General features: G+C 40.1%; 51 protein-coding genes and 1 long non-coding RNA gene across 84 annotated transcripts; 28 read left to right on the forward strand and 24 right to left on the reverse strand.

Annotated features, from left to right (window-relative positions):
• Positions 1-68,529: 68,529 nt before the first annotated feature.
• On the reverse strand, positions 68,530-70,553 carry fam181b (family with sequence similarity 181 member B; the record flags this gene model as incomplete). The annotated part of the gene is given in 3 exon segments (XM_079353276.1): positions 68,530-70,447; positions 70,450-70,520; positions 70,522-70,553. Coding segments are annotated over 3 exon segments (1,227 nt in total). The 3' UTR covers positions 68,530-69,323.
• Positions 70,554-73,640: 3,087 nt separating this feature from the next.
• prcp (prolylcarboxypeptidase (angiotensinase C)) lies at positions 73,641-83,414 on the reverse strand. 2 transcript variants are annotated; one of them, XM_079353301.1, is made up of 9 exons: positions 82,861-83,414; positions 79,474-79,614; positions 79,289-79,390; positions 78,873-79,054; positions 78,602-78,759; positions 77,427-77,599; positions 75,355-75,522; positions 75,052-75,239; positions 73,641-74,667 (listed from the first exon to the last, which is right to left on the reverse strand). In XM_079353301.1, exons 1-9 carry the CDS (start codon positions 83,014-83,016, stop codon positions 74,463-74,465), a joined length of 1,473 nt encoding a protein of 490 aa, XP_079209427.1. In that variant the 5' UTR covers positions 83,017-83,414; the 3' UTR covers positions 73,641-74,462. The 2 variants fall into 2 exon arrangements, with proteins under 2 accessions (XP_079209427.1, XP_079209428.1); XM_079353302.1 differs by lacking the exon at positions 82,861-83,414 and adding an exon at positions 81,538-81,611.
• Positions 83,415-84,515: 1,101 nt separating this feature from the next.
• rab30 (RAB30, member RAS oncogene family) lies at positions 84,516-88,698 on the reverse strand. 2 transcript variants are annotated; one of them, XM_079353364.1, is made up of 5 exons: positions 88,336-88,698; positions 86,932-87,025; positions 86,759-86,842; positions 86,476-86,659; positions 84,516-86,107 (listed from the first exon to the last, which is right to left on the reverse strand). In XM_079353364.1, the coding sequence occupies exons 2-5, from the start codon at positions 87,022-87,024 to the stop codon at positions 85,857-85,859; spliced, it is 612 nt and encodes a 203-aa protein (XP_079209490.1). In that variant the 5' UTR covers position 87,025; positions 88,336-88,698; the 3' UTR covers positions 84,516-85,856. The 2 variants fall into 2 exon arrangements, with proteins under 2 accessions (XP_079209490.1, XP_079209489.1); XM_079353363.1 differs by having other exon boundaries at positions 86,932-87,030.
• A 137-nt stretch (positions 88,699-88,835) lies between these two features.
• On the forward strand, positions 88,836-90,264 carry ndufc2 (NADH:ubiquinone oxidoreductase subunit C2). The gene is made up of 3 exons (XM_079353368.1): positions 88,836-89,080; positions 89,490-89,633; positions 90,092-90,264. The coding sequence occupies exons 1-3, from the start codon at positions 88,942-88,944 to the stop codon at positions 90,139-90,141; spliced, it is 333 nt and encodes a 110-aa protein (XP_079209494.1). The 5' UTR covers positions 88,836-88,941; the 3' UTR covers positions 90,142-90,264.
• A 170-nt stretch (positions 90,265-90,434) lies between these two features.
• Positions 90,435-91,060, reverse strand: thrsp (thyroid hormone responsive). Its single transcript, XM_079353367.1, has one exon. The coding sequence runs from the start codon at positions 90,996-90,998 to the stop codon at positions 90,579-90,581; it is 420 nt and encodes a 139-aa protein (XP_079209493.1). The 5' UTR covers positions 90,999-91,060; the 3' UTR covers positions 90,435-90,578.
• A 1,460-nt stretch (positions 91,061-92,520) lies between these two features.
• Positions 92,521-94,988, reverse strand: LOC306830110 (guanylyl cyclase-activating protein 3-like). The gene is made up of 4 exons (XM_079353366.1): positions 94,717-94,988; positions 94,032-94,181; positions 93,464-93,551; positions 92,521-93,369 (listed from the first exon to the last, which is right to left on the reverse strand). Exons 1-4 carry the CDS (start codon positions 94,909-94,911, stop codon positions 93,230-93,232), a joined length of 573 nt encoding a protein of 190 aa, XP_079209492.1. The 5' UTR covers positions 94,912-94,988; the 3' UTR covers positions 92,521-93,229.
• A 2,088-nt stretch (positions 94,989-97,076) lies between these two features.
• Positions 97,077-102,337, reverse strand: c15h3orf52 (chromosome 15 C3orf52 homolog). Its single transcript, XM_079353563.1, has 8 exons — positions 101,815-102,337; positions 101,158-101,235; positions 100,808-100,888; positions 100,537-100,611; positions 100,083-100,206; positions 99,694-99,854; positions 98,799-98,869; positions 97,077-98,693 (listed from the first exon to the last, which is right to left on the reverse strand). Exons 1-8 carry the CDS (start codon positions 101,881-101,883, stop codon positions 98,498-98,500), a joined length of 855 nt encoding a protein of 284 aa, XP_079209689.1. The 5' UTR covers positions 101,884-102,337; the 3' UTR covers positions 97,077-98,497.
• An 830-nt stretch (positions 102,338-103,167) lies between these two features.
• Positions 103,168-116,940, reverse strand: LOC306830801 (capZ-interacting protein). 2 transcript variants are annotated; one of them, XM_079354484.1, is made up of 6 exons: positions 116,800-116,940; positions 106,911-106,994; positions 106,674-106,739; positions 106,243-106,311; positions 105,151-105,357; positions 103,168-104,538 (listed from the first exon to the last, which is right to left on the reverse strand). In XM_079354484.1, exons 1-6 carry the CDS (start codon positions 116,803-116,805, stop codon positions 104,098-104,100), a joined length of 873 nt encoding a protein of 290 aa, XP_079210610.1. In that variant the 5' UTR covers positions 116,806-116,940; the 3' UTR covers positions 103,168-104,097. The 2 variants fall into 2 exon arrangements, with proteins under 2 accessions (XP_079210610.1, XP_079210609.1); XM_079354483.1 differs by having other exon boundaries at positions 106,911-106,997.
• Positions 116,941-117,682: 742 nt separating this feature from the next.
• Positions 117,683-120,209, reverse strand: LOC306830264 (post-GPI attachment to proteins factor 2-like). Its single transcript, XM_079353639.1, has 6 exons — positions 119,808-120,209; positions 119,461-119,628; positions 118,896-119,145; positions 118,502-118,608; positions 118,283-118,391; positions 117,683-118,161 (listed from the first exon to the last, which is right to left on the reverse strand). The coding sequence occupies exons 2-6, from the start codon at positions 119,626-119,628 to the stop codon at positions 118,031-118,033; spliced, it is 765 nt and encodes a 254-aa protein (XP_079209765.1). The 5' UTR covers positions 119,808-120,209; the 3' UTR covers positions 117,683-118,030.
• Positions 120,210-120,488: 279 nt separating this feature from the next.
• On the forward strand, positions 120,489-125,255 carry chrna10a (cholinergic receptor, nicotinic, alpha 10a). The gene is made up of 5 exons (XM_079354482.1): positions 120,489-120,683; positions 121,622-121,767; positions 122,335-122,489; positions 123,272-123,804; positions 124,289-125,255. The coding sequence occupies exons 1-5, from the start codon at positions 120,623-120,625 to the stop codon at positions 124,960-124,962; spliced, it is 1,569 nt and encodes a 522-aa protein (XP_079210608.1). The 5' UTR covers positions 120,489-120,622; the 3' UTR covers positions 124,963-125,255.
• Positions 125,256-126,663: 1,408 nt separating this feature from the next.
• On the reverse strand, positions 126,664-127,587 carry LOC306829945 (olfactory receptor 52N4-like; the record flags this gene model as incomplete). The annotated part of the gene is made up of 1 exon (XM_079353164.1): positions 126,664-127,587. The coding sequence occupies one exon, from the start codon at positions 127,585-127,587 to the stop codon at positions 126,664-126,666; it is 924 nt and encodes a 307-aa protein (XP_079209290.1).
• A 3,187-nt stretch (positions 127,588-130,774) lies between these two features.
• On the forward strand, positions 130,775-131,722 carry LOC306829946 (olfactory receptor 52J3-like; the record flags this gene model as incomplete). The annotated part of the gene is made up of 1 exon (XM_079353165.1): positions 130,775-131,722. One exon carries the CDS (start codon positions 130,775-130,777, stop codon positions 131,720-131,722), a length of 948 nt encoding a protein of 315 aa, XP_079209291.1.
• Positions 131,723-134,294: 2,572 nt separating this feature from the next.
• On the forward strand, positions 134,295-135,227 carry LOC306829947 (olfactory receptor 51I1-like; the record flags this gene model as incomplete). Its single annotated transcript, XM_079353166.1, has 1 exon — positions 134,295-135,227. One exon carries the CDS (start codon positions 134,295-134,297, stop codon positions 135,225-135,227), a length of 933 nt encoding a protein of 310 aa, XP_079209292.1.
• Positions 135,228-137,192: 1,965 nt separating this feature from the next.
• Positions 137,193-138,140, forward strand: LOC306829948 (olfactory receptor 4E2-like; the record flags this gene model as incomplete). Its single annotated transcript, XM_079353167.1, has 1 exon — positions 137,193-138,140. The coding sequence occupies one exon, from the start codon at positions 137,193-137,195 to the stop codon at positions 138,138-138,140; it is 948 nt and encodes a 315-aa protein (XP_079209293.1).
• Positions 138,141-144,454: 6,314 nt separating this feature from the next.
• On the forward strand, positions 144,455-145,408 carry LOC306829949 (olfactory receptor 2AT4-like; the record flags this gene model as incomplete). Its single annotated transcript, XM_079353168.1, has 1 exon — positions 144,455-145,408. The coding sequence occupies one exon, from the start codon at positions 144,455-144,457 to the stop codon at positions 145,406-145,408; it is 954 nt and encodes a 317-aa protein (XP_079209294.1).
• A 3,092-nt stretch (positions 145,409-148,500) lies between these two features.
• Positions 148,501-152,636, forward strand: LOC306829950 (olfactory receptor 52E8-like; the record flags this gene model as incomplete). The annotated part of the gene is made up of 3 exons (XM_079353169.1): positions 148,501-149,035; positions 151,463-151,747; positions 152,578-152,636. 3 exons carry the CDS (start codon positions 148,501-148,503, stop codon positions 152,634-152,636), a joined length of 879 nt encoding a protein of 292 aa, XP_079209295.1.
• A 290-nt stretch (positions 152,637-152,926) lies between these two features.
• LOC306829951 (olfactory receptor 51E2-like) lies at positions 152,927-154,392 on the forward strand (the record flags this gene model as incomplete). Its single annotated transcript, XM_079353170.1, has 1 exon — positions 152,927-154,392. Exon 1 carries the CDS (start codon positions 153,400-153,402, stop codon positions 154,390-154,392), a length of 993 nt encoding a protein of 330 aa, XP_079209296.1. The 5' UTR covers positions 152,927-153,399.
• A 395-nt stretch (positions 154,393-154,787) lies between these two features.
• On the reverse strand, positions 154,788-167,307 carry LOC306829952 (protocadherin Fat 4). The gene is made up of 16 exons (XM_079353171.1): positions 167,166-167,307; positions 166,719-166,959; positions 166,207-166,548; positions 164,491-165,404; positions 164,230-164,404; positions 163,953-164,133; positions 163,562-163,812; positions 159,126-163,457; positions 158,939-159,040; positions 158,144-158,448; positions 157,954-157,976; positions 157,688-157,864; positions 157,358-157,485; positions 157,048-157,265; positions 156,700-156,958; positions 154,788-156,229 (listed from the first exon to the last, which is right to left on the reverse strand). The coding sequence occupies exons 1-16, from the start codon at positions 167,226-167,228 to the stop codon at positions 154,836-154,838; spliced, it is 9,105 nt and encodes a 3,034-aa protein (XP_079209297.1). The 5' UTR covers positions 167,229-167,307; the 3' UTR covers positions 154,788-154,835.
• Positions 167,308-169,014: 1,707 nt separating this feature from the next.
• hmgb1b (high mobility group box 1b) lies at positions 169,015-171,610 on the reverse strand. The gene is made up of 5 exons (XM_079353564.1): positions 171,460-171,610; positions 170,201-170,356; positions 169,963-170,105; positions 169,693-169,867; positions 169,015-169,577 (listed from the first exon to the last, which is right to left on the reverse strand). The coding sequence occupies exons 2-5, from the start codon at positions 170,345-170,347 to the stop codon at positions 169,449-169,451; spliced, it is 594 nt and encodes a 197-aa protein (XP_079209690.1). The 5' UTR covers positions 170,348-170,356; positions 171,460-171,610; the 3' UTR covers positions 169,015-169,448.
• A 1,146-nt stretch (positions 171,611-172,756) lies between these two features.
• tex26 (testis expressed 26) lies at positions 172,757-175,571 on the forward strand. Its single transcript, XM_079353172.1, has 7 exons — positions 172,757-172,827; positions 173,560-173,644; positions 173,735-173,897; positions 173,996-174,152; positions 174,314-174,490; positions 175,041-175,205; positions 175,308-175,571. Exons 1-7 carry the CDS (start codon positions 172,815-172,817, stop codon positions 175,439-175,441), a joined length of 894 nt encoding a protein of 297 aa, XP_079209298.1. The 5' UTR covers positions 172,757-172,814; the 3' UTR covers positions 175,442-175,571.
• Positions 175,572-176,224: 653 nt separating this feature from the next.
• On the forward strand, positions 176,225-191,764 carry wdr95 (WD40 repeat domain 95; the record flags this gene model as incomplete). The annotated part of the gene is made up of 29 exons (XM_079354230.1): positions 176,225-176,292; positions 176,671-176,929; positions 178,133-178,186; positions 178,264-178,347; positions 178,518-178,583; positions 179,110-179,337; positions 179,852-179,937; positions 180,074-180,166; positions 180,249-180,294; positions 180,400-180,446; positions 181,212-181,329; positions 181,505-181,574; positions 182,056-182,296; positions 182,383-182,488; positions 182,880-183,031; positions 183,304-183,406; positions 183,592-183,698; positions 183,793-183,872; positions 183,971-184,025; positions 184,110-184,155; positions 184,542-184,601; positions 187,923-188,085; positions 188,178-188,258; positions 188,358-188,416; positions 188,958-189,090; positions 189,201-189,240; positions 189,996-190,084; positions 191,213-191,391; positions 191,509-191,764. The coding sequence occupies 29 exons, from the start codon at positions 176,225-176,227 to the stop codon at positions 191,575-191,577; spliced, it is 2,982 nt and encodes a 993-aa protein (XP_079210356.1). The 3' UTR covers positions 191,578-191,764.
• Positions 191,765-195,187: 3,423 nt separating this feature from the next.
• On the forward strand, positions 195,188-247,228 carry b3glcta (beta 3-glucosyltransferase a). Its single transcript, XM_079353958.1, has 15 exons — positions 195,188-195,487; positions 203,135-203,178; positions 212,281-212,320; positions 222,473-222,582; positions 227,397-227,473; positions 228,154-228,265; positions 230,242-230,378; positions 230,520-230,583; positions 231,545-231,673; positions 235,539-235,608; positions 236,967-237,080; positions 243,321-243,420; positions 244,266-244,385; positions 245,240-245,384; positions 246,636-247,228. Exons 1-15 carry the CDS (start codon positions 195,421-195,423, stop codon positions 246,801-246,803), a joined length of 1,497 nt encoding a protein of 498 aa, XP_079210084.1. The 5' UTR covers positions 195,188-195,420; the 3' UTR covers positions 246,804-247,228.
• An 18,551-nt stretch (positions 247,229-265,779) lies between these two features.
• frya (furry homolog a) lies at positions 265,780-314,325 on the forward strand. Of its 3 annotated transcripts, none has more exons than XM_079353957.1 (61): positions 265,780-265,903; positions 280,382-280,581; positions 283,266-283,319; positions 284,077-284,216; positions 284,350-284,440; positions 285,558-285,637; positions 285,727-285,807; positions 286,709-286,877; positions 287,401-287,493; positions 287,604-287,702; positions 288,334-288,435; positions 288,542-288,645; positions 289,251-289,359; positions 289,549-289,635; positions 290,195-290,366; positions 290,486-290,618; positions 290,798-290,905; positions 291,250-291,505; positions 291,731-291,913; positions 291,993-292,079; positions 292,776-293,035; positions 293,194-293,383; positions 293,631-293,755; positions 294,225-294,282; positions 294,444-294,535; positions 294,701-294,873; positions 294,974-295,134; positions 295,821-295,931; positions 296,351-296,505; positions 297,068-297,170; positions 297,267-297,438; positions 297,780-298,036; positions 298,131-298,277; positions 298,376-298,544; positions 298,739-298,829; positions 298,920-299,002; positions 299,695-299,845; positions 300,130-300,233; positions 300,789-300,974; positions 301,643-301,844; positions 302,194-302,315; positions 302,394-302,581; positions 302,694-302,788; positions 302,880-303,460; positions 303,626-303,723; positions 303,811-303,981; positions 304,097-304,237; positions 304,720-304,899; positions 305,519-305,683; positions 306,149-306,223; positions 306,310-306,480; positions 307,701-307,901; positions 308,743-308,883; positions 309,738-309,895; positions 309,974-310,181; positions 310,541-310,690; positions 310,895-310,993; positions 311,077-311,160; positions 312,458-312,568; positions 312,669-312,871; positions 312,970-314,325. In XM_079353957.1, the coding sequence occupies exons 2-61, from the start codon at positions 280,462-280,464 to the stop codon at positions 313,226-313,228; spliced, it is 8,859 nt and encodes a 2,952-aa protein (XP_079210083.1). In that variant the 5' UTR covers positions 265,780-265,903; positions 280,382-280,461; the 3' UTR covers positions 313,229-314,325. The 3 variants fall into 3 exon arrangements, with proteins under 3 accessions (XP_079210083.1, XP_079210081.1, XP_079210082.1); XM_079353955.1 differs by lacking the exon at positions 265,780-265,903 and adding an exon at positions 275,156-275,493; XM_079353956.1 differs by lacking the exon at positions 265,780-265,903 and adding an exon at positions 278,389-278,979.
• A 557-nt stretch (positions 314,326-314,882) lies between these two features.
• On the forward strand, positions 314,883-328,181 carry brca2 (BRCA2 DNA repair associated). The gene is made up of 27 exons (XM_079354216.1): positions 314,883-315,073; positions 315,409-315,507; positions 315,795-316,028; positions 316,187-316,244; positions 316,481-316,533; positions 316,635-316,663; positions 316,750-316,861; positions 316,944-316,999; positions 317,214-317,304; positions 317,459-318,124; positions 318,239-322,549; positions 322,711-322,806; positions 322,901-322,970; positions 323,061-323,554; positions 323,638-323,828; positions 323,920-324,107; positions 324,228-324,398; positions 324,801-325,173; positions 325,257-325,412; positions 325,485-325,632; positions 325,708-325,820; positions 325,916-326,114; positions 326,240-326,406; positions 326,500-326,638; positions 326,712-326,968; positions 327,442-327,576; positions 327,679-328,181. Exons 2-27 carry the CDS (start codon positions 315,453-315,455, stop codon positions 328,021-328,023), a joined length of 8,907 nt encoding a protein of 2,968 aa, XP_079210342.1. The 5' UTR covers positions 314,883-315,073; positions 315,409-315,452; the 3' UTR covers positions 328,024-328,181.
• Positions 328,182-328,774: 593 nt separating this feature from the next.
• On the forward strand, positions 328,775-332,207 carry n4bp2l2 (NEDD4 binding protein 2-like 2). The gene is made up of 6 exons (XM_079354468.1): positions 328,775-328,932; positions 329,263-330,302; positions 330,403-330,527; positions 331,051-331,139; positions 331,230-331,306; positions 331,396-332,207. The coding sequence occupies exons 2-6, from the start codon at positions 329,263-329,265 to the stop codon at positions 331,562-331,564; spliced, it is 1,500 nt and encodes a 499-aa protein (XP_079210594.1). The 5' UTR covers positions 328,775-328,932; the 3' UTR covers positions 331,565-332,207.
• A 5,744-nt stretch (positions 332,208-337,951) lies between these two features.
• On the forward strand, positions 337,952-344,177 carry trmt9b (tRNA methyltransferase 9B). 2 transcript variants are annotated; one of them, XM_079353378.1, is made up of 4 exons: positions 337,952-338,234; positions 341,249-341,447; positions 341,644-341,817; positions 342,152-344,177. In XM_079353378.1, the coding sequence occupies exons 2-4, from the start codon at positions 341,291-341,293 to the stop codon at positions 343,078-343,080; spliced, it is 1,260 nt and encodes a 419-aa protein (XP_079209504.1). In that variant the 5' UTR covers positions 337,952-338,234; positions 341,249-341,290; the 3' UTR covers positions 343,081-344,177. The 2 variants fall into 2 exon arrangements, with proteins under 2 accessions (XP_079209504.1, XP_079209505.1); XM_079353379.1 differs by lacking the exon at positions 337,952-338,234 and adding an exon at positions 338,890-339,227.
• Positions 344,178-344,465: 288 nt separating this feature from the next.
• Positions 344,466-346,826, reverse strand: hdac12 (histone deacetylase 12). Its single transcript, XM_079353380.1, has 8 exons — positions 346,593-346,826; positions 346,380-346,523; positions 345,972-346,131; positions 345,682-345,878; positions 345,412-345,562; positions 345,035-345,151; positions 344,812-344,954; positions 344,466-344,703 (listed from the first exon to the last, which is right to left on the reverse strand). The coding sequence occupies exons 1-8, from the start codon at positions 346,713-346,715 to the stop codon at positions 344,680-344,682; spliced, it is 1,059 nt and encodes a 352-aa protein (XP_079209506.1). The 5' UTR covers positions 346,716-346,826; the 3' UTR covers positions 344,466-344,679.
• Positions 346,477-411,081, forward strand: stard13b (StAR related lipid transfer domain containing 13b). Of its 5 annotated transcripts, none has more exons than XM_079353370.1 (18): positions 346,477-346,549; positions 356,895-357,918; positions 363,359-363,502; positions 364,580-364,735; positions 369,032-369,065; positions 401,779-401,850; positions 402,980-403,061; positions 404,529-404,592; positions 405,544-406,913; positions 407,022-407,192; positions 407,519-407,678; positions 407,878-408,076; positions 408,295-408,508; positions 408,924-409,038; positions 409,156-409,377; positions 409,548-409,765; positions 409,850-410,026; positions 410,211-411,081. In XM_079353370.1, exons 2-18 carry the CDS (start codon positions 357,019-357,021, stop codon positions 410,326-410,328), a joined length of 4,416 nt encoding a protein of 1,471 aa, XP_079209496.1. In that variant the 5' UTR covers positions 346,477-346,549; positions 356,895-357,018; the 3' UTR covers positions 410,329-411,081. The 5 variants fall into 5 exon arrangements, with proteins under 5 accessions (XP_079209496.1, XP_079209495.1, XP_079209498.1 ...); XM_079353369.1 differs by lacking the exon at positions 346,477-346,549 and adding an exon at positions 355,095-355,325; XM_079353372.1 differs by lacking the exons at positions 346,477-346,549; positions 356,895-357,918; positions 363,359-363,502; positions 364,580-364,735; positions 369,032-369,065 and adding an exon at positions 380,952-381,359.
• Positions 411,082-413,128: 2,047 nt separating this feature from the next.
• nbeab (neurobeachin b) lies at positions 413,129-583,838 on the forward strand. Of its 6 annotated transcripts, XM_079354490.1 has the most exons (57): positions 413,129-413,816; positions 450,140-450,371; positions 451,316-451,416; positions 451,623-451,718; positions 452,667-452,788; positions 454,540-454,666; positions 457,119-457,238; positions 458,911-459,057; positions 464,070-464,267; positions 464,382-464,515; positions 466,320-466,428; positions 468,138-468,290; positions 469,556-469,724; positions 475,170-475,249; positions 476,181-476,243; positions 476,619-476,716; positions 477,170-477,262; positions 479,027-479,135; positions 479,237-479,318; positions 479,416-479,539; positions 480,141-480,333; positions 480,821-481,828; positions 482,730-482,947; positions 483,106-483,259; positions 484,593-484,773; positions 485,800-485,927; positions 486,188-486,295; positions 486,539-486,707; positions 488,555-488,993; positions 494,098-494,255; positions 495,455-495,578; positions 497,126-497,253; positions 501,088-501,149; positions 504,887-504,951; positions 506,794-506,902; positions 509,011-509,177; positions 517,237-517,361; positions 524,141-524,287; positions 524,586-524,618; positions 529,397-529,533; positions 549,385-549,502; positions 549,576-549,678; positions 550,498-550,613; positions 554,056-554,168; positions 561,369-561,509; positions 562,525-562,641; positions 565,983-566,135; positions 568,766-568,933; positions 573,412-573,501; positions 574,550-574,742; positions 575,477-575,548; positions 575,717-575,872; positions 576,432-576,602; positions 579,068-579,169; positions 579,437-579,633; positions 579,945-580,096; positions 582,210-583,838. In XM_079354490.1, the coding sequence occupies exons 1-57, from the start codon at positions 413,562-413,564 to the stop codon at positions 582,298-582,300; spliced, it is 8,718 nt and encodes a 2,905-aa protein (XP_079210616.1). In that variant the 5' UTR covers positions 413,129-413,561; the 3' UTR covers positions 582,301-583,838. The 6 variants fall into 6 exon arrangements, with proteins under 6 accessions (XP_079210616.1, XP_079210611.1, XP_079210612.1 ...); XM_079354485.1 differs by lacking the exon at positions 524,586-524,618; XM_079354486.1 differs by lacking the exon at positions 524,586-524,618 and having other exon boundaries at positions 574,565-574,742.
• Positions 529,951-532,416, reverse strand: mab21l1 (mab-21-like 1). The gene has a single exon (XM_079354501.1). The coding sequence runs from the start codon at positions 532,011-532,013 to the stop codon at positions 530,934-530,936; it is 1,080 nt and encodes a 359-aa protein (XP_079210627.1). The 5' UTR covers positions 532,014-532,416; the 3' UTR covers positions 529,951-530,933.
• Positions 583,839-583,858: 20 nt separating the features above from the next.
• dclk1b (doublecortin-like kinase 1b) lies at positions 583,859-598,935 on the reverse strand. 4 transcript variants are annotated; one of them, XM_079354492.1, is made up of 16 exons: positions 598,838-598,935; positions 598,088-598,470; positions 597,377-597,723; positions 591,216-591,315; positions 590,792-590,908; positions 590,521-590,615; positions 590,011-590,098; positions 589,753-589,922; positions 589,268-589,387; positions 588,990-589,136; positions 588,294-588,427; positions 588,115-588,192; positions 587,912-588,005; positions 587,696-587,776; positions 587,459-587,572; positions 583,859-586,168 (listed from the first exon to the last, which is right to left on the reverse strand). In XM_079354492.1, exons 2-16 carry the CDS (start codon positions 598,446-598,448, stop codon positions 585,968-585,970), a joined length of 2,247 nt encoding a protein of 748 aa, XP_079210618.1. In that variant the 5' UTR covers positions 598,449-598,470; positions 598,838-598,935; the 3' UTR covers positions 583,859-585,967. The 4 variants fall into 4 exon arrangements, with proteins under 4 accessions (XP_079210618.1, XP_079210617.1, XP_079210620.1 ...); XM_079354491.1 differs by having other exon boundaries at positions 587,912-588,008; XM_079354493.1 differs by lacking the exon at positions 583,859-586,168 and adding an exon at positions 586,566-586,846 and having other exon boundaries at positions 587,912-588,008.
• Positions 598,849-602,527, forward strand: LOC306830806 (uncharacterized protein). 2 transcript variants are annotated; one of them, XM_079354500.1, is made up of 7 exons: positions 598,849-599,101; positions 599,432-599,757; positions 600,497-600,592; positions 600,774-600,918; positions 601,004-601,071; positions 601,166-601,233; positions 601,347-602,527. In XM_079354500.1, the coding sequence occupies exons 2-7, from the start codon at positions 599,735-599,737 to the stop codon at positions 602,123-602,125; spliced, it is 1,179 nt and encodes a 392-aa protein (XP_079210626.1). In that variant the 5' UTR covers positions 598,849-599,101; positions 599,432-599,734; the 3' UTR covers positions 602,126-602,527. The 2 variants fall into 2 exon arrangements, 1 of the variants encoding a protein (XP_079210626.1); XR_013780013.1 differs by having other exon boundaries at positions 598,851-599,101; positions 600,774-600,869.
• Positions 602,528-603,071: 544 nt separating this feature from the next.
• Positions 603,072-611,516, reverse strand: spartb (spartin b). Of its 2 annotated transcripts, none has more exons than XM_079354498.1 (8): positions 611,133-611,509; positions 609,807-610,648; positions 607,420-607,617; positions 605,873-606,038; positions 605,576-605,770; positions 605,323-605,481; positions 605,148-605,238; positions 603,072-604,243 (listed from the first exon to the last, which is right to left on the reverse strand). In XM_079354498.1, exons 2-8 carry the CDS (start codon positions 610,641-610,643, stop codon positions 604,039-604,041), a joined length of 1,851 nt encoding a protein of 616 aa, XP_079210624.1. In that variant the 5' UTR covers positions 610,644-610,648; positions 611,133-611,509; the 3' UTR covers positions 603,072-604,038. The 2 variants fall into 2 exon arrangements, with proteins under 2 accessions (XP_079210624.1, XP_079210625.1); XM_079354499.1 differs by having other exon boundaries at positions 604,216-604,997; positions 611,133-611,516.
• A 13,542-nt stretch (positions 611,517-625,058) lies between these two features.
• postnb (periostin, osteoblast specific factor b) lies at positions 625,059-636,948 on the reverse strand. Of its 2 annotated transcripts, XM_079353674.1 has the most exons (22): positions 636,804-636,948; positions 636,238-636,336; positions 633,758-633,825; positions 633,404-633,561; positions 633,165-633,329; positions 632,921-633,067; positions 632,630-632,771; positions 631,278-631,490; positions 631,046-631,180; positions 630,235-630,383; positions 629,941-630,077; positions 629,619-629,749; positions 629,395-629,525; positions 628,984-629,086; positions 628,761-628,828; positions 628,386-628,431; positions 628,271-628,297; positions 627,636-627,749; positions 627,502-627,549; positions 627,151-627,228; positions 627,032-627,067; positions 625,059-626,013 (listed from the first exon to the last, which is right to left on the reverse strand). In XM_079353674.1, exons 1-22 carry the CDS (start codon positions 636,920-636,922, stop codon positions 625,985-625,987), a joined length of 2,343 nt encoding a protein of 780 aa, XP_079209800.1. In that variant the 5' UTR covers positions 636,923-636,948; the 3' UTR covers positions 625,059-625,984. The 2 variants fall into 2 exon arrangements, with proteins under 2 accessions (XP_079209800.1, XP_079209801.1); XM_079353675.1 differs by lacking the exon at positions 627,032-627,067.
• A 3,449-nt stretch (positions 636,949-640,397) lies between these two features.
• Positions 640,398-648,695, reverse strand: trpc4b (transient receptor potential cation channel, subfamily C, member 4b). Its single transcript, XM_079354765.1, has 11 exons — positions 648,445-648,695; positions 647,458-647,862; positions 646,658-647,176; positions 643,214-643,550; positions 642,956-643,095; positions 642,459-642,772; positions 642,157-642,352; positions 641,856-642,050; positions 641,538-641,579; positions 641,353-641,442; positions 640,398-641,270 (listed from the first exon to the last, which is right to left on the reverse strand). Exons 1-11 carry the CDS (start codon positions 648,592-648,594, stop codon positions 640,719-640,721), a joined length of 2,940 nt encoding a protein of 979 aa, XP_079210891.1. The 5' UTR covers positions 648,595-648,695; the 3' UTR covers positions 640,398-640,718.
• An 11,403-nt stretch (positions 648,696-660,098) lies between these two features.
• Positions 660,099-706,699, forward strand: frem2b (FRAS1 related extracellular matrix 2b). The gene is made up of 24 exons (XM_079354922.1): positions 660,099-665,287; positions 666,216-666,305; positions 682,635-682,781; positions 685,608-685,838; positions 687,892-688,017; positions 688,478-688,729; positions 696,111-696,260; positions 697,164-697,373; positions 697,474-697,671; positions 697,796-697,960; positions 698,246-698,428; positions 698,524-698,654; positions 698,786-698,941; positions 699,198-699,501; positions 699,707-699,838; positions 700,038-700,369; positions 702,074-702,266; positions 702,381-702,485; positions 702,594-702,721; positions 702,814-702,948; positions 703,466-703,592; positions 703,933-704,120; positions 704,213-704,359; positions 704,972-706,699. The coding sequence occupies exons 1-24, from the start codon at positions 660,277-660,279 to the stop codon at positions 705,476-705,478; spliced, it is 9,348 nt and encodes a 3,115-aa protein (XP_079211048.1). The 5' UTR covers positions 660,099-660,276; the 3' UTR covers positions 705,479-706,699.
• A 936-nt stretch (positions 706,700-707,635) lies between these two features.
• LOC306830339 (tripartite motif-containing protein 2-like) lies at positions 707,636-722,648 on the reverse strand. Its single transcript, XM_079353749.1, has 13 exons — positions 722,498-722,648; positions 714,069-714,241; positions 713,416-713,656; positions 713,112-713,263; positions 712,811-712,991; positions 711,965-712,694; positions 711,637-711,740; positions 711,390-711,557; positions 711,129-711,297; positions 710,558-710,617; positions 710,268-710,338; positions 709,872-710,012; positions 707,636-709,716 (listed from the first exon to the last, which is right to left on the reverse strand). The coding sequence occupies exons 2-13, from the start codon at positions 714,212-714,214 to the stop codon at positions 709,564-709,566; spliced, it is 2,316 nt and encodes a 771-aa protein (XP_079209875.1). The 5' UTR covers positions 714,215-714,241; positions 722,498-722,648; the 3' UTR covers positions 707,636-709,563.
• A 1,809-nt stretch (positions 722,649-724,457) lies between these two features.
• On the reverse strand, positions 724,458-730,745 carry LOC306830629 (uncharacterized protein). 2 transcript variants are annotated; one of them, XM_079354218.1, is made up of 12 exons: positions 730,720-730,745; positions 729,659-730,111; positions 728,748-728,809; positions 728,081-728,183; positions 727,849-727,934; positions 727,664-727,764; positions 727,509-727,579; positions 727,311-727,418; positions 727,144-727,214; positions 726,936-727,053; positions 726,679-726,843; positions 724,458-726,590 (listed from the first exon to the last, which is right to left on the reverse strand). In XM_079354218.1, the coding sequence occupies exons 2-12, from the start codon at positions 730,025-730,027 to the stop codon at positions 725,337-725,339; spliced, it is 2,508 nt and encodes an 835-aa protein (XP_079210344.1). In that variant the 5' UTR covers positions 730,028-730,111; positions 730,720-730,745; the 3' UTR covers positions 724,458-725,336. The 2 variants fall into 2 exon arrangements, with proteins under 2 accessions (XP_079210344.1, XP_079210343.1); XM_079354217.1 differs by having other exon boundaries at positions 727,144-727,210; positions 727,307-727,418.
• Positions 730,742-733,373, forward strand: LOC306830631. Its single transcript, XR_013779995.1, has 2 exons — positions 730,742-730,875; positions 732,882-733,373. It is a non-coding gene; the product is annotated as an uncharacterized lncRNA (long non-coding RNA).
• LOC306830630 (arfaptin-2-like) lies at positions 733,130-738,542 on the reverse strand. Of its 3 annotated transcripts, none has more exons than XM_079354220.1 (9): positions 738,314-738,542; positions 738,045-738,151; positions 737,204-737,312; positions 736,146-736,232; positions 735,902-736,005; positions 735,548-735,769; positions 735,300-735,457; positions 735,026-735,200; positions 733,130-734,484 (listed from the first exon to the last, which is right to left on the reverse strand). In XM_079354220.1, the coding sequence occupies exons 2-9, from the start codon at positions 738,141-738,143 to the stop codon at positions 734,329-734,331; spliced, it is 1,110 nt and encodes a 369-aa protein (XP_079210346.1). In that variant the 5' UTR covers positions 738,144-738,151; positions 738,314-738,542; the 3' UTR covers positions 733,130-734,328. The 3 variants fall into 3 exon arrangements, with proteins under 3 accessions (XP_079210346.1, XP_079210345.1, XP_079210347.1); XM_079354219.1 differs by having other exon boundaries at positions 738,245-738,542; XM_079354221.1 differs by lacking the exon at positions 736,146-736,232 and having other exon boundaries at positions 738,245-738,542.
• Positions 738,543-757,134: 18,592 nt separating this feature from the next.
• LOC306831058 (protocadherin-16-like) lies at positions 757,135-832,323 on the reverse strand. Its single transcript, XM_079354923.1, has 21 exons — positions 831,834-832,323; positions 824,505-826,316; positions 776,363-776,551; positions 775,440-775,671; positions 775,074-775,310; positions 773,615-774,643; positions 772,491-772,678; positions 772,299-772,395; positions 771,763-771,920; positions 769,474-770,320; positions 766,790-767,029; positions 765,935-766,060; positions 765,571-765,780; positions 764,580-765,446; positions 764,357-764,470; positions 764,062-764,273; positions 763,643-763,794; positions 763,094-763,224; positions 762,524-762,810; positions 762,258-762,399; positions 757,135-761,880 (listed from the first exon to the last, which is right to left on the reverse strand). The coding sequence occupies exons 2-21, from the start codon at positions 826,293-826,295 to the stop codon at positions 759,290-759,292; spliced, it is 9,840 nt and encodes a 3,279-aa protein (XP_079211049.1). The 5' UTR covers positions 826,296-826,316; positions 831,834-832,323; the 3' UTR covers positions 757,135-759,289.
• Positions 832,324-845,709: 13,386 nt separating this feature from the next.
• On the forward strand, positions 845,710-858,913 carry urb1 (URB1 ribosome biogenesis homolog). Its single transcript, XM_079353381.1, has 39 exons — positions 845,710-845,960; positions 846,095-846,234; positions 846,314-846,465; positions 846,553-846,682; positions 846,787-846,883; positions 846,966-847,051; positions 847,138-847,263; positions 847,397-847,527; positions 847,617-847,812; positions 847,911-848,048; positions 848,154-848,327; positions 848,417-848,549; positions 848,638-848,760; positions 848,881-848,993; positions 849,078-849,197; positions 849,582-849,698; positions 849,798-849,936; positions 850,036-850,194; positions 850,708-850,907; positions 851,004-851,222; positions 851,301-851,486; positions 851,587-852,424; positions 852,540-852,744; positions 852,821-853,007; positions 853,086-853,144; positions 853,236-853,423; positions 853,523-853,633; positions 853,712-853,775; positions 853,862-854,030; positions 854,160-854,256; positions 854,346-854,506; positions 854,598-854,709; positions 854,911-855,017; positions 855,229-855,372; positions 855,541-855,650; positions 855,749-855,955; positions 856,180-856,421; positions 857,240-857,812; positions 858,575-858,913. Exons 1-39 carry the CDS (start codon positions 845,834-845,836, stop codon positions 858,763-858,765), a joined length of 6,771 nt encoding a protein of 2,256 aa, XP_079209507.1. The 5' UTR covers positions 845,710-845,833; the 3' UTR covers positions 858,766-858,913.
• A 1,930-nt stretch (positions 858,914-860,843) lies between these two features.
• On the forward strand, positions 860,844-879,612 carry LOC306830445 (SR-related and CTD-associated factor 4-like). The gene is made up of 18 exons (XM_079353959.1): positions 860,844-861,072; positions 862,045-862,128; positions 862,839-862,883; positions 863,000-863,161; positions 863,279-863,396; positions 863,516-863,646; positions 863,745-863,888; positions 863,987-864,060; positions 864,631-864,727; positions 865,419-865,502; positions 865,658-865,737; positions 865,892-866,079; positions 866,467-866,567; positions 866,659-866,772; positions 866,865-867,021; positions 867,128-867,224; positions 878,328-878,461; positions 878,539-879,612. Exons 1-18 carry the CDS (start codon positions 861,043-861,045, stop codon positions 878,970-878,972), a joined length of 2,274 nt encoding a protein of 757 aa, XP_079210085.1. The 5' UTR covers positions 860,844-861,042; the 3' UTR covers positions 878,973-879,612.
• An 8,715-nt stretch (positions 879,613-888,327) lies between these two features.
• Positions 888,328-918,682, forward strand: LOC306830875 (rho guanine nucleotide exchange factor TIAM1-like). 3 transcript variants are annotated; one of them, XM_079354596.1, is made up of 27 exons: positions 888,328-888,535; positions 897,965-898,052; positions 898,191-899,112; positions 900,066-900,522; positions 900,943-901,115; positions 901,320-901,544; positions 902,914-903,099; positions 904,050-904,196; positions 904,285-904,359; positions 904,754-904,924; positions 905,223-905,327; positions 905,768-905,849; positions 906,169-906,255; positions 906,877-907,089; positions 907,949-908,049; positions 912,037-912,222; positions 913,449-913,517; positions 913,857-913,982; positions 914,086-914,194; positions 914,788-914,967; positions 915,083-915,201; positions 915,282-915,390; positions 915,499-915,557; positions 915,765-915,870; positions 915,974-916,061; positions 916,183-916,355; positions 917,074-918,682. In XM_079354596.1, exons 3-27 carry the CDS (start codon positions 898,201-898,203, stop codon positions 917,553-917,555), a joined length of 4,740 nt encoding a protein of 1,579 aa, XP_079210722.1. In that variant the 5' UTR covers positions 888,328-888,535; positions 897,965-898,052; positions 898,191-898,200; the 3' UTR covers positions 917,556-918,682. The 3 variants fall into 3 exon arrangements, with proteins under 3 accessions (XP_079210722.1, XP_079210723.1, XP_079210724.1); XM_079354597.1 differs by lacking the exons at positions 888,328-888,535; positions 897,965-898,052; positions 898,191-899,112; ... (10 more) ...; positions 906,877-907,089; positions 907,949-908,049 and adding an exon at positions 909,196-909,600; XM_079354598.1 differs by lacking the exons at positions 888,328-888,535; positions 897,965-898,052; positions 898,191-899,112; ... (10 more) ...; positions 906,877-907,089; positions 907,949-908,049 and adding an exon at positions 911,883-911,927.
• Positions 918,683-920,227: 1,545 nt separating this feature from the next.
• On the forward strand, positions 920,228-924,826 carry cldn8.2 (claudin 8.2). The gene is made up of 2 exons (XM_079353175.1): positions 920,228-922,148; positions 923,469-924,826. Exons 1-2 carry the CDS (start codon positions 921,474-921,476, stop codon positions 924,378-924,380), a joined length of 1,587 nt encoding a protein of 528 aa, XP_079209301.1. The 5' UTR covers positions 920,228-921,473; the 3' UTR covers positions 924,381-924,826.
• A 1,262-nt stretch (positions 924,827-926,088) lies between these two features.
• cldn8.1 (claudin 8.1) lies at positions 926,089-928,396 on the forward strand. Its single transcript, XM_079353751.1, has one exon. The coding sequence runs from the start codon at positions 926,148-926,150 to the stop codon at positions 926,934-926,936; it is 789 nt and encodes a 262-aa protein (XP_079209877.1). The 5' UTR covers positions 926,089-926,147; the 3' UTR covers positions 926,937-928,396.
• A 364-nt stretch (positions 928,397-928,760) lies between these two features.
• On the forward strand, positions 928,761-929,972 carry LOC306830583 (claudin-8-like). Its single transcript, XM_079354156.1, has one exon. The coding sequence runs from the start codon at positions 928,796-928,798 to the stop codon at positions 929,846-929,848; it is 1,053 nt and encodes a 350-aa protein (XP_079210282.1). The 5' UTR covers positions 928,761-928,795; the 3' UTR covers positions 929,849-929,972.
• A 1,839-nt stretch (positions 929,973-931,811) lies between these two features.
• LOC306830878 (glutamate receptor ionotropic, kainate 1) lies at positions 931,812-950,623 on the forward strand. Of its 2 annotated transcripts, XM_079354604.1 has the most exons (16): positions 931,812-932,274; positions 939,162-939,329; positions 939,424-939,681; positions 940,728-940,909; positions 941,325-941,378; positions 941,761-941,934; positions 942,496-942,639; positions 945,493-945,600; positions 946,032-946,073; positions 946,437-946,550; positions 946,634-946,837; positions 947,387-947,610; positions 948,103-948,221; positions 948,436-948,653; positions 949,217-949,442; positions 949,559-950,623. In XM_079354604.1, exons 1-16 carry the CDS (start codon positions 932,190-932,192, stop codon positions 949,846-949,848), a joined length of 2,610 nt encoding a protein of 869 aa, XP_079210730.1. In that variant the 5' UTR covers positions 931,812-932,189; the 3' UTR covers positions 949,849-950,623. The 2 variants fall into 2 exon arrangements, with proteins under 2 accessions (XP_079210730.1, XP_079210731.1); XM_079354605.1 differs by lacking the exon at positions 946,032-946,073.
• Positions 942,975-961,099, reverse strand: bach1a (BTB and CNC homology 1, basic leucine zipper transcription factor 1 a). 3 transcript variants are annotated; one of them, XM_079354611.1, is made up of 6 exons: positions 961,011-961,099; positions 960,005-960,262; positions 958,171-959,337; positions 957,877-958,083; positions 956,907-957,149; positions 942,975-943,022 (listed from the first exon to the last, which is right to left on the reverse strand). In XM_079354611.1, the coding sequence occupies exons 2-6, from the start codon at positions 960,242-960,244 to the stop codon at positions 942,990-942,992; spliced, it is 1,890 nt and encodes a 629-aa protein (XP_079210737.1). In that variant the 5' UTR covers positions 960,245-960,262; positions 961,011-961,099; the 3' UTR covers positions 942,975-942,989. The 3 variants fall into 3 exon arrangements, with proteins under 3 accessions (XP_079210737.1, XP_079210736.1, XP_079210735.1); XM_079354610.1 differs by lacking the exon at positions 942,975-943,022 and adding an exon at positions 951,500-953,788; XM_079354609.1 differs by lacking the exon at positions 942,975-943,022 and having other exon boundaries at positions 954,656-957,149.
• A 74-nt stretch (positions 961,100-961,173) lies between these two features.
• On the reverse strand, positions 961,174-966,442 carry usp16 (ubiquitin specific peptidase 16). 2 transcript variants are annotated; one of them, XM_079354602.1, is made up of 19 exons: positions 966,172-966,442; positions 965,917-965,983; positions 965,630-965,826; positions 965,430-965,533; positions 965,240-965,352; positions 964,915-965,135; positions 964,722-964,817; positions 964,481-964,611; positions 964,303-964,390; positions 963,860-963,941; positions 963,683-963,774; positions 963,544-963,597; positions 963,284-963,451; positions 962,505-963,174; positions 962,270-962,364; positions 962,055-962,141; positions 961,815-961,944; positions 961,630-961,688; positions 961,174-961,543 (listed from the first exon to the last, which is right to left on the reverse strand). In XM_079354602.1, exons 2-19 carry the CDS (start codon positions 965,975-965,977, stop codon positions 961,313-961,315), a joined length of 2,679 nt encoding a protein of 892 aa, XP_079210728.1. In that variant the 5' UTR covers positions 965,978-965,983; positions 966,172-966,442; the 3' UTR covers positions 961,174-961,312. The 2 variants fall into 2 exon arrangements, with proteins under 2 accessions (XP_079210728.1, XP_079210729.1); XM_079354603.1 differs by having other exon boundaries at positions 961,306-961,688; positions 966,172-966,440.
• A 184-nt stretch (positions 966,443-966,626) lies between these two features.
• Positions 966,627-969,943, forward strand: rwdd2b (RWD domain containing 2B). Its single transcript, XM_079354614.1, has 4 exons — positions 966,627-967,019; positions 967,098-967,165; positions 968,572-968,940; positions 969,039-969,943. Exons 1-4 carry the CDS (start codon positions 966,804-966,806, stop codon positions 969,289-969,291), a joined length of 906 nt encoding a protein of 301 aa, XP_079210740.1. The 5' UTR covers positions 966,627-966,803; the 3' UTR covers positions 969,292-969,943.
• An 11,662-nt stretch (positions 969,944-981,605) lies between these two features.
• On the reverse strand, positions 981,606-1,107,068 carry LOC306830182 (cell adhesion molecule 2-like). 3 transcript variants are annotated; one of them, XM_079353471.1, is made up of 11 exons: positions 1,106,717-1,107,068; positions 1,020,390-1,020,416; positions 1,006,824-1,006,973; positions 997,265-997,417; positions 996,695-996,832; positions 989,997-990,155; positions 989,606-989,696; positions 989,247-989,425; positions 985,407-985,433; positions 983,562-983,684; positions 981,606-983,453 (listed from the first exon to the last, which is right to left on the reverse strand). In XM_079353471.1, the coding sequence occupies exons 1-11, from the start codon at positions 1,106,775-1,106,777 to the stop codon at positions 983,335-983,337; spliced, it is 1,227 nt and encodes a 408-aa protein (XP_079209597.1). In that variant the 5' UTR covers positions 1,106,778-1,107,068; the 3' UTR covers positions 981,606-983,334. The 3 variants fall into 3 exon arrangements, with proteins under 3 accessions (XP_079209597.1, XP_079209599.1, XP_079209598.1); XM_079353473.1 differs by lacking the exon at positions 1,020,390-1,020,416; XM_079353472.1 differs by lacking the exon at positions 985,407-985,433.
• Positions 1,107,069-1,121,766: the final 14,698 nt, after the last annotated feature.

A 1,121,766-nucleotide genomic window follows, 5' to 3' on the forward strand; every position in this document is an offset into this window, starting at 1 on the left:
TCTAGTGGAGGTCTACACCAGGACCTGATTGCCCTGTTGGCAGTAAGAACTGCAGATACTCACAGAGTTGAAAGAACTGAGGCAGCAGAAACTAAGAACAAAGATAAAAGAAATGTGTACATTGTACTTTCAATAATCTGAAAAAAGGTGCTCCATCAAATATGCTTCTAAATAAAGTTAATTAACAAAATGAAGAACAATGAAGAAGTGTATACGTCAACAGATGTCTTCATACCACAGCGACCGCTGTTTTCGCATCAAACCTCCAGATGGAAGTACTGTACCTGTGTCATGTGACGTGCATGGTTGTCTGCTTTCATAATCACTGTTATAATTAGAACATGCTGTCGATATGAATAAGACAGGAAAAAATGTGAGCTTAGCATAAGTCTTATATCTCTGCACTTAATCATGAGATAGTAAATATCAAATGTCTGATCTAGAACATTCAAACTGTTGGCACGATTATGTGATGTCTGGGAAGAAAATACATTTTTCACTTATCAAAAGCCGATAACACGTAGTTAAATCAATAGCATGCTGATGATTTCAGTCTGTTCGTGAATTTTTTCTCAATAACGAACTTGTGAGTTTGCAGCTCTGTACTTTTGTATTATCCAAAGAAAAAAGAGTGTTTGCTTTTGAATCAAGGCTTAGTGCTGTAACTCAAATTATATGCCCCATAAAACTCCTAATTAGGGAATGCTTGGCTATGCTGTATCTCCCTGCGTCTTTTTTTCTTTAAAATTCATATTCCTTTGTTACTGAACTGAGGGAATCATTAGAAACAGCAGCATGGTTTGTGGGGGGTTCTCTACAATGGTATGTGTGACATTATGTTGCTTTGCATGTTATCTGGAAAAGCAGCAGAAAGAGAGACTATATGTTCATTTATATCCGACAGTAGAGATATTTTTGTTTAAAAAAGCAGTGTAAGCCGGGCATACACTGCGCGATTGTATGGGTCATGGTGGAATGTCATCTCACACTGTATGTTTACATCACACAACCAAAGCTCATAAATTAATTTGCTCACATTGTTTGCGTTTAATCTTGACTGAGCATTGACAATCGCATGACATTGCATACACCCTTTATAAACTAGCACAGATGGAAGTTGAAGTCAGATCAATGTGTATTTCAGTTTCTCACAGTTGTCTCAGGCTAACTAGCAAAGCTGTATCATAAATAAATTCCATGGCATCTGGACGGCCATCGCCGTTTGTTTCCCTCGTACATATCTTTCACGATAAGGGAGGGGGACGCATTGAACAGGCATGCCTGTCGTTGCCATGGTGCTTTCAGGCGTAGTCTGACATTTGCACAGGTGCAATCAAGAAAAGAGCCCTGGAGTTTGGGAATACGTTTGTGGCTTTGGTTTCCTTGTGCAAGTGAAGTTGTACAACAACAATTTCAAACGTCTGAAGTTAATAAGGGAGCAGCAAAACAAGCTGATTGGTCCTTGCCTTTTTTTTTTTTTTTTTTTACTTTTTGCTATTGATGCTGTTCATATTCCTGCTTTTGAGCTCTTGTACAACTACATTTCCCCTATAGGGGGATCAATGAAGTTTATCCTTATCCTGCGTACTGCAAGACATCAAAATCATTGGTCCGAAATGTTGCCCCACCTCAAAATCAGTCATGCAATTAAAATATTGGGTCTGAATTAGCCTGAAATGACAGTGTATGCCCTACCTAACAAATGTCTCAGCGGCCTGAATGAAAATGTTGCTTTACAAAGAGACTCCTATTACCATTAATTGATGTTGTGAAGATTTAAATATTATACTACTTTAATCAGCAAAGCAATCAAAAATGAAGAGCACCAAATAACAATAACATAACAACACTTCCTTCCTGGTCCACTATTGCCTTTTCTAAACTTTTAAGGACTCGATCTTTTTAACATTCATCACCTAGTATCCAGCAATAATTTTGGTCTGCACATTAGCTGCATTTCAACATGGAGCACGCCTTTAAAGATGCATGACTGATTTCTTTTTTTAACTTTATGAATAAATATCCAAATCAATGACAATCTCATCTTCATGATATGTATTTAGTACATCAGTGTCACACAATGATGACCGCATCACTGTTTGTGGATAATAGTGCTAATTACAGTGTTAGGCAAGCAATTACCAAATGATGTAATAACCGCAACATTTAAAAATATTTATAGTGCATATTTTTTTAATTCGACTCAGCAATTACATTTGACTTCTGCATTTTCAGACGGTGCTCTGGATACCTAAATATTAATCAGTTAAATGGGTTCAATTAATGTAATAAAATAAGACACCCATAAATGTACTGTTGTGGCTAAAACTGAACAAAAGGGGCACTGGTGGCCTAGAGGTTAGTTTCACAGGCTGTAGTTGGAGATGTGGGCTTCTCAGGTTTAAATCTGAAAGGCTCAAAAGGCCAACAATCTTGAAGAAAACTGCACAAAACCTCCAAAATTAGGGAGACAAGAATAATTAATCACAATGCCCAGCATTAGTCTCAAAACTGAAGCCAAATTGGAGTAATCAGTTTTATTTGTTACAAACAGTTCCCTCGAAAGTGAAACTAAACTTCATCACATTCTCCTCATGAAAGGACAAAACTATCAGTGTGTGACCACTTGGCACTCAGGAATAATTAAAAAATGATTCTTGTCAAATGTTTCACAATTTCCTCTTGAGACAGATGACATCAGGCATTCGTAAAATCTTCTATTATTATTATACGTTAATGTTTCTTTTCTATGTATCCTGTAATAACCGTGTGCATGTTGTGTTTTTATTGTTTGTCTTTACACTCAAAAGACAAGTTTCTTCCCTTTGCACGCATATGATATACAATAAAGTATTTCTATTCGAAATGAAAGGATCAATAAGAACCAGTCAACAATTTCTAAAACCTGATTACAGTCTACAAACCTGAAACAACAAGTACAATGTAGTGCTGATTGTAGAGCTCCTCCATCTCTGATATTAAGCTACCTTATTTACTTTGAATCACCATTCGAGCTCATTGGTCTTTATCTGAGAGCTTTGACCGCCAATGTTTGGTAAATTACAAAAGGGAACTTTAACTGGAATAAAGAGCTCATTTTTCTTCAGATTTATTTCTAAATTGGCCACTTAAGATCAACTTGGCCTGATCAAACTTTTCTAAACTCAGAGCCTGTTTAGGGCTCGCTTTCCATTTGGCCTCGCTGTCTTGGTGATTGCCTCTTTCAGTGCAGCTGAAGAAAAACAATTTTTAGAACCCTCTCCATTTTTCTATGTTCTCTCAAAATCCTGGAGTCGACAGCAATTGAAATACCACTTCCAATTGTTTGTTTGCTTTCAATTTTAGCAATCCAGTTTTAGGATTTTCTCATCATATTGCCAAGCCGAACTAGGCTTCTATCACAAGTTTCTTGCATGGCAAACTTTCGCTGCAGTTCTCATGCTTGTCAATTCTAAACTATTCCCCTCTAAGTGTAATAGGATCATGGCTCCGAGCTGCTTCCACATGATTGATGAAAGATTAAAAGGATTGTTGAGACTGAAGGCACATTTAGCTCCCTGCTGAGGTCCAATTTCTTGTCCTTGTGCTTGCAGAGGGGTTACCACCATGCAGATGAGAAGACCACTGCAGTGAATGACAACAATGTGAAATGGTTGTGAGCAAGTCTGAGACACGACAACCAGGACAAGGTAATCATTTTAAATCCAACTATTCTCTGTCCCTGAGGAGAACTATTGCCGATAATGCGTGTGGAGATGAGTGGAGTAGAGGACCTCTTGTAAGAAAAGACGAGCAGAAAAAATTGAACTGTCCAACCATTATGAATTAATGTTATAATGCTGTGTTCATGTTCTTGTTCAACCTCTCATGTAACATATCTGGTTTTTGATTAGAGGCCAAAATCCTTACACAACCCTACATGTACACTTCTTCTAGAAGCTATAACACTAAAACGCATTCAAGAGCTCTGTCCTTTATGCATGACATTTAGGTTTCATTTATATGATGTAATGTGCAATAATCCTGTATATTCTGTATAAGTCTTGTACATACAATTACAAAATATATTTAATTGTATGTGCAAGGATCGTTCTTTGTTAATACAAAGGGAATGGAATGGAAGGTACATAACCACTTCTGCACTCATTTTGATGATCCAAGACTTTTTTCAACTTGTTGACTTTATAAAGCTGCAGCACCTTTTCATAATGTAGGCACATGCTTTGTATGAAGGGAAGCACACTAGTCGACTTATTTGTCCGCAAACACAAAAGCTAGCCGAGACATAACCTTGAAAAATCTGTCACCTTTGTGACCCGAGCCATTACTCTGTGAAGGCATATGATTAGTAGCAACCAGCAGAGATAACGACTGCATGTCCGTCAGATGAGGCTGCAGCTCAGCACCCTGGCTGCGTTGTCTTAATATCAGCTGACATGTGGTGTCAGGGTCAAAGGTCAATTCAGCAGTGCATACAGCAGTGCACAAGTCAGTGCCGAAGCCAGCTCCACATTACTGACACTTCACCAAAGACACCTTTAGAAGCAAAGTATTGGAACAGTACAGTAACTTATGCACTAATGCATGGAAATGTGTATGTTGAATGCTATTCAGATTAGGGTTGTCGCAATATCATCTTTTTGAACTTTAAAGTATTTAAATTGCACAACATTGCAGTACCAAAAGAAGTGAAATATATACAGTTAACATACAGGCGTATTAGACAGCACTCCTCATCCAATTTCAATCAAATGTAGGAGATGGACTGGATGCTTGTTGAGTCATCAGCAATTGATGGAGACAATTATAAATGACAATCTTCAAGCAGAGTGCTGCCTCATTCAGACGTAGAGAGAAAGCCCTTGATCAGTTGCTGCTGTATTGTCTGAATTCTAATGTAATCAGGTATTTTTTATTTTACCCGGATCCCACTCCAATGACCACTCAAAGCCATCAGCTATTATCAGCCTGCTAGTAGCGTCTGTGGTCTGACCTCTTCCACGGCACCGTCCCTCACAAAATGGCTGAGTTATGACGGGCAAAGAGGGGAGCTGAGCTGCCCGCTTGTAAATGAGTGTGGCACATAACAGTCTTCATGCGTGTCACGAACTGCCTATCTTTATTTTTACAGGGGTTGATTCGAGTCACAGCCTAACATATGGGTGATGATGCCTCTGACTGTGGACACAGTATGTATTATAAGGACAGAAGTAGTGGAGAAATACAATACTCATACCAGTTTGTAAAGCATGCATGAAGAAAAGCTGATAAACAGAGTCTTAGTCAGCCTCGTTCTGGGGAAGTAATACAGATAAGCTTTCTTTGTGTTCCCAAACAATAAATGTCCCCTTTAATTTTGTTGCGTCTGAGATGATGTCATGAAACATTTTTCACATTCCTGTGAGGTTTTTTTTTTTTTTTTTGCCTGAAGCTTTAATTGCAAAATCAGCATGTTTCATTTGATGAGGCAAAACAGTGCATGGCATATTGCTAGAGGCTATAACATTTTTATTTCTACTGAAGGTGAACGCTCTTTGTTAATGGTCCATATTATTATGTTATACTTTGTCACTATAAAAAAAGTGTTACTCTTTAAAGCACCAGAAGTAACAAGTAATTTTGATCATCTCAAATTATGCACTACCAAAAATCCTGTCCATCTATTTTACCAGTTGTTTTCATACGATAAACGTGGACACAACTTACCCACAACTTAGTAAATTGAGATTTGTTCATATCTGCTACAAGAGCTTCATTTAGGCATCCACAGCAGCTCAGATCTGTCTCAGTCAGAAGAGGTGGGATGCTTAGCTCTAATTCAGCTCTACTTGGTGGCTTAGGCTGGCGAGACAGTGTTATTCCTTCCACAAGCAGCTTGAACATAGCCCCACAGAGCCTGCATAAATCTCACAGGTTCAGTTCTTCTCGTGAAAAATTTGCACAGAAACAACCCCTGAGAATCAGCTGAGAATGGAAGCCGGGCAGTCCAATCAGTGAGCTGGTTATAGTTGGTTGATTACGGTGACAAATACTGGATTGCATTTTAAATCAAAACTAAACACCAACTCCTCAATTCAAACACTGCAAACACATGAGCAACTACATCAAATATGTACTGTGGGTGCATAGTTTTTCAAAGTTTCCAGTTACATTTTTTCTTCAAACACAATGTAAGAGACACATTTCCAGTTTAAATAAAAGAACATAATATTTTAACAGCAGGAAAATAGTTTAAAAAACCTGAGTTTTCACCCACAGGGCTCCCGAAGGCATCAGCAAGTCTGGTGGAGCAGGTTGTAATGTGACAGTTTGGCCGACAGGAGTACCACTCAGTCATTAGAAACAGATCCAGTCGCCTGTATAATGCTCTAACAAGCCATGCCTATCATCCTTGGCATGGTTTTAGTCACCTGATTCTGTCTGTATTTGCTGTTGACGTACTAGCTCTGATATTAGCTTCACAATTGACGTCACGATAAGAGTAATGCAGTATAAGGGAGGTTTTTAGTGGAATTAAAGGTTGCCTCCTGAGTTCTCCTCCTGTAATATATATATATATATATATATATATATATATATGTGTGTGTGTGTGTGTGTGTGTGTGTGTGTGTGTGAGAGTCAGGTTTAGTGTGAATCAGGTTACATTTAGTGCCACTAAAGGAGCCTCAAAGCAATTGTCTTCTTACATACCCCTATACTTTGAAACTGTGAAGGGTTACTGCTAATTGTCTGCCTGTCAGTCATTCCTTATATTACAGCTAAATTACTCATATAGGAGCGCTGTCCTCTCTGTCGGCTACTGAGTGGTTCTTTATTGCGAGAGTTTGAAATACGAGGACAATCAATGTAAGACATGTAAGTAAAACAAGTAGGTTAAAATAATTTAAATTTTCAGTTTAGTTCAACAAGATATGTGTTGCCTTTTAGTGAGAATAAAAAACTGTAAAGATTATTATTTTGTTGTCCATTAATCCATAAATCTTCCATTAATTTTTAATCATCCAAGAAAAGTATTTTTTTCTGTACCAGCTAATTCCAGCATTCAGTGGTGTGATGTGATTATTGACAGTGTCAATATCCAATGTTCAGCCATTCTCACTACTTCAATTTAGCACAATAGATTTTCCTGTATACAGTTCAGTTGATCACATTTTTTAATTAAGAGATTGAAGGTTTTAAGATACAGTTACACCTAACTGTTTTTAACTGTTTTTAGTGAATTTTAAAGACGACATGCAATTTGAAATAAACTAAAGCTTTTCTTTATTGTCCTCTGTTTGATACATTTGTTACAACTACATTTTTGTTCTGTTTTCTCCTTTAAATTTAAAATCTTAGTCTGCTTCTCCCAGACGGGTTCATGGAGCCGATCCCAGCTGTAACTGGGCGAGAGGCAGAGTACACCGGATTGGTAGCCAGTAAATTACAGGGCTGACGCATAGAGACAGACTAGAAATCATGGTTCTTTTACATTTATCTTTCAAAGTACAGTCTTCTGCAAAAAAAAAATGTCCTCATATGTACTTAGAAAAGACTGGTAGATTGACAGAAAGAGAAATGACTTTTCCCTCTTCAATCACTACCCCTGCATCAAGTTCAAATTCTTGAACAACTGAAAGGTCTTTGTATTAACAACTAGTCAGGGACTGGCAGAAACGACTATTTTCAACCACACAGCAAAGCTTCTCCCATCGTTTTGTAGCAGATTAGCACCGATGCAGAAGAGCTCTATCCTATTAAGTATTGATCAGTGAAGACGCCCACTTGCTTATTGCCCACAGCAAAGATCGTGTGAGATGACCTGACATGTCATACAACCCCCATCCAGGTCAGCACCTGTGAGCTTCCGCAGAGAGTGGCGTGTCTGATAAATGAGTCTGCAGTGACCAGCAGCTGATGGAGTGGCCAGCAAAGGTCATGATGCTTGGGGAAGCTCCATTCTCTGCTCTCATTTCAGTTTGGACCAACACCACCTTTTGCAGATGCTTGATAACCTCGGCCAAAGGTCAGCCTGGTGGAACCAAAATCCATCACTTGCTTCCCACTCTAGCTTGCCTATTTGCCGAAGCTCAAATGCAACATGTTGGAAGAAGCAACACTGCTTAAAGAAGAAAACACTTCTGATTTAGTGCACTGTTTGCCTGCGAAATTAGGATGCATGCTGCTTGTACTAAGGTGTAGCTACTGACTAACAAGGCCCAACAGGGTGTTTGATAGTAAGAGATGCTGGAAGTATGCAGAGCATTTGTGTTTGTAGACACATATTGCTTTTTCACTTTCATGAGCCCCTTAAGTTTACCCACTTCAACACAGTTGTACAGCATTCATTAAAAGACTGCTGTATGGAAACGCCTTAATTATCTAAATAGAGGATAGTTCTTTAGCAAAAAAGAGGGTGCTGTGTATAATGTAGAATAGCTTTTTTTTCCCCACTTAGACCAACAGAGATATTTGTTAGCCTCTCTGTATATTGTTTGTAAATATGTGTATACATGAGAGAGAGTAAGAAAGAAAAATACAGGACATAGAGAGGGGGAATGCAATTTGTATGGCAGTGCTGACACCTTGCAGCACATATGGACACGGGGGACGATTGACCTGAACGCTGCCTGCACTCACCCAAACTCACAACTGAAGATGGCCTTGATAAAATGTCATCTTTCAAATGGTCATGTGGCAAGCTATGGCCCCGTGGCTCCCTGGCTCTGTAGATGGAGGAGAAAGGTGTGAATACTTTGAAAATAATGCCCTTTGCCATCTCCTGCAGTTAAAATTTGCATCACAGGGAACAACTGCAAAATGTCAGTGGTCAATCAATTCAAACAATCTTGGCTGCAGAATATAAAACACAGCATATCCATGGTGTCAATAGAAAATGTAATGGAATGACCCTTTGTCCTGAAGAAATAAAAGTGAAAACTCATTTGCTTCAGCAAGTCAGTTTTAGGGAGGGAAAATATGATGGGGCAATTCACCCATGGAAATTAAACATATCCCTGAGGTAACATGTTTAAATATGCAGGGAAATTGTTTTTCTTTTTGCTTTCAGTGTTTTCTAGTGTTGCAAGTGGAACACCATGTAGTTAGGGGTGGGCTGTTCTATTTTCATTTGTTTGCATTTAAAAATAAAATCCGACTTGGGGCAGTTGAACATTATTCACAGGATTTAGAAAATCACCATAAGCTATACATGATAACAGTACAGAGCTGTTGAACAAAGCCATTTTACAACGGCCTATTGAATTCTGCCCAAGTTCAGATCCTCAGGTCATTAGGGAGCCCCGCGTGTGGCTGGCTGTGCATTCCAAAGCTAGCTGGGTACGATTGTTTGGCTCAGTTCTTTACTTCATTAATGCACATGAACTGCTCCCAGGCACCCTCGTCAATGCTAATGAGCATATTAGTCTGCTCCAAGGCCAGCCACTGTCTTTTGATCAAGTTAATATTGGTTGAAGATGCAGGGAACCTAGCACCAGAAGGACAGAGGGGAGATGAAGATTTTGCATCGTAGTCTTTAAGTCAAAGGGTTAGATTCCCCCGCAATGTTTTTGTAACATCTACCTAACTACACCAGGTGATTAAAAACCAGGCAGCCCTGGGGAATATGCTTTGTGCTGTTAAGTACTATTTCGGGTATTTTTTCCTGAAAGTGAATTAAACAAAACACACTTTTTCTATATGCCCTTTCGTAAAACAAATAAATAAATAAAAGAAGAAGCAATCTCGTCTGTGTTTAATGGTGCAACAGTTCATTAACATATTGGTCTTAAGCTTTTGCAGTCATATATCCCAATGCTTGAGTTCACAGCCTCAGATGTGTTATTTTAATGCCTTAAAGTTATATTCCCCACAGAACGCATTAAGTCAGGAGGAAACACTCACCAACTGATCTGCTGTCCAATGGAAGAGTAGACCCTCTAACATGCTGCAACCAAAACATGCGTCTCCTCAAAAGCTTGACAGGGTTGTGCCTGAGGATTAAGAGACAAACTTTTGGCGTTGTTGTCGGCTTGTGTTTTCACAATGATCACGTGCAGTTATGATAAGTTTAATTCCATGATCAAAACAAATTATTCTGTTTGATTGGATAAACAGATGTGAATATGGTGATCATAATTATTCCGATATGACAGAATGTGTTGACCCTTTCGAGGACTTAGTATTTCTCTTACATCTGTCTCATTTAAGTAGTATTGTGCATTACCAGTTTACACAGATTGACTACAACTATGTTAAGAGGAAAGAGTCATTTCAGAGGGTGCGAAACACTCAATTTTTTTACACTCAGCCCACACACTGTGGGTCTCATAAGAGCAAATACTGTCATAGATGGGAGAGAAAAAGCACCCTGAACAGTGAGCAGAGCACTGAGCCACAAAATGACAGATCCATCTGCGCTACTTAAAAACACATCTCATTAATAAAGCAAAAATGACTGATTACTCGCATGGCACTTGATTTACTTTATACACCCACACATTCACAGTTGCATGCACACAGGAGCACCCCCCCCACACACACACACACATACACACACAGCACACAACACAACACATACACACACACAACACAAGTGTGCTTACATTGATGACCACAAACTAAAACAGATTGTCCGCTTCATACTGTCAGGTTCAGAACTTATATACTGTGGTAGTTCTCTCAGCTTGCTACAATCCGTCTCCCACACAGCTTAACAGTGAAGCAGGTAAGGACACTGACAACATATGGAGCATATTAGCATAGAGTGTTTTGTGAGAAGCTGCAAAGTCATATACTTTGATTTCTTGTGAGTCTTATACAAGTTTAAGATGGTTTAGGCTTGAAAAAAATACAAAAGATTTTAAAGAGCACACGTAAACGCAGCAAACTGAAAAAAAATGGAAAGTATCTATGGACAAGAAAGTTCCTGAGTTAATTTGTTCTTGTGCTAAAAGTATTGTTATCAAATCATGTCCTGAGAGTAAACAGTCTGTAACAGATATGGAGTGGTGAAGGAGCAAGTTCGAGACAAAGGGAGCCGTGGGTGATGATAGATGGGGGTGAAAAAGTCTATGAATCTGGCCAGGATCACAGGCATCCATCCACACCTGTCAGAGAGTGACTAATTCCCAAGTGGGAGCTGGGCACAGGCAAGCCGAGTGCCTCAGGTCAAAAGAGCCGCTTGGGTTACAGCGAGGTCCTCTGTACTGGCCGGGAGATAATGGCTGTGAGCTTACATGACACACCATGCACACCTCCTTGTTACAGAGTCCCGGCAATGGAATCACACTTCTGATCAATCACACCATGAGTTGACAGTGCTGGATACTGCTTTGCCATTGTATGTCAAACCTATGGTGCACAATCCCCTGAAAGTGGTGACTGAAACTCAGTATCCATCTGTAAAGGAGACCATGATGTGGATGTTCTTGACAGATTCTTGGAGATGGTATGTAGGGAATGTGTGGTTCAGAAAACAGATTATACCAACAGCCTTCAGAGTAATTTATTGACACAAAAGATGCATCAAAGGAACGCCAAGCGATGATGAAAATAACAACAACAAAGACAGATTTGGACTATTTTGTCCTGCAGTTCTCCTTTGGCAAATATTACTTGACATTTTCTAAAACCATTTCCCACGTACAAAGACTAAACTAGATAAATTAATTAGTTTGTATTAGATCACCTTTGGCAGGTTGTTCTAAAGCCTGAGTGTTGAAATACAAATGAAAGCTCTATTAAACGCATAATGAAGAGCCTCCCAATAGTTCCCTCTTTTATTGGCTCACCCTGCTATAATGACACAAAAATAATTATCAGTGCGACCAGAATAAAACGTGGTAATGATCCCTCAGTGCCTTGTCCTGAGACCGCAGCAGTTATAAAGTGGAGTGCTGGTTTAAAGGTTAGGTTGACCTCTGAACTGCACCACATTAACATCCTCCCTCCACCTCTCCAAAGTCCTGTACTTTGCCCTAACAGAAAAAATGATGTATCTAACCTCTGCCTTCCTTATGAAGGTGTAGTTCGAAATCATTATCATCCCAGCAGTTACTGTAGATATCTGTGTAAACACTCCGGATATAAATCCAACAAAATAAAAACACGTGTTCGCATGAGCAAACATGTATTGATTTTGGATTACCTTTCTTACTGTGACATTTTATACATCGTGCCATGTTCTTATTTTTAGTGCTGAAATTACAGATTAATTTAGACATCACCACATGAAGCAAAAAAAGATGCTTTAATTGCATTTTAGCCTCAAGGTTCATCAAGAGCATTGAATAAAAGGTTGATGCTTTACTGCCAGCAAAGCAATTTGTTAAAGTTAAAGGTAATTTTTACAATACAATAAGTGGAACATCATTATTGCAAGTTATCTTTCTTTCTCACATCTGAAACGAAAGTGTCAGTGACTGAAAATAGAAATGTAAAAGAGGTAATTCATTAGGATTGAATTATTATCATTAGTATCATTAAATTAGACAAGCTTGTTGTGAGGTGCATGTGTGAACAACCAGATCAGGAGGATTTCAGGGGCAGTCAAAGGCAGTTTAAGGAGTGCATAGGAGGAACTCCAAAAGAAAGAAAAACAATCTTGATCCATGACACAGCCATGTTGGCTGGGGTGATTATGCCTAAAAAAACCCAGCAGTGTTACAAACACATCTCATTCTTCAAAAAGAAGGGTGAAAGAAGTGTGATAAGGTCAAACTCTCAGTAGAAGGGTTGTCAAACAAGCTGTGTCAATTGCAAAGCTACAAATTACACAAGGGGAGTATCTGACTATTTTAGCCTGAGGGAGAAAATACAGCGTCCTTTAAAGTAGTTTAATAAGCCTCCTGAATCCATTGCGTTCCTCTGAGAGGAAGCTGGGGGCTCGTCCTGACAAAGGGGGGAGGTCCTGGTTCTTGTCTACTGCCTGGGGAGGCGTGTATAATGCAGCCAGAGCAGCTGAGACAACATTTCAGAGGAGACAAGCAGTACCAACCAACCTTTTTCCAACAGCTGGAATAATAAATGCTCTGATTTAAAATGGCTTTAATCTACCTCTGAGAAATAAATATTCTTAGTCTACGGGGAAAATGTCAGTCGATGTTGTGTTTCAGCTATCTAAATCATGCAATATACCACGGGCAGTTTTATATGCAACATTAAAACAAAAACAAAACAAACACTCTTCAACCTAAAGATGAAATGTATAAAAATGGACTTGTTAACATCCTTGATCATAAATTATAACTGCTGTTGACATATTTCCTTTTAGTTCAGATTATGTAAGGTGTGGATTGCTGTCTCATGATAACCGCTCTTTATTCAGCAGAGTATTTATTTAAAACAAGAAAAGCCAGCAGCTGTTAGGAAGCAAGGACACTGTGTGCTTGTTTTTAAGGATCAAAATGTCAGACGTTTTCTTGTGGTGAAAGAAAACTTAACTGGCCCCAAGTAAAAATCTCACAGAGGAGGGCAGTTACTGTCAATGTAATTTTGCATAGATTGACATGATTATCTTTCAACTTAGAGTTTGGGTAAAATCAACAGATAAACGTTCTTTTCTGGCATTTGTAAAATAAAAACACTGACATTTTAAATGAAAGATTTAATAAAGCAAACATCATAAAATCTTAAGGTGAAAAAGGCAGAGCAATGTGTGTCATGGACTTGACCCTTGAAAGGATTATCCATAAAAGATTTTTTAAAAATCCCCCCATGCAGAGACAAAGCATTGATAGAAAGTCACCAAGTAACACTCTGTGTATTCCTTTATCATTCAACACAACAAGCCTTCCAAAGTGATCAGTTGTCAGTGGACTATTTCTGTATCCAGAAACTAAAGGCCACGTTAGCCAGCTGGAAAATGGACATGGAAAACAGACCAACAGCCCAGAGGGAGAGCAACTGTCACTGGGTCCCCTGATACAGAAAATTACTCACACATCAAGTTCATCTTCATCAAGATGTTCATATCAAGTGCTGAAAACATTTTCAATCTCTTCTGATCAACAGAGACGGCAAAACACTACACTTTGTCTGTGAAAATCAAAGAATTACGTGCTCTCTGAGTGTGTTACAGAACACTTCAGAGAGTTGAGAAGCAAATGAAATGTGAAAAAATCAGAGCAGTTGTTTTTAATTATTTTCTATGCAAAGTAGATCGTTAGGAATTTATTCAGCGCTTGGTGCTCTTGCAGGTCAGGGAGAGTCCATGGTTATTAAACTGACCAAACAGACACGCACAGAGCAAAGAGGGAGAAATAAATATATGAGACTAGAGGCAAAATGTAATTAAGGGACAGAAAATGGATTTTTCAACCTTTGTCTTGATGATCTACTGTTTGCCCATATTTAAGGATTTCCATTCACACGGCATATTAAAGGGCCAGGAGCAAAAGGGGATGTCCATGAAAATACGTGACTGAAGGTGAAAAACAGATCATTGTGTCAAATGTGGTTGTAAGACAAAAGTTTTTAAAAGGCCGTTCTGGCTCAAGGGAACAAAGGTTAAGGATAGTCAAACAACAAAGGTTTTTATAGGATGAGATGTCTTAAAATTATTATTCTCCTTGCCGATTCCATCTTTGAATCCCTGTATTATCCTCTCTTCATGCATTTCTGCTTTGTCTTCATTTAGACAGAACAACAAAGCGTGACACGTAATACAATTATGTGTTTAGAATTGTGTTTATCTGAGAGTTATGTTGTTGTTGTTGCAGTGCTGGCTACTGGGTAGGATTTCCTTAGGCCTGGGCCCATGTAAAGCTTAATCTTATGTGAAACAAAAATCCATTTTAGGATTTTCTGTTTCCAGTGGTTTAGGATAATCAGCAGCCCTGTGTTTCATTGGTTGTACGCAAATCAGTGATTACCAAAGATCCAAAATAAGAAGGAAAGGGGGATGGTGAGACAGAGGGAGAGAAGTACAGAGAAAACGGTGACCATGAGGAAGGGAAGAGGAATTGCCTTTTTTTTTTTACTCACAGCGCTCAAGGCTGGGAAACAGATGGCAGCAAAAGCCCTCCAACCTTTAGAAAAATCTGAAAGGTATCTTCAATCCATGGTGAAATGTCTTAGGTAAAAGCAGAGTCAGGCTTTGTTTACAAAACAGCACCTCTTCTTTGAAACTTTACTCCCCTTTGATTGAGTCACTGTCATTGTGTGAGACTCAAAAGCCAGTGGATATGTGTAATTTAGCATTACCTTTGGTTTCAAGGAGTTGTCATTTTCCAGTCACTTGAATTGTGTGGGGTACGAACCTAAAACATTTGCCTTAAAAGCCACAAGTTAGACAAATCAAATGACTGAGTGCTCAATAGACTACATTTAAGACCGTCCAACATCTCAAGGCAGCATTGTAATGAGCACATCTTGTTTTTGGCACGAGTCAGTTATCTATTGTCTGTGCATGTGGCATTTTTTAACTCCACAGTCAGGTGATCTCAGTGTGTTGAGGCGAAAAGAAAACCATCAGAATACATATTACACTTGTATCTTTTTGTGCTACTCTCATGAGATTAATCTGCAAGTTATGGCACATTTTAAATGTGTTCACACATTACCGTCTGTTCAGACAGGCTGGCTGTCTGTCGCATGGAAAGTAGGCTTCCTCCTGCTACAAAAGGTTAAAACCTGTCGAGATCTGGGCCAGGCCAACTGTCCCTCATTCTGCACACCGATCCGCCCAATGAGCTGTCCTTGATCAGTTTGTTCCGTTAGTGTTACTGTAACTTTGAGGAAAGTAATATCCTAAAAACTTATGCCACACATGCTGGTCACTGTGGGTGTACAGCAGAGTTTAAAATGACACATCTATGCAGGGCTTACAAACTATCCTGAATTGCATTACACTGAGTAAACACAAGAAAACAGCATTCCTCTTTATGTTGTTAAACATTTTGTGGAATTCGTTATTTTTAGGTGCAAAGAAACAAAGAACAAAAAATGAGAATGTAAAAGTAGAATATAAAAGTAGAACGCGAATGACCAGCGGTTCTACTACTGCTGTCTGGGAACTAAAATAAGATTAATAGATGCTACAAAATAAAATATATCAAGCAACATAAAGCAGTGGAAAAAATGTGGAGTTGTGCCGTAAGGTGCTGGATGACGTTTAGTGCAAATATCTTTCTCTCAGGGTTTAGAATCAAAGACAGGCGTTTCTTCAGAAATCTCCAATATTACCAGAAGTTGCTGGTCACATGTAATGGTAGGGTTACTGTGTTGAAAGAGACACTCTGCGCAGCCACTGCAGTGAAGTGGTGCGTGGCTGGTGTGAGTGTGAAAGACAAAATGAGTGTGGTACTATTAATGGGAGTCCCTCTGCCAGGGAGCCTTGCTGACCTTGGCGTTATCTCTGCGACCTCATGCATGATTGATAAATAAAAATGAAACTCAAGATGTCTTCCGAAGCCGAGGTATCTAATCTCATTATGAGCTGGGTCTTCCGACCAAAAAGGAGAATAGACCTGGTTGGTCCTGGCTGACGGGGCATTTAATTTTGCAGCACTTCTACTGTTTACGCACTGTCAGACAGGGACTGGAGATACGAAACAATATCTCGGCGACTTCTCTTCACCTCAAAGACAATTGAATTCACTGATGGGTCAATAAATATTCCATCATCCTTTAATAAAAGCCATGTATTAGCTCGAAGCTCCCCCTGTCCTTCATGTACAATACAAAGTGAAAAATGTACTTCAGTGGGGAATTTAAACATGCATAACCACTTTGCCATGAGCGGTTTGTTTACAGTGATGCTCATGAATTATTAAAATAGAAAATACAGTGTTTACCCTTGATATCGCACGGCCTTCTGATGCTAAAATTCTGCATTCAATGTTGTCAACATCAGTGCCATAGTTGTGTCACCACAGTAATGTGATTTTCACCTGGACCAGCTCTAGTATTTGTGGCTGCTCAGAATAAAATAAAAAAGGGGACTTTACTTGAGCTAATTGGTTTTATTTTTCAAGTTCAAAATTAAACGGCCACTGCAGATAGTTTCGACTCATCATCGTAACGTGAAGCCACAACACACTAGACCTTTTTCTTTTCTTTCATGGCAGGGAACATTGTTTAGAACTGTTAATCAATAATTCTTCCAGCCAATGGGACTGTCTGGAAATGTTTATTCAAAGATTCTCAAGTTTCTTTTCAAGCTAACTCATATTGCTGATAACTTCAAGATGGATTACACTGCAAGAGTCTATATGGCTATTAGAAGTCTATTCATATGACCAACCAGAGAGTTTTAGCTGGCAGTGTAACATAAAACCAGAAGAATTGTTTTCATGTCGCTGCCTTCGGCCTGCCTGTGAGTGATGATTACCTGTGTAATTACTTCCATGAACATATCCACTAACAGAAAAACCATGTGCGGTATATTATTTCACAAAAGCCCACTGAGGTAAACACTATTGCACTGTTGAATAACATTTTTGGCAGTACTGTGTAAAAGGCTGCTTACTATTAGTTGACACAGTTAACTGAATGCTTTTTATTTTCACTAAAGACAAAAGAGTATTTTTTGCTCTCTTGCTGTGTTCACATGATGGTTTCAGCAATTTATTTAATCTCTGAATCCTTTCATTCAGTTTTGTGTATTCATTTACAAGCCCAGACGTCCTTTATGTTAACTGGTTGGCCAGGAAAAGGATCATAACCCGACCAAACAACAGCAACCCATGGTTATAAAAAAAGGAAAATGAGTTTTTAAGTGGTTAAGGAAAGAGGAGGAGTCTTGGCAAAAGTAACAGGAACGTTTGCCTGCTACACAGATCAATGGACACAGTCTCAGTGATGTCACCCATTAGTTACTGAAAGGGAGCTTTGAAGCCAAATGATGGACATCGCCGTATTGAAACGCTGTCACATCCAAAGTTTTGGTCAGCCTCATAGCAGACAAAAGAGGTGGAGCTGGGGTGAGTTGAAGCATCCTGGCAAACAGCTACTGTTACGGAGGGTGTTGAGGCTCAAGCGCAGAACAGAGAACACGTAGAACCAAGTACAAAATAAATTTATTTATAAACACAAAATAAATTCCACAACAGAGGACGCTCAACCCTAAACAAACAGGCGAGGAAAAAACAGGCTAACTGCTGAAAAACAAAAGAGCGACTAACAGCCGGAGATAAAATTAAAGCGTCGTGCTAACACGAGTTAAACTAAGCTACCCACAAAGCAGAGGCAAAGCCACGGACTGAAAACACGAGTCGAGTTGACGGACTAAAAACTAACACTAGCTGAGGTATACTCAAGGAGGGGGAAGCAAGGCTGGTGGTGATCCGAACTGCCGATGATCCGTCGTGCCAAATCAGGGGTGTAAGCAGAGTAGCTCCGTGCTGTAGTGAAGTCGAGCTCCGTGGCTGCAGGGGATCCAATGTGACTAAACACGGTCCGGCACTGGACAGCAGGCTGGAGGCTCCTTAAATGCAGACTGCTGCAGCCACTAACTCTGCTCAGCTGCGTCTCATCTGCTGATCAGTGATTAGCCACACCTGATTGTCAACACACCACCAGCCGAGTGCACGCCCTCCTAAGAGCAAAGAGAGAGACAAGAGAAAGAGGAAGAGAACTGCCACTAACCACTGGCAGAGGTGGAGGGCGTGACAGTACCCCCCCCTCTACGTGCACCTCCTGGAGCACGTGCGCAGCGACCAGGATTCTCCCGATTGAAATCCCGGATGAGTGTAGCATCGACGATGTGGCGTCTTGGAACCCACATCCTCTCCTCTGGGCCATAACCCTCCCAGTCCACCAGATACTGGAATCCCCGCCCACGGCGCCGAGCATCCAGAATGCGACGGACGGTGTAAACAGGCCCGTTATCCACCATCCTAGGTGGAGGTGGGGGACGGACCGGGGGGGCTAGGTTACTCTCCTTCACAGGTCTTAGCTGCGAGACGTGAAAGGTAGGGTGAATTCTCATGGTCGCTGGTAGCTTCAAACGCACCGCACTGGGATTGATGATCCGATCTACTTCGAAAGGTCCGACAAACCGTGGTGCCAATTTCCTTGACTCCACCCTTAAGGGTAAATCCTTGGCCTTGAGCCAGACCTTCTGACCTGGGATGTAGGCAGGGGCGGGAATCCGACGACGATCTGCCTGTCTCTTCATCCTCAGAGAGGCTTTCGATAAAGATGCCCTGGCCCGCCTCCAAATCCGTTCACACCTCTTCATGAAGGAATTGAGCGAAGGAATGTTGATCTCCCGCTCCTGGGCAGGGAACATGGGTGGTTGGTATCCCAGGGAACACTGGAAAGGAGATAATCCCGAAGATGAGTTAGGCAGAGAATTGTGCGCATACTCAACCCAAGGAAGCAGGCTACTCCAGGTGGTCTGGTTCTCCGCCGTCATGCACCGGAGGAATGTTTCTAACGACTGGTTAGTCCGTTCAGTCTGACCATTTGATTGCGGATGAAACCCAGACGAGAGACTGACGGTGGCCCCCAAGGCTGTGCAAAACCCCTTCCAGACTGCCGAAGTGAACTGTGGTCCACGGTCCGAAACGATGTCCGTAGGGATGCCGTGGAGACGAAACACATGATTAGTTAATAATTCCGACGTTTCATGAGCAGAGGGCAGTTTGGTTAATGCCACAAAGTGTGCAGCCTTGGAAAACCGGTCCACAATGGTGAGTATAGTGGTTTTACCCTGAGATTTTGGAAGTCCGGTGACGAAATCCACAGCAATGTGTGACCAAGGGCGATGAGGTACCGGCAGGGGTTGCAGGAGTCCGGAACTGGGCTGAGAAGAGTTCTTGTTCCTGGCGCAGATGGTACATGCAGCCACAAACTCCCTAGTGTCTTTCTCCAACGATGGCCACCAAAACCTCTGACGGATAACCTCCACCGTGCGTGCCACCCCAGGGTGACAGAAAACCTTGGAGGCATGGCCCCATGACAACACCTGAGGACGGACAGAGTCATGAACAAACAGATGATTTGGGGGCACGTTACCTGGAGCAGGATGTTGCTGCAGGGCCCGGATGACTTTGGCCTCAATGTCCCAAGTCACGGCAGCCACAACACGGTCCCTGGGAAGAATGGGCTCCAGTTCACCTGAGTCCTCCTGGACTGAAAACTGACGAGAGAGCGCGTCAGGCTTGACATTGCGGGACCCAGGGCGGTAAGTGAGGGCGAAGTTGAATCGACCAAAGAATAATGTCCACCGAGCTTGGCGAGCGTTGAGTCTCCTGGCTGAACGAACATATTCCAGGTTGCGATGATCGGTCCAAACAATAAACGGCTTCTCCGTGCCCTCCAACCAATGTCGCCACTCTTCCAAAGCAAGTTTAACTGCCAATAACTCCCGGTTTCCGACATCATAATTCCTCTCTGCTGGTGACAGACGTCGAGAAAAGAAGGCACACGGATGTATCTTCTGGTCGGAGGTGGAACGCTGGGAGAGGACCGCTCCTACGCCAGAATCAGAGGCATCAACCTCAACGATGAACTGTAGGGCAGGGTCGGGCTGGACCAGGATAGGAGCAGACACAAACCTCCGCTTGAGGTCCTGGAAGGCACGATCAGCTTCAGGGGTCCACTGGAAAACTAGTTTGATGGAGGTGAGTGATGTCAAGGGTGCCGCAACCTTGCTGTAGTTCCTGATGAAGCGTCTGTAGAAGTTAGCAAACCCGAGGAACCGTTGGAGCTGCTTGCGGTTCACAGGCACTGGCCAGTCCTGTACAGCAGATACCTTCTGGGGATCCATGCTCACCTCCCCAGCAGAGATGATGTAGCCCAGGAATCCCACAGTAGCAGCATGGAACTCGCATTTCTCCGCTTTAACGAAGAGGCGATTCTTCAAAAGGCGTTCCAGCACCTGATGCACATGACGGGTATGTTCCACTGCATTCCGTGAGTAGATGAGGATGTCATCGAGGTAGACAAAGACGAACCGCCCAATCATGTCTCTGAGAACGTCATTTATGAGGTTCTGGAAAACAGCGGGTGCATTGGTGAGCCCGAATGGCATCACCAGATACTCGAAGTGACCCAGGGGGGTGTTAAACGCCGTCTTCCATTCGTCCCCTTGTCGGATGCGTATGAGGTGGTAGGCGTTGCGCAGGTCCAGTTTGGTGAAGATGGATGCACCGTGAAGGGGAGTGAAGGCGGAGTTAATGAGCGGCAGAGGATAAGAATTCTTCACCGTGATGTCATTAAGACCCCGGAAGTCAATGCAGGGGCGAAGAGTCTTGTCCTTCTTGGCCACGAAAAAGAAACCTGCCCCCACTGGAGAAGATGATGGACGAATGATCCCAGCAGCGAGGGAGGTCCGGATGTACTCCTCCATAGCTGTGTGTTCTGGCTTAGACAGGTTATACAAGCGGCTGGTGGGCATTGTGGACCCAGGAATGAGATTGATGGCACAGTCATATGGTCGATGAGGGGGGAGTGAGAGAGCATCCTCTTTGCTAAACACTGGTGCCAAGTCGTGGTACTCACGGGGAACCAAATCCAATTTGATGGTAGGTAAAACAGCGGTTGCAGATGGCGTGGCAGGGGTTAGAGCTGACTGGAGACAGGAAGCGTGGCAGGCAGGATCCCAGGAGATGATTCTTCTTCTCTTCCAGTCAATGTGGGGGTTGTGACACTGGAGCCAAGGAAATCCCAAAACCAACGGAGGGCAGGAATGCTCAATCACAAAAAATGAAATGGTTTCACAGTGATTTCCGGCCAGCAGGAGAGAAACAGGACTGGTTTTCAGAGAAATTTCAGAGAAGGGGAGGTCATTAAGGGCTCGAACCTTGAAAGGTCTCTCCAGGCGTTCCAGAGGAATCTTCAACCGAAGAGCGGTCTGATGGTCCATAAGGTTCTCCTCAGCCCCGGAATCAATCAAGGCCAGAATCTCAGATGTGCAGGATTGTTGACAAATGGATGCGGTTACCTGGAGACGTTGTGGGGAAGGAGCAGAATATGCGACTTGGCTCAACCGTACCTCCCCGCTTACGGATGAGCCCGTTCTTTTCCCAGCCGCTGGGTGCAGGTGGCCAGGACATGACCGCTCTTCCCGCAGTAAAGACAAGCATTAGTCTCCCGGCGGTGCTGTCTTTCCTGTGCCGATAACGATGCTCGTCCCAGCTGCATGGGTTCAGAGTCGGCCGGTAGAGAGTGCGACGAGGCCTGGAACATACGAGGGGAGAAGACTGCTGGATTGGTTTCAGCTCGTGACCCTCGTTCACGGCGTCTCTCTCGTATCCGGTTATCGATGTCGATCGCCAGGGTCACAAACTGATTAAAGCTGGAGCTCTCCTCCAACGTGGCCAGTTTGTCCTTTAATTCGTCGGAGAGTCCAATGTAGAACATGCTTTGGAGGGCTTTATCATTCCAACCACTTCCTGCGGCTAAGGTCCGGAACTCCACAGCGTAGGCAGCAACACTCCGTCCTCCTTGTTTTAGGCCTGCTAACCTGTGGCTAGCCTCCCGTCCCTTCACTGGATGATCAAACACTCGCTTCATTTCTGTGATGAAGGATGGGTAGGAGTTGCAGATGGGATCTTGTTGCTCCCAGACCGAGGTTCCCCACTCCCTAGCCTCTCCAGACAATAACCCGATTAAAAAGGCGATTTTAGCACTATCGGAAAAGTAGGACTGTGGCTGAAGTGTAAAGACTAACGACACCTGGGTTAGAAACGCCTTGCAGGTACCTAAATCTCCACTATAACGTTCAGGTAACGACGCTTTAGGTTCACGAGATGACGCATTAACCGGAACATTACCCAACAAACTGCCCGAGCTAGACGGAGCTAACTGAGCTAGTGCATTGGTCAGTTGTGCTACCTGTGCAGATAACTGATTGCACTGCGTGGTTAACAGTGTGACCTGGTTATTAAGTGTAGCATTATGTTCAATTAGTCTGCGAATATCGGTGTCATGCTGACCTAAAAGCGTACCTTGATTCGACAATGCGTGTTGAATAGCGCTACTCTCACGGGCTGTGTCCGACCCAGAGTCTCTGTCTGCTGAGCTCATCTTGGCCGGACCGTACTGTTACGGAGGGTGTTGAGGCTCAAGCGCAGAACAGAGAACACGTAGAACCAAGTACAAAATAATAAATTTATTTATAAACACAAAATAAATTCCACAACAGAGGACGCTCAACCCTAAACAAACAGGCGAGGAAAAAACAGGCTAACTGCTGAAAAACAAAAGAGCGACTAACAGCCGGAGATAAAATTAAAGCGTCGTGCTAACACGAGTTAAACTAAGCTACCCACAAAGCAGAGGCAAAGCCACGGACTGAAAACACGAGTCGAGTTGACGGACTAAAAACTAACACTAGCTGAGGTATACTCAAGGAGGGGGAAGCAAGGCTGGTGGTGATCCGAACTGCCGATGATCCGTCGTGCCAAATCAGGGGTGTAAGCAGAGTAGCTCCGTGCTGTAGTGAAGTCGAGCTCCGTGGCTGCAGGGGATCCAATGTGACTAAACACGGTCCGGCACTGGACAGCAGGCTGGAGGCTCCTTAAATGCAGACTGCTGCAGCCACTAACTCTGCTCAGCTGCGTCTCATCTGCTGATCAGTGATTAGCCACACCTGATTGTCAACACACCACCAGCCGAGTGCACGCCCTCCTAAGAGCAAAGAGAGAGACAAGAGAAAGAGGAAGAGAACTGCCACTAACCACTGGCAGAGGTGGAGGGCGTGACAGCTACAACATGCTTTCTTTCAGTCATAGTCAGTCAGTCTCTTCCCTAATTATGCATAACTCCTATCATTCATGAAATCAAAATGGAAATTTCATTTTTAAAAATTACCCCCCTAAAGCGTGTGCCGATCAAGACGTGAGTGGGTTTTTTTTAAGCCTACCTGTGAACATGTACACTTCTTTTGTCAAAATGGGCGTGTATGTGACTTCTGAGGCTTCAGTAGTCAGCCCCTAGTGACCACTTGAGTAACTGCAGATTATTCAACTTCTGCATTGGATTTATTTTTCAACACCTGAGGTCTCCACTGGCTTCCAACTAAAATCCATTTGTTGACACTTCTTTTAAATGATGTATAACACTACCACTGAACATTCCAATCAAACATTGAACAGTGTACTTGACCTTTTAAATAACAAACACGCTTTCATTCTTGTATCCTCGTTTCTGGAACTCTCAAGGATATCTGTAAGTGGAATCCAAAAGATATAGCTTGGCATGTAAATAATAGATTCAAATATCAGGACAACAAGAGCATGGTGTTTATATCTTTTCTCTTCTGGCAGTGCTCGGCATCTGTTCAGGATTGAGTGTGACAGCATGGCCGTAAATGGTTCAGTAGCACCAGGCGTGAACGTACTATGGATGACGACAAAGTTCCCCTCTATATTTGTGGCTCTGACCTTGCTGGTGCTTATGTTTACATGGTGGTTTATCCTGACCCGTTGCAGATAAAGCGGCTGAACTCATCATCAAATCAAGAAAAGCAGCAAGCCTGTTCAAGGGCATTCAAGACTCCAAGAATACAAAAGGTTGTTACTTCCAACAATAAATGATCCCTGAGTCTGGATCGAGGATATTCCAAGCACGAGACTCATGCAGAGACAGGTGTGCGTACGGTGTAAACTGCATAGCTTATCCATGCAGGGACCAGCAGAGTCATTTGATACTGACACTATTTTTTATGCAATGTTATGTTAACAGGGTTATAAAATGACTGTATTAACAGATGGAAAACATGCCTCAACCCTTTCCCATTGTACAAAGATAAAGTCAAATTACCTCTATGAGGGGCACCAGTATATTGCTCATTTTGAGCCAGTCTTTCTCAAAAGAGCCATGATATTGACGTCACACTGCTTCAACAAAAATGTACTCAAGTCGGTACAGTCTGGTGGCACAACGTCTTGTGTAAGTCTGAAGCAGACACTCACTGGTCATGAAGCTTAAGTGACTTTTGTTCGTCCTTTCGTTTTGTCTCTCTGACATCTGCTTAGAAACAGCACACATTTCTGCATTAACCTCCACACATCCCCGGTACAAGGACTGCAACACATCTCAAATATGCAACACCCAAGTGTCTCGCAAGATATATGCTCGGGTTCAGCTCATTCTGCAATTATAAATCCAATATTCAATCCCGAGCGCTCTCAGGTAGAATGACATACACCATGACTGCAACAGTAGTGAGCGTCCAGCAGTGCACTTGATACATGACTCATGAGGTAGTTATAGAGAATAGAAAATGACACATGATATAAATTATGAGTATTGTGGACATAGTTCTTGGGTCTGAAAGCAGTGTGGGAGGAATGAGTCCCTCAGGGTTGCAGATGATGCGAGTAGTGACAGATTGTGCACAAGAAGCTTTGATAATAATATCCAAGCAGACGAAGAGAAGGCTAACAACCTGCATTTTATTCCTCTCCGATTCTTAAGATTATAAACCAAATACAAATTGACACAATAGTTATGAGTGCCCTGAGAGATTCCTGGTAAACTATAACCTGACCGAAAGGAATATGAATTGATAGGATGCATGTCTCAAATATCTTACTTGAAAATTGTCTCAAAAAAACCACAAAACAAAACAAGAACAATTCATAACAAATAAAAGGAATAATTTGCTTACATGTCATTTTTGGGATGTTATGATTTACTGAGGTTACAGTTTAGTTGGTACTTTTGGAAAACAAAAGCAGTGTGCTGTTAAAATTGACTGCCTTCATGCGAAGCCCTTGTCTTATGCAAGTGCTTGTTGGACCACTACTAAAGAGAACAGGGCCAATTGAAAGAACTTAAAAGTAACTTTCTGATAAGAATTGAGCTCCAGCTAGCTTACCTTCTACCACCAGTTGGACTCTGCCTACAAAACACATCATTACTTTGTACAAAAAGTTACATACCCCTGTGTGGTGCAAAGGGGAAGACTGTCCTTGATTTGACTTTAAATTCCTGTTTGTTATTTCATTTTAATTTTTAGATTCTTTAAGCACCCTAATGACAATCCCATTCAACTTTTAGTTCACAGGTGGCCAAACATGGATTTTTTAAACTTTAAAATACTAAGTTATGCAATGTTGTTTTTTCTGTAGAGCAAAAAAATATGGTTTCATCTTAAAAACGCTTAACCAGCCATATTGTGACTTCCAGTTCACAGCAGCTCAACACGAAGTTACTGTCTTTGTGGTGTAACCTGTAATTACCTAATGTGTCAAAAACGCTTCACATTACATTTTGATCTTCCATCTTTACACCAAGAGGGAGTATTTATCTTTCAATGTAAAAATAGAAACCTCTCTACACTTCACAGAAAAATCGCAACCAATCTTGTAAGAAATCTTCTGCTTCCAGTACATGAAAACAAATGGCAGTTTCATAATTTTGCCTTTTATTAATAGCTAACATTTGTGAAAATGCTTTAACAAAAGGAATAAATAAAAAAATCTTAAAAACATGAAAATCAACTTTTTTGTCTAAATCAACTTTTTTTCAATAAAGGAAAAGATTTAATTTGCGACTTTGTTTAATGTTGATTGTTGTTTTTAAAGTGTCTGTCCCTTATTTTGTACCAATACTTGCTGTGACATGTTTTATCACTCTGCTCTCTGTACTTTGAGTGCCTGTGAAGGGGGTCAAACGTTTTAACGCCTTATAATTGCAGATTCGTCACATCCTCAATTTGCACTCCAACACTTGCGTGAGTCTTTAGAGAGCCTGTCATGTTGCCATCGCTAATTAAGCTAAAAGGCAATGCTTCATGAGCAATTTACACTGTATCTGCACGGTGTGCCACTGTACATTTTACAAACTCAAGGAAAAAGGCAAAAAAACATGATTGAAAACCATGATTTGCCTTTATTTATTTATTTGAAACAAAAGTGTTTCTTGTTTGCTTCTTGTTCTGTGTAAACATGCTCCCACTGTAAAAGAGCAACTTAAGTACTAATTTACTTTTGGAGTTAATAACTGTTGCACATTATCTGATTCACCAAATAGGAGACAGCACACCAGAGAAGGCAGCGGCACCTACACTTTCATATGACCAATATGAAAAATAATATATGACTATAATACAACCAACACCCTCCTGTGCATAATCATCTACTCGTTTGTTCACCTAGATTATGGCATGGATGCTGATTGGAGAACTTAACATTGAATTCAAAATTAAAAAAAAAAAGCTAAGCACAAAAACCAAGGGGAACTTGTAGGTAATTTGTTCTTGACATTATGTTACATTAATAATTGCTTTCCATGAATGATCTACAAACAGCAAATATAACACGTAATGTGGGAAAATAGTGCTCTTTGCATGGTAAACAGGAAGTGCTTCCTCGATAGTAGACACCTTCAAACATTACGAACACTAATCTAAATACTATTATTTTTTAATTCCTCACAGTTACATTGTAAAGCATAAAAAAACACCCCAACACCTCCCAATAACACAATGTATCTGATTTTTTGGAACGCAAGAAAAGCTCAGACTACATTGTGTCTGCTGTGTGTGGCCTCTCTGCCCTGCCCTCGGTCACACCTACAGCTCTTTGTGCATCCAAGACCCAGCAGCTCTTTTCTGATTCCTGGGTGTCTTCCATACCAATGCTTTGTCTCGGCTCACGAACGACTCAAACAGATGCACAAGCAGCTGTTGCCGATAACCACAAATCACAAATAGAGATGATAGTAATGTAAGCTGGTTGCAACTTTTTTTTTTTTTTTTTTTTTACGGTTGGCTTGGCGTTTCACAGCTACACCTTAGGGCTAATGCCCGGAAGAAATGAAAAACATCCAGGTATAGTGGGTTGGGGTATGAGTTCAGTGACTTTCCTGTATCAGCACTGGTTGCAGGTAATAAAAAGAAAAGTCTAAAGGTCCTAAAGGTTCAAAAAGGACGCTGGTAGCATGTTGGTTAGTGAGCACACCCCACGTATGGAGGCTAGTCCTCAAAGGGGCACCCCAGGTTTAAATCCGACCTGTGGCTCCTTTTCTGCACGTCATTCCCCACTCTCGCTTTCTCCCATTTCCAACTCTATCCACTGTTAAATGTCTGAACAAAAACATAAAAAGCCCCAAAAATAAATGCTCTAAAATGTATGCACAAAGACAAGTTTGTACATTGTAGTTGTTGATTTCTGTCAATGATCAGAAGTTCAGTCCTCTCTGAACAAAGGTATCTTTTAACATGAGTGGTGAAAAAGAAATAAAATTCTAAATGGCTTGAACATTTGTTGACTTGTACATTCATCAAATGCTTTTTCAGCCTCCTCCATTCTGTAAGTGGAAATGTGCATGATGTGCTACGATGGCTTGTTTTTTTTTTTTAGCTCTTTCAATGTGCTTTTTTGTGCTTCTTATTGCTGGAAATGTGAAGTACATTACAGACGCCATTTATAATAGAAGCTGTTAGTCTTTGTAGAAGTGTGCTTGTCGGTGTTTGACTTGAGAAAGTCATATTTTTGAGTCAGTGTACAATATGTCTTTGTGTAGGCGTTCTTGAGTGAGATCATGTTTTCTAGATGCAGTGATTTCTTTGCTGTTTTAGTTGAGAGAGTACCCAGTAGTTTCTGTATAAGGTTAGGACACACATTTACTAAAATGATAAATTTTCTCGTTATATTAGGTTTGTTTTCTTACACACAATACTTCAGAGTAAACTGACAAGTCTGCAAGTGCTGATGTTTCAGGTTTAAGGATCAAGACAGTACAGCCAAAAAGACAGTTGACGGTCTGAATCGACATTTTGGTAAAACTACTTTTAATAGGTCAAATCTTTACAGTGACAGCTGTTACTGATAAGTTTTTTATTGCAACATAATACCTCATGGTGCTCTTCAACACATTAAAACAGACTACGATCCAACCTTCTTTATGAAACACTCAAAGACACTTCTTTGTATATGGGACACCACCTTTGGGAAGGTAGGTGGATATCACTGATCCTGCTATCAGGAAATGATAATTACATTCAGGGTCCTTCTTTTCCTCCGTTAAATATGTTTACATGCATAGCAATGTCACAAGGGAAATGGCGTGCTATATTCTTCTGTGTATCTAACATGATAAATAATTAGACTTAATTAATCCCCTGTTGTTTGTTTTCTTTCCCATCTGTTGCAAGGGGCCACACAGCGAGGAGACCAATGGGAAAACACTTGAATAATAATCATCACTCACATATTGTAAAAACTGTTCACTGCTGGTCACTTTCCCTCATGATAATCCTTCTTACCATTTACTGATTTCAGAGCTATGTATCCAATTAGACCAGAGAAAGACGTTTGCACAATTTGATATCGTAGCTTATGTAAGCTCTTGTGAAATTATAGAAGATTTTTCTGATGTGCATATCGTCAAATTTGTCATTATAACATTTTCACAATGTCGCTCACGTTGGAAAAACTAAAAATATTACTCAGAGGTATTTTTGAATGAGAACCAGTCAGACTATTCAGTCAATAAGGTCAGAGAATAGAAGGCTGCAAAGACAATGTTCACATTATAGTTTAATGGTTCCCATCCTGGGGTCTGCCCCTGGTCTCTCCCCCCGGGCTCATGCGCAGATCTGTCAGCTCTGAGATTGTCAAATTTAGATCTGAAAAATATTTACTAAAATCCTGAAACAAACACTTTGCAGGAAGTTTATACAATGCTCTTAAAAATATTGTTTTTATTAATTATTATTTTATCAATGAAAACTAAAATGTTATTTTTTTACAGCACTCTTTCACCTTTTTTTACATGGGTCCTGGGTGGTTTCAGCTTTTCACAAATACTGCATCATTCTTAGAATATAAGATTATGTTTAACTTAGCTGAAATTATAATTGAAAGGTAAACCAATTGATTATCAATTCAAAACACCATATACACAAAATCCTTAATGCTTATTCCATCCTCTTCTGTTTGTTAAGTTGTAAACAAACACTTCACATTTTCTGGGACAGTTTACATGCAGAATGCTTTTTCCCTCTCTTGGCATGAGTTGCAATATTGATCTTTTCATCTTGATGGCAGGAGTCAGCTGTAACCGATCCACATCAATTAGTTCACCAAGTTTCCTGACAGCCATCAGGAAATTTCAGTGTGTGAAAGCCAATAGTATCTGAGAATGCAATTATTTAGCTGTGTACACAAAGACAAAACTATTAGTGGATACCAAATTCCCAAAATGGAGAAGATAACTTAAGGATTTGATTTCTGCAAACTATCCAAATATGGTGTAGTAGATCAAAGACTACAGACAAAAGTTTTTTGTTTTTTTTAAATATTGGATTTAGTCTCAGTGGTCTCTCAGTGATGTCAATACAAAATGTACAATATCATTTCATAATAGACATTGCAAGCTGTAAAGATGCAGTACATTTAGAAACTCAGAGACCCCTTAATCGGAAAAGTCCATCAGTTTCCTGAACATACAAAACAGTTTTCTCTTGTGCTCAAAAGCTAAACCAAATGAAACTAAATCGATAAACATTATGTCCTTTACAGAGAAAACGCTCGAGTAAACAGAGGGTTTGTTTCCCCTAAAAACACTACAAAAACTTACCACAATTCAATTAGATTGTATTTTTTGGTAATCATCACAAAGATATTTTTTATTAGAATTTAACACAACCATGTAGAGTATGCCTTTTTAATGGGTTGGATCTGCAATAATGCACTTTATAGAAAAATATAGTATGAAAACAAACTGTGCTTTAAAAATAAGAAAGTGCAAACAAAACCTTGAAATTCATTGCCAGAAGAGACATGGTTTATCCTTGCCGCAGATGATGATGCTGATTCATCCTCACCATATGTTGATAATGTCCGCCTGCACAAACATTTTCACACTAACTAAAATTATAATTCTCCGAGCTCATACTTGAGCTCTGCGGAGAAACAAGGTACTCCGTGTGTTTAAGATTCATGATTGACTATTAGGTCCTAGAAAAATCTTGCTCTCATCACAACACAAGTGTCGATCATAGAAGCATCAGGGACAGAGGCAGACCTCTCCAGGCTGTCCATTTTCATTGTTTTTGGCTGGTTTCACACATCCTCTGCAACAAAATATGTTTACAGGGTCAATCACCTGCCACCTACTCAGTCTGAGTAATTGGAAATGACAACTGTTACATATTTCATTCCCAGCAGAGAGCAGATTTAGTTAGTGTTTCCGTGCTTCAGTAAATACCTTATTGCATCAGCAGGGTTCTTTATGCTGTACATAAACATCTGTTCCAACAACCTCGAGAGGTGGTTGTAATGAATTTATATTAGATAGTCTGTCTCATGATACAGTATAAGAAAACCTTCTCAAGTCCAAAATTACAATATAAATAAATAAGAGTAGCCAACCAAACAAAAAAAACCCACTTAAAATCAAGAGGCAACAAAATGTCATGACATCACATCAAGATTACTGAAGGTCGAAAAAGAAGACGGCGAAATCAATATCCAACACCGTCCACATTTCACTTTTTGTTGACAACATGAAATAAATCATCAATTTTTTATAATGTACTGAATGCAAGTAAATGTTTTCAGGGTGTTTAATTAAAACAAAGAATGAGGAGTAAACAGAACGTAAAATCATGGAGCCATTTGCTAAAACTTAATTTGAGGAAGGCGTTCATCACAGCATTAACGTAAGCTTTGGTGCACGCCAGTCTAGCATTTAGAGTAATGAAAGATAATCCCAAAGACTGTGTTCATCCTTCACATTACTCCCCTCAAATAACGGCACTCTCTTTCATTTTGGTCCTAATGTAATGGAGGGTGGGAATGAAAATGTAACTTACGTTTTTTACAAGATAATTTATTGAATTCAATAAGCAAGTTAACACTCTCGGAGTTGATCCGTAAACAGAATAAGATGTTCATGCTCACTGTTCATTAAAATTATGTCGTCTGAATCTATTATTTTCTTTTCTTAAATAAGAGCCTTGCTTAGTAGAACATCCTGCCAGCAGTAGTGGGCGTGTATGGGGTGAAGAAACATGGCTTAAACTGCATCAATCATTTTATGTACTTTAAGTAAACAAGCTGAGACACTAGAATAATACCATATTGATTAAGGCTATCTTTATGTTGCAGGATAGTTTATACAACTGAACTGTATAGTGTGAAAAAAAGCGTGTAAATGGACATGACTAAATATGAACATGATGTACTCAGATGTATTTATACTCGAGCTTTCCTCTGTTGGAAAACGGTAAGTGTCAGTCATCTCAACAAAGGTTTGCTGAAACCTTAAAGGCTAGGTTGGTAGTTTTCGAAAACTAGCATGATTTTGAAGCATTTGTTATATTCCCTCCATGCTCCATCATCACCTACCCCCTCCACTCCGTGCTCCCTCAATGCCACGTCCCTCATTAACATTCACTAGCAGCATTGGTCCACTGGAGGACCTAAGCTCATGCTTTGAGTGTCGGCTCGGGCATGCGTGGTGCAGAGAACGAGCAGGGAGACAGGGAGGTGTGAAAGGTTCATAACACTCATACCGAGTGCAGACAGTGGTCAAAGTTTTTACCTGATTACAACAGATGATGGTTTTCTTCATTTGTTATTCATTCCTGTCAGGACCTAAAGACAGTTTCAACCAAAATCTTACTTACACTTACTATAATAATTGTCTCTACAAGGAAAATCAGTTTCCACTAAGAGGTTTATACCAGATTTAACTAAATTAACTCTGGGCACTACTCATTCAAGAGCGTTGGACTTAGACTTGCAGATGTGCCGACAGGAGGCTCACTGAATAATCTGAATCATCATACCTAATGCTGTGGACTGCACAGACATTGTAAAACTGTATCTGTAAAGAATCCTAGATGTAAATACAGTGTTTAAAGACATACTATATAATAGAGTCAGTGCTAAAACACTAGAATCAAAAAAATTGTAACCAGGTTAGTTACACTGAGATTAAGATACTCTTTTTCAAGGGAGACCGGGCCATGACAGGCAGCAGCAAAAACAGTTAAAAACAATTGATAACAAATACACAAAGGGACAAAAAACATCTGCATTCTATAGAATCTGCTTCCAGGTCTGTCATTTTAGATTTAAAAACATTTAAGGACACCAGCTCTCTTAGTGGAGTCACATGTGGAAAGATGTCTTACAGATATTGGAGAATTAATATCTTTCCTAATCTTAATATCAGCACTAGACTAATAACATTAATACAACAGGTCACAGCCACCTTTTCAGCTGAATCCATGCATATCGACTTTTTACAACCAAGGACGCAGAGCTGGGTCAAAGACTAATGTGCAGTTTTAACATGCAGTGTCAATGGGCTACCTCCCCGATAACATTTGGCTATATACTAACAGAACTGTAATGAGACATGTGCCAACAGTTTTGTGCTTTACCCAGACCTGCACATTTCTAGTTTGTTTGTTTCTTATTTACAAGGTTTACTCAACTCATCAACCACAATCCTCCCACTTCCTCCACCAAGCAGCTCCTTCCTATCCGCCCTGTATCCAGCTGAGGAGCAGTTTGTTGGAACAAAACTAAACTTAATATCAGATTTAAATTGTTTGTTATCCTCAATATTAATGGCCTGTAACCACCAGCCTACTAAAGCAACAATACATTGGGGTCATACCTTATAGTCTTAACTTTAATAAATCTATGAAATATGGTTTTCATATTACAAAAGGTGTTTTTTGTCTTTATGACAAAGGACCACTAGCCTGCAGCACATATTATGTGGTGCATCCTAAAACTGAAATGCAAACATTCTCAGCTTCACTCTCACATTCCTACAAGCACTGCTGGTCAAACATAAATGAAGAGAAAGCAACTAATTTATGCAAATGTCCACGTTGTTAGCAGTCTAATGAATTTTAATGCAGGTTATCAATTCTGGAGCAAGCAATTCACAGGAAAATAAGAGGCTTTGCCTTACTAAGCTGTTGTCTGCTGTGCAAGCCATCAGTCAAAGAAGATATTAACAAAGCATGGGGTACCTCTTTAATCAAATGTTGTCCTGCAAAACAACTCAGATCATCTGCTATCTCTCTTTCAGCTTTATCTGTCCTCAAACATTTTTTCTGATGCATTTTGCATGGAAATCTGAGGAGCGCATTTATGAAATAATGAACAGATCACTGTGACAATCAGACAAAAACAAATTATTAGGCACCAGGAAATGTGGTGAAAGATTCAAAGATTGTTCGTCAACTGAAAAAGATGAAATCACCATTAATTAGATGAAAGACATTTAGAGATATACTCCTCATATTTTGGTTTTGGTGCATTTGTAGATTTTTAACACGTGATTTTCCTAACAGATCTTACCGACTACCAACACTAATTAACTTCATTTCATAAAAGTCACAAGGGGAATCAAAGACTTTGTTGTTTACCTAGTAAGACCAACACAGCTAGTAAAGCTGTGGTGCAATGGACTGAATATTTAATGTAAATAAAAATGCAACCACTTAATCCCAGAGGAAAAGAAAATGGACTTTACTACTGAGGATAAGTGAAAATGAACCCCCAAGTTGTGACTATGCATAATTATTACAAAGATGATGAACAACATGACAACATGAGATGAACATGGCTATAAATGTTTTTATTGTATTTCGTATTTTTTGTATTGAGTATGCAGGCTTGTTCCCCTTTCTTGCTTCAAACTTTTCTATTGTCAGCTGCATGTGTGATTGATAAATCCAGACAAAAAGACACTTTAAATGTAAATATTAATCAACATTAGTACGAGCACCTGATGCAGAGAGATGGTTTAAAGTTGTGTTGTGACAGTGCTATCAGGAAGCCCCGTTGTAAAATAGACTCGAATGATGGTTAAATCTCGTCCTTTTATCTGACCCTGCAAATAAAAGACCTAATCAGTATAATGACTTAATACATACAACAGGCTCAATCAACTGGCAGTGATAAATGCATAGTGACATACATGTTGCGGTGAATAACGAATCTACACATAGTGAAAGAACAATCTGAACTTTGTTCGATCTGTAACAGCTCTTTTCCTTGATCACAGTAATTATGACTTTGTTTCATACAATTCCCTCTGAAATGATTTCCATGACAACAGCAGGCATGAACACACATTGTTGACTAATTGGTTGGACTACTCTGCATAACACAAGGCAGCAACACCCTGGGGTTAAATTTCCGACTGTGGTCAGACATATCTCAAGCTGTGATCTAACGGCGGAGTTACCACACCAATGAGTCAAGAGTTCACGGTGTGATCTATCACTCTCCCTTTGTTTGGAGGCTACTCTGCTGCAGCGCAGATTAAAAAATAATAATGTATGGAGTGACTGAGATCCGTCCCTGCACTTACATTCATCATGCAGCATCTCCTGCTCACCTCTGAAAACATGATTTCAGTTTTACGTATTTGAATAGACCAGTGGGTGTGTGCAGCATTTTTATCTTGGACTCAAAGTAAAGTGACCAAGACAGCTGATTGTGCTGATATAATAAAAAGCCATAACCTTTCTCTTCACTTGATTAATACTGGATACATTATTCATCTCCACAACTTATGGTCAACAAAGATTTCTTCCTGTATTTGGCAAGTGTGACTAAGCTAAAAATTGTACTGTTCTTTTATTGAAAGTGCAGTTTGCCTGGTACTGTCCTATCCCTTTTGCTGTATGTAAAGCCATTCATCTGTAGCACTGCTCCAGCATGAGGACAGAATGATAATTTGCAGCGATGTTGTCAAGCAGAACTTTTAATTTTATGACTGAACCACAATGCAGTGATGATTTAAAGGTTCAAGGTTTTTACAAGATACCCAAATGAGAATGCAAATACTGTATGATGCTTTTGACAACGTTACCTAGTTTTTGCATAGAAATATTCCAGCAGTAAGTGCCAAATATGGTAATATTAGAAGCCTATTGAAAAAGCTTAAAGGCATAATATGCGACACTCTGAGTCCATGTGGAGTAGATTTTGAAGTTTAATCAGTTTGTATGTCTTTGAAGGTTTTTACATCAAAAAAGTACCATCTTCAGTTTAGAAAGGCTGTTCCTGAACTGTACTTTTCGGCGTCCCTGAGTGGCAAGGCTGTGTCTCTTCCCCTAACTGTTAGGATGGCTAAGGATAGGAAAGGGTTTATGGGAATGAAACATGTCTGAGACTCAGAACAAAACAAACTTAAAAGAAGCCGTCCCCTCCTGTATTCACATCGAGCTGAAACAACAAGCCCAGAGGGAGTTTGAATAAACTCCAGTTTAAAAAGACACAACATATATATTTAGTTAGGATGTATTAGAATACTGCTATATGTGCATAGTAGTCCTTTGACGTCTGTTTATGAATGCAAAATTAAAATATAAAATGCCTGTTGACACTAGCTGCACTGTGTGGTATAGTGTGACAGAGAGAAGGTGCTAGCTAGCTGCAGACTGGTGCTTGTAGCTCCAGTGCAAGCCAACGAACAAAAAAAGTACTCACTATATTCATCTTTTGCAGTCGGTGGTCAGTAGATTATCTTAAAATAATTTCAAACCGTCTTTTATTTGACAAAGATTTTCCAGACATGAACGAATTGGGCCACGTATATCCCTGAATATCTTGAAATACTTTGGATGTTCAAAAAGTCAAGAAAGTCAAGCGCTTTGTGCCTTTTAAAAACTATTCTTAATAAGGACACAGAAGGTGCCATTATTGCTCAATCTGATGGATGAGTTGCTGACTGGAATGTGAAACCCACCTGGGCCTCTGCTTTGGTTCAAGAAAGTACTAGTCCTCCAGGGGAAACATGCTGTGATTGAAGTATTTACGACAAGACAGAAATGTGATGGCACAGAGAATGTGTGTGACAGTGACGCATGACTGAACAGATTACTGTGTACAGACTGTAGAGCGGCCCTTTGAATTGTGATGCCTCACTTTGTTGTGCTGAGGTTAAAAGGCTCACCTGTGAGGGAGATGCATTACTCAACCCCCCTGCTCATTTTGATATCGGAGTCCACAGAACAAAGACCACGATGTCAGCAAAGTCAAAAGAACTCCAACAGACAGGGTAGGCAAGACTAAAAATGAACTGTGACAAGACATCGACCAGACTAATAGAAAGACCATTTTTCTAACTTCTCCTCGGATTTCTGCTAGCACATGATAAAAAAAAATGCACGCTTCATAATACAGTATTTTGCACCAACCACCCAAAGTCTGTTTAATGTCTCCAGGGGGAGAAGCTGTTTTAGAGGAAGGAAATACTGCTTAATACAAGACAGTGCTTTCAGCAAATGCAGATGACTGCCTGAATAAGTGCAGTTTCTCCATCTCTATGGTTAATGTTAATCATGCTAGTAGCGCCTCTGTTCTTGGTTAAAGCAAACTGAAAAAAAAAAAAAAGACAATCGTACTCCCTCGGCCTCAACATGCTAAAATCTGCATATTCCTCCTCCAAAGTTGTGTGCTCCTAGAATGATAAAAGGATTTTATTTAAACATTCATGTTACATCAATATCAGGAAGGCTTTTAAAAACCCATTACTTTAACAGTAAACGGTGTAGGAGCTAATCGAGGGATACGGCTTACATCTCTTGGCTTTCTAATCTTTGATTCGGTTGAAAAGATGCAGGACTCATGCAGGCGTGTTTTCCTGATCTGCAACATCCTACTGGTAATTATTATCTTTCAGTTGTTTTCATTTGTTCTGTTCTAATCAGTGAAATGTTCTAAAGTTTGAACAATCTTCGCGTGAACCATGTAGGAGTCATTTTCCTTCTGTGTCTTTGGATGTTAGCTAAATACAACGCTGCTTTAGTCTTGGTTATCAAAAAAAAGAGGGAAAAAGAAGAACTTCAGTGTAAGACAAAGTTACATGTAGCGTTAAAGAAGATTTCACAGGAATAATTGAATACTGCTTGAAATATATCTATAAATGCAAGTTTAAACATCTTCAAAATGCAGAGCTGATAACATTTCTTAGAAGTTATGTGCAAAGACAAAGGAGGCAAAAGCACAAGATTAAAAAAGGGACAAGAGGTCCATCCACTGACTGCCACATCAGACAGAATATTTCAAGACAGCTTGTCACACCACCTTGCTTTGACTTCACTCCTACTCCAGGATGTATTATTCAGATTTATGTATTAAAGCAGACTTCTTGTGTGTTTTGACCTTGTGACAAAAAAAGTCATATCTTAAGAAAAAAGATGCCCCCCAATCTTTATCCGCTTTAACTGCTGGCTGCCGTTCCAGAGATTTATTTTCTTACTTGTATTTAAAATGCAAGACAATACACCGACTACTCTCTGACGTAACATTAGTTTCATAATTACACTGTTATTAAGACAAGAGAGAGGATCCTTTCTGCCTGACTGACTTTGTGGTCTGTCACAACAAAAATTGATGGATCAGGTATTGTCATGTCTACATTTCAATGTCTCTTCAGTCCATAAGACCCCTATCATTTTGCTTCATCTCATGTTCCAAAAAGATGTGGACTATAAAATGTTACTGCCTTTCAAAAGAGTACAATTCTCTGTTCAAGAATACAAGAGCCCCTCTCGTGGATTTCCACAGCTGCGGACACATGTCCGTCTGTGTGTTTTCAAAAGAAGCTGATATAGAATGATGTTCATATCAGTGTCAGGATATAAATCCGGCTGTCAGTCTCAGCTGTTGCTATCAGTTTATGTCCTGCGAAAATGAAATGGTTACCTGAGCAGATCGCCAGTGCTTACACTGATTGTGCACACTGTTAAGCAGCTGTGAAGCCATTTCTATCCCTTACTGCAGGGCATTTTTTAAATACACTGACAGAAATAAAAGATGGCCGGCGGGACTCGCTGGCATTTTCGGTATTCTCCAAGGCCACACAGGCTCTTGACTTTATAGCTTTTACCTGCTGCACAGAATAAACCTGTTATTGACATTGCTCTATGGTTTCCATAGAGAAATGTTGCTGTTATTTTATTTTCAAATATCTTAGTGTTTCTTTCTTATAAAATATAGATACATCATACATAGATTCAGCAAGAAGAATTCACAGATTATATGGTAACTGATTTATCAAATGGACAACCATTTCTTCCACTCATGTTACGACCAGCCATTTTTTAGTTCTCAGACAAGGAAGTTATGCTTCTACATGAGAATAATCATTCAGTGCTCAACCATTCATACTATTGTCCTCTATGCTTATGGGCCATATTGTCAGTTCTATTAAATCTGTAGAGGAAAGTAAAAGATAACGCGAGCTGTCATGTTACCTTCTAAATCGTCACAATTCTCCCCCCCCCCCCCCTTATTTCTCACAATGTGACAAGCTGACAATGATATTTTTGGCCCCCCGAGACATATGTCGAGGTAATTGGTTCTGCGCCTCTCACCTAATAGAAGGTGTGAGATCAGCTCTTCTGCTCCCAAATCTGAGGTGAGCTGCTTTGGGTCAGGGGTACCGAGTGTGCAGAGAATTAAAACAGCTTTTTATGTGTTGACTGAAACCTAAAGTAAGTCATGTATATCATCAAAAATCTTGGAACTTGTGCTCTGTGTGCATTTTGTAATCTTCCAAAAACTAATACCAATACTCGTGCTAAGAAAATTTGAGAAAATAATAATAATGAGAAGCGCTGTCAAACGATAGTTTTTTTTAAATTTTCATTAATCGCAAAATTCCAATGGTTGATTGCAATTAAAAAATATGTAAACATGTTTAGGCTTTTATTTTCATTTAATAGATGAGAATACTTGCTGTTTGGATTCAACCCGTATTGAAATAAAATAAGGAACCACTTGTAGATCAAAGGCTATGACATGCGGGGAAAAGGAACTTGTTACGATCAATAACTGAATGAAAACAGCTGAAAGGAACATAAATAAGTAAAAGGGGGATTTTACTTTAGACTTCTCATTTAAGCTGTCTGAGAGATTTTAAAGAGTTATCCACAGAACACCTAAAGGGAATAAATAGTGTGTCATTGCTTGTATTGATGAAGAAAATAATACATTAATTTTAGACCTTAAGTAATAGAAATTAATTTGTAAATACTGACAGGGAATTATATCTAAAATCTGTCCTGACAGGAAATTATATCTAAAATCTGTCCTGCTATAGAACTATTTAAATAAGAACATCAACATCATCAAATCAAGTAGAATTCAGCACACAAAGCAAAAGTATACCTATTGATGTGATCATCTTCAATGGGTTTACCTCCACTGATTTAAAAAGAGAATTCACTCACAGTTCTGCAGTTGAATAAGTTCAAACTGCAGTTCAGTCTTATCTCTATAGCTGGGATTGGTTTTGATTCAGAGGCTGTTGAATTTCAACATATGTTTTTCCTTTCCTTTTTCATTAGATTGCTTTTTTGCAAGAGCAGAGACAGGGGGTGAGACGGGGGAAATGCAATACCACTGCAAGATGAGTCTTCAAAATATATCCAGTGAGTGCTTCCAGGGAGAAATACCTAGTCACGTTCTGTCTGCTGAAAATTCGAGGTAGGCAGTAGGATCAGTTGCTTTGTCGAATGGGTATGAATGGGTGTTGTACTCTTATTCTGGCTCTCAAGCAATGCAAGTATTGAATAATGCATTGGCTCTCAACAGGACAAAGTGATAGAAACCACATTCTACAAAACTCACGTCTGGTAGGGCTCCTGTCCAATTCAGCCTTTGTTAATTTCAGTGGTTGCCAACACATATGTCCAAGAAGTTACACCATTTCAAGACATTTAATCAAATGTTTGCAACAGGTAATGTTACACAATAACTTCAAACCACAACGTTCTCTAAAATGTATTTATATTGCATACAGGAGAGGGGCAGCATATCTGAAACACACCGTCATGCACTTCAAAACCATAAACATCTGAAACCTGCAAAATAAATAAATACAATTATTACTGCTGCAACCGTGTCAAAAATGACTAAAAAAGAAGCATTAATGGCGGAGAGAGAGCTCTACACAATCCACATTTAACATCAGACCAAACGCTTCCACAGACTGAGAATGAAATACCAGTACAGTAGATAGAAATGTTCAGGAAGTGTTCTTGACACAAAAGCAGTTGCCAACAAAACAATTATACTATGAGTATATTCAGGAATTTTAACTAGCTGTTGTCCAGCTGTGATAACAGATAGGGAAAAAAACTCTGGCTGAAGGCATTTTGTCTTCCCGAGCATCCTGCCAGTTTTGTTCGACTGCCCATTTGTCAAGAGTGATGTCCAATCGCTCAGTGCCAGGCAGGCAAATCTGCACCTTGTCACTTTCAAAATGACAATTTGAGTCTCAGTCAAGTCTGCAACCAGTTTGTGCCTTACAGCCACTCGCTACCTCAAAACAAGTGCTAAAAATAAAGCCAGCCAATCTGAAAGCCCAGCCTTCCGTGCAATCTACAGAACTGACCATATTAGAGCTCAGAGATGACTCTGAAATCGAGGAAATTTCTTTTTCATTCATCAGAAGCAGGAACGCAAAGTTAAATCAAAAAAATCTGTGTGGAAGTTTATTGGATAGTGTGACAAAATGTGAGCTTCATCTCAAAGCGAACTAATCTAAAAGCCAGAGGATCTGTCATGGTCAGTCAACCATGAAATATAAGCAATCTAAGATGAATAAAAAACCCCGGCAGTGTTAATGCACAAATTGCAGACAAACAGTATTTAAGAGATGCAAACCCAGTCACAAGGCAGGTCTCATTGTGACAATTACTGTTGAAGCCATCCTATGATTACCATATCAATCATGCCTGAAAGTCATTTTCCCACTAAACTTTCCATGCTGTTATCATAACTTGTAAATATCCCCCACATGAATGTAAGCATGCACAGTTAGCACTATACATGGATGGCATCACAGTGAGAAGGACAGACTTAAACATATTGTAGATGCTAGCATTTCCCTTTGAAGCATGTGTTTAGTAGCCAATGTTTACCAGGAAAGATAGAATCCTTTCATAGCTTTTTTAAATTCAATTATACAAAAAATAGGATCTGATTGCAGGTTTCCCCGTTGCCTCCCTTTAACCTATACATTTAACCCTGCCCCCCCTGCATGTGATATTTCTGAAGGAGCTGATTCTCATATTGCACAAAGTTTTTTAGATTTAGATTTATTGTCCTTTGCAGGAAATTTCCTTTCACCCTCGTACGAGGAAAACAGTGAAAGTTAAGTAGTGAGAATAGCGTAGGTGTCATTATTACCACCTACGACGGCCCTGCACTTTAATTTATGAATGTTTTTCTTTTTGTTAACATGCTTCAGCTCCCACTCTACATCAAGTCTGACTGTCTTTTTTAAGTTTCATCCATTAACTAAAAGTTGGAGTCATGTTTCTCAAAACTGTCTACATTATTGTTAAGCTCTAAAAATGTCAGTGTCAACAGATTAACTCCAGCTAACCTGAGAGCCTCATTTGCTGAAATACTTCTGTCAAAATGGCTTTAATTATCCATGTCTATTATATTTCAGTCAAAACATTTACTCACTTCAACAAATGTGCCTCTAGATTTAATATTAGAAATATGGTGACTATTTATCTATCTAAATTAAGTTGAATTGTAGTCACACTATCCTTTTCCTGGAAGTATTTCCCTTGTATTACTGTAAAAAGCTAAACATCGAGGCCTTTATGATCATTTAAAAGCTGTTTTTAAAACGCACAAATTCTACATTGTTCAGAAAATGATGGCACAAGTGCTGAATGTAAATGATGCAAATCACTGGAAATGCGATCAAAAATGCTTCTCAGATCTTGACTGTCGTTTTGACATTCTTTGTTGAACCAATTAATATTATACCTTGAAAATAGAGGCATATATGTGAGGGATCAACTCAAGCCTGCCAGCCTGCCTTAACAGTAGATCAAATCCCAACACAAGGAATAAAGACTGTCTCAGGGTAAAGGTGAGCTTTCAGTATTTCACCTGAAATTAGATTTATGTAAATGCCAAAAGAGTGCAAAACACTCAGCTCGCCTGTTTATTCATCAAATGAATTGGCTGAAAATGGCTGACGACAAGTGCTCTGCCTGTCCACGTGGGCTTTGAAAGGGACCAGATGATTGATATGTTCAATCCCACTTTATTTAATTTGCTTCTGTTCCCAGTTGAGAGACAAACAGTTGAGATCTCCCCAAATATGCAAAAAGGACACTTGGTTGAGTCTGTGATGTGTTGAAATGACCAGACACATCTCATAATGTTGTTTAATTTATTGTGTCATATTCATGTGAGAGATAACAGCATCCAAATCAGAGTAGCAGACAAGCAGTCATGCTTTGTCAATTTCTTCCGCCTTCGTTTGATAGCTGAGATTGAGAAATTTGATTGTTTTTATTTTTGTGAGATTTCAATTATATGGACCTACAGTACAGTCAGGGTGTTAGAGTAACATAAATATTTAGCTTTAAGAGCACAAATGAACTACCGATAACTCGTCATTCTATTTGTTACAAAATGTCTTTCTTATATAATTTCATGATAAAAATCTCCTCACAGGCCCTTCTTTCTATTAATATTGTTTTGGTATTTATTTGTTAGTTACAGGTCAAGACCTCTTCCACAAGAGTGACCTGGCCAAGAGAGTACCCGTCATAATAAATAAACATTACATGATGAGGAAATAGTTCACAAACAATAAGTTAACCACAAACAATAAACTGTGCAAATTGTTTTGTAAGTACAGTGCAGAAGTTGTGAATCAGGATAAATATTCACAAACACATGGCACTATCCAATGGTGTCGCGTTTTTGTTATATCAGTACAGAAACAATAGACAAATAAGATGATTGCATTAGTATTTCAATCATATTTGACAAAATAATTCAAACAGTGCAGTCTTGAAAACAAGCAAATTTGATTCATGAAATGGGTTTACAAAGCTGAATAAATATACTGGAAAAATTTAGCTTGAGTTCATAAAGTAGTGTGACAGTGTTGAAGGCAGATATAATAGATGCTATAAATATAATGACCTATGCAGAAAAGAGGAGATGAGAAAATACGGTGAGGGGAAGGAAACTTTTTATAATTTCCCTCAGGAAATAAAATAGAGGTATTTAAAAAATAAAAATAAACATCAGTGAGGGAAAAGGTTGGAAGAAACTCACCTCATTTCATGATGATTGTTTCCCCAACTCAAGAGTCGCACATCCTCTGCCAGCTTGACCTAGAGTGCAAAACCAGGAAGAAAAAACATGCACCCACTTAGCTAAACAAGCCTTATTATTGTGTTTGTGAATGACATCCATATTACAGATAAGCAAGCCACTCTTCGTGCCTTGCGTGTGCAGTATATGGACCATACGTGCCACGTTTGTGGGTAGGAAACAGGGAGGGAGGACCCAAGTGCAGGAACAAAAATATTTATTAAACAAAAGGCAAAACAAAACTTACTCAAAAATCTAAATCCAGAACGAGTGTGAAAAAACAAAGTAAATCCAGGGAACCCGGAACAGACAGGCAACGATGGACACTCATCACAGACTACACTGGGAAAGACAAAGGACAATGAACCAACAGGAGACTCAGGGAAAACAGAGACTAAATAGACATGGGGTAATCAGACGCAGGTGAGACTAACGAGACAGGTGAGGACGATCAGGGTAATCAGACAGGAGGGAAACACAAGAAACAAGTAGGCACAGGAAATAAACTAACAGGCAACATAGGAGGACACAGGGAAACACACTCAAGACTAAAGTAAACACAAGACTATGAAACATTAAAGCACACAAGGGAAACAATCAACACTAGGACACAAATAGAACACAGAACCAAACCATGACAATACGGACAGCTAACGTTCACTGACGTCACCACGACTCACCTGGAAATATCTTTATATTCAACAGCAAAAGCCGAGAAGGTCGTCAATAAACAACGCTCAGTTTACTGCTGCTCTGGAGATAATTTGTTTCAGACTTTTCAGCTTCAATTATTCAAATTTATTCCATGAAAATGACGTAGCTCCATAACGTGTGACTTCTTTTGTCTGAGTTTTATACATAGTTGCATAGTGTAAAGCTGGAAGCCAGAAACCTGCACAGTTTTTATAATTTGGATTAAATAAAAGTTGAATATGAATAATACAGTATTATTATTTGATTGAGACCTATTGTGAAAAAAACAACATGGTCACAATATTTGCAGAAATTCTCCACAATAAGTTTAATTTGAAAGTGTTGTAAAACTAGCCTAAGTAGGGACAGCTAGAAAAGTTTTGTCTACATGACAGTGTGTGCTGATACACGTCCTTTTCAGGTATAGGCTGTATGGACTAGAACTGGCTACAATACTTGTTTTTATTTTTGTTCATTTCTGATTGCAGACAAATACAACACCTTGAGTAAACCACAAGTTAACACAGACATGCACAATTCAATGAGCGATGATTTAAATGTCTTTGAAGTACAATGTCCGACGCGTACTTTATGATGGAAGCGTGGCTCATTTTCTCAGTCACAAAACACCTCTGACTTTGATTTTAAAAGGGTTGTGTTTTTCAGGAAAGGATTCATGGACCCTTTGCAGCAGGGATAAAGTCTCGAAACTACAACTTTCAGACCTTAATGAGGCCAGACTCACAGCATGTATCTGTAAGAGGCCTTGATCTCTGAACACATCACACTCCTGTGTGATCGAGCACATCAGAGTGGAGAGATACTCTAAGAGGAGGCAAAGCACTAGAGGCAAGTCGCCTGCATGACATGCTTGTTACGACTGTGGTAAGAAGGTAATCCTCATCACCCAGGGGAATTGTTGCTCAACTTTAAGTTGCATAATATAGATCTATAATCTATATTCATATAATAACTCTTATTTTGATTGCAACTGGAAATGTCTATATGTTGACATTATTACAGTTAACACAGTGGTTAAATTAAATTGCAAAAAGTTTCATTTAACAAACTGAGAGATAACAAGATGATTTTTTTGTGTCAGCAGGCCATAGTGCGAGTTGCCATTACTGTGCATTTATGCAGTACCAGGTGTTCTGGATCTTTTTTTTTTCCACCTGGAACTCAAATGAGAATAGTGTTTCTGTCCCTCAGAGCTAGGCTCATTAAAACATCACTTTGTTAAATTGGAAAGCCACCAGACAGACTCACAGCCTGGTGAAAGCCAACGTGGCCTGCCATGTGTAGGCTGTTCATGGCTAGCTGAAGTGCTTTATATCCTTTTAAAACTGAGCTTTGATTCTCATCGCCACAGCAAAGTGATTCAGCCTAACGCCCACAAGAGGACAATACCTATAAAGAATTAGAACCCATTTTTGGAGTTATCTGTCATCAAGCACAACAGGGTCAGAAATGATTATCTCAATTTAACAGAAAGTACTGTTCTGATACATTTAACAATTCTCTTTGTAGTTCTTATAAAATACCACAAAAAATGATGAATTCAAGACATTTTATTATATTTCCTGATTAACCTTTTTTTTAAAACCTGCAAATAATTTCTACAGTCAAAATTGAAATCGTAAGTACAGGGACTGAATTGACAATCAACACATGCTGCATACTATAATAAATGAATGCAACTTGCACAGATGGAACGACAGGGAAGAAAATAGGCTTGTCAAGGTGAATGACACCTCATATTTCTGTATATAATTTACTAGAAATAAGCACCTGCGCGTTATTGAAAATGAAGACAAAATTCCTCGTTTTTTTTCATTTGAAATGTACAAATATTATTTTTGCACATGGGCCAAATATATATTATTGAAGGAGTGAGCTTTATTATTACATCAACATAAAACTTCACATTTGTGTTTTCTACTTTGTGCTGTTTTCAAAAAAATTTAATTTGGTGTTGTATACAAAATATTCAATAAGCAGAGAGCTTTATTATGCTTGATAGCGCTACTATATTGATTGTTTAATTGCTATTCCAGAGCCCCAGCTTTTCAGCAAATGCACAGATCTTGAGTGACACCACAATCTGTGCTTCATGACTGGTACATCACTGTGCTGTCAGTCAGCCTGTCAGCAGTGCAACAGTGCCATCTATGGTGGTGTAGCAAATGAGTCTGGTCATCAATGACACAGTGATGGCTTGATTGGCCTGCACACAGTTCCCTAATCATTACCATGCCAATGAAGAATGGTTTGTCCATATTAGTAAAACGAGTGTTTTTATGCCTGACAAAACCTAATGACATGGAGAGGTGTATGTAATGTGCTGGAACCCCATTATGTCTTGGCAACACAGCTTAATAATTTTTGGACGTTGACCCTTTCTTTGCAAAGAGGACGTTCACCCTCACCACCCTTTATGAAAGCCTGCTATTAACCCCAAGATTACAGACACTGTGAGCTCTTTCATACCTTAACATAGTACAGGAAATGTGTAATGCTGTTAGGAGATTGGAACCAACTATACAAGCAGTAATGGAGCATACAATTTTGCAATTTGCATGCTGCGATAGTTATAGAGACAAGACCATGACCATCGCCATTTACTTCTTTTCAAGGTCACAGAGTACTTCCTGAAATCGGTTCTGTTGAACTTTCGAATATTAAAGGCTTGTTCAACCTAAGAAATTGCTTTTACAGCCTTGCACACAAACACAAGTCAAACTTTGCTCCCATTCGGAGAAGGGTATTTTTAATTAAAATAAAGTATCTTAGTTGTGTAATTAAAGTCGGAATAATAACACATTCTTTAATTATGAAGTTCATTCAGTAAGGTGTCACTGATTAGATGCTCAAATATGGATAAGAATATCATGCTGCAACAGAGGAAAAAAAGGCACAGGAGGTGCTGCAACTCTATCAGGAAATATTCGTTCTCTGGGCTTATAGGCTTACACGGATTTGAATGGATATTACTCATTCAATTTTAGAAGAGTGTGAAATCCCTCTTCATGTAAATGAAACAATCAATATCAAATTAACAAAACCTTTTTAAAGCATACTTCTAAATGATTTCCTCTAATTGGGTAGAAAGAACAGAATTTAAAATCCATATGAAACACATTGTGAAAAGTCCCTCTTCACACATCCAATCCCAATTTTCAAATCCAATTTGGAGGTTTTAATCACAAATTGCTTTGCCTTCATAACCTAGTTATCACCAGGGAAGAACAAAAAGCCATTTTCAGCCATTCACCCATGCTACCTTTTAAAAAGATTTTTTTTTTTTTTTACACAATAAGTTAATTCAACATCCTTCATTACCAGATTCCAAATGTAAGGCTTTGGACGAACATACTGTAAATAAACAAGTAGGAGGGGTGGATGCGTTTAACACGTGGGTTCACATCATAGCCTGTAGGTTCACATGTACAATTTATGATAGCCATGAGACTAAAAATCATTTTAGTTTTGCTCTCGTAATGTAATTCCAGGACCATGGAGGCAGAGTGCTGCCCACCTCAGCACAGCATGAAATAAATCCTTGACCAAAGCATGAGATTGCTTTAATTCAGTCCCATAACACACAGAAATCCAACCCAGCTATCGCTTCCTGTAGGTAAAGAAGTCCATTAGGCTGCAGCAGACGTATTTCAGCAGCTTAAAAAAACTACACCAAAGACGTCTTTATAAGGATACATTTTTGCCGTGTGTGCTTTCTACCAAATGACCTTCCGCTCACACTGAGTCCATACTGAGCAGCAGCTTTTACAATCATATTCATGAGGCCTGCTTTATGGGACTCATAAGGCTACCTACATCCAGGAGCATAATATGTTTGTGTGAGGGGTATAAAGCATATAATGCGCAATAAAATATGTCCTTTAATGAACTTATTGAAAGATTTAGGCGTCTAAAGTGCTTTAAGTATGGGGCACATAAAAATGGCTAATGGCAACTTCCGCTTTAACTGCTTTTAAGAAAAGTGAACTGTCTGGTCGTCACCTCTGTTCCACATTTCTAACAAACATAAACACGATGCTGGTCGAGAATGATGCAACCAAAACTCTCATGCATTTTTTTGGTCTATACTATAGGGGCCTTTTTTTTTTTTACTTTTTTTTTTTTTACCTCTGCAACATTTGTGGGTTTGTTTGCATATGTTTGCCATCAAGGCTTTGAAAAGTGATGTTTAAAAATGTTTCGTTTTTTCAGTCACTGAAGAATACTGATCTTAAAAAAATAATAACCTAAAATATTTAGATTGGAACTCCAAAAATGGTTTGTAGTGAGTTTGAGTGAAGTATCAAATCTAACCTTTTGAAATCTGTTGCATGCCATGATTCTGGCCTGCGCATGATGGATGATAGCTGTGAAGGAGCTGAGAGGACTGGTGGACAGGGCACACCCTTACACCTGAGCAGCCAGGGATGGCTTGGCCACATGCTGTTCGCATCATTACACAGCCTCAGCGTGGACCTCTGGTGCAGCCCTGATTGATGGGCTCCACCAGGCCAAATAGCCCAATGGAGGCGTTCCATCCCAACTATAGCCCAGCCCATCCATCTTGGGTCCCTAGTAGAGAGTCACGTTACTGTACGTCTTGTCTGGGGCTGGGCTGCTCAGCCTTAATCCAACTCCCTGATTAAATGGGCCGCTGCGTGCAGAGACAGCAGGATTCAATACTGAACGCTAAATTGCCAATGACAAAAACTCTAAATGCATGGGAAGAATGCGATACAAAATGAACAAAACTCAAAATGTAGTTTTATTGTGATCACCAAATGTAGCATGAAATTCATTAGACCAGAGAGGATGAAAAAAAAAAAAGATGAAAACACTTTGGGAAAAAACAAAAACTGTGTCTTGGGGTTACCATGAATGGACATTGGTGTCCATATAGTGTAGGCTATTAAGAACAGTGATCCAAAGTTCTCTCAGATAATTCAACTGATCATTTAAAATAATTTCTTGGCTAAAATACTGCATGAAATAGTATTCAATACAGCCTAATGATGTCACAAATGAGAGTGCATCTTTGAGTGATAAAAAACAAAGGGAGGTTTGATAAAAAAGAGGGAGGATTTTAATAATATCTGATGTTTAGCGCAAAAGCCCTTTTCCAGTCCAATTTTAATTTAAATCCATTATGCTAATCAGTTTTATTCTTATTGTTCAACTGTTTTCCACTGCACGTTTGAGGGAAAAGAGGCTGGCTGTTCACCATGATTGAGTGCCATTAGGCCAAGAATGAAAACATAAAAATACAGTGTTTTTAACATGCTTTTAAGATTTTATTTTTCCATTCTGTCTTTTTTTTTCCCATGACACATGCCATACATGTTGCGGATTTTTGGCAAGACAGAGAATCACCCTGATAAAAAAGGGTTATGGTATTAAGCATAAGCTGTTTAAATCCACTTTGCCAAGTGTAGTGGATGGCATAATCCCAGTAATGGTTTTGCAGCAGCGTGCACCAAATCAAGTTAGATTGCATTAAGTTTCTAAGAAGAGGTCAGCATTAGTTTATTGCAGAGAAAAGTTTTGGCTGCTTTCTGTGCTTTTTTTTTTTTTTTTTTGGCAAAAATGAAAGATGAAGACTTGAGTCCCCTCAGCGGTGGATAATATTCATTTTGTGCTCATCTCTTATCACCAAGGGAGGGACATGAATTGTCCACTGAAAGCCATTCCCTGAATTCACCCGAAATGACATGACTTTAACGTTTCTGACAGCGCATTAGGTATCCATAGCAGAGCAAGCATCAACATGAGATCACTTTTAGTACAGGACAATTACTGACATGCCATTTCTCCATCCACAGGGAAGGAATGGCTATAACAAATGAATGCCTTCTCGCCTACCCTTTTGGATGTTACTTCTGCAGCCAGATGCAGCAGCCAGATGCACACAGCTTGTCTGCTACCTTGCCGCTTCAATAACTCTCATTACGGTAATTGTTGCTTAATGTTTTCATAATCTGCTGCTTACAGGAAACTGTTTTCCTTTCTCTAATAGCATAGTTGCCTCCCCACGGTCCTACTCTCTGTGCTATTTTTAAAAATTCCCTATTTCTTTTAACTTTTTTCCTCGTGCCTATAATGAATCGGGAACTGTCCCAGCTGGCTACCTTCCCTGATCGAAGGAAGTCTCTGGCAGAGAAGCTGCTGTTTTGAATGAGCGACAGAGCCATCAGAGAAAGGCCAATGGATTCCTCTCTTCTGATTTAATGAGTCACTCACATGCCATGTTGGCACCAGCTCCCAGCATCTGGCACTTGGGTGGCCATGCACATTCACAGAGTTTACTTACATTTCACCTCTGCCGTTACTCAGAATGAGTGATTGCCTACTTAGCCCTGCTCTACGGGGCGTTTCCATCCAAAAACACATATACTCACTTTGGTTGTAGAGATAATCTCAGCGTCACAAGGCAGAAATAAACTCTATTACAGCATGCATTTAGGGCCAGGAAATGCTTTATTTCACATGCTAAAACCCAGGCTCTCCCTGTTGGGGTAATTAGTGGGCAATTTATCTTGAAGACTATTTCAAGTTTACTGAAATAGCCAATTATCAGCTTCATAATCTGTATTTCTGAGAAGAAAGTGTCAACATCATACAATTCCAAAAAGACAGTCCTACCTCACAAACTTCATAATCAACAATGACAAACACATGCCTTGTGTGGAATTAAACACTTCTGGTCAGTTTTTGATTAATGTAATTATAGTAATGAACGTTTTTGCCTCACATTGTTTGACTAATAAGAAATAAGGTAAATGTCTAGTTCCATAACACATAAGGCAACACTGCTACGTGACAAAGTTTCCTTTCTAAACGTGTCAGAGCTCTGCGGTGTTATCTGAGTTGTGGATTTAAAGCCACAGGTAGAACACTGGGATATATGGATATCAAGGTATGTTTCCAAGACAGCCCTGAGTTTGACGTCAGCAATAATGATGAGTGACTAATCCATCAGTGGATTAATCATTTCTCTCTAATTATCTCACTTGTGCATTCTGCTTGGCCGTGACATTTAGCAAGGGCTTTTTCAGTAAGTCAAAGGGTGGGCCAAGATGCCATTAGGTGATAAGGTTCATTTATTGTGGGGCTCTCATCAGCACATTTTCTTGCCTTAAGGCATAAAATACAATCCAACTGATTAGCATCAGGCCCATACCAGGAGAGCATAATAGCCGCAGTCTGAAGGTGAACCTTTTGAGGGCGAAAATCTTTACTCAGAGCAGACAAATGCCACAGATTTTTTTGCTGTTAGTGGATTATCTTTCTGGCTTTGTGTCCTGAGAGGTGATCACAGGGGGGGTGCAGTTGTTTTGTATTCACATAATGTCAGAGCAAAATTCAACCATTAAGTAAAGGCATGTCCTTCATACTTATAGTTTGTACCTTGATGTAATTTTGCTGTCAAGGTTTATTAATTGATATAAAGACAAATTACAATAGAGGCAGCCAAGTGTTTCACCGGTCTCAGTAATTGAAATGAACCTGCCTGTGTTTGCCCTTGAGAATGAGTGCCTCAAAGAAAACACTGTACGTTTGTTTCACCTGGAGCAGAGCTGATATGCTCCCTGTATCTGTGTCCCATTCAAATATGGCATTGAAGAGGAATGAAGATTAAATACGCTTTTTCTTCTGCGATGCTTTGCTGGCTTGCTATCAGATGCGATCCATTACAAGCTGCAGTGACAACATTTAATAATGAAGTTGATTATGTAAGAGAAACCACCTCCAGCGGTTGTTAGTGGATGTAATGGTTAGGATAGCTAATTAGTTGGGTTGGTTGTCTTTGATTTATATAGTCTTTCCTATCATTCTTTAATCAGCTGAAAGCAATGATCCATGAGCAGACAAAACCCATTTAATTACAAAGCGTGTGATCGTGACAGAAATGCCAAGCTCTGAGAAGGGTGTTTAAAGCTTACATAAGATTGTCACATATTTTTACATTGATAATTCGGATAATTGAGTTGTAATTTGACTCATCACATTGTTTAGGGAGCATCAGGACAACATGCATGAATCATTTACTTAGAGCGGAAAATTTAAGGGCTCGACAATAAAACAGTTATGTAAGAAAGTGTCTGCTTCAGATGCAGGTTTGTTCGCAAGTCTTCTATAAGCCACCTAATGCAGGCCACTGCTAAACAAGCCCAACACAATTTTTTGGTTTAAACAACTCATTTTGTGTGCGACAACATGATTTTATACAGTTTAAGAGTAAATGTCATTTCAGCATTCAAGGCAGGCTTGGTTATTCTAGCCGGCATATGCTATTAGTCATGTTCGTTTAAGCAGTCTTTACAACCTGACAGCAATCTATAAATCATGTGCTCTGAAAAAGAACTGTAAAAGACCTGTCATCTCTATGTGCTGTAATCCACAAAAAAAAAACTCTCACCTATCACAGCCATGAGGTCCAGATAGCAAGGACCAATCAAATGCTTCCCTTTCCCTCTTTGCTTTCTCGACACCATCCTGCACTCAAAACCCCTCAGTGCCGCCAGAGTTAGTCCACATCTGGATGGCAGAGAACACTCAGCTCGAATAACCACTGCCACGGATACTTTTCATTACTCGCCCTGCTAAATAGAGCAAGACGAGAAAGGATAGAGACAACTGAAAAGTGAAGCCATTGTTGCTGTCTGTCTCTTGCCATTGTTGGGTTTTTTTCACGTTCAGAATGGTGTTAGGTGTTTTCATACTGTGGAAAGAGACATGAGCTAGTGTAGTTGAATGTTTTAGCAGTGTGCAGTTACATATCAGTTGTGGTCCAATGCTTGTGCATGTTTTTGGAGGGCGTGGCATTTGAAGGGTTCCTGGGGGAGGATACTTAAAGAGATTACTAAAAGAGATTCTTGCGAGCTGTCCAGAGTACCAACCCTGCCTTTAAATTCTTTTTTTTTTTTCAGACAGTCAACACTGGCATAGAGGCATAAAAGTGATTGTTTTGTTATACCATATAATAGAACTGAGATGAATTTGCATCTACAAACTACAGATTACTGCTACAAACTAAGGAGCAGCATCCTGTTAGTGTCCCAAAAGAGCAGCTGAGGAGAGGTCAGCAGGGCCGTCAGTTCGATCAGAGGCAGGGGAGTCGAAAAGAGAGAACACTCAAGAAATATGCTGAAAAAATCAATAAGCAAAAGAGCTGCTATGAACAAGTTATGACAGAAGGACACACACATGAACACTCTCTCACCCAGACTGTGCAAACTTCACTCACACTAGTTTGTTGTTCAGCCAAGTTACGTTTGCTGTTATCCTTTTGAAAATCACAACCATATGAGTACAATATGATGAATTAAAGACAACTTTTGTCTTTTTGGAAGGAAAACAGATCATTTGGAATGAAAGCTAGATGTTTGAAAAGGGCAAATTTAAATATCTTAGCTGACAATACAGCTTAGTGACATCGTTTGATCACACCAGGCTGCTCCCAATAATTTTGCTAATTGGGACACAGCATGAACATGATTTGTGTGGGATTACACACATTTGGGCTGAGCCGAAGTAAAACAAGCATTTGTGTACCGTGTGTGTGTAATTAAAGTACAACAAAGACAAATGCACATTATAAAAATGTAGTGCTACAGTTCAGTTAAGGGCAAGAGTATTAGCATTTTGCTACGTCTGTTGGCATAGGTTGAACTCGTGGTTCATACCAGAAATGCAGACAAAATGTAATCTGAGCAGCAGCGATGATCAATCTAGATTCATCTAATCATTTTACATCATTACCAGGGTAAACTTTGTCTGCTTCATCATTTGCAATAAACAGCAACATCACCCAAGTTGATATTCTTGGATGTGTAAAGATCATTCACTGCACCTATGCAGGTGACTTGAAGGCAGGGTAGGTCAATAACTTTTGAAAGTAGCATCCTCTCTGTTCTCTATTTTCACCCACCCCGTCCCCTCTGTGCTCCCTTAAAAGCCACGCCCCTAAATTACATGCATTAGCGCCATTGGTCCAGAAGCAGATTTTCGCTCATGCTTTGAGTGTGGGCTCGTGCATGCATGGGATTGAGAGGCTTGATTGGTTTATAAAACGTGTACTGAAACGTGAAAATAAATAATGTGATTGGCCCTTCCAGCCTTCTGCAATGACCAAATTATTTGCCATTAACGTATTCTTTAAAACCAGTGTTTTCTCAGTAAGTAGGGATGGACGTAAAAAAATAAAATATATAAAAAAAAGAGTCGATTTTTTTCTCAACCAGTCTGTTACCACAGTGGAGACATCATCATCCCAGAGTATCTTTCATTCCCTGCAGCAGGAAGCAGCAGGAAGCAGCAGGGCACGTGAAGATCAGCAGACCACGATTCCTCCCACTGTCTCGCTGCTGTTCACAATACAAGGGCACCTCTGACCAGAGGACGCACAGCCAGAAAAAAAAACAGAAATAAAAACTCTACACTAAATAACTGCTCACAACACAGCTATTGGCAGTTTTTCTAACACACTAAATTATGATGGTGCTGAAAATGCAACACATCATCCCTTTACTTTTTAAATGATTAAAATTACTTGTTTTGTGGTTAAAGATGAATGCGAACATATGGTTTGCATACACATGCACCTTAACAGGGAGGTATTCATTTTAAAGGAGGCTAAAATACCAATTTAACCACTAGCATCAGCAGAGCAGAATGCAGTGCAGCCACAAGACCCAGTATCTTGAGAGGGGGTGTGCCTGCAATCACACACTGGCTCACTTGGTTTATTTATACTCCAAGGCAATGCAAACACATTTGATTGAATGTTACAAGTTCCCCTTAGAGGTTGTTTCAAGTTCTGCAAGGAACATAAATTACGAGCTGAGGCAGGCATTAAGGAGAAATATTGAAGGAATGTTGGTTCACTAAAAATAGATAGCTCAAACACTTTATCTCAAACTCATTTATAGCAAATAATAAACTGGACTTCACGAAATGCTCATATCAAACAATGCAAACGTATCTGTGGATTTATTCCATGCTCACAGGCTCTTCCCTTGATCATTCAGTTTCATGGGCTGAGTTGATTAAGCATTATTTTCTTCATGCTATTATTAGTTCAAGCTTTCACTTTCATCAGAAACTCCAAAGCTATTTCATGATAATCTCTGGGATGACATTGAGATGATATTACAGTGTGTTCCATGCCTGCACATTGCCAACGCCTCTACATGAAGCAGCACAGCGCCCACTGCATTACAGAGCATCTAATATAGCTGCACAGCATGAGTATCACTGAGAGATATGTGCCTCATTAAATTGTAATTTCATATGTATTTGGAATACTCTTTGAAGGGAAAGTGTCGACCTTTGGTATTGTGTTCACCTCCTGGAGCCGAGGTTTGTGCGAGGAACACTAATGATCCGTTACCCTGATTTAAATCTGTGTGACAAAAGCACCTTTCCTGTTATTACCTTTTCCAGAAATATGCAGTTGAATTGTCGTCTGTCGACTTTGACTGCATAATTTCTATCAATCATGAGAGTGGCGGTGTCAAGCGAGGCACACTGATATGAGAGGACGGATCAGGTAAAATCATGGGAGAACAAAGACATGTTTATTGCTTTATAGCTTGCTTCTTGAACCCACAACATGTCAAACATCACCTGCAATGAAATACATCACAGGAATACAGTCTGTGATAATGAGCTTCTTTTTGAGAGTTCATAGCCTACTTCACACATTATTAATGGAGGATGTGGTGATTTTCATTTAAGGGAAGGCATGTTCATTTGCCCTGCCCCCTTCATTCATCAGACAGAGAGTGCATCCCATTAAAGTTTTAAAATAGCTCTTAATTAAAATCAACGCAATTCAATTAAGATGAGCTTAAGATTCATGTACATTAATTACTAAATTAAAGGGTAGGTAAGAAAACTTGCAAAAAAAGAAAGCCTTGTGTGCTGTTGCGTTATCAGAGACTGTGCTTTGTTCGCAGAGATGTTAAATGTCATGATAACACCGACACAAAAGACAAATAGTATGCAAATATCACATTATCACATTTTAAAGAGCATGACAAGCCACAACAATGACTTGTGATCAATAAGAAATTATTTCTTTTATGAAGTTGACATTTTACCAAAATGATGTAATTTATGTACAAATTGTTCTATAAATTGTTGCATTGTTAACATTAGTCTAAAGCTCAGGCAAAAGTGCTCAAAATATAATTAATAGCGGTGTAACATTTACCCATAACACCTTGACTGTGCTGCCAGGATGCAGCCATCAAAGTTAATCCTTTTTGTCATTAATGTCAGCAACTCAATGTGCTTTCCTGCAAGTTCATTAATTGAATGCTACATGAATGTAACATTTTACATCTTGGTGTTAGGTCTGAATATTCCACAAAAACGCAAGTATCACATTTACACCCAGAGGATGATGACATAAAAAGTGACTCACGCTGTCCTGAAAGGAATTGCAGGTGTTGTGAATGTGACAAACCCGTGAGGATGCCAATAGATGGCGTTCAATAGGATTGGAAATGTATTGCTGAGAAGGAAAGAGTAGATCTTAAAAATGTGGTCTTAAAAGTAGTAAAAATGTAATTTCATGATAAAATTATACTGTAACGAGTGTATTTGTTGATCTAAATATTTATTCTGCGGTCATACTATCGAAACAAAATAGGCTATTGATTCAGGGAACTGTTTGGTGGGAGTTTTTAACATTGCTCAGTGGGGACTAGAGACAGAAGGTAAGATGGGAATAACTTAATGAATAACAAGACAAAAACAAAAGGCTTACTGTTATCCAAGGTTTAAAGTGAAGAATGGATTATAACAAAGTGACAAAGCTCAGAAAACATAGAGGTTTTCCTCGCGTTTTCATCATAATGAAACCCCATCCAAGAGTGGGAGATGTTCTCACACAGAAACAAGAGAAGATTCTGGCCTGATCCCAATCTTTACCCTGAAGCACTGAACACTCATGGACTAAAAGGTGTGCAGTGAAAAAACAAGATGAACCATTTAATAAACCCCCAAAACACTCCCAGTATGCATGTGTTTGTATTTCTTTTATTACAGTGTTTTGCCCTTAATGATAACATAAAAAGTAAGACTTTTGATAAAACACAAACAACGCTTCAAACTTTTTATAGGCTAAATAACCACAAAAAGTCTTCTGCCACTTTAACTCAACCTTATTTAATTTCCCCATCGCATCCATACCTGCTTTGATTTTATTTTTTAAACATGATTGAATACTACTTCCAAATACTGGGATTTGTTCAGGCTACAGTTACAGTTCTGTCCTGCACGCCAACAAGTCCTACAGAGAGTCTGCAGATATGTGGAGTAGCAGAAAGTGTGTAAGTTGCCGCTGAGTCCGCATCACACACTTAATTTCCTAATTGGAACAGCACTTAGCTCTCACACTTGCCGGGAATGCAAGTCCAGAGTCCAACCTGTTAAGTACTGAATGCCTTGAGAGGGAGTCTTCATGTGGCCTCTCCTCGTGAACATGGTCATGTGACACCATTTGAAGGCAACATAATATTAATGGGAAGATGAAGGTAATCAGGGACAGGTGAGACAGTCAAAGCAGAGGAGAAAGCTAAAGGTGGGGCACACTGTCAAAGAAGCAGGAACGTACAGTACAGTTGATGAATGTACTGCAACAGGCTACACAAGAGGGAGGGGTGAAGGAACAAGAAAAGGAAAGAAAATATTTAAACAGGGAAAAAACACATTCTGCAAAAATATAAGAATACCAAATCTCCGAACAAAAACCTGGAATCGATAAAGCTTTAAAAAAAAGTGTATGACAACAAGCTCTAACTCAAACAAACAAACATTTTGTTTCTCCCCAAGCTTATTACTAAAAGACAGGAAAATTCAAATCCAGTCCATCAGCCCCAGGCTCTCTTTCCATATTTCTGTTATATTTGCCCGGATGTAAAGCAGAAGCCTCTTCAGACGCTGTTTTGAAATCAATGTAAAGCCCCAAAGAAATTAATTATAAGGTCAGTGCTGGAGTTATGAGTTCAGCCTTACCTGACCAGAATGTGATGAGTCAGAGCTCTCAGTCTGACGGAGCTGCTGCAGGACAATGCAAAGGTGTTTTTTTTTTTTTTTTAATGGGGTGAAACAAGGTGACAGTCTTGTGTCGGAAGCTTAGACGATGAGTCACATTAAGTTTTTAGCCCTCTAATGAGTTGTATAAGCTTACATTTTCCAAACAGGAAAAAAAACAACAACAGCAGGAAAACAAACTCTCATTACGATAATTTGTGTTGTGCAATTTTGGTGCTCATTTTTAAGAAGATTCCTGCTGAACCATGGGATTAGAGATTTTTAAATGTAATGTTCATCAACATGTTTCTTAACCTGTCCTGTAATATCTAAATCAGAGCAGCTCAAATTGGGCCGTTTTTTGCCTGGTGCTGAGCAGACACTGGTTGACCTTCTCACTGTGGTTCCTATCATAATACGATCTGAAAAGGTCACAGAAGACTACACTCATATTAATCACATTTGTTCTGATTGATAGGACTGGATTTCTAGTTACACGTGAAGATAAAATGTTCTCCACAGTGATGCCTGCTGCTCTTGTTAAAATCTTTTTTTTTTGTAATTGTTTTTGACATGTTGTGTTTTCCATGTAAATAATTCATTTGCAGGCTGCAGAACGGCCTTGACTGAAGCAGCTTTAATTTGGCATCATTTGTATGCAGATTAGCAGGTCTGTGTTAATGTCAATAGAACACATTAATGCACCATCATGTTTTGGATCAGACGCTGCTGGTTTGAGGTTTCATTTGATTAAGCCTTTGACAGATTTACTGGTTTGAGATAAAGATTAATTGATTAGTCAATAATCATCTTGCTGTGCTTGTGAATAAGCCCCGTTATTTTGCTCCCTATATCCCTCACTGCTTGAACCCTTTGCACAGGCATGTGGTCTTTGGATGATACTGTAAATTATGACACGCTCTTCAGCGTGTCATAAACAATTGCACATTTCAGAAATATAAGTAAAATATGATGCAAGACAATTTGAAGTGTGGGCTTGCCTGCAACACAATTTGAAAGCATCATGTTTGAATTGTAGGAGTGATCATAAAGAACAATACAGAGAATGGATACAGTAAGAGAATGAAATGCACCTCCTGAGAATGGGATCTTTGCTTGTAACACAGCTGTTTGTCATTTGTCTTTGTATGGTCAATGAACCAGTATCGAATGCAGCTGCTCCAGACGATTTCACCTATTACACACATCTGCTTTGGAGTTGGTCTTTTGCTCAGTTCCACACTTTTGTGGATAAGTTTGAGGTATTTGCAGACTCTTGAGAGGATGTACCTTCATGCACAGGGATTTCTACTTAAGGAAGTTCTTTTTGCAAATCTGCAGTTGGAAAGAGAAATGAAATAAATAAAGTTGATTTCCCTTTTTTTCATGCACATTGGGAAAATAGATTCTTTTGCAAACTGTATTCCACAGTACTGCACACTTATGAGGCATATCTTTCCAACATGTAATTGTGTTGTCGGAAACTAGTAATAATTATTGACATCGCAGGAGAATAGGCTGTCTGGTTATTTGGAAAGCCTAGAATTATTTTCCGGAGGAAAGCTAATGGAACAATTTACCAGACGGGGAAAAAACTTGGCTGGGCTTTATGAATTTTTTTTGGCCCCAGAAATACAATCAGTACATGCAGACATCTCCTGGGACAAAGATGCTAATGGACCCTTAATCTGCATACATTAGCATATCAGAAAAACGAACAAGGACATAAAGAGGTACTGTGTCTTCATAACTTCACGCTTCAACTCTGGGCGGAAGCAATGATTGGATAAATGTGACTGAACATTTTGAAAGACCTTTTTTATTGTTAAATGGCACATGTGATTACTTCAACTAATATTGATCAGGTGTGTGTCAAAAATCTATACTGTCTTTTATTTTGTCTTGATATTTTACTGACACCAGAAATAAAGCTCAAATCTTGTTGTAGGCATTCAAGAGTACAAATATGTTGTGTATCAGTGAACTGTTAGCATGCTGTTGCTGCTATATTACATCTGCTATCTGCTGCTGCAATGACCCACTTTCTCCCTAACAATCAGTCAACTTTACTATCTGGAGGAAATATTTGGTTTCATACTGAGAGATGACCCCACCTGCAGGCAAGGTCACTGAAGAGTCTCAGATACATCTAGACACCCTTAAGGTCGATGAGCTACATAGTCAGATTCCTGTGAAGTATTACATATTTAAGAAATGGTTCTACTTTTGTCATTTAGTTTTGTGTTGCTCTTTTAAACATGCAAATAAATCTGTTTATTTCCAAAAGTTTCTTTCTCACTCTGTGTCTCTATCTTCACATCAGCAAACATCAAACATGACCAGCATCCAGACAAAAAATACACAGTTCATTAAAAAACGGGGGCATGCCATCAGTCACAGAATGGCACCACTAGACCTATACTGTGATGCAGAAGAATGAAAAAAGGTAAACAAACAAAATCTCATCCGTGGTAGACCAAGACAGAATTATTTCTTGAACGTTAGACAGATCGTCAAACAGATTTATTTAAGGAAAACATTCAACAGAAATGAGCTGCAGCAAAGGACAAAAAAAATATCTCTGCTACTGCCACATTTGACATGCTAGCAGCTTGATTACCGGTAAGTACATTGTATGAATTTGAATTTGTATGAAGAGAATGTTTTTTGATATAATAGCTGCATCATTTGTTACTTATGAGTATACAGAATTTACAGATTATTAGATTTTATTTTCACAGTAATAAAAACAGAGAATTTAGCTTTTTTTTTGTCATGTCAGGAAAACAAAAAGGCAGTTATTTTGGGGAAAAGAAGACCACACATTTTATGGAACATGTGTAATTGGGTTGCCTAAGATCTAAAGCTGCAGAAATGGAGCCAGCGAATCCAAACAAACACACTGTGTGGACTGTGTGATCTTTAAAGACAGAGAGTTTGACATTAAGTCTCTGATGTCTCACGAAGTCTCACGGTTTACGCTGCTCCTGAGCTTCAGTGGGTAACTGATAAATTTGGGTCGTCTGCTCCTTCTGAAGATTTTAATGTCTTTTTGTTCAAGGTGCTACCTCCAACTTTCATCAGGAGAATTTGATTGTATACGATACATGAAGAAAAAAAGGATGGATCATGGATGACTAGTGTTAAATGGATTAAAGGATCGTAGAACTGACCTCCACCTGTGAAAAATAAAGACCTATAAAATAAAACTTCACAAAAAGGAATTTCATCTCCATCTTACATTATTTTACAATCAGCATTTTTTTAATTAAAGCAGGATTTAAAAAAACAATAACATGTAATTCAGCTTTAGAAATGGATGGATTTGCTCCAAAATACATATATAAATAAAATATATATAATAAAATATATTTTTTTGTTGTTCTATGGTATCACTTTTCCTTATATTTCCCTAAAATCGCTCAACAAACTGTGGAGAAATCTAAATTAATATCCCAAAGGCAAAAATATTCAGACAAGCAAAAAACAAAAGTCTCAATCAAGATAATTGAATCTGACTTATTTTTAATTTTGTCAAGTTTTATTTTATGATATGCTGTATGTTTTTTATTTATTATTATTATTATTTTTACTTTTTTACACTGTTAAGCACTTTGGTCGAACTTGGTCATATTAAATAAAGTTGGTTTTGCTTGACTTGTAAACTCCACATTGCAGAAAGATATTTGCAAACCAAGATTCTGTCTAACCCTAAAAACATGCAAACGTGTGTCTATCATTTATCTTCAAATGATGGTGCTGTGGTTTCATTTCGGCCACATTTTTATATCCATACTCTTTTTCAAGGGGTTGAAAAAGGCCAAACCTTGCAACTGGAAAGACAAGATGAAAATAGATGTCCCCTAGATTTTTACTGAAGATAGTCTGATAGCAGCATGTGTGGCGTCCTTCACCCCCCCCCCCCCCCCCCCCCCCCGCCCCCCAATCCCTCCCAAAGGAGAGGCTCTAGCAATTATGAGACAAGAAATCTGTGACAGGTAATGGGATTTTCTGTGCTTCTAAAGATTATTATGCTTCTCAAGGGATTTACAGGTGGTATAATATAACTTCCTCTCCTTTAGATGATGGGCACATCATTTATGTCTTTAGATCAGATCCTGCTCTCTTTTTGAAGACAATGCATACTGTATGGTTCTAACAGCCTTAACACCTGTGTATCTAAAAGCAGCTGTAGATGTTTTTACTAAATCAAGACCCCATGAGGAGATAATTTCAGCAACATATTGAACAGGAGCTACGTGGAACTTGTTTCAAGGTATAAAATGTTACTCATGTCCCCACTTTGCATAAAGACAAGAACTGACAAAAAGAAAGCAGTATCATGCATTAAGTGAAAGGCAGGCTTTAACTTACAGATACAGTACATATCCAGTCCTCAGCTTATGCGTTTTACAATAATGCTGTTTTCACAGTCTGTCGCTGCTTAGAGCCAGTAAATTGAATAAAATGCTTTCTGTTGTTGTTTTGTTGTGTCCTTTAAGTTATTGGACACAGCCACAAATGGACTGTATATCAGATTAAAAATGGAAAACGCCTGCAGGGTCCGTATGAACACTTGCTGAGTAAGTGTCACCGCTAATTTTGTTAGCCGTTGCAAATTATAATGTTGTTCTTTTATTGCTCAGGAACTTAGAAATGTTTAACAAGGTCAGTTAGGAAAAGTACAATATCAGTTTTCACAATGGATTAACACTTTCATCATCTGTACTACATGCTGCTTTTTGAAGGTTTTTTTTTGTAATACTCTGGTTTTCCTTTAATGGACTGTAGCTGTGGCTAGTTGGACATGCAGAGAATGTCAAGCAAACATTATTGTCCATTCATGTCAGTGTTGGAAATATGTGGATGGAGTCAGCTCAACAAGCCTCTTTACTTCAACTGCGGCCTAAATTCATTTTCATACAGTTAACAACAGCTACTGCTGGAATACAGCAGACAAGACAAACAAAAAGACAAGAAAACAAATAACCAGTCATGATTTGTTACATCTGGAAGCATTCAGGTGAGACATCAGGCAGCAAACGTTGCCTGGACTGAACTATATTAAACAAGATGTTATTAAGAAAACAGTAATTCTGGGTAATTAAAGATGACAAATTTGGATATTTCTAATGCAAGAGATCACACGTTATCTTTTTTATTTAAAAACACAAGAGGCGCTCACCGTCCAAAATAAAGAAAAAGGCTAATGCCAGAATGAGAGAAAAGAGACTATTTCTACCAGCAATTATTTAACCTCACATTTCTGCATGCATGTTTTTCAGCCTCATATGGACTCTGCAGGCTTATGGGTCCATATGTATTTGGATTTTGAAAAAGTTAATGACCATGCTCCCAGTGGTATTACATGAGAAAGGCTACTGAGATCCCAGTTAGGGTTAGGGAAATCACCGCTCAGCTGTTTATGATCAAAGGATGCGATTCTGCTGTTAATGACAATCTTCTTTCCAATTTTAACTCAAAAATTAAGCCAAGGGTAATCAAGATGATTATTTTGTTTTCAAGCTGTAGCCATCTCCTACATACGGTAAAGGTCAGTTCCCAGGTTAGAGACCCTGACAAAGCTGATAAGGTTAGGAGGTCTGACTGACAGCAAAATTAACTGCAATAAGACAGGCACCATGTTAGGAAAATACTAAAGATGCACAACAAAAAGCTTTTGATAGCAGCTGTGTTTTTCTGACCTTCAACTGTGGTCACGCACTTTCGATAATGACCCAATGGCAGTGACAAATGGTTGAAATTGACAGGATGAGAGGGTCATCAACAAGAGTCGACCTCAGTAGGAAGGCAGAGTCGCCTGTCTTTTGAGATGCACAGAGGACAGACGCACTATTTGATGGGGGGGGACTTCGAATTATTCAGGGTCACCATTGCTGGACAGGGGTCTCGGGTGATTAGGTATTCAGTATGTTAAAGGTTCTGTTTAGCTGTTGTCGGGGTACCCGACATTTCTATCTGTGGCTCTGATGGAGCATGACCAGCCATGAGGAGAGGAAGCTGCCTGGGTAAAATACGCTTTGGATTCCCAGCCCATCCGAGCATAACCCTGACTCAGATAAGCAGCACAAAGGTGGAAGGGTGAGTTTCTCATCGTGAAAAAGACTCAACAGAACACATCTCAGAAAACATCTATATGTATATATTATATTTTTCAAGTTTTACTTTTTTCCTTTTCTAACTCAATCATCAATTCTGAGCTTAATCTAATTTAACAAGATCACGTACAACTCGAGACCTCTGTCACTATTTTTTAGTTGAGAAAACACTGTTTCCTTAACAACAGACCTGGAGTTTGTTATAAGTTGTCCTACAAATAAGAACAAATCAAATCAGATTACATTTCCTACAGTGACATTTTCATTTAGTTTTTTCTATCGCTGCTTCTTATAGTTCAGGTTTGTTCATTCAACCATGCTGAGGTAAAAGGAGGCGACTTTGTCATCACAGAAGCAACTGCAACCTAAAAATTGTGTCATCTGAGTTTGGTAATGGCTTTTAGGAACGGTATTTGTTTTTAATTCGATTTGCATGAGAGAGTTGTGTCTGTCAATGTGGAGTTCATTTACTGGGGATGAAAAATCTCCTGTAGTATTGTCTTTAATCTAACCAGGACTTTTGTCAGCTGCACAGCTTGCAATTGTCATCACACACTGACAAAAAAAAAACACACACAGATGTAAGCAAGCACACCCATAACACCCCGAGGAGGAAAACAGTGCATCATAGCTGCTTAAAATGAGTGCATACTTAAATGGAAAGCGGTGAGACATGAAATACATACAGAGAGGAACATACTCTGTAAGCAAATAGTCTTTTTGGCTTATCTCAGTAACACAGGCTGAAAAATAAACAGTTATAAATGTTGAATTAATGTTCACTGATGCTCAGTGCAATCACTTGTTGAAATCTTACAATTAATGCTGTGGAGAAATGTAGGTTGTACTTTAAGTTCAGATCTCTACACTGACTTTAATCACAGTCCTTACAGATGGTCCCTGATAGGTGGAAAGCAGCCAACAATATCTCCCATGATGAATATTGTTTCAAAAGTACAGGATTTAGTCTAGTCTAGTGTAGTTTGGTGATGATAGAGGACCAATGGGAAGACTTGAAAAGGAAATGACCCAAAGGAATATTTTAATTACTGTGTGGGCTGATAAAAGAAAGGCAATGCGTGGATGTTGAAATAGAGAGTATACCAGCCAATAAGATGTTGATGGATACATTGCATTGGCTTGTTTGTTGGCAAAAAAAAGGTTGACTTTCAAAGATTTAAAAAGTCTCTCTTCAATTATCTGTTGTTATCCAATTATTTCAAGAAAATTATTTAAAAAAAAACATGCTTCAACAGCCCACCTGTGAATTATTTAGACTTTATGTTCAATAATAAGAAAATAAATACAACTTCTGGACTCTAATTTGAAGAAAAGTTGCATGCCACTGAGAGAGGTCACAAAGGTCTTGTGAATATCATCTGGAAATGTGCTTCTGCCGCGGTGGTGTTAACAAGACACAGGGACTAGCTGTGAAAGGTCAAAGAGAGGGCATGTGTGGATGGATATCACATTTCCAGTGCTGCACAATGATGTCAACTACTCTAAAATGTTCAAATGTTCTGTATTAAAGTTTGATTCAGTGTACTGGCTGTATGTTATGCTCGTGTTTGCATTCAATACATGTAGGTGCATATACAACACATTTTGTTGCCTATGGGTACACTTTTTGTTGTTGTTGCCTCATAGGACATCACATACCATGCCAGAGCAAATCTGGTGTATATTATCTAGTTTACCTAGATGTCTGTCCATTGTTATTCAGGTCTGCTCCAACACAGATCTTGTTAATCGCTTTGACAAACATCACATCTCCTGTGTGCCATAAATCAAAGCAGCATAGAGTTGTGGCTCCATCAGTAGGGCCTAATCTGAATGTATCAGCTGGTATCAACTCAGGGACAGAAAATCCATATGGCTTCTGTGTGTATAGTTTGCTGTACAGCAAATTGACAGCTTCTGTTTTGTCCTGTGGATGACATGTAGTGTTGGCCATTGTGCACACGAAGCCAGCTGGGAGAAGGTTAGGGAAAAAATCCTGGCAGAGAATAAAAGATCAAAATAGAGCATTTATGTACACCATTACATTATACGCTTAAAGGAGTAAGCATCTTAACACCAGTGAGCAGAAATATACTTAAAACCAGCTCTGAAAAAGAGAGGAAGATTGAAAATCACACTTTCCAAGCATTCCTTCCTCTAACTTCAGGACATATTTATTTTATGTAGAAGCTTCTGAAAACAGCTCACTTGCCACCAAACGAGGCTACGATTTCATGCATAATCTTATACATCAGATTTAAGTGTCTCTCTGTCTGAATGGGAGTGGTGGATACTGGGCCTTCTGTGGAACATTACTGCCATCTAGTGGGCTTGTAAAGCAACTGCTTTCAGACCTGCGGATACAGCAGTCAACAGCATGTTTGATGAGATATTGACAGTGTTTCTTCATTAAGAATTAAGGAAAGGTGTAAACTGTGTGATAATCTATTTTAAATTCAGACGAAAAAGAATTGATGTGCCTACCTTACAACACACAAAGGTTCTGCAGAAAAGTGTATCTGAGACTCTGAACAGCTTCAAACTTTTGCTTGTATCTCAATACCAATCATAGTATGATGATCATGCATCCTTATCCAACTGTAGAAAAAATATATTTAAGGTATACAGAAGAGCTGCTGTAGAGGTAGTTTGAAACACTGTGTGGATATGGTTGTAAATACACTGGGATTGTTTTTTTGTGACAAACAACCTGGGGATACATTTGTATATGAAGTGTAAATATATGTGAGCAATTGTTGGAAAGGTATGTCAACTCATAAAAAGAAAAAACTGAGAGAGGGTTAGGGATACAAGTTTTACCTTCTACCTGCTTCTTTTCGGACACTGTTACTTTTTATCACTCTTATGTGAAATCAAAAAGGAGTGAGGCCTCCTCATAAATTGAACAGTCGTGTAATAACTGGCAAACTCGGAAACAATTAAAGGAAAAGTCCCTTAATGTTATGATTGCCTGCTGTCCTCTCAACATACTGTTTTATTATTTGTACCTGAGGAAGATTCTGCAACAGGTTGACGTTCGCCTCCATGTTAGAAGATGAATAAACCTCTGACAGCCAGCAGAGGGAGATAACGTGTATCGTAATTTCTGTGAGAACTTCAACATCATAAGGATGAAGGTTTAAATCTTCGGCCAGTTTCTCTTGAAAACTGCAGGACATGAATCATCTTTAAAAAATATGGAGTACAGGCTCTTTATTGGACATTTAGCAGAACATGGACCAGGGAAGTGTTGTGAGAGCCAAAAGTGTGAACTTGATTTTAATTAATGTCACACTTCCTTCATCTTGCTCATTAGTGGAAATAAGAACACGTTGTTGAAAGCTCGAGGAGTTAATCAAGGCTAATGATGTTGAGAGGTTTAACATGAACTATTATTATTGTCATCATCAGTTCATCTCAAATCACTGTGTGGGATTTGAGATGAACTGATGATTATTTAGTAGTCTTTACTCACTGTTTCACTGTCACTGATGAAACAGGAAATGGATCAATCAGCGTTTAATTATTTTTCCAACGTGTCAAACTGATTAAATACTTTCAACTTTCAAAATAAAGATGTGAAATGTCACGCCTCAAAAATCAATATCTCCTCAATGAACACAACACAGAGACTGTTTTTACGGTAATAAAGGCCAGCTTTATTTTGTCTTCTCACAATATATAGATGCTTTTCAATTAAATGGCTACACGTGGGAAATGTGACGGCTAAAAGTCCTTTCTGAGCTTTAAAAAGTTGTGAAAAAAAAAACATGGCGTCACACATTACAATCTTCATTTCAGCAGAATGAGTTTTCCCCTCTAAGTCTCTACACTGAGCTCGTTCTAACAGGAACAAAAAGTGCCTTGCTGAGAGATTGTTGCAGCATATTTTGTCGAACAGATGTGAAAAATCAGTCTAAAATCATTTCTAACAATAGGTGATGTGTAGTGATAATATCCAAACAACTATCTGTGCAACTTGTGTGCTTCCATGTTGTAACAACATAAAAATGATGAAATGAAATGTCTGCATTAACAACTTAATGAACACATCCTCACATAGTCTAATATCTAGAGCTCTGTATCAGAGCTGAAGCTTGACAAACATTTTCATTAAAAATGACTTATGAAGCTGCCTGAGATAAAGACAATCTTATCCACGTGTTAAACAATCAAACATGAAACAGATCAGTGTTGTAAATGAAACTGGGAAGTTACACAAGATCCAGCTACTTAAAAAGCTTTGGACATTTCTTTTGAATAAAAACATCTGATCTTCCCACTTCCTCTTGGGAATGTGACACAGTGTTGTTGGGGTGTTGTTTCAGTCCGGTTGCAATTTTTCAGTGCAGAACAAAAATAATTCTACAGGAATATCAAACTCTTAGACTCTAGTGTTAAATTTGTCACAGTAACTTTCTCTTCCATCACCTCCTTCTCATAGAGATGAATAATTAGCCCTGTTATAACCACCACTTAAATCATAAGAGACCTGAGGTATAGAGCAGTCTGTGAAGAAGTTGGGGAAAGCCAAAGTGCACAGTGTGTTATCGTCGATGGCTCCTGCAGCCTCAGAGGGACAGTACACAGGAGGCTGGGCTGGGCCTGTACGCAGGCTGCCCCCTGCTTTCTTAGAAAGTCCTGAGCAGCTAGTCCAGGGCTCGGAGTACAGGACGCCACCAACCAAATGGTGAGCATCATACGAAGCAGGATCTAGGCCTCCCATCTCTGGCTGCACCCGCAGAGGCATGCTTTGATAAAGGTCCTGGTCACTGACCATGTTGCTGTAATCAGGCCCCAGGAGCTCGAAGAACTCTGCAGCCTCAGGATTTCCTCGTTCCAAATCCTTCAGTGTCATCCCAGATGTGGAGCTGACTTTGGAGCAGTTGGCAGGCTCTGTGAAGAAAGAGGGGGGCAGATTGCGATGCCTCAAGGGTGGTTTCTTGGCTTTCTCCCCCCTTACATCCTTCACAGGGCTGAAGAGAGCTGCCAAGCTCTTGCTCTGTAAGTTGGCCTGCACTCCGTCCCGTTTAGGCAGAGTTTTGCTCTGCAAAGGACTGGGCTGAGCCAAGGGGGAACCTTGTCTTTTAACTGGGGCCTCTGCTACGTTTCCTGGTGTTATAATGCCAGTGCACCTTTTGATCTGCTTCTGGAGATACTTCCTGTGGTTGACTTTCCTCTTGGATTTCACTGGCTTGTCCAGAGCCAGCTTGATGTTGCTGGAGGCTGAGTCTATGAAGCTCAGCAGGTCCCGGGTGGTTTCTTTGTAGTACTCGTCATTTTCTGCCTCTCCGAGGAGACTCCCATCCAGACTTTTCTCCACATCGTACTCCATCACAGAACCAGGGAAGCAGAAATTCATGAACTGAGGGTTCATGATTGCAGTCTGAACAGCCATTACTCTGTTGAGCCCAGCGGCAACACCTGTGGCATCCGCTGTGATCCCCGAACCAAAAGTTTCCTCAGAGCATTTCTTTTTATCTCTGATAAACACTCGGTCCTGATGTTGCTCATGAAGTTCCTGTAAACATTCCCGAGTTGAAGTGACGGGCTCTGAGGAAAGCAAGGAGATCTTTCAGGGGGCCGGACTAATGATGTCAGAACATCAAAGAGGAGGGGCAAGGGGACCGCAGGACTTAACTCTTTGCTTGTGCCCGACCACCTGCATCTAAGAGGGATTTGTCTGAAATTCCCTGCTGAGTTGAAGACAATAACCTCCGTCAGAACTCTCCCCCTCAGTTTAACTGTTAGTGTGTGCTCTGAACCAAGAAAAGCTTTCATGAAACTGGAGGGTGTTACTGTAACAGTGAGCTGAAAGCCTTTGATGAGTAGAGCAATTCTGCTGGGCAGAGTTCGATTAGAAAATCTTTCTAATAAAATTCAAACAGGAGAAAAAAGCTTCATCATAAACGGGGTTTTTTTTTAAACTGAATATTTAAATCTTGAATTAAACAATCCCACAAAACCCTTATTTAATCTTTTATTGTCTAAACAGAGGAACCACTTTTTCAACCACTTTGTCTTATTATGTTTCATTTATATTTGATCAAATAGAAGCCAACTACTGATCTAATTAAAGTTCTATAATCCACTAAAACATACCCAGTGATCAAATCCTGGCCTTACAGTAGAGAGAAAGGCGTCTTTTCTGTGGGAAAATCTGTGTGCCCAAACAGATGCCACTATTTAGGAGAATCTTCCCAACTGCTTGCTTGTGTCTTAATCTGCTCATGGCAAAAGTTGATTTCTAGCACATTCCCAGGCCAGTGGGAATTTCTGCCCTGGCCTGACAACTATTATGGGCTGCCTTTGACATAAAGCCCTACAGGGTCTAAATAGCCTCTATTCTTCGCCCGGCAGTGAAAGGGAGCTTTGTGCCAGAGATTCATTAAATTGCACCTCACAGCCCCTTCGTAAAATGGGTCTCAATAATGAACAGTCGATTTAACTAGAAAAGCTGCCGGAGCTGTTAAATTAAAGGGGAATAAAGTGCAGTTCAGGCTCAGTGTGCTAGAAGAAATGTTGACCTTAAGAAATCAGGGTATGAAACTTCAGAGGTAAACAATAACGTATTTACAGGAAGTTTCTCGGACTGTAGTGAACACAATGAAGGATGTGTCCCAGAGCCAGATTGTTGTCGCCAGCACTTATCCCTTTTAAAGGGGAGTTTCAAGTGATTGTTTACTGAATGGACATGGTTTAAATTTGAAAAAGTGACACTTGATGTTACACTCTTCATATGTTCTATTTGTTAACCAGGGAATGAAGAAGTCTCATCTTCTATTTTTTTAATTTTACATTTGATGATGTAGCTGAATAACTTAAAGAAGGACACTCCTCTTACAGAAGTGCAAGCTCAAGAGTTTCAGGGGAATTTAAAAAAAAAAAGGTTTGGAGCAGCGAGGAAGTGAGGCCATTAAATAATTCTTTTTTATGTTAATTCTTGCAGTGGAAAAGGGACAGTGAAACCGATAGTACTGGTCTAATTATCTGTGGCCCAAAATAGGTCTGTAATACAAAAAGTCATATGATCTTATATGGTTCTAAAAAAGAATATATTTATCTTTCTGTCAATGCATCTGACCATAAACGTATTCTATTATTGAACAAACAAACTGGACTGATCACATTTCACTGTCTGTAGTGAAATGCAGGTTTCTCTGCACAAGTATCACAACATCTTGAGAATTCAGTCGATGAGTTTAGAGTTTAACGCCTGCCTGAAGGGATTCTGCCTCCCTCTCTTTGCTAGTGGCACAGTTTTGGCAGTGTGACATCATCACAGTCATGGCAGCCATATCCCCCCTTTTTCAGTGAAGGAGCTTTGGCTTTTGTGCTGGTGGGTCATTCACATCACAGAGCCTGACGCACGGACCCCGGAAACAAGTTTCTATTGTTGCATAAAGGCTGAGAGGGTGAGAGGCGACGAGCTGTGCCAGAGCAGATCGGAAAAAATATAAAACTTGAGAGCCCAACTGAGACGCTATTGACTTGTTTCTGCTTTCAAGATACTAATGTGAAGTTAATTAATATGGAGTTATTGTATATAATGGAACAGTGTTAATCACAGAGGTCAAACAATTTATTGAATTTTGAAAAACGTATTATCTTTGGACCTTTGGGACATTTTAGTTGTAGAAAATAATTAGTAACGCACTGTGCCTTTTAATTGCATGTTGTCAAGCACATAGATCCATGTTGTTCAGTTAAACATTACCTCCACGCCCTCTGTCCCTGAGAATTTAATTATTCAGCAGTAACCAACCCCGAGGGATCGGGGTGCTAAGTGCAGCGTGATGTGACACACACAGGCTTAATCTCTTCCTTTTAGTGTGTGGTCCCTGTCTGAGCAGGGACATACTCAGAGTTTGGGGTCGAGCGAATACTAATAACACCTTTGATTGATTGCCAGTGTCAGAGACTTAGAAAAGGCTGGCTAAATTAATGACCTCTCAAAGTCCTGAGAAAAGTTTAGGGATGGCATTTAGTCCCCGTCCTCCCCCATGTTTAGCTGTGTTTCTTTCTACGAGGGTGCCTGAAACCAGTCAGGCCTGTAACAGAATGTGGAGAAGTCAGGCTTTGTGTCGCTTGGTAGAAAATCAACCCACATACCAGTGTAGGACATGTTCCCCATCGGCTTCACAAAGTCAAGTCATGTCAGGAATTTCACTTTCAAAAAGGGGGGGGGGGGAATGATTGTCCAAACAGTTCAAAGACAATTACAAAGTAAGAAGAGTTGCTGCCATTGCCAGTCAAAGAGTCAGTATTTTCTTAACGTTTGGATGTTTTACCTTGACATTAAAAGAAACAGATAAAAAGTGACTTCATGATGATGAACTACAAAAGCCTCTTGGCTCCTGTGGATTCCTGCGTTCCCTCATCAACTGGTCTCAACCTCTCTGGCACCCCAGGAGTTGTATTAATAATATTACTAGCAGGGGGGGAACAAACCAGGGTCTATAGTCTGCCTTGGTACCACAATTTAAAGCATTAATGGCAGCCAGTAAATGAATGTGTGTCAAGGGGACTCCCACAGGTTGGTCCACAGGGGCGAGGTCAGCAGGCGTAGCAGCAATAACCTCCCACCACTCGCTTTATTGGCCTCCTCCGATTGGGTTTTTATTAAATCTCAAGCACATGCGATTGCTCCTGCAAGATGAAAGTCAATGAAAAGCTCTCTCTGAAACGTGACAAAAAGAGCGCCCTTAAAGCTTCAAAAGGTGTTTAAAACAATTTAAAAGATGACATGACGATATATTTTGTAACTTTTTAATCAAAGGTTTTCTTTGGAATCACAAAAAATTAAATGAAGGCGGTGTGTTGTAAAAAAAAAAAAAAGAAAACCTTAAAAAGTGATGAAGGTACTGTTGTTCTGTGAACAATAAAACAAATCAAGTTTATTATTACACTGTGAGCATTTTCAATAAGTGTGATTTTTTTATTATTAGGTGTCAAACCCTTTTCCTGAGTGTCTAGAAGTGTAGAAAAACAAATACTCCTGATGACAGACCAATGAGACCGACAGCAGAAACACAAGAAATATCTCTCTGATGAAAGTAAACAACAACAATGAAATAGAAAGAAGTGAATGAATCGGAGTTACAATGTTTCCCTGATTTGAACATTGACTTGGAGGAAGACAGGTCCTGATTGTGTCTGAATTAAAACAAAAATAAAATTAAGAAAATTAAGAGGCACTCCCTCCTTTTGACACCAAAAATGTGATTACATGAAAAAACATTTCCCACTTCAACACTGTAATCAACAGCTTTGGCACAACAACAAATCTTCTGTAACCTTCTGTCTGTAAGCCTTTGGAAAAATGTACATTAGCAAAAAGAAAAGGAGTGTGTATCTGCACTGAATATGGCTAAACAATTTAGATTTATACGTAAAATCAAGCATGAAGTGACATTCAAAACCATTTCAACCATTAATTTTAAGAAGGGATGCACTTTGGCATAAGGACTCTTTCACCCTGTGCATTATCATGTCTCATTGGTTAACGTTGGACAGCGCTGTGTATCGTGGGTGTCCTGATCGTGTAACACTGTCCTGCTGTTAGAGACTAGTGGGTTCATGCAGCATTTTTAGCCTGCTTGATCCACTGTCGAAAATACTTCACCTCTAACGCCCGAGCTTGGCGGACTGAAGGCGGGTCATGGTCATTACTGTAGCGGAGGTCCAGGTGATGCGCTCCATCAGGAATCATAATAGAAACCAGAGAGTCTGTTATGTTGTGAGTCACTCCTCCAGCTGACCATGGGTCAAGTCCTCCATTACTGAAAAACAACAGCAGAGACGTTGGGCAGTGATTATGTGGTCAGACACGTAATCATATATGGAGACTTGTGGTGTTATCAGTTTAATAATGTGCTAAAACATAAATCAACTGTTTCTTGTTATGTATGTCTTCACAAATAGAAGTGCAAGTATATATTTCAAAACAAACAAGAGAGGTCCAAAGATACACTAAAAACATGTATTCAGGTACTTTTTCCACATACTTAGCAGACGATAACTGTTTTGTTGTGTCACACATACACAAATCTTTCTGTGTCACTCCTGAGGCTGGAAATCCACCAGGCTGCTCTGAATGTGACTGTGTTAGACAATCCAAGAAAAAACAAAACAGGAACCTTCTGTTTTAGTCTATCCATGTTTACCTGAAGATGATGTTGCTGTGAGAGGCGATGTTCTTCCCACCATAGACGATATCTGCCCAATCTGCTCGTGGCCTGACACCAAACATGGCGTTACACTCGTCGGAGAAGGCCTGGAAGTTCCACTCCTGGGGTTCAAACATGTCCTGGACGCCATCTGTGCACATTGGCATCACCATCTCTGTGCAGGACTGCGGATGACAGATTGAACGGGTATTCACTGTGACAGGTAAATCTGCCCACTGACACATCTGGTCTGTTTATTCAGCATGAGCACGACAACACTTGCACTCCGTGCATACACACCTGGTAAAACCAGCCGAGGAGGCCGAGGCTGCTGGTGGCTGTCTGAGATGTGTTGAGACAGGAAGAGCTGCCGGTGAAGTTGTAGTACACCTTTGCTGCTTGGGATAAACCTTGCAGCAGCTGGTGGTCGGATACAGTGGAATCAAAAGCCAGATGTTTGCACACCACCTTGAAAACATAAACAATTAAGAAACACTAAAATTAAACGAGTGTGTCTGTGATTACTTTAAAGTTTAGGCAAACTTTTAAAGCTTGAATTTCTTTGAAACAACCTTAAAGACAACAATCTAAACTCTCTTTCTTATACCCGTGATGTATCCAACAATCTCCAAGACTAAACGTGTTTTTTTTGTTGCCCATAAAGTCTTTCCACATAAAAAGTAGTGGCGCCTGATTTGCATATGAAATTCCCTGGAATGAACTTGAATTTATAGCCCTTATCTTGGCATGGGAGGAAGAACTTCTATTACCGAAAGTCAGTGATCTAAATGAATTAAATTGGAAAGTGCTTACTTCTGTTTTGTTTGAGCACGGTTGATTTCTCAGAATTAATAGTGTGGATGATAAATATTTGAGTTGGAGCTTCTGTTTAACTCTGCTGCGTGTTGTTATGGTTGCAGCAGCAGAGTTGGCCGCGGCTGTTGTTCTGCGCTCTTTGTGAGGCAGAGAAACTGGGCTTTCTTGTTTAGAGGTTGGAGGGGAGCTGCGCTAGTGTGGAGTCTGTTACTAAGGCTTTTGTCTGCAGGCCGGGGAGGAGTTGGTGGTCGATGGATGAGGAGGGCCACAGACATGTCCAACCAAAGATTTATACTGTGAAAAAAACACTGCAATTGCTCCAAAGCATCTTCTCCTTACTTTTCAGATAGGATTAGGCTTATACATTCATCTCTGCCAACAGATTTCCCTCCTCTAAGCCCTCAATACCCCGTTCTCACACTCACTCAGATAATCACATTAGCTTTGTCATTAAAAAAACTCCTCTTTGCACCCACTGCCTAAACCGCTTAAACCACCCATAGGGGTCGCATACATTAGAGGCAAGGAGCCAAAAAAAACAACAACACTAAATGACCATTTAGTGTTTATTTCACCTTACACAGTGCTGCTGCATCTATTCAGTGGTTAAAAGACTAACAAATAGGCAAATCAAAAATGGATCACACGACTTAAAGTTTTGTTACGAGGTGTGGTTAGGGACGCTCGGAAGGAGGCAGCAAACTGAAAGTTGGAGGTCAAAAGCAGGGCTCGGTTTATGCACGTGACATGCCAAGGTGACTAGTGGAATATATACTACACCCGAGTCCACCGGCCCCCCTTTGGAAAAACAGCCGCAACACTGTCTTGAGCTTTTTTTCAGGACAGATACCTTTTTTTTTTTTTACATTTTAAAACTTGAAGCTTTCACCATCAATGATGAAAGGTTCTATTCAATGTTGGCAAATTATGCCAATTCTTTTTTTTTCCCATGAAGTGTGCAGTGAAGTATTTGTTACAGTCTCATTCAAAGGAGAGCGGTGGAGCTTTGTTTTAATGGCCTCATGAGCTGCTCTGGGCAAATGTCCTCTTTCTGTGGTGCCATGTGAGCGTCCTAAGAGGAACACCTCAGAGATCTGACGGAGTGTGCAAATGAAAGGCCCGTTGGTACCACCGAAGAAAAGAATGGTGGCTTACTTGTAGCTTCTCATCTAAAGAATACTTAAAATCTAAAAGCAACTAGATCCTTATGAATATTAATGAAGCTAATTGGCAGCTGTTGTAAACAAAAGCTAAGCAGACCACAACAAACACTTGTAACACAATCGGCTAAATCACACATTCGTTTTAATTAAGGACAAGCTGTCAGGACAAACCAGCTGCTTAACTAAAGGCAAACAAAAATTAAAGTTACATTAAACTAAAATCCTTTGAGTGTTAATCAATTTGAAGTTTAACTTGAACATCATTTTGATTGGATACCTTGTTTTCGGCTGTGAAACAACCTGTGTAAAAGCTATTTTCTTAGGCTTGATTTGCACCTTAGAGACAGTTGATTTTCTTTTTCTTTCATAGTTTGGTTCAGGGGCTGGATGTACCTGAATCGGCCAGCGAGGGAGTGGCTGAAGGAAATTAGCTTCGTAGGGATAATCCACCATGGCCAGATTTACCCAGGTCTCCTGAAGCCAGTTCTTGAAGCTGACAGCCTCGATCTTGTTTTTGAGAGGGGCACATAAACTGAATTCCTCTGACAGCCACTGAAGACCAGACGCTAGCCAAGACAGAACAACAATGAGTAATCACAAACTTACTTATTCACAGAAAAAGTGTCATTTTAACTGCTCTAGTAAATCTGGGTAATAAAATAGGACATTGCTGTTTTAAACATGATACACCGATGTGTATTTAATGACTACAGCTCCCATGAGACTTAACAGGAGTGATGTTACAACCTAATGACAGATTTAGATGCCAAAGATTGATAAAGAAACATCTGTTTTTTTTATGGTCGGCTTGAAAAGGTGCTTAAAACTTAAATGTGTAATTCAGGAACAAATGTTCATTTACAGTTTAGACTATAAAGAGAAAAACCTTAGCACCATGCGTCATGTTGTCATGAAAGCATGGAGACAGAAACCCCTCATGACATGAAGTAGTTTAACCTTTGAAGTTTAAATCAAGTTGAAAATTTATTTTTAAAGTGCTTTTTCTGTATTGTGAATCCGTCAGCTCCACACCGGCCCTCACTGAGGTAAATTACAGTTCACTCAGGTTAACTTAACTTATTGAGCAGAAGCAAAAAATAAATCATCGATTTGAGGGTTTAAGGTCACTGGGATCTGCATTAAATACCATGAATCAAAGACAGAGCAAAGAAAGTGTTCTTTTTAAACAGGTGCTTTAAAACCAGTGCTGATAGAGATGAAAAGTGCTACTGGATTCATCAAAGCTTGATCTTATAGTTAAAGATTATGTTCTTACTCCGATCTCAGCAGAATACTAAAGAAGTAAAGTAATCTAAGTTATGCTGGTTTTATCTGACAGTCTGTCATCAGTGGAGAAGCTTCAGACTTTAAACCCCACATCACTAGGTTTGAGCATCAGCTGTCTGCGTTCAGGCTTTAATGGACTGTTGATGAATATGAACCACATGGACAAACATGAGGACATTCTGAAAATGTACAAGACTTTCTGAGAGAAGGGGAAAAGAGTCCGTCTCACTGTGAGAAATTCAAGCCTCACAGATAAGATAAACCATGAGTGTATCACTCACCAGAGGAGGAGACATTATTGATGGCATCCCATGACTTTCTGATGTTTGCGTCACAGTTGTGCCCACTTCTGGCAAAGTCCTGTGTCACTACTTTGTAGAAGTCTCCGCATGGTACCATACCAGGGAACTGCCATATTGGTGCGGAGGCTGCCAGAGCTCTGAAATACACCATTCACTATCCTGAGTAATCTTAGAATTGTGGAGCAGGTGTGCAGCACGAAGCTTTGAGGAAATCAATGGATCACTGATTAATGCTGGCCTCATGCCTTACCCAACAACTATATTGGGATATTTCATCCTGAACCAGGCAGAGAGCATCCCTCCGTAGGACCCTCCCACAGCGATGACGGGGCTGTGCTGGGCTCCAGGTAAAGTCTGCTTCAGGCTCTGAATCAGCACTGCAAAATCTGCCAGGGCCTGCTCCGAGCTCAGGTAGTTCAGGTGTTTGCTGTCCTGCAAGCAGAAGAGCAATACTGTGGTAAAGCGAAAAACAAGAATAAGAAATGTGAATAGTACAAACATTTTAAATGATTAACTGCCCCTGAGATCATTTAAATGACTTTATATTCAAAAAGGTTTTGTTTGGTTTTTTGATGCAGTTTTCCTCCAGAGCAAATCACACAAACATCAGCACGTTTGAATCAAATCACAGATGTGCTTCAAGTGTATGACTGTATCTTTACTTACACTGTAAGAGTCCTGTCCAAATGGTAGAGACTCTCCATAGTAACGATGTTCTGCAAAAACCAGCATGGCGCCCAGCTCCTCTGCAATGTCCCACATGAAGCCCTGCAGCGAATCAATGACAGGTGTTGAATCAGACGGAGGATTATGTGCAGTGGAAATACAAGGTAAGAGATAGGGGTGTTTACAGTATTGTTGCAGAACCAGGTTATGTCGCCTTCATTGCCGGTGTAGAACAGAATGGGTCCTCCAGGCTGCTGCCAGTGTTTGGAAGCCACGAGGTATCTGTGTTTGAAGGTACCATCCTCAAGGAATCCAAAGTGATCGATCTGGAAAAATAAAGATAAAAACCTCAATCTCAAAAAAAATAAAGGTTATCACTTCATTTTCAGATATCTGAGCTGCAAATCAGGACCTAAGTCCCATATCTCAAATAGCACTTTGGTGTGCTATTCGACATTAATTTTAAATGCAATTCAACGAAGTTTAAAACATTTCAAATAAATAACTGATCTATAAGATCTGACAAACTCTTGTGTATCAGACACTCTGGCACAGTGCCATCTATGGCAGTGTGAGGTGACAGTCCCAAGGTTTGATTTTAGAGTAATTAGCCCCAATTTGTATTAAAATATGTTGGAGCCTGTTTAAGGGATGCCACATTAGTTCCACTTTCGATGAGCTCTGAGACGTCCTTTCATTAAACGCCGGGGACTCTATGTGCATCTTCCCCTTTCAACTATTTCCCCACGTATTCTTTAATGTACAAAAGCGGAGAGAAAACCAACAACCTCACAGAGAGGACGACCCCGTGAGGGGGCTTGGTTGTCTGATCCTTGAAACAGTCCCAACACTTAATACAAAATCATTTTGTTTCTGTTTTTTTTATCCCCTCCCTCATCGCCCACTTCCCCTTCAATGGAGACAAAGGAGGCAGCAATTTTATGAGCCAATGACAGCAAAAAGATTCTGGGGCCTCAATGTGTTTATTCAAGCCTCTACTCGTAAGATTTGGCAGTGTTTTTAAGTGTGAGTGAACCATGAGAGCGTTTATTGGGAAAAATCTGCAGCTCAGCTGTACAATAAGTGACAAGGGGTGATGGTCATGCAAAGTGCAAAGTAACTCTTGTTAACACAAAACACGTTAGCATTATTTCAAACTGAATCTTTAATGTGTGTGTTTTTAGTTTTTTGTCAGACCAGGGCTTTAAAATAGAAGAATCTGGATCCTAACATTTTACCATATCAACTTACCCCCACACTCTAGAACCCAAACGGTCAAAATAAAGTGGCTGAATATATAAAGTGCTTCACCAGAAGGACCACCAGTGAGTACTGTATCACTTGCACACGCTCAGTATGCACATCACACAGTCTACCAGTAGATTGGTTTCATAACAAATCCACGCACTGATCAGTGATGCCACCTTGTGGCTGTTGCAGGCAGTGCTGGAGAGAGACCGTCTCATGTGTTACAGAGCAGTAAACACACACATGGGGGGGACACACACACCAATAAGTGTCAGCAGTAAATTTAGAGGACGCTAACAACAGACACTTCCATTCATTGTCTGGAAACAAAAAGCAGTCCAGAGGATTTCCTCAGGGCGGCTGGAACATCACTTGGTGCTCTTCGCACGGCCGCTCGTCCCACAGAGAGACACAAACGCACGCTGCATGATTAATCAACAAGTTAAAAACTCAAACTGATGACTTCTTGGTAAAGAGAAGTGGGTGACAAGGATTATATTTGCTATAGTTTTAAGAGGAACAGTGTAGCTTTTTTTTTGATCAGATAAAAAAAAACACATCAGACAAGACAATGGGCATCAGAAAGGAGGAAGTGCTCTTTATCTTGATGTCAGTGTAGCTGATTAGACAGGAAACCGTGGGCTGAACCAGGTGTGGAGCAACGGCCCCTCATCCAAACACAGTTAAGAGCATACACAACATTAACATAGTACGTCTAGAGGAGTTTAAAGAAGGGGGGCGGGGATTTTTATTCCATGATTAGATTGACTAAACTTTATTCTATAAAACAACAGGAAACAGTGAGAATTACTTGAGATTGAGCTCTCTTACACTCTTCAACAAAACATCTATGATTTAAAACTTGCTTTAAACGCAGACTAAACCAAAGTCACGATGTTTTCCAATGCTAAATCTAAACTCTCTCCTCGGTCTCCACCTCTCGTAGTACACAGAGAGAGTCTGATTGGAGCTTCAGATATCTTGGTATTTTAAAAGATTACCCGCTCTCTTTTACTCCTCACGTTCAGCAGCTGGTGAAAAGATTCAAGCTGAAACTGGGATTCTTCTTTACAATCAAATCCTGACTCTCTGGTTGCTGCCACTTTTATGTCTGTGCTGGACTACAGTGATGTTTCATACATGCTTCTGTGCGTCTCGGTCAGGACTCACCTGAAAAAGAGATTTTTAACTTAACTTGTTTTCTTTCCTGGTTAATAATACAGTATACACTTCATTATAATTGGTTTAGCTAAGTTGAACAAAGTTGAACACGTGGACTGTCTAATTCAGAGGAAACAAGCTTTATAGTTTGACAGAGTTTAAAGTTAAACACAGATTTAGGTTGTAATGCTCAGATGTACAAACTGTAAAGTCAAACTAAACATGTTAAAATAAACTTCTGCTGTATGTGAAGCAAATCAAGAGGCAATACTATGAAAACAAAAAGCAGACTGTAGCACTACCTACTTGAGACAAGCATGTGATCACATGACACCATCATGAGCGTTGTTCAGAGACTATCATTACTGTGTCCAGTCATTGTGGGAGGAGTGAATTAATGAAGTGAAACTGCTCAGGAAATGTTCAGTAAATGAAAAGGCCCATAGTAACTTACTCTCTGCAAGTAGAAGCCTGAATTATTACACTTTGCAATGTTTACCTTTCACACCAATCTGTAACATCACTAACAGGAGAGTAATAAAGACACACAAGCTCCGTCTTATGACTGTATGAGTCAGCTTCACAAGTCAGCGAGCGTGATGCAGTGGTGCAAAACACTGCACACATTCAAAGTGCAATGTGATGCTTTACGAAGTAATGGAAAATATACAGGAAATATAAAGGCTGAATGAAGATCTCTCAAACCCCGCTGAGTGTCTCACATTCACTGGGCCCTGGAGGCCCTTTAAGGATGAGAGCCAGGAGGGACAGTTCCACTTCTGGGGGTAGGAACAGAGCCAACTGTGATGGTTTCCCCTTCACTACAGGAAGGGGGGGGGGGGGGACTATTGTCTGCAGACACAACACAGTAGCAACTTCTACAGAGTTAACTGCAAGGAACATTTTAGAGAGTGTATAATAAAAACCAAAATTCGTCAGGAATTCTCTCAAATTATAGTTTCAGAAAAGATGACTTTACAGGGGGTTTTTTGGAAAGATCCTCGTGCAATACCTGCCAGATAACACTAACTGTAATTTCAAATTATAGCTCAAATGATTTAGGCCATTGCTTTGAATTGTAGGCCAACAACAGAATTCAAACATTTCAAATGTAAGAGAAAGAGAACAACAAACGTGTTATCATCTTAAAAAAGCAAACTCACCCTCTGATCCAAATAAAATGTCTCATAACTGATGGGGGGATCCGTGGAGAGAGGTAACCCACCACGCCTGGTGAAAAGTTGGGATTTGAGGGCAATCCCGTTCAGAAAGCCGAAACACAACGTCAGGATGCACGCAGCTGTCGTTCTGTTCATCATCCTGACTGCAGCCTTCACTGACACTACTGTCAAACACAGCTCAGGGCACACTGCTCTTCACCTCCAAATAATGAGGTCGCATGATCTCTCCTGCAAGCACCGGGAAGAAGAACCTGTCCCGTCAGAGGAAGGAAGTGAGAGTCGCCTGTCAGCAGTTCCACAGAGGTGTTGTGTCAGACAGCGCGTGAGCTACATGTAGCAGCAGAGAGGGTGCAGCCCGCTGCTGCAAATAAAACACTAAAAACAACTTTAGTTTCACCCTCACACACTCACAACCAGCAGAGAACAGATGGTTCCATCTGTAAATAAGCTCGCAATGGTCGATGGGAGTCTGAGTCTCACGTGTTGAAATCAAATGAATTGTAGGCTGCAAAAAAAAATAATCAGTCTCTTAAAGGAGCAGTACACAGCAGCCTATAAAGACATAAATGATACCCAGACCGATGAGAACCTACGCTGTCTACCCTTCAATAACAAGTTTACACTAATGCTTGAACAAAAGTGACCGCTAGATGGCAACAAATACTTTTTTTTATTATTAGGGCAACTATCATAACTGCTGCCAAACTTCTACTTTTCACTCAGTGGTCTTTATATTTGGCTTCTTTTCAAACAGATAGTAAACCTAAAAGGGTTATTCACTAAAAGTTATCATCGTGTTCTTTTAATGGGTTATTTTGATCGGGGAGAGAGAACAGGTCATTTTCACTTTCGCTTGAATCGGAGTTTGATCAGCTGCACTGTTCTGCCGTCTAGTGGTCACAACAAGGAACTACAGTTTAAGATTTGTAAATCCACGGCAATATCGGTATGGACATACTTTCGGCACAGCCGTCGCTATCGGTGGGCCATAGGGGGCCACAGGGGGCCATAGGGGGCCGGGCCCAAAAAAAAACAAATTTTCTTCAGAAATAAATAAAGTATACACGTTGTCCTGTGCTGCTATTGTGACACAGTTACTAAAACAGATGTGTAAGAGGGACATTGTAATTGTTTGATTAACAATGTTTTAATTAAATACACATTTTTATGCATACACAGAAAAAAATGTTGCTTGTTGTGAAGTCTTATTGTTTATACTATACCTATTTAAGAATATTGTTAAAGCCCAGATAGATGAAAGATAGATAGTCAGTCAGTCAGTGAAATATATTTTATCAGATATATGAACTTTTTGATGATTAGGTTCTTCATGTTCGTACTGGCTGATAATAATTGTGCCCCCTCATGCATTTCATAAGCCCCCCCTAAGACTAAGGTCTGGTGACGGGTCTGACTTTTATTTCATAATAAAACTACAAATGGTCTAAGATAGTTTCCCATGGTGACCTATTCACTATTTAAATGAACATTTGCTATAATGCTGCAGCATATTTGCAGATTTTTACATTTATGAAATCAAAAGACAAAAACAAGACTTTTAGTGTTGTTATTTAATGTTATACAGAGTCATTATCAGGAATTATTTTGTACACATAAAGGAAAAGAAGCACAAAATTGTTTCGTTTGTTTTTTTATATATTGCGCCGACAAGAACATGAAAATAATTAAAAATAAATGCTGTTAAATCTAAGGTTAAAGGCAAAACAAAATCCTCCCCAGCCATACAAAGAGATTACTGCAAATTAAATGTATAAAAGCAAAGTGCCAGGATGTACTACATGTACAACAAAGGAAAACATGTTACAATAAAATAAGTGTGCAGTAAATGGCATTGTGCAATACAGTACATTACAGTTATGGCAAATATAAGAAAACAAAAGTTAGACTCTACAAATTAAAACAAAACATGCTGGACAATCAAAACTTTCACGATAAAAGCATATGAAGAACAACAAGTACGAAACTACATGAGCGTACTCCTTTGAACAAATGAAAAGTGATAACTATGCATGGCTAGGCAGTAACAACAAAGGCAGAAATACTCACATTTATGAATATAAAATAAAAAACTAACAGTCAAAAACAAATAAGTCAACTGATGAAACTGTTTAGCATTTCTACTGATGATTGACGATAACTTAACCTTACCAGCTTCTTCACACTACATCAACTGACTAGTCACACTGCAGGAATGTTATGGAGCCACAGAATACTGTCTGAATGTAGCGTTTACAATTGTGTTATTTAAAGTAAAACATATTTTAGCAGCAATTAAAATAATTCCAATGGGAACACATATTTCACAGTTTGCAATGAACAGGTGCATAAAAAACAACCCAGAATGAGATCACCAAAACTATTTTAAATATATGCAATAATCAGAGCAAAAGAAACCAGTGGGAAAAAAGTGATTGTGCAACAGATTTCAGGCAATTTTTGCAAAACTATTTTGCAAATTGATCAGAATTGTTGTTTCTCCAAAACCTACTGTATGTAAACATTGTTATCATTTACAGATAATCTCCTCATCATGACACCTGATGTTAGTTATGTGGACTCTGTAACAAAATACCTGGTTGACCTTTTACTCACGTAACACTGCTGGTGAACATTGGTGTTTAATGAAAATGGGAAACCCAAACAAAAAAAACTATCATTCCACCATGAAGATGATGAAATGGAGCCCTACTCAGATTCCAGGATGTATTTTCAGACATACTTTTTATGTTGTAGCATTAAGAACAATTTTCGCCATGATGGCAGAATCTTAAAAAGCTTTTCCTGGAAGGCCAAACTAAAGTTGACTAACTCCCTTGTACAGCTTAAAAAGGCATGGATCTAGAAATGACTAAAAGTGGCTTTCTGCCATCTTAGAGGGACGGAGGCTTTGTGATCAGCCATCTGCCCTCTTCAGTCAATGGCTATTGAGTTACCACGGCCACAAGGCTCATCTCATTTTAATTGATGCTGCAGCAAGTCAAATAACTGATGGTTTTACCCTCACCGGGCATCGGGGCAGTGTCATTGTTATCCAGCTTGTTCTGCTTGGCTTCTCGGATGAGTTCGCAGGCCAGGTCAAGAAAAAGTTTCTCGACATTGTCGGATTCTTTCGCTGAGGTCTCCAGGTACAACATGCTCTGAGCCTCGGCAAAGTCTTCAGCCCTCTGTCGGAGAACCTCCCTCTTTTCTGCCAGATCTATTTTATTACCTGGAACAAATATAACATTGATTCAGCAAAAGTATGTGTAGCTGTATGTGTGACACAGATGTAAACAAAAACTGTATTTCAGATTTCTATTCCACCCCCCCAAAAAAAACATTTTAAAAATCCTACAATAAAATGCTTCAATGAGACAAGAGGAGCTTTGTCTTTTGTAAATCGGTTCACTTCAAACTGTTATCTGTCATCATCTTGTTTTTCATGCTCACACTTCATTGGGCTTGGAAAAAGAAGCCAGTTCCAGTAAAATGTTGTGCAGACTATTATTCACATTTTTTTCCCACAATGAACAATAAGCCTCATGACAAAAGTTAATTACTCCACCAGTAATTAAAGGACAAAGTAAGGCGTCTTACCGACTAATATAGTCACCACCTGGTTGTTGGCATACTGCTCGATCTCCCTCAGCCACTCTGGAAGGCACCTGAAGGAGTCCTCACAGGTAATGTCATAGGTAAGAATGAGGGCATTGGCACTGCGGTAATAACTCTGAGTAATGGAGCGAAATCTCTCCTGTCCAGCTGTGTCCCATATCTGCAGCTGGAAAACACAATAAAACCAACAATTTAAAACCAGCAGCTACTGCAAAATAAGAAGCCATTGTTTGTCATTTAGAAAGTATTTTCAATCATTGCTTACCTTGACCTTCTCCCCTTTGATTTCCACTGTTTTAATCATGAAATCTACTCCGATAGTTGCCCCTTGTCCTGGAGGGAAAAGGCCCTAAAACAACAACAGAAATATAACTCAGACAATATTCCAACACTGTGATCCAAGGACTCAAAATGTACGTATTTAAATGTTAGTCTAACCTGAGTAAAGCGCCGGACCAGACATGTCTTCCCAACTCCGGCATTTCCTATCAGTACTATTTTGAACAGGTAGTCATAATCTTCCATGCTCATGCTAAACTGTGAATAAGAAAAGAGTGTTGAGTACATGCAGGGGAAAAAAAGGCAGCAGCAATCACAGCTGACATAAACCTAAATAAACGTCCCTTTCAATATGATCTGGTTTCTATGTTTATTGGCATTTGGATGTGTCTCATTTGTGTAAAAACACTGACAGCCCTTAAAACTGTTGAATAGTGTGTTTATTAATGTTGTGTAACAGGATGTCCATATTTTGTGTACCGATGATACAGATATTATGAAATTGATTTAGTCCCCCATGCTTCATGGCTGTCTTTTACACTGAGTGCAGTTTGAACTCTGAAAACAACTAAATGAAGTTACACAGTCAGTGTTTATGTATTATTTCATCTTAATTAGAGGCACTAATTGTCAACAAGGCAAGACAGGCAGGGAGCCCAAGGCCACTAGGGGGGCCTCGAGGGCTGACTTTACACCACAGCAGTGGCTCAAAAATGTGCATATTACCCAATGACTATAGGAAACCTCCCTAAGGGGGGCCCCATCTGACAGCACCTGCTCTTGTTGCCCTGCAAAGCATGCGTTGCTGTTTTAAAAACTGGGACCAAAGAACGAAGGGTAACAAAAAGGAAGAGGAGTAAGTGTTTGTACTCTGAGCTGCCCCCCCCCCCCCCCCAATGATTTATTGTTTTGCCTAGGGCCTCACTAGACTGTAGCATCACCACTGGGCTTAGTGCAGTTTGAAGGGGCCATGCATCCTTTTTGAGGGGTAATTTAATCATGGTGGAGAGAATCGACATGAACCATGGGGTGTAAACAGAGATGTGATTTTAGTATTCTCTGCAGTCTGCAGTTACATCTGCTCCCATTACAGATCTGTGATTGAGGCCTCATGCATGCAGGAAAAAAAAACAATTATCTCAAACATTTTATAGAATTCCATCTGTTGCATTACAAGACAACGGTATAGTCTTTGGATTCAATCCTGGATACACTGAAACATGTTAAAGGGTTTTATTCTGCAGAAATCGATGATAAGACTATAAATGAAATCCTCCCTGTGTCGCATTTCCTTCGCCGTCATCTTAATCCTGAACCGCAACTCAACATTTTCGCATCTTGCACAGATTTTAATCACAGTTTGTGGTGTATTTTAATATTCTTCTCGTTTTTTTGACAATGCTTCTTCTAGTCTAAGGTGTGAAAGCCATTGGGCGAAGCAGCTAGCAGCAGTAGCAGTCAGCAGCTACCGTGTGACTCTGGCCATTTTGCCACTAAATCTGCAAATGAGAGAGAAATCAAAGTCAGCTGTGCGCGTCGGTCATGAAAGTAGTTTGCACTTACCAAAAAACACGGGGACGTCCCCGGGATTTACAACCACTTGGTATGCATAGGTCACCTCATCAAACAGGCAAAGCCACCGATGGGCAAGGTTCGATTCCTCACACTGTGTATCCTCAGCAGCAGCAGCAGCCTGTCTGATAGAAGAGGAGGAGGAGGAGGAGCAGGACTGCTTTCAATGATGTCATCAATTCACATGCAAAGTAACTCCGTGTAAACAATCGAGTAGATGTAACTTCAGTCTTGAATAGACACTAGAATGAATTACACACGGACTAACCAGTACTAGCTACCTGGCTAACTAAAACATAGCTAGTGATTTTTTTTTTTTTTATTTATCTTTTCCTAAATATGTTTACATGAGAATGTTGTATATTTATACATTCATACATTTATTAAATGAATCTTATCTCGCCAAAAAATAACAGTATTTATCGTGTTGCAGTTTATATGCGGGCGAAAAGCGGAACTGGTCGCTGTTATCGTCTGTAGTACCCGGACCGTTTCCTCGGTTGTGCACGCGCCCGCCCTTGACTTCCTCTGAGAGGTGATCACTGGCGGCTAGGAGGTCACTAAAATTTCTACATTAAAGGGGTGAATTTCGTCGCCATGGGATTCGTACCAGACGAGGGGAAGGCTCTCCCTCCTCCGACTATCATCAACAGGAACTCTTTGTGGCTGGCCGCTGTAGGCTGGAGCTCCGCCATGTTTCACAACGCCATCAACCACAGGCCGCCTCTAAAAGCAGGTGAGCAGGTTTACTAAAACTGAACCCTGTCTACCTATTCAAACTCTCTACCGAAGAATATGTAACATTTAATCTGAGAAGCAATGACACACACACATGATACGAGCAATTAATATGCTCTTTTATGTCTCAAATATTTAAAAAAGAAATCTAGAGTAGCTGACTGTGTGATTGAGTTAGGAGCAGCTTCCCCTCACATAACACTGTAAACAAACCTTTCTGCTGTATTACTTGTTTCAGATGGTTTTGGGATGCTTTGTTATATACATCGTACATGTATTTAAATATCAAGCATGTTGTTTCAGTACAAGAAAAATGAGAGATTTTATTTGAACTTGCATAAAGAGGGGAGTTCATTATATATAGAATTGTCATTCTCTCACATCACCTTTTGTTCTCTTTTCTTTAGGCCTCCATCGACAGTTCCTGCTGGCAACAATTGGTTGGTTCATCGGTTACCACATCACAAAAAAAGAAAATTATACCTATGCCAAACTTGATCGGGACATGCATGAGTATATGAGACTGCATCCAGAGGAGTTTGCAGCAAAGGGTAAGTGATTTTTTTTTTTTGCAATAAAATGACACAATGAACTGAGCTACAGTAGTGTATGAAGTTCAAATGTTAAGTATTGATTTGTTGTTAAGTGGTCAGGTGGATTTTCATTTCTTTCAAGTAACACATGTTTGAAAGAGGACCTGAACTGTGCGGTTATTTGTTCTACAAAAACATGTAATCTATTTCATTAAAATGCTTAATTATAATACATTTACGTATTTTCATGTATGTTACTTTATTGAATAAAAATGAATGACTGATAACAAACCAGAATCTGAAATCATGTTCAATATGAGGGTGTTTAACTCCTCTCTGCTGAGTTGTTGATGATTTCATCTCATTGTGTTTAATCTACAAAAAAAAACCTGAAGTCTCGCAGAGAAATCAAAAACATGTTGATTGTTGTATGTACTCAAAAATCTAACACTCTGTCTCTCTTCTGATCTCACCAGAAAAAATGACCTTTGCAGAGATTGTTGAACCTTTCCATCCTGTGCGCTAAATGTCAGTGGGAGAAGGACATCATCTGCAGACTGCCGTCGGTCTTAAGTTGTCTTTTTGTCAAATCTTCTGTCATCAATTGTGTGGAATACATCTATGTAAATAAAAATACTAAATTCAACATGTTCTTACTGTATTTTCCTTAATAATTAAAACCTGGTACTGCACAAAATCACTCAATAAGACTGCATGAGTTGATATATCATGTGTTGCATAACTTTTATTCAGTCAGTATTTTAACCAATAGTTTCCATGAATACATTACTATATTGAAATGAAGAAACAGTTTGAGAATCAGTTGTGGCATTGCTTGTTTATTCTTCAGTCCTTAAGTTAAGAGCATTGGGTTACCAAATGTAAGACATTTGAGATGTTGCAGAGGACTTTGTTACAATAACATCAGAGATTTTGCTTGATGTCCAAATACTTATTCTGTTTTCAATTTGCAACTCCTATAATGTCCATATATTTATCAGTGAGGCTCTGAGACTTCTTGGTGAGGTCACTCATCACAGAAAACAGTCCTCTCAGGTGGAAGCAGAAGAGAGCTTCAGGGTCTGTGTCCAAGAGCGGCTCCAGCGTCTTGTTGAGTGTCATGTTTTTCTTAGCCTTGTGGTCATCCATGGCAATCAAGCCGCTCTCCACTGTGGTTCTGACTGCCTTGAACATCAGGTAGTATTCATACAAGTCTCTGCAGGACTCCTCTGCTGCATCGCAGTCCCACACCTCATCAGAGGGCACGTCTCGCAGCAGGCTTGGCAGGAGGATGGTCTGCTCCATGTTCCTGATGGCCGAGCTGTATCTTCTCAGAGCCAGGAAAAGGCTGTTTTTGTTCAGTTTGGCTTCGGCAGACTGCATGGTTCCGGCTGGATGAGGAGGTTGCTGTGCTGTGGTGGTTAACTGTGGACAGCAGTATGCAGTGCAGAGGCATGAGAGCAGATTCTGGTGAATTTATAGGACGAACATGAGTGGGTTGGTCAGTGCAATTGCGTCATTGTATCATCCGATACATTTAGGAAACATATGAGTGTTATTTGAAGTCAAATCCTTATCTTTATTTGATTTGCACAACCTCCAGCAACAATGTCATAATAATGTTTGACCAGTTTGCACCTCATTGAACCTCAGTTCAATTATTACTCAAGCAGACTGATGTTAGAATGAACTCGGTATGAAGAAACAATTCAGTATGAGTTATTAAAGTCATAAAATTAGATAAGAATCTGAGATTTTAATCTTTCAAGACTTTCACATCTTAGTGTTTAATCTGTTTTTCTGCTGTTTAGATCAACTCTTCTGCTGAGACGGGAGGAACCTGTATTATAAATCTGACGGGGAATTTAATCATAGATAATCATAAAATAAAGGCAGTCACAGTGGATTGATAGATTGGCTGAAGAGGAGGGCGGGGGGTTCAGTCTGGTTGGTCTCAGCTGATCACAGCGTTTTCTTGTGTGTTTGACAAGTTCTGGTATTTTCTGCACAAATTAAGAAACTCTGTAGAAACTGTCCTTTGGCACATGAGCTCAGAAGAGGAGCCAAGTACCACAATTTTTCATGTCATTTAAAAAGAAAAAAAAAGTGTCTATTTGTATAGCGGATTTTGAGTTCAGTTTAATCAAAATTAAAAGGCAGGTAATTTGCAGGTTGAAACATCATGGTTGTTTTTAAGACCATGAATTGGCTTTGACTTTATGTTTTAAAGCATTTTCCAGATTTAAATTAAACGAGTATTGTCAAACTAATGACCAAGTCATGAGTTTTATAAACTAATATTTATGATCCCTTTATCCTTTACAATAGAACAGAAAAGAGTTTATTGAATAGACCCCTGATTTGACAATAGATTTATAACAAAAATAATATCTCAGGTGTCCTTGAACACAGGGTGAGATCATATGAGCTGTTGTGCTCACAAGATGGCACTCTTGAGCTCTTAGCTGTCAGTGGTCTTTAATGTGCGTTCATCAGCTGTTGTGACACCCATAGATAACAAAACCCTTAAACGCAATTTGTGACTTTTTGTTCTATAAACACAGTAAAATAACTTTTCAATTCATCATCTGACACAGACTCGACTATTCTTCTTCATTATGCTGGGCAAAACCATTAGTAAACATGATCACAGAGAAAACATAAAGCCAAAAAGTAGTCCAACATCCAGAACCTGTTGTACTTGTGCAATCTGATTAAAAAAATCGGAAGAATGACTACGTGATATATCATGAAGGTTATTTAAAAAAAAAAGAAAGAATAATGGAAATTTAGAAAAACAACAACTTTGTATTCAATTTGAAGGCAACTTTGTAACCTCAATTATTGCAACATAAAATGAAACATTTCAAGTCCAAAATGTGTTCTCTCAGTCACTACATGGCTATTCATTTACATACTGGTTTATATGCAAGCAACAGTGATTTTATCATTGAGATCTTACAAGAGCAACAACACAAAACAAAGAACAAACAATCTCAGTGCTACTGTAACAAAGTTGTTAATGGCAGAGGAAGTTATCAAAATGCTCGCGTTTTGTAAGAAATTAGGAATCAGTAGGAATTATAAGAATGAAATAGTGAATTTAATGAATGAATATTTTCATTTACCAATAAAAGACAAACTTGAAGCTGTCGATGCCTTGGGCAGAGGTTACCCACTCTGCTTTTCATTGTCCTTGACAGCTCTGCCAAACAAATCAATATCCGGCTCAATAAGCTCTTAATTAAGTAAATCAAAGTAATTTATCCACCTTGCTGTACAATCTACTCAAAGCTTGATGGGTACTTGAACACAGACCGACCTCCTTTCTACACATGTCACCTGTTAATTGGAACATCGAAAGGCCATCGTTCTAGAAAGTGACAGCACAAGCAGAGGGAAAAGGGTGAAGTCTTTGCTTCCCTCAGGTGACATACAAAGAGATCATATCTGCGTGGGGCTGTAGTCAGTTCATTCAGCTCAGTTTGTGGCGTCTGAGATGGGACTCGGCTCTTCATCAGTCAATCACATACAGTTCATTATTTCCCCATTCTTTGCTGCCTTCTGAAATCCACCACAATTTGTTTGAATTGTCTGCTTAAGTCCTTTGTTGATCACGGTTTATCAGGTTTTTTTTGTTGACCTCTGATAATTATTTCCAGGACAGTGGTAAGATCCATCATCTTAGCAAGCATATCCATGATGTCTGGATGATCCCTTGCTCCGCTGATGAACTCCTCCAATGTCAACTCACCTGAGTAGAAAAGCAAAACAAAGATGAAAATGGCATCTGTAATTATTCAACAATGACACATTCTTGATATTATTTACTACAAAATATTCCTTACCTTCTCCGTTGACATCAATCTTCTCGTATACAATAGTCACAATCTCCTCTGGTGGGATTTCATAACTTCTGGTGATATCTTGAATAGCCTGAAAGAAGAGTTTACACAATTAATTAAGAGTTTTATAAAAAAAAAAAAAAACTTGCCAAGGCCAACTAATTGCTTTTACCCATTCTGCTGCTAGAGGAAGGTCTGATTATATGTAAGTTATATGTAAACTGTGACCTTTTGAAAATACTGATGCAGGATCTTCTACACCTATTGCTGACAGGATTTGTGAAAAACCTAAAGGTCATAATATAATGGGGACAACTTGTGTCATGTAATCTGAAGGGTGATTATTGTGTTTCTCCTTTAGTGAGTGAAAAAGGTTAGCAGCAAGGCCAATTTTAGAGTGGTGCTTAGGTAAGAAGCCCCCTGGATTAGCTGTCGTGCAGTTCATGTCCAGCTAAACCCACTTCTACACATTCAGGGCAGAGGAGCTAAGCTTTGTGTAACGGTGAGCTGCTCAGCTTCTCTGCTCTGTGAAACTCTAATTTTGAAACATCTGAAGGATTTTTCACTGTACCTTAAATATGGTCTCCATTTCCTCCTTGTCGATTTTCCCATTTCCATCTTGATCAAAAAGCTTGAAGTACCACTTTAGTTTCTGGTTAATTTCTCCTTTCAGTAATAAACTTATGCCTGCAATGTATTCCACAAAGTCTATGTAGCCATCCTGCAAAAGAAACACAAAAAAAACATGGTCAGTTAAAGTGATACTGAAAGAATTGCTTGCCTGCCAACTCCTTATCTTACGACCAATTTGATCTAAAAAAAAAGAAAAAAAGAAATTGTATCTTTTAGAATTTCATCGTTTAATGTGAAGGCTCAGAGGTAATGCAGTTCTTGTATAACTATGGTAGATTTTGTAAACATGTTCTGGTATCTGAGATTTGTGAAAGAGTTAAAGACTCACATAGCAGAGAAGAGTTTAACCTGAGTTGATCCCTATTAAAATGCCACAGATCTGTTTAATCTCTCAGCAGTTAGAAATGTTTTTTTTTACATTTTAAATGTTACTCTCTCCGTGATAAACCTTTTCACACAATGCAATTTCAATCGCACCAATGCAAAGTTTGGTGTGAGACACTGCAGGTCTGATCTGATGTATTCAAACGTACGGTTGTGCAGAAATTCACAAAAGTTTTCAGAATCACACTTTTAAGGTGACAAAATCTTGGGCAGCAAATGCAACATCTGCGTTTTCTTACCCCATCCATGTCAAAGGTGAAGAAGACTTGATCCACATAGCTGTGGGCCTCCTCTGTCATACCGTTCATTTCCAGCATGGTCTTGAGCTCAAAGAGCGTGATGAGCCCTGATGGAGACTCCCGCATGAATTTAGTGTACCAGTGGTGCATATCCTCCTCCAGGATATCATCCAGGCTGGAGCAGTTGGCGCCCATTGTTCCTCCACAGAAATGATTTTGTCCAGAATCCTACAGCGAGCCAGTTATATGGACTAGATGAAAGAAGACTGTGTCCGTACGGATCACCTGCAGCACTGAGTTCTGGCTGAAACCTCAGGCAACGACTGCCTTAATCTTTAAGTCGTGGGACAGCCAAAAGGAGAGATAACCCTTTAATGGGATAACTGCAGAAGTCTTCCTGGAACCTCAGGGCATAGCATGCTCAATGACTGAAGCCCACTGCAGTCATAAAGCATGCAATGTTAGAATCAAGTTTCCAGGAAAACAAGGTTGATTTAAGATGTTAATGATCCAGTTCTGCCACAGGGCTGATGGACAAAGTTGCATATGATTTTTTTCTTTCTAATTTAAGATACTCCTATTCCTGAATTATTTTGATTTTTTTCTCTTTTTTGTTTTCTTTTAGTTTTTCTGTTTTTCTGTTTCTGTTTTCTGTTTTTCTGAGGTATTCACTACGGTCACTTTACTTAATGTATTTAGTGAAATATTTCTTAAACTGACCAAAATCTTACATTCACTTTGCAGTGCAATAACTTACACATAGTCTCTTGTTTCCCAAACAAATATACAGGACAAAAATGTACATTTTGCTCAGACCATATGACGACCCCTTAAAGAAAACGTAAGTCTTACCATTTGCATGGCAATCATCTCTTCCTACTTTTTTTTTTATCAGGCTCTGTCTGAACAGTTCATACAAAGGTCTTTTGGCAAGAAAAAGTGTTTGTAGACCTCTTCTGTTTGGAAGTTTATCACTTCAGTGATAAGTTTTATCACTGAAAGTAAATAGAAGTTTTGAAAGTTGTATTTAATTATTTAGTGTATCTTTGTTTGTGTCTGAGTCCTGGTTGGGGGGGGGTGGAGTGGCTCGGCTTTTCTAGATACAAGCAGAGGGGCCCTGCAAGGAAAAAAGGATGGGAACCTTGAGATTAGCTGTAGCTGTCAATGCTGTCAGACTGCCAAGTTCATCAAGGAATGTGTCCTTAACTGTGCAGAAGAATAAGAACCAGATTTGGTTTGTGTATGAAAGATGTTGGCTGGATTTTTTGTTCTTTTTTTTTTACCTTTTTATTTTTTTTCTTGGTTGAAGTTTTGTTCTTCTGGGTTTCTTTTGTCTTACTATCTCGTATTGCTGTAAGTATTCCCAACTTTTGCACAGAGCAAAACAACCTTCTTTCCAAATGAACCATACATTCCAAAACCAGGTAATAAAATGCTCAAACATCTTCATTTAGGTATCAACATGCAGGGATGTATGCTTAATTTATGTTTTCTTTTTTTCCTTTAACCTGAAAAATTGCACAAACACACCTGGATGAATGCATGCTTAATCAGCACTGCTGAACCCATGACTGACCTTAGAGGATTATGTTTACGATCGTGGCTTGACAGGAGTGAAGTTCGTTCAAACCACACGAGCAATCAAAGCTCCGAGAGCCAGGTATAGTAAATCTGGCTTCAAAAGATTAACAATTCTCGAAATAGGACGCAGGAGATGGACCACCGGTGACAGGCAGCAGCCATAGTATGTGTCTATAAGGCACACATAACCGGGATTTATGCTGCTGCCCTGTGCCATGGCACCTTATCTCTCACTGCTGTCAACAGATTAAGAAAAGTGTTTACGCTCACAGATCAGACATAAACTACCTGCACGAAAAATACACTGACACTTAACATAGTAAGTCTGGTGTTAGTCAATAAATCCACTCTTAACAGAAACAATCAGGTTAATTCTTGTTCATCCAAACATTTATAGTAACAGAAAGCAGGTTGTTTGATTTAGCTTTATGTACAGTAATCAAATCTCAACTGCTATGTAGTGCTGGTGTGTTCCTCTTTAAACTTCAACCTTTGGCAGGCACCTGGCTGTCACCAGGGAGGTGCATGCAAAACATTTATTTCTACTTCAGAAAAAAACAGAAAGTTTGTCCAGGAGAAATGTTGGGTTCACAAACCTCTTCAGTTTTGTCCCCAACAGAAAACCTAAAACATTCTAAATTTGGGCACCAAATCATGATTACTGAGTCCAAAAAAAGATGATGATAAGCACAGTCTGAGGTTAAAGTGTATCATGCAGGGAGAGTAACTCTTACATAATAGGCTTGAAATAAAGCAAACAATATCAGCTGACACAGCGGTTCATTTTCCATAAAAAAAGGATTTATTTTTTTTGCGTATAAATGCATCTTACATGATTATACCTTGCACACCATTACCAAAAGATTATTATTATTTATTTTATTTTTTTACAATAAAATGAACTGTTGGAAAAGGCTTTACAGGCTCAGACATAGAACATTTGAATGGGGTCTTTTGCCACCAGCACCAGTCTGGACTAACAACCATCTGCAGGAACAATTAGTCTTTGTTACCAGACAATTGGTATAAACTTTAATCACAGCTGTAATCGTATTAGAGGACAAACCTTTGGGCATTATCACTGACAGGAAACAGACTTTAGCTGATGTACTGACACACTTCCTGTTGATTAGCATGTCAGTGCTACTAAATACAACACGCTTCCATAAACACATCATAAGACTGAAGTAGAGTCAATATCAGGCTTGATGGTTGACAGCAGAGATACAGAGAAGGCAGGAGAAACAAAACCGTAGTAGACAGAGAGTGACTTGTATGTGGAAAGTACTCCCTCTAGTGTTCAACCATGAGGAGTATTTCACTATAGGTTTACAATGTTTAAATGTAGCACTGCTTTATTTTCCAAACATTGAGACACTTGCATAATACAGAATGTATTAAGTGGCATACTTAACAAAGTGTTGATCTTTTTTTCAAAGAATATTTTTAAAGGCATGTAGCTTTCACTTAAAGTTTATTTCCCTGCACAGTTCTTGAGGCTGATTTTACTATTGGGTGTTTGTTACTCTCAAGGCAAATCTCTTAAGAGCGTAACACAGTTTTGGTGTGCAAATCGTGTCTGGTGACAGGAGTCATTGGCACAGTTATGCAAATATAAAACACATGTTTCATAAAAATACTTGTCTCCAGCCACAGTTTCTCATGCAACTGGTTAAACATGGATCACAGTGATAGGGTATCATATAAATAATTAACAGCAGTAATTATAAACGACACTCTTACATTCAATAAACTTGCAATTTAAAAGGCACAGTAATACTCAGTAAAATCTCAAATACAACTTGAATTATTATCTTTTATAAATGGAGAAAGTTCAGATTTTCGGAGACCTTCTCCTGTTAATTTAATCAATCAGCCAATGCAGTAGACAGCTGTCTGTTATCTCTGACAGTTCCTTTACTGTGGAGTGAATTAAATTAAGACCAGTCTTTAAAAGTCTATTAAGCAGATCTTTAGATCATCCGTATGACCTAGAGCCATAATGGACTTACGTGACGGCAGTCATGTAGTTTCCTGTGGTCAAGCTGTATCACATGCAATGTTTCTACAGACTCATGGGAGAATACCACAGGAGTCTGACAGACCATACGCTATAAAACAACCACCCACACACCTTACTGAATGTGGTTTAGTGGTTGCAAAGTGTCTCACTTGAAGTATAGTCGGTGAACTTTTAACACTACTGTCTCAAAAACATAATGAGGGACACTGGGTCAATATACATGGGCTCTGACTCATCAGACTCCTGGTCATACAGAAACTGTCTGAACACGTTGTAAACCATTTCCCTGCTCAGAATAAAGTTCCTTAGCTGATCCTGTTGTTCTTCAGGCATGAGAAATTTCAACTGGTAGTCAGCTATGACTGATCCGTTCCTGTGGGACAGTAATACAGAAACACTCAAGCTTAGTATATTTAAACACACAAATGACAGGAAGTATGCTTTGGGTTCATGTGAGGGTGAGGTTAGCAGTATTTACCTGAAAGCATATATCTCAGCTCCTGAGAAGTACCGTCCCAGAGCAGGGGAGGATCGGTAGAGGTCAGCAAGCTGGGTGGGGCAGGATGAGGCATGCAAAAACAAAGAATGGGTGTGAAATGTTTCTGCTTGATACTAACCTACTTCACATCAGCTTTTCTCTATTCTACTGCTAAAGGAATCCACTATAAGAGAACAAACCCGCTACAGACGGTTTAAAGCTACTGAAAACAGATATTACTTTCTTAATGAGCTGAAATGTTTTATTCTGGAAGTAAAGCATTTACTGTCAGTTGTGGCTCAGGTGTCTACTGGTCCCATAGCAAAAAAAGCAAATCACTCAATACACATTTTGGAATTTCTGTAATTACTTAATTAAATGTGTCATGTTAATACACTGGTCCTAATGTCAGTCAGACCTGATACAGTTCAGCTTTGACTAGAAATCAAGGACAGATTAGAGAGTCTCAATGGCTCTTCCTGATATCTGCAAGGATGTTTGGGAGAACTTGTTGTTGTTCACTCCAAGCTCTTAGACGTCATAGATTATTTGAGGTGGGTCAATGTGACACGACCCTGATAATGATAATATCTTCTGAAATATATGCAGAGCCTTTGGAAGTGTCCAGCAGTTGTGTTTGAGCAGCACACTGAACCACAAGTGCTATGTTGAATAATGTCTCCAGCAGTATTCATCTGATGTACAAATGTTCATCAACGTGAGCCATCTGAGTCTAAGGAGTCTTATTGTGTGGAGTCAAGTCTTGATAATTCCCTCGACACACATAACAAACTAGGGTGTTGTTATATTTGCTTATATATACTGAGTTTCAAATGCAACTTCATTGATCGAATACATCATGTGAATTTAAAAAAAAGGTTGTGAATGGACAAACCTTTTCTTGAAGGTCAGCAGCGAGTGTATGGCTCTCGTTGAAAGACAGAGCGAGAAGTTCTTCTTTGAAGACTTGGTTGGGCAGCTGGAAGCTCCCATTATAATACAAAGGAAACTTAAATAATGATGGGTCGAATTTCTCATCCACGTCCTCATGGATCACTGTTCAAAAAGGAAATTGCATCATTTTATTCTGTGAAAGATTCAGGCTCATTGTTGACATTGTATCTGGCCTTGAGCTGTCCTTTTAACATTGTCAACTTTTCTGATAAAAAAAAAGGATTCAGGCACATTTAAAATGTTTAACTGACTGATATTCTGTTTGTGCATGTAATGTACAGTATTGATAGCATCATTTTAAACTGCTAAATATCAAACACATAAACTCACATGAGCATAGCAGCAGTGAAACTATAATTACAGCAAAGATGAGGAGAAAGATGAAGATGATGACCATCCATAGTCTGACTTTCCAGAAGATGAACTCATTCAGCTCTTTCTTTATTCTTCCAACCTAAAAACAAAATACATTTGCGTTTTCAAGACGTGGATACAGTTCATTGAGGTTCTTGTCAGATCTTGTATATAGACGTTTACATTTTGTTTATTATGTAATGTTAGAGAAGGAAAAACACTGGTTAGAGTTGCAAAAAAGCCACAGCATAAAAAACAAGAAATATATTCTGTATAAAAAGGCTAGGCACTGATATCATTTTCAGCTGCACAAATGGAAGAACAGGAAATGACCTCATTGAGTTATCACATATTACCAGGAAAGTTACACTTCCTGTATTAAAAGAACAGGATGAAACTGCTATTCTTTTTTTAAAAAACGCCATCATACCTCTCTAGAAGCATTTCCCGGATTCCTTTGAGATTCTGCTGCATCACAAGAGGTTATAAAGCCCCCATTACAACCCTGACAAAACAAGAGACAAACAGTCGGTCGCTTTCATCATGCATCTACAATAATTGGATAAATATCTTGGGACAGTGTGCTGGTTTGTTCACTTCTAAGAGAGCTGAACAGGAGACAGGAGACTGTTTTTATGCAAAATGACAAAACAAATTATGGTTTTTTTTGTTTTAATTGATTAAATAAAACGCCTTCATACCTCTACAGAGGCATGTCCCAGGTTCCCTTGGGGCTCTGCTGCTGGGTCAGAGGGTTTGTTCTCACCATTACAACTGTCAACCTGATCAAAACACACAAGAAAAAAGGATTTCACTGTGACTTTCCTCATGAAGCCTACAATAAATGAATAACTGTTTTTGGATGTTTTTTTTCTTTTCTTTTTTAGTTTCACGAGTGCTGCCTTTTTTTCAGCACTCAGATGTTGACACAAAGACAACAACTCTTTTGTTTTGCCTTAAAACAACAAATGACTATTCATATCTCTCGAAAAGACAGTGAACCAAAACTAAATACAAGATACATAAAAGCATGACTTTAGTAGAAGCTCACCTGTACAGAAAGCAAAACATCAGTTTCTTTGGCATCAGGGTCCATACAGGCCACATGCTCTCCATTACCTGATGTCACCTATAGAGACAGGTAAATATTGGAGAGGATGAATACACTTTTCAATAAAACATGTAAAATGACAAACTGTGTAGCATGGAGCAAACACTTTTCTCTATTTAAAAATCAAGCTTTTGTTAGTTGTCTTGACTGATAGATAACATGTGTCAACAAAACACCCTACTTGTTTCATCGACCAACACCAGTCATTATTTAATTCAGAACTCAAAAACACTATGGTTCAGTTTCAATTCAGGCAAAGCTCAACCTAACATTTAATCGCCCAAAATAATGAGTTTCTAAAAATTGTTCTTAACAATTATTAAACAATAAATTAAGTTAATAATGATAATAATAATAATAATAATAATAATAATAACATTTGCAATCCAGATAATTTGATTTATGTTTACACCTTCATATCATCTGGAAATCTGCAAATACATTATAGACATTAATATCTAGAATAGTATGCTTCTGGTTAAAATTCATAATAAGTCTAAAGAATATATTATTATCAAATACACCTACAATTATTGATTTTACGGTTATTATAAGGTAAAGGTAAATAAATAGGTCAAATTGCATGTACGGACTCACCCGTTCATTTGATAAATGTACAGTTCCATGGTCCCCATTCGTCCGAATATTCTGCATTTCAATGTCCATGCTGGGTAACCTACAAGTCCAAGTCTCTATTTTTTTAAGCCTGGAGTCCAAACCCGGAAGTCCTGGCTTTAATGGGATATCTAAACCGCACTGTCCGCATGGGACAGGTCCAAAAGGCAACGAATCCTCAAAAACAACAGGTCACTCGGCGAGTTCACATTGTTGCACTTGACAGCTCCTTGAAATCTATTTTTTTAATATATAAAGACGAGTCGTGTGTGTCTGTTCCCTAACTCGCCAGTCGTCCCGTTTCTCCTCCTGCAGCCAGGTAAATTCCTGGGAAGTTTCGGTGCTCTGACGTCATGAGGCGTTGTCAAGTGCAAGACAGTGAAGGGAGGGCGACTGAGACATGACACAAGTCTGTCTGCAACTCCTAAACGAAACCTCGTTGACAGTCTGACTGTGAAGATAATTCATAAAGTTATATTCAAGGAAAACGGAATGCCTTACACTCAACATTCCTTAATGCGTATTTCGACGCTTAAGCGACACTTTATGTTTACACAGGTGGAGAGTCGGGGATTTCAAATATTTGTTTACCAAATAAGGACATCCGTTATAGATCAAGTGGCCCTTTTTTGAGGCTGTTATCTTCAGTGTATTTGTCAAATGTGAGGACTTCTTCAGAAAAGATGCCTTGTAAACTCACGTTGTTTTAACATGAGTCTAATTGGATGAAGATTAACAGAATCTGCCACAGGATAGCAGATTACTTAAACAAGTAGGAACTTTAAAGGAAGTTTAATTTTTATACTGAAACGTATATTCACTGTGCTCACCTCTAAAAATGTAACACCTGCTTCGTTTACTTACTTTGCCTCTTAAAATTGTTTAATTTATTGTCGAGTAGATGTGCCTATTTTAACAGGGACTTCTGAATTAAGTAACTAAGGCAGTCGTCTGGCATGTGAGCCAATCTGAGTTATGTTACAATTTAAGAGTAAATTAACAACTTGGGTTTCTATTGTAAAAGCATTGAAATAAATGCAGTTATACATGGTTACCAGCAGGGGTCGACAAAGGCCACAAAGTGAAAACCTTTGTAGTGAACGTGAATGAGTACTATTTTTAATTTCTTCTATTAATTTTTTTAAGGGCCATACATGCACATAGAGCTTTCAGTCGTTGACATTTGCCTCTGAGGAGATAAAGGCAGTCAAGGGGCAACACTATGTAACTCCATTAAGGAACTAATCAAGCTGGTGATGAAGTCCACTATGTGTTATGTTTTTTTTGTGAAACATGGAAATTCAACATCTCAGCCACAGACTTCAACCAAATACCAAGGTTTCAACACAATTTTATTTACATTTGTAAAAACATTAAAATATCTACATTTTCAGCTCTTCAGGTGCCTTTTGAAAGTTTTGTGCTCCTTTTTGAGCACATTTTGCCACACACAGATGCTCTTCATTCAGACAAAGTATGAATAATAATAGTCATTGTTATGATCTAATAGCACACAGCCTTTTCTAGGGCCCTGTTAAAACAAATCTGTTTTAAGGAGTAATTGATGGCAGCGGTATCAACTGAAAATAGCCAGTAATAGTCAAACCTACCATTTTGGCTTCAGTGATTGAAGACTATAGATCATAGAGCACTGAACTTTGCAAATAATTAGCTTAGGAGAGACACACAACTCACAGTATCAAACAGGCAATCCAGATTTAAAGTATAACCCAGTATTAATAATTTTGACTTCTGTCAATGTTTCAAATAAAAATTTGACCACGTACAAAAAAGTAAAGTTGTGTCTTACATGCAAATGAGGCTGTATATGTTCTGGCCACCAAACAGTAGCTCTATACTTTAAACATGTTGTATTATACAAAAAAGCCAAGCACAGAAGTACATAAACGTGGTCATCAAATACTCCCAAAAATATAATAAAAAATTCCATCTTGAGTTATCCTGATCAGAACCTTTGTCTGTCGTTTTCAAATCACAGCAGAAAGAAATAAAATGTTACCCCGTCAGATATCCTTACAGTATAAACTGTAATGCTTGTTTTCAGGTGCAGAGAAAAGCTGCTTCTCACAACCCTCCAGTGTTTATTGACCTGTTCTACTGACAACTGAAAGAGGTCAACAGTAGAACTTAAACAAAGCCAGTACCAAGACCTTTTAAAACTTTTCTGAAATGTATTTTTCATAGAGTGATTATTGTCAACGAACTGAATGACTTTTTACATGCATCTCTTTTATTGATAAAGAATCACATCTCACAGCCCATCGTTTGCTTCTTGGGTTCCTCCTCCATTTCCTCCTGCCCGTCTTCTGCCATAACAGTGCCCTCTATCTGCTCGGCTGTGTAAGGCTCTAAGGGCTGCTCTCCCTCAGAAGTCCCCGATTTCTGGGCTTGTTTAGTTTTGTGCTCCTCCCCCAGCTCTTCACTGTCGATGGCATCACTCTTTACAACCCCCTCCTCCACTTTTTCACAGTCTCTGTCTTCTTCAGCTTCTATTAGACTGGCTGGTTGCTTGCATTTGTCTTCCTCTGCTGGGCTGTTGAAAACCTGCTCTCGGTCCTCCCCATTCTCTTTAGAGCTCAGTTCACATGGGGACAGAGCACTTCCGAAGACCCCTGCCTCCTCTCCAGCTGACCTCCTGTGCTGCCTCGTGGGTGGACGTCTCTTGAATGATAGTCGTGCACGAGTCTGTGAGGAGACAACGAGTAAAAATGAGATTTTGATGATATTTTATCCAAAAAAAACACAGAAACCTTTTCTTGAGACATTCATGTAGAGGTTGAAAATAGATCATTTTCAAATACCTGTCCTCGTCTAATCAGCATATGGGTGAGAGCAGTGCACAAATGTTAACTAGGGACTCTTAACTAGGTTAAGGGGATTACGCTTTCAATCCCTACTGCAGCAGCATCCATGCACTACAGGGGCATCTTGCTACAGCTTATCTGTGGCTTATCTATAGAGAAGACTCAGGACACCGACTGAGAAACACGTCACTGAGGATGGTGCCATGTGTCCGGCTAATACGTCACTTCTCAATTAGCATATAGCGTGGGAAACCCTGTGCGGCCCTTTTAGTGACGACAGCTGATACTTGTTGTTTTGTGCTTCAGAGCTTGCGCAATAATGCAATCCTTAAGGGATGTACTAAAACACAAATGATGTACGACTGCAATAATTAAATATAGAACACATTGTTTTCAAACTGGAAGCTTGCACCAATTTGTGTTGACAAATACATCTAATTGTTCATAAAGACTGTCAAGCTAATGTGTAGAACGCATGAGTCCATATGTGTACCTTGTTAAAGCTTGGCAGTGGGTTGCCCTCAGGAGGGTTGTTGAAGGCGACAGGATCTTCCTCTTCGCTGGACTGATGTGAAGGCCTCAGGGTGGGGCTCAGCGGGCAACAGGATATGGTAGTCGGGGATGACGCTGCAGGTTGAAGCTTCACTTCAGGACTTTTGGGTGAAGGCAGCAGCGAGGTTGGTGACAGAGCGAGATTGGCCTGGGGGGGAAGGAAGATCCTGACCATTGTAATCTCTTAAAGACATTGTGATCAAATAAGATCTGTAAAATAATGCTCAACATTTACAGCACTTTAAAAAATATGTAAGATAAAATACGACAGTTTAACTTCTGAATTTTCAGGAAACATAGCCCGAGAAAGAAAGATTCAACAAGTCAATACTACAGTAATCATTTGTAAGTCATTTTAAACCATGTAAAGGTTATGTTAACACTATAAACTCACACTATGTTAAGATAACTACCCTGTAAATGTTTGAAATATGTCCTGTAAATACCATACCATGGCTACTGCACAGGTAAACATACTTTGCCTTGTTGTACAGGTCATCTCCCTGTTTTGAAAACTCACTGCTAGAGGAACATCTTACGTTCCCCAAACAAGAACCTTCACAACCTGAGCAAGGCTTGGGTTTATCCCTACAAATTGGTCACTGCCCTAATGGTAGATAAATGTAGATTAATCTCTCAACACCTCATGAAGTTCAGAGGGAAGAACCCTACCTGCACAGGTGAGAAGAGGAAAAGAGAGAAGCGGCAGCCCTTTTGTCCCATTGCTGCCCACCGTGTGAAATGCTAACTAAAGGTACGTTGGTGGCGAGTTAGAGCCTCACCAGAGGCTGAGCAGCCCTTGATCCAATTAGATCATTAATCTGAGCCAATTGTGGCATCAGGACAAGCCCTGCCTCTTTCTCTCTGCATGCAAGCAGCTCAAGCACCAGTATCACATGAACACTAGGGGGCAGAAAAGCTTTAAACACACACAGACTTTACACTCCTGATGACTTCTGACTGTAAACAGCAATCTTCCACAGATATTGGAAAGGCTGACATTTATCTACAAAAAAATTAAATATTAATTTACCTGAAGTTTCTCAATGATGGCAGAGTTCTTCATCTTTATCTTAAAGGGATTTGGGGAAACAATAGTTTTCTGCAACAGAACAGAACAAAGTTAATGAGTACACAATTCCCAAAGTTACCACAATTCTCATCTGAAACACAGAAAACTATTGTTTTTGATTGACTTTTTTTCTATTTACTTAGCGTCTTTGTACATTAGCAGGCGATACATAATAATTAGTTAATAATCACAAAATCTATTTGAAAGCTTTTGGATAAATACACAACTTGTATTGTAATGTGTGATGTGCAATCCAACTCATTAGAAAGAAAACAAAATGAATATAATTTCTTTCTCAGTTTGAGTCTAAAATCAAAGTCTTTCATCTGAAGTCCAACGAGATCTGTTCGTAACACATGGTTAAGTACAGAAAGAAAAAAAAAAACACCTACGTCTGATTCCTCACAGTCTTCTTTTGGATTGTGCAACTTTAGGGAACAAGGGGGTCTTCTTCGAAACTAAAAAACAACAGAGAAAAAAATGTTAAGAAAACATGGAATTATAAGCAGCACATGTTTATCCACACAAAATATACTAAACAGACTATGGAGTACTGTTCCTCGAGGAAACTAAAAATACTTTTGTGTATATTTTTTTTTACAGATTTGTAACTAAGATAGACAAAGTACCTCATCGTTTGAGGTAGGCATCGGTAAAATATGGCCTTTGAATCTTCCAGCCAGCTCAGCCACAGATGGCTTGGATGGAGACTCCTTCTGGAAAAAGAAAAACCTTCAGTCAAACAACTGGAAAATACTTTAAATTAACGACAGTCGTGGTATGCTGTTTGTCACATATAGAATTATTATAGATAGAATTATAACATATTACATGATGCCTCACTCAAGTCAAGGGCTAAAATATAAAAGTCAAAGAGGTATGAACTTTTAATGTTATGGATGTCTTGAGTGACCTTGCAATTCTCACTTCCTTCATACAAATTGCTAAATCAATCCTTTCACAGTGACGCTAAAGGGAAACAGTCTGAGGTCTGAGGCCTCAGCTCATGTAGGATGAGAAAAAGGAATGAGGCCCATTGTTTTATCCAAAGTTTTAAATCTCTTTCAAATAAGTAGGACGTTTAAGTTTAGAGAATTTGATGGAAAGCACAAGAAATATACATTGATGCATTAGGTAGGGACTTGCATGGACAAAGACAGCTAAAATGACAAAACTTGATCATTAAGCATCGCTTGTGCATGGAGGCATTTCACAGCTTAACTAGAACTTGTACTACTATATAGCATGTTTCACTTCCCTCTTCTCAGCAAGAAATTGCAGACTGTTTCAGAAACACGTCAGGAAAGGATAAGAAGCTAACATAAAAAAAAAATGAATCCACCAGTGTGCTGGTTCAATGCAGACCTTGGAGGAACTCGTCTTTGCTTATTGAGTGTTTTGTGGAACAGGAAATGAGCCGTGCTCCCTCCACAGCTGTTTAACATCACGCTGCAGCCTGTGACATGAGGGACCTGTCCTTGCAGCCCCACACTCTTATCACTTCTGGGCCCCTCTTCTTTCAGTCTCTCCCACTATTCCCAGGCTGATTGCTACACTTCCCTCCGTAGCGGTACTCTTTCATGACCATTTACTCTCTTCACATATCTGTGGCCTAAGTGATAAGTTGGCTAATGGCTGCTGGCTGGAATGTGCATGAACGAAAGTCTTCAAGACAACACCCTGGACGATCTTACCCAGTTTTTACCTTCTTGTTATTTCAGTGCAAATTATTTGGACTTTTACTGGGTTGTTGTGCAATGAACATATTCAAACGTTTTGCATTGTACATTCACTGCTTGTAGTGCTCCTCCTTGTCTCTTTCTCGTTCTCGTGTACAATCTCATTTCCATCCGGTTTTTATGACCCCTAAAAACTCCTGCATCTCCTCAAAGCTGCCACATCTGTCACATTTTCTGGGTGTGCACTCTCAGTTCCCCTCCCTGTCTGCACTGTTTGAGCTGTAACCCATAGAAACACCGATCCTACAGGCTTCACAGATAGACACATTCCACATTTTAATCACACTGTATTTTCTTTTTTCCCTTTGTTCTCACATGACCTCACCACCTTGCTCCCTCCACCCAAAAGTATTACAGCATCAGCGAGCCCCACAGTATCTCCAGGAATACAGCTCTGTGTCCAAACCCTTTTCCTGAGCTCTCTTTTCTCATCCATGATAGATGGTAATCATCTGGGACCACCCACTCTCCATACCATTATTTTGTAACCGCCATTTGTTTAACACTTTCCTGTCCTTCAAAAACAATAGCTTCCTTCTGAGCACAAAATCTAGTCACAACAGCAGTGGCAAAGGAAGTTGGGGCTTTGTTCATTTTTAAATGGCTGCTCAGATGTTTTGGTTTAAAAAAAAAAATCAAGGCTTCAGGTTTTCTATTGTCCATCTTTATTTTTACGACACACACGTGGAATGTCTACTAGATTCCTTGAAATATACACTAGAATATACAAAGAGTTTTTTAAGCTTGTAATGTGGTTCAATAGTTTGAAAGTGCATAGTTAATCTCATTTTAATTATTGGTTAGACATAAAGTAATTGATTCATTTATTCAAAATGTTTGTTGGGAATAGTTTGTTCTCGGAGTTTCATTTGTTAGGATTTATCTGCCATGGGAACTTTTTACAGAGCCAATGTAAGCTTCCTTACACATGATATACTGTACTTTATGTTAAGGTTGTCTTACACAAACCTTTTGTTAACCGTTTTCCTGTTTGTTATTAAGTTAAAGCAAAATTGTATTTTATGATTTCCCTTACTGTTCCACTGAATAAACATTCAGAGACATTCATTGAGCCATAAAAGGCCTTCACTCAGTTATCAGTGGTGTGCATAGTTAACTCAGCTGGGACCCCAAGCTCTTTGGAAGAGTGGGAAACTTTGGTTCACTGCAGGAGAGAGGAGGGAAAACTCTATTTCTGGGGCTCTAGGCCTGGGAAAAATCCCCAGAGCTGCATGAGTAGCCAGGATCACAGATTTGCTCGTAACCCCTCGGCTCCTCCGAGAGAGTGTCCCTGGAAATACTAGACCACATCTGAAACATAGTCTAATCTCACATACAGTGCAATCTAGCATGTCTAAACAAAGAAACAAACAAAAAAAAACATCTAAAAGCAGTGCCTTACCCATGTGATTAACCTTTTTTTTTTCATTACAAAAACAGGCCTGGGCTGATTATAAAAATAAGTTGGCTATTTCTGAACTCAGATTTCCCTGGAAAGTTTTACAGTAAAAAATACAGGTCAGAATTTATGGTGTTTTATCTTAAATATTTTCCACTAGAAAATCTTTATTAAAATGGTCAATTAGCGCTTGTGAATAAACTGCCATGTAAGGATGAGTGGTACAGTGAGGTAAACAGGGTGTGGTAAAATACACCAATCTGACAAACTGTGCCAAGGACTCAAAAGACCTTACAAGACCTCTGAAGGTATTTGATGGTTTCTGGCACCGAGACATGAGCAGTAGAGCCTTTAAGTTGCAAGGTGGGGCCCTGTTGTTCCAGCAAATCTCATCTCATGCCTGGTCAGAATCAGATCTGGGTGATCAGCATGCTCCTCAAACCATTCCTTAACTGTTTTTGAGAACTGTGACTGCATTATTCTGCTGATAACAGTTACGGTGTTTGGTTTGACCTCTTACTTTCATGATCAAAATGAACCTTTTCAGCATTTGGACAACATGCTTTTAATAATCTAACACAGACAAGCCTCCCAAACAATGAGCACAAATCAATTGAACCGTTAACACCCAACAGTTTCTATCTCAGTTGCACAAGTTGTTTTACTTGGACAACTTTTGGTGGGTAACCACTCCATTCTGAACTCATTTTTCTATTTTTCAGCACTCGAAAAGTACACATTGTAAATTCTGACATCCATGCAGTTTTGGTATTAGAAATTAAACAGTGGCAGAGATCAGTGCCTCTTTCCTACATTTGCTTCTACAACAACAACTGAAATGTTTGCTTGCATTAAAAGTGTCTTTAAATACCTGGCTTCTGGTACTTTATACCATTTGACAATTCTGCAACAAAATACTAAAAATAGCATCTGTGATCTTAACTTGGAAATACATACTTTCACTGTATACAGTATGAGTGGTTTACTTGTAATTAGCCAGTGTTTCTGAAAAAAATAAACATAAAGACAACATGTGTGGAGTACCTCAATAAAAAAGACCGCATTTTCTGGTCTGCATGTGAAGTACAGTGTTGTAGGAAAAGTGTAGTATCTATGTTAAGCTGTGAATGGATAAGTAAAGGTTAATCCTAACCAGTGTCTTAATTTCCAGGCTATGGATGGAAACACGAGGTTTACTGTATGACCAGCAGATGTAGAGAGAGAACACAGAGATAAAGTGATCACACAAAGCCTGCTATTGTATGTTCCTGTGATTCCTATTCCCAGAGGCTGTGGAAAAGAAGCACATGATATCAGTCTTAGTGAATTCAACATATCTGCTTCACATAACAGTGGTGGTCAGAGAGAAACAAGCTTTGTAATCTACCACTGAACTGATGAAGATGATGTCTGGTTCAGGATCTTTAACCCCTCTCTGGGAATAGCTGTGCCTTAAACGCTCAATCTCCATAAGCTCTCACTGGTGAGCCCACCACAGAAGAGAACTTTGATGAATAAAATACACGAAAGCACAGCTGTTCAGACAGATTGTGTTTAAAAAGCTCTGTCTGCAGATTTTGTTTTCATAAGTCAGCATGTTATGCGACGGGAAAAACCACCTCTGCGAATACTCACTTCTGCCTATTCTTGTTAAAAGGTACAAGAGCAGACAGGCACCTTATTACCAGATGCAGTTCCAGGAAAATATGATGTAAATTTGGACCTAACCTCATCTGAATATGTCACTTTTCCAATGCCTTCACTGTGTTTTTGTGTTTTTATATGCAACGTGTACATGAACAAGTCATAAGAACGGCCCTAAATCAGAGGGATGAGGTAAACGGACTCACTCCTATAGAAGTCATTGCTGCCCTGCATCAGGGAAAAAAAGGAGGTGCTGCAGCAGGCAATGGTCGGAAGGGGAAACAGGGGGAGGGTAGGGAGGGGACCTAAGAACAGAAAACTGCTCATTCACATACATTTCCAAGAAATATAACAAGCCTGAAAAGTTTCTTATTTTTAAATGTGCTAAAAGAAATACGAATCAGAAGCCCCCATCAAGCTCTTGATACATGCTATAAATCATATTTTTCATGGAACCGCCATAGGGACATGTGAACAGCAGCCATGTTAACAGAATGCACCCAGATATTTTAATTTGATGACCACAGTTGGACTGCTTTTAGGCTACATTTTAAATGTTGTGAAACCTGAACTAAAGCAACAGAGGGTGAATAGTGAGTTAAGAAGATATCAAAAAAGGAAACAGCTCAAAGCAGACGGTATCTGTTGGGGATTTTACGACGTGTTCTTGTATACTCATCCACTCGGACCCAGCAATCAGGTCGACAAAAACCATATGCACATTGGATGAGATAGTTAACACTGAGGTTAAGCAGTTTAGACATGACTTCATTTAGTGACGCATTGCACATTTCCCACGAATACTGTGTGCAGAGCCAGAACCCCAGTACTTTGCTTTTATGTACACATTGGTAAGTGGACTGGAGCTGTTATAGTCTCTCTACTCAAAGTGCTTTTAAAACTGCAGGTCACACCTAGTACACACCCACACCACATTCACTCACTGATGGCACAGGCTGCTATGTAAAGTGTCCATCATTAACTAATCTGTATATCTGACACAGCAGCGAGAGCAATTCCGGGTTCAGCCCAAGTCTTAACATGTGACTGCAGGAGCTGGGAATTTAACCCCTGACCTTTCTGTTGAGAGACTAATGACGAATGATTAATAGGTTTTTATGTTTTGAAAAGTGTCGCTCTTAAGCTAGAAACAGAAATGATCTTTGACTACACAAGGTTAAAAATCATGAAATCAACTGCCTTGCTTAAACATTCTAGATGTGACTTGTGCAAGCAGCGAGTAGCACTTATTTTGTTTGCACTCCTTTCTGCCAAAAAAGGACATAAAGAGCATGGATGTATGCCAATTTGAGAGAGGGGGTTAAGGGGGGTGCAGGCAGTATGGGTTAACAATGCTGGAGGGAGAATTGGAAGAAATGTGTCTTTACCGATCTCAGCTTTCTCAGATTTCTCTCCCAGTGTGCATCGCTAACATGCACAACCCAGACATCAACAACTAATATTGCATAACGTTAATTCTGTCTTGACAATTTGGTCTTGGATCTAAAAAAAATAAAAAACAGTCTGGTGCCAATAAACTGGAACACTGCAGGTAGTGCAGACTGTAAACTGAAGTTCACTGTCTGCAGGAATTCATTTGTTGCAACTTCCTTTGAAGTCATCGTCATTTTTTTAGATCATAGTGTCCTTCTTACTATCTTCTCTGTGGTTCCCACCCCAGCTATCTCTGTGCCCCATGCGCTGCTTTTGACGGAAAGGGGTGGGTCCTGTTGAAACCTTACCCCTGATAGGATTCAGAACAGGAAAACAAAAAAATGCTAAAGAAAATGACACCTATGCAGGAACAAAATAAAACAACTAAAGCAATAAAGTGATTCCTACGTTTTATGAACCAGGTGATTGGTAATAGTGCAAAGATAGCCAAAGATTAAAGCCTTCTCACACAAACAACCAAACTACATACTGTTCAAGATGATGCAAAACATTTACATCAATGCAGACAAACTTTGAAAATGTTTCAGTTAAAAAATGTGCACACACAGAATACAGTAAGCCAATATATGTCAGATCCTGTCAGAACTGGTTCTAATTGTTTTCCCCTTCAATACTGCATGACTCTTTCAAAGTCTGCATTTGAAATCTGAAACACAGGTGAAAAACTGCAGGAATTGTGTGGACTTCATATTTCTGCTTGTCTCCAAATTTTGTAGTAATTTGTTCATCTGTTTTTAAAGATTGCAGAATGAAGATGTGTTGGTGTATGTAGGAAGACAACATGCTAAAAAACTATCAGTAACAGCATGAAGATCAGCTGATGTCTTGTATTATAAACACAACAATCACTATCAGTGAAATCTGAGGTTTTACACTCACATGAGACGCTTGTGACATCATAACTATGTTGTCTTCATCCTGCAGCTCATCTTATCTTGACTCAGAGCTCTGCAAGTCAGAGGACTGAACGGAACATTTTAGAAACTGTAAAATCAGCTTACACACCTTGCAGTGTGATCTGAATATGGATCCAACCATAACATCACCGTGACTTAGAGGGCTAAAGTTTCTGAGGCTTTCCTTGATGCTGAGGTTTCACATTCCACTGAGCTTCATGGTCAGTTTGGTGTCTGTTTTATGTTCAGGAAAGAGTGAAACGTTCATCATGTGCTGTGCAGTAGCTCATACAGCCTCCAGAAAACACCTCCAACTGCATAAAACCAGTGATGCCTTTCCCTGTAATCGTTGTCATTATCAAGTGTCAATGGATCCTTGCCAATGTACTCTATTTTTTCACAACACACCAAATAGTGGTTCATGTGGCTGGGACTGTAGTGCAAGTATTAGTTGTAGTGCAATAAGTAGGAGTGTAAGTATTGGATCATTCTAATAACATTGTGACACTATTTAAATGACATAATGTGGTAAAGCAAATGGGGAAAAACACTGATTCTTTGGCACAGGTCTGGCTGCTTCAGACTAAGATCTAGTGTTATTGGTCTCTTAACTTTACATGATTACATAATAAATGTGTGCACCATATGGTTGGCAAGGCAATCCCAAATACTCACTCTAGCTGTGGTGTTGTTTTTCCATCAATGGAAACCCCACCCCCACCCCACAACCCTGCATACACACACACACACCTACACACACACACACACACACACACACATACAAATACACAAACATCACAAAAAAAAAGCCCTAAGGTGTATGCACACAAACACGTAAGACACTGAAGTGCAGAGCATTTCCAGTTTGTCTACATGAGCTAGCTGTTTCCAACAAGGGAAACACAACATTCAAAAATTTCCATGTGCTAATCTCCTCTCAAGGCTTGCTTGAGGCTGCTGATGTAAGTCAATGTTTGAAAACATTAAACGCTTTTTCCAAAAGCTGGAAACAAACAAATTCAAGTACCAAACTCAAGCACTTTGGAGAGCACACCTTATCCAAAATGTTACCTTTTTCATCATTAATCTGTTAACGAAGATGTAACTTCAATAGAAGTTAATCAGTGAAGTCTGTTCATAGTTGGTGTAAACCTTAATTTATATTATCAACAACAACAAAAATCATTAGCTTGTTATGTCAATAGATACAAGCTTTTGAGAGACCTTGAAGAGTGCACAGGTGTTGGGGATATAGTCTAACAGCTATGTTATGCACCACATGTGCACAGTCTGTGGTCCTAGTTGCAGCAGCCTTGGGTTCTTGGGTTCAAATCCTGCCTTGAGCCTTTGTTGCATGCCATTACCCTCTCTCTCCTTCCAACATTAGCAGTCTGCCTTTAGCTGTTCAATCCTAAAAATATGACTACCAAAAAAGTTACACACGTCTTTAAAAGAAATCCATAATAAAATTGTTGATACAGCACTACTGTATTGATGTACCTCCACTAAAGGTAGGTACAGTACTTTATTTTTTCAATAAGATGGCCTGGGGCAGAGGCAGGCATCTTGCCTTGTCATTCAATAAACTCTATGAAATACAGGATGCTTTAGTTCAGGTTGTTTGCAATCCATAATAGTGGGATTTGGAAGTTAACAGAAACCAAATGTATTGGAGGTTAAAGGTTTCGATAATCATTCTTCAAAAGAACTTCGGTGTTAAAATGTAATAAATAATGCTTGAATGTTAAAACAATTCACAGGTCATTAAACACTGGTTCACTTGTTTAAGTTCATCTTTCTAACTAAATCTTATCAGTTAAAGTTTCCCATCTTTCACAGCTGATATCTGGGAGAAAGATGCTATGTTTACTTTTTGAAAACAAAACTTGAAGTTTACCATCAACAGCAGGAACATACTCTTCAAAATATCTTCTTCTATCGATGTGGCAGTACTCATTTTGTCGGGAGTCATTAATGTTCCTTTGAAGGAAACTTCTGACATATGACAGTCTGAAAGGACTGAGAAGCCTGACACATCAAACACATGAACTCGGCTCAGTCAGAAGTCTTCACCTCAGGTTTGAAATTGGAAAATCTTGGGATGAAAGTGCAAAAGTTCACATAAACTATTAAAAGAAAAAAGAACATGTGCCTGAACAGGTTTGAGCCCAACCACTTCAGAGCAGTGCTTTAATTTAACAATTAAAAAAGTAAACTAGATTGTGATTCTTTACTGTCAAATTTGAATATGTTTCTAATAATCCTTAAATGTAAAGCTTTTCAGGGCAAAGTGCATCAGATTCCTAAAGTTGGTTTCATGTGAGAGTAGCTCAGTAGATGTAATGCTGTCCCTCACGTGCTGTGGGGCAAGAATGGGCGTTTCTCTTCCTATTCCCCACATGACATAAAATCCTTTAAACTGATGTTAACAGTCTGAGGGAACAGCTTGTTGTGCAGGGAGGAGACCTGCAAGCAAATCCTGGTAAAAAAAAAAACGTGTGAACGGACTTAGAAAGGCCTCATATATCGTAGAGAAGTGCACTTTTAATTTTTAGCTTCAGAGCATGTGAGTTAAGGAGAGTTTGGTCTTTTAGAAGAGAAACCATGGCTCCTCAGCTGAGGTTGAGATGGCTAGGATGTTACTGTAGTTTGAAAAAATGATTTTAAACAAAATATATACATCGTAAATAGAGAAAAAAGTAGTAGCAGCATACTTCATGCATTTATCAGACACATGAGCGTCAGCCCTGTTTCCTTCCTCTTACACTGTGGTAACTTGTTATGAAGTCCTTCCACCAAATCCACTGTAAGTAGAACAGCCTGGCAGAAAGTCACAAATACTGAGCCAATGTTGGTCCCTTTTGCTTTTGGAGTATCTATGTGTTATTTTTTTGTGTGCATATTTAAGTTAATGAAGGATCAACACCCTTGGGAAAGAGAAGAATATTAGAAAATCAAATGCATCTAGTCTACTATAGTTCACATAAAACGTGTGAAAAAAAGCATATCATTGGTCACACATGTTTTTGTGTTTTGTAAGATTTAAAAGTTGGTAAATACTTCAAAGAGCTTAGGAATTTGTATTGTGGTGAGTAGCAATCAACTTTCAAAGCGTATAAGTATTTGCAGTGATAGAAATGCAATACTCAATGTTAATTTGGTTACATAAGAAAGCCATATCCCCCTCCACAAACCTAAGAGTAACGACTTAGACGTTAAAATAAGCCTACTCTAATAGTCATTTAATGAGTTTCTATGATGTAATGTTGCAATTTCAACCACACATGACTGCAGAAGACCGCATTTCATTAAAAAAAAAACATCTGCTAAAGCAGCCTAAAAGTACTCCGACAGAAACCCACGCTCAGAGTCACATATCTGTTACCTCCATCCTGGGGAATGTGCCAGAGATCGTCCCCTCTTGCTTTTTTCTCTTACGGCCTCTTGGAGCAGACTGCCTGCTAGTTTGGAGGAGTCTGAGGATCGCAGCAGGCACAGAGAGAAGCACTGTGTTTATATCTGGAGCCAAGTCAGCCTCTTGGACGAGAGGGAGGAGTGAGCAACTTTTACGCGCTTCCAACGCGCTGTCAAGTCAGTAAGTAAAAAAAGAGAAAGGCTGCTTCTGCCAAGACTTTCAAAATAAAGTCCACTGCGAAGTCCACTGTTTGGAGATGCCTCGAGAGATGCCAGTGAATCGTTTCGAACATTTATACATGTCTATATGTATATATATATATATATAGGCGAACTGCGTGGAAGAATGATTCAAAGGCGGGCTTTAGTCTCAGTCAATGCATACTACCTTCAACAAGTGCTTATGTGTAGACAGAACATAATCAACAACAATACATCACAGTGCCAACAGCAGGATGTGATTCACATCAATACCCCAAACACTCATGGTTCACACCAAAGTCCCGAACACCCATAATGCTTTGCAGCATCCAGCCCCTGCGATTGGCTGATCGCTACAATATATATATATATACCCTCTTTGTGTTGTTGTTGAAAAACAACAACATAAATAACCTAACTACATACATTAATTATAATAATAATAATATATCTTAAGTAAAGGAATCAAAGTAAGCAAAAAGAGATCATGAATCCAAGTCTCCCCTTCTCATTGGATTAATTACTCTCAGGTATTAGTTTACTTTTCTCCTTTTAACACAGAGTGGGCCTCTTCTTTCATTGAGGCCCACTTTCCCCGCCACATGTTGTACAATGAATTCACATTTGAAAAAACATGAAAAATAAAACAAGCATACCATAAATACAATCACTTTAATTTGGCACAATTACAATATTACCACATATTTTATGTGTACTGTACAAAAGTTAAAATTGCACATAACATAGCAAAGGCATCCATGAATGAGACACTAAGGCAATAAGTGCACCAATAGTAACTGAATAGACCTCACAGTAGCACATGTGCGTGTATAGTATACTGTATATGTTTTTCAAACTAGTCTGATTACACTGGTTACACCCTGTCTTCATGAAAATATATGGAAAAGGCCGTCCCAATCCTCCTCCTGTGCAGAGTGAAGACTGTTATCATCAGTGGGTTCAGCGGTTGTACTTTTAGCACCAAGTCCTGATGTTTCTAGTCAGAAGTCTTTATCTTCAGAGGATGAAATGACCATCACCTCCCGAGTCTTAAAGTCCCACACTGCTGTGAGATGGAAGGCCATATTGGAGAAGACCACCAGATACTCAAACAGAGCGAAAAACGTGTAACCTGTTGGAAGATGAATCAGAAGTGTGTAATAGGCAAAGTTTTGCAAGCATTTTGTAGCTCTTATTTTACTTAATTAGTTAATAAGACATACATCTTTTCCTCCAACTTATTGCATACTTACTCCCTGATTCACAGTACATGTTATGTTTCCAATAAAAGAATCCAGCAAAAGCGCAGCAAGATACATTGAGAAGTAAGAAGCGCACTTTCCAGTGGTGAGACTTGGCATCCTATGAGGGGCGAAGAGAAAATGTACTGAACAGACAGATGTAAACTGACATATTGCAAACACCATTAGGAATTTGCAGTGCCCTCTGCCATATTGTATACTGTTTCTTACCTCAGGATTTAATGAATACTTCTTAATAGCTTTCCATAAACGGCAGGTTATCAGCATGTAGATGATGGAGCTGACAATGAAGAGGACAAAACCTTCTTTATGTACAACTACAAAAATATTCAAAGAGAGGAGAAAATGTGGTCAATAAAGGACAGTAATGAAACTGATTTATCACCAAATGAGAGTTGAACTATGGACATGTGAATCAGTATTCCATGTAATAGTTCCAGTTATAGTGACTCTACTCTGTATTATATTACAAACAACTGAAAATTAGTTTACACATAAGCATCTAATCAAAACCTCAGTTAACTTGGCAGCTCCATGCATGTGCAGTGATTTAAAAGTAAAACAAAGGTTTAAAACCTCTCCATTAAAAGAAAAGATTACTCACAGTAGGTTTCGCTTGATGATACATATGTGAGCAGCAGGAGGCCAAGGTTCTCAAAAATAGAAAAGGTCAGGCTCAGGCATGAGAGTGAACTCTCAGGAAACTTTGAGGCGAAACGTGTCCTGTAAAATTTGAAGTATGTAAATGCCACAAGGAATCTCGGTGCTGAGTGCAGTCCGATGCAGAACCGCCATATGTGGCACTCAGGACTCAGGCTTATCGAGGCACTGATAGACGGCAGGTAATTTGGAACCTAAAACGAACACAGCAAGGATTTAGTATAGTTTGACAAGTGGAGCATCCACTGGCAAAAGAACAATAGACCATATGCGCCAGGACAATGCATGGTCCACCTAATCTTATGGATTTTTAAAGCCCTATATATAGACTCACAAAGAAACATTGATTACATTTATCTGAAAAGTTGTATGCAGAGGAGCAAAAGCTTTTGGCGTACAAGTATTTTAAAATTGATTCAAGTCATTCTTGATTATATGCTCAAAGTCATGTTATATCAGCATCAAAGATTTAATTGTGTTGGTTCAGTCTGACAAAATGCAGAAATTACCTGGCAATGTGTACCAGTAGAGTCCTCGTAGTGAAAGGTGGAGGATATGAGGACACAAGTTATCAGTCCCAGCAATGGCAGACATACAGTAGCTAGAACACAGGTGCTGAATGACACCCTGATGACAAGGGGCCTCTCATACCCAAAGATAGACGAGCCTTGTAGCATCTTGGTACAACTAAAAAAAAGAAAGAAAGGAAAACAAAAGATTTGAACAATATCCTATTTATGACACATGGAGAAAAAAAAAGAATGGAATGCCTTTACTTAATTATTTAAGATTTTTAGGATATTTTCGTATGCATGCATTCACAGCATTTTAAGTATGAAAGATAACATGTTCCTACCTTTAACAGGTTTACAGTTTACCAGGCGTGGCAGTAACTAGCTATCATAACATTCATTATACCAGGCTGCAGGGTTTTTTTCCAGTTACAGAACAATACAGTGTACTGCTTAAGAGCAGGGAGGGAGATCAATGAAGCAGCCTCAATTGCAGTGATATTTTGTATTTATTTAATACGCCTTAAATATGACAATACGCTCAAGAATGAAACATCCTTCTTCTGCGACTGCAAGAGAAATCCTCATCAGCACCCGGAAGAGAAAACAAGCGGAGGAGGAGGAGAGTGATGCTTGCTACGTTTAGACGGTGCAGCCTATAGCAGAAGCTCTTCACAGACAGCACGCTCAATAATCCTAAACAATGTACATTTAACGAAATTAAAGCCCTACAATTAGAGAAAAGAGAAGAAAAAAAAAATAGGTGCAAATAAATGAAGTGGACTCGATTTCTGGATTGTTTAGCGATGCGAGGAGCTGTCCGTGGTGCTGCACCGGAACAAAGCATAGAGCTTTCTAATCATTATTCAAAATGTTTTATTTGTCTTTAAATATAGCCTATATGCTGTCTCCTGACAACAGACAGTGTAAGAGTATGTTTCCAACTGTGCGAGTCTGATGGCATTTTCGTACTTGGATAACGTCACTGTTGCCCCGCCCCTCTTATATTCTGTAGTTTAGCACTTGATGTGCAGTTTAAAAAGCTGCATCGGTTACCTGTCAGGTTTTCTTTCTTTCTTTGTTTCTATTTGTAGTGAGTGAAATTTGTGAACAGAACAGATCGTATGGCCTTTGGATCGAAGTCATTTGTTTCAGCAAGATGAAACGATGGGGAATCCAAACTTTATTGTGCATGATTCTGAGTGTATGTCTTTTGCCAAGTAAGTCGGATTTCTTTTTTTGTTTGTTTGTTGTGGTGTAGAGAAAATATCAGTTAGTTATAGTCTAAGGTAATTCGGCAAAGAAAATTACAAAAACACAGTGGCAGGACAATTGTCAAGGTATGTATGTATCCCCTGTCAGTTGTACTATTTTATTGTTGTAATCTAAGTTTATTGCAAACATTTATTTTTTTAAATAGTTTTTTCCCCTCAGTATTCTAGTCTACCTCCATGCTATTGCCCAGAACCTGTATCTTGTAGCCAGTTGTTAAGGGATAATCCCCCAGACTTTGTATTGAGCTCAGAGGCTTTACAACATTTCAGAGTCAACATCTGGCTGGACCATATTCATAGATGAAACTGGAAAAGGGAATTATATTATAAATGAGAGTTTCCACATTCAAAGCATGTAGGGAAAGTGGAATAGAGAAGTTGCACGTCTAATTTCTGAAAAGAAAAAAAACAAAAACATTATAATCAAAGACTCCATTTAAGTTGTTTTTTTTATTGCATAAGCGTCCACATCACATGAATCTTTAACCTCCTTGTGCATGCTCATTTTGATTCATATGTTATGTCTTCGTGGATTAAATGTTCAATAGACACATGCTTAATATTATGTACACAGTCTGAACACAGAGTTCAGATTTGCATGATCTCTTTCTAAAGCTTTACAGAAGGGAAAATCTAGCTTGATATCCTCTTTGTCCCCTCACACCATCTGTCATGCATCACAGTTTCTCTTACATTTTCTTTCTGTTCATCCTTTCTTATTACGTCAAAATCCATTGTTGTGGGGTTTTTTTTCTTTTTCGTTTTTTTGTTTTAAATTCATAATCTTCTCTGATAGTCACATGGAAAATAAAACATTTTAACTGACGCACCAAAAATGTCTCATGCCGATTGGATTTTTACATTTTTTTCTCTCACTGTTTTAGCTTGTCGGTGTGCTAATGGGAAATACGCTCAGAAGCTCCTGAATGACCTGTTCATCAACTACAGCAGTGCTTTGAGGCCAGTGGAGGACACAAATTTCATACTGAATGTGACCCTGCAGGTTACACTGTCACAAATTATTGACATGGTAAAGTGCGCACACGTCACAACAGGATTATGTGTGAGAAAAATAATCTGTGCAGACATCAACAAAACTCACCAATTCACCGTTGTCACACAGCAGCAATATATCTCTGTAAAACCAAAGGTGGGAAGCTCATAAAAGCACAGTTGGTAATCTGGGAATCAGTGACCAAACACGAATTTGAGCTGTTTTCTTACAGTAGCTAATGAGCTGCAAAATGTTGTATTACCTTAAAATATGTCACTTGGGTTTTTCGTGAGACATAATCATTTTAATTGTGTATGGATCGGTAGGTTGTGAAATTGAATAGTCACATGAATATGGACCAGGACATTATGTCCTGAATTTCCCTCGGGATCCCTGAATTTCCCCCGGGATCAATAAAGTATCTATCTATCTATCTATCTATCTATCTATCTATCTATCTATCTATCTATCTATCTATCTATCTATCTATCTATCTATCTATCTATCTATCTATGTCTTTTTCATTTGAGACAATATTCTGTTTTTTATTAGATGGCCCATTATTGTTGTCTGATATTTTCTGAATTGCTCAATATGTTACAGGATGAGCGAAACCAAATTTTGACTGCATATTTATGGATACGGCAAGTATGGGTTGATGCACACCTCAAATGGAATAAAGATGATTACGATGGACTTGATACCATCCGCATACCTAGTAGTTATGTATGGAGACCTGATATAGTCCTATATAACAAGTAGGTCGGACTGGTATTGGGTTTATCTTTCTTGTTTGGCTTATGTTGGTCAGTAGAGGGCATAAGCTTTACATTCCTTCAAAGCATTATTTATAGGAATGTACAGGCCTGCGTCTGCTTTTATACACGAGTGTTATCACTGATAATAACACAGCTAACAGTATATAGATATTATAACATTAAAATCAGAAGTATTTCCTATAGTAAGAGAAATAAAAAGAAGAAAAGAAGTGCCACATTAAAGAGGCCTCTCATGTTCATGCATTGATTGTGATCATTTGCTGCAGCTCCTATGATGAATGTTAATCATAAGTAAGTGACAATGTCAACGTCAGCCTCCAAAATAACCTAACTGACTTCATCGTGTGCTGGCAAGAATGCCAGTAGCACAGATCTGATACCATAATTTATGAGATAACAAAGAGGCAGAGATGTTTCAGGAAAATGGTCATGTAAGTGTGGAGTGTAATTTCACTCAAACCCTTTTGGTGTCAGGACCTATTTTAGGAAGGGACAATTGGTACTGGAACATCAAAACGCATAAACACAAACACTAAGCATTCCTGAAGAGTTATAAAATGCAGACACAACACTGAAGAACGAGTTCAGCTCCACACAATGTGTTGACTCTTTCTCCAGTTGGCGTACTTGTGCCTTTACGTCCTGATCAACTTTAATTTTGTAATCATACTCCAGTCACATAAATCCCAGCTTCTTTTTTTTAATCTGAAAACACTGGGGAGATGATTTTCCTGTCTTAACAAGTTTCTTTTGTATTTCAGCGCTGATGACCATTTCACCGGCCCCATGGACACGAATGTGGTCATCCGTCATGATGGACAGATAACGTGGGATTCTCCTGCTATCACTAAGAGCTCCTGCAAAGTGGACGTGTCTTTCTTCCCTTTTGATGCTCAGCAGTGCAAGTTTACGTATGGATCCTGGACCTATAATGGAAACCAGCTTGACATCCTGAACGCCATGGAGAGCGCCGACCTGGCTGACCTGGTGGACAATGTGGAGTGGGAGGTGCTGGGTATGATAGCTAAGAAGAATGTTATTCAGTATGGCTGCTGCGCTGACCCTTACCCTGATGTGACATACACGCTGAAACTGAAAAGGAGAGCCTCATTTTACATCTTCAATTTGCTCATACCGTGTGTGATGATCTCTTTTCTGGCTCCGCTTGGCTTCTACCTGCCTGCTGATTCTGGAGAGAAAGTGTCATTGGGTGTCACCGTAATGCTGGCGCTGACTGTCTTTCAGCTTCTGGTTGCAGAAATAATGCCTCCATCTGAGAATGTGCCGCTTATTGGTAAGACTAGAGGTGGCAAACATGCACACAATAAAGTAGAAAAGTGAACACACTCTGGGTTTGGTATAAGTAGAAACATATTTCAACTCTTCTGAGGTATCATTAAAAGTTTCTGCATATTACGATATATTTGCCATATTTAAGAGACAAACCTAAATGTAGACTAAATGTAAAAAAAACATACATTCACTTTTTTATTTTACATATCACCCGGAAAATTGTGTACATCATAGCATAGCATGTTAGCCAATTGAAACAAAGTATATAACATATTTCTCTAAGGGCAGGATCTGCAAAAGTCAAAATTGACAGAAGAAGTAAAGTATGAAAATCATAAAACTCTATTTAGGTATAGGGGGAAATTATTTGAACTTAGTTACCTTCCATTTCTGGTTAAAGCCACAAAAATGGCTTCAAACCGCCACATTGGTGAAATCTGTGTTACAAGTCTTTGTATATTTCCTTGTCTTGTTTGCTTTCACAGGAAAATATTACATTGCAACCATGACCATGATCACAGCCTCCACAGCTCTGACCATCTTCATCATGAACGTTCACCACTGCGGGCCTGACGCCAAACCTGTTCCCAAGTGGGCCAAGACGTTCATCCTCCAGCACATGGCCAGAATGTGTTTTGTTTATGAAGTCGGGGAGAACTGCTTGTCGCCACAGGTGGAGAGACAAGAGCCTCCACCTGTGAAGAACAACAACTGCACCATGAACGGGCAGGTGGGACCCGGCAGAGACGACTGCGTTTTCAGAATGGAGGGAGGACAAGAGACAGCAGAAGAGAGCGAAGACAGAGACCAGATGATGAGTCCGCTCGGCTCAATAGGAAGGAACCCAACCAACAACTACAGCTCTTGGAAGAATGGCGTCTACATAAGTATGGACTGTGGAGAGTCGGGAGCTAAGAGGAGATGCAGGAAAGGAGGAGTGAGTGATGGAGAAAAAAAAGACAGAGAAGTTTCCTGTAACGAGAAGCAGCTGCTAAGAAACATTGAGTACATAGCAAACTGTTACAGAGATCAGAGGGCGACACAGAAACGAACAGGGGAGTGGAAGAAAGTCGCCAAAGTGTTAGACCGCTTCTTCATGTGGTTATTTTTCATTATGGTGTTTTTAATGAGCCTTCTAATCATGGGAAAAGCCATCTGACTGCAGATTGGAGGAGGGGGCTTAATGGCAGTGTTACACAGTGTACATAAGAGAGAATATTATATGTAATGGTTATTCAGATTGCATTTATTCCAAACCTTTTAGAAATGATCCTTTAGGGAGACAGTGTCTGTTCTTTCGTCTTCACTGTAAGTAGAATTAGACCCTATGGTTTATGGGTTGTGTTGTTACTAACTTCAGTCCCTGAATTTGAGTACAATTTGTGAACATTAAAACATTCTATTAAGAAATCGCTTATGGAAATAAATAACTTTATTAATCCCTGTGGGAAATTCTGGTTTACACTCATTATCGAGAGACGTGCTTCTCACTTATGCTTGAATGTATTTCTACAACAGAAACCAACAATAACACAACAAACAACTCACACAAAAAGAGTGCGTGAGGCCTCAGTGTCCCAGGAATGTTATCAGGGTTTTAGATAATGAAAGTCAGGAGATGGATCGATGTAGACAAGTTATTTTTTATTTAAAAAAAATACATCAATAAACAAACTAGTACCATGACATCAATCGGTGAAAGGAGTCACAGGAGAGTTAGTGTAATAGTAAATACAAACAGAAAACAAGAGAATTACATCTCAATACATCTCACATGGATTATCTCTTAAATCTCCTGCGTCATCACTAACATCGTTTGTGATGTATACATTATTATCCTTGGACTTTATGTTAACCTTTTATCTAAATCACTGGGGTAATGACATGCAAACTCAGCCAGGTTGTGTACTGATGCGTTTACGAAAAAGTGAATTGCCCGTCAGTTCAGGGACGAGGAGTGCTATATAAAAATTATCATTGCTTAGCTTTTCTTTTTAAATCAAGAGGTCATCCATGTGCCCGAGACCTACACCACTAAAACACAGTCTCAGTACAACACACATGAAGGGAAGACATGAACCGTGTTTCCGGGAATATTTATTGCATTTCTGCTTTTGAAGAAAACATCATTAATCTGATCTTGCAGGATTCACTGCTTCATATATAGTGAAGGCAATCATTTGTTTTTACGTGGCCAGGCTTTCTTTCAAAACAGATAACAAGTCCTCATGTTGCCAATAAAGACAGAAAAAAAGAAGATACACACTAGGCATATATCCAAAATGATTACATAAAAATAAATAGCATTCTATTCATTTGGGTTAGGTTTAAGATATATTATGCATCCTTTAGCATTTTAGGATCAAAGAATTGCTCTATGTAACTTCATTATTCCATATCACGTAAATAGTTCAGGAAAGGGGAAGATCTTTTTTCTGTCATTTATCACTGTACATTTTATACAATAAACATGAATGAACACAAATGAAACACATACTTTAAGCATGAAGACAACATATTTTGGTTATTGCTTGTTACTGGGATATAGCACAGAGGAACTGGTAAAAATATTGTCTGCACACATTATGCTTCATGAACTTCTGCCAACACAGCATTAGCATAAATATAGCAAGGATTTTGTTTCTTGATGTTGTGTTGTTCTTTTCTCTTTATGAGGATGGTTTTACGTGTTTATAAAAAATCAGCTTCACGAACTGAAACAAAGATTTCTATTTCAACTTAATCAGGCATCACTGTTTTAAATTTCTTTCTATGGTAAAGTTGAAAATAGGTTTTAGAACAGACATAAGACAAGAGACTAATTACATGTGTATCCTAATGTTCAAGAGGACATAAGGAGTTACGTTGAAGTCACTTTTCTCTGAAGTATTTGAATTATTTTATCTCTTAATAACCTTGTATGCATCCCATAAATGATTGGGTTTAAGTTTGCCGGGACCACGTGAAATAAAATGTATGCAATCTTCCTTAAATCTGGGTGATCTGGGAAACGATGCAATATGATTGTTAAAAAGCCTGACCACAGCATGATCAGATAAAGAACCAAGTGGCTGGCACACGTTTGCAGCGCTTTGTTGTTCAACTCTTTGTTTTTCTTGATCCAGCAAATGAGAGCTATCCTGATGTAGGTGATAGCTATCCCTCCCAGTGAGCAGCTGAACAGCAGCACGGTGAAAAAGAGTCCATAGATGTTATTGATTGATACATCATCACAGGAAAGTTTGAACAGAGATGCATTGTCACAGTAAGCATTTTGAATAAGTGATCTACAGCGAGACAGCCTCACTGTGAGACCAATCAGAACAGAAACAAGCAGCAGAGAAACCCCCCATGCTGTTGCAGACAGCCCGATCACAGTTTTGGTGGTCATAATTGAGCTGTATCTTAAAGGGTGACATATTGCAACATATCTGTCTATGGCCATAACGACGAGGATCATATGTGAAGCAGATCCAAACGTGTGGCTGCAAAATGCCTGAAGTGCACACTGTTTGAATGTAACAAAGCGTTTTGTTGAAATGATGTGAGCCATCAGCTGAGGCAGCAGGACTGTGTTACCTATCAGATCATTGACAGACAGGTTACAGAAAAGTATATACATCGGCTGGTGCAAAGTCTTCTCAGTGATGATAAGCGTAAGGACTCCAATGTTAGAAAAAAGCAGCGTGAAGTAAACAACTATGAGCAAGAAAAAGACAGGATACGTGAACTCTGGCGATATGTCAAAGCCTTGGATCTCAAGGATTTCACCTAAAGCTGACATGTTGCTTTTCATTCTGTTTGATGATACGAAAACCTTAAAGAGATAACAAGATGAACACTTCACACAATACTTCTAGGATAAAAGCGTCAATGAATAAAAAGAATAAAGAAAATAAAAAATACTTGGGAGTCTAAAACCAAAACCTATTTATTCTTTCTCAGTCTCCTCATACACAAATACTGAAAATATAGGTGAGCTATCTTGTAAACCTAGAATTAGGCATTGAGATCCTTCATGTAGATTGAAGTGAGAACAATCTTAAACCACAATGATTCAGACTGTTATCATGTACATTCATACAATGAATGCTAAAATGAAAAGACACGTTCAGCTACAGCACATTCACAGTATTTCAACTCCCTCTCCAAAATCACCTGCTCACCTGTGGAGATAGACATCCCGACTCGACAGGTAGATCTTCATCTCTTTTATGTTCAGTGTGGAGAACATTTGACATTTGACCCCCCCCACCCACACACACACACACACACACACCGTTTTTTCCTAATGATAGAAATTAGTGAGATTAAATTATTTTGGGGTTTGAGAAAGGAGGAAATAGACTTCATGGTGTTCTTTAATTTCCAATGTTATGCCTCCATTGTTCAAATAAAAACATTTGATCACAAAAAAAGAAATTATTTAGATTAACTAAATTAAGTTGTTCAAGTAAATTAATGAAATTTGCAGACAATGCAGTTTTTAAGCATGTAGAACTTTTTTAAGCGTGTTTTTCAATGATGTACTCAATTTGTTATTCTCTTTTTTTTTTGTTTGTAGATGTTGCAATGCCCTGACATACACTGTGTGACTATAAAAATCTCTATTGCTGTATTTAAAATGCTAACCTTAAATAATAAATATCATTATTATTAAGTATTTAAAGTTTGCTCAGCTGCCTGCCTGTTTTTTGTATTGATTTAATTGTTTTTATGTTTAACTCTGTAAATCATTATTATTATCATTATTATTATTATTATTATTATTGTCGTCAGAGAGTGTTTGGCACTCTCTAAGGAGGTAGTGAAGGGTGAGTTGAAGTGTTGTCTGCCCTAGGTGGCAGCAAAACCTTGGAGACCTGGAGTTGGCCAAAAAAAATTGAACTGTGTCCCAACAACTTTAGGCACCAGGCGATTCTTTTATGACATGCAGAGGGTTTTTTTTCACTGAATTTTAATGGTCACTAGCTAATAACTGGACTTATTTGTAGAAGCAGTCACATGAAGTAGGTTTGCTTGGCTTGAAAAAAGAAAAAAAAACCCACCCAATTAACAATTAAACTAATAAAAAAAAGCCCCTGAAGTTTGGAGAGGGTCAAATCAATTATCAGATTGTCTAAAAGTCCATTGTGTCCAAATCTCCTGGGTGAGATGATTAGTTTTTCTGTTGTCCGAGTGTCCTAACAAATTGCTTGTGTATCCTTTGTGTATCCTTGATCCCAAAGGCCTGATGTGACCACTTTAGTGCTTAGTTTTAATTACAGTTTTTTTTCTTTTTTCAGGTTATACAAACCATATGAGAAAAAAGGCTGAACTGCTTAAACATAATATGTAATTCACTTATAATCGATCAAGCCGTTCGATAGGAGGCTTACAGCTGGATTGCTTTAAAGATAATACAGGTAATGGGTAAAAAAATAAATAAAAGACTAAGGAAACCAATGATTGAATGATAAGGTGTTGATGTTTTGTATCATCAGGAATATATTTATTCTATGAAAAACTTTCACATATAAAAAGTTAAAGAATGAAATGTTTACAAGTTGGCGCCTACACCTTCACATGTCACTTCCTCTCTGGGGTTTTATTAAACAAACAATCTCATTATGTAGCGAATGTCTGGGGATTAATTACAAAGTGAAACAGTTAATAACACAATGTTTACCCGTATCTCACAGGGCCTCATTAATGAAAGTGTTTTGACAAAGTAATGAGACTTCAAGCTGATGTAACTCTGACAGTTTGACGTCTATGTAGTTACATAATCGGCTTTGGATTAAACCAGAATTGGAAGGAATCACCTTTAATTGCTCTTTTGTATGTCAATTTATTCTTTTCAAAGTACAAAGAAACTCAAAAGGAAACTTCATATACCTATGTAATGTTTTTTTTATTACTCAAACCCGGCTGTAGGCATACTCAGGACAAAAGTGTGGCTCCTAAATCAGCCAAATATAATATTATTTGATGAATTAAAATTGAAGTCTCAGTCAAACATACTGTGGTTTAGGAAGGGTAAGGAGACTACAAAACTTTTAAAATATTAAAGGTTAAATCTCATGTATGTACTGAAACTTTATTTATTTATTTATTTTTTGTTTTTGTTATTTTTTAGGAAAAGTGAATGTTGATTAAAAGTCGAAAAATTGCTTTTATTAGCGTCTGTAAACACTGCCACATTTGTAACAGCACTCTTTATAATTAAAGATGAAACCTCGCCTCACCGTCTTTTTTACTTTGGTTGACAGATGTGTGTAAATGTTGTGTTAAATGTACAGAACTTACGTATTGAACCTTATATTGCAGCTTAAAACATTAGCATCTTCTTCATCTGAATGGAGTCCATATTTCTCTTTGAGGCCTCTTCTTTTTTTTAAGAGTCTCTTTAGCAGAAACAGTTCTGCAGCAACACAAACTGAGTCACCTTTTATTATTTCATTTTTTTTTTCACCACATATCATTAAAAATTGTCCAGCTCACTATATCACATCTTAAGCCGGTTTCTACGCCGTCGTCACTGATATGCATCATCCCATTTCAGCTTTTTAGTACATCTGGAATAAATGTAGCGACCATAATAAGTCCACTTTGAGTTATTCAAAACAACCAATAACTTCTGGTACTTCTGCATGCAATAAAGTTTTGGACAGAAAACAGTTTTGTCAGAGCTAAACATTTCCTGGGGAACCGTCTAACATTTAAAGTTTTTATTACAAGGAGGGCTCAGATCTTAATGCTAACAATTTATTCCTGAAATATTTAAATTTCATTGTCTGTTGATGCTCCCCGAAGCAAAAGGTGACGTAACCAACTATGGTTTCTGTTAATGGTGCCAATAAATAAAGCAGAGACGATTGACTTCTCTAACATTTCATCACGGCTTCTGTATCCATAACTTCTTGAGACACTGATTTCATCTCATTTAATGTATTATTGCACTGTTGTTGTTCTTATTTATTATTGTAAAGATGGTAAATGAATCTCTTGAATCTCTCTCATTTAGAGCTGAATTAACTCTGGATCCTTTCGTTATCCCACTTGGAGGGAGGTATCCTATATTTTTTTTTGGCATTGCAATTTATCTTTTTGCTGTTTTTTGCAACCTGACCTTGTTAACTCTGATCATTGTGAAGAGGAACCTTCACAAGCCCATGTATTTCATCCTGTTTAGTCTCCCCCTCAATGATCTGATAGGAATAACTGCAATGCTACCGAAGGTCCTGTCAGACATTGTAACTGAGACAAACAAGGTGTACTATCCTCTCTGTGTCTTACAGGCTTTTCTGCTGCACATGTACGGTGGAGGAATTCTGTTTATTCTTGCAGCCATGTCATTTGACCGTTATGCAGCCATCTGCATGCCGTTACGCTACAGCTCCATCATGACCCCCAGAGTTGTCGTCTGTATTATGTCTCTAGTTTGGGGTCTTGATTTTATCCTGATAGTTCTGTTGTTTTCTCTGCAGGCAAGACTTCCCAGGTGCAAATCTGTCATCATGAATGTATTCTGTGATAACCCCTCTTTGCTTAAGCTCACATGTGGAAATACAACCATCAATAACATCATAGGATTGTTTAACACAGCTGTCATGCAGGCTGTTAGTGTTTCTGTGCAGATGTTTTCCTACGTAAAGATTCTGATCACATGCGTGGTTTCACAGAGATCTGAAGCAAAGACCAAAGCTATTAACACGTGTGTGGCTCAGCTGGTCATAATCATCATATTTCAGATTGTGGCAACCTTTACTATTTTATCTCACAGGTTCAAAAATGTCTCAGCTGACCTGCAAAAGATAATGGGCATGTTGATATTTCTTGTACCTCCTCTTCTGAATCCACTTGTTTACGGGTTGTATACAAGAGAAATACGAAACACTTTGCTGGCTGTCTTAGAAAAGAGAAGAGTATCAGTATGAATTTTAAGAAAAGGGGGTTCGACTCAAGTCTTTTTTTAACTCTCCTTGCTGTAATCACAGTGTGCCATGCCAGGAGAACACCTGTTAGCAATATTGTTGAAAGAATAGTGATGAATAAGCAATTCATGAGCGTGTTTGAAATTCAGTTTTTAACAGCCTTTTAGGATCACTGACTGATATCTTTGTTGGGAGTAACAAGGCTCAAAACAAACCTCTAATAAAGAGGTATGAAAAACCTACAACCTATGATGATGATAAATACTGCAGACATTAAAGTGAGCTTAGTGTCTGAATATTATTTAGAACTTATAAAAATATATTGAAAATGTCACCTCTTGTTTTGTGTGCATTTTCGTGTGCAGAGTTCTTTGTAAAATTCATGTTGATTGATGCACATTTTACAAAGCCTCTGACTGAGCAGTAACAGGCTCAATTATTCGATTTTCATTGTGTCAACAGAGAAGTGAAGCCTGCAGTGATATTTTGTCTTCTCATTTGACTTTTAGCTCATCACTTGAGGTATTCCCATTTTTGCTTTACCCCCTGTGAGCGACGTTTACATTCATGAGTCACAGTGCATTAATTACAGCATCAAAATCGAGCTAAAATATTTATGTCTTGAAGCACCATTCACATTGTGTTTTGTAGCTGTTTTAATCAAATCGTTTTTTTAAATCATACATTACTGATGAACTGTGATTAAATACTTTTTAGTTACATCCTCGTGTCTGGTATGTTTTGTCTTGTCTAAAGTTTTGAAGCTGTAACTCAACATGTTCAGAAATAAGAATAAGCACAAATGTTAATTTGAGGTTTGGATAAAGACAATTGTGACAATATAGAAGCAATGCTGATGTTGGCATTGTGGTTTATAACTAAATATCAAAATCTTAATATCCAAGTACTTTTTTTTTTTTTTACAAGTGATTAAATAAAACATCTTCAAAGGTTAATAATCTTATTGTATCACATGTTGATCTCAGTCAAATGAATACTGTTGACATACTGTCGGGCAAAGTTAAAGAGAGGGAGAGAAAATAAAAAAGAAAGAAAGGGCTAAAGAAAATGTTACTTATATATATTTATTTTATTTATTTTAACTTTACTGTGTACTTTTTACTTACTCATCTCTTTTTCAAGAGCTCAAGGTACACAACAAGTCATCATATTATTGGATATAACTTGTTTGACTCATGTTGCTTTTAACATCCCTTCAACCAGCAGAGTTGTAGAGTTGATTAGATGTAATCGTAAGGAATATTTTCATTTTCTAACAACCAAACTGAATCAACAAAACAAGGAGTGTGTAAGGATTGGACAAGGTGATTGTGCCAAATAAATAAACTTATCAAAACAAATCAGGACCTAAAAATGGACCTACAAATCAAAACAAAAACTTAAAGTTATTTATCTAAAAACTTTTGAGAGATAAATACGGCACAAACCACACTTCCATGTCCATAACGTTTTTTTTTTTATGTTAGGATGTACTCTGAGGCACTGGAAGATAATTTGAACATCTGAATGGACCAAAGACTGTATATAGATGTGGACAATGCAACTCGACCTTCTAGTAAGATAAAGTTTATACCCCTGTGATGGGAACAAACACATTAAGAGATTTAAGTCAGAGTGGTGATTGGTTGAAAGAGACACAGTATTGCTGTCATGCTGTTTCCCCTCAGATCTTAGAAGTCCACAGCAGAACTCACTCTTGTGTCAGTATAAGATACGTACTTATGAAAGTTCTTTGGCTCCGGTATTAGTGTTTGTTAGATTTTCTAATGTAAGTCTGCACTGTGTGCTCTACATCATAATAAAACTCATAATTTGCTGTTTATGTTTAAAATCAGGTTAGAAGCATCATACCAATGCTACATGTAGCTTTCTTCATGGAAATGTGCTATATGGATGCTTGTGTGATGTTATTTATTGGTATTGTTTAATTGTGTTTAATGTATAATAAGCCTGTTGCAAAAGTGCACTTCTCTTTGGAAGCATAAGGGAAGGTGCCTTAAACTGTATATATGATGCTTAATGGCTGTATGGCTGATTATGAATGTCTGTTATTCTCAGGTCTCTGTTGGAAAAAAAAAATCTGATTATTTTTAATTAGATAAACTGTCTGAATATTGATGCTAATGTATGTTTGTTTGTGTATGTCTGATTGATAAAAGGGAAAGAAATAAGTTGAGGAGTAAATCAACTGACTCTCTTATTCGGTCAATTTAAACACTAAACTCAAAGCAGCTATTTAAAATAACCGTATTACATCATTCTTATTTTACATCTACTACGTACTGTCCTCCTGGGTTATATCACGTCTTACTCTCGTGCTTTAATGCTAATAAAAGGCAGAGTCTTCTTCATCACATCTTCTGACACGTTCCTCTTGAGTGGAGGTGAGAACAGGAAAGTGTCGCAGGTAAGAAACAGGCAGAGTTCATTTGTCCAGATCGTTTGTGATGAGGGGATGAATTATTTATGATGCTTCTTTTCTTTTCTTTTTTACAGGTGGAAATTGTTCCTTTATAAGTTGACAAAAGAATCTAGTGAAAAGGGTTGTACAATCATGTCCACGAATGCATCTTCAATAGTTTTGCTCACAGTGCAAACACTTGGTTTATCCAATGCATCAATTTACCCAGCTTTTTTGTTTGGTACTTTAACGTATCTGTGTATTATATTCTGTAACATGTTGGTATTAGTGACCATCATCTGGAGTAAAACGCTTAAAAAGCCCATGTATATCCTGCTCATGAACCTGCCCATCAGTGACATGGTGGGGGCCACAGCTTTTTTCCCTCACCTCATTTACAGCATTTTGACACAGAACAGACTGATTTCATACCCTGCATGTGTCGCTCAGACTTTTTTCATTCATGTTTATGGAACAGCAAACCTTTTGATCCTGAGTGCCATGGCGTATGACAGATATATTGCTATATGTTGTCCTTTGAGGTATAATTCCATCATGAGTACGCATACCTTGCTAAAACTGATTGTCTTAATTTGGTTCATAAATTTTTCTATGATGATCACTTTGGTGTTGTTGTTGGTACGTTTTAAAATATGTAGGACTCATATAATAGATCTGTATTGTAACAATCCATCTTTAATGAAACTGGTCTGTGAAGACACCAGCGTGAATAACTACTATGGATTAGCAGGTTTAGTGTTTCTCCAGGGCGGAACGCTATTAATCATATTGTTCACTTATGCACAGATTCTGCGTACATGTGTTATGAACAATCAGTCTGACGCCAGGAGAAAAGCCATTCAGACGTGTGGCTCACATTTGGTTGTTTTTTTTATCCTAGAAATCAATACTTTAGTCACACTCATGTCTCACCGCATAGAGGGCGTGCCGCCTGTTGTCAGAAGGGCCCTTGGCGTGTCTGTTTTAATTTTCCCACCTTTTTTGGACCCGATTATATATGGACTGAAAACCTCAGAACTCAAGCAGAGCATTAAACTGTTCCTAAAGAGAAAGAGAAACTCTTGAAGAGTTTCACATTTTTTGTGGGGAATGAAATGATCTATTTTGTTAAGTGAATGAAAATGTGATGTCTGACAAATCCAGTGTGATTTAATCACTGGAGGAGCACATGTTTGTCTGTAAAGACAATGAATACAGCATGTTGCACATTTCTTTTTCTCTTGAAAATATGTGTTGGGATTATTGCAAATCATCATGTTCACATTTAAGTTCACGCCATTGTTTCTAACCTTGTTAAAAAAAAATCATCCCATGAAACAGCTGAGGTTTCTTTCCTCAGCAGGTCTTTGATAAGTCATTTAAATAAATATTGAGCAAAATATCTGTTGGAATATCAAATGATGACTGAGAATAACTGTGAGTCCTTTTTGAGAATAAATTCGGTTGCACATATATAATCTGATGCAGTGAACGCTAAGATTTTGTTTTCTTTCTGCTCAATAAAAGTTTTAAAATGTAGTTTTATGTGATAAATGTTAATGATGAAAATAAGTTCTTTCATTTCAGCTGCAAATTTGGTCAATGTGATCTTAGATATGACTATTTGTGCAATTTAAAGAAAGTTTCTGAGAATGTTTATTTTTATTTTGGTTAATTAAGAATATTTTCTTATAAACACAATCATACACACTCAAACACAAATATAATAAGTATAACAAGTATGCTTACTATATTAAATGAAAAATACATGTATATATGAACATTCTGTGTGTGCATATGCACACAAGTATATTCAGATAAAAAAGCCCCCATCCCTTCCCTCCCAGCAATCCAATAAATCAGAAAAAAATGCATGCATTTAAAAACATATTCACCTTTTGTCCTTTTTACAACATTGACATTTATTTTTATTTTTTTGGAAGTCATCCACTATTTAGTTTGTGGCTTGCGACACCCCGGGGCTCCTGACCTCTACTTTGTGAACCACTGTCATAAAAAAATTTTCATTTAAAGGACATAATGGATTATTTTCAATCATAAGAAGGTTTTAAAAGTTTATTGTTGGTGTGAGAGTGTTTTTTTACCCCATCAAATGATGTTTCACTGACAATCCTAATGTAATAATAAAGAGCTGAAACATTTTGCTGCTACAAAATTAAATGATCTGCGTCTGATTTTTTTCAAATTAATTACAATTTTATTTTCTATATATTTTTATTTCTGGAAAATATTTACCATTACATATTTGTTCTCAAATTACAGCATTAAGTGAAACAGGTACAGCATATGATCCATCATAGCTCCTCCAAACAAGCTGGAGCTCCAGGCTAAACCATATCAGAATAATTTGCATTTAACCCAAATAAATTAATAGCTTTTCATCTATGAAAAAAAAATATTTTTATTGTATTTCTGTAAGAGTGTGGGTGTTTTACTACATTCATATTCTTTCAAACCTCACAGGCTCCAGAAGTCATTGTCAAAACAAACTCATGATCAACTTTGAAGTGAAGCAATTAATCTCCAAGGATTTGCTTCATGACGCTCTCTCGTATAAAGCTTCAGATTCTTCTGATCATCCTCCCAGTTAGTCATACAAAGTAATGCTGGGTTTTTTCTTAAACTAATGCTTATTGAGCTTGTTTGTGAATGCATTTTGTCTATTTTTCCTCAAAGTTCCTCAAAGTTTAGTCCTGGTGAAAAACTGTGAATTCAAAATACTATAATGTGATATTAATGTTTATATAGTCTGTAATATACAGCCTGCAAAATTTAACTGAAATATATGTGAACACAAAATGCAGAAGCTTTAATTTTCTTTCATCATGATATCGATCATAAGTTTTGTCTGAAGTAAGAATTTACTATTTAAATGTAGAAGTCTGATTAGATTGTGTTACTGTTTTTGTGTGTTATTGTTGTAATTTTTCCTTACAGGTCCTTCTTGAATTGATGTTGTACATGAGAAGTTGGACTATTTTATAAACGTATATTTCCTCTACATTTTTCTTGGAGGAAGGAGCAAACAAAATGAACAATCCTTACAACGCATCCTCTGTTTTGGTGCTACCTGGCTTTAATCTCTCCACCGAGGTCATCTTTCCTGCATTTCTTTTTGCGACTCTGAACTACATGATCATCTTTTTCTGTAACCTCATCCTGATCCTCACCATCATACTGAACAAATCTCTGCATCACCCTATGTATCTGATCCTGCTAAACCTTCCTCTCTATGACCTTATAGGGGCCTCAGCTTTCTTCCCACAGCTCATTAAGGAAATCCTGACAGACAGACGGATGATACAATACTCCACCTGTGTGGCCCAGGCATTTTTTATCCACATCTATGCAGGAGGGACAGTGTTCACTCTGACTGCAATGGCCTACGATCGATACATTGCCATATGCTGTCCTCTGAAATACAACACAGTAATGACTAATGCTCACGTTATGAGACTGATCACAGCTGTGTGGGTGAGTAGTATAGTCACTATCGGTTTGCTTTTCATTTTACTTTTGCGTTTACCGCGCTGTCGCTCTCAACTCACAAATTCCTACTGTGACAATCCCAGTCTGCTTTCTCTGGTCTGTGCTGACACTACCATCAACCACATCTATGGGCTGTTTTTAGTGGCTATCTCACAGGTGATAGCTATTGGGATGATTTTGTACACATATCTGCAAATTGTTGTTGCATGCTTCAGATCCAAAGGTAAAGACACAAAAACCAAAGCAATGCAGACTTGTGCAACACACCTGGCTGTGTTTCTCCTGCTGGAATGTCTGGGTCTTTTTACAATCATATCGTACAGAATAAAGACAATTTCACCTCAACTCAGGAAGTTTTTAGGGATGTCTACTCTAATTTTCCCACCAACATTGAATCCAATGATCTATGGACTGAGAACTCGTGAAATTAGAGAAAAAATCGTGCACTTCATGAAAAACAAAATCCTTCCATCACAAGCTCAAACCTAAATCTCTCTAAATGCATGTGAATCTCTTTACTTTGTCTTTGACTCTCACTTTCAAATTATGCAGTGTGAAACTACAGTGCAGTAGTATCCTCAAAGTAATAAGGCAAATTGTTGTAGAAGGACTTATTGAATATTTACTGTTACATCTTTAGCAAACAAGTTATTCTAACCTTCCTGTCCCTCCTTCCTGTTTGCCCGTTTTCCTCCCAGCAAAGCACAATCAAAGTGTTTTACAGCTACATGATTCAGAGTCCTAATAAAGAGCTCTGTTAATATCTAAACCTTCACAAACAAGATATTTATTTGTTCATTCACTACAAAATGGGGTCAAAAATAACTGAAATTTAAACTCAAAACCCACAACTTCCTTTGGCCACTGACATACTTTATGTTTTTGTTATAAAACATGCAAAATACTGACATGTCAATCCATTGTCTCATAGTTTGCAATCCTGTAAATATATATGTTGATATCTACATGTAAAGTTCATAATATACTGCACATAGAAATATATTTCAATAGTTTAAAGTGAGGTCTAGACCTGCCTGAATGAAAATGGTCCAGTGATGATCTCTGCGGTGATTTGGCACAATATGAATTAAACAGACTTGTCTTGATATCATGCTTTATAACTGTGTGTGTTTAAATGGGGAAAAAGTGTATTTATGACATAAGCAATGACAATACTTCCCAAAGCCAGAGTTTTACATGTTGCTCATCATTTGATGTGTGAAGGTCGAAACAGAAAAAAATTAAATCTTCTTTTAGGACTTATAAGTAACATTTAGTCCCTAGATGGTTTGATATGTTGTTGCAGAGACAAATATTCATTCTGTGTGTAGTCACAAATTTAGAACAGCAGAGGGTGCCATCAGAACAGCAACATGGAAAATAAAGTCTGCACTTTCACAGTGCATGAATCTTTGGCTTCTTGTAAGATATTATGCCCTAGTGTATTGTGAGGTTGTTTTAAGGGGATGTGGAAGGTAATTTATGATTACAAGGCGCTAGTTTCATTACCATCAGTCAAACTAAAGGGGGACCAGTATAAAAAAACAGCATAAAACACAATTTAATATGTTGACTTTAATATGATGATGTTAATATGTTGCTTCTATACATTTCTTGGCAGGCCAGAAACTGCCAGTTTATTATGAATCTTTTTAGATGTGGAAGATGGTCGATGTGTTTTTGTGTTGTGTAAAAATACTGTTTTCATTGAACCTCTACTTGTCCAAAACACACAGATTGAAAACGTTTCCTTCAATTAACCCTAAAGGTGCACAATGATACAGTGGCCTTGAAGGTCAAATATATTTCACTTGCTAAAATGATACGGAAAGAGAACTAAAATATTCGACGCAGTGAAGTTTGGACACTCAAGTGAGACGAAAGTGAGGGTCACTCATACACACATGTATACATACTCATACACTGTTTTTTCTCTCTCTCTCTCTCTCTCTCTCTCTCTCTCTCTCTCTCTCTCTCTCTCTCTCTCTCTCTCTCTCTCTCTCTCTCTCTCTCTGGTGGGGAGGTTTGGACAGTTCGCAAATCTAACTCAGTTAGAGGAGCTGCCCCCTTGTCTGAAAAAAGGGTTCTTTCAAATGTAACCCCCATAAATTTAGCCATCTGTCAAAATGTACCGTTTGTTACCTGTCCACTAGGTGTCACAAAACTCCTCTTCGAAAGGGAGAGTGAGCTATAATTAATGATTGATTGATTGATTGATTGATTGATTGATTGATTGATTGATTGATTTACTGTTGACTGTAGAGTTTTAGTTTTGGAAGACAGGATGCCTTAGAGTAGATTTTAAAAATAATTGGATACTTGTTGTGCAGCCAAAATTGTGTACACTGTAAGCAATTGCTGTTAATTTATGGCAAATGTTCAACACTAAAATACTGTTTTGATCTAAACAGTTAAGAACTGTAATTAGCAATGCACTGTGATGCTCACCTTGAGGCAAAGAGACAAAAGCCCTAAGCAGCATAATGATGTTTTAAATTACAGGTCACAACAGTATTTTTTTAAAAAGAGGGTGTTGCCTTGAGAACTTGGCCTTGTCACTTGTGTGGTATGTTAGGCTGTTTGTCTTTTTGTTTCTGAAAATATGCGACTGCTTATTTTTCTTATTTTCTGCTTATTTTTCTCAGTTAGCCATCAACTCCTGAATAGAGAATTATTGGAGGGTCATCTGTATTGTGTTGATGCTTTGGGATTATTGTTTAAGTAACATTCATACCATAAAAAGTACATTTTTTAATTTTTATTTTTTTTCTCCTCTTTCTTTCCATTCTTCCTTTTGCATGCGACCTTGCGTGAACCCGACTGCCTCCCACACTCATGCCGGAGAGCATGGTGGGGAGCGAGAGGAATCTCTGGGTCACCTTAGAGGTGTTGTTGTTGTTGTTTCAATGGTAGCAGCCTTCATGTTGACATTGCCCTTAGAAATAAAATGTACATGATGTCAACCCTTATAAGTTTGTATTGCTTATTTTGTGTTACAGTATTACTCATCTTAGGCAGTTGTTTGTAGTCCACAGAAAAATGCAGTTGTTTTCTTGGCTGCACTGATATTGTGAATAATCTTTAAAATACTAAATTGAGTTATAAAGTCATTTTACAGTATTCAAACTGTAAATTGATACTAAAGAGCTGGCATCTCTGCTGTTTACTGTGCATTGTTTTTCTACTTAGAGGATTGACTATTATCATTTTCCATTTTAAACCAACAAACGTGACATTTATGAATTTGTTTAAATGTCCTTGAATTGATGTTTCATGCAATAAGTACTTCAATCAAAACACTTTTTTATTTCAAGTTAAAAAAACACATGGGTCAATTCTCTTCTTAAAAAATGAACCAGCAGCTGATTAGTTTCTGGTGAGCATGTTGTCACCCATCATAAGATCTCCCCTCCCTCTGAACTTTGTTATTGAGTGAGGCACAACAATCCCTGTGTCGTGGTTACCTCCACCTGGTTACTGTTTCTCTCTTTAACATTTGCTCATTAGATTAATGACTCCTATGTTTATGCAGTGTTGACAGGAAAGATGTTCTCATAATGAACCTCAGAGGGTTTGGTGACACAAGGTGGTAAACAGCCACTGTTTTGTTTTTGCAACATTTCAAACTGTGACAGACAGGAGAGTGAGACAAACACAATCGATCAATTCACTTACATTTTAGGAAGGCTAAACAGTGATCTTTTATTTTTAAAAAGAGTCTTGAGAAGTTTTACATAAAAACAAAGTTGTGAACTTTACAATATTAAATGGGCCAAATTAAAGCACAAGAAGGTTGTTTGATCAAATTTGGCAAAGCGATGGACTTGCACAGGAATGATAAATATAACATGACAGCTGAAAAGACAAAAGATGACGACAAGCAAAAACAAAGAAGCAAATGAAAAACAACCACACAAATAAAAAAACAATGAACTTCATAATCACAATCAGAATTTTAATGTCAAGTACATTTACATGTACAAGGAATTTGTCTTGGTGTCAAAAAGAAAAAATAGGCCTAAAAGAAATGACAGTTGTTAGAGTTGCATATTATATTCACTTTGAAGTATTTTTGGACCTAATTAATCAGAACCTGATCTTTCTTTATTCATTAGGTTCTGATCCAACATTCACAACAAGGCCCAAAGTGTCTAAACTCAACTCTTCTCCTCTGTCACCTCCAGGGTGCAATGAACTACCAAACTCAATTGGATCTGCAGAATCCATCTGCATCTTTAAGAAAAAGCTCAAAACCCAGCTCTAAATTAACACCTAACTTATTTATACTATGATGATTGTAACGATGACGGCTTTGTTGATAAAGACGATAGCGATACTTAGGATGGTTTTGATGCTGATTAAAACTCTAAAGAACAGCTGTCTCTGTGCACTGCCTGTCAGCACCTGTGTCAGATGGGACTTAACGCTGTTTGTGTGCACTTACTAATGTTCCGTCCACTCTAGATCCTTGCTTGTATTGATTACTCTGATGTACATCGCTTTAGATAAACTTGCTAAATCACTTGTGGAATTGAAGAAGACAATTGACTTGACTTGACATATGACCATATTTTTCTCTAGCACTTGGTTTATATTTGTAGGTTTCAGTGAAAGGTCTTAACAACACATTTGAAACAGTTTACATTCTCTTAAAGGATGACTTGTGATCCACAGATTCTGCCTTCAGTGCTGACAATATTAATGGAAATTACATTCCCTGTCTTGCCCTTCAATATTTAAACTTGAATCCTCAGCACACATGCAGTTAAATGGTTTAAGAATGATCACATAAACCCTGACAACAAATCATATTAACTCTTTCTGCACATCTGTGAAGAGTTTACCATCATAAAGTTTGTTCTTGGTGACGTGTTTGTTTGAAGACCATGACATTTAGAAGCATAAACACAAATTAGATACAAGAGGAAGCTCATTACTGTCACATGTCTGTAACTGTCTCTAGTGTGTGATTAAAGTGTTTACGTATGGAGACCTCTCTGTGTGTCGATGTTCCTTAGCGAATTCTCATTTCAAAACAGCCTTGTGTTGTTTCCTAAGTATGACATTCTTTTCTGGGCAAAAAGTTTCTTCTTACTCTTTATGATAACATCATCTCCCTTATATGATATTTGCAAACAGTGAAGTTCAATACCTTTGAGATCTTGATACAACTTTTTGAAGGACTGGACATTTATTAGCAGAAGTACACTTTTGTTAAAACGCGACAAAAAACACAATTACTTAAAAGACTGTTGTTTAGCTGTGATGTTTCAATAAATGAAAAGGAATGGGCCACAAAGCGTCACTGGACCATGGTTCATGTTTAATCCTTGGGAAAAGATAACAAGAAGGCTGGTCAAAGAAAAAGTACTGTAGTTAATCATTCAGGCCAAAAGCCTCATAACACTGCCTAGGAGTAATCTTCGTTACAAATAAAACAGGCCTAGATTTAATACTCTTATCATCAAATATATTACAAATATGTAACAGAAATGAATATGTCCCACCACACAAAAAAGATAAAGCGTGTCGTGGCCGATCTGACTGGCAGATGAGTGCGTTGTAACTGCTTGTCAGGAGGCTTAAGGCCCACCTCAGCTCCAGCTCTTTACCTGTAACTGGGTTGACTGGAAATAAAGTTGAGACAGAATTTCTAATATGGTGACTGCCGCCATCTGAGAAGACCGGCGGTGTGAGAAGCCCACCCATGGGTGATGTTTTATACAGCCTAAAATGTATGTAAGGCTCCGAAACTATTCTCTAAGCTAAATGTGCGCTGAGAGACCTCCATTAAACACTGGGGATGTTGACACTCCTTCCCCAGTTTTAATTTAGACACACACTGAGGTGTTGTGTGAGTGCAGTTAACTCCTCTGGGATTTACTATTAGTGTTATTAAATTAATGGCTCTTTTAATTAGGCATCATGAGGTGAGAGTTATGTGCAATGGGATAGCCACCACAACCTCAATGACTAATAAACAATTACTCAATTCTTGTTCAAAAAAGGCTATAAACGCCTACTTACAAAAAAAACATCAATTAAAAGTACCTTTATAAACCAAACTTAAAATGTGTAATCCAGAAATGTGTTTCAAAGTTAACTAAACAAATGGTAAATGTTAAATACTTGTGAAATGGTTTAGCTTTTTAGAAGAAAAATTCTCTCATTAGTAACGCAATTTCCTTAAAACTTAAATAACACCAGGAAGTGAGAACAAAGAAGTGTGCTTGGGTGTGTGTGTGTGTGTGTGTGTGTGTGTGTGTGTGTGTGTGTGTGTGTGTGCATCCAGAGCACTTAGGGGTTCAGTGCCTTGCTCAAGGGCACCCTGGCAGTACTTGGGAAGTGCCCTGGCACCTCCCCAACTACCAGAACAACTTCCATATTATGGTCCGCATCTGACTTGAACCGACGACCATCCTTTTGCCCAAGATCAAATTGTCATTGTTGTGGATTGGAGAGATTAAGTGAGTGACAATAAATAAATTACCGAATGAAAAAAAAGCTCTTTCCATAACAAGCACAGGGCAGGCTGTAGAAGTGTTTTTAAAAGGGGAGTCAGAAGATGAGCTGCCATACTGCTTAAGGACTGTCAGTGTAAACCTCCTAGACTCCTAGGCATTCATCTGGTCAGAAACTTATAAGGAGATAACTATATTTTTTTCTGTATAGTGCTATAAGAAACAGAGACAAAAAATGACACGTGAAACATGTTGCGTTGTAAGTATCACCATTGTTTGAAAATTTAAGATGTTGTCAAAGTGATTTCTCTGCTGTGTTGTTTCGATAGTTTCTACTCCATCATGTCAGAGGGAAATCTGAGCTTTGTGACCGAGTTCATCCTCACTGGATTCCCCGGACTTCTTCCAGAGTATGAAGGCATTGTCTCAGCTGCACTGTTCTTTGTTTATTTCTTAACTTTGACAGGCAATGCTACAATTATTTGTTTATTTGCAACAGATCGCAGCCTTCATAAGCCAGTGTATTACATCATTCTTAATCTGACTGTGAGTGATATTCTCTTGAGCACTACCGTTTTACCTAAGATTATAAGTAAATACTGGTTTCATTCAGGGTCTATCTCCTTCAATGCTTGCTTTGTTCAAATGTACTTTGTACACTATCTTGGCACAGTGAATTCATGTATTTTTTTCCTGATGGCCTTTGATAGATACTTGGCTATCTGTCATCCTCTCAGATATCCATCTCTTCTTAAACCCTCCACCGTCCACATTCTCAGTATTAGTGCTTGGGTTATTGCCAAGGCAGGCCCTTTAATGTTAGTGATTCGTGCTTACCCTCTGCCTTACTGTGCCTCAAACATAATCAATCACTGCTTGTGTGATCACATCGGAATAACAATACTTGCATGCACTGACAGAGGCCCCTATGGTCTTCCTGCTTTTGGGCTCGCGATGGTTGCACTTCTAGGACCTCTGGCGTTTATTATTTTCTCATATTGCTGTATAATTACAACAGTTCTGAAGATAGCTGACGCACAAGGCCGTCTAAAATCCATGTACACTTGTAGCACTCAACTGATTGTAATATCACTCTATTACCTACCCAGATGTTTTGTATATTTAGCCAGCAATGTCGGAATTAAATTTAGTGCTGATGTGCGAATAGTTATTATTATGGTGTATAGCCTTTGCCCTCCCATGATTAATCCACTAATATACTGCCTAAGGGCTAAAGACATGAGAGAAAGCTTGTGGAAGCGACTCCACAAAAACACTGTTACACAGAAATCTTAGATCTCAGCAGTAAGTCACTCATAAATCAAGAGTTCAATGTTTTTATGGACGAGCTGGTTTCATAAAAAAGTATTGATGATGTAAAGGTTAAAGACTTTAAACTGTTAAACATGTCATTATAAAATATGTATATTTCAAGAGGGAGGCTAACTTCTTGTTTATCTGATATATAGAAATATATTGAGGTACATTTTGTAAAATCGCAAGATGCCCAGTATGATCATTGAAGGGAACAAAAGAAAACTATTTGAACGTGTCTGCAAACCAGCCTGTGACCTGAATGTCAACACACTGAGACCTAAGCAGTTACTGTGCAAGTTGTCTTAAACTGTCTTTGTCTGAAAAATGTAAGTCATATTTTATGACTAAATTAATTCAATAAAAGATGTGTTGTCATTGATTTGTGTCATTCTTTTGTATCAGCTCAGACCAAAACTGTTTATGAATAATCTAATCTGTATAGAGTTGTTGCCAGGAAGAGGTGAGATGTGTGGAAGTCTGAGCAGACAATTAGTTATGCAATGCTGAATGCCCACTGATCCCTGTCTGTTCATTCTTTATGGCTTATACAGAAATGTGTCGTTTGCAAGAAAAGCCAAAGTTGCAAAACTGTCTCAATAGACTAAGACATAGTAATTATATATTGTTTAGTATAATAATCCCTATTTCTTAATCAATTCAGGATATTCTCAAACCTTGTCAGTAGTCCATGGTAGAGGTTCCCAACTTTTTACTCCTTGGAGTCTGTCAATGAATAGGTTAATCCCCTCCAATAAAAAATAAGTGATACATTGCTGCCAACAATTAAAATGATGTTTTATCGTTTTAATTAATAAAAGCCAATCAGCAATTTCATTTTACATTTTTCTACTGGAAGAGCAATATACAGTGTTGCCTCTGTTACTCACATTTAATGGGCTATATCGGAAAACTCACAGCGCGATACAAACCCACTGAAGCAATGAAAAAGAAAAGTCAGCTTCTCAGTGACATTCTTTGAGCTTGAAACCTGTGTGACACAGGACTTCAGTCCGTGTGAATTTAAACCCAACATTATGCCCCTAACCTGCTGTCCAAAGACAAACTCTTCTCAAATTATTCACCTTGATGGGTTGGCTTCTATGCTATACTTAATATTTTGTAAAACTCCTTTATATTTTAGTTATATTCTATTATATTATTGTGAAACTGTGTGTTTATTGTTATTATTGTTATTGCATGGCCTGCGGAAAAGTCCTTACATTTCACTGCACATCTGTATGAGCACGTGACAAATAACATCTTGAATGGTTAGTCTGCCGAAAACTTCAATTCTTCTTTTTCTGCCACCTCTGAAAAGTCTGCACTTACACATTTATTGGTATCAGGTCACTTCCCTAGCCCTGCCCAGGCACCCTTAAGCAAGACATCGGACCTCCAACAGCTTTGTAGCACTCCCTCTAAAGCAGCCTGATTCTGATATCTCTCCAATAATGCATGTTCATAGTCCTGTTTGAAAAGGTATGTTTTTCATGCCTATTTCTATGAGAAGCAGGTCAAGTCTCGTTCTCTATATTATCATTCATATAAAGTACACAATAAGATGAAATGTTGTCCCTCTATAGGATTTGATGCTACAATATATCTCTAAATAACAGAGTGTAAAAGCAGAATTTCCCCTCAAGGATTAATAAAGTATATAAACAAAACGTTCAAAAAATAGATTCGAAGTCCCGGGAGATCTCTATTACACTGAGGAGACATTAAAGCATGCTCCTTGGGGTTTAATTGTTTCATTTGTTTAGTTGTTTACTCTTGTGGGATTTACAACACTTTAGCGTTATTAATTAAATGATCTTTCAATACCCAAATAAACAAGTGGACTGTGCAAGTTTGGTGATTTTTTGGCCTTAAAAGTCTAAAAAAAAAGGCTATTTTGATGATATCATGCATGACATCCATAAACCCTGATCAGATTTCTTCATAGTTCATCACTCCTCATACAACATCCTCTGAATTACTTTCTGACTTTCATGTTTAAAGTGAGAAACGTTTTCATAGGATACATTTTAAAGACAGCGTCTGGGAACATGCATGTTCTGTAACTCAAATGCTCAACGCTACTGTGTGGATAGTTTCTATAACAAGTCAGGCCTACGGTGACCTTGTTGAAATTGTCGCAGTAACATCTTTGTGTGTGTCAACGTTTTGTCTTCTGCTTGCGTTTGAACTAAATGTTTCTGTCAAGGTTGCATTTTCTAAGGGGTTTAGATGTGCAAAAGTAAAAAGGTGCACAGTTATTTTGAGACTACAGTGACAGCCTTTTTGTCAGAAATACCTGATTTATTTATAGTTATAAGGATAAAAGGGCTCTCTTGGTTTTCGTTCACCTTCAAATCAGCCTTTACACTCTGTTTGTTTTTGTCTATCGTAGTGTTCAAGTAAACCACTGATATATTTGGAGTTATGTCAGCAAGGGGTCAATCTGAAGGTAAAAATAACAATCCTATTTGTTATGGTGTTTTAGGGATTGTGTTTGGAAAACTCAGTAACTAGACTGAAAATATAGCTTAAGAGTGCCTTTAACAAAATCTGAGTAATTCATTCTGATGTTGATGTTTGAAGTAACAGATTCATTTGAGAATAAGACCCTATGAGAATAAGCATGACCAGGCATCACATGAAGCAAATAATAACCCCCGCCACAGCACCCAGCTTTCAGTTGTTGGCCTGCATCTGAGAGGTAATAATGTTGTCTTGATTCTGGATGGTAAATACAACAACTAAAATGATATAGCTGCCTTTGGCACTGCTTTATATTAAGTGTTTGATGGATAGCTGTTTTGAAATAGCAAATTTTATTCATTTCAATATTTCAAATATTAACATTGGGGAACTTTCATACATGTTTTAAAGTGTTTGTCAAGACTTAAAAGTAAAGGTCTTATAAGTTCACTTTTTTCATTATTAGGAGATTTCAAATATATGCATTTTTATCATTGTTTTTTTTTTTACGGCATACTGGTATATGATGTGATTTGTGATGTTCATGAATTTTTTTTGTCTTGTTGTTGATTGAAAAGGTGATGATGACCTACTCTAATGTCACAAGAATGAGAAGCTTCTTAATCCTTGGATTCCCTGGACTGTCACCACGGTATTATGGTCCTGTGTCAGTGCTCTTTTTTTTCATCTACCTTGTTATTGCACTGGGAAACATGTTCATTTTAGTCTTTGTTGTTTATGAGAAAACCCTGCAAAAACCGACATACCTGGTCTTTTGTCACCTGGCACTGATTGACTTAACATTTGGCACTGTGACTCTCCCTAAGATCATATCTAAATATTGGTTTGGTGACAGCGTTATTTCATTTCATGGATGCTTTCTTCAGATGTTCTTTCTTCATTATTTGGGATCAGTGACCTCTTTCATGTTGTTAGTGATGGCTCTTGATCGATTTGTTGCTATCTGTATTCCTCTGCGTTATCCCAACCTGATCACAAACAACATCATATCAGTGCTTTGTGGGTTTGCTTGGTTCATACCTGTGTCTTTGATGGTGACCACTGTTTACCAGGCCCTTTCTTTACATTACTGTAAATCAAATGTCATTGCTCAGTGCTTTTGTGACCACATTTCTATCACAAGTCAGGCATGTGGTGATGATGTGAAAACTGTTCAGGTCACTACTCTCTGTATGGCCATGTTTTGTCTTTTGCTTCCTCTGGCTTTCATCGTGTTTTCTTATGTTTCAATAATTGTGGTTATTATGAAAATGTCTAACGTTGCAGGGCGCAAAAAAACCTTATCAACATGTACCCCCCAAATATTCCTGACATGTCTCTTTTATCTTCCAAGGTGTTTTGTTTATGTAGCGAATACTGTTGGCTTTACTTTCAGTTTGGATCTTCGTATTTTACTGATATTGTTTTACAGTCTGCTTCCTCCTGCTGTGAATCCAATTATATATTGTTTCAAGACTCAAGACATTAAGCAGACTTTGATGAGGAAGCTTAAAACAGTGAGGATCGGAGTAGAGATAAAGCTTTCAGTCTAACAATGAGCTGAAGATAAATTCAATCTGCTAAAGAAAAAGTTTATGTTCATGTTTGTTTTGCAAAAAGTTGTTAATTGTTCATGTGTTTCAGTACTGAGAAGCACACATTCAACATAAGTTTATGAACATGAGTATTTTCAGTGGCAATATCAAGTGTCATTTCTTCAGTAATAAAATGAAAAAAGAGAAGAATGATGATGTAAGGCAATAGCTGTATTGTGAAAAAAGTAAATAAATAAACTACTACTGTAAAGCTAAGTTGTTGTTTTTCTCCACACAAACAGGGTTGTCATTCATTCCTTATCAGGGGACTAAATATAAAGGGAAATACACAAATCACTATAGTTATATTCTTTACCAACAACAGCACCATATTTGTATAGAAGCATTAATGGGCCTAACACTCATTTCAGTTTGATGTGTCAAATAGAGAAAATAAACTCATTTTAAGAATGCCTTAATGTCTTACAGGGAAGCTATAACTTTACAAAATCTATTTGAGTGTTTTTACAAGACAAAAATACTGTTCATGTGCTGTTCCCCTGAAAACTATATCAACAAACAAAGTTTGTGTCTTACGGTTTAGACAAAATTAAAGAGTTCTTGATGTAGATTTAAAAATTCAACACAGAAACTCATATTTCACATTACTTATTTGTAAGACTTGGTTCACTTAACCTTCAACCTAATCCTAGTCCCTTGGCAGGTTACATTTTATATGAGCATGAAAACAAAAGCCATGTAGTCAATGTAACCAGCGGCATGGGTTACAAAGACTTTGATGTGGCCAGAGAGAAAAGGGTTCACGTTCTGGTAATGTGTATTCACTTTCTACCTGGGACCCTGAGATTACACCGTTAGATTGTCATTATATACAAGCGTTAAAAAAAAATGAAGGCAATGTGGAAGTGCAAAAAACTGAAATCCTCAAGTGTCCACTAGAGGGTGGCTCCAAAAGCCAAGGAATCCCAGGTAACACCAATGTTCAATGCATTGTTTCTTATTTTGATAGCTCACAAACACTGAAAATATTTTGATACAATCTGTGTCTCAGTATACTGTAGCTATAGTGATCATGGCTGTATGCCTCTGATTTTAAGCACATATTATTTGACTACACATTTCATGTGGCCACTTACACTGATCCGAGAGCTCGTTACACTCAATTGGAAATGTGTACCTTTGAGATTTAGCTATTGGCACATTGAGATGCTTAAATGGTGGCTCTAATGAGAGATGTTGCAGTGAGTTCATGAAAGCAGAGCTACTGTAAGTGTAACATGCTCGTATTTTATCTTGACATTGTCAAAAAAAAAAGCCTTTAACTAAAATACTGTTTGTTTGTTGACTTGTAAAACTTAAATTAGTTTGGTCTTTATACATTTTTATGTATTTTTATTCTAACTTGTTCCATCTGATAATTGCTGGAATAGGCTGTTATTGTGACTTTAAAGGATTATGTTGTATACTAATGTCACTAGCATAACTCATTTCTTCATTATTGGATTTCCTGGACTTTCACTGGAGCACTTTGGACTTGTTTCGTTCCTGCTTTTTGTAATCTTCTTGGCAATAGCGGTTGGAAATGTGTTTCTTTTAATATATGTTAAATATGACAGGTCTCTTCACAAACCAACATATCTAATCTTTTGCCACTTGGCGTTAACCGACTTAGCATTTGGAACTGTTGTTTTGCCAAAAATTATCTCTAAATACTGGTTTGATGACAGCATTATTTCATTTTATGGCTGCTTTGCACAGATGTATTTTGTTCATTTTTTAGGTGCAGCTCATTCTTTTATTCTGATGGTGATGGCTCTTGATCGCTCTATCGCAATCTGTGCTCCTCTGCGTTACACTGTTCTTTTCACAAACAACACTGTGTCTGTGCTTTGTGTTATATCCTGGTTACTGCCAATATCATGGATGGTGGGAGTTGTGCTAGATGCTCTTTCACTACCTTTCTGTAACTCAAACATCATTGTACAGTGCTATTGCGATCATATCGCAATAACAGCATTGGGATGTGAGAACGTACGAGAGGTTCAGATAGTTGCATTCGGTCTTGCTATGTTCAGTCTGTTGGTGCCTCTTGGTTTTATCATTTTCTCATATTTTGTCATCATTGTGGCTGTGATGAGAATCTCAAGTGCTGATGGCCGCATCAAGACTCTGTCGACCTGCACGCCGCAGCTTCTCATCACATTCTTGTATTATATGCCCAGGTGCTTTGTGTACCTTGCTAATAATGTGGGATTCACTTTCAGTGTTCCTGTTCGCATTGTTGTTGTGATGCTTTACAGTGTGTTACCTGCTGCCATCAACCCCATTATATACTGTTTCAAAACAAAGGATATCAAAGAGAGCTTGAGAAGGACATTTTTAGTGAGGAAGGTTAACATCAGCAAAAAAACATGATGAGCTCAAAGTTTGAAAGAGCAGCGATTAAGTAAAAATACAGTGTAGCAACGTGCAACCAAGCCAAGTAATATACAGAATGCTTTGTTTGCTGTTTCGAAGGTTTCACAGTCCACGGATTTTAGAGTCAGTCTTGTTTTTACCTAAGTAAAATAAATCAAACCCTCTATTACCACACAACAGAAAACCCCACAAGCAGCCTCTCCTGATTGGCATCGCTTTTTGATTCTAGTTGTTCAGCTCTGCATGCCCAATCCCTCATACTGGAAGGTCTCCCTTTCACCAGCCTCTTTTTTGTCCGACCAATTAGTTTCTTTTTAAGTCTTTGTTTTTAATATGTATAACTGAACCTTGAAGCTTTGTTTTAAAACTGTATAAATAAAATTATGTTTCTGATTATAGTTAATTTCTTCATTTCACATTATTACATAAATTCAACACAAACACTGACTGTTGCTTATGGAGTGGCATTATTACACTGGCATGGTTCCACTCTGTGGGGTTTTGATTAGTGGGACTTTATGCTTGCTGAATCCAAGTTGTTCAACAAAGGTATGATAGTAGAGTGTCAAGGACTTAAGTGCATGAGTATTGAGGAAAGGAATGATACATTTCATTAGCTTTAGACAAATGAAAACTGCTGCATCCCATCCTGCTTGGCACTGAAACATAGGAGCACTTCTGAGCCCATGTTCCATGTGCCTTGTTTGTCAGCTCTGATGTTTACTACAAGCTCAAAAACCCCAGAAGACACAGTCTCCCACAGCAGGTAGCTTGTAAAGTTATACACATAATTAAATGTTCAATGACAAAAAGTTGCCTTTTCTTATGAGGATTCAAAGCTTAAGGTCTGTAGATTTATCAGCCTAACAAATGAACTTGTTGTTTCGATAAAGTTTGCAGTTTATAATCAAGTCATGCATGGATTTAATTTTTTTCTACATAGCAACAGAAATCGATGGAACAAATGTTGTGACAGAAAACAAGTAGAGCAAAAAGCTAAATAGCTAAAGGGTGCAGTTTAATTTCAAGCCATTCCTTTATTTATTTTTTCTCATCACAAAAGAAATTAATGAAAAATTAAAGTGGCACAAGAGAGGGGAAAAAATCTGGTGTGTGTTTTTCAAACACTTTGACATGATTGGATTGCCTTTTACTGCCTGTTTACCTACCTACACTGTAAGATGAGGCAAAGGGAAAAACTAAAACTCTTTGAGTCAATTGTGGACCTGTGAGTACTGAATTTTTTTTTTTTTTTTTTTTTTTGTCAGACTATTTGCATTCAGAAACGATGCCACACCCATCATTAGAACAGACTCTGCTGAAAGCCTTTACAATATAAAGTGTCAAACACATCCAGCCTGTTAGAACAGACCTCTGGGGTAGCATGTGTTAGATCCTCTGAGGTACATAAATGTTGGGTCCTGTTTTTAACATTATAATTATTGACCCTGAAATGTAATTTATCTGTTACTGTTTCTGAATTGTGGTTTGTTTCATTTTTGTTCAAAACCTGGCTTCTGCGTACATGTGAGTATGACAAACAACAATTTTTCCTCTATAGATCATTTTATCATTGATGGATTCCCTGGACTTCAGCCTGAGTATTTTGGAACAGTGTCTTTTCTTCTTCTTCTCTTGTTCTTATCAATTGTGCTTGGAAATGGTTTCATTTCAGCTGTTATTTGGTACGAGAGGACTCTTCACAAACCAACATATTTAATCTTTTTTCACCTTGCAATGACAGACATTATTTTAAGTGTTGTTACTCTTCCAAAGGTTATTGCCAGATATTGGTGGGATGATGTAATATCTTCATTCATAGCCTGCTTTACACAAATGTATTGTGTCCATTCTTTAGGAGCTATTCACTCTTTAATTTTACTCATGTTGGCTTTGGATCGCTTTGTTGCCATAGGGTTTCCTTTTCAATATTCCTCTGTGTTTACAAACAAAGCTGTTTCTATTGCATGTAGCCTGTGCTGGATTCTAACAATGATTCGCATGTTGGGGATTGTATTGCATGCTTTAACTTTACCTTACTGCGATCGTAACGTCATCTCACAGTGCTATTGTGATCATTTATCAGTAACTCTGCTAGGATGTGGAGATCAAGTTGCATATGTAAAAGCTGTTGCACTTGTAAATGCCATGTTCACTCTCTTGGTTCCTTTAATATTTATAATATTTTCTTACTTTTCTGTAATCATAGCTGTGCTGAAAATGCCTCACACTGAGAAGCGGTACAAAGTGCTGTCCACCTGTGTACCTCAGATCTTTATTACCTGTGTGTATTATGTGCCCAGATGTTTTGTGTATATTGCTCATAATTTGGGCTTCAACTTCGGTGGCACCCGTACTATTATAACTATGATGTATAGCCTCATGCCTGCTGTAGTGAATCCCATCATATACTGTTTCAAGACTAAGAACATTAAAGAAGCCTTAATTCACAGATTTAAAAGCAGAAACGTGAGCGTTGCAACAACCGCTAAACAAAATCAAATGGATAAAAACACCTTGCATTAGCTATGAGAAAATATACTGTAAGTGTTTGTTAGTTTTCATATAAGACATTTTTTATTCCAAAACAAGTGATTTCCCTGAGTTTCTTTTTATTTTATTTTTTAATTCAATCATATCTGTCTGTGGCTAATTGAGTTTAACTTTGATCTGCAGATACTGAGAATGTTGAACCCATGAACTGCACACATATTTGCAAGCTGTATAAAAAAATACAAAAGTTGAGAGCTAATATTTCTCTTTATCTCAGATTGATAATGTTTGACATTTAACTTAAGCATGTGCTCAGAAGATACAAAAAATAAAACCATGTTCAGTTAATTCTTTAATGAAAAACCAGAAAATGTAATTAACTTACATTTTAATGAGTTTGGACAGATCAAACTCATTTCAATGGGTTAGTAAAAGAATGCATACACGTTTTCCAATCTTACCTACAAGTTTAAACTTCAGATAATTTCCTCTATGTCACTTTGCATGTCATAGTTATGACTGTGCTCAGTCTGTAGACATGCAATATCCTCAAACACAGGAGCATAGCTGTTAAAAGGTAAGTGCATATTAAAAATATTGCTCCATTGCTCAAATGTAGTGTAGGGACTGCTGTCAGTGTTGTGCTGAGCAGCAGTAGAGTGAGAGTCAATATTTAAATGTGAATCTAGAGTTAAGATGCCTTGTTTCCTGAAGCTGTGCGTTGTCAGTGATGACTGATCATGTGCTAATTTCCTGTCGCTGATGACCGAAAACAGTCCACAGTCAAACTCTGCACCGGTGAATGTGCTTTCTGTGTCACTTTCAGATGAAACCTCCATCATCATGCTGGATCTCAGAGAGGCTTGATGTACAATTCTTTGCTCCAGTGGATTGTTTAGTTTACTGATTTCTTCCAATGTGAGTCGTTGTGCAGGTTCCAGGAACTCTGGTTGTATAAAACTCTTGTTACAAGGTGGTGTAAGCTTGGAATTTTCCGTATCAATCTTAACCAACATCTGCTTGTTTAGGGACAACGAATTGTGATGCTTTAAAGCCTTTTTTGCCCAAACCTCATGGGAGCGTTCATAGCTAAATTCAGCTAACAGCATCCTCAAATCTCCCCCATGATGAGAATCATTTGTCACTCCCTCTTTACTGGCTAAATGCTCATGAAAGTTGCGTTTCAGTGAAGCAGTTTTTGAATTACTTGCAGTAGAGATGCTGCCAATCTCATAATACTCTGGCTCACTATGTGGCAGCGAATGAATACTTGACAAACTGGCTTCACAGTTAAACTCTGCAACACATTGTTTCTGCTGATCTGCATTCATCGGGTCATGGCTTTTCTCATGTCCTGTGTGGGCACTTCTGTTGTCGTTGAGGCAAAAGGCTGCATTGTCTGTTCCTTGCTCTGTTTTCTGCTGCGTCCCATCACTAGTACATTTTGCATTTTGCCCCCTTGCTTTATACTGAACGACAAGTATTCCTATAATCACAAGGACAGAGAAAAGAGGGAGAATCACAGCTAGGAGCCACAGAGGCCCGCTGCCCTGAGTCTCTGAGCATCTATCAAGGCTCTCTGCTGCAGAGATGCAGACATCACAGGTGTGGTTAGAAACACTATGAAAACAGATGCAGGACCTGTTCTGCGCATCTGGTCGGCACCTCCACCTGTTTTTACAGTGGGCCGTCAGACAACTGCTCCTGGCTGTGTCCTCTTCAGAGCAGGGCGACGGGAAGCAGATACCTGATGAGCTGCAGTTAGACCGGAGAAGAGACGGGCTTGGCCAGACATCCGCCATCATACTGTGTCCACTGACAGGCAGGGAGTGACCATGCATATTGAAATACTGCACACAGCCAATGAACCCTGTGATAGACAAATGAAGACAACTTAAATTGACAAAATATCCTTGATGTTTGATTGAAATGTAAAGCTTGTATTTTGTTATATCTACTTCAGAGGCAAGGGAAATGTAGTTGGCTTCACTTATTGGTAAAACTGCAACAAAAAACTGTGGGCCTCTCCTATACCTTTATTTATGATAATATATACATCTAAACACATATTTCAAAGGCAACCTTTAAAATGATTTTACTTGGATAATCTTTTCATTCAAATACATAATACATCTGCATAAAAATGTTGTGCATTCTACATTTTGATTTGCCTTAATTAAAGCATCGAGAGGAGTTCTGCCAGAGATAAAATTATGTTGGAATTTTTGTAGGGCCCTAATCTAAACTTTTACCCAAATACAGCGGCCTGAAAACAAATCTTTTTTTTTTTATAATACTAAGTAATTATTTATAAGTCATCAAAAGTTTCTGTATATTTACCTGACACTTTGAGACTTGAATCGCCTGTCATGGTTGCACCAAGTACAATCTTCTCCACAGTGACAGGAGTGAGATCCAATCTTTGATCAGTGAAGTTCAAAACTTCAATACTATCCAAGAGCACGAATATCTTCTGTCCATTTCTGAACAAAGAGAGGACATGCCAAACCCCGTCAGCTACAGGAGGATCCACCGTGAACTCAGAGAGGTGTCCTGATAATGTGTCTTTAGAAATAAACAGAAGATTTCTGTCTTTTATCTGAAATTGTCAGAAGAAGTAAAGAGTTTATTACTTATAACATGAATAGAGATGATTAAATATGTTTGAAATTTTTTTTTGATAATTACCTTTAACAGAAGAAATCCTGTCTGATGAACAACACACATTAACACTCCATCATCTTGAGTCTTGAACCTGATGTTGAACACATTTTGGTTCATGGTGTCTTCGTTTTCATCAGTATCTTGTAGTTTTTTCAACAGGAAGTCTCTCTTGAATCTCTCCTTGATCACATACTGAATGTAGTCAATCCCACTAAATCGAAAAACAAGCTCCTCTGACATGTCTTATCAAGAAAGAAAAAAAAATGAAAAAAGAGAAGATAAATAATGATAAAATAAATCAATAAAAATATTGTACTGTAAAAAGCACATTTACCTGTGGCACAGTTGCTTCCAGTAAAAGGACTTTTACATTCACAAAGAAAGTGTGACCAAAGGTCATGGCAGGTGCCACCGTTCTTACAAGGGTTGCTATGACACGGTGATGGTGATGACCGAGGACACCTTTAGAGATAATTATAGAACAAATCAAAACATGTAAAGATACACAGTTAGAGTTTGGAGGTGGCTTGATGCAAAATAAGACATGTCAGTTCAGCCTACACCACAAAGGTGCCCTGATTATATATTTTAACTCAGAGATCTTAACAGTTTTTGATTATAATTTATAGGTAATCATGATTTTTGTGTATATATATATATTTACCTATCAAGGATATTATATGTCGAAAGGGCCATTGAAGGTCTTAGCAGAATGCCGTTCACATACATTTTATTAATGCACCCAACAAAGTCATGGGTCTTTATCTGGGAGGGATACAGTAAAATAGATTCAACAGTCCTCAATCCTCCAAATGTCAAATTACTGCCAACATCTAGAGTCCTGGTTGTGGGTAAAGACAGACAAAGAAAAAAATGGTTTAGATAAGAAAATCATTAATTTTTGTACAATAGTGAATATTTCATAGCTACCTCTCCAAGCTGCTGCTGTCACTCTGTGAAAAACAAAATCCCCTGTTGTCAGCGTCAGTGCAGTTGTCCACATTTACAGAACCTATCTGTTGAAGGTAAATAGTATGAAGTATTTTAAGATTCAGTTATCTGAACTTCCAATTTTTAACAGGATGTTTATTTAATTGTGTCTGACATATTTTAAACTCACACTGCCGATCCTCCTGACAGTGACGCTGTGAAAATATCCATCTGCTACTTGCTTATTTGTCTGCAGCCTCACCGGTCCTGAGCCAAGGTCGTATGAGAGGTGTATAGACCCATCAAGAATCTCCAGGGCAAAGAAATCCCTGCTTGATGATGATCCTCCAGGGTTGTACAGGAGCAGTGAGTCCCTCTGCATTGTTGCAAAGTCTAGAGAGATTAAATTAATCCTACGATCCAATGGGGGAAACGTCATAAAGGACAGTTCCTCAAAGCCATAACAGTGCTCCTCACAGTTGTCTCCACTGACTCCTTAAAAAACATGAAAATAAATGCACTGTTAGTAAATGAAATTACCTTTTTCATAATTTAGTAAAATGTGCACATCTGCTTCCTTGTTGTAGGGAGAGTATCATGCGACAGTTAGCTTAGCTTGGCACAGAGACTGAAATTGGAGGGAAATAATAAATCTGACTTTACAAAATTAAAACATAAACCACCTAAAAGCCACTGTTTCCGGATTTTTCTTTTTATGTCACTATTTCTTGCTGGTTTCCTGACAAAGGCTCCCCTCTTAGAAATGGTTGGAAGACATAACAACTTAAAAATATGACCAAAACATGTTAAATGCTGAGATAAATTATGTGTTTGATTTGTTTTTGTGTGACAGATTGTGGACTGATGTTGGTACCTGCTTGTGCTGTCTTTGTGCTTAGCTTGCCTAACTCTGTTCTAGTTGTAGCTATATTTAATAGACAGATATTAGAGTATTATTGCCATAAATCTTTTCCAATGTTCTTACCGAAAGGACAGTGGCAGGAGAATCCCGTCTGTGCATTGGTACAGTTGCCCTGAACACACGGGGTCGATCTGCAATGGTCCGTCACCTGCTCACACATTTCACCTAAAAAAAAGCAATAAAGAGATTGAAGAGATTCAGAAATTTGTTAAAGAAGACATTTTTAAATTTTTTATAAATCAATATCTACCTTCAAACCCTGGCAAACATTGACACTGATATCCATCCTGAGTGGGACTACAGGTGGCTCCGTTTTGACACTTCACCCTCAGGCATTCATCGACATCAGCAGAGCAGACAGAGCCAGAGAAACCACTCTGACAGCGACAGTAAAAACTTCCTGGAGTATTCACACATGTTCCTTTGTTCTCACAGGGATTTACCTTACATTCATCAATGTCATCCTCACATAGTATCCCAGTAAATCCTACTGGGCATGTGCAATTAAATACCTCCTTCTGAGGTGACACAAAGATGACATCCTTGCTTTCCAGAACAGCAACTTCCTGGCTGAAGTAGATGTTTTTGTTGCATTTTGCTCGATTTTGACATGGGCCGTTGAGACAAGGATCACTGGTGATGTGAGATATTGTCACATTGCTCTGTACCTCCAGTAACCTCTTATGTCCTGTGGAGATACCACTGGCTACTTCTTTACTAAGATATCGACCATTGTAGTTTTTAACCGCAGCCAATAAAAGGATTTCACCACCAATTTGTTTAATTCCAAACACATGAGTCTTCGAGGCCTGAAGGTTAAAAAGACTGTCCAACGCTTTCACAAATCGCAAATAGTTACTGGACACAAATTCTTCTATTGAGGATGTTGACACATAGAATAATATGCAGCTGTCTATAGAGGCATTCGTGAATCCCTTGTAGTTTACATAGATGCTGTTGTTGACTGGGAAGTGAAGCTGGTCTGTAGCTTCAACTGTGATGTTAAAGGTAGCCTCTCCTTGAAAAGAAGATGACCAAAGCTCACAAGTACCATTAGTTATTGTAAACATATTATGTGATCCACTTTTGATGGCACAGTTGAATGTATCAGACTCATCCAGATCCTCAGGATGGACGTTACCAATGATGCCTCCTTGGAATGAACTGCCAAAATATTTAACCTCAATGAAGATATTTCTTGGCATTGAAGGATTATCATTTTCATCAAGGACCTTGATGTGGAACATCTCTGTTGAGGACTGCTGAGGGATCCCTGAATCCATTACTGCCACCAGGCCTTGATACAATGAGATTTCTTCCCGATCAATAGTCCGTGTTGTGACTAGGACTCCATCAGGAGTAAGTGAAAATGCACTGTCAGTTGAAGGATTAACCAACGAGTAAGTGAACGGTCCTTGGTTTGGCATCAAATCGGAGTCAGATGCAGTTAATCTGGCAACAACAGTGCCTTGAGGCTGATTTTCTTTTACACTAGCCTCAGTGAATGTCAGTTTAGGAGCATTGTCATTAACGTCATTAATAGTTATAATGACATTAGTAGTCCCAGTGGCTGGAGGGGAGCCATTATCAGTAGCTGTTAGGGTCAGATTATAATATGACCAGAGCTCTCTGTCAAGTACAGAGATGACCGAAACTACGCCACTAGATGGATTAATGGCAAATGAGGAGTTTCTGTTTCCATTTTCAATGTTGAAGAAGAAGCGATTCCAGTCCAGAATGGAATCCTCATCCAAAGCGCTCACAGTTATCACAGAAGTCCCAATGGGACTGTCTTCTGACACATTTGCCACATAAAGTACAGAAGTGAACACAGGCGCTTCATTTGTGTCAATCACAGTGACTCTGACCAAAGTCTCATCTACATTTGTGCCAGTGATAACACCACGGTTCTTCGCCAGAACTTTAAAATCTATATGACTGTTGCCTTGACTCCTCAAACTACGAGTAGTGAATATTTCTCCAGAGATTTTGTTGATATTAAAGCTCTTATATTTCTTTTGACCAAACATAAGGTAGAAGACTTGACCTTCCAGGCCCTGGTCATCATCAGTAGCTGTTACTTTCCCAATCACAGTCCCAGCAGGAACGTTTTTTAAAACAGAAAAGTTACATTCTTTTTTACTGAACATAGGTTTGAACTCATTGACATCTGAGATTTGAATGACAACATGTAACAAGCTAAATAAAGTAGGGCCACCAATGTTTGTAGCCTTGATTGTTAAATGAAAGTTCTGCTCTTGCTCATAATCAAATACAACCAAAGTTGTTAATGTACCATTTCTTGAATCAATTGTGAACTTATCCACATGGCCAGCAATTATAGAGTAAACAATTTGTGCATTTACACCTGAATCAGCATCAGCGGCCTTTAAATCAAAGACATTTAAGCCAATATCGGAGTTCTCTGGCAGTGAAATTATGTACTCTGAGGATGGAAATATGGGCGGATTGTCATTCACATCCATAACAACCACTGTCACATTTACCATGCCAGTTTTAGAGACCCATCCACTATCCATGGCTTTTATCTGGAGATAATAAATACCTTCTTTTTCAAAGTCAAGCTCTCTGGTCAGTATTAGCAGCCCAGATGTTTCTCCTACAGAGAATGGAAAATAAAGATATTCTTGGGTAATGCTATACATGATGGCACCATTGGAACCATAATCCTTATCTTCAGCTTGAATTTTTCCAATTACTGATCCTATAGACAAGTCCTCAGGGGTAGAAAATGTGACATTTGGCTCTCTAAAGCTTGGTGAAAACTGATTTATATCTGTCACTTCAAAAGATATTTCAATCTGCGATGATAAAGAGGGAACGCCATGATCTTTTGCCATGACTACTAAAGTAAAAAATGAATTCACACTTGCAGCTATGCTTTGTTTTAACATCAGTTTCCCATTGTCAGCATGGATCAAGAAGAAAACGGATGCATTCCCTCCATTCAAGACATATTCAATGCCACCACTGTTGTTATTGACATCTGGATCTATTGCTGTAAACTGGACAACCTCAGTACCAACAACTAAGTCAAATGGGACAGCAATCAGAGGCTTTAGATTTAGAAACAGTGGTGGGTGGTAGTTAAATGGTTCTAGTCTCACTGTGACAGTGGCATTACTGTACAAAGGAGAACTCCCACCATCAAATACAAAGACTGTAAATTGATATATTTCCAAATCAGATTTGTTTAACATCAGTGGTTGCTTCGTATAGATTTCACCAGAAGAAGCGTTCACCCAAAACTTCTCATTTGGAGGCTCAATGACATACACAATTTCACTGTTTTGCCCGAGGTCTGCATCTTGAGCAAGGACCTGCATGACAAACACTTCATTATCTTTTGTTTCAGGAAGGACATGAGTGTAAAATTGATCAGTTAATTTTGGTCTGTTATCATTTACATCTGCAATGACTACTGTGACGTCAGTGCTAATGCTCCATGCTGAATCATTTGCATTTACTTTCAAGATATAATGATCCTGAGTCTCCCTGTCCAGGGGTCTTTTAACAGTGATGTAGCCATTAGTTAAGTCGATATTAAATGGAGCATCATCACTTTGGCCAATTATGGAGTAACTTATTAAGGCATTGGAACCAGTGTCTTTATCAGTGGAGGTTACTTGAATAATTGTATGTCCAACAGGGGCATCTTCTGATACCACTGTAAGAAATATATGTGAAAAACGAGGTGCATTGTCATTTCTGTCTAAAACAACCACAATAACAGTTGCTTTGTCTTTATGGAGAGGGTTATGTATCTCTTCAGCCTCAACTGTTACATTAAAATCGGCTATTGTTTCTCTGTCTAAACTTGTAGTAGTGCTCAGTAGACCAGTTTCAGGGTCAATTGTGAAAATGTTTTCTGTGTTACCTTCTGTAATTTTGTACTGCACTGAGCCATAAGTGCCTGAATCAGCATCCAGAGCAAGAACATCACAAACTCCGGTTGGTGGGGAGTTCTCAAACACCTCACATCTGTACTCAGCTTGGGTGAACTGAGGAAAGTTATCATTAACATCACTGATGTTTATGTGAACTTCCTCAAATGATGAGAAAGGGGCTGAGCCAGAGTCTCTTGCTTCAACCAATAAAGTAAACTCCTTCTTGCTCTCATAATCCAAGGGGTTCTCTATTGTCAGTACTCCACTTAATTGTCCCACATGAAACATGTATTCAAAGTTTCCAGAAGCAAGATAAAAAGAGACTGGGTCAGCTCTGGTGCTCACTGCAGACACTACTGCCACTTGTGTTCCCACTGGCTCATCCTCTGAGAGAACATAACTCAGAACATCCACTTTCATTTCTGGAAACTCTGAGATGTTCTGAAATCTGATGCTGAGAGTAGTGATATCAAATTTTGGATTTTCTCCAGCATCTTCCACATGCACATTAACAATGATGTCCTCTGTTCTCTGGAGTGAATTGGAAGTATACACAGTCCCACTATATGGATGGATGGAAAACAGATCTGAACTTTGTCCATACAGTGAATAATGTAGCTCTGCATTCATATCAGTGTCTCCATCTGTTGCTTTTACTGCACAAACAACCGAACCTGTTGGACAAAGCATTCAAGATATTAGCAAAATTAAACTCTCAATCCTATCATATTATCTAGTATTTAATATGAAACTTGTTAGTGGAAGTGAAAATGCTTACCTGGAGCCATCTCAGTTGTGACATAAGTCACATAGGGGCGGTTCATGAACTGGGGCCAGTGGTCATTAACATCTCCAATGAGCACAGTGACGAGCACAGAACTTGACAGAGGTTCAGTAGGATGCTTATCACTGCAAATAACCCCCAATACGTAAACAGAAACTGTCTCTCTGTCCAGGACATTGGTTGTAAACAGCTCTCCAGATGTTTCATCAATGGCAAATGGCACATGAAGGTTCTCCAGGGAATACCTGAAAAAATAACAAATACATAAATGTACAGAACTGCAATAAACAGTTGACTCAAAAAACCATGAATCAACATAAGTAAAAATAGTTGAATAGAATGTATAAACATAATAGGGAGAAATAATTTAAAAAACCCATTTCACCTTATCTCTCCATTGATACCCTCATCAATGTCTGATGCTATAATCATAGCAAACACGATGCCTGCAGGACTGTCCTCAGAGACTATGGTGTGGTACATCTGTTCATGAAATTCTGGTCGATTATCATTTATATCATCCACTATGATATTTATGGTAAGTGCTCCTGTTAGAGGTGGCAATCCTACAGTTGATAAAGTTAAAAAATCATTCATCAAACTTTGAAAGTTTTTTAGATATCCCTGGCAATTTAACATGTTTTAGATTTAACCTGAAGCACCTGAATCTACAGCCATGATGGTAACTTGGTACAATGGCTCCCTCTCTCTGTCCAGACCTTGTAGAATTTGAAAAGTGCCACTGGGAGTAATGGCAAACAAACCATCACTATTCCCTTTCTGTATGAAGTATGTTAACTGGCTGTTTACACCCAAATCCTCATCGGCAGCTGAAACCTGTTTAAGAAAGACATAAAAAAGACTAAAAAACAGTGGAAATTTTTTTTTTAATGAACACTTTGACTAACCAGAGGCAGTAGTACCTGGTGAATTAGTTGTGAAGGGTCCTCTTCATTTTCCAGAACATTTATGGTCAGCGTATCTGGAGTAAAGCGGGGCACATAGTCGTTGACGTCCAACACTGTGACATTAATAGCAGCCGTAGCAGATCTGGGTGTACTCCCCAGATCTACAACTGTTATAATTAAGTTGTAGTTTGAATTCATCTCTCTGTCTAGTTTATCCATTACCATGACAACACCACGAACTGAGTCGACCACAAAAGGACTTGTCTGGCTTAGTCTATATCGCACTTGCCCATTTATCCCGTTGTCTCTATCAAGTGCATGAACTTGAAACAGACTTGTTCCTCTGCGGATATCCTCTCTGACTGAAACACTGTAGGTGCTCTGTAAGAACTCAGGGTCATTGTCATTTACATCCTCAATGTGCACTGTAAGATTCATAGTGCTTTCCATCCTCGGTGTGCCTTTGTCTGTGGCTATAACAGTGATAGTCAGAGTATCAACCTGTTCTCTGTCTAATTCTTCCTCCAGGTAGATTTGACCACTTCTATTGTCAATTCTAAACAAGCCTTCTGAAGTCTTGTTTAAATAATATAACACTTCCCCATTGGATCCAATGTCTTTATCCTCAGCTTGTACAGTCATCACAACAGAATGGAGAGAAGCATCCTCTGGTATATTGAACATTTTGGCTGACACAAACAGTGGAGCATTGTCGTTGATATCATTGACCAACACAGCAACACGTGCTGAGCTGGTGAGCTGTAAAGACACAGGCTGGACACAGTCATTGGCTATAACAGTCAGGTTGTAGGAGGCCTGTCTCTCCCTGTCTAACGCTGTTTTCAGGCATAAACTCCCAGCAGAGTTTATGAAGAACACATCCTCTTCACCTCCATCGACCACTCGCAGTTTAAGCTCTCCATTTTCACCTGAAGAGGGGAAAAAGATAATACATGCATACAATGTTATCACAAATGATTAATCTCAATATGTTTTCAATATGAATCAAGAGGAAAAAAAAATAGTTGTACTTTGCACGAATCCCACTGATGCTGCTAATATTATTTTGCTAATCATAGAATTATCAGAGTATCAGTTGAATGACATAGTTGAATGATATATAGATAAATAAGATTTATGTTTGTATTTGACTCACTGATTGTTGCCTATGTGGCCAACAAATGTGTTAATATTAACCATGCTACTTTACATTTATAATTACTTGGCAGGCGTCATTCTTTTCTTTACACAGCACAGGCAAACTGTGATCAATAAGTACAGGTCAGTACAATTATTGGGGTGCTGTTATTCCTAGGAATCATTTGTATTTCTACGATAAACTAATGTATATGCCAATTGTAGAGAAGTGTATATCTGTAAGGGGGAAAAAACCCCTCCCAATACATGGTTACAGAAACTCATTAGCTTTCGGTGAACTGTGCACTGCAATGAGAATTGTCAATTTGACCATCCTTAATTGCTTGGACCCATAAATCCCCATGTGCTATTGAAAAAAAGAAGTTACACAGTGGTGCAAACAGACTGTATTTGCAGTATAAGAGCCATAATCACAAAGAATGATTAGACTGTGAAAAATCCATTTAAACCTTTTCCTTTATACTTTATGCTTAAAGAACATGATTAAATTAATTTTTGCATAGCAAAAGTACATTTTATTATATGATAACCGCTGGAGGAATGTTAAATTGCATCTGTTACTGATGCACTTACCATCATCTTTATCAGACACCTTTAAGGACAAAAAGCAAGCACCAACCCTTGTGTCCTCCAGCAATGACGCAGAAAAAGTCTCCTGGCTGAAAATAGGGGGGTTGTCGTTCACATCCAACACATTGAAGTAAACCCTGACACTGGAAACCTGAGCGTCCCCCTGCTGCATGGCCACAGTGAGTATGTAAAAACTCTTTTCTTCATAGTCCAGACTACGGGACAAAAGGAACTCCCCTGAGAGGGGACTGAGGAGGAGCAGGTTCTCTCCGTCATCCTCCTGCACTGAGTATGTGATATGCGTGAGACCCTTAAACACTGTTTCCACCTTTCCCACCACTGTTCCTGTCAACACAACACAAAACAAACCTTCATGGATATAATATGATCTTGAGTAACAACAATATTTAACATTATTAAAAGCTCTATGTTTTACTTCAGTACTTTATAAATGAACTATCTGAAAACATTATGCATTAGTGTCTTATTTTAGGCCTGCTGCACAGATGACTGACCTGGTGCTGTGTCTTCTTTCATTTCAAATGAATAAACAGTTTTGGAAAAAGCCATCTGTGTTTGCCATCTGTTTTGAGATTGTAAGCTGGTGGTGCCATGCTTTGGCATGGCTTTAATGGCTGTAAAATACAATGAGGGGGGCATGAACTGCCCAGAGACAATATCTGCTAACTGTCTCCCACTGCTTACATTCACTGTATTGTCTGATGAAGGCTCATGACAGGAGGAAGGGTTAAACACCTGAGAAGCAAAATATTTTTTGTAATCATTTTAATTATGAATAGATTGTTTTAGGAATGCCAAAGTTATGTTATCACAGCTTAAACATATTTCTGACCTTAACATACTCTTAAAAAGTATACAGTAAAATTCTTTACACATACATTGCAATACGTTGTATCGGAAACAAGCTTGCCTGCAACAAATAAACTCAAAGACTAACTTACCAGGAAATTAAACAATAAAATGGTGTATTTGCTCCATTGTCCAGTAGACTCCATTGTCCACATTCTTCTTACTTTGTCAGTATTGAAAATTATCTAAAGGAAAAAAGATTCTCAACATGAGAAAACAAAGTAAAAAGTGAGGTCCTGGAAACTACACGGCATTAACTTCATGCTGGACCAGCAAGTGGAAAACTATAAAAGCTGTATCCATAGTGATTACTCAATCTTCTCAGCGTGTAATCCTGACTGACACGCCCCTTTGACATCGTTCCATTCAAATCCTGCAACAGAGAAAATGTTCTTTTGGGCTTCCAAAATGCTGCAGATTAAAAAGTTAGCTGTTGTTATAAGTATGCAAAAAGAAAAATGCCTTGAAATCTGAAAATTAAAAAGTCGTTTTTCTTTCTTGACTCTAAGTTCTTGCTGCTGAAAGAAAAATGTGCAGTAACATACAGACTCAGTCTGTTTTATATTCTCCGCATGGATTTTGCTTTTGAGGTTTCTGTGTGTAGAGATGAAATGGACTCTTTTAACCTCCAGTAAGGTGGCCTAGAGGGAGCCTTTCTTGCTGGGTGTCAGGTGGCTGATTCATTCAGAATCTGCACAGCATTCATTCATTGGTTGAAAGGAAAGAAAAGGAACAAAATTGCTGCTCTGAATCATTGGCTTCAAAAGAGAGCTGACATGACATTAACACACAGTCAAAACTGAAACTTAAAATGACAAGTATTGCCACAATATTATATTACAGTCAAAATTGGGTTACTGCTTTAATGCCTCAGTTACTGTGAACTGTATCACACAGTACACAAGGAAACTGGGCTGCCAATGCTGCAGCTTTTTCACAACAAATCAAAATCCTTATAACATGCAGGAACACTAAGGATAGAAGCATGTGCCCGTGTTGAACCCAAAAAAGGAAGACACTGTGTGGCGTTATTCACTATTATCTACTAACACTTTTCACTTTGCATGACAGGAGAAGCAGCTGGGAGTCTAAAAAATGGTCATGTGAACCCTTCTAAAGGGGCTCAGGCCACCCTGACTGTGAGACTGTCTCCAATTACACGCAGAGTAACACAGCAAACCTTTATAAAAGGTCCATCCATGCCTGGGCTAACTGGGAAAGTCCACACAAACACTCAAGGCTCTTTTCAAAAGAAAAAAGATGCGATAACAGAAAACAAATTCTTGCAAATGAGTTTTGTTGGAAAGCATCTCTTTTGCACGGAATAGTTTAGTCGATTTTATAATGTAACATTGAACCATCAGCAACATACAAGTGTATGAATGGGATGAGTTACTTCTGATGGACACTTCACACTGTGACATGTGGTGTAGAAGAGCTTTGAGTAGTCAGTAAACAAAACAATGGCTATACAAGCTTAAGTGAATTTACTTTGTGAAGTTACATTTTTTACTGCAACTTTAAGACTATTAACTATGTGACATGGCCATACCATGTTAATGATTTAATCTGTCAACCTTTTTTCCCTTTAAGTGTATGGGGACGTAACTCTACATCACAATATTTATTGAAAATTACATTGTCGAGTCATCACGAATAGTAACGTGCAGATTTAGTTCTTTTTTTATTTGTGTGCAATTTATGTAGATGAATTTATGTGACAGGCTTTAATGAGAAAAGCTAAATAGAAGCGATACACAAACAGGACCAGGTGCTGTTCTTCTTTCTTGCACTTTTGCAGCCATCAGAGATACTGGTTTATGATTGTTATGCAAAACTGTAGATCCCCATGTGTAATTATTTGTTTTACACATTATGTTCAGGATAAATGACCGTTTACCTGAGAGCTGTTGAGAAGTGAAAAAACAACAAGGAAACAACTTGTTTAAAAAAAAAAAACGACCTTTATTGAAGACATTCTTAAATGTCAACAGCTGCATTTGATATTAGAGTGGTATTCAAAGAATAAAAAGACATTGGGACATCACATAAAAAAATATTTTTCAAAGTAAAGAAAAATACACTACCAACTCAGAAATCTCATTTTTGAGTCGTAACACCTAAAGACTACATACTTATATACCGATCTGAAGTCCTCCTAAATTGGTACATAGTATGGTAGGGATGAAGAGCTACCACTAGAAAATCCCAAACTTAAGTTATGTAGTGTTAACTTTACAAAGAAGGAGAATAACACTGTACATCTTAAAAACATTAAATATACACATTGTTCAATTTGATTTGTTTCAAGATGGTGAATTGAGTACATTAGGGTTATATGGCAAACAAAATTTCAGGTTCCAACCCTGTGCAATCTACTCATCATCCTCATCATCATCGTCGTCTTCGTCATCGTCTCCCTCCTCCTCATCCTCATCGTCGTCATCGGCTGCAGCCGCTGGTGCGGACTCCACTTTGCCCTTTGTACGGTAGGCAACAACATCCTAACATGGATAGAAGGAAAGAAGTTAATTTACATTTATCGAAGCAAAAATAATCATTTTCAGTCTCCTAAACTACAGATAACAAAATATTTCAAGTCTTGCTTTCTACACTGACCTTGTCGTATTTCTCCTTCAACTTGGATGCCTTCTTCTCATAAGGCTGCTTTTCCTCTGGAGTAGATTCATTCCACATCTGTCCCAACTTCTTTGCCGTGTCCCCAATGGAAAGTCCAGGAGTCTCACCCTTTACCTTGGAGCGAAAGTCGGCACAGAAGAGGAAGAATGCAGACCTGTAGAACAGCAAAATAACAACATGGATTCAGATCTGACAATGCACTTTGCATAGGATGTAAAACAAAGGTTACAAGTTCATAAGCACACATACGGTGGTCTCTTGGGGGCATTGGGGTCCTTGAATCGCTTCTTTGTGCCCATGGGGGGAATGTAAGTCCTCATTTCTCTGTCATATCGAACCTTGTCCTGCTTGGCCTTGTCTTCAAACTTGCCTTTCTCTTTTGAAGACATTGTCTTTTGGGAAAAGAAAAGAAAAAGAAGCTCAAACCACCAAAAAATAAAAAAACTGATAAAAATCTAAAATTGACAATAAATTTGAATGGTTTTACCTTCCACCGCTCGGAGCATTTCTTGGAGAACTCAGAAAAGTTGACTGAGGCTTCAGGATGTTTTTTCTTATGCTCCTCTCTGCATGTTTGCACAAAGTAGGCATATGAGGACATTTTGCCCTTCGGTTTACTTGGATCCTTAACCATCTTGAATTACTAAAGGGGAAAGAAAGTAGGAAATAAAAATAGTGATTGAGACAAAAAAAAAACATTTAGGTCTGCATACACAATGCCAAATGTTAAATTCTCAGTAAATGCATCTTGCTTTGTCACATCCATCTATTGTTTAAATGGGATGGTGGGGGGAGGGGTCTGGGATGATGAGTAATAATCCATTGTATGGAGAGGCAAATTTAATTAAAAACATGTATATACACTCTTCTTAATATCATGCATCTTGTTCTTGTGGGATAGTGCGAATCTTGCAACAAAAAAAAAAAAAGATTTTTAATTGTATTTAATCTAGCATCCCATCCATTTATAAAACGCGTAACAGTATGAACAAACATACACACTCCTTTGATGTAACTGTGAGCCTGCACGCCTCCGGCAATGCTTTGTGTACTCTCGCTTTCTGCATTAGCTTCATGCTAGGCTAGCCAGCGAGGTGGCGTCCAGCAGAGCTCATTTCATGGGACGATTATTAAAATGGCTGATTTGATTGCTAACAAAGGCTAGCAGGCGGTTTTCAAAAACGCACGCGCTCCTGCGGCCTAATTTACGGCTCCGCGTGTTCGCGTGACTGCGCGTTCGTAGAAATGATGCGGAGAATTTCACATATATCAGTGAACGTGTTGATAATGTTCCCATCTTGCATCTACTACACCGGGTTTCCGTTACCAGCAGACCGTCGTATTAACCTACGTTCACCCTCTAGCAGCAGACAGACCAACAAGCTAACCCAGGAGGCTACGACTTAGCACGTCGCTGATCGCTTTTTTCACAAAACCGCAAATCAGTGCGTGATAGTAGATCGTCCATCGGATGAGTCTTTTGTGTTTTTACCTACATCGAATTTAGTGTTGATCATAATTCAAGCCGCCTTCAAATCTTTAAATGCCTGTTTAAGATGAGTACGTAGCTATGTTAGCGTCCCGTTACAGCCCAGTCATGCAACCAAACACGTTCAACCCATATGCACACTGTGCCAACCATAACGGAGCACACGCTTGTATTTATACTCATAACGGGAAGAAGCAGGTGTATCTTTTTATTATTATTTTAAGTGGAAAAAAACCCACATATAACATATCGCTTACCCCTACAGAGCTACAGAAGAAGGCCAGTGGTACGTCTGCTCTCCTCCTCAAACAATGGGACGGAAAGCAAAGCAGCGTCAGTGCGCGGTCTTTTGGCTGCGAGGATCCCTCCGTGTGTTTACCCTGTTTGCGTGTTTGGACTCCGGCTGTCGGACATTGGCTGCCGTCGACTCTGCGAGGGATCTCATTGGACAGTCGCTGCGGAGCGGTGGCGCTAAAACTTGAATAACAAAAACAGTGAACGCCCTACTTTCAGTGGAGTGAATAGGTCTGTGTGGGTTATGCAGTCATCCGCTTGTCATGGTAAATACAAACAACGGTCTACTCAAAGGCAACTGGATTTGTTGAAGATATTGAACCAAATCGTAAACTTTGAGTGAAGGGAAGATGTATTCAGCAAGAGTGAGATTAAGATAACATATATAGATTATAGATAGATAGATTATAATAAAAGTTTACTCAAATCTTCACTTCAACAAAGCAAAAACTCTGACTTTAATTTTAGAATTCTGCATTAAAGTCAGACAAATTAAGTCAGAACCAATATTATTATTTTTCAGTGGCCCTAATCCTAATCCTCTTCCGTAATAGTAGCAGTATCTTTTAAAAAATACATATAGGCCAATTTTATTTCCTGCCAGGCCATCCACATTTCTTTATATTAGTATGAATCTATTTTAAATTGCACAGGTTTCATTTGTAATTTCTTTATTCTTAGTCATAAAGGGGGCCTTCTAAATCTTGTTCTGATTTATTATGGGGGGGAGGGGCAGTGGTTGTTGATTGTTTACTGTTTACTGTTTATTATAACTAATAAATGTGTCCTGCATGTCTTGTATACACCTTGTATACATCCTTGGATGCCTTGAATTTCTCTCAGGATCAATAAAGTCTATCTATAGATAGATAGACAGACTTTTATATATATATACACACACACACACACACACACACACACACACACATTGCAAGGCTATGTGTCTGTGTTTTATTTACGTTCAAATCAAATTGACCTATCTGTCTATATCTGTGTGCAATACACAGACACTGTGAAAAAGAAAGCATCCTTTCATCCTTTCAATAGTTAAATGTGTAATGCAGTATGTCCCCTACTGAGCAGCTCACAGTGGATATTCAGATGTTGTATGTCTCCATAACCACAGCACCCAGCAACCTCCTGTTCAGCTCTCTGACTCGGTTCAGACAGAGCACATAGTCTACCTTGAAACTTTGTTAAAGTCACATTTGGTAGTCAGTTCAGCAAGACACACAAGAAAAGAACTTTTATCTGGAAGAGGAAATGATAGGTTTTTGTTAAATTGTACTAAAGATAGCCTGCCAAAACACTGGCCACCATGGCAACAAAAGGTAATATAATTTCTTGCATTTCATACATTGTGTTTCATTGGTTTGTGTCTGAGTGATGATTATTAGGATTTATGCTGTAAATGTTTTTTTTTCCCAAAATCAACAAGTCTTATCTACATTTTATTATTAATTCATTCACTTTAAATGTAATTTCTCTCACAGTTACTGTCATTTTTCATAACAGTAATGAAAGTGTGATTGCGTCTTACTCAATTCCCTTACAATTAACTCTTGGTAAATTTGCTTAAGGGTTCACTTCTGTTTAGTCTGGTTAATTTTCACAAAGGCAACAAAAGCAAATTTGAGGTTACACAATTGTCTCAAACTTTCATGACAGTTTTATACTAAGATAACAAGAAAATGTATATTTTGCATGTACAAATCACATAGGCAGGTTTTCTTACCTCAAGTTGAATCATAAATGATAGCTGCCTTTTGAGGAAACCCTGACATATCTGAATTGTACAGTTCGAATGGGCTTATATAAAACTGAGCAAAACAATTATACATGTAGAACTCATTTTCAGGTTTTTTAATTGGTCTTAACTCAACATGTGGAATATTGATGCAAGGTGTGTTTGTTGGTGTATTTACTGTCTCAGCTTGTTTGCATTTACTAAAAAATGCTTGTTAACTGTAGCTGTATTTTAGGTGTAAAGAATTGGTGTAAAAGGTGTAAAAAGGTGTAAAAGTCAAGATTTCTGTAAGAATTGTGTTTGGGTATTTTTTTAGAGGGCAAACAGTGGTGGAATCCATATGAAACATCCAATAAAAGACATTTTGTCTACCAACCAAGCTCAGCTGCAGAGATGCTACTGTGAGTTCAATTAGCATTTTATCAAATTTGAGAATAGCAATAATTAGTTTGCTTTTTGTGTGTAATTATATGTCTTCATTGAAGCTGCAGGAATCCAACGTCCACTTTATTTATAGACACCTTTTCCCAGTCTGGACCCCTTGGTTCAACTGTTTATAAAAATGATTTTTGCTGGAAGCCAGTCCACAACGCTGAAAGTTATCGCACAGGAACAGCCTCTGGGCAGAGGAGAAACAACCCACATCCCAGTCAGGTTGGTATTTGGGCCGTATTAGCCTTAATTTTCAGATTCACAATTGAGTGCCTCCCATGGTGTATTACAACGTTTAAACAATTTTATTTTTCCCAAAGTCTTTTATGATTCGAAGGCTTCCCAGGGAGGCTGCACGAAGCATAGACTATGTCAGCTTCTCTTGGAAATGTCCCCGGTCTGAAGCGGTGATCCGTAAGGCCTTGACAGCACAGTACTGCTCTACTTACAGATGTGACTTCAAGGGAACGCCCCAAGGTATGTCTAATGGTTCAGGCTAAAATGTGTCTAAACTGCATAACTAATGATACTCAAGCATGCAGACTTGCATAAATCAAACCATCACTGTATTATATGTATTATATACTATTATTTTCATTGCATCTTGTTGTCATTTGACTGTGGAACTTGTTTGACAGGTTATGATCATGCTTATTATGAAGGAAGAAGGATTGCACCTTTGTACAACATGCATAAAGTGCTACACTCTGTTGACACAGAGATGAGGGACAATTGCTGCAAGCCTAAACGAAAAACAGGACTCTTTTGCAATCACAGTGTCAACACAGATCTCAAAGGGCCATGCCATGGTATCGGTACGGCATAATAATATAATATCTTTAACCCATAAGTGAAACATTGTCTTTGAGCCACACGTGAGACTGTGTGGAAAATATTTGACGTGTATTTTTGATTCTTATAGTTTGGCCTGTGTTCTGTCTGTTAACATACAGTAAAGGAGGCAGAGGCTATGAACTATACTGCTACCAGTCAGCAGGGGGAGCTCTAAGTATTTTGCTTTAACTCCCTGTTGGTTGTTGTTCTGTTCATTGTAATCTAAAGTCTATGGTTGTAACATTAGCTGTTGTCCCACAGCTGTTCATTGACGATAAGACAACATGAGATGTTTTCTCTTCAGAGACTTTTTTTTGTCATCAAATTTCTTTTCAGTTGCTGATCAAGTGAGATGCAATGAAATGAAAACAGTTGATCAGATACCCTGCACCTAAATGATTTACAAACAGCAGTCAAATAGCATTAGACTTTTAATTCTTCTGTGTGATTTCAGAGAAAAACATCTCACTGTGTATATATGGTAGATTCACTGAGCCTAATAATGTTTGATATGTTGTCCTCTGTGCATAGTAGTTCCAACTGTTGTGAAGAGGCCCGTCCACACTCAGCAAAAAGGATCTGATTTAACAAACTATGACATGTTTTATGGAAAGAGAGTGGCTGATGTCTCTGGTGTCCTAAAGTCTGTGCTGCCACATGAGCTGCAGCAGTTACAAAATGTTTTATCTGAGGAGGGTTAGTATCAAGTTGTGCCTCTGAGTGAAGTGAATTTTAGCATTACAGAACATTATTTTTTTTGGGACAGATAACCATGTTTTGTGTTTTTTGGTTTTGCAGAAAAGAAGGCTGTGACAACAGTTTTAAGTAAAGGTGCTCAACCAAACAACATGGAAGGAGTAAATAAACTTCCAGCCGTTGTGTCTGATTCCTGCACACCAAAGTGGATATCAAGCTGGCCAGGACCACATTGAACCTCAATGCCCATGTTAGTACATTTGGTGTGTGTGTGCGTTTGTGTTTCATGGAGGGAGGGAAATTGCATTAATAACATGATACAATGTATTGTGAGTTTCTTGAAAGTATTTATTGTTTTATTTTTTGTGAATTGTCCTTCATCACAATTAAACAGTTCTGCCTGGTGAGAAGATATTTGTCTGCCTTTAGCTTCATTGCATAATCTTTGCACAGTATTGGACATGCAGGCTGCATGTGTTTGCTTGATGAAACAGAATGATTTGGGTTTCTTTAACCGACCTTTTAGTTTTATCGACATAAAATATAATCAGTTGCAATACTTTTGAGCTCTTGGAATTTGACATCACTTTCAAAAATAGTTTTTGTGATTTCTTTTTTCTTTTTTTGCCAATTCCCTGTGTTGGAGATTAAACCGAGATGTCCTGAATAAATCTACTAATGGGATAAATCAATCAAAGATTGTCCACAAACAATCAAACATTATTTACTTGAGCAAACACAACAAGGCTCTTTGGTGTCAAAACGGAGTTTGGATGTTGATAAAATTCTTTTTCTTGTGAGTGCTTGCTCTTCTGTTCTTTTGGTCGTTGTCTCAGTTGTCACTCTTTGGTTTCTTAGTTACCGAAGGGCCACCTGTTCCGCCCAGGTGTAACATAAGAGTTAGTGTCAGGTACACTTGTGCAAGATCTGCCTGATTAATCTGGGAGATCTGACTGAGAAAATAGGACGCATGAAGTCTGATTTTGCATCATTTTAACCTTTTACAAACACCAACCAGGATGCCTCTGCAGGAAAAAAAGCGCTCCTCTTCAGCTTCGGGAAGATTAGAAACTCAACGTGTGACCAGGTATTCTACTATTTTAATACTCTTCTAAATTATGTTATTTCATTCCTCATACTAATTTTAAGAACATACATACATAACAAATGATTGGTCATAATTGAGGACATGCCTTGCTTCTCTGTCATGTTAAGGAAATGTTTACTGTTGTCATGGAGATGTAGTTGCGGCAGCACTGAGCTGTTCACGTGTAATACAGGAGGTCTGATCACCTGGAACTTAATTCTTTGGATTATATTTTGGGGTATTGACAATGCTTAAATGGCTGCCCTGAGTCAATCTAAAAAAATACATCTAGGGTGAGAAACGTATGCTTTTACAAAAAAAAAAAAAAGGTATGAAAACAGCAATGCAGATTTTGTCCTAATTTCTTAAATCCTCTAGTATCCTCTTTGAACTGAAGAGGAAAGAGGAAAGAAGAAGAAACACTTCGGGGCCAGGATGTCTGGGTGAAAAAGTCACAGGTGACTTTCCAGCACTAGTGGGTGTCAGTGAGGAAAGATGTGAGCAGCCTGAATGGCTGATTCGAGAGCTGCTGAAACAGAACAGGAGACGACACTCTGTCACACTTGGAGATAAAGCAGACATCCTGAGACAACAACACCACAGTGTTGACTCAACTCGCACTCTCTGCTGCCTCCAGGTACAGTTTACAGAAGCATCTATCTGAGAGTCAAATAACAAAAGTTAAAGGGACCTTATTGATTTTTTTTTACCGTTAGATTATTTCAGTGAAAAATCTAGATCCATCTTCACGCTTTCTGAACGTCTTCTCTCTTAAAGCTGCCGCTTTCATCCTCAAGGTGTCACTAGAGTGTTGCAATGGTTAGTTTTCAGCCTCTTTCCAAAGAGCTTAAAGTTAACAACAGCTGAGGCATATCTCAGCAGCAGCAGCAGAATGAATGTGAGGTAATGTCAAAAACGCCATTTTAAATCAAGTTGATGCTCAATTTACTCACAGCCTGACAGCACATCGTGCAGAACAATCTGTCCCAGAACCTGGGTAGGCCATGTTTCAGTCCAAAGTAACACAAACACGGTAGCTAAGCCAACTTTACTCAAAATAACTTACTCATATCCAAGCTTTCAAGCTGACAGCAATGATGGAAAGATGTAAGAGTTACTGTGCAAATGCTGTGGCTGAAGTATGTGTAGTTGCAGATGTCAGTCACACTCATGCTTTATGTAATGAGCAATGTGCCATGACAGATTAGACAGAACAGGCTCGGGAGTTCAAAGTTATGCAGCTCTAATAAAGGGATTTGGAAAACAGTCAGGGTTGTGTGAAGAGTTTCAGCCCTTCTATCACTTTGACTGATTAAACAATTATCTTTGCAGTTCAGGAGATACCGTAGGGAAACCTCGACCCTTGTTATAGCCATAAGGAATTAGAGCTGTTTATCCCCGTTATTTATTAATGACAGATCAAAGAGTGTCACGGATCAAGGACCCCATTGCGAGGAAACCAAATTGAAGAGAGGCCATTAACCCAGAGAGCATGGCTCATCATTTGGCCTTGTAAAAGCATCTCAGAGGCTAGACTTAGCAGGTGGTGGCTTTTGTGACCATTATAGAAAGTCATTTCCTCAGAGGTTGAGCCCTTATCATGTTTATTGATAATTAAACTGTGTCAAAATGCACCCTCCTTAACCTTGATTTGTATTTTTTAGCACTCAGACTTAATGAACTTCCTGGTGAGTGCATTTGAGTTGACTGGAAGGAGTTTTTTTCCCCCACTGAACATACGTTATTGTGTGTATCTTTTCTTCTATAATTCTCAGTCAACCTGCATGATAGAAAGTAAAGCATGTCATAACATGTCACCTTTCTTTACCTTTTCTATAAGATTGATGATGCAGTATCACTCGACAACCTCCAGAAACTAAAACTGGCATTTGAGGTATACTTTTACAAACAAGACTGACACTTTGTTTTTTAATCTCTGCAAGATTTGACTGTGTTTTTTTCTTTCTGTAGGAATATGAAACGGGTGGCTTGAGGTCCATTGATGCGAAGAGTTTTGGACGCATAGTGGCAAAATGTTTGGGTTTGCATAAGACAGTAAGACAGTGTGACCTTTCTTTTTATATCTCTCACTCTTAGATTCTTTCATCTCTGTGTTCACTGCTTTTCTTTCTTTGCAATTAAGTCCCAGCCTTTGCAATCACTGCATTATTTCAGAAAAAAAAAGTCTTATTGTACTCTGTTCTTTTGTTCCTTTAATTTCACAGAGCAACGCACAAATTCAAGGGCTGTTCAAGAAGATTGATTATTCAGGCCGAGGAAGGATTTCATGGGTGAGATGAAATTGATATTTGTTTCTTACGGAGCATGCAGCCTTTTTATTGAGTGCCTGGCCTCAGTTATAAAACATTTCCATGCATGCTAACACCGCAAACCTGCAGTAAAACAGTTAGGCCCCTATAAAATATAACAGGGGTATTCCTGCAGCCGTAAGTGGTGGAACAAGTGTAACTGAACTGATGATTTGGCTTTAATAAGCTTCTCTGTTGCCAAGTGTACTGTATACTAACATATTTGCTCAGCTCTGAATCCCAAAAAAATCGCAAGAACCTTTCCACATCCCTTTTTATTATGTCTCCAAAGGGCTTCTGCATGTGTTCTTGTCTTCAAAAAATGAGGCTTCACATTGTATCCTGTGCTATCAGTGTGCGAAGTTGGTGTGAATGGGTGAATGTGAGATGTAGTGTACACGAGGCCTTGCGGTCAGAAGACTATAAAGGCTCTGACAGGTACAAGTACAGGACCATTTGTTTATGTGAGGAAAACATTACCAGTTGTAACTCGAACAATATTTTGTAGGGGGATTTCTGCACGCACTTGCTGCAGGAGTACAAAGAGAAGCAGGAAACCTTCAGACGCAGTAAGCAAGTGGCGTTTTCTCTGCCAGCTACAATGAGGACATGTCAGGGCGTTGACATCGTAAACATCCACTCCACCCATGATGGCACCATCGTCACAGTGACAGAAGAAGGGATAATAGGCTTCTGGAGCCTTGACCTCAAACCCATGAAGACCAAACGCATGTTTGTATGTAAATAGTTTTACGCTCAACAAAAAATTGGATACAATCGTTTAGATTGTATCAGAACACTTTCCATCTTTCACTGTTTTATGATTTCCCTGTTGTGTTTGTGGAAGCAGTTCCTTTTGTTTAAAAGAAAAGAGCATCATTAATGGCCTAAACAACATTGAGCGCTTTAGGCACAGACTGGTGTGCTTATAGCAGCAGTGTGTGGGCGTGTGCGCGTGTGCACGTGTGTGTGTGTGTGTATGACTTACAATGCAATGTTACATACAACACTATATTGATTTTAATGAAGGATCATGTTACCTCTAGCAACATGATGTGAACAATCACTGAGGAAAATGTGGGCACAGGATGTACGATCAGTTCTTTAGAGGAACTTTGGTGAAGAGAGAATGCAGAAAACTTGATTGTATCCATAATGCAAAAAGTGCACACATTTATGTTTGTCTGCCATCATAAGAAATTTGAATGTGATTTTAATCTATTGATTCATGCTTTTTATGTAATTTACAGAAAGAAGGCCCTGCAAACAGAAAGTCAAAGTGGGCCAGTGATTTTTGCTTGATGACAGAGTACAACAAGCTGATGATTGCTACGGGGTAATGAGAGAAAAAAAGGCTTCAGGAGATGACTTAAAGAGCAAAAGACTTATTGAGCACATTGACTATCTTTGTTTACTGCAGGCGCTGGGCTCCTCAGGCTTTGTTTATCATGCCCAACTTTGTTATCTTGCAGGGACAGAGAGATCCAACTTTATGACCTTTCCTCTCTGGAGCCTTACTGTCAGATCAACGCACTCGACACCTTCCCTTTAACGATAGATTACAGGTGAGCTTCAACACTGCATGTAATCAAATCTTCAAGGTGTCACAATAACAGCCACTAATGCTGTTTGTGTTTTTTCTTTTAGCTATGCAGGCTCTGATAAATGTTATGTTGTGTATGGAGACACTGAGGTATTGCTTTAATTAAAAACATAACTGATTTCTAAACATCAATCTTTCATGATATATTAAGCGTAATTATTGCTGCAGAGGTTGATTAAAGTGTTTATGTTACAGGGATGTGTGACCATTATTTTAATATCCTCAGTTGAAGACACCCTCAGGTAATTTTGCATTTTTGAAGACCTACACATATTTACTTATATTTATTATTGTAAAACACTAAATTGAGGTGAGAAAGTCAGGGATTAGACTATTTGGTTTTCTACACAGCTGGGTGACAAAATAACTACTTGGAGACATCCAATCAGAACCATGTTGACTTGTTTCTCCCCCAGTTTGTTTTCTTAAGTCATAGGGATTTGTAAGGGGGTAATAGACTTGCGACTGCGTCCTGTGAGTGAGAGAAATATTGCAGAGCATTTGGGTAATTCCTGGGCAAACAAACACTTGTGCATGAGATGAAAGATCGGTCTCTCCTCGGAGTAACAGCATGGGAGTCTATTTTATTTTGAACCCCATTTATAACTGGTATGTAGTGTCTATATAACAGTAGAAGTAAGTTTTGCATTCATTAAAATGCATCAGGTTTTATACATTTACAGTCTAAAATACTCCTGGATCTCCTGAATAGCCAGATGTGGCGCCTATCACTCTTTGGAGGATGAAAACACAGATATTTGAGTGTCTCTCACAGGAGTAATCCTGCGCTTATTTTGTTTTGCTTACAAAAGTACACTGCAGTGTTTGAACCCATGAATATAAAGCTCTCTTGTGAATCCTGTTTGAAAGGCTACTTTTAAAGTGTGCTGGAAAGTGCTACCTTCGCTCGCTATAGCTTTCCTGCCAATCAAAACAATTACAGGTTCTGTATGTGAGGCTGCGACTCTCATTCCTGACAGCAAATCTTAACTTCTGTGTTTTTATAGATTGTGGCATAAACTACCAAAAGTTGAAAATATACCCAACATAGCGATAGACAATGCAGTGCTTTCTCCGAATGTGACTTTTGTCAGATGGAGGGTTCATCAGGACTGGGTGACACAGGTGATTTTTTATTTTTTTTACCTTTATTCAACTCGAGCTAAGCCCAGTGACAATTTATTATCTGCAAAAAATGTTTTGTTTTACAGCAAATATTGTCTAGTTGCATTACATTAAGCCAACATTATATGAACAGAAAAGGCTGCAAAAACTCAATAACTCTGCTGTCTTATTTTAGGCAAAATATGTTCAAAGTTTTCAAGCTGTTGTCTCCTCATCGAATGACGAATCTTCCTCTCTTGTCATAGGTAATTTTTGTTGAGCTTGTTTTTTCAGCTTGTTTAGTTTTTTGGCATCTTCTGCAACCGTTAGGATAAGCTACACTACTTTTAACAATGTGATGTGTTTCTAAAACACATAACTGTATGTCCATTCAAAATGCACGTTCTCTTTGATTTAAGATCCAGAAGAAAAACTGAAGAATGCTTGTAGTGGTAGTCGAAGTGTTTTTAATCTACAATGTGCAGTAATTAAAGTCGGAGTTGAACATTAAGCATCCTGATGATAGCAGAGTTATGAGGGATGACTGTTGATGACTCATCCATCACAAATGCAGCAATCAATGCCAGGATGTGTATAGTGTGTTTGTGTGTGTGTGCCTGGTTGATCGCCCATGTCCACTAGCCAGCTCAGTCATTTATTCTAATAATGACTTACCCTCGCCCCAAAAGCATATTTTGATTGATGCATGTGGCCTTGTAATAAAATCTCTTTTTTTTTCTCCTGAAGGCAGCATGCTGCCTCTAACAGATGCCGAGCAGCAGCTGATTGAGATCAGAGAGGCCTGTTATGAAGGGAAGATTAAGAAGATCCAACTGAGCTGGACTCCACAGCTACGGGCATCATGTGACCAGACAGTTTTCAGCGTCTACAAAGGGGTTAAGACATTTGACCTCTGCCAGAAGCACAGCCTGCTGGTCACAGGAGGCATGGACAGACTCATACGCATGTGGAACCCTCATTTTTCTGGGTGAAAAACCAGAGCTCAGTGGGATTCATTAAAGATAGTAGCATTAATTTCAAAAACACACCTCATATTATTTGTTTTCCTTTCAGGAAACCGACTGGTATCTTGAAAGGTCACTCTGCCCCCATCGTCTACCTCTTTATCCTGTCAAAAGACGGTCACATCCTTTCTGTCTCAACAGACAACACTGTGAAGGTGATTCATGTTAGCTTTTAATGTTGAAATTGAGAAGTATTTATTAGGTGTTTCTTAATTATTGATTTCCTTCAAACCTATGCACATATTGAGATAAAGTTAGCTTCACTCAAGTTTTGTACAAAGAAACTTTTAGTTTTATTTTAACTTAAGGAACATTTTTATTTTTCCCCAAAGGAAAATATTACAGCCTTCTCCTCTATAGAAACTATCCTTTGCAGATTAAAAATGATAAAATGTAACTCACATCCAGCGGTGAAGTGCTGCATATACAGTAACAAAAAAAAAGTAAAACTTTAAACTTATTACTTTCACTTGTAACTTATTGGGTCTGGCAATGCTTTACCTTTACCAAATGATGCAAAGTCTTCCTTGTTAATGTCTTCCTCAGATCTGGGGTATCCAGGATCAGTGTTGCCTGTTTACAGCAGACCCAAAATCCAGCGGGATTCGTGGTGACATAGCTGCATGCTCGTATTCCTCTGCTCTGAAATCTCTATACATTGCTGCAGACTGCATGGCCGTGCTCTCCCTGAAGAGAAGGTTGGCTTTCAGGCCCTTGTGTTTAATTCATCATAGATTCAATATACTCCGGAGGTAATCTGAAAATATTCCCCCCACTGAACTCATTTAAGAATGACTGTGTTGGGGAGGTTCTAAAACAAAAAGACATCTGATGATTTTGAAGATTTTCTTTTAAAGGCTCAAAAAGTCCTACTTTCACTCAAGATATACATAATTTACGATTTCTTTTCAGCCCACTCATTTATAATAATCTCCCCGTTATTCATTTTGTTATCTTTTCGCTCTGCTAGGTCGCAGCTTCACAGACGCCTGACTGTTTCACATAATGAGCCTGTAACGTGTTGCGGCTACAGTGAGGAGTTTCGTCAAGTCGTGAGCTGCACGGAGGGCTCAGTGAGTAAAAGAATATCTTACAAAAATGATGAAACAGATGGCCATCTTCAAATATCACTCTTTTTAAACCAAGAATATGTCATTTGTGTTTCTCTCTCTTTTAAAATGCAGCGGAGGTAGTATAGTAGTAGTAGTAGCCGCGGTTGTCAGTGATAACGATAATCTCCAAACATTCCTGGTTTCAGGTGGTGAAGGTCTGGGATTTTGACACAGGGAGGCAGCTTTTTGAGTTTGGCGGAACACATGACCTGTCCGCCATCACATGTATGACCTTTGACCCCAAAGGGAGACGGTACAGTGAAAAAAAATGAGCTTGTGATTTTTATTTTTTATTTTTATTTTTTTATGAAATAAAATCAACCACAAGCACATTCTTGTGCTTGCAGACTTGTCACAGGTGGAAGAGATGGCTGTTTGAAGATCTGGAACTTCAACAACGGCCAGTGCCTGAAGACACTGAAAAAGGGTTTATCATCTACATTTTTTTTTAATCAATTACATGAACAGTTTGAAATGAAGTACAAACAATTCATTGTAAGTAATTCATTTGAATCTTTCCCACAGATGCCGTTTGTAATGAGGTGTGCGACTGCATCTCTCTGCAAGTTCGCAAGAATTTGTGAGTAAAGGTTTGACATTTGGAAAGCTTTCTTGGCAGTGTGAGTTCTAATCCATGTTGAGTTTGTGCTATTGATATTTGCAGCTATGTGATATCTGTCGGCCGGGACTGGAAGATTGACATTTATTCAGTGAGTACAAAAGAAAAGGTATTATTTGTCAGTTGTGTTTCATGAATCCCTTTCCAATTATTTCTCCAATTCCTCCTTCCCACCATCATATTGCTTCCCATTTCCATTTGTTTACATTGTAATAATAACCTGAAATCCAATATGAAACAGCAATAATAAAAACTCCTGATAGGTCTTTTCACACATATAGCCTGTTTGGATTTCATTATAAAACCAGACAATAGAGAAACCAAACTCCCTGTTTATGCTTCATGGTCCATGACACTTTCTTTGATTGTCTGGTTAATGTGATTTTTAATGTCAACAGTCTTCCAGCAGCTATTTTCATAATCCAAACCTACCATTGTGGTGTAAAAAGTTCTGACTGTGGATCTGTATTTCATCAGGACGTACCTGAGGATCTCCATCATATCCAGAGGCCACAACCTTCCTGGCAGGATGATCTGGTGATTCACAGCAAACTATCTTGACAATGCCTCTGAGGAAAGCTGTTTATGAAGACCTAATTTCAGAAGCGCTTCAATATGTTCTTACTGTGCGTTTGCATGCCTCTGTGACATTCAATCAGGCAGGCTACAATAGAGGCAGAAAAACAAATTATTTCTACATTTATAGAAACAGTGGCAAAACAGACAAAGGTTTTAGTTGCTTGAGAGTATTTTTGTGTTTAAAAAACATACAAAGAAGAGTCAAAGTTTCAAGTTCTGGGACGATCAGAAGCACATTAACATTTTTTTAGATATTTCCAATCTATTCTTACTTCTATGTTTCAGCATTCCTGAGATAATGTTGTGCTTTCTACTCCATTTTAGAGCCACAAGGTAAGTGCAGAAAGGGTTTGAGATTTAGGCAATTTAGGTATCTATTAGCACATTGAATAGTAAAATGATCCCCACTTTGTGCATTACAAAGAAGGGTTTCTTGTCCAGTTGTATCCTTACCTGGCCATGAACATGAGTGCATCTAAAGAACCGTGAAGATAAAGCTTCCCTGCAGGTTCTGTTTTTATATTAGTCAGACATGCAGAGGAAACTTCATTCTTTGGTCCCAAGAATAATTTTTTGCTGACTAGCAAAAGTAACCCTCAGAGGGAGGGAGCGAGAGATGGGTAACAAAGCCTCCCTGATCTCTGCCCTACTGTGCAGTATCGCCTGCAGACACATTTTAAACTCGAGCAACCAGTTTTATAGTCCTCCACCTTCGAATTTGTCCTTCACCTTGTTAAGTAGCCTTTGCTTTCAGAATTTCTGTTCATTATCTTCATTCAGTTTCTTTTTGTAAATGTCCTTCTGTACCCATATTGTTCTTTACATATTTTATTATGAATCCTTTTCCCCCACATCTCTGTTGATGTCCTAACATCACACAGCTTCGCTCTGTGTCTGAGGCTCTGTGCAGCCCAGCTTTGACCTGTCACTACCTGTAGTGTGTGACAGGCTCTGCTTCATGCTGTCACTGAACTGAAAAGATGATTTTTATCACTGACTCATTTCAGATCAGAAGGTGTGCACCAAGTGCCCTATGTGCGCTCTCGTCACAGTGTCTCAAAGGGGAACGTCAGTTTTTATATCCCCTGTGTTTTTTCCTTTTTGTTTGTTGAAGAAAAATATTTCAGGATTACTTTGTAAAGAAAAGTCATGTTGCATATTTATTTAGCAATTTTAAAGTTACAGAGATATTTCATGAATAATCCCCTTTAGAAAGATGGATGATTCAATCCTCTAAAATGTCACAATATTATAATGCAAAGCACGTCAGAAAACTGCCAATACTGCTGATGTTCTGTTCTTTTCCTCTTCATTGATTATTGAGTCAGATTATAAATATGTATTTAAATAGAAAATCCATCCTTCGGACAACATTTTTTTCCAAAGGTAAATATCATGCAAATTTGATACAATTCAATAATAACTACGATTGGGGCAAATGCAAGGGCAATCCAGAGGCTACCCTGATTCAAACTTCTCTATCCATCTATGAAATTTAAATTGTCATTGCCCAAAAGTGAGTCATATCTGCTGCTGTTTGTGAGTCAGAAACAGGTCTCAAATCGAGGGTTCCTTCTTTGTCAATGCTACACCTATCACACAGTTTTCTGAAAACACTGCATCCTGACACAAACAGGCAACCCATACTGAGACACAGCAGTGCGAATGCTAAAATGCTAAGAGTCTTGCTAACGCACTGATGCTGAGCTTTATTCTCTGTCCTACTTTAACATATTAGCATGTTAACAATGGCTATAGCTATAAGCACATGATCCAATGGATGACACATTGGTAGTCTTGGCATTTTTTTATAACCAACAAAGCATTTAAAAGTAATACAAGGATCTCCAAAGTCATTGGCACTTATCTGTAGCTATACCTCCGATATCTGTTCCAAGCATGCCAAAAGATGTTGACATTTTTCACAGTTATCTGACGTTGTCTTTCAAACACATTTTAAGTCTGGTTCAGGATTAATATTCATATAAAACTAGATTTTTAAATCATAATTAAAACATATCTACTAATATTGACACAAAGCTGTACAAAGAGTTCACTATAAAAACATTAAATATTACAGCTACTTTGTTGAATTTAGTGTGTATAACATGGTCAGGTTACCTCTGACAGCGGGGCACTGCTCTCTCTGTTGGTGGATAATTGATTCTCACTGCATGATCCATGGAGGTGACGCAGACTTCCCCTCCATCTTTTTCATTATGGCTGCTGGTTACACTCACCCTCAAAGAGGTCCATTAACAGAGCCGAAAGATTGCATTTACAGAGGCCAGTAAGAAAAGAGACCCCTTTGATTATCTACAGAGCCCTCTCTTGAAATAGTTTTTCATTAATGGCCTGCAGGAGGAAGATCAATGGCTTGCTCTTTATAGGTCACTCTATTTCCCTTATCCACAAAGCCTCGGTTTCATAGTGGATTTTTCTGTCCCTCCAGATGGCCAGTGTTGTCATGCATCTCATTAAAAACTAAAACATTGGCTCAGTTCATCTAAATATTTCAATTTGATGTGGAGGACAATTTAGAGCAACTTAACTTTGCCAGTGCTGAAGTCATAACTGTCATCTGCTTTTCCTGAAATCTGTTCCTTGTTGGCATCATTGCACCGAGCAGAATATTCCTTTTATGTCCGTGCACTCAGGGTTTGACATCAAGTCAGTTCTTGATCCACAATGTGTGTCACACTTGGCCAGAGTACCATAAGCCAAAACAAAAACTCAGTGACAACTCTTTGACATTTTTATGGGACTTGAAGAGAGTCAAAACATATTTCATTCATTTCTTTGCCCTTCAAGGAGATTTTTGCTGAAGTTTTTTGGCTGATAGACTGGTGAACTTTATGAAATTTACTTGTTCTTTGAGGCATGCAATGTCTATAATCGTGGCTAAACTGACATTTTGGCATTTAAGCTTGGTTGCTTTCTTGGCAAGAGTTGAATAGGAAGATTGATGCCACCATCATGTCTTTAAAATGTCAGTAAGTTACCAGACTGTCAGTTTAGTTTAGCTGAATATAAAATCTGGAAAATGCTTCCCTGTGTCCAAAGGTAAAATGTGTTTTGGCTCTTTGAGAAGCAAAGGCGCAAATAAAGCTTGTAAGAAAGATAGCTTTAGCAGTTTTCAAGTGACAGACAAACTCTCCAAACACGCTAACCTGCTGCTAGCTGGTTAGCAAACAAAAAAAAGCTTTTGCCCCAAAATGAGAGAGGATCATGGGAAAGGGGTGACATTTCTTTAAACACTCAAATCTTTCCTTTCCTCAGAAAAACGGCCATAAGGACGACATCCTATGCGTGACACAGTGCCCTCCGTCTCTCCTCGCCACCAGCAGCTATGATGGAGAGATTATAGTGTGGAATGTCGTCTCTGGACGTATACAGTGTCGTTTTGTCAGCCCTCATCTGAATGATCCAAAAAAGTCTGGAAGTAATTTGGGTACATCACTATAATATATTAAAAACTCGGGTTATAGCATTTATTTATTTATCTATTTTATGGTTTTTTTTTCTGTCAAACAGGTTTGGATACAAGCGTTCCAAGCATCATTTTCCTAAAGCAGTTTTCCTCGACTACAGCTCTCCTCTCATCTGGGGCTTTAGGTCAGTGTTATAAACCACAAATTCATTGCATGATTGCACTTTATATCCTTCCATAATACTTGTCAATACACTTTTACAATGTATCCTCTCTTTTTAAAGGTGATATAAATCTCTGGGACGTGCTCAGTGGAGGAAAATGTCTCGGCACCTTCAAAGCTGTAAGATAATTGATTCAACCTCATTTCTTGGTTTCACTTTCTGTTATCAAGAGAAATAGGAGTCTTCTTCCAATGCTAAACTGCTGATCAAACAGAAAGATCACAGGTTCCTTGCTTCGCTCTTGTTTTTAAATAACTTGCAGGTACAGTCATTAGAGCTCTGTAATGCGAAGCAGGGTCCCTTCATATCCAAAACAGGGAGAACTACACTAAGTCTCTCATAAAGCAGAAAAAGCATTTCTTTGTTTTTGTGTGGCATTGCATGCTTACATTTTACAAAAGCTCTTACTTTATGCTCTTTCATTTCTACATGATAAGTGGTATTGTATTTTATTTCAATTTTTTATTTCGATTTTTTACCTGGGGGATGTATTTAGACTGCCTTCAAGAGTTTAGTCACCACAGGGGGAAAAACTGTCTGATACTAATGTTTGATTGTGTCTTTTTTTTGCTTTTAGTTTGAATAGAAGAAAGCCAATAAATAGTGTCGGTGCTATAATTGCAAATTACTTAATAAGTCTAATGTCTTGTGTTTTTGCAGTCAAGATTAAAAAAAAAAATTACTAAAATGGCAAAAACAGAAAAGGAAATGTTGCTGTATGCTGCGGATCTAATTGGTTACATCTATGTTTACAACATAGAGAACTTTGATCCTGAACAGAAAACTCTTAGAGGTAAGCACACTTTCTTTTTTGACTTTGATTTGACATGCAAGGAGAATAAAATGTGATTCTTTTACAAGCACATATTTGAGATTTCTGTTTCTGTTTTTGTTTTCTTTCAGCTGAAAACTTCTGGAGAGCTCACACCAGCAGAATCACTGGGTAGGAATGGTGGAGTGGGGGGGGAGATTAAGTCCATCTAACCTTCACTGCTCTCAGCAGGAGTTCATTCACTTTAACCTCAGATTAAGCTATAGTGTCCCATGTGAATCCAGAGATTAGCCAGAGAAAAGTCTCCTAGCAGCATTTTTCTACTCAGCCATCCCGATAGTGCATTGATCAATCATTTTTTTGCTGTGACCACTAGAAGGTTCAGTGTGCTATAACAAACTGCACCAATGTATCAAGTGAAGAACACAACAAGATGGTTTGAGTGAAACATCAGCTATGCAAGATAGAATTTAAGTCCCTGGCGTTTTTACAAGATCCCTGATCTGTTAGGTGAAAGTCCCAGCCAATTTAAGCATTTAAGTCAACTTGCCCTATTACAGGTTGACCTTTGATCTGACTTCTTACAGGCCTTTTATAGTCTCATCCTCTCACTATAACTAAAGTCATTGAGCAACAGTCAGATATCAGTTTGAACGTAGTTTGAATCCAACACTTAACTAGCTTTATACGTACTTCAAGCTTCTTGTAAAAGCATCCTTAGTGCGGTCCATCATTCTCAGGGCCGTCATGGCAACAGAAACATTAACTTTCCCTCTTCTACAGTGTAGAAGTGTGTGTGTCTGTGTGTGTCTGTGTAAGTGAGGTGCTGCCCACAATGCAGATCACCCAACAGAGCGTTTGATTTAGAGTGTTCTGCCAGAAACGCCGTCTCTCATTTCATCTAGTGTCTCTTTACTCTGGTCCAGCCTGCAGATTGTTGACAGTGATCAAGTGGTGCTTACCTCATCTACAGACTACACAGTGCGCCTGTGGAGTGCACATGGAGAATTCATAGGTGGGTGTCATTTAGCATCCGTCAATCCGCTCCGTCTGGACTATATTAATGTTCATGTAAATAGTATTAATCTTAAGCATGGTGCCACAGTTAAGGTGGAAATGCTGTAATTGATGTGCATGTTTATTCCAGAGTGACGTTAAGTAGCTGGATTGAACCATGAGGGGGATTTTAGGAAAAATTAACTATGAGACCCTCCATCCTCCTCCTCCTCTTCCTCTTCTCTGTGTAGACGCCTTGTAAACTTCTAGTACAATGTGCACAAAACAAATTGCATGTAGGCTTCATTGTTCTTTGCCTTGAAGGTAATCTTTAGGTGTACAGTATGTCAAAAAGTTCAACAATGTGTTTGCCATGTGAACATATAGGACAGCTGTTTGACCTTTCTTTGTAGCCAACGATAAGGGACATGGCTAATAGCTTTACATTTGATGAGGTTTTATTTTATATTTGCAAACAAAGAGGAAGTGTAGCTCTGCTTTTAATCTTCACAAACACACGTGAACAGTTTGGTAAATGTACATTTGAACAAAAGTCAGATAAGACTTTAGTCGGAGATGCTGGTAGATAAGGGTAGGTAAACTCGGTTTACAGGCTGCTGGCTGAAGCTTCATAAGAAGAGCAGAGCTATGAGAGGGGTGTATTTTTCCTACTTAACTTTTCTTTTTCCCAAAAGGTCAAACTGTTCCTTTAAAGCTTTTAAACTTAAAGCACATGGGAACTCTCATCTCAACATCCCACTGTGTTTCTTTAAATGCTCCTGGTCAGACATGGGAAGAGTATTTTGCTTCTTTGAGCAAATACAGAGGAAATGCAACCATAGCTCCTTCAAGATAACAAGCAAAAACATTAAGGCCATAAATATCAGTTTTTCACTGTTTGAAGTTTACAATCTTCAGTTTTGTCTGACAAACAACCTATAGCCAGCCCTGTTATACCTTATTTATCAAATGGTCTGTAGGAGGTGTGCTGCACAGTAGGGCACTGCTGCAGCCAAATGATCTCGAATGGCTTCAGACATTGTGACATTTTAGGAAGACACAGTTTTGACAGTGTTACATTCCTTCAGCGGCATGCTGTGCAATATGTCAAAACATTAAAGCCGAGACCTTTGCTCTTCATCCACAGGGACCTTTGGGCAGTATGAGAGCTGGAGCATCCACATCCCCTCTTCCTGGAAGCATCCTGCGGTCCCCTATGAGGTTCTGACTGATCCTCTGAGTATGCCAGACCATGAAATTTTGAAAACACATCTTTCTGATGCCATCAATCCTGACAACACTGGTACATTTAGAGGGGAACTTAAGGTTAGCTACTTTAGTTCACAAATGATTATCTGAGTTCTGCCTTTTTTTTACCCACTGTCTCTTTTCCTCGAATTGTTAAACTGAACTGAACCTGCTCTTCTTGCGACATAATTGCAGTCAGAGATTCACAGTAAGCCGAGACTTCCTCCAACATCCATCAGTGACACAGACACTGAGGAAGATTAAAAGCCAGCTGAACCCAGAGGAACACAAGAGTGGGTGTGTTATAACCATTACAACAGCAAAAAATACTGTACATACGCAATGCAAGTCTTATGCCAGACTCGGCTCGAAAAGTGACAGATTTATATTTAGATTCAGTGTGGCTTCGTTTGCATTTCAGGCTGTGTTGTGAAACTGTCAGGCATACTAACAAGCTATCGAACCACAGTGCTCTGAAAGGCTTTGATACAGGGGAGCCACCAAACCCCAGAGTAAGACCTGACCTCTCCCCCGCTGCTATCGATCCTTTCATAAGCAGTACTGAGGAACAGGAGTCAACTGAATAAAGGGAAACTGTATCGATCACAATTTGGAAAGTGGGGCATTGCAGTACTTGCTTTCTATAAGGACAAGGAACAGTTTAACGAGTGAATGAGAACTTGTACTGAATATGATCAAACCTTTATATATTTTCTGAGGTAAAATATTGGATGGATTTAAGCCTTGAAAAACTATTTTAATAATGCAAATAGATTCTCGTAAAAGGTTTCTTAATTTTTTGCAAGATCTATTTGTTTACGTTGATGCTGCTTAACAAAATTCAGGCTGCTCTTATTAGTAGACTCTTGATAGGTGTAAAGTGTGACATTCATGACATCAGCCTGTGAGGGTAGGCACATTTTCTTGGTGTTCCTTTGGAATTATTTAGACCACTATACTGAGTGATTTTCTCCTAAATAATTCTACAGAATATTTACCAAAAGAATACAAAATTAAGAGAGTGCTCGTATGTATACCTTACAGTAGTATGTTGACGTACTGCACAGGTTTGGTTTACAAACCCCAAAAGGCCCTGCTTTAGTTCATTCTCCATGCATTGTCAGTGTTTACAGGTGCTGCTGGCGGATGTATTTGGTAAGAAGGCTCCAAAGTCAGCAGCTTCATGGTAAACATTTTCAAATTGCTAATTAGTCATGAAATTATGATTTCATTAATTTTCTTTTTTTTTTTAAATCAACCATTTAAAAAGTTCCCTTAACTCGTTTGTTTTAATAACTGTGTCACAATAGTGGTACAGAGGATGTATACAAATCCACTTAATTAAAATCTTAACTATGTTTTGCCAGATTGCTGTTGGAGTTTTACAAACTCTCAACTTTGAAGTGTCAGCCTTGTCCTCTCAAAGCGGAGTTTAGTCTAAATTCACATCACGTGCATTTGCATGTTCTACAGATCAGAAGGTGTTTTCAAAGAAGACGGGGAAGCTTGTCCACAAAAAGGCAACAACGCTGAATCGCCATTTAGCCAATCTCCCTTTTTTTATGGATACTGAAAATGCTCAGCTTTAATAAATGTCTAATGATGTAAGACCATCTTTTGTCAGATAATTTTTTGTGCTAGCAATTTTCAGGTTTCATTTTTAAATGTAAAACTTCATTAAATATTACATTCTACATTATTTAACAGAATATTGTTTTTATGGAGAATGCTGCAGGAGCTGTAAAATGATAGTATAATGGCAACCAAAAAGCTTACAGTATAATACTGTTATGTTACTTTTCCATACAGCACAGTACTGTTATATTTTTACAGTAATAAACTGTAGTTGTAGATTACAGTAAGTAAAATTTAGAATAACAGTCTCAACCTGGCAGATGGAGCTGCCAGTAGTTTTCTGTATTTAACAGGAAATTTAGTTACAGTGTAGGTTTCTATGTGTCAGAGCAGTGTTATGTAGTATCAGATGAAAAGTAAAACAACCACTGTCTCAATAACAAAGGCTTTAGTTTGTATGAGTAATTATTTAAGCTTTCAGATATGATGTATTATCAATGTTTGAAAATGTATCATCTTGGCTCTGCTGAAGTTTCTTCTGCATTTCATGTTTTATTAATGTAAGCATGTATACCTTTTTAATTTATCAACGTTATATTTTATAGATTGATTCTCTGAAATAGAACCTTTTAAGTCTTTCCCAGCCCAGTCATATTTAATAACTGTGTGACTTTGGAGAATAGAGAGCTTTCAGCTCTGACTTAGCGGAAGGGGAGATCAGGGTATATAAGTTCATACACTCAGTCAATTATTCTTTATTTGTTTTGCACCAATTCATAAAAACTGTTATCTCAAAACACTTATTATAAATAGCAGGTAAAAGAGCTGTGTTCCTTTAGTGTCTGCAAAGACATAACATACAGTGGGTACCTGTAATTACCTGCAGAATACCCTTATTATTTGGTGCAAGTGCGATGTAATGTTAACACACAAAAGAACTACGAGTAACTGAGGGCATGTTATACACCATTTTTATTTTGATTGGGCTCAATATTAACACTCGGCCCTACCATGTAGCTATAATTACACACACAGATCCAAATCAGGGGGGGCTCTGGGTGACTCACACATTCTCAGTGAATATAGGGATGGAGTCATTTTAACCCACAAAGCCAGAATTAGTCTGGGTGGGATACATTGTAATTATAGGTCACAACATTCTCCAATCCACATGCTTCAGTTACACCCAGGCTGGAGAAAAAAAGTGTGATGTTGACATGAAATTCTCATGAAGACTAGATCAAAGATCAAGACGACAGAGCCAAGAATTCATCAAACAAATCATGTAGCTGCTTTAGTGACAGTGAGCTGTTTCTTTTGCCAGCACTCATGAAACCAGAAAATCTGACATGTCTCTGTAAAGTCAAGTAACCATCAGTGTCCACAAATGTGCTCTTTCATTTCTTGTCACAGGAGGGAAAATTCAGGGAGACATGTCTTGTTTTTTTTTTTGTTTCAAGCTGTGGTGGAGACTTGTTCATAGCTCCAACTCTGGACTGATCTGTCAAAACTCATCAGCAAGAATGATGCCTTCAAAGGATGTCTGACATATTGTTTCTACATCTGCACATCAAGGACAACACATCATACAGCTATCAAAGTAGACATGATTTAAACTGTATCATCATGTTGTCAGCTTCACTATAGCCCTCAGTAAAGCATTCCCTTAGACTATGCTGGTTCTCATAAATGAGCTTTTTTCCCCCTTTTTTTTCTTCAAATGAACCATATTATTAATACCAAATAAAAATCTATTTTTATCTTTTGAAGCATGAAACTCACAGGTATACATAACAACATGTATGGTTTTCCTACATGATACATGCTATTGGCAATATCTTAATGCAAAGTGGTCATTATTAACATCTAGTTTTAGGTGTGTTTGACATGTGAAATTGTATGTTGTGTTTTAGTTTATTGTAAATAAAGCCAAGCTGTGTTTTGACTCACCAAAACTGAAAGGGCCTACAGAACTTTGAAACATTTTCACAGTTCACAGATCAAACCTGTTGAAATAAGCAAAGTAGCATAGCAAATTCACTAGTAGCATTTGAGTAGCATTTTCTGTGTTTTAACCACCATCGATCATCTTAATGACATGTGTAAAGGTATATTTATATTTAAATATCCTACTTCTATAGGCTGTTGGCTGAGTCTAAAGCTGCTTTTCTCGAAAAAGGCAGAACATCACTTTAGTCAATTCATTTTTGAAAAGGTCGATTCCACATCTGCTGCTCATATGGCGGAATTTCCCGGAGGCACTTGAACGCAACATCTGTAAACTCCCATCTGCACGCGCTTGCCAGCCTGTCAGCTGAGCTCAGTGTACTCATCCGGCCAGCAGAGCGCGTCCCTGCGCCTCGCGCTGAAAACGGGGGATGCCTCCTTCCTCTAAAGCTCAAACCCACTCCCCGTTTTCCGTAAAACTGTGACAAGGAAAAAGCCCTGTTGTGTTTCTTTGTAACACTGTCACAAAGCTCATGCTCTGCGAGCTTTCTCCACCTCCTCCGCCGCTCACAGGACTCCTCCAGGATGCTGAAAAACAAGCCTTATATCGGGCACAAAGTGGCAGGCTGCTGCTGGATTTTCCTCTCGCTCTGTAAGTGCTCACTTTACTTTCTAATCTCCAAGTCGTGGCAGCTGCGTGTCAGAGACAACCCAAACAGTAAACAGTTTGTGTCGTTTGTCAAATGAGAAGCTTGTGTGGCGAAAGAAGCGATGGAGCAGCGCCGAAAAAACAGTGTTAGTAGAAGCGGCGAGGAGAGATGAACTGCGAGTGTAAATTTTCAAGTGTTTGAGAAGTGCGGAGCCATGATTCCTCTCAACTTCCTGAGGAGTTGGAAGGCGATTTGTAATTACAGCCTGCCATGTGAGTTTATGCAGACCGGTGATTGTAAGTTTGCAAGAAAGTCAGTCACGTTAAAAAATGTATTAAAGCTTCTATTTAGTGTTGAGATGTGTTGTGGCGGCGTTCAGTCGTTTCATTCTGACGCACGAGCTTAAAACGACAGAAGCAAGCGTGATGACAAACGCATGTAAAGCAGACGCTGCTGTACGCAGGAAGACACTCCTATTTACTTCCATGTCTTTATGTGCACCGTGAATGTACACACAGAGGGTTAAAAGCCAAAGCTATTTGATAGGTTATTACTTGTAACAACAATAATAATAATTTTCACACTTTTACATGGCAGTTGAAAGAGTGTTATTGCACTTTAAATATCAATTTGACAAAATTAACATTGAGTTAAACTTCAATCAATAAAGGCGAATTGAATTTCCCCCCAATAAGAGCATGTTTTAACCACCACAGGATTATTCTTTAACTGTTATTAACATTAATATGTAGGCTATACAGTGGGCTGTGGTCATGATTATGCTCTGCACAGTGCAAACACAGATTCTATTTAGTGGTGTGTCATTTGTCCATGAACTGGTGTGCAGCACACTATGTGGACAGAAACACGCCAGTAATGCACAATCGCAGTGAAGCATGTGGATGTCCTCCAGAGCAGAATGAGAACAATTCACACAGCACAGGACACTCCGCCTGCCCTGTCAGGACTGGAAATTGTTCATAACTGAAAAAAAAAGAGTACACAAGGATTTCAAATATGTTAGTATTGCTGGAAAGAGCCTGGGCAAATTAAAATAAATAATGAAACACGGTTGGGTTTAAGAACACGTGTAAAACTGTTAGAGGCAAAATCTACAAATCTCAGTGCTGCAAGAAATAGCTTCTCTTCACATTTATTTATTTTTCATTAGACTAGACTTCGATAATGAGCTTGTCACTTATTCTCTGCTTATTTACATGTATTCGCTGCTTACCTCCGCTCATGCTTACTGCCTGTAGAAAACAGCTGTAATCATTTTAGACATCTTCTGCAATTAAACAAATAGTCACAATTTGTATACGGTCAGTCTCTTCTCTCATGGTTGCAGGTTAACAAAGTGTTTGTCTTGGATTGAATGAGCTTGAGGTGTTTTGTTTAAATTAACCTGAAGAGGCAGCAAACTTGACATACGTCACTCAAGCTGTCTGGGTAGGTTTTTGGAGCCAGGGTCACTGCAGTAATCCAGTGGTAGATTCTGAGCATGGGCGAGAGCTTTGTCTGTGTTTGGCTCAGAGTCAAGAACATTTAGTCAGGCTTCAGACTCTGACAAGGCTGCCTGTCTGCTCCCCCTGTATGTAATATTCATGGACCTAACATCAAGGCTCAGCTGAGGTCTGGAGAGTGTCCAGTCTGGTGACATTAGGGAGCCACCTCTGCTGTTTTTCAATGATGTCGTCCATGAGGCTTCAACAGACTGTCACTGGTGCTGTTTGCAGTTCAGTCAGGGTGAGGAGCTTCACCTCCCAGTTTGAGGCTGTACAGCTCTCTGTCTCTGTCCACACGGGCTGCATTTCAATTGTGGCAGGTGTTTAAGCTCCACACAGTATGCATTTGATTGTGGAGAAAGACATACTACAATGAAGTGAAACGTTCTGGAGGGAGAAAGAGAAGGAATTCTCTCAGGAAATGTGGAATAAATTTGAACACAGTTAAAAAAAAAAATGGTGTACTGTTATGTGGGCTTGAGGTGAATGTCTGACACACTCTGCCAGAAATGACATTTCAATGACATTTATATTTTAACAAAAAAAAAAAAAAAGAAAGAAACATCTCAAAGGGTTATTTCTGCTTTGGATTATTGGATTATCTTTTTCGACTTGTGCCTTTATTTGAATGTGATAGAGTGACAGGGGGAGAGCGAGAGGGAATGACATGCACTAAACACCTGCGACCAGTGTGAAGAGGACTGTGGTCTCTGTACGTGCACCGCCTGCTCCACCAACAGAGCCAAAACATGGCCCCTTGAAATGTTAATTTGAGCTAAAAAAAAATAAGAAAGCAAAAAAAAAAGGCTCTCCCATCCCCCTCACTATGGTACTTGAATTCAGGTGACTGTGGTTATATTCTGTCTGTGGCTGTAAAAAAAGTCTTTGAGATTGATGTCGGGGATGATAAGAAGAGAGCTCAGTCTTTTTTTTTCTTCTGACTCTCAGCTGTGGTCTCGATTGGATGACCACTGGAGGAATGAGATCTCCACATGGAGTTTTTTTTCTCTGCAGGCTGCTCTGCTCTCGCCGCGGGTGAGAGTGCGAAAAGGTCTGTGATCCGAGAGGATTTCAGGGTCCAGCTGCTGCTTCGGAGGATCCCACACACTGAGATGAGTGGGCTGCAGTGGACCAGTCACTTGATAAAAATGCCATCATAAGAGGCCAAACCCCTTCAGATCCAGGATCTGCTGCAGAGATTACTGAACATGTGTGGCTGCTCGGGGAGTTCTTGAAGGAAAGATGAGAAGAGCTGCAGGGGATAAATTGCCCTTTATCTTCGTGTACTGGATGAGCAGCTGATGGATTAATGGATGAATGCAGGTCTTAGTCATGATGACTCAGAATCAAAACTTTATACAAATACAACAAACCCAATTGGCTTAAAGTAACCAAAGTTAAATCAGTCAGTGTAAAAAACTTTCCAAATAATGTTTTCCTCATTCATCTAATAGTCTTTGTGTCTATGAAGTGTCAACAGTTAATGAAAATACCTTTTCTAAGTTTTCAAAAGCCAAGGTCCTTCCTTTATTTAATAATAATCACACGTTTCTGTAATTCCATTTATCGTCATATAAGACAGAGAAAAACAGCAAATCACTTCAGCGCAGCTGAAGAAAATCTTTATATATTCTTTATATAGAGGAAGATAGAAGGAAACTTTCCAATCCGAGCTAAGTCTCACTGGTTTGTCCAAAGTAGCCAAACCCTGATTAAACAACATCAAGGGTGTTTATTAATATTTTATAAAACGACACCTTTCCAAGCATCGGAGGGGGTTTCACATTAAGCCTCCTAAATTAAAGATAAGATGTTAGACATGTTCAATTAAAAAAATAGCAACAAGAGATTTTATCCGGAGGCTTCAACGAGGCTCAGCATTTCCAGTTTGGGTTATGGCTGCTGGCTGTGCATGAGTCGGAACAGAACGTTTGAATTTATTGTGACCTAACGTCTGATGAAACCTGAGATTCTTGCACGTCAATAACTTCGAATCATTTTTCTGCAGACAGTTGTGTCTGAGCTTAAGCTGCTTCCTTCCTCTCCTTCCTCCACCGTTCTAAATGTGTGTTCACAGTGATCTGATCAAAAGAGCGTTCCTCAAAGGAGGAGTTCCTCATGGGAAGAAGCAAATGGCATGGCAACACAAATTGATGTCAGAGCAGGTCTGCAATGGGTTCAAAATGTCTCTCTTTGAGCCGTATGACTTCCACTCTTTAATGCACTGTACCAGACAAAACCTGCGAGGGGTCATAACTGAAGAAATTGAAGCTCTTGGTCAGCTTTTCTAGTTTCTGAGTCTGAGCCATCGTCCTCTCAATAAACCACACTGCCTGGTAAAAATGTCTTCATGAAGCAATTTTAAATAACCCGGATACGTTTTTTGACATTTTGTTTTTTATTTAATACCCAAGTTTAAAAAAAAAAAAGTTCAATGACTGATCTACTGAAAAGACAAACATGCAATATTTAAACTCTTTGGCAGGCGAGGGAGCATCCGTCTGCAGCACGAAAATCATAACACAAACACCAAGATTACACCCAGATTCTGTGACGTGTAATGACATTGTTTGGTAACGTCACGATGAGCTAAATGAAAACCTGTAAATGATGCATACAAACTACAAACACATATGTTTCCCAGGTCATCTTGCTGACTGCTGTGTTTTTACACAGTACTTGTGTTTGTAACATATTGTTTCCAAATGAATTACAAAAGGCAGAAGTCCTGTCCGCTACCACAAGGTCTTCAACAGAAACATTGCAAGCTAACCTCTAAACAATGTAAACCAATGAACCAATTAATCTTACGCAGAGCTGATGCTTTGTGTGATTGGCCGGATGGTTTGTATGGATGGTCCGTTTATTCAGGGTTGATCTGAATGTCACATCGATTTTTCACGAGCCTCTGTCTTTTATTCTATGTTTCAAGGACATATTCATTATCGTTGACAAAGAATATAATTCATCTCACACTTTTGATACTTTTTTTCTATAACATACACAAAATAAATCATTCTCAGTTTGCTCGTTGGCTGCAGGCACAATCTAAGGCACACATGGTCCCTAAGCTAAAAGTGTTAACCTCAGTATTTTTCCTGCACCCAATTTATGTAAATTCAAACATTTGAGAAGGCTTTTTTTTCTTGACATGATGTGAGAGCAGCAGGAAGAGAGAAAACATGACAAACCCATGGCGTACCGCTTGAGTGGAAGTCCATTTTAACTTACCTTTGATCTCTAGTTTGATTTGCCAACTCTAGAGAAAACTTTCAAGTGTTTTTGGCCTGCCGAACGTTTGACGAGCTCTTACCTGCCCTGCTCACCAAAGTGCCATGCAGGCTGCTCTGCTTTTTTGAACTGGAGTGCTGGGATTTTCCGTCGGTGGCTTGTGAAGAGGTTGATGAGAGGTGAATGCGGGTTTAATGGCCCTCAGTGAGGGGATGTTTTTGTATTGGTCTCAGAAGAGTTTCCTGGATGGCAGCCCAGATATAAATATCAGCAGTGTAAAGCTAATGTGATTTCAGATTTGATTGTTTTTGCCAGAGTGGATAACTTTGTTTTTGGGGACCAGCTGCAGTTTAAACTCGTCTCTATTCAGCCTCTGTGGAGCCTTTTGCAGACTCATTTTACTTTGAGCGCTCCTGATTACACGTGATGATTATCAAAACTCTTTAGAGCTGACACAGACAGCTAATTAGCATTCAATTAGCCTTCAAGTTAATAATACAAAGCTGCCTTTGTTAATGTGATTTAGGAACTTCATAGTACCTTTTTGTTTTTCTCTAGTTTCCTCTCGCTCCCTATGCAGCCATTGAAGGGAGATTGACATAGAGCGTAAGGACGGATATCTTCTAGCTGTCAAACAACAGAACTGTGCTTCATTACTTTGAATCCATTAATATGGTTTTAATTATACACAAGCAGTAAGAAAAGAGTCTTTTTGCAGTTCTGGTGAAGTTTCTTCTTTGTAGTCTGCTTCTTTGATTTCAGATAAGACACCGTCCTGATTCCCTTCTGTTGTTGCACAGTGTTTCCTGGCTAATTGGATTGGATGTCTCCTTTGATTACTATGACAATGTACATTTAGATGCTTGCTGAAAAGCTTTCAGCATGAAGAGTGATTTCCTTAGCCGCTGAAAATCAAAGAAAGCAAGTTCCCCTCGGTGCGGCTCAATTGAAAACATGGTTGGAAACAACAGACTTGATTATGCAGACTGAAGAAGTGATGAGATGAAGGTGCTCCCATCAGCACTCCTGACATATTGGAGGGAGTGTCCCCCCCCCAACCACACACACACACACACACACACACACACACACACACACACACACACACACACACACACACACATCACTCCATATGCTGCTGCCTTACCCTCTCCAGGGTGAGCCATGAAAGGATGGTGGAGGTTTGAGCAGATGTAGCAGGAAGTATCTTGAATTTGAATTTATTCCTGAAGGAAGCTTGTTTCCAGCCAAATGTTGCATTTTTAATAAAGACAGAAGCTAAGATGCCAGATGACAATGCAGTCACTCTGCTCGCTCCATGGAGCTCATGATTTGCTGGATGAGGAAACGTTGAGTGTTTGAACTTCACATGGCATTCAGGATCCAAAGAAGTGGGTTGTTTGATCCAAAAGGCTTTGGGTTCCTCTCATTCCCCACATTGTGCAGTTGAAGATTCCTCTTTTCTCGATCACCCAGCACATGCTTTTCTTTGGTGTCATGTTGTTCTGCCGAATAGTCGGCAGCTCTTTTCTATTTAATTACTTTGTGTTACTGGAAGGCTATTCTGGGCTGTCCCCATCATATGAAAGGTTCAAAAACTGAAAATGACATTCAATAATGTCTTCTTGCAGCCAGAAGCAACCAACACTTGGAATGCAATAAAACAAAGCAATGACATCTGCCACTCAGGCAGCTACGTTCAAGGTCAGCTGAATAAAAGATAAAATGTTGTCACCCTCGCTTGTCTGGAAAAAAATTAAAAAATAATAATTTTGAAGTTCAAACACATTATTCTTATTTTGGATTTAAAATGCAGCCACCGCTAGCTGGGCTGTAGCCACAGACTGTCCGGGCCCCAGCTGTTTTTTTTTCTGGCTCTATACCCAGATGTTAATGTGCACAGTGAACAGATAAAATCTTGTTGCAGCAGTGTGGTTGGGGTTAGCATTTTGTTTATGAAAGTGGAGCTAAAGTTGCGTGAAAGCTGTCAGGTTCAAATGGTAAAACGTAGCAGAGCGATGTGAAACCAGCACAGACGTGAGCTCGGACAGCTTTAACAGACAGTGACAAAGAATTTGAATCCTCATTTTGAGCTGCATGATTGTACACACGGCCTACAATTTTGAGGCAGTGGCTTGAAAACTGGCTTGCATTTTGTATTTCGTTGCTTTTATGATCAAATAATGAGCGTCATTATGTTGTTCTTTTTTGCTCAGTTGAGGGCTTCACTCCAGGCTTTAGACACTGAAATGTGTTAATGTTGGCTCAGATCTTTGAATAATTTAAGAAGAGACTTCCCCTCGAATGGATGGAATTCATATCTGACTATAACTGCAGTTCAGCCATGAAAAGAAAAACCCAGAGATGGGTTGAACTATGTACCTGTTATATCGGACTTTGCTGGTTCTTCTGCTGCTTTGAGATTTAATCAACACTGTCAGCGGCCATTTAATGCTTTCTTGCTTCGTTCTCCGTAACACGTTTAGCTTTTTGAGCTGACTGATGCAGGAGGGCAGGTGGCCTCATTCAAAATGAATTATACATTTATTCTCAGTGACACTGCTGTTTTGATGTATCGATTTGAATTCCAGGGAATCTCTGTGTGAACATTTTCTTGTCTCTGAATCGATGGCAAAGTAATTGGATAGAAGCTCTTCTGGCTCTAATTACAAACTCCAGCAGATGAGTCATGCTCTCAAAGATGAAATATAGACTCGGCCCCATGGATAAAGGCTCCATACTAGAATATATATTTTTATTTCAAATAAGGTTGTGTGTTTGTTGTGTCAAATGTGTGACAGCTCGAAGAGTTGACCCAGCCAGAAGAAAAAGGTTGATGTTTCATTTGAACAGCATTAATTTCTGTTTGTAATGGTCATTATCTAAATCACTTTTCTTTGTCTTTTCTTACAGTCCATATAAACTTCTCTGCTGGCAGCTCAGGAAAAGGCTCCCAGGTAAGAGCACAGTTCACACATAAGGCTCTGTATGTTGGGCCCCTGCACCCTTGCACTGCTGCTAACTGTTAATTTCCCGGTCTCCTCACCTCCTTTAATTAGCTGTCCAGCTGAAAACAACAATCATGTTTTCTGTGTTTATTGATTGTTGGCCTCCAGGTTGAAAAAGTTTAATTTGCTCCACAGGACAAATCCATTAAGCGTTTGCTCAAGTACAGTAAAGATTTTCTTGTCGTTGCGTTTTGCGAGCGTGCAGTTGCTGTGTGATAAATAATTAACATGTTGGGTTGCTCCACTTTTTGCTGGTGTGAGGAGATGTTGACAGTAAGCCTCCTGGCAGAGGTGCTTAGCATCACAGAAACTGGAAATTACTGTCACACTTGATCCTTATGTCAACAGCTTTTTAGCCTGCAGGGGAAGTTTTACACCCTTCGCTTTGACACTTTTTTTATTTTCCTCTTCATTTTAGGCAGAAATTGTCATCAGATAAACCTCAAAAGGGAAAATAAATTAGTCACATTTATCTTGAACCAATTGGTCCCCTGAGGCGTACAAAGACACCGGCCTCTATTGAATGAAAGAAGTTTGCCTGAGTCTGTTTTCTTTCGCTTAAATGAATTGTTCCACACTCAGTGACCCTTTTAAGAAAAGACACTCAGCCAAAGCCTTTTTAACTGTTAAACAACCATCAGGGACAGCTGCCTGTCGGAGTGATAAAGGACACATTTAAATGAACTCCGCTGAGGGGAGAACATTTCCCCACAACAATGGAAAAATAATCAAGAGGAAAAAGTCATGTTTAATGTGCCGGGGAAAAAAAGACATTGTAAAAGCTTGGAAAGTGCTTTATGGAGTCTTTGTTTGTGGGAAATGTTACAATACATCTATGCTTAGACTTTAGAGTTTTAAGTCTAGACTGTCTCTCTTTCTGTCCTCTCCTTATTCTTGACCTCAACATGTGGCCACTTTTGAGCGCTCGTCATGCGGCTGCGTCTCTGTTATGAGGGATGTTTGCAATGTTTCTCTAAATGCAAAAAGACAGCAACTAAATTGAGTAATATTTACAAATGTTGACTGGTGTCAAAGCCAGGGAGCACATAGGAATGGGTTTTACACCTCATACCTTTTGTTGTTTTTCAGTAATCTTTGTGGTGTGTTGTTGCCATAAAGCACACCTGCTCAGTGAAACCAGGTTGTTGCCTCCTTTTTCGACCTCCTGAGCAGAAGAAGAACATTAACAAATGGGAAAAGAATACAAATATGTAGGTCATGGAGTCACTATAGTTTAGTTATGAAAAGCCATGGAAGTTATATATAGGCTGTGACAGAAGGGCAAGCAGACATTTAGATACTGAATACAATCGATTCAACACATGCTTATGAATTAGTAAATGATAAAGTGAACACTGATGATTCCTTCCCAAAAAAATCCTCATCAAAAACTGAACCAGAACAAGGAAATACTGGCTGTCTGCAGATGATTTCTGAAAAGTTGTGGTTTATATGTGGTATTTTACTTCATGTAACCTAATAATTCTAAGATCATAGCAACACAGGACAATTTTAAAGCTGCCAGTTCTGACAATATCAAACATTTTTTCCATGATGTAATGGTGCAAAATGTTTGTAAGATCTCCTTCTTAAACGAAAACAGCTTTGGTTAAAGGAAAATGTTCAATAAAGGTTATTTTGAATGAAAGGGCTGAACGTTTGGCATTAAAGCCAGTGAAAGCACTATTTTAGATCCCTGTTTGATCAGAGCTTGTTCACTAGAGACTTTTGGGCTGTGGTCCGACTGAAAATAATCTAAGGATTTCCTTTCAATCCAAATCTGGTTTAATCTGTAGAAGCTTCCATTGTGTGTGAAATATATGGTAACACATGTATCTGAAATTAACACCTGCAGAAGACAAATAGCATTACATTTACGGCAGCATGTATACAATAGAATAGATGAATACATTAATTGTGACTCTGCAGCCGCACATGACTTACATTGGAAGAAAGGTGTTTTTCTCTTTTAATGTTTCGGCTTGATTTAAGAACCTATGACTCTGCTTTGATCAATACTGCAGCATGAAGCATTGCTGCAAAGGCTTATAATATGTAAAGTAGGAAACATTGTAGGAGTAAACATTAAAGGCTAATTTTCAGTGCTTGGGTTTGCTGGTGAAACTAGTCTTAGTATCTCCCTCCTCGTTTGAAGACGGCCTGAAGCCTCCGTTGACTGGCGTTGATTTGAACTTAGAATGACTTTGAGAAGTTGGCGAAGGCAAGCACGGGAGCCGTGATTATGTGCCGCTTCAGGGCTTCATAAACAGCCCAAACAACAAGTGTAGTACAAGTTTGCTAATGTAAACAGAAGCGCTGTGATCGCATGCACTCAGTGGACTCAGAAGAGCGAGAGGATGTACGAGGAAAACATTGTGAGGCACTTTTTACTGCCTGCTCAGGGTCTTCTAAAGTCAGTGAACAACTTCTTAGGTTCTGACAATTCCTGCCACTTTCCACCAACCAACCAGTCTGAAAATACAGCTTCACCTTGAATAGATGCTGCTGAAACCTACAAGTCAAAGGACATTCATGATTACACCTCATCGTTTCAGCAGAAGTAATCTAAAGTTCTGATCTGTGTGAATCTTTGACTTCTTTTATGTGGCTGAATCATGTTTCACAATGTTACTTATGTTGTGTTTGTAAGTAGATATAATCCAAATATGCCAAAGTTTGTCTACAGTGTGTCCTTGTCACTAAGAGACAAACACCTTTTGAATACATCCAAACCCACTTGGTTTCTTTGTAATGATTTGCAAGAGTATCTTCATCTCAGTTACGGTATATTTCTCTTCATCTGAAGTTCAGTTCTTTACACCACCACCAGTCCTAAAGAGACATGTGCTGCAGTGGTCGTCACATTGTGGTTCTTTCTTTCACACATCATTTTGTTATTCCTCCACCATGACAGTTGTCTGTACTATGATTATGCATTGTCTATCTGTCCAGTTTTCTAAGTCTCCATCGCTGCTGTTGAACGGCTGTATGATCAGTGACACAGGGCGTCAGAGTGCAATCAATAGGTTATTTTTTCTGCAGTTTATGAATCAATAACTTAAATGATGTGTGTGGGGCTGTGAAAATAGTATCCTGTGAGAAATTTCAAAACAGTTGGGGCTCTCATGAAGGTCCCATTCTTGTCGTACAAAATCTCATCTCTGCTTAGGAACTTTATCAAATCTGTTTTCTTTCACGCCATGTGTTAGGAGCTCATCTCCTCACGTTCCCCTGTCACTTCTGCTCTTGGGATGAGGTTCTTTTTGGACTCACATGCTCTGCAGAGAAAACCTTAGAGAGAAAGAACAAGAGATTAACATAATGTCTCTCCTGTAAAAGAATGTGATGCGATCGCTCCTGTTAATTGTAGGCCTTCTAATGCCAGTGTACAGACTTGAATATAACGTGATCTTAATTTAAACACTCATCTGTACTGCATATGTGTTTTACAGTACGGCCAAAAAGATCTTTTATTTACCTCTCGTAGCTTCTCACTTCAGTCAGTTTGAAAATCTCAAAAGTAGATATGTGAGTGTGAGTGATGATGAAGGTCACTGCTTGACCTTCTCTGCAACATGCACCTGAAGGCCACATCACAGTGGGACTGAAATAGAACTGTCTTAGCACATGGATCTGCATTCCTCCAAGCATTGAGTGCATGACAAAAAAAGATGTCTGTCAACATCACTACCAGTATATCATGCAATTTCATTGGGTATTTAAAATTTAACTTTTTTCTTTATAAACTGTTTTTAAGCAATTACTTCTATTACCACCTATCACTAATCACACAATAGACACTGGTTTGGGCTGCCCCTAACACTTTGCATAAAAAGAGCAATTCCTTGACTCTACATTCAGATTAGAAAGAAGCCATTTTTATAGAGAGAAACTGTCCAGAAAGCAAGTGTCAGAGCAAGTGCTATAGAGGGAGGTGTTTTCTTGGTGTGACGAGTCCTTTCTTTTCAATGTGTCATGCCTGAAAGCCATCTCATGTACGTAAAAGCCAGAGCTCTCTGTGACCCTAAATAACTTGCACAGTGGTGCTTGACAACAATGATGGCCCTGTTGCCAGGGGCGACCAGATTTGGACCCCAGTCAACAATTTTGTTTGGTCTGGTCGCTGTGGTTGGCAAACGTTTTCGCTGTTGCTTAAAACAACTGAGTCTGATTGGCTGCCGTCTGAGCGAGCGTGCCCCTGATGAACTGTTCACTGTGTGTGAAACGATAAAACTCATGATGGAAGATGTGAGAGAGTCACTCAAACTTTGATATTAACTTAGCAAACGGGGCAAAGGTAACAAAAACAAGACATGAAAGTTGACCTGGGAGATGAGATGATAAGTTTCAGTGTTTTCTTTAAGCATGATTTAAAAGGTGTTTAGACTCTCAGGCAAACAGGAGCACTTTAGAAATCAAAGAAAGAAATGCAGCAGGTGAAACCAAACAAAAATGAACCGCCACTGATAGAGGGCTCTGGAGTTCAAAGCGGCTGTGATCCGACTGAAATGTTAAGCTGTAGATGAAAACAGGCTTGTAGGAGTTAATTATACAGCCTATTGTGATTTACCCTGCTAATTATATTACCTCGCAAATGCGAAATGTAAATGCAGCAACATTAGTTGCTTTCTCTTATTTACAGTCTGCATCGTTAATGAAGCTGAGCCACTTGTTCTTAATCAAACCCTTTGAATAAATCTTCCTCTTTGTGAGACTGTGACACAAACAAGAAGAAGAAGAAGAAGGCCACAGGAGGATGTCAGCTGAACACGGGGCACGCAACATAACCGCTATAGGCTCTCCGGCGCCCCATTCTGACAGCAGTTTTATGGTTGATGCTTCCAGTTAGAGCGCCCGTTAAACTAACATTTACTGTCATATGTTGTTGTGTTGCCTCATTACATTTCATTTTCATTTTGAAGACCTTTTTTTTCGAGATTTCAGGCCGACTCAGACAGAATTTTCCGATTTGAAGAAATTGTCGATATTCCTCTGCCAATGTCCGTTTACAGACGTATTACTTCCAAAGGTCTTTTAACTAGTAAACATCGTGATGTTTGCATGGAACATGAGAAACATCGTTATTCATATCACTCAAGTGACCAGGTTTTTGGTCATCTGTGGTAGTTTTTTTTTTACATTCGTATTTTACATAAACTAGGTCCTGATTCATATGAAAACTGATTAAATGTTGGACTCGGTTTCATCGTACGTAGCAGTGTATGAGAGAAGCAGCAGATAAACTATATATGCATGTTGTTGATATTCACCTGGTTTTTGTTCACCTGCATCTTAAATCAAAGAAGAATTGTTCCATAGTCACCAAAGAAAATGTGCCACATGAATCTTTGAAAATGGAATATGTGAATACACAGCAGCTTGACAACCAGTTATTTATATGGACATGGCTTATGATCAGATACAGAGGTCCACAGGTAAACAATATCTGAGGGGTAATATGTTTTGGAAAGGTAACTAATTAGTTTAACTAGTCTGTTTTCAGTCTTGATAAACCTGCAGGCTGCCTGCTACCAACAGGTTTTCTTCTTCTAACTTTTAATTAAAGTCAACAAAACCTGACACGAGCAGCCTGCTGATGTTCTTCGGCGGCAGACGTTTGAAGTCATGAAGTCATATTCTCGAAGAGTTCTTGTTTGTGGGAGGAAAATGACTAAGAATGACATGTTAATCTGTCACTACACCTTTGGATTGCAAAAGCACACAATAAATCTGAAAGCAGTATCAATGTGAGACTCACAATTTGCACTTATCCAAGAAACGATTGTTTTCTTTAGTCAAAGTGAATTAAAAGTGAACACAGGCGTAATAGTGATCTCATTCTCAGGTGTTTAAGGTGCAGCATCCTTGTAGTCAGACATTTCCTGCAAACATCACACTTTTAAAAAGCCACAAAATCTGCAACCTTGAATCACTCTTTCCATCAGTGGACAGACGGCTAATGTGAGCAGACGGGTCACACACGTCAGTGGAGCATCTGTGCCCTCGGGGATGCAGAGCTGTAACAGGGGCCAGGAGCTCTGCGGTGGATTTATGTGAAGCTCCTCCAAATCAAGAAGGGCAGGGATCACGGAGTTGTGTTTGCGGGTGTCCTGCATTACATAACGATCGCATTTAGATGGTTGAGCATAGTTTTCAGAGAGTTTTAACCTCAGCCAGCTGTGGTTTCTGCTACTGTTCGGAGGTTAAACTACACAAGATACACTCTTCCTGTCCTCCTGCATCAGTGCTGTGCTGCTGCAGATCAAAAGCATTTGTGGGTTTCCGAAATGAAGCCATTCAGATGGAAAGTGCGCTCTCGTAGCTTTCCTTTTTAACACCTATGGGTGCATGATTTCAGCTCCAAATGGCTGACAGCCTGCTGTCAGTTGGGATTAAGATCGTTACCTGTCTGCAGAAGCCTAGAAGGCCAAAATCCAGCCGGGTTCTGTGAGCTGAGAATAATTCATCTCTCCATAACGACGAACACCATTTTAGAACTGATCTGAGTTCAGTCTACCGGAGAGTATGAGATCATTTACGAGAGAAAGATTTGCAGCCCTGGTGCCAATCAACAGCAGGTTCATGTTTTTGAAAGATAAGAAACTTTTACTTATTGAATCTTCGTCTCATTTTGTCACCATGGAGTATTTTTGGGTCAAAGATTTTTCATTCCAAAGCAAAAAACGTTTTTATAGAATATCCACCCTAAAACAAGTCACGCTTGGCATACCTTTTTTCTGTTTACAAATGGAAATAGGTTGAGGATTTTTTTTGTTTGCCTCCTACCAACAAATTTTTGCATTTATTGCACTGTCATCAATTAAAATCAAGCCAGAAAAATCTCTTCTTCCTTACATTAAAGGTTGTCTTCAGATTTCTCATGGCAAATTGATTATTTCCTAACTACCTTAAAAACAGTAAAGCAAGAATAATTCAATCACCAGAACAAGGTAGCTGAAAGATTGGTAACAATTAGAAAAGAAAGTTGCATTAGAGCTATGTGGGCTTTGTTTTCAGGTGCAGGGCGTGATGCTCAGGAGCAGCTAAGTCCAGGTTGAGTTAAACATTGACAAACTTCAGGGTTCAAAAGGCAACAAACTCAAGCATTTATTTTGTATTATGCTGTCCTTAACATGAAGAAGTTGTCTACAGTACAAAAGAACGTGCACCTGTATGTGATATTAGAGGATGTTGTTGAACTATTAAATCCTGCTGTTACACCTGCAGTGCAAACCAGTAGTCGAATTAAAATGAATGATGGGAGTCTGTACAACAACAACTCTTACAGGAGAACTCATGAAATACACACAACATTACCAATTGATGCCTTACAGTGCTGGAGTATCTCCACTTAAAGTGTATTTATAGATTTGTCATCAGAGCTTCACTAAGTTGTCAAGCATGAGGTCTATTTTGAGGTCATGTAAAATCATGTAGCAGACACGCATGCACACATTTACAAACAGTTCTCTCACACAATCAATTTAATGAGCAACATTTCACCGTCCATTTAGCTCATTACACTGGAGGTTTTGATTTATTTAGTTTGACAGTGTCAGTGCAGTGATTTTCTGTTTCCTGTCTGCTGAGACTTGAGTTGTGCCGGAGGAGACGGAGCGAAAAACTTTGCACCTGCCAATCGTCCTACCCGCAGTGCCTGTTTTCATCTGCGGTCGCTCCTACAGATGATTATTTGTGTTCTCCTTTTTGACGACTTTCCCCTTTATACTAACCTATTTTAGAAAAATGTACCTTTTCAAAGATTCCATATGAGTAATTATCTGATACCAAGTCAGATTCTCCTGGATTGAGAGGTGCATTTTCCTTCTGGAGGTGCTTTCTCTCTTCTGCTGCGGAAATGATTTCAGAGGAGTCGTGTGTGATAAGATGAGACAGAAACCTTTTGGGCATGACTAATGCTACTGAGTCCAATTAAGCTGATGTCTTGTACCCACTGAATTAAATCACCCTGATATGATCTTGTCTGCCTGTGCATATATTTGCCTCCAACTCTCCTCACCTGAAAAATAGAAGAAGACAGAGAGCTTCACATATCCAGAAGCGAACGCTCTGCATCTCGTTATGATCGTGGAACTGTCTGCTATTATTTCTGCATCTGAACACGTGTTGTCAGAATGCTGGAATCAGGATTTGATGAATAAAATAAGAAAGATCGAAAAAGCAGGAAATGTGCCCTACAAAAAAACTAACTGACGTGTAGTTGTGACAGAAGCAGGAAACTGTTTGCCAGCTGGCATTGTACCAAATTAATAGTCTGTTCTCTTGTATGGAAATCCCTCTAATTGTGCAGATATGGAGGCTTACATAGAGACCAGTTCAAACAGACTGACGCCAAACTACGGCGAGTCCCTGTCACCACTGTACCACACCCACTGAGACTGAATTTATGACTTAGTTAAGCTCTCTGAAGGCAGCAACAGCTTGCCAGTGAAATGATTGTTACTCTTTGTGGAAGTCATAAATCAAAACAGGCCTGTCTTTGTCATTATCTATTAATACTCTGCTGCTCCGGAGCTCTAGAAACAGCCACAACTTGCACATCCTTGCCTTCTCCCGAGACTGAAAGATTCCCCGTGAAAGATGGAGGTAAAAGGCAGCTCTTCAAAGTTTGCTCAGCTTGCGATTGATTTACTCATCCCTCCGTGGTCTGCCGCGCGCTCTGACAGCTCCGGAGGTGGAAACAGTGTTGAACGCCTTAATTGAGCCGAATGTGCTGAGCTTTAGATGCTGCGGGCTCAAAACCCACACAATTAGAAAGGACTAATGACGTGGGGTATCGCCCATTATTTCTCCAAATACCCAGCAGGGCTTTCCATATTTAGCATCACTAATTCTTAATTAGTAATAAAGAAGAGGAAATGGAGTATTTGACAGGAACTGGGCACCTTCACGCATGCCATTCTTTGACAGATTCTACCTCCTCTGTTGAGACACAAAGAGTGGATGTAGAGTATGTAGGTCATATTTAAAGATGTGATTGAAGATTTACTTTGTTTCTGAAATAATTCAAACTTTTCTCTGTCTTTCCAGAGCCAAGATGATATGCACGTCATGCACAACAATCAACTGGGTAAGTTATATTTTCTTACGTTTAATCATAAGTAAGAAAAGAATAAGCAAAACGCCTGCATGAGAAAATAAAGAGATGGTACTCATGGAAGAGAAGCGTTCTCATCAGGGACGTAAAGATTAATCATGAGGCCGTTTGAAAGCGAGTCAAAGGTTTCATGGTTCACATCGGTACTCTCAAAAATGAATCGCAGTAATATGGTTAGCATCAGCAGCTGTAGAACAGAGGTGGCTGGTCGTAACAAGCAGCCGTTACCATGGCAGCTGCAAAGCCAAACCAAACTAACAACATCTCTTCATTCTCATTTTGTAAAATAAATCGGAAGAGAATCGGATCGTGAACCCAGTATCGTGAATCGTATCATACCCACATATAACCCACTGTCATAGTATCAATTAATCCATTCATCTTTAATTTTTTGTACAAATCTTTTCCCCCCGGGGACAAATAAAGTTTTTCTTTATTGAATTTTTTATTGAATCTCTCTCGTTGGGTTGGGTTTTTCTGGGACAATCGAAAAGACTCGTCTGCCCTCTTTGACTACTGTATTAATTTTATCTGTCTTCATTCTGCTGTATGTTTTGTACTCATGTGTCTTGTTGTTTAAGTCTTCATCGTCTGGTTCAGTGGAGCGAGTTAGTAATGTTGGCCGACATTAAAACTGCTGAACTATTACTGAGTATTTTACAGTTAAGACGAAGTGTAGGCTCGAGGGATTGAGATCCATTATCACTCGATGTAAGTACATTTAAAAAAAGAAACTATGTGATATGGTGACAATAATAAAAGGGATTTAGTGTGAGGTCTACCTTGGAAATTGAATCTTCAGAGTGGCTTGGAGCTTTTCATAAATAACGTATCATCTCTTTATCTATTTGACACCAAACAGGAATTTCATAAGTGGAGCAAATAAGAGGATCTCGTGCATGCCTTTCATGCTTCAGGGGGCTCACACAATCATCAACCGAGTGTTTTTTTTTTTTTTTTTTGGGAGCCTGCAGAGGAGTTTGGAGCCTGTTTTCTGGACCTCTGCCTGTTGTTCATTCAACTGGGTCACCACGGACACAAAGACACACAAAAGCGACTTCATAATGCTCTCATTTGGCACCTCAGCACAGACAGGAAATACAAACAGACAGCTATCTGAAAAATGGAGCCTCGCTATCTGGCACCAACACAGTGTTTCCCTTTGTGACACTAGAGAAGCGGCTCCCTCCTGCAGAGAGTGTTGTTTATGGGCACAAACTCAAAAGATGAACAGAGAAAAGTCAGACTTATATTGTTTTAACAATGCAGCGGACATGAAACAGTGTTACTTGTTTATTTTTAAAGTGCTAGTGGCCTTTGAGGAACTATTTCTAGTGATCCCCACTGTGTCTCTTTAGAGGGAATAAAGAGAGCAAAGTCTAAATACAATGACGTTTCATTGAATTCTGAATGAAATTAGACATTTAATATGGATGTGTGAGTGTAATAAACATACACTCATGATGAATTTCACAAATATGTGCAGATGAAAATATTCTTCTTCAATGTCCAGGGCCACATTTTTCTTGGAATAAAAGAACCCAACATAAAATTGCACTTACATAAATAGAAAATGAAAATCACAATATTAAGCTTGTAAGATATTTTGTTTTGTGGTTCAGTCTGTTCGTTTGGTTGGTTCACTTTATTTTCAGACTGTCTAAAGTATAAAAATGATTAGTAACCCTAATGAATGATAATGCACATAAAGACATTTTTTTAATCCAGAAAAGTTTTGAAATAAAAAAGGATTCATGTCAGAGCTCGAGCTCTCTTCTCCTGTTTCAGCTCCCACTGACATGCATGTACAATATATATCCAAGTGATGCATCTGGAAAAGAATAGCTCTTAATAAACTGAAAACTGTCGATAAAGTATCATGCTCAATGACACTTTATGATGTCTTCTCTGCCAAGCTCAGCTTTTTTACATCCAGAATGTTCTTATGTAATGTTTGAAAGAGGCAGGTTAAGGTCAAGTCCAGCTGGCCGCTTACCCCGAGCTCACTAATGAATTACTTATTTTATGATTATGCAGGTTTTATATAGTATGTACCTGTGAAATCAGACTCATTTCATTCTAGTCCAGCTGCCGGTGCAGGCATTTTTTTCTCTGACGGGAACAGTCAGCTGCTTCTTTAGCACCGAGCCTGAGTTTTGTTAGAATGGTTTTAGGTTGCAAAGTGTTTGTTAAGGATTTAACACCGAGCCAGAAAATCACATCATCCTGCATCAAAAAAGTCTGATAATATTCACGTTGTGAACGAGGTAAACCAAAGGTTGAAATCTAATGAGACTAATGATATGTCATTCCAGTGATCTCCAAGCGACTGCAACTCATTCATTCATGTGAACTGCTGCTACCTGCATGTATGAGTGAACATCAGAGGTTTAGAAGAAGTATTTTAACACAGTCGTGTCTGGATAATCAAAGTTTAATGAGAAAAACACCTTTTACTGCATTACATCGTTCTGCTACATGTTGTAGAAAACTTGTATTTTGTCTCTGTTTTTCCTGCAGTTTCTGTTCGTCAGTGCTTTACCTTCCTTCATTTTTTAGTTTGACTATTGATTTTTTTTGCTAAAATGGAAAAGTTAAAAACCTTTGCTCTTTAATGTCAGGAGAAAACAGATCAGATGTGTATCTTTGATGTCGTGGAAAAATAAATAACCTGTAAGTTTCGCTCTTTTCTGAGGAAGAAGAAACATGTTCCAGCTCAGAGCAGAAAACCTGTTTTTGTTATAAAGTTGAATTTTTTTCTTTTTCATGGATAATGTTTAAATGTGGGGGGTCAAGTGCAACTGTGAAACAAAACACTACAAAAATGCTTGAGAGCAGGAAAGTTAAATCAGCCTATCTGAATTTTGAAGCACAGCAGCTCCACTGTCTCCTCTGCAGATGTATTATATTCATGCAGTGGCTCCGAGCCAGTGTCTTCAGACCAGAGGGGACATGCTTTGTTTCTTCAAGGAGGAACATTGTTCAGGAGTAATGCCTGACCCTTTCTAACATCCCTGTGTGTTTACTTTCCTCTTTTTATTTTTATTTTACCCTTTCACGTGCTTGGCTGCGTGCCGGCTCCATTGTCTGTGCTTTTCTTCTTCTTCTTCTTCTCCTGTTTATTATTCTGCACAGGGCGGATGACTTTACAGCGCACATCAATCCTCCAAAATGTCATAAATGTAGATTGGGTTTATTGCTGTATGGGGTGTGGAATCATGCATATTTTCTCAAAAGTTCTGCTTTTCAGAAATTATGGAGAAAAAAAGTGATTATCAAATGCGGTGTCTCGTTCATTTTTTGGAGTACTATTATGGATAATGAATGGGTTTCATAAGCAAAACTAGGACTACATCCTGCGTTAATTGCCTTAGCTTCCTGAATTATTGATGCTAAGTGAGCTTTAAGAGTTGAGTTGGGCACTCATTAGTCCTCAGCGGAGTGTCCGCAGAGTCGTGAACTCCAGAGAACCTTTAATAAGTGTGATTATTGCAGGTTGGAGCCCCATTTTTTCCAACCTTTAGGCCGTAGGATTGTTTTGTAAGAGGGTTTTTTCTTCACTACTTAGAGAGAAGTCTAATTAACAAAATTTAACAGAACAGAAGGGTTACCTTCTTTCCAGTGGCTATTCTTTCTGTTCCCACCTCTCTTACTCACACTCACTTTTTCTTTTTATGCAGCTATAGTGCATCTACCTTCTCTCAGTTTGTGTTTTCTTCCTATTTTTCTCTCTTACCTTTTCACTTTGTGTTTTACTAAGAGATATTTAAGACACTGACCTTTTCAGCCGTTAGCTGAAAGTTAAATACACCATGCTTTTGACTGATTCTTGTGCAAGGCAATTAAAAGTTTGCATTAATAATGAAAAGAAGGCAGAAAATCGTTTCACCTTCTGCATGACACATAGGCCTGTGATGATTGCCTAGGGAAGGTAGATTATTTTTATACGGCTAAATCGAACTCTCAACAGCCTAAAAAGTTGGCTATATATATTGAATTTTGTCACCGAGATTGAATATCTCCAGCTGTCTGTGGATTGGCTATTAAATCCTGGTGCTGCGTGCTGTGACGGTCATGGTTAGTTTGGTTGGGAAACTGTAACCAATTCTCTCTGGTGCAGTGTGTCTCTCCGATGCTCAGATTTGGATGCAAGGAAGAGAGAGATGGAGGGGAATTTTTAGGAGACGGGTGATTCTGTGTATCTCGTCTCGGGGACTTTAATGATGCGAGTCACTGGAGTGTGGAAGGTTTTACACGAGCACAATCAGCTGCTGGATGGGGAGTTAGGCAGCCCGACCATGGAAATGAGCTATTGACATCCTCTGTCATCTCTGAATATGTGCTGGCAATGAAGAACTTGGGATCTGTGGTGACAGTTTCCTTGTTTCCGCTGCCGCCCCTGAATGGTTGCTCTTGCAGAATCTCTTCCCTCCTGGCCTTTGCAGACATTTGTCATTTAAATTGGATTATTGATCCAATCCTTAAGCTTCTTATTTTTCTGTTTAGAATTTTGAGCTCGATTTTAAGCCCTGCTCTCCACAATCTTTCCAAGCCTGCAGTTGCGATCTGTCCTTTACTTTGCTATGGATGTGTTTATTTATAACTTAGGGGCAGTAGGTACTCTGGACGTAAGTGAAGCGTTCCTGTGACAGCTCTGGTGAAGACGCACACCTGCTCTGTGACACTGATGGAGATGACAGAGCTGCAGGAGTGCCTACAGGTCAGTGTGCTCTCAGAGCCTCTGCCACTTGGCAACATCTGCCTGCCTGCTCTAAGGAAGTGTCACTATTGATTTGTGTCAATGAGCTGACAAGCCTGCCGGGCACAGCCACTACAAGAGAGCACACAATCATTATTCAAGAGCAGATATTTAATTCATCCTGTTGTATCCATGCACTCACCTAGAAATAAAAATGTTGTGTTACAGTTTTCTCAAAATTCCAAATAAGGATTCTGAGATCAAGACTGACTTTTAAGTACATACATTGTACCCCTAAGACCAGCAGAAACAGTTTCATATTTATATATATATATATAGATATAGATATATAGATATATAGATATATAGATATGACTGACTCAGTCCTCTGACGTTCAGTTTGCTTTCACACTACACGTTTTCAAGATGGCCAAAGTCTGTCAAATGTTGTGTACTGTAGCCACACGCCACTAGTTGGGGCTTCAGCTTAGGTCAGTGGCTGCTGCCATCCTGGCATTTTGATGGAAGCAATAAGTAACCACATTTAGTGCAGGCATGTGAACGTTAACCTGTCATGAGGACTGAAGGCTGATGTTGCTCATGTAGCCAAGTTTGGCAAACCTATTTAAAAATCATTTCAGACAGCCAAATTCAACCCACAATGCACTGCTTTTGGTTTATCTCCCTTTTTTTTTTTTAGTTCTAATCCCGTTCTCAATTACGATGAATTGAACCTTCAGGCGGACCAGAGTTGGATTCTTTGGTGGTTGGCCGTTACAGTCTCAAACATCTTTAAAGCAAACAAACTATACAAGATTTTACTGAAGTTCTTGTGTGCGCCTAAAAACCATGATTTTTAATATGGAACTACTTCTTATTTCTAAAACTGCCAACAGCACAGCCAACCTATGTACCTGTTGAACGCTTCAACTGAATGGAAAAGAAAACCCCAAGTGGAGGAGATGGTGGATAAATGCTTTTAGACGCTCCGCTGTCCTTTGAGGGAACAAAAGAACGGACATCTCTTTATCCGGCCATAAAATAATTCTGTTAACTTAAGCAGAATAATAATATGTATTACAGCCTTTTAACTTCCATTAGTGCCCAAGAACACTGACTGAAAGTGACAGCTGATTCTGAAGCTCTTCATCCTCTATTCTTTAATCAGACTGATCCTCTGATCTTTTCATGCAGAGAGAAAGAGGAAGTGAGTTCACACAACACTCAAAGTCTTCGTAAAGAGTTTGCTCTTAGACCAGATGGGGTTATCCTTTTAAAGAGTTTCTCCATGCATTGAGGAGAGCATCAGATCAGAGAAAAAAGCAGACGCAATTCTCCTGTGTCTCATTTCATCCAATATCTTTCAAGGCAGATACAGTCTTCTTCTGTTGTGGTGGTCTCTGTGGAATACTGAAAGAGTGAAAAGAGATAAACGGATACCAGTCTCATGCTTTCTAGTTGTTCCTTCAGCCCGGCGAAATAAAATCATCTGCTCCGAGGTGACCCTGGTCTTTGCCTTCATCTCCCCGCAACTTTTAATCTATTTCATTGAAGACTTATTATTATGGGCAGAGGGGCCTCCTTGGATGATTTCACTTAACCACTGGAAAAAAAAGTGCTTTCTGCCATCTTTGGCACCAGGGTGCTGCTTCACATCTTTGGCCTGCTATTAAATAGATAAAGTGATTACACACTTTCACCTCTGGGACAAATGGTAATAAGTTGAGTTACTACTGCTGGCACTTACAAGCCCTATTCAGACTGCTGTTTCAAGGTGTGATGTTTCCTTCAATCTGAATGTGACTGAGACGGAGCAGGGAGAAGAAGTGATCCCACTGCTGTAACATCTTCGGAGGTGTTACTGAGGCGAGACGGTAACGTTATCAACGGAGCCAGCGGGGGAATGCTGTGTGTGTGTGTGTGTGTGTGTGTGTGTGTGTGTGTGTGTGTGTGTGTGTGTGTGTGTGTGTGTGTGTGTGTGTGTGTGTGTGTGTGTGTGTGTGTGTGTGTGTGTGTGTGTGTGTGTGTGTGTGTGTGTGTGTGTGTGTGTGTGTGTGTGTGTGTGTGTGTGTGTGTGTGTGTGTGTGTGTGTGTGTGTGTGTGTGTGTGTGTGTGTGTGTGAGCATGTCTGAATTTGTATGCGGAGGTCCAGCTGTGTAATGCTTCCACAATGCTGAAATGAAATGTGAATTCACAGATAAATATGAATGTACAAAGAGGTAATGAATGCTGAGCTTGGTTACTGCACTTTTAGAGTAGTTTCAGGTGCTATTTGAATAGTCTCAATTTAAAACGGATGTCTCAGTGTTACCTACAAAAGTAAACAGAAGTTAGAGTGTGTGCCACATGTACAGAGGATATAGTTGTCATCGCAGCAGTTGTAGGTTTCAAATCCAACCATGGCCCTTTGCTGCATGTCACCTCCCTCTCCTGCCAGTATTTCCTATCTCTCTTCAGCTGTCCTATTCAATAAAGACACAAATGACCCCAACAAAACACAAGTAAGAGGTCAACGGAACCAGAAAATGCAAACTTCAGGTTGACAAAAAGGAAACTTTCCGTGACATAAGACAATAAAAATGTACACTTTGTTTTGGCTCTTGGTCAGATGACATTAACAAATTCACTTAACGGGAGTTATGCCTCAGCAGCACTTAGAAAGTATACCGACTAAGAAGCAATCATCTTTACCTCTTGGAACATTCCTTCACCCACATAATCTTTAATGTCCAAGCAAAGTAAGTATGAGCTGGAGCTCTTAATTCCTATTTTTAGTTAGTTTGCCCGAACCCATCAACTAAAAACACTATAACTAAAAACACATACCCGCAGTATGACGTACAGCTAAAGCAGATGAGTTGATTATCATCCAGATGTTGGCAGCCTTTGTTGTCATTTGAGTGCACAAAGGTGATTTTAACGTGAAAGGAGAAGGACACAGGAATGGTAGTGGTGAAGAAGGGCGCTATAACAAGACTTCCCCTTCTCTCCCCGTTGTTTGATGATTAATCGAAACCCATTAGCGCGGAGCCTAGGCCAGTGAATGCAGTCTTAATTAGTTTCTTTTTTTACCCCTCATTCTCCTCTGCTTTGACATAGGGTACACATTATCTACACAATGAGGGATTGGCAAACTGCTTATCTGAATGTGCTGTTCGTCTCATGCAGCTGCTATTATTGCTGCACTTTGCAGTATCAGGAGAATGTTACCTCACCTGGGGCTTTAAAGTACACTGCTTAATGTGAAACCAGATGCACAAACACGCACTTGTTCATTTAGCAAACTCAGCAGAAGGACATTTAGAGGTGGTGTAGTGGTATTTGTGCTCGGAGCTTAGCTCAGCTGAGGTTGGATCTGCTGGGAGGAGGGCACGCTGATATTTTTCAAGTTAATCCCCCCTCACCAGTCCTCCTCCACGATCAATGGGATCTTTGTTATGAGCCAAAAAGAGCGACACACCCACCTACACTTAATTAAAAAGACTTGACAGAGACACTGTTCGAGGAAATCGTGTCTACCCCTGACCCCTCTGCTGATATCTGAACCCCGAGGGGGGAAAGATCAAGTCGTGTAATCGAGGAGGAGGCAATCCATCTAATCCTGCCATTGTCAGCACTCGCCCAGCCCGTCTTTTTGCTGTATTGCTTCTGCACAACTAGTCCAATGGGAAGATTATGGACCTGTCAGCAGAGGCTCGTTCTTATTTATGTTTTGAAACACGAAAACATTCTGAGTCAGCAAAGCTTCATGGGGAAAAACTCCTCCTGGTAATCATAATTTATGACATGGTACACCCCTTTATGACTATATTCCCTGCAAATACTTGAGGAGCTAATTAAAGTGTCTAAGGCAAGTGCGAGTTATTGGCACCAAGCCTGTTAGGTTTGTTTCTCCTCAAATTAGGAGGAAAAACGTCCCCCACTCCTGATCACTGTTAACTGTCTGAGCAGCCTGGCGGCAGGAAAAACTCAGGCATGTCCACTGCTTTTCTTTTTACGTCACACCTTCTGTACACAGCTGTTCCCAACTCTCAACTCTAAATCCTTGAAAAACCTTTTTTTGTTGTCTCAGTGGTTCGAGCCAAGTGCTACAAAGCTTGATTTTGATGCGAGGGTTCAGCTTACAGGATTTAGGGGATGTCAAATGTAATTGTTCAGAGGCAAAGACAAAATGACAAGAGGTTGTTTTTTTTTTCACTCCCTTCCCCTTTGGTCCTTTGGTCGAGTGTTGATTGTGCTGGTCGTGAGAGCCACAGGCTTTATGTGGACTTGTTTGTGCAGCCAATGTCATTCTTCACTGAGCTGTGTCACTACTGCTGCCCTGTAAATGGATTTCACATGAAGAATCACTGCAGCTGGCTGGTTCAATAGCAAAATTTGGTATCCAGACCTTAGACTGTACAAATGATGGATGCAGACATTTTGACTTCACCTGGATTGGTTTACTGCCTTCAGCTTTGAGGTTACTGGGACCCACCATGATGGTTTTACTGGAGCTGGAATTGGAACATATTTGGATATGAGTGTTGTGCTGGAGAGGAGGACCAAGTTATCCAAACCTTTCAATGTACAAACGTATGGCTAATTCCTGAGCTAATGAAGAAGCAAGTTTACCATCTCACTTCCCACAGAATGACCTTCTACTGCAGTGGTTTAATTATCACACAGTTAGAAATGTGGCTCTGAGTCTCTGACAGGTTGGTCGACCCTGACGTAGACGTTAGATCGCTTCTGATGATCATGCTGGTGTGATCGTCGGTTTCTAAGGGTTAACACCACTCCACACTCTTCATATTAATCGAAACCAGTTATTAGTTTATTTCTGATATCAAGTTTGACATTTAAATTGCCTCATCAAGTTGAGCTGTCTTTGCAGCCAGCCTCGAGTGGACACTCAAGGAACTGCCGTTTATGGCTCTTGTCAGGTGACTTAATTTCACAGCCCCATGTTCCAGCCATGGCAGCATTAAAGTGGGGACATTATCTGGTTGTAAACTGACTTTTTGAAGCAAGTCGCTCCAGTTTAACCTTGGCCTTAATAAGCAGTGACATTACTGCGTTTTACTGACAATGCAGCTCAGGCAGAAGTGAACAGCTGGTTTGTGTCAACCTTTCTGCAGATTTTCACCTGAGAGGGCGACTTCTCTGACTGCTAATCTTTTATTAAGTAACACAGTCTAGGCTCTGACATTTACATACTCTCTCCCCGACTATATTAAGCTCTTCATGCGCTGATTATTATCACCAGGCCAATAATGGAGATGAGGAAAAAACACCTCAGTTATTCTGACTGTGTCTCTTATCTCATCATGGTCTTAGAAGGTCATCGATTGCTATGATCCCTTTTCTCTACCACACACACATACACACTCAAACACACGCATACACGCACTCTTCTACACTCTGTCCTTTGTGTATTCCACCAGACCTGAGGGAGATAGTGTTCGTCCTCCAGAGTCAACGCAACTCCTTCCATGAGAGGCAGGCAGAGAGACGGAGAGCTGATCTACTGAAGCAGGCTCACAGTCTCACGGAGGTAAGATAATTAGCACCTTTCACTCATGAACACATGCTCTACTTTTGGCATTAACAGTGCACTTTGATTCATTTTGTAGTCAGAGAGAGATTTTTCATTTTTTCATGGCATTTTTTGTTCTTGCTCTTTTCTCTTTTCCTGAAAGGACCTTACACTTTCTTAAAACACAAAAACAAAGAAGACAATCCTTCATGTTTCTCGGGGGCATTGAGCTTGTTTTGATAATCGTTAGTGGAAAATGTTTCAAATTACAGTTGGTGTTAGCTGTGTGTGTTGCCGAATGGGGTCCGCTCTGAGGCTTTTCAGTTCCCACCAACCCACAACTTTAACAGGTTTTAATTTGGACATACTGTACATTCAGAAGGAAGTAGACGTTAGAAGATTTGAAAACACCAAAGACATCATTTCGACATATTTGCCATTTGTTCCTCTATTACTCAGGTCTCATCATTTTAAATATTGAATGATGCTGGGAAGAATTATTTATGTTACCCTCCAGATTCAACCTTTCCAGCACACTAAAGTCTATCGATATAAAAGTGAAGTTTAAAATATGCAACATGCTCAGCTCCTTCTGACAGCCAATCATGCTCTCACAGAAAAATGTGTTTTCAGGAAATGTGTACAGCTTTGATGCTTTTACATATGACTCCTCTCTCCAGATCATCCTGCATTTGGCCTCTTGTTGTTACATTTTTCATCAAATCATCCAAAGGCATTTTATAATATTCATGGTCTGTTTATCACAGAAATCTTTCAGATACTCCAAAAGGCTGCAGGAAAGAAGGATATGTGTTTTCTGCAGGGACATAAGCTCAGTGCTTTCAGTTAGAATTTGTTCATATTGTTAGGGTGAGAAAAAGAAAAAACATTTGAACATGTTGTCTGCGTCATGTTCATTAAATGTCTACAGTGCCTGATGTTATGTAGTGTAATGCATGAGCAATATTTGTTTTCGTTTAAAATGTAAAAGTAGATTCACTCCTAAAAAATGTTCCTGTTCAGACGAAGACGGTGTGCTCTGTGTTTTCAGTCTAAAGAGGCCAATGTGGATCTCTTATGTTGCCTTACATATCTAGATGATTGAACCAGTCATTGGACGATGTTTGCGTCATCGGAGGCTGTTTTTGGTTAGCAGCTGGGCTCAAACTACATCTCTAGTTCCTCATGATTTCGACCTACTGAAGCTACAGACCTATGAAGGATCAGTGGGCGGGACCTCATTGCCAGAGCTGGGGTGGACTGGTGGTGTCTGTGCTCTCACTAAGATGCCAATTCCTTCTGGAAGAAATCTTTGTTGAAATCAGTTGAGGGAAACGGCCGTATAGACGGCTGTAAATAGAGCACAGTGTCTTCAGCGGGAGTGGCCTGCACCAACTTTAAAATGTATTTCACATTTATACTACATATATGACTCAATTTTAATACAGATTCATGTTTCAACAGGTGAAGTATCCCTTTAAGAACTCAGACATGTTCAACGTATTAATATCTCAAGCATGCAATGACATAAACTGAATAATTTAAGACTTTTCATTCTCTTTCTAAAGAGCAAGTAAAGGTTTGAAAATTTTCAAAAAGACGTACGACCCCAAAAAACTCTTAATCAAACTCGAGATGCTGATAGAGTCTGAGTGAAAGTGCTTTTAGCCTAAGATGTTCTCACTGAGTGCAATTTGTTCACCCAACCAGAGTCCTTACATCTTTTTTTGTGTACTTTGTAATTTGACTTTTGATTTCAATTTCATTAAATCAGAGGGAAAAAAAACAATTTCACTTCAAACTGAAATAAAATAGAATAAATAGTGACATTATATCTGTGCATGTTGAAAGGCCATTTGCATAATATAGAAAAGGAAAAATGCAAAACAGAGGGAAGAAAATAGATTATTTATGTTTGACATTTCTGTTGCCCAATATACTTGGAGGTAAAACGTTTATACCTTTCGTTTTTGCTTTTAGAGCCAAGGCTTTTTTTTGCTTGTTATTTTTAAGAACCTTCAATGTCACTTTTCATTTATTTATTTATTGTTATATCCAGTCTCCTTTCCAGTTCTCTTTTTTTTCTCAGCTTTTTTGTTATTTGTTACCAGCCTCTGTAAAAACAGCAGGATTTAGGGCACACTAGAAAAAAAACATGCAACAACAAATAGAACACAAACTCCTATCCTTTATTAAAATTAGAGAGTAAAGCTAAAATTAAAACTCTCCAACTGGTCAGCCACCCACTCCCTCCTCTTGTGAACATGAGTTAGGACCAGCCGTCCATCGCTTCACTCCCACCTCCAAGGCACAACACCCGCAGGCGCACATTCAGCTGTTTCAAAGGAGGGTGATTGTGAGAAAGGAAAGATCAAAGACGTATCATGCAGAGATTTGCTTAGTTTGTAGCTGTACAACACGTTTGATGTACGGTTTGTTAGGCTATATAAAAGTAGAAAGCTTTGCAGAAAGCCATTTAATATCTGGAAGTCTTTTCAAACAGTTCAAAACCAAAAAACAGCAGAAACATGAGAGAAAGGACGTAACGTTGGCTATCTCGTCAGGTTCAGGTTTGGTTTAACCCTCTTTCTCTGGTTGTGTCTGGTTGGCCTTTTTTTGCAAGTCTGAAAGGAAATAACCAGATCTGTGCTCAGTGTTGTAAATGAAGGTTGATGATTTATAATCTGATCCAAACTCATGTATGATCCCTATTGATCTCTGTGGTCATTATCCACAGACATCCTGTGTATCCCTTCTGCCAGGAATCAAGTTTCACATTTGGATGGTCTTTATGTAAGATTATGCTCATATCTACTGCGATGCATATTTACAACATATTTAAGGGGACGCAAAACAAACAAACGTCATCATCATGGAGATATGAGCGTTTGCAATCAATTTGAACTTATCACATTAAATAAGAAAACAGATTTAATGTGAACCGGCACCACTCTATCTGTCTCAGTTTGTTTACATTTTGAAGAGGGTGTCATGACCATTCTGCCACGCCACTTTGATGCAGTCAGACAAGCTGAAGCTAGTTTTCTGACTGATCAGTGATTGATTTTGGATTCAGGAGAGGCTTTTTGTAAACGTGTGTGTTGTGTTATACGTGAAGAATAAAACTGTGAGATATTGCAAAGAATGCACTCAAGTTTTATCACTTCAAAAATCCTATGACACATTTTTTATATCCTGCAGGCCTATTTCAAATCTACAACCCCTGTATTGACAATTCTTACACTTGAGGAGCCTGTGTGATGAACATATATTATTGGCCATATAAGAAAAGGTCATTTTTGTCTGCTGCTCATCACTGGAGGTAGATCAGCCGCCTGTCAAAACCACTCTAGCCTCCCCTCAGGCTCCTCCTACATTTCCTGTTCCTCCACTGCAGCCAGGTCTCAGTGACCCCCATCTTCCTCCAAGTCACCAAGCAATCAGGATCCGGTTTGCTGCAAGCGTGTGCATGTAAGAAGCTGCTCTCTTCTGTTGATTATAGGTCTACAGCTTCGACACAATTGCCATAAAAGATTTCGCCTTCTTCTTGAATGCCTCCTTCATCACAAGAATTTCAATAGCTGCTCGAAGCAAAAATGTAGTTTTTCAGATTGTATTTTTGTCCGAAGAGTATGCTCCTTTGTTCAGCAAGTGATGGTCTTCTGACTGCAGCCATGGAATAAATGTCGAGAATAAAGTCAGAATATTCTAGGTGTTATTATGCTGTTAGATACAGCACAGATACGATGAGAGCTAACAAACCTCAGTGACTAATAGGGTTAAATTAGTGTAAACAGTGTCAGACATGTCACTGAAAGTTAACAGGCTGCTGGTAGAGCCAAAGCCTGGGAGCAGGCTGTTCCCCCTGACTTCCTGCATGATGAGTGGACCGTGCAGTAATGAACCACAGGCTCACACGCACTGCTGCTTTGTTTTTCTCTCGGTGTGTAGCTTTGGCTCGCTCAAACACTCCTCACACACCTTCTACTCGCTGCCTGCACTACGGAGAATTCAGATGAAGCAGAGCTCTCTTATTGAGAAAGGGATTGTGTGCACTGTGCATGTGCTGAAATATCCTGAGCTCCTTTCCACCAATATATCTGCTCTGCTATCAGTTTATTTCCTGATGTCAGGATGAACAAGAGCAGGAACCCCAAGGGCAATATTGGTTTTGAAGGATAACACCAGTGTATAAAAAATATATTGAAGGAAAAAGGCTTGTATCATCGATCTCTCTCATTAATTATCCAGACAGACAGACAGACAGACAGCATGTACTGTTTGTTCTGTGACATCAGCACATAAATAAAGAATAAAGGACTTACAGTTTTTTCATTTATACAAAATTAATCATTGAGGAGCTGGCCTTCATGCAGTACCAGCTTGTCACCCACTGAAAATGTTTTTTTTAGTGCAGTCTGAAATGTAAAACACAAAAGAGGAAACATTTTCCTTTGTACATGCATGAAAAGAGAGCAGCATGGCTCTGTTGAGTGCAGGAGATGGTTACATGTTGAATGAAATGCAGCAGCCAGGGCAGCAAAGGGGTTATTTCTAAGGCAGGGTTTTATGTGATAAATATTTAAAAGGCTTAACGTGCAGGACCATGAGTCCTGTAAGTAAAGCTATGAGACGGGCTAAATCCAAGAAGTGGCTCATTAGCATTGATCAAACCATTGACCTTCCATTGAGAGGACAGCCTCTGTAAACACCAGGCCACCCTGGGGTCTTTTGTTTCAGAAAAGTTCTTTTGATTGTCTTCCACTATGTTCAGCCATTGTAAGGTAATTAAAGTTCACTGTCTTAGTGTTTTGTTTTGTTGTTTCTTTCAGAAACCGCCGGTGCTTTTGCCTCTTCACACTTTATCAGATAATGAGGGAGATTGGAGTATGCTCCCTCTGCTGCCTTAGTAAGTATCCCTGAGCTCACTCCATTCAATGAGCATGTGATAAACCAATGATTTATGTTTTGGAATGGCGATAACGTTTGAGAAACACGTCGTCTTCCTGCTGTTGAGACTCTATAGGTTATATTTTGGTTTAAGGACATTTAGTCAGCCTCATTTGAAGGCGTCACATTGCTTGGACGCTGTTTCTCAGACAATTACTGTGATTGATTGCTTCACATTATGATAAATACCCTCCTAATGTGTCCGTAACTGTGACAATAAGCCAATTACTGCAGTTATGCTGTCGTCTGAATGGCACTATAATGACGCGATAGCTTCAGTCATCTACATGATGAGCCTTTTTGAAGCTACGTGTTCGATAAATTGTTTTGTAAAAACGCAAAATACGTTTAACACTTTTCTTCCTCCATCATAAAGATTTAGGACACAGATCAGGAAAAGAAGCCAGAGTCATTACCGTTTGAAGGCCTGTGTGCTTGTGATGTTTTTTTTTTGTCTTTTGCCCTCAGGGGAAAAACTGTGTGTAGTTGATCTGACTGGGTCAGAAGCCTCAGTGAGAGAGTTCCTCAGACAACTGAAATGGGGGGGGGGGAAAGGCTCTTTATAGAGTTTGTCTGTGTATGGTGATGTTCCACTTATTCGTATTCTATTATTTAAGTGTAGTTTCGATGTGTCCTCAGCTTATCACACTCTTTTGGGAAAAACTCAACCTGGATCGTGTTTCTTGAGGAGGAAACAAATGTGAAGATGACTAAACTTGTTCAAGTTCTTGCAAAATATGACAAAAATAAAGTAAGTATGTGACCTTTATTTGAAATCACCCCTCTCTATCTTTCTATCTGTCTTTTTTCTCTCTCTCTTTTTCTCTTCTCTCAGAGCCAAATTCTTCAGTGGTACTGGAGCTTCCTGTTTGGAGCTCCGGTTTAGTCACTTACCGGTTCAGTCAGGAGATGTAGGATATCATTTTGGCTCCGGCACTTCTGCTGCTGCTGCCAGCTCTCAAAGTAGCCTGTCACACCTGACACTCTCTTCTGTAGACATTTTTTTAAGGCCTGTTTCTTCTCTCATAATATGATAAATATTTTTCTTGTTTCAGAGTTAGTACATCAGGTCGAATACAAACATATGATAAACTCAGTAGTCGCAGGATCTTATTCTGGAGGCGGTACATTTTTTTTCATTAAAAATGTGTTTCTACGTCGTAGTCTGAATATTCGGCACAGTCTGATGCATTATATGGCAGTCATTGCTCTCTGTCCTTGTTGACAAGCCTCCACAACATGACTTAAAGCTGGTTTTTATGTGCCAAAGGGCCATTAGCTAAACGGTATGAGACAAAGCTGACAGGGTTATCTGAAGAAAAATGTAAGTTGTTTGTTTAACAGTAAACACTAAAGTTAGCTTTGGTCTGCGTCACAAAATCTCTCCAGAATAACTAAAGTAATGGAAACCTTTTCACTTTCATTTCAGACTGCGTAGACCCTGCAGCCTGATAATTCATTTCCAAGTCAGAAATTGAAATTCATTTTTGTGTGAATGACTTATGAACCTTATCCTGAGGAGGAGGAGGAGGACGAGACAATGGATACATCACTTTCTGATTTGATTCATTACAGCATGCCCTGAAGCAAAACGTTCTTTCTCAGGTGTTGTCAGTGTGGCTGGCTGTGTTTTGTTATTACTGAGAAAAAATAGTGTTCAAAGTGACTGCTATTTACAAAACCACCTTACACTTTAAAATTACCTTTCCTTAATTGCCCACTGGCAGCAGTTACATAAAGTTGTATTACTTTCCTCCATTTGAAAGTTGTTAAACGGCTTTACACAAACATAAAGTAACACTTAGTGAGAACTCTACACAGCAGTATTCTCAGAGGGGAATTCACAATGAATCATGCATTTCTCACATTCACTATCTGGCCAGTCGCATCCATGAAAGCTGTGGACAGTAAAATCATGCTCAAAAGTGAAGCAGTTAATTTTCCCTGTTTAATGATTGTTTTACCCTGTGTTACAATGGCAGCTTAATCAAATCATAATGTGTATCTTAGAACTATTCATTCGAGAGCGCTCCTGTCTGTTGATTCATTCCCTTGGCGACATGATTGCTGCCATCATCTTTGGCAAGTGCATGTGTTAAAATGCACTTCAGTTAACCCAGCTCTCTAAAAGACAACAGCTTTTACTGTAAGCATCGCTATGTGTGCCTTTTTTTTTTTGTGGGGAAAGAAATGTGTGAAATTTGCACTCGAAGTTTAAATATGACTTTATTTTATGGTGAATTGAGATGTCAATAACCTGGCAGAACATAAAGTTATTGTTCATGTTGTTAAAGACAGTCCATTTACTTATTGCTATTGAGTTGTTGCAGATTTATTTGGCAGTAATCTAGGTAGAGACAATACAACCTGACAGCGCCAGATGTATTAAAAAGAAAAATGGCAACATTTGGGGGAAACACAGTGAAACATGCTTCCAGTTGTCTTCTCTTTACTGTTCACACATTAGAGCGGTATTAGTCTATTAATCCAAGTCAAGCTATTAAGAAATCTCATTATTTTCTCAGCGGGTGAAAAACTCAGTCACCAGAAAGAGTTTCAAAGGTTTTCTGACAAGTGCTTTGTACATTTTACCAAATGACACCAGATGACAGAGTGTTTCCTTTTACAAACTTCACAGTGATACGGTCATGTTAAATTGTGTAAATGTGAAGAGATGTGTACCGTGTACTCATGCTGACATCCTGTCATATACTCCTCATTTGTCAGGAGTGGTTTCTTGGTAAGCCCCTCCACGACGCAGAGTCGACCATCATCCATCACTACGCCTTCGCAGAGAATCCCTCTGTCTTTAAATATCCAGACTTTGCTGCTGCCTGGGCCTTGAGCATCCCGCTTGTTGTTCGGTGAGAATATGCACTAAATCTGCTGGTGTCTGTAAAATTGAGCCCTTTGTTCATAACACAGCAGTGTTTCCTGTTTTTTAAGGCTTCATTTTGTCTTGATTGCATGCTTTGACAAAGACGCTCTTTCATTTTCTTTAACAGGCTTGCAAAAAAAGTGAAAGATGAACCACTGAAATCTGACTTCACCATTGACCTGAAACATGAGGTAAGATAACATCAAGCCAGTCCGTTTAGAAAGTGATGATGAGGATCCCGTTTTTTCTTCCAATTTTACGACAATTTTCTTATTTGTCACACTTTATTCAACAAGGACCAACCATCATATATTTTCACAAGAACTGGAGGCAGGGAATCCATCTAACCTGGAAGCTAAATCTCATTACTTTAGAGAATTGTCGTGGCCCGGCATTGAGGCTCTTATTTTTATCACTGAAATCCAGTCTGGGAGGCATCAAGGGGTTTTGGGTAAACACAGCAGCAGCAGCGTTATCAGAATCAGCCTGGAAAAGGTGCTTCTGTTCGAATTGGCATGAGCTGAGTCCGAGAGAATCTATTTTTAATCTGTATAAAATTTGCATGTATAAAACATTGATGAGGTACTTATGAGGTTTAAATGGAATTATGTTTTTTTTTTTTTTTTTTTTTTTTGCAAATTCTTTTGCATCAAAACACCACATTACAAACATAATTCTTAATTTAACACAACAAGGATATTTCAAGTGCACATTGCTATTTGGTTAATCCTAATTTTTCTCCAAGGGGACAACCTTATTCTTCAAGTCAATAAAACATCACATCCACAGTTTCTGTTGTGCCTAACTCTGAGACAGTTTCCAGTATTCAGAAGGCACTGATTGTACCATCCTCATTACTTATTCTACTGTTACTTCTGGCTCTTCCCCCGAAGAATACTTAAACTTATCCTAGATTTTATTTTGCTATGCTCAAAGAGTCGCGCACCAGCTCTAAAGGACTCCCTCTTCACCTCCCCTGTTTATCTTCTATGTTCTTTTTTTATTGTGAATGTGTTGTGCTCTGAGAGCTAGTAGTCGCATTGTCGACGTTTCACCTCTCCTCTTTTATGTTTACAATAAAGCAGTAATGTCTGACGGATCGTACCTCGTCTTTGCTTGTACACTTGAAAAGATCTGACTGTGTTATTGTAGGTTGCCTTGTATATCTGGGACAATGGGAACGGTCCACATCTCACTGCTGTCCCTGAGCTGTGCACCGAGCCAGAGGACTCCCCTCAGACCAGCCACTGTGCTACCGCACTGAGTGGGCCTCCATTGTGTGTGAGTATCTGTTCTGTCTGCACATCAGTTTGTTGTCAGCTGTCTTCGTAATATTAGGCCTTGCAGCAACAAATGCAAAGCATCCTTGAATGTTGCAATTTCTCTCACTCCATTTAATTGACCATCATGCATTTAGCAAAAATAAGACGTCTTAAAGTGTAAACAAAGGAAGAATAGGGTTAATCCTTTTCTCTGACTAAACGTATGTAAATGTATGTCCTCCACAGCTGATGACGAACCAGCTCTCTTTGCATCCTCGTTATCTCCTTCGTGAGCCACCTTACACGCTCGCTCATCCACATATATTTTTTTCAGGGTTTAAATTAAAGCGTATGTTGCTTAAGGATATGTGTTGCATGTGAATGAGTTTGTTTGTTGTCAAGTCAACAGTTTTTGTACAGCACTATTACATACGACAGGCATCGACTCGATGCTTCAGGCAGAGATCCTACACGACAAAGAAGTATGAGAAAGAACGTATTCACAACACTTTTTCACACCTTCTCTGGGTATGTTTTTTTTTACTTTTCTTTAAAGTTTCATATCGTACAAGGTCAAATACAGTAAGTTATAACAAGTTGATTCAAATATAAAAACGTGTGGTAAGATAGAGAAGATAAGGTACTACATGTTTCAAATGTAAGCAAGCAACAAAAAAATAATTAGATTCTACAAATTTAAAAATACGTACGACATTAATGACTTTAAGCACCACAAGCTGATCTATATGAGTTCGATGGAAGAGACCTTTTTAGTACTGGATCTTTGAAGTGACATTAAACTAAGAGGGGTAATACCACTCAGACAGAGGGCAGCTAATGCTACAGTGATGTGTAACAATTCATTGAATATCTCTCGTCTCTCATATCGGATTAAAGGCTTTATAACAAAATGAGTATTGATCTTTCATAAATGATCCCACCTGTCATTTCATATTTACTAGGTAATCCAGAGAAACGATACGACTCTAGCTTTTATATGCAGGGGAGAAATGTCCAGGAGCCGGGTGGTTTCTTAGAATAGTCTCGATAGAAATAATTGGCAGTTTTCTGAAGGCTACACTGGAGCAGCGTTTATCTGAGTGGGAGAAACGCATCATGAAAAAGTCACAAAGTACGTAAGAGTCAGAGTGTAGTCTTCTAGTGTACATCCTGTCCTCCACCATCTTCAGTAGATATATTGAATGAACAGAAGCTCTGCTGCAGAATAATTGACAGATTTAGTGTTATATATGCTCTCTGTTTGTGAACGGATCTTCACATAGCCTTTAGCTAGTAGCCACTGACCTAACATGCAACTCACAACCATCAATAACGTTGGGAAGAAATTAGACTGGATCAGTTTTTGCTCGCAGGCGAAGCAAGATGAGTTTGAGATGCCAGAGCTGAAGCTGAAAGTGTCCCAATTCTGATTGTTCTTCCCTCCCTTCTTAGATTTAGTAAAGAGAATCCAGTCGGATGTTTTTATTTGTGATTCACGTACTGCCTTTTCCTGTTGTGTTGATGAAGATACGTGTCTGATATAGTCAGATATATTCTTGTACTTTCCCTCTCAATGAAAACGCCTCTCAGAAAACAGCAAGAAACAGGACAAACACTGTAGCAACCAGTGTAGAGGCATGAAGGTCACAGTTTAGTAAGTATTCAGGGAGAGGCTCCCATTCACACAAAACAAGAGGGGACGTATCGTAATCAGCAAGAGAGGGAAACAGTCACACCACAAATTGCCCAGTGGGCCACCACAGCCCAAAGGCTGCAAAGAATGAGGAGCCTCGAGGGACAGATTGAAGGAGGTGAAGGCGGACAATATACAAAGTAGTCAAAGCAGCAAAACATGCCCAATGGCAACACACTGTTGTTCCGCTTTGTACGCTGCACATTTCAACATTTCAGGATTCTTCAGTTTGTATCAGACACGAGTCTGTGTTTTTAAAAATGTAAAGAGTTTTTTTTAACTATATAGACAAGAAGAGAGATGACAACAAGAAGCAACATGATGCAAATGTCTTTTAGCTTTATTGTACAGTCAGTATTTCAGTGCAGTCAGATGTCCTGGATGTTTCCATTTTTAAGGGACGACTGGTGCTGACAGATATTGAACACTTAACTTTAAAATATAATTAGTTATGGTATTGGTTTTTTTTGGTGAGAATAGCTAACAAGCTAACCTACCGTAACTAAGTGTGATGAATCATTTTTGTGTTTATTCACTAATCTTTAGTCTGTGTGGCTGTGAACTCATTTTTTTCTCGTTTCTCCATTGTTTTCTACTTTATGATTTCATGGACAACTAATTAATATTATGATCACCTGAATTTATCAAATGACTATGAAACAAAAGGATTATCGCCTCATCAGCAGCAGCTTGACCTTTTTAAACGTTGCACAGTAAATTTCGGGTCATTGTTTCGCTGTGTGCCTGCAACCTTAACTCTTTTTATTCTCTCTCACTGCTCACAAAGTTGTTGTTTTTTTGGCCTCATCAGGCAGATTGTTTTCAGCTAAGAAGCTCACAAAATCACACAATTTGCTTCACACCAAACAGTAGACATTCACAGGAAGCATTAGCAGCTAAAGAACTGACATTTCCCTCAGTCATTTTTTGGAGACCAGGTGTTATAACAGTTTAGATTTAGGGGCACCGAGCTTACCTGCCTTATTGTGTCCCCATGTGAATAGCCTGAAGTTTCTCAAAGTGAGTGGCCCAGGTTCGATTTTGAAAGATAATGTTGCTGTGTAACTGTTGGATGTTAAACTTTGCACTTTTTTATGTTTAGTGCAACATTTAAACTTCAATCATCTATAACAATGTCAAGCACCAAAACAGGCAAAACATTGATTAAAAATTCTGATCATTATTCAAAGATAAATTAAATAATGAAAATAACTCTCAGCTACATCAGTCAATGTAATGTTAATGTCTGTGATGTTCAGGCTTGATCATTATGCCAGGAAATTGTGACTTTACCGCTCATTTATCATACGTGTTTTTTTTTTTTTATAGAAAATTAATGGTTTGCTCAGCAGCTGATGACATTTTGATGTAGCATCTATCTTTAATGCATTCTGTCTGAAATCTTTTTTTGTGACTGTTTTGGCCAAAGAGAAGGAAACCTCTTTGTCTGAATTTGGAAACAAAAGACACGAGATGAGCAGTTCCATTTTGTTTATTTCATTATATAAAAAAAGAAAAAAGCCGATTTATTAAGAACAGTAACAGCAAGCTGGACTTTGGGCGTGTCTAACAAGAAGACAAACATGTACAGCCACACTTTTAGAGTAGGAGAGGAGCATCGGATCACGTCGTAGTCCATGTTGACTCTTTCATCCTAATACAAGAAGGAAACTATCTTTAGTTTGTTGAAGACTGCAGTCAGATTGTGTGCGGGTAGGAATGTTGCAAACAATCGCTCACTGAGCAATACGTCTGTCCAGTCCATTATTTCATTCGATTGAATGGACTCATTATAGTTCTGTAACATCAAAAAAAATAATAATAATTTTATTTGTACTTTTATTGATCGCATTTGTTGTTTAATCAAAAATGTCACTGAAATTAATATTCATAATCCATCTTTATAATTTTGTTTATCTCTCTCAGTGTCAATGAGTTTTTTTACATTTAGAAAATGTGTTTTAATTGTGCTTCAGAGTAATCAGCGGTCTTTAATAAGAAGAGCCAAAGACAACCAGAGGGCAAAATGACGTCAGCCCATCAACAAAAATATTCAGTTCTAGCTTCATGTCTGCGTAAACTAACCTTTCTGCTACATGTAATATTGATCCTGCTGTAATTAAATATGATTTGTTCTGTTTATTCTTGCAAGTGCTTCACTGATTTATGTCCCCTATTTTATTCATCAAAGGGGGAGCCTGTAAATAAAGAAGATCTATTTGTTGCTGTGAAAACGTGTAGGAAGTTTCACAGTGAACGAGGTGAGTCATGCGCCCACATTTCCAGAATCAAAAACAGATGCACATTTGCTCTTAAATCAGCATGTTTGTGTACTTTGTTTTCTTTTAATGGATTTGTTTTACCTTTGACACCAGTGACCGATGAAGAGGTTTATCTCATTACCATCATAAAACCTGCCACTGCATAATTTCACATCTGAAAAGACTGAACAGTATTAAAGCTACAAAAACAAATCTTGACCTGTTAAATTATATCCTCTTCTTAATGCCTGAGACATAACAGCCAACCAACCTGCAGCTGTTTCGCAAAGACTTATGGGTGTTTAGCCGTTAATTTGCTAGCTCCACCTGGCACCAGGCCGCTTCTCTTTGAACCGTATAAAAAGGTAGTGGGTTCATTTTCAAAAAGATCAGACAAATTGTTCACTGCTCTCAAAGGATATCCCGCAAAGTGATCACACTAATTACCTTAATTACCATTTCCTCTGCCAAGCTGCCATTGTCGGTTTCAAAGGTAGACAAGATGAAAATGAATATTAGATTGATGTATCAAAGGTTAGCTTAGATCAATACCCATTAGACATGACAGAGCATCACATTTCATTTACAATGGCACTCAGTCTAAAGCTGTTTTAATCTCCTAATCTGGAGTGATTAGAGAGAACAAAACGCTCATTCATCCAGTAAGAGATTGTCGTTGATACAGAAACAAGTTAAACACTCTTAAGCTGCTACAGCTGGATTTCTCAGGATTCAATTTGCCACCATGGCTCTGTTTTGTTGATCTTTGAGGGTTGAAAACAGCCTGGATCTTCTGCTGCTGCACATTTCTTGTTCTCTACATTTCTCGATGTCTTGTTTTGTCTGAAAGAAAACCTTAAAGGTTGATGGCTGGAATTAAATCAGAGACAGATGCTTAAAATGTATTTTAAGAAAGAGTGTGTATAAAGAGAAGAAAACACACAGACAGATACAGTGGTCTGCTGTGTTCCTGTTTGTTTCTTTTGTTAAAAAAGAAAAGGTCAGAAGGCTGCAGGTCCCTTGTGTTAGACTGCATCAAGTAGAAGCTGACAGAAACTGGAAGTTACATATTTATTTATTTATTTTCTGAAAACGCTCACAGTGTAAAATGTAAGTGCTCAAACTATAAAGAGTGTTTCTGGTAAAACTCTGTTTATTATTTTCTTTCATATATGGTTGATTTAACAAACTCTGACACATATGGGTCCATGCCTTGTGTCACCACAGAATACCTGAAAGATCTAGATATATTTCTCACTCAGTTCTGTATGAAAACTATTTGTCTGTCCACCCTCCATGTTTGCATGTATATAAAACTCAGTGAACAAGGTTTTTTTTTTTTCTCTCCTTTGCTTCAGTTCCAGTGATAAAGAAGACCTGGGAAAAAGATGCCTTACATCTAGCGTACTACAGTGACCATGCAGATCCTTTGATACCAACCATTGATTTAGGGGTGCCAAATACTGAGAGGGGTAAGTGCTTCTTTTGCAGCCTCAACTCCTTCAGCCTTAGTTTCAACTGCAGTTCCTCGGGTAATGGTGCAGGGTTCGCTGCATATCTGGAACTACATGAAAAATGAAATGACAAACTAAAGGTGAGCTGTCCCCAATCTAACTCCTTGTGAGAGGGTGAGAACAATAAATCAACACCCCCATTGCAGGAGAATAGAAACTAAAGCGAGTCATAGTAGCTGAGTCAGCAGTGAAATCCAACTTTTTGTCTTAAAGTTTGTTTATTCCACAAAATGGCACTATGGCAAGGCAATGTGTGTCATTCAATCCTCTGCGTAAGGAGACATTTTTTATCATATCTGTTTCAAGTTTGCAGGTAATTGTGCAGATAGTTTATCTCTAAAACCTCCAGGGTAAATGATCCTGCACTTTTTCTGGGTCTTGAATTTGAGGCACTTTTCTCTGACCGAGAACCAAAAACTTCATCTTTACTCACCTGGAGCTCAGCCAACCTCATCTGCTGAGCTGCAAGGACTGCAGGTCTGTCTGCATTCAGTCAATAAAATGTTTTCCCCAGAGTTGAACATAATCTGGCACAAGTTCAGCCAACACTTGTTTGAAGTTTGTTCATAACCACCAGACACCTTAACCTAACATTTTTGGCAAAAGTTGTACATGAAGACCGATACCAACCTATCAATGAGCGTCAAAGATGAAGTAACAGTCTGAAGCAGGAGCAGCTCTATTTCAAGAACTAAAACAGGTAGAAACTGTTGGCACTGACCTGTCGAAAGGTAACACAGTGTGCCTGAGGCCTCTAAGATTGACTGGTTTTATATGGGAGGAATGTTCTGAACCGTTTCTTGACCAGGTCCAGTATCCTCCTGTCCAGGAAATCATTGCTCCTGCACAAAGAATGTTAGATAAAGCAATCCTCACATACTTCACTTTATTTCTTTTTCTTTCTACCAGACACAAAGTTCAGAATCAGTATCCATACTAAACCATAAATTATCATTCATATTGTATACTTGGACAGAGCCAGGCTAGGCTAACGTATTCCAAGTTTCTACAAAAAAGCCAATGAGTGTAAACCCTGAAATTTTTCATCCCCACTTTTTTTTTGTTGGTCTGTTTTTCTCCCTTAATGTATTAAACCTGTATATTACCGTCGTCCATGTTGTAAAAAGACAGAAAAACAATGGCTGTTTGTCTGCCATCATTGTACATTTAATGCCGTGCGTATATTTTTCATTAAAGTATATTGAGAACAAAAGAGTTATCAGGGTCACATTTCGAGGAGATATGCACAGCATGGCTGAGATAAGGATATAAAGACTGTCTGAGCATGTCCATCGATGAGTGTTTAAAGCAATCCCTGTTCTTTTGTGAAGACAGTAGCAGCTCTCTGCTTCAGCCTCCTGGTTACCTGAGCAAGAGGCCATTTGGGCGAAAATTATTTTACAGTCTGATGGCTGTTGGCACAAAACTGCACCTTAAACCTTTTTTGTAGCAGCTTAATAGGATGATGTATGGGCTGTAGCCACTATCTGCCCACTGTAAGAGTGCTTAGGGTTGTTGTTGAACAGATTTTTGAACAAGGTTGGCTCTCAAGCCGCCTTTCACTAGCTGTCTCCAGGCGCTTTGTTGTTTAACAAGGACGTCTTCTGTGACCTCTTTGCATTTAGGCAGTGATGGATGCAAACTGCCACCAGCTACATGCCCGAACATGTGGGATCTTCCCGTCAACAATAAAAGTCGACCTTACTCTGTTATCAGTCCAGTTTGTTGTTGATATGCAAGCCTCGTTCTTGAATGCAGCGTCCCTGTTGTTGATAGCGCCACAACTTATTGCCCCTCTCTGTCTCTCTCTCTTTCCCCCCTCTTTCTCTCTCTAACATATCCACAACAAGCTCATTTCCCTCCTGACACTTAAGTACATGTACGGTTTTTTTTCACCAACTTTCAATGCTGTATTATTATTTTAGAGGAATTTTCCTAGAAGGAAACATACAATTTTAAATCTAATATTTAGCATAGAAAATCCATCAGGAAGCTGATGTTTATTTGTTTGTTAATTTTTTGATTCAAAGCTGATGTGAAAATGATAATAGTATCAAGCTCAATCTCACTCAGGAGGAATCATGTCACATAGAAAACCTTAAGCTGTGACTAAGACTGCTGGTTTGTCAAGGGCTGCACATAGATCCTTTGCTGAAGGTTAATTGGCACCAACAGCTGCAAATATCCGTAATCACAACAACCACGCATCTATTTATACATCCTGAAGTCGTTGATGCATTTCACGAAGATTAAGTCATTACTGCAGAACTCCCTGAGATGCCATAGCTGATGTAAAATTGGTGTTCTGGTGTGTGACGAGTAAGGCGGCGGTACAATCCCCCAGGTCACCTCAGTGCTCTGCAACTTATAATGCATCTTTAATTTGTCGAACCCTGTTTGACTCAAACCAGACTTGTCTGTACATTGATATCTTAAAAAGCCCCTAACTTGTAGTCAGTGTGAAATCTCTAAACTGTTTCTCGTATTGCGGTGACTGATTGTCTGATTGTCTTCTCATTAGTGGTTCAGTCCACCTGCGTGTACTGAATATAGGTTTTTTAATATTTCATATACAACCTAAACAATATCCATAAATGCAACTGTGACAAAGTTTACAAAGGGAATTTCCCTTAGGGAAATATAGAACCATGACTATTTCTATTGCAAAGTATGTAGTGTTTTCATTATATGCCTTGTACGTTCTGAACTTTTTGATTAATGATCACTGAAATGCCGGACATCTTTAATTTTTTCATGGGAATTCATTGATGATTTTTTTTTTTTTTCTACCTGATCAACTGTAAACCTGTGACCTTTCCATTGATATGTTTTGAGGGCAAACATCAAATCTTCCCATCTGCTGGTCGAACAGTTAATAAAAGGTTTTCCCTTATTGCATCTCTAACAGGTCGGTAAAGAGAATTGTTAAATGTTTTCCTGTTGTGACCTTACAGCCTGTTAAACGGTTTCAGAGCAGGCATTTTAAGCTGATATTTGTGATGAGACTTGCCCCTCCACACAGACCTTGGTGTCAGAGCAGGAGATGATGTGCACTTATGTTCCCATTTAGCACATCACCAAGCTGACAGTTACAGTATGGCATGACACTCTGTATAGCGTGGTACCCAGAGCTGGTGTGGCTGTGGTCTAAGTTTGATGTCTTACTCTGAAAAAAACACTCAGACAATAAATTCTGTGTATGTTTTGATGCCAGAGTTGTCTGATTTGTTTCTTGTAGATCATCCAGAAAATGTCTCGTTCTCTTTTATTCTCTTCTCTTCCACTGCATGTCAGAATTTGTAACTTTCTGCAGAGAGCTAACAAGAGTTGGATCCACAGTCCGTCATTAAGACAGCAGGAGTTTGTCTCGTTTGAAGCAGCTCAACATCAAATCTTCTCTCAGTTTAGTTACACTGCAAACTGTCAATAGAACAGATCCCTGATGATGCCTCTAACAGCCTACAGAAGATTGGATTCGCATGACTAGAGCTGATTGGATTGCATGATTAGTGTAATCAATAACACCATGGCAACAGAACAGAAAATGAGTATTATACTATATCTTTAAACTGAAGTCCAGTCATTTAGGTTCCCACAATAAAGAACAGGCACTGCATAAATCAGATAGGTGTGCACTGCAATGATTGAGGTCAAATGAAAATAAGTATTTTATCTTTTCCCCAGTGCCTTAAACCCACAAGCTGAATAAGTTATCGGATTAAAATTGAGCAAAATCGGCACAGACTTTTTTTTTTTTCTTTGGTTAATCTCTCCCTGCTTCTTTCCAAGAACTCGAGGTTTACGCTGATGACGTCTGAGTACGACCTCAGAGTTCATTAACAGTCAGGCAGCATCCGTATGTGAGGAATATATCACCACCATTAGACTTCACTCTTTCACCTTCGACTGACTTCATTGATTCATGTACTGCTATTCAAAGCTTTGAGAACCATCTGTATAAACAACATACATGACTTACATACACTTTTACATGTTCCTTTCTAAAGAGCAACAACTGTTAGTGAGGGACTGTTTCTAACACTGCTATTAACTAGCTGTAAGTTGGTATTTTTTTGGGAAGTATGATATGAAGGTCTGGTGGATAGATGTCAGATAGATAAATGGTTTCAGACTGGAGTTTTTTTAAAGCAGTGTTGGACAGATCGAAGAAGGTGATCTTTAAAAACATGAAATGGCGTTGAGAGGCTTTGTTCCCTTTAAGAATCTGCCCGGTTTTTATGCTGCTCGTCACAAAGTATGAGAAACCTTGTAAAAGCTAGCCAGTGTTAGCTGTAATATTGTTATAAAATAAAAGTAGGAAGTTATACATATTGGATTCCTGAGTAAGTTAGGGGAAAGTTGATGCAAGTCCCTGAAATGGAAATAATGTCTCGTATTAAAGCACTCAAACTATTCATGGTCAAGTGTTACACTCCTCCAAGGTTTCACAGAATGAAGACCTGATGATAGAAAACCCTTCGGAGGCTATTTGTGTCGAGATCTCTTTTTTTCTGTCTGCACAAAAAATGAAAATTACTAACTCTTTCTGGGCCCCTGAACATCACTCGTTTGCCTCCTCCTACTAGGCTTCTACAAAAAATGTGTTGTTGGATTTTATTCTGTCAGTGGTTCAAGGTGTCCTTACTTATTCTATATTCAGATACCAAGAAAAAACACCCTGGGTTCCTTATAAATAAAACAGCAGGGCCTCAGTATTCTTTGAGACGCTTGCCACCTGGGATTTCTGCGTCTCAGCTTTCAGCCTCGACGCTGTGCAGATATTTGGATTCTGATGAGTATATATCCTTGGGTTCCTCTTGTTTGTTCTGTACTAAAGCGTCACTGTTTTTGTTTTCGGGTGGTGGCAGAACATTTTGTTCCATCTGGCAGTCATGTCAAACACGCCGCAGTAAAAGTTTGATCTCCCTGGCCGTCATGCCAAACATACCTTATTATTTGTTTGAGATGTCAGAATTTTAGACACCTGCCTGTCTGCTCACAAAACTCAAGAGGACACATTCTGCCATCGAAAATACTTCACTTAATTCTGTGCACTGCAAAACAATTCAGGGTCATTTGGTGGGACATCTTTTCACTTTAAGGTCTTTGCAGATGGTATCCTTATATTTCAGTTATTATACATTTTAAAGAGATGTGTTGCCACAGCCTTGTGATTTGTGACTGTGTTGAAAAGATGAGAAGCAAACATTTGTTTTTTTTCCGTTACCCTTTTTTCAGTCATGTTTTTGCCTCCAGCTCAGATGTGCTACCTTCATTGTAACTTTAGAGGCTTATTATGCTGAAATCTAAATGCCTTTATGTGATGGGATATGTAGGGCTGGATACATGGAGCGAGACCTAACAGCTAGGTGATAAGAACCCTGTTTTTTAAGTTCATCTAACAGGCTCCTATCAAGAGATTGTCATGGATAGAAGATTGGAGAAATAATAGTTTTTTTTCTTTTTATTTAACCTTTATTTATCCGGAAAAGGTTAAAAAACCTCTTTTTAAAGAGAGTCCTGCTGAAGTTACACTCACAAGATACAGACAGCAATTAAAATGATAAAAAAAAAACAGGTAAAAGCAATTAAAGTTAAAAATAACTGTTACAAGTACATGTGATCTCAGCCTGGATTCAAAGGCATTCAAAGATATCGGTTAAGTTATTTTCACGTCTTTTTGCAGCAGGTGGAAGGTGCAGAGTGAACGAAGGCCCTTTTTCCCAGTTCTCTGCGGGCAAAACAGAAAGCAACAGCTGATCGTCTGAACGCGGCGTGTGTTTAGTTTGCAGATGTAGGAGGGGAGTATCCCGATCATGGCCTTGTCGGTAAAAGTACACCAGTGTCCCATCCTGGTGGACAAAGAAGGCCATCCCACAGTTCACAATGATGGGTCCGGGCTCCACAGTTAGTAATAAACCACAGAGAAGCATGACAAACAGCGTCAACTGTATGTGGTGTATTTTAGAAAATAAAGGTCTGTTTTAATGTTCTGTTCTCTTTTAGGCACACAGCTGTTGTCCTGTTTATGCATGTGTGTATCCAGACGTGTGTGCGCATGGAAAAACCTGCTAATGCCAAGTGTGTTTTTCTTCCTGTAACGGGGTCATCTGTCTTTGTCAACTAGAAAACTGCATAAAGTCAATATGTGATCAAGTCAAACAGACCCATCTAATGATAGCATGGCTCTATTTGCAGGACACTGTGGGAAAACATTCGCCATACTAAAAAGATTTCTGAGCAGCTCTATCCCAAACACCAAGTGGCTCCTTGTTGTGGACGACGACACACTGATCAGGTACGTTATCATCATCAGTGTCTCCATATCTACTATTTAAAATGTATTCTTTCATGTAAGCGGTGAGCTTGTGTGTGGTGTTTGTTAAAGAGGACGGTCTCTCTAACATCAGGATCTCTCTTTGTTTGAACACCTTCTCTTCTCACAAACGCAGAGTGCCATTCAAAATGACCGCTACAGCTCCTCTGAAAATAGAACAATTATACACAATCAGTCAGCTTTGTTTTATGAAACTTTAAGCTAGCAGCAATCACTTTGAGATTGTTATTCTGTAAAATCACAATGCTGAGAGATGAGGGGATAGATTAGGATGACAAATGAGCAAGAGGGAGAAAAAAACGTGTCGCACCTGGGTATCGTAAAAAAAAAGGAGGGGAGGAAATTATAGAAATACCCACAGAGGAAAAACGATTGAAGGTGGGCTGTATGAACTGAAGTTCTACTGTGTGCTCATCCTAGTTTACTAACAGCTGTAAGAGTTGTTTGTAATTGTAACAAATGTGTGAGAAATTAAACTCCATATGACCCTGTTACACTTCCAGTGTTCCTTTAGTTTGACTTGCATTTATTCACAACTTTAAGCCCAGAGATTCTATCAGCCTTACAACTATTCAGGGAAAAGGAGTTTTAGAGATATTACCATCCTCTTGAACATCTAAGAAGCCCGGTACATACATTAAAGTCTAGCTGGCTTCACTTTATAAATGTGAGGTTGAAGTGCCGCAGGGAGAGCAGTTTTCCCAGCCTCTAAATGGACAGTTTCTTATGTTTAGTGTGCAGGCATGTGTGTGTGAAGATGATGGTGATGATGAGAGTGTGATGAGTTTGATCTTTTCTCTCTGCAGCCTTCCCAGACTGCAGATGCTGCTGAGCTGTTACGACCCCTCTGAACCCGTGTGTTTAGGAGAGAGGTACGGATACGGCCTCAGCCAAGGCGGTTACAGCTACATCACAGGAGGCGGAGGGTGAGATTCAGCTCTCAGATGCTTGGGGAATAATGAAAAAAGATAGAGACACAGCAGTGGGAGTAAGAAATCTGTAATGGAAAACCTGTAATCTGTCATTTACAGATAAACTATTTCCATTTAGCTTAAAAATGTGTGTCCCCTCTGAGGGGAAACGTTGGTTTGTAGACTACGTAACGGTGAAGATAGTCCATAAATATGGAATAAAAAAACAGGAAATGCAGCAGACAGACAGCATCAGCTGATAAAAAAAAAGAGGAGAGTCCTTAATACTTACTCTGCATTTTGTTTAACTGCATGAAAACATTTATAAAAGTAATTGCCCAGCCACGAGATACATATTTGGAAAGCTCTCTTATTGAATGTGATTACAGGTGGGCAGAAAGCAAAATGTCAGCTGTCATTGCAGGAGGAAAGCTGCACTAAAGATAAATCTGTGACTGAGCCATGTGTGAAAAACTATTTAGGGACCCTTCAGTTGCTGTGACACTTAACAGCACTGCATCTGTCAGTTTCCTCAAAAGGGATATCTTCTAAAAACTGTTCTGAGTGGCAATAAACGATTTCTTTTGGCAGCTTTGGTTTTTTTCAAGTGTAATTGCGTCCCTTTCAAAGAGTTGTCACATCATTGTTGTTTGTTGCTGATCACAGAAAACAACATCTCCCTCTCGGCGTTATTTGCAGTCGCACTCTCCTCCGAGTTAATGAGATGAGCATGAACTTAAAGATGACAGACGGAAGAAGAACATTCAATTTTCTGGTCACTTCTCACATTTGCTTCTGAGTTTCATCTAAATCAGCAGTGCCATGTCTCTCGTCAGAGGGTTTGTGATGCGTCTGTGTTGTTGCTGCAGGATGGTGTTCAGCAGGGAGGCAGTGGTTCGTCTTCTTGACAGCGGCTGTAAGTGCTACAGCGATGATGCTCCGGATGACATGGTGCTGGGAATGTGCCTCAATGCTCTGGGACTCCCTGTCACACACAGTCCGCTCTTCCACCAGGTTCGATTCACACTACGTCCCTTTTGTGTCCTCTCTCTGTGAACATATTTTTCTCTGATTATTTACCTTCCAAATTCTTTGCTGACGAAACTCAAGCCATCATCAGTCACTCAGACACATTTTTTTGCAACTTATGTTATGTTGGAATCAGGAGAAACATGTTTCAAACAGTCATTGTGTTAAATATACAGAGCAGCAGATCGACTGTGAGTTATAAGTCCTTTGTGCTCAAGGTTCGTTTTTATCTAGCTTCCTATCCTGATGTGGAGAATGTTATCTCATATTGCATGTGCATGTGCAGGCCGCAAAACCACACATGTACAGTCAGCTTCGAACGTTAGAGTTCATAGTATGAAGCTGCTGAGTTGGAAAAGGCAATTATATCTGAGCATGTATTCAGTCAGAGGTAATTGTCATTTCTGACAGTCACGTAATGTCTCCTATATCGAAAAAGGACCCACACAGGGAAAAAGGAGTGTAACAGGAGGTATTTTCTGCTGACATGATGTAATGCACCATCATGTCACATTCACGTCATATTGAACGGATCAGCATGGTTTTATAGTAACTGATGGTAACGACTATTCCCATTGGTGTAACAGTCTGATGTTCATGACATTAAACAACCGTAGACGGTAACAGAGCTGGTTTCCTGAAGGTCAGAAATGCTCTATGATGACATCATAGCCCCTAATCAATCAAACATGGCTTTAATCACCCTGAACAGTGAATTTGTCATCCATGTTTGTCTTTTTTCTAATGAGGAAAAATTGCATTTCAAAGTCAACAGATTGACATTTTTCAATAGACAGAAACTGAAGGAGCAGTTATTTACAACTGAGCTTCTCGTCCTCGTATATGTCACAATGACTCCTGTGAAAGAGGCTTAAATGTATTCTATCAGACAGAAGATTGGGCTGAATGTCAATCATACATGGGTCAAACAAGGAGAAGTGAAATCCCCTCAGTGAGAGAGAGCAACAGGAGCTTTAATCAGACGCTCATTTTACAGCCATTTGACAAATAAGCCGATGTGTTAAAACTGTTACTGAAAACAAAGTGTTGTGACATATCAGTGACTGTGGTGTGGATGAAGATGATTTCTCAAACATAATAGATTCAGCTGTGCCATATCGAAGGCAATGTAAACACAAGTTTTCAAACCTTCACTTTCACTCTTTGCAACACTTACACGCAGTCTACTGTGACTGCTTCTAAATGTAAATGACTGTACTTCATCTTACCTTTCAGGCCCGCCCTGAGGACTATTCCAAAGACTTCTTAGCTCACCAGGTGCCCATTTCTTTCCACAAACACTGGAACATCGACCCGGTGGCTGTTTTCAACAAGTGGCTGAAGATTGACTCAGTGGCAAAAACTTCAGATGGACTCAATAAGAGCGTTAAAACGGAGTTATAGGACTTTTAAGCACATAAAAGCCTGTGTGTGTGTGTGTGTTTGTAAGTGTAGGTGTGTGTGTGTGTGTGTGTGTGTGTATTATGGAGTCATGGAACTGACAAACTGTCTTTCACAGCTGTAAATGTGTTTTTGTTCATGTTCAACTGTTAAAACAAACGTGTGTGTGTGTGTGTGTGTGTGTGTGTGTGTGTGTGTGTGTGTGTGTAAGCCCATGACTTACAATGTGACAGATTTCATGACTGAATTGCATGTGGAGGTTGTGTTTCTTTAGACATGCAGGATGTAATATATGTATATTTATATCGTGTGAATAATGTTAACTTTGGAGGAGAGCGGTCCTCTTAGGGAGGTACTGTGTCTTTCAAAAAGCATCACTTATGCTGTACGATGTGCTCTTTTTTTGACATAAAAGGATCAGTATCTGAGAATGCCTTGCTTTTCTTCTTCATCGGGGGCCTATTAATGGGGTTTAGCTTGAATCAGTCATGTATAAATTATGAATTAGTTAAAGGTTAATTGAGGCTGAAACTACAGTATGAACACAGAGTGCTTGGAGGAGCTAACAGGCAGCGATAGAGCTCTCTAGAGGCTGCTGGAGGTTTGCACTAAAATGAAACCAATATGGAGTCTTTTATAACATCCACAGCTGCTCAAGCTATTAAAAGGCCTACATCTATTTTATATCATTTCATTCTGGCTATCTGTCTTTAAGGCTCCCTTTGACTTCAGCCGGACAAATCGATCTCATTTCATGGACTCGTTTCCTGTCAAACATTAGCTGATATTCTGAGGTATAGTACCAGATCTCATTTTTCATTTTCACATTTTTTTTCCTTAGATAATTAAATGTCAGACTTGATGATGCTCTGACCATTACTATCAGAGGTCTTAAAAGGACCTTGAGTCATGCTGGAGAATTAGACCTTTCTCTTGGCTGTGTGCCTTACTCAAAAAAAGAATTCGCAGTAATGCTTTAGTATGCTTCATTCCTGCAGACCGGACAAAACCCAAACGTAGTGGTTGCAAAGATTTAGAAAACCAGTGTATTTGCAAAGCTGTATTACTAAGATGAAAAAGGGGAAATGTTAATGTGGGAAAGTCATTACAGATTGTCTGAAATGCACAAGTCGTAAAGTAATACAAAAGATGTTCCTCCTCTCCTGCATAGTGTTGTAGTGTTAGAGTTACACTTTTTTTAGAAGCACGCAGGGCCAGCTCTTGTTCATGAAAAGTGTATCAGCCTGAGGCATTAGAAGCAGTGCAATAAGTCAAGTAGACGTCTAACATACACCTATGAATTGTAACCTATTTGCAGGAAATACTTTGAGTTCCTGCTGGGATTCACCCACAAACGGAATGATGAGTGATGGCAAGATGGCTCTCTGCGCTCAGGGAAACCCTCAGAGTAAATCAAAGTAAGTCCAAAAAACATGATTGCTCAGCCAATATTTTGCAGCATCATCATCATCCCAGTCGGGTTTTGTCTGGTGTTGCAATTTACTCTTTAATCCTTGTCCAAATCAGTGAAAGAAGGACGTCTTTTTTTTTTCATCCAAAAAAACGTAAGATTTCAGAAACACTGAGGTTATGCTGTCAAGTCCAGAAGGATATAAAAGAAACATGTACCTTCAAGAAAGTGCACCTGGAGGAGGATGAACCTGCAGGTCCTTAAGTGTCCACTTCAGGCTGGCTATAAAAACCCAGAAGACAAAATATGCATGTGTAGGGATGTGACTGACATGAGTGTAAGCAGGCACAATCACACCTTATTGCCAGGAGGGTAAAGGCTGCCTCCAACCTTTTGCTATTGTTGAATTAGAGTCCGGTAGCATTTTAAATATGGCGACCACCACCTTTGAGCGTCAAATATTCCCTTCAGTAACCAATGGCAGTTACTGAATCTACGTCCACAATGTATACAGTCTATGAGCCAAACTACAAAAATCTGTTTTGTAGTTACACTCTGTGCTTGGTCTTGTTTTAGTTAGCATTCTTTCCTTAGTGTTCTGTGTTTATGTTTCCTAGTGTTGATTGTTTCCCTTGTGTGTTTTAATGTCTCCTAGTATTGTGTTTACTTTAGTCTTTAGTGTGTTTTCCTGTGTCCTCCTATGTTGCCTGTGAGTTTATTTCCTGTGTTGTGTTTAAGGTTCCGAATTTAGTGTTTTAAGTCAAGTCTTTAGTGTTTCCTGTTTTATTTTGTAACATCTTCTTCAGGTTGTGTTTTCAGTGTCAGGTTTTACTCTCTGGTCTTGTGTTTTGTGTTCCTTGTGTTTCCCACCTTGTTGATTACCCTGATTAGTCTCACCTGTGTCTAATTACCCCATGTCTGTTTAGTCTCTGTCTCTGTTACCCTCTGTGTCAGGTTCCCATAGTGATAGTTTCAGTTTGTATGTTGTCCACAGAGATCTGAGATTTGCTAGCAGCACGTTTTCTTTCTGAAGTAGCCCTTTAAATTTCAGAGGGTCAAGTTCAAGGCAGAAGCAGCGGGCGAGATTCCCCCTCTACACCTGATACCTTTAAACCTCCCTTTGATGCAGTTAATTACAGATGACTTGTACAGAAAGTTCTGCTTTTCATCTTTTTTTATGTCTGTCTTTTAGCTTTTTAACTGAAGAGTCGCATGGTCAGTTAAATATTCATAGAGCTTAAATTAAAGCATGTCGGAGCTGTGGCAGAGCTGGGGAACATTTGGAGGGTAGATTTTTCCAGTTAGAGCTTTTTGAACACGAGTGTGTTTCCCTCAGAGATTCGCTGTGATCAGTGGGGCCTTCAAAATGAGGCAGAAGATAAGAGCGCAGAAGTCAGTCAGAGCCATCTGAAGTCTCTGTCACTGTTTACTCTGCTGATAGTTTATCATCACTCAGATTTCGCACTTGTTGCCTCTGAGAGAAAACAGACACTGCAAAGATTTCCACAGCAAAACAATTGACTTACGGGGCACAGGGAAGCCTAGTGGATATTACGCAAACCACAAAGGCTCCCATGGTCATCGGGACCGTGGGTTCAGACTCCTCTATGGAGCAGCCATTTGCTGCATGTCATCCCTCACTTTCTCTTTCCAACATTTCTTCTCTTTGTCTTCAGATTTTTTAATCTCATGAAGATAAAAATGTAGAAAAGAAAGAAGACTGGAAAGACGGTCCCAGAGCTTTCCAAACCACATTCTTCTTTTGCATGGCCATTTTGTTTTACGCTCGGAACTCCTGCGTGCGCAGAGTGCTCTGTGCTTGTCTAGCAACATCCCAGATGTGGCCGTGGTTGTCGTTGACTATGAAACAATGCACAAGATAAAACAATCGATACATCAGCCGGCACAGATTTATTCATAAGTCATTTTAATTTGAGACCTCTAAATGCCTCACCCCCTGCTCTAAAACACAGTGGGTTAGGTTTGATGAATCCAAAGAGTAAAACTGCTTTGACAGTTTGATATCTTGTTGACACTGAGGCCTTAAAGGTGTTTAAAACCCAGTTTTGCCCCTGGGAAATTTCATAGACACTATCCAATAAGCTTGTGCTGATTTTGAACATTGTGCATTCAGAAAGTGTTCCTCATCTCTTTGTGTGTCCATTAGGAGCACGCAAATCCTGATAATGAAAGCTGACATGGATGCAACATTAATTATTTTTTCATATAGATGGATAATTCAGCTGGGTCCTGTAGGGGTTACATGATTTTGCCTGCACATTTAGCCCTGCAGAGTAAACTGGGTGTCATATAGGCATAAGCAGGTACTCTTTTATCAGATGGAGGGGATGATACAGAAGGTGTTAAACTGTTCACATGTTCTTGTCAATTTGCAGGTTGCATTCAAGCTACACCAAGGACAAGTGCTCGAGCTCTTAACCACCGGTTACACGACACTGGTTTTATGACTGGTTTAGCAAAATAAATAGTGTGCTGTCATAGTGTCATGCTTCTGATAGTGATTAAAATATTTTGAATACATACCCTCTGCCAGCTGCTCATTTCAGGAGAAGATTAGATTATAGATCAAACAAACCTTATTGCCCCTGCAGTGAAATTTGTCATGGACGTGGATGTCAAAACAAGGACACAACTACAGGCAAAGAAAACACAACGGAACAACACAATGTATGACACAAAATACATTTATGAGACCCTCGACAGGAAAGAATCTCACCCATTACTCTACATGTTCAGCCAGTCGCTCTAAATAAGTAATAGGAACTGGGAAAAGGAAGGACAGAATAGAAGCAGTGTGTGTTTATGCAGTGGAGACTCAGACTATCATTCTGAGTTAATCAGTTTTATTGGCAGGGGAACAACAGGCTGCTTGTGTCTGTTCAGCATGGAGCACTGTATCATCTGTCTGATGGGAATAGATAGTTTGAGCAGACTAAGATGGGAATGAAGTCCACACTTATAGAGGCCCTTTTTCGTTTTCGTTTACTTTTCGTGCGATTAACTTTTTTGCAATATTAATAAATCATAACATTGAAAAACTTGCCAATCACAATTTGTGAATAAAAAAAACACAGCAGTGGAGTGGCTGAAACAAAAGAGCTGCAGTAGGCCTACAGATGATGCATGACAAGGCAGAAACAGTAATCAAGGAGGTAATGGTTAAAACCGGGAAATAAGACAAAAGCAATCAAACAAATCTCTCCAACGACAGGCAGAGTCCAGGAGAACAAAATGACCAGAAACAATGGGAATCAGGCTTAGAAAATAACATGATGAAGACCAAACACACAGAGAAAGCAAGGCTAATCAGAAACAAATGGAAACAGTAGAGGCAGGGCGCACAGTCACATAGTGGCAATACCCCAATTTAGGGGCTGCAGCCTTTAGAGGGGGCATTGAAAGACCGCTATTACACAGTGGCATGTCGAAGGCTGTCCCATTCCAAAGGCTTAATCTAATATGAACGACAAATGTGTGTGTGTCCTTCTCTCCCTGCAAAAATAATCTGTCTGCTGCATCCTTTGTGGCCAAAAAAACCTCTGATTCATTGTGTGCTTATTCAAACAGGCAGGCTGACTCTGAAGCAGCTGAATAATCCCCTTTTAAATGTAGGCTAAGTGGTGTTAACTCAGTCAAAAAAAAAGGGGTGAAGTTAAACTCCAATTATCTTTAAAATAATTGGTTAAAATCACATGTATGTTATGTTAGCTAATTCTGGTGCAGCTGTTGAGGTTTAGTGACAGAGTTGGAGTTACAGAAAGTAATGAAAGGGGACGACTGAGGATGTAAACGGGAATCCTTCATAAACTAGACCATCTCTTCCCAGTTTGGTCTGAGCAGTCCACGCAGGCTACGAAAGCTGGGTCCTTTAAAGGCTACTACCAATGAACTGAGACAATAGACATAGCTGCTGCTTTTATCGTAGCTGATCATCTTATGGAATATGCCTCCTGTAATAATTCAACTTGAATTAAGTCTGCAGACCTTTAAGCAGGTAGTTTAATGGTCAAAGTGCAGTTGCAGAGGTTGAGATGTATTGTGACTTCTTGTCCCATAAATTGGTCTAAGTCAGCGGATCATACATTGGTCATGTATATGTATCTATCAAGTACACCGCCTGGATGCCCTCTCATCTTTAAAACATCACGTTAACATTTATTATGCAGTTCTTCATTCAAACATATTGAAATTGTAACCCAGTAATATCAATTTAAACACCATTAGAGTTAGAGTTTTTTTTTCATGAGTGACACTTTCTTTCTCTAAAAAGCAATGTTCATACATTGCACACAATAACTCACACATGGTCAGTTTATAACTTATGGCTTTTATAGCATAGATAATGGGGTTGTTGTATTTCACGGGCATTAGTCTCAAAGTAACAGGAGGAGGGTGAGAGTCTTACAGCAGCTCTGGGGATATCCATGAGCTCCGGGTATTCAGTATTAAGTTTAACTAGCATAGTGAGTTAAGTAAGAGAGGTGTGGGAGTGCTTGATTATGTGAGCCTTCACCTCCTCTTGCTCAGGCTGTATGAGCTGCACGTCTGGAGGTGTGATGCAGCTGCAGGATTAGGAGAGAAGCTAATTCGGTCAAAGAAGTGTGCACCAGTCTGTGGTGGCCAGCACACTTCTCTTTGCTGTGGTGTGCTGGTGGGGTGGCATCAAGACTGGTGAGTCAAACAAGATCAATAAACTGGTTAAGAATGCCCGCTCGGTCGCTGGACACTCACACAATCATATCCATCTTGGATAACTCCTCTCACCCTCTTCATGACGAGCTGTGGCAGATTTAGCAGCTCCTTCAGGCAACGCCTCATCCCCCCAGGAGCAAAACAGAAAGCTTCAGGCGCTCCTTTGACCCCACAGCCATCAGGCTGTACAACAGCAGGAGCTAGTCTGTTTTTCAACTTTCTTCATCATGAACATCGACCCCATCATGCCAGACCACGTTATTTACTAATACTATCTAAGACTGATTTTATATATATATATATATATATATATATATATATATATATATATATATATATATATATATATATCATATTATTGCTACTACTGTACTTATATTTTTCTGCTATTGCCTGACTGTAATTTCTGTTATTTTACAAAAAAGTACACGATTGGGTTGAAACTGATATATGGTTTAAGAGCAGTGTGTCTCTGTGAGTTCATTGGTACTTTGTCCATGCCTGCAGGTGATTTGTCCTCCAAACTGACCCAATCCTACTTTCCTGGAGCAGTGTGCATAGTCTCTGCTGCACCCTGGGACTAACTCCACTTCTGTGGCCACCGTCCTTGACCGACGCAGATATTATATTCATGCAGTGTGCCGTACAAGACCACTGTTCAACACTTGTCTGCTTTCAGGTGGTGCAGGCCGAAGCCTGGTGAACAGGAACTCTCCTTGATTCAGTACAATGAAAGAACACGGTATGATGAAACTAGTATGAATTCCTTCCAAACATGTTAACCCTCATTTATCTTTGAGACACAGAAAGCAGAGAAAAATGGTCACCTGCTCACTTTCATCTCGGCATAAAATGTAATTATTTTGAGAGGTGCGGGAAAGTCGGAGCGGCGTAAGCTCTGTGAGTTGCAGCTTTTGGTCTCTGATATGCAGAGAAAAGTCGAGAAACTCTGCTTCATTTTACAGTTTGGAAAATGAGGGGCTTTGAACTTTGCCTGGAAATGTTTCATTATTTCTAGGCCGTAATAAAGTCAACCAAACTTTCTTTTTCATTATAAGTTAGGTAACAAGGGTGAAAAAATAAAATGTCTTTGACAGCCAGCTCTCACAAGAGAAGGAGCTTATCCAGACATGTTTATTGATGCTCTGTTTTATTTGATGAGGTTACCTTTAGTCTTTTATGTACTTCACCTATGACCAAGGTTTCCTATTTCTAAATAGGTCAAGCTACACTGCTCCATTTCCTAAATAGATCCAAAGCACCTTCTTTATAGGGTGTTGTTAAAGGATCTGCAGAGACCAGTCATTAAACAACACTGTGTCCATTGGGTCGTCTGGCTGAAATATTTAGGCACTAATTAAATTTTTGCCTAAATAATTGCAAATGATGAGCAATAATGGTCAAATTATCTACGCTCCATCTATGCCAATTTATTCACGCTTTAATCATAATTCTAATTAGGACTGTTTATTTGAATCCTCTTGCTTAATTCCAACATCAAAGTTTCCTGCTTTAACATGGACTTGAAAATTAGAATTTAAAATAATTCCAGAAAAGCTCATAATCCTCTTATGACGACTTGTTGTTGGTGTTTTCTGTGATGTGCAGAAGAGAAGATAAAACGAAGGCAGTTTTGTGGATTTGCTGCGAACCTGAGCGATAACATAAACAGACAAACCTGACCTATATAAAACCCTTTACATATACAGTATGTAAAGATCTTAAAGCCGAGAGCCACTCATATTGTCTATGATGTTAGCGCTGAAGTCATTTACTCTAACCAACGTCTACTCAAACTCTCCCTGTCACTGATAATGAATCACTGATATTTCTGTGGATCTGGAGGGAATATTTCTGACCAGCTGAATAACAACACTTTGAACTTTGAACTTACAGGAGTTTTACTGGTGAGTAGGAGGAGGGGACAGCCCATTTGAAAGAAGGTGAGATATGAATTTGAATAATGAGCAGAATACAAACTGAGCCGCCTGAGCACTCGGGAAGAATTCAAAAAATTATGAAACATACTTCTCTTTGTTTTAGGTTAAGATAAGCTACCGGTATGGGTTTATTGTTGATTAATTATCTCACTCAGACACTTCAGCTTTCACAAAGCTCACCATGCTGCTCTTCAAGTAGTTTTTAATTAGTGAATCTGCTCTGTGATTGAGGCAACAAACCCTCTTTCCTGTGATGTATGTTAACAGCTGTTGGCAAACATCAAGCAGCATGAAAGCTGCTACTGACTTTCTGATCTGGATTTCCATGCTGTGTTTTGCTCCTTTTTAAATCTCTACGCCAGTTTAAATGTAATGACCCAATGTGAAGATTGTTGTGACGTGTTGTCTGCATTTTCTATTGGTAATTATTTATTTTACAAAAAGGTCCATGAAGAAGTGATATGGCCAATTTCATGTCATTTTACAGGCATTTACAAGCATACAAAATCTCACGTCTGATGCGATTTTTTCTTTTTTTATGATAAAAAATAATCATGCAAAAATTTATAATCTGTGAGTACTTGAGCACTCTTTTATTAGGTAATTAGAGTAATCGAGTACAGAGATTACAGGGCTGTCATGGTTGACACGTCTCTGTAACATTGCGTGGAGGTAGGGGACAGTGCCTCTGGACTGGCAGACCGGGCTGGTGGTCCCTCTTTTAAAGAAGGGGGATCGGAGGGTGTGTTCCAACTACCGGGTAATCACACTCCTCAGCCTCCCTGGGAAAGTCTATTCCAGGGTACTGGGGAGGAGGATCCGGCCATTAGTCAAACCTCGGATCCAAGAGGAACAATGCGGTTTTCGTCCTGGCCGCGGAACACTGGACCAGCTCTACACTCTCCATTGGATGCTTGAGGGTTCATGGGAGTTCGCCAACCGCTCGTTGGCCTCCGACAGGGCTGCCCTTTGTCACCAGTTCTGTTCATTACTTTTATGGACAGAATTTCTAAGTGCAGCCAGGGGCCGGAGGGGGTCCGCTTTGGGGACCACAGGATCTCGTCTCTGCTTTTTGCGGATGATGTGGTCTTGTTGGCTCCATCGAGGCCATGGTTCTCGACCGGAAAAAGGTGGCTTGCCCTCTCGGTCGGTGGGGAGTCTTTGCCCCAGGTGGAGGAGTTCAAGTATCTCAGGTTCTTGTTCACGATTGGGGGGAAGATGGAGGATGAGATCGACAGACGGATCGGTGCGGCGTCCGCAGTCATGCGGTCGCTGTATCAGTCCGTCGTGGTGAAGAAGGAGCTAATTTTCAGGGGTTTTCATTTTTAAATGTAAAACCTCATTAGCTTATATCAAGATCACATAAGTGTTTAACATTCTTTTACAGAATTATTGTTTTAATGGAGAATATTGTAGGAGCTGTAAAATAATGGCAAACAAAAAGCTGACAGTATAATACTGTAATGTTTATTCTCCATACAGCACAGTACTGTTATATTTTTACAGTAATAAACTGTAGTTGTAGATTACAGCAGGTACACCGTAGAATAACAGGTTCAAGCTGGCAACTGTAGCTGCCAGTAGTTTACTGTAATTTAACAGGAAAATGTGTTACAGTGTACATCACACTTTAAAATGACAACAAAGTTCAAATGAACAGATGTATTTGTGATAAGGAACGCAAACACCCTTAATCTTTCTTTAAGCATCAGTGAGAATATTTGTACCTGTAGGTAGATTTGGCTTACAGATATGAGTCGGCCTCCTTTTGTATACAAGTGACTTCACAGGACAAAACATGATAAAATGACAAGAGTGCTCAATTCTAAAGTAAGGAGCTCGTAGTAAGAGTGAGAACAAACCTTAACAGGCCATTTCGTAAAAGCGCTTTCCTGTAAAATGAAAGCAAACACACGTGAATAATCAAGCTTAATATAGCAAGAAAAAAACATTAGTGCCCACTCAGCGAAGCTAAAATAATACGAATATACAAGTGTGGATTCATTATATCTTAAAGCAGCTTCTCATGTGATTCTAAAATAAGAAACAGCAATTACAAGCTGGTCCAGTTTTCTACCATATTTATTGCCTCCATGATTCTACACATAGTGAGTGTTCGGGCTGTATTTGTGCTTGTTCAGTTAAAGCTATAAGATCAAAAACAGAATTTCTTTTCAAAGAGATTCGCCCTTCAGCAGCTGAGATGTTGGACCTGTTTCTTTGAGCCCAGGTCAGCTTTCAGTCTCTTTGTAGTTCCAAGGATCATAATTCTCTTATACTTGAATCATTGAGAGTAACAAATGTTTGAAACCAATTTCAGTAAAAAAAAAAAGTGTTTGCATCTCGAGTTTCACAGTATTATGAATGTGAGTTATAATTATGGTAAATCCTTGAGCGAGGGGGTGAAACTGTCCCTGTGTCAGTTTAGGCTGAATGCCAAACATGAGGGTAGACAAACACACAATGTCCCTTACCTCTGTTTGAATAACCCTGTGTGCTCAGGGATACATGATCTGTCTCTAAATGTAAAGCAGCTTACAGTATATTAGCTGACTATTTCTACAATAATGTATCCCAGTTGTGATTAATTTAATTCAAATTGCTATCAGTATTATATCATCTTTAACGTCTAGACTCCTGATATGCAGAGACAGTCTGTTGAGAATTCATACAGCAGCAAAGTTCAGACACATTGAATAGATCAAAGCAATGTTCGAAAAAATGTGATCATGACAGCGCGACATAACGCAAGAAAACAAGCTTGTGTTGTGCTTCTGTTTCTGCACATCTTTAAAGTGGGCCATATACTTTCTATGTGCATATGTCTATTATATACTCATCTCACTGTGCTCCCTAATACTTTCTGTATAAAGAATCTACTTTATCCAGAAAGCGGCAGTCTCCAGAGTTGTAAAATCAAGATGTGTAAGTGCAAAAAAACTGTAGTTCCTTAAATGTCCACTTGGGGCTGGGCCCGTCCGTTTTCACAAACATTTAGAGAAGCCTCTCAAAGAGCTCCCAACAAACTTAGCATACAAAATTCAAGTAAAGATTTTTAAGCAGGTAGTAATTCTGAACTCTAAGGAAGAGACAGAAACGTTTATCTTGGTTGCTACTGTCTGTATGACACATTTTTTCAGAAGCTGTGATCGGTTGATCCAAAAAAATGGAGACAAAAAGTCAACATATAGAATTTAGTCAGACATTGTGTAATTATAAACACTATGAAATGTTGGACTTTCTTCAAAAAAAATACTGCCACAAAAATGTTTGAAATCACATGCCGACTGGTGCGGCAGCATCTTCACACGCTGAGAATTATATCAGCAGGTGAAGAGCCTTAATTAGTGATTGGATACACCTGTGGAGGTAACCGCATTAGAGAAACTCAACATCTCACTTTGCACAGAAAAAAAAAACAACATTGTTGGCTTGAAATGTTTGCATGAATCATGTTTTAGTCTATAATAATATTTTTCATGTAATGTTTGCAAAGCTTTTCTTCATTTTCTTCTCAGCTTGACAAACTCTTAAGTCCTCCTCACAATTTTACACCTTAGGCGCTCTGTTCAGGGCTAAGATGCTTTGTGAATAACTTTCATCTTTACAAGGATCTTTACAAAGATACAAGCTTTAACTTTGAGGGGAAATGCAGAGAAAAATGTCTGTATTCTCAGAATTGTCTTAGAATTGTGTCACTAGGAGCAGCTCTTAGGAGGCTTTGTGAATACTGCCCCTGGAGTCCTGTTAACAACCATGTTCAAATGCCCAGTAGATGTCATACTCTATCAGCAGTCTCTCAAAAAAAACAACAACAGACAATCTAGTGCACATCTTAAGATATATGCAACAAAGTCATGTATCCAGCTATAGAGTTTCATCCCTAAAAATCTTCCACCTTCTTGATTGAACACTTTCCTCAGCCAGTCTGTTGTGCTCACAGAGGAGTGAAAGGCAAACAAAGTTCAGATGCAAGTAAGCATGTCCTTATTGCTTGTGTTAACCTTCTCACCCAGACATGATTGCTTTGCCGGGGTTGTAATGGACTTTTATTGTATTGTAGTCACCTCTGGCCTGAAGGCGTTGTGGATTGCTGAGAGTTTACACTACTTATCTACAGCATTAGTAGAAAACATCACAGAGGCAATTAGCAGTACATTTGATTGTGTTAATGGTAGAGGATATTGTACAGTTAAAAATATGGGACCACAAACTGAATATGATATGTGAAGATTAGAAATATTGTTCATCTCTGTTTGGCTTCTTGAAAGAGATTTACACATGATGTTTATGAGTGATGGTTGCATTATAAGCATTGTGAGAACATTAGGAATATATTGTATGTGATATGGTGAAATTTGTCTGCATCTGTGTCCATGCAAATGTACTCTGAGTGGGTGAGTGTCTCTCTTAATATCATTACTGTGGGAGATTTATTGTCACAGATAGAGGCTCAGATTGAAGTTGTCAAATCCAGTTATGTGGGGCAAATTGGTGTAAAACACAAAAAGGGTGATACATTTTCCTGCAGTTAATGATTTGATATCTCTGCCCTTTATCTTCCAAATCTCGTCACACTAATCAAATTAGGAGACGACCGGAAGACAAATTCTAGCCTCGGACTGAAAATTCTGCAGAGAGCAGCTGACTCGAGGCAATATTCACAGATTGAGACAGATGTTTGTGCTTTTTCTACAGCCTGTCAATCATCAGAGTGAAAGGAGTGATAAGAGATTTAGTGTGACATTATCAAAGGACCCTCTGAATAATATCGTGAATTTTCAGACATTTCTCACATTTTTGACTTTTTTCATCTGTAAAGCCTTTCAGAGTGTCAGTCCTTTATGATTTTTACTGTAAGTGAATGCAAGCAGATTTCATTATGTGACCACCACAGAGTTATTATGTGTTATAACATTACCCAAAAAAAAGCCTTCCAATGATTTAATGATCCCATCTGGCCACCCTCTTGTTTTTTTTTATTTTTAATCTGAAAGGTATTTCTTACAGCAGTTTAATAACTTGAAGCCTTGTTTTCTCCTGCTGTCTTATATTTCCAGTGAAAGCAGATTGTTGATCAAATCAAAGATAAACAAGCTGCCTCCCTGCGTGCTTTTGTGCCTGGCCCTGGCCTGCAATTCCTCCCGGGGGAGATTAGCAGGTAGAAGACAGATTGAACCACACGGAGAGGGGATGATGAATTGGAGCATCATTTCCTGGAAAATGATACACAGTATACTCACCTCTGCTTTTTCTTTTGAGTCCAAACAGTGAGGCGAAGGCTGGCCATACAAACACACACAGATGTTACGGCTGCTTCCCAGCTTTCATGTCTACTTTCCAACGAACCTCATATTCATTTAGTTTAATCAAATCATTTGCTCAGCCTCCCATGTGGAGCAGTCAATAAGAATTTAAGGGCCACCATAACAACAGGACCATCAAGGTCAAAAGAATAGATGCAATAAGACAGAACTGGACAAAAAGATGAGAAGGACATTATGTTTACAACACATAGAGATGATGATCCAAACAGCAATGATGTGGCAACACAAAATCACCCCTAAAGACGAAGTTAGAGTCAGGGTTGGAGGACAATATCATACTTGCCTGTTATTTTCATAATCATTCAAAACGGAGCCCAAACACTGACATGTCCAACGGTGTCACCAATGACACAGAAACACGCTAAATGCCCTGATTCACCATATTAACTAAAGTGATGGTCATGTATCCATCTCTGGGGGCCTACATAATAGCACTGTCTTCTAAATATTGAAAGCGGCAGATCATTATTTACACCAATGTATGCACTCTGAAATCTGAAGAAGACTTTCCATTCTTTTGGAAACAAACATCTCTCATGTAAATGATGTTCCTAAGTTGGCTTTATATAGGAATCTAGACATTTTGTTTGCATATTGCCAGGTTATGTTATGATATTTTTCTTTGACATTGCAGGTCGTGCCCAATGTCTAGATGCTAGTTCTTCAAGTGGGCAGCTTGGATTCGAGTCCAGCCAGCAGCTTCTTTTCCACATGCTACTGTATAACTCCCTCTCTCTCCCTGGTTTCTTATTCTATTCAATGTTTTATCACATAAAGACAAAAACATGTTTTTTAAAGATAGCAATTATCTGCAAAGACCAATCCATCACTCAGCAGCTATATTGAATACTCCCATTCTAAATGTATTTGTGTCCGTTTTAATTACTTCCTTTGTTCAAAACATTGTGTGCAATCATGGATTCATCCTATATTTTTCATTTGACCATTTTATCAGCATCCTATGTTGCCTGTAGATGTAGACATTTAGCTCCTTAATGAATTAAAATAGCTTGTGCTACAAGGCTTTCATTGATTATTACATTCATTGCTTTGAAACTAAATATGAGCAGCACATGTACCATTGGACGTGAATGCTCACTTCCAGTAAACAAACATTTTGCAACTAACCAATCAGTGGACAGTTTTTCTTTTCAATGTGCCTCCTCCTTTGATTAAGGCTCAGAGGACTCATGCAAACGTACACGAACATAACACCAAGTCTCTCGTGCAATTATGGTTTGCAGAGCAAGACAGATGTCAATCAAAGCCAATCTACAAAATGAGACTCCTAACTTTGATATTGTGTCATGCTTTTTTTTTCTTTTAAACCCTGAATGACTTGTGAGAATGAGACAAGTAGTTACTGCAGTAGAACAACTGTTGGCCAGGTAATTACTACCTGTTAATGGTAATGGTCAGAGTGTATGCTGCAGAAGAAAGTTCTTAACAAGTCTACACTGTTGTGTGTAAACGGCTGACCACTCAAAATGTACTCAAACGAGAAAAGTGAGTGGCAGTAAGTTTTGTTACTAAATCTGAGGTGGAAAGAAAAAACCATTAAATCCTCTAAACTGTGCAGTGCATTGAGCTGTAGCTTGTCGTGCACAGTGTGCTAAGAGACTTGCTGTGCATAAAAGGAAATCCTATCTGAAGCTGCCACCTCCTAAGTCATTTGTAGTGGGTTTATCAGGATAATTTCATTCTCTTTATTCTTGTATCATTCCTTGACCTCTGCATGTAAATTTACAGCCCTTCATTGAAGGAGAATTTGTCTCTGATTTGTCTGATCATAGGGGGCGAGCGTTACTTGATTTCAGGTACTGCATGCATTATAATTTCACTATTTGTGCATTGATCATCTCTGCTCATGAGCAAATAGCCTCGATATGCACATTAAGCTTGGCTTTTCTGTGGAGGCATTTGGGCCTATAATGAGAGTAGCTTTAATGGCACACTAGGCAAGATATTAATGGGGGTAAAACACCTGCTTTAGCAGCCAGACTAAAAAGTCAGGCTTCTGTGAAGAGGAGCCGCTCATTTCTGCAACATGAGACCCTGAATACCGGTAGGCTCAACAAAAATTTCAAGAATTCCAAACCAAAATACAAAACAGGAAGCATATGACTTCTTTATTCAGGGAAGGTTGGTCTCATTGAATCATTCTTCGTCTTTTAATCTCTAAAAAGAGCCTTGCTAGGTTAACATGAATGTCCGTGACTTACTGATCATACATGAATTACAGGTTTCAACTGTTACTTCTCTCTGATATTTGGAACTGTCAGATTTCCAAATGAGGCTGAGGAGATGGCTTAATAATCAGTGATTAAAAGGCATGCCAGAGAATTCTGCCTCAAGATGTTTTTGGTGTTGAAAAAGCAGCAGTGTAAGTGGCTGTCTTTATGCCTCCCAAGGTCCTGTATGCATATTGTGCTGAATCTCAAGACTCGTTTCTTCTGCCTCAGAACCATTAGTGGTATGGAACAGCTGTTTGTCAGTGTTAAAACCACACATAAATCTCTTGCAGTTCTTGCTCAAATTTTTTAAGTGTCCACTTTCACCTCATTTTACTTTTCTCCATTAACAACATCACCTGCTGCTTTCAAGCTTCTCTCCAAGAAGCCATTGTTAATCGTGCCAAAATTGTTCTCCTCTTCAGGAATTACAGTCGACTCCAATTATCTCAACAATTTTAATGATGTTTTTTTGTTACTTGCTGCTGATGGGAAAATGTGTGACTCTGCAGCTTTAAAAATCAAGACTATTTTCCTAAAATCCAAACCGGACATAATCCATGAAATAGAACATCGAACATCCATTACAGGCCTGTGGCATCAAAACGGCACAGTGTGTCCTTGTTGAGGTACTTTGCAGAGCTCACTGAAGAGACCTTGTCGATATTGTTTGTTGACTCATCCAGTGAAGCCTCATCCATGCGGTCAAAGCATCCCTGCAAGACACAGGAGCTTTGATCTGCACTCCTGACCTGCCGCTCCAGTGCCCTCCCCCCTCTGCAGCCGCCTCTCCGCTCTGCTCTCTCATCTCTTGTGCTGTAACTCAAAGATTTCAAGGCAAACCTGTATACTCCTTTAGAAGAGCCAAAGCATGAATCAAGGGTCACTATGCCTTCAACCTTAAGCTGCTGGGCCCATTTTAAGCTGAGTCCTTTCATAAAAATAGCAGTGAAATCCTCCAATATAGAGCTTTTGCAGCAGCATCAGCAGACACCGAATGCCCCCGAAAATGTCAAGCTGGCATTGAAACTCCAACCCCCAGGTGGGAAATAAAGACAGCTCTCTTTGAAGAGGATGTGGCTAATGTGATTTAATGCATGTCTGTGTGGGTCACGGCTTTCTCAAGCAGTTTACAGAATCTCTTTTTAATTGGTTCGCAGACTTTCATCTGAGCTGAAAACTACCTGCATGTGCATGAAGCTCGGCTGCACTGTGACAGACATCCTCATCCTCCTTTATTCCGGGTTTTCTCTGCTCCTTGAAGAAGCCAGAAAGGAGCACTGGGATCAGGTCAGAACTGCTGTGCTGAGTGCTGCGACTGTCTTTCTTTTTTTTACTGTGGCACTGATGTGTTATTTCATTGAAGGGATGCCGAGAAGAATCATCAGAGAAGCCAATATGCTGCAGCCAAGAACACCTGGCTCACTTTAGAGAAAAAAAACAAAGGAAACATGTTCTGAAGCTTAATTATAAATTTGCATAGCAAGAGTGCTACTTTTTAGTCCAGCTGATTCCATGCTGGTTTAACATAGCACAATGTTGTTCCATTGTGGATATCTGTTTATTGCATGCCTATTTCAATGATTCAAAAATATGTTTTTTTAATGCTCTGGTTTGCGGTGCACCTGGTGCTCTATATAACTCACCAGCCTCGTCGGTCTGTGCTGTCAGCGTGACAGGCCCCTGTGGGTGCAGACAGTTGACAAAGCAATTCAGTTGTTCTCGTCTGGACGGGGCTCTTGGGCGGGCTATCATCTTGAATCAGCAGCATGCTCTCCCTGAGTACTAAAACAGAGACGTCTGAGAGGTTGATGTCCAACCATTGAACTCTGTCCGTCCTTGTCAGGGAATCAACTCTCATCTCCCACAGCTGTATCTCTCTGAAGCTTTGACTTCACATACAACAGACCTTTGAAACAGCAACACATAGCTGACATTTTTTTAACCTTTCTATCAAAGCCAAACAAGTTTTTTTGGTGGAATATTTTTTTCTGTCATGAAGTATGTGTACTGTAAGAGACCATCATAAATAATCAAACTGTGATATTCATCTGTTTTTCTCGACACATCTCTTTGAAAATGTCTTTTGTGTTTCACTTCTACAACTTTATCTATTCTAAACTTATACTATATACTGTATATCAGCCAATACTGATATCGGTAATCATTTTCTTTTCACAGCTTCTTCCACTTTTATCATGTTCTTTGACGCCATCTGCTGGATTCTCATTCAAAACATTCACAGGAGCTTCAGGGAAACGTTCCTTCTCCCAGTACACAATACACTAATACTGCATGTGTTTGCTTTTATTGCATCAATAAAACTCCAATGTTCTTAGAGGTGAATTAAAAAAAGTAGTGAGTTTTTCCAGATGTGTTTGTTAACCTCCTTATTTGCCTCTATGAAGGTAAATAAGATGCTTCCAAAATTGGAGCAGCTTCTGTTGTGTGAAATCAGTACTTTTTTCTATCTTTTGATTTTTTTTGTCCAGCACCCAGGACTTAAACTTTCCCGGATGTGCGTGTTTTTTGGCTTTTTTGTTTAAACTCTTAGAGGTAAACTCTAAAACCCTGTCTGACTTGCAATGTTTCAGCACTATAGACCTTCATCAAGCAGAGTCAGGCATTGCAGAATCAAAGTTACTTTCTCATTAGGTAAAGTGTTGGAGTAAATCTACTGAATTCTGTCAAAGATATGTTTAGTTTTTCCAAATTATGTCATGTTGTGCAGCAATTTTTAAAAAAAAAATGAAAAAAGCAATAGAGTGCAGATGAAAATGTCATGTTCATCTCTATGTACACCAGTAGTTTTTATTAACTAATAAAGTAGAAGGATACTGCACTAAAAATACTAACATATGTGAGGAGTCAGGTGTTTTCAAGCCTTTGAGGTGTCTTTATTGCAACATTGTCAACAGAGTTTTGTTTTGTGTAGCAGCCTGTCAAGGGAAAGGTAGTGAAAAGAAGCCTATTGGCTATAAAGGCTGCAGTATTGAGCCGTGCTATGCTATCCTACCCATAGAGACAAAATCATCATTATTAAATAGGCTAAACACACATATTTAGTAAAACAATTTAAGACACTGGCCTTTAAATAAGCTGTTTTCATGTCATGTAATAATTTGTTGTTGATACTTATTGTGACTCAACTGCGTTTGTAAAACTCTCAAACTAAACGCAGTGTATTTATGACGTGTCCATGAACCAGCTGCTCCTCCAGCAGGAGAAGAAGGCAAACTTAGCATGTGTTTCATTATTGAGGACCTGAGGAGCAGGGGGCGGGGCCTGTGTGTGCTAAACTGATGGAGAGGGAGAGAGAGAGAGTGTGTGTGAGAGAGAGAGAGAGAGAGAGAGAGAGAGAGAGAGTGCGAGCGTGTGTGTCCAATGTCCATCTGAAAAAGTGTGGCAGACACCCTGAGGCTCAAAGTTAAACGAGTGCAAGATGGAGTAAGCAAAGGAAACGCACCTGCAGTATCTTGAGGTATTTATCAGCGTGTTTCAGGAATGTTCCTGAAGTTTCTGCTCTTTCATTCAGTCTATCTTACGACGCAGTTTGTATTTTATCTCCCAGGCTTCCGAACAGAAAACTGTGAGCCGAACATATATTTCTTTTCCTCGCTGTGTTCCAATAATCACCTGTTTTCCCTTCACAGCCGCGAAATGAAAGTCATCTCGCTTTAGCCTGAAACAAGCCGTGAGAGAGCGGGTGGTTGGGAATGAAAAAGATGAATAAAGTGCGATGAAACTATCGTCAAAGACGACACTTTAACCGTCCATCGTGTGACACTTGAGTTCTAAAGACCACAGTGCGCTCCTGTCTTTAAAAAGAGAAAGTTAGACCGCATTGAGATTCAACTTGAAAAGTTTGACATGCTGTACAGAACGACTGAGCTTAATGTCCCTCATTAATTCCTCCCCTTAGAGACTCCGTTGCCTTGGATGAGAAGAATCCAAATGAAATCAAATGTGTTTGGGAGTTTCTGTGGATCCAAAGAGTCGTTGTACAGCACTATAATGGGTCCCTTTAGTGTTTTATTAATGTAGCTAATGGACTGGAAAGGCACTTTTTTTTTAAACTGAAACTTCCTTGATGATCAAATCCGGAGTGCCTGTGTTGGAAAAACAGCTTTGAAACTGTACAAGTAGTTACAGAAAGTAGCCCTACACGTTTTATGTATGTAATAAAGGTTATCTTGGTTCAGCAGAATGAAAACAAATAAAATACACGTTTTTTCTGGCAGTTTAAAGAATGTACAGAAGGTTGTGGGTTCAAACCCTGGCATGCAGCTTTTCTGTGTGGAGTTGACTTGTTGTCCAGGTGACAGTGTTTTCTCAAGGTGTTGCACTTTCTCTAGCCTGATGCATGCTGGGATAGACTGGAATAGTGGAATCCAAAAAGTCCCACAGTGCTCTTCCTTGCACGTGTTGCATTAGTCTGTCAGAGTTTTGACGAAGTGTCTTTTTGTTTGTCTGCTGATGCATCATCATACGAATGTCGCTGAGCCGGGTGTTTGTGGATAAAAGGGATTTTGAGTAGCAGATGTATAAATCAGCCTCCTCACTCTGCACACAGATGTAAAATTTGATACTGTGATGTTGTTTGGTCATATTGCTGCAAAACAAACACAACACTTGTGTTTGTGCAGCAGCGAGCTCTCCATAAATAACGATGACTTGAACTGAAGTTACATCACTCCTGAGAAACTAATACTCACTGCATGTTTAATGTGAACTAAAAACGTCTCTCACATAAGATCTCTGTCAAGCCAGCTGCGAAAATGAAACAGTGCCATCTATTCTGAAATCTCTAATACTGCCAAATCAGAAAGAAAATGAAAATAATTTAAAATGAAGTGTGGCAGTACTTCCTGAACAGTTTTATGCAGTCAGAGATATATATATTTTTACACTAGGTCCTGTGCCATAAAGACTTCCAAAGACATTTTCAAATTGAATCACATCCAAAAAGTTCTGGCCAGAGATTTTCAGCCCTCTTGCACGAGGGAGTCTTTGCATGGCTGCAAGCAGGAGATTTAATGAGGGCTATATCTTGTCTTTGCGTTTTGATATTTATGTTTTCCTCTGAGCAGCTCTGAACCCCTTTAGGCTTTTTCACCTGGCAAAAACACGTCATCAATCTTGAGCATTTTAGAGTTAGTACTATGCTGACTTGGGGCAAACACAAATCTCCCATTGTAAATATATGTTTTTATTTCCCCATTAAAAGTGAGTTCCATGGAGTCAGATAGCAGTCCTATTGATGCATGATGAAAAGAAGAACGTAATCACCTCTGTAATTGGATACGCACGCTCTTCACCTCACCTGGTGGATTTTTTTTGGTGAGGCTACAGTGGCTGCATGTGTTGAGCGTGAAGCTCCGCCCTCCACAGGTAGATAACAGGCGAGCAGAGCAGGGAACAGGTGCAGGAGCTCACCCGCTTGCAGGTCTTGAATGGTTCGTATGTGTTTTTTAAAAGCAGTGTGGAGAACAGGTGACCTATTGTATAATGGTCCCATGTGGATTCTTGCTTTCTGTAGGTTTTGTGTTGTGATAACTAGACGCGGGGTGGGTGACATGTTAGTTAGTTAGTTAGTTAGTTAGTTAGTTACTTTATTGTCCCTGCGGGGAAATTCATTTTCAAAGCTGTACAGGCAGGGAGACACCATACTCACACATATAACACACATATAACACACATGTAACACACATACAACACACATGTGTTGGAACTCTAAGAGTTGTTGTAACAATTAGAAAGGTGTGCAGCCATGTTAGTTGTGAACTTGTAAAGTTGTTCCTCTTGGTATTTGAGAGATTTGTAAATGCTTCAGCATCACTCGGACTGTTTCTCCTGTGTGCATGAAGAGGCAGTTCAGTGAAATACACTTCAGCTACACATACATACACCAGTACTTCAAAGCTTTTAGGGCATGTTATGTAGCACTGGTTTGTATCCAGCAGCAGCTCCCACAGTGCAGTCTGAGTTTGTCTACTTGTTGAGAGAGCGTATTCAAGAGACTGTGAGCATCGGTGGAATTAACCTTGAGCTGGTTTGTGCTAACATTAGGACCTGATATCTATCTATTATTCATCACGCTCTGCCCAGCCTGTGTGAATCTAAATGTGTCTCACCATGGAAACAGCCTTCTGTCTCTGCTGGAGGGTGTTAGTTTCAGCAGCCTGCTCGACTCCAACTAGCCCTGCTCTGATCCACATTCTGACACATGCCATGAAACACACATCGGGCCTTTTCTGTGTGGAGTACATTTGATCACAACCTACACAAAGTTGACTTACCATTGGTTTGTTTCAGACAAAGTTCCTTAAGACGTATTTATCCTGATGAAGACTTAATAATTCACATATTTTATGTTCTATTGTCAAGCATCAGTTATGTCAAATAGAAAAGTCTATATAATATATTCACTTTGCATCACCTAATTTACAAAAGACATCAGGGATAGGAGGGATTTCTTGTTTTTTTTTCTTGTTTATTTGTTTTTTTAAAGAATTTGCTTTCAAAATGTTTTTTTTCATTCATGTGCTTCGTCACATTGTCCACAACGTTCGGTCAGTATGAAACACTTCTCGACTCTCACAGTCAGGAGCTTTTGTGTTTGTTTTTGTGTCAGGATTCTTTTCCTGGTTTGAGTTGGTATCCAGATCTTATCGTTAAATTGAGAAAGTTGTGTCAGCTCCAGTTTCATCAATCAAGAGGCAGAACGTTTGATTTGTGAAGGTAAAGGACAAAAACACGTTAACACGTATCACTCAATAGAGACCATTGCTCTTGACGCCTGGCTGACCCACTTTCGACTTTTTTTCTTCTTCTTCTTTTGCTGCATTCAAGCCGTAAATTGACTCTTTAAAAAAGTGACTGTGCATGTAAAATAATTTGTTTGAATTTGCGAAGCTGATTTCAGCTGCAAGCAGAAAAACAACCACAACGAAACGTGTTTTCATTTTAGCTTTGATTAACAACAGAACCTTTTATTAAGCACACAGTAAACTGTCAATGTATTACTCTTCAACACTAGAGGGCGCACTATTACTACAACATCCCCTGCTCATTTATATCATGGACAGTGATATATCACTACAGTAGTTAGTGTCTGTGTCGGGTATTTTTAATGTTTGTCTTCAGCTTCCTCATGATGTGAAATTATTTCTGTTGTTGGAAAAACTCGATATAATTAGTAAATAACAAGAATAACAATCCTGATAAAAGAAAAAAACTGAATTGTTTGAAAAAATAAAACCTTTGAATTCAAAAAACTTTATTTGTCCCCGGGGGCAATTCAAGGGAAAAAAAATCAATTAAGCACAAAGTAAAATAAGTGAGCTGCCTTGTTTTTTAATTGAGGCAAAGCTTGACGCATGTGATCCTCCAAATGTGCATGTCCGACTTGTTGTGTTACTGTGTGTGTGTCAATAGTGTTTTTGTCTGAATGTAACTGTTGGTCTGTTGACTTGGTATCATGTCCTTCACACTAAACACAGCCTGCATTTAGACACCTGTCTTTGCTGTGCTGGTTGTTTATAATGACAACATGATCATTCTGGTCCTGGAGGTAGTTTTAAGGTAGGTCAGGACCGGGATCACTCGTAATTGTAAATGTCTTCATGACTTTGCAGCAGTAGTAAAAACATGCTGGATGCACTCTGTTGACTTTGGCGCGCTGCCGCAGAAGTACTCCTCTGAAACAGTTTTCTTAAGGCTACCTTTTTCTCTGACAGGTGGATGAATAATGAAAGTACTGGAGGACTTGTTAGATCGAAGGAGAACATGATGGGGGGGGGGGCTGCAGCTATTCTCTTTGACGTACTTCTCAGCTATATGTTCAGGCAGCCATGAAGCTATTAGAGGTCAGGTGTGATGTCTCGCTCATATTGTTCTGTCGCTCCTGAAAGAAAACACGCTCATGAGGTTAATGAAGAAGTGTATGGGCTCGTTGTTCCAGCTTCTGTCCTGACTGAGGTTTCTTTGATAAACAGAAGGCGCCTTCACTTCACGTCACTTCACCTACATACACAGGCTGTTTGTGTTGCTGATGTAGGTCAGAGAAGGAAAAACTGGTTCATGTGGTAGGTGTGTCTAGTTTGTGTTCTTTTTTTAAGGGGTGGAATAAGACTGAACCGAGTCAAAATGCTGCGTGAATGTTTCCCTGAATTGACTTCTTACTTTGTTTTCACACTTTCTCTGAATGAAGCCAGCCATTAAGACCGGGAACTAACGCAAAGAGAAGAAGAAACTGCTGGACTCCATGTAGAATAAGAAGCTCTTTTCATGTGCAGGGACTGATGGAAGCAGGAGAAGGATTTCAGGTGTGCATGTGGAGGATGTTCTTCATTGTCAAACTTGGAGGAGTCATTTAAAGCTTCTCGTTCATGATGCTAATGACTAGCTGATTATTTAAGGACTGCCTGTGCGTCTCATTAACGCTGCAGAGGCAGTGTGTCTGTTTAAACTTTGATGTGCAGACTCCAAGACAGGATATTTATTCAGGAATCCCTCGTGGGCATAGAGTAGGCGGGGATGTTGTAGCTGTCAGAGCAGCACCTCTTCCCCCCCTCCCGCCCTCGTTGGTTATGACTTTGCCCCTCTCTTCTCTGCCTCCTGCCTTTTTACTGAAAAGAGGAGGGACTGTCCAAGTAATCTAATACCTACCCAATTCATGAATGTTACTGTAACTTGCTGAACTGCCCTGACAAGTGCACAGGTTAATACACATTAGAGGCTGCCAGCTCAGGCTGCACCTCTGCTGTAGGAGAGAAAGTTATTACGGAAGGGAAAGGAGGAGGAAAACGACTTAGAAACAAGAGAGGGGAAGACCCTGGCACAAGTTCAGATGACTCTTCTGGAAGAATGATAGAAGTAGCTGCGGGCTCCCTGTCACCCAACATGTCTGCAGAGGAGAGCGCCGTCAGAGACAGGACTCAGAGTGAGACGGACTGCTCTGAAGGAATGGATGACGATGTCCTGGGGCGCATTGCCAGCTTACCTCTGGATCCATTCCCACCCAGGGACTTCAGAGGGAAGTTTAAAAAGATGCGCCACAAGAAGAGGCCCACCATTCTGGAAAGTAGGTGCTGCTTTGACTCTGAAGCCGTGGTAATCACCCCAACAACTCTCTGGTTTTAATCAGAAAGCTAATACTGGCTACTACTGCCATCACTTTGTGAAATACCTCACGTCCTCTTTGTATTCGTCATAGTTACAGAGGAATCTGTGGGCTTGTTAAGAACGGACTCAAGTCACAGAAGGGAGTAGAGCTCACAGTTTTTGGTATTGTGTCTGTAAGCTCATCATCTCAAACATGTTTTGTATTTGGCTTAAATATCCAAAATTAAACTGGGAAAAATAATAGTGGAGGAAATAAAGAAGGCCATTAAGGACCAGAATATGTGAGCAAAGAGAAAAACGGGGCCCCAGTAGGAGAGAGTGAAAGTAAGAGGGAGTCAAGTGTTTGAGTTTGATAACCGCAGAGATGGCTGAGCTGAACAGGACAGGCATACCTCACATTCCTTACCTTCATTAGAGCCTGATAATGCTTTTAATAAGTTCTAAATGTGTCGGACTCCTCGCCAGCCTAAAGCCCAATCAAGCAAAAATGTTTAGTCAGCGATGCATTCCTGATCTCTTTCTCTTTTACACACGTTGCTTTGATTGTAGTGATGCAAGGAACCTGCAGATCATGAAAGTATTAATGAAGACTTTGTCCTTCTAAAGGAGCAACAATGATTCTACCAGGCAGCAGACTCATTCCGAGGCGTCCAGATAAGATGTTAACTAACACCTTAAACACATATTAACATTCCTTCAGGGTGGCCCGGGTCTTGATACTCACTCTTTGCTGTTTTCATGTTGTGGCATTTTCACAACAGATTCTCCGGATGTGTTTTGACAGTTGTGATATCTGTAAAAATGAACTGTCTGCTTAATGCTCTCGAGTACACTCGGCTCAAATCTCTCTGACAGACGGCTCCATTATACAAGTTAGAACTGCTCCTCAGAAAAAGGTCAGCGCAGGAGAGACCAGACAGCTGTAACTTGTTTTCCTGAGTCTTTGACTTTCCGCAGTGCCTTACATGTTGTTCGTGTCGCTGCTGTGAATAAGGCCATCAGTCACAGATGTTGTGATGCAAAAAAGCAAAAGCGCAAGTAGTTACAGGTTTGAAGTTTTGTTCTGACTTGTAATGTGTACTTTAGCATCCTAAACTATCAGGCATCCTTATTGAAAAAGGAAAATATCTCCATTTATTCTGCGAGGACATTACATAACTGTTCGCCCTTCAGTGGGCCTCTTGCTGGACTTCTCAGGCTGACCAGATGATTACTGATGCATAAGTCATGGAAGTAAACTGTGTTTTGCCGTGATGCAGCCACTGCCAACATAAGTCACGATTGCAATTTCCTTTTCCATCATAGGACCAGTTATTGCTTTGTATGTAACCTCTACCAACAGAGACGCGTAAAGTCTGTCAACATGATCACATCTAAGAGCAGAGTCTCAGCTTCTGATCCTGAATAAACGAGTACTGCAAAGTCACAGAGAGGGCTAAACCTCAGAATGATGACACACAGCGTAGTAAAGATACTGATGATGTTTTTCTGAGCTTTCTTTTTTTTAATGTTATAAAGATATGAGATTTATGTGAATTTATGAGTTGATGTGACTTTATGTTGTATTTTAATTCACTGACAATAAACATGCAAACTATCGAAAGAACGCCGGATTAAATGGGCTAGCAGCCTCACTGTGCGGATTTGTGACATGCAGCACGCCCCACTCAGCCCATTTCTGGAGCGTGAGTGTAGTGGAGTGTAGTGTACACATGGCCATCAGTCATCTGTATGTACACATCACAGGAGAACTGCTCCGTGATGTGGGAATAAACTGTGCAAACTACATGTTGATTTGTCTTTCTGAGGAGGATTTGTTGTTTGTTCGGTGTCTGTTTGGACTTAATGTTGATAAAGTGATGGAGCTTACCATCAGGATACTGTATGTTGTGTTTTATTTTGAAATTGATCTGATGCTCTGTACGTTTCCTTGTCTGACTTCCTGCCCAGGTCTAAATTATTCTCCAAATAATTTACAACAGATTATTTAAAATTTTGTTGGAAGCTAGATTAGCTTGAATTCAAATGAATTGAATTGTCCAAATTTGTATTGATCTTTAATTGTATGGTGAGGTATTGCTGCAAGATTGGCATATTGGTTTAAGCAATAATATAGAAGGGAACAAATATAACATTAAAATAAAGACATGTTTTCACAATCAGATTCCCTGACCTTCTACACTTCTACATTAGAAAACACAAAATGTTCAAGCACTTATCTCCCTTACATGCATCATCTTTATTAGCATAGCTGCTCTGCACAGTGCTCACATGATCAATAGTCATCATGGTACTCACAGAGAATGCAGCTCTCTGACTCAGATGCTTCTGTTGTCGAGTTGTTAAGGCGTGATCAAGAGGACAAGGTTGTCACAAAGCATAATGAAGGATGTTAAGAGAGCATGTTTCTCTGGGTTGGTTTGTTTGGTGTTCCCAAAGTAAAAACAAAGTCGCTGCTGTGGGAAGAGGAGGGCAGGATTACACACACAAAACATACTGTACACTACGATCCACAGCTCAAACTATACAGAGAGCTGTCCGAACACCTGAGCCTCTGAATGTGTTTACCCTGCACACACTGCAGCCAGCCATGGCTTCTCCATCAGAGTGTGTTACATAACAAAGGGCAAGTGTCTGTGCTTGATGGACGGACAGAGTTATGGTGGGATTATACTGAGAGTGAGAGGGATTGGAGGATGTGTTTTATGGGCCATATGGTAGATGACATGCGTCTGCTCTGAACACTGAAGAATCTTGTTATACTGGATCTGTTGATGCATGTCCAAGAAAGACAATGAGGCTAATTGTTTGGATGTAGTCATAGTGTGGTGTGATTGTTTTAATGCCACTGTTAAAAGGTGGAATTCTAATTGTTTGTCATCACATTAGTCATCTTTTCAAGCTTTGGTGTTTCAGGCTTTTATATTTAAAAAGAACACAAATGTACTGTGACACTTTCAGCCAGCTGCATTTTGGATGTTTTAAGAGTCCATAAAGATTAAAAAAATGAGTCTAAAACTCAACAGACTGATTCTATCATTTTGTAAATTACTCATTGATTTTTTTTTTTTTCGCTTTTTGAGATGAAAACTTTTTTTTTTTACTACATTTCATACAAAATTAACCATTTAAATTCTGACTTTATAACAGTTTATTACGAGCCCTTCTCTCTTACATTTTATCCGTTAAGATAAACTGATTCATCACATAATGGACGGATGATGTAACTGGTTAAAGACGGGGCAGTTTAGCAGTAGAAGGGTTAAAAGCCAACAGTCAGATCCCCGACGTGCACATAATCCCGTCTGCCTGCTGATCACTTTAGTGTCATCTTCTCCCTGCTGCTCTTACAGAGCTTCTCTGTAATGTGTCATTTTTCCGGGTTACTCCATCTCCTGCGACATATGTGGCCTGTTTGAGGCTCCTAGTTCCACTGAAAGACGCACAAGCCCGGCACTGTCATCATTATCAGGCCCTGCGCGCACGCAGACAAACAGTAGTTATTATTAACTGTGCTCCGCTAAGAGGATTGCTTCCTGCACTCTCAGCCTCCGCGCAGTTATTTAAAGGGCGCTTGCTTTGCCGCCCACTGCTTGTCACAGCTTTAGAGAGAGAGAGAGAGAGAGAGAGAGATGTTCACTGAGTGAGTGAGAGAGAGAGAGAGGGTTGATAGCCACGGGACGGGACACAAGAGGAGGGTTAAACAGGGCTCGTGTGTTTTCTCACTGTCTCGTCAGTGCAGCATTGTGTGTGCGTCACAGTGAGGTGACAGCAGGCACGCGTTACCTGCTGGTCCACGATCAGCCGCGCTGCTGCTTCTTGTGGAGGGAAACCAGAACTAGAGGGGGGGGGACACTCAACAGGAAGCCGCAGCCATGGCCAGCCAGCAGGACTCAGGCTTCTTTGAGATCAGCATCAAATCCTTGCTGAAATCATGGAGTGGCAGTGAGTAGCAGTTTGTCTTTTGTTGTTGTTTTTACGCTCAGCTGATGCTGCAGATCCCCTGGGAGCCTGACTTTATAGCATCTCTTTCCTGTTATTGCTTGCTGCAGATTTAGCTGGTGTTACTGCTCTGAATGACAGATGCTACAAACTTGGAAGCGTCACAATTTTAGCAACAGCCTGCTACACTTTTCAAGGTTTTCAGTTGTATCTTAGCAACAGCAGGGACATAACTCCTGCTGGAGTTATCAGCTAAGAAGAAGTTGCTCATCACGTCATACTCCTTTTATATTTGAAGCTCTGCTTCTGGTGATTCAGCATCTTATTTCTGGTACTTCACTTTAAAGTCCATCCTGATTTTACTTTTGTCTGAGAGTGCCTGAGAGACGCTAAATTGCTCTTATTAAGTGCAAGGACGCAGTAATAGGATTAGTGGAGGTTCAGCTCGGTAGCATATTCTGTCCAGAGCTCTCTCAGCTTCGCTGCCTCCATGAGGCCCCTGAGGAAAGGGAGGGAAAGGAGGCCTCCTGCATCTTATATTTACATATTTCTGTTTTATGTTAGAAATGTGATTGGAGCATAAATATGGATTCTCTTTGGAAGAAAAACAAACAAGAAAAGCAGAAAATGATGTGAAGCCAAGCCAGGAAGCAACACAGTAGCCACAAGAACACATGCTGCACAGACTCCTGATTACCGGTAATACGGAGACACTCTGGCTGTTTCACTTGAGGCAGGTGCTGCTAGCTTGTTTGTATCTCCTGACACAGAATGTATAGAGATACTGCAGGACATGCTGTCCCTGTATACACACTCAACATTGAGCCACCTCCTGATGATGTTGCATAATCCTCATAGTAGGTCCCTTTGCTGATAAATCACAGCCAGTCTTTGTGCTGTTTCAGGAGAACTCATCCGCAGTAATGCATTTAATGTTTTCATAAAAAAAATGATCTTGTAATCTCATCTCCCTGCTTTCTTTCGTACCAGCTGTTATGTAATGAATCACAAGATGACAACAGACAGTGCCGTTCACATAAACTAAAATCACAAGGATTCCAGAAATACTGGATATGGACATGAAGAGATGATATATCCTGATTTGTATTCATTTTTCTAATCTATAGGAATAGTTGAGGTACCAAACAGTGCATGCTCTTCTGCTGTGTTCATGTTTGCACACAATGTAAACAAAGTCAAGGTCCTTTTAGACTCTGATGGCTCAAAAGTCAGAGTGTCCAGTGCTAATAAAACAGTGACAGCCTGCAGCAGCACAGACCTGGCATTGTTCAGCCGCAGCGTCAGTGACAGGCTGGTGTTCAAACAGAATGAAGGCTGGTCCAGCGTCAGCCAATCAGAGGTGGAGATGGGCCGCAGCCAGCCACAGAGCCATGTACTGCTCCTCTGATCACAACACAAATATGATGTTGTTTAATTTATCTCCAGTAATGAAAGGAAATGATGTGCACTTTCTGCTTCTCAAGCAGATTTTTCTCACACTTGACACGCTTTGAAATAATTCCTCTGTGCTCCGTGTGTGCTCTGCTTCCTGAGAATACGGTCTTTAAGTAGGGACTTAAATAAGCTGATGGTCTTTTATTTTGAGAGTTACATTTTAATTGGCACTGCACAGAGTTCTGTAAATCACTCCCTCTCTGAACCTTTGATAATGTCATTCTCTTTGTGCAGTGTTTCTGTCGCTCTGTGAGCTCCAGCTGTTGCTTCCTTTCTTGAAGAACTGGACAATTCAGCTTCAACTTGTCAGAGTTCAAGGAGATGTGCTGCGATTATTGTTGACATATTACAGGTGTTGCTTTTCACTAAGGTTTAAAAACCAAGTCTGAGTGACTTTTTGGTTTAATTTTATTATGGAAATAAAGTCAGTCACATATATAACAGTACATGCAGTCAATGCATTAAGCCCTGGAAGTTAACGGGACCCTTTTTTCCTTTTGATCTAAAAACGTATGCTCTAAACTTGGCAACACATTTCCTGCTTATTACATCTCATGACGCAAGCAGTCACCTTTAGCCAAGCAGTGAAGAACAGTGTGCCTTTATTCACATCCAGGAAGTATACAATAAAATACTTTAGTGCTGGGGGAATGATTTACTGTTTATAAGCACATGTTCGGGCGGCTGTAGCTCAGTCTGTAGGGACTTGGGTTGGTAAGCAGAGGGTTGCTGGTTCAAGTCCCGACGTGGACCAAATATGGAACTTTGTTTGCACGTTTGTCTTTGTCAGTGCATGTCCATAGGATCCTACTTGTGTTGCACGTTCACCAGAGTGAAAAAAAACCTGATTTCCTCTTGGGGATCGATACAGTAAAAGAACCAAAAATAAAATAAAAAAATATTTGCAACATGTTTGCAGAAATGCACAGTCATTGTTTCTCACTGCAGCTGCATGAAGAGATCCCAAAGGTCCATGCTGACACTGGAATTTCTGCTCCAGTGAAGGAGGTCAGTGGTATCTAAATATCCTCCCACTCTGTTCACAAACGACTGCTGAAGTGGTTGTTTACACAGCGGGACAGTCTCTGTGGACTCTTGTAGGGAGCTGCATTCTTTCTATATGTGTGTCACTGTGTGTGTGTGTGTGTGTGCCTTGTAGAGACACTTGTTGGCCTGTTTGCATTGTCCTCCTGGGAGCACCACCATGCTCAGCGTGTTTCCAGCATGGCGATGATGTAATGCACACTGTGTCTGAGCTCCTTGTTTTCAGGGTCACATGTCGCGTCTGGGTCTTCCTACAGAGACAAAAAGGGTCTGAGTGGACACTGGTAGCTTTCTTTAGTGCCCATCTCCATATCGAGTAATTAACATGGGATTTATTGTATAAAAATAACATGTCCATTTCAACAAATCGAGCATGTTATACCTTGAAAAATGGAGGAATTGAAGTCGGGTAGCAACCCAAAAGATGTGTCAAAGAAGTCAAAAAGTCTCCGAAAAGTGACTGAATGGTGTTTGTGGGTATGCTGTGCTTGATGATCACAGAGGTGGAGGAAAGGGGAGGGTTCTGCTCTGTCAGTATGTGTACCCCGGGATAAATATAGACGCATAACTATGCCACCATAGCATGTAGGCTCTCGTCACTGTGCAGTGGCTCAGCTAAAAATTCCTGCCTGACCTTCACTCTTGGAAGGCACTGCTTGGTCACAAGGCGAGAGGAAACCATAGCAGAGGGCAGTTCAGAGAAAGAGAGAGAGAGTGAGAGAGAGTGAGAGAGAGAGAGTGAAATCTCCCGTACCAAACACTACTCCCACTTTTCAAACACACCCGCCGTTGGCTCTGTGCGCCATGGAAACTATGCCCAGCAGGACAGAGCCAGCTGACGCACAAGACATGGACGTTAGTGGATTTTACTAGCAAGGATTTGTTTTTAATTCAGGACAACCCTGGACACCGTATCCTCCTTCCCCACTATGGACGGGACATCCGTATGCTGGAGTAAGGCCAGCGTCATCAGCTTCATCAAAGGGCTGGGTAGGTGCTGAGGAAGCATGTTCTGAAAGCTGTACGAGATGGCCCCACGTGCAAGACCTTACTTGACAGATATCCAGACACTGCATGTCCTGGAAAGACCTCGAGAAGTCGAAGACTGCAAGCAGAGTGTCTGATTGTTCGGTGCATCTTTCTGACATCTGCATACTCTTACGATACACCTCCTTAAAAATGTTTGAATATCAATCACATAGACACTCTGTTGCGTGCGTTTGTGACTTGACAGGTTATCTGATTTCTCTGTACATACCGTTAGCTTTTGTCATGGCACGTGTATTCCTGATCATGATTGACTGAATTTCAGGCTCACTACACACTGACTGACAGAAAAAAAAACAAAAAAACTTTGACAAGTTTTAAAGTGACATTTTATGAAATAATAATCTTTAAACAGGATTCCTTACTTCAGGTTGTCTCCTCTTGTAGTAAATTGTCTCATACAAACATGCAGGAGGGCCGAGGTCATTTCATAAAAATCGTATTAAGTGCTAAACAAACCATTTAAAAATATCTTCTTTTTTTTCATTCTTATTAAAAGAGGAAAGAAACTAAAGTCCAGCTTACTCCCATGGTGTCCCGTCAACAGATGGAGTACATCAACAGGTTTAATGTGTTCCTGGCACTCTGCACGCTGTACATCACTGCTGCTAATGTGCTTTTTGTCCAGTAGCATTTATTTATTACTAACACACACACACATGCATTAGCACACAGTCAAACACAGTACTGTAGAAAAAGTGGTTCTCGTATTGAGGCAGTAAGTCTTCTCTGTTCGGCCTGAACCTCTGAATATTTTACACTTCAGATTTATGGCTGTCTGTGAGACGTTGTAGACTTTCAGGCTCACGCTTGTAATGAGGTGTTTCTATGCACTTCTCTACTATTTTTAGCACGTTTGTGTCTGGACACAGCAGAGCGTGACACAGAGGTACATTTTTATCTTTTGTTACTTTGCACATATTTTATGGCCCAAGTAAAGCCCCTTTGTCTGTGGTCGAACGTGTGCCACATCATAACACTGACTGAAGAATGGTCACATGCACACAAGGTTTGTGCTTCCCTCAAAGGGCAATGACATCTTTGGTACGAAATGAAAACACCAGCTGCTGGCCATGGTGCTTTCATTTCCATATGTGCTGTGTTCACTGTAGCAGGAGGAAAGAAGGAGCAGAGTCGGGGCAGGCCGGTGCCCTCTGGACAGTCTCTCTCAGGAATGTTCAACATGTCGGGAACTTCATGTCCATGTTTGGAAACTTCTCAGTAAAACTCTGTTCGCTGGTCTCTCTTTGTGGCTGATCCTGTCCCACTCATTTGGGCTTGAATTAGCAAAGTTTTACTTCACATAATTGATTGCCATCTTTTTATTTTTGTGTCGTTTCCACAGCCTCACCCGTTGGGAACGGATACAGTAAACCCCCCCTCCCTCCAGTCTGCTGTCCCCAGGGAGAGAAGGGTCCACCAGCCATGATGCCCATCAGCATCGACCCGGAGAGCAAGCCGGGCGAGTACGTCCTCAAGAGCCTGTTCGCCAACTTCACCACCGTGTCAGAGCGCAAGATCCGCATCATCATGGCCGAGCCACTGGTGAGTGGGAAGACGGTGATGGACTGATACCTGTCCTTACTCTGTTTCTCTTTATCATTATAACGTGCAGTCTGTTTCTGGATTTTAAGGGGGAAAAGTGAGGTCATTAAATCAGTGGTAATTAAAGATGCAGTTGAATCACAGATTGACAGTTTGTCATCACACATAGAAAAGGTAGAGATATGAGAAACGGCTCCATATTTAACCTCATTTCCTGCAGCACGAGTCACTTTTTCCTTCCTTTGCTTCTCCGTTAATCAGCTTGTGACCCCACGTGGGTGTCCCGACCTGGAGGTTGTAAACCACCAAAACAAGGTTAGACGAGAAGTCTAGACAGTTAGGCCCACAAATAACTTGTCGGCAGGAATAAGTTACAGACAGAGAAGATAAAGTATCAATACAACAATTTAAAAATACTCGAGTACAAGTAAGTGTAATCGAAAGACAACTCAAGTAAATAAAAAGGCATCTCTATCAAAATGTATCTCAGCATTAAAAGTGAACTAAAAGTGACTGATACAGTTTAATGGCCAACGATGTATAGTGGAGCATCTAACATTTATCACACCTGAGCGATGACACAAGGCCTTGGCTCGACTTTGTTTTTGTGAACGTAAACAAGCCAAAATGACTTTAACTACTTGTTTACATTTTATTAAACAAAATGACTTGTTATATAATCTTGTTATATGTTCTACACACTCATTTAGTGAGCTTTTTAAAATCTAATCTGAAAAGGTTCTAACTTCACGGAGTGAAACATATATTAAAGTTCACTGAGTTACAGTGAAGAACCTCAATGCAGACCTTGATGCAGTAGATAGAAGACAGAACATGACTCAGCATTATTACTGACACAGCTGTGGGCATGCAGGTCGCACTTACATTTCATTTCAGTATCACCACTGTGTTTCTTAATGCTTTAATCATCCAGAAAAAAGTGACTAAAGAAATGCCCACGACAACTTTGAATGTTGTTTTTGGTTTAAAAGACTTCCAACCTTAAAAAATGCAGAAAACAAGGCCAGAAGATAGCGATAAGCAGAAAGCTTCATGATGCCGTAAGCAGGTATGAGAGCTGTCTGGCCTTGTTTTAATATTTCTGTTTGACAATGAAAATGAATGTGTACATTTCTCTCAGCATATGTTAAAATGTTATAAAATGTAACATATGAATGATGATTTCTTTCACACAATTTGCAACACAGACTCTTTATCTGGAGGGGAGCTAAACACTGTTAAAGTGAAATTCCTGACTTTACCCTTTAAACTTTAACAAACTGGAGGAGCTGATCCCAGTGTTGGTGGTGATGCTCATTTAGATTCTAAGCTGTGGCTGCTGTGGACGTGCAGTCACCAGTTTTAGGGCCTGTGATTTATAGGAAGCTGTTAGTCATGGGCCTTGGTCTGCAGGGAAGTGTTAATGACCGAAGGGAAAGTGTGCAAGCCCTTCGTTTTGGTGTAACTCCCTCCAGAGAATGGCAGGGCGGATGTGTCTCTGTTTGTTTTTCCTCTCAGTGGAGAACAGGATGAGTAATTTGTTTTCGCTCTGTCTCGTAGTGATGGTGTGTATATGCTGGCTTCATCATTCAGGTGAATTGTTCAACTAAATTGTATTCATTGACGTGTAGTGAATATCAATTAATCAAATATAGTGGAGACTCCAAAAGGTCTGCTCTAATAGGCTTCTTTTTTTTAGATATTTTTAAATGCAGTGCTGTAATTCTGCAAGATGATTAAATGTGAGCCACTGAGGGCGGTAACATCCTTTAAAGGCTGGGAGGAAAAAAGTCAGCATCTTTTCTGTTGCTCTGTCATAGGCCGACTCTCAGGCTCAAACTTATGTCCAAAAACAAAAAGATTCATCAGAACATGTGGAGCTCCTGACTGCGAGAGGGAGAGCGACCCAACCATCGGCCCACGCCGCGTCACTGTCAGACCACTCAGACAGATCGCTACGTATTTTGTATTAATCGCAAATGAAGTGGTGTTCTGTGATGTGCTGTCTGGATAACAAGACTGGCAGAATACCAGAGGAGCAGGGAAGTGCAGTGGAGGCTTTTGTTTGTGTGAGATTCGATTTCGTGAGGATGTATGAAACTCTGGGAGTGCGTCGGGGATGCATCACTGTCACAACACATCAAGCAAATGCATCTCAATTTTTTGTCTGTTACGGGATAATCTAATTACCGCCTCAAAAATATCTCAAACTACACGGTGGCCAGAAAAATAACAGAATAAGAAAGAATCACAAAGTTCACAAGTTCATATAGTTTTTATATCTTACAAATTTGTTGTCATCATTTCAAATTCATCCTTATTTCCTGATATATACAACATGTTTCTACAGTTAGTATTAAATGAGCTACAGAATCAGGAAACCCTCTACAGGACCGTCCTTAGCAGGAGGATAAATCCCCCATGAAGGTCTTTATCTCAGATGATAGAAGACTGTAATAATGGGAGCTGTCATGGAGCTTCTGTCTCTGATATCTGACCCTGCCTGCTCATAGCTGGCATCAGCCTGAGTGATGGCTCGCTCATTAGCTGGACTGTAATGAGTCCCTGTTTCTAAAATACACACACACACACACACACACACACACACAGCAGGGTCAGTGGAGTTATGTGCTTGAGAACAAACCTAAAAGTCAACCATGACTCTTTCATTCCTTTGTTTTCAGGAGAAGCCATTAACAAAGTCACTGCAGAGGGGGGAGGATCCTCAGTTTGACCAAGTAAGTTCTGCAATAATTTCACGAGTACATCTTAGGGTCTTGTTTGGTAGATAAAACAACCTGCTGTTTAATAGTTTGGTTAAACGTATGAGCATCGTACACACGCTGTTTCTCTTCTCTGGTACGATGTGCCGTAATAAAAGGGCTAATGTGTGAAAAAGCAGCTCACATCCAAAAAGCTCTTTCAGATCCGGTGAAGGGCAAGCATGTTTACCTTGCGAGCTGGCACCGGCTCTGCGCTAGGTGTGTCCAGCAGGTCTGCGGCTCTGCAGAGAAGGCTCTTTCACTGCCACAGGGGTGTGTTTGTGCTGCTGCGTGAGGCCATTCAGCAGCCGCACAGAGCCGGGATTCTTCTCCAGCCCCGTGCTGAATGAAGGGCTCGCTGTGTTCCCCGGCCCGTCCAGGCTCTCCTCCCTTCCTGTGTGCCCGGCCCATCCCACCCGTTCCTTCCTCTTCCCAGTCTCTCCCCCGGGACTGAGGGAGGCTGCCTCATGCTGCACCTTGTCTCTGCGTAGTCTTAACACAGACTGACTCACTCTTTAATCTGGAGCCTTGGACTTCACTATAAAAGCCTCCTAACTTCATTTCATTCTCCTTTAATGTCTCAAACGAGAGAAAATGTAATGCACCCACTTTATTTTCAATCTAAATGACTGTACATATAAACAAAGGAAACCCTGATTGTTATCTCTAACTTTGGTATGTTAACTGCCAAACACAAAGATGCATTAACACCATGTACTTCCTTCTCTTTTAGTTGATAAGCACTATGAGCTCACTGGCTGAGTACTGTCTCCCCTCCATCCTGCGCACTCTCTTTGACTGGTACAAAAGACAAAATGGACTCGAGGAGGAGCTGCATGAATACAGGCCTCGAGCCAACACCAAGTCCAAAAAGTGAGACTCATTGACTTGATTCCTCTACAAACAATGAATTACCTGTATAAAAACAAAGGTGGAGGTCACATTAAATCTATTTATCAATCTATTTAAAGCAAACCTGTTGCTCTTGTTTTTTTCTCTGTCACAGTGATGAACAGCAGAGAGATTATCTACTTGAAAGGAGGGATTTGGCCATTGACTTCATCTTCTCTCTTGTACTTATAGAGGTTTTGAAACAGGTGACTTGTCTTAACTCCCTTGTATGTGTTTTTTAAAGCTTCTATTAGGAAAACTCAGGTCTGTGTCGATTTTGGCAACCCTTATGGACCAAGTGGTTCTTCTTCTCTCTTTGATTTTTGATTTTTTTTTGTATTAAATAAGTTGTATAAAATCTCTCCTTGCCTTATAACAACAGCTGTGAAGAGAGGGGTTTTCTGCGGGGTACAGTTGATCATTTTGACTGACACCTGCCCTCAGCATTACAATAACTACATAAAGATGAATCAACGTTTGTTTCATAACCAGCTACAAACTCACAGTAGTTTGAAGTGTATTCTTTTATTATAAACAGGGTTCATAGAGAGCACATCAAGTTTCAAAGTGCTCAGATTTATTCTCAAATTTTGTAGAATAAAAATAAGATTTGAATCTAAATTTGTTGTCTTACAGATAACTCAACACTGTAAACCAAAATCTTTTAATATTAAAAAAACAACAACAATCCTGTTCTCAAACCACTTTAGAGTGGAAATAAATCTCGTAGCTAGATTGAATTTATTTGATGCTATAATGAAAAGGTGGAATTATCTAATTTCCTTTGTTTCCCACTCTACAACCTGAGTGCATTGGTAGAACCTCAATGAACCCCTCTGACCTTTCATTATTTTTATGCATTCATTTTGAAGGCATTGTGCCATCTACTTATCGGGTACATGTAGGCTGTCAGTTTAGTGATAACCTGCTGGCTAAGGATGAATATAAAAACATGGCTTTGGAGAGCTGCAGACTTTAAGATTCCCCTTTTAAAATGCTAAGAAGCTTCATGTCTGGATTAGATTACTCTCATTGTGCTTTAAAGAGCTGTACAAGCTCTGTAAAAAAAAAAACCTCTCATATGCTCCAATTCAATCCAACTTTATTTGATTAAGTATTTTAAAACAACTACAGCTGACCAAAGTGCTGTACAGTAAAATAAAATAACAAAATAAGACATAAGGCATAAAACATACAAATACACAATACATTAAAAGGAATGAAATATGTTACACTTTCATGACGTACTTTGATTGATTTGTTCTCCTGCACTGTTGTCTCCTGTTTGTTTCTGATTCTTTCTGTTTGGTCTGTCTTCTCTAGATGCCTCTCCATCCAGTCCTTGATAATTTGGTCAATGAAGTCATTCATTTAGCCTTTAAGCACTTTAGATACAAAGAGGGGTAAGATCGCACCTTCGTCCTCCAGTGTACCATCTATAATATTTTTACACATATCTAATGTTTTTCTTTCCTCGTCTAATGTCCTGAAGGTATCATGGTCCAAACACTGGCAACATGCACACTGTAGCAGACCTCTATGCAGAAATCATCGGAGTATTAGCACAGTCTAAGTAAGTGCAGAACAAGAACTATGTGTATTTCATTCAAAATCATTGTTTTTTCTCTTTTCTTCTCTCTTAAGGCTTTGCTCTGTTGGGCTTTGGTCCCGTGCCACATCATTATAGCCTGTAACCATTCTTAAAGCCTCTCTGCAAACATTTCCCCGCTTCAAGAGACTGGAACGTGCTCAGGGAAGGTCGCACTTTTGGATAGGTCCCCTTCACACCAAACTAGGACTGGAAATGGACATCTTTCTATTTGAAGTTTTCAGCTGACTGCAGCTAAGAAACATACCTTAAAATAGAGATTTAGTTGGTGAGGGCATTACATACCTCCTGAGCAAAGTTTGAAACCCTGAGGGGGACACTTTGCAGAGAACATTTAAAAATATCTTAACTAATCTCTGAGGTCAAGACAGAAGAGACAACTCAAGAATATACTGGATATCAAGTATTTCCTTAAGAGTGTGATGCTGTTTCAAATCAGTTTAAATGCAGTTCCTGTTTCACATTTCGTTAACGTCTCTCACATAACTCTGTTCAGTAGCTGGAGTTCACCACTGAGAGATGCGTACACGAGCTCCCATGATGAATTATCTTCTAAATTTAGACCAGCTGAAGAATCTCATCACTGGTTCAATTTGGGCCGGGGATCAGGTGCCAGATGAGGAGTTCATCTGAGGTCACAGACTCACAGTCTGCATTTTGAGGCAAAGACGAGGGGCATGATTATTTTTGCAAGGCGTGCTCCCTGATTATTGTCACCGTATTCTAACAGTGTCACGGCTCCAAGCAGAGGAAGTTTTTTGAGGAAGTGCTGATTTGGGATTTGTCTGACTGAGCTATGCGGACATTTCTTTTTATAGAATCTAATTTAGTTTCTTTTCTTTCTTTTTTTTCCCTTCTGTCTCAGGTTTCCTGCTGTAAAGAAGAAGTTTATGACAGAGCTGAAGGAGCTTCGACAGAAGGAGCAGAGTCCATATGTAGTGCAGAGCACCATCAGCCTCATCATGGGGGTCAAGTTCTTTCGAATTAAGATGTACCCTGTGGAGGATTTTGAGGCCTCTTTTCAGTTCATGCAGGTACAATGAGGCTTTTGTGACCGAATGATCTAATGTTTCACATATTGGATTTAATCACCAATATAGACGTCAGTGTCAGAAATCTAAGAAGATCCAGTTATGTTTTTTATTGCACATTTTTACACCTCGTACGTTTTGATTTAAAAGCCTCGATGATTTAAATAAAGAAAAGAAACAATAAAGCACAGTGTAATGGTTAAAACATGGATTTCAAACATATCGTCCTTGTTTGTCTTCTCTTAAGATCCTTCAATGTACTGAGTAACGCTTTCATATCATTTGTACAAAACATTTTGTTTGAATCACACTGGTATCAGATGGGTACACAGTATTGGCCTATACCCAATTCAAAGGTTATCCAGAAGAGAAAGTATAAGGCTTGTTGGTATTTCCTGCCCGATGACATTGACTGTGTTTCACATCAGCAGTCAGTTTTGACCGTACAGTATTTTTATTTCCAGGATAAAAAAGTCAATTTAAAGTCCCATCACTTTCAATAAACTGTGGTCTTTGTTCTCCACAGGAGTGTGCCCAATATTTCCTGGAGGTGAAGGACAAGGACATAAAGCATGCTTTGGCTGGTCTCTTTGTTGAAATTTTGGTTCCTGTTGCAGCAGTAAGTGTTTTTAATTGTCCTGCGTGTGGTTTATTACACACTATTTATAAGATGCAAGAACGGGCGCTTGTGTGTGTCTCATGATGGGACTGTGTTTGATGTAATGCCAGGCCGTGAAGAACGAGGTGAATGTTCCCTGCCTGAGGAACTTCGTGGACAGCTTGTACGACACAACCCTGGACCTGTCCTCCAGGAAGAAGCACTCACTGGTTGGTTGCTTAGCAGGAAACAAACCGACTCTGATTCTTGTTTGCTTCTGTGTGGCCTTGTTTGTTTTTGTGACCCACTGTTTTTACACTGACACCCTCTGCTGCGTGCTTAGATTGTCCGGATGCCTGTGCTCTCTGTGAATCCTCAAGCATTTCAAGGTCACTCTTGTGTAATGTTCTCTTGCATTGTCTTGTCCACTCCAGAAATGATTTATAAGGGAAACTGGCTGCCTTTTGAGAGTCATGAGAAATGACCATTGAAGCCATGCAGTGTTTAACAAAGTTGTATGTCACCTCCCTGTAATGTGGCTTCAATAAAGCACTCACCACAGCAGTTCAAATCAAAGGACAACTGCCCTTATGGAGCAACACATACAGCTCCTTATTCCCCTGAGGCAGCTATTAGTGCTGAAAGTGTCTTTTATGAGCAACATTGCTGTCAGCAGAAAGCCTAACAAAAGACTGAAACCTCAATAAAACCTGTTTTAATTTTAAATAGTACGCATGCAGGTATTTTTCCAAAGATAAAACATATTTCTTCAACCAAAGGACAGACTTAAATGTTAAATTAGTTGTTGGTTTAAGAAGTTTGAATCTATTAGAGCTATGAATGAAACTGTTCTGTGCACAGGCATTTTACCCGTTGGTGACGTGTCTGCTGTGTGTCAGCCAGAAGCAGTTCTTCCTCAACAGATGGCACATCTTCCTCAACAACTGCCTCTCCAATCTGAAGGTAATATCACTTGCAAAGCTGCAGCTTTGGATTAGAGTGGTCTTTTTATTAAGAACAAGTTGCAGCAACTCATTGACTTTCCTCTATACTTGAACTTTGATTACAGAGTAGAGACCCTAAAATGGCTCGTGTTGCATTGGAGTCCCTGTATCGGCTGTTGTGGGTCTACATGATCAGAATCAAGTGTGAGAGCAACACTACAACACAGGGGTAAATATCTTCAACCTTTATGTTCCTTGTTAATGTGGTGACTGGTGAGTCAGCCAAAGAGGAAGAAAGTATGGCTTGCAATTGCTCACTTTTAGTAGACTTGAAAACAACATTTCTCACATAGCCTGAGCATTATGCAGTCTTTCTGTAACGTCTTTATGTGCCAGTTAAAACCTGAGGAGCTAATGAAAGTCACAGACTGAAACACATTTGTTTGCACTAAAGTAAAATGTAAAAACAAGAACATAAAAAAGGTTTATTAAAGCAGCAGTTGAACACCAACCCCTCCGTCCTTGTTTCTGATTTTATTAGTATTTAAAGAAAGAGGTATTGTTGATGCAAGGCAGAGCTGACCTGGGTTCAGGTCTACACCAGACTGGTTTCAGTAGCTGCTATTATGAGCCTGATCCTATCTGAGAGATCCTACATGTGTCAAGCCAGACTTTTAAAACGTGTTAGTTACATCCAAAGTAAACCTGTCTGTAAACAAAGCTCCTTTCAGTCAGTTAAAGTATTGTCTGAAAACAGTCTGCAAATCCTTTCACAGCTGTGCAATGATTGTCAGAGGCTTCCTGTTAATGGTTTGTTGTCTTTTTTATTCACAGTCGCCTCAACACAGTAGTAACAACACTTTTCCCCAAAGGATCCCGCAGTGTGGTACCCAGAGACATGCCTCTCAACATCTTTGTCAAGATCATCCAGTTTATTGCACAGGTGAACACACCCATGTGTTGTAATGCTCTACAGACACACACACACACACACACACACACACACACACACACACACACACACACACACACAGTGTACTGTATGTTGTTTTTACAAAATGTGAAATCTCATAGTCACATAAGATGATGTGTTGTCTCCACATAATTAGCTCCTTTAATCTTCTTACCGCAGGAGAGACTGGATTTTGCCATGAGAGAGATTATCTTCGACCTGCTTTGTGTTGGGAAACCTGCAAAAGCCTTTAGTCTTAACCCAGAGGTAGGAACTCTACGTTTATTTACATGCTTGCTCAATTTTTGATCAATATACCAGAGAAAAAACTTTTTTTACCTACAGAAATGTGATAGTCCTTCACACTATACCCTTTTCTAAACTTATTTTGGAGATCCTTTCCTGATTTACTTGAGTTTTTGTCTTCGGTTGTCTGTCAATGATTCATACTTGTCTTTGAATTTTTTTATTATTTTTTTTTTGTTTGCTTACATTGTGTCCATGTTCATATTCCTTAAAAACATGACAATTTTATCACTTATGTTTATTTTTTGCTACTAAATGCAGTGTAAAAAAATAACTACATTTGAGAAATCATTTGAATTCCCTTCAGTCGTATAAAGAGTACTTTATATTTATCCCAGAAACAGTTTTATTGCAGCCAAAGGTTTAAATGATACCAAGTAAAGCCCAACTGTAACTCTAGTATCTGCTTGTACAATAGATTTTTTTTCTGCTGACCTCGTGTTTCAGTATCCCTTTCCAAGCATCATATTGCAGTGTCAGACATCAATAGCAAACAGCTAAAAATGTCCTTTTTGTGCAGAGAATGAATATTGGTCTGAGAGCATTCCTGGTTATAGCTGATAAACTGCAGCAAAAGGACGGCGAGCCCCCCATGCCTAACACTGGTTGCACTTTACCCTCTGGGCACACGCTCCGAGTGAAGAAGACATACCTGAGCAAAATGCTGACGGAGGATGAGGCCAAAGTCATTGGTGAGTGACAGTGCTCATACTATTGCATACTCACATTGCAGTGACAGATTTAGCATCAGATCAGTTTGATGTTTGCAGAAAACAAAGGTCAGTAATACCTCTTCTTTCATCTTCTCCAGGGATGTCTCAGTATTATTATCATGTGAGAAAGGCTATTGACAACATCCTCAGACACCTGGATAAAGAGGTGGGACGCTGCATGATGATGACTAACGCTCAGATGTTAAACAAGGAGCCTGAGGATATGATCACGTAAGTGCACGTGTAGCTCTGTCATCCCACCTGCCAAATCATTTACAAACTCCAGAGTGGCTCAGCAAAGAGTGTTTCAAAACCCATCATTCACTCTTACCTGACTTAATTAACGCTGGTTATGTATCATTATGCCTGATTAGTTTCATAGTAACAGTCTTTAAATCGGATCTTTTCAGAGGTGAAAGGAAGCCCAAGATTGACTTGTTCAGGACATGTGTCGCAGCTGTTCCTCGAATCCTGCCTGATGGGATGTCAAAGCCTGAACTCATAGATCTGCTCTCTCGGTGAGTCGCCTCTTTCTCTCAACATAGTACCTGCAGATCAAATCAAATGTTATTAATGTCTATGTGGAGTTACACACCTGGCTCATGAAGAGAACAAACTTGAATTACCTGCTACACCAGCTTGTTGTTTCTCATCTTAGAGAACATGTTTGAACCCATTTATAATGTCCTTCTTAAGCCACCCATTACTGTATGCAAATCATGGCTATTGCTACTTTGTCAAAAGAGAATCATTTCTTTCACTTTGCAGAAGTATGCCAAATATGAAGCTTACATGGATACAACTTTTGTAATGTAGGGACATTTTCTCATTATTTCATTTTGTCTTCTTCATCTTTAATCAGGTTGACGATCCACATGGATGATGAGCTGCGACTCATTGCTCAGAATTCCTTACAGAGTCTACTGGTAGATTTCACCGAATGGCGTGACGACGTCCTCTTTGGATTCACAAACTTCCTGTTACGTGAGGTCCAAGACACTCACCAGGGTCTGTTAGACACATCCCTTAAATTACTGCTGCAACTGCTCACACAGTGGAAGCTAATGCTGGCAGCCCCAGGGAAGAGCTATGAGATGGCTAAAATACACACTGCAGAGGTACACACCTTTATAAAGTCTTTTTGTGCTTTAACAAGCTGGAAAAACAAATTAGTGCTGTCTAATTAGTCTTAATTATTCTGCTTTTCCCTTTCTCTTCATTACTATTAATCCTTCCTCAAATGCTTTTGTTGTTGGATAACTAGAAATTGAATGCCTTGAATCACCTATTTAGTCATGGAACAGTCGAATCATCTCTGTTTTGTCTTGATTTATATTTCACAGCTGCTGCAGTCCAGCTCAAACCTGAAGATCCCTGCAGAGCGAGGTCCCCACTCCGCCGTGCTGCATGCTGTGGAGGGTCTGGCGCTTGTACTTCTCTGCTCCTGTCAGCTGAGCACCCGCAGGCTCGCTATCGCCATCCTTAAAGAGATACGGAGTCTCTTCATCACCATCGGACAGACTGAGGTAAAATAAAGCGAAGTTTGTCTCATGTAGTAGAACTCAAGAACATTTGCAGATTGTGATTTCATGCTGTCTCCTGCAGGACGACGATAAACCGATGATCGAGATCATGGACCAGCTCAGCCCTGTAATCCTGGAAAGTTTTGTCAACGTTGCAGTGTCGGACACTGTAAGTCAATTGTGACATAACTATGACTCTGGAAAAAAAAAGAAGAAACTTTTAGCATAGCTGCTATTTTTTTTTAGCTTATCTGATTACTGTCCTGTAATTTTTTTCAATCAAATGTATTGATATGTATTCATTTCACCTGATAGAAACACAAGATGCTCACCCGATGTGTCTGATATTTAAACTAGCTTCATTAAAAGGTCACATACTGTAACAGCAATGCTTGATGCGTTGACAGAATCTTCATGTACTAATCCAACAAAACAGAATGAACAGCTGGAAGTGAGCAGCTGTTGACCTTTTGACCTATTACGCAATCGTCATGATGTCATCAGGATGCAGTGAGAGCAGGATAAAAAAAATTAATGTGCTTAAATGCTTTATCATATTGTGTTTCTAATTATACTGTGTGATTATCTGATATGAGTTCTTAATAGCTTCATCTTTTACAGTTGTGCAATAATTCTTAAGCAAAAGGATGAAAGGGGAGAGAGCGGATGTGTTAATTAAAATGTATGATTGATTGCTTTTATATAAAGGTGTCTAAATATGAAACAATGCACTTTATTGTTTCTGCAAAAAAATGTCTTGTACTTTTGTTGTGCACAGGATTAGCTACCTCTATAGTGGTAATAATAAATGAATAAAAACTATATAAAGCACTTATGACCTAACATTTCTGTCGCTTGTTTGCAGGCCCCCCTGCCTGCTGGCCACCATGTAGATCTCCAGTGGCTTGTGGAGTGGAACGCACTGCTCGTCAACAGTCACTATGACATCAGGAGCCCATCACATGTGTGGATCTTTGCCCAGTCTGTAAAGGACCCTTGGGTGCTGTGTGTTTACAGCCTCCTCCGACAGGACCACCTTCCCAAGCACTGCCCCACTGCTCTCAGCTACGCGTGGCCCTACGCCTTTACACGGATGCAGACGTTAATGCCCCTGGTAGACCCAAAGTATGTGTCTGATGGATGAACATTTCTTCTCTTTTCTATTTCTGTGAATCTGTACTTCCTATTTTGAATAAGATCCCTTAATACAAGTTCTGCATTTGATCTAAAAAACTAAAAGGTTAGATAATAATATGACTCTGTTTCTTCTTAATGATCACCAGTAATCCTGTGTATGCAAAGAAGACCAACACATCTGTCAGTGGCGATAACTACGTCACCCTTTGGAGAAACTATCTGATCCTTTGCTTCGGGGTAGCCAAGCCCAGTATCATGAGTCCCGGCCATCTGAGAGCATCGACACCTGAGATCACGGCTGCTACATCTGACAGCAGTGTCAGCTTGGATAACAAGGTATCTGCCTCCTCAGGCCACCTGGTCTCATTAAATCCCTAATGCTTTGTCTCTCAAGAGTCCAATGTTCAAAAGGAGCTTGTTGACATTCGAACAGGAGGCATCAAATGACACCTCAGCTACCCTACAGGAAGCAGATATGCTCTGTACAGACTCTTACCTCAATGCAGCCCTGTGTGTTTAGTAGTGTTCAAACAGCGTCAGTAGTTTTTGTGTCTGACTGAGCAGTCGTCTTCTGATGTTTCAGGTTATCGGGAGCCCGTCGGTGGCCTGGCTTCTGAAGCAGTTGGTTCCACTGATGAGGGCAGAGAGCATCGAGTTGACAGAGTCATTAGTTCTGGGCTTTGGTCGCACTAATTCCCTCGTTTTCAGGTAAATCAGAGAACAACCCAAAGTTTAAATATCAGAGTTTCCTTTTTTTACATCAGTTTTGACTGAACTAAGGAGGCGGCGCAGCTTTGATCTTTTTTAAGCTGCTGAGCTGTGTTGATTTTTTTTGTCTTTTTTAATAAATAAGGAACACTCGAATAAAAATTGGGGAGCACTAACAGCATTATTATCTCAACAGTTACCTGTACAGTACATGTTGATCTGTGTGGGTTTAACGTGAAGATAAAGAGAGGATTACAAATGAGTACTCTCTTGTTGCCATTTGCTGCTGCATCCAAACAGTTTCCTACAAAAATGATTTTTTTTAAGCTTAAATTTCTGTCTTTGAAAACATAATAAATACTTCCACTGCATTTTGATTTCATTTTATGCAACTGATGCTCTATGCTTATTGCTTTGTTTGAATTTTTAATTATTGCCTCATTAAATCTTGTTTATTGTCTGCATGCAGGGAGCTTGTGGAAGAGCTACATCCCCTGATGAAAGAAGCTTTAGAAAGAAGACCAGAGGTTGGTTTGTTGTAATGACAACATATTTTATTGAAAACAAATTCTTCTTTTTAAGTTTCACTTAGACTGTCGGCTTTATGTAAAAGTTGTAGTCACTAAATAAGGATGCATCATTTAATAACTGGGACTTCTGGCATTAAGGATTTCTTTTCCTTCTGCAGAACAAGAAGCGGCGTGAACGACGAGACCTGCTGAGATTGCAGCTTCTGCGGATATTTGAGCTGTTGGCAGATGCAGGTGTCATCAGTGACAGGTCTGTATGGTTTAAGAGCCCTACACAAACTCACAGACTTTGACATCTGGCTTTATATCTCCCAATAATCAAGGACTGTGCTACAGTTTGTTTAGTGATTAGGCTCGTATTGTTTGGTTTGTGATTTTCATTGGGCGTCTCCGTGTTTTCTCTTCATTTCCAAAGTACAAATGGAGCTCTGGAACGTGACACCCTCGCCCTTGGCGCTCTGTTCCTGGAGTATGTTGATCTGACCCGGATGCTGCTGGAAGCTGAGAATGACAAAGATGCTGAGATCCTTAAAGACATCCGAGCGCACTTCAGCGCCATGGTGGCAAACCTCATCCAATGTGTTCCAGGTACAAAGAGTAGCTACTTCAATGTTTCATTTTTTATTTGTTTTTTTGCTTTATTCCCAACAAGCAGACCGATAACATTCTTTGTATTTTCCCTCCTCAGTACACCACCGGCGCTTCCTGTTTCCACAGCAAAGCCTTCGACATCACCTCTTTATACTGTTCAGTCAGTGGGCGGGGCCTTTCAGCATCATGTTCACCCCTCTGGACCGCTACAGTGACAGGAACCATCAGATCACAAGATACCAATATTGTTCCCTGAAGGTAAACAAACTGTCTTCAGATCTATTAACCTTTTTGGTTTAATTAAATTGTTCTGCAGTGTTGCAATAAAGAAAGTCCTCTGATAAAATCTAGGGCCTGATACGTCATGTGATGATACATTTTATTAAATATGAATTGAAGCTGCTGCTGATGTGCAGACTCAGTCTTCCTTTTGCCTTGATTAAAGTAAATCCTCACATCCAAGCTCTGCAAGCCAAGATGTCTCTTTAAATGTAATTCTTGTATTTGAACTTTTCTCCCCCCACAAGACAGATACAACGTTCAGTAAAATGCCCTTTCTTCTAAAATGCACTGAATAAACATGTGCTCATCCAGATTTTTATATTGCTCAGCCCTCTTCTATTTTTAGGACTGGAGAAGCAACAGACGTAGTAGGTTGAAAAACACAAGCACCTCAGTTAAGAGTCACACATTCTTGCTTCACTTACTTCCTGATGCCATACTGAGCCGAGCAGCAGTAAACAACACGGCTGCTGAGTTATATAATCAAGAACACTAAAAGAAACAGTCACCCTTTCTTGTCAAGCCTTGTGTTCAGTGACAAGCTAAAGATAAAATCTGTCTTTAATTTTCTATTATTCCAATTTAGGATGTAGAGAAAACTACAGCTATGAATGAGTTACACCATATTACATGTTGGTAATGTTGACGGTTTGTTTTTGTAGGCCATGTCTGCTGTGCTGTGCTGTGGGCCTGTGTTTGATAACGTTGGCCTCTCTCCAGACGGATACCTCTATAAGTGGCTGGATAATATACTAGCCTGCCAGGATCAGCGGGTATGTGGCTAATACTTCACTAAAGCAGTGCATTTAAACAAAGAGCTGACCTAGAAATCCCCTCCGATAGTTTGCTGGAGCTTGCTTGTAAGAAGCCCAACACGAGACCCTGCCAAGTTCGAACCATTATCTCATAGTAGGGCTGGCATGTGGTGAAGGAGAGTGTTGTTTGAAAGTAATAGATCTCATATTGCCTTTGTTCTAATCTACTGTGATAGAAGAAAAAGCAAACGTGTATACATTTCCTTTGGACTCAGAGGTTTTCAATAAATGGTTTGAATTGATGTAGAATTTAAAGATCCTTGGATCTTTTCAAAACACACATAACCTGGCAGATTTGTGGTGAAAAAAACTCAAAGGAATCTTTAAAAAGGGATGAAAATGAGCAGAGTCTGTGTTGGTTTTAACTCCTGGCTCAGGTCCACCAGCTTGGCTGTGAAGTTGTCATCCTGCTCCTGGAGCTCAATGCTGATCAGGTCAACCTTTTCAATTGGGCTGTGGATCGCTGTTACACAGGCTCCTACCAGCTCGCCTCAGGGTGCTTCAAAGCCATCGCTACAGTCTGTGGCAGCAGGTACAGAGTCACACCTGTTCCACTTGTAAAGATAACCTACCATGTGTCTCATCTTCATTTCAATATGTGGAGTTTAAATTGTTCCATTTTATGTTCTGTATGCCACCTTTAGGGGGGATTTGTTAATAATCAATTTGCTGACTCTGTTTAGGAACTACATTCTCTGATTCATCCATCTTTCATATCAAAATATAAAAAACACTGGCGAATAAGAGGGGTTAACGAAGCAAATCTTCTTCAAGAGCTCACTATTTATCTGGTCCTCCATCCTAAAACGTGGACATAAACGCAGTGTGGAACACTAAACATCCTTTTTTTATTATAATTAAATTATAATTATTACATTATATAAATAATAATTAGATTCATACAGTGCCTTTCAAAGGACCAAATGACGCTCTACATGGTGGAGGGACCAGACAAAAATAAAACTGAGACAAGTAGCAAATGATTGGAGAGTGATGGGGAGGCAGAGTTACAGTAAGGGAGGTTGTAGGCTGTGGGGAACAGATATCTGAGGGACATCAAGTCAACATGACCTCCTTTTATTCTTTCTTTCCAGCAAAAACTATCCAAGTGATATTGTAACATTGCTCAATCTGGTCCTCTTCAAGGCGTCTGATGCCAACAGAGAAATCTATGAGATTTCAATGCAGCTGATGCAGGTGAGAAACACAAACAACTTTCTGCACAGATTCCGTTTGTGCTTATTATCTGTGGTTTATTGAATAACCACTTTGTACTGCTCTCTGTTTGAACAGATTCTTGAAGCTAAGTTGTTTGTGTACTCTAAGAAGATTGCGGACCAGAAGCCAAACAGTATCCTCTACAGCACCCACGGCCCTCTGCCACCTCTTTACAGCATCTCACTACCCCAGCTGTCAAGCCAGCTGGCCAGGATGTACCCTGAGCTCACACTTCCTTTATTCTCAGGTAGTTGTTCACGTCACATGGGTTATGTGGCCATAGTAGGGTTATCCACGCTATTTGAGCCTGCATACTCTCGCAAGCTTTTCATCTTCTTACGGTTTCCCACTAAATGCTGCACGCTCGTCTTCCACAACCAAGATTGTCACAGCACCAAAGACACTCCCTCTAACCACATAAACACTGAGAGCTTAACTCGATTAAGAAACTCCCTAATCTTTTGCGGATCAGGATTAAACTGGCAATTATAGTGAAACTCAATTACAGTATTAACTTGACTTCTGTGTCGAATATAAACACCACAGTCCCAAAGATGTTCCGGTGTAAGTGTTTCCTTTCCTTTGCAGAGGTCAGCCAGAGGTTCCCCACCACTCATCCCAACGCGAGGCAAATAATGCTAACCTACCTCCTGCCCTGGCTCAGTAATATTGAGCTGGTTGATAGCGGCCTGCTGCTCCCGGTTTTTACCCCGTGCACGACAGATATTGATGCTGCCTGTCGCACAACCAGCACAGCTTCATCCCACCAACTAAAGGGCAGCGGCTGGGGCTCCTTACAGGCCACATCCATGGTGCTCAATAACCTCATGTTCATGACTGCCAAGGTAATATCATGTTAGAGGAATTTAAGGACATACAGTATTGGTATCAATGCAGCTCATTTGAGAATTTGTTCTTTTGCATCCTTCCTCTGGTCAGTATGGAGATGATCTGCCTGGAGCAGAGATGGAAAACGCCTGGAACGCTTTAGTCAACAATGACAAGTGGAGCAATAATCTGAGAACCACACTGCAGTTTCTCATCAGCTTATGCGGCGTCAGCAGTGACACCACCCTCCTTCCATATGTAAGATATATCATTAAGGCCACAGTGAGAGAGGTCGCGGTGTTTTGTTTTTAGCTCTTTGCAGTTTCTCACTGATACGCTGTGCTGTGTTTGTTCAGATCAAGAAGGTGGTGATCTATCTGTGCCGGAACAACACCATGCAGACCATGGAGGAGTTAATATTTGAGTTGCAACAAACAGATCCAGTCAACCCTGTAGTGCAGCACTGCGATAGTCCTCCTTTTTATCGCTTCACTGCCACAAGCAAGACCTCCACAGCAGCTTCAGGTACATCAAAAAACAAAAAGACAGGTTTTTGCCTGGTGTCAGGAAATCCACATCGGCTAACCTTGGCAAATTGTGTGTGCTCTAGGGCCGATTCCAGTTGTTGCAGAGAGTAAAGTTTGCTGTTAAAACGTGTTTTCTGTAAGCTGTCTGTGAATTGAATGTAAATGTGAATCCAATTCATGCTTTAATTCTAGGTACCACATCGAGCAGCAACACTGTTGTTGCAGGCCAGGAGAGCTTTCCTGACACAGACGATTCAAAGACTGTTAAGGAGAGTGAAGAGAGGTGATGAATTATCTTAAAGCTTATCATTAGAGTAATTAACCTTCCTAAACAGATCCATTACCATGACAGGTTTTTTTCTCTTGACCTCAGGCTGAGCCACATGATGAGAGCTCACAACCGCCTGGAGTCACGCTACAGCAACAGCTCTGGAGGATCTTATGATGAAGATAAGAGTGAGTGTGTTTTTGTTTCAGGCACATTGTGAAATAAATGTGATTATATGGTCTAGTGAGTTCAGGATAACACAGGCTAGCTTGGAGGGTAAGATGGGGACCGGCAAGTGTCATTGATAATGCATGAGCAATGTGGAGTGGCCTGGGGTTCTAAAAAGGCTTGTGTGAGAACTGGCGCTGAAATAAAAAGTAGTTGAGCCAAGGGCCTCCATCCTGCTGCCAGTGACCCAGAAACTGCTTTGTTATACTGTCTGGGTCTGAATTAGTCCTGCTGAGTAGAGTAGAGTGAGTAAGAAACATTTCACAATGAAGAGCCTCTTCGAAAAGATATGTCTTTATCCAGCTTTGGAAAATCCTCAACCTTTGTTTGGCCAATTGGGGTGTGTGTGTGTGTGTGTGTGTGTGTGTGTGTGTGTGTGTGTGTGTGTGTGTGTGTGTGTGTGTGTGTGTGTGTGTGTGTGTGTGTGTGTGTGTGTGTGTGTGTGTGTGTGTGTGTGTGTGTGTGTGTGTGTGTGTGTGTGTGTGTGTGTGTGTGTGTGTGTGTGTGTGTGTGTGTGTGTGTGTGTGTGTGTGTGTGTGTGTGTGTGTGTGTGTGTGTGTGTGTGTGTGTGTGTGTGTGTGTGTGTGTGTGTGTGTGTGTGTGTGTGTGTGTACACTCAAATGTCAGCTGTGTAATTTCTGTAACCTTTCAGGTGAACCTCTGCCGCCCTACGCTGATTGGCTGATGGTTGTCTGTGAGAGTAACCAGCCGCATCCTCTGCCCATGCCTGTAAATGGAGGGTGTTGGGCCCCGCTGGTTGACTTCCTGCCGGAGACCATTACTCCCAGAGGACCACTGCACAGGTGAGACTGTGGCTTAACAGGAATGCAAAATACGCTCTTCCTAGTGTAAAAACAAAAACATCTGCCTTACTTTAAATTCCTGTGGCTGTATAGCGTGGGAACATCAAACTTTTCATTGACCCTTGATAGCCTGCAGCAGTTGACCTACACATTTCTCCACCAACCCGTAACTGTGATGAAGCTGCACATTTCTTTTAGGGATTTAATTTTTTCTAAAATAAGCCTCTGCGTTTGCTTAGATGAATTACCAGTTTGATGAAATAATGTGTTTTTGTGTGTTATAGGTGTAATATAGCAGTCATCTTCATGACAGAGATGGTGGTGGACCACAGTGTGAGGGAGGACTGGGCCATGCACTTGCCTTTACTGCTACATGCCTTGTTTCTGGGTAAATACTCATTATAATCTTGTATCCCTGTTAAAAGAACAAATCTAGTAATAACAGTATGTTAGGCTATGACTGTAAATGGTTGTTTAGAAATCAGAAAAAAGAGTTTGTCAAAAAAAGAAACTTTTTTTTTTTTTTCTTTTTCTTTTTAAGCTTTTTGGGACTTTACTTAGAGCTGGGAAAGTGGTTAGAGTCAAACATCAGGGAGCAAGAAAGCAGTGATCGACATTGAAGCCATGTTATATTCGAACCCGGGCCGCACCCTTGGAAGACCACAGCCTCCGTATGAGGGGCGCGCACAAACCGCTAGGCTACCAGCAACCCAAATGTTAAGATTTTAATTGAAGATATCATCATTGTTCTTTCAGAACAAATAATTTGTTTTTGTTTTTTAACTGTCAATATCAGATGAAGGAATTATTTTATAATCTTTAAGGCGAGGGCTTTGAAACCAGGAGAAGTGAACATAAAGAAACTCTTGTTTCTTTAAGAAACCTCTTGACTGAGTGTTTCCTGTTTGCTGATACAAACTGACGGGTGTGTTCCTTCCTTCAGGCATGGATCACTACCGTCCAGAAGTGTTTGAGAACAGCAAACGTCTCCTCCTTCACCTGCTCATCACTTTATCCTGTAACAACAACTTCCAGTCCATCGCCTCAGTCTTACTGCAGACACGTGATATCAACAGCACAAAGACCCTCACCAGCAAGTCAAGCCTTCAGCCCGAGTATTTACCTTCAGGTAAAAAAATACAGGCCTTTTGTAATACTCTCTGTAATACTAAGGCTGGAAGAAGGCCGGGGTCCAGTTGGCAGAGCAGGTTGGCATTTGACATGTTGTTCTCTCTCTCTGGTTAATATACACTGAACATCAGGAGGGAATGGTTGACATTCCTTTCAGAGGATAGATGCGTTGCTTATCTGGGAAGAAAATATTTGGAGACTGAGCCAAAAGCAATATTGAACACAGAGGACATCAAAGGTCTTGATTAAAGCATTCCTTCCTGCTATTTTTAGCCACTTGTCCAAATTGGGGCCATCTGCAGAGGCTTGAGTAGACTCCCTTTGTTTCCCACCCCACAGGCTGATAGTTTGTTTAGCAAATGTCTGGACATTTAAAGATGTCCAGATTATTATTTTTAGCATTTGACTATTTTAATAGAACTTCTGCTCCAAACATGATATTTATTTTCCACTGAAACCAAACAATAATGAAACTGTAATTAGGCTTATTAATTCTACCACAATAAATAAATAGTTGCTGTAGCAAAGTCTAATTGGAGTACAATCCCAGACATTTCAAAATGCAGACAATGTTTTCGAATTGCCCAAACTTGTGCTGCATCAAACATCCAAATGAACTACAGTAACCAGTGTGTCATCACACACCTGCTCCTCTGTTGTGTTCAGGGGGAGGGTTCGACTTTCTGCGGGAGTGTCAGGCGTCTCCTGTGCCAGACTCTGGCCTGAGTTCCTCCGCCACATCGTCCAGCCTCAGTCTGGGAGGCAGCAGCAACAACCTGCCTGAAATCTCACACGAGGTGGAGGAGCTGGTGGGCTCCAGTAAAGTGGATGAGAAAAATAACAAGCTCATCGAGTTTTTAACCACAAGGTATATAATGGTATTATATCATCATACTATCATTTCCAGCTGTTTCAGGAGTTTCACTTGTGAAATTAATTTATTGTTACTATTTCAAAAAAAGTCTGGAAGTTTCCTTTTCAGTGAATACATATTGTCCAGCTGAAGCGTCCCTCTGAAATGCTGAAGTGAAATAATATATAAAGCTTGGTTGAGATTTCCACCTAGTGGTGCTGGATGCATGGTGCACTAGATTCTAGAAATAGATTGCATTGTTGTTCAGATGATATTACTCATTGTACAGATTGGACTCCACTTGAAACATTCCCATTACCAGCCTGTTTGTCTTGTGATTAAATAATAAATTGTTGTTTTACAGATCGTATGGACCATTGTGGTGCCACGAAGACATTTCACCGAAGAATCAAATTTCAAAAAGCACCGAGCAGCTGACCAACTTTCTTCGACATGTAGTTTCAGTGTTCAGAGAGTCCAAGTCAAGTAAGCAGTTTCTACCCTCAGCAGTTTGAATGAGCACATAGCAGCTCTATTGTTCATTCTTTGGTCTGTCCTCTTTAGATTTCCATTTGGAGCGGCAGCTCAGTGACATAGCCCTGCAGACCGCTCTGTGTAGCTCATCCCGTCACTACGCTGGACGTTCCTTTCAGGTGTTCCGAGCCCTCCGTCAGCCCATCTCTGCCCACGCCGTGTCCGACCTGCTTTCCAGGCTGGTGGAGGTTGTGGGTGAACACGGAGAAGAAGTGCAGGTCAGTTATCACTGTGTGTACATGTTGATAAACTAACGCACGTCTTCTCTGTAATCTTGTGACAAAAAAACTCCTCTGCAGAACCGACTTTCTGTCTTCGTCTCACCTGCAGGGCTATGTGATGGAAGTATTACTCACACTGGAGTCTGTGGTAGATAACTTGGCTGAATGTCTGAAGAACAATGATTTCATGGCGATCTTAACAAGGTTGGTGTCTCTACAAACGTGTTTTGAAGAAAAAAGCATTATTTCAAAAAGTTCGGTGAGTTTCATTGTTGTTTGTTTTTCTTATTTTTAGAGCTTCCTCTCCAGATTTCATCACCAGTTTTAAGCTACTGTCCAACAGAAAGAGCACAGGACAACTCAACCTTCGAAGAGAAGAGAGGAGCAGACACCAGAGGAGCTCTTCTGTCCCTAAAAAGTTTGGAGAGGCTGACAGGTGGTCAGATCCACCTCGCAGTGCTACACTGGACCGTATCCAAGCTTGTGAACAGCAGGCTCTGTTAGTGAAGACCTGCAGCCCGTCCTCATCTAAAGACAACATCAACGACCCAACAAATATCAACCACCCCAGCAACCTGCTTGCCACCATCTTCTGGGTGGCAGTGTCCCTGATGGAGTCCGACTTTGAGTTTGAGTATCAGATGTCTCTTAGGCTCTTGAACAAGCTGCTGGGACACATGTCGCTGGACAAACAGGAGAACAGAGAGAAGCTGGAGAAACTGCAGAGCCAGCTGAACTGGAGCAGCTTCACCGGGCTCCAACAGCTGCTGCTGAAGGGCTTCACCTCTCTGTCCACCACTGACCTCACGCTGCAGCTCTTTTGCCAGCTTACTCCTGTGTCAAGGGTGCCTGTAGTGGACACATCACAAGCAATAGGTTTGTTAAATTGAATAACATTTCAAATTAATAAAAAAAAAACACAAAAAGGGCTTTTATCCATGAACTTATATGGCAGTGAACATCCTCAAAATAATTATCAATGATGATTTAAAAAAACAAAAAAAACAAACATTGAAATCATGTGTTTGTTTTATCCATTAGGATTTCCCTTGAATGTCCTCTGTCTGCTCCCACACCTCGTCCAGAACTTCGATGGACCAACGCAGTTCTGTCAAGATGTTGCAGAGAGGATAGCCCAGGTGTGGCTCTGTTGCCTGTTTTTTTTTTTTTTTGCTATCTTTTGTTTGGGAAAAAAAAGTGTAAGCTAATGTATCTTTGCAATGCAGGTTTGTCTTGAAGAGAAGAACTCCAAGCTGTCCAACCTCGCTCATGTCATGACTCTGTACAAAACACACTCCTACACACGAGACTGCTTCTCCTGGGTGAACGTGGTGTGTCGATATCTTCACGAGGCTTTCTCAGACATCACACTCAACCTGGTCACTTACATGGCAGAGGTTCGTAGAGCCTTTGCTCAGTGTGTATATCAACTGAATACCATTAGAAGTGACCTTGTAGTAATCATTCAAATGCTGCTGGATTAATGAATGATTTGTACTTTGGTTGAAACAGCTGTTGGAGAAGGGTCTCCCCAGTATGCAGCAGACCCTTTTACAGATCATCTACAGCCTCCTGAGTCACATGGACCTCAGTGTCATTCAAGCCAAACCCTTCAACATGGAGGTGCTGAAGACAATTGAGAAATTTGTCCATGTGAGTTGAATAAATATTTACCTGCATGTTTGTTCATATCTGGTAATGCGTTTAAAAATGCATTGACTTTATGCCTTATATCAATTTTTGAGTTAACAGCTGGTTCTATTTTTAGGATCTTTGTTTTTCTTTCTGTTCTTGTCAGATTTGATCACAGGAAATCTTTAGGCTTCCTTGTGTTCCTTTTGTAAGTGGAAAGAAATGGAAAAAAAGAGCAGTGTTATGTCAGAAGAGTCAATCTGTAGACACACCCAAACTATAAACAGTTTGCCACAGGCTCGAGCTCTGCTTATCCTCACACTGAATCTATTTTCCTTTAGCTTGCTACTGTGAGCCGAATGCCAAAACGTTTCTCTCTAAAAATAGAAGAACAATAAAACACACAGAGACATTTGAAGTGCTTCTTCCTAAACACGTGGCTGTGTTGCTTTTTGTCTGTGTGTGTGGGTGAATTGGCGTGTGCATGTCTGTGTTGACTTTAGACGGCCCATTGGGGGGAAGCGCTGAATATCCTGAAGCTGGTTGTTTCTCGATCAGCCAGTTTGGTGCAACCCTCGTTCCCACAGAGTGACCTCTCCTACGAGGACATCAGCCGTGTCTGGGACCGCTCGTCCAAGGCCCTGCCTGGGAAAACACTGGATTTCCACTTTGATATATCTGAGGTTTGAAACTCTTTATCTGTCGTTTGTGAGAAATCTTAAGTGTAACGCTTGTTTGTATTTTTGTGCTGTATTTCCAGGGTGTGGTGCTTGTTGAGGTTTTGTGGAATCTTGTTGAGCTTTTGCAAAGGAAACAGTTCTTCTTTTTCTTTTTTAACCAAACCCCCTTGAGATAAGCTTGAAACCCCAAAAGGTGAACACAATTAGCCAAGCAGTGCAGAGCTGGAAAGAGATTTCAAAGATACAGACAGAGTGGTGTATGTGTGGGAACTTGACAGGGAGCTATTTGTGTAGTTCATGAATGGAAGGAAATGATGTCAGCTCTTGGCTGCCTCTCTTTGCAAGTGAATCCATTTGGATAGTCTGCAGTGTGAGTGTTTAAACATCAGACACACTGGACAAACCAATATTTTTCTTTTGAAACATCAACGATTTTTAAACTTGGGGATAAGTCAGAGATCAGGTAGGTTTATTTTTCTTGAAATGTGTCACTCATTTAGTATGTCAAAGAGCCAGCCAGCTCTTGCTGAAACATGGATGACTTCCCAGTCATCCTAAAGCTTCCCCTGAGTCATTATGTTTTATTTCTGCACATCTGTTTGTTCCCTGTTCCTGCTGTTAGACACCTGTGATTGGTCGACGCTTTGATGACCTGCAGCACTCTCCATGTCAAGATGTAAAGAGCAGGACAACAGCAGTGACCCGCAGCACCTCCTCCACATCATCAGGATCCACCACCAACAACGTCCTGGTACCGGTCAGCTGGAAAAGGCCTCAGTCTTCACAGGTGAACACATCCCCACCTAGACTTATGTTTATCATTTGAAATCCTCCAAGGTGTCATTGGATGCTAATAAAGAAGGAGAAAAACACATGTTGGTGCCACTTCTAAATGAGGCCTCCTAAGAAGGATGAAGGTCATTTAACTCCACCTCAGCTTCTGAGATTAACGAAACAAAAGTTGGAAGTGAAAGCAGTTGTTCTGCTCCCACACATCTTGTCCCACAAACAGTGATTTGGAAATCAACAGTGTCTGTTTGAGCCATTTCTTTTTTGACTTGGGATGTCATATGTCTGCTACTTATTTCTATTACTACTTATTGAAAGCAGATTTTATTACCAGATGTAAATGTACGAGCTTTCGAGCATGTCAATCAAGGTTCAAGGGTCTTAAAAGAGTGTATGCTTGAAGTACAGTGAAAGTGTTTTATACACATTTGGTTAAAATTTCATATGTCCTTGCCTCCTGCAGAAAAGAACGCGAGAAAAACTGGTGAACGTTTTGTCTTTGTGTGGACAAGAAGTAGGACTTACAAAAAATCCTTCGGTAAGATTGGCTTGCTATGAATCTGGACAGTTTCTGTGATCCTTCATTCAAAAACAACCTGTAAGCACTTTTTACTGTTTGTGTAGGTGATCTTCTCTAGCAGTGGGGAGCTGGACCTCATGGATCACCAGCCCAGCCTGGTGTCCTCTGACGATGGGACCCGAGAACCAGAAAACATGGACGACAACACCTCAGAGCAGCAGTTCAGAGTGTTCAGAGACTTTGACTTCCTGGATGTGGAGCTTGAAGACGGAGAGGTGAGACAGAGGAAGTCCAGACTTTCCTTAAACAAAATGTTTGTCCTCCTCCTTACCTTACTTCAATGGAGACTATCAACAACCGTTAGAAAGACACAGCTGGCTTTAGCACAAAGACATATAAGTATTTTCTCAGTGCATTCTCTTTTGCTGTGTTGGGTCAGGTGTGTCTGCTCTGTGTAATGGGGTTTCTTTTCTCTGTTTCTCTGTCTGTGCTACCTAGGAGCTACAGGTAAGTTTAGTCATGTTTCATCTTTACATGATGTGTTTTCTCAAGAGTGTTTGTCTGTGCAGATTATATAGTGTGCGCCCAATAGGGAGGAAAAGAGTGGCAAATGAGTGTGCATGCTCAGACAAAGTCATGTGAGACAGATGTTGCCTCCGTCTCAAAGTATTGGAAACAAAGTTATTTCTCACATTCTCTAAGAATGAGTAGTGTTAAACTCACAGCGTGTTGGTCACCCATGGAGTGCATGCCATCATAGGATATGTTTTATCCAGGGTTTTGTTTGTTTTTTAACTATAGTGTGTGTCTCCAGTGTTTGGTCACTTTTTCTGGTTGATATAAAACCATTATTAGATGTGATGTTTCTGAATAAGCTCCTCTTGAACAGGATAATTATGCACTCATAGCTTCTAATCATACTGAAATGATTGGTTTGATTTTCAGCGATGTATATTCAAACAAAGTTACACATTGGGATGATTGTAGTCTGGTAGTTTAAATTTAGCATCAGGGATATTTGACCTCTATTGGAGGTGACAGTTTTGTCCCCCCTCTGAAATCTTTCCATCATCTTTCTATTTCGGCACGCAATATAAGTATCTGTGCACAGTTTCAGCTATTTTCACCACTATCTGTTGATGTGGAGATTATGGGGGATGTGGAAGTTGGCGGACACCTCCAGAGTAACATCCAGTCCAAAAGTCTATCAGCATGTTAAACAAGTTTCAGTCAGACTCAGAGGGGTTAAGGTTTAAAGTCTTATTATATAAGCTTACACTTGAACACAAACTCTTTATGGGTACACTGGGATCATAACACTATGTATAGGTTCAGTCTTCTTCTCCATATTTATCTATGAGGTGAAAACTCTCAGATACCAGAACCTGCACAGCATGGTTGTTTTAATGTGTGTTTACAGAATGTGTGCATGTGTTTGTGTTAGAGAAGAGATTTCGCTGGACTTCTTGGTATTTAAGAGCATTCCTCTTTGCAGGGAGAGACTACGGATAACTTTAACTGGGGAGTGCGCAGACGATCCATGGACAGTCTGGAGCGCAGTGACCTGCAGCCTCTGGAGGAGAGTCAGCTGTCCAACAGCATGCCCAGCCTCAGCAAGATCACCCATGAAGATTCAGACGAGTCGTCTGAGGAAGATTCCCTCACTGCCAGCCAGATCCTCTCCCACTCACAGCTTGTAAGTTCACCTTTGTCTGCTCATTAATCTGTCTGAATAAAGGGAAAGTCAAGCTGCTGACATAGAAGCATCAGATTGGATCTATTAACCTTGGGGATACAGTGTGTGAACTGTTTTTTTTGTTTGAATTTCTCTCAAAGTACAAGATTCGAAATCCGATGTGGAAATTGGAGTTTGTTATTACCCGTTTGAAAATCAATAAAAAATGTTGAATATATACATATAAAAAAGAAGCATGAGAAAACTATTAGTACTATCCACGGGATATCTGTAGTCCTCGAAAATCCTCCAAAAATAGTGAGTCAAGTTTCCTCCACAAAGCCTTTAGGCTAGGAGTTTTCAAAATGTTGTCATTGTAATAAACATCTTCAAAGTGATCTTTACAATGAGTAGTAGGTCAACTGATTGTTAATCGTACTTATTTAGTATCATCAGTTGGATCACAAACAATTATTTAATTGCATTGCAGGGTTTCAAAAAAGTCTGAAATGTAACTGTGTAATCTTTTTTTAGAGGTTTATCATCGGTCTTTATCCCCTTTATTTGGATATAAGACTGTAAATAAAGTCAGAAATCAGAGAGAGCTTGGGCAGTGACGTTGGTAAGGAACCGCAGGTCAGATTCGAAAGTAGGCCGTCCACTTGGAGGACGAGCCTTCTACATGAGGCGTGCGCACTAACCACTGGACTACCAGCCTGCAATCTTTAAGTGTTGAAGGTTTTTCAGTCCTGTGACTAACCTCTGCTTTTCAGTGTTTCCTAATACTGTTTTGTTTTTTTCAAAAAATGACGTGTGCTTCTTGAAGAAGATAACCAACAACATTCACTTTGTGTCTTTGCAGACTGTCGACCTTTCTCCGACAGCAGAGAGCAGAATGGACTCTCCCTCTGCTTTTTTTGATTCAAGCTCAGCTCCTTCAACTCCTCTGAACACCAAAAATCCTAGCTTCGAGGTCCAACTTCCCCAGGACTCGAAGCAGCGGGTGAATAAGGGCTTCAGGGTGTCTGAAATTCTGGGAACTACTAATTCTTATCGCAACTCCGTGCTCGAATTCTTTACTAATTTTGCCAAATAGGAACCTTTCCATTGCATCTCTTTTTGAATAATGTCTTAGATGCTTTATGTGCTTTGGGGTGCAGTCTATGTTAAGTGTTATTTTGTGGTTCTGTAACTTTTCTCCAGTGTTTCTCTTCAGAATAGAATAAGAGACGTCCTCTTTATGATATTTTTGCAGTTGCATGCTCAAAGAGAATGAACTAAAACCTGCAAGAGGGCAAATGATAACGCTTTGGGCTTGTGTTATGCCTTTCCTTTATCGTGGCAGAGTTTATCTTGGGATGTAAAGGGGTGGTAGCCAGCTGTAGAGAAACAATACTTTCTTTCTGTCTGTTTGTAAGGCAATGTGTATACCTATAAGGCTTCTGTGTGGGTGGCTCTAAGCAATAACTAAAATCTCTTGGCATGTTGGAGGTCAAGAAAGGTTTACACATTGCCTGACCGTTAAAAAAAAAAAAGTGTGCAAAGCCACAAACTGGCTGAATTCAATTATATCACAACTTTGATTCACCTCTTAACCTTTTTAATTCGCACAATTTATGCACACAAATTTAACGTAATAAAAGAAAACACCCCAAGGAGTATCCATAGGGTCCACTGCCAAGGTTAGTGAATATATGTTACCCACAAAAATGATCTGTTTCATAATTCAAAATAATAAAAGGGAACCCAATTCATTAAATGTTATCCCTCACTGCATGCTGCTTTATTCATTGTCATAGCTCTGCTTTAATTCTGACATTCAGTGAGGAAGCATGTGGCCTTAATTCTGTTTTTTAGCATGATTCGTCCCTAGAAGAAGAAGACGTCCACGAGGAAGAGCTCTCTCTCTGCATTACCGAGCTGCCTCTTGAATCCAACCGTGGGGACAGTTTAACCATGGACATGATACACATTGATTACAAAGGAAATCTGGACCTCGAGGGTTACTTACCCAGGTATCTTCTGAAGAGTGTTCTCAATAGTGAAGTGTCTTAGAATCACATTGTTAAGAACAGGTCTTTATGTCTCCTCAGCCTTGTCGAGGAGGAGAGAGACGACATGCTGGAGTCCCGCGCTTCACCGCCACCTTCACCCTTCTTCTCAGCCATCCTCGCTGCTTTCCAACCCACCGTGTGCGACAATGCAGAAGAGGCTTGGCGAAGTCACATCAACCAGCTGGTGTCTGACTCAGATGGATCCTGCGCAGTCTACACTTTTCATGTTTTTTCATCATTATTTCAGGTATCTTAGCCTGGCCTGATAGCAAACATACACTTGAATCTATTTAGCAGAGAGCCTAGTCAAAGTAGGACTTTCACTGAAAGGGTAACAGGATTAGTCATTCCCCTGATTAACCTTTTAAAGAAAGAGGCTTCCTATCAGAAGTCATCTGATTAATTACAAGTAGAGGGTACTGTGTAGATACCTTCAGCTTGAAATACCTCCAACATTCGTTAACCAGATGTTATTCACTTCACTGACCAAAGCTGACAGGGATGATTAGAGGGGAAAAGGTAGTAATGACAGAATGTAATTATCTTAATGATGTAGGAATGATTTTGACAGTATCGCAGCAGGCCTAATATTTCTTTGCTTTTCAGAATATTCAGACTAAATTTTGCTCCCTGACCTTTGACACTGTGAGTTACCTTGGTGATGGCCTAAGAGGATTAGGATCAAAGCTTTTGAGGTCGTCTCAGATGCTGACATCGTGCTCAGAGTGTCCAACAATATTCATTGATGCAGACACTGTAAGTAACTTGACATATATGTTTTGTTATCCTTTTTCAACAGAATCAGAAATTATTTATTGTTATACAGTTGCTCTCATACACTATATAGCTGTTGGGATTATAGAATATGAATACAATAAGAATTATAAATAAGCAATAGGTTTATTAAGTGCAGATTATATGTCATTTAAGACATTCAGCATCTTTTTTTTTTCTTTACAGATTATGTCTTACGGGCTCCTGGAAAAAATGAAATTCAGCGTGTTGGAACTTCAAGAGTATCTTGATACATACAACAACAGAAAGGAGGCAACGCTCACTGTAAGCAGATTTAATGTTTTAATGCTGAGTTTTACCCGTATGAGGAGATCTGAACATTAAAATGTCATCTCCATTTCCAACAGTGGTTAAGCAACTGTAAGGCAACCTTCCCCAGGAGTGCTGAGGGCAAAGTGATAACATGTCAACCAGCAGAGCATGAGGACAAGGTACATCTTTTTATTTAAACCTTTACAATTAATCAATTCTTTATTTTTGTGGATTTGTTAACATTGACTCTGTCATGTTAAAATACTAGTTTGGTATTTGTTTACTTCAACTTGAGTATCATGTAAATACAGAAGAAGGTGAGATGTTAATATTTACAGTGTTACAAAAGGAGTTACAGAATGAATGAAGACTTGAACTGACCTTTCCTACTGTATTCTCTGCATTACGATTACTGTGTGATACTGTAGCTCTGTGAGTGTTTCCTCTTATTTCCTCACACTATATAAATATCAAGTTTATGACAACTTGGAGTTGCCGCACGTCACGATTATTTTATTTTAGTGTATTTTGTGATTATTTTAAGCTCTGCTGAGCATGGGAGCAAGTTCTCTTCAGTTGCATTTACAGTAATTAAGTTGTTAACCGCTGTGCTAACTTTATAAGGGGTGGGGGGGGGGGGGGTGGATTACATATTTAATAATATGTCAAAGACTTTTACCAAAGTGAGTGCATTCCCGCAAATTAACAGGCAAAATAATTTGCTTTGCTTTTTTTCCAAGATTTTTAATTAAAGGGATCCTGTGGATTTTTTTTGCAACCACACAAAAGTTATGATTACAATCAATTTTAAAACATGTCTGCATTAACACTCTTTGAAATTCATTATAATTTAAATCAACCATATTGCACTATATCTGGCTGTTTCAGCATCCCTTTTTTCTTGAGGGAGAATAAAGTGACACCATTGGTAGAAATGTGTATTGCCTCAGCCATGTGTGCCTATTTGCATGTGCTGCCTCCTTTTCCAAAACAGGCACATGTGTGTAAAAAAAAACAAAACAAGTGTGGGGCTGACAAAGATTTATTCTCCACAGGGAACCTTTAATTAATGGCAACTCCTATGAGTTCTTATTTACACATACATTTACCTAATCTGTTCTTCCTTTGCATGTTTGTACTATAACCTGTGCTTTACTTACTTTTAAAAAGAAAAATTGCATGCCCTTCTTTTGATTCTGTTTTCCTTACTTCTTTTCTGTCCAATAACATGCTTGCTTTGTAGCAAATGGAATCCATGGCTGTAAGTGAGAAAGGCTTGTTCCTATTTGTTCTTTAAAATGTTTGTTTAATACCCAATAAGCAAAACTTAATTGAAGTGAAGTAGTTCTTCAGAATTTATTACAAGAGTGTATTTCCCTGGTATTACCCGACAAAACAAAAAGTCATTCAACAGAAAGAGAGAGCCGACGCAATAAAACGGCCTTTTACTTACCGGCACTTTTCTTTGACTTTTAGCAACTGGAGCTCTGTCAAAGACTCTACAAACTCCACTTTCAGCTGTTGCTGCTTTTTCAGTCCTACTGTAAGCTGATTGAACAAGTCCATGCAATATGCTCTATACCTGAGGTAGGTTCATCATGCCTTTTTTTCCCCTCGCCCTTTCATTTGTGTAACCATGCCACCCACAATCTAATCCATTCCCCGTTCTAAAAATATCATCCTTTAGCTGACAAACATGTCCAGAGAGCTCAATGAGTTGAAGGGCAGCCTGAGGGTAGCAGCAGCCTCAGTGACAGATAATGAGATTGCTGCCTGTAAGAGCTGCTCTGAGCCCACCTTCAGCACCTCTGAGACTGCTGTGCAGGCCATCCTGGAGAGTCTGAAGAACAATGAGTTTCAGACAGCTATCCGCAACATTCGTGAGTGCAGGTAAGAGAAGAACAACACCTTAATATTCTGTATTTGAGTAAAGTAGTCTTCAAGAAACACCCCAGTCAAACAAATGTATACTTCTCTTTTGATTGCAGAACAATGTGGCCTAATGACATCTTTGGCAGCCCATCTGAGGATGAGGTCCAGACCTTACTAAACATCTACTTCAGACATCAAACCTTGGGTCAGACAGGAACTTTTGCTCTGGTGGGCTCAAAACAGGACCTAACAGAAATCTCCGTCAAGCTGATGGAACTTAATGGAGAGATACGGGACATGATCCGACGAACTCAAGGCTACCGAGCTATCACAGCTTTTCTCCCTGACTCCAGTGTTTCAGGCTCAACTCTCTGATATCTGCCTGTCCCTGTGAGAGACATTCCTGCTCAGCTGTCCTATACCATGCCTCTGGTCCAATCTGCTGGGCTGCTACCATGTCAAACAAGCACGCTGCTCTCTCACAGAACTAACCCAACGCTAGTCCTTGCTTCTTCCTCAGAGCACACGAGGATGTCATAAGGTTGGATCGTAGGATCTGCAGCAATACGGTTGTTTTTTTTTAAGAAAGATGAAAGACTTTTCTTTTGCAAAATAACAGAGCCTTTTATTGCACTAATAACAGAAAATGTCACAAAGCAGACAACATGTCACTGAGGTCAACAACTTTCACTTTTAACAAACGACAAACCAAAGCTAAGTGGTTCTCTCTCAGTTATGTTGTTTTGATTGTCAAGGGAAATGTGCAATCCTTCACTGAAGTGGAAAACTTTTACTGTATCCTGAAAGAATGTATTTGAATATCACATCATTGAAAAACAGCATTGTCTGCCTGGAAAAGGGAGGTTTCATTAGAGTGGTGGGCCTGTGTTGTGTGGGTGTGTTGTGTGTGAGTGCTTGAGTGTGTGCAGTAATAATAACCTGACGACCATCACAGATGGAATTATGGATACTGATTTACATTTAACTACTTCAACATACTGCAAGACTACTGTCTCCCATACCTACACACCATTCTGCTGTGTGGGTTATCTGTTACTTAAAACAACTTACTGTACCTTTAACTGTGCAGCTTTTAGGAACTAGGTAAATTATTTATGTTATTTGCAAGATAAAACGTGTTTTTATCTGAAAAGTTTTATAGGAAACAAGTATTTTGTTTCAACTGTTAAGCCTGCCAAGCTTGCAAAATACAATGTACTATAAAGTGTAATAGTAATGTGTATGAACAAAAAAAGATATTTTAACTGAATTATTGTACATAGTACATTGGGGGTTCAGAGTCATGAGATTGTATTTTTATGAAAATATAATATGAGTTGCTTGTAGATTAAAAGAGAGCTTTTTGGTGTAGCCTCTCGCCTTGTAAATAATACTGCCTTTGCATTGTGCTGTCATTGATGTTCTGTACACTCCTGTAACAAGAAGAATAAAACTCACAATTGTTAACTATGGATTGCTTTATGATATTCTTGCCTCTTTTTTTTGTTGTTGTTGTTTTTGCTTCCTTGATACTATTTCACCATTTGTGGCTTTACAGTCTATGGTGTGGCCCCTCACATGAATTATCTATGCGCCTGGCTTCAGCTTGAGGGGGGACATGCTGTTCAGCCTTAGGACTGCCTGAAATGTTACATTTAGGGAATTGCAAAACAACGGCAGTCTTTGAATATAAAATATTTACATCTCTGGCAATATCCAACAAAGCTATAACATTAAGAAATCACAGTTGTAAAAGGTAAACCACAGATATACTGTAGGAACAGAATGTGTACTCGAGCTAAGAAAATGTATATTTATATAAAAATAGAACAAGGTTATGTAAAAAAGTGTCACATGTGTGGAACATGTGTGACACTTTAAGGCAGAAAATTCAGTGTCCTTCATTTGCTCTTTTAATGCCCGAAAAAAAAAGTAATTCATTCGTGTGTGTGTAGGCCTATATATATATAGAGAGAGAGAGAGAGAGAGAGAGAGAGAGAGACTGAGACTGAAAGGAAATGACTCTTATTGTGAAGGCGGTCTTCCGGTACTTGGCGCGCGGCGCGAGGTTTGTTTTCATATAGATGTTCTCATGGCAGGGGTAAAGTAGCACGACGCCTTAATGTTATTTAATTTGTTGGTCTTGAGGGTTTGTAGCTTTGGTTTGAAGTCAAATATTCAGTCGCAACATGACAGTCGGTCCTCTCGTCCACCGTCATGGTGAGTTTGAGTCACCTTAGCTGTGTGCTTTCTGTTTGAGGCTGAGTTCATAAGTGAACCCGATTTTACCTACTTTACAAAAACTGTCAGCTGCTAAAACGTCTATGATGACTCTGCCCGAGATGTTAGTTTAAAAAACCTGTGTCTGTCCTTACTTAGGTTTGTTGTCAAGCTTTCTGACTTTTAGACTAAACTTAAGGAGTTATTAGCATCTAGCTAAATGACGAATAGCCGCAGGCTACCAATGTCCAACATCACTTAGTCTTCATCGCATCTTCTAGATTTTAAGATTTCCCAACATCAGATGTCTTCTGATAAAACTGTTGACTTCCCAGGTGTGCCACGTTACATACTACAAATCTCCTCCAAGTGACCTGCCATGGATCTACCCTCCAAAAACATGTACGACACATTCAGAGATCAGATCTGGACAGGTAAGACACCAGCTTTCACTCTCTGCTTTTATTAATTTATTATTAACACAAGCTGCATACGATAAATCATGACACAGACCAGAGCGCATGTCATTGATCACCATATTTATTTAGATGCATGATAATTACACTAAATAAAGTGTGCAACAACAAAAGAAAACAAACGTGCTAATTATAAAAGAAAATACAATTATTAATGTCAAATGATTAAGCATGTAATGATTCACTAAACCGGGGACGATATGATTCACAATATGATTCTCTCTGATTTCTCTTCTCTTTTGCAGAGCTGGGACCGCTGGACCCGGACTGGTTTGAAACTCTGACAGCTCAAACCTCCACTACGGAGGAACATGTGTGCGATCAAGATGAACTTTGTGCTAACCAAGAGGGACATTTTAAAACCCCTTTTGACAAAACTGCAGTTGACAGTCAGCTGTTTTCTACCCCAAAAGTTTTCAGACACAGACGAGTTGTGTCACCTGTAATAGAGAGTGATCCGTTGTTCACCGCTGAACAAGGTAAATGTTGTAGTGTATAATGCAGCTCATGCTAAAATGGAATAGAAATGCAGCTGCAGCGCATTTAAGATCAATTCTGTATGTTGCAGTAATGAAGTAGCGTTGCTCAGCTTTCTTTACATTGCATCTAAAAAAAGTTTCCTTTTGACGTTCTTCAGAAACGCACAAGTTGACAGCAACACAAAGTCCATGTTTGTTCCAGACGTCTAAAGACGGGTGAGTGCAAAAAGTGTAACACTTCATGCCTGTGCTGTTTAAAATGTGAAGATTCATGTTTGAATTTCATCAGGGGAAACTGTGTTGATCCTTTTTTATGTTCATGGAGCAAATATATATTTGGAAGAAATGCACAAGTTAAGATGTAAAATGAAACATTTGTAGTGTCACTGGAGCTTGTTAAGACAAATGTGTTGTTGACTGATCAGTTTTGGATGTCCGTCTTCTTATTTTAGGGTCCCAGGTGCAGAGTATGACGGTGTCCAGCCTCAAAGTCTGGACAGTTTTGGTAAACTGCTGATCTATCTTCCTCACGTCTGTTATTAATCACGTTTGAAATGCGATTGAATGATCCCTTTAATTTCTTTGTTTGCCTTATTATCTCGACAGACCTGCTCCACAGCCCACAGGAATCCCTTGTAAGTATATGAAATATAAACATGGTATGCCTGAGGTTATGTCTAACATTAAATTTCTCACTTTTGTTTTGTTTTATGTAATTCAGAAGAGCTGTGCAAAGCGGATATCTGAGAGTCTTGGTGCACAGATTCATCCTGATATTTCATGGACCAGTTCTCTAAATACCCCACCAGCAGTGCCCTCCACTCTGATTTTAAGTAAGCACATTTTTTTTTTTAAATCTCTCCATGCCAATACGTGCATTTTGTAAAAGATTTGGTCCGTCCTCTTTTGTTAAAGCTAAACCAGATGAGAGTCCCTGCAGGGAGACTGTCTTTGCTGGCAATGATGTTGTTGTGAGTATTCTGTCATACCAAACAGACACACTAAATATAATGTGTAGCTGGAAACAAATCAGATGTTACACATACCTATTTATTCTCTCATAAAGGGACTTTGGTAAATGAAGACATTTAGAAGTTGTATGAGCTCATCATGAGTTCTGATCATGTACACATTGATTCCTTTTCTGCTTCTGAAACTCTTTTTTTATCATCTTATTTTCCTCAGCTTGTGCGGAAACTTTTCCCTTCTCTTTCAAACGCAGCCAGGCTGGGAGGGATTTCACCAGAAAAAGCGTGCAAGCCTTCTGTTCACCAAGGTGCCATGTTTGAGTCTTTATACTTGTGTCCAGGATAGTGTTGTCGCTTTGAAGTTGAATAATGAAACTACACATCACAGATTTTCTTATTTTGCATTGCCCAGGCTTTTGGTTGCATAGTGTAAAATTCTGATGATTGGTTATCTATCATCAGCAGGAGTTTGTTCACCCGATGCTGTGCAGAAACCAGAGTCCCATGACGTCCCCTCGAGTTCGGTGGATCAGAGTGACGGTGTTTGGAGACAGAAGCTACCAGATGCCATTGAGGACGGAGAAATTCGCAGCACTGTTGCAAATGTCCTGGAAGGAGCTGAAAATGTCCTCTCTATATTTTTTACTAACAGTAGTTCAGCACTGAGGAAAGTCAAAACTGACAGAATCAAAAGAAAACAAATCCTTTTAACCGAAGAGCCCGGCTGCAGCTCCACTGACGTCTCAGCTACAACCAATGCTGCGTCCAGACAACAGGGAACCGCTGATCAGGAACCTGAAAGACCTCCGCCCACCCCACCTGTGAAAACTGTGGATGATGGAATCACACAGTGGTCTCCTTTGAGTTTATCTGAAATCCCAGCATGCACTGCTTCCAGCTTTGAAAAAAGCACTGCTACAAAAGTCAGGAATGGTATTTCAACAAAGCATCTGCGAAAAGAGCCTGAGTCTGCCACACAAGTCAGGAGACCTTTAAATGTTACAGACTCTGGCTTAAACAAGAAAAAGAGAACATTTATTTACCCTGTTAAAAGTTCCAAACAACCAGACGAAGGTGCTGAAACAACATCTCACAGGAAGCTCTCCTCACAAAGGATTCCTGATTCTGGTAAAACATTTCTTGTACAGGGTGGAAATGCTTTAACACATTTTGTATTGGGGTGGAGGATAAAAAGGCCATTATTCTGCAATGACTAATTGTGTTCTTTATCTTTGCTTCCAGAACAAGAGTTGAATATGAAGCAGCTGGAAAAAGGCCCAGGTGAAGCAGAATGCTGCAGTATGGAGAGAAATGAGAAGCAAAGTCAAGCTAAGGAAAACCTGCCTTTATCTGTACAAGCTGAAGTCCAGGATCTCGACATGTCACAGATTTGCAGAGATTTCGCCCAAGACACCAATGAAATGTCAGACCCTGGTCAACTGAGGAAGGAAGCTGAGGATATCCCGGGAAGTGTCTTCTCTCCATCAGCTTGTCTGTCGGCTATGAAACAAGCTAAACAAAAAGCAAGGCCGACAAACCATATTGACTGTGATGGCATCAGTAACAGAAAACATATTTGTAGTGCAATCCAAAATAACCATATCAGTGAGGTCACAATAAGTGACAGTGGATTTCAGTCTGCTGTAACAGATCTCACCCACACAACTGCAGAGTCATTTATTCTCCCCAGCTCAGAGAAAAAGAGTCAACAGTGGTCTGTCTTTAAAACCGACGTCCACAGGACTACGCCTCCTCTGTCTTCAAACAAAGAACATGGAAAAGTACATTTGGATAACATTTTACAAGAAGCTGAAAATGATGCCACCATAACCTGTGAAATCAAGAAAGGAGAGACTGTGGGTCCGAGCAGAGAGAGTGAGCAGAACACGGAAAGCCCATCAACACAACTATCTACCGGGGCAACGAGTAGGATCAGTATTATTGACAGCCTTCCACTTAATGGTCCTATTCATGGCCAGCCAAACACAAAGCTTTCTCTTCCATCTGTTCATCAATCAGGATTTAAAACCGCTTCAAATAAAGGAATACAGATTTCTTCAGCCAACCTGCAGAAAGCCAAGCGACTGTTCGAAGAAACTCAAAGTGACGAGACTTTAAGTGATCGGACAACAAACTGTGCACACGACTCTAAGCAGGAAAGTCTTATGAGTCACAGTTCAGTCGAAAAAAACTCAGACCTGCGCTCTTCTTCAAAAGAGAAATTAGCAGAAACAAGTTTTCAGTTAACAGCTTCCCAGAGGGCCGATGTGACTGAGCTGTGCACTCTCTTAGAAGAAGCAGACAGCCAGTTTGAATTCACGCAGTTCAAAACTGCAAAGCTGAAACAACAGTGTGCCGATAAAAACCCCTCTCCTTTAAAAGTTGACAAAGACCATGACCCTGATTTTCTTGCAGGTATAGATTTTGATGACAGTTTTAGTTTGGGGGCTGAAACGCACCAGGCAGTAACTGTGATGCATGACAGAAGGGCCTCAGTTTCAGCTGGTAGAACAAATTGTGAAACATCCAACATTTCAAGTAAATCCACAGGTTTGTCATTGTCGAGGCCGCTGACAGAAGAAAAGTCGTCTACTGAAAATCTGTCGTTTTCAGGTGGCAGCAGAAGTTTTATATCCGCTAAATTCAAAACGCTCGACAGAGCAAGGCTCCCTGAAACAAGCCTGCCAGAGAACAAAAGTCCCCAAATGCTCAGTGTAGGATTTAAGAGTGCAGGAGGAAATGTTTTGCGAGTTTCCAAAAAATGTCTGAGCAAAGCCAAAGCTTTGTTTGCAGATTTAGAGGGGAGTCTTGTGACGAGTCAAAATTCACCCGACAGTTTAAGAAGAGAAGCTGATGCTCAGGAGCAGCATGGGCAGAGTGCAGATCATCACACAGGTGATCATTTAAATCATAGAGACGATAACGCAAAGCTCGCATCTCCTGGAGATGAACCTGCGAAGAGGATTGAGGAGTGTGTTCTCAACATGAAGAAGTCTGTGTGTTCTGAAAAACCGGTCACGGGCATCAGAGATGAAGAAGCAACAAAAAGTTTCAAAAACGGCAAAATGGACGGTAACTCATGTGGAGGTGGGTTCCAGATGGCCAGTGGGAAAGGAATTTCTATTTCAGCCGAAGCGATACAAGCGGCTGGTGCGTTCTTCAAAGACTGTGACATTACAGACGGTAAAGCTGGCATGTCTGCACAATTTAAAAAGAACATTGAACCCTTGTCGAAAAGTGTACAAAGTTTAGGTCCTAAGGATACGCCGGCTTTAAAAAATACATCAGCTCCCCATGCAAACCTGTCCTCGTCTGCAAAGACTCTTTCATCTCTCTCATGCACGGCACCAAAGGATATTGGCTCCTCTGATATTGATAACCTGAGCGGTGGATTCTGTACAGCGAGAGGGAAGAAAGTATTTGTGTCAGCTGAAGCTATGAAAAAAGCAGAGTGCCTTTTGACCGAAGATCACACCGCTGAAGAAACGGACAAAGAACGGAAAGAAAACAGAGATCAGGTAAGAGCAGGATTTCTCAACAATCAGGGGACAACACCTAGTGACGGTGGATTTCAGACAGCCAGCGGCAAAGGTGTTTGCATCTCAGCCGCTGCTCTCAAGAAAGCAAAATCATTGTTCAATGAATGTGCTGAAATCGAATCGCCATCATCTAACATCGCCGTCAAAACAACACATTCCAAGATGCCTTTACCCAGGAGTAGTGGATTCCTTGCAGCCAGTGGGAAATCTGTGGCTCTTTCAGCAGAGGCCCTAAAAAAGGCAAAAGCTCTCTTCAGTGATATCCCTTTGCATGAGGAGATTCCAGACATGAGGAAACATGACAAGGAACAAACCAAAATCCCAAATACTGAGAAAATATATTTGGGTTTCTCAACTGCAGGGGAAACGAGAGTTCATGTGTCGTCGAAAAATCTGTCCAACGCCAATAACCTTTTGAAAGATTTCGATGATGATCTTATTTCAGCAACGGCAATGCAAGATGCAGATGAGTTTTTCAAGGCCCATGACATTATGGAGAGTAAGGATGCCATTTTAGTTCAGCATCAATGTACAGCGCCTCTGAGAGGGAGTGGCAACGAGCAGAAAAGCCTTTCAACATGTGCAGAAAATCAAAGGGTGTCAGACTTTTCTGAAAAATCTGGATGTGGACGCACTGAGTTTGAACATGTGACTGAAAGAGCATCTACAGCCCGTGAAAAGAAGAGTTCTGTGGGTGGTGTGGAGCTTGAAAAAGGGTTTTATGAAATCAGTATGGATTCAGCAAGTGAAGCTTCTTTACACAGAAACCCAGCTGTGATGACTAAGCCCCGCTCTTCTTCATTTTGCACAACATCAAACAACGTCGGTCCCTGCACCATTAGTGGACTGAGTACTGGTGGCGGATTCTCCAAAGCCAGTGGGAAGAAAGTATCCGTGTCTGAAGAGGCAATGACAAAAGCATGGTCTCTATTAAATCAAAGTGCTACATTTCAGGAAACAGGAAACCAACAAATATGTCAAGAGGAAGGCAAAATGCCACCACTTAATGGGGGATTTCAGACAGCCAATGGCAAAAGAGTTTCCATTTCATCTGCGGCCCTAAAGAAAGCAAAAACTCTGCTAAGTGATTGTGCTGAAGTTAAGGATGGAGTAAAGACACTGGATCCTGGTCAAGCACCCAGGAGTGGACACTTTTTATCAGCTGCTGGTAAAAAAGTGCCCTTTTCATCTGAGGCCTTACAGAAGGCAAACGCTCTCTTCAGTGACATCAGTTTTCGTGCAGAGAACCCAGCTGTGTCAGATACACAGAGCAGCAACGAGAAGCAAGAAAATGCTGAAAGCCTAGAGAGAATGCATTGTGGTTTCATGACTGCAGGGGGAGCAAAAGTGCATGTTTCACAGAACAATTTGTTGAAAGCAAAAACCCTTTTGAAAGAATTTGCAGATGGGGAGTATCGTGATTCAAACTCCGAGTCATCAAACCAACATGACGCCTCTGAGAGGGATCAATCAAGAGCTAAAGACGTGAAGAGAACTTCACATTCTGATCTCACCACAGCCCGATACAAGGTTGTGTCTACTGAGGAAAGCGACCCTCAGGAAGTTACATCTTTAACTACTGTGAAACGGACTGACCATGAAAAGGAAATCCTTCAAAATGTGAGTTTACCTGGGTGCATTATTATGAAAAACGAGACACTTGTGGATACTAGTAAATCCAAAGAAGGAAAAATGACTCCCCCTGAGGTGAGCAACCTCCATGATGGCCCAAGAGAGGAAATGTCCTCTGTGTTTGACACTGAAATGAACCAGACTCCCAGCAGTGAGGGCTGTAAGGTGCAGAGGTTTGACGAGCCTTCAGTTCTATGCTTACAGTCAGTAAATCTCAGTGGCTGCACTGATACGCAGCAGAAGCTTCTTGCACAGGAAGCTCTTGACTGCACTAAAGCTTTGTTAGAGGATGAAGGTGTGGCTGATCCAAAACCTACGAACAGAGCAGCAGAGGAACACAGAGGAAAGGGGAAACGTTCTGTCGAGGACCCAGGAATGAGCGGTAAGGGTTTGTGGAATTGCAAACATTTAAGTACAAAATGTGTTTGCTGATGTTTCAGAGATTTCAGTGTCAGTGTTTTCAGATTGAGCTGCACCCAAATTGTTGCAGTCTGTAACTCCAAGTACTACTACTTGTCAAAGATGGGTTTTTTTATATTGCAGGTCAGCCTCCACCAAAGAGGCGATTACTGGAGGAATTTGACAGAACTGTGGATTCAAGAGCGTCAACACTGAATCCAGAAATAAGCAGTCCAAATGGTAAATCAGCAGCACTGCTGAAAATATTCAGAAGAATATATTTTTTTCCCCTATATGTGAAGTAACTGTTGAACTTGATTCTCTTTTCATAAAGTATTAATGAAAGACAGGAGAGTTTTTAAGTACAGCGTCTCTCTTCATCCAAATGTCACAAGACCACACAGGTAAGTTTTCTGTAAGTTGTTGGTGATGTTTGATTTTTTTACAGAAGGTGAAAATCAGAGCCTCTTTGTGATATGTATTTTGTTTTGCAGCAGGGGAAACCAGTATGTGGAAAGCAAATTCCAGAAGACGGCACCAACACAGCACTCGATCCCAGGAGGCAGCAGGTCAGCACAATCCAGGATGCCGGCATTTGTTCCTCCATTTCTCAAGAATGCAAAGACGCAGAGCTGCAAGAATGCAGGGCTCAAGGACAGCATGAGAACACCTCCTGCGTTTGTTCCTCCTTTCAAAAAGCAAAGAACTATTCTTCAAGAGAGCTCCTCTAAACCACAGGAGGAGGATAAACACTGCAATGTCTCTGTAATGCCCGCCAACAACAACACTTATGTTCCACCCACTCAAAAAGCACAAAGCACTGCGGACATAACTGGTCATGAAAGCATAGAAGACAATCAGATGATGACCTTGGAGGAAACAACATGTAACAATCAGATAAATAAACAACAAGTAGCTGCTGGTTGTGGAGTGGAGGACTCTGCTGCAGATAAATCACATGCAGAGGGCCTGTTGTCTGGAAGCCAAGGTGAAGTTACCTTTCTGATCAACCATACACTGAACATGCATGCACAACAAAGGTCAAAAGACTAACATGTTTATGTTCTGCAGAAATGTTACAGAATCTTCACAACATCGAGCTGGCACGAGATATGCAAGACATGAGGATCAGGAAGAAGAAGCGTCAGAACATTCGACCTTTGCCGGGCAGTTTGTTTCTAACCAAAACCTCAGGAGTGCAGAGGTTAAAATTAAAAGCTGCAGTAAATGGAAAACCTCCAGCAAGATACACAAGAAAGCAGGCAAGGGCAGGGCTGTTGTTGTAATCAGTGAAAATCTGATCTACTTTCATGTGAAGACGATTTGATTTTGTTCATGTTTTTTGTTTTTCAGCTGTATGAATGTGGAGTTCATCAGCACGTGTGTGAGATCACCAGTGAGACTGCAGAATCCTTTCGCTTCAGGTTACAGCTGTTCATCAGACAGGAAACATTTACAGATGGAGGCGGGGTACAGCTTGCTGACGGAGGATGGCTGATCCCCAGCAATGATGGGACTGCAGGGAAACAAGAGTTTTATAGGTATTCAATTCTGCTTTTATTATTTCTTCATGTCTGAGGAACACTGACGTCTTTGCTCTGTGGAAAAGCAGACTGATATCACTAAGTATGTTTTGTTTTTTTGTTTGTTTTTGTCCATAGAGCATTGTGCGACTCCCCTGGTGTGGATCCTAAACTGATCAGTGAGGAGTGGGTGTACAACCACTACAGATGGATTGTGTGGAAGCAGGCCTCCATGGAGAGATCATTCCCTGAAACAATGGGCAGCCTCTGTCTCACCCCAGAGCAGCTTCTCCTCCAACTGAAGTACAGGTACTCAGGAATATTAGACTGTTTTCATTAGGTGGCTTACTCTAGTTTAGGTCATTGTGCAGCTAACAAAACATTCACCCATATTTCACCCACGTTTTAAAATGTTAGCATGAGCTAACATTTGGAGTGCAGTTCTCTACTTCCATTTTTTTAACAGTACTGCGATACAAGATGACGAAACGTTTGCACTGATAAGCCTCACATAAATTTACCAAGTTGAAATAGATTTACAAAGCACTCAATGTATTTTTTTTGTTTTAAATGAGCAGTAAAAGGGGGGGTTGTCTTGTAGGACTTATATTTGGATCAGTATGTTTTATCATAAAAGGAGCCCCAGTAGATAATGAAGATATATGCTTTTCTGTTTATTGAATAACGTATTTATTTGACACCTTTCTTTAGATATGATGTCGAGGTGGACCACAGCCGCAGGCCCGCTCTGAGAAAGATCATGGAAAAGGACGACACAGCAGCCAAAACGCTGGTCCTCTGTGTGTGCGGGGTCATCTCCAGGGGTCACTCTCACAAAAGGCAGCGTTCCAGTGACACAAAGACTCCACAAGATGGTGATGCCAAGCCTGAAAACACTTCTGCAGTTGTTTGGCTGACAGATGGATGGTACTCCATTAAAGCACAGCTGGACGAGCCTCTGACGGCCATGCTCCAGAAAGGTCGGCTGTTTGTGGGGGGGAAGTTGATCGTCCATGGGGCTCAGCTGGTGGGATCACAGGACGCCTGCTCCCCTCTGGAGGCTCCTGAGTCTCTCATGTTAAAGGTAAGAGTGAGCCCAGGAGTTTCTGTATATTTGTTAATAAGATGTCAGGATAACAAGTTTGCTTGTTGGCTGTTTATCTTTAGATTTGTGCCAATAGCAGCAGACCCACACGATGGGCCATGAAGCTCGGGTTTCACAGAGATCCGCGGCCGTTCCTGCTTCCTGTTTCTTCCTTGTACAGCAATGGAGGGCCAGTAGGGTGTGCAGACATCATCATACTGAGAAGCTACCCCATACAGGCACGTATAGCCTCATGTTGTTACTTATTCATTTTCTTATTCATGTCTAACTGTGTTTATAACATGTTACAGTGGATGGAGAGGAAAACGGATGGAGGCGTGGTGTTTCGTTCTGTCCGTGCAGAAGAGAAGGAAGCGAGACGATACAACAGCAACAAACAAAAAGCCATGGAGATCCTATTTGCAAAGATTCAAGCTGAATTTGAAAAAGAGGAGAAAGGTAGGACATTTGTTTATCGTACAATATATTAAAAGCAGGTGGAAATTGAATGTTTTAACAAACTGTCATCTTCAGGGAAAAGCAAAACTCAACGTAGAAGACGGACAATCAGTCGTCAGGATGTTGCAAGTCTTCAAGATGGAGAGGAGCTCTATGAAGCCGTGGAGGAAGACCCAGTTTATCTAGAAGTGATGAAAACATTCTAAAACTGAAAACATTGTTGATGTACTTCATCTCATAAGTACAGTTTTAATTGCAGACCTATTTCATTGTCATGATCCAGGCTGATTTGAGTGAACGGCAGCTGGAGGCTCTTGCTACCTACAGGCGTTCTGTGATGGAGAAGAAGCAGACCGAACTACAGGATCGCTACAGACGAGCTTTAGAAAGTGCAGAGAACAGTGAAGGTAGTTGTCCCAAGAGAGATGTTACTCCTGTCTGGAGGCTCTGCTTTGCTGACTCCATGGGACAACCTGGCAGTAGTGAGTGTATTCTTTGATTATTATTGTGGATGGACTGCAGTTGCTTTGTCTGTTTTTAAAACTGCTGTGTAGTGAAATCCTAGTTGAAAACCTTTGTGTCTGACTTTTTATTTTTATTATTGCAGTTTATCAGTTGAATCTTTGGCGACCTACCGATGATCTCCAGTCTTCACTGAAGGAAGGCTGCCGATACAAAGTCTACAACCTCACCGCCTCAGATGGAAAGAAAGTTAGTGGGAGCACAAGTGTTCAGCTGACAGCCACAAAGAAAACACAGTTTGAGGACCTACAGGTAACGCTGAGACGAACTTAAGACGCAGTTTATACACATTCAGATAGATGATGGAAATGATTCTTGATCTTCATCTTTTGTTGATTCACTCAGGCTTCCCCAGAATGGCTGTCAACACATTTTCAACCAAGAGTCTCCACCCACTTTGTGGAGCTCAGGAACCAGGAATACCAGCCACTGTGTGGAGAGGTGGATCTGGCAGGATATGTCATCCGTGTCATAGACGGACAGGGTGTGTGATGTTTCTGTCTCATCTCTTTGTTTCATGAATATATTCTTTACTCAATGATTGTTCTTAAACACAGGTTCCTCTCCTGCGTTTTATTTGGCCGATGGGAAGCTGGACTTTGTGAAGGTGCGATGTTTCAGTAGCTTGGTTCACTCTGGATTGGAAGATTTGATAAAACCTCGTGTCCTTTTGGCTCTGAGCAACCTGCAGCTGAGAGGTCAGTCCACACATCCTACTCCTGTTGTGTACGCCGGAGATCTGACCTCCTTCTCAACAAACCCCAAAGAGGTTCATCTTCAGGAATCCTGCAGCCAGCTCAGAAGCCTGATGCAGGTACAGTGCTGAAATCCCAATCCTGTATTTGGGCTTAGATGCTAAAAACAGTGTATTCTGGAAGCCATTTAAAGGTGGGTAGTTAGTTAAAGGTTGATACCTTTTTTATTCAAAAGGTATCATTATTTTTATTTGTTCTGAGAAAATCTGTGTATAAAAGGAACTGACAATTCTACAAACTTCCAGGTTCAGATTTTGATGAGACTTTCAATTAAAAATAGAAAATACAAACAATGAGGAAGAAGTTAAAGAACTGTCTTTTAAAGAACCAACACTGAAATGTATTTTTATAATTTAATCCAATGAAACACAAAGTTTTACTTGTGTGGTCTATCAAATGTATTTTTGTTTTTAAATGAGCTGAAGTTGATCTTTGTCATATTTTGTTTGAATATCTCCTTGGTGTGGATCAAACAAAAGAGAAATAACTATTAACAATAAGAACAAAGATTATTTTTGTCATGTGTTTTCAGGGCCAGGAAAACTTCTTCCTATCTGCAGAGGAGAAGCTCTCACATTTAGTCAGATCTGAAGTCCTCTCCTCTCCAGCCCTGCACACCCGAACATCATCCTCTACAGCTGACAGAAGTCAAAACACAAAGAGTAGTGTAAGTGAACTTTCTGTGGCCTCTGGGGGTTGTTCGATTCATTTTCTCTGAAACAAACTTCATTCAAACAAACGTGTCAGAGTTGACTTTTTTTTAATGCAGGTGACCGCTCAGCATCAAGTCAGAAGTCTTGGATCCTTTACACCTGTCGGCAGGAACCCTCCTACAACAAACTGTTCAACAGAGAAGGACCCCAGCAGTCTGAAGAGGAGGAGAGCTCTGGAATATCTGTCTCGTATCCCATCTCCTCCTCCTCTCACCATGATGGGCTCAGTGTCCTCTCCGTGTGTAAATAAAACATTCAACCCCCCTCGGAGGTCTGGGACACCTGGCACATTTAAAACTGTGCAGGCTCCGGCTCGCAAACCTGTTAATCCACCAGCAGAGGATGACTGGGTGAATGACGAGGAGCTGGCTATGATTGACACTCAGGCGTTGCTTGTTTGAGTCTTACTGCAGGTTCATGTGACTGTGTAAGGACAAGCACAGCTTTGTAAAAAACTGTATAAATAAGTGGATGTAAGTATTTAAATGTGGCTGCTGTGGCTCATATTCTGAGTGTCGTAGTCTCATTAGACTCATTAAAAGATGAAAATAATTCACGACAGACTTGTAACTTTTTACTTGAGTCACAACAAACATGTTCACCTCATAGTTATTTACATTATTCTCTTCATGAGGCTTTTTGAAAAAAAGTTAGGTATTTAACACGTTTTGACCTGGATACATTGTGTTCTGTCTTTCACAATCTGACATCCTAAATATACAGATTTCTTTAAACTATTTTCTGATGATACTTTTGCGTAGCTTAATTTAAGAATATCTAGGGGAATAAGAATTGTACTAATCTAAATATTTTCAATAGTTGATTCATAGAGCTACTTAAACAAGTGTTCAACCCATGAACACATTATATTGAAGACATATTGGACTTTCTGTAATGACTTTACAAATCTTGAAAAATGTTTTTTATCCTTATCCAAATCAGTTGAAAAACACAGTTTCAATTCTTTAATAATAATTCAAAAAAAAACATGTTACACATTTCTCTTTAGCACAAGCTAAACTAATTTAAAGTTGTAAAAAAATAACTGAGTACATCTGGTTACCTAACAATCAAGGCTCTATCTCGTGTTTAATTAAAAAATGAAAGCAAAATGAGATGAAGTAGAATTTAAGACGACATCTATGTCAAAGCCCAGTCCAGCAGGTGGCGCTGACGAGCACCAGGAAGACAAAAGAAGAGTAGAAGAAGAAATACGTCACTTCCCTAAACAAGACGACTGCAATGTGGAAGTTGTGTGCCGGGTGTTTTATGTTGATGTGTCCATCATTTATGTTTCCATATTTTTTACGGTAAGCCACAGAATGCGACATTTTACACCTATTACAATAAAAGAGTAAAACATAATTGAATTTAAAAGTTTTATATTTTTAAATTAGCGGTTTATTTCACGTGGAGCACGAGATAGCTAACATCATGCTTGTTTCACTGGTTTCAACTATGACCGAGAAAACTGAAGAAGCCAATTCATTTATTATTTTATTTTTACAATATTCATATTATAACGTCTTTTAAATGTGCATTTGAAGGTATCAACGTACTGATATTAGGTGTTCATTTAATATCAAGTTTTAAAGTAAATAGTCCAAGATTTTGAGATTGTGCCTTGTTTGTTTTTGCAGATGTCTAATATTAAATCATCCTGTACGACCTCTAATGGCAAAGAAAAGCCTTCCATAGTTGTTGGTGAAAGAAGCGAAGATAAATCTGTGAGAAATGACCAAAGCAGTCCAGATAAAAGTGAGAGGGAGCGAGTGTTGAAGGAGGTCGGACTCACCAGCACCACCTTCATTGGTCCAGCATTTCCACCAGAAAGAAACACAGCCAGGTCTGACATAGAAGACACACTGAGTGAGTTTTACAAAGAGCTGGAGCAGATCAAGACACTTGATGGTGCTGATGATAATAACCCAGAGAAACACGATGAAGGTTTTGTACAACCAACCGTATCTTCAAACGCACCTCACAGCAAAGAGAGGCGTGATGTCAGAGAGGAGCAAAGTGTAAAGAACGCAGAAAGAGACGGCCGCCAGAGAAGTAGTGGACAGACACAGTCAACCTGGCCACACTGGTATCGTAATGAGCCATACCATCCGAGAAGACTGAGGCCAGACCTGGACCACAGCTCCGGTGGAAATGCTTCTCCTCACAATCAATGGCAGTATCCTCAAACACCAACCGGACCACCAAATCCAAGATTTCATAGACCCCCATTTCATCCCCCACCACCTCTACCTACATTCCCAAAGGCACAAAATCCATCATTGCACGTGAATCTAAACCAGACTGGTTCAGGATTCACCAACCAGCATCCAGAGGATTCTCGTGCTCCACCATTTTCCAGCTACCCACCTCTGAATGTTTACAGTCACTCCTCTCCGGGCTTCCACAGAGATTCTTCACAATATCTTGACAAGGATGAACGGATTTGTAGCTATGATGCTCACTCAGGAAGAAATGCAAGCTTTGAATGGTCTACTGATACAAAAGAAGAATGGTGTCAGTTTGGAGAGGATTATGACTGGCGCCAGAGAAATTCTTCAGAAACTCAACAGTGGGAGCATCACAGCCAACAGCCTGACTACACCAGTGCACATTATTCCTCCTTGGTGCTGATCTTGATGAGGGGTTTACCAGGATCTGGGAAATCAACTTTGGCCAGGTACATCTATATGTGATCTTGAGTCTTGTAAATAAGTGCGATGTCTCTTTAAAAGTTTTGCGTTTGTGGCCTGAATAAATCAAATCCGTCCTGCTCACAGGGAGCTGCTCTCCACCGGGCCCAGCGGCCTGATCCTGAGCACTGATGACTACTTTGCTCACAGAAACGGATATCACTATGAAGCAGGCCTTCTTGGGGCGGCACATGAGTGGAACCAAAGACGAGGTATTGACTGGTTTAGAAATGTATCGTTAATTTTTAATGAAAAAGTTGTCCCTGTGTCATGACAACAGCATTTTTATCAAAGCTCCGTCTGTTTATTCTGATGATCAATTTATGAGTTAAGGCTCCCCTGAGGTGTTTTTTGCTGGTTATAAAACAGACTCAAATTCATTTTGATGCATGGATGTGACCTACGAACTTAAATAATACCATCAGTAAACTGTATGGAAATGTTCTTTATAACAGTTTTTATAATGCTTGTCTCGCACATTATCTTGGGATTGATTCCAAGTAAAACAATTAGTTGCAGTCCTCAGATCAAATCTGCCTTTGATAAAGAACTGTGTAATTGAATTATCTCACTCAGCCATGAAACTGTTTTTTTTTAAGGGGGGGGGGGCTTTACGAGTGAAGAACAATAAGATCCCTGTACGGTTGTTGACAGAACAATAATGTTTATGATTTTATTTAATTTTTATTCTCTTGCCAGTTCTTTTTTCATAGAATCTTCTTTTTTCTCTTTTAGCTGCAGACGCTATGCATGATGGCCGAACTCCCATTATTATTGATAACACAAACATCCAAGCCTGGGAAATGAAGCCATATGTCAAACTGGTAGGTAGATGATATTTACGAATCACTTTTTAATGTGTAACTTCCCCTTTTTAATGATCCTTGTCAAAACAAATCCAACATTTTCAACAGGCCATGGACAGAGGATACAAAGTTGACTTTTGTGAACCTGACACCAGCTGGAAGTTTGATCCTTATGAGCTGGAGAAGTATGCTTTAATAATCATCGTACCACATTCAAACAAGTGCAGAGTTTAAAAACACCGACACTTCTCACGCTTGACTTTTTTTCCTTCAGGAGGAACAAGCACGGCGTCCCGCATGAGAAGATCGCACAGATGATGGATCGTTTTTCTTTCCCAATATCCATTGACATCGTCATGAGTTCACGAGAGCCGCAACACGTCAACCAGAGACATCAGCCGGAGCAGCCTCCGACGATGAGGAGGCACAGAGATTTCAGTTAGCGTTCACAGACAACCAGCTGAATATCTGCCTCCAAAGAACACTTTTGTAATGATGTACATTTTGGTACTTCCTGCATAATTTCTAATAAATTATTTTGTCGAATGTAATTTTTCTACAAAGAGAAGAAATATATTTTTTCTAAAGTTTTCTTAATCGTGGTGACTTTTGATCTAAAAATAAATCTTCCTAATTTTTGCATTTTGTACAAAATGATTGATTTTTGCAGACTTGTTCATTTGTAATGTGTGTTTTATACAAAGTTCAACAACATAGAAATCCCCTCAGGCTCTCCTTGTTTACCTCGTGTTAGTATTCTGTGATGATCCATTACCACCTGGTTGTTAAATGTAAAAGTCAGAAGAGCAAATGCCACAATTGTCAATTCTGGTAAACAACAAGTTTCACGCTTATAAAGCTCTTTGGTCATTCCAGCCCTTTTGTTCCTTTTTTTTCAAAGATATTGAGTTTATTCATCTGAAGCTTGTTTGAGGTTCAAGCAGGCTGGGTTAGATGAACCAAGTCTCAATCTTATAAATTCACTGTTTTTGTATAAAATGTGTCATTTGTTTATCGGCAACGTTTCCCCTGTTCAGCTGATCTAAAAAAAGTAACTAAACAAATAAAGCCTTTCTGATATGACTGTATCTTGATGTGATTTGTGACTAAGACCAACTTCAGGTAAACACATCACTAACATTTGAGGTGTTTAGAGAAATCCTGGAGAATCTTGCACCCCACTACACTGGGACTGAACTACTGATATGATGAGAGACACTGTGTAAAGAGACTGTACTGCATGACACTGAAAGACTGTAGTTTCAGCAATGGTAAGTGTAAAGACGACTGTTTTGAATAAATGTACTACTCTGCTAGTCTCACAGGAAAAAAACATTTTGCCTTTGTATTCCCTGTAGAGTTAATTAAAGCTGCACACGGATGGGCCTTTGTGTTGACTTTTCAAAGCAGTGAGAACTACGGAGAGCTGGGACTTATTCATCTCTGGACCCCAGATTGTTTTTACTGTTGCTGCATTAACATTCAGTCGGGTTATTGATTTATTCCACTCATAGAAAATGCAGTCGTCTTAAATCTTTGTTATTCTTTAAAGAAATAAAACCACTGCAGACACCAGTGTTTCAGTGCTCCCTGTGGGAACTACACATTCTCCGATGGAGCTTTATGTGACAGATCTGGGTTACCTTTCCTGCTCGCTGCTTTGAAAAATGCAAACTGTACCATTCCATGTTTAAAAATAGCAAAATAGAAGGGGAATAACAAGTAGTGCACATGCAGTGTGATGCCCCTTCTGTTAGGCTGATTGTGTTTCAATAACCCAGGAGCTAAAATGTTCCAGCTCTAAGATAATAATGACTACACTACTGTATTATAATTTATACAATAAAGATTAACATGAAAAAACGGGACATGATTTTCTGACTCAGACTGCAGTTTACATTGTATGCTCATCCACAACTTCCTGTCTTTCCTCTTGGGGTTTATTAACAGCACTGACCTTGATCTACAGCATCCATGGCTGTTAAAATAGAAATGTGAATCATTGTGTTCTGCAGTACAGGAAGAAAGCAAACACGTGTGTGCCAAGGTAACAGTGTTGTTAAGTGAGTTAGGGCCTGAAGAATGGGGAGAGATGCAGACACACTGTGACCTGCATGGTTTGAGACTGTAAGCGACGATCCGAAACCTCAAACCTTAGCAAGTGCATGTGTCAACATATCTCATTATTATCAACATCTTGTAGGCTAATACTAAATAAACTAGTGCTCACATCCTATTTCAAGACACTCCAGTAAAATAAGCTTTCCCCGTTGTGAGATATATTTGTAGTTATTGCAAGTGAGTTTTTGAAGTGGAATCTTTAATAGTTACAAGGAAGGAAACATTTCTCATAAAGGTATCAGAAACAAATTAACGTTTGAATTGGAACACATCAATAAATAACTATATTGACATTTAGAAATACACACATGCTTCCTGATGGTCCTGCATGAAATGTCACAAGTGTAATTTGTGTGACTGATTACAATCATTCGCAGGGAAATTACTGTAAATAACTTGTTTGTTGACAGAGGCACTTCATTGCAAAGTACTGTAGTGGCTTTGGTAAATTAAACAAGAGATTAAAAGGAGACGTCAAAAAGCAGTGTTGAATCCCTTCATGGAGGATTTTTCAAATGATGTGTTTGAATCTCATCATAAAGGGAAAAAAACTGATGTTTACGAGAAATAAAGGCAGAGCTGTTTTCCTGAAGCTATCTGAGAGAGCAATGACCTTGTGTGAGAGAATCAATGTGGAGGCTGTTTGGAAAGCTCTCACACGACTTCAGCTGACATCGTGTGGACGGTGGTGGTGTCGTCCTTCCTACAGCGTGACACATCCCTTTGAGTATTACAGATCACAGAATATATACTCTTTATTCTCTTTTTATTTTTAGAATTTGTTCATGATTAAGCGTATATTTGTGTACATGTGCCCATCTTGTCAGAATGTTGTAAGTGGAATTAAATGATCTCTTTGCAAAATTTACAATTGCATTCTCGTTAAGGAGCAGGTTGGTAGCTGTGGTCTTTGTCGTTAATGGAAAAGCTTTGACCTTTAAAATCCTGCAGCTGTTCGACATCCTTCACCTGGATAAAACCAAGGTCTGTACCCGACAGCTGGAAATGAACCTCTGTAGGAAAGGAACAGGATCACATTGCTTTATTCAAACCTGAGCTGAACAAACTCCTCAAACCTAAAACAGACGAGCTGGTGTTTAACTGAGATTGAACTTCCAGGAAGCTACAGAGCGTTGCTCAGGATTCTGTCCTTGTGCTGATTCATTACTTAATTCTTGAAGCATGCATTCAGTCAGTGACCTTCTACAAGCTTTCTGAGAAATTATGTTTCTTTTATTAGAAAGGAGAAGATGTTCTCTCGAACTCTACATTCAGTTACTGCTACAGCTCTTCAATAAATCTTTATCTAATTCATCAAACGTTTAAGTGTGGTTTACATTTCGGTAGGAAATGTTTTTACTCTTAATTTTACAATCAATTATTGGCAATCTTTGCCATCTCTTAATGCAGGGCTTTCTAAGGACTCACATATGGCATTAGCTTCAGGCAGGGACCCTTCCTCTCTTGCAACATGCTTAAAATTCCTGGTACATTACTATGGCGATCTCAAATTAAAGATGCAACTTCCTTACATGTTGTCTAATAATTGTTAGTGTTGTTATTCATTCATCTCATTCAATGTCTTTTTTTGCAATCATTCATGATATCTGTCTTTTTTAATAATCAACAGTCGGTGTCATGTTTTTGTAGGATTCTTGTGAGCAAGCCATCTACAGTAATCGGTGCCACAGTGACACAACATCCTGCAGGTTTCAACAACAGGAAGTCAGACACAGGAAGAGTCATAAATCTGGACCTCTGCAGGAACTAATTTTCCCATGCTTTCTGCATGAACATGTTAGAAATCATTGCCCATGTTCTCAGTACACAAGAATGTGCATCTGTGCTATTAACTGTAGTCAAACTCAAAGTGCATAAAATATAGATCAGGAACTCTTTCTGATATGACTTGTCTTGTCTCAGAGTAAACTGTTAAAGCACACAAACAAATTAACCAAATGTAAACAAAAATATTAAGTAGATGTCACGGTAAAACGCTGGCAGCAGAGACGCCACAAATATATCATGCATTTGTCTTGATCTGGATAAAAGATGTCAACCAGTCGAGGGATGATAGAGGCAATAATGATGATACCCCTCTGATTTTTTCGGGCGACCTTCGTCGAACCCGCCTGCCTCCCACACCCACGATGGAGGGCTGGCAGGGAGGTCGGAGGTCGCAGCAACTGTAAAGAACTTTGATGTTACTTCAACTTATCACAGTTTACAATAGATGGGCACTATAGATAATAAAATAACTACATTTAGCATTTTAAAGATTTAAAATGTCAGTGCAACTAAGAATACAAATTTCTTATTCTGTAGGCTACACACAACTGCCTAAAATATGCTTTAATTTGATATAAAAAAATAGGCAATACAAGCTTATAAAGGAATGAAATATAGTTAGTGTTATTTGTAAGGGCAATGTCAACATGAATGCTGCTGCTGTCAAATTGAAACAACAACAAATAAACTGTAAGGTGACCCAAAGATTCCAGCTCAAAAGGTTTTGAGTAGTAAACATAGCTTAGAGTCTGCTTTAAAATATGTAAAGTATGCAATACATGTAATCTCTTAAATTTCTTTTGAGTAACTGACCCTGACCAAACATTAAAACATCTGAGATGGTAGAGACGGACTAGCTTTGTCGCTGTCAATATCAGAACATATGGGCGAATATCAACAGTTTTTGCAATAATACTGCAAATGTAGTTATCAAAAACAAAGATGTAATAAAGGCAGACATTTTCGAAACAACACATGGGGAGAGAAATGAAAGAGAGCTGACTGACCTGTATGAAGTCCCATTCAGAGTCAGGAGGTTTCTTCAGTAGCATGGAGACATGTTGACTGCAGGAGACTTCTTCTGGACGATAACATCTGCCTTCTTGGTAAACCTTTGAACCAAATCAACAAGACATGTCAGTTCAGATACAACAGCCAAAGTGGTCAAACTACACTTTGAGAGGACAAGGATGATACTTGTTGAGCGTTTGTAAAACTCCTGTGCAAAACATAGTTAAACTTTAAATAGTGTATTTTTAAACATTCTCCTGTGCCACTAGTTATTGATGCAGACATGTTAGAGGAAAAGTTATGTATACATACATTTTTCAAACGACCTCACGCGAGCCCCGTCTGCCTCCTTTGCCTGCTCTTCCTTGAATTCATAAATGTTGTAATACAATAGAAACCGTCATTAAAAGCAATATGGAGATTTCCAAAGCCAGTGTTGTTTATCATCTTTTTAAACCTCACTCTGAGGGGACATGTGTTTCATGTGTTTCTTTCAGTGTATGTGACTGTCTGCAGCCTGTTTTAACAAGGTTTGATTGTGTGTACTCGTAATGTGAGGCAGGGACAGCAAAAGAGCATGCATGTGTGCTCTGAATGATGATGATGTGACGGAGATGTGATCAGTGCTTTGTGCTCCCTGAATGGCAGTGATGAGCCACAATTAAGAGACTGCCATTTAAGCATCTCAGAGAGGAAAAAGGGCAGATGAAAACAGAGCTGACACCCACATGAGAGGCAGAGAGCACCAACAACTGCCTCCGACAGGCTAATGTGTGCTAATTACAACCCTAACAAGCAACGCTTAATGGTGCACAACTCTAAGCAATCCTTTGATTTCATTATTTGAAGAGGTGGTGCATTCATATTAGCTCATTTTTATTTGTCTCTGCAGGATGCAGATCAGGATGAATGAACAGGAAACACTGATGGACTCTCTATATTATGGTGATATATGTTGACGTAAAAAAACATACAAAGCATACATCTTAATGAGCCCCTTCTAATGTTGACATTAAACTGATGTGTGGCAGATAGACATTTACTCGAGGTAAACAAGCATTTAGTCATCAGAACTATATGGTGAGACTGTGGTGTTTTTTATTTCAATACTTTTTTGATTTATTACTAACGGATAAATATTGATCATATACCAAATGTTCTCTGTCAGACTCGTTTAGTAAGGGGGGATGTGATATTTCTTTTTCACGTTGTTGATTGTGGTTGTCACGTGAGACTGGCAGCCAATGACAAGCCCTGTTCTGCCACTGCACAGCGTGTCATCTTTTTTACACACCATCAACCAATCAGCGGAGTCAAGCGTGCTATAATAAGACGAGAAACCAAGTCACATTTTATTCAAAATAAAAGCTTGATGCGTTATTTTCGATTGTAGACTCTGAAGTCTTCAACTGCTTTTCGTGTGGATTCATTTGTCCAGAGACAGAATAACCCTTTACTCTCGATCAACCAAAAATAATTTTAAAAAAGTGTCGAATGAAATGTTTTGAAGGTTGAAAGCCAAAGAGCATTCATTTATTAGCCTCGCCATTGAAGATTTGAATTTCTCATATCTTTAAAATGATGAGAATAATTGCAGTAGCCTAAGAACATTTTTTTAATGCATTACCATCAGCCAGTTTTCTTGCGTTGCTGCATTCCCTTTACGATAAGATCTTATTTTTATGACCATAACTTATTATTTTATCATTTAATGTAACTTGTCACCCATGTGTTTTAGTGTAGCCTAACATTAAAAAAAGAAATAATTGCCATGGTACCATGTGCATTTTGTACAATGCGAATTGTTAACATATTGCGGTGAAGAAAGAAAATCAAAACCTGCATAGCATACAACATGATGCAGGGCTTTAATTTTGAAAGAAATCGCCGGAAGCCCTGCTGTAATTACTAGTCACCTTGACCGATGTGGAGCTCAACATGCTATTTATTTGTTGCTGTCCCGGCGGCCGGTACGCTGCTGTCTGTCACTCACGGCAGGTGTTACTGTCGCTTCACGTTATCCGCCCTCGCGACGATCATGCGCCCGGTGCCGCCTTGTCGAGCGCGTGCATCCGGTCACTACGGCAGATCGATCATGTAGATCAATCTGATGTGTGGAGAGGGAAGTTACCTCCAGCGATCTGAGTGAGGAGAGAGGCGGATAATTGTTCGGCGGATTACGCGCTGCCTCCGGTAAGTGGCTTTACCTATTGGACCGGTTCATTAAGATGAAGGGAGAACACTAAAATAAATAAAAAGTCACTGCAATCACAGAATATCCAGATCTTCTGTGGGGCTGCAATATTATCTGTGTTTTGATTTGTATCTTGATTTAAAGTATTTGACTTTGGAAACTTTGCAAGGTAATAGAGTAAGTATTATGCTGTTCTCAAAAGAAAAAAAGGATGACGCATGGATAGCATCAATTTCTATATAGAATAAAAAATGAATATCTAAGACTGACCTCGCATAGTGAGAACAATGGGCTTTCTGTAGTATGGGGTGTCTAAGTTGAATAGACTTTTCTCGCCACATGTTGGTTTTGTTGACTCATTCTCTGCTGGCACACTTGTAGGCTTAACCTGTTCTCTCTGTGGTTCGTTGGTTCCATGCAGCGGTCTGCTCAGACAAACACCACTAATCTCATCAAAGCAGTGCTCGGTTCTAACCTTCCTTCAGGAACATTTAATGGTCTGGAGTAAGATGTTTGCAGAATTGCACACCTCTAGAGGGCAACATGATGCTCATATAAGCTGTGTTGTCATTAGAGAGAAACTGCTTACTTGAGAGTCCGAAGTGATGGATGCTTTTATCTGTCCTATACCTTAGTGAAATCGGTGTGCAGACCTCGCCTCTGCTGGCTTATTTAATTTAACTTCCCATTGTCAGTCAGAGGCAGTGCTCTGAGCCTCCCCAGGCAGCTGCCAGTTACATAATGTCAGCCCAGGACTGCCACAGTTTAGTGAGCGAGGAGGGACTCTGGCCAAACTGAGCACAGACAATACTGAAGGAGGCCAGCTTACCAACACGTTACATAAGGGATGTTTTCTTTCCACTTGGCTTGGATGATGCGGTTGATGGTGGTCCAGAAATAGGTCTGAGCAAAGGAGGAAGGGATGCTGCACAGCACACGCTATTCGTACCAGCAGAGGAGGAAGAGTACACAGACAAGTCTGGTAATGCACGGTGAGGGGGGATAACAGTCTTTGTTTACAGTGTCGGGACAGAATGAGCACAAGACAATATTTACACGAGGACATGCAAGTGTCCTGTTCTTTTAAAGAGGTGGAGGGGACATTTCTGATTGCTTTCCGTCTGTTTCACTCACAGAGGCGTTACATGGTTCATTAGCTTGCATCGCTCAGATTCAGGTCTAAATGTCATATTTCATGACAGCGAGGCGTACTTCCAACAGGCTATACAGACTGGCTCCGAAAGTAGAGGTGGTGAAGAAGAAGCCCAATCTAACATGATTCTTTCCAAAAAAAAACAGATGGACACACTGTGTGAAGTGGACTGAATTTAATCAAACACAATAAAATTAGTAAAAGGTTAACTTTCTCTGTAGTGCATTGGCCAAAGTTGTTTTGTATTTACAATGCAAAGTCGGCAAACAGATTTTGGCAAAATATGACAGCAGCATGATGGCAGAGACTTATGATGCCTGCCGTTAAGAGTGGCACTGATGACGTTCATCCATCACTTGTGTTTTAAAAAAAAAAAAAAAAAAGACTGGGTAAAAGGAGCAAAGGTGTGTTTAAGTCCTGCTCAGATCATTGTCAGTGATTTGAGAGTGGATGTGTCACAGCTAACTGAGCAGACTTAATGTTTTATCGCTTGTGAAAATAAGATTTCACAGTTTGACCCATCAGCTTTGTACGCGTTTACAATCACACATCTCCTCCTCTGACTCTCCCAGTGGTCAGCATGTGATGAGATTCCTCTTTGTTTTTCTTTACTTTGCAGAAAGTTAACTTAATCACATGATTTACATGACATGAAAGTTAACCACATACGAACTCTGAATATAAAGATGATCTTCATCTACGATACATTTTGGAACCTGGGGAACGCTTTGCACATGTAGTGCTGGAGGGAGCCGCAGCAGCAGCACTGCAGGAGCTGTGGGCCGCATCCTAATAAACAGAGACGACTGCAGTGGGAGCTGTGACACACATAACAAAGATATCACCATTACATAATCCCCAAATCTGTTTTTCACTGTTATAACGCATCAAAATTAGAAGCCAAAAAAACTCTCATTTATGTGCTAGTCTACCCTCATGAGGTTTTTAGTGAACAATGTTTCCGACTTCGACGCTGCAGGGAGACGAACAAAAACAGCTTAGACTCCAGAAACGATTTTATGAATAACGAGGAATGATCTGACTGTTGCCCTGATGGACGCTTTTTTTTAATCAAGCACTATTTTTAAAATGCTTCCAACGACCACCAAAGTACACTGACTTTCATATCACAGCAACGGACATTTTTTTTGTTTCATGATTAAAGTAACACCACACCACCACAACCTAAGCTGTGATACTGTGATGTGATGTTCAGTTGTGCCGTGCCATCAGGTGACTGAAAAGAAAGGAATGTGTCCCTATGTGTACACATTGGCCCTAATTAGCCTCAGGACGTCCTCAGTCAGTGAGTGTCATCTTAGGTAAAAGAGATCACCTAGAAAGGCCCTTAATCTTCGATTACAGACAAAAAGGATGTATGTGTTTATCCTCTGACTGTGTAACTGAAAAATAAAACAGTGAAAGACATTTGCAGAATTTTCTGGAAAACAATTTATGTTCCCCATACTCTGATTGTCTCATCGTGACAGACGACCGGTGACAAATCAAACCTGATGGCTTGTATTCATGGTGCCTAACATCAATGTCCTCCTGGAGGGCTGCCGGGTGGATATGAAAGGGTCGGCTGATTGGGAGCACAGCAGGTTTTCAGTACAAAGCAGAGGGTTTGCCCTCATATGGACGCCGTTGTCTGACAGATGTTTGAGTGCGTCTGCTGATTAAGGCTTCCAGCTGACCCTGCTGGACTCTTAACGAACACGAAGAGAGGGACAGCGCTGTGCCCTGCTCCTCAGGGGATTTCTCTTTCATTTTCCTTTTACATTTCCTCTTGAAATAGAGCAACTATTTGATGAGAGTTGTCGTATGGTATTAAGCAGTGAGATTTGTGCGTTCCTGCAGACATGAAACTGTGAGGTCGTGCATGCGGCAGTCTGGACAGGCATGATGGAGGAGGCTGCCAGCCAGCTGGAGAGAGACCACGTGCACAGCGTCTATGACAAGATTGCACCGTATTTCAACGACAGCCGCTATAAAGCCTGGCCCAAGGTACGACAGTTCCTGCTGGACCTGCAGCCGGGGAGCATCGTCGCTGACATTGGTGGGTTTCACCTACAGGGGGGATGTAACCTTGGTATCCCATGACACTTCATTATCCAAACATTATTGGTGCTCCTCTCTATTTACAGATTATTCATTTGTTTCCATTTAAGGAGAGGGAATAATTATTTGATATCTTATCCCAGATCTTAACATCCATTTTCACTAACCTTGGCTGACTGTCTTGACCTTGACAGGTTGTGGGAATGGCAAGTATCTCCACATCAACCAGGAGGTGTTCAAGCTGGGGTGCGATGTTTGTCGCCCCCTGGTGGACTTTGCCTGGAGCCAAGGACACGAGGTCCAGATGTGTGACAGCTTGCACTTGCCTTACAGAGACGGCTGCTTTGACGCTGTCGTCTCTATTGCAGGTAATATTTGAACACACGAGTAAAGGGTAATGCAGTATTCATGAAGCTGAGCGTCTGCAGCTGTTTGCCTCAAAATAACGAACTCACAATGATGATAAACATCAGTTTTACGATGTGTCCGTGTTGCCTGGCCAACAATGTGAAAAAAATGTTTTTGCCTCCAACAATGGTGAGTTATTATGACAAAAGACAACAGCAGACAGCCACTCTCTTAATTTATGCTGTGTGCCTACCAGAGTACATAATGTGCCTTGTTCTCTGTCGGTGTGAAGTGTGTCACATCATAATTAAATAAGTGCCTTTTTAATCCTGACAAATGACGTTTTATTTACAGTCATCCATCATTTGTCCACCAAAGAACGGCGTATTCGAGCAATAAAGGAGATGGCTCGCACCCTGCGAGTGGGCGGACGCATCATGATCTACGTGTGGGCCATGGAGCAGAAACGTCGTAAATTTGAGAAACAGGACATCTTTGTTCCGTGGAACCCGAACCCTCAGTCACCCTCCGTCAAACCCAGGCGGAGGGCCACGGCTCAGAGTGTGAGTGAAGCCATAGACAACGGTGACAAGCACAGGAAAGTTAGAAGCACATCCTCGGTGGCAGACGAAGAAGACCTAAGCTGCACCACACCTCAGCAGAGCACCCAGAGACTGTGGTTCTTCTCCAGGTCTCTGGATTCTGTGTTTGACTTTGGAAGCTTAGCCATTTCTCGCTCCTCCTCCAGAGACCTGAGCACTTTATCATCCCCCGTGGGTGAAAACGAGGGGAACAAGGCCCGCCAGCGAGGGAGAGGGCGGGGCCTCATCAAACAGGTTTCAAACTTTTTCTCCCCGCCTTCTGTGATCGGATCAGAGGAAGACGTTTTTGACTCGGTCACAGACTTGCACAAGGGACACGGTGATCCTGAAAGAAACAACAACTGCATGGGAAACCAGAGTGTGTCTGTATCTTTAGCCAAGGAGTGTGGCTCTCTGGCCCTTCCAGATCTGGTTTCTTTCCAGAAGGAGCACCTGAAGCAGTGCGAAGAGGAACGTGAAGGAGCGCCACGAAGAAAAGAGCAGTCGGAAAGTACAAGGAGCCCCGAGGGGAGCGTGGAGCAGGTGCAGGGCTCCTGCCTGAGGTACTATCATGTCTTCAGGGAGGGAGAGCTCGCAGAGCTGATAGAGAACCATGTGGAAGAGCTTCACGTCAAACACACTTACTTTGATCACGCCAACTGGTGCGTGGTGGCAGAGAAAGTGCAGTTATGGAAGATATGATTTTAACTTGTTTGGTTTTATTTTGCTTCGACTCTGCCTCAAGTTTTAGCACTGAATGACACATTTTACGACGAGTACACTCTCAAACTAACAAGTATAGAAATACACCCACAGAGCAAGTGGTAAATAATCCCTCAGCTAAACCACTCCACTGCTACAATTCTCTACTTGACTGGAAATTCAAAGTTTTATTCTTTTTTTAGGTGGTGCAACCTCTTGTATGAAAGACATGTCTGTTTTAGAAGTAATAATGTTTCACATGGTATGACTAAAAGTTTTGCAGCCGCAGTGGAGGAATGGTGTGCTGAACAGTGGCTACCGCTGTATAATGCTCCACATTTTCAAGTATTTAATTCATTTCAATACAGGCAGTATACAGCTAGTGTGTGTTCTATTTTAATGTCAATAACTTGTTTTGTTTTTTTAACCACAGCAAGCACTCATGCAGCTAATAATGGGATATATTTTAAAAGAGCAAGGGAATGTTAAGTTAGTGTTGAATGCACTGTCTGTTTAGACTTGAATATTGGTTTAAGAGTTATTCATGACACTACAGTATGCTCTTCCATCTGCTCTTGTTTTATTACAGCAGAACATTTTGACTTTGTTCGTTACAAAAGCACGTTCATTTTGGAGCCTAACTTTGATGAGCTTGTTTTAGTGGTGGACTTCGTGTGACCTTCTCTTGTGAAACACTATCATCCGAAAAGTTTGAGCAGAATATCTTCCAAAAACATTTGTACGTTTCAAGTGCTACAAAGAACATGTTACAAGTGTGCGTTTTGTTCTTTGTGAAAGCCGTGTACCGTCTTGTGTTCAAGCAACAAGCTGAACTTCACTGCTGGTATGTTTCAGCCAATCAACTGCCTCATTGCACTGTATCATACAGTATGTCGCTGCTTGATGTCTATAAATGACATGAAATGTGTGAAACTTTGAGCTTACTGATATTCTGTACCCATCATGCCAAGGACGCTACATATATATTTATCTGTACAGTAAGTGTTTATTCTAAAGTGACACTGGTACCTTCATGTTTTATGTGACCTTATGTCAATTCTTTACTTTATTTTTCTGAATAAATATTTTTTATAGTGGTTGTTCTGCTGTATTTATTGTCAGGAATGATGACTTATGGATTCGTGTGAATTCTGCAACAACCTGTTCAGTATTTCATAATGTTGATACTTGAGTGCTGCTGCAGTATCTACATGAGGAAAACCACACATCTGTTGTCTATGAATGACTGTGAAAGTGCAGGACAGTATTTTATGATGTGGATTTGCTCTGGTTTTGTTTTGTCGTCTCAGTAGAATTGACTCATCTGTGCGGATTCTGGTTGCGTGCAGCAAAAAAAATGTGGAGAGACAAAGAGGCAGCATGCATTTGCTAAAATGCGACTCAACTGCATTTTATTGGAGATGCCAAAAGTGAACATTTTCAGCTATAAATATACAGCTCACAAATATAAATACATAAAAACAAGTATTGATTTATTCAGGATTACCTTCTTGCTCTAAAATGTCCTTATCGACATCGGCTCCTGAAGATCAACTATTAGTCACTTGACTTGGTCTACTTGATTAATACATAAAGGTTTTATATTGCACACTCCCTCCAAACCTGCAGACAGAAGAACATTAAATCAATATCCAAACATGTTATCAGTTATGCAGTGTATTGGAAAAGCTTATCTGACAACATGCAGTAAAGCAGGCCATCGTTCAGGACCTGGGTTGCCGCTCTGTGGACGATGGAATGTCTTGCCGCCAGTGTGTCGATGTCCCTCGAGTAACCACCTCCTATGACGGCAGCCACAGGAATACCTCGCCTCACCGCAGTCTTCAACACGTACAGGTCTCTCTGATACAGCCCTGTGAGACGCTTACAAGTCAGTAAGACGAGAGCCTACATGTGCGGGTGCTAATACTGAAGAGTCGAATCTTTCACTTACCTTGGTCAGTCAGACGGAGCCTCCCGAGTTCATCTTCACAATGAGGGTCGACACCTGCGTCATACAGGACCAGGTCTGGACGGAAAGTCTCCAGCAACCAGGGGAGGTGACCTTCAACTGTGAGAACATCATCAGATATGATTCAAGGTTCACCAAAGACATTCTTCATTCAAAGACCTGTGTGTAAGCTGACTATAGATGCACTAATTCATAGTTCTGTGATATTTTTTATTTTGTTTGTTTGGGCTCAGCAACAAGGAAACAGAGCAAAACATCTAAAACACAAACATTTAAAGAGTTGAGACTTCCCTGCATCGTAATTTGAATCTTAGAATTAAACATGACAAAACATCTCTTGACAGCAGATGATGGCTTGCCTGTGGACAGGTACTCCTCGTCTTCCACTCCATCCTCTAAGCTCACATCGAGGTCACTCTGTTGTTTGCGCAGGGGGAAGTTTTTCCCACAGTGCATTGAGAACGTGAACACACACGGCTCCTCTTTAAAAATGAAAGCAGTGCCGTCACCCTGTTGGATGTAAAAGATGGAAGCTTTACAAATCAAAAGAACATAAAAAATGCTGCGTCGTGTTGCTGTAAAGTGTTGAAACAAATTTACAGCATTAATAGTAATAAAGCTAAAGCAACCTGATGCACATCTAGATCCACAATGAGAACCTTCCTTTTGGACGGGGAGGTTCCCATCAAGTGTTTGGCTGCAACTGCTAAATCATTGAGGAGACAGAAGCCTGAGCCAAAGCTTGGAAAAGCATGATGGGTTCCTCCTGCAGTGCTGCACGCCATTCCTCTCTGCAGAGCCACTTCAGCCGCAAGAACAGTCCCACCTGTCAGCGAGGAGAGGAGGCGGAGTTAATGTGATCCTTTCCAGCTCTGTCAGCTGTGAAATCATCAAGAGACCCGGGAACGTGTCTTCTCACCTGTTTCATATCGACAGCGGCTCACGATGCCTTCGCTCCAGGGGAAACCTGTCCTCCTCTGTTCCTGCTCATTTATTTTCCCATTTATAAAGTTGTTCAAGTATGCCTCTGTGTGCACACGGCTGAGTAATTCTTGAGAGGCTATTTCAGGGACCCACACCTACTATGAAAAAGGAAAGGTGCATTCATAGGAAAGGTCTGGGTACAGTATAGGGCTTTCAGTAAGACAAAAATGCCAAACACATAATACAAAAACGTACAATTTAAAAAGATTTCAACATTAATTTCCCATTGACTATTAGATGGCAAGATGTTAAACATTATCAATGATATTATTTATATATATATATATATATATATATATATATATATATATTATTAATTTCAACTAATCAAATAATGCCTCACCTGATTCTCATCAATGACCTGATCTCTGAGTAAACACTGTAAAACTCGGGGAAACTTTCCCATGGGGAACCTGTGGGTCGGCGGGAGGTCACACACATACTTCCTGTGATGAATTATGGGAAGTCCCTTGGATTCAAGTCTTACCTGCAAGGTGAAAAGATCCCTATGAGGTCAGTTCTAATCCAACATGTGTGTTATTTCTGGAGACATTACCTTTTCAGTGTGCACACTTCTGCAGGAGGTGAAAGCTGTACCAAGCAGCCAGCCGACCTGAATGCTGAATCTTTTAGACAATGTGTGTTTCGTGCAGGTCATTTCTCTGACTGAAGTGGGCATGAAATGAATCACCTCTAGGATACTGTGGAGGAAACGACAAGTGTCATGATGTTATGAAACTGCACGAGCACGAAGTGCAGGAGGAGGCGTGGCCTACTGGACGTGTTGACGGAAGTTTGACAGTTTTTACCCACACTGACACTGCCATCTGCTGTCATGGAGTGAAATAACACAATTAGTGACAGTTGGGCTATGGTTAAATATCACCATCTTCAGGAAATGCTCATAACTTTCATTCCTTTTTTTTAATTGTACACTGTTTTTTACAGTCTTCAGTTTCATGTTAATAGCTGCATTTAAATTAGAAGGTTAAATCATCTCCTGAAAGTGATTGAATCATTCAGATGTAAAACAACATTGTAGGCCTAACAAAAAAAAAAAAAATGAAATGACTAAATATATGTATTGGGTTTTTTTAATGTTTTTTTTTTTCCAAAATTATTCCTCTAAACCGGTACCCCGAAGAGAGGAAGAGAGGAAGAGCCCAGGGGCGTGATGCGAGGTCAGGAGAGGTCGAGCAAAAAAAAAATTCTACATTTCATTTCATTTTTTTTTTGTTATCAAACAATTACAATTTCCCTCCTACACATCTGTTTTAGCAACTGTCACAACCGCAGCACAGGACAATGTGACAGGAGAAGGAAAATAAACATAATTAAAATTTTAAGCATCATCCCTCCCTGCTCTCCGACGGTGGGAGTAGGAGGCAGTCAGGACTCACCTGTGTGTACATATAAATGTTTTTTTTTTTAACTCAGTACTGTTAAGAGTAATGCTCCTAACTGTATATGATCTAGAAATGGAAATATCTTACAAATCTTTATTTGATGAGGTAAAATCTTTTCAGCATCCAACCCATCTTATCCTAATATATCCAATCCTCGGACATTATTTCATATCCTATCATATTGGACTTCATATCCTGTCAGAAATGATCATATCCCATGAAAATCTGCACACATTTTCTACATTATTCTTGAGAGCAGGGACAGGATGGGCCTCTTTCAAATTTGGTGAATTGTGATTCAAGAGGCTTCTTCGCAGATTGATTTTTCCAACTCTGAACCCAAGACAAATTTTTCATCCTCTCGGTATTTACCAAAACAATGTTAGTATTTGTTTTTCTTCGTTTACCCAACTTCTCTGGTTGTCTGTATTTTGACCATCTTTCTCTTCACACTCCTCTTTTCTGTCCTCCTCTCCAGACTCTACAGTCACCTCCCCTCCTGTCAGGCCAGAGTGTGATGCTGCCATGCTGGTTATGTGGCAAAGCTTCATTCATGATGTCACACTGACATCATGTCAAAGGAGGAGGACATTGTGGTAGGGTACGCAATGTCTTGCAAATTATGCAGTTATGATTTAAATGATTTTAAATGACCCAGGAAGCTCTCAATACAATTTCACATTTAGGTATTTTTCATATAAGAAATGCTCCTTTTATAAATTGAGGGTTTTTCTCTTAGATTGAAAATGCCTTTCTCTTTTCTCACAGTACCAAACTTGTCTTTGATTAGCTACTTTTCTGTCTCCATCTGTCTCTGTTTTACATTGCTGGCAGGCAGCTCAAGGCGCTGTCTGGCGTACTGTCGGCTATGGGGTACTCCCATGAGAGTATGTACGTGTGTCTGCGGTACGGGGATTAAAGCAGCCACCACTGTTAGGGGCTGGTTTACTCGAGGGCTGATAACACTACAGAGGAGTGTGTTTGCTCCAGGTGCAGGGGACAGGTCTGCTCATAATAGAGAGAATCAATTATGGACTTCAGCCTTGTTGAAGGCATTCATAAAGAGAGAGAGGGCAGAGGAAAAATGAGTCTCTGTCTTTATAAAAAAATGTTTGTCTTAATGATGGCTGTCTATGTTTAGCAGATAAAGGTTAGATTAACACAGAGCTTGAAAGACACACATTCGATTTTACTTTCATTCAGAAGTGAAATGACAAACAATGGTTGTAGGACACTGCAGTGAAAAAATATGATAAAATCCAAAGAGGAAAAACTGATCGAAAAACGGTGAACAAAAAACATAGTGTACATGTTATGCCACAACCTGCAAACATCGTGGCTTATTTATTGTGACCCTTAGCACAGTGAAAGAGAAAGCACAGCTGACAGTCCACAGTGAGGCAGTAGCAGCTGGCTGCAGGGCAGCTGTTTGTAAAGCCTCACAGCTCTGCCCCTCATTCCTGAAAAGACAAAGGAGAGGCTGACAGCTGCTCAGCTTTGATCTGATTTTCTCCTCCATTATGCAGAAAAATAATGGCATGCTGACTTTAAGCAGGTCTGTATTTTTTGCTTCACTATTTTGATGTCATGATTTATAGACAAATTATTTCATGGGTCACCAAGTTGTTTACTTTTTTTTTTGATTTAGCATCTACGTGAACCAGATTAATCACATGAACACTCAGCTTTGGAAACATCTTGGATCATGTGGTCTTCACTTCACACATGCACGTTATCAATGATTTTCTGCATGCAATGTGCGTTTAGGTCAAAGAATAACCCTGTCATGTCTGACGGGCCCTGTCATCTTGGCATGTTTTTCACGTTCCTCGAAGTAAACATGCTTGTTGTCTTTGGATTGAAACCTATACCTGTCAATTACACAACATCACAATCACAACAATGAGCCCACAAACCCTCCATCCCTCACCACCAGCTCACTGCTCCGAGCGGAAGGAATTCACTGGTGGATTGTGAGTGCTGGCAGAGCATGTTGCAGCAGGCGAGGACAGGGGTTGTTGTTGGAGCAAATTAATTTGTAGCTGCTCTCTGAGTGTGTGTGTGTGTGTGTGTGTGTGTGTGTGTGTGTGTGTGTGTTATTGAAACAGCCTGCTGCGAGGCAATCCCTCCGGTCACATAAAAGGCTGAGCTGATTCATCCCTCATGCATCCTATAGTCCTCCTATAATCACAAACAAGCAGGGAAAGAGGCTGTGAAATCCTCACAGAAAGGTATAATTCTCTGTCATTTCAAACATTGTTTACTTCACAGCTCAGTATCACTGGAAATAATGTCTTTTTTTCTATGTAGTATCACTCATTGTATGATGCTGACATAATTGTGTAGCTGTCTGGTGAACATTGGGGGCAGCCTGCCTCGTGCGTTTTCAGAAAGCAGTCATGAGCAAACTGGTCCTTCAGATAACATGAGAGGAGCAAGGCCAAGAATATACACTCTTACTAAAACATTTGGCACGACCCAAGGTCTTTATATTTCAGACATTTCTTGACTTGTGAATAAATTGCTAATTGCTCTCAAGGCATTTGACACAGCAATGCACTGCATTTGTGTTTAAAATGAAGTGAAAAAACAGCATTTTTTTTATTGAAAACGTCATGGACAAGATCAACACAAAATTTTAAGCTGGTGATTTAATTTCACAAATACATACATTTATTTTATCCCCCCAAAGAAAATAGAGTTGGGACAGTTCATTAATGAAAGAAAGTTCTTCTTTTTTTTTACAATTACATTCCTATCTTTTTTTTATTTTTTACCTCAAGGCTGAATTGTATTAATCTGAAACAAGCTTTTTCTTTCCTTTTTTTGCCTTTAATTAATTTTTGGCTTGTGTATATCTAGATATCTAGTCATTCAGTTTAGAAATTGAAAATTGAGTTGACTAAACTTCTTCTTTTTTTATTTTATTTTTATCCTCATGAGGCTTTCAGCCTCTTGGGGAGAAATATGTGGGAGCACTCTTCTTCTTCACTCTCCAGCTAAATTGTGAGATCCTTTCAGTAGGTTTGTGATCGAGGAAAAAAACCCACTAACTTAATGTACATACTGGGGAGATAAAGGCTATTACCTTTGCACCCTCAACAACCTTGTGAGGATTGGATCAGTGTTTGGGACAGAGACTGCAGAGAGATGTGATAATGCAGAACATCTGCCCATGGGTCTGTGGTATGCAGGGAATCTGTAGGAGAGTTGAAAAGCTGCAGAGATATTGAGTCAGTCTGTGGTATTACTGGAATGTTTTCTAATGATGTTTACGTTTGGTATTGTTCTTGTCTCTTTTACACAGCTGGGTTTGGTTCATGTTACATTAGAGCGCCACATGCAGTATATAAAAAACTCTACCACACATGTTCATGCTCACTTTGCTCAGATATCATTCCTCTACGATGGAAATGTTATCAGTGTAGCAGAGGAACAGATGTAGTGTCATCGTCTCCCATACTGCAGATGTAATTGAACCGCGTCAGTCTGTGCTGTTTTCACAGACTCATGCTTGTTTCTTCATAGTAATAACATAACTTTGCTAGCAGGCAAACATGTAAGCATACAGCCACATGTTTCGGCAAAGCAGCTGGCTCCATTTTCCCCCCACCTCACTTTAATCTCAGTGTGCCATGTGAAGACCACAGGCACTTCACTGTGTCTGCCTCGTCTTGACAGCCGCGTTGATACTGCTGATAAGGAGAAGAGGTGGAGGAGAGACAGCAAGAGAAATGACAGAGCAGCGTGCGTATCTCAAACACTGTAAAAGATTCTCATGTGGCAGCATGTACAGCAGTACTCGGTTTCAACTTTTTCGTTTTCTTTGGGCTACTTTTGATTCAATTTATTGTTTCAAAGATTTGCACATTATTACATTCTGTTGTTATTCACATTTTATTCAACATACATATTGTACGAATTGGGCTTAAAATGGGGGTAAAATGGGGCTGTGTGATTATTTTGGATCAGCCTCCAGAAGTTAAGCTGATATCATCAACCTTTTTTTAAATATTTGACTGTGTACTATGACTTAGTACTCATTCAGCTTAGATTCTTGGTGGGGACCATTTTTAAAAAGAAATGGTCAAATGTGTTGCTGAGATACCGTAACCTTTTTTTTTGTATTGGATCTTGTTAATACTACAAAAAATGTTCTTCTTCTGCTGTCGCAAAGCTTTGTCTTTAAATCAACCACAAATTATAACTTAAATGTACATGTCTTAAAGCTAAACAAGAGAGTTTAAGTTTAGTAAAGCCAGCTCACTTACTGTCACCGATTTGCAGCTCTAAGGTTATTTTAGAGCTTCTTTGTTTTTTTTTTTTGTTTTTTTACAGTGCTCAGACAACTGGGTGGACTCACTGACAGTTCTTGTCTGCCGATGTTTCTTTCACAACTTTGAGTCAAGATGTTTCATGTTTAATGGCAAACTGTTATATTATACAAAGGAACGTAAAAACAGACCAGAGCAGATTCCGAAAAAAGAATCAAATGTGTCCAACTGACTATAATGATCTGTTCATAAGTTTCTCCTCCTCCTGGTGTGGTTTGACATCTCTAATTCCTTGAAAGAGTAATCTTCACCCTCAGGTGTTGCAATTCTTCAGTGAATGGTTCATGAACTCTGTCAGTTTAAATCCCCTGTACTCTTCCAGCTCAATTGAAATGTGAACAGACTGGGAAATTATCATTCTTATCACTCTGTAAATCAGCCAAAAAACAAACAGTAATATCCTCTTACTTTACATTACTTCTTTCTGGAGGGGTTGGCACCAGGTTTTACTTCAGTTGAAGATTTGTGTCCTGACCTTGGTATGCGTGCCGTCTCTGGCAGTGTGCTTTGGCAGTCTGTCCACGTCCCCCCGGTCTTTTCTTGACATAGTTGTCATAGTGGTGATCTGCAGCAGGGAGCCATGTTGCCATTTCATTTAATTCAATACAGCTCAACACATGATAGCATCGGAGGAAATTTAATTCCAGCCTCTAGAATAGAGGGAAAAGCTCAGAAAGCCCCAGAAATGTTCAGGGTACTAAACTCTCTTAAATCTAAATATGCTTTAGTTGAAAATTGCACAGAGCCCCAGCTGTAGACTGCTTTTTGTCAGTTGTGTATAAGCTAATGTTGCATTCCTTAAACTGTTGAACATGAAAAAATCATACTTTTTTAACAACATGCTTGGTCTGTTCACTGGATGTTTCCATGTGAAGAGTCCACATCAATGCTTTGTGCCTCCTGCCGAGAACTACTGCGAGCAGAAAAAACGAATTTAGCTGCTGCATTACAAACACGACAATCACACCTGTCAAGCATTAGCTGTGTCATATAAGTTAGCCTGCGAGGAATTTTTCAGACTTCTGACTGCTGCATTCACACATTAGTGTGTGTGTGTGTGTGTGTGTGTGTGTGTGTGTGTGTGTGTGTGTGTGTGGGGGGGGGGGGGGGGTTAGGGTTAGGGTTCTTTTAAACCTTGCTCTTTTAAATTCCTCCGTCTCGTCCAGGTGTTTTATCTTCCTTCTGTTCCCCCATGGAAGCAAAGTCACGGTTTTTAATGCCGGGACACAAGAATGGCTATTTTTCAGGCAGGTCCTCCCAGCTTAGCTTGTGTGAACATCCAGCTGTGTTTAAGCCAAGCTGTTCTCACTCCCACTGGCCTTGGACTGTTCACCTCCACAGCTCAGACAGAACAAACACAGAAAAGGCTGTTTTCATAAAGTGCAGCCAAATGTTCAAGTCTTTTTTAAAATTACATGTAAATTCTGACACAGTGAGCAACACTTTTTACATTTGCTGTTACATGTTTTATCTTTTTTGTCTATTCTTTATCTATCATTTGTGCACTTGCACCTTGCTCAGACAGAGTAAACATGACAACAGCACATTGTCTTCTTGTTGCTGAGTTACAACAATTTACTGTCAGGTTAATGAAGCCGACTACTTTCACGCCTCCAGGAACCTTTCCATGTAACCATGCAGGCAGTAGGAGAAATGTAAACACTGATATATCCAACAAGGACATCAGGAATGTCACTCAATAAGAACAAAAGATCAGCAAACTTTAAGGTTTGCACACCTTATCTCATGGGTCAAACAGCGGCCTATTGCTGCAACATGACTGCTGTGTCAAGTATGGATTTCCTTTTTATATCCCTAAAAACAACAACAACAAATGATTTCCACATTGCACTGAATTGCATTTTATTGTGTTTCATAACCTTTAGCTGAATTCGTCGCGCCAACTCCTCTTATTTTTCCTCATATTGTAGCTGAAAGCACAGTCACAGCTGATGTAAAACGAGTTTTATCATTAGAGAAAAGTATTTAACACAAAGGACACATAGAACATGACTGTGTGACAAACTAATGTGATGAGAGGATGACCAATAACTTAATCTAAAGCAGCAAAGACACCAATACCAATGAGAAAAAAGGCAAACTAAAGAACATAAAAAAGACCTTTTAAATGGCAATTCATATTGTGTTGATGAAGTTGATGATTGATCAGAAGGAGGCACCTGTGCATGAAAGAGTTAAATTGATTTGGGAAAAAAACTGCTCTTTCTGTCTCTTATTAATCACAGCCTCCATCAGGAGCACCTGTTTCTGTGGCGCACAACATAAAGGGTCAAAAATGACCTTTAAAGAAAAAACAGGAAGAAGGTTTGAAGCATTACTGAGAGAATGACAGCCACAGGCAAATTGTAAAGTATTTTATGAATGAGTGAAGTCAGTCAGTGCTGCTTTTCTCCTCCGGGCCAGAGGTCACCCTGAGTCCAAGAGTTGATTTGTGGCCGTCGCTTCACCAGCTCTCTCCTGGTGAGGAGTCTGAAAGAAGAATGAGTGAACAAACGGGTGAAAGAAAGCACGAATGAAAGAACCCCCGGTGCTATAAAGTCAAGCCCAACGTACAGACTGTGAGCTCAGTCCTGCCCTATAGGAGCAGCAGAAACAACAAGTCCTCAGCCAATGAGCAAGCTAACGCTTTGACAAGCCCCGCTCATCTTAACGCTGAAGGCACATCCCTCACTTTTACCCACAGTTCCTATATTTCCTACACATTGCTCTTACAGATTTCTTACTCATGCAAAATCACAAAAGAACTATTGTTTTGCTCAAAATGCTTTGGCTCAAGTTTAGATATTTTTGCATCCCACCACAGAGTTGGCTCGCTTTCTGATAGAGACTCTAATTTTCTAAGTAGATAACGTCACATAAAAATCTGAGTAAACGTGCTCTTGGTTTCATTTAAGCATCAAATCCCCTCATGGAGATACCATCTTCATGTAATATGCTCCAGTAAATCATCACGGAGCTTCACAGCTTTCCCCTTTGACTTGAAAGCATTCCTCAGCTCTCTGTTTTTCAGCCACAGGTCACTGCTGCGGTTCATCTCGCCCCCGCACAGCACAGCTCGGCCCGCTGAAGTTAGACGTTCCTCTCTGGCAGCCTGTTTGTGAGCTGGGCTGGGAACCCATTTCACCTTGTTCTTTTGCAGTGCCAACCACTGCTGCTTAAACCTCCCCCCCACCTCCCTCGTCAACACCACTCCCCCCCCCCCCACCCCCCTCCTCCTCTGCCTCTTTTCTCCTCCCCTTTCCATCTCCCAACAAGTACACATTCTCCCAGCTCTTACGCATACTCTGAATGGTTTAGTCCTTGCTATCTGACTTCTCCTGCAGCCCCCAGAGGGAAACCCAAGAGGAAGTGAGGAGATGTGATGACAGGCTTGCCTTTAGCTGAATAGGCCTTTGGGGACATAAGTGTGGCTCTGCGAGTGGTTCAGACTCTCCCTGATCTTTCAGGTACAAACCTCACTGACTGTGTTTTGCCCTGATCTCAGTGACACTGTTTGGATAACACAGACAACTTCTGTCCTCTCAGCAGGTGAGTCTTTCTCCTGATGTGACTGGCAACTCTTTATTGTAGAACTTTAAATATTTCTACCCTGATCTCTTCCACTCCTTGGCTTGGAGTTGAGAGATGTATACTATAGGTTGTTTCTACGTGAGGGGACTTGTTCACGACCTTTCTGTAGGAAATTCTCCAGCGCTGGATGCTTTCTCCCTCCCTCTCTCCTAAATAAGATGTGTTCTTGCCTCGCCTGTCAGCGCTGCCAGTTCATTTTCACTCTGTGACTTCTTCCCTTCATTTGAATCTGCTCTGCATTCATTGCAGAATAATGAGCGCCTCTTTGCATAGTGTTCTTTAAATGAGTGGTTTCTTGAAAGGAACTCTAATCTCGTGTTCTCTCACTTCACATTCACCATATAGGGACAGGTTTTACAGGAGGCACTGTACGATATTCCATTAGCTCAGGACTCAAGGCTTCTGTATTGAATATGTGCAGACTGAGTTGTTCCTCAGCTGTAAAAAAAGTAACTTGAGAGTTAGATGTTGCCCTTGTCTGAGGTTTCTTTTTTATCAACCTGCGAGTTGATAAAACACATGCGAGTGTGTGTGTGTGTGTGTGTGTGTGTGTGTGTGTGTGTGTGTGTGTGTCTCAAGGCCATGGTAAAGGCGCTGGCAACTGCAGCTTTCTCACAGAAACTGCAACGACCCGTGTGCATAAATAAACTTTCTGCAGATTCTTTTCATGTTTTAAGAAAGTCTTCTTTAATAACTTATTAGATTCCGGAAAACATATGAAGTCAAGTAATAATAATAATCCCTTTGACTTTTAAACCCCTTAATGAGTGTTCAGACAAAGTATATCAAGCAAAACAGTGATAAACAACAGAACAAAGAAACAGTCCGAGAGAAGGATGAAAACAGAGTTTGGTCGAGGTTGTAGACGATGTTGGAGAGGTGAGCTTTCATGTTATTTTTTTCTAAATAAAAACGGCAGGTAGAAATAATGCTGACTGCATTCAGCATGTGTTTTTTTTTTAACTTGCCTGGTTGCACTGTTATCATCTGTCTCCTGAGGAAAGTCTTTGTGGTTGATGGAGTTGATAATCATCTGCTTGAACACAGAAGTGCCATTCTTTATTTCTCCGTGTGGATGTCGGATGTCTCGGACCTGTCCGAGGTGTGTTTTGAAGAGAGGCTTAATGAAGGGGTGAGTGGGATGTTAACCACAGTCGCACAGGGACATCTTCAGCTCTGATGAATGGTGCAGTGAGTTGTAAATCACCGAGCTGGGAAGAGCAGTCAGATTCCTCTGCTCAGTGATGTCACCACCACCGTGTGTGAAACAGATCCAGACTTGAACGGCTCAGCCTGAGCCAGATGTTGAATTTCACAGCACGGAGAGCTGTTCAGAGTTGCATTTAGAAGCTTTACGTTACACTCGCTACACTGGTTGTGAATACTGTGAATTTGATCGTCACTGGAAACAGAAAGACATGGAAACTCTAAGAACAACACTGTAAGAAGTATGTACAATCCACCTGCTTGTACCTGTGCTGTCTCTGTTACATTCCATTAACACATTTTTGTTCCTCTTCATTTCAGGATATTTGTTACGTCGTTCCAACTGAGCATCTTAACGTAGCTCATAATGGCCATCTTTTATATAAAGCACAAGCACCTGTGGATTTACGTTTTGAATTATGAGAAACTGTAAAATAAAAGAATAATGGAGATTCCATCTGTGGGGAATTTGGAGGGACATCAGTGTTGGAAAGCTTCAGGATTTCAAAAGTTCTCACCACAGGATTTCAACACGGAAGGCTCCGCTCTCTCGTCTGTCAACACATCAGACCACAGAGAGGATGATTGTCTCCATGAAGCCGAAAGTTTGCTGTTGGAGCCAGATCAGGACATAAACAATGTGAAGAACACTTGCGTTGCTGTCAGTCAAAACAATGTCGAATTTCCGGAAAGTGTGTGCGTTCAGCAGCCTGAACAAGTGTCAGTCATTCCTGGTGAAACATCTCCGGGAAGGAGTGCACTGGCCTCAGCTCATGCAGGTATTGTGTCCACATTGCCTGAGTTAAATAACAACATTGTTGGGGACTTTTCACTTTGTGATGCTGCTGCAGAAAACCAGTCTGACCCAGCGGTTAAGGGGACAAAAACAGACTTTGAAAAGTTGGAGCTGATCCCAAATGGACATGTCTTTAAACCTCAAGAGGATCTCAATCTGGAATCTTCTCCTGCCGTCATGCCTCCTTTGTCCGATCCAGATCTCGGCTGTCGAGCCATGGATCTCCCTCGCATCATAAAGCACAAGCCCAGCTCCATCTCTTTCTCAAACTATACCTGCTCCTCCACAGTCAATGTACCCACGTTTGTCCATGAGAGTTCTGAAGATGGAGAATCTTCATCAGAGGAGAGTGACCACGATGATGGTGATAATGATGAGGATGATGATGTGTTCCTCGAGCTGCCTCGAAGCAGAGCGCTGCCTGTCAATCACAGGAAAAGAAGTAAAGACAAACAAAAGAAGGGAGGCGCTGCATGTGCACGTGCGGGAATCGATCAGATGTCCAGAAACGGTGGATATGAAGCAGAGGAGGAGTGCAGAAACAAGAAGGTATGCTGAGCTGGCATCACTTTATAAGAATCACACATTCACTTATGTTCATTAACAGTGGAGATGTTCTTCATTGCAGGCTGAACTTGGTTTGTTTAGTTTAAACATAGACTCATACAATATATAAGCATAATAAAAGTAGTTCCGTGAACATCCATCTAGAAGCAATACCACAGACTAAAACATAGGCAACTGTGAGGTGTCTGATGACATAAACATTTCTTTAACATATCATTCATTAATACTTAAATGTAACATTTCCCAAATTCTAAAAGCATGGAAATTAGTTCATTACATTTCTTTCATTAACAAAGGCAAAGAGCACATAACTTGAAACTAATGAAAAAGCATTCCATTATTTGAATGTATCACGGTATAAGAGGTGTTTGAGTGCAACAGTTCATGTAGAAATTAGATCTTTGTTACTCTTAAGACTTTTATCATTTTTTTATAGCTTTTTTTTTTTTTAAGCTGAATTTTGTTTTATTTGAAGAAAACCCAGAGTCAAGTCCTTATTTGCCAGCTCCAAACAGCTGGCATCCCTACACTGTGATATAATGCATACTGTAGTAGTTGAGTGAGTACTAGTAGAAAGAATTCACGTTTATTGTTGAAACAAAGACTCAGAGGGAGTGCAAACAACTTCTGCTTTCTCTGCGATCACTCTGCAGACTCTTTGTTTCAGGCTGTATTAGTGCTGAACTTAACCTTCTATTACTGAAGGCTCCTTATATTATATGGAGTCTCTTTTTCACACAACCTCAACTCTTACCGTGGTTGATACATCCTGTAACCTCTCAGTGCTGTTCTTTCATTGCCTTTTAAATGCTTCATATGAACAGTCATAAATATATTCAAATCTGTTAGTCATATTTTCCCATTACAGCTGGAGCGAACATATCCAGTGGCACATTACATACCTGTCATCCTTCTCTAAACAGTCTGCAGATAATAGCTTCTGTGTCTGATTGTCAGGCATGTTTAAGTAACGCAAGCTCTATGTGCAGATCAAACATTCACAGAGTGAAAGAATCCAGATAACTGTGGTTTAACTTTATCAAAGGACAGGAGGTCAATGGTTTGAATGATATCACACTACAAGCTCTGCTGACATTGATTGGCTGCGATGCAGGTATCACAACAGGAAAAGTCTTTTATTTCTTATCAAATACTGAGAAAGAGGAAAAAAAACTGGTTTCGATTGTCTGTAAAATACAAGTGAAGGTAATCTTTACATTCTGATGCATCATATACTGCTGAAATGGCGTGCAGCAAAAGACACCCGCACAACATATGCTCAGAGAGTGAAATGAGATTGACCATACGTCTTATTTACAGTCAGTTATATAAAAAAATAGATCCAATTAACAACCCCTGAAGTCAAAATATGCAATAAGACAAGATGATGACAGCGCCACTTTTACATTCATATGTTGTTAGTGCATACATGTTTAATTCTGATCTGAAATACTTCAAGTCAGAATAAATAAAAAATCTAATTAAGAATGAATTTAAGTGGATGTTATAATTGTTATAAAATTGAAAAAGAGACATTTTTGTGTTACATTTTTGAAACAATAGAAGTAGGGTGATTTGCTGGAATATCCCATACTGTAGGTGCAGTGGTTATTATTAACCATATGAGGGCACTGTATGCACAGTGTTTCCTCTCTGTGTGACTTTTCATGACACCCCTCTGCTTGCATCATTTAACTCAACTTTGACCAAAAAACCTCTAAAATCCACATTTCTCCACTAATCCTTTTCTGCAGACATGGCTGCCACTGTGTTCAGTTGGTGTTTTGCATGGCAGGATATTAAGAGTGTAATTTATTCCTCCATGTAGCCAGGTAGCCGTTGCCCTTTCGCATGACCGGCTGCTACATTTGGATACCTCCATGGTGATCTGTGGCACTCTCAGTGGGTGGCGCGGACTAGGCACCAAGCCCAGAGCTCACACACTTAACTCCTCATTTCCATGTCAAAGCCGCAGTGTTGAGGTTCACAATGTGGCCAATTTGCGCTGATAAAGTTATAGTCAGCTCACATTTTGTGTCCCCAGAAGATAACATTAATGCATTTATCCAAAGGACTGACTCATACCAGCTCAGTTGCCATGGTGTAAGGACTTAACACAATCGCCGGGGCCGAATCGAGGGGGAAAGGCACGGAGATGAATCAAGGGTAGTGTCTCACTTGAGCGTCAGACCATCTCTGGAATTTGTCTCATTCTTTGCAGAAGTGTCCACATTCCTGAGCAGCACCTTGTGGGGATGTCACTGAAAAGAGACAGTGAGAATGTGTTCCAGATTTGGCTCCAGCATGTGCTAGGACAGGGCATCTGTTTCTCCCATTTGTGTTTGTCTGACTCCAGGGGTTAATTAGGAGCCCCAAAGATCCTCAGCCTTTCATTTCCTTTTCTCTTTCTCTTGCTTTCACCCAGAATAAAAAAGATTTTCTCCTGCAAAAATCTTATAAGATTCCACTAGATCAGGTTTTATCTCCTGATGATAAAATATAAATGATGTTTTTACTCACAATCCTACACCGAGGATAAGTAAAAAAAAAAAGTTCTTCAACATTGTTGCAGGATTGGTCCTTGCTCGCAACTCTACATTTTAAAGCCCCTGTGAGGCGTTTTGAAATGGTTCGGAAAAATAATGAAATTAAAAGTGAAGCCTCTTCATGGTCTCAAAGGGAAACCCATCAGCAATAAGATTTCTTAATTGTTTTTTGTATTGCCGGAACTCTCTGCCTTGGGGCTAGGTGTCAGATGAGATGAGTCACTCTGGAAGAACAGCCTTTATGAATTTTTATCAATATACCTCATGAGTGATTAATTTGATTGTTAAAAGAAAGCGGCACGAGATTAGGCAAAGTGATTCCTTGCTTCATTATGAGCACAATACTTAGTTTGTTGTATTTGTATGTGCCATTTTGTTTAGGTGTGGTTTTCTATTGTTGCTCACTTCTGATTCGAGTGGAAGCGGCTGAATGTTTCGCAGCACTGTGAGTCCAAGACAAAACTCTCCAAGGGGAATATGAAGTGTATCGTATTTTATCGTCAGTTTACCCTTTTATAAAGCTTATAGCAGGTTTGAGCAGAGATTCGACAAGATTATTATTTCCTCCATAATGTGAGGATAACTTCAAATATATCAGTGAGTGTCTGGTTTCTGTTTTTTGAAGTGCATACTCTCAATCAGTCTTAAGTCCAGACATCAACATATATAAAGTCTAAAAGCCTTTGTATTTGTTAGCAGACACAGAGGATTGAGCTATCCAAACATACTTCTCTCATGTCATACCTTTTATATTCACTGCTGAGTATTCGCTTGAAGGACAGACACTGCAGAAGATGGCAGCTTTATTTTTTCCTCTCGCTGACCTTAGGGGATCCCTCAGGCCTCAGAGGTCAGCAGGGGATTGGCCAGATTTCGGTCATTCTTCGGGGATTGAGTGGGAAAAGGCACTTTCTCTCAGTGCGGGTCAGTCAGCTGACACTTGCTGGTCAGCAGGGCGAACGGACTGTCTGGTGTCTGCTCCTTTAATTCTGCTCTTCAGAAAGAATGTGCATGATATCATTCTGTCCGTATATCTTAAAATGTTGGGACATTGTGTAAAATGTCAATAAAAAAAACTAAATGTAAATATTTGTAAAACAATTCAGCCCCAAATGTAACTGAAAACAGCACAAAGACAACATAAGAAATGATGAAACTGAAACTGACTTTTTATTGGTTTAAAAAAAAAAAAAAATGCCTATTTTGAATTTGATGTCAGCAAATGTTGTGGCAAATCGTTATTATTCAACTTGTATGTAATATCCTAACTTTAAGGAATGTGGGTTATATGTATTTAAAGTCATGGAAATTGATTTGTCTCAGAATATATGGGACAAATTAAAATAAAGTGACAGCATATTCCTAAAGCACATTGTGATCCTGTAACTGGACGACCTTGCTTCTTCTACTACAAGAAAAATCTAATGGTTGCAGGGTTTTTATATAACTACTTTTAACTTGCATTTGAAAATCTTTCTCAGGATATTAACGTGTTAAAGTCAAACCAACAATGAATCACTTTAAATACTTCAACAAGTGTCATCCCCACTTCCAAAATGGAAAAAATGTTGCGATAACCCTAAAGCCCTGAGGGTTCCCATCAGGACTTTCTTCAAACTAAAGTGCAGAGAGACTCAGTGTTATAAATAGAAATGTAACCTAGGAGTAGTCATAGCTCAGGAGAATTTTTAGTTCCCAGACTTTCCTCTTTCAACAATCAAATCCCAGGAGGGAGTTTCCTTTCGAAACATATGATGTTTTGTAGGTTTGTTGGATCTGAACTGTGGTTCCTGAAAAGGGTCGTATTCAGAGATCCCGTAGCATGTGACCCTCTCCATGACTGCACTGACATGTCTCCTCTCTGTCAGATCACAGAACAACTATGTTAATTTATGTGTTGGTGACTGAGGTGAATCCTGATGATTTATGAGGCTGGACCTGGACCTGCAGATCCTCACACGTCGCTCTTGTCTATGTGACGATGGTCTATTTATATACACGGTGTGTCTCGGGAGCAGTGAAAGCTGGTGCAGGGAATTCCATCATGCTGTGTATGGCACACATGTCTGCTGCCCTGATCCTCTGCTCTTTCACCCCCAGACACAGCGGAGGAGATCACATGTCCATGTGTGGTAGCAGAATCGTCCCCTGAAGGAGCATCTGCAATTTACAAGATGCTTTTTTGGGTTTGCCTGTAACTCTTTGGGCTTTAGGTCAGTGTATTAAACTGACAGAGGCTCTCACCTTACAGGGGATCTGTAATGTGTAAATTAGAAACATTTTTTTGAGCTCAATAGTAATCCTGGTCTACTTTTGATTTTGAATTTTTCTCCTTGTTTTTATGTCAGATGATTTTTTATTTCATTTCCATCATCAGACTGATATATTGTCAGTAGCTAAACTTGACCTATGACTAAAATGATAAAATATTTATGTGTATATAACGAGCGCATGTAGTTAATATTATCAATTACTAGAGTTTACATGTTTTGCCAAATTGAGAAAAATTGAAAAAATATCTAAAAGTATGGTTAAAACAGCACCTCAATAGAGGTAAATTATCTAAATGTTCCCCCTGAATTAAATCCAGATATAATAAGACCAAACTGCAAAACTTATTTATTACTTTTTTTGGAGAATAAATCTGAATTGTTGTAAAAAAATAAATAAATGGCAAAACGCTTGTTGAAATCTTTCAAATCGAGATTAAGAAAAAAATATATATTTAAAAAGTAGATCTATTAAGTACAAATATGGTACATTTTAAAGACCCTTGAAAAGCGGTTATATCAAAAGACCCAAAACATCTATCAGTATATTAATATAGATGGTTTGACTTCAATCCAATAACTTCTGAGTTTCCCTGTTTCTCACAGGAGTTTCCACAGGTGACATGTCCCTGGTCGGAGTCGATGAGCCAGCTGATGATGAAACTGGACCAGCTTCATCTGGACATAGAGGAGGCTTTAAGTGCAAGCTCCTCGCCCTCCAACACACCCTGCACCACCCGCAAAAAACAGGTGAGAGTGTATTCAAACAGGTAATTTATTAATATAAAGAACAAACTGCATGTGCTCTGTTATAAAGCCGCATGTGATCAGCAGACCTTCATGGTATGTGCTCTGTCACGGTTGGTACTGTACACATTCCTGCGCGTTTGCTGCATACTTGGTCATGCCTGTAAACTTCACTTAATCAATTTAGTTTGCTTTGTGGAGAGAAAATCCCATCAGATTCTTTGACCTGTAAGTAACAACAGGTGTTCAAAAGAATTGAATGTCCTGAAGGTTTTTAAAAAAAAAAGGTTTTCCACATTGGTAGTGTATTTTTAAATGCTTGCTTTGGTGGGCTAGTCCCACTATGTGAAGAGAATATTTTGATCTCATAAAAGTCATAACTGTGTCTCTGCCACACTGTGGGCTTTGTAAGGCCTTCTCAAAGTGACTTTCTGACTTGACTAAGTTTTATGATGTAGGTCTGCAGCCTTCAGATGTGATACTGCAGTGTACAGTGCCTAAGCAGGGTCAGAATAGTGTGGCAGGAACAGAAAGCTATTGTGCCCTGCAGTTTCTGACTGAGAGCATGCGACTGTTCTTAAAAAGGGCTCTTCTCATGGTGGCATGTTTCATGAAATATCCCACTAGAGTTAGCATTTAGGAACAAAAGTGCTCTTTTGGGCTCAATATGTATGAGCAACACAGAGGCGCTATTGTGTTGAGAGGAGTTTGTATGATTTGGTCCATTAGGAATGGTAGAGAGAGGCTCACATGCCTCCCAGGCATCTGCATAACCATCCCAGGCATTCACTATTACTTGCTTTAAGTAATGACGGGCGACTGGGCAAGACAAGCCATCTTTACTGGGATGTTTGACAAGGTCATAATCTCTGTCCTCTCCAAAGAAGATCCACTCATACAGGCTCCTTTGTGTGCGTCCGTCAGGCTGAATTGAGAGTGGAGATTTCACTTCCCCAGCAGTTGACCTCAGCCTCTTGTTTTCTTTTCTCTTGGCCACCGTTGAGACCATCCTGTCCCAGTCTGTCCGGCAAGAAACAAGCCTTCCCAGTCCTGATTGTTGTTATTGTGATGTTGTTGCAGTGGAGTGCTGTTTCCAAGTCCACGTCAAACCAAACCTCGACCCAGAGTGACCAAGTCTTCCAAACGGGACCAGAGAGAGGGGGATGTCTGAGCCTGGACAGGTCCTCAGCTCCTTGCAGTGCCTCGAAGGGAACGAGAGCAACAAACAAGAAGACAGTAAGTTTCTCTAAGAATCAAAGCTTCCTGCAAGCATTTCATACAGATAGTATGTAGTGCAGTATGTGCAAACTTGTAGTAAGCTGTCCAGTGCTTATCTTTAAGGATTTAGATACTAGATGTCTTTGGTTTTAACTCCACAGCGCGTTGCAAATGTTTTCTGTTTTTAAGCTGAAATCTGGCTGTAGCATTTTTGGGGTGACTTGCTTGACCTTCTAACTTCCTCCGATGGGAAAACTCCTCTCTGTAGCTTAGACATTTTTACAATTGCGTAAGCCTTAAAAAAGATCTTTCAATCTAAAAACAAATTATTTCAGAGGATTTGAATAACTGTTTTCAGTAAACTGACCACTCTTGTTTGAATGCTTCTGTTCTGCTTACAAAACAGGTTTATAAGCTTTCTTATTTTCTTCATGCAGAAAATCAAACTTTGTGACATTTCAGAATCACATAATTGACCGCCCATGTGAAAGAAAACTGAAGAGAAGATTGCAAAAGTGGATGATTTTTAGGATAAATCTCTCACCAGTCATTGGAAATTCTAACCTTCCCCTCCGTGCAGCTGCTCTCCCCTCTACATCTGTAAATATTTGAGGTTTGCATTGGGAATAAGGTCAGCTTAGGCATTCTTAAACAAGCGGGACTCAATTCTGCTGGACAAAGTATATAAATGTCACTATTGAATGGCCCTAAGAGAAACAGACAACTGAGAGATTTTCAGAATGCAGGGCGGGTTTAAACTCAAAGCCTTTCAGCATGTGCTTTGTGCTGTCCTGATGGCTCTGCTGCATCATGGATGGAAAACAACCTGCCTAGAGGAGAAAACGGTGGTTAACCGCTCTGATTCATGCTTAGTATCCACTTTGAAACATGTTATCTTGTGCCATTTGTCTTGTTTTTGATGCACTGCATCTGGTGTGTCTTTTAGACCGAGAGAGAGAGAGAGAGAGAGGGGTGATACGGAGTTGAACAAAGTAGAAGATTATTTTGTCTGGGAGCTAAGAGTACTTCAAATGAAGTTTACTTTAGTTTCCACCTGTCTTTTTATTGAACCCATAACCACCTCTTGAAAATGACGGCAGCTTGAACTAGAACTTGGCTCAAGGACAGCTGGGAATGTTAACATCTGTTAAAGATAAGAGTATTTTGGCGGTGTAACCTTGAATATGATGAGCTGATGATATTCAGAGGATTCTTGTCTAATGGTGTTAGATGACTGCATATTTTTCAAATTGTAACATAAGGAATTTCACACCACTCATGTGGAAAATCTTTTAAGTCGTAACGCAAATACAATAATGACGCAAATACAGAAACCATCAGCAGCCATCCAACAATGATTTAAGGTAGTTTTGATGAATGTTAATAAGCTGTGTAAAAGTGCATAAGAATTGTCTATATAACTGTATTAGAGTCCTTTATTCCTGAGTCATGCCAACACCAGTAGCTCAGACACACTGTGTATCTAGAGGTTGTGCTTTGACCTGTCTAAATCCTACACTGGGTCAGTGATATCCTGTGATGAATATTACTTAAATATTTTTGATGTCTTGAACAGTGAGTGAAACCAGGTAGATGACGCAATGGCTCAGATATGAAGTAATATTATAACATTTTATAAAAGAGCAGACATGTTGTATAGCATTTTATTTACTTCTGCATGCAGACATTGGAGGGTGGAGGATTACTGCCTTTAATTGGTGTTGACAAAGACGGGCAGAACAGAGGATCTGCTGTCATCCAGACTGACCAGTCCTCTCACTGCCCTGTTGACTCTAAGGCAGGGTGTCATTTGTGCTGGGACAGCAGCCATCATTCACCCACACAGACCTGTCACTCCTTATAAACATTGTTGTTGGTTTAAGCAAAAGCCTGAAAGAGAATGGGTGCTGTTCTTGCAAGGTGGATGTCACTTTACCTGACCTACAACCATTGACATGTGTCCACTATCTGACTGGGCTGGACCAGGGTGATGTCTTAAGTGGGTCAGCATCGAGAAATACTTTCTGTTTGCTGTTAAACGAGAGGGAGAGTAATGCATTCAAGTCTTTGAAGCCTGGTAAAATCGACACATCTCCACCGGGATCCAGCTTCAGGTTTTTAGAGCAACAGTATATTTCTGAAACTGGGTCTCGAGCTGGTCCTCTGAGGCCAACGTATCTTTTTTACAGAAGACAGTCCCATCTTTTTACCCCTGAAACACGTTATGAATCAGCACATGGGTAGTAAACCTCCATGTTTCTGCACCTTAAAAACAGCTTTTGAACTCTGTTATACAAGTGTTTCGATATGTGATGAAATTCTGCCCGACTGTGCCAAATCTCACAGTCAATAATGAGGGATACATCATTGGCTGCGCCTCATAGTTTAGAGGCCCCACTCCCTTACTCCATGTTTAAACAGAGGTAAAAATACACACATAAGGTTATGAGTCATGTTTTCCTGTTTTCTTGTTTCTATGTTGAGTAAGAGTCAGAGTTTGGATTTTGTGCCGTTGTTATACCAGTGGTTGAGCCGGCTGCAAGGAAACCCCTTGTGGTTCAAGATTCTGCTAGAAATGTCTTGGCTGTGACCAGTGGTATAATAAAGTGGATCTATTATACATGGGCAAAGTACTCCCAATTATATTTCAGTCTCCACTGGGTATACCCACTTCTAAAACCAATCTGATTCACAAGATGCAGCAATCTTTTTTCCTAGGATGGCCGAGGGATGACCAGCCTTGTCCGCATTGTTGGCTTTGGTGGTTGGTTTGGGAAGAACATCAAAATATCACACTAAGCCAATCAGAGGCAGAGTAGGTGGGTCATACTTTACCTTTGCCGTCCTCTAGAATAGCTAGCAACGGGAACAGAGCTGCATCAGCATTTCTCCTTTAATGTGAACATGATCCAATCAAAGTAAACTGTGACGTACTGTTGAATGTAACCTTGTAGGGTCCTGGTGTGGTAGAAAATAGACCAAGATTAAAGAGAACAAGTGACCAGCAGAGATGGGCGGTGTGACTCTAGCCAAATTGGTAGCTTTCAGCATGCACTGCAAGTGAAAAAAAGACAATCTACCTGCACACACACTATCACAGTGTAATATATCATAGTATTCAAACTGTGTACATGTGTCAGAGATTTTCTCTTTTTTATAGGGCAACAAGAGGAACAGGAAATACATCACTACACAACCTCTGAAACCTCTGACTCTATGTTTGAATCTTCAGCCTCATCTGAAGAAAGTAAAGACAGACTGCTGAGATGTCCTGTGACCTCGTTTGTCGTGTTTCTTGAAAGAGTCAAAGACAGAGCAACAATGGCAGATGAAACACAAACAGAACAACCTGTCCTGGTAAATGCAGCCGCCAGGTCTGTTTTGTTGCCACAGCAAAGTGGCAACCATATAGGTCGCTCATGCAGCCAAGGCTGTTCCTGCTGCCATGACAACACCAGGGGGCCGCAGCCCTCATGAAACATGCAGGACACAGCTCATTTATTTATCGTGTTGAGTCCAACTTAACAACAAAACTTTTAATAAAAGTTGGAATCAGCAACATGTGGGCTGATGACCATTTCATTGTCACATCAGAGTTTCACAAACAGGCATGCTTGTGGTTTTCGCAGCTTTTGGTCTCTGTTGGAGGAGACATTTGGAAACAGGGCAAGCAAACAAGAGCGTAAATCAGACCAGTGGGGCACAGAGGGGATATTAGAAGAAAGAGTTTGGCAAGAGAGGAGAAGCAACATGAGGAGTCCAGATCAGCAGGAAACGTTCAGTCCTCCTATTTCTGCATGACCATGTGAAACAGAACACCTATCACCTGATGTGTTTTATATCAAGGTAAACGTAGCAGCAGTTCTTTCCATTTTCATAATATCACCATTTCCAAAACGAACAACAGTTTCCAGACAAAGAAAACATGGTTCAATGAAATGTCCTTTAATCTTCAGCTGGAAGTTCAAAGCGTGGAGTGTTTCCTTCCTTTTTTTTGTCTCTTGACCTTCTAGCCTGGCACTAAAGATTGTTTTGGATGACATGCTGACGCTCAATCATGCCATTGTTTTCTGCTGTGGATTCATTGACTTTGTCATTAATGCAGTGAATGCACAACTTAAAAATCAAGGGTGAAATCCTATCCATGAATTCAGTTTTGAAAAGAAACAAATGAAATCAAAATCTGACTTTGTGAGTTTATGACAGCATCCATCGTTCATCCGGTGTCAGCCCACTCTACAACATAAATGAAGTAATGAAATGACTCATTGTGCCACAATTACTAACTATTTTCTCTCTCTCTCTGCATTTCAGCTGTTCAACAACATGACCAGCGCAGCAGGAGCAGGTAAGAGATCGTCAGTTTTCTTTTCAGGCTGATCTTTTTGATGCGCTGACATCACTTACACTTTTTCTCTATAAGAACTCGTCCATGGTCTGGTCCTGGTCCATGGTTCAATTTCACTTTCCACAAGCCTGTTTATCTGGTAGAATGGACACTCCGACTTATATTTAACTACTTTAGACACAATCCTTTAGTTTATGTTGAGAAGGCATTTTTAATATAGCAAGAGAAGGAGACTCTATATAGATCAAGTTAACCCCAGATCTTACTTGAATATTAATGATGATCATCATAAAGTCAGAAATCTAACAATTAAAGTACACATTTCTTTTACACACCCTGAGTCTCAGAAACCGTAAATCACATTTTTTTTTGCTTATTAAGAATCTGTTCAGTCTTATTCTTCTGGCTATATTAGTCCAATTGAATTATCATGTAAATCGACTTGTCAGTGACTGCTGCACTGTGACCTGGTGGTGGCTTTGCTTAGGCTTCAAACAATGTTAACCAGACTGACGGCCACAGGTGTGTGTGAGTCTGAAGAATGTCCATCCGTCTCTTATTTAAAGGCCTTGTATATATTGGTCACTTGGCAGGATGCAGTTAAAATTAGGCAACGTGCCAGATCATTGTTTCTGTTTTGCTGAGGGGAAATATTTGGCCCGTGTGATGTGGCCCTTGGGGGGCAGCTGTGGGATTTGGGTAGATGCCAATTTAGGCTCAGGTTGCACTCTCACATGACCTCTTATGTGCACCATGGTACCGCACAAGTGGATATTATGGTCTGGAAAAATTCCATGTCACTTTTATGCAGCAGTTACCTAATGTGTGGTCTGCGGTATGCACTGTGACAGATCACTGGTCATTCCTTACTGTAATGCCTGGAAACCCGAGCGAGAGACCACCGAGGAGAACATCAACAAGTTTGTCAACACGGCTTTGAAAATCCCGTTAAATACATTTATCATCATAGTCCTCCATATAAAGATTTCCATAGTTACCCACATGCCTTCTGTGTTTGTTGGTTATCTATGCTAAAAAAAAATCAGAGTCCCTGTCATCTTTATGAAGTCATCAAGCAAGTCAACATTTATTTCAGTGAGAATGTAATAATAAAATCACTCGTAGGATTATCATAAAAATCAGGCTGGGATACAATAGGTGTTAGGTCTTTATTGTTTTTTTTTTATTATTCTAAAAAATGGACTGATGAGACCTCTTTTATGACATGTAGGTCATGAGGCCTCTTTTAAGACACAAGGCAAAATGTGCTATAAATGTCTTTCATTGCTCACATATGGACATTGTCTACATATTCACTGTGTCTGCAAGTTTACAACATCCCCATCAACAGCTGCATGAAGAAAATGTGTCAGTGTGTAAATTAACCCAAAATAAATGATCAGAAAACAGACATTGAAATTTGCAGCAACCTTTTTTCATTGTCTTTGCCACGATCCATGAGGACTGTAGAAGGGCTTGTGGTGATAATTAGGTTTCATATTTTTTTTATAGCAAAAGTTTAAATTAGCCACATTGTATAATACTGCTGTGAAAACTAGCATGAGTGTATTAATCAGGGAGGTGATTCTTTTCGGCTGATCGTCTCAAGCGTCTGCATGCTCTGCAGGCTATCAGAGTTAGAGAGAGACATCTGCTGTCATATTCCTCGAGATGCAAACACAGAGTTTCGATGTCACAGCTTCCATATGAACCTTCTCACTTTTTTGTTGACATTGTTTTGTGCAGAAAAAAAGCTGCAGCTGTTTTTCTTCACTCTCTTAGTTATGGTTCTAAATATTCAAGTAACAAGCCTCCTCAAGCCGCCCTGAAAGCTCCAGGAATCGAAGCCAAGATTGAAGTAAAACGAAAAGGAATTTACTTAATTGCGTGACCAAGTGACACATGCGTGTATTTCACTCAGGATTGTGTTTAATGTTTGATATTTTTTGCCAATATAGAAGTGCATAAACAAACCGATAGTAAATCCCGTCATGTCATACATTCAAAACTAAACATAGACTACATATCTACATGTACAGCTGTAGAGAACAATGGGCCGCTTGTTTGTCTATTTTAGTCCTCCAAGAAGTTCAGACCCTTCCAAATCTCTCCCTACTTGTTTTTATTTGTTTAATATTATGCAAGGAATTTATGGAAATAAACATCAGGCCCTTAAACCCTCTTATAGATGTTTTGTTTGTCCTGAGGCAAAAAATAAATCCCAGATTTCCATCCTAAAACCACATATGGATATGCTCAGAGAAGATTTGTTCAATAGAAGGGGTAAAACAAACCCCATCACCCCTCTCGAATGTTTATTCTCTGACTGCATTGCTCAACATTTATGAAGTATTTCTCGAGTCATGAGTCGATGATGAGCCAAAAGTGCTTCATTCCCCCTCACACAGCATCATTTGTATGGAAATCTCAATTCCCTGCAGTCTCTTTAATTGTTCTGGAAATAAATGGTTTCCCCTACTGAGAGGAGGCAGCTATGTTCATCCCAAAAACCCTGCTGCCTGATCTGAGATTAATCATGGAATTAATTTACACTGCAAGGATGAAAGCTCCATTTCCAGCCAGGTTTCTGTCACTGATAAAGCACTGATAAAGATCAAGCATTTGTCTGTCTGCCTTGAAACGTGTATTCAGTAGGTGGGAGACATTTAATTATGAATTGGATTTGGTTCTGCTTTTGTACACGTGTTGTGTATATTTCACAAATGTGTTTATGTTTAACGTAAAAATAAAGATTCAAGTGGAGATAGCCGATGAACCAGACTCCAAGTAGAAACAGAACTCAGTGACTTTTCACTTGCATCAACAAATAGATGTTCCTGTTCTTTGTTATGATAAACATCACCTTCCCAAATGTCAGTCAGAGGGAAAATGACACAAGTGAGGCTTAAACGGCGCTCTGTGGCCCAGAACTGTCAGGCCGAAGATTCCCACTCTGCCTCTGTGCTTTCAGACACGCAGACTGTTTGCATTTACACAGATCCTCTCTCCCTCTCTCTGAAAGAATATGCTAATCTACTTTCAACTTGGAAATCTCCTGCTACTGATTAAGAAAAAACAAAGGAGAAACTCTGAGTCCCTTGGAGACTTTTCTCTGTTTGGAAGGAAAGTCATGTAAAGCCTCATGTCTCCCTCGCATGTTGGTGCGAATGACTTCCAGGGACAAGCTGCAGGAAGCAGGAATGTTAGGACAGTTTTCATGTGGTAAGTTTTTGTGCTGAACGACACTAGCTGTGTTGTTTGGATGATTCTGATTTCAGGGTTGTCTTACTGTACTGAGACAGATATTAGAAGTGTGTCTATGCTGTGTAAGTGAGACCGTGTTAAAGGAAATGTGTACGTTTAGCACCCCTCAGAGGTCATTGCTTTTAATTAAATAAAAAAGGTCATTGTTGGGATTATATTCTTGTGTGCTGCCGTTTTTTATATGATAAGAGGTAATAGTAGTGATGTTTTGTATGCCTTTGTGGAGGTCTGTTGAATGGTGTTGACTTTGCCAGATGTTTTTTTTTTACCATGAATTATCTGTTGAAGTGAAGTTGCTGTATTTCTTCATATTTTAGTTTGTTCAGTTACTATGTCAACTGTCTCAAAACGTGAAAGTACCAGCATGAATTTGAGCTCTGGTGTTTTGCTTTGTTTATGATGAAGAGTAAAGGCTGAAAAGAAAAACATCAAGTCCTCTGGAGAGCCTCCCTTAGCGCAATGAAAACAGGCCCTTTTGATTTTGATGAAGTAGATTCAGAAACATTCACCAGCCCCAGTCTCTGGACTCCCACTGTGGGAGACTGTCCAGTCCCAGTGATCAGACTACTCTGCGTCCCAATAGTGATCAAACACTGCTGTATAGATCACCAGTGCATCTTAAGATGACGTACCGGTGGGGATTATATAACGTCTATAGCTGTAATGCTACGGGGTTGTCTGATCTGTCCTGGACTCCTGCATGTTCCCCAGCTGCTCTCAGAGACCCATCGTTCAGTGTAAGCTGGGGAGGGCTGCTGGGGGGGGGGGGGCTGAGTGTGACCAAGGACAGCTGCAGTCTCTTTTGAGGCCTGTTACAGATCTTATGTACACATCCCAAGAGCTCCATGGTAACAAATGAGGGAATATGAAACAACCATGACACCATGTTGTAATCAGTACATCATGTACAACAACAGATCGAGCGTCCAGGCACGATAATGAAATTATCTATACATTTGGATGTTTTTAGTAGAAAGAAAGAATATTAAATCTGTTGTTCTTTACATAATGACATCAGTGTGGTTGCCTTTCGAAATCTTTTCTGTTACGACAGAAAATTACTCCAATGCGTAACAAAGTTCCCAAGCAGTGACCATCAGGGGGATTTGAAATAACTAGTTTATTTTATTAGAATTTTACTGATTATTCTATTTATCTAAAATAACTAAAACTTCACTTACACCATAAAATTCATAAAAAAGGGCTATAAAGTCTGTCAGGTCAAAGCCTGAACTTTTATGAGAACCAATGTAACAACTGAAGCACCCATGTGTTTATTAGCTTAGGTGTAGATTGTGAAGACTGCCTAATCTTTTTTGAAGCGATAATATGTGAAGAGTCACGATGGCCGATTCATCACATAAACGTTATACTTTGTTTTAATGGAGTTGTATGAATGAAGCAGTTGTACCACTGTGTTACCACACAGAAAATGTGGCCACATTCGAAGTGACTTTGGTATTGAGCAGAAAAGGCAACGTAGCACTTTTTTTTCTCCACAGCGTTGTTTGAATAAGGCCAGGATTTTCTTTGCTCTGTGTCTATTTAAAGACAGACCTGGACATTGTGAATTGTTTTCATTTGAAACACATGCAGACTTTAAACGAGGCAGGAAAATCCATTTTCATAAGATTGTACCGTTATTTCTGCTCCCCGTCTTTGTTGCCTCACAGGTGCCAGATCAGTGACATCATGCGCTAAATTTATAACCGAGTCGTCATTTGTAGAGGCAGTTCAGACTATAAAGGGTGCTGCTGGCATGACGAGAGCATGAAAGATTCCACACGTGGAAAGATGGAAAATGACTTGTGGTTTCCTTAAAGCAGAGGCCAGCGCGGCTGTTTGACAGGGAAAGAAGCCTTTGAACACACAGTCATTTGTCAAGGTTGTGAAAACATTAGAGAAACTATTTGGTTAAGCCGCTCCAAAATTGAAACGTTTTTATTGCAATTTCAACATTTTCATTGCAATTAAACATAGAATAGCACATAATGTAATTTAATAATGCTTATAAGGCCCTTAAGCTGAATGATATCACCACACTCAGCACTATTATGTTACTAAGTATTAATCATCATTTTTAATCCTGTCATTGTGTGCAGTGTGTGTTTAAGCAGTTGGAAACAGGTTTATGTTTTGATGATTCCTAATTATACCCACACTGCAAATTAGAAAAGAAGCAGCCAATAAATCCTGAAGGTATTAAAAGGTCAGCGGAACTACCAAGGTTAAAGTGTCTTATGTGTGTGTATGTCCTGAGGAATTTAGGCCTGGGCTTTGTAAACAAAGTGGAAGGAGACATGGGCAGTCGAGTCAGGATACAAGCCAGTCACAGAACAGGAGAACAGGTCAGTTTGTATGTGTGAGTGTGGGAAGGAACACAAAAGCTAACAGGTTGGTCCAGCACTCAGCTGCCAACTGGGAAGAAAGGTAGAAACAAGATTTCGGAAGTAATGAGGCAGGAAGGCCACACTTTACTTCAGGTCCCTGCTGCACCCGGATGTGGAGGCTAAACTGTCAACAAGCTCCAGTCCTGTTATCTCCCTTTAGTGTGTGTGTGTGTGTGTGTGTGTGTGTGTGTGTGTGTGTGTGTGTGTGTGTGTGTTTTTATACCTTTCCTATGAATACTTACAACTATGCTGGAAAAGAATCCAACTATAACTCCTTTCTCATCCAAAGTTTTAACTTTGGTAGTTCCTCAGCGCTCCTTTGACACACACACACTTTTTCTAAGCCAAGAACATTTCCGCAGGGTCGGTTTAGATAAAGTAACCACATTGGCTCTGTCACTGGCCTCCCAAATTTCCCACATAAACCACAGAGATTCCAGATGTTGCAAGGGAGGCAGAGAGTCTGCAGCACTCGCCTCCTCATGCTCGACTCGGCCAAACACGTGGCCCTGCTCGCACCAAACACTGTCTGTCCTTCTGCATGGTGGCTAGCCATACTACCGGAGATTTACATAGCTGTGCACTTCCACTTGCACCCTGATAACAAAAAACACAGCACTTGGTTATAAAGAGGCTCTGTCCCGGGGCAGTGTAGCACTGCAGCTTTCTTGTGGTTTTAGACCTGATTAAACAATTTGGCTCAGTAATCAAAGAGCAATAGCGAGCAGAGGCAGAGCAGACTTCCTGCATCCTCTCAGGCTCACCGGCTTTAAAAGTTAAGGGTCCAGCAGGAGCTGTTTGTGTCTCAGTGTGAAAACAATACCTGCACTGTGCTTACAGCTTATCATGGCTGATGAGCTGAGCAGAATAGTTGGATGGGGAGATTACAGTGAGTCCACATACGCGTCATCGATAAAGCTGAATAATAAAACTGAACTCTTAGTAGAAAATGGAGGAATACAAATATTCAATTTAATCTTACAGTAGGAGAATAATTCCTTCTGTTTTGTAAGCGTGTTGAATGCTTTACATTTCATTCAGATGTTGATGCTACCGTTTGGTTGTCTATGTCATGCTAACCTTCTTCACACATGAACACAATTCCTGAAACACTTGCTGAAGTTGTTTTAGTTGAGTTGCATGTGTGAATGCAAAAAGCTGATTTTTTCACTCTGACTTTTCCCAGAATTTATCCTGCCTGTTCTATTATTTCCTGGTAAAAGGTGCGAGCCGATGTGAGAGCACAGCACTAAATCATTCAGGAAAATTCACAGCGAATGGGAGGAAGAGGGCGATGATGTTTATATCCTGTGTCCGGCACTTTACATGCGCACAACCGCTGTGATCTCTGTGCAGGTAATGAAGCTATGTTACATGTTTCTTTTCATCTGTACATTATTCTCCGCTCTTTTGTTAATACATTCACGAGCTACACATGCAGTAGCATTGATACAAAAGCAAAAATGGTCATCATAGCATAGGGCTCTTTTCTCCCATCTGAACTGGAAAGACTCCAGCTGTGAGGCACATGTGTGAACAAGCCACTCAGCAAGATATCATTGGTGGCCTGACATCTTTTTTTGTTTTTAAATCCTCAGGAGTGGGTGTTTCTCTTTCTTTCTTTGTCTTTTTTTCATTTTTTTTCAGGTTTTTTTTTTTTTTTGGGGGGGGGGGGGGGGGGGAATTTGTAGAAGCAAAACTGTGATGCCTCTGTGTGTGAGAGATTTGTCATAAGAGCAGAAACAACAGGCCAAACTGTAGGTCTAATTTTAACCAGCTGTCTTTGTCTCCTTTGGTCCTCGTCAGAACTCCAGTTTCTCCGGGGAGACGGCGCTCATCCTGAAATATAAACATCGACTTCCTGTTTGAATTTGTTTCAAGGAGGCTAATGTCATGCTACAGTATATCATGTGATGTAATTTAATGAGAGTTATCCTGTCAGTTTTACTTCAATGTGATTGCTGTTAAGAGGCCTGGGAGCAAAACTTCCCTGATGTGCATTTTTCATCAACAGAGAGTTAAGGGGAATTCTCACAGTGAAAACAGAGACTGACAAACAGCTTGAAACGAAGTAAAACTCGATAAAACATTAGCTTATTTTACATGAGAGCGAGAAAGAGTGAGGTGGAGGAAGTGAGAGTGATTGAGGGAGAAATGTACCTCTGCGATTAGATCCTCATTGCTCTAATAGAAACCAGGTGCTGGATACTGGTGTAAATGTTTTCCCAGGCATTTTTGTGGCACAGCCTTTAACAGATCCAGACCTGACAGCATTACATGCTTTGTCATTCAATGAAACAATGGCCACGTACGCCTGTCATGCCAGTTTTACATTCTTCGGGCCTCTTTATAAACTCTGACCCCTGTGAGCTCTCACTTCTATAGACACCTCATCATATTGAAACAAACCTTTGTGTTGATGTTTCATACAAAAAGTCAAGTTATGTAACCAAATGCTGCATGGGGAAGATTTTCAGTTGGTGATTCATATTGAAAATCTGTACTTTTCTATTTTGAAAACAGGTTTGATGTAATGGATCATCTGTTTGGGAATAAATGGTTCTATAAAGAGCAGCCTTCATTCAGTGAAGAAACCATGACGTTACCTCTAAGAAAACAGAATTAGTGGCCACTTTAATGGATTGGGACCAGAGTCCGCTCCTCCTTCCCCAACCCCATAATCTAAACCCAGATACACACCACATGTGTGGCTCCTCTGGAAAAATGAACTCGACTTGGGAATATATGGTCAGGAAATTTATAGCACATGCCTGGGACGAGGCCTCGGGGGCCGGGGGGTTGGAGGTGGAGGCGAGATCTCCCTGCTCCCCCTGCTCCCCGAGCCTTGTTTCCATTAGGCTGGGAAGAGCAATCTCCCAGACTATTGGAGGAGGAGGATGGGGGGGGGTGTAAGACCTCCTGGCCAACAACACGACCCAGTGTAGAGAAATCAGTTTCCTCACATCTGGGATTTTCCCACTGTACCTTTGGGGAAGCAACATTCCACATCAGGCACTATACACACACACACACACACACACACACACACACACACACACACACACACACAGTCAATTCAGATAGCTTGTGTGCAGATTAAAGTGAGCGTGTGTTTGTGAAAGAGTAGGAGGGAGACGGTTAAAAAGAATGGACATGAACTACTCAAGAAAATGCAGGGGGAAAAAAAGTGAAAATGAGGGCTTTCTAAAAAAACTGCTGGGCCAAAATAAACATGTGTGTGAGTCAGCAGAGAGAAAACATTCTCAGGCTGATTGATGTTTCCTCTCTTCTCATCTGCTAATACTTCCAACCGCTCCACGAGCTCAGTCATTGTCCCACCACAGTGATACTTGCTGCAATAATGCCTATCCTCATTGTTGGAGAGAGGAGAGGCAGAGCGGGGGGGGGGACTGTGTTTACCTCTCTGGTGATTCATGTTGAAAGAGGTCAGAAGCTTGTTGCTGCGCTTCCTCCATCACTTTTACTGACGGGTGGGATTGTGTCTGTCCTGTTCTTCCCTGTCAGTCACAGGGACTAGAGATTGATCCCTTGTTTACAACTCTGACAGCGCGTACATACATTCATTAACCCGCGTTCTACTTTGTCAACTTATATATCAGGTTTGTGATTATAAGGATCACTTTAAAGATGACGTTTCAAAGATGGTTCTATGTGAGGCAATATCTGAATCTGGTTTTTTTTTGCAAGTTAATGCCTTTACTTTTTTTGAATGCCTTTACTTTTTTGTGAAATAGAATTGTATCTTGAGTTTAGGAAGAACTGAATCTGTTTTGTGTCAGATTTGAAGGATTTGTGGGTTGACTTTCAGCCTTTTTATCTGTAAGCTCTCTGGTTCACGCGCCCAGCAGAAAATGAGCCGCTTGACTCGGCCTAACCCTGACCTCTCCTGCAAAGTGACACTATAAAATGAAGCAGGTTCTCCATACCAGTGTGTGCGCTTGTGTATGTGTGTAAAATGGTGCCCTCCAAGCTGCATTGCAGCCTGGGGTCTGTTGGGGCTGAAAATAGTAACACTGCGGTCACTGCTGGACAGATTCTTCTTTCTGCTGTACACTGAAACGAAGAGAAATCTACTTTTCCCCAGATGTTTTCTGTTCTTGTGACCTGCTAATGCCTAACATAACAGAGACAAATTGAGTAAGATCCAAAAACAGGTGAAAAACTGACCAACTTCAATACAGAAAGATTTGCTGGTTGACTTCTCTTTAAGAATTTATCTTACGTTACGTTTCTTAAATGTGTTATTGTGTGTGTGTTCTCTACATGCAGGTTTTTTTTCTTTCGTGTGCAGATCATTTCAGTTTCAGACAGAACAAATGGAAAACCGAGCCAATCATTAATTGTCTCCTGGCACTCAGATGTCTCAGTATGTGACCTTGTTATAATCTGTGAATCAGCCGCTTGCCTGGTGGCAAATAGGCTCTGTCTCCTTATTGAAATGAAGTAATGTTAGCTCAGCTTCATGCCGAGGGGGCAACCTGAGGTCAGAGGAGATTTGTTCATTTAAGAAACTGTCAATCTTCAGCCGCTCACTCTGGCTCTGTGTGTGTATAATGGTATTAAAGCTGTTATAATAGTAATCCCAGCTGGTGAACCAGAAGTGATACAGCTGACATGATATCATCGCTCTCAGCTCGTGCTCTGTCTGAGTGGACGCAATTTAATAGGAAGAAATTCCTTACAATAAGTCTGGTTAAAGATTGCTGAAGTGGCTTAACATGTTTATTATTCAGGCATGAACTGAGGTTTTCTTTTTAGTCTTTTCGCAGAGGAAGATGTTGTGACAACAGAAGTAAATGTTAAACTGGAAGGCTTGACCAACAAGAACTTGCTGAACTTTCAATGAGATTATAACAGACATACTACTAATTGTAGTTTAAATATAGGTCTCTGTGCATCAACTCTTTAAGATAGACTCATTAAAACATTAAGTGTTCTTGGAGAGATTTATCATCAAAGAAAATCGGACATTTTCCGATGTTTAAAGCCCTTGTGAGGAACTGAAACCCTGTGGACAGAGAGGCACATTTTTATCCCTTTGCTGATCTTGTCCTGTTCATGCCTAAATTGTGCTGACAAAGACAGATCTCACCTTTCTTTGTTTTAAATGTGTTACTCACATCGAATCTTCGGTTTGGAAAACATGCAAGACCCTTTCAGCATTCTGGTGTTAATAGCTTTGAAAGCAAATAAAGTGAGTACATGAATGAGTGACTCCCTCATGGCCTTTGTTGTTTTAGTTCATATATTAGCATTAATGTGCATTTTGTTTCATAAACAAGCTAAAAACTCCTCACTGGAACTTTAATGAAACGTTGTTCTATGTTAATTGATCAAATGTTTGGGGATATTATTGCTGAAAGACACGTGACACACTTTAATTGAACCTATCTGTAGTGTTCTCTCAGCTGATAAATCTTTAGTCGATGATTATGAAGTGCGATATTTGACTGGAGAAAGTAATTGCTGAGTCTGGAGCTGTGTCATCTGAGAGCCTCACTGTGTTTGTAGTGGTGGTGGTGGGGTGTTGAGTGGTTTGCAGCTTGTGGTGCCTTCAGGTGCTCTATGTAGAGCTCTGTATTTTATACGTTATTTAAATGGTATTTCCTCCATTATTAAGTTTCTCTTTAAATAATAATGTGTGCAGCAGGAGGAAAGCCGAAACTGTCCCATGAGATAAATAATATTTAGGCCTGTGTCCTTCAAACTTATACCGGGACTTTGTAGAGTTATGGACACCTGTGAGGAATGTTATCTTAATGTTCTTTTGATAAATCATTATATCTTTGAATTAACATAAACATAACATAACATTATACACAGGATGTTCTTTGAATATTAGAAGACACATTGCCATGTAAGAGTCTTCATGGAACATGAAAAAATATGTATATTTGCTAGGACACAAATATGTCACATTAAATTTTAAACCGACCAAAAACTTGATACACCATTTTTAATTTCATAACTTGAAAAAAAAACGTGCAAAATAGCACTACACAATGGGTTAATTTCACTTTCCGCGTTACCATCCTTCCTCACTACTCTCTTTTGCCCCTTTTCGTTTTAAAAAAATTTTTTAAGTGGCCCCAATATGCTCAGTCTGGCAATCCCCACATTCTCCACAGCACCTGAAGGTACCACGGCTGAGAAGCGCTCGTTGTGCGTGGATTCCTTCATACACACATACAGACGCACGTACACGCACATCTGGTGTGAGGTGTGTAAGCTTCATCATATTGTAACTTTTCATTAGTTTTTTGTAAAGTTTTGTTTAGTTTTTAGAGGATCATTTGAGGTGTTTTCCCCCTCAACATGTTGACAGCTTTGTTTAGAGAGCGGATATCAAAGACAGGTTTACTGCAGTAGACTAAAAGAGAAAAAAGTTGATAACTGGAAAAAGCAAAGGTGTTTTTTTTCTGACTTATAGGAACACAGTTTGTTTTGTGAGGCACGCGGAGGATTTGGTTATTATGTCCTCGAGGAGGATTTGCGATGACATCTAGAAGAAAGTCAGCGAAACTGAAGCTCCGGAGGTCTTTCAGCGAGCAGCTGCGGAGCTCCACGTCCAAAGCCTGGGACTTACTGTGGAGGAATGTCAGGGAGCGGAGACTGGCAGGTCAGTAACCCGCTGAACGAAACCTGCTCAATCTTCTGATAAATGCAAAGTCGCTTTAATTGTTAGGATCATGCTGATGAGTCCAATTTAAAGGGGAACGGGACTTTTAGAACACGGTTTAAATTTGCCTTGGTTTTGGTCTCTTTTCTCTAATAGGCCTAGTTGAGTTATTCGTGATACACCATATATATATATATATATATATATATATATATATATACCATGAAACACATTTAAGCCTATTCTAAATGTACTTTATAAGTAAATCTAAATGTGCTTACAAAGGTCTGAATTTGACATTAAAGTTAATCAGAACTGCTAAAAAAGACTCAAATAGGCCTAACTGATTAAGACTAGTTTGAACGTGTACTAAATGACATGATGAAGCTTTTTTTTCTGCTCAGGTGAAGTGACATATTTTCTTATTTAATGTGGTACATTTTGGCACGGAGTGAATCCGTTATGAATGACAACGGGCACAGTTATACCACAGGGTGGCGCTAATGGGTCATTTTTGAACTGCGATGGAAAATCTGACTTAATTAATGAATTGTCTTATGTTTTATTATTTATTTATTGTTTTTATTTAGGTTTGTTTCTGCCTGCTTGTTAGACTACATCTATGAATAAACCTGGACTCAAACAGTTTCCTTTACAGTATGACTCCAGTGAAATGATCTGAGCATCATTTCTCTAACCTTTAAAACTCATCTCTCTATGAGACGTCTCTCTACGTGTTGCCTTGTTATTTAAGCCCGTTTCACCTGTGCACCTGGAACTATGCACAACAATAGGACATATATTGCTTTAAAGAGTCTCAGATGGTAAAAAGGAAAAGGGATACAGTTTAAAGAACGGTTTTTCTTTTTTTTTACTTTAAAGATACTTTGGGATTCATTTTTGAAAAAAAAAAAAAAAAACATTCAAAATTGATAAATGATATCCTGCTGCAGTGATTCTGTGCATGGGGAGTGTACCTCAGTAGTTTGTGAAGTTACCTGAGTCTAGGCGCAGTTAACTGACCACAATAGCTCCACATGGAAAGTTTGAGATTGAGATATATGACAAATAAAAAAGTATAAAAGGCTTCCGCTGAATTTTCTCCACAAGTAGTTATATTTGGATCTTGAAGTTGAATCCATCCTTGTATCAACTGTGTAGTGTTAGTTGCAGCAGCTGAGTTTTGCATTGTCTGGATATCTTTATTGTTGCTGTCTTTTCACAATACATAGAGTGTATTGATTTGTGCCATGCAGCTTTCAAGCTCTGCACTGTTGGAACTTGAAATTATCTTTATAATACTATAAGATGTAAGTCATATAAGATAGTTCCATTGAAGTTGCTATAGGCGACAGAGGCCGTTGTTAGAAACAAATGCTTAAAGACGGGGCCAGGTGGTGATGAAAATGGGGGATCCTCCATAGACCAGACCATCTCATTCCAGTTTGCCCTAAGCGCTCCACACAGCCTATAAGAGTCCTTTGAAGGCTACCCCTAAAATGATAGACATTGCATGGTGTGACTGTCATTATAATTATTTTTAAACATTGTATCTGAAAAATGTACCGCTCGGAGCCTGTACATGTTAGGAACCACCTCTTGAAGGGCTGATTTATTGAACAATTCATACCATGTTGAGTCACACTTGCAGTAGGTTACATACATTGCAGCAGAGCACCCATTACCTCATCCTCTGGACTATTACAACCTACAGAGCAGCTCTACTTAAAGCGTGATTTACTCCCAGACCTGAACTCAGAATTTAAAGATTTGGTGGCTCATGAGACGGAAATCTCTCATCATACTGGTGCTATTCTTAATCCTGTGCTCCAGGAAATGTAGCCACAGCAGAGCCAGGACTGGCCAGAGCAGAAACATGTGACTGCTGAGGAATCAAACCACATCAGAGAAGCGTCTAAACCCAAATCATCTTCCTCCACACTCATCATCTGTGTGGGCCTGAGCTTCCACTGCGTGACTCAGAATATAAGTTTCCCTTTTGTCATCCCACCTGACTGAGGCTGAGTGCTGCAGCAGAGAATGAATGAAGGTTGGACAGTCACTAAAAGCCAGATGAACCGTTACGTTTCAGCAGGGCTCAATTTGTCATCACACGCCTCCTTTGTGGTGAACAATGAAATACAGCTTCTCCGTGAGCCACAATATGCTTTTCATACGTGTGTAATGCGGGTGTCGTATTCCACTTGCCTTATTGTATAGCATTTGAGGTCTGAAACCCAGACAGAGGCGAGTTGGAACACGTTTGTTAAGGGCTTGAGTCCCTGTGGCTGACACACACCTCTCCTGCGAGGGACACACGGCAGCCGGTTCTTCACGGCATGCAGCACAAAGTTGAACCTCCAAAGAGAACTCTGGAGATCTCGTAGCTCGTTTAAAACCCTCGCTGAGGTATTCGAGCGCCGTCACAGACAAAAACACCCATTAATCTCCTTCATTATGATGTTGCATAGCAGCGGGTGATTGATTCCGTCATGTGATATGTGTGATGCACTCTGTGACTTTCTTCGTCTAGACGGGGAGGGAAGAAGCAAAAAAAACAAAAAACGGGTTCAGGGAGATCACGCTGTTACCAACCCGCTGCCAATCATTCTCCAGCACCTGACACCTGAAGCGATGTTTCTACAGTATGAATGAACACAGGTGTTTGTGTGTGTAAAAAAGTGAGTCAGAGCCCAATGAAATCATCTGAATAGTGTCACACTACCACCTTGTACCTTTAAAAAAAACACTTACACATTGAAAAAGCTCCACCTGAGGGTGTGGAGAGGGTCATTAAACTCAAGAGAAGTTTATGAAAAAAAAAATGTGAGCGCAGCTCTGAAGTGTGCTGCTGAATTGTGCTCTTTGTGAGCTGAAGCTGAGCTGGATGTTGCCAGCCAGGGAGAGAAACAGACAGGGGTTGTGTTTGACTTGGTCTCCTGCCCATTTGTGCTTAATTCACATGTATGGCGCCATGCTCATAGGACACAGACAGGCCTGTATGCAGAGGTCTGAAGGAGAGTGGCAGGGGCCATGATGGTGCTGGGCGGGTCGGCCTCTGCAGGTAGGGACTTTAGTTCAGGTGGAGGAAAGTGTGGGTATATGAAAGCATATTGAATGAATTCAGAATATAAAAATGATTAAAGAGTTACTGAAGAAGTGTAGCTGCAAAGCACAACATTATTAAAGTTATACAAAATAACTTGTGGAGCATCATGAAACCTGTCCTGGAATATCTCAAAGTGGAAATGGTTGCAAAACAAATGTAATTGTAATTTTTTTACAAAGTCATGCACATTTTTTCATGTCTTCAAATCAATATATTTAAATTAGATATTTTTATTCCTTTAAAAATTCCAGTTACCAGTTCAAAGTGTATCAAAGTGTTACACCCTGTTGGGTATCTTTCTGCCCCTGATTCCCCATCTGGGGATTTAACTGAAGCAGTGTGGCGGGAAGACAGTAGGGATGTGTGAGGTTGTGCACTTGTACAAGAGCTGCATGAGCACGAAGATGGATGGATTGTTCGTTCTGACGTGAAGCAGTTTGTCCTGCCAGGCTCCAAGTTATTTTTCCAGGTGAAGTCCGCAGCAGGATATAATCAGGAGGATTGACCTTAAGCGATTGGGAGGGTGTGCTGAGGTTCATTCCCTGCAATCAGTGCACGACCATAGACTGTCTGCATACAACCGGTGTGATCCCCACGCATGTAATTAAACAGCTTCCTTATGCTCTCTGTTGGCCAGTATGTTCTTCTCTGCTCTTTTGTTGGTAATGGGATCCTGTCAAATTAAAAACAGGATTTAAGAAACCCCTAGCCCTGCTCCTGTCTGACAGGTAGTGTGACCAACCAGATCAGGAGGGTTTCAGGGTCTGTCCTTCTGAGATTCTTTGAAAACGTTCAGGAGTGCATTTGGGACACGACTGATGCGAAGCTCCTGTTGTGTTTTCACACGTTGTGCTGCGTCCACAGCAACGCAACACGATGTGAAACCACACACCGGTATAACGCTGTTGTGGTGGATGCAAAGTGTATGCACAGCCTCTATAAACCTTTAACATGAGAACATGCTGAGAAATAGATGTACAGACTACTGACCACAGAAGAAGTGTTATTCCTGTCAGTGAAGAACCATCAGAGCTGACCTGATGACACGTCTGAGTCTGATCTGTCCCTTTGTCTTGACTAAAGGGTATCCAGGTCACCCATATGTATTCAAGCCAAAATTTCTTCCCCCCTGAGAGGCTGACACTTGGAGGAGACCTGCTGAGAGGCCTTCCTGTGGCTGGAGCTGGGGGGGGGGTTATACGTGGGGGTGGGGGAGCAGAAATTAGCATTCTCCAACCAGGAAAACAACTTCTCCCTCTCTTTCTCTTTTCTCTCTTAAAAAGGCCCGCACTCACTTTCCCCCAGTAAACTTGGCACCTGTGTGAGCAGCAACAGCGGAGGAGTTGTTCCAGTGCAGGGCGGCTCCAAAACCACTATTTTTGTAAGCCCTCCCACACCCCTCTGCTCTCCTCGCTCACTTCATCGGCATTCCAATGGTATTTATATTTCCCTCCAGAGCAGGGGGAAGTTGACGAGCATTCACACAGACGCTGGATTCAACTCAGCAAGGTGGGCAGTACTCCCTCTGAACCCTTCCTATTGGCCCCACTGTTGTCACATGACCCACAGAGTCTGACTGAAGTGTTGGCACTCCTCCCCCTTGGCTCTGCTCTGCCGTCCCTCTCAGCTCCCTTCAGACTTTTTGAGCGTGGATGTGAAGTTTTCTACTGCTGGGACAGTGTGTGGAGTTAGTTTGTATCAGCCAGCAGTCAGGGGCTTGTATTGGGGGGAAAGAAAAGCTGTAGTTATGTTTCGGGAGCTCCCAGAGTCTGAGGGCAGCGAGTGTCTTGGGAGTATGACCCCAGAGACTCAGGATATCTACCTGAGGATGGACCATCACCGCAGACGCTCTGGGTACAGGCTGGGCAGGATCATCGCTAGGCAGCAGCTGCTAAAGAGGATCGCTGGAGGTAGGAAAGATACAAGTGACAGTTCAGATTACTTTAGATTTTTGTTGAACCTTTTTTTTGTTGGGCTTCCAGGAATGCTGGGAATTGTGGCTAAACAAGCAAGCACACAGTGACTAAGATATGTTTGATTATGAGAGTATGAATCCAGGGTGACTTAGTGGGCAATGAACAAGGACATTATTGTGAATGTTTGGGATCAGCTGGTTGTCTCAGTGAAAGGTCCAGTCTTATCTCTTAAGTCTGTGTCTACTTATTTTCCAGATAATTCACTCGAAACTATCTGTGGAAAACAAATAGAAGTGTATTAAGTCTGTGTTTGTTTGTGTGTGTGTGTGTGTGTGTGTGTGTGTGTGTGTGTATGTGCACCACTGCAGACAAACCCACACTTGACCTTCAGTCAATCACGCAGTCTAGGGTGCAGTGTTGGTAAATAATTAGTATTGACTGACTCTGACGAACAGTGTGAGGTGATAGCTGAAGGATCTGTTATGCACCATGAGCTGAGCTCACAGTGTAAATAAGAGATATCAATGAATGTCCAGTCTGACAGTTTTACAAGCCAGCTTCTTTTTTTTTTTTTCTTTTTTTTTACCACAACATGACCTGACCTCTCATTCATTCTGTTAGAGGGCGGCAACCTCTTGGCCCTCCGTTTACCTGCTGATTTAAGGTCAGTCCCGAGAAGGGGGGGGGGGGGGGGGGGGGCAGGGCAGAAAAACAAAAGGAGGACAAAGAACTACTGCTGCTCCTCCTGCAGGTGTGAGCACACTGGATCAAAGGGCGGCAGCATTTCATAACACAAGTAACTTCATCAGTGAGATGAAATCACACAGCATACTTCTCCTCTCAGTCACCGTACCACGAGCATGAGTGGGATAATGCAGCCTCTTGTGTGGGCAGTGTTTCCCGGATGACCACAGCCGCTGTGGCGACACACGAGGTTTGTGATGGTGGTGACGTGAGGCACTCACAGAGGACACTGTTATGAGGACTTCTTGGACTCTTTTCAAGGGGAAATCTTTATGATCTGATGTTTTCTGGCGTGTACAGTCATGTTTCCAGACATGTGTTTTCAGATTACAGATGGCTGCCTTCACAGCAAACTAACAATTTAGGTCGACTGTGACAAGGACCCGGAATATGTTCATGTGTCAAGGATTTGTGTATATAAGCTAAGGTCATTCAAACAGCTTTTACCTGCTTATTTATTGTCTGGTTAGAAGTTGCAATGACTTATAACTTAATATATCTTTATTGCACAGATTCTTGGATGAATACGACCTCCTGATTCATTTGATGTGACAGCTTTCTAGCTCAATTCTGCTTTTAATGTTGATGTGTGTTGCACCTTTAACTCATCCCCACATACCGCATCAATACTCTACTATCTTCCATGAAAATCCCTTTATTTTTTCATCAGGGTTCCCAGGCATCCTTAAGTTTTCAGTGTGTGGGTCTATAAGTGTTTTTAAACGTCTTTAAAAATTAAAAAAATTGTGCATCATCCCTCAAAAACAAAAATGACAACATAAAGACGCCACAAATGCAGGACATTAAAGCAAATAAAAAAAAAATCTTTAAAATGAAAAGAAGAAGGTTGTAATTAAGGGATGTCTATAAAGTGATTCATTTTAGGATAAAGGTTTTTATCTACTCGTAAAAAAATCCGAGCCCATGATCTCCTCCTCCACACCTTGTCTAGGAATAGAAATGACCTGGTGTTTATGTTTTACAATGTTCAGCATTCTAAAAGAGAAAGGGTTGATAAAGCTCAAACTATGGGAGACTTAAGGTGATCCACATCTGTTTTCATCAGCTTTCTGAAGTGCTGTGAATGATTATGCCTAATCTGTGTAATTCTACATGTTTTTAAATCAGACTGCTATAAATGCCTTAATTGAGCAATTTACTTGCAATGTGGCAGCATTTCTTCATTTTCCTCAGGAGAGACGCGTTGAAGCTCTTCATGAATCATACTTCGAGACCTAATGCCTCCTCTCATGTGAAACATACCTGTGAATGCAGAGAGGTAGTTTTTTTTTATTTTTTTAAGAGACTTACTAAATCTCCATGTGCCGCAGTGGCTCCTGCATTCCAGCTGGCCCTCATGTTGACATAGCAGTTTGAAAGTGAGAGGGGGCCATGGCGAAGGCCAGAGTTACTCAGTATTGTTTCACCCCGAATTCCAGGGAAGCCTGCAGGGTCTTAGTCATGTTTCCGATCTGATGGCATTTCAAAGCCACCAATGCTACGTATGAGTGCAGGGTCTCACTCCACCAATCGTGATTGGACACTGTGACACCTTCAAATTCCTGCAGTCCAACATTTCTGCCCAGTATATCTGCTCGGCTCAGAGAGATGATGGATGTGGATGCACAGCTGTGTGATTCAGGATGGAAAGAAACAGGCGTTTGAGAGCTGCACAGTAGGATTGTTGTGCAGGAGAAAGGCCCTGTTTTTATTGCGGAGGAATGTGTCTCCTTCCCTGAAATATTCCTCAGATTTCAGAGGAGTACGCCATACTTTAGCAATCTGGAAGGACTGCTGTTTTCTTGATTTTTTTTTTCCTGCTATGTGCTGCTTGGTACATCTGGAGTGCAGATTTTTAAAATATCTGTACTTTCTCCCCTCTTCTCCTACATTTGGCCCATTGTATTTGTTCAATATGCTCTAACTTTACACATGTATGTATCATACTTAATTCATCACTCTCAAGTCACAGAGTACTCGTGCCATCATCTGGAATGTAGTTATGATCTGGTTTCAGTAGCGCTCCGATAGTATTCATTCATTGTGTGTTGTATTTTGTATCGTCTGTGTCTGACAAACCAAATAATAAACTCAACAGGGGAAAAGAGGAGAAACTCTTGATGAGATTACCCAAAAACTATTTACATTTTTTGATTTCCATTGTGTAACCTTGTTCACTTTGTTCATATAAAGTAAAAGCATTTATGTCATTATTGACATATGGGAGAGCTCTTATGCACTGCTTATTTTGGTTTGGCCATTGACTCTCTGAAGATTTCTCGATAGGCTATAGCTACATTTTTGGAAGATCAGGAAATGTTGGCAAGGTGTGCTTGACTGGAAAAAAAAACTGCTCATAAATGAATATAAACAAATCACCCCACTATATTATATCTATTGTTTTCCAAGCTGGACTTTTGTGAAAACCAGATCATTTATAGATTGTTCACAGAACATTTATGGTCCCTGAAAGTGTTACTGTTAAGTGCCGTAACTTTTCTTGGCCCTTTTGTGGAAACCCTGAGCAGCTGAACGCTGCACCGTGACTAAACGCGCACTCGCTGACTGAGGCCGTTTGCTTCTTCCTCTCTTTAGGAGGAACAAGAAGCTCTGTCCTGTCTGACCTCTCTATGGCTCTTCTTCTTGGCTTTTTGACCTCAGGGCAGCCTGCGGGCTCCGGTCTGTGCTCTGGAAAGACCATTAATGCATTCTGCCATGGTGGACCATGTTGTGTGACTCTTGTCAAATGACACAAGTTAGTGCATAGCAGCTGTTTGTCTATCATGAGTCTGTCTGTGTCCTGAGCTTACAAAGCTGGTCTTTAATTCCGATGTCATGGGCAACATGCTCGTGTGTTTCTGTCTTTGCATACTATCTTCTATCTCAGTACAAGTTTGTTCTTAGTTAAACAATATTTGACCTACAGTGGCTTTAATATGACACCTATTGATTCCTATTGAGGTAAAAAGAAGTTCAGTGAACAAACCTTCAGTTAAATAAACTGTCAAGCGAAAACTTGCCTGAAGAGAAGGCAAACATTTGTGAACAGGGTAGTTGTGAGTAAAACGTACACACTTTGAGATTGTGAATGCTTTCCAGAGAGAAGACAGGAACACTCGAGCTTGTCAAGAGGAGAAGCTCAGCCCCTCTTCCTCTTTCCAGTAAAAAGGATAATTGTCAGAAACCCGCTGTGAGAAGGCCTCGGTTTTGTTCCGTCTGTGGAACATTTGTGAGGGTAAAAAAAAAAGCCTCTTCAAGGTGAGGAATCCAGTCGGACTCTGTCCTCTCCCACTCAAGACTCCTCTCAGAGCTCTGCATTATTCATCTATGGTCTGCTCCAACATGTGGCACATTAGATCATGTGTGTGTGTGAAACAAACATAACTGCTCCTTCATTCAGACGGAGGTTTGATGATAAGTGGAGATGTAGCCGTTTGCATTGTCTACTAAGTACACACAGACCTGGTTTATCTTTTATTCATGAAGCGCTCTGTTGTGTGGATCTGATTGTTATGCTGATTTTGTTTGCTGCCTTCAGTGGGCAGCAAATAACACAGGCAAGAAGTGGAAGGCTACTTAGACCATGTGATTAACTGCATGTGTACTTCAAACCCCACCATCACAACCACACTTCAACAAATTCAATGACATGATGATTCCTTCAGCATAATCTGAGTGTGTCCTTAAGGAATACTTAAAGGTGAAACAGCTACATTATAATAGTCACATCCTGGTCACGTCATTGCTGCTACATTCTTGCTTCATACTAAATCAAATCAACTTTGATCACAGCAGGTGAATTTAGCACAACAGGAGGTTATATCAAACCAGACAGCACATGATCAGACTCTGTGAAAGTACGATAAATCTGCCTGTCAGTTTACCTGAGTCAGAGTTCATTGTCAGCTGACTTTGCCTGTAATGTCGACGTCCCGGTTTGTTCAAAATGAAACACATTCTGTTCACTAATTGATACAAAAGATATCCATGACATACCATGTCACCCATGCAGAAAACACAGATGGAAATATTAATGTAACTAATGAAAAGATTCAATATGCTTATCTAAAATGAATATAAATACTCTTTCTCATGCTAAGTGTATGTATGTGTATATAAATGTGTGTATATGCCAAGACCTTGTTTTTATTTTCGGGATTTTTGGTTTGGATTTGTCAAGCGTGCAAAGACAAATAAGGATATCTATAACTCTAAAAGATACCTTTGAAAACAAACTGCTGTGAACATTTAATTTCAAATAAATGTTGTTAATATAACACATAGATAAGTGAGATCTTTGGCCTGACAGCTCTGAGCTCTGAGAGCTCCTCAACAACCAAATGTCTCAACAGTTGGTTTGCAGCCGTTGGTATTTCCAGCTGTGTGACCGAATAATTCAGGAATCTCCTAACGGACAGGAACAAACTGACTCAATCCAGCCAACCTCTGCTGAATAAAGGTCACATTGATAAAGCTCTTACTTATTTTGGCCTGTAGGTGGCAGGCTGATCTCACGTCCTTCCTGTCGTTTTCCCTCCTGTGCTTGAATCAGTGTCCTTCCTTCAAAGTCAGAGAGGCTGACAGCTGCCACATGTGCACAGTTAATCATTGACTGAGAGCAGATTTCAGAAATGCCTCGGCTGCACTGTAACAGGAACACAAAGTCACATATTAACAGAGCCATGAAGGGAAGCTGATCCAGTTCTCCGGACCTTTACATGCCAATGATTAGAACAAAGTTAATTACTGAAAAGCACAGCTAACGTGCTACGTGCTGCAAACTTTAAAAATCAATACGCTTCGACCCAAATGATCACTTCCTATAAGACAGCAAGTTAAAAAAAGATGGTCTTGAAAAGATACAAAAAGAAGGTAGATAATAGAAAAAACAAATATCTAACAGATCATTTAAATTCCTGAATTTAATGATCTAAAATCACGTTTTTATTCATATTAATAAAAAAAATAAAGATAATTGTCAGGTAATATTCTCCTTACTGATTTGCATTGATTCATAAATGACATTTTTCAGACAGTGATTGTTGCCCAGTTGTCATCTCCTTCTGTATTGAAGCCATGTTAGAGTTCATCACTTGGCTGCCCCCCTGTGGTTGTAAACAAGATGTGTTATTGAAGACTGAGAGACCACAGACACTCAGCTGGGGTCTTATTTTATTGGTCTTTCATCTCAGCAGTGACCTTATGTACACTTTGATGGCCATGCATGACAAACAGTCCTCCCTTTTCTATTAAATCTGTGTGTGTGTGTGTGTGTGTGTGTGTGTGTGTGTATTCTCTAATAAAGCAGAATACTCACTTCGCTCTTGATAAGCTATATCCACCTCCTCATACACACATTCACTGTCTCACTGTCTTTGCTGCGACACATGCGCGTGTCTTGTGTGTGTGCTGAGAGACTCTTGAGGCCTCCTGGTAGCCGTTCTCTTTGATTTTGTTAATTAGGAGCAGCGTCCCTCAGGATGGCTCCATCCTTTTTTACTGCGGAGGACTGTCTCACGGTAGGGGTCCTTGTTGTGACAGTGGTCCCCTCTCTACTCTCTGAACCCTGCAGAGTCCCCTCTGGGATCTGGTCCAAATGAGCTTGAGGTGGGCCTTATGGAGCTCTGCAGGACTTGACTTCAGAGGAGTTTCTTCTTGGTGTTTTTTTTTTTTTTCTCTTTTATGCATATCCTGTACGTCATAGCTGTTGGCACACCTTTGTCACTTTACACATTTCTTCGGCCCTTATTAGCATTCTTTAATGAAGTGCCCCTTCATCTTGAGACGTTTGATTTGTGTGGGTGCCAGAGCTTATGAAACATGTTGATTACTTTCCAGTCCGTCTTTTTCCATGTTCCACTCGGGATTTTGGGTTGTCTGGCTGAGTGTTTACTGTCATCCTGCTTTAAGTTGTGTTATAGGGCGCTCTCGGAAAAACCAAATTACAGTGTTTATATAGGCTATCAAAGGGAAGGAAGAATTACAGCCACACAACCGTATATTACAAGTGAGAAAAACAGCATGACATGGTGAGGCATGCAGCCTTGACTGTTCTTTACATAAAACCAGACATGTATGCGCTTCAGATCAGATGGCACACATACACACACCTCTGGTGGTATATGTTGGTATGAATAAAGTTAACCACATGAGCACACAGGGATCAGAAGGAGATGACTGTTAAGAAGATGGCTTTAGCACAGGAACGAGCTCATGTGAAAAACTCTAAAACCATTTTTTTTTTCATGGTATCTTACATTCAAAGCCCCCCCCCCCCACCAATTTGACAGCAAAAGTCTCCTGCTGAATATGTCAGCGCAAAACAGCTGACTCTTTCATACAGCTACACCCAGAAAGCTTGAGTTAGTTTCTGTGTGATTTTGGGGTTGAGTTTGTGGAGTTTCTCAGCGAGTCAGAGGTGTAGTCAAGAAGTTAAATGCTTCTGGAGGACGTAAGTGGACAGAAAAAGTCTTCCAGGCCCCGAGGTTTAACTTTCATTTTGAAGTTCTTTTTCCAAGCCTTAAGTCTACAACCGTGGCCTGAACATCCCCATGGGTTCCTCTCATGATCACTTACATCCCTCTACTTTGTTGTTTTTATGCTTCCTGGGAAGATTTGTCATGGGGTTATGAAGTCTAAGGAGCTCAATTGAATAGAAACAATAACTTTGAATAAAAAAACAACATCGAGATAAGACAGGCGATTTCTGGTAGAGTAATGCTTTTGAATTCATAGAGGGCTCACCCTTGATGTGTGTTTTCACTGAACAGCCTGCATAATTCATCCTGCACCAGGTTGTTTATTTTTCTGTGCACAGTAAAAAAAAAACAAAAAACAACTTTATCCCTACAACTTGCACGATAACAACTCTGCAATAGTCAATAGTCCCGGGTTTTAGGGAGGTATGCCTGGATGATATGAGAAAGGAAATCTCTAAAGTTGATGTGTTTTTATCACCAGAAAGCAAATCTTTCAGAAAGGCCTTGCCAAAACACTTGAACATGCGTGGGAACATGGCTACAGTCCAGCATCTGGAAGTGTTTAGCAGAAGTGAGTGCAGTATGTATTTCACAGAAAGCTGGGCTGATTGATTTCTGCTCTGTTCCGAGCTGTTGCCCGTAAAGCGGAGGTACTTAAGGATGGGGAGATTTCTGAGGTGTCTCCTCCTTCCTGGTGGTTTCAGGTCAGACGTCCCGTTTCTAGTAAAGGACGTTTTCTCTTGAAGTGTTTGCTTGAAGTCACGTGCCGAAGGATCCTACAGTGTGACCGAAAGGGGAAGAAGAAAAAGAGGAACACCTGTCTGTGAAGCTGGAACACGCTCCCCTCGGTTTGCTAAATGACTGTGAGGAATCAACATGTGGTTGTTAGAACATTTTCTCAAAACGGAGCGAATATGAGCCGCTGCTCTGAGTTGGATGAACCCTGCAGAGCTGACAGTTTGAACATTGAACACTTGGTTTATTTTGAGAGCATGCGGCCCATCTTAACCCATTATTTGACCAGACAGGCTCAGTGTGTTGGTTTGGGAGGAATTCTTTGTAAACTCTTCAGTAAGAGGCCGTTAGTGGTCACATCCCTGATAATATTTCCTATTTCTATCCACGGATGTCGTCGAGTGGCTCGGAACACATGGATTGTTTATTTTTGGAAACACTTGAACCAAGTTTTTCCCAGATTTTAAATGCAATACCCCTCCTCGAGGCACGATGAGTTGATGTTCTCAAGAGGGCAGACAGACATGAGCCAGCTCTTTGCTTTTACTATGTGACTTCTGGTAACCAGCACTGCACAGGAGTCGGAGAAGTGAATGATAGTCTGGGTATTTAAGTGCCGTCACTGTTTTATCATGAGTAGAATGGAAATGCCGAAAGAGCTGCCACCGGTATTTCCAGACTTTACAAAGAGCAACAGGCAGAAAAAGAAAGAGAGAGTTGAGGGGTTGTTGCCCCTGAAGATGAAAGCTGTTTCTCTCTGGGTGTCCTTCAGAGGTGAAGGAGAGTGTTACCACAGCTGTGCTGCTCTTGTTTGAATTCAATACAGGACCTCAAGAGAAAAACACAGCTCACATGACTTTTGACCCAGCAGGCTTTGGCAACGGTCAACAACAGCAGCTCTCCGGCTCACAGAGTCGTGTTATTTACTCTCAGAATCAATAAGCTCATGCTGTGTGTGTGTGTGTGTGTGTGTGTGTGTGTGTGTGTGTGTGCTGTGGAGGAAAGGGGCACCTCAGTCTTTTATCAGCCGATAAATAAAATATTCCTGAAACAGTTTTTTTTTTTTTTACTAAAGCAAAAATCATAAACGTCATCAGTCTTTAAACAAGATAATTAAAACATATGTATAGCGGGTAACACTGCTAATGCCTCATTGGCTAGAGCTGTGCAAAAAAATCAGTGCAGCTAACAATTGTGATTTTCTCATCCCCCACATCGATACGTTGAAGTAATTTCATTCTCCTTTCATTTCCCTTAAATTCCTGTAATCACAGAAATCAGATGGTTAGTATACTGGCTTCTAGACGCTGAAGCTGCTGCAAACAAGAGAGAGCAGCGGTGGTCGAGTGGCATACAGATGAAGTGAAGGGAGTGAGAGAGTGTCACGTAAACAAAGCGATTGATTCACAGAGTTTACACTCTGACAATCTAATAAGTCTGTCTACAACTCATCACAGGCCAACAAGGAGCCTTTTGTTTGTTTACAGATCTCTCTGTTTGTCCGGCCACACCTGCAGCTCTTCACAGCCATGACACGCTAACCCATCAAACTCATAGGTTGAAACGTTTGTAAAGTGCTTTTGTCGTCTCATTAAAAGCTACAAAGTGTCTGTTACAGAAGGGCAGAGAACACACGAGAGAAACAGCAACCTCATCTCTACGTCTCTATTTATTGACCTGCAGAGTGTAATGACAGGCGCAAAAGAAATGTCCTGAACACAGGAACATGATGAGTAAACTTCACCATACATACAGATGCCATGGGTCTGTGCAGACACAGACATCACCACAGCCCAGCCCTATCCTTGGCTCTGGCTCTTCGTGGTCTGGCTGGTTAGCACTGTGTTTGTCCTGAGCTCCACATCCTGCAGGAGGCATTGATGTCTGCTTTGTAAATCCACTTGTAACTGGAGACCTGCGGCCCACTGAATGCAGCTCTCCACAGGTCACACGGGACCACAGGGCAAACGCCGGCCCGGGATTTGCTGCCTCATTTGTATTTGAGGACATTTTCCTTTGTTGTCTTAGCAACGCAGCCCGGAGCTGATCATTTAAAACCTGCATCCCATGTAGAGTACGGGATAACAGGTCCCCTGTGTGTCAAATGAGGGGGCTGGAAGCCAGTGAATGATTCAACAGCAGCTCTCTCTGTAATTACTCGGCCTGTGGAGCCCAACAGCTCATGTGCCAATCACTGCATCAGGACAAAAGTCACATCAACAAAGGATCTGTGTTGTTAGTCAGCTCTGCGGACAGATATCTCTTAGGTCGGGCTTTTGTCCTTTGTCTGCATTACAGGTGATGACGAGAACGGTGAAAAACTGAAGACGGGTTTTTGATATTTGCGAGTGGAACCTCCTGTTAGGCTGATGATTATGTCCTATTGTGTGGAGGATGTTGGAGTCTGAGGGACATGTCGAGCGTTGTTAATTAAAAACCTGCTCTTGAAAAAAGGCAGCCTTTATTCCCACGACATCAGGGGCAGCATTAATCCACCTTGTGCATTTCCAACATTCCCCTTTGATTACCTGAACTCTCACAAATACACGACAAGTCTCCTGTGCTACATCCTCCATCAACAACGAGTCTTTTTTTTCTTTTTTCTTCTTCTTCTCACTCATCATTATTTGTGCTTCCTGTTTGCTCCCCTGTGAATGATTCCACTCTGCGAGACAGGAGGAAATGTGAGGCTATTTTGGGCATGAGACATCAGATGTTGTGGTTTTTTTGGGCAGACTTTCAGAGAGGGCAGTGTGTTTCCCCCTGGCTGTCTGTCTCGTCTTACTATTACAGTAAGGCTGACTGCTCACTGTCTGTATGCAATTAGCATCATAAAGGGGGAGAGAGGCCCCTGCTTCATGCCTCCCAGCGTGACGACACCTCTCCCAGCCAGCCCACTTCTGGACTTTTTTTTTTTCTTCTCCCATATAGCTGGCTGTCTCCGTCTTTCCCCAGGTGTTTTTGATACAGACAGTCTCAGCTCTCAGTAATGGTCCGTGTTTTTTTTTGACTGACATATTTGGCTGGCTTGTCTGGCTGATTCATGCAGGACTGTACAGTGCGGGGGAGGAGTGGACTCACATTTTGTGCGGGCTGCCCAGTAAATTAAAGCAGATTGTTTAAGTGTGCCTTTAAAGCTCTGATATGTCCGGTGTGTATTTATTGTTATAAGGTTTGTTAAGGTGACTAAAGTGCTCTGCCTACGTCAGTGTGTCTGCGCTTGCTGCTTTGTACCCACTCCTGGCTCCAGAGATGGGTTTTACAAGAGGAAACGGCTTAAACGTCACAAAAGAAACAGTCGCAGGAGGAAAAGGCCGCACATGGAATTCTACTTAAGCTTCAGGAAATGATGGATAGCTGTGATGTCCTTATGTAATCATGGTGCCATGGAGCATTCCCAGCCAATTAAAGAGCCTCTCATTTTATACACACACATTTGAAAAAATGGATTTTCCTGATGCATCATAGACTTCTGTCATCATTGATTCTATAATAACAATGTCAAACAGGGCGGTTAATTAAGGAAACAGTTAAAATCCAGCAGCATTAAAAAACAGATTTTAATTTGATGGTCAAAAAACATTGATATTTCCTTATTTGCAAATAAGGGAGGCATACACTGGGGGAATATAAAACTGAAGTTCTCAACTTTCATGTATTCACTTGGCAAACCCACTGTGTGCTCCTGGGTTTGGTTTCATCCGTTCTCCTCTTGGAGGTCATTAAGAAAGTTGTAATTAGTCATTATTTCTTTTTTGTACTGTTCTTTTACTTTTGAACATGTGAGCTTTGGATATCTGCAGCGAGGGTAAATATAATATGAGATTTGTTCAGAATATGTTTCTATATAATCTGTATGAACTACAGCTCTCCATAAGTTCTCCTATTGTTAGATGCATATAAGTTGTTGTCTTTTTTGTGTCCAAGAAACAGGAAATCTTTTCACACATCGTTACAACAAATGACTCTTTGTTTACTGGACACACCACAACAGTGTGAGGTGCCACAGATCACACAGCTCCTCTCATTCATTGACTTCCCTTCAGACAAAGAGGCAGAGACGGAGGTGAAACAGACCAATTCATCACTGTGATGATGTTAGCGCTGAGTCTTGTGAGCCATGTGCCTCAGCATGATTCACTGCTGCTGATTGCTGACAGTTTATGTCATGGTTTTCCCCCCCAACTTCAGCTGCCTACGCTTTTTTCCATTTCGTCGAACTGCTGGAACAACATCTGGACTCTGCGAAACCCTCGCTGCTTCCCCTTTGTTTGTTTTAATGGAACTTTTCTCACAGTTTTCACACTTAAGGAATGATATTTTTGAAAGACTGTGAAAGCTGACTTCATGTTATCTGAGCCAAGATAACTGAAAACAAAGAAAAATATCAGTAATGGTAGCCATTTTAAAACATGGCCTTGAATTACAAGACGATTCCCAGAATTCAGAGGCAGCTTAGATCTTTGCCAAAAATGTGCTGAGTGGGGTATAAAAGAGTTGTCGTGGGCAGAGCTGGGTAGGAGGGCTGGGCACAAGGAGCCGAGGGAGGGAGGGAAGGAGGGAGAGGGGGAGAACATGCCACAGAAAGGGGGAGGATTGAAGGAGAGATTTAGTGTTGGGACAGACACATGGTGGTTGGGGGTAGATGGAAAGAGAAAGGGGAAAGAAGGAGCTGAGGATCTGAGCTCAAACTGCGAGCTGCGTTCAGAGAGGAGGGCAGGAATGTGTCTCAGTGTGGGAATGAAGATGCTCCGTCATGCTCCGAGACAATCTGAAGTCTTAACGGATTTATGAAGTACTCCGGCTGAATGATGAAAATATCCCGTAAGTACAGATGAGTTTGTGACAGCATGTAAACTGCAAGATAACATAGAGAGGCCTGAACTTTATAGATGATTGTGGCATGTTTAAGTAGAGAATAAGACTTAAACAATGAACGTTATTGTTTATGAAAGTGTATGAAAGGCAGAGGATCATCAAAGTCACGAAGCCTCACTCTCAGACAAATGCATCTCCGGGCGATCAAAGCACATCATAAAGTGCTGGAAAGTTTTTCAGCCACATGTGGTCGGCTGTAAATATTTTTGTGAAAGACAAGAATGTGAACAAGCCTTTAAAACTGTCATCCTTTTGGCAGCGTTCGTGTCTGCTCTGCCCGATCACTGTCCAAGTGTGCCATATCGTTCCCTGCAGCTCTTCAAAACATGTCATATCTCAGCGATGAATTGCATAACCCCTGTTCGTGATAGTGAATGTTGCATAAAAGTGAACTGTAAAAGAAAGGAGTTGCCCTTTAGCGGTACACAGCCTTTGACAGTCTGGGCTTTTGTGTAACAGCCAAACTGGGTTTCATCCCTTTGTGAAACCGTAATTTTATACTGTACACAGTTTTAAAGCTTGTGGAGAGCAAACACAAGTTCTCGTTCATTGGCACCATGCCCGCCCAGCCTTTTATCCACAGGAGATTTCCTTAGAGAGAGGATGAGAGGACAGAATGTCTCGGTTTCGAGTTACTGGATGCCAAACAGAGAGGAATTCCCAGCTCAGGTTACGTGCTCTCAGGGGTCCAACCTGCGGCTGTGGGACACAAGAGGACCAGGCAGCGCTCTGACTGAGGAGCTGAATAATACTGGCCTGATATTATCCACCTGGGAAGGAAGGTCAGCTGAACAGAAAGCCTTTAGCTCCTGGTGATACAGGTGGGAACAGAGCAGAGCGGAGCAGCAGACTCATGTTGACTCCTCTGTTGCTAAAGGGGGAAACAGTAGACCGCTTTTGTCATCCAAGGACGCGAGGCGCCGTTCATATTTATTCAGTTGCTGCTCGGACTAAAGACCAAAGTCACTTTTCATTGATTTTTGGGTGACACACATGTGAATCAGCCCAGGTGAGTCCCAGAGCAGCCGTTGTTTTTTGAGAAGTGGGCGATAGCAGTATCTCTTTGCAAGGTTACAGTGGCAGTAATTACACAGTATTGTGTGGTGAATGAGCCCGGTTCATGTTTCAGCTGCAGTGTGACAGACACAGACCCAGAGAGGAGCTGAGACCTCAGATGTGTGATGGGAGAGCTGGTTTGTTACCCATGGGTGCAGATTATGGGAAGCCTTACATGGATGTGATGTTTGAGCCGATGGCTTTCATGACAAAGTCGGAGAAACCTCATGCATGAGGAGAGACGAGTTTTATTACCTGTGTGGTTTAAAGAACTGAAGCTGGTAAGAATATCTTCACCTTGTATTTCAAGTCTGCACTTAGTTTTTATTATTTCAAATGATTTATAATTTATAATTTATTTTAAACAATTACATAGTTAGTGTTTATTACTTAGTTTTTATTATTTCAAATGATTTATAATATATTTTAAACAATTACATTTTCTAATAACAGAGATTTACAATACAAAAACTGTGTGGATACAAAATGTATTCTACAGAAATGTCTGATGTTCTGATCTTAGAAATAGGATTAGGGAGATTCTGTTGTTTGATGTCTGGACCTGTATTTACATGTATTCATAGTCAACAAATGACTAAATACTTTCTAGATTATTCACTACATTGTTCATGGTTAAAGACAAAAAATAATATGAAACATGTTCAAGAAAACCACCTCTGAAGTGTTTCTTAACCAATAGTCCCCAGTTCTTTGTGGAAACTAGTAAATATTTAGATTTGTAAAAAATACTAACACAGATATGTAAAATGAATACATGCTGATTTAAAGTAAATCTGGTAGTCTCGTTATGCTTTCGAGAGATATTGGATGAAACATGTTTATGTAATTTCTCTCTGAGTGCAGAGCAAACTGTGTGTGTCGCACTGGTGCGTCAGAGAGAGCGTCTCACTCAGGCGGCAAATGACACCAAACTCTATTAGCATTAATGGAAAGGTGCCAACGGTCTGTTTCCTCTGCTTGTCATCAGCAGCTCTGTAGGCTGCAGACGGCAGAGGGACCTGCATGCGATCCTGACTGCTTTGTTTATCTGAAATGTATTTTATTATGATCTTTTACTTTTTATCATTCTTTCATTTTTTTTTTTTTTTGTTTGTGTTTTTTTTTAAACTACCTCTGGCTCTGTGTGGTAAAAGGTGCTGCTGTCTTTTCACCCTTTTTGCCTTCTTTAAAGTCCTCAGTTTGATCTTCTATCACACATATTTTACTTACGTCAAACAGAAAGTGATGTAAGATCCCATGTTGTTTCACGTGAGTGAGCCGGAATACCTCCAAGCAGACAGACTGACCCCTCAGGTCATCACCGCCGTGTCATCTCCAACATATCAAACAGACTTTCAGTTTTAGAATCACCAAAGTCTGTGTGTCCTACAGGGGATTCTTGGCTGCTGTTATTGATGCTCCAGTGATTTTGACCTTATGTGATGGCGTTTCACTTTCAGTCCCTCTTTTCAAAACAAAACATGTCTTGTGTTTTCCTGCAGAGATCGAGGCAAAGGAGGCGTGTGACTGGCTGCGGGCAGCAGGATTTCCCCAGTATGCTCAGCTCTTTGAAGGTAATAAAAGCCCCCTTTCACCTCCCACATATATATCACACAAGGGGAGGAAATGTTGTTTGGATAAAAGACAGAGATGAATGTGGTAGCACACTAATAGAAGGACTCTGTAATAAACTAAAGAAGACGTTTTTAGTGTGACTGGCTCATCTGACGTGAAACCAAACTCTTAATTGGCATTAAAAGGACTTCTCTAAAAGAGGATGAGTAGAATAATGCTACACACTGTCATCTAGTCTTTTAACCAGTGTACACAAAACCGTGCATTCACAGGCTGCACACAGTGAACCTCATTTACACAACTGTCCTCAGGAAGCCTCGGAGCAAGGGCTCCAGACGGATCCCCAGACACCGCAAAACGAGCGGAACATCAGCCGCTTTTAAAGTCTAATCTTTTCCAAGCTACAGTTACTTTATAAACATGTCCTCTGCGCTTAAAGACTGAAGTCATGGGAAGAAATGGGTTTTATCAGAGCTTAAAGTAGCTCGACTCCCTCAGATCTTTGTGTACAGGCCAGACTTTTAATGTGCTTTGGTGCAGTGCATTTGTTTGCTGACAGTTTGTAGATTGTTGTAACAGAGCTCAAGCAATGTGCACTGATAACGGCTGTAGGCGCACAAAGCAGATAACTTGAGTTTTCCCTCCTGATGCAAGGCATTACGTATCAGAAATGACATTAATGATGCAATCTGTTATTTCGATGTAATCTGCATTTAAAGCCAGCAGCGTACCCGAGTGTCTGCACAACAGGCCGAGCCTTGTCGAGTTTTTTTTTGTAGCTGCTTCTGCTTTTCATAAAAAGTTAATGACTTCTCATGAATGTGGAGGAATGTCAGATTCAGAAGGTCTGGATTCAGTCTCTTATGTTACATAAGAGGGGGCCCATACTCCGAGCAAGACGTAATGCCTGCACAAGCCCGAGCGCTGCTGTTTGGGCAAATTCTGACTCTTCTCATTAGCATCACATACAAAACAAGTTCTGGTGGTTTCCAAGACCTCAATGTACTGCTGGAAAGAATGTGGTTTCTCTCCATTTATCCCATTCATGAACACTGCAGCATCAGATCTACTGTATTTTTAATACTGACATTTTCTCTCATTTGAATGTGTTTTTTTTTTACCCATCAGATTCCCAGTTCCCCATTGACATTTCTCCAGTGAAAAGAGATCATGACTTTCTGGACAAAGACCTCGTGGAACCTCTGTGCAGGTAATCAAACATGGCTCATCCATGACTCAAAGCCACAAATATTTCATTCATTAAGGAAAGCAGAACTTGTGACAATCCCTGAATAAACACGATTGTCACATCTGTTGACGACATACCTTATTTATCTCAGCGACCTTATTTATTCTTATTCAGAATCTCATAAAGAAATGATTCATTCATCTGTCAGTACTGAATCCACTGATAGAAACCCTTCTACTCTTCTAACTGAGTGATACTTGATTTGACTTTTTTCCAAGTTTGCCTCAAAGAACATTAAACTCACACGAAGCCAACAACTGGTGGCTCCACACCACTCCCTTGTAGGGCCAGACAGCTCATGTACTTTTTTCAAGCGCAGATGAAAACAGCGCTTTAGTTATCCCAGTAACCACGGCAACCGTCCCGCAAGACAAGCCTAGGGATCGTGAGGGTTGCCACGCACAGCTCAACATACTGCAAACTCTAAACAACTCTGAAGCGACTCTGAATCGGAATTCCAAAGTAGCCACGGGATAAATAGAAGACAATTGGAAACAGTCCCACCACCAACGTGACTTTGCCCATACATCCAAGTGTCTCTATGGCAACATAAGGTTGGTTTTGTTGTCAGTTACGCCTCCCTCCACACCATGAGTGCTTTGATAGCGCTGAAAGTGGAAGGATATTTCATGTATGTGAGTGCTCTCTCTCTGATCCCAGGCTGAGCACGCTCCTATTTTAGAAACCACATTCAAAGCTCTTCAGGCCTGTGGAATAAACGGCCCCCAAGTTTCAAATCTTCTCCTCAGTCAGGTCCCACTATCTACGCTAACAATCGTGAGAACTCTTTGTTTGTCTAACCCCTGTCATCTTCAGCACCCGTGTGAGCCTTTTGACTGTCGCAGAACAATACAGTCAATCTGTAAAAAGACTGTGAGCAGTATGAGGAGCAGTTAAAGCTTGTTATTATCACACCACAAAGGAGTGCCATTGAGCTGGTGTGCACTGTCATGCCGTCATCTTTTCCCCGCGCTATTGTTGGTTCATGTGAGGTTATTTGTGCTGTTACTTTAAATATTCCAGTTTGCACACCCATGAAACCTCTAATCACCGAGCACATGTTCCAGGACAGCATGGTGGAGGACAAATACTGAAAACCTTACATTATTTTTTTTCTGATATGTACACAATGTGTTTCCAATGTCATACTGCTGGAAACCACCTTTAATGCCCTGATCACTAAGAGCCAGCGCTTAAAGAGAGAGAACAGAGCAAGTCTAAATTACCGTTGTTCATTTGGTTTGGGATACTTTACCACGGACTAACTGAATTTCCCTCTGGGCCTGGTTGTACATCCCGACCTGAAGCTGATTCAGTTAACACTCAAATAGCATAAACAGAACAGGATGTATTTCTGGAGTAGTCATTAGGAAACACTTGTGGTTTGTTCAGAACATTTTTCATCCCCTTGACATTATTTTCTTTCAGGCGACTCAACACCTTGAACAAGTGTGCCTCTATGAAACTTGACGTAAACCTTCCGAAGAAGAAAGTAAGTGTCAGCTCTAGATTACAGGCTTCATCGTCAAACTAAAGGCTTTTGTAGTGTTTGACTTTGAAGGTGAATAATTACACAACAAGTGTGACTCTAAGCTTGAAGAAGGATAACATGCTGGTGATTGTTTACCTTTTTCTCCGGCAAAGAGTGAAGGGATAAGTGGGTGTCAAGGTTTCACTCTGTTTTGTAATATAACGCTGTGTAACATGCAGTGCCTCTGAGAGTTTGCTGTCTGTTTGTACACCTCTAAAAGCTTTATTTCTCAACTCGAATATCACGTTTGAAATATGTAAGTAGAAGAGAAACATTCGTAGCGCTGTAGAAAGTGATGTTTTCTTACAAAGACTGCCTGGAGTTATGCATCTCCTCCCTGCACTGACACAAATACAATCTGGCTTCATCCCTCTACCCCAGATTCTGTGATATTTGAGCCATACTATTGTTGTATTCATGTTGTTGAGTAGGACAGCTTTTTATCTGTCCCCACTTTGGAATGCAGCCCGCTGGCTCATATTGAGGATTTTTCCCTGTTTGGTCTATTTATGGAAAAGTCTTCAAGTCAAAGCAATCATTTGTCCGGTGTTATATCACTGTTGGCTGGTTGTATAATGTTTATAATTCAGCGCAGATCCCTTAGCTGTTTCCTACGCTTCCTCTTTAAATGTTTCTTAAAGCATAGATGACACGATGCTGCACAGGATTTACCTTGGAAGTCAGAGGATTTTTTTCGGTTTTCATTTTTGAACAGAGACAAATTTTCTTGAATTCGTTTTTGAGGCGGGGGAAAGCTTTAAAAATATGTCACGCCCTTATTCTATTTCCACATCGTACAGAGGAATGAATGCACCCAAAATAGAAACATGCATTTCCACAAGGAGTATTAAGACAGCTAATTAAATCATGTGGGCTGGAGTTAGTGATATAACATAATCTCTGTTTCCTCAGAGTGAAGACTCTGATGAAGAAGACTTGTTTGCTATCAGCGACAAATGGACATTTGAGTGGAGCAGCCGACGCTGGTCCAGATTACAAGATATTGATTGTCTGCTGGAAAACCAGGGAGAGGGTCATCCTTCCAGGGGCGGCGTTCCTCTAAGAACCACCACCAGCAGCGAGAGCGTTCTGACTGACCTCAGTGAGCCAGAGGTCTCTTCTCTGCACAGCGAGAGCAGCGGCGGCAGCGGTCACAGGGGCCTCAGCGCAGAGGACTCTGACTGCTCAAACCGCACCTGCTCGGACTCCGCTGCAATGCCAGACTCTACTTGCCTCACAATGCCTCACATCCCCAAAGAAATCGCTCACTTCGGCTCTATAACTGACAAACACGGCAAGACTAGCCGAACCCGTGCCAAAGACTTCCTGAAACGTATGGATACTCTGCGTTCCAGGGGAACTTTGGGAAGAGGTCGTAAGTCATTAGTGATCAGTGCTCCAGTTCTGCAGGAGGAGACCCAGGCACTGAAGACGCTGCGTTGTGTGGAGATAGTCAATGGAGAAGTAGAGACTTCAGAAACACCGTCCAACAAAGTTGCTCCATCCCAGTCCAGCAGTGAGGGCAGCAGCCATTCTAGCGGCAGTGCTGTCAGCACACCCAGTCTGAAGGAGCGTAAGCCACACCGAGCCGACTACAAACGCAGTGGGATGTATTTGGAGGACATAGACATCTTCTCAGGCAACCAAGGGAATAAAGTTGCAGAACAAAATCGCAGGAATGAATTCTGCTCCCATGAAGACCTTGTGGTCCACATTCCCAAAGACCACAAGCCAGGAACCTTCCCCAAAGCACTGTCCATAGAGAGCCTGTCCCCAACCAACGGGGCTTCTATCAACTGGCACACAGGCAGCATGCACCTGGAATCTGCACCACTCATTTCATGCAGGAAGGAATCTAGACCTGTCACCCAGTGCTGCTCCAGAGGCAGCCGCATCAGCGTGTATGATAATGTTCCTGGCTCCCATCTGTATGCCAGCACAGGAGACCTGATAGACCTGGAGAAAGAGGACCTGTTCCCCCACCTGGATGATATCTTGCTGCATGTCAATGGCTTACAGCAGATTGTGGACCACTGGTCTCAGAATGTGTTGCCTGTCGCAGAAGGATTAACACAGATGGACAGGGAGAGGAGAGAGGACACAGTAGGTCTCCAGTGTTCTAGCCAGATCACATTGGACTTTGAGGGAAATTCTGTCACAGGAAGTCAGACCACACCAAGTTACGGGGATGGAGATAGAGTTTCGTTAGTGGAGACAGAATCTACACAACTCAGGGAAAGAAGGGACTCAGGAGTAGGCGCTTCACTCACAAGACCTAATCGGTAAGACACATGCAACTGGAAGTCCCAAATGTGTATTTCATTCCAATAGCTCAAAGCGTAAGTGAAGACAAAATATATGTTTAAATGTCTTTGCATTTATTTTTACAGATTACGATGGCCCAGCTTTCAGATATCTAATCGCATTAGTCACTCAGTCGCATCCCTGCAGATAACCAACCAGTCAGCAGGCCAGCTGAGTTTGTTGCAGAAGTTTTCTCTTCTGCGCCTAACTGCGATCATGGAGAAGTACTCCATGTCTAACAAACATGGCTGGACTTGGTAAGTTTCATTTAACATAACAGATCCACTCTGTCATTTATCTCTTAAAAAAATAATGATAACATTTTTTCTTCTTCAAATCATTACATTTGTGCTGTTAATTCTAATAATAATAATAATAATAATAGATGTTCTTTTAGCTTAAATATTTTAAATACTGTATCCCCTTAAAGCTTCTTTAGGAAGTTTTTAGCTGGTTGTGAAACAAATATTGTCATATTATATTTAACTTCTGTAACGTGGATGCATTTTTTTTGTTTCTTTCAACATCATAGACCCTGTGTATATACTCCTAACATGTAAACAAATACATCTGTCGCTCACAGGTCTGTGCCAAAGTTCATGAAGAGAATGAAGGTACCCGACTATAAGGATAAGAACGTGTTTGGAGTGCCTCTTATCGTGCATGTGCAACGTTCTGGACAACCGTTGCCGCTGGGCCTGCAGCAGGCGCTGCGCTACCTGAGGAGCCAGTGTCTTGACCAGGTCAGCCACAGTAAACACACTCTTAGGTTACAGGTTACATGGCTTATCTAATGTGAATACTGTGGTGTAAAGTTTCAGATTGTACTTACACAGGTTGTAGGGAAATACAATAGTAGTATATTAACAATACAGTGAGAGGTGGAGTTAAATGTTGCTGTCATCCGTCAGGTTAACCTACAATCTTCTCTTTTACCTAAAGGTGGGTCTCTTTCGTAAGTCAGGGGTGAAGTCTCGTATTCAAGCTCTCAGGCAAATGAATGAGAACTCTCCAGACAATGTGAACTACGAGGACCAGTCTGCGTATGACGTGGCCGACATGGTGAAGCAGTTCTTCAGAGATCTACCCGAGCCTCTGCTTACGAGCAAACTGGGAGAGACTTTTCTTCACATCTACCAATGTAAGGACTTCATTCTTTCTTTGGCATTTTTGTGTCAACAGATTTTATTTCTATTTAGAATCACTTTTAAACTGCACCTGAACTCCGAGCAAAAGGCATTTGGCTGAGTGAGAATGCAATTTCAAATCCAACAAATGACCTCGGACCGTTCATTCTCTCTTCTATCGGTCTGTCTGTTAAACAGAAATAACAAAAAATCCTTTCTCTCAAACTTGCAGATGTGCCAAAGGACCAAAGGTTGCAAGCCGTCCAGGCAGCCATCATGTTGATGTCAGATGAAAACAGAGAGGTGCTGCAGACTCTGCTCTGTTTCCTCAGTGATGTAACTTCCTCTGTGGAGGAGAACCAGATGACACCCATGAATATTGCTGTTTGCCTGGCTCCGTCTCTCTTTCATCTTAACATACTCAAGAAAGACAATCTCTCACCAAGGTACTGTTTTATGAAGTCTTCTAGTTTCCAGCCACTCTGTGCTTTTAACAAATCTAATGAAAGACGCATGCATGCATGCATTCTATTAACTCCTGCATGATTATCTTCACATATGACTCCATAAAAATAGACGTAAAATATGTGACAGAGCTTGCTCAGCCCTCAGGAGTACAGTAGAATGTTCTCTTTCCGGGACAGTTTTTAAAGGAAATGGCCCCCTTTTTTTTTAAAGCTCAAGTTTTATGAGATCATGCTGTGTACCAACAAAGCACAGCTCTCTAATTTACCGTGTTGAAATTGTTGCTGAAGAGATCAAAGGGGTTTCCTGCAGAGCTGAGGAAGGCTTTATATACTGTGTTTCAGAGGGAAGTTGACTTAGGGACATGACTGGCCTAATAAGTGTTTCTCTCCCCAGGGCCATGCAGAAGAAGTACGCTACTGGCAGACCAGACCAGAAGGACCTGAATGAAAACTTAGCTGCGACTCAAGGCCTTGCTCATATGATCATAGAATGTAATCGTCTCTTTGAGGTGAGAGAAGAACCTGTCGTTAAAATGACTCAATCATTTCAAGCCTGGATGCAATCCACAGGAATGTCTTTCCGTATGATGCCTTGAGTCTTACCTCACACTTTATACACCCATTAGATCCCTCATGAGATGGTTACTCAGTCGCGTAATTCATATGTGGAGGCTGACTTGCATGCGCCAACAATCAACGAGCTGTGCAAGCAGCTGGAAGATGATGATGGAACGTACCAAACTCATATGGAGGGGAGGCTTCAGAATCTGCTGAAAGAGGCCCGGGAAAAGTCAAAGTATTGGGTGTCCTGCAGCAGTTCTGATAACACAGAGCTGTACTATAAGAAGGTTAGTGTTAGTGTACTTTGTAATTGTTTCAAAAAAACATACCAGAATATTTCCAATATCCATGTCAGTTACCAAAAACATAGCACAAAAATGCTTCATACATCAGGCATGGATTTGTCTTTCTGATCTACAAGTTAAGACCAAAGTATGTGTCGATGTGTCTCCTCCAGGTGGGAGATGGGAACCCTTTGAGACGTTGGAGAGTCTCTGTGGAGGTAGAAGCGCCACCATCTGTGGTGTTGAACCGTGTGCTGAGAGAGCGCCACCTGTGGGACGTGGACCTGCTGCAGTGGAAAGTCTGTGAGACACTGGACAAGCACACAGAAGTGTTCCAGTATGTCCTCAATCGCATGCCTCCTCACCCTAGCAGGGACTTTGTAGTGATCAGGTAAGATTATAAAATGTTCAAAAGAAAGAAAAAAATCTGGAAGGGGGTCATTGTGCATACTCAATCTCTTTCTGTTTCTTTAAGGTCATGGAGAACAGACTTGCCAAAAGGTGCCTGCTCCCTGGTCTCTGTGTCTATAGAGCATGAGGACTGTCCCTCTGTCGGAGGGGTCCGCGCAATAGTCCTGGAGTCCAACTACCTGCTGGAGCCCTGCGGCTCAGGAAAGTCCAGACTTACTCACATCTGCAGAGTGGACTTGAAGTAAGACCCCATAGCATTTTCTTAACATCTCATACTGTACATATCCCCCCCCCCCCACACACACACGCACACATAAATCAATTCCTTTTTATATGCAACTTCCCTTTTCCTTTCAAATATTTATTTAAAGCTCCTTGTTCTTGCTTAAATGCTCTTTTGACTTACTATACTGTTTTGATTTCAGGGGAAGGACTCCAGATTGGTACAACAAAGCCTTTGGTCATCTGTGTGCGGCCGAAGCTGCCCGGATTCGTAACTCCTTCCAGCCTTTAATCACTGATGGCCCAGAGACCAAAATCTGAAACTTTGTCTGCTCAGCGATGAGATCAAGATTGAGCCTTTGAGTCATTGCTAACAGGCAGATAAAGCATTGACAGAACCCCCAGAACTAAAGCACAGTTTCTTTCAGCCCTACAAAAATAAATGGATCTCCTCTGTACTTGCACAATGACAAAAGAGGAAACCTTATCAGTGCTGAGCTTAAATACTCAATGGGAAATTAATCCTCCTGCCAATGTCCACCGAGTTAGGATTTTATGTACCTTTATGTTGCTAAATCTCTCTGTCATAATGACTATCTTTAATAATATTATATTACTGTTACTTTAATCTACAATGTCTAGGACATTCAAGCTCTTAAATGCTTCTGGGAAGCATGTTTATGTTATTCTCTTCAGATTTAAGCTATAATTATGATACAGACTCAAGTGTCTTTGTAAATATGTGAGTGAATATACTGTACATGCAAACACAATGTAAATAATGTATATATGTAAAGGGTTTAATAGTGAATATGTTAATATCCTATATATTGATTTTTTTCAGTGTCAATCTTCTGGTAATACACATGGTACAAAAGTATAAGCTGGTTTTACTTTGCTTCAGTATTGCCATTTCTCAATGGTTGTAATTTTATTCAACTTTGACCTCCTGTGGTTGTAAAATGATTGACTTAAGGTTTGACTCGATCATACCTGCTTAAGGGTACTGGATTGTGAAGTCAATTACAAGACACATCCTTTTTTAATAAAACTATCAAAAACAAAAAAAGACAAGCTTTCATTCACTCATTCTTTGCAAGCAAACAGTGTTAGGTCACACAGGTGCAGACAGGCAGTGCAGAGCACTTCAATTTAACATCAGTTAATGGTCATCAATAGTTGTTCTTGAGAATTCTAATCAGCATACAAACAATCCTAAATGTCATCATCTTCATCATCAGTATCAAATATGATCAATATGCTTCTCATGAGCACTTAACGTTTACTGTCACTGATGATAGTTCTTCTTGATGTGGGATGAGAGCGACCTCTACTGGCCACATAAAGTAAATACTTTACTGCAGGCAATTACAAAAAACAAGATTTATATGGACAACTTATCTGTGCTTTTCACTTTCTAATAATGTCAATATTGCAGTGTTAATTGCAGGGTGGGGGGGATGTGTGTGACATGTTTGCCCACTAGATGGCCCTTTTTAATCAGTACAACATTCATCTACTAGTAACATTTTATTTTGCCTTGACACAATGAAGATTAAATGAAGTCTGAAGTTTTCAGTTTAAAGAAACCAACAATAGATAGTCACATTGAGAAGATGGCATTGCCAAGAATTCCAAATAAGTCTCAATACAAGTGTAAGCAAAACTTGTGTCTGTTGACTTAAACAATTATACATTTGGTATCTATTCAAAATAAACATAATCAACCCACATAAATGTAAAGGATCATTGACTGTAAGCAGTACAGAATCAGGCTGCTGTGGCAGGTTTGAATGAAACAAGTATTACATGAACATCGCTGCAGCTGACTGAGTTTGAGTCTGTGCTTCCTATATGGATCCTATATGCTCTTGGTGTGTGATCTGCAAAGTCAAACCTCCTCTATTGACCTCTATTCAGCACTGGCAGCATTTATGGATCTCACAGGAATAGGGAACAGCAAGATTAACATCAGGTGGAAGGATTGGAAGGATGAATTCATGGCAGAGACTTTAAAAGGACACTATTGTAAGAGCTGAAGTAAAAAATGCTTTGGGGCGAGACTAAGAACATGACAAAACAATAATGCCTGATTAAAATAAGCATGTAGATAAAGTTGCCATTTATTAGCCCAAAGATATGACATTCTGAAAAAAAAACCCAAGACATTTAAATTTGCACACAAGCCTTTTTAAAACAAAACATCACAGGACAAAAGACATTTCATGAACTCTTTGGATAGCAGGCCAATTAATCAGATTGACATTGTTCAGCATAAAATAACATCAAATTTGACTTGAACCAAAATCCCTCCTTTTCCCAACCCAAGTCCCTACAAATTAAGCGATTGCGGTCCCAATTAAGACATTTATTTCTTCTTTTGTTATTCTCATAACAATTAGATCTGTTTCCAAAGGGCCCAGAGATAAATGTTTGTAGGATTCACAAACACTTTCAGAGTTCCTTTGGATACATCAGCTATTAATCCAGTTGCTGCCAAACAGTATGTTTGCTTATTGTAGACTCACAACAGGGACCCCTGAACAAAAACTTCAAACAATTTATATGGTAGCCTATAAGTTGCATGTCTTACCATGATAAAATATGTCTCCATAAGCCTACAGAGCCAGAGTAATACAATACAAGTTTCTGAAAACATTTGTCCTTCTCTTCATTACTTTTGCTTTAATTCCATAGGATTTTTAACTTTTCGTTTATGTTATGACATTTGGTTAAGTTATATTTTGAATGCATTTTTGGGGTTCTCTATTGTATTTGAACATTTACTTATGTTCCTGTAGTCTATTTTTTGAGAGGATTATTATTGTCTCCTAATTTATTAATTTAGTTTCCTAGTTTAGTCTTTAGTAGCCTATTTCCTGTTTCATTTTGGAGTTCTTGCCTTAATATTTAAAGTCTATGGTTCTTGCCCTTTGTGTGTCATGTCTTGTTTTACTTTATTACCTTATAACTTACTACTGGGTGTAGCTTTGCACATTCATGTGCATTGGGATTCTGGTTTAAGTGTAATTCAACCAAGACTGCCTTTATTGGCCAAATAAAGGCAGGGGCCATCAATGACGCACTGTGCGCTAAATCAGTGCACCTGGCCGGTAGTCAGCCTGCGGGGAGCGTTGGTGCTTGTTAGCGGCCAGTCTATGGCTCTTCATCATTGAACCAGCGCAGGCGTGTTGAGAGCGCACAGCAAGCAGGGGGCGACAACACGGCGGGGACAGCAACAGCACAGGCACGGAGACGCTCCTCCAAGAGAGCGGCGGTGCGCACACACATCTCTGTGTACACAGCACAGGTCAGTCAGCTCAGTTAACCGACTGGCACCGACAACACACCGGACTCCCTCGCTGGAACTCCCTGCAGTGGATTTTTATTGACAGAGAGTGGGTGTCCTGGTTCTCTTTTTTGTTTTTTCGGGGGGTTCCCGAGTGCTCATCTCTTTTATTTTCTTGCTGATGCTTCAGAGCAGAGAGACAGTTTATTTCAAGGGGAAAGCATATATAACCAGTCTGTGAAGAGCCTCCCGGTTTGGAGGGCTGATGACAAGCGAAAGAGCGACCATGCCGGGCTCTGTGTCGCTGTCGGACCGACAACCGCCTCCAGGACACAAACAAGCGGCTGCCGCCTGTGAGACCATGATGATGTCCTGCTCAGGTTCTGTGCTCCTCCCGGCCGGGGTTATCAATCCATCGCTTCCAATCCGGAATATCAAAATGAAATTTGCTGTTCTCATCGGACTGATGCAAGTTGGAGAGGTCAGCAACCGGGATATTGTTGAGACTGTGCTGAATTTGGTAAGTAAACCTGTGACTGAGCCGGGATGTCTGCACAGCTGTGAGCGTTCAAAAGTCCCACTGAGCTCAGAGAGGACACTAATCAAAGCCAGTGGTCAAGTTTTAAAGTTAAACAAAGTCCAAACTATTCAAATGAAGCAGGCCAGTTTAGATGAGGATTTTCAGTGAAGATGACGTGATTTTCTTCTGGGATTAAAGTAAAATGAGAGAATATAATGGCTTCACATTGTAGACTACATTGATGGTAAGTGAAACGATGCAGGGGGGATCTGCTGTTCACTGTGTGGGAGGATGATTCAGGGAGCCAGACTTGAGCATCAAAGTAAAGTAGTATTAGAATTGCTTTCTGGTTCAAGACTTGGTGTGTGGTGATGATTTGGCATGTACAGTTTGTAAAGATGACAAATACCTATTCTATGCTGGTTCTACTCTAAAGTTCTTGTTGGAGGATAATGGTCACTGCTGTCTCTTTTAGATTTAAAGGCTTTTACGTGTTGTCTTGATTTCCCTCCACACTGTAAACAGGCATGGGGAGTCTGTTTTCAAAACACGTTATGATTTTTATCATTTTTACCAGCAGCAAAATTTAAGAAAACTGATGACTGTCAGCTCAAGGTGGGAGGAAATGTATGACCATGAATAGCATATGAATCCTGATTCACTTTGGTAAAAATGTTATGACTTAAACAGCCTTAAATTCAGCCCTCAAAGAACCTTTGCAGGAGTACTACAGCCGAGCCTGTTTGCAGGACTTGGCTGCTGCTTGTTAGCACACTAGAGATTAATTACGACCTGCATTGCTTCAACACAAATCCACTTTACGGAGCAGGACAAATTGTAGCCTTTGGCATGTTCAAACACGAGGAGTTCTGCAAGGGCTGTCGTCTGTGACACCATGGTCCTTTCACACTTTGCAGTGTTATTTTCACAGGAAATGTGCTCAAAGAACAACACGCTGCAGTCTACAATTAACTTTTCACTATCTGATTTGAAATGCGATCGATGACCAGTTCAAGTTAATGTGCAGGCTCTTCTCTTGACCGTCATTCTCTCAATTTGTTTTTCTGTTATCAATCATGTCAAAGAGGCCTTCTTCTTCCCTGTTCAATTTTGCAGTTCAGAGTGTTTATGCTCGTCCTCATGTACCAGAGCACACCTAATCAAAACACTTATCAGTCACTCACTGGTTTCAAACTCTTGAATAACGCATTTCATTAACACATTTCCTGAGTGCTTCACTGTGGTTGAGTATTTAGCAGTTTGGTTGTAGCCTACTTGACTTGTTTCTAAACAGAAAAAAAAACCTCCATTTAAATTATGTGCATATAAATGAACCAGATATAATGCAGCTCTATTGGGACAAGATGACAGTCATTGTTAAATTTCATCTAAATTGCATCACAAAGAGTACACAACCCAAGCCAGGGCAGAGGGTGCAGAGAGCTATCTTGCAAACAACCCTGTAAGCAATGACCGTAAGAACTTTTCTGCTTGTAAGTTCAGGTTGTTTTGGAGAATATGGGGGATCTGGAGATCCCCGACTATATCTCAGGAGGTCTCATTTGTGCAGCGATGAAATGGTAATGTTTTCTGCAACCACGAAGGAGTATCTCTGAGAAATGTAGTGGGATGATCCTGGTCTGAACATCTTCTGTGAAAAAAAGTATCGACATGTTTTATTTTCTGAAGTTTCATTGAGCTGCTGTCTTTTTGAAGTGCAAAGAATACATCACTGACGATAAGATATATGATACATAATGGGTTTTTTTTTAAATCAGAATAACAGCTTAAGATGTAACTAACCTTTTGATGTGACGTTAGGCATGTCATAGGATTTAAACGGTATATTTTTTAACTGAATTAGTCACGAATCACATTCAGAGTGTAAAGTATTGAATTATGCTCTGTATCTACCTACATGCTTCACTCTGTGCCAGGAATTTTTCCCATTAGAACGACATTATCATATTAATTCTCTGAATGGGTCTGTTCTCCAAACATCTGAGTGGATATAAACACACTGGTCTGTTAGTGACCTAAAACAAGAAGAAAGAGTGAATAATGGTGTCCTCTTTGGCCTGAATGAGTACATGAAATAGTTGGCAACAACTACAGTGTGTAAGACAGCTCTTTTATTCTTCTTTTCTTATCAGATGATTGGATCAAATGTTGCAGCAAAGACTTTAAAGCCAATACGCTGTGATCATAAAGGTCAGACCCCGAATCAAATTTAGTATAAACAAAACAATCGTGCTTGTTGTTGGCCGACCACGAGGATGGAAACAAGGGTGGCTCCCCGCTTCCTTCAGAGGAGAAAACAGTGTGTATATTTCTATCTGACTAATTGTGACTTGGTATGACTCATTCAATGTGCAGATCTCTGACAAAGGAGAAGTGTGAAATTCTCTCAAGCACGATCACGTGCATGATTTGGAATGGTGCGACTCGGGGAATGAAGAACAAGCTTTCGAAGCACATCTTGATCTTGACTCCTCTTGTGTTGTTGCTATGAGAGCGAAATAGTGTGAAACATAACTTCACTTTATTTAGGTCAGAGCCATTACAACATATATTTGGCTTTTGGCAGCAAAAATAGAAAGCGTGCTGAGATGAATTGAATCAGAAAATTGTCAGATTTTGTGATTTTACTCGCCTAATGAATTGTTATGATCAGTAGATGCCAAATGAAACTATTTTAATTATTGAAATGATAATACACATGCTCCCCAATTATCCTTTAACAGGCAAAATGATGATGCACACATGAATAAAGAATTAGTAATCATTGATCCCTGCTCTTTCTCATTACAAGAAGCTTTTAAGATTCTTAGAACTGAATCCAACCAAATAAAAAGAAAACAATAACACACATTTGAATTAGTGCTGCCAGTGAATCACAAAATCAAATGGTGATTAATCACAGTAGAGGCTTTGATAAAACACGTTTTATTTAATATGTAAAACATGCCATGGTAAAAAGGAAAGCAGCCTGTTGCATCACAGCCAAGTAGTTGATTTAGGATCTTGGGTGGCACTTATAAACCTCTGCTGTCCAGGAAAAATCACATGAGCCCACCCAGCTCCTCACACTCACTATACCCATGGAGGCCCCTGTAATGCAACATGGATACAGACACAAGACCCCTCAGACAACCACATTTACACTTTGCACAACTTTAGGTTTCCAAACTCAGAGTGTGCATATTTAAAAGAATGAATGGCCTCCTAATGCAACAGAAGGCATCTGTTGTCATGGCTCTTCACTTTCTTCTCGAGTGGAAGTTGTAATAATAATGCATGAACATCTCCACATGCTGTGAATGACTCCATCAGGAGATGTTACCCCTGAAGTCATGCTAATGCAGTGCGATACAGATACCTTTCATTACTGAGATCTGTGAGTTAATGATGCTTATTGTTTGTCTGTTTTTCACAGTAGAACGAGACTTGAGTCATCAGTGCACTTTTTATACTTCACTGGTTGTCCACAGAATTTTAAAGGAACATCAGGCTCCATGATCAAAGTTTCACATCACGTCATTCCTTCAGTCGGTAAGATCTTCAGGTCATGCAGGAATCTCAGCTGTGTCCGCATCACAGATTTATCATCAGTTCATTTTTTTTCAAGCGATAATTAAGCTGAATAAGGCTCCCTGTTAGTTTGCACAGAGAATAATCAGGTGTTAATGCTGACAGTCGGCTGGGATTTTATGAGATGTAATGAAAAGTCAAAGTAGTGAGGATGCTGGCCTTGACTATGAGCACTGAAAAAAGTGAAAAAAAGAGTGCACTGGAGCTCAGCCTGCTCCAGACAGGACTCGACCACGCAGCCCTTCCTTAGTCAGAGTCAGCCAGTTAAACCTGCAGATATCTTAAAGTAACAGCATCGACTTAATACAACACATTGAAAACATGTTGACATCCTGAAAGTATAATGACACTACAGCATCTCATAAAACCAACTCAGCATTATGAATTCCTCTCAATTACGTGAACATAAAATACAAAAAACGAAAGTCACTATTGTATCCAGACATCCCATCATTGTTCATTACGATCAATGAAGTTTTACGAAAACAAACTGAGCCGTTGTTCTAGAAGCTTCTTCTGGCTGCAGCGCTGCATGTGTGGCGTTCACTCGAAGTGATTGCTCTGTAAAGCAGCAGTGCGGCACATCACCTAACAGTGTTTCACTGTAAACATCAACAGGTTAATTAAATAGGAATTGAACATCGTTGCCCCGCATGACCTTGGGACTTTTGTTTTGTGTGACAGAGTAATTAAATCTCTTTCACATCCACTTGCTCGGGTTTATGTGCTACCATCCCTTATTAAAGCTAATTGAATGTGGATTTCATTAATCTGTCTTGTATGGCAGCCTGATATGACAGCTGTAATTATAATGAGGCTTTATGAGACAGGTTGATGTTATTCCAAACAAATGTTACAGAAGAACAGAAGAATCTGTTTAATGTTTCTCTATTCTACATCAATATACCAGTCTCTCCTTTACACACTCAATGTGATCACTAGTAATCTGCTGAATACGGGGATACGTTGCCATAGTAACTTTAATTATTTTATATTTATAGGCAAGTCACAGTGTGGGAATAAGAAATGGGGAGTCATGGTAAAAACGGCTGGTTCACGCTGCATCGCACGTGGCCAGATGGACACTCTGAGAGGAAACAATAGAATATAGCTGACTTTGATGATGTCTGAGGAAAGGCTGTTAGTCATACAACCTATTTGACTTGAAGTTTTAAGGAGGTAATCAAGGCTGTAATACCCATGGCTCTGTTGGAATAAGTAACTGGATTACTGATGATCTAAGAGGGCACGTCAGGTTTTTTTAAACTTCTGTTCTGTCCCATATACAAATAATGCTTCACTTTGCACCAGCAGCTTTTTTACATAATGGAGCAGCATACCTGGAACCACAGAACCCACAGAACGAAGGAGCATCTCATCAACCCTTTCTCTAACTCTACAGATTTGGTCTTTGTCATATTTGTCCTTTTTTAGTGCTTTGGTACGTTTCTCGTGGTCGTTTTAATTAATCTGACAGGGCCTTCAGATGAACAGTGTTTACAAGTTCGACACATAGACTCATGCTCATCATTAAGAGAACATAAGCATTAGAGGAGTACACACTTTTCATCTGCTTCAGAATTGAAACAACTGTAGTCAGAGTTTATGGGATAAGTTCTGCAAATGTGTGATTTCATAGAAAGTTTATCGGAATGAAATCGAGTCAAAGTTAGGCCGTAACTAAATACATTTTGATTCATTGTGTTGAGAGAATTGACTCAACTGTACCAACGTAAAACATTCACAAAGGCTGTTTTCTTAAGAAAGAAAAAAATAGCAATATAAAAGAGTCCCACTACTTCAGTGAGCAGCCCAGCGGTCCAGAGACGGTTAATGTGGAAATGAATAATAGATGAAAGATGAGGACTGAGCCTGGTGTGTGGCCCAGGCTGCATTCAGTTCTGGTTAGCCATCGCTTTAAGCATCCCTCTGCTGCTGTTAAGTCTATTGCGCTCTTGATCAATCCTGGATCAATATCCCCTCTGGGTACTGCTTCAATTTCGAAAATGTCACATTTTCTCCCCCCCTACAATTGTTTTCAATGTTGCTGATGACAACAACAACCTGAGGATGACTTTGGTTTGTTTAACTGCATGCTGACCCCACCGTGTGTGCATGCATGTATGACCTTCGCCTTGCATGCGTAAAAACAGCAGACAAAAAACAAACCAAGGTTTTCAATGACATCTGGTAACTGACTTTTCCATCTGCTTCTGGATTTGTTGGACATCTGAACGAGACGTGAAACGAAACTTATTGATCTGAAACCTATTTTTAATTTATATAACTCTTAGCTCTACTCAAGAAATAAAGTTCGGAGCATACATTCGTGGTGGGCGATACAACCTGAAGTTTTTATCACTACTTTAATTTAAATGGCTCATGCATTTGAAAGCATTTAACATACGAAGACAAAAGAATCGTCTTTTGGCTATGATTTTAAACATCTGTATCAGTCCTGATTTTCTCTCAGCTGTGCATCTGGATTCGCAGAGATCTTTCTCGGTGTGTGTGCTGTCAGACCTCTGTCGAGGGTCTTTGGAAGCGAGCTCACCTCCAGGGATCAGTGAACTCTCACATTACTGCTGTTAATCTACCTGAGATAGTTCCCACCACACTATTGACTCTTCTACATGCATCAAGAAGAGCTGCGTTCACCTTCACAAAGTCTTTTATAAGCCTGTCATATTTCCCTGTTTGAACCACACACACACACACATCATGGGGGGCTGCAGTATGCTAAAATAGTGCTTCCTCAGTAACTTTATTCTCTACTAAGCCATCCAATTTCTACCAAGTGCAGCTTCCTGTGATCTACTTGATGATAATCGTCTTAGGATTTGTGGGGGAAATTGAAATTCTGTTTCTTCACAAATTTGTTTGCTTGAAAGTGATTTACCTGAACTGTTGATTTATTCAGGGGAGCGTGCTGATATGGGTTTTTTTTTTTTTGTCCTCAACCAAGGACGAAGTGAAGGACTGCATTGTTAACATTATTGGTGCGCTTCCACATGTGCAAAGGTTTTCTTTGGCTCTCATATTAAAGCACTGTGCTAATGTTTCCCACTGTCATGAGGACTCTGCAGGATCTTTAAAGTGCCTTTCTCCATCTTATCCTGACGGTTAAGTCTTTTATAACTGACACAGTTTGAATACAGAAATCTATATAATAGTTCCTCATGTCGTTCAGATAGCCTCATACAAGTGATGCTACTTCTATTTGATCTTATTTTTATTGTTTACTGCTGGACATTCTACAATTCATATCGCAGATGTTTTTGTCCAAAGTCACATAAATCAGAAATGTTGCCAAAATGTCAGTCTCATCTGCAAACAGAGATGCTGTTGGACATAGGTCCTTTGTGGTTTCATTGATAACAGCAGGAGTCTTAAAGGAATGCTATGGAGCTACAGGCCAAAGGACTGTGGAAAAATGGATCCATGGATGTGTTTTCTTTCTTTTCTCCCCTGAGCCTTACCCCTGTCTTGCTGTGCTCATCCCTCATACTCGCTCTCTCAGTTTTACCCTGAAGAGATGCTGATGGTGTATCATTTAGCTGCTGCTTACATTTGTGCCAGGATGCATTCTGGGATGCGTCTCCCTGCACAGTGGGGTTGTTTACCTCTGGCACAACTGACTCCTGGTTGGGGAGACTTTTCCTGACCCTGTCTTTTTTTGGTCTAAATGTTTTCTGTGCCGCAGTATGATGTGGGAAAGTGGTGAAAAAGACTGATGGAAGGGGAGGATAAAAAAAGGTATGATAGAGTAGAAACTTTTTTTTTCTCTGATGCTTCACTCCAGGCTCCGGAGTTACACCTTTATATATATGATTGACACTTAACTTAGAAACGTCAGTGCAAAAGCAAACAAGGAAAGAAAGTCCTGTTTCACATTTGATTATGTTTCTGGTTGAGTTACTTCACATACCTTCCAAAAGAACAACAGTCTGTTTCAATCAAACAATGTCTGATTGTTGTTTTGCTTTTTGGTATTTGTACACATGCTGCTGAAAACTCCACAGACCTTGTCTGAAAATGATGAAAAACCACAAACTTACCGTGTTTGAGAAAGATTGGAAGGAGCAGCACTGTGACGCTGGATATATTGAGGGGGGAAGGGTGACTCCAGTCTGTTGGCGGCGCCTCCTCACAGTCCTCTGGTGATGATTCTGTCATTGAAGTCAGCCAAACCACTTCAGATTTGTTTACAACACAGATTGCCAAGATGTCACTAAAGCGGGAATAACAGGTTAAAGAAAAGGCTCTGTAGAATTCTTCGGAGTGTTTCAGACTTCTTGAACGACTTCAAAGACGAATCCCCTCACTGAAGTGCAGCAGAGGGACACGTTCTTTTTAATCGTTTTCTTTAACGCTCATTGAATCTGCGTTTTGACTCTGTAGAATTTTCAGAGTTAGGGGGCACGAAAGAGGGAAATCTCCCTGTTTTCTACCTTTTCAAGCAGTCCACTGTGGTCTAAATGAAACATCTGTGCTTTGGTCCAAATATAACGTGGATCGAGCATCAGAGGAGGTTTGTGACCCTGTAGAAACCAGCTCTCTCTGAACACCACGTCATGAAACCTCGAACGACTGAATCTGGGTTTGGCAAAAGTGCTACATTTATTTTAACTGAACAGTTTGAGCCATGCTTAAAGGGTTAGTGAGCTACGCTGCAGCGCGTCAGCAGGGGAAGCTTCAATGCTTTGGCTTCCCTCCCATGTGGCTGTCGCTCCGTCCTTCGTCATCATCACCGAAGATTCCTTCTCCTGCATGCTGCACCCAGCTCATCAGCCACACAAAGAATTTGAAGTTATAAGAGCAATTATAACCACACTGACTGCTCCCTGTGTGTGGGACATGTGATAAAGGAGATTAAAGATAGTGTAAGGATCTTAAACCTGAGATTATGGAGAAAGACTGAAGAGTACTCGTTGAACCTAGAGCAACAAGCTGCTGAAAGAACAACACTAATGGAACCTCAGGAGTAGCATGCTACATACTCCACATTTTTGATTCACTTCTGAGCCATTGTTAACCACACCTGTTAAAATCCAGGGACCGCAGTGTGTTGGATGATCAGCAGCAGCAACAATGTGAATATTGAGGCTTCCTCCTGGGTGGAGCGTGTTTTGGCAGTCAACCAAATCCCAGCCTAGGTGTTAATACATTGTGCCCCCCATAGGAACAAAGCCTGGCACGCACATGCTCATTTCTATGGAGATGAGCTGCATCTCTTATCAGGCAAACATGCAAAGTCGTATTGCTGGCTGCAGCAGGGAGACAGTCAGTTACAGTGGCAGGCAGAGTCCGTCGTTGCTGCAGATGCAGCAAATCAAATCTCCACTCTGTTCCTAACAGCGTCCTGCTTTGAGATGGAGCTCTATTTAATTTGTAACTAACCAAAGTACGACAAAGAAATGTGTTCATGATGTCGACAATTAGACAACAGCCTGCCTCATATGTGGCCTATAAAGAAGTGGGTTTGAGCAAATGAACCAGAAGCCGTTATCAGTCTAATGGCATGTTAAGAGAGAATTAAAGGTTTGATCTGTCTCTGTGTAGGGAGGAATCATGTGCACTCCTTTAAGTCACTAAATATAACAGAATTAGGTGGATAACAAGTCAAAGAGGTCCAATATTGACTTTGATTAGCAGCAGCTATCTCACATTGACACCAGGTGGCCTCATCTTTTGCACCGCTTTAAGCTATAATTGGGGAAAAAAAGGGATTAATTCAAATGTATTTAAATGATGTGTGCGGGAAAGTTTCATCAAGACGTTTTCTTCTGTCTGAAGATTTAGGTAGATAGACTAGTGGACAAGTCATTTGTCCTACAAACGTAGCTTGAAATATTTGATCAGCTTTTTTTTTGGAGCCATTTCAGGAATGCCTTCATATAAAAGACAAGTTGCTCATAGTGTTTGTATCTCGGCTGAATGGTAACACTGTTAGTCTGTCATTGAAGTCCTGAAAGGAACTGATATCTAAGCTCGAGCTGTCATGCTTTCCCAAAGAAATGAATAAAAGTAGTCCTGTCGGTATAAAAAGCTATAAACTGCAGGTCTAAGCACATCAACACGTACAGTTACTTCAATCCAGGTTTTGTGCTAGACAACAGGAGCTTCCCAAAAGAGAGCGGCTCTTTGTACAAGCGATTTCTCTTTCCTCCTCTGCCCGTGGCAGAACACATACAACAGAGAGTAACCCACTTTATTGGTGTAGCAGGAGGCATACGAGGTCCGTATTACAGGAAGTGACAGATTTATAATTCTCTGTTGCACACGAGCCACTAGGCAGTTAATGACGTGTGCTGTGAATACAAATTTCTACATTATTCCCGACAAGACTGGTGTTGTTAATGTGATGGTTCTGTTTGAAATATATGATGTATTCATTTACACTTGATTCCCTTTTGGTTTGAAAGTGTTGCAGCGCTGCAGCCCGCTGTGTGGTGCAGTTAGACAACTGAGGCCAGGACGCTTTTTTGCAATCCTGTGAAATCTCTGCGTTTTGATAAAGCTTGGTGTAATCAATCTCTTGGATGTTTATATCTATTGCTTCAGTCCAGCTGGGTTGTTTCCATTTCCTGCCGATATTGAAGCATGAATTGCTCTGTAAGAGCTCGATCACACGCTGATTTAATGTAGCTGAAGTAAAGGGGGAAATAATGGAGGGCTTAGTGAGCGTTAGGGTTTGGATTACAATTAATACTAAGGGATCACCGTAATGAAGGAAGACACCATCCATTTTTATGGCTCATTATCCCTCCTTGCAGATTCTAACTATAATTAGCCACTTGGCTGTACTTTGTCTGCTGTCTGCTTGTTTTTTCATCTTGTTCAGGACACTAACTTTTCAAAAACAGTGTGATGGACTCTCACCAGTCTGCTCTTGAATATTTAGCCATGAAACCTCAGAGCATACGATTTCTGAATCAAATACCGCTTAACAGATTTCTTTGGCACAAAAGTTTTGCTCATAAATAAATTCACAAGAGACTAATGTCTAGATGTCCTTGAACTCTTTTTTCTAATTGTAAAAGATGGTTGCTTGACATCTATGAAGTAAGTCAGTTTAGAAATACTAGTTTTTTTTCTGTGTTTATTTCAGAAATACCACTGAAATACCAGTGTGATTTATATTCTGATGAATCTGTAGTCTACAAGCAGAACATGCTGTAATGACTGTAGAACAACTGGATAAACTGCATCATGCCTCACATAACACATCTTTTCCATTCGACACACAATACAGCCTCTCTACGTTATAAGTATGGGCAGTGCATATTGAAGCACAATTTCAAGAAAAGGCCAGATGCTAAACGTGTGTCTCTTGCTAATGCTATTAGTTGTGAGAGCTGGACTGCTTTAAAGGGAACATCTGGCTTGAGAGCCTCGCTGTCGCTCCGGAGTCTCAAGCAGAGGGGGATTACTGCCGTGGCATTTGGTTGAAGATGATTCAGCGTGGAATTAGATGGCCTATATGAAAACCAGCGTGGGACATTGTGCCAGTCTTCCTCTTCTTGTTCAAATAAATAGGAGTGTGGAAAGGCTGTGGCGATTGCTGACTCCCAGCATCATGCATCTGACTGATAATACATGCTTTGATTAATGTTGGAGGACTTTATCTCATATTTCCTGGCTCCAAGTAGAAAATCCCCACACTGGACACAGCTTAAATTTTCTATCAATCGTGTGTTGACCATATTTTATTTCTCAGTTGGATGATCATACTGTATGTGGCTTTTTCAAGGATGCTGGCTGTTTTTTTCTTTTTTTTTATCTGTTCGCATTATCTGTATCCCATCCCTAAATCTCATCTCTCCCTGTAAGTAAAATCCAAAATGCTCAGTGTAGGAGGGAAAAACCTGAAAAGGACAAAGTGAAGTAATCCCAAAAACTGAAGGGGGGGGAAGAGTTCTCAGAGGGAAGAAATAGTGTTAAAAGAGAAATGTGTAAATAGTGAAATGTTAGTGCTATATTGACATTTTTCCCTCTATATCAATGTTAGAAGTAGTTCAATAAAGTCACCTTATCAACAAAAAAACAGAAGAACATACTGGCCAACAGAAGACATAATAAAGCAGTTGAATGGGGATTGCACTGGTCATGCGCCGATCACATGACACAAAGGTTGTCTGCTCCTCCCACTCGCTTGATGGGAATTTTCCTGAATGTTTCCCCCTGCCTTTTCCCGTCAGCTTTCACCAACTTCATGTGTAAGATCTAACGGGGTGCTGGCATGAAGAATTCAGCTCTTTGCCTTCTAGTCAGTTTTAGGATGTTTTGTGCAGATTTGAAAACCCTTAATATTTAACCACCCACCTCACTGATGCTCAGGCTATAGGAAAAAAACCCAAAACAAAACAAAACATAGACATGGACATGTTAGCCATCTTTTTAAAAAAGGGTCAATTGTTAGAAGTTGTTTCCTTCAAATGCACCAAGCGAGTAAAGTATGTTATTCAATGGTTCAATCCAGACAAGCATCACAGATACAACACTTCAGAGAAGATAAAGTGCAGGCTAAAAAGTGGCTCTGTACGCTGCTTATACGTTTGCAACGGTGGAATATTTTTCCCTCTTGAAAGCGCACTGTTGTCATTACACTGATGGGAACCTTGCCTCCGCACAGTTCAGAAATGGAGCGGTTTATTTCAGGAGAGAATCGAGGTGTACTATTAAGTTGTGAGTCCATGGATATGTCATCATCACCAAGCTTAAGTGTTGCTGCTGGTTTCTTTCTCACCACAGGGCCATAATTGCTTTCACCAGGTGTCCCTGGTTTGAATCAATACATCCAGTCTGGACGGCAGGAATGGAAAACCAACAATTTTGTTTGGCAATCACTCGCACAGTGTGACAGGTAGAGCTTTGTAGTTATTCATCTGCATATATATTGCAGAGGTCTCTCTACCCAGAATGACACACTATCTCTGTTGCCTTATCTCTCATTGTAATCATGACATGGCCACGTTTCAAGACATGCTTCTCCTCTCTTTGAATATCTGTCTGGACTTCAGTTTTATTCGGCTCGTTTGCCTTTTTACAGCTTGAATTTTCACAGAGACTTGTTTTCTGTTTCACTTTTTGAAGTGTCTTCTTCTTCAGTGACACATTGTATCTGGCCTTTGAAGCCGCCTGTTAACTTTGGAGAGACTGCTGTTCCACCGCACATGGTGTCAGACGGAGGATGGTGAACAGGGGGAGGACAAGTTCAGGACAGCCCCATGGCTACTCCGGTGCAGGGGAGGACAGCCAAGTTAAATCCATGTGGCAGCTGGGCCTGCTCTTTACCGCACTGTGTTCACTGTGTAGGCCTCACAATGATTAGATGGTTCCAAGTTGATCTTCACCGTTAATAATAGGCAGTGTCCGCATGGCCATGAAGTCCGTGGCCTTTGTTCATAACCAGAATTGTGTTGTGCAAGTAACTGTCCTACTATTTTTTTTCCTGTTTAAAAAGTCTCCAGAGTTAGCATTTCACAGTTCTTCCAACTTTGAAAAAAAAAAAAAATCTGATGATTAGGTTTTTAAAAAATCTGCTTATGTTGACGATTTCCCCAAATGTCTCTTGACAGATGACCCAGCATGACATGTTGGTCTGCTTTCCTTTCTCACTTTCTGACTGCTCCATGCAGTCAGATCGGCTTATCTGGAACACATTCATCTGCCGGACTTTATTAAAGTGCTGAACAAATTAGTGAGCAACCACTGGCCTAGAAATGTCCTTGAGGCTTAAAGTAAATGTTCACTGCCAAGATGTACATCAAATCTCCATCGCTCCAACAATGCTCAGATCCCCAGTGATACCCGGTCACTGCTGACTCGCCTGTTCTGTCGAACAACCGTCTGTGGAACCAGTTTTTAAATTATCTTGTATTTAAGGGTCACTTTTTTGTTGGAGAAGCCATAGCTGTGGGAGAATAAGAACGTAAAGGTGGAACTTGCTGGCTTGCAGAGACGGCTTTACAGTCTACACTGAGCACTAGTTTCTTCAGTTTGTACTGAGCAGGTACTAAAAGGCTGATTTGGAGGATCAACAGAACTCTATTGTCCGTTTGGCCTCAACCTTGAAACCTGCTCTCATATATTTATCATCTGTGAGCTTTTTTGTGAGAAGAGGGTTCAGATCAGGTATTTGAACCAGAGACTGAACATTGGATTAAAAAGGCTGATTAGTTAGTATTTAAAGAACGCTGATACAAGGCTTTCAGAGATACACTTTCAGAGGTTGAGTAGTACAATACGTAATCTCCTGTTTTTGTTCCATTTTACAAAATCCAGGTTTCTTTCTTGTTAACTAATAATTGTAAGCTTTCTTATTCCTTACATGCTGCTTAACTATCATCTAGACGTTGCTGTATGCCTGATTGGACGCAGCTTTGTACTGAAAAGCACACATGATTAATGATTTGTTCCATCACTCACTGTGTGTGAACCTCGATCGGATGGAAATGGTTGCTGTGTTGTCTCAAACTGCAGTGACAAAAATACATATGTGGTAAGTCGACTGCATATTTGAAGCTCCTGGTTATGGCAGAGGTCTTTTCATTCATTCCCTCTGACAGCTGTCATTTCCGTCAGAGAGTGGGAATGATTTGGCTGTACCGTCGGCAGTCGAGCGTGTTTCAGGTTCGGACCGGTGTTCTGCCGCTGCTTTGAGAGATTGAGTGTGTGACCTGTTATATGAAGGGTCATTGTGAGCTTGGCAGGGGGAAAAGACGGGCGTAGCAGCAGAACGGCCGAATGAAAAAGAAAAAGGTAAACGTGGAGAAAATATTTCCATCACAGTAAATCAATCAGACATCTTTACCCTCAAGCTTGTAGTATAGAAATAACCCAGAAATAACTTGAATTTCCCTCGGGATCAATAAAGTATCTATCTATCTATCTATCTATCATCGTTAAGTACACACATTAAGTCATGCACAAAGAGACTACCAACACATACCAAAGGTAAAGAGCTGAACATTTCCCAATCATTAATTTCACCTTTTAAAGGCAAACACTATGAAAAGCCTCTTTGACTTTAACAAGGACTGCTGTAGAAGGCTTCTTAACATTCAACATTAAAATGAATATTACCGTTTATGTAAAATGTCAAAGATTTTTTTCAACTTCCAACTAGTCTGTTGGACTTGTGTTAAAAAGCTTGATCGTGTTCACCTTTATGAATCTGAAGCTCTGAATTTGTTTTTATCCTTTCATCAGACTGTCGTCTTTTGAAAGGCCGCGGCTTGACCCCAGTGTCGTGTTCTGTTGTGTTGTCATGTAAAACTATAAATTAATCCCAATTTGGATCATTGATCTGTGCTGCATATTCCAGGAGACTATGACTTGTCTTCTGTGTGATATGAAAGGATTTGATCATATTTAGCATCATAAAAATGTATCAATGAACAACACTGTAGTCATTTACAAACTCTTACAATTCTTAAGAGTTGGTCAATGAACCAGCTTGTTCGAACGAATGAACTTTTTCTCTCGACCGTCTTCAGCCAAAAGAGTTCCAACAACAGAATGGTTTTTAAAGTGTCCATTTCTTCCACACGTTCACAATCAAATGACGCAGTTCTGAAGAGAAATGCTTCGGCCTCAAGTAATGTAATCTTCTGTTTGTCTGGTTCATCGTGTGCACGTGTATGGAGGGGCTCTCTGAGCCTTTGTCAGACAGAACAGATGAGAGGACAGCTCTTTATGTGGCAGGAGAACAAAACTGACTTTAAGTTTGATAATGATAAGATGAAAAATCCTGCACTTAATTTTGATCACATTTTTGCTAAAATGTTGTCTCGCATGTGAAAAACACAAATGTTAAAACAACTGGCAATAAAGAGGCCAGCAGAAACGATTTAGGTAGAGTCCATAAATGTTGTTCCTTTGTCCCTGCTAACATGAGAATCTTAATGGGGCTAAAAAAAGAGAAAACATCTGCAACAACATTTCCCCATATTTGAAGCATTAAGATGTTTGCAGTTCATGCTGCAGTAACTTAATCCTCATGACAGCAGTCGAAGCTAAACCAGGATCTTCTGAACAAGTTATGACATTTACATGCACTGCACAAAAACTGGATTACCTGGGGAACCAGATTAAGAATTATATCCTTCCCCTGTTTGTGTGGCCACTGATTGAATCAAATGCTTGCTCCCAACACCGTCTTGTGTCTCTGATGCCTGTGGAGCCTGCAGAATGACACTTGAAGGGGGGGGGGGGGGGGTTGACAGTCGGTCCCTGTCAGTCCATTCAGCCTCAGTCAGGGCAGCTGGTGCTTCCAGGTCTGTCTCGCAGTCCGTGGTGTTGTGGACCATGTGCCTGTGTTTCTGCACTGAACCGTATGATTGCCATGTGTCAGAGAGCACGGCCAAGTGTCACTCAGGGCGTCTGCACATTAGTGAGCAAGTGTTGCCTGAGTGACCGTGTTTCCTGTCTGTCCTGCCCTCTCCTCTCCAGACCTTTCCTCTGAGTCTTGAGATGCTACCTGCTACTCTGGACACACTCCATCATGTCCTGCCAGTTTTTAATTCTCATCAAGCTCGCACCAAGGTATAGCGCACAACACTTCTCTGGTTAAGAATTCATATGGCGAAACAACTGCAATTAATTATCAATGCAAAATCAAACTCAGTTTTATTGAAGACATAAAGCAGGCAGAGACCACATAGATCACGAGTTGTCTTATCACAGGTAACCCAGTGTGTGTGTGTGTGTGTGTGTGTGTGCTTATCTTGAGCTAATTTGTGCTTGTTTTCTGTACAACACACTGTGGGCCCTTTTGTACTAATTAGATAATTATTCAACTTTGAATCCTTTAGAATCTCTGCAGTGCAGTTTTTTAAAACTAAATGTTTTTATTCATGAATGTTGGAATGATAACGGTACACCTGCTGCATTGTTTGCATAAACGTTCTCATTAGGAAGAAGGGCCACACTGCTGTGTTGAGCTTGCTTTTACTTCTCTAATCGGTGGTCCGGGGCTCAGTGTGATAACAGAAGGATTCAAAGTTGGCTGTTTTAGTCCCTTTCCGGGGTTAATTGCTGTGTGTTTGAGGACAGATGATGTGGGGGGGGGGGGGGCTCATGCTGTGGACAACTTCCACTGTTGGAACCGAAGGGTGACTGCTGTTTCACAGCCATCTGGCTCCTCTGTCTGTCTAGACTCGGGTTACTCCATCACAGCCTGTTGGTCTATTTATGTCAGTGTGAGTGTGCCCATAAACTCAGATAGAAAGTGGATGCAGTAACTCTTCTATTGCTGGAGCTTCAGCACCATGTAGACGTCGTCGACCAATCTCCAGTATTCTCCTCATCAGGTCAAAAGTGCCTCGCTGTTACCAAATTATATTACAGGAATATTAAGTGAAAGAAACACACATAGAAACAATGCAGACGTACGACTCCACCGTGGGCAGAGAGGTGAGCAAGTGTAGGGAATACCTGTGTCTTTATTCCAAGTAAGTTCAAACTTTGTCTCTCCTGCTGAGGGGCACCTCACGTCTACACTGCGGAGATGTTAGCTTGTTGTGTGCGTGGCCGTCTGTTCGGGTTTGTGTCGCTGTGCTGCGCACGGCATGACCAGCTCGTGTACTGTATGTGCCAGATCGGCCCAAAGTCAGGGAGGAGCGGATGGTCAATGGTCAGGACAGAGCGAGCTGCAAATCGGCAGATGCAGATCTATCTGTGCGCCCTTATTTGCTCCAATCTTTTTCTGTTAATGCTCTTTAGGGCTACTTATCCACACACTTCTAAATTTATTCTCCAACCCCCCCCCCCACCCTCCAAAAATGTAGCCAAGTAAATAGTGAAACTGGTCTGATATTCCTGCAGAAGCCTGGTCAGCATCGGTCTGTCTGCAGCACTGTCTGGAATTGATCGGTGCATGTGAATGAGGAGGATGCACTGTTGACGTTGACTCCATCTTTCAGTGAGCTACAATCTGCTCTGCAGCCCGACGAAGTGAGGCAGATTGAGGCTGACAGGTTGTGTTGATGCGAGTAATTACGCAGGAGATCAAATAAGACCATAATAGAGCAATCAATCACTGGGCTGAGACCATAGCACCCTCGTACACACACCCACATAAACACACACACACAGTTTAGTGCAACGACTGTATTCTTTTTACTTTGACAACATTTCAAGAAGTTGCAAGTTTATGCCTCTGATACACTCTTTTAAGGCTACATCTTTATTTATCACATATTTCCAAGCAGCTGTTTACTCGGTCTAAAATTCCATTTCTGGATTGATTTTCTCAAGTTGTTCTTCTACACTTCAGTGTCAAGAGGCTGTCAATAACAACTTTCCATGCAAATGTATCCAGCTTGTTTGGGCTGTTTTTTTGGTGTGTTTGATAACCTGTTTGACATTCAGCTGGAGGGAGACGTGAGAAGCACTTTGTCTGTCTGTCTAATATAAACTGAGCATGGCACTCGGCTGTGTTGTTTTATGTTGCTTGGTTCACAGGAGCTTTCAGGGCTTGTAAAAATCTCTGCAGTGAGAGGGGGGGAAGGATTGGCTCCCTCTCACTCAGTCACACAGAGTCCACTGATTGTGGATGGGGGTAAAAGTATGGTATCAGTGAATATCACTCGTCGTTGTAAATCACTGTGGCTGGCTTCAAGATGAGACCGACTTTTCTCTGTGTTTGTGAGGTGTACATATTCACATTCTTTAATGTATAATTTGTATGTATCCCTACTCTGCCTTTCTCCATGGAGCACCCAGGCTGAGCTTGAATTATTCATTCCCCTTTTTCATTTTCTTCCAGCGTGAACATGACAGTGTGGGTTGAGGTAGAGGCTGAAGTAACTGAGAAAAAAAGCTCTTGCTGTCCTGACTGGCTGTCCCGTTTGTTTTTATTGAATGAAACCGTTTAGATTCCACATCTGTTACCAAACTCTTTAAATATTTGGTCAACAGTGGTTTGGCTCTCCTCCTGTTGCTGGAAGTGAAGGGAGGACTCAGTCACAGAGGTCAGAATGTGGACTTTGAGCTTGACTGGAGGATGTTTTTCCCCACTTTATTGAGTTAGTTTAATGGTTGCTGTTGCTGTCGGACACAGACACCAGGCTAATTAGCTGCATCTATACTTAGCTCATAGGTGGATCAAACCCAAAGTACTTTAGTGATTTTAGTGATTTAGCACCTCCATTTCACCCAATGAGTATTCTATAAAGTGAAATGAGCCATTCAAAGGTGCTGTGATGGTATTTCACATCACTGCAGCTGCAGGTAGACAATATAGAGGCTTATCTACGGTGTGCCAAGTGTGACAAAATAACCAGCTATTAATGCAATACGATTTGCAATTGACACGTCACGACTGACAGCCCTGTTGAAAAATATTGTTTCCTTACTTAACAGCAAGGCTCCACAAAAGTCAAGCATTACAAAAAACCTTTCGTGGAAAATGGTGTCTGAGTCACAGAGGTGTTCATTAGCATTAAGTGTGTTTATTTCAACTTATCACACAGTACATGCAGGGCTTTTAAGACAAATTAGCATTATGTTACATATTTCCTTCATTTTGCTGTAAATACTGACCTTGAATACAGAATTATTTTATTATTATTCTTATTTTTAAACTCTACTCAAGAATAGTTACTTTACATAACTGTATGCCACTTTGGATGTCCATTCCTCTGTAATTAAGAGCAAGTGTGTTCCTGTTTCCATCAAAAGCATCAAGTGGAGCATATGGGGTCCAGCATGGGGTCCTTTTGTCCCTGGGTGAAGACTATACATTTTCTAGAAATGACAGGCCAGGCGTGGGGGGGGGGGGGGGGGGGGGGGGGGCTGGCTGAAGGAGGTGGGTGGGGAGAAGGACAGCTGCTGCTTCAAGGACCGCTGTAGGTGGAAATGTAGCGTTTTGGCAGCAGGGAAGATTGCATTGTGCAGACATCTACATGGGAGAGAAGAAACCTTCTGCTTTTCCCCACAGTTTAGGTAGTAAGCTAAAAGCTGTTTTGACACCCTGTTGAACAAACCGCTTTACCGTTTACTCGAAGCTTCCATGAGACTGAGAATACACAGTTCTCTAAAGCGTTCAAAACCACACGATTATCATTGCAGGAAGTTAGAAGTCAGTGGCATTAAAGTCAGCAGGACCTCCATCCAACTCCCACTCGCATGCCTTTGAAGTCCTCATGAAGCTGTTAATGTACCTGCACAGAGACATCAGGCTCTCCTACTTGACCCCTGCCTCACCATGACGATGAATATGCAGAGCTCTGGGTTCATTGCTTCTACAAAGGCATTCATAATGAGCCTGAACATCTGATTAACTGTGCTCATCCTCTGGCTATTAGAGGATGTTCAAACTGGTCGCTTGCAGATAATGATGGCTGAACAACCAGTGTCCTCATTCGTTTAATCATCACCTGCCAACCCTATCATTTTTGTGTAACCCTTGACTGAAACCACAAAAGCTGGTGTATACTAACGACTAAAAGGCCCTTTAAACTAAAAACGGATTACAGTTTCCCCGTTATTAAAAATCAACGCTTCATTCTCACCGAGTTTTGTCCTTTTAACTGTGATAATTTTATTCCTGCAACTAAAAATAAGCGGTATCTAAAAACTGATTTCAGTCATGCTCCCACTTCTCTTAATCCTGTTAAACTATAAACTCTCAATTTAGTAATTCTGCTATTGCATCCCCAAGCTCAGGAGGAGGGGGGGATCTTCTTTCAAATGTCGACATTATTTTTGCTTTTCATCTGGAAGAGGAGCAGTGCGATCAGGTACCTTCTGCATTCAAAGTATAGCCACTGGTTTCCTGTCTGCGCATGTAAATACAAATTGCATTAAAGGAGAGAAAGATTAAGGGGGGATTTAAATGTAAACACCCCAGGCGAGAATGTGTGAGCGTGGGAATCAGAGAAATGGAGTCCAAAAAAAAAAAAGAGAGAGAGAAAACAGGGGGATGTTTGATGATGCTTATGCTTGTATTAGGTGATGAAAGTGAGAGTGTGACGTCGTCATGTATGCGCTCTGGTTTTGTTCAGGGCTTAGCAATTTACATTTTCCCTTATGAATTTTAAAAAGGAAAATATATGCTTTTTTATTTACTGCGCTGAAAGGGCATATTACCCAAAATACGTCTAAAAAAAGGGGAGTCATTATAAGACAGTAAACAGCTTCATGTTGATTATGGTGACCTTCTCTGTAAGGAAGGACTTGCACTTTACAGGCGTGAGCCCTGACCAGACTGCACACGTTCTCTGTTGCTTATTATGGTTAGAAAGAAGAACAACAGAGTGTTTTGCAGCAGACTGTTAATGGTGTGTAATCAGCTTAAAGTTGGCATCACTCCTCCACAATAACCTGAATTTTCCTCTCTAATTAGCTGCGTTATATCTGCCCTGACTCAAAAGAAGAGTAAATAGACTTGATGGTGTAATTATTTAGCCTGTTTTTGGTTTTTTTTATGTCAAGCTCTGTTTTCATGTGGATGCAAAGTCTACATGTAAACATGTGCTTTGGCTGCATCATAAGACCTGTGAGAGGAGGCAGCACGGCTCAGTGTCAGACTGTTGATAAATGATCTGAGTGGAAACAGTGTCATTAGTGTTGTGGGCAGACTGAGGAAGTGGGGAATTGCTGCAGTAAACACTGTGGACTCTCTCCACCACTTTCTTCCTCTCCCCCCCCTCCTCCATTCTGTGACCTGAATACTGATCCCTGTTTCTAACCTGGAGGACATCTTGTCCCAGTGCTAGCCTCGTAACAGAAGTGACACTCGGGTGATCCGGAGAGGACCGAGTCAAGAGCTCTCTCCGCTGTCATCTCCTTTTCATCTTCTGCCTTTCATTCCATCTAAAACCTCAGAGTTTTCCCCTCTCCACTTTCTGTCGCTCCCTCGGCTGTCTGCAGTGCACCCTCTACTTTTCTGTCTTCCATCGAACAAGAGATGTTTATATCAGCAGGGCCCTTCATCTCTCCTCACCATATCTTTGTAGTTGGCTGCACCTTCCTTTTCTCTTTACAGTATAGACTGTAAGACAACAGCAGCGGCGTTCAGCAGGAGGAAACCGTGCTCGCTAATCACAGCCGCCCCTCTGTTAGTTCTATCACCAGCTGTCAGATTCATCCTGCTGAGATGCAGCATCATGTTTGGTTCGAGAGCTCGACTCTGCCCACTTTATATCTCAAGGTCAGTGGGGTTAATACCAGCTCACAACTGTTGCTCTGTATCTAATGTGTTTAATTAGTTGGGAATTAGAGAGGCTGGGAGTGGGTTCATACTGGTGTTCCCAGATGGAGAGGAAAGCGCTTTTGTTTCAGTTGTCTTGTATTATGGGATTATGTATCACATGGCTCGTCTGCGTCAACAAAGGTGAAAGCAGGAGAATGCTGCAGTGCAGAGAACTGTCAAGGTGACTGTCTACCTTGGGTCAAATTTGTAACTAAGTTATGGTTGCTGCCAGTTTACAACTTACAGTTCTTGTTTTTTTAGACAGCAGCAGTTTGTCCCTGCGAGCTGGCTTTGGATCAACAACCTGTTATTGGGCACATCATGGACAAAGTGTTAGTTTTTGTTTTGCGCTGTCTGATGCCTGAGCTGTCCATCAAATGTGCTATTCTTTGTTGACAAGGGCGTTTTTAAATTGGACTGTATCTTTTCGTCCCTTTGTCACATGGAACTGAATTGTTTTCAGATTATGTGTTTTCTTCTCTCTGACTAGAACTATCACTACCTGCTCGAAGTGTTCACACAGTGCACCGTCTTTCCTTTTGCAAGATATATTTCCTGCAAGATTGCCTTTTAATTTTCTTCCTCGCCCCCTCTGGAGAGGTGAGCACTTCTCCTGTTTGACAATTCCAAGCATTTCAAGGGATTAGAGGAACGGCCACATGATACAAACCCACCAGAATAGTAAACAGGCCTGGGTTGCCACACAGTAAGCTGTGAATATGAGATAGGAAGTGCAGGGTGGAGTTGAGGTGTTTTCCTCTTAGACATGGACCTTGGTCCCACTAACTGCTCCTGTGAGTGTGGCCGGCTGAAAGGTGAGATTAGTTAGTAGAGTGGAACAAAGGCGAAGTGCTCTCATACTCGTTCGTGAATTAAGAATCGAAAGCACACAGAGCAGCATTATTGGGCTTTGATCCACATTGAATTTGTATCAGTCTGGCTGTTTAAAGCTCCACACTGGCCACTGATGAAACGCCTCACCTCTCCGACCGTAAACTGCTCCAGATCAAAAGATTTGGCACTAAAACCAAGAGCTAAAAAAAAGTAGACTGCGTTGACACTGCATAAAAAAACCATTTAACAGCACCGAAAGTTGGAACTGCATGTCACAAAGCCAAACCTGTCAGATCCACTTCAAGCAGACCCTCCAGTTTGACGCGTCAGAAGTCTGGGGCTGACTCTCCCTGGGTTCCACAAGAAGGGAGCTGTCCTTGGTGCTGAAATCAAGACAGGCAGCTGCTGTGACGCGTAGGAGCCAAGGGACTCTTAATGTTCAATTGCCTCTTTATCATCACTTTAGAGCGTCCCACATGGGAGGGAATCTTACAGGACCCTCCTTACTCTGTTGTTGTTTTCGTCAAACTTACTGTGAAACTGGCCAACTTGTTGATTGTTTTCCATGGCAAGTCGATATAGGACTAATTTGACGCTCTTTTCTCAAAACAAGACCCCAATATTTCATTGTTCTACAGTTTCACCTTCAAACTTTTCAATGTATTCAGCCCTCTGGCTTATGGGATCTGAATAATATCCAGATCCAATAACTCACCAGGAACGCTGCCTTCTCTAAATGCACCTCGCTGTGAAACTCTGCCCTCAAGACCCCTTTGGCTCACAATGCAGCTGTGTGCTGTTTCCTGTTTGTGTATTTGTTTCACATATCCGGATCAGCAGGGAGGTGAAAGGTTGTATTTCTATTATCTATGTTTCAATACAATAACACTGACTATTCGAATAATAGGACTCATGGTGTTTCTAACACATTCAGCTTCAAATTAAACAACCTCAGCGATGAGGACGTTTCACAAGGGACTGGACTAAATGATTCCACTAACCCTGACATGTATTTCCCTTCATTTCATTTTCCTGCAGATGGAAATTGCCGTCATGCTATTACTGCTAATTTAGGCATAAGAAGGAGCAAACATCCTGAACAATTTATCTAAAGTCAAGGCAGCTAGACAAATTGAACTTTCTGTGCGCTGTTTGAGATTTGCTACACCTCATTTTCCTCCTAAGTTATTGGCAGAAGGATGAAAATAGACAGAGTAGGTCACACCTTTCTCAAGGTAAAGCCTTTTAAACTTGACAGTGGAAGGAGCCTTTAATATTCAGGTCAGGTTTCTATGCTTTTGTGCGATCACCCTTCCTCTTAAGTAAACCGCTAACAGCTTTTGAGTGTTTGCTTTTGGTCTCCTGATTTGATGCATTCCTCTCTGTGATGAAAATCCTTGTTGCAGTGGTGTAAGTTCAGGGACACATTTCAGAACCTTTAAGTCTGGAGGAAAAAGGCCAGTAAATTAATTCAGATATTAATCAAGTAACATTGTCTGTGTCTAATAATAATAATAATAATAATAATAATAATAATAATAGTGTTCTAGCTGTACCAAGCCCTGTTTCCTCCAAGCAGTCCGGTTTGGTTCAGTACAGTTTGATACAGTTTGCTAAGTTAAGCTCTGATCTGCCTTGTGTTGGATTGTACCCATATGTAGTAAGCTGGGTGTTAGAAAGATGGAGATAGCCACGTCAGCTATGTAATATTGTGACATCAGCCCAACACATACAGCTATCATGTAAGTTAAACGTTCAAGATGATCCGGGACACAGAAAACAAAAGACGCTTCAGGGTCCAATGGGCACCTTCAGTACATTTGGAGCAGGATGTTAAGAGTGCAGGAGTATACATGGTATAATTGCTGTAGCAAGTGACTATATTGACTTCAAAGAGTTGGGTTTGACACATCGTAAAGTGTATGTAGTATGTGTAGTATGGTAGAGAGCAGAGGCCAAGATATCTAATACAGCTATGTCCTGCCTGAGTCAAGATGAGAGAAAATATATGATGTTGCTGTGATGCCTGCTTGGACTCAGCCGAAAGACAGCAAAATATATGAAATGAAGTGATACTCTGGCCTCTGTCCTCAGTGGAATCATATTCACCTCCATAAGAAAACATTTTAAGATTACTTTGTCTCACAGCCTATTATAGAGCAGAATCCATCTGTCTTTGTACAAAGGGAGGATTCACATTAGGAACCTGGGCCCAGATCCAAAAACCCTTAACCCCCATGTCTGCTTGATTTGATCAGTATGAACACGTACCAGATTCGGGTACTGAGTGAAGAATTTGTGTGCTCAAGCACAGTCTGTGTGAGATGTGAACCCTCCCCTGTTAAAACAAGGAAGTGGGCTGCTTTATGACGCAATACTAAACGTCTTCTGTCTCTTCCAAAACCATCATTTCTTCACCACTGGTTCATTTCATCTTCATGGTCTGATTTTCTTGCTTAGAAAAAAATCCATACAATTGGTGGCATAAATATACAAGCATTGATTAATTTCTTGACTCTGCATGCAGTAAATCTCTCCTTTCTTTGTGTTTTTTTTTCTGCCTTGAATCTCTCCTTTCCTCACAGTTTGTCTCCTCGCTCTGCCTTTAAGTCTGAACGCTGCTTAAGGCTTAGTCTGCAGGGCTCAACAGTTCCAAGTCTGAGCTACAGTGAGCTCTGTACGCATGCTGTTGATCTGCCCTCTCTGCCCTCAGCTGCACTTTTAATGATAACCTCAATCCACTCAGTAAACATATTGACTCGAGGCGCTCTCTGCCTGTCTGAGTTCTACTTCACTCACAAACACTCACATATTGTGGCTGTCTTCAGCTCATCTCTTTATCTTAGAGGAGATTTCATAGCTGCTTAAACCTGCATCTTGATCTTCAAGCAAACTCAACATTGTTTTTTAGTACAGTAAATGGGGGGGGGGTGTTGGTGCCTTGCTCAATGGCACCTCGGCAGTGCTCAAGAAGTGGTCTAGCATCTCTCCAACTACCAGACCAACTTCCATGAAAGTTTCTATGTATTTTATCCTAAGTTTCAAATTAATAATACAAAGCTTTAACTTGCAAGAGAATTAAAGGGACATGACTCATTAAAGCAGCAACTCAGTGGCAATTACAACTTTGAAATGTTGTTTGCATAAAGTGAATGTAACCTCCAAGACTAGTTTATTAGAAATGTAGGTTTAATTAGATAAAAAAAGCCAATAAAGACTGCATATTTCTAAAACTTTATCTTCAGTCAAACGTTTGTGTTCATTCAGAGACAGTTATCTTCACTCATGTTCCTCTTTGTAAGGAGCCACAAAGACAACAAATGAAGCTTTAAGTGGTTCCATGTTCACTTGACTGATCATCTATGACTGAAGCTCAGCTGATTATCCGAAGGTGGATAACACAGCTTTTACTAAACTGACAAACCGATGTTTACAGACAGATGATGAATCTGTGCTCATCTTAATGAAATGATCCACAGCATGGCTCCATTAGCTGTAAAGATGTTCCTCAGTGCTGGACTCCCCAGCAGCCTGAATTATTGTCAAAAACATTTCCTCTTCAGTTTCTATGAGGCTTGTTAACCACATCTGTATGCTGTAGTCATCCGCTTCAGTGAAGCATAAACACCATAATCTTTAAATCTTTAGCAGTGTTTCTACAAAACAATAGTGCAGCTCTCCCCCTGAGGTCTCAATCACAGACTGGTCACATGCAGGGAGTTAGCCCTTCATTCAGGTCACATTCTTTCCAGGCCTGCCTTTTAGCTGCTTTAAAGCTAATCTCTATGTAAATGCAGTCAAACAGTCAACAGTCCTGTTTAGGTTCTGTAAATAAAAGCTTCTGTGATTCTCACCTCATAATGCAGCCACAGGCACTGAAATGATGGGGATAATGTAGGCATTTATCATGTTGGACTCACGGATCGTTGCACAAACTGTAATTTTACATATTTTTGAACCAATTACTGCTACTTCTTTTCTTTAATTAAAACACTTTTCTCATCACATTTAAGTACTGAATTAATAAATACGATCTCAGGGCTACAAGCAAACAAGTCTCTGCTACATTTCTTGCACTGCTCAAACCGTCTCAGACATACTGGGTGTCGGATCCAGACTTACAGCACATGGTTTCACACTCTGTGCCTGGTAAAGAGAGTCGCTCAGACAGTCGGACACACCAGCAGTAGTTGGACTGAGTCTAATTGTTAGTGAAGCAGAGGAGAGTCTTCAGGAGTCACACAGAAGGTAGTGGGAATTCTTTGGTTTTGTCCTCTCACTTGTCCTGGTAGAGCGGATCAGTCATGCACCAACCTCTCTGCTGTAATGTACAAATGTGCTTCACAGTGAAATAAGGGGAATGAATGTCCAAACGTTTGGCTGATGCTGCCTCATGTTTACATTTGAAAAAAAGATCATTTGGTATTCTTTCTTTGTATTATTGAAGCATAAGGTTAGTGATGGGTGAGGGCAAAATCACTTTGCTTATGTTATTAAAAATGCAAAATGGGCAGTCAGACGCGTCCGGCCTTTGTTAAATCGATGCAATTTTCACACAGTTGCATGGCGGGGGCAATGCAAATATGAAGACAGGTTAAGCAGAAAACGAGGAAGTGTTCCACTCACTCAAGCATGTCAGAACAAGATGTGGTCCTGAACTGCAGAGCACTTCATTTCTATTGCAAGCCCTGCTGTCTCTCTCCATTTCTCTTTTCACCAGTTCAAGGTGGGATACTTTCACCCCCGTTACATCTCGCCTGCAATGTGTAATACATGGCGGGGGTTTGCTGAGGTCATTGATCTGCTATCCAAAGGATTCAAATAATGTGTCCATAACAAGTATTTATTAAAGCCCTGCACGCAAGAAAAAGGAACAGTTTTACAGTGATCTTGCTGATAATGAAGCATCTGTTCCCGACAGTTTCTGAGAATATACTCGTCTCATTTTGAAAAACAGGAAAGCCTGAAAAGCACTTTTTTTTTTTTTTTTTACTACACATGAAGTTGGGCAAGTTCATGTATAAAAACAATTTGCAGCAGCTACATTTCTTTACCTGGAATGATTGTCTGAGATCATTTTTGTTACTTTTTATCATCCAACAACTTCTTTGTAAGATGGGATGATTGTTTTGTTGCACAAGGAGCTCAGTATTTTTAAATCTGAAGGGTCTGGTTGTCTTACATGAATTTTCATTATACACTGAGGACTGAACAAAAAACAAATATTCAAGAGAGACTAACAACTTGTCTGTTTCTCTGTGCGTCGTCAGATGATGATTATCTTTTAAGGATCCTTATTGTCTCTCTTTGGCTCTGTGGTGTGGGTAACTCATCAGAGCAGCAGAGTGGTTACAGAGAGGGCAGTTTAAGTGTAGTCATTAGCATGGCTCAGCATTGATGCGAAGGCCATTCATCAAACTAAATGAAACCACAGGAGCATTAAGCTTACTTCTTATACATTTAGCTCTCCCTCTTCAATTTTCTTCACCCCTGTCCCTTTAATGGCTTGACCTTTATTTTGGTGACATTTTTAAGTAAAGAAAGGCCCAGAAGGTAGTCTTCTGTTTCTACTCTATGGAGTCATTTCACAGAGTTACAGGGCAGCTGTTTGCATAACAACTTCCAATATGACTTTGTAGTCATTATTTCCTCGCATGTAGATGTTGAACAAATCACACGAGAAGTGAAGTGACTTTTCACTTTATGCATATGAATATTCTATCATCATTAACTCCTCCACAGAAAGAGTGACAGTCAGTTTGATGTCTTAGCGGATGTTGTTTCATTTTCCACGTCTTTACATTTCTACATCAGTAGATGGTTTCTTATAATAGTGCAGTTTGCATGTCAGATGTTGAAACACAATCCAGACCTTTTCTGTGGTTCTTCTATGCAGCTGTTTCCCACTTCAACAGAAACGTTAAGGAATAGTTACTAAAGGAGGGAGTCAGATATACTGAACCAGATAAAAGACACAAACCAACAACATCACTATGACACGTTTGTGTTGGTGTTGTATTGATGGTTTTATTGACATTGACTCCCTTTGACTGTTCTCTTCCTTTAATGTTTAAACTTTCTCTTCACTTTGTCTTTGTTGGGGGTCGGGGGGATATATGTAATATATTATGAGATATAATGTAAGCTGTAATTGAAAACACAAGAGTTTTGATTTTTCATTAATGAGACATATGACCTGAGGTATACTTGTGAAAATCTAAATGCTTTTAAAAAAAAAAAAATCATTGTGTAAGAGTTGCATAACCTCCCTTTTACATCTATGCCTTTTTAAAAGTTCAGACACATTCATCTGCCTTCGCCCCATTGTGGCTGAAAAATAGCTTTTTTCGAGTGTCTGTGAAGTGAATGGCTTGTTGGAAAATCCAAGTATTCTATATGGATATTGTGTTTTGTGTCAAAGTCCCTCTGGTGCTGCTAAGCACTTGGCTGCAAAATGGCCCATTCATTGTTCGCTCTCTTTACTTCTGCACACATTTTTGCATCACACTTGATCCCTTTGAATGCTTTTGGTTTTAAAAGTGTGCTGCAGGCTGTTCTCATTCGGAGGCTGAATGTTGTTATTGAGCTGCTGCTCAGGTTTTCTCTTGGACTTTTGCCTCCAAGTACTGACAAACAATGCTTTCACAATGAGAAGTTAGATTGTTTATTTTATTACCTCTATGGGTTTTTCTTTATATAAATGCAGTGTTGTTTTTCGCAATACCTAGCTTTAGAGGTTGGAGCTTTACCAGTGGCGCCATCACACTTTCTATGCAGTTAACAGAGAGCAAGGGAGACGTAACAGATGACAGAGCAGAGGACGTGTAGACTTAGACTTACTTTATTGTCAAACTTGGACTTTACAGTGCACATAAGAACAAGTTGTAAGATCTTACGCGGCTTAATAGGATGTTTAACAAATACATATATTATACATATATATTTTTTTTTACTTTGGATTCTTTTTAGCTGATCACAACGGGAAATAAAGTAATGCAGGTGTACTGCATTACCAAGGCTAAAGCATCGACTTTAAAGCTTCAACATAAACTGGGAGACTTACTCCCTTCCAAAAATTGTGAGAAATCGTATCGAGAACCCAGAATCCTGAATAGTATCGTCAGTTACATTTCTTAAATGTTTTTTTTTTTAATTTTCTATGGAACTTTATACAATAAAAGATGAAAAGGTCCATTTTAATTCCTCAAAGATTCAATATTTGCTCTGCCATACCTATATTATATCTAGGGTGGATACACCCTCTGCTGAATATGATGTCTTTGGATCCTGAACCTCTTTGTTTTCATTTAGAGACACATGAGAGGACTCCCTGTCTCTGCACCTGAAAGACTCCTTTACTGCGACACTCGCACTCCACCAGCTTTCTTGGTAAATAGGACATCAGCTCTATTTATTTTCAACCAATTTAGTGGCCACTGTAGGCTTCCTGTGGAAACTGTCTGAAGTTCAATCTTTGCCGCCTGTCACCATGGCGACGGCGAGCCTTCAGCCTAATCAGAAGCAGTTGAAAGTGGAGGGCTCAGATGTAACTCTCTTAATTCTCCGCCTGATAGCAATGACGCACAAATGAATTCTCTCTAAGGGGAAAAGAAATGTAGTGGGTCGAGGCTCATAACCCTATCACAATAAAAGAGAGGAGCCACATGGGTGAAGAATTAAGGATACACTGTAATCGCCTACACACAAACACATTTTTATTTTTCTACATAGAATAAGAAATGGCAGCTTGGTGGAACCAAATTCCCAACATGGGGAGAAACTCACTGTAACGCCTCTCATTTTTCATTTCCTCAGACACAACAAGCTGTGCTCGGGATTATCTGCAGCATCACGGGATGTCTTTCTCTCCAGGGCAGACCGGTGAGAGTGACAATATGCCTGTGAGCAGTTCAGTGAACCTAAGGGCAGATGCACAAGGGTGACCGAAAGACATTATTGCTAATCTCACCTCTGCTTTGTCACCGGCATGACCTTCTCTCAAAGTCTGTGTGCAATTATAGCACAAGGAGCCAGCTGCCCTTCACTCCTCCTGTGGAAGCAAACCCTGACAGGTCTGCCAGTTTGGTCTGCATACATACCAGTGAGAGCCTAATTAAAGCCGAATTACCCCCTCGCCTCACATTGTAGTGTTGTTGCTATAACCCTCCACTGTGCAGTGCAAATCATCAACCTGCAGCTCCTCTGAGCTTCTGAACGGCTTAATAATCCAGAGGATGTCCTTAATTGAAATTATATGATTAGCTGTAGCTGAAGGAGGCAGGTTTGCTGCTCTCTCTTGGGAACAGGGAAATGAGCTTTACTTCGCTCTGAAAAACCCTGATTTGAACCAGCACAGGTATTTGCATCATACTGCATGGATTCTTGGCTGCTGAATTTACTCCTCTTCATTACTCTGGGACTCAACATGGCTGAGAATTTCTGGAAGTCTGTGTGTGTGACTGTGTCAGGACAGGAGACTCTGCACTTACAAGCATTCACACGTTGAACTTCCAGTGCTGCTTTGATGTTGAATTACGGCACTTTCAAAGAAATGTCAGAAAACGTAGTTCCGTTTGTGTCTCAGAGGAAACAATGTGAATACAAATTGGCTGGGTGGGTGTGCCAAGATAAAAGCTAAGCTGACACTTGACATTCTGACTGACAGGTTGTCTTATACTTTGACTGCAGCACAGAACTCAAACACGAGTATGCCTAAAAAAAACTTCAGTCAGAGCCTATCATTTTTCAATATCCACCCTTTATTGAAACACAGAGACAGAAAAGAGAATCTGATGCGGTATGATGAGCTGTGTGACTTCTCATGTACTAAGCTCAAACTGTCAGTCATCATATACTCTATTTATTATTAGAAAAATCAAAAGTTGACCCATCAAAATAAAAGGCAGACGTTTTAAGATTTATAAAACAAGTCATGAACTCGGCAACAAATGAAGCTAAAAGGCTTTTTAAATGTGTCAATGGATGTAAGTTCGTCATTGTCATAGTTTGCTCTGTTACACATCTTGCTCTGCAGTCTTTACTTCTGCAAATGAAGCAAGGCTTGCTATCATTGCATCATGTGGCAAGTGTGAACAGCAGAGGAACAACACCGAGCGACTGGCAGACTCAAAGTAACATGGTGTCCAAATGGCAAGAGAAAACCTGCTATGATGAATTGCAAGTGAATTTACATATTTCTCAATTTTGTTTTCCAAAGTGAAAATCTCCAAGGGCCTGCAGATTTAACAAAGAGTTTTTCTTTGTTACCCTGTTCTTATTTATGCGTTGGATAAACTTTGACACTGACATGAAATGGCTGATTGAGATTCTTTTGGTTTTATTTGTTGTATAACCCAAGTGGAACGTAGGTGTACAGAGAGTTAAACAAATCACAGGAAAACTTAAGAGTAAGTGAGCAGAGAGCGTACTGCGGTATTGTTAAATGAACATTTAGTGCCTCATGTGCATCAGAAGTTATGACACGTTTGTCTTGCAGGGATTTCTTGTGCGCGCAGATTACTGATAGCGCTATCATCTCTGAGTCTCAGTGAGAAAGGATTTAGCACAGGAGCTCAGTCTCAGCAGCACACTGAGCTGTGGCTGGGTTTAACTGTGGTAAACAGACCAAGTCTAGCAGAATCTATCATTGAAAAGCATCTGGGGTAGAAGTCGGAGATAGGCGTAAAATAAATGAGAACAGTGTCCCATTCTTTCGCTGTCAGTGTTTCCTGCTGTTTGCAGTGTTTCGATAAGTCCTGGAGAGCGACGGGGAGTCACAGAAACACAATCATTTAATTCTGATGGTAAAGTTCTGGATGTTAAAGTTCTGTATCTACAGACCAAATGACACGCATGTCAACGCCTCAACAATATGAGCACATCTGACTCTTTTTTTTACTGTTTTAAATTAAACTGTACTTGATGCTCATTAATCATGCACAGAGTCAGAGAGTCTGATTTACATTCAACATGAGTTGGTGAAGGAGAGAGTTCAAAGGAATGCCTTGGGACATGTCACATACATGAAATACAGCCTCTTTGTGCGATGAATAAAGTTACACAGCACACAAATAAATTTAACACAGAGATGTCTTTATTTAGACAGTCACAACCTTGCTTTCTGATGGACACATTTTCAACAGTTACATCATCCAGTCCTGGAAGCTTTCAAAGCATCAGAACACCTTGTGTTTTTCTCCAACATGTGAAGATCCTCTGCAGAGATGCCAAGTACAGTCATGAGTCTTCACGCTTTCAAACAGGATCCAACCTCAACTAGCGCTCTTCAGCCCAACCTGAAGGCATTCGAAGATATCTACCTGAAGTTCTTCATCACCGTCGTCATTATCAGAACAGTGTTGTTAAGGAGATGAGTCGTAGCTGCTTACTGCCGCTTGGTTTGCCACACAGCACTCAGGCCATCATTCCCCAGTTTTTCACCAGACAACTTCTCTTTCCCTTTGCGTGTTTACTGCCATCAAGTCAACTCCAGACAGGCTGCCATATGTCTTTAATTTCAAGTGCAGTGGCCTAATTAATGGGCTGTTACAAAGGTTGTTGTTTCTTTGACACATTCTCATAACTGCAGATGAACTGCACTCGACAAACAGTTCCATTTCATCCAAACATGATTTTAAACTGGTTCCTACATTTCTGCCTTCACGTGATTACCTGAGAAGTTATTCGTAGGGTTCCTTGGACCTTCACAAGTTTTGGTTTTGCTGATTTTTGCATTTCAAGTTGATTCGTATTTTTGTGTTTGGTTCAGCCAAATTTTTAAAATCCTATAGAAAACAAAATCAAGTTATTAAAATATATAATCCCACCTAATTTCATGTGTCACTTTTACAGCAAAGATGATAAAGTCTAGTACGTCACTCTGTAATAAACTCAAATGTTTGATTTACACATTTTTGATAAATCACCAAACACCTAAAAGTTCTGGGGTTTGTGTGTTTATGGAAAAGCATTTTACTGGTTTATTGCAATGGATAAGAGGTTTCAAGTGTGCACTGAGTTCACACTGTGTGTATCCATTCTCTAAAATACTGTATTTGGCTTTTTTTAATCAGAAAATGAAGGCGAGAGTGGTTTGATATGCATCATGGAGTGTTTACTTTGACATGTTAGGAGTAGCTGTGTTTTACTGTTGTTAAACTTGTGAGCAGCCTTCAGCATTTCCCCATGTCTAAAAAGAATTTGGTCATTTACTTCTTCACATGATTAAGGGGTTTTACTTCTCTCAGCTTAAGTGTTCTCAGGCTCTGCATTGATTTCTGAATTTGGTTCAAAGAAACTGCTTCACATTTTGAAGTGTGTAATCACTGATTCCACGTCTTTATTTTTCTCTTGTGCCATAATGGCTGAAAATTATTCTGAGCATCTGAATCTGCAATTATGCCACTTCTCAGGATCCTTCCACGTCTGTGGATAGTTTGATTAATGGCAACAGGAGTGAAGAATTAAAAGGTTGAGTCGAGACCTCGCGACTCCGTCCCTCTTCTGAGAATGTGTCACGATGGCTGCAACACGAGAGCAGGATGATTATAACTTTCAAACAAACGACCTTTGACAGGCACCGGGTCGATCAAGTCTCTTCTTCATTATCAGTTGAGGTATTGGTATGATTTACGCCACAAAAATAAGACCCAGCCAAACAGACGGTGAGAACGTGGGAAACACGAGACAGCAGCACGCTCTCTGTGTGTCTACAACATCTCCTTCAGGATCGTGACATTAAACTCGACACAAGAAACCTTTTGTCTTCTTGCTTTTCATTGTTGTGCTGACGTGGCAGAAGTAATTCATCTTAGCACCTTCAGTTCACGAGGGATCTGAAAGCAGACGGAAACCTTCCACGTGGTGAATAGACTGTTGTAACAAACTTCAAGCTGTGTTTGACTGTTCATGTCATCCCTGAACGCCTCCCGTCATAAACATGCAATGCATGTGTTATTTTATAAAGCCTCACATTATTTAGTTGCTTCTCGTATGATTTTCCTGATTTGAATGTGTTTGCAAATACAGCTATGTTTAGCTGACTGGAGGAGTTTTTGTCCTGTACTACTCACTACCTAATTAGTCACGGCCAAATGCAGCATGTTTGAGCAGACAGCAGAATGTAGCTGTATTGTATTTGGGTTGGGTGTTTGGCTCTGCAGCAGCGTGCTCAGTGGCGTTAGGCAGAGGTGGGAAGAGTGGGCTGTTTAGCACCGAGGATTTTCTGCGTCCCCATGACGAGCTTTCCACTGGTTTCACAAGTGTTCCACCAGTAAACATTGTGACTATATTTGGAGAGCAGACATGTGACAGCTTGTTCAGCTCAATGCTGTAGGCGTCTGCACATTCAGGCCACTGAGACTAAGCACTAACCCCAACCTGTGGGTTTTCAAGTTGTGACTTCCCTTTTATTGTTGATGCTTTCAGGATGAATATCGATAATGTCTTCCGAAATGAATATCCCCTTAGGTTGCTGAAATTCATTCAGTCACTTATACTAGGAATATAAACACTTTTAAGCACTATTCTAAGACACATTGTTGTGTGTTACTTCATAATAAGTGCACTATGTTCTTTGTGAAAGTCCACATCGGTACAGGGAACACGTCAGTGTAATGTCTCTGAGCTCTGATCATGAGTGAAGTGAGGCTCACTTTATACCTCCTCCATGCACTCTTCTTTTTCTCCTACTTTACTGTTTCTCATCTCACTGAGCTAATACCTGTCAATCACAATAATGTACGGTGGGTATCAAGGCCCATTTTCCACCTGCTTGCTTTGATGCCCGCCACTAAGTTGTCAGTGCTTCACCTACACCCTGCACTGCTTTAAAGGGCTAATTTCATGCTTGGTGAACTCTAAGAACTGCATTATTGATTGTTGTTTTCTACTTTCGTAATAGTGATTATCATTCGTGTCTCAAAGGGGGCAGCTGGGCGATGGGGACTCTTAGCCCCTCCCCTTTTCATTAAATGCCAGGCCATTTTATTTTCATGGGTGCTTAAATTCTGATCAAAACCTTTTCAAGGGAAATAGAGCTCCACTTTCTTCTTCCACTGCTGGCCAGCCCTCTACCATCAGAGTAGTGACCCAGAAAATGTGTGAAGGGTCTTGGTTAATTTTGCCTCAGAGGAAAGACCTGATCAAGAGCAGGGTTGAGAGCTGGGTCAGCAATTCTCAGTGTGAAAGTCGAGTTGAATTGATGTTACTCCGTGCTGGAGCACTGCATCAACAGCACACAACATTTCAACAGCCTTTAAAAAGCATAAAAAAGCAATCATGTTCCTTTCGGGATGTAAAGATTAATCGTGAGGCAGTTAAAAATCGATTTAAAGGTGCAATGGTTCAAATCGGTTCTCTGAGAAATGAATGGCAGTAATATCGTGAGGGTCAGCAGCTGTAGAGCAGACGAGTTTGAGCCGGCGTGATCACGGCAGTCGAAGCATTTTTGCTTCCCAAGACAGAAAATGAACGAGGTGAGAAGATAACAGACGAGACAAAAACCAGTATTACAACAAGGCAGAGAACTTCTCAAAGAGCACAACCAACATGATGCAGCATTGACTCGACATCACAATGAGAAGCTCCAATCACCTCCCGATTCTCTCGAATACATTGTGTATCATATTGTGAGTTGAGTGAATCGTTACATCCCTATTTTTCTTACTTTCTCTCTCTGCCCTCTTCTTTTCTGCAGTTGGTGGGCGGTGAGTTTGATCTCGAGACCAACTTCATCATCCAAGATGCTGAAAGCATGGGCTGCATGGTGGAGCTTCTGGAGCACTGTGACGTCACCTGCCAGGCTGAAATCTGGAGCATGTTTACCGCCATCCTTCGAAAAAGTGTACGAAACCTGCAAACCAGCACTGAGGTGGGCCTCATCCGGCAGGTGCTGCTCAAAATGAGCTCAGTGGAGGACATGATCGCAGGTGGGTGTTTTTCTCACTACTGTTCAGTCAGGCATCTGTCTCTATCTTTTAATAGATCTGAATTTTTAGTTACAGTAGAGTGACAAAGTTCAAGAGACTGAAGATGAGAAAACACGTTTTTTAAAGGCAAGAACCACTCTACAGGGAATTAGCATAGAGGCATGCTAAAAAAGGGTCAAATATAACATGATTTAGTCAAATATATTTTCAGAAGTTCATATCTTTATTTTCTTTAATTTCTCTGGAATTACATGTCATAATAATGAAACATATGTGACTATAATAATATAAAGTAAAAACTAAAGACACAGTCAGAGAGTTTCAGGTTCTCCTCTCTGTGTCGCTTAAAGTAAAATGAAAAAGGGAATAATAAAAGTCCTGTGCAGCACATTTAAGCTACACTCCATTTAGAAAAGTTTAACATTTTTCAGACTACATGTGAAGAGTGGGAGACTTCTTAAAAGAAAAGGCAGTTAGACAGCGTCATAAAGCTTTGAATCACTGTTAACTTGTGACCTGCTTTAGTGGTGATCGTGTAAATATTTTTCTCATGAAGTAAGAGTTGATTCATCATCTTTACAAGGGTGCACGTTATTAATAAAGGAATACCCAGAATAAGCCCCTCAAATCCAAATTCATGATGCTTTGCGGTTGTAGAAAATGTCACTCTGCCACGTGTAAAATGACATCCATACCTCGCACATCTTAAATATAGATAATGATTCAGCTGATGAAATCCAAAAACATTTTCCCAGCTGTGTCTGTCTGCCTCTTCATTAAACGAGTAGCTCTGATTCAGTTACTCCAACTAAAGTATTTCATTGTCTCATGAAACGTTTATCCATCAGATGAAATGCTGATGAGGATTGTCTTGTCTATCTCTCCTCTTTCTCCTCTGTGTTTGTGTTTGCTGGGTGATGCCTGCATTCTGCCTGTCTTTAAAGACTTGCTCGTGGACATGTTGGGCGTGCTGGCCAGCTACAGCATCACAGTGAAGGAGCTGAAGTTGCTCTTCAGCATGCTGCGGGGGGAAGGAGGTCTGTGGGTAAGTGATAACAGGGGCAGCAGTGTGGGTTTTGTGGGTTTCTGTCACAGAGGTTGCCCTCAGGGAGCCGTCTCACCGATCTGTCTGTGGCTTGTTGTGTAGTTGATTAAGTGCAGAATGAGATAACTGACAGCGTAATGACTGTAGTCCAAACAGTCGGGGAGAAAACCTTGACTCTTACTACTCTTCTTTTATCACCTGTGCAGCCGAGGCATGCGGTCAAAATGTTGTCTGTGCTGAATCAGATGCCCCAGAGACACGGTCCTGATGCCTTCTTCAACTTTCCTGGTCGCAGTGCAGCAGTAAGATTTCACCTGTTCATCGACTGTATGTTTTAAAATGGAATAGGTTTGAATACTCCCACTGTTTCTCAATTCTTCTGGAGTTTACAAAGTCATTTACCTTCAATTAGTCCAAATGTGATTGTAATGGTGCAATGTGATTTTCCTTTTAATGAATCCATTCAAAGCCAACATGCTTCATTAGTCCTTAGTTCATGGTCTTTAAGAAAACAGGTGTGAGCGGGCCCTCACAAACAGCTCCACTAATACTGTATAGAAATATAACGTGTATAATGTAGGTAACAAACAACAGATTGAGACCTCACTGGGGCTGAAGAAGATGCATCATTTAGATATGCCGGTACATTAATATTGGAGCTGACATATAGGAGCAGTGGAGGTTGCAGTCTGTTACCTTTGCATATTTTTTGCCTCACACCAAAGGGACATTAGTTAGAGTCATGAGTCACCACAGTAATTTAACTCAAGATAATTTTTCACAGATGGTTTAAGTTGTTTTCGAAGACTCTCCAGAATCTCTGAGATTAATAGCACATTTCCCCACATGCAAACAGCAGTTTAAATCGTGACTGGGTTTATTTCCATCTTAAATATTCAGCATGAGTAAGGCTTTTGATGCGATCAGTTGGCCCGACACGTTGCTGATGTAACCTTTAGTTGCAATTTCCTGAGTCTTATTAATTAGATCTAAATGATCTCACGATTAGGACATGCTCATTAGTGAGGCCTAAGCAAAGGTGATATTAATCCTCATGAACGTAAACAGTAAGGATGAGGTCCACAGGTTGCATGAAAAAGTTTGGGATTTCAGATAAGAATAAAGATAGTTCCCTTATTGCAGCCAAAACTTGAGCTCAGTGTAGTCGAGGCATTGAAACAGAATGTAAAACAAAGGCTTCTCTTTCTGCCTCATGATCTCTAATATCTGTTTTTTTGTTGGTTTGCCAGGCCATTGCTTTACCTCCTATTGCCAAGTGGCCTTATCAGAATGGGTTTACATTCAACACCTGGTTCAGAATGGATCCTTTGAATAACATCAACGTTGACAAGGACAAACCATATCTGTATTGGTGAGTACACGGCTACTTTTTGAAAGTGGAGAGAAGAAAATGTGCTGCTCCTTGTTTTCATCTATCTAATTCCTTTAGCTTTGTGTTTGAAATCACTCTCACTCTGCAGGGACCTGAAAAGCTAGCAGCGGCTTTCTTGACAGAACAGTACGCTGTTGATTCTCGGTGACCTGCACTGATTTTCTTTTTGAAGCAGATTATGACCGCAACTTGTTTTTCAAGGTTAAACTAGTTTTACACACTTCCATCACAGAGTTTAAGTGGCTCTCATTTGTTCCAGATATTTTTCATGGATTATAAGAGATTATAAGAGAGAAGCCATGAAAGCACGAAACACAGTGACTGGTACCGAGTGCTACACTGTAGTCTTTTTCTTTTGGATTTGCCACATACCAGCTCTTGCTGAGGCTTGTGGGTAATTAGTACTCAAATCAATAACCCAAAAGAGCAGTGAGGTTCTGCTGCCTTTTTCTTTTGTTTATCTGATTTGCTTTTGGAGCAAAATCACTGATGGACACAATGGAACATACAGTATAAAGGATTGTATTAAAGAATGAAAGAGAAAGTGGATTACACAGATAACACAGTAGAGCTGGCTGATGAGAAAAGACTGTTCACTCTATTCGGCCAGAGATAACAGTCCTTTCACTACACCGTCTGCTGCTGCCATTCCTCTTCCTGGATCACACAGTTTGAATGAAAGAACCCTCTCACTTTGGAAGGACTTGTTCTGTGTTTCTCTGATGTGCAACATCAAAAACAGAAAAAGAAGAAATATTGGCTTAGCTGAGTTGTTGGTATTCATGTGGCAGTGATTCCTCTCTGACAGAGTCACAGAAAGGCTGAGATGTGCCAAGCTAATCCTGTTTATGTGTCGCTCTGAGGGCCTCATAGCTCTGTGGCAGGGCATGTAGACAACAAAAAGGATTGTGTCTTCAGAAGGCGACCAAGGTTGCTGCTTTCCTGATGTGTAATCTCAAGCAGACCTGTCCACTGGAGCGTCTTGGCTCACTCAGAGGTCGCTCGGTGTGGGGCTCCATATCTCTCTGTCCCTGCGTGCACTCCACAGTATGAAATCCCAGGCTATCTTTATCTGCCTTGACAAAGAGATCTGTCAGATGGTCTCAGTGGGAAGGGTTGGTAAGGGGTTTTAAAGATGGTCGACTGCTACAGACCTGAAGACAATTAATATAGTGAGAACGTGTCAGCGGTGTAAAAGATGTGCAGCTCAAGCAGAGACAGACTAAAAGGAGTAGCGTTACACTGAAAGGTGTTTTGTGTAGAGGCTGCTCATAATGTATGGAGGTGGCGTTTCATACAGTGCTGACATTATATACGGTGTAAGTGTGGAGTCAGAAGAGTCTGAGAGGAGGGATTAGACCCTGGGAGTTGTTACCATTCCTGCAAAATCTGGGCTGAATGGATAAGCATTATATCACAAGTCTCATAAGAATTTTGAGAATTACCTGTCAATTACGTCTGCAACTTGCTTTGTGTCTGCTTCTTTTAAAAAATAGGTTGACCCCAATCTGACTATACCGCAGGAAGCCAGTGCCACTTAATTGACTGGTGTGTATGAGCGGGGCCGCTAAGGAGGAACTCTCCTAATGATAACTTGAAGTCACAAATGAAACAGCAGGAAGCCTTCAGCTCTGCTGGTTTGAAATGTGTTTTCTTCATGCTTGTTGTTACGAGTTTACTCTTCCATGTTTGCAGCTCAGGATATACCATGTGCATGTTTTTGTTGACAGCTTTCGTACCAGCAAGGGCATCGGCTACTCTGCACATTTTGTCGGTAACTGTTTAATCGTGACGTCCCTCAAGTCCAAAGGGAAAGGATTCCAGCACTGTGTGAAGTATGACTTCCAACCAAGGAAGGTAAGCTTTGATTATTTCTTTCATCATATATTTCAAACTTGATGTGATTATTATATGTTCAACGTCTGCGGGTTATTTCTGTGGAAAGCAACGTTTTCAGACATTGACAACAGATTTTAATTTCAGATATAACAAACAACCTGCCTGGCTTTATACCAACCATCACATAGATCTAAAGTGCACTTTGGTGCTTAAGCCAAGACAACAGTCTAGGCTTTTGTTGTGACTGAATCGATGAATATGGTCTTCATAACACTCTGTGGTTTGGTTTTATTTACCCCAGATTCCCCAACCACCTGTTCTTTTATTGACATTTTAGAGTTGTATGTCTACATTTAGACCTGGAGTGTTTAAGACCCTCAAGTCCTACAGGTGTAATTAGAAGTAAATGTAGATGAGAAGATGAAACCTAATTTCCTGTGAAATGTCAGTGTAGCGTTGCTGTCCCTGCAGTGACTAAAAAACCCGTCTCAAAGCATGTGTCAAACAATTAGAGTTTTCAAGTAACACCTGGGAACAGCAATTCATCCCGGTCCTTCTGCCGCAGCGCAGAGATTGTTCTCTCGAAGCTCTTAGAAGATAAAACAAGTTGAATTAAGTTTTTAATTGATTTTGGGTCCAGACATCTGCGGATAAGTGCCGCTTTAAATTATGTGTGGACGGCTTGCACTTTTCCCCTCAGCCATGAATCCTCTCTGAAGTGTCCTTACCTGTGTGTGTGGAGACGGCTGTAATTCCATTAGACTGCTCACTGTGCCCTTCACGGGTCAAACTAATAAACAGTAGGCACACTGTCACAAAGAGATGGACAACCTATTGCCTACTGCTGCGTGTGGTAGGTCTGAACATGACCTCCCCTAATATGACATTGTTTTCACAAGTTTGCATAGGAGGCATTAATATTAATGCATTGATGAAAAATAGAGGGAATAATTTCATTACTTAAGAATAAAAGGAACTGTTGAATTCAGATTTAGTTTTGGGCTTTTATTGTAGTGATAGGACAGATCAGGAATAATGGACAGAGTGGGGAATGACACGTGGGGAAGGAGCCACAGGTCGGGGTGGAACCCGTGCTGCCCGCTCTGAGGACTGTCGCCTTGGAACATGAGACATGCACACTAACTACTGAGCCACCGGCGGACACGCTGAGAAACTTGAACTTATAGAACCCTATGTGTATTTATTAGTAATATCAAGCAGTTCAAAAAGACTTGAATTTAATACAGGCTTGATGATTAATGAATTGAGATTAACATGATTCCAATAATGTGTTAAATATTTCTTCTCAGGTAGACTCGCTGCGTTAGCTTACATTTGTTATTCTAACACCTTCATTTAAGTTGTCCTCCATTTTTCACCTCATTAAGTGTTCGTACACACTGCTTTAATGTGATCAGGTGTCTTCACACACTGACTCGTTCCCATGCCTGCTGTAATCTCTCCTTTTATTTGAATAAGAATAAATACTTAATATTCAGTTGTATCTCTTATTTTAAATGGCACGTATGCATAGGCCATTTAAAACACAAACAGGATCCTATGGACAAGCATTAATATAAGGATTTTCGAGTAAGGGGCTTCAGCAGTTGGGGGTTTGTGGCCTTGCTTAAGGGCACCTAGGCAGTTCTCAGGAGGTCAACTGAATTGCTTATTTAGTTCTAACCTAAAACAAGCTCAACGTTGTGATTGTTTATGGAAACTTTAAGGAAATATCAAACCACAATAAATTTGACTTGGGTTTGTAAAAGCGCTTTTCAAAGCGCTTTTACACTGCACATCACACCTACCCATTCACACACTGATGGCAGAGGCTGCTATGTATACTGACCATCAGAAGTGACTGATTCCATTCATACATAATCTGACACAGCAGGGGGAGCAATTGGGGGTTAATGTCCCAAGTGTTCAAGGTCACATACAACATGTTCCTCGCAGGAGCTGGGGATCGAACCCTCAACCTTCCGTTTGAGAGACTATGACAAGTCTACCAACTGAGCCACAGCCGCCCCAATAACATGCATATTTCTTTTTTCCTTCACATACATGTGTTATACTGTAAGGGTCTGTGTTTTGTCTTGATTTGATTTGCATTTCTGCAGTACATGTAAGTGTTTGTGTACAGAAGACATGAAGATACTGCTGCTCTGGTTTGTGCAGAAAAAAATAAATAAAAATGTGACTCCTTTTAGCCTTTTCTCTAATTTGTTATTTACCATTCTCCACTGGGGTTTAAAAGTACAATGTGGTGTAGTGTCATGGCTGTGGCTTTCTAGTCACTTTCAGGTCGACCTTACTTTAAGGACTGTAAAGAAAAAAAGTCGAGAGCTTTAACGCCACTCAATAAACCAAACTCCATTGTATTTTTAGTCAACTTTAGCAAACCTGTAGTAAGCGTTATCTGTATCTCACTTATTGAGGCTTGCTAATCTGACTCTCTTCTCTCCTGCAGTGGTACATGATCAGTATCGTTCACATCTACAGTCGCTGGAGGAACAGTGAAATCAGATGCTACGTGAACGGACAACTTGTGTCATATGGCGACATGGCATGGCACGTCAACACGAATGATGTAAGCCCTCTTCCTTTTACTCCTCCTCCTCACCACTGTCACCATTTCCCCTGACTTTGATGTTCATTGGCACAGAAATGACTGAGGCCGACACGTCCATGTTTTGCATGGCTGGAAATAGACAGAAAGGAGAAAAGAAAAAAAAAAAAAAAACGTACATCTTGAGTTGTGCTTATTGAGCAAAATGAGTTTTACCCTCTCATCATCGATCTCTCTCAGAAATCTGACATGGCATTTCAGTCTTTATTTAAATAGCAGTTTGTCACAGAGCTGTGCTGCAGCAGAGGGTGGAAGATGGAGTATCAAACACTTTGAGATCAGATTTATGCATTCAGTGAAAGATTACTGAATCTCTGTAGCTGCTGCATTTGTATTTACACAGAGTGTTCGTATTATAAAAGTGAAACACTCTAGTTTAAAATATATGCAAACAGAGTGATCGTGAGTTATTTGCATGTTTGAATGACTGTCAAATGGAACTAAGAGTCACACATGGCTCTAAATGACAGATTTAAAAAGCAATTTGCATCGTTGAGACACATTTCCGAGGTGTGTTTACTTTGTTCCTGTAGCTGTGAAATGAAGGGAAGATTAGACAAATGACAGGCCTAGATATCAGTGCCTTTCATGAAATATTCCAGAACATTAGCCTAAGATGCCTTAATTGTGATGGATCGTTTTTGTGGAGGATGTTTCCACCACTTTAAATGAAGGCAGTTAGTTATTTTGATGGGGATGCTGCATCAACAAGACACTGACAATCATACCGCGGACAGTTTAGAATAGTAAAGCTTCTTTTTAAATAAGAGGAGAACCATGATACTGTATTCTACCGAACACCCCTGCAGCTTTACATTCCCCTGGATCGAGATTATCTCAACAACTACTGCAGCTGCCTTCTTACACACGTTTGCATTACAGAACTATGATTACAGAGCTGATGCACTTCACAGAAAATATTTTGAGCTGACGGCTGAGTTGTCTTAAATTATAAACGTGCAAAATAAAAAGTTGCAGATAAACAGGATTTTAAACCATCTGCATCGTCACCATCTGCATCGTCTACATCATGTGCTGATTCTCTTCACACTCTCTCCTTCTGCTGTTAAGGCTTTCATGAAAAAATAGAAATGTTTCTGTTTCTGGTGCTTTTTCAATCAAAATGAGTTTCAATTCAAAATGTTTTGCTACATTTAATCCATTTAAATTAGCATATTTTAATGAATTGCTAAAGCTGAATATACAATATAATAATAAATAGGATCAGTAAAGCACAAGCTTCGTCAACATTCTGATTATCCTAAACAAATAAGAAATGATACCAACACTTTTCTCTGAGTGGTTTTTTTAATCTTCTGCTGTTGTTAGTTTAATTTCATCCTGAATTCAGTCACAGCACACATCATCTTCATCTCAAAAGGATTTTCTTTACCGCATATCAGGCCTATTGTTCTCCCCCTTTTGGTAATTATCAAAGTGGATTTTGAAACGGCACAGAAGGTGATCATGTTTTTGATAGTTGCACCAAAAATACGATTCTCTGACAAAACAAAACAAACAAACTGATCCGTGCAGCACGTTGTTTGTCTTCCTTCTTGCTCTTTGTGAGTGTAGAGCTGTCTCACCAGTTTGGAAATATAAAATGATGTATCTTTTTCTCCCTGTCTTGCAGAGTTATGATAAATGCTTCCTCGGCTCCTCTGAGACGGCCGATGCAAACCGAGTATTCTGTGGGCAGCTCGGAGGTGTCTACGTGTTCAGTGAAGCCCTCAATCCAGCACAGATATTTGCAATTCATCAGCTAGGGCCGGGCTATAAGGTATGTACTTGGATTGTAAATAGATTACATGTGAGCAGTGTGTCTCACATATCCATCTGTGAGACCAATGCCCACTGCTGTCCTGCCACACTTTCTTTTCCGTCTCTGTCCAGGGAGCGGCACTTTTCCTCCCAGATAAACGGCTGCATAAATTACCTTCCTCTTTCAAATAATGTCACAATACAGTGAGGGAAGCAGCAGGCGCTCTGAGAGGAAAGAGTCCTGAGCAGACTTATATCAGCTGCAGCAGGTGGAGCACTCCCCTGCTCACTGACAAAGACCAGAAGATAGTGAATTTTAAAAGATGCTGACCTTCCCTGAGGGAGATTAAACCTTGAATTTTAATCATATTTTTGACAAAATATTTGGCTTTTACATTATTATTCAAATTATATTTACTTTACTCGAGACTCACTCTTTTTCCCACTCGTCTTGAATGAGATCAAGGGCGGTCTCCTCAGTTTATTCTCACTTTGAAAGACTGCTCTCTCGCTCCTTCTCACTGTCTCATTTTTGCTCCTGATTCTCACCAGCGCTGCTGCTTCTTCACAGTTTTAAGCCCTACACTCTGTCACAAATGGAGGAATGACACGCACTGCCAAATCAGCTTTGAACACAGGATGTGTCGCAGACACATTACAATATCTGTCCATTTTACACTAGCTCTGTTTGCTCTCCATCTGCTTTGAAGATTAAATTAGAAAGAGATTTTATCACAGAAAGGAAAGGCATCTTTTGCTTTGTCATTGTCAAACACTCTCTGCTAAAGGTTGTTGCATGAGTGTTTGTGATTTTAATCAGGTCCATGGGTGTCTGGAGATTCCCAAGAGAGCTCATTGTTTGGTCTTTTCACTAATAGCTGGTGACTTGTCGTTTGCCTCTTTAATTGCGGTTCTAGACCTTCAATTAGAGAGGAAACACACAGACGAGCAGTCCTCCAGGTTTCTCAAAATAATGAAGAGCAGGTCCCAGGGAGACAATTAACACAAACAGATGAAGCTATGCAGGCTGCTGCTGATGGGATAGAGTGTAATAGAGACAGCCAGGTGAGCTGAGGATGAAGGTCAGAGTGCTGTCAGACTCACTGATTGGTTGTTGTGATGGGAGTGTGTCCAGGGGAGTAGAGGCCTGAATGTGGAGCAAATCACTGCGCACACCTGCTGCAGTATGTATGTTACACCATTACATAAATGTATTTCAGCTTAGCTGCACAGCCACAGGAAAAAAAAAAACTCAAAAAACTTCTGAGCCGATGTATGATTTATTTTCTGATCGCTGGTCTTCTCATCCATGTTTGATGTTTGACACACTCACACGCTGTATCTGATAGAACTGTAACGTTTGCGTCTAGTTGAAATGCAGAGATCATTGCTGCCTAGGGTTACTATTCCTTCTGCATTTTATGATTAATGGCTTTAAATCCGACAGACATGTAGGTAGAATCCCTTGGCTCTTTTTGATCTGCACTCTGAAACTGAGCTGGACTCAACAACGTCTGCTCTATATTTCTGTTTCTATGACTGACTTGAAATGTTCCCAGTTATTCTGAGATAACATCAAGGGACAGTGTTGTCTTTGCAGACACTGTGCTTGACACAAGCTGGCTGTCTCATCACATTGTCTCTCCTCGCCTCTGTTTTTGCGAAGTTCATAAGCTTTGGAGAAAGTCGAGGAAATTGTGGACGGAAGGATTCCTATGAGAGAATTAATTGCCTCACGGCGGTGTGAGATGTAGCTCAGCATAAAGACTATAATCCCCAATGGACTCTAGTGAACACAGTTATCACAAGGCCTCTTAGTGTGTTTATTCTGGATAACTGCTTATCCCTCTCCAGCTCTGGGAAATAGCATGGTCTGGAGTCATAAAGCAATATCCATCACAGCCATATCCAGTGACAGTTTCACTGAACACAGAGTGCTCCTCATCGAGACGACTCGTCAGAACAGTGAAGCCATGACTTCTCCAGCGATGCACCCACTTATCTGTTTGCCCTTCTATTATCTCTACCATAAGAAGTGCGCTACATGACACAGATGTGCCTCTTGTGACACGGCCAACACGGCTCTGCAGTGTGCGCCACAGAGTTCTGTAGAGGAGACCGAGGAGAGGCAGAGTCTTGGTCCGCCAATGTTTAATAAGACGGGCCGTTAAATACATCAATGTCTGATGTAGAACAGTTCATGACATGTCATTGGACGTCTAAAATACTGGAGGCTTTTTGAAATGAACCAACCTGCCTTTATATTTGAAGCAGCTGAATGAGGTGACTAATTTGGTCTCTTCACAGTAAATAACAATATCAAGGCTGCAGACTCTTTCACTTTGTTGGATGAAGTTTAAAGTACTCATTTTGGCAGACAGACATTTTTTTTATATAAGGAGGATTATCGCACACAAAAAACGTCAGTAGTAGGACTAAAGCAACACTGTTAAATGTTCTTTTACTTATTTAATGAGACAAACATCCTGGATATAAAAAAAGATATACTGCACTGACACATAATCATCCAGTAACATAAAACACTATAAATGGATGTTAAACTTTTCTTTTTTTTTTCTATTAGGCAAATTATTGAGAAATTATTGAGTAGACTTTGCAGTCTGTGTACACCATGCTGTGTCATTGTGTAGTCAGATTAGGGCTGTCCCGAGTCCTTTCTGGTATTCCGAGGGAGTTGTGGGGAAGCCCCCGGTCAGTGGCAGCCATCAGCAATGTGAGAGGAAGAAGGCAGCTGTGCTCTAATTCTCTTACATGACGGGCCTGCCTGTGGACTGATGCTGGCATGCTACAGAGTTTGTCACTGTGGTCACAACCCATGAGATCATTATTTTCACACTGCGGCGAGACTCAAGCTAAAGCACAGGGCACTGAAGCTTGTTATTTCCTCTCACTTGGGTTTCACAAGTAGGAACTTTTGAAGGATGTTAGAGAATACATGATGAGATGCATGCTGGCTTCTTGTAGACTGGATCAGAGCAGATGAGCAGAATACCTCTCATGCCTTTTTTATCATCTGACTGGAAGGAGATAGGCCATTAAATGTGGCTCAACCCTCTCAGTTTCACAAGCTCGCCTGTAAAACTCTTGCCAGAATAATGCTGCCAGGCTACAGATACAGCAGCAGTAAATATACGTAAACTGTAATCACTATTCTTCTCAGGGTAAAATCTTAAAACACAGGATACAGTTTCCAAATCAGACAGGAAATACATTTAAAAAAATGTAGTTGCTTAATACAGGCTGATTTCAATGTACTTTATTTGTGCACAGGTATACAATAAAACACTTCTCACACACAGTACAGAATAAAATGTACAGTCATTGTACCGTTTACAGCCTGACTCGTTTCTTTTTTCATCCATTTACTCCCTTACTGCCCAGAATCAAACCCAGATTACGCTGCCTGTTAAACTGACGCATGAGCTCTGTTTGCTTGTGTTGCATAACATACTGTATTTATCCACAGCCTCTTTAGGGCCAGATGGTTGTTTCCTTGCTGGTGCTTGAGCTCTTTCAGTCTCTCTTTATCTCTTCACCATCTGCTCGCTGTCCATGAGTCAGAGAGGGGAGGAAAAGCATTTCTCTCATTCATTAATAATTCAAGCCTGCTGATTAGACGACTTGATTTCCTTATTAAGCGGATTCAATTCACACTGCATTGACAAATTAATTCAGCTCGTCGGTCAAAAGCCAATTGATTGAGTAAATGAACAGTAGCCTGTTATTGATCGACTGTTTGTTATGTAAGTCATAATGGATGTTACTGAAGGACGCTCTGTTTCTTTTTACACAGACATCAAATGGGCTCAGATGTCTTCATGCAAAATGAGATTTCAAGTTAGACTTCAAACACTGAAAACACAAGAAAAGTGCCTCGAAATATGTCTTTACTGTAATCAGTAAGACACTGTTGTTAAATAGTGCTGACAATTCAAAATGAAATACTTTCCATTCAATGTCTTAGTTTTCCTCTCTCTCACTCTGTCTCTCTCATATTAAATTGGAGGACTTAAATTCATCAAATAAATCCAATAAATAAGCACTGAGCCTGTGTTGTTTTCTCAACAACTATTTGCACAATGTTCTGCCTAAGTCTGATTACTTTGGATATGAAGTGACACAGTAACGCAAAGCTAAATTGCAGACTGCCAGCTGTAATTTGTCTGTGTTTTCAGCCAGACGGGAAAAACTCTTGTCATACTGGCTCGCTTTTCAAGAATGCAAAGTTTATTTCATAGAAAAAAACACTTTTATTCAGTGGAGAAACCTGTGTATTTGCCAAAATGTTAAAGTGAGCTGGGTAACATTGTGCAGTCATAATACACTCTCCTTGTTCTCTCTCGTAGTTTTTGTATATAATACCTGTTTGAGTTCAGCAGTGACTGTGCTCGGTTTAGATTTCTCAGGAACATGCAAGAGTGTGAGTTTATGGGTAAATGAATGTATGGTCCTGTTCTTTTGTAATGCTTGCACTCTGCAAGAGAAACTTGAAGATCCTTTTCAAAAAAATGTGCTTTTGTCATTTATACCCGATGTAAGATGAATACAAATAAAAAAATAATCTAAAATCAAATCAATAGAGTGTACATTTGAAATGAAAACATATCCTGTGTCTCGGTAATAAGAAATATGTGATACTCCCTTGATTTCATTTTTCGACACCTTGTAGTTTTTTCTGAAGCGGGCATGTCTGATTGATTAAACAGTTTGCGTCATGAAAAGTATTGATTTGTAGTTTTGTATCTGTAGAAAAGTGATTTATTTGTTGATGCATATTTAGCATTGAACTGGATGCAAAGAAAGACTGGACCTTTGGAAAAATGTGATGATTGCTCATACAAAAACATCTTGTCATTTGTCCATGCGTTGATGGATATTTTTTAATCAAGTTCTCATTAAAAGATAAGACCTAACAGGCAGTGATGAGCACTATTTGCAGGACGGAGCAACTCAGTCTCTCCCTCTAACCCTCCCAATCTCTTGTTCTTTCTCTCTCATCTTTTTTTCTAGAGCACATTTAAATTCAAGTCAGAGAGCGACATTCATTTAGCGGAGCATCACAAGCAGGTGTTGTATGACGGCAAGTTGGCCAGCTCCATCGCCTTCACCTATAATGCTAAGGCCACCGATGCTCAGCTGTGCCTGGAGTCCTCGCCCAAAGAAAACGCCTCCATCTTCGTGCACTCGCCACATGCCCTTATGCTCCAGGTCAGCTGCATTACTAAAAGTGAATGTGTACACTTCACCAAAAGGATTCATTGAGTTCTTTTACACTCGTATTATAAAGTTATGACAAAAGTTTGTTTTCTGATTTTCTCCCAGGATGTAAAAGCCACTGTGACTCACTCCATCCACAGTGCCATACACTCCATCGGAGGGATCCAGGTGCTGTTCCCTCTCTTTGCTCAGCTGGATTACCAACAGCTGAATGACAGCCAGGTGGAACCTACTGTGTGGTAAGATATAGAAATGCTAATGTGCTTTGTCTCCCTTTGTGTCTCTGTCTGTAACTTTGTATTTTTGCTGCTGACTGTGTGCCAGGTCTCCTTTGGAAAAGAGGTTCTTTATATCAATGAGACCCACGTGATTAAATACAATGATATGAAAGAAATTCACCTTTTAGAAATAGAGGTTGTTACTGTATGGGTAAGAGTGATTTTGGGTTTCCATAAATTTGATTGCTCTTTGATCCTTTTATCCTGGACCACTTGCCTATGAGGCTGATTATGACTGCTTGAGAGTAAAAGAGCTTCAGTAGAATACTAATTCCTTTTTTTCTGTGGAAATGAACACTTGTCATATAAACATGCACTGCATGTCTTCTCATTCAGATGTTGTAGACTTGTTAATCATTTTTTTAATGTTTTGGTCGAGTAAAGGTTGCTAACTAAAGGAGAACAAACATGTTGCTCAATAAGATGTAATCTTGTTGGATTGAGCTTTACTCAGTTTGCTAATGTAATACTTGAAGTGTGTTTTTTTCTACAGTATTTTCTGCACTTTTTCTTGTTCATGGAAATTAACATGGACATTGATATACACTGTATCTTTAATGAATAACTCCATGCTTATAACATCTGCCTTGGTCAAGCCGTGGCCTCGTCTCTCTCTCTTTGAGTCTGCGCTCCTCTCCACCGTCCTGATGTGGTCAGTCCAAAGCTACCATGCTGTCCCCTGGATGGAGTCTGAGCTCTGCTCTAATCCCATGTCACTTCAACGACGGCAGTACGACTCAATAGGCGCTCGAATAGCCACACAGCAGAACACAAACCCCTGAGGCCTAAATCTTTCTGCCTGTGTAGTTCCTCTCCTCTCAGCTCAGTGTCCCTCGTTCTCTCTGGCTTGAGCATCGCCAGCCTGCCCCATCACTTGCTTTGTCCTTGCATTGGGGCTTTGGATCGAGTTGCTCTAAATCCATTTGAGCCTGGGAGTTCAAAGCTTTTTCAACAATTAACTCTCTCAAAGTCCTCTGGACCTGCTGTGGCTGTGCTAAGCATCCTTCTCAATTAAGTATTCAAACAAATATATATACTGATACATCTAATCTCATGTTTCTTTCTGTCACGTATGACATTTCACACAGCTGTGATATATTACCAGTCACTTCTGCGCTGCAATGTTGGTGGAAGCTGTGCTTTCTGTAAAGGATCTGAGGTGAAGCTGGAGAGGTGAAGATGTGAAAGCCGACAGACTTAAACAGTTTCAAACTAGCAGCAGGAGTTCCTCATTTAATTGTACACATTTCTGTGCGTCTGTGCAGTATACATTGGCAAGCCCTGCAGAGGAGCGGTTGTGTCCTTGTGGTTGTTGCACTAGAGTGAAGGCCACTAGAGGATGTTGGGGAAAAGCCGATTAAAAAGCGTCACCAAGCACCCTGTCGCTCAGCCAAAGACTTCAACTGAAAAGCCCTGCAACAAGAAAAGAAAAAAATCATATTCAGTGCAGAGCTTTGGCCCCTTGGAGCCTTTTCCCCCTGAACAACAAACACAGCCTGTTACAACCTGCCCCCAGACCACTCTCCATTCCTGAAGAGCCCAACAAGCCGACCCTTTCTTCTCAGCCGAAGAGGTTTGAAAGCAGCGAGCTGCAGTTCCCAGCTGATTGCTCCTTTGAAAATGACCTTGTTTTTTTTTTTATCTCTCTGGCCACTGTCTCCTCGTGCTGCTGTAGATTATAGAAGAACTCCTTCAGCCCTCCATGCCACTGTAGAGATGCAGTTTGTTATTCCCCAGTGAGACGTTATGTCTTCTTGTTTTGCAGTGCCACCCTGTTGACCTTTCTGGTTGAGCTGCTCAAGAGCTCTGTGGCCATGCAGGAGCAGATGCTGGGAGGGAAGGGTTTTCTGGTGATCGGGTACCTACTTGAGAAGGTACGGTAGAGCTGCTGGACTTTCATAATCTTGCACTTATAAGAACTTAAATGAATTAAATATAGATTAATAGTGTCAGATCAGATGGACTCATCACTACAACAGTATTTCTCATGTTGAGCACTAATTTGAATTATTTAAACATCAATATCTTTATTTCTTACCTTAGTGAGTAGATGAAAAGATGTTGGTCGAGTTGGCCTTTTCTCACTGAGAGATCAGCTGTTGGAATTGATTAGTTCATACTGATATACATTTTACAAAGCACATGGGACACATGCATGTTATGAATCAGTGTGAATGGGTAGGTGTGACCTGTGGGGTAAAAACACACTTTGAGTCGTCAGGAGAGTAGAACACAGAGTTATACAAGTCAAGTCCATTTACCATGAATAGGAATTGATATACTGAATTACACACTTCAGACACTTATTTTGCTTTACCTTTGGAGTCCTTGATTTAACTTTGAAGTTAACAGAATAAGAAAAAAGACACCCAGAGTCTCTCCCCTTTGTTTTCTTCTTTTTACACATCAATCTCTATTTAGCCATTTTGTGATGCAGATCTGGCAGCTTGCCGGCCTCCCCCGAGTGCCGGCTCTTTCGGAGCCCTGAGAAATGACTCCACTTTGTCACTCAGTGTCTTGCCTGCCTGCTGGCTTCAGCTGCTGTTAACTAACAGCCAGGCATAAGCATCTGAGAGCTGCTGTTTTTTTTTTTTTTTTTCATGCTTCCTTCCCGCTGCCAGATTTCACACTTTCACATATCGCACCATCTGTTTGTGATCTGTTTACACCACACCTTCCCTTCTCGGTGTGCCTTCATTTTTTCCTCTCTCCTGCCCTCACTGAGTCCCCAATCCCCCTCCTGGGCAGAGAACAGGTGCCAGACAGGAGCGCTAAAGATATGTGTCAGAGGAATTCTCTACAAAGTCATGCCTCTGCAACTTGCTCATTTTATTTTGTTTAAACTTTTTTTAAGATCCATTTATAACTTCTGTCAACACAGCGGCCTGCTGCTAAGCACATTAACGTCATAAAAAAATACACACAGGGCAGTTTACAACATATGACAATGACATTTATGAAACAAATATTTTTAATAATAACTTTGAAGCTATAAATAGCATGTGTGCAACAATTGAGCAGTGCACAAAGAAAAATCTTTCCACTTGCCTTAAAGGTCAAACTATCCATTCAGGCAGGCGCTGGTGGCTTAGTGTTTTATGTGCGCACCCCATGTGAGGAGGCTACAATCCTCTAAACGGGGGGCCGAGGTTCGAATTTGACCTGTGGCTCCTTTCCTGCATGTCATTCCCCTCTCTCCCTTGCCCTAATTTCTGACTCTATCCACTTTCCTATATCTAAATAAAGTCATACAGTAAAAGCCCCAAAACAATCTTCCTATATTATCCATTCCACTTACAGTCCAAAAATGATGAGTCATGATCCAGGCTGCGTGCAAACAACCCACTTCTACAGCTTTCAGGATGTAGTTTAACAAACAAAAAGGCCTACTTGCTATCATTCAGCGTAAAATGAACTTTGTTCTTCTTCTTGTGATTCATTTCTGTTGGTAGACATTTCACGCACACGTTGCTCATTGTGTTGCCAACCATGAGGCAATTACTAACGAAAGATATACACAATGTTTCATAGTGGCATAGTGAAGTGTTTACTGTTTAACACAACTCTGTGATCTTTCCCACAGTCATCCCGTGTGCACATTACCAGGGCCGTATTAGAGCAATTCCTCTCCTTTGCAAAGTACCTGGACAGCCTGTCACATGGGGCACCACTACTGAAGCAGCTTTGTGACCACATCCTCTTCAATGCCGCTATCTGGATCCACACCCCTGCTAAGGTGAGCTCCTGCAGGTAACCGGGACAGTGAAGGGACAGTGGATCAAATTCTTGTAAAATGTGAATCCTTCTGAAACATGCGAGTGTGTGTGTTCACGCGTGAATAAATGTGGAAACTAAATCTGTTCCACACTGGATTCAGTTTTGGTGACTTGCCTCATGGCAGCAGTTGTTTGCGTGGGTGAAGAAAAATGAAAACATGGCATTGGCTTAATCTAAAGCTAAGCTGATCTGAGTGGATCACAAACTGCATTCATTCTTACATGTATGCAGTTTGACATTGATGCAGGCTTACTTCCGTCCTGTCCTCAAACTAACCAAAGTTTTTAAATGTTCCAGAGTTTATTTCTCCACCCTCGTTTTAAATTATGACCCATGGAAAAAATGGGATGAGGTATATCAAAGAAGCTGAGTTTGTGTCGCAAATACATTTGCCTTAGGAATGCTGCTGGTGGGCCAAGCCATGAATAAATAAAAAAAAAAGAAAATAAATATAAAAGTGTCTGGAGGCTTGCCTGCGACACCCCTCCAAAACGGAGCATAACGAAAGAGGGAGAAAAATGAGACACGGCGAGGTAATGAAGTGGGTAACTCACTTTTAGCTTCAGCTGCACAAAGAGCTGCGCTGGCTCCGTCCCCTAGGACATACCTCAAAGTCCACTTTCCCCCCGTCCCTGTTTGCTGTTTGTGACTACAGAGAGAAGCTGAGTGGAAGATGGGGTGTGCTTTATGCCTTAATTACTCACTGACCTTGTCCTAGTAGACAAAAAAGATTGTGTGAGCACATTTCACTTCCCTGTTCTTCCTGAAAATTATGTAACCAACAACAAGCTGCTCACTTATCTCCTGTGTGTAATTTCAGTAGCCTCAGACCATATCACATCATGCTTGCATCGTAAGCACACTGCAGCCTGTCATCACGACTCACATTTGAGTCGTTAATATCCCATAATTTATGACACATGGGAAAAGCTCTCCGTATTTATAGCTTCTACGACTTGTGGGATTAAGGATTCTTGTCAGCTCTGTTGCTAATTACAGAGGACATGCTAATCATCACTGAGCAGAGAGTAACTGGGACATTTATGAAATTGAGTAATATAGGGTCAGCCAGCATCCCTACCAAACACCTGTCAGGATAATAAGCTCATGTATTGCAATCCTCAACCGCAGAAAGTCTTGGTCAGACTTAAAAGGTTTCCACTTGAAGAGATTAATGAAAATGTGAAGTTAATGACAGTTTGTATGCGTCTTCTCCCACCTCAGGTACAGCTCTCTCTGTACACCTATCTCTCCGCTGAGTTTATTGGCACGGCAACCATCTACAACACGATTCGTCGAGTGGGCACGGTGCTTCAGCTCATGCATATGCTAAAGTACTACTACTGGGCCGTCAACCCTGCCGACAACAGTGGCATCACGCCAAAGGGTCTAGGTGAGCATATTTAGCACAGATTTTTTTCTTTGCATAATCCAAGCGTAGTTAATTTTGTTGTTGTGGGATCTGATCTGATTCTGGTTACTGATTTATATAAACTGTTCAGCGTCACTCGGAAGCTCACCCAAGTGAAGCTCTGTGATCTGGGAAAGTAAAGATTGGGAGGGAACCAATCACAATCACAAACCTGCTACCAAAGTGTCTTCCTGAAATGGCAGCAGCTCCCCCACATTTAAAATGATTCATCCCCCACATGGAAGCGCTTGCCTGTCAGCTGTTAGGATCGTGGCCATCACAGGAGATGACAGAGAGGCAGACGCGCCACATCAATACTGTTGTCCCCCCAGGGTGCTCGGTGTGGGCGTAAGGCCTCTGAAACCTGGGCCAGTCGTATGACAAGATACTTTCTCTATGAAACAGCAGGCCAACACCAAGCAGGCTGTGCTGAAAGTGGAAGTGTCCTTGAACTGTCATTTCCCTTTTGCTCTCATTATTCTTTTCCCAAACTCACTGTCTTGTAGTATAGAAGCTGTTTTGTAGTTGTATTGCGAGCTCAGTTACACTGCACTAAGGTCTGATGAAATCCACCTCCTGAAGGTTAAAGTGTTCTTTTAAAATTGATGTTAGTCTTGTCTTCACACAGTATTAACATTATACTTAGGCTTCCCATTGACATTGAATATCGGACAGATTACACATTTTCACAAGCAGTTGCCAAAGGAAGCAACATTTTAGATTATATGAGGCACTCGCCTCATCTGTTACACCTCTGTGTGGTTCAAATAGAGTTCTTACTCGTGTGCCATGTCCACATGATAAACTCCTGAATTTTTCGAGAACCAGTTTCTCCTAAAAAAAATTCCTGAGTTGCCTGTTTAATTCAATTAAAAAAAACTTTATTTGTCCCCAGGGGGGCAATTCAAGGTTTACACAAGCACCTCACAGCTGTAGACTTTCCCTGGCAGAACATGACGCAAAAAGGACAACAAAGAAAAAAGTGTGGCCAGTGCAACTGAGTATGACGCTACAATGACAATGTTTACCTACAGTATTTATCGAGGCTGCGCGTGTTTGAACATATGCACTGTGTCAGCTTAAATAAGGGGAGAAGAACTTTGTGGTTAACAGAAAACAATGAAGCGTTTTAATTTTATCTGGAGAGTCTCGTGGGACTGAATGAGAAAATGTTGGGTAAAATAGTAGTAACAGATGTTGCTGTTTTTTCATTCACACATTCAGCACATGTAAAAAAAAATTAGGACATTTTCAGGGTTTTTTTTGAACGTGTGATTTCTTTTTAGTATTGGTGACATCTGAGTTTAGACAATATAATAACACCATCACAAAGTAAAGTCAGTCACAGGCCCTTCACACATACATTTCATTATTTTGATATCTCCTTTCCTTGGCCACTTACTCAGTGGGGTGTCCCTGTTCACTTCTTATGTGTGAGGGAACTTAACATGACTTAATAAGTGATGAAAGCTCAATGTTCCTGGAAGACGAGCTATATTCAGCTTGTACATGACTGGAAAAAGCAACAGTACTTCATTTACATCCCTTCCTCTACGTCAGACACTTTTTGCTGTGCTTTTTGTATCTTTCCCTCCTGCTGAATAATAGATCTTGATGTCAAAACACGTGTTTGGGAAATCTGTCTCTGTGTTGCTTCAGGCAGTGCAGTACAGTATTGCTTTTTAGAGAAGCATCAGAAAACAGTGGAGTGTTCTGAACACAAAAATAATGCAAATGGTGCCCCATAGTCTTTTTACTGAAGTCAGTCACTCTTTGAGACATCACGTCTTACTACATAAACAAACAAAAAAAAAGTCCATTTAACTATGTCTGTGTGCGAATTGGCCTAATCATCTGCAAAGATGGCCCCTCCCACCTTTGTAACTTTGCCTCTACAGACACCTGAGTGGGTCGCTCAGATTGTTTCTGTAATTATGTGTGTGTGTGTGTGTGTGTGTGTGTGTGTGTGTGGGGGGGGGGGGGGGTATATACTGCATATTTATCATTCACCTTTCTTTAAAAGACTCTACAGTGAAGGCTTAGGCTCTCCTCTTACACTCTCTAACACATCTTTAAATATAGTGCTCACTGTGGGAGATTGTGATGGCAAAATAGCTGAGATTCTGGAGAAGACTCATCAAGGAATACATTGTCTTCCTGTTGTTGGTCATTTTCAAAGTGGTCCACTTTCATTGATCCATGCGTGATTTGGCAGGTCAAGTTTTTCCCCTCTGTTCTTCTGAACTGAGGAATAACCGAGCAAAGACAAGAACAAAGGAGAGAGAAAAGCACATAATGAAGTGTTCAATTATAGCGACACAGAGAACATATTTAAAACAAAGCTCCTCCAGTGACTCGTGTTTCTGGAAGTGCCTCCTCTGTTTTCTTTTTTGTTTTTTTTCCTCAGGTCTTAATACTGAGTGTGATCAAATTAAAGCCATGTATCATTCAGAGATGCACAGAAACGCTGCAGGCCGAGCAGACGATGCCCCATTGCTCAACTTGTTTCAGTTAGTGATATGTACCCACAAGCCAACATATAATCTGTCTCAATCTTGATCACTCTCCTCTGTCTCTGTCTCTGCCCTGCCTCCCTTTTACTGAATAATGAGTCATGAACGAGCGGCAACCTCTGGTGTTGAAAAATGAAGCCAACTTGGCTGCAGTTCCTTGAGTGTTGACTTGAGACTGGCTCCAAAAGAAGTCCCATACACAGCGGATCGTGAATTAGATTATTGCATAAAAATAATCTGATAATCTGGTAACATTTCATTGACTGATAACAGCAACATATTGGGACTTACAGACGTATGTAATGATGGTGATTTGTTACACATGTGCGTATGATGTATGGTCTTCTTTCTCTGCTTTTATCAGGACTTTTTCTTTATTAATATCTTATTTCAATAAGCTTTGATTTAGCACAGATGGCACTTGGGACTGTGGTTTCTTGTTGAAGAGATTTGAACATTTATGGGACTTCTGGGTAAAATAACATCATTAAGTACACATATAAACCTGGGAAATCCACTCGAGCAATTAGAGGTGAGGTCGTGCATTAGAAGAGACAGAGTGTGATGGGGAGCCTTAACTTGTCATTTTTTATAGATTTCACCTTTATGTTTGCTCCTGTATTATGAAATGCTTAGTCAGTGCGGTTTTTTGTTGACACACTCCGCATGCTTTAAACAGAGAACAGACGAAGCAGACGTTTGCGATAACTTCAGAAGAACTTTACAAAGTCATTATTTCTGCTGCTATTAACACTATTCGCCACATTTAAGTGTTTTGTCATCCTTTATTCATCCTTTATTTAAAAGCTTCTGGACACAAAGCTCTATTTATTCCTGTGCCCTATTTAAAGGTTGGCATGGTTATACGGATCTAATTCTATTGTGTATGCAGTGACTTTATTATCGTCAGTCATAAGCAGAATAAGTATTCCTGCATTAATCAAATGGACATAAATTGCTTTCCAATAAACGCTTTCTCCTGGTGCCCTTGGGATGCAGGAAGTAAAGCAATATGTGACTGAGAAACAAGAGCTGTGCAGAGCTGCTGAGCATAATTGGTTGTGAATAACTTGGATGCATTGGCTGCCGTAATAATGTTCTTATCATCCCTTCCATGTCAGGCTCAGTCCCTGCTCTGGGTTTTCCTCTCTCTCTCTATTAATCAGTGTCACGATGCAGAAGCACTTGCCATCCTCCTGCAACCTCAGGGAGCCTCATCATTGATTACATTGACTGGCTGTTGTAGCAGCAGGATGGTCAGGTGTCTGCTGCCATTGTATCTGTCATCAAGGCACTGTCCCCGCTTCAAAGGAACATGTGTCCAGCCGAGGTGGAGGTTGAAGTTTATCAGCTCTGAGAAGAGAAGAAAAGCATTTGGCAAAGTGACAAACTCCCTTTGAAAGGCTGTTGTGTTTGGCCCTGTTACTTTCATTAAATACCTCTGCAAACATAAGAGATTGTGTCTCTGTGTTTCTACCTGGCTGCACAGGATGAATAAGAAATGAATGAAGGTATGCCTGGTCTCACAGCCAAAATGGAGCTTGTGTGCTACATTGAAAGTGCTACTAATCGAATGTGGATTCATGTCTGCATTGTTGTAAGCGGTAATGTATGCCATATGTAATATCCTGTATTTTCTGATGTGTTTGATTAAATAGCTCTGTACTGTATTGATCTGCCTGTTACTGAAGCCCATCAATGTGTACTCAGTGTATGTGTCAACACTTTCTGCTTAAAAACAAAAGAGCTCAGTTTATTGAAAAGGGTCCAACCGAGTCACAAATAATCCTTGCAGCAGCAGCAGCGCTATAATCTGACACTTAATCAATATCAACTGTCATTTTCTGTCATTCTTCTTTATTTGCACGACATACATTCACCGGCTGACAGTGTTAAGACCCGTCACGTAGTGAATAAGGTTCATGACAGGGATGGATTGCAATATTAGGCTTCCTTGTGTGCCAAAGTGACCTCAAATTGGCAGAGGCATTCTGGGTAGTTTTAATGAGATGTTGGCTGGAGTTATGAGACGTGAGGCTCTGCTGACCTTAGGCTGGCTGCCTGGGAACTATGTTGTGACCAAGACCTGGGATGCACACAGACTTTGGATTCAGCATGAATTATGAATACCTTTAGGTTGAACACACAGAATTGAGAATATGCAATGTTTATACAATATATCCTAATATATATACAATATATATACAATATATATATATATATATATATATATATATATATACCTATTGAATTCTGTATGAACTGTTGGATTTCATTGATAATTTGCAGAAGATATTGCTGGTGTATTCCAGCTCTGCTTAGTACCAGGTAGGATCCTCTGATTTGTTTTGCTTTACTGTATCCCAAGCTTTGACAGCTCTTTTCTGCAATGCACCTAGGGCATTGAATAATCTTCGTAAGGAGATCGATTTAGACACACTGACGTCTCTTAACAAAGTTAAGATCACAGTCACATGGTGACGGATGCATATGGTTGTTTTTGTCTTGAAAGACCACCATGTATTTGAATATGTTTCAAAGTGGTTTCCTTGTATTTGTGTTTTTAAGATATTTATAATTTGGCATGGCAGCTAGCTTTGCCAAGGCTTTCTTGTAAAAGAGTTTTAATCTTGATGGGATTTACAGGTAGAATGAAGGTAAATTAATAACAAAGATTAACAGTCAGTTAAATCATTAATATAGAAAAGAGAGAGAGAGAGAGAGAAAAACAAGGATTTTAAATTCTAATTTATTATTTCTGAAGTGAGTGGCTTATCTCTCCCTCTCTCTCTCTCTCTCTCTCTCTCTCTCTCTCTCTCTCTCTGTCTGTCTCTCTCTCTCTCTCTCTCTCTCTCTCTCTCTCTCTCTCTCTCTCTCTCTCTCTCTCTCTCTCTCTCTCCCTCTCCAAATACAGATGGTCCAAGGCCGACCCAGAAAGAAATAATTTCTCTGCGGGCGTTCATGCTTCTCTTCCTCAAGCAACTCATCCTGAAGGTATCTCCCACCTGTCTTCATGCCTCACAGCCCCCTCACACAGCTTGATTTTGAGCTGCGCTGAGGAAATCTGGAGATTGTCAATTCTCGCTGTGATATCCTTTAAAACGTTCTGCCAGTCTGCACCTTAATAGATTCAGAGCTGTTTACTTCAATTCTTCTTCGTGTGTGTGCTGGGAAGAAACCAGTCGTGCTCCAACTAATTCAATGAATTCATTAGTCGAGAGAAGATTAATAAACTACAGTCTTGGTGATTTTTTTAAAACATTTGAGTCATTTGTCTATCTAGCCACCAAACATTTTTCAGTTCCAGCTTTACAAATGAGACTGAAAAATTGATACTTTTCGTTGCCTTAATTAGTTCTAATTACCTCCCTCTGGGTTTGCTGAATATTTATCAGACTGTTTGTTCTGGCACTTTGTCACAGGTATTTCTTGGTATTTGGCTGCGGTTCTGATTATGTGAAGGATTTCACTTGTGGTAGCCTAATCAATAATTAGTGTGTTACAGTACTAGACTAAGAAAAAAACAAAACATCAATAAAGTATTTATTGTTTTCAGACGGGGTATTTGCTGCTTATCTCTTCACGATAATAGTGCCATGTTCAGTCTCTTCAGGGGATAGCAGGAAAAAGAGGACGTCTACATGCAGTGAGGAGACAGGCCTGATGTCTAAATGTTATCACCAGGATGTAGTCAAACAAGTGCTATCTGATCAGTCTGTTTTGTTGTAGAGTCCTTAATTCTTCTGACAGCTGCATTCATTTCTTCCCCCCAAGGTGTGAACGTCAAAACACTTAGTGATCTTCTTATAGTAATCTCCTCTATCGACTGTGCTCCGATGTTTGTTTTGTAATGACCCTTATCTAAGTATCTTCCTGGAACATGATTTTATTTATTTTCTGTTTTCCTCTTTTTGCATGCTTTTAGGACCGTGGTGTGAAGGAGGATGAGCTGCAGAGCATCCTGAACTATTTGTTAACCATACATGAGGTACACAAGAGTCTGTTTCTGCTCTTTGGTGAATTCCCTCTGTTGTTGTGTTAGTGTGCCACAATTCTGCTCTTCACTTCAAGGTCACATTTAATCACTCGTCTTGAGATTGAGAGCAGGTGATTTACTTCAAGTGTATAAACTAATCAGCATTGGCTGAATGCTTCCAGTGTGTCATCTGTAACAGTGAACCAGGTGTATTTTGCGATTGCAGTACATACAATAGCAGGCCACTTGCAGAATGGCTTTGCTGCACTTGCAGTTCCAGAGTCTTAGAGAGAACAAAGAGTGCATCCCTTCTCTTCACTCCCTGGTTCCCTGGTTTGATTGTTTGTTTTTTTGTTGTTGTCTCATTGTCTTTCTCTGCTGGGGCAGGATGAGAATCTGCATGATGTGTTGCAGTTGGTGGTAGCGCTCATGTCTGAGCATCCAGCCTCCATGATCCCTGCTTTTGACCAGAGAAATGGAATACGGTAAGCCCCTCAGGGAAAGACACAATCCCTCTGCTGTTCAGGCACAAAATGAAGAGGTGATTTCGCAAAATAAACCCTAAGCAACCAACACTTCAGCTGTTACTGTGTGCTTTTGGGCTGTATGAATAATTCATATGTTCAGTTGGGGGAAAACAAACCTATGCATGGAAAAGTAACAACATTAACATATTGATTTCACATTATGACACGGATGATCAAGCCTACCTTATGTGATCCTATAAAATATAAATGCACTTCTTGTGAGTTCCAAGGAATTCATTGTGGAAAGACTGCTGCTTTCATTAGGACCTTTATTTAATCCTAAAGTAAATCCTCCCTGAAGGAAAGTGGTTGTCAGCTAACCAGTGCCGGGCCTTTTCATCAACGGGGATATATGTTATTCTGTCAAGACAGTGTGCTGTTGCCAGCTCTCGCTGCTTGTGTCTATTCCAGGGTAATCTACAAGCTGATGGCCTCTAGGAGTGAAAGCATACGAGTGCAATCCCTCAAAGTCCTCGGGTACTTCCTCAAGCATTTGGGCCACAAGTAAGTGTCACACTCCAATAACTGGGTCGTTGGTTTCAGTACTGTGTTTTTATAACGAATAGTCAGATGTTCTAAAATAAATTTACATACGTTTATTAAAAATCATTTCGATTTGTGTTGCAGCTGATAACTGCAGAATCATGAATCAGTCTTAAAATGCATAGAGATGATTCAGCTGCACTTCCATCCTTTTTTAAAGAAAAAGTACAATTGCAAGAGCCAAAAAACTTTTGACTGGATTCCAGCTTTGTAAAAAGAAAGACAGAAAAAGCTTCTCTCATTTCCAGAACACCTGAATTCCTGGCTTTGTGCCCTAAAACCATTACTTCACCTGAAAGAAAGGAGAGAGGTCCAAGTTACTGTCCCTCAGAAACAACTCAATAATAAATGACCCAGTAGGATGTCAGAATATCGTCCATGTGCTGCACAGTGGAGAGGAGAGAGAGACTGCCTTTAATTCAAAATGCAGGATGCCGGGATGGATGGAGGAGATATGAGGCTTTTGCTGTGCTCACAATGGCTTGGCACCAGGTGCTGTGGTGTTAACTGGTGCCTGCTGAGTGCAAAGCCGGACTGCCCCAGGTGCAAGCAAAAGGCCTAAATACTCAAGAGACATGAGGGTTTCATTAAAGGCTGCCTTCCACCCCTCTGTTTCATACAAAGCTTTCATAGATTTGAAAGCATCTTCCTGGTTCACTCTGGCCTTTGCTATTACTCAAAAAGAATTAAACATGTTTCTTCCTTTGTTGTTGTTATTCATTCATTTTTCATTTTACTCTCATTGCCCCAGCGATGCTGGATAATGTGAATTTTGCTTGAGTTGAAATTGACATGTAAACTTCAGATTTTTTTTTCTCCTAGTTAAGATGTGTTTGGTACCATGCAGGACAAAACAAGTTAAGTGTTGAGGATAAAAGATAAGTGCCTTATACCATGCAGAAACATTCGTTTTGTATCTGCAAGAATCTTCTCAGAAACAAAAAAAATAAGCAATTGGACATTTAATGTCCATTTTTTAGTCGTAGAACCAAATGTTCTCCCTGCCTTATGAACACCTAATCCATTTAACCGTAGCACACTTAACCTCTTCTCACTGAAGAGCACAAATCCCGTTTTACGGTTTCAAAAAGAGTGCTTTCAAATCCAAACTGTCTAAACAGATTATTTAATCTATATTCAGGGAAAATGAGAGCGTCTTCATCTGCGTTTGCACACATGAAAACTTTCAAAAATAGGTAGTCCTCCCACTTTTGTGTCGAGCAGATTTGCACAAGTTCCACCTCAGCTGGCTATGTATCATCAGTCTGCCCTTTTCTCCCATATTTCCATATTTATACAGTTGAGAGAAATGCTTCTCCTCTCCTATGTGTCCAATTTGCCAGCCTCAGCAAAACCACTAAAAAACACGGACTTATTAGGAAACTGGTCTCGAGGCCGTGGAAGCATCTTTGGCTTAGCACTGTGACAGCAGTTCTTGTGCTCTTTGCACAAGTAGTTTGTCTGTGTTGAACCTGCTCACCTGTGGTACTCTGCCTTTGCTTCTTGGAGCCATGCCTAGTGACAGAGTAACTTCGTTATGCTGCACTTCTCCTACAAAATTCCCCCAATTTATGACAGCAGGCACTTTCTGACACTTGTCTCCAGAGCAGTGCTCCCTGTAGGTGAGAATATGGAAGCAAGCAGACGGCACTCGCTGATCCTTTCAGTGGCTTCGGCAGCTCTAAACAAAGCACTTTACCAATATGTATGTGTGTTTATCCACAGGAGGAAGGTGGAGATCATGCACACGCACAGTCTCTTCACTCTCATGGGAGAGAGGCTCATGCTGTACACCAACACTGTGACGGTGACGACCTACAACACTCTGTATGAGGTAACAAAATACTTTCCTGTCAAATGTCACGATGTAGCTGCCTTTTTGGTCTCTGTGTAGACAACCTGTAACCGATGTCTGCTCACCATTTCTCACCACAGATTCTGACAGAGCAGGTGTGCACACAGGTAGTTCACAAACCCCACCCTGAGCCCGACTCCACTGTCAAGATTCAGAACCCAAGTGAGTTCAGTTTTTATTCTTTTCAAAAATTACTCTGTCCTCAGGAAAATGTAACTCAGTGAGATTGTATTTGTTTTTTGCTTGCTTGATGTTTCAGTGATTCTTAAAGTGGTAGCTACCTTGTTGAAGAACTCAACGCCCAGCACAGAGCTTATGGAGGTCCGGCGACTCTTCCTCTCCGACATGATCAAACTGTTCAGCAGCAGCCGAGAAAACAGGCGGTGAGCACAACTTTTACCTTACCTGCTCCTTCAATTATCATGCTGATTAATACATCACAACAAGAGTATGAAGGCACATGGTCTAATGTGCTATTACTGATGCTAAATCATCCTCACACATGCACATGGTCTCCAGCAGATGTTTCTTTTCCACTTTTTGTCAGTGCCTTATTCCAACATTGTTTTTTTAAACTTTAACTCCTCAACCGTCCTCCTGATACAATCACACAAAGTACAATTAAATCTAAATTCTCTAAACCACTGTCCCAAATCAACAACATGATTAACCTAAGATTAATTAGAAGAATGTCCTTGTTTGTGTTTTATAAAAAAATACCTTAATTTGTTTTCACTTTATGACCTTTTTTGATCAGTCATTTTTTTGTAAGATATTGCTTGAATCAAATGACATCTGCATTGCTTTATTGGCATAGTAAAGGTTTTGAAGACATTTTCCTAATGATCTTTAAAATAACAAAAATAAAAAAATCCATGGACTTAATGTTATACACCTGCTTCAAGATTAAGTTAACCTTAATCATTGGCCAACACAAGGTGGATTCTGCATGTTGATTGTGTGATAATAATGTGCACTCTGCAGGTGTCTGCTTCAGTGCTCTGTGTGGCAGGACTGGATGTTTTCTCTGGGCTACATCAACCCCAAAACCTCAGACGAGCAGAAGATCTCTGAAATGGTCTACAACATTTTCCGTATTTTGCTCTATCATGCCATCAAGTATGAGTGGGGAGGATGGCGGGTGTGGGTGGACACACTCTCTATAGCCCACTCAAAGGTGAGTGATGTACATGGACTTAAGAGCAGAAGTGGATGTACAGTAAGCCCCTGTTTTTCAAGCCTGAAATTGAGAATTTTGTCTATAGCCTCTGGTTATTAATTTATTAACCACAAGACAGCCTTTAAGCTGACTGTGGCTCCATCATTTAACATTGAACATGGAGCTGTATTGAAAACCTTAAAACTAGTTATTGAGACCAAACTGTCATGAAGTAAATCATTTTTGAAGAAACATCATCTGACTTTTTTCTTTGCAAAAGAGGCATTGCCCCCTGCTGGCCAGTAGAAAAATGCAGGCATAAGGCACTTTGCTTTTCTCACTCCAATGCAATCTTTATGTTTTCTTGTATTTAACTGAAGTGTACTAAACAACACATTGTTTTATCTTAGTTTGCCTTATCTTAGTGGTTATGCATCACCTTATTTTTACAGTTGCATCATATTTAGATTGATAACATTTTCTTTATTGTGGCCCCTTTTTATAGGTGACGTACGAGGCACACAAAGAGTATTTGGCTAAAATGTATGAAGAGTATCAGCGTCAGGACGAGGAGAATATTAAGAAAGGGAAGAAGGGTTTTGTCAGTACTATCTCTGGTCTGTCAGCACCGTCCTCTGGCATCACGGGAACTGTTGAGATAAGAGAAATGGACGATAACTCCCAGACACCGGAGAGTGAAAAGGACTATGAGAGCGCAGATCCACACAACCTGCTGGCTGAAGTGAAGGGGCCAGAGGGGGGTCTCAGTGGAAAGAACAGTACCATAGGTGGAGTCAGGGTGGATGTTCATGACCTTCTGGTGGACATCAAAGCTGAGAAGGTGGAGGCTACAGAGGTTAAGATAGACGATATGGACTTGTCCTTGGAAACTCTGGGACTATCTCAGAATGGGGCACTAGTGGAGGTGGATTCTCTGTTGGATAATGTTTATTGTGCTGCTGTAAAAAACCTCCACAGTAATGCCAACAGTGTGTTGCTGCCAAAGAGCAGCATGGATGACCACAATGCACCACCTCTCATTACTCTGGACGATGACAAGGACAGCATTTCTAACAGCAACAACTTCCTGCTCAACAAGGTGGCAGCCAGCCTGGAGGACAAGCTGCTGCCTGATCTTCGTCCGGCTGAGCCTCTAGTCCTGCCCAGCCCAGAGCCTCAAGTACACACCAACACCAAGGATGATCTGGGCCTTCTTGCTCATCTGACCAGCAGCTCTGAGCTCGGCTCGTTACCCAGCATTCTAGAGAAAGATGAGTTTGAACTAGAGGCAGCATTGGAGGGTATCAGCTCTGTGGCTGGTACTGAGACAGAGGACTCCTCTGGAAGCCCACAGGTCACTGATGCCACAGCTGCCTCTGCTTCTGAAGGGGACTTCCTGAATGTCAGGACTGGCAGAGGAGCAGAGTCAGAAGGCAAAAGTGTCGACACAGACAGACCAGATGACAGCAAAGACAAGGAGACGAGGAGGATTCAGACAACAGCCACCACACAGGTTGGTCTGAAGCGGACTTCTGTTGCTAGATATTGCTTGATAGTGCTATATAAACTGTGCTTTACAAATAAATTTGACTTGACCTTTTAATATTTCTTCTGAAAGATATGGTAGAGGCTCTCTGACTTCACTAGCTTCAAAATAACAGGAAAGCTTAGCCAGAGGGAAATACAAGAGAGAAGACGAGCATGACTGTTGAAACATTGCTGCCTCAGGGTCAAATACAGGGGAGCAGGGAGGAAGACCATTTGCTACTGTCAGGGTGTGTTGGCCTTTGGTGAACATTTCTTTATTAACGGATCCATAGGGATCACTGCGTGTCCCAACTCTGGTTGTAATGGGGCCAAGAAGGCCTGGTGTACGGGTAACGTCCCTGTGAGACTCAGAAAAGTGGGCTACTGGAAGAGTGGAAGGAACCATCAGGAGGGCAGAAATAGACCAAGCATTATTCTGCAGCAACCGCCTGGGATTAGTTCATTGCTGCTCTCCTCTATTATCAGCTGGGCTCTTTCTCAGAGGCCGGGTCCTCTGCCTAGACTGGGTCACTGATAGAGGGCCAGTGGGAGGCAAGGTTTAATTTTAAACCTCTCACTGCTTGTGCATAATTGCTCATGTTCAAGTCATCGCTGCTGCTTTCTTAAACAGGCTTTTTTTACAGCACCTTGCCAACTCATTTATCATATGTTTAGAGGTTGCATTGAGCTTGTTGTGTTTTTTCCTTACCCGCAGCCAGCAAAGGCTATTCAAGGACTGGCAATTCATCATTCAGAGCCAATCGAATGATAGTAGCATTATGTCTCCTTAGGGTGCACCATCAATTTTAGCAGAATAATAGGATTAGCAAGCTTGTTTACAGTATCTCATGATGTAGTTTCTCATTCATTTATTGGTCTCATGACAGGGTCAACATGGCCGCTCAGCTACTCAGATGGAGAGGGACACACGTGTGGATTTGGGCTTGAGGGTAATGCCCATGACAGAGGAACAGCGACATCAGTTCAGCCCGGGCCCACGGACCACCATGTTCCGCATCCCAGAGTTCAAATGGTCAGCCATGCACCAGAGACTGCTCACTGACCTGCTGTTTGCACTTGAGAGTGACGTCCATGTATGGAGAAGGTGTGTTGTTGTAGTTTACGATATCAGAGCTAACATGTCATGTTTAGCTGTTAGATTTTCAATGCTGCTTTAATCATTTTTTTTTCGTTTAAAACAAATCAAAAGTTAATTCTCATGAAAGGAAAAAGTTCAAATGTTTTTTCCTTTTTTCCCTTTAGCCACTCCTCCAAATCTGTCATGGACTTTGTAAACAGTAACGAGAACATCATTTTTGTCCACAACACCATCCACCTTATCTCACAAATGGTGGACAACATCATTATAGCTTGTGGAGGGATCCTGCCTCTTCTATCAGCGGCCACCTCTCCTTCTGTAAGTGAACCTCCCTGTCTTTACTGCTGGGGAACACTGCCATCTAGTGGCAGTCTATTATAACTGTTTGTTTTTGTGAGGGATATTGTATTGTTAACTACACAGCCGTGTGACTTGAGAGAAACTACATGACTTTGTTACACTTTAATGTCTGTTGTTAATCCTCCTGTTGATCATTCATGTTAGCTTTTATGTATTTTCAAATCCTGAACTGAAATTAATCTGGACTAATTTCTGATTATTCTTTTCAGTGCATAACTGAGTGGCAAGATCAGGATGATTGCAATATTCATTTTTCTAACTTAACTTGACACTGTATTCACGAGTCATTCTCATATTTGGTATTCAGTTATTCCTTTTCTTCTGGTCTAGTCCAATTAGTGTAAATCTAAACGATTTTCAAATTAAACCTCTGCATATTTGAAACAAAGAAGAGGACAGCTGGCACAAAAGATGAATCTGTTTGATTGTGGGGGGTTTTTTTGGGTTGGGGGGATTGTGTGACTGTGTTTTTGCAGCTCGCTGGTAATCTTCCTGTCTGACACTTATAGCTGTTTTGAATGTTTTGAAATGTGACTTTGTGACATGGTTCTGAACTAAATATACGTGCATAAGAACACAAAAGATGTCAGCACAGTGCTGCCTGCTTCTGAGATTAAGACGACTTGTCTGAGTTACATTTGGAAATCTGGTCTTTAATCAGCTGAGAGGCAGCTTCAAATGCATTATTGTGGTTGCTAGATGAACTGAGCCTGCTCCTCTGAGTTTCAGACTCCTCTTCACCTTTATTGACAGAGACTATCAAGCAGCTCTTTTCAGATTTAGACTGCTTTATTCATCCCAGAAGGGCAATTCAGTTTCACAGCCTACCGAGCTCTAACTGCTGAGTTATAGGCTCAAGCTCATTGTAAAACAGGCCAGCTGATGAGACCAAGATCACAAAGTTGGTTTGGTCCTTAGCTTCTGTTAACCTTCAGGGCTTGTTAAAACTGCAACCATGTTCATTTCTGTCAAAGAAAACTCAGGATGATATGAGCCACAAGTTTTGCTGTTCTAGAAGTGTCAGCCCGAAGCTTTATCTCATTTAGGAGCAGATATGGATGTGGCCCAGATCTGATTTTAAGAAATAAAAAGAGCAAATTGTGATCCTTTTCAAACTGTCAAAAAAAATATGAATTGAGTCAAAAGTGCAGAACAACCACTTGTATTTGGGTCACTTTGCCTGCAGTGTGGATGTAGCCTTTGAACCACTTAAAAAAAGTGTCATACATTATACATGTGCGCTTATGTTGCAAAGTTGAACTCTCCTTCTGTCTTTTGTCGCTTCTATAAGACGGAGTTGGACAACATCGAGGCCACACAGGGCATGTCCTCCGAGACCGCCATCACTTTCCTGTCCCGTCTCATGGTCATGGTCGATGTGTTGGTGTTCTCCAGCTCACTCAACTTCAGTGAGATCGAGGCTGAGAAGAACATGTCCTCCGGTGGCCTGATGCGTCAGTGCCTCAGACTTGGTAAAGTCATGATTGTGTGAATGTCACATTTGAATGTCACTCAGCGCAGTGTGTAGGAGAAACAATTACAGCATCTTTATGTGCGCTTTTTTAAGAGTTGCTTGAAAATTGATGAGCTGGAAAATGCCATGACAGTATTCTCCTCACAGAGACTAATAATTCTTCTAATCCCTGAAAATCCTCTGTTTGATCAGCTAAGCTAATTAATTTGAGAGTCTTTTGCTAATTGTTTACTAAATTGGAAAATGTGCAGGGTTTTGCCGCAGTTTTAAGATGAATAAAAGACTGAATTCTCGTTTTGGAATTCATAACGACAAGAGAGAATAATTTGCAGTATAGTAGTGTACACTTTGCAAATAGTAGCCTTTTGTGTCTGTCATTGGTGTGTCTCTACGGACTCCTCTAGGTCCTCTGTACCCTTGTGTGTGTGTTTGATTTTGTATGTGTACATAATAGAGATATAATGAATAACATTTTAATGAAATGCAGATTACTGCTTAGTCCAGAATGTAATGAAACGCTAATTGAAGCTACTTTAAAATCATGTTTTATCATGTCCTAGTAAAAATATATAATATTTAAAGCCAACCAAGGAAATGTGTATTTGTGCCTTTTTAGTAGGAGACTCTGAGATTGTGTCGATGTCTGTATCCGTTTGCTTCTGTGTGTGTGTGTGTGTGTGTATACAAGCCTGTGTTTGCTACATTGTTGACTTCAAGTTGTTCTCTGGGGGATCGGAAAAAGCCTTCAGTCTTCACTGTCCTTTTTGCAATCATACAATTTCCCATCACTGCCTCAGTGTGAAATCAGTCTGGCTTCTGATTTGACTCCCGCTCTGTGCCGCGGTAAACAGTCATCAGAGAGAAGTGATTAGTTTAAAGGAGGTCATGCATGTTATAGACATTTAATTTCCATTTAACTCTGAAATGAGAGCCTTTTGTATGCTGTTTGTGTTTGTTTGTGTGTGTGTGTGTGTGTGTGTGTGTGTGTGTGTGTGCGCACGCGCGCGCGTGTGTGTGTGCGCAGTGTGCTGTGTGGCTGTTAGAAGCTGTCTTGAGTGCAGGCAGAGACACAGAGACAGGGGAAATAAGTCTTCCTTTACCAACAACAACAAGACTCAGGAAATCCTGCTTAATGCTGTGACTTCTAGCAAGGTAGGATGTGATGTCACAACTTTGGTTCCAGTGTCCCTTTGTCCCATGCTTATGGAGTAACCTGTGTACCTTGTATTTTCTCCTTCCATTCTTAATTTTCTCAGTTTTTTATTAAAAAAGGTGGCAGATATTTTTTTTTGTTTCAGTTAAATTGGTTGTTGGTGCATCAAATTAATATAAAAAGTAATAGCAGGAAATGGTTTCATGGATCTTTCACTGAGCAGAGTAGCATGTCATATTGTGTTATCTCTCTGCTTTAGACAGCCATAGAGACTGTCCCTAGTAACCTGTCTCCCATCAAGGACCCAGATCGCCTTCTGCAGGATGTGGACATCAATCGACTGCGTGCTGTGGTGTTTCGTGATGTGGTAAGTCCATGTCACTAAGATTCTGTGGGTAGAGATGAAAACAGGATTATTCTTTTGCCAGATGAACTGATGTGCAATACAGACAACAGATGACACAGCAACTATACATCTTTTTTTCTGGACAAATATCTTCATGGTTATATTTTTAAAGTAGAATTTTTCAGTGACTCATTTCAGCACTTTAGATGTGTTTGGATGAAATTGGCTGAATAGAGTTAACTGTGTTTTGACTTCTCTGCGCAGGATGACAGCAAGCAGGCCCAGTTCTTGGCCTTGGCCGTGGTGTACTTCATCTCCGTGCTTATGGTCTCCAAGTACCGTGACATCCTGGAGCCTCAACGTGAGACTGCAAGGATAACCAACCAATCGGGTCGCGGTGTGCGTCCAGGGATCAATTCACCAACGAGCAAAGGTGTTCACGACTGTGCTCTGCATTTCTTCCATCCATTCCTCCAGCCCTCTCGTCTGAGTTGTGCCGAGTGTGATATGAATGAATGTGAGGTGTCCCTGCTCCTTTGTGATATACTGCTGCCAGCTCAGATGAGAGCTCATTCAGAAAAAAGGAGGGATACCCTGCATTCCACCAGCTCGCACACTGTTTATTTATGAGCTCGGCTAATTGCACCTTGAAGAATGTAAATGTGGAAGCACATTTAAATGTGGAAGCAAATGGGGACTGGGGCTTGAGATGGTTGTTATCAACTTGAATAGCATCATCCTTCTCTCTGAAATGAAAGGTAGTCTGAGCCTCTAGTCATAAATCATGCATTAAGTCCCTTGAAAGGAAATCAGTGGGTGCATACAAAGGTTTAACATAATGCCTGCTGCACTGCCAACTTCCTATTATGAGACAAAAGAGTGAGCATAATTCATCAACTTTTATTCAGACAAAAGCTAAAGTGAATAAAAGAAACAAGAGGAAGAGGGGAGAGACTGACGGAAATATAAAGGTGTTTTTTGATTGGCCCGGAACACAAACAAAAAACAGAAGATAAGCAGTGAGAAGTTGAGAAATGAGAAGGTAGAAGCATGCTGACCAACTACTGTGGGTTTTTGGGGCAATGTATCCAGCCTGGCTATTTTCAGCCCATCTGTCAGTGCCCATTAGGCAAGCAATCCACCAGAGGAGAATGGGATCATAGAGGTTGCTGGGAGGAGAAAGGCGCACTGCCGCCTTCATAAATTTCACCAGAAAATAGGGGATTTTTCCAGACGGCATGTGGCAGGGGATTGTCTGATGAACCAGGAAGCTAGGCGAGTTGCTGGCTAAATCAGGCCCTGCTGACCTCGTTAGGGGGCATGTGATGAATATTAATATCTATCGGGCCTTGCGTCTCGGTAAACACTGGGCCAAGATGAACCAAAATTGGATCAAAAAAAGCACCCCAGAGGATTTTTTGTCTATTCACTGTGATAAAATGCAGATTTTCAAAAAACAAGCAGAGTATTGCAGATTTCTAGAGCACATTAAGCCTTTTATGTAGATAGAATTTAAACAGAATATAATGTAATATATAGTAGACAGTAGCTCAGTGTATAATATACCATGCACTGGAATAATAGAGCAGCTTTCTGACTCTTGTCGCTGTTTCTAATCAGTTAAATAGATTTTCCTCCCAAGGCTTTAGGCAGGGGGAAGCTGAAGAAAGGGATTCATGTTTTATTAGCATAGAGGGAGAATAACAGAGATAATCTCAGCAGAGGAACAGAGCTTCTGGAGGGAGATCTAAGACACTACCTTACCACATGGCTCATTCTTCACAAGCTAAATTTGCTCTGTGACTATGAATGTTAAGTGAGCTCTGGAATGCATTTTTCTCATTAAGATTGGCTTCAGATGAATCCGTTTGAAATCTCCATTTCTTTGTTCTCCGGACGCATGTTGTTTTAAATAAGTAAACATCAGGGAAAGGCTAAATATGGTCAAAGTGCTTGATATGTTAAATAACATAGTGGAGGGATTTACAAGGCTCATTGCAATAAGCTCATTTATTATTATTCTATTATATGTTGGAACTTTTCTGATGAAAACTTGCTTTTTTTTATATTGTATGAAAAGATTTGAAGAACTCGATTTCTGCTCGAGCTTTTAAAATACATATTTTTTGGTCTAAATCATTGCCCATGAATGATAATAAGAGGAATATTTAAATCAATATTTCTGAAAAATAGAATCAAATACAACACAAGTGTAATTTATTCAATTAATGCTGTTAGTTCTGTTTATATTTGTGTAATCATGAAACTTTGTGTTTACAGAAACACCTCTAGTATTTAACAGCAGTAAGGACCATCCTGTGCCGTCAGAAAACCTCAGCATGGATAGCTCCCTTCCCCACACAGACTCTGGTATTGGAGAGGAGTACTGTCCCAGCATCCGTAACGGGTCAGACCTGAACCACAGTGCGGCGAGACCTGATGCCATGAGTGAGCTCATATCAACTCTGTCCTCCGAGATGAAGAAGTCCCAGGAGCGTTTGTCTGAATCACCCAGCGTAGAGGTCTTGAAATCATCCTCCTCCATCATCAGCATCAGCCAGCCCAAGAGGGGCATCAACGTGAAGGAGATCCTGAAGAGCTTGGTGGCAGCTCCAGTGGAGGGCCTGGAGGCTGGGTTGGAGGCCGTGACCTACCAAGACCCTGCTGCCAAGGCCCAGGCCCAGGCCATGCTGCCCATGCAGTTTCACTCCTTTGACAGGTGAGGAAGTGACTTCAGTAGACGACCTGTTGTACCGAGAATCACTAAAAATAATAAACAGACAAATCACTGCACTAAACACTAGCCAACAAATCACGAATACATAACGTCAAAATGATAAGTGTTGCAAACCATGCTGCTGCTCTCAGCTTGTGTTTTGCAGATCGTAGTTTAGTCTTTGCATTATTAAAGTACATGTCTTGCATTATCCATCAGCTACTATGTAAGATTGAATGACATTTAATTTAGACTTCACTGTTACCTACTACAGAAGTCAAGAGTCTGCTGATCGATATAAAACCTTAAAGAAACAGATGAAGACTATCTGTTCTGTTCTCAATGGATAGAAGAAAGCCTTGTTGTTATTGTAGTAAGTACAGGTGCTGGAAGGATGCAAAAAACAAGATCAACTTTATTAAAACAAAAACATGTATTTAACCATACAGCAAGAATTATATGAGATGTTTGACGGTCATTTTCTGAGAATAGCTTTATTAAAAAAAAAAGTTTTTGTTTTGTGTCTGATTTCTGCCAAGTCAGTGTAAAATGCTGGTCTGTGAACACTCTGGGGTTATCCTAGTTCTCCAGTATACCACTACTGGTTTCTAAGGAGCATGTAACACATCATTCATATTCCTCCTCCTCTGCGGCAAGGAATTCCTCTGTTTGAAAAAGGTCTCTGAAGCAGTGTGGCCCTGCTGTGGTGTATTTACATTCCTGGATTAGATTGAACTACACAGTAATCTTTCTGGATTCAGGAGTTTACAAACCTGTTCCTACAGGGATGTAAAGCTTCAGCTCCCCCTGACCCTCCCCTGGTCTCCTATGGTTGGGAAATCATTATTTTTGTCAAAGTAATTTGACTTGGATTAGCACAAACAAAATCCCCCCCATATTCTCTGAACACCACAGTTTGGAAATTTTTGTGCGTCTGTGTAACCACTGCCAGGCCTCAGAGGGACAGCAGAGGACACACTGAGTCACGAGGAACAATGACGCCTCCCTTCTTTTTAACGCACTCTGCTGCTGCTGATCTGGGCTGAGGTGGGCCTGATGAATAGGAGAGGAGATGAAGGAGTATGTGGCGAGAGGACAGCTGTGAGGGGTCGGGGTCTCCAGGGTGTTGATGACAGATTAAACAGACGCGGCCTCACGCCACACCACGGCCAGCCCTGTCGCCCTCACCGCTCACAGCCGTAATGGGAGCTGGCAGCCTGAAATGAGTCGCCACACCAAAGTGTATTATTTTTGAAATGCTTTCACACAAACCCTCCTGCCCACATATACAACTTTGTCTCATGCTTTTCATGTCACTCCCCCTCCTGCCTGTATTTGCTGTGTCTAATTGTTTGCCGCCTGCCAGCGAAATGAGCTGCCAGACATGGACAGGCCTTTCATTTGTCTGTCAGGGTGGGAATAGATTGGGAGTGACAACATCAAAAAAGAAAAAAAAAATGGCTCAAAGTGGAGTGCACAGGAACCCTCATCCAGGCGCCCTCCTGCCCGAGACCCTCACTGAAGAGAGGTTTGAATAGCTTTACATCCTGATTTCTGTTTGAGGTAATGGGTTAACTGTTTCTTATTTTCTTTTTGCTTTACTCCCTTCTCTTTTCAAGAACATTTTAATGTAGAAATAATATAGAATGAAACCCACTCTATAATAGATGTCTCTTAGATTATTCCCACATTAGACGATGATTATAGGTTTAAATTGAATTTGGGGGATTTTAAGCAAATGTCAGCAGTATCTTTCACTTATTAGTGCATAACGCTCTTTAAAATTAGATTCCATACAATATGTCGGCTTCATAAAGGAAACGTTTCTTTGGCTGTACTTTCACACTGCAGTCATCTTCCACAGCCAGAGAACTCATTAATGTTAATTCTAAGATTAATCCTCATTTTATTCTCTGCAACTCAATTAAGACAATCCTATTAATAAGATATGCGCTAGATAATCTATACATGATTCATGAGCACTCGGGATGAATTATTCATTAAAAGAGGTTCATGTTTTATCAGCATCCTGTCGATGTAATGTAAGGTCCCAGCTTTACTTGCTGTGCAGCAACAGACGGCCTTCTGCCGGAAGATGCAAGCAAAGGAGGATTTTTGGAAAGCAAGATAAAATTCATGCCCAGTGCCAACAATCAAAACACACTTGTGATGTTCTGATATCTGCCAAAGAGATTTCATAGAGGAGAGCCGATCTCCTGAATAAATTAGATTGCTATCAGGGAGCAAAGCTTTTCCTCAAGAGATAATGCCATTTGGTTTGCTTCCAAATCTGAACTGATACTCCCTTTTTTCGAACCTGTGTGATTAAGTTTATCTGATCTGATACTTTTCACTCCCAAAAATAGAAGTGCTACTTTTTTTATATCGAGGCATTACACTGTATACCTACGCGGTGGTTGTCATGAAGCAGTGGTGCGTCACTGACCAATAATGCACTTTGTACATTTTATCCATAAAGTGAGATTACAGAGATCTTTTATAATACTACATAAATGATCATCAGCTTTGTTCATTTTTGAAAATGATTTTTAAAGTATAAAATTAGGAATGAATTCCCCAAAAGACTGAACTCCTTCTAGGGAAAGCTCAGCTAATTTCTTCAGGAGTCCAGCATGTTTAACCCCAGATATAGAGATGGACTGTGGATATAAAAGCAACATAAAACAGTGAAAGTCTGTGTTGTTTTTGTCGAGGGATAGGGATTTGCTCCAGATGACAGCAGGCTTAGCTTGTGACAGAGCAGAGGCCTGGCCTGTGTCACCTAGAGTAACGGCCGGAGATTGGACAGGACATTATCTGGCACCCTCACAAACCCAAAGGCCAACTGCAGACCTGATAAGGACAAGCTCTCCCTCTTTCCTGTCAGGGAGCTCTTACTGGGCCAAGTTCACTGCATCATCTCTAATCCTCGGCCAGTCAGATTGCAGACAGGTCTGGTGGTGCGTGTGTGTGCTTCCATGCACTGTTACAAGAGGTCACAAGTGTATCTTTCATCTCGAGACTCAACAATCTTTCCTTTGCATGTTTCATTCATGAGCTCTTAGCCTTTCTGTATTTCAAGTGTGTGATGTTTTTTTTTGTATCCTCCTTGAAAAAAGGAAGGCTTCTCTTTAAACATTATAGGTCTTTACATACGTATGTCCTGTACAGCTTGTAACACACAGCTATCAGTGTTGGTGAATCTTTGTCCGAGGGCATACAAGAATATTATCTTCTTATTTTGAATCATGATCTCATTGATCTGGAATTTCAAGTCCCAATCCCCAAAAGTGATTTTGTTATTAAATTCCTGATGAATGAAAAACTGTATAAACTAGATATGGCTTACATGAGTATACCGAAACATAAACAAACGAGTAATTGTAAATACTTTTTATGTAACTGAACACTGAAGAGGATTACGAGAAGGACCGTAAGAAGAGGGCCGTCTGAACATGCTGCATCATAGATTTTAGCTGATATGCTTCTTCTGATGTTAAGCACTTCCAGCCATGACCTCCTTTTTTAGTGCACTGCATAGTTAATAGTCCAAGTAGCAACTGTATGAGCCACTGTGTGTTCAGGTCAAATGCAAAGTTATAACATGTTTTAATTTTGACACCATTACAACTTCATGGTGCAGATTTGTAAAAAGTAAGAATGCAAGTTTTGTCAGGGCTGAAGACAGGAAAACAACTGTCAAACATTTGTTAGTTGAATGGAGACTGGGATAGATCCATTTTGATGCATTGCAGCAAGTTGAGAAACCTCAGCAACTGGAGGTGTCATAATACCACCATGGATTGTTTCCCGCCTGTTTTTGTCTCTCTCCATACGGACGGTTTTCATTCATGCACCGAAGCCTGCTGATCACAGTTGGTCAATAATACTCCCACTACAAACATACTAAAAACAGAAAGTAGACAACTTAACATACCAAAGTTTAAACCTGCATGTCGACGTTCTACATTTTCATTTAGAATCTGTGAATTTAGACGATAGCACATCAAACAAAAGAGAGTATGAACCCAGTGTAGGCTTCTCTTTCTCAAAATCAAACATTAGAACCTTCTTGTATAAATAATAGGGTGAGCAACAGAAGCAATATAGAGCTACATTTCCACCTTCCACTGAGTTGTGAACGCATGCAGTGGGCTTGTATTATTCAATAACATTAGAGTGTGGCTTTGTAAAAACAAGTTGGTTACATCTGTAAAATGTGCTCCTTGAGAGCCTCTCATTAAGATCATGAGTGTTCTGAGTTGCAGAGGGCTACCAGTGCTGAAGGCTTATGTAAGGAGAAGTGGAATAGCTGGCCGGCCTCCTGCTCTTAGTTTATTTACCTAAGCCTCTCCTGTGCTTGTCTTTACTGTATATGTGTATTGCATGTGCTATGCCAAAAGTTGGAGTTACAGGTCTGGATGTTTATGTTTCCAATGTCCTGACTAATGTCTGGGCATGCTCATGTTGGCAGTGGCTTGCAGCGAAAGGAGACTGATGATCATTAAAACTTCCTCCTTTCTTCAAATCAATACATTTTAATTGTCTGCTCTGCTCTTGGCGTATTTAAGAAAAATAATAAGAAATTTAAACTTTAAATAGAAAGTCCAGAATATCATTGATATTCAGTCCAAAAGCATGAGTGGAAAGCGTCTGTTTCAAGGTGAGGGCTATCAAAAAATCTGATTAAATAGGACTACGGTACTTGGGTTAACCTGTCATACTGCTATCTTATTTGATCTTAACCCCAGGCACAGGGCTGGATCCCGAATTCCAGAATTTAGAAAGCTCATAATTTAGAGTAACTGAATAATTCTATGAGGTCGTCACAGTTCATGTCTACAGTCTGCACTCCATGGGATGAATTGTTTCTTAAGGGCACTTGGGCAGGGAAGATATTAGCAAAGCAAAACCCCAAACCTCCAGCAGTTCCTCTTCTCCCTGCAAATTCTGTGCTGCATTCGCATCCATTTTGCAGTTACTTTTCTTAATTCTCATTAACTTTTACTTATGTTGTCAACTCTATTGTATGTCTCTGTAATTTATAAGAAGAATTTCTTTGCATGCATTTGTTCATGAGGCGTGTTGTGTTATGTGTTTCCTGTAGGAGTGTGGTTGTGCCTGTGAAGAAAACCTCCCCTGGCAGCCTGGCAGTTCACACAGTGGGAAGCAGCAGCAGCACCTCTGCTGGGCTGACAGCTGGCAGCACCACCAACATCTTTGCTGCTGCCTCTGCAACCCCAAAAAGCATGATCAATACAACGGGTAAGTTATGCTCAAGGTCATTGGAATACACATGGCCAATGAAAATGCAACATTAATGTTGTCAGTAATGGTTCAAAATGTTAATACTTTGAAGCTATTTTAGAGTGTTTGATTTGGTTTTATTTCTGTGGCACAGTCTGTTTTTGTTGATTCCCAGAATAGAAACAAAGCCCTCTCTCTACTGGGTGGTGTGATCATGTATGCCTATGCAGTGGCCCATTGTCTCCACTAGATGGCCCTCTTTACCTTTTGACTTACTTGCAGCAGATGTGTAAGCTGCAAAATGAAACCAGGGCCCTTCAGGATTGTTGCTGACACAAACAACTCTATTGGGATATCTCTAAATTATACGATTAAATGTGAATGCATTAACACAAGTGAAAGGAATATGCAACATGGCTTTGCTGAATTTGCACCGTTCTGATTCACCGCGACTGTACATGGACTCTGCTGTGTTGAGCCAGTTCCACCTCAGGGCTCATGTAGCCTGGGCCTCTGAAATGACCCAACCATTACAAGATCCAACCCCTTTTTAATGTGCACCATTTAAAACAAAACTCTTCATGTCCTCTCTGAGCCCTTGAGTAGGAATGTGAGAAATGTTTCTCAAAGTGTGTTTTCAGCTAAAGCCACTGTCACCCAAACCCATGATCTCACACACCATGGGTGCTTTTAGCGACTCTCATGATACTAATGTTATATTTGGTTATATTTGTATGCTGTGTCACCTTTAAAAATGTTTTCATAATGCCATAATTTTGCCTTTAGAACCAAATCGAAGAGCATGTTTAAACATTTAATTCAGGTGGTTTGCTTAGTCTGCTAATTTTTACACTTTGTTATAGTCAGCCATATTGCATCTGGTTTCATAACTCTTAATTCTTTAAATGTTTTAGTCAGTGTGATTAAACACAATTTGACCACCTGGAGATGACACTGAAAATGTATCTCAGTTACCATATTTCATTTTTTTAATGACAACATAAGATTTAATGTTTGACAAAGTTACAGAGTTGATTTTATTTTCTTTCTTTCTTTCTTTTTTTTTTTTTACACTTACACTTAAATTCTTATCCCACTGAAAACAAATTATTATGTTATTAGAATTTAAGTTTATTATTTAAGGTTATTACAGGAAGACATGTCTGTTATAATTGCATTACTTTTATGTCACATCCTTCTTTTTATCATACCTACAGGAGCCACTGATGCAGCCCCCTCTACCTCCTCTTCCTCTAGTTTTGTCAACGGAGCCACCAGTAAGAATCTGCCGGCCGTACAGACGGTGGCCCCCATGCCTGAGGACACAGTCGAAAACATGAGGTGAAAAAAACGCTTTTTGTTCATACAGGCCTGCTTGTATTTTCCTCTATTAATAAAAACACATTTGAACATAATGGCTGCTCAGTTGAATGAATGTGAAACTTTCATGTCATCGTTTTTCTTTTCTTTTCAAACAAATGGGACTTTTTTTTTAACCACAGCTCATATTTACTATATTTACATGTTGGCCTTTTATCACATGTTTAAGTAGATACTAAAAATAAAACAGTTACTCTTTAATACAATCCTCTTTTCTCATTGTAAACTTCTTTTGACCTTGACTCTTCTTTCTGAATTGCTCTGATGGTTTGTGACAGAGGTCCTTAGTCCTGCTCTCCCCTGACTGCTGAGAGCCCAGATCTTTCTCCACTGTCTCTCTACCCCGCTCAGTCTACCTATCTCTCCCCCTCTTTCTCTTTGCCCTGCTGTATCCTGCTCGAAGAGTAGATATGCAGTTGCCATGGCAGCAGGTTACCGACATCACTTAGCGTTACTGTGAAGTCGATGATAGGACTATCTCAGTGCAAAGCCTGCAGATGCCTAACTTATATTTTGGAGGAGGGGAAGAGTGTTGACTGAAAATGTGAACAAAATAAATACAATTTTAATTTATATAATAAAAATCAAGTTTCCCCATCGGTTCTGGAGAAAGAAACAAAGTGAATGAAGTGCTGCCTTTTGTACCTTTTTCCATTTTTCTCGGTTTCAACCCACCAGGAGCTGATACCCCCGGAGTTAAAACCCTTTAGCCCCTTGACAGGATTACAGGCAGACTTCAGAGGTGCAGGCCAGTGTCTTAGGCATGGACATTTATGTTAGCCAACTATGTATGCCCCCTGCTTTTTATGCTACTGTGTCTTCCATCTGCTGTGTTTTCCCAGGGCGCTGGAAGGCAGATCACACTACACACACAAATCCTAACCCAGACCTTTCCTCTCCTCTCTTCGTGTGTCTTATTATCTTGCTGCTTTCTCCCCATTTTAGCTCGAAAAAACCAGCCTCTCCTGTCCTTATTTTGCCTAGTTTCTGTTTGTGTACACAGAGGAACACAGATATGTTGCAGCCCGAGTCCTATCTCTGTGCGTATGCAGTCTGAGCTGTATGGTTGCATGACTCCAGTTCACAGTGTCTCTGAGGTGCTTAGATAATGTCAGGTAGCAGCATGTAGTGAGTCTGGAGAAGATAAGGAACTTCTCTCTGCAGTGTTGGACAACTGTGAACCCTGTGTTCAAGCCTAGTAACATGTCACAACAAAGAAGGCAACACGTGGGGAGAGGTCCTCTTTATATGTAGACAAAATGTGTTAACATGGCTTTTAACAAAGTTCATCTTTCTGCCATTGACTTGTGACAGTGATAGCAGCCACACTCTCATGGACATGCAGCTTTGCATCTTATGAAATGTGTTGGTTAACCTCTCCTCCTGCACCAGGAGTCTGTCAGCTGTGTTCTCTTTAGCTTGTTGAAAAGACACAACACTACCTCTCTTATATTTATGCCATTATTCAGCTGTCTAATTTCCATGTCTTGATATATTTTCTTTGACAGCATTACGACAAAGCTGGAGAGGGCCTTGGAAAAGGTGGCACCCCTGCTGAGAGAGACCTTTGTGGACTTTGCACCATTTCTGTCTCGTACCCTGCTAGGCAGCCACGGACAGGAACTGCTTATAGAAGGTAAAGATGTTAATGAATGTATTATATTACTTAAACTGTGGGTGGAGTCCTGCCCCAACACCCTGTCAGTGTAGGTTCTCCTCTAGCTGCCTTATTGACGGATGCCTACGCAGTGGTAGGTGTTGACAGGAGTCACTATTTGCACACAAGCCAGGCGTTCTGTCACAGTCTGATTAAATCAGCTTTCCCTTTCATTCATCTTGTGATGTCTGTATGTTTTGTCTTCCTTCGTGATTCATTCCACATATCGAGGATTATTCCTCGATGTGGTATTTTTAAACATCGGGCTTTCACAGTCACAACAAATGTCACAATGAAATGAATGTTGAAATAAAGCATGGCCTTTGCCTCGTGCTGTTGCTATTTTTAGTGTCAAAAGCGAGACTGCATCTCACCCTGTTACCTGACGTAAGAAAGGATTTTGTTTTGTTTTGTTGTGAAACATGTTTATGTAGCTGTAAACTTTAGGGAAGTGGCTTTTACTAGATAATTTCTTTCTGAAACCTTATCCTTTATTTACTCAGCTTGTTGTCTCTAAAGACCAATCCAAGTCTGTCGGTATGTACCAAGTTATATATGTTTCTACCCACACCTTGTTGAGTATCAGTAACGATGTTTAAGTGATAGAGCACGAATAAAAGTCTTTCATCACTGACTTGGTAGCCTTTTTACCGCAACAAAATAAAAAACAGAAAACAATGAGTTTTTATAATACAGCCTGAACATTTGTTCAACACTGCTGTGGCAGTCACATGGCATATATTTAAAGTCCTGCTCTGACTGACTCAGTTGTACTCAGTGTTTGCAGAAGTGTGTGATCCTTCTGCTGCACTCTCCTCTGCTCTTATTTCCTGGTGGCTGCGTGAAGGCTTCCTGTGCCTTCGCCAGGCCTCAAGTTGGCAGTTGCTCACAGTGCTACTTCTGCCTCACCTCGGGGACTGTCTGCCTGCACGTGTGTGTACTGCCACTCTCGTATTGGCTTAAATTCACAAGAACACACTGCCACCACAACCAACACATGCACATGTGTATTGCTGTGAGTGTGTTTGCAGACGTATGCCTGTGGGTGCACAGTGCAGAGTGTGTGTGTAACCTGCAGTCTCCTGGCTTTCAGTTTGCACAAAGTGAAATGATATCTCTTCCTCTTTTAACTGTAACATACACTGTTATTAGTTTCAGAAGTCTCTGCAGTGAATGACAGCAGACTGAAGGAATGCACTCCTGTGACTTTATTAAAGCCAGTTCCTGAAAAAAAGGTGTCTGACTAACATCCATTTGCTAGAGTTGTGTGTGTGTGTGTGTGTGTGTGTGTGTGTGTGTGTGTGTGTGTCTTTATATCTTTAAATGTGATCAGATTATTTTGGGTATTAATCTGATAAATCCGATCTTTGAAAAAAAGAGATTTTAAAAATTACTTTAATTTCTTTACTGCTTTATTAAGTCTTAAAATTGTCGAACGTTGTTGGCTTATACATTTGCAGGACATCATTCATTTGACTTTCAAAAAAAGTGGGAAGAAATTTTGAGTGAAAACATTTTCTACTGTCATTAAAAGAACATGACTGCTTTTTAAAATGTTTCCCTTCCAGCCAGTAAACTTCCACGGATGGTTTTCCCTCCTCACATCATGCATGTGCCATACACGTATGTAAATAGCCAGCTGGGTATGTGATGCACATGTGGCTAAGGCTACTGACTCAAGCCCAGGGGAAAGGAATGGAAAATCAGGTAGCAAAGCCTTGACAAGTGTGAATATGTCTGTTACCCTTTCACTCAAAGTCTGTCAGCAGACTGACCAAGCTGACAAACCAGAGCTGAGCCGAGAGTCTAACCCCACAAACAAGGTCGTAGATAGACAGCTCGGGCCCCAGTGCTTTTCACCAGGCATGTTTAACCCTGCCTTGGTCTTTTAAAGTGCACCAAGGCAAGGATTGGAGAAGGTTTATCCAACAAAACAAACACACAGATTTACCACTTTAAATCTTTAACTTTATCGTCCTTGTTGCAGATTGTTTGTCAAAATGGCTGACATGATTTCCTCCCTCTCTTTCCCCTTTTTAACGCCAACCATTCCCAGGCTCACAGTTGAAATACTGTGCTGTAGTGCAAAGGCGCTCCATTTACCAGTAATTACCAGCCATCCATCACTCCTTAGATTGCCTGGGGTCATGCCCCCATGTGCCCTGTGTGCCCCTTCGGCTCACCCTACTCCTTCAACCCCCCTTAAGACATGTGGTCACTGCGGCAATTATGTTGAGTGCACCCTGAGCTGTACACTTGGAGTTGGTTGGTAAGGCTTGTGTGTGAACACTGCGGCTGTTGTGATGCCTGCCGCCTGCTCCTTGCTGTCCTCTGAGTGGCCCAGTCTGCCGGCACATCGCCCCACAATGCCACATTCACCCGTGCCTTAACCCTGCCCTGTTTACAGGAAAGGACTGGCAGGCCATGTTTAAATAGAATACATTTAGTTTGTCTACCAGCACAAGGCCAGGGTCAGTCGGCCACCTGACTTGTGTGTCAGGCGGGACTGACTTATGGCTCAGCGTGTCACAGCTATAACAAGAGGTCAGCCCTGGACTGTGTGTACAAGAGAAGGGTCACATCCTCTCCCAGTATTTACAATATGCTCCTTCCAACAGTCTGGACTGTTGGATATAGATGGTGTAAATTCAGTGAGAAAAACATCCGTCCATCCACTTTTCTGAATATTATCTGAGGGAATATTTCCCGCGGACATTGAACCCGATTGACACAAGCTGGAGCGTTGAAGCTTTACTTTGTTGTGGTCTAGCATGAAAGACACAGCGCCATCTTATTTAATCCTCTGTGTTTAGGTGTTGGCTCTTTATTCATATTATTTATTTTATGTTGGTGTGGTCAAAGATTTGTTCAAACTGCACTTTGAACAGATCATTTCATTTGTATCTCATATGATGAATACATTTTTTAAATGTAAATTAAAGTTGAACAACAACTTCTCATTGGTTTTTAGAAGAGAGGATCCGTCCCTGAGTGTCATTTAAAACACTCCACGGTACACAGCCTTTACAACAACATTAACTTAAATGTTGCATTAAGAATATCTGGTTCTCTTCTTGTCTCACTGATTGACAACCTGCAGTCCATGAAACAAAGGCAGCTGTGTGGCGCAGACTTTCCCTCCTGCCAGCCTGTAATGAGTCCTGGAGAGTTGCATTCTTTCCTTTCCTAATGACTGCACCTTTAATGGTTCCCGCCAAGTGCAAACGAAAGGAGCTGGAGGTGCAGAATACGAGACCAGTTGCAGCCATTGTTTCTGCAAATGAGCTTTTCACACCTTCCCCTCGTTTCATTAGAGAGTTGTCTGCTTGTGCAGCTCACTGTCCACGGAACGGAGATGAGGAGAAGCTGTGAATGTCTGTGTTCACTTCTCTTGTGTGTGTGTGTGCGTGTGTGTGTGTGTGTGTGTGTGTGTGTGTGTGTGTGTGTGTGCACATGTGTGAAGAAAGATGTGTGTGGAGGAGGTGCTGGTACGAGTCTGTGCTTCTGTTGAGTACACATCTATTCTGTGCAGATTTGAAAGAACATTATATATACAAATTGTTGTTACTTAGCTTAAAATATGCTCATATATATATATATATATATATATATATATATATATATATATATATATATATATATATATTCTCAATATTCTCATCAAACATATCCAGACAAAAATCATTGTGACTTTGTCCAAGGTTGATACTCTGAATATTCAGTACATCAGTATTGTCTTGGACTGCCACGTTGATGATGATATCCACCGATAGTCTTAAAATGTAATCAAATAAAATGGTTTTGTCTTCACAGGTCTAGTGTGTATGAAGTCGAGCACCTCGGTGGTGGAGCTTGTTATGCTGCTTTGTTCTCAGGTGAGCTTTTTTCTTTCCCCTCCTCTTCTCAACCTCTCTTCCTGCTTCTCTTTGTCTTTCCCTCTTTTTTACCCTGCGTAAATGCTTTTCTCCACTATCGCTCTCTCCATGGTCACTACTTAGTGGAGATCTGTCAGGAGATGGTATCACGTCCTACTTAATATTAATTGACAATCTGACAAAGCGAAGAAACATATTAAATGCAAAGTGTTCGAAAAAGCCAATGGTTCAAACCGGTGACAACATATAGAAACGTGCAGCTTTCAGAGGATCCCACAACTTTCTCTTTACACCCCAGAGCTTCAGTCCTGATCCCCACCTCATGCAACGCTGCGAGTGACTGATCACCTCTTTGCTGACCCTCTGAATCTCTTGTTAAGCCCTTGTTCTAGGGAAGGTCAAAGCCCCGATGTAGCAGTTAGAACAGGAGATATTTAACATACCTTCTGTCAGCCCATCAGTCTTGTGTCGGGAGCCCATAAGGAAGCCATTACTTTGGTGCCTCTTTGTGGATCCAGACTGCCGGGCCCGATCCTCGAGGAAGTGGATTGCCTCTATGTGTGCTCCGTAGTATTTGCAATCCAAAGCCCTCTTCTGCTGGGAGTTCAGCCTCCGTTATATGGAGGCCATTATTCAAGAGCTCTCCTCCAAAAAAACATACATAAACGGGGCGTCCACCTTGAGTTATTGTTACTCTTCTGAGGGTTTTTGACTCGCTGCTTTTCCGTCTGTAGACTATCTGTGGGAAGTTGCTTTGTCCTTCTCTGGGATTTATTGTAGCTGAGAGCTTCAGCATACTGTTTAGGGTCTGAGTCCTCCCTCCTTTACACAGATAGCATTACCTCGGCTCCAGAGGTTCCTGCCATTAGGGGCTCTGGGGATGAAACCCAGGATTAGATATTGATCAGACAGTAAGGCCTTGAAACTGGACCGTATAGCTCAGTGTCCTTCCACAACCTCTCATGTAGGGATGATCTATTGTGTTATGTCCTGTATAATACTGTAATATCAGTAATGCATCCTGCTATGTGGCAAGCTAATATGATCTCAGCAGCATGATTTATTAATAATGGTTTTTCAACATCATATTGTTTAAGGTGACAGAGCCAATTTATGCAGAGTACATTTCATCATGAGCAAATAAAATGTTTAAACCGTCTGATTAACACATTGCATTGGACTCCTGATGAATGTCTTGTGTGTCATATACTCTCTCTGTCTGTGAGCCTTCATAAAGCACAGCACATATTCTGAGCTGCAGGGTGAGCTTTGGCTGACACCCTATAAAATGCCAACCCTCACACATTTCAACATTAATGTTTTAAGACAGCAAGGAGGGCACTTAGCTGACCTTTAGTCGCTCTCTGTTTTGTGACCTGTCAGCTTTATGAAAGAATTAGTGCTAATGATCTTATTTATGCATACTAATCGCAGCAATCATCATGTGGCTGGCCGTGGCTGCAGACACTGTGTGTCTCTCCTCAGCCTGGGCAGCTGAATGAAAAGGTCAAGCAGCTCTGTTTCTTGTAACAGCTTAAACATACAGGGGGGATCTAGAGCGGAGCCACAGAGATTTAGTGATGGAAGGCCTCCAGATGTGGAGAATATAACAGAGCAATGCAGAGCAGATAAAAGCAAAGTCTGCCGTTCACTGACAGGTCGGATTGAAACACCACAAATACTTAGTGCCCTGCTGAATTCCAGGATGATGAAAGTGGGAAGAGGATATTTTCTCAAGGCCAGAAAGATGTCTTCTTCTGTTGCTGGAACCACAGAAAAGTTTGATAATAACTCACCAAATCTTCATTTTTATTATTATTATTTTAAGCACTTATGCTGGTTTTAATTTATGATTGTATTCAAGTCCTCAGTGTCATTCTTGTGTCTAACAGCAGGCATCTGTTTGTAGCAGAATGAGCTCAGATAAATGTTCTGTTAAACAAGACGTTCAACATCCAACAGCTAATTATTTTCCCTCAGGAGTTTTTGAAAACTTTGTTTATATAATGAATTTGGTCACTTTTGAACTTACATTTATTTATTTTTCTGAAGGAATTGAATTCTATAGCTGGCCATTAATGTTTGACATCTTACCCTAATTGAACAAAACAACATTCACAAATTGTTTATTGTGAAGATCTTTTGCCCTCAAATGTCGAATGTCAAATGTCTGCATTTTATCATCAGTTTTATGTGAAACTCCTCCGTCATAGCTTTGTATCTATAGTCTTCCAGCGGCCGGGGTGCTGCTCTCTGATCATGGTCTGTATTTTCATCAAGGATTACATCTCTGTTTTTAAGCAGCTGCATGTCAGGCCTAATTCCTTTCAAATGGGCTGCAGAACACTTTTTAAAATCTGTGCAATCAAAGGCAGCCTCCTCTGGGAGTTCTGTTCTGCAGTAAAAAAAGAAAAAGGAAAAAAGAGCCTCTGAAGTGTTATCTCAGCTGTCAACAAGCGTACCTCAGACAAGATAGCAAACTTGACTAGTTCATGCTATACCTCCACTGACCCGCTGCCATTTTACTGGAAACACCGGAGTGCCACATCTGCCTTGATTTCCGTATTTCTTTTTGTCACGTGAGCTTGGAGCAGACAGAACCTCAGAAGACTGTACGTGATCCCTGTCCAAATCAAGAACAGCATATTCCAAGCAGATACTGTAGCAGAGGATGGGGGTCACGGGGAACATTTGGAGACCAGATGCTCAGCAGTTTGTCAGCACCATCTCTCTGATTTAACGCATCGTAGGGTCAGACTGTGCACTCTTGCGTGAACTGGTATGTGTCAGGCACGACAATTGTGTACAAAAACACATGCCCGTACATAATAATGTTAATGTCAGGTGTTCTTGTACTATACACAACAACTGTTGCTTACCTTGTCCAGACGCAACACTGACACAACAGATTGTATATACCCATGTAGTCTTTCAGATTGAATGTGCTCGTTTCTTTATATTTTTCCCCCCGTCATAGTCTCCTTTTGTGTTTGAGTAACATGACTTCACACGCATACATTAGAACAAGTGAAATAAAAACCTCTTTTCCTTGAACTTTCCTCTCCTTCCCTCCTCTTTTGAACTGAGGCCTCCTCTGTTTTCTCTTCCATTTGCACCTCAGTGAGGGCACAGGAGAGCTGAATTTCCCACAGTGGAAGGCGCGCTCTCAAACTGCTTTTTAATCATTTCCAGAGAATGTTGTGAGACAGCAAGTGCTGAAACTCTGGCCCGAGGCTGGGCTCCCTTCCAGGGAGTACTGTGGGGCTGAAGGAGCCTGCTCAGTAATCTGTCACTGTAAGGGACAGGGGAAATGGCTGCATTTAACGCAGAGGATACTGTTTCATCCCACAATTACATCCCTCTTGTGTTTACAGATCTTTTCACAGAGGAAGCACGGATGGTCACACATGCTGTGCAGGATTTCAGCTTTCTTAGCCAAATCTTTTTTTTCAAAGGATACATAAACTAGATGCTTTCTTTACCTACTTGAATTACAAGCTATGAATTACAAATCATGAAAAACTGCATTTTGTATTTTGAGATGGGATTCTTGTGTGCTAACGTCATACGTATTCTGATCTTGTTACAATTCTTTAAGGGGAGTTTTCATACTTGTTGTATTAGTGTGTCAGCGTTTAGCTTTACTGCCAAAGGTGTCTGAAGAGTAATGGAGTTATTCACATCACTAAAACTAAACAGCTTGTGTGGGTTACAAATCTCCATTTCTTTTCTTTCAGGAATGGCAGAACTCCATTCAGAAGAATGCTGGCCTGGCCTTTATTGAGCTAATCAATGAGGGAAGGTAATGTATCGGTTCACTTTGATACATAAGATAAAAGATCTAAAAAATCTGAAGTGAGGTCATCCTGCTGTTATCATATTTTTAAAATATACATTTTCCTTCCCGGTGAGCATAAAGGAATGTAGTAATAAGAAGAAGGCCTGTGGGCTGCTCTGTAGGGGGCGCGCTGTATAGAACATTACAGGAGAACCAACATCAATCGAGTCAATCAAGTGTGGTCATCCTCTCTTATTGTCTGCCTTCTTTTCTCTTCTTCCTTTCCTGTACATCTCAGTGCCCATATTTCTCTTTGCCTCCCTCCCTTCTTTTTGGGTGTGGCCAGACTCAGAGTTTTCCTTGAAAAGATCAGGGACGGCTCAGCCTCCTCGTCCATCTGCTGACCCATCTGGCCAGGCCCTCTCTGTGCCCTGTCTCTTGCCACAGCCCAGTCAGGTCTCTCTGAGTACCCCGCTGGCCCTGGAACAAAGAGCTTGAGTCAGTAGGGCCACACGGCGCTGTCCAGGGTGCTGCTGACAGATACACAATTTCCCTGCCTCACTCAAGCCTCTGCACACCTGCTCTGCTTAACTAGACAGATCTGGATCTGGCTACAGTCTGCTAAATCTGGTCGCCTTATAAGGTCTTGTTGACAAAGTGAAATCTTGCTGTGTGTACAATATACTGGAGCACTTCTTTTTGTTTTACATTCCTCCAGCTGTTGGAACACCAATCCACTGAAAGCCGACTGATCAGTTGAATTTGTAATTATCACTCTATCTCTTTGGCATTATTTTCAGCTAAAGGCCACCATCCATGTGAGCTCACTGCCTCGGGATTCCACGTTGATACCGTTAATTCAGTTCTATGAAGCGAAGCTCAAAAGTAGATCTAAAAGGATCGCAATGTAAAGTACATCGTGCTTCGAGGCTTGTCTTGAAAAAAATTACCTTTGTATCACAATCCAAGAATCTTTATGGTCAGTGGTTTTATGTGACTGTAACATTCAGGCTTACTGTGAATGTAAACTGATTAGTGTTTTCTGTCTATGAAATACATTTGCAAAATAGTGTTAGAGAGCCTGCATGCCTTTGCTTTTATCTCCAAATATTTTTTGTCAACTTACCGTCTCATCTATTCTGGGTCTCAAAACCAAGCTTGTCGTTGTGAGCCTCTGTCTTTAAACAGTCAGTGTCTGTCGATTAATGAGTGCTTGTCAACAGTTAAAGAGGCCATAGCAGCTGATGAATGCAGCCTCGGGATTACTGCCTCTCCTCGGGACAGAAGGGAAATTACAATCTGCATCAAGCACCAGAGAGGAACAGGGGATGCTTTAATTAAAACAAAGCTAGCCTAATGGTGTGTAAAATGGCACATAATCTACACACAATAGCTAGGGTGTTTTTCAATTATTAAAGAAAGTGGAATCTAAATGTGAATGTGGGTGGAGACCGCTGACCCTACTAAGTCAGCCATGTGAGACGTTGTTCACGGCAAGACTTGTCAGCAATCCAGGCAGTAGGGTTGATGTTCTGGTCAGTGGGAAGGGATGCTCGGTCAATCAGGAGTGTGCCGGACAGGCTCCAACGCTCTAATGACACTCCATTCCCTCCTTAATGCTACAGAGGAATCTGTCACTGACCTGCAGCGTTGCAACATAACACAGACAAATGATGCTGCTAACTCACTTCTTCAACGTGCAGAATGCCACACGATCCTGATAAGCTGGACTGTACTTCATTAAGCTGGCTCCTTTCTTAGCAGTGTCACTGCAACAAATTCAGCCATTGAATTCATATATGTCCTCATTTATAATAATGTGTTGCTGAAAATGCTGCATGAATATTTCTTTCTGCAATGTTAAAGGTTGCTCTGCCATGCCATGAAGGACCACATAGTTCGTGTTGCCAATGAGGCTGAGTTCATCCTGAACAGACAGCGAGCCGAGGACGTCCACAAACATGCAGATTTTGAGGTATTTGTGTACCTTCGTGTCTGAAATGATATGAATCAGTCGCAGCACAGAGGCAACTGACTGAAAAATAATGTGTAATGTACTGCATATAGCACAGTTAATCAGTCGACTTGGGAACAACTTCTTCCACCAGGTTATGAGACTTCAAATGAATAACTCATATGTTTTTACATTTCAGTTGCTACATTTATTTATTGTTTTGATTTGACTTTATTGTTACTGAAATGTATTTTCAAATTTCAAACACAGCCTATACCTTCAAACGATATGTCACACATTCAGAGTGACAGACATCTTGAATGTCTGGCTGTTCAATGCTCCTCTAAAGTCAAAAGTTGCAATCATTGGAGGAAATGTAATAGCTTTCAGCCTTCTAATGAGCTCGAAACAAATCCTATTAGAATAAAAACGGCATTGAACTGCTCAGTAATCGTGTCCCTCTGAGGATTAACTCCTCGACCTTACAACTTCTATGAAAAAAATAATTATTGGTAAGAAAGGGGAAAAAAGGAGCTAAATTAATTTAGAGAGACTGTTCAGCCCATCCACATCAAACCATGACTATTTCTAACATGAAAGGAATGGCTGATATGGTTTAAGACATTTCTGAATATCATTTTTCTGCTTTTCTTTTTTTCTTAGACACAAAAGGTTGTGGCTCTTGTCAATTAAAAAGCAAACAGAATATTTTTTAAAGCTAAAGAGTTTCAAAGCAAGCAGAAGAGTTATTATAAACCTCAGAAGACCTACAGTGTGTGTTTGTGTCTGTTATCACAATAACCTACCCTCAGACACACACTCGACTTCCACCACCTCTGTTAGCAGCTTGTACATGTGAGGAGTGATGAGTTTCTTATCTGGAAAAAGCAGCCATCCTCAAACAGCTGCTTGATATACAGTTCTTGAGGATCCTTGACCCGCTAGATAAACTGGAAGAGACGGCTAGATACGCAATGTCAGGAGAAGGGGGAAGTGTACCTGGCCCCATCCGTTCTGTCTGCCAACTCCAGACAGCGTACACTTTTCATCCAGCTCTGACGTTACTTTATTACCCACTCTCCAAGATTGAAGATTCAGGACGCAGATAAGACATTTTTACAATTAAGTTGGTGTCAGGGCGACGCTTCATATGCTTTAAAGTGATAAATAACGTTTGATATTTGTCACAGCATCACGTGGAAATGTGAGCTGACAAGCAGAGATTGAGTTATCTGCCTTATGAAGAATATGTTGAAGTATAATATCTGACAGAATTTAAATTTGAAGCAGCAAATTCAATTAACTCCTAGCTCTTCTGTTAGCAAATTAGATTTTGAATATTAGCAAGAGTTCCCCTGGGGTGGCAGAGTAAGACAATCTTGTTTTAGAGGCACAGATAGAGTCAGATGTGCTCCGATTACTTTAGTCACCTGAAACCCTTAGATAGTTTCACTATACAAATTAGGTAAACTGATTGTTTATATGGTTTATATGATGGCTTTTTTTTTACATCGGAGAAAAAGTGTATTTTATTTGGACACTTGAATAACAAGCATGAATAATGTCTGTATCTTTTCTTTAAGTTACAGTGGTTTCTGTTTATTTGTGGTGTACAGTATTTAGTTTTGGAACATTTCTGCCTGTCAACATTTTATGTCCTTTTATTCCTGGGGACAATAACAAATCCTTTGATTTAATGACAGTGTAGCTTTGTTAACCTTGGCAGTTTATGGTTTTTTTGTGGATCTGTTAGAGTATTTTCCCCTGCTCCTCTAATAGCACCATCCAAGGCTACCTAGCAGGGAGCCTCATCTGTCCGCAGTTAGGGAATGGACTGCCTTTATGTTCTCGCCATGATTTACTACACTGCTCTGAGGGAGCAGGAATATATCTCTCAGCTGTCCACTAATATCTTTATGCACTCAAGTGTGTTGAATGAAGCCATAACATTCTTCAGTGTGACAAATGCCCCATTAAAAGGTATATATTATTCCGGCTTTAGTCAAGTCAAACACCCTCACATGCTATTAGCTGAATGTCAGACATCATATTTGGCAGTGGATACTGTATAGAAAGCAATAAATAAACAATAAGATTGACCTTGTTTTTTTTTTCCTCTTTTAAATTAGTCCAACTGTGCCCAATATGGCGCTGACAGAAAAGAGGAAGAGAAGATGTGCGACCACCTGATAAGTGCTGCTAAACACAGAGACCATGTGACGGCTAACCAGCTCAGGCAGAAAATCGTCAACATCCTCACCAACAAGCACGGAGCCTGGGGGACACTGGCCCAGAGGTAAGCCCTCTCACAAGTTCACCTTCAGACTGACATGGGCCATGTTAAGAATTCAACATCAACCGTAGCTGCTCTACCTTAGGTTCAACCTAAAGTTACCTGTACACAAACTCTGCAGTGATGGGATTGGACCACCAGCTAATGTGATTTTCCCAGGATCCGATAGGGTCAGCTATCGGGTCAGCAAACGCAATTACAGTGTGGAGCGGCTGAAACCCCTGGGGACAGCTGATTGGCCAGTCGTCCAACAGACTGAACAGAGGAATGGGAAGAAGGGGGTTGGGGTGTTTCTGTGGTGTTGTCCAGGCATTCATTGACCCTCTCAGAAACACAGTCCAGCACCTGGTGGTAGTTGCAGACTTCCCCATGGGCCCTGTTAAAATAACCGCCAGTTCTCCCGCTCTGCCTCCAACCACATGCTCCCACAGGTACTGACTGGAGTGGCAAGATCAAGAGCTAGTTCTATCAAACAAAAAGAGGTGTTACAATCTACTGTTTTTTTTATTTTGTACTCGGCTAGGGTTTAAAAAATATGACGATATATCTTTGGGAACAGCCGACATACATTTTTTATAAAGATGGTTTTGGGAAGATTTAGTTGCTGCCTGCAGGTTAGCTGTATTATGTTGACTCTCACAATGGTTTGTGAGAGTCTTGGGGGGGGGGGGGGGTAACACCACAGGATACAGGTCAGATGCAGAATATCAAATATTTACCCAACCACATACCACATTAAATTGTGCGCAATCTTTAAAGTAGAAATCACTTGTTTTAACCTTCATAAAATTGGATTTGTTTAAAGATGTCCATTAAAATATTTTTTTTTTTTATGTGACATTATAAACTGTCTATTTACTCTGTGATATCAAAAGTACTTTGCTGTTTGTTTTCTAATTTTCCAAGAGATAATTAAGTCGTTGTGACCCCAAAAACTGAACATTTACAAATGGTGTTGGAGATCTGGTCAAATGAATATTTTGGCAGTGACTGAAAAGGTTAGTGTTGAAGTACAGATTTTCATTTAACTGACTGAACCTCAGAAGAAGTACCCATGACAAAATCTATTGGATGAATTCTGGGCTCTTGTTCAAATATTTATGGAGCCCCTCTCAGAGGCAAAGCATTAGCTTTGAAACAAAAGGTTATTGGGCGTGGGGCGCATTGTAAATGATACGGCAAAACTTCCAACAAATTCAAATTTAATGGTAACCTGCTGGTGAAGAAAAATGATGCAATATGCTCAGCAGCTCAAGGCAGTGTTGCAGTTCAGCAGCTTAGTCTTATTCAATGCTACATTAACTTTCCCATTTATGCTGCTCTTGTAAAATATAAAGCCCTCAAGCATTTGGAGGTGGCTGTCTATTGTGTGTGTGTGTGTGTGTGTGTGTGTGTGTGTGTGTGTGTGTGTGTGTGTGTGTGTGTGTGTGTGTGTGTGTGTGTGTGTGTGTGTGTGTGTGTGTGTGTGTGTGTGTGTGTGTGTGTGTGTGTGTGTGTGTGTGTGTGTGTGTGTGTGTGTGTGTGTGTGTGTGTGTGTGTGTGTGATGTTAATGTTTGTTTTTCACCCTTGTGCTCAGAAATTGCTTTGCCTTTTTTTACTCCTAAATTGTGCCTGGAGACATGCCAAAGGATATTGATCATATGAGCAGAATATTTTATCAACAAAAAATGGTCCTTAGCATACAGCAGACAGAGAAACAAGTTCAACTTATATGTTGTATTTTCCTCTAACAGTGTGTTTTCCAACTGATATGTCCATCTGGCCTTTCTTTAAATGCAGATTATCCATTTCTCCATTTTTAACTTTTGTTCTCTTTGTGGCAAATAAATAAAATATTGTGTTGCAGCATATATACGACAAGGAAATAATCTGTGCAAGGCTTTCAGACAGCTGCTCTGCACTCATGTGATCTGAGTATGGAATAGGCAGATCAGAGCCTACGTTGCCCTATTAGATCATATGCTTGCTTGATGATGAATGTCCCCCCGTATAGAGTCGGCATAGGAAAATCAATAATCCTCAAATTGAAACAGTATAGGGTCGTATTGATCCGCCGTTCTAAATCAAAATGAGGAGGCTTTGATACATCTCTCCAAGACAGCTCCCTGCCCAGTAATGACACACTATCAATTTTAGCTTTACACTGATAAATCAAGTTGAAAATTGGATGTCAGACTTTTTTCCAGGGGGAGAGTGATTTTCCCTGCCCTCTGGTCCCCTCTGCTGTTGACCTCTGATCCCTGCCAGTGGATTATAAAGTTCAGTCTCATCTAAAGTGAAAGTAGATGTCAAGGCAAGGCTGATGAATTCATTGAGGAATAATGTCTGCTACATTTTCAGCACAGGGCTGGTGGCAGCTAATGGTAAATAAAGCAGCAATCCTTTATGGGCATCAGTGAACCATATTTGTCCTCATTCGACACAGAAAATCTGCTGATCTTCCCCAGTATGATTGGTCAAAGATGTAACATGAGCTGAAGGACACAAACTTTCTTTTGTTCCCATGCTGGTGTATATGTTCACATCATCCGCAGCATCACTGACAGGTGACAGAGGAGCCTCCCCTGGCCTCCACAGCAGACCTTAACCTCACCTGACTGGTCTATTGATTGTCAACATTTCTTCTGTATAATTACTTTTTTGTAGCAGAGAAGAGAAAGGAAAATGGCGGCGTGTATTGATCTGTGGTAAGGTGGTGAAACAGCCGTTTCCCTTGACTAACAGTGAGTTTCATCTCTCACACTTGATGAATGGTAACAATCTCCCTGTGGATAATAACTTTGTGATGGAATGAACCTTTTTACTCACGATGTGCCTGGAGTATTTTGGTCTCGCCTGAAAGGGTTATCAATTCTAATAGAAGTCTGCTAACACAAAGGAGGGAGGACCTTCAGGAGGTCCGCACAGCCTCAGAGGGTTCAAGATTTCATGACCCCCGTGGAGCAGAAAGAGCAAGGTCTCAGTTTGAGCCTGACAGTGTAAACGAAATCAGGCCAACAACGTACATTATGAAAAAAAAGTATATTAAAATCTTCTCCTTTATGTTGTGTTTTCTTAAAGACTAATGTCATTTTGTGAGGAAAGAGAATCCACACCTCAAAAAACCGCAGAATTCAGGGTTATTTTATTTTATCAGGTCATCAAAACCTTATTTGGTCTGGACCAGTCCTCTGCATACAATGTTTTCCTATCAAACCAGTGTCTTGACAGCGTTAAAAAGCTGCTAATTTTTAAAACAGCTTGCAAATGAAAATATTTTTATTATCAATAATGACATTTTATTGAAAACATGATGCGGCTTTGTTCTTGAAAGCTGATACACTCAACATTGACTTTTGTTTTTGACCTTCATTGGGTTCTCTTCCCGTGGGGAACTCTTAACCTTGCACACTGTGCTAATTATCTCTGGAAAGAGGCCCATTCGCACAATCATCAATTTCATCGGGTGTTGAAATTGAGCTGGGCATCGCCTGGCTGTGCCCCATTTCCGATGAAAGATGGGGATCCACAAAGCTGGCGATCCAAGGGAGTTCACCTACAGTACAGTTCAGCTCCTCATCCTTCGTCTGAGCGTGTATACGTCTGTCTTCATTACAACAGATGACCTAGAGTTAATCTTGTTGCTGCTATGTTGTTTCCCTTTCGTCTTTGTCCAATACTCTTTGTGCAATCTGTCTTTTCTCTAGCTCTTAATCTACAAAAGAAAAGTCATCCCCAATAACTGGAAGCATGCTGATCTTAGCTTGGTGTCCTCGTGCCTGCATCACTGTTGAGTGTTGTGATGATAAGAAATGGCGGCATGAAAGAGATGAAAGTCTTGTGTAACGTTTGCAGCCGTCTGTGATAATCTGATCATGATGGTGACCGTTCAGTTTGCATGAGCAAACTTGATGTTTTTTAATAGAGGAAATCATTGTGATGATTTTTTTCTTAGTTTATAGGTTACTTTGAAATCAGTGGGCTGAGAAATGCTCATCACCATATGGCTGCCAGTCACCGCTTCTTCTCTCTCTCTTTCTTTTTTTCAGCCCAGAAGCAGCATGTAAAGAAATGATGCAGATAAACGCTTAAAACGTTACACTGATTTAAAAACAACATTGTTGCATTATTTATTTTTTTTACATTATTTTATTTGTACCACAGTATAGTTTTCATCCAAATCCAAATAATGACAGCTCTCAGACCAGATTTTGTTTACATGTCTGGACTGAATGAGGTACCCCATTCTGCTCAATCACAATTTTAGCTGAAATATAATCTGTACGTGACCAGTGACTTACAGAACATCTATTTTTTACAACTGATTTTACTTTCATCCTTACTTTAAATCCAGCAACTCAAATTAATTCCTCATGGACTTGGTAATTCCTTGACAGAGCCTCATGAAACGAGTGGGGAAAAAAGAAAGAAAAGACCACTTGTCCTCAAAGTTTCGCGAAAAACTGACATGTGTTCAGTGTCCCTGTGTGTGATGGGAACCAGTCACTGCGCCTCTGAATAGAATTGTCACTGATTACTGGCATTTATTATAATTACCCCCAACTCATGTCACCAAGAGAAGCGTTTAAAAAGAGAATAATGGTGTTTTATTGAATCAGCATGCTCATGTCCTTCCTCCGGTGCCTCACACGCGCATATTCTCTGAGCATAAATGGAATAAAAAAATCAATCTTGAACCATGAGATTCTTATCTGTCTGCAGTCTGGCCCTTTTGTGTTGTACTGATTCTGTTTAGAGGGAGTTGTTTAACTGATCATAAAGGTTTTTTTTTTAGTTTTTTGTCTATCTGCAGGTTGATATAAGGCACTTGCAGGAATTTGACTGTGTATGGTGGACTCCTACAGGGTATCTGTATCATAATGTGCGGAGTTGTTTTCTTGTGATTGATGTGGTGTAAGTGGTGTCTCTTTTAACCCAATTCCCCCATAATCTGTAAATAGTGCGTTTTTAAGTTATTTCTTTTACTCAAACACCCCCACTGTTTTCTGAATTATGAGACACAATATGAGAAAACAGACAATATGGTCTGTGCTGCCATAATATGACAGAAGCACTAAGAATACATCACCCTGTAATCCAGTATGAGCCTGTCAGCTGACTTTTCTAGAATGATGTTATGGTTTCCTATTAAACTGTTATCAATCCATTTGTTTTTATTTTCTCTCCCATCTTCTCTTGAATCAGGGCTGCCAGATTTCCCTTCCCTTTTATAAAACACAACACATTCCTCGAGGAAAGGTGTGTTTTAAATACCTATTCAAGAGAGAGAGGAACAGACGAGAGTCGTCCACTCATTTATCCTCTTGCACTTAGCAAGTCTGGAGGCATCCATAAATAATGGTGCTCCTGCTTCCTGTAGGTTATCAGTGCAGGAAAATTAGCTTTTAAAATGCGGTTTGAAATCCATTTGGGTGATTGATGGGTGACACAACTAATACATTTTGCCAGTTTCTAGGAGGCCGGCTCACAGTCATTCTTCATGGCTGTCATGACGCCAGACACATTTGATGTGGAAAATAAGTAGGTCTGGTGTGAACTCTGCTTAATAAAGAAAGCTATTGAATTGACAATTTGTTGTTGTTACTCAGACAATTCAGACGTTCAGCTTTATTTGTAATAATTATTCGGGTTTTTTAAGGCTGCATCTTTAAGAACAGTAGGGATTTGGTTATGGTCAATGCAATATACAAAATGGTTAAAACGTGTGCATTTTACAACCTGGTCCGCTTAACCACATGGGTGTGAGTGAGTAAGGAAAATACAGATTTTAACAAAAAATATATTTTATGGTTTTTCCTTATTTGCTTTGTGCTGTTTGGTGGCTGAGTGCCACCTCAGAAATCCCTTACGTAAGAGCTCTGCAGTACCCAGCAGTAGATCTCTATCAGGAGAACTCTGGACCACCCTGGGAGACGAGGTTCCTCAGCACAGAGCTTTGGCAAGGCCTGAATCCAGTCTCCCATTGTCCATGTAGTCTAGAATATCACGGATCCTAATAAAACAACAATCCTACATTCAAACTAGAACCATCTGCACAGTACAGAACTAGGGGAAATGCTGGAATCGGACTCATTAATGAGTCATAATAACTTGAGCTTTTGGTTTGTTGTTCTTTTGATTGCTGTTACGAGTAATGAAGGTATTTTGGCTTCCACTGAGGATTTACTCAGTTTAAGGAGCGGCGTTGAGCAGACCAATAAAATGCATCACATGCAGCTAATACTGTTGTAAGGAAATCTTCAAAGTGGTGGATTTATCCCCCACTGGCATCTGCTGTCTATTTGCACGAAGAATTAGGGGGCATAATCTTCAACAGTAATCTCCCAGTTCCCTACAGTGGATTTACATTTTTCACACTGTGTAATCTTGCATTTACAATATCATTTACGTGGGTTTCTCCTTTCAACCCCCTGACATCTCTCTTTTACTCAGTTAAGCTTTGAGGAAGATTGACAGGGGACAAGCTCAAGGCGTTCAGTCTTGCTTTGCATACAGCGGTGCATGATTCTTTGTCCATACAACGTGTGCATAGTTGCATAAACACACACACACACACACACACACACACACACACACACACACACACACACACACACACACACACACACACACACACACACATTCGATTTTGATTGATACTTAACTGAAACTGAGCTCGTGTTGCTGTCAGAGCTCAGCTAAGTCTCCTGAGCCTCTTGATTTTCTGACATTTGTAGATATTATATTCGTGGTGCAGTATTTTGTGATGTGATCCCGTGTAACACTTTAATCTGTTTAGACTGCTTCAGTACTGTGGCAGTGAAGAGGCAGAAATCATACAATGTTATAGGCGGCTGCATGCCAAGGTCTGATTGTGTCTTCATGCACTGACAAACCTCTTCTTTGAATTTGAACACACAGTATCAGGTACTGTGGTAGTGTTTTACATGAAGAAGAAAACTGTTTTACTGCATGCATCTTTTTCAGTGAGTAATAGGAATGACACTTCATATGATTTAAAACTGTTTGTAATGGAGAGTTATCTTACAATGCATGCATTAAGCTTCTGAAATTGAATAAAATGCTAGCTTTTCTTACGTTTAATTACAAAAAAAAAGGCAGGCTAATTTCAATACTTAAAAGTGTATTTATCGTCTTTTAAGGGACAGATGCTTTTGTGTTGCTGATGAGGGGAGGACAGTATATTTTATAAAGTGTCAGGTGTCATCAATTCGTCAATCAATTCCTGAATCTTTACTGGTTTTGTTTGTATCTTTCCATACATTCTTTACCTACAGTTAAACTGAAGCCCCTTTGGCTGCACTTCCCTCTGAAGGAAACACAATGCTTTGAAATAGCTCCAGCTAGTGCACAGTTGGAACAGCATCACTTAGTAACCCAATGCTAGCTCTGGTGCTTAATGGTTTGCATTAGCTGCAAGCAATAAAATTATCCCAGGTCCTCACTAATGTTAGTATAATCATTTACAAAGATGGTTACCACATGCTGGAACTGTTTTCTTCTCTCTCTTTTTTTACGACCCTAATTCACTGTTATTAATAATGAATAAAAATGCAATTTCTGTCGGGTTGCTCGAGGGCTCTGGGAATCATTTCAATGAATATTTCAGCACATTATTTTAATCACGGCTCCACATGCAGGGAGGGGGCTTGTTTTATAGGCTCATGCTTCAACCGCCCCAAGACCCCGATCATTAAACCCCACGCTGTCTGCGTTGAGGTTCCTACCTTTGATTTACAAGTCTTGTTAAAAAACATTGTAAAGAAGGAGGCAAGCTGTGCCATTTATACTTGTAATTTGATGCTGTATTTGTTAATGGGAGTGCCTGTGATTTATGTGTGCAGCGGCTGCTGCTGCTGCTCCCTGCTGTTCTGATGCTATAAGCTTTGGCTATGCTAACATTAGTGGACCTCTGCAGAGCATGCCACGAGTCCGCCTCATAAAACTGCTATCTGTAGCCTGACTTTTATCCTCGGATAAGGAACTGGCTTCTGTAATCAGGCCATGACTGAGAGGCATTGCCTCCATCTAACCTACCTTGCCCATTTGTCTCTCCCACAGTCAGCTGCACGACTTCTGGCGTCTTGACTACTGGGAAGATGACCTGCGTCGGAGGCGGAGATTTGTCAGAAATCCATATGGCTCCACCCACTTAGATGTCACATGCAAATCTCTGCAGGAGTATGGTGAGTTTAGCATTTCGTTGTTCACTTAAGGTATTGTAAATGAAGTGCACAATAGTCAGAAGAGACTTGTCCGGAAAGTTTAACACATTAATTAGGAGCAGTTAAGTTTCATTTTTATAGTCAACATGTTTATGAGTCATGAAGTTGAACATGACATCCATTTTATTGCACTTTTTACTTCTGTTACAACTCATACTCAAGAACAAATTGAATCTCCACCTTTTTTCTTTCCTCTCTCTTCCTGGAACTTTTCTAGTTGACTCAGGCAGTCTTGTAGAGTTTTAGTCTTGTGCCAAATTTGTCTTACTGTATCTCAGTAAGACAAGAGCAACTTTTAAAGGAGGCAGCTCAGAACTTATAAAACCCTTTGGGCTTTCTGTCCCGCGTGTAATTGAATAGCAGAGGAAACGTTTTACCAGCACAAAGGTCTTTCTAATGATTCTGAAATTAGTGGAACATTAGAAATCAGGCAACGCATTATAGTCAGGGTAACCTTTTAAACTAACTGCAGAGAGCCAGTCATGTATGATGACCACAGTTTTCAATGACCTCTTGCTAACTCAGTGTTGAAGCACTGTAGCCAAACTATTGGCAGGGTTTAGCATGTCATCTGGCTGCTTTCAGCTCTGGCTCTGCCCCGGCTGCTGCATGAGGACCATGGCTGCTCTGTAGATAAACACATGCCAGCTGCTGCCTCAGCTGCAGGTGGCCTACATGAGACACGCATGCTATAATTGCACCGTCTGCTTTAGAGTTTGTGTGAGTTCCATTATTTTAGTCATGAGCTAATTTATATTTTTTAACTACTTTGAAATGCATCAACACTCCGTACTAGTACAGTGCTTTTTGCGAAGGGGTGCTTTGGGTGGGGGTGGGCAGGGACTTTGAGGGAACGGGTGGGTACATTGAACATAGATAAAAAATCAGCTAACAACTTTAACTACATTTTATTACTTCTTATTAGATGTTAGAAATTGCTGCATATCAAAATCTTTTTTTTTTTCATTCCAATCTCTCAATTAAATAACAAAAACATGGCACTCATCTTAAAATAATTAAAATGAATAAATAACAAGATTGCTTGTTTTTGATTAATAAATAAATAAATGTCACAGTTGTATGTTTAAATTTTGATTTGCCATTGTAATGTAAGGAATGTAAAACAAATAGCAAGGGGGGAGTCGCTGTCAGAGGATAATTCCATCTGGAAGTGTTTGGGACCAAACAAAGATCCATTCAATTCACGTGAATAAAAAAAACACCACGTTGACCGTGACACCCTAAAATAACTAGTTTATGAACTTTTTTCTTGTTGTTAAAGCTTGTAAGTTGTTGCTGCTTATTCATCGTTGGAGAATGTCCTTTGAAACATTGTAATACTGTATTTCCTGCACATAAACACAGGAGAGTTGTGCAGTTAAAAGAAAATTCATCATTACCCATTAGTCTGTCAACTTCTTTATTGACTGATGTCCTCACAACAAACATACAATTACATTTCCCTGATCACTAGATTATAGTTTAAAACCATTTTTTATTTGACATTAATACCCATGTGTAGCTGAGTGAAGACTTGCTGAAGTCCTGCTGGCATGTGGTGGTTTTAATGAGCAGAATAATGTATAAACTTGTCAAGTGAAAGGGATCGCCTGCGGTCGGATGGCCCTCGTACTCTCCTCGAGAGGTGAGCTGCACTTTCAGGCTTTTTCCAGCAGGCTTTGATGTGGTTGCACAGCGGAGGCCAGGTTTTGTTTTGAGTTAAAATGAAAAGGATCTTTTGTTCTTTTGCAGAGCTTCAATAGCTTTCGTTGGCAGTGAGGGTTGGCAGTTTTTGTTTTAAATGTGCAATGACAGTTTTTCTTTCTGTAATGAATATTCTCATCTAATTAGCATGGAATTAAAGATAGGACCTTTAGAAGAAACTCACCGGCTCTTTAGCAGATTACCCCAACGCACAGCCACAGAGGTTAGAAATCTATTAGAAATAACATCCAGACTTGAGGTGTGACAGGAACTCTATAGAACTTGTGTTGTTGAACTGCATAGGCTCCAGTGTATGAGACTTGTTTGAGTTGGCCTTGGAGAGTCATGATTAAAGCTTTAAAATCTACGTCTGTGTCGGAGTTTTGACAGCAAGATATATGACGATTTATGCTTAGCAACCATCCTGAGTTTGATGAGGGCAAAGTTACACAGTTGTGTTCACAGTAAGTGTCAGTCTGAGGAGCTCACTGGGAAGATATGAAAGTGAAAAGTGTTTTTTTTCTTCTTCTCAGGAAACCTTTTAGTGAGTGAGTGGCCTGTGTCGTTCTTGACAGCATCGAACAGTCTCGCAATTTTCTTCTGTGAAATACATAAACACACACACACACACACACACATATATATATCCTTCTCAAATGTTTAAAGTGTTTATATTCGACCTATAAAAAAGACATAATTCAATGATTTCCCAACAATGATAATTTGCACAGTTGAAACAGTTCCCTTACATCATACTCAGAAAAACGGCACCTAACTTTCTCACTATAAGACTGCATTTCTAAGGGAAACTCTTGGAAGTTGATGTATTGGCAAAAGCAGTGCATTATGTGTTTTACCTTTTTAATCACTTTTTTTTTGCAGTGTGTGTGTGTGTGTGAGAGTGAACACAGTCATGAAGGTGTGTGATGGGAGGTTAAACTCTGCTTCATTGTCTATTAGCAGCATTGACAGCTTAGCCAGCACATTGTGTCTCTGCCCTGTGCCTGTAATAACCTGCCCTGTTACAGCCAGCCACGGCCCAGCATCAGAGTATATTGTTAGGTGATTGGAATTGGGCAAGCATGAAATGGAAGTCACGTTAATATTGATCCAAGTGTTTAACGGGGTGTTTTACCTCCGGGTGTCCTTGCTGTCTCATTTTCAGGTGAGCAGCTTCTCTCTGAGCTGATTGCCCCCAGCCCAGATCTTTACAGCTCTTTACTGCAGCAGAGGCTTCATGATGGGAATTTAACCCTCTCTTGGTTTGAAGCACAAATAAAAGGACATTAGTGCATTTACTAATGTGCAAATCCTCAGGTCCAGATGTGAGGAATACCAGACAGTGGTGTTAAAGTTGATCTCCAGAATGTGAGGTTGTTTGTAACCTCTGGCAACACAGTAGACACTCACCACGTATCCCAGGATATTGAATAAAGATCATACAAAGAGGAAGCATCTGCAGCGTATAAACTCCCAGACAACAAAGTGATAATATTTACTTTTACAGTCTCAAAACACATACACTGCAGAAAGGATGGCTTGCATCACAGGAAGTATGAAGCTGTCGTTTTTACCCCTCATTTCATCTGTCAGTGCAGAGTAAATAAAAGTGAAGAGGCAAAGGACAGAATTGCTTTGCCATAGAAGTAATGCAATCCTATGGACTGCACTTTTTCTCTGCATGTGGAATGTGGAGTCCTTGGAGAGGGAGTGTAAGAGGCCAGGATCTGACATAGATAGAGTCTGGGGAACGGAAGAGATATATTTACAACATTCTATAGCGCTTATGTTATACAGTACGGACGTTTGAATGACTGCACAAAACACAGGATAGTAAAGTAAATAAGCTATGCAACTGAGGCTTATACTTGTGCGAATTATCTTCAAAGATCTGACAGAATGGGACATAAAACAGAATAATTTCTGCAAAGGCTCAGGAGTTAGAGTCTTTGTTTATGAAGGATTTGAGATAGCCTTGTGTCTTAAGCTGTTTTCAAAATGTTGCCTGTTTTGTTGAATTTCACTGATGTTGAAAAAAGGACTCTGCATTTATCCTTTCCGAGTATTACACACATCTTTCTTTGCTGTTCGAACATTTCATACAAATCTCTAAAAACGACTAACTAGAGGTATTTTGTGTTTTATTTACGGTCGTATATATATATTGAATTACCTAAAACATTTGTGAAACTGCTTTTTTTCTCTTTCTATGGAGAAGTACCCATACAGATTGGTATAAACGTTAAGTGAAACATGATGTTCTGGAGTTCTTTTTGAGGAGTGGCAGTGAAGCATGTTTGAGCCAGCGTGTATAATACATAAGAGAGGCAGAAAAACTCATGCTCACAGGCTCTACTCGGGCCATAAACATTATAAGCTGCTGCCACTAACCTCTCGGGCCTTGTGTAAATGTTCAACTCCTATCTATTCCAAACTGAATTGTAAAACTACTGTTCAATGACATTTTCCAAATTGGGACCTTGTATGTAAGTTAGTTTACACAGTAAATGTTTCTTCATATGTGTTTTTCAAGAACATTTCACGATACAAGAAGAACACGATGTCACCTTGCATGTTTTTCTTCCCAATGTAGGGAATTGGTAGAAACTTTTTGAACTCAGGAGTACGGATACTTGACTGTGTTCAGGTTTTGGTTAAAGGGATACTTCACCCATTTACATGAAGCTTTGTATCATTGGAAACATGGTAGCACATTTTTCTTGTCTCAGGGCAAAATGAGGGTTGGATTCACAACCATTCAACACTACTACCATGTTTCTAATGATACAAAGCTTCATGTAAATGGGTGAAGTATCCCTTTAAAGTGGGCAGGTCTCTTTAGCCTTCATCCAACAGGGTCACAGTAACTTTGCATGCTTCCCCTGGCTCTGTATCTGAATAAATCAAACTGCTGTGAGACCAAACAAGTCAGTGACCATAAAGTTCAGCTCACAGCAAAGAGCAAACTCATTTCTTATATACTGATGTCATTTGTATTTAACATTATTTATGTATAAATATTTTATTGGATTACAAATAATATTTCTCGTTTTACATTTTAAATAAAAAGATTATTTGATATGATGCATTGCATTTGTATTGCTTTATTTTATTTGTTTGTATTTCTGTGCATGCTAGACAACAATCTAAGTCTTGACAGTGAATGATCCTATTGATTATGTTACTAGAAAAAACTGCTGTTAATAACAAGAATAAAAACTTATTTAATGTAGAAAAATGTGAGCCTCTTAAACCTTCAAATGAAATGTTTAAATATTTAGTTTGACGCTGGTTGGAGATACTTGTTTATGAGTCTTTCGCAGACTCTCTTTATTCATTTTTACAAGTTTGATCATAAAGTCAAAGGGTCATTTTTTATTGGTCAAGGGTGAACCAATGACAATGTTCCTAATGAGTCTGCATAGACAAGAGTGCACAGTAAGTCCTTTTATAGTGACAAATGGAGACCGCTCTTCACATGTAGTAATGTCTCCAAGTCATCACTCTTCTTATGGCAGCACATTTTCTCCTCATAGCTCTTAATTTCCTACATATTTATTCCCATATTAATTTTCTGTGTGGACCAAATTGCATTATGGGTAAAGTAGATCTCCCCCCCCCCCCAGAAGTTGATGTTGGTCGTTTGCGTGTAGAAATCAGCATGGTTTATTTGGTCTACTCAACCCAGTACAGTCCTGCCAGTCAGAACATCGGCCTCTCTTCCCTCATTTACTCTGAGCATAATGACGGTTTACAGAATTACAGTTTTAAGTTTCACTCGCTCTGCTTTGATCTCTGACCGCTGGCTGGCTTTTGCCTTTAACATTACACAGAATCCATTTCCGAAAGGCACAGACTTCTTCCCTCCCTCTGATGAAAGCACTCCAGATATGAGACAGAGCAGGAAGCAGACTTTTTCCTCAGTAGCAGTGTTGACAACAGTCAAATGTGACCTCTCCAAGACAAGGTACATGTTCCTCAGGGGAGGGAGCGGCAAATTAAGAACGGTGCTGAAAGGAAACATGTCAGACGGGTGTCAGCCACCTCCCATTTCTTGATAAGTGTTCTTCCTTTCACACACGCAACTTCTTCCTCTGGTTATTTCTTACATTGGACTTTAGACAAATTCCTGTAAACGTTGTGAGCAGCCGTGTGTCAGGCACATGTTGGAGATGGGCTGATTCAAGCTGAAAAATGTGTTGTGAGACTTCTTTGTTTTGTAGGATGTATGAACACGTCTTTGTCAATGTGCGTGCTCCTCTATAGCCATATGATGAAATCCTGGTGTAAGCAGTCTCCTAATTGTGCTGTCTGTTCAGTCTCACTCTTGTCAAGCCTCCAAAAGCTCCAAAGATATATCTAATCGAGTATGAGCTTGAGATGTATCCCCCGACTCAGCTGTTGGTCTTTCAAGATACAGATAAGTGTTTCATTGTTGACCTTGTCTGAAAATAAAAGCTGAAACCTCTGATGTTCAACCACGCGAAATGTATTCAGTGAACGAACGTGTACTCTGACATTCTTTCATATGCTATGGCATCTACATTAGTGAGCATCTCAGATCAGGTTCATCCTGCATGTATTGTGTACTTCATGCAGACAAACTCCTCGTTTTATGCTTTTTAACTATTTGACTTGATGTTTCTCATTTTAATATCCTATAAAGATCTGATTCTTTGTTGAACATGAGGACAATATGCACACCCCGGATTCAAATGATCCTGTAAGCCTTTGCTCCAATAACAAAAATGTGTTCATTACGCCTGGTTTGATCAGTTCTAAAAAAAATTTGACGTTCAAATTTAACATTTGTTTTTTTATTTAAAATAACATTAATAATGTTTCTTGATTTTGTTATGATTATGATGATATTTTCTTGAACTCTATTTTCTCATTGATTGAATTCCCCCCACCCCCCGGGACAAATAAAGTTTTTGGAATTGAATTGAGTACTCAAATGATTGATTTTTCCTGATCTGTACTATAATCAGAAAACTATATTACGTGTATTTTCTTCCACATGTGACTCTTTCTAGGCACTGAGGAGGACAAAGGGGTGAAGTCTAAGACGGTCTTCCGCAGTCAGACTGTGGCCAGCCAGAACCCTGAGACAGAGCTGATTCTGGACGGAGACGATGATGCCGTCAGCCTGCTGCAGGAGAAGGAGATGGACAACCTGGGTGGTAAGTCAGCTCACCAGCATCTCCATTAACCCCAAGTCAACATTACCTCTGCCGGGGCATCAGTCTTTTATCTGATTTCCTTCTAATAGCTTGTATAGTAACAGTGTACATGATGAAAATCAAATAAGGATTTAGACCAAAGTAAGGTGACATTTGGATTACTCAGTATTAAATTCATATTCATGTTCAGTATTTGAGATATTAGAGGTTTCTTTGCTGTTATCTGGATAGCTTTGATAGCTAGGTTTCATTTTGGTCTGATAAGTGTCCCTCTCTGTTGTGTTTTGAATCTCTTCAGCCCCCTTCCTTCCTTGTGTCTTTACCTCCAGAGGCAAGTCTTCTTTAGTTAAACTAACACTGGAAAGATGATCAATCCAGATACTCAAATTAAAGATTTTCCCACAAATCCGTGACGACATTGATATGAAACACTGCCTTCGAACGCTCAACTTCTCAGTGACCCAATTTAACCTGACATCTTACCCAGCATTATACCCGAATAACTTTAGTGTTGTCATTAAAAATGAGTGTAAACTGAGACACTGTGTTCAAGTCATTAACTTGATGTTACAGTCACTCACAGACTAACAGGCAGGCATTGTTTCATGACTGCTCTCCATTGGTTAATAAGTTGTTTGGTAATCTTTAAAAAGCCTTCGGAGTATAATGGATTGTTACTAGTGGTCTTTGCTAGGATCTTGTGACGGTAGAAAAATTAAAGACATGAACAAACATCTCAATCAATAATGTAACTTCATCAACCAACGATTTCTTTGGTGGTGAGAAATTATCATGCTCACTCTATTGTTAGGTTTTCTTGTAAATACAATGTTTTTTTATGTGAAATCTGAAATTACAGACAGGAAGTTCCCTTTCCTTTTTGTTTTATGAATAAAAAAATGTCTGACCACTAATATTGCATATAAACAACTTCATGATCCTGTGTTCAAACTAACCCTAATGCTCCAAACCACTGGTCATTTACACCAGCTGAGTAAAGACGAATCAAACATTTAATCTGAAATCTTCTTTTTAATTCTGCATCTTACACATTTTTAACATGTTGTGTGACACAATTTAGTCTATAGTGCAATTTACTGCTAAGCTGGAGGTTGGCCCATGAGCCTGTAATTTAACCAGCTTCACGCTGTGTGTGTGAGCCAAACTCTCAAGCCAACCCCTGTCTGCTTTTCAAGTAACTGGCATGGCTCTGAAAGGTAAGTTATCCAGAGTTCACTTGAGTTTTGACTGGAGATCAAGTATGCTGCACTACGTTCTACGTTGGATTTGTTGAGCCAAATCTTCACTTAACACCTCATACAGTACTTTCTGGCTAAAATAAGCAGATTATGTTACAGGTTTTATGCCTAATTGATGCGTGCTTTTGAGTCGCATATAAAGTAAATACTTAGCCCTGGCAGCTATTATCAATTACATAAACATTTCTTATATTCCAACGATAATAAAGCAAATGAAAGTTTCTCCTCTATTGGTGAGAAGTCTGAGCCGTTGGTACTGAGTCTTGCTTCACGGCTGACATGTTGTGCATTTGAAAACGTTTCAGGGATGTAAGATGTTAAAAAATAATCTAAATTTCATATAATTGAATTATTCAAGTGGGGTTTTACTAAAGTGAAACAAAACGGATCATGATCGTATTAGGCTTTTCTCATTTTGTTAAAGACGTCACATCAATAATCTCATATTGTGGATTATTGGGACAACACTGCAAATAAAAATGAATCACACTGTCCTGCTGTCCTATATAAACCTGTAATGTATTTAGAAACATGTGTGCTCTGGGCTGCCATAGAAGCTAACACTAGCAAATTTGAGTGCATATGCATATTGGAACCAAAGTGCCACCGAAATAAAAAGTCCATAGCCCTGTGTGTATTCACTAGTTATCACAGTTTGGAGTATGAGGCTCAAGCAGGGTACTGCTGAGCGGTGAAATCCCCTCTACAATCCCACAGATGCATCTCAGAGGAGGAGGAAAACCCCTCCTCTTTGTCCTGAGGCCAGCAGGCAGCCAAACACTCATGTCTGTCAGATGAACCCCACGCTGTACGATCAAAAGGGAATGGAGCGGTCTGAAACACAATCAGAACGTATTCTCCTGAGAAAACTGATAACAAAAATGCTCAGATTGAATATGTGGATACATTTGTGACAATGTGTTTGAAATTAAAAAACAAACTTTGAAAAAAGGCATTGATTTAAAAAAAAAAAAAAAAAGGATAGGGATTGTTCAGTATTTATTTATGTAAATGTAAAACTGAGTTCATGTATTTGCCAGAAGGGGAGCTCCCTCACTCACAACACTGGGCTAAAAACACATACTTTCACCAGCATGTACTGTCTGTGTTTGGCCACTATCTAATCTCAGGCATGAACAGCCCTAATGAGAGATCTGGGACCATCTCCTTGTCAACAACTGCGCTCCTACTGCCAGCCGTTGGGTCAGTGCCGGCTGCCAAAGGGGTGGCGCCTGTACTCAAAGGCCCAGGGAGTTGTGGTTACGGGACCTATGCTCAGTTTTGCTCCCCCACAAACATTTGAAATGCTGCCTTTGCTTGCACCGACATTAAATTAGCCTTTCTCATATTGAAACCATAAGATCTTACAGCAACATAAGATAAGCATGTGAGAGGGAAACAGAGAAGCCAGAGCCTCAAAAGGCCTTTCACATGTCAGGCCAGACTCTGTTGATGTGACTGTTCGGCTGGCACAGAGGAACTAGGTTAGTTATTCCCAGAGTGTGGTTTAGCAGGCGCAATCGTTTAGTTTTGCCTTAAAATAGCTTTTGTGATTCTACTTAGGCCCGACTCACAAGACTGATCCCCGACTGTGTGGGGACACATATGTAAAAGAGCCTGGATGTGTAATCCAAGATAGAAAATAAGAGGAATATGAGTTGCTTTGTTTTTTTGTTTTTTTTTGTTTTTTCATGTTTCACACTTATTTGATTCCTTTTTTTAAAGGATTTTAATTTCTCCCTTGATTTAGACGCAGTAGTTGAAATAGTCTAGAAATAACTCCAATAACTACCTGGGAAATTGTATTATGTATGTTTAACATTTAAGTCTTTCTCAGCTTAACTATTGCATGCAGAGGTCTAAAAAGGGAATCTATATCGCAATCCAGGCTGTCAGGTTTAAAACTGAAACAACCAAATCTAAATTCAAGCTTGTAAAAAGGTGGCATAAATTAGATTCCTTTCAGGAGTCAAACAAAAGAGGCGCTTTGCTCAGAGACTCGGCATACAGAACGTCACGGCTACAGCTGTGCACGTGTATGTACTTGTGTGTAACTAAGTCAGTATACGGGCTTGCAAGTGAATAATAGTGATCAGGTGTGTTTGTAACCAACTACCACTTGTATTTGTCTTCAACTGATTTAAAGCATAACAACACGAGACCTCATCAAACACCACAGTCCAGCTGATAAATAGCAGGTAATAATAATATGCCATCTTCTCAGCACTGCTCTGTAACTCCCGCTGCAATGAGAATCTGTGATCCCTACATTAAAGTGACCTATCATTTGACTAATATTTGCATTTTTATTCAAAGGAAGAGGTGCTTATTCTAAGCTTTAGACTGCATATACACCACTCATCCTGTGTAACTTGCCCTTAATTTCATTATTCTCCTGTAAACATTTTAATGCCATATAGCCTAATTATGGAAGCATCCCTGAGGGGATTACAGCCTAATCCTCTTCCTCCACATGAGCAATGGGTGCTGTGGCTTAATGCTGCAGGCATTGTGTCTTTCTCCCTCTGTAACCCTTGAGGGCCGAAGCACAATACATGAGCCTGAAAAGTGTTGATTTTAGTGAGAGTGGAAAGAGCTTGGACTTTAAATAAAAACAATGTATGAATTGTTACTGATATGTCTTCGAGCCAAGGTCAACTGGCATACATTTTAATTATGATAATATATTTCCATACTATCACTTCCTTGTGAAATGCAATGCTGTTTATGTTTTTTTATGAATGAATCCACTAAACGTTATCTAACATGCAGTAAAACAGGCTAAGCTTACTGCGAGTGTTTACTCTTCAGATGAAGCTTGTAAACAACGTGTAGCCTGTATGCTGATAGCATCAGCAGATAGTATCACCGTTAATGGAGCCGAGCAGCGCGGAGAAAAGATCCGGAGAGGCGTTTTGACTGTGCAGCCTGCAAGAGCGATGAAGGGGCGCTCTGGGAGTTGAGACCGAAATCCACTTGTATTCCTGTAACACTATCGGCCATAATTGGCTCAGGAACGCAGATTAAGATTGATGAGACATTAAAGTGGCTCTTTGGAGTTTAAGGGATCGATAAATATCCTGATTTGGAGAGCTTTGGTACAAGAGAGCGCAGACAAATGAGAGTAAGGGTACTCCACAGCGACACTGATCTGAGAACATGGAGGATGTAGAGGAAGAGAAGGAGGGAGGAGGAGACTGAAATAAAGATGTGATCTCTATCAGCTGGCACACTCACAAATTTAACTTCAGAATATGAGCAGTTATTTGGACTTGAGACAAAATGTAGCTTGATTGTTTTACATATTTGTATGTTTTTCGAGTTTTTTGTTTTATTTGTGAATTATTAGCTGCACTTTTAAGGACGCATTCATCATTTACACACGTGCGTAACGTAAACTATGTTATGTGTTTTTGAAAAAAAATGTAGGCCTATGTATTGCTGTCCTCATAATAACCCTTTTTTTACCTTTATGGCGTATGTTATGTAATGATCCACTCTGATTAGATTATCTGTACATTTCTGGTTTACAAGTACACTCACTTACTCACAAAATGTGGTAATAACACTTATCCTCATGTTTTACATCCAATGAATGGACTATTTTGCTTATATTGTCACGACTGTAATATATGGCTGCTTGTATTAAACATTTTCAATTCTCTGATTTTTATGAACACGTGAATGCACGCTGTTTAGTAATAATGGGCTCGGAGAATATATTCCATACAAGCAGGCCTCTTAATCACATCGATCGTTTAACAGAGCGCGTTGTATTCAAATAAATCTGTTTGGTTTTTTTTTGCATGTTACTGAGTATGTGTGACTGCCCCCCCTCTGCACTTTGCAGGCCCAGTGGTCCTAAGCAGCCCGGCACAGCTTGTGGCCCCGGTCCTGGTGGCACGCGGCACTCTGTCCATCACAACCACAGAGATCTACTTCGAGGTGGACGAGGATGACCCTGCCTTCAAAAGGGTCGACCCAAAGGTAACCTGCACGCAAGTGTGCAGCCCGAGTTCAAGGCAAAATGTTGACTTCAGGCATGTCTTTGTTTTGTTTTGTCGTTTTCTTCCTTTTAACGTCACACGTTAATCAGGCATTTAAATTGTCTATACGCAATTGTTGAAAGAAAAAGGGCGATGATGTTTTTCGAGATGAGCGCTTCTCTTGTTTTACTTGGGTGTTATTTAAAGCCTTATAACGCACATTTCTTATTTAAATTCGTCTTTGATTCTAGTGTGTTTTAACTACATGAAAAATGTACAAGTAATGCCCATCAAGCAGATATAATTCATCCACAATCGTATACCAAGTGAAATATAGTCTCAATTGCATAAAACATAGAGACTATAGGTAAATGCGGTTTCAATTAAAAAATATATATATATTTAAAAAAGTATCAAAATATCCTCTCATAAATCCCCATTTAGCTTTTTTTCTTAGCATCAGACTCCTTTAGACTATGGAGTCAGAGACCAATTAAAATGCCTTTGTATGACTATTGCATGGCATTAGGCCTTCCTCACAACTGTTAAAATCACATTTAATAAAAGCATAATGGGACACAAATATAAAACAGCTCGTTTTATTAGCTCTTTAAATTAGATCAAAGACAGAAATAAAAAAAAATCAGATCACAGATGTTATAATCCAGTGTATTTCAAGTGCATTTTTTTTTCATTTAAACTGTAATATATATACTATATATAGGTTATTTTCATTTTTTTATCATGTAGGCCTAAACATGGTAAAGAAACAACAACCCAAAAATGTTCGAGTTCTTTAAATAAAAATTCAAGTAATTTAATGGAATGTTTTCAAATGTCCTGTATGACATACCATCAAATGTAAACTTTAAAAAATGAGACAAAGTCCATTGAAACAGATGAATCATACCACGGATGCATGTATAAATTAAAAACGTTTCTACCAGATAAAGAAAAAGTTCAGAAGTAGATTTAAACAGGTGGATCCTATTTACGTGTCACAGAACAACATTCACAATTTCAGACCACTTGAATCACAATCTATGAATGTATTTACAGTATAAAATGTACAGATGTGTGTGTTTTTTTAAGTTAGTGTCGGGGCTTTATCTTGAAGCATTTAAGAAAATGTAGGATTTTGTGGCACGGAGAGATGTGGCCTCCTGGATTAATGGGGGCCAATAATTTATATATATATATTTTCCTGAATTTTACACCGTCAAAGGGCGCACGGGGATAATGGCAAGCTGAACGCTGTAATCAAAATAATTTTAAAACAGGCTAGGCCAAAACAGAGGACAGTCACATTTCAACAGATTTTGAAAATTGTTTGGCAATATCTCTTTGTCCGCTTATGAGCTCTTTAGGCCTCGTTACCACAAATGAGAACATATTTTTACCTCAGAGTTTCTCCAAGCTTTTAGGGTTGGTCAGTATTTCTCTTGCCAGTCGCCAAGTCTGTTTGGCTGCGTTCTCTAGAGAAGAGTGAGGTTTTCCTTGAAACAGGTCTAAATTTGGAAGGAAATAATGCGGGCACCTTCTGCACTGCAAACATGAAATAAGCTGCAATAGTATCCCGTTCAGCCGGTCTCCGAGGCAGTTCTCATCCCAGTCTGACTCCCTTGGATGCTTCTCACACTCGTAGGAAACCAAACTTTTCATGTGGTAGTTGTTCAGGGGCTGACCGGGCAGTTCGAGGTGCCGGTCGCGTAAGGCTTTGAGGACTGACAAGCATTTTTTCCTGCATCCGCCAAGCAGGAGCCGATTCTCGGCCTCGGCGAATTGCAAGACCCAGGCGTCGCTCTCTGCTGAGCTCTGCTTGCCGTTCAGGGAGTAGCACTCTTTGGATAAAAGATTGAAACCTTCCGCTTTGACTTCAGCCACTCGGTTAGGTCCCGGCCAGGGGATGTGAGGGAGAGGCCAGTGCGCAGCGCTGCGTGGCCAGATCCCAGTGCACTTGAAAGCCGGCGTAATTTGCACCACATATCTGTCTCTAATGCGCAACTTCACCTCACTTGTGTCAGCGACCATTTTGACAACATCTCTGTAGCTGCATTTATCCACTGCCTGTGCCACTAGTGTCTGAAATCTCGAGCGAATCTTGCGTGCCGAGAGGTAACCAGAGGCTGTGATGAATTCAACCCAGAGAGACATGCTTCTTTTGCGGCCGTCACTGAGCTTGAGCACGGCGCAGCCCGGGAGAGAGCCGTCATCCACAAAGTTGAATACTCCCATCTGATTCAGATAGAGCACAACCTCGAACTCGGTGGGCGAAATGACCTCCAGTCCCTCGAAACGATTATCCATCTCGCTGAGAGAGCTGATGAAGCGCGGCTCCTGCACTTCGACCTCCTTCAGGACATCCGATACAACCTTGCACACCTCCCGGATGGTCTTGGAGATGGCGGCTTTTCGAGACTGACATTTCTCGTTGTAATATTTGTTTAGGTGATACACCAGTTTTGCCTGGGCGGCTATCATATTAGGGCAGAGATCCGGGTTGTATACCGGAGTCTCGCAATAAGCCGAGGGATCCAACGCGGCTGTTTGTACGGGAGCCAATTTTAGAGAAGAAGGAAGCTATTTAAAAAGAAAAAAAATGTCTATTTATAAGACAACTATTAAAATATGTGCTCAGAGCACATGCGTAAAAATCAGATCATAACATTCACAGCTGTTGTACCGTAAACTGTATTGAAGTGCCCGAACAAAGTCCTCAATCAGGGCGACCTGATTAAAAGTCCATGTCAGCCTTGTGAGGTTCAGTAGCCTTTTAGTTTTTATCTGATCACCGTGCCCAGTTAGAAGTCCGCGTAATTGTGCAGCGTGGAATGTGCTCTCCTGACGCAGCCGCCCGGTGTTGCTGTGTTTTACAACAGAGACACACACACACTCTTTATTATAAGGGAGGAGTTGAAACCAAGGTGTCCAATCGCTGTCTGATGCGTCACCGCTTCTCAGTTTATCGAAAACAAATTCATCCCCGGCTGGTATATACAAGTAAAAAGTACAGGTAGTAGTAGTATATCGAGGAGCAGAAGTACACCTACGCATTTGGACAGAAGAAAAAAAAACAGCATTTTTTTCGGCGTAACGTTGCTTTTTATTGGACTCTATCTGCAACCTTTTTTAAATATGCCATATTGAATCTTAAACTTAGATTAATAATGAATCGATAATTTACGTTTGCCGTCGATTAAGAAACCATGTAATTATTAACACATTAAAAGTTTTCTTTTCTTTTGTGGACTAGAACAAGATATGTATAGATTAATTTCTGGAGATTTTTTGTTACTAACTCTTGTATTTTTTAATGAGGTGTAGCAATTATTCTCAGTTTTAGTAAACCCATGTAGCCTATTACAAGAACACGGATTCGTTTATGGGAGTCTCTCGGCTTAGTTAAATATATTAAAACGCTCTGTAAGATAGCTTTTTTTTGGATGAAGACGGAAACATTGTGGCATTATTTGTCATTAGCAATAGGCCAAACGGGAATTATTCCGGCCGTGATGCAGAAGCTTGTTTTATGTTTAGGCTTTTAAGCTTTTGTTTGAGCATGCAGGACACATCCGTTAATCTCCTTTGCTTTGCATGAACAACCTGTAATGTGCAGACTTTCTTAATTCTGTAATTAATAGATTTGAACGAATAACAATTAGATCAATTGACTGTTATGATCGATTTGTACATTGTTTTAAACTTTTTTTTAATTAAAATTGAGATGTATTTAATTTTTCAAATGTTAGTATTTAAAATTCACTACTGTATTGTAGAGAAAAATAATAATTGGCTTTCCACAACCAGATTTATTTTTTCACAAATGCACATTTTCTTTAGCATCAAGATCATTATATCAGCAATATAAAATAGCTTGTTTGAATGTTAAATAAAATAAATAGTGTTAAGAAGATTGTCTCTTTTATTCTAAGTCAATGCAGCATTAACACATTGTATTTATGAATATGTTTCTGATACTCAGTGTTTTAGAAGGAAGAGTGATTTCATCCACACTTAACCCTCTCTGGCTCTCATCATTGCATGGCACTCTGTCTCCTGAGGTACAGTGCATGCTTTGAAGAGGACTTCAAAAAGATCATGCTGCATGGATCAGATAAGGAACACAAAGGCGTTTACACTCATCTCTGCTCGAGTCAGAACTGCATAAGACCAGACATTATGGGGGCAAACCGTCGCACGTCAGTGCTTACTCTCACTACATGGATGCGGCAGAGTGGGAGGCAGTGTGTGCAGGAAGCACCATGATAGATGGTGACTCCAGTTATCATCAGAGCCTGTCCTGGACACACTGCCTGTGGCTTATTGAAAAGCTCTTGTTTAATGTCTTTTTTTGCCATTCAGAAATTACAGATATGGGTAGATCTAATTGTTGGACATGTAATAAGGTTGATTCTGTAATTGTGTGTATGATAACCTCTTTATTAGTTTTTGTAATTTTTTGGTTTAATTATACGTTGACATATTTCTGGAGGACATTATTGAAGTTTTTCAGGTGTTGACGGGTATCGTAAAGCCTCTTGCACTCTTTGAAAGTTTTTTTTACCCTTGCTCACTCCAACTGTCTGTGGCCCAGCAGGTATACTTGCCTTTTATTGAAACCAGACGAGGCTTACTTTCCAGGCTATCTTGCTCCAAGTGAGATACCTCTGAATCTAGTTGCCCCTCTTGAGTTTGTGCTCCTGCCCTTAGCCATGCGTGATAGAAGTGGGGATTTTCATTGAGATTATCACCTCTTAATCTAAAGCATGTGGCTGCACAGATCTCACAGTAACTCAACCTGCTCGACAGTCCCAAGACTCCAGTAGTTGACAGGTCTAGCCTGAGACAACCCAATCTTCTTAGCCATATCTTTACCCTTACAACATTGCAAGCTTTGTTGCTTCATTCAACATCCCGCTAGGCTATTGGAGGCTTTCAGTGTGATATATGGGGCTCTGATTCCAACAAGGCCTATTTCTGACCCAGCAAAATGCATGCATGATTGTGTAAATCAATACAATGACTTCTACTTCCCCTAATTTTGCATGAGCATGTGACCCTGCTTTGAAGGCCTCTTTGTTTCCAGAGCATGCCTCTACACTTATTCATTTTTTTTCTCCTCCAATTTTCTTTCATCCTCTTTAGTAAGACTGATCGTCCTGTTAATATGGTTGGGCGTTAGGTCAATGGTGCTTGTCTGATGGCTGAAATTGCTCTTTGATGACACCACTCGTGCTTTGAGTGACTTAAAATGATATTTCACTGATTGTAGCCAAAGTCATTAAAGTTGTTTTGCTTTTTTATTTTTCATCCTCAAGGTTTCATTTAGTATTTATACACATACATAAGTAATATACATATTAAAACAGAATGTATTTGTTCATATACGATGTGCATATCCTTTGAATGAACATGATTATTTGTATTGTCGGTACAACAAAGTATGTAGCCTCGAGCATTTGATAAGAACATAATCATACTAAAAAAATAAGAGTCTCCGGGAGAAAATGAAAAATCCATTTTCCACTATCACAAATGTTTATAGACTACCAACATAATCCTCTGGCTTCAAACTTGACTTTTTAAACTAAAAGTAAAGTATAATTTATTTGATTACAATTGTCTGTATCCTAATAAATAAGAGTTTATAAATAATGGCATAGTCTGCCGTATTAGCACTGTTCACATTTAGAAGACTCAAAGCTAGTCCAAACCTTCATGACCAGCACTACTCTGACTGGCACCATAATTATGGATTTTCATTAATTATTTTAATAATCCCATTACAGAAGAACAAAATACAGTCAGCCATTTGCCTCTTCGTTACATTTTAAGTATTTGGGGATGGGGGGTGTTGTGTTTCTGGCCATTTCCCATACAACAGGATTTTAAAAACTATCTCCTAAGCTAATATGCAGATTAGCCAAAGTGGACTTAATAGGATGACATATTTGTCTATAAATCAGATTAAATGCAGACACTTCAGAGAAGTGACATCAACACCAGCTCTCAAACTGTGAGTAATAATACGTTAATCTCATGGGATAGCTGCTCACGTTGACACATATTCTATAAATTTGTCACAAAATGAAATTGTCATTGGGATTTTTAATAAAGGTACATTATTATTCCAAGCAATATGGTGTCTCTGTTGGTGGCCAGTTAATTTTTTGGCCTGGAGCTGCACTGAGGACCCCCTTTGGATTGTGTCCATTCATTTGTTTTATTCTCGGCTGTGTATAAGAAGTCTCCTTTGGAGAAGTCAGAAAGCTGGACCACATAGCCAGAGGCTCTGAGAAACCCTATAGTGATGTGCTCAACAGGCTCTGTTCACTTGAACCATACCAGTATATAGTCACTCAAAAACCACCCAACTTCTCAGCATGATCAACATTTTGAGGAAAGAGCCAACGAAAAGAGTCAATTATAAAACTTAATTGATTGTCTCAGCTTCATGTGGCCCTTCACCCCTCCCTTCTGCAATATGGTACGCTTGTCAGCCTTTGTGATAAATTACATGCATGTATTTGCATGAATTTAGCATGAATACAATTCAGGTTTGTTTGCCAAATAACGATCCAGAAAATGTCTGGTTTGCGTTACAAAAGAAAAATAGTCTTCTGTCGTACTAAGTGCACTTTTTTTTCCCTGCGCAGGTAATGCATTTGGGAGCAGCGTGCAGTGAAAGTGCTGTGGCAGGACTTCTGCTCATTTATTATCACACATTTTAGAATGCTATTTTGTAATGCATGATGATGCTAAACACAGTTGTTTTAGTGACTGTAACAGAGCTGTTTTCTACATGGAGAACATCACTGATATTCTGCAGTAAAGATTGATTAGTTGGTTCGCTAAATTCAAGTTTGTTTTCTTTTAGTTCTGGTATATGTCTGACTTCCATCTTGTGTTGTCTAAAAGGAAGCCATTCAGCAGCAGTGTGATTAATCTTAATGTCTGTGAGATGTCTACCAGCAAAAGGTGGGCGCTGTAATCATCTACCAACTGACCCCATGATGCTCATCTCCAGTCCTCTTTGTTCTCTGAGATTTAAAATGACTCTGAAGACTGAAAAGCTGAAAAGTTTTCTTTCACTTGTAACCTTGTATGATCTCAGAGTAGGAGTACATAAAAGCACAAACATAGGGCATAGTGCATTATAGGTTTAAGGCTGTTGGTAATCAAATGCTGCTGCAAAGGCCCTTGATGAAATTAGGCAATGTTGCCTAAATAAGGGATGAAGGGTTCATAATTGCCAGTCCTAGAGATCTGAGGTGCCGGGTGCCAACTGTCAGAGCAAGGCTAATGATGACAAATGTCTCTCTATGCAGATTGCTGCAGCAGCACGGGTGAGCAGCTGAAAAAGAACAAGAAAAGAAAAATGCAGCGGGTCTAATAAGAGAAAGCTTGTGTGCACATATTTAACAAGCTACATGGAAACAAACCTCCGAAACTGATGGACTGCAATTCAAAGTACTGCAGCTTGATGCGTTTTAATGCTCTCATAAAACGGAGGAGTTCTCCACAGTGGCTGTGACTGATATTAATACTCATTAATCTCTGAGACTAAGAAGAATTATTACACAGCAGTGAACAGAAAATAAAAACGATAATAACTTACATTTGTGTTCAATCCTGTCAAGATGATTTCATAATAAAAAAGTATCATGTTAGTGCTATATATAGAAGAACAATTCATCAACATTATAAGATATAGGACATATAAACACAGAGCAACATTGACATTGCCTGTAATTCCCATCATTAGATTAAGTGGACACTTTATTATGTGAGAGGTCAAAGTAAGAGAAGTAGCCAGTTAGTCTGCAGCTCATACAAAATAACAGGCCAGTCCTGGTTAACGTAGCTGGACTGTTGTTGCTTAACATGCTGCTTAAAAAAGTTTTTGTGTCTAAAAAGTGAGCTGGATTTTAACTACCTTTGTAGCAGAGAGCTATAAATCTGATTTCACTTACTGTGACGTAAGGCTCACGCTAATAAAAGAGCAAACGCAGAGTGTTGCATGGCCAGATTTCCCCAATTTGTTGCATGAATAGCTTTTGAAAGGGGTCCCCCTTTGTACAAAGAGGAGTCTCGTCTTTGTTTGGTTTCGCCCCATCTGTGTCATCTGGTGGTCTGTGCAAGAGGGTGGTGTCTCGGGGTGCTCCCCAGCGGCGATGCCAGTTGTTTTATGGACTCGCTGAAGTGGTGCTGGGAGTTCATAAGTTGGCTGGCCCATTGTGTGCTGAGCCCAGCTGACACGTGTGAATTGACTCCAGCATATTGACAGATCATTTCCATTAATGAATCGGAGGAGTCTGCCTTGTTTCACTCTGAGATTTATGACCCTTTTTCATCATCCTCTGTGCTCGGGGTTAACTAACAACCCCCTGAAAGACTCAACCACAGAATGCCTGATGGAGGGAGTTGGCTTTCTTTGGTAGTTTTAAGCTCAATGGATATATTTCAAGTGATTTTAAAGATGTTTATTATGTTGTGTTTTCAAACAAATATGCTTTTTGTTTTCGTTTGTTTGTATATTTAGCAACATAACATGTTCATTTTAGTTTTTACAATTTATTTAGTATGAGACATCTTATTCCTCTCATACATACTGTAGATAGACATGTATCAAGATAGGTTTAAGTTTTCACAGAAAAATAGTGAAACTTTCCAGACAACAAAGTTTACAGAGTTCTGTTCTGTTCGGAGATGAGTAGCCTGTTTTTTTATTTTTATTTATTTGCATTAAAGCTACTTTTGTTTGTAAGCACTTGTGCCTCATCAGCTCTTCCCTGATCCTCCATGGCGACCATCCAGTTTGTTCAAAGCCACAGCCACAGTGCTGATAGCGCTGGCCTCAGTCTGCCCTGTCACCCCCACCGCTGCCACATGGAAGGCACATTTGCTCGCCACCATTTTATGCCGCTGTCACCCTCCCTTCAAGAGTAAGGGGAAAGAGGGGAGGTGAAAAGGAAAGGAGGGAACGAGGGAGGCTCTCCCTGAGCGGATGCTAGACAAAGATGGCAGCAGAGACATTTTGTCTACTTTCATTAGTTCTGGTGGTGGTGAGCCGTGCTGAATATTAGCCTGTTACTGGCAAAGCCACATATTGTGGAGCACAGACGGAGAGCATGTCACAATCAAATCTACCCTGCCTCATTTCCATCTTCCTCACCAAAAAAGTGGAACATATGGGGCTGAATGCCAATTGCTTATTTTATACGGTAATTAACAGCCCTCAAACCGTGTTACGTGGTAGGTGTGTCTCAACCGTGACAAAGTTTATCTTGCAAATTTACATTTATATGCCCAGAAAAGCAAGATATTTAAAAATCCTAACAGACTACAAAGGCGTATATGCTGAAGGTCATGAAGAAGAGAGAGAGAACTTTTGTAGCCTTTACTTCCAAATGTAATGTTATATTTTTGTTGTTGGAGTTACATGCAGATGAATCATCCTTAATCATCTTTTAATCAGCATTACAATATAGCCAAAAACTATTAAATTACAGATACTTTTATTCTGATGTCCAACTCTCCAGACTGTCTGTTTTTTTGTTTACCAACATAAACACATTCATACCTACATTCAAGTACCTAATAGCTGCTTACCTCAGTGTGTGTGTGTGTGTGTGTGTGTGTGTGTGTGTGTGTGTGTGTGTGTGTGTGTGTGTGTGTGTATACAGATGTATCTGGATGTTGTGTTGTCCTGCTGAGCTTTCATCTGTTGGACTCATTAGAGTAGTCATCTCACTGGGCGTTGGTAGAGGAGCTCAGGAGACGGCTCCCCATGAAAGAGTCATGATGGACAGAGAAGTGCTGATGTGCAGGTTCCTGCCTCCAGGCTTTCACCTGCTCGGGAACAGCCCCAAGGCAAATAGAAGCAGGCTGCTCCGACCAGCCAATGAAGGCTGAAGTCAGACTTTCTAAGTGTTGTTTACAGTGGACTCAGGGCTTGGAATTGAGGGCATGATAGAAAGAAAAAGTTTGCTAATTGCAGACCCAATGTTCTCTTCTAATGTTTCAAAAATCTAAGGTGGAAGCGAGCATCAAACAGATGGATGAAGTTGCGCGGTTCCACCTTGTTACATTTCAAACGATTTTATTAGTGTGACAGTTCTGCGGTCTTGGCAAGGCTTGGGAGGTGTCTGAGCTGGGAGTGCAGCAGCAGGGTGAGAGCATGTCGGCTGTTGACACCATCTAACGAATGGAGGATTAGGAGTTTACAGAGGCAGTAATATGATAGGTCAAAAAGAGGAGGCACTCCTCCACCGCACTTGGCTCTGTAATGAATGATTGACTGGAAAAGGAGAGGCTGCCACTCGCTGGCTGAGTGCTCATCTTGACGCCTGCCGCACCGCTCCACGGCTCCCCTTGATCACGTTTCGCTGCTCCCTTCTCATCTAAGGCACCAGTCTGCAGGGAAAAGCTGCTTTTCCCTCTTATTTTTCTCCCTAATTTACACATTTAAGACATTTTTGTTTGCTTATTTGCAATTCCTTTTTTGTCAGTGAGCCACTCTCTATCAGTCCCACTCCTAACCCTGAAACCAGCCCCCACCCACTCTCTCTCTCTCTCTCTCACACACACACACACACACACACACACACACACACACACACACACACCCTCAGTTACAAGCTTCCCTTTCTCTTCTGTTTGCCTTGAGGCAATGAACTAATTTCAGGTTCCATAATTGCGGTGTGTTGTACACCTGTCTGCTATTAATTCTCCCCTGCCTCTCATTCTCTTCCTTAATGAGATATTATTGTAATTATTGTCATTATGCTATTTTCCATAATGAACTTGATTGATGTTGTTGTTATGGGACTATTATTTCTCTATAATTAGTGTAAATGTGTTCAGAACTTCTCGTCATAGACTGTGCTTATGAGTGAACTCAGTCCTTCTTTCGCTCATCAGCTGACCTCAGAGTTCCCGCTTGGTGCACAGTTTGTCTTGGATATGGAGAGGAGAGCTGGGCAGCCTGGTCACAATGAATAGAGCCCTGCTTGTAGCCATTTTAAGACCATTACAACAGTGAAAGGCTACACAATGGCCAGCACTGGGCTTTGTTTCAGCCTGTCACTTGCACCCTGTGAAAATCAAATAGTGCTTTGCCTTAAAAGGGAAGGTGAAAAAGGTTTTCCCTATACTCCCATTTTTGGAAAATGTGGTGGTGTTTTGAAAAGGCAAAAAAGATTTCAGTGACTTGATTTTGAATGTTTTTGTTGAAGAGGCAAACTACTGGAAGGAATGCTAAAGAAAATCTCAGCTGAATGAAGGATGTTGAATTTTTTTTCTTAGCGACTCTCAATCCAATTAGGGGTTTAATAAGGGTCATGCATAGGGACTTCACGCTGCAGGCCAGTTTCTTTTGGGTGCTTTTGGGGAGTAGGATGGGGCTGAAGTTGGAGAGGGCCTGACTGAAGGCTGGACTCTTTAATGTGTGTTGAGAGGTCTTGTGCCCCGGTGAGTCATTGAAACTGTCTGGGGTGCACAGATGATCTTTTCCATTATTTTGAAGGTGAGGTGGGGAGATAATCTGACGCTGTGGTTAGATGGTTTCTCAGGTGGTACCAATTACCTGAGCCCTCTCAAGTCTTTGCTTCCCTCTGAAACGGTTTCCTGGCATTGTTCCGTTTACCAATCATTTTTGTGATTATTTATATTTATTTTTTTTACACAGCATCTTTTTACTGATCAAATACTTCCAGTCAGCAATATTTTTTTTTTAACTGGAAAGCTGTAAAATGTCTCAAAACTTAAATATGGAAGAAGTGCAGAGAGGCATCATGGTTCTTTAAAGGGGCCTTAGTTGATCCCTAATCTCTTGCTATGAGAGGGAAAGTGGGTAGGAGGGCCCTAGAAGAGGACACGTCCAGCCTTTGTGGGTTTGTTCACATGCTGGGGAGCTTTGAGTGTCTGACAGCCGTTTAACTCCACACGACCTGTTTCTCAAGTGCCGTCGTTTGGGTGCTCTTGAATCCTGTTAGGAGCCATAATTACAATTCATGCACTCCCTGCGCTCCTTTGAAGAGGCATTGAGAAAGCAAAGAGAGGTACGGAAGCCTGAGAGCCCAAACAGTTCTGACACTTCAACAGTGTGGACCTACTCTCAGAGGCTTCGAGTGAACTACCTAGATACTGCGGACTGATCGTCAATATAAGCCACTACAAAATGTTATGTAAACTACAGATGCAAAATACTTCTGATTATCCTTTTTTCAGAATAAAATTTTATGAAGTTTGTTATAGACTAATACTTTATTTCATCTACACAGAAATGTTTGTTATAGTGCAAGATGAAATATACATTTTACATGACAGAGTTTTCTAAATGTTCTTCCTTCAAGTTTGCAAACAAGTCATGCATTGAAGTGAAGCACATTCAATGACTTTCAAAGGGAACAGAAGAGAAAGGGTGAGCATAATGCCTAATAGGTGCTTTAGTAATTTCTGAGTTTTCATAGCTTAATCCGTTCTGAAAAGCTCAGGAGAAGAAAGGCTGCAAATGGCCCTCAGTATTAATTTGATGTGACTTCTGTACAATAAGGGCTGTGGATCCCAGAAGCCCATTTTCAAGCTTACCTTCTTTCATCATCCTCAGCCCTTGGAACTTTTGCCTAAATGTTTCATGAAACCAAGGCTGTAAGCCTCTTTGGTATTCAGTCTGTATAACGCCTGGTTTAAGACTATTATTACACCATGTTCAAGGCAGAGGGGCACATACAAACAGTGAAGCTGCCTCTCCATTGTGTGGAACTCAAATTGATTTGGTACAATTGGGAGAGTACTTTTATTAAAACACACATATTCTATGGCTCATTTCCCCCCTTTCACTTTGGAGCATGGAAATGCAAATGAAGATTGCTTTCCCTCCTTCTTTAGACAAATATCTATTCTTCTGATTTTCTGACTATATGAGCTCGTTTTGGATCAGAAAAAGTAAAGTGTGCTTTGTTATTTATGTTTATCTGTTATTTTCAGCTGTTAGTTCTTCAGAACAAAAACAGTGCCTCATTACTCTGATTTCATTCTGATATTTAGCTAAGATAAAAGTACAATTAAAATGAAATGTTACACTTTTATTGTCAGTATCTGGAGACCCTCCTGAGTCACCCTACTCCATCTCTGAGTAAAAAAAATAGTCTTGTGACCTCTGAGACTTTTATGAGATTCATAAAAATCCTTCTTTTGTGTTTGTTTTCCTGCGTAGAGATGAAGCTGGCAAAGCGCTCGGTTTGTAATCAAAGAATCCTGTGATGATGTGCCTCAGGAAAGTTCAGGCTGCGTCTCACAGCTTTCTCTTCTCTAGATGCTTTTTTACACAAACACTCTCATTACAAAAATGTTGTCAGGGATACAGACAAGTGTCTGTGTTTTTATTATTTAAAAAAAATAAAGAAACTTCTTTTTTTTACTTTTTTTTGGTGAATGATTTGTTTACACAGAAAGGGGGAGACTAGCAGGGGACACAGTGGGTGGGTCAGTGACCCTGGAGAAAACAGCTTGCATTAATATGGTCTAATCCAATGTAATTAGTTAAATTACAGCATGCCAAGCAGCTTGTCAGGGGCTGACGGCTTTGGCAGGCTCACAGGATAGCCTAGAGTCGCCCTGGGCAGCAGAAGACCCTAAAAGCCACCCTATCGCCCTTGCTTTTACTCCTTTCTCTCCTTTTCCCTGGTCTCCTCCATCTTTCTTTCCGAACAAAAATCGGGAGGGCTCTTTCAGCTGGGCTACAATGTTTTCACCTTCTCTTGAGTTGTCTCCCATACCCCCAGGCTGCTAGCTTGGCTTTCTGCCTGCCTGCTAAGGTGGATCAAAATGATATGAGGATTCGTTGCACGGGCTACAGAAAGTCAGAGTAATTACATCAGTGCGGCTCTCCTCCTACGTGATTTTATGAGAGAGGGAGAGAGTCAGATGCACACTAACTAGTGCTGCTAAGAACCATAGACACGGTTAAGACACTTCCTCATGTCGTAGGATTAGCATTGCTGAAAAGATTTAAACTATATAATTACATGAGGATAAAGTACAAATTATCTAGAGCACTCAACAGCCAGATTATCATCCCCTTCAAGCCCCGTGCAGCCCCAAGGGGTGAGCCTGGATGACAAAAGACCCTCATTAGCATAAATTTACAAGCGCTCTCGTTCAAAGGAGCCGATAAGAACCTGTTCCACCTTTGCTTTGGCCCTGAATGGCTTGTTGTGCTTTTGGCAATGACAGATAAGTCAGGGTAATTCCACTTTATGCCTGAAAAAATGATGCTCTAGATTCTGGCTGCATCCCGAAGGTGTCACCCACGATAATCCTCAAAGAGCGTCCAGCAGAAAGGGAGCTGTGTGTTTTCTAGATGATATACTACGAATGACAGAAAGAATTATATGAAGGAGGACAAATCTGTAACATATTATTAAGCAATTCCCAGTGAATAACAGGGATAAAAGGATAATGGATGGGGGTGTTGTTATTACCTTGGTGTTGAGGGAAGCGCCAAAGCAAAGGTGGAGAGACAAGATTAATTGAGGACGAGTGAAGCGCTCATTGCTCATCAGGCCCTCTTGTCTAACCACTTGCTCTTTCTGTCCCTCTCCTCCTCTGTCTCTCCGCCTCTCCATCCTTGTCTCGTTCTTTCTCTTCTTCTCTGTCTTGCTCTGAGCTGTCCCTCCCACACACCACCATTTAAAAAGAGGATAAGAAAAGTTGGATTTAAAGCGATCAGCTTGGCACTCTCAGTGGCAGCCAGGGGAAGCTGGTACTCAGGCCAGGAAGATTTCAGTCATCTTAAGGCTGACAAGTCCCTGAAAAAGTCCCATTAGGAAAAGCTTGCTGAAAAGACCCCATACCAAATGACTGCATCCCTTCTCTCAAGCTCCTTAGCAAAGACATAGTCAAGCTGTTTATCTGGATGATGGGCTCGCAAGTGTGTTTATGCATGTGTGAACGTGGCTATGGGTGGGTCAACTCTGGAACATGTTCATATTTGTGAGTACATGTTTGTTGTTTCCCCTTCTTTTTTCTTTTTTTTCAAAGTATATTTAGTCACCACAGGTAACCAAAATGCACAGAGCTACTCATTATTAGCTTAAATGTTGAGGTGCTGCATTTGAAGCTGCAGAAAAACAGTGAAATCTGTCCTTGTGTTTCCAAAGTCATTAAAACATAAACATGTTTGGAGAAATGGAGAAATAATCTGTTGTTAGACTCACAGTGGATGGCCTATTGAAAGGAAAACCTATTCAACACATTTCTAATCAACAAAAAATGCCATTGAAAAATACAACTTTTCTATCAACATCAGTCAAAATAAATCTACAGGGCTATGAGTCACCTTTCAATAAGATTTAACATGACTTATTATTCTGCATTTTACTACTTAGTCAAAGGTTACTGCATGTTTGGTGTGAACATGGAATTTGAATCGTCAAAGGCATCCAGCTTGGAGTCAGTGGGCAGGCAACAAAGTAGGGCATGATGTTCTGACAGCCTTTCAGTATTTTATGTTACTCATAAGCTTAAATTGTTGAATATTTATTGTAGTCTACACTCGTATAAACATGAACACTACTCTGAGTAGGGTTGTTTCTCAGACCTCTCAGAAACCTTCTGCAGGCATCATGTGGTTTGATGCCAAACTTTGTGTATCATCACTGCAGGGAACCACAGTCCTAAGTAACTCTTTGGATTTTTTTTTTACTTTGCATTTTGTCAGGCTTTATAATTTAACACAAACTGATACAGAATGTTGAAGGATCCTTGACTCTTTAAGAAGAGATGATATACCAAGGATACAGCTCCTCCCACCTGTCCTACCGTGGCAGTGTTGAAGACAGCACTGCAGGGCCTGCTAATGTGCGTGAAATACCATTCCTGACATAAATGTTATTGACAAACTTGGCTGGACATTTGGGGCAGTGAACTGCCAACATATTTAATGCATATTCATCTCCTTTATCCCACTGGTCTTGCCAGAGCACCCAAGCTGTGTCATCTTGCCACACTCCAGCTACCACCCAAATGTATAGTGACACTGATTATGCAAATCTGTGTCTTGTTTTTCCCCAATACCTGCATTAGGAGCTTGCTACTTTATTGAGGTTGAGATACGGGTCTCTCAGAGGGGAACCAAGTGGAATGCAGATTTTTTTTTTTTTTTATAATCTGTGGGAATCTTTTACAGTTTTGAATTTCTGCACTTCATAACAGTTGTCACATTAAGGGGGATAAGGCAAGAAGCATACTTTGATGCTAAGGCATGTGTTTTAAATCTAAGCAGGATGGATTTGAGCAGAAATGAAAGTTTGGGTTTGAGCTAATCATGGATGCTGTGTGCCCTGCTTTACTAAGTTTGTTGTGGTATGTTTTTTTTTTTTTTTTTTTTTTTACAGTGTTTAGAATATGTGTTATTATTAGAAAGAAGAATACCAATATGTACGTATGTACGTATGTATGTCTGTATATAGGCAATATGGTAGACTGGGTCATGAAAAGATATTGATATACTTTAAGTAAATTAAAGAAAAAAAATGACATTTCATGGAGATTTTAATATACATGAAATGTCACTTTTTTTCTTTAATTTACTTCAAGTATATCAATATCTTTTCATGACCCAGTCTACCATATTGTCTGTGGCTGACAATGCTCTCCCACTTAGCTGATCATTGCTCTCTTACTGTTACTAGGTTTTATTCTTCCTCCTAGCCTTCTCCGACTGCTCAACCTGCTCACAGATTTGGTCCCTGTATTGCCTGGGGTCAGCCATTGAATACAGTATACGCAGTGTGTGCTGATCCCCCAAATTGCCATGTGTGAAATCCATCCCACTCGCTCCTGGGGGAGTAGTCATATCACTCAAAATGAAACTGCCTCTCGTATCCTCCCCTTAGTCTTCTGCTTGCCCGTTCTCTCTGGCCGCCTGGGATCTTTGCTGTTGAGGCTTTATAGTGGAAGCCTATTAGACAAATCTTAGAAGAATGCAGTCTAGGTGCTGTGTTACCGGGATGTCACAGTGCTCTGCGGTCTTCTATAAATATATCAGTCATGCAAGCCTGGAGGTCTCGCTGAATTATATTACTTTCCTGTTTTTCTATAAATGCAGTGGAGGGGGTTTTATTTCATATAGAGGAAAATTGCATCAGGTTTAAGAGAAAATGCTTCGTTAGATTTATTAATAACTTCTGTCATAGTGTCTTCGCCAATGTGGGGTTAAAGCTATTGGGACGTCAGAAATGGTTAGGATCTGTTTTCATGCATGAAGTCGCTTTCTATCTCTTTTAAGGATGATGTTCTCTATTTGAGCATCTGCACATTATTATATATGAGTTCCAGCCTAAACACCGCCGTCACCTGTGCCTCTCCTCGTCTCATCTGTCACAACATTTTTCTGTTTTCCACCTTTGAGGATCTACAGGCACGGTGCAGCCTGCCCCCTGTCAAACCATGGAGAGATGCGAGCGGATGTAAGGGAAAGATAGGACAGAGACGTTATATTGCATTATAGCTATTATGTTGTTGAGATATATCTCCCTGCAGTTGGCAGAGGAGCGCATGCGCCTGTGGCTCCTAATGAGCCTGCGTGGAGGGACCTGTGTGGAAACAAAAGGCTTTGCTTCTCGGCCGTACTAGACCCCTCCACCCGTCCCCTTGCTGCTCCCCCAGCCCTGAGCGTGACAGACCAAGAGCAGAGTGCCGGTCCCTTCCTGGTGGCGTGATTAGATTGGGGCCGAAGTCTCCAGCTGGCAGGCCTGTCTGTGACTGGAGGCGGCAGTCCCCAGCGCTTGTCACTGGCTGACACCTCTGACAGGCAGGGGACAGCTTCAGCAGACAGGTTCATTAAATGGCATTTTTTACAGCTGGGCCTCCAAAAATGAGGGCTGGGCTTTGTCAAAGCTCGAAGTCTACAGGGGCCCCTGCGTGTTGGTTTAGACCAAAGCTTTGTTGTTATGACAAATTTTTTGATCTGGGCTGTTTGAAATCAGCTCTTTTTTCTCCTCTTTAGCCTCTCTTTTGTTGACAGCCAGCCCTTTGGCCTGTACTTTGTCATGGCAAGAGAAATTCTCCCTGGGCAACAAAAAAGAGCCAGTACTAAAATATTATTGTATTGACGGTCAGTTAAGAGAACTGTATTATGTCCATTTAAAATATTGTTTTCAATTCTTAACAGCCTGAATTTGAGTGTCTGGATAAACCTGTTTTTTAATACTTGCTGTTTGTCACAGTTTGAATCCAACAAAAGGAAAATTCAGGAATCTAATTTATTACACTGTTGAAATAGAATATTGACATGCAGATACAATGGAGACTTCAGTGAAAAATTAAAGCTATGTTAAGTCTCTAGACATCCAAATAACTTAATATGTATTCTAATTGAAGCTTCTATGTCCCTGATGGGGTGAGCTGCTGGAGCCTTCCCATGATGCATATTTGCATGAGTTGCCTTTCAGCATTGCACTCACAACACTACTTCCAGAACATCTGGCTGCAGAGCAGGAGGGAGGGGGGATGAAAGCTAGCCTACCTCCAAGTGAGCTGCTGCTGGCCTTCAACAGTCTGCCTTCAGCTCCACAGCCATCCCTCCATCCCACCTCCCTTCCTCTCCAGTCCTCCTCCAGTCAGCACGCTTCCTCCTTTGGGCCTTGCTGTCTCTATGACAACTGTTTGAGTTGGGGGTTGCAGAGGTGTCAGGCAGGGGCATTACAGGGAGGAGAGTACCAGAGATGCTGTGCTGCACATCCAGCATCTACACCTAATCCAATTTTAATTGAGCTCCAGAGATTTTGGATGTGGCACGGAGGTCGGGCATGCGCTATTCCAGGGAGAAATTAAGGCAGCCCAGCTCGCGCTGCACTCTTCCAGCCTGTCACTATTTTAAATGAGCATTAGCATTAGACCTAACCCAGCTGAACATCTCACTCTGCCTTTGCTCCCTCCCTGCCTTCCTACTCCACCTCAGTCACCCCCACAAACACACACACACACATACACACACATACACACACACACACACACACACACACACACACACACACACACACACACACACACACACACACACACACACACACACACTTTATTGTACTTTAAGGCCTCGCCCCCTTGCTGCCCTGTTATAGCTCTATTCTCTCACACTCTCTGAACTCAACACATGTGTGATTATGACCTGGGGAGTTGATAAGGTTGCTCCCTAGCTCATTCTGTTGGACTAAATTGTTCAGTCAGTGGAAGGTGGGAAGGAAGGAGGTGGAAAAGGTGTGTGAAACCATTCTCACCTGTCAGAACAACTGTCTGGCTTTTCTCTGTGTTGACCTGTCTGCCGCCACAGCAGTGCTACATACACTAATGATCCGTTGTCTAACTCGGCACCATGGCAGGGTGTTTTGTATTGATTATTTACATGTCACTGAGCCAGGGGGTCCATCTTTGATCTTGATGAGTTTCATGGATCAACTGAAAGGCTGTAAACTTTTGAGAGAGCTTCATATTGTGTAGAAAAAGGGCCTTGGGAGATGGAGTGTTGAGTCCATGAGTCTTTAAAATAGCCTACTTTTAAATCAATATTGTATGAAGTGTGACATTGCCGTGGAATGATTATGAATGTTAAATTAGTTAGTTAGTAGAGGAGACCATGATATAACCAACTATTGTTGTGGTGGCCCCAAACAAGACAAAACAAATGCAACAGTATAATGTTATGTTTAGCAGTGAGGAAGTCACTTATATTAAACAGGGATCTCTTTTTCAGAATTTTAATCGGGGCACATTAACTCCTGGTCTCCCACCTGTGATGGTATCTGATTAGATTCAGAAAAAAAGCGTCCTCTGCTTCTGCCCGCTTTAGGTCTTGGCATACACCGAGGGTTTACATGGGAAGTGGATGTTCAGTGAGATTCGAGCAGTATTCACCAGACGCCACCTTCTGCAGAACACAGCAATGGAGGTCTTCATGGCAAACAGAAGTAAGTCAACATGAACAATAAACCATGGTTCTTCAGATTTCCAGCACTAATGTGATATCTCACTTTTCCACAGCATCGGTCATGTTCAACTTCCCTGACCAGGCCACAGTAAAGAAAGTGGTCTACAGTCTTCCTCGAGTGGGAGTGGGCACCAGCTATGGTCTCCCACAAGCCAGGTGGGTCACATTCAAACAGGACAAAAAGTGAACCAAATCTAAAATGTTTCTAATAATATGAAGTCACTCCTGGCTGAGGTTAAGTCCGCTGAGTTTTGTGTTGGGGCCTCCATGCAGCCTGCAGCGGAGTCATTTGAAGTCTCATTGGTCCAGTCATTGCAGTGGATGTGCACTGACCCTGACTGAACTGACCTAATTCCCTGACAGAAGACTCTATGCAGCAGGGCTACAGCCAGGCCACTGACCACAGAGAAAACCACTGATTCCCTTTAGACTCTCTCAGTGCTAACAGGCCTATTATACACTCTAAACAAGTACACTTCCTCTAATCAAGCATGCATTTATTGATTGTTTAAGTCATGCTAAAAAATCAAAAGTATATAAAAAATTAGCAAATTATGTTAACTTCGGACTTTCAGTTATCAGCTATCTTTTATTTACTCTACTGCTGCCAATGCAACACAATCAGCATTCTTATTATATTTTTCTTATTCTTATACTATTCACTTACAGATGGGAATTTGTGCCAGTATCTTGATTTAAACTCTCATTCGAGTCATAAAGACGGAGGTCAGCTGTTAAACTATTTGCAGTAAAAGATCCTTTAGCCTATGTGATCATTTAAAGTCATTCTTCTTTTTGCTTCAAAATGTTGTCATTCTTGAAATATGTTTCTGTGATGTGGCCTGCCCTTTGAATTCAAGCAGTTATACTGAATAATGAATGTACATTTATTTTATTGTTATATATGTTTGTCTTTATCTAACAATAACACCCGTTTTCTATTGTCAAATTTGTTGATGAACTATTTGTTTTCAGGCGCATCTCTATGGCCACCCCTCGGCAGCTTTTCAAATCATCCAACATGACCCAGCGCTGGCAGAGGAGAGAGATTTCCAACTTTGAATACCTCATGTTTCTCAACACTATAGCAGGTAAAGTTGAAACTCTGTGATTTAATTCTCTGAAAGTATCCAGAAGGTATGGATATTTTTTTTTTATGTATTCTTTTCTGTAAAGTCATCAGTGAAATTGATTCTGATTTGTTTTCTTCCTTATCAGGGAGGAAAAAGTTGTTACTAGTGAAACTTTGAATCTCTTATCTGTGTGACTCTCTTCACCATTAGTGTATTGTGACTGAAAGTTTACCTATCATGATCAATAAAGTGTGGCTGTGTCAGTGGTGCTACACGCATGCTTAAAGTGGCCTCAGGGATGTCGTATTTGTTTAAGAATCCGTGGTAACCTTAAGCGTTGCTCAACATGGTAGACTTCAGAGTTCATAGGAGCGCTCGGTTTCAAGCAAAAAGCCGGCACAGCAGATTTTACCCGATAATTAGCACCAAGCCTCGTGAAAGCGAACATGTGTGTGTCTGTGGAGTTGAGAGGTTCTGTTGTCGGCTCTCTGATCTGAACTGCAACTAACAGGGAAGGCGAGAGCGAATGCACACTACTCCTCACTGAGAGGTGTCATCCTCGCTTTCACTGCATATTCATGCATATTTATATTTAGCGCGAGCTTGAGTTCGATACATTATTGTCAGCTAATTAGATGTAAGGCAGACAGAAAAACATGCCTAAAATTCATTAAAAATCCTTGGTAATGACCTGGGCTGACAGGCATGTCAGAGCAGTGCGGAGCAGCAGACAGGCGGGGGGTGAAATGCTGGGAAGAGGTGCGAATGGGAAGTGGTCTTCTAATTAAACACTATTCCACTATTATTAACATCCTGCCATCCTAACTCAGGGCTCAGAACCACACTAACACCCCCTACTCTTCTTCTCACTCTGTCTGCTGCTTCTTTTACTGTACAGCAATAACCTGGATAATTATGCTCCCGAGCTTCCCCCAGACCCCGGACACTCTGCAGAAACCTTCCTATTCTCTATCCTGTCACAGATAAGCGCTCACTCAGCTCGATTTAGATAACCTGATGTTAACCTGCTGCCATTCAGGAGTGAGAGGAGACATGCAAGCTTGCTTATTTTTAAGTCATCATTAAAAACTGGAGTATTTCTATTGAACGTTCTTATTATATTGCATTGAATGATATTGTAAGCAAATAAATATTATCATTTGGATTAATTAATTAACTTTAATTTTTCTGACTTTTGCTTCCAGCTGTTAATGTGTTTGGCCCTTACCTATAATAATGAATCTTTAAAGAAGACAATAAACATCAATGATCTGACTTATTCTTGAAATGTCCCCATAAACATCAACCAAACTTAAGAAAGTATATTTATTTTCTCCTTCACTGATCTGCCGGAGTGTTTATAATATCCTCTAATGGTGTCTGTTAAAGCTCCCTTTAACACTTGAATAAACAGTAACAAACAATGAGAATCGTACTTCTAAAAGAGTCAATGTCAATCATAAACGGTGCTTTTAAAATCTAGGTCTAGAAAATGTTACACAAATTAAGTGTATAAAACAATGAGGAAGTCAACAACATGGCATGACAGTTTATTCTGTAAAGTCACAGCAACATTTTAATGAGCTTGAGAGCTCAACAGTCTCGTGGCTTGAGGGATGACTCTGTCCTGAGCCTGGTGGGAGCTGAAGCTGTGGCACCTTATTCTCCACAGCAGCAGGCAGATCAGTATGTGGCTCTGGTGACTGGGGTCTTTGATGAACCTGTTAACCTCTTCATGGTGCTCCTGTAAAAGTTTTAGAGTGTCCTGGAGTCCATATTCAGCCTGTGCAAGAACCTGAAGCTGCTGAATCTCAGCTGTAGTCTCATGGATGGAGTTGCAGTAAGGGTGTGGTCTTCATCCAGTTGCTTCCTGTAGTTCACAGTCAGATCCTCCTTTGCCTCCTCTCTGGATAGTCAGTAATCAGCATTTTAACATATGTTATGTTATGTGGCGGTCTATGTCTATAGCTGTGTTTCTTAATCTGTTTGCTTTGTTTGTAACCTGAAATGGTTCCAGTGAGCCAAGGAAAGAGGAGATGATGACTAGCCTTTTAAAGCACTACAGGAAGTCCGTATTGGAATGATTGAAGTCAGTGCTACCCAAACTTTTTTTCTGGGGACGTATGTTCTTTCTCAAACATGATAGGATTACTGGATAGAGCAGTTAGAGATTCATGATATCTTAGAGAACATTCACCAACTGATTTGCAAACAACTGTAGAGCTTTTTTAGTGGGGCCATCATGTCCTGGAATCTTGGATGGATTGATCCCTTTGAAGGATCTTTGCACACATGGCTTTTACTAGTGTGCAAGGGATTATGGGCCTTGTGTAAACCCCTTGAACTCTAAAATGTTTCCAGTATTTAAATTAATCAATAAATGAAATGCTGACTCTAAAGCATACATTGATGTAATGCATTCATCTGACACTTACTTTCCTATTGGTCTTAACACTTTCAAATTCTTTGTGTTTTTTTTTGGGAACTGTTGAACAGCATTTTGGTCAAAGTTTGTTGGGTTTTAAATGTGTTTCATGAATACATTTGAAAAAGATTAGATAATCTGGAATGGATGGAAATACAGTGTTTATCAGCACTGTTGGTTTTAGGGTTAGGGATCGTAGACAGTTTTAGATCTCAGCCCACGTGTTTCTTGTGCTGGAGCCCTTGTATTTAGCCCCCACATTATCCCTGTATTGTTTAAGCTGAGGCCTCTGCGGAGCTGGTGGATGAAATCAAATAGTTGAATTGCTATGAGCCTTTTATTTTAAGCATGATTTATAACCAGTTGTAAAAAATCCAACAAAACCATCCAAAAACAGCCCTGTCCCAATCCTGGATTATGACTGGCCACCACCTGACCTCACAGCTGCATCAGTGTCATCTTCAAAAGAAAAGCATTATTGACAGCATGGTACATGTTCTTGGCTTTCCCATGAATTTCCTTTGACACATGTTACCATCTGAAAACCATATTACCACTGCAAGAACATAGAGGGAATTTACATCTGGCCAATCAGAGCATCAGCCTTTTGGTGACATTTGAGGTGTTTGAAGTCATGGCACTGGGAGGAATCTACATCCCTGAAAATGATATCAACACCTCAAAGCTGAGATATACCGGTGCCCTCTGTATACTTAAAGACGGACTCCTCTGGCTTCCTGTAGGCTTTCCATAGCCTGTTGACAAAGTACACTCAACAGGAAAAGGCATGGGGAGCACAGAAAAAAAATATCTCTTAGCAAAAATCCTGCCATTAGTGTACATGTTTTACTAGACTCTGTAGGAGACAGGAAGTGCGTCTGATTGAGGGCTCTGAGAATGGGGGCTTGTTGGAATGTTGCATGCTGATCCCCGAAAGTAACTGAAGCCTTGAGTGTACCCTGCCCTGCTTTCAACCCCTCTCTTCCCTTCCAACCCTTCATCACTCACAGATTTCTGTCTACTTTGTGTGTCTAGGGAGGACATACAATGACTTGAATCAGTACCCGGTCTTTCCATGGGTCCTCACCAACTATGACACAGAGGAGCTTGACCTGACCTTACCGGGGAACTTCAGAGATCTCTCTAAGGTATGTTTGACCATAGGCCATTAACCACAGTACAATAGAGAGAGAGGAGGAGCAAGGAGGGGCCACTGGTTTAGTTTTGGATGTCCATATAAAGGCAAATACTGTGAAAGAAAATCATATTTATTTGGTTATGAAACCTTTTCATATTTTAAACTCATGAGTAAAGGAAGTCTAAAAAGCTGATTTAAAACACTTGAAAAGCACTCAAAGGCGATATGTAAGATTTCTACCATATTACTTTATCTTCTGAGCTTTTGGTGAGGACCGTTTGCTCAAAGCCCCCTATTTTTAATTAAACAGGGGATCACATCCCTACTTGTAGGTGAAAAGGATGACTCAAAGTAAGGACCCATTCAAATAATTGGCAATCACTACAGTTTTCCTCACTTCTTTGTAGAGTTATTGTGTCCAGCAGCTCATTGTTTTGATTTTCTGCTGACTGACTTTTATGATTTGGCTTGTTACCATCAGTCTTTAAGTGATGTAAGACCAAGTTAACGACAAGCTGGTGAATGCAAAAGAACATTCAGAGTCTGAAATGTATCAAAAGGAAAACAAAAACGTCAATAGAGAAAGTATTTGATTTACATTTCCAAATGGCCAAAGACTCTTTCCGAAATGAATGCTCAAGAAGTTAAGTTGCTCACATAATAACATTAAAGAGGTGTTGACCTGACTTGTCTTTAAAACATATTTTTACAAAAAACATATACTCTCATTACGACCAAAATAAAGGGCCACATTTATACATAGAACCTTTAACTTGACAACTCAGTTATTAAGTTTCAGTTTGGATTTGACTTTCAAGGTGATGATGAATTTCAAACAGGTCATTAGCACAGTGTTGCAGTGAAAGTCATTCTAAATATGGCAGGTCCAAAATGCATCAAGCTGTGTTGTACTCAGAAGTCTTCTAGCGCTGCCAAATCAAAACGGCTCAGATACAATGATTCTAATGCCCCTGAACTAAATTTTAACTGAAGAGGCACAGGCAGTAGATCACTCTACTTCTCACTGTGCCCTGGTTTACTTGTTTATCACCCCCTCCCTTCTTTTTCTGTCTCTCTTGTTCCCTTGCACATGCAAACTTCAGCTCACTGACCTGAAAACAGTCACATTCCTGCCTGAGCTCTCTCTCTCTCTCTTTCGCTCCTTTTTATCATTCCCTCATTCCCCCTTATTCTCCTCATGGAGCCACTTTGCAAATCTCACTTCTTTGCAGTTTCTTACAATTTTCTGTAATTTTTTTCAGGCATGTGCGCTGTTTTTTGGTAGATGGTGAGGTGAGGAGGAGTAGTATGAAAGTTAGAAGAAGATAATTAGTGTGAAACATTCAGCGAATCATGGACAAGTTGTGGGATTGAGCTCTGATTCTATCCCACTTTCATTTCATTTTACTGTACCTGAACCTTTTGGAAAAACAACATCAGTTGTGAAAAAAAATTCAAAATCACCCAAGCACTTGTCTGCTTTTCGGTGGATCAGGTCTGTTGGGCATCCAGGTGGGCTGAGAGAGCCACTGTATGGGTGGGTGGGGTGGTGGGGGGGTGATCAGGGCTGAGCCATGTGCGCCTGTCCTGCCCTGGGGAGACAGTTATGTATTGTAATGTATTCCAGTGACATCCTCTCATGCTGTTTACAGGGCTGAGCTGCCTTCATTAGCATGAGTTCACAGCCCGAGCCTCCTGACAGTTGTCCTTGGAACCCCGGGGCTCTTACCTCCAAAAGTTCACTGCTAGTGTAGCGGGGAGGGACAGAGGCCCCCACACATCTCCCCCTTGCTTGGCCTGCCCTTTTGTTCAATTATGGATCAGAGGTAGCAGCACTGTCTCTAGAGTCTTGTCCATTGCATATTACACTGTGAGTTTGTCTCTGAGATGTATGCTCAGGCTGTGTGTGTGGTGACTACAGTAAGACTGGTTCATTTCAAATGTTGAAATACCAAATACATGTTTTGGCAACCAGCGCAAATAGCATACTGTTGCTGTTTCTCTTTCATCTAACATAAAAGCCAAAAATCACAAAATGCAGTGCTGCACAAGCCTGCGTAACAACCTTGTTTGGATAAATTAGCTTTAAGTATGCAAATTGAAACAAAGGTCTTTCTGAGACTATAAGCTGTAATGGTACCAACAAGCAATCAATGCTGGTTTTGACATTATTTCCCTTTTGACATTGTTTTCTTTTCATAGATATATCTTTCTGTTCCCAAAAGTTGTACTTGCCGTTAGCTTTTTCATTTCTTGTTTAATTTGTGTTGTTTTTTCTACAGTTAAAATATCAAGTCTCCTCATGTAATATCATGCGTCACTCCAGTGCTCGGTGAGCTGCAGTGTTATGAGGTTATATTGTCATGTTGTTACTGAGGGTACACTTGATCAAGCTAAACTTTAATTGCAGATCAATTATATGAACCGAAGCGTGAGTAATAGTCCAAAAATTCTCTCAGATTATCCCACATTGGCATTCCGTGATTTTGTTTCCCACAAGTTGGAGTCATATCCGAGACCTGTTAGTCAACTACAAGTAACCGCCACTTGGATTGACAGCATCGTTGAATCAGCTGGAGCTCATCCACCCAAACCTTCTGCACACACCTACAATTACCTGCTGGTTGGGCATTCAGTCAGCTGTGAACAGTGCAATGAACAGTGCATTGCTTTGCCCTCAGGGCCAAAGATCTGCATATTTGGATGTCAGATACATCCGTTCAGTGAAGGGTTTCATTAGATTCTAATGATTATATTGTAATGAATTGACATGGGGATGATAGATAGGCAGAAGCTTATTTTCCTCATAGCTGTTAAATGATGCGATTGAAATGCATTTATTTGCATGAGAAGTTCAAGGAAGCAGATGTGGTAGACTTCTGTTTCTCGACCCATCGACAAAAATGTATCACGTGTCTTTTGTGAATGATTAAACATGTATTGGACTTCTCTCAACCCAATAAATTTAAAGAGTTCTCACTTATTTCTCTTTACAGAATTATTTGAATAACAATGATCATTTCAACTTTTACCCTTAAACATCACATTCTGAACAAGATCTGTCCATCTGGAAGCTTCTGCTGAGGCACTTAGTAAAAACTGAGAATCTCTTCTGGACAGACTCTGAGTTAAGCAGACTGAACTCTGCTGCTAGAAAAAAAAAACTGTATCCTACTTTCTTCCCATTATGTAGCCTTCTTTACCTTCACTTCCTCTCCAGTCAGGCTGTTTGTGAGCCCATCTGCTTTATCTTCAGTTTGAGCATTTGATTGCATTAGACTGGAGCTGCATGCAGCCCGACAACGGAAGCAAAAACAGCTCTGACTTCTACTGACAAAGCACCAGAGCTACACACTGTAATGTTATTTATTGTGAAATATAAAATGCAATATGCGTCTCTTTGGAAGCCAGCCTATATACACACAAACAAAGGGAGGCACAGAGGCTATGTTTACTTCCTGCATCTTTGGAGTGCAACGCCACAAATGATCCTGATAGTCTGAGAAAACAAAACTTAGTTTGATCACACTTTGTTCAGTTGTGGTGATATGTTTCACCGGGTCAGGTGAGGAAGAAAGAAATGAACACTGATGAGAGCATCAGTGAAAATATAGTTTGAACCTACTGTTTTCATTGTCCCTCTGTAAGAGGACATGATTATTGATGAATAAAATTCCTTATAATTTTGATTACGTAAACAAGACAAGGTTTTTCAGGACCCATGAAGTGCTAATGCTATCCTATAAGTGGGATTTTTTGGCTTCTTGTCATCAAGACAGAAGCATTTTGTGTATATGGCACATTCTGTCCAAAATGCTTATTCACTATTTTCATACAGAATATTTTGTTTTGTTGGTGTACAATTTATGTGTAACAGTTTCAGATTTCACAACCTTAAAAATTAAATTAAAAAACCTCTCTGTACATTTTTCTTCATGGTGACCGTACCGTGACAAAACATATTCTGTCATGTAGCTGCAGTGTCACAATCAGTGATGCTAGCACGATAATTATTCTTGCTCTCCAACCACTATAGTTTCTAAGAAAACAATTTTAATTGTAACCACAAATCACAGAGATACCATGTTATTATTTTTGCTTCTACAGCTGAGTGAAATTGGAACTGAGTGAGAACATTTTTGCTTCATGCTGTGTTGGATAAGAAATTAAAAAGGAATAACTTGTCAGTTTATCTTAGTATAGATGAACTGTACCTCAGTACATCTTTGTGGTTAATGTAAAGGCACTGATGAAAGTGTAGTTTTGTTTGTTTGTTTTTCTGGATTTACCTAAGTTTCAGATTTGAAATCAGTTGGCGGAATAATATTTTGTCTTGGCAAAAACCTGACTAAGTTTTTCCCATCTTCTCCTGATTTTACTAAATGAAAATGGGTAAGTAAAAATGTAATAGCCTATTTTGAGCTCTGGTTATGATACCTATTGTGTGAGCTGTTGACTTCTCTAACACTCATTGTTATTATCTGCTGCTGTCTTTTACATATTTTTTTCCCTTCTGTCACAGGGATGTTTTATACTCGTTCAGAATCTTTAACCTCTTGCATTAGTTACTTTAGCCGCAGTTTTACGGAGTGCGAGACGTCTTGTGGCTTGCACCCTGAGCCAGCTGGGCCAAGACGTCACATGCAGCACTATTATCACCCCATAAATCTATGCAGATCTCAATAAACTTCTCTTTCAGTCAATGCAATTGTGCTAACACTGATGTGGACTGCCATTAAATTTTAAGGAAGACCAAAAAAAAGGCCTGGTCACATTTAATTTTGACTCAGGCATGTGTACTGTTCCACACACACACACATACACACACACACACACACACACACACACACACACACTATAACTATAATCTTCAAAATGATTAAACCAGTCTGTCTGTCTCACCATGGTTGCTTACAAATACCCAGAGAATTATAGTGTTATTTTAATAAAGTAAAAATGTTACGTTTTAGGAAGCACACTAAGTCATGTTTGAACTGAGTGATTTTATTTCATTTTGCCCGACTTGTGAGCTACAGCTTTCAGTAAAAAAAAAAAAAAGCTGCTATTGATTGCATTACCAGTCTCCCTTCCCCCTTTGTAACCGATTCAGTGGGACTGAGTATATTAATATTGACTGCCAATATGCCTTTAAGGCTCTTATATTGGACAAGATGATTGAAAGGGCAAAGAGAGCAATTTATTCACCTCTAAATTCATGTTTAATGGGAGTAATTTTGTTGCCTTAAAAAACACATAAAAACAGAAAAAGTCCCCAAAAGTCAATAAAATATTGGAATTATTTCTGGGGGTGTAGTTAAAAAGTGAATAACACTATCCAGATGTTTTTTTTGTGTTTGTTTTCTGTGAAGTATGTAAATTCAACATACAGTCCGGATAAACATTCAAGCGTCATTTTCCATAAATTTGCATGTACCTCTGGAGATGTTAGGAGCGCCGATATTGTCATAGGCACAAAGTTTAAGGTTAACAAAAATAAAATAAAGTGCCACAATATCCGATATAAAGAACAGAAAAGCACAAAAAGCAATGAAATATAAAACCTACCCACTCATCTCCTACCTTCCCTCTGCTCTCTAGACCTTCACTTTTCAACTATCACTATCCAAACGTTGCTTCACTCTGTAATGACATGATTGATTTCAAATGACCCACTAATATTATTTACTTCCAGACGTTAATTAAGCATCAGCCTTTTTACATGCAGAGTATAAAAGTATGAATTATAAATACATTTTATGATTTACATTTCAAGTCATGACTCAACAATATGACTCTACAACAACAGTGTTTCTCTCTACTTTTATTTCATTATGTAAAATGTTAGCCAAATGTTCAGTATTGAGTTCATCCATGTTTTTGATTTTTGAACGTATAAATGAATATACTTTATTCAAGTTCAAGTAACATAGTGCCCAGTAGCACAGAAGGGCTATTAGCACATACTGCAATAGCTGTTCTGAGTAACGTATGGCCTGGTGGGTGTGTTGGGTGTAAATCAGGTCAGCCAGGGTTAATCCACATGGATTAGCCACAACATTTAGAAGCAGACACTCATATCTCCTTCTATTCTCAGAGCGCCATCCTGCTCCCCCATGCCACTAGACCCCTGTAAACTTTAGACAGAACCTTTTTTTTGGGGTTCAGGAGAATAATGGGCTCTGACAGACAAATCCCAGAGTAAAGCTCCTTGTCTGCCCCAGCCTCTCTACTAGCTTCACCACATGTAGCCTAGTAGGGAACTACTAAAACTCTGCAAGTCTATCTTTCTCAATTATGATCAATTATGCTGTCCAAATCCATGGGGTTACCTAACACAAGGAACTGAACTTTGAGACTTCGAGGAAGTTCTGTAGCTTCATTTACGGCCTTTTATAAATTCCCACCTGGTCGCGAGTTAGAACATTAGTGTCCATACAGTCTACATGTTCTTGCTACTGCACACATATATGAATTACAATGTTGAAGCCAATTGTTAGCACTTCCAAAGACTAGTACAAGAAAAAACAATCTTTCACTAACCATGGGCATGTCAAATAGGGGTTTTCTATTATTTGTTCTGTAATCTAATTACATCTCTGTCCAAAAATAGAACATGGAAAAAAAAACATGTTTTTGTTTTATTCAAAATAAAGAGGTCTATTTAAAGTTCCTGTTACGTTCTCACAGTGTCCTGCAGTTATTTATCGTATAGATTTTGCAATGTTCAAACTTGACCATGAAGTCTTTCACTGACGTATCCTTTAACATATTGTTGAAATGCTGCCCAGACCTGTGCCTGTTACAGTCCTCAGATCTTCACACTTCTATGTTTGCAGTTTACTGGGAGCTTTGGACACATTTCATTTTTTGGTTTTCTCACCGAAGTATTCTTTTAAAGGGTTCATACGCAAAGATTCATTACTGAGTTTTATGCCAGTACGACAACTGTGATCGATGCATCAAAAGCATCTATGGTTTATTAAAATATACAGATAATTATTATTTAGTAATAAATAAAGATACAATGACCTAAAAGTAAGGCCTTAAAGGACAGCTCATTTCTCAAATATATTGACAATTTAAATTATGTATTTATTTCTGCTTTGAGTGTTATCATTTTATTCTCAAAGTAAACCTTTCTGGAACAAACATTTGCAGAGTAACAACAACTGCATGAACTCAACTTCTTATTTCCTCTTTTTCTCTCCAGCCTGTTGGTGCTCTGAATCCGAAGCGTGCAGCTTTCTTCAATGAACACTATGAGAATTGGGAAGACGACCAGACACCAGCTTGTCATTACATCTCCCACTACTCCACAGCAGCTTCCACCCTGCACTGGCTTGTCAGAATAGTGAGTGAAATCACATCCTCAGCTGCCTTCAACGCCAAATCTTCATATTAGCATCAAACATCTGAATAGGAATGAAGTCAAGCCACATCCTCAGACAGCGTTTTATTTTGGACTCTGCATTAGTTGATTGTCACTTGTCAGACTTGATGATGCTGTTACTTTGAGGTCTGTCGGCTTCTGCACAGGAAGCAGCTCAACATCTCAATTTGATTGGGCCTGAGTTAGACCAATGGCGCTCAGAAAACACATTTCACAGGCCAGTAAACCAGCATATGTGAACTAAATAAAGAGTGGCTGGGTAATGATTTACAGAGGCTGCCGTGACAGGTTTATGTGTTTCAGGCAACCCAGTGAGCGCTGGAGACATGTCCATCAAGGTTACTGAGCACTGTCCTCATTTACTCTAAAAGAGAAGGAGGAAACACGCAAGCTCTGTCCCAATTGGTTTCCCACAAACCAGTCCCTTGTAGCCCGCACAGCTTTTTCTGAGTTGGTGTCCATTTGATTTTGTGGTAAGCTTATTAATTTGAGAGAGTTTTCTCTCGAGCATGTACTGTATTTCTCCTCCTCCCCCATCATTAGTAGAAAGGGGGTGATGAACTAAGGGAGTTCTCTTGACAGCAGTTGAATTGTCCTCTGTAGGTTTGTTCCCACAATCCCTTTCTTCCGCTGGTGAGTGATCCATCCGCTCCAACCGGCAATAGTCGCCATCTCAGGCTGAGAAAACCAAATTTTAGCCAATTATCATTATGGCTTTCTGTTCTCAGGAAGAACACTAATTAATTCCCCCTCAGGCTTGGGTACATTGAATGACTGATCTCCACAGAGTTCACCATGTCTGCAGCAGAAAATAACAATGGAAAGAACAGATTATTCAGACTATTCATAATCTTTTAATTTCAGAAGTGTAATGGAATTGTCAATACTTTGAGTAGTATTTTTGCAATTAAAAAATCAGATAAGTCAAGCAATGAGGTCTTTAAATGTTGTGATATCTTATTTGCTTTCTTTGCAGGAGCCCTTCACTACCTTTTTCCTGTCTGCCAATAAAAAATTTGACCATCCTGACCGCACGTTTTCAGGCATTGCCCGCTCCTGGAGAAACTGTCAGAGAGACACATCTGAGGTCAAGGTGAGAATCGTTGATATAGATAATAGTTAATTTAACTGAAAACTTTGCATTTAAATATATGAGCATGATTTGTTTTATTCTATAAACGTGCATGCAGCCAGGATACCTTAAACACGTTATTTACTTTGGTTACATGTTCGGTATCTTTTCCGAGTATTGTAAATCTTAAAATATACTCACAGCATATCTCACAGACAAACTTAACAGTGTAACCATAGTACTAAGCCTCTAACTCGCTAAATCCCCCTCCCCTACCATTAACCTCAACAGTTCTGGAAAATATATACCATTAATAATAAATGTCTCATTCAAACAGACTCACAAAGACACAGTGTTCAGTTATATCCCAAGCCTTCAAAAATGCACTTTATTATATTTTATATATTTCATAGAGAAAAACTATCTCATAGGTAGACTGATGTTTCTCTGCATGCAAGCACTCGTGAGTTTGAACAAAGGCTGTGTCTGAGAGAAAGACAAAGCCCTCCCTCTGCAAGTCCACAGAGCAGTTACTGAAAACGCTGAACCCTGCTGATTCGCCTCCATTTTGCCCGGTGCGTAACACGCAGCAGGAATATGCACTGACCTCAAAGTGTCATATATTTCTAGCACACCCTGCATCGGGTAGTGTTGCCCAAGGCAATTAATAAAGCATTAATGACAAAAGCTATTTAAAATGTAGTCTTTTATGTACGGACAGGGTTTTTACTCGCCAGGATCTGAGGGAGAGCAGCCAACAATCTATGAGAGGCAGAGGCAGAAAGCAGCCAGCCAGGGAACAGCTGAATAGTCAAATGCCACCCTGTTAACAAATACGGTCTACTTTCAACTACTTGTATGTCTGCATGCATTTGTTTTTACACACATAAGATGGCCAATGATCTATTAAGGGAGGCACTGTTCTGTGCAGGACAATGCTGGATTACTAAAAGTATTTCATTATGTATTAGCAGCAATAAATATTATGCAAGGGCTCGTTTGGTTTACACATGGTACAATATGGGTAAACTATGACACAGTGTCACTATAATAACAGGCAGATTATTCAAATTTACAGTGGTCTTTTTTTCAGTTACATCTATTTCAACCCCGTTTTCAATTTTAATCTGTGACTATAAAAATGAAAACATAGGCATTTGTGGATGCTAGAATGAAGCCAAACATATTGACACACAGAAACACATTGCAGAGACACCACGTAGAAGCTGAGACTGAGCGGAGAGTCAAGGGTTAAGGTCAGCTTTGGACCAGTACACCGAGCGAGCCATCATGCCGCTGATTAAAGGCCAGCTTGTTTTTACCAGGGTCTCTCCTTCATTAACCCCGGCCCCCTCCAGCAGTAATGACGACAAGTCCGAAGGAGGCTGAACCCCTGATGGGGATGACCTCCTAAAAGAGCAAGTCAAATGGAAACAATCCTGCGCCGACCAAGCCCTCACCTTGTCGACCACCCCATCATTATTGTGAATCTATACTTCAGTTATGAAGAGCTGGCATAGCCAAAATTTGCACACTGAAGCTGACTATTTGTGAACGTAGTGGGCACACACACACACATGCACTCATGAACACACACACACACAGGAACTGCCACCATGCTGTCTGAAGAAATCCAGCAGCACTCCACTGGTGACAGATTTTGACGAACATGTCATTAAGGTGACACAGTGTAAAGCAATGGAGGTTTGTGTGATTGACTTGTTAGCCCATTACGATGCTGTTGCAGAATTAATGGCTGCCATGGGAGGGTGGCTTGAAAACAGAGCTGGCAGTTTTAACGGCTTGGCGGTGAGTTACGGCAGGAAGTTTACAGACAGAAAAGTGGAGGGAAGTGTGTGTGTGAGAGACAGAGACCGAGGAAAACAGAGAGGAATGTCTACTTTACTCGCTTCCTTGTCGTGTGCTTAGGGTGAAATGTGACCAACAGCAGACTAGCAGTGTTATTGGCCTGTACCGCGTCATGCTAACTGGCTTTCTCAAAAGCCAGTGATTTATAGGTGCCTAAAAGCTCTGCACGTAATGTATCCCACAGGCAATATAAAAGTCCATATTACCTCTGAATCTGACAAACACTGCATTCATAAAACAAGCCCAATACAAGGAGTTAAATCTCAGGCTAAGAGGCAGACAGCCACATTTAACCCGTCTAGGTATATGTTTTCTAATGAGGACAGAGCAGAGGATCGACATTCCTTGTGTGCATATGCTTCATTGTGCAGAGGCTTTGCTCACTCATCCTATCTTAGCTGCATAATCAGGAAGTTCAGGGTAGGCGCAGCAAAATTATACTTCACACTTGAGCTATTTAAGCATGCCAATTCTTTTTGTTTTTATAATTGAGTACTTTCCATGCAGACAGCCAATACTGAAACTTATGAAAGTTATGAGACTATTCAGTGCACATTTTCTCCTTTCTTTGTCCTATATATTCTTATATATATATATATATATATATATATATATATATATATATATATATATATATATATATATATATATATATTCTTTTTTAGAGGACATTTTTTCCAGAATAGAATTTTACACTGATCTTGCTTTTAAAAGATGTATCTTTATTTTCGAGTCAGTTTTTTCGCTTAACCTCTGTTTTTGAAAGAAAAAACACAAATAATGAATCAGACATGAAGGATTCAAGATTTTTTTTAAAACAGTGTTAAGGGTCAACTTCGCTGTGGTGGACTTCGTGTTTAGCAAGTTATTAAAGTTAATGTTCGAGTTATGTAAATGATAACTTGGTAGGTTAAAGTCATAGTTAAATCATATATTAAGCTTTGGGAAATACTATGCAGCAATGTAGAGAATGCATTTGCTTCAAAAATAACAGGACGGTCTTTCAGCAACGAGAACTGTCTTTCGGACAAGCTTTTCTCACCCTGGGGTAAATATTTGCTCTCTTCTTGGATGTATGGACTACACCAGTCTTTATGTAAGGGCTTCTTTTACAGTGCTGACTTCCCCTGCACTGCGAGGTCCTGACCTCATCACAAGAGCCCAGAGACCATGCAGAAAAACCCAACACAGTTCCAGTTTCATTTAACACACCTAACACTTCTGCCTGGAATAACTGGACTAGCACCTCTTACCGCCTTCACGGGGCCTGCTGTGTACTTTGTTTGTGTTACCTTTCCCCCTGGACTCCCACTTCATTTCAGTGGGATTCAGAACCTTTTTTTCTTGTGTGTGTTGCTTTGTCCTCACGTTTTATTTCTTGCTTTGTACTAAATTGCTTGGCGATGATATTGTAAAAAAACGTTCCTATCAGATGCAGTCTTGTCAGTGATTCTATAAACATGAACATCTCTCCGTCCTCCTTCAAAACACAGGAACTGATTCCCGAGTTCTACTACCTCCCAGAGATGTTCGTCAACAGTAATGGATACCATCTGGGCATGAGGGAGGACAGGACCATGGTCTGTGACGTGGACCTGCCAGCCTGGGCCAAAAAACCTGAAGACCTTGTCAGGATCAACAGGATGGTAAGGTTTGGGTTTTTGTAACAGTACGAAATTATGACATTATTTTAGCTAAATAGAAGATAAGCAGATACCCTCCCTCTCTACTGGACCATGTGTGCAAGAGCCAAAGACCGTTTGATTACTTTAAAATGGTGTTGTTGTGATTCCTTGTCATTTGAATTTAGAGCACTGACACATATTCAACATTTCTAATAATTAGTCAGACAGCTGCAAAAGTATATTAATTATTTTTCCTTTTATAGACTTCTTTACATTTTAAATTCCTACATTTTAAATTCCTACTGTTAGCAGCAAAGACATCCATTTCCTGCTCCACTCGTAACCTTCACATGCATCTGATTCTCCTTGTCTTATTCATGAAGCATCTAATAAAGTGCACTGCTTAATACTGTACCCGTGACCCCAGTGATGTCACTGTAGGACAGGACCGAGGGCAAGCCCTATAGTGTTACCCTCTCTAATGCCAGGCCTCATCACTCTGGCAGCGCACGGCGAGTCCTCTCCGTCTGTGTGTGAACATATTATGTGTGCGTGTTTAATACAGACAGTATGTGTGTGTGTGTGTGTGTGTGTGTTGTACTGTATACAGACAGTATGCATGCGTGTTTTATACAGACAGTCTATCAACATGTGGTCTATAAGTCCCAGCAGGTTTTTTAGGTGTAGCACTGAGGCAGAAATTGAGATCTAAACCGTCTCTTGCTGAAAATGAGCTCTGTTCTCTGTTTAATCTGGAATCACTTACTGTAGAAACTCAACGTCTCTGCTCCCCGCTGAAGCTAATGAAAGAGAAGACTAGCATTTCATACGATTGCTTCGTGATGAATGGCCATGGTATGTGCACACAATGCTGAAAGCTGAAAAAGCATCTCTATGGCTAGAGAAATGTTGACCATATGCTAATTATTTGGAAAAGTATGTTCACTTCCCAGAACCCCAATACTGTAATATCAGTATATTGTACACAACATAATGCTAGCCTACCTGGTCCAACAGCTTCAATGTAGCACTAAATGAGAGAATAGATTTAGAGTGCAGTTTCTATGTTGCTGTTAATGTTTTGATCAATATTTGATTATTATTATTAAGTTAAAACAAAATAGTCCATTTGACACGAGCAAGAAGATTTCACATTGACCTAAAAACGATTATGTGAAGAATGAGAGATGTGTAAATAATTCAAGCTTGTTGCATAGAATGTGTATATTCTAAATGCTTTATAATTTGGCAAGTGTTGTTCTTATTTCAAATCCATACGATACATTATTATTTTCAGTTTTACACATGAATAAAAACAGTCCTTCTGTCCTAGCAGAAATGTACTAAGTTATAGGAACAATAATACTGCTAGTAAGAGAGTGTGGTGCATGTTATGTATTCTGAGGTTAGGGGCCACAATATTTTTGAACCAGAGGTAAAAAGAGGCTGTGGGAACACGCTTGACCTTTTCAGCCAGAGTGACAGAGCTGGGCTGGTCGTATGGAGGTGACCTTTCCCGTACTCTACCAATGCTGCATGGTCGACCTCCATCAGACTTGTGTACCGGCAGAGTGGGGAGGAGAAGGAGAGAGAGAGAGGAGAGAGTTTAGGAGCTGTTAAAGGCATGTCTGCATCTCCAAAACAAGGAGAGAGGATGACAAAAGGATTATAGAGGATATTTTCTAACTGCTGAAGGATACATGTGTGATGTAGCCTGGCATTGTTACATTCAAAGACCCGCGTATTCACATGCTCAGAAAATCATAGTCTTCTCCTGCCTCCATTTTTTGTCTTCCTTTTGTTCTGTTCCCGAGCTAGCCCACACTCTTGCTTCCTCTATTATTTCATTTCTGTCAGTGAACCTTTCTTCCTGCCTTCCCCCTCTGTCTTTCTCTTCCTCCTTTTTTTTCTTCTCTCCTTCTCCCTCCTTCCCTCCCTCCCTCATCCTCCCACTTCCCATCTTTGCATGTGCCACTTTCAATTGTAGTGATATGCCCTGTGGCAAACTCTCTGTGTGCTCGAGCAGGCTTTGTTGGTAATGGCTGTTATCCTTGACGCGAGGGGAGGAGTGTAAATTCCTCCAGCAAAGCCTTACACCAGCATGTATGGGAATAATATGGTACTATATTGTGGAACAATACATCAAACCCCCACTGCATAGTTTCCATAAGTGTATTTATAATAATTATCAGCCTCAAATCGTATTCCATATTTCTTACCAACAAACCCACAAGAAATCAAGTCAGCTTTTCAGGCTCACTTGCAATTTATCCATGCTGCTCCTGCAGATGGGTTTACAGTAAATTGGATCCCTGTTAGTGTGAATCCGTTTCTTTGTCTCCATGCAAAGATAGCAGGGTCGGTGTTTTAGGTTGACATGTGAAAATGGGTTTTGCCTGGAATACGATAATTCATAGTACATTACATTACAGTTGTTTTTTTTTTCTTCCATTGTTCTTTATTACATTTAATGTGGGTCATTTTCCCCACACAGTACTCTTAGTTCTGTCTTATCTGAAGGGATGTTAAGCCCTGGTAGGTCATTTGTGTAGGCTGGGTTTTGCTGTATCAACTATAATTTGTGTTCCATCTTCACCCCTTGTGCTGCTGGTGTGCCTCTCACCTCTACTTGCCCCATTCTCCTCTGACAGGCCCTGGAAAGCGAGTTTGTGTCATGTCAGCTGCATCAGTGGATTGACCTTATTTTCGGCTACAAGCAGCGGGGCCCGGAGGCGGTGCGTGCCCTCAACGTCTTTCACTACCTGACTTACGAGGGCTCCGCCAAGCTGGACAGTATCACTGACCCTGCGTTAAGAGAGGTAAGGCACACTCACACATATTGCCTTAAATACAACCCCCACCTCCATATCTAGCATCAACACAACTTCCTGTCTTTGGATTCTGCCATGTGCCAATTCTCACGAGCTTCCATATCACACACCTGTCAATCAATTCATGCGTCATGCACATGTAAGCAATAAAAAAATGTAGAGTTTCTTACTCATCAAGAATGTATTTTTATCAACATTATTTCTAGATCACCTGGGTTATTGCATCTTTCATGGAAAAAACTTTTTTTAAACATTTGGCCACATTATTCATAGATCCAAACATCATCTTCTGTTCTCTTGTATGCTTTGGCTGAATAGAATGTGACTTCTTTAATCAGATCAATGAATCTGACTGGACTCTTTGATCAATTAAAAGAGGTCAATCAATCAATAGATGAAGGAGTGAATCTTCTTGTTCTGAGCTAACTAATTGAATATCTATGAGCTCGCCTGTACTACTCGTGAATAGCTTAATTGCATAAAGGGGAAAGGGGACCAGAGACTGCAGCAGCTGGCATGCATTGTGGTTCTTTCCAGTGTGAGCTTGTCTCTCTCTGTGATATCCACCATCTGCTGTCTGCAAAACAAGTCATTTATATACTGTCACTTCCAGGAGCGCCTTTATTTATCAAGTGACCACTATGCAAATCACCTGCAGAAGATTTTCTAATTACACAGCCGTATTGTGAAAGGTTTAGTTTTCATCATTTAGAGAATGTTTGGTGAAGAGGATTTTTTTTTTCTTGCTTTGCATCAGGTTTAGGGATTTTTAATCATTTTTACACCCTTCCTACTGATACCCTGAGAGATGACAGCACTGTTCGTTAGTTTCGGATTAGGAAGCCTGCAATTCAGAATCTCTAATTGTGCCCATTTGATGCTGATGTTGCGATTGTGACATTTGAACATATTTGTGCTGGAGAGAGAAATAGGTTCTTCTAATTGCAACTGATGTAATGCTGATATGATAAGCACTAATTAAGACAAGCCTTCACACCTTCAGTCACATTTCTTATTCCTGTTGATTTTTTCCTCAGCCTGTAATACAAAGAGAACATTTTTTTCTTTAACCCATTTACCAATACCTAGCCTATCATGAACACGTGTTCTGAACTGGCCAGTCAAACAGGTGAGTTAAGGTAATATAAATTGTATATTATACCGGCCATTGCAAGACAGAATACTTTTCAACCCTAAAAAGACATGGATTGTCGAAAACAAACAAAAAGATCACTTCTCTTCCTGGATCTGATAATATAGTTTACTCAACTCTGACTGTCTGATGTGAAGTACTGTACTTTAAATCAAGTTTTCTTTACAGTCCATATGATATGATCATTTTGAAGGGGATTCTCTTCAGGGTTTTTTTTTAAATAATCCTTACTTCTGTTTACTTTTCCTCTTGCCTCACTAAAGTAGTCTGAGAAACTGCCTGGCGGAGTCAAAGAGGTGGAGCATGGAAAAGTGCCCAATGCATGTCTCGCTAAGACCTGCTGAAATCAACGATTGACTCCGGGGTATTGATTCACCCTAAGCCTGACAGGTGAAACTGCAGATCTGGCATTAGTCACAATAATTAAGGCTTTTGAAATGTCAAGAAATTAGAGGTCATGAAAGATAATTTCCGTCAGTGTGTCAGTTTAAAATGATGACACCTTCTGACATGCTGCTGGGCCGCTTGTTGAGGACACGGTGACAGCTCTACTGGGCACACTGCCGGAACAGCAGTCCTTTCCCCACGACACTCCTCCTGACAGCCTTCTCTTATGGAAAACATGACAGCAACCCCTTGATTCAGACCCTGCAGTGTCACTCAGAAGTAAACAGACAAATTATTCATCAGTGGGACTCTATTTCTCCTCGGCTGCCAGAGCCCCTCCCGGCCCCTCGTAGTTGACAAAGACAACAAAGTGTGCTGTGGCTAGCCGATGAAGTGCTTTGAAGCAGCTGACTCACTTTAAATTGACTTCACCTTGATTTTGTCATAGTGATGTCACCCAAGTGTTTAAATGTTTGACCCTAATGATAAGACACTCCCTTCATATGTGTTACAGATCATATAGGATTCGGTGTTCACTGTCTTTGATGATAACTATTTGAGGCATTAGAGACAATCACCTACTGGTGGACACATTGTTTGAAACATCTCTGCTCCCACATACAGTAGTGCACATGCCTAATTCTAAGCTGCCACTCAAGAAACATCCAGAGGGCAATTCTTTGTGAGCACTTAAGGATTAGAATAAGTCCAAATTAGTGTACCTTGAGCAAATTTGCATTGGTATGTTCAGAATGGGCAGCAGTGTCTTTGCAATGCAATAATAACACAACAACTACATTAATCATTTGTTTGTCTTTGCAGAAGCCTTTGTGGTTTTGTGCTGACTTGATTTTAAAAAATAGGAAGACTACTTAATGCCTGAAGTGCTCAATGTAAGCAATTTGTTTCTATAATCTACCAAACTTGCCAAAAGGCAAAAGGTTTACAGCTCCATATTTGTAATGGCCACAGCTGATCTCAGGTGTCGTGACTCAGCATGATCCCACGCTGCTTAGCGGGTCACTGCAAGGCCGAGTTTGTGTTCTGACTGACAGAGCTGTTGTGTTGCTGCATTGCATGAGTGCACCAGAGGATGCTGTTGGGAGATCAGAGTCAATAGTTTGGGACCAAGCTAGCAGATAAAGAGAGAGAGCTGCAGCCATTACAGATGCAAACAAAGTCAGAAAGACAGACAGACAAGCAGACATAGTGTGTTATGATGGATGTTAGGTGCTCACCCAAGCAAGGCTGTTGTTGCTGGGAGGGAAGATCATCCAGATGGCTTTGGCAATAAGTGTCACTTATCAGCCAAAAAGCAGAGCCTGAAGTGACTTAAACTAATGAACTGCTGTTAAGTGCTCTCCATCTCAGACTGCGATAGAGATAAGTTTCTGACATTCCTCAGAGAGGATTAGTGTTCAAGCACCTGGGAGATATTGACATGTTTTGATCATCTGGTGGAGCAACATGTTCTTGAGCTAACCTTCAAGTAAGACCACGTCCCTCGACACACAAAAAAACAGACACATACACAGTCCTTCCTTATTGTACTCTTAATGTTAAGTGTCTTGATTTTCTAAAACTTAAGAAAAATGGACAAAGAGCATCCAAGTTTTTCTGGTAATAGAATCATTACAAGAAATATGGTGATGTTTTCCACATGGCCTTCTCAGTTTGTCTGATCTCTGTATCAAATTTCCCAACTCTGACAGACATCGTGACCCTCGCCCCAAACCTAACCTTAAATAGCCATAATGTCAGCTGCTTATTACTTGATGGACTGCATTGTAAAGAAACCCTCACTAGCACTTAATGGTTGCCAAATGTGCTCACCAACTCACATGAAACTTTCACTGGTGTGCAACTGCACTCAGCAGTGTGGACAGGGCCTTTTTTTGGTGCTGTGGAAAATCGGAAGTGACCAGGGGGCGTTTGGGGCGACTGTGTGGCTTGCAGGTGGCCTGTCCTAATTCAGTATCACCTCCAAATGTCCCGCGCCACATCTCCCTCTCTGGCATGTGCTACCCAATAGGTCCGTTTGATAGTGAGTGGTGTGTACAGGCGGAGGAAAATGAGGGCTAGTCACCCAGGCAGTCAGAAGGGCAGGCGAAAGGCTGAGCGATGTATGTTCCATTGTGCACAGTGGCATTGACGGACGTCTACAAGCTCCCCTCTGATGGTGGAAGTGGCTCCAGTCACATCAATCACACACACTCTGGAGTGCCCCACTTTCAGTCAAGCTCAGCAGCTTGTTTTTTCTCTCTCACTGAAAGGCAAAGGCAACTTTTGTCTATTTTAAAAGCAGTTGTTTTCTAATAATAGTAAAAATAGTCCTCTGTTGTGATGTTGTTTTGATCCTCATCCTCAGGGTGCAACCTGTTCGGTTCTTAGTTTTTTCTTTAGTCGCTAACATCCAGACTCCCAGTTCCATGCACATAAGTCATCCATCATTAAGGTACCTACTACACAAATCACCCGGTCTGCTTGTGTGATTATGTGCCTCTGTGTCATACAAATGTGTGTGTGTGGTGATGTTTTTTTCCCCTTTGTTTCAAGCACAATAACATCTAAAAGAAGGCCGGCCTGCTGCAGTCGTAGCTGGGTGTCACTCCAGGTTAACGTTTATGCAGTGGGGGCCCCTGCGCCTGGAAATGGGAATGGTTAACTGAAGCATGTTAATAGGAAAAGGCTTGTCTCTTCCATACTAACACTTGGATGACTCTGCAGGCTGAGGGGGGAAGGGGGAGCACCCAGGCGGATTGGGAGTGCTCCCCTTTCCCTTTACCTCCCCCCTTCCTCAGAGGCACGGCTGAGTTAGGATTTGCTTGCATTGTCAAGTAACGCATTGACCCATCACTTTGATGCATATTGATTGTGACAGCCGCTCTCTCTCTCCCCTTCTCTGCTCTCTCTCTCCCTCCCGCAGGCCACAGAGGCACAGATCCAGAGCTTTGGACAGACGCCATCTCAGTTGCTTATTGAGCCACATCCTCCACGCAGCTCCGCCATGCACCTGGTGAGAGCAATGAGCATGCTGGGAAATATCTCTGCACCTCTGGTGGTGTTGGTTGGTGATAGAGGATGCGTTGGGCTTTGTGAGCCTGGATGGTGTGTTAGCGAGCTTTTATTTGTAGCTACATACAGAATGGAGATCGATGTCGATGATTTTGTATGGACACATATTTTCCTCAAAACACTCTCATATAAAAACTATATATTTTTTACATGTGTCACCTGACATAGGTCGCAGACCCGCAATATGAGAACACATGTTCAGGACCAATTGTGTGCTGTGTTTTATAGCTCGAGCTGCCTGCTAGCAATGTGATGTAAAGGGAAGAGTGCTCCCTACTGGCCCACTAGTTCTGCTCTCTTTTTTTTTTTTCTCTGTAAGCCATCTTCACTGTCTAATCCATGTAATAGGAAGCTGAGCCCTCATTATCCCCACATGGCTCTCTCTGTTTTTCTCTCCCTACAACAAACTTTTCAGGCAGATGCCTTTGAGACATTTTAGTTCAATTTTAACTTCTACTACAGATGTGAATGTTTTCATCCACTTATGTCCTTTTCTGTCAAAGTCCTCTAAATATGGGGAGCTATTACAACTCACAGTATTGTCAGGAACACTATCTCCTTCATTGCTGCTTCTTCCTCTTTTACTGAGGAAAAATAAGCACATCTTTTTGAACTAACATGATCTATTTTAGTAGTTCTTCTTTTTCGACTGAACTGAATCTTTCTGATACATGTATATCTCTTTTGTACCATCTCGTGTACAGTCTTCTTCATCCCAGTTTTCCATGTCTTGCCCTCGTCTGACCGATCCCCTGTCTGACTGCACTCTCCTGAGGGAGCAGTGCATGAAGCACTCCTCTGTGTCTGAACCTACTTTTTCCTCCAACTTCCACACTAATTGCCTGTTTCCATTCTTTTTCCCATCCTATCATACCTTCATCTTCTCCATCCCCTTCCTTCCTCTTCCTGGTCCTTGATCCTTGTACTCGTCCTCTCATTCCATCGTAACCTCCATCATGACACTGTCTTTTCCCTCTTCTACTCAATAGTGTTTCCTTCCACAGAGTCCTCTCATGTTCAAGGACCAGATGCAGCAAGATGTCATCATGGTGTTGAAGTTCCCGTCTAATTCGCCAGTAACACATGTGGCCGCAAACACCCTACCCCATCTTACCATGCCTGCTGTGGTCACTGTCACCTGCAGCCGCGTATTTGCCGTCAACCGATGGCACAACACCGTCGGTGAGTGAAGCTTAGCGCACATTGGGGGGTGATGTGTTCAAACATACACATATGCCCTCGTAAAAAAAAAAGTGCCACACCACATGTGATACCTACCACAGCAGTTTCCCTGTAAAATCACTTCATCACCATCAAATACAAACCTGCCCACTGCTCATGATAGAGCTGCAGCCAGCTGGCTGTGTGAGAGGCTCGCACCTCTAAGGTAAGCTGACCATGAGTGTTTCCACATGTTCCTTTCAGACATGTGTGTACAACATTACCCACAGAGCCCCTCCCTGAGAATCAAACTCACCTCAGGGTCAGAGGGCCAAAGTAATGGTTACTAGGAAATTAGGTTGCAACTGCACCACATTCTCCTCACACGTCCCCATCTGTCACTGTAGAAACACAGCAAGCTCAGGACCAAAGAGTCCGCACTGTGTGGCTGCTCCGGCTGCTCCCACACTAATGAACACAGCTGCAGCACCCTTGCCATTCTGTCGGAGAGAAGGGAAATGCGGTTTGGCTTTTCAGAATAATGATGATGACGCGCGTTGCTGTTTTAAAACTAGATCTGGATACAGTTTGCATGGACAAAAAATCTCGTTCAGTTTGACACTCTAAATAAAGGAGAACAGCAAGACAGATGGACATCTTTCTGGATGGACTTCCACTTTTTCTATCTCTCGTTTGTTTGTATGTTTTACAATGACCTCAATGATTCATGTTCTTCTTTCCTTGCCTCAATCCAGGTCTAAGAGGAGCACCTGGATATTCATTGGAGCAGGCCCATCATCTCCCTATAGAGATGGATTCTCTTGTAGGTGAGTAAACACTCTTGTTCCGTCGTAAAATACAGCATCAAAGTAAAAAAAAAAAAAAAAAAGGTTAACTTTATTCGTTTTAGCTGTAACTGTCTTGATAACTTGTTTGTTACAGCTCAGGTATTGACACCTGTTTTGTTTTCCTTTTCTTTTTTTCCCCCCTCACAGCCAACAGTACTGGAAGCAACAAGCGTCAGATCACAGACCTAGTGGACCAGAGCATCCAAATCACCTCACACTGTTTTGTGGTGACAGCTGACAACCGCTACATTCTGGTGTGTGGCTTCTGGGACAAGAGCTTTCGTGTGTACTCCTCCGAGACAGGTAGGTTGCAATGTAAACTGTATTTCCTATACAGGTGTGCGCTGATGTGTGGAGGACTGAACGCTGCGATGGGTGTAATACAGTATTGTCGCTGTTGTCTTCCGACAAGTCTTGTAGGAAACAGATGACAATACTGTAATATAGTGGAACCTCCCTATTTAAAAAAAAAAAGATTTAAGTACTGATTTGTTTTGCTGATTGCCCATAAATTGATAACAGGTCAGTAAACTTTCTTTGTAGTGATCTACATGATTATGATATCTGCTTGCCAAGCACGCTTACAATGCGCAAACAGTTCCTGGGTGAATGAGATGATCTTTCATAGGAGGATATAAATAATTACAATAACATAGTGTGTTTTGTTGGATGTGTCTGTCATCTTATGAAACACTTGTGACTGGATTTTTTTCACGCCTGTTGATACAAAAATAAAACTCTATACTCTCTTACTACAGCCAGTGGGGTTTAGACAACACAGCTGGCAGGAGTTTGGCCATGTTGCATTTCAGGAACTTCTGAGTAGCAATTTTTGTTAACATTGAAAACATGTTTCCTCTAGGCAAGCTGACCCAGATAGTTTTTGGCCACTGGGATGTGGTGACATGTCTGGCCAGATCAGAGTCTTACATTGGAGGAGACTGCTACATCGTCTCAGGGTCCAGGGATGCGACTCTGCTGCTGTGGTACTGGAGTGGACGGCACCATATTATTGGCGATAACCCAAATAACAGTAAGAGAAATGTGCATGCACACACAGAGCATACTGCGGCATTCAACTCTAGACTAAGTGACATTATTTTTACATGGCATAGCATATAAAGGTACTTGAGCTATTGTGTAAAAGTTACATTGGAGTCAAGAGTCTTTGATCAAAGCTGGCAAAAAGGCTCTCCACACAAGATGTGATCTTGTGTGGAGAGACTGAGAGGATAATGTTTCTGAACTGGTTTTGTGATATATGAGAGCTTCTTTTTATTAAGCAGTGCTTCCTTTAAGAAGAGGACTCCAGCTGTCTTGGCATTCAAAATGGGAGACACCGGTGTGTGATTTCCTCTGCTCAGTTCGTTTAAGTTCATTTCGATACTCATTCTCGCTGATTGTCTGTGTTTGAACCAGTCGTCAGAAGATGTTGCAGGACTGTGGAAGCGAGTAGCACCATATATGGTGTGGAATTGAAACTGAAGATGAATAATGGAGTGTGCTCTTATTTTTCCTTCTGGATGACAATAAGTGTGTGTGTGTGTGTGTGTGTGTGTGTGTGTGTGTGTGTGTGTTTGTTCGTGTGTAAGAACGGTTGTTAGAAGATCTTGTGTTTCCTATTGTTACAGAATCTAGGAGCTTTGGAGGAGTTGTGAGTTTTCACTAATTTACTTCACTGAGGCTCGGACAGTTAATTAAGAATTTCAGCTTGGTTGCCTCCAATTAGCAAGGGGCAATAGCACTTGTGTTACTGCAGCAGGAAAACAGTATTCCCCTGATATTCACACCATGAGTGCTTACAATGCATCTTTAACGGACAAAAGGGAAGGAAACAAAAGACAGGATGTGCAGTCAAATAAACTCTTACATTTACATCTCATGATGTCAGAAACAAGATGGAGGAAGTAGACCTAAGAAATAGAGAAGCGGCGTGAAAACGTGGAGCATGTTCATCATGCAGTCGAAAACCAATTCACTAAAAAAAACTTGGCTTGATGTATTTTTGACACAGTTCTTATTCAATATCAAGTATCCATATATAAACACAGAGGTAAGGGGGCTCAGGAATAAACTACTACTAACTTTTATATCTTTACACTTGAAACACAGTGTCATGTCTTACCTATTCATCAAAAGATGTTGTCATTTCTGTTATATTGTGAAAAACGCTCATTGAATGAGGTGTGAATGTGTAGCACCTGTATCAATGCTCCCCCATCAAACATTTGTGACGTGCAGAAGAAATTGATTTCCCTCACACTCCAAAAGGCTGCATGTGTCTTATATGTGTAATAATTAAAATTCCAGCTCAATCATGGCCCTGCCTCTCAGACTTGTTCCATCACACCGATACAAGGGGATATTTGCACCGGGTAATTGTGGTGCCTGACTTCGTCTCGTCCCAAGGGCGAGGAGAAGAGGGGGGGGGGCGTGCAGTGCAAGCTGATTGAATCTTTTGTAGGGAAGGTGAGCTGCACACAGTCCCTTTTCCCCCCTGGAGGCTTTTCTGACACTTGTCCTATTCAGCCCCCCTCAGCAGCGGGTGCTGGGACTGACAGCACTGCTCAGGTCCTGGTCTCTGAGGGACTGTGCTGCATCGATCACAGTCCAGCTCACTGACTGGGCTCCTACAGCTGCAGAGGCGATATGCCGAGCTGGAACAGGAGATGATGGGAGAGGAGGAGAGAGGTCTGACACATGTCCACATCATCTATCAGGCCTTTACTGTCATCTAGGTGGATGAAGAAACTTTCATTGAATAGGCTGAACTTTTGAGTCATGTGTGAACACCCAACAGAAACACACTGAACAATAATACTCATTAATATTACAGAGTTTGACAGGAGTTTTCTATCACTAGTGGAGTGAATTTATATTAAAATTTCTACATCAGTTGATTAGATCTTTAAATAAACAACATTGTGGTACATTTTAATTGTGTGACTCTTCTATTTTGTCAAATACAGATAACGTCCACTAGTAAAAGTCATTCACAGGTGAATTCAGTGTTGAGCTGTCGGACGCAGCATCGTGTAGGGAAATGAGGACTTGCTCAGTATTTCAGATTTTAGGAGTGCTGCTGTCATACTTCTCCTCCTACACCGTTCTGGCAGTGCTCGAGGTCAGCTCCAGGTGCCGCGAAACTCCCCTCACTAACCTCTCCCCCGGTCATCATCAATCATGTGACACACAGAATGAAATCAACTGGCTGTGCTGCCATCAGTGGGCATCCCTCCATTTACATGACAATTCAAAGGGACCTCCCTGCTAGCAGATGTGTGTCACGCTCACTGTGCTTGTGTTTGTATGATTTTATTGCCTGATGAAGGTGTGGTGGTTATGTAGACCTTTGCACAGAGATTGCAGGCAACCTTTAACATCGAAGTCGGTTTAAATTAATTGGCAAACCTCTAGCCATTGTATTTTTAGATTAAGAAAATAGTCAAAATCAGTCGAAAACAGTCATTTTTTTATGGTGTCTCTGCTGTCCTTTAGGCGACTACCCTGCACCACGAGCAGTTCTGACAGGCCATGACCAGGAAGTTGTGTGTGTGTCAGTGTGTGCAGAGCTGGGCCTGGTCATCAGCGGAGCCAAAGGTCAGTATACTTGAATACTTGAATTTATCGTTGTCAGAGAAAAAAAGGGAAGTCCAGGGCCATAATGCTTTGGGCTGGCATATTAGCATCCATACTATACGGTCCTGAGTTTATATATGAAGTAAATCATTGCATTAGATTTTACAACTTATAACATGTCTCACAGAAAACTTTGGGGCCATGAGTCTATCTCTGGACATGCTGTCAAAATAGCAGTTTGTTCACAATTAGGTGAGTGACTAGTATGTTTTACTTTTCATTTGGCAGTGGGTCCATGTCTAGTCCACACCATCACAGGCGACCTGCTGCGGGCTCTTGAGGGGCCAGACCACTTTCAGTGTCCACGGTTTATCTCAGTGTCCAGCGAGGGCCACTGCATCATCTACTACGAGAGGGGCTGCTTCTGCAACTTCAGCATTAATGGAAAAATGCTGGCACAGATGGAGATCAATGATTCCACCAGGGTAAGATGACGTTTTGACACCTGTGTACTACAGGAGCAATATTACTGACTCTATACTTCTGCAGATATTGCAGCTAAGAATCAGAGTTGCAGACAAGTTGTATCTTGTAACTGTGCTGCTATCAATAAAATATATTTTGATGCACCAAGGAACTAAGGGTGCACGTCACTCCCACACTGTACTGTAACTCCACCGTCATTCATGCAGGTGTAAATAAATATACAGTTTCAGCCAGACAACTATTACTTGAAAATACTATTGGAAATTGTAATGTAGGTGACTTTTTTTTTGTTTTTCTTTTCCCTCTGTAGGCTATTCTTTTGAGCAGCGACGGCCACAACTTGGTCACAGGCGGGGATAACGGTGTAGTGGAGGTGTGGCAGGCCTGTGACTTCAAACAGCTCTACATCTACCCTGGTTGTGATGCTGGTGTCCGAGCAATGGACCTCTCTCATGATCAAAGGTCAGAGCAAGCCGCCTGCTTTCAGCAAAGTTAAAGCCACAGAGAGAAGTGATGTTTTCTATCAAAAAGCCGACTTAATGAACAAATAATTGTAATAGGGTATATTTAATGATTTAAGTAAATCATTAAATAAACTCCTCTGAGGAGATAGACATCATACCTTATTGATTTAATCTAAATAGATGGTAAAAATATTTTTTAGAGCCTGGAGTAGAAAAGGTACTAGAAGTTATTCAACCAATTTAACCAAATTCTTTGTATAATAACAAGAGTGTGCAATGTTGGCTTTACCTCGCTTTTCCCCCACAATTCCTCTGTGGGTTGGTGTTTGTTCTTTCATTGTCTGTGTGCATGCGTAGGCTTGCATAGTGAGTCACTTTGTGTTGCATGCAAACACAAATGTTCCCTTAAATTCAGTACTGTCCTCTGCGTTTAGGCTGTGGTAAAAAGCCTTGTGTATCCTGTGTTGCATGGTTGTCACAAAGCATTTAGGTAAGGGGACATCCAGCATCCTTTCCCTTAAATCAGAATCTACAGTTGCCATAGAGACAAACATTGCAGTGTATCTCCTGTGTATTCATTTATTTTGGAGAAATTGACAAAAAGGTGCACACCGTGGACAGGAAGCTGTTGGAATTTTGCCCTAAAATCCCTTTTCAAATTTGCAGTAACACAATAGTCAATTGGCAGGTCAGCATCATGTTTTTGTTTAAAGTTGGACATTTGCACGATTTGTCAGGAGTCATAATTTGTGCCTAGCCAGCGGCGCTGACGGATATTGCTCGCTCTGGGCCTATAAGCCTGACGTCATCATGTGACCCTGGCAGTCAAAAGAGGTTAGAGAGTCTGATCATTCAGGCTCCTCCTTCATAGCCCAAGGCCAAATCCCCCTCAGCACTTAGAGTCCAACCCAAAAAAAGAAACACATTTATGCTGAACAAAGCACGGGATGGTCAGATAGACTAATGATCAATTAGTATAAAGTAAATTTCACAATGTTAATTACATTTGCCACAAAATGTACACCGAGTGGAAGTACTAGATCATGTTTTTAACATTACTTTGAGCACCACTTAAAAGAGGACATTATATAATCCTCCTTTCCCACCTTTTCAAACAGTCCCCTGTGCTCTCAATGTCTGTGCTGTGCTTTGGTCAAAGTATAACATGAATCAAGCACGAGAGGAGGTTTTGACCCTGTAGAAACCAACTATCTCAGAACGCTCTGTTTTGGTGTGTGCGTCTCTTTAAATGCCGCAGACAAATGCAGCAGACGTCACTTCTTCGCAAGTGACATTTTTTGAGCATGCACTGGTTTTTATTTTCTTTAACCAGAATCAGTGTGATGTCACAAGGAGAGCAAATTTGAAATGAAGCCCTTTTCTCTGTGCTGTTACACTGATGCAGCTATAAACAAAAGGACTGGATGGGTTTATTTCACATTTTGTGGTTCAGTAGACACTCAACCCAAATATATGTTCAAAAACACTGTCAAAGGGGATTTTTCATAATATGTCCCCTTTAACAAATAATTTGAATGCAATATTTTAAGAACCCCTTGGTTCAGTTACAGCCCTCCTGAGTAAGTTGACATCAGGGAACACAAGTGACTCCTGCTCCACAGCTTCATTTACAGAGGGGCATTCTGGTGCTACTCTGTTCATTGTGCTTCAGTATTTAAGCCCCTGGGGTGTAGCACTATAAGACGACCCTGTGAAATCAGCTGCTTTTCCTACATACCAGTTGGCCATACAGAAGAGCAAAGAGGTTGCAACAAGACAGTGGGTCTCAGTGCTCTACTCTCATTGTCAAAGGAACCTAGTAATTTACTGTTACAGTCCCTGATGACCCCATTTCATTCACTACCATAGACTTTTTAACAAATCGCTCATATTCACGGAACTAGCCTTTAACAACGAACACATTTAAAACGTCGGTTTCTTGCTCATCAGAGTACCCCTTTAAAATTCAAACACAGGAAAACACTTGACCAATATGGAGATTAAATGCCTACTTTTAGTTTGGTTTTCTTCTTCATACTGAACTTAAATTAACTTGTGATCTGTATCATTGTAATTTGGTCTCACTCTCTCATCATCTTGTTGCCCTTCAGGACTTTAATCACAGGCATGGTGTCTGGCAGTATCGTGGCTTTCAACATCGATTTCAACCGATGGCACTACGAGCATCAAAACAGGTACTAAAGAGAGATACATTACACAGCAGGAGCAAGTGTGCCTGGGAAAAGGAAACACCCACAGACCAACAACCAAGCTTCGGAGCAGAAGATCAACATGGAGCTTGATCGGGTCGGAGACCATTAGCATCGTGATGCTAATAAAGTGTGCCAACATGTTAATCCGTTGGAGTTATTACTAATCATCTGTCGCTGAACAATCTGGACACGTTTTCTGTCTGTTTTCTTGTCTTACTTGAACACCAGCTAACGCAAAGAGAGACTGAGATACATTTTATTTATGAAAAGAAACTTCATGTAAGCTGATAAGTTCCTGTTTGAAACTGTGAAAATAAAAATTATTCTCTTTAAGGAACATTTATACAACATTTGTATGGCAGATACATATGTCACTTGGAACACTTTTCTAAGGAAAAAAACTACTTGTAAATATTACAGTGTAAAGGGATTCTTCCCTGTAAAGGCTTTGACTAAGATCTAAATGCTTTTAGATTAGCCACTATGTTACCAACATTTCCATCATGAATGCCATGAATAAAATGTTTCAAACGTCTTCATTACACTTCAGATATTAGATGATTAGCAATACATGCGTGTGGCTATTGTTTTCTCATTGTTATGAATAGTGATCGGTGTATTTGTATGTGAAAAGTGTAAATGTTTCTTTGGTGTGTTTGTCTTTATGGAGGAAATGTCTAATTCAGTGTGAGCTTAGTCTTTCGTGAAATCTTAGTTCTTAATCATGATGTCATCCAGATGATAATGGTTGCAGTTCTATATTTTAAATAAAGAACTTTACTTGTATTAATTTACAAAAAAAAAATAAAACGATTCTCACTGTGATATCTTTAAACTGTTCAGGTGGGATTTTTGGCGGAAATGATCAACATTTTGTTTCTTGCTTAAATTTCCTTCGGCATAAATGACCAGATTAGTTGGACAGTATTTTTAGTTTCTTTTAGATATTTGTGGTTAAGCTGCAAGACATTTGTTAAGATTGTCATTGAAAGGATTTTCAACAATTGTTGGCCAAGCAAACGGTTTTATCCCTTTTGCATCTCACGGTTTGAATTACTTTGCCTGTTCATGCACACAATATTTGCTATAGCCCATTTTGGATCTGTGAATTTCTGATCAGTGGTTCATGCTTGAACACCATGCACTGGTAAGCAATATTAAAACTTAGTTTCTGTGAAGGTAGAACGTCTTTCAGCTGCGTGACAAATAATGTAATGATGAGCAGAGAAGTCAATCAAAAGTGAATGTTTATTTTTGTGGTTATGAATGCAATTGTGTCTTTTAATTTCTGTGGGGAAAATAGGTCTGCTGCTGTGTGCTGAAAATGTAAAATGAACAAAAAATATGCAAATGGACTTTTAAAAAATCTAATTTTCTTTTGGCGGTACAAGACACCGCCTTACCCAACGCTGAACTCCTGCATGTTAAAGCTCATGAAAGCGTTGGGTTTGCTTTGTGCATCTCTAAAATCATATTTCATTACTGTGAATTTTAAAAATATTTTTTTTAATGACTGTCATTTTCAATGACTTACTATAAAAAAATCATTCATATTTTAGGATGTTTTGATTTACATATTAAGGTTGAATTGCATATCTTTTTTTTGCCTATGTTTTAAAAGAGATTCATCTTAAGATTATGTGCTTATAAAAATAAGGAGTACTGTAAATCCAGCTACTTTAAAAAAAAGTTTTTAAAAAACTGACAAAATAAACAAGTGAGGTGCTTTGCTGAGATTTTTACTCATGTGTAAAGTGCCTCCAAAACATTCATGCATGTATTGATGCAATCCCTTGATAAAATATTTACAGCCCAAACTCAGTAAATTCATACCATGAAAGTGACCGAGGGTGGAATTAAACTTGAATTAAAGCTTCTCCTTGACTATACTGCCACCTGCTGTCGTCATGTGTCCTCAGATTATGTGGCTCTGCGGCAGGTCCTGTTGTAAAAACAAACTCCTGATAGATTAGTGACTAACAATTTTTATTCCCAGGTTTCATTTCTTTGGAGAGTGTTATCGTTGGAAGTTTTGTTTTCCAACCACCACAATACATCCGTTCATGTTACCTGTTTTCTTCTCATGAAGATTGTTTTATGTCTTTGCATTAAATGGAATATGGATGAATACAATACAGCAGTCACCTTCTTTATCTGTTTCCACAAAACCTTGACACTCACACAGTCTTCTTTGAGTACCATTTTGTCAACTGTTTGCAAAACATGACGTTTCTCAGATGACAAGCAAACATTCCCACAAAGTCGTCCATACAACTTGCTTTCCTTGTGCTTTTTGGTTCACTTCATTCTTATCAAAAACTTAAAAGCCCTTTACAACACTGTTAATGATAAGTTGGTACATTTCTATTTAAACGTGTATACAAGTCTGAACCTATCTGACTCGGGTCTTGCTTAATTGAACAGTATTTGTGAAGCGGGTGCATATAGTAATAACAGAATTGTTTATATCTAACAGATGTATATCTAACAGTAAAAGACCAGAACGGCTGTTTTCGGATGCATATTAGTTCACATGCAGGTTACAGTCTTTGATGCGAAGAAGGACATTCACACCCATGAACATTAAGTCTCTGATACAATGTATGAAGACGTCAGAGACATACAGTACATACTACAGTTGTACGTTGTATGTTGTTTGAGCTGATAAAGAAAAGAAATGAACACATTAAAATAATGTATTTTAGTGGAAGCACTGTTGTGTAAAACATTTAACCTGTCTTATTTCATGTGTGAAAAAGAATTTAATGCAAGAGCCTGTTGTCCCCATTGTAGAGAGCTGTGTGTGTCTCAGCTATGAATACATTCTCACTTATTCCAGCATTTCAAAGGAGACATTTTTAAAATAATGTGCTCATTGGTAAGTACACCTAATTGCACTTAAATCCATACTGAAGGGAAGGCTTAAACATGCACTTACTATCAACTACACAACACTAACAATCATCTGTACCACTACTGAATTCTAACCACTCTTACAGACATGTAACAACTTCTGCTTCCAGATGAGCAGGACCATCAACAATCAAATATTTGTGTAGCCAAATCTCTATCGAGGTGAGCTACTTGGCAGGACCTTGTTTGTCCTCAATAAAAAATCTCTTCAGATAGGGTTTATGTTCAAATGTAGCAGCATGTCTTTTTACTTCCTTAAGTTCTCAAACAGTGTTTCTCAACTGTATGCACCAGTATGTGTGCTGAAATATGATACGGGATTTGAACTGAACGTCTCCGATAACACTATTATGTAATACAATACTCTGTTTTTAACTCTTAAAAAGCATTTAGCTTAGCAGGTTGACTTTTCTGTAGTATTCAATCTGAACCAGGAGAGGGCTCCAAAGTCCTACAATAAATCAGTGCTTGCTGTGTACAAATAATGCTAACAATTTTGTGGCTTTTGAAAGGAAAAAAACAAGTTGAATTCTTACAGATTCAGACTCGCCTATTTCTCTGATCGATGCTTTTTGTAGTTTAAATTAAAGTATTACAATAAAAAAAAAAAAAATAGTTAAAGGTAAAATATGCAGTCTGTGAATGTCCAAATCAGACAACCCCATTTTTGGGTGTTTTCATCTTGCACTCCAATCTCTCTATTTATAAATGTGAGGAAGGGCCAGCGATCCTCATGTAGGCTGTTAAAACGGGGAGGTGGGTGAACGGATGTTCACGGTGTCAGTTGAACATGGGGAAATATCCTCAGACTCTGAGTTGAAGTCAGCAGCCGAAAGGCCCGGGTTGGCACCGGCACGGATACTCTGAGGGAAGTAGGAAGGGAGCTTCACATCTTGGTGGCGTCTTCGTCGGAAAACTTGCTTCTCTTTATCAAGTGCTGTGGTCTGAGAGAGGGTGACACAGCAGCTGTGATTAGACTCTCCAAAAGGCACAAAGATTAGGCGCTGCATCCACTCAACACTTGAGACACTTGATAAATGATCCAATGTTAGCATGCACTGGTGTCTGAAGGTTGCATTTACTTCACTTTAATTTTCTACATAGAATGTTAATTTATCTAACAGAAAAGCAAAAAGCAACAACATAAGACAATGAAGTCTTTAAATGCGCAGCATGTGGCATTTTCTTTGTCCATGACAGCACATCTAATATATAAATATGTTCACATTTAACTTATGAAACAAAATTGAATTCCTCAAAACATGCAATTCTGCAGTGCAGTAGAACACACAGATGCAAAGCTTTGCTATGCATAATAAGTAAAAACAAAGGAAATTGCAGGACCAGGGAAGAGGAAACAACAACAGCACTAGTGAAAGGAAGTAGTGATGGACCTCCGAATGGTAAATAAGGAAGAGGCATAAATAAGGGCGAGGCATGACAACTGCTTTGAGGGTATATTGCTCAAACCCTTTTAGAGATGTGAAATGGAGACTGCCAGCACTTTGCCATGAACGCACTGCTTATTGGAGCTATTCTGTGTCATACCTTATCCAGTACATTCCTGGATGCTGAGAGTGGTCCAAAGACCCTGATCTCTGGATGGTAAAGTCCTTCTCCAGCTGAGCAAAGAGAGATGAGTGCAACTCAGAGGATCAGAGGAAATCAAAACATCACTGACCCGATAAGCATCAACTATAAACTTATGTTTAAACTAAACTAAACTGGCAGAAACATATACTGTCAGAGTCAGTGTGTGAAGTCTGGAGAAACCATTTGAATTTAGTGGCTGACAATTCAGCTCCCTCATCAACTCTTAAGTGTCTAATTTTAAGTGTATGCATCTTTCTGCCAGTTGTGCGAATTTAGCTCTCCTTTGAAACTATACAAAGAATCATATCAGCCAAATTCTAGTTCTTACAGGCCAAATATGTTATTTTAAGATCTCTTAAGAACAGTGCTGACAGTCCATGTACAAAAAGAGGATGGGAGGCAAAAGCAAACTGAGGAAAGACCAGGCAGCAAGAAGCACATGAATTGATGTCTATGTTATGCAAAATAAAAGCAGGGAAGCTTAAAGAAAACCGTTTTTGTAGGCTGTGAACACTTTTCAATTCTGATAGACATACAAAGCCTAGTCGCTTTAACACATGCAAGCCAAAAAAAGAAAAGCAACCTATTGATGCAGCGTTGCATGCAGTGTCAGTGTGTAAGGGATGCAGATCAGTGCTTACCGTAATGACCGACACTCCTGCTGTGGTGCTGTTAAACTTTGGCCCGGTGTTAAAATGCTTCCTGATTTTCCCAGCCACTAGCAGCTGTTGCTCATTCTCTGACCCAGCATCCTCCTGGAAAGCCCAAAGAACAAAGCTTCAGCACCTCAACCTGTTCATTCACACTGTAATGTCTTCAGCCATTCTTGTGTGTACAAAGGTGACTCTGATTAAATGAATCATTTCTAATGATCTTACATTGACCCAGGGGTGATCCAGAACTTGTGCAGCTGTATATCTCTGGTTACCCTCTACCTGCAGCATTCCAGTGATCAGAGCCTAAAGAAAAACAAGGTAGACCTGTGTATTAAATATCATTATATAGAGACAACATGGCTGCAGATCACCAACAAATCTGTTATTGTCCATGTCACATAAAAATGGTAGTTGAGAAGAGAATTGGAAAACAAAAACCTTGGCAGAATCAGACACATTATCCCAGGATGGTGCGGGGAAATCAAGCCGTCCCCTTATAATCTGGTCAAACAGAGCCTCCTGGTCTTCACCACTGCTATATAAATGTAAGAAAGTGCTGAATAAACCTTAGACCATGACATTTTAAACCTTCTAACAGGTTGAAACCATCATAATTTTCAGAGTAGGACGGTAATACAAACCCATGGAAAGGAGGAAAACCACACAGCAGGATGTAAGTTATGACCCCAGCAGCCCAGATGTCGACCTTAAGGCCATATCTGTCATAAAGGAGGAAGACACAAGGTGTCAAGCTTAGTTCATCAGTTTTTGATTGTGGTCATGTCTGACATGACTCAGATAATGCAAGCCCTCTACTTACCCCTTCTCAGCAATGATCTCTGGAGCAACATAGGTGGGTGTGCCACACACAGTATAAAGGGGCCCGTTAACAACAGTGGCCAAGCCAAAGTCACCGAGCTTCAGAGATTTACTGCCATCGTGATGTTCAAACACCTAGAAAGCACAAACATATATCAAACATACATTTTTCATCTCATTGGTAAAGATCCCACCTTCGTGATAATAAAACATGTGAGATCCTTAAAGCGTGCTGTATTGGAAAAGACCAACATTCATATTCAGCTGAAAGGAAAAACAAAGCCACTAAGAGTAGAGATGGTCTCTGTACAATTATACTGATGGCATACATGCTGTGTTTGCAACAATCACCAAGACAAACCAAACTTAGCTATTCAAAGACGGTGTGTCCATCAGTGTGCTGGATTTATTCAGTTCAGAAATCTACAATTGTCTGCTTCTAAAATTAAACTTATTTGATCAAGGCCGCTCTGATCTAGGTCAGACTCTATAGAGGGCATGTGTTAATGTGAGTGCCTAATGACCAAAATGTAATAGTGATACCTTGTGGTGTTGGCAGACTAATGTAGTATTATCATTTCTATAATAAAATGTCTTCATCGTATAACGTTGCATGCTTTGATGTCGTTCTAGAGCAGAAAGGGAGAAAGAAATGGAAACAAAAAGCCATAAGGGGTTTGAAGAGCTGCAAACTTACCAACAAGTTTTCAGGTTTGATGTCTCTGTGGACGATATTGAGACTGTGCAGGTACTTGATGGCACTTGCCAGATTGAACAGCATACTGCTGGCATCTCGCTCTGTGTATTTGTTAGATGAGGTGATTGCATCAAAGAGATCGCCTCCCTGAAACAGTTTTAGGAATTTGAGATCAACAATTCCATTCATTGTTTTTGTAGGCACAAGTCCCAAAACTACCATGATGTAAAAGAAACAATTTCAGTATAAACATATTTATCAAATACTTTTAATATTACCTTAACCAACTCCATAACAAGAAACAGCGCACTGTGGGTGTCCATTTCCTCAATCAAAAGTACGATGTTGGGATGTTTCACCCGCCGAAGGATTGACACTTCACTCTGTATCATGTGTTCCTGGAGATTCAGTCAGAAGAAAAAAACAAGCACCACTTGGTTCAGAAATATAAAAATATCAGATGTGAGAGTTGTGAGACATCTTTATCACGTCAGACATTTCTTAGCCAGTCTTTAAATTTTAAAAACAACATTTTTGAAGACAAAGTTTTAAAAACAGACATTCTCATCGACAATTGTGTCCCTCATTAACAAAACCTAAATTAGGAAGGACACAGATTTAAGTCCCAGGGTAGACAGAATGAAATCAAGAGCATCAACCAAACTTTGTCAATATTTTATGATGAAAATAACTTCTTGACAAGTTCTGCATCTAAATGTGGTTATGTAATAACTGAAGACAGCAGATGAAGAAGCAGACTCACCTTTCCCCTGCATTTATCTTTACTGATGATCTTCAAAGCGTACTCTCTTCCAGTGGATCTCTCAACACACTCTCGTACCACTGCAAAGTTTCCATCTCCTAAAGTCCTTCCAACTTTGTACCTCTCCGATATGGATGCAGGGACTGAATGATACTCATCCAATGGCTCAGCTTTGGATCAAAAGAAATGTAATCTATCATATAAAAAAATCCACATATTCCCAGGTGCTCTCTCTTTATGTCTTATGCAATATCCTACCTTCACTTCCAGGCCCGTCACCCTCATCCATTGAGCTGCAAACCTTGGTAGAAGCCAAGGAGAGAGAAGAGCCACTATGCAGAGATCCCTGAAAAGACATGACAGCCATGGAATGAGAACACACTGATGAACTTGCCATCCATGTTGGAGGAGGCAAAGTTTGTGAAATGTGATTACAGCCATCTTGTACAAAAGAAGTTGGGCAATAATATGCTAAATAACACACAAGCAAGGCTGCATTACTGCCCAACACAAACAATCGGTAAAATCAAGAACATGACTGAAGTAAATATTCTGATGGTCCCGCAAACATACACTAGTGGGCGCCATAACATAGTGTACTGCTGACTTTAGTGGAGAAGGAAAAAGCTGAACAGCAGAGCAAGACATCACAAGCGCTAACCAGGGAAGTTCTAGGAGCCTTTATTGACACCTTGCAAAGTCTTTCAGTGGGAATAAATCTTGAGATCTTTCTTTATAAATATTAGCAATATTCATTTTTTTTTTAACCTGTCTTCGGCGGAGGCTAGCTGGACTGGTTGGAGAAGGGCTTGGAGATTTTCCAGATCTAGGCGTGGACAGCTGACTGCCTGCTGTACCATTAGCTGTGCGTGGAGCAGAAATGGAAACAAACAATGACAAAAAAAAAAAGATTAAATGTAACAAGATATCCACATTTACTTTTACACATGTAAATAAATACATTTATCACTATGGATTCGTGTGTGAAGCTTGGGACAAACACATTTGTCCTTGTTTGTTTAAGTAACATAGGACACACCTGAACCAGTGGATGATGGAGACTTGCTTCTACGGGACATCCCACCACTTCTCGGGGAAGACAGACCATGCATGGAGGGAAGTCGTCCATATGATGCAGACTTTGCCACTCTGCATTCTATAGACCATGAAAAATACAAAATGAAAGCACACACGTTTAAATAAAAAATATATAACTCTAAACATCTCTGACTTCAATTAACCTCCTTTTACTAAGAATGAAGTCTGTGCAATTTAAAGTTCTGTCTTTTAACAGAGCAGTTTTACATTCAGGTTACAACAGTATATTAAATATGAGCACAGCTTTTAGTTAAAGTAGCAGCTACAGTTTGGCATTACGGTAGGTGACTAGTTTAGATGGCAAGTAAAAAAAATAAAATAAAAAATTGCCACGCAAAAAAAAAAACCAAAAAAGGAAAACGTACCGCCTTCATCCAGGTTGAAGTCATCCTGATAACGAAACTTCTCAGGGCCACAGGCAATAAATATATCATCATCACCAAACAAGTCCTGAAGGCAGGTGACCTAGTCGAGACAAGAGGATTCTGTCAGTTACAGAGCAAAAACGTCACTTTCCCCAGTGAAACTTTACATGTTAGCTCCAAAGGCCTACTGTTTCTTAAGAAAACCCAAAATAAATTCATATACTAAAAAAGGCAGACGCCTTCATACTGATACCAGCTACACTCTACAGATAGTTTGGATTGACCTTCAAACCTTTGAACCTTTGAGCCATAAATACTTTGATTAAAATGTGCCACCTCAAACCGTTTTCTGCAGCAATACCTCCTAAAACTATGAAGAGCTATTTAGATTAAAAATGTATCATCACAAAGCTCATCTCAGCGGAAGTCTGAAGATACGTTAAAATACTGCTGGGTTGATGACATACTATTGCAGCTGAGCACTGCACATTTTGTGCCAAAGATGGCCAAAAACAAGGGAAAGAAATAACTGTATGCAGCATATGAATAATAAAAAGATATTTATTTCTACAGGCGTACCAACCTACCAGCCTGCATATAAAAATGTCTCAAGGGTAACTACAAAGAGCAGAAAAGCTTATTTTAAACACGTTTTTAAAGTCTAGTCTTGTGAAAGTCTTCCAGCCATTTAAACCGTCCCATCCTTTATCAGAGATGTGCCACCCATTGTACATGTTCAAGTAAAACATGTTTTTTAACACTAACCATTAAGTAGGCCAGTTTGCTCCTTAGGAAGCATTAGTATGTTACAAAGTGTGTAATGTTACAATTGGCCAGAGGATGCTTTTAATAAAATGGTAACCACAAATCCGTTAATGTATCCAAAACAAAAAAATAGAGTACTTTCTATTAAACAGAAATGATATAACAGAGTTGATGCATCAGCTGCCATATTGATACAGAAGCCCATCAGAGTACATGCAGTGTCATAAATAAATGAAGATGCTGATGGAGTCTTGACCTTCTCCTCGAAAGGCTTATTGATGTGCTCGACGACAGCAACGTTCCAGAGAAAGAAGAGCTCCTGTTTTCATTTCCTCTACAGAGAGGTGAACTCAACATATTCTCTCTTCACAAAAACTAAATCCAATACAGATCTGACAGGAAATTATGTAGTCTTTTACCAGTCTCAGTCTAGTTTTTTTTTATATGCTTTAAATTGGTAGATTATGTGACTCTTAAATGGTACCTTAGAGTAAAAGACAATGCAAGGGTAGCTAATAAAATAAAGACGGCCTAGCAATGATGTGCGTACAATATGCATGCATTATTTATAGCCTAGTCGTTTAGAACCATGGAGAGTTCAGCAGGAGTCTAACAGGATGCCACCACACCCTGTCAACCACACTACCCTCTAACCATGTATTAAATGTTAGGTTATCATGTTCCTTATTCACTCTGTTTCAATTTGCACCAATCTTTGATGAAAAAAATAAGACAACACTACAGTGTATGGAGTTATGTATTAGTCAGACCAAAGGGCACTACCAGTAACCTGGAGCAAGACTACCGGTACAAATCTTAAAGGTCATTTATCCATGATGCCTTAAAACAAAAACGGAGGACTATGGGCGGTCTAATATGGCTCTTTCCATTGCAGATGCCCCTCACTGAAAGCCCCTTTCCCCACCCCCGCCCCTCCTCCAAAAGAGTGTGAGATCCCAGAGGGAGGAGAGCTGCAAAACGGTTGCCAAGGAGACCAGACAGAATCACCAGTAAGGTTGAGACGATGAGAGGGACAAGATCCACTGTCAGATCCTCTCTGTAGAACTGAACAGTAAAGACTGCAGACGATGTCACAATCAGACTAGCAGAGACAGAATAACATGAAACGCATTCATAAGATGACGGAGTTCAAATTGGACTTCAGAGCATAGGATCATATTTGAAACAGACTAAATTCTATCATCCAAAAGCGGATGATAGAATGTAATTAAATTATAGACAAGTGCTAAAAAAGTGTGACAGACATTAACAATGTTGGCTAACACTATTAACAGCTAATACCCAAATAAGAAGGGACACATTTTAGATTTTTAAATTCAGAGACAAACGAAGCTCAAGTCTTAAATGGAAAAGCAGAACTAGGACAAACAGGAATGTGTTGCTTTTATTGATTATTGGTGCACTGCCTGGCTCAGTGACACAGCAGCTACATCAGGATACCCTCCCCCATCACACAATCACTCCTAGCAGTCCAGGAGCATCCCATGGACCCTCATGGTATGATTTGTCATCTCCTCCTGCAAAAGCACAGATTAAGAAATGAAACAAAACAGGACGGAAGGTCTGCATCCTTTAAAATCTGCTGAATCTCTTCTTTAAAGTTCAAGACTGATCACAGCAGCCAGTCAAAAGGCCTTAGGTCAAACTGCATGATCTATGAGGGATGTACAGTGCATTGATAAAAATAACATACATCTACTACAGATTTCTGACATTATTGCAGTTTTATGCAAAGACAGAATCAAGTAGTAGCTTCTCTTAAAAGTGAAACTTAGAGCAATGAGGAAATCCATAAGGACACACCCAAAGCCTCCCAAAAAGACAAAAGCAATAATAAGAATTTAACTCACCACACGTTACTGTCAACCATTTCAAGCAGTCCTTATCACAATGCTCACAACTCCAGCGTCTATATTTAGCTCTAAATAGTTCTAAGAATGTCCATCTTTCCATAGAAGGACACACACACACACACACACACACACACACACACACACACACACACACACACACACACACACACACACACACACACACACACACACACACACACACACACACACACACACACACACACACACACACACACACACACACACACACACACACACACACACACACACACACACACACACACACACACACACACACACACACACACACACACACACACACACACAGGGTAACAAACACGATTGCAACATTCATGTTGCATCACCAGATTTAGAGACAGGATTTTCAAATATCAATGGTAAATTGATATATTCCAAAAAACATAGCTCAAAGTACCCGCTTGGTATTTTGTAAAGTCTCTGCAATATTCTAATTAAAGTACAACTGCATGCTCCACTTTAGCTGGTGCATAATTAGCAGAATCTCATAACCAACAAGAAATGGCTTCTCTTCGCCAAATGCATGGGGACATTGAGCAACTCAGTGTTGTGTTTTTACAGCCAAGTCACAGAAGGGGGCGAGAGCCAGAAAGTATCCCTATGTCCTTCATCCTCATTTATCCCTTTTATTTAGAATGAGGAGTTTAAAAAGGACAGTTTATGAATTAATAATTCAGTCAAGAGCTAAAAATGTAATTACTTCAACTATTTTCCCAAACAATATCCATGTTCATTCGTAGGAAAATATTACACATTGTTCACTGCAACATTTGCAACAAACTAAATCTGGCTTTATATGATTTTTAATTAAATGCAGGAGAATATAGTCTGATTAAAATTTCTAATGATTAAATTTAAGATATTACAATTTATTCAGCCAATGTGCATTATTCAGAAGCAATGTGATGTGATCATAGAAATTCAATGTGTTCCCACACAATCCAAACCAGGACAGTGCAAAGTCAAGGTCAACATGAATTAATGAAATGATAAACAGTTCAGTTTGGCTCTGTGGCTTATAGGCCAGTGTAGCTCTCATAACCACTTCCCTTCTGTTCCGAAGGCATGAAAGGGATGCTGATCACATTTATTTACATATCATTTAGTACTGTTTTTTGTTGAGTCCTCTGATGTGTTGGCATCTATTTCAGCAAAAAGCATCGACTCTAATTTTAGCAGTGCACAGAATATAATTAAAGCACATGCGACGTCCTTGGTCATGAAAATGTGTTCTACTCCTACACACACTGGCATTTTTTCCTGTATCAAAAAGTCATCACCTACAGGGTGTCTGTTCTCTTTGTATTACTTTTAGTAGGAATGTTGTTTATCTGAGTTTTGTGACATGAATCCCAAGATCATGTGCTTTGTTGTGTTCATTTGACCTACTTACATTACAGAGTGACTCAGCACAGAGTTCAGGCAAGTCTCTAAAATAAAAAAAAGGTATTACTCCTACAGTAAGGAATCACGTGTGATACATTTGACAGAGAATATAAGAAAACGTTCTCTCAACAAACATTTCACTCATACAACTCTTAATAATGAGCTAGGTTTGATGTTTGGAAATGTACCTGTACACTGTTTAGAAAACATTTCTCGAATTAAATGTGCTCACAGAATGTCATTGTCTAAGGACCAAAACCACAAGCAGATTGTTTACCAAAGGTTAAATACCCATGAAAACAGGCCCTTTGATGCCAACAGGGGCCTATTGAGCCATCTGGAGACCCGACATGATAAAAAGTATGAAAGCGGAGAAAGCTGAGCACAGAACTGCACTGCCAAGAACATAATTCAAATCTCATTAAGAAGTCACTGCTGACATAAGAAACGAGCAGGGAAGATATTTGTTATGCCTGTGAATATAAAAAAAGCACAAGCATGAAAACAGAATTACTCTTTATATACACAATGGATATCCACTGCTGATCTGCTGAGATATGTCTATTTACGCTAAAGGGTCTGTGAAGGCAGATTTGTTTGCTGGTGTGAAAAATCCCCAACTGTTCCCTCAATCCTGGGATAATACCTTGGCCATGTGCTCCATCCTGCCACCCTGTGCATCATAAGGCTTAGAGACCAGGCACTGCATCTATGAACCCTCTCACACTACACCTACAGTCCTGACATCACTACTGCACTGCTCTGCCGCAGAGGCTGTTTCCCTAGCAACCAACTTAGGAAACCATGTCACCATAGAAACCATCAGAGGGGGGAGAAAAACTCATTATTGTGATAAGGGTTACTCATAAGAAGCACAGGTGATAAAGTTTATGAATAAGCTTAGTTAACAGATGTTTTTGATGGGATGGCATTTTTCATCAATTTCATCCACAGTTTATCAAGTCTCTATCATTGATTTGAGCCCATGAAGCAAAGTAGATATCACTTGTAATATAACACACAAGTGGGATAATAAATGTGCACACTTTGTTATGACGTTGGGCACTTATCAATTCCACATAGTATTCTAAATACTGACTATACTGTCCAAGAGGTTCAATCCAGCAATATATTAAAAGGAAAAGAAAGCCAGAAGTATGTTATTATTAAACGCATTTACTTATCATATTCCTGTTATACATACATGTCCTGTTATATTAACTCACTGAATCAATACCCATTTAATAATGTGCTACTGGTTGGTAGAAATGAGAGAGTCCTAGAAACCTATTTCTTGTAATACATTTAGTGAATATTCCCAGCTGACTTTAAACCTACTGGGCTCTCTCTCTCTCTGGTTAAGGAAACAGTTCTCAGAGACATGAATGGAGAATGTCAGTGTCTTCTTAAACCTTACATTCAGTCACAGAGCTCTATAACCTCAAGGCTGCAAACCAAGTCTGTCTCATGTGCAACATGCACTGGTTTAGTGTGGGAAATATATTAAAGACAGAAAGTGTCCTATGAATTGTGTCCTGAATAAAAGCATCATCTCTTCTTTTGAGGAATTGATGCATCATGAAGAAAATTGCAAACACAAAAACAACTTTCCAAAAACAAGGTTTGTTTATGTAAGGAAAAATGTGCCACCAGCTTAACCAACTGCATCATATCAACATGAATTGCTAAGTTCAAGAAATGTACATTAACCTGAAATGTCTGTAACCAGCAATGTTCTGAATATGGCAGTTGTGTGCCGTATGCAACGCTGACAGTTTGTGCTTTTCTTACATAAGTGGTAAGATAATAGATTACATTAGATTCTAATGTGAGTTTGCCAAACTCAACTTGATTCAAGTCCTTAAACCACCTAGTGTGACACCAAAACAAATCACAATACTTTTCCCATCTCCTTAGGCCCACATGTGTTCTTCTTTTTGTTAGCCATCGTCTAATTTGATTTTGCTTTGTGCCCTACTTGGATGGATGTTGTATGCTTTATTTGTAAAAGAAGTGTTGGAAGAAGTGTTGGAACATGGTTTTTTGTGAAAATAAGGTTTTAGGAATCACAATTAAAAATGATAATGTAACACCTACCATCTTGCCGTCCACTGTATATAGCCTTTTGACAGCTCCAGAGTCAAGCTTAATGGCATCTGTAATGTCAGACAAGACTTGGTCAAAGGAGTGTGCTGTCTTCTTGTTGAGCAAGATGCGTACAGCCTTGCGAGGTTTTACTCCACTGCGGACAATTGTCACCAGTTTGGGCTTGATAAAGTCCTTGGTTCCCTTGGTTTCAGGGCATCCGGCCATGGCGCTACCAAGGGAAGCAGGATCGCGGACTGCCATGGTCGTCTTAGCACCCACTGACCAATTGGGATTAACATTCTTTGTGTAGTCAAGCTTCTTGTAGGGCTCTATGGATGCACAGACATAGCTCTCACCTGCAGAAAAGCACGATGCATACAGATGTTTTATTGAGCAACAATAAAGGCTAAGATAAAGCAAAGTCTACAGGCTAGTGTTACTCCAGTTATTTTCTCCAGAAAGTCAAACATTTGGTTTTGATCTTTATTCTCCCTGCAGAAAAGCAAGATCCATAAAGAGATGTTTTAGTGGCCAACAATAAAGATTAAGATAAAGCTAAGTCAAAAGTACCACAGGGTAGTGTAACTCCAGTTATGTCTTTTCTCCAAGACAGAAAGTCAAACATCTAGTTTTGTTCTTCATTAGCTGTTTAGGTAGGGCTCCTGACTTCATACTACTCAACTAAATCTGGGACAAACTTACATCAGGAAAACTACTCACCTTCCACCAGCTGGTCCATGCTGGTGATTTTTGTTGTCCCATCAATGGTGTATATGGTCCGCACCCCTTGTGGCAAATTGACATTGTCTGACAGAGATCGAGTGAGGTCAGCCAGGAGTGCTTCTACGGACCTAAATTTCTCCTGAGAAATGGCATACACGATCCCTTTGAAGTAGCGGTCCCCATTGCGATAGAACCGAATCTTCTTGGCTTTTTTTTCCGAGATAAGTGCTTGCAGTGTCCTGGTTCTGTAAAGGCAGCAGTGAGCACTGTGAGTGGGACTGGGAAGCCCATTCCCTCTCGAGCCCCTTCTGGTGTTTCTCTGAGCCTTGTCCCGCTCATCAAAGTGCTCCAGCTCCATGACGATGAAGTGCTATTACACCCTAAAAAAATACAAGGAGGATCATTAATATTGTCATGAGCGCTTTAACTTGCACTTAGAATACAAAAAAAACCTCCCTGTTAGTCTATCAGATTGCTTATTATCGTAATATAGCACTACAACCTTCGATGCAGTTACTGCTGCTCATACACACATTGGAAAATGTCACACCCATTTCATGCAGCCTTGTGTATCTTAATTCTATCCTTAAAGGTAATTGACATCAGGTGCATGCGATGGAGCAATAGAACTAAACCTGTAAGGCACATTGGCTTTTAGATTATTCTAAGAAAACAATATAGTCTAATGTAGCAAGAAAACAGTACAGAGAATACACATTTTCTTTATTCTGTCGCAACCACTCTTACCTTTGAGGTGATGACAGATGCAATAGAACGAGTATTTCAAATCGAAACTTGTCTCAATTAATCATTGATCATTTGAAGCCTTAGATGAACCGTGCGTCCCTTTGTTGCCCCTGTGATGGTGCTGTCTGCTTTTCCGTGCGTCTACCCTGCTGTGTGTTCACATGCAGTGAGGAGGCTGGGCTGTTGCCGGTGTCCTCCACCCTCCCTTTTTCCTCTGCCATTGCAGTGATTTACACCGGACCGGCACTCGGGTGTCAGCACCACGTGCACGTGGCTATAGGAGAAAAAAAAAACATGCGGTGTGTTAGAATGATGCGCGTTCATGTTGAGGTATCTTGCTTAAATAAGTCCTTAATGGGATCTAGTCTATAGGCGACACTCTGACCAATAGGTTTAAAAAACAATAGCCTAAATAGCCTACCCAAGAAAAAATATCACAACCATTAAAAAACGAAATGATAACTCTTTTTTTTTTTTTTTTGCAAGATATAGTGATAGGAAGCTTTTAAATGGGCTTAAAACTCTTATTTGACAAGGTAGCCTATGTGACTAATTGTTCTCCTCTTTATGAAAAAAAAACCCTCTCCTGTTAAGTCTCTTACTTACCACTTCAAACATCGCAAGTCAGTCTTGAGTTGCACCTGGGTCTCTGTTTCAAAAATAGTACAATTAAATTGTGTTTGTTTCCTGTTGTAGTTTAATTTAATTTTCAGGCAGTAAAATAATTATTTGTTTATGTAGGACTCGACATGTCTGACTATCCGGCATGTTTTGCACACAGGTGTAAGTGATGGAAGTCATTAATTAGTTTAGTCACTGTGTGAGCGCGCTGAAAGTCGAGATGAGCGCCTGATAGACACGTTTTGCACGGGAACTAATAAACTAATAAAGCTAAGTATGAGCAGAAGACCACCTAAAAGGTAATATGCACGTGTTTTTCTATCATAATCATCTACACCGTCTACCACAGTTCTTTTTCTGGCCCACTCTTTGTTTCGAGAATGCGATAAGGAAAATAATCAGTCCTTTTGAATTTGACAAACCTGGTGCAAACAATTTCTTTATTAAAGGGCTTTTATCCAGCTGAATGCCTCATTTATTTATCCTCAAAGTAGTGATGTCTTGGAGGTTATTGCTGTTCAGGCTCCTAAAATAGCCTCCAAATCAACACGTTTAACTTCATTACAAGTGAACTTCCCTTTCTTTACATTCAAACAACATACTTGTATGTGTTTCTGGAGATTTTATTGTGTACTTGTTCCCCCACTAGCGTAGCAAATAGTCTTTCTTATGCCTGTGAATAGATAATTAAGATATAGTCTGGGACTTTAGATTATCACCTGCAAAGTTTGCTTGTATCAGAGCAGCACAATGACTGTTAAACCACAATTGTTTTAGACAAGCCATGTCTGTAGTAAACTGGTAAAACTACAGCAGTAAGAGTAAGCATATGGAGATAAAGGGCCATTGTATTCTGTAGGCTACTGAGACCTTGCTTTGGCACAAAAAATATGAATAACATTCCCTTAGCTGATATAAAGAATTGGAATACTTTTCACGTTTAATTTTGTTCAACCCTAACATGTAAGTCAACATGAGCTTTACAAGAGACTTCAGTTAGTTGTTTGGGTAAAGGATTTTTTCCCCTTTTGCCTGCAGGTCCAGGGATGACTTCAAAGATGGCTCAACCCCTTTTCGTAAAAGGAAAAGTGATGTCCAGGCCTCTCTTCATTCTCACAAGGAAAAGAAACGGAGGTTTGATTTAGGGGATTCTTTTTACATTATCTCCTAAATATATTTTCTATTTATGTGCATTTAAACGTGTAATTTTATTATTATTTAGATAGAATACGATGAGTGTTTATATCGTAAAACAATAGCTCTTGGATTGTGTTTATTGTGCTTATTCCCTAATTAAATTTGCATTTTTTCCCAGACTCCAAATTAGAACATCTTGTCGCCGCTTGCGTGACCTTCTGCCCTTTGTTGGTGGCCATTTAGATACAGCCACCACACTAGAGCTCACTGCAAGGTACGTGAGCTACCTGAAGGAGACGCTGCCTCCAGAAGTTCTGTCTAAAGTAGGTCTATTGCATTGTTGTGCAGCATAGACAGCCAAACCTTCAGTGTAATAATTCCTATGTGTTAATGACGTGTTTTACGCAGGTTTATAAAGCAGTTGAGGAAAAAGTAAGCAGTTCATGGAAAAGCAAACAAAGACCACAGAGGAAAAGGTACAGGAAAAATTGCACCTTTTCATATTAAGGTTTAAATGGTGTGATCAGATAAATATAGTTCCTGACTGGAAATGTTATTTTTTTTCCACAGAAAATCAGTCAGGCTTAAGAGGAACACTTTACATATAGCACAATCAGCTACCGAGAAGTCCAATGAAGGTATGGCTCATGGACAGTTTTTTTTCCAGGTCTTTTCTTTCAGTGTCAGATTGATCAGTTACATTGTTGGAGAATACTTAACAGTGAGTTTGTTGAAATTGTAATCATTTCAGATCATGATGACACGATGAAATGTACTCAAGAGAAGCTGTGTAAAGCAGTGAATCAGCCACCTGTCACAAAAAGCCATCCTATGACAATGGCTCAATTGCCTTTTCCAGTTGAGGCCCTGACATCAGTTCATGCCCCGCCAATACTGTTGGACAAATCGGCTGTTCCCTGGGGACAAAGGCTGCCAGTTTGCCAAGATCAATTTCTCTCTGCGTCATTCCAGTCTGTGGAAAATAACTTGAACACAACCTTTGCGTTTATGAACCCCACTCCATCTGCTATCACATCAGACATGATCAGCCCCACTTTTTTACCAGAGCTGGGACCACACCTGTCTTCATACAATGTGTTCTGGGATGCCACTCCTGGCCTTCTGGATCCTACTCCTCTTCCATCAGTGAATGTTTGCCAAAACTACAGCCCACCTCAACAGACTACAGCAACAAACTTCACCAAACTTCTAGCACAACGAAGTTATGATGGTTCCTCTCAGATCTGCCAAACTGCTAGTGTTTCAGAAAGTCGACCACCCATCCCTTTGTCTTCAGGTTCTGTTGATGTGGCACCTGAGGATGGAAATGTGTCAGTGTCAGATGTTCTGTGTCATTCAAGACTCCTCCTGGAGAGCGACGTCTGTAGCAGTAGTCCTTTGGCAGACAGTCCCCTGAATACAGTCAATCAATTGTGGCTTGATCTACTCTTGGACACTAATGGGAATGTATGCTTGCCTGATGCTAGTCTTGTAAACATGAATCTTTCACCGTACACAAGGACCGGCTAACTATACTGTATGTTTGCTTTGAGATGTAAAACCTGAGTAATATGAAGATTGTCAGTCTTTTCAGTTTTCATTACAAAACAATTACAAAACTTAAAGTGCAGATATTAGTTCAGATTTTTTTTTTTATGCATAGTTAAAATCAATACTTTATAGAGGAAGTTCATGGGTTTTTTGACAGTCACTCATTGAGCTGAATTGTTGTGATTTGTTCCAGGAAGTTAAAATACAGTACCTTGGTGTGCAACATGTCAATACAGGTCATCATACAGCTAATAAATAATTTGTAATTCTTTTTGTAGTGCACACCTCCAGACCTCATTTGAATTGTTTTTCACCAAAGTTATGTCAAAGATTTATTGATACTTCAGCGTGTACTCTATCATGAAATTGGAGTATTTCTTAGTTAATTTGTGCAGATTTTCTTTAATTTAGTATTTTTCACTTCACAATGTGGATGTGTAATTGGATTATTTGTGTTACATTTACTAGAAACTATTAGATGATTGTCTGCATTCTCTAGCATTCAATAAAATGATTTCTAGAAATACCTCTTCCCCTTCTGTTATAATAGGAATAGCAAACATCTAAAGCTTATTCTAAATTATCATTAATTTGTATTGTATTGACTTTGTGTGAAAGGTAAATATTTTAGTCTTATTTTATAGTCTCTCAGCAGACTGAGAAATTCAACTTACAGTTTATCAGTTTTAACTAATTCAACAATCCAATTTATTTTTCATTCTAAAAGGTTGTGTTATTAATTTCTGTTTTACTAAAACATCTGGACTCTACATTAGTTTCTATTTCATAATGTATAAAACAATAAAAAATGGTAGAAGTACTACATAACAAACGGCCCCTAGGTGGAGGTAAAAGGCTAATGGATCATAACTGATCTTTCAAAATAAAAGCCTTATAGGACACTAAAAAAACAGTGAATTACAAATTCTTCAAAAGGAATAAATGATTTTTCATTTTATTAAATCATGATCTCAATGCTTGAATCCGCTGTTTGCCATCAGAAAATTACATTTATTTGATAAAGTCTTCTATGATGGAGTTGAAAGAAAAACCTTAGACAATAACAAAGACACTAGCTGGGTTGTGAAACAGGTGGCATCACACTTTAGAATACACTCGAAATGTTTTGACCTTCCATAGAAATGAGTATCTAGAATTTAATTTAAAATATTTTGAATGTTAACATTTTAAAGATTCAAAATAACTGAAATGTACAAGTCAAGACAAAAGGACAAAAACAATCCATTTTAGACTTCAGACTCAGAAGCTTTACAGTCATAAATTGAAGGTCTCACAAAAACATTACAGACTGAAGACATCAGTTTTGTTGTAAAGCTCATTAAAAAAACGCTTTGGTTATTTGATATTTGGAGGCGCAGTCAGCAGATGTGATTTAGGTCACTGCTGCTCATGAGATGCTTCTTTTTCTCTCACCAGAAACTCATATACAGATAGTTTTAATAACTCCTTTTAAATACATCAATTGCACTTACTCTCACAGGGAAACTTAAACACAGATTCTTCATAAAGATAAGGAAAGCCTCTAAGCCTCCTTAAAATACATATTTGTGTCTCCTAAGTAATGTAAATATACCTGAACGACAAAGATTATCAACATAGATCAATGTACCCTGATATCTGAAATGTAAGGCTTTATTCGGATTAGTAAAATAAAGCTGTTTTCCTTCAGGAGGATCCAACTCTGTTATTATAAATAATGAGTAAGGTGCTTTAAAAGGTGTATGAAACTATAAGATATATACCAGTAGTTATCTTGTAAATATAGAGCACATCTTCATAAATAATTAATAATTAATGGAATATTATTTGTTAGAAGAATACAAATGATGCTTTAAGGCATTGCTGAGGGACTAGGCAGGGAACACCGACAGCTACTTCTCAGATTTCTCCACCTGCTTCCCGTTCTCAGGAGGTTCTGGAATCTTGTAGTCTTCCAAAATGGCTTTAGCCGTTTGTTTGCCAGTCTTTTTCACCATAGCTTTGATCCCAAGGTTGTCAACATTGAAGGCAGTGATACCAACATTAATGGCAGAATTGACTGCGTGGTCTGTGGCTTGTCCTGCTGCTGATCCATATCTTCATCAGAAGTCAGATTGGGTGGGAAGTCAGAGAGGAGGGGTCAGAAACAGAGGATTTGGGGAGAATTAATATGCAGTGCAGGGATTATAAAGATGCCATGCTCCTAACGAATTCAAAATGTCACCCATGCGATTGAGCAAAAATAAATGAAGAAACCTCTGACTGCCAGACTTGTAAGAGTGATCAGACATCTTAGGGTGGGCAATACACATACAATCATTTACTAAGGCACATAGTACATCTATTTCCTCAATATAAAGGGAAATTGATATTGGACATCTAATGATATGATGTCCAGAAAGCAATGTTATGAAAGTCATTTGCAGATAGAAACTAGACAAGCAGTAGCCTATGGATCTTTTTTTTTAGTATGCACAACACTGCCTAACCCACCCCGTCTAAACCTTTGTTCTACTGTCTTTTAGGAGTTGTTGGAACATGTTGCACCTGTTTAGCAAATCTAGGAAGACTTTAAAATCTGGCAGGACAGAGAGAGTTATCAATCAGAAACATTTGAAGAAGAAAGAATGTAAAAGGCAGCTCCATGTGAGGATGCACGTGATTGGCAGCAGAGGGGAGGGGCGGTGAATCTGCACAGAACAGATGACATTAGAGTGCTTTGTGCAAGAGCCAATTCATTCAATGTCATGCTTGTGATTAGTAGTTCCACAGTTGAATAGCTGTGACTAATTAGGAATAATTACACTTCTTCTCATTAGGTGGGTCAAAGACGTTTTGTAGACCCCTAAATCTGCAAAGCAAATTGAAAGCGGGTGAGTGCACGTTTGGTATTCGATGTGTAATGCAAAGGTGAGTCATTGGTTACATTTAACACCTGTGCGGAGCACACTGTTTATTGCTTTATATCAAAGCGAGTTCAGAAATGAAGGAGAACACTTACTTATGCTTTACAGTGGAGACTGTCTCTGACGCTACACTCGTGGTGATGTTCTTCGCTGCTATTTCCAAACCGGTCCACATGGTTGCAAATCCTTGTTAGGTTCAGAAAATACACGGTAAGGCACTTCTCTCCTGAACATCTTTAAGATAAAACAAAGAATAGAAAATCACTTCACCTTGCACTCCACTGGCAGCCACGACCATTGCTCCATCGATGTTGGAACGCCCATCCTTGTCTTTCTTCATAGACTCTGGGATCAGCTTTCCTCCATGTTTTTTCACATGTGGAGCCAACTCTCGACCCACACAGCCAGCGACCGTACACACCCCATCCACTGCAGCAACACAGCATTACAAAATTAAAGGTCCGCTGCCAAACAACCACTCGAGGTCAGTTAAAAACCTGCTGACTTTGGATGACGTAGTCACCTAAAAACTGGCTGACTTTGACAGCTCCTCCCGTCGCTTGCTTGGCAACATGGAGGCCTTTGGTGACAGTGGGGCTGACGTGGGTGGGTTTGTCCTCTGGGGTGATGTGTTCTCGGAGTTTAGACGCTCCTTTATGGATGGCCTTGCCTGTAAACTCGGCTCCTTTCACCAGGCCCCAGCTTAGCCAGGACGCCCCTGAGAGTACAAAGGGAAAACTCACTGAGTCTGTTGTCTTTGCTGGCTTCACATCAACAAATCAACAGATATTTGGGGGGGGGGGGGGAAGGGGGACCTCACCTGTCAGGATGCCATTTGCCACCTTTTCGCTCCACTCTGGCAAAGACTTCTCGTCCTCCTCGGGTGCAGTCTCCTCGGGTGCAGTGACCTCGGGTGAAGTGACCTCGGGTGCAGCGACGGACACCTTCTGACTGAGATTAATGGTGTCTGCGGCTTCATCTGGAGCCTGGTTATATAGACACATTGGTTAACTACTGAAAAATACAGAAGCACAAGATAGGTGGCCTTTTAAGTTCAGGAGAACTTGTTGGCTGAGATGTGCTCGCTGTACACATCTCCATTCAAACGCTTGTCCCAAAGTAACCCCCTCCACTCACACAATAGCTTCTCTTGTTATTCAGAGCTTCTTGTTACATTGTGCTGCTTGTCACAAACAAGCTGTCGTTCATCTTCAAATGTCTCCCTTTGTCCTCCATTTATGCTAAAAAAAAAACTAAAAAAAAACTTCTACTAGCTCCAACAATACAAACAGAGGTGGCTACTTGCTGATCAGGTCCATCAGAGTAAAGAACTCGCCGGACTGCTTACATGAGGAGTGACCTTGTTAGGCATCGATCTGAGTCTGCGTCTCCACCTCCATCATGGATGAACTGGCACTTGTGTTTCACCTACAGCATTAGGGTTGTGCTAACTGCTGCAGATAAGAGCATTAAATCTGATTAATTCTGCTCACCTGCCTTTCTCAAATCCCCACAATGCTGAGGCAGGGGGAACCGAGAGAAGTGTGCCAGCTCAGAAGAAGCAGGACGACGCCTTCCATGCCAGGGCAAAACATTGAAAAGGTCTGCAGCCTCAAAGCACTGAATAAGCAGCCACTAAGATCTTTTTCATGTTAGGGGCTAATTTAATATCTGCCCTGTTGCCTGCCTGCAGAAAACTGCTTGTGAGGATAAACTCGAAGAAAGGTGCAGTGAAGGTAACAAGCTAACATTTGCACCATTTGGTGTGTTTCTTCAGTGGGTCAGAAAACTTTGACTGAATTTCAAAACATGATTTATGAGCAAAAAATAAGTGTGTGTGTGAGTGAGTGTGTGTGTGTGTGTGTGTGAGGACAAATCTACAAAGGTTAAAAGGCATCTATATCCTCTCCCTTGTAAACAATTAACGAGACAAGTGGGGATCTGATCTTTCAAAGAGTATTGAGATAAAGATGCTTTCACATTCACATGTCTTAATGACTATCCAACAGCAGCACAACGCGCCGGCCTCACTGCTTCATTCTCCAAAAATAACTCTCTGTGCCTCCCACTGGCACAGGACGATTTGCCAGAAAGCATTGTGTAACAATTCTTTGGCGACTTGCTTCAGCACTTGTGTAATGAAAACCAATTAAATGTGAAACAGCAGAAAAAAACTTTCCTAAATATTTTTTTTTTCTAAACATTTGATCAATGAGAAAAACCTAATTCTAATGAATGCTCTTCAGTTGCAGATGATGTGTTAGAATTAGAAATATAATTTATTGTCCCAATTTTCAAAAGGTCATCAAGGACAGAAGTCGTTTTTTGTGCTGTGACAGATCCGACTGCTGAGCGACACACACTGACCTGAACCCTGAGATCTGTCATCTGGGACAGCAGGTCCTGGAACAACTGTCTGTCTGCAGCAGGCAGCTCCGACGACAACACCACCCCGACAAAATAGCCTGGAGCCGGAGCCATCATGTCAGGGAACATGAACACGCCGGTGTTGCACAGCAGCACAGGAGACTGCATGGCCATGAGAGGGTAGATCCAGTCACACACCTGCAAGGACAGCAACACAGAAGAACGGTCGAAACTGGAACAGCTGGAAACAGGACGGTCAAGAGTTACACTGTTAGGGTCAGGAAGTGTCTTATCTCAGAACAAGAGAGAACAATTCTCACGGTGAATGAATGCATGAATGTATTTATTTGTTTGTTAGGGACAGAGAGTGTATATTAATGAACAGCTGTAACAATTACAGCTGCAAAAAAAAGCCAGATGATTGATTGATAGATAGATAGATAGATAGATAGATAGATAGATAGATAGATAGATAGATAGATAGATAGATAGATAGATAGATAGATAGATAGATAGATAGATAGATAGATAGATAGATAGATAGATAGATAGATAGATAGATAGATAGATAGATAGATACTTTATTGATCCCGAGGGAAATTCTAGCACTAGTTTCCATCTGTTGTGAATCAATGAATGGATGGATGGATAAATGAATTGTCCCTCTGAGAATCTGCCGTGCGCTGAGAGAATAAAAACTAAAGATGTCGACAACACTACAGGAGAGCAGATAAATCGCAACATGTAAAACAACAAATAAAAAAAATACATCGTTGAAGCATCGCATGAGCACATGTTGGGATTTTAAAGCAGCGGGTTCAATGAAGTGCAGAGTTCGCCGTGTGTGGTCAGAGCAGAATGCTGCGCCGCACAAAAGAAGTGACAAGAGTCCAGGGTGCGCCGAGTCTGCCGTCCTCTCATTGGCCGAATTCACCGCGTGCTGCTCTGTCAGGTAAGATATAGCGAAAGGTGTGTTTGCTCTTATTTTTGAACAGACAATGCTCCCCTCCAACAAAAAGCTCACACAAAAAGGTCAATCACACTTTCAAAAAAAAAAAAAAAAACCTTCTGTAAAATATTTTCAACATAGTTCTGTCAGCGTTTAAACTTCTCCATTTCATTCACGTTCTGCCTTTGCAAATGTATTTGTGTTCACATTTCCTGTTTGTCCTTAATAAATGTTCACTCGCTGTTTCTTTCATAATTACAGGAGAGACAGATGAATGTCTCAGATTGTTTATTTCTGTTCAAACTGTTTCTCAGCTCTGTATTTGGTCTCATCACAGAGTAACATAGAACAATGTTTGAAATCAAACCACAGACTGACTGTGTGTCACGGTGAATGCTGGCTCTGTTTAGAGCTCCACAGTGTGAGAGGACACTGACTGCAGCATGGCTAACAGGATTACAGGCCAGAACAGTGTAAGCAGGGTTTAGTTCACTACTAGCACTCGTGAATCACTGATGTCACCCGCTGGCAATGGCACCTGGGAAATTCCCTGATGAGGAGTCAAATTACATCCCATGATCCAAACGTGGAAGAACACACAGCGGAGCAAACAGTGACGAGAAACACAATGGAGAAGATTCTTTCTCGACTGAGGCTTTGCTAAGGAGAAAGCTCGCATGATTCTCGGTCCTCACGTCATCACCTGCAGCTCTGTTTACATGGAACGCCAACATTCACTGAGCAGCGCAGCGGTTCAGAGGCCTGCTGCCGTCTGCAAAGTCAAACTACCGTGGCTGCCAGAGCGCTCGCTGTCGAAGTTTATGAAGCAAAACATTTGCTTCACTTCGATCTCTAGCTGGCGGACGGTTAGCTGAGCCCAAGAGTTCCAAACATGATTCACGCTTCCTGAGTGGATTCCTTGTTGAGTGGTGAGATAGGGGGTGATGATTTTGTTCGGGGCGGACGAGAGTAATGGCAGATGTTTTCAAACATGAGCTTTTTTTTATCTCCTGCTGTGCAGTAAAGCTTCATCAGCTTGTAATGAGCAAAGTCTCAAGAAGAGGACGAGGGGGAAGTCCAGAAGCTCGTGACTGAGGGTTTTATCTCTGCCAAATGTTGGGATTTGGAACTTCCCAAGGAGGATGACGACATGTTCACCAAGCCAATAGGATTAGAGCACCGACTAAACAACTGTCACATGATCAGGTCCATAAGACATGCATTAGAGATAACAAACAAATCTCCTCCTGCTGATGACTCACAGGAGTCTTCAGCAACCTGCAGTCATCTTACAGAAACAGGGTAAAGGGCACAACACAGACTGGTGACATTTCACGAGCACTTGTTGCATCATACTGTCGTGACGGTGGCTTATCTCGTCCTTCGTACCAGAGAGTGTGAGTTTGAGTGTGCTGGCGGAAAGAGTGTTCGCCCTTACCTGCAGAAATGCTGGTGGTCGGTTTGGCATTCGGTCAGAGTGATCGCTTGTGAACTTCACCAGCCGAAGGTAGCCCGGGTAGGACGGGGCGCTCACCTGCCCTTCAGGTGTGACGAAGAATATCTGTACTCCGTGAGGGATGTACACGAGCTCCTCTCCTTCCTCGCCCATACTCTGAGGAGACGGCGTTGAGTTAGACGTGCGACTGTAGAACTCTTCCCCTACCACTGACATCTCCCCTGATTCTGTTCCATACGAGATAGAGAGGTGGCCGTCAGCCGCCTGTGGAGAGTAAGCTGGAGGCTGCTCGGCTGGAGCCACAGGCTGTCTGCAAGGAGAGAGAGGAAGACCCTCGCTGCTGCCTGCAGCTTCTCCTCCTACAGCTCCGACAGCGGGACCGCAAGCAGGAAGTAGTTTCGGTGGCACCGGCCTCTCTGGTTTCTGTTTGGTAGGCAGTGTTGGGTACAGACCTTCTGATGGAGCGTCCATAGCTCCCAGGGAGGACACAGTGTTCAGTGCAGGTGCAGATTCAAGGTCAGAGCTGGTCTCCAGTATAGCCAGGCGGGTGGTGATGTTGTCCAGTGTCTCCTGCATCTTCTGCTTCATCTGTCTGGCGGATTCCCAGGAGCTGCCGACACACTCCTCTCCCTGCGAGGGCACGCTGATGGCCCGAACCAGCTGCTGCCTCCCTTGCTTGTAGAGCTCCAGGGCCTGCGCCTTGTCTCCGGCTTCATCTGCTGTGAGCCCCAGATTGATGTACTCGAAGGCCCTCTCATAGCCATCTTTAATCACCTGAAGTCTGGCGTTGTCAAAGGCATCTTGTTTAGCTTTCTCCATTCCCTCTGACAAATAAAAAAAACAAAACAGACACAATTATCTCGATTTACAATCAAGTGAAACAACTTAAACACTTAACACAGGAATACCAAAAAAAGGAGGATGATTGTCACTGGCTGAAAGTAAACCCATTAAATAACAGTGGACTTTTCTTAAAGCTACAGGTGACTCTGCTCTCATTTTACTGCGCACCTTCACATCTCACCTCGACCACAACTACATCTCGTTATCAATAACACAGACAGAAATTATATATACTGACTCACTGTGCCTTTTCTTTTTTTTTTATGTGTGCGTTTGTTTATCTGCTATCAAATAAAAAAGGTCGTTTATAGCTGAGGTAGACATTTTATCAAGAGCTAACCTCCCTGTTCACATGAGCGAGTCTGTAACAATGACTTTCCACTTCGCAGGACGTAACTATACATTACAGAGGAGTTAAACAATGTAAATACCAGCTGAGAAGATTTAGCTCCTTCTTATGCTTACCTCAGGGGACGAACAAACTCTGGTGTTTACTTTAGCCTGTGAGCTAACTTGTAGCAGTCCTTACGCGTTCCTGTCCAAACAGATCCTCTTTCAGTTTCACCACAATAAAGATCTTTCAGGAGAAAATAGTCGGATGTGGATTACTGGACTTTACACGACTCCAGCATAATGAGTAGGGAGGTTACACAGATTACAAAGCGTTGACCCTTCAAAGCAAAAGTTAAGAGCGGCGTGTGCGTTATGACTCCATTTTAGATTTTATTTTGAAGCGTTGGCCGGAAGCGACAGCGCTTCCTTTAGCGTATATGCGCGACCTTAACGTGTCTTTGCGAGGTTGCAGTTCACAACTGCGGCCACTGGAGGGCGGTCAACTCTGGTGCTTAACGCTGTTCAGATTGTAACGTTCTCAACGTGAGTACAAGTGGATAGAATCACGACCTTACCGCCCTCTAGTGGACAAAAACAGACATGACACGTAATGTGAATTAGTAAAGCTAGCATTCATGCGGAAGTTATGATACATCCACTTCCTGCTTGCACTTTCAAAATATAGTGACCAAGTTATAGCATTTAGAAAAAAAAAAATCCTTTAATTTTCGCTTCGACAGCTCCACTCATGTTAGCCTATTTCATCTTTACTAAATAAATAAATGATTTCGAGGAAATGTTATTTAAACGTCATAATGATTGTTAATGATTTTAAAATAGGTAGAAAGATAAATTGTAGCTTTAGCAGCATCCTTAATCCTGTTTTAGATGTGTTTACTTCAAGTTTCCTGTTTGTGTTATTGTGAATACAGTGCTTTTACAATATCATATATCATATTATCTGTTCAGTTTTAAGTATGTTAAAGGGTGTGCTATAATACGAACAAGTAGGGGAACTCTTTAAAATAAAATTTAAAAAAATCATTTATTGGCCTGACATATTTTGTAAAATGTTTTAAAAAAACACTTTGAAATAATCAATCAAATAACAAGTAATTAAGATCTTTTTTTTTTTTTTTAATTAAACACACAATGACATCTTTGATTAATTAATACATATAAAGTCCTCAGATGAAATAATGATGTGATGTCTGATTAGAGAAAATAATCTCCCTTTAGTTTCCTAAATGTATTTTGTCTTTGAGAGTGCCACATGTAAGTTTTCTGTATTTTTATTTGTGCATGTTTTCTGTTGTTGTTGCTGGGTTTGTTTGTTTTTCTTTTTTTTCTTTTTTCTTTTATCTATTAATAGTCGGATTATATTGCATACAGGTGAGTTTTAAATGGTGATAGGTGAGAACTTTAACCAGCAGAGGGCGGTAAATCCTATCTGAAATGCAACGACTAAATGAGAAATGGAGACAGAATTGTGTTTATACTGTTGTGAGTTCAAGTTCATCAAAACGTTTTATAACCCTCATAATTTAGGCTTTTGGAAATGGAAATGGAAAGGATTAGATCTACATTTAGTATAAATGTGCCACTAATGACCATTACATTTTTCCACAAATGGATATAAATGGAAAAGGCAACAGTCATTAAAAATTTGCAGTACAAATCCACAAGCATAATTAACTAAAAAGTCGCTCTTTTACAATCTTTCATGTCACAGTTTTATTGCTCTGACTGCCGCCAGTTTCTGTACAAGTCCAAATAGTTACTGTCAGAAAGGCATGTGATAAACATTAGTCCCATCTGCAGTCTGACAGATTTCAGCATATATCCCCACAGATAGCAGAGGGACCAGACTGGACACGCTCTGAACACATGTGGAGCTGATACACTAGAGTTTTACCTCGTGTTCCAAGTTTTTCTTTTTTTAACAGCCTCATACTTAGTGATATTTTAAGTCATATTGTCTGTATAATCATAGTTTGAGTTGAGGCGAAGAAACACATTTTCAATGATCGTTTTCTTTTGAATACAGCGGTCAATACTCTCATACACTGTTATAGTAAAAGTAATACTTGAACCCCATTATACATGTTTCTTTCTCACTTCTTTATGCATTTTGTTTTTCTTTGTTATTGCTGTGTTGTTGTTCTCCACAAACAGCTGCCACATTAAGATTTCATTTATCCAAAAACAGCCTGCCAGTAGCCAAGGCCCAGAATCAGCAGATTCGACTGGTTCAATCCTCGCTGAAAGGAACAACAACACAATGATAAACGAGGGATAATAATTCCGCCAACACATTTAAATGACATGCATGGTAAAAGAAAGAAAAGATGCTGAATACAATCCAAAATGTGTAATTGGTTTCACAGATGCTCTGCTATTTCAGTCAATTAAATTCACTAAGCAGCTTTAAGTTATAGAGTTTCAATATAAAGTTTTCTTTCTGATTCATCAGCATTATTTTTACACACTCATGTCATTAAATAGCTGATAATATTTCATTTTTATTTATGGAGGAATTTTTGTTTATGGAGGAACGTCTCATTCCTCCATGACATAAGCCTGTTGTCAATATTGATACTGATTTGTTCAGATATTTCTGTAGATCTCCTCTTAATGATTGATTTAAGCGTGTATAATGTTAATTTCTACCCATTTAATAACAAAATCATAAAACTGTTATGCCCCAGTTTCCCTTTTTCTGACCTCTTGTTTTCCTAGACTGCCCGTCTTCAGTTTAATCACTGAGCACATGAAAACATGCCATAACATTTAATGAGTACTCGCTTATATGTTGCACATGTTTTTTTTAATGCCAGAATTCAATATTTCATGTATGGATACAAGTATAGAAGTTATTAATTGCTGCTTTTATGTGCTGCTCAAGGAAAGTCCATATCTGTTCCCCAACTTGTACTATGCAATGAATGTATGTTTGTGAGAGAGATGTGGTCAAAGTGATTGATGATGATTTAGCTCTTTGTTTGGTATGCCTTTGAATGCAGCAGAGCCTTCATGTCTGAAGATGAGTAAACTGATTTACTGAAATTTGAATTTTATTTATAAACTAGCCTTTACAGCCTGTACCTGGACCTGTATCTGTACCTGGACCTGGTCTTTGACCTGGACCTGTAATCAGCCAACTAAAAACAAATCCTGCCGCTACGATGTCTGTGCCTTTTATATGTGTGCGTTGTTTGTACCCTAAATGCATTTCTGACAACACGCTACTGAGAGCTTTACTTTGTCAAATGAAAATGTTGTTTCCCTTTAGACGTTGCATCATTTGCAATGGTCACTTATGTTGTCAGCATTCAATTATTCACAACGCCTTGTGCAAGCTATTAGCATGAAAAGGAGGCCATGTCTGCACTGCATATGTGGATGAATGAATCCATATACAGATAAAATATAGAACAATCCAGCTATCCCCAGCGGCAAATGTCCCATCAATAACTGTGTTAAAAGAATAAAACAACAACAACAAAAAAATGAGTTCATAAAGGGAAAATGGGTCAAACTATATTGTAGCCAGAGAGAATGAATACATAAGAGAGGAAATAATCAAAACATACGACACATATTTAAATTAATGCTGGTGTTGAAAATAACATTTTTCTTTTCCTACTGAGACTTTAACAAACAAAGTTCACTAAAAACAGGGCAGCAGTGTCCTCGGCATGTTTTGTAACTTTTATGACACAAACATATTGCTCTCATGCAGGCCTTATAACACAACCCATATGATTTAATGCAGGTCCTATCCTATAAGACTGCCAAGAGTGAAGTCACAGTTTCCCTTCAATGGTCCGCTGAGGCTTATAATATGTTTAGGTATTGTCTCCACAGTGCAGCACTAGAACACAGGTTACAGCAAGTATCACCTTCAGGCACCACACGCATGGTTTTTCAAGAAAATGTTTGCTTAATAAGTTTGGTGTTGATAAGATAATTACAAACTTCAAAATAAGTGCAGGAACAAGTGCCAAGGACAAGCAGGGCTCAGCTCCTTTGTGTTGCATCTTTAATAGTGGTAGCTCACTTTCATATTAGGAGGGTATGATTATATATAATTGTTACACTACTGTGGTTAGAAGCCTCTCCTCTGTCATCATTTTAGTAACTCTTGTGAGCCATGGTTTGTGAGTGTGTCCTCTCGATATTGGGAGGGCAGTGAAATAGTACCATTTAGGTGTAAATGTGCCAATCCTTTTTTTTAACACATTCTCAGTTGACATCCTCCTGGTTTCCAGCAGTCTGATTCAAGAGAAAGTTTCTTTCTAATGGTGGATGAAGAAAAGGGGGTTGGATCAGACTCCCTATAAACCTTTCCTTTCACTGTTATTTATGATAAGAGAGATTTTGCTGTTGTCTTGTGTCTCCAAGAGGCTGCATAGTCTGGAGCGATCGCTCGCAAGGTAAAACAAGGATCTGTTATCTGGACAAAAACCTTTGTCCTCAGTTCAACCAGCGTGTGTGCTGAATATGGAGTAAGGACTAAACTAAAACACTCTTATATTCGGAGTGATTGATTGAAAGGTACAGATACACTTCAAAGAACATGCTCTTCATAAAAAAGTGTCTTTAATAAATCACTCTGGTTTTAAACCTTATTAGTTTTACTAGAGGCTATAGGAAGTCCTTCCATCATCCTGGCAGCACTGCATGCATGAGCACTTCACCTCAGGAGAAACAACAGAGAGAACTGACATCATGCTCACAAAACTATGTTTCTCATAAACTTCAACTCTGGGAGGTTGTTGGCCTGGGCTTAGTTCAGGGTTCTCTGTAAAAATCTCAAATCCAAAGTATTAATCTTCAGTTTGCCACCAGTTGGTCCTTGTTCTGTGATCACAATCAACATATTTAAAGAGAGTTCACTTTCGCTGTGCATGGCCAAACTAGTGAGCAGAGTTGTTGTGGATTTCTCCCAGGCTAAAGCATATTAAGTAATTTAGCCGTTCCTTATCGTATCTACATGAAATTTAGATAAGATTTAACAGAAGAAGAGAACCACAAATACTCATTATGATGTACCTATTGTGCACTCATGCCAGAAATTGTTCTGTACAAATACAGACTGGTGTAATTGCTGTGCTTGCAGCTAGTTTCCAACCACATTTTAATTCTAAAATTACAAAGTTCCCTGAAGTCATTACAAATGTTATCTTTGTTACTCAACAATGTAGGCTTCTGAGTGTTCTGTCTTTGTCAGCTTTTTCTTCATGTTCATGGCTGATGTGCTTATCTTTATAAACCACATTTAGGGGTACAAGTTATGCCAGGTCAAATGCAGCTGTGAACCCAAAGTCACAGACCATATTTGAAGAGTATCACGTAGATGAGCCACAGTAATGACAAAGCCAGCCATCAAAGTTTCACAAACACATGCAAACATCATTGGTTCGTCTTCCCATGACTGTAAAATATCATTGGCAGGAAAGTGTAGGAGGACAGCCAAACAGATTGGGTCTGCTACATCAACATGCAGACAGCCAAAAGCACATCTAAGAGATAGAAAAATAAGAAACATCTCGAGTGTGTTATTGTATTAACATCTGCGTGAACACTATTATAGTAAAGATAGCTTTTAATTCACATGATTTTTAAGGGGAAAAATCGGAGGATTGAGAGACATGGGTAGAGCAGAAGAAATAAATGACTGAAGTAAAGGAAGTTCAGTCTAAGGTTTCCTCTGAGAGAAAAGTCCCTAAGAGACTGAAGATCCTGTTATTCCAATGACATAATAGAGTGAGCATTGAGAAATGCATAAGGTTTTTTGTACTACATAGTCATGAAATAGTTTAGAATTAAATTATGAATAAATTTGCAACACAATTCACTGGCAAGGAGAGACAACAGGATCAAAAAACAATGGCAGGAGAATAAAACTCGTCAGGAAGAAGATAGCATCCCCAAAGTAAGCTTCTGTTAGTTTCACTAGATATTTCGTATATGTAAAATACTGTAGTTACACAAAGTAACTTTATTTATTCACTTGTGTAACATAACCCACAATGCATGTAAGAAGCCTTTGCTGTACAGTACCAGTGTCACCGCTTGTCTCAACACATCGTGAACTAAGGAGTCCTGGCCAAGTTTCCATGGAAAGTGTTCAGCATGCCAGCACAGATAGAGGAATTCATCAGCTGCATTTAGGTGTGGCTCTGCTATATTATGTTTTCTTTTTTTTTTCTTTTTTTTGTCAAGCGTCAAACTGAAACAATCAGTTCAGGGGCTGAAAAACATCTGAAAAAGTAATCAATTCTGACCAGTGATGTATGAATAACATGTCAGGACCTTGTGTCAACGCGATTGATGATTTTGTGTGCAGTACACAAAATGTGATCCAAGAATGCAAACAGGAGAGAAAACACTCCTCAACCTATGACACAAAGCTATGTTCAACACCACTAAGAGAGTCACACAATGTCAAATCAACATTGTGAACCTGTGTATTGACAATAATAGCATTCACACTCTTATTGAACTCCAAAGTTTAAAGCTGCATCCAGTTAAAACTGTGTCATATTAGTATATATTTAGCTGATTTCTGTTCCATGTGAATGTGTGACCTGTGCTGTGCAGAATGATGTATGTGCACAGTTTAACACCAGCAAGCGGTTTTCCAATTGATGTAGCCGAAGGGGGAAAGTTTCTCTGTGGTAACCTAAAGTATGAGTTTAAGGCATGTACATACGAGCAGCGTTTTGTTTGGCAGCTAATCACAATCAAACATGCCACCACAAAAAGGGTGCTGCAAACAGATTCCAGAGCACATGCACTGAATACACTTGTCTGTGATCTTTTATCAAGCTTTTGTAAGAAAAATATGTCTTGAGATTTGAAGGATCAGAAATGTCACAATTTTTACTGCACTATAAAAAAAATATGAAATACACATACTCAGAAGAATCTCTGAAGGGAACTATTGTGTAATGTTGTTTGAACCTCTCAGATATTTAATTCTGTATTCTGCCTCTGAGGGGTATGATATAAATCTCCAACTTTTAATGGACTTTCCCATTACATCACATAACATGGATAATTACAAAAAAAAATATTGTGCATCATTTTATACACATTTTCCTGTACTGGTGCTTGATAGATCTTGCTTCTCTGGAGCCTTCTGTGGGTTTAACCATGCTTGACAACGTGCATATGTTATGTTGACTTGCCACAGTCAAGGGGGAAAATGAGGATAGACTAAGTCTTTTTTTTTTTTTTTACACAATGTTTTTGATTGTAACAGCGTTGTCTTGTTCTGTTAAACTACAAATAATAATTCAGTTTGTTGGCAACCAAAGAATGCTGTTTTGGTAAACTCCTTCTCCCTGCAGATTTAAGAAATCACTAAGTCAAATCTCAGACAACTGCACTTCCACTGGCTGGACAGAGACGAAACTGCAGACTGGAAATCTGGACCCTGAAAGCAGAGGGAATCCCATCTACGTGGCTCATGACTCTCAGAAAGTGCTGGAAAGGGGAAAGGGGAGTTTTTTGGCCACTGAAACTGATCTTGAAGCAAAAGAGTGAAATATTTGTTTTAAACTCCTCTGACCGGCAGCACAGGGAGACCTCCTACTGAAAACTATAACGAACAATGATTATACTGTGAATACGAACACTAATAGCTAAAGTATGAACTCACGTGCACTGGATAGTGTTCAACAGTTTTCCCTGAGGTGACATAACTCAACGTTTCCTTCGCTCCTTCTGTGCCTCTGTGTTCATAAATCAAATGTGATGCAGTGCTACTGTGAAAAACATGGAATTTGGATTCCACTGAAAAGTAGTAACCACAAGTCCGGGAATAAATAATCAGATAACCTTTGTAGCTTTGTCCAGTTTAATCTTTGTTGGCCATTTCCTTGAAGGTTACACAGAGAAACACACATTAAAGCTACCGATTGCTCAGAGTAGATGCAGCATGATAGGAAGAATGATCTCATTCTTTAACCCAAGCCCCAACCATCCACAATCCTGCATCTCCCACAATGCAATTTGATAGTTGTATCCCTTCCTGAAACTTGTTTTTCATGTGCCCAGCCTTAATGGAGGATTTCAGTCAAAAACATTTAGTCTCTAAACTCAGGCAAGAAAACACTGGTTTCATCGTTCAGGCCAATCATCTCAGACTGGGATACATTTCCTCCAAAACCACACAAGACATTACACAGATGTGTTTATTGTAGAAAGAGTCAGGCATGAACTCTAAAGATTTATGTCTTTAGGGGATATTTCTGCACATCAAAATGTACATGGTGCGCCAACTTTGCAGGACATTTCATGCCATGTATAAAGCAAGGCAGCAAAAAGGATGTGAAGGTTGGCATCTATCTATCTATCTATCTATCTATCTATCTATCTATCTATCTATCTATCTATCTATCTATCTATCTATCTATCTATCTATCTATCTATCTATCTATCTATCTATCTACAGTGTACTACATTTAACCAAATCTCTGCCTGACGTAACAAGATGTAAACATGAATATTAAAACTCTGGCTCTACATTTATTCTAGGCTTTAATGTGAGTGTCTTGGGGTGTCTTTAACCTACTATATTTTACTCACTTCCTAAACCCTTAAATAGGATACTTTCACAACCTTGTAATAAAGTTCAGAGTGTAATTCTCAAAAAGGTAAAAGTTGTGGGGAATGGGGGCGGCGGTGGCGCAGTCTTTAGTGCGCGCGACTCCGGCCTGTGGCCTCTCTCCTGATTTCCGACTATGTCCCCTGTCTATCTCTAATAAAGGCATAAAAGGCCAAAAATATATATCTTTATATATAAAAAAAAAAGTTGTGGTGAATTACATTCTGTGGCAGTTACGTCGCTGACAGATAAATTTACACTCTTTGGATACTGTACACACTCGAAGGCTCTGATGCTTGTCCTCCTTTGGCACAGTGGAAAAAAAGTCTGGATGTTTTCCACAAAGGTTGAGTCATAAAAACACGAGTGAAGCCAAACCCTCAAGCTCAAGGTCTGCTGGTTGTGCTGTCCAATTAAAACAGTGTTTCACGTCCCCCAATAACACTACATTTTGTTCTAGTTGTCACTTAAGCCAAGAGTGCTCAAGTTAATAGTCAGTAAAAATCAAGTGTATTGTGACACCATTGTTTAATAACTCTGGAAGTGCAGGAAGATGGGTCCTCTAGAGAAAAGCATGATGCACATTTTACTGTCAAACTCGACTTTCTAAACTCTGAGGAAAGTGAGTGCATTCTTCTTGGAAAAGCACTTGGACATTGCGCTGAAAAACATTTTGCAGCTGTTCAACTTGTTTGGATGTTGAAACAGACAAAGAATCATAGACCCCAACAGCAGTAGATAATGACAAGGCGAAAGGCTGTAATTACCTCTAAAATGACCATTAGCTGACATAGAATAACAAACTTTATAAAGTCAACAATTAATAAGAACAATTTCTCTTTTGTAGGGCTGGCAGGTTCTGAGAGAGTTAAAGCCCTTACGATGTCATAAGAGCCAGGACTCTGTGTTTGAGTTGGCTCAGCAAATGAAGGGGAATGATTTTAACATTTTATCCTCCCGTGTGCTTCATTGGCACACAGGAGCTGCCTGCTGTTGAGTTACAAGTCAGAAAAGTCACCAGGTCAAATGTACAACTGCATAACCTTAATATGCTCAGATGAAATGCACACAATAAGATGGATGTTTTTTCAGTAATGAGCTTCCATTGATATTGCAATTCTCACATTTGGCAGAACTTGGAGATATTACACACTCCATGAAAATCAAATATCACCAAAGCTTCTCCATCCACCGGACAGACTTTTCTGGGAAGTTGCATGTTGTTGGTTCCTCTTGTGCCTTGAACGAGCCATGGAATTTGAATGAAAAAAAACACAAAACTGCAGCTGCTATTAGTCAAACTGCCAATATTTTATGTTATTGGTCTCCATGGTTGAGATGAAGACAAAAGCCTTGACAAAAAGAAAATAGAGACTGCTGAGTTTTTGTTCGAGAGCCAAACTGATTGACACATCAATTGGTTGCAAAGCGGTGGTGAAGACATTTTATAAAAACTAAAACTGCCTTATGGCGATTCTAGTGTCTCTTAAAGCTTTGAGCATTAATCAATTGGGGGGCCCTCCAACCAGCGCTTATCACCATTATGTCTGACAGTGTCCCCATGCTTTACTCCTCTTCTTAATTTATTTTTCTCTCCTTTAGATAGATGGAACATTTCTAACTAACATTTCTCTTCATTTGTCTGTTGACTTTCATTGACACATTTTGGTTTTCACATAAATAATGCATGTGAAGCTAAGCAGGGCAAGGAGAGTGAGTCCTGTCAGATGGGGCCCCCTTAGGGAGCTTTCCTTCTTTCATATTATTCTAAATATATCACTGATATCATTTTTATACTATTACACAGTTGCATCATGTATTGATAATATGTTCTTTAATTTGAGTTAAATGTGTACATGTTTGGGGGATTTTGTGTCAGCTGTTCAGATTTGCTCTTTAATGCCTGATTGTGAATTTACAATATTCACTGAATCTTTATTGGCAGGTTCTTATCAAAGCCACTTTGTGAGCGTTGTTCTTTTAGATAAGTTCATCCAGGGGATGAAACTAATCTTCTTCTCATGCGTCCTTCTAGCAGCCCAAATATGATGTAACATCTTCGTATTCATGAGTGGAAACAGTCAAAAAAGATTTAACGTCTGAATGGTTTGGATTCAAGATGACACGTATCTCCAATAACTGGTTTTAATAATAATAGTAACAATCATCGTGAAGCTATTTGAGTTGTCTATAATTTAAAAAACAAAAATATTCAGTTGCTAACTAAAGAAATGTTGGTGTAGAAGTAGAAAAAGTAAAAATAAGTACACTCTACAAGAAGCCACACTGAAAAATAATACATAGAAAGCACTTGCCAAAACATAAATTTTCTGATTTGAATATAGACAACATTATTTATGGGCCGTTTTTGGCAACTGTTCCTGGCAGTCTTTCAGAGAATGATGGATTATGAAACTTCTGTACTCTGCTTCAGAGATGGAAAAAAACAGTCCCATTGCTCTATACATCTTAATCAAACATGCCAATGTCAGATTTCCTTACTTAGTATAAGGATTAGTTATATTAAACCTTATAATGGTCCTCTAATAATAAAAGTGAGTGTCCTTTTCCTATTAGACATAAAAGCCCTGACTGTTTGTGATTGTGTTATGGTGCAGAGTGACGGTGGACAATGAGCTTTACTCTTCAAAGAAAATACATTGCAGCGTGTTTGATATTGGAAAACAGAAAGATGCCCAGAGGACAGAAAATCTTGAATACATTTATCATGTAGACATAAGGCTGTCACACCTCAGTCTTGTAATACCTAGAACCAAACACTTTGGTCTGTTTTTGTATTATAGAAATTAACACCTCAAAATAATTTTTTCTTTTTCTTTTTGTATTTATTTTATCTATTCTGTTTTAATTGTTGTACTACCTTCTTGCTACTTGTCTTGTGTTGCTGCAAAGTCAGAATTTCCCCTCTGGGTCTTTCTCGTCATTTATATCAAGTTAAAAAAAGGTGAAAAAACAACAAGGTTCTGTGACTTCAACGTTTGGAAGTCATCCTATTCACTGAGGTGAGTTGAGGTTCTGCAGTTATACAAGGTGAAGAAACACTTCCCTGACCTGAAACTGTCACTCATAACTCAGGAGGAGGATATTGATTCATGTTCACTTCTGTAGAGTACTTTTCAAACGTCTTTACCGCTTGGGTAATAATTATACCTCAGTCGTGCTATCTCATCTAGCTTAGGGCAGATATTATTTTATAGTGGCACAGCATATGATGCTAGTCCAGGCGAAATGTTTTCAAGATGGATTAAACCATGCCAGGAACACATTAAGTCTTTGGACTCAATGTTGCATGTCAGATGACATGTCACTCTCAGACAGCACTGACGGATATGCACTTTATCTGGGCCAGAAAATTATTCGGGTGTAAATATGATTGACTTAGGCCAATTAAAAAAACAGACTGACTGAAAGACTGAAGCCTTTCCTGAACTGCAATTCCTACAGTTGCAGGTCAAATGAGCTCCACTTGCATACAAACACAAAATACTCTTCATCATTACTTAACTATATGCAAATAGTCATATTAGATAGACAGCTAATTCACTTGCATAGTTGAAACTGGTTCAGTTCAACGTTACTAGGCTGATTCTGCAGTAAAGGTGCAGTCAAGGGCCACTGGATAGCCCACTCATGTACGGAGGCTGCGGTGGTCGTGGGTTTGAATCTGACCTGGGCCCTTTGCTGCATGTTATCTGCTGCTCTCTACTCAATGCATTTCTTGTCTCTCTTCATCAGTCCTGTCCAGCATTTTTTTAATGTCTCTTTGTCTACCTGTTTCTTGATACAAACATGCATTTCATGAGCTGAATGAAATCTGCAAGAAATGTTTCAAATAGTTCATTTAGTTTAATCACCACAGGTTGATGCACACAGGAGGGCAGACTTATTTTGAATGTAAAAAAGTCATGTGTATATGTTTTTAATGATTGTTTTGCTGACTGTGTCTTGCAGACTTTCTGTAAGGAACAAACAGCTGCCTGTAGGTGATGGGAATGAGTAGAAACTGTCATGCTAAGTGAAATACGGGTCTATTGTTGGTGATATCCGAGATCTCGTAAATGACTTGGTAATTGATTGGGGGATCACTGCTGAGTACAGTGTGGAAAATCTAAAACCAAATGGAAAAGCAATTGAAGCCCCTGCCAGACTTTTTTTTCCCATCCTCAGACATGTCGTAAATGCATTAAATGTTGCCTGCTTTACTTCAAACTGCAGAATGTATTCGACCCTTTTGCAGCAAGATTACAAAATACTACTTGAAATCCTTGTACTGCAAAATTGTACAGTACATAATTTATGTATGCAAGTTGTACTCTTCCTGGATCTGTATGAGCTATGACCCCTCCCCATGCACGACTACAATTTTGCAAATGTTAAGACCACTGATGGAATGCTCCTACTATTCTATAACTTAAAGTGATTTTTTGTAAGGATGTAAGAATTATATAACATGACAATTAACATATAGTCACAAGATTTCAAATGTAACATTTGTGCTTGGCCATAACATCTTGATGATCTCCTCACATGATCATGTCTGATGAAAGGCTAGGGTCCGAAACATCCCACGTGGTGATACATTTTATTAAATGTGAATTGGAGCAGCTTCTGGTGTGCAGACTTAATCTTCCTATTGACTGCGATAGAGCATTCAAACAGAGATGAAGCTTGTCAGCTCGACATGTATTAATTAGAGAAAAGAGACCTCAATGGCAAGGAAGCTTCTGACATTACATCACTTTTTGGAACAACCACTGAGTCCAGATGTGAATAATTTAATTTAAAGCAACACAATGTAGAAATTGAGTTTGGTACAACTGATGGGCCAACTGGCTTCTTTAATAACTGAAGGCTTGTGTGTGAACTAGTGCTGTAGAGCCATACGCATTGTTGTCGAGATGACCCTCAGCCTTCTGCCAGTTACGTACTGCAGTAAACAGGCGATAATAATGTGGACATGGGAGAGTTACCATTACACCTGTTGAAAGTATTTTTTCTGTGTTAACAATAAAATACTACTAATTAAAGCAGCATGTAAATGGAAACACAATGACAGTAAACAAATGGACTTAAATACTTGGTGCTGAACGACCTGTCTGGCTCAATAAAGCCCGTCATTGCACACTGTAAATTGTTTTCAAGGTTATATAACAGATGCACAACAACAAAAAAAGAAAATTTGCTATTTGTTAAGTGTGTTGCAAGATTTTGCTTTTATGTACTGGCAGTATCCCTGCTTTTCATCAGTTTTAGTTCATCCAAGAAGCCATAAACTGCACTGAAGGGTTTGCACATGAGCCAAATAACAGACACGCTGGGCCTGACCCAAAAATCTGTGCACAACAGCGCACACAGGATCCCTGCAACCTCAGGGCAAATATTTCAACTGGCTGCATGGTTACAAAACACCAGCTCCAATATGATGTCCACAATCAGTGTATTCACTGACATTTATTTCATGATGCCAACTGAAAATGAAATCCCAATAACCAATGTTGACAGTAACAAATAATAAAAATGTTCACATTATTAGTGAAGCTATTACAAACATCTATTGTATAACAGGAAAAGATAGTTTCCATCAGAAATGGAACAAGGTAACTCGTGAGCACATTTGATCTTATTGGATCATTGAAAAGGATCACTCAGAAACCGTTCTACTTTAAAGACCTGAAAAAAAACTGCAGACAAAATATTAACATATACAATTAAGTATTTTAGAAACTTTTCTGAAAAAACTCTGAATACTTCAGGGCTTCAGAAAGATTTAAAAAAAACAAACAGACAATCATATTCCAAAGGAGCGCGTCAAACTGGCATTATATCAAAGAATGCACTTTATTGGAAGATGTCTGAAAAAAAGGAAGAAAAAACCCGCAGTTGCATAGAATTTTTCAGATGATTTGAGCGAGACAAAATTTACAAGAAACATTTAAGAAATTACAGCTAGAAAAAAAATAAAAGATTTCAACCTAGTAAAGTTTAAAAAAATAAGATTTTCTTTTTCAATCTTTATCATGCAGAGATTTACAAATCATCAGAACCAGCTTGTAAAGTCTTACTGCTTCAACCTTCTCCTCTAAAACATCATGACAAAAAAGTTGATGAAAACACAATTTTGTATACGGAATCTAAATTCGTCTTAGAAATTGCACAATTAAAAACAGAACCATTCAAAGCACCATTGAATCTTAGAAAGAATAGTTTTATTGATGTCAGTTATACCTATTACCGTATATTTGAAGTCACTGACTTTTTGAGTGTTTCCCCTGTATCAAAACATCTCTTATAACCCCTGGCTTCGACGATTCTCTTCCATTATGTTGATGTTTTCCCTTTTCTGTCCTCAGTCTCTTCCTCTCCTCCTGTTGCCAGCTGGTAAAGAACAGAAAAGCGATTGAACGATAAATACATGTCAATCAGTCAATTGCACTGCATAAAAGTTTGGCTTAATAGCCTCGAGGAAACACCAAGCTCAGCATAGCAGGAAGTGACAACAACACACGACTCAGAGCCCACAGGTGGTACCTGCAGGGGAGGGAGGCTTCATGATCTGCTATTTATTAAACAAAGCAGCTGCAGCGGCACTAGCACCAAGCTTCAGCATAGCTTTTTTGTGCACATTGTGATGACAAGCAGAAGACTGTGCAGGGCACAATAGCCTTAAAGGAATAGTTCAACATTTTCGAAAATGTGTTTTTTTGCTTTATTGATAAGTCTGTAAGGTATATAAACTACATTTAGCAGCAAGTTATCTTAATGTAGCTCAGAGGCAGGAGACTAGGTTAACAGCTATCTTTGCTCTGACCAAACAAAATCAAACATTGAGCACCTCCAAAGCTTACTAATTTACGCATCAAACTTTCTGTGTTTGATATGATGTTTTACAGGGAAGTAGATGCAAGACTTTTTCTTGGCCCAATAAAGAAACTTCCTTGAGTCTCTGTAAGGATACCAGGCATCAGGTGGAGACTGCAGGAAGTAACCATGGAATATTTTGGAACATAATCCTTAGATAAGCATTCTTTTTTTTTTTTTTTGCAGATCAGAAATACGAGTTTAAAAGGTCATTTTTGACATTAAGGGATGCTGTAATTTTGCTAGCTTTTTCTCCCTGACTTTCACTACATATTTACCATACAGATATAAAAGTGGTTTTGATCTTCTACTGTGAGTCTTACTAAAAAACAAAACAAAAAAACTCAAATATGTGGAATTATTCCTTTATGTATCTTGCCATGATTGAAAGAGTGCGACTGATATATGATGCAGGAAGAGGAGTATACAATGTGAATACATGGCAGTGGACATGAGTTGACAGCCAGCTCACACACTGCTCTGCATTTGTTAAAAATGCAGATTTTTTTTTATCCTCTAGATGTTTTCATGTTACCTAAAACTCTTCTGGGAGGGTTTCTTCTTGAAGTGCCTTTTAGAGGCAAACAGACATGTAAGTCACAAACTGTTATTCATGATTCCTTTCCCCCGGTCACTGAAACAGAATAAACTCACCTTGGATTACTTTGCTAAGTCGCTCTGCATCAATATCAGCGTTCCCTTCAATGGCGGTAAAACCTGAAAGGTCAGTGCCTGAAGGAAATAGAGATAAATAACAACGATTAGATTATTACAATGATTACACATTCATAACAATAACATGTACTGCACATTGTTCCTAAACATGTTTAAACGTCTACAAACTCGAGTTATTTACACTTTACAAAGGAGTTGTTATGCAGAGATTCATCATCCGTGGGCAATAACTGTCACAAATCTAGGACAAACATGTTTATGACTTAATGCTTTAACAACTATAGCCATCCTGAAATGTGTGTGATCAATGCTGAAAGTAGTTTCTCTGACCTTCCAGAACAACATTGGTGGTGCCAGTGCTGACAGAGTATTGAGGACCTGTGGACAGACATCGGTAAAAATCAATAACTGAATGGAGAAGATAAATCATTAAAAAATATGAACAAATCTTTTTTTAAATGTACCTGAGACAACTCTAGTGACTTTGGTGACGACGGGTTGGCTTTCAATCCTCCTGGTGACCTTGGTGATGGTGGGTTCTCCTTGGATGACCCTGGTCACTTTGGTTACTTTAGGGACTAGAAAAGCAGAAGACTTATTTCACTTAACTGGCATCATAGCATGGCCCTTTGATACAGATAATTTTCCATTTGTATGCAGAAGTCATAACAAGTGGCCCTTTCACTGGATCTGAAAGGTTACTTTCAGGACAAAATGTGATTCATAATCAAAGACTTCTCATACCTTCTCACACAGATTTATGCACTGCTGACTTCCTTGTGAAATGTTATTTTTATATTTTTAGTAATTTATACTCAAAATATAAAAAAACACTATTATAATTCCTGTTGCTGAGTTGCCAGTAGCAAAATGATATGTTTCTTTCCATAAAACTTTGTACCTCAAATGCTGCTCTGAAATTTGTGGAATTATCTGGATTAAGAAGGAGTGTCTGTGATTTAACAGCTTGTGTCTCCATTTAACAGTCAGTATGATCCCTATTGTCTGTGAATTTCACAAATATAACTTCTTAGACTTGAATACTACTGATTAAGAATCACATGATGATGATAATACTATGTAATCATCATTACTGTACCTTCGCGGACGACAGTGACGATCCTTTCTAATGACAACAGGAGATATAAAGGCATTAATGACAGTAAAGAAGACTTTTATTGGATCTAAATTAAACATAACCGTCCGATACTTACTCAAAAACGTCAGGGGGATTTCCTGATATCTAAATCCTGAAATGTACTGTGAAAATAGGAAGAATAGCAGATTACTACCATCAAATAATCCTGTTAATAAAAAAGTTGCAGAAAAGAAGCCAAACATTATTGACTAAATATTAATAGAAACGAACTGACAAGCTCAATCAGAACCACTACATTTCAACATCCTTACTCAAAATCAAATTCTTAATGCTTTACACTGATTAGGTTTCAAGCAGGCTCATGTCGGCGAGTTACATAAGTTTGACTTTGGAAGCTAAAGGTGGGATAAAATAACCTAAAACAAAAACTGCACCCTGCCCTTTAGCCTTTCAGCTTTGATAGATAAGAAATAAATTGTGGACATGACACCTTGATCTGCATGTACGAGATGAGCCTCTTCAATAGCATGAGGAAATCCTGGCTTCCAACAGGGATATCTGGAAGAAAGCAGAGGGCGTTAACTCCAGCTGAGCCTTGACAACGGTTATAAAAACAGCGCAGAGGGTTCAGCTCATGAGATTAACAGAAACAACAGGAATCTAAAAAGCACATATTAACCACATGTTAAGCGCTGACTGGATGAAAACTGTACCTGCAGGATACAAGACTTGGTTGATAAAGTGAATGACTCCATTTGAGGCCATGGTATCAGATTCAGGGACTTGGACAGTATTGACTTGCATTGTGTTGTTAGCCTGAGGGTGACAGTTAAAATTATTCAACTGAGAAATCCCACAAAATAAGAGACTTGAATGAACCTGTACCTTAAATATGAGGAAAAAGCAGACAGTAAACTGCTTTCATTATCTTATTGAAGTCACTGAGTTCAAAACGCAGATTTTATCAGACCATAATATATGACGCCACCATAAATTTACTGAAGGATTATTATACTTTTATTCCTTTTAACTTAAAGTGAACAAAAGATACGAAGCTCGAACTGCTCCAGGTAAAGTTCTTTTAAGGATAACAGATGTTTAGTCTCACTGCATTATATACTTACAAACATCACTTTGAGGTTGCTGCCCTGGAAAGATTTAAGAAGGTTTGTAACACCAGCCTCCAAACCACCACCGATAAAGACACCATTATTGATGTGATAAAGGAGGAGGGTTCTGAGGGCGTTTATGTCACCTGAAATACAGAGAGGTTTACAGGTAAACTCTGAATCTATTTTGTGCCATCCATCAAACACATGAAACAAAAAAGGGAGTCTGGGATGCTTACTCTTCAACAAATCCATGTCACTTGAGCTCAAACTAGCAAAAGCCTTGTCGCTTGGAGCGAACAGAGTGTAGTCTCCCTCCTGTCTCAGCAGGTCAGTCAAGCCAGCCGCTTCCATCAAAGACAAAAAGATCCTGCAGAACAAAGACAAGAACAGTAAGTTGCCTGTTAGAGAAACCACTCAGGACGGTCATTGCAACAGCATAATTTTTTCATTCCCATATGTTCCACATGTATTTAATGGAAAGATTAAAACAATATGTGGCTGAGTTTTACGCTGCATTTTAATACCATATGTTTCTCTTACATTGTACTTTGAACTCACTTGAACCCTCCGTTTTCAGTCAGAATCTCAATCATGTTTTTTTCCGCTGGTTTCAACAGAGTCCTCATGACATGGAGGGCCCCATTGCTTCCTTCTTTACTGCCTCTGATCAAACAGGAATTCTCAATGCACACAGCCTGCAGAAATCATCCAAAATGTAATGGCAGGGGATTAATGTTCTGTCTCAAAGACACAAGGATTGATGGTCAAATAATCCAGGGGTATTGCATATAATGTGTGTTTCATGGCACTCAGCCAACATTTTCGGGCAAAACTTCAGAGAAGAGGACGCACTGTGCGATAGACGAAAACCCTCAGAGTTTTTCCTCCAAGCGTCTCCAGGCGCTGGCCATTGTACAGCTGTCCCAGGACAATCTTATTCTTCAAGACGTGGCTCTCCAGGATAATCCTGAGCAACCTTTGATCCATCGACATCACTTCATCTGAAGCAGAAAAAATTGTTTTACATTACAATTAGTGAACATATCTGCACCATTGCACTAAATATAAAATGTGTTCTCTTTAGAAATTTGAAGTTTTCTTTTTCACTATTTTGGCCATATGTTTCCTAAAGCCGGCAGCGACAGCTCTAACTGTGAACAAATCCACATGTGCTCTCAGTGACCTGATTTACTGCACAGTTCTTAAGGTCATTAGACATGATTTGTAGGTTGCTGAACATGAAAGAATTTATGCTTTGAATGTAAACTTCCTGTAACATTCAGCTGTTGCTGCTTTTTGCATTCCTCACACCCATTTAAACCATGTGCCGATAAAGATAAAAGTATTCTCCCTCAATTAATTACACATTCTTGTTACAGAAACAAAACATCTCCACTCCCTCAGGGGAAGCTCAGGAATGTTTTGTGGAAGAGAGGGTATTTGGTGTTATAAGGAATGAAGCATATCTCCCAATAAATCACCACTATATCTCGCTTTCGATATTTACATCTATTTTTATTCATGAGTCAGCATGCAATGGGAACAAATATTTCCCTTAATTCCACATTTTAAGTAAGTGTGGTTTAACCAAGTATCATATTAAGCCAGCTGCAGAGAGGAAAAGAGAGAACATCTATGATGTAATGATCAGTACATGACTCACCAGTGAAGGCAGCATTGAGAGGAGCCAGCAAAGTGTACTCCGTCTCTGCTTTCATTTCAGTAGACAGACCCAGCTCGGACACCATGTCACCAAAAGTTGACTGAGAACTTCCGACCAGTTCCATCACTTGCTTGGCTTGAAGGGCACACAACATCCCAACACTGTTAGCATACAGTTAAATAAAGGGCCACTAGATATGCACAAGATCGAAGAAATAAGATGTGAGTTGTACCTGAGTCTGGCATGAGTACTTTGTCGATAAGATGGATGACACCGTTAGTGGTGACAATATCCTTCTTGAGCACCATCTTGACGCCGTTGACTGTTAAACTTTCGCCATCACAGCCAACCTCAATGTTGTTGCCCTCCATTGTCTCATGAGACGTTCCAGCCATGATGGCCTCAGAGCACTGAACCGAGTTCAGGAGGTGGAATTTCAGAAGAGCTGAAAATGGAAGTAATGTCTAAAATTATTGTGTTGGTAAGTTATACAGTGACATTTATTTCAATACTGTCGACATCATTGTACATGACAGATGGTCCTCAATGATTTCTTAAGAATAAATAAAAGTAAAATGAAAAAAAAGAAAGCGAAGTAGAGCAGTTGTTTACAATAACTTTTTATCTTTGCATACATTGCAGCTGTATGAATATGGACGTAACACCCTGGGAACCTGAAGATCCCTTGGATCCCTATGGTCCTTAATAGAAAAGACTTGGAATTTTTTCACATTTCTTTTTAACTGTCTGTGAAATGGTGTGATTTCACATCATAGGGCAAGCTGTAGGCTAATAAAAAAGGTTGGGTAGTTGCCAATTTGCCGGGGTTGCTCGATGAAGCTGTTAACTAGTACACTGAGATGTGGTTGAAAGCGCTCTTACACTGACATCATGAGTCGAAGTTGAACAAGTGCGTATGTGCAGAAAAAAAGGTTTTAACGTCTGTGCTCTGTTCTGGCATCAGTGACGATTAGTATGTGTGCTATTCCCACGTGAAATATATATATATATGATTTACTGGTATTCCAGTCCTTTAAGATGTTAGCGCCAACAGGAGCAGCTGTTTCCTGCCTCCAAAAATGAGCTGGTGTCAAAAATATTGAGACTCTGAACATCTGTTTTGTTCCCCACGTTTTTTTTTTTTGAGGACTCAAAATTACAAAATATTCATATTGTAATTTCCCCTACTAGCATGAACAATTTAACTAAATTGTCAAATGATGTGTTGCATTGTTTATCTTTCCAACCACAATTTTACGAATAACTAGAAACCCGAGTATTATTTTTATTACTCTCTGACACAAAGTTTTTACAAACAGCTTGCCAATTGAATGCACTTTCCAGCTCTGTTGTGGCTTCATCTGTTTTATATTAGAAGACGTTGTACTCCCACTAAAAAAAGAATCCCTTAAATGGTGATTAAGTCTAGCAACCATCTTTCCAGTTAAAGTCTGTTTCTGATCCTTCATCATTAAAGATAAATATGGTGCTAGTTTTCCACAGTTAATATAAAGGCCCAGTTTTTGGAGCAATGTTTCAGACAACCTTGAGTGAACAAGTTTCTCAGAATATAAGTCTGGTTACCTTGAAGGGCCTTCGGGTCGCTCTGAATTCTCTCCAGCACATCACTGCCTAGACCGTCAAAGGCTTCGTTGGTGGGAGCAAAGAGAGTATATTGTCCTGCCTCACCAAGCTTGTCCAGCAGTCCAGCAGTTTGAGCTAAATCCTAGAAGGGAATTTCAAGCATTCATGGCACAATTTATATTCTTGGGCTCTTCTTCAAGTGATACATTTTTGCACATGATTCAAACATAATAAATCTCGGCAGCATTTTTGTTTCACATTTTTTCCAGCTACCATTTTGTGTGTACTCACACTCAAAGTTGTCAGATCATCGTTAACCTCGAGGACATCCTGGATCGTGTTGCCAACAGCGCTGATAACACGGTCAATGACATGAACAACTCCATTGGTTGCAACTTGATTTCCGTGGAGAATCCTGGCACAGTTTACAGTCACCACCTGCACACAACATGTACTTCAATGTTATACCATCGAAAACTGATTATAGGAGAACTGCAAGGGGTTTGCTTTCATATTACCGAATGGTTATACTTACCCCGTTGGAGTAATGGTTAATATAGAGACCGAGATCATTGTACATGGAGTTGACGGACATTCCATTTTTTAAATCTTTGGTCAAGAGGCGCTTGTTGGCCATGTGGTAGTGCAGAGCGTTGTACAATTCTATGTTCACATTACTGACCAATGCAGCTCTAACCTCCTGTTGGGTGAAGAGAGGGATTAAAACTTCTTTAAAAGAGAGGTGGAACTAGTTATTGTTGTTTCTTTACTCACCTCATCCAGTTCTTCCCAGGCTTCATTGCTTGGAGCAAAGAAGGTAAAAGACCCAGATCCCTCAATTTCAGGCCGAAGCTTAGAAATGTCAGAGTATTGTTGGGTTGAAGTGGCCTTCACCAGACCCAACGTGCCATACACATTGTCGATTGGGGCCACTAAGAGAAGTGAACAATAAGCACAGGTCTGTTTTTAAGGAATTAAAGGCTTGAAAACACAGACTGAACATGTGTTGATGATGCAAAAACACATTTTAGTGTATTTTAAAATAGCTCACAGCTGCTCCACAGTTGTTGGAGACAGCCTCATTTAACCTTTATGTGTTTATTTAATACAATAGCTAACACATTGTACCTGCAGGGCAACCTATTTCCACGCCTTCCATCTTCATGTACCCTGGGCAGCACTCATAAAGCACAGTCCTGCAGATCCAATATGGGTATGACATAAGTTAAGGCAAAGCCACATCTGAAGTTCATCTTTCTAAATAGTAGTGTACAATGTTCATACTGTATTTTCAGGTGAACCTTCATACAGCTTGGCTTAGTATAAACATGGCTTCATCATGATACTCATTTACATCATAACACCCACAGACAATGTAATCCAACAATAGTCTTGCTTTTTCTTTATTTTTCTTGTATTGTGACCTCATAAATCTGCAGTTATTAGAGTTAAACATTTGACTTGATCTGAAAAACAATACTATTCATTACTTGATGTTTTTCCCTTTCTCATGGAGACTTTTACAATAAACAGACAGACAATTGTTACTTCTTTTTAGATGAATTAGATAGAAATGAGAAGGGTTATTTTTGCTCTTGGGCAGACATATGGGAATCAGTGTATCCTCTCTGCTAACCATAAACCATGCTGGACACCATAGCCTGAGGAGGAAAGTAAAATTCAAAGTGCAGCTGCTACATATAAACATGACTATACCCCTTGTGTCAGCGTGTTTGAACATGTTGAAACTATAGCATTGTTTCCAGCTCTTGGAAACCAGAGATTAGGAAATGTACAATCACCTCAAATAGCTAATGGGTGTGCAACAATAAAAGACCCACAAGACCAAAAGAAACACTGCAGATGTGCCTGTATGGGGGGTAAACAAGTCCAGAGTTGGCTGAGAAGAAAATTACTGTTGGCTGGCAAGTTTTTATTGTCAGGAAACTCTAACAGTGAAAATGTTCCCCCTCATTGTACAGTTAAACATTATTAAGACAATCAAAACTAATAGCAAACACATTATCAAGTCCACTTTTTTACCATAACTTTAATTTATGTTACAAGTGAACGCATGTGATCACCATGAAACATTTGTGTCCCACAAGAAGAATCTGAAGTTGACATTTTGCAATCACTACACAGTGTGAGAAAACATAGAGTCTTATTGTTTTTAAAAAGTCTTGGAGACTTGTTTCTATGATTTTAGTGGGTTTTTTTATGGCTGTGAGCCACAGTCAATGCTTCAGACAGTGTACAGACAGAGGCCTCAGGGTCCTGGCTAACTGCACATCTTAAACAGATGAATTTGAATCAAAGTTGAATGGTGTTTGAGAGAAGAGGATGAGATCACTCCAGGCCTATTGGGGCACAGTCAGCAAAACCTTCGCTACATTGCTCTCTCACACTGAGGGATTGTGTCTGGCCACGGATTCGGAAACTTTTGACTTGTCAGCATCTCTATAAAATAACTGCTCCACCAAGATTCATGATAACTTTGTAAAACGTTACATGAAAATGTGTGGTTTTATTCCAGCTTGACCGATCACTAATAGGCAGTTTGGTTGTACAAAATATTGTTTGGAGACAAAGCTCCTCTGGAAGCAAAAATGATCTTTTTTGTTGAATCAAACCCCGGTCAGGGTTTAAAAGAAAACAACTTTGACTAGCTTGATACTGTTAGATTGAACAATGGTTGCCAGAAACTACTGTAATAATAATAAGAATTGCTTTTACGCCCTGATTGGTCTATTTGTTTGAACATAGAGACTAATGTTAAAGCTGGATGTAGTGGTGTCAAATTTAAAAGTGTTTATCCAAATTGCTCGTCCTGAAATCAGCTCAAATGGTGTACACTGAATCTTGTTATCATGCCACTAAACTGATTCTCATAATTCTAGGCTGGAACAATTGAATAAAATTCAATTCTTAAGACTTTTTTTTAAATGAAATCAATTTCCAATTTGAGAGAGCATTGTGTATACATCATGAGAAGCTAAGCCTAGCCAGACAGTTTAGCTTGACTTTGGCAAAGTGTGAGCACAGTGGGCAGGCTGAACATTTGTGTGTGAGAGGGAGGGGGAGAGACTGTAAAATAGGCATGGCGTCTGTCCATGTTTAAGCTCAAAAGTGCTGAGAGGGCTGGAAGAATAAGAGAAAAAGAGCTTGTCCAAATGATTGAGGGAAACGCTTTTCCATTCATGAATACAGTCAACATTTTGCAGCCACATCACATACTGGAATCAGTGGTTCACCACTGTGGCATTAGACGATGGTCAGGCTTCCTAAGTTATAAAAAAAAAAATCCAGTTTATAGGACAGAATGGGACATTCTTCATTACAAAGGATTTAGGGCCGCTTCGATAAATGTGTTTTTCATTTTAAGCGGTAGTTTGATTTAAAGTGAGATAACAGATGTCAGTCTCTATGGAAACGTTCAAGTGAAAACCCTTTAAAAAAGCAGTGGAAGTGGAATGCAAGATAATACTCTCAAAAACATATAGGAATGATACTCAGTCAGTTCAACCCATCAATCATTGAATGTGCTTGTAATGATCATATTTGATCTAGAACAACTTCTCCTTTCGGAAACACAAAACAGCACTCACGCTTTCTTTCCACAGATGGTACCTTTGTACCAGTTACGGCAAGTGCTGAAGTACTTCTTCTTGGTCCCCATGACTTGCTGGAGCGCACAGAGATTGGGTCTAGTGAGAATGAAGGGTGACAAGGCAAGGCAGTATTAATTAACAAGTTTAACACATGAGATTTTTTGGAAACTAGAAAATGCTACAAGGTTTTTTTTAACAACTTCTGAAACAAGTGTTTAAGGTTGAATAATTATTTTTGCAATGAAACTCCTGCTTCAGAATCTGAATGCTGATATAAAATAGGTGTGGTTGATTTTTGTCATGAATTCACAACAATGACACTGTTGATTTCCACCTTTTCAAAGTGAATTGACTGAACAACAGATATTTATAAAACGTGTGAATAAATTAAAATTAGCGGAAATCAAACATTTAAAAAAAATTGAAATCAATAAAGTACAAGAAATCTTTTTTTTTAATGTTCAAAGTTAAAGATATTTGCATGCAGAATGAAAAAAAAACACATCACAAGGGTATAAAAAAACCCTTTAAAATAACTGTGATGCAAAAATGGATAAACTTACCCTTGTTTTCTTGCTCTGATGCGACTGTGGGCAACGATTTTGTCATAAGCTGAAGAGTCAGCTTTGTCAAATGTAGAGAGCACAAAGAGTGCAAAAGCAGCTGCAAAAAGGAGCTTCATCCTTGATTCCTTTGCCTGCTCTTCCAGACCCAGAGTAACGGGAGAAGACTCAGAGCAGGAGTTTATATAGCATGAGTCTTACCCTCCACTCAGGGAGGATGGTAACATTTATGGACCACCCAGTACCTCTCAATAACTTCATTTTATGTGTAAATGTACAGGGATTTGTCATTGTTTTTGTAATCATTAATACTAATTATATATACAGTATATACATGAATATATATTCAGGGTCAGGAAGTGAAAATTTGTTTGAGAGTGCACACATGTTCATACATTTCTCATAAAGGAATGCAATTAAGTCATTCTTGTTCATTTCACTTGTTTTAACAATGTTCAAGAAATGTAAGAAAAAAAAACTTAACAGTCACAGCATAACGTCAACACTTAAGATTAGAAAACAATTATAAAAAATGTTGACATTGAATTGAAAACAAGTTCAATAAGTGGTACTTAGCAAAAAAAAAAAAAAAACTTAAACAAAAGGCTTTAATAAAAACAAACCTCAGTACACTGCTACAAAGGAAAACGCAGCATATTGTTGAGATCCCGGGAGCTGCCACATTAAGAGACAAATAAAATAAGCAGATGGGATACAGAATCTCATTCATCATCCCTGTTAAAGTGTCATTTTTTTTGAACTGCAAACAAGAAAGCATTGCATAATCTCTGCTGTGAACAAATGCCAGAACACTTATAATATAAATATTTCAAGATGGAGTTGCTCCACCTAGTGGTGGGAAGGAGTGGGTGAGAGTGACTAATTCAGCACCATTTTCTCATAGTCATTGTCAGAGTTGATCTTGAGGCAAATTACTTTTTAAAGTCAATTTGAGAAGCAGAAAAAAGGGTTATTTTAAATTGGGATTGAGAGCTTTGTTTTCTGCTGTAATTCTAAAACATTAACTTGTTACTGGTATCTCGTCTAATTAAATCGGGACAATCTTTTGCTATGTTGTAAAATTTACTAATTGCTGCCACACACTCAAGCTCTTAAACTTATTCAGGTTGGAAACACATTTAAAATTAAAAACAGAAGTACTAATTGGCTCAAACTACAATCACAACACTCGAGAGATTATCGTCTGTGAAAAACACACATGGTTTCACAACTGTTTAAGATTATTATTGTGAGATTCTACAGCCGGACAACAGGTGTCCTAGATTCAAATATGCTTTTGTTACAAGATGGTCCTTAATCTTTTCAATAAATGTGATTGTGCCACAGTTAAAAGACTGCATCTGTATATACTTACCGTATACTGATACTGAAACCTCGAAAATTTGATTCTAGCTGTTGTTAAACATTAACACTAGAAGTAGTTGCTCACAACTTACCCAAGTGGCATCACGAAAATATCCCTCTGGCCACAGTCAGGATTCAATACAGAGAAGATTTGAAACAGAAAACCAAAGAATGTTCTTTGGTGTGTGTTTTATATATTTGTATGTTTAACCAGCATCCCAGTAAGTTTAAAATGAAAAAAAGGCAAGATGAAATGTAATTGGCCTAAGCTTTCAGAAAAGCACTTACACATAAAACCTAGCACAACCTGGACTTTACATGTCTCCAATCCCAAAGACTGGAATACATTAACTTTACAATCTTGACATTCCAACATGGAGCCAACATTTCACCCTGAGTGCAACACGGACTGTACTTGTTTTCACAGAGAAATATTGGCATCTTTACATCAGTACAGTGATTCAGTGATATATAAAAACATTACAATTAAATACAATGATTATCTGAAAATGTACAGCAGTAAGAATACACCCATCAAAAAGCACAAAGTTACTAAGTCTCTAGTAATGCACCAGAGCAATGCTCTGAGCTATGCACCAAGTCTTTATCCATCAATAGTTGGCACTTGTTGCATGCAAAATATGAAAATCTTTAACAAGAGCTAACTGTGCTTCCAATCACAGACTCATTAAATAATTAGAGAGGTAGAGAAGCAACAGTAGTAAAGACATAATTCAACACTTCTCAGAGTTGTTTTATTACATTATTGGATCACTGTTACGGAAGCATTAAGCATGTAGTTTGCATTTGAATGTTGTATGTAATCAAATGGTTTTGTAAAATAATTGTACCTTGATTACTTATATCAAAACTTAAGTTGCAATTTAACCAGTGTTGTAAAATCTATGAAACATGAGGTAATACATAAATAAGTTAAATAGAAACATGTAACGTGCAATGACTCGACGTGTTTACTTTTATTGCACACATACATACATCATGTTTCACTTCTGAGCTGAAATACGGCAAATATGGATACATTTACTTATATTATTATATAGAAGCCTGTAGTTCATTGTTAGAGCTGCAGATCTAAGAATCATTTACAGTTCATACCAATGGCAGAGGCAGTTTACAACTGAGTGGGCAGGCAGGATATGAACAATGCACCAAATAACATTTATTCTTTGAACAAGAGAATGCAACAGAGTATTAAGTACTCCTTCTCCTCTCCTATCTGACACAATTACAAATGAAACATTTCTCAGGAGAATTTCAAAGTAAAATGTGCACTATGTGAGAGAGATTGTTTTGTGTTCAGATCCAGAGAGAAAAGCTTTTTTGATCAGAAAACAAGATGAGATTGAAGATTTCAGCAGTAAAGCAATTGTTTATTTCTTCAGTTTTGTAAGTAACTGTCTGATGGCCATTTTTCCCTTTAATGGATAGGACAGCTGAAGAGAGAGGAGATGTTGGGAGGAGAGAGAGGGGTATGATGAGCAGCAAAGGCCAGGTGATATTGTACTTGAAGGGCTGTAGTCGCTGTGATGAGAACTATAGTGCATGAGCCACAAGCTCTAACCACTGGGCTAAACCTATGCCCCATGAAGCACATGTTAAAAAGATTTTTCACTTTTTGCCTCTGGATTCTTATGCTAAAACTTAATGTTAGTTCAGTTAATGTGTATTTGTTGACATGGGAATAAAGTGCAGCAGGCTAAAAGCTGAAGCAAGGTTTTTGTTTTTAAAAGATCACTGCCTCTTAAATTTTATATTGAAGATTTAAACAAATTCCACAACACATTGATTACATATAAACCTGTTTATTGTCTTATTCCAACCATAGCAAATTACTGTTTTATTTTTGTGATAGGCAAATTATTTTTGCGTTTATATCTTTTAAGTTTTACTCCTCACATGCTTGCAATAAAAATATGTTCTTTGAAGTTGACAGTATTTTTATAAATTGATTGAAGATAGAGATACTTGTGCATGTCACAAAGAGAGAACATAGGAAGAAGACGAGAGGATATATATGGCAGGATGTCAGACAATGTATGATTCAAATGCTCAACTTATGGAATGAATTCCTAACTTGAAACTTAAAATGTCCTAAGCATCAAGTCATTCAGATTCCTCATTTATTGTTGCACATTTTCTGTAAGTCAGTCACATGGTTTGAAATGATTTACTATCGTTAACCTTTATATTAACCACAGAATTGTACTAACCAGCGGTTAAAGAGGACTCGGCCTAATGGTCAATAATGATACTGCTGTTTTTGTTTTATAGTCAGGTAGTTTGTATCCTGTATTGTTCTGTGTTTTAGTGTTGTGTTTGATACTGTTTTTTAAATTCTGTAGTGTTTGGCAATAATTTACTTGCGCCATATTTATCCCAACATAAATAAAAAAACTGTTGATCAGAAGTTAATTCTCAATTTTAGTTACGTCTATTGTGATTTTAAAGAGGACTATGAATGAATACAAATGAGATCAATAAATACTTAAATGTACAACACGGGTCACATCTCTGACTTGTAGACACAGATCAATTTTTGTATTTTTTGGGCCCGTTTTTTACTTTCTTTGCACGCTCTTTGCAAGCAGGTCCAATCTCACAAATGTCCTGTTTTTCCTCATCCACTTTCTTTATGACTTCAACCAGTACTTTCTCAGTCTGAGGTTGCTCTTGGTATTGTCCATCAGATAACAGCGTCTCTTCATCTGGAATCGAATTTATGTCGTCACATTTCTGTGTGAGGAGTCTGCTCTGCTCTGACGCAGCATCTGAAACATCCTTGGATAGCTCATTATATGGTTGTCTATTAGTGGTCAGAAAACCTGAACCACTGGCATGCCCTTTAGAACCCACTGGACTGGTGATGTTGGCAGCTCGGTTCTGCTGGTCAGAGGTGGTCACATCAAAGACGCTCAGATTCTTTTGAGGCTCATCGATTGTGACTTTGGGAGAATATTTAAAGGAGTTTCCAGCATAAGCCAATGTGGAGCTTGCGACTTGACCTCCAACCCCCCCTTGTGGTTTACCCTTCATCATTCCAAGAACTTCATAGCGGAAGCTGGAGATGTCCTGCTTAAGCTCCTTACAATGAACACAAAAGCAATGAACAAAGTCAATATATAACAGGTATTTAAGAAACCTATTATGAGAAACTGCTTATTACCTTAAAATTCTCTTCTGTCAACCCTTCCTCGGTCTTTGCATCTCTGATCCTTGAAGCAACATAACGCTTTACAAGGTTTCTCAAAACCTCCTGGAAAGATACAAAATTAAGGTAATTAGAAAAAAATATCAAATTTCAAAATTTGAAATGAAATAACAGATCATAACATAATTACAAATTACTACCTGATACTCATGGTTCAATCTTACATTGACAGCAGCACGTCTCTGCAATCAAGGAATACATTGTACATTTACAAAGCAACACAGTATAGCAGTAAGTGTAGGGCTCTTTTAGGAGAAGGTCTTGTGATATTTAGTAACAGACTTGAGCACTGAGTTAATTTAGGAAGAAAGATAGGAAATGTGATGTGACGTTAATTATTTTGGAGTCATCGTTTTGAGGCTACTGTATTACACCAGACATATACGAGAGATATTGAAACTAAATGCAATGCAGTAAAGAGAAAAAGAGTCAGAACAAATCTTTAAAAAAATGCTTACCCCTAATGTTTCAAAGGTTTCAAGCCGTTTTATGCTGGCTCGTCTTAACAAATGTGTCTTTACCCATCCAAATAGATAATACACTGACTTTGGACTGGGTATTATATTAAATGGAGAAGGCAAAGTTCCCCCTTCTTCAAAATAGCTCATCCATAATTTTGTTCTTGCAAATTTCCACTCTATATCTGCATGGTCCTGAAAGAAAAAGAAAAAAGCAATTTATTAAAACCTTTTGTAAGGAAAAATAAGCCATATTAGAGTAATGCAATTCTGAAGTAGGTAGGTCAGCCACTTAACTCACAGCAATGTGCTGGTAGGAGTTGTTCATCATTGCAATAAGCATGTTCAGAAGTACGACCAGGGAGATGACATTGTATGTTCCAAACATGGTACTGCCAACAAACTCAGTGAATTGATGGTCTGGTTCCACATTGGTCACATAGAGGGAAATCAGGCCAAATATAGACCAAAATAATGACTGCAGTGTCTCGAACAGCCTGGAATACAAACAACAATACATCACATTATGCACTGCTAAAATGAACATATTAATCATGAACAACGCAGATTTTTTCAGAAAAATATTTAAGCATTTCAACTTGCGTGGAGAAGGCATTGTTCTGCCCACTGCAGCGGATACCCTTGCATTTACCGACCTCTTCTGTCTCATAATAAAAGTAGAGCTGGTTGAGGCCATTGGCAAAGGCTAACAACACAAGACAGTAGATGAAGAGAAACTTGAGTATGTCGAGGAGCATGCGACCCAGTGAGATCTGTAAGGGCCCCAAATGAGAGTTGGCAGTAAAAAGGCAGATGAGGCGAAGTGAGCTGAAGATGTTTGCAATGGCAAACAATGCCTCTGCCACCAAAGTTGGGTGCCACATGTCCCACTCATTCCTGGCTTTTGGCCCACTGAACTTTAAAAACATAAAAACAAAATAAGAATTAATGCATTGAACTACTGAATTCTGGGGTATGGGTCAAGAAATCAATTATTAATACTGCATCAGAGTTAAAATGCGGGATAATATTTATGTTAGGTTTTTTTTTTAAATCGGATAAAAATGCTTCAATTGAGAATACTGTTAAATATAAAATACCTTTAAATAGGCAACAATCTTTAGAGAAATGGTTGCAAGATACAAGGAGTTCATTATGAAGTCCATTAAATTCCACCAGTCATCCAGGTAGTCTTCTAAACCACTATCCCACATCTGTTTGATCTCAGTCCATATAAAACCTTGGAGATATAAAAAATAGCAGAGGGTTGAAAATGAAAACGAAATAGCAGAGGGTTGAAAGTGTACAATGGTAAAAAATAGCATGAACTTGAAAAACTGTAAGTAGGTGTGTGTTACCTAGCACCCAGGGCAGGATCATCCATTCCACTTTAGTGGGTGCTGGGCCCTGAAAGTTGGAGTCAGCATAGGTTATATGCTGAGAAGCCAGGAGCAGGAGGAAGAGGAAGGTCAGGTAGGAGGACGTGTGACAGATGAATTTGATGAAGGGCTTTCGAATGAATAAACCATAGCGGCTTGTTGGAACGATCAGATAAACCATGGATAATACTGGAAAGAGAAGGCCTATAAAGATACATGTGATGAGCTTTGCTGCCCAGTGTCGTCTCCTCCAACCAGGGAATTCATCATACCACCGGGATGCCAAGAGCTGCTGGCAGTTTGGCTGAGCAACAAACTAAGAAACAAGCAAGAGACAAAGAAAGGCATGTTGACAAATTCAACTCTCCTTTTTTATCATGCCGTTTAACTATTCATAAAATTCAAATGTATAAAAAGTATGCCAAATGTACCTTTCCTCACAATTTCCAAAACTGTGTTTTTTTTTTGTTTTTTTATTGCATGGCTATCTTCGCCTGAATCTTTAAGGAGTGCAGTTTTTTTGCTTTGTACTAAAAATAAATGATATAAATAATGTGCTGGAGAAAAAGCATGTCTCATAAAATAAATGCGGAAAGAGTTTTAGGCTTTTAAACCGTTTCTACAATGCAGCTTCTTCTGAAATTTATTAACACAACTGCATCAGCACCACAAGGATAAATGTCATCTACAAATAATAAGAATGAGGACCCACGATTGAGTAATGTTACATATGGCAACCTTATTTTTGACCATGTCTAATCTTTTGTTAAACTGTTGGTTTATATAATCTCAGATCTGACTCTGAGGTCCTCATCTGACCCTCACAGGAAGGTTAAAAGACATGCATCAACCCCCTCAACTTCATTTAGAAACAAACCCACATGTAAGGCTTTCCAGAAGTCTCTTAAACAAGGAGGCTAAATACCCTTCCCTATGAGTATAAAAAACACACACAAAAGATTTACAATAGTAAGCAGATTCTAAAGTACCAGCAAACGGGACTATCTGGACTATTAACCCTTTCTTATATACAAATTGTAACTTGAATAGTTTTTCAACAGTTTCAAACTCTACCTGGTACAATCATAAGTTTCAAGAGGGCTAACATTTGTAAAATGTTCTCATATCCTTTGTTAAGAGTTGATCGTCAAATCTGTTTTCCATCCACATTACCCTGCCCTGTGAGATTTGATATACATATCCTGTGGACATCTGCAGATGGTGATGGAAGTTAATTTCAATTTAACCAAGTTACAGCCAAATGGATCCCAATTATGGTAGTACATAGCTTCCCACTGTATGTGATGAGCTCATCTATCAGTGCATTGTCTGACATCTTTAATGTTTTCTTTGTGTCTGTGTAAAATGCTAACTTGCCTTAACATGACTCGAGGCAAAAAGTGGCATCTGGTGGGACCAGATTTTGTTAGAGGACAATTTTAGAAGGTGAAAATTGCAACATCCACATGTCACAACAACCACACCATCAAAGCAAGGAGAATTCTATCCTAGGGCATATTCTTATTTTTTGTGCGTGAAAATACTTCTTGTTTCACACCGGTAATTTTGAATGGATACCATCTGCATTTACATGCCAATAATATGGTCTGCTCACCAAATAAAAGTACAAATCATGTCCTAAAATCTATGAGCAGCTTACCAAAAATGTATGGATTCAGAGAATGTGTAATAACTGAAGACATGTTGGTGCCCTTTAACAAGTGAAATTCTTATTAGCAAAAGCTCAGAAAAGCCAAGCTAAAAGAAATAATGTTTGTTGTTTTTCTGGTTATTAGCATAAATCGACCTGAACATTCAATGTTATGTACCTTAACTCATGGAAGCCACACTGGCCGTACACAACATCTTAACAATGGCCACCTCTGGGAAATTAAGAAAGAGCATGAACACAATGAACGCTGCAGTATCAAAGTTATTGTGTGAGTTAAATAATAACCTTGTTTTAAAAATCATCCAATAAAAAAACGTTCTGGACTATGTGGTTTCAGGTTAGGGCATCTATTGGATGAATAAAGTCAAGTCAGCTCCCTGAAAATATGATCAAATGTGCAATGACATCCTGATGCAATAATATCTAAAGTTACAGCTTAAATCATGTACAACTTTATAGATCTGTTTTCCTCATACTTCATTTTCTTACACAATTGTGGTTGTGTATACTTGGCCAAATTATGTTGACTGATATTCTTATAATTACAGTTTATTAGAGATGGAACAATGAATATTAGACACTGTGAAATGGCACAAAGCTATGCAAGTCTTTACTACGTGTTGAAATAAGAACAGTGGTAACAGTGGTTGATAACAATCTACCTGATCACATCATAAAGTGTACAGCACTGTATGAGACTCTGTGCTGTTGATGTTTTTAGTATTGTACATTTATGTGGTAGTTAACGCCCTTGATTGTGATGATTATAAAATATCAAATACAGTCTGAAATTATGTATAAAGTCTTGTTCAAAGCATCCATCTGTGGTCACACAAATAGCCACTGAGCCCTTGAAGTTAATCTCCAAAACCTTTTGCCATGGAGACCAATTGTGACACATGCTGCTGACAGTCACACTGATCTTTGCTTCTCACATTTCCAACTGTCTCGCCAGAAATATTGCGGGTATGTCCTCATGTACGCAAAATCTCTTGAATTTCTAAGAAAGGAATTGCACTATCATGAGTCTGAGCCTTTAACTTTTCAAACATTTATCTGCTGTATACAAAGAAGGCCCAAAAGCTCCTAACAGGCTACTTCACAAGTGGAAAAACAAGAAAACAACTGGGACTGAGTCTGTATTCAGAGTGAGGGTCTGTTACTAGAAAATAACTAATTGTCAATAAGTTCAGATATTAGTCTTATCAAAACACATATAGGTTATTGCTTATTCTTAATATATTATTACTGTTACTATACTATATTTTCAGAAGTTCTACTTTCCATTGAATGACAGAAGATTTTCATCCAGGGGATAAATACAAGATGTAAAAAGACAGTAAAAGGTTCCCTTCCTAATAAAATATTGAGTATGTTTTTCAGGGAAGTGGCCATCACTTATTCCATCATTATCCCCAATTATGCAATTGTCATGGGACTGTCTGAGAGGGCTACAGTAATGCACTGCTAAGAGACAGCTGGGCAATTACATGTTGCTCTCCCCATGGATACCCCCACCCTTAAGGCCATTTACAGCTCATCTTGGTTTTGTTATTGTTATCTATTCAGTGGTGTGCTATCTATGCCATATTTGTTGTTGTAAACCTAAATCAAGTAAACCTTCATACCATCAGTTCTCAGTTGCTCGTGTAAGTGTGTATGTTGCTTGTGGCATCTTTTGCACCTTAAAGATCTTTAACAGACTGCATGTGACTGCAGTCAGGTGACATCATGATCAACAAAGAGCTTACCTCTTTCTGACAATATTTGATAGCCAGCTTAAGTCTGGCTAGATCATTATTGTTCTCATCCATCAGAGGGTTGATGTCGTCTCGGTAGTTCAGGATTATTTCCAACTCTCTGGAACTTCGGGTCTGGTCTAACAGGTCCTTAGCAAATTGTTTACAAATACGGGACAGCTCCTCGTACTCTGCCTTGAACTCATTTTCCACAGTGCTGAGCTCTTTCAGCTCCCAGCTGAGTTGAAAAGTCATGAGGAAAGGATCCTCACTGGAGATAGCGATGAGCGATGAGCTGGCAAGGGCCTTGTAGATGTTAAGTCGAGAGCGTGAGTGACGTAGGCCATCCACATCTGAACTGGACCCACACTCTACACAGTTACAGCGCACAGCATGTGGCTGAGGTATGGAAACACCGCGCTGCACCAACAGTTTGATAATTTCATAGTTGTTGGTGTGGGCTGCTAGAATGATGGGTGTGATGTCTGGGGTAAAGTCTGAAAACTGTTTGTCCAGTAGAATGGGAGGGACCTTTTCAATGAACAAAAAGAGGAAGAGACAAATAAATGGACATGAAGCGTAAGTACATTTTAAATCAACACTTTAACCTACTTTTTGAAACCACTTACAGAAACTGAAACAACTAGTTGATTGGGTTTATCTGTCTGTTCTTTGACCATAAAATCTAACAGAAAGCACATCAGGTAATGATTTGTGTTTCATAGGCTGTCATATACAATATCACTGGGACTGAAAACAAGATGTGAATAAATATGACTAGCTGGTATTATTTTATCAAAGATCTGAATTACCTGTTTTTCCCCTCGTGGCTTCTTATGGTTTAGTAGCAGCTCCACAGCTCCCACCACTTCTTTGCGGATGGCATGTAGCAGGGCATCACCCACATACACATTAAAGCTGAGCAGCAGCTCAATGATCTCCAGGTTCTCGTTATCAATTGCAATGAGCAGGGCCGTGCGTCCCAGAGAGTCAATGCAGTTGATGTTGATCCTAAAGTAGATCTCAGCCTCCTCCAGAGCTTGTTTCACACTGGCATAGTCCCCTTTTTCAACAGCCCTCAGGTAGGCCCTCTCCAGAGCCGAGAGCTCAGACTCTGCCCGCACAATCCGCAGGGGTATGCGGTCCCTGTATGAGGAGTTGTCAGATTTCCTGTAATAAAGCTGTGACATTGCTGCTATACAGCATCGCAGTCTCAACTGAGAATGGATGAGAAATAAAAATAGAGGGAGATCGAGTTTCAATTCAAGCTTTGATCATTCAGATACAGAAGGACATATTCAACTTGGATTAATATACTGGCAACAGTCAAAAAACAAGGATAATCATATAACAGATATTGAAATTGGGAGTCAATGCTTTAGGGGCCAAGACGCTTTGCAGATAGTATTTATTCAAGGTGATAACTGGATGATTACTGTCAAAGTGTCCGTCCAAATCATGGCATACTTAAAGGAGAATATTTAAAAATGTCAAATAAAATTCTTGAAAATTGAATGTATTATAGTAGGCTATCCATTATAATACTTAGAATACGTATTTTCCCTTGGAAATTAATAAAGCTTATAAAATTAAAAAAACAACAACAAAAATAATAAAATCAAATTAAAATATTATTTGAAGAAACACTTCCTGACTGTTGATATCTTCAAGAGTTAAGGCTAACATAAAAAACAACAACAACATTTGAAGCTGTTTTTAGAAGAACATCTTATCAATGAATGAGTTAAACACATACTCCAGCAAGGTAAAGATACGCGCTAAATAAACAGATACTTCACCTTCGTCCGGCTGCTTTGTAGTTGTGATTTGTTCCAAAAACACTCCAGGGGAGAAGCAGAAATGTCGGCTTTCAGACAGGAAACTCGAAGGATCGGATTCTTATCTATGACTGAAGTCTCAACTGGAGACGCGCTGTGATTTAAGGGCATGTCATGCGATCCCCTGCCCACCCCTTTCACTCTCTTGAGCTGTGTAAGGATACTAAAGACACATTTCTTTGCAAAATACCACACGAAGAGGCAGACAGTAAGTGACCTATCCCCTTGCGGAAAAGTGCTCATGTATGAATGAGTCAAGGACACTCTTTGCTTTTTTTTACAGAAGCAGCTAGAGGAAACTGATTGGTGGAGCCAAGAGTTGGTGAGTTGATTATAAAAAGTGCTCAGCGTGTTTGGGACCAAAACATGTTGACAAATAAATATTTTAAAAAAATAAAACGGGACTCAATTATCCCAGGAAAAGCAAATTCTAGGCATAAAACCCAGGACGTTTGGATGCACACAGAAAGTGTTACCACCACCAAAAACAACAAGAAGTTACTGTGGATTTAGAAAATACCTGAGCAACAAACGACATCAGTTTTGTACAGGCTGGCGTCACTGCTTGTGCTATAGTCAACAGGTGAAAAGTTGTTGCCTAAACCCGAAGTAGCTCCTCAGCACATGTTACAAGTTAACTCAGTTTACAGTGCAGTCCGTTAAGAAATTATTTTTTTTCATCCTCTTCTTCATATTTGATGCGCACCATAAAATTAGCACAAGCATTCTTCCGGCCTCGAGGATTTGCAAATTGCCTACGGTACTCATTGGAAAACAGAGTAAGGGCGTGTCCACAGGGCGTGTCCACATTTTTTGGACTGGCCAAACCAGAGGAAAAGCATTTATTTACCCATGTTTTCTCAAATTGACGCACAGTAGGCTTAACTACTTAAACTACTACAGATGCATTTACTTGTATTTTTTTTACGTTAGTAAATATCACAGCAGTGGCAAACATAGGGTGAGGGTTTTTGAGACCTTAATTCATAAGGACTCAAAAAGAAGATATTTGTTTTCTTAAAGTAACAACTCAAAACAGGCTTATAGAAGGAGATGCACACAAAGCTACATAGCCTGTCAGGTCACAATAGATGATTATAACATGTACCACCTGACCAGGCAAATAGCCATGTGTTTGCCTTTAAGTGGTGAAAAAACGTGATTTTAGTGGGGGCCCATGCTAGCCCTCTGGACTGATGACTTAACTATATCAGCTTCACCACAGTTTAGTCAATAGTGCTTGAACATTTCTATCCCAAAGGTGCAGCTGCTACATTAGACACAGGTACACTACCCCTTACACTCCATTCACATATTTTTTTTGTATAGATATAAGAACAATTTCAAGATTTTGGGTGTTGATTTTTTGTTTGTGTATTCAGGCTAGTATTGCCTCTTGTTTCAGCAGGTTTGGTTGTATTCAAGAAAACTGTCCATTTGGAGAGCATATGGGGCAGAAAGAAAACCGCCCTAATGAAATCCTGGATCCAATCTGATCCAATCTGCCAACCGCTGGCTGAACCAGAAGTTCTGATAAGGTGGCTTTTACTCTCAGAGGCTAATATTGTCAGACCATAGCCAATTGGTTCTCCAGATATCTTCACTTTTCCATTAATATGAATCAATTAATAAATGCAATAATTAAAGCTGAAAAGGTCAGCAGCCATAAGTTGCTGAAACTTCATTACATGAATGAAAACTATGATTATTTAATTAATTATTAATATCTTTGATCTTAAAGGGAGAATGATTTATAAATATGAAAAAAAAAATTAAAAGGTAGAATTTGTTTTTTTAAGGCTTGATGTGGGAAAAGCTGACAATGTCATTGTTTACTTCTCCAAGGCAAAAAGTATGATCCTGGACCATCATGACATGCAAACACTCAGAGATGCCCTGTCAAGCGTCAGCAAAACAAATTACATGATTCACAGTGACAAAAAAAACACCGATTTTTTCCACGGCAGCAATGTTACAAGTTTTGCACAATATCCAACTTTTCATCATCTGTTAATTTTGAACTTCTTGAGCTGTTTTTCTTTGCTTCATAAATTTTCACTATCGCAGAACTTGGAAGATTGTAAGCCCTGAGCCCTTAAAGTGTGATTACAGCCATGTAAGATGTAAGATGTTTAATATCAGTGTTTAGCTGGCTATGTCTGAGCCTGCCCAGTTGCTAAAAAAAACCCTTTCTTCCACAGCCAAAGGCACGAAGAACAAAAAGCCCTGTGTTAGCGTTCTTTCCCCGCCTTGAGATACAACTGATGTTAAATCTGTGTGGGAAATCAATGAGTCTTTAAACAAAACGTGCTTTCATGATAGCTGTGCGCTGTTTAATCTAATTGAAACATTTCTGAGATTGAAGAAGCCTGTTAGAATGCAATTTTCTCCTTTGGATGCAGCCATGCACTTTTCACAACAAAAAACTAATAGGACTAATTACCAATTAAATTAATGCCTTTATTGTCCAGTTACACAACACACACAAGTCAATGTAGCAAAGTGATCATTTTTTCTGAACATCTACATTTGATTTGAATCCTCTTGAGAAATTAGGTGGTTTTGTAGGTCGACTTTTTTTTTACCCTGTGTTTGCAGATTTTAACAATGAGGACTAATGAGCTTCAACAAGTGCATCAGTTCATATGAATCACAAGTTTTGCTTTCAGAAAATCTCTGTTTCCCTCCTAGTCATTTTAATTAGCATGTTTTAAGCTATGGAGAAATCAGAGTGCTTTTGTGTGACTTGACATGTGAGAGGAAAAAGTGTGTGTGTGTGTGAGATCAACGCCTCTTCCTCTGAATCAACAGACTTTCTCACTTACAGGAATTGTAATTATTATGATCATCACTTCAGTTATTATCTCATCAAATTCATCGCAAATCATCGGAAGACAATCTGGTTAGTGCATCATACTGGCACCGACTTTATCCAGCAGCATAGCGGCATTATATACTTTGTTCTTGAACTCTTTACTATTATGACGAGGCTATTGGTTATCATCAACAGGAACCGTCGTTGGTGTGGGAGGCAGGGGGGTTCAGCGGAGTTTGCCCGAAAAAATCAGAGGGGTATCACCATTATTGCCACTATCATCCCTCGACTGGTTGTCATCTTTTATCCAGATCAAAACAAATGCATGATATATTTGTGGCGTCTCTGCTGCAAGCGCTTTACCGTGACATCTACTTAATACTTTTGTTTAAATTTGGTTTATTTTTTTGTGTACTTTATTGGAATCTACTCAGTTTATTTATTCTTCAGCTATTGATTTGAGTTATATTAACTCAACTTTTAACAAAGTTAGATTTAATTAATAATGTGTGCAATCTGTTGCCTCAATTTTATTGAGTAGTTAATGTGTATCTCTTTTTTGTGTTCTTGTAAGGCAATGTCATTTCAAATCACACTGTAGAAACATTGTTTTCATAATCTTTAGCAACATGAAGATTATAGTCATAATGTCGTAATTCACGGGAAAGGCCTACTGATGGGAAGAAGATCTCGTTGCAGCCCAACCACAACTTAAAATGTGTAAACATCTTGACATCAATAATACATAAAAAGCTTCCTGTTTCTCTGCTTTTATCTGTGGGTCGGTTTCACATGCATCTACTTAGAATCAACGTTTATTTTCATGCTAATTGAAGACAGGTTCAGATCGATATTTAGTCTGCTCAGAGCATTTTTCTGTCCATCTGAAGTATCTTTTCGGACTTTATTGAATAAACTTGTTTTCTTTATAAGTTCAAAATAATGTTTTTTGTTAAACCAAGAAAGCTTCAAAATATGAACAACTGTATTGTCCTTGTGCTTTTGATAACATAAAGTTAACTTAACTCCATTTGCAGCTCCAAGTGCAATGTCTTAAGTAAAAAACTATTCATTTATACGTCATATAATCCGTCAAATCCTTCAAAAGTAGTTATGTAATAACATGAAGACGTTTCAAATGTTAGGACCAAGTCTGTTGAGTTACAATAAAAAAGATCTGTTGCACAACGAGCAAATGCTCTTTGCTCATTTATTTTCTCTCGTTGCTTTTCAGTGTTACAGATTTGAGGCAGCTGCAGATCAGATACTTGCCCTGGGGAGCATTCAGCAGAGCATCTTTTCTATCTCCTCGTCCTTACAGATAGATTTATTTTTAGACATAGCTGAATTGTGCTGAAAGTTAAGGTCAGATTGCATAAACATCTCATGTACTGTGTTTTTGATGACCTTCTATGTGACAGACGTTAATGGACAGAGTTGACAAAAGAAAAAAAACTAGAGTCTGTGACCTGCTGATTCATATTCTCTGCTCCTAGTCTAGACAACATAACGCAACAAACAAAGGTAAATCTTCTTTACTTTGTCTTTAATCTTTGTTACTTCAGGTATAGGGACTCTGAGAAAACAAACTATACATTCGCCTTTGAAAAGGTCACTTCTTCAATCAAAAATGAATGAAGCAAACATTTACAATTAATATTGTTTTTTTACACTAATAATATTTTCATCCACACTCTCATTATGTAAATGTTTTTGATTAATAACATAATTTACGATTACTGTCACATACCACTAGGGGGCAGAATAAGACTTTCTTCAGTCGACATCTGAGATTTCCAAGGCTACCAAACTCCTAATAACTCCCTCGGGTTTTTTTCTGTTTTGTCTGTCTGTCTGTCTGTCTGTCTGTCTGTCTGTCTGTCTGTCTGTCTGTCTGTCTGTCTGTCTGCCTGCCTGCCTGCCTGCCTGCCTGCCTGCCTGCCTGCCTGCCTGCCTGCCTGCCTGCCTGCCTGCCTGCCTGCCTGTCTGCCTCCGACTTCAGGGGAAAAATGACTGTCTCTCCTTGTGTGTAAAATGCTTTCCCTTAAAAGGCTCCCCACTGAGTGAATAAACTTCTTACAAAGGTTTGTGTTCTGTGAGGTTTAGCATATCTGGGCCAAATGTTTGTTAATGATGTTTGCTTTTGCCCGAGTGTCTTCTGACCCAGTTCCAGGCATGTTTATTAGGTCTTTTACTTTTCTCAAGTATGTAATGACTCTCACTTTCTCTTGCCAGTGCAAGAGTTTATGTCTTTAATCTGCATATAATTAATAAGTAAAACTGTGTTGCAACAAATAAAAGGGGTATTCTAAGTATTAAACTTTGTATTAAACCAAAGATGGTTAAACTACCATGGTTTTATTGTTAAATGAAGAATGTACAATGTGTTGGCAGAAAGATAAATGATAATCCTGTAAGTTTGAATAAATGTGTTTTAATTCATACGCTGGAGAATAATTCAAAGGTTTTTTTTTTTCCGTACACTGCAACATAAGGTTGTAAAATGTAGTGTTTTATGATGAGGGAAATCAAATGTGATTTTTAGCTTGCTCCGGGGAGTCTTTTCTGTGATTTAGGCAAGCTTCATCTGATTTCAAGTCTTTTATGTGAGCGCTTCACAAAAAGTTTTAAATAATTTTACAGTTTCGATCAGTTCACTTACTAAACTTGTGCCTGATTGGTTTGACTTCACAGGAGGAGCAGTCTGTGCTGTGCAGGGGTGTACTTAGGAGCACATTCAGCATCACAGTCCAGCTCTCTGTCAATTAGATGTAGTATGTTTTGGCTATGGTTTGATGCTGCTTCTAAAACTGAACACTGATGCAATAGTCAAGCAGGCAGCAGAAATTCAAAGTCATTAGAGAAGGCCTTGAACTAATTAGACCTGAGAGTCTTTCAGGAGCAAGACAACATGGCTACAAAATGTCGAATACCTGCAGGGTGAGCAAATCTGAATTCTCACTTTAGTGCCAGAGCTGAATGAAGAAAGACAAATAATACATTTTTTCATTTTCAAAACATGTGCTGCTCAAATTCAAAGTAGAGTCAGTTTAGATATTAAGTGAACATCTCTTTGTTTAGCTTTAGAAATGTTGTTTATGATAAAAAATTAAGCTTTTATACTTATCTGTGGAAAAATCAGTCAACTTTAACAAACACATTAAACATGTTTGTTTAATTACATTAAAGTCTGTCTTTGTAAGTCTGACTTTGATTTTGAAATCTTTGTATTGTTAAATATATTGCTCTTTATTTCAAATTGTGAGTATTTCGTAGCTGTTGTAATAATATGTTACATTTGTGACTCATCGTATTCTTTGCAACATACTAGACATGTAATGTGATATTGCCATCTTCTGGCAGTTACAGTGACGTGTATGATACATAATCCTCTCAGCTGTTGGTGGATCACATTGACTAATGTTTGCTAAATGAATGAATGTTGGTTTTATGTCTGCTTTCTGACATGTAGAACAAATCTGGACTTTTTCCAATTTACACAAAAAAAATCTGAATAGGTGTAACTAGAATTTTCTCCCTGTTCTTTGCAAGAATATACTGTTTGTTTGCTTGTTATCATAAAGGTGAAGACAAATGGAGGTCAGAGGTGATATTTATGTCTGTCTGCAGGGTTATTCACCAAACTCAATTAGATCAGCAGCTCCCTCCACCTGGAGACAAGTAAGATTTTGTCAGTTTGTCTGCTGGTGCTCATTATAGCTGTCAGCAGAGGACGTGTGTGTGCGTGTGTAGGTGCGTGCGTGTGTAGGTGTGTGTGTGTGTGTGTGTGTGTAGGGTACTGTATGTGTGCTTGTATGCAGTACTAGGGGGTTAAGGGTTAAAAATTAGGTCTCAAAGCTTAAACTCACATCTATCATGGAGCATAAACAGCACCTTGTTACAACAGTTAACTCCAATAGATGACAGCTGACTTATGCGACTTGGGGCTAATGGAAAGATTAAGTCAATTACAGCCTGGCAGGGGAGCTTAGAAATATTTGAGACATTCTCCAGATTATTGGAACAATAGGCACCCACAAAGACGCTGTCACTCGTTGGCAGTACATTTTAATATGTCACAGTAAATCTGACAAAATGTAGTTTGTCTTTCTCTTTAAAATACATTTTTATAATAAAGCAACAAAGATAGAAAAGACCTGCAGTCCAAGAGAAAGTTACTGTCTCCCCATGTGCAGCGTGTGCAGCTTTTCCACGAGCATCCAGTGAGTGTGCTCCGTTTCATCTCGTTGAGATTGTTGCTGACTTAGTCCCCAACTTTAGATCAAACAGAGAAGAAAGAGAATGAATTCAGCTCAGCAGAAACTATAAACTCAAAGGGTGCAGAGAGGGATAAAATGAAGCATTGAGGAATGGCATAAAAGCAGCTGTTAACCACACAAGATGAAACATTTTAAATTCATAGGAAACATTTGGGGAAAATCCTCATTCCTTTCTAAAATTATGACACTGAGAGATCAGATTATTTTTCTTCTTAATGTAAATGTTCATAAGCTGCACTTTTGTTTTTCTACAGAAATCCCCTGATAAAATTGTCCTGCTGATGATGTGACAATGTGCAGATGTCACACACTGACTCCCACCAGGTGAATACTCATTTGTCTTTCCTTTTGCGCAGTATAAATGAGTTAAGCCCACAGGGTGGGCATACATGTTAAGTGCCTCTCAGCTTTAAAACTCATCAGGAGAAGGAAGGCCTGCGGAGCAACTGGCAGCAATCCGATTAAATAATGTAACCTTTGGCCTGAAGGCGACCACATCTCCACAGGAAGCCAGAGATTTTCAGTTTTTAATAACATATAAAAGTCTGAAGTCAAAGATGCAGTTTTCAGTTATGGATGAATGATTAAATGTCAGCTGGTTGGCCTTTACTCGTGTCCTTAGCTGCCACTGTATCACTCAGGTTAGTTAGGATATAATGAAGGCAGTTTTGACGGTGCCCTGGTGCCCCTACAATTGCTTTTGCACTGTTAGAGGCTTTTTGGCACAGCATTACACATCGAACTTCATTAAAATCTCTCTGTAACATGTTTCCCTAACAAGAGTGCCACAACATCACACAATTAAATTCTCACACAGACAGAAACTTGGATTTAGTTGTGGCCCAAAGTGAGTTTGTTTTATGAGTATTGCATTTACATTACAATGACTTCACTTTGATCTTTTAAATAACACTATCTACTCTTAATCAAAAGTCATTTTGAAAACTTTTCAGTTTTTCTTACAATTTGAAATTCTATTTTGACTCCAAACATCATCTTTTTCTGTTGTCGAGGTTTGGGATCCAAAGCGCTAACAAATTCGCCATTAGCACCACTCTCCATTTCATTTTTGTTTTTTTGTATTTTAAAGGTAGACCTCTAAAGGCCTCTGAGGTTGTGCCCTACTCTGTATGGTCAATATAGTGCAGCCTTAACAGACCACATGCACACACACACACACACACACACACACACACACACACACACACACACACACACACACACACACACACACACACACACACACACACACACACACACACACACACACACACACACACACACATAAACCACTGATTTGTGTTCCCATACTTTTTTTTTTCGTGTTTTGAAGTTCTTGAATGTATCTACTTTGGCTCATTTGTTCCCTACATCGCAGAAGCAGAATGTTGAACCTATTTATTCAAATCATGCTGTAAATAACCATACCTGACTTGTTTTGTAAGCAGAAATATTTCTCTGGCCATACATTATAGTCTTAATACATGGGTTTACACACCCACCTGGGGAATTAAGAAGCCCAGATAAACAATATGATTAAACTTGACATGTTCAGCTGCCTTTTTAGTTCTGTATTATCCCAAGAGAAACAAAGTGGGAAAGATGAATGTGGCTGTTGGTTGGCTGTTTTTGTGTTTCTAAAGGTTACACAGTTTACCTTTTAGAGCAGAACTTCAATGTAGCTGCTGCTACCATTCCAGCTTCAGCCATCAACAGAGTAGTCCCTGACAGAGACATAATGAACTAAAATAGCCTTCATGAGCTCAGTGGGGTTGTATTCTCTGGGGAATAACCACCAACAGAAATAGTGCTGATAAGCCCAAGCAATTGTTTGAATAGAGTCACTTTAGCAACACAGACACAAACATACAAGTGTTACCAGAGGAGGCAAATATCAAAAGCATTTCTAGCAAGAGAAATATTATTCATGGCGAGATTGATCATGTGCAGCTTCGCAGTATAGAAGAATTGGAGCACAATTTAATGAGCTATTGTCTAATTTATTTGATTTTTTTCCAATAACAGTTTTTTCTAGATTATGTCTTCCACTTAGAGTATTACACTAAAATAGTAATGTGCAATACAAAGCACGTAATGCTAATAAATACAATAGGAAGATAAACGACCATAACATGGAATCTAAAGAGTTTTTTCGATTGCAGGTTTGAGCTGAGAATGAACAAATCCTGCAGCACCTCAATATGTCAGGTTTACTTGAAGTCCATTCTTACTAGATGATTATCGCTGTTAATCTTGTTATAATAACAATAATGTCACTGGCAGCAGTATGCAAGCCTCTGTAATAATTTGTCTTGTCTTCATGTCTGTGGGTTATTGAAGACAAGGCAGCATGTGCAATGTAGAGATAATTTAAACTCAGTTTTGATACAAACAGGATATTTTTAGTTTTACAGATGGTTTTAAAGCTGCATCAGCCATAAGTGTTTTCATTGTTTTATTTGACGCAGTCAGTTTCCCAGGCCTGCTGGTAGAAGTATTTTAAGCCCTCACTTGAGCTACTACAAAGCAAAACAAACTGAGTTTTAAGCAAAGAAAAACTTTAGAAATTAGCTTCCTAAAATATTTGTTTGTCAATCTAATAAAACTGATGTGGTTTTCATTATGAGGAGTTCCTGGCATTTTAGCAAAGCGCGATTGCGCCATGTACAGTAAATCAACTGCTCACCTGGGTAGACCGACAGTTCTATCTGCTTCGAAGGATTGGTCATTTACAATAAATTTGATATAAATTTGATCTGACAGAATGTCATCAAACTTCCCTTGCCTCAAAAGTAAGCCTGAAGGTTTGGGTCTGATCCAATTCCCTCTCTGCCATGGCTGCTGTCAGTGAGTTCTATTCATCTTCTTTTTCATTTTCTCTTTTAACTAGGAGCTGTCAAGCCTGCGGGGTTTGCCTTGCAGTTTGCTGGCTATATTTATAATTGGACCCTGTCAACAATGTCCAGTGCAACTCAACTGTGCGCTTTGTTATGGCAGCTACTGTGTATAGATTTCAACACATGCCAGCTGATAGACAGTTTGTATGTCATTAATGCACAACTAGGTAGGTGCAGACACAATGGCTGCACCAGCAACTTTGTGGATGGAATGAAAACCATCTTTAAAGGGATCAGAGAGCACTGAGCACTGTTAACGTCAAATTTTTCAGGCAATGTAAAGCTCTAAGGATGCATTGACAGGGGAGCAAAGGTATGTGTGTACATGTAATATACAAAGGCAGTGAGGTACAAAGCTGTGCCTGTCACTAAATACAATGAATACAACAGTTGTGTTAGAGAGTTAGTTATATAAATGGAGTAAGTTGAATGAATACAGTAAAAACAAAATAGATAGCAAATGAAAGATATTTCATAGTTTAAAGTTCAGCCCATTCTCAGACTCTCCTACAGATAACTAACATTTTTCGAAATGTGTGTGGCTATGACCTGAATGGGCAGTGGTCCTCACTGTGCCTGCTCTTAATATACAGTAAGTGATTCATTTTGACCCGTCCCACTATGCATCACAGTGTCTTTGTGGGTGTCCTCTAAATCAACACTGGTTCTACAGATGAGTAGTGCATAGAGGGATCATGACCGGGCTTGTCAGGAGTCAGAGGAGAATGCTCTGCAGGGAAAAACGTCTGACACATGGAGGTCCAGAGTGATGAGGGAGCAACATAGCATGAAGGAGGACATTGTCCACGGGTGACTCAAATAATGAGAACTTTACTTTTGACACAGGCTATTAAAGTGGACTGTTGGCTATTTGGTAGGGTTGAATCTGTCAAGTGAAAAAGCTGTATTGTTGCAACATGGAGTGGCTGCACTCCCTGATAGACAGTCAAATTTCTGCAAAAGTTCCTCTCTATGAGCACAGTTATACCACCTTGTGTTTTATTAAACAGCTGTCTGCAATGCTAGTCAAAAAAACTAAAGGTACAATAAACCATAAGGGTCACACTTATGCAATGCAGAACCTATTCTGTGTCAGGAAAAAAAAGGTGTTGTAAAATATACACTTCATAGACGTTAGTCCTGGCTGTGTGTGTGTGTCAGTATGTGGCGCATCTCTCTCAGCAGCTCAAACCAGGAGAGGGAGACAAAGCTTTTCTCCAGTTAGACTAAGAGAGAATACTTCTTTGTACAGCTGTAGCCTACTTCTGTATGCTTTTCTTCACTATCACTAATATTCTACAATATCTGAATATTACATATTAGAAAACTAAAGCAGTTCATTTTTAAACATAAAGTAGATATTCCTTTTGCTTTAGAATCGTAACGTGCTCGATTGATTTTCCCTTTCCTATTATTGACTATTCATCTTGTTTTTGCACCTACATTCGCGTATTTTACATACATTTTCTCATCTAAGAAGGTTCAACCCCACGCGGCATCGTTTTGTCTTCCCAAAGTGACACAAGCAGCGTCCATTTAAAACCTGACAAACGAATTCCAGAGGAGACATTAACCAATGGGCTGAGTGGAGGGCGTAACTCTCCTTACTCCAGCATAGCAGGAGTATGAAGTTTAGGTTATCAGTGTGCAGCTGCTGCGAGAGAATGTTGCACCTCAGTGTCTATAGGTGTGTTATTTTATCCCACTCTGATTTTTTGTCTTAGCGACTTTAACCTCCAGACGTAGTTTAAAGGGTGCATGCACAAAGTTCAGCGTGTCTTCTCCGTGGTTCTTAGGACAAATGGCTTGGATTATCCCCTCGCTGCTGCACGGGACTGGCGCTGCTCTTTTGCTGCTTGCTGTGATTCTGACAGGTGATGCCGCCGCGCAGGTTTTTGACAGCTATGGATTATCTTACGCCTTGAGGTCTGAGCTTTCTGAGGACACGGTGTTGGTTGCCAATAATGGGATCCGCGTGCCTTTCGGAAGATCAGTGTTCATTGATCCCATCAACGATTTGGTTATTCAAGTTCAGCCTGGTGATAGATGCAGCATTACAGTCCTGGAAAATGACCCCTTGTCCCAAAGACCCGGACACCTGTCTCCGAAAAAGTTTCCGTGTGAATTTGGCCCCAACGATGTGAAGTATTCCCACTTTGGCTCCAGGAGCCCTCCGAGGGACAGAGTGAGATTACAGCTCAGGTATGACACCGAAACGGATACAATTATCATACCTTTTATGATGGAGGTTGAAGTTATTTTCACGCAGCTGGAAGTTCTCACCAAAAACATGCCACTCACTGTGGAGACACTGCTTGGCACAAGTAACCCCATCGACAGAAGGATTTTAGAATTCACCTATGACAGAAGTGCACAGCAATGCAAAATAGCCTCTCTGTCCAGTGGCAGCGTGCTACCCAGATATGGGAAACTTGAGGACCAGGACAGCCTGGGAACAATGGTGGACTGTGATGAATTTATTAAAATGAATATTCGGTATCAGCACACTTTTGCTTTGAAGTCACCAAACAGAGATTACATTCCCATGCTTGTGGAGTTAAGTGATAAGGAAGGCAATTTGCTCAAGCAGGAATTTTTCCAAATTTTAGTGAGGATTAAAGGCGGTGAGGAGAACACAGCTCCGAAACCCAGCTTTGTTGCCATGATGATGATGGAAGTGGACCAGTTTGTAATGACAGCAATAACCATGGATATGCTGGCTGCAGAGGATATTGAATCTAATCCTGATGAATTAATTTTCAACATCACATCAACCCTGTCCTTTGAGGAGGGTTACATAGTGAGCACAGATGATAGGAATTTACCAATTACCTCCTTTTACCAAGGAGACCTCAAAGATTTGAAAATCGCCTACAAGCCCCCTGCTGTGGATTCGAATACTGAGCGGATTTTCCAGATTGAATTTGAGGTTGTGGACACAGAGGGGGCCGTGTCAGACCCGTTTGCTTTCATGATCGTTGTTAAGCCGATGAACACATTAGCCCCTGTAGTAACTAGAAACACAGGCCAGTTACTGTATGAAGGTCAGTCCAGGCCTCTGTCCAGTTCACAGAATCTGGAAGTCAGTGACGAAGACAATTTAGAAAAAGTCAAAATCACTGTTATTGATGGACTGAGGCATGGAGACTTAACTGTTCTGGGCTCAAGGAGGAAATTTTTCACCCCAGCTGACCTCGACTCTGGAGTTGTCATTTATCAACATGATGGCAGTGACACTTACAGTGATAACATTATTTTCAGAATGACAGATGGCACCAATGAGGTTGAGTTTCTGTTTCCCATCACGGTTGTGCCAACAGATGACGAGCCTCCCATAATCAACGCCAACACTGGTTTGGTATTATTTAAAAACCAAATGATGCCAATCTCTTCACTTATGCTCAGTGCAGCAGACATTGACTCAGAGGATTCTTCTATAAAATTCACAATAGAGCCTCCATTTTCGACAATTGGGCAGGTGCTGCTGCGTCAGTCTGAGGCCCCAGAGGACCCGTCAACCTGGAAATTTAATACAGAGGATGAACTATATGAGAAAATAGTGACTGAATGGCTGCAGCAGGATATTACGGATGGTAAACTGTATTATAAGCACATTGGGCCTCACAGCACCAGCACAGTCATGGATCAGTTTGTGTTTAAAGTGCAAGATGACAATGACCCACCAAACCAATCACATGAAAGCTCTTTTATTATCAAAATTCTCCCTGTTGATGACCTCCCACCTGAGCTGTACCCAGGCACGACTCTGCAAATAACTGTGCACGAGTATCATCTTACTTACCTCAGGAAGAAATTCCTTCGTTACACTGACCTGGACTCAGAGGATCGGGATCTCAAATACACAGTCATCCAGCCACCGACCGATACAGATGAGAACAACCCTGTCGTACTTGGAGCTCTGGTATTAACTGAAAAGCCAAACACTGAAGTCACAACTTTTACACAGGCTCAGATTAACCATCATAAAATAGCTTACAAACCACCTGATCTTGAGCTTGGAATTACCTCTCATGTTTTGCAGTTCAGGTTCACTGTGGAGGATGTTTCTGGAAATATTGTAGAAGGAGTTTTCACTATATTTTTACAGCCTGTAGACAACAAGCCGCCTCAAATAACAAACTCTGGATTTACTGTGCTTGAACGCGGCACACATATCATAACAAGTGCTGAGCTTGATACTTCTGACACAGACACAGACAGTAAACAGATATCTTTCACTGTAACTCAGCCTCCACTGCACGGCCAGCTCCTGTTTACGTTCACCGAAATGACTAAAGGAGACACATTCAGCCTAGAGGATATTGGAAATGGCAGAATTTCATACATCCATAATGGAGATGAATCTACTGTTGATCTAATACAAATAGATGTCAGTGATGGAGTGCACGTCGTCTCAATCACTATAAAGATAAGTGTGAAGCCAATTGATGATGAGACTCCAAGAATTAGTCTCCCAGCTGGGAAAATTGGCTCCTACATAGACGTACTGGAAAATGGAGCGACAGAAATCACAAGTAATGTTATTCAGGGAAGAGATGAGGACACTGATGACCTACGTTTGACCTTCATTGTTGAGGACCCTCCATCATTGGGTGAAATTCTGGTGAAAGGCGTCCCATCTGGCACTTTCACTCAAGCTGATATCATAAATGGCTTTGTAGTTTATGCTCATACGAGTGGGGAAATAGGCTTGACTACAAAGGATGACTTTTTCAATCTTACATTGACGGACATGTCTGATGAGTGGACTGTTGGAGGGAATAAGATCACAGGTGTCAGAGTGCATGTAACTATTCTTCCTCTGGACAGCCAGGCTCCAGAGGTCTTTGTGGGGCCACAGTTCACTGTTGTTGAGGGAGAGAAGAATGTAATTCAAATTCTTCATATAAGCACTGAGGATATCGACACCCCCAGTGATGACCTTCTTTGTACAATCATTGTACAGCCCACTTCAGGGTATGTGGAAAATATTTCCCCAGCTCCTGGCTCAGAGAAATCCAGGTCTGGGACAGCTATAAGTGCTTTCACCATCAAGGACATCAGACAGAATCACATTTACTATGTTCAAAGCATTCATAAAGGAGTGGAGCCAGTAGAGGACAGGTTTACATTTAGGTGCTCTGATGGCATCAATTTCTCTGAAAGGCACTTTTTTCCTATTTCCATAATCCCCTCTAATGATGAAAAGCCTGAGATTTACATGAGAGAGTTTGTAGTTATGGAGGGCATGAACATAGTCATAGACACTCCCATTCTAAATGGTGCTGATGCAGATCTGCCTTCTGATCAGCTCACTTTCATTATCACTAAACCCCCAAAGCATGGATTTATTCTCAATCAGCTCACCACTGGCACTGTACCAGTCACTAACTTCACCTTGGATCAGATCAGGGAGGCGTCCAGTATTGTGTACGAGCATGATGACTCAGAGACCACAGAGGACAGCTTTGATATTGTTCTCACGGATGGAAAGTTCTTGGTGGAGAAAACAGTAATAGTCATGATTATCCCCGTGGACGATGAGACCCCGAGAATGGCCATAAATGACGGCCTTGAAATTGAGATTGGTGACGTGAAAGTCATAAACAGCAAAGTTTTAAAAGCAACTGATCTTGACTCTGAGGATTCCATGCTAACTTACATTATTCGCTACGGACCTGGTCAGGGCTTTTTACAGAGGACAACACCTTTTGGGACATTTCAGAACCTCACAGTTGGAATGAACTTTACGCAGAGTGAAGTAGATCTGGATTTGATAATATACATTCATAATGGACAAGAGGGGATCAGGGATCTCATCAAATTTGATGTTACAGATGGCATCAACCCTTTAATTGACAGATACTTCTATGTAACAGTGGGAGGCATTGACATGGTATTTCCAGACGTGATCAGTAAAGGTGTTTCCCTTAGAGAAGGTGGCAGGGTTACTCTGACAACTGACCTGCTCAGCACTAGCGATCTTAACAGCCCAGATGAACACTTAGTTTTTACAATCACTAGAGCTCCCATGAGAGGACATCTGGAGTGCACAGACACCCCAGGGATGCCCATCTCATCCTTCACACAGCTCCAGCTAGCTGGAAACAAAGTCTACTACATCCACACCGCTGACGATGAAGCGAAAATGGATAGCTTTGAGTTTGAAGTGACGGACGGCTACAACCCTGTGTTTCGTACTTTCCGTATTTCAATCACTGACGTTGACAATAAAAAGCCTGTGGTGACTGTCCATGGCCTTGTGGTGACTGAGGGAGAGAACAAACTCATCACACCGTTTGAGCTGACAGTGGAAGACAGAGACACTATTGACCGCCTCTTGAAGTTCACAGTCACTCAGATCCCGGTTCATGGTCGTCTTCTTTTTAACAACACTCTGCCTGTAACCTCCTTCACAAAGCAAGACCTGAATGAGAACATGATCAGCTACAAGCATGATGGAACAGAGAGTGCAGAAGACAGCTTCTCCTTTACTGTCACTGACGGCACTCACACAGACTTCTTCATCTTCCCGGACACAGTGTTTGAGACTCGAAAGCCCCAAGTCATGAAAATCACTGTCCTCCCTGTGGATAATGGGGCACCGCAGATTTTGGTCAACAAGGGAGCCCCAACTTTGAGGGTCCTTGAGACTGGTCACTTGGGGTTTGTGATAACCGGCAAGACACTTAAAGCAGAAGACAGCGACAGCATTCAGGATTCTGTGACCTTTAGAATGACTGTTTTCCCAGAGCACGGCTACCTGATCAATCTGGGCAGAGGAAATGCCACTATCACAGCCTTCACACAAGGTAAGAGAACATCATTCCATTGACATGCTGATAGGTTAGTCATGTACTACAGGAACCTATTGACGTTTTTTTTTTATTCCCCTGAGCAAAATCCTAAACATTTACTTACTCTGTTAAATGTGCCCCTCTCTCGTGTCCTTAAAAAGGCTGAGTTCAGATGCAAAGGTTTTTGTTTTGACTCAAGAGACTGCCTATTTACAGAGATGAAATATGCCAGTGCCTCTGGCTGACCAATTCTCACTAGAGGAGTGAATTTTTCAAACAGTGCCCAATGTTTTCACTTGGGAGAGAGCTAGTGGTGATTTGTCCATAACCAAAATATTTTTTTTGAACACAAAGGGATTACATAATTTATGATATATTTCATAGTGAAAAAACAGACGACTGGCTTTGCAAACATGAGTATTTCAAGCAACAATACTGGATGTATTGGTAAATACCAAAAATCAGGTTAGCAGAGATTACTTTTCACTTGAGGCCTGTTCAGTATTTCAATAGTTCTAACTAGAGTAAGAGTAAATGAAGACACCATCTCCTGGGGATTTGAAAATGTTGGCTTTGCATTTTGACGTTTTAGTCCATTTAAAATGTTTTTTTTACATCAAATATTGAAGAAATCAAGGTTGTAAACATAAAAATTAGCATACTATCAGAATGGCAAACAGGCCGCTATGATAGAGCCCAGACAATCATGCAATTCTGTTTTCAGGAGACTAATAATGTACTGTCCTTGTTAGATGGCAGTTTCTCCTTACAGATTCTCCAAATCGTACACATCATAGCCCTGCTTTTTTTTAGGCAAGGCTCAGAAGTAGTTTTTTGTTTTTTTTAAATAGTCATATTTACAAACATGTTATTCAAGACAACTAACATGAATCTTTTATGAGTAGAATATCATGGTTACTTACAAAATGTGCCTCCTTTTCAGCTGAAATCGATGACATGAACATATGTTATGTTCTGAGGGATGGTGACAATGCTACAAATGACATCTTCTCCTTCTCCATCGAGGACAGTGGTAAGTTGCTCTCAATATGTTTTCCTAAAAATGATACTATACGTTGAGCATGCAATTAATGAACATCCTGTTTGCCTTTTTGTGCATTATGTAGCCTGGTCTCACTCATGACCATGTGTGCAAAGGCCTCCTGATTTAGAAAAAAACATGATTGTTTAAAAAAGTAAGTAATTAGTAGAACAATTTGTCAAGACCTTCCTTCCTATTTAGTTATGTAATCAGGGAGGTTCAGGCACTGGTTTGAGGCTACTGCACTGGTGTTGGCGATTAGCAGACGCAGCGTGCCTGACTGTGTGCCCTTTTTGCTCCCCTTCAGCTGTGATGAGTGAGCACAAAGGGCGTCTCTAATAAGGGCCCTCTTTTCCCACAAGCACCTCAGAGGGCCCCCGTACACATTTTCTCATCTCTAGACTCAGACCCATATGTGGCTTCAGTTGAATAATAGACAGGTTAACATCAATGCCAACAGGTGGATGGGGTGCTAATAACTGATGACTTAAATGCAGGGGAAACTCCTTATCAGTACCACTGAATGAAAGTGTGCTACCTGAGCAGCTGCCAAGTGCAGAGCCCATGCAGAGCCTTTCTTCCTTGCAGCGAGGTTCAGCTGATGCATTCATTATTGTTTCAAATTGGGTTATTTGACATAATCTCTTTGTGCTTCTCTCTTTGCTCGATGCTGGATAGCTGGCATGGCAGAGGTGGTACAATCTTTCACAATACTTTTAGCCTTGATATGAAGTTTCAGAAAAGCAAATGGTTCTGTGCTGAAATGACAGAAAACTTTAAATTGGAATGGTCGGACACGTGTTTATATCTTGGGAAACTGTACTTCATAGTGGCACGTAAATTGCTTGACAAATGGATTGAGAGTTCTGTTGGATGACCTCCACATAAGGGACTCGACACCTACTGCACTGCAGCTTGTGAGGCAGTCAGTGAACATTTTTTAATAAGATTTAAGCTGTACTGGTGGCTGCCCTAAATCCCCAGACAGAGCCTTGGGCTCTTTGAACAGTCGAGCTGGGGAGGAGCTGATGGTGTACACTGGCGCACAGCTGCACTCTGTCATGTTCAGCAGTGGAAAACACTCTCCTCCTTGGTTTAGGTTGATTGGGAAATTTACCAACTGTATTTGGCTTTTTAGGTTGAAAAGTTACTCCAAATGTTGCACTGGCATTCAAGAAGTTAATGCTAACAGCTGTAAAGAACTGAGTAAATCACTGAATTGTGCATATGCCTTTCTCTGTTGGTGGATTGAGAGATTCATCAGCTTTTGTCACTTTGCTGCTTTTTGAGAATGAGTCAGCTGTGCTGGGATTAGTGCCCAACTCAAGTTCTGGTTACAGAACTTCTACTGGCTCCTTTTTTCAATCAGAAAAACCAAAGTGACTTTCAACCCCCACTTATCCCAGGGTGGGGCACTATACTTAATGTGTCTTACTGTAATAGGACAATGAAAAGAAAGTGCCAAGCCATATATTGTGCTTAATTCAGATACTTAAGGCACTTTGACATCTGACCACCAGGTTGTTTGAGCTGTTGTATCTAACCGTTTCTCTAACAGACAGATTGTCTCGGTACAGAGTTGTTTCTAGTCACAATGCACCTGAGTATGTGATTTATACTTGAATAGTGTTCAGAGTTTAAATATACACCTCATGTATTTTGGAATCTATACTCTCCCTCTATTTATTGCACAGTTCTTTGTTAATTTGGCTGCAATGTTAACCTTTTATTAAAGCCACTTTTGTTTTACCTGATAAAATGTTAATAAAGTCAGACTGCTTTGGATTTTTCTTTTTTGTTAAACTTGATGGAATATACTTTAGTTATTTTACTTTTTCACTCAATTCACTTGGATGCATAAAACACCAGATGGTCTTTTTTCACCGCAAATAGCAACATGGGAATTAGGCCTTATCTGAAAAGGCTCATTATTTTTTAACCAAAACATGTAAAGTGTGAAGAACGCCCTTCTCTTTATATTTGTAGACATACAGAATTGGCTTTGTATTGATCTTTATCTTAATAATCAAATTCATTATCACATTTTGTGCTCGGTTTTCAGTTTCTTTCTGATACACAAAGTACATAGCAGAGCTTATTTGTTTAAAGCGGCCAGCTTGTGTGACTTGGTATTTGTCAAACCTGTCATAGCTTTGAATGAATAATTGCATAGAACTGAAATGACACTTATTAATCTTTGGATGTCTATTCAGTTTTCGAGTAACATCACACCTGGAGGGCAAAGGCAAGAACAGAGGCGCTGGCCAAAAACTCTTTTATTACTCTGAAAGTGTCTTGGTTGGAAAAGATTGGTATCTGGACATGAATGTATTTGTGTGTTTGCTGGGGATGGAGCTGTCATTCATGTTAGTTAATTACTGTGTGTCCGTGTTCTCCATCCCTCCCCCTGTCTCCTGAAGATCAGTGCATTCAGGTGAGCTTACCTGAGCACACACAAGCTCTGGCATTCCCAAGCAGTTGTTTGTGGAGCTGAATACCTGTCTGCTACCAGAAAGTCAGTCAGCATCAGGGATGTTCCTATACTGACAGACACACCGCTGTGGCTTTTGTTTTGTTTTTTTCCATTTTGGGACTCACTGCTCTCTCTTTTTCCCCACTTTGATACAAAGAGGAAGAAAAGATAATTGATTGTTCAGTTCATAAAAGTATATTACTTCTGAGAGGGATCGAGACATGTTTAATATGTAAAGGGCATTCAGTCTGAAAATCAATAAGTCTGATTTGTAGTGGAATGAGTCTGCAACATACCGATCAAAATCCTAGCTGAAACATTTTTTCTAACATGGCAGTCTTCAGAATTTTTCAGTTTTTATCACATCTGCCGCACCCACTTTACCAAGCACGTTTTGTTTGTTATTCCGCTTCATCTAACATGATAAATTCAGGTCACTGTTAGTACCTCCACTTAATATTTTCACTGAACCATATCAGCCTGTGGCCACGTGTGCCTCGCAGATCTTCTACATCTTCCATGTTGTCGACGTGTTATTGCTTTTGACACTGAGTGCATACCTGAATCCATCTCTGTTGTCCCCCCTCCTGCTTAATCCCAAGTAAGGAGGGATTATCTTTCTCCCTATAGCATGCAAGAACACAAAAAAAGTTAGGCAGAACATGCAGACACATGCAGTTATGAGGTTAATACGGACGTTGTGTATGCTATAATATCACCATCACAGTGCAGGTGATGACTCTGCAGTTTCTCTTTGTTTCTACCCTATTATTAATGAAATTGTCTCTCTTACGCTTTTCTTGGGGGGTAAAACATTTGTCCGTCCTTGAGAACTGTAGTCTGAATAATATGTGTAAAATATGTTGAAGGCAGAAAATTGCATAGCCAGCCGGGTTGCTTGGTTTTAAAGAGGATTTTAGGTGTTATGTTTTCCTCACAGTCCATCTGTGCTTTAGCTAATAAAACATTATGTAGCTATTTTATTGTAATAGGCCAAAATATTTTGTGGGAAAACATCTGGGACCGGATTAAAGGAGCCATCTCTGGGTAACAGCTGCTGTATTGTAGGGATGAAAAACAACAACAGAGAATTTAAGCTAATTGTTTTAGATGGAGAGCAATTTACTCTCTGGGTCCTTCATGTCCTTAGTCCAAACTTTAAGTCATAATGTTTCAGTGCCCTACAATGCAGTGATATTTGCAATATTTAACACTAGTCTTATTAATGTGTGTGAAGAGCAGAGATATGAAAGCATATCTTGTTATCGAACCATATCAGTACCCTGTGCTCAGCAGTGAAGAGATGAAACATTCATTGTGATCTGGAAGACTTGAGTCAATTATGTGCTTATAAAAAATATTAAAAGCCCATTTTTTAAATGAACTTATTCCACAAAACAATATTTATAACAGTTTCATTGTGTCCTGAATTATTGAATTTGCCAATGAATTAGGTTTTTATATGTCTTGGTGTTTCATGGCTCCGAGATGTGGTTTGATTACTAATAGCAGATGCCTCTAAGTAATACTTTTGTTTCTACTCTTGTTTTTTTCCTGGAGCGTGCAGATAACTTCTAAACAGTCCATGTTCACTCAGAAAAGATGATGGGAGTAGATATGTGTTTGCAGGGACAAAAAAAAGGGAACCATGAATGCAACTGTTTTTTAAAAGTACTGACAATCTCTTAAATGTTTTCCATCAAGTGTTTGTATATTATTGATAAATTGGGTAAAATGTGCTGAAGCTTCGACCCTTTCACAAAGCCCTAATTCCCCCCCTTGGTAGCAGAAGGGAAACCCCTTCTGATCATTCCCTTTTATTCTCTTGTCTTAATTACCTTTTGAAGTAAATGTGCAGGTTAACTAAGAAAAAGGCAAATTCCCAAAAGTATAGAAATCCCAGGCCCGGGCTTGTTCCCTGGTTGATGATATGTGTCGTCATCCCTGCCTTAGGATATCAGTCTAGCAGAACTGGGGTTGTTCAAGCATTGGGGTAGTCGAAAAATTTTCTTTTGCGGATAAAGCTTGCAGGCTAAAGTTTGTGTTATCAGTTTTGAGCTTAGAGAGTCAAGAGGCCGATTAACAAATCATCTGAAGCACTGGAAACTAACAGATGTGAAAAATATGTGCAAGACTGAATAGAAAAACTTAAATGTTCAACAAAATGAAGCCAACATTTAATCCATCGAGAATTTAAGAAAAAACTTAAAATCTCAGTCCTCTACCTAAGCATTATGTTTATTTGTTTAGTAGCCTTACAATATTAAGTAATTAATTAGATTGTTTTGATGAATCTGATATTCCATATACTGTATATATATTCCATATTCAAGAAAACAGCTTTCAATTCCTGGAGTGAGATGCTCTATTTGCGAATGTAACATCTCTCTTTTCACATGCAGTGGCAGAGCTTTTGTTCAAATGTAGCAAATTCTTTCTGGATAATGTGTTTTTGGCCCCTGAATCCCAGCAGTGGGCCAGAGCTGCTCATCTCAGCCTGGCTGCATGATAAGCATCCGACAGCTGGGTTAAGGCTGCAGTGTCACAGCTCTCTCCTGCTGAGCCCGGGTTTCAGGACTGAGTTTGATGCATGGTGTGCTTCCTTTGCAGTCTTTTCATGCAATATCCTTCACAAGCACATACACAGTTGTGCACACAAAGCATCCGCCATCTCTCCATTTTGTGTCCAGCTGCATGATCCCATAATCAGAAAAGAAGTTGGCAGTGCTGAAATGTTGCATCAAGATGCTGGGCATCAACTACAGTGTAATTGTTGTCTTTGATTTCAAGCTGTTGTCTCTTTTGATTAGAGTGCTATTATATGGGCCAGGAAAATACCAGCTCCTTTTTTTTCTAACATCAGCAGTTTGCAATGAAAATGCATAGAGCCAGGAGAGGGAAATTGAAAATGTAACAGAGTTTGAAGGGAATTCTCTTGAGAAGTTTTGCATTTGATACACTCCATGTTAGGAGGGTGTCTTGAGAGTAGCAGGGTTCTCATCTTATAAAAGGTGTGAATAAAACCCTTCAGGGATGGCGCATGCTTATGTGCGTGTGTGTGTGTGTGTGTGTGTGTCACCACCACATCCACCACCTGCTTTCCTCCATAAGTAGAGGCTAATAGGCAGAATATGAGACGGCATCTAGCTGAGAAATGGGAGGGAAGAGCAGTCAGAGGAGATGAAAGCTTGAAGTGCTCTGTTGGTCCCAGTATCGGTGGGGGCAAGGCATCAAGCTGCTTCCTGTCGCCTGCAGCAAAGGCATGAATGTGCTGATATGCAGATCACTCTCCAAACATAACCTGTATTGACAAGTTCTGAGGATTCTAGTTTAGTAGGTGAATTACAGCGGAGGCTTGAGTAATCTCAAACCAAATATAGACGCATCTTTTTTGCTTTTGCATCTTTTATATCTTTGAGGAACATTTGAAAAACATGTCTGGAACAATGTCCAGAGCTAAGATCAACCTTTCCTCCAAGGAATGTCTCGCAGTCTTAAATCAACTAGACCATGCCTGGGCTTATCTTCGTTATCCAGTCCCTGGGCTAAGAGTTACATATTAGCAGGCAAATGGGAAACAAAGATAGGCCTGAGGGCACAGGTCTAGACAACTGGGCCATCTGATACTGGGTACATTTAGCTCCTTTAATTCCCAAGTAATTGGCAGAAGCTATTACAATTAGCACAATGTTGTTCTGTTGTACTTTAGAGATTGTCACTGTTCAATCAATCAGTTGTTTATTTTGCACATTGTGTTGTATGTCAGGGAGGGCAAATCTAGTGCCATTGGGGTCTTGGGAAACATCTAGGAGAGTCGGCAATCACAGGTTTAATTTAAACTCAAGTTACAGCACATGCAAATACAGATGTGTTTTTAAGGGCATTGAGTTAAAATACCAGAGATACACCAGTAGCAGTCATCGCAACATCTGTATGCCTCCTGTGTTTATCCCTTTTGACATTTAGCTTTTGTCCTTCAGAACCAATGTTTTTTTTTTTTTTTCTGTGTGCCTCTGAAACTGAACTCATCACATCTTATTACTCGATTCATTTCTCTGGGGATCCAGATGTTTGTGCTTCATAGTCCAGACCATGCATATTGATGCCCTCTTTGAGCATAGGAGTCATCGTCGGATAGAGCAGCTTTTTCATTGTATTTGTTTTGTGGAAGACTTTCTGACACATTTGATTCTGTTCAGAGGACATTTTGAAGTGTCAGGGTTGGAACATAGATGGATTATCTGTCTCTGCCTCTCGTGTCTATCTTGTGAACAATGATGTCATTTAAAAAAAATGTTTCCATACGTTAGAACATAATAGAGTTCACGTGTAATGCTAATAGGTTAGCCTCATGACCTAAACCAAACACAACCTTTCAAACTTAACAATCCTTTTCTCTATTTTGCCTAGAGGAAAATGAAATTTGCATTTGACTAAAACAGTCTAATTTAAAAACAAAATTAGCTGCAGCAGTAGAGCTGTTGGTAGGAACATTTACTATGAGGGATCATGGCAAAGGTTGATTTAAAAAGCTTTATAATGCAGAAGTGATCCCAGGCATTTAGTAAAAAGTGCCTCATTTTGAGGAGGTGAAAAGCACTCATTGTAAAATGTATGGCATTACATTTCTCTGTTTGACCTCTGCATTAGTGTAAACATATTTGCTGAGTGAACACGAAGGCTAGACGTCTTCATAGCAAACCTCACGCTGCATTATACAATTTATGGGACTCAAACATCTTTTCAAAGAGACACAGTCAGATATTACACCTTGAAAGGTCTTAACCACTTAATCACTTCATTAAAAGAGGGCAACAAAGTGACATTTCCTGAGTAATAATACTCTAGTAATATCCATGAGTAGATTTAAGTACCAAAACTGAAATAGATTTATTCTATTTTTTCTTATTTTTCATTAAACGTAGGTTTATCATGACCCAGCTCAGGAAGTCACAACAGACAGGGAGACAACACTAGACTTAATGTTTCAATAACTCTTTATTGAACCAAATTAGACCAAATTAGTCAAGTCTCAAGCTGCTGCGCAGGTGTGCTGAGCTGCAATGTAGTCACAGATAAGAGACAAACCTGCAAGACAATTACAATGACAACAATGCAATAAAAGCACTGAAAGATGATACTGCAGCGGCATCACAAACCAAGATGTATTATATGTTTCTGAAGATCTGTTTCCCTCTGGCATCTAAACACACAACATCTTCAACTGTGTCTTCAACTGTGCGCTTAAAGTACTAAAGGGTTTTGACGATGTAAAATTCATATTCTACAACAAAGACATTCAAAGGTTGTTTTACAATTGTTCAAATTCGGGGAAAAATTTGCAGCTTCAGTGTCCAAATGAAATTGTGTAAGCCTCCTTAGAAGTAATCTTCTTTCAACATACATGTGCATATTTTTTAACCCTGGGTCCGCTCTACTGCACAGACTAATCTTTAGTCCAATATAACAAGAAGGAGACAATACCAACACTGAATCCAAACACATTTTCTCCCCTTTGTTCGTGAATGAAGACTAGCATTCTTATCTTTAACACGCAGGTTTGCACAGTTCTACTTGAAGGCCCCTTTTACCAGTTGTAAACAAAAAAAAAAAAAGAAAACCATTCATTTAACAGTTCTTTAGGAATTACCATTTGAGCTTTTCATGGAGCATTTTCCTCTCAGGCAAAAAAAACCTTTCTACATGTAAGGATTTGCCAGTAACAACTGTGAAATGCAGCTGAAACATGTTGTTATAAATGAAAGCAATTGAGGCCCTGAGAACAGCCTTGACAAACAGTTGGCTCTATTAGTATGGAGCGCATGAGTCTGTGGGACTGGGTTGGTTTTATATTCTATGGCCTCACACTGCTGCTTTCAGCAAACAGTCCACCATTATTCGGTCTGACAAGAGAACAAACACAGCGCATTCAAGGGTCAAGAAAAAGCACGTCCCCCTCTCTTTGTCGAGTCTCTTCATCCTGCATCCTTATGTTGCTTTGTTTTTTCTCACATTTTCTTTTCGTATCTGCTTGTTATTTTACTTCTTCTGTTCTTTTCTATTTGGTCACCAGCAGCACTGGAGAGTTGATGTACACTGAAAGTGTACATCATGTGTTTCAACAATATAAGCCCCGTCAGCTTTTCAGAGTTTATTTTTTAGACAATGTCTACATTTATTTTTCGGTTTTGTTTTCTAAGATACAGATAAATGTGTCTTTTTTTATTCTCTTAACGACTTGCAAATATTATTCTAAAAAATCCTGCAAGGTGCCAATATTAAAAGCTGAAATGGTTCCAGATATATTTTTAATGGTTTTCCTTTATGCATGTTATTTACCCTTTACAATGAGTCAGAGATTTCACAACTTAAGCCTTTTAGCTGTCAGGGAATTCATACAGTACATAATTGACTGATTCTATAATGAGCGTCTCTTAATTTGAAATCCTCAATGACCTTTACATGGCGAAGAAAGGCCTGCAGCTGCTAATTCAGCCTTTTGTTGTTATTTCCCCTGCTGCCGAGAGTTCCAGCTTTTGCTCTCTAAACTGTAAGGCTGATTGTTAATTAAGACACTTGAGGCTGCATCCTCTCTGACAGACAGGAATGCCATTCAAGGGCAATCAAGGAGTACTTTGTCAAACCTCACCTACTCAATTGAACAAAGCCACAGCCCAGACGTTTATACCCATGGGGTCTAAGAACTGAAAATTTCATCTTTTTAGTTATTGGACAAATAATCATCATCCTGCTGAAAAAGTCCAGACGAGAAAAGGTTGAATTAGACAGTCTGAATGTCAGTCTAATTGCACTGTAAATCAATGAAATGCACCAAGTGTATTTAATGTGGGCAGGTTTTCTTAGTCTGTCAAAATTTAGTTTTTAATTAAAAACAATTTTGTTGGTAACAGTGGCTTAGCTAAAAGTCTTCAGCACTAATGATGTTGCCATGATCAGGGATAAGTCCTGACTGTGGGTGCTTGGCAGGACACCATGTGCCCCTGTTTGAAAATCAGCAACCCGCGACAGAGTAGATCTTTTGCAGAGTGGTGCATCCAGTTTGCAACTTGCTAATCCTTAAGGTGTCACAAGATTCTGTTTCAACTAATATTTCCAAGCGAAGCTAATAGGATTAAGAGTGTTTGCATGTACTGTATGCAATGCCAGTTTGACATCAAGCAAAGATGTGACCCTAGCAAAGATTCATATCGTAGTCAAAGGAGTTCATTTTTTATAATTTATTAGCTCAATGATTTGTGTTTTTGAAGTTAATTTTCATTAACTGTTCATTGATTACTTCAAAGATAGTCTCTCTGGCTAATTTGTAGTTTTGTGTGAATTGCTTTCTTCAATGGATGATGTCATTGTGAAGACACTAGAGCATGACGTAGACTTCATCAATGGGAGTGACCTCCCCCTACAACCACATTGTACAGCATTTCCTCTGACACATTTCTCTGCTGGGCCACAAATAAAGAAGCCCCAACTGAAGTGAGAGTTCTGGCAATGTGTCACTGCCTTCCCACACAGGCGAGGATAGTACTTCTATGTTAGCCAGGAAGAAAATCAGTCCCCACAACTGCTGCCTGCTGCTATAGGGAATCAAAATCAGACAGTTTTGGAACAAGATTAAGGTTATTGATTTGTTAAGAAGGTTTTCAGAAGTCAGTGATGGTATGAAGTATGATAAAAACTGAAGCACAACAACCCCCTGATTCATGTTAATGACGAATCAAATGAATTTCCAATGATTTTGGTTAATGATACATTTAAGTCATTATTCACACAACAGGCTGTCAATCTTTAGTTATCTCGCCAATTTTTTACATAAAATTAAAGCTGTAATCCAGAAAGTCTTACACAACATGCTAACTTTGTTCATGAGCAGAATGTGAGACTGAGTAGAGATGAAGTAGTTTAACAATTTGCTGTTTTTGCATCTCTAAACCTTCTACCTAACCTTATCCTCAAAAAAGTCATGGTAGGGTCAATGATAAGGACAAAAAATCTAGCCATTAAAGTCTTAATAGTCAGAGCAAAATGTGTTGAATCACCTCTAAAGTTGTAGTTCAGATGTTAATCTCAAAGAACTTTCCCCGCTGAGAGCAAAGCCTTTCCTGCTTTAAGCCTTGCATGGCACTCTGACCCAGCACTTTTGTTCAGAAGTGCCGTTGGCCTTTCTTTTAGGCCCCTCAAATGTCGCCTCGGAGTGACCACTGTGTCAGAGTGGACACAGAGGCGACAGCAGCCGGAACAGACCCTGCAGAGCAGCCACATTTATGGCAGAGCTTTGTCCCTGAAAGGCTCATAGAAAAGGGTTTAGAGCCTGTGAAATCATAACAATTCAAAGTCTTTCAAGCCACAGCCAACTCGTTACTGCTGATACCAGGCTTAGGGTGATTAGACTATATCTCTCTCCCTCTCTCTTTTCTGCCATATGCTGTCTTTCCTTCAACAGGATTATCATATGCCTTTTCCCTTAATTGGAGAGATGTCAAGCATGCTGGTATGGCCTGGTACAATAGGCAACCTAAAGACAATGTATTTTGTGCAGTTATATTAAACTGAGATTATAACATGTACTTGTCATCCTAAAAGTTCACATTCATTGCTGGCTTTCTTTGTGCCAGTTAATGCCATAGCTGAACATTTCGTTTATCATTTCATGACTTAAGAGACGCATTTGCTTTAAAAATTAAAGTGTAAAAAAACAAACAAGTTGCCCTTAAGACTGGATTGTACAATACAGTATTAACATACATTAGACTTACATTGAAGGATATTGTGACAAGCCTCGCTGCTTTAAAGGTTTAAAGTGATAACTTGTTGCTGCACTTGGTGCTGGAAGGAATGTGTTTCACTGAATTCCTCGTCCTCTGTGGATCATGAATGACCTCAAACAAGTTCACCGAGACCTGAACTTTGGTTTAAAGATACAATACATGGCTATGGACCTAAAATCAAACGTCTGAATGATACCTGAGAGAAATGGTGGTCTCCTGGGGACCATGAGTATCATAATCATGCCTCAACATTAGGATTATAGTCTGGTCATTATTTCCTCTGCCTATGTTCAAATATTTATTAGTAAAAGATCCTAGCTTCTAGGGCTAAGGTCAAGGTTTACTAGCTTGGCTAGTTTGGTAGCTTTAACACCTCAAAGGTAAGCATTTTTAGCACAGTTAATATCTATTTTTTGTTAATAGATATAGTGAGAGGTTAGAGCTCTCAAAGCTGGTGCTTAGCGAGCATTAGCAATTTATGGTTTTACACTGCTACTAATGCTAGCTATCATCAGTAACTTGTTAATCAAGATTGGTAGCTCTCAGCAGACGCTACAAAATGATACCCCTCCTTTCCTTTTTTCTCCAGCAGCAAAAGTCTTCCGAGTCTTCCTATGAAGTTTGAATGCCAGTTTTTTCTTGAACTTGTCTAAAGGAATAATTGTTCTACTGTTGTTGTGTTGTTAATAATATTTCAGATGCATGAGTCTTTTTGCTGTTGTTGTCTCATGTTTGTTTAGGCATTCGTGAACAACGCCTTGTGAATCACACACCTCAAAATATACTTAAAGTCTGTTAGCACTTTGCATGCACACATTTTCTTCTCACCTTGTTTCACTTTGTTCCTTCATGTCTTCATTTGTATGCATTAGTTTAGCCATGCAGGTCATGGAAACTGTTTGCAGCATATGATCATTTTGTATATTTAGCTGCATTGTGTCTATTGAACGGGATTCACAGGCCAGTCCCAATTTATCCTGCTTAATCAGTGGGTTGCTGGCTTTGTGGGCAACGTGCCGGCTGTCTCTCTTTCTCACTGAATGAACAGACGAGGGTCCACAGGGCATCAATGCCCTGCGAGGCTTGACGGTGACCAAATAAGGGCTGTCTGCTACATGTATGCAGAGAGGAGACAGAGGCACCAAGTTGGCACAGTCCAGTCTCTCACATTCTTTGGCCTCCCTCAGAAGGCTTCCGTCCATCATCACACATCCACAAGCACAAAAGTGCAGCTACATGAGGTGTTCAAAGGTTTCAGTGAGGAGGTTTGTGTACAAGGCTGGTGATTGTTTAATAGTAGAGGCAGTTTATTGACTCTTTAAAAAAAGAAGATAACACAAGTGCTGCAAATATCAACAAATATCTGTAAAACAATTTAAGATTAGGCAAAGGATGCATTTTAATGCACGGAGATGGTAATAGTCACTACTATATTGCAATGTGTCTTGATAGAATTATTCAATTAATATAATGAACCCTCACGTGATTGGTTAATATAACATTACTTTCACACTTTAACACATCAGTTAGTTATGATTTAAAGAAAATATCCTCCTCAATGTTTGTCCCGGACTAGTGGATGCCCACAGCGGGCTACTTTGAAAACCCCATGTTTGTGGAAATCCTTGTAATATACTCTTATCTTGCATAGAACTGTAGCTATTCATTGCAGATGGTGTATGCTTTTGCACAGGACTGCAGTACATTGCAGAGACTTGAACATAAGAGACACAGATATTGTTCACTGAATTCTGTCTCAGTGCCTTGAGTGCGGGTTAAAGATTAACTCTGGTGTTTTCCTTGGGGCCTCTTTGAAGTGGACTTACTTCAACCCCTGCTTATCTTAATTAGAAAGAAATCTGGAGGAGTGAAGTGGTCCTCTGGAAATGAACACCTCCACTCTCCAGCCCCCCAGAAGGCCAAACTAAAGCTTTGCAACAATTTTCAGACCTTTTGAACTCAGTATTTTCTTGTGTCATGGTGGAATTGTATTGTTGTAAAAAACGAAAGTGCTGCTTTGGAAGTATCCTCCTTGGACCTCCTGGATATGAAAAATGAATAATTGATGGAGCCACTTTATGTTTGTGAAAACTGTTGAAGACAAACAGGTGTTTGATAGGATTCATTTTGAAAGGGAGGGCTGCCTCTTTGAGGTTTGGCTTGATGTGGAGGCTGTTCCTCGAGTGTCATGTAAATAATTATGCAAAACAAGTTCCCATTTAATGTTTTGACTGAAATGTATGAGGTATTTGAGAATAATCCCACTAATATAGCCGAGTTATTGTTTATAGTTATCATGCGAGTCATTTATTTATGTAGTATTTCTCATGTAAATTAGGTTTAGGATCTGCAGTATCAACTGTGTTATAGCTGTTAGAAACGTCTTTGCCAGCGTGTGAAGTCAGATTGATAGACCTTCTCCGGTTCCATTACCTCAGTGGAAGACGGCTCCTTCACATCTCAGAGATCACACATGCAGTGTTTGCTGGTTGCATGCGTGCCATGCTGCTGGCTTTAATCCAAACGGAGTAGGGAGGTCCTGTCATACACAGGTCACCTGTCTCCACTGGAAGGATGTGGAACACACAGGAAGCATAAACCCGACACTGTGGGAGACCGCAAGAATGTATCACCTGAGACAATTTCTTGCAAGAACTATTCATCAAGTCTCTCTCTCTGCTATCTGAAATAATACAACATTGAGTCAACATCTACATTTGTACTATTGTTGCTGCACACATTCTAAAGTCAAATATAATTCATCTTTTAAATGTATCTTCCACGCACAAAATATTTACATTTCTGTGCTGAAATCCTGTTTCATGTATGTAAATCAATCATTATTCCACAAAATCTAGTCACAACTTTTCTAACTCTTATCATTGATAATTTTATATCTGATGTAACTGTAAACAGCACAAATAATCTGCTTATGAATCAGAGCACCACAAGTAGTGTTTGCAATATGTTGTGGTGTGCATAAAAGTGACAGGAGACAAATAAATTACACAACCTATAAAAGCTTTAATATTCAAGGAAAACCTGCTACAAAAAAAAGCCAATCTGTCAGAAAATAGAGGCTTCTCTAAATGAAACATAATTAAGTGGCATGCAACCTTGAAGGAAATGTTGAGACAAATTCCTCTGATAGTATGAAGTGTGACCGAAACAAAGCTTTTAGCCATAATAAGGTCAGGGACTCATTAGCAGCGTTGTACCCTCAACATTCAATCGTGTGGAAATTCTGTTCCTGAAGATTTCACTTCTATTCGGAAAAAAGATGGAGCAGTGCTGTGTTTATGAGAATTTCCTAAAAAGTAAACAACTAAATGATTAAAGCGTTTAATAAATGTTGCATCCCAGAGAAAATAGAGCAGTATCTTGCCTTGTTTTGCTTCAAAGCTTCTGCAGCCTTTTGTCCCAATTACAGCTCCACATTGACATCAGAGTCTTTCGGAGGTTCAAGCTGAACAACAAACACAAGTTAAGGGAAAACCAGTATCTGTCTTTTGTATCCTTTCCCCCCCAACATTTCCAATGAAGCCTGTTACAGGAGATCCTCAGCTGCAAATATGAGGAAAAGTCATGTTTCTGTAGCTTCTAGATTCATTTTTAGTCGTCTTCCAAACTTTGTACAATCAGGTACTCAATGTGGACATTAAAACATTAACCACAATTTCCCCCTCAGGGATTAATGAAGTATATGAAATTAAAAATAATATATATATTAAATTCAAATATTTTTGTTTTGTTTTGTTGGGGCTCTGCAAGGGCTGTAAATAAAAAAAACAACAACATGTCAGGGACATTGGGATCCTATTTTATCCCTGTGAGAAATTATGTGCAGTATTACACCTTAAGAAAAAAAAAGCTCTAATCAGGTGCAGAGAACATTTCACAAATGCACACACACACACAAAGATGTAAATATATGCATCCTCACACATAACAAAACACCCGGGGTAAATGTTTGTAGGTCTTACCACGTCTGTTGGGAAAAGGAAATGAACGCAGTGGAGCAGTCAGTTGAACGTTATAGATTTACTGACCAGAACAGCCGGGTGGGGTGGGGGTAAAGACTCTCAATCGACCAAAACACAAACAACAGCTACATACTTGAAGCCCTGAATGAAGTCCCTGCACACTCCCGTCAGTTTATTTTTTTATTCTACAACTGTCAGAAGTGCTAGATGTTGGGCACTGGTGGCCTAGTGTTTTGTCCATGTGTCCCATATATGGAGGCTATAGTCCTCAAGGTGGGCGGTCCAGGTTTAAGTCTAACCTTCCGGTCCTTTCCCGCATGTCAATCCCTCCTCTCTCTCTCTCCTTGATTTTCATCTACTGTCCCATCTCTCCAATAAAGGCACAAAAAGCCCCAAAATAAATCTTTAAAAAAAAAGCAGCAGATGTTTAGTGTCTCAGGCATCTGTCGCTCTCCATCCCCATCCAGTTCACCAGAAGGCAGTAGCTCTGAAATCTGGTGGATGTGAGCAGATTTTTTGGAAAACACCGCACTATCATTTAGACTGATCATTTAGACTTCTGTTTAAAGCTCTGGGTATATCAACTGTAGAATATGTTGTGGCTTCTGTATTAGTCTATGTGTTATGTTTGTATGTCTTTGCGCATGTTTTTTTTGTCAGTGTATGTCTGTGTATGTTTGATGCCTGTTGTTGTGGTTTTGTTTAAGCCTTTACGGTCACAAGGTAGCAGCCATACCCTCCAAGACTTTAGCCTTGGCCTTTGAATTCAACTTCAAAAGCTTTGGATAAAGTAGCCAAGTTCAGACGGGAAACAGACACCTTTTATTTTAATTAGAAATGAGGCAATTAGACTGCTCAAACTCCCTTCATACCACCCACTTAGTCCTGGTTAAGACTTCTCAAAGTCGAGTCCTTAAGGTATCCAAAGATTAGTTTTTACTAGAGGCATTGAACATCTGCTCAACTCCAGAAACTAATAGCTATGTTACTTTTTTCAACCTTTTGGGGCCGTGTATTGTAAATACGTTCAAAAGAGCCATTTTCAGTAACATTAACACAAGTGTCTGGTTTTTTTTTGCAGGAGGAAACAGACTGAAGAACCAGCAGTTCCGCCTGAACTGGGCCTGGATCTCTTTAGAGAAGGAGCACTACGTGGTGGATGAACAGGGCAAGTCCCTTGAAGTGGTGCTGAAACGTCGGGGCTACCTGGGGGAAACCTCCTTCATAAGTAAGCAGATGGTTCTCTGATTTCATGAAGAATGGTTTTAAAAAATACCATCAACGCTTACAGGGAATATTTATAATGCTATTGGAAAGCACTGGTCATGCACATACAGTCCGTGGTCGTGCGATGGTCGTAGAAAATTCCCTGCCCCGCCCCCTCCTGCTCACCCTCAATATATTCCCCCTGAATATTTTCTGCTGAAATGTACTAGAGGGCTGGCAGAAAACAAATATCCCAGTGAAGTCGGAGGGAAAATTCATTCAGCTGTATGCATTCACACATGCAGCTCACCTCTACAATTTCAGGAAGTTTTCAGGAGTATTGTGAAAGAGTGAAAGCACTATTTGGGTTGGCTTAGACACCCTTAGGGGTCACACAGGTCATGACCTTCCAACCGACTTGTCGGCCAGTATTTATGTTTCATTAGGACAAAGCTCAGGAGGACGATCCCTCAGGGACTGCAGACACACTTTAGAAAGGTCACTCAAAGTTAGTGGCCAAGGAAAGGCGCCTCTCCAAATGTTAGTCCAGGCAAACTACCAACTGGAACTAAACGAACAATAACTGTACCCTGCCTCTCACAAATCCTTCCTGCTGCGGGGATTTATGAGTGGCAGGAATTCTAACTGCTCTAACTGCTGGCACCATTGGCCTTTTTCAGTGTCGCCATTTATTCTGTCTATAAAAAATGAGGTGTGATTTAAATGACCCAGTGTTAAAGGTCAAATCCCAACAGGATCGTTTGCTGTTCCGTCATCTATATCTCTGCATGCCTCAGGATGTCAGACTAATGAAACGTCTCTGAGGTGATATGCAAATTCTGCTGACCTTTATATGCCTGATACTGCACCGTATATCTACTTTACCTCATTAACTCACATACATTAAAAAAACAGATTTTTGAATATGCTCTTCAAATATTATTTATTTATTCACGGCCAGAAGTGAACTGTACAATCCATGGGAACACGTTTTATTTATCCTATGGATAATGTAACCAAGAACAAAAGAAACGATGACTGAAAACTGAAATGTGTATGTGATGACCGCACAGTGATCCCTTTGCAGATGAATAATGAACAACATAGTCTTTTATTGTGAATGGGGATAAGGGCAAACAAACAAATAATCACCCCTTTTTGGGGTTTCTATGCATCACTGCTGTTTTATTAATGGTTGCATTATATATTAAAGAAGCTCTACTTTGAGCTTTGAATGCATTTGGCTTTTGTTGCCTGGAGACAAAATGTGCAGCATTTTCATAATGTCCGAAATGACTGTTCTGTGCTTTCAAGTCCAAACCGTAGCTTTATCACAATTCACTTTTCCTGTGATTGAGGTAGGATGAAGGAGAAGAATGGAAGAATGGAAGCAGGAGGATGCTGTGCCTCTGGTGATGGAAAGCACAGAAAAGAAGCTGTTCCTTTTTTTGTTTCACAATAAGCTCACAAAAGTACCAGTAGCTGGAAAAAAAAGTAATCTTTCTAAATCCATGAACTAACACATTCAGGAAAACATTCAGATTCAATTTCAAAGACAAAAACATTTGCTGATCAAACTGAAGAATTGAAGACAAGAAATATAGTATCATACAATGTGTTGATCATTGATCACTTTCTTGTAGCGATCCTTTAAGTTTGTCCTTTTTCTCTGCTATATGGGAGAACAAAAGAAGCAAACTGTTTTGAGAAATCGGCATAAACGGGAGACCAGAGCAGCCCAACAATTCAAGCCCCCCCATCTGCCTCAGTGTTGCGATGAGATAGCGGCTGATCCCAGCCCAGTGCCTTCTCATAAAGACTGAGGATATCTCTTCTTGCCGAGCCCTGCCTGACTGAACAGTGATCAGAGGAGCCCACTGGTGGGCCCTTGCTTCACTGATCAATGTGCACAATGCAGGTGGCACAGGTTTGGAGGCTATAGTGAGCCCACCTGCCCTGCAGCCTCAGAGCGACTGCTGAGATCAGGGCCAATCCCAATCCTCCAGCATTGTGCAGGAGGTAGAGTCAGGAGCATTCTCACTCCTCTTCCAGCTACTCTTTGAAGACTGCTGATTTTTCAAGCTCCATTGAGGTTGACTCTTTTATCTCAGCACATATGTGCAGGGTCACTTTCCTTGTCTGTACTTGCATATCAAAGAATACTTTTTTATTTTAGTCTAAGAACGGAACAGTAATTTCAAACAAAAACCACTCGTGCATTTCCAAATATTTGGTCTTTTGAAGATCCTGTGTGTAGTCTTTATGTGATTTTTTTTAGATTTCACTTCCCTTTCTTCTTCCTCTAGTTCATGGAAGTTGTGAACAAACTGTAATTCCGTATATTCTACTCATTTGGAAGTCTACAGAAATGGGCAACAATCTTTTTTCTATTTGTTGCCAGACCCTTGCTGCGTGTTTTGTGGCCATTTAGCAAAGACAATGAAGAGTCTGTGTGACATTTCACCGGCCCCTGTGCCCCGGCTCAGCAGGAGTCCTACCAGTGTCACAACTATAGGGGACTATAGGCCTCATCAAACGGCTCACATGCTGAAGGTTAGACAACTGCAGAGACTCGGCTGACATTAGGGGTAATTGGCTTTATTCCCTTCAGGGCCATTTAAAAACAGTGTAGGCTTTAAAATAGAGCAAAAAAGATTGCAGATATTGTCAGACATACTGGGGTGTGACTTTTTCATGGTTCTTTTAATCCCAATCATTATATATAGTCTACTTTTCTTTTGTGGACTTGCTGACATTTTCCTGATATGAATGGTGCATTATATTTTCAAAGGTTTCACAAACATTACCCGATAAAGATAATAACCAATTTTTTCATCTCTTTCCAAAGGCATTGGCACAAAGGATGGCACTGCACAGAGTGACAAAGATTTCCGGGGGAAGTCACAGAAACAGGTGCAATTTAACCCAGGCCAGACCACAGCCACCTGGAAGGTCCGGATCCTGTCAGATAGCGAGTACGAAGTATCAGAGAACTTCCAGATCGTCCTATCTGAGCCCGTGATGGCCGTCCTGGAATTCCCAGATATTGCGACTGTGGAGATACTGGATCCTGATGATGGTCAGGTTTAATTTCATTTTCAGGGACTTCATATAATTCAAGTTGTGCATCATCTTCCTTTAACCAGAAGTTCCCGTGTGTTTCTAAAGCCATACTCCAGACAAATGCACTCCTTCATTACTTTCTCTTTTGGGATTTTGGGGTTTATACAATACAGGTCTTAAATTGCTCCAGCAGAACTTTTTTAAATCTTTAAAATTTGCAAATCTTTTTATTGTGTGATGTCATAATATTAATCAGAAGAAAATAATGTTTTGCTTAAATGTGAAATTATTATAGATTTTTTTAGAGAGTAAAAAGCCAATTTTATTTTGAAGTTGGGGCACATCCTCAATGACTACCACACCCTAATAAGAGGTGGCAGCAAACAAGTGATATAATAGGCCAACCCGGCTTTTCTCTTTGGCTTAAAATAAAAAAAAGAACAATACTGAATCATGGTCCAGGAATCCCTTCATGTTAGCTGTTTTCATGCTGCTCCATGAGTCTGAGTGCATCAGAGAATAGATATGTATAAAAATGTATTAACATGAAACTCTAAGCTGAGAGAAAAGTAACATCTTGAACCTATATATTAATGAGGGAGCTAGTCATATATAAAGTATGTGGGCTGTCTCCCTGCCTCGAGTGGAGATAAGCAAGGTCAAAAAGAGAAGATAAACAGCCTGACTCCCCCAGTGTGTGCAATGAGTGCTGAAAGAACAGATGAACTCCAAACAGCTGGACGCTGACAGAAAACTGCATGATATAAATATTGATAATGCTTCTCCTTATCCCACAGCGCTTTATTGTGTATGAAAAAGAGATGCATTAACAATTTATTCCAAATAACATGTTTAGTTGAACTTTGTCTCTTAGAACATCCTTCTCTGGAGCCCAATCAACCAGACTGGCAGCTGTCTCTCTGCAAGATGTTATTTTTTGTTTCTGTCTGTCAAGACATTTTAATTCAGCCATGCCTTTATTGCACAATGTGTTGTTTATGGCTTCTATATTTTCCAAATATTCATGCCACTCAAGGTCAAGCAAACTTTGAAGGCTTTTCAAGTATTTTTTGTTTCTTTTTTTATGAAAGTAGAATCATTGAACAGTCCAAGGGCAGCCAGTATGCAAAGTAGAGTTTTAACACCAGACAAGCTGAAGCAGCTCAGACTGAAAAGAAAGAAAGTTTTAAAAACAAGATGTGAAGAATGGCCACATTGTTTTTAGCATTTGTTTGCACGGTCCACAGGACAGGAAAGGAAAGGTCAAGTTGTGTTGACTCTCTAACACCTTGTTAGTGTTGGTGAGGGAGACACAGCTCCAGACTGAGCTCTGTGGATTTCATGGATGAAACGTTACAGCCCTATTACCTCCCTAGTTGTCATACGTAGCTCAGAGAAGGAGGGAGACAAAGAAATGGAGAGCTGCCAGTAAAACAGTCGAGTAAAAAAAACAAACAATTGTTTTACGTCTGTCTGCTTGCAAAAGAAGCAGCCAGTCTCTACAGGCTGCTAATAATAGACATGTTTAAACAAAACTAAACGTGTTTGAAATTGTTTGTTGATTTGCTATTCTCTAGGATTTCTAACTCTGTTTCTAATCAGCATTTTCTTAAATATAAAATTACCCATATCCTTCTGTATAACTAACTGGGTCAATTAGCAGAGCTCTGTCTCTCCACATTATCAGTGTAAGCAGCCTCTAGGTTAGAATATTTACTGCAGATAAATTAACATTAGAGGATGGCTTTTAATTAAACATGAAGGAAGCATCATCGGCGGAGCTGTAATAAGAGGTGTCATCGGTCCCAGGGTGCAAGCTGTTAGCCTACATGATGAAAGGTTTTGATTGAAATAACGTCACATGTGATTTGATGTTGTAAGGCTTTTTCTTTTTCTTCATCTCAGATCATTCAGTTCCGTTAAGTTGACATTCGCCAGAGATATGATCATGCACACGAGATTCCTTCATATCAGAAGTCAAAATAACATTGAACTTAATGATATTTCTCTTACCATTGCACTATTCCAAAGTGATAACATTTGATGTTGATTTTTTTTCCCACATACAGAGTCAACAGTGTTCATACCCTCAGCTACATACAACATAGAGGAGGACATTGGTGAGCTGCTCATCCCTGTGCACAGGAGTGGAGATGTGAGTCAGGAGCTCATGGTCATCTGCTTCACACAGCAAGGTAACACAAGGATGTCGTGTTTGTTTTCCCCTTCTCTCTATAGGACCACTATGTTTGATACTTGTGTTGATCACTCCCCTTTGAAGCCAGACAATAATTAGACAGAATGACTTTAACTTGCATCTATAAAAGTTAAAATATTTTGTTGAGCAGCACATGGTAATAATAATAACGCTATTGGTGACTAATCACATTCATAACAATTTTTGACCTATACTGTAGAAAGAGGAAACCCCATAAGCATATCTTCATTTTATTAATTACCCAGTGGCAGTGTCGTTTCAAGACAGTTTGTACTGGGTTCTTGTCATATCATGCTGACGTTGTGTTTCAGTGATGCATGTTAAAACAAATCTGTTTTAGAGAAAAGAGAAATCACATGTATGTATTGAATTGTATGAGGAAATTGCTTTTGCATCATTAACTTTGCTTTCTGTTTTTCTTTTTTCCACCCACTCAGTTTCAGCCACAGGCACCATCCCGACCGCAGTGCTTTCCTACTCTGATTACATCTCCAGGCTTGAGGACCATCACAGCATTGTGCGCTTTGACAAGGGTGAGGAGGAGAAAACGTGCCGGGTGGTTATCATCGATGACTCGCTGTATGAAGACGAGGAAAGCTTCAATGTCACCCTCAGCATGCCCATGGGGGGCCGTCTGGGCTCAGAGTTCGCAACAGCCAGAATCACAATCATGGCCGATATGGAAGATGGTAAGATGACATTTCACAGATCACAAGTGTAAAATTGTCTACAATGCAGTGTGAAGTCTGTGGAGGTACATAAAGTCGAAAGGTGTTGATTATTAAATCTGTGTGTAATACAGAGAAAAGTTTTTGTGCCTTTTCTTTCCATTTTAAAGGTTCTTCCTTTCTCATTAATGTCTCAAGAAAAAGCTGCCGGAATGTATTTCTTGCTTCGTAGAGCTTTTCTGTGACTTTGTGTTCGATGTTGTTTGCGCAGTGGACAAGCTGTGGCTGAGAATAAGTATAGGAGAAGTTTTATAAATGCATAATATTTTTCTGAACAATCGGATTCAAAGAGAGGCATTCAAAGCCAGTGGGAAGACAGACAGCAAATATGTTATTGGTGTGCAGGTGAAGAGTGTGTTAGGATTTTTTTTTTCTGGTTGTGTTTGTGCTTGTCTGACAATATCTCAGGGAGAGGGTGTTTGAGTGTGCGAGCCTCCTTCCTGGAGGCAGCGCCTTTATCTCATATCTGCAGGCTCAGACTGGAGGGTTGATAGTCTCCCATATCTTCCTGACGCCTCTTTGTTCCACGACACCTGACGACCATTCCTCAGTTTGTTATCGCTGCGATGATCTCCGGAAGCACTGCTGTGAAGTCAAGACTGTATGATTGCACGCAGGCAACCCTTAGCTGAAAAACCAGGATGATGGCCTTTTTTTTTTTGCTAAAATCAAAACCCCATAAAAGCTGGATAATTGCTGTGATGATGCAATATGCGACTCTGCACAAGATCTGATTGCTTGATTTGAAAAGCCCAAAAAATTATCACCATGAGGAAAAGAATCATTTTATCATTTGGAAGATGAGTTAGCTTTATTGAGATGCATTTTAATCTTCTCCCTTTGCTCTAATAACACCCGTTAGAATCTTCATGTGGTAGGAGATCCCGCCATGTAATAGTAGTTAAAAAGCCAAACACTTGAAAGAGATCATGATTGAAGCGCAGTTAGCTGTGGAAAGTTTGACCTTCAAAAAGTTTGTTTTGGTGAAAAAGTACAACTCCTGATAGATTCCCATCAATTTATCACAACCTCAAACATTACTGAAGGAGAATCAATCGCTTATTTCACCTCCATAGAAAAGTACTTGAGCATTTAGTAGTTGGTATTAGATCCAGAAGAAAATCTGAACTAATGATGAGACGTACCTGTCCATGAACCTGCTCTAAAGAGGCCTTGTCTTCAGGGCTCTCGCAGCAACAGTTCTCAGACTGTCTAACAGGTTTTTCTCTTCCTCTGTTCCCCGGGGAACTCAAAGCAGACACACTGCAAGTGGATTTGTTTGGCCTGCTTGAGGAAGGAGAGGGGTTACATGATTGTGTCCGGTGTAACCTGAGAGTGAGTACAGGGCCTTTTGACCTCCACTGCTCCTGGGTATTGACTCGAGACTGCCGAGACAGCTGCTGAGACACACACGGTTTTAATAGGCTGTACAACAGTCGGTCCTTACGGCACTCAGGCTGCTTCACAAAGAGGTGCTTTACCACTGAAGATATCCTATTTCCACTGTCACACTTTTTATGGATGGCTCTTACAGTGCAAGTATTGCCTGTCTTTACAACTGCCAGAGAGCATATCGATTGGAGACAGTATTGATTGATCTCTTAGTATAACTGTCTTGACAAAGTTCCAAGCAGTTTCTTGCAGCTTTCATTGAAGGAGGCGGACAAATAAGAGCTCATAGATTTGTGCAACTTCAGTGGATAAGATAAGCCAGCTTGATTCTTGCTTGGGAAGTAGTCTCAGAGGAATAAAGACGGAGGGTTAATGGTTTAAGAAACTATTTATTTAGCTTGACAGTTTCCTGTTACTGATAAAAAGCAGATTCATAATGAAGCCTTTCTTGATTTCACAGCTTTACCCAGAGTTGTATGCTGCCTGATTGCAAATGTACCAACAATGACTTGCTGTGTAGTCTAATTTATGTATATTTATTACGCCAGCAAAGGTTTCCTCCACCAACGTGTGATTCCCTGACATGCCTGTGCCTTCATTAGAGCTCCTCTGTGTATTATCACGGAGAAACAGGAGAATAGGAGGCTTTGTGCATGATAGGATTAACATGGCTCAGGCTGACAACCATCCTTAACAGCCTGTTCCCAGGTTTATTCTTGCCTTATCTGTAATCATGTTTTCTTTGTCTCTGCCTTTGTCAGGGTGGCTGAGATATAATCAAAATCACCTTATGCATATCACTTGTCAGAAAGCACAAAACGTACAAAGGTGCCCCATGCATCGGGGCCAGACAACAGCCTGCTTTTGTTCCATCTTCTTTTGTGTGCATTTTATTGTTATTCTCAAACTATGATTCTAACTTTTGTCAAGACTTTCAATAAGACGAGGAGAGAGACAACGCCTGGAGCTATTGTCCAACAAGGTAGCTCATTATTAAAACAGCACGAATACCTGACATCAGATCAACTGCTTGGACACACAGTGAGACATGCACACTCGCGCCCCAAGTGCACACACGATAAGCGTAAAGTTGGCTCAGCAACACCTCCAAAGTCTAATTTGGATTAGGTGCTGGAGGTGTTTAGGTTGCCGACATCCACTGAATAAAGGGAACATGAGGAGAGGGGAAGAAATAAGAAGGTGTCAAACCTCCATATGTCCCTGAAGGAGGTGATAATTAAACGGTGGGAGCACTGATGGTAAAGTAAATGGTAAATACCTTTAAGGTAAGCAAAACAAAACAAATCTCCTGTCTGGAAGAGCAGAACGGCAGCAGCAAATTTATCCAGCTTTAAATTCAGCTAGCCTTACTTGGTATTACTTTAAAGGACATAATCCGATTCAACTCCTCTCAGGTATATATATGGAGGGCAGGCAAACTGGGGCATCACATCCTTCTTTGTCACCCCTCTTAGCAGTAGCTGTCCGGAGGGGTTGTACAGGAGGAACTGGTGCCTGGCTGAACACCTGAGAGGTCTGTGTGAGGCTTCCCCAGGAGGCCTTCAAGCAGCTACACACAGTTGTGGGCTCAAATAGTTCACACACTATACTGATATCAGCAAAAAGGCATGCTGCATAGCATATTATAATGAAAATGAAAGCCAAAGGGCGCAAATGCATATGCACTCCGTGCTCCATGCAAATACAGTCTTGGCCACCTACTGAGGTAGAAACCACACAGGGTGGAGCTCATTGTCTGCCAAGGCTCTGATTTTAATCCGATGATTTATGGAGATTTTAATTGGAAATGTTTATATCGTTGATAACTGAATTAATTAAAATTTGCTGCACTAATAAGCAGTTCTTCAGACTTGTGCTAAAGAGGAAAAGGCATATTTCCTACCCAACCAAAACATTAATTTCACTAATTAGCACACCTTCACCCGCAGGGAGGGAGTATTTACAATCTGCTTTGTTTGGAATGAAAACAAGTGCACTCTTTCATGGCACTGGAATTGATATTTCTGCTTCAGAGGGAACTTTGTTGGCAAATCATATCAGACAGAAAATGTTACCAAACTCATCCAAAACCCACGTGGGTGTTCTGTAGACGTATCCATTTAGGTCTAAAGGAAATGCATTCATGTGTGATGTCAGAAAGACTGGTTGAATGTGTTAACATTTGTCCTACTTATGAAACAGAACATATCATTATAGATGGGCCCTGCGGACAAAATCATCATTGAAAATGCACATACGGTATATAATTGATAGTTCTGTTTTAGCTGTATGTAATCAAAACTGAGATTCTTAAAGTCATCATCATAACACTGAGGAACAATTGATTATTGCTCAATACATTTTGCCCATTTCTGATGTTGTATTGAATTCTGTCATTTATCTCATGTTAAACCTTCTGACATATTATAACAAAATCTATATGTTACATTGTGAGTGAAAGCAACGACAAAAGTTACCAGGGGGCACAAAGGTGTCGTATAAAGTTCAGTATTTGCCTAAAGTCTCAGAGATCCTTACAGGATCAGCCTGCTGCCCGTCCAGACACTTCACCAAACACAATTGTCAGTCTACATCTGCAGCAGGGATCTGTTCGCTGCACCTCTGATCCCTGCTGGTTGTTCAGGTTGTCTGCTCAGCAGGGGGTGGATTTAGGAGGGGTTGCGTGAAACCTTGCATGTTAATAGTTTCTGAACATAACTCTGCAAATTAGTTTGGGCTTGATAAGAAAGGGGTTAGAGATTTTTGAACTGACTGGTCTGTTGTGTCTCACTACTGTACATGTAATTATTTCTGCCTGTACCAAATGATCACTGCTATAATAAGGTTATTTTACAGCATGGAGAAGGCACACAATACATTTTCCAAAGAAAATATTTGACAAGTGATACAGTGAACTGAATCATAAATGAGATAAGAGGCATTGCTTTGTCCACAGGGGGCACCATGGATGAAACTAAACTAATCACTGGACCTTTAACCTTTAGCTCTTAATCAGTACGATGGAGCTGCTGCTGAAGATCACTGTTCAAAAGGCCAAAGACTGATATTGATATTTGATTAATATCTGCAGCAGCGACACAAATCATAATTTCTTCTTATAACTGTTCTTGTGACCCTGCGTGAGTCTATTAAGTTCACAGGCTCTCCATGCTTTTTACAGTAGCATACACAAACAGCTGTTCTCCCTGTAAGACTTGCTATTTTCCCAGCGACACATCTGCACACATACAATCATGTCCTTATATTTTACACTCTCCTGCATCGGTATCTTGAGAAACTTGTCCTTTCTTGCAGAGGTAATTGCTGTTTGATTTTGACCCTGCATCCTGGATTTCTCTTGTGTGTGTGTGTGTGAGGGGGGCTCTGTAGGACATGAAAATGCTTGTTGAGCAGTAGTCATGTATTTATAGCCTTGTCTCAGTTGCCTGTAAATTTTTCTCTGGTTTCTAAAGGTGTGATTAAAAGCAGTTTTAAAGATGGGCGTGTGCAGCGTTTCCTGGATTGCGATGAATCAAGAGAGGAACCCATCAACCCTGTAATTATATCTCACCTGGATTCTCATTCATCCAGATATAAACAGATGTCCAGATTACTTAAGCAGAGAGCTGCTGACTTTAATCAACAGCCTTAAGATGCTCAATGCAACCTTCTTTGAGAATCGTGTATCTCTCAGCCATTCATGATTGAAATAGTAGATTATTCTGTTTGAATATGGAGCTGCTGCTTTTGTATGCTTTTGCAGATGGAGGGAGATCTCTGAAGCAGAGGCTCAATTGAATCTCACCATTAGAGAAGCCACTTAGCTCTGTGGGAATGTCACACAAAGTTCAAGTGAAATCAAGCAGTCAGTGGGAGTGTAACAGTCCCCTTAGGGACGCCTGTGTCTCTTCTTGTGCCTCTTTTTTCTACTCTATAATCACATACTACATGCAACAGTAAATAAATGTCCTTTTTTAAGTCCTTTTATACAATATATTGACAGTTGCATGATTCCATGTTCTCTGTGACACATGATTTTTGATTTTCTTTAATAAAAACCAAGTGGAAATGAATGCATTTTACTTTATAATAGAGATCATAAAAAAGATCAAACTTGATCTTTTAATTGTTAAATATGTTTAAAAAAAATAAATGTTTTGTACCAGACATCATTTTACATAAGAAGTCTAAATGTGGAAGTTGCCCATTTACATCCAGGTAACCTTAGATGTGTTGTTTGGTGTAGAAGGCTGCTGCTGATTGAGCCTAGGAGCCAGCGGTTTACCTTTCAGTTAATGGGCCGTAGCTCTTTGAAGCTCACTGTTTGTATGCTTCACAAACCTTATCTGATTACCTACAACAGGTCCAAGTTCCTGGCTGCAAACCTCAGGCTAGTGGATCTGATTACTTCTCCTATTGGCGAACAAGTGCAGGCAGCCAAAACCATCTTTGTTTGGTTTCTCTGTGGGGAGAAATGTTGGCAGCTGCACAGCTGATGATACACCACTCTTGTTCTGCTCTTGCTCTCAGTATGGATTAAACAATAGAAGCTATTTGTCCTTTTCTTTTAGGAGAAATATTATTTGAGCCACCGGGATTGACTATTCTGAGCACCTCAAATCCCAGGAAGACTTTTCCTTTAAGACTTTCCCCCCTCAGAACTTGTCTTATCTTGTCAGTAAGGGGCTGTTTCTGCCGACGAGGCAGGCTGCATCAGAATATGCAGACTTGTCTGAGACTTAGATTACTCGAAAAACTGTGACGAGAAAAATAATAATTACTTAGCTACTGATTGGTAATTGCGCCTTGCAGCAGTGTTGAGTGACAGATAATCTGTTTTTATCCTGCCTTTTTTATTTTGGTTTCATTAGATAACATAATCATCTAAAAGTGACAACAGTATGTATTTGTTTTTGTTCAATGCTTTTATCAGTGATTCTCACATCCTCAGTCTCCTTTTCCTCTCTCATTCTGTTATGGGAAACTCTAACTTGTACATTTATTGTCATGGAAACCATAACTTTACCCATGGCCATCATCATTAACTGAATGTATTAATTCTTTGGTCCCAGTAACACATTTTCACTGCCTTGTTGTGTTCTCACTAGTCATGAAAACAAAAGGGATTTGATGCATTAGAACGTATTTATTTCCTCAGTAACAACTGTGATTTTATCTCAAGCAAAGTCTCGCTTTTGGTTACCCTTATTATTTCTGCATCACTCTAATGGACTGTGATGGATGTCCTGCTGTTTGAGTCCGTAAATAGTCTCTTTGTGATGACAGTTTTTCCAGTGTAACAGTGGTTGACTGCACCACCTTAAGGGCACAGATACAGAGGTTCAAGCCCTTAAGCCTTTGATGCACGAGCAGCATGACATGTTGTGCATTGCTGGGAGAACACACGCTATGAAAGAGTTAAAAAGAATAAAAGTGTGTGCTGGCTGTAGTGGAATCTCAGCTCTTAGAACACTAATTGCAGAGAGGCAGGCCTGGGCTGGCACATCGAGCTCGACATCCCCCAGACCTCCTGTCGGGCCTCCTGTCTGCCTGTCACTATCAAAGTCAGATCCACCAACACACTCATTCACAACAAAAGCAGGAAATGCATCTGCTTTTTAGTTGTTATGTGATTTTCCTGTTAATTCAATGTAAAAATCCCCCCAAAACATCATTACAGGAAATAAGAAAGTGTTGTTTAACTGCTGTAATTACAGCGTTTCCTACCTGCCTGATGGTGTTTGGATGGGAACATTTCCTCTATTTCTCCTGTAATCAGGGGTAATCTTGACTGAGCATGCTAGCTATTACAGATTCAACTCCACAATTACAAATGACATTCCGTATCCTGTTGTGAAACTACAAGATGATTATGGATTACATCCTTTTATGTGTTTTCCTCATTTCTCTCTTGTTCTCCCCCCACCCCCCACCCCCCACCCCCCCACAGCCCCCGTCTTCTACTTTGGCAACACAGACTACCACGTGGATGAGAGCGATGGCTTCGTGGAGGTGCAGGTGTGGAGGACGGGGACTGATCTGTCCAAAGTAGGAACCGTCACCGTGCGCTCCAGAAAGACGGATCCTGTCTCAGCCGAGGGTGTGTGTACCTGTGTGGCGCCTTACTCTGACAGCTTCAGCTTGTTTGTGTTTAGAGAAACTTAACCCGCAGAGAACAATGGTCTTAAGTCGTCACCCTGTCACTTGTTGGTTTCCTGAGCTCAAGAGTGCGGGGAGATGTTAATGCCTAATATGTGGGGTGGATGACCTGGGGAATGTAAACATTGTTTCAGGTTAGGAGGGGGGAGGCAAGTCAGGGCTCTTCTGTTAGAGCCCTGACTTGGAGGCATCGGATACTCACAATGTGCTGAAGGTAATGGTTGTTTGAGTGAGGATGGAGCTTTAGGAATGCATACTGATTGTTCTGCACATTGGTAAGGGCTTTGTTCTCCAAAACTGGTTGCTATCTTTTCAAACCTCCCCTGCAGCCTCTATTATCTCCTCCCCTCAGGCAGTCTTCTCTGCCTTGTACTGATTCTTAACATCTCTGCTATGGCCTACGTTATAACTGTAGAAATAACTAGCATCTAATAATATGCAGCATGGTGGAGAAGCAAGCGCACACTTATGCACATAACTGGGTCACAAGTACATGAGGGGAGCCTGTGGCCAAAGGGTGAGCTCTCAATACTCTTCAAAGAATGGCAAATGAATAACCTGCGCTCAGGGAGATATCTAGTTTCACTCGGTTTTTCTTTAATCATGAAACAAATTCTAACTGTTCACTGCTATCAACCACGACATAGTAAGTGTCATTTTTTCAGCATGTGGGTTAGGTTCTTTTATCTCGCTCGCTGCCTGACACTAAAAGATGAATTATGAAGTAACATGAGAAGTGCTGTCTAAAAAAAAATCAAGTACTGTAGTCAATTTGCAATCTATTCATTTATCCCATGAGCACTCTGATCTTTGAAACATGTCTGACCCATATTGTTTGGAGCAGCTGGTGAGGATTATGTCGGGATCAGCCGGAATTTGGACTTTGCACCAGGGGTCACCATGCAGACGTTTCGTGTGACTATTCTGGATGACCTGGGCCGGCCGGTGCTGGAGGGGCCCGAGAAGTTTGAGCTGGTGCTTCGAATGCCCATGAATGGGATCCTCGGGGAGCCGAGCAAGACCACCATCCTCATCAACGACTCTGTCTCAGACTGTGAGTGAAAGTCGAAGTTTCAATCAGCGAAGTTATTTAAGCGTGTTACATTATATTTCATTTCTGATCCTGTGTTTTGCGATGAATTCTCTTGTTTTAGTGCCAAAAGTGCAGTTCCGTGACGCTGTGTACGTGGGCAACGAGAACTCTGGGCAGATTTCAGCTACTGTTTACCGCAGTGGTGATATCAGCTACAAGTCCACAGTGCGCTGTTACAGCAGGCAGGGGACAGCTCAGGTCATGATGGACTTCAATGAGAGACCCAACACAGATGCTTCCATCATCACATTCTTACCAGGTGCTATAGGAAACCCCAGCAGACACCTCTGAGCTTGTTTTCGTTTCATGTTAGAGTGAAATACCCGTGGAGAAAATAACAGTGTGTAGTCACTCATGACCTGTTCTGTGCACTTTTTTTATAGGAGAGGTTGAAAAGACATGTCTGTTGGTACTGGTTGATGACACTGAACATGAGGAGGAGGAAGAGCTGCGTCTTGTGTTGGGAAACCCCAAGAGTGACTCTCCCTTTGGAGCTTCTATTGGAGCGCAGAAGGAAACGCTCATCAAGATCAAAGATGATGCTGACAGTAAGAACGCTTGGTTTTCTTGTTGCATACATACCGTAGTGGAATGTGTGTGTTTTAGGTTTTCCCGATTGCAAACATTACATTTGGAAGAGACATTTGACAATGTCATGTTTTTGCCTGTGTTCCTTCCACTCATTTTTCTAAGTTACGTTGAATATACAATATTGAATGACCATCAGTGCAATAATTGAAACATGTTCACACAAAGGGACTTTCATTTGTATTGTGCTGTAATAAGTCAAGTTCACTAGCATGATTTGAGCCTTTTATGTCATGCATTCTCAGAGTCCATTATTAGGTTTGGAGAGACCAAATTCAGTGTGAACGAGCCAAAAGAAAGTGGCCAAATGTCTGTGGTGAGGATTCCAGTGTTGCGTGTTGGAGACACTTCTAAGGTCTCCGTGGTCCGAGTCCACACTAAGGATGGATCTGCTACCTCTGGGGAGGACTACCATCCCATATCTGAGGGTAAAAAAAAACAAAAAAAAACAGCTACATAAGTCTGCACAGCATTTATTTGCAACTTGATGTAATGCTACGTATCATATCCCTCTTCTGTGCAGAAATTGTGTTCAAAGCAGGTGACACAGAGCACTTTGTGGAGGTGGAGATTTTATATGACAGTGTCAGAGAAATGAGGGAGGCGTTCACTGTGCATCTGAAGCCTGATGAGAACATGGTGGCAGAGACAAAGGTGAAATTTATGCAAAATGATCATATAATTTACCTGCCAAATGAGTGATTACCTGACGAGCTCATATCACCACTCAGGTAATTTGTTCCCCATTGATATACACATAATATATCCTGCTTGTCAATCAACAGATGAGCAAAGCCATAATCTACATCGAGGAGATGAACAGCATGGCCGATGTCACTTTCCCCTCTGTACCAAAAGTGGTTTCTCTGCTTCATTACGACGACATCGACAGAGTCAAAGACTCGCTACCCATCGCTGGATACCCTGTCATTTGTGTCACTGTAAGTCCCGAGTGATTGTACCAAAACATTTAGTCATATACTTTTCAGTCAATCACTCTGCACATGTTTCATTTACTGTGTTCACTTTCAAACAGCTAAATGCTGTTAATGAGGAAGGATTTAGCAGATGTGCTCACTTTGCTCAATTATAAGCTCCCTTGAGTACTCATGAGGAGTACAGAGGAAGGACTTTGGCTGCTGCAGAAATATTCACATACATTTCACTCACAAGCACTATTTCTTTTCCCTTTTCCAGGCATGTAACCCAAAGTACCCAGACTATGACAAAACAGGCTCTATCTGTGTGAGCGAGAACATCAACAACACCCTGACTCGTTATCGTTGGCTTGTTAGCGCCCCCACAGGCCCCGACGGCGTCACCAGCCCAATGAGGGAGGTTGACTTTGACACCTTCTTCACCTCTTCCAAGCTAATTACTCTGGACTCAGTCTACTTTCAGGCTGGTTCACGGGTCCAGTGTGCCGCGAGGGGTGTGAACTCTAACGGGGATGAAGGTCTAGAGCTCAGCAGCCCCATTGTGTCTATCAGCAGGGAGGAGGGTGAGAGCAGCTCATTTTCAAGTTGGAAATGTTTCACGAGTCTCTCATGGAAATGGCTCAATATGATAAGCAGCTGCTGGTTCTCCCACTGCAGTACAAGCTGTCCTTGCTCTGACAGAAAAACTGCAACATGAAAGAGTTTTCTGTGGAGGATTTTTGGAAAAACAAAATGTCTGATGTTTGTTTGTATACGGTGTGGTTGCAGGAATGTGCCAGCCTCGTGTTGCAGGCACGGTTGGGGCAGAGCCGTTCTCTGCTAAGCTGCGGTACACTGGAACAGAAGACGCAGAGCATCCTAACCTTGTTAAACTGACTGTTACCATGCCTCACATTGATGGTAAGAGCATTCAATTCAATGGGTCATCAGTGAAAATATTACTGGTTTAAGAACAATCTAAGGCTGGGAAAGTGTGAGAAACATGGATCCATATAAAACTCATTAACCACATTAGTTTTACGAGAAGCTGCTGTAGTTCAGATTTCTGTATCTAATGATAATCTATCACTCTCATGTTTACACTTTCTGACCTCTACAGGTATGCTGCCTGTAGTGTCCACCCGGCCCCTGTCTAACTTTGAGCTCACCTTGAGCCCTGACGGCACTCGTGTTGGCAACCACCGCTGCTCCAATTTGCTGGACTTCTCCGAGGTCAAGACTCGCTACAGCTTCCTTACTGAAGCCACAAAAAATCCGGAAGTAATCGGGGATACGGCCCCTTACCAATTCAGCACTTCCCTCAGGGGCTCCGGTACTCTCCGGTTCTACAGAAACCTCAACTTGGAGGCCTGTTTGTGGGAATTCAGCAGCTACTACGACATGTCTGAGCTCCTCAGTGACTGTGGAGGCACCATCGGGACTGATGGACAGGTAAGGAGCCCAACCTTTGAGCTTCAGCTCACCTTTGACCCCATTTGTCATCTCTTGCTCAGGTGCTCGGAGTCCGTTCAATAAAGAAGTAGATCTTCAGGATAGGAATGCGGTTCTGTTAAATCCTTTAACTAGTCTTGCCTATGTTCATTATAAACTACTCCTCAGTATCATTACTCATTTACAGGTGTATTAAAACTGTGCTCATTTTCCTTTAAGGATCTTTGAGTAAACACCAGCAAGTTGAGAAGTCATCCATTACTGTCTCACGTCAACCTCTGTAATAATGACTAACCCGATACCTTCCTGTATTTGACTTGACAAAGTGGCAAGTCAATAACCAGCAGCCTCATAAAAGCCTCTATTTGTCTGTTTTACTGTGAGTACAATATTGTGTTTTTTAGCAGCAGCTGGTAGTATATGTGGAGTGGTGGAGATATTAAAGCCCTTGCGTCCCTCCCAGCTTTCAACATTTGCATTCACCTTGGAAACGTACTGTTAGTTGACTTGCCGTTAATTAAGGTAGAGTGTTGATAAAGAAGGCTGGGAAAGTGCACAGGGCACATGGTGGTGAAAACCTCCTCGACAGGATTAATGATTAAAGCCCTGCAGCACTTGCAGAGATATTTTGCTGCTGAAAGTATAGAAGCGCGTTTATTGGTTTAATTGGAGTTTCTCATTTTACATAGCTCCAGGTTTTTTCAATAACAGAGTCGTCACCCAGGTGATAACAGCCTTTTTTTTCAACAAGTGGAACTTTGTTGCCTGTATCCACATGATGTGAAGTAATTGTGGCCCTTATAAACATGTCTTGACAAGAAAGCGGACTGCTGTCAGTAATTTAAACCCTGAGGTTAAAAAAAAAAAAAATACGGTAGTAATTTCACCTCTTTCTTTGCTAATAAGTGACCATGTTAATCAAAGACTATGCAACAATAGAGAAAAGAAAGTAAGAGCAGGTTATGAAAGAAAAAAACAGCATTCAACATTCTCACAATGCTGAAAAACAGACATCAGCAATACAAACCTTGTTCTTGTCCCTGATGTCTTTCCATCAAGGGGGAAGTGGTATACATTCAGTTCTTGTAAGCTCTGTATGTAGACTTTGTTGCTATGGTTACAGTCGAAGAGACCTTAAGACGGTATGTTAATGCATAGACTGGGGCGTCACAGGTTCAGTTCCAGGATTTGTAAGGAAGGATCACTGGAAAAGAGAGTGCCTTTGTTTGTGGGTGCCCCGTGACCCTGGGTGCTCCTCTAAGTGGGCAGGCGGGCTGAGCGCAGACAGCTCTATGCAGTCCGAGGCCAGTGTCATGTCACCGTGTGAGGCTTAGAGACCAGCTTAACAGGACCCCAGGAATCTATTTAAGCCCAGCAGGTTGTGTCAGAAGTCCGTTCTGGAAATCATTTGCCTGAGCCCTCATCGCCGAAAGGCGTGGGCACGTCTCCACATGAAGAGAGGGCCGGTGCAGGCAGGTACCTCCAACAGGTCAGAGGGAAGTGCAGATACCAGAGACAGCTACCTCTCAGGACTTTCACCACGCTGAATTATTCTCTTTAATTCAGTCCTTATTTTTATTTTGATACAAACTTAAAACAGCAGTTCTTAATGATTAAGTTATTGTTCTTAATGTCAAAGTTAACACTTGAAATCTACCTGAATTGCTCTGACACAGCTTTGTGTGTGTGTTTTTTTTTCTGCAGGTGCTGAATCTGGTCCAGTCCTTTGTGACCTTACGAGTCCCCCTTCATGTGTCCTATGTGTTCCACTCTCCTGTGGGAGCAGGAGGCTGGCAGCACTTTGACTTACAATCAGAGCTGAGACTCACATTTGTGTACGACACTGCCATCTTGTGGAGGGATGGTATTGGTAGCCCACCGGAGGCTGAACTACAAGGTATGATATGTGCAGTCTTGTGCAATAAAACTTGAACATATGTCATGATCTGTAAATTATTTATGTGAGGTAATTAAGTAGCCAAATTGCAGCTGTCTTTAATGGTCTTTGCAGGAGCTTTGTATCCAACCAGCATGCGTATCAACGGACATGGACGACTGGTTGTCAACTTCCGCACTGAGGCTCGATTCAGAGGCCTGTTTGTGTTTTCACATCCAGGTACAGTATGTTGTAATGTGTATTTTTATAGCTGGTTATATTAGTGTGCATAAAAGTTTGAATAAAACAACATTATGCTGTTTAATTTATTGTGTCCCCCCCCCTCAGCTTCTCCTCTCACCTCTATGGTCATGTGTCCGGACCACCCGGGTTTGACCTTTAACCTCAGTCTTGTGAGGAATGAGCCAACCTACAACCAGCCCATTCAGCAGTGGACATTTGTCTCTGATTTTGCTGTGAGGACACATTTCATTCTGATAAATGAATCAATTGCTTTTTGCTGTTTTCACACCTACTGTAATTTTTCATGATCATTTTTCCCTCTCAGGTGCGAGACTACTCTGGTACATACACTGTGAAGCTGGTCCCCTGTACTTCTCCTCCCAGTCTGGAGTACAACATCCCTCCTGTCTGCAATCCCAGAGAGGCCCTTTCCTTCGATGTGGACATCCGCTTCCAGCAGGTGATATCCCCCCATGTGACATTTGATGAGGCGTAAAGTAGTAAATATTATTGATTATTTTTGGGAAGGCCATCTGCGAAACCAGGATTCAGGAAAACAAGAACTGGAAGTATAACATATGATGTGTTGAATGTTGAAGTAAAATATGTGATGTATATAATAACATACATGAAACACACAGTTCATCAATCACTGCAATAAAAAGAGATGATTTAATAACGTGCAAAAAAAACAAAACATCTTTTAGTTTTGAAAAACTGCTTAGAAACCAAAGAAGATGTTTTTGTTTAATTAAAACAGGAAACTAATTAATTCATTTATGACTTCTTTTAGCCACACCCAGTGAATCTATTGAGTCAAGTATTTCTTTGACCATCACTTCTTCGTAAACTGCTGCTGGATGCTTTGAATTTCCCTTGGAGCTTTCTTCCAAAGATTGCAATTTCCCTCTGATCAGAATAAATGTTTTTATTTATAGTGTAAACTTCCATCTGCTCTGTCCCCTCCGTGTCTCTAGGTCAGCGACCCTGTGGCTGCAGAGTTCAGTCTGAACACACAGATGATCTTACTCTCTAAACGGGAACTCTGGCTCTCAGACGGCTCTATGGGCTTTGGACAGGAGAGTGACACTGCATTCTCACAGGGTAACATGCCGTCATTGAACACTAACTGCATCAATGTTTGTGGAATTTCTATATAATTCACTATTCTTAGGACTTCTCTTCACTGAAAATCAGAAGAGGCCTTTCATTTTTTTCCCCGATCTAGCCCTTCGAGTCATTATTTATTATTCTCAGGAGATGTTGAAATCTTTTAAAACATTTTGTAAATTCTGTCCTAATGAAAGTCAGAGAGTTGTTTGAGCTGTTATTGTTGTCACTATTAGTTTAAAGTTAGTAACAGATTTTAAGAGAAATGAATCAGAAGATAATACTTTTTATTCCATATGTTTCTTTCTGATGAACACTGTTCCTCTTCCCTCAGGAGATTCAATTTATGGCAGAGTGATGGTGGATCCAGTACAGAACTTGGGTGACTCTTTTATTTGTAACATTGAGAAAGTGTTCCTGTGTACTGGAGCTGATGGATACGTCCCTAAATACAACCCCAGTAAATTTGAATTTGGCTGCTTGGCTGATGCGCCATCACTACTCTACAGATTTAAAATCATTGTAAGACCCACGAGTTTTCTCTTATTATGTCACATAGACTTCATGCCCTTTCAAACCTGACTTTTCCTTCCTATTTCTTCCTCTTCCTTCAGGATAAGGCCCAGCCTGACACTCAGGCCCGCTCATTTGGAAGTGTTGCGTTCAACGCCTTCCTAGCGGTGGATGATGCTGGCGCTCTAGCTCTCGTGAGACAACCTGGGTCTGATGGTTTCAGAATGGATTCCTCAGCTCTCTTCCAGGTCAGTAAAGGCATCAACTAGATATTCATAGTGGAATAGCTCTTGTTCTCATAGTTCACAAATGTGGGATGCATTCTCCTAGTTAATTTGTTGTTGTTGTTGTTGTTGTTGTTGTTGTTGTTGTTGTTGTTTTTCGGGGAGCTTGTGGCATCCTGCTGTAAAAGAGCAGCTGTGAAGAGCAAGTTGAATCTTTCCGGTGCTGTGAAAGAAAGCGACTTTAAAAACTGTCCTTTCTAAGTGTTCTTCCTAATCAGCTGAGAAAACTCATGAAAACTGAAAAACTCATGAACCTGAACCATCCAGTCACCATGGGCTTTATGTCGACTCTTGTCTGTGATGACAGGGTGACTCAGACTCTCATCTTCTCATTGACTGCAAATCTCCTTCTCTGGTCAGCACGTCTGTGTTTCTTGGCTTGTTAAAGAAGAAAAAGTCAGCTTCACATTTTTAGTACCAGTTAGTACTGGTACTAACTGGTACCATTTTTTCAATGTCTGAAAACTTTCTGCTGTTCCTGCCACTGTACATTAGTTGTGGTGGACACATTTTTGAACATGGTATGTTTGTTATACCATGTGTTAATAATTAATGCTATCCTGTCTTTCTCCATAGGTGTCTGCAGGCAGAGAGTGGTTCATTCACACTATCTACACCGTTCGTTCTCGGGACAATGCTAACCGCGGCATAGGGAAGAGGAGCCTTGAGTACCATGTTATGAGCCCGCACACAGGCCTGCTTCCAAAGGGTCAACATCGCAGCAGAAGATCAGCCAATGATGTGCCAGACATAATAGATGAGATTGGTGTGAGTAACAACCGCGGCACCAACATCCTCCACATCGCGCTGGACCGCAGCAGCCAGCGAAGGACGAGCCCAGAAAGGGAGATCTTCACCAAAGGGATCATACCGCGGGAGCTGAACCAGAAGGACAACAGTGATGACAAACTAGTGTTGATCATCGGGATCGTTGTAGGTCTGCTCCTCACAGTGCTCATCGTCATCCTGGTGGTGTTACTGGTCCGTTCGAAACGAGAGAAGAAAGATGTGCCGAAGAGCTCTAGCAGCAGAGAGCCCATGATGACACAAGCCGTCATTAACAGTGACAGCTCTGAGGTCTAACAAACGAACTCAAAGTTTAGAGTTTTAGTGATACTTTTTGTTTTGCAAGTGCCTCACATTAAGATAAAATTAAAGATTGTGTAAAGCAACACAAAAAAACAAGAGCTTTGAGTCTATTAAAAAATCTACTTGAAATATTGCATCTCTTCCACGGGAGTGATCGGGACGTTCACTTGGATACAGACTGTCAGCGGCTGTTTCATGGCACTTGTCACGTTTTCAGCACTCAACAGTTTTGATTTGCTTTTGAAGCCGCTTGATCCAAATAAGGTGTTACTATGTTTCCAAAGGTGCTATAGAAGATGCCTCTTAACGTGAAAGGCATTTGGTTTACTGAGTAGGTCTGAAACGGTGGATATCTTTCATACTGTAGTTGCTAACAGCAGCTTTGTTTGTTTGATTTGCAACATAAAGACACTGTCCATAGGTATTCCTACACAGGATGAACCTGTCTTTCATTATAATGATAATGATTGAATAATTTGTCATTAGTTGCAATGTGTGCCTAAGAAATCACATCATTTTGAGGTTATGTAACATATGTTGTGTTTTTTCATTGGATCAGTTAAATATTTGTTTTTACATTTTGTCATGTGCTTATATTTTTGCATGCATTATTTTTGTATATTAGGATTGTTGGAAATTGTAAAGAAAAAGATACAAAAACAGTCTTTTTTATGGATTAATAACAAATGCATCTAAACTGCCTTATTTCTACCATTTCACCACAAAAACTGTAGCATTGATATTGTAAAATTCCCCCTACTATAACGTTGTTGAGTAATGATTTAAGACTTATATGTGACACATGGTAGTAAATCGAAGAGAAGTGAAACTGTTAGAGTCTGTAGTTTTGATGCAACTTTCAAGACAGCTGGTCTGCAATGTACAGTGTAGTATAGTAGCGGTTCCATATCATCTATGTCCAGCAGGAACAACTCTCACTTTTGGCTTCACTGCTGATTTTTTTAGTGGTACTGTAGCTTAGCAGAGATAGCCTAGACTCCAGATCCCTCCCAACAACAAGACTATTTGCTGTTTTATGTTAAACCTTGAAATGTGGTTAAATATGTTTGGCAGAGTTCACTTAAAGGGAATTAAATACTTTAGTCACAAACCCTTGTTTAATTGTCAGAACAACTGTCTTCTCCCTAATTCATTACTTTAAATGTATTTATTTATTTGTCTTGTTTTGTATGCAAAGATAAATCACTCAGCATTTCCTTTTCTTTTCTTTTAATTGTGTCTTTCTCAAACTGTATTATACAAATTGTTACTTGTCTGTCATTGTAATTTTAAACCACAATACACACACAGTAGCTATGTGACATGTTTGCATTAAAACATTGTCCACATGAAATAAACATTAAAGAAGATTTCCATGTATTAATGTTTTCTAGATCCAGGCACTGGATTGCCATAAAATCTGATTACCTCATACTGCTGTATATCTACATAGACGCTATACTCATAGACACTCCTTCATAAATGTAATGGTTTATTTGCTATTTTATTTTAAAATTGAAAACAACTCTATGCAAACTGTTATATATCATGCATTCATTCAATGTTTACCCCAAGTATGATTTGTTTAATTCAGTGCACAGTTTGCTTGCTAATCTAGCTTTGACGCTATCATTGTGCTGTGGCTGTTTTAATTTCACCCTAAAGCTTTGAATTCATTCTGAGCTTTTTTTATGCACATGTATGTATGTTTGTATGTACATATGCAGCACCTATAAATTTACCATTTGAATGTTTTGAGAATGGTTATTGTGAAAAAAATGCACATGTATTGTGCTGTGAGTATTTGTAACATAGACCAGAAGCACAACGTGGTCTGCAAATAAATAATTTTTCAAGACAACATCATGAAATGACATTTTCTTTGATGAAAAATGATCATGTTTAGATTGTCTTAAGACAACCTTGCTAGCACATCTTTTATCTGCATAGTACTGCTAAAAAATGTTTAAAATCACCAAATCAGCCATTGCCATACCTGTAAAGACTTCTACAACATATTTATGCGTGGGGCTGGCAGAACAACATTTTGTCTTTTTAATGTTTGCAGAAACATTTGGAAAATATAAAATAAATGTAATATAGACTAAACAATGTTCTCATTTAATAGCAATCAAAAGTAAACGTCAGAAACTCAGTAAACCATGTGCTTTTATTACCAGTGCATATTCATAGAGAAAACAAAATTGTTTGTTTTGGTGTGACACAAACAGATTAATGTTAAATGTTTCAGACACATGTCAAAAAGGTGAGCTTTTTGACTCTTTAAGGGAGTCAGTGGGCTCCTGTTTGGCAACAAGTCATACAGAAGATCAGGTGCATAAGAAATTGCAACTTCCTGGCTGAAGAACTGGCGAACCTGGGTTAGTCCAGTCCATAAATCCTGCAGCTCAGAAAAGAGGGGTTGTTAGTGTTTGGAGGTTTAGCACAGTGCTAAGGTTGTTTAATTCACCAGGAAGTTGCAGTCATCCTGCAACTGGTCTCTCCTCTGCTGTGGCACCAGGTTTTCTTATGACATTACACAGAATGAACACTAGGGGGAGCAGGAGCAGAAACAGATCTAATTGCACAGGTTTTCCTTGGGTGTCATGGCTTGTTGTGCAGGCAGAAACTTTCATTTGTGTTTTACAGCTTGAAACGGGTTCATAGGCAAGTGCATCCTAATGCGTTGATGAGACTGTTAAAAAATGTCATATAATAAATGATCATATAGTAATTTTGTAATGGTTTCCTCTGTGAAAGCCAGAAAAATAACCTATTAAAACAGAATTAACATCCCAATATGTTCTATAATCCTGGATCTCTAGATCTCTATTTAGCAGTTGTCAAATACAACTCCTAAATTCTCTTTTCAAAATCTGATTCCAGCAAAAAAAAAAAAAAAAAAACTTGTTACACTGATGTGTTGAATTAGTTTTGATGGATTTCCTGAGATGTTTATTTTTCTGTAATGAATAAAACTCTGTAACTGTAACAGGCGAAAAAAAGCCTCCACAAGTCTTAATGTTTCTGTTATTTGTAAGCTGTTTAGTTTGTAGCTTTGGAAAATAGCTGCTCATGTGCACAAATGCTGATCTTTTTAGTAGGTGGGGATGTTGATTCTGCCTTAAGGTGAAATTCCTCTTTCAGCAAAAGGGTTCAAGTGAGATGCTTGAAAGAAAGAAGGAGAGCAATTTAGAAAAATAATTTGTAAAGGCTGAGCTAGTGTATAAAATAAAATAAATTAAATTTTTTGTTTGTTTTTTTCATTTTGCTTTTTGTTCTCCCTCTAAAACAACAGATATTAACAAAAACATTGTGCAGATTACATTAGCAATAAATATGACACTCTTCTTTTTAAGCATGTGCTGTGTATGTTGAAAAAGCACACCTCTTTACAGCTGCCATACACAATTTTAAAATCCTGGAGTCCTTGACTGCTGCTCTCTAAATAGCGAAAAGGCTTTGCGTTTCAAACTCATAGCACATACATCCAGAGGCATCTAATATACACAATATACATTTATGTATATACAATACATACATCAAATCAATGCACAGATGGTGGCAACATTTCTATGTGAGATACCAGTAAGTCAGAAATTTAGCATTTCATTGCCAGAGAAGCGTAGCACTGTTCATTTCACTGTAAGCGTTAACTAGTTCATGAGAAAAGCAACTGATGTGTACACTCTGCTATTGGCTTGGCATTAAGATAAATTAAAACTTCATGCATTTGGACAACTTATGGCTCATTAAATACTTTAATCTATCTCCTACCCTGCCCAGTCTGTCATAAGTTGGTGTTTATTAAATGCCATCAAAAGGATCTAAAACAGTCCAAGAGAAATGTTCATTTCATGTCCTAAGGATGCTACATAGCCAAACTTTAAAAACACCCTTTAATATGCATGATAGGGAGCGTGAACTCAGAATTAGACACATAATAATAATAAAAATATCAGGAGATCAGCTGATGTGCACATCAGAAGGCTATGTTGTAAAGGTCATTGCACCCTGTGGAATACATTGGTTGTGTTGTTGTCAGTGCTTTCAGTGGTGAAGATGGCTGGATCAGGTCTCTACTGCAGGTAGCGGTAGACCTTGAAGCAGTGATTTCCAGAGTCGGCAACAGCAACATGACCATCAGAGGTGAGGGCCAGGCCCTGGGGGCCATAAAGGGGGTCTGCTGTTGTGTTGATATAAGACAGGAAGGACCCAGAGCTGTCAAACACCTGGAGGGTTTCACAGAAAGAAGGAAAAACACTTAGTGGGTAATTACTTGGACATCTGCTTGCTGCTTTAAATGAGATGTATTTTGTACTAAAGAGGTTCATTAGGCCTACTAATGATAATCTTTTAATAAGGTTTGTATTTTGCTTAAACCAACCTGTATCCGACTGTTGCCCCAATCAGCAACAATGATATTTCCATTGGAATCCACAGCGACGCCTGTTGGTGCATTGAACTGACCGTTCCCTTCTCCATGGGAGCCGAATTTAAACAGGAACTCCCCATCTGCATTGTATACCTGTAGGGGATCAAACAGGAAAATTAATAAGAGAAGGACACGACTTTCCAAAAGATCAGATAAAAAAAAAACGTGGAGAATGTCAGAATATTAAAAATATAGCTCAAATTATCTAAAACACGACAGCTCTTCAAACCTGCTTCACTTTAGTTTGTATTGTTAGTTGTTTTCTATGATATGGTTTGTTTTCCAGTAAACCAATGATTCACTCTCCTTGCAATGCAGCCTAATTATTACAAGCATGTTCACACATACCTTGACTGAATGGTTATGGAAGTCAGTGACCACGATTTCATTTTTGTTATTAACAGCCACAAAGTGAGGACCTGGAAGCAGCAGACAGAGAGAAGAGGAAAAGAAAGATGAGTCATCATCTGCTTTGCAACACACCAGAGGAAGTCCCACACTACTTTTGGACTTTAAAAAAGACACAATCACAAAGAGACTCAGAGGTGACGGGGGAGGACATGTGAGACATGAAAGAGCTGATGCATCAACACGTAGCAAGAACAAAGATTCACATCGACAGGAGATGAATTACTTACTGAAAACAGGGCCAGATTTACTAAGCTTTTGTTCCAGTGCATTGTTTGCACCACTTTTCTCTAAAAGAAAAGAAAAGAAAAAGGGAGAAAATTAAATTGAAAGAATGGGTAAGATCAAACATTACTTTTTTTTACATGACATTAATGCATGGAGATCCTGTAAACAGTTATTGTGGTTCCACAAAAAACAAACAAACAAAGAATTGATTATAAGATTCAAATGTCTTCATGCAATAATGTGCATCATATTTCCTATTTAAAGATATGTCTTGTACTAAAATGATGAATTACTTTAGTACAAGAACCATTTTTGATTATTAAACAAGCAACTACACATGCTCACAAAAGTAAGACTCTAAAACAAGAAGTGGAGAAAAAAAAACATGCAATTCTCTTTAAAAAAAAAAAAAGAAAGAAATCCTCATTCATGTACAGTAAGAAACAGAAATAAAATCTGTAAATCTGGCCCAATCACATGCCCTGAAACATGAACCACTGCTCAGAGTGCATTTTTTCATCATAAGGGAAGTCGATCAGTAGTACTTGTACTTTAGGATACTTGTATTAGTACCTGCAAAGTGTCTGTCTGAAGTTCCTCTGGCTCCAAACTTCGTCACCAGCTTCCCATTGGATTGGAAGATAAAAACACAGCAGGCCTTATTGTCCACCGTGATGATGTGTCCATTCTTATCCACTGCAACACCTTTAGGTCCCATCAGTCTTCCAGCACCTATTTTGCTCTGTTATAGAGGGACAGTACAGTATCTAGTCAGTTGAGTAGTTCTAATTTGTGAAGTGAAAAGAATGGTTTTCACTCTCAGAGACTCCTAACCTTGAACTTTCCATCTGAGGAAAAGATGCTAATCCATCTGTTGTCATAGTCAGCTACAATGATGTCACCGTTCATGTCCACTGTGACCCCGGTGGGGCGCTGCAGCTGCCCTGGTGAACGACCTCTGACTCCAAACCTCATCTTGAACAGGCCATCGTTTGAGAAAACCTAGAAGAAGTAAAGTTTAAATGAGTCCAAAACTTAATCAGTGAAATATGTTAGTACAGTATTAATGCCGCTCACTGACCTGTATACACTGGTTGTTGCTGTCTGCCACCACAATCCGTCCATTACTGGAGGTGGAGATACCTTGGAGGTTAGTGAATTCACCTTTATCTCTCCCCCTTGTTCCTATTATGGAAACACATCCGGCTGGTTCAGTACTTTGCATGTGTCAAAATATCATACTGTACATAATCATTTTGTTTGGACGATCTCTGGAGATTCTGCTTTGACTTAGTGTTTGTAAAAAGAACACTCTGCTTCATTAGGTATTCAAATGATTAGAAAATGTTTGTGTGAGCTCTAAAAGAAAAACATCAGACAGTAGCTCCCAAACTTCAAAATTCACCTACCCACTCTGTAGATCAGTTCATCCTCGATGGGGTTTTCCTTCTTCTTGGTGGTGCTGTACATGCTTGAGGGCCTTCGCACAGCCTTCTGTCGAACGTGGCCTCCTCCTCCACTTGGAGACTTCACTCTTCTCTTCACATCATCCGGTGACTGCAGGACATCTGAGGGCTTGACAGCACGCAAACGGAAAGGACTCCCCCTCACAGGCTGCTCATACAGCAACAAAGAGAAGGTAAACTCTCCCTCCGAGCGGATCGTATATCCAACCTCGTAGGTGCCATTCTTGTTGTCCACTACTTCAGCTTCAGTGCACGCTCCATCGGCAGAGATGATCTCTGCTCTCAGAGCAGCATTCCCAGTCTTCGCCAGCTCTCCATCTTTATCTTTAGTCGTGACTGTGACAGAGGTGTGCTGGCCAACTAGTGTATGTCGCAAGCCTTCGCCAGTGGCAACACTGGTATGACCTACAGTTCCTGTTGTGATCAGGACTCCCAGGTTCTGAATGGAGCGCCTCAGTCCATCCGTCTCTACCTGGCACTCCAGATGTCCATTTTCGTGGGGATGCTCAGGAAAGGTGTGTCGTGCAAGAGCACTAACCCGCTCACCCATCTGCTTCTGCACCAAAAGGACCTCAGTGGCACTGCCGTGGTTCAGAGCCTGCTCTGTGAAGTTACAGCTGCTCTGAATGTTCTCTTTGCCCTGGAGCAAAGAGCTCAGCTGGGCTTGAAGCACCTGAAAATATCAAAACAGAGAAAGGGAGAGACAGTCAGCTTCTACTTAAAGTTGGAAAAGTTAGGAAAGAAATGATGCTCTCCAACGACAATAAATGGATCAGTAAGACCTCTGACCTTCTGCTTGGTGCTGCAGATGTTTTCCACCTCAGTAATGAGGGCAGTCTTTCGCTGGTGTAAAGCCTTCTCCAGCTCATCAAAGGTGTTACTGATTTCAGTTATTGCGCCATTTTTTCGGTCTGTAAGCTGTTTGGAGATCTCATTTACAAGCTCGATGGCAGCGGTCAACTGAGGTAGTCTGCAAGAGGGGGAAAAAAGACAAAAAAAAAAAAATGTAAACGTTAACATTTTTAATGAAATATAATAACTTTAAAATGCATCACATCATTTATTATAAATTCAATTTTGTAACTTGTACCTGTTACGAACTGCATCCAGCTGATTTTTAAGAGCTGATTTATGCTGTTCCAGCACATCTCTCAGAGGAACTGTCACATGTTCCCTGTGTTCTCCTTCTGTGCACTCCAGACACATGGCTGTCTCACATGACTCGCAGTAAAACTCCATCACCTGCAGGTGGTGCAGTGGAGCACAATACAGGTAAAAATCCTATTTCTGTTGGTTGATTTGCTGATAAATTCAAAATGGTATCATGAGTGATACTTCTAGTGGTGGATGTATCTGGTAAGCTAAATAAACAACCAGTATTTCTTTAAGCTTACCTTGCCCTCATGGTTGGGACAAGAGAGGGGCTGACAGGCTGTGGCTGCACTGGCTGACTCGAGGACATTACAGGCCTCAGGTCGGCTGCACTCTGGGTCCCGCTGTAACACCTCCATTAGATTTGTGATGAAGAAGTTGTTCTGCAGGGCTGCCACGCCCTTCTCTGGCAAAATCGAGGTCTGTCTGCATACTGGGCAGGACAGTGTTAAAGACTGAGGAGGGATGTAGTTCTGAAGACATCTGCAGAGATGAGAAGAAAAAGAAAATAATCAGACCCTGCCATCAAAACTGAGAGTAAAATTGTCTTGCTTGTAGCTCATATCAGAGTGGCAATATCATGAAAAGCCAAAATAATGAAAGAAAAGATTGAGTAAGATGTGTCAAATTGGGCCATTGCACCACTTTTATGGCTCCTAGTTAACCAATTTTTAGCAGGCAGAGCAAACACAAAAACATAGTGATGCATTGAACAATTCATACGTCTTTCCTTTGTGCCTATTTCTCAAAACATGTGTAAAAGAGTTAAAAACAGCTCATCACTATTTTTCTCTATCATAGTTTTCTGTGGCTTTCTTTTCTTTTTCCTATAAGGGAAATGTGTTTGTCAGTGTCTCGTAAAGCACCTTGAACTTCCCTTGTACTGAATGCTTACTTTTCGCAGAAGGTATGCAGGCAGGGCAGGACTTTGGGGTTGTGATAATGGTCCAAACAGATGCTGCAGACGAGGAACTGCTTGTCTATCTGCCGGACCACAGGGCTGGTGCTGCCAGTCTCACGCTTAGCCATTATGACGGACATTCAAATGGGACACAGGGACCACTTAGCCTGCACACACAGGGAGAGAAAAACAGAGGAAAGGTCAAGAAAGCCATGAGGAAAGAGTCAGACAGGGTGAGGAGGGCGAATCAGAGCAATGTCACTCTGCATGAACAGGAAGGTATGAGTCATAATGCTGTTTCACATCTTAAAACCTCATCGTATTCCTGTATCTCTGAGCTTGTATGCTCTCACTCCTTTATAAAACTGTGTCAGTGGGTTGAGCTTCTTTTTTTTTACAAAAATTGCCAGAGGTTGTTTGACTTCATAAATAAAAATCAAGTTAATGCTGTGGAAGAAACATTAAGTCCCCTGGGCCAAACATGCCGCCTAGGAGCCAGCGTGTTTATAGTGCTGTTTGAAGTGCGGTTTATGTAAGTTACTCTTTCAACAACAACAAAAACTGTAATGCATTTGGTGCAATATGTCACCATTCTCTTTTCCCTCTTTGTGTTGTTTAACTGATGTTAAGCTAAGCATGTAAAAATCCATGCAAGTGTAGTTCAATGGTTCAAACAGAAGAAAACATCTTAATGTCAATGTGAAACCTTAAACTGAAATGTTCTGCTTGAAACAGTGGAAGTTAAGTTGGCACCCTTTAAAACAACTAGATCTGGAAGTATTTTCTTCTGCCTGACTTCCTTTTCTTCTCGTCTCCTCTCACTGCAACATCCTGCATGCTTTTGTTAAAAGGATTCTGCCAGGAACTATTCAAATCACTGGTGATAAAGTTCAGCAACTTTATTGAGACTTATAAAACACTGAGCAGTCAGGTGACTCATTTTATATCTTGCATACCTTTATCCAATCTCTGCCTGGTTAACATTCAGATTTAGAGTTTGAGTCCAACGAAGTTAAACTATTTGAACTGTATTTTTCACAACCACCTGGAGTGACTTGATTGAATTTGAGAGATAAAACCTAAAAACAATCCTAAAATATGAACAGAGCCTATCTTTGTCCCTGAAACGGTTGCCTGGTAACAAGACACACCTGCAAGCACCTGTTGTATTTGCTCTGGCAGATGTTTCTAGTTGCCCTTCAGACGGATTTCCATCACAAACAATATGAACAGGTTTGCAGATAAGGCAGCATTGTAAACAACAACATAGCTGTGATGATGTGTAACACTCTGAATCTCGAGCCTTTGGGATTAAATAAACAGGAAACTGTTTACGTCAAAGTTTTAACTAAATCATTTATTAAAATAGCCGTGTTTGTAAACTGGAAAAGTCACATGGTATTGCACAGTATGTATCTTATAGTAGCGTTGTAAGAGCCATATGATTTGAAACTAGCTACCAGGTCCTGACCAAGTCTGGTTTGCAGTGGCCTTGCTGTTAGTGCATGCTCCCCATGTACAGAGGCTTAAGTCCCCCAGGGCGGGAGAACCCGCGGCTCCATTCCCACTTTCTCTCTCATCTCAGTTTGGTAAACAAAGTCAGTGGAACAGAAACATTGGAGAGTGGAATAGAGGAGTTAAAAGTCCATAAAATCTTTCAAAAAGAAGTCCGGTTTACATCTCTTGATAACATTAGAAATGAAAAGAAAGAAATTTACACTAATTCTGAGTTGCAATCGTTTGGGGATGTCCGGCTTTAGAACAATATTGGGTGTAGTTTATCAGAAACTGTGAAACATCATTGTACGGTTGCAGATGATATATGGCTGACAAATGGTCCAAGCAAACCAAAGCAAACGCAACACAGGAAATCGCAAAGATCAGTGCAGACTTCAAATACAAATGCATCCATTTCACTAAGAAGACTCACAGTTTGTTTTAACAGTGCATAGCTGCTAATCTTCATACCCCTCTTAAGAGTCATGGTCTATGTATTTTATCCTCAGAAAAAAAAAAAAAAAAAAAACATTTCCTCAGAAAGAATTGAGAACTCACCCATCTTGTCTTTGTGCGTCACACTATTCATCTCTTCAGCCTCGCCTCATCTTTCATCCACTACTCTAACAGCTGGGTCTGTAATTTTTCCTTTGAGGTTGCATCAACAGAACTGCTCCCTCAGCCTGTCCTGGGATGACGTTAGCTATTAGGCCTGCACATGAACTAGCACTGGGAGCTTAAGCTTCCCAATCTGCCTTACAGTTCGGAACAGTCTCTGACAAACACAGCTAAAGGCCCCTTTGCTTTGAGTGTAAGGAGAGGAAGAGGAAGCTTTAAAATGCCACTCCCCAAATTCCTCCGAGTTCCCTATCCTTTACTCCCAGCTGGCTGAGTTCAGGCACCACCTGTCTGTCTGTCTGTGTGTGTGAATATGTGGGAGATTGGGGGAAATGCACAGTGAACTGGGTTGAATGTCTCACATGAGTGAGCAGGCCATGGAGGCAGCTGTCCCTCTGAAACACAGAGCTGAGAGCTCCAACAATGACATTCCAGCTCACTGCTAAACGCCCCACATCTCTTCTCCTTCTTTCTATTGTCCTCTCATTCTCATTCCCTCCTCTCTCAACCACAGAAGCACACTCACAGCATCAGCAGGCCTGATCTCAGAAACCGACATCCTGCAGATGGGGATTTTCTCAGGCACGCAGGCCCCATTGTTGCTTCTTGCCAAGTGATTACAAGGCCTACTGACTAAGGAGCTGCCTGGCCCTTTCACTGTCCAGACAACCAATCCTACCTCGAATCTTTCCACCTCCCCCTCCTCTCTTTCCCCCACAAGAGCCCTCCCCTTGTTGGGCTGTCTTCCTTTCGCATGGACTCTGAATTACAGCAGCTGAACATTGACATCAGGAGGACGCTTGAGGAACCAAACCTTCAAGCTCCTCCCCTTTTGACTGGCTGGCTGCTGCCTTAAGGGTTACAACAGTAGCCCCGCCTTCCCTTCCCTTCCCTTTCCCTCCCTCCATGCTTGTCCGTTCTCCCAGCAGCCTCCTCAGCTCAGTCCCTCCCACTCACCTCACCGCAAACAGATGCCTTTCAAAACAAATTTTTCCTAACAGCCACTCTAAGCAGTTGTGATTTTGCTCAGTAAAAAAGCTATATAAAAAAAGCGAAATAAGCATTTAAAAAAAATCAACAGAAAAGACTAAAACAGCATTTGTGAAATCACTGCAAATGCTTTAAAAATAAAGTTTACAAGGCGTTTTAGTCCCTGTTTGCTAAAATATGTGCATCATAAAGCCTTTCAGCTAAAAATAACCAATTCATGAGTTAAAGTACAAAAATAGATCTGATAATATATCAAACAAACACTAATAGTGACAGTACAGATCAGACTACAGACTTGAAGCTGGTGCATACTGTGATGTTAAAAGCAGCACGTGATGAGAGCCTCTTCAAAGCTCTGTCACAGGAACTGCATGATCAGCACTTCATACATATGAGGTCAGTTCTCAGAGTCACTATGCTTCTGTGTTTGTCCTCTGTTCTGTATCTGTCACATTATAACATGTCACACGAGGACAATCCAACCAACGTGAATGTTGTGTAGAAACTGTACATCCCATCTCTGTCCACTCTCACCCAGAATTACACTTAAGTAGCTTAATGTCCTCCTGCAGGGTCGAGCCCTGTCTGCCATCTGGATTATTGTGGCTACAACTCCAAGCCTTGCTGTATATCACAGATCACAGCCAGACAGACAGTGATTCATATTAACTCTGTCTAACACTAATTATTGTCATTGAAATGCTAAAACCAATACTTGACTTTAAGATCAAATGTAATACTTAAGGTGAGTTGTTTGTGGGCTAAACATGGGGATTTTAAATGGATTTTAGCAACATGGCCTCAAATTTAGAGAAAACATTGATCTCATTTTAATCTGCCGGGATTGTATATGTAGCATGAGGTCAGGTACAGCATGCCATGCTCTTTAACTCTCCCACAAAGTGCTGCTTGTTTAGCAGTTGTTAGCTTTGTACTCAAACTAGCAAGCTGTTCTGCAAATTATAACTTTAAGGCTCGTTTGTCCTCCACAATATAAAACAGGATGATACATATCTCCAGTGTATTTCACTACTTTGTGAAGTGGCATGTATAAATGAAAGATATATTTTTAAAGCCTCATGACTAATGGATGGAATAAGCGATGTTATCTTTTGTGGATGAGAAAACGTCCCACTTAGAATTTGTCAAAAAGCCAGACTGAACAGATGATTCTCTCATCCACAGCTCTTTAATAATTTATGAGGACTATTACGTAACGGTCTGTGGAAAGACCCAACAAATTATGAACCCTGCAGTAAATGGGATCTCTTTTTGATGTTTCCACATGAAAAAATGTCATTAAAAATAAGACTGTATTCTGTCAGTCATAAAATAATTGTATTATTTTCAGTTTTTCACACTTTCAGCACTGAAACTACAACCTGCCTTGCTCTTTTGGGCCTGTTATAATCATCATCAAACTATGCCCATTATTTTTATCAGGATGTTTTTGATTTCTCTTCATGTAATGACAATAAAAACATTGGTGTTCAGAGTGATTAAATGTATTGTATTGTTTGCTCTATCTTCCATAGAGTCATATCAGAATCAGAAGGTTTTTTTTTTTGCCAAGTACATTTACATATACAAGGAATTTGACTTGATATATTGGTGCAAAAACAGTTAACATGGGTGATAAAGCCATCGCTGCCATATGATTCCACTGAAAGCTGAAGAAATAAACATTACCGAGGAGGGAAAACTGCCTGGCGACCTTTAAGCAGACTGTAATTTGTCGATTGTTAATTTCATCCCCTTGCCGTGACGACTCCAGATTCCAGGATGTTTGCACTTCACGGGCCATAAAAATGATGTTTTGCCTTCCACTCCTCTTTCCCTGTGCAAATCTACTTCCAAGTGTATCGAGTATTTCAAGTCTGTCTGTCACTGTCATCTTCTCTTTACAGTACAGTTGGAACATTTTGAATAATACAGCATATTAATAAAACCTGACCCTCAGTGGTGATATCTGCTGTGTGTCACAGGCAGCAGGGACGACTTCAGACTAAAGAGGTTTCCTAAAGTTTAGCTGAGCCGTCAGCTGCTCACTGGAATTGTAAACATTGGCCAGAGTCTCAGTGACCTGAAGTAGGAGGTGTTGGCCTGTAGTGATGTATTGTCAAGACTGTCTTTAAATATAGACTGTAGTTTATGTTTCCATCATCTGTTGTGTCTATGTACATGTGTCATCACACAGTCATTGTCTGTGTACTCATATCTTCTGCATTATTTGAAACATCCAAACTGCATTCAACTTAACTATCTTCATTTTCAGTGTTCAGAGGTTTTGTTTTTTTTCCTAATGGTTCCCATTTGTGGCATCTATATTCAAAAACCTGTTCACTGATGTAGAAACTTGAACAACACTGATGGATGCTGAAAGTACATTTCTGCATTAGAGTATTGAGGGGCTGTCGTGGTGCTAGTGAGGGTGCCTGGTTCAACATTATGATGACTCGTCAGTCAGTTATTATTCACACAGCACGTAGAAACCTCTGCGCCACAAACTAACAAGCTCCCCTTACACCTCACTGCATCACATGAAGAACCTGTCTCAGTGCATCAGTCTCTGTGAGATGGTCAGTAGTGATGGCTTTCACATACAGTAACTAAGGAAAACAGTCTGTGGATATAATGTATACAATCTTTAAGAATAACAGCGCATATAATTGGGCTTTCAGTTTTACACACACACACACACACACACACACACATACACACACACAAATACACACACATATACATATATAGTTGTATTTATTATCTATCTTACCTGGATGAGTCTGATTATTTGGAATACATTAATATGAAATTCCTGAACAAAATATTCTGACCAACTATCAGATACCTTATCGTAAAAATGTTTAAAAAACCCATCTCTCATCTGCCTTTGTCTGCAGACTGATAACATCTGACAGCTAATGCGAGACGACGAGAGAAAGTGACCACATCATGCACAGCACGGTAGTCAGCAGAATTTTTAATCAACACTGACACAAAAAGAGAGTCAGGGGACATCTGTGTCTCTCCCTGTGAGCCCATGATCACAAAGGCTAGCAGGACACAATGCGGCATGCGGGCAGGGTGTCTGCAGACACAACATGCACTGCAGATTTATTAAAGGTCGATTGGTGCACCAACACATGGCTTCTGAGACCTTCATCCACCGAGCTGCTCCGCCTCTCTGGCCTTCTTTTATGATGGTGTCTGATAAGTTGTGCTGCGTGAATATATTCACAATTTCTGCTTAACAACATGATCACTATAAGTCAGTAAATATTTAAAATGGATCATTTCTTGTTTTATAACATCTAACCGATATGCAGAGATTTTTCAACAAGTGATTGTGAAGAATTAAAGATTAAACATAACAGTTGTGATAGGTACATCCCAGGTAAACGCTCTCTACTAACTAAGTTTATAATAATAATTTAAACTGTACAATGGAGCTAGGAAGAATGTTGTGTTACTTTCTTAACCTGGCAGTCAAGTCTGTGTTACATGAATGTATCTATAGTATATGATGCAGATAGAATAGGGAACTTTGACTGTTTTAAACATTATATTGTCTGAAATGGAAAATACTATCACTATTCTATCTTCAGAGATGTTATTGCAACGATGGGGAGCTTTACTTTGAAATGTGCTGATGTAAAGACGTACTGTACTGCTGCTTAGTAAAGTTTGTGTCCTATCATCTCGGACACGGCTGCATTATAGTCATCAGGCCATGTTATCCTTTTGACACCTTATAATCAGAGCTTGAAGACAATGTCCTCAAGCAGTGAAAGTACTGACTTAAATGGATGATGAAGGAGCCGTAACAAGTGGGTCAGGAAAACCCATCTGAAAAGAGGACACTTAAATCGTCTGATTGGCTTTGATGATCAAGCACAGAGCTCCAGCTCATACATTACAATGAGAAGAATGATCAACAGTCCATATGTCTGCAGGATCTGGCCAGAAAGGGAAGCTTGACCAAACTATACAGATAAAGAGATTGAAAATAGAAAATCTAAAAAGAAACTTCCAACAATTTATTAAAAATAGTTCTACAAGGTTAAATGTACAGTAACAATGCTTGTTATGCAGTAACCAATCTGTGTTGGATCAGTTTATTAAAACAGCAAATCTAAAAGACACAATCAAATATTCTAAGTGATATTTCATTCGTCACGTGTTTTTTTTTTTTATTATTTCAAATCAGTTCATTTTTAGTCATATTTGGTGTTTACAGGATGATGTAACCAGAAGATTCAGTGATAAGTAAACTTATCTTTATATGTGTGCCTTTTTTTGTGTGGGTGCACAGCAAATGGATTTAGGATGATGCAGCTACAGCTTCAAAAAAGACAAATGTGTGTGTTCCCTGTTCCTAGAATCCTTGAAATGACCGTAGTGAAACAGTTTCAGATTGTGCTGTTCTCTTACACCCGCTGCAAGCCTCTGATCTGGAACTCCAAACCCATGTGTGCTGACTGAAACCTGAGGCCGAGACAGACATGTAACTCCTGCTAAGTATCTGCCCTCAGGCACAGCATCCAGAAGAGTCTGCAGCCTCCCAGTGACCCAGAGCAGCCATCCTGCAGAGCAAAACCAGCCCAACATCTCCATCAGCCGCCCTCATCAAACATTCAGATAGTTCTACTCAAAGAAGAGCCATCAATAAGGAAACTACTGAACCATCTGCTCCCAGTCTGGGACACAGCAGTGGAAATGATGCACTGGCTGCTGTTGCTGCAGTACAATGCAACACAAGGACTCACAGAATGACATAAGCAAGCTGGATGCTGATTCACATATGGCTCACATATAGCCTCTTAGCATCACAAATTCAGATCAGAACACCAGTGAGAGATCACTAATCCTCTGAACAAAAGAGCATGTATGCATGATTACAAAGCCCAGCCCTCAGACTGCAGCACAGATGCCCACCTGCCACAGAGCCGGCCAGGCCCGCCTAGGAGCTAAAATGGAGAAGTGTGTGGGCTGGCTGAGGAGGCATTGAAGAATCCCAACAGTGTTTTAGCGCAACAGTTGCCCTCAAAATAAGATACAATTATTCACTTATGTTTTCATGACAGATGAACACAACAACAGCAATAAGCAATAATAATTAACAGTAATAAGCAATAAGTACAGTCCCTCTGAGATACACAGATACTGAGATACATGGTATGATCAATAATTGATCTGTTCCCAGCCCATGTCAAAGCTTTTTAATTGCATTGTTTAGGTGTCCACAGAATGGCACAAACAGGATGAGAAAGCAGAAATACGACACCGGAAAAAGAAGTGAAAGAGCAGATCGTACTCACATGAAATCCCAACAGGAGAGAGAGGAGTGTCAGCATTGCAGGCCGAGAGAAAGAAAGCTTCCCATTGTCAGAGTCCCAATCCTTCACAACACAATCCACAGACCGGGCGCAGAAAGGAAAGGGCAGGGTCTGTCTGGGAGAAGAAGGGACAGTAAGGAAGAGGAGAAGGGAAAGGAGGAGATTAGGGGAGTGGCTAACATGAAGCATTGGTCTGACGACTGATAGGAGGAGTTAAAGAGCCCAATAACATCCTGAGGGGGGCAGGGAATATGCAAACCCATGAAACCTCAGGAACTGTTTGAGAGAAACCGTCTGTCTGGTGCAAAGGGGTTTGGCTTGCTAAGATACCACCCAGTTCCCTTAAAAGGACAAAGGATGCAGTTCATTTTCTTGAAGCTTTGAAATCTAGGCTGGAAAAAAACAAAAGGGAAATACACCGCTAAATAATAGAATGAGACCAAAATAAATAAATAACAACAGTTTCACATTATATTTTTTTATTTAATTCCCTCTGATTAAGCACAAGGGCCAATTTTTATGTCTTTTTTAATATAAAAAAAGAGAATTGCTGAGCACTACAAATAAATCTTTAAGAGCAGGAATTCTGATAATTAGAGCGGAGTCAGGTGGTTTTATCAGGTACTTGATAATTCGGCTGGGATATGTGATAGTGAGAGCTGTGTCTAGCAAAGACAAATGATTAAAGAGAGAGAGGATGCTTAAAGGAAAAAGCAGAACTTCAATTGTGGGTGTTACTAACAGGAGAGTGGGGGATGGGTCAATAAATGTTCAAGGTAAAGATTAATGAGGGGGCACCGACAGAGAAAAAGATGCCTCTCTAACCTAATGTGAATGCACTTCATGAGAATGCCGTGGTTGTGCAGGCGCTGGAGAGTTTGTTGGGGGTGGGGCTTCGGGATTGAGGCTAACACAGTCATCTATGGGTCTTTTTCTGCAATGTGGAGTTGCCATGGCAACTGCTTCCATCGTATTTTAGTCAAGATGGCTACTGCAGTCTGGCAGCAGCAGCAGCAGGTAAAATAACACACACTGTTGAGTCTTACATGCACTGAAGATGCAAGAATGTTTTTTTTTTAATCACGTTGGTGGTGCATCTTTCTTGAAACAAAGATGTGACAATATAAATTATCCAACCAGGTAAAGGCGTTTTAGTAGCTCCATAAAAATGCATAGTCAGATTATAAGAGGCCCCATACCTAAATGTAATTTTACAGCTGCTTGTATAGCCTTAACATGCAAAGGGCTTTCATCAAATTAATGTTTCAGAGACTGTGTTGATGGTCCATGCTGTTTAAACAATAAATCTTGGAGCTCATCAATACAGAAAGATGTTTGGATCTTTGTTCACACACCCCTCGTCTTAAATTACACTTCTACACACTGTGTTTTCTTGTGTCATTTAGAAACACCACTGGTATTTTTAATTTGTAAAAACTCAGTTTCTATACACTCAAGTGGAGATCTCAACAACCTGTACACCTCAACACGTTGCATTTACATATTTTTACATTTTCTTTCTCTTTCTTTTTTTTTTTTTATCAGTCTTAATGAATAGGTTTTGAAAAGCAGCAGTAAAAGGTTGAACACATTAGGGACAATACTATTTATTTCAATGTAATATCATGCCTAAACATTTCTTATAACCAATCTCTCCCAAAGCGATGAAAAAAAAGTGTCAGATTGTTACAGGCAGATTAAAAGAGAAAACAAACTAAAGGTCATCTTTCAGTTCCTCACTTTTAAAATTCAGTCAGACAACTGGACATGGTCCTAAAAGTTGATGATTGTAACTCTACTTAACTGCTCAGAGATGCCAGTAGGTCAGCTTACGGGTCCTTCCGGGCGCTGAGAGAGTCGGCAGCCTGTTACAGCAGCTCCGACTCTTCTTTCCCCATTGGGGATCAATAAAGTTATATCCTATCCTATCCTATCCTACATCTTGAACTCCTGCTATTGGCACAAGCTATGGCCTTGCTGACCCGTGTGGAGCTTGATGAACTGTTTGGGTTACTTCCCGTCTGGCTGCATGCAAGTAAAAAGTTAGGGAAGATTGTTCGTCCATAACCTAAGCCACCAAGTGTTGGGCCTTCAATTACAGTTATCCCCTCTCAAGTTAATACCATTCACTTTGCCACCAAGCGTCCATGATTCAGCTCAAGGCTGCCTTTGTAATACTGACCCATTTAAGCCAAAAACAATGGCTGAATGGAGAAAGACCTGAAAGCAACTTCATTCAGCGACATCAATACAGAAACAAAAACAAAGAGGTAAAAACAAAGACATTCAACATTTAAAAATACTGCAATATTTTATCAAAAACATTTACAGTTTAACTTCTCTTTGCTCCCTTATCCTTACATTCAACATCCACTTACATTCTCAAGACATTTTGCAAGGTTGTTTATCAGACAAATTACACACAGTCAGTGTTAAACCATGACTAAAACTGAAGAGAATAATTCCTTGTCAAGGAAATGTGTACTTGGAAGCAAAATAAGGATTTAATGTTGTACAGTCAGTTTCGCCCTTTATTTTCAAGACTGTGTGCAACCTGCCTGAGTTCAACAACACACCACTTTCCTGAATCAGTGCACTGTTTCAACCTGCCATCTAGTGGTCAAAGGCAAGTGTACCTTTCCACATCAATACTTCCTTCAAACACTTTCTTTAAACCTTCCATTACCTCCCAACAACCCTAATAACAATTTACCAAAATAAAATTAAATAAAATGCTACAATGTAGCTTTGGTGAGTTAAATACAAGTAAATGTAAAAGTCTGATGTGCTACCTGACTTTCAAATGCATGTCTTTTAAAGCCTACACACTGGAATCAGTCTGCACAGTTTCCTTGCTGTTTGGTTGTTTGCCTATATCTCCAAGTCGTTTAAAAAAGCTCAAAAATAATCCAGTGGTGTCAGTCTTAATCCATGCACTCTTTGGTGGAACATTTTCATTACTTTTTTGCATGTGGTTTTCTTTTGGCTCCACTGATTTTCCCGCTTGGCCTTTTTCCTCATGCCCTTCACTTGGGACATGGGCTACAGAGACATTTGTTCCACTTTTCATTGCCACTGAAGGAAGATTCTGGTCTTGATCCCCAGACTTTTTCAAGTCAAGAGAATGATCAATAAAGTCAAACACTTGTTTTGTGGAATTGGTTCCAGCACCGTCTGAAGTCAGTGTCTCTTTCTCCATTTTTGCAGATTTAGGAGATCTGACTCGAGGCAGAGCTGACACATCGACTTCATTTCCCTCAGTTTTAAGGACTTTGGAAGGAAGAGTATGGCGCCGGCCAAGGTCACGTATAGATGATGGTGGAGAATTGAGTAAAAACCGAACTAAATCCTCATTGGTTGGGTCTCCAGGATACCTCTCTGTTTCCTCGTCAAAGGTTCTTTGACGAACCATTTTGGTACGTGGGCCAGGAGATTTCTGATTTTCCAGAGAAAATTCCCCAGATGAGACACTGCCACGGCTTTTCTGAAAAAGCAAAACTTTTCTAGATGCTTCACGTAACTTATGGGCCTCCTCTTCGTTATTGTCCTGTAGATCTTCATCATCTTTATCTGTTTTACCTAAGGAGGAAGTTGTCCTATTGGCAGGTTGTGTCAAAGACTCGGACTCCTCTTTGGTGGATGTTTTCATCTCCTCTTCATGAGGAATGCTGCTCTTTTCTTTGTTGTCCTCATTATTGGGCTGGATTTTATTTTTTGAAGAGTTCTCTGTAAGTTCCACAGCCGAGGTCCACTCTTTCCTACCTACATCTGGCACTCTTAATTGCCGTCCTCTCTTCTGATTTTCAGCAGGGAGGTTTGCCTGAGAGAGGATTTCCGACAGGCTCCCATTGTTGGGGCTGCCTCTTGAGGGGCTACCATGAGTGGATGAGGGCCTTCCACTTCTCCTCCGAGAGATGCGTTTGGTTAAAGTCTGAACTAGTATAGACTCCAATGCAACTCCATCCATTTCTTTGTCACTACTGGAACAGGTAGCTGTAGACCTTCGCTTGGCAGCACACTGCAGTCTGTCTCTGTGTCTCCTCTGTACCTCTGCTACCTCCCGAGACTTGTTTTCCTTAAAAAAAAGAAAAATGGCACAATTAATAGATCAAGTAGGGTTTTTAAACCTCACCTAGGTAGAACATGCCAGTGCGAATGCATACCTGCATGGCTCGCATAAATTTCGCACAAAAGGAGTGGAAAATGGAGCAGCACTCCTCCAGTTTGAACTTGTTTGGGTCTTCACAGAAGTACTCTGCCACAGAGTCACTCACTGACTGCAATTCCTGAAGATCAGTCTCTATTTCTGCCAAGCAGACCTCCGCCTCCTAAAATAAGACCAAAATCAAAACATCAGAACATAGAGCCACCATTTAAAATACTGTGACCGGGCTGAAATGTCCAGAAACAGGCTTCTTACCTTCAGAAAATGTTCCATTTGTGCCTTTAAGTCTTCTTGCTTCAGTGTGTCCGTTTTGGCTTTTTCTACTTTCTTTACCAGTCTTCTGAACTCTGCTTCAACTTCACCTTTATTTATTCTGCAAGAACAAAAAGTTATTTTCTGATGGCAGACTAGATAAAAAGTAGGTTGAAAAAGCTTATCGCAATCAGCAAGATGTTAGTTTTACCTTGCTGCTGCTTCAATGTGTTGGAGTTGTTCTGGAAATTTAAGCAGAGCCACGTCTGCCTTGTGAGCTTGCTGTAATAGAGATGAGAGTCTGTATCAAAACCACTAGTCACACATTTTTTTAAACTACAGAAATACTGGTTTCATACTGAAGGTAAAGTAACTTGCCATCACAACATAATGCATAAGATTCATTCCAGGTTTGTTCGCCTTGGTGTCTGCTAACTTCAACAGGGAAGCCATTCGAAAGCCAATTGCACTTCCTGCATAACCACCCTGTGTTTAAAAAAAAAAGACTCAGATGTGGTAAAACACCAAGGAAAGGCATCCAACAGTCCACTATGACAAAATGTATCATAAACTTACAGCATTCATGTAGTTTCCAGTCTTCAACACCAGGCGAATGACAGAATGTAGATTATCAGACTCCAAAAGCTCTAAATGAAGTAAAACATGGTAAAGCCTCAATGGCTGTCTTACTTTTCCTCTTTAATTCAACTTAACCAGGAAAAAAGCATTACCTGTTCCAGCAGCTGTCATAGTGCCAATGAAGCCTCTAATTTCATCCATGACCGGGAAAAATTCCTCTTTGAGCACCAAGCTTCTGAGACGCTCCTCATAACTAACAGGAACATAGTTTCAATTCTGAGTAAACTTTCATTGACATTTCATTTGCAATATGTTGAACACAAAGCAGGTAACTCACTTGGAAATCTTGACCAGCTTCCACATAAACAGATCAGGTTCAGGGAGAGCCGAGGGCTTGCCCTTGAAACCGACTAGCTGCTTCACCTGCAATTTTTGTGAGGCAAAATAAAACAACCCACCCAACAAAACACGTCGTTGTTTTTGTCAGGAAAATCTACAAGCACCCATGTTGTAACATTTACAGAACATTGTTGATGCATTAAAGATTTTCAGTAGTTTTTCACAAGTACCTCTCCCTCATCCGGCAGCATCTTGCATAGCTCCCTCAGTTTTCCCGCTGCAAAATTGACTCTACTTCCGGATTTTATGTCTTCAATTATGTCTTGCACAGGCCTGTGGAGAAAGGTGGAGCGGTATCATATCTGAAGTCAACAATAAGCAAGATGTTTTTTTCCAGAATGGGGATGTGTCAATGTTAAAAACACACTTGCATCTTTGAACAGTTGGGCTGCTGACCTAACAAGCCTCTACCTGCTCATATAGCGTTGCAAAACAGCAACACTTATGATGTCAGTCATCAGAAAAACATAGCAAAGGACTAAGGAATGATGGCATATGGTTTGACGTCAAACATGTTTATATTTGTGACGGTTGGGTGCCATCTTTGACAGCTTTTGTGTATCTTTTCTATTTCCTGTTAGATCTGTCACACGTGCCAATAACCTCAGGAAACACATTCACAATAGCTCTCAACAAATATTCTGCTGGTTGCCACGGTGAGGTAACCTGTTGGAGCTGTAGAACAGTGCACATCAAACCTGTTGAGACATGCTGGCTTTCAAAGGTTTGTCAGCACGAGGCTAATCTGTCTGCATCACCCTGCTCTGTTTTACACCGGGACATGGCCAGATTATTGTGCAAATACAATCACACCTTACAGTAGGAATATTGACTCACCGCTTGAATTGCTTCAGGAAGATTCCAATGTTCATGCTTCTCTTGGAGCTGAGGATGGAAACCTGCGAGTGGACAGATACAAATCCTGATAAAATGAGCTTGTCAGCCGCTGAGATAATTTTAGTGTTGGCCTGAGCAGAATGTCTTATGTGTCAAAGCTTTTTAAACAAAGAAAAGGTTGAGAATTCTGCAAACTGATTGTATTAAAAACACAGGGAAAAGAAACCTTGTTACGCATCTGTGTCTTTTGGAAAATGTGACATAGAGCAAAGAAAATGTTTTGTCAGACTTTTTAACACACGTTTGAAAAACAAACAACTTTGCTTGTGTAGCCAATGTTTGTGTAGAACGTCAATAACAAGGAATGTTGTGAATAGATATGCAAAAAAAAATGTTGTGTTTTGTTATTTGTTTTGGAAAGCCTAATCTCTAAATGTATTGCAAGAGAAAACAGCTTGGCTACTGATCAAAAGTACAGTCAAGCTATACCAAATAAAGCTGCATGAGGTCATAACTCCACCTTCCTTTAGCAAACAGATCTGAGGGATAACGACTCCACCCTTGTACTGAACAGCAGATCAAAACACAAAGTAATTAGGAGACATATTACATTGTTTATCTGATGAGTATTTTGCTCATACATGGTGGATGGGCTCAATAGAGGAGATTCTCATATTAATTGAATAGTTTGTATCTTTAGTGTTTTTTTTCAGCATACATAAAAATAATTAACAATAATAATAATAATAATTAATAATTAATACAGGTTAAAATAACCTGTCACGGTTTCTAACCTTTACACGACAAAAAATACTAAATATTTCAGATGACTGCTGCAAACCTTTAGGGTTTGTGTGTAACACTGATTCAGCAAAGTGAGTCATCTGTATCCTCAAGTGGGTTGTACTCACCATGTCCCCTCCTGAGGAAGCATTAGGTAGACCTCTCAGACTCTGGCGGTTCAAGGCCTTGAGTTGTTGCTGGGCCTGCTTGTGGCTGAACAGCTCCTCCATGTGATCCGTGTCCAGTTCATACTCTCCATCAGTTTTGTCAGCTGTCCAGATGTTGTGCTTTCCTATCACACTGTGTTTGGGAAGAGTTTCCCAGTTAAAATTACGCATCCTGGAGCTCCTACGCGACACCTTTCCAAAGAGGCCTTTGCCATTTATAGATGGAGGGAGGCCAGGAGGAGGAGGAGGAGGTGGTGGAGGAGGAGGGGGTGGCGGTGGTGGTGGAGGTGGAGGTGGAGGTGGTAGAGCAGGAGGACCCTCTGGTTGCATCTTCTGTCCAGTTGTGCTGTGCTGAGCTGTCAGCAGGTTTAGGGTGCTGTCATGATCTTAGTCACGCACAGGCAGGTCAAATTCCTGTGAGAAATTAAAAGTGAAAATAAGGAATGGTTAATGTTTTATTGGACTGTGTCATAGTTGAGATGGAAAAAAACTGTCCACGGTGTTTCCAGCTGATTTATTCAGTCTTAAAGACAGAGCAGGTTGGAGACCGTTTCAAAGTCTCCCATGTAGGCGATACAATGATTGTAAACAAAAGAGTTTAGTAAGAGATAAAGGATTCACTTTTCCACCAGAACCTAACATCAATCAATTTAGTTTTAAGTGTTGTCAAAAAACCCGTCAACTTTGGAAATCATAATAGGTTAGATATTGAATATAATACAGGCTTAGTTTATTTGCACTTGAGGAGGTTAGATTAAAAAAAGTAGAGGCCTACAGAATTAACCCCTAGACAGTGATAGTTGAGTTAATCCAGACACTTTGTTAAATTGGAAGAAAAAAAAAAGACAGTTCAGGACAATTTAGGCCTACATAAAAACTGAATTAGTAGCGTGTAAAGGCCCAGTAGCTTTTATATTCAAATAGCCTATGCCCTTCACAATAATCTTTGGTTAATGGTTAAAAATGTAATCTCTCGTTGCAAGACAAAACTTCACCAGAATGAAAACATCTACACAGCCTACCTTTGTCTTTAGTTCCGTGCTGTTTTCTTTGTTCCTCAGCTCAGCCCTCCGCTGTCCTGTTGTAACTTCACCCTCCACAGTGCAGACTGATCATCAGCTGGATAACACAGGAAGAAAGTTTCGAAACTCCCTGCACGAACACGACGACACGCCCAGGTAACAGATTTCTGTCCATGAAGTCCACACCTTCGCAGCATGAACACTTACGAGCTGTCGGAGCTCGAGTCTGGAGTCGGTAGTTTGAGTCCTTCACTGTGATTTTCTTTCGGCTGTCATGAACTTGTGTGAGCAGTCCACTGGATACAGACTCCTCCAGCGTGACTCACTCGCACTGATAACAGAATATTGATTTTTCTAAAGGCTGGACCTTCACTGGCAAAAGCCCAACAAAACTTGCAAACTTTTTTCTTCACCACTAAGAAACATGAAAACACAAGAGTTTAGGACTGGACGGCTGGATAGCTTTCGTTTTCGGTTTTCTTTTCTTTTTTTTCTATATTGGCAAAATCTGTAGGTTAATATAGCAAATTAAACGATAGGCCTATAGGTTTGAAAACACATTAGGCTACATAGGCCTACTTTAGCAAAATATTAAACTCCCTAACAGCTCAGTATAAGACCTTTGGTTAAAAGTGAACAGGTGGTCTGAGGGGCTTTTAACTTTAAAGTCGATTAGCTGAAGCTCCTTCAGCTCTGACCTAAACATAAGACCCTAAGAAGATTGATCAAACAATCAAATCACTTGATTTTCCAGTTTCTACAAGACCAACTACTCTTCAGCAACACTGTACACAAAAAAGGAGAAATCTCTACTCAATGAAAAAAAGGATAACCTTTTCACTTGATTTACTTCAAATCATTTTGTATTATGTAATACAAGACACTATTCAAGTACATTTTACCAGGCATAGTTTGAATATAATAAATACTTAGACCCTGTTATATATTATTTCCATTAAGTTGGACAAATACCATGTCCTTTAAAATGTGCAAGGAATGTTTCCAAACATATTACATCAGAATTGCAAGAAAATATAATAAAGGCCATGCAACTGTATCCACATCTGAAATAAAAACGCACATTTTCTTCATTAGTTTATTCAGGCAGAACTGGTGTTAGTGACAATAACAAACTCTTCTCTCAACATAGTTGTACAAAGTTTGAACCCTCTGAGCTCTTAGTTAAAAGTTAACAATGGAGCTCAAGCTCAATCATTTTTTAATCTGATTTTCAACATAGACGAGTCCTGTTCAGAAAGAGCTGGGTTAATGAAGAAGGAAACTCGAAAAGGGAGGCGCCATCATTATGTTATTCATGTGATTTCAGTGTTGTTGTTGTACCGCCATGTTGTTTTCACCTGCACACACCTAGTTTACACAAAGAACACATCCAGTTTATTGAAGTCTCTTGCTCTGTTAATGTTACATCAGGCTGAACTAGTTTTAGCTTTATTCAAAATCTCTCAAATCCACTGGCTTAATGCAGCACTTGGTCAATTTATGTTACAGAGAAACAAACCAAATATGTAGTCATCCACACGGAGGTGCTGCAACTTGTACTGAAACTTAGAACATGAAGGCCTTAGTGGCTGCTATTATGCCATTCATATTTTTGTTCTGTGCTATACTGTCTGTGAACGTGATATTATCTTGTGTCCAAAACAAATTTATCCTAAAGGAGACAAAAACAACTATAACTAACTATAAAGGAAGCCTCAAAGTAAGCAAGTGGAGAAGAAAACATACACACGGCAGTGAAATGCAGACAGAGGCTACAGGATCAAAGTTTTTTTTTTTTTAACTTATCAGATGTTTTGGGAATTGTTCAAAATAACTGTGTAATGTTTTCTGAGTTTGTTTTTGTTTTTTTAACAGCATCAGTTTGGAGATATTGCTTGAGTGACAGAATCCATCAAATAATTTAAGATGTCAATCAGTTGCTGTTGACTGATCTGAAGCAGCCCCAATCAGCTGATTCCTTTCCAAGCTCTGATAGAAAGTCTCTCACAAGACGCTCTATATAAACTTCCCCAGACTCCTTTGTTACATCTTCTACAAGAGGCTTTGTAACACACCTCTATCCCAGCTCCTCCTTTTCATGCTGTGTACCATATGACTCATTAATGTCATTTCCGTTGTCATGCCTGCTCTGCCCTGTACAGTTTTGGCGGCTGCTCTCCCAACTTAAGGCTTTCCACACAGACGTGGGAGGGCAGGAACGTCCGGACCGGAGAAGAGCCCGCACAACAAATGTACTTAACATAATGCAAATAAAGGCTTTCTTTGACTGAAGGGGTCCCAACTGAAACACAATTAAGTGTTTGCTATTCTACTACGTTATTGTGATCTGAAGCAGACCTCAAATAAATGCAATGATTATTCAATAACATAAAAAGTCATGGAGACCATGTTAGAGATATATCGTTGTATTTTCATGTACATACTGGTGCCATACATTTTACATATATTGTGAGCTTTCTGTACATAATCTGTGAGAGCATCCATTCTCCGACTGAGATCTGTGTCAGCTGCACAGTCAGGGGAAAACAAACAAATGAGCACTTTATTGGAAATGCAGAACAAGACAAGGGCAATCAGATGACTACAACTGAAGAGGAATGCACAAAGAAATGTGACACTGATAACAGATTGGGGAGAAAAAAAAGGAACTCTTACATGAGACGCTGAGACTTTTAATGTAACACAGACTGCATGTGGTGTCACGTGTTCGGAATTTCCTTTCACTGTTGTAGTTTTAAACAGACTTCAGAAATGAGTCTCACAGGCATTTATCAGTTTCTCCTTACATAACAGAGTCATTTAAACTCTGGATATGTGCTGAAGTTTGATTTATTGATTTGTCTCATAATAAATTGAATTACTATATGTGTCACCAAAGAATCCCTGCTATGGCTGGATGTGGGACAGAAGTGTAACATCTCCTGTCGAGGCTTATTTCCATTTGTAAACTCTGAATTCCACTTGATTATCAAGAAGAACATATCTGAATGTACCCAGAGAAAATCCTTATATTCACACTTTATGTCTTTCCCTCGAGCCTTGTCAACTCTAAACTGGCCATTCAGACAGATCTTTGGAAGATTGTCTGGACGTCTTTGATTTCATTTAGAGGGAAATGGTTCAAGACATTACTGAGGCTATTTTACTTATCTGATCTATCGGATTTGTTAAATTCCTCTAATGTGATGTGCTCAGTGTACAGTATATTATAGATAACACTTCAACATAATCATAAAAAAAGAACATAATTCATGTGCAAAACTGCCGGAGGGGGGGGTTCTACAGAAATAGGAGACAACACTGTACATAAATAAGAAGTGATCTCTTATAAACTGTTGTTTTACCTAAAGAAAGTAACAAAACGTACACGTGTGACCAACAAAAACATCTCATAACCAAAAATGTTTGTACATCTCTGTAATAAGTAGTACTGAAAAACATTATAAAAGAGATGGGTCATGTTTCTGTTTACTGGCAGCTACTGATCCTACAGTATCTTCCTTTAAGGGTTTACTCCTGGACCCTCTAACCACAACGGTCACTGATCAATGTGTCTCTGTATCTCAAACGACTGAACCTTGCACGTCTTCACTGCTCCTCCAGCCAGGACGGCTTGTCTGATCCTGGGGGCTTTAACTTCACGTTGAACTGTATGAGAGTTTGTTCCAGCTGCTGCTGGTTGCCAGCAAAATAAGCTGAGATAGCATTATGGAAGAGAAGCAGCTGCTTGTGCATCACCTTTACCTAGGTGGGAAAAAAGGAGAGGAAATAAAGTGTGTGCAGGAAAGCATCGTCCGAGACATCTCAGGTTAGCTCTCGAGGAATAAACCTGAAGGCAACATGCACGTTACTTTGTCACTGAACTGTTCTCCTTCATGTCAATCAGGCTTCTTAAGAGCACTTAAGCATAATGCTTTATATAATGGAACTTATGATGGTATTGATTATTCTCATTTTTCATTCATTGGGTCTTTTGTGTTGCAACAAAATGATGACATTCTAGATAGATAGATAGATAGATAGATACTTTATTGATCCCGAGGGAAATTCTTTTCTGTTGCAATTATCTACTAAAATATGCTCGTCTCTGAAGAATAGTAAAGAAGTCTGCCAGCTCTATTCAGCTCTGAACTATTGCTGCTGTATATAATATTCAATGATTGACAATATGAAGCCTTGTTCACCTGACAATAAGGAGGATCACAGTGATTGAACAGTACACCTAATGATGAATAATAATTCAACATTTATATATATGTATATATTTTTTTTTACAGATACAAACCTTATTTTCCTCCAGAAACTTGAGCTTAATAGTGACATCACTACGCAGCCTTTCAAATTTGTCTCTGTGGATCTGATAGTCATGCTGAGCCATTTCGATGCGGACCATGGTAGCTGCATCCCTCGGGCCCAAACTCAGCTCCTCCATATCAGACCGATAGGCGTCAAACTCTAGTCTGCAAGCAAGCACAGTTAAAGCTGTCACAGGCTCTCATCACCAGAAAGCTATTCAGATTACATTCATGACACTGACGCAGTGTGTGAAGGTTTGTTACCTTGCGTTTTCATAATGCCTAATGGTCATCAGAGTATCCTCCATTGTTTTGTTGACCAAGGTGTCGATGCTTGACACGAAGAAGCTAATGGCACCGAGCAGAGCCTCACCATTCTTACACAACAGCTTCTGTGTTTCTGCGTTGTACCCAAACTCATCCTGCAGAGAAACACATACGCTTCAACTTCTGACTTTCATTTCTATGACATGTTTTACGTTTCCATTTCCAAACACTTTGAAACACAGTACCTGCAGCTCAGGGGACTTCTGGCTGAGGTCAGTAAAGGTGTCGCCCAGAGCCTGTTGAGTCTGCACCATGCTTTGAAAATGAGTGATGAGCGCAGTGGCCAGCGTCAGGATGTTTTCGTACTTGCTCTTGGTGTCTCTCAACAAGTCAATCTGAGCCTCCAGCTCCAGGTCTACTGTACGGGAGCCTCGGCCAAACCTCTCGGAGAACATCTGCTTTGTACACTGCAGAAAGGATATGGACAGAGATGACCGAAAACCATTCATAGAGAACAATCAAAAATCACAGTTGAATGAATAGAACCACATTTTATGTCTATATACTCCTGGAAATTATCATGACACAGCGCACATTACCTTATATGTGTTTATGCCCCATTTCTTTACACTGTCCAATTTCTCAACAGCCACACCCCGAGAAACTTCTTCAGTTGAATTACTGGAGTTATGGTTTGATGATCCTATCAGTGACAAAAGGACAAAGCTCACTTTAATGGACGTCATTTTGCCTAAATTGAGCATGATATAGGTTTACACAAATGACAAGGGACATAACAAAGGAGTGAGGACAGCGTGAACATGGTGATGAGCATGGTGGTACCTGGATGCTGGTCTGTCTGGTGGGCAAGTCGACTGGCTGCAGACTGGCTGTGAGGCAAGCCAACACCCCTGGATTTCATGCGAATGTCTGAAATGAGCACGGTGATGATAAAAAGTGAGGATGAGATGAAGACACCTGGTGAAACATGTGTTGACATGCACAGTAGAAGAGCAGAGGGCGTAGATGGGAAGAAAGGTGTTATGGTCCCTGGTGAAGAATACGTAATGTAAGTTCCAGATGAACATTTCGTTTTGTTGAAAAACAATCCAGCATGCAGGTTTTTCATGCAGGAAGGATAATTAAACCAAACGACAAAAATGGACTTCATGGGATGAGAACCAAACAATAACAAAACAGTCATCCAAAGTGCATTTTTCAGTACAGAAGAACAGATCCTTATTAGTCAACAACAGCCCTGTCTCGTTGGGTTAGTGCATCCCTTATTTTAAAAGATGTCAAATCATTTCTGATTAAACTGTGAGAAACAGAGGTCACAAGCAAGGTTTTTCTGTTCATCTTCAATGCCAAAACCTCTTCTAAGGGACAAAAACAGACCAACATATATAAGGGTTAACTTAGAGAACAACAGAAGGTTTGTCAGATTACACAGCCACCTGGTCCTGGTGCAGGGGCTCGTCTTCTGTCCAGATACTCAGGGTTGAAGCGAACTGCAGGTCCTATGGGATATGGATGTTTGCAATATGAACTAGGAGCCTTAAGCTCTGCAGCTCTCTCTAACGATACATCAAAACACAAGAAGGAAACGCTCTTTCTTTGGTCTCCTAAAGGGGCACGAAGTACAGAACACAATGAGTTTCTTCTTAATTCATAAACGTTGTTGAGCTGCGAGGCCATAGATGGTAACGCCTGGCAAAGTCATTGCAGGGTCATCTATAATGATCTATGACCCTCGCTCACTAATGTAGAGTTATTAACATATTTTACAGCTAATATACATTAGCCATTACTTAATGCAACTTTATATCTAAGGAGTGCAACTCTACTAGGAGAAGATGATGTGAAAAATACATTCTGGCGGTCAGTTTCTGCGGCAGTACCTTTAATGCTGCTGGTAGGAATGATGCCCCCTGCAGGGCCTCCATAACCTCCTGAAACGATGCTGGTTTCATTCAGGTTGGGTCCTGACACCATGACTTGCTGCAAATCCTGATGAATTTGAAACACATTATAAGCACTACATCTGTTTCCGAAGGTATAGCATTTAACAACATCTTTAATCGTCATGCTCTTTAATCCGGCAATGCAAAGAGCAGTGCAACACATTTCAAGCCTTTTCATAATTCATACTTGTTTTAATATAATTTGAGCCTTTAAATCACAAACTACATGATAAGTAGGTGTTTGCATTTGAAACGTGCAATCAATAAATTAATCGTGACTAAAAACAGAATTTGGCAGCCATACTACAGCATATTCAAAAAAGGGAAAACTATTTTGCTCAAAAGCAAAGAAGTCTTAGTTGCTTTCATTAATGTCAGCTGCACAGAGAGTTCATAATGCCATAACCTCTTTTTAGGCACTTTCTGCAGCATTCTCCACCATGTTTTACTGTTTGAGAATGACATTAAATGATTCTCTACAGGTATTCAGTTCTTGGCATGCAAAATGTCACATACTGTTGCCGAAGCATCATTTCACAGTTAATGTCAGCATCCTTCCATACATGGTCATTATACACTATACTGTACTGTACTGTACATAGCTGCAGGCCTGTTCATGGTTAGGTAACAGCTGGCCCTTACAACAGCCTAGCCCTGAACTACCCTGTCTGAACAGAATAGCAGACGAAAAAACTGAACACAAAAAATGCTTTCAAAGCAGATTCAAAATAGGATTTTTTATTTTTTTTTCGTGACGTGGGAGAAAAATGTGACAGACCTGCTCCAGGCTGTCATCCTCAGGCAGAGTCCCTGTGTCTCCATTGCTGTTAATGGGGATCTCCATGGTAGCAGCCTTACTCATAATACTGTCAGCCATAATGAAATCTGTGCAAGACATCACCAAACACTGACACTGAGATGGGATCATGTATGCAGACCGACAAAGTGAAACAAACAACATCCAAAAAAAGTGCTTACATTGATGTTAATATAACAGGGGGGTGTCAGCGGTGCTGATGTGGCTGTCTTGACAGCTAGCTTCCTCACCACTATAGCAACTTGAAATTGAAGACGAGTCCAGGTCGTCCGAGTGAGTAAAAATCCCGTCGTTCACACAAGAGAGCCCACTCGATATATTTCAACGGGAAAGCACTGTTGTGTTCAGATATCATTCATGATTGTTTCCCCATACAGCGCTTGCGTTATCTGCCAGCCTCCATGTAGGGTAGGATCCAGAAAATCCCTGCATCCAAGCAAGCTAACAGCTTTAGTAGTATCCCTTCAAAATAAAAGTGCTTATTCTTCTAAATTCATTGTAAGTTATATAATTTGGCTTCTAAAGTAAAGTAAATCTCATACAACTGTTATATAGTGGTAACTGGAGTGTGCCTCTCAACAAACAAAAGGGTTGGAATCGTGCTCTATGAGTCGATGCTCTTATTTTGAAGGTACATTACCTTTAAACGTAGCATCACCGTTAAACTCCCTCCCCCCGCTCCATCTTCCACGTCGTGCAGTGCTGACGTTGCTTTATCCCTCGACTGTCGTACTATCCTGCTCCTGAAGATGTCGCTAGAAGCCCAAATGAGAAAATACAAACTGGCAAACTGTTTCACTTCCACTAACTCTTCTTTACAAACACCTTGAAGGCACTGGCCTCTCAAATGTTGAGAGTATCGTTTAAAGGAAGGCTGCTCTGTATGGTCGTTTTTACATTGATTGCAATATCTGTTGAAATATTACTGTATAAATACAGTGGTTTGTTTTGAGCTGTGTAAAGGGCCTCAAGGTATAGGTCTACTTCCCCATAGACCACGCTTCTTATTATTTGCCTCATTTGTTTCAATCAGGGATTCAAGGGAAGTGCACATGTTCTCCAAATGTAGTGTTGTTTCTGTAATTACTCTCGCTCTGAAGAAGAAAACACGCCCTTTACACCCACCCACAATGTGTTACTGCATGAAACTGATTCATTTTCCATTGGTTTGCTGATTGACTGCAATGATGTATTTTTCAAACTCCTTAAATTTCATGATGGGAAAAACTCTTTTTGCTTCTTATTCCTTATGACTGGATACTCATTCCTCTTATAAGGCTTCTTCACTTGGCTGAATTTGACTCCATCCCAAAGATCAAAGATAAAAAAAAAATGAAGAAGATGAGTTACCCATGTTTCCTCCTTAATCCACAAATCAACATGTCAAAGGTTATTGAACTGGCAAGAAATGTGTTTCTGCTTTTGATCATCCTGCCAAAAATCCAACATTTTATTTAACATTACTTTGGACAAGTATTTGCTGGACAGTGTAAACTCTTATTACTGTGTATGTAAGTGTCAAAAAAACATAATCTGTCTTGTAATTCTTAATACAACTTGAAGCCTGATGAAACTCCAGGAAATTAAAGAGTGATTGTGCTTTTTAGGATTTTTAAAACATGTCTGAGTTGGATAAACCCTGAACAACACTGGCTGTCAGTGCTAAAGGATATATATTAAAGCAAGAAATGCAGCAGCACAGATATCAAAAAGTATAGTGGCAAGTCACTTTGGGAGCAGCAACATTTTCTTTAAGTCAGCGGCATTTGTTATTCGTTCAGTGGTTTGTGCTAATGACATGCTAATAGTGGGTATGATGGATACCATGGTCTTGCTTTACTAAACATTTTACAGCCATAAATAGTTGTTTTTACTTTATTGACAACATGCGTGCAACATGCATATCCTTTGTTTTTTATGTGCACTGAAAGTATGTATCCTTTTTGTCTCTGTGATGACAATGAAGGGATTTCAAATACCAGTCCTTATTGAAAAAAGAACACAATGTCTGAACTATATACGGGAAAGAACCCAGACAATAGCTGTTAAAGTCTTATGCAGGTGATGCAGGAGCAACTTCTCTTCACGTAAAAACAAATGGGGATGCAAAAGTGGATGATATTTGTGAAGCAATTCTTACTTTTTCAGACTTTGCTTCCCAATGATTTCCCGTGAGGAGTGAGGACAATAAAATATTCTATTTGATTTTGAGCTGTACAAAAGAATATGCAACTCTATAAAAGAAAAGGCTCCACCAACTAAGTCTGATTCAAATGCTGTGTGAATACGCCTGTCATTGTCCTTCACTTATCTGAATACAAACACAACAAAATCCCAATCGCCATGTAAGAATGAACAACTCCAGAGTTGACAAAGTGCTTAAATAAAGTGTGGAGATAGTCTCCAGAAGTTTCCCATCTTTAGTTTGGACTGCATGTACATATTTGGAAAGTCTGCGTGTTAATGATGAACACTGAATGCAGCAGCCTGAGGAAGTCTGAATTTAGGAGGAAGAATCTGTTTTGACTCACAAGCTGCTGTAACTATTAGTGTTATTGTATGTCTGGGGATTTCAGAATAGAGCATCATGTTAGGGTTAAATTTAAATGACTCTGTTAATAATGAGAGGAACTAATAATAATGGACATTATTGTGCATTTGTTAGCTTTTTGCAGAGTTAAAGGTTAGTTCTGTCAACTTATCCAAATCAAGATTTCATTTACATAAGAACTTTCACATCACACATCATTATCATTATTATACTAAAAAGTTTTATTTCAGAAAGTTTTCACTTTTTTTAGCAGTCATAATTCATGGTTTGAAAATTTGCATTGCACTACAATGACTGACACTGCAAAATTGTAGCGCTACAAAACAGAAAATTGCATGAAAAAGTAAGTAAACAGTACAGAGAGACTAAACAACTGCCCTTTCGTGCATTTCCTGACCGCAGCCTTTTTGTGCCAACCGAAGGTAGCGTCCATGAAAACAAAATTAACAACTTTAACACATCAGTGAAAATGCCAACAAGCCCTTGTGGGATTTACGATTCTTAAATTGCCCTCTCGGTTTATTTGCGGCCTCTGACTCGTTGGCCCTCTGATTATGCAGGTGAATTTAATTGGAAACATCACAGCAATAGAAAAGTCTGTGTTTTCAGGGGCTACTGCTCTCACGCCATATAACCGAGGCACAGATTGCACTGCTGCAGGGTTGAAGAGGACACAATCTGTCTTGGAAAAAAAAACAAAAAAAAAACGATTTCTCAGTACGAATTTTCTTTTTTTTTTCGTTTTTCTTTTTCATTTGTTGAGATACTACTTTCAACAGTTGTGTGGGATTTAATTTAAAGTATAGAGACTTTCCTGACAGCTCTGTTTACTGTGAAATTGAAGCTTTCAGAAATGGAACAAATTATCTCTTTGCCAGCAGAGATTCAGTTGAAGACACATCTGTCATTCAAAACAATGCTTCATGTCATTAGCTGTTTAATTTCCCCCTCTTGAAGGGGTTTATTTCCCCACACTGAATCTCATCTCTAGTACAATCCTTTGTAGTATAAATTCATAATTACTCTGATAAATGTTTATTTTTTCTGCTTACTTGTTGTCTTTCCCCACATTCTACAGTTGACAGTCACAGCATCTAAGGATCCATTATGATGATGAATTGCTGTTTCTCAAAAAGAGCAATGATTGAACCACCAACTGGGAAAAAAGGTTGACAGACTTTTTTAGCAGGCACATTAAAGAAACTGTAACAATTACTTCCATATGCTCTCTCCTGTAAAAACGGAGTGCTGTTCGTAGTTCCCATGAAGTTAGGATGCAGTACTGCTTGCCCATGTTTTTCTGGATTCTTCTGTCTCACTCTTGTTTTCTGCTGCAGTGCACAAGGGACTGTGTGAGGATGAATTCCCCTCCCAACATCTGGAAGCATGCTTAATGATCATTAAAAGCTAGATGAACTATTCTCTAAAATGACAGGGGGAGGGTTACAATGTGGTTTAAGTCTCACACTCTCCTGCAAATGCATACGCTGGCTTTGTGACATGCAGCACAGCCTCAGAGGGACCCCGCCTGAGACCTTTAAAACTTAATTTGGTCTTGTTCTAAATTTATAGGCAACACTAAATTTACATTCTCCTGTGTGAGATGTGACTTGAAATTTCTATCAAGGGTGAGAGCAGAGCGAGCATGACAAGCGGTTTATACCCCCACCACTGTGCTTGTTAAATCAAAAGGTTAGAGCTACATCTGTGATGTTTTTCACATTAACATGCTTACTCATGGGAGACTTTGTGATTAAACTCTGCTTTAATAAGCTTTACATACCTTATTGACGGTTGCAATCTTGTACAATACTTGTCAGTACTGCTGCCCATGTTTTATTTGAACTCAACTCCAAAATACAAAACAACTGGTTTTAAAATTCAAACTTCAGTAACAGTCGGCTGTTTGTGGCCCGTGAATAATGTGGAGGTCAAAGGTACCAGGGCTAAAGGATGTTGAGTCAGTTGGTCTTGAATTTGTAAGTCAAAACATACCATTTCAATTATTCTCTCACCAAAGTGGAACTAAAGCATAGACGACCAGTGAAAAATGTAGCTTTGAGATGATGGTAGCAACAACAACTTCATTAGTCCTACATTTCTGAACTCTGTTCCTGTCCTCTAGTAAATATGAATAGGCTACAGATAGCAAACAGCAATATGACTCTATGGATCAGAATAAACACTAATTTTTCCAGTTCTGTTTCTGCACATAAATGGATAGATATACGTTCTTTGACCAGACTAGAAAACTTGTCATCTGCATCCATAAAATGTCACTACAATGACACCCATGTAGGATGCCTGACAGATTTCAGGTGAGAATATATGTCTTGGCCATAAAATATTACAAGTTACCGGGTAGATACAAAGGAAACTACTAAATGTGTAAAGCTCTGATTTCAGATGTAGAAAAACGCAAACAAAACACATGTAGATGGGATTTGCTGACACTGATGATGCCTTATTTACCAGAGATGATAAAAAAGCTAGTTTTTACAAACAAGAATTGTTTCAAACTGAACCATTGAGCAGTTTGAAACTTTGCTGGAGTCTCACTTCCAATAAATATATATGAAAAAGGTTACATATTTTCAACAGGTCTATATCTTCCAAATGTGAGGATCATATTTGAAAAAAAAAGCATTCAACCCAACTTTAATTGTATTTTTTCTAAAATTTCCCTTCAGCACATATCACATAGAAGTACAGCCCTCAAAAGCTGTTTTGCACAGTAGTTTATCTGACCTCTGTTATTCTTTCTTTTCTTGATCACATGGGACATGATTCTTCTGGCACACAGAAAGTGGAACAACACCTGTAGGCGTTTTGCTCTCTAAATCACAGCAACAGGCGAGATGTGATAAAGCAGATGTGGAGCTGAGCACCGTGTGTTTATAAAGATCAGTTTTCACCCTTTGTCACCATCGACTGCAACCTCTAAGTCCCTTCAACCTGGTTCCCTTTCAAAAGCCCTACACACCATATACTAACACTGTCACTCATTAAAGTGCAAGCTGCTGCACAGATGTGCCTCTGTGGGTTAATGGCTTCACTGCAGGCCCTGTACTATCGGCACTGCACCAACAACTGAAGTTGAGGTTTTTCTTAGCTTCTACTTTTTATGAGGCACTGTAGAGCCTGACTGGTGTGCTGAATCATTCACAGTGTAAATCTGTTTGAAATCAGGAAGATGACTCCTGATACATCAAGGAAGAATCTAGAATCTAGTCTCTCACTGTGGCACAATAAGCTAATATTCTTGACACAGTAGCTTGACAAGAAGAAACATTTTTTAGAAAATAGAAAGAAGAGAAAATAAAGAAACTGTGGATCGGTACATTGTTTAACAAAAGAAGGTTCATTGTGGTCCCTCTTCTGTATGTGCTGCTTGCATGACATAATAATTATAATAACATCATAACAATTAGGGTTTATAAAATAAGCAAAACCCCCTGAAAACATTCCAGGAAACAATATTAAAAGAAGTCAACTTGTTCAGAAAGAATACTATGAGATAGTCTCTTGTGGCATATTTGAGTGATGTAGCGGTATGTCCACATGTCTGGAGATGTTTATTCAATACAACGGTTTTCTTACTGCTATGTGGCTTGGACAACTGTGGTCAGTTCTAACAGAAAGCGTCTCCAGGGTGCATTTTGATGCTCTTTGGAAGCATTAGAAGGTATGTGGTTTATTCAGTTTCAATTAAAAGTTTCTGACAAGGTGGATGGGAGTGGAGTCCTAAAGAGCCTGCTACCCTTGGAAACGGTCAAAATCTTGGCAAGGGTAAAAATGAGGCTATTCATTTTTCTTATAGGCTTTAAGGGAAGAATCATTATTCACCTCCCACTCTGCGAATACTAAAGGATACACTTTGAAGTTTAAACAGGACTTGCAAATCAATGCAGCACTTTCTCTACATCATAATTCAAGAGAGTATCACAGGGGTCGGTAAAAAACGTTGGAAAGATCAACTCCAACTCTGCAAATCCAAAACCTTGATCAGACCCTGTGTACAGTACCTCCCACTCTTTGCACAAAACAATTATTTACTGATTAGCATTTTGATATAGCTGTAAATTTTTTCTTTGATAGCTTTGCCCACTATTCAGATTCAGTGAACCTGTTGCAATGGCTATCTGGATAAACGAGATTCCAAAAATTGAGAGCCCAAAAAAACAGGAGAAGACAGAAGAAGAAAAGAAGAACTGTAGGAGAGAACTGAAATAAGTGCAACACAGTGTCGATGGGATGTTGATGTTCCTGCAGCTATCGCACCCCTACATATGCCAACTGAGAGGAATAGCTAGTACTGCAAGACATTGGAAAACAGCCCAAACAGTATAAGGAAAAGATGATCAATAATACAAATCAAGCTATTAAATATGACCTATAAGTCCACAGTCATCAAATCTATATTCCTTTATCCATGATTAATGAACAGAATATTACATTATTTATCAGTATCTTTTGCTTTTTTTAACTACCTTTGATCTTTATCAGCATCTGGGTCTTGAGTGGAACAGTACCAATATACCCTTTCTAGTCTTGCCAAATAGACATCATGACAATCAAACCTGACTCACCCTTAGATATGTACTGTATGTAGAAGCCTTTCCATGTGGCCTGTAAAGCATGAACTCTGACAACTCACCTGTAAAACTAAGGTCGTTTGGCTGTTGATAGTATAAAATGTAGTACTAAATCTTCAGTTATAGGGGCACAAAAGTGAAGCAGATAACCGTTCCATTTGCTCTACAGTACACACAAGGTCTTAGCAATCATGTGTCTGGAAAAATAGTTTGAGGTTGCACAAAAGTGTGAAAAGCATGATGGTGTTTTTCTAGAGTTCATCGATGGGTTAGCAATAAAATAGCGTAGTACACGTCAAACAGTGACATGTTTGTAGCAATGCAAAGGTGTACATTATAATAATTAGAAAATAAAAAAAAATAGAGGTTTGCAGTCGCTTCTGCAGGTCATGGCTTGTTATGTTCATGCTATTCATTCTCATAAGGATATGATGCTACTATTGCTTGCTGATGTTGTCAAGTGCTTTGCTCATAGTAGATAAATGTTTGGTCTCTGAATAAATAAAACAAAGAGTAAAGTGTCTTGAGAAGTATTGTTGCTATACAACTAAAGACTGATTAACTGGTTGCTTGATTGGGTGATTGATATTGTTACAATATGGTTCTGTTGTTCAAATGTATTGCCTTCCATGGTCTCCTAATTGTGCGCTGAATAAACTTTTCTCTTATTATTTCTTGTGCCATCTGGTGACTTACAGTATTTGAAACAGTTGCTTTGCTCAGAAAACGTGTCTCCGATGAAGGGAAGTTTGAGACACCACTCTGACTCTGCCTTGCAAGCAATAAAAATAACGTTTTGGCCCCTGCTGGGAATCTGAGGTGGATCTGGTGTTATCACTGCATGGCTTGGCTTGGCCTGTCTAACCCTGCTGACTGCTCCAGGCCAATGTAATATTCATTCCATAATATATCCTGAGACTATCAAACTGTTACCTGTAATGTAAATAATGATTGGACATTTTCGATTGGAGAGATGGATGATGTGAGCTTTTGATACCAGCTAACATAGAGCACTATAATAGTAAGACTAACAGACAAATTAAACAGTTTAATGTTGTCCATATGTGGAGGCCTAATGTGTTAGATTAAACTCCATTCCTTGTGTGGGTTATTGTTCTGGCAACACTTAAGGCTATTTTTAGGTCGGGGACTCAAAAGAACAAGAAGGCAATATCTGAGGATATCAATGACATTCTTGTCTGAGTTTAACGTTTCTAACTTAATAGTTTCCTAAGAGCAGTAAAAACTTTTGCAATTATGAGCCATAACTTTTATTAGATGCTGAGTGTGTAACTCCAAGATCCAAGCAGACCCTGCAAAGTGAAAAGCTTATGATGATGATGATGAGAGAAAATCTCCATAACATCAATATTTTTGAAGTAAATTGCAGTGTAAAACACATAATCGTCCACACGCTGTAGACACTATCTATTAAGGTGGGGAATCAAAGTGAAAGCAGATGGGACTTTAGGCTAAAATACTTTCCACTTGAAGTAGGCCGCTCATGTTCAGAGCTCTCTCAGTAGCTGGGCTCGTTCCAAACATTGGGCTGAAGGAGTCAGTTCAAACTACTTGGCTCCACTGCTCTCACCACACTGTTGTTGGGTAAAGCCCTGATTTACAACTGAAGTCCTCCTTCTGGACTGGCCGAACCCAGGGCAGAGAAGAAGAATGGCATCCAGGAATCCAGGCACAAAGAATATTTTTGTGGGTAGAACTATATTATTGCTAAATTGTTCTGCTAAAATTGAAAGAAAACCAAAAATCTTACAAAGAAGGACATACACTCAGGAAAAGAACAGTGACTTCAGATAGTTCACATAATATTTAACAACTTTTAACATAACATCAACATTACACGAGTAATTACTAAAAATGAAAGCTTTGTATGCGACTGTATTTGCACTATATTCATTGATCATATTTAATAGGGAGGAGAGACACAACAGCAGAGATTTCAATTAAAACATAGTCTTAAAACACATACAGGGACACACACAGTCAAATAATGTTGTCAAATAAGCTAAAATCAGAAAACATGTACGTGTGTGCAATGTGCAAATGAATTAATTCACATTTCAATTTAAATCTATTATTTAGATTTCAGGTTATATCTCTCTTCAAAGAAATGGGTTACATTAATCAGCAATTCTGCACTGTGTACTTTGTTCTTTAAAGTCAGCAGGCTGCTCACAGACAAAGTGGAGAATGCACAAAGCCTGCGGTGCACAATTGTATAATGGAAACTGGAGAGGCTCTTTCACACTGCTCTGCAACACCCACATGTAAACAGCTATCAGAAGAAAGATCATAGCTCCCGACTCAACCACAAAACGAATGTGCAGAGGGAATGCAGTCTATGCCTGGTAAAATGAGACAAACATGGTTTATAGCAGAAGAGAATATAGTCTGAAAAAGCCCTAAGATGCCTACAGTCTAGCTCTTCACAGACATAAGCGTGGCTAACTTCATGCTTCTTCTCCCTGATTATCTTTTAAACGCACTGATAAACAGATGACCCAGTAAAAAAATAATAATGACAGTTCTTCTTAAATGTTAAGTGGTGTTAAGTTATCATTCAGTAAATTTATAAGGCTTGTGGTTTGTAAAGCCATTTTTGAGACCACTGACAAATAACCAGCAACATGGTGGTCATAAAAACTTCTCAAGTCTCCAGATGGTAACAAAACTAACAGTGAATCATTTTCACAACAAAACAAGGTTAAAAGTCAGACCAAATGTTTCAGAAGACCCAAGCTATAGTTTCTATTTATATACCAATTGATTATACATTAACATTTAATTTTGCAGCATTTGCCCTCTCAGTCTTTTTTTCTTAATGTAGCAATGGTTTACTAACTGGGCCATTTAGTCAGTTTGGTCAATTAACATAATATGGAAATATGGTTCTGCCTGTTTTGTATAACAGTTGGTTGCTAATTGCAGTAAATTGCATTTATGTATCCCAGGTGTAGCTCCGTTCTTGATTAGAAGACAAGCCAACCAAGCTCCTGTTTCACATGCAGGATCAGCAGGACTGCCAAAGAGCTTTTTTTTTTTCAGCTGAAAAAGCTAGACTGCAAAAAGTTCAATGTGGAAAGTTAAAGGGATTTTTTTTCAGCTGTAATATTTGAGCAGGATTTTTCTGTGTACTGAATAAAAATGATAGTGACACTGAGGGCATTTCACAGCTTTAGCTGAGGAAAGCACCCTAATCACTACCGCCTCTGTGACTGTGCACCTTTGTGCTTACATCCCCATTCAGTTTTACAATCTCACAACTCCTCATTGAGCTGGGAGGATAGTGAGGCTCAGAAAAAAAACTCTTGGCAGCTAAGCATTGCCATATGTTCTCAGTACGTCATGTGCACTATAATAAATCCTAAAAGCCGTAGAGAGTATGTGTATTTGACATAAACATCATCAGGGATCATCATAAATTATTGTTGCCCCTCATGCAACTTTATTATTGTATACCACTTTTGTCACAGCCAAGAATCCATATGCAAATGAGAGGAAGTGTGCTGTGACTGATGAGGTTAAGTATGTCAGCCCACTTTTAAAAACTCACTCACAGTTCTGCTCACGTCTTGTAGGACCATGCTGGAATCCCCCCGGCTTAAAGAAACTAACACACAGCAGATCTTAAATGTAGTCTATTTTATCAACACAGAATGGCTAAAAACTAAACCCTAAAAGGCAACAGGTCTAAATGAAGGAACTCAAATCTGTTTATCAGTCTGCTAGCAGTGTTTAAATCCTAATTGCCTGGACGTCACTTTAAGGCCTTGGTGTATTTTGAAGTCAGTAGGTTAATTAGCATCAGGGATTAGACATTTCCTCATGTTTTAATCAGGTGGTCAAGTGGAAAATGTGCGTTGGCCAGTGAAGACAGACATTTGTACTCTTTAAGTACATTTATAGAAGTTCCTGAGCCTATTGATTAGCAGCAGTCCATTTCTGTTTGTTTTTATTATCTGTACCTCCCCGTCTCTTAGAGGATCAACAGTCACAATCATTCAACAATGGCAGGTCAATTATTAAGCTGGAAACATGTGATACAGCAGTATTTAAAGGCTGATTATAACTGCAAGTGATTTTCAAGATGTTGGAAAGTTTGCAATTTTCTGTGAAATAACTGTCAGAGCTGTCAAGTCCTATCAAACATGTGTAATGTTAACAACTGGAAACCAAGTAAATCTGAGTGTGTGATTGTTTCAGTTGGCTAATATGGAAATCTGAGGAACATTTCATAAAAGGAGTGATGCAAACTTATACTTGGATAGGATAAATGTCTCCTGGAGAGTTACCTGCTTTAACTGTCATCTGACATTTAGCGACTGACATTTAGTGATAAAAACCTATATAAATTATTTGATATACACAGGTTGTTGTCCACAAGGACAATATTGTAATTCCCATTGGCTTTTTATAATTGCTTTCTTACATAAAGGTTTCAGTATTGTTTTTGTAGCCAGTTCTGAATAAATCTTATTGGCAGAGAAAATCTAATATTTTCCAAAGTAAAACTTGTTCAGTTTAATACATGATAGTCTAATAAGAAGAGAGATGAAAATGACTCATGCTTTCTTCTGGTTTTCTTACTTACGCCTGTCAGCGAGTGTTTTCATAGTCCCAGATTTATGTCCCTTAGATGGATAGTGCTGGAAGGCAGAGATATCAGTAAAAGCAGGTGTTGAGAGCTGAGATCCTCAGTTACAACATTTGGACTTTAGTGTTGGTTTATCAGACCAAACCTGTCTAGAAAGTATGTTTATGTGCCACTACGAGGCCACTTCTACCCTTGATAGTTTATCATGTTTCTCCCTCAGTACCTGTATACTTTATACAGGAGACGCAAGCTGTCTGATGTTTATATACTTTTAAGATTTCAGTACATTTCATGTTTTTCTCAGACACAGCCTGAGGCTGTTCTTTTAAGAGCAGTATACGTACCCCTGCTTCTTCTCACGTTGATACACTAAAGAATATGGGAGATAACTCTGATTGCATTCTGTCAATAAATCTGAATCTCTCCAATGGTTTTCTGTAACACCGAGCCAGAGTCACACAGATACATTACAATTAAGAAAATAAATCACTTAACATGTTAAGTTTGCAAACTATACAATCTGGACAAAAATGCCGCATGGAACGTTTTATCAATGATTTAATGAAAAAAAAAGTTTTTTTGCAAAGTGTTATTTTTTTCACCCTGGTCCTCGACAAAAAAGCATGTAAATGTAGTAAATATCATAGTTTCCTATATCTGGTTTTGTGTATCAGATATTTTACCAAAATTTGACAAAGAGGATTGGGTTGTGCCAGTTAAAAAGACTATCAATAGTTAAAGAATCCTAGTCTTTCTTTAATGATCATAGAGCAGAGTTATCTCATCCTTTTAACAGGTCAAATCACACATTTGTTTTAATCCACTGTTGTCGTGTTTAATCTTAGAAAGGGTCCTTGACCACATGTTTTACATGAATGAAACTGTCTGACTAGAAATGTTCATGGAGCCTGAACATGCATAACAAGTTGTACATTAATAAGTCAAAGGTTAGGAGATGAAGTCTGTTGAAGATGAGATGTTTGGTCCTAAAAAGTTCCTTTGGTTTGGTAGTTTGTATATATTTCAGATGTCTTTAAAACATGTACAAACATCTGTACAGACCATTTTGCACACAGGGTATTTTGAGTGGACTCAGAAGGTCTAGTTTTGGATAGTTCATAAACTGATACTGTACAATGTTATATTTGGCCATGTTCTCTGCTGATGTGTAGTAAGCTGAAATAGTAAAATAGGTTTTTTGTTTTGAAACAATCAGTGGAGGGCACCACGGTTTTGCTTAGTTTCTACGAGAAATTTCCCATCACAGATTCTGTGATGGGAAACACATCGTCATCTGTGAAGCAGTGCACTGCTGTGAGTCATTATACTCTATAACCACAAAGCTCTCCATTTCATTCATGTCATAATGTGTTGGCCCGTCAGACTGACAGACTGCTGCATCTCTGGCCCAAATTGGCATAATTACAACTTGTTGTCATTATATACTCTGATTAGACGTCAGCCTTAATAGCCCAACTTAAAAGCCTTGACATCATCGTCATTTGAATTTATTATATCGCAGACAACATCCCATGTTGTTTTGTTGCCTCTTTCAAACAGAACAGAGGAAATGTTAACTTGGCATAAACAAAGATTCTTTTCAACAGTCAACAAGGATAACATATGCCTGTTGCAAAACTATACTTAACCTGTGCTTATTATTTTGCTGTCAAATTAATTGGGGGTGGATTTTTCACTGGGCATTCACGACACACCTGGGAATTTTGTTGCTATCCAGCGTAATCACGTTTGGTTTCGCAAGAATACAAAATCAGAGCTGTTTTAACCCTCAATTGTGCTGCTCTAAAAAGACTGAAGAATATATTCATCTTGTCAAAGAGTAAATGCCTCATACATAATTGATGGGATTCCGATGTCATCGCCTCTCTCCTCCACAATCCTCTTCACACAATAACTGCAACAAATCATCAAGGCAGAGTGGAATTAAGCCACGGATTGCAAAGAAGAAAAGGCTTCAGCAAGAAGCCAACCAAACAATGCCTGTTGAAAATGAATTAACAGTGAAGGATGAATTAAACGCAGTAATTTAATCATGGTCAATTTAAAGGCAACCTAAAAATGTGGAGAAACAAATCAAACTAAAGTAAAGCTTGAAACACAAGCAGATGGCCTAGTAATGGGAAGCAGGTCGGGCTGGTTGCTAAGTGACAAGGGCGAAGAAGAAGGTCCGTAGTTTTGGCTGTGGTTTTGGAGGAAAAACACTTCTCCTCCCTAGTCTGAGCCACCCTCTCTCCCTATAGTGCTGTGGTTGTGACGCTGGCGGGGCAGGACAGGAGGCAGGCTTGGCCAAATGAGAAACAGACCCCCTTCACCCTCGTATTGCCTATTTCTCCCTGTGGCTTTTTTGTTTTCAAAGAAAAAAAGAACGCTCTCCAAAAATAGATTTGGGGCTCGCGTGCCAATGGGTTTTGAAACCTTTTTTTCCACTCCCTCTAGTCACGCAAGTAGCCTGGCGAGACCTTGAAGAGAGAGCAGGGGAAAAAACAAGACTCGTAAGAGACAGGACGATCAGAGGGGGGAAAAGTCTCTGCGGAGTGTTTGTAAAAAGGATTGTGGTAAGCTGAGGATGGAGCATCCCTGGAGCCCGGCCTCTGCTCAGGGTACAAGAAGCAAAGACTTCCGTGCAAGGAGCAGGTATGAGGGGTTTATGGGTAATCCAAGCATGAGCAGAGAGACCTCTCTCTCTCTCTCTCTGGTCTGGCCTCATTTTAACTGGACAGTAGCCTGGACCTCTCTGGCAGATCAGAGAGTGGTTCTTAACTAACGGCCTGCAGACAAAGCAGCTCACACCTGAATGCAAGCAATCCCATTTTCTCAAGTTCACATCCTTCCCTCTGAATCACTTCTTATTTGACTGATCCATTCAGCTGGAATTTCTTCTTTTCATCTATCACGTCATACACTCAATAGAAATACAAGATCACTGCCTCGATTATAAAAGAGATTTTATCTTGCTTGGCTAACTACCTCTGAAAGTGTGCCTGTATGGGAAGCTTCTTCATAGAAAGGGCTTTTGAACTTAAGTCAGTGAGAAGGAGCCAGGGCACAAGCTCTTCTGCAGAGGCCATGTTAAAACCATTATATCATGCAGTCGTTAAAGTCATTAAGCCTTCAGGGCAGCAAAAGCTCTCTGCTGCTCGAGAGCATCAAAGTTCTCTGAAACATCTGAAACTGTCAGTACCCTAACAACATGTGACACCATCTACAGTTACTCCCAACACTGCACTGTAAATGCACTCATTCATAATAATTCATTATTTCAATGATTTGAGCCCCAGAGTACCTCTACAATGTAGAGTGCATGAGACTGTGAAAAAATCAATAGCCAGCAAACTTGTTTAATTTATTATGTTGACTTTTAAGATTTAATACTGTTAAAGCAAACATCATTGGCATTCATTCGTTTTGCCTCTAAAAACTGTTAAGATTTCTGGCTTTCAGACTTTCCTTTTATTCAAATTTAATTGAAGGTCTTGGCCATGAGATAGCAAATCTTTTTGGTAATTTACTTAGAAGTATGACCTGTGGCATTCTTGGTGATCAGTTACTGTTTACTCACCTGCTGTAGTAATGTGCAGGAACCTCTGGAACCCTACAGGCTTAGAGCCATAAGAGCCTATGGACTTGGCTTGGGGCTTGGGCTGGGTGAGCCAAACCAGGAGACAGGTGAGTGGGTAAGGTGGAGACTCACACACATGCTCAACCAGTTCATAACAGGGCAAAGGTACAAGTAAGGAGCAACGAAGAGATGTGGTCGAGGTAGCAGGAGATCCACGGCCAGGTAAGCAAAGAGTTGAAGCCAACAAACCAGTAGGGAACAATTGAGAGTTAACTGGGGGCCAGGTGGAGGTTCTCGGGCCCAGCAGGTAAGTATATCCAGGATGTACACAAAGACAAGAGTGGCAACAAAAAGAGAAACAAGTGAGAGCCAAACAGCAGGGAGGCAGACAGGTCAGAGGCAGGCAGGAGTAAAACGTTGGAGAGCTGGAAAGTCTTCCATTAAAGGAGAATAACAGTCTGGCAATGAGTGAGTGAGTAAAAGAGGATGACCTATTTGCTTGATTAAAGATAAGAGGCAGCTGCTTGCACAGGTGAGCTGAGTTGGCTGATGAGGAGGGAGAGGCCAGCAGACAGTTAGAGGTGAGATGAGAGGAAAATCATTGAGAAGAGGCACGTAAGAATGAGCAGAATGTGACTCCTGACCCTGGTGAGAAAAATGTATTTCAAGCCAATACTGACTTGTCAATAGCCAAAGAATATACCACCATTTAGTTTTAACTATACTGCAGTTATTGACGGCAGCCTATTAAACCAAAAAGACAAAACTAATGTCCTGATGTAAAATGCATACTCACTTGATATGTTTGGATGGAGTTTGTAATTCATAATGATGTAGTATTTTTGATTGTAGGACCTCCATCACGTCAAGCTTACAGATCAGTCACAATTTCAGCAAAGACAGTCAAACATGAACCTGGCATTCCCAGGTCATACATAATCTAAAAAGACTAAAAACATCTTTCTCTGTTAGTTAAGGGCATGGTGATACCACAGCAGAAATAACCCAATTGTTGTCACGTGTTGCAAGAAAAAGAAAAATGTGCATTTATTCAGAGGGGTGCGGGACAGGTGATCATTCAACAATGCATGAAATAAGATGATTAGCATATTCTTTGTTCAAAGTGTGAAACTGGTCAGTATGAATAACAACACTTTTGTTCCGAAGGAGGTTTGAGGATTTCAAAGGCTGGATGTTCCTCTGTGGGGGAAAGAAAAAACTTGGAGAATAAGCAGCATGATGGCAGGTAGCTCAGTGACCAATGAGAGGGAATACATTTACCAAAGACAATAAACATGTTTGGACGTTTGGTAGACTCTTTTCAGTGATGATAACATTTTGTTAACATAAATGAAAAATAATGGCTTTCACCTTTGCTGCTTTTTGTTCAATTTGAATAGCAGCACCATATTAAAATACATGACTGTATTAGTCTCTATTTAGGTGTTGTGTTGATGGACTTGTATTTTAAAAAAAACAACAAGGGAGAGTGAATACTGCTTATAAGCAGAAGGGTACTGTTACATGGTGGAGACATTGTTGTCATGGTGAGGAAGGTCAAGGAGGATGACAAGGAGAGTGATTAAAAAGAGGGCTGTCACTAGAGCTGAACACTTAATTTAAGCATTTTGAGCAGAAAATAAGCAACTTTAGTGGGTTTCATTCTCACCTTAGTTTTAGCTGATAGGCAGCAGCTAACGAGCAGGAGTGGTCAGCTACAGTTTCTTTAGTAATATAAGATTAATCTGGATATCCAAGGATCAACTTAAGTCAATTGTATTTTTGAGCTGACTTGGATTTGAGTTTTGGTAATTTTATGATTGTGTTTGTTGTATACATTAATTTGTTGAATACCCAGAGTGCATTCAGTAACATCTTTCTTCAGGACCCTGAAAAACTGAATCTTGTTTTCTGTAGAGTGCTGATGGCCTAGTGGTTTGTCCGACTGACCCATGTAAAGAAGCTACAGATCTCAAAGCAGGCATCTGAGTCAGCTTTAGAACTAACCTGTGGCTACTTTGCTGCAAGTCATTACTCAATCTTTCTCCCAGATTTCCAACTTTATCCACTGCCTTGTCCCCCCCCCCCCCATTCCCCCAATAACAATTGTTTAATTCAGTTCTCTACTTCAAAAACTTAAACTGCCTTTGGCTAAAAATGTCAAGCTCAAGACTTTCTAACATGGTTAGGACCAGTGGAGGCTGTCATAGTATCTCTTTCTGCACTCCCAAGGCTTATTAGTCAGTGTTTCCAAAACCTCCTCAATGAACAGAAAAATAATAATGTTATAAAGACTATTAAGTCACAAAAATATGACATGAAGGAAATAGTTTTTTAGTATCTGATGAGCATGACAGCACTGACAACTCAATAAGCGACACAGAGGTTGGAGCAGAACGTCACTGCAGGAGATTGCATGTTAACAGAGCTGCCTACATTTTGTGTTGACGAGAAAATGATAGATTTCATCTGGTTTACACAGAGCCTTTAATTTAAGCTTTGAGTAATGACTTGGCGTATGCCCTCTTACTCCTATCATCTGAGTTCTGTTGTGTATATACTGGCCACTGATCTTAGGTGCTCGGTTTGGGTCACAGCATCAATCTCATAACCTGAGTCTGCTATGACATGCAAGCGGAGTGTATCATCACAGGCTGTCCAGTTCAGTGAGCTCCGCCCATGTGTGTGTGTGTGTTTGTGTGTGTAATTGTGCAGAAGACCACATGGTTTAAGTTTCAGCTCCATAACCAGGGGCTGAGGCAGGCCCTGGAACAGATAGAATGCACTCGTCCAGTTTCAGCTCTGTTTCATCAGGCAGCAGGAGTCTAGCCTCGGGAAAAGTGCGAGTGATGCAATGAGTTCTCACGACAGGTGGGATTTGGTACTTAGAAATAACACTGCTTAGAAACTTTGTTGACATGCATTCATTCTAATATGTGGAAAAAGTTCAAAAGAGTCCTGACAAACGCATTTTAAGAGGAATAGTTTAGATTACACAACTTCAACTTTATGTTTGATAAAAAGTTCACTGGGATAAAACAAGTGAGTCTGTAGTCCTTTTGATGTGTCTTTTACATCATGCTTTCATTTGTGAGTTCCCATTAACTTTTAAACATAGATGACAATATGAAAACTTTCTAGTAATACTAAACCATGGCTTCAGACATAGACATTTTTCTACTTTGCTTTTGCTAATCAAGCTGTTCTTTTGAGTTATACAATCAGGGGAATCGACATTGAGACTAATTAGTCAGAATGGTGAAACAGACTGAAATTTTCGAGGCAGCAAAACAAAGAGAAGAAAAGCCAGGGACAACAATAGAGATGTTATGATTTAAGAATGGGAAAATCATATGAATACAGGAAAAAGATAAATATCTGAAATTAAACCGTGAGTTTGGTGCGGTCATTTTTACATGATGAATGATTTCTGAGCTACAAAACATAATGTGAATGTGATCTTTTGGCAGAGTGGCTGAATAGGCGGTTAAACACAAAAGCAGGACTGAGAGAAGTCTGGCTGCATGTAGGTGTGTTGTATAGGAAAGCAAAGAACTGACTGACGTTGATCTGAGAATTTAATGCAGAGAAAAAAAAACTTCAGATGTGGCTGCTTTTAGAGGCCTCTGAAAAGCCATTTCTTTACATAACTCTGGGATAGTGTAACATCATATATGATTATTATCAGACTTCAAATAACACTTAATGGCTATCATTAAACCAAATCTTGTTCACTTGAGATATGTTTTCCTGGGATTGGGCAATTCTGGGAGTGAACCAGGCTTTTTTAGGCCTCTGAAAAAACAGGGATGTTTGAGTTCATATAAGGTTACAAAGTAGTGCTTGTGACTTAATGTCTAAATCAACAGCACATCAGCGTTCAGAGGAGCCTAATCTATAAACCCTCTGAGCAGAATACAGCTCATGTTTTTTTTTCTCCTTCATGTCATTCCACTGCACTCATGTTCGACTTCACTTTTTATCTGTCTGTGAATACTCTCAGAACGGATCCAAACCATGCACATTAAAACTATTATCATATTATTAAATTGCGTATATTTCCACAGGGTGAGAAAGACAGATGTGACAATGTGTTCTCATAAGTACTTTAATCAGGCACTTTTTGCTCAAAAACATTTCTCTGAAGTGTAAAATAAGTGTGAACATTTGGAGGATTTTCTCTTTTATGGCACCATTTTGTGCAGTTTGGACAAACATTAAATAAATGGCAGCTAACACTGATGAATAGAAAAAAAAATACAAACATTAAGGTACCATCATTGATCAAATAGGTAGTGTTTCAGTATATTTGGCCATGGTCAATATCATACTTGTAAATAATGTACCAAGCCTCTCAGGTCAAACTATAATAAATTAAAATACTTTTTATTGTTAGCATGACCTTAGACAGAATTATTAAGCCAATACGTAATATTATGATTTTTTTTTTTTTTTTTTCAAGAGATAGAAATTCACTTTCAGGTCATGTAAGGACACTATGTAATTGTTAATGAACACATATCATTTTCGTAAAGGCAACAACAACACATTCATGGATGTATCTAAGACATAGGCATCTGTGTAGCATTTTGTGAATCATGGCTGACATTTTACATGACATGAATTTCTTTATATTAACTAGGACACATTCTGGTTGTGTTATGAATATTCCTAAATATGCTCTTTCATTCTTTGAAAAGTAACATTTTATAGTAATCCACATAGTATTCCAGTAGTGCTATCGGAAATAGGGGACAAATGTGGTTTAAATAACATTCATTGCAATTTGTTTGACTTGTGTGCCATAAATTTGGACAAAAAATTGGAAATGGCTGCTGTTAAGTTCAGAATCTAGGCAGTTCTGATTTAGAGACTTAATGTTTCTTTAACATTGACTAAAGAGCATTAGATGAGAAGACAAATGGCCAAAACTTGCTCACATTCTGTGAAATGATTACACCGCAGATAAAGCAAACAGTGTTACATTTATGACATGGCTTCAACATTCGGCCACACGTTTTATTTTCACAATTAAAAGTGAAAGCAGTAAGGCTCACATTGAAAGGTTAAAGCCAGGGCACCTGAAGGACACGATCACTGGGTGTCAAAAATTCAATCTTCCTTTACAGAAAATGCAGGGACGTATGTCGAGGACTTAAACAACTTCTCAGCACTTCACATTCACGATTACCTTTTGATGTGAAATGAAACACAGGACCGTAGAAAGTGTGATCACACATCACTCTATTCTGACTGCTGTTTCATTTGTTCAAGCGAGGATGTTCCTTCCTTTATAAATATTTACAATAATCCCAATTCATAAAGCATTTATGAAGAGCTTCAATTCAAACCACACGTTGAACATCACAAGAGATTAAATCGATTTACAGTACAGTAAAACAAGTATACAGTACAATGAACAAATATACAAATAAAGAAATATATTCTGAGGTTAAGCAACCTTTGACACTTTAATGCCATTTCTTGTCAGAAACCACTAGAAGTATAAAAATATAGACAATGCTTTGTACAAAATATTGACATCATGTATGAACCTCCGTTTGAATGTGCAAATTAACACTGATCAACAGAAAAAAAAGGAGTTTCTTAATCCTACACACACTCACATTCACTCACACACATACGCAAAAGGCTTTGTTCATTTTTTTGTTTCTTCAGTAAGCACCAGAGCTTCAGCTATTTGGACTTCTAAGTGTAACCTTGTTTACTTGTTCTCTTAAGTAGGACAAAGAAAAGTGAACAGCATTGACTCCTTTCTGTCTGCAGCCTCTGTGGTCATACAGTAGAAAAAGTCAGAGACAGCAATGACTCAATTTGAAACCACTCGAAAGAATTATTTTCCGGAACTTAAATCCTGAGCTCCGCTTCCTCACTGTGTTCCAAATGGTGTTCAGTTGTGCTGATCATTGATGCAGAGGGGCCTTGTGAGACATTAAACGGCGTGATTGCAGGAGACCGTGCTGCCAGTGGTGAGAGAGAGGGGGAAAAACTTGGAGACATGGCAACTGAGGAGATGGATCCCTCAGCACTCAGGGGAGATCTTCGAAAAGAAGCCAAGCTAGGATACGTTCTCCCCACTGCAGGCTTTGGAGGAACGGTTTTTGCCCCCGGGTGGGCCACAGATGTTATAAGAGGTGGTGGGTCGATTCTTGACTCGGCCTTTGCTTTGTGATGAAATGACCTTCGAGGATGGGGGGGAGCGGTTTCATCTTTTAAACGTGCTATTTCGGTAAAAACATTTGCTAAGGGTTGAAACTGGGGACACCAGTTTAGCAGATAGTCCCAGTTATAGCTGCCCCTCAGCTCCTCATCACTGGCCACAATGGCTGTCAGGGAGCCGTCTACAGCAGGCTTTCCATCCTCTGGGAAAGTATAATCTTTAGGGTGGGAAATACTGAGTCCCCGTCCCACACCCACATACCCAACCCCTTCATCCCTGTAGACTGGCACCTGGCCAGCTAACAATGTACCATTTACACTGCCCAGTTTTTTCCCTCTGAACCAATCTATGGATGGCTCACAGGAAACATCTGAAAGCTGATCTGCATCCTGCTGAATTCCAGAGTCAGGACCCCGGGCAGAAATGCGCTCCTGCATGGACGAGGTGATACTTGACACTCGAGGGTATTCATTTATCATTCTGATCTCATCATCTTCTGCTGCCTCAGCCTCTGCAGATCCCCGCCCACTAGAGTGGGAGGGATCCAGTGACCCTCCTCGTGTGTACTGACCTCCACTGCTACCACTCTGATCAGCCACGTACCCAGGAAGGGCCTGATGATAAATCATCTCATTTGCTGCTATTTTCTTTTCTTCAAACTTGTGCAGCATGGTGCCTGATGTTGGCGTTCTTCCACAACCTTTTTGCTCCTTCGTCTGACGTCTTAACTTAACAAAAAACAGTGCCACAGCAATTATAATTAGTATGACTATCGTCCCAAGAGAAACTGCAATGACACTGATGAGTAGCATATTCATGTCTGTGGAGAGTCCAAAAGATGTATGGGTCACATCTACGGAAACTTTGGCCACTGCTACACGGGATGTCTCTAAAGGACTCTGAGCAGTCACTTCCACTGTCATCAGACGCAGCTCTCTTTTAGAGCGACTCACATGTTTACTGTAGCTGTCCATCTTTAAGGAAATTTCTCCTGTTGATTTATTGACTTCAAAATAAGGCGAACTGTCTGAGAGGGAATATAAGACAATGCCATCCACGCCACCGTCTTCGTCTCTGGCTTGTACTTTGCCAATGATTTGACCTTTCTTTGCTCCCTCAGGCACTTCAAATGAGATCTCTGAGGAGGTGAAAACAGGATCATATTCATCCTCCCCTGTGACATAAATCTGTACTGTTACAGAAGCAGAATAGTTTCCTGCATCCTTGGCAACAGCCACAAAGCTGAAGGAGTTTACTTTCTCAAAGTCAAAAGTCGAGCGAGTCCGTACTTCTCCTGAAGTTTGGTTGACGATGAAGGCCTCTTTTCCCTCACTAGAGCTGTCTAACAGATAATACCTTAACTGCCCATAAACACCTCTGTCGTTGTCGATTGCATGCAGCATGGTGACTAAGGCATTCTTGGGTTGGTTTTCCCTGATGCTCACAGTTAAAAGTTTGAGGGGAAAGAAGGGCCTGTTATCGTTGATGTCCTTAACCTCGATAATGACTGGGGCCAAAGCGTAGTGCCCTTGACCATCACTTGCCTGGACAACAATCATATGGGACGACTGTCTCTCGTTGTTCAGAGATCTCTGTAGCCTTAAGGCTCCTGTCCACTGGTCCACCTGGAAAAGGTCTGTTTCGTCTCCGGAGGTTATGGAATACTGGACCTCTCCATTAGGAGCAGAGTCTGGATCTGTGGCAAACATATGCAAAATCTCTGTCCCTGCCGCTGCACCCTCACTCAGCACCACGCTGTACTCTGTTCGGCTAAAAGCAGGAGGGTTGTCATTGGCGTCTGTAACACTAATTAGGATAGGCACGCTGGAGCTACGCTGAGGGATTCCACGGTCTGATACAACAACAGTCAGGTTATAACTTGGCATTGCCTCAAAGTCCAGATGCTCCACAAGGATCAGGCTGCCGACCGTCTGGAAGCCCTGGCCCTCCAAGAAGCGAACACTGCTCTCAATCTGGAAGGCATTGCCTAAGTTGCCACTTGCTATGGCAAAATCAAAGCCACAGTTGTCCCGTGACAAGTCTCCATCCACAGCTTCCAAGGTTAGAACAGTTGATCCAGGAAGCCCATCTTCAGACACTGTAGCTCTGTATTCTGATTGGTGGAAGATGGGGGCATTGTCGTTGACATCAGACACTTGAACCTGGACGGTGGCTATGGATGAAAGAGGTGGAGTGCCCTGATCACGCGCCTCAATAAGCACCAGGATAGAGGGATTCTCAAAATCAAACTCGGTTTTTTGGTTGCTGAACAGAGTGCCTGTGAAGTAACAAAGGAATATTGTGATAAAAACGATCAAATAAATAATAACAAGGGGAACAAAAGGGTAAAGCTTTGCATTGGAGAATAGGAGACTGAATACCTTGAGGTCAAAAGAGTCTTCTTTTATAGCATAACATACTTTTAGATGCTATCTTAACCAAAACATCTGACGCAAATAAAATTACATCTGCCTTTTCAATGACTTTAATGAACAAAATGATTAAATATTTTGCAATGCCTGTTGCAAATATGTCCAAACCCATAAAGTTCATCCAAGTAGAGCCATTAGGGGATAACGTTTATATAAAGGGTAATAGAGGGGAGCTCTGGAAAACAGGTTAAAAAAAACATAGATGTGCACTCAGTAACCTCACCGTTGCTAGGGTCGATGTAGAAAACTCCCCGAGTTGATGACATTACTCTGTAGATAATCCTTCCGTTCTCCCCAAAGTCAGAGTCAGTGGCTGTTACTGTGACGACTGCACTGCCTGCTGGAAGGTGCTCTGATACAGTCACCTGATGAGAAACACACAATATAGGTCTATGTATACATTACAGTATTTCAACAATTCAACAAATGTGATAATAATCTTTACAAAAGTGTTGAGTTGTGGAGACCAGTGTGTGAAGGTAGCAATACCTGATACAAGTCTTGAGTAAAGATTGGAGCATTATCGTTCACATCCTCCACCAGAATGGTGAGGTTCGCCTCGCTTTGATGTTTAGAGTCGGATGATCGGACGGTCAGAGTGTACCACGTTCTCTCCTCATAATCCAGAGGGCTGGTCAGAGAAACTCCTCCTCCAAAGCGATGGATGCCAAACATGCCCTGGTTGATTGTTTCCAAGTGTAGTGTGTAAGAGAGGGCTGGCCCTGAGTCCACATCATTTCCTGTTACCTGTGTGATCACCGAGCCAACCAGAGTATCTGTATGTATGTGTATATTAGAAGGGAGGCAGGAGAAGACGGACAAACAATTAGATTTCAGACTAAAGGAAGCATAAAGTTGAAAACATTAGCACAGAAAAAGAATAGAAAAATAAATACTGTTGTGGAAAGCCTTGATCTTACAGACAGGAAATGAATAGAGGAAGTTGGCAGTAGTTTTTTTTTGTATAACAGGGTCAGACTCTGAGCCAGCTGCCGGGCAGAGTGAGAGCAGGCTTTAAGAAAAGATTACTGGCTTTCTTTCACTGTGAAGATGACTTACCCTCAGGCACTCGGATCTCTTGTGGCAGAGGAATCATGGGGCTGTTGTCGTTGAGGTCAATGATGATGACAGTCAGGGTCGCAGAGCCAGCTAGTCGTGGGGTTCCCCGGTCTGTTGCCGTAACGACAAGCCTGGTGTCAGAAAATAAATGTCAGCAACCCAATTTAAACTTGTATGAACTTTGTTGTGTAATATCACTACACAGTACAGGAAACCCTGAAACATCGTAGATTCATTCTGCTGTTGTGTTTTTTTGTATTATCCCTAAAAGTTAAAAACTTAAATGCGATTTTTTTTCCTACAGTTGCTATATGAGTTAGCACCTATGAGGAGTTTCTCAGTTGACCTCTGCGACGCTTTGTTTTTGTAATATTAAAGCCACAAAACTCTTAAAGATACTTCTTACGAAAAAATTATAAATCTGGAATTTGTCGAGTCTTCAAAAATCAAGTGATTAAAAACCCTTTAAAAAATACACCATCTCCAAGGCACTTGGCAGGATCTGATAACATATAAAGACAAAAAAAAATTCATAATAATCCAACTCACTTGGTTTGTGTCCAGATCTCTCTGTCCATAATAGCTGCAGTGGTGATGCTGCCAGTCAGTGGGTCTATCTTGAACAAGCCACTCATGGATGAGGACCTGATAGAATAGGTCACCTGACCGTTTTGACCCTGGTCCAGGTCATCTGCAGCAACCTGAGAAAGTTTGGATATGAAAGTATTGATATGTTTGCAACAGCTGCCTAAGTGCAACATAAACTAGAGAGCAATATTGGAAGTGAAAGTCACGAGTTCATAAGATGAGACACATGGCCTTCTACCGGCCTTCATGGCACAAATGAGTCCATAGACGAGTTTCAGAGCCCTGAAATGATTCTGATATTTGACATCTTTTGTACTGTACAACTAAACACTAAAACATCAGCCTAGCATAATAAACATGTGAGGGGTTGGCCACTTTACCTGGATAATGGGGAAATCGTAGCCTTGTGCCTCTCTAATGTAGGCAACATAATTCTGAAGTTGGAAGCGTGGCAAGTTATCATTGACATCCTGCAGGATTAAGTTGACAGCCATGTATGAGCTGGAGGAAGCGGTCTCAGCTTTCACCACAAGGCGGAGTTTTGGGGTCTCCTCAAAGTCTAGTCCCTCGGATTTCTGGACCCAAATTTCACCTAATTGACAAAAATAACTATGAGTCATATTGTGGATTTGGAAAACAGCATATTGTAGTGTTTGCTGCCATCTCTGCACTTACCAGTAATAGAGTTTATACCAAAAGATTGGATTCTGTTTCCACTGAAAATACTGTAGCTGATACCATTTTGAGAGCCGTCAGGGTACTGGGCCTTAGTCTGTGTTACTACTGTGCCTATAAGACGAAAAACACAATGTGTGAAACAATAAAAATCTACATTTTCTTTTATAATGAGTTCACTGACTTTCATGTAAATAAGTTACACGTTTAGATGATAAAAAACCTTTAGCAGCGTTCTCCTGCAGACTGACATCTCGGGCCATGCGAGAGAAGCGAATCCCGCTGTAGCTCTGCTCCCTGATATAAATGATAACCACCCCCAGAGACGATTGAGATGGATTGCCCTGGTCCATGGCCTGAACTATCAATGTCCTCTGGCTTTGGGTGAGAGTCTGCAGCTTTTCTGTAGCCTGGATATCTCCAGTCAGTGAGTTGATTGTGAAGCCCCTCACAGGATTGGCAAAACGGTAAAACACAGAGCCGTTAGCCCCAAAGTCCTTATCCTCTGCCCTCATGGTGGCCAGCACTCTTTGGTTGGGCATGCTGCTGGCGGAGATGTTCACAATCAGGGGATCTTGAATGAAGAATGGAGCATTGTCGTTCACATCCTGAATGTAGACAGTCAGCTGAGCAGTGGAGTTCAGTGGGTTCACAGGGGAAGAGTCAGTGGCGTACACCTCAAAGGTGTAAGAGGCGGTTCTTTCTCTGTCCAGAGGTGCTGCGGTGATAATGCGACCAGTGTTATGCTCTATGATAAACATGCTTCGGGAGCCACCGCTCAGAAAGTAAAACACCTGGCTGTTTGGGCCCTGATCCAGATCAATGGCTTTCACCTCAAGAACCAGTGAGCCAATAGGAACATCTTCAGAAATGTCTGCAGTGTAGCTGCTGCTCTGAAAATGGGGGCTGTTATCGTTCATATCCAGAACCGTCACCTCCACTGTAGCTGTGCTGCTGAGCGGAGGATGACCCCGGTCCTGAGCTGTGATTGTTAGCTTGTACCCTGCCTTCTTCTCCCGGTCCAGAGGCCTTGCAGTTGAGAGCACACCCGACTGTCTGTCCAATCTGAATTCTCCAGAAGGATCTCCAGCTGCAAGAATGCAATTACCAATGTTTTTAAAAAGCTGTGAAATGTTCTGCAGAACTATAGGACGATAAAAGGGCAGCTGATCTCATCATTTAGAAACTGAAAAGTTAACAAAATATATTCTCACCAGTTATTTTGTAGTTAATCTCCCCACTTTCACCAGCATCCTTGTCAGTAGCTCTCATTGTAAACAGAGGCAAAACATCAAGGTTTTCAGGCACCTCTATGCTGTAGTAGAGACGTGCAAAATGAGGGATGTTGTCATTCTCATCAAGCACTCTGATCCTCACTGTGGCTTTGGCATAATTTGGGGGAAGACCTCCATCCTTTGCATAAACTGTTAATACATACACAAATATAAAAGCATTAGTAGAGACTTTATACAAAACGCCACAGGTAACACTTGCTGTTTTAAAAGGATAAATCTAATATGATGTATTTGAAAGCAAAAATGATCTCCATGCCAGTATAGGAAAGTCAGAAGATGGTACCTGTTAGAGTGTAGTACTCCTGGAGCTCCCTGTCAAGCGACTTAGTGGTTGTTATTACACCAGTAGCTGGTTCTATAGTGAACCCATTCTGTGAGATACCACCAAAAGTCACCTGTCCATTGGTTCCTAAAGGGAAACACAGTCATTGAGGTTTCAATAAAAAGAAAAGCTAAAAAAGAGAAATTCCTTCTTTACTAGAAATCATTTGACAAAAAACAAAACAAACAGTTCATAAGTAATGATTATCTGTGTCAAGAGTCTGCATCCCTGTTTGTTTGTTAGCTTTGCTGTCGAAGCAGTGACCCCCCACCCCACACACGTGTCTGGATGCCAGATTGCGTGCTAACACAAAGCAGTCTGGCAACCTCACCTGTTTACTTCACTGATTGCTTTTGGAGAGAAAGTCTATAATCCTTCTATTTTATGTGATTCTGACTAAGTCCACGAGAATGTGCAGTTTCTTTACCCAACCCCCAAACCGACTGAGTCGTTCTCAATTAAAAACAACTGTTAATGTCTTTAATATGAGCACATACTCCGCATATGAAAGCTGCGAAGAATTACAGGCATTTGCTGAAACTGCACAACTTGATAGCTATTACCAAAAACCTGTGTTGGTTAAAACCAGGCTACATTTGGCTGAAATGTTTTTTTAGATGTCTGTCTGGGTTAATTGTATCAACATACAGCTAACATTGTGATGATTATTATTACTGTAGTTAGAACTTGGTTTTATGTGTGTGCGCCTACTTCAATGTGTAAATCACACTTTTCAAAACTATCTCACGTGAATGACCAACCCTCTACCAGAACTAAATAAAATGTAACAAAGATTGTGCCCAATGTTTTTCTCACCTTGGTCCAGATCAGAGGCAAACACTGTCAGCACACTAGTTCCTGGAGGCTGGTTCTCTGAAATCTGGGCTTCGTACTGGCTCTCCTCAAACCAAGGCACCTCATCATTAACATCAATCACATGGACACACAGCAGCTGGCTGGACGTATGTGCCGGTATCCCATGATCCTCTGCGACTATTGTGAGGTTAAAGACGTCCTGCTCCTCACGGTCCAGAGGTTTGAAAATAGACAGAGAGCCTGTCAAGAAATGAATAGGAGTGAAATGTGAGGAGAGATTTCCTGTATGTGTATGGGTGTACTTACATTACAGCTTCACAGAAGTTTCACAGGACAACACACAGCAAGAAAACATGCTATCGAAGGCCATAAAACATGCAACTTTCCACTGTTTGTTTACAGTAGTAGTCAAGTGATTTCAAAAGCAAGTGTGAAAAGTTGCCGTGTGAGGGCCAAATCAAGGCTAATCTCCTCCAAACACACAGCTCTGCCTACCTGACTGCTACCACCACCACAGCTCTAACAGCCCCACAGTCTGGCCACAGTTTACGAGATTTTCCATTGGAGAGTGCTGCAGCCATCGAGAGAGAAGCAGTAAACACACACTCTAGACACGCAACAGCCAGGCCTGCCGTGCTGCGTAGAAATTAGGGGCACTCTTGCCTTTTCATTATCCTGACCTAAGAGGGTTTAGCTTGCATTGATTCAATTTCAATTTCATGCTTTAAAACTAGCTACAACTGTTAAAGAAAGAGAGCCAAGCCTGCTTTGGTTTTAGCTTGTTTTCTCTTTGTATCTCACTAGGTCTGAGATAACTTGCCCCTAAGACTTTAATCTGGTGGGAATAATAGGCACGAATATTTTCACAAAATGTGACTCCTCTGTGATCCTGTAGTATTTCTAGTCCCAGATAACACATGGGCAGAAGAAAGGCAAAGGGACACGTGAAAACGTTTTTAATTTTGGATGTTTTTAATTCCAACATCTTAAGTCGAAGAGGGGCTTGTGGCGCCAACAATTTGGACTGCAGTGCGAGGGTTAGCTAAGGTTGCTCACACCACAAGCACATCTTTCTTTTCTTATAAGCTGAAGTCATTTATCAACGTTTGATGTGTAAATCCCTGAAATGTGTTGTCTTTTGCAAAGAAGTAATTCACCTTATCACAAAGTGAACTCTCCCTTCGCTCCAGAAGTTGAATTTAATGACCTCCCCACTGACAATGACTGATGAGAGATTGTCCTTCACTCTCTGGCTTTATATAATCCAAAAAATAACTCTCTCTATTGTGGCTAGCTGTGATGCCAAAGTAATGAAAACAGAGTGTGTAAAGATGGTCCGAGGTCTGCGGTCTCTGACCTTGAAACAGGAGCAAACCAGGTGCAAGGAAGATTAACTGTCATTATTCTAACAAATAAGCTGTGTGCATGAACACTTCAAGGTGAGCACCAAACTGGGCTGAATGAGAAGTGGCATGCCTGACAGCCCCTGAATGTTTTCATCCTCCAGCTGCTCCAGGGGGCAAGCTGGTTGGCGACTTAAAGGAGAGGGCGGAGCCAACGTCGACACGTGTCTCAAAAACCACAACAAAGCCCACAGGACCAAATAGCCCAAGGTCAGCGTTGACTAAGTGACAGAGTCTCTTGAAAGCACACAAACACACATGTGCTTGCCTCTACACACACACACACACACTTACACACATGTGCACACATAAACACGCGTAACTGATCTGTTCTCTAATGGTTCCCAGAAGCCCGAGCAGGAGGTTCTTTGGTCTTTCATGGGAATAGATCCACAATAACAGATGATGGGTTGTGCGTGTGCATGCTTGTGTAAGTGTATGTCTGTGAGTGTGTCTATGTTTGTGTTATATATATTTGGCAGACTGCACAGTCTGTCTGGCCTCCAACTAAGAGAAATAAGTCATGAAGAGTGAAGCAAGAGTTGTGCTGTACTCAGACGTAAGCAGACGTATTACAAGAGTTTGTGTGTTTATGGAGGTGGATGTTTGAGGGTTGTTGTAGAAGAAGAACAAAGGAAAAGGAGTAAACATGCAATGCAAAATAGGATTAAGAGGTGGCACCAATTCTTAAAAACATTCATAAAAAGCCCCCAAACAGAGGTATACAGATGAATATTCACTTGTCCCTTGTAAATATTTCAGTATGAGCTGATTTCTAGAGACTCAGTTCTTTAAATCTCAGCAGATATTGAAAATGACGTTTTAACACAATCAATATAACGAAGCATGAGGAGAAGATGTGGACCTGTGAAGAAAACAGCTGACTGAGATTTCCCTGGTAAGACCCTTCAAAAGGACTGTAGCCTTCTGCTGTTAGCTATAATGCTATGGCTGATTTCTGATGTTGAAAACACACTTATTCAGACACATTTTCTTTCAAAAAGTTGTTTGATATTTTAAATACTATGACGAGACAGAAACAGAGCGATTCTACAAGGACTTAGACTACATTCATTGCTCATTTGAATCACCTATTCCAATAATATGTGTATATAGTTCTTAAAATATAGTTCTGGTTAAAAGTTAGTAGTAGAGTTGAAAATAGAAGATACTAGTGGTTGTACTTGATGAGATGCAAGCTTGCCACCAACATGTAAATTATCTTTGCAATAAACCAATCATCGCCTGGCGCTAACTCCACAGGCTCTAAGCAGGACTCACCAGTGTTCGGGTTGAGGCTAAATGTTCCTCCAGTGTTGCCTGACTGAATGCTGTAGGTCACTCTGCCATTCTCCCCCTGGTCTGCATCTCTGGCCATGACATACAGGGCCACAAAGCCCACCGGCTGGTCCTCCATCACACTGACGGCAGTGGGCGAGCTGAACACTGGAGGGTTGTCGTTCTCATCAGTCACATACACCCTCGCTGTGACAGAACCCCAGCGTCTCTGGCTGACGTCTTGGGCAGAGTCTGTTGCCTTGACAACCAGTATCAGATTTGAGGTGACCTCGTGGTCCAGCTCCTGGCCCAATGAGAGAACCCCAGTTGAGGAGTCCAGGGTCAGAAGGCCTGGTGTGTCTGGCCACTGGTGAAGGATGGAGTACCTCAGCTCGCTGTTGGGCCCGCTGCCATCCTGATCTGTAGCCTGGAAAGTATAAAGGGATGATCCTGGCGCCAAGCTCTCAGAGACAACAATGGTTATGGGGTCCTCTGGGAACTGAGGGGAGTGGTCATTACTGTCTTCAACATCAATGTCTAGGTGGACCAAGGTGCTGCTTGGATGAGCTGGAGAGAAGTCATCCACCTCAATCTGCAGGGTGTAGCGCTCATGTCGTTCATAGTCGAGAGGACGAGCCAGGTACACATCTCCAGTCAGACGATCCACGACAAAGGTTCCATCTCTGTCTGTGCCCCCCACCACTACGTAGGTCACCTCCCCTTCCTCTGAGGTTTCTCTGTCATGGAGGCGGACCGAACCAATAACAGAGCCTGGCTTCGCCTCCTCCACAGAATTAAAGGACATGGAGAGGGAATTGGTTTTAGAGGAAGGTTTACTGGTGCTGAGAACCTGCAAGAAAGAAAAACAGTGTGTGAGTATTTGAGGAAATAGTGGACAGTGGATCCAAGGCTTCACTTAGGTGCAAAACATCAACAAAAATTTGCAATTTTTCCAAAAGAGAATGAAAATAATTTGAGGATTTTGGGCAAATCAAAAAGGGGTTGTGTCTACTCCATTCACTTGTGTTGCTGTATGTGTCACTAAGAACACATGAAACCAGTTGGAGGAAGTTTTCATAGACTTGAATAACACGCCTGCTAACCTTAATCACACTTAATGTGCTACTCACGTCTGTGCCAGGAAAAATACAAAAAAATATTAAGCATAACAGTCACACAATCAGAGGAGGAAATAGTGAAAGGATTGGAATTTAGTACTTTGACTGTTTCCTGCACTGTGTTGCTTTACACTTACTTTGATGAACAGTTCAAGGGTCTTCAAAGAATACAACATAACTACTTCTAGTCTTGTTATAAAGGCGCAGCATAAGTAAAAGATGACACGTTCTTTCAATAAAACATCCACTCTTTGATTCAGTTTTAGACTTAGATACTTTGTGTAAGTTGTAAAGACGAAAGCACGAGGAGGAGGAGGATGCTTGATGGATTTTTCAGCAGCTTAACAGATACTGATTCATAGGCTTAATGGTTAATTCTGATGCATGGCTATGTAACAGTTTTACAGTAAGGAGGCAATCAAATAAATGTTGTGCTCCTTTTGAAATCTTACATGACAAGCTGTGAATTTGTTCCACGTTAGATGGGAAGGGATTGCTCCATAAATACATGGTTATAGTCCAATTGCATCATTGATCAATTTAGGGAATAAGTCTGAAAAGATAATTGAAGGAAAACACAGAACTGCGTCAGCGGGCAAGCCAAACAGTGCACTATTAAATCCAATTAACTAATGTTTATGATTCTATTTTTTGGAAAGGGGGGAAAAGTGAACTGCCACTTATTGTTACTGTTTATATGGCAACTTATTTTTCCTGGAACATATAAATGTTAAGTCCCTTCCAGCGTTCTTCCATTGTGTCCTCTTTCTGTTCTATATTAAATATTAACCCAGCTATTTTCAATGCAGTGTTTTACGCGAGTGTAAAGCACTGCCGCTCATTCTGAAAGGGCTACTGTATTAAAAAAGTGTTGAAGTCTTTGAATATGACCTTGATCAGAGCGGTCTACAGCTGGCCCTCATCATCAGACAGCTGGGAGTATTTGATTCAAACCCATTTTTCCATTTCAGATAGAAATTTCCCTTTTGAAAAGTCACAGGGGAAGAAAAAGGAGGGAATGGGAGGGAAGCTTGTCAGAAGTGAGGCTGATATGTCTGCAGCAACTCTGAGGGGCCCTGAGACGTGGATCCTCTCAGCCCCAAGTCTCTTCTTTGATATTAAATAGGTGAGTGGTGAGGGTGTTTGTGCTGGCCGAGCGCCCATAAAGTCTGACCTGAATGGCGAGGGAGCAGGAGGTGCTGCGAGGGGGCTGGCCTCTGTCAGTGGCGGTCACTGTCAAAGTGTATTCAGCTCGCTCTGAGTGGATGAGAGGTGATGATGAACGCAGCTCCCCCGTGTTTGGGTTCAAAGAGAATCGCTCAGCCCGGAGACCTGACAAGGACAGAGAGAGAGAGAGTTTAACCTTTAACTAAAGAAGACGTATGATGGAGCGAATAATGGGCAAACCCAGTAATTCAGTTCAGACAAGCATGATTCCTCACGGTTGGACACTGGTGTCTTATGTGTGCAGTATTTAAATGTTTCCAGTAACTTAACTGTTTAATTTTTGTTTTTTTGGAAACAGTTCCACAGTGGTTGAAATAAGAGTACAAGTTTGTGCCAGTGTCCATAATTCAACATTTATTTGTTTTTACCTTTCTTTGTTCCCCATCATTTATATTCAGTACACCTTAATCCTTAATTTCCTTAAACGGCATGTTATATGCAGTACATGTCATACAGTTCTCTCACTACCTGTATGTTGCATACCTGACAAAGAGTAAAAGACGGTGCCATTCTCTCCTTCATCAGGGTCTTTAGCGTGCAGGCTTCCCAGTAAAACCCCTGAAGACTGACCTTCTGCCACCTATAGAGTTAGCATGCAAATAGTGTCAAAATAAAAGACATGAAAACGATTTTATTTTTTTACATTTGTGTGTTCTTATGACCCACTGACATCACCTGTATGATTAGGCTTTTTCCTGACTGGCTGTGGGTGAAAGTGGGATCATTATCATTGTCATCCAGTACTGTGATGAAGGCTGTGCCTGTGGCGCTACGAGGGGGCGAACCTCCATCTTGAACCACCACCACCAGCTGGTAACTTGACTGCTGCTCTCGGTCCAGGGTAGTCCTTGTACTGATCTCACCTGGGAAGAGAAGGCGTGGATGAGAGGGATTTTAAGCTAGGGCATCAGTCCAGACGAGTGGAATAATGATGAGAGACTTGGAGGCCAGCAGGCTTTGATCAATGACACACGAGTAATCGACATGCACAGTGTGCAGATGTTCATGTACATGCACACACTTGCACTCATACACACACATTCACACTCTCACACACACACAAATGGAGTAATTTTGAAAGGCTGGCAGATGCTGTAGAGACTCATAACCCAGCCAGAAACTGATCACAAATAAGAGACTGCGTCTCCACCCACAGACTAAAAGCTGAGCAGCTCAATTAGAGTCCTGCGAGGCGCTCGTTCCTGCTGTCACCATCATCTGACTAATTCATGACTGTGGGGAAGCAGTAACAGTAGATGCTCGTCTTTCAGAGATGGTTTGGTGAGTTTTGTCAACACTGATCGATTTCTTTCACGAGTAATTCTAGTTTTGATGACTCAAAATATGTTTCTTGTTGAATCATGATCACTTGTTTTTTAAATGAATCTCATTAAGGAAACAAAGACTTGTCCAGTTTCCTTTGTTTTGTGTAGATATTTTAGCTAAATAGAAACATTTATCATTTTCACAAAACTGAGTTTTTTGTTACAGTTTGTGACTGTAAAAGGCAGACGTTCTAATAAACACAAAACACTCAGCAAATAATATCAGTAGTGCAGTGTTTTTATCAGCTTCTGGGACAACATCTGCATAATTAAAGCACAATGTTACAGTCAGCCTGCTGCTTGTTTCATTTATGTCTGCTCTCTATGTTCTCTCTTCAACATCCCCAAAGACTTCTTTAAATTTGCAGATTTTCTTTGGTTGGAAGATGAAATAACTGTAAACTTTATGTATTTGCTGCTCCTATCAAATAAAGCAGCTATGATTAACTCTTGTGCAACACATTTTTAATTAACCTGTGTGGGAGTTTATCTGGAAGTAGCGCTCAGGGTGCAGCAGGCGGTAGCTGAGGCGTCCGTTAGAACCGCTGTCTCGGTCTGTGGCAGACACATGACCAAAGCCTGTTCCTGCAGGAAGGTTTTCTTTCACAGCCATGAAGACCCTCTCCTGTGTGAGACGAGGAGAGTTGTCATTCTCATCGGTCACAGAGACCCGCACAGTGGCACTCCCTGTCTTCTTTAAGTGTCCTTGACCCTGGCTGGCCATCACTGTTAGAAGATACATGTCTTTGACTTCTCTGTCCAGGGCACTCTTCACAAACAGCCAGCCGCTGTCTGCAGCAATGCCAAACCCTGCTGCATCTCCGTCTGGACGCAGGTGATATGCCAGGGGACTCAAGTTTCCAGAGCTGGGGGTTTCTCTGTTCAGAGCTCTGACCTGCAGGAAGCGAGTGTTTATAGGAGTCCCTTCTTTCAGCTCTACACGGTAGGTGAGGGTATCAAACACAGGTCCCTGGTCGTTCTCTGCCTGGATGTGGACCACAAGTACAAAGGTAGCGCTAAGTTGTGGCACACCGTTGTCTTTGGCAATCACATGGAGGTCATAACGGGGGGTACTATCATAGTTGAGGCTCCCCACCAATCGTATCTCTCCACTGCTGCGCTCTACGCTGAAAGTCCTTTGGACTCCACTCAAAGAGGACATATCGAAAGTGAGTTGTCCATTGACTCCAGAGTCTCTGTCCTCAGCTTGGACCCGATACACCACTGTTCCCATTTCTGTGTACTCTGGCAGCAGCAAGGACTCAGAGGACGAGGGCAGGAAAACCGGCGGGTTATCATTGATGTCTGTGATGGTAATGTGGACACGGGTCTGGCCAAAGGCAGGGGGGTTTCCACTGCGAGCCTGCAACTCCAAAGAAAGAGTTGACATGGCTTCATGATCCAGGGGTAGAGTGGTCCTTAGGGCTCCAGTGTCAGGGTCCACTGTAAAGTAGCCTGCAGGGTCCCCAGAGCTAATTGTGTACGATATATCTCTGGAGGTGCCTTGAAAGCGAAAAAAGACAAAAACCAGAAACGTCAGAACAACATGGGAGGCTAAACTTAAAGCACTCGAGTAACAGTATACTCCAAAGAAATGCTGTTTTTCAATTTTCATGACTGTAATAGAGCTCTAAAAAGTTAGAAAATGAATATATAAACAAAGTTGTGAAATGGAATTTTTGATTGATGTTATTTCAGAGTCAGAGGTGTACAGTAGTCCAATGCCTGTTTCTACAAGCGGTGCAGGGAGCAGAAACTCTTTCCAGCATGATCCAGTGTGAATGATTAATGTATATTACACTTTTTAATATGGGCTGTGGGACTACAATTTGGCTTTTAGTGAGCGAGTGAGTGAGTGAGCGAGCGAGCGAGCGAGTGACTGATTAAGTGAGTGAGTGAGCAAGTGAGATGAGGGCGTGTCCATGGATCCCACCTGTCTTACTGCTGGCCTGGACGATGCCTACAGTCGTCCCACGCAAGGCATCCTCTGACACGGTAAAGTGGTACTGAGTCTGTTCAAAGACAGGGGGCGCAACCAGCCCTGCCACCACACTAATGTTGACTCTGGCATTGACAAGGGTAGTATGACCACCCCCATCCTGAGCAGAAATGACCATCGGAATGACAGAATTGGCCTTCCCATAAACGGATCGAGACAGCGAGATCACACCTACAGAAAGGAAGCAGACAAGTTTGAAAGAGGCTGCTTGTCCTCATAACAGAACATTCTAATGCATGAAATAGCAGGAACACATTAAGTAACTATAATCTTGAAAGTATGGTAAGCACTCATGCCAACCTGTGTCTTTGTTAAGAGTAAAGTATGGGGAGGCCCCTCCAGGTATTGTTTTGTATGTAACTCTGCCATTCTCGCCTGAGTCCAGGTCATAGGCCATCACCCTGACAACAGATGTCCCAGGGGCGCTCTGAGTGCTCAAACTGACAGCATAGCTGACGGGGTAGAAGGCAGGTCTGTTATCATTTATGTCGACCAGATCTACCCTCACATAGGCTACTGAGCTGAGTCCACCCTGTAGAGGAAACAAAAAGCTCTTTAAGTATACCCCCTCATACAATAAATCACAGACAGAGAAAAACACACCTGAAAGCAGGATTAAGGCCACATTCATAGCGCAAGTAAAAAAAGCAGCAGAAAACCCTGTTAAACGTGAATGCTTAGCATAACCTCTAAAATATAGTCCCAGCAGGTTTGTGTAGGGATACAGATTGATAGTCTCCCCGGGGAAGAGTAATATGTCATGACCCGTGGAGGGTGAGAGCGCTTGCCGCAACTAAACAATCTGTTTCATAGGCTATTCCTTTGCTGAAAACACAGTAAAGACTTTTCATTTGGACCAGGTGGCAAAAACGAGGGAGGCTGCAGTCCAACTTGTTAAAATATTACTGCCTGAAAAGTTAAGGCATTTCTCCATCTGATTGCTTTAACATGGGCGCATTAATTTACTTTCATTTTAAACCTTCTATTTTTTATGTATTATTTGGCAAAAAAAGGGAACAGGATATCTAACTTCTGAGTAAGCCTGTTATGGAGAACCATTCAAGCTTTTACTTTTCTCTTGGCTGCCCCAATCAAAGTTCTTCTGCGCAGTTGGACATGTCTGTGCTCTCCTGCCTGTACGCGAAGCACGGTTGCTGTTTATAGGATTACTCTCTGGCTCAATGGATTCATATTAAGCATGATTTGAAAACTTGGTGGCTCACCCCATCCACGGCAGTTACAGTGAAGTCGTAGCTGGCCGGCCCTTCATCTCTGTCTAGTTCAGCACTGGTGCAGATCTGGCCGGTCTCTTTGTTGATGGTGAACTGAGCAGGGACAGCGCTGTTAATGCCGGAACCAAGAGAGTAGGTTATGGAGCCAAAGGAACCTCCGTCTGAATCAGTCGCAGTCACCTTAAGAGAAAAAAAACACATCAGTTAAACTTCATGTACTATGTTTCAAGGGAAACATATCAGATACATGAATGATTTTGTAAAGAAATGAACACCATTACTCTAAAGCCACAGAAACTGAAACAAGAGCACCATACCAGGTGCCTTTTGAAAGCATCTTTGGACCGTTCTTTAGTTTATCTGAGACAGCAGGAGCCTATAGCCGAAATGGGCTCTGAGGGAATTAAAGAGGGTGGCAAGAAATAGAACGACTTCTGCAGACCTTGGGAGGGATGCCAGCGGGGAAAACTGGCCGCGACAGGAGCGGCGTCTGTCTTCAGAGGACAGTGACAGGGACGGCTGGGGAACAGTGGGATACCACACAGTATGTTTCAGTGCAGTACATAATGCAATGTCCCGCTCATGGTCTGGTTTTAATAACCCCGCACATCTACAGAGGGCTGGAACTGCTGGAGCTATAAAAGCAGCACACAGGCCATCAGCCAGGGAGCCGACTCAATTACCACACCGTCTCCCAAGACAGCAGAAGGCAAATACACCAATCAGAACGTGCCCCTGGGTACCAACATTGTAATTGTTTGCAAGTGTTGGCTCTGGATCACAGTTTGTGAGAGATTCTGGTAGGGTTAAACCTCACAAGTTGATTAAAATTCTCCTTCCATCTTTTATAAATGGATCTTTTTTGGAAAACACTAATTGGAGGCCCGATTCCTGCTCTGGTGTTCTTCCTCTCAGCAGAAGCAAGCCACTTTATATATATATATATATATATATATATATACAAAGTAGTCATTGGGAACACTGCCAAGAAAAATAAGGCAAGGCATGCTTATCATCAAAAGCCAACTTTGTAAAAGATGGCATTGGTGTAAGTGTGAGGCGATGAAAATCATTCATTGGAGGTGATGAGGGTTTTTGCTCAATGTATTTCCTGAGCAGATGGCAGACGAGGACTCAGCAGAGAGCGTGGCCCACACTACCGACTGTAACTCCTGAAGAGGGGGAGCTTTGTGGAGGAGTGCAGGACTTGTAAAGCTTGCAGGGACACAAGCCAAAGAGAAGAATAATAAACCACACAAGGAAAGGAGAAACCAAGAGCGATGCAAGAGAGCTACTCCGTCTTGTAATGCATGGAGGCAACAGCAAAGTTTGATCATTTTTCAGGGGGACAAGTTATTCATAACAATCCAGCAGCCTTACATGTTGTTTTATTCTCAGTTAGGTGATGAAGATCAGCTGGAGGGAAAGTGAAGGCATATTTTAGAGATACCTAGGTCTGCTGAAAAAAACAACAGCTTTACAGTTTTTCAAACGGTTCTCAGCAGATTTTAAGGAAAATATTTACCCCTCTTGTGACTAACCAGTTTATGATGGCAGTGAATGCAATTGGAGGAGACTCCATGTTGCTTTCCATTTTAGCACAACCATCCAATTTTCTTTTAACAAAGATCCCCCAGTCCATAACGAAAACAGTGCCAAGACTTTAAAAAATGAGAAAAAAAGATGTGAGAAGAGGGGGAAAAAAAGAGAACATTACTTTGGTGGTGTGGGATCTCTTTTCACACAATGGATCTTTGAAGATTCTCACTTGAATTTTGAAAGTGAAATCCTCTATTCCTATTGAATTGAAGGTTCCCTGCAAGTCTTTGAAGTTAACCTTGAGCAGTGGGAGGTGCTGGATGATGAACAAGAGAGGGGATAGATTTGTCCACCATTAAAGATGTTTATTTGACGAGACTCTTAATAATTACACTTCCCCTTTGCCACAAAGACTGCTGAAGCTATGTGGAGCCATATTTGCCGGGAACAATGTGTCCCATTAATGCATGACTTTTTGGAAGCATATACTGTAAGCTTATAAACCACACAATCACATTTGCATAAATCCCGACCACTGTAAGAATAATGCCTGCAATCAGTCCGTTTTGGAAACGAGAGAGTCTGGGATTTCAATTCCACTCTCATTTCTGACTTAATAACAGCATATCAGTGCCATCTTACAGGAACACAGAGACTCTTCTGTCCAGGAGATTATAATTTGCTGCCCATCCATAAAAATGACAAATGAGGCCATATGCAAATGAAAAATGAGTCAGACAATTAGTCAAACTCCAAACCATGAGCCCTGAGAGAGGATAAGCTTACATAATGTGGCCTCTGGCCTCGAATATCGTGATAAACACATTAAACCTTGTGTGTAAATCTCAATTGATGAAACAAGATTCCCACTAAACCACAAATTAGGATTGATGTTTAATGCTGCAGATCAGCAGCAGATCAACGTCATCTACCTTTTCCAATATGCTTCTTTTTCAAACATCCTTTTGAAATTCTCAAATGTACTCATATGAGAGAAGGGAAATCACTTATAACCCAGGGGATACTAACTATTCCATTTGAACAAAGAGACAAGGCCTGTCCTTGTGTTTCCCACCAACTTTTACTCCATCCAATTTAATGTACTACACAAACTCTCCACTTCGATTGGATTAAAAGTTCAAAAGCGGGAGTAATCTTAGATCATCGGCAGCAGCCAACAGTATTCTCCCTACACTCTGTGTGTGTGAGTGAGGCCTGATGGGAGCTGTCTTATCAGCAGGGGAAAGGCTACGATTGGCCGACTCCTTACTAAAACAAGCTGGGGGAATCCAAAGACAACTCGGGCACTTTGTGGTTCTCCCATCAGATTCCAGGAGCCGTCCAGAGGAGACTTTCTGACTGGCTGAGTGTCCCAATGAGAAGAACAGGATTCACAGGAGAGAACATGCCTTTGTATATTTATGTATATTATGTTCAAATGGAATAATGATCCTGAGGTTTTGGATGCTCCAACATGTTCTGGCCCATCTAATGTCCTCACTCTGTGGTCTCAGGCAGAGCCAGGCCTGGAAAAGAACAAGCCTCGAGTTTCATCAGTTTCTATTTTTAGAGTTCAATTTCCCAAAAGTTAACATTCTCATAAAGTATGTTTGTCTACTGTGGCTTTGTCGCTCTTGTCCTTACATACATTTGAAATACATTTGTTTGTATAATCCTGTGGGTAATACAAACAAATGTATGTCTGTGTGTGTCCTTATTTACCCAAGCTCCAGCTCTTCCATCCAATATCACTGAGCAGCCATGCAAAAAAAGCTCTGCTGTGAGGAGAACTCCAGCAAAAAGCTGTGAGTAAATGAATGATGTAGAGCCCAAACCATGGAGGCCAACAAAGGGTGAAATGAAGGCCACGTAGTTTTTAATCATGCTCTTCGTATTTTAGAGTGCCCAGTCAAACAAATCAGTCTCACGTAGTCGTCAGTGAAACCAGCCAATCAGGACCGCGCCTCTGCCAATCCAAATAGGCCACAAATGACGGAGTGCGCATGGAAATGTTTGCCAACAGGGAAATTATCACACACATCAATCAAACTTTGCATGCAAAGGTCCTTTCTATGTACCTTCAATACGTAAGCAAAGACACAAATGTACAAACACTGGGGATAAAGTCATTGTTCATCACAGTCTTAAAATGCCTGTGGAGCTAAACAGCCAGACCGAGTTCTTTCTGCAGCCCGATTACATCAAACTTTGCTTTGTATTCATCAGCCAGTCAGCCAGTCAGCCAGCGATGGCTCCTGTGACTCTGGCCTAAATTAAACTTAGAAATGTGGGATACAGAAATGTTCAGACAATACTTGATGACATTTTGAAGTCTCTGAAGAAAAATGTTAAGTACTACTATTTCTCTCCCCTAAGAGAGTCCTGCAGGCAAAACCAAACTGATTCATGAAGACTTACTGGACCTGCCCCTAATAGGTCACAATTTACATCATAAGCAAGACACTGAGATGATGCAACTTTTCTTGGCCAAATACCTGCAAGAAGCACAATTATACACAGGACAATGCAGAAGAAATGGGAACAGTGGCTGTCAGATTAAAAAACAAACAAACAAAACAACAACCATATGTCTGATTGTCTCCAAAACCAACAGGCCTGATCATTCAAAAAACAACACATAGAAAAAAAGCAAATTACAATTGAAGTAGCTGTTTTGGAACGTTTAACCAGGAAGGAATTTCAGAAGCAAGCAGAGCTGCTGCTAACAACTTTGCTCAGCTTTATAGGCTTTTACTCTCAGTACTTGATTGTTCACAACATTTGTTTTACCAAGATTCGTAAAATCTGTGCAGCTCTCCTCCTTTGCAAAACAACCAGATGCAGTGATACAATATGTAACAAGTCACATAGGTAAAGAAAAGTCATGATAAAAAATACGTTCACTTCATTTCTGGACTGCAAGCTGAGCATCTGTTATTATATTCACATTTACAGAAATGAATCCTGCTTCTGATCAAACTGCATAAATGATGGTGACACGGTGGGAAACACTAACACAGTTCATCTAGAAACTTCCAGATATTTATTTCAGAATGCCAATAATCCATATCAAATACGACGTTAATGACAGTTTCACACACATGAGCAGTTAGGCCTGTAATAGGAGCGCTCCCTGAAGAGAGTCGACACGTCTCTGATTGATGGAGTGACGTGGAGATCATTAAAAGACTATAACGCCAAGGAGGAAAGTGTAGGCTCAAAGAAATCAAACGAGGGGCAGAGTTGCAGAAATCTGGACTGAGAGTTGCTTTGAGCTTTCACAGCTGCTGTGAGGCCGTGCACACTCCTCTCCCTCTATTGTCCTGGCATCACTTCAGAGGAGAGCGGAGAACGAGGAGAGTTAGGCGGGGACCTCCTAAAGGCCTCTTTCACTACAAGCTGAAGTAGCAGGGAGGCAGGTCAGAGACTTTGTGACTTGTCCACCACCACACTAAAGGCCCAGACTGAGACCACACCAGTCCGGTGGAAGGAAGAAGCCCACACACTGTTGACGAATATATCAAATCTCAACAAACACTCGCCGCACAGACAGTATCGTCTGGACTGTGACCAAGCATATGTGAAAGATTGTGGTTACTCAGGAGACAAAAAGCTGAAATCTTCACTGCATAGTTTAAGACATGTGTAAGGTCTACAAAATAGTGACATTACACTGTGCCAAACTGCGGCCTGTGATGTCTGGCTGCTTTTTAAAGTGTGATAAAAGCAATGAAATTTCAAAAGGGTTCCCAGATGAAACAGAATGAACGATGATGAAGAATCATCGCAGCTGCCTGTTTGTGTTCCTCTGCTTGTCTACTTATGTATACAGAGCAGGTTGACATATAGTGTGTGAGAGCCAGAGCAGAGAGAGTGCTTTTCTCTAAGGCATTATTACTTTTCTGAAAGACTCAGCTACCACAACTAAAAAAACTGTTTTTTAGAAGGTCTCGCACGATCCTGTGCATTCCTTCATTTCTGTAATTGCCAAACATTAAATAACAAAATGAAGACATTCTGCTTTACTTCTGTCAACGACAAGAAGCTCCATGTAATGGAAAGTATTAGTCCATTAGATCTACAGCATTTGAGAGACTTTGATGTTATGTACGTACCCAGATGTTTACTTGGCTGTTATTTAAGTCAAAGAGTAGTGAAAACCATTTTATGACTGTGCCGAAATTGAAAAAAGGAGAAGATGTGTATTAAAGGGATCAATGAACAAACAAAAAATCCTGTTCAAACCACTTTTCTTGTTGAAATAAATCCTCTTTACTTTAAAACAATTCTTTACTGCAAACTCAATCTATTTATAATAAATGCACCCATAGAGCAATTCAATGGCACCTTTTCTTTTTACATCAAAGCCTCAGCAACATCCCTCTGGCATTGACACAGGAACATATGATAACTGTGATATTGACTTATTTTACTGTATTCATTAGGTGCAATTCAAATTCACAAAACCTCCTTTACTCCCTCTGCATGACTTCACGCGAACAATCTCTTCCAGACTTGTCAGATCGTTGCTCTGTCCAGATGTCTATTAAAACACAGCTGTTGTGTTGGGGCATCCCTTTGAAACATCATCAAACTGTCAAGGTTGCTCAGTATCTTAATCACACTGATTCTCCCCAAAAATATACATGCATGACTTGCACGTGCCAGTTGCTAAACCGTTTCACCCAGAGCTGTCCGTTCACTGCAGACTGAGCTGGAGATGAACTAGAGCTGCTGATCAACACTATGAAATCCCATTACACATGTGCCGAAAGATAAACATGATAATAGATCACTCTTTACAATACATTTCCAGAATGATATGGTCTGAAAGGATTAAATTGCACAGTCAATGTAACTTTTGGCTGCTGTTGGGAAACTTTGTTGACTATTAGTCGCAGGCATTTTTCGCCAAGCTTTTGGCCCCAGCAGGTCCTTCTGTCCTAGTTTCTTAGAATGGGATTGTCTCAGCTCTTTCAGGACATAAAAAACACAAGTAGACAGAGAAGTATTGATTTCTAAATCAACATTGGCTTCATAAACTGCAGCTTTTCATCTTACTCTGCACAGTGGCCTGACATAAATGTGGAGGGCCCGGGTTGAGGGCAGCAGGTTAGTGTGCTGTGAAGTCCACATGCCTGGCACAGGAACAGAGCGGAGGTAATATAGTAGACAAGGATATAATTCCACTCGGTGCTCCAGTGCAGACATGGGACAGGATAAGGTTTCTGTCTCGTTCCTTTCCTCTCACACATCACTCAGCAGAACTACTACACTGTTGGAAAAAGTGAGCCACAACATTGTGAGTGTGGAGCATGTCGAAGGTCACTGTGATGATGATGAGTAAAACGTGATATATCATGACATTGAAAAACATTAAGCGTCACCATAAAGATTTCATCCTCAGATTGTTTAATAATTTGAAGGTTTAAAAAAAAAAAAAAACAGTGTAAGAAGCACGCTTTCAATACCATCTTTTATCTAAAAGATGAGCTACGTCCTGCATACTGGCCAACAATTAAACAACTATTAAATGCTGAGAATTAGAAAAAGTACATCCAAGAGTCTAGTCTGACATTATGTAATTTAGCATGATTTAAAATTAGCATCTGTGTGATAATATGTTAGAAGTACTTATATATATAGCCTGAAATCACATGCCCACTGGTGCAGCTTCTTCTTCACATGCTGAGAGTTACATCAGCAGGCAAAGAGCCTTAATTACAGATTGGATGCACCTGTGATGGTAACTAATTGGAGAAACTCAACATTTCACTTTGCACAAATAAAAAGTCATAGTTGGCTTTTGTTTGCATGAGTCATGTTTGTGTCTGTTTGGCACAGCTATGATTCAGTAAGATTCCTTATGAAGTGTTTGCAAAACATTTCTTAATTTTCTCCCCAGTTTGAGAAACTCTTAAGTCCTCCTCACAATTTCACACTTGAGGAGCTCTCTGAAGGGCTAAGATGCTTTGTGAATAACGTTCATCTTTGCAAGGATCTAGTCCTAACTTGAGGGGGAAATTCTTGAGTTTACAGAGCTTAGTACTTTGTGAATACGCCCCCTGGTGATTAATAACAACATGCATGTAATGTCATTAAATGGCATTATGGTTCAAATTCCAACCAGAGACAGAGATGTTTTAAAAAAACAAATCTCTGATGAGATGCAGCTTTGAATTTGTTATCATATATTGGCCTGAATGCACATCCAGTGATGAAGTACACCATAATGAATAAAAGTCCTCGTTTTTAAGGTTTAGTTCAGATTTATCTCTTGGTGCTTCTGAACCGCTGGGTTTCACATATTTTAAGTCTAACAATAGGAATGTGCTATATAGGCACACCTTGTAGTTTTTCAATTAAAGTTGTGTCAAGTGAGTTGGAAGCGAGGTGGCCTGCTTTATTTTTAACCTTCCACGAGAGTTTCTTCTCCAACTGAAGCGTCTGTCTTTCATCTAGAGCTTACATCTGGAAGTGATTAAGCATCAAACCTTTAAGGAAAGGTTCCCAAAAAGGCAAAGGGAGCTGAGAGAGGAGATATTGTGCAGCCACAGAAGAGAAGCTAGAAGTAACAGAGCTGAAAGGAAGCTGCATTCAATGCCAGACGGTTGTGAAGCTCAAAAGTTATCTTCTTGAAAGGTAAGAATGATAACACTAAGGCCTGTTTCTAACTTAAACATAATGGATGTAGCTTCTCTGTTAAATAAGGATATGATTCAACTGTGGGTCTAAAAATAGGCCCTAAAGGTCATAAAAAAAGGAATGTGACTACAACACCTTGAAAACTATTTTAAGGTGAACGTATCACTAACAGATCTGAGGTTTGATCACTGCAAGCTGAGAGCAATGGATTCGGAGCTCAGCTTGCAAATTAGCGCCATGTAAAATCTGCAATGAATTGAATAGGAGAAAACCTATTTCATCTAAAAAAACGCACAGCAGGGAGGGAGGCCTGAATGCCAGACACACTGCTGACCTTGGTGTTGCTCACAGCTGGGTAGCACTTCTCCTCAGTGTGAAGCATTTGCCACAACTTACAAAGTTTTTTTGCAGACAATATCAGGGAGAATTCTCGAACAAGATTTCGCTTCAGTTTGAAAAAATAAATCTGACAAAGACTTGTTTTTTTTGGAAGCACAAGAAAACAGGTGTGTGTGGCGTTAACCCTTGGCCACCTGGAATGACAGAGGACGCTCAGTAAATCACGCGAGTGGCTCCTGCTTTAAACATTAGCCTGTTTATTTTCCAAAGGTCAAATGGGAGTGACTAACTTGCCCCTATTTTCTTTAGCATGCTGACCGCCAATCAGCAGATGGAAAGAAAACAAAGGGATGATTGCCGATTTTAGCATTTAATAGTTATTATTCGGATTGGCAGTCTCATAACAAAGTGGAGGAAGTGGTTGGAATAGCAAGATTTTTACATAATTTCATTGTTTATATTTAATTTTATCTTACATATTAAGGATGTGAACAGATGCTGTTAACTACTATGATCAGTCTAACACAAAGACTTCAGGTGAAATTAAAAAAACACACCAAAACATGATGTAATGCAGCATTTAGAAGCTGGATATGACATGATATTGATCGGCTCTCACGTGACTCTACATCATGGAACACATTTCAGATCTGAAGTAACCTCAAATGAACTGAAGTTCCCCATAAAGCCACTAAAAAGACTCCTGAGAGCTGCCCAGGCTCTGGTGTGGGAGGTGAAGTGACACTAGAAGCTTGCTGAGCAGATCCATCGAGTTCACCTCCCATCAGACACCCACAGAGCCAAACCTCGCAGGACCAAGCTTGGCAGTGTTTCAGCTCGTCGTCTCTTTTTTAGCCATCCAATCAATGTCCTGAGCTCTGATCTGCTGAGGCTGGCCGGGCGGTGGGTCCCAGGGTCCGGATGAGTGGGAGGGAAGCTAATACGAAACATGCACATTGTGTGGGGGTGCAGGCACTAATGTGGGCTAGGCTAATGCTACAGCTGCCTGCAGTGGGTGGGAGAATGCCCACTGAGCGTGGCATGCACAAACACAGTGCAGATGCGATTGTGGAGTCAGATTGGATACCGGTTCCCAGAGATCCAGGAGCCTCTTGGATATGACATGTCAGAGCTGGAGTTTTATTGGTTTGCTCAGTGTGAGCAGAGTCCACAGTGCATGCTTCTGATCAGACTGTCTGATCACAACCCGGCAACAAATAACTACATTACACAACATTCATCAGAACAGGAAGTCAAATCCAACAAAAAACTCAAGGAGAATCTGTGACATGCTCCGATAGAGACAAGAGACGCAAATGATATCAAGCAGAGTTCAACTCAAATTTGTGAAAAAATAATCACTTACAATCAAAGCACAGAGGACATTGGATTTAAATAATCTTGTCTGAGTTGATTGTTTGGCTGATCAATAGCAGATCTTTTCCTCTGATTTAAAATTCTCTAACAGATGGTTCATCTTGCATGAAGAAGTCTCTTCTACACACACAATTACACACAGAGGCTGACTGTGTGACACATGGAAGAAGTGGTTGAGTTCCCCAGCGCAGCAGGGGGAGCCAGATCTGTGACGAGGCAGAGAAGAGACTTTCCCTAAGAACTCCAGCATAAACTACAACACCATCGGGCCCTGTGGAAACGCTATTGCACAAGAAGCAGCTTCCAGAAACACAGGACAGTTTTAGCTGCTTTATGTTTCTGTGGGGATTTAAAGTCACCCAATATGAAGGACATGTTTGTTGAATGGGTTTGCTGCAACAGTAATTTAATTTTATCTTACTGGTAAACAGTAATTAAAAAGGACAGTTTGGAAAGCAAAGACTGAGTGTTGCAACATTTTGTGTAGATGGTTATGTTGAGTATCTAGACCTTTCTATTAGGAGATCACGGGACTAAACTTCTCACTTGAACATATTAAACTAAGCTTAAGAAATTCTTAACAACCATACAACATGTTTTTTTTTTTTTCTTGTAGAATCGTTATTTAGATTCAACACACCATAACGTACAACGTTTCAGAGACAGTAGTAAACAGACAGGCGGGCGTGTTTAAGGCTGGCACTTGAAAAAGCTTGACAGAGGCACTTCCTGCAGTGATGTAAAATGTAAATAGATCAATAGATCATCACTACAGTGCTTACATGTTCTCTTAATCCATTAGGCTGTGGCTCCACTAAGTGACAGTTCATGTCATTACTCAGTGTTCTCACCCTACTCCCCACAGTGATGAAGTTTACAGACGTTGTGTCGTGATGGGGCCTGAAGACAGTTTAATTTTACCATAACTCTGCTGCTATGCGGCACCAGCCTTTCGTTTAATGTTTAGACGCTACAGAAGTCAGTAAGCCAATCAGTCATTCTCCTAGAGACGCTGAGATTATTTTTCAAGGAGGCAAATGTGGCGTTTTCTTTTTGCAGGTTAAAAAACTTTGACATAGTTTTCGGTTGCTTTGATGAAAAATATGACCTCTCAGATGAGGTTATTTTTCCTTTAGGTGGCGTGTCCTAAAGCCCAAAGCAACAAAAAAAAAAAAACTACTTTGATAACAAAAAGTAAACCGTCACATTATTTCATCAGCACACAGTTCCGACATACACCATCAGCAGGAAACGTTGTCACAGTGTCTGTGTCACATCTTCCTGACAGATCATGTAGAGATTTATTTTTAATCAATGTAGTCAATACCTTACAAGGACTGGCTTGCAGTTAATTTACATGTGTAACTACCAGCATGCATATATTTTAGGTTTCAAGATGTTGCATGTCCTGCAGAGTTTTCTGACATAGTGATAGACTCTCTGAATTTCATCATCCATGTAAACCTTCAATCATTTTAATGTAAGCCTGCTTATTAGAAGGAGATGATTACATTCAATCTCCAGAAGCCACAGCTTTACTGCACTACTCCTGCGGTGATGGAGTCAGTCCAGAAGAAAATAAACCGAATCCCTCTCTAATGTCACTCTCTGCAAGTCCAGGCAGAGGAGAGGGGGTGCAAGTGGGATGGGGGGGTGAGAGAGGGCATTGGGGTCATAAAGGCCTACTGGAAGCCTACATATAAACACACTCTGTCACTGACTGATAAACACTGCAAACAAATGAAGACTGCCCAGGCAGAGTTCTGCGTGCACACGGTTCTCCTAGAAAGGTCTGTTTAACTGGAACAGTCGCAAAGGAAGTAATTCCTGCTTCATGAGCTGGACACATCAAGACGAGCTTTTCTGGCAGAGGAGACGGTGCAGAGCGATGGCTGTCTGTCAGGATCTCTCTGTCCTGTTTCATCGTGTTGCATAATTACGAGTGGACAGAGATTCATGGAGAGCAGACAGAGAATCCTGCAGACAGACAGATGAGTTCACACAGACACACGCACGCTGTACTGCGATTTCCAAACAGTTCCCTGCCAACAACAAACAACAGCTGCTCTTCACATTCAACTGCGGCTCTGTCACGTGGAGACAGATGGAGATACAGCCGCTTTGTCATGGTTACACCTTTTATCCTGTTTTCAGACTTTCTGGAAAAAAGTGATAATGAGATTTTCCATCCTTCCACATGTAAACCTACGTCACCTCCTGAACTGGAATGTTTCTGTTATGTTAGAGCCAATTTCCTACTTGCCACATTTAATATGGTTACTATGTGATATTTGTGTGTTTATCATCTGAGATGTTCACTCTGATTCATGGGCAGTTTTTTTTTTTTACACAAATTCCTCTGAGCCTCCAAAGCAATAGGTGGGTTTCATTTCCTCGCTGGGATATTTATTTAGTTCTCTGCAAAATATTTAGGTGATAGGGTAATTATATTTTATCTTGTATACATGTCCAGTCCCCTCCTTCATGTGATTCATTTCAAACAATCTTTCCTGAGTATACATAAGGTAGTCAGCGAGTTCTTCAGTTGTTTCTCTGAGTAAAAGGGACCTCTACAGTAAACAAGTCCTCGGCAAGGTTACACTCAAGCACCTGAAGAGGAACACACACACACACACACACACACATGTCTGCATCAAGCATTTTCCTTCTATTTCAAAAATAATAAACCTGTTTTGGTTACACAAAAGCTGAGTTTTGGCCAGGTCACTACAAGTCTGTTTTTCACTGAGCAACAGTCTAGCATACAACAGTATGCTCAGCATTAATTTCTTAACCAGCTGTGGAGGAGAAAACTTTGTATGTGCCGCTGCTGGAAAAACACTCATTGGTTATGAGCTTTTTTTCTTTGTTCATGTAAATAATCAGAATGTCATATTTGCATGATTTAATCTGTGTAAAGAAATGTGAGATTAAAACAAAATGCTTAGTGATCGAAAAAATAGTTTCATGGTGTTCTTCCTTTTTTTTTTAATCTTATTTTGCTGTATTTTTATGTGCAATAAGTGTAATGTGCAATTTATAGTTGTGGCTTTTATTGGCATGTGATCTGTTTATACGTGGAAGATTGTTTTTATTCTGTTGTTCTTATTCATTGATTCCAATGTGGAGGCAGCTGTATGTGTGCAGCACTGTAGTCTAACACAAATTTCCCAAAGGGGAAAATAAAATGCATTGTATCTTATCGTCGCATCACATCATGACATGCAGTGATTGAGTTTGTCAAATATTCATTTATACCTCAGTAAACGCAACTGTTTGGAGATAAAGAAGTCTACGGAACTCATTTCAAAACTTTCCCATAACTTGCTTAATTTTGATGGAAAAGCTGTCAACTTTGTGAGATCATGAACTTTGTTGTTATTACAGGAATAATCATTTGAGATGAACTGGGTAAGACTTCAGACAAGGTCTCTTAAATAAAGTTGTTTGCAGGTTAGGGCCAGATTAAAAAGAACTTGAAGACCATGTGTTTAAAGTGGCTCAAGATAAGAGGCTCACTGTTCAGGAAAAAGCAAACCTTTGGCTCATCCCTTATGCTTGACCTACTATCATGTCTGGTCTGACACATGGAGAACAGTCAGACTCACCCAAAAGAACAATAATGACCCGTGAAGAAGTTCACCTGCTCAGGTTACAACAAGTGTTCCATGAAATAAATGTGTAAAGAGGATTACGAGCAATAAGAAAATAGAAAGGCATGCAGTGACCACACCTTACAGACGTCTGCTGTTTTATATGCTCTAATGTGCCAATGCAGACTCTGATAAGGTTGTCTTGGGTCTGCACTGAAAATAAGGGAAGGGTTTCCTTCCAAAGCGAGATATGCACTATTGTACCAGGCAAGCGAAAATGAAAATATATGCTAATAAAACAGAATTCCTTTGTTGACAAAAGTCTAATATGCATGCAAACTAGTTTCATTTCTTTCTGTAAGGCACATGAATAATGAATAATAAAACACGATTACGTCTCTGCTCTGCTGCTCTACTTTAATCAGCTCAGAGTGACAAGTCTTCAGATGAATGGGTAACTTGTCCTGGATGTTTTCTTGCCCTCTACACACTCGCGCTGTGCTTCCATAAGATACACAGAGTACACAACAAATTAAAGAATTATAATGGCTATGTGTACAAAACACAAAGGCTTTTAAAATGTTTTGTCGACTAAATATTTGAACTTTTTACCTTTTCCTGTCTTGGCATCTTGTAAAGGCAAAGCTAAAAGTAACTCTTTTTAGAGGGGGTATCACTTAGATTCCATAGTGCCTTGCAATGCTGATTTTATTTTGTGGTTCATGTTAAGTTTTTGGTCTGATACATGATCTTGATCACTTTCCTGAGAGTTATTGCATGAGTCTGTGTGATTTACACACACAGAGGTTCTAGGTCTCCCAAATCAAATCCAATCAAGCAGAAAGTTCTGGCTAACGTGAGCTCCAAGGTCACAGGTCGGCCAAACGTCCAGCTGCCCTCTGTGACCTTTGGCCTGGTAACCATCTATTCCTTCTTTCATCTGCTCGCCGGCCACCTTCTAGTTGTGTCAGGGAGTCGTATTAGGTTCTTCTGCCTTCACCAACAATGATCAGGAAGACAAGTGAATTATGGCACAGGAAAAAGGAAGGGTAATATAAATCAAGGAAAAATTGGCACCCAACCTCTCCCCAGAGTCTTTTGTGTTTTTCCGTGATCCAAACGAATGTGTAATTAAAGGCTGCTCTGATGTTTTGAGGTAGGATATTATAGGCATCTCAGACCAGCAAATGATCTTCAAATAAGCCACAAGCAGTAACCCACCTATTAAGCATGCAAGTGAAGCTGAAAGACAACATTTCGTCTAATGCTTTAATAGGTTACGCTACAATTCTGCAGCATTCACACTCTGTCATTTAGACCTTGGAGTCAATGCTTCATTGGTAATGATGAAACTCCATTTCCAGACCTTAGCTGCATTTCATCTCATCTCAGTTTGTGGCTACTTGTTACCCTGAGTGATGAAAACCTTCGAACAAACCAAACATGCTGCACTGAGCTAAACTGACCTCAGGAACACAGCAAAGAAACATCATCATTACAGCTGAATGGATACATCATACACAGAGAAGAGGTGAAAGGGTCGTCATCTGTCATCTCCTTATCTGCAAACACATTCACAGAGTTCAATGTGAACTTTACTGTTTGGTTATGGTAGGACAGAGTTCCAGCAAACATATGTCATGTTGCTATGGTTAATCTCAAATTGTTTTGCTGTCTGAAAACATAGCATCTGTTGCCAGCACAGCTCCATCATTATCAGTTTTGAACACTGCACTGTTGAGAATCCTTCATCGTTACACATACATTCAACCTGAAGGCAATAATTCTGTCTGCTGATGTCGCTGTCTTTCTGACTCTTCACTATTTGATCCATAGGAGCGAACCAGGTAACTTTTCTACTCCAGTAATGCTGATCTACTCATATTCTGGAGTCTTCTTGAACAAGTGAGTAAAATATCCTCGTGTATAACAACACTGAATGCATGACATTGAGCAATGAACTGATAAAATGTAGGTATTAAAATCTCTACAGCTCAACTCAACTCAACTTTATTTATATAGCCCTTTAAGAAAAAAAAACAGTTGATCCAAAGTGCTGGACAGCACAGATAAAAACAACATAAAAACAAAGCAACAACAACAATAATAAGAAACAATTTGAAAATTGTGAAATTAAACATTTCAGAGCAGTGAAAACTATAAATTTATAGGTCAGCTGTTTGTCAAACGTGTCATTTTGTGCAGATCACACTTATTGAAATGCACAGGGAGCTTCTAGCTGCCTGTTGAAACCCAGCTCAATTAGCTGATATAGGATTATGGGCTGGCCAATCATACTTGAAGTAGGGCCCACGCCGGCCCCTGGACCCACCCCTGCTGCCGAGGCAAACCTGAGCCCATCCAGCTCATAGCGCTCACCACTATGCATACAGAGGAGCCTATTAGACAGAAAGAAACATCTGTGTATGTGCAATGAATGCATTACCTCGTGTAACAGAAGGAGCCTCTTTATCAGTGGACATAGATGTTTACTGTCTTCTAAAGTGACAGTTTGTAGATTTGAGCTCCCTATAATGCATAAACTTGTTTGTTATCACCAGCTGGGTGATGATGTCTGCTGCTTGGAAAGATGAACGCAGGTCTCCTTTTCTAAATCAAGGTTTGTCATCACCATTAAATGTATTTTTTAAAGTCAACGACTTAGTGTGTAAATTTTCACATCAAGTGTTCAAGTTATAAAAGTAACACTGTAAGCTATTTTTTTTTTTTTAGTTTATAGCCCTATAACATTTGAATACATTATATTAAATCGTTATATCAAACATCATGACATTTTCATTTGTCCAAATACTATCTGAGTCCTTATGTAAACAGGTGCAGACGCAATTGATATCAGTGTAGTTTCATTGAACTTTAAATTTCTCCCCCCCAAATTTCTTTGATCAATAAAACGTAGAGGGAGTTCTCTGATATGTATGTCTCATATTTAAGTGCATTTTCAGTCAAAGGAGACCTAAAACACAGACCACTGTACCTTTTGTTTGTGCATATCTTTCTTAATTATATCTGTTGGAGAATTTAATTGGCCGACACATTACCATTTGTAAAATAACTCAATTACATAGAAGCCGGAGGTACTGCATGTGGTGGAGATTCACATTACTCTGTATTAGTTCCTGTGACTTACAAAGGCAATTATTCAGTTGTACCAATTATTTAAAGTCATGCATATTAGTCTTTCACACATGCCCATAATGGTAAAACAAATTAGCCATTCGAGCAGCGTTAGAGGACATTATAGCAGCCCCGAATGGGTTAATGTGTCATATCCTGCTGGGAGACCCTGAGCACTAACCTCAGTGACTCTCTGTTGAGTGCTTTGACTTTAGACCCCTGTGACAATGGCACAAATAAATCACAGTGTGAATTCTGAGGAAGGATTTATCGGGAGGAGTGGAATGTGTCACCGGGTGTAAGGATCGTGTGACCTAACAGAGACTACAACAGTCAGAGGTCATCGTTTCTCTTCCTCGTCGAGCTGACTGAGGACAGAGGAAGACAGCAAATGTGTTATGGTGCATTCAATGTCTCGTAATGAAGCAAAGAAAAGAAGGTGAAAATGCTAAGGCCAAGCTTTAACCTACATTTTAAACACAGGCCAAAGCTGATTTTAAACTGTAAACGTTTTCTTTGATGACAATAACGCGTGCTTAGCTGTTCTCTTTAATCGTCCTCACCATCTTAGCTACACTGACATGACTTTATGTGACAGGACAGCGTCAAAAGAGCAGCAAAAAAACACTGTCTTTGTCTGATGGATCACCATTTGCTTCTATTTAATGAGGCTGTTTGGGATTTTTGCACAATTTAACATGTCAATTTCCACAATGTCCATATGTTACACAGACTTTGATTTGGGCAAATGTGGGCTTGTGAAGAAGGGAGATGCAGCTTTCTTAAGATGTGTTTTCACAGCTTGTAGCCATTTAGCGCAACAGCCTTTTTTACCCCTTTGTGTTCTTTATAGATCTTCTGTTATAACAAGGAAGTGGCTCTGATTTAATGTGTTCCTCCTTATACGTCCTGATACATGTGTTTGTCAACATGTCTTAATGTGTCTTATGCAGGGTTCCTTTAAAGGCAGAACTTTTTACAGATTTCTGTTCCATGAAATTCTGCCAGAGTTTGTCAGAGCTCTGCATGTCTGGAGAGCCGTTGACATAAAACACTGTCATCCTGTTACAAGCTAAGGTGCATTCTTATTTCTAGATAACAGCAGTCACAGTGACATTACACTTAGGCACACAGGAGGTCATGAAAGCAGCAGAGCAGATGAGAACCCTCACCACATCAAAGAGCAGGATGGTTGTTCAATGAAAGGGGGTACTGGCTCGTTCAAATCCTGCAGGGCAGACAAGCTGTCCTAAACACACATCTACCAGGATCTTCTGGAGCCTTTTTGAAATGGGAGAAGAGCCCAGATGAACACAGAGAGGCAGCACTGGGGTCACTGGTTTCGTGGGCAGCGGATGAGCTGGTGCGTGTGGCTCTTACCCAGCCAGGCGGACGGAGAAGTGCTGAATGACTGACTAAATAAACACGCGGATAAAAACAAACAGAAGACAGAGATTTAGCTCGAGATAAAAGCAATAAAGAGAGACAAGAATCAGAGGGTCATTTCACTCTTTCACCAGCCGTTAAAATGGCAGCAGGTCTCTGTTTTCTGCATGGAGTGTTAAAAGTTTGAAACCGAACTAAGCCATCTGCTGAAGAAGGGGAGAGTTGATTTTTGGGTAGAAGATAAACACGACCCAGTTGAGCAGAACAGTAGTGGAGCAACTGTAAAGGAGAAACAGACGGAGCCCATGACACCCCCACAGTGCTGATTAACCCTGCCGTATGACACAACAGTCCTGGTGGAAACATTGGAGCCAGAAAAACAGATCCCTTAATGCAGAGTTTTATCTAACATACTAAAGCTTCCATCCATTACTTTACTTTCTGGTTTAGGTTTTCAGTAGGAAATAATCAAATTTGGGATGTGGCATGGAAAACCTCCACTCGTCCCCTTGCATTTTGGAACTTGAGATCAGTCTAAGCATCTTTCTCACATGGCAGCGTAGCAAAATTGTGGTTTGATGCTATTATGGTTCAAAAACTGCTGACATTTACTCCGTATTGGAAGCACTGGTAGGAAAATAAAGCCACATTAAAGAACAAGATAATGATTAACCATTATGTAACCACATGCTTATGGTTGCAGTCTGTCTTTAATGAGAAATTCAAGTGAATCTTTTTGTTTATGTCCTCTGTCCATTGTATGGGGTTTATGTTGGGGGAAAAAAAACCTGTATTATGAAATCTTTTAAGAAACTTACATCTGTAGGTTACAGGGGCTTTAACTCGTGAAGAAAACTTCTGAAAATGTCCTTTTTGAGGTGAACTCAATGAATGAATGTATCGAAAGTATCAGCCTGACTGACCCCGACTTTTCCTGCCTGCCCCCCAGTATATTTCACCTTGTAAAAGTCGGGGTACGCTGATGTGAGAGCAGCAAGAAATATTTCGGGAATTTCACAGCGAGCGGGTGTAAGGGGTTTGCACGGTCGCTGCTACAATATTTACGCATCCCTGTGCATGACACCGCCTCATTATGTGTTTACTCTTTTTTGATACTGCGAACATGTTGAACAACACATTTCACTAAAATACTTGGATATGAAGGCAAAAATTGTCATCATGGTGTGGGACTCTGTTGCCTGTCCCGCCAATTCCACGTCATTCTTTTTACATCATGTACTGCCTTCTGAGACCATTCGACAAGGATAGTCTCCCGCTGTGGGGTGAATGTGTGAACAAGCAAGTCAGGAAAGATTTTAAGCCTGCCTGTAAATCCTAGAAATGTTCAGGAGTGCTTATGTAAAAACAGCTTTACTAAGTGTGTAAAAGGGTGTATTGTACAATGGACCCTGAGGCAAACTTTAGTACCCTTTTACAAAGAAGGGAGATGGAGAAAAACTGAGAGGAAAAAAAGTGGGGAAAAGTGAAGCCTAAGTCTGAGGAAAAAAAAAAAATATATACTAATCCTCCAACCCCCTGTTCCCAGTTTCCTCTGAGGCTGAGGCCTTCCAGGGCTCATTCAGCAACAACTATACCATGTTTTCCTTCCCTTTAGCAGATTACATCAGCACACTAAAGTGCAATCGCTCCAACTACAAATAGTTTCAGTATCTAACAAAGTGTTTTTAACTGTGCTTGCTGTGAGGGGCCCCAGTGTTCACAGGTCAGCATGATGCCAAAGACATATGAGAGAACACACAAAAAGAAAAACCTGATAAAACACGGGTCATTGCAATGAACATTTTATTTAGACATATTTTGCAGACGCATTGGGAAAAAAATGTAACTGAGAAACTTGTAGCGACTAATCTGGACCACATACAAGGCTTTCAATAAACGGCTGAATGTGGGCTAATGAGGGATTAGGTATGGCTTTCATAAAGAAACCCTTGGTTATGTGGCCTGTTTCAGCATTAATAGAAGAGGAGACAAATGGAACAAAGAAAACATATTGTAATCCAAAAAGCCAATGGGAAATGGGGACTGTGGATTATTGGCAAGTCATGGGATCCCTCCAACTTTGCCTCACCAGTATAACTTAAGCTTATTTGATGGGTTAAAGATTCAGATGTCACATGGTAGAGTCTTTGGGGGAGAAAGTGGCTGTGTGTGTAGTGAAACGCTAAGCAGATCAACCGCTCCTCAGAGGGATTACATCTCATTTGAGAGGGCTCACAGAGGGAACTCGTAAAACAGAGTAACAAAGTTGGACTGGATCGTCTTAGCTTTTAAATGTTTAGGTATTAAAGCAAACTGTTTCTTTGCTCATCTCTGAAATCCTGATATCATAACTTACATTTTGAACAACAAAAGACTGAATGAAAGTCTGACTTGATCACCATCAACTTTCTAACCAGCATCATTTAGTAGGCATCTACTCCTCATTTACTGTCAGATAAAATGTGCACTGATGAATTATTTTAAAAAAATAATAAATTGCTTTCGATCTCTGATCTGTATATTCAGAGATAAAACCCAGGAGCTTTTTTTTTTATTTTTTTTTTTTACTAAATCTCAGTCTAAAGCGAGAGAATGTGAATGATGACCCAGAAATATCAAATTTAAGCAAAAGCTTCAGTCTGTGATCAATAATGAATGAGGGATGATCTCTGCATCGATTTGCAGCATCATGTTCACAACACAAATCACCATGGCAACAAGCTGTTTAGGTGCTGCTGGATGATGACTGCTGCTTACTCTTTTAGCCACGATAAGCAGTACTGTGGTGAAAAATGTGTCGCTCTGCTGATCAAAGCTTGCTTTTAGAGCCATTTCCCTTTCTGTTCTGCTCGCTGTGTGGCCTCTGGTTCAAGGTTTAAAGGACAACACTGTTGAAAAAACACACTTCACACATTTGAAGTCTTCAGTCTTAGTATTATGAGTTGACTTAAGACCTTTTGGCTGACCAGAGACTGACTTTTTTGTAAGCTTCTCTTTGTCTGATATTTTACTGGCCTTAGAGAGGGATTTGTTTTTTTTTCTATCTTTTATTTTAATGAAGGCCGGACTTTTTTGGACATTCCAGGAAGTCTTAAATGTCAAATTTCTACACATACACAGCTTGGTACCTAATGTGCCAGAGGGGAACATGGTTTGTAATAAACACCAATAAAAAAAGAACCGATACTGCAGGAATATTACACTTTCTGTTGTAGAGACAATAACCTTAATTTAAAAAGTTTACTGTCTTAGAACAATGTCTCAGCAGAGACAATGAGTGTGACGGTGAGCGGGTGGTTACAAGCTTTCCCAGACCTCAGCCCGGGACTATGTGTTTATGAGGTGCTTTTGAAATGTAATGATGTCACACACCGGCTGTGAAAACATGTAGAGCGGACGCTCCATTGGCCCTAATGAGAATATTAGGGATAAAAACGGAGAAGTGGGGAAATGTGCTGAAGGAGATGGCAGCGAGGATCTGAGTGTGTGGCCTCTTATCGTTCCCCTCAGAAATAGGAGGTACCAGAAATCTGAATACAGATTAACTCTCAGAGCTCAATCACAAGAAATACAAAAGTAACACCAAAACGTCTTTTGAAGGACAACACTGAAGCTAAAGCACCAACCATTCGATTAACTGTATATCCAATGCACAACACAGCTGTATATTATTATATCTGATCCACCTGTATGTAATGCTGACCTATACCCTGTACAAACATGGACGTATAGTCTCAGTGACATCACCAATGGTTACTGAAGGGGTGGTTTGATGCCCAACGATGTGTTCATATTGAAAAAGCCGTCTCACTGCCACAACGGTCAACCTTGTAGGCAGAGCTATGGAGGGCCTGAAGAATGCATGCGGTCAAAGCCGTAATAACACATAGCTCTGATTCTTCATAACATCACAACAGATTCGTTAAAATTAACCCCTCTACAGCGTGTGCTCAAAAAGACATGAACACGTTTTTGTTTTGTTTTTTTGTTGCAGGCTGTAAACATGTTAATCTCTGCTGTAATATGGGTGTTAAAGGCTGTTGCAGCCACCCTCAAGTGAAAACCTCGACAAGTTGCAGGTTTTTGCACTTCTGCAGCTTACTTCTCACATGTGGCTTGAGTTACATGCAATCTGGCCTGTGTGGCTTTGCTTTACTTACACTGATTAACCCTAAATCGAACACAAGACACACCAACACATACCATTTTTAACAACTTGACTGTTTGCTGACGTTTTTGCAAAGTTGGTGATCTTTGGCCTTTTTGTGTGTTGTTTTTTTATCTTCTGCTCAGAAGTTCATTTTAATATGATCAAAATCTCCATATTTAAATAATGCATTTCCAATATTAGGACATGAAATAGATAAAAACACGAGTCAAAGGCTTCATTGTTTATGTACCACATGCACAATTCGTAATGTAGCCGTCAATACATTATGAACACTTTTATATAACAGATCATACATTTGATTACAAATGCATAGGCTACTGCATGTTTTATAAGTCAAACATACCAAATGAGAGATATTACATTCACACCAGGGCACTTTAGATACAACTAAGGGTTTTAACATGTGTGCAACTAAAAACACATCTGCAAACACTCTTTTTCTTTCCCTGTCCACCAGCCATGTCATCGTACAGTGTTCTTTGTTTTCTTGCCGTGCATTTAACTCTGTTTTTGTGTCATTAAACTATTTTCTCCAGTCATCTATTCACCCCTGTGTCTGCGCTGTTTGTAAAGAAAACAGGCTTGTATCAGTGTGTCTATGAATGATCGACAAACCAACACAGCTGTTTAGAATAGGCAGGGGTGCTAGCTAAGCAGCTAAAGCTAGCAATAGGATAGTAGCTACAGGTGTCAAGTGCATCAGCGTAAAGAATGAGGCTACATCCCTGCAGAATGTGGACCCATTTGTTTCTAATATGTTATCCTGTGGGAATGTGTGAGATGATAAATGCTCTTCCTCTTACTGACACATTTATGATGAACATTTTAAACAGTAGGTCATCACTGGGCTGTAACATGCTCTTCCCACCCCACAAGTGTGGTGTGAGTTAAAAATGACCACCGGGGGAATAAGACCATTTCACTACTCCCATATTGATAGTGTTGGACACAGAATGTTCAGTTCCTGTAGTAAAAACTTCGTTTCACACCTTGTCAGGAAAACAGGATCTACAGAAAAGGGATATAAGCTGAGCAGAGACGGCCTTTTGTCTCAGAGACACCAGTGAACCACATATAATTACATATCATTATGCACAGGAAGTTAAACTCACAAAAAGTGAACAAAAATTTGAAGCAATTAGAAAGGACAGAATGATTGTCTCTTTTTTCATTTAACAATGTCACACATTTTGAAATGTATGCAGATAGAGATGAAGATCTGAGAAAAGACTTCTGTGCTCTGGTGATCCCTTTAAAACCCACCAGGCATGACCCAGGACCCTCACACTTTGTGTGACCATATGGAGTTTCCCCCACAGCAGACCCCCTAACTCTGGGGGATTTGGACCCTTCCTATCAGACAAGGCTGCTGGAGGGAGACCAAAGGAGGAATTGAGTTGCTGGCCAATCTAATCAAAGGGGAAATTGAAGACTATTCCTGATTTTATGCCGATTATTTTAAAGTCAGATAAATGGACAAAACAATTGAAGCAAGATGTTGATTTTCCCACATGTTGTCAGAATGTCCACTCTCTTTTTGTCCACTTTTACAAAGTGAAAGTTTGTTCTTCTCTGCAACATGTTCCCCCTTATACCTCAAATTACAGTTCACACATACACACATACACACACACACACACACACACACACACACACACACACACACACACACACACAAACACGAGACGAACATCGTATGGAAGTCTTGCACTCTGAAAACTAGAAATTTACTCTTATGGGCAAGCTGCCCAGGAATTCTGGTCACAGCACTATGCAGCAAGTAGATGATTTGTCTTTGAACTGTTGTTCTCCTCCCTACTCAGATATCCAACTAAAAGTGGCTTGGGACTCAACACCAGTCCAAAATGAACACTGTCAAAGTAGCCAAAATGAAGAGGGGTCTAATTCATTTATTAATTTCCCCTTGAAAGTGTTTAAGTCGTGCTGCTGAATGACTGCAAAGCTGAAAGGCTTTCCACATTCTCTAGTTGTTACACAACTTTCTTCTTAAATTCTTTCACATTGATCATATAACAAAGCATAAGAATGGAGATGGAGCTATAAAGACATGTCGAATGCATCGACAAAACTCAATTCTTTATCTGGAAGCACACTGAGTTGGATTTTAAAGCTCAGAGATTTCCAGATTTGCGTAAGCCAAGGAGAAACCTGAAACCAGGAGCTCATGTGGGGGGAGAAAAAAAAACAACAACAAAAGACCAGGATGGAAAAGTATTGAAAAGAAAATGTAGTTTTCACGCTGTACTAAATTTTAGATGAGATTTAAAAACATCAAAGCGGAACTTAAAACACACACTTATTAGGAAACCCATTAAATGCGTCGACCACAGTGAGAATGTGAGACAGTGTCATTAAACTAAGCTTCACATCAGTGATTTCAAGTGGCTGCAACAATTCAAATCAAGATATCATATCTACGATTTCATGTTAGCTGATCCATATTCAATAAGACTTGGCTACTTTGTTGATGTCTTTGAAAGTCTTTCTCATAAAACGTAAATGATCATTTTGCATTTCAGAATCTGCTATTAGATTTATGAGAGTAGCTAAGCGTGGAACACATTGATAACTCTCACACACTCAGGGATGTTATTCCCAAAGCTTCCCTTTCATGCTGCAGTTGTCCAGTTGATGGTCTGTTTGGTGAACAAGAGTCAGTTTGTGCTCTGCAGGCTGTAGACACGAAGCACAAACTGGGTCTGACACATCTTCATCGACATGATGAGTAGAGGAGCCTTTGGGAATATTTAGACAGTGTCAGTAGGTGTTGCCAGTGATTGAACGATGAGGCTGTGCAGAAAGACTGACTTGTATAGGCCTTTTGTATGTGTGTGTTTCTTTATGTGTGTGGTTACTATATCTTAAGCTGTCATGGTAAGCGTATTACAAACAATGTTTTACCTGTGAGATGAATGTTATTTCAGTTTTCCAGATGCATCATCAATTGGCTGGGAATTCAATATATCGTGCCAACTACTGTTACAAGATATCAAGTGTAGTTATGTTTTTACCATTTATCACTTGGATGGATGAATGATTTCAATCAGCAACTAAAACTAAAAGTAAAATAAAACTGACCTTATTTTCTTGTTTTCCAATTCAAAATAACTGGGTGGTTTGTTCTGGAGAGAGGATCTACTGTATGCGATTCATGTGGATAGTTTGACTTCTGTTTCTAACCTTGTAAATGATAAAGACTGAATGAATCTTCAGAAAACCAGACAGACCTACAAAAAAAGAAGCTAGCAACAACCTTTCCCGCCTGTGTTTGCATCAAAGAAACACTGATGTTTTTTAATGTTGTGAGCCCAATAATGCAACCACAAAGAAATATAGTAGAAATATGAATGGCAAAGTGTTGGTAAGTTGGGTGTTCTTAAAAGATTTACAACTTTTATGGTGCCATCTGACTATAAAGCCTTTTGTGTTTCCTTTTAGATTTTGTCAAAAGGAAAGTACACGGCGGCAGCATTCATTCTAACAGCGAGAATAAAAACATCTTGAGTATAAGATATATATTGTGATAATAAAAAAACATTTGTCACTTCAAGACATTTTAGAAGTGTTTGCTATCATCCCTTAAAGTTTCTAATCTTTGGGGAGGGGTGAAGAAAGGGGTCAACTGCAATAAAACTAATTGGTTGTCATGGGAACAGTTTTGTGTTTTTGTTATTTGAACATCTTTTGTCGGCAGTCACACAGTGGTGTGCTCTGACTGGTCCTGTTGAGATAATAGGAAGAAGTCTTTGATTTGAAGTAATTCCAGGTAATAGTTTCCAGAGAGCCATTCAGCACTGTGGAATGCAAACTAATCTGGTCACATTGGTTCTGCTGAAACTCTCTGAAGACCCCGCAGGGTCGTCACCCTCAGAATACCAGCCCACTTTTACATCCCCCTTCAATACAAAGTTAAAGGCAGAGGAATGAAAGGAGGGTGTCGAGAGGGAGGGGCTCACACATCATCAAGTGAACCAAAGCTACTGTTCACATGTGCACTGAAAGCGTTGAACTGTGCCATAATCTGTAGGTGTGAGCTGCTGACCAGCTGAATGGAAATGAAGGTTCAATCACTGGACTGTATTTTTCATGTAGAGTTAAAGGTCGAGTTTGGAAGGCAGTCAATAGCGCTCTGCTTGGCTGAGTCAAAACAAGTTACTCATCCAGACAAATGTTATTTACAATTCTTGTCTTTGCCCATGAAATGAAGCTAATGCTTGAATGTTCACCACTGTAGAGCAAAGTGAAGACAACAACTCAGCTGCCAGTAATTCTCCTCTGTAGAGAGCTAAGCCAACAAATTAACAACGCCTGGCGTACTTTGTGAAATCCCGTTAAGGATACTGTTGACGGGCAGGGACTTTGTCACTCTGCAGACAATGGCTTCACTCTCTGCTCCCGGGTCATTTTCATTAATTAACCAACGTGGCGCTCAAAAACTAATCCAATCACACAGCCGTCTTTTCTCACGGTTCCAGGCCTGGCTTCTGGATGACTCTGATCGACCTGCTGCTAAACACCACAAGCAACACAAACAGAGCCAGGACCGAGGATGTGGAAAGAGCAAAGGAAATAACAACCGCCCATACATGAACCAGCAAAGCCAAGGCCAAACAATCACTGAAATTCACTGCAGTATGTTTTAAATATTGCTACATGACAATGACTTTGAACATGAGATGAAAGAACAAATACCTGCTTTTATGTTTTCCTGTTTTCACTAAAATAACCACTGTGTGTTGACAGCAGGCTTCACCAGTCAGTGGATTCAAAGACTCTGTGTATTATGTATATATATATTTTTTTTTTTATCAAAGTTAAGATTTTGTTTTTGAATGGGAGATTGCAGCATCTTGAACCATCTGCACCTTTGGAGATCTGATCACTGATTTAAGGCTCAGGCGCATCCTTGTTCCTTTTTACTCAAGAGCAGTTCAGATCTTAATGTCAGTGCTTCAGCATTGTCCTTGATATTTCCTCTGAGCACTTAACAAATAAACTGTGCCAGGCATCATTCTTCGAATTTAAGAAATGATTGTATTTCTGCTTTTAACTGTCAAAGCTGAGACAATCAGTCTCCTTGGTTATTGGCTTATGGGCTCACTCTGTCTGTAAGCTTTTTAGCTGTTTCTCTTTTGAAGCCCATGCTTCAATTCTCTGCCTGATTTTATGTGCCAATAGACCATTCACTGCTAACAGTTTGAAATATCCCTTCAGACAAAGAGCCACAGGCCTCCTCAGACTAATGGATCCAACAGATTGTACCAGACGCAGATGAAAAGACTAAAGTCATGCTGAAGAGAGCAGCCGAGTACAAACTCTTCGGGGTAGACCCTCTCAGCTTTGTATTTATTTTGGTTACTCTTCGCAGAAATGTGACTTGATTAAGTATGCTGGAGCACAACATTGAGTAAGTCTGTAGTGATTTACTTGATTCTCAAACATGCTGAGTTGCTGATATGACTGCTCCATTCTCCATTTGTAGAAATGTCCCTAACTGGTTCTTTTACAAGGCATTTAAGTTTTGATGAGTGGAAGGGATGAAGGATGCATTTGTTTTCAATCAGGAGAACAACTGCAGGATTAAACCCCGGGACTTCTGCAGACGGAGTCAATGAGGGGAGATCTACCGTGCAACAGCTCTATTTTTACAACTGTCGACTTTAGATTAGTGCAGCTGACGGACGACATGCGGGTGGTGATGGAATTCATGCTAAAGCTGGCAACCCAAGTGTACAGCCCTCACTGGAGCCAGTCACAGATACTCCCACCTGGGCATTATGAACCCGGGGCTGAGACAGCTGCCCAGAGAAAGCACCTCAGCCAGCCACAGGAGGTGTGCAGGACTGCCCACAACACATTCTCCTCTTCTACTTAAACAAGAGAAAAAATCAACCATGGGAACTATTGGATTTCATAGCATTGGTAGTGTGGGATTGGGTGGACCTTCACTTCACAACCAAACAAGTCCTTATTCATGCCAGTTATGAAAATCACATTCTTTAGTTTCATATGCTATAGATTCAATGCCTCAGCTCGGAATGTGGGATGTCCCTGATCTCTTGTTGAGAACAAATTAGGCAATGCCTCATGTCTCATCCAAAAAAACGTTTAGTTTATTGTTATAAATGGATCTTAATTTTTCCCAGAGAAGAAAATCTGTCTCTACATCTGATGAGCTCAAGCAGGCATGAAAGCTTATTGAGCTTTGGGACAGGGAGGGAAACTCCAGTGGGTTGTAATATGAGAAACTCAACAAAGCACAACTGAAATCAATTACAAATGACACCACAGAAATTATGTGCTGGAGATATTTTACAGTACATCGAACCAATAGTGGACGCACCACCCTTCAGCCAGACAGCCTGGTGCATCCTGCAGATAAGGATAACAGCAAACCTCACAGCAGTGTGCTGGGGTGAAGGCCCAAAGGGAGATTGATAGGTTGGCACAATGTGTAATTATGAGCTAGAACTGCAAATATACACTAAGTTAACCTGTTGTAAGGATTGGACTGTCGGAAAGTGTTGGATTGGTCATGCAGAGAATACAAGAGGAATGTGCAGAAGCTTGGACGGCAGCATCCCTCCGTTTTGGCTCGGCCACGGGCACTCCAGGGCAATCTTGGAAAAATATTGTTCTCCAGTCTAGCCAGATTTCAGCAACCGGCTGGACTAACTCAATGTGACATCTACTTCTTATGCAAAAAAAGCAAAAAAAAGCCCTACACCTCCAACGCACAAATGTAAAGGGTCGTCTATTTCTCAAAAGAAAAAGAAAAAACACACACAGGCAAAAATTCTCAAGAGCAGGAGAGCGAGTCCAATGTTCACTGAGCCGCTGGGGACCGTGCAGGAACACAGAGGTGAGGGGGCTGCAGACCTCTCCTTCTCTGTTACATCCCAGAGGAATCCTGCGCTACTTTCATTTCACAAACAACCTAAGGACCATCGCGCAGGATGCGGGAAGTGCAGGAGCCAAGGAAAGGGCCAGATTCCAAAACAGAGAAACAGATATAAGCCTGAGCCTGGCAAGAGACCAGGTTTATATCTGAGCGAGTGACCCCTGACAAGAGGGAGAGGGGGAACGACCCTCAGAAAGATGGGATCACTGAAAATGGAGACGTCAGACTGAATGGCAGCTTGGGCTGTTTCTACCCGGCAAAGTTGGGTAGAGTTTACTTTTCATTTGAGATTAACTTGGATGTCACTGATGTCGTTGATGGTGTCTGACATGCAAGACTGACAATGTTCCGTTTCGTTCTGTCTAACCAACAGCCAAATGAAACGATGCAGTTTGAAGATAAACAATTCATCATCATTTCATATTTTTTGGAAAAAGTTGTCTCTTTATTCACTCAGTTATATTTGATTTCTCCCTCCCTCTTTCAGATATGCAGTGTTTCGTCTGCTGGGCAAATCAATAAATAATCCAGACAGATAACTCTTTCAAATATATTCTAGCACCGAGCTATTCTTCAGAGTGCAGACATCTCTGTGGTGCAATAATGAAACACCAAGTGCCTACAGCCAATTCTCAAAGGGCCAGGGAGATACATGGGGTTATGTGATACCCAATCAGAGTAGAGTCATAACACACATGCTTATACAGAAAGATGAGAAGCAGCTGCTCACTGCCGGCTACTTGCCGGGCCTCACTTCCCACTGGTAAAACACTCTCAGTTATGTAAATGAGAAAACAAAGAGGACCAAGAAGGTCAATCAATTTGGTCAGCTTAAAGTGCAGGGCAGGCTCTTTGGCTTTTTCAAAGTTTCAGAAGCATATGCCAGAAATATAATCATCTAAAACATAACTTTTTCTCTCTGAGTTTAAGCCTTGGAGTTGAAGTTTAACAGCTTAATGATGATAAAAGGTTTGATTTCTAAAGACGTGTGTGTTTGATTGTAGAACAAAACGAGGGGTGAATGATAAATAACGATCTTTCAGCCCCAGATCACAGAACACTGATGTTGTTTTTGCCATAAAGTTTTTAATATGACATGACAAAGAAAGCATTCATTCGAGTTGATGCAGTGTCATTGTAGCCTCCTGGGGATTACTGTCAGCCTTGTTTAGACGAAATAAAAGGATTTAGCTGACTTTCTACTGTCTCTTTAAATCTTTCCGTTATTCCAGACACTAATAAGAAACCTACAGATACAGCAGAACCCCAGCTTCAGCTTTATCTGAATCAGCACATAGCAAAAAACCACACACACACATTGTACAGACAGTACGAAAATACACAGTCCTGTCTGACAACCATGTAATTTCATTAACGGAGGCTTTCACTCTTGGACATCTTGCTGATGTGATAACATACAATCCTCATGACCTGATCAGGACACACTGGCATCCTGTGAATGAATCCTTGGTTGTGTATTACAGTGCAGTGCACTGGGTAAAATTATCACAAAAAGCAAACAGAAAACCTGAATGTTTCTATATTGCTTCACCAGACTCACATTATGGAGAAACTTTAACCCTTAAGCCCTCAATCTTCAAAGGACACATTCAATAATGTTAAAAAAAATCTGAATTTGTTTGTTTTCGCAACAGCTGTGACAGTCTCCCTCTCTCTCTGTCATTACTATCTTTCTTTCATGTCTCCCTCTCTCCATCTCACTCTCTTTCCAGTTAGACACCTCTTATTCCTCTTCCTGTATAGTAAAGGCAGACATTCTGCATCCCATAATCCCACACTGCAGCCCTCCGATGACCTTAGAGAGGGGACGTGATGCAGCGTGGACATGCATGCCTGATGCTCGGGGCAGGAGCGAGACGAGACTGCATGCTCTCAGACTGCTTTTCATCCGATTAGACAGACAGTTAATATTACCTTTTATCCTAGGTCTTACTCTGTAAAGTTGAGCGGATATGATTTGTTTTCTGTGTAGTAGATAGCTGAAGGCTGTGCTGTCCTTTTTTGACCCGCTGTGCTGCTATCATCCATCCAGAGGCTAAACTTCAATTGAAAAGCATGGAACCAGTTAGCCGCGTAGGTAAATAAGGCCGTTCTCTGTGATGACTTTGGGAGGAATTTATCAAAGAGGAAATACGGTCTATCCTCTAAAAGGAATACATATGGTGCGCGTAATCTGGCAACGATCACTAATACTGCATGCACACGGCAGCTCCCCCCCCCCCCCCCCCCCCCCATTGCATTGGAGTCGAAGTCTGCTGCTCATTTTCTGAATCAAACTCAAACGCAGCGTGGTGACAGTCTCATGAAACATGAAAGTGGAAGCAATTACAACCAATCTGTTGTGTTATGAATGAAATCAGCACATTTGACTATAATCGCAGTGTTTTCTTGAGAGTAATGAGCAGCATCAAGTTTAAAAAGACAAAGCTGCTTTGTTTACGGCGCCATGTTCATCTTTAAATTAGTGGCGTTTTCTATGGACTTTATAATTGTCCTGTTCTTCCTTGAAGCAATTACCTACAAATCAAGATTAAACTCGTATTTTCCATTTTAAAAGAACATTATTTCTCTCTGCTTCCACACTTCCTTTCACATTTCATTGCGGCACATGACAGTGGCTGATGGATTGGGCTTTTGGTGGCTAAAATTACACACGACGAGATTGCTACCAGATGAAAAGGTCTTTAGAGTGCAAACGGGGCGTTTTTTAATAAAGCTATAACTCTGCACGCTGAAAGTCTTCATGGCCCCCACTAAATGAAGAATAACGCTGTGACATAGACAAAAATGAAACTTAATTTGCTCCAAATGGTTCTGTAATGAGGATTTTGAATGAAAAACACTTGATTGGATGAAAGTCGTCTCCTTGTTTGCCTGCAGCAACATATTTCCTGGAATCAAAACTATTTTGTGGTTAACCACTTTCAAAGACAATTGAAAAATTAACTCTATGAGCTTCACAAAAAATTGTTTGGGCAATGTCCTGTTGCTTTCAGCTGGTCTTCATTGTTTGGTGATAAAGTATGAGAGAAAATGGAAAATACTTGTCTGTAGCATGACTAAAGAATAAACATGACGAGGATAACTAGAGGAAGAAACTTAATCCTGAGAGATTCATTTAAATGAAGGACATCATAAAGTTCTTAAACATCTCTATCATCAACATAATGATTTACTACCCAATTAACACCCAGGGTGTGTAAAAAGATGTTTAATTATGTCTATCAAAAAATGTGAATAACCAAAAGTTTTGCTAACAATGACTCTTGGAGGCATAAATGACTTTTAAAACTGGTCTTCCCTTCTTTCCTTATTAATCTGATAAGAAATATCATTTTTTTCTCAGGTGTATCATCTTTATTATCTTTATATTTGATTTGTTCACAACCTTATTTCCAGCAGCTGTACACATGAAAGCACAGGAGGACAGAAAGTGATGGGAAGCCAGTGGAATTTCAGTCCTGGGTCTGTGACCTCCTGCCAGGTTCATGTCTTCTCTGTCTGCCCCAAACTTTACTGTGATTGATGTGACCTCCACTGCAGCATGCAGTTCAAATGTCAGGCTTCTGACTCAGTAGCATCAAGCTCCCACACTGAGACAGAAACTTCACTAAAAGCAGTTGTAGAAAAAACCTTGCAGGTCTGAGGTGACACCTGGATGCTGGCTTCTCTGAAGCATGAGGGGCTGCTCTGTCAGTCAGAGGGGGGGAGGGGGGGGTGCTTTATTGTGTTTCAAAGTCTTCAATGACAGGCCCCTCCACCCCCAGACAGAGAGTGAGAGAGTCGGCCTGGCGCTGGAGCTTTGGCAGTCACAGGGATGTGTGGTGTGGCCCCTCCTTTTCACTGGGCCGGGATAAGCCCGGGAGTGTGGCGCCTCTGAGGTTAGTGGGCTGCCTCATCGAGACACCAGCTCCATCATGAGCCTATTTTTATTCCATTTTCTCCCTCACTCTTTTTTTCTTCTGCCCTACGCAGACCTCTCCTACTCTTTTTTTTAAAAAAAACTATACTTTTGCCGTCTCTGTCTATCTGCCTTACCACTCTCCTCCTCTTTCTGGCTGTTGAGATCTGTTTCGACCTATGTGCATGACAGAAGGAAATAAAAAAATCCTACGAGGCTTGGTTTTCTGGTTTGGATTCCAATATTCACTTGCCTTTTCCCCCTTCTGTCTTTTTGTATTTATTTAGCGAAGATACTTGCCAAGATGGCAAGAGCTCCCTGTCACTGGTTTGGCTGTATCCATATATTCAAAGTGCTTTAACCCTTTTTATTAAAATCTACAACAGAAGTATTGTAGACCGAAAGCGGTTCTGTTGCTCGTGTTTGTCTCCCTCAAACATTGATTTAATCCCTACATGAAAGCTCTTCCATAGAGCTGCTCGGAGAAGCATAATTAACATGCAGGTTGCTGTCTTCCTCACACTGGGCCAAGAATAAACAAGAAAGAAAGCCTGAGAAAGATTGAACAGTCTTTGTTGGTATTCTAATGCCCTAAATGTCAGGATTGCACGTTTGAGGGAAAGGATCACTGTATTTAATCAGCTAATCCAACACGTTGAGTCAATTCACGTACAATGTGGTTATGCTGGCAAGTTAGCAGGGGGTCCTCAGCTTTCAGGAAGGAGTTTACCATCATAAAGCAGCTGTCCCACACCAACAGACCCTACGGACACAACGCCGTGTTTGTGCCATAAGCCATTATATACAGGCACATTGTGGCAACTCCTCCAGCATTTTTAACAGCCTGGCAACAGGAAGCTCAATGTGAAAGGGGTCTAGACTGGTCTTCGAAAGGAACCCTCGCTTCACATTAGAGCTCTGGGTTAAAAGAAACAACAAGGATACTGATGCACTTGTAAATAAACCTTTAATTAGGTCAGCTTACCAGAACTCCCGATTGGAAGAAACATTAACTACAATAAGTTTCTATCAGAGTGAAAATAGAAACAAAACATCAGATATCAAGGTGAAAAACACTGAGAAAGCCTATTTATATGTATTTTGCCCTTGAGGTGATGTTTTTGCAGCAAAAGGTGAGGCAGAGTCAGAAGGTCCCTGGCAAGAGATGAAGGAGTGATTTGATTTAATTAGAACCAATCCGCTTTCGTCTCAGCATCGCCCATCACTCTGCTAACAGCCGAGGCTAAATCAGTTCTGTATCTCAAAAAAGAAGTTTCACACAAAGTTTTCTGTGAGCTCTCCTGGCTGGGTAGAATTCATTTGAATAATTTATTTTACAGAATAGCATGAATATAGCTAAATGGTTGTTCCATCAATCTAGGCTGCCACTCAGCTTTAGAGGAACACTGTTCCCCCTCTGTTCTTTGTTTTTTGATATCTAATGGACTAAAAAAAAAAAAGCAGATAAAAGTTATATCCAAAAAAAAGTCTTCTTTGGTGAGCCTGGAAAGGATTTTCAAAACCCTGAATTAGTTTGGTGCTATATGAGCGAGCAATTTCCTTTCTGTCATCCACAGAGCACACCGCTGCCACAGTGTTCATTTCCACTGGCTGCCTTCAGAGGCCACATCTGAAGATTCCCAGGCTTTAGCAGGGCTGGAAACTAACCTACTGTCCAGTGTGAACACAACTATGAGAGCATATCATGCCACTCTTTCCAGTCAGAGCACTCTGACGTCACGCCGTTAATCCCTTTCACCATACCACCCAGGCCTCAGGGAGACCACACCAAATCCTGAACTCTTTCCTTTGAAAATAGGAGCGAGTACCACTGGGATCAAATTAATGAAGCTCACTGCACACTGTAAAACCAGTAATAAACTACACAGAAGGCAAAGCACTAAAGATGAGTCAGCAAAGGAGAGGTCATATCAGAACTGCCACAGATGTTGCCAGGGAAAAAGAGAAACTCTTCAACAAAAATCCCCCCAAAAAAGTCCTGATTATTAAGCAGCAGAGAAAGAAGCCGACTTTTTCCCAGGACTTCATAACAAACATGAAGCTTTGGTTCAGTTGCCAACTTTTAAATCTCAAAATGTTTTGTATTTTCAGCCCATTCTCGACATACTTGTGTGTACTTGACATCACAGCACACATTTGTAATTGAATGGATTTTTACTATGTCCCAGGCCTCATTTGGATCACATTCATTTCTTTATAGTTAGAAACTCAGCAGACTCTTCTAAACTTGCTTTGGCTGTGATCCTTCAAGTCTGCTGGTGAGATCCAACATTTTTAAATCTGACATTTATCAATGCTCCACTTATGTTATGTGACGTTAACAAAATAAAACGCGTTTTGATTCAACTCTAATAACTCCTCGTGTGCACGTGTTTCACTGTTACTGGCTGACTACATGGGAGGAGGGATAAAAATACTGAATACAAATCTGAACAGTGGGTCTGGTTTAGCTGAGTCAGTCAACTGTGAATCATATATGCAGAGGCAGTAACCTTGATGAAAACTCAGGACCTGAGACCCCTGCCCACATGTCCAGTCTCTTTTCAACAGTCAGGACTAATGTTACAGGTGAACATAGAGTCAGCTTCAAACCCTGAAGTCTGTTTTCCTTCAATGTACTAAGACAGGCCATTCAGCAATGATAGTGACAAAATTAAATCCATGTAAGGTAAGTACTATAATATAGGCTATACATATATTCTGTATACAGTACATATGTATATAAATTGTTCTGCACTGCTGTAGGAGGTGTCATCTGTTACTGGTCAATTCTTGGTATCTGTAAAATGGTGACAGAACATCTCTATCTTCAGAATAGCCTAAAGGTGTAGGGCTTCTTACATCAGTATCACCTCCTTTCTTTCATTAAGCTCCTTTTTTGAAGTACTTGACCCGTAATTGTGCACAATTAGAAGGTTCCAAGAAAAAAAAGATGTCTTGGATTGTTTTCTGATCCCACAGTTCTGTGAGTATGGCTCTGCTGTGATTGAAGCGTTGTCTCCTCAATGTCAAGGCCAACATTCTTCTTAGCTTGGCCTCATCTTGATGCATCCTTCTCCTTCTGCACAAACACTGGCCAAAAGCTGAAGCTTTGTCCAACCTTCCCAGACTGGGAAAAGATCACACTGGCATGCAAACTACTGTGCAAATTATCCCTCTCATGCTATTACATAACACCATTTCCTTTACTTCAACTAAATGACTAAAGATGGTTGGACACATTTTACTCAAGTTTTCGGGACATTGTATAGATACGTAGCTGATTGCTCTCAGAGGACTTTTATCCTACAACTCAGATGAATCTTTACCTTCATTGTCCTCAAACTTCAAATTAGATTACAAGAATACATCAAGTGGCAACAGGAAGCAGAGAGTAAAAACAACCATCATTTAAAACCACCATAACAAAAATAACATTTTACAAGTGACCAGGGAAATGATTTATCTACTGGGTCGTCAATGGAATCTAATAGTTTTATGACATGTGAGATAGAAGAATTTGTCCTGATGGATTTAGCCTTTGGTGATGATAAAGTGACATCAGTTCATGGTTCAGTCCATCCATTTCAAATCCTTCTCAGAGATGGCCGACAGGAGAGGGAGATTATAGTGAAGATTCTGCTTAAATGATTTCATTGATTAATTCCTGTAACTAAGTAAATGTTGACTGTGAGCGATCAGACCGAACAGCAGAAGCCAAATTAAACATAGGTGAGTTTATAGAGTCTGCACTAATGGAATAAAACGTGCTTGTTATATATACTTTTTGAAAACCAATGTTTCTGAATCAAAGAGACGAGGCATTTTTTTATTTATGTGAATTTCAAGTAAACACGTCCTCTGATCTCTGACAAATGAAAACTCACATCAGTCGTGTCCACTGATTTGTTTTTGTTTCTTCACATGAATACAGTGAAATAAAGTCTGAGTGTTAGTATTCGTTTGGCAATTCCGGGCAACAAGGGGATGTCGGTGTGGGATAAGTTTTGTTTCTGAAGGGAAGTGTTTTTTAGACTGATAGCTCTCGCCTCCCATGTGGAAAACAAGGACAAATTGAATCTAATCAGGCTGGCACTTCATTAGGATGCCCCCAATGTGTTATCAGTGCCCAGAGGAGGCCGGAGGGACAGAGTGAAGGAAGTCCTTGCAGCGAGACGAAAAGCATGGACAAAGACATCTGAGCAGAGTTTGAGCTTTAAAAAAAGAGAGAGAGAAAGCCTTGTGAACTCTCCCCCCATGTCTGTCCTTCATGACAGATGCAGAGGCCCAACCACTGACAACAACCGGTGGGGGGACATGTTGAATAAACTATTCAGTCCTGTGCTCCCCCCGATTTCCCCCTCTGAATAAAAACCTCTGTGGATATACAATATAGATTCATCGGATAGCTCAGTTTATCCTCTGTTTATACACCAGGATAAATGTACCTTCTCCGGCCAAGAGATCATGATGTTTCTATCTCTAAACAAACATCCTCGGACCCTGCTTCGTGTTCCCCAGACCCTTAGGATGTGTTGATAATGTCGTGTGATAGCTGAGACAGTCCAAAGAGAAACAGTAATGAACTCAGGAGAAAGGACAACTTAACTCTTTACAGTCCAGTGTCCTGACAAAACAGAAAGTCAGAGCAGCTGAGCATTCAAGGTTTCATGAGTTCACCTCTGCACCATTCATTCACAGACTGTCCTGTGCAACAGAAAGCGTTCATTTTAATGATGATTTGCCCATGAAATCGATGAGGTTCCTTGTTTAAGCCTCCCCTCGTTTCTCAATATTGCCATGGTAACAAAGGACTACTTCAGCTTCATCGACACGCCACTTCTGCACACGCTGCATGAGGTAAATTGTCTTCCCATTCCCTTCAGCATCTGCTTTCTTTCTCACTCTTCCTCCTCCTCTCACGTTCCCCATTTGTTTCATTTTCCACTTCCTTCGTTCAGTCGCTCCAAAAGTACTCAGGTCGAAGTACTGTTCTTTATTCACTCATTCTTTTCTTCTTTCACACTTTCCCCCATTCTTGAACAAGAAAACGGGTACTTCATGTATAATTCATAATCACAGGTTATTAGACTGTTTTCTAAAGAGAACTTCTCAGGATTAATCATCAACATGTTTTCTTATTTAAGGACATCAAATAATGGACCCATCACTGACATACAACATTTTTAAAAAAGTGTTTGTTTTCCATATTCATTTCTGTTTTTTTCTTGTCTCTCCTGCAGATATAACTTTCTGAAGGGCATTTCAGAGCTTGGCCTCCAGCTTTTTAGAAAAAAAAAGCATTCAACATACTTCACTGTGTATGTGTTAGTGTGATGAATAAATAGCGGAAGGAACAGGGCACTGGGTGACTTCACACTTAAACAGTCTGTTTACAAGTCATTTACAGAACTGCAGGAGGGAGAGGCCCCCCCAAAGAAAGCAAAATGAGGCGGCAAAACTCGTCTGAAGACCAAATCTTGACTTCTGTTAAAGTAGAGAGGGGACATGGGCAGAAGATTTGAGGGCAGATCATTTTAAATGGTAAAATAAAGGGTTAAAGGCAGAAAAGAAACCTGCATACAGTATAAGCTCCTTAGTGTGTAGAATTAGTATGCTTAAGGAGAAAAAAAAGAGACTAGGCCCATGAATAAAAAATGGTTCCGAAGCAGGAACTGTGGCATGGTAAGAGCTGAATCTATGTGAGATTTCAAGCCAGAAAAAGGAGCCTTATTATTTTTCTCATCTTTCCCCTTTACAGAAATAATGTACTCAGTTTGCTATATTCACTAAAAAAGGCGACTGCAGAAAAGAATCTGCTCTCACATTAAACACAGGGTTATTAATATAAATGTCAGATGTTTTAACTGACCTCAAACTAATGAGTGATATATCTAATGCAGCACAAAAAACAACCACACACATTAGAGGATTCTAAACGAGCTGAGAGACACATTAGGGAAGTAATGACATCATTATGGACAGTTTAAAATGCGACTTTAGTTTAGCAGCTCTAGATTCATTTATGGTAAAAAAAAAAAAAAAAAGCTCTTATGCATGAGGTTATTATCTATTTATAAGCAGCACAATAAAAATATATATTTCACCAGTCTGATCAAATATTCAGTTTGCTTTGGAGACCACACATCCACAACAGAGCCCAGGAGATTCTTCACATGTTGTCAAAATCAACCACGTGAAACTGCCTCTCTTTAAAGTCTTGGTGAATCCATGAGGATGCCTTAAGACTGCAAGGGTAATGACTGAATGAAAAAAGAGTTTGGTCCTGAACAACTGAAAAATGTCCTTTAAAATGGGAAAACTTCCTCAAAAACAAAGGCTCAATTGATCTAAACCTACCGAGCGACAAACGAGTGACTTCGTAATTGAAAACTGTGAATTGGACAGAAAAAGGAAACATAATAGTCAAACCAATTCGCTGTATTACTAAAAAGTTAAAAGGACAAACTAACCAGTCAACGGCAAAAAGGTTGAATTGAGCAAGGTTGATCCCTGCATGGCGTGACTTCACATACAAAAGGCAAATTGCATCATCAATCATTTTATCATTCAGTCTAATCAGGTTTCCGGTTAGGGATGACTTGTTGTTAGGAAACAATAGCAACAGGTGACTTTATTTTTCTCCCGGTTCAAAAAACATAATCCGTCACATCTGCACACCCAAACACACCCGTTCAGTGAGATTACATGTAAGCAATATTACTAATGAAACAAAAATGTCTTGGAATGTTCTGGTGCAGAACGGTGAGAATAAGTCATTCCAAAGACTTCTTATTGTAAAGTAAGGCAGAGAGGTATGGAAGAGATAAAACAGGATTTTGTAAAACATGACAAGAATATGTCTGGGACTTGATCCTTCCTGTTGTTGCATCAGGAATCCAAAGATGAACACTGTGCAGGGATCTTACATAAAGACACAGCAAGGTTGAAGTATAGAGACATCTTCTCAAACCAGATGTCTGGATGCCTTGGGCCCAGGCTGTGATGAATTGGATCGTTGAAAGCAACAACAACTTGTTTCTCCATTATCCTGGCTCCTGCACTGACCAGCTCCCTGTCTGCATAGCTATGAGTATACTAGTTGACTTCTCAGAAGCCGCTGCAGACAATGCAACTTTTTCTGGCACTTAATCATGAAGCTTTTTTTTAAAAGGGGCTCAAAGAGTAATCCACCTCCAGTAAAAGACCAAGAAAGAGCCAGTGTGCATGTCACTCTATGAAAAAAAAAAAACACGTGACAGTGTCATCTGTACTTTTTACATCTTATCAAATCACAAAGCTGAATGTCCAGCCTTCAACCTACGCTGGAATGGAAAGAAGGTGCAGAGTATGATTTTCACCAGGGGTAGCCAAAAACCTATCATTCATTTTGTAGGCTCCTGAGTCTCCCATGCTGATGATCTGGATCTCACAAAATGCATTTGTGACGCAATCTGGGAGGATCCCAGGGCGCTGATTAGAGAATTTTCCACTCTAAAACGTAGTCTACACCAAGACACACAAACACACACAGCAAAGTCCCGGACAATTTGTTCACTTTTTCTGATCACCACATCACACATCTTGAGTCCTGCTCTCCTGAATACCAGCTCGGCCTAATTACAGCAGAGAGTCCCACTGCTCCCCAAGCTGCCTCCGGGCTCCTCACAGCACCAGGCTATACACAACAATCCAAACAAAGACTTAGCCTTTCAACACGGCAGTTAAAAGAAGCAGCACACCACTCTCAACGTAAACTCTGCAGCACCAGACCAAATTAGCCTTACTGATGAGGAACGCAGCCCTGCGGTAATTAGCTCGCTCACTAAATCTTGAAATCAGCTGCTTGTGCTCAGATGAAGTCAGTGTTAAGCTAAGCAGTTGTCTCCTTAATACGACTAATCTGCTGGGTGAAAGTAGAACCTTAGAGGAGATAAGGCAGAACAGATGTCCTCCCTTATGACACGAGAGGCGTTCTGGTCTTTGTGGCGAAGGTTTCAAGATATGAAACCAACAGCGTGAGGGTGGACCACCATGGAGCATCAGTACACACAGACTGGGAGTCTGGTGTGAGCAGGCCTGGGTGCCTCTCTGTCTAAAGCCAAGACAGACAAAGTGGGGGAACCACAGCGTAAAAGTGGAGTGTCTCACCCAACAAGCCTCTCTCTCTCTCTCTCTGTGTGGTGTGTTGTTCTCTCTTGCTAATTTACTCCGTATTACAAGTCTTTAAAACACATATTCAACAGAACCAGCGCTACAAGTATTTGATCCCTTAAATTCTTTCACCAAATGTTCTCTTGACATACTCCTTCATTTAAGTTGACATGTATGAATGCAGATTTTTTTTAATGCATTTTATAGAACATTTAGAAAATCACCAATGAGCATCAGTCAAATTCAATACACAGGCCTAACCGATCATTTATTTCACACAGGAGCTAAGAGCACTGACAGCATCATTACTGTTAACAAGCATGTGGAAAACATCCTGCACACACAGCGTCCGTTTCTCCCACATTTACTGACCACTGTATAGCCTCCGCTTTGAAAACTTCCTCTTGCCTTGTTTTTATTTTCCTCTGCGTTTCACAACTTCTGCAGCAACACCACCCCCGTGAACTTTTTCTCACTTTTAAAATGAGAGGCATAAAATGGATTAATCCTTCTACCCGGCTACCTCCGCAGCCATAACTCGACCTGGAGGTAAAACCCAGATTGATCTAATTGAGAGCAGAAATAGAATGATCTGACCACACGCCCTGTCGCTGAACGCTCCAATCTTTTCACGAGCTTGTTGTGCTCAGTAGCTTTCTTCTCATGCGTTTTTTTTTTTTTCAAACTGGCAGTCTGCAGCAGCAATGGCAGAGGCTGAAGGGGGGCTGAGGTTGCTGGCAGACAAAAGCGATGCATTCTTTGTAACAGTCGAGTTCTGGATATGGAGACAATTTGCTCAGTGGTTAAGAAATGTTGGGGCTGTGTATAAATATAGTCCATGCTTTTCTGGAAAGAGGCAGTTATGTGAAAGTAAAATACAACATGTTGGCAAACTATTATTGATTAATACATTACTTGAAATTCACCAGCATAGGAGAAGAAGTATATTTTTGGTTCCTTGGTTTCTTATAGTTCCTTTATGGTTTATGATCGTTTTTACCTGGCATGCTGTCACTTAGCATCTGCTTTCCAGTCTGGTGGCGTCTTATAGACAGCAGGGAACTGGATGGATGATTTAGCTCTGATTTGCTTTGGAACAGAATGAATATCACCAGCAGATGATGCTTCCTGATGCCCAGCTTGTTTTGCGGGGCCAACTGTCTTGCACATGTGCAAGGGCGACCACGAGCTGTGACAACAGAAGGCCTGACAGGCCCCATCACACTGAGCCTCAGTCTATCTCAGCCATCCCATTCAGCTGTCCCAAAGGAGGAGGAGGAGGCAAAGTGAATAATTGTCTCGATTAAAAAAGGTCAAGCAAAAGTGCTTCGAACACAACAATGTGACAATCTGACTGTGACGGGACACACACCTGCAGTCTGACTTCACTCTGTTGGTAATGTACACCCATTTCTGCCTTGCATCATCAAATTGGATAATCCCGGGCCTCCCTTGAATGAGAAGCACAAGGCGGTGTGTTCAGGTCAACCAGGGAGACCTGAGGGTCCCTGGGCAGGCAGATGTGCTGCTCTCATCTCCTCAAACCCACTGTCACCACTCCAGAGGGAAACCAGGGGAAGTCAAGAGGTGTAACTGGATCACAGAGGGAACGCAGCAGTGTGGGAAAAGGAAGTGGCGAGAGATAAGAAGTCTGGACGCACAAGGAGAAAGAGTAAAAAGAGACAAAGAGACAGGAAAGGGCTCGGGATATCCCACCCCTCAGAGACAGAGGAGAGATGTTAAAGGAGGGATAAACAGCTGGATCCAGCTGCTGAGTCGGGCCTTTGTCACAGCTGCCAGAGTCCGACAGTCCCCCTGGAGACGACCGACTGTTTTCTTTTCTCCCTGGCTCTTTCTCTCCTTTCACTACACTCACACCCTTTAAAAGGAACTTGGACGCAGTACTCAAACGTCTGCTTCACCTGGAGTAGAAAGACTAATAATGAAATTTCTGATCCCATGAGAGCGCCATATAAGCCCATCTTCCTTCCTCAGCAGATGTGGGCAGGATACCCCTCCAGCAGACTGTTGTCACACAAACTGCTCTGCTTCACAGTCACAGCCTACACCACGCGGATGCCTCACTGACCTTCTATCATCACTCCGAAAGCTTGGAAACACTGCTACACTGCTTTACCTCTCAGCAGCCACATAACATCCATCAAGAGCATTGTTTACATGTTTTTACAAGGTTCACTTTCTTTAGGCTGCACCTTTGACGGCTACAATTTCACATTTTAAGAGGCAGGGTAAAAAAAAAAATGGACTCAAATCATCAGGCTTTTAAAAATGTTAAACAAAGTCAAAACCCTGACTGTTTAAAAGGATTGGCTCTCTCGCATCAACAAACCTCTGCTGAAACAATTAGATAAGCTTGTTAACAGTCATTTTGATAAATGATGCACCCTTCATGTCATTTGTCAAGCATAAAAGGCAAACGCTCACTGGCATTAACTTCTGAAATATGAGAAGCTCTGCTTCTCCATCCAGTATTTGATTTTTGGACAACGAGTTTGACTTAAGCAATTTAAGGACATCACCATTGACTCTAATGAAAATTGTTTCACATCAATCACATGTTTTACTTATACTAGCAATTCATAAATAAGGGCTCTTCTTGTTCCAAGATTTAGTGTTCAAACTCTTGCAGATTTGGTTTACCCCTAATAAGCAATATTTCCATCCAGCTTCTGTTTTCAAACCTACATCATAAAAAGTTTGACCACAGCTTTCTCCTCTTTGGAAAAAGAGAAGCAGTGGATTTGCTGACGGACGTCTGAGCACAATAAAATGCGCTTGGCTGTCTCGAGCACAGCAACTTTGACCTGAACACCCACACTCCATCCAGATGTACATCAGTGTTTATGTTCGCTTCAGTGCCCCTGCAAGGCCCAGGAGTAAGTGTTCAAGGAAGTATTACATTTGTGAACACATTAAGTAGCACATCCAGTTTCCTGCAATTTCACCATTCCCTGAAATACTGTTATACCACAGAGCCACAGCGAAGCTGGGTCGTTATAGCACGAGGAAAAAGAAACAGAAGAGACCAAAAGCAGAGTCAGCTGGCCTCAAGCTAAACCAATCTCACCGGAGACGCGCCAGTCTGATATTAAAACAGACAAGAGAACATTTTGTTTGACACAAACCATCCCTCGAAAAATGTCGGGTGAGAACTAATTCCACGGTTTGTGTACCAAAATACTGTTCTGAAACTGGCAATTTCACTCATCTCCATAGTCTGGCTACACAAGCAAAGTTCTTTTTGACAAGTTCAAAGAGTTGATTACAGAGGGTAAATGTGTCAATGTGACTGAGCAGCAGGTCTCATTTTGTCATGTAACATTGTTTGTTTTCTGCAGAATTTTATTTTAGGAGATAATCACAATGAGCTATTTGTATGCACTGCATTTAAAGGTGGTGCCATATGGGGTTTAGACTGAGAAGAGGAGCATCCTAATTGCTGAGGGAAGCTTTTCTGTGGAGAGCTACAAAACATGTTCAACAATAAATTCATTTTGTCAAATTCCAATTGCACATTTCTTTCAATCATTTACTGTAACTAGATGTCACGTTTTAGGATGCTCAATTCTTAAATGTATAATACCAAATAAGTCTTGGGAATGTTAGATTGCTATTTTGCACAAACAAAAGAATAAAGGCAGATTGTGTACTGCAGCTCTGCAGGCTTCCCAAAGTCCCCTCACCAATAAAAGAAACTCCCATAATTATTCTGTGAATAACAGATCATTATCCTGTTCTGCAGAGCGCATTATGAACATTTTTGGATTAGATATTACCTCACACCACTGCGGTACAAGCATTTTTTAATCAGGTAATAAAGCTCAGGGACACAATGGCTCAAAGTATTGGCATCAGTGTTATTAGACTCTGTCTGGTAGTCAGCAGTAGGTGGTCACGTAAGTACACAAAAACTGTGGAAACCAGTGTGAATGGAACACATTCTTTCAAATCTCTCCAGGGCAATTATGAGTGGTCTTTTTGCACATAGATGGATCGCTTTTATGTAGGCAGGAATGAAGAAATGATGGAGAGTGGCACTCTACTGAGGCACCCCTTTCAACAAGGCTGCCTTTCAAGATTTCAATGAAATAATGAATGTGTTTGAGAGGTACTTCATGTTCCACTGATTATAAAAAGACTTAAAACTGGCCCATCATGTTGCTCACAGCCAAAGCAACACAACTCCTCACAATAGATAAAGGATGTGATGTATACCAAGAAGTTGCCAAGATAGCGCTCAGTCAGGAAGCACTTTGGGTGGCAAAGCAGAAGCTTTTGCAACAGCTTCAACCATTAAAAATATGGAAGTACTTGCTCCTGCAATCATTGCAATCAGCGTCGGTCTCGTGTTGCTAAAGAGGCTCCAGCTATGACAAGCGGTCCACTCTGTCATGACCACAGGGGAGAGAGGTTTAAAAAAATTGGTCTGGCCTATCCTCACACCCAGCTAATGAGAAATGAAGTGAGATCAGATAAGAATTTGGAGGGACAGCCCAACAGACAGACGAGGAAGCCCCCCCGCTTGTGTCACCTCCGCCACTCATGCCAGCGCTTGTCAGGGCTCATTTCCCCCTCAGCTGCCTGGAGACCCCCTCTCACCTTTCTAGTGGAGCCAGAACGACACCCGCCCCCACCACCCCGAAACAGACAGAGGGCCAATTCACTCCAAACCAACTAAAAACCACAACACGATGAGGTGTAAATTATTCCCCAATGTGAGATTCTGACATAACCAACGGGAATCATTTCATGAGTGAAATAACACAAAGGAGAATTGATGATAAATCCCTCTTAAAGCCAAGAAAACAAGGATTTGCTTTACTGGATTTGGACACATTAAGGCTTGATGATATTCCTCATCTTCCTGAATGACATCTTTTTTTTTTTTTTTTTTTACACTTCAGCCATGTCAGGAATCAAATGTGCAACGCTTAAAGGCTTTAACTATAACCTCTTGAATTTGCTTGAATCTTGTACGTTTTCCTATTACTCTTCAAACTATTGTATTAAAACACAGTGTACCAGTACCTCAAATAAATATATGTACACACCAAACTAATTTTATTCCTCATGGCATCAGATCTTTTGAGTAACCGTTATATTTGACTTCTGCAAAATCAAAAACAATTGTTAAACTAATAATGAAAAATAAAATCATAATGGCTTATGAAACACATTCCACAATGAAGCCTGTGGTTTATAAGATGTTTTTTCATGTCGTATTTGATTTCCACTCTCAAGGATGACCTATTTTCTTTGCAGTAGATCTTGCATATTGCGTTACAAGACTGATTGCTGTTAATAGGCTTAAGTCCTTATTTTTAGTTATCTGTTTTCCCCACACATCTAATTCAAAGTCATCCATAAACCAATCGATGTTCAAGCAAAATCTCACAGGCATAGCAGTGTGGAGCCAGACTATATTAGAATAATCATGAACTGCTGTGCTGGTGACCTGCAGAGGAAAATAATCGAGCCACTTCAAACGTTTGAATTAATGGTCACAATACCCAGATTGAAATGGGTATTTGGACAGACCAGGGTTTGGGGAAATAGGGGAAACAGTGGGAATTTCATGTGCGAAAAAAAGAAAGGCAGACATCAGATGTCTTGCTGAGATGTTTGGATGTAGAGCTGGCACCCAGAGTAAGAACCGTCTGTTCTCACATGGCCCGCCAACCGCATGTCTGCAGCATCCAGGCAGGCCCGAGAGAGGCCAGAGAGCCGTGGCTTTAAAGAACTGCCTCATAGTGCGAGCCAACTGATCAAACATGTCATACTCTGAGAGTTTGAGAGCAGGTAGTAATGCTTCTTGAGGTAATGCAGATAAAAGAAAAAACTCTGTCCATATAGTCTAGGATGTCCTCAAAAACCATGAACTTCAGGTCACAATGGAAAGAGTTACTGTAGAGACTTATAGCTCTCCAAAGCATACATTTTTTAATTGTTCTTTGACTCTGTTTCAAATTCCATGATCAATTCCAGTATGTTCCCCTTTCTCCTGATCCTTGTGGTCCCTGTGATTTATAATTAGGGGGCCTCCCAGAAGAAGTCCTTACAGCTTCTATTTCTGCATTTGAGCCAGGAGTCGCGGTAAGGCCTGCGTCTCCTATCACCCCTCCCTCTCCCAAGGCCAAACCCTGGGCCAAGATCTCATCTCCTAGCCCTCTGTCGGGACTGAACTCTGCATCCAACTCCTTGATTCATGTAATACTACTGCAGACTCTTGTGTAATAGAATTTGTTAAACACCTATTATAATAAGACAACAGAAGATGCTGAATTGTGCTTGTCTGATTTAAACAACTGATAATCTGTTTTGTAAATTGGTGTCTTTTATGAGATGGCATTAAATTTACTTGAGAAAAAAAAAACTCTTTAATCAAGCAAGACAGTCACTGGGGTTGCTGTAATTTGTCTAAACCTTAAATCATCTTGCCGTCTTAAGCCATTTTTTCTCACGCTCAACTAGCCTAATTAAGGTGCCTTTTCAGAGTGAAGTGACATCTATTTCTTTCGATAAAGCCCTGAATTTGTCTTTGTCTGTGGATATGTGAAAAAGCCCTTTGTGCCTGGGCTGACAGAGGACTGCCTCTGTTACCCTGGAAACATTTTAAGAGGTGAAGGGGAGGACAGCCAAGGAGATCATCTTGGCCTAAATCTGCAGGTAAATCCTCACTAAGGCAGTCCAATTTCAACAGTTTTACCATTAAAACATAACTCTTCAGAGGGGAATGCAAAAAAAGCGAAAGTCTGACAAATTCCTGTCCTATTTATCTAATAAATTCTCATTTGTTTTGCTCTTCACTATTGGCCCCAGGCTGAGTTCAACTTTAGAATAAGCTCAGTGTAAAAGTGCAGGAGTGTGTTTGCAAAATCAATCAACTCTTAAACTTTGAATGAAAAAAACTTTCCAAAAAAATATCCTACCTCAAGAATGCAGGTTCCTAGAGCTGAGTTCTCCATGACGGAAACATTGTAGAAGTTTCTCTCAAATACAGGCTCGTTGTCATTTATATCCTGAAGCACAATGTTTACCACAGCAGTGGAGGACAGCAGTGGTTTCCCTCCATCTGTTGCCACCACAGTTATACTTGGATTGGGGTTCTTTTCATAATCCAGCTGCGTAAGAGTGGTGATTATCCCCGTAACAGAGTCTATACTGAACCAGTCAGAGTAAGTACCCCGGTCTTGCAGGATGCTGTAGTTAATGTCCCCATTGGGTCCCTGGTCTTTGTCTCTAGCTGTTACCTGTAACACAAAGCTCCCTGGAAACACCACCTCAGGGATAACCTGCCTGTAGACTGGCTGGTCAAACAGAGGAGGGTTATCATTGACATCAGTCACCTGGATGACAAAGGAAGACTCGGCCCTGAGAGGAGGCGTTCCTGAGTCTGTAGCCATCACCCTTAGATCATATGTGTCTCTCTCTTCCCGGTCAAGTATCTGGTCCACACAGATCAGATAAATGATGCTATCCTTGGTCGTCAGGGCAAATTTTCCATCTCCTCCCTCTAGCGAAACATTGACATTTGCATACTCTCCATAGTCTGGGTCAGTGACTGAAATCCGAGCGACATACTGGCCTGGCTGTGCACCTTCAGAGATTCTTGGAGATCCATCCTCACTGAGGAAAATGATAGTCATAGTGGGCTGGTTGTCATTGTAGTCTCTTACATGGATGGTAACAAAGGCATTGGTCACCTCTGGCTGGGTTGCATTGTCCTGAGCCTGCACCACCAGCTCATGGACCCGCCTCATCTCAAAGTCCAGTGGCTTGTTGAGAGTGATGATGCCGGTGCGAGAGTCGATGACAAAGTAACGGTCTGGATCGCTTTGTCGTCGGTTGATTTCATACAGAACCATCCCATTGTCTCCTTCATCTGCGTCTGTGGCAAACACCTGCAGAATGTTGCTTCCTGGCTGCAGGTTTTCAGATATTATGGCATGGTAGCGGCTCTGGTTAAAAACAGGAGCGTTGTCATTGATATCTTGTACAGTTATATCTAACGTTATCTGATCAGTCCTCTTAGGAGAACCACCATCAAAAGCCTCCAGAGATAAGGTATAGGTGGATCTTTTCTCTCTGTCTAGAAATGCATTGACCACCAAGTCCAGATAGAGAACATCGTTGCTGCCCCTCCTTGTCTCCAATGTGAATGCCTGGCCAACATTTCCGTCCTTGATAAGGTACCCCTGTGTTGTTAACTGGCCGTTATCAGCATCGACAGCTGGATCGAGAGGAAACCTGGTGCCAATGGCAGTCTGCTCAGGGATTTTAAAGGTGGCCTGTTTTCTTGGGAACATTGGGGCGTGGTCATTTATGTCGATCACCTTGATTGTCACTTCCACAGTGACACCTGTCATGGTGACTGCAATGAAGTTGTATCTATCCCGAAGTTCCCTGTCAAGAACTTTGGCAGTTTTAATAATGCCTGTACTTTCATCTATATCCAAATCCGAACCCACACCTGTGCCCTCATGGTCTGAGATAAAGTACAGGGATGCAGTAATGCCAGGAGGAAGTCCTGCACTGATGTCACCTACAATTGTGCCTGCGGGCTGTTCCTCGTCCAGCTGTAGCTCAAGAGTCCCCAGGACGATGGGTGAATGGACAGTTACAAGTTCCAAGACCACATACATCATCAGCACTACTCTTCTGTTCCATCGACCTGAAGAGTCCATTATAGACTTCCCAAAACCCTTGGCAGCTGTCTTCATATTGGCTCCTTCTTTTTAAACCTGAAGACACACAGATAGGAAAAGCTGAGAAATGTGAAAACATGACAGCTGTAAAACAAATATGAAAAGGTGAATTATTTCAATATAAAAAGTTAGTAAGTTTAAGAAAAATAAGTGTACGCCTTAAACACTTTCCCACATGTTTTATTGGCCCTGATCCCGGCCACAGCACCTACAATATACCCTGCACTTAAAATTTTCCGACACTTCTTAGTCCACTTAATAATTTAACACCTTGTTCATTCTACATACCAGAAAGTGTTCCCCTACAAAACGTCAAACCACAGGCCACAGCATACTACCTCAGACAGGGAGTTATTCATCTCTAATTAAAAAGGTGCACAAATCACTACCAGTGTGCAGCACCACTGATGAAGTCTGTGAGGTGAGGTCCTGGATTTCATATTAATGTGCCATCACATTTAGCTATGTTTTCAAACAGCCGTCAACGAATCCTTTTCAATATTTAAATGACCCAACGCTAATATTGGTCTTTGAATAGATGTACATTTTAAAATGAATAGTTTGAATGTTAAGCCAAGCGGAATATATTCAAACGGCGATATTTAAAAACGAACAAGGGTGTTAGAATTTCTTGTATAAACAATGAGCCCAGTCGGGGCAATCAAGCCACACCACAGCTGAGGATCTGCAACAGAGACTGAGAAACATTTTGGAGCAGTGTGGAAATTGTTCAGCAACATTGTCACCATCTGCAGCATAATCCAAAACCTCAGAGTGTCTGGCACACAACAACTATAGAGTCTTTTTCATTAAATAATGACAGCAGATTTAATTGTCTGTGGTTTTGGGTAAATTCATGTAATTCATGTCTGTTTTGACATGTGTGCACGTTCATGGCACATCATACTTTATCAAATTATAAACTTAAGTTCTACTGATAACTGCACGGAAACATTTATAAAACATCTGTGTATCTGTGTGTCAATATGAGATACTGTATGTGTACATGGCACATTAAATGCCTTCCATGTGTCCCCGAATGCAGCGTGGTGATCTGTCTCAGCCTTCGTGGTGACAGTGTGTTTGAGTGACAGAGCAGTACAGCAGAGTTGCAGGGCTCCTTGCAGTCTACCTCTCCTCCTTTTTCTGGCTCTGCAGCATTTTAATTGAGGGCTGCTGGAAGTTGGCCATGAGCACACAAGATTTCAGGGCTAATTTCAGTCAGCTGTTATCTGGATCCTGCAACACTGAAGATACTAACTTTAAAGTCATGAATTGGTTCAAGTTCAACTTATAGTTTGTTATGCTCTTTAGTGTTCTTTCCAGGTGTGTTGTGCATGTTTAGGTACATCTATGAGCAAAGCTTTAAAGTCTGTGGAAACGTGGCTTTTCCTACCTCCTTCTGTTAGCAGTAGCAATAGCTGCATGTAACGCTCGGTCCCTCGCCCCCCTCGTTGTGACATCACAAACAATGGAAAATAAAATCAGAAACGAGGGCAGATGTGAGAGCCTGCATGGAGCGGCAGTACATGAAAACAGACACTTTTTTTTCCGAACATTAGCGATTGTGAACGTACTTTAGCAGGCACATAAAACAGATGCATGAACCTTCAAAATGGGCATTATATGGAACCTTGAATGTACTCTCTCAACTCTTGAGCAGATTATGCAATTCTTCCATTCTGAATCCACAAGCGACCATAACAATCACCAGTGACAGAACTGTACAGAAAGAAGTCCTAATCCTCCATCACATACCGTATGGGTTGCTTCGTGAGTGCTGTACTTGGCCAAAACATAAGCACATCTCTGAAAATCCTGACAGATCTTGAACTTTAAAGCCCAGTTTTGATCTACTTTACTGCAACACTGGGGATGCACTTTTGAAAAGGTTTCTCCAAAGCACAAAGGATCGCTTTTCAAGGCCAGAATCTTTGTCCAAATGCCACAAGTGAAATAATGCTCTCTCTGGTTGAGCTACAGTGGAGGACCTCTGCAGAACAGAGTAACCTGATGGATTCAACAGACACAGTCGGGTAGGCTAATTGCAGAATACCAGGTCAAGAAGAACACATGGTTTTGAAATATTCTGTCTGAGTGAAGTCAAAAAGAAGTTTCTGAACTTTAAAGTTATGACGTTATATAACAATGGCTACCTCCTACCAAGACTTCAATCACAGTGAATTGCATTTCTAAAAGTTGGTGGCCAAGTTTGTAGCCAGGATGTTAAATCTAACATCCTACTTGTGTGGGGCTTCAGGGAAAGTAGTGGGGGGGAGGGAATCAGAGGCTCTCTAACTTTAAAAGGCTGCATTTAGTAAGCCAGTCTCATTGTGCCTTGGGTAAAAAAAAAAAAAAAAAAAAAAGTTTAGTTAAGCTGTTATGGAGGATGCATCAGCAGAAAATAAATGATGTGATTTTCTAAATAAAAGAACAGCATATGTGAACACAGTATGTTCATGCTGTTGTAGGTGGTCACTATCATCATCTTGACCCACTTTCTGAAATTCTCTCAAGCAAGTCAAAGACAAAACCCAAGGTTTCTAGGATTTACATGCAGAATGAAACCCTCTGTTTGAATTCTGGGTAATTTGCTAGCATGACTGGAATCAGCATCAAATCCCTGGCAGTCGTGAGTGATGACAACATTAGTGCTGCTTTTGTACCTCTGCACTGTGGTCCTTATCACGTTTGGTGAAATGTGTCAGATTTTCACCTTTTACAACAACATACATCAATGCTTTCTTATTTATTTTCACATTTCAATATTTTGTATTGTGTGTCTCCCTTGCACTACAGGATCAAGACAACCAGCCAGGTTCTTGGTTTGGCAAAACCTACGACTGACAGTACATCTGCATAAACACTGCTACCTCCCTCTATGAGCCAAAACCTACATTCCACCTATCACTGCCAAACCTCTCATAGAGCACAAATATGATTCTTAAAAGGTATTTTTAAGCACTGTAATTAATGCTGTGGATATGCCGCAGATCAAACTGGCCAACTCAAACACTATCATTTCATCAAACCTGACATATCTTAGGGATATTAAATGATTGCCAAAAACTAATCTTGAAAACTTGAAACTGTAATCAAAGGGTTTGATTCAAACTGATATTTGAGATAGCCTCTTGTGATTAAATTGGATGCTCTTAATCTAACCAGAGTATCTGATTGTCAGGAGAGAAAAAAACAAAATAATGATTCGTAGGTTTTCCATTTCATTAAAAACAGGATCCTTAATACACTAGCTCAGGTGCACTACTTCACTGAACATATCTTTTATCACCACAAGAAAACCACGAGGGACATCTATAGTGACTGGTTCTTAAAATTAACTTCTTATTCCATACCGTGATTCCAGTTAAGACAAACTAAACTTCTGTGGTTTCACTAACATGCTGCACAGCCTGAGGCTCACTGGAGCTGTAATGGAAACCACAGAGGGAGCTGCGGAGTGACTGGACATTAGGATGACAGGCTTTGCACAAAGTAAACTAAAACATTGAGGGTTTGCCAGACTCTTCAATTCTTTTAAGTTCCATCTCTCTGTGCACAAAATGAGTCTTCGTCTATTTGAATGTAAAAAGCTAATGCAGGCCTCAGATACACATGCACCAAGGTATAACAAAAACTGTACTGGGAGGATTTATTGACTTGTTTTTTACAATTAGCTGAAGGTTACTGTGAGTCCATCACAAGAAGAATCACCTCATTCCCACAGCAAGAGCAGCATGGGTTTGTACAGCTGTTTTTGTAAGATGTTACGGATTTAAAAAAAACACAAACCTTTTGCTTTGAAGATGACTCCATCTGATATACGAGATGTTGCATCATTAAAAACACATGTGCACTGAGTTACAGTAGCAGGGTAAACTCTGTGTTAGGACAACATTACTGCAAGAAGAGTCAAAGTTCAGCCCATATGTTCACAATATCATGTGTTTCTAAACAGAACATAGGTCTACCGATTTCATAAATTGATGCTATACCTGCAGTTTCTGCACCCAGCATATAGACTTTTAATTGGAGGTGACAGGGTGTAATCCTGCATGAGAAAACAAACTCCAGCAGCTACACATCGGACTGATGAGTAAAAACAACTCGAGCCGGGCAGTTTGTAGAATTGTGAAGCTGAAGGGAAATTTTTAGGTGACGTGATTGAAGCCATCCTGGGAGTTACTCTTTTTTTATTTTGTTTTTCATTACTCTTTAAGGAGTCTGGAACTCATCTTTTAAAACAAGACTGGTGAAATGATTACTTCATGCATTGTCTTGAGGCTTTATGACACAGTCCCTGGAATGTAATAAAATCTGTGGAGGTCCACATTTTGGTTTTCGACATCAGAGCTGCATTTTTTTGTTCTCTAGAAGTAATACACTTGAAATCAAGCCAGCCTTAATAGTGGCACATTAAATATTTATGTAATGTGGTGATAACAAAAATACTGAAGGCAATTATCAACATATCTAAAACTCCAAAAGTAAGCAGGTAATAAAATCCATTGAAGGATGGGCCAGGTAATATTGGATACATGAGTAGACCAATAAAGCCTTGACTATTGAATTGTAGAGGTTATTTGATACTCTTGTGGTTAATTAGCCTAATTTAACAATTATATTAAGTATTAAGTCCAGCTAGTCAGACTTGGTAACAATAAAACTGCACATGTGGAAACGTGACCATTGTGAAGATTCAAGTCTTCTGTTCTTGTTCCCCTGAAACTAATGACTGGTGCATGGTGACAAAACCCAAGGAGGAGTCTGAGCTCCTTATTCAGTCTGAAGTTAGAAAAAAGGCTGCAGAGTTAGAAAGCTGCACCATGGCAACCATCACACTCAAAGCTAAAGTGCAAGTGATGGAACCCAGCGGAGACATAATTAATTCATTAATTGAGGGAAAGAAACACCCATTCACGGTCAATGAACGCAAGTCTCCACACAATAACTGTGCCGACATGTGGGTAATCACTTGGTATGTGCACAACCGGAGTGAGAGGGAAGGCACAAAGGCTCAGCGGCAGCACTGAAGACAATCAAATAACTCCACAGAGTGACCAATTTGAAAGGAATGTCTCAGAGGAGTTAAAAAAAAAAAAAGAAAGTGCGACATGACATGCTGTTAAAATATTTGTCTCTCTCCTCCAAGTAGGCTGCGTGCGCGCGAGCTGAGCGCGTTCCGCTCGCGACATCATCACATTTACATCTGGAGCTAAAATGTCATTTAGGAGTTTAAATGAACCCAAAACATGCATGTGAATGCTGCTTTAAGTGTTAGACTATACTGTAAAATGTGAGTCAACAACTTTTGAAACTGTCGCATCCAATAGTAACATTTCATAGCAGCAAGGCAGCTGTATGGGAAACTAATTGAAAGGGCATCGTCTCAAGTCATGGAGGAACCGAACAATTCTGATCTAAGCTGTGTGTCGATGGCTGTAAAGTGTGGAAAAACGTGATTAGAAGTGTTGTTAAGAATAAATGACAACTTCTCCTCAGCTTCTATTGTGTTCGGTGTGAGGTCTGTGACATGCTGTGATTGGTACTTACATTCATCTGTTGCTCTGTTGTGCTTTAAAGAAGCCGAATTTCCAGGTACCCAGATTTGTTTTATTACTCCCCTAAGAAGTTCAAAGTAAAAGTTAAATCCATGTCAGGACTTCAGAAACATGGCTCCTTAAAGAAATCTTTGTAAATTCCTCCTTCTGCGCGCAAAAACCTTTCTTAGCTCAAACACTCTTTAGTTCTCTTTCTCGGATATCTCGCCGGACGAAACGTTTCTAGATAAATGTAAAACTTGGAAAACTTCTCTGTCCCCCTCTTCCAGTAAACGGTAACTTGTCGGCATCCAATATGTGTGTATCTGCTGCAGCACGCTGACTGGAACCAAACAGTCCGGGCCCGAGCTATGGACGTCCCTCTCCAAATCTAATTTATTCAACACGTGACGAAGTGAAGTCTCCTGCTCCTGCTCCTCTCCTCCTCCTTCTCCTTCTCCTCCTTCTCCTCCTCCTCCGTAGTGCTGCTGCTGCTGCTGCTGCTGCTGTGGCTGCCACAGGGAGACACACCGGCTGCACAGTGGAGAGCCAGGTTATTGCTGAACTTTGGTGCCACCATCCTCTGCAAAAGGGAAGTGTAAATCAGAAACACTTTTTCTCAGGTTTATCACAGAGCAGCCTCACGGGTTTAAATGACAGGATATCAAGTTAAAACAAAACATGACAGTCAGGTCAAGTTTAGATAAGGGTACCGGTCACATATTGCAAAACAATTCGATGGCTTTAACCTGGGTGGAGTAGAGCTCTGAAATGTTAGACATCAGATTTAATGGGGCAATTTATGTTAACGTTTGAATATGTACTTTTTTTGAATATATTACATTCATAATTGTCTTTTCTTTATTTGATGATGAATTTTAAAATTCAAATAAATAGTTAAATGTCTTGTATTTTCAGGCACTCAGGGTTCCTGTAGCCTCTCTTTTATTCACCTGTATTTCATAACACAACCACAGCCTCATGGGGAGACACAGCTTTCATACAGATAGACAGTTTTCCTTCAGATGTTTGAAGTCAAAAGACCTCCTGCGGGTGTTTTTCATCTGAGTCGAGAAAAGAATCAATGGCCCTAACTTTTCCTTACATCTTGTGACTCTTTCAAAGAGCACGGCCTACATCTCCTGTCTGCTCCCCCAGAGGAGCCATGCTTTAATCTGTAATGGTGCGAGAGTCTTAACTCTGTTTCTCTCTCCTGTTGATCACTAACAGCTCAGAAAGGTAAAAAAAAAGGTAACCCTTGTCACTCTGCATTTAGAGCCTCTAAACAAAAAAACAACAGGGTGCCGTGCTGTGGCAACAATCATATTTAATGAGAGGGGAGTACATGCATAAAACTGATCCTACATTCTTCAAGGTTCATTCATTTTAAAAGTTTTTATTATTGATGAAAAATGATTGAGTCTTCTTGGCAGTAACAGAGATAAAGTTGTATAATGGCAAAACCACATGAACATACAGTGACAGTATAAAAAAAAGTGACGCTATGAATAGAATTGACTGCTGTAACTGTCACTCTATTTGTGATGATTAAGAGTAATAAAACTTTCAGAAAAACAGAGTTTGGTCACTGTCAATCCTACCCCAGTTCAACCTTTTTTTTCTTGCTCGATCTTTTTTTTTTTCACCTCCAAGCAACCCAGTTCTGTCTCCAGAGTCTGTGAACTCCTGTATCACCGAGTGGAATGAGTTCCAGCTCTGCCAGCAACTCATTATTACTGTGACAGCACAGGAAGAGGAGGAGAACTCTAACAGACATACAGACATATCACACACACACACACACACACACACACACACACACACACTCTGATCCACATATACACTCCTCATTTTTTTAACTGGGTGAGAATAGCCTACAGCTTTACTTCATACTGAAGCGTCTCTGTCACCTGCACTATCGGTCTCTATGCTTTACTGTCGCTCATTCTGACAGTCTGACAGGCAACACAAACTAAATCAGATAATGCATGGATTTTGTTTACTCATCTGTATTTTAAAGTGCAAAGAAACAAAACAATGATTGAAATGATGTTTAGATAAAAAGACTGACTCCCTCATAAAAGAGTCCATTCGCAGACAGAGGAGCTCATGTTTTTTTAATCTTCTACTCTTTCATATCATCATCACAATTTATGACTTTGACTGACAATCTTTACAACCTGTCCCTCAAGATGTATTACTATTGCAAATATCCTTTGTTTTTGATTTTGTGCAAATAGCTATCATAAACGCTGCATGTTGACGGAACTACGGATGGTCAAATATCCTGCTGACAGCATGCTATTTAAATTGTTTTTGAGAGAACTATATAATCTGACTTTGACAAATGATATATGATGAAAAGAAATGTCAAGATGATTCATTCGTTTATGTTTGTTTTGTAGCACATAAAATATATTGAACAAAAACACCAGAGGAGCATCTAATTTAGCACTTGAGTCCCATTCAATTCACTTTCTTACTTATGTTGCCCCCTACATCCTTGCACTTTATATGCATCAACTTTTAACCAAGGTTACGTTTAACCCTCATTGAACTGTTCATATCTTTCCGTGCACAATTTCCCAGCATAGAGAATCCACTGAGTTCAGCTCATCATCTTCACTGGTGGAGAGCATCTATACGCTACGCCTATGAGTCATAGGAGGAGACACTGATTAAAAAAAGCCAAGGTGCTGTTATGGTGGACAGATCTGCAGTTCTACTTTGAGGTTAGATGTTGTCCACATCATAAGTTTGTGGTCTCGGCCATTTTTCTGTGATGGCTATTTTAGTGACATTTGACCGTGGATTAGAGGGGAAACCACTGAGCTTGGCTCCTTTAGCTGTGCTCAGAGTCCATGGAAGAAATAATAAACAGAGCAAGTCTAATCATGATTAAAGTTGACTGTGTGACAGGACCTTTGCCAGATTAATTCACGTCAACCACAATAAAAGTGCTTCAAACCTGATATATGCAAATAAAATAGGCTTAGATAAGTAGTTATTGAGCTACTTCATGCAATATTCATGAAGTGAGAAGCTTATGAGGATCCAACCGGTTGTACATCCTCAAACTTCCGTTTTTAAGACTGAGAATAATTGTGACTTTTCTTTTCCATTTATCTGAATTTTTTGAGAAGAGCATTAGATCCAGAAATCATTGAAGTCTGTGTTGTTTTTTGTTAAACTCAGAAGGTTTGTATTCCTTGCATTTGAAAATGAGCCTTAAGTAACAAAAAAGACCTTTGAAGGCTTCTATCATAGCATGCAAGAATGTGAATCTGAATTTCATCAAGACTTAGAACACAGTGACAGAAAAGAGAGAGAGAGAGAGAGATGTTACTCTTCTGTGCTGACTAACAATCCACAGTAGATGTTTAGTCCTGATGTTTATTAATACTTTTAGTTTCATGGTTGAGTTGTCGGGGCTGTGAGGGGCCATAATAGTACTGGCATTGTCAATACCTGGGGTTCACATGCAGAGAGGCAGTCAGTAGAAGTTGACAGATGCTGTTTGGGTTGTGGTGGCCACTGAAGGCCATGTGGTACCTTAGGTCAGCTAGAAGTTGTGCAAAAGCAGAGGAACAAGGCGTGTGTGTGCGTGTGTGTTTGTGTGAATGGGAGGGGGGGTTTGTGCTCATCCTTCTTATTGGGCACAAGTATCTTGTGTTTATTTTAAATTGAATATAGAATTTTTCAAGGAAATCTACATGTACGCATCATTTGTTTCCTGAAACAATAAGCTATGCATTTCATTCAACACTCTTTTATTATCATATTTTCTCAGTTGTTCATTGTGGCCAATAAAATATTAACTATTCATTAACTAGGCTGTCTCTCTATTGCAGTGTCTCCTGATCCAAACAAAGGGACTGTTTACTCATTTTTAAGTTGGATTGTGTTGGGTATTTAAAGTAGAACCACAGTGGTGTTTGGGGGGCTGGGCATTTGCTTGAACAGAGGTCTAATGTGGACTCTCATTGAGTTGAAACATTAACCAGAAGCACAAGCGGACCATTTACTCTAGATTACTGTGCATTTGAGGAAATATGAGCTCTTTTTCTACGTAGCGTTTAAATAAATGAATTACACTTGATGGATGAGAAGACCTTCAGTCAGTTCTTGAACAAATTGAACAAGACTATTTTCAGTCGCAATTTATTGTAAAGAACACTTGAAAGTATTGCGTATCTAGCGTATGTAGGCCTACACAATTCTTTAAAGTTATATCAGGTACGAGTGCACAGGTGGTTTGCATTTGGTTAATAAAATTCTGGAGAACCAGCTTTTTGTCATCCTCTGGTTAATCATGATGTTAAAGATCTTTTAGGTTTCTGTTTAGTGTTATTGCTTCCTGACTCCAAAAATTACATCAATAAATCTTTCACGTAAAGAAATCTGAGCCAGTACTCCGAACTCAAGCCGCACAACAACATGACATCCATTAACTTAAATGACTGAGTCAGTTCAGCTGATGATAGTGACTATAAATGATGTGCTTGTTGCGCTGACGGACACGAGGGTCCAGACAGCGTAGATTAACAGTCCATAAAACTAAATGTTTGGTTTGCTGCAACCTGTGTCCAATAACTGTTTTATTTTACCCACAGATGTATTTAAAAAAACATGAAAGGGAGTAAACTAATTTCTGTTGAAGCAACCCAACAAAGGACTTCACTGTCGCTGCTACGACTTCTTATATATGCCATCATGGATCATTTTTAGGGTTTTAATTTGTTCCCCTGGCTCTTTTTTTTATTTAAAAATGGTGATATCATAGTCTATCCTGTAAAAAAAAGATAGAGCAATAAAACCATCTGTCATTTTAAAACATAATGCTGTGAGCTGTGCTCGTGCTCTGTGAGTAGGTCCTAGGTGAGACTAGTGTGACTGTGAAGAGAGAAAGCAGAGCTCTGCTGACAAAAAAAGGTCTGCTTGTGCTTGGGTGCATTAAAAACGGGTGAACAGTCCATGACAAACCACAACAATATTTTGTTTCTCATGCATTCTCTGATGACAAAGAGCAAGCGCCTGCAACTACTTTGCTTTCTCCTACAGTACATATTGCATGTGGACGGGCAAAATATGTCCATGTATGGAGAAACAGAGGGGACTACACCTTTAAAGAGTTTAAAGCTGCTGCAAAACAGCTATGGGATTTGCACGCTTTATTTCTGAGCACATTTGTTTTTTGTTGGTGTTTTTGTTTTATTAATCCTGCATTTGCCTGGTCAGACCTGGAGTAATTAAACAAGAAACTGCACATTTTAATGGTAACCAAAGCCAATGAGATTATTGAAGAGTACCGGTAATGATGATCAGCTGCTGTTATATAGAATGTACTGTATGTGCCTATGAATTTGTTGCAACATTCTCAGGAAAGGTTAAGAAATGACAAAAGAAAATTAAACAAATGACAAGAAAAAATCAATGAAACTGTTACTTCCCTCAAGCAATTCTCTTCTTGGGTTGGAAATAAACAGCTACAGAAAAAATAGCAAAAACATGGTCTGCCAAGCTTGGGATTCATCAGCAGAAGAATTTCTCTTCCGGCATGATATCAAATCAATGTGGCTTGGAATTAAAATTGGGTTGTTCAGCTTTTGATTTTAAAAGATCCCTCTCTTTAAACTTAAACTTACTAAAACTTAGTCTGTATTTACAGCAACCAACCCAAGATAGATACTTATAACATTCTTTATCCTTCAAATTCAGTTTATTCCAAACACTTCAAAGGAATAACTCTGTCTTCAACTCTTGCCCTGTTAACATAAGTCTGACTTATAACAATGACACCCACCTCAGAAAAAAGAGAATTCTTTCTAATTAATGGACTATCAATCACAAAGTCCAGCACATTGCTCCCCTGCAGAACGACATTCCTCAGACATTGTAGGGAGTCCGACTGATTCTGATGGAGATCACTTTTATTCCTCAGGAATGCGTTCTGTTGTGTAGGAGAGGAATGCACAGCATTGAGAGAGATGGCCTGGAATTTCCTAAACAATTAAATTGTTCAAGCAAACGGTTCTTTTAGAAGAAGGGGAAAAGCCTCTAATCCCATTACTCCACTCTTCACAATGCTGTCACTTGAGAAAATACTGAAACTGTTGACTCTTCTTGGTCTGTCATTTTGAAACACACCATAGCAATGGGCCTTGGCAGTGAAGTGAACAATCACTATCAGGGTCAGCACAGAGCAGGCCGCCTGAATTCCTTAATTTCTTCACCTCACCGAACTCCGCTACACATCAGGGCCACACCGACAGATCACAACCAACGGGACTGAGAAAGGAAGCTGATTCTCACTGAGTGATAGGATAAAGAGAAATAGTATACAACTCTGGAAACTATTTTGCTCCGCTATGAGTCACTTGCATTGATAATTTTCTTTGGCCCATGTGAAGCTTTCGGTGAGTTCCACAGGAAACAAAATGACCTACACCCTCCCATCAGCGATAAATGATATTCTTGTATTTATAGCAGAGGGAGCTAAAATTGTGTTGTTTCACAAGTCCCTCAGAACCTGTCAATCAACATCAACACAGAAACCAAAAATAACCACTACTGAGTAGTAAATAAGATATTTAGCAAGTAGCCGCTGAAGCCTGTGAGTTCAGAAAATACTAATAAATTAAGAGTTTCCATGTGTAGATAACTTCTTCAAATCAAATCCATGTAGAAGGGGAAACCTAATGCACACATTGAAGTGATGAAGTGTCAGTCTACTCATGCATTGCATGAACTAGAAAGTGCTAGGCCTCCTTTGAGTAATACTATTTTGTTGATGGTCTGAGCACAGACTTTCTTCTCTAAGATAACAGCAGGATTAGTTTTTCGATCTGTGTTTTAGCTTCACAGAAATAGGATATAACCTACATGCAAAGAATGTTGTTTTGCCATGCAGCTATGTATTTGTGGCCAAAGCATGAGCCCTCAAGGCTGCCAACTTCACCAACAATTTGTCGAAGGGTCACATGATCCATATGGTCACGCTCATGAGCGAGCATGCACATAACAAGAAACAGCCCTGAATAGTTAGAAATGGTAAACAGTGCCTGATGCAGATGCCAATACAAAACAGCTCACTGAATGTCGTGCATGAAGCAGTTCAAAACATCAAACAGGGGATTTACACTTTTTTCAACTTTTCTTTTAGGTACCTATAATAAGAAACACAAACTTGTCAGCATAAATGTGGATGCTGTGAGAAGTCTCACCATTTTGCAGGTTTTTGTAAAATCTCAAACACCTGGTTTAAGAGTATTTGAGAATTTGGGATGTTCTGCTTTGGGCATCCCTGTAGATGTTTTAAAAGTCAGTGATACTAAAAAAAGAAAGGGTATTTACAGTACAAGACAGCTGCACAGAAACATGCAAGTAGGGGATGTCAAAGACTCATAGACTAATGACCAGACTAAATTTACCTTTGATGACGAAGTCCCTCACTTTGCACACTCCTAGGGTAATTACAAGACCCATCATCCACCAAACATAACTGAGCAATATCAAATATGAGTAGATCAGGCTAACGTCTTATCAAGCCCCCTCATACTGTGGAGTGATTATTCAAACAAAAAAATACTCTCTATGTGCCTCTGTTGTATTTGGTCTCACGGAGAAGCACTGAAATCATAGTCTTATATTTTTGCATTGGCCATGCTCCACAACTAAACAACTTATATTTATACTGTGAGACTCTCAGGACAGTGACATCAAAGAGCAATAACACACAGCTGTGACCATGTACAACCATTTTGTGAGTCTGGACAGCTGGTCAGTTATGATGTATGACTGAAATCACCCAAGAGGAAACTACTCTAGCGTGCAACACGGCTTGTTGTGTAAAATAAGCCCAACTTGGGAATCATGATAAATGCCTGTCAGGAGTTTGAGAACAAAGCAACAGAAATCCAAAACACACTCGGGAAGAAGAATGGAGGATAAAGGTGACGGGGAGTAAATCTCAGCAATGCCTCATAGGAAGAACCAACATGAGTTTGTCGTGTCTCAGTTTTAGTCACGCACAGATGTTTAAGAAAAGAGCTGCTGTGACACATGTCGAACCCATATGTGCTTTGGTTTGCACAAACACTATAATCAGTAGCACTCTATAAAGCAGCTGGAACCACAACTAAAAATACACAGGAACGGCTTCCCATCAGAAATGACAGATAATAAACCAGTCAAATCATTTTAATAGTGAAAGAAATGATCTTCTAGCCTCAGATATAGTAAATCACCACATCCCCTTTTAACTCTTTGATGGTTTGCTAAGGTTTGAACCCCAACCCTCTGCTTGAGGCACATAGATTGTTTTATCCTCTGAGTCATCAGTTCGGGAACCCTGAGCAAAAACCTGCAGCCAAATAATTAACAAATGCTGAGGACATTGTGAAAGATGATTGTATGATCAAAGAAGGGTGGAGATGCTCAGGACGGAAATTTGGAGACAATCCGAGTTCCGCTTGTCGGTCAGGGTATAGAAAAGTTACAACTGCAGAATCTGTTTCCAACTCATTCAAACCAATGCACCCTTCACACCACTTCACTAATTTAGTCAGCAATTTAGCTTGATAATGAACCACTGCATAGACTGTGAATTATTGAAGTCAAGTTTATGTAAATAGCACATTTCAACAGCAAGGCAATTCAAAGTGCTTCACAGGTAAGGGTACCGGTATTGTTGAAGTAACATTCATGCCATTAAAGCTTTCTACAGACGTCGCCCGGTATGGTGCGGCCAGGGGCCCCACCCTGAAGCCAGGCCCAGGGTTGGGGCCCATAGGAGAGCGCCTGGCAGCCGAACCTTTGCCCGTGGGGCTCGGACGGGAGCAGCCTGAACAGACCTCCTGTGGACTCACCACACACAGGGGAAACTGTAAGGGTCGGGTGCAGTGTGGATCAGGCAGCAGTCGAGGTACTGGCTAGATATAGTCGGTCTTGCTGTTATAGGATTACTAAATGTGAATTATTCCACATAGTACACTATTCACACATAATATAAATAAAAGATAAAGATAAAAGATAATATTGCAAGAGTGTCACTATTGTATGTCAAGTCCTGTTCATGATGCAATGGTATCCACTGTGGAGATGTAAAATTAATGATGCATGGACATGAGGACACCCCTTCGTGATTGCAAAGTTGGCATACTGATGCACTAGATATGATGTTAAAAGCAGACCTGAGACAGTCTTCAGAAATTCTTCTGTCCCTGCAGGCTCCCTGCAGTGATTAGAAAAACACTTTGGTCGATATTACAGTGTGTTATTCTTCCCTCTGCTGTCTCCGCCTGTTCCCTCTCTCTGCACGCCATTAAAACAACATCTTTGGCCCAGGCTCACCAAGCATGACATTAGAAGCAACGTTTAGTGAGGTACCCTCCCCATGACCTCCTACTCCCCTTTTTCATGAATGAAATGGTTTTTGTTCTGTACATCAAAGGGGGAGGGAGGGGTTCTCTGCAGTGTACGCCATAAGTTAAAGCCTTGTAAGACTTGTGGGTTGTGATAAAATCACAGCACGAATGCATTGTTTTTAGTCAAGATTTCAGCTGGTTGTCCATTTTTGCAGTCCAACGTCTACTTTTTCTGTCTTGCCGTCATCAGTCTGTCCTCCAGCTGGTTGGGGGTCTTTAAAGAGAAACTATGTTTGTACCCAGAGGCCTTTAAATCTCCAGGGACATTCACGTGTCAGAAGAAGGCACTGTAGAGTGTTAGTTAATTCCTGCCCTCATTACTCATGATCCTCTTATATAAAACATAAGACAGTAGTGGGGTTCAGTGCAGCTCGAGCAGGTTAATGAGGAGAGTTAATGTGGTCTTCTTGAACATCAGTCAGCAGATGTGATATAGCAGCTCTTCCTGAGAGTGATAAATCTCAGAGGTCTTCCTGTGAGAACATGAGGTTTTAATTATTAACCACTCTCTTGATTTAACGGGGACTTCAGGAAATCCAATACATTACAATTATAACAAATATTACAAATAATTATAATATAATTATAATTAATATAAATAAATAGAAATAATCATTACAAATAATTATTTCAGTGTTATTTTTGTTCATGTTAGTCAAAACTGAACTTTGAAAATCAATTTTAAGTGTTATTAATGAACTGTGATTGAACATCCTTCATTCTAAGTCTTGTATGTTATGCAGACTTTAACAAGTGGCATCCCTTCTCTGTCAGATGTATTGGTTACAAGAAGACAGTATATTACGGTGGATCCATAAAAGTCATTGGTTACAACCAATAATCAGGTGGACCTACTGCTGGGATTTTATATTGAGAAGTTATAAGAATTGTGTGGTGCACCATATCTTGGCAGCATACTTTTATAAAACTTTTATAAAAGTGCTTATTATTCAAAATGTACAAAAAGGATCAGCCACATCACCTCTATATCAGCAGTGGGTCAGGCTGAGTGATATTTAGTGGTTTACAATCACCCATTCGGAAAAACAAAAAAATGTGCGCTGTTTTGCAAAAGCATTTTGCAAGAGCAGCACTGTTTTCAATCAGTTACAGAGTAGTGACAACCCACGAGCTATTGGCATATCCCGATGCAATGAACCATATCTTTGTGCAATATAAACAGCCAACATGTAATAGGACTTCAGAAAGCATCCTAACTCTGCTTGTGGTGAGTGATTGGGAGGAACAGAAACATCTGTACCTTACGTGAGATGATGTCCACATCTGGCTCGAGTCCTGTTTGTTACAGGGGTGTGGGCACGCACCAACAGCTGCGCCCAACCACTCCCAGATGTTTCTGATAGGCCAAGTGTCTCACTGTTTGTTAGGCGTGGGGTGATCTTTGATCCTTTGACAGCGTTGGCTGCAGTGTTATTGTGAGGAGGCCTGAAAGGCTCTGAGAGGCACACAACGGAAGCACAGAAACCCCACAGAAGGGCCTGTGGTGCACTGCGGTGAGAACAGGCTCAGTAAAGTGGCTTCAGCTGCGGAAAAAAATCTCTTTGGAAACCACCCAAGTGTCTCTATCCAGACCCAGTTGTGCCACTGGCATCGTAACAGTGGAAGTAAACACATACGTTTGGCATATAACTTTGAGATATATTGAGTTGTACTAAGAGGAAAGTGTAAAAATATTGAACCGTTTTTTATATGACTTGGAAATCTCTTTGTCATAAAAACTTGAAAATAAAAAATCCACATCAATGTATTCAGAAAAATAATTACACTGAAAGGCTCTTTCCATCATATATCAGTGCTAAGTTGTGCAGCACATTGTGGCACGAAGGACACCACTGCCGTAAATTAGGCTTTTTTTCTTTGCCCCTGCAAAAAAAGCAAGTAGTTTGCCCTCCTGCTGACATGATCGGCCTGAGCTACACGTGGCTACAGGCTCTTTGAACTCATGAGCATCCTGCTCCTATATCCCAGAGCTATAAAGGCCTGACCACCACTGTCAGCGTTGTGACAGGCTTCATACACCCACCATTTTGTTTAAAAGAGAAGTGGTGCACACCAGGCCAGAACTTCAAAAATAAACATGGCATTTATGGACCGGAAAAGACTTCACATAACCGTGCCACTCCTGCTTCCTCCAAAGTCCAGCATCGACCACTTCAGCAGCTGGTCCTTCAGAGGGAGCACAGGAGAGTTTTCTCTCATGCATTAAATATCCATTCCTTGGGGTTCAAACACACATCATTTAAGACTACGGCTATTACACAAGCGAGACCCCTTACTCATCAGGGTGGAAACAACACAAGGAACAGAGCTCAACAAGAAAGGAGGACATATTGACAGCTGTTCATCATTGTGCTGTGTTCTACCTTTGTTGGGCTTCAATGGAAATTTCCCTCACAAACCTTTCTACATCAGTGTACAACAGTAAGGATGTATATTACAAGCGCATGTCATAAGAATTCATCCAAACACATGTGTAACAAACACTAAACACACACTGTGATGCAATCTCAGTGAAAGAATTAGACGAAACAAAAAACAAAATCAAATTTACTTGTTACCCGCCATAAATATAAAGGTCCTAAAGACCCCAACTTTAGGTTTTTATATTTGACTAAATGAAATATAAAAGTCTGTTACCTAATGGTTCTATAGCCCTCATAATAATAGATCAGCTAACAATGCAACATGGGGTCAAATCGAAACTTTACTGATTGTGCAGTATTATTCTGTCTAGATTACTTTCTAGCAAGGAAACCAGGATTTCTTGTTTCTCTATATATGCTTTCATTCATTTTGTCATGCCTTGAAGTCAGATCATTCACTAAATGCTCAGCTCAGTCAGTCGACCACAGCCACTAACTGTTGCATCAGAGTGTAAAGTATTCACTATCTAAAGTGAATCTGTGAGTAAAATATACTTTTTTTTTTTACCTCTGGAAAAACAAACAAACAGAATAATAAAATACCTTAGAGCTTAGACATTTGCATGAGTGTCTCAACATTTCTGCATTTAAAATAAAAAAACATCAAACTGAGGAAACTGTAGCATGAACTCCAGGCAAAACACTATTTCCTTTCGCGTTGCAGATATTGTACAGTGTGTTGTATAACAGGCAGAGCAACATTTGCCTGCTTTAGATCCTCATTCTAAAAATGTCCTTTGGTGGTTTGTCCACCACAGGCAGATGTGTTTTATAGCATCCAGAGCAGATCACCAGAATCCAAAGTAACATCCCAGACAACATGCTACAGCAAAACCAACTTTACAAGAGCTTTATATTTCTGTCCAAACAGTTAATCTGGAAGCCTCTCATGATTACTGAACTATCAAACAACACTCTTGAATAATGTGGTCAGAAGTTGATATCAAGTTACCTGCAAATCATTTTCAGTTAAGTTTGTGGGTTACTTTAAATTCCAAACCATGCAATGGTGGCCCCTGGTGGCCAGACTGAAAGAGCACTTTGATCACAAGCACATACTGCAAAGATTTTATGTTACTATTCATGTTTAATGTAAAGGGTTTTGATCACATTCAAATTAATTATAGATAGAATAACTGATAAGATAAGACTTCAGTTTATTCTGCAGGAGAGGTTATTGAATCCCCTCATGAAGGAATTATGATTTACTAAGACAGACTAATGTCCACAATGTGAACATTAATTCAAATATACAAAAATATATTGTCTATTGATATCTTTCCATCTTTACTGGACATCATAAGCACCGTATAATTTTGACATTAACTTTAATGTTTTGGTACAAAGTGCATCCAAATGTTTGTTGAGGGAATAACTGAAAAGAGAGACACTTATGTTGTAAACCACACATTCTTCAAATAGGCTACAGAGCTGAACCACCACTCTGTGGTCTCAGCGAAGTGTGTGTTAACCCAAAATAATGCTGTAATGGAGAGACACTAAAAACCAAACGTGCTGAAAACTGAGGCGTATAAAAAAAGAATTGCACTCAGTCATATCTCCAGATTAGCACAAATCTTTTAGAAATGAAACAGAGTCTGTCATCTATGATAACAACCTGTCTTTAACATTCTTACATACGCAAAATCCTAAACACACACACACACACACACACACACACACACACACACACACACAAGAACACACACACACACACACACACACACACACACACACACACACACACACACACAAGAACACAATAATTTTTCAAGTCATTCCTACATTCAGTGGGAGTGAAACTGCATTGACCTGTGTGAATTTGGATGAAAGAAATTCTAATTTTAAAAAGCAAGCAAAAGATATATGTATGTATGTATGTATGTATGTATGTATGTATGTATGTATGTATGTATGTATGTATGTATAGCAGTAGGCTCTTGCAGAAAATCGTGAATTAAAAAATAAATAAATAAATAAAATAAAACAGAAGCGGAACCAAAGTTGTGGAGCGGAAGTTTCCCACCGGACATACATTTTGTGTGACGGCTTTTCTGTTTACACCACAACGTGACAGAACTGTGAAAGCATGAGAGTGAAATAAAGTAAAAGTCACTCGTATATGTTTGTTAAGAGTTTTTAAAATGGGTAAAAAGCGCAGCGGTGAGGACTCGGTGGAGTCAGAAACTCCGGTGAAGAAAGAAAGGCTTCCAGAGTTTAATGGCACTGCGTTTAAAGCCATGCTGAAGGAACCCACCACGGCCATGAAGGGTGAGTGTCATCTGCTCACATGTCCACTTTATTTCAAACACGTTACGATAAAAACATTAGCGAGGTATCCCTTTCTTACTTGCCATCCGTATTTCATAACAATCTGTATTTCATTCTTGCTTTTGCTTCTGCAGGCTTGAAGAAATTCACATCTACAGCTAAAAAGCTGCCTTCTCCCGACCTGTATGATGTGGTTGAAGGTTATATAAAAATCTCAATGGAGTGTGCGGAAATCTTCAAACTGTTAGACACAGGCAATCCCACAGAGGATGAGGTAAGCTGAAACATGTCTGGATCTCTCTCTGTTTGTTTTTTCCAAGAAAAGTTCTGATCAGATGTTTGCCTCTGGCTAGATGATGCTGATTTTTGAGAGCCTGGAGATGATTCTTCTGAGGACAGCCAGTGACTTGTCTCACTTCAGCATGGTTGGGAACGCTATTGTGAAAAAGACTGTTTCAAACTACATGAAACTCCTGCAGGGATCTTTCCATTCAGAAAGCCACAGGTGTGCATTGTGATCCCCTATATTATACATATCTCAGTCCTGACCACACACTTCCCTGCTCACGTGTGATTTTTGTTTTGTGCACAGGTTTGTTCGACAGTCTCTCAGCCTCCTGTCTGCTTTAGTGGCTCAGGGTCCCGAAGCTGCCAGAGAGGTCTTGAGTCACATTCACGTCAACAGAGTTGTGTCTGGACTGGCGAAAAGAAGGGATAAGAAGGTGGGAAGTAGCACTTGGCTTTTTCTGTGTTCATCATCATGTGTTAAGGTTGTTGCGATCAGTGCACGTGTATGTTTGCTTACATTATTCCTTCCTTAATTCAGGGAAACGCGGATGTCCGCATGGCTTTTATCCAATTTGTGCTGTCTTTCCTGGTGTCTGGAGATAATGCTACAGTCGGACAGCTTTTGGAAATCAAGGGTAAAAATGCAGTAAACATCTCAGAATAGATAATGTTCTCTTATCTCCGCTATTTTATTGACAAGTTCACTTGGTTTATCAGAACTCCTCCCAGAGATCCTGGGTACAGGTGTGAAGGAGGACAGATTGTCGATCGTCAATCTCATTTTGTCTACACTGAAGACTAGAGTGAGTGCTTTGCAGTACATACTTTCCATCCAACTGCTCTTCTATGTAATCATTGTCTCTATTTGATGTGATTTGTGTTGCTGCAGGTTGTCCTAAACAAGGCCATAAGTAAAACACAGAAAGTGCGTTTTTTCACGCCCGTCGTCATGGCCAACATAGCATCTCTGTATAAGTGGAATGGAATCATGGATGCAACCGCTGATGATAACAAAGTGAGTGAATAGCTTTTTGACTTTGTTAGTCGAGACAAAAATTGTTGTATGTAAATTGTCAATTCAAAACTGAATTGACTTTTTGAACTGTTGGTTATGAATTTACTAGTTTTATTTTGTGTTTTTATAAAAGATGGAAGCCGACTCGGAGCATGCTGGGAGATCTGTCGTCCGGGAACTAGTTCACAGTTTCTTTCTTGACCTGTGCTGCTCTCGCAAGCACGGTATCAGCTTTCATGATGCGAGCTTTGGCACAGCTGGCAGGTAAGAAATCCGACTGTCAGAGTTTGATTATGTTGTCTTCTGAGAGCTCCACTTGCTGATTAAAGTATTTTCTATATTTTTTTTTTCAGGATGGGAAACATTGTCTTGCTTCAGTTCTTGGTGGGACTGAAACAGGCCACAGAGGATGTGTTGGTGGCAGAGCTGGTGGTGAATGTGCTGAAAGTGTGTCCTGACATTCTGGCCAGGTACTTTCAGGAGACTCAGTTTTCATACACCCCCCGCCTCAAAAGTGCTTGGCAGGACAATGTGAAGTTGCTGAAAAAGGTAAAGCCTGCATCCATTTTTTTTCCCAGGGATTTTTCCAGTTGTAGCTTCGATGTAACTTTTCTCTAAAACAAATATGTGTTGAATGTACCGCTCAGATTTACGAGGCCCAGCCAGACATTGCCACAGTCTTTCAAACTCGTGAAGTCACCCCCCTCCCTCGCCTCCTCTCCATGATCATGGTGATATCTGTTCCTCCAGTTTGCAACAAGACCTTCTTCACGCAGGGCCTCAGTGTAAGTCACTGAGATTCGTGAAATAAGTACATGTATCTACACTGTCATGAATTACTGAAAATGTATCTTCCTAATTCAAATACTTTCTTTTCTTTTGTCTGTCAGTTTGCCAACACAGCGGTGCAGCTCACAACTCTGTCGATGATGAATTTCATCCTGAAAAGAGCCAAAAAGAATATCAAGTACCTTTTGGATAAATCTGAGTCCCACATTTCAGATGTTTGCACCCCTGACATGATGGAGGAATTGGTGCAACAGTACAGGGAGACACTTAGCAAGGTAAGCCTAGGATTGGGTTGTTCATACACCCAAATAGTAGTGATGCTCCTCTAAGTTAATCACTTTTCCTCCCTTCACGCTTCTTTTAGATTTTGCCTGATATGACGGGCATAGTCTCAAAGTGGCAGTCAATAAGCAAGAAGGAAAAGACAGATGGTGAAGAGAAAAAGAACAAAACTATAGACGGTGCTGAAAAGACGGATAACAACAATGAAGCTCCAGGTAATATCAGTTACAGTCGGCTGCATGCATACTGTTTATAGTTAAAATCACTGCGAGATGATTTGACCGTGTTCTTTGTGATGAGCAGTTGCTGACACGGCTGAGGTGATCCTGCTGAAGGCTCTGATTCTTCAGGTTATATGTCTGTACCAGAATGTTGTGCCTCATCTGGTTAGTCAGTGCAAGTTTGACTTCAGCAAGCTTCTAAAAGGTGATGCCTTTTTTAAAATCATTGAATTCATATGAGTTGTGTTTCAAGAAGGATGTAGCTGTTACAATAAAAAAAAAAAAGCTTACTCTCTCTCTCTCTTTTTTTTTTTTACCTCTCCAGGAATCGTGTCAGATAAAGGAATGAGGGAGGAAGTTCCCCCAGTTTTACAGTATCAGATACTGCAGTTAGCCTTAGATCTACCTGCCAGCAAGTTCTCCTGGTTTCGCCTACAGGTGAAGAAGAAGTTACACCATTGGATTTCGATCGCTGTTTGAAAGGAGTTCGTCTGTAATCCTTTTTGTTTCGCTCCTTCTCAGGATGTGGCGGACACTGAATCGTCATCTGGAGAGAAGTCAATGCTGTACCTGCTTCTGAAGATGTTTGTCAGCAGCAGCAGCAGCCACCTGAAAAACTCAATGAGGATGCTGGTTCTTAAAGTAAGGAACATTACTTGAGTCTGCACAGAGATCTTTTTCTGTACATAGAAAAGGCCAATAAGAAGATACAATTTAAATACACATTTTAATTACATAAGCATGGGGTCATTTATCAGAAAACACAGTCTAAAGAATGAATTATTTGATATATCAACACAACTCTAGGATATGTTAAAGATTCCTCAGATATATCAGGAATCAGATAAATTGAGTTCGGGAGACAAGTTCACATATTACTTAAAAGCCTCAACCACTGTAATTCTTTGGTCTAATATTATCCATGAGTATGTTGTTAAAGCTGCAAACTGCAAATGTTTTATATCTGATCTTGTCTGATGTGCATTTCTGCCAGCCTCAGTGCATATTACTGATTTGTGTTTCCAGGTGCTAAAGGACAGTGGAGTGTTTGAGTACACCTACAATGAGCTTGAGCTCTGGCTCGACCAGCTGGCCCGAGTCGAATCAAACCAACAAGAGACAGTCATCCAGTTCCTGGAGAGGGTGAGCTCTTCTAAGCAACCTCATTTTAAACAATACAAACAGATAAAATAAGACATTAATCATGACAACGTAGTTAAAACTTGTGTCCTCTCGCTCCAGGTGATAGGGAAATTGGTGAGTAACTCTCACACATACACCGATAAGGTTGCCAGTCTGGTGCAGGAGGCAGCTTATCTGCAGGCTAACCTGAGCAGCCAAGAGGGCGACACTGCGAGTATCCCGGTCTCACACATCGATGGTGAGCATTAAAAGATCAGTGTTTTGTTTTTTTTCCTTCTGCCACAAGTCTGTGTGTAAAACATTTTCGGGGGTTTTATAATCTGACGATGTCTTGTAGATGTGTTAGACATGCTGGATGTCATTATGGAGGGGAATGACGGTGAGATGGAACAGTTTGGGCCAGCTCTGAGTGAAGACCTCATCAGCCAGACGTTCCCCTTCAGCGCGATGGTCCCTGCAGCTCTGGAAGCCCGAAGCAAACTGCCGGCAGAAAAAGGTAAACCACTTCAACCTTCACTTAAATATAAATCGATGGCCTGAAAAGTTGTTGTCCAAACTTTGTTTAACATAATTTATTCAAGTCAGTGATCGCTGAAATACTTAACCAACCAAAGACGATAAACACATAGGTATAGAGGTGATGCACCCAAAACATTTTAGTTGCAGTTTTGACACTCTATAATTTTCTATATCAAATGAGTAACAAATAATTTTTTCGGTCTTTATCAGCATAAGACAGAGTAAAAGTATTTATATAGAAATACTAACCAGGAACAACAACAAAAGAACAAGTTCAATAAAACACAGACATTTGATCCAATGTTTAAAACACAAGAAGAAAAGCTGGAGTCATTTGGGCTGAGCTGCGTAATCGCTGCTATGACTTCATATTTTGAATCAATGAGTTGACACGTGAGTTCATCAAAGTTAAAAGTTCTTTCCTAGACTGACAAATGACATGTTGCGGTGTTCATGTTGCTAACGTACTGTTCATCTGTTCTTTCCACAGCCGTGGTACACGAGTACTTGTCTGCCGTGCTTTCCGACGTGCTGCACTGTCAGAGGGAGCCGCTCCCCCTCTGCCTGGCTCTGCTGCAGCACGATAAAGAGCTCGCAGCCTCGGAGCTCTCGTCTTCTCCTCATCCCTCCATCATTCATCTTCATCACTATTACTCCAAATGGCTACCACAGCAGTGTCGGGAGGAGCTGGTCAGTCTTTGGTGGATCAGGGGAATAGTTTAAGTGAAGGGCTGACATACCTGGGGTTTCTTGATGTAGAAAATAATGTCTCCCTTTTTTTTACAGTTTAAACCATCTGAAAGCCATGAAACGGGAATATTGACCCCTTCATCATTCACTGAATTGATGAAAGCTGCATATAGCCAAGGACTGAGCCCTTTGCTAGAGGATCACTTCAGGAAGCATGTGGAAGAAACTCTGGCTTCCATGTCGATGGTTGAGTTTCCAGTGGCAATCAAGCAGATCTTACTCTACATAAAGTCAACAGTGGAAAGCTTTGGCACGGTATGAGCACAAAACAGGATAACTAATCAGATCATTTATAATCCAATAATACATGACACGTGTTTTCCTTCTGCACAGTTCTCCAAAGACACAGGAACTGCTCTTCTGAGGACCTTAATGCAAATACTGCAGGACTTGGTGTCCAAGCTACAAGGCCTTCAGGAGACCCGCCACTCTGAGACAGCAGCAGAGAACCTCCAAGAAGGATCCGATCTCTTTGTGGAGGTCAACCAGATGTCCATTGCAGAAGCCAATAAAGAGCAGGTTGGACACCATTTCGAGCTTAAATGAGATACTTATATTTTATCATGTTAAATGATTATACTTAAAATACTGAAATAACTGATTCACTCTTTGTGTTTAGATCCTTCTCTCTGCACTGAGCTCCATCTTTAAGCATCCATGTTTGGAGCAGTGGTTTCTAGCTTTGGAGCTGGCTGCTCTGCCTCCTCACACTCTGAACCCCGTCAGACTGAAACATCTGTGTGCACAGCTGAATGAGGACATATTGGCCCTACTGAAGTCTAGCGCCCCCACTCTATGTGATCTTGGTCACCTGGATCTTGTTTGTAGCTACATGGGGGCTATAGAAAAAGCTGTGCTCAAGGAGCTAATGGAGAAAGGCTCAGAGGCTGTTGCAAAACAGTCTCGACCTTTCCAGGCCCTCCTGTCTTTGCACAGCTACATGGACTCCTGTTATCTGAGGGAGGTGGTCTCCAAGCTGCTTCTCCTCCCCCAGGAAAGCCTGATCCTCTCCAGGAGTAAGAGCATGCAATCTGAGCTTAGTGTCTATGGTCATGCAGCAGTGCAAATCTTGACAGAGTCCAAAGCTAACTGTACCCAGGATCACAGCGTCTTTCTGACTCAGGCACACCTCCAGGGCCTGGGCACCCTGCTGCTGTCCTGTTCCAGCCCTGCACTGGAGGCCTTCCTCCTGCACACGCTGTCCAGTGAGCCAGGCAGTGCCAAGCTTATCCACACAGACGTGCTGCTGCATTGTCTAAAGCAGCCTTGCTCAGACACGCTGGCCATCAGCTCTCTGCTGCTGCAGAACTGCTCCACGCACTGCCTTGTATTTGAAATGTGGTGCCTAGAGCAAACAAACATGGAGAAGCTGTCGGACCAGAGAGATACATTCCTTCCACTTATCAATGCTTACTTAAAGATGGCAGAAAGAGAGGATCCAGCAAGGCCCAAGGATGGTTTGTATTCAAAACCAGTTGTCTGTTGATCTGAAATATGCATGCTGCCATTCTTTCTGCTCTCATTGACACTTTTATATTCTATTAAATATGTGCAAATTCTCTGCTTTTGTAGTACAAAAAGAAGCTCTGAAGGCTTTGAAGCGAGCACTATTCTCCGAATTGTCCCAGTGTGCTCTGGGAGAGCTGACGGAAGACTCTGGAGCACAAATAAGTGAAACACTTGCCAGTCTGCTCAAACTCTCTGCAGACGTCAAAGACACTCGAGACTTGTCCTCCAGTCTGCCCTCAGCTCTTCAAGAAGTGGACAGTTTTGAAAGGTATTCATAGATTCTTGATACTGTATGTCTCCGGTAGCACAAGCTATAAGCTAAATATTGCCTGTTTTCCCTCCAGATGGCAACTAGTTGACGTCATCACTGAGAAACTGTCTGAGTGCCCAGAGGAAAAAGATACCTGGAGGAAGTCTGTCACCAGTGCTGCCATCAAGTGTCTCATCTCGGCTTACAGTCGCTCTAAAGAACAGACTTCTTCCCTGTCAGAGCAGGAGCAGGCCATCCTGGGAAAACTGCAAGAACTTGTTGTGGGTTCATTTTCCTCACACCTACTGATTTTAAGTTTTTACTTGACGCATTTCATAATTTCTTTTTTTTATCTACAGCTGTCTGCTGAAGACATTTCTGCATCTGAGTGGAACAGTTTTGTTAAGAATGGACTGAAGTAAGCGATTGACCTGCTGGATTTTAGTTTTAGAAGGTTACGACATTTGTGTCTGACATTTGATGAGCAGAAACATATTCTCCTTCTGCAGATATCGCTACAGAGATCCCCACTTTCTGAACTCACTGAGCAGCTTGTTGGAAATGATGTACAGCGGCAGTGAAGTCCAGAAGGATCTGATACCTTTATCCACCCTTCACATGATGATCAGTAGCCATTCTCTGTTCCTGCCCACCATGTTGGACTCTGATGAAGAGCCCAGCAGACGTCAGGCTAAAGGTACGACGACAGTCGAAACAAAGCGAGAAATAAAAACCTGAAAACAGTCGTTTATTTCAGAAGAAAAAAAACAAAAAACTTGCGTTGCTTTCATTTCAGGATCATTGGTGTCCCTTCTTCTGTGTTTGGTGAAGAAGTGTCCTAGTGTTTGTAACACCAATCACTTTGTTGTTCTTCTTGGAGCATATGGAGTGACACTGAGTACTACAGGTGAACTGGATCACATCATGATTATGGCGTTGCTTGTTTGTGTTTTTCTTTCCTCTCACATCTTCTTTTGGTTTGCAGATCAGGAGCTGTTACTGCTGCTTCACGAATACGAAAGAAACGACGTCAGTCTGCTGACATTTCAGTGCGTAACTAGAATCTTTATACGTTGTGCACGCCACAAGTACACCTTTTGTTTGCAGACTACTCACTGTGTGTGCTCAATGTTAGATCCTTCCTGTGGGGCCCTGCAGCTGTGGAGCATCACAAGACCAGGAAAAGTCTGGGCGCTTCCCTGTGGAAGCAGGCGAGCTCAGACGAGCTGTTGGCCCTGCTGAAACCCGACAGGATGCTGCACACTATTGCCCACTTTCCCCAACGTCGCAGAATCCTCCTGCAGGTCAACCTTGATTTCACATCACCTTTAAAGATAAATCCACTAAGTGTTAATGTGATTATGAGGCTGTTTCTAAAAGGGGATACAGTAGAAAATTAAACTTAAATAACTCTTCATTTTTTATTTCCATAGAACGATAAGCTGTTCTCCGACAATGCAGTCAAGGACCTTGGGGATTTGTATGATCCCTGTTTTCTTTTGCCTCTACTCAGCGCCATCCTGGGGCCAGGTGAGTGTTTTACAGCGATGATGTCATTCCTTCAAACCTGTTACTGCTGATTTATTTATGTTCGGTTCTCTCATTTTTCTACCCAACAGAGTGTGTGATTGACTGCATTAAGTTTGTATCCAGCCACGCCCTGGGAGTTACTGTGATGGCCCTAAGTAGCTACGACCCCAAAGTGAGAGCAGCTGCGTATCATGTGCTGAGCTGCTTCTACCAACACCTGGAGGGGGCTCGCTTCAGAGAGAAGAGACAGGTACAGAGCCAAATGAAACGTGTTCCTTTTGAAATGTCAGCTCTGTTGAAATGTCCTTCTGAAATCTGACGAGCTTGATTTGATTAAATAGTTGCTGTACCTGATGGATACAGTGAGGAATGGGATCCGACAGCAGAATCAAAGGCTTCCATTTGTTCTGACCTCTTACGTCACCAAAGTGGCTCAGCAGATGCTCAAACCTGGTGTGTAACCCTGAAAACCATTAACTCCGTCTTCGCCTTCAGCATTGTTTAGAGATTTTTGTGGAGGCAGTTTGAGCCTTTTCAATCTTACTAGACAATCTGTCATATAAGAGTTAATGTTACAGTTCTATATAAAGAACATGTGTTATCATCGACCTCTGCATAACTGTCTTTGCTGTCTCTCTCTTTCTCCCCCCCCAGAGGACTACATGTATGTGGTGTTAAACAGGTTCCTGCTGTCCCATCAGAGTTTGGACTTCAGAAGAGTCCCTGAGTTCTTCAAGCTTTTTTATGGCTTTGACTTGGAGGTAAAGTTACATAAACACTGTTGTTGTTTATTTGTACTGCGACGTTTCAACCTTGATTAGTGAGTTTTACCCTGAACAGACAAATGACAGTCCAAACAGACCCTTCCTGTGTTAACAACATTTAACCTTCGCCTGTTTGCTTTCACTGATGCTTTCTGTCTCTGTCAGCTGTGAGAGCATCTGACTCCGTGTCTTCTTTTTTCCGCTCCAGCACAAAACGGAACGGGAGTGGATCCTGAGTGTGCTGGAGGAAGGGATAAGCGATGGACACTGCTATGAACTGTGTGACCAACAAGGCATCTTTCAGACCCTTTTAGGCTTCAGCAGCAGCCCCCTGTGTGATGAGCCCACTCAGGTAAACACTGCGGGAATCACACTGACGCAACACATTAACAGTTCAGCCAAGGGTCAAGACAGGTTTTCAAGTGTGCACAGAAATCATAAATGAAAAATGTGAACAGTCGTGGATTATATATAAAGAAAAACATGAAAATAAAAAACATTTCTGTCAACTTTCCATTAGGCCCAGATTATCAGGGTGTTGTCCAAGGCGGCCCGTGTGACCAAAGCTGCTTATAACCTCACCAAGACCTGTGGACTCCTGTCGTGGATAATACAGATGGTTGAAAAAAGGTACGTAAGGAGCAGTCCTTAATTTTGCTCCGTTTTCGTACATTATTATCAAAACTACACATTTTCTTCTCGAGTCTTCAATTTATTATTCTCCTCAGGAATCTCAACCAGCAGCTGCTTGCTGCCATCATAGATCTGCTCCATGTGCTGTGGTTCACTAACCTCGGGCAGAAAGAGAAGCAGGTGGAGGCAAGTGAGACCATCTCATCTTCAGAGGAGAAACCTCAGCGCTCCACAAAGTGTCTTCCACTGCCACTCATCAGTGAATTCCTTTGTGTGGCATCAAGTGTCAGCAGACACCTCAGGTAAAGCACTGTAACCAGCAGGTACTGAACATTCAGCAGTTGTAGGCATCCCAGTAACAATGTCAGTTCACTGGAGATTAAAGTCACTCCTTGGGCGTTGACTTTTATTTGAACCATAAAGTTTCCAGCTGATTTCACAGGAGGTGTCCGTCAGAACCGACGTCGATAAACAGTCGCCGTCTTTGGTCAAGGATTTCAGTGCTTGTTTGATCTCCTCCCATCAGGTTGCGTGTGAAGGCCACACAGCTCAGCTTGTTTCTGCAGACTCTTCGCTCTATATTGAAACATCGCGGGACAGCTCTCAACATGAGCCAACAGGCGGACTGGCTCACACTGCAACCACAGCTCCTTTCTGGTACTGAAGCCCTCACTCTGCTTCTCTGCTGGGCCTCCCTGTCCCGAAACGCAGCACTCCTTACCCAGATACAAGCCTTGTCTGAAAAGCACAAAGTGAAAGAGTTGTTGGGTAAGTCTCATTAAATTCAACGATTTCTATCCAAACAAGATAAGAGGCAAATACTCTCCTGGTTGTCAGTCTGCCAAAAGATTGGACAAAATACATGAGAACAAGTATTATAACACTGCTGCGGTGGATGATAACAGTCAGAGTGGGATGGGAATCATTGCAGTACGACTTCTCATCTGTGATTTTTTAAAGCAGCATGAGACAACAGAGCATAAGCAGCCCAATCAATCAGTGTGGGAGGACAATACAGAAAAACTCAAAAATCAATTTGACCAAAATTCATTAATAGTCAAAATCACACAGATACCCCAATCACAAGTTCAGGTTATGAGGTATGACTTTGGTGCATGTGTGTATTTATATCCATCATACCTTGTGCTGATTTATAGCCAGCCTTGGTTTCACAGTTAATTAGATTCTGTTGTGGTGTATTTGATTTATCTTATGAGGCATATACGTCGGGCCAATACCAAAAACACATGATTATAATGTGTTATTGTGCATTTAGGGTTTATTATGAAGCCAAACCATTGCTAGGAATGTTGTACTCTTCAAGGCTCTCAGGCTTCTGTCAATAACTGTTCAAGGTTGGCAGATTTTTTTTTTTTTAATTTTGCTGACCTTTAGTTTCCCTATCAGGAGGAAAAGTCATTCAAAATGAGCCTTTAGATAAAGCACACTGTTTTTGCTGTGATAGCATCACATGCTAGACTCTTCTATGACTGAAAACATTCTTAAATCTCCTGTTTCACAATAGCTAAATCATTCTTGCTTTATTAGTGTACTAAGCACTGTTTTTTTTTCTGCCTCCTCCTAAGGGATCGGGAAGGAGAAGGCCCGTGGTAAAAGTTCTGGTTCCAAGACCCGCTCAAAACAAGAGAATCTGGCAGAGGACGCTGAGACTGAGAAACAAGAACAGATTCTCCTGACAGAGTGTAAATCTTACCTCAGCAGTATCTTCGTTCACTGGCAGCCTGTGTTTCCCTTCTCTGAATCCCAGTTAGCTCAGCCAAGGGACAAAGTGGGTCCCAGTGGGTTGGCCGGTGATACTGCGCACCTGCTTACCAAGTGGTCCCTGAGGTGCTTGGTGGAGGATGTGTATGATGAAAACAGAACCAAAGAATTCCTGCACTGGGTTCAAAAGGTTGTGGTTAAGCACAGAGGAAATGTTGACTTTATGTTACTTGATCCGGGCTTTAAGGCGGACCTTCTTCGACTCTACCATCAGACCCTTCAGACTCAGTGTCACATTTCAACAAGAGTGGAAACCTGCCAACTTTTCACCAACATTATGACACACCTCCTGGAGAGCCAAGGCCACCTTCCAGAGCTGCACCAGGCAGTCGTCTCTGCGTGCCTGCCAGAGGCCTCGGACGATCAGTGTAGACGTGGTAAGAGCATAAACCTCACTGAGAGACAGCTAGTATGCAAACCAACAATACTACATCCATATTGTGAAAATAAATGTTCATAACTTCCGCAGCTTAACTGTTTCTAAGGTTTAGTATAATGCAAAAAGACAAGAATTGATTAGTTGATGTTAGTTCAGCAGATATTACATCATCAGCAGGACAGTTATGGACATTTATGAAAGTACTATTTATTTTGAGTCAAGGCAATAATTGTTTTATCTTTTCTAGTCTTGTACATAGTAGTCTTTTTAATTACTTGTTTATATTTCTAGTTAATGCTTTTTATTTAATGTTAACATTGTACAAAGAGAGCACAGTCTACTGAAGCTAAATTCTTTGTGTGTTAAACATACCTGGCCAATAAAGCTGACTCTGATGGTCCCTGAGTGTACTGACATACTGATGGGAGCTGAAGATTTTTTTAAATGACATTTTTAGAAAGACTTACTTCATGAGCTAAACCATGGGAATATGAAAACATATAAAGACAGTGTATGTTTGGTAGCATTTATTGTAGTTCCCATCAAATAAAAGTTCTAGTGAGGTGATGCTTGTACCAAAAACCACATCAGTCATTTTACCATGTGCAATTTAAGATATTTTAAATTGCTAATGATAAAACAACCGCTAAAAAACCATGAATTGGCAGAGAGGAGCCAAAAAAGGATGGCCAGATAGAACATCACTCAGTTGCGATAAGTTGTAGTGTATGTGATTTATTTTTTGTTTTATCTTTTCCAGAAGCTGGACTGTGTCTGTTGTCATTATACATCCATGAGTTGTGGAGTGGAGCAGCATCAACGGACCTGTTCCTGTCACATATCAGTTTGGTGAGCAGAGCCAAGTGCAAGAAACAGAAAGCATCCAAAACAGCGGCGCCTCAACCAGCCATCAGAGCCATCTGCAATGAAATCATCACCATGAAGAGTTAGATCAAACCTGTGAATACTTCCATTTTCTTTAAGACTTACTTGTGATAGAGAATCTTGAATTCATTCATTTTACTGCATTTTTGTTTCATGTAAAAGACTGAAATTATTTTATAAAACCTTCATAAAAAATAAAACTTTTATTTACAAATCAGTGCATTTTCTTGTGCATACCTTGACAAAAACAGTGACTTTAAATTTGCTATTGAAAATAAGAACACAAGAGTGTTGAAGAGTTTAGATTCAAAGCAACAGTGATGAAATTCCCACAGTATTGATCTCTTCTGTTACCGTTTCATGTCTAAGGTAGCATTCCTGATTACAGTAATACTGCTAGTTAAATCATTTGACAAGTGCTACATAACATCGTACTTCATAATCCTTCTAATTTTATACAAATTAGCTCACACTTGAAAAATGTGCCGTCAATCAGATTCATCTCAGGTCAGGCAGTTGATGTTCTGGGACTGTGTTTTCTTTTTGATCTTTGACCCCTGCAATAATAAGTGAGAAATTAGAAAAAGAGCTATGTTGTTGTAGCCTTATTTAGCAAAGATATCTGTGTTTGTCCACATGTATGTTTATTGCAATAATCAGTTAGCAAAGCCAATGTTGTCTACCTATGTTCCAGTTAGTAAGATTAAGATTATTACCTTGTGCAGTGTCCATTGCCAGACATTATATTCAGACTAAGAAATAGAAATCCCACAAAAGCAGCCAGAATGATCCAAAATATTATAACAATTGAGTCTGAAATGGAAAAGGACAGTTCAATCAATCTTTATTTTTATAGCGCCAATTCACAACAAATGTTATCTAAAACTATGAAATCAAAACTGCTCAAATATAAACAATTGGGTCATCATCAACAAATGTAAAAGAGCCAAAAATGTTTCCCTGTTACTCACAGAAACTACCTTAATAACTGACTTTTGGTTGAAAGAAAAAAAAAAGTACAAACAATTAACTTTTTAATCTTTCAGATAGAGATAACAGCTATTAGGCTGCCATAACACATGGATTAATTGTCAAAAAAGTTGCAAAATGTTTATGTGAAAAACAGAATATTAAAGATTTAAAGACTTACACCTATTGTATTTCAGCTTGTTCTGATCCACAACCACAGGATCAAGATAATCATCATAGTATTCCCACTCGTAGGTAACAGCACTAGTTGAGTTCTCCATAATGCCCATTATCTCATTTTCACATAAAACAAAATCGATCTCATTCCAAAGAGTTTGTAGAGGACATTATTTTGATCACGATGAAAAACTACACGACGACTTAGTCTTTACTCCTCAGACGCACATTGTTGACTGCTCTGCTCAAGTCTTTCCTCCTTTCTGTTTTGTCAATGTACTGCTGCAGAGGCACGCAGTGTCCAGGTTTGGCCACAGGAGGGCATAAAAGAGTCAGTCAACAAGGTGCAGGTTAAAATAACTAGGAATTGTAGTTCTTCATTAATAAGCAATATGCTATAAAAAAAAATTCTTTAAGAAGTTAAAATATTTTTAAATTAAACAAGTAGTTATAGATATAATGCATTTTTAACGCTTACATTCAAAGATCTGTAAACATAATTTAGCTCTTGTTTATTATTTTTATGCCAACTCTTCAGTATTAACTCTGGTTAGATTAACCCCCCCTTTTTTTCAATATATCTATGTGGGAAGGCAGGTCAAAGTACAGTGGAGAGATTAATTTGAAGCATTTATTTACTGTAAATTTTTAATAAAAATGCAATAAGCGTTTCCGATGTTCATGACGTTTTTTGACACAACCATATGTCAACACAAAACAATACGAAAGATAAACACAAATAAATAGAACTTTAATAAAATGAACAAACTATACATGTGAAAAAAGAAAGAAAGAAAGAAAATCACATATTCCAGGTTTTAAAAATGTTTGATGTCTCTATTTGCTTCTTTGTCTCTCAGTCCACTTGATAATTGTATGCAGTTTTCCATTTGTATTTTGAATTGTTGTTTATTTGGTACTTTTCGTTTTTTCTGATGTTATTGAAAGCAGCATTATTTTATGACGTCAGACGCTAACGCCACTTTGTAGTGCGTAATACGTGCGTACCACAGTGACACGCACGGGAGGGGAGGAACCACGAAGCTAGCGTCTCAGCAGAACGTCGGAGAGGAATGTAACCATAAACATATTAAAAATAGAGTTATTTTATGGTCCTGGATATGTATTTCACTAATTAACGACACATGGTTGTAAACGTTTTCAAGTTCATCGATCGTCTGTCAGAATAAGACCATAATGGATGCAGTGAACGCGTTCAACATGGAGGTAAAGTTTGCTTGTGTTTTACCCCAACAGCTAAACTTGTAGGCTAAAGTCACCGCTAACGCGTGTCCTTTGGGTTTCGTTGCTTGCGCGTTGGTTTTGTACTTAGGTTGAAAGTGATAACCATCTCATTCCCTATGTTAATTTCTAAATTATTGGTCAGTAACCCCTTTTTAAGGTCAAATTGGTAATGTAAACGTTCGTCGTATTTGTTAGCTACGAGCTAAAGTTGACGTGAACGCGCGTCCTCCAGGCCTTTCCTCTCGGTGTCGAGTTAACTGTCAGTTTTCAACACCAAGGCGAGAATGAAGCGTCGGAATAATGTTTATGGAAACGTAGCTTTCCATCCCGGTCTTCTTCGTTTGTCCTGATATCAGTTTAATATTAAAATAACTATTTAAATCAACGTCACTATGCAGCCTTAGCGTTGCTATCGTCTAGCATGTGTTTCTTGTTTTTACGAGCTGCTGTTATAAACACCACACCAACATTAATTAACCCGGGGATTAGGTTTCTACTTGTTGTCTTGGTATTTAAACATTGATCTTTGGACTTTGTTTTTCACTGGTTTATGTGTCGTAACATATGATGACTACTTCTAAGATAAACCCCATGTGGAAATTGAAAATATATTTATCTTGCATCCAACCCATCGTTGTTCAGACTACTGCTCATTGTTTAATAAACACCATGTGGCCATAAAAACACCTACAATTGTTTTTTTTAAAACTCACTGTCGTGTAAATTAATGATTGCCTAAGCACAGTTAAAAATTGAACGTCAAATGTGTGATTGTCTGCAGGCTCGCACAGACTATCACCTACTCTCCTCAATCACAGATTCCTGAAAGTGTTTACAGGGTACATCTAAGTCAACTCTGGACCACATGAGCAACGAGTAGAAAACAAATGAAATTGTCTGAAGAGAAGACATGTTTTAAATGACATGGTTTTTGTTTTGTTTCCATCCAACCAGCTGTTCTCCATGATTGACATGAAGCCTCCGATTTCCCGGGCTAAGATGATGTCTGTAACAAAATCAGCAATCAAAGCAATTAAGGTAAACAAAAGAAATATGATATACAGTTTATTGTGTTATTTGGTAATTAAATCCAGAGATGTGTTGTTAGTATTCTCAAGAAATAGCAATACCTCCTTTTTAAAGTACCTATCATTGTCACATCACCTCTCCCCTCTGGAAGTGAGTGTAGCTTGACTTCTGTGTTTACTTTGGAATAGGAGGTGTCCATACTTCTTGAGCGTTGTGTATCATTGTTGACGCGTATCATTGTTGACGCTTATTTGGTCAGTGAGCAATGTCTCTGCTGTCTGTTGACCTGTCTGTTGGACCATTCTGTGTCAGTCGTTTGAACGTTTTCAGTTTTTACTGGTACACTTGTTTTATTATTTCATATTCCAAATGTGTTTTCTCCTTTTATATGTAAATTGCCGTGGCTTGCTGTAATGGTGCAGAATGTGTCTTTAATCATGCCATCATTGAACTGCATTGATACTTCTAGAGGCAACAACAAATAGAACATGATGTGTGTTGGGTATGATTTTAGTGTGGGCACATTCGGTGCTGAAACAATATCTGATGTAAAGGATCTTAATCTTTCATATGATGCCGTTCTGTATTAAAAGGCAATTTTAATTTGACCTATAGTATTTGTGATAAAATAAGCGAGGATGTTGTCTTTACATTTCTCAGTTCTGTCTCTGATTTTTGTGAGCTGAAATGACTGACTGGTGTTTTCTTTTCTTTATTAGCTTTACAAGCATGTTGTCCAGATAGTAGAAAAGTTCATCAAGAAGGTATGTATTATATAGCAGTAAATGTAATGCCCATTGTATTGAGGTCACAGTGCACTTGTATTGCAACTTGTAAATAGACAACACAAATACATCTTTTGTTCTTTCTCTTGGTTCAGTGTAAACCAGATCTTAAGGTCCCTGGTTTGTACGTGGTTGATTCTATTGTCCGACAGTCACGGCATCAGTTTGGTGTTGACAAGGATGTATTTGGGCCCAGATTCTTGAAGAACTTCACAGATACCTTTCAAAACCTTTACCACTGTCCAGAGGATGATAAGGTGATCCAAGTTTAGGCATCCAATAATATCTGTGTTTACCATGACGTATCATAAGAAATATCTAAACACAGCTGTTCCTTTTTTTTTTTTTTTTTTTTTTTTTTCCTCCTCCATCAGAGCAAAATTATTCGAGTCCTGAACCTGTGGCAGAAAAATGGTGTGTTTGACATGGACATCATTCAGCCTCTAATGGATATGGCAGATGGATCTTGTGTTACTGCTCCTGCTCTTGCAGGTAAAGTTACAGTATCATTCTTTCATGAAGCGGTCATGAATTGAGGTTGTTATTTGTCATAAGCTTAAACTGTGTCCAAAGAGATCACGAAAGACTTTAATCTTCTTCTTTGTGAACAGTTCCTGTTGACCCTCTACCAGAAACACAGCCTCCTGTCAGTGCCATGGATGTGCCTGCTGTGTCCAAACTGCCAACTCCTGATGCTTTAGCTGCCGTGGCACAGCTGTTTCAGTCCCCACATGGTCAAGAGGTAAGCAATAAACTGGTTTAAGGTTGTTGTTTTTTTTTTTATCATCTTATTTTTAAGTTGTTTAAATTCTAGATGACTCCGCCCTCTTTCTCCTGCAGCTGCAGAGGATGCTTCAGAGCTTTCAGCAGGCAGATAAGAGTCTGGCAGCCATTGCAAACAACATAACAAACCCACCTCAGATACCTGCTGAGCAGCTCAACTCATACAATGCACACACAGAGAAGAGAAACTCTTTAGCTGAGGTAAAAGCAGAGCTTAAAGAGCTACACCCTCGCCTGCCATGATCTTCTGCAAGTGGCTTTCTCACTCACCTGACTTTGATATTTATTTGTTTCCTTAGAAACTATTGGACCGATTTGACTACGATGATGAACCTGATGATTTAATGGCTAAAGAAGGAGCTGCCCAGTTACAGTAAGTTTATGTCATTGCCCTTTTTTGTAAATGAAAGATCTGTGTATTTTTTGTTAGGAATGAAAGGGAGGGGACAATGGCACTGTTAAATTCTTAGCTTGAGCCTTCAGCACGTTTCTGCTTAACTTTAACTTGGACAGCTGATTGAATATAGTTTGTTTGCGATCAGTGCATCTAAAATTGAATACTTGTTTACAGTGTGAGTGGAATATTGAGCATATTCAAGCTCTCATCAAGTCTCTTTTTAATTCCTAATCGGGTCAATTCAGTCACAATCAGCTACTTGGCCTGAAACAGAATTAAACATGAGACAAAGCTCAAAACTTGACGCCTCCAGAGCAAATCAAGCTGAAAAAGTGGTTTCAGTGAAGTAGAGCACTTTTTTTAAATTAAAAAATGTAGCCAATTTACCAAGTTACAAATTATTTCAATAATGTTTCGTATGACTTAAAGGTTATGTAAATCTTTTCAGATGCTCTACTCATTTTATTCCAAGTATATTATTGCCTTGTCGAGTCATCTTGTTTGTAATAACCAGACTAACTGTCGCCTCATATTTTTTCATGACAGAGGTATGCCTGAACATGTGTTTAACCAGTTTCACGGTCAGATGCCCAACACAGAGAATGTTTTTCCACATATGATGAGTCAGACTGGCGGTGCACAGGTATTGAATTTTATTTTATTTCTGCATTATCTATAGTCCGTTGTTTGTTTGATATTAGATGAAAACATGATAAAACAACTCGATGCAGCAGTAAATAACAAGGCAGGGTAAGAGAGTCCGTACAGTAAGAGACAGCCAACTGAAAGAGTCCCTGGTTGTAGTTTCTTTCGGGAATGGAAACTTAATGCAGTTAAGACATTTCATGAATGAATTAAAAAGATGATTTGATGCATGTCTTTTGTTTTACTTTCATATATAAAGCACTTCAACGATGTGAATGTAAATGATGGTAATGCAAGGGCTGAGCAGTCATTCTCGAGGGAACATCTGGTTTTTGAGAGAATGGGAGATGATGTTTAGCTGCGTTATTTCAATAAATATTTGATGTGAGGTTGTTTTATCAACTTAAAATGACAGTTTAATCGAAGAGAAGTTACAAAGGATTGTTAGCTCTCAAGATAAAAATCAGCTGCTCAGACCAAGAAGACATTGAAATCAGACTGAAAGTGTGCTTTGAAAAAATTGCTTTTTTTTTTTTTTTTTTTACATTTAAAAAGTCTAAATTGTCACTGAAATGAAGATGACATCTAATTCTGATAATCATTGAAAGGATTATCTGTGTGGAGCTTCCATCTTCCGTCATAACTGCCCCTCTTATGTCTCCTGTGGCTGTCTTTTTGTCATCCCTCAGCCCAGTGGAGGTGTAAGTCATGTTGAACGTCATAGGATGCCAGATGGCTACTCTTCCCTAAATGAGGCTTATTCGCAACCACAGGTAAATGTGAAACTTTAAATAGACACTGCCATAGCTACCTCATTTGGCAGGGAAATTTCGTTTCAATGCAATGTCGTAATTTGAGAAACCAGGATGTCAAACTGAATTTTTAACACTCTGCCCTTAATCAAAAAGTTCATGTCATTATTTGATAGGAAAATTCGAGAGAAAGTTCCATGCTGAGACGGGAGGGCCGACACAGAGGCTATGGCAGAAGATCAAGAACGGGTTCAAGGTAAGAGCTGTTCATTTAGATGTTTAAAAACAAGTTTTTAGTCCTAGTTTTTTCTCTCAACTTCCAATGATCATGATGTCATTTACTACTCGGTTAATGTTGAAACTGGCTAATTTATAAAACCCTGCTGAACGAGTTCAATCTTATGTTTCAGATCTCCAAGGAGAAGAAGATCAAGATCTTCATCCCGTTCAAGAAGGTCGAGGCATCGGCGCTCTCGTTCTCGCTCCAGAGAACGGCGCTGGGGATCCCGCTCTGGTTCTCAGGACAAAAACGAAAGAGAGAAAGACAGAGAGCGCAGACAGAAAGGTCTTCCCAGCATAAAGAGCCAGACGCTCAGCGGTGTGTATTGTGTTCAAATAGCTAATTTACCATTGATATTGCCATTCTCTTTGGATGTGTGTTTTTTGTCTTTCTCACCAGCTGTTATGTTTTGTTGTTGTGCTCTGATGTGATTGGTTCTTGTTTTATTTGTTTATCTTTGATCAAACATCAATAGAACATCAACTCTTACACACAGTGTTGAACCCTGCAGGCAACGCATCATTTTTAAGCTACTGAATACCAAACCAACTTAAATAAATAGGTTACATTTAACAGTTAAGCAATATAATTCATGTTAATCATGTCCATTACAAAATCCAGCAGTAGATTAAAAAGGCTTCTACAGTGTACACACTAAAACACAGTCATGTTGATCATTCTCTGAATCTCTCGTCTTTTATTCAGTTTGCAGCACCACACTTTGGGTTGGACAATTAGACAAGAAAACTCAGCAGTCTGATGTGATGTCCCTTTTGGAAGAGTTTGGCCAGATTGAATCGATTAATGTAAGTTTGTTGAAAGACGCTTGTAATGCTCCAACATCTGAAGATGCCACAAAGTGTTTGAACATGACTTCTGATCTTTCTCCTCATACAGATGATTCCTCCCAGAGGTTGTGCTTATATTGTTATGGTTCACAGACAAGATGCCAATACAGCCTTAAACAAACTCAGTAAAGGGTCATACAAAGTCAATCAAAAACCTGTAAAGGTATTTAATTATTTACACAAAGGCATTATGGGTCATTGTTCATATTTGCTGTGTTTATTGTGATGATTATAGCTGCTGCCTTTCTTGTCTAGATCGCTTGGGCTTTAAATAAAGGTATAAAATCAGCTCACAAAAAGTTCTGGGATGTGGAGCGAGGAGTTACCTACATCCCCTGGAACAAAGTCAAAGTTGAGGAGTTGGAAATCTATCGGGAAGGGGGCGTACTGGATACAGAGACGCTGAATCAAGGTAAACGCTTGACCCAAGAGCCAATGAAGAAAGATTCACCAGCTGAAGGTCATTAGAAACTGTTTACCTCATGTTGTCATTCTTTTTTTAATTTCATGATGTGAAGATTGGATTAAAGCCAAGGACCTCAACAAACCACCAGCAGTTAATGGAGCATCTGAAAGTGTACCAGTAGATGGGACCACAGCTGCTCACGTACAGGTAATGCTAATACTGTCTCTCAACACTTTCTTTTCAGTATGACAAGTTCTTTTTAATAGCCTTGATTTGGATACTCAACTTTCACAATGAGACTCTACAAAGAATAAATAATTGTAAAGGAGCTTATCTGAAACCCTTCTCATGTTCTCTTCAAGAATCTTGTCACAAGTAAAAAACCCACAATGAATGGCACAGTAGATACTCCCTTTAAGACTCTCCCATTCAATAAGAAATAGTACTCAAATCAAGGTGCACTGGGGATGTAACAATACACTAAACTCACAATACTATATGTGTCCACATATTTGGTGTATGATGCCAATTTATTACTATTTCTGGTAGCTGGTATTAAAAAGACCTGAAGGATTTGAAATCCTTAAATTGGTGCACTCTCCTCAAATATGAAGAGCTGCAGCATTTGTTTCTGAGGTTGATGCACAGAAAGCTTTTCAAGAAGACTTCTGTGACCATCATCAACCCAAATCCTTAAATCACTGCTGCATGAAGTCGTCTCTGTGGCTCTTGCACTTGTTAGGGCGAGTTGGCTTACTAATCCACCTCCCTCTGTATGCGTTTCATGTGTTTTGTTGTCACGAGCTTGTAGAGTGTTGCAGTTTAACGTGCTGCGTCATATTGGTTGTGCAGCCTGTTTCCCTTACATGTTTGCACACTTGTTTTTGCTTCCACCTTGTCTGTTCGTTACTCTTCTTCAGCTTCTGACGTCAAAGTGAAGCCAAAAGCAGATTGAGCCAATTGTATTGTGAGGCATTGTTACATCTCTAAAGTGTACAAGCAGCACCTTTCTGACCCAACAGCGTTACTTTCATACTTTATGGGCTTATGTCAGTGCTTTACTGTGAGTGATTAGTCATAAAGAAGCTGCCGGTCAAAGTTTGCACTATAGCATTTGGTCAGTGTTTTGATTAATATGTGAACATTTGTAGACCTATGAGCTCAATATCTTCCAACTACACAAATAAGAAATAATTATGAATAAAACTACTAGCCATGCCAATAGAAGATGTCTTCTTTCCCAATATCGTTCAAAGAAACCCCCGATACACACTGGGAGGCTGGGACTAAATAGGTTGGATCGTCTGAGTTCAGTGATACTCAGTCCCTACGTTATTGTAGTGAAGCATTTTTGAAAGAAAAAACAAAGGCAAGATGTGGGAAATGATAGTATTTTAAAGTTCTGAAATAAACGGTCCCATTACAAGAGAGATGTTTCAGCGTTGATGAATATTGGAATAGTTTTCATCCGAGAATCGTTGGGAAAAAGTCTCTAACGTCTGTGCATCATGTGGGATGTTTCAGAGAAATCCTCATCCACCTATTTCCACTCTGTTGAGGGCATTTAAGTCAATAATTCTTCTTTTCTCCTTCTTCTTCAAAAAAGTCTTTTAGCTTCCTTTTAGCTTCCTTTTGTCTGTGCAGAATACCTTTTTAATAATAAAGTGGGGAATGACAAAAACTGTTACTGTTGTATGTGTAGATGGGAGTATTTCTGTCTGTTTGCTTTTGATGAAGTTATCAGAGATTGTTTCGAACTACATTTGTAAAAACAATAAGATGGTTGAGTAGATGAAAAGACTCAGTGAGATTTAGTGTTACGTTGCATCATTAGGTGTGAATTAAGGCTGAACAACGTATTCAAATGAATCATACATTTTTCTATCTATCCAAGCATCAGAAGCTGAACTTTTAAATGGTTATAAAGTGTGACCAAAACATCAAATGTAATGGAAAATGTCTTCAATGCAGACCTCCAAAAATAGTTTTTACAGAGACAATGAGAGACCTGATGGACTCATTGTTAATTCAATCTGTCTACCAAATGCATAACTCTAAACGTTCAGCTTTACTGTGAATCCTTAACGCCTGAGTATACAGGCTGACCATGAGCGTTCAATGACTCCGTTAAAGCAGCAGAATAAAAGGGAATTTAATTGATCAAGACTTCACACTGGATCAGTGGTGTCCAAACTTTTTTTCTTGCGGGCCAAAATTGTCGCGTTAGAATCGCTCACGGGCCACAGGGTTTTTTTGTTTGTTTTTTTTTAAATATTGGAAGGAACTTTTTGTATTTTGACCTCTTCAAAAAATTATGTAAATACACAATAACTAATTGCAGTGGGAAACTGTTGTGTTCTAATTTTTTGGAAAGAATAGTCAGGCTTTTATAGGTCTCCCTCACAAACATGAAAAAGAAAAAAAGAACGAAATATGCCATCTGATGAGGCCTCGGGCCAAAATCTTCTAATTCTTCGATTTGAAGTCAAGGGCCACAAAAAATCCACTCAAGGGCCACAAATGGCCTCCGGGCCGCACTTTGGACACCCCTGCACTGGATGAACGTCTGAACTGCTGGCAATTATTAGTTATGACATTAACAATTTAAAAAGTCTTCTAATGGCTAAATGCATAGAAAATGGTCAACATAGTAGGTCTAACAAAACATGATTCGACTGGACGGTCACCTTCCATACTTAGCAGACCTGCTAAACTGTGCACACCACTTTGAAGAACGGTTGCTCAAATGTTTTGAGCTTGGGACTATCTGGCTGCTGGTTGGACTCAAAGGCTCAAATGAGAGAAGTGTCCAGGCGGAAGACAAGGTAAGCCGGCCACACCTTTTTGCGCTTGGTCCGAAAACTGGACGAGACGTTTGCTTGTTGTTTCTGTTCAGATATGCTTCTCGCAAAAATGAAAATTCCCCAGCAAAACAAGAAGTGGATGATGTTTCATTAAGAGTCATATGGTAACTACAAGTCCGATCACATCAGTCAAACCCAAGACTGCTCTTAAAAGAAATGGATCAGAATGTGCGTTAGCTGTCCATTTCCTGCACCACATACAGCAGGTTTAAGTTACCTATGCTCTTCATTGAACCTGATCATATAACTCAAGCAAGTGCCAATATTTAATTACCAAAGGAACCATTTTCATATTTACTAAAGATTAAAAGTATCTGAAAGTTGTATAATAAGATGCTTTGGAACCCAATAAGTGTCTGCCTTCATCTGCCTTGTATTACATGAATATGACCAAAGTTAACTCTTGATATTGCAATCTTTACATCACAGTACATTTCCTTCTTTGCAAGATGCAAATTCAGGGCTGTGGTGGGACGCTTGTGTCTTGGACTCTATTCCATGTCCTGTCATGTTTGCTCCTCAATCAGCAGCAAAAGAGTCAAAGGGACTTCCATTCGAAGTGTGTAAGTGTAGAGACCTTATGGGTCCAAACAGCTGCCGTCCACTCTACTTCCAGAATGTGGAGTTCTAAACCTGATAATAAAGAGAAATAAGGGTTCAATATTCTCTACCACGCTAGTTCATTATGTTTTCTTTTGAGCCCGAAAACTCTGTCACAGTCGCATGTAACATCACATGAGTACACTGGGCCTGATTTAGACCCAGCTAGCCAGTAAGTGGTCCTTTATGCGACAGACATGGAGAGAAATGATTCTTATATGGATGATGCCTTAGATTGTTCCTTTTCTTCAGTTTGTATCTTGAAGTTGGCCAACATGTAAAATTGAATTGCATCAAAGAACCTTTTAGGAATATTACTACAGGAGGATGACGTGCTGCTTTCACTTTTGACGTTTGTAAGGAAGCTCTTTATTGGATGTGGTAGGCTGGCAAAGGGCTGCTTTGTCTGTTCAACTGTGAGTCTGACAGCTCATTCCCTCCAGGGATGCATCAAAAAAAGAGAATTTAAACTGTTAGCGTCGACTCTTGCAGTTAACATCAATGGGCCTAACAGAAATCCACATTTGGTAGCATTTTAGATTTCTATCAAATCGGTGTTGAAGTTCTGTGAAGACCATAGTGACCAACAAAATATCTTTAGGTTTTTCTTTAGGTTCTGTCAATTAAATCTTAATAACCAATTTGCTGTTTTATGTGTAATATGTGGCACCCCTGTGAGTCATGTTTCATATGTTTGGAAATGTCTCTACATAACTGGTTTGGTCATCTGCCTCTGGCTTGTATACAGCACAGGTAGACTTGACCACAGGCTGGTAATGCAGCTTGAATTGTAAGATGTACATCACAACACCATAATATTGTTATTTAATTAATTCCACAAAGTGCGGTGTCTTGGCACAGTTTGAATGCTATGACAAACTGCTGTCTTTTTTTCACTGTGCGTTAACTCCATGAATCCATAAATTGATTCCATAAATCACAATTAATTTCTGGATCAGCACATCTAAGCTTATGCTCTGTGACTGACTCTTCTGTCTGTATGGCAGGTTTGGTGTAAAGTGAAAGTGTCAAATTACACATTTTTAATAACATGATGTGGTCAGCATGTGTTGTGCCAAAAGGATGGAGTTTGATTCTTGGCCCTGTTTTAGCACGGATAGAGGGAGAAGTGAAAGTGGCGAGAATGTAGCACATTGCTAAGCAATGCTATCTTTAATTAAACAAGCAACGCATGAAATAAACGTATCCAGATGTCTGAAAAGATGGGAGTTGATAGGGCCTGACGCACGACAGGTTTAACTCTTGCAAAATGCCCATATGCTAAATGATTTCATATTTGCCCATAATGTATCTCAGATTTCATTAGGGTGCTGCATTTTGTTAACTGTTAAAATGTGTCAAAGTTGCTTCTTAGAAGTAAAGGGGACCTTTGTGTAGGACTGAGCTTTGTAACATATTCTGATTGATTTTCATAACAAAAATCTGCCTTTCATCTGAAGGCATATTGCATTACTTTACATATTGCAGTATAAAACTTCTAACATTGCTTGGACTCATAATGAATGCCAAATATCACTCAGTATCGTGGCCCTCGTATTGTTGGGGTATGATGTCAAAGCTCATATATGAGCTCAGTGTTTCATTAGAGGGTCTGAAAATGTTAAATTCTTCACCTTTTTTGAATCGCCTGATCCAGAATGTACGGACTGATGCGCGTTTTCTGTTCAACCATCAATTATTGCTTCTGCAGGTAATCGGGTATGTTTGATGTGAGGTGTAGAGAAAGAAACAGCTGTGGCATCACTTACAATAGAGTAATAAATGTAAAAAAAACAACTACCTATTAACAAAGATTGCATATGTGGTGGTTACAAAAGGAACACATGGTACAAACTCTGAGCCTCTGTTTAAATCACCTGTCATGTCCTTGTTATTGTTTAATAGTGAATTAACTAGAACTATACAAAAGTTGCCGAATCATTAAAAAAAAGATTCAAACATTCCCCTGTGCTCTAAATGAAACATATGTGCTGTGCTTTGGTCAACATAATCAAGCACCAGAGGAGGTTTGCGACCCTGTATGAACCAGCTCTCTCAGAACGCTCCGTTTTGGTGTCTCTGTAAATGCAGGGAATGTGAGTGAGAGAGCAGGGAGAGAGGGATTCAGAATGACCTGTAACCTTGCGTTGCCTTCTATTTGTCATAGATATTTTACTCCAAGCAATTTTCTCAACAGCCCTCTAAAAACATTAAAAACCTTTAATGAATGACACAAACGTTATCGGTAATAACGACCACTGAAGCTGGTCCTCATGCTCTGAATGGGAGCTGTGCACTCTGTACTAACGATTAATAGTAGTGTGAAAGCGGAGCACTCTTCACCGTATATGTGAACTCACTTATTTTACAAGGACAGGTACATTTTTTTTTAAGACGCATCAAGTAGTATGGCATGGGCCGTGTCATTGTGTGGAAGAAGTGTTTGACTCTCACAGAGCCTAATAGAGGTGAAGTGTAACTGAAGTCATTTGAAATTTGGATTTACACTTTTAGGTGATGCTGTGAAATGGCTGGACGGTAACAAAAGGCTCAGAAATGAAAGAAGGACTTTTTTTTTTTTGCATGTCACTTGTGAATAAGCTTGAGATATCAAGGTCAGTATTTTGTAGGGCTGCCTCATTACTTTCTTTCCACATGTTTTACGAGTAGCAGGTATATCCAAAGAACAAAGGAATTATGTGTACAAGAGGGAAAGAAGCGAGACGATACCCGTCTGGGACTTGAGTCTTGATCAAAGATGCATTGACCAGCTGCCTGGCTGATTTAACCTGCGGGCGAAATGGAGCAGCACACATCCTGTATTTTCTGCTGATGGAGCGAACACCAGGGTAAGAGCAGACCCCTCTGTTGCTAACCCCGTATTCATGCTACATCACAGCCGTTTGACTTTAGAGCCACTTCAGCTTTTTTTTTTTTTTTAAATTCATTTTCATCTTGAAAGATTTAGAAGAGTATGAAAGGTAGTGTCCACATATAGCGATGATGTAAAAAAAAAATCCCATTCTTTTTTTCTTTTTTTTTTCTATCTGAATTGTTGAAGTTTATTTTACACTAAAGAACAAATGTTCAAGTTAATACCTTAGTAAAAAAAAAAAAAAGACTTGTCTTTAAAGTGTAAAATCCAATCTAATTTTGAACTGGTCATGAAATGTCACAATTTTATAAGAGGACATTTGACACAGCACAGCAGTCAAAAGATGCCTGCTATTTTTCAGCTTTATACAAAGCAATTTACAGCATTCAGACCAAGAGCTTGTATAGAAATATCTTTAGTTTCACTGTCTGTAGGACGTTAGAGGCAAAAGAAACCAGAACAAGATTTGACTGAAAGGACCACAGCCATGCAGTCGCTGTGGAATAAATAATACAATAGTTTAGTTCCTTTTCACTGCCATGAAGTAATTCTAAATTTAAAGTCATCAAGCTACTCTAAACTGAAAGAATAACAAATATTTCTTCATGAATTTGCCAAAAACTACCTATCCCAGCACTTGAAGATTAAGGTGCAGTTTAGAAGTGGCAGACTTCAAATAAAAGCTGCTATGAATGAGTTCACTATTTCAAACTCTGGTGCAAACAGGAGTAAAGACGCCTCTGCAGCAGGAAAGAGGTGTTTCAGTAGGTAGAAACTGAAAACGACAGCCAGTCTTTGTGTGAGAATCACTGCTGGACTAAGGTAGGTTAAAAGTCGATTCCAATCATATCCACTCTGCATTTTTGACTTCTTTTTTTTTTTCCCCCCATCGGAAAAACTCTTTATATCTTGTCTGGTTTTGTTGGCAGATTTTTTACTAAGATAGAACCAGCAGATTTATTTGGGCTCCTGATGGATCCATCAACAAGAACTGACCAAATTGTAATCCAGTGCAATAAGCTTTTGCCTTCAGTTCTTTTAATGACCACTTGGTGGTGTTTCCATGAAGTAGATATCATGTGGACCCAGACTTGGGGAAAGTGCTGTGAAAGTGAATTGCTGTTTTAAATTAACAAATCATTTAATTTTTGTATATACAATTCAATTTTCTTTAACTATAGAAAACTCTTACAGACGTTCATGCCAGAATACATTTGTATAAACTATACACTTAGTCTTTTGATTTAAGTTAATATGTGCACATCTAAAATTTTATATCCCCCATAGATTGTAGGCGGCCCCCTAATGGGAACCAAATGAAAAGTGTATTCATGTAATTTTGAACACTCCTAGGTTTGTTTTGAAGTAATACAAATTGCTAAACTGCTATTTCACTTTTTGACAGAGTTCACTGCAACAATGAGTGCTTCACTACTGTATGTAGAAAATGTGCGTTTGTTGCACCTCTCTAAAACTAACATGACAAAAAAAAACAAAGAAATGAGAACTATTAACATTTCTGTTACCAGGTTTGTGTACATGACGGGTAGTGGAAGTAAGCAACTGGGTGGAATGTTTTACAAAAGGATTAGCTCGGGGAGAATTACAAACCTTTCTGCTGAAGAAGAGTGCTCAAAGAGCAGATGTACAGGCAGAAAGGCACACAGTGTCAGACCTCGCTTTTCAATATTAATAATGAATTTAATTGTATGATAACATAAGAAAGTGACAGGATGAGTGATAACTATTGGAGACGGGGTGGGATTGGTTAGTTCATACTCCTAACTCCTTTTCGACATGGTGTTTGACAGCTTAACGTCTTTTTCTGACTTTCTGTCAACTTTGTAATTTTTTTTTCTTGTGAGTTGTCTTTTCTTATTTACATCTTCAAAATAAAACTTGACAATATCAATCAATGATTTTGTTCAGTAAAATCTATGATTTGAATTAAGAGTCAAGTAAATTGAAACGATTGTCTCGCAGTGAAGGAGTGAACTTGTGTCAGAAATAATCGCAACCTGGATCGTGCTGATATGCTAAGTTATTTTATTTTTTTGTTTTGCCACTCTTATAAGTTCCTAAACTAAAGTCAACCCAGTAATGTTTTTAATAAATACATTTAACATTTTTAAAGGCTACCTTCTATAAAGCTACAGCTTTAGGATTTCTGCGGTGCAGAAATGCAGTAACTCAGACAAGTCTAGATCATAATTATAATAAAGAAAAGTTACATAAGTGAATAAAAGTGATCAGGATGCACAAAAGGAATTGGCCAATAAAAAATTTTTGCCTTGTGGTGCTGACTTTTAAATGGTAATAAACTGTAAATATTTAACTTCTGTTGCACCAAGAAATATTTAAAATTAATTAATTTAGTGGGAACACTTGTGTTATACAAAGATGTAATACCCTTATCAGTTTTTGTGTATGCCTGTGGTGTTTATGTATTTATTTATTTTTTGTCCTTTGCTAACCACCAACCAGGGCAAAGTGTCTTCTCATCACATCCCGCCACATGGGATGAAAATGTGTCTACACCAAAAACTGGTGTAAAAAGAGAGAAATCTTTTGATGCTGCACATTTTTGAACCTGTGAACCAGTCGTGATATTTGCTGTGCTGGTTTTTTTTTTTTTCCCCCCCAGTATCTTTATCAAGATGACTAGGTGAACGTCTATGAAGCTAATGTTTGTATGATCAGCTTCAGCACCAAGAAGAGAGAGTCTGCTCGGAGCATCTGGTGGGCTGTGAGTTTGAACTTGATGGAGTTGGTTTCTCTCTTATTAATAGTTCTTAATTTATAGGAGGGAAAGATAATTAGGATTATAATAGATTTCAGAGTTGTGGGATGAATGCATGAAAAGATTCAAGCGTTGAGCAATCAGCATTGAAATGTTTGAAATTTTACTAATTCAACCTCTTAAACTAAAATGGAGGACAGTGCAGTCATGTAGTGACTAGTTCTACACATGAACCATGATAAAAACATGTATTCTCATTCACTGTTTTATTTTTATTATAGTGATGGGCTCATTCTAAATGCATTGAACGTATTTCACAATGATTTATTACTTATTTAATTATTGACACTGATAAAATTATTTCAGTATTGCCTATATTTACAAAATACTATTAACTTTATATATATATATATATTTGTATATATATATATATATATATATACACTGTGTGTGTGTATATACACAATTTATTTCAACCAGTTTTTTCAGTGCTTTATAAAAAGACTCAAATTTTGTGTTTTGAAGCAGAGAAGGAAATGGCAGTATTCCCTGAGGCTTATTTAATAGTTAAAATTAAATCTGTACTCACAAGCTGAATCACTGAAATAATACAATGAGTATTTCTGTGAGAAAGACTTTTCTCAAACTTAGGGACTGAGTTTTCTGTTGGTCTATCAGAAGAATAACTCAAAACAGGTTTCCACTGAATGCTTTGGCTGTACTAAGGCTTTCTTACAAACATGTTGGCTTTCCTTGAACACTTAAAAACATATTCTCATTGAGACATGAGAGAGTTTTCAAATGGTCCTCTCTCCTGGTTTTAAAATCTTTATATGTGAACTCTGTACCTGTGCAGGCACTTAAGACACTGAAACTTCCCCACGTCTCTTTATTTAATTTGTCCATAAAGTATGTCCACTGTATCAGCTGTAAGTAAGGGATGCTTGTTCTACGTCAATAAAGTAAATACAGGAATTGTCCAGCAATGCTATATTAATGATCTGCACCTCTTTCAAGAGTCTGTGTTCCTCAGGAGCCAACAGCTCTACCAAAATAAAACGCCTCGCTTTCCTGTTATATTAGAGATGTGTAGTGACGAAACGTACAGCCATGAACACTCACACATGTTCTCGTCAGTTTTTACTTCATACAAATAAATAGTCAGGTCGTGAACGCACGTTCAGCCTGAGCTTCTGTCTGTCCCTGACGTTTCAACTGTCTTACACACGTGAGCTACAAAACGAGCAGGTGTCCTTGTTTTATCTTAAGGGAGTCTGTATGTATATGTATATTATTAACCCTGGAAATGCCAGGTTCACAGCTGCAGACTGTATTCAAGGGGTAAGTAACAAATGTGATGTAAAAAAAAAAAAAAATAGTCCCAGTGGTATTTTCTGATTGATCTTTTCACTAGCAAACAACATCCTTGTGTTATACAGCATTGTTGTAGCATGGCATTACAAACAACCTTAAATAAGAATTGTATTATATACCATTGATGTGTGCCGAGCTATCAAACCTAGTCTGCAATGCAGCCTCTTGTTCTCATTTTGACTGAGCACAAGTTCAGTTTGTATTTCAGGACTCGTGTGTTCACTGACTTCACCTACATGTTCTGTCAAAGTATTGTGGGAATAAACGATGCCTCATTATGACACAGTCTTCTGTATTTTCAGGGTAAACATCTGCACGTCAAGGCCTTGTATCCCTGCACAAGGCAGAGCTGAATCTTAAAAGATGTGTTCATGTTTTTGTCCCCTCTGTGTTTAACAGTAGGACACAGATATCACATTAAAGACTGTCAACGTTCAAAGGATTAAAGGAATTTTAAACATGCTCTATCAGTAGCTGCTCTTTCAGGGGGAAGTGATGTCAGCCTCTTTGTCTGATGTCTCCCTTAAACGTACTGGGGGAATCTTTATTAAAAAATGATGTATGCCTTTTTCTTCCCTTTTTTTGTTTGTTTTAACTTCTCAAGAGGAAGCAGAGGAGTATAATGTATTATATCGTATTTCAAGGATCCTTCTGTAGTAGAGGAAGATTTCACTGAGAATTAGTGTACAAACACTTCATGAGCTTTTTTCTACACCAGATGAATTCATACGAGATGAAATCCATCAGATGTGGGATCATAACCTGTTTATAAAGTTCTTCATTTTCAGCTTCAAGCTGGCTTCTTTGCTCATGTGTTCTTAATAAGGATGCAATTGTGTCTGTGTGTCTTCCAGGTGCCGCCAGTTGAACAGGCCGAGCCCATCAGAAGTCCACCAGCTTTTCCTGGCCCCATCATGCTGTCCCCCTCTGCCATGCCTCCAGGTGGATCTCATTTTATCCCATCAGAGTTTGACCTAGCAAAGTTGCCACAAGGTAAGGTTTCCTTTTGCTGCCACAATACTTAACTTTCTATGGCGATCAATAAAACCTTATCTTATCCTCTTTTGCAGCAGGGAGTGTGAACCCTCCAGATAAGTCGATGAATGATTCTTTAGGAGACAATGGCACACCCTCAGATGTCTGCGCTGACAACCAGCTGGGGTCTCCCGCTGCACCAGTCATCAACCTGCCAGGTCCAGGTGTCATGCCGGGTCCCAGACCAGTTATGCCCCCTTTGCAGCCTCCCCCTGGTATGCCAAATCCTCATGTACCTCCCTTCCTCCCACCTCCCAACATGTCACACATGCCCCCTCAAATGATGCCTGGAGGACCCATGTTTCCACCGGACAGGTTCCGAATGCCAATGAGCTTTCCTCCTCGTGGACCTCCTTTCCATCGACCTCCCCCCATGGGACCAGGAGGTATGGATGACAGAGACAGAAGGCTTTTCCGAAATGGGGGACCTGGATTTTGCGGGCCCCCTTTTCCCGGAGGGAGGTGGTAGAGTTTTGCTGAGCGATGGACCTGTAAGGACAGGAAGCTGAACCGCTGTGGAAGATGTTGTTCCACATCAGAACACCTGGTTCAGTGTGGACTGATGAACTTTTCAGTCGAGAACTCTGAGACTTTTTCTTACACCACAGGAACATTTTCTTAGGTTGAAATAAACAATGACACCATGTTCTGAATGTTTTCTGTGCTTTCCCTAGCTCATCAGAGACGAGTCCACTTGCTGTGAATATTGTTCTTGCTTTTAGCCGTTTCCTATCTTTTTGTATATTTGAAGATGTGATCTTTATGCTTAAATCTATAGCTTTGGTAGTTGTGTTATAGGAAAGCTAACAGACAGTTTGAGTTTTTGACATAATACCCTAACCAGAATTTGTGTTCTTAGACTACATAACCTTAAAATATATAGTTCATACTTTTGTGGGTATTTTTTTGTTCAGTAAAAGGCCTTTTTACCAAGCTGATGTTCAACTCCCTCACCAGAAGTGGATTGCATTTAAAGCAGGAGGGATTTCATGTCCTGCCAGTAGAGGGTAGAACAAACCCTGTTACCATAACCAACCTCTGTTGTATACTAAGGTCACACCTTGTAGAATCATGTGCTGTGAATATTAAAAAGAGGAACTACCATTTGATCAGGTGTTTTCACTTTTGTTGTTCAAACTCACACGTCATATTTTTTTTAATAGTACTGATATTGAATAATTGCAACATAAACTTTTATTATTGTATTCAGAAATACATTAATCAGAAGTGCCACTAACTAAGAGCGTCTATCTTGTGTCATTTACTCACTGACAGACCTCACCAGAGTTTTTATTAGGTAATATATCTCTGTTTGTTGCGTGACCATAACACTGACCACTCCGGCCACATCGCATCTCTCATAGATACTGTATTTCATGTCGATTTGAGGTGACTCGCCGCTGATTGGCTCCGATAAGAAATAAGTGGCACCGTGATGATCCACTTGCACGCCGTCTCCAAGGAAGCTGGGCTCCGCCCCCTCTCAACAGTGTGAAACAGCACGCATGGTCCGTGGACAGGCAGGCAGGCAGGCAGGCAGACCTTGGAGAGGCGGCAGGAGTCAAGAGATGTGGATGATGGGAAGATGTTAACGTCGGGATGGACACAACAAGAACCGAGGAGGAGTGGCGGTGACAGGTATGTAGAGGTGCCGGTATGCATGCGGGCCTCATTATTATAAGGGAAGAAAATCCCGATGTCCGAACATGTCTCCGCATGGTCCTAGCGCCGCGTGGACGCATGACCGCGTCACTCAATCATACAAGTTTATCAGAGGTGACAGCTGATACCGCACCGAGGCGGCGGACTGCTTCCATGGACGATTCCGACAAGCCGTCTCGTGTTTACCGATTGTCGCACGTCTGGTGTCTGGCCATTCAGTGAGACATCTGTGATTTTTGGGGGGTAAAAAGCAGCAGAGTGACGGTGCATACAGCAGGGGTTTACGTGCATGCACAGACAGTCATCCTGCACAGCAGCCCTACTGACTAATGCATCTTCTTCTTCTTAGCAGCAGAGTGCAGTTTTAACCAGGAAAACAGGAAAACAGGCAGAGGGACATCCGCATCACCTCGGAGGTGTTTGAACGTCTCTTTGGACATTCAGGCTGTTTGCATAGAAGGAGAGAAGAGAAGGGGCGTGTGGCCTCAGTGCGGTAAATTGTTGCATGAAGCAGTCACTCTAATCGGGCTCGCTCCATCTCTCTGCGTTGTAAACAGTACAGATCCGGTGCTGCTTCTGTGTTTACACCGTGCTTTAGGAGCAGATCATGTGCAGGTGACTCAGCTGAGAGGTAATAGCTCATTCGTACAGCTGCTTAACTCCAATGACCTTATGATGTCAAGTTTGTTGCAGCGTCACTACTCTGCTGCTGTAATTGGTTTTCTTCCTGTTGTGCTGCGATAAACATCCCGAACTGCTGCTGTCTAAGGGACTCTCAACTAATATGAATGTGCAATGCTGGGAATTTAGTACACAGTGCTGCATCAGACGTTTACAGGTCTTATAACAACATACATGCATGTGGCCAGTGTTTTGTTAGTCTCTGAAAAAGAGCACACTGTAAATTGAAACAGACAGATGGAAGCAGTCTATAAGGTGTTTCAGCAACCAGGCCTGCATGAACTGTTGTCACTGTGTTTCCTGCAATTCATGCTTTCGAATGAAATTTTGCTTTAAGACCCTTTTTTTTTTTCTTGTTCTGCAACATGCTGAGAGCAATTTGACAAGACTTTTCTTCAAATGATCAATTAAAAAAACTTCATCCAGGGAAATAAGAAAGATATACAGCATTAACTGCTACAGTTTATAGAAAACACACGTCTAAAACAAGTGATGGAAGACTAAAATAATCAGCCCCCATGGACTTGAAGGGAGAAATTAAGTAGTGCATTTCTTCACATATGTTTGATTTTTTTAATTCTTACATTTAAAGAGTTTCCCACAAGGAAAAAATGTTACAACACTCAGAGAAATCTCTTAAACCACGCAGCATAATCCACTTTGTATCCGTCCTAATGCTCAGCATGTTCCAATCCCATAATTTGCCTAAAAGCATTGCTTCTGTCCTCACACTCTTTCTACTCAAAGCTCCTGAGCTGGAACAGAAGGTGTCACGGAGACATTGACGAGATTCTTCAGTTTTCAACGTATACAGCATGTGTGGAAGCTGTACAGTCCTTCTGTTGGACGGCTTCCTGAATTGTTCTCAGGAAGCCGTCACACCATCCTGCAGTGTTTGCCTTGTTCACGCCAACAGAAGCGTTAAAACATGCGGCTTCCTCAAACATTACGCCGAACCCAATTTGTTTTCACAGCGGTGCTCCTAATGCAATGGCCTAATGAGAAACTGCACTGTTGTTTGGGGCAAAAAAAAAGAACAAAAAAAGTTTATCCTGGCTCAAGTTTTGCAACAGAGAGCTCATCAGATTAGTGCTAATGCACATTTGTAACTGAGAGCTATGTAGCTTGAATGCAGTTATTCTACTTTTTCAGCTGTCAGAAGTAATCGTGTTAACACACCCTCAAGCCCGTTGCTTTTTAAATGAACCATTTTATTTCTGCTTTAAAAGCTCAGTGAGTTATTTGTTTTTGCTGCTAAGCCATCAGTATAGTTTTGTGGAATAAGTCAAAGTCAGTGTTGACAGTCAGAAGATTCTGTTCAATTTGATTGGTTGAATCTAATTTGGAATTTCAATCAGTTGTATATATTGTTTACTGTCGTTTCAAAGGATACAAGTTGAACTTCTTTTGTCAAAGATGTTGATCAACCTGTGGAAAATGTTTTCTGCTGCGGTTACAGAACCTGCATGCGCAACTCAAACAGCAATCGAAACAATTCGCCTGTGGCGGAACATACAAGCTAGATGTGGAGCATCCGTCAGAATGGCCCCAGTGTTGGTGGATGTGTCCTCAGGGTTAGCGGTAATCTGAGTACCTGTGTGACATGCCTGCACAGAAACCTCTTCCTTTCTTTCTCTTTCTGTCTGTCTGTCTCTGTGGGGTCAAGCTGTGACTAGTTTTACTCCCCCTGGCCGGTGTCCACACTCTTTAACTCTCTGTCCCAAAGATCTCAAACGTGAGACCAATTTGAGGCGCTGTAGCTGCTTTAGCCACACATGAAAGAATGTCTGCACATTCATATGGTAATGCGTTGGCTTTTTGTACAATCCATGACTTTGTTTTCCATGAGTGTACGCCGATGTACAACCGTACACAGTTGATTTCTTCAGATGCGCATAATTTAATCCTCAAAAGTGCTCTTTGTGAATTATTCATTTCCGTCCCACTTCCACATAGCGCTCCATTCCTTTCGCAAAGTGGTGAAAAGTAAATACTGAAGAGAGTCTAGTGTTATGCTTCGTGCAAAGTGAATAACATACTGAACCCAGTGTGATAACATTGAGACATACCATTCATTCCAATACAAACTATCTGATCACTGCCTTATTCCTGACAGTGCTTTGTGCTTTTGTCAAATCAATAGTTTAATTATTAATAACATTATAATAGCATGTCTTTAATAATCCTATAGGGTTAAATAACTTCACTCCAAGGACTGACTTACTTAGTCAAACCACATGTTTAGAGATGAGTAAATAAGGAGAGGAGGTGTTTTGTGGAAATGAAGACAAATTAGACCACAGACAAAGAGCTTGAAATGTTACCCAGGAAACATTTGATGTCATCCTGCGAAGTGGCTGAATCTGAGGTTTTCTACAATAAGAGCACTGCACTGCCTCAGCGGCATGCACGCACGTCTCCAGATGTGACGATAACATGCCGACTGAATAGCCATTATTCTGCACCTCAGGTCTGATTTTGATGAAATGAACTCATCATGTGCAGGTTCCTTTTTTTATGAACAGTGAGCCGACTTGTTTAAAGATTGCATCAAACTCTGGGCCTTCGTTGAGTCATGTTACCAAATTTGCTGAAGCGGAATAGATGCTCCTTTCACGAGGAAGTGATCCCATGATTCTGTTGTTGTTGTTTGTTCATGTAAGTATAGAAACATGAACCTCAGCACATTTATCTGGTTAATGCCTCACTTGATCTAAACGTGACTGTAAATGATCCAGTTAGATATATCTCCAATTTGTGTAGGTTTCAAACACATGCTCTTTTCAACCTCTGAAATATGCACATGTGCTGCTTTTCTACTTCAGTATGAAATTATGTTCGGCCCTGACATTTATGAATTTCCCTGCCTTCATCACAGCTGTAATATGACCGTTTGAATCTCAAGAACTTGAGAGTGGTCGTCTCCCACACGAATCCTGTCATGAAGCAGCCACATTGTGTAACAGTGTTGATGTTGCAGCTGTGAGTGGTCTTGTCTCATGTTGAAGGCAGTCTTCACAGGCTGATAGCCAAGCTAGTCTTGCGAGGATTATCAGCGCTTTCTCTGCACAGAACAACTCTGTCCTTAAATGAGAGGGAGATATAGACTTCTTGTTGCAGCCATAATTATGCAAGAAATAATCTGGCTAATTCTTATACAGAATATTTATCACATGTTAACATGGCGTTGTATTTAGGAGAAGTTTTTTTTTTTTTAATCTAAATCAAGCAGACTGTGTTCTCTTTCAGCTCAAATTGATTAATAAAGGACACCTATGCTTTCCTTCCACCTCTGTTTACATCCATGTTGTATTGAGTTCCAGACGAGAGCTCGGTGTTCCCTTGTTCCTCTGACAGGACATCTGTCTCCATTAGAGAACAATATTGATGCGCCGCTGTATCAGTCTGTCTTCCACCATCTTTGGACAATTGAAAAGAGGATTCCACTTGTTCTCACTCCTCAGCCACATTGTCCACATCTGAAAGTCATTTATCGTCTTGATCTGGACCATGTTCTGCTAAGCAGGTGATTTGCTGAATTTTTTTAACCCTGTATCGCTCATGTATTCAAAAAAAGTAAAAAAAAAAAATACACATTTTTCTCATAAATTCATTATTGCGGAGGCTGGAAGTTGCTACATATTCCTGCATCTGACAAAGTGAGGTCATGTGTGATGAATTCATGATGTGCTGACAGTCAGCATAATATGGAAAAGCACCTACTTGCTTGCCAAGATTTGATCCCAGATGCTTTCGAGAGCACATCCCCCCTCGCTGAATCTAAGAGTGACTCTGCACTCCATCCAGTGTGAGAAAAGCGTTTAGTTGTGCTTAAACACTGCATAAAACATGAACAATGTCATCCATTGGTCACTGGAAGGGAAATTTAAAGCCCAATGATTAAGAATGCCGTATCGAAAATGCTGTCTCAACCTCACTTTTGCTCAGCCTATAATAACCGTCAAAGAGGTGGAGTTGAGGCAGGCCTTAAAGGTGTAATATGTAGAATTTTATGACAATCTAAATAAAAAAAATTAAATTCAAATAGCTTAATGAATTCAAAATTTGGCGACAAAAGGTCCTTATATCAAGGCCAAAAATGGACTAATTTGCAAGAAACATTTTAGTTTGCAAGAAATTAGTCAGACTTTCCGAACACATAATTGACTTAATCGATTGATTGATTTACACGGGAAGGAGTTTCTGATAACAAAACAATGATATTTTTTTCTTTTTTATTTACATCTAGTGATCCAGATTTATCTTTTAGATTTATCCTGTAAATTGCTCATTGAGCCATATCTGCTTTTTAACAGTAAACAAATGTTTGTGGGCCAAATGATGGGTCAGTGTGCTCTGATGTCAACGCTCTATTGTTGACCTTACCCCGCAGCTTGTTAAGTGAAGACCACTGCACTAAAATATGCTCCGAGGAGAGTTGAACATGTCATATTGGACAGCTACGTATGTTCTCTATACGGGTTCAGTCTCAACTAATCAATTCAGCTTTTTCTTTGCATTTTAAATGATTTCCCTCTCTGTACCGCTGTCTTTGATGTTTGCTCTTGAGAGTCAACTCACTGCTGGAGACCACTGGATCCTCCACTAATGATCTCAACCCGGTGTGAGGTTACTCCTTTCATGTCTTGTGTAACAGTTGCATTTTTCTCTTTGAGATATCACTTGTACACGGTGTCCTTTTCACTACAATGGATCATCTGTTTTCTTCAGAAGGGCAGCATGAGCGTCTGGTGTTGTGGTTAAAGAGACCTTGGAAGAAAATAAACACTTGAACCCTTGTGGTGACGGATCTTCTTTACACTGATGTAGATGTGTAAAATGCTCTTATGACAGACAAAGTATTCATTGGTCAATAGTAATACGTGACGTATGCATAGTCAGGGGGTATTCATATGATGTACAGTTCTGACATCTAACTTTGAATCAACAGACAGAGGCTGTTAAATCTACATCTTGATCATGTGCCAGACATGGTTTCATTCGACTGGATATGTTTCAGGACATTTTCATATGCTCATAATATCCTCCTCAGTAAGTATTTTTCCTGCCTTGACAGCTAATTTTGAAATTGCCGTGTATTTCTCTTTCTCTAAAGGGCAGGACATGTTTTCTGTTAAAAGGCTCCTTTCTTTTACATGAACACATTTCAAGTGGAAGAGTAAACTTTACAACTGCATCCAGTTGAATTATTCGCCATCCTATCGTACCCATCACAACGGCGATAATAAAACAGTGCATGGACAATTATTAACTGACCTTTATGGAATGGTTTCTGTGTCCTGGGGGATACAGACATTTGACAGCCGATGGATTGGAGGTGGAAATAAGTGGGTGCACTTAATTCCAGGAGAAACACTGAAGAGAGGATGGGCCGAGTACTCGGGTCATGTGACTTCATGCCAATATGAATACATACAAATCATCTGTATCAAAATCCAAAATGGTGGCGTGCGGTGACTCTCAACCTAACCTACATCTTGTTAGTTAGTTTATCATCTTTATTAGAGTTTGGTTTTGAAAAGTACATTTGCGTGTTTACATCCGGGTAGTAGAGCAAGACGAGAAGGCTAACAAAAGCTTTTGAATGAGTCAGATTGTTGTACTTTTTGTGTGGAGTCAGTTTATTGCATATCCTAGTAAGTAGAACTCTCTCTCCTCCACATTCAGCTGTTTTTCTTTTCTTTTCTGTTCACTGTGGCTGAAGGTGATTGGCAGTGAATGCCGTTGGTTGTGACACCTGGACAGCATCAGCAGTCTGAAGTGTTGCTGTGGATATGTAACCGTAGTCTCACCTGCCAAATTGCTCCAACATATTGAATGGCCTGTCAATGAATTGGATGTCCAATTCAATCAGTTAGTAAATTGAGAGAGGATAGCACTGAGCCTAATAGCCCTGTGCTGCTGACGAGAACGCAGACTATTCGGTTTAGCTGAGCACCTTAAAAGCAATCTACATTTCTAAGATGCCTGTGGTGAGAGCAGACGTGGATTCAGCATCAGTTCCCATTTCTCTGATGGGCACATTTTAGAACCCTACTAAATGATCCAGTATTTTTCAGGCACGGAGACAAGCTGATACCGTGACCCTGTTGTATGTAGCTTTTACATTTCTTAATTAACCGCCTCTCTGAGTACAAGAAAGTCACTCTGGGTTGATATTCGGTTGTACATTTCTACTATCGCCAACATCATAGAACAACATCATGTTCTTTCCCCCCTCCTTTTGAAGTAGATTGTCAGATTTAATAACAGTCTCTTGTCATAATGACTTCAGACGGTATCATGTGCTGCCAAGTCTCTTGTTTGCGCTGGATTTCATCCCAACAAATTGTTTGAACACTTATTGAAAAGGTAATATTGGCACATGGTGGGGGTTTTTTGTGTGTGGGAAATCTGAAGAGATTCTGGGACAAAAACCTCAAAGACAAATCATTGGGACCGATTACCTGTGTGAAATCAAGTTCACAACATTATGCCTGTATCCCTATGCACACCAGACATTCCTGTCCTAACTATGAAGCCCCCTGTGGTTTAGTCTAACATCAGGGTCAGAACCTTGGCATGACATGAAGCTACATTGACAGGAAGTGTCTGACCACAGTGCTGAGAGCTTTTTTTTTTTCATGTTGGTCATAGTCATCACAAAGTCTAGACATGGCAATTCACTCCTCCAATCTCGGTGCTCTCCCTGTCCCTCCTCCCGCGTGGTTGTCAGGGTGTTTACGTCCTCTGCCTCGGTGTTCATGCAAAGCTGCTCCTGGAGCACATGATGCAGGCTGCAGCTTAGCACTGTGCTGTGCCCTCACTCCTTCGTCCTTTCCTTCCTTCCTCCCTTCCCTGTTAACTCTGCAGGTTCCATCATCTGAAAATGAATCCGCCGCTGCTGACGCGATAGCCACACGACATCACTGGTGCTATGACAACAGCAAGCCTCTCTCTCTCTCTCTCTCTCTCTCTCTCTCTCTCTCTCTCTCTCACAGCTCCATTTTGGACTTTTGTTGAATGTTCCAAATTAATCCAACACAACACATTAAGACTGCGACCCTTTCTGTCCCTAGGAAGCAAAGGAAACATTACTTTCATTTCCTAGAATGCTGTTTTTGTAAATGCTGCTTTTTAACCACAACAAAAGAGACTCATGAAAATATTTTCTATCTTGGCTACACAAACGAGCTTAAGGTTGCAATTACTCTGTTAGTGATCTGGCCTGGAAAATGAATGCATGACAGTTGGTGATCTTATCAGTTTTCATACGACAAAAAGGCTGCAACTTTAGTGTAAACATAAAGCTTCTCTTGGGGGAGTGGAGGGGCAATTACAGAGGAGACAAGGGAGGGAACACATTCCTTTTGGCAGTAGGTTTGTAGTTTAGGGGGATGGAATTATAGAAGGAAGGAGGGAGCAAGAAGGGAGGGAGGGAGGGAGGGAAGAGTGTGAAAGAGTCAGCAGGAGGAGGAGGAGAGGGGTTACAAACAGTCACTCCCCCACCCTTCCTCAGTTCCTCAACTCATCCTTGCATACAGGAGTCAGTCTGCTGTGGACTTGAAGGAAGAGTATCAATAATCCCCTCATGTAGAGCTTGAAATTTACCCCTCAATGTGGAGTTACTGTTGGCTCCTGGCTGGAGAAAGGAAAAAGAAGTGACACTTCCTGGTTGCACAGAGTAAGGTAAGTCATTGTAAGTGCTGTGTATTATTTTTTTTTTGCCTGTTTCTAACACTGTGTGTTTGGCTGTGGACGTAGATAGAGGAGACAAATGGCTGTCCAGCCTTAAACCTCCCACTCTTCAGAGAAGGTGCTAAATAACACCACCAACAGCACACTGAGTCAATGTGTGGCCTGTGAGCATAGGGTTTAGAACATTTCAGACTGCAGTTAAATTTGTCAGATCCAATCGAAGCTCTTGCAAATCATGTTCCCTTGAGGGTTTGCATTGTCAAGATGAAGTGTTTTATTCCCATAGTTTCCAACACTGGTTTGGTTTCTATACTCGTATACTATAATGCCATTGGGGTTTTTTGTGTGGGTGATGTAACCATGTCCTGGGGTCTTCACAGCCTGTGTTTAGGGTGGGGTTTCCACCTCATGTTTGTACCTGTAGCAGTCCTGTGTTGGGAACAACTTTACCCACAACTGCAGGCAGAGAGCCATTGTATTGCTCTCCGTTCCCTGCCAGACGCAAACAATACTGCATGTATGTGCGTCGTTGTAATGACAAAGCAGCGTCGGAGGTTTTGTGATGCTGAGAAAGAGATGATGAATTGCAAATGTGAGAGATGGTCAAAGTCAAGGAGAATTCCCAGAGCGCATCCTGGAGAGGGGGGGGGGGCTGGAAGAGTTCATGATGTGTGAGTTCATTTAAAATCCGGGCTTTGTGTTTCAAAGCCTGTTGTGTGACTCCTGTGGTGGGGAGAGGGGCGAGAAATGGTCATCTGGTGTCATAGTTATGGAAATGTATTGACCGCTTGGGGCTTAACAGGACAGGAGGTCAGGCTCCAGCTTTCAGGCCTGTAAATCATGACAAAGCTCACATGATGAGTGCAGAAAAGTAAGCTTGAAAAAAAAACACCAACGATGAGTTATTATTAAAAAACACATAACAGGAAAATAACATTCAATAGGAAACTTTAGTTTCGTCTTAATTCAACCTAATGAAATTACTCTCATGGGAAGAAAAAATGTGTAATCACAGATTGTTTTGCATGATCTAGTGTCATAAGCTTCTCTTAATTGAAAAGCACAGTGTGCAATAGAACAACGGTTATATTGTACATTTACAAGCCAGTTGAGTTCATCTGAGATCAGGTGGTCTTTCAGAGTTGAATTGAGCATGGTGAGACATGCTGCTCCACAATTAGATTTAATTTTTCTAGCCCCTCCTGACACCACAAAGTTCAACCCATGCTCATGTTGTTTAGGCTTTTCCTCGTCGCAGATCCCTGTGAGAGCATGAAAAACTGATTTGAACAGTACACTTTAGTAAATAAGGTCTTTGTTTTCGTGTGTTATTTTGACTGACCTTGTTTTAATTGGATATATTTAAAGTTGAGATTGTGATGGAAAAAGGGAGGAATGGAAACAGAAACAGACCCTGACATATCATGATGGTGATGGTAAAGGTAAACTGCTGAACTACACGGATGCACCTTTAACTACAAAGTTTAGCCTGTACAGTTTTATTTGAGAAGACTAACACGTGCACGAAGGTACCGGGCTTCTGCTGAAATGTGACATTTTACCACAGCGCCAAAGAGAACTGTGATCAAAGCCGCCTGGAGGAAACAGACGTATTTTCTACCCTGCTTTGTGTAGTCATGTGTGTCAGGATCCACCTTGGCTATGCCTCGGCGCACAATGCAACACAGTGTGGAGCTGGGAGCTCCAGGGGTGTTATGGTTGGAGTGGTGCTCAGGGATTCTCCACAAGCTCTTTCAACTGATATGATTTCAAGCAAATGTGTGCATGCAAACATTAAATAAGTAACCCTTAAAATGCTTCTGTTTTTAAAAGAAGATCAAACACTGTTTATGCATGAAGGATACCTTGAGGAACACACCTGTAGTCTCATCTAATACATCTAGTCCACTAGAGTGATGGAATACTGTCCCTTCTTATGTCGTCTTTGTTTCATGACCAAATGAGCTGCTTATAGATAATGCAAGTGGCGGGCCTTTTTATTAAAGCAGAAGTGATTCTGAGTGTTTACATTGTATGTCTGCACTTACATTTCTATATAAAAGAAAAAGCAACTTAAACTGAAGCCATGCTCAGAATTCACTGACCTGAAAGTAAACCATTGCCTCTGTGGGAAAGATCTTGAGTGAACCAGATATAGAAAACACACTTCCATTGCAGTACTGCTGTTCCTCTGTGTCCTGAGCATTGTGTTTATTCTGCTGCCAGCAGAGGGACATTCAGGCACAGACAAGTCAGCTGCCACACTGAGATTGCTAGGTGAATGGCTGAGCGAGCAGTGGACTGGCTTCTGCTCTGAAAACATCACCATCCATTCAGTGCCAGTGTTGTACTGTCATCTGACTGAAGACTGAAGGACATTTGGTCAGATTTTAAACTTCATATAATGTCAAGGAAAGTAAGCCGACCGAAGCTGAAGGGTTATCACACTCAGACACGCGGTAGAAAATATACAAGCACAGAAAATATTCCAACATTATTTAACTTTTTCATTGTCTCTGCAAGTTTTTAAATAAGGTCTCCTTAAAGGTGCATGTATATTTAACTTTTATAAAATGACTCTGTTATCTCCAGAGTTAAATCCATATGTATATTAAATAGAATAGAGGGAATAAAGACGAGACATTTTTAAAGGATATTAAACAACATACATATGTCACTTTCATTTTTTTTTTCTCATCATGTTTTTTAGACTTAGGCGTTGCTTCTCACAGACATCATTCTGTTCCAGTTCCCAGCATATTATATTCCCTGTTGCACCAATTTGCTGTTGCAACAGCAACCTTGTGTTTTGGTTAAGCAGTGTCCCAGCATTGATACTGTTGATCACAAATCTGTTATCATAAAACTGTCAAACACAGTGGCTCCTAGTGAAGGGGAAGGAGGGGGGGGAGGGGGGTTGCTGGGTGTGTTCGGAGTCAGACCGTGGAGGAGCAGATTGTAAACGTGTGGAATGTGAAGTATGTAAAGGCAGACGAGCGTGGATACTGTGTGGTGACAGTGACAGTAGCAGGCAATGAGAGGGGCCAGTCAAGGAAGTCTCCGGTGGTTTAGTCGTTGTGATATTTTGTCACAGCAGCTCACGCCTTTTTTTTTTTTGCTTTCATGAAACACTTTCTTCACACTTCTCTGATGAATACTCCATCACAGACTGTAAAATATTGATCCGGAATTCCTGTGTGATACTTCTGTCACTATCTCACATCTGAAAGTTTTATTATCAGCAGTGAAGTTGAAAACCTTTCAAAGGGTTTTACGTTAGCACTATTGTTTTCATCCAGATGTGCTTTTAATGAGTGCAGAGCTGAGGTTGAAAGATAACTAGATCTTGCTTGAGATGTAAAACATCTTCTGAAAGCAGTTAAGACAAGAAAGGATTTACTGATGTTCAGACACAGTGGCCTGTGTAATGGACACTGAGACTGCGATCGAGAGAAATGAAATGTCGGGAAAACGACTTAGGTTAATTAAATTCAGAGATTAAATGAAGTGATTCAACAGAATGACTTTGTTCTGATGTATCCAAATCATCAAATGCAATCAAAAAAAGAGCCACAATTATCTATCAGAAACACTAATGGGAAGAACATTTAGTTTCAACCTTCATGTCTCAAACTCATGTTATGTTTGCCTGTCTTCCACTTTTGAATCTCTATTAAAGACAGAGTCTGTAAACTGAGCTCATAGTGTTTTAGTAAAGACTGACAGAAAGGAAGGTTTGCAAAAAAAACACAAGTTCTTAAATTCAATAGGGTTGATAAACGCATGCTGTTTATTCAATGTTTCATTCAACACGGCTTTAAAAGCACATAAAATAAACAAATGATCTGTGATATTATGCAAAAACAATGTTTTTTTTAATGTTACTTATATTTCATGTGACACAAGAGGAGATAGTGATTTAAATGACACCCCCGACCCCCACATTAAAAACCACTGAACCCTCCCCCCCCCCCCATAACCTTAGTGAAAGGAGCTACAAACACATCCTGTACTTCCCCTCCTTTGTCTTACAGCAGTCTGTGGCTGAAGTGTCATCCCAATTAACAGCTGCTGAAGGACTTCAAAAGTTGTCATTGAGGAGCTAAAGATTTGTAAACAGGATGTGCTCTCATGGCACCTCGGTTGTGATCAACAAATAGCGAGATGATAGAGATGAAAGCACTTGGAGCAAAATGCATTTAAATGACAAAGTCCTATATCATGAGCCAGAACGATGGTTTCTCTCAGCACTCTATCTTTTAACATCAACGTTTAGGTGAGATTTTTATATCACCAGGTTCTCATCGGGGTCTGTATCGTCTTAACTGACTGCTGCCATAGAAGCAATGTAAGCATGTTCACCCTCTAAAGTGCAATAAAGATCTGTTGAGTCAACAAAACCTGCAGCATCTGCTCTACACAAATCCCATGCAGCTTGAGCAGCAGCAGCAGTGGTGACCTCTGCACACAGCGGTGCTCCAGAGAAAACACTTGCAGGGACAAAGGTGCCACCAGGCTAAACATGAGCAGCTGCTGCACGGCAACAAGCTCCAGAAATGGTTTCTAAAGATTGATTACATTGAAAATAGCTCAATTGTAAAGGTAACAAATGGTGGAAATGCAAAGACAGTCTTGTGATTGGAGTTTGTCTTTTATAAAAAAGAAGGGAAACCACAGCAGTTCAGCCTAATGTAGAACCATAATGTGAACTCTTTGGGAAGTTTGCAAAAACGGATTGTGACACAGTTCATTAAAAATAAGTGCAACCAAAAATACATATATTCTTAAGATGTATATTTAAGACAACAAAGTATGTATGAAAGTATTTTTTATTTTGGTGTGTTTTTGCAGATACGAGGAGACTCGGGTAAGAAAAAAATGAGGATGTTTGAAAAATCCTTCTCCATGGTGGAGGAGCACATATTTGCAAACCTTGCACATGTTCCCACAGATTGCATAGAGATATTTAAACCATGGGTTCAGGTTAAAAAAACAACTTTTTATTTTTTTTTCTCTGACCTGAGCTTACGAAACTCCATATAGATACATCATGAATAAGTGTGTTTCATTGTTGGCCGGAGGGGCCTAATGCTGGCCAGTCTATTGCTCCGTTATACAATTTGTGCCACCACTTGTCAAAAAGCTTTCCAAAAAAAGTTTGTTGCTTTCATCAACACTGAAAGCCCCATTTTCCAGCTGTCCCCAATTCAGGATTTCTAAGGACTCGGATCCAAGAAGACACCACTCTTTGGCTACACACCAGTGTTATGTGCTTTTCAGCTGAGCTTTCAAATGCAAAGACTGGAGGAAGTTTTTTTTTTTTTTTTGTTCATCAGCATCTCTAACAGCAAAGTGTAACATTTAAAAGAAGCTGCAGGCCTTGTTGATGCAGAGTTTCCCTCAAGCCTCATAGAATCTTAACTACAGTTGAGCACGCTCGGGAGCAGAATGAGTCATGAGAACAGGAGATTGCTGTTTGGTTCTTCCATTCGCACATGGGTATATGAGTCTTTCAGTGAGGAAACACAAGCTGTGTTGAGTGCAGTGTCTCAGCACCCCCCCCCCCCCCCCCCCCCCCAATTCCAATACCTGTGCTATTATCTCCAGGGGACTGGAGTGTTCAGATTACAGGGTTTTGTGTTGCAGCTTGTAACTAGTCAGCCCAGTGCATTCTTGCCTTTCACCAGCACAGTTGCCTTTTAATGACAGTGATGTGTTTTAAGAAAGAGAACATAAAGAGTCAAACCCAGGTTTTTGTCAAACTTAAGCACAAGTTGTATTCAAAGGTTCTGTTGCATTGTAAGTCTGTTATCTTTACATTTGTCTGAGGTCTTAACAAAGCTAATGTTTGACCTCATGGAGCTCAGGGCTTTGGGAATGTGTGACCAGGTGTTTCCCAAACTCTGAAGTAAGTGTTGTTTTCAAAGTCCATAAGACATATTTATGCTTCAGGGCAAGAATTTTCATCATTTCCTCAAATAATACAAGCAGTTTGACATTATTGTCCCCGGGCAGCGTGAGAAGACTCGGGGCAGGTGGCGTTTGGGATCTTTTTCTCTTGATCTTGTTCGAACAGGCCCAGGTATTTGTCAAGTATAAGCTGTGCTTTTAAGCGGTCTTTAATAACCACAGGACCTTAAATCTACTTGTCACATATTTCAAGGATGACAAAATCCCACAGCACATGGAAAAGAAATAAGAGCATGACTTTCCCAAAACAGCTTCAGCTCTCATCCAAATCGTTGTTTGTGAAATACATTTCTATAGGCATGAATCCAAATCAAACCTGACATTTATGTTTCAAAAGTGTCACCCAGATGCATCTTTCTTACAGTAAATGTAGTTTTAGGCCAACAGGGACACAATTGAAACTAATACTTCTTTATGGTAAAATAGCTTACTTCAAGTTGTATTGTTTCGCTATTAGAAATAATATAAGGTTGGCTTTAACTGTAATTGACCATTTACTCCATCAAACCAGCACACTATTACAATGGTGACTTACAATAAATTAAAAGAAAATGGACAGATTGTCAGAATAGTAGAGGAAGTTTACTTTTTAAAAACAAGATATTTCGACATTTAGCCTTTTCTTTGTGCCCTGATTATCTACAGTATATATGAAACTGTGATTTTATGAATTGGATATTTCAACAGCAGCTTGAAGTCTTTTATGTACTGACTGTACTTTTCCCAGAAGCCATTGTGTTGCTAATCTTGAGTCACCATGAAACTATCTATTACTATTCTTATTTGTGGGTGGCTAGAATCCCCTGTGGATGTGTTTCATTAAAGCCTTGTGTTGCCTATTCGGTGACTTCTGCTGTCCTGTGCTCTTATGCAGCCTGTTAACTGAACTTTCACTTTGTTTATTAAGCTGTGTTAGAAGAATGTTAGTGGACACAGAATATCAAAATAGAAGCACTAACTTGGTTTCTATTTCTGAGAAAACCTAACAGCTCTTCCTGATGATTTGGTGTACTAGAGCATCTTTTCCATCCTTCCAATTCTTCCTCATGCATGAATAAGAGCTGTCCAGAACTCCAGCAGTCTTTCAGCTTTGCTGGATAAAGTGCAGTGAAACAGGGACTGTTCACATCCTGTATTCAGATATTCTGGTAAATGGGATGCAGTGAATTTAACCCCCCTCCATTTTATTTGAACATGTTCAGTTTTTTTAGGTCAATGTCTGAACTTTCTTTAATCTTAAATATTTGGTTCAGCTACCTGTCTTCAGATTGAATAAATGGTCGTTTATGTTTTCAAATGGAGAATAAGCACCATGACCAGTCATTGTAGATCCATCTGCTAAGATGATTTTGAGTTAAAGAGAGCGGCCCCCTCTTCTCTGAACTTTATTATTAGTTAGTAACTAACTGTTAATGAATGTGTTACAGTTTAAACAAGAAGCTGTTTGCACAATAAAAATGTCATTATTTTATTCACATGAACTTATTGAGCACACTTGTAGTCCGCATATGAAAAGTAGTTTACCTCTGTTCGATATTTAGTTGTCTTTGCTATCACCTTTGGTAATCTAAACAAGGTGAGAGAGACCAAAAGAAACAAAAGTCATATTCACTGTAACAGGAGGATTTGAAGAATTCATTTAATTGTATGCTATGCAAATATTCCAAGCATATACAGTAAACAGGGGGTTAACATATTTCAGACCTGTGCTTGAAAATGCAAGGTCACTACACAGTGGGTTGTCTTGTCTGCACTGACTGAAGAGAACCACATCTACTTATAATTAAGCTCCTCTACTCTGTTTGAAACAGTCTAATTAATGTCTGGCCTATTTCACATAATATTTACATTGCAACCACTAAGAACATTATTAAAATCCAGCACTGCTCGTATTAACAGCTTTGCTATGAATAGCTGAAACTTAATCCATAAATACTTACTGTTAAACCTGTCAAAAACCTTCTCTTAAGTCTTTACTTTTCTGCACTTTGTTTCACACCAGGGATGACATCTGTGGAGCCATTAAACACTTGCACTCCACATGCATGAAAAAAAAATGAAAGGGCACTGTGACAAGTAAAAGGGCAGAACTGGGCGTAGAAGAAGCCCTTAGTGTAATGTGTGAACTTGCATCTGTAAGCATGTTTGTGTCCCTCAGTGAATCTTGTTTCCTGTAATGAGTGCACTTGCATTCCAAACCTCTGTCCCTCTTATTTCTTGTTCTTCCCTCTACCAACAAGGAAGGAATGAAGCAGGCAATAAAGTGCAAGGAAAGAAAGAAAGAAAAGGGCTTCCATCAACATTGCAGTACCAGTGAGGGGTGATGAGTGAGCAGATGAAGAGGGGGGAAAGGGGGCAGCATAAGGTAGAGAAACGGGGTCAGCTCCAGTTTATATAACGCCCCTTTTCACAGTAAGCCTGAGTGCATGCAGCAGCAGAGGGTTTGGCTCCCAGTGTGTCTACTACACACGCAAAAACACTGCACCCCCCCAAAGGGTCTGTCCTAAAAGGAGGAGAGTGCACATCAGGAGCAACAACAGCCACAATGTGTGCAGCTAATCTTCTGTCCCATCTGTTCGTGGTCCCAGGCATAGAACGAGACCCCTTTTTTAGAGCAGGCTGTCCAGCCTAAAGGCAGGTAGCGTGCATCATGGTGCAAAGCTATCCCCTGTCCCAGTCCTCTCCAATGCAGAAGGCAATGCTTGGGAACAGACAAGAACAACGCTCTATGGACAGTTCACTTTAGCTCTAAATAACTCATGCTCACTGAGGCTGTCACAGTGCTCATATTGTCATTACGTCCCCTCCACTTCACACACATCCTGTGCATGTTGAAAAGGGCTGATTGGATGTCTTCCTCTGTCAGAATGATGGTTGTTTTTTTCATTCAGTTGACTTGTCCAAAACCAAGAAAAATACTTGGTCCTCGTTCTTTGATGAAAAAAATACACTATATAAACCAGAGTTACTAAAGACAAAGGCATTGATTGGTTTCACTGTGAGCATGATGGGCTGGTCATCATGTTGTGTTTTCATGCATGCATTAAAAACTCTTGTGTGAGCTGCATGTGTGAAAGCTAACAGATGCACTTTTCACTCCGACTTTACCCTGACCTTTTCCTGCCAAGTCATCGTGACCCAATGTCTGAACACATCATGTGTAAGTCAGCAAAGTGCACCGTTGGCAAGCCGGATGTTAATGTAATGCAACTGGTGGGATCCTTGTGCATGTAATATTTAGTCCTGTCATCTCGGTGAATGTAAACACGACTAGCTATTTTTTTTAAGCCCAAGAAAAAAAACACTATTGGCTCTTTTATTGACATTTTTAGCTGCAGATATACTGTATTTCTATGCAAGACAATACTTGACTCAAAAAGCATGCACAATTAACTGAACCAACTGCAAAAATCTAAACGCTGTCATGTCTGTTTTTTTGTTTTTTTCCAGAACTTTGTGGATTGTCTCAGCAGGTGAATCACCAAACTGAAGATCCAGAGACGAACAAAATGCCACAAAAATCAACAAGATCTTGCAGGTACGCTACCCAACATTTCGAAAGACATTCTTTCATTTTGATGTCAGAAACAATTCTGTTGCAGCTGAAAAATGATAATTCTGTATTCTTTTCATGTTCTCCTGAATTTGTTTAAGATGTATTTCCTCCTTTATTCAGCCTGTGAATCATGGGAAATGCCGAGAGTCAGAACGGGGACCAGAACCTCTACGGAAACGAACATGGCTATTTGTCACGTAAGCACATGTCTCGGTCACTTCGCATCTCCAATAAGCAGTCCAGACGCACGAGACATGCTTCATCAGGGAAAATAGAGCACAGGAACTCTGAGACGAGCACACGCTCAAGCAGCACTCCAAGTATCCCACAATCCCTAGCTGACAATGGTCTGGAGCCGTTCAACGAGACAAACATACTTCCAGACTTTGGTAGTCCCATTTGGGTGGACCGTGTAGCCATGAACCTGCGCCCTGTCTCCTTCCACAATGACCTGGTCAAACCGTCTGCTCACATGAAAACAATGCATGTAACCCTGCCTAGCCCCACTGCGGACGAGGTGCAGGATGAAGATTTGTACACCGGCGAGGTGACTTACCTCCAGAAAACTCAGGAGGGCCTTAAAGAGAGCGCAAGCTTCAAGAAGAAGAGGTCAAAGTCCGCAGACATGTGGCGAGATGACAGCCTGGAGTTCTCGCTGTCTGACCTCAGCCAAGAGCATCTGACGAGCACCGAGGAGATCATAGACATGGCCAACGAGAGGGACTTTACCGACTGCGAAGGCCACCTGCATTCCAGTCCCTCAGACTCGGCTGACAGGGCCAACTCCCTTGATGAACTCTACAGCCAGAAGAACCCTGCCCGCCAGAAAGCCCAACGCCGCTATGCTAAGTGGCGTGATGGGAACAGAGCTGTAAGAGAGGGAGAGGATGAAAAGATGCTCTCCCCATCAGAGGAGGACGGGAACACCTACAGTGCATACACCCTTCCCTGCCGGCGTTCGCACTGCCTGTCGGAAGGCCCGAGCAGCCACCAAGCTGCCATTTGTGCCAGTATGCAGGGCAGGAGGGCACAGACTATACAGGTGAGAAGTAGAGCAATTTCATGTCCATGTCCTTTTACAATGAGAAACAATTCATAGAATACAGAACAAATAATTTTCTGTATAAGAAGTTCACAGTGTATTTATGGCTGTGTGATACTTACGGTACTTTGGGGCAGCTGATCTGTTCAAGCGGTGTCATTTGCTTCTGTTATTCTTCTTTGGACAGAGTAAGAGTTGCCGTGCAGAATCTTAAAGTAGTCTGGTGTCATCACCAAAAAGACACCTTCCTTGATTTATTTCCCCCTCGTGTCTTTGGCGTTTCCTCTGCTGCATTCTCTTCGCAGATAGTAAAACTGAACTGAACAGATTCAAGTATGAGAGAAAGCTCATGTCATGGGTGGTGTTGGTCTCTCCTGATGAAATCTGTCAGTTTTCCTGGGAGAGGAACAGCAATGACAGGAGGGGGAAGCGGCGCTTAAAGTCACTCCCTGTTGAAAATGCCTCAGTCTTTTGTTATGATAATGAGGGGAGGCCTGTGGAAGAGTGTAACAGTAAAACGTGTATGGTGGCCCTGTCGCTACGGGGCACCGACAGCCCTAGTGAATAGAGTTCTGGAGCGCATGATTGGGTCATGTGACCAGATGGAGACACCAAGCACGATGTAGCCCCCTTCATCTCTCAGGAGCCTTTGGCCATGTGGGTGGAAGAGGACATACCCTACGGTGGCACAGGGAGGGCAGGGTGTGCTCCCACAACCGCAGCTTTATGTTTGGGAGTCATTTTAAGCTGAATTTCAAGATTAACTCGGCTTCCATAGAAGCCGAGTTAATCTTAGCAACATGTTTAATTTTGAAGAACGGCTATATCCTGGACCTGCAGGGACGGCTCTGTTTTCAAACAGGACAGAATCTGTTGAAAAGCGTTCTTCTTCGTAACCTAAAAAGGTGGGTGCCATGCCGACTCACCTGTCTTGTGCTTCTTCCCCGACGCAGGACGTCACCGCCGGAGAGGGCAGCGAGTACGAGGACAGTGGCATCGACGGGGTGACAGTGGAGGCAGAGCACCAGTCGCGGAGGTATAAGACCATGTCAGCCTCCTTCTCCGTGTGCTCGGCTGCCGGCAGGAGCATGTTCGCCGGCAGCGACAGCGGCAGCAGCAGCGGTGGCGGGGCGGCCGAATGTGTGCAGGGTGTGTACGAGAACTTTCGGCAGGAACTGGAAATGAGCTCCTGCCAGACAGAAAGCTTGGAAGAGGCGGGGTCGGCCCTGAGTGACGAGCAAAGCACCATGAGCTCCGCCTACCAGTCTGACGCCTTGCTCAGTGTCGCCCAAGGGATGGTGCGCAAAGCTGGCAGGCTGGCTGTGAAAAACTTTCTCGTGCATAAGAAGAACAAGAAGGTGGAGTCAGCCACGAGGCGCAAATGGAAGAGTTATTGGGTTTCCTTGAAAGGTCCGTTTTGCCCTTGTCCATACCATTTTACCTTGATTCTATAAAATGATCATACATGTTAACACTGTAGGCACTTGATGATGTTTAGTTTACTGATTTGCAGTTTCTCATGCAGTGAAACTTGATCTAATCGAACTCTTAACTAATCTCATTGTGAACCAAGCTTCAATTCAAGCACAATGCAAAGCTCATTATTAAACTACATGGGACTTGACTGTGCTTGAGATCAAAACAACTTTTGAATGATCACAGTGCCTTGTTGCTGATGAGAATACCATGCTGCACTTCTTAGTATTGGCCACTGGAGAGCAGGATTAAATTGCTAGAGCAAATCTGTGGTTAAAATCAATCAAATATTATTCTTATTCTTTTTTTCTTCTCAGTCAAGTCTTGTAGTAATCGTTTATCTGGGGTTTTCAGGTTGCACTCTTTTCTTCTATGAGACTGATGGTCGCTCAGGGATCGACAACAACAGTATTCCAAAGCATGCCATCTGGGTAGAGAACAGTATTGTCCAGTCTGTGCCGGAGCATCCCAAAAAGGACTTTGTGTTCTGTCTCAGCAACTCTCTGGGAGATGCTTTTCTATTTCAGGTAAATGTCATCTGGTCTGTAAATAAGTGCAACATTTTTCCATAAGCAAGCCTTATCTTAAATTATATTGACAATGTTTGCTCCCCTTTCATGCCCTTTAAAGCCTGATGTTCTAATATTATTCGCAGTGAATCATCCAAAAACAAGTACAGGGCTTTTGGTTTGTTGTTAACCTCTGACCTTTTACCGTTTGTCCCCACACAGACCTGCAGCCAGACAGAGCTGGAGAACTGGATCACCGCCATCCACTCTGCATGTGCCACTGCTGTCGCCCGCCAACACCACAGAGAGGACACGGTCCGCCTGCTTCGTGCTGAGATGAAAAAGCTGGAGCAGAAGATAGACATGGATGAGAAGATGAAAAAGATGGGAGACATGCAGCTGTCTGCTGTTACGGACACCAAGAAGAGGAAGACGATCCTGGATCAGGTAGAGTTCCTTCATGTCAGGCAGTGGCATGCTGTCTTGTTGTCTGTTTACATTTCTCTGTTTCTGTTCCCTTATCTGACTGTTATAATATCATCCACTCAAATTATATGAACACTCAATTTGACCAGTTTATTAAAGAAGTAAACCCAATTTTGTCAGGATTTTTTTTTAAATATACCTTTTATCTAAATTTAAAAAAAGCTCTGAAGCTGAAACATCTGAGATTTCCAAATGTTAAAGACTATTTGCTGCCACAGCTGCCAAACTTTGTTGCTTGCTAAAGTTGAAATTATGATGTGCTCGGATAACTTGAGGTTATGATTTGCCCTCATATAAAAAGTTCATAGATTGACCTGTTTTTTTTTTTTGTATTGTATTTCAGTCTAAGATGACAGTACCACTTAATTAAATATTTTTTCTCTAAATCAGGATTTATGTTTGTGAAAACCAAACCTTAACATTTGACTATGTATTTGTGCTGATAAGAAACCTAATCCAAGAGGGATTGGTAAAAGGTCAAGACCTCGCTTTTCCTGAAGTTAGCAAAGTCTCAGAAACGCTCATCAAACTTTTAATCAGCACAAGAGTTTTTGCCATCAACCTCCTGCTGCTGCTTTCTCAGACTGTTGTGACGTTTAGACAAAACTGTTGAACTTGATAAAGTAGGAAATTAGCTTCATAATGATCATTTTTCAAGAGAGGTAAAAGGGTGATTAAGTGACAGATATCAGAGCTTTGGTCTTTGAGGCTGCTGATTCTCCACACTTATCAGCTCCCAGGTTGCTTTTTGTTTTCTCAACATGGTGGCCACTTGGCACCAGTGGATAGCCTGCCATTCTCTTGCTTAATTGCAAGGCTCATATTGTCTTGAATGGGACTGTTTACAGAGAAGGGGGATCAAATGGCCTTTGTTTGGTCAGTTAGGTAGTGACTGGTTGGAGCGGTTCTTTTTGGCAGTGTCAGGTTTCACATTGTGCAGAGCTGAATGGATATAGGCCTGCTCCTTGGAAAGCTGAAGCGCTCCCAGACTCTATCTGCCAGTGGAATGCACAGTATTGTTTCAGTCTCATCTCTGAGCTACTTGGCAGTGATACAGAGCCGTCCACCATGGTGCTGGCCACCTCTTCCAAACACCAGTGTAGAACCGTGACTAGGAGGGGACGGCCCAGTGCATAATCACAATGTCCTGCTCTACTGCCCCAGTAAACATCGACCCATTACTAACAGAGAGCGCGGGTCGGCAATACTTCTTTGCAAATGTACGCCACAGCTTCCAAAGGGAGGAGATGCACTGTCTTGGGCTAAAGGTCGACAAACAGAACTTTGATGAACAATCAACTTGAAGTGTTGTCTCCCTCTCATTCTGCAGATCTTCTTGTGGGAGCAAAACCTGGAGCAGTTTCACATGGATCTATTCCGCTTCAGATGCTACCTGGCCAGTCTGCAGGGAGGAGAGCTGCCCAACCCCAAACGCCTCCTGGCCTTTGCATCTCGCCCCACAAAGCTGGCCATGGGGCGTCTGGGGATATTCTCCGTCTCTTCTTTTCATGCATTGGTAAATATAACTTCTTTGATTCTTAAACTAAAACCCTTTTTAATTTGGTTTTGATCATAGTGAAATACTGAATATTCTTTCAAATGTACATTGTCATTACTGCTGTTTATCATCTTTCATGACAATGAGTGCTATTTTTAAGGCAGTGTGTCTAATGCAGGGCAGCTGTCAAAGAGGCTTGGTTCATTTTATTCCTCCCACTCCTGCAAAGATGTTACGTACTCCACAGCTAAAAGCACTTGTAGTACAGGAAAACAAGTATTCGATTTTTAGAGAAACGTTTTCAGATTATTGATGTAGTTTGTTTTTTTTCCTGCACCACCAACGCGAGCTGTGGAGCAGGTGGGCGTTTGAGCTGCAAGAGGTAGCAGAGTGGAACATCTAACTAAAGGCCCCAATCAAACAGCGCTCCTCTTCTTTCCTACTGTTTTTCTGCTCTCAGATTTGTACATCTCTTACTTCCACAAATACCTCTGTCAGCACTATGTCCAAATAGAAATGAGAAAAGTTGACGGATCAAAAAAAGGTTAGATTTAAAGCACGCTTGGTCCGACATGCACAGTGCTTTTAATGTCAACTTCAGCACTTTTCCAGACCTTTTACCCCTGCTTGTCGCATATGAGAAGCCATGAAATGCCCGGTTGGGTAAAAAGTTGCACAGGTAGTGTGTTTGTATGAAACAGACAAGGGAGATCTTCATCTCTCCTTTTTTATCACACAAGGCCAAATTCCTCTTCGATTTAAATAGATAAGGGAAAAGTGCCTTCTGATGAGTTGCACGTTATATATTTTGTACAAGACTTCATATCTGTTCCCCTCAAGATGCCTACAGTTAACATGTTTTTGTTAAATGTTACGTGAAATGAGGTCAAACAGATGGTTGTCTATGTCACATTTTGTTTTGTTTTTTTGAGCTTTGACTGATATTATTTTATTTTTTTTAATTCCAGGTGGCAGCTCGCACAGAGACCGGAGTGAGACGGCGGACGCAGGCCATGTCACGCTCCTGCAGCAAGCGCAAGAGCAGGTTCTCCTCTCTCTGGGGTCTTGACACTACCTCAAAGAAAAAAACAAGAGCTCACCCCAGTATCAACCAGGTCCGTGAGACTTTCATTTATTTTAAACTTTCAGAGTTAAATAGTTCCGCTTTTATGACCACTTGACCTTCTCTTTTTGTCCGAGCAGGTCTTTGCTGATGGCGAAGAGCCAGTGAAAAAGCCTTTGGAAGGCACATTTGTTGATGCTGCCAATGAAAACACGGTAAGGACTAATGTTGTTTACACAAACATGGCAAAGAGTTGTAGGTCAAAGATAAGTGGGAGCTTGGGTTTAGATTTTATTCAATGCTGACATCAATAAAATACAGTCTTCTATAGGGGTAAAAGCGATTTAAGGCGGACCAATAAATGTTGTAAAGTTTCTACAAATACTTTTAAATTCCCCATGAATTTAGTGAAAGTTTGAGTTCCTGTATTAAATCTGCCTAATATATTTCTATAAAGCATGACCAGAGTATTTTAACATGACATAACTTGAACTCATCCGATAAAACGTCAAAAATGTCTTCTGATGGGGACATTTTCAGTTTTGTGCAAATTAAACTTTTCAGTTAAATGTTGTAATACAAAAAGCCATTTCTTGTCTTTGCTCAAAGAAAAGTGAAGGTGGAACTGTGAAAAGTTTTCCCCGGCCAAGCACGGAGAGTGACCTCTGGGTCCCTGACCACCTCACTCCTTCCTGGGTGTGTCTGCCCAATGACCAGCCGGTGCTAACAATCATCCAGCCAGGAGAGTCAGCACTGTGTGTTCTGGAAACCATTTGCAAGGTAACCCTTCCTAACCTGAAATGACCGGACTTTACCTGACCAAAGGATAACATTTCACCACAGTGATGTACCTACAGAGATGTTCACTTCTGAAAAGAAATCCTACTGAAGTAGACAAATAACAGTCTTCACTTCCTGAAACAACGATGACAAATAAGGCATCTGTTTTAACACAAAAATGTTGCTAGGTAAAAATGCTAACCGTTGTTAATCTTGGCAAAGTAGATTCAATCAGCCAACAAGTTCATACTATCAAACAACACATCCTCAATCAAGTTTTTTTGTTCTCATACTACAGGCTCATCAACTGGATCCGACTAAGCACTACCTGCGGCTTAAACTCCTTATTGAAAACCAAGTGCAATTCTACATTCCCAAACCAGAAGAAGATGTCTGTGACCTGGTATGTACCCATCGGTGTGAATATATGTTTGTCCACTTAAAAGGAAAAGGGCATAAAATAGGTGTAAGTAAGTAAGCACTGATCCTTTTGTTGTGTAAAGAATCACAATCAGAACTGAAACCACAAGAGCCGTGGAGTTATGAATTATTAATAGGTTTTGTTTTTCTATCCTTTCAATTTCAAATGTATTCTCTGGAGAAATGTCTGCCATGCAGGCCCATGCAAGAAAACAGGGATCTAATCATGGAGTGCATTAATAATCAATAACTCTATAGTGACTTTTATAGTAACATCATCATCGTACACTCTGTTAGAGCTGCTTTGTCTGATGAAACAGAAAATGAACGCTCTTTCTCCATTCTGTCAGAAACCCACCCACCAGAATACGAGTTCAGTAGGCCGTCATTTTCTTATTTGTGAAACTTTTTTGTCTTTCACAGCTTTACAAAGAAATTGAACTCTGCTCCAAAATAACTAAAGTAATCCAGTTCGACCGAGACGAATCCTGCATGATTGGTTACGGTAGGTTTTGAATTATCTTATGTTGTTTTTTTGAGTTGACATTTGTAATGTGATGTTGAATTGAAGTTAACATGCTGTAATGAAGTCAATTTGAAAGATGTAATATACAGTGCTGTTGTTTTCAGCATAATAATTGCTTTTCTTTGACCTAAACATGGCCTATGTTTTTTCCACACTATTCCCATTTGTATTGCGCAAACCCCTCTGATGAGTTTTATGTAAGAGTCTCTCTTCTCTCTCTCTCTCTCTCTCTCTCTCTCTCACTCTCTCACTCTCTCACTCTCTCCTACACTACTTGCCTCTCCTTTCCCTCCTCCAGGTTTCTCCATTTCAGTCGTGGAGGAGGATGAAGTACAGCAGCTCTACATCACTGATGTGAAGGCAGGCGGATTAGCCTTCGCCAAAGGTACATTACGCTTCAAATAAACTCCCTTCCAACACAATCTGTCTGTAAACTCATTACATAATGTTAGACGTTTTCCCTTTTTTTTTACTTGTTTTCCAAAGAAAAGGTTTCAAGGTACATGGAGGTCAACAGACCTTTTTGCTTTTTTGCTTCAGGGATGCATTAGTGTATGTTTTTTTATTAGGCAGTGAAGGTTTCAGCAGTTCTCGAGGATGTTGATTACTATAATCATAGCCACAGTGCCTCTCACTGGCCTTTGTGAAGGATGACAATGCATTCAAAGCATCTGCAGCTGCTTCACATCGGTATCATTGCTACAAAGTCAGACTGCAGGTTTGAGGCATGTGACATAATGTTGAAGATGGCCACAGTGCAGGGAGAGCACAGGGAGTGATGCTTTGCAGCAGGAGAAATAAATGACGTTTCACCAAAGTACTATTTCAACTTTGTGAAAGATGTCTAAAAATGATCTGCTCATGGGCAGTTACCGCTAAAACACTGATGTGAGATAGATACTTTATTCAAATCTTAGTTCAGATAGAGGATAGTTTTTATTAAATGTGTGGATGTGTGAAAGGCATCAAACGGAATCACAGCTGATGGGGTTCTTGCTTTTTGCAGGTCTAAATGCTGGGGATGAAATACTTCAGCTAAACGGAAAAGATTCTCATAGTCTCAACTTCTCCGACATGAAGGCAGCATTTTCTCAAGCCTCGCTTGCATTGACAGTCAACACGCTTCCTTCTGTGGACCGCCGTCTGCTCTGCTACCTGCCACCACGCCGCTCAGACGCTGAGGAAGATCTCTACACGGACATTTTCTCTCAAAGTCAAGGTGAGAAACACCGCTTATCAAAGGGTGTAACTCCGAAACGACAGCTTCGGGAATCCTGATTAATGTCTCCAATCCAACACTTAAACTGTGGTCATGTTTATCAGACCAGCTGGGGTGTAATTACTTTGTACCAAAGAATACCATAAGGATCAGAAGGAGATGGAGGCAGTCCTCAGAAGCTGAGCTTTCTTCTCTTGTGAGCAGAACAGATTTCTGCTGGTGCTCTTAGTGACACTAGTTTAATTTATGCAAACACTACTCTACAGGGTGTTAATTAGCAAGCATAGGAGGATCTCAGCAGTGTGTGCAGCCCAACCTCGAGAGCACTTAGATAAGGTCGGCATTTTTTTTTTTACATGAAGGTCTTAAAACTTCATACAATTGATAAGGCTATGATAATTATTTAGACGTGTCCATAAATGGCTGTGGAATATTAAGTGCTCTAAATGTGGGTAAAATGGTATTGTTACGGATATATGTTGCCCTGTGCTGTTTGTCCCTTCTCCCTGTCTGTCGTCTCCAGCCCAGGTGAAGTAACCAATAACCTGGCCTCAGAGCTTAAAAGGGCGGAGCTGGCTTCAGCAGAGAGGAGGCATTTGGATTGGGAACTGCTGTGCCTCTCAGCCAGTGATTGTGTGTGTGTCGATGTGTTTGACTTCATTAGTTTTTAAAGCTGATCTTTGTGAGCCTTTTGTTTGTTTAACAATAATAAATCCCATTGGTTAGTCTTCGGTAAGGCGTTTAAGTATTTTGTAGGGGTCAATGTGCGGTTTCTTGTTAGCCCCATAGGGCCGCCATACGGTGGGGCGTAACAGCATTCAGTGTTTATGCAACTCATGCTTTGTTTTGCTTGTTGCAGAGGAGATTCTTGACGACGGCGTGGGACTGTTGCTGGAGAGCTCAGGAGACAGCCTGGATGAAGACTCTGAGATCTTCAGTGAGTTTGATGAGTGCAGAAAGGTAAGGGCACACATTGAACTCTTTCATGAAAAGCTGTGAAAGAACATCTTTTATATGATGTGCTAGCTCCTGAGCGGGTTCACCTTGTCCTTCACTGCATCCTCTCAGCTCTGTGAAATTGTAAAATAACACACTTTGAAAACACTGTCCACATTTTGAAGCGCCATCTGTTGCTGGCTTATTTGTTCTTGCTTAGGAAAGAAAACCGTGTCCATGTCCAGGTTTTCTCCTTTTCTTTCATTTCATGTAGATGTTGGGCTTCTTACAGAGTGGAAATCAAAGGGACAGAAATCATTTTAATAATTAAGCAATAATTTAGCTTTAAAAATATCTTGAATTCCAAGTTGTCATCTTGTACATAGGAAAAAAAAAAGTTTTATTTTAGATTAAATCCTGGTGTTCTTTTCATAATGATGTTCAGAGATGACTTTGTTTCATAAAATCCACAAGCTTAAAAATAATGAATCAAAATCATACAAATGGGTTTACCTGTAGCAACTATTGTTTCTACAGTCTGAAGAAATTTAGAATATGAAATGATTGAAAACCTTTTACAGATGTTTTATTTAATTTCATGATTTGCATAAAGGGCAGAAATCCTGTGGAATCCAGCACACCCCAGATGTATTCATCTCTGCCCTAACTTGTTGTGGTGTAAAGAACTTGATTTTGTGGTGTGTTCATTTTCCTCAGTCCCTGAAATGTATTGTTATGTAAGTCCTGGAATCTACTTAGAGATAGTAGCCAGTGTCTTTTCTGTCTCTGAACAAAGTAATAGTCATTGCTATGTGAACTTATCACAAGGACTTCTACCTTGTTTGATTTGTGACCTGTCCACCTCAACATTTCCACTTCCTCATTTTATTCCTGCAAAAACTCCCAAACAGTATTTTCTAGTCTTCACTCTACGATACAGCCTGCTGTCTTGACGCCTCCCTGTGCCCTTAATCCCTGCATTCATATTCTGCTGTGGTGCTGCTCTCCCAGCCAATCCAGCTCCACCACAACCTTGAGGAGGAGACTGTTGCCTCCTGCTCCTTTACTCTCGCTCCGGTCTGGAGAATTATCAAGACTCATTTACAATAGTGCTGAAGTTGGCCAGATCTTCACACTCACTCTGTGTGCCTGAGTTCAACTAGTCTGTAGAGGAGAGTGAGGGAGGGAGGGAGAGAGAGAGAGAGTGAGGGAAAACGGCTACATAACAGTGACAGAGCTATAGCAGACTGTGAAGGCGAGAAGAAGGAGTTGGGAGGCTGTAGGCGCTGGTGGGCGGAGAGGTGGAGAGGAGGCGAGGAGGAGGCTGAGCAGCTTCACTCATCTTTCATCACAGGCACCACAGGACCTTCTCCTTTTTTTTATACAAAGGGAAGACAAAAGTGGGACAAAATGTGTTGGAGAGGCGCAGAGTAGACTTGATTCTTTCAAAAGCCTGGAGTCACTTTTCCTCCTAACCTGACGCTGACAGTCCACCTTCACCTGGCTATGTCCGTCCTGAAGTGGAGTAAACACAGCAAGCGCTCCACAGACTCGGTCTGTGACATACTTCATCTGGTGAGATTCCTCCCTTTCCTTTACCTGGCAAGCACTTGGTACTGCTGTGATAGAAGGCGAGCTGTCGTGGTATTCTAGTGAGAGTAAAACACCTCTGCTTCTCAGTGATTGTGTCTCACATGCTGTTGGCTGCTACAGACAGACAGACAAAAGGAAGCTGTGAGTCACCGCTGTGTCGCAGAGATGCCCTGTAATCACAGGAGAGCTTCACAGGATACAAAAATCAAACACTGCATGTAGGAGTGATTCCACTTTGACAAACTGCCGGGACAGTTTTTGCTGTAACTCGAAGGCTTCTGTAGAGTATTCTCAGTTTGCAGCTTCAGCTATGGCCTCAGGCTTATCTTAAATGTCAGAGGGTTCTCTTCACCCATAATCTCTGCTTTCATACTTTGAAACTGTTAGTAATCTCAATTGCCTTTTCTTGAGGGAAAGTCTCGTCTCTGAAATTGCATTTTCTATCCTCTTATAATTCCGTCCTCTTGTATCTACGCATTGGTCTTTCCATGGGACGGCTTTGACCCCCTCCTCTTTCTGTTAGTTCTCTTCACTCTGCCATGTCATGATTGTCCATGCATGCAGAGCTGTCATGCTGTTAATGAGCCTGGATTGTGTTTGTGAAGAGTATGACTGGACTGTGAATGTGTCTCATCGGGCTCACTGAAACTGGCTGAGCTCAGTTGAATAATTGGGATGATGAAATGAATCAGATTTACTTACAGATTTCACCCCATCGTTTCTCTTTTCTGGGTTGCAAAATGAAAAGACTGCAGAAGAATTTGTGTTTGTTTGATGCCACACTGCTCCTCTATATCTTCTTCATTATGCAATATCTAATCAAATATCGATTTGCAAGAACGAGTTCACTCTTTATATCCAGATGGATGTGTTGGAGATTAAGATTTTTAACCACAGAAAAGTTCATCAAGGTTGACAGAATACCTGACACAGCAGCTCCTTACTTAAGATAACGTATGATAATCCTTTATTCATCTTGCAAGCGGAGAAATTTACAGTGTTACAGCGATAATTAAAGAGCTCGTAAAACATGCTTTAAAAAAAAAAAAAAGGAACAGAACTTTAGAGCTAACGTAGCACCAGTGTAAGGTGGTGAACTGTATTTGCAATTACATTCACACATTCATTATCACACTTCTCATCTGTTGATCTGGGAGCCGGCTGATTATTTTGGGAACATTTTCTAAGAGAGACAAATTGCCGTCGTGCCTCACACATGGATGTCTGTCTGATTAGATCACAATGCTGATGATAACCATTGTGATCCACAAAGCTGTATGAGAGGATGCGTGACTGGCATTGGATAACAAAGAGCTTCCTAGCTTCTGTATGGATTTGACATTTGACTTAAAAATATTAGAAGCAACGGCCTTCGAGAACCAAGGAAAATGTTATAACCTGTCTTTTGTTGTGACTCTTGAAGAAAAAAATAAGTTTTTAATGTGATGCATAATATAACCCTTAAATGTTCAGAATGATGTTAATGACCTGTTCTTCAGAATTTAATTAAGATAGTTTATTTGAGAACAATAAGAGCCCATCTAAAGCTGCTGTATGGAGGCTTTTTATTAATCTCAAAGGAGCTCGTAGGTGTAACAGAATAAATTGCTTCTGTCTGGCCTATAAAAAATCTTTATATTACCAACTAGAGACCTTTCTGCTTTGCTTTAATACCAGCTAGTGGTTCCTGTTATTAGGCCATAAAAGTTTGTTTCCTTCAACTGAACTATCTAACCTTAATGTATTACCTGCTTTGAAATAATAAGCCTAGAAAGTGTTTGATCTTCTAAATCCCTCTATCATAAGATAAACTACAGGTTACTTACTATGAGTACTAAAATGATTTTTTTGGTGCTTTCAGTTTTGTGTTGTTGTAAAGAGCCTTTTAGGTTGTTGTGCTGTCTATAGCTTGTTGCATTCAAAGAAGCTGTATTGGTACAGCCGTGTAAGCTGTTGCTGAGTGGGGTCTATTTTTGTCCAAAATGATAGTCTAGTGCACATCAAGGCTGATCTCCACGGCAACCCATACTGTATTTGGACAGGTCTGTTGTGTGTATATTTTGATTCAGTGAAAGAGATGAATCATTACACCACTGATCCATCAGTAGGAAGAAAACATCAGGAAAGCGAGTGATGTGAGTGAAAGAGAGGTAGGCGGAGAGTCATTGTTATGACACACTGAAAATAGACCAAATTAGTGCAAATGATTTTTTTTTAGAGCTGCCTCTCTTCTTCTTTCCAGGCTCACTCTCTGCACAGTCATGACTCTGTGCATATGCATGGAAACTAACTGCAATCTAACATTTAAGGTGCTGCATCTTTACTGAGAGATGCATCTTTGGATTTGACTTCTTTTGCCTTCAAATCGGAGTTGCTTGCTTTTTTATACTAGACTGTTCTTTTCCTCTCAATTTGCAGAGTACAGAGCAAGTCGCTGCTTTCTGTCGCAGTCTCCATGACATGAATCCCTCGGAGTGTGTGTCCTCTTCGCCTAGCCCGGACTCGCCCTTTCCACCTCCTGCAACTCTGCGACAGCTCTCGGATGCGGACAAGCTCCGCAAAGTCGTTTGTGAACTGGTGGAGACCGAACGCACCTATGTCAAAGTCAGTATTACTCATCTTACTTGTAAGGGCCAGATGGTCTTTAGTGAGTGTGCGTGTGTTCCTGCTGTCCATCGATCTGTGTTTCTCTCTGCCTCAGGTTTTGTTATTCCTACATATTACCTTTTCCACATGACCAATCCATATTTATATCTCCATCCCAGGAGACATTAAGGGGACACAGCTGTGCCCTTGCTTGGATATTGCCTAATCTTTTTTCCTGCCCGGTATGAATGTGGCTCAGTGGAATAACTGGGTTACAGAGGGTATATAATGGGATAATGTCAAGGCTATCTGAAATGTTGTAGCTTATTTCAGCTGGAGCTTGCTATGTATTCTTATGATTGTACTAACACTTACAATGATTGATGGTGTATTGTGATTTTTTTTTTTTCAAATGGGATTGTTTGACATGTTGGCTTTTTGTTGTTATTACCCGGAGTTAAATGCACATTTAGATGCCTTTTGCACGTATGTGTGTGAAATGTGCAGGACAAAGACTGTCTGCTCAGCTTCAAATGTAATAAAAAAGGTAGATGAGATATCGAAAAATAAATAATTTAATGTAAACAATGCTAAAAATCTTAAAAAGACTGATCCCAATGTCCTTATTTTAGGGTTTGTCACTTTCAGCATGTGATTTTTTTTGTATCCCATGTTGTCTTAAGGTTTTGTTGTGATTAAGATGCTTCATAATCAAACTTGTTTACATGATTTAGTTTATTCCATATAGACAAACAAATGTGTAAAGGACCTACTGACAGTCTTAATAAGAGGCATATTTAAGGTCCCTTTTCTTTACTCACAACTGATTGAAAGTTACTTTGAGGTTGAGTTGATTTTAAAGGTATAAGAAGAAGGGTGATAAAGAAATGAATGTGATGTGATTCGTTAGGGCTGCCTTCCTGCTATGGAGACATTAGACGGTCAATCTTTCTATTTTTTGGCAGAGCTCCAAATGAATCCCATAGGCTCTCGATGGTTCAGCTTAGGTAACTGTTAACAGTCCTTCATGGAAATGATGTTCCACTCACTTTCCGTTTTTAAAGTTTGTACTGCGAGGCATCCGTCAGCTATTCTGCCTGTTGTACAAAAGAAACTGTCAGACTGCTCGACTTAATCACCGTTTTGTTGTGAATGATCTTTTATGGCTTTGTGAAGCTGCATGTTTCTTCTTTCTTTATGTCACATAATGACTTTCTCAAACACGATTCCCTTTTGTCTTGTAGGATCTCAATTGCCTCATTGGGAGATATTTAACCCCGCTGCAGAAAGAGACCTTCCTCACTCAGGATGAGGTATGTTCAATGTTCCCCAGGAGCCAATGAGGGGAAGCTGGCTTTTAAATGCCAGCACAGTTGAAATGTTTTAAGTGGAAAGTGGCTTACATAACCATGTGGAGAGTATCTGTGTATAAGGACAAGAGGGGCGGATGATGATGATGATGATGAGAGAGAGGGGGAGGTTTGCAAAGTTAAGAGATGTTTTACATGCACTTGTGGTAATTAGATGGATTTTTGGAGCTTTTCCAGGCTCTAGCTGTGGAAAGGGATTACTATTAAATGCATTACATAAAGAAAGAGAGAGGGGGGAAAAAAAGACATTATTTGACCTTCCTTTATGTATTTATCCTCTAGCTGGATGTTCTGTTTGGAAACTTGCCAGAAATGGTGGAGTTCCAGGTTGAATTTCTTAAAACCCTGGAAGATGGGACTCGACTGGTTCCAGACCTCGAGAAGCTGGAGCGAGTGGATCAGTTTAAGGTATTCCCTATCTTTGTGAATCATACTGCACTAGATGTATGTATCAAAAAAAGACTTAATATTGTAACTACTGGTTGTCTCATTGCCATCCTTTCTTTCACAGAAAATCCTCTTCTCTCTGGGAGGCTCTTTCCTTTACTATGCAGACCGTTTTAAAATCTACAGTGCTTTCTGCGCAAGTCACACCAAAGTCCCGAAGGTCCTCGTAAAGGGTGAGTAAATGTGCTCTTGGGTTGACATTCCTTCTTGCCTCAAAGGAGAGGATGTATTTATCCATCAACCATCTGCCATATTCTGCAAGGCTCCATAAATCTGATCTGTGGAACTGTCAGCCAGACAGTTGTCCATTTGACCTCTGCATACTTTCAAGCTGTTGACTCCCTGTGCTGAGGAGCTGAGTAACATCGCTAATACATAATGGGAAATGTTGAACACTCGGTTGTCATGCTAGCATCATACTGAGTTAGGATGGAGATAAAGCTGTTGATGAAAGTAGTAAACGTATTTCCCTGCCTGCTCATCGGTCAACACAGATCTTTTTTGTCTCAGTCTCCACATTAATAATTTGCTAAAGTTACCTGGGTGATGCGTAGCGAGTGGAGGCAAACAAAATCAGCTAAACACGTTGAGTTTGTTTGTTTTTTCCGTGTATGGCAGCATTACTTTAAGTAAAATACAAGCGTAGAATCTTCTGCATGCAAGCATTTCAGTTGTGGAAAGGAAAAAATGAAAAAGCGGACCTGATGCCTGGAAGAGTTACAATTAGCGTTTTTTTTTTTTTTCATTACCGTATTTGTCATTCCAGCCAAAACCGATGCTGATTTCAAAGCCTTCCTGGATGAGCGCAACCCCAAGCAGCAGCACTCCTCCACCCTGGAGTCATACCTGATCAAACCAATTCAAAGGGTGCTTAAGTATCCCCTGCTGCTGAAGGAGTTGTTCTCACTCACAGACCCAGACAGCGAGGAGCATTACCACCTGGACGGTAGGACTGGGCCACAAGGCTGACCGCTAAGACATAATCATTCCAAGGGGAGACTATGTGGGTGAATGTACAAAGCCACCACAGCTCAAATTAACCAGTTTACTTCCATCTGCAGTTGCCATGAAAGCCATGAACAAAGTTGCCAGCCACATCAATGAGATGCAGAAGATCCATGAGGAGTTTGGTTTAGTGTTTGATCAGCTCATCACAGAGCAGAGTGGGGACAAGAAAGAGGTTGGTTGAATGAATGACTTGGATCTTTTAACAGCTTAAATAGATTCCGAGTGACCGTTGATATTTTACTGGTTTTGCAGGTTGCTGATTTGTCCATGGGTGACCTGCTTCTCCACACCACCGTGAGCTGGATCAACCCCCCAGCCTCTCTAGGAAAATCGAAGAAAGAGCCCCAGCTGGCTACATTTGGTATGTCAGAATACAGTTTCTTCCATTTATGATGTGAATTCAATTCTGTCCTGTTTTCTTGACTATTCACCGAAAGCCCTGAGTGATCACATTTTCCTCTTTTTGCAGTTTTCAAAATGGCAGTGGTCTTTGTATGCAAGGATGGAGCCAAACAAAAAAAGAAAATTGTAAGTTTCTTGCAGAAAAAGAAGCCATCAACAGTCAAAGACCTTTTAAAATATACATTATGTAACAGCATTGTTAATTAATGGAGCCAATATGACACTCTCAGAATCAGCCCAATAGGTCTACAGTAAAATATAACTGCTGTGACTTATTTCAAAGCCGAGGGGCTATGAGAAGAAAAACTAAATGTCTGTTTTGAATGATTGTAGGGTGGCTCCCATCGAGTGTCTGTAGCTTCAGAAGAAAAAGACCCCTTCAGGTACCGTCACATGATCCCAACTGACGCCCTTCAAGTCAGATCCTTGGCGAATGCAGGTAAATTATTCAATAAATAATGTTATGCAATGTGTTGAAATGTTTTTTTTTCTTCCAAATCAAAAAACAACCTCATCGGATCGCTTTTTGATTCTTTTGTTAGATGGCGAGGGCTCTGCTGTGTGTGAGATCGTCCACACAAAGTCAGAGTCAGAGGGGAGGCCAGAGAGGACGTTTCAGCTGTGCTGTAGGTGAGGATCTCTTCTGATGGAAGTTGAATTCCTCTGCAGATTGAAGCGTGCACTGATAAAGTCCTGTCAGCTGATATCTATTGAGTGTCAAACTGATTACGTGCCCTTTTATCTCTCTCAGCTCTCCAGAGAGTAAAAAAGACTTTCTGAAGACAGTCCACTCCATCTTGAGAGAAAAGCACCGACGGCAGCTCCTTAAAACAGAGAGTTTACCCCTTAACCAGCAGTATGTGCCCTTTGGAGGAAAGCGCCTCTGTGCCCTGAAGGGAGCCCGTCCTGCCATAAATAGAGCAGGTAAATGCCAGTCTGTGGCTACAGTCTCCCTACAGCTCCAAGTGTCCCAATTCTGAATGTGTTGCTCTTTTCCTGACACAGATAACATGTTTTGGTGCTTTATTAGTGTGAAGGCTATCATTGATGTTTTCAACCACGTCTTTAGATGTACTGTAAAATCAGCAAAATGATTTGCTTGGGTTTAGGACCGTCACTTTGGGAAGTCTCCCAAGAGATAAAAGGCTTTATTTTATTTTATTTTTCTGGTTAACGATTTTCATTGCATTCAGCAAATTCCACACAACTTGCAGTTTCTGTGCAGCTATGTAGCTTTGTCTGGTTGGGTACATGAGCCTTATGGTAACATTGATAACCAATTTGGCTACGGTCACGCTACCATGGTGACACGTCTTTTCAATAAAACCAGCGTTACACAAAGTTACATTTACTGCAGCCCACTTTTAAGATGATTTTATTATTTAATTTTGAGGTAATGACATTTGGAAAGATCCTTGCATTCAAACAAACTACAGGTCATATCAAAACCTTTAGATTTAAAAGAAGTTACAAATTGTTTTCAAAACATCTTTTTGTACTTTAAATCAAATTTTATTTTAGTGTGATGAAGAGTTAGTTTCAGCTAGTTCATAAAATGTGGGAGAGTTTTAAAAGCAATTCCAATTGTGTAAATTTAATCAGATGTTCTTGTTTCTTTTTCTTTCTTTTTTTTGTTGGGTAGCATCTGCCCCTTCCAGGACACTCGGCAGAAGGAAGTTGGTGCGCAACCGCTTCACCATAGACACAGACATTGTTTTTGATGGTGAGCCCGAACAGGACCGTGCTTCCCCACAAGAGTCTGACTCAAACAGACTTAAGCAGGAGGAGGAACCCGATCAGCAGCAGCAGCCTGAGTTGGCAGGTGACACAGATCGCTGGGTGGAGGAACAATTTGACCTAGAAGAATACGAGGACCAGGAAGAGGTGAAGGAGACCGACATCCTTAGTGATGAGGACGACGAGTTCAGCAAGCCTCCCAGAATGCCATCCGCTGAGGATGACCTGGAGGCTCCTGTCATGGCTTTATCCTTGGAAACAGAGAGTGAGAGCCTTAAATCCCCAACAGTTGGTCAAACACCTGATGATGATCAAGAGCAAGCAGAGAAGAATGACGTTTGGGTACGCAGGGAGAAATCAGGTTCTTCCTCTGACTGTGGCACATAAAAGCTGACGAGCACAGGCTAATAGTGAGTGTCTTAGATAGCTTTACATGGGCTCCATATGATCAGTCATCACAAACAATGCATGGGCATTGACATACAGTATATCGCACAGCTAGAAGATATATCCCTCCTTACCTTACTTTGCTGAATGCTTTTTGTACAGGTAAGATAATCAGTGGAGCAATACAGGAAAGAAGAATGAGGGAGCTTCATCCCAAATGAAATGCTGTTACATAAGTCAAGTGTAAGCTTTGAAAGATGAATTATTGGTACAATCATGGAATCTAATCAGTTGCTTCGATTGGCATGGTTTGCACATTTGGGCAGTGTTCTATAGTCCTGCCTGCTGTTGCCAAATTTGGTTATTGTGAAAACATGAATATTTGTTTGTCTATGTGACTCAGAGATATTATCATAGTTAAGGGCTGTATATTTTTTGTCCTTACAGAAATAGAATAATTGCTACGGACAGTCATGTACTGCATAGTTAACTGTACTTGTAAAAAGATTTTCACATGAATATACACTGAGATGTAATGGGAAACATTTCCTGGTCATGTATAATATTATTTTGACGTCTTGTTTTACAGTTTAAGCTGTCTTTAATATCCCCTTTGTTAACAGTCACGAGGGGATTTTTTTTTTTTTAACTTAACATAATCCTGTTTTACTTGAATTTGCCATTTCATGTTTTTGTTTACTGTGAAGCAATGTTCTTGTGTTTTTACCTTTTTACTCTTCAGTATTGCCATTTAATGAACGCTCGATTTTACATTTCATTTTCAACACTGAACACTATTGTAGAGAATTTCCTCATCAGCTATTTGTAAAAGGTGTTTTTTTTTTTTTTAACTGTTCACTGGTAATGGATTTTATTTATTCTCATGTAAATTAATTACACATGTACTTTTGTGGGCAAAAACATACGCAGCATTTTTTTCACAGGGAGAGTCCAAATTTGCTCATGCAATCAAGGGGAACGTCTTGCAGTATGCCTGAACAGTGAAAGAAGTCATACTTTTAAACAACTCATTGTGCTACTAAGACTGCATTTTTATTACTGTGTATATAGAAGAACTGTATTGATATCATAATAAATACAATTGTTTCCTACTTATAATACAAAGCGCCTCTCTATTGTGATGAATTATTTATGTTGCCTCTGCAAAACTATATTTTGAAAATCAAAAGCTAATGTTCCGAGAAATACCTAAGAAGTATAGAAAAACAATCAATGTTCCCCTCTCTGCCTCACAGCAGCACTCAAAGACAGACTTCAGTACCAGAACAAACGAGGAGAAACTCACAACTAAACCTTTAGACAGACATCAAGAGCTATGTTGTAAGTCTGCAAGCCTCGGAGTACGAGGTGTCATGGATGGTGAAGGAGCTAAAACAGCAGTAATCATCACAAACAAGGGTAAAGAAATGTAATGTAAATGTTTCCACTAAACCCTTTCACTTGGAAAAAAAAAAATCTTACTTAGGAATGTAGGAAACAGCTTAGAAATGATCATCAATTAAAAGTACAAATACTTGCAGGCTTGAAAGAGCTGCATTTATTTATAAAACAGTCTTCAGTGTAAATGACAGGCAAGTACAGAAGGGACCAGAATTTAAATAACTGTTGTTACTTGTAAACTTGTACAATAATATTGAAGGCATTTAAGTGAAATTAGACTGTTTGAAATGAGTTGTCAGCAGCAGTTCATTCATTCCTACAAATAGTCAAAATCCCCAAATTGTGAAATTGTGGCCTCATTTACTGGGTCTTAAACCTCCCTTTATTGTGTCCTGACGGCCTTCACACCTGTAGATAAGGCTGTCCTGTAACAAAAAACCCATGTTGATAACGGGATAAACAGACCCTATAGCTCTCAAAGCCTTATCTCCTGCTTACTTCTATGGGCTTTGTGGGCATGTTGTCACCCAGGCTTATTTCCCTTCTCACTCTTGTCAATCGTCGAACCCACCAAAAGCTGTGGCGCTCCTCCAGATAGAAAGGGAAATGTTTACTTCAGCCGTCACTGTAGATGTGGAGTGCTGAGATGGGACAGGGTTCCTTTAGAGGAAGTGATTCACATCTTACCCTAGAAAATAACAAAGTACATTCATTGGATACTGCTGTTTTTTTCCTGTCATCAACAGTCACTCTGTTGATTTGTCTCAATGTTTTAGTTAAACTGACAAATAAGGGTTAATACCCAAAGCCTCAAATATATACAGTATACTTTTAAAAATACAGAGTAAGGACATTTGAAATGCAAACAATGTTTTGGCTTGACAAATTACTAAAACAATCAACTTGTATGATATTTACTTTGGATCAAGACATTTTAATGTGACTGACTCTGGGTCAGTACAGACTTCTGAATGGTAATACTAAAAATAAACGCTGAAATAAATTGGTTTAATCATGAGGAAAGTGCAGTTACATTTACATACAGCAGGTGGCAGACTTGCTCTTGATGCTTACTGTAACTGTACCACTGCAACTTCAACTTCCATCATATTATAATGAAATGTAACTCAAATGTATATATGAAATTCTCACACAGACATACAGTAATGGGTTATAAGTACAAAATACATCACAGTGTATGTTTGTTGTATTTCAGTCACAGGTGCACATTTGTTATCATACCTGTTTACTTACCAAAGCAGCTAAGGATGTGAAGATAGTATCACTTAGCAAACCTGTTCAGCTGGTTTTCCAGTTTCTGTTCCTGTTGTGTGACCTCGACTGCTGTATCTCTTTCTCTCTCTCTCTTCCCTTTCAGTCTCTAACACTTCTCAAAAACAATGACGAATGGGGTGCGACCTTTCCCAGACCAATGCAAGTTTAAATAAAGGAGAGGCTCTTCTTCAGAATCCTCAACTGTTCACTGTCCTTAACCCATCTACTGGGTCATCTTGAGATTGTTTTTAGTTTTGCTAAAGCAAGCTACAACGCCTGTATAAATAAAATGAATACAGAAATCATTTCACAGTGACCACAGAGATGTCAGCAAATTGGCTTTAACCCCAGTTCTATCCAAGTGTATAGATTGTAAAGGAAAGGAAACACATTTCAGTATTCCAACATGATTCACAACTTGGCTGTCAAAACAAGTTTTATTTGTATTGCCCTTTTATTGTCCCCGGGACAAATAAAGTTTTTTTAAATTGGAATCCATAATTTAAACAGCCAAATTACTTTAAGTCTTGTGGTACCCAAATTAATACAATATATATTATATTACATTACTTACTAGCATATGGAACTGGTATAATAAGGAATATTGAGTTTTTTTGACATCATACAATTAACTTTGTAAAGGTTTTAAGAGAGTATAACGTATTACATTTTGGGCTTTATTATGTTCACCAAAACTGAGCTGATCACAGGGACAACAGACCAGTCGCTCTGACATCTGTAATGATGAAATCCTTTATTGTACTGGGTAACATGAAGGTTGACATGCCCATTGATTGAACACTGTCGGTTTTTTTTAAATATTGGACAAACAGGTCAGTGAATGTTGTAGTTCACGCCTGGACTTTGCCAGTTGGCAACGATACTTACATATAAGACTGTGTATGAACACATCATCATCGCTTCATACAAACAAGTGCTGTGTTGACTCTATTGACTATGTCTATATTGTATATTATACAGAAATGTTCTGTAAATGTCTTTAAATTTATTTGCCTATAAGAAGTTTGTATTCCATCCAGGGGGAGCTAAAACTGAAAGTCTTACATGCAAAGTACTTTTTTCAGTTGCTGTTCAAATACTGGAAAGAACCAATGTCAGGTCAACGAAAACCAGAAAGATGACATTGCAGACATGTTGATGTTAAACAGATTTGAAACAGACCTTGAGCACTCTTTTCGTAAGACAACAAACGAGAAGCAAGACTGCACTCCGCTCTGAGAAATGGCAGCAAAGTTAGAGATCTTGGCAATTATCCTGGGCTTCATTGGTCTGTTTGGGACCATACTGGTCACTGCACTGCCCATGTGGAGAGTCTCTGCCTTCATAGGGTCCAATCTGATTGTCATGGAGGAAATCTGGGAGGGCTTGTGGCTGAACTGCATCAACCAGGAAGACTTCAGGATGCAGTGCAAGGCGTACGACTCTGTGCTAATTCTCCCAACAGAGCTGCAGGCAGCCCGAGGACTCATGTGCGTCTCCATAGTCCTGGTCGTCCTCTCCCTGTCCATCACAGGATGTGGGGCCCGAAAGTGCAACTGTTGTGGCGATGATCCAAAAAGCAAGAACATTACTCTGGCTTTAGGTGGCTGTTTGTACCTCCTTTCTTTTTTGACCACCCTTATCCCGGTCAGCTGGGTGGGTCATACTGTCATCAGACAATTTTACAACCCAACAACTCATGAATCTCAGAAACGGGAGCTGGGGATTGCTCTCTATCTTGGCTGGGCCACATCGGGTATCCTGCTGATCACCGGGATCCTCATTCTGTTCAGCTACAGCAGACGTAGATCAAAGGAAGAGGAGTCCTACCGTGATGCGTATCTTATGGCGACGAGGGAAGAAAAGAGAGTGTATCTGCAAAGGACACCATCCAGCTCGTATAAACATCAAGAATATGTGTAAAGAACTGTACTGTACTCCCTGAAATGTGAAGAATTCTAATTAACATGTCTAAAACATTTGGAAGAGTCAAAGTTTGCAAATTCTGTATGAACTTTTAACTTTAATCAATGTGATTTAATAATGACAAATGTACTTCTGTCAATGGTTTTCTCTCCAAGTTAATAGAGACCAAAGTTCTTGACAATTTTCAAAAAATATATGATGCAATGTGATGTAGAAATAAAGATATTTGTACAACAATATGCTTGTGTAATTTCATAACACTGAGTGTCTTCACTGTGGACTCTTACTCTGAACCGCTCAATTGTTCCCTCAACTGTTAATTGTTATGAGCTGGCAGTATGTCACAGCCAAGAAGTTACATCACCCGCAGCAACGTCAATTTAAGTTTCTAAAAGGTTGGATGTTATGTAAAGTTTGTTTATAATAGTTGCTGCTTAAGCATTGATTAAAACCTTTAAACCATGAACAGCTACAACCCCAGACATCCCCTGGTTTAACAGCTCAGTTGTTGTTTGCATTGAACACTTTATATTACAAAGTATTTCAATAGAGTCACTTATTATGGCAGTAAGACTTTACACTTCAGGGGAGAATGTTGGCTAATGAACAAGAGAGTGTTACAAAGAAACCAATACTACTCCAGTTTCAGTGATCAACACCTTTTCATCAGCTCAGTTTACCAATGAAGGAGGAGACCATTAGACATCTGTATTGTATCAGCTTTTGGCTTGAGAGAGAGACAATGATATTTGAAAACAAAACATGTATTTGTATTGTACAAATACAATATATAATTATTTCCTACACATGATTTTCTACTAATTTGGTTCAGGCATAAGAAGGCCGGAGATTGAACTGGTAAATTATGAATTCAAACTTTCAACAATAAAATGACAATGAGACCTTGTGTGCTTTTCATGTCATAGTCTTTTTTTAGAGAACCTATTGATTTCTAATTCACATTGTTTAGTTTAAAAAATGTGATAATGATCTTATGCTTACAATTGTGTTTAATGTCCTTGAGCTTGGATGCTTTATTTATACCACTGTTTTACAATAATATATATATATATATATATATATATATATATTTGTATTTATCCCTCTAAATCAAACAACCAAAGGTGTATTGTTAGAGAAGAAAGGTGGATTTGCATCAAAACAAGCAGCACTCATTGGTGCGTCACCATTTATCTCGCTGTAAAGCAGCTCAACCAGTAAGGTTGCATTGCATCCTTGGCATTTTTTTGTGGGTGTATAAGTTCCTTTGCTTGCTCTTCTTCCTCAGATTTGTTTCATGAGCTGTGAGAGTCCTGCCAAAGCTTGTCTTTGGCTCTCTGTGAGTTAATGGCTTCTTACACTGCTTACAGTGGCTACACCAAGCCACCTCAATCTTACGCTGAGTCCTACTATGATGAGAAACAGGCCAAAGCCTATGCAGATTATCAAGATTCGATATATGAAGAGAAACAGAGAATAGAGAGAAAGGACCGTCGAGATGCTATCTGCTGTGAAGTCGTGGCCATCGTCATCGGTTTCATCGGACTTATCGGGGTGGCAGCTGTGACAGGCCTGCCGATGTGGAAGGTAACAGCTTTCATCGAGGAAAATATCATTGTGATGGAGACACGCTGGGAGGGTTTGTGGATGAACTGCTACAGACAAGCCAACATCAGGATGCAATGCAAGGTCTACGATTCCCTGCTGTTTCTGCCCGCAGACCTCCAGGCTGCCAGGGGTCTCATGTGCAGCTCTGTGGCTTTGGCCTCTTTTGCCCTTATTGTCTCAGCAGTTGGGATGAAATGTACCAAAGTGGTGGACCATCGGGCCCGCACCAAGCATATTGTTCTTGTGGCTGGAGGCTGTCTGTTCCTCATGGCCTGTGTCACCACTCTTATCCCCGTGTCCTGGACAGGCCATGTCATAATAAGAGACTTCTACAACCCTCTGCTGATCGATGCCCAGCGCAGGGAGCTGGGAGAGGCTCTTTACATCGGCTGGGTGACCGGAGCTCTGCTCTTTACTGCCGGGGTGATCCTGCTGTGTCGTCACGCTCCTCGCACCCAGGAACCAGATGAGAGGATTGTATACAACCCTGGGGAAAATATCTACCAACCTGGATACACATATCAGCCGTACACCTACCAGCCAGCATACTCCTACCAGCCTGCCTACTCTATCCCCCCACCAGGATCTGTGGCATATACACCAAGTCAGTACTAGAGAGAAAAATCAAGCACAAAGACAATGTCTGGATTCTTTGTTTCCTTTATGTTAACTTGCCGCAATTTGGCAAAAGCTCTCAGGATATCGGTCATCTAATCCTGCTTATGACTGTCACTATAAAGGGCCTAAGTTTTCACCTTTTGAAAGAGCGCCCGGAGTATTTCATTTTGAACTTATCGTGTTCAGCCCGTGTAAATTGTTCCTTATTTACTGTGTGCGTTGTTTGTTATCATTTGTTGTACAATACAATTGATGAGACATGCAGATGTACTATTATAATCTTTGATAAATACAATATGTACAAATAATTTAACAGTCTTTATAGCCTCTGCTGAGAACAAGTATGCACTAGGTCTTTTTTTTAAATTAAATACCTCCAGAGGATTTGAGTTAACTGTTGATTTCTGTTGTAAATGTGAATATGTTCTTGATTCTGGCCTAAGGTTGAGGTCATATGTGGTTTCCAAATAAAGGGATTACACTGATAAAATAAAAAAAAAACGTTTTTGTTTTTTTCTGTACCCAAATCAAGAAGGGAAAGCTGAACAAGACATCATGATTGGCTGCTTGTTATATTATTGCCAGTTAACAAAAGTTTTTTCACCCTGGATTCAACAGAAACTGCTCCTCGTTCATTTACTGCCATGTTGTAAAGCGCTCCTGTTTTTCTCTATTCTTGAGAGTTGAAATGTGCCTAAACTAGTCTAACCAGACTGCTCCTACAGGTCCACCCACAACGCACACCTTCCAAGAGATTTCCTTTCAGCCAAGCCAGCGCCTCAAACACCTGCTCTTTCCTCAGCACAGACAGAAACAAGAGAGCTAGCCAAGTAATTCAATGCTGACAGTGTCACATGGGTACACGTATTATCCACATCATCGACACTCACACACAATTTTGTCAATGTTCACATTACAGTTGTAGTGTTTGTGATACTCTGTAATATAAAGAACTTAAAAGTGGTGAATGATTTAAAGCCTCTGTTCACCCACACATACGTTTTGAATGATTCTGGCTGATTAGACCAGGGCAGGAGGAGGCGGAGCTATGGTAAAAAAAATGTATCATGTAATAAATTCTAATCAAACTAAAAGTCATCAAGTCCTCCTTTCCAAACGGGTTGTTTTTTCTTCTTCTCAGAATTAACAAGGTGGTGGAGCTGTCAATCAAACAAAATGTCCACACCCACATAATGCTGAGAATGGGGCTAGTCATGGTCTCAATCACCAACATCTGTGTGGGTGTACAGAGGCTTCAACTTCAAATAGGACAAAGAATAACCTCACAGATGATTAATTTCTATATATGTTGTGTTACAACTGGTAATATTTCAACATGCAGCCATTTTATAATATTCTTAGTCACTGATTAAAGCAGTAAAACAAATCCCCCTGTTAATAAACAACCTATATTTTGGAAGAAAGTAAAGCTTCCTTGTGGGAGTTGTTAAGTGTGACCAAGAATGTAAACTGAGACTTCTAAATAAACAGAGTCATAGCTTGAAGCAGCTCCGGCGGTAGGTGTACATGTAAAAAGTAAAGCCTGGGGGATTCTGTTTCCAAGCAACAGGTTGAAATCCCCACCCCTCCCATTCAGGTGTCCTGTCCACAGGGAGGAGGCTGTACAGGTGAACATCCACCCGCTGCTACCTCTCCACTAGGATGCAAAACCGCTCCAGAGAGGGACTCTTCTGCTTCACGGTAAAGACACTGCCTCTGCATATTATTGTACATATGAGCCAAGGGGAATAAAAGGAGGAAGGGATGGCCAACGCTGCACTGGAGATAGTTGGTCTGATACTGACCTTAATTGGACTGATTGGGACGGCGGCAAGCACTGGGATGCCGATGTGGCGAGTCACAGCTTTCATAGGAGAGAACATCATTGTGTTCGAGACCCGATACGAGGGTCTGTGGATGAACTGCTTTCGACAGGCCGACATCAGGATGCAGTGTAAGGTGTACGACTCTCTCCTGGCACTGCCCTCTGACCTACAAGCAGCAAGGGGGCTGATGTGCTGCGCGCTGGCACTGGGCGGCCTCGGTCTTCTGATTAGTCTGGTGGGGCTGCAGTGCACGTCATGTATTGTAAACAACGATAAAGCGAAGCGCCTTGTTCTCATCATTGCAGGAATAATGATCATATGTGCTTGCATCTGCGTCCTTATCCCAGTGTCCTGGACAGGTCATGTTATCATCAGGGACTTCTACAACCCCTTGCTGATTGATGCCCAGCGCAGGGAGCTGGGGGAGGCTCTTTACATCGGCTGGGTGGCCGCTGCTTTCTTTTTTGCTGGAGGATGCGTGTTTGTTTTTTGCAACCTGCAGTCTGACGAGAAGGATTCAGAGAGGTACATATACTCCAGGGCCTCTGACTACATGGCCTACCCTCCCCAGCCTCCACAGCCTTTACAGCCTTTACAGCCTCAACAGCTGGTTTTCCTTCCCCAACCACAACTTCAGCCTCAGCCAGTGCTGTCAAGACATCCCTCCAATAACTACAGCTACCAATCTAGATACCCGTCTGTACGCAGTGCAGTGGCTTATCTCTGAAAGCTTAAACTGACTGAGGTTATTATAACCACAGGTATGGTCACTATGTGCAAGGAAAATTATTTTTTACATGGCAGGAATTTCAAATGGAAAAAGTTGTATTTCAGGAAAGAAAAATACATTTCATTTAATACATCTGTGAATAACAACAACATCGCATTATAAATCTAGCTGTAAGAGCAAAATCACTTTGAAATGACTCTTTTTATAAGTTTTCTATCAGTACTTTGTGTCTTCTTAAACAGCACTATCTAAAGCATCTTCAGCTACGTTTATGTCTGTCATGATACCAATGTTATACTTGCATTTTAGGTGTGTAACCTTGTATATAACATTTTGTGCAAGCTGTAACTAGGTAAACGTACTTATAAAACGTGAATGTGTGTTTACAGTTCAAACAATATCTGTTGTTGTTGGGAGGCACAAATGACCTCATTCAGTTTGGTTTTATTCATTTTTCCCTTTCATCAAAAATCGCTGTGCTTAAAGTGGCACTGAAAACAAAATTCTCTCCGACATCAACAAGGCATAATATGTGTTTAAAAAACAAACATACGAGTGGTACAATAGTAGGATCCACAAAGGGAAAACAAAGACATGTGGGTTAGAAGAACAGCCCTCAGGACAGTAAATGCAAAATTGGGGACTGAGTGTATACTAAATAATCACACAGGTATACGGATATGTATGTTAGAAGAACATGAACGCACGTGTATGACTGTGATTGGAATAGAATCATGAGCCTGTGTTTAAGTTTGCCATGATGCCCTGGAGCTGTCTGAAGCGGATGGAACTGAACAAATGGCTGAGCAAACATGAGATGCAGGTTTAAGGCTGCTTGTTTTAGGGTGTGTTAACTTTGTGTTTGAGCCTAGAGACAGAGATGACGTGACAGCATGATCATGTGATCACATTTGCAAGTCATTTTGAATGAGTTAAAACAGAGGGCTCTATACCAAAAGTGTCTATTTCATTTCAGGGTTTATCACAGTTCAATTATATGTTTGAGAAATCAAGTAACATTTCCATATCTGTTTATTAAAGTGTATTAATATTTCTCAGAGTCATGATATGTCTAACTCTGTTTACACTTGTATTATACAATACACCCTCATTTCATTTAAAAAAGAGGCAAATTTAATAACAGCTGCAGAATCTCATTTCCCAGTGGTTGTGAAAATACTATGAGACAGGAACTCTTCCGTTTCAGGGAACTGCCAACAAATGTACTATTGTCTGAAAGCTGTTTCATAATGAAAACATTTGATTATGTAATGATATTGTTGTCATATTATGTGTTTTTAAGAAAGCCATTCAGTTGTGAAATATAGAATATTTGTCATTGTGATGTACAAGGTAAATTTCTAGTGCTTAACAATATATACCTTATTTTAAGTGTGTGATCCAAGCCTTCTCTCTGTTCAAGCACCGTCAGGTCATCTCTGCTCCCCTGTGGACAGAATGGGTACTGCTGAAGCTTATTTCATAATGTATTTTTTTATGCTTTATTAACTTTATTATTGGAATAAAAACATTGAAAGTGATATAATCTTTGTGAAGTTGTGATCTCTCTCTCTCTCTGGTATCTCTCTCTTGTTGGTGTTTACTGCTGGCGAAAGTGATGGCACAGATATTCCCCTATAGCCAAGGGAACCATAAACACAACAAAAGCAGGTCCTCCTCACCCCTATTGCTCTGGGCCAACCAGGCACCTGCAAAGCATCTTTCCCATAACAAGAATCCGATGAAAAGATCATTGCTGCCTTGGACACATCGAGGACCAAAGCATGACATTTTGCAGCCAACGGGAGCCTTAATATTTTTGATTACTATATTGCCTTATCTTTGTACGCTTCAAAATGGTTCAGCGTTTTACAGAAATTGCTGCAATGTGCGTGGGCCTAATTGGGCTGATCGGGGCGGCGGCCACAACAGGAATGCCCATGTGGAAGGTGACGGCTTTCATTGGAGAGAACATCATCGTGATGGAAACCCGTTGGGAGGGCTTGTGGATGAACTGTTACCGACAGGCCAACATAAGGATGCAGTGTAAGGTGTACGACTCCCTGCTGTTCCTTCCTCCGGACTTACAGGCAGCCAGGGGTCTCATGTGCTGTTCCCTGGCCTTGTCTGGACTCGGGCTACTTGTTGCTCTGGCAGGATTGAGATGTATTTCCTGCTTTCAGGATAATGACTGGGTTAAGACCATATTTCTGTTGACCGCAGGTGGTATGCAGTTGATGGCTTGCATCTGCGTTTTTATCCCTGTGTCGTGGACAGGCCATACAATCATCAGGGATTTTTACAATCCTTTGCTTATTGATGCCCAGAGGAGGGAGCTCGGGGAGGCTCTCTATATCGGATGGGTGACTGGTGCGTTTCTTTTTGCCTCGGCCATGTTGTTTCTCTGTCGGCGCATGCCCTCGGAGAAAGGCTCATTTGATGTGTATCACCCAGCGCACTTGCCTAGTTACAAACCGGCACCCAGCAAACCAACTCTCATGAGGTATCATCCCATCTCAAATGTCTCGAGCCTCCGATCCACTGCATACCAGCCTCATCTGCCAAACGACGGCTTTGTTGGAGAACAATTTACAATGCCGCTGCAAAACCTCCCCCAAGCCCCTCCTGTTGTCTATAACCCTGGTCTGCCTGAAAATGCATCAATGTTATATCAAGGAGGCATGGCTCAGCAATCCTCCCTGCAGAGTTCCAGCCATGTTGGAAGCCTGTATACTCCGGGAAATTCCTTCTACATAAGCCAAAACACAACTCCGTATTCACTGAATCCTTCAGCATCCTACCAGTCCAGTTTTTACCCGGTTCCACAAACTCCTGTTTTCATTGGCTACAAAGCATCACGAGTTCATCCAGACTCTCACGGTGGAAGCAGAGCTGGTGTGTACATATAAAGAAAAGAAAAAAGTGGGTTTTTGCAGCTGCCAAAACTTTACTGATAAGAGACATTTCGAACTGCTGCCTCTTTAAAGATAAAGAATAATAACACGTTTGTTTGGATAATCCTGAAACCAGGACTACAAACGTTTGACATTTTCTGTTGAGCTTTTGTGATTCAATTGATCGACCATCACTGCTGTTGTTTTTTAATTAAAAGGGTCATTATACAGTTTCTCAGAGACCACGGTGTGGGCTTGCTTTAAAAAAAACCCAAATACTTTATTTAGAACATCATAGCCTTATGTTTTCTTTGTAACCATCTGTTCATTATTTGTTTATTTTGTTGTTGTGGCTATTTGTGTTGCTGTCTCTATTTCTTTTCTTTGCGTGCACAAAAGTATGCTATCAAATACAAGACGTAGATCATCTGTGTGTGTTAGTATAGGAACATAATCTGAACAGTTGCAGTTTGTTGAAAAGAACTCTTTAACCTGCAGATTTGGCTTTGTGTGTCATGTTTATGTTTAATAGTGGATGTGGTATATGTCTATGAAGGATGTGCTAACCTGTATGTTTGTGGCGATGATAAGCTCTCTGAGTGGCTGCTTAGTAAAGTAAGTTCCCTTAAATTAATTAAAGAAATGAAATCTAAAGACCATGTGGTAGCTGTTCCCTTGTAGTTGGGATACTGTTTACTATATGGCTCTATATTGCACTGGCTTTCAAGTGAAGAAAACAAAACAAATAAAACACAACATCCATAGGATGGCAGTTCAAACGACCTAACAGTGTTTTCAAAATGTTGGCCTGGTTCAGGCTTTTGCCTTTTTCTCACCACTAGGTGATGCCAAAGGACACGGTGAGCGTTGTTAAGCGTGAACTGACCCTGCAATCTTTCCTTCTCCGACTGCAGGTGGCAGAAGAATAACTCTCTCTCTTTCACTTCATCTTTATCCAAAGCAAAATTAGGTTATGAATCAAACTGAAAACATGAAAACCTGGCCTAAGTACAAGTGAGGATAGAGATGGTGTGGTTCATGCATTTGATCCTATTCTGAAGTTTTGTATTTGGACATTCACCACAATGTAACCTGTACATTAAAACCCATCTGGGGTTATTTACATTGTGTTTTAATTATCACTATCTGAATATAACTTAACTCAAATCTGAGGACATAGACAACAGTGAGATTACAAAGCACTGGATGGTTCTCCCAAACTTGGGGGGGAAAGTGGTTTGGCGCAACATCAGCAGTTGCTGATGATTAATTTCCCTGAGCAGCAACAATAACTTTTTTCGGTCTCAAGGATAAGAGCAAGGTGGGCTAAATTATGAAGACACATTTTATTTTACTATGACACTGTGTGAGAAAAACAGTTTGAGGTAGTTAATCTTCAAGGGAGCGTCACAGACCAGTTTGAAGATTAGATTTGCATTTCCATCAGGACTGGAGCAAAGATTTAATCATTCCTCGGTGTACCAAAGCAAAGACGTTGTCAGGGTCGAATGTTGCCAGATTTGAAGTTAATCTTCAGGACGTATCCATGTTTGCGGATTAGAGGCTTGGCTGTGCCCTCAATTGAGCGCCTGCACGGGAGGGACACTCAGCTGTGTCCAGTCAGCCAAAGAAAGTGAGAGTGGTACCGGAAATAAAGCGATCACGACTGAAAAATAAAAGCTTTTAAATACTGGACAAAGCAGGTATCAACAGGCTGAAAACAATCATACAAATATTTAAATACAGTGATTTTAATGTAGTTTTTACTACTCTATGGCCGTATTTATTAAACATATCTGAATCATTTGAGCTATAGACACATATATACATGTACCGGTATACAGACATACATGAACGCATGCATCAAATATATGAACCCCAGTCCACAACAAGCATACTCATTCTCTCTATATTTGCTCAAAGGATGCTATTTCATCTTTTATTTTGAAAGTTGCTACAAGAACTGCTACTTTCTATTCATCTGAGCTTGACAGCAGGGGCACTGTGAGCGATCCTCCTCCTCCTCAGTCTCATCCTACAATTCAAGAGTGCACCAGAAAAAAAGAAAAAAAAAACATAAGAGGGATGTCTGCACAGTGAATTTGAGAAGCAAAACCTTACTGGCACAAAGAGGATTTCAGAATGGGAAAACTGGAGTTTTGTTGATCACTGACAGCTGCAAGTGGAGTCTGTGTTCTTGTTATTGTTTTTTCTCATCACAATGTGTGAGGGATGGATGTGGGTCGGAACCCAGTTTATTTTCGTTATGGATACGAGGACTGGCAAGTTAACAGCATGAATTACCGAGGGCAGAAAAACTGATATCAATGTTAAATTTGACTCTGGAGGGAGGACCATGGCGAAAAGGAAGGGACTGTTATTTACACTGCTGTACTTTATAGCAGAGTTTTGGCTTACTTCACAGCAGGTCCTAAGAATCGGTAAGTGGCAAGATTTTTTTTAATGTTGTACTTATTTACTATATTGCAAAATGTCTGCTTTTTTTTTTTTACATTCAACAATATGATTAAATACCGAGGTTGAATGTCATTTTCCTTTAGGATTAAAAACCGAGCATCTATCTTTGGATAGTGTAAAAAAAAGAAAAAAAGAAAAGTGAGTGTTTGTGGCATGATTAAAATGTATTACTGGTAATCTCTCACAGTATCTCTGGAGCATGAACTGTTGCATGTAAACATTATATTTAATTAAGGTCAGTCAGGATAATATATGTAGAGATTAAACATGTGAATGTCATGCAAGAATACCTCTCCTATGCTCAGATATTGTCTGTAAGTTAATGGAAGCAGGATAACATTTGACCATCTGAATTTAGAATGAGTTTGTTCAGTGTGCCTGTATTATTCAATCGGAGGCTAATACTGAGTGTCACTGAATTAGAAAGGATGTCCTGTAGAAACTTTCCATGTTGTCGTGATGTCTCTACAGTTCCCCTTTTAAACCTCATGACTTGATTCTTTCTTTATAAGGGAGGAACTGAGGACAGAGTGCACTGTGGCCGTCCACATGAAACAGCTCTATTGGTTTTCATCAAAATCATGTTAATCCACTTTGGTTGGCTGATGCCCGAGTCTCTATCTGTGTTCCTACATGTTTACGGCGCAGAGTAGAGACAGATGAGTGATTCGGTTAGAACACTGCTGCATCTTATTGCATGAAATATGTCTTTGTCTGAAAGGCAAAGGCAGTGAACCCTTTAAATAACTGAATCCCATTCCACCTTATTCACTCAAAAGTAGTTAAGCATATTTATGTTGATGACTTATTACATCTGTGAATAAAGATCTGAGTCTAAAGTTGTCTGTTAAGCCTCTGAGAGTTGACCAGAACTTTGCTGTCAACCTTAATCTTCATTTGTAATCAGACAAACAAAGCTCCAACTATCCCCCTTTGATTTCTGATGTAACTTTTGTAACAATGACATGGTGTTTGGTGGAAAAAAAATTAAAGCTGTCTGCTTCACTCCCATTGTTATCCAATGTTCCTCTCATGGGTAAGAAGATTGCATCACAAAAGTGCCTTTTTCAATAAAGGCCTCAGGACTGCGCTCCGTTCAACCCTCAGGGCAACTCTGCTTCTCATCTCAGCTTCATCTACTTCTAAAGACTTCAATAATCAGGCTAGTGGCATTGCCTAACTTTGTAGACTAATAGGCCAGCGCCGCCTCCCCGTTCTGACAGTCCCTATCTGTGCTCTATATTGTTAATCTCTCTAAATCATCTATCACTCTCCAAGGCCACCTAATCTTTGTCATTCTCTGCATGACCCGCACACGTCCTAATCTCTCCCATATGGTGTGCGGCTTGGTTAAATTAACATTTCTCTGTCTTGGCAAGTGTTGGCATCAGATTGTGGCTGGCTTCCCCTCTTTTCACTGGGTTGGTAATAATGGTAAATCTTCTCCCCAAGGCCCTTAAACAACTAACACTAATCTTCTTTATGCAGAAAGTCTCTTCCTCAAATATGGTACTTAGGCAGCATCCAAATCTCATCACTTGGGAAGAACACAGCAGCAGCTTGTGGCCTGGCCTCCACTCTGTTTAGCTGTTTGTTAAATTCCTGTTTCCTATTGCTCGCATGCTTAATGCATTTATGCCGTCTGATTTGTTTATTTATGATTCGACCCACATTAGCCGGAAGGTGTAATTTAGTGTCATAGCCACAATCAGCTAAAATAATATCCTCAGTGGTAATCATCACATTTGATGAAGTAGGCAGATGTGATGCATCCTATAGTGCTGGTTTGAAGTCTAAATGTTTTGGTGGTGGGTCACAAGCAGCTATGCTAAAAACAGAGAAACCTCAGTGCTCCACATCAAACGAAGATAGTAGACTGGTTAGGACCCCCTCATTCATTCACAGTCTGGCATCGGCCCAGGTTGGAGTGGAGCTGGTGGTGTTGTCGAGGTGGGGGGGGGGGGGGGGGTCTCACTGGGAGCCGGTCCAGGATGGGAAGAGGGGAGAAAGCAAAACACTACGTCATTGTGTTCCTCTGCCTCAAAAGACTTCCCTTCATGTGATTATGGCACAGATTCTTATAATCACAGATCACAATCAGGGTCTGAATATCAGTTTTTTTTTTTAACTTCTTACCAATTTTTGGATGTGAAAGGGAGCGACCAGCTGCCTAAACCTAAACCCTGTTTTGTCTATTCGATCTCAGCACTGTAGTGAGGAACAGAAGTCTATTTAAAGCATAGCCTGAAGGTTTATCAGCATATGCCTGCAGCATGAGCACAATCTTTTGTTTTTGTGACCTCCTAGCATGCACCGCCCCACAGCATTGTCTGGCCTATAAACGGTCAGATGAAAGCTCAGTGATCCTGAAACTGATTTCAAAGTAATAATTGGTCGCAAAAGCTTTATTCTTTATCAATTACATTTATTATAAAGCCCGAAAAGAAAAAGTGAACTGCTGTGTTGAAAAAGACGTGAGACGCGCCTTTCCTTGCAAAAGACGCTCGACTTGAATATGAAACAACACAGGCTGATTTATGAAATAGTACATGAGGCAGTGTTGTCTCACCAGACGAGCCAGTCAAGAGCTTTGTTTGTTTTTTAACTGCGCCTCAAGGGTCAAAACTTAAACTATCGCAGGCTTGTCTAACTTGTTCTCTATTCGCTCATTTGCTTGCTAATAGCCTATTAATGAACGTATTGATCCAAGTGCCAGTGTGACAGTCTCTCATTTTATCTGCATTAGTATCAAAAACCAATCCAAACGACAGTGTTGGTTTGTCTGTGAGATGTAAAAGAGCAGAGTATAAAGATGTACTGAGGCCAAATCCCATGACCCCCTTTTGAGTTGGACACACAACACGAGGAGACAGGGCTGCTAAACTGCGTCTTTCTGGTCAGGACTGTTCACACGAGAAGGTGTCATCGTGTCACAAATGTAGGATCTATTTCCTGAAGAACATCAATTTTGTTTACCAATGAATCTAATGTTATGGAGGATGTGATACGTTCAGATCTAATGAAAGTTAGATTCATGTGAGGAGATACAGGTTTCCAAAATGAAAAGAATCATCTAAAGCATTGGTTTCTTTTGTGATTGAAGCTGTTTATTTTAACCAATAGAAGAAATAAGCCAATAGACAGTATTAGCTTAGCGCAAGTCATGGCTATGGATCTGTGCTGTGTTTTGTAAAGACTTTAAACTAAAATGAATGACCAAATAGAACTATGACTTCCTGCCCCACGTTCAGCCACATGGATTTATAAGGCGATATTTAATCAAGTCTCCAAAAAACATGATAAAAACGGATGATTGCAGCTCCACTCCAGATGTCTGTACGGGTGATGATGATGATCATGGGGATGATAATAACCGAGATAAAGCACACACTGGTGTGCAATAACCAAGCTAACAGATGGATCTGTGATTTCCGGATACAGTGTAAAAAGACCTACGGTGCAGTGATAAGGACTTTTATCTGTCCTTATTTCAAACAAAGAGCTCAGTTGCTATTGACAGAGTCAATATTTTACAGTGGTGCTGAGCTGATGTGAGCCGGCTCCGACTGTTTGGACCACAATTCTTAATGTTGAATTTCAGACAAACTGTCTCTACCCTGAATCCCACCGTGTCGCTGGAAACCAGGAAACTCATGTCACTTTAAAACAGAAGTTTAACATCTAATGTCAGGTGGAAATGAGAAGAGAGATGAATCTGTTTTCATTCTGTGGGATGTGAATTTCCACCGCGCTTCAGAGGAAATAAATGAACAGTGCAGTGGAATATATTTGTCTTTTGCTGATAACAGAATGTGTGTAAATTGTTTATATGCCTCGTTTCAGACATTAAATACACTACATGTGTCGTCACGCTCATCCCAGATGTGTGTGAGGCTGCTAATAGGTCGCTTTTTATTTCTGACTTGGACTCAGAGCCATATATATATATATATATATATATATATATATATATATATATATATATATATATATATGCCATGCACTCAGCTCATCTTCTGACTGCTGTTTAATAAGTTCTTACTGTTTCATGATCAGAGGTCATCTCCAAAACGTTTATGAAGAGGCAAAAGCAGCAGCTGGTTTCCCCCTTTACACAAACTGGACCACCTATATCCACAGTGTGTAGAAAACTCCATCACTTTTTGGACTAGATGCTGTGCTGCTTTGATTATTTTGATGTATCATTCTGAATGCAGCCTGTAATGTTTACTCGGCACAAACATCGAGACTGGCTGGTCAGCTCTCACGTTTATTTCCTGTTTGTATCGAAACAACTCCACGCACAAAAGGTGACAGCACAGACTCGAAGACTGAATACACACATTCTGAGCAAACGAAGGAGAAGGTTATTGTTGTTTTTTTTTTGGGCCTGAGAATTAAATTGAAGCGGACAGAATTAAGAACATTAACAGGCCCTAGCAGCTGCTCACTGAGGCTTGGTGACCATAATTAGGATTGGCACTTTCAAGCATGCTTTTAGTGACCAGGGAGTCCAGACAAGGCTCTCTCAGTTTGGGGTTTGAGGCTAAGCTACAGCAAAGAAAAAGGTCATTCACAATCAAGGTCTCAAGGGGGGCTTTTTAAAGGCCCTTTCTCCTCCCAAATCAATCCCAATTTCACAGGCAATTCTTCAAAGAGTGTACAGAGAGCTGTGACCTATTGCCATCTGTAGCCTCCGTGCTGAAGTGAGGTCATTTGCAAACTACAGCAGAATAGAAATGGCACACTTGTGTTTGTGTTCGGGGTTAATGTAACTATTGATCAACAATTGTGAAGTACCTTCCATTAGCCTTTTGTTTGTCTAAACACGAAATGATGTGCATGTGGAAACTTGAAAACAGAGTGTTATCAATGTGTTTAAGGACAAACAAACTGAATAGCCTCATTGTTGAGAAGCAGACCTGAATGTCAATGAAGTGAGAACAAACACTGAGGCCTGAATATATTATTTCTCAAAGCCTATATCACTGAAGGCCCACATGTATTGATAATCGACACTTGAAAGGTTTAAGTGAAATCGACGTGCAAGAGCATTTTCAGCAGGGAAAAGGACAAAGTCTCCCTCAGTTCTGTCCACGCTGTGCGAAGGTGGAGACAGACCGCCGTCTTACTGGACATAATCCCAACGTTTTTTTAAAGCTGCTCTTCATCTTACTGAAATATGAAACATTACATGTATTACACGCGTGTGCAACTGCAGTAATAAATATCCACTTAGTGAGACATGGCATGCCATATTTCAGGAGTGATGAGGGCTTGGATTAAGAGTCGGTGGGTCGAAGTAATCATGTTAAAAAGAAATGTTTGCAGAGAAATGTCATTATGACGATTGTAGCCTAAGCTCATCGCGAAGGCAGTGGTCAGTGTTTACTGTGTTGCCTTGGGGGGGGGGGGGGGGGGGGGGTGTTAAGCTGCAGTGTCAGCAGAAGAGGCAGCAAAGAGAAACATCTTGTACAAATCTTCAAATCTGGAACGATGCGCTTCATTATGATATCACTGAAGTGTAAAAGTGTGACCATCAAGTCCCTGCTTATCTTAAAAAAGTACAAACGCAGAGCACTGCTTGTTTCTAGCTCACCGTATCATGAACTCAGATGAGGACGAGCCAGACCGTCTCTGCTTCAGACAAAATCCCTGGGATGTAAGATACATACTTAAGCTGCTTCCCTCAAACCTGTGCACTTTGAATCATTTGGAAAACACTGGGAGTTACACTCTTCTCACTATTCAACCCATTTATCCCGATACTGAAAATCGTCTTGAAATGGGGAAAATGACTTTCAGGCACACTTTTCCTGCTGAAGGATTCTGGTCTGGATGATTCTGGTCTGGGGGAGTTGGTCTCTAAATCTTTTCTAAACTATGTATTAAAGGTGTTGAAGGAAGGTGCATCAGGTTGTAGATACTATGTCTAATGACCTGCTGCCATGACCCAGGATTGTTTTTTGTCAGAGTCTTGTGTTTATGTCTGTAACTGTTGAAATGTGCTGCTGTCTGTTGTTGCCAGAGAGCATTAAATCAAAGAAACATTTGGCTGTTTGATAAATACCTTTCTTGAATTTGGCTCTGGAAAACATGATGTACAAATGCTACCAAACGCTTTTGAAAGTCTCATCCACTGCATCACTAAATGCGTCTCTAACATGTAGTGCTGCTATCACATCTCCAAAAAGCTCCTTGAGAAGACATCGAAGTTCTGTTTGGATTTCAGTTTATCACTGGAGACAGACTCACTGACGATTCTGAAAAATGTGAAGCCATACAACAACAACATCGTGTGACAATATGAATCCTGTGCTGAACAAAGTGTTTGAGTCTCTTTTTCATCCAATGAAACGTGATGAAGCACCTTCTCTATTCACAGTGACACATCAGAGGTAGCTTTGCTCTTTTACTGTCGGTTTTTGTGGCTCTCAGAGGAGCTCAGGGCTTCACTGACTTTAACTTGGAGCAGAGTCAGATTAAAACGTAGGAAACAGCACATGTTGCAATAAAAAAAAAAAGTCATTTGGTTTTAGTAAGTGCGAGACAAGCACTCAGTATTGTACTACAAAGTCAAAGATGTTCTGGGGAAGGAATTGATCACCTCCACATATTAGCTGTCTGTAGTAAACAGGAAGTGGGTCATGTCTTCCTAACCAAATAATCCACTCACTTGTGTACTATTTGTCATCCAGGTCCTTCAGTAGCATAGTCACTTCATTCAACTATCAGATCAGTCTTAGTCATCTTCAAACTTTTAAAACAACTCCTATCACGGAGATGAAGCAAAGTCACGGGGTCCCTCCAGCTGCTTTTTCTCACGCCCGTGTTTCTTTTCCTCCTGCAGGGGGCATCTTTGAAACGCTCGAGAATGAGCCCATCAGTGTCGAAGAACTGGCCTTTAAATTTGCTGTGACCAACATAAACAGGAACCGGACCTTAATGCCAAACACCACATTAACCTACGACATCCAGAGAATAAACCTATTTGACAGCTTCGAGGCCTCCAGAAGAGGTAAGAACAATAGCATGAAGAAGAGCTTTTGAAGTTTTGATGAAAATGGATTTAAAAATGTTTTATCTCTCTCTCCACGATCTGATACATTCAGCCTGCGACCAGTTGGCTCTGGGTGTGGGAGCTGTATTTGGCCCCTCTCACAGCTCTTCTGTCAGTGCGGTCCAGTCTATTTGTAATGCCCTGGAAGTCCCTCACATCCAGACCCGCTGGAAACACCCCTCAGTGGACAACAAAGACAGCTTCTACATCAACCTCTATCCTGAATACACGTCCATCAGCCGAGCTGTGCTGGACATCGTGCAGTACTACAAATGGAAGACAGTCACTGTCGTCTATGAGGACGCAACTGGTGAGTGGAGATGAGAGCTGATGACAGGAGACATATGGTCCTAAATCCAGAGGGAGAATCAGTGATGAAAACAGCAGCAATGCATAAAGAGACAACAGCAGCACGTCAACATCAGTGATTAAAACACGCACTGCAGTGTCACATTATAGTCTTTGTTTGAACTGGCTGACCTAAGAGAGCATTTACAAGCACGAGGTTGGGACATATTGTCTGTGTGTTACATTAAAACTTTGAATGCAAAGCTACAAGTGCAGTTGAAGTGTAAGTTTGTGAGTGCAGAAGGTTTGAAGTTTGGTCGCAGTTTTTGGTTTCAGTTATTTGGCCTTAATGGTGTTAAAGATATTTAGGAAGCAGATATTTTTTGAATGTAAGAATTGTGTTTTCTATTGTGTCAGTTTTTGTTAATTTTGTACTTTATGAATACTGATCAGACATGCAATATATAAAAGAGAAATTACTCACAGTTTTAGTCAAATTAGCGTCTAAAATAAGATATCACTTCCGCTGATGTCTTTCAAAATAAAATAACCTCGCTGAAGGCGTAGAAAACTTTCAACTTGCACAATACAAGATGATGATGTTTCACAAATAATTTTCAATGGCGGTCACTGAAGTGAATTGCAGAAGATAACGTGTCGAATTGGCATTTAAAAACAAGGTAACTTGTGTGTAAAAACCTGTTAACCAAACTAAGGCAATCTAAGATTAAATACATTTTTTCTAACCCTAACCCCCCAGTCTCTATCTAATCTTACTCAACGAATATTATTCTCTTATGTTTTGACAACACCACCAAAGCTGTAAAATGTAATATAGGCAATTTAATTGCAGTCACACTTTACCTTAATTGTTTCTTCAGAAAAGCAATCTCAAAAGAAGTCAGACAATTAGAAACTTAAAAACCATGACATCGAAACACTCAAATAGGCCTACATCCAAATGCTAAGTAGTATAGCTGAATTACTTTAATTCCCAATCTTTATGCTACATCTCTAGTGTTTGAGTTGTGATTGCTGAGTCTTATGATTATTGTCTTGTCTTTAAAGGACTCATCCGTTTGCAAGAACTGATCAAAGCTCCGTCCAGATACAGCATTAAAATCAAGATTCGTCAGCTGCCAATAGGAAGTAAAGATGCTCGTCCTCTGCTGAAAGAGATGAAGAAGGGAAAGGAGTTCTATGTCATCTTTGACTGCTCTTATCAAACATCAGCTGATGTTCTCAAGCAGGTAAAAAAACTTCTACCAGCATGATGCGAGATCATGCTTAGTGCTTAGAGTTTAGCTTTTAGAAATGTAATTAGAGCTTTGATGGTCTCTGTGTTATTTAACTAAACCATGAGCACAGCACTAAGCAACATTTAGAAAAGTTGCAGGGGCAACGAAAAAAAACCTTTAAACAGGCACAAACCATTAGCAGAGCCAGACTGTTGAGCAGCCAGTTGCTGAACTGTGATGGGCTTGGAAAGATAGAGGGAAATGCAGAAGTAAAGAATTAATGTCTTTTGCAAGAGCTCATGGGTAAAATATAGTTGGGTGGCTTGAATGGCAGAACATATAGTTTGTGCTGTCTGGAGCAAATGGTGCAAGTGTTGATGGTGAAGAGAAATGTGTGAACCACTCTTCCATTTCTCATCCTGTTAAGATCCTGTCCATGGGGATGATGACTGAATATTACCACTTCTTTTTCACCACTCTGGTAAGGGACGTGTTGTGAAGTGATGTCTGGATTTTTTTTACATCTTCAGAGTGCTTTAAGGTTTCTTAAGGTAAAATATGTACACACTCTTGATGTTTCTTTCTGAAACACATCTTTTTAAGCGTATGTGGCCTAGAAACATGCAACATGACTGCATACTGTTGAACTGTCTTAATGAAGAGTCCTATTATCCAATGCAGGCTTAGTGTGTTCACCTAGAGACTCTATTAGGAAAAGATTATGCAGATTAACTCAAACATCTGTGGTTTGTTTTATAATAAGATATCTGGATGATTTCTGTGTCCTTGGCATAATTCCATGGTATTATACTGCCTGTTGCCTCAGCAATGCAGGACTGATGAGGATGTGCGTTCTTGTACAGGACCTGTTTGCCCTCGACCTGGAGCCGTACCGCTACAGCGGGGTCAACATGACAGGCTTCAGACTGCTCAACATAGACAGCCCTCAGGTGGCCTCGGTGGTGGAGAGGTGGGCCATGGAGCGTCTGCAGGCTCCCTCCAAACCTGAGACTGGAATGATGGAGGGAATGATGACAGTGAGTTAACGCTGACTGTCACACTCAGAGTGTTGCTGTGTTTCTCAGTGGGAAACTTGCCTGAAGCTGAACACAATTAGTTTGTAAGAAACGATTGTTCCAAATATGATGGGTGATTGTGTGCCTGTTAACTTCTTCTTATTCGAAGAAGATCTTATTCGATAGTCTTATAAGTTTCACATTTTTTAGATACATTTAAAATGACAAACAATAAACCTTATATTTCAAGCATCTCACACTCAGAGGGAAATATGGCATATACTGCATAACGTGAATATGACATGTTATATACACATTGCCTATTTTGCCTGTCAAAATGTACTCAAATATCAATAAAGTGTGCTCCAAGGATCCAAAGATATTAGAGGGTATTTGCAGATATAAAACCATTCAACACACACTTTTTAAGAGCTGCTTAAAACCTTTACACTTCAGTGAGAATACAGAGATCCACTTCTTTTCCTTTCTGATTGTGTTCACAAACAGAAGTTTGGTGAGGGTCTAGATGGGATATGGTCATGATGAGATTACAGCTGATGGACTGCTTTGTTTCTTTTTCAGACAGAGGCGGCTCTGATGTACGACGCCGTCTACATGGTGGCTTCTGCCTCACAACGCGCCTCACAGATCACCGTTAGCTCCCTACAGTGCCACCGACACAAACCCTGGCGCTTTGGATCACGCTTCATGAGCATGCTCAAAGACGTGAGTGTGGTTTATCAATGTGTGAAATCCATCCATCCATCCCGTTTCCCCGCCTTTATCTGGTTTCCTCGGCTGCAGGAGCAGAAACAATAGAGTAAGGAGATCAGATGTGATGAATGAGGAGCATGTGCAGTGAATTTGAAATCATTTTACCCAGGGGGTAGAGACTGACCTCATGTGCTGCTGGTTGCAGCTGTCTTAGATTAGTGAGTCGTCAGAAGGCTACTGGGGGAAAGAAGCTGTCCTCTGAGAGCTGCAGCTTTCCATGAACAGGTTCATAGCAGAGTTTATCAGATAATAAAGAACTCATCTCAAAACGTTTTTGCTCCGAATTTCACTCCAGATCCTCATCATTTAGGTTGAAAGATGGCACAGTAAGCATCCTGTAGTGTAGATATTTGGTAATTGAAAACGAAAAAGCTATTAAAGTGAGGATGAACTATTGATCTGACAGCAAACAGAACAGGGACACAGTGAGAATGCAGCACATTTAAATGCAGGCACGGCTATTCAGAAAAACATGCAGTCTGTGTGGTAGAAATAATCCAAGTTGAACAGAGAAGCAGACTCGAAGCGCAGATGATATTCATGTGGATCCTGTCGGCTCTCTTCTTCTTTAATTACATTGTACTTTGACAAATGAGCTTCTTTTTTTTGAGTCTTTTAAGCTTCAGCACTCACTGGTGAATATCAGTATATCTTCAATGTTCTATCACCTACTTAACATGATGTCTGATATCATTTATCTTTTTTTTTAAGCATTCATTAAAACTCATCTAAAATGATTCCGCTCTCAATCATTGGGCCCATTAACAACAAACAAGATGTACTTTACACTGTTAGTCTTCATTTTCCCCATGTTTCCAGACAGTGTTTTAATTGGCAGAAAATGCACAAAATACAGTCAGGCACATTTCCAGAGATAAAACTATTGTCTATGCTTAAACTAGGCTCAATTGCAGACGTTTTGTGATCCTGAACGTTTTGTCGGAGGTGGTCAATCTGATCATATTGTCCGGCAGAGGACGAATTTGTCTGCTGCTCTTCAGGGGTTTTTCTGCTTTTTGAGAGCAGAGAGTGATGTGCTGGTTTTGGTTTTAGCTTGCTCTGTGAGGTGAAGAAAGCAGCGAGTGTATGGTTTGTGAAAATAAAATACATTCAAAATGAAAAGCACTTTGGTATGATGGACAACTGAAGGTACACAAAGTAAGTTAATGTGGTTACATCATCCAAATGCTAATATGACACTCAAAGAGATGGGTGTGTGTAGTGTTATCTGAAGTGCAGCTCAGCGTGCATCCTGCTGTCATTGAGGAGGGAAGGCTAAATAGCGCTCGCTTTCCTTGAGCAAACAATATTACACAGATAATGCCTAAAGTTCAGTTTGCAGGGAAAGTTAGTTAGTTTTTCTAAATGTACTAACACTCATACAGAGCACATTTACTTGGAGGGTTTTTTGACGCCTGCGGAAAAGTAAATGACTGTCTGTCATCATGGTGCTGATGGCTTGTCCAGCATGTTCATAGCTCTTCTATGAGGCGATAGTGATGTGTTTCAATCTCACTCTTATCCTTTTTATCATCTGTGTTCTCCAATCCGAGAACATCCAAGTCATCACCACGTGAACAGTAATGACACCAGCACATGGTAGTGACAGAAGAACTTTGAATGTTCAGAGTTGCAGGAGAGACTTAATGACATCAATCTGGACTTTGGGGATCAAGTAGGACTCACAGATGTTTGCTGTGTGTGAAGCTGTATAATCAAAGAGCAACTTGACTGAACTTCTTTTCTAACCTTCTATAGATTGTATAGATTAAACTCCTGTCACAGACACAGGGATAACGCTTTAATCTCTAATGTGTGTGTGTTGCAATGTCCCAGTGAGTAATATAACTGTCTCTTTGTTTAAAGAGCCTGCATGAGATTATGAGATTTACTTCCTGTTAAACTCCTATACTGAAAGGTTGTGAAGCTGCACAGCACGTAAACGATATTGCTCTGAGTAAATTAAAAACGATTTCAGATACAAACTGGCTTCAGATTTGGATACAAGGTTTCAAAACACAAAGGTTCATTAATACGTTTCACTTCATTAAATCAATAGATTTCAGAGTTTACCCAGACATGTTTAAACCCTTTCCCTCTTGCTTTAAAAGACATGAGTGGGGATTTGACGCTTGTCCAGTAAAAAAGTCGCTTAAAGTCGCCCAAAAAGTTGTTTAAAAGACAACAAGTAAAGTAGTCGCTTTATTTCCCAAATCCAACAAACACAATGACAATGTATTACAGTCACACTTACTCACAGTGATCCACAGATCTTGTTGTGATCACATTCACTCAACTCCACTTTCTCATTGGCAAATCCACAGTCGCCATATTGATTTTAGATATGTCATCAGCACATAAAAAAGAGACTGCACAGCTTCCTCTGTCTGCCTGGAATTGAGATGCAGCTGATTTCTCCGAGCCCTCTGTAATAGAGATTTAACCTGACTGAGCTCACTTCATTATCAACTGCATTCAAATATCTCTGAGCTCTGCTGCCCACCCGCTGCTGTCTAGTCACACTGAGGCCATGCCTGCCTGCTCCATTTACATCACTGTCGACCATGTTGCATACCAAGAGACACTCCATATTTCCACTGAGGATCCAGCCAATGGAAAAACGTCCATTAAGATGCATTAGACTTTGCCAGTGTTCTTTGCGTAATGTAGCACTCATCAATTATTCATTCTTTATGAACTGTTCTCATTTTTCCAGACTTCTGCTTCACTTTGCATCATGTACATGACTACAAAAGCTAAGGGGGTTCATTGTATTTTTTGTGTTCTGCCCTCGTTCTGCTACAGGCACAATGGAACGGCTTGACGGGACAAATACTAATAAACAAGACAGACGGCCTGCGGAAAGAATTTGATTTAGATGTCATCAGCCTCAAGGAAGATGGCTTGGAGAAGGTGATCTTTCTGACCTGTGGTTATACTGTCAGTACAGCCTGCTGCAAACATCCACACAGACCTGAAGAAGGAGAGTAGATGAGCAGGGTGCTGCTACTCACTGAAAACTTCTTTTATAAAGTTGCCGTTAGACGAATTTTCTGCTGCAACATTATTTAGTATCTAGAATTCTGGTGAGCTCTTATTGTTCTGACATGCAGTATAGTTGTTGTATACACTGTCTGCTCTCATTGCAAGCTCAAACTTTTGTCAATGTTCCTTTAATCACATAGCCAAGGCTGCTTTCAATTTTGGCCGTTAGCTGTTAATGACAAATCTCTGCACTGCAAAGAAATTCAGCCGAAGTTCAATCATATGTTTTCCTTTTTTATGTTTGTTTTTAGTTCAGAGCTCTGTGAATTAAAATGGTTTCTCTCTATTATTTCTGCAAGACCATCGCAGGCAACAACCGCCTGAATAAAGTGTGGAAAAAGGTCTGTACTTTAGCTGCCCTGGCAGACTAAAGAACATATTGACACCGCTCATTTGGTTCCCCTCTGTGATGTCTCCCTGTTGTAAAACAAGTGAAGCTTTAGATACTGAAGGAAAGACATGTTGAACATTTCTCTACAGGACATAGCCTCTCAAGTTAAAAAAAAAAAGTGATTGTGTTTGGTCTTCTTTTCCTTTCTCCCCTCCCACACACTCTCTCATCTCTTCTTAATTGTGATTGTTCTGCTTCCTAAAATGTTTTCTGTTTCCCGTCTTTGTGTTCATTAGCTTGTGAAGGTGACTCGTGTTACTATGGATCGATGACCTCTTACAGTGTGGTTATGTTGATCTTTTATTTTCTACAGATTGGCGTGTGGAACTCCCAAACAGGCCTGAATTTAACTGAGACCAACAAGGACTCTTCCACTAATGTGACTGATTCAATGGCCAACAGGACCCTTATTGTCACAACTATTCTGGTAGTGTTTAAAAGTCATTTTGATTATTAAAACAGAAATGTCTTCATCAAACTAACAAAGTCTATAAATGTGCCTTGTTTCAGGAAAATCCTTATGTCATGTATAAGAAGTCTGACAAGCCTCTGTATGGAAATGATCGCTTTGAGGGCTACTGTCTGGACCTGCTCAAAGAGCTGTCGAACATTTTGGGCTTCTCCTACGAGGTAAAGCTTGTCTCTGATGGCAAATATGGAGCTCAGAATGACAAAGGGGAGTGGAACGGCATGGTGCGAGAACTCATTGACCACGTGAGTACTGAGAAAATATAAAACTGAGAAAATATCCACATTGTGAGTGATAGTACGAATTTCTGTGAATACGTTCAGTTTGGTCACACTTTGTAGAGGTGACTTTGCTGTTAGCAGACTACGATCTATTCTGAGAAGCTATGACCATATTTGAAGAGAAGAGTGTCATTTGAGGTATTCCAAAAGCATAATGTATGGCCTCAGTTGACAGTAGAATGAGGAATTGTTCTTCAAATAGAGGTTTGACATTGAAAGAGTAAAGGTGATGTGATTCTCCAGACCATGTATAGAAATATATGGGAAGGAATTTATGAAATCTGTTGAACGGTATATAATGGCTCCACACTGAACATTAAATTGTCTATCTTTCAGCCTGCACAGAGTCTCAGTGTTGTCTGTTAGATTAGAACCACGGCCGTGATATGCTGCGTTAATATTATCCAGTCTGTTGATAGATTCAGCTTTAGGGACATTTATATTATTCAACCCATCAGTGAGCAATTTGTGAATTTAGCTTTGCTTGATGTTTTTTTTGTTGTTCTGTTCCAGGTGGCTGACCTCGCCGTGGCCCCACTCACTATCACATACGTGAGGGAAAAGGTGATTGATTTCTCCAAGCCCTTCATGACTCTGGGGATCAGCATCCTCTATCACAAACCCAACGGCACAAATCCGGGAGTCTTCTCCTTCCTCAACCCACTGTCTCCTGATATCTGGATGTATGTGCTGCTTGCATGCCTGGGGGTCAGCTGTGTGCTGTTTGTTATTGCCAGGTAAACTGCAAATTAGCCCTGTTTCATTTCAGAGAATGGGCCTGTGTTGCCATACACGGGACAAACCTGATTAAATAGGTCCCTTAGAAGAAAGAGAGCAGCGACTAAAAATTAAAACGGTTTCCAGTGGTAATCTACAGGCATAGTTTTTTTTACAGACTTGTCTTTTTCAAAAAGCTGTTTTAGCTTACAATGTATGGATACGTACGTGTCGTCAACTTCAGGCTCAATTTGCATTTTGTTATTTTGCACCTTACCACAGCTGGTACTGTTTTTAGAAGAAAGCAATCTTTACTTCTGTTTTAAACTTTGTTTTCTGCTTAGCAATTAGACATTTACATATATGAATACTCTTCCGTTAATTTAGCAGTATTTTCATTGCACAATCAGCCTATACATGTTTTGTATCCAACTTCATTAAGTGAGCACACTGTGAGTTTCATGTAAATAAAACAATATCTGTTCCTGAATGTTTGTCTTCTTTACCATCAGGTTTACTCCCTATGAGTGGTACAATCCTCACCCCTGTAACCCGGACTCAGATGTGGTTGAAAACAACTTCACTTTAATAAACAGTGTCTGGTTTGGAGTTGGAGCACTTATGCAGCAAGGTATTCTTAAAGCAATGATGTTTGTATTCTGTGTTGAAGCTGTTTTTTTTTTTACACCTGGCAGAGGTTGTCCCTTGGTAGATCACCTTCAGTTGTCACCCTCATTCAAAAAAAGAAACTTCCGTGTCTAGGCTAAAATAAAAAAGGTAATAGTGAATTGTATCTTTTATGTGTTAGAAAATGTTTTGATGTTTCCCGTGTTGTTGTCTTGAAGGATCTGAACTGATGCCTAAAGCCCTGTCTACAAGGATAGTTGGTGGAATATGGTGGTTCTTTACTCTGATCATAATCTCCTCATACACTGCCAACTTGGCTGCCTTTCTGACTGTGGAGAGGATGGACTCACCGATCGACTCTGCTGATGACTTGGCCAAGCAAACCAAAATAGAGTATGGTGCTGTAAGAGACGGCTCCACCATGACTTTTTTTAAGGTAACCTTTTTTTCCTCTGTATAGATAATGGAAAAGTAACCATATTGAGTTTTTTATAGTACTGGATGAAGAATACTTTTATATTTTTACGTGGCTGACATGTTTTGCATTGAGGTGATCAGTCGTCAGTCCGTATAGGTTCATGCTGTGTTTAGTGAAATGCCTTTGGAGAAAATGAAGGTGAAAAAAGAACAAGGTTAAACGTTTTGTATCTTAGAAAAGTCCTCATACATGCAGCTGAACAATACCTGTGTGCTTTTTTATTAACTATTTTCAGAATGTATTATTTAGCCTGAAGCACAGCAGACAGTTTGAGTGAATGAGCAGAGAAGATTTAATAAACTTTCCTGCCATCTCCTGACATTCATCAGGATGATCGTTTCAGTCAGCAGTGGCCAAATACTGTTTCATTTGAAATATTGGAAAGAGTCATCTGTAGCACCTGTGTTTGTAAATATATCAACTATATCTTCTCTGTGAAATCACGTGCTTCATTTTTTGCTTTTCTGAACACAAGAGGCATTGTTTTTTAACCACCATACATCCTGATTGTCTTTTAACAGAAATCTAAGATTTCAACTTATGAAAAAATGTGGGCGTTCATGAGCAGCAGGAAAAACACAGCTTTGGTGAAAAACAACCGGGAGGGGATTCAAAGGGTTCTAACCACGGACTATGCTCTTCTGATGGAGTCAACCAGCATCGAGTACATCAGCCAGCGTAACTGCAACCTCACACAGATTGGAGGCTTGATAGATTCAAAAGGCTATGGTGTAGGAACCCCGATTGGTAAGAGAGACAAACTACACATTAAGAATTATTTCAACTTTCTTTGTAAGTTTCTTCCAAATAAAAAAGTTTTATCATGGGTAATATCAGTAATGAGGATTTTGATCCTGCTGCAGGCTCCCCCTACAGAGACAAAGTCACCATTGCCATCTTGCAGCTCCAGGAGGAGGGGAAGCTGCACATGATGAAAGAAAAATGGTGGAGAGGCAATGGCTGCCCAGAGGAAGACAGCAAAGAAGCCAGTGCTCTGGGTGTGGAGAACATAGGAGGAATCTTTATTGTGCTGGCAGCCGGACTGGTCCTCTCAGTTTTCGTGGCGATTGGAGAGTTTATTTACAAATCCAGAAAAAACTTGGACATTGAGGAGGTTAGTGTTGGTCAGTGTGAATGGCATAACAAGTATTAACTCACTGGTGAACTCAAAAGAAGACTGTTATGAGCTGACTACACATTGCTTTGTCACAGTTGTCTTCAGAGGACGATTTAAATCACTGGGCCAACAAAAGTTTCTGAATGTGTTGAACTGCAGTGTTACAATCAAAAAAGAAATACTTTTGCAGAGTTTAGAATTTTCTGTAGTTTTAATGTAGAGCAAAAGACGATTAAGTCTTACATGGACACAAACCTTTGAACCCCTTTTTACAATGACAGATGGCTGTTGACTGCTGACGTCACGACACTTGACTATCTTGGCCTTTTTTGTTTTGTTTTGTTTTTTTGCAAAAAGCTGTTTCATTGTAACTTTGTTTAGTGTGAAGAGAAATGTCATTGTCATGCCATTATATTGTGGGTATGTGGTGGGAAGTGGTTCATTTTGAGACTTGTTTTCAACAACTGCAGTATTTGAAAGGTTTCTGTTGTAAAATGTTTATTGTTTTTCATATTTACACACAGAAATTTTCAGAGAACTCCGCTACTTCTTACTACTTTTTTATGTACTCATGTATCTCAAAAATCTTGCTTTATTCAATACAATTGTTTCCAATTCGTTTATGAATGACTCCTCCCTCTAGATTTTAACAGTGTCTCTTGACACTCAGGCCATCAATTGATATCTATAATTGTTTTCTTTGATCTTTGTATGATATGAAGGTCACAATCATGCATGCTTTATTTTTATCATGTTTGAATCTAATCAGGATGACTACATTTATTTGAGAGCATTACACCCTTTAACCTTTTATTCCTCGTCGCTTTGTGTTCATTGCTCCCTTACTTTACGCACAGCCTTTTACTTATAATGAATGCAGACAGTGTCCTTCAATCTATTACTTCATCTTAGACACTTTTGAATTACATAAAGAAGATCCAAGATTTTGCAAACCGACTTTTCTTTCAATTTGTTTGTCTCATTTTGCAAACCTGATTGATGTTTTTCAGTTTTCACTCGTGATTTTTGGGACGCCATGTTTTCAGAGAACAGTGGTTTCCGTATATGTGAAGTTAGTTTGTGTTTGCTTGTCTTTGATGTCCTGCAGTCTACCACACATTACTCTTGTATGTTTACATACCACACTCTTAATCACCAAGGTCTTACTTTTAGCATACACAGCAGGTATTTGCCTTGTTAAGTTCTGACTGCAGGCTTCCCTGGATCCAGGCTTTTACAGTAAACAACCTCCTCGCTGGGGAGTGGGTTGAAACACATATTAAACACTTAAGGTTCACTGCCTGAATAAATTAGTAAATGGAGAAGGTGATCAGAAATATGATTTGAAGTGATTGGTTAGCTTACATAAGTATGCCCTGCCTTTTAAAAAGTTCATCTTTACATAGTTATGTTCGGTCTGTTGTTGTCTAAGTTTTGAAAAGAGTATGGCATGCTCATAGGACAAATTCTAAATCAAACAATCAATTGGAATAATACCGGGAAGTGAATTTGACGTTTTCAAACCCATCAATTGTTGACTGTTTATCAGACAGCTTTGCAGTCTGGTGTCTTTCCGTCTTTAAAGGCCACTTTGCTTCTACACTTTTGAGACTTTTTTTTTTTTTTTTACAGTTGACTTCTTGTGGTTCTTGGTGGACAGTCAGGAGAATCTGTCTTTACTGAGTCAAAGCAAAGGGGAGCACAGAGTTTGTTCCTTTGCAAAACAAATCATCCCTTAAGAAAACAGCTAATTGACTTTCAATTCATTTTGATTTGTTCTATATAGATTTATTCATACAGATGATTGTCATTCCCTTGTTTTTTTTTTCAACCAATGTTTAACACCACTGATATTCACTGTTCAGTTAGTAATACAACAACTACCATAAACCAACAACAGAGGATTTATTTGTTCATTCTGAAAATTAGATTTTAGTTTTTATTGTCCTGATGTTATTTATAATATAGACAACTATTTTACTCAACAACAGCTTGGATCAAAGGCTTAAATAACCTTCAGCATGGGACTGTTTGGCAGATGATTACTTGCTTCAACCTTTTGAGATTTTTTTCTGCAGTTAAGCTAAGAAAAAGTATTGCTCCAAGTCTGAATCTGACTCTCACAACATTGAAGTTAATTAAAAACAAATGTTTCTGGCAGAACTGCATGTATCTTTTTGCCTTTCCAGTTGGCTTTTTGACGCTGATCATTTTTGACCTTTTACCCACGACTTTTTCACAGCTCTTGTCATGATAGGCTTCCTGCGCTCTCCATGACACAACAGAGCGAAGACTGTTCAAACAAAAAGAAAGTGTGAATTTAATCTGTCACTTTACAACCAGCTGTTTGTTAATCTGAAGGTTGCAGTGCATGATGTTAGCTCGCTGGCTTCGACATTCACTCGGGTCTCTCTCATTTCACAGGGAGATTACAGTATGATGGTCCTCATTTATATAATCCTGTCAATAGGATACAGCCCCTTTCTCCACACTTCCCCCCAAAAGAACTGACTGCAACATGTAATCAGTTAGGATACAGTAGCTCAGCAGCTTATAAGTTTCTTTGCATGTTATGTTGCAAAGGTCATGGACCGTATGCTGTATCATTATACAAGTATTGTGTCTTTCTCTAGGATTCTGACCCCTGCAACAAAAACATGCAGTAAAAAATGGATGGCTGCTGCTCTCCATGACAGGAGTTCATGACAGAGGTGCAAAATATTTAAGGAACCTGAAAGGAATAATATATATTGTTTGATGTTCAAAATCATGGAACATGTATGTCTAAAAATTACACTATAACGTTCATCTCGTGGTATTCAAAGAATCCATTATGTATGTACCGAGTAACATCCATATTGAATAGTGTTGTCTATTGTATTGGCATATTCTCGTCTTCAGCAAAATTGGCAAGCCGCCTTACTTCCAGATGTTTTAATTTAAAAACAATTTCCTTGTTTTTCCCCTTGCCTCCTGTTTTTTAATCCTTTTTACCTAAACACTGTGGAGTATGTCTGTCAACGGATAATGACCGGATATGTGACTAGAGGGTAAAAGGGATATACGTAAACACATGCATGACAAAACTCAAAGAATACAATAATAAAACATTTATAAATGACTTATATTTACAACATGGTGTTAACAGAAACCGTTTCAGAAAGAGGGAAATGAAAAGAAATGAGCAAAATCAGAGGGACAGATCTTTTCACAGATTTTTGTAAAAAGAAGGAAATATAGGCTCTGACAGAAGATATATGAAGACAGATACAGAGTTCAAAAGGGCTTTGCATTAATCTCACGTTGTAATGACAGTTTAAGGTTTTGGTATTCTGATGAATTCCAGGATTGGGTTTAAACTGCTTTCATTTTGTTTGCTGGTCTTTAATCTTCTAACCCTGCGTTCTTAATCAGAACTCAGAGCAGGTTTTTAATCTTGCATGAATGAGGCCGCGGATTATGGGCCCCTGACCTTGCCATGCTGCACAGCTGCTTCCTCCTCAAATCAAGTTTCCTTCCCTGTGTAGCTTGCAAGAGGATAATCTTACTTTACATGCTACAATGCGCCAAAATCCAAACTTTGCCTAAAAAACCCAACACACTTTGGGAAATAATACTAATTTAATTAAAATTTAGTGATCTGTACACGTTCACTGGCTGTTTAATTATCATTTAAAATGATATGCTGCAGGAGAGCCAGTACCCTAGTGGTTAGATCGAGCACACTACGTACTAAGGACACAGACCTCAAAGCGGGCAGCCAGAGTTCAGATCCAATATGTGGCTCCTTTGCCGCTTGTCAATCCCCACTCTCTCTGATTTATGATTCACTGTCCTGCCTCTCTAATAAATGCATTAAAAAACTGCAGGTTTGAGACTAATTTACTTGGCTTACTCTTAATTTCATAGGAGAAAAGTGATATGTGTGGGTCTGTTTCATTCATGCCTGAGCAGCAGCCTCTTCTTTGTGGCTAATCTGCAGCATAACAAATCAATCAGCGAATTAGGAACAACTCTCCGTTTTAAAATAAAAAAGCAGTCTCTCAGGCTACTGAGTTTTTTAAAAACAACATTCTCAAAAAAATTGAGAAATTAAAAGCCTTACATTTGCTGTTTTTTGTTTTTACTTTTTCAGTTTCGTGTTTGCAAGGCCTCTGGGTGCCCACACTCTCAAGTCAATCATCAGCCCCATTTAAGTCTATTAATTTCACCACTTATCAAATACAATTGGACGCTGTTCTAATGATCTCTGTAGTAATTGTAGACTCCATAAATCCAGAGACAACTGTTCAATTCCATTTACTGGATACTTGCGGTGGATAATCCAACATGACCGGGGTGGAAATGAGTTTTGTCTTGATCAATATCTATAGAAGTCAGTCTCATAACTTTCACACCGCTAAGTTATCTAACTTTTAGATAACTTAGCTTAGTTATTTAAACTGACTTATTGAGTCTGAACCAGCTTCTTGTTTCTCGTTAAGTTTTCTTGTCTTAAAACTTGTTATCCGTATAAGGTGTGTTATATAGATTATAACCCCTTGAATATCAAGCATTGTAGAATTGTGCTGTTTTAAGTGATTTTTTTAAGTGAAAGTTTGCAAACATTTTTTTCCCCACTTCAATCTTAAATTTGATTAAAAATCTTTGCAAGAAAACTCAATCCATTAAAGATAATATGCAGCAAGGAAACATTTACACTGTTAACAGCGCTACAGTCAGTCTATTAAAAACCAAGGAGGTGAATAGACTTGCACTTCCACCTACTGGACAAATCCTGGAACTACGACTCAAAAAGGAGGAGCGATCCCTTACAGTTTGTAGTTGCAATAAAACACTTGAATTGTAACAAAACATTGTTTATTGAAATGTGTTACATATGGCAGCATATAACAACGGTTTCCTTAACATAAAGATGGATCAGAACTTAAGAGAATGCCCTCCATAAAGGCTCTGGGTTAGTGTGCAACAGTGCTCGAGACAACAACATACAAAGATGGCCTGTATCAGACTATACAACTGCATAAGGCACGTTTTGCATCAAATGATGTTCCCCGTGTAATACTTTCAGAGACTCGAGAGCCATTTTTAAGATATCTGCGGCTGTTAACAGTTATTTGTCTAAACTATGTACTGGCATAAGAATAATGCTGAGAGACTTCTTGTTAGCTGTAACTATTTCTCACAATGTTAGGTAAAAAGCAATGCAAGTGTTGTGCATAAAAGCAAACAGCAAAGTGACAGTATGTGATAAGATTAAAATGTCTTAAAATATCAAAAATCAAAGAAAATTAGGATTTCACAACTTTGAGAGTAAATGTGCAAAAGGAACAGTGCAGGGGGGAGGGGGGGCATTGATACAGTCAGGTTATGAGTTTCCCTGAGTAAAACAAACATGTGTTTTAAGAAACATGCTTCTTGTTTTTAAAATGGAAACAATCACTTTCTACGTGAACAATGGATTCTTTGTTAACAGTGAAATGCATATCAGAAATACAGAAACAAACAGTAACTTTAAGATATCTGTATGTGTGTTAAAAAGAAAAAGGACATCCCATGAAATCTGCTCTTCTGTTCGAGACCTTTCTAGATTCAGTTTATGTGATTAAAACAATAACAGAAATCTGTTACCATTCATCTAACCTACTGAGGAAAGTGTTGTTGTTTTGCAGCCATTGCTGTAATAGCTGCTGTTGCCATCATTGGCTGGATTCTATGTTTTCAGTAAATGTTCACCTTTTTCTGGCATCAAATGAGGATGACTGTTTGTCCCAGTCTCCTATGCACAATCATTTCAGCTGCGAGAAGTCCGAGGGCTTCCTTCGAGAACAGTCTGCTTTAAACACCCTCATCCTCTCACAAAGGATTAAGATCTTCACATACTGCTGCATCCTTTCTAATCAATGTGTGAATGTGGTGTGAAAAAGAGGGGGGGGGGGGATCAAGTAACGTAAACGCACTTTGAGTGGTCTAAAGACAGACAAAGCACTATACACTGATAAGTACAAGTCCATGACCTGTTTTAATCTATTCTGAGCTGCTTCTTGTTGCTCTTGGTCCAGACCTTTTGAATCCACCTCGTCAACTGAATGGTTTGGGTTGAAGGCCAGAGCATACTGCTGCAAAGCGGCCAATAACATTTGCTCCTCCATGCTCCACAGATGGTATGAGGTTCTTGTGCTAAACTTGATGTCTTTAGCTTGGCAACACCATGTTTTTGATTACTGTGGCACAATACTTTTTCATTCTGGAAATATCTGTCCAAAGCACATTGTTCAGCCAGAAACTGCTTTCTCCATGAAACATCATGGCATGGACGTGATGCTGCCTTATGTCCCATGATGACATTTCAGGATTAATGGGGACTTATTTAAGCATCTCGAAGTCTGATTACAAGGCTGATTTACTAGATTTACGCTTGAAAGTCTAATCACTAACATATATTTCAAGCTATCCTTTCAAAACCCTTCCCCAGATTCTTCTGATGAGCTCTTTCATCTCAGTGTGGTGATCTCACTCACTTTAACAATCAAGGGCAACTGTCTGCAGTCTTAACGTAAGGCTCTCCCAAGACTGTGGTGATCTGAAGTAGTGTTCCCATCATCTGCCATTGGTGTGTAGAAAATGATTCTGGAATAGGATATTGAACGCATGAATAAATGTGGATTTGTCCAAACTTTTTCGCTCATTGTGCGGGGACTTTCCTTTGTTTTGTTTTGTTATCACGGTATCTCCACATAAATTCATTAAAATAGATGTGATGAAAAGACAGGTTTTCATGAGATGTCCTATCTTTCTTACATAAATGTGAATCAGGCAGATAGTCATTCAATAATAAACAGAAAAGTGAATCCATCCCAAAAGGGATTACAGTATATACTATATGTCCATCTCCTGCTCCAGGGCCTTACATGTTTGTTTGAGTCCAATTATAAGATGTTATTCATGTCCAGACAGGCATTTAGCAGAGGTGCAGGATCAGGGGAACTCTGTGGAGGACCAGCCTCTTCTGTCTGTGTGCCAGCCTCCGACGCAGCACTTTGACCAGAGCCAGCAGGAAGCTTGCTTAAGTCACACGCTGAAGAGCAACTTACCATCTCAATAGTGATCTGGGCCCCATCATCTTTACCCACGAGGCAAGGAGAGGAGATAGGTAAGTCCGGCAAGGAGATGGGTAAGTCTGACGAGGAGAGCTTAGCAAGAATCTGCAAGTGCTCGTGGTCACAGCCGGACTCGATGCTGACACTCTTACATATCCCACACAGACTCTGCCGCGTCTCCTCCAGGTTTTGTTCCAGCTCAGTGCGCTCCTGCAGCAGGCGCTCTTTCTCAGTTTTCTGCAGAGGTAATGAGAGAAAAGCTCATTCACTTTCCTTGTAACTTCATTATTGCACCTTTTGTTTCAGACCACAAGTTACAACTAAAAATAAAGTGCAAGGGTCACTCAATAGATCGTTAAAATTGACAATAGAGCAATTACTTTGGACAGTTGGTATTTTCAGCTTTTATTTATATCTTTTTAAAAAGCAGTACTAAAATTAAATGGAGCAACAACATTTAATATGTATGCATTGGAAAATGTTGACATTTGACTTACTTTATAGTGGATTCAAGAGCTCCAGTTACAGAGTATGAACATTAATGCAAAAATGACATTTTAATTTGATTTGTGTCAGATAAGGAGGTCTGATCACTGTACTGTTACCCATGTTAACTGATTTGTTAACAAGGGCAGCAGTACATCGACCCACTTTCCTGCAGTTCATACTGATCACCACTAGAGGTCAAACAAGGTCACAAAGAACTTGCAGCCCTTGAGAGACGCTTAAAGGGATACTTCACCCGTTTGCATGAAGCTGTGCATCATTAGAAACATGGTAGTAGTGTTGAATGGTCGTGAATCCAGCCATCCATGGCAAAATGAGGGTTGGATTCACGACCATTCAACACTACTACCATGTTTCTACTGATACACAGCTTCATGTAAACGGGTGATGTATCCCTTTAATTTCACCACGGCATGCTTCACGACAGGTTGAGCACGAGGCAGTAGCTGGGACTTACTAATCTTTTGATTTCGCACTCGAGCTGACATATGCTGTCGAGTTTCCTCTTTCTGCAGCGCTGTGCCGCCACGCGGTTTTTGCTTCTTCTGCGGACATCATGAACAAAGTCCAGCTGATCTGGGGTCAGGTTGTGGTGTCTCAGGAGCTGCTGGAAGGCACTCCGGCTCAGGGCTGAGATCTGCTCCACTGGGAATGGGAGCTGAATCTGTAGAACACAAGGTTTGGAGTTAGATTATAGTTGATGATAATAATTTGCTACTTATAGTCAGAGATATGCTACTGATGAGATGACCTCTGCTGCTCTTTTGTTGTTTGCCTCCGTGTCTCCATCTGTGTCTAAGTCTGAATCATCCCCAGAGTTGAGTGAGGAGGACATGTAGGGACTCTTCTCTGACTGGGACAGGTTGTCCGTGCGTTGACCTGGGTCCTCATCTGTCGCAAGGTCCCTTAGAAAGGGACAGTCTCCTACACTGGAGCTCAGGTCCAGCTGCTTGAGCCAATGAAAGTCTGAAGCTTTTGCCAGATTGTTTTGGTCCATGGGATCCAGTGGGAGTGGCTGAGCCTGAGACGGGCACAGATCCGACCAAAATCCTTTTGCCAGATGTTCAGCTACCTCCCTTTCCACACTGCTCCTCTCCCCCATCCCCTCTTCCTGGCTTAAAGCAGTTAGTGTAGCATCTGAGAGATCACCTGCCATGCTCTGTTCAAGGCCAGCCTCAGTCTGCTTTAATAAATCACTGCAATCTTCCACCCCTGATGTGCTTAGGGGGCAGGAACCACGATCACAGTCGCTTTCAGCAACCAGCGTTTCAACAGCCGGCTTGACATCACTGCTCGCTGGCTCAATGAGTTCTGGTGGATTCACACCCCCTGGTGCCGACAGCTCACAGGGTAAGCCACAGTTGGCCAAACTTAATTCACTTTCATTACACACATCTCCTATCTCTAAAATGTCTCTTTCGCAATACTGATGGGGGTGATCTGCTTTGTCAGATTCTGGGCATGGCAGAGACAACATGGGGCACACAACATTTGTTGTTAAGTCCAGAGACAGGGGAGGCATTTGTGGCCCACAGTTCTCCAAACAGAAGTGTTCTTCCCTGCTGTTCGTCTGACCCTCTGCGGTCTGAGGACACTGTGATGGAAGGTTTTCTTGTTCATCGCCTCCTGAAGGCACTGAGCTGTGAGACTCTATCGAGTTTGGTCGGCTGCTCGTTACACTGGGGCCAAAGCCGGCACTTGGATCCCGAGTTCGACAACAAGCTCTGCGTCTGACCTCCAGAGAAGTTCTTTTGCCTTCAGAAAACTTAGGGATGAGGAAGTCGAAGCAAGCTGACTCCAAGTTATGAAATCCTAAAAGCTCAGCACTGCTGTGAATGGCATGAATGTTTTCTTTGGTGAAGGGCAGCTTTGATGTGTATGCAAACTGAAGCAAAGGCTCAAACCCCTCGACAGTCACCTGTGAGACAAGGAGATACAGCAGATTTATGAGGCACAATAAACCTCGTATCACTTCAGATCACAAAATAAGGCCATACCAGAAAGGTGATCAGATAACTGAAGAATATTTCATGAAAATGCTGTTTACTCATATTATCTCACATTAGTGACTAAACTAAAACATAGGCTCAGGGGGCACTGAGACATTTATTACAAATTAACAAAGCATGAAATATAATGCTATTCATGCCCTGCATGACTAACAGACACACTGCTGCCACAGACACTGTGTTACTATGTGCAAGTGCATTAGGTATATTGCAAGGGTTGCAAACTGGACCAAAAGTCATGTTACGCAATGTCATTTCCTGCTGGACAGAAAACATGAACATTGCAGGGTCACTGTAAATACATAGAATAAAGTGTACAAGGTTTAAGGTCTGTATGTTTAAATTCTGCAGCTTGAAGTGTATTCTGACTTTCAGTGGATCACAAATTTTGTAAATCTTGTTGATCACCGACTCTTTAAAACGGCACTGGTGTCTTGGAAAGTGTGTTCAAGTGCAGAACTACCTCATTTTCCGCTCTAAAACATTAACTCACTCAAAAACTTAAATGTAGCGCAACAATTCGTGACACACAATATGGTCATGCAATCATTTTTGGATGAACTGAACCAAACCCACCTCGTCAGGCAAGGTGAGGATGGGATTATGTCTGGTGACATTGGTAAGCCTGCTGAGAAAGTATTCGCTGCAGGAAGCCAAGACAGAGCAGTGGGCCCGAAAACTCCTGTTTTCCACAACCACGGTCACATCACACAGAATATCCCGCTGCCTCTGCTCATCCAGACACTGGAGAACGTGGGCGCTATGCACTGCAGACTGAAAGGTGAACACTGAAATGCGAGGAGCTTGGAGTGACATGGTTCTTACGAGTTCAGCCTGTGTGACAAGAGGGAGCATGGAAGAATCAAACAAAGCACAAGACACTGTTTTCATCTTAATAAACCACAATGTGAGCTCTAGCTGCCTTAATACTCAGTGCTTGACACATAATTGACAGAAAATGAATAAATGATCACCCCATGCTATACTCAACTGGTGTACTCTCATCTTCATTTGTCCAGAACAGAACATTAAACATGTTCAACTCTTCAAAAACATTCAATGACATCACTTTGGACTTGATGGCAATTGTAAATGATCTGAGATTTGTAACCAAATAGGTAATTGCTATAAAACATCAAACAAAGGAAGTTACAGTTTGTTGTATTTATTTTTTATTTTGTCCCTAGCAGAGGGGAAATGTAAGGATCATCTGCGGTTCAGGATCCTTGCAGCCTTTTGTAGATTCATGTTAACCATCTAACCTGGGCAGCAAGTTTAAAATGCTGAGTCATGATAATTCAAGTTACCCAGACTGAGCATGGCGGACAGGCGCAACGAAAATCTCCACATGAAGGTATAAAGGCTTATTTTAATCAGGATTAGAAACGTTGCGTATCATTGCGATATGTCATGATGGCAGCCTTCAAAAAAGGGTTCAAGCTAGGCCATCCCGTTAGCTTTCTCAACTCTTCATGTCACCGAGTTAACTTCTCTTCCTTGTTGTAAGCTGAGCCCAAAACACTTCCTGTCGTAGAAACTGCAGGTCTACTTAATCATTTAGAAAGGGCAAACGTTCACTGACCTGTCATGTCAACTTAATAACATTTACTGGTAAAGTCTGGGAAGAGACGGCTCCTGCCATCCGGATCGAGACTCTGCTCTCGTCACGTGACAACAACCAGAACCAGATGCTAACGCAACATCCTGCGCATGCTCAGTGCAGTACAAAGCAAACACGAGAAACGTCTTATGTTTAAGCATTTCATTGAAATTCATTGTTAAAAAATGTGTATAAATACTTTTTACAAATTACTATCATCTCAACTTTCATTTATATACTGATGTTTTTTGCAGCACAAATTACAATTTGCCAAATGTCAGGCTTTATGTTGCCATATTTTCAGTAAGTAACATACAGCAATTGTGTTTGATGCTTGAAACACTGTTACACAACTTCGATAAAACAAATGTCAGCACTGTCATTTGTCCATTCTGTAATATCAATATTATTCTATCATATTCCTGTTGGAGGCTGCAACGAATCAAGCAAAGGTAGGTCAACGGTTTGTCATGCCGTGCGGCTGAAGCAGCAGCAGATTGGTCTGTTTGCGTTTCCTGAGAAGTAAGGCACAGGTGGATTAGACGATTCTTTCATAGAAGAGGAGGTAGGCTTGGCAACTCTGCACTTTGCTCTCGCTCACAGGCTGAACACTTGTGTCGCTGATATGGAACCAAGATCCTCTGGACAGCTCTGCATCACCTGAAATGGAAGATGTTACGGTTGAGATGCTTTATATATTAAAACAAAGTTTTCATTGTATTGATTGATACGTCAACTTTTTAACAAATCATTACTGTGTTGAAAGTGATTAACAAAAACGCCTACCTTGTGCTGTTTTAGAGCATTCAGGTCGTACTTTCACGTACGCAGTGTAATGACCTGACCTCATCGTTCCACTATGCTCGACAATACCATACAAACTGTACAAGATACCAGTATCTCCCTCCGTCACATTCTGTTTGGGAAGAAAAATGTTTCTCACTACTCAAACTACAATACAATTTTGATAGATTTACAAATAGCCATAATGACACTTGTGAAAAGCGAGTAAATCCAAATATTTACCTTGCTTTTAACCCCACAGAAAGGAGCTAGATCTAGAATCAGAGGGAATTCCACATGTCTGTTCACCTTACAAATACTGTATCCATTCTAAAAGGACAAAAAAAAAAAGAAAAACATATGCTGCTCATTAAATTGGGTCACAATTTGCTCTGTGGAAAAACATCAGTTTCCTTCTCTGACAGCCAATGGGATCAAACAATGCCGCTGAAGCTCACCTGTTGAAACCTCTTCAGATGAAGGGTTAGAACGGGTGGGGGAGAGGAGATCAGCATCTGCTTCAAGGCATCAGTGTAGATATTTTTCTTGGATCCTACATTCAGCAAAAAGAATAAAAAAATATATTCCTCCAAAAACAGAAAAAGTGAGCTTCTCTATAATAATACATTCCAAATATTACATTAAAGATAAACTTTAAACTATTTTTTTTTTGCACATGTATGGTAAACATACCTCCACTTTGGTCATTGTTTGGCTGCCGTTTACTGCAGGTAACACATAGCAGACTGTTGTTCTGAGTGAGCGTTTCCACTTCTGTGAACTGAAAGAGGCAGGACTGAACTGAACACTCCTGTTTCTCGGGGGCCTTCCTGGTAGCCAGAGTGTGGAAGGCCAGCTCTGGGTCCTGACTGACAACAGTGTATTCTTTGGCCTCCAGTGGCTCATCTTTACTCTCCATGTCTTGTTCCACAGAAGCCGGGTCTTCAAGGAAGTCATCATCCAGGGTTACTTTCTCCATTTCGCTCACCAGCTGCGTTTCCTCTTCTGCCTCTCGGTCAGAGTCAGATGTTTTTTCATCGTCTCCGACGCTGTCATTTGCGTGCTGCTCTTCTGATAGGACAGTAAAACGATTACTGACCGATGACGTAGTTGAGTCACAGTCAATCACGGAATCATCGTCCCCTTCTTTTTCCTTCTCATCCTGGACCGTGTCAAGGTTGTTCGGATTTTCTTCTGACGCGTTGATTTGCGTTTGATTTTCTTCATCATGCACTTCACTGTCAGCATTCGCCCCATCCTTTGCTTCGGTACCAGGATCAGTCTGTTCACTGTCCGAGTTGCCCGTAGATGTGAGACTGTCCAAAGTGGCTCTCCCATCAAACTTCTGCTGCCTCTTTTGTTGCTTTAGGGAAGACAGAGAAAGTAAGTCAGAATTCAGTAATTAAACAATCCATGAAGAATATGTGTTAGGGCAAAAGAAAAGAATCTTCTGAAAGAAGTCAGTGATGAACCTTGGCTTGCTTCTTTGCCTGCTTCTTTGCTTTCTTCTGCTGGTACTTGCTGCCTGTCCCGGATAAAACGCCATCACTTCCGTTGGTCAAAGCAGGGCTGACTCTGCCTTCCTGGTTTGACTCACTGGATTTCTGAGGACCTTTTTTCTGATTCTTCTTTCTGTATGCCTGCATGTTGTCACAAATGGACACAAGTGAAAGACAGAAAGCAAAAACAAGCTGCCGAAAAAAATGGTCAAAAACCCCTTTGAAGGTCTTACCTCATCTGAGACAGGAAGGGAGAGATCCAGAAACATCTCTGTGACTACCGACACCTTGAAGTTAATCAGACAGTAACAATTTAGGTTGACAACATGTCATCAGATTAGATTGTCTTGCATTTCTTTCCACAATACATACCGTTTTACACTGCTGGCACATTACAGTACTGGTAGTTTCCCCACCGAAAACATAGTCCACAAAGTTTTTTGGACATCCATTTTTCTCATACTCTGAAAGGAGAACATGTGCCAAAAACAAATAAAATAAAAGCAACAGAGTTTAACACTGACCACAAGATATCAAAATGTACTTTACCTTTAACTAGCGTCTTTAGCTGCTCTGCATCTTTGCTTTTTGTCAAATCCTTTAATGCCTCCATGATCCCTGAGCTGACTCTCTAGAAGAGAAACACAAGGTTTAGATTGTAGGAAGAAATGGTGCAGTTATAAGAAAGACAACAGTTTTATAGAATCTTGATAAATTCAGCCTCTTAGAAACTCTGTATCGTCCTCTTATTGAACCCTGCTCTGTGAAAATGATCCAACCTCCGGGTTAACTTTCAGGCAAATCAAAATCTGAGGTCCTAAAATTTGAGGGAAAATGCCTTCAAGCTAAGATTTTTTACCCGTCCTTGGTTTGTGACTTCATTTACAGTGTGACTGAGTTGATGTCATAACCTGAGCAGCTTGAGAGCCCATTTTTAGTGAAGATATGTCCCAAATGTGAAAAAGGTTTGGATGTATTAACTGAATGTATACCTTGATTTCCTCAGCTCGCATCCCGTCCAGAAGATAGCGCAGCAGCTCCTGACTATCTTGCTGCTGAAATCCTTTGAATCTGGCTGCCCTGCAGAAAAGACCCGAGATGGTTACGGTATTGATGCTGGCTTGTTTATTTTAAGAGTATCTCATTCCTCTTACTGTCCTTTGCACGTACTTTTTACAAACTTGTGTGAACAACTCCCGCGGTGTTACCACACCCTTCTTGGATTGCTGGATCTCGTTGAGCAGTTGACACATAGCCAAAGTCAGGGAGCCCGGCTGGTCTAACTGCACTGTGACAGGTTCCTGCAATCGTGATTAGAGCAATTTGATGAGTGATGAACTGCTTAATGGTGGAAAGGAAACGTCTACCATCGTTACAGTAAAGTGCATTAAAACCATTCATGGCAACTAACCAACTCTGATGAGGCAACAGGTTTAATGTGAAGAGTCTTTTTCTCCTCCGTCACTGTGTTAAGAGTCTGTCTCAGGAGGTGTGTTTGAGACAGATTCTATAAAAAAAACGACAACAAAGGCAGCAATGAAAAATAATTCAACTATGTCTCTCATTTGATCATAAGCCGAGCATGGTATCGAGCAAAAACTTACCTGAATAACTGCATTAAAGAAACACGTGTTTCCCAGGTTGCTCAACCCCTTTACTGAAACAGCAGCATTTTCTTCAAACGTGACAGACTTTTCTGATTTCCCGACACTCTCTTTCTTGATGCATGTTTTTTGACGGGCTTTGTTTTCTTTGTTCTCGGTTTCCTCTACTTTTATAGTTTCAATCTTTTGCTCCTCTATCAAGTTGTCTTCCTCTTTCACTCCTAAGCAAACACAGCAAGGTGGGCATCGTGTTATTCGGATGATTCAATTTGACAAAAAAAACCGAAGCATTGAAAAAGGATGTAAAACTTCCAATGGGACTTACTTTTTTGTGGTCTCTTGATAGGATCTGCAGAGGCTAACTTTTTAAGGTTGGTCACCAACTGAGCCAAATGTCCGGTTCTGGAGTACTGGACTTCATCATCACATATGTAACACCTGCACGTTAGCACACATGTAAAATCATATCATCTCAAACAGCATCTGTGCTTATCACACCATGATGACTTACTCACCATACACTCCAGTTGTCCAAACTGATCACCAGACAATGTGGATCTGACCGAGGAGTCTCATAGTGTGTGATAGCATGCTTGTTGTCAGAGTTTCGCCCACAACCCTAATTAAAAAAAAAAAAGATGCATCGATCATTTAGGAAAAATTCAATTCATGTAACGGCAAAATCTGATTGATAAATTGGTTTGGACTAACTCACTCTATGGCCACATTTCAAGCACATCCAAACAGCTACAGTTTCATTGTCCTCTTTAGAGTCCTTTGGCATGTCGGCGCAAATATTTTCTTTATTTTCATCATGTGCACAATCCTGGCAATGTGTCCAATTAGAATCCCCAGAGAGTTTCTTCACAAAAGCTTGGTCGGATCCCTTTTTAATATGTCTGCAGGAAGGACCTTTACAAAAAGAGAGAGAGAGAGAGAGAAATCACAGTTAAGTAAAATCACACTAGGCCCTCCACAGGTTACCATATGATCTTTAATTACCTGCCAGGTCGATGTCTTCCTCATCTTTAGAGGTCCTGTCCTTGCCTCTTTTCTTTCCCATTTTGACCTAAGGTTCAGCAAACATGACAAGACACATTCAAAACAAACACAGAATAAATCTGGAGAAACGCCAGTTCCAGATTTGATTAAAATCAGTTCACATAGCTGATCTTTACGAGTTAGTGCCAGCAGCACACACAGAAAGATCAAAACTAGGTAGTCAGATTTAACCCCATGACCGTCCATTCAACTTACCGTCAGCTACGACTCCTATAACATCGAGACTTTTCACTTTCGTTTACTTAATAGTCAGGACTTTTCTCCTCCGCTCATGTTTTATTTTATTTACCGGTAAACGTACCCGTTAACAAATGGAAGGTAAATAATTGTATTCACGTTTTTTTTGTTTTAATTTAGTAGATAATAATTGGCAGAAAGTCGGCTGATTTGAATTTAAAATCCGAGTTCACACACATGCATGGACGTGGGATCAAAAAAGTAGTGCCGCAGCTTCTCTTGTTCGATGTGTTTCCTGTGTGCGTCGCTCAGAGTGGTCCGACTTGAAACAACTCGTTCATTAACGAGGCTGCGTTCTTCGCGTAGACTAGAGCAACACATACAGACCTACAACAGTGTGTTTGTCCTGCGTCTTATTCTGTATAAAGCGAATTTAATTATATTGTATTGATATTACACGCTTGGCAAGACTTGATGGAGTAACATTTTAGATGCCGTTAAACAGGCAACATGCCATTATTTAGGCAGGCTGTAATGTGTAATAACGTGGCGTAAAATTAACTTAAAGCAGGAATATCATTAAAGTTGGATTTGCTCGAGAACATCGAGTTTTATGTAAAAAAACGACTCTTTGGTTTGTCTTTGTCAACATGTCCTCTTCCTTGGAGTGGGCTGAATGTCAGCTCGCAGAGATAGAGCTGCTGACGAGCATGTTTCCCACCCAGGAGGAGCTGGAGATCACAGACCAGCTGGCACTGGCTGAGCTCAGAGAGTACGTGGAGGGCTCAGAGTCTGCAGGCAGCCCTCCTCCTTCCAGACCGCAGTTTCTCCTCAAATACAAGTTGGACACTGCAAGCACGGAGATGGTAACTGGAAAAAAAAAAGACTGTTATATTATGTCAATGTGCTTTCAACATGTCTTTAACATTTGTTTTCTTCACCAGACGAATGTTATTCTATCTTGTGCTTATCCATCCGAATATCCCAGTGTGTTACCAGAGATCACAGTCAGGTGAGCCTCATTAAAGGTTTGAAAATAAAGACAATTAAAAAAAACAAAAAAAACAATCTGGCCAAAAATCACATCAGGTCCATATATATATATATCCAGGTATATTTTAGGGAGTTTCGAAGAGACCAATTACTTTCTAAAGCTATACATGCTCTAAGGTATTGTCTCGGCTCACAGATGAGCACCAGATTAATCACACAAAGAATGTGAAATTGCCAGAAAGTAAAATGTTATTTTCTTCTTTGATGGCCTTGCTGAAAATGTTCAAAGCTGAACGATTGTACACCTATACTGCCCTACAAAGCAAAAAGGCAGTAACTGCAATTTTGGTCAAAAATGAGTTATTATCATTTTCGTGACATTCATTGCATCCTTTATTATGTAACAAAATATCTTGTCTTAAATGTGTATCGTTTTGGAGAAAAACATTATTTTTTTTTAACAGTAACTGCAAAAAGCCCGAGTGAAACAAAGCAAAAACACAGTAAAAGCCATTACTGTTTTCTTGCTTTGTTTCATACCAGTTACTCATGCTTTTTAGTACTAGCCTACATCTCAACCATGTTACTGCACAGTGATGTCACAACTTTAATTGAGTCACACAATGCTGTGGTCTATTCCAAATGAACTGTCCCCATTTGGGCCTTCATGGAACTTGAAATGTGAAATACTTTTTAAGCAGCCATGTCAGCACCAAAACACTGACCAAAAATGGTCAAATGGCTTTGGGCATAGTATATCCATGTTCAGGAAAACAAAGGATTCCAATTATTCTAAATGCAGCGTATCTAACACAAGCTGTGATTAAATGTTTTTTGAAGAATATGTAGTTACTGCCTTTTCCCTTGGTATTGTATTGGTATTGTGGCACATTTTTGGTAAGCAATACAAAGCAAGAACACAGTAACTGTAAAATGGGGTAAAATATCAAATAAAATATGATGATTGATATATACAAAGAATAAGCTCATATAAAGTAACAAAAATGCCACATGTCCAATAATATACCTACAACTACTTAGGCTGGACGAGGTGATAACTTTAGAGTCATTTTTCTCAGTTCTGCACTCCGCGTAGTTACTGCCTTTTTGCTTTGTAGGGCAGTATACCATACCATAATTTCTTTATTGTATGAGGTTTTTATTTCATAGCACTAATTGCTATTGGGTGATGCAGCTTGTGTTGGAGAGCATATGTTTCAGTTTATTCTCCTTCCCACCAAGTGGCCACGTTCCTACGTAAAATCTAAATTCTGCATAAAAATCTGAAAAGTATTGTGTTGAGAAATTAGCATCTTGAGGATTTTCATCAGATGTTTTGCTCATCAGGATTTAAATGTTCTGTTTAGAAGGCCTTGAATCTGCTCTGGATGCCTCTTAACTTGACTTCTTTGATTCTTGCCCAAGGTGTTCTGATCTCAGCAGAGCCCAGCAGACACAGCTCCATGGGGATCTCAACACTTATCTCTTGGAAAACTGTCAGGGGGAAGTATGTGTGCTCTCAGCTGTGGATTGGGTAAAAGATAACCTGCAGCTCTTTATTACCAAGAGTTCATCAGCACCACCAACTTCTAAAAAGGAGATTGTTTCTTCACACTCTGAGGAAGTGTTCAGTCGACTGTGGATTTACAGTCACCACATCTACAACAAGACCAAGAGAAAGAACATCCTGGAGTGGTCCAAGGAGCTGGGCCTTTCAGGGTTTAGCATGCCTGGAAAGCCCGGCATTGTGTGTGTGGAAGGTCCTCAATCGGCCTGCGAGGAGTTCTGGTCCAGGTAGCTTGAACTTTGTTATTTGTAGCAGCTGACATCACAGTCAGAAGTCTGCTGAGGTACCAGGTTTATTATTTTCCAAACTTTTTCCCATTTCACAGAGTGAAGGTTCTGACATGGAAGAAGATCATGATTCGACATAGAGAGGACATTCCCCTTGATCATCAGGGCGAGGACAGCAGGACTGTTGAAAATATAGACTCCCTGCGCAAATTCACAAGCTTTGAAGAGGCGATGTTTGACCCCCATGGGAACAGAGGTAATCACATGGACCTTGGGCAGCTGTACCAGTTTTTAAATGAGAAAGGCTGTTGTGACGTCTTTCAGATATATTTTGGCATTGAAGGGAGGTAGTTGACAGAACTATATACTTGTTCCATGTTATTGTCTCTGTTTCTGAAAATAAGATTGAACTTAATTTGAAATGTATTCATTACAGTTTTAGAGGATTTTTGTGTTTCACATGAGAGCACATAAATGGATCGTGAGCAGATTGTCTGAAGTGCTTGATAAATAAATCACCTTTTTATTGCTGCAGCTCAGGGACCTAATTAAAATAAAAGCTAAAAGAACATGTCCAGAATTGGAAAAACAAACATCTTACTTTTTTAGCTAATACACTTTAAAGGTGTTTTCTCTCTGGGAGTTTTTCAAAGACTGCAGTTATATTGGTCATTTTAATACCCCTGCAGATGCACCAGATCACACCTGGCCCTCGATGTGTTTTTCCTCAGATTGCACCATTGTGTATTATTACCAGGCTATTACAAGATTTTCAGATGTGATGCAATATTAACTACGCTGTTTATGAAATCTGTGGAGGTGCCTCCTTGTCATTATAGATAACATTTCCACAGAGAGTCCAATGTTCCAAGAATGATCATTCGTTGGATAAATTGTGGGCAATCAAGGATTATGTGGGACATGTGTGTATACTGAATCTTGTTTTCAGTCCCCCAAAGACTGAGATGGAAGTCATAATAAAAAATAACATTTTGAAAGGTTTTTGTGGAATTAATTTCTTTGGCGTTCAGTGTAAAGTTGATTATTTTTTGGGATTGTTTTTTAGGTCATTAAATGAGCAAAGCGCACTCTTTACATATGTTGAGGGCTTATATTTTGTACCTTTCAAACTCCATTGTCAGTTTATACTGTTGCTGTCAATTCTGTGAGACTTTTACGTTGAGGGACAGTCTTTAGGAAGATAAGATACCACTGACATCATCTCCTCAGAGGAGTTTGAACTCTGAGGGGACATTTCAGAGGTTAGTCTTTGTAAAACATTTACTGATCAAATGAATGAAATTAAGAAAATCACCAGTTTGAGTGTCTTTCATAAGGGATGTGGTGCTGTGTAAAGCTATACAAAGATTATACAATGGACAGAATTCACAAGGACACAATTTGAAAACGGGTCTAATTTATACTTAACACATATTGGATTGGATTTGTGAACGTTCTTGGTTTACATTGCCCAGCAGATGGCAGCCTTATATAATCAAAGTTAGATGTTACCTGTGATTTACTGATTTTGATAGGTTTCATGACAAGGAAGAATCAGGTTGCCTTTGTGGCCTTGTACATTATGTAACAATAAGACAAAATATCTGAGTGTTTCCAAAAAGCCTATATTGTGTTGTCATATGTTATGTTTGTTTGTTTTATACAATAATTTAGTCATTAAAAGTATTTATCGTATTGGTAATTGATGAACCGATACCACATGAGGAGATGGTTATGAGAAGGGGTTGCTCATCCTCATCAGAGGCATAAAGTGATTCCGCTCCTCTCTTTCCCCTCAGGAAGACGATGTTAGCCTCAATCAGACGTCTAACTTTCCTCCTCAGAAAATGCATCAGAGGGGTCGTCTTTTCGTTTGTTTATCATTGAGAGTTCACGCAGGTACATCAACAGCTCCATCCCCCCCCCCCCCCGAGACATTTAACTCAGAATCTGGATGAGCGAACTTGTCCACCCCCTCATCCTGTTTATTATCTCTTCCTCAGTTAGAATTTCTACAGCGAGGTCTCTCAAGTGAATCAGTCAGTTGATGCTTTCATCATAAGTAATGTACTGTATATGGCTATGACTCAACAGTCTTCCCTCCTATAAATAGCCAAGACTGATGCAGCTTAAATGGGCTTTTTGAATTTGTACTTGTAAGTTCATAAACAACACATTCATAAACAGCTCTGAGCTGTTGATGGATTCAAAGATGAAGTAGAGTTTTTAAAAAAGAAAATCCAATCCATACTTCACAAAGTCATTACCATCAAAAGATCAAATACATGTCATTAAACTAAAGACATACTTTGACTTTAGTTGAATCAAATCATTTGGTTGATATTTTCATATATGCATTACTAAATTTGTTCAAGGGCCCTCTACTAGTTAGTATTTCTGCCATCATGAGGGTCTTTAGTCTCATCTGAGGGTGGAGTAACTGGATGTTATTCAACATGACATCAACGAAGCTGATTTCACAAAGAAAAAGTATTTTACATTTTTTGTTCTAGTGGATTTGAGTGGATTTGAGTGGATGAATGAATACAATGCATGCAATTTTTCTTACTTCTCAGTTTGGATCTTGTTTGAAATTATTTTTTCTGCACAGCAGTTGGAAAGTTGGATCACACGTTGCTACCTTTAGCACATTTTCTAACCCCTTATCTTCTACCACTAATAGTGGTCTACATTCCAGAGCAACCAATTTAGCGAGTGAATTTCTAAGTTTATCAGATGTTGAATTAGTAATTTTGCTACTGAAGCCAGTCATTTGGTCGAGTTTAGGCTGCAAAAGCTTCTTGTTTGTGCTTGTGGCAGAGCTAGCGCAGAACGAGTGCGGAGCAATGACAAACAGTTCTGCGCTGTTTATGGGGCAAACTGTGATTAAATTATTTTCTTGTAATTAATTACTCGTAATCACTTGGTTAAAGTCCCATTCCTAAAAGAAATACAAATTATTAACTAAATGGTAAATGCTGACATACTGCAAATATATAAAAAAATAATACGTAGTTGTCACTAATGCTATGCTAAAGGGAAGACTCGAATTTGTGTAACTATCACACGGTCAGTGTCAATCATATTGGGAACAAAGGGTGGTAATGGGTAATGAGTGGGATATACAATGTGAATTAGAAATTAGGGTGTGGTCACTGCGGTCCGAATTAAAAGCCGATCCGGAGGATCTAAGATTGGAGGGCCCGGACTCTCAAATTAGTTGAGAGCCTAGAAGCTTGGCTTTCACTCCTTTGTCGGTAATGAATCATCAAACTTATTGGTGAGACATTATTCGGACTGAATTGATTCACACGTGTATGATCTGTTTGACCCTCACATAAATTAATAATGGCAGAAAAAGGTGGGAGGATGGAAAGCCCAGCATGGTGGTGTTGGCATTGCTTACCATATGGCAGTCATGGAAACAGGAGTTTGAAATGAAAGACAGAGAAAAGGCAAAGCAACAAAGCAATTGTTGCACAGTTAAACATAAACAAGCTAAATGTCTTTAAGCTATATGTCTTTAAATCTTTGTTTGTATTAAATATTTTGAAAGCAATGGTTACACTGTTACAAAACAAAAATGTAAAATAAAAAAAATAAAAATTTTGCATAGTTAAAACTCACAAGTAAAATGTATTTGTGTAAATATTTTAAAAGTCTTTTTTTCTTAACTGTTAAAAACAATCTTTCAATCTAGTGTTTTGTCAACTGTTGCAATCTCACAATGATTCAAGAGGTACGTTTAGACTTTCAGACAATTTATTTTATTTGTTTCTTTTGTAACGGTAAAAGTGTAAAACTTTGGCAGAAGCATCTCTTAAACATTGCATTTTAAAGCAGTCAATAGAGGGATATACATTGACATGTGACACACACACACACACACACAGACTTTGAAACTACTGGTACTTCGAGTGGCAGCGCAGCGCTGTCCTCTCGCCAGTCCTCCTGTCAGTACAGCTGGATGCAGCGTCAGAGAACCTTCTCGGGTGATTTAAACTAGCTTACTGTAAAGATGAGCAGCTCATTCCAAAATATGGTTTAGTGTATTTGTATTCCATCCGGACATAAACTTGTTTAAGGTTCTTTTTAAAAGCAAGCTGAAACAGCTGGGCCTTGATTCCGAGCAGCATACTGCGCCGATGCTCTGAGAAGACGCTTTGGAGCATGGAAAATGAGTTTTCACACATGACTGTAGAAGCTCCTAAAGTTAGGGCCCGTCCCCCTATGGCCCGCCGATAGCAACGGGTGTGTATTTGTATGTATCTTTTGCCTTTTTCGGATGAGTCTCTACAGTCCTTCACTGCCATCAGTGCAGAACTGTAAATGTACAAATTAAACAGCATATGTCCAAATATTGGTTTAAAATGCCAAAGAACTTATTTAAAAACAATGGCTGGATCTCAAGTCCCTTATTTGCACAGAGTGTCCTCAGAGTTGTCTCCTCCACTTGCGTCTTAGTCCCGCCCACCAGAGGTTCACGGAGGAAATGAAATGTTGTTGAAAAGACAGCCATTCTCATTAAAACCTATGGTGGAGTTGTGCATATATAGGTATGAAAAAAAATGGATGGAAAACGACCTTCGAAACAGCCATCTGCTGACTGCATCCTTGCTGATATCAGTAACTGGAAAACAGAATCAAATCTGCTTGTAAAAATCTAACTCCTTCCATAGTTATCTGAAGTAATTGAGCATAGGTCAGTATAGGTCATGTTATTGAGCTACACTGTAGTTACAGCTGTGGTACAAGTTATCAACACAACCTCTGGTCAATACCGGTCAATACAAGCAGAACAGGTCAAGTGTAGACCACTTTACAACAGATGTGTATATATAAACTGACTAGTACTGCAAATTGAAACCCTAAGTGTTTTTTTTTTTTCATAGAGCAATCCATAACCAGTTAGACTGAGGTTAGGTCTCTTACTTTGAAAGTCAAGACCGTTTAACTGTATAGTTGTTTGGACAACTGTCTTTATAAGTGTTTTGGGTAAAACCCTAAAACTAACATCCCCACAATATACAAGTACAGATTATAACGCTGTTAGAAGGGAGTCAGCACTTTGACCTGTGTCATTATTTCTGTCTTCACAGTTGAGAACAGATTGCACCAAATATACACCAGCTATATTTGTGTGTATGTAGAAGAATAAAGAGGCTTCTTACTGTCTGATGCACAGCTTAGAAGTTTGCGCTTCAATGTCAATGAGGTGGCCCTGTGGATCAAGGTTCTGCACAGTCGGTCTGGAAATCTCTCGAGTACCATTCTGTTTCCTCTGATCAGGGTCTCTGCGACACTGACATCATTATCACAGAATTGCAGTTACAAGGCAAGGTGATGCAGGTGTTGAACGTTGGGCCAATGGTGATGTTTGGCTCACTTTCATTTACCTGCCTTAAAGCACTGCACTGTTCTGTGAAATATTACATTGAATGAAAGTATGGGATGGGAGCATAGTTAAAATGATTAACATTGTGGGCGAGCCCACTGTGTACTTTTATGATTGGGCTGACAGAGAAGAAAAATCATTAAAAGATTAAAAGAAAAAAAAAGCAGCTTGTGAATCAATCAACTTTTCCCACTAAAAACATTTCTCGGATCAACCGGCGCTCACCGTAGAAGTAATCACCAAAACTGACAGGCGACGGCCTGTCAGTCGACAGAAGTCAATAGAGGATGCTACACATAAATACTGTACATACTGTATGTCAAATCTGAACGTCAGCTATAGGTGTGGTTTGTAAGAACCTTTAACAAAGTAAACGCATATATAAAACTAATGTTGAATCTGGGTACATACAAATAGCTCAGCCACTGACTAAGAAGTCACATTCTTTGTTCTTGAAGCCGGTTTTAGCTACTCTCTGGGAAAATCATTTTCACATTAAACTTAATTCACACATGATTTACTGGTATTTTTCAGTTTTTTTTTCTTTTACTTCACTTCAGACAATAACCCAATTTTGTTGGTCTATTGAACTGGTGATGCATATAATTGAATTAGTTTTGAACGTCACAGTGAGGTATTCCAATACAGGGTTTTCGTGATTTTGCTATGACGGGCACTCGCTCACAGAGCCAACCTAATAAAAATAGTATTTGTTTTAAGTTACTTGAACCTGCAGAAATAGAATAGAAGATTGTGTGAGCATAAGGCTGAAGCATCAAACCTATGCAGAGAAATCTTCAAAGTCCTGAAAAAGATTCACACAGCAGCAGCTTTATCTCCTATTGTTCTCAAACTGACTGAAAAAACTGGCAGGAAGAAAAGTGTTCCTTGTAATAATATGTTACTCAACATGACAGAAATAATCAACAGTTCAAACTCTTCTTTCTTGGTATGTATTTATCAAGTCATTCTCAGATGTGTCACATTTAAACTTTGTTATTCTATGTTATTCCTATGTTATTCAGGAGTATTAGTTCCAACGTGAAAACAATACATTCTGTAACATCGGCAGTGAATTACATTTATAACAAGATGCAATCTCCTAATGCAGCCAATCAGGTGCACAAGTTTTTTTTTTTTTTTTGACACATTCTATAATGTCATAAAACATGAATGCAAGAGTATACTGTAATGCATGAATGCATCCGACTTGAATGTATGAAGAAGGTATTCATTTGTATCTGTTGAAGTTGTGCAGGGATTCTAAATTCATCACAATGTCACAGGAGCTGCACAACAGAACTCCTTTTCACAGCATATCATTCTGTTAATTTGCCTTGTGTTGCATTACCATTTTCAATTCAGCCAAAGTAAACTTGATAATCAAAGCAATTAAAAACACAATCAGTTTGTGTTTCCAAGTGCTCTGTGGAAACTTGGCCTGGCAGCTCTTTGGGATTCTGGACCTTCTCTTCTGATGACCCCTCAAGGTGAACTCTTGTATGGCTATCCATCTCATGAATACTAAATATGGCTGAATTAAACATTTTCCCTCTTCTCACCACTATTTAATCAGTTGTCTTACTGAGCTGTCTGTCTGGAGTAATCCCTGAGGCTCACCATCACACTGACTGGCATCACAAAGACGAGTGGCACTCTGCTAAGGAAGTATTCAAGCCTTAGCAAGCCCACAGGGTCTTCCCCTCCTTCTATATGCACTCTTTAACTTAAGCTACACCACTATAAATTAAGGCAAGATCTTTGTTTTACGTTTGCAATTCATCTTCGCAGGTGCAAGTTCTTTAATGTAGAAGAAGTCTGTCTCCATGATTTGGAGACATTGCCATAAACTAGTGGTAAAACAAAACCAAAACAGTTTAAAATTGCCAGACTAACAGTTTGGATCAAAATGCTTTTAAATTAAACGTCACATCTGCTATCATCTTATTTTAAGGATAGCTAAAGTGTACAGCTTCTCATAAACAAACCATATGTGTATTTGTTGTTCAGAAGTGGGCTCTTCTTAAAACCAGTACATCATGTTTCCTGGCTTTGTAGACCAGTCAAAAGAGCCACAAGTTATGGTTACATTTAACGCTGTTCAAACAATGTAGTTGATGTTGTTCTGCAAATGTTGATTAAAGTTTAAAGTTAAAGATTAAAGGAATCTCTATTTATAATACCAACTTAAAATAAATGTGAGTCATTATGACATTTTAAGTTCTAAACGTAGTGTGTATTGGATCAAGATGATTCATCGTCTAAATGTGGGAAATTTGTGTTTGAGATTATGTGATTATTATTACATGTGCAATCAATAAAACTACATTCTAAAAAACAGTACCCTGAGTCAAGCATATATCGTATTACTAATTCTATTTTTAGCCATTGCAATCAAACTAATGGCGTCCAATTGCACTTCTTTACACGCAGAGAAAAGGAAACGACCAGAGGAGGGAGAGGAGAACCTTGATGATAATGAAGCTGATGCCAATACTTGATGTCCACCCACATCAGAATAGCTGGCAGCCTTTATGCACATCATAGCCGTTCGCCAGAACCTTTTCTATACAATGTTTACTCATTAAAATGCTGTTTGCAGTGATTGTTCTTTGATATAGGGAATTAAATCACTGGAGAAGGCATATTATGTTATGTTCATTAAATATGTAGTTCTAATTGTTTAATTCTTAATTACGTAAAATCTATGAACTCTTATTTAACCCATCACACAAAAATAACTATCGCTCCTCATTACTTAAAGATGTAGAGCATCAGCGGGATGTCCATGAAAACTTCACAGTTGTTCTCTTGTCACATCAGTGATGCAACCAGGAGTGCTTTAATATTTAATAATTAACACACCAAAGCAATGATTAAAGCAAGGTTTCAACCACCACAGTTTTGAGAAATATAACAACTTAGATAAATTATATTATTCCAACAATACAAATAACAAAAGTTAGGAATTGTTGCCTTTGGTAAAAGGTTACGGTGAGGTAGTGACACATAATCGTTTACAAAAATGTTATCCAGTTATTGTCTTGCAAATTATGCATTTAGCTACTTGTGCATTTCCTATATGCATCCATTAGATCTAAGCGATGGAAATCTGGATTCTCTTTTGTGTTTCAGACCCTTTAGCTCAGCGCAGCAGTGGAGTGTTTTTTTCTACTCTCAAACTGCTTTTCATTTCATTTCATGTGACCTATAAGTGATATGTTTGCATGTATTTTACAAAATTATGAATTTCTACTCAACTAAACTGTAACATTCCCACCCATAACCCCCCCCCCCCCCTCCCCAACAAAAAAAAAACAGGGAAAAAGCTTGTGCACGAATGACAGATGCACATTAACTGGAGATGCAAGACTGACTAAGAAACATGGAAACTAGCATCTAAAAGGTTGTGCAGTACATTCATAGAATGACTACAAAGACACCGCTTTAAAAAGAGTCAAAATGATATTTTTTGATCAAGGATCAACACCAACAGTGCAGCGCCCTCTTTTCAGAAAGAAAAATTTATCTGCCTAATGAAAGAATTTCCTATAGCTGTTGTTTTATTGGAGCAACATCAGTTTGTTACTCTCTAATATTCCAACTTTAATTAAGCCTCTGGTGAGTTCATGGGAAGAATCTCTTGTGCTCAAATCCAAACAGATGGCACATTATTTATTGCATACCTTATGCCACAGGTACTGGCTTTATCCCACCCAAAAGACGACCCGAGACAAGGTTTCCCTTAATGTACTCCCCAGAGCCTGCACGGTTCAAAATTCTGCCAAACAATACAGAAAAGTTTGCTTTAATTAGATCTAAAAATATAACACAGAATAAATCAAATGGCAGACAGACAATCCCAGGGCAGGCTATTTAAAGATGCACCACAGAGAATGTGAGCCTGTGTGGATGAATGAGTTTAAAATACAGTTGGTATCCCTGTTTCAGTCATCAATCTGTGGGCTTGCATGCGGCCTGATTCGAACAGCAGAGCCGCTGCCTCACAAAGTGGAAGCCCTCATGCAGCAAACAAGGGAATTGTATCTGACTGTACACATTCATCTAGCCTAATGGCATGGTGATGCATCCAGGGGGATACACAGGCTCATGTTCCTTGTTCCACATCATTTGACTTCTTCTAACTTCCACTTGGCCCTGTCACAAGTGGAAGTCTGAGTGATCTGTTTAATCTTATCAAATATGATTAGGCAAAACACCTTTCAAGATAATATCCTGCAGCCCTCTGATTTGGAAGCTATGCAGATGAGGCGTGAACGTTGCAGCTGTAAGTCAAAAGGGGCAACAGAAGGCTCAGCTGGGCTCTACCTTTAGCTCCACATGGAAATAGGCTGTTTGAACATTTCAAAAAGCAAGAAAAGATTAAGCAAATCTACCTGAGGGTATTTTGACAAATCTACAATATGAACCTGCACTGTGAGTTGGCATGATCAAGAGATTTTCCTGCAAAGGACTCTTTTTTCAAGGTATCAGCAGTATTGTAAACATGATGTTATTTTTTTTAGGCTGTGCTACGTTAGAATAAACTGTCAAAAAATAAAAGGACATGGAACATTTTTTATTTTGTTCTTCATATCTATTTTTTGCAACCTATCTTTGGCTGCAGTAGCAGAGCAGTCATTACAAGGAAACTATTCCTAAATACTCGTCCTGCCTGGAAGGCAATATGAAAGATGACACATTTTCCATTTCTTTAATCAAATATAAAGAAAAGAAAACATAGATGATAGCTATTTTCTACTTATTATAAGGAATCATTGGTTGCCAAAAATAACTATTTAATCTGTGATTACAAATATGATCAAGACCAAAAACATTTCTTCATAAGTTCTGTTCAGCAGATTTGGTATTCACTTTGCACCCCACTCTGTCTCTAAAATCCTTTTATCCTTTTTCCTCCTCAGAAAATCACCCAGTGAATAATATAAGGCAATTTACATGCTTGGATAGTGAAAACAAGTAAAATTACTGTTATTTCTGCATAAAACTTTATGCCGTTAATCCAAAAGAAAGGCCGCTATTTGTGTCAGGGTTGGGGGGCTTTTCATGCACAGTCTTGCTAAGGCTCCTCCAGATGTCACTAATCCACTGAAGAACTGTGGGATGAAAAGTAACAACCAGATTCCTTATTTGGGAACGAGAAAAACGGAACGCATTTTGGTTTGATTGTACAATCGTACAGGACTGGAAACTGTAAGGACTGTAAGCTCAAAAAACAAGACTGCCACATTTGAAATGTGCTGCAGACCTTGTATGTTTAAGTATATATATTTTTTAAGATTTCAATTCGTCCCTAAAGGATTTTGTCAGAGACTTCTGTTCTGCAATGATAAGAGCTTATTGTGTGCTGGAGGACTGATATGGACCCTGCCTATAGGGTACAGTGGAGATCAGTTTCTTCACTTTAGTAAGACTTACAAGGCCTCCTCAGAGGTCATGCTGTGATTGTTACATAGCCCAGGGTACGGTTCTCACATTTCAAGGGTAGAGAGAAAATCCATGTTCCGACTGACTATATTTATGATTGCATCAGTGTCCCTCCAAAAATATCCAATTACTAAATTATGATTGATTCTGAGCATTATTTTATCCCAGGCATTATTCAAGACAGTCGATCTCCATTTACATAGCTTAACAAAGCACAGAGCCTTTAATAAGAGGAAGGAGTGGGATAGTTGGAGCTGATGTTTATTTGAACTGGCTGGGCTCTTTGGTGGTAATGATTATGAAGTGAGCATGGGGAACTGTCTCTGCGGGAGGAGAGCAGGAGCGGGGTGATGTGTGCAGCAGGCAGATGGTTGGCCGGACAGTGTGTTGATAATGGCAACATTAGTCTGCTGGGAAGCAACATTATGCTCAAGGTCAATGGGAGCTGAAGAATGGAGGATCATAATGACACATGCCCCGTGTCCTGGAACGAGACCTCTTTTTAAGGATGTTGAGATATTAAGCATTAGCTCAGTAACCCGCACAAAGCTATTATAGCCAACATCCGTTTTCAAAAAGTTCATCTTTGCTACTGAAGCAGTAGTAATGGACCATAAAGGTGCTTTCTTTTGTTTTCCTAATTGGAAGGCTGTACTGAACATTAAGGTATTGAGAATACCACGAAATGTAAGACACTATAACATTTGCGTAAGGCAGTTTGATGAGGTGTAGTTTTTATAATGCTTTTCTACAGACCATTACACTTATGGTTAGAACATATGGCCTTGTTTAGATAATGTGGATACAGTGCACAGTTGCACACCATGTTCTTGGGATACCTAATGTGCTCTTACTGAATGCTTCATTTACTCAATTGTCGTTGTTTTTTTATCCTACTTTTAGATTGTGAAATCTGAAATTTTACGCTTTCTAATCCTCATCTGTAGCACATATTTATCCTTCAGTAATCCTTACTTAAAGTAATTATAAAACAGGAATGCAAATAGCTTTACCAATCTATAAATAGGCAAACTATACTCCTATTTTCCCAACAATAATAAAGCAACACCTGCATCTAACTCCACATTTCTCCATTCTATTTTTCTTATTTTGCTGCTTCTATTTTACCTGTTTTCCTCTAACAAGTTTTAAATTTGGCACCTTATAAGCATATTTATTCCCTCTGTCTCTTTTTCCACATAGACGATATAACAGCTATTTAAAAAAAAAAAAAATCTAATTTCCCTCCGGAGATCAATGAAGTTTTCATCCTAAGTGTTATCATTTCACCCTCTATTTAAGCAATCAGCTTTATCCTCAAAATCTTAGCCATTCCTTAGATCAGGAAGTGGTTTGCCTCTAGTTGTCCTCAGCCCACTTCTTTTCTGAAGCTTGTTAAAACAAGGGCAACAGCAGCCTGCTACATTAACATCAGCGGGTGGTTTCATGAAGCCACTTCAAGCATATCGAAGTCAGCTCCAGTGAGAGAGGGAAGAATTTTGGGAGACTCAAGTCTTCCCTTTGTCCTCTTGTATTAATGCACAAATCATAAGAGGAGCTGAGAGCTTCAGGCAATGTTCCTGAGGAGCTCCATGTTTTTTTAATCCTTCAACACTTTGCATATATTATTAATACTAAAGGCTGAGTAATACTCGACAGTTTTATGGTTCAACAATTACAGTGCAGCTCTGGTCAAAGCATTGTCCATCAATATATTTTTCCCTTTTATATCTCTGTAGGTAAGCAGACTCATATTATGACTGTGGGTAATGTAATGTAATTCACCAGCACAAAGAATTTCTCCTGAGTGCATTTAAAGTAACAAACCTAGTCACAACAAATTGGCAGTTTTCAAGTTGTTCATATTTTAATCCACACTTTGTCTCTCTTTTTTTCTTCTTCGACAGTGGCATAGTTGAAAAATGAATTTCAAGACTGAGAAAAAAGCAAACCTCACACATCCCCCATAAAAAGCAAATAAATTACAGCGATTCAAACTTTGTACAAAATGACTTATTTATAGCATCATATTGAACTAACAAAATAACATGTATGAGCATTGGCAATGTGGTGAGATGTCTTTGATACAGTGACTTTTTACAGTGAGGGGATGTCTGATTCACCAATGCCTCAACATGTCATTAGTACTGTTTGCAGCAAACTCAAAGGCCATAACGGTGATCCTTGTATTGTTTTTATGAGAAGTTACAGAATTAAAAAATGGAAAAGTTCATGTCAGACAACTACTTCAGTAACAGCAATAATATCAATCAATATAGTATTATATAATAAATGTCAATCAATCATAATAAATACATTTATTTTTTCACAGATTTTTTGTCTTTTTTACAGTTTAAGTATTTCATCAGAATCCCTGTTTGAAAAAGTGTGAAAACAATCCCATTAAATTGACATCAACTGAAAAGACCTGAAACTAAAATCATTAACTGGTGTTTCATCGTTTACTAAAATTGAGTACTTATACATTATTTACATCAGGCAAAACAACCTCTTGTAAAATAATTGGCAGAAATTAAGACTTGTGGAATACTTTAAATACTATATATGCTAATATACAAATTGCAATGTTTCAGAGATCCAACAGTTTTGTTCACCAATATTCACGTTAGCAAAGTATTTTACAGCAATATCCACACATTGAGCATAGTTGTTCAAATAAACTCAACATAAATAATGAACCATCACAAGGTTCCACTCATCCTGTTTGGGTCTTACATCAAAATCACCATTTCTCATACATGACGATAACAGCAAATATACTGAAAATCTTTATCGGTTGGAACCCGTCACTCCATCTCGACTCATATTGAATCCTGAGACAAGAATCAGTGGTAGTGTTCACCCCTCATGTCAGTCCTCAGACTTTTGTGCTTTAATTTTTTTTACTTGTTCCATGTTGGTTCAAATCAACAGCATATGTAAAAACATGGAAATCAATGCAGAAATATTCAGACAGTGCTAAGAAGGATTGGATTTTATCAAGAGACAATCACATGGATTGTGCTTCTATGGATGTGAATGTATGTTGCTATGGCCTTTAATGGTTAATGCTTGGAAACTTCCCAAAAACAATTTGTATACCAAAGAGTCTTCTGATGATAATGTGTGACAACATGTTGCCATTTTTCAACAGATTGAAAAGTTAAGACTTCACTCCAACTTAACTTATTTCTGTTTGAATAAAAAAAAATATAGGTACATAAAGTAGAATAACGGCTAAAGTCAGAAAGAGTAGAGAGACAACACAAGCAATGAAAGAAATGCAGAAAAATCTACAGCATTTAGGCACCGTGAGACAGAAATGAAAACAATTTCAATTGTACATGGATTACATTAATTACAAAAGAAGAAGGCTATATTGTCAGCAAATGCTTTGAAAACAAGCATATCCAAACATTAGCTTTCTGTAGAAGACAAAAGAATAAGTAAGTCAAGCAAAACGGATCATGTAGTGAAGCTGAGGCGGCTTAAAATTTGCATGTATGCTGTCAAAAGTAGTCATGAAACAAAAGGGAAAGAGCAACAGAAGTCTAAATGAAGTACTCTTTCTTTTCCTCTGCATGCACATGGTTTCCCTCAGCATTGATGATGGCTGTGTCTGCGTCGGGTGCGTCTTCTGCTCCTTTGGCCTCATGTGTTAGGTATGTTCCTGTAGACGAAAGAGCCGTAATAAGTTAACCTCCTGCTGAAAGATACCAGACCTGTGTTTATTCCAAGTAAGGCAATCGTTATTTAAGGGGAGCCTAAGTGACTTTACCTTTATGTCTTGCCAAATATCGTCCAAGCACTATTATCAGACACATGGTGATGAAGACAACGACTGCGACAACGCCGCCGATTAAAGCGTGGTCAGGTCCATGTTGTCCTAAAGCATTGGGATCTTAAAAGATTGGGAATAGAGGGGAATGGAGGGGAAAGAGTGGGAAGATTATGTTCACACCTGCAATATGTTTGGCTGCTGTCTACCTCAGACATTTCTTCAACAGCAATATAATTATTTTACACCTGCAATCATCCTGAAAAATGGCAGATGTTGCTTAAACACAAAACGCACAACATTCCCAAATGAGATTCTGTTTAAAACCTGACATGGCTGCTTTGAAGAGCTCAAATTAAGGTAGAAAAGAAATAATCATTTTATATAACACAACTCTTTGAACGCGTGAAAAATATGGAATTAAGGAAACAAAATGATGCAAGTAAATTAAAGTCTAGCGTAGATTTTTTGCCAGAGCCTCTACACTTGCTATCTTTTGTCTTTCCCTTCCCGGCTGAAGAGCAGGTTTTTTTAAATAAGAGTTATTTTAACATGAGGCTTCCTCTGGTCAGAGAGCGAGCTGAAGGTTTCCCAGGAAGGAGCATGCCTTTGTGTCTGTCCTGTAATAAACTCTAAGTGACTGTGTCTTTACAGTGCACCTTGTGTGCTCTCATTATCTCAAGCTGATGAATGGCTATGGCTTGTGCTCAGTTTTGCAAAGTGACCCTGGGAAATGACGGCGGGGATGTTTCAACAAACCTCGTTTTATCAGAATGCAACCCTCATTAAAGCAACCCAAAGTGTGGGAAGTTAACAAAAGGAATGAAGACGTGAAACATGCATTATTTTTTTTATTACTCCATGCAGAATAGAGCTGCTTCAGACTTTGAAGCAATAACTGATTTGGAAGAAAAGTTAATCAACTCAGTCTTGGTTGCATGTGGATGGAAATAATGATCTGTACAGCTGATTCCACAGTCAACAAATGTTGGTATCACAAAGCTACTGCAAACTGCTCTTCCTGCACTGCATTGTCATATTAGCACAATTGACTATGTTTGCTGTCACCTTACAGAGGGAGCGAATTACCATCACATGTTCATACTTATAGAACCAGATTTCAGAGCTACAATACTCAACACAAACTTAGGATTTGTAAGTCAATCTAAACAAACGAGACACAACATTGCGAAACAAAACATTGACATGAAATTAGAAAACCCTTTACTTTTTTTTTTTAACCTTTTACAACAAAAAACTACAGGCATTTCAGAAGCATTTAAGGACACCAATAAATCAGTTTGAAAATTATTCTGTTTCCATCCTTTCAGATAAGACATTTTCCAACTACTTAAAGTCTTATTTTAAACATTTCTGAGGTATACAAACCAGAGCAAACCGATTTTCTTCAACTGACTGGCACATGAATGCATTCATGAAAGCACCTGGAAACAGAAATATTTTTTCGGATAATATATTGTCAGAAATGTGAAAGATAAGGGTTCCCACAAAGAATTTAGAGTTCCCCCTTCACTGTTAACACAAGGTCTGAAATCCAATATTTAAACACTTGCACAGAAACAATCTCCAGGCCAACTCCACTCAGATAAAGCCGTTTCTCTCTTTGTGCAAAGACAAACCAAACCAGAAACACATTGTGTGATAACTTATGCAGCCAGTGACATGGCTGGAGACAAAGCAGCTGGCGTCAGCAGAGTGAGCATCCATGCATGGTGATGGTTTGGCTCATGCTGTGTGGAGGTCGTGATGTGTCCTGACCCAAATCCAGATCCAGCATCACATACTGTTAATCTGGCTTGCAATGACTGCTAGAGAGATATTTACCTGTTGTTGGCCCTGGAAAGTCTTTGGCTGTTGCCATGGTTGCAGACATTGACAGCAGTAGGGGAAGACGAGGGGAACAACACCATGATAAAGAAGGTGACCACAAAGTTCAAAGGAAACATGAGATATTAGCATGAACTATTTTTCTACTTTTCACTTTGACAGCGTGCAGAAGCGACGGTAAGCGAGGCTTGCTGTCAGAGGCAAATGAATGCTTAACTGGAGTTACTGTAAAAGGTCACTGAGAGAGCAGCAAAATATATATATATATATGGACAGGATGAAAAACAAAAATGTACATACTTTTCCCACTGACGTCTATAAATATGAACCTTTAAAGATATTCTCTATTTGCTCAGGTTGAACAGCACCAAACAAACATGTTTGCTTCCCTCTGGTGCGCCAGAGGACAAATTAGCACGGTCAAAGCAATACAGATTGCTGCCACCAGTTTCCAGATTTTCTGCTGATAGTTTTGTTTTCAAGCATAATCAATAAGAAAACAAGATAATACACACGGAACTCAGGCCTTAGGATATTGAAGAAAAATATATTACATTACAGTAAATCCACCACATTTGCTTGGTCTAAAGAATAATGTCATTACATGTTTGAAAGAAATAAGTTTAATGTTAAAGGCAGGGTATGTAATTTTTGAAAACTAGCATGATTTTGAAATTAGCATCCTCTCCGTTCTCTGTATTCACCCTCCCCTTTGAGCTTAATTGGTTTATAAAATGTGTAGCGAGTGACGACATTGGTGAAAGTTTTTACGTGTTTACAACTGCTTCAGATGACAGATTTTTTTCGTTTCTTTTTCAGAGCACATATTGGTCTTAATTTCTCTTAGGACATAAATACAATTTCAACCGAAATCTTAAAAAGTGTATCTGAAGAAAATTACCAACCCTGCCTTGAATGTAACGGTTTACAGACCCATTTTAAATGGATCCTTTATGGTTTATTGATAAATTATACACAAATAACTCTAATTCCATTCGGAGACATGAACTGAATGGAGCATGGCATTTTGATAGACATCATTCAGAGGTGATTGCACGTGCTCGACCACGCTTGGTAGTAATGGTAGCAACCATTCAGCCTCATAATACAATATAAACACTCTCATGTCTTCTATTTTCTGCTCCTGCTAATATGTAAATGTAAGCAATGGTTGGTGAACAGTAAAAACCTGATGTGCTGAATGGCTGAGTATTGTTAGCTGTGGAAAATAAATCTAATCAGAAACAGTAATAAAAATGCAGGTGAGGCAGCAGAGCTGTGCAGAAAAAAACTAAGGCAGAAAAGAAAGACAAAAAATAGAGTATTGAATTCATCCAGTAAAACAATGCTATTTTCTAGCTCAAAGCCTAGTTGTTAGCTCATCAATCATCAACAGTGTCATGTTTATGAGTGCATGGAGCATAGAGGAGGGGCTGGGGGGGGGGGGGGGGGTGTAACTGCCTTTGCCTGATGCAAATATGTCAGTGTAAAAAGATTGGAAGAATGGAGACTTAAGAGAGAAGCAGGGAGCTGGAGATGGAGGCTACGGTGATGCTGCCCGCTAAACAAAGAAGGGAACAACAGGAAGCAAAGACAAACCTCTCTATAGAGAAGAGGCTCTACATGAGGACATTTACGGAAAAAAAATCAAATGGCACTAATTAGTTACTTCATATGACTGGCGCTAGGGGTTAATGTTGTTAACCCTTTGTGAGTACAGGCAAAGTAATGGAAAAAAAAAAAGTCTGAATGAATTATATATTTCAGCAATGTATTTGTAAAAAAGGTCAAGTCCTACATGAAGGACTCATATTTCCTACATAGATTACCTTTTCAGGCAGTTAAGTGTTAGTGGGAAAGTAAACCACAATGCAGAGAACATAAAAAAAACCCATTTGATTTTGTGCTTTTGGACATGAAAATATACCATGAACAGGGTACTCGCCTGTATTTAACTAAACTCCTACCTATAACCAGTTCTGTAACATCTCAGTCATTTTCATACGCCATTTCTTTGCTTTTTTTTTAATACAGTGTATGAAGGAGCATAATTGCAGACGGTGATAAATTGCAGCAGAGTGATGACATTTATTGCTTCTCAGCTCTCCTGTCATTACCAAATTAGGCTTAGAGGCTGAGACGATCCAAAGAGACCCCAGGAAGTATTCAGCCAGACACGGTGTAGCTCTGAAGAATGACTGTCATCATCAGTGGAAATGAGCCTGACTCGCACATCTTTTAGCCGCTTGACTCAATTTTTCATCTTTCCCAAGTAACCAGGACCTTTGTGTTATGTGTGAGAGCACTGCTTCTCAGTTTTATTCTTTCCTTGGGTAATCTGACAAAAAGTTCCCCGATACAGCACATGTAGAGTTCAGCTCAGGTAATTCAACTCATTTGAATGTTTCTTTTTTTTTATTTTGGAAAGTACATATATATTTTAAGTGTTAAAAATGAGGGCTGAGACTTTCATCTAGCACAAGTATAACAAAAAATGTACAAAAGCTAAAAGGAGGGATGTGTCATCTTCCTTTCTCTCCCCAAAAACCTCTTCCCTTGTAGTCGGACAAAGAGTTTGCTGTGCACTGACTGTGCCTGAGCTTGAATGAACCCGGTCCTGAAACAAACTGCACCGTCGTGTGTGACTGTTTAATTGGCCACAACCCCCCTCAAATAAATCCATGTTCAATTTTAATATTCTCCTTGATGTTTTTATTGTTACTTAGCTGTATTTGATAAACGTTATAAACATGTGCTGCAGAGGCATTAATGATCCATTTCCTGCACCATGCTGTCTTTATTCTCTCAGCAGCTCCACTGTCTCGGGATTAACTTATCTCTCCTCCAGGCGGTCTCGGGGAGCTAAATTCTGCATCCTTAACACTTTTTCCTCATTTCCTCCCAGGGACAGTCCAAAAGCTAAACCTGTGTAGCAATATGAACAGTTCAGCGAGGAAATCTGGGCAATCCTGTGCAATGCAGAGGCACCGATTGGAAACGGACTAAAGAAGAAATCTAAACATCTGTGTCCTATGGAAACAATTTGGTCTGTAACCATGTACATTACTTGGTCCAGAAATAGCTCTTTACTCACATCTGAGCCAACTTAATTTACTACATTTGAGAACATATGAATCTTATTTGGAACCTGGATAGGTGCAACCCCAATGCTAACCCTAACCCTCTTATCAGTGTGAGTGTGCATAGGTGAAAGTAAAGTAAACTGTAAAGGCCTATGTCCTACTGGGGGGGAATTTTTTTTTTTTTAGTGTTGTCAATTTTTTCACGTTGAATGTTAGATATTTGAATTTTGTTACTCCATTGTCAGCAGCTCATTGGTTTCTTGTAATCAGTGAGCACCATGTCGGAAATTGTTTTCCATCATTATAATTTCAATATTGTTGCTGGTTATTAAACCAGAAACTTTAAAAATAAATCTGCACTATAAAAAGCTTGACCAGAGAAAAATAATATGTTTATTTGATTCATACAGAAATGAAACATGACTTTAGAGTCAAATTAACATTCATATTTATTTTTTTAATATTAGTTTTTTTCATCCATGTAAAATTTTCTGTAGTTTTTGTCTATATGATATGAAAAGAGTATTAATGTGTAAAATGTAATGTCAGTGAAAAACTGCGGACCTCAGGAAGAATAGTTTCTCGCTATGCAGAAGCTAATGAGGATTAATAATAAACAAACAAACAAACTTTGATATTGTGCTTTATGGTCGGTCTTTGGTAAAGAGACTTCCGAGACGTAACAGTTGTCTGCCTGAAATATAAAGTAACAACAGAACTGATTATCCATAAAGAATAGTTGTTCTTTACTCACCATATACAAACAGTATATATTCAGCACTGCTGGTCCCCAGGTGGTTGCTGGCCTCGCAGCGGTATGTGCCATTGTCTGTTTTGTTTAGTGTGGTGATGGTTAGTTCCCTGCCCTCCACAATCATACGCTCGATGTCTGGCAGCTCCCCTCCATCTTTAGACCACAGCACTGGTTCAGGTCTGGGGAAAAAATACAAACAATACTTTTTTTCTGCTTTCTATTTCCTACAGGTGAAGAAATAACAAAAATCTAAAGAAATGACCTTCAATGAAAAGAAATCACATTTCAACTCCAATTTATGCATCTTGTCATTGTAGTAAATGCCACCAAATTGAGATTGTAAATGAATGCCAACTTACATTGGGTTGCCTTTGGAAACACACTCCAGTTTGAAGTATTGCCCTTCCTGTGGAATAATCAGTGAATGCTCGATCTCCAGATGGGGAGCATCTGTAAAGAAGGGATGGAAAAGAATCCCATGCTATGACAGCGCATGGTGTAGGAGGCCTTAACTGCAGCACTGGCAAAGTACAACAGTAGTTAGTTCTTTACCCATTGGGCAGCTCTTAGCTTTAGCTCATATCCCTTTCTGCCTGGAACTAATCCCTTACCTGCAAACTAATCCCGCACTAATCCTGAGCAAATGCAAAGCTAAACCTGCAGACATAAATGTAATCTCAATCCTTGTCTTTTCTCATTGCTAATCGTTTGCCTAATCCTGCTGTCTAGGGTGGGTATGACTGCACTCACAGTGGACCTCCAGGACCTCAGTAGTCACGGAAGGGTTGGACAGAGACACATGCTCCACACTGCAGGTGTAGGCGACGCCATCATCTCGTCTGTCCACATGGAATTTGAGACTACTCCTGACTGTGAAGGATTTTCCAGTGGCATTTGTCTTTGTTGTTCCTAGAGAGACATGGAAAATGAAAATGGGTGCCATCCACTTACAATTTGTAGTATTACATGGGGAACAGGTCTGGATTTTGTGAAAGCTCCTCATGCAAGAAATTGTATTTTGAAAGAGAAGCAGAAACCCCCCCCCCAGAAAACAGCTTTTACTTTAACTAAAACATGAAAAACATGACATTTTATTTCAAGATTTTGCTTTTCTGACATAGACAGCAGCAGTATTTTTGTTGTTGTGGTTCTCTGAATCTCCTTTGAGGGAGAGAGTCTTGGGCTTTGAAAGTCAAGTCAAAGTAGGGTAAATATTGAGGGGAGAGCCGTATGAACGTTGACTTGGTTGGTTGGGTGTGTTTGCTCCTCGAGGACCATCTCTCAAACATCCTGGTCTACAGCAGGCACACACTCCCCCGGCAGTGCAGGGTGGATTTCCATAGTTCCATAGTCAAACCCTTCATTCTTATGTCTACTTTGTCTAACTTTCATGTCCAAACATTCACCCTTTTCATAGCTTAAGATCTTGAGTTGTTTTTTTTTCTTCTTCCGACCATCTGATGTTGTTTTTATCTGGAGATGGCTCTTAACTTATAATTGGAAACATTTCTTTGCAATTTGCTGCTACTCTCCTGTCAACGCTCTGTGTGGTGGCACCACTTTCCATAGAAACAGCTTTACACAGCCACTTACCAAGGCGAAGAGTACACAAGCATTTCTTGATGACAGCCCCAGACAGACTTCTCATAGGAGACGCTAACTCCTTGCAACTCGCACTACTCTACATCCTTCCACATTTATCTCTGCACTGCGCTACATCCTTCCACTTCCATCTGTTTATCTGCTTGGACTCAACCAGTGCTAGCCCAACTTAATGCCGCAGACACTCACTCCACTCCTTCACTCACAAGTAGCACACAGAAACCCACAAGTAGCAAAGGATTTGTTTAAACGCTTTGTCTATTAACTACTTAAAGCTCCTTGCAAAAAAGCCTATAGTTGATCATTTTGGTTGATTTGTCTCTTGCTGTTACAGTGAATACAACTGCTATTGCTACTGCTACTCTCAATCATGTCACCTGTCCCGTTCTTTTTTGTACATACAAGAATTATTTAAGGGTGATGAATTGTTATGGATTAATGAGCTTTTAATTTTATTTCCATTTAATTTTAAACAATAATTGTTGACATTTTTTCAACAATTAGCACACACTTAGCACTTTTAAAAGTATGCACTTTATTAATAACAGCAGTAAGAAGAGAAAAACCTCTCAAGCCTCCAGGACATCATGCCGGTTATGATTAATGCATCACAAATACGATTATCTTTGAAACGTAATTTCAAACATCAAATCTCATTTTAACAGACAAGAAAGTCAGAGGCCTTGCATGTTTGAGCCAAAGACCTTGCATCTTGCCTTGAAGTATTAAAGGGGGATAGTAAGTACCTCTGTGGTGTCAAACACAAATCTCTCCAGCTTTTCCTCTCATTCATCATGTCGCCTGTAGCATCAGAGCTGCCACAGAGAAGCTGTCAGTCTCTTTCAGGGCGGCTGCTAGCATCGCCACAAGAGCACGCCGAGGCAGCTTTCATACAAATGTGAATGTGCCCATGTTCACCTGCTTTGAACCAGACCCCCAGTAGGCAAGAAGATCCACATTTAGGCATCTGGGGGCGCTGCTGTCATCATCTCCTCTGTAAATGTTCTCACAATGCAGAAGTTTTGTGGCAGCAATGTGTGTACCTGTTTATGTTGTTTTTTTTTTTTTAAATATATAATTTAACATTTTAAATATTTATTAGGTCAGCCGAGGTTTGTCTAGCCTTGAAGAAATAACTGCATAACAATTTAGGTGTTTGTTTATTTTATCAGTTCAGAGATGTATTCTCTAATAGCAAATTAATTTTTTACACCTGCAACTTTAAAACTTATTTCAACGCCAAAACCTACAGCAGAGTTGCAACCTCCTGCCTGCTGACCAATAAGTAATAAAATTATTTTTTATTAAGTGTTGCTCCCTATGTTACTTCATTTTGTGAATTATTCTAAATTAAGTTGCTGCTGAAAGCTGTTTAAGTGTCAATTCATATTCATAAGGTAAAATGCCTCTTTTGGTGTAAGGCTAATGATATTTTGGAACTAGTTCAATCTAAATGAAAAATCTTACAAATTAAGTTTCTTTATTATTGGTAGTTTGGGGGTAAAAGCACCCATGAGAAAATCTCAATACGACTGTGCTGGTGCAGTTTCGTCTGTGTTCCTGTGTGAGAGTGGAAAATAAATGGTCTGATTCAATGTGGTTTTAGAGAGTAACATACTCCACATTTTTCTAAAACAAGCTTTTTATCCATTCATCTGGACTTATTGTCTATCATTTTGAAATATTTTATATCAGTGAAGGTTTAACAACAGCTGTGTAAAGTGGTGGAGTCTTGTTTCATTCTCCAAAAACATTTCAGTGTTAACCTAAACTTGACAAAGAAGTACTTGCAACATCATTGATCTAAGAAGAAGGCTGAACAAGAAACACTGAAGATAGATGAATAGAAACATGTAATGTAGTGAAAGGCTCATACTGTATACAGGTTGTGGCTCACAAATATACTGTAACTACATCATATGTTGACTGTTGACTCGTCAACATTATGGCAAATAACATTTACTGACAGAACATGAATGTAATGTTTAATAACTATTATATTGTCTTCTTTAACAAAAGATGTGAGCAGCACAAGTTTTAAGCAACCGTTCAAACAAATGCTGTCCGATTGTTGATTTCATGTTGGATTTGATAACGTGATTACAAATGTTTGAAACTGTTAATATATCACCAAATACAACCAGAGTGCACAAAGCTCAGGTCCCTCTGTCCATGAAGCAGATGACGCCATGTACTCTTTTCTGTGACTTTGAATTACAACTCATTTTCTGTGCAAAGAGTAAGACTTGGATAAAGACATTTCAAAGACATATAAACACTCCCACTTTGTTTTTTTTTAAATATAATTTGAGGTCATTTTTAAACTATCTTTGTCAAATAAAGGAAGATTTTTATCCTGAGGTCTTGATTTTCACAAATGGTACAAATAAAGTAGGTTTTATAACATGTTTCTTCCTCCATAGCTTCCAGGTCTTTCACTTTTATTGGAATATAAATGTATTTTTTGACTTTGTTCTCTTGGGGAAAAAAGATTGTTTTCACAGAGGCTGGACTTGCTGTGGAAAGCGAGTCTCTGACGTCTAAAAATAGCTCACCATCTAAAATGTGAGAAAACAACGAGAGGTATTAAAACATATGCTGGTTTATTTCTTTAATCTGGCTCATTTGTAAAAATCTCAGATGTTATCCACAATGTTTCCCCCTAAAGAGCTGATAAATAAAGGAGATAAAAACATGGCACTGTGTTTTTACACTTTCCTTCATGGCACTGATTGCTGCAGGCGCTAAAATGAATGATTGTGTTATTCTTCCATTTATATCAATGCTGTCCTGTAGGAATTCCTGAGGGGGTTAATAGCAATCATCTCAGGAACAGAGGGACGACAGGAGATCTTGTCGACTGATTAAGAGGAACATCAACACAACTTTGAAACATGTTTTTGGTGTTGTCTTTTAGATAACCTGTGAAATTATTTACTTAGTAAACCATTGATTACACTTCAAACAAGTAAGACCTGTGAGCCTATCATTCAACTTGCATTGAGGTTGTTTAAAAAGGATTGAAGTTTCCCTGATTTAAAGCAAAACTACTATAATGCCAATCGGTTTGTTTTGTATAAAGAAAGAAAGATCAGATAACATCAGACATTGTTGGCTGACATGAAGCACTGACCAGCATATTGAAATATCCCAGCCTGTACTATTTGATGCATTTGATGCTGTGTACTAGAAACACTGTGTGAGATCATCAGGTCTCTTTAAATTGGAAGAGCATACAGTGAAAACATGAATATGATAAAGCAATTTATTTCTTAAGTTTAAAATATATTTTTCACTGCTCAAGAATATTGCTGCGTTGTTGGTTTTGACGTCCTATGGTCAGTAAGTTTGAACAGAGCAGGGGATGTCTTTGCTTTGGAAATCATAGGTTTAATGTTTAGAGTAAGAATGAAACGTTATTATCTTACTGAAGCGGACACGATTTAACCCAAGATAACGATAATGACAATAATACAAACATTGTCAAGATTCCACACGTTGCCTTAATACATACTTACTCATAACATTTGAGAGTCTGTTGGAGCTCTTGACTATTTACATAGGCCTTTGTGTCAGTGTGAAAGAAACATGTATGCTCATCTCTGTATGTAAATCAAGTCACACTGGGGTGGATTCGTTCTTCAATAGATTATAATTTGATGCCTTTGCTGTTTTTCAGCTCACAAGTAATTTGTATGGCTCTACACTGCAAACAAATGATTTGACAATGGGTGACAGTTTCATTTTGAGCTTTGTAAGGCTGTGTGCTTCTAATATAAATGCTTGAAAACAAATCATCATGGCATGAAATAAATATGACATGTTTTTGCTATTACACCTGCTGTCATCTTGGAGCTTTGTAGACTGGTTCCCTCCAGTGAGGATTGGTTTGACTGACAGCAGACACTGTCGGCAATGATCTTCCACAGACGACCCAATGGCAAAACACGCTGCTCCCAGCACATACTCGCTAAAGAAAGCTTTAAAGCAGCACCTAAAAGACTTGTGCATCTAGAGCACTGATTGACATTGCTCCTCTTTGACACTTTGACATGGAAATGAAGTTTTTAAGTCAAACCCTCCAGTCTCTGCTTTGTTCTTTATAGCTTTGACTTGGAGATGCATCACACCAGGTATGTTTGCCCAAGTGGCTTAATAAAAAAATCCAGCATATGCTGTAAAACTAATAAAAGCACATTTGTATATGGCACTGTTAGGGGCAGACTCGGGGCACCTGATGGTTTTTAGAAATGTGCTATTCCACACTGCACATTAAGTTTATTGCATTCAAAAGCTCTTGTAGGGAGTTTTTCGATAATATTTTCACGTAGTTTTTTAAACACCCTGTTGAACTGTATGTTGACATTTCCATATATGTTAATACACAGGTTGAAGCAATCTTATTTTAAGTATATCTCTAGACATAGAGCTTAAAAAAGAGAGAATCTCAGTGCCTCTGGAGGTTGGACAGCAAGTCTGGCTGTGACGCTTTGTGCTGGTTTGCCAGTGGCCTTTCAGGAGTCTACGTGCATGTCATTTCAACAAGAAAACTTCATATCCCAGCCCCGCTCCCATCAATCACCATGCCATGTTGGGCAGACACAGACATAACCACCAAGTAAAAAACTCTCTGGTGCAAATCTTCAATAAAGAGCAACTGTCACACGGAGTCTCAGCAGCAGGCTCCATTACATGAAAGAGCTGAGCGCAGCTTACCTCTGCCATCAAATTGAGGCAAAACATTCAATTGCAGTTTTTTCATGTTTTTGTCTCTTTTGTACCATCTCAAAACAGAAATAAGAGCGTGATAAAAGCTAGGAAAACACAAAGTGTCAGAGAGTTTAGGAAGAGGAAGAGAAGAAAGTGAAAGCCTGGAAAGCACACAGTGTGAAACCACAGAAAACTTCTGCTGGTTTAGTGTGATCAGCTCACATTACACTGCACCATCTGCTGCCTAATGCACCATCTCTGTCACTGTTTACCAGTCTGGCTGAAGCTAGTTAAAAGAGCTGTTTGCATTCTTGCTTCCTTCTTTATTCATCTCACTTATCTAATCACTGTTGTTAAAAAAAAACATAGTCTGTCTTTAACTTCAATTATAGCCTGCTAATAATCTCAAGAGATTTTTTCCCCCAAAGGATTTTCAAAGAATATCTTTCCTGTAAGAAGCAGTTCTGACCCTTGCATGGATTAGCAGTGTGTAGATAATTGATCTTTTTATCTGACAATAATAATAATCTATCCACGGCTAATTAATGAACTTAATTCTGACATGAATCGTCTTTTTTTCAGTAAACAAAAATGTATATTAGTCTTAGCCTGCAAAACATAAGGATTTTCTGCTTCTGTTCTTTGTCCTTGTGAAAAAAAAGCAAGCAAGATTGAAGGGCAAAACCCCAGAGCTGACTTTTTCATTTTTTATAATCACCTGCAGAATTGCCTGATTGATTTGGGTTTCTATTAATCAAACAGCTGAGTACATCATTACTTCAGAGCCAGCCACAGTGAAAACAGAATGCCAAGCAGAACTTGTTGTAGATGTACATTTCATAATTAGAATCAATAACAGGCCCTCCTATATGTCTTCACCTTGGCCAGGTAGTGAAACGTGGACGGCTCTGCACTACAGCTCGGCTAAATCTGGACAGCTTCCAAAGACAGCAGCACTGCTGGCATTGAGCCAGGAGAAATCAGGGCACCACTAAACCTCTGCCAGAGGAACAATGCATGAATATGAGTACAAAGGGATGCAGCAGCTGAATGACTTGACAGTAATGAAATGTCCAAGAGGGTACAAGTGGTAGCAGAGGACACAGTGTTCTGTGAAATCTACACCACATTCTTACCTTGGACCTCCTTGTCGTTTCTGAACCACCGGATGTTGGCAGCTGGTTTGCTGCCCGTTGTGGTGCATGTCAAGGTGATGAGGTCCCCCTCCATGGCCGGTTTGGTGAATCCTGTGATCTCTGGTCGTCCTGGAACTCCTGAAGTGCATGAAAAATATACATATTAATAACAGATTGAACACATGTTTACAGAATGATGATGAGCAGAGTTATTAATCAGGGAGTTGTATACACAGTATTCCTCTGACATTAGAACGTCTATAACTGAATGGCTTTTCTGGGTGTTTAAACGTTTCCTCTTCCTATTACAGGAATCAAACATTTTCTGTTTATTTTGTAAAAAGAATTGGAATTTGTAAGGAAAAATTAATAAAATAGAATTATAACAACAGTTAATCAAGCAACTTAAGAGGCACAGTGAACAGGCAACTCAGAAAGACAGTTTTCTAGAAATTTTCTAGAGTACATGTGCGAGAAGGCTAAAGCAGAATGCAGGTATTCATGGTGAATGTGAAGGATAAGCCACAGCTTAAAGGCCTGAGGAAGCTGGGACAAAGCCGACATGCTCACCCAGAACAGTAAGAAAGGCCTTGGTGGTCTTGACAGGCATGGTGAAGAGCGAGCAGGTGTACAGGCCCTCGTCTGACAAGCTGATGTCACCAATTCTTATAGTAAGCTCCTGCGACGTGGCTCGCAGCAGCTCGATTCTGTGGTCTCTCAGAGCTGTGATAAAAAGAAAAACACAACAAAGACAAAGTTTACAAATGGCCTGTGATGACAGTTAACTTTTAGAAGTGTCATTTGTACGACACATGCCCTTTACCAGAACGGCAATAAATGTACAATACTTTCAGTTATTTTAAATAGTTTGTCAAATGCTGCGAGCACATTATGTGGCCAATAGATTGAAACATTTTCTTGACATTTTTATGTTTACAGTCTTATTCACAGAAAGCATCAGCAGGATGCACTGAGGCATAGCAGCAGAAAAGTCCCAGATTGCAATATCTATTTAGGTAATCACTTACATTCCAGGTATTGATTTATACTCACATTAACACCTACAGCCACTGGCTCTGTCTTAGACAATTCTCTCTCATTTAAGCAAAGCATTTCCCAGGACTTACACAGAAACACTTAGTGTGCAGTTAGCAAAAAAACTAAAAATAGACATAATTATGCTAGAGCAATCAAACTGTAGAGCAGATCTGTAGATGGCTGGTATCGAACCAATGAAAATGTATTTATATTTTTACACATCATTGTAACTTAAGTGTGCAGCTAAATTTAAATGAAAACCAGAATTGAAAGAAGTGATAAATAATAGTGGAGAGAAGACTGCACAGAACCATCATTGCTTTGTTTCCTTGTTTTGTCATGTCTTTTCTGTACCATTATATGTACTGATACTGTCACATTTTCAAACCATTGTTTTGTAATTTATTTAGTGATACTGATAACAAAATGCTTGTTAAGCACTATTGTAAACTTTAATCAAAACTGCTCAAAGCATTTCCAGCCACACCTGCAACAATTATGTACAAATTACTCATCACTACTAATTACATTTATGATAGAAAACAGTTGAACACGAGAACACATCTTGACATAAAACATTTGAGTATTTTTTTAAAGCAGATACTTTCTGGCCTGCTCATTCAGACGTGGCTGCACTCTCATGAAGCTGAGAAAAAGCATTCAGCAAAGCTGAAAAAAGGTCATCCTGCTCTTGTCATGTTTTATACAATTTCAAATTCAGAATCATCTGCTCCTACAAGCGACCAACCACAGAGGGCAGGAAGGAAAGTGCTCTTCATTGAATAAATTACACATTCTTAATCCTCAGTCCCTTTAGGCCTGGCCAGCTCTCTCCCCGGACTCTCTTTCATGTGAAGTAATTTGAACTCAATTGGATTGTACGACACGGTTAAAATCTGGCAAACTGCAGAACAAGGTGTTGATTAGGATTTAATCAACGGGGCAAATGTAAAATGGTGTCAGATAAAAAAGACATCTGTATGAAAATCATTAATCGTCTGCTCTGTTCCCATTCATTTGATTTTGTGATAAACATACAAGGCACAAGTCAACAGGCTGGCATTAACATTAGAATTCTTTTAGATTTATTAGAGGCTATTTTGGACAACACAGTTCTTCAGTTTCAATGACAGCACATGCTTTGATGATGATTATCTTAAAATGTCATATATAATAATAAAGGAGAAGTAAAGATTGCCCCTGCTGTGAGGCTTAATACAAATATTTGATAGTTGTACTTTAGTAAACTGCATTCTGAAACAAAGCCACCTTATGATCTTTGTAGTTAAGCATACTCGTACAGAGCTTTAAAAAGTGCCCAGCGGCTCTGGTGGAAAACAACAAACCCATTGGTAGATGGATGCATTGGAGGGGTGATAGGGTCCAAGTAAACATCGTACAAGAACTCAAAAGATGTGGAAGTACAGGCTGAGAGGATCAAAGCCTTGGACAAGATGACATACTGTACTTCCCCCGGCCCATATCCCCCTATCTCTGCAACACACAAAGAAAAGACGAGGAGAAGCTCCTTCTTCTTTTTCTTTACGTCCTTCCTCAAAGCACAAACACATCTGAGATGCTGATAAATGTTCTGGCTGTTCCATAAGAGAGATTTGCTGAGGAAAAACAGACATCTTTTGACTTCAGAAATATTCCACAAAACATCAATTCAGGAGGCCTAAATGTGCAAATATGTGTAGTTTGTTCCAGATGATAAGCTTTTTATGTCTACTATAAAAGATGTTAAAAAAAAGAAAAGAAACACTCCTATAGACCCCTAAAAAATACTGCATAATGCACCTCTCAGTCTTATCCAAACAGTCGTCATTTTTGGAAATATATAGCTGCGCTTTCAGCGTTGCACCATTGCCATTTAGAAGCAACCTGTTCTAGAGTAGAGTCAGGGCTGCCTGGCAGGTTGAGCAAATCCACCCAACACTACACAAGAACACCCAGGGAAACAATGGACTCAAAGTTCTGTCATCCAGCATTTGTGCAATCAGCACACATGCAATTTTGAATGATCCTAATTAGTAGTAGTAGTATCATACAATGCAAGATTATGGAAACAATATAAATACAATATCACATGACTGGTAAGACTCACTCAGTGTAAAATAGATTATATTATAAATTGCTGTGTAAAAGCCTAAAAACCCATGTTCAAATTAAAATATTTTTCTATCTAGTTAACAATATAAATATTACAAAGGTATTCAAACAGATCTTGATCTTACTGCGTGTAGCTTATTTACAGTTTAAACTGAAGTGGCTGAGAGCAGCTTAAACAAAGATGGACTTGACAGAGGCTTCTTTCTTTGACAGCCACTAGCACCACAGAGCATGTGAATCAATGACATATTGATGGAATGAGATGTACAAAGGTTTGAATAACCCAAAGACAAGTGTTATCTATTACTCAAACAGTGTATGGCCAGAAAACCATGCTACTACAATCCAGCTGAGGCTAAAGGGCCAGATTGTGGGCAGATCTGTCACAATCAGACCCAAATGCCAGGAGCTGACAAAGCTTTTTTCCAGGTGCTTTAGGAAATCAATGTGATGAAAAGGTTCATTTCCCCTAAACCCTAGATAGCTCTTGCGCTGTTCATTCTGCTTAGGAAGAAGCATAAATCTGCACCCTGACCTTGTGTATGCTACAGCCTTGCAGCATGGCAGCTTAATGTGCACTACATCTCCTGTGATGGAGGCCTTACCAAGGCTGTCTCAAATCAGTAAAACTGACACCCTTGGCCCCCTTAGGGCAAGGCACACTGTTACTATGGCCCTTTGATGCAAAGCTGTGTTTGCCTTGTTTTCCTAGCAGTCTTTTGTCCAATGGACCACTTCATGAGCAGTCACAGATTCCCTAAGAGAACTTTAGGATGTCAGATTCAATTTAAACATCCTTGGTAAGTTTTGCTGAATGTATCCGACAGTAATATATGTCCAAGAACCTGTGTAAGCATGAAACAGATGTTGAAAATCTTATTGGTAAAAGTTGCTCGTTTTGATATGTTGGAGGAGAGCTAACAGTCTGGTTGGTTGCTACATTGGCACTAACTCAGAGAAAAACTGGAAGCAGAGGAACTGGAAGTGCACTTATCACATGGCATTCACTCCTGCACTCCACAGAGCAGCAGCCAGATGTTCCCCAATGTTTCTAATCCAAAACGATGAAGTATCTCCTGACAGTCCAGATAGAAAAGGACATTTTACATCCATCCATTAGTCTTGGAAACAAGCCGATGGCATTCGAGTTCAGCCAAAATATGTTACGTCTGTAATGCAGAGTGTCCCCATTTGGCCATTTTTGAATGGCCAGTGACCACTTTAAGCCAGTCCTGGAATGTGAAAGCACTAGCTGTCCTTCAGCTAGTACACAGGGTCCTGGCGCACCCCCCCACTCTCAAGCCAGGGGCTCCACTCTTTGCAATTAGAGTGTGTTTGCTGCTGGCTGTGCTTGCTCAGTGACTGTGTGGGCGATTCTGGACGTATTCCAGGGCTAGTGGTGCAGGCAGGGGGCTCTTTTTTCACCACACATGTGGCTGCAATTAAGAGAAGGAAAGGGCCTTGTTCCAGAGGGCCATTGTTACTGCCTGCACTCTCGGAGATCCCACAGAGCAGATGCTACTCAAATTGGACTCATTTTCGGTGCTTCAAGGAGAAAAGGGAAGAAGGAGGAATTCTCCCAGCAGCTTCGCTACGTCCCCTCTTCAAGTGGTGAATAATGAGACTGAATATATTTTTGTCTGTCCATTTTTCAGCACACTAACACAAGCTTGATTGTACACTGTGGGATTTTTCTGCCTTCAAGCCCCTTTCGTCATATGAACTCTCTAAATTCAATTTTTATGAAAACAAGTGCCAGTGGGGTTACACAATTGTGTTGGTTTTCAATGAAGTTTCACACATTTCAGTATTTGTAAAGACATCACAGTACAACACACAACAGAGACTTAGCCCCGGTGAAAAAAGATCTGAACCTCTTTCAGGCAGCTCTCAAACATCCAAAGGAATTTAAATACAACAGATTATTCATAAATCAATGAATAAATTAATTTGAAGAGCTAATAAACATTTTACATGACGGTATGTATACTCATAGTATATGACATACAAAGAGCAACTCTTTACATTAGAGATAATAGCGGAGTGTATAATGGTATTATGATGGCAGATTCACTATTTAGTAAAGTTGGAGGTAACCCTGTATCATGGAGAGCCCATTAGTCCATATAGAAACACATTAGCTCTGGCCATGAGACCCTTTCTACAATTTGCAGACAGTAAAATATGTCACTGGCAAGTAAATAAGGCATCTGAAAGATGTGGCTGGTGAAATGTAGCGAAGCATTACTTTCATTACTCACCAGATACATCTGACAAAACCAGGAAAGCACCCAATTGCTAATCAAATTAACTTTCTTATAATAACAATAATTATTATTATGCTGCTCAATTTCAGTTTCTTAAACTGATTAATTTACACAGAGATATGGGAGACCGTTTACAGCTATGTGTCCACTACACATGCTTACAACAGCCCCGTCATAAAATGTTGCCTGTTTGGACGTTTAAATGTGCTTTCATTGGTGCTCACTGCAGTAATTGCATCCTTGGTAATTATCCTTCATTCTCTCTAGCTAATTAATGTTTTAATGCTCACATTAGAGCATTCATTTAGCACATAACAGCATTTTGATTACTACAAGCCAATTAAGATCAATTTTGCTTTGTGACCTTTATGATCCAGGCTGAATGCCCCAATTAAATGTCATGAATGATGAACAATAAACTTCTGAGAGTTGGAATTGAGAGGAGAACAAATGACGTACAATTTACCACAGCATATGCGTATATACCTGATACTGTAGATCAAATGAGCAATTTGTTATCTGCCTTTGTCGAACAACTAGCAGTACTTTCTCACTAATTGCATTATTCATATTCACCCTATCTGACAAAAGATTCTGCTTCCACCCTGCATGCCTGCAGGAATGTCATTACCATTCTCTACAGCATTGCTACTTATGGTTTCATCCATTCCCCACAGAAGCCTAAAGCAAAGTAAATCATAATGAAGACAGCAAAGGACATCTCTGCTCTCATTTTACAACTCAGTAATAGTAATTCATAACCCCAGTAACATATAAAAGGGATTACATTACAAAAACATATGGTCCAAATCGATTTTTCTGTCATGGCAGCCCACCACACATCCTCACTGTTCCACAGTCCCTGCTAATTGGCCTAATGCATGAACGATGCATTGGCCAGTCTATTAAGTGAATCTATGTCTGTTGTCTAGCTCTGTGACGATAGTATGAAGGAATCTGTATGCTGGTCTTTGCCATAGTTTATTCTGAAGCCTCTAAGGTGGCAACAATAAACCAAGACTCAGATACACATAATGGATGAGGAAGAGTATGCCAAGGAACCAGCTGGCATGATATAAGAGGAGGGTTGTGTTCAGCTTTAGACAAATGTGCAGAGACAGTCCAACCCATATGGATCGGCTTAGGGAATCCAGCAAGGTTAACACTCTCTTGGAGCTGCACAAGGTTTCACTGAGCCTCTTATGGGAGGGGATGAGATAGAGGTCCTTCTTATCGTTTACACTCTCACCAAAGATGTATTAAGCTATTGAGCCGTCACTAGCACACGATTCCTCCCCACCTGCAACCACATCTCTTATCCTTCCACCAGGCCTGTGACGAGGCGGGACATTGCTGTGTAGACAAACTGTAGGTCACAACTTGCACCACTGGGATTATGCTCATCTACCAACCCATCTGATGAATCCCAATGGGTTTATATCAATAGTTTACTTTCATGAACTTCCTGCTTTTACAATATTACCATGTCATACCTACTGTATATTAACACAATGTTAATTGGAGTAATCTTGTCATTAGAGTGTTTGTTTTCAGCACTATGTAACTTCAGGAGCAGGTCATTTCAAAAGCAGGTTCTCTCGCAATAAGTGCATAAAGTACAGCTTCACAGCACTAGCTCTCAGCAACTGAAATGAATCCAGTTAGCCCATCTGGTATTTCTGTTTAAAACAAAGGCTGCAATTTGTTGCCTCCTCGAAAAATGCCACTATAGCACAAAACAATAGCATATAGGCTATTGATATGAGGAGCCGGGCACATGGCCGTTAATCTGTGAATCGTTCATAACACTGCTACATTTTTAATTATTATTTAACATGGATGTTAATTTGAAAAAAGATTAGAAAAAACATTTACACCTGTTTGGTTAATTTATTGTAACAACATTAAAACAAGGACAAATGTATGGAGGATATTGTTATCAATTGTTGTTGTTTTTCTAGATATTTTTTGGGGCTTTTTGCCTTATGCAATGAGACAGTTGATAGAGTAGAACAATGGGAGGAGAGAATGGGAAATAACCTGCTGGAAGGACTATAGCCTCTGTAAATGTGGCACAACCAACCTGCTAGGCCATCCACACCCCTGTATACATAAATTGTTGACTTTGTTGTCATTGCACATTAGGACTTGTACTTCAAAGATTCATATTTGACACAATCCTGATTGTCTTACAGTCACACCTAAGGAGACATGGTATTTAACGTCTTTAATATTCTTGAAAGACACAGAAACTCATTTTGTCCTTGAATGCAAACGCTACTCTTAAGGGCTTTTTTTTCATATCCTCGTTTGTCAGGCCTGAATTAGAATGGAACAAATTATAGTAGGGGCAGAGTTCAGATTTTGTCTTACTTTTTAAGCAGTAGCCATCAAACTCAATTGAAATGATATGGAACTTTGGCTCTTTAAAAATGTTTCTTTTTATTTTCCTATAGCTGCTCAAAAGGATTTAGAAGGTCATTTTAATACTCCCCCTCCCCCTTCACTATTTCATATCAAACTCCAAACACATCCACATAAATGCCCTTATCTTTAATACAGAGCTCCGGGGAAATAGCCAGAGTGGATTTAAAAAATGCCTCACAAAGTGCTTTGTCTAATTTAGGACATAACAGCAGATGTATTTTTTATCATCATTACTCGTATGTGTTAAGCATCCAGAATCTCACATAAAATCTGTGAGGGCTGAATTTTCTTTGGATTACACATACAGTGACAAACTGCCTTTGAGAAGAGGGTGGGGGAAACTTGCATGCATATCAAACAGCAACATATGGCCATGTTTTCATTGACACTCAAGGGGATTGCAGTAAGCAGAGAGATGGACAACAAAGACAATGGACAGAGATAACACAGGGGAAAGGAGAGTTTTATCTCAACAGGAGGTTAAAAAACAAAAATCAACTCAGAAAAAGGAAATGTAACATAGTGGCATATATCTAATCTGGTCTGTGACAGCAGTCTATGAGCAGCTGCTCATCAGAGGAAGAGAACAGCCTGCCTCATACTCAGCCAGTCTGCAGTTAGTTGTTGGAGTGAAAGGTAGCATAAGGTTGAGTCTAACATTCTTCATTGGCTTCTACAAGAAGGCGCAACAAACGGAGAAGAAGGACAGTTGCAGCCCTCTGCCAAGCAATTAACTGGTGATTTGGCACAGCAGAGATCTCTTCCCAGGTGTCCCACCCTCCTCTTCACATGAAGCCTGGGTTGTTCCACGCCTCTCGTTTCTCCTGATGGCCTCACAAGCATCGTATAAGTTGTGCCAATAAGGCTTTTCATTTGGGTGTTTAAATAGAGATGGAGAGGAAGTGTTCCCACACTTAGCCCTGGCAACCTCTGCTGAGTGGACTACATTCATTTTGTCATCCGTGCTGCTCTGGAAAAGGATTCTGCCATACAATATAAATGGCTTCCCATGTAGGGCAAAGATGCTCATACATATTGTGCTCCCCAAGCTCTTCTAGCATGCTAATAACAGAAGCATTTTCGGATTCCCACTTTTATTCACAGGAAAAGGTAAATGTGAACAAATCAGTTGTTGGGCTTAAGTTAAATTAAATAGGCAAAAGACAGGCATGAATGATTCTTTATCTGTTATATCTTCAAACTAAAAGGAAAAAAGTTTATTCAGATTTTTTTCTAATATTGGTGAATTCAAAATGAGCTCTGCAAAGCAAATAATTAAATTGCCACATCGTTTGCACACCAGAGAATAAAGGGAAATAAAAAATGGTTTTGGTTCGGTGACTTTTGTTTGAATTCAAATCCCTTGGGCACATTCACACCATTAACACAAGAGTATCTTTTAAAGATTCAGTTAACTTTTGTTTAATTGTATTTGCAAGTAATTTCATCTAATAAAACACCTTAGACCCCATTACTAAATCCAATCACTTGCAGAGGAAAAAGTATTTCTTCAAACCAGACTGTGACTCTCATTCTGCTGATTCACTCTGGCGTCTCTCTCTCTCTCTCGCTCTCTCTCCTATCAATTGTTATTCAAAGGGAAGTTAATCTTCAATCATTGAACCAGTGATATTGTATTAGCAGCTACAGCATAAATGAAATGGGTAATATGCTGTGAGAAACACTAAAAGATGAACACCCCGACCTTTAAAAGACCAGTCCACTGTTGTACTCTCTTTCACCCCAATTCCAATTTATCAACTCCAGACTTTTGTCACCTTTAAATTGGATTTGGCTGGTAAGAGCATATTATAATTCATTCTGGCTCAGGCGTTGTTTCACAAGGTTGCAACAGTGCATTTCCTTTTTAGTGACATCCAAACAGCATTACAAATGTAGGGCAGCTAAAATGCTAATTAAACCCAATCATCTCACAATCCACAGGCGGTACTGTGTTGTAAACAACACCGTCAGTGTTGTGTGATTACAAACCTTCAATTCAGAAATGCTCCATTTCAGTTTAGCTTGTGCCCCAGGTTATCAATGGAGACATACAATCACGAACAGTCTGCTTTGACATCAGAAATAATACATTTCCCTCTTTTCTGGTCTTTTTCATGTACTCAGACAAATTGTGCTCACAGGCAGGCAAGGCCAATTTTCAACATTTCACATTTGAAAAATTGATGAAGACGACTCCTCTGGTAATATAATCTAGCAAAGACATCTATATCATATCTTGTCATTTTTTCATTACGGCCATTATCTCCATGGTTATTACTCACCTTTCTTGTCCCCAAAGAATAGGGTCTGTTGTGCAGGATTTGACCACTGGAGGGAAGTGTTATCATTGAAATCCACACGACAGGTCATGTTGGCTGTGCCCCCCTCCACCACCGTCACATTCTGAGTGATGGGGAACTGACCTTGGCTACCTGTGGGAATATGAGACAGAGTTCGTGGTCATGGTCATGACATGAATTTATTGCTGGTTCAAACTGATCTTGGCTGTTTTTCATTTATCAGATCAATGCACCATTCATACTTGGCACCTTTTGAAAGTTAATGTTCTGCCATCACATATTCAATAACATAAATGTCTTCATTACATCACAGTAAACCAGAGATAGCTTCATGGAAGCCTGGTTGATTTGGACTCTGGACTTCCACAGCTGGTGGAGCTAAAAAACAGTGTTTTTATGGAGGAAACAATGGCCGGTTTAACTCTCCCTGAGCCCTTCCTTCACTGCCTTATTGCAGGGCTCTAATTGGTAGCACGGCCTAATTAGAGGTAGTCATGTTCTGCTGTAGAGTCTAGAGCTGCAGCTGGGTGGTAAATTGACACATAATCCTTGACACTGTGGGCCTTCGATCCAAGCGACTGCCTTGTCCTAAAGCAGCCGCTCGTCACACTGTGCAGAAGACATCCAAATGAGGCCTAATCACCCAGCCTTGCTGGATTTTACCTTCTTATTCCACATTTGTACTTGTCGTCTCAGCAAAGTCCCCCTAATTACGTTGCAGAAGCATTTCTAGCCTGCCTGCGTTTGATTGAACTCTGCAAGGCTTCTGAAAAAGATGTCTTAAACCGATGTTCTTTTGTGTTGAATTGTGAGAAGACAAAGTGTAGGCTAATACTGTATGAGCCTGACAAGACCAGACCTTTAAAATGACAGCATTGAACAACAACTGCATTAGAGCTGTTGAGTTCATGCTCGAAGCTGAATGTGCAGTATTTGTCTGGGAGAATTTTACAGTCCGCAAGCTAGGCTCTGTGCTTGTTTTCTCTTTAGTGTACAGGTCTGCTTTGTTTTTCTCTTTTAATGTACCCAACTATGAAGGTGACATTGTGCCTGCCTCTCTTAGGTACAGTTCACTACAGGGACATCTCAACTAAGGGAGCAGCTGTCTGCCTCATTAGTCCAACTCAAATGGGGAGCAGAGGAGGCTGGGAGAGCGAAAGGTCTGTGGACCTTCCTTGACCTCCATTGTCCTGATGGAGACTATTGTCAGTTAGAGGTGAAGGTGAGGCTGACTATAATTAGTATTGTGAAAAAGACAATTCCAGCATTCACTTTGCTTTCTGCTTACAGCAGCCAATTGTACAGTATAGCATCAGCACAGACGTCATCATCACAATAATTCAAATACAGTTGGCTGGATCTCAGCAAGGTACTCCCACAAAACCAGGAATGCATGTCACATTGAAAATGGAAATTGATGCTTATGTGGAGGTGTTGTTGTGAGTTCCTGCAGAACTTTTTTTTTTCTTTTTATATCATTGAACCTCCAGAGTATGTCAGTCTCCAGTGTATACTGCTTACTATTCACAACTATTCAACACAACACAACTAAGTGCTATAAAAAAAGAATATGATCAGCAACCCTCTGGTTTTACCGTGGTTAAAAAGTGCAGGATGTCTTAAGCACATTTTTTGCTGATTTCTTTTTATTTATGCTCTGCAGATACTTATTAAGTTAGCTTCAACTAATACATGATACAATGTCCACAGCCTGGACATTCAGAAGCAGAGGGTAGCAAACACTGTCCTTTTTGCTGAAACATAATCCCCAGCCAACATTGAATATTCTATTTCTTTTGAGATGGTGTTTGGAGGAATAGTAAGCTTTACTATTGCAGAACAGCTGCTGCAAACAATAGTCGAGTAAGTCACTGAACCACAACAGTTGAAAGGACGCTGAACTATGGTTTTGGACCCAATGACCACCCTTTAAAAAAGCACAAGTATATGTTGTTTGTGACAAAGAGAAATATACCACTTTTGTAACTTTTTCTACATTTGGCACAAAAAGGTGTGGGAGCACTTAAAGAGATACTTCTCACATTTGCATTAAGCTTTAAATCATTAGAAACATGGTAGTAGTGTGGAATGTTACGCAATATGACGATTTTTGTGTCATATAAAGAAAACTTTCAGGCAACACATTTTTCTTCTCAGGGCAAAATGAATAGTTATGGCAAAATACTAAAATAGATTTCTTTACACATGCAGAAACCAAAGAAATGACCAGCGCACACAATTGCTTATAAAATCAAACATTTATACGGTAAAGGACTAACTGCCTTCCTTCGAGTCATATTAAAAGTTTATATCTTGTACTAGACCAATGCCACTATACAAACTACAAAAGTAAAACCTACAGGGATGTTCCCAGCCAATTAATTTAGTCAGTTAAACAGAAATTTAAAATCCATTGAGGAGACGAGTCTAAAGAGGGCAATAAACACTCAGTTATAATTGAGCACAATTTTTTCAAAATCTTCAGGGGGTAAATAAGGGTATTTTGTTTGCCGAGTGTGATGAACATAGCAGCCCTAGCACGGCCAGCCAACTGTCTTCTGGTCTTCTCTGTCACAGTGACGTGATAATCACTTGTATGTTTTTGCATATAAATCCATTATTGGACGTACGCCATCTTATATAACATCTCTGCTGAACTGGACCATTTGGCCCTATATATCCCTTGTTCTTTATAATCATATTCTTTTTTTTATTTTGATCCAAAGCACAACATTTCTTATTTACCTGTAACTTTTCTGTTTTAATAGCACAGCTGTTAATCATGAAGTAATGATGGATGATTTCAATGTAACGTGTTTATTTTGAGTCATGATGTTTACATGAGTAGTCTGATTAGCTACATTAAGAGGAAAACATCTGTGGGTTTGCAGCATCTTTATCAATTATCTAATCTAAAACATAATGAAGAAATAATGACCAAATTCAAGACAGGCAGGTCTATTTGAAAACTCATGAAATGGCTTTGGCTTTTCACACACATTTTCACAAAAACACAAATTATGACATAACAATAAAAACAGCACACTGCGGCTTTCACAGTAAATAAACAAAAATACAGCAAGTAAAGAAAGATACAATAAAAGCCTCGAGGTAAAAGTGTAGATTATGTTGAGCCATGGCTGTGTTTTCCTATAAAAGCAGAGCTAGTGAAAGGGAACAAACAGTTCCGAGAGAAGTAATGGAGGTATGAAGGTTGTCTGCTCCACTGATGATCCAAAGCGACTCAGTGAAGTGCAGTGATGAAATGAGGAATAAACCTGCACTTTTGCAATATGCCTTAGGGGAGGAGAGGCCATCCCTTAAACACAAAGCATATCAGATCTGCGGGCTGGAGAACTTCAGAGCTGCATTCTTCCAACCCTTAGATATATTTCACTGAATGGGATGAATCTACTTTTTTTGGTGAAGGCCAGCTGCAGGTTGACAGCTTGCACATATTTACAAAGACAGCATGCAGCCTGACAGCATATGACAGCGAGTAGGTGAGATGAGGATTGAGTAACCTGAGATATCTTGATGAAAGTAGCTGGCGCCCTCTGAAACATGAATACCAGTAGAGTTAGCTTTGTTCATGCTGGTAACCCTCCCTCTTTATTCCATGAATATCATGAAGCGCTATAGAGAAGGGAAAAAAATCAATATGTGATAAGTCGCATCAGTGTTTCTCTCTCCCTTTAAAAAAATAGAAAATAAAAAATCTAGCCTCCATAAAGATGATGAAAAAAATAAAATGTTCAATAATGAACCCTGAACTGAAAATGAACTGATTTTGAAATAAAATCTAATTTAATCCATTCATACCAAAGCTTTTTATTGCTTTGTTTTGGTGCTTTTGATCAGAACATTTCTCGCATCAGCCTGCTTATGGTCTTAACTCTTACAGCTAATTGGTCCCCTAGCCGTGCTTTCCTCTCTTACAATGTTTTTTGATGACAGTCACATGGATCTGAGAGCTGTTGCTTTCTTAGTACTCGAGTAGAGACCACTCCAGTGAAAGCTGAAACTGGCAATATCACCCTGAGCTGGGAGATTATGGTCCACATTCAGGTGGGCCACCAGCACACTGATCATCAGTCACAATGTCAGCACACACGAGATTAGTCAAGTTGTTTGCTGTGCAGCACACAGCCAGAATGCTGCTGACACAACTCTCTACTGTGATATTAACTTTCATACAGAATCAAGTGACACAGACTCGTGAATCCAATATTTACCGACACAGTTAAAATTAGGCAGGAAGAAGGGGGAGGGAGGGTTGGGGTCTTTGTACACATGTATGATGATTAGATTTTTAAGCAGAACCCCGTCTGCTGAAACACAGACTCATCATATGTTAGCGTGGTTAAGGTATTTGCAGCAGCTGCAGAGTATAAATATGAATGTAGATGTTAGGATTGGCTGGCTGTTGAGCGAGCATTAATGATAAACTATTTTATTTCATCTCAACCAGCCTCACTTCATGCTGTTATCAAAATGCAGCTCAGACTGTGGCCCGGTGGAATCGGAGTCTGACAATATTATAAGCCAAGAATATAATACTTGGGTTATTGATTTTGCAAGTGGTCTGGGCGGGTATCTGGAAAATGTGAATATGAGGAAGATAGAAATTGTCATACCCATACTTAAAGGGAGGATTAGGAGAGTTAGCTGATGCATGTAAATGGAGGGCTTTATCATAACTGAGGATGTGGAAATCTTTTAACATTGATGTAAATCAGCCAACTTTGGGAAACCAGTTCTTAAAAAACAGATCATATTAGAATTGTGTAGTATCTCTTATTTTACTAACTCGTCTAATGACTCTTCATCCAGGGCATAGGTTAGAAATACATAGAACATCTCTGTCTAGAAGAACAGAGAGTTAGTGGAAGAAGAATGAGCCATACCACCCAAAAAGCTTTTCTCAGTTTCAGCTGACTGCACCAAATAATGGAAAGCAGTGGGTTGATGAATGGCTGGAGAGCAGTCAAGCACACCACTGCAGAATAAACTGTTAACTGCAAGCAGGACAAAAAAGAAAACAAATAAGTCAGAAAATAGTTCAAGAAATAGCCAGAGCCTCCGTTAATTACAGACTGATAATGATTACTAATTTTCATTTAATAATTCAGGCAGTATATCAGGCCACTCCTTTGGGGTGTGATTTAACAAGGTATCATTGTATATCAAGGTGTTAGCGATGCTGAGCTCCATCCTGTATGCTAATGAGTCATGACAACTTTATATATCTGCCAATGACACAATGTCAAATAACATGTCTCTAGAAATCATGAAAACTTAAGTATTTATTATTTCAGTCAGTGATTATTTGTCATGCTTTGTTATACACAATAAAAGGCAAAACAAATGTTAGTCTCTTAAATTCAAGAATCATTTGTTTTAATGCTGATGTTAATGCTAAAAATGTCAAAGTCTTTTTAAACTTTGCAACTGAAAGGACATGGAAGAAAAAGACAGGGACAATAAAGTCTTAAATTCTTGTTGCATTACTTCATGGTGTTCCTGAAGTAATGCTGAGAAATCACTTCTGTGTTAAATGCACATTGAACTACTTAAACTTAGATTTACCAGTAAGGAGAGCCAAAATCTACCTTGAATATAAGACGTCATATTTTCCTCATATTATCAAATTGAAATAGTAAATCAAAAACTTTCAATAAAATAAAATCCACCATTCGAGAGAAAACTGTGAAGCTTGAAACTGATCCATTGAAAATCTAATGTCTTGCTTTGTACCCTCACTCGTTTTTTAAAAAGACAACATACTCCTGAGAACACAGTAATTAATTGCTTTAAATTAAAAAAAAGAAAGAAATTAATGTGCGGACTCTAAACTGTGTGGCCTATTTGCAAGCATGTTGAGAGAAAAGAAAGCTGAACATCCGTCGTGTATAAATATTCCATTTAATTAAAGCATGAGGTCTCTTGTGTGGAGTATTCCTTGGTGAAGAGAAAAATAAATAATGGAGCTTGCTGTCTCCCATGTGAGAAAAACACAGACAGATAGTTGCTTCAACTTAGTGGGAAGTTTTGTAAATGTGTACTTTATAGTTTGCTCTTGTCATCATGTTGGCGTCTCTGTGTTATTCCCTTTTACTTGCGCTATAACTCGTCTTCACTTCGACACTTTATCACGTGACACATCCACCAAGGAACGAGGCGTTATACCTGCTCCATTTTTCAAAGAGGTCATGTAATCATTAGGTCCCACATTTTATAATGCAGTACAGCCTTCTTATCTCTACAGCAGCTCAACCTTGATTTAACCTTACTGACTGACTTACAATACAGGGGTTTTTTTTATTTATTTAATCTCAAACATGGTGGTGAAAATAACATCAAAGTCACTCTTTTCATGACAAATAAGAAATTGCTCTCGCATGTTTGCAAAACACTAAATATGAAAGAAAAACACTATTTACTAAAGTTTTTACAGCAGAAAAGATCCTGCTCAAAGGCAAGAAAAGTGTCATAAAAGAGCAGATAAGAATAAAAACAGAGTGTCTCTGAACTGGGAATTCTCTGAACAGTGTGTGAAAACACTGTTTGAGTTTCCATTCTCGGCTTTGGTTCTCATCTTTATTGTCACATGTGGGGAACACCAGGGCTTTATGATGAGATTGTTCCTTCTTACACTGTTAGGAATAGGCAGGTAAGTAAAGCATGTTACAGTAGTAGGTTTACACACCCTCTTCTGGAGTCCTGCACTACAAACCTTAGGATATTCTAGTGAAACTCAAACCAAGCTTCAATCCACCTGTGGCGCTGCTGTAGTTCAGAGGTATTCGTTTATCAACCACAAGGTTGAAGGTTTGATCCCAAGCTCCTGTTATCACATATTAAAGTGTCCTCAGGCAAGACACTGAACTCTCCACTGCTACACCAGCGATGTGTGCATTAATGTCAAATCAATGGTAATGATGGACAGTTGAGCCCTGTATCGTGTGTCCTCTACTATCAGTGTGAATGTGGGTTGAATGGGGGAATGAGACGTGTAGTGTAAGAGCACTTTTCTTAGTCAGGAAGGCTAGAAAAGAACTATACAAGTCCAAGTCCATTTTAAAAAAAGATAAAAGGAAGGGTGTCTTTCCCCATTTTAGTCCATTGTTTATCTCTCCGAGTAGCTCCTCTGATCCAGAGTCTTTCACATTCTTTCACTTATTTTCTTATAACTGTCAAGGCTTCTAAGGATAGATAGTTTTCTGTTATATAAATGGTAAACACATGTATGTAAGCCCTTTCTGTGGTTACTATAAGACCCAGTGAGGCTCAGCTAGTACGCAGTGAAGGAGCCATATAATACACACTTGGCAGCAATTCTTTCTCTAAACGATGTCAAAATCCTATTGATAACTTTTATTTCTCTTCCTAGGCCTTGCCCTTAGCTATGTATCTGACCTTTTGGACCATCATGAGTCAGAGTGCAGCTTTGACACCACAGGCAATGCTCTCAGCAGTTGCTAAGTCTAGGTTCAAGATGAGGATGACTGATTTCACTCTCAGGACACCTAGGCTGAGAAATGTCCTGTCAGACAGCCTCAGACTGCTTAATGTGTGCCGACCAAAAAAATCACCACTAAAATATGTTCCTTTCTTAGAGGCTTTTTCCAATTGTTTGTATTAGTTGTCTGGCAGGCACTTGACAAACATATGAAAGCAGTGATAATGGTAAATGCATCAGGTACAATACTGAATGTGAATAATACTTGATGTTAGTGTTGATAGAATAATGAACTACAGAGTTACACACTACACTAAAAGCACAGTGTCAGGTAGATTGAGTAGACTCCTGTATATAGCTACTCTGATAATAGAAAATATGTCAAGGGAAATAATTGCTTATTAATATTTTAATTTCGACATTCATTGGGAATTTTGTTACCAAATAAAAGTTATTGAAGAGAGACACAAGAGTGAGCAGAGGAAGCTGTGAGAACTTAACATGAGACAAATTCAGATCTATAATCCAGTTTATTACCAGCTTCTCGATTATGCCCAGTTTTCCAATTATAACCTACACAGTTTTTTATGATATGTAAATCAATTTTGTCTTCATATTACAACAAAAGTGTTTTGAAATTTTAATGACATTTACTGGAGGTGAGTCAGTTCAAATCAAACCTGCCTCTGTGATGAAACCCGTATTACATGTGAAGAGGAGGATAAGATGTAAAACCTGATATGAACGTGCTTACAGTAGGTTAAGTGACTTCACTTAGATGTACTTTTCTCTTCATCCTTTGAACTTAACAATACGCACTGACGTAAAATAATTGAAATTAAAAAAAAAACTAGAGGAGATCTGATGAGCCCTACACATGGATACAATATCAATGATAGAGCATTGTTAGACATTAGTGATACCACAGAACCAGACTGGATATAGGAGTGATGCTATCAGTGTGTTACTGCAGTATTCTGAAGCATCCAATTACAGGTTTTCTTAGCTTAATGTTTGAATCTAAGACGATGCACTGTGATCTGTGTGGTCCTCTTATACAACAAGATTGACCACAAACCAATATGGGCATATCCATTCAAGGTGAAAAAGCCCAAAATTAAACCTTGGAAAAAAAGAAAAAAAAAAGAAAAAAATTGAATTAATCCTGATAAATTAAAATTCAGCATTTTGTGGTGATTTAGAAAATGTGTCGTGTGACAATCCAGGTACAAATGCAATCAAAAATGGATTTTAACAGAGTAGATAAAATAAATTTGCTGCAGCAGCCCTGAAAGTCCAACAATAAAGGACAGAGAGTGTCTGTCCCTGCCTATCCAGATAATGGCCCCCTGTCACATGATTCTCCCACGTAGTATTGATATTATTGCCAAGTATACCATTTATGTGGTCTACCTGCCAAACTAACAACACAGCTCCTTCAAAAGGGAGTGAAGCAGACATGATTAATGCTGAGCCTTCTGGACAGGAAGACTAAAATACGAACCATTGTCAATTCTTATACAAGGTTCAAGAAATCTACCAAACTGAGCCATGTATACTTTATTAATCTTCTTACCATTAAGAGTGAGTATGGACTCTAAAATTTGAAATGTAATCAAACATTGAAGCAAGTACATTAAACAAAGATTAAAACAAGATCAATGTCTGTTTTTGGTTGCTGCTCTATTCCTGGCTTATCTGCTGGTTACAAAAAGATTTCAGAACTGTGAATTTTTCCGCACATTAATATTCCATACTGTATGTTGCTGTGCACCAGCACTCTTTGAAGCACATCATGTAAACAACATGTTACAGTCACTGTAGTCCAAAGAGCATCACTTCTGAAAATCAAGCCAAGCCAAGACAGTATGCAGCATACTAATGCATACCAAAGCCCGTCAGTGGTTACTTTCTGTTGCAACTTCTGAATACTCTTGAGATTGCAACAGCTTTGTTAGTAGCTGGTCCTAATTGCTTATTTACTTGGAGCATATGATAGAAGTTTGTATGAGTAGAGAAAGCGAAGAAATTATGTAAAAGTGATGAAATCTATGAGTTCATCTTAACATAAATGATCCAAAACCTTTCATTCAAGTTGAAGCAACAGACTCTAATTTAAACATTGAAACATCCAATTTAGTTTACCAACTGTATTCAAGTAGTAAACACATGTAAGAAAGAATATAGAAGTGGTATGATTAATCTTACCTAACATGTCTTTTGCATAACAGCAGAAAATAAATAATAAATAACAGGCCCCCTGACACATTCATTAACTGCCTTTAAATGGAGATGTTGATAGAGGAAATGCTTGAAAGTGAATGGTTATTAAAATAGATAAGACAGTTTGCTTTATAAATTGGCCCGAGAAGTAACCTCATAATATCTGATTGTTTTCACCTAGAAGGGCATTTTCTTAACAGTCTTCAGAGGAAAAACATGGGCAAGAACACATTTTCATCTAATTCATTTCTTTAATGACTAAAAGGTCATTCCAGTCACCAAAAACAATTGTTTACTCTGACAGCGTAATATAAGCCCCACGGGTCAACGTCAACAGAGCTGCTCTTATGTTCATGGCATCCCTGCTGATCCGAGGCACTCAATACGCCAGGCCTTTTTAGAAGCTATCAGCCTGCTTGATTGGATAGATTTAAGCAACTATTTAAGGGCAACAGCTAATTAGCACTAAATCTAATCCATTAACTGAAGCTAATCTGTAAATTACCTGTCTAAAATGATCTATGTTTGAGAACTGTGCAACTCCTGCTTTGAGCATAGTCAGCTGTAGATAATGTCGCAAATTTAAATCAAAAGGGAACATTTGAAATCTTAGTATGCAGAACTTCCAATATGCAATTCATCCAGTCATAGAAAATCCATATGTAATTATGGTAAAAGCAAAGGCTGTGATTACTTCTGCCCAGATTAGTAATGTACTCCCTGTCACTCTCGTCTGCACACGATCCGCATCTGGCAATCGAGAACAAATGCACAGAGGCTGGATCAGACATTGTGCAGAGGTCACTCATGAACAAAAGTGGATTCAGATCCAGTGGCAGTTTTTATCTCAGTGATGTTTTCAGTTCAAAAAGCTCCTTGTGGTTGTTACCAAATCAGATAAAACTCAACTTTTTGTGAAACCTTTTCGAGACACATCCTGTTGTATGTGTTAAATACTTTTTTCAACGTTGCGATTAGCTTTAAACCAAAACAGCTCACAGCCATTTCGACAGGCACAATGCACATTGTTGAAATGACCTCCCACACCACATGGCATTTGTATGTCACCTCTGCATTGTATTCATAGAGGGTACTGATAGTTTGATCTTAAATGATGCAGTCAGTTGATTGAGCTGTTACAGAGCCAGATGAAGTCTGTTAGAAAGGAAATAACCAAGACGGAGTGAGCTGTCTGTCAGCTTTACCCTCCATCAAAAAGGACATTTGGTGCCTGTTACAGAGTAGGACCTGAGCAAAAGTGAACCTCCCTCGACTCAGAGGTGGTACTGAGCGCTGTCCTCCCCTGTGATTTGCAACAGCGGGGAGGGAGCGGAGGGGGTTCTGGCAATAAATATCTCAGCTGGGGAAACTCTCTTGTTGTGTGTTTTTCTGTTGTGCAAGGAAAAGAAAAACGGAAGAGGGAAGTGGTAATACATCAGCTTCAGAAAGTGGGTCAGAAATACTGTACTGTCTCCAGGTGAAAGAGAAAATTACATGTTCAACTGGTGTTACCTACAAGACAGATTTTTTTTTTTGCCAAATCCTGCTACTTGGAAGCAGAAATAAAAACTGGCTTTATATCAAGAATACAAAGTCTGCAGAGTTACAAATAAATGGCAACTCTAGATGCCTGCTCATAGACCGAAGAAGGCTTTATTTATAGAACTATAGAGGATCACACTTTTGATTGTGATCGCATAGTTCCAAAATAGCCACAAGTATGGATTTCCTACAAAGTTTCCACAAACCAAGAGGTGGGATCAATAAGACAAGTTACCATACGCTCTTCAAATATCCCTTTCAAAGACTTTCCTGTGAGATATAAGCATTCATCGCCCGTCTCCATAAAGCCCACAGAATAACGTGGTCAGAAATATTTTGCTCTTTTAGATGTTCAATAAAACGTTATCACTCTGAGAATCGTCGCTCATCCCTCTTTAAATGAAACATAACCTCTAGCACAACCACTTTATTTGAAATGCTGTTAAATTCACATTCCACCTGCCTGAATATGCCCTTCACAACAGTTACATAACAGATCTGTAAAACTAGCCTTATTATTGCAGCTTCGTGTTTTACCTCTGCCTATTTGCTTAGCCATAAATAATTCCCCTACACACATCACACTGCTTCTTGTGGTAAAAACAAGGCCATGAAATGTTGTCTCATGGTGCATTTGACCCTCATTGTACTCACAGTCTATGCACTTATATAAATGATACTGCTTTTCTTTGCACGAGCAGGGGTCTAAACATGCGAGTCTTCACATAATCAATGTTCATAAATCCAAAAGGTATGTTTTCCAACTGCCAAAATAATTATTATTCTGGCCTCTACTCCTCACATTTTGTTCAACAATTACTCTACAAATTGCATAGCAGTTATCAGCATGCAATAGAAAAGCTGTCAAAACAGTTAATCAATATTCAAGGCTGATACATGTAGTTACATTCATTATCTTGGTTGTTATTAATAAAAGTGATTAACCGTAATTAGTCTGCTAAAAGTGCTGTTAAAAAGGGCTTTGCAATGTTGAACCAGGTTCCAGAGGTACAGATGCTGAATGTTTAACTTCTGTTAATTAAAAACTAGGCCCCTAATTACTTCTGTAATTAGAAAACACTGCATTTTAAAAAGAGGAAAAGGAAGGGGGGGGGGGGGGATTCTCGATGTTCATTCATGAACCTTAACTTCATTAGTGGGTTTGGATAAAAAAAAATGTGCAAGGAAAAGGGAGAAGACAAACAAACAGAACACGAAAAACACTTGCTTCAATGATGCTATGATGTTATGTCAAAGATTTTAATGTTAGCATGTTAGGAGGCTAGATTTCATGATTCAAGAAGACAAAAATAAAAAAATGAAAATGAAGTTTAAACAGAATCCACCAATAACCACTGACACAAGGTATCAATGTTATGATGCCATAATTGTCAGCAAAAGACGAGCAATAAAATATAGAAATACGAAAGCAGCAATACACGTAAGTGCTGGATGTCTGTGCTCAGTGCATAATGAATGTGAAAATCCAGAACATTATTAGGAAACAGATTAGGTCCAGTGGTAATGAAGTGATTAGCCACAAAAACAAATATCAGGACAAAGCCTTATTTACTGAGATCGAGAGTCAATCAATGAAATATGAAATGTTTTTGAAAGAAAGAAATCGTCCACAAAGCAACTATTTCGCATTTTATTGGACTGTTATTGCAAGAAATGTTTTATGTAGCCACCAGGGCGTTTAACACATTTCCCTCATGGACTAATCTTAACTTTGATACAAAGTTTATCTATCAGTATTTTTTACATTCTATTCCACAATCAGCTCCTTTGCATCATGTATTTGTCTGTTTTTTATGTCAGTGATTTATGTATAAACCACTTCAAACAAATTGCCCCAAGTGGGATTAATGAACGTTTGTATTGTAAAATAAAGGGGGGAAAAAAAGAAGGCTTGTGTTCTCCTGTTTGAATGCACAGTGTTTGGGTTGGAAGCAAATGAGAAAACACTCTTCTGTCTCATCTACCACTGAGTCGTCCTTGAACCAGGAACAACCCCCAGCTGCTCTGGTGGAGCTGCACAGTGGCCAAATACATGAGTGGGTGAGACGGGAAGCTCCCTCGTGTGAACATGTGAATCTATACAAACGTGTAGCAGGTTGTGGTGGAGAAAAAGAAACCTTGTTAAGAAAATCTCCCCTGGAGAAATTAGGGTTAAAAAAGCCCCGAAAGCTTTGCAGCCAGCAGGGTATGCTAATGCTCCCTGGGCTCTAGCGGTAGATAAAAGGGTGATCCAAACATTGTTTATTGGAAACTGTGTGCAACATAAATCATGTAGCAAGAAAATGGAGGCAATAACTCACCTTTCACTTTGCTTTTTGTCCCAGCCACTGATAGCATGAGGGGGCAGAGCAAGGAAACAGCAGGTTAGACAGGTATGAGGGAGAACATTGATAGCATGAGGATTATTTGCTGTACAGTGACGGGAATATAAGAGCAAAGGTTGTCATTGTGCAAAGGTATGTTGTATAAGTCAGGATTATTGTGTACCATATACCTGTCATGACTTTTATGTGAAAACATAACATTTTCAAAACATGAAAAATGGGGGAAAAAACATGATTACAAAAATATCAACGCTCAGGGAAATCCAACAAGTATAGAAAAAAATATAAATAAAAAAATTACTTGGCATAATCTTGTTTTCTCACGGAAGGACAATGATGTTTGCAGTTTTGTACCATTGACTACTTCACCAGTAAAGCATGGTAAATAGACACAACCAGTATATTGCACACTTTAAGTACAGAATGCAAAATACTCTGTCCTCACGATATCTGATTATCTGTTTGCATGTTTGTCTTGTCCTTGCTTGAATTTCTTAGTGTGTGTATGGTTTTAACGTCTAGTTGTTTCTTTTATCATCATTCAACATTGTGAAGTTTAAATATAGCAAGAATATAATTATATAAATTCTATAGCAGGAAATCAAAAGCGCTGTAAAAATGTTAATGCAGTGAGGTGTACAAATGCAGCAGCATTTGTACACCTCTCTCCATACAGACTAATCTGTCTGACAGTTCCTGGGAAGATTTCTGCTCAACAACTTTCAACTTTCACCCTCTGTGCAAATGACACGCTAACTCTGGGAAACATGGCAGATTGGTAAACTATTTCCTTTCATCATCAGTGGAGAGGCAGGCGCTTTGTTTGTGGTTACATAAAAGACGGTGCTTAGCAGCCTTTCAGGTACAGACACTTAGCTATGTGTAATGAGGACAGAACATTGTTACCAGAGGCTTCAGACTAGAAGAGATTAACACTTGATTTGCTCGTAAGCCTCCGATTTTTTGAAAAAGACTCATTGCATAACCTGCTACATCTGCAGTGAATGCTGATCAGAAGAAGAAGTGTGTTGTCAACCAGAGCAGAGCACCTTACAGCCTAGAAAACAGAATATGCCATGTCTGTGTTTGAAAGGTGCTAAAAAAAGCAGCAGTAAGAGAAAAGAGATGAAGATTTCAAATGTGGGAAACCGAATGATCAGAGTTACATTGAGGGAAGATTATGGTACTACACTCTTTAAAAACCCTTTTTTCAGTTGGAAAGTACAATATGAGACAGTCCACATTGATGATCATGTATAAGTCAGGCGCGTTTTTCTTTTACAACTCCATTTCCTGAAAGTTGGGACTTGTGTATTATCAAATAGAATGTGATGATGATAAAAGTGAGGAACCCTTCCCATACACAGACACCCCCAGGTACCTGTTCTAATGTGTTTACCAAACATGTAACAAACCTACCACAGGGTTTTCAGAGGCTGCAACAGCCAAAATTGCATGGTCAACTTCAACAGAGCAATGCTTCGTACAAGGCCCAGGCAAAATGTGGTGAAGAATCCACACCTGAAGGTAGACCCACTGCTAGTTTTCTCTGAGAACTTACCAAGTAAAAGTCTATATTTGAAGATGGAGCAGATTTATCAGGGAATGGTTATCAGAATTTGTGAACAGGTTCAGATTGTTTACTTCTCACACTTTAAAAACAGATTCCATGCATTATTTGGTGTCTTAGTACCTAAGCTGTACTTGCTGCTTTTAGGGGAAACTGTTGTAAAGGATATTTTTAACTTGATCTTTTGTATTATTCATTCTTTATTTCACTATTTTATGATGTCTTGTTTTTCTCCCTCACTAATAAAAATAGATGAAGATGGAGGTGAACTTGGGGCAGCACAGGAGGCTTTACTGAAAATGCACTGACTGGTTGTCACACAGTGTGCAGCTTCATGATGACACAGAGGTTGACTGACAAGAGCACTTCTTAGCTCTTCGAGAAATAAGCCCTCTTGTAGTATTTACCTCTCTTCCCTCTCTACTTTGCACATGCATTGTGTGTTGGCACATCAGTTCCAATGTAAGAATGTTGAAGAGTCTCAGAGAAGGCTGTGCCCCTCCATCTGGAGGTGATAGACACTGCTCACCTCATTTGGTTGATTTTCCAGGATAAATTCTCCCTTCTTACCGCTTTTGTGATGCTATAAGTTGCATCTGTATTCATCAGGCTCATCAGTGCTGCACTCGTGTGTTTCCACACTGCTGATATTTGAGAACAGCTGGGCATCCATCATAACAATAATGACATGTTTGCCGAGAAGGCTATTTGAGAGGCAAGGCTGTTAGTGTGTATGTGTGTGTGTGTGTGTGTGTGCGAGAATGTTTACTTTTTGGTATCTGCAGTATTAGGTAAACTGCAGGTGAAAGGCTATCCAGCAATCTGCATTTTTCTCAGTAACCATCCTCCATGTGGAACATTTTGCACAGAGAAATACCATTAAACCAGGCTTGGTCAAATGTCCAATAAGGATAGTGATCATTTTGCTCATTACAAAGCCTACAGCTGAGAATGGAATGAAGCCCTGTGGTTAAAAAAAAAAAAAAAAAGGTCCTATTTCTGCCTTAAAAATAGGTCAGCGTTAATCTGGAGTCTGCAGAAAGGACAAAATGTGTATCTATAAGAAATAGGTCATTTCTCTGTTATCCTTGAACAAGCTCTTATCTGATAAGGAAACGGGGAAGACCAAACAAGAAATGCACATCATTCTATCATCTAATGGAAAATGCATTGTTTTTGACACTCATTAATCTCTCTGTATGCTCCCAAGTTTGTGCCTCTTCCTATTTTCTCCTTACTTGGGAGTTATTAATCTCTGACTCGCTCCAAATGTAATAGTGTTGACAAAGTCAGGCACCGTGATAAGATTCTCCTTGCTGTGAACTGGAAATGTTTGCAAGCACATGGCAAGCATATCAATTCATTCTATCTGAAAAGTATGACGCTTTGACATTCCTAAGAGGACTTTTACTGAAAATCAATAGCAGGGCACATAAAAACACACTTCTCTGTGAGAATGTCAATGTGTTTAACACATTTATCGCGTTTTTAAAACGCATGAGTGCATTCATTAAATCCTACACGACCAAGATTTACTGCTGACACCTCCGTGTGTCTCCACGTGACGACATGGACTGAATACGTTATGAATACAAAGACAAATCTCTGCTTTTCATTTTCCTAAAATCTAATGATCCTTATCAAGTGTCTCTAAAACACAATGTTAGGAAAATAAGAGGAAGGCTTCAGAGCTGCTGTTGTTTAAAGAAGCAAACAGTATCAGTTCTGCAACAGTGATTTGTGGTCATTAAAAACCTCAGAATTTACTGACGGTAAGAGTAAAAACTTGAACATTATTCATACTCGTTTTTAACCTTAATAAACAACATTTACCTCCAAGTGACTCAGACAGCAGAAAGTAAACCAGTGCAACTCTACCAGCCTTACACACACAAACGTAACAAGGCGTTTGCATTTAGAAAGCTCTCAGATTTATGAAGGTAAAGTGAGCAAAGAAATGCTTTAAAAAAGCCTCATGGCGTGACTCTAGGTGAATGCAAAGTAAAGTCATGAGGGTATATTTGCCTTCTAATTTTCCATGCCGATGAGTTTAAATACCAAAACACAAAAAAATGTGTCCAGATGAGTCTGTGTGTTGAAGTCTGAAAACATCATGTTTGCTTTGAAACAGTGTATCATTAATGTTTTCAGTAAGATTTTTCAAAAAATCACAAACAAGACTCAAAAAAACAAATATTAAATATGTTCAAGGTTGGTTTCAAGGATACTATTCAAGGATAGCAAACAGTTCTTCTAATAATTTCGCCTTATTACCCACAAATGGACAATGAAAAACACAACACAACCAAGTTCAAAACACAAGGGACATGCTTACATAACTTAACAGCCTCAGTGAAGACAAGGACGACACTTTGAGGAAAAAAAAAATATTTTTTTTGTACAATACACGTGCACCCAACATGAGACAGATGAGTCCAATATGTGCTGGAACACAACAATAAAAAGGATAATGGTGTATCAATGACAATGAGATAAGAAGGCAATAAGAGAAAGAAACACAACCAGGCAGAAAGATGGGACTTTGGCCAGTTTGGCCACCAGAGGCTCACATTTGGAGCAGCCAGCCCGCCTGCTTGTTAGCTGCATTTGCATTGTGTGAGGCACAAAGTGCAGCAAAATGAAGACCATTCATTTCTGTGTCACACTTCTCTCAGCAGTGGGGGATACAGGCCTGTGAGAAGTAATAGTTGCAGGTCCCTGTGGTGATTAGTTTAACCGACCACTGAGAGGTTTGTCCTCTAACACAGTGAGCGCCGGCCTCTGTCCCTCAGCCGGCCATCACAGGGGTCACTGCGCTGCTCTGCCAGAGTCACATCACAAACTCTCCTGGGACAACACGGCAGTAAGTAACCCTCTGACAGTGAAGCACTTCATCATATTCTGCTCACACATGCACTCACAAGCAGATTTAATAGCCGCTCTGCCTGCAGGTGGATGTTAAACAGCTGCAGGTAGCTGAAATTTGGGGCTTTTAAAACCAAAAAATCTTTTGAGATAACATCAGTAATTTGCTTTCTGTCTTAATAAAATTAAGTATTGATCTAGCAGTTTGTGTTTAGTGTCAGAATTTTGCTTCTGTAACCATTTAGTCTCTTAAAAAAAGGACTTTAAAGGATTCAAGTGTTGCAGATTTAGTTCATAATGCAAAAAAGTCCGCCCCCATGTGCAGCTTATGATTTGAAAATGATACTTTGTATGCCAGAAGATTTTCTCTCTATCCTTAGGTCAGTCACAAATGATCAACACTGGTAGGAACAGACGAGCAGAAACTTTGGGAGTGCCATCTCTTGAACATGGGGTGACACAGCTGGTGAAGTTCAACAGCTGTAATATCCTCTCACCTGTGTCCACAGTTCTCTGAATAATTTAGTGTTTAGTGGATTATTGATGAGGTTGAGCTGTAAGAATCCGTCAGCCCCTCCAGCTTTTTACAGCAATAATACCAAATGAATTACCCGATTAAAAGAGCAGACTCCCCCATAAACAGCAGCGACTCCCTTCAGAGCAGCGCTAGTGTGTTCCTCTCTCTCCTGGCAGCTTATGGTGCTGCAGAGGCTCCCATCTCTGCTGCTGCGCCCATGAAAACACACAATTTGAGCACACCTCCAGAGCTCCGTGAGCATTACAGGCACACATATACACCCCAAAACCAATTCCTTTTCAATTTTCTCATCTTGTCCCTACTGTGTTTCCATTGGAGCCCTTCATGTAACAAAAGCCTGCGATTGTCCCTACAGTTAGAGCAGCACAAGCACGAGAAGCCGAGCAAAAGTAATTGAGAAAACTTGTTTTCACACAGATGTGTTACAGTGCAGCCATTGTGTGAGGAATGAGACCTACTCATCTTTCCATGTCACATTGGTAATGTAGAAAAAAAATCAACATGTATCCATGTACACAGTAATGGAGACTGTCGGTAAAATCTAAACTGCACTCCACGCAGTAAGAAAGCATCATTTTTCTCTCTTGGTATTATTGCAAATGGCAAAACAAAATACACACAGACAAGCTGTTTTGGTCCTCAAATAAATAAACAAATGAAATGCTACTCTTTTTAAATGGATGTCCGGCTTTGCTGTTGTATGCCTCAGTCCAACATCGACTTTGTACCTTAAAACTATAGATGTAAGTTGGTCCAGCCTTTAGTATAATACAGATTTACCAAAGCAACACAACATTATGCAAAATAAAAAGCAACATAGAAATGACTAATATTTCCTGGTTTGAAAATCTCAATTAAACACAATTCAAGATATGAAAATACATTTCATATATACCTTTGTGAGCAATGTATCATAGTTATGATTAAGCTGTGAGTCTGGGAGATCATTATGCACCTCTTACAGTGTGCGGTCACTCTGAGATAGCTTTTAGTGTCACAGGAGGTCCATTCATCAGCTGTTATTGTAACAGTGGGAGCAGTGGACATCTTGTGCTCCATCACCGCTGGATTACGCCAGTAAAGGACTGTGGACTGGCTAAGATGCGCAGAGGATGAGACATTGTAACAAGGCCTGGGCACTTGAATTAAATATATACGCGTGAACCTGGGTCCTTTACAAATACGAAACTGGCTTTGGTAATTTCTTCGAATCTCTCAGCTGTCACATACAGAGGCCTGTCACAAACTGCAGGCAAAGTTGTTGTACACCTATTATTTTTTGCCTAGCTTTGGTGAGTATTACCTATGGGTGATGCCACCCAATATTCATTAGTATGTTTAATGTGTTTCCAATGATAAACTGCACTGTGAACCTGAAGTTTCCCCACAAAATTGATTTAAAGTAGCAGGTGAGCCTTTCAGCTCTGCAGTGTCCTTTTGCAAATATTCTTCTTGTGGTGTTTTGTGTCTACTTCTTCTTCTGCATTAAGAACAAACCATTAGTTTTGTAGTATGACTGCATGCAACAATCCATGGAATTCATGCCATGATGGTTCAGGAGGAATATAAATAACGTTACAGGTTACAAACTGAGTTACTGCTGCAGGGATTATAGTTTTATAGAAGATATTTGTTTCAATACATTATTGTAAGAACAACACAATGCCTTAAAAAGCATTGCATCATCCAAAGAACAAGCGTACACAGGTAAATTGATCTCTTTCTTTGTAAAGCGTGTAGTTGTTAGCAGAGTATTTTTCAGACAGAGTGAGAAGAGATAATTCATTTAATTGAAGACTCCAGTTAGGCCTCATCTGCATTGTGTAACGAATGGAGGCAGAATGGTCGAACAAAGTCGTCTCAAGCCTGACCTGCCATCTGAGGTAGTAACAGAGAGATAACGAGGGCGTTATGCTGGCAATGTGTAACGATGATGATGGCGGCGCTTGTGGCTGCAGTGGCCCCTCGCTGTGTTTTCATGTATTTCTACATGTTCAAAGAATAAAAGTCTGTGTGAAAGTTTGCGTGGAAGCTCATCACGTTTGTGTTTTGTCTTCATCTGTGCTGAATTACAGCCGTCAGATTATGGTGCACATGGAAAGAACAGCACACAACAACCGGGACATCGCGCAGAAAGACTACAGGAGCTTGGATTACTCTGTCGGCCTTCCCCAACACCGGGCTCAATGTCTGCACCCCCCTATGGAGAGGAGGCACCGCAAACTGTGTGAAAGAAAGCAGAAGAGAGGTAAACACGGAGGTATCCATGCTAGGCTAACAGCTAACCCAAATCGACTGGCTATCCAAAAAATTCTCTAAGATCCTTGGACAATAAAATTGATCATATATGACTGACCAGTGTGAAGTGACTGAAATGTGACTTCCCGGACTCCGCCGTCCTACCTGAGCAGGCAACGTGCCACTGAGCCGACAGAGCCCTTGTTTAAGGGGGGCAGAGGTGGTGGAGTCAATGTTTACATCAGTGATGCTTGGTGTCTGGACGCAGTGGTGGTCCGCAAACACTGTTCAGCTCAGGGGAGTGCATGGTCACTAAGTGCCGACCTTTCTATCTACCGAGGGAATATACAGCCATTCTGGTGGTCGCTGTTTATATACCCTCCAACACCAACAACACAGACAAAAATGATGGGACTTTGTGAGCTGTAACTGACCATCAGCGAGGACTTTGAAGCCAGTAGGACAGAACAGTGCTGGTTGTGTGTGTCTGAAGAGTGAACTCTCCCCAACTGGAATAATTAAATGCACCGCGAAAAACCCTACACAACCAAGCATTCAAGGTTGGTTTCAAGGATCCTATTCAAGGATAGCCAACAGTTCTTCTAATAATGTCACCTTATTACCCACAAATAGACAACGAAAAACACAACACAGCCAAGTTCAAAACACAAGGGACACGCTTACATAACTTTACTTGACAGCCTCAGTGAAGACAAGGAGGAAAGTTGAGATTAATAAAAAGGAATGGGTCAACGCTTTTATACAATACACGTGCACCCAACATGAGACAGATGAGTTCAATATGTGCTGGAACACAAAAATAAAAAGGATAATGGTGTATCAATGACAATGAAATAAGAAGGCAATAAGAGAAAGAGAAACATAACCAGGCAGTAAGATGGGACTTTGGCCAACTGATCACCGAAAAAACTAACCCATCTATAAAATCAAAATTAAGTATATCCCTCTCTTATTAATACTGATTAAGTAACCTTAACAACACATACAAGCTCACATACAAAATATACAGCCTGTCACATTTAAATGAAAATGTCATGTCAGAGAGTAGTTGACAGTTGCCCTTTGTGGTAAGAATGCTACAGCTTCTTCGTTTCATCCGATTAGACATTGGGGTACAATTGAAGTGAAATCATAATAAGAAAAAGACCTTTTCAGTTTGATGTTGCGCTACTGCTTGAATCACTAAAAAATTAGTCACACATTGCTGCTTTTGAACTGGCAGCACTGCCATTTTAATGCCAACAGGCACCATAAAGCTCAAAGGTTTTAATCCAAACTTTCGGAAAAAATGCCACCTTAAGTTGTTAAAACGTACAACTGTGACAGAAAAGCTAATATTTGTGCAATGCAGAGACAAAGATTTGAGGTAGAAGCCTGTATGCAGACACTAATGCTGAAACAAAAAGGCGTCCAGGCTCTTTAACTGGAGACAGATTGATGCAAAGATAAAGCTGAATCCATGGCTATGACTTGTTGGAGTGTGCTGGCCATTCCTTCCTTTTTATTTGTTTTTCTTCTGCACTTTTCTGTCCATAGCAGCCTTGAACTTTACCATGACACTTAAATCAAATCCTTGTTTTGGCTTCAGGCACAACCTTTTACGATTTACCATTTCAGAAGCCCATTAAACACAAAATGGCTCTCTCAACAGAGGTTGTATTAAGATGTTTTCAATAGAAAACATGAAAGATTCAGACCTGCAATTTGATATGAAAAGACACTCACTCCTGTCTAGTATAGTTTTGCTGCTTTTCCCTTCAAAACAAAATCAGACATGGAGCAGAAATATTTTAACAGAGCAGAATTTTTGAGTTTAATTGTACAAGTAAGACAGATAATCAAGCTTCTGTTACTATGGCAGTCATGATAACAGCACAGCACAACAAAGGCAACCACAGAGCCTGCAGGTCTTCTATCACTCAGCATTACCTGCAAGATAGTATACGGTGTGAACGCAACAGGGTGCACGACTCCATGCCAGGAGGATACGCTTCAGTCCAGCTGAGCTGTAGTTGATATAAACTGAGATGTTTTAAAGTGATTTTGGAGGGTCCCTCTCTATTCCCCGCTATACCAGAAATCAAATTTCCTCGTGTTACACAAAATTACTTGACATTATGTGGCTGCACAAATGCCTTGCAGAAGCCTTGTGCATGTAGATGAGGGTCCCTGCTTAAGGCAATCCAGGACTCAAACCTCCTAAGTCTTTATCTGCCAAGCTTCAGGATAATGGCAAGCCTGTACACACACACACACACACACACACACACACACACACACACACACACACACACACACTCACACTCCACTCCTCTGAGGTCAGTGGCATGATGGGGACACTGTCAGACTTCATAACTTCACATTGCAAACAGGGGATATGCATGATTCCAAATAGAATTGAACCCACAATGTGGAGCAATAATATTGGGAATGAGGTTTAAATGAGAAATACCTGCACATTATACTGACTTTAGACCTTTGATTTGATAAACCAATAATATTGTAATCATTTGTGGATTGAGAATTTGCATTTTTCCTCCACTATGCTACAGTAAGAATCTGATTTGTACCTCCAGTAATACACTGTTAGGATCCTGCACAGGACTATGCAAGTTAATGCACTCTGAATTGGGCCCTAAAATTGTAATATGCAGGATGCTAGACAACATTGGTCAGAGGACTGCAAGTACAATACTTAAACATTGAAAAATTACACCCCATAGGCAAAAAGTGAACTGTGCTATGACTCAGTTCAAAAGTAATACATTGACTTTAAAATATAACTTTATAATGAGGGGAGCAGCCTTAGACAGAGGTGATAAACAGCAGGGGGATGAAAAGGCAAAACAAATTCTGTACTTTGCTGTGTTAAATCATTTGTGCTGCTCATAGACATATGACACTGACAAAAAATCCAAAGTGTTTTTTGTTGTCTCGAGGTGAGTGGAAGTCAGTTTGGGATATGTTTGTGGGTGTTTACATGAAGTTAAAACCCTGCATGACATCTGGCAGCTAGCTTGGGCCAAGTTCCAAATTTTTTAGATATTTTGCCCTGTTATCTGTTGTCATGGAAAATGTTTAAAGGTAAAAAAGAAATTCTGGCCTTGTTTTCTGCAAAGAGGATTTCAAGCTGTGAAATGCTGATAATGCTTTTCACTTAGAGCCAACACATGTCACATCTAGTAAATGAAGTGCGTTTTCTGCAAGTTAAAATAAGTGTTTTGACGCTTTTCATGGAAATCATGTGAAGTTAAACGAATAATTGACTGATCTGCTTGGTCAAGCCTTTTCACTTTCATTCATCTCTGGTCTGTCATGGCAGAATGTGTGTTTCACATTCTTCCTTGGAGATTTAGAACATGGAGGAGCAGGGGATGAAGAGAAGAGGACACTCTCAAGGTCATGATAAACTGAAAAATAATCCAGAATCGATGTCATTGGTGACAAACCCTTCAACTAAATGTAATTCATAACAACGCCCTATGGAGAGTGCTTTGTTATTCACATAAGTCGTACTAGTGCACACACACTCACTTCATCACCCCCCTGACACAATACTCCCTTATCTTTCCAAACACATTCACACATGTGCTCCATGTCCCAGTGGATGAATTCTAAAGAAGGTCAACCTCTGGAGAGTCCTTCGGCCGCAGAGATGATCTACTTTGATGAATCTGTTCACATTCTCAAAGTGTCATGCTTAAAGCCTTTTGGAGGCATTTACTTCCATCTTGAGGTTAAACAGATGCTTCATAAATCACCTTGTGTCGCCAGCACTTCTGATGCTAGACAGCCAAGAGCCTGGAGTGAAAACTTGTTAAGAATGACAACATGATGTGTTGATGATGATACAATCGAGAGCGCCTAACACTTCAGTCATGAAAACTCACCGTTCAATATTTCACTGCATAGTTACTTGATCCTATGCTGTTTCAAAGATTTTCATGTAGTAACAATAAAGGAAGATACTAAACAACTCATCAGTGGTGTTGAAATACAATGTCGAACAATCATTTTGTTTGCTTTTTTGATTGATGTTCTCCCATTACAATGAGTGAGGGTGTGTAAACAATAACGTTCATTATAGATGGCCTTCTATCAGACAGATTGACTTTGCTGGAGAGCTTATAATATGATCTTCTGTGCTTCTAAAGATTTTGTAAACTGCGAGATTCCACAGTGAGTTTTTATGCAACTTTTCCAATGAAAAACGTCACATTAGCACTGTTAACTATTTTGGTTAGTGGAAAAGCTGCTAACGTCTTTAAACAAGCCAATGGAATGAATCCCTGCCTCTTCAAAGTTAGAAAACACAACCATTACTGTTGATGTCTTGTGGGAATATATATATTTTTTTTGCTTTATTAGTTCAATTGGTGTCGGGCCTCATTGTCACCCAGGCTCCACCACACACAGGGTCACTGTGGTTCAGTTAAAACAGACAGCTTTCCAAAGTACTCTTGGCTGATGCAGATGCAAATAACTATTTCCAAGTCACTGATGTTGGCACGCCTGTGGCAAGGAGAGTGATTCTAGTAAACTCTGTATCTGCTTTTGGATAAAACCCAGCAGGGCTGAATTTCACCAACCATCTTTATCGTTTGAGCTAAAAAGCTGGGTCGGATTATCAGTGATGAGGTTTAACCTGCTGAGGCCAGACTCTAAACATCCGTTTTCAACCCCCCATTGCATTTTGAAAAAGAACCTAAACCTTTGGGATTTTGGCTTCTTAATGGAGTGCTTTTCAAAGGATGTCTGTCCCCACTCTACAAAGTCACCTTTCAATATAAAGTCTAAATGTCATTCATTGCAAGTAAAGTTGGGCACACCAACAGCCTTCCGGGAAAAGAGTTAAACAGAACAGGTGGTTACCCGTCCAAATCAGGTGCCAAAAATACAAACAGGCAGGAGCTGGAGGCAAAAGGAACCAGGAGGCCAGAAGCTGTCTTCAGGCAGGATGAAACTAAATCCCCACAGTTTCTTCAGTCAAAACTTCTTTCTAGACAACAGTCATTAAAATAATTTCTTTCTCTTTCTCTGAATTTCTATTGTAATCATTAAATCATTCTATATTAGTTTTATTTGACAGGAATCTGAACAAAGCTCATGCACAGGAAAATATTTCTTAGATTAATGTCTTATCGCTCTGTATCACTCCATCGCTCCAATCACCCATCTCGTCTCCGCTGTCCAGCTCAAAATAAACCAGTGTGTACAAATCCAGAAACAAAATCAGTTGTTTTGTGAACTTGCAGCTCTCATACATCAAGAAAAACATACAATCCTACATGTGGCCACGGTGAATAAAATAAATAACTACATAAACCATAAACAAAGTCGATTAGTTTGAGCAGAGAAGGTAGGCAGTTTTAAGCGTGGAGATTTGATTTTTTTCCCCTATAAACCTCAGTCAGTAGAAACTGTGTTTAGAACTGTTTAGTTTTTGTCAAGTCTGTGTCTTAAAGGAGTTGTTGAATCTTTAAATTCTCACTTTCTTCGAAAGTGAAAACTGTTTCCTATTTGGCATTAGCTTCTGGCAAACAGTCCAGCTCCAGCGTTCCCTCATCCTGTGCCTGTTTGGAGTCCCTCTCCACTGCTTTCAAAAGCTGCTGCTGGAGGAAACTTAGAACCTGGCTGGATCTTTGATGCCCATTTTCTGGTCTTACCTGGACACAACAAGGTGCAGTTGCAGCTGAACTAGAAACTGACCAGAGGGCTCGAGCAGCAAAACAAAACCAGGCCCAAGTGGCTTCCTCTGAGCCACACAACGTCACACAACCTCTTGTCTCAGTTTTCCAAATAAGTTTATGTTTTTCTAAAGACCACTTCATGAAATGTGTTTTACTTTGTCATCATTAATGCAAGCAATGCAAATATTGCTAAAATTCAATGATAACAAACAAGACGTTTTTTGGAAGTTGTTTTGTGACATTAGAATTTATTGATATAATGTTGCATGGGCTTCATCTCTGTAAAATACACACAATATGGTTCTTCTTCTTGAAAATATGGTGCTGTTTCAGACATCAAAACATGTCAGTGTTTTCAGTATTAGGCTAAGTAATGTAATTAACGGCAGCTGTGGCCCCGGTCTTTGATCCATTAGTCATGCTCATGGCCAAACAAACATTTTTGATATGTATTAAGTATAACTCCACAAATACGTCCATGAGCTTTTAAAAGAGGACACACTTTGTTAATCCCTTTTGGGACATTACATGTTTACACTGTTCTTTTGAACTTACTACACTCGATAGGCCATAAGGACACACATGCACAAACAGAATCCTATGCATCAGCCCTGATGGAGCGATGTCAGAGTGAGAGTTGCACATGAAAAAGAGCCTGTGCAGTAAGGGTCTGGTGCCTTGCTCAAGGACACTTCGACAGTGCATTGGTAAGTGAGCTTGCATCTCTCCAGCAAAGAAAGACAGAACAGGAATTTAACAAGAAACCAATGATTCTCAACCAAAGACCCATGGGCTGCCTCAATGTGAGAGATATAATGTAAAAGTAGATCAAGGCGCCGCTGCCTGTCAAAACGTTAGTGTTGGACAATTTGTCAAATAATTTGGACACTATGCAAAGGGAGGATACAAATTAAACTGCTCAAGTTTTTTTTGAGTTGACTGTGTTTTCTAGATATTCTTGCTATGGTCATGTGATTAGTCAATGATAAAAATGAATCAGTGTAAGCTGACTGAGTTTTCTTTTTTTTGGCTCATGGCAAGACTTGGTGCCAGCTGGTCAGAGTCTCCCAGAGCAAAGAGAAATAAACAGCCTTCATATGATTTGGCCATTCAGCAGACTCCGCTAAGCATCAATAGAAGTGTAAAATAGATTAGAGCCTACTAGTAAAATCCCTTTCATTGTAACTGTGGTTACAATGAAATGTGACCATGTTTAAGTGGGACCATTTCTGCTGTTTTCACCAGTTGAGAACTAGAAGCTGAATAAGCTAAATAAAAGGTAAAGAGTGAATATGAAAGGTGAGATGATATAACCCTAAATGAACCCTGGATATGAGTTTAGTTTCCGTTTTGAAAATATTAATATTTCTCTCTCAACCTTTTCTTCTCTCTCTCTTTTCATCTATTCTGTCAACTACTTTCTCTCTTTATTTCCCTCTTTCATAAACTAATTTGCTGGTTTGTTTTCACTGCCTTTGCGTTCAAATATCGAAGAGAAAGCTGCAGAAAACCTTGATGTAGGGAAAACTTGTAAGTTCATGGAGTACAGATCATAAATACTGTATTTCTCTGTGTTGTATCACTTGCTATGTTCTTTAGTATTTCCAGCTATCACTTTTTAAAATGTCAAAATATTTTCATCTTTATGTTGAGTATAAAATATGCGTACTCTGTGTCAAGACTGACTACAGAAGACTATTCCAGAGTCTTGGAGTATAATGGCTGAGAGCAAGTTTTTGTTCTACTCAGTGGAACAGCTAAAATAGAAGAGCCAGAGGATCTGAGGGGTCATTCTGGTTTATAAACTAAAAGCATGTCTGAGATGTAGCCTGGTGCAAGGCCATGCAGTGCCTTATGAACTTCAATTCAAATCAATATGTAAACTCAGGCAGCCAGTGTAAAGATTTTAAAATTGGTGTAATGTGTGCTCTCCTTTTTGGTCTTTGTTCAGATTCATGCTGCTCCATTTTGAATTAATTGCAGCTGATTTATTGTACTTTTTAGTACCAGAAAAGACAGCATTACAGAAGTGTAACCTGCTAGTAATAAAAGCTTGTGTATTGAATAACCATTTGCATTTCATTCTCAGTTTAAATGTATTAAAAATATTAATCACTTAAGGGCTAAAAACAATCATGGTTTTAGTATAAAGTTGGTCAAGGGAGCTTTTAGGAAAGCAGATAAATCTTTTTTTCAGAGTTGATGCTTTATTTAAGGGGTAAAACAACTTTTTGTGGATTCACATAAAGCTAAAGTTCAACTGGTGTCATTCTTTTTTTCTCTTTTTAAGATGGTTGACAATGTTTGATTTGTTTAATCTTGTTGAGAAAAAAACTACAACACTGACTCTGTTATAGTTATTGTAATCTAAGATGTATTAGCTATTATGTATAACTGTTTATATAATTTGTGTTTCAAAGCTGTGAAGTACATATATGCATTTCTCTGGCATTATACTGGGGTGGTGCCGGAAATCAATAATACCTCTCTTTGTAATTGGGTTGAAATGATCCACTAAAGGAAAGATGTGTTTGAAAAGAAGCACTACCTGTTTTATGAACTGTTATAATGGTTCTTATCTCTGGCTTCGCTGCATTTCACTGCCTATGAGGCATCTTCCTCTGAGCTCTGCCACAGACTCTAATTAGCACGCACACAGGCTGAGTGGGCTCTTTAAAAATAGCTTCCCTGTAGATTAGCATGGAGAGGTTCAGACAGGGAACACTATACAGTAGGTAGAAGAATGAGATAAACTCTTTGTGAAAAATAATACATCCACCGGGGCTCTGCCGTTCAGATATTCTTCATGAGAACAAAAACGTCAATGCAAACATTCTTTATCTGGCAGACAAAGATGGCCTACTAAAATATGTCTTTTAACAGGTGACTGGAAATTGCCTCGAGGTATTGGAAACCCCGCCATCACACCGCACAGGAGTTGACTTTTTTCTCGTCTGACAAAACTTGAGTGTGCTGCAATTTAATGGATCAGAGTTGTCTGCATGGCAACAGATGGGGGTCTAGCTGGCATAGCCCTCATTATTGAGCCTCCAAGCCCTCCTCTCTCGCATTGCCACCTGTCCAGCAGGTCTAATGTTATTCTTGCACCTGGGCTGGCCATCACAAGCTATCATCAAAGTTCTGCTCTGAGGGCATCCAGTCTTTCTGCAACATGTCACAGCCAATAGAAAGAGAGATGACACACATTCACCTTGAGACTGCACCATCCGCAGATTACAGTCAATGAGACGTCTTGGAAAAAAAACATTTTAAAGCATCTTAGCAACAGAAACCGTTTCGAATAACCCAGGACTACAGGAAATATTAAACCCAAATACCTTTGCGAAGCGCAACGGCACATACACATATATTTTGTTGATTAGCAGAATATGTATTTATTCAAAACACGTCCTCGCACACAAACCTAAACTTCCTCTTATCTCCGAGCAGGAGCAAAACTGTTCCAATCATGGGAAGGAGCAGCTGACAGTGATTCAAATGAAGGAGAACAATGCTCTCAGAGGCAGCTGAGAGATCCATATGCATGAAGAGAAGCGTGGCATCAAACAGCTGAGTCCACTTGTTTACTTCTCTCCCAACAGAAAACATATAAAGATCCTTCCATATGTGCCATGCTTTCATGATTATTCTCATATTCTGTGTAATGAACAGACGTGGACATGAGTCACCAGCTAAGCATTTGTCTTTTAAATACTTTTTTATTATTTGCCCTTGAAGTTACGTCTTCCCTGGTGCATTTTTCTTGTATGGTGGTGGAGGAGTGATATTGCTGTAATAAAGCTGCATTCAAAATGTAATGATCTAATTTCTTCACATGATGTCACCCCTTGATAATAACAACTTTTCAGAATCCTTGTAAAATGAATCTCAACAGTATACTTATTGGATCTTTAGTTTCAGTCCACCCCCTCCATCCATCATGCACAATCTGTTATTTTTTGCTTAGATCAACACCAATCTCTTCAGCTGAGAACAAACACCTCATCTGTCATCAGGGCTGTGTTGTTCCATTTCAGTCTGTCCACCTGACAAGATGCCGAGTCCGAGAGAAGGGACATAAGTTGTTGGGATGAAAGCTTTGCAAACATCTTTCACAGCATCAAGCACCAACACTTAAAGCCTTGTTTGTGTTTCTTCATTGCTTTCACTAACAGATCTCCAAAGCTACTCTCCAGCTCGAGGTCTAGAAGTTGATTAAAGGCTTGTTTGCTTGGAGGCAGAAAGAACAAAGGTTTCACAGCGATTCGCGGGGAGCACAGTATCTGCACAGCTGCCATTAAAAACTGTAATATCGGTTTAGCCTTGCGGACCCCAGCCATCAATAAGAAGGTCTTCATGACTGACAAAGGCAAAGAGGCAAACAGCTAACAGGCACAATCCCACCTGATAAGGCTCATAACCTCATTCACTCTTCACTGGAGGAGTTAATCGAGTCAAGCTGACATTGTGAACTGAGATAATGCCAATAAATACCATTTTCTCACACCATGTTCGATAATTATAGAGCTCTAATCCACCAATTGCCAAGGTCTAAGGGTGAAGACACTGCTTCAAGATAAGGCGCGTCACGTTCATTACTTAGATCACATGGAGGCTCTTACGTCTTTGTGCTGAAGAATTTGATCCATTGTGTTTTAACAGCAACGTGCAGCTGTAAGAGCATTTCATGTCGCCACCACTTCCTTTTCCCCGTGGAGCAACACTAAAGTGAAAGTGGGATTAGTTGTTTTTTTTTGTTGTTCAGCTCAAACAGCTCATACTAATGGGTCTTGCCGGGGTTGTTGTTTTTACTGGACTATATTGTGCCTTTGTTCAATTATGTATTCATGTCTTTGCCCTTCACTCCAGAGGAAATAGAAAATACACAACGACTTCAATATGCTCTGATGTCAGCCTCGCGTCCAAAACGTGTCTTTCTGCCTCGTCTCTTTGCCTTCTGCACAATGTGTAATTTAGCACTGTCATCGCTGATATCTATGACAGTCTTTCTGATAGTTTCTTCATAGACTAACAATCATCAGATTTGCTCATGTGCCCATGTTGACAGAAAAACAAGAGCTTCAGTTTAATCAGCGTTGTCAGTTTAGAAGTCAGTCGAGCCACACTGGACGCCCTTGACTGTCGAATGCTCTTCAGTGCAGGCTATATTTCATGTTTGTTTACTACATGGCACAAAGAACAGGCCTGTGAGGCCTTTGAACTACTTTATTAACCCACCATCCAATTAAAACACAATCCCCTCCTGCTAATGTGTCTTGATTGCAGAGTGTCTGTAGTGATGGATGCATGGTGGATGAAGGGGCTGTTCATATTCAGCTACTTGAGTATTATTTCAGCCTCTGGAGAGAGGGCAGAGTCAGGGTGGGGTTTAGTAATGTGATGTCGTTGCCGAGCCCTCCATCACACACGACGCACAGAGAGAAGCTCTTCCTCCACTGAGATTGATTGCTCACAGTTAACTGAGGGACATTAACCTTGTGAATGTTAAGTTCTACCTTCATCCACCACAGTTTGGGTATTTGAGGTCACCACAGAGGTAACTCTATGATTATCAGGTTATAAAGGCGTCAAAGAGAAATATATTTCCAGATCAAATTAGAAATATACTGTATTCATGTGTTTTTTTCAAACAATGTTCATCATCAGCAAGGATTTAATTTGTGCATGTTATCCATGTATCCAAGTGTCAGTATCAACAAAGGGGTTTTATAAAATCATATATTTATGGGTCACTGAGAAAGGGAAGATTTGCTTCCTTTACATTTTTTAAATACATGATGGAAACAACTGAACAAAGCATATCAATAAACGTTTACACCTAGGTATGATTTTAGTTTCCTTCACAGACTTTGTTGCCTTTATATTCTGCCCTGTTCAAAAAGTCAAACAGGAGCTTGTCACCGCTATTTTTCAAATGTCACGACTGCCAAGTTTTACTGAGATTCAATCGAGCGTCACAAACACAAAAACACGAGACAGTCTTCCATTTTTCTGCACTTCAATCAAACAAGCCAAACTCCACCTGCTTGAGATTGCTGTCATCTGCACCTCATAATTAATACCAATCCATGATTATGGGCTCATTCATGATAGCCTGTTATGCTTCTAATGGATGCAGTATGCATGGGTTCACATCCTCAGCAGAGCAATCACTGTCAACTTACAGCATCCTGAACATGTGAGACACACACACACACACACACACACACACACACACACACACACACACACACACACACACACACACACACACACACACACACACACACACACACACACACACACACACACACACACACACACACACACACACACACACACACACACACACACACACACACACACACACACACACACACACACACACACACACACACACACACACACACACACACACACACACACACACACACACACACACACACACACGCCTGAAGCAGTTGTTAAATGTCTCAGACATAAATCTCTGTATTTTAAGACTTTTCTAATGATTCTTTGTTAATGTTTATATAACATTTTGAATTTTGACCAGTACAATCTTGAGTCATTTCAGAGATTGACTTAAACAAACCACATAAGTAACAATAAATAATATAAAAAGAAACAGTAACAGTCAGTAAATATGTACTATACAATATTTAAGGAAACTTTTAATCCGAGAGTCTTCGAAAGAAGATCAGTTTTTTTGTGCAGTGCCAAAAAGGCTCTTAGTGTTATTGTTGGTCTCATTTAGAAAAACATTTTATTCAAATAAGGCAATTCAAAGTTTATATTCTTTTTTGGAAAAAAATATGAAGATGATTATTCATATACTGGGCAATATACATAGTGTTGTAAATTATCATTAAGTATAAAATATTTATTTTCAGAGAAAATGAATTAGATTCACTTTCCGTTCACATTTATTTATTCATGCTAGAAACAAGAAACTAATGGGCATTTGATGATGGTACAGTTAGTTTATTTTTACATCTTGTATGTATGCGTAATTGGCAAGGTCGGCTGATGAAGAGTAGATTTATAAAAGCTGCTGGAACTAAGGCTTAATATAAGGGAATCAATCAGATTGAGCTAAGAGAGGTGATAAATTGAATATGATGCACTTTATTGTTCTCTTAAGAAAATTGGATAAACTAGCCCTTTACACTAACCCTAAACCAAACTCTTAAATGAACACAAGGCCAGTTGGTTTAGTGTTGATATGAAAAGATGAACAGGCTTTAACCACACACAAGAGTTTGAGTTTAATGAAAACCACAGGAAACCAAACTCATCTAATCTGCTAATAAAACTGTTTGGATTTAATTCGATGAACCCTACTTTGGGGGGGCTGGCGGTTCGCCCTGAATTTAATCTCAGATATTCCCATCACAATCTCTTAGTTTGTTGATATGAGTAACACATTCTGAGGCTCATGGTTTGGATTTTAAGACGGGCTTCTTCAACAGCAGAAAATATAGTATGGAAACATATGAAATATATATCCTATGAGAAAAGAAGTAGCTACAGACGCTAAAAGACACCTGTGATTTGTTGTGACTTTAAGAATGTAAGCTTGTTGTTTAGTCAAAGAAGCCAACTGCTATGCATCACTCCAGGTACAAACACTCAAACAATTATTCTAAACATTTGTCTACACAAAAAGTACACAATACAGAACATTTCTTTCTTGGATAATATGTCTCTAAAAAGATTTACGTCCACACAATCACATAACTGCAAATCTATCTTGGGTTCAATGTTTATCAGGATTCCACTTTTTAGGAGGAGCTGAGTCATCCTCGCAAAGATGGGCCAGTCATTGATGATATCCCTGATGAAGTTGAGTGTGACTCACAAGGCCTCAGTTTATACCCTCCTATAACACCAAAGCTTCCAGTATCTGGGCCACATTACAGGCACATCTGTTGTGAGATGAACATCCCATAACAGAGCAGCGAGGAGAGATTGCTCCGGTTTTACAGGGCTACAGATATTGCACTGTAGATTGCAGCCCAGACAACATTTTCACATGAAACACAGTAAAAGTGAAGGTTTTACTGCAGCAGTCATCAAAAGTAGGCCACAAGTTTATATTGTCTGTTACCATGGGCAACAGGTCAACAATTTACATGGTCAGATGTGGTTGAAGTGCTGTGATTCAGTAATGAGGTAAAACAAAAGTGTAAAGATTGTGTAGAGAAGACTAAATGTGATGCTTTGTGGCTGACTTTGTTGTCTCACAGGGAATTTGTGATGCTGTGTTCAATGTTAAGCTGACAGTGTTTGGAAATATTACACTTATCGAGGACAGCAAGCATAGTATTTCATACCACACCGTAGGGTCTGAATGTCTATATTTTCAGCCTTTAGGGAATAATATTTAACTTTGATATTCCTCAGGTACATTTACACCTGCCATCGGTGTGATGCAAATAATATCCAATTAGGTCAGACAAAAATAGCAGAGCAAATAAATCATGTTCTATGCTACTGAGAAAGGAGTGCACATCACAGACTGTCAGGTGTGCAAACCAAATTACACCTCCCATGGGGAACACAGACCATGTACTTCATTATTCCTCTTTTGGAGAGGGAAAGAAAGTGCACTCATCGCACTTTTCTCACCCATACACCTACAATACCATTATTTCTGACACCAGCAGCTTGGCCTGACAGAAGTGCTATAGCGAAGGCATCTGAGCCAGGATCCACAGCGAAAAAGAGCACTAATGAGTGTCTCAGTTACACTTTAGCTATGCTACAGGACTGGGGAAACACCAGAACTGTGCTTTTGTGTGTATTTAAGGAGGGGTTAAGGCAAGGTAAAGTGTGGTCTGCTGGCTCTGTTATTCACAAATCAACCAGACACGTTTGGTTTAAACAATTTGTGTGTTGCATTTTCTGATTCGAAGTTAAACGACTTGGGGTAAATCTACACTATCACTTTGGCGAGCAGCTGTTCTGTCATGAACGGTAACAAATTATTGTTTCTACACGCGTTCTGTTCACTCAATCTCATCGGCGCACAAGAAGGAGCCAGATTGAACAGGTTTAACATCTCTGAAAAGAACCAATGACTCATGACAGAGGGAAGGGATCCAATTTTGGGGAGAAAGCACAGGCAGAAGACAGGGGTAAAAAATCACTGGAGTACCAGCAGACTGTATCATTGGCTCAGCATGATCGTTCTCTTTCACTGGAACTATCGAGCCCTGGCTGCCCAGGACACACAGCAGTAACTCTCTACAGAAAGTCCTCCCACACTTCAGCCAAACACACCGCTCAGGCACCGCTGGTGGAGAGCAAAACATGGCCCAACACTACGACATCCAGCTCCATGTAGCTGACAAAAGTCTCTGCAAGGATTGGGGAAAGTTTCCAAGGTTTAAACTGCAACTTGTTGTCCCACTGATTCAAACATCCTCAGAGTTTGACCCCAAGGTGTAATAAACAAAGTAGTTAGCCAAGAACTCAAATTAACTCTTGTTGAAACGCTATCTGATATATTCGTCTTTGCTAATTGGTTGCAAGAACTAATAACTTTACTTGCCCCAAGACGAAAGATTCATGGATTAGTTTTAAGAACAAAAAAAAGAAAAATACAATCCATATTTATTTTTCATATTTCAATGCAAATAAAATTGTACAATCCATGTTAAAGTTGTGCAATTTGTTCATTTTCCATGCAGCAATTTTATAAATATCTCAAATTTGAACTATGTCAAATGACATTGTTGGATACTTTCCACCACTATCTATACCCATACTCAATACATAAATACAAACTTATAAGAAAAGTGACTAACTGAAGTAAAAAAACTTGCACAATGACGTAAAATGGAAGTTGAAAATAGTAACGTTTTTAGAGCTAAGTTAATGGTTCAGTTGAGCCTGATCACTTTACCTTAGTCCCAATATTAAAGCTTGATGGAAAATGTTAGCTGTCACAGATACGTCAGAGTAAACTCTGATGAATGCAAAATAGACTTGGACATGTTAAGCATTTAAAAAAAGCAGATTGTACAGTCAATGAACTGTGCAGATGGATCAATGCTTCTTCATCAGGGCAACTGGAGGGTGGGACACCATTGCAACACCTTCCTTCACTGAAAATCATCCGTCTGTGTCAACAATATCTATCGGACAACACACACCCTCATTGCGAGCCTTTCTATTGTGTGAGGATAGGAATTAACTGGTCTACTGAAGCAGTCGAGGATAACCTGACACTCTTAAGAATGATCATTATTATACTCTTCAGTCAGGGTATCAGATTATCAGTGATGAGAGGGAATACTAACAAATCTCCCTGCAGCCAAGCAGCTTGAAGAAAGGGGGTGGCAGCTGTTGCCCTATAAATCTGATCATGTTTCTGCTCCCAGAGGGGTCCAGGAGGTTTCCAGAAAGAGCAACCAGAGATGCCCAATATGTTGGCATCCAGTATCAGTGTTCAGCTGCACCAAAATCTCAGTTTCCTTCCTTTCAACTCTTTGACCTTAGATTTAGCTGTCATACTGAATGCCAAACGCAGCTGTTCAATGATTATGCAAAGGATGAGCTGTTTATAATTGGTAGAACCCTTGGGCTTTTCTGAAGTACAGCGATTTTATTTAGATTGCAATGACGAGCAGTTGGATTAAAATGCACTAAGGCCATCCAAAAAGTAAAATGACAAGCTCTGGCATCGGCAACTTTATCAATATCACTGGTATTGTACTGTACATACACTATCTTGCAGCATTTGCCTGGTCTCATAAGTGCTTAGCTGCAGTGAGAAGCACCTCTTACACTAACCTTGGTATAATCCCTCACAGAGAGCTTACACAGTCCTCTGCAGCTCTCACTGATGCGTCCATCTAAACCTTTTTTCTCTCCTTCTACTCTCTTGTGCTGAAGGCAAGGTGCTTGTCCCCTGAAAAGATACACTGTAAATACCACATGCAAACGACCTAAATACACTGAATATAGTGCAATGGAAGAAAACAGACCAGAAATGTGTTTGTGATCTATTTTAGCTTTCATCACAATCCTGCAAACACACCATTTGATATCAAAGAAGCTCAAAGAGCTGCACACTTACAAAGACATCAGTAAACCAACAGTCTGCTCTTTGAGATGCTAAAGGCTGTTAAAGAAAGCCACACATTTCCTCTTTCTCTGAATTGTGTACAATACATCACTGACAGACTGACCATAAAAGGAAAATAGCTCCTCTGTCTGTGCTGCACATGCTGGGGGTAAACTCTATATCACATCAGGACCACAGGCCTCTCTGTAATAATGTCCACTGCCCAGTGGTGGTCTGTGGTGCCACATGGTCTGCACATTGTGATCTGTGGCTCCATGACAAAGTGCTAAAAGCCAAGGGCATTATTTCATGCTGCTCCACAGGCCCACAGCCTGACTCATCTTTTCTGATATATATCCAGCCCTAGGGACGATGTTCGGTTTAATTATGGATACACAGGACATCAGTCAAATTTAATGTTGTTCTTGTTTTACACAGACATCCACACAAGCCACCTCTGCCATGTCGTGAGCATCCCAAAGAGATTTGAAAGGACCATCACAGAATCTTCAGGCCAGGAAGTGAGCAAAGAAGGCAGGTGAATCTTTGAATAATTGATGCGGTCTAATTTTCAAACCGAAGCGTGTCTCCAGCTGCTGTCATCGAATCATCATTTCACAGAGAACACATCAGAGCGTTGTCGCAGTGACAGATAATATCAGCGGGGTTTTCCTCTGTGGACACTTGGGGAAGGCTCTCTGTTGGTTTTGGGGTCTCAAAGTGGTTCTTATACAAGAGCTGTGACAAGTAGTGTGCTCAGCCCCCCTCTCCTGACAGTGGCCTCCGGCTACACTCATCACTCCCCTGGTAGAGCTGCAGGCAGAATGGCCATTACCTTCAGCCCTGTAGAGCTTTACTTCCCTCGACGGACACACACACACACACACTCAAAGATGCTGATGCTTCTTATGAAGGCTCATTCTTATGGGTGGAATAATAAAAATATGCCACTTGGAACAATGTCCATCTTTATTGCGTCTCTCTCTCTAAGCTGACTGGATAACTGTCACTCTGTGAACTTATGTTGTTGTAAAACACTGAATTACAGTGTTTGAATTCTCTAATACAGACCCCTCTAAAAGTATGTTTTTCACTTATCCCTTCTCTTTTTTCATGTGAGTATACGTGGAGCTTATCATGGAGGCTCAGATTTCTTTGTGAAATAACAAGCGGTGCAGATTAATTGCAACACTTCGAGCAACAGAACAGAAGCGATTCCTCAAAAAATATGCTGCTAATGACTGGGTGTCACCCTCCATTTCTGTGTCTGTATGCACGCGCCTGCCCGTGTGTGAGCCAGATTGTAAGCAGCCAGTCTGATGTGATAAAAGAACAGGGAGATGCACAGATGGCTAAGGTCATTACTTGATTGATTTGCATTGTGATTGTTCTAAAAAATGGACCATTACACTGGATTTGAAAGGACAATGAGGAACGAAAGCTTCTCCAAGAAGAGTTAATGACTATCTTTTTATCTACGTGCCGACATATTCCCCAATTACCTCCATGATTTCCAAACGGATGATGAAGACTGTCAGGAGCAAAAATGCAAAGTAACTCCAACATGGAGACCAACACATGCTCTCCACTGCTGGAGCCAGAGACTCTTGGCTCTGAGTGAGAGCTTCCCAGCCAGCTCTTCTTGGCACTGCTGGCTCTCCGTCCTGGGCATACTGATTCTCATATCAGGCTTCATTTACATAATCCTGCCTGTGATTGGTCTCAGTTTAATGAAGGGTGGTAATGCATTTCTATAACAATGTTTCACCCCTCAACATGCCAACATAAACAGAACAGTGTGATGACATCTGGTGTAGCGCTCGCTGACTCTATAATCATAAAGAAGAAAGGCGAGTCATCGTTCAGCTGTGTCAAAGCGCTGGCATTTTCAGAGACAAAGGAGCTGTCAAACTTTTTTTCTGGATGTGTGCTGCTGGCTTCCAGTGAGGCAAACTGTGACAACTGAGCACATCCAACCTACACTAGTAGCCATACACAAAACTCTTCTGAATCTTTGCTGCGACTGCCATCCAAACAGTGCTGCTTCTGGCACTGCAGTCTTCTCTCTAATACTCCTAAATATTGCAGATTAAAGAAGAGCAAATGGTTGATTGGTCTCTTAAAACCATAGTTTTTCAAACGACTTCTCTGCTTGATATACTGTATGAAAGTGTCTGAATGTGAAGCTAAATCAACCTGTCAGAAGTCAGAAATGAAGAGATTTGACAGCTTCATATTTTCTTGAGAATACAACTGTCTTTGACTTTAGTTTTTTTCCTCTGGATGATTAAAAAAAAAATCGACATGTTTTAGGAGTAAGAGATCGCTGGTAATCATTTTCCACATTTAGAAAAAAAAAATACTTTGTTCTATCTACTTATATGAGAACAAACAACCCTCCATCACATCTACCATTTTATATAGTGCTATGTTTCTCTAGTATTTTGTGCTTGAGGTGTCCCAGTGATTAGTTCAAGTCTGAGGCAATGTGAAACAAAGAAACACTTTGTACTGATGTTTCTACTTGATGACTTTGAAAACCACTTCACTAAATTTAGTACAACCAACTCATCAGGAGCCACACAAAGTCAGACTGAAACAATAGCATCAACTCTACCTGAACCCCAGTCGTAACACCTAAACAGATGGCAGATTGTGTAGACTTTGTGAACTCCTGATGGTGATGTTGGGCGCACACCTCCAGCCTCCCAACATGGAGTTTTTTCTCAGACAATGTTGGTGAGATGAAGTAGGCTGCCACATGATTGTAAAATGCTTCATTAGGCCGGGCAAGGAGGGATTAGTCCGCCTACAGCAATGTGGGACCCCAGGAAAGTGTCAAATGCCCTTTAATGCAATCCTGCATGCTACTCATTACTGCCCACTGTATTGACTTTATTAAACAGGGCTAGAATGATTATTCAACGGATCAAATCAATTCTTCGCATAATGCCTTCACTCAAGATCTAATCACAGCGTGCTTAATGTATTTAATGGTGCTCAGGCCAGCAGTGTGGAAAAGCATGTATGTGAAAGAGGTGACGTTAATGACTCATGTAACTATAGTGAGTATTAACTAAGTCCTGTAACCACGCAGCTGAGCCATTGAAATCCCAACAGGAAACTTGTAAGTGTGGTAATTATGGTTCTGTGCATCTAGATGCAGGTCTGCTGCTAGAAACCTCTCTGAACTCACACGAGTACATCTTAAATCCATCGATTCCATCACATGATACCTGAATTCCCAGCCTTTATGATGGTCATCTTCATTCCAAGATCACTAAACCTAAACTATGTATTACCAGCCAACAAGGTGGAGAAATATATGTATGTACTAAATGGTAACTTGTCAGTTTTAGAGGTTTTCCCTATCACATTATTCTTCCAACACTAGAAAAACGGTGACTGAGATGAACTTCCAATAGTAAACAATTGTGTTGAAGGCCTTTCAATTTGAAACACAGATATTTTATTATTTGAGAACCTGTAAGTTTAGCACTCCTGAATTCACTCTGTAGAGTAACAAATGAATAATTTTTAGTCATCCCTCTGTTGTCACGCAAGAAATCCCCATTTTTGTGTTTTAATCTTAAATACATGAATGTTTGCGAAGACTCCGTCAAACTTGCTGTGAGGTCATGCATGTCTTTTAGTACATATGCTATGTTCTGTTAATATTGTAAATGGTTATTTTGATTCGTTAGCTGTTGGTGGTAAAGTGTCTTTCAGTACTTTGACTGCTCAGCTTTAGATCCACTAATTGTCTTAATTGACATAAATAATCAGTGTAAGGATATCGTGCTGGCGATTTGCTGAGAGACTTCTGTCATTGAGCACAAGTTTAATATTTAGATGAAAGGCATGGGATGAAATTCCTGCTGTTGGAGAGGACCTACAAGGTTGTGAAAATATTGGATTTTTCTGTTTCCAAAGCGTTGCTCACATTAAAATACAATCCAGAGAGAACATTCACTTGGCCTCAGCAGATTGAACCACCTGCCTGCATTTTTAATTTGTTCAGTTTTATCAGCTCTCCGTCAGTCATTTTCAAATAGGAATCGAGCAAAGTTGATTAGCCTGGCCCTACACCTGTGAAAATGTTGACTTGTTTGACCCACAGATGAATCCAAAATTATCTCTAATTCATTCAAAGCGAGCAAACAGAGGGAACATCGTCCAGCATGTGGATGAAGGTGTCGTTCCAGGATGGCTCCGCGTTTCACCTCTGCTTGTCGGACATGAAGGTCACAGCGCACAAGGCTCAATGAGGGCCTGCTCTCGGCAGGTTGGAGGGGCTGAGCTCAATCTCCAGGAGGACAACAGAGTGCCTCTGTCACAGGGAGTATATACCCTTTCTGCCACCATGAGCGCTCAAGTGGAAGAGGCCAGCCCTTGAGCAGGCCCGGCTGTGTGAGTGTGTATGGGTGTGTGTGAGGGCATGTATGCATAGGGAACAATCTGGAGTGTGCTGGAGGCTATGGCCCCTTTGACGTGATAGATTCCCTTTGCTGCCTGCAAAGCCAGGAGGGAGCCAGTCAACATCCCGCCACATGCCCCGCTGTTTATCTTCCCAAATCTGGTGGCGGGTTGCTTCCTCTGGGCCTGCCCTGGCCGCACTCTCCTCTCAGCGTAATCACCATAACTTATGGTGACAGAAATGACCAGGCGGTTTCTAATGTTTTGTAGATTGAAGGACTACTGCACTAAAGAGATTTTTTCCTCCTATGGATTTCCTGCCATTGAGCCAAGACTCTGTAACCTGCGAGTGGCATTTATGTGGATATGCAAATGTTCTGTGCTTTTGCAGGTTCAAGCTGAATCAGGTTTCACTAAAAAAAAAAACAAGGTAGATAGCAGAGAGCTGTGAGATCATAGCCTCTTACTGAAGAGAAGGAGAGAGCTGGGAGGAGGAAAAAATTCAATTCCAAATCTGCGGCTTCAAAAGTGGATGGAAGCTGAATGCAAATAAAGTTCTGTTTCTCTGTGTTGTGATTTATCACTGTGCCGAGCGGGAGTGCCGGGGCAGGCGGTGTATTGAACGGAATGACTCTCCTCACATATTGGAAAAGCAACTCAACAACAAAGCACAGGAAAAAAAAAAAAAAAGATCCAGACAGATGGATGACCTTCAGTCCTCCTTGGTGGGGATAGGTAGAGGAATTTGTTTAGAGAGCTAATCGTTCACTCGGCTAAAATAATTGTCTGCAAAGCCCATCTATACTTCAACAAAACAAATCACTGGGCACGGATCGCTTTTGTGAAGTCTAATAAAATGATAAGGGGATGAAAGTAATAACCAATGGACCATCGAGAAAATAAATGAAGCAAGAAATATGGTTTAACGCCTTTTTTAAAACTATGACGGGATAGAATGACAACAGCTTTATCTTCTATGAATTATTATGGAACTCAGGTCGCACAATAAACTCAGTATCATTCAGAGCTGCACTATGGATGCACCATAACCAAATATTAACTCAGTGTTTGACTTCTCTATGTGGCACAGTGACAGTTGAACAGTGCAGCACTCCACCCTGTACCATACACTGCTAAACCTGCTGTGGACAGGAACTGTGTACGCACAATCCTGTTCAGCTAAACTGCCACATTTCTGCTGAAATGCTTCTTTTCAAGCCCCTGTTGCTTGTTTTCCTCCATCTCCAAAATCTAACTGGGGTTTACTATTATCCATTGTTGGACAGAAGTGAGAAATGCATGGGGAATTTGGGCTTTGCTGCTGTTTGTTGAAGTCATTATTTTTGTTGGTTTGTTTGTGAACCACTGGGATTCTTTGCTATTCGGCACATACAGTACAACATTCAGAGAATAAGCTCAATGTACCACTGAACAAACAGCAGCAACGTGAAAGAAAGTAAAGCAGCTGCAGGCTTCCTCTTTTACTGTACTCTTATCCTCTCATTTGGCGATCATTTGGAATTGCCAGTAAAAAGGATTGATTGAACGGGGGCCTTGTGTTTTCCATCTCCCTTCTCTCCATATAATTCTGCCGTGATGACTCATGTCAGCGTCGCCCTGCCATGGGCGAACCTCAATCTCCGTGCCCAATGACTGCACCACAGAGCAATCCTTCAACGCAGCCCTGGCATCAATCTTGCTTGGAAGCAGTTGGCGATGAAGCCGAGCTGCCTTGAAAAGTTTTGTGGCTGACAGCATCCATGATCAGCCGTCACAGCTGGCTGTCTGATTCATACCTGAACGGCACATCAAGAGAGAGTTGAAGAGAGAGGTCACCCTTGTGCTCTGCCTCCATGTTGAGTGTTCACTACAAAGAACAGCTCTCTCCATCCTCTCCTTCAAAAGCTCCAAGAGCTACATGTAAAATAAAGAAGGGGAACTTGTCCAACAAGGGAAATAGAAAGCACAAGAGAATAATTGGCCCTTAGGTTTTATATTCACCTTGTGTGGCAGACTAACCAAGGTCCTAGCCTCATGCCCGGTCAGGGTTTTATTTTTGTTTCATTTGAATTTTCATGGAAGCAAAGGTCAGACAATTATATGAGCATCTTATTTTCATATTTATAGTTAAAATGAAGTCTTTATATGCAAAATGAAAGCAATGTGAAAGGGTCAGTTTATTTAAATCAGAAAAACAGTCCTGTTGTCTCCATGAATTTCAGAAACACAGTTTTTGGGTTCATGTGTCATTAGCCAGAAACACTAACCAAAAGATGAGTAGCTTTTGAATCTTAAAAAGAAACCTCTTGAGATGATCCACTAAAAATCACTGAACAGCTTTCATCAGTAAAAATGTTGATTTCACCTCAAAGCAAAAATGTTTAAAGACAACTGTCCAAAACGCTTAGATACATGTGAAATCCCTGAAAAGAAATACATGGGATCATGGCTTACAGGCGAGCTGATAGTGGTGGGTTAAAGAGTTAAAATAAATAAGAAGTTACAGGACTGAGGTCTAACACTTTTCTGAGGGGAACGATACTGTGTCTCTTTAAGAGGAAAGATACTTCATCTTATACTGAATTTATTAATCTACTCTGCATTCATGTTTGCCTTCAGAAGAAGGTTAGTGAGGAAGATCTGAAATAGAGAAATCTCAGACAGTAGATGTAGACTGAGTCATTGTTTGTTTCGATTGTGAAAAGCATATTGCCGATATGTTGTATTAAAGCACTAGGTATGCCCTCGACAGTTGAAATAATACTTATTCTCTCCTTTCATTTCTAAACTAGAGGTGTCAGAGCCATACTAATGTCCTTCACTGAAATATTCATCAATCCGTGAAGCACAAAAAAAATAACTTGATTCTCCCATGAATCCTTAAAATGTTCAAGCAGTGTTATTTAAAAAGAGCCTGAAACGTTGAAAGCATGAGGGGAACGGTGATACAGAGCAGAGTGAAAGGTGTGCAGAAACAGGCTCTTCTCTGAGACGTTGCCTTCTCTGTGTTTGAGCCGAGAGGGAGCACTCATTGCCGTTAATCCAGACTAATCTGGGAATAAAATTGTCATTCAATCTGAAAACTGTCTTGGGCAGGTAAATGCTCAATCCGTACAAAGCCTTGTGTTAAAACTCCATTAACCTGCTTATCATCTTCTCGAGCTCAGTGAAGAAGTAACTCTGTGCTTAAAGGTTGCAGAAAATTCCTCAAGGGTCCTATTCACATCTGCACTTTACTCCTGAAAAACTCCTGAAACATTAGTGGTTATCTGCATGTTTCAATATAAAGTTCAAAATGTTCATCTTAGCATCAGACTTGCTTTATTCTACATTTTGGCAAAGTCCTTTTTATGTCATGTCCTGCCTCCTGAGACCCCCGCACCACTGTCTGATAGTGATGTGTTAACAAGCCAGCATAGGCAATTTCAGCCTGCCGAAAATATCCTAGAAATGTTCAGGAGCATGTGCATGAGTAAAAAGAGCAGAAACACGTCTAGATATAACAAAACCACATGATGTTCAAAATTCAGAAATCTGTCATGTTGCAGTCACCTTCTTCAATAATCAACCTATTTACAGTATTTCAAATTCAAAATCCTGGAGAAGGTTTTCTTTTCTTCTAAGGTCATGGTTGCAAATTGCTCTGGCAGCTGCATAGTAATTAATTATTCATTGGCCCACTTCCATTACATAGTGTTTCAATATGTGACCAACTATTAACCTTGCTTTATGTCTTCATAGTGGATGCTCTTGTTGGTTCAATTTTAAAAGAGAAGGACAATCTATTCCTTTGCTCTTCTCTGAAGCCTGGATTTTCATTCACATCAGCAGTGACACTTATCCTGCTCATAACAAACTTTTTAGTCTCCATGCCCAGCATGTAGGAAAATAAAAATTAAAGAGCAAAGAAATCAAACCATGGTGAGCTTTTAAAGCAGCTTTTTTGTGTCTTAGAGTAATTCTGCATTCGTTTGCCAGCACTGCAGAGGGGAGTTTGTGCTCTAATTAAACTCACCTCCAAATATCCTTGCTGACACCTCCAGAATACTCAAAAGCTTTCAAAATGTGCCTGGGAATTTGTTATGCATGTACGCGGCAGAGCTAATAAATTCCCTGTTTAGACTTCAGCCAAGATTAGCGTTGCAACCTGCAGAACACATCTCCAGCGTGCAGCCGAGTCGCAGAGGTCACTGTTCAGATTCTCTGACACATGAAAGCCTCGTGTGATTGAACAGTCCTCAGAGGTAACGCCAGCTGCCGGAGCAGGCCTGTGTGAACTGTTAACTACTCACTGCTGCTGAAAACATCTGCGTGGATAAAAAGATTTGCTAGAATTCAACGTTATCAAAGCTGAGGAAATAAAGCCTGAACGATGAAACAACATTCAATCCCAAATTGGAGGAGGAAAGATGTGCTGCGCACAAAGCTGCAACACATTTTCTCGATGTTTTGCTGGGGTGGTGTTGACTTTTAGTTCATAAACTGTGTAGAAGATAACACCCCTGACTAAATACAGCAGATCTTACTTTGAGACACAAGGGAATATTATTCATTGCTGTAAAGGAGCGAAAACAAGGACTTAATAAGAATTTGTTGTCTAATTTCAAGGCATAATCAACCAAGCATCTTTTGTGCATTGTTGCTTGGTAAAGAGGCTTTCAGAGCGCACAGGACTCTTGATTTGATGTTGAACAGTTGAATAAACACACCTCTGTCTGCGAAGAGTGTGTTGTGTTTGTTAACAGTTCCACCGCACACAAAGAAGGAAACAAACCCCCTGTGATAAAAGCTTATTAGCTACCTGCAAGGATTAAATCTGATCACTCGAGGCTGTCGCAGCAACAGTAAATAAATGTGTTTCTTCTTTCCTTTCCGCTCTGTAAATCACATGCATTGTGATTCCATTATAAACCCACATAAAACCTGTGCCTGCCACCGATACTCATGCCCCGTGAAAAATGACATTGCCATCACCTTTAGAGATATACCTCCAAACATGACTGCTAATCTAGTGCGTTTGCTAAGTGCTGGAGGGGAAAGGGTGAGTTATTAAGATGGAAAGTAAAGACATCCTAAATGATTAAACACATAATTAACAGCTACTGCATGAAGGGCATGACTTGTCAAATCTCAACGGATTCCTGATCGGGCCAGCTTCAGTCCCCAAGCAGTAAATCTTCCGCTCAAAACACAACATCAGCTCTGACACACAAACTGGATCGCTGCACCTGAAGCCAACAAAAACTCCCTCCATCTTTCAAAAAGTGTTTTTCTGCTGTTGTGCATGTGATTAGTCCATCCAAATATCCCTGGAAGAAGACTTTAATTTATCTTTAACAGCAACTACATCTGGGCTTTACTTGACAGCCAGACTCACAAGTAGGCCATAGCTCTGTTACAGACAAAACCAACATCGCCCCAAAACAAGTTCAACAGTAACATCTCTTTGAGGGGAGAGAATTATTCACCATCGTGCCAAATGAACAATTTTGTTTGTCTGACAACAAAGTAGAAACCACAAGTCTTGCGTGACAATCCAGAAAATCAAGCTGAGCTTTGGCCGCTGCCCCAGAACGAGCATCTGTCAAAACAAATGGATCTTGTTTTTTTCTAAATACATTGAAAAAAAAAAAAAAAAACAAGTTATGATCCATGGATGAAATGAAAAACGGAGAGAGTTGACAAAGAACTGTGGAATCTCAACAGACAGAAGTGTGACAATCAGAGAAAATGTTAGGGGGAAACAGTAGGAGAGATACTGGCATTGTACCAAAGGGAAAGATTGCATTATGAGGAAAACCACCTCTAAAGATGCTAATGTTCAAGTCATTCAAACAGCAACAGCAGCCAGAACCAAGAAATTAATCACCCTAAAAATGAACAATCTCATGCTTTATTTGTTGTATAATTACCTGAAACAAATCCCAGATGAAAGATGACAGAATGCATCACTTATGAGGGTTTGAATTGAATGCCCCCTCTAATGACCCTGATCAATGTCAGGGCTGAATCTCTGCTCCTGATCCATCTTGTGGTCTCACCTCTACTGCTTGTTTGTTGGCCTAATTGAGATATTTCATTTCATACAGACCCAACAACAGACTTGGCACGCTATCCAACGGCTGAATGATATTAGGGGAGACACACAAAAATCCCAGAAGCTTATTTGCCAACTGGGAACACATCAGACGCAGACTTTGGCTAATGGGATTGAAGAGGGAAGCCCCATCATTCAGAATGATGCATCACATCACGCATTCAAAACACACGCTCACTGTATGCGTGTACAGAGCCGATTCAATCAAAAGAGAAAATGAACAATATTAAATAAATAATTTATTCTTCCCCACTGTTGTTAATCAGGGTCACAGAGACAATTCGTGCTCGCAGGAAGAAAAAGGCGGGGAAACAGAACGGCCAGATCGGCGGTTAATCATTGAGCTTCAACAGAGAATAGCTCACACTTACATTTATGCCTCAGGGCAATGAATGTGACCTGCATAAGCTTCTTATAAACCAGGGAAATACTTCGACATGATGTCACCTGTCTGCAGTGGTTTCCCTTTTTTATTCAAATAAAATCCTTTAGTGCTGATGACTAAACTTAAAAGAGCAAACGGGAGGGAGAAAATACATTTTTCTTGGTCTATTTCTTCTTTTAGCGTCAAAAACATAAAACATCTTTTAATTTGTCTACATGTCTTTCGGCTGCTGCCCTCATATCACAAAGAAACAGAGACAACACATCACACAGCCGTGGGGACACAACAAAACCATCAAACGATGGCCACTTCAAGTGGAAATGACACCCACACTGTAAGCATCCAGGTTGCCTGTAAGGCCCAATAATGTCTCGTCACAAATGTTTCACAAACGTAGCTGCTGCCGTTTCCCCAGTTAATCACAATTCATTCATAACGAGCAGCGGGCCGCACGAGGTGATGTCAAACATAGCTGTGGGTGGTTGTTAGGAGAGTGTAAAGATGTGTTATTCCCACAATCCCCCGTGCTCATAAATGGGACAGATAGCTACTGTCAGTCAGCATCACAGCCATTGTGTTGTGCTGCATTATTAGCTGCAAACACACACAGGACAGCAGATATACAGACACTGGCTCTTCCTTACTGCTTGTTTTTTTAATGCTTATGTTCATTCTGAAGATATACAGAACAGCTGCACACTGCAGCACCTCTAGTGTTATAGTTGTATTACTGCAGCTGAAACATTCCTCACCTCAGGTGGACAGATGCAGTTAACTCATGATCAAACCAGGAAAACAAGTGGCGTAAGTTCACGTCTTCATTTGCCTGAAAATGTTTTTACTTGGCATCCTTGCTGCGATCAAGAAAAGGAGAAATGTAACTGGAATCTTTAATTCCTCAAACGTGCATTTTTGTGAAGGAGTCTTTCAAAGTAGTAAACATTTCAGTGTTGAATCATTTCCTCCATATGTTGACACATCATGATGTATCTGCATGCAATCTCTATCAGATTCTACAAAAAATGTAGAGACACACGAGAAACAGATGAACAGACTCTACTCTGGGGGAAGTAAAGGACCCAGAAAAGTTGTCTACAGTAGAATAACCAAGAAAATTCGTTTCCTTCCCCCGAGACATCTTTTGTTGTCAGACAACGCTCGATTATTGCCGATGGGTTTCAACATTTCATAAAACTTAAAAGAACACAAATATTTGATTTTGTCTGCCTCTCACTTATTTAATCTAGTGTAACCAAACAGCAACTCATCGACGACTAAGTCAATTACAACAAGGGGGCGGGTCGCCCACCATGTGTAGAGCCCATAACACTGTACTTCCTGTACCAACAGAGCAACTTGAAAAGCAGCTGAATTTCAGTGAATAAAAACTAATCAGTTCTCTCTCTCTCTCTCTCTCAAAACAAATGATCCATGTTACCTCGCCAGATGAGCAGAACTCTGTGATGGCACCCGAGGGGGGGGGGAAGCTTTACTCAGAACACTTCTTTTCAAAACCACTTAAAGAGAAATGGAGGTTAACTGAGCAGGTTATCACCTCTTAACTAGTCCTTCTGTATTCAAATCTGGGAGCACTTCAAAGCGGAAATTTTTATTTTCAAGCCTTTTTTTTTTTCATCCTGAACTATCCGAGTTTCAAAAGGGTCAACAGTTGTAAGAAAGGAAAACAAAAACAGTTAACAATTAGCATATTCCTTCTTAGCTGTTTTATTATGCATTTGCTTTGACAGGGTGTGTCATTGTGCCTCTCACAGCTCGTCTAGTTTATTTCTGTCACCTCCAACAATAACACTTAATAGAGACTTACAAGTCCATTTGTTCTTTTCCTTCTCGCTATGTGGTATGTCCTGTATTATGAATCTAATTAGGTCATTTGCTCTGTTGAAGACATTGTTTGGAGATTAAGTTGCTCTGACCCATCTGGCTAATGGCCTGGTAGGGTCTCAACTCCTATTAAAATATCTGCCACAGAGGACAAAGAAATATATTGAATCCTATTATTGTCCTAATCTAATTATTCAACATCAGTGGACTATCATTTCACCATTCCCCCCGACAGTACGCTGCTAATTGAATGAGGGATCCAAAAGGATTTTAAACATACATCAGCAAACTCGGATTATTTGAGCTTTAATATACCATTGATGCTTTTCATTTGAGAAAAGCTGATGTAAATGAGACAATGAGCATGATCATGAAGGAGTGTTTTTCTGTCAGTATGTCAGTGAATAAAGTTGTATCACAGGAAACACAGATTCCAGTAGGCCTTTCTCACAAACCTTTTAGCGTAAATTGGAGACTCTCAGCTTTCAGGATCCCCGTGTGAAAAAGTCATTTGGAAGATAACAGCTATACCAAAAACGTAATGGGATGCTTCACATGTTTCCACCCATCTGCAGTTTAATCGACTACTGGTTGGCGTATTATTCAGCTTATGACTCATATCCATCTGTCTGCTGGAAAAGGGACTGCAGTGATACTGTGGCCAGCTCTAGTGCCCTTGTAACTAAACTGATGGTCACTGGCAATCGGTCTAAAACCGTCTCTGGCATGTGTTTAAGACAAATGTAGATAATGTAGACGTAGATGTAGAAAGAGCCGTATAGGATGAAAGGACTGTCATGCTGCCACTGATGGATAACTACATTCAAACGCCATTCATCTCATAACTTTCTTTTTTTAATTCAATCTATACAATGTAGAAATAATTAGACTCCATCTGGATGCACAAACAGGGTTAAAAGTTGATTCGTGAGACTCCCGAGATTTGTACAACTATTCATGAATCACTTCAGACTGCCAAAGCTCTGCGGTTGGTTCTCTGTAGTGTTTTACACAACGCTTGCTCATCTTTTAGCAACCACTAATAAATGAGAATATTTCAGCAACACTTTGATGGTGTCAGTGAAAATGTTTACTTAATTCCTTCTTCTGTAGAATCAATTTTGAAAAAAAGGATTTACAGTTCAATTGCTCTCCTCGTAAATCAAGATCCTAAAAACAGACTCATCAAAAAATGAATCTTTCATTCATCTCAAAGAGATTCTGACACTGTAGAAAGACAAAGTCAGTGACTTATTAAAGGCACAGCCACAGAACATTTCCATTCTATTACATTATCATTCAAATACAGTATGTTATAATGCCATTAAATTCCCCACTTACAGGAGAAAGCAGATTATAACACCTGACAGACAGAAATTGAACTTGCTCTTTGTTTTCTCAGACAGCTCTTAAAAAGAATTTAGCAGTAAGCAATTGAATTAAAACAATTTTCCAACAAAAGGAGTGCTGTAAACAACATTTGACAGAGAGATAAAGGTCAATGAATAAAGGAATAAAAACATCAAAAAGGAAACAAAATTCATGAGACGGATAATCCGTGAAATGTGCAAGAATCTGCAACTTGTTGTGAAATGTAAATATAATGAAATAGAAAAGCTATTTTCAAGCATCATCTCATAGCTACTCTGCTAAGTAAACTAAAAAAACTTGATATTTTCTAGTTGATTAAAAACAAACTGTTACAGGTTTTGATGAAGATTAAGCAGTGGCGCACTTTGAGTGGATTCATGTGACTCTCAGTCATGTTGGTAAAGATCTACAACTGCAGCTCAGCTGTGGAGGAGCTGCATCCTTAAATTGCATAAGAAGTTCTGAAGAGTTTCCCGAGAGCCCTCCAAGCATGATTTTTTGGTGATTTTCAGGTCAAAATGCACACTTAATAGAGACAGAGCTTGGAGCTTCAACACAAATCTAAAGTTTGCTCAATCTCCCTGATTACAATAGGGTCGTTTATATAAGCCTCCCACAATCAGGTGAGACAGAGATCATCTGTTGTCTGCTGACGCCGGCTAATATCAGTGTTTGACTCTAATCAACGGCAATCACTCCTGCCATTCAATGACTCCAGCCAGTCAAAAAAGGAGATGAAAAAGTTGATGTGAAAACTACAATAGTGGTTTGAGTAGAAGAGCTGCCAGTGTCCACATTTGTCTCATTTCTGCTGAGAAAAACTCTATAGCAGCCTAAATGAGGTTATAGACCTGGAGGAAGACAAACTGTGAGAACTTGCAGCAAACCAATAACCTTTTAAATCACAGGGCGGTTGTCGTCTCATAATAAATTAGATTGTAATAGCATGATTTTTCTGCAAGCTTTTCATTGTTATGACAGCTTGATTGTGCACACTATTTACTGGAAATTGAGAGCTGAGTGCTCACGATGCTCATGGCTCCAATCTTACGTTCAGAAAATTATCTTAATTTGCTCGGCGGAGTGCAGAGAAATAGCCTTGAAATATGACATCAAGGCCTGGATGCCAACTCTCCCATCTTAATTATGAAGGCTAATATCTTTTCAAGAAAGACAAACACGGCCACAAGGGGTGCTTAAGTCAAGCAACAGGATGCCTTGCCAAGGGCAATGTGACTGCTGATAAACCCACGAGTCAACAGCAGATTTGATCTCGCCCACCCTTACGCGTCTCATATAATGGAAGAGTTTGCACAGCTTTATCTTTGCAAGTCTGCGCACCTACATTTGCTCTATTTTCCAACCCATCAAGTGAATGTGGCATTGAAGAAAGTAAGACAAGTTTCATTTCCAGTGGGTGGTCATGACAAGGAGGCCCCCGATCCCAACGCAACAAACAAACTTCATTAGAAAGGTAGGGAGGAGGCGCTGCGCTCTAGCTGCTGCCATGCCTGCAGAAACAGAGCTTTGGACTTACAATCAGGTTTTGCCTCTTTTCTTCTGTCACTCATTTAAGACAAAAGTCAAAATAAAGGTGTTAAATATGACAAGAGTAAAATAAGTACTCTATACATGGTAAGAGCGCTTTCAAATCAGCCTCATTTTCAAATCATCATTATGTCCAGAGGATATAATCATTCCTTTTCGCTGGAAAATTAACCTATTATCCTATTGCTATCACGATTGTTGTTATTATATTACAATGCTGGTTGTCGGGGTGGAACTAATGTAAAACCTGGCTTTTCCAGGTGCAATATTCATTCTTCTTATCCTTCTGTCTTCAAGAGCAGAAGGAAAAATGTAAAACTAAAAGGGGGCTTATCGTGACAAAACTACAATTTCTATCGCTCGGCGCTGCTGAAAGTCAGAAATAATTTGAATAATTGGTCACCAGCCTGCTGTGTGATTTGTTTAAATTTGGTTCAGAGATTTTGGAAAGCATTAAAAGAGGACATTTAGTGAACAACGAAAAAATGACATGAACCTTGTTTACTCTTAAAGGTCCTCTATATATATATATATATATATAAAACATATTTTCCTCTTTCTTTCTTTTACCTCCTTATTCTACCAACATTGGGGCTTTAGCGACTAGGAGCCAGCCTACTAGCAGAACATTAGCAACTACAGGAGCAAAGGTCCTTGTGATTACAGGAATTTAGTGGAAAGTTACAAGCTGTAAACCATTTTACGCATTGATGCAGAATGAGTATAGTATTCAGAGAGTCAAAATTGTGATACTTTGCTGTATTGATGTTTTTGCACACATCCTAAAATGCATGCATGTCTTTTCAGTCTAAATAAAATTGTAGAATACTAGCACACTGCAACTTTTACATAAATTCTTCGCTATGTGATTTCACAACAGCAACATAATAGAGCTCCGCCAACTTTCCATCCTTCCATTTTTATATTGAATCCACAACCACGTAATATTGTTTCTGTTAACTGAGCAAGCCCGACAAGTAAACAAACAGCAGTAGTGCAGCATACACATACACTCACCCTGAACTTTCACCAGAAGTGTGTGCATGCATGTCAGCTACAGTGCGTTAAGGTACAGCTCCGTGCTCCCTTGTACATTGACACCCACAGGCTGCATTTACAAAGCACAGAAAAGCACCGCTGACCGTAGACGTGAGACCAAGGAGTTCCAGCGGTAATTTCAAAATCAAGTCTGACAGCATGAGATACAACAACATGCACACACACAGCGCTGTTCTCCACTGCCGGCTCGGACAACACCGTCTTGCCCTGGAAGGCCCTTGGTAATATCGTTAACAGTGTTACAGAGCTGAAATTACAATTAAGCCTCTGTGGGCAATCATAGTTAAGGTAAGACATCACAGGGGCGTAAATGTCTCACCTTGAAGTTTGAATAGGGCTAAAAGAGAACAATAACAATCTGTACGATGAGGTTAGTAAAGTAATTACAACAATGAGACATTTTTACTATAAGAGCTACGACAGCAGAATATCTATGATGAAAGAAAACCATGATAATTAATTCAGCCAGGATCTAGTAAAAGTAAAGCTAATCAATAAAAACAGTTGTGATATGAGTCGGTTTCCCTCTATAACACACACACACACACACACACACACACACACACACACACACACACACACACACACACACACACACACACACACACACACACACACACACACACACACACACACACACACACACACACACACACACACACACACACACACACACACACACACACACACACACACACACACACACACACACACACACACACACACACACACACACACACTGAATCTGAACTGTCTACATAAAAAGAGATATTTCTATCTTCCTCACAAACGTCCTCATCAGCCAGTCAGCAACCACGCCTGACTCCGGCCCTCTCTGTTTGCTTAACTCTGCAGTCTTGTGGTGTACACTGAGTGGGCTGGGCTCACTGTGGGAAACACAAGCTGATAATATCTAATCCTCTGTGTGAAGGACATATTTGTTTTCCCACCCAGTATCCAACATGTTTAATAAACCCTGAGCAGACTGCTCATATTCGAGTGCGGCACACCCATTCTCACACTGCACTGCACACTGCAAACACACAGCTTTCATTTAAAACTGTGGCACATCAAGCTCGAGATATGCAGTAATGTGACTAATATTTATTTATTATGGAAAAAAAACATTGCCAAAAATAGTTTGTGTATTCACTCAAAAGACTGATCAAAAGTGAACGTGCCTGCATGTTACTGAGCCAAATTTCCCCATCCTCAAGGTCAAAAACATTCCATTGTGTGGTTGTTCCCGAGTCTCAAGTCTGTCTGGATATCCTGTTGAGTCAGATAAGACTCAGCGCTGTATCAATAAGGATGAAGGAGATATTTCTCTTGTGTCTTCATATCTCACAGCACCAACACAAGGATGATTGTGAGCATCTCTTCTGAGGTGACCTTTGGTTGATCTTATGTTTTTAGTTTCAACTCAAGCCTTGTTTTTGTGATCTGGGCAATTTTCCCCTTCCCATTTTTGGATTTGTGCAGAAGTGCTTATACACGTGAGCTAACACCCGCTTTGCAGAAAGCCACATTTGAATCTTTGCATATGCACCATCCTCTGAGAGACACATCTGGCCGCCATCTCCTCCAAAACAATCTCACCCCTGGGGAATTGCCACCTTGCAATACTTGCATTATGCTAAACAGTGGAACCAATCAGGCCGATGCATGTACAGTATGCAAGTGGCAGCTGTTGTAACACAGATCACTCTTCATTTTCATATTCACGTCTTTGTTTACCTGCCGTGGGCTCAGGCTGGTGAAGTCTCTCCGGTTAGCTTTATTTAGTGCATTTTGACAACATATTCATCGAGGATTTCTTGCCTTCCCAGACAAATTAGCTCATCATTTGTACCGAATACATGTATGTTTTTGGAAAGATTAATGATGTAGTAACAATTAATTTGCTGCTGTGTTATTGACAACTAAACAACCAAAAAACTGAGGAGACAAGAAAAGTTTTTAGCTTGATGCTAAGAATCCAGCACTCCAGGCTGAGCAGACCGGTCCTGCTCAATATGAACATATGACAGCTTATTCAGCAGCTTTCATTACTGTTCTGATTATAAGCCACTGTGGCAGCATTACTGCCAAGACGTGTCACCAAAAAAGCTTTCCCTTTACAGGCTGAAATCTTGAAATTCATCTGCAAGCAGTGATGCCAGAAGTGTATTATGCAAACTTTCTCCCATTCTTGTGCATCTGCTGTGTGTAATTATATCTGTCGAGGCGAGCATTGCACTGTAAATGCAGAGTAAACAGCCTTGATAACACAAGCACTTTACCTCAATTTGTCCAAGAAGAAGGGAGTGAGAAAAACTGAATTTGCACTAAGAAGATCTGGAGTTTAAATAATGAAGGAATAAATAAAATAAACAGTACATTTATCGTACAGTATGTGTACATGACATCTGATGTCACGTTTTGTTTTCAGAATTTGTCGCAAAATACTGATAACTCTTGACTGATGCTTCTTCTGTTTATTTCAGAGCACTGTCAGAGTTTTCAGTTTGTATTTGGTGAAATATTCAAGACGCATCACAGGCCTCTGGACACAGAGCCTTATTCTGCTCCAGACAATGTAGTGAAATGAAATGAAGCGCACAGGCCAGGTTTGTTATCAAGCTAACTGCCACTTGATAGAAAATAGCTATTCCTAGACTGTAGTGCTACACACTGCTCTAAATTAGAGTCCTTTTGTGCCACGGGGTAGAGCAGTATAACTGTGTGAATGAACATACAATTATCTTTCTTTGACCATGTTTTTAGAGCTAAGCTGTTCTTAATGCGTGCTGCCTCTGCATATTACAGGCTACAGGCAGAAAAACGATCACCCAGGGGGAGTGAAGGCGGCGGCAGTCAGCCTCCTTTCACTCCTCGGCTCAAACAAATGAAAAAGGAAACAAGGTCTGTTTAGCTTAAACAGGTTTATGGTGGTAGCCAGCTCGTGGTGTGATATGACATGACACCGGAGTAATGCTGACAAAACAGATTCTAAATGAGGTGCAGAACACAAGGTGCTCAGACATAAGGTGAGCGATAAACTGAACCTGCTCTGCGGAGGTGGAGGAGGGAAAATATTGACAAGCAAGCAGCAGCGGAGTGTGTCGGAGCAAACTGAGCCGCTCATAATATAATAACAATTATCGGCGCTGCCTCGGCTTCATCAAGCAGCACGACAAGAAAATGTTTGAGGATCCTTTCTGATTGTCACTTGAAACTTGAAGTACTTCACATCAGCAACCCAAAGCTCAAATAATTACAAAAGTTGAATACGCCACATCCTATCGGTTGCTCATCAAAGGAGTCCGACTGCTGACAAGAAAATATGGAGGATGAAGCAAACAAAGGAGCACCTTTACACAAGGGTTTACTAAAGAAGTCAGAGCTACATTAAATCTATACTCGATGGTTTCCAATCTGTCCTCTGCTGCTAGAAAGAGTGCTTCCATTAATTGATCAGCAATCAATCATGTATCAAGCCAATGTGGAACAAATGTTATCTCAGGAAACTTTACAAAAAGAGCAGGTCTAGACCGTATTCTTTATTTGCAGACAACAAATGAAAGGATAAAAACATTGAATCATTTATCAAACAAGAATGATCAATATTTGCTGGTTTGAGCTTCTCATAATTCAACACTTGCTTTTCTCTGTCTTGAGTCATTGTTTATTTAATTCTACAGCAGACACTTTCATCCAAGGCGACATGCATCAGACAGTAAGACAACACGAGCAAAGGTGCAGAAAGGGGGAAACAAAAATCTTGAATTTGTGGATCCTGAAAAAAAACAGTGACATGGTGAAATGTCCACTAGGTTTTGACGGTTTTAACAACTTAACGTGAAACTACCATCAAGACCCTGGATGACTGGGGGGGAAGCGCTAATATCATGTAATGTGTTCACTGTGACTTCATTAACATTACATAATATGTAAACTATCAGCATTTAATGGTGTCCCTGAAGGCAAAAGTGTGCTCTTTCAAGCATTCAGTGGAATTTTACATAAGATGAGAATAGTAGGTAGTTGAACACCTTGAATGATCGAGTTTCGATAGTTCGATTTAATAATGAATGAGCTACAAAATGAACATCTTTTTCATTGTTTATGTTTTATTGTCGATGTATTGTCACAATATATCTACAGTCTAGTGTTTGTTTGCTTTTTAGAAAGATGAGCACATCTACGTGTTCAGGGCTGAGTCGTGTGCACAATCTACTCACAGTTAGTCCAGCTGCAGAAGCTCTCTCTCTCTCGGACCGTTTCATTTCAGCCTCTCTTTGTCACAGCTCCGTTGGTTTAGTTGTGCATTTGATTCTGTTTTTCCTCATGTTCCATGTTCTGCGTTTGTGTTTTTCTGTGTCTCGTTTCAAGACGGATCCTTCCTGTCCCTTCCCCCAGTCTCCTGCACAGTTGATTACTTGATGTGTCTCACATGTGTCCTGTTATCTCCACCTCCCTTCAGTATTAGTATATTTTCTGATCAGTTTCTGTATTTTGACTTTAGCCTGCCGTTTATTTGATATTTTAGCTTGTTTCTGGATTACAGTGTACTGAACCTGTTTCTGATTAAATGGACTTCCCTTCTGCTCCATTGTGTTGAGAGTCATGCATTTGGGCTCCTATCTCTTGGTTCAGTGTGACACTTTTCTGTCCGTACGGCTTCTTTATGGAGCCTGAACATTGACAGCTCAACGTTGGCATCGGCAAAAACAGTTGGCATTGAGAATACATCTGAGCGGACAAAAAGAAAGATTGGCATTGAAACACTTGTATTGTAAAAACATGTATTGGCACTGAAATAGGTAATGGCGCTGAAAGAAGTTTCAATGAAGTACAAATGTATTATAATTATAAAATGTAACTGGCATCGTAAAAAAAAAAAAAAAGTCATTGAATAAAGAAGGACATGGAGAAATCGTCTGAAGATTGTCACTGAAAACATAAAAGAATACAAAAACTATCAAAACATTTTTTAATGCATTTTCTTTTCACTTCATTGAAACTTTTTTTCAGCATGGAGGAATATGACATTGACACGTTTTTACAAGTGTTTCAATGCCAAATTCCTCCATACCCCTTCCTCTAGCAGTATCAGTTGTTTTGTGAGTTGCAAAGGTGACGGACACCCCCTTTGGTATTAAATGCTACTGCCGGTATAATTGTAAACAGTTAGTGGGTTAATACATTTATAATCAGTGAAAATCTTAATGGGGATTAATCGATTAATGATTAATCACTAGCATCCCTACTATATAAACTGTTAACTTTGGGCTTTGGTGCTGCACTTGCCGGTGCACACTTAGACTATTAATACCAGGAGCAGAATTATTGCAGACTGTTTCTGCAGTGCTGTATACACTACAGTCTTCTTTATAAGCTTTGTGTTTCAGATGTTGTTCAACTTCACCTTAAAACAAATTGGGGTGATGTCGCTTAAAAGGCCAGTATTGCACTTTTGTTGTTTTCTGATTCCTTTACCTGCGATTCAGCAGAGTCTTTGAGAGAAGTAGTGCTCCCATGCTCTTTCCAGGCCATGGGCTGTACAGTAATCAATGTTGATGAATGAGTAGGAAGGCTCTCTTTATTCCAGCCCTCGCTGAATAGAAAGTTTCCATTATCTCTCACAATGTATTCACTCTATCAAAGTGACAGGGTTGAGGAAAGCCACACTCCATTGCCCTCACTGTACCCAAGCCTACCTTCATCCGTCTAGTCAGAAGAACAGGGAAAGCCGGAAGAGGCTGCTAAAATAACAGCGCACAAACCTAAAAAATCTATAAGACTTTAACTCTTGAGGCTCATCCATCAGAGCTGCAAGGATACAATTACGAGCAGGCGTTTTGAAAAAATATCCACTGTAACGGAGAATAATTCAGCAGAGGACGGTGATTTTTTTTTCTTTATTCTTTTAACTTTAAACCATTTGACAAAAAGTCACTTTGTTACAATTTAAAGGGAAAATGACAGAAAAGCACATTTGACCTGCCTTTTACAACTGAAATGATGAGCATGGTCATTTGACAAGTAAGTTGGTCGTCATCACGCTAGTGTGAATGAGAGTGAGAATGAAAGAGGTCAAGAAGCTCCACAACACTTGAAGTAAAAAAGAACAACTTCATGAACTTCATGAGGCCGGCGTGTTTCAGCTTGAAGCCTTCATCAGACCTCACAATAAAAACCCCTCACGAATATTTGCTGTCAATTCAAGTTATGAAGATATGAAAATCTGAATCAGCCAATATTGGAACAGCAGGTCAGACCTTAAATTGGAAAGGCCAATCAGTGCATCTATATTAACTAAATCTAAACTGAAATATTCAGTGTCTGCCTGCTGGTCTTGTTTGCTCATAGACATCAGATACTTTATTATCATGTCAGCTTTGAGATTTCAGACCAAATTTAGGACATTACAACCATGAGAGCAGCACAGAACTCCTTTATTACCCACAAGATCTGCAAGAAATAAAATCGATCACATATTATATGAGTAGCCCGATGATCAGATTTCTGTTGAAATGTCGACGTACAGGGGTGTATTCTTTTGTCGTACTCTGTACATATGCTAATCATCCATGACGATGCTAATAATGATCTGAATTGGAAAGACGGTGATGCTAGCCATAACGAGCAGCCAGTAAGTATAACAGGCCCTTCTTGTATCATTATGCTGCTCTGCTGTGGTTCCCTCATTATTATATTGTCATGTTGTTGATCTTGGGGCTCTACAGTCTCCAGAGAGTGGGGGTCACACTCTCCTCCATTAGTTCTCTTAAATAGCCCACTCGCTCTTTAGTTGCAATAAAAACAACACAAAACGATAATAATGCTGTAATGTGAATGTTTCTTCAGACCACTCTGAGCTTTATGCCGAACGAAGAACAGAATGTTTCCTCTGAGGAAAAATAAAATTGTGAGAAAGTTTTCTCTGCTCTATGCCATTCACTTGTTATTGCATTCCTTTCAGTGCTTGTTCTTAGTGTACCACATTTGGTGATTGTGTTAAGAGAGACACTTGGGATATTATTAGACATGACAGCTGCAGGGCCTACGAGCTGTAGTGATTAATATCACTGGATAAGTTTTATTGGAAAAAAAAAATCACAAGTGCCAAAAAAAAAAATCTACATCTAGACACCTTTTAAGTCGAGTAATGAATCTAATTATATCTGATATCCCACCTCTTCTTTTAAACGTGGTGATCACACTGCTACTCATCTCATTATTAAAGCCACTAAATGGCGTCCTCCTCTGTGCTACTTTACCTGCTCAAACTTCAACTGAAGTCGCTATAATGAGTCTGGAAGCTGGAATATTGCAATTCAGGAGGTAGAAGCGTCAATTTAAATGTGTTGTAATAAGGAGCAAATCCACAGACTTCTGCAAAGCCATTTGTGGAAACTCATTTGAGAAAGCTGTGATAATTTTCTCCAGGACTCATCCTGTTTTGCTGAAAAGTAAGCCAGTTAATGTTTCGGCACAAACAGATGGTCTCTTTCACAAACCACAGTACTAAGAAGCACTGAGAGTAAACAAGATGAAGAGGCTCGCAGTGAATGCATCGAGCGCTCTATCAAAGGGATCCTTTAGCTTGATGATAAAATATTGTCTGTATTGCATAACGGCCTTAAAAGTTAAAACAACACTGTGCTGTGCAGTCGGAATAATAAACAAAAAAAAAAAAAACAAAGCAAACTAAAAGAGGACATCAAGAGCTCTTTTCATGCTGCTTGAAATTACCAACCTGCAGGAGATGGCTTTCTAATAAAAGCCTAATAAAAGCTGAAATAAGAAGAAGAGGTGCCCTGACATTTGAATTTTTTAGTTATTCTTCACCAGGCCTGCGTCAAGTAATGGAGAAAGGTTTAACATTTGTCCTTTAGCCGAAGTAAAGACTGCTTATAGCATTTTCATTTCCAAATGAACATATTTAAATGCATATTGAGTCCAGATATCTGCTTGACGATCAGGTCGGACTCACACAGGAAGAGTTCTGTTTCACTGTGGCAGCCTCAGAAGACTACATGGAGTTTACACTGGCAGGATAAGCTTCTCTCCTTCTCATTGTAAATCCTGAATACAAAAGCTGGGAGGTTTTTTTGGCTTTACTTGCCAAACTGTAGCGTGTAAGCACCTTATCTGGATTGTGTTGTCTTCTTCCAGAACATCTTAACTTAAACCTGTTGTGGAATAGAAAACACAGCAGGCTGAATATTCACAGAACTGCAAGCACGCCAACTCCCGGGAGAAGTTGTTTATATTTCCTTCTATCAAGAAGCAATTAGTGCCAATACAATGGGCAAGAAGCTTGAAAGCTCCTCTAACCTGCAATCTGTGTTTGGATGTGATCTACAGACAGAGACAGATATGAAGGGCATAAAAAGAGACGCATGTCGATATCTGACAGGGACCGGTTCCTCCTGAACTGCACTTAGCCATTGCAGCGACTTTCATCAGTGATGCTCAAGAGGCCAATTTCCATCTGCTACGAATATTTATGTAGCTTAAAAAGAATCCAATTGCTTACGCGCCTCCTCATCAAACACAGACTGGCATATCAGTGTCATCGGCTTACTGGGACGTAAACACTCCTCACGGTGCTTTGTGCTCAGGTGGATGGTGGTGGATAATGACAATCTGTTATTGTGATGCCACAGCTCACTGACATTAAGATATAAGGCTGCAGGGATCATCACAGCATGCTAATGTTCCTGATGGGGACAACGCTAGTAGCTCCAAGGTGACTGAAAGTCCTTGTGTGATGTTAAATGAAAACAGAACAAAACAAAATATATGCCATCCGGCTAATCATTGACATGTTTTAGTTCTTTACTTACTATCATTCACAGGTGCAGTTATCTTTGTATAACTCAGGGTAACATACAACACAAACCTGGAAAGTGGATTTCTAGGGATTATCAAAGAAGATCAGATATTCAGTGCCGCAGGTCAAAAAAAGAAAGAAAGAAGAAGAAGCTGCTGCTCCACCTTTGTTCTCTCTTTAAATGGCGTCATCTTTGTTACTCAGGATGACACGCCGAGACGCTGAGCTTTAAAGTTTGAAGGTATTTTTTATGTGTGTCTCCAGACTCCCATTGCATCTCTCCTTGCACACTCCCCCTGCAGGATTTGTCACGTTCCATTTTACGGGATGCACAAGACAAATGTCATCATCCATCAGCTATAGGTGAGCGAGCACAATATGAATAGATAATTGTGTCATTAACTGTCTAGTTACTTTGAGTTACATCTGACAGGAGTGAGAAAGTGAAAATAATTTTGTTGTCGATGAGAAAGCGAAGCACCTCTGCCTCTGAGGGCTGCTAAAGCCTCCAAAGCTTGAGGAGCACAGAAGATAACGCTCCAATATTTGTTTAATTTCACGCAGCATTTTTAGTCTTGGCTCACATTGTTACCCACCTTCTGTGCTGCATGTGTGCAGAGATCAGTGGATTTACAGCTAACGTTTTTTTACTGTGATCCCTGAGCAGATTTTTTTTTTAACAGACTGTTTATCATATGGGTTTTAATTTGACAGACCCGCCTACAGACCACACAGTCAGCTGGACAATTCCAATGGTTTCTTTCCTAACCTTCTTTTACAGTCAAAATGGAATTTAATCACTTAAATGCGTCCTCAAATTCCGAGATAATTCACTGAATCGTTGAAAACAAAATTAGTGAGAAAACCCGACACTAACAAATCTCCTGCCTAATCACCTCTCACCAGCAACACATGAGAAAGCAAAAACAAACACAAAGTATAATGAAGCAGGCTGAGCACAAAACCCAAAATAATTAGCCAATTAAAGGTGTGAAGCAACAAAAGAGGCGGCGTGTGCAATGTCTCAAGGTCAAACGCATTTAAATGCAAATTTAAATAACCGATCGGCGAGGAGGACATGTGGTTTAACGACCACATACAAATGAAACCATCTGCTTGCGAATATCCAAAGTCGCCGAGTAGTTTGCAGGAATGCTCTTACACTGTGCAGTAAATTAGCAAATAGCACAGATGAGCTTACAGAGCAATTAACCGACAACAAGAGGTGATATTCATATGAAAGGACGACAAAGCCAGCAGAATGACGATAAATGCAGTTTAGAGTTTGCAGAAGAAGCCTGAGCAGAGAAAAAAAAAACACAGACTGTTGCTGTTCTTACTTTCCTACATCCCACATGTTTGTTGATTGATAGCATGAGCCAACACATTGCATTTATCGATAAGCAATTTTTCTGGCCAAGTAGGAGCTGGAGCTGGCAGGATAAGACAAAGTGGAGGAAAAGCACATTTGAAATGCTGGGGGTGTAGAAACATGGATAAAAGAATCGATACAATTGAAACTAGGCAACCCAATTTCTTTGTGTCAAACTTGTTAAAGGTTTAGTGAGCAGACCTGTCAGATATGTAGAGGACATATTCCGCTGTCTTCCACATCAGGCAAACATACAGCAGCTTCATTGAATTACCATGATGAAGAGAAATCCCAGTAATTTCATCAAATCAGACACTGGAACTGAAAACAAAACTGGCGAATCGAATAATCATCGTCGCAGCTTAAATCAGTAACTGACATAAACAACATTTAACTTCTCTCAAAGTAAACTTGATCCATGATGATGTGTTTTCGCTCGAGTGTGACGCCCATTGTTTTCTGCTTCCTCTTGAGGAGAACTCTGTAATGAATTTCAGTGGACGCAACCGCCGCAGACATGCACACGCACATAAACACACACACACAACAAGACCTGTACACGTTCAAAAAGAAAAACAAACGCACACACTGTCTGCACTCGAGTGTGAATTCCTCAGATTTAATTAGAAGCTAATTTTGAGTCATTATACAACCGCAAACAATATGGAAATGAGCTCATGAGGTTCTTGACAGTTCAGTTGACTTTGACCAGAAAGAAGCATGACGAATCGCAAGAAAAAAAGTATCGTGTTTGTCAGCGTCTAGTTTACTAAGCAATTATCTGAGAGCTGAACGGGGCATCAGGCGGCAAGAGATGAGGTGAGGCTACAATGTGTCATCTGCAACACATCAATGTGTCTGCAATCCGAATAACAAAGCAGATGAGCAGGGTTATAAGCAATCAACAGTACTACAACATTATATTAATATTTGCCGTGGCTGTTTTACCCACTAATCCAGATTATTACAGACATACTTTATATGTATTTGAACTGATGTTTTCACTAAAACATTCAAATACCTTGGAGTATATTTTGTGACTCCTCGCTGGAGTGAAACTCCCAGTTCACACTACTGAGGAGGCATCTTTCACGTTTTGGTGTAATTGCAAACACACATTAGTGTTTCTCCCCCCCCACTCCCTGCACATAGCTTTGAAATACACCTGGACCAGAAAAGCTGGTTGTGTAATGAAATCTCTGCTGAAACTCTAAAAGTAAATAATGAAAAATATATCTTATTTTGGTTTGCAAGTGCAGCCAGTTCCTCCTCTCCTCTGCAAATGCTCGATATCTCCACTGTACAAACTGAGGCCTACTGAGCAAGCACATGAGATGCTTCATTGAGAGCGAGGTCAAGGAATGCCCATAAGAGCTGTTTCAACATATCTAGAGTGAATATATTAGATGGTATTTGGAGCTACCCTCTGACATCCTCTTGCATCCAATATTGTTGTCTTCTCTGGATTTGTTTGCCCTGATTTGTATTTGGTTCTTTCTACTGAGGAGATGCAGGCATGTTGAATATGAATGTGATGTTGAACACAACATGTTTAACAGTTTTGCCATTCAAAGGCTCATAACTGTGCACACAGCTCATACACATCCATATAGAGTAAACAACAGCCTATCACTGCAACAACAGAATCTAAAATAAAAACCCATGTTCTGTCCTCCATTAATCTGAAGTTAGGTGGTTTTTTTTGCTGATTTTGTGTTTATTTCAGAGACATTACAGTTAAACATTCAGTGCTGTCAGTCATCATCACCTCCGAAGGAGAGACTTTTTGATTGCATTATGATATGTATAATGCACAGGAAGCTGTGAAATAATATAATTTACATTAAATCAAAATGCTAATGAGTTTAGATTTATGCCTAATTGCACAGCAGTGTTGATTTAAGCATTAATGTGTCAAGAAAGTTTCCCTGAATATTTTATATATGCACTGTTTGCTTCAGACATGTTCAAAGATGCATCAACAAACAGAAAACATTTTTTTTTCTTATATAGAACCATCTACCAATCATTAATAACTATTTCTAAAAATAAAAAAAAAGGAACGTTGGCCACTTTTCAGAGCCTCTTTCAGGATTCCAGAAAATCATTCTCACTCACTTTAGTGCAAGTCTTCTGTTCCGTGAATCCACTATTCAGCTGAAAGTGTCCAGATAAGATGAAGGTCAAGTGCAGCAGTGAATCAGGCTGTGGATTGTGTTTGCTGTTCCTAATAAATAAAGCATATATTTTATTCAATGTTACCTTAATGACTATTCTTCACAGCACCGTTAAACAGGGCTGCAAATGTTAGAAAGAATCTCCTCGCCAAGCATGCGCCTATCATCATAATATACAGTAAATGGCGCTGCATATACTGTAACAGATTGTTTGTTACGTGTGTGCAGTTTTCAATGTAGAGGTGTGCCCGTCTTGTGCTCATTAGATATCTGTTCCATAATCGTTTCAAAACTTTGTTTAAGGATCAACGCAATCAATGTGTAAATCCATATATCTTTAAAGATCAAAGATATATCTAAGAAACTCACAGGACATCACCTACGGTATCTCTCTTCACTCTAAGCCCTGCTATGTTTAGAAATATGTTTATAACATCAGCTAATACATCATTATTTGGGTTTTTTATCTCCCCAATGTGGTTATCAGTATCAGCTTGACAATGCCTTATCGGTGTGGCCCTACTTTGTAGCCACAAATACTGTTCCTAAATGCAGTGAGAAAGACAAAGGCAGACATGCATGAGACTGTAGGGCAAGCAATATCTAATGAACTAGACACCAATTGTAGTTATTTGATGGGTAATTCATCATAAAGTCATAATTCCTGATGTAAAGGGTTCAGAATAAGACAAGTCTTGCTCACCAGAGATGATCATGAAACCAGGTGCAGCTTTAAGTTGTTGCTTTTTAATAAACAGTATCAAATGGTCAGTCATTTATTATGAACATGAAATTGAATACAGATTAAATATACTGTATGTGACAAAAAAAAAAATAGTTCTGCTGTAAATTAAAGTTCTTTCAAGAAACTAAATTGGGATCAGCATGTCAGACCGTGAAAATAAAATCGCTGCATTGTCCACTGGCTTGAACTAAGACACACGATTTGAGCCTTGATTCTTTGTGAGCAGTTTGAGAGGACACATGAGGATAAAGAGTTTCCCTGCTCAGGATTGAAAGTTGACTTCCTCATTATTTTCAACTTTCCAATGTATTCCTTTCATGAAGAACCATGAAACATAAACCACCCTTGATGAATTATGAAATATTGAAAAAGCATTAACCTCAAAGATGTGTATAATATAAAAGTTATTAATGTTCATTAATGTTGACGGTGAAGGATTAGGTCTATACTCCGACTGATCAGGAAGAGCCTGTGAGGGTCACAGTATTGTTCGACTGAAGGCCTCATTAACACTCACAGAGCTCTGTCAGCCTCTGCATGTCTGGGGTTCTGTTTGGATCAAAGACACTTAATTGTTGGGAGAAATAATGTAATAATTATGCGTCTAGTTTGTTGAAAAACTGTCCTTCTCTTGATAATGGAAGGCACTCAGCTCGAGCAACCTTCAGCAGCTCCAAAGCTCACAGCCAACAGCGCATAAAAGAGACACCCTCAAAGCCCAGTCGAATAAAAGCAGCAATGTGTCCAAGATGAATGCATTCGGTTTTTAACCTTGCAAGGATAACACTGTTCAGATGAGTGCTGAGCTTGTTGAATTCGTATGAAGAGTTCATTTCTCAAATTCTCTGAATTGTTCTTTAACCTAAATGCATGAATCCCACGTTCACTGTCAGGCCTGCTGCGTCAGGGCAGTAGAGCCCAGGTTCCCAATGGCAGCTGAAATCTTCCTAATTGCTGTAAATGTCACATTTCACTTGATAATGATCTTTTATAATAAGAGCCTCAATGCACAAACTGGCAAAGAATGATTATCTTCTAGAATTTAAGTGATTCTTTGAAAGCGCTGAGCAGGGGGGATGCACACGCAACATATTGCTGTAACGACTGAGCGTGGGAGAAGATGAGATTGAATTGATAAGCCCTCCTCTCTCCTCCTCTGACACTTCCTTTTGTTTTCGTAAGTGTGTGTTCTCTGCCTAAGTCTGTGTGCCACATGAGGATTGTTTTACAAATTTCGTTGGTTATCTTGTTTGGCACATTTACTGAGCAGCCAAGGCACGCAGAGGTGAAAAAACATGCAGACGTGGACTCTGAACTATGAACAGTGCATAGCCAGGCCTCAAGTGATTTATGAATATGCACAAATAAAAAACTTCAGAGGTCACTCATTCCTAATAGAAAAAAACAACATGCTTTTTTCACTTCTCACTAACAACATCCAGTCATGCAGATTGTGTTTTGGCTTTTTGTGCAGAGGTTTGTGAAACTGAAACTTCTGCTGTCACCCCAATTCAGCAGAGGTCAAACTAATTTTGTCTCCACTCCTCAAAAACTAGAAAAACTTGTCATCCCAAAACAATGTGCTGTGTACACCAAAGACCTTACTATCAACACTTCTCATTAGCACTATTTGTTAGATAAGGACAGTCTACCAAACCAGTCTTGGTGTTTGCAGTTTGTGGATTATCTTGGCTGCACTGTCTTTGTGTCAACACATCTTCGCCATGTAAAGATAGCATCACAATTCTACAATATGCACGTCTCTCAACCGGAATAACTTTCATAACACTGAATGAACGGACCTTTTAAAGCACAGAGAAATGACGTGAGATCAGCCACGCCCCTAATTATGCATCCTGACACCCAGTGGGAGTCACCATTACTACTGACTTAAAGCTTATACTTTGTTTTGAATAAATAACGACATAAAGCTTTATATCATTCAGATTCACAGGGCGGAAAAACAACAACAATACATAAGTCTTATTGATGAGAAAAATATCTTAAACTAATAAATCCTTCAGGTTTAACTTAGAGGCAGTAGCTAACTATACCAGACTTCTGAGGAAAGGGTCACTGGTTCAAATCCATGTATCATTTGGGAAAATCTTCTCAGTGATTACCTCAAAGCTGCTCTTAAGCAAGGCACGTAACCTGCAGCTGCTCTCAGAGGCTCCACAGTGATCATCATAAGACTGAAGTTGCACCGAGCAGCGCCCCGGTCTGGGAATGTTTTGAACCTGAGGTACGAAGCTCCTGGAGGCGAGCATGTGAGGCCTGAATACATTTACATGAGGAATAAACTGGTCCGCTCACAGCCATAACATCAGCACCACTCTGTCTCAACTAACAGGTTGTTAAAGGAGCCAGATGGCTGAAGTCAGCACATCAAGGCTGCAATGGTCAGATGGATCTTTTCTCTTCGGTTCAATACCAAAGCTTTCAAAGTGAGCAGATTCCTTTTCCTGCAGAGCAACTGGCAGAGTTGGCTGTTTTATTTGTTCTCAAGGTGGAAGAAATCTTTGCAAAGTATTTGTTTTCTTCAGTCACCTGTTTGCACATGAAGGACTTCACAGTGTAAAGTAATCATCTGAAACATGTGTTCACATATACAGTTATGCATCGACCACTTTGTGCATTAAACGATCCAAGTGAATCAGTGAATCACACACACATAATGTCAGGTTGGTCTGTTGGTCTACGAGAAGTGTGAAATATTTTACATTCGTCATCCAAACACAGGGATTTGACTAAAGTTAATTTAAGAAGAGCAAACGACTTAGCTTCTCAGAACAACTTAGATTAATCGCCCCTGACAAAGACAAAGAGTACCAGACTAAAAAAAAAGTAATGAAAAGAAAACACGATCTTGAAGTCTGAACATTTGGTCTTATTTTAATTTTAAAGAGAAACATCTGGATGAAAAAGATAACTACGGATAAAGATGGGAAGAAGCTTCGACAATGGTATGAACACTACATGTCCAAATGTGCTGTTTCATTCACAGTGTTTGCTTGGCGTTCCTCAGGGTTCCCCCCACACCAGAGGAGATTGGAGCCTAATATAGGATATATAGGATTTGTTATCGCAGTGGCCCCAGTGTTCTTCTAAGCAAATGTGATCACTTTTAAAAAATCTCACTCAAGACAAGATCATCTGTAGAACCTTTTTTTTTCATCTTAAAGGTTCACATAGTTAAAAAAAAATATATATATACGTTTACAGATACAGTCATCCAAACTTCTTATGTGTTATTACTTCAGATCAATGTTACATTTGTGCCAAACAGATGAAACTATGAGGTCAGTTTAAAGTCATAATATCTTTTGGTTATCAGCATCATGTTTAACCAGTGAGCAGCACGGTTCATATTTTGAGCACTGCACTCCCTCCAGAGATCAAAGTCTCACCTTCAGAGGGTAAAACGTCTGTACACGACTTATTACCTCACCTTCCTATGGCACCTACAGTACATGAATTACAGTAAGTGGAGGACAATTAATCCATCAGCAGCATTCACAGCTCAGGTTGAGGTGCAAAAACTCGAGTGAAGCACTTATTAGCTGCTGATCAGAAGGTCTTTACATCATCTAAACCTGCAGCAGGAAACTTCTCACTCTGGTGGCCTTCTGCAGGTGGAAGCAGCAGATAGCTGGTTTCATTTAAAAATATTTCCCATCACCCCTGATCTTAACTGGCCTCAGTAAATGGATTTTTAGTCTGACCTGGAATATTTCAACTTAGTGGCAGGTCGGAGTGAAGATGCTGGATATTTTAGCTTGTGTCAAGATTTTTCTCATCACTGTACTTACAGCAGTGGTTCCTATCAGTGTTTAAACTGAGTTATAAAAGTCAAACCTAGAGGATCTAAATAGTAAGGTTTAAATCCGAGTTGATGCTGGGGAAACCTTTAGGTTATATAAGAGAAAGAATCATCATGTGGCTTAAGGCTTCATTAGAAGTCATAAACACAGAGTCATAACAGCAGAACAAAAATTAAAGTAAAAGGTTTTCAAACTCATTTAAAATCAACACATTAAATGTTTAAAGAATAGATATGATCTGTTTTTTTCTGGCATCAAATTAGAAATTGGGCACATTAATTTCTTGAAACAATACCAGCTTGAACCTTTAACTTGAACATTAAATGTGTTTTCTTTGTGCTATTTTCAAATAAATGTGGGGGGTTTTAATGTTTGGCTAATCAAGTTCAGTTTTTTATTTACATGTTACAAAAAGTCCACATTTTTAAGGAAAAATATTGTTAGAACTACATGCTTGTGACTAACAATCACAACAACAACGCTCAACAATCACTCGACAAACTGAACATTCAGTCATTTCCGTAAACTCTGCCTCTTCCTCCTCTCGGTTTTGGAAAAACTTTTTCCTTGTACCGCAAGTAAAGTTTAGACGATGATATCTGAGGCGCCTACAACAACATGAAAACTGCCACACGAGATTCCACTTAATTTCCTGACCAGTGGTGAGATCCAATGTTAGAAATACGGTTCACTGTGAGCTTGTTTTATCACTGCTGCGGGATGCCACGTCTCTGTCAGGAGCTTGTAATTGCACTGTGTCAGAGGGGATGAGGTGCGTATAGACAGATGGACTGAGGATCTGCAATGACAACCTGATGGTGACAGGCCGTGATACCTCACACCATGTTGGCCTGACAACAAAGGAGCCTCCCACAGCACAATAATCTGACGATCTGCCCAACAAGCTGTTACTTATCTGCTCAGATAGCAACAGGCTTAAAGTGTGACAGACACAACTGAGAAAATTAATAAACAGATCAGAGAGAAGGCACAGTACAAAGTTGACGAACCGCAAGAGGGCCTGAGCAAACTTCTGCCTCTCAGGGAAGACTCCTCAACAGCCATGGTCATTCGGGGATTGTCTTTCACCTTTTAGTCGGGCTGTATTAACATGCAAGGTGTGCCAAGGTCTCCTATCTGCAACCTTAAAGGTATGGCAGTTAGTCGATGCAAAATACTGAATAATTTATGGGAGGACAACAAAAATTCCAGTCAACAACACAACGCCGGACTCTGGGGCTGATTGGTTATTAACGTGAAGTTGGTCAGGAAACTTTGGGCTGTTAAAAAGGGCAATGGCTGAATATCTTGCTCAAGGAATTAGTATGGGGCTTACCAGTGCATACAGAGGCCAAATCAATGTGTGGCAGCGATGAATTTAAGCAGAGAGGGAACGGAACATAAAACATTTAAATGTCAGGATGCAATTTCACATTTCTTTTATGTTGTTTGCATAGCATCTCAAGTAAGGCTTGCAGCATTGATATGCATTTAATATGACCGCTCTTCAAAAGTCCAGTGAACTTTGCACATCAGCACAATTTAACCCCTTCAATGAACTTTAGTGGCAGTGATCTGCAGGCGCCCCATTGTAATACTGCTGAGAATAATGAGAAAAATATGTTGGGAACTGACTCTCTACATTTCCTAAAGTTTTCACCGGAAGCCTCTTTGTTTTCATGTCTGCTCCCCTTTCATTTGTTTGTTGATGTGGTCACACTTGTTACATGTTAAAATGACGCCTTTATGATTTGAAGATAACCAACTTTGCCACAGCAGTTACAGTCGACCATCTGTGCAAAACGATCTAGAAAGTGTTGTTTAAAAAAATATATATATATACTATTATTTGACAACCCATTCCTTACATTTAGCCTTTATTTTAATCAAGATGTTAAATGATTTGGGAGCCGACACATCTGGCTGAAGATGTTCTCCCTGATGTGTTTGTGGATGATCTTGATGGAAATTTCCTGTTTACATTCGTTATTTGTGTCTTTTAATGTCTAATGGTGTTTTTCTATTTTTTTTACTTGTATGTCTCCTTGTCATTTAAGTGAAACTCTGTAAATTGTGCAACTGCCTGTCTTGTTTATTTTAACCAGGTTTTTCCCATCGAGATTAAAAACCTCTAAGCAGACCTCTTGGTCAGGATAGTCTTCAAAAAGAGATTTTTAATCTCAACTATTTTCTTTCCTGGTTGAATACAGGTTCACTAAAATGAATTAAAACAATTGAATAAAGTGATGTTTAGGTTAAAGGGACGGAAACTTACAGGTTTCAAAGAGTCTCATTAATACTTTTAAATGTTTTGATGCATAGAATCATCAGGAAGTATGGCGTTTCCTTCAAATCCAAAGAAAAATAGAAAAAAGCAAAGGCATTTAAGATTACAAAAGTATTTTAAGGACATACTGTGACTGTGGTTAAAAAAAGAGAAAACTTGCAGCAGCAAATTGGTAATTATGTTATTACTATGTTGTTTGGATGAAAGTGCTGCACTGGAAATGTACATTATGCAAAATTTACCATGTGACAAGATATTTGATTGCATTACAGTACTATGCTGCTGGTAATTATCAGAATCTCTCAAGCGTTTACAGCATGCTTAATTTATATCACAACATGATCGTGATGCCTCACATTCACTGCGTGCCCCCTGGGACGAGAAATTATTCACAGTTTTTATGAGCTCTGACCTTAAAAGTAACAGTCCAAAGACATATCCCTGTGTGGAAGCAAAGGATTGTGGGAGCTGCATATGCTGGATGTTGACGAGTACGGCTTGTCATTTGATCTGATGATAGAAACAAAGTGAGAGAAATGTCTCACTCTGGAAACAGCTCTCGCACACAGCAGCAACTCGTGTTCTTCTTCAAGGAAACAATTAACAGATGCCTTTAAGGGACTTTCACTTGAGGCGTCTCTGTGCCATCTGCTCCATCATGCTTCTGACATTAATGCCCACTGTGAGAACACTGATCCGCCACACAGAGAGCGTTCCACTCATAGCCCTGACACGGTTCCTCTAAAAAGTGAAAATAAAATCACTTCAAACTTTCAAATTACTGTAACCTTTAAACAGTTCAGCCTTTGCAATGGTGTATAAATGACAAACACTTCTCTACTGCGGTCAGCTGACATCATCCATTCATTCATGTTTTTGTGAGAGGCATTTAAAAGAGCTGGAGATTTCGACATGAAAAGATTGCACATCAGGTGTTTAATATCTCTACAGTATAGAGTTGAATATTAACAATTTCAGGCCGTAAGAATCTGTTTTATGCAGACGCACAGAAAAAAAAAAAAATCTAAATTCAAACAACCAGTGAAGCAGAAAATGTTCCCTCTATGATAAGCTCTTTGGAAAATGTGAGTGACAGATATCCGCAGCATGGGCCTTCCCTGCAGGCTCCCACACACACACACACACACACACACTGGACAATTGGAACACAGGACAGCAGTTATTTAATACTGAAGCCTCTGGTGCTTCACACTTTCCTCCTGCCACAAGGAAAGCAACGGTGAAAAAAAAGAAAAGAGGTCGTACCATGAAATGATGCTTTTAAGAGAAAAGTCTAAAATAATGACTTTTATGTGCTCAATCCTGACATGGCATAAGACAGTCTTGTCATCACATAATTTCATCCATTTAGTGCAGGGTTTTAAAAGTTAGAAATTGTAATCTGTGTTGAATCACATCTCCCAAACAGATGCATCATGGAAATACCCCGTTTTATCTTCATGCCATTTCGTTTAGAATGTCAGCTACTCAGATATACAAAAAAAGTTTTTCAATGCATCCGTATGAGATGATCTGACTGTGAAGTTCTGATTTAATGAGGATAGAGTTTACTTGCTGCATGCATTAATATAAAAATGACAAACAGAATACATTAAGTGAAGAAGATGCTGACATTTTCAACCACCAAATAGCATTTCATGTTGAACAAAAAACAGCCATTTTCAGAGCAGACTCGCACCGCTTGTATTTGTCTCCTGCTGTTTCTCTACGCTCTTACACTAAGATATGATTTTGCAGGCCAAATAATAATACTTAGAATATGAGAGCAATGAAACAATGATAATAATGAATAATGTTCATGCAATAAGAAGGATCTCCAGATGCAGCTCAAATGAAGAAATAACAACAATGACAGATTGTATTCAGTCAGAAGTGTTGCTCAAGTTGAACTTTTTAACTCCAAACTTTGGAAGCTTTTAGAAATGATGAAAGGACAAGAAGAAATGCCAAGGTCCACAGATGCCATACTGAGCCTAGAGCGCCAACAACCATGGCTGCATGTTGAAATTAATGTGGAAGTGCCTTAAGATGCGGCTCCCTGATGGCTGCGAGATGCTGGCTCCAAATAAAACTGTTTTGAAGTGAACGGGAAAACATCCAACTTCTCTCGAGAAATACAAAGTCAACTGTTTCCTTTTTTTCTATTCAGAAGTAAGGCTCTGAATAGCTAATGCCACTTCTTCTAATGTGTCTCTATTTCTGTTCAGACGATATTAATATTCAAAGAGTAACGTGTTTGGGTTGCATTTCCTTGACTGGCAGGTGTCTCATGCGATTACGCTCAGCTGTGTTGGCAGCTGACCCACATCAATACCTCATACGCCCGACCGCTGGTGTCTACGTTTTGATTTAGTGCTGACTCAATGACCATTTTAACAGGAAGCAGCGATATCTAAATTGAGATGCAATTACATTTACAGTATATGGTCGAGAACGTGAAATGTTTTGCCTTCCCTGAACCTAAGGTGAATATTGACGGTTTAGTCCGACAAACACTTCTAAACCCAAAGCTGTCACGTTTCCAGTATAGTATAGTGCCTCCTGTTATTATGGTTTTTATGTCTTGTGTTTCCTCTTTCCTCTCACTTGTGTCTTTTTGTCTTCACTCCTCTTGAGTATGAGTCTCTGCGTTCCCCTCCTTATGTGCCAGTTTGTCTTGTTCCTCTGTGACTATATGTTCCAGCCTTCAGTGAATTTTGGATTTCGTATTTTGACCTGTCTTCTTTTTTTCTTATGCTTGTCAATTTGGACAACTCAGCTTTCGGGGATTCGGGGAACTTTTGTTTTGATTCCTGCATGTGTACCGACCCTTTTTCTAATGAAACAAACTTGTATCTTGAACCTTTAAGTATTCCTGGAGTCATGCATTTGGGTTCTGTGTTTTATGGTTATGGTTGGTTTTATGTGACAAAAGCTACTCCATCCACATTAAACTAGAAGAGAAGGAAAATCTTCATGTTTCAGGAAACAGAGTGAAGCACTTTAAAAACATTCCTCAGACGTCTTAAGGTCTGGTACCACATGTTGCAGGTTTTATTTTCCCTTTGATCTATGTACTATAGTACTAGGCATTGGCAAGAACCTCAGCAATATGAGGGTCATGATATGACACAATATTGGATTACTGATTTCAAAAGTAAAGCCGAGAATAAAGTATGCTGTGTTACTGAGTAGAAACTATAATATTTAAAATGTTTTTCAAAATATTAAAACGTAAGGTTTTTATGATACCAATACTTTCAACTTCAGTGTAAAACTGGTCAAATAAACAAGTCTATTTATCGTGAAAATGAATATTGTTATACTTTTCTAGGCAAAGCCCGACTAGACCAATCTTATTCGTCTTTCTGGTCAGATGATTATTGGAGCTACACTCACAGACTGGTGGGGCTACACAGAGGACAAGACAAGCAGCTGTCCGACCCCCCTCCAGCTCGGCCCTGCAGTAAACATCTCTAGACGTCACAATCTGCTGCTCACTTTACCAAAGAGTGTCTGGTGTGCTGTCTGAGAGCTCATTCAGGTAGAGCAGAAGGCCCGGCAGTGCCTCGATGCAAATCACTTCGGAACATTGGCAGCTCTTTTGTTGTTATCTCCTCTGATACAGTACGTCAAGTTCATTTAGGGATCTCAGAAAAGCCCGGCCAAAACGCATCCCAGGGTCCTCAAAGCGCTATATTGGCGTAGACTCACCCCAGCCAGGCTTTGCTTTGCCTTTGAGTAATAGCTTGTAATTCATTAGTTTAAACCAACCCCTAAATCCATGTTATCATCAAATATTTTATGTTTTCAAAAGCCCCCAAACATCTATTCTCTTTTCTGTGCATTTTACTGCAAGCTTTCAGAAACATTTCAAGAGAATCCTTCATCTCTAATACAGAGGGGAGACAATGACTGCAGCTGCGTAGCCCAGAGAGATTGTAATTGTTGGAATCTGATGAGCAGATACAAAAGGATCGTCTCCACTGTATGAATAAGAGACATGAAGGAAAATGTACATCCCAGCCACCCAGCTCACTTTTGACACCTTCAGCTTAGTTTCACTTTGAACCCGTTATACAAAAGGGTCAATTACAGAGAGATAATCCATAACTAATTTACTTGATTGATGGTCTAATTATGCCTGTTTATGTCATGCTTGATAATTCACTCTTTGATAAGCATAAGCACCCTCTTGGAACTCTTAGCAGTGGCAATAATGAGCGTACCAACACGGATATTGCTCTGAGCTTTTCTACAACTCTCAATATAGGGTCATGCATTGAGCTAGATTATCCCAGGCAAAGTATTGACTCATCTGTGCACAGAGACAAAAAAGCAGACTCCATGCATCTTTTTTGTAATTCTAAATCAAACGTAAAAAAAACAATAATAATAATAATAATTAAATTGTGTGGACTCAATTGATACAAATCTGATCTTTTAAAATGACTTTTTGACTTGTGACATGTCACCGATGACTTGTCACCAATGAAATCCTGTAAATGAGCCTTTCTATGGTTTTGCCAATCAGAAATTGTGCATCAGAGAATGGCTTTAACTATTCTGTTTAAATGGCTGTGCAGTAAACAACTAGCACAACTGCTACCAGTGTTAGGTCCTGCCACCACATCGATTTTTGCTGTACCCTAATTACTGTATTATACACGTTTGGTATAAGTGCACAGGAAGCAACACTTAGCAGGAAATCTTTTGATTTCATTTGATTTTGATTCTGGGGGTCACGACTAAATTCATAATCAATTTTCGATTCAAAACGATTCTGGGTTTATTAATCTATAGATTCAAGGTCTATTTATGAATTAATGTATAGTTTTGGACACACTCAATGTGAGACTGGTTGAATTTGTTGTCGCTCTATTTAATGAGTTAAAGAGCTAAAAAATTATTTTAAGAAAAAAAATATTTTTGAAAGTTATGAATTGATTTTAAATTTTAGAAGAGAAGACTCTCGAATCGATTTTTTTCTGGATCTCTACTGATTGCTAAATCTACTAGCAACAGTGGCAGGTATGATGAGTAGAGTGAAATAGTGATTTGTGCCAGTGTCACAGATTGAGTTCCACACAGCAATCAACCTTTTTTGTCCCTCCCTAAATTTCATTGAATAAGAGAAACATGATGTGTGTGTGTTCGCTTGCAGCCCGTCTCTTTCGCTCTGGGGCTTTGACATGGGCTCTGCACTGTAAGGGCTTGACACTGACTGATCTGACACCGACCTTTAACAGTTTCAGTTTAAAACGTTCTCATGTAGTAACAGCCAATCTTGTTGCTAATGCTCTCAATTGCTTAGTCAACAGGTATCTGTATAATTTCTGTCTGCTTCATAATCATTTTAAAATGTGTGCTGCAGATTTCATCAGGTTCTTCCAATCTCAAAACGGGGGCAGCAGAAGCTCAGTCTGTCTGGGCTTGGGTCTGGAAGTTTTCTTTAATGCATATGTACAGGTCATTTTGTGCATGTGTGTGTAGCAGGAATAAATAGTACTTTCTAAGGAAGAAAGATTAAAAGTTTAGATTTTTTTTTTAGCCTAAAAATATAGGCTAGTAGTAGCCTAGTGTGGCTTTGGTCTGATGTTTAGAAGATATCATTAGATCCAGAAGCACCTTTTGTTCATCAAGGGTGCAATTAAGAAAGCTTGTCATCTGATTATCATTGTCTTCAGGCCAAGTTCCTCACAAAATCTTATTCATCTAATAAATGTTACTGCAAACCCTCATTGAGACTGAACATACATTAAAAGAAGGTTGGGGGGGAGAAGCAACAGGCCCCCCACTGTAATCTCCCGTGAATACAGACCCATTACGTAAGAGCAGAACACAAACAGGCGTATCAGGCTGCTACTGTGCTGCTTTTCAGACACAGAGAAAAGCACTTAAACTCTCGAGTTTGAAGAATAATCTAACAATTGTTGAAAGAGCTGCTTATATGCCCCCTACGACCATCACTGGGATCCTCTTGGCTTCATTTGTAACAAAAAGTTTTTTGTTTTTTTTTCTTTTTGCAAGTCCTTGGTTTCTCACTTGTATGTAAAACAGATTCACCAAGTAAACAAATAAGAAACTGAATCTCCCTCTAGCAACGTGTGGGAGGCCAGTGTAAAGGTAAAACAAGTCAGGATTATAAAGTTATTGACAACTTCACTAAAACTTTCACTTGTCAGCACTTCTAGGGCTTTTGTTTTCAGAGTTAAACAGAGAGCAGATATGAGACAAGATGCACGCCAATTTGAGCATTTACCCTTCTGTAAATCTCTCGCCTTATTTTGAAAGCAATCTTATGCTATTATATTTTACTCAAGTGACAAAATTCTTTTTCCAGAGACAGATGAATGAACCAAAATCTCTGTAGAGTGCATTCCTGTAAATGTATTTAAAGGTATCCAGGTAAATCAGTTAGCTTTAAAGTTTCTGATGGAGGATAGATGGAAGGAAAGGTGTAACCGGATCACTGGCGTAGAGATTATGAAATTACATAAATCCTGCCAGTATCCTTAAGGATAAAGTCAAGGAAATACATGCTGGATTTGATTAGAATGTAACCTGGAGACCAGTTTGAGCAGAAGTCTTCTCCTCTTACAGTGCAGGTGCTGTTCTGGTATAAGTGCAGGAAATGTAGAGGATTTGTCAGGGCAAGGAAAGGGGAAAAATCTTTAGTTTTGATATATTGCATTGAGAGGGGCTCACCTTCAAATATAAATCAAATGACATGGCAATTGTCTTAGCAAAAAGGTATAGGATATTAAATCAATGTTGAGTCCATTTCTTGACTAATGGAGGACAACAGATTGCTTGAAGCTGGAGTTACAGAGAGGATGTCAGCAGCAGGGTCGGTTGGTATTCTGTACAGCTGGAGATATGAGATAGAGTTGTAGCACATTTCAGTTTTCTGACAAGATAAAATAAAATACAGTAATGTAATTTAAAATAATAAACTATAACATAGAAATAGTGCTGGACAAAAAGGGGCTTGCTAGAGGAAAAGTAAAGAGCTTTTAGTACTTCCAATACAATGCTGACGTTCTCTTCCAATGAAATTAATAACGCATAGAGCAAACATCCATGCATCTGCATAGCTGTATAGGCAAATTACATGCCTGCACTCCGGGGGGTCTCTCCTTAAAGTGGCCACGCAGACTGGCTTCTCCTGTGGCTATACTACACTTACTATTGAAGAGTACCTCTTAAAAAATACAGAATTGTCCCTTAAATATGAGCCATTTAATTTGCCAGTCACACATCCAAACTAGTAAGAGTATATAATCGGCTCAAAAAAAATCACTGAACATTAAAGGCAGGGTTGGTCATTTTCTCGAGATAAACTTTTTAAGATTTTGGTTGAATTGTCTTTAGGTCCTGACAGAAAGTAATAGTTCATTTGCTCTGAAAAAGAAAAAAAGAAAATCCATCATCATATGAACCAATAACACCTCCCTGTCTCCCTGCTCATTCTCTACCCCATTCATGCCACACTCAAAGCACGAGCTGAAGTCCGTTTCTGGACCACTGGCACTCGTGCATGTAAGTTAGAGGCGTGGCTTTTGAGGGAGTACGGAGGAGAGGGAGTGAATGAAGACAGAGCAAGGAGAGAATGCTACTTTCAAAATCCTGCTAGTTTCTGAAAATTACCAACCCTGCCTTAAAATGCAGCAATTTTCTAGGTGAGTCAAAAAAAAGAAAAAGAAGCCTCAGAGATTTTGATTGTTTTTTATAATTTCAGAGCCTTCATTTAAACATTTATACACTATACCAGAAAGTCACACACCCATCTGATTCTTACTCTATTCGTTGATCGTTAAGTGATGATCACATCAGTTCATGCAAAACAGCAAGAAATGCAATAGAGCATGAAAAAGTGCGATGAGTAATCATGCATAATTTGTTCATCTTTGCAACATATTTTGATAAGACCACTCCATTTTCTAAGACAGGACCTTAACATGCTGATTAATAGCACATATAAAAGGAATTGTTTTGATAGTCAATGAAAAGGTTGAGTGCTCGCCTCTAAATTCAGAGAGGCATGTTGTGATTAATCTGGTGTGGTATCATTATGTTCAGCCCAGCGCCTGGCAAAGCCACTGCTGCTACACTTAACTCTATGTGCTGAATACATTTGGAGATTATACTAATTTAATTAACATGAATTACACTGACATTAGGTTGCAATGATGTCCATTCAAAGTGGAGCCACAAAACAAGCAAGTGAATAATTAAAAGTGGCTTCATGCTCAGGATTTATGTCATCTACTTCATTTTAGATGGAACCAGGTTGCTGTTTTTTAAGGAGTATGGTACATTTAATGTAAGCAATGATTAAACAATCTATCAACTTAACTACTTCTGCAGCTGTAGTCTCTGGTACCCGTCACTTTCATTAAGGCTTTCATGTAAAATGTGAAGGGAATAAAAAAAAAGAAAAATGGTATTTTTCTCATCCTCTCTTTTCTGAACAACCTTTGAGGATTCACTGCAGCTCTTTGCTTTTTGATACAATCAGCTTTCTGCATACTTTATTCTGTGTATTCAAACCTCCCAACCATTAGAGGTTCACTTAAAAGTAAATTTCATTTTGATGCAAATTAGCAGTCTAACAAGTCTTTGCAGCAGCACATCTTCAATTACTGAAAAAACTCTGCGTCCAAATAATTGGCTCAGGATAAAGGTAAGACAATCATTTAGTCCAAATACTATAAGGCAAATAATTAAACCAAACTACAGCAGAGATGTAAAGGTCTTTAGAGAAATATGTTATAATGTTGAAGAATGTATTGTAAAGTGTTGTAGGAGACGTGTTCTTTGACTTTCTGACAGCATACTGCAAAAGCTGTTTCCATGGTTTCTGTCCATTCAAAGCATTAATGTATCTACTCATTCCCTCTTAAAACAAATTATTTTAAAGAGGTTAATAACATGCCAAGGGTACAATGTGAACACAGTATAGCTCTGCCACTTGAGACTATGATCAGAATGAGATTTTAGGAAATATATGTAATGTTCCCTCATGAAAATGTCACATCATTAGCAGGCGTATTAAAAAGCAGCAGGGCTGTGTGTGCTGCAGAAGGAGGTCAATACACAATGTTGTGTTGTTGCATGTTGCTCTGGAAAATGTTCATATTGTTTCCATTTAATTCCATGAAGTAAGGACAATTATACTTGAAATGCTTTCCACAAATATGATCTGTACTATTTAGTAAAAAAAAACTCAGATTTCCCATTCTAGAGATAATTTTCTCAACGTCATGTTACACATCTCAGCTAAAAGCTTCAATGATTACTCTAAGTCTTCCCTATCTGAGTCTCAACCTGTTTACATTCAGTGTGAAGGACACAGCCTTTTGTATCCTGTGCAGACCACTCAAGGTGAACTGAAATGAGACAGCCTGATCTACGGAGGATTTCCTTTTTGTCATGACCAGCTGTGCCCACCCTTACCCTTTATGCTACTCGCCGCCTCCCCATTCGCCAGCTGCACAGCTGCTCCAAACTACTAAACATAACTAGTGTCACGCAACTCAACCTTTTATTCTAAAGATAGTTTCAACAGGCAAGGCCCCTCTTCAGTTTAGGATTTCATAATTGTTAGCTTTTTGATCAAAAGTAAAGTGTTCATCAACTTCATAGTCTGCCGGCTCGCTTGAATTGGTGCACAATGTATCTAAGGATCTGTTGGGTCAACGACGGATGGACCCGGAATCTGAGGAAGAATTTGACAGCTGCATTTGAAGGAGGCTTCAAGATTGGACAGCCCTTCACAAACGTCCCCTACAAAGGATGGATCCCATGGAATAGACCCCTTCATTTCTAAATTTGATTTATTTCCTTAAGCCTGTTATTTCTAACATTAAATGTTGATAATAACATGCTCAGGTCAAAGTGTCCAATGCTTAAACAACATTGTTTTTTCTTGAACACAGTGTGCTGGATACAGAAGACGTGATAAGCATGTTGTTTTGTCCTGAAAACAAATCTGTGTATTAACATGGTGAAAGTATGGTTGTCATTGGATGGTTAGAAGATAGAATCTTTATCTTCAAAGACAGCTCAAGATGTATTTCTTAAAACAATGAATATACACTCAACAAAAATATAAACGCAACACTTTTGTTTTTGCTCCCATTTGTCATGAGATGGACTCAAAGATCTAAAATTCATTCCAGATACACAATATTACCATTTCTCTCAAACATTGTTCATAAATCTGTCTAAATGTGTGATAGTGAGCACTTTTGCTTTGCTGAGACAATCCATCCCACCTCACAGGTGTGCCACATCAAGATGCTCATCAGACACCATGATTAGTGCATAGGTGTACCTTAGACTGTCCACAATAAAAGGCCACCCTGAAATGTGCAGTTTTTGCTTTATTGAGGGTCTGGGGACTCAGAACCAGTCAGTATCTGGTGTGACCACCATTTGCCTCATGCAGTGCAACACATCTTCTTCGCATAGAGTTTATCAGATTGTCAATTGTGGCCTGTGGAATGTTGGTCCACTCCTCTTCAATGGCTGTGCGAAGTTGCTGGATATTAGTGGGAACTGGTACGCGCTGTCGTATACGCCGGTCAAGCACATCCCAAACATGCTCAATGGGTGACATGTCCGGTGAGTATGCTGGCCATGCAAGAACTGGGACATTTTCAGCTTCCAAGAATTGTGTACAGATCCTTGCAACATGGGGCCGTGCATTATCTTGCTGAAACATGAGGTGATGTTCATGGATGTATGGCACAACAATGGGCCTCAGGATCTCATCACGGTATCTCTGTGCATTCAAAATGCCATCAATAAAATGCACCTGTGTTCTTCGTCCATAACAGATGCCTGCCCATACCATAACCCCACCACCACCATGGGCCACTCGATCCACAACATTGACATCAGCAAAGCGCTCACCCACACGACGCCACACACGCTGTCTGCCATCTGCCCTGAACAATGTAAACCGAGATTCATCCGTGAAGAGAACACCTCTCCAACGTGCCAGACGCCATCGAATGTGAGCATTTGCCCACTCAAGTCTGTTACGGCGACGATCTGGAGTCAGGTTAAGACCCCGATGAGGACGACGAGCATGCAGTTGAGCTTCCCTGAGACGGTTTCTGACAGTTTGTGCAGAAATTCTTTGGTTATGCAAACCAATTGTTTCAGCAGCTGTCTGAGTAGCTGGTCTCAGACGATCTTGGAGGTGAACCTGCTGGATGTGGAGGTCCTGGGCTGGTGTGGTTACACGTGGTCTGCGGTTGTGAGGCCGGTTGGATGTACTGCCATATTCTCTGAAACGCCTTTGGAGACGGCTTATGGTGGAGAAATGAACATTCAATGCCCGAGCAACAGATCTGGTTGACATTCCTGCTGTCAGCATGCCAATTGCACGCTCCCTCAATGCTTGCGCCATCTGTGGCATTTTGCTGTGAGACAAAACTGCACATTTCAGAGTGGCCTTTTATTGTGGGCAGTATAAGGTACACCTGTGCACTAATCATGGTGTCTGATGAGCATCTTGATGTGGCACACCTGTGAGGTGGGATGGATTATCTCAGCAAAGCAAAAGTGCTCACTATCACACATTTAGACAGATTTGTGAACAATGTTTGAGAGAAATGGTAATATTGTGTATCTGGAATGAATTTTAGATCTTTGAGTCCATCTCATGACAAATGGGAGCAAAAACAAAAGTGTTGCGTTTATATTTTTGTTGAGTATATATAACACTGCCAAGCAGCACTATTTTAAATGAACAGTGTTTTAAGTTGTGTTGCTTGACTTTTATTTCTCTTTCTGAACACTGAAAACAGCCCATGAGAGTTAAAAAAAAGTAGCACAATAATAAAATGAATTTCTTTCCTGGCTTCCAGAATAAAATTACAAACAAGAAATGAGGAAAGATTGTAATTAGAGTCACGACAACTCTTATTTTTGCCTGGGTTTGTAGCTTCAATGTTAAACTTCCTTTGTACGATCCTTAGTGAGGCGTAGGCAGATGATCAAACATGGATCGACTTCACACCACTAACTGTGTAAGCTGTGGCCTCGTATGAAGGAAGTGACTGTGGGTTGTAGTTTCAGTGTCACAGCTGAATGTAAAAATCCCACCGGTGTCTGTCAATGTGGGAGAAATTTGAGGAGCCTTTGAGGAGCTAAGAATATCTTGAAAACCCATATTTCCTATTAGTGCTTCTGTGCCGCCACTGGCAAAAGTGTAAGTAATTCAGGATCAGGCCAGTGCAGAGTTCAGGAGGAAAGTCTGAAAATATCCTGATTGTGTTTCACTGATTGTTATTTGAAACCGAGAAAAGTGGAGCACAGAATAGTTTAGAGTCGGACACAATTACAAGTATCATCAGTTACACTTGCTCTCTGCACATTATTACTTTTTTTCAGACACAACACATATTGTTTTCTTTTGTCTCGCTGCTCTTTAGATACAGTCAAGATATCTAAGACACTCTTATTTTATCGATTGTGAGCGTCACAGTCTTCTTCATAACTTTCTTGATATTTAAAAAATATTGAACAACAATCAAGCTCAGATAAAATGAAAAAAAGATGATCAGCCAGGCTGCTAGGATGCCCTAAAAACTTGTTTTAATGGTGTCTGTCTCTCCAGATAATAGTAGTCTTTGCGAAGTAGTCATCGCTTTTTTTCTACTCTCATGGACTCCTGAAAACACACACAAACTATGAGTGGGAGGCAACATACTCATTGTCCAGAAGCTCTGTGCCAACAAAAAAGCATTATTCTTCGAGCAAGAGACCATCAGAGTTTAGGAACCGTTAGTCAGGTGACGTGTGAACACAATGCATTCTGGGATGGATTTTCATGTTAATGTGCAGTGTGGATCTGCAGCGATGAGGAAACACAGGTAACCACATAACCCTGTCTCTGCAGTCAAAGTCATTCACTGTGCTGAAACACCTGGTTAAACTCTGTCCGAATGCGACACCAACACTAAAACAGGGCAGGCGGATATAAGATGTTAAAGTGGGAAATATTCTTTGTTGTCATAGTGATGACAAGTGAGCTTAAGACAAATACACTGTTATCCAAACAGAGACCAGTGGGCAGAGATGGTCACTTTAAATAAAGTGTGCTCGTTGTTCTCCATCACTGTAACTACAGGGAGACGCTGCAGTGACTTACATTAAGTGCATCTAAAAGAACGAAAAAAGGACACGATTAATGCAGCTAAAAGTATGTGCAAGTTCAATTTATATATATATATATATATATATATATATGTGTGTGTGTGTGTGTGTATATATGTATATGTATGTATATGTATGTATGTATATATATATATATGTGTGTGTGTGTGTGTATATATATGTATGTATGTATATATATATACATATGTATATATACAGTATATATATATATATATATATATATATATATATATATATATAGTGCATTTATCTACCTAGTATTTTAAGTCAGATAAAGTTGTTAATACTCTTAAAGGTAGTAATATTGGTAAAATGGAAATGTAACATTTTCTGTCAACAAAAGGACCTTAAATCCATCCTTCAAAAGTCTCTTTCACACTCTGACTAGCAATTGTCCAGCAGTGAAGGTCTACACAGTATTTCTGACCATATCGTTTCCTTCCTTTGAGTACAGGACTAAAAATAAATTGCATTACACTTTCAGAGACATCTGCCATTTGGCCAGTTAAACTGAACTACAGCCTCCACAAACCACAGTGTTCATGAAGCTGTGAAAATGCCAACAGAGTCTTTTTTCACAGCACAAAAGCCTCCTACAAGTCTGCGTCCATTTGAAAAGTGACTGTCTGCAGCTTTTCATCGAGAGTCCATATGGTCCCTGTATTTATGGGGTGATGAGGCCTGCTCCTGGGGTTCAGAGTGGTCATTATCTGGGGGATGCTACAGCTCCAGTAGTTAAGGTCACCTGCACACTGGATGTCCGCACGCTCTAGCAGGACTCGAGGATACTAAATGTGTAATCATCTCTGAGCCCACAAAAGACGAGGTCTATCCAGAATGACCATTATAAGAGCTTATTGTAGGGTCCATTCTGGCTCTATATCCACCTATTTCAGCAACACAATCCACAATAGGACATCTTTGCAGTGGCATTATAACAGATAGCAGATATAGCTGACTATGGTGATGGCTCAGAGTTCATACCTGGAGGAAAAATGTATTGGGTCTGCTCTATGCACATGTTTACTATTCATACACAATTATTTTACAGTAAATATTTTCGAAAACATGTTGTTAGGGTTTTATGCTAAAAGTATAAGATGCCATCAGTTAGAGGTGTGGGAATCACAATGTCAGTGTCTTTAATTCTGAATCAATACAAAATGTTTTTTTTTTCTTTCTTACCTCCTCAGTAAAAAATTCACTTGCGGCTGGTTTCAGCAAGGAAAACTGGCTGCTGGAGTTTTTTAGTGCACTCTCTCTGGCACTACTTGTTTCTTAAACTCAACACTCAATGGATTAAATCTGTTGTGAAGTAAATACTTGCAAAAGTGTTTGCTGCAGCACTTGTTTCCAAAATGTTCTGCAACGCAACATCGTTAATGAACATATTCTATCAATGCCATGACCAGGAGGGAATGTAACATACACTTATGGCAGGGTTGGAGGGAACTAATAAAGCTGCCAATGATCATAATAATAATAAATATACACATGTTTATAACATTGAGGTTTGGTTTTCATATTTATAACTACACAAAGGCTGGGATAGGTGGAGTTAATTTAAATAACATCACGTTTTCGAACGGGGAAAAATATGTGATAATTGTAAACTAAGCCCTTCCTAATTAGCACTCTTCCTGTTGGTAAACCACAGTGATAGCACAGCCTGTGTGTATGCAGGTCTCACCTGTACCATCTTGTACCAACACACTAATAACTGCATGTTAATTCCTTAACTTTTAATTTACTTACTTTATTTCCACACCTGCACTACAAAGCCACAGCTCATGCCTGCCAAAATAAACCAAAGTGAAATATTAACGCTTCAGGGTGAGAGTAAACTGCTCCCAACATGCTCAGTGTGAACACACCCTCTGAATGTCACGCTCATGCAGCAGACAGCAGGAGGTGAAACACTTTCCATAAAGACGACTCCCAGTATAAGCTAATGCCTTTGAAGAGGACTTCATCCAGTTTTACTTCTTCTACTCTCATCACAGTGAACTCTCTGAAACTTGGTTTTATTTTAAACATCTTCACAAATGTAAAGTCTTCTTTCTGTACAGAGCTGTAAAGAAAATGTGTTTTTTATATTAATAAATGGAAGACAGAAGATCAGCAGCAGAAACCTGCAACCCTTGGCAGGTTAAGTAGTACGGATATAAATGATAGAAATAAAAATGTAAGGCCCAAACACCTGAATCAGTAATCTACGAAACAACGTGTCTTGTTTTTCATTTGACCTATAATGTTTCCAGTCACTGCAGGTGAGAGAAATGCTGGATGTATCAAACATTACACTATGACACTTCTCTCTGCTTGCAGTTTGTGTGCCTTTCTTCACCTTCCTACACCTTCTCTTCCTTACCCCTTCTTGCTCTCAGCTTAGCGGCTTTAAGGCGTCTTCTTTTTTTCCAGCAAAGCATGCTCTCTGGCTCTGAGCACTGGCATCTATTGCATCGGTATGCAGCGCCCGTTCAGACTGCTGATCCCTCTTTATGAGGACATGAGTTTCAATGCTTTTATCCCCCACCTTCACTTGCAAATATGCCTGCATTCAGTATCTACACTCCAGCTTTAGAGACCTGTGGGAAGCCTTTAAAGAGGAAGTCAATAAAAGGTATAAACATGCATGAGCTCAACTTTGTGCTTTTTGTGTCTTCATTCCAGAGTCTGCTTCTTGGGATGGAAAAATGAATTTACAGTTTTTACACTGAAGCAGATGCAGATTAATGTTTTTTCTTTGCATCATTAAAACTTCATTTATCCAAAAGTCCAATTTAAATTAATTTAAAGTACAGAGCAGAGATATCGATTGTTTGTATGAATCAATGCAGCCCATTACCCTATGAAATTTTACCATTTTATGGTATTGTATTGTATATGTATTTGCATTTGTACATGGCTGGGAATGTGATTCCATTGAATTAGTGATCTGCACAGTGTGTGTGGACTTAAATTATAGTGGACATTATGCATTGGATATAATTATCTGCAAACTTCACTCTATCGAGCGCTCTGCATTATAAAATCAGACTTTGTATGTGGGCTGCACAGGCTTCAGTCCATCCACTTATTCTAGTGTTTCAAACTGAAAATAATTTTGTTTCAGGTGTCAGATTAAAGTCTTTGTTTTTGTTTCTATGCCAAAATGTTCAGCAAAATATTGCTCCAAAACAAATTCATGAAACTATTAGGGAGTGATTGTTAAATGCAACGGACGGTGCAGATTGCAGTTCTTATGCCTTTAGACTGTGCATGCCGTGGGGATTAGTCTGTAGATAACTACAAGCAAGTTTGTTCAATCAAACTGTCAAATTGAATTTCAAGAAAATAAAGAGGTCAGACTGTTGTATTGTTTTTCTGGATGCTCTCAAACATTGACTTCACTGAAATACTGCTGGGCTTGTAGACCCTTTTAATTACGCTTGCCTTATTTACTTTTCTTGAGTATGCTGGTTACAAGCCTTATCCCTGTTTTGATCATATTTGTGATATGGTGTAAAAATGCACACAGAGAAACCAGCCTATTCATATCCTGCATAGTTGATAAATAACATTAGCCTGCTTTCTGAATACTGCATCTTATTTGTGCAGGCGCCTGTGATGTTTATTTTTTACAACACAAACTGAGAAAATTAAGATTGCACTGCAGATACCAAAAGACATCGCTTCTCCATCGCTTCAGAAGTCAGCCGCTCTCGTTCTCACCGGCATGTTTGTTGTGCTGAGTAGTCACTTGACTGAGGCCGTGCCGGCGCAGGTAGTTGAAAGCTGTAAGAAACCAGGGTAAGGAGGTATCAAGTTCTCCTACTGAATTCTCGGAGTAGCAAAATCGGGTTTCCCAAAATTTGGATAAGGGCTAATCCCGGTTCCTGAAATCAGGATAGGATATTTAAATGCACAAACAGGATGCTTATAAACCAGATCAAAACCGGGATACTCAAAGTATCATGTAAATGCACTTAGTGGGTGCACACAATAATTGTTGTGTGGTAAAAGAGGATGATGGTTGAGGGCTTTGTGGAGAATAAGGGTAACCCATGTATCACTGAAAGTAAGAGGGAACTGAGGAAAACAGTTAAAAATCTGATTTTAGCAGGTTTTGTTTGCCATCGTTGTTATTTATTTTCAGGCTCTTTAATTTTTGCATTCTGCAGAAAGCATATCCAATCATAAAGCCATAAAATGCAACACATTACCCTGGAATAAATAAGTACATTTGCCATGATTGTGCTGCTTACAAGTCTATGAAAATGCATGACTTATTGCAGCAAGCTATCAAATTTCCAAAGATAGTGCAACAGAGGCTCCTTTATCTGCAGCTCAGACGTCCAGCCAGACTGAAGGGGCTTTATGAGACATCCAGTGATGCTAAATCCTTCTGAGGGGGTGAGACTGATGAAATTTTCTGAGTTGACACATACAAATAGAACCACAAACCACGCGCAAGTGACTCTTAACATAATGATTATTTAAAGCTGAAAACCCCAACATTTAGAGCATCAATGTGCACTATAGACGTATCATTACACAAGTAATCCAAAGTTCAATAACAGCTTCTGTTCTTAAATAAAAAGCTTCCAACAAAAAGCCCACAGAGGAAAGAATACGTTCTGATTAAAATGTTTATGACACCAAACAAAGGCTGCGCTGCTTTTTGTCCATTTCTGTTTGTGCCCTGGCAAAAGCCCCCCGACATTACTCAAACAAGAACAGTCACTTCTGGTCAGGCTGCCAGCTGTTAGGTTGCGGCGAGATACCTCAGATAGTCAATCCTCTTTTTGGAACTCTCCCAAATACACACACAAACACACTCGCACGCACACACAGCAGACACAGAAAAGGGCATCTATTATGGCAACCACATAATGATGCTCCCAATATTTCACAGTTATCGCTCTCTCAATGCATTAGCATTGTATTGTAACACAATGAGGACTACTTTTGTACAGATGTGTTACATTTCTTTGATAATAAACAGAAAAGCTGAAAACATACAGCACAAAACAAATGTGGCATAGCTTAAAGGTGATACGACACCTATGCTGAAAAGAAAGGACTGAAAACAGTTTAGGTCCAGACTGGGTCACTGAACAGTGTATGGCTGGCACTTCTGAACAAAAATATTAACTTTGTTCATAGAGACTGTAGCAAGAGGAGAAAAGGAGATCATCACAGGGGCTAAATGAGATTCAGAGGCTCATCCATAGTCGGGCACAAAGCCCACTTCAGCTGAGATGAGGGCCAAGAGAGATTGGTAAAGGTCAACACTGCAAACAGGCAGAAAATGAAGTATAGGCTTCGTTTTAGGCACAATGCTCAAATGTAGGGAATGCATAAAGCGCTCACAGAACAGACGCCTACAACCTCCACAACAGCACAGCACAACCTCATTGATTCATATTTCAATTTCACACAACTCTGTTCAAACAAGCTTTATGTCACTTTTTAAACAGCGCATAGCAGGATCAACTCTACTGCATCTTTAAAGGCTGAATGTGCAACATTTTACACATATAGCACAAATCCTGACTGTCTACAATGAGTGTGACACCCGAGTCCGGCTGGCTGTGATGTTGCCTGAGAACCTCATCATCGTGTTCGCATGGAAAGAACGGCCAGTTCATCCCCTTGCATATAAATGTTGTATAAGTGAGGGACTAGAGAAAAAAAGAATGACATACTATACTCACTGCTTATTTGAATGTCATGTAAGCATTTTTAGATTACAGTCATTTTCATAATTTCATCAATTTACATGCAACGTGAAGCTACGAGCAAACTAAAGAGCGCTACCATCAGCCTGCTAACACAAAGACAAGAAAAAGTAGGTGGAGAATAAAGAATAAAAAAGACAAGAATGAGGGAAGGGGGGAAAAAACAGTATTAACTTGAATTACACAAACACTCATTCACACACAAACAGGGACCTGCAACACCCTTAACATACAAATGTGCTTAACATTATTATTACTCCCTACTTGCTAATGTTGTCTTTGTCTATGCTGTGCATTGTATCGTCATGTCCTCTCTCTCCTACATACTTTTTCTCTTGCCTTGACCCTGACTCGTCTTGTATTGTTCTGCATCACCTAACAAAAAAAACCAAAACAAAAAAGAAGAGGAAGACAGACAGAGAATAAACATTTTGTATAATGCTGAAAGAAAAAAACAAACATTAGCCTGTGAGCACAACAATGCAGCTCGAGCTGTTTTGGTTTCATGCTGATGCTCAAGGATTTTTTTTCTCCCCATTATCGATATCAGAATTGGTTCCAAAAATCACAGATCCACACACCAGGCCACCAGCAACCTTATTCTTCCCGTTTTTGACATACTTTTTTGGAGTTCAAACTGAAGTATGAACAGTGCAGGTATAATGTGCTTACATGAGTGAGTTCATATCAATAAGCAACAGGCTCACTATAAGCTGCATTACAAATGTCAAACTATTTTCCAGTAATCATCCTGTATAAACAGGCCACTTGGTTCAACAGGGTATCAAAAATCCATTCATCCTTAATCATACTGCTTATCGGGAAGCTGGAGTCAATCCCAGCTGTCATTTGGCAAGAGGCGGGTACACCCCGGACAGCTCGCCAGTCAATCACAGGTCTCACATCCAGAGACAAAGAACCAGTCACGCTCCGATCCACACCATACGGACAATTAGAGTCACCACTTGCCAAACAAGCATGTCTCTTTACGTTTGGAGGAAGCTGGAGAATCCACAGAGAACCCTCTGATACATGGAAAAAACATTCAAACTCAACGACGGGGATTTAAACCAGGAAGCTGCGTGTGAGATGACAGTGCACTGTTGAGCAGCCCTGGTATCAATATAGATCTTAAAATATAAAGTTATACCAGACTAGATTTCACTGAGGTATACACATTTTAAAAGGGTGCAGCTCAACTGAAATTTAAAAATAGATGTTTGTTTCTTTATGACACATGACAAACGCTATTACATCAGAGATCTCTGGGTTTGAGCTTCCAAAGTGAGCGGTTCATGTTTCGAAATATTGACTAAGCAGTCCCAAATAATACAAGAATACATGCAAAGTCTGTTTGATGGTTGATTTCCCCTTTGAGGTGTGTGATCACAGGTGTCTCTTCAGGTACTTAAGATGGATGTAAGCACATCTTTAACCACTTCCCAGCATGACCAATTGTGGCATTCATCTTATCCCGAGTATCTTGAGAAAAGCTTCTTAGCCAGTGAAAAACCTCTTTCACTCAAATACAGTCTGAATGATCTTAAATAGTCTAATTGCCCTCACAGTCTCTTTGCTTCATTGCTAAGCTCATACGCACTCTGAGTGGCACGGCGCGTAAGAGAGCTATGACAAAGAGCATGGCAGAGGGAGACTGACAGCACCCGGCGTCTTTGGGGCAGCGAGCGGCTAATCTGTAAGCCCGTTCCCTACTTGTCTGAGCACATTTGCCTCTGGCTTGAGGCTTATCCCTACAGATGTATATCTGTCAGCAGACAGCAAGCAGGCCAGCAGAGGCTCTTTAGGAGCACATTTGTCCCCCTTACAGGATTATTCATTTGCTGGGGTACACAGCAGAGCACCAGAGCCAGCACTTGGCAGCTGGGAGACGTTCTGCAGGGATAAGCTAACCCTCATCAGTGGGGAACGGGTATCCTTGAAAGTAAACCACCTTCCTCTGCTATACCTCGCCTTCAGCTCCGCCAGCTTATTCCTGCTGCCTGATTATTCCGACCCACAGGAGATGCGCCCATGCATACATCTCAGCGGCTCCCTGTGTCTCACAATATGTGACATTTCGGGGTTCACTTTTGCTCTGCTCCGATATGCATTTACTTCAAGAGATTTTCAGCACACCCTGATCCAAGCTGAAACAGAACTCCATGTTCACATAAAAGAGCAGAAAAGTGCAGCACCAAATGCAAACCTATAGTACACTCCAAATATGGACTGTGCAGGTAGGACAGTTAGTCACATCGACAGTCCACTGTCTGAGTGTTGTGAAAGCTGCCTTTGAAATGGCTACTCCTCACTGAACTCTAAAACAGGCCACGTATTCTTTGACCCAGACAACTGTAGTTTACACAGGGAAGATTTGCAGCAGATTTTAACCTGATCCTCTCAAACTGCTGTGTTCAATTATTTTCAAATAAAATGGATACTTATAGGATTGTTAGGCTAGTCAAACTAATGCATTATAGAATTCATATGCATACAACTGAGAAGATACTGTTTGTTTTGCTTATCTGTGCAAAATTTCCATTCTGATGAATGCAAATGGAACCCTTTCAATAATGCAGAGCATTTTATAACATGTAATGCATGCAGTATTATTCATGCATGCTGTGCATGGCATGATTCTTAGTTTGAAAACGCTTTGGTTAGAATTCATTCTGCAAGTTTCTTATATTTCCTTCCTGCAAAGGTATAGAGATTAAAAGACAGTAATGTTGTAGGAATGTCATTACTAAATAGAACAACTACAAATCCCTGAAACGCAGGTCCAAACGTGTGTTAAATATTTGTGAAGCTTTTATACGTCCTTGGTCGACGTGCTCAGTGTTTTGGCAAATGTATGACATGAGCCTGACATGATTTCCTAATTTCCTGTTCTGATAGTGAACTTTTCATTGGCAGCACCTTCACTTTGTGCAACAAACAGATGTGTTTGAGCAGACATGAAAAGGGGGAAGAGCCCCTCACCCTCAAGAATGGACCAGTGTTCTTTAGGGTGATATCAAATAAGAAAAAAAAAATCCAATTTTACAAGATGCTTTTCTGATGATTGACTCAATTACCACCCTAATTAGGGGAAGATGTTTGTCATTTATATTATGAGGGAATAATTCTTTCACCTTCTTGTCTCACCTTCTTGTCCCCTTTTGTCCTCAGTTTTGATGTCTCTGGTTTTGACACTAGATTAAATGCTGCGAGAGGGAAAAAAAGAGTCACTTTCATTTATTCTTCGCTTTGCCCTCATTACTGCCCCCACACGTTATGGTCAAACACACACCAACGCTCAAATGTCACCTGCAGGTTGTACTTGCCAAAACGTCTGACGAGATAAGAAATGATGAAAGGCTCCATGCTCAAACAAAAGAAAAGTTCCCTTGGCAGTATGGGAGCTTTTTGGGCTCTGTGAGGAGGAAGGTGATGAAACACTCGAGTCGAAGGAATGTCAGTGAGGCTGTGGCCAGCAGAGAAGCGCACAGATCATAAAACTAACATCAGCTCACAGGTCTGCGACCAAGCTTTACCACATGGCTAATTAGCATTACTAGCCAGGCTTCTGTCTAACCTGTGAACCAGCTCTGAGAAGTCTGTCAGGGTTGGAATTAGCTGCCTTTGGTAAAATATGCTGTGATAATGCAGCGATATTACAGCAGCTCACAGAGTGACAGAAACCCTCTGAGGTGCACGTCAGGACCTCACACTCCGAGCAGACACACAGACCTGGACACATAACAGATGGAACAATAGATACACAGTCACTGTTCATAAGAATGAATCCACTCTGTCACTACAGCATATTAAACATTAATGCAGCTCTCCATAGGCTGCAGGTATAGATAAGAGTCCAGCAATGCATTTAAGCCAAATACTAATAGTGTGGTTGTTCTAAGATGGATGAGCCTGCATGAAATGACTCCTGGCATTATAGAGCGTGAACAGAGCTGCTGATGCTGAAGTCTTGTATACAGTATCACTGCAGTGTGTGATGCAGCACACTGCAATTTAACTGTCGATTAGGCTGTGATCGCACACAAGATGCATGCACCTTATTACCCTCGCCGAGGAGGTTATGTTTTCACTCCCATTTGTTGGTTTGTTTGTCTGTAAGTGAGCACGATATCTCAACCTGTTTACACATTTAATTTAATCTGGAAAGGGGTTAAGCCATGGCTCAGTGCAGATCTACAGCCGCAGTTTACGAAGGGCTGTTAACACCACAAGAGGATTATTTGATTATTTGCCACAAACTACTGCTTTTTGCTTGAATTTAAAACATCTGGCAGTAGTGTGTAATAATTGCCCATGTGTGTTTTTCGCAGCAGATCCTGTTCCCGATGCAGATTAAAAATGTCTGACCTTTTTAATAACCAATTTGGAGGTCTGTGCAACCTTTTTGGAGGTGTGTGCTGTCTGAGTGCTTTCTATACAGCCTTTGAGGCACTGCCCAGGGCATGTGTCTAAAGTTAAGACTCATAGCATCAATATTTTAAGGGGCCCTTGAAGTGAGCAATATCTTAGCACAGCTCTTGGACAAGATGATGGAACTCGGTGTGCCTTGTACTCTTTAACACTTGATGTCATGAACCCAAATCTGTTGTTAATCTGGCAAGCCTTCTGTCGTCTCCAGTTTTTTATTACTCTAAACACAGTTATCATTGTTGAGCAAGCTGAATATGCTAATAAGTTCATAGCAACAAATCATATGCCAGGCCTTGCAGCCACTGAGCCCCTGCTGAGCATTTTTAAGTATTTATAGATGGAATCTGTGTGGCAGTTTTAATCCAAGTGTTGTGATACAATCAAACATTGAGCTAGCAATAAAATAAAATGCATCAATTTATAATGTCTATTAAAAGCATGACAAGGATTAAGAGATGAGTTGAAAGTTAGAAACAGTGCTGTCTATTTAAAAGCTAAATGATCTTACGTTTCCAAAAATGGTTTACTCCAAGTTGGACTATGACATGGATATTCTGAGACCATTTTTTGATCTGATATTGAAATATGATATTTTTCCATAATCGCTGCATTATTCTACAGAGCTGAAATGGACTGCCATAAAGAACCATTTTCCACATATCCCAACTTGCATGCAGTTTATTGCTTCCACCACCGCCCTAAGCACACCATTAGTTTCAACTGGTTCCGTTAATTCCATCACTGCTTTGAAACCATCTCTCATATATTTAGATGACCTTTAGATGGAGGAGAAAAGTCATCAGGGCCACTGAATATTCAGCACTTATTTGTTCATTTTAATTCTTTGCAAAGTTGTGCCAGCTTGTTCCCATATATATATATATATATATATATATATATATATATATATTATATATATATATATATATATAGTAATCTGTGGAGAAACTTTTTGATTTATTTGCCATTTGCTTTTCTACCTTTAGACATTTAAAAAGTGGACTCAAGTTCCAATGCACAACAATTCCAATGTATGTAGTGTTTGTACCTGAGCAAATGGCTATTATCTATTCCATTTTAATTTTAAAAAATCATGAAATATCAGTGCTTTGTCAAGTTCCTTTGCATGCTATCTTGATCTGCCTTAAGCATGTTGTCTGATTCACATTATTCCATTCAGTACAATACTTTCCTCATGGTAAAAGTCAAGAAAATGTTTCTTGGTGTATTCCAGGTCTATACAACCCTTTCATGTAAACTTGCATTCCAATGCTTTTCTTTCACACATCCCGGATAATAGTGTCCTTGAATCCACCATCAAAAGGTTTCCCATAAACCCAGGAGTTAGCGTTTAAACAATAATAAAATTGACCAAGAAGGATGACTGCCTGGATAGTAACAAAGAAAAAAATCCTCTTTCATGATATTGTGTGCCGTTGAACAGTTACAACACATCTACAGTTTCTAGTTAATGGTCTATAAAACGTGGAAAATCATGCATGCTTATTTAACCCATAAGCATGAGCCCCTCCACAGGGGGGAAGCTTGAAGGGGCAGGCTCAAACTGGATGTGGCTGAATGTGTCATCAGGTCACAGCTGGATATACACCACTTGATGACATCTCGAGTTGGACGGCTCATTGAGATGAAACGGATGTGAGGGATGGAAAGTGGCTGAAGGGGAAGACAGGAGGACTACCAGACGCGCCATACATCAAGCAAAAAAGAAAAAGAAAAATTCATCTGGTCATTTTCAAGAGAAATGCAAGAGTCAGACTCATATTAAGCTGCTAAGAATGTGACTTGTTCTACATGTTTCTGACGCTTTATGACAAACTGTAATTGACATGTCGCAAGAGGTGACATCTCTGACATTATTTGAATAAGTCTTGTCAAAGGTGATTTTGATGGCATGTGGAAATTCCATGTTCAGAAGAGACTCACTTTCTTAATAGATTGATGGCATGTTATGGGTCTTAAGGTCCTTGATGAAAGAACAAAGATACTTGGGATTCACTCGTAATCATTCAAAGACTTTATCTGCTCACCGTGAACTGAATCAGTCTCTCCCTGGTGGCATGTGGGACAAAATGTTGGTAAATTGGTGTCAGCAGGGATTTTTGCTTTGATTAGGGAGCTCCTGACATGAACCCCCTTTGACAGCACCCCCTCCCCATTCCTCCCCCTCCTCTTTCTCCCCTGCTGTAGGTGTTATGTATCTGCGCACTGGTCGCCTACAGGGCGGTGGCTGCGCATGCATGTCCAAGAGCGGGACGGTCTGAGGGGAGTTGAGGGGAGTTGTCATGAGGAGACGCTGATCCTCCGGCTGCAGAGATCGGTCACACACCCGCCACTTATCCCTGCAGCTCAACTTTAAATGAGCGACTACATGACTCAGTAATGCATACCGACACACACACACACACACACACAAATTGTGCCTACACTTACAGTGCGCAAACTGGCCGTGCGGAGATAAAAGCTCAACTCAGACACCGTAGACTTGTTTGTTAACCCTGAAAAGACAGTACGAGTTTAAACAAAAAATCTACTCAATGACACCGATCTCACAACGAACAGCACGCACGCTCAGCTGCTGTCACCTCGCGTGCATCCCTGTGTCAGCCCGAGGAGACTGAACCGGATGCTTAGACTAGCAGGAGGTAACTGCAGGCGACTTGTCTGCAGTCTGATCTTCACATCGGTCACTTAATACCAAAGGAAAGGCAACATCCAAGTTGTCGCTAATACGCAAACTTGTGCAGTCGCATTGTTCTTCTCGTTGCGCCGCACATTTTAACTTCCAACATTCCAGCACATCGGCTGTGACAGCAGACAGCAGCGGCCGAGCTGCAGACTAAACTGCTGCGTTAACACCATTTAACAGGCAAAAATCAGCTGTTTGTTCTGGACATTTGAACTCACACGCGTGACGTGGTCACACATGATCTTTACACTAAACGCACACATCACCTCCCCGCACACCACGCCCGTCTACAGTCACATCCAGCTCACCTTTAAAGACGTTCGCACAGAGGCTGTACAGGATGAAGATCAAGTGCTGCTTGAAAATCATATTCTTCTCTTTTTTTCCTGAACGGGTACACGTCGACACTCCACGCGAGTCTCTGTCTCTGTCTCTTCCTCTCTCCACTCGTTGGATGGACTTATCCAGGTAAACGGCGCAGCTTCGGACTGAGCGGAGTTACATTGATGAACTCTGCTGTTTCCAGAGCAGTCCCTGTGTGTGTGTGTGTGTGTGTGTGTTCTCACAGAGCTGGGGGCAGTGATCACTATACAGTGTAGCAGGACGGCAGAGATGCTCGTCACTAAAGTGCAGCTCCTGTCTCCCTTTATTGCCTTTCTCTTTGACTCGCTGCGGAGAGCAGGAGTCCCGCCCACGCCTTTCGACTAATGAAGACGCTTCACCAATGGAGAACCCTTCCAAATAGTTCTGATCTCCGGTAAACTGTCAAAACAATTATACCATGTGAGGGAATGGTTACTTTCTTATTTCAAAAATCCAGAGATCAGTTTCAGAAGCATCCTTTAGAACATGTCAGAACAAAAGAACCTCTGCAGGATGTGCTGAAAGTTAAGGCCCTGCATAAACTTTACGAAATGATAACAGGACTATGAGGGGCCAGCAAAAGCTTCAAAAAGGCTCTTAAAGGAAGTAATGCTATAATAACTACTCCATGTGTCAGTGTGAGTCCTCATCCGTAAAACCCACATGCTCAATTGCTATAGCCCTGTCTCTCAATCAGAAGGTAAAGGGTTTCAATAATCAGCTTATGCAACACACTTAACCCTGAATTGCTCCCTCTGCTGTGTCGGCTGCATATGAATGGATTAGTTACCTCCGACGTAAAAGCGTTTTGAGTTGTTTGAAGACAAGAAAAGCGCTACAAGCTCAAGTCCATTTACCCTTTATATGCACACAGGTAGCAGAGTTAAATTCACAGTTCTGAACAGTCTGAACAGCTTCATGAGCAGACTGTCAACAGTGCCACTGTAAAACCAACACTAACAATCACATGGGGAAATAAGAGAGGCTTTGTTGGAATTGAGGAAATAAAATTCAAATGATTCAATCCAATAATCCAAGAAAAAAAAATCTACCAATGTTTATTACAGAAAGATGGTTTCTGTCTCCGGGGTTGTGACCTGGTGTCTGTATGTGTCAGGAATCAGTGCAGGCCCAGAGGAGGTTAATGGGCTTCTGGACATCCCTCTTCCTTCAAAGGCTCGAGTGAGTGGTGCACAGAAATGAGTGTGACCGTCCCTAAAGACAGAGGTGTGGGGAGAGCGGCGGCTCCAGCCGGGGATCGTTTTCTAAACCCATCGGCAGGATTTTACACATGGTTTAACATGCTGCAGCTCGAATTTGGTTCAATTTTGCACAGTGGCCTTCCATGCCACTCCCACTTTGAATCAAATTGCTGACCTGGCCACAGCGCCTGAGAAAAAAAGGAATGCTTCAAACGCACATCTGAGCTTTTCTCTCAAAAAGGAAAACATGTAAATGACAAGCAGCTCCACTGCTCATTATCCAAACAAGAAATCAGTTAGATCACTTCTCTTCAACCGACCAAACAATAAATGAACGCAGCCTTTTTCAGCCATGTTTAAATTTATTACAGCTTTTAATCAGACCAGGTTGACTGGGGACCCTTGACGCACACGTACACTTAGTCCCTCCTGTATGCTGATGCAGCGTTTCAGGCTTTTAAATTGGAGCCGTGCACATCTCTAATCCCTGTGGAACTATTGTTGCCTATCTGAAGCGTAAACCTTGAAGGACTGAGCACTGCTGTGTGACATACATTCTCTGGATACAGCTCACTTATAATTCAGTGTAGAACTATACAAAGCCAATCACCATGAAGAGGCTGGTAAAGAATCAATCCCATGTGTCCTGAAGGTTAATTCCTCTTCCTTTCATTAGATCTCTTCTAGATTCTACCCATGCTCCTTTTATACAGTGGCAACTTATTGACCATGTGTGTTCAGCTCAGGGTGCAAAGGAACATGTTGCCCTCTGCATTTTTCTCTGCAACATTATACAGAGTACCCTTGATCTTTTTGTATAATTTACAACACCCTTTTTGTGTGCATTATAAAATTTAACAAGCTGCACTTGAGATTCTGAACTACAGTCGGAAGTTTCCCATGAAAATATGGAACATTAAAATTCAAAGTTCAAGCCTATAAAATCCATACGAGAATGCAAAGACTGCGGACAAAAAGTTTGGGAGAAGCAGAGGAACATGAATATGCAGTAAGCTGTCACTGATAACATTAATCCTCCCAGCTGATTGAAAAACAACTCATCCACACGCGCAGGAGGTGCACAATCCACGTCAGGACAGGCCTGAGTGACAGCAGTCATGAAGGATGAATGCTTTATGGAAAGGGAGCATTCTGGGTGATGAAGTGCTGCAAAGAGGATCAGGACATGCGCTGTGTCAATCTTTATTTCATTTAGGAACTAAATACTGTACTGCGCACAAGAGAATCCAGACAGAAGACTAAAAAAAGTAACATGACATTTTTTTTTTTTGGCGGGATTGATTAAACACTTAATGTTTCTAAATCAAAACAAAAGTACCATACCAATGACAACTGATATCCATATTAACTCCTCCTTTTTTATCTCTAACGATGGACATTTATTCTTCATAATCAAAATCAATGTCAGTGTACATTGCAATACAGGGTCCTTCTTATTACATTTGCAAATCCTAGCATCCTTCCGTCTCCTTGACTGACCTGGAAATTGTTCTACCTGCACCATGATAAGGCATCTTCAAATTTCTTATACTCCTGGAGGAGACGAGGATGGAGGAAGGAGAGTGAGAAAACGCAGGTGGACCCTCAATGGAAGTCTTTGGAGGAAAGACTCAACATGACTGTTGTGGAGTAGCCAAAATATAAATAATAAAATAAAAACAAACATTTCAACTTACAGGATAATTCAATTTCAAAGTTTTCTGTGCTACAAAGCAGCAGGTTCTCTAATATATATTCAATAATACAATTTATAGGAACACACCGAGCTCCATGGTGGACTATTGTGCAGATCACAGGTGTGAAAATGGAACAAAAAGCCTCAGCTATCTTTTCTAATTACACAGATCTGTGCATAGATGAGAAGGTTGTAAATGATCCGCCATGTTCAATCATTCACGTTTCAAAAAGCAAAGACATTTTATGATGAAGGAGATGTCAAACCATCTTCAGGTGAAATTAAATCGTTTTTTAAAAGAGTGATTTTCTGACCGTTTGTAAAGCTTGACATGTGAGTCAGCTACGGAGCTGACGTCCGTTCAGGCTGACGCTGTGAAGTGAAGGAGTTCTCATTTGGTAAGTTTGTGTCTCTTCCTTTCCGACTCAATCTCAATTCCTTCGCGATAAAGAGCGGACACAAGTGAGGAACGTGAGGAAACAACACAATTGAGTGAAGTGAGGAGCCAAATTAGAGTGCTGAGAAACACCCACTGCGTGCTGTGTATGACTTGTGTAATAAGCTAAATATTAGCTCATAGACAATATATCTGATAATACACAGATGTCTGATGTATGCTTCGATGTGTTTGTGGTGAGAATATAAACGTCCTGCTTGTTCAAAGAGCCAATGAGTTTGTCTTCCAAAATATTGATTCTCTACGTCCAAATTAAAGAGCTTTTTATCAAAAAATGTGTGTTGCTTGATAAAACACAACCTCTGACTGATCCGACTCGTAACACTTAAAGAACAAATATCCTCCTAATCCAAGCAGTACAACTCTAAACAACACAACACATAGAGTATCCTCAGCAGCACTGGAAGAGGAAATCCTAAAGTACCTCAGTGAGATAGATTTAGTCTTTAATCAGAGAACAGAGGAGGTGAACCCATTATGCACTGAAGGTTGGAATCAGATAGAAGCTCAGCTTTGGATGAGTTGTGCACATAATTGAAATGTTCTGTCTCAAACAATGTTTGCCCATTTTGTTGTTAATACCGAGAAGTATCATGAAAAAAAAAAAAAAGCACAGAGATTAAAATGTTCACTTTAATACAAATGAGCTCCCAAAACACCAGAAAGATTCAATTCAAAGTCTCACTCCCTGAAGCTCTGCAGTCTGGTTCTTACCTCAAAGGATTATTACTGTTGTGTTTTACACATCACAACACAAAGACTATCTCAGTCAAGGCACAACCAAACTGCTCCGTCTTTGTAGCAACCTTCTCCATACATCATGCAAATGTTGTCACTTAGGAAACAACTTTGAATATTTCATCACTCACTTTTTCCAGCACTTCTGTCTCCCTCTGTTGACAGGTTTCACTGCGTCTTTGACTCTTTTGGGGTGAACTACAGTTTCAGGACTTGATGTTTATGAACACAAGTCAATAATTTACAGCAACAGAGTGAAAACAACACGCGTACGCATCACATTGGAACGGAGAATATAGAAAGAGTCATTCGAGAATATACACGTCATCGGTGGATTCTCTTCTCACCTCATATGTTCTGAGAGGTTTCAAAGAGCAGAATGCTCTAAAAGGATGTTTTTAATTAGCTATAAGCTCATTCATCACAGTCATATAAGCACTAATATAAGCAGCCACCCTTAAATGATGTCATTATTCTGCATCCTGCCTCAGTGTAATGATGTGCACAATGTGTTGGAATACGCTGCTGCTGCTGCTGCTGCTGCTGCTGCTGGCGACGCTGCCAGACGAAGATGAAGAGCAGCAGAGTCCATGTTCTTTTCAATGACTGATGTGTTTACATAGCAGCATCTCTCTGTCAGTTGGATCACTGCCAACAATTATGAAACACATCTTTTATGGCCGGCCTGGTATTATGTCAAATTAACAGAATTATTAGTTTCACCGTCTGATGCAGCTTGTTAAACCGAAGCTTGTATACATGATATGGCGATGTTCAAGGATGTTCCTGCACGTCAGTGAGGGTAAAGTTTACACTCCAACAGGATCACACTTTGTGTACTGCTCTCCAAAAAGGCTTGTTACAATTCAGTGTTTCTGACACATGACTTTTTTTTTCCCGTGTCTTTGCTCCTCTGGGAAATAACACCTGCTCTGTACAGCTCCGTCAGCTTGAACTTTAACGTGATATGATGAGAGCTTTATGGTCTTTGAGACTTTCCTTTTTCCTGTAAGAATATTTGCGACTGATGGCTGCTGGGAATACAATTCCATCTCCTTATTGCCTTATTGATGGGACACAGGGAACCGCTACATTTGATAATGGCTTCTTTGTACCCAGGAACACGCAAGTCAGCACTTTCCCAATGTCATTATATGCAGCAAAATTAGAAGTCATCATTCAAATATTCTGTCTGGGGACACATGCAACTCACGTTATTTCAGCATTGAATATATGCATGCACAGTGTGCAGGTACATCTAAAAGTGCAGCAAATGTTTGTCTAATCTCAGCAGCCTTAGAACTTCTGAGGAATGTTTCCTTACATCAGCCATATGTTGCCAAAAAGCTGCATTGTCAGTCAGCTGGACAAGTGACAATCAAATGCAAAATCATTCAGCTCAGTGTGGCGGCGTCACAGACAGATATAGAGAAAAACAAAGCCTGTTTGGAAACATTAGGCATTAAACTGTCCTTACATAAAGAGGCTTCATATTAGCGTCATTATGAAAGACATATCACTCAAGGTTCCCTGAACTGTTGTCGACCGTTCTGCAACATCACACATCAGTGCGACAAAGTAACGTGCAGATTTGAGTCACAATCTCGTTCTCTTGAAAGTGTAACACCAAGAACGTTACAAAGTTAGTGAGTCTGCCTTTAAGATTCTGATCACATTTATTCACAATCACAGGGGGAAGTCAAAAGGACTGGCACAGTCTGGGAAAAGATTGGATGCAAACATTAGTTTCCCCCCAACAGTCAAAAAATACAAGAAATATTCTGTACCAACTCAAAAACATTGCATATTATATTTCTTCGTTTCATAATGTTATAAGTTCAGCTCAATGGGACAGTTTGTTATTCATTTATATCTGAGGAAACCGGGGTCGGCTGGAGATCACAGTAAATACAAGCAACATGCGATCAAAACCAGAGTCGATCCCTTTCTCACATCTGGGAGTACAGAAGCTATCAGGGCGACTTAACAGGGCCAATGACAACCATGCTCCTCAAACTCAGAAATCCAGCATGCTATGCACTTTAAGAATATTTTTTAAAAGATTACCATTTCAGCTTGTGGACACAACCTTGTAATAAGAATTCAGACTTTTCTAAAAAACTTGACAGTTGAATATTTGAATGATACTCCCTAAAAGCCTTTTCATAGAACATTGACCTCAGTTTTTCAGAAAGCAGACACATCATGGCTTTGACTGTGAGAGAGTGTCTGTCCCTGAGTATTACATTTCAGCACCATTTAATGAAGAAGTGCTTACAAGGATCCCAGCACAGCAGTAGCCTAGTGCATGGTGAATTACTTACACCACAGAGTGACTGGGCAGAGCCCAAGTATGGCTCATTAATTGCAAATGAAATGTTAACTAAACATGGTGACACAATAGACCCCCCACCCGTACTTTGTGGTGGCTCAGCTCTTGAAACATGAGTCATGTTTGGGCCTGAAGAGGTGCATAGTAATGACTGTATCATTACTGCACTGCTCCTGGAGCGTGGGGCTGTAATAATTCGATCAATACTGGCCTTTTGTCTTTACTTTACAAACCGAGCATCTTTTCAAGGGCACATGCCGCCCCCGTGGGACCAGCAGGGAGGCATGTTCCAGCAGACGCTCCCCTCTGCTGCCTCGCCGGTACAAACAAACACTCCTGCCCTGGTTATGTAGAGTGAATTGCTTTGTGTTAGGGCTCACGTCCACCATAGCCCACAGCAGCTGGTGTTCTCACAGACCACTGCATGGAAAATGGGCTGATTTTAGGATTTAGCTGCCCGTGGTGGATTTCTCACTTGCTGCTTATTGGGGCCAAAATCACTTTGATATGGACTTGCAGAAGATTAACAGCAAGACTTTAAGTCCCCAGTCTCAGTGGTTTTACGTGCTGGTCAGCACAGTTTACTGTCATTATGCTGCTTGAACAAAACAGCCCCATTAGCATGCTAATGATTTCATAAATGATTCAGGCTGTGATGACTTGATAGGTAAGAAAGGAAGACTAAAACATCAAAAATGTTCCCTTTCCCAAATAAATAAGATAAGATGATTAATGAATGCTAGTGTTTCTTACACATGACCAATACCCAGCAGGCTGCCTAGGTACTTTTACCTCCCTTTTTTTTTAATCTGCATACCACAAGCAGTTACCACAAGAGACGTTCAATAAATACACCAACTGAGGTGCAATTCTCTGAACACTTGAAGCTTCTTTTGCCATCGTTTGAATATGTTTCTGCACAGTATAGCTGCTGATGTTATCCTGCACTCTGAGTTTAGGATGTTGGTGTGATTCGCTCAGATTCAACCGTAAGCGTCCGTGCACTAAAGTGGATCACCTGTTGGGCTAACAGAATATGGAGAGAAGCATTTCAATTTGCAAGTATTGTAATTCAATTATGTTTATAAAACATAAACTTATTGATATTGTCAAAAAAAACAACCTCATATTAATGTACAAACTAACCTAATACCAGTAAGGTGGGACAACTCTCATTGAATACATTAACAAAGCAGAAACCTCTGGTGTTGAAACATTGATTTTCAACACCAGAGGACATAGGAAAAAGGACAAATTCTGCAGTTTATCTACAAATTATCATGATTACAATCATACAAAAAAAAAACAACAACAACTATGTCTGGTTAGCTCATGACTCGGTCAGCACACGCTGCAGGGAAGGAGGGTAGGTTAGGATTTGTTCTGGAAATAAGTTTGAGACAGCATCTCCAGTATGGTAACTGCCATAGGACTCCAAAGTCCCCTGCAATGACAGATCTGTGACATCACTCATTAATATTTACAGTCAGTGTTGACAACACATAAAGTGAGAAACAACAAGTAACACGTTGAGGAAGCAGGGCACAACTCCATTAGCAGTCTTACACAGCAAACATTACCAAAAGTTTTGATCCTGGGAAAGCTGTGTTATACACAGAATGATGATGCCAGTGTCTCATAGCTCATCAGCACTCTGGGCACCTCCTTTGCTTATCTTTGCATAACTACACATCCTGGTCATGTTTCCTTTCTCCTCCTGACCATCTGTTCCCTGCTGCCAATCTTCTAAGTGTGCCAGCTTCTGCCTCTACATCCTCTCCCTACTGACTCAATCTTTGTATTGATATCATATTCTCCAGCTCTCCTTCTCCCTCTGTTTCTGTCAGCACTCTCCCTTTCTCACACACATACACATACACACACACACACACACACACACACTCTCACACAGGCGTCTGCAGTTTGAGAGATGCACGACACAAGTCCTGAGAAGTTTGGAATAACACACAGCGTATCTATAGAGCCATGGCCCTATCAAAACAACCCCATCGACTGAGCAGGTCAAGATCGTACTCTTTGTCAAATATCATGATGATGATCATATTAACAGCTTTTTCTCACTTTAATATAATAATGTCTGGGAAACACTGAAACAAAATCATTTTGGTCTGTCAGGAGACTGAACGCAGTAACACAACATCAAAATGATCATGACACATGAAGTAAGAACCAAGTACACTGGCTACACTCAGCCACTGGCTATGTTTTTAAGTTCCTTATTATAGGAGCAGTCAAACGCAGGGGAAACAAACGATGGTCCCAGTAAAATTTGAAGCTTTCTGTTAGGATATTTCAACCTATTTTATGCCATTATTCTTATAATGGAACAAATAGCCACCACCAGGTATCCGATGTGTGTAAACTCAACACACACACAATCCTCTCCGCAGGAAGAACATTCTTCAGCCAAAATGGGTGCCAAACACGATTGTCTGTTTTGTAATTTCCAACCCAGCCTTATTTTCACCCACGGCACATTACTGTACCTGTTCTCTGACAGGCCTCGACTCTCTCCACTTCTTTTGGCGTCCACTCCACTGTATTAAGAAGTCTGCTGCTCGCCTCAGGCTTTTAAAGGAATGACTAATCCACTCTTTGCAAACGGCTAAGAGACGGCTGTAAAACATCTCAACCTAAACAGAGTGACGCGTGTGGGATGCAGTAATGCACTGTGGTCAACATATTTAACAGAGAGGTCTGCTTATTCTCCAACCTCCTCATCAGTCGTGTTTGCACATATTATCATGCTGTTTGGAGAAGGTTTGCTCTGAGCCTGCTGAACACAAGCATCAGATATATGCAGAAGAAAAAAATCACTTTCAGAAGTTTTCGAGCAAAAGTGAGATTCCATCAGTATATTATGCATAACTAATACATTATTAATGCCTAAATAAAATTTTCATCAAGGAAATACGATGACTGAGGTATACACGCAATTACAAGCTTTGCTCACATCAAAGTAAAATAAACTGATATAAATAAGAGATGGTGTGTAAAAAAACATGCTTTCAGGCTAAGTTGTATAATGATGTTTTTGGTCAAGCAAAGTGCCCCTCTGACAAATTAATATAGCATACAACAGCCTGCTGAGGTTTGAGTTTTTACACTTAACCAGAATTTGAGAGTGCACTCATCTCCTAGCTGTTGAACTTTAAGATGTGTCTCCTTAACAGCTTGTCAGACCTCAGCAGGCAGATTAGAGTGTGCGTCTGTGCAGTGTGCTTAAGCATGACTCTGTTTGCGGACCTGACAGGTGCCAAGCCAGATCCATTAGGAGGCATTTGCACCTCTCCCCTAAAAGAGAGGATTTCGATATGTCCTCTTTGGTCAAAACACGGCTGCCAGGGCGGCGGTGCCAGACCCCTGAGGATGAGGTGGCCCTCTGCCTGGAACAAGAAACTCACTGAGAATAATCAGGGGAAAGAAACGACTTCATCTTCTAGTTTAAAGTCACCTGTAAAAATACAAACCTTCGTTACGTTAATGCAAATACAAATACATTATTATTTTATGGCGACATTAACGTCCTCTTTTGGTGGTGCTTGTACTTACTGTGGCCCAGTTAACACATTTTTCTCTCTGCCATTCTGCCAGTGCTCCATTTACTATTCACACTTTTTTCACTTTGACAAAGACATCTGGTTTAGAGGTGAATTAGCCTTTTCAGCTAATGGCTAATTCACCTCTAGAGTCTATTAGCAGGGAGCACTACCTGCTGTTTCTCAAACTGTGCAGCTAATTTTAGATGACTCTCTAGTCGCTGTACATGTAAAACAAGGTGAACCACGAAAACAAAAGACAACTTTCCAAAATCCCTGCATTTCAGTGTCTCAAGCAGACTATGAAAATGATTTTTAATGCCCCATACTGTTGTTCCAAAACATTTTCTAATTTGTAATTTTTTGCTGAGTTAAATTTCCATATTAATGTATCATAAAACAAAACTAGTCTTGCAGATAATGATTATTTCCCCTGGGTATTACCGCTCAGTAACAGTGCAAAAAAAAAAAAAAAAATCTTGATTAGTCCTCCTGTGATTTGTGAAGCCTCTGATATATCTCATTTACTTTATAATGCTGGAATCAAAAGTTCTGCAAAAAGGCTTGGAATAGCTGACATATTTCATGCACCTTTTTTTTCTCATAGATTTTGAATGATTTTTCCAAATGAAATGCCAACATGTCATGGATCAAACCAATGTTCTGATATTCCTATTGTTGCCTTGAAAATTGAGAAGAAATTCACCTGACAAAAAGGATGTTTTTCTGCAGAGGTGAGGCAATACATCAAAATACTGTGATTTTTTAACTAGACAGGGCGCAAACATGGGTGTTGTTTTCAACATGCACAGCATTTCATTTCAGCAGGGAATTTGTCAATTATCTGAATACACTGCCTCTGTCTGTGCATGCAGGGTCAGATTCATGTTCTTGATTATCATAAGAAAGAAATCTGTTGTTTTGTGTGAGGTACATAGCAATGAGCCATTTCCAACTGTGCTTAAGTTATCAGATTCTGCCCAAGGAAATGAAACCTGTATCGCTTTGAATGCGTCTCATTTAAAATGATGAATTCTTCAGGTGCTATAAACTCTAATAAATCTAATAGTCTCATACAGCAGTGGTAGGGAGGGGGAGGTGGTTACAGCAGCAAAATCTGCTGCTCTTCCCCCAATCAATTAGATCTGTGAAATCCATTTCTCTTTGCATGTTTGCTCTTGTTTGCAATAATTACAACCTCCACCCCAAACAGGCATGATAAACACCCCCTGATTTAGAAGTGTTTGTTCAGATCGGAGGGACCTGCTGCTTGTCTTGCTGTTTATAAACCGTGAAAATCTACAGGGATTACACTGGCTCATCACCATCTGTGGCATCGCTCCAAAACAGGTCTGCACAGAGAATAGGACTACCGGGGCGCTGAGAGGAGGAGGCAGTCAGACTGACATGTATGACATATATAATAGGCTGTTTTCACCTTATCTGCAGAACAATGCAATAGGTATTATTAACCAGCCTGTTAGCTGTAATAGAGAATAAATTAAATGCCTTTTTGCAGTCAGAAGTTCTATTGTGAGGGGTGTCAGATAGCCTTGTGTTTATGTTGTGCCCCCGGTGTGCAGGGGCTCCAGTCCTTGTCGTGGCAGCCGTTTGTTTTCCATTGACAAAGACTCCCTTACGCCACCCATTGGTTTCTGAAGCTGACTGTGAAGCCCCATTAATGGTGTCTCAGACTTACTTTTGGTCACAGGCAAAGCACTGGAGCTGAGCTCCAGAAAAACTGCTACAACATGTCCTCTCCTCCTTTATTATGAAAAGTCCTATCCAAACCAAATGAAAATGGGTGAACTATAAAAATCCACAGAGTGTGTGCAGATAAAGACATGAGCTATTCAGACGCAAATCAATTTTAGTTCCAGAACGTTCACATGTTTATTTCTGCTTTCAAAATTTACAATTTATTATGGGACTTCTGAGTCTTTTGAAACCTCAGATCGACTATTAAGGAACTGTTGTTCTTTTGACTAACACATAGGTTTTCACATTTCAACAATGAAGGTTTTCGCTTGGTTGGAAACCTCTAGCCTTTTCTGCATGTCATCCTCTGCTCTCGCCTCCCAAAATTTCCTGTCTCTCTTCAGCTTTCCTATCCAGTTCGGGCAAAAATGGTCCAAAAAATCATTTCAAAAGTTCTGTCATTAGCAAAGACAACAAATAATTTTTCCGAAACAGTTGTTATGTTTTAACTTCAGGATGCTTCATGTAACTATCACAGTTCTTCATTGAGGAAGTTCAGTCCGTAGTGATTTTATAAGTGAAGCTTCTTGAAGTTAACAAATGGCTGAATTGACAGCTGTCAAAAAATCGGAGTCCTAATGATGAACAAAAGGTGTCAACACATCTGACAGTGACAATTGTAGACAAATAAACAATGTTGACAGTAATAGAACAGTTTGTATCATGAAGGTACAAAATTTAGCCATCAGGGTATCAAAACCATTCCAGCTTTATTTAAGGCCTTACAATAAATATAACTACTGTATGCATGCCTTTTTTTAAATCATATTGTTAAGTGTCTCTGTATGTGTTTTCCATAAAAGAAAATGATCTAGCATTTATCAGTTTATAACTAAAAGTGAAAGAGGGTCTAAAATGGTCAGAGTATACAATAACCTTTCCAGATGAGCAATGACCAGAGGCTTAGGGCACTAACCCAAAAACCCACTGCTGTTACTCTGGGTACATGTGACTGAGCATCTGTACACTTCAGTGAAAAATGAACGACACTATCTCAGAGGACGACTGAAGCAAAATCTGGAATTTCGTGGGGGCTTTTTTTTGCTGTTGTTTATGGATTTCAGCTCCAGTTTTCTTCAGCAGTCAAAAGGAAAGATGTCTGTTTGACTGTCAATCTGTTTGACTGGTGACCTGTCAAAGGTGTTTACCTTCACTGCACAATGCATGCTGGGATAGGATCTCTTTGCAATCCTCCTCAGAAGGTATGGATGGACAGATAAGAGATTTCTGGTACAATACTGAATTAAAATTATAGACTTTGCAGGAACAGTACAAAGTGATATCATTGTACATTAGCTGTAAGTTAAACTGAAAATGAGCATTGTATTTTTATCTCAACTAAGGTTTAGCCTTTTTTATAAATACAGGTAATAGTCACTGCTGTTTAAAATGTTGCACTTTAAATTCTATTTTCAAGAAGTCATCCCAAAGCTTAATTTTATAATTGGTATTAAACCATGCTGTTAAATCTTCAACTTTTTGTTTTTCAGACATGATTATTAAATATGACATTACAACATGATATGGCCATTGATGTAATTATACCTTTGTTTTCAACTATAGCTGTTAATAGTGAGACACATCTTGTATTACTCGAATTGTATGGATCTCTGTTACTGGAGGGGCAAATAAATTGAGAAATATAGACCTGCTTATTGTCTGCTTAGTTTACCTTGTTCAACCTTGTTTTTTTCTGGAAAGAAATAAAAAAGTTAACTATTTAAAGCATTTTACAGACTGTTTGATGGCACTCAAGTATATATCCCCCTTCCTGTAACCTCATCAACCATTTTCAAAGAGGCCTTGCCAGCAAATCTTTAACCTGAACTCAAGACATGAAGATTATCATTCCCGTCTTTGTAATGTAACTCTTTCAAAGCAGCCGTGCACATTTGAATGATGGATGAGACCACAGAGGGAGGTCTTTCAAGTATTAGTGCAAAAGCTGAACTGAAATTAAAGGTTATTGAGACCTCTTTGATGGAATAACCAGGATGTTTTATAATTCAAGAGCTCCTTTAAGAGTTTAGACCTGTTACTTAACCACTGTACTGTACCTGTTACGGCGCAGATATGGTACAGGGGGCTTACAATTAAAATTTTCAATTCAAATGTTGAAAATCCTGTAATTCAAAGTCTTGATCACATTTTTTTTTATTTTAGATCATTTTTTATGGCATTTGAACCACAACTCAAAACAGTTTATAAAAAGTGTAGAGAATGTCAGGGTGACTATTATGACTTGAAACTCTCTCAAGCTGATGTAATCCATTTAGTATACAACATTTCCATTCAGTTCATTAGCGTTTACTATAGTATAAAATGTACTTGCCTTTTCAGCAATTTCAGAAAAATAGCTAATATGCTTGTTTATCTAAGAGTTTGTAAGTTGCTCCACCATCTTTTCCATCAACTCTAAATGATTTTAAATACTACACACTCAGCATGTAACAAATGACTTTCTTTAACACTGTATGCCGGGGCCTGTTTTGGTTTTAATCCTTTAAGACTTCAGCAATGCTTTGATTCTGTAGATTATGAAATTTTAATTGACTGCCTCAAGCAATGGTTGGGTATGAGAGATGCAGCATTGTGCTGGCTCGGCTACTACATTTCCCATAAAATCTTTTTTTTCACTTTAGCTTATTTATCATCCTCCTTACCAGACATAAAATACGGAGTCCCGCAGGGTTCAATTCTGGGTCCCATCATTTTTTATTGTATGTATTTCTAATTGGAACTTGCATCCTTGAACTGTTAAAACACATTGATAGCTTAAGATTTTAGAAATGGCAAGGTGAACACTTAAATCAACAGAAGAAATACATACTACAACGATTTGTGATCAAGCTGTACTTTCATCCAGAAGTTGTGCCCAGTCTTTTTCAAAGTTAAAGCCCTAGGCAAAAGATTTCCCTTTGTAAGGAACGGCTGGCTACCATATGACTATAACATTAATTTCTGTAAACTGTGCACCATTCCTGCTTTATCATTGGATAAAGTGTTGCCAATAGTAACTTAACCTTTATTATGTGTTGGTAGAACCAGTGATCCCCACATAGTGCTGAATCAGGTCATAAAGCAATCTAACTTAGATTGCAGATTATCATTTGAAAGCCTCATCAATAAAATGTCTTCTCTTTTTGGTTGAACATAATGTTCTCTGTTAAAATCTTTTGTGAGAATCCAAACACGCAGAAACAACAAAGAAGAACACCCAAAATCTTTTGGAAAAACAAAAACATTTGAGTT

This window comes from Symphodus melops, assembly GCF_947650265.1.
Source record: "Symphodus melops genome assembly, chromosome: 10".
Taxonomy (NCBI): Eukaryota; Metazoa; Chordata; class Actinopteri; order Labriformes; family Labridae; genus Symphodus; species Symphodus melops.

Bases quoted from the DNA above. Each gene is read 5' to 3' on its own strand.
- prcp (XM_079353301.1), bottom strand. From the start codon at position 83,016: ATGATGAACAGAACGACAGCTGCGTGCATCCTGACGTTGTGTTTCGGC. The intron at 79,391-79,473 runs GTAAACACCCCT...GATTCGCTGCAG, and splicing joins CCTGGTTCTGCAACAATACT to GGCTTCATGTGGGACATTGC. The intron at 74,668-75,051 runs GTAAACATGGAT...GTTGTTTTTCAG, and splicing joins CACAGCAACATCATCTTCAG to TAATGGAGGACTTGACCCAT.
- rab30 (XM_079353364.1), bottom strand. From the start codon at position 87,024: ATGAGCATGGAAGATTATGACTACCTGTTCAAAATAGTACTGATAGGA. The intron at 86,660-86,758 runs GTAAGCAATGAT...TGTGTTTTCCAG, and splicing joins TCAAAGGGGAGAAGGTCAAG to CTGCAGATATGGGACACAGC. The intron at 86,108-86,475 runs GTAAGACGCCTT...TATTTGTTCCAG, and splicing joins GGTGGTGACTATATTAGTCG to GTAATAAAATAGATCTGGCA.
- ndufc2 (XM_079353368.1), top strand. From the start codon at position 88,942: ATGGGATTCGTACCAGACGAGGGGAAGGCTCTCCCTCCTCCGACTATC. The intron at 89,081-89,489 runs GTGAGCAGGTTT...TCTTTTCTTTAG, and splicing joins CAGGCCGCCTCTAAAAGCAG to GCCTCCATCGACAGTTCCTG. The intron at 89,634-90,091 runs GTAAGTGATTTT...TGATCTCACCAG, and splicing joins AGAGGAGTTTGCAGCAAAGG to AAAAAATGACCTTTGCAGAG.
- thrsp (XM_079353367.1), bottom strand. From the start codon at position 90,998: ATGCAGTCTGCCGAAGCCAAACTGAACAAAAACAGCCTTTTCCTGGCT.
- LOC306830110 (XM_079353366.1), bottom strand. From the start codon at position 94,911: ATGGGCGCCAACTGCTCCAGCCTGGATGATATCCTGGAGGAGGATATG. The intron at 94,182-94,716 runs GTAAGAAAACGC...TTTCTTTTGCAG, and splicing joins TCACCTTTGACATGGATGGG to GATGGCTACATAGACTTTGT. The intron at 93,370-93,463 runs GTAAGGAATATT...TTTTCTACTCAG, and splicing joins GATTGATGTCAACGGAGAAG to GTGAGTTGACATTGGAGGAG.
- c15h3orf52 (XM_079353563.1), bottom strand. From the start codon at position 101,883: ATGGACATTGAAATGCAGAATATTCGGACGAATGGGGACCATGGAACT. The intron at 99,855-100,082 runs GTGAGTTTATGT...CTTTTTGAACAG, and splicing joins TTCACTGCTGCTATGCTCAT to TGATCCATGAGGACGTGGAT. The intron at 98,694-98,798 runs GTAAATACTGCT...ACTGTCCCACAG, and splicing joins GCTGAGATATATGCTTTCAG to GAACGGATCAGTCATAGCTG.
- LOC306830801 (XM_079354483.1), bottom strand. The intron at 106,312-106,673 runs GTAGGTGTTTTT...GTTCTGTTGCAG, and splicing joins AAGACTGTGAGGAATCAGAC to AAAACTATTGTTTCCCCAAA. The intron at 105,358-106,242 runs GTAAATTAATAT...CTTCCCCCCCAG, and splicing joins CCATCATTGAGAAACTTCAG to GCCAATCTCGCTCTGTCACC.
- LOC306830264 (XM_079353639.1), bottom strand. From the start codon at position 119,628: ATGCTACAAGGCTCGTCTATCTTTGGGTATGAGAGGCCCCTTGTCATC. The intron at 119,146-119,460 runs GTAATTTCTGCA...TGTTCGTTTTAG, and splicing joins CTACTGGTACACATTGCCAG to GTTCCAAATTACCTGCCGTC. The intron at 118,392-118,501 runs GTAAGAAACAGT...CGCCCCTCATAG, and splicing joins AGTATTCATTAAATCCTGAG to GATGCCAAGTCTCACCACTG.
- chrna10a (XM_079354482.1), top strand. From the start codon at position 120,623: ATGAAACGATGGGGAATCCAAACTTTATTGTGCATGATTCTGAGTGTA. The intron at 120,684-121,621 runs GTAAGTCGGATT...TCACTGTTTTAG, and splicing joins GAGTGTATGTCTTTTGCCAA to CTTGTCGGTGTGCTAATGGG. The intron at 121,768-122,334 runs GTAAAGTGCGCA...AATATGTTACAG, and splicing joins TGTCACAAATTATTGACATG to GATGAGCGAAACCAAATTTT.
- LOC306829952 (XM_079353171.1), bottom strand. From the start codon at position 167,228: ATGTGGACAATGGAGTCTACTGGACAATGGAGCAAATACACCATTTTA. The intron at 165,405-166,206 runs GTAAGTGCATCA...TCCCCTCTTCAG, and splicing joins GGTGTCTGATAAAGATGATG to GTGAAAATGGAGAGCTTAAA. The intron at 164,134-164,229 runs GTGCTTCAGGTT...TATCAACTGTAG, and splicing joins CATCATGGCTGTAGATTCAG to GATTGCCACCTCTAACAGGA.
- hmgb1b (XM_079353564.1), bottom strand. From the start codon at position 170,347: ATGGTTAAGGATCCAAGTAAACCGAAGGGCAAAATGTCCTCATATGCC. The intron at 170,106-170,200 runs GTAAAACCATTC...TTTTCCCAAAAG, and splicing joins AATGCTCCGAGCGGTGGAAG to ACAATGTCTTCAAAAGAGAA. The intron at 169,868-169,962 runs GTATGTGTGCTT...GCTGTTCTACAG, and splicing joins AATGCCCCCAAGAGACCACC to GTCTGCATTCTTCCTCTTCT.
- tex26 (XM_079353172.1), top strand. The intron at 173,645-173,734 runs GTGAGTTCAATT...TTGAAGCTGCAG, and splicing joins TCAGCTGCAGAGATGCTACT to GAATCCAACGTCCACTTTAT. The intron at 173,898-173,995 runs GTTGGTATTTGG...TTTTTCCCAAAG, and splicing joins ACAACCCACATCCCAGTCAG to TCTTTTATGATTCGAAGGCT.
- b3glcta (XM_079353958.1), top strand. From the start codon at position 195,421: ATGCTGAAAAACAAGCCTTATATCGGGCACAAAGTGGCAGGCTGCTGC. The intron at 243,421-244,265 runs GTACGTTATCAT...TTCTCTCTGCAG, and splicing joins GACGACGACACACTGATCAG to CCTTCCCAGACTGCAGATGC. The intron at 244,386-245,239 runs GTGAGATTCAGC...TTGTTGCTGCAG, and splicing joins TACATCACAGGAGGCGGAGG to GATGGTGTTCAGCAGGGAGG.
- frya (XM_079353955.1), top strand. From the start codon at position 275,424: ATGGCCAGCCAGCAGGACTCAGGCTTCTTTGAGATCAGCATCAAATCC. The intron at 286,878-287,400 runs GTACAATGAGGC...TGTTCTCCACAG, and splicing joins CCTCTTTTCAGTTCATGCAG to GAGTGTGCCCAATATTTCCT. The intron at 288,436-288,541 runs GTAATATCACTT...CTTTGATTACAG, and splicing joins ACTGCCTCTCCAATCTGAAG to AGTAGAGACCCTAAAATGGC.
- brca2 (XM_079354216.1), top strand. From the start codon at position 315,453: ATGGATCTACCCTCCAAAAACATGTACGACACATTCAGAGATCAGATC. The intron at 316,245-316,480 runs GTGAGTGCAAAA...TTCTTATTTTAG, and splicing joins TTCCAGACGTCTAAAGACGG to GGTCCCAGGTGCAGAGTATG. The intron at 327,577-327,678 runs GTAAGTGAACTT...TTTTTAATGCAG, and splicing joins GTCAAAACACAAAGAGTAGT to GTGACCGCTCAGCATCAAGT.
- n4bp2l2 (XM_079354468.1), top strand. From the start codon at position 329,263: ATGTCTAATATTAAATCATCCTGTACGACCTCTAATGGCAAAGAAAAG. The intron at 331,140-331,229 runs GTAGGTAGATGA...CATTTTCAACAG, and splicing joins TGAAGCCATATGTCAAACTG to GCCATGGACAGAGGATACAA. The intron at 331,307-331,395 runs GTATGCTTTAAT...TTTTTCCTTCAG, and splicing joins GATCCTTATGAGCTGGAGAA to GAGGAACAAGCACGGCGTCC.
- trmt9b (XM_079353378.1), top strand. From the start codon at position 341,291: ATGATGGAGGAGGCTGCCAGCCAGCTGGAGAGAGACCACGTGCACAGC. The intron at 341,448-341,643 runs GTGGGTTTCACC...TGACCTTGACAG, and splicing joins GAGCATCGTCGCTGACATTG to GTTGTGGGAATGGCAAGTAT. The intron at 341,818-342,151 runs GTAATATTTGAA...TTTTATTTACAG, and splicing joins CGCTGTCGTCTCTATTGCAG to TCATCCATCATTTGTCCACC.
- hdac12 (XM_079353380.1), bottom strand. From the start codon at position 346,715: ATGCCCACTTCAGTCAGAGAAATGACCTGCACGAAACACACATTGTCT. The intron at 345,152-345,411 runs GCAAGCCATCAT...ATGTTCTCACAG, and splicing joins CGAGGAGTACCTGTCCACAG to TTGAAGGTCACCTCCCCTGG. The intron at 344,955-345,034 runs GTAAGTGAAAGA...AGCGTCTCACAG, and splicing joins GCTCCGTCTGACTGACCAAG to GGCTGTATCAGAGAGACCTG.
- stard13b (XM_079353370.1), top strand. From the start codon at position 357,019: ATGGAGATTCCATCTGTGGGGAATTTGGAGGGACATCAGTGTTGGAAA. The intron at 357,919-363,358 runs GTATGCTGAGCT...TGTTTCTCACAG, and splicing joins AGGAGTGCAGAAACAAGAAG to GAGTTTCCACAGGTGACATG. The intron at 364,736-369,031 runs GTAAGTTTCTCT...TCTGCATTTCAG, and splicing joins GAGCAACAAACAAGAAGACA to CTGTTCAACAACATGACCAG.
- nbeab (XM_079354490.1), top strand. From the start codon at position 413,562: ATGACAAGCGAAAGAGCGACCATGCCGGGCTCTGTGTCGCTGTCGGAC. The intron at 479,540-480,140 runs GTGAGCACAACT...TGCACTCTGCAG, and splicing joins AGCAGCCGAGAAAACAGGCG to GTGTCTGCTTCAGTGCTCTG. The intron at 480,334-480,820 runs GTGAGTGATGTA...CCCTTTTTATAG, and splicing joins TCTCTATAGCCCACTCAAAG to GTGACGTACGAGGCACACAA.
- mab21l1 (XM_079354501.1), bottom strand. From the start codon at position 532,013: ATGATAGCCGCCCAGGCAAAACTGGTGTATCACCTAAACAAATATTAC.
- dclk1b (XM_079354491.1), bottom strand. From the start codon at position 598,448: ATGGAGCTGGAGCACTTTGATGAGCGGGACAAGGCTCAGAGAAACACC. The intron at 591,316-597,376 runs GTAGGTGTTACA...TGTCTCGACTAG, and splicing joins ATACAGTGGACGGCAAGATG to GTCACCTGCCTTCAGGACTT. The intron at 588,428-588,989 runs GTAAGTTTGCAG...TGTGCTTTCTAG, and splicing joins TCAAACCTGAAAACTTGTTG to GTGTTTGAACATCACGATGG.
- LOC306830806 (XM_079354500.1), top strand. From the start codon at position 599,735: ATGAGCAGAAGACCACCTAAAAG. The intron at 600,919-601,003 runs GTAGGTCTATTG...TGTTTTACGCAG, and splicing joins CTCCAGAAGTTCTGTCTAAA to GTTTATAAAGCAGTTGAGGA. The intron at 601,072-601,165 runs GTACAGGAAAAA...TTTTTTCCACAG, and splicing joins CAAAGACCACAGAGGAAAAG to AAAATCAGTCAGGCTTAAGA.
- spartb (XM_079354498.1), bottom strand. From the start codon at position 610,643: ATGGAGAAAGCTAAACAAGATGCCTTTGACAACGCCAGACTTCAGGTG. The intron at 606,039-607,419 runs GTCAGTGTGTGT...CTATATAACCAG, and splicing joins TGACAGATCTCAGGGTTCAG to GCTCCAGATGAAGCCGCAGA. The intron at 605,239-605,322 runs GTGAAGTGATTT...GAACCTAACAAG, and splicing joins GGCTGCCAGTGGAGTGCAAG to GATTTGCAACCATGTGGACC.
- postnb (XM_079353674.1), bottom strand. From the start codon at position 636,922: ATGAAGCTCCTTTTTGCAGCTGCTTTTGCACTCTTTGTGCTCTCTACA. The intron at 633,330-633,403 runs GTGAGTAAAGAA...TTCACCCAACAG, and splicing joins CCTGGGAAGAACTGGATGAG to GAGGTTAGAGCTGCATTGGT. The intron at 628,298-628,385 runs GTAAGTATCGGA...TGTTGTCATTAG, and splicing joins AATCCCCCTGACGTTTTTGA to AAAGGATCGTCACTGTCGTC.
- trpc4b (XM_079354765.1), bottom strand. From the start codon at position 648,594: ATGCCCTTAAATCACAGCGCGTCTCCAGTTGAGACTTCAGTCATAGAT. The intron at 643,551-646,657 runs GTAAGCTCTTTG...CTTGTTTCTTAG, and splicing joins TCAAATATTGTCAGAAAGAG to TTTGTTGCTCAGCCAAACTG. The intron at 642,773-642,955 runs GTATTTTATATT...ATGTTTTTAAAG, and splicing joins AGATTGTTGCCTATTTAAAG to TTCAGTGGGCCAAAAGCCAG.
- frem2b (XM_079354922.1), top strand. From the start codon at position 660,277: ATGGCTTGGATTATCCCCTCGCTGCTGCACGGGACTGGCGCTGCTCTT. The intron at 698,942-699,197 runs GTAAGTCCCGAG...TCCCTTTTCCAG, and splicing joins ACCCTGTCATTTGTGTCACT to GCATGTAACCCAAAGTACCC. The intron at 702,949-703,465 runs GTGATATCCCCC...CCGTGTCTCTAG, and splicing joins TGGACATCCGCTTCCAGCAG to GTCAGCGACCCTGTGGCTGC.
- LOC306830339 (XM_079353749.1), bottom strand. From the start codon at position 714,214: ATGTCCGTCATAATGGCTAAGCGTGAGACTGGCAGCACCAGCCCTGTG. The intron at 710,339-710,557 runs GTAAGTAATTCA...TGCTGCTTCCAG, and splicing joins TAAATCTGGCCCTGTTTTCA to GTCCTCACTTTGTGGCTGTT. The intron at 710,013-710,267 runs GTATGTGTGAAC...GATCCCCTACAG, and splicing joins TCCATAACCATTCAGTCAAG to GTATACAATGCAGATGGGGA.
- LOC306830629 (XM_079354218.1), bottom strand. From the start codon at position 730,027: ATGCAACCAGAGGGTCCTCCTGCTCTACCACCTCCACCTCCACCTCCA. The intron at 727,580-727,663 runs GTAATGCTTTTT...TACTTCATTTAG, and splicing joins TATGACAGCTGCTGGAACAG to AGCTTTTGGAGTCTGATAAT. The intron at 727,054-727,143 runs GTAAAACTAACA...TTGTTCTTGCAG, and splicing joins CACATTGAAGCAGCAGCAAG to AATAAATAAAGGTGAAGTTG.
- LOC306830630 (XM_079354220.1), bottom strand. From the start codon at position 738,143: ATGGCTGACAGTATTATGAGTAAGGCTGCTACCATGGAGATCCCCATT. The intron at 737,313-738,044 runs GTCTGTCACATT...CAAATTCATCAG, and splicing joins AGGATGACAGCCTGGAGCAG to GATTTGCAGCAAGTCATGGT. The intron at 734,485-735,025 runs GTTTGTATCTGT...TTTCCCACCTAG, and splicing joins AGTTTCTGGAGGAAAATAAG to GTAAAGGTGATGCACAAGCA.
- LOC306831058 (XM_079354923.1), bottom strand. From the start codon at position 826,295: ATGAAGACAGCTGCCAAGGGTTTTGGGAAGTCTATAATGGACTCTTCA. The intron at 764,471-764,579 runs GTTTTTTATCAT...TTCGTCTTATAG, and splicing joins GCAGGAGAACGCTGCTAAAG to GCACAGTAGTAACACAGACT. The intron at 764,274-764,356 runs GTAAGTGCAGAG...TTTGTCAATTAG, and splicing joins TGGTATAAACTCTATTACTG to GTGAAATTTGGGTCCAGAAA.
- urb1 (XM_079353381.1), top strand. From the start codon at position 845,834: ATGGGTAAAAAGCGCAGCGGTGAGGACTCGGTGGAGTCAGAAACTCCG. The intron at 846,683-846,786 runs GTGGGAAGTAGC...TCCTTAATTCAG, and splicing joins CGAAAAGAAGGGATAAGAAG to GGAAACGCGGATGTCCGCAT. The intron at 849,198-849,581 runs GTAAGGAACATT...TTGTGTTTCCAG, and splicing joins TGAGGATGCTGGTTCTTAAA to GTGCTAAAGGACAGTGGAGT.
- LOC306830445 (XM_079353959.1), top strand. From the start codon at position 861,043: ATGGATGCAGTGAACGCGTTCAACATGGAG. The intron at 863,162-863,278 runs GTGATCCAAGTT...CTCCTCCATCAG, and splicing joins ACTGTCCAGAGGATGATAAG to AGCAAAATTATTCGAGTCCT. The intron at 866,568-866,658 runs GTAAGTTTGTTG...CTCCTCATACAG, and splicing joins GCCAGATTGAATCGATTAAT to ATGATTCCTCCCAGAGGTTG.
- LOC306830875 (XM_079354596.1), top strand. From the start codon at position 898,201: ATGGGAAATGCCGAGAGTCAGAACGGGGACCAGAACCTCTACGGAAAC. The intron at 914,968-915,082 runs GTAGGACTGGGC...TTCCATCTGCAG, and splicing joins GGAGCATTACCACCTGGACG to TTGCCATGAAAGCCATGAAC. The intron at 915,391-915,498 runs GTATGTCAGAAT...CTCTTTTTGCAG, and splicing joins GCCCCAGCTGGCTACATTTG to TTTTCAAAATGGCAGTGGTC.
- cldn8.2 (XM_079353175.1), top strand. From the start codon at position 921,474: ATGGCAGCAAAGTTAGAGATCTTGGCAATTATCCTGGGCTTCATTGGT. The intron at 922,149-923,468 runs GTGTAAAGAACT...GAGCTGTGAGAG, and splicing joins CGTATAAACATCAAGAATAT to TCCTGCCAAAGCTTGTCTTT.
- cldn8.1 (XM_079353751.1), top strand. From the start codon at position 926,148: ATGGCCAACGCTGCACTGGAGATAGTTGGTCTGATACTGACCTTAATT.
- LOC306830583 (XM_079354156.1), top strand. From the start codon at position 928,796: ATGGTTCAGCGTTTTACAGAAATTGCTGCAATGTGCGTGGGCCTAATT.
- LOC306830878 (XM_079354604.1), top strand. From the start codon at position 932,190: ATGGCGAAAAGGAAGGGACTGTTATTTACACTGCTGTACTTTATAGCA. The intron at 940,910-941,324 runs GTAAAAAAACTT...CATCCTGTTAAG, and splicing joins CAGCTGATGTTCTCAAGCAG to ATCCTGTCCATGGGGATGAT. The intron at 945,601-946,031 runs GTGATCTTTCTG...TATTTCTGCAAG, and splicing joins AGGAAGATGGCTTGGAGAAG to ACCATCGCAGGCAACAACCG.
- bach1a (XM_079354609.1), bottom strand. From the start codon at position 960,244: ATGTCACTCCAAGCTCCTCGCATTTCAGTGTTCACCTTTCAGTCTGCA. The intron at 958,084-958,170 runs GTCATCTCATCA...TGTGTTCTACAG, and splicing joins ACAACAAAAGAGCAGCAGAG to ATTCAGCTCCCATTCCCAGT. The intron at 957,150-957,876 runs GTAAGTCCCAGC...TTACCTCTGCAG, and splicing joins AGTGCGAAATCAAAAGATTA to AAAACTGAGAAAGAGCGCCT.
- usp16 (XM_079354602.1), bottom strand. From the start codon at position 965,977: ATGGGAAAGAAAAGAGGCAAGGACAGGACCTCTAAAGATGAGGAAGAC. The intron at 965,827-965,916 runs GTAATTAAAGAT...CTTTTTGTAAAG, and splicing joins GGAAGACATCGACCTGGCAG to GTCCTTCCTGCAGACATATT. The intron at 961,945-962,054 runs GTAAATATTTGG...CTTCCCAAACAG, and splicing joins TCTGTGGGGTTAAAAGCAAG to AATGTGACGGAGGGAGATAC.
- rwdd2b (XM_079354614.1), top strand. From the start codon at position 966,804: ATGTCCTCTTCCTTGGAGTGGGCTGAATGTCAGCTCGCAGAGATAGAG. The intron at 967,166-968,571 runs GTGAGCCTCATT...TTCTTGCCCAAG, and splicing joins TTACCAGAGATCACAGTCAG to GTGTTCTGATCTCAGCAGAG. The intron at 968,941-969,038 runs GTAGCTTGAACT...CCCATTTCACAG, and splicing joins TGCGAGGAGTTCTGGTCCAG to AGTGAAGGTTCTGACATGGA.
- LOC306830182 (XM_079353471.1), bottom strand. From the start codon at position 1,106,777: ATGATTTTCAAGCAGCACTTGATCTTCATCCTGTACAGCCTCTGTGCG. The intron at 1,020,417-1,106,716 runs GTGAGCTGGATG...TCATGCTATCAG, and splicing joins CTGTGCGAACGTCTTTAAAG to TGGCTGGGACAAAAAGCAAA. The intron at 989,697-989,996 runs GTGAGTGCAGTC...CCTTCTTTACAG, and splicing joins TGAGGTCCTGGAGGTCCACT to ATGCTCCCCATCTGGAGATC.